Genomic DNA, 1,139,020 nt, shown 5'->3' on the forward strand with positions numbered 1-1,139,020 from the left:
TACTTAGAAAAGCACTAAAACCATTAATTAAGATATCTGTTCTTCATGTCTAGCAGCAACCTTCTACAGAGATGTGTGCTGGGTTGCACATACCCTCTTCACCACAATCACATGTATACTGACCTCCCCCGTTACCTCTTCAGAACAGTTTCTCAGAGCTATTTGAGAGTCTGTCTCCTGGGCTATAGTCCTCAGTGAGACACTGAATAAACACAACTCGCAGTTTTTCTGTTGTACATTTTTTTTCAGTTGACACCATAGACTGAGTGGTTTAAACAACAATGTATTTCTCACGATTCTAGAGGCTAGGAAGTCTAAGATCAAGATGGCTGCCCTCTTCTGTGTTGCAGACTTCTAACTTCTTTTACACTAACGTGGCAGAAATAGGGTGAGAGCTCTCTGGGGTCCCTTTTATAAGGGAAATAATCCCATTCATGAGGACTGTACCCTTATGACCTAATTACCTCCTAAAGGCCCCACTTACTAATACCATCACACTGGGGATTCGGATTTCAACATATGAATTTGTGGGGGGACAGAAACATTCAGTCCATTGTAATGACCAAGATTGAAATAATATCAGAATGGAAGTGAGTTCAAATCTCTATTACAGCATAGTGCATAATTATTTCATAAGAATTTAACCATTATTTCCCCTGAGGGAAACAAAGAGAATTGACAAATCTCCAGGGCCTTCTCATAAAGTATACAATTTTGGACATATTTATATTAATAACATTTTACCTATACAAATTTAAGCTATGGAAGGCTGAGTCGATCTGAAATATTTACCAAATTTTTCTATAAAGCTCCCACAGTAGTGTTGGTAAATAAGAAATATGGGGCACATGAAATAAACTTAATTATTTCTAATACCTTTCTTTTTATGAGGTGAAAGAATAGATTTTTTATTTTCCAGCCTCCCAATCCCTCTCCTCCAGGAAATTTCAAAGATACATTTAGATGTAAAATATATCGTGAAATTTTTATTTTTCTGAATTCAAGATTTAACCTTGAGAAGGCAAAATCAAGAGATGTCAGATGATCTGATCACTTGATTAAGATAGGATTATAGGTACCTGAGAAAGAACACTTGTTTACCTATTTAATTAAAGGGACAATAAATAAAAATAAACACAGAAAAATATAACATGATTATACAGAACTTTGTTTCTCAAATGAGGAAACTTTGTTCCTTTTTTAAAAGCAATTAAGGGTATTAAAATTTCAATATATAGAACATAGAAAATTTATTCTGTAAGACAAAATCTCTGGTATGTAGGCAGACGGTAAAGAGTAACCTTTTACCTTTGGTGAAGGGGTCAATCAGTAAACCAAGTAAGCAAGCCCCATAAAACTGAGTGAACTTTGCCAAAATTTTAGTACCTTCCAGTGTTTTTTTCAGGTCAGGTATTACACACCAAGGCAAATAAAATTCACTTTCCTAAAGTTTTGTCCTTCACAATGCTTTTTCATATTCTAGAAAAAGCTGATACTTGGAACGAAACTACTCATTTTCTCTTGAAAAATAAAAACACATACATAGTTGTATTTCTCTATCACTACTGGTCCAACTCTAGTGATATAATAATCCTTATTATTATGACTTAATTGTAGAAACTAACTTCTACTTCAGAGAAAGCTGGGAAGCAGGTCATTGAGAACTGTTTTTCACACACGAACATTTTAGCAAAGTTCATGAATATTAACACAACTTTATATATCTATGCATATCCCTTTACACCTTGAAGTGGCAAAAAGAAACATATTTATTAACTTGACCCAAATGTAACTTATTCCATAGCATATCAAAGTAAGAAACAAAAGTATATAAGCTTAAAATTATGTTCAATAATCAATGATTTAATATTCTATCCAAGAAACAATCCAGGCATATTTGATTATTCATTAATTAATTCAATATCAGTCCAAGGGTTTACATTTCCTAAAGATCATGGAAATTATCTATAATCTGACATAATTCAAAACATAATTACTGTTGGAATAAACAAATTTTGTTAGACTTATGATTCAATATGGTGGAACCCAAAATTACATTTTCAAAAATCTTAAACTTCATTTAGGTGTTAGGTTAGCTAATTTGACCAATAAATCATTATAAAAAGTTTAGGATATCCAGACTAATTAGTCTCTTCATTTAAAAATAAACTGCACTTAAACATATAGTACTATACTTGTATTATACTGATAATTAGAGAAAAAGACACATAGCTGTTTTTCTCTTTAACCTAAATTACAAACCTCTCTAATTTGTCCACAGATTCATCTTACTATGTGAACTTGAATTTTTAAAAATGTTTTTTGAGCTAGTAGTTTTTATCAGAATAACTGTTTTCCTTTAAAGTCTAGCTCATTCAAAGTATTAGAAGTTAATTTTTACAATTTTTCTGTTAATTTGGGGACTAACCCATTTATATAAGTGCCTATTTATCTCTATAAACTAATCAGAACAGAGTTCCTTAATATGAAGCATAATCTGATTTATTAGTTTACACTGCTCAGAAGTGGGAAAGTATTTCATAGATGTGCAATAAGAGGGCAAAGCCTTCCTCAATTTTAGACAAACAGACACACTGAGAACTTAAAAGTTTCAGATCTACAACAACTTCAGTCACAGGCCAAAAATAAACTCAACAGTCCAGATCTCAAAGCTGTTTTTCTTTTCAGTGGGCTTTAAATTCTTAACTGATTAGAGCTCTCACACATAGACAAGAGTGAATAAACCAGATTCTCTGTCATTTCTCACCCATGAGAGAAATAGACTTCTATAGCAGACAGAGATCACCAAGTGGGTCATAAAAACATAGTCTTAATCATTGCCACCAACGAGATTAAATTATGAACTGTGCCTGAAGCATTAACAGTAACAAGACACAAAATCAGTAAGGAGGTGAAAAAAAAAAAAAATCAGTAAGGAGGGCAAAACCTACATAAATAGAGTCCAAAAAAGTTAAGGCTGTGGAGTGGCTGTGAGAGCCAAGAAAAGACCTGCTTTGGCTTGGGTAGATCTTGAGGTGCCATTCTCAAGCAATGCAGTTTACTTAGCTCTATCTGTTGAGTGTACTTGGGTATCTAAGGAAATGTATAATTTTCAAAATGGTAAAATCATGACGCATATAAATATAAAGTGAATACATGTCAAAAGTTTTATTTAACTCATTATAAAAGGAGGGAACCAATAATATATTAAAATCAATTTCTAGCAACCAATTTAAATCTTATAACCTAGATGTCTCAATGTTCTTTTTTTTTTTTAAAGCTTCAAGCTCTTTTTTATAGTTCATAATTAAAGGACAGGATTTTACATTTTATTTATTTATTTGTTTTAAATATTTATTTATTTGGCTGCACGGGGTATTAGACGTGGCACGCAGGATCTTTGTTGCCACATGCGGGATCTTTTAGGTGTGGCATGAGGGATCTAGTTCCCTGATCAGGGATCGAACCCGGGTCCCCTGCACTGGGAGCATGGAGTCTTAGCCATTGGACTACCAGGGAAGTCCCTTGGACAGGATTTTACATTTTAAAATGTTTTTTATCTACAACTTTGTTTAGAAAGTTTCTCTTAAATCGCTCCAGAATTCTAGTCCTTATATACCTGAATCTTTCCTATCAGAGTTCCTTTTATTATTGAAACTACTTAGTTAAGAAGGCCTGCAATTCTAAGACTTTAGACAAGATTTCATTTGCTTGAAGTGAATCCAAAAATGGAGGAATAAAAAAAATCAGGGATGTCCTAAAATATATAGAAGGTTATAATATAATTTTACAAGTGTAATATGCAGCATGGAGCATGTAATATTCTGCTTCTACATTTGCTATTTCAGAAATAAATGACTCATAGTGAAGACATGGAAGCAACCTAAATGTCTATTGACAGATGAATGGATCAAGAAAAATGTATATGTGTGTGTGTGTGTGTGTGTGTGTGTGTACACACACACACACACACACACACACACACACACACACACACACTGGAATATTACTCAGCCATAAAAAAGAATGAAATAATGCTATTTGCAGCAATATGGATGGACCTAGAGATTATCGTATTAAGTGAAGTGAGTCAAAGACAAATATCATATGGTATCACTTATATGTGGAATCTAAAAAGATGATACAAATGAACTTATTTACAAAACAGAATTAGACATAGAAAACAAACTTATGGTTACCAAAGGTTATAGCAGGGGGAGGGGGGTGGAGATAAATTAGGAGTTCAGCATTAACAAATACACACTACTATATATGAAATAGGTAAACAAAAAGGACCTACTTTATAGCATAGGGAACTATACTCAATATCTTGTAATCACCTATAATTGAAAAGAATCTGAAAAATAATATATATATAAAACTGAAACACTTTGCTGTAAATTTGAAACATTGTAAATAAGATATACTTCATTTAAAAAAATGACTCAGTTACTATGTTTCATTGATTCCAAAATGCATATTTCTTCTTATTTAACATCTCAGAAATCTGGGTAAGTTTTATGTTAATAGCCATTGGCTATTTTTTTCTACCTTTGATGTTTTTGCAATTGGGATGTGTCTTATAGTTAGTGACATCTTAGGTAAAATATGATACTGTTGTCCCCTGGAAATGCTATTCCGTGACATAATAAGATGTTAAACCAGAGTAGAAACACTTTAGATATTGAATGTTAATGAAACTATGTTCATAGTTGTAGTCAGTCACAATATGGTCTTTGAACAAAACTGTAGGTAAAGAGGAATCCTTTTATTTACAAAATGATATGTGTAATATATGAAATGGTGAACAAAGCAGACACTACAGCTCTCATAAAGCTTATAGACTACAGCAGCATTGCCCAGTGGAAACATAAGGTGATCTACATGTGTAATTTAAAATTTTCTAATAGTCACATTAAAAAAGTAAAAAGTAACAGATGAAATTAAGTTTAAGAAAATACTTTAACCCAATATATCCAAAATATTTCAGCAATCAATACTTTTAAATTATTAATGAGATATTTCTATTTTTCTTACTAAGTCTTTGAAATGGGGTGTGTATTTTATACTTACAACACATCTCAAATCAGAGTGGTCACATTTCAAGTGCTCCATGTAGCTATATTGGACAGCGGAGGTCTAGAGGCAGAGATGAACTTGTTTTTTATATATATATATATATATATATATATGTATGTAGCTACTTTTCTTTGGAGGGGAGATATTTTTATTTTTTTGAAGAGGTAAAACATACCAAGTTTCAAAAGTATCAGAGTACTCAGTGAGAAGCTTTCCTTAAATCCTGTCCACAGCCACCCATTTCTCCTCCAGTAGGTAACTGCTTTGGTTCTGTGCATTCCCAAATATATCCATATATTTTTTTACCTTTGTTTGCCACACAAATAGTAGTAGCATATGGCACATCGGTACATCGTTTGGTACCTTCTGTTTTTGTTTTCACTTAACATATTTTGTAAATCTTTCCACACAATGTTTGCAGAGTTTCCTCATTCTTTTTAATGGCTGCATAATGAATACACCATAGTTTATTTCACCTTTATTTTTTTTGCGGTACGCGGGCCTCTCACTGTTGCGGCCTCTCCTATTGCAGAGCACAGGCTCCGGACGCGCAGGCTCAGCGGCCATGGCTCACGGGCCTAGCCGCTCCGTGGCATGTGGGATCTTCCCGGACCGGGTCACGAACTCGTGTCCCCTGCATCGGCAGGCGGACTCTCAACCACTGTGCCACCAGGGAAACCCTATTTCACCTTTTCATGGTTAAAATGTTTGTTATTTTTTGCTATTATGAAGACTGCTGCTATGAATATTCTGGCACATGTCACTTCATAGCCAAGGGAGTATATTTGTAGGATAAATAGCTAGAAATAGAATTGCTGAATGTGATTACAAGAATTGCTAGAACAGATACTCCCTATAAATATTTCCATTTTGCTCACCATCGTACCCCCAAAACCTAGAATAAATAATATTTGGCACATTATAGGCATCCAATACATATCTGATGAATGAATTAATAAAGTAGGAAGAGAGGCTTACTTTTCATTACTTCAGCAGTTATTGCCTCGACCTGAATGTTATATTTTGGATCGGATGCTTGTCTTATTCTTATTTTGAGTATTACTTTTCCCAGGAGCCATGACCTCTCTCTCCCTCTCTCTCTCTCTCTCTCTCTCTGCCTTGGTTTTTCTCACTCTACAACACTCCTCTCCCATCTGATTTAGAGGCAAAAGAAAGCTGGGAAATTACATTACTATTGTGAAATAAAATTCATATTTTAAGGCAAGACAAGAAAATTTTAAACATAAAGATATTCTTCTCTGTCCTTTGGCCTCCGCTGTGCCCCCACTGTGCATTGTGTATCTGCATATTATGCATCAACCAAACCTCCCCCATCAGCAGGAATACCTGCTCAACCATAAAGAGCAACATTCTCCCAGCATCAACAAGACAGCTCCTTAAAAGATAACATTCTTTCCTGATCTTTTAAGGGGTCACACGACCTACCACGATGACACTTATATCTGGATTATGTAAACTGTCAATAATATGTCATTTGATGTACAGCCCCTTGTCTCAAAAAACATATAACTGTACCTTCACTTGTAACCCGCGGAACAGTCCTCAGAGCTTTCTGAGATGCTCTTCCCAGGTTATAACCCTCAAATTTGGCTCGGATAAAAATTTCCATTTCTTTCTGGCAGCAACGGATTAATTTATCATCAACACTATTTAACAAGGCAGATTTTTTAAAATAAAAATTATTAGGGCTAGAGACAATCATCACGTAATGATAAAAGGCTCAACTCAGCAGAAATAGATAATTCTAAACTTATATGCATTTAATAAAGTGGCCTCAAGCTAGAAATGCGAATATCAACAGAACTACAGGGCGAAATAATGAAATCTATCATCACAGTAGATCCAACATTCTCTCAATTACTGATAACCCACATAAGTCACTGTGTCAGGAACCCTTCTCCAAATCGTTACGGAATGCAAGGATGTATGGTGCCATTATTTTCTAATGGGTGCTCAAAAATGCTTAAGTATGACAGTCCTAAAGAAAGCACAATTGAAAACAGCTGTGTTAACACACCTAGTAAACCCGATTTCTGTGGAAAGCTCATAAAAGGCACATTGGTGTTTCTTTGTTGAAAATTCAGTTCCAAATATTTCAGATATTAGTACTTCCTAAAGAAGTGGAGGGAGTAGGTGAGGGAGTCGGTCGTAATGGCCAAGGCAAACAGGAGGGGAATGTGAACACTTCATTAACATTCACTCAAAAACATTTATTGAACACTTAACTACGTGCAACTCTATTAATTACCAGCCATCTCAGATCTTCGAAGTTCAAAGAGTCTCAAGAATAAACTATTTCTTAAAAGTTATTCAGGGGCTTCCCTGGTGGCGCGGTGGTTGAGAATCTGCCTGCCAATGCAAGGGACACGGGTTCGAGCCCTGGCCTAGGAAGATCCCACATGTCGCGGAGCAACTGGGCCCGTGAGCGACAATTACTGAGCCTGCGCGTCTGGAGCCTGTGCTCCGCAACAACAGAGGCCGCGATAGTGAGAGGCCCGCGCACCGCGATGAAGAGTGACACCCGCTTGCGACAACTAGAGAAAGCCCTTGCATAGAAACGAAGACCCAACACGGCCATAAATAAATAAATAAATATATTAAAAACAAAAGTTATTCAGGTATTTACACATTACTTAAAACCCTTGTAGACAAAACCGCGGACCTTACGAGACGAGAAAATTGGCGCCAGAGACTTTAGGCGCAGGCAGCGAGGACAGCTATGAGCAGTCGGTGGGGTCCTAGGGCAGCCATGGCACTACTCCTTCCTTCAGGCGGGAGTGTGGTCAGCTATGTCGGGCGCGGGAGGAGGGGGGGGGGGGGACCTGAAGGACGCCTCTGCGCAGGCGCTTGCCGCCTAAATCCGCCCAGCGACGAGCTTAGTTCCCTTTTCGGTCTCAGACATGGTGAGTGTGGTAGTGTTTTGGGTTGCTGTGTAGATGAGTCGGGAGGAGACTGGGTAGGCTAATGTTTAAGCAGATCAGGCACCAGTGGGTTGTTTTCTAGGTATTGGAGAGTGGTTGAGTTAAGACACAGGCCTTGGAAGGTTTTTTGAGGAGTCAGAGACAAGGTGAAGTATTACTTAGCATTTTCTGCAGATCTCGCGGCTGCACATGCGGCCAGACTTCCTCCTATCCGGCGGGCCTCAGGGTTCAACGACCCGGTTACTTAATCTCTCAAAAAGCCGGCTAGTTCTCTTTTCCTTCTATATATACATGTACATATATATTTCCTTCCATTTGGCCATGAATATATGGTTCAGAATCTTTATAATTATTAATAGTATGGTCTTGATCTAGTAAATATTAATGGGATGTGAAGGAAATTAACTGCTTTGTTCCTTTTGGTAGTGATCGTGACCTACTTAAAATAACTAGAGCAGCATCCTCGTCACCTGGGGGCTTGTAGAAACTAAGACTAAAGCTGGAGAAGATTAGGCTAAAGGGACTGCTTGCTTGATAAATAACTTTCGGGGAACATGGAAGGTGCTTTGAAACCTGAGTTTCTAGGATTAATAAAATCTCATTAAAGAACTTAACTGAAAATTATGGGCTAGCAAGGTTTTTATTTTAATGCTTCAACTTTTTGCCACATGTAAGCCATACGTTGTCTTAAATTCGTAAAGTTTGATAGTGTATGATTATTTTACTTAACTGTTTAAGTGAAAGATAAGCAAAAAGTGATGAAGACGGAGGTGATTTTTTGGGTCGATGATGAGCTGGCATGTATTCTGAATCTAAAGTTGATTATTACTGCTTTAGCTCTAGAATTACGCTGAGACCTGAAAAATACCTGCATCTTTATGAGGGCTTTAGTTATTTTTTAGTCAGATACTTTTAAAATTGAAATCAGAATTCAAATGTGTATTGAATATATGCTCCGGGGTCAAACGTTAAAAGATAAAAAATTTATGAAATCACTTTTTGTGTGAAAGGGCACACCGCAGAAGGATGTTATTATCAAGTCAGATGCACCCGACACCCTATTAGTGGAGAAGCATGCAGATTATATAGCATCCTATGGCTCAAAGAAAGATGATTACGTATGTATACTTTTATGTTGAAAAGTTTATTTTTAAAGGTGTTGGCCATTCTGCATAAGCAGGTTAGTATGGCCCATGTTTCTTAAAAATGGTATCCAACTCCTGTGTGACAAGGACTGGTATGTGTGGTTGAGGGGCAATGGAATTAACCATGGTCCTTACCAACACTTATTTAGAGGCTTTGGCAGACAAAGTAGATTTCCCTTCCTGCCCAGATTTGTAAGAATTTTGAGGCATGGAATAGATTTACTTCTGTAGTTGAGGTAATGCTTTCAAGGTCAATGATGTGTTGGCATGTATTACCTGAGTTTACGGTGATGTGGGATAACACTGAAGCTCTAGAATTACGCTGAGACCTTGAAAAAGTTTAACCTTGAAGAATGGTGTTCCCAGTTTTTCTCTGTGGGAAAATCTTAGAAAAAATTAAAAGAACAACTTAATTGGAAGTAAATATTTTCCCCTGTAGGATACAAAGAGCTGAAATTTACCATGTTGGGAAATAATCTAGTATTGATGAATTCCCATAACCTTGTAGCTATGGAGTTAGGGCCATGTAACACCATGACTATTTAGCTTCATGTGTTCAGTATCTTTAACCTGGCATCAATTCAAACTGACGCATTAAAGTAATTCTGTATTTTAGGAATACTGTATGTCTGAATATTTGAGAATGAGTGGCATCTATTGGGGTCTGACTGTAATGGATCTCATGGGACAGCTACATCGCATGAATAGAGAAGAGATTCTGACATTTATTAAGTCTTGTCAACACGAGTGTGGTGGAATAAGTGCTAGTATTGGACATGATCCTCATCTTTTGTACACTCTTAGTGCTGTCCAGGTAAATACTAATAAAAATTCATCAGTCTTGGTGATGTATTCTCTTCCGTGAGAGTGGGGAAATTGAAACTAGGTATCAGGGACGTGACAAAATCAGTATCTATGTTAAAAAGTTACTCACCTTTTCAAATGAAATATATGTTGTACAAGGTCAATGATGTGATGGCATGTATTAGCTGAATCCAAAGTTGATGTAAATTCTAAAATTACACTGAGACCTTGGATGGTAATTATGTTTATCTTCAGTATATGTAAATATTTGAAAATCACTCAGTGGAGTTGGGTTTGTTTGTTTTGAGCAAGACAAATCCTTTGAAGTTAAGCCACTGAAATCTTTTATTTATTAGACAGCATGACCTATCCAAATAGATTACGTTACATAAGTCTTGTCTGATAATAGAAATGTCATGTGGAACGTTATTCAGAGAACAGCAAATAGCATAATGGATTACATAAACTGCTCAAAGCCTGTTTACCACATGTGTAGAAGCCTCCTTCATCTGTTTCTTGTATTGGTCAAACTTCTGCATGGCATTTGCTTCTCTCCATGGCCTGGCCATTTCCTCCCTTTTGTCTCATCTTGCTTTTCATCTAATATCTGGAAATACTAAGCTGCTTGTGGTTCCCTGTTTATACTCTGTCATTTCACAACTCTGCTGTTTTCCGTGGAGTTTTTAAATTTTTATTTATTTTTACATTTTTGGACGAACTGCGCTTGCGGTATCTTAGTTCCCTGACCAGGGATTGAACCCAGGCCCGTGGCAGTGAAAGCGCCAAGTCCTAACCACTGGACCGTCAGGGAATTCCCTCCTTGGAGTTAGCTTTGATTTTGATATTAGTGAAAATCCACAAATAAGGGTTTAAAGTCTATGTAAGTTTAGTATATATGAGTCTTAGAGTGCTAAGTTAACAATTTATAAATGGAAAAATAATGCTTTGTGGTTAAAGGTTTGTGTTTGTTGGTAATATCTATAATTTGAATACATAGTAGAAGTGCACATTTGAGAAAAGTTCACAATGTACATAAACAAAAGGACATGCTTGCTTGACAACTTAAAAGGTAGTTGAGGAAGAACATTGTTAGGACAACCTTACCAGTGTTGAAGAGGTATTTACTTACCATGGTTTGTTTTTGTTACAGATTCTTACCCTCTATGATAGTATTAATGTTATTGATGTAAATAAAGTTGTGGAATATGTTCAGAGTCTACAGAAAGAAGATGGTTCTTTCGCTGGAGATATTTGGGGTAATGTCCCTTTAATCCATGGCACCCAAAATACCAATCCAAAAATGTTCTGCTTTGGTATTTATTGTAGTGATAAGCTTTGTTGCAAATTTTAAAGTTCAGCGAATTGGGGGCTTTGCTAATAACTTACCAGGAGATTTTTAAGTTTTTCATCTTTTCAGGTCCCACTAAGCAGCTGGTCTAACTGGAGTTAATGGTCTGCTGGAAGTTCCAGCATGCACTGTGCTAGTTATATCAGCATACAGGAGTACTGGAACAGAGGGGGCCAGTCTAAAAGATAAGGTAGGTGAAACTTTTTTCCCCAATATTTGGTGGCTTTGTAAAGTTTTTTAAAAACTTTCTGGCAAGGGGAAAATATTCAAAAAACTTTACAAACTTACTGAATATTTGAGTGGAGGGAGGGAATAGTATTTGACTTGATAAATGTAGATAATCTCTGCTTTAGGGCTGAATACAGTGCAGGCAGGAGAGACCAGCTGCTTCATGGGATGTGAAAATCTACTTTTATATAATAGGGTAAGTTTATTATCATTCTGAGAAATTGACTAGTCTTTTTCTTTCTGTTACCTTTCTGGGGCTTTGAAAGCAATTTATTTGCTTATATTTTTCACAAAGCAGTTTTCTAGTTCTTAGTTTCCTTCGAAATAAAGTAAGTGATTATGGATCACTTTTTAAAGATTTAGCTTTCCTCCTGGTGACTAACATGTACTTACATGTTAAGCCTGAACTCTTGGAAATTTAACCATGGTAGTTGTACAGAGGTTGTTTTTAATTAACTTTTACTACATAATATGATCAGAAGCCTCTGATAACAAAATGTTTTGGCTTGATTCCTTTATTTTTAGGAGAAATCGACACAAGATTCTCTTTTTGTGCGGTGGCAACTTTGGCTCTATTGGTAAGTTTTAAATGTTGTATTGGAATGATTAAGCTTCCATGATTATTCTGGAATTTAATAGGTATATTTTGTCTACAGGGGAAGCTGGATGCTATTAATGTGGAAAAGGCAATCGAATTTGTTCTATCATGTATGAACTTTGATGGTGGATTTGGTTGCAGGCCAGGTTCTGAATCCCATGCTGGGCAGGTAATTTATCAATCTAGATTAAAATGTAGTGTCAGTTTTGAAGGGATAACCCGTGTAATTGGGAAAATAAGAAGTTAATTTGACTGAATGTAATATAATGTGGGATGTTATATAAGAATTAATTGCTGATTAAGGAAGGCGTTTTTACAGTAGTGTACTTTGTATGCAGTCCCCTGTTGGTGAAATCCTCTGACCCAGGTAAACGTAAGTAGTTTTGTAATTACCAAAAATATATTTTGATTTTCAATTAGTTTTTAACCAGGTGAAAACATTCCCTACCTATCCCCAAGACCTGTTTGCTTGTGCCAGAGGATGTTGTATATGTAAATGGTTGTCAAAGCTTGCTTTTAGCCATGAAGAAACTGTGACAGTAGTCTTGCATTGCAAAGTTGCATCCTAGTAGTGTTGGATTTGTTCAAATAATTGTGTTCTTGTTTGCAATTCTTACTGTCAGCAAATTTTTAGATAGAAAATGGAGCTTTAATGATTTAAGTAGTTTTTATCACCATGTTACTGTTGAAAAACTATTATACACATGTACTTTATGTCTGTAATTTTAGATCTATTGTTGCACAGGATTCCTGGCTATTACTAGTCAGTTGCATCGAGTAAATTCTGATTTACTTGGTTGGTGGCTTTGTGAACGACAGCTTCCATCAGGTGGACTCAATGGAAGGCCAGAGAAGGTATCTATCGTTTCATAAGATTAACTTTTTTTTTTTTTTTTTGGCGGTATGCGGACCTCTCACTGTTGTGGCATATAAAACTTAACTTTTTAAGTTTTATAACCTGGATTGAGGACTTAAATTTTTGTCTTATATATCTCGGTATTGCTCTTGTAAATTGATAATGAGCTTTTCACCTTAACTACTTTGCATTATGTATATCTGGGAGTCAAAGGCTTCTATTAACACATGCATCTTGTACAGAAATCTCCATGCCCACTTATGGGGGGTGGGGAAGGACAGTGGATTTGCCAAAGGAAAGATTTTTTTTAAAAAATTGGATTACATGGGCTTCCCTGGTGGCGCAGTGGTTGGGAGTCCACCTGCCGATGCAGGGGACGTGGGTTCATGCCCCGGTCTGGGAGGATCCCACATGCCGCGGAGCGGCTGGGCCCGTGAGCCATGGCCGCTGAGCCTGCGCGTCCGGAGCCTGTGCTCCGCAACGGGAGAGGCCACAGCGGTGAGGCCCGCGTAACGCAAAAAAAAAAAAATTGGATTACAACATTTTTATTTAAAATCTTTGTTAATTTTTAAAGAAAAACCCAATTTGTTTAGCTCTCACACACTCTGAATTGGGTCTGTAACAACCAGGTAGTAAATATTTTTAGCTTTGACCTATAGAGATCTTTATTGTTACACATATGAATTTCATAATTTTCCCATCGCAAAACTATTATTTTAAAAAATCATTTACACATACTAAAAGCTATTCCTGTGGTCTAGATTTGACTCAGTGGCTGTAGCCTGCTGAGCCCGTGACCTAAAATATGATAGAGCATGGTGATGCTTTTATCTGGGTCGTTGTATTTTTGTTTAATTTTGCTGGCTCAGTATTTCTGAATAAGTTAATGGGTAGGAAAATAACCACAAGTGGTTTCTAGTTAAGATCCAATGAAAAACCTGGGCAGCTTTTCAATAAGTAGAAGATGGTTAGGGGTGAGGATTGCACTTAAAATCTAGAACAGCTTTTTTTTTTTTTTTTTTGCCGTTCACGGGCCTCTCACTGCTGTGGCCTCTCCCGTTGCGGAGCACAGGCTCCGGACGCGCAGGCTCAGTGGCCATGGCTCATGGGCCCAGCCGCTCCGCGGCATGTGGGATCTTCCCGGACCGGGGTGCGAACCCGAGTCCCCTGCATCGGCAGGCGGACTCAACCACTGGACCACCAGGGAAGCCCTAGGACAGCTTTTAATGTGCCTGTGAATCACCTAAGGATCTTGTTGAAATTCGGTCTGAGGTGGGAACTTCTGCATTTCTTAAGTTACCATGATTTGAGGAGCCAGGGTGATTTTTTTTTTTTTTTAAGCAGGTTGTGTACTGCTTGGACAGCACTTACTGAAAATGCTGTACCTAAGGCAGTGGAACATATAGTACCATAGATCTCACGAGCCTGACCACCAGATTCTTGGATTAAGGGGCTTATTTAGGTATTCATTGCAAATAGAAGATAAGGTAGATGGATGGTTATCACTGAGTACTGAAACTGAAACATTCAGCGTGGTTTTCTATGGAATGGAGTGTTTGGTCTTCTCTTTTCCAGTGATTATCTTTAATTCTAAGCAATTGTGTTTATGGACTTCAGTGTTTCAAACACTGCATTGTCAATATATCCCTTGATTCCCTTCCTACCCCCAATATTTGGGCCAGAAAGTAAAATTGAGGCAACTTGTGGCTTTTTCCTCCTAGTTACCAGATGTGTGCTATTCTTGGTGGGTGTTGGCTTCCCTAAAGATAATTGGAAGGCTTCACTGGATTGACAGAGAGAAACTGCGCAGTTTCATTTTAGCATGTCAAGATGAAGAAACAGGAGGATTTGCGGACAGGCCAGGAGATATGGCAAGTATATTTGTGACTGTTTATGTAACAGTTAAAATTTTCAGTGTTGCTTTGTGTTTTAAGGGTTCTAAGTTTCCAGAATTAGGAATAGGGGGGTGGGGGGAAAGGATGGTATTTCCAAGTGTTGCTTTGAAGGGATGCTTTTTAAATAATTGTCGTTTAAGAATATATGAAAGATCTAAAACAAGTTTACAGAAATTTCTGGTCACTTATTGCCAAGAAATGAGTGTGTGGACCAGGTTCTGTGTTTAAAAACACAATTTGAAACCATCATTATTTCAGAAAACTTTAAGCATATGTTCAAATAAAGGGAATACAATAGGCTCCAGTATAATCATTGTTCAGAAGCAGGGTTTTAGAAGTTTTCATTTTGTAATACTCTATAAATTCTTATTTTTTTAATAGGTAGATCCTTTTCATACTCTATTTGGAATTGCTGGATTGTCACTTTTGGGAGAAGAACAGATTAAACCTGTTAGCCCTGTTTTTTGCATGCCTGAAGAAATACTTCGGAGAGTGAATGTTCAGCCTGAACTAGTGAGCTAGATTAGATCCCTTGATGCAAAAGTTGCTTAGTGTAGTTTTACTGTCCTAACATTTCAGTATTTGAAGTGCTTAACAAACTTAATGGCTGCCATGTTAATATTTTGTACATGAATTGTGTTGATTTTAATAAATTATATAATTATACATACTGTAAATTAGAGATCTTTATTGTACCTTCAGCTTTCCGTTTTCTTCTGGAATGCTGTTATTCGGAGCGTAATATTTTGTTTATGCTTCAATGTATTTATCTTGTTTGTCTCCATAACAGCAACCTGAGTTGAACTCTAGCTGAAGTCTTGTGTTCTGATTTTCCCATGTACTCCCTTGATATGTTATATATAACTATAGTTAATATAAATTGGTCTTTGTCAATGAGAATGTTAACTGATGAAGAAGTGATGAACCCCATAGAAATTAAAAGATGAAAAAAAATAAATGGCTGAAATTTGGGAATATTTCATGTTTGTGGTTACTGAGCTGGTTACAAAGTGATTTAAGTAAGTGACAATTCACCATCTTGGAATAGGATTGCAATCTGGACTATATTCTCACTTTCTAATATTTTATGTCAGAATGCCAAGGGAGATTGTTGGCTTTTTTCCCTGTGGATTAAGGAAACACAAGTTGATAGTTGCCACAGTATTTTTTTGTTACCTGTATTTTCAGAAAGATGAGACCACAGCTAATCTCTTATAAGAGTTTTATGTTCTTGGTGAAAATGAAGAATTTTAATGAACATTTTTCTTGATGGAAGTTGAAATTTGCTCAAGTGTCTTTGCAATACCCTGTGTAAGAGTTAGAGAACCATCTTACATGTGTATAGTGATGATTCTCAACACTTGGCCAATGTGAGATTGAAATGTCTAGCATTGTTTTTTGTTTTTTTTTGTTTTTTTTGCGGTATGCGGGCCTCTCACTGTTGTGGCCTCTCCCGTTGCGGAGCACAGGCTCCGGACATGTAGACTCAGCGGCCATGGCTCATGAGCCTAGTCACTCCGTGGCATGTGGGATCTTCCCGGACCCGGTGGACCGGGGCACGAACCCATGTCCCCTGCATCGGCAGGCGGACTCTCAACCACTGTGCCACCAGGGAAGCCCTAGCATTGTTTTTTAACAGTTCACTAATTTGAAGGGTTTGAGTTGCATTGCCAGTATTTTGTTTCTGAAGGTTTGGAAGTCATTGGATGGAACATAATTTTATTTAAGTGCTGTCATTGGAAGTTGGAGTTTTGAGGACTGCAGTCATTGCATGCGGATGAACTGTTCTATGAATACCTGATTTATTGACATATTAATAATTGCATGAATTGAGTAATGCATTTCTTCTAATGGTATCCAGAGTATTCTGTTTCCAATCCTGGCATCTCTACGAAATTGGTATTACTGTGTATTCAAGAAAAGTAAGCAGGCACAAAATTTCCCAAAGGTCATTTGTTGTAAAGCTAGTTTGAGTTTTTGTAGTCTGCTCTTAACCAGTTCATACCTATGTGTGAAAACCCAGTACTAGAAATAGGAAACTGTCCAAGAGATAACTCTTCTTAACCTGGTTCCTCCTATACTGTGCACACAGCCATATGCTTACTGGGTGAAGGGCAATCTTGCAGTGATAACAGCCCTGTGAATATTTAAGCTGTAAGGGGTTAGTGGCTCTTTAGCCAGGAAACCAATGTTAAATGGTTTGTACTACTGTGTGAGCATTAAATTTGTTTCCACTATCACAGGCACTGCGTGCACAGTGATGGCAGTTTATGTAATTAAAAAGAAACTAGTGTATTTGGAGGTATGTGTGGAATGTTAGCCCCAAACACCTTGAGATAAGGAAATAAGGTGCAGTGCGAATAATGGGCCTGCCAAGTTGGATTGATGGGCCCAGAATTCCTTTCAGCTGAGGAGGTCTGTACCTTACATTTAGCTCGACCAAATCCTGTGGGAGGTGACGGGACCGGAACGCCTGGAAGTACATTCCTCGGTGTGGATGGGGGGGGAGGGGCGGGGAAGGTGGGCGGTTGCAGCAGGGGCTCTTGCGCCTGCGCCATGCGGCTTCGTGCGCCTGCGCACCATACTCGCACTTTTCCCATGCGGCTTCGTGCGCCTGCGCACCATACTCGCACTTTTCCCGGCGTCGCTTATGCCTTTGGGCCCTGCGGAGCGGTGTTCTGAGAGGGCTTGTGAGCATGCTGAGGCCTGAGATTCCACCAACTTCGCCTTCTGTCCCTGCGGTTTCCCCTTCCTCGGTAGAGGCTCGGTCCCAGGGTCCCCGCTACAATTTCGGACTCCAGGAGACTCCTCAGAGATGTCCTTCAGCCCAGGCCGCCTCTTCGTCCTCCCCTCCAGGCACGTCTGGAGCGGCGGGCGACCGGAGCGGCAGCAGCAGCCTCCCTCGGCACCCGCCCAGCGCGCGGCCAGCTCAAGGCAAGGAGCGGTTGTGTGAATTCCCGGAGGCTCAGGGAGCTGTGGTTGGTGGTTGCCACAGAGAAGTTATCAGTTGGGGTTTGTTTGGAACATGAGAATGGGATGCTCCGGGAATTTAGTGTTTCTGAGTGGCTAAAGGGCTGGACTCTTCAAACTAGTTTCATTACTAGGCTGTGATGGCGGGTGGCTCGGTTCTGAGGCGGGTTGCATTAACATCCGGTGTGATGTCCCAGCTCTCTGCCCCTAATGACAGATGCCTGAATTTGTGCATGAGTTTGGTGATAGAAATGGTGAACTTCTCGGCTCCTGAGCTTAACTCACCAAGTCCTTCTAGGATGCCGTGAAACAGACCAGATTTAACATTTTATCTAATTGAGGTGAATGATATGTTTAGTCTGAAAAATGTCTTTCAAGGAGAGTTCAACTCGTTTATTTTATATTCAGTCACTCTCCATGGCAAAACCATCACCTTTTTTTCCAGACAACATTGCAAGTCAATGATAAGGTAACAAATGCCAAATTCAATGGTCACTTTTCAGTTCATCTTGTGTGACCTTTCCACTGTGTTTAATGTTCTTGACCGGTCTTCTCTTAAACCGTCTTAATTTGCTTTCGTTGATTCCACTCCCCTGTTTTTCTCCTGCCTTCCAGAGAACTATGCTTACCTTTGTTAGTTCCCGAATTATTGGTTTGTTCTTGGAGGTTTTTTCCTAGGCCACTTCTGTCTGGATGTGACTATCACCACAGCCCAGATCTCATCTATGCTCCAGATTCCTATTTCAGACAGTTCTGAAGTTTCTGGTGAGGAACCAGTGGAAATCCTCAGACTCACTATATGATTAATTTAATTCATTTCTCTGCAGCTCCTCAACCTGTTTCTCTTACTTATCTCAGTCATTGGGTTTTCTAAATCTTAAACCTAGGAGACCAATAATTCGAGTATTCCCTCACTCATAACATCCAAATAGTTAAATTCTATCTAACTTTATCTTTTAAATAATTATGTACTTTTCTATCTCTGTGCCATTACAGGCCCTTATGATTTTATGTCGGACTTATTGCCTCATACTCCTAAGTATTCTTTCTTTCAAGCTTACTTACAGTGTCCCTAGAGTTATATAGAAAATGAAAATCTTTTTTTAATTCTCTCTTTTTTAAAATTAATTAATTTATTTTTGGCTGCATTGGGTCTTCGTTGCTGCGCGCCGGATTTTCTCTAGTTGTGGCGAGCAGGGGCTACTCTTCGTTGAGGTGTGCAGGCTTCTCATTGCAGTGGCTTCTCTTGTGGAGCACAGGCTCTAGGCATACAAGCTTCAGTAGTTGCAGTACGCGGGCTCAGTAGTTGCGGCTCATGGGCTCTAGAGCACAGGCTCAGTAGTTGTGGTGCACGGGCTTAGTTGTTCCACGGCATGTGGGATCTTCCCGGACCAGGGCTTGAACCTGTGTCCCCTACCTTGGCAGGTGGATCCTTAACCACTGCACCACCAGGGAGGTCCCAGAAAATGAAAATCTTATGTCCCTTGGCACTTCAGTCCGTGACTCTGTGTTTGCAGTTAAAAAAATCATACTTTTTTTTTTAATCATATTCTTTATCAGGACATCCAAGGCCATTTGGGATCTGTTTTCAATTTTTGCAGTCTTATCTCTTACCATTTCTTAATAATTACCCTACTTTCTAACCTAACTGACCTACTTGCAGTTCCTCCAAGGCAACATACATGTTTACGTTGTCAATATAATCCCCCCTTCCTGAAATGCTTTTTCAACAGTAATAACATCCACTAATTAACGAGCACTACTCTGTTCTAGCTTCTTACTTGGCATTTTGTATCTCTGATCCTAACAATAATTCTGCAAGGTAGATTTTTCTTTTGTCCCAATTTTACAGAGGGAGTTTGCCACCCCATGGTTTATAGTGTTGGAGAGGAGTTAGGGCTGTATATGAAGGTTTGAGAATTGTCAGGAAATAGATATTAATAGAAACCAAAATAATAGATGAGATGCCCAGAGAAAATGTATAATTTTGATTTTGAGAGAAAGTGAAAAAGTATGGAACCTTGGGAAGCCAACAGTCAAGAGTCAGACAGAGGGAAAAAGGACCTGGCAAAGGAAACTAAAAAGAAGTGGTTTAAGGAGAATCAAGATAGAGAGTTGTCATGGAAATCAAGGGGAAGAGGAGAAAAGAGACCCAATATATACTTTTAAGAACTTCTGCGTGTGCCCACAACATTGTAAATCAACTATACTTCAAGTAAAAAACAAACAAAAAAACCTCCCATGTGCCAAGACACTATGCTAGGCTATTTATGTACATTCCTTCATATTTTATGACAACCCTATAAAATAGGTAATGTCTTATATCAGCAGGTAAATAACTAAACAAGGAACTGAATCGAAGTGAGCCTAAAACTCTTTACACCAGTTATCTGGGAGGAGACAGTTTCAATGAAGAGGTCAACAGAGGAAAAGATGTGTTATAATTACTATACAAAGAAAATATATCTGGTATATTTGAAGATTAGAAGGTAGTTTGTGATTTTAGCAAGAATAGTCTCAGTCAACTTGTATAAGAAAAAGACATACTAGCAAGCACTTTTCATTATACTTTAGTACAAGATTATTTATCAGTAATGTTAAACTTGTCATAATTTGTTACACTAAAAAATCATTATCAGGTGAAGTTTTATAGAGATTATAAGAATTAGTACAACATTGCATAATTTGGAATCTTTAAGAACTGATATTTAATTTTTTTTGAATTTAGATTCATACTTTACAAACAAAAGATCTTATGCAGAAAACACACTTGCATCACATTTTACTCTCGGTACAAGCTCATCCTCTGCGCGAGATAGTAATTATCCTCAAATACTAAAAACTCCATTATCTGCTGGAAATCCCCAGAGACCAGGTTATAAAAGTTGGACACTGCAAATGGAATATTCAGGTAAAGTGAGTGGAATATTGGCCTAATTGATCTTTTGAAACTTTTAAAAATTATATATTAGGGTAGTTAAGTTAATATGAAGTTACTTATAACTAATATGGAAGACTGAATGATAAATACATCAGTTTAGCCATATCTACAATTTGAAGCTGGATTAATAAGTCTACATAGTTTGTGATATTGTTTGTTAAAAAATGCAGGTCTACATTATTTTATCATTGTGACAAAAAAGGCACAAGAAAGAGAAAGCCCTTCCTTCTATATGTTTGCTTAAATCTAAAAGTTGATCCTGATAATACTATTGAATGATTTTTTAATACTTAAATTTTAGAATTTATCTAAATGTAGATTTTCTTGAGGGGAAAATGGGTGAAATAGGTCTACATGTGTAAACATCTCTTGGTTCAAAGATATATGAATGTATACATTTGCAAAATAATGACAAATTGTTTTTCTGAGTGGTTCTACCAACATACACTCTTACTAGCAATATATGAGCGTTCTTGTTGATCTGTATCCTATCCAGCATTTGGTACTGTCAGACTCCTTAATATTTGCCAGTCTAGCAGTTGTAAAATACTACCTAACTATAGTCTGAATTTGCATTTTCCTGGTTATAAATGAGGTTGATTATCTTTTTTAAGTTGTCCATCTTCTTTGCTGGACTATAAACTCCATGAAGACAGAGACTGTAGCAGTGAAGATACAATCTGAAGTAGAACCATACAATAATTTAAACAGGGAAGATTTAATATAAAGAATTATTAAACTCATAAAAGAGTAACTATAGGATAAAAGAAACTCTATGAGGCACCCTAGGGCTAAGGGGACTCCTAAGAGGTCCTACTTGGAAGTGGCCCCCTTCTGGGTCCCATTTCCAACGCTGGGGTACTGACCTCTTTGGAGAAGGTGAATACTGAATGGCAATTTCAGTAGTGACCGCAGATTTGCCAGGCCAGGCAAACAGGAAGCGGGCAGGGTGGGTGAACTACAGCTGATGGCTAGAACATGGCTGTGCAATGGGAGTGGGCTCTGGTGTGGGTTGGAGGCCTGGAGCACACAGTCTCGCTGTTGGGAGGGGTGGTGGCATCAAGAGGACTATGGGAGACAGACTGAACAGAGAGTGAAAAAGCCAAAGGAATTAGTATGGGCAGGAGGCCTGGAATGCAGGATATCTCTGTTGAGAAGGCTGTAAGATGATTGTTACCGTGCCATGCTGCGGCTGTGTGATTGCCAGAGGACAGCACATTCTGGGTATGTAGCTGGGCACATCACCACCAGATGTCCTCATACCTACACTGCTGACCCAGTGGAAACTGCCAGAGAGCCCTTCATCATGCAAGGTCCCTCCAGTGCCCTCCATTGAGAAAACTTAACATTATGCATACTTTTCTTTTAAACATCTTTATTGGAGTATACATTATGCGCACTTTAAAGGAGAAATATACAGCAATTCTGTCCACTGTTGCAGAGCTTACATTGAAGTGTGAATTTGGAGCCGAGTGACAATAAATTGATAACTGGCGTAACTCCTTTGGCTATTCAATGTCCATATATGTCATTCTACACACATTTGGATTCCTTTACAACAACAGAATAACTCTGTGTTTCTACCTAACAGGATGTATACATCTGTACTTACAAGTGAGGGGGTTCTCACTCTTTCCCAAAATGAGAAGATTCATAGTCCCAACAGTCATTGCATATTAATTATCTCAAATTCAGTCGTGGTCCCACTGAATATTGTGTTACTTAAAGACTAAGTTGTAAAGTTAACCTCCAATAACTTGTGCATAAATTGTTTAAAAGTGAAAAGAGAAAAATGGTTAGTTTATACAAATAAACATGCATATAACAAAGCATAGAGAAAATATCCAAAGCTACTGCAGTTTGTATTTTTTTTTTTTTGCGGGGGCGGGTACACGGGCCCCTCACCGTTGTGGCCTCTCCCGCTGCGGAGCATAGGCCCCGGACGCGCAGGCTCAGCGGCCATGGCTCACGGGCCCAGCCGCTCCGCGGCACGTGGGATCTTCCTGGACTGGGGCACGAACCCGTGTCCCCCGCATTGGCAGGCGGACTCTCAACCACTGCACCACCAGGGAAGCCCTGCAGTTTGTATTTCTGTAATTGGTCACGAGGTTATAGTTGATATCTATGGCTTCCTTCTTCCACTACCCATTCTATATTTCCCTTACCTGCAGCAATACGGGTGGACTGATCCAGACCTTCTTTCCTGAAGGGTCTGAGTCCTTGGTCATTCTGCCTCTTATTGGTTGCTGTAGTTTTCCATTAACATTTACTATTGGAAATACTAAGGCGTGCCTTAGAGCAGGGGTTCCCATCTCCCGGATCGTGGACCAGTACCTGTCCATGGCCTGTTAGGAACCGGGCTGCACAGCAGGAAGTGAGCGGCGGGTGAGCGAGCGAAGCTTCATGTATATTTACAGCCGCTCCCCATCGCTTGCATTACCGCCTGAACCTACCCCTCCCCCATCCATGGAAAAATTGTCTTCCACGAAACCAGTCCTCAGTGCCAAGAGAGGTTGGGGACCGCTGCCTTAGAGAACCCCCTGGGCTCCATATATAGTCCACTTTGTCTCCATTGTATATACCGACATGATATCCCCTTGGCAGTTAGGAGCAACCACCCCATCCATAGATAACCCCTCCCCCCCCTTTTTTTGCCTATTGGTTCAGTAGCATAACTAAGGAGCCTAAAATGGACAGTTGGCAATCTCATCTTCCAATTCAGTGGAATCATTGCTGTGTCACTTGGTGGAACCAATAACCTTGTGGAGACTAAGATCTCCAAATCAGCAGAGCTCAAAGTTGCCAGAATGGGAAGCAAAAATTCTTTGGGTGGGTTGATCGGGATAATAGTGAAGTGAGAATAGCCACTCCTATTTCCTCCTCATGATTCTTGGACCTGTGTATTCTGGTTATGAGGAATACAGCATCTATGATTCAAAGTGTAAACTGCATCCTGTAAGACAGAGCCCCATTCTTTTAGGATATTGTCTTCCAATTGGCATTAAGTCTTCAGTAAGTCATTCTGCCTTTCAGCTAAGCCAGGCATTTCTATGTGATGGGGTATGTGGTAAAACCAGTTGTTTCAATGGGCCAGAGTCCATTGATGCATTTTTTTCTTTTGCTGTGAAGTGAGTTCCTTGATCAGATGCAATACTGTGTGAAATGCCATGATGGTGGATAAGGCACTCTGTAAGTTCATAGATCGTGATGCTGGCAGAGGCACTGTGGGCAAGGAAGGCAAATCTGCATCTAAAATGTGTGTTTTTTCCAGTGGGGACAAATATCTGCTCCCTCCTTGATGGAAGAAATCCAGTGTAATCAACCTACCATCAGGTGGTATGTTGTCCCTCTGGGGAATGGTACTGTATGGGGCATTTATGTTGATCTCTGCTGCTGGCCAGCAGAGGGGTTAACCAGCTCAGCCTTCGTAAGAGGAAGTTCACGTTGTTGAGCTGATGCATAGTTTCCATTCTTGCCACCATGGCCACCATGCCACCATGGCCGATTTGTTCATGGGTCTATTAAGGAAACACTGGTGGCTGGGAAAAGAGGCTAATTGACATCATAGGGTGTATCATTTTGTCCACTGTTATCAAGAGTCTCCTTTACAGTGGATGCCCTTTGGTGAGCATTCACACGAGACAAATATTTTCAAAGTCTATGCCCGTTCTAAGAGATCCATCCACATACCTCTTCCCCAACTTTCCTTGTCACTATCTTCCAGTTCTGTTCCTTCCAAGTCCCTGACCATTCAGCTAAACCATTAGCAACTGCTTATGAATGAATCTAAGTCTGTACTTCTGGTTATCTTTCATTCCAGACAAGCCAGACAAGGTGGAGAACCAAATGTACTGCTCAAAGTTCTGCCCAAATGAGATCAAAATGAACTAAACAACTCAAAAAGTTAGAAGAAAATAGTAGTGAATATCAAATGTCTCAATGAAGGAGGAGTTTCGTAGCAGAAAAGTAATGGAAGAAATTATAAAGGAAAAGACTTTCTATACAAAAACAAAAATCTTTGTGACATCAAAAATAGCAAGATTAGTAGCAACTATAAGTTGTTGTCATTGATTTACAAGATTCTCAAAGAAACAGGTTGAAAAACATTCAGACCTAGTAAAAATTGTGCAAAAAGGATGTAAACATCTCAAAATATAGAAAACAAATGGATATATTAAGTGAAGTTCAATTTTGATAGTAATTTAAAAAAATACACATTTAAAGCACCAGTCCATTAAACTAGCTAATAACAACAATAGTAATACATTGCAGAAGTTAGTAATGGTAAGGATTCAGTAAGATTGGTTTTTCTCATATACTGATGATGGAATTAAAAGTTGGTACAATCCTGAAAAGAAATGTGGGAGTATATGTGAGATCCTTTAAAAGTGATGGTTTTCCTTTTTTCAGTAATTTGACTTATAAGGAGCCAATTTAGGGAAATAATAAGAGACCCAGAAAAAAGCTTTATGTACTATGATGCTTATTTTAGTATTACTTATAACAGAGGGATAACAGTGTAAATGTTCTTTTAAAGTTTAAGGGAGATGTCTTCTGTGTGTACTGAACTTCCAAGTACTGAAACTTGATATTAAGTTTCCAGTTAAGAATGGGAAGGTCATATTCAATTGCAGAACTTAAATTGACTTCTATAGATCTAATATAAACTCAATCACCATGTATAACAAGGCTTTAATGGCAAAAAACGTTCTGAGATCTAGACACAATAGATTTTTAAATGAACTCTTTAAGTTGACTACTGACTAAAATAGCATAAATGTAAAAATAATTTTGTAGGTGTTACAACAGAATAGAAAAGAAAAAAGGATTCTAGATTAGGGAGGGTGAGGAGGGGAGAAAAGGTGTATTGAAAGGTTGCAAAGGGGATAAAAGACAATTTTGCTTCTTTGAAAATAAAATTTTAGGTATGTTTAGTAGTCTGACTTTTTGTTATCCATGAATAATGCCTTATAATTTCAAATACTTTATAAAACCCTTCTATATTATGTTTACTTCTTATATAACAACTTTGTTAAAAAGTTTTGGTATTTCCACTTTACAGATAAAGAAATGGTAAATTTAGAAAGGTTAAACTACTTACCTGAATATTTATGGTTTGTCAGGCATAGATCTCAAAATCACTAATATATGTAGTGGTTAAGAGCACCAGGTCTGGAACCAGGCTGCCTGTATACAAGTTCTACCAGTTCCATTCATGCTTCAGTCTCCTGAAAAGCAAATGGAGAAAATAATGATGTCTGTTGATAGAATCATGAGAAGTAAAGTTAATTCAAGTAAAGAACTTGGAACATTCTTGGCACATTAATAAAATATCCAACATTACACAGATATCTCATAAATGGAGTTTATAGTCATATAATGTTTTATACTTTATAAAATGCATTGATATATATTATTATCCCATTTGAGCGTTTCAGCTACCTCTTGAGTTAGGTAGGGCAGGTATTAACATTATATTTTGTGATATATGATTATTTATTATGAAATAATTTGCTCAAATTCATATAGCTCTCAAATGACAAGGTAAGATAAATAATATGTTTTCTGATCACAAATTTAGTTTTTCTTTATGACTTCATTCCATTCCAATAAAATGCAAAATAAGACAATGTATAAGTTTATTATTTCTAAATGTGAAGTTAAGTTTTGGCAAAATAGAGAATTAACATTTTTATTTGGTCTGGATATATGGAAAGATATATTTTGATGAGCAAAACGAGACTTTTTTTCTTGGATAGTAATAGCTGTATCCTAGACTTGGTGCTTTGAGATTTTATGAGAAAGAACTAGAAAGTATTGTTAATGTTTATACATTTTTTTAAAAAATTTTTTTTAATAGCTACATCCTCATCTGCAGTTTCTGCACACTCTCCATCAGTTATTGTAGCTGTTGTAGAAGGGAGAGGACTTGCCAGAGGTGAAATAGGAATGGCGAGTATTGATTTAAAAAGCCCACAAATTATATTATCTCAGTTTGCAGACAACACAACATATGCAAAGGTAAGTATTTATACTCCTAGAAAATGGTTCATCTAGAGGGCACTTTGCAGATTTTCAAGTCAGTGCTTTCCTAATTGATTTACTTTTTGGTAGAATAATGGTTATTCATTATTGCACCAATGTAGGTTACTCTGAATTACAATAAAGTTTTACATCTGATTTTAATTTTTTAATATTATTTTGTTCTAAAATAACATGTTTTGGTGTTACTTAAATATTCCAAATTACTATTAATATTAGTTTCTAAAATTAATATCTTCAAATTAATAAATCTTGGACTCATTCCAAAGATAAAATATGTAATAATGCTATCTCCAGAAGGTTGTTTCCACTGAACTGTATTTGAATTTTATTTTCTAGAGCTAAGCGAGACTGGTGTCTTAGACCAGTCATAATTTAAGTCTCTCAACTTCTTGCCTTCACTTCCTATCACTCATCATTAACTTGGGCCACTGGCCTGTTGTTATGGGAATTTGTGTGACTTATCAGGTAGAGGTAGTCTACTCCTAATTCGAAAAAGGTATTTGACCCCATTACTATTATTAAAACATATTAAATGCTATGTTATTTTTAATGTTTTATTCTTTATTTCTTTCCCTAATTCCCCTTTATGGTTCCCAGTATGTAGACTTCCTTTCCCTACCTAATAATTAATTTTTTAATATACCTAACAACCTAAATGATATTAGTACTGCATATCTGGGTATTTCACATTTCTATGCAATTTAAAAAGAATAGGATAAAAGTTTTTTTAAAAAACGGGAATGTTCAGTATATTGATAAAGTATTTCTGTGTCTAGAATAGTTCTAAGAAATGCATCTTAGACTGTGAAAAGCATCAGTCATAAAGCAGATGTTTCTTATCTGTGTTTCTGTACTTTTCAACTTCTGAGCTGTACCCGTGTGGCCATATTGATTGAATCACCATAGTTATGCTATTGAATGTTTATGTTTTTCATGGAGATGAATAAAATACCGAGTAGATGAATTTATTAAAAAAAATTTTTTTAGGAATACATATTTGATATGTTCAAATTATTTGGGGGCTTAGAGCTGATACAAACTATTGTGAGTAAAATATAGCCTATGCTTATGATAATATTTTGTATTTATAATTTTATAGGATGTATGTTTGACATATTACCATTAGAAGTATATTTAATTGAAACATATAATTAGAACAGTTGTGATTTTGTATGTCTCTGACTTAATTTTATCTCTCAGAAAAATACGAAACTTTTTTGGTTTTAGAGAATCCTAAGCTTACATTTAATAAATTATTCAAACAATTTTAGGTGATCACTAAACTCAAAATTTTATCACCTTTGGAAATAATAATGTCAAATACTGCTTGTGTTGTGGGGAATTCAACCAAGTTGTTTACTCTCATCACAGAAAATTTCAAGGTAAGTGATTTTTATTCTCAGTAGTAACATTCAAGATTGTCTTATTTAAAATCCATTTTATAATATCATCCTAAAGAACAATAATTTGGGTATCTTTACCCTAAAGTACTCACTAAGTACAAATCCTAAGCTTAGGGACTATTAATACATACAATAAAAATGACAAGGAATTCACTGATTTGATTTGGTACCCTTGATATACTTCGCAAAAAAGGAAAAATCTTTTAGGTAATAAGGAGGTTTCCCAGAGTATACAGGAAGCAGACACTTAGAGAAAGCATGGATTTCCTTAGGTATAGCTTCCTGGAAAGTACTTATTGTGCTGCCAGACTGGTTGAAAGTGAAGTTCTTATTCTTCTAGGGGATAGCAACTATCAGCAAGTACTTTTTCTTTTGGAGAATTTGATTTATATTATAGAATTGTTACAGCTTCCCCTGGCAACACATACTGTCTCACCGTCTGTGGGACTGTGACAGGGAAGTGCTCTGGAACCTTATCCAGCCAACACTCTCCCTCTCAGTAAGGGCCTGTCTACCATGTGGTTTATTTCTTCCCTTTAGCACATCTCCCTGCTTTGTGGAATGGAGGCTGTGGTTCTGAACCAAGTAGGCAGCATTGCAGTTAGAATAGTTCTTGAGGAGTGCAAATTATTTTCAGAATATTATATTTCATTGTAGACTTAATCTTTAACACATTTGAAACCAAGTTGAGATTATGGTCCAATGAGTTCTTTATAGTTCTTAATATATTCAGCATCTACAGTCATATAAGATTTCTTGTGCTCTTAGAGATCCATTGTAGCTCAACTGTCTTTGACTCATTGCCAGAAATGGTTCCTATTGTAAACCTATTGTCTCTATTAGACAGGACTCTTTATCTCTTTCATTCATGACTTTAGACTTCTTTTCATCACCCTTATTTATGTATACCTTTCCATATACCTTCATTATTTTGTATTGATTAAGCATTCTAAGTCCTTTGGTTGTGAATAACAGAAATTCAACTTAAAGTAGCTTAAGTGAAAAGGTACATTTGTTGGCTTATGTAACTGGGAAGCCAAATGGTTGGATAGATCCTATCCTTACTCTCATCTCTACTGCCATCTTTCTGTGAGGTTTAATAAAATGATTGCTCATGGCTCCAGGCTGATGTCAACTCAGCTTAGTCAACTGAGAGTAAAAACTAACTTCTTCCTTCCAGTGTCCACATATGAATTCAAGAGAAGGACCCTGACTGTTCCTGCTTTGTTCATGTTCCCACATGTTAGATTAATCACTGTTTCTGGGGGTAAAAGCACTATGATTGATTAATCCCAGGTCATTTGCTTTTTGCTGTGGGGCACAGAGTACTGTAATTGACAGTCCTACATGGACAGAACAACATAGAATGTGGGATAGATGAATCCTCCAAAGGCGAAAACAACCTACATTTACTACGCTTGAGATGTAAGGCAATATAGCATAGTGCTTAAGAGTAAAGGAGCCAGGGACTTCCCTGGTGGCGCAGTGGTTAAGAATCCGCCTGCCAGTGCAGGAGACACAGGTTTGAGCCCTGGTCCGGGAACATCCCACATGCCATGGAGCAGCTAAGCCCGTGCGCCACAACTACTGAACCTGCGCTCTGGAGCCTGCACGCCGAAACTGCTGAGCCCGCGTGCCACAACTACTGAAGCCCACGTGCCTAGTACCCGTGCTCCACAGTAAGAGAATCCACCGCAATGAGAAGCCAGCGCACCACAACGAAGAGTAGCCCCCGCTCGCCACAACTAGGGGAAGCACGTGGGCGGCAACGAAGACCCAGCGCAGCCCAAAATAAATAAATACATAAATAAATAAATTAAAAAAAGAAAAAGAATAGAGGAGCTATACTGTTGTGGTCTCAAATCCTGATTCTAAATGACTGTGTGCAAATTAAGTTAACCTCTCTAAGCTTCAGTTTTTATTCGTCAGTAAAATAGGGACAATAATAGTATCTACCTCCTAGAGAATTAATATTTTATATAAGGTAATCAGAAATGGTCTCACTGATGAGGTTACATTTGGGCAAAGTCCTGATAGGAGTGAGAGAGAGAGCCATAGAAATATTTGATATAAAAGCATTATAAACAGGGGAAAATCAATGTTATTGTTATCATTATTATCACACTTACCATAAAAAGACCTCAGTTAAATAAGAAGCAATATGAAGTGTAAGGAACATGGACTTTTTAGTCAAAGAAATCCAAATTCAAGTCTCAGCTCTGGAACATATCAATTGTATATTAGAAAAATTGCTTGACTTCTCAGAATTTGACTTAGAGGAAGATTGTACTTAATATTGATACAAAACTTACATCATACGGTGATTGGGAGGATTAAATGAGATAACTCTTCAAACAATCTTGGCAAATAACAAATTCCCTACCTGTTTATGACTTTTTTTGCAGCCTTGCAGCTCTTTCACGGTCCATTGTTATTATATTATTAATACCTTTCTTACCTATTACTTTTATTCAAAGTAGGCAGACCTTGTACTCTGCAGCTGCATGCATTTTTTTTTTTGCTCTTTTAAAAAAAGTTCCATTATCTGCTTTTCTTTATTCTATAAATTAAATTCACCTTATGTAGATAGCATTTCATAGATTTGATAGCTGGAATTGGTATTTTTGGCTTCCCCAGCTAGTGTATTACAAAGATTTACCCTCTCTAAATTATGATAGTGTATATGAGGCTGAATGTAAAACCTTTGTTGCTGTTGTTGCTGTACAATAAAATTAGTAGAAGTCAGAGACTCTCATGTTTATTTTTTATTTACTTAAATTTCATGTAAATGTGGCTTAATAAGAGCTACAGATTGCTATAATTCACTTAGCAAGACAGACCATCATTCTTTTTGTAAATAAGAAAACTTCTTATTTAACTCTAGAAAATAATAAATAATGAAAAATAAACTTTATTCAATATTTAAGTCATCTACCCATGTATGAGCATGTATTTAAGAAAGCAGCTTTGGGCAAGTGCATGAAACTTAAAATTTATTTTGAAATTAAAAATTCTTTTCAGAACGTTAATTTCACTACTATCCAAAGGAAATACTTCAATGAAACAAAAGGATTAGAGTACATTGAACAATTATGCATAACAGAATTCAGCACTGTCCTAATGGAGGTTCAATCCAAGTAAGTTAAAATTTAGGGCAAGTAGTAAATCTCTGGTGTGTATTCCAGGACGGAAAGGTCTTTTGTGTGTTTTATTCTTTGCTATATTCCCTACCACCTAGAAAAGTGCCTGGCTTATAAAATACACTCAGTAATTATTGAAATAGTAAAATAGTTAACTAAAATTTATATACAAGGCATATCTTGCTAACTAAACTTTTATGGAATTTCTCCAAATTAGTCATAATCTACTGCCTTAATGGTTCCTGCTCACTTTACTTTGAATTGAAAAGCTCGAGTAGTTACAGCAAACTAGAAGTGTGAGGGTACAGAAGTGAAACACAGTTAAAGCTGTGTTCCTGTTACTTCATACCTTTACTCCTTCAGAATGAGACAGGGAATGATATTTTTGGAATGGATATTTCTTATAACATGCTGAACAGATACTTACTTTGAGCCAGGTTGGACAACTTGTTCGCTCAGTTAATCATGACGACTACTGTCACCGAGATCAAAACATGCTTTCCTATACATTGGGACCTCCTGACTGTACCTTTACAACTCTCAGACTTTTTCAACATTATTTGAATGTGTACTTAGAATAGTACATCAAAAATTGACACAAATTACCATTGAATGTTGACTTCTAACATGTGACCTATTGGGAGTCTAATATCCCTTAAGTCTCAGACTTTAGAAAATTGTCTCTTTTTATCAACTTTTATGTTTTAGAGGTAATTTAACTAGTTATCAAAAATGAGGAACACTTGGTGTGCTTTTTCCCTTTGATTTTAAGCAATGCTATGCAAATATTTACAATTTTGCTAATATTAAAGTGAAATAAATGTTTTCTTTTATAGCAATACTTTTTTTTATTCCAAAGATTTATAGTGATGTATCTTCGGTCACTTTACAGGTATTACTGCCTTGCAGCTGTTGCAGCTTTATTAAAATATGTTGAATTTATTCAAAATTCAGTTTATGCACCAAAATCGCTGAAGATTTGTTTCCAGGGTAGTGAACAGACAGCTATGATAGATTCATCATCAACCCAAAACCTTGAATTAATAATTAATAATCAAGACTCTAGGTAAGATCATCTATTTTTTCCTTAGAAAATGTATCAGTATATTATGTCATATTTTTCTATGAATAGTTACTTTACATTTCTTTAAATTGTTCGATGGAGAAATATTGAATAAACATATTTTTAATCCTTATACCATTGTTGGTGAGCTGCTCAGATGTTTCACCAAAATCAGGTTTTAAAAATATATTTGTACTAAACAAGAAAAAAAAAGTAACAACCCATTTCAAAACTAGGTAGAAGACTTGAGCAGACATTTCTCCAAAGAAGATATACAGAGGTTCAATAAGCACTTAAGAAGTTGCTCAACGTCACTAGTCATTAGGGAAATGCAAATCAAAACCACAATTACCACTTCACACCCATTAGGATGGTTATTATTAAGTAAATGGAAAATAATTGTTGGTGAGGCTATGGAGAAATTAGAATCCTAATCCATTTATGGTGGGAATGTACAATGGTGCATTCACTTTGGAAAACCACATGGTGGTTCCTCAAAAAGTTAAACATAGCATTACCATATGATCCAGACATTCTACTTCTTGGTATATACCTAAAAGAATTGAGAATGGGGACTCAAACAGATACTTGCACACAAATATTCATAGCAGCATTATTCATAGTAGCCAAAATGTGGAAACAAACCAGATGTCCATCGATGAGTGACTGATAAAATAAGATGTATACAGATAAGGTGTATACAAACAGTGGAATATCATTCGGCCTTAAAAAGGAATGAAATACTGATACATGCCACGAGATGTATGAACCTTGAAAACATCATGTTAAGTGAAATATGCCAGACACAAAAGGAAGAATATTTTATGATTCCATTATATGAAGTACCTAGAATAGGCAAATTTATAGAGACAGAAAGTAGGTTACCAGGGGCTAGGGGAAGTGGGGAGTGGGAGAGTTATTGTTTAATGGATTCAGAGTTTCTGTTTGGGATGATGAGAAATGAATGATGGTAATGGTTGCACAATATTGCAAGTGTACCTAATGACACTGACTTGTGTGCTTAATATGGTTAAAATGCTAAAGTTTGTGTTTTATATGTTTTACCATAATAAAAAAAATTGTGTGCAGAATACTACAAAGTTAAAATAACAAGTTTTAAAAGCATTAAATACAGGAAATTCAAGGGGGCTACATAATCATTTGAGAAGGTGAAAATAGTTGAATCAACTTGGTCTTTGTGTATGACTAGATTGCTCGTTTTATTGGTTTATTGTTAGCTTTAGAGGAATATTTATGGTAAGCATGAATAAGAGCGAGAGTGGGAGATTGCCCATGTGTGTGCACACACACACACCAACACACAGTGTTTATAAGATTTCATAGTGGTTGGGATACCTAAACTAGAATCAAAATGTTATTAGAAGATAATGTAATCAACCTGTGGTGGTGCTTATAGTAGGCATAAACCTATATAGTTTAATATGGGTTCAATTTGGTACAAAGAATTAGTGAGTAATGGTTTTTCTCCTTGAGGAATTAGTCTAAAGGAGGAGATGCATAGTATCATAGTATCATTAACATGTACTAAGTACATCAGGCCCTCCGTAGCCTAGGGACCCACAGTTGGTTGAATCCACAGATATGGAACCTGTGGATATGCAGGGCCCACTGTAGTAGGCCACTTTATATAAGGGACTTAAGCATCCTCGGATTTTGGTATCCGCTAGAGGTCTTAGAATCAATCCCCTACAGGTACCAAGGGACAACTGTATAGTGATATGAAAGTTTGCATAAAAAAATGATGGGATCATAGCAGAGAAAGAAAGTTAACTGGGCTTAGTTAAGGAGTAAAAGGGGAGTAATTAGAAAAGGCTTTCTAGAGAAGATAATACCTGACATGAGGGTTTTTTTTCCCTGATATGAGGTTTGAAGTATAAATAGAAGTTATCCATGGGCTTCCCTGGTGGCACAGTGGTTAAGAATCCACCTGCCAATGCAGGGGACACAGGTTCAAGCGCTGGCCCGGGAAGATCCCACATGCTGTGGAGCAACTAAGCCCGTGCGCCACAACTACTGAGCCAGCGCTCTAAAGCCCACGAGCCACAACTACTGAAGCCCACGTTCCTAGAGCCCATGCTCCACAACAAGAGAAGCCACTGCAACGAGAAGCCCGTGCACCACAACGAAGAGTAGCCCCCGCTTGCCGCAACTAGAGAAAAGCCCACACGCAGCAACGAAGACCCAATGCAGCCAAAAATAAATAAATAAATAATTTTTTAAAAAAGAAATTATCCAGATTAAGAAGTAGAAAAGGTAGTAAGACAGTGAATAACAAAGTCTTGAAAGCATGATTTTCAATATAGCAATATGGTATGTGCAAGGAAACCATAAGCTATTTACTTTGGTAAAGTACAAGTTGGGAGTAAGTAAGCTTGGAGTAAAATCTCAGCTTTCAGTACTTAAATATAACTTTGGATATCAATGAAACGGATAAACTTAAAATAATCATAAATTTTAGTATTAAGAGTACTGAACAGAATAAAGAGTACTTTATACAATTGAAACCCTAAGGTGCTCACTGCCAATTTCAGAGCCATAGTGTTTAAGTATTTCGGTCACTTTGTGTGCTCTTATCTTGGCTTCACTTTTAATTATGTGAAATCTCCAGACATTATTTACAGTTACAAACTTAGAAACCTATAATATCTAATTTTTTTAATTATTTACTTTAATCATCAAGAACAGTTTAGATCTATCTAGGTACTGTTGGCACTACTTTTAGTAAAGGTAAGAATAGTACTGTGTATACTATTTGTCATTGTCAGTGTAGTGACCTCAACACCTTTGTAGTTCCACTGAATAATGATGGTCTAAAATTATAACGTTTTAAAGGAGTTTATAATTAATTGTAATTATTCCTTTTCAGCTTAGTGAATAAATAATATTTTTTCTATTGCTAGGAAAAAAGAGATAAAATAATATCTGGATAAAGTACTCTGTCATTGACTTTCTAAATTAAAATAACGTGGGGTAACGTAGACAGTCAATAACCAAGACTGGTAATTATTACAAAGGGTTTCGTACTCAGTTTTACTTTGTCACATTTCACAGTTAATCATTGTTTACCATTATCATTGTCAAACATTGCTTGAGTTCCTGCTATATATTAAATGATAGGATATTTGACCTCCAAGAGTTCATATTATAGTTGAAAGAAGAAATTGAGGTCTTTTCACAGACTTGAACCAAAGAATATTAGGTTAAAAGATGGGCATGCTATCTACTGAACTGTCTGAATAGCTCTAATGCGTCTATGGATTTGTTACTTGTTCAGCATACTGTTTCACCCATTGATTTCTATAGCAAATGGCAGATTTAGGTATGCTCCCCACCTCCTTTGTTCCTGCAGAAGACAAGTTCTCAAAATTGTGCCTGTGACTTACCTATGATGACCCCCACTCCCAGCCAGGACTTGATTTGAATAGTTCCCTAAAAATTTGTTTAAATTGATATACCAAAAATTTGGCAGTCTGATTACTTGAGTCATTTTTATTTCCTTTCCTCTCTTAACCCAGATTCAATATGTCAGTAAATCCTCCTGACTCAACCTTTAGAGTACATACATATTCTGGATCACTTCTTAGCATTTCCGGTGCTACAACCCTAACCCATACCTCCATCATTTTAGCCTAGACTACTGTATAGTGTAATAGCCCCTAACTCGTCTCTCTGCTTTCTTCCCCTCCTGCAATTAGTCTATTCTCAACCTAGTGGCCAGAGTGTGATCCTTTTAAACCAGAAATTAGATCTTAGAACTTTCCTGCTTAAAATCTTCCAGAGCTCCTTTTATATTTAGAATATAATTCAGACTCTTTACCGTGGCCTACAAGGACTTATGTGTTCTGGTCTCTTTCAACTTCTTCATTCATCTCCCTTAATTCTTACCCTCACTTGCAGTGCTCCACCAACTTTGGTCTTCTTTCTGGTTCTGGAGCCAGAAAGACTACCTGGGCTTAAATTGCTGTTCTGTTTTGCCCTTTTAAACAGTAACTCTTTTCTTGTTCACTTATTTGGAAACCTTGGGCAAGTTACTTAATTTCTTTGTGTTTCAGTTTCTTCCCTTGTAAAATGTTAATAATAGCATCTATCTCATACCATCATTGTTAGAATTAAGTAAGTCAATATATGTAAAGTGCTTAGAATAAGGCCTGGCACATACTTTGTGTTCACTATATGTTAGCTATACTCACCATCAATTGTCATCATTATTCCCATCTCATCATCATCTTGGCATGGATGCCTTCTTAACTCAACTGCCGAATATACATACAGGTCTTTCTCAACCAACCTAACTAAATCAACCCTCCTGGTCATTCTCTGTACAGTTCTGTTTGTTTGTTTGTTTTTAACAGTTTCTGTACCTGATATTATTTTCTTTCTTTCTCTTTTACTTATAATTCTCTAACTTCTTAAGTTAGAACAGAGTGATTATATTACTCATTTTATCAGTGTAAAAGTTCTTCCCTTAAGGATGTGTTGTTGATATCTTGCTATTATTGATGGAATGCCATGGACTAGAATATTTTATATTAGTCTGAGTATTGTTAACTGATCTATGAAAAAAGTCATTAACTAAATGCAAGAAGCTTCTGTCGATCTTGTTAATCAAAGTGTGCTTCACTGACTGACAGCACACCTGAGAGTGTATTTGAAACGTAGATTCTCAAGCCTCATCCCAGACCTAGTGAATCAGAATCCTCATGTGATTTGTATGCATATTAAAGTTTGAGAATCACTACCGTAGATTATAGGATTATTTTAAAAGTTAAATTACAGTTTTATTGGATTTTCCTTAGTATACTTAATGAAATTTTCCTAACTTGTGTTTTTAAAGGAGCAGTCACACACTCTTTGGTGTTCTAAATTACACTAAGACTCCTGGAGGAAGTAGAAGACTTTGTTCTAATATATTAGAACCTCTAATTGATGTTGAAACCATTAACATGAGGTTAGATTGTGTTCAAGAACTGCTTCAAGATGAGGAACTCTTTTTTGGACTTCAGTCAGGTAAATGAATATCATCTACTTTTACAAATACAATTTTTTTTTTTGCAGTACGCGGGCCTCTCACTGCTGCGGCCTCTCCTGTTGCGGAGCACAGGCTCCGGACACGCAGGCTCAGCGGACATGGCTCACAGGCCCAGCCACTCCGCAGCATGTGGAATCCTCCCAGACCGGGGCACAAACCCTTGTCCCCTGCATCCGCAGGTGGACTCCCAACCACTGCGCCACCAGGGAAGCCCAAATACAAATTTTTTAACAAAATACATTGTCTTCTTAAAAGGATACCAGTCCTGTTGGATTAAGGCTCATCCTAATGACCTTATCTTAACTTGATGATATCAGCAAAGGTCTAATTTCCAAGTGATATCACATTCAGATACTAGGGTTTAGGATTTCAAAGTTTCTTTTTGGGGGATACAATCCAACTCATAACATGAGGAAGAGAATTGCCCTTGGCATCTGTTCACTGGCATGGCAGTGCAATTTTCTTTTTAAATCTGTAGGTGGAGGGGCAGTTTATATGCACTGATCCGAGTCCAATTCCTGGTTTCTAGCAACTTGATCTGTCTTCCATAACCTCACTTCCCCAACCTCCCCTCCTGTTGCTCTGGAGGTCTAAACGGAAGTGGTACTTGAAAATCTAGAAGGCATTTACAGCCTTTAGGTTTTCCTAAGTCCAATTCTAAATACCTTTTAATTAGTATAATTTCTTCAAAATTCTGACATTATACTGACTGTGACTCTGCATTTCCAATGTTGTTTTGTATATTCATTTTTTTCTATATATTCCTGTGTATTTTGTGAGGCTTTGGGAAAGGTACAAAAAGGCCACTTTTTAACTGGTCAGCCTTGTTCACAGCAACACCTTATCTCTCTTCTTCCATTAAACATCTTGTTGAAAACAAATTTTCTGCACACACTATCTTCTGTTCATCACTACGTCTTAATCAATCAGTCTTGTTTCTGTGCTCACTCCTGCACTGAGACTGCTCTTGTCAAGGTCACTATAGCAGATATTGTTGGTTCTCTGTCCAGATCTTCTTGGGTCTCTTTTACCTTTCTTTGTGCCCCTTTTCCCTGCTATGTGTGCTTTTGCTTCTAATGGCCTGTACCTGGACTCTCTTTAGAGGCCTGCCCTCAGGCTATTTGAGGGCTTTGCTCTCAGGCACGGAGTGCCAGAAGTGCCTTGTGGACCTTAAATGACTGAATGTTGTGGGAGTATGAAAGCCCAGGTGTCTCACACTGTTTTGGCAAAAACCATGAATGTAACTTAAAGTCCACAAGCCTTCTACAGGATCGGTTGAAGTTACCTTCCATAGGACTTTGCCTGAAATTATACTTTTGTTTGGCTTTTTTTCTCTTTCCTGTCCTTCTTGTCTTCTTTATTGGTTTCTCGTGGAAGCAAATTCTTAATATATTACTTGCACATGAATCTTCATCTCAGCCTCTGCTTCTGGAGCACCCAGCCTAAAACATTCACCCATAGTCTCATTGTTTTTAAATTTAATGGACACATATTAGTTCTCCTATTTGAAATCCAACTTCTTTGGTGCTGCCAAAAATCTCTCCTTATTGAATTACTGCCTTTCTTTGCTTCTGTGATTATACAGTTTCCTAGTTTTCTTCCTATTTCTTTGATGTTTCCTTTTTCTAAAGCTCTGTCACTCATTTCTTTAACAAGTTTATGACTATCCAGTCAAAACCAATGGGGTATCTCCCTTGTAATGTTATCTTTACTATTTCCAAATAGACTACAGGACTGTATACTGTCTTGGAATGTCTTCAGAAAGCTCTGTCATTGATCGGGTAACAGAGTAAAAACCCCAGAGTCCTTTCTTTCAAATGGAAGTGAGAATGACTTCTGAGTCTTCTTTTTAGGCTTGTTTTCCTTTGCTCATTCCCTAAATGCTATGGCTCTTCAAAGGTATGTCCTGGGTTGTCTTTTTACCCCGTATATTCTTATTATATGATTTACCCACCTTCTTGGTCTTATAATTATCATTCACGTATTCGTAACTTCCAAATTTACATCTCATGTGCAGATATCTCTATAGACCTTCAGCCCCATATATCTTATTGCCTACTGAGCACTTATTAGATGTTCCTTAATCACCTCACATTTAATGTGTCCAAACTGTGCCATCTTCCCTTCTAAATCAATCCCTTCTGATTTCAGAGAATAGCTCTACATCCAAGCTGTTTACCAAACCAGATACCTGGAAGTCATTCTTGACACTTCCCTTCCCTGAAATTAATCATCAAATTTTGCAAAGTCTCTTTTCTATATATCTCTTGCATGTTTAGCTTCTATTCCCAATGCTGCTGCTCCAGCCTGGGGTACCATTTATCTATAATCTGATTTATTGCAGCAGCCTTCTGTTTGGCTTCCTCCTCCAGTCTTGTTCTTTACAGTCTCTTCTCTATATGAGAGCCTGAGAGATGTTTTGAAAATATAAATCTGAGCATATTACTCTTCATTAGTTTCTTGTTGTTGATGTAACAAAGTACCACAAATTTAGTTGCTTAAAACAACATGAATTTATTATCTTACAGTTCTGGAAGTCAGAAATCAGTTTTGCTGGGCTAAAATCAATGTGTTAGCAGGTCCACCGTTTCTTCTGGAGGCTCTAGGGGCAAAACTGTTTCCTTGCCTTTCCAGTTTCTAGAGGTCATCTACATTCCTTGGCTTATGGCCCTTCCTCCATCTTCAAAGCCAGCAGAATAGTTTCTTCTCTACTTTCTGACCTCTGCTTTTGTCCTTATATCTTCTCTCTTTGACTGATCCTCCTACCTCCCTCTTTTTTTTTTTTTTTTTCTTTTTTGGCCACGCAGCTTGTGGGATCTTAGTTCCCTGACCACGGATAGAACCTGGGCCCCCGGCTGTGAGAGCACAGAGCCCTAACCACTGGACTGCCAGGGAATTTCCCTGCCTCCCTCTTATAAGGACCCTTGTGATTACTTTGGGACTAACAAATAATCCAGAATAATCTCTCCATTTCAAGATGCTTAACTTAATCCCATCTTCAAAGTCCCCTTTACCAGATAACATATTCAAAGGTTCCAGGGATTAAGATGGGGACATCTTTGTGGGGCTACCACATATCCACTTGCATAAAATCCTTCATTCTCTTCTCATTACGTTTAGGATAAAATCCAAACTCTTCTGGATGGCTATTTCTTTATCACCTCCCACAGCATCTCTTGTTACTCGTCGCTTGTCATTCTGCCTTCTAGTATAATTGAACTTCTTTTAGTTACTTGAACATATCCTGTCTCATGTTCTGGCTTTTAAAATTTTTTTAATTTAATTTATTTCCATTGGGGTATAGTTGATTTACAATATTAGTGTCAGTTGTACAACATAATGATTCAAAATTTGTATAGATTATACTCCATTTAAAGTTATTACAAAATAATGACTATATTCCTTATGCTGTATAATATATCCTTGTAGCTCACTTATTTTATACATAGTAATTTGTACCGCTTAATCCCCTACCCCTTTCTTGACCCTCCTCCCTACCCTCTCCCCATTGTTAACCACTAGGTGGTTCTCTGTATCTGTGAGTCTGTTTCTGTTTTGCTATACTCTTTCGTTTGTTTTATTTTTTAGATTCCATGTATAAGTGTTTGTCTTTCTCTGCCTGACTTATTTCACTAAGCATAATACCCTCCAGGACCCATCCATGTTTTCGCAAATGGCAAAATTTCATCCTTCTTTTATGGCTGAGTAGTATTCCATATATATGTACACACACATATGCCACATCTTCTTTATTCACTCATCTGTTGATGGACACTTAAGTTGCTTCCATATCTTGGCAATTGTCAGTAATGCTGCTGTGAACATTGGGGTGCATGCATCTTTTCAAATTAGTGTTTTTGTTTTTTTCAGATACATACCCAGATACATACCCAGGAGTAGAATTGCTGAGTCATATGGTAGTTCTATTTTTAGTTTTTTGAGAAACCTCCATATTGTTTTCTACAGTGACTGCACCAATTTACATTCCCACCATCAGTGTATGAAGGTTCCCTCTTCTTGACAACCTTGCCAACATTTGTTATTTGTGGTCTTTTTGATGATAGCCATTCTGACAGGTGTCAGGTGATATCTCATTATGGTTTTGATTTGTGCTTCTCTGATGATTAGCAGTGTTGAGTATCTTTTCGTGTGCCTGTTGGCCATCTGTATGTCTTCTTTGGAAAAATGTCTATTCAGGTCTTCTGCCTATTTTTTAATTGGATTATTTGTTTTTTTGATATTGAATTATTTGAGCTGTTTATATATTTTGGATATTAACCCCTTCCCGGGTATATCATTTGCAAATATTTTCTCCCATCCAGTAGACTGTCTTTTCATTTTGTCAGTGGTTTCCTTTGCTGTGCAAAAGCTTTTAAGTTTCATTAGGTCTTATTTGTTTATTTTTATTTCCTTTGCCTTAGGAAACAGATCCAAAAAAATATTGACCATTCATGTCAAAGAGTGTTCTGTCTATGTTATCTTCTAGGAGTTCTATGGTGTCAGGTCTTACATTTAGGTGTTTAATCTATTTTGCGTTTATTTTTGTATATGGTGTGAGAAAATATTCTAATTTCATTCTTTTACATGTAGCTGTCCAGTTTTCCCAGCACCATTTATTGAAGAGACTGTCTTTTCCCCATGGTGTATTCTTGCCTCCTTTGTCGTAGATTAATTGATCATATGTGCATGGGTTTATTTCTGTTCCATTGATCTGTGGGTCTGTTTTAGTGCGTATCATGTTCTGGCTTTTGTACTCTGTAATATTTGTCTAGAATCTTTTATCTTTCTTCTCTGTAACCTCTTCTCCCAAGCTACTCTTTAGCCAACTGCAGTTCATAATTTACCATCCTAGTTTAGATGTCACTTCTTCTAGAAGCCTCTCTGGCTCCCCAAGTCTATATTAGGTATCTTTTCTATATGTTGTCTATAGTATCTTGTTATGGCACTTATCTTACAGTATTGTAAGTGAATGTTTTGTTGGATGATTCCCATATGAGTCTAGAACATAATGGGTGTTCATATTTGTTAAGCTATTGATTTATTATTAAACATGTTGAAAATTGTATTCTGTTGTTCCAAAGATTATAATGTTCTATATGATGAGATTTTAATGAAAAACTTGGATTTTATTTGAAGCTTTAGTTTTCATATATTTTAAGTTTTATAATTCCTTATAATAGAAAGTTTTAAATTGGCATCTACAAATGTTAAATATTTCTATATTTTCTTTATCTTGACAGTTTATAATTTATCTTAACATGTAATAAAGTAGGAGAGCAGGAATACAGAACAAGGGTAATTTTTATAGTTTATTAAAATATGAGAATGTGAACCTCATAAAAAGTACAGTACGTACTTTCTTGTAGGCATTCTACAATAGGGATGAAAACATGAAGATTAAGTTATAAGTTTTTGTCCTCAGGGATCTTACATTCATGTTAGAGACACAGAACTCTAAATAAATAAATATGATACAGTGTGAAAAACACAATAATAATTTAATATTTTGTGGAAACATAGAGGAGGGAGCTGGGATAAATATAGAATCCAGGATTCACAGAGATAATATTTTAGCTCTGTCTTAAGGGAATGAGTAGGATTTTGACAACAGGAGAATTCTAGAAATGATACTCAAGACAAAGGGAACATGCCTGAGCAAGGTATGTTGATGTGCACAGGGGTAACAAAAATGTGTTTTGGATGCAGTGGCTGGGATAAAGATCCGGTATGGGTGCTGCTGACTGTGATCCTGAGCAGTCATTACTTTCTAGGGTACACTTCTTTTTCTGGGAAGTTGAGGAAGATAGAGTTAACATAAGCTTCTGCAGTTATACTTACATTGCTATAAAAGAACTTGCTGTATTTAAGGCATGGCCAGTAGTTATTTATGACTTGAAGCCTTGGGGAATGGCAGGAAATGAGAATTGAGGCTGGTTTATGAAAAGCCTTTATATAATGCTAAGAAGTTTGGATTTTATCCTGAAATCAATAGGGAGGTGATGATTCTAAACCAAGAGAGTAATATATATGGTCAAATCCTTATTTTAGAAACATTGTTTGTTTGTTACAGTAGATTTGGGGAGAGGAAGAAGGAAGAGACTGAAAAAGAGAAAGGCCAATCTATGTGAGGGCTTAAGAGAGTCTGACTAGTGGACTCACATATAAAATGTCATGGTAGTATAATATAATAGTATAACAGTATAATAGTATACTCAGCCTATTTACTCTAATTTTTTAACCACAGTTTTAACATAATTACCATAGAAGTGGTAATTTAGAAAGAGGCACAGCTCTAGAGGTAGGCAAACTGAAGAACATCAAAAATTTGAACAAGAAAGAAGTGACATAAAATTTTTGTATTTAGTTCTTTTTTTTAAAGGATAACAATTTGGGGCCACTTTGTGAAAGTATCAATAAGTTTACACAAAAACTTTTGAGATCACACATTACAATGATGATAATAACCATGAGTCATTAAGAAATAGTTACTATAGTTTAAGGTAAAGAAAAAAACACTTGGGGACATTTAAAAGGGATAGATTCCAATTATCTATACATATACTTTTATAGTGTACTTGAAGCTGGAAAATGAGTTGAGAAGAATAAAATAACAGTTTTGAGCTCTGGTATGTGCAAGGTACCCCTATGCACATATTATTGCACTTAATCCTCACTACAACCCTAGGAGGAAGATGTTATTATCCACATTTAAAAGATGAGAACAACTAAAGTTCAGAGAAGTTATGTAACTTTTGGAAGGTTATATGGTTAGTGGTTGAACTATGCTTTCAAACTAATCTTCTCTGATCTTTTAAGTATCATGTAGAAAAGTTAGAAGTCAAAAAGGTGGGAAGAAAATTATGATAAGCAACATCTAAAAGTCAGAGAAGTAGAGTTTCAAGAAGGAAGGGGTGATCAACAGTGGCAAAATTTGAAGACAAGTTCTGAGTAATCAAAATTAGGAAAAGACCACTAGAATTTATTAGTTTACTCCTGGTAAATGTAAGATAGATGAAGATAATTCAAACAAGTAATATTTTCAGGTAAAACTGTTCTGTTCTATTACTTGAGGATAATATTTTACATAGTGTATATTTTAAAAATGTAACATAAAGTTTAACTGCTCATAGTTTCTGTTTGTTTGTTTCAGTTTTAGCAAGATTTCTTGATACAGAGCAGCTTCTTTCTGTTTTAGTCCAAATTCCAAAGCAAGACACGGTATGTTTATGTATAAATTATATGTTATATTGTTATACCTTATGTGATATAACTTGTCTTAATATGATGTAACAATTGGAAAATATGAAAATCTTTTGGAAATGTACGTCATTATTAATATCTGGAGTATTATAACTTTTTAAAGGAAACTTTTTTCCTCAATGTATTATCATATATGATATACTTAAAATTAAAAGTTTCTTAGGTGAGGAATTGGTATATTTTCATTTATCAAATATTTACTTAAAGAATTTGGATATAGTTTTCAAAAACCTTAGATGACAATAATTTGCTTAATAAATAGAGAAAAATTGTTTTAGTTCCAAAGGTCCTTTAAAAGGTGATCATTATGTGAAGTTTGATTAGTTTTCAAATATGCTTAACATTTAGGAATGAAACAAAGTCTTTGGATATTTTACAAATTTAAATACTTAGTGCCATATATACAATGGAATATTACTCAGCCATAAAAAGAAACGAAATTGAGTTATTTGTAGTGAGGTGGATGGACCTAGAGTCTGTCATACAGAGTGAAGTAAGTCAGAAAGAGAGAAACAAATACTGTATGCTAACACATATATGTGGAATCTAAAAAAAAAAAAAGTGGTACTGATGAACCTAGTGGCAGGGTAGGAATTAAGAGGTAGACATAGAGAATGGACTTGAGAACATGGTGGGGGAAGGGTAAGCTGGGATGAAGTGAGAGAAGCATCGACATATATACACTACCAAATGTAAAATAGTTAGCTAGTGGGAAGCTGCTGCATAGCACAGGGAGATCAGCTTGGTGCTTTGCGATGACCTAGAGGGGTGGGATAGGGAGGGTGAGAGGGAGGCTCAAGAGGGAGGGGATATGGGGATATATGTATGCATATGGCTGATTCACTTTATTGTACAACAGAAACTAACACAGTATTGTGAAGCAATTATATTCCAATAAAGATCTATTAAAAAAATAATAAGTAAATACTTAGTGCCTATAGGCACATTCTATAAAGAAAGTAATAGATGGTTTTCATTCTTCCATTTAAGGTGAATTGAAAAATATTTACTTTAATGAAATACATGTACAGTTGATTGTTGAACAATGCAGGGTTTGGAGTGTCCCCCTCCCCGCCCCCCATACAGTTGAAAACCCACGCAGGTGTGTAACATTACAGTCAGCCCTCTGCATAGGAGGGTTCTGCAACTGGATTGTGTCATACTGTATTTTTTGAATAAAATCCACCTATGACTGGACCCGCACCATTCAAACCCATGTTGTTCAAGGGTCACCTGTATATTTTTGCTCGTGTGCTTAAAAAGGAAAGACGTCTTGTACATCAGTAAAATTTGATTTAAAATTTGATTTCTTTGCAAATCCATTGAAGGCTTATCTATGTTTAAGAAGCCTTTCCATATTGTAGAGATAATTGCTCTTAAGGTTCATTTACAATAAAAACATTATATGGAAAAGTTTTGGCTGTTGGGCAGGCAGAGAATTGGAAGTTTCCTTAAATAATTGAAACACCTTAAAATTCAATATATACAAATGAGAGGTAACCTAGAACAACTGATGTCTGGAACAAAATTAGTTGGTTTCATACAATGAGGTTAGAAGCATTCCTTCCTCTTCAATTTTCTCATAGTGTTTGTGTAGAACTGGTACTATTTCTTCCTTAAATGTTCGGTAGAATTCACAAATGAAGCCATTAAAACTTGGAATTTTCTTTGTAGGAATGGTTTTGACTCTAAATTCAACTTCTTAAATATTTAATAGATATGATGCTATTAAGGCTACCTGTTTCTTCTTCTTCTTTTTTTTTTTTTTTGGCCACGCAGCTTGTGGGATCTTAGTTCCCTGACCAGGGATTTGAACCTACATCCTCAGAAGTGAAAGTGCAGAGTCCTAACCACTGAACCACCAGGGAATTCCCAGAATATCTTACTTTTAATTAGGGTGTTTATTTCATTTGTACTTAATGAGATTATTGATATGTTTTGATTTAAATCTGCCATCATGGTACTTTTTTTCTATTTGCTTTCTTTTCCTTTTCTTCTGCCTTCTTTTGGATTAATTGAATATTTTTTATGATCCCATTTTACTCCTCTGTTGATTTATTGGATAGAACTCATTGTTTTGTTATTTTAATGGTTGCTTTCAGGTTTATTGATTACATCTTTAGCTGAATTCAGTCTACCTTCAAATAATATTATGTCACTTCACATGTGGTATAAGAACCATAGAGTAGTGGCAACAGAAGCAAAAATAATACAAGTTGGGAGTATATCCAACTAAAAAACTTCTGCACAGCAAAAGAAATAACCAATAAAATTAAAATGTAACTTCAGAATTGGAGAAAATATTTGCAAATCATATATCTGATAAGGAGTTAATATTCAAAATATATAAAGAACTCATATAACTCAATAGCAAAAAAATAAACAATCTGATTAAAAAATGGTCAGAGGAACCAAATAGATATTTTTCCAAAGAAGACATATGAATGACTAGCAGGTGTGTGAAAAGGTGTTCAGCATCACTAATCATCAGGGAAATGCAAATCAAAACCACAATGAGATATCACTTTTTTAGAATGCCTGTCATCAAAAGGATGTAAGATAGCAAGTGTTGGTGAGAATGTGGAGAAAAAAGAACCCTTGTGCATTATTGATGGAATGTAAATTAGTGCAGCTAAATTTATGGAAAAGAGTATATAGCAGTTCCTCAAAAAATTAAAAAAATAGAACTACCATATGATCTAGCAATCCCACTTCTAAGTATATATCCAAATGAAATAGAAGCAGGATGTCAAAGAGATATCTGCACTCCCATGTTCATTGCAGCATTATTCACAATAGCCAAGATACAGACACAAATACACAGACACACACTGGAATATTATGCAGTCATGAGAAAGAAGGAAATACTTCCATTTGTGGCAACCGGGGTAGCATTGAGGGCATTATGCTAAGTGAAATAAGCCAGACAGAAAAAGATAAATACTGCATGGTTTCGTGTATGAGAAATGTAAAAAAAAAAAAAAAAAAAGCAAACTCACAGAAAGAGTAGAAAAGTTGTTGCCAGGGCTTGCAGATCAGGGAAATAGGAAGAGGTTGGTTAAAGCGTACAAACTTTCAACTATAAGATGAATAAGATCTGCAGATCAAATATAAAACATGGTGACTATAGTTTATAACACTGTATTGTATAATTGAAATTTGCCAAGTGAGTAAATCTTAAATGTTCTCACATACAAAAAGAAAGATAAATATGTGAGGTGATGGGTGCATTAATTAACTAGATGGGGGGATCCTTTTGCAATGTGTATGTACCTCAAATTACCACAATGTACATTTTAAATATCTTACAATTTTATATGTCAGTTATACCTCAGTAAAGCTGAAAAAGAAAACCTTATGGTAGTATGCTGCCATTCCCCCCATTCCTCCCACTGGGCTATTGTCATATATTTTATTTCTACATATATCACACAGTTTATTTTTTAAAATATAACAGCTTTATCAAGGTAGAATTCACAAAGCATACACTTCACCCATTTGAAGTATACAATTTAACCATGTTTTGTATATTCATCGTTGTACAACAAACACTACAGTCACTTTTAGAACGTATTCATCACCCCAAAAAGCAGTGCTGTACCCGTTAGCAATCACTTTCCATCCCTTCCAGTCCTCTTCCCCCCAGTGCTTGGCATTTCTAATCTATCTGTTCCTTTAGATTTGCCTATTCTTGACATTTCATATAAATAGAATCACACAATATGTAGCCTCTTATGTTTGCCTTTTTTCACTTAGCATAATGTTTCAGGTTAATTCATATTGTAGCATACATCAATATTTGATTCTTCTTTTTTTCTTTTTCTTTGTGGTACGCGGACCTCTCCCTGTTGTGGCCTCTCCCGTTGAGGAGCACAGGCTCCGGACGCGCAGGCTCAGCGGCCACGGCTCACGGGCCCAGCCGCTCCACGGCATGTGGGATCTTCCCGGACCAGGGCACGAACCCGTGTACCCTGCATTGGCAGGTGGACTCTCAACCACTGCGCCACCAGGGAAGCCCTGATTCTTTTTATTGATAAATAATATTCCATTGTATAGATATAGCACATTTTGTTTATCTGTTCATCAGTTGATGAACATTTGAGTTGTTTGCACTTTTGATTATTAATAATGCTGCTATGAATATTTATATACAAGTTTTTGTGTAGATGTAAGTTTTTGTTTATCTTGGATCTATACCTAGAGTGGAATTTCTGGCTCATATGGTAACTCTATGTTTAATTGTTTGAAAAACTGCCAGACTGTTTTCCAAAGTGACTATCGTTCTACATTTCCACCAGCAGTCTATGAGGGTCCCAATTTCTCCACATCCTTGCCAACATTTGTTATTATCTGACTTTTTGATTCTAGTCATCCTCGTGGGTATGAAGTAGTCTCTTGTGGTTTTTATTTGCATTTCGCTGATATGACTAATGATGTTGAGCACCTTTTCTTGTGCTTATTGGCCATTTGTATATCTTCCTTGCAGAAATGTTTACTCATATCCTTTGCTAATTTTTGATTGGATTGTCGTTTTATTATTGAGTTGTAAGAGTTCTTTATATATTCTGGATATAAGTCCCTTATTGTATATATGATTTACAAATATTTTCTACCATTTATTGGGTTGTCTTTTCATTTTCTTCATATATCCTTTGATATTACATGTTAATTCCCTTCCAGAAGGATGACTATTTAGTTTTCTTTCCTTTTCCTTCTATAAACATGGACACTTCCCTACTTCCCCTCACCCCGTAAGGTTATAACATAATTTTAGTTAGATAAAAATGATTATGACTATCCATGCTACACAGAACTGAGCATGCACAACTTTTTACATTTTTTCCCCAGAATTAATAACTTTTTTTGTGTGTGGTTTACCTTGTACTTTCACTAATTCAAGCATAGACGTTTTCACCAATTATATAAATATCCTTTCAGTATATTCTAAATATCCTCTCAGTATTCATTCATTCACTTCAGGTACTCAGTCAATTTCAACCTCTGGAAGATGTCTCTCCCACAGGTTTCAAACTTGTTCCAATCTGGATTGGTTACCTCTCTTTCGCTAGTATACAGCTATGACCCCAGATTTCTCTTCATCATCATTGTTTGTCTTTCCTGTGTTGGATCTCTCTTTTTTTAAAAAAATGTTTGTTTATTTATTTTATTTTTGGCTGCATTGGGTCTTAGCTGCGGCACGCAGGATCCTCCGCTGTGGCGTGTGGGCTCCTTGTTGCAGCACATGGGCTTCTCTCTAGTTGTGGCCCACATGGTCAGTAGTTGTGGCGCATGGGCTTAGTTGCCTCTCAGCATGTGGGATCTTAGTTCCCCAACCAGGGATCCAACTCACATCCCCTGCATTGGAGGGTGGATTCTTAACCACTGGACCATCAGGGAAGTCCTGGATCTCTTGTTTTTCATATCCCAAGTCTTCCTCTGTTTTCACTTACTCTCTTCTTTTCATGGAGCACAGTTTTTAGTAACTTTTTGAGAAAGAGTGAGACTTTATATGTCTAAACTGTTTTCTCATTTCCTCATGATTGATTGATAGTTTTGCTGAAAATAGAATTCGTCAGGAAGTAATTTTCCTTCAGAATTTAGGAGGCATTTCCCCACTGTCTTGTAGCTTATAATGTTCCTATTGAGAAGTTGAAACCATTGAGACTCCTGAATTTTGGATATGACTGACATATTTTCCCCCTCCATTCTCTGGAAGCATGTAAGACCTTTTGGTTTCAGCATCTTTAGAAAGTGACAATAAAAATTAAATAAAATCTCAAATCTTCAGAAAATTTGCAAGTACATTACAAAGAACTTATTTTCCTGAAAATTTTAAGAGTTAGTTGCTGACATGATGCTCTGTCACTCTCAAATACATTAGTATTTCTTACAACAAGGATATTCTCCTATTCAACCACAGTAAACCTTCAAAATAAGGAAATTAACGATAATACCATTTAATAACATTTAATCCTCAGACCTCATTCAAGTTTTTCCAATTTTGTCAATAATATCCCTTATTATTATTTTTTAAGATGTATTTATTATTTATTTATTTTTTAAATTTTTGGTTGCATTGGGTCTTAGTTGTGGCATGTGGGATCTTTGTTGAGGCATTCGGGATCTTTTGTTGCGGCGCACAGGCTGTTGCGATGCGCAGGCTTCTCTCTAGTTGTGGCATGCAGGCTCCAGGGCATGTGGGCTCTGTAGTTATGGCACGCGGGTTCCAGAGCGTGTGGGCTCTGTAGTTTGCAGCATGCAGGTTCTCTAGTTGAGGCATGCACGAGCTTAGTTGCCCTGCGGCATGTGGGATCTTAGTTCCCTGACCAGGGATCGAACTGGCATCCCCTGCATTGTAAGGTGGATTCTTTACCACTAGACCACCAGGGAAGTCCCGCCAACAATGCCCTTTATAGAAAAAGGATTCGGTTAAGAATCAAGCATTGCCTTTAGTTTTTGTATCTATTTAGTCTTCAGTCATGACCATGACACTTGAAAATTACGGGTGTGTATTTTCACTCAATTTGGGTTTGTCTGATGTTTCCTCATCATTAGATTCAGGTAATATTTTATTATAGGAAAGAATTAATTATCAGATTATACCTGAGAGCAGTCTCTTTGTTGTCACCTTGTGTAATGTGTAGTATTACACAGTCATACATATTCATGATTTAGTTTCTCTGGCTATAAGAATTAGTAATATACCATTGACCCTTGAACAACATGAGGCTGAAGGGTGCTGACCCCCTGCAAATTGAAAATCCTCATATAATTTTTGACTTCCTCCAAACTTAACTATTGATAGCCTACTGTTGACTGGAGTCCTTACTGATAACATAAACAGCTGATTAATACATATTTTGTATGTTATATATTTTTATATGGTATTCATACAATAAAGTAAGCTAGAGAAAAGAAAACATTGTTAAGAAAATCATAAGGAAGAGAAAATACATCTCCAGTACATATGTGCATTTATTGAAAAAAATCTGCATTTAAGTGGACCCATGCAGTTCAGACCTGTGTTGTTCAAGGATCAGCTGTACATGTTTTTGCATTAGACTGTTTCTGGTTATATTAAGAAAGGAATATCAATTTAGCCAACTAGCTCTCTGGGAAATATCTGTGATTAAATAACCAGCTGCTGTAATCAGTTTGACTGTCAGATTTTAGAAAAGCCCAGTGGGCTAAGTGTAAGGTAATTCTATAAACTGAGAATCTGGAATCTTTTTTCCAGTCTAGAAAAGGCAATCTGTAACTAGCTCCATAAGGTTTTTATGGGCCAGTGTTACTTCCCACCCTTTTTAGTTTTGGAGGGATCAGTCATAGCTGTACATTTTTTACTTAACCAGCACATCTGTCCTTTGTGGAGGCTTTTTAAAAAATACTTTCCACACCTGAAGCTAACACAACGTTGTAAATCAACTATACTCCAATAAAACATTTTAAAAAAAGGAAAAATATAAAGTAAAAAAAGTACTTTTCAGATGAGATGTACTAACTTTTAAGGAAACTTAAGCAATATATTGACTTGATACATAATTCATGAATTTCACTATTCCTTATACTGTTTCTCAGTTGCTGTTTCCTTAACCATCTGGAGATATATTTTAAATGAGGCTTTTCCTTCATTTAATATAAGCATATATATATATATATATCTTAATTAAATATGATATTTACTAAATTAGTTCAGACTTTTGCTGGTTAAATTGCATTATTTGCTTAAGCTTGTGGATGAACTAAATGTTCTTTTGGCTGAATTTTATGATTGGCTTAAACTTCTGAATGAACTAAATGTTCTCTGAAAATTTCCAGTATGGAATTGTTTGCCTAAGGTGAATTCTCATATTTTCTCTTTAAGAATATTGATTTTATAAAATGCATATTTTCTGATCATAAGTTTCATTGAGAATAAAATTTAAATTTATTATTTTAATTAATCCAAATGTCTTTTCTTTTTATGCAGTGTTTATAACCTTACAATTTAATGTATTGCATTAAGAATGTTTGTGTTTTCCATTATAAACATCCAAAATACTTCCTGCAACATTTGAAAACTTTGATATCAAAGAATTTTTTTCAACTTTTTACCCAAGTTTCTTTGCTTTGTTTTGAATAACTTTTAATTTTTTCCAATTGATTTCAGACTGCCATATAGAGTATGTAGTACATGGCTCCTTCTTTAATTAATTCAACAAGTTATTTTACCAAGCATTGTAATGAGTGCTAGGGATACAGTAAGAAGTGAATCTCTAATCCAAAGGAATGTATAATTCATTTTGAGATTTTGGTTAAAAAAAAGCAATTACAGCATAGTATTATCAGGAACTGTAAGGTATCTGATATTCTACCCTACTTGCAAGCTAACAAGTTAGCCTGCCACAGTTTCATAAATGCTGACAGAAGACACAGACTCCTAGATCAGAGAGAAAGGACTTTATACCCACAATAGCAATATCCAGAGTATCAACATTTTCTTGCACTGATTCCCCAAGCTCCTTTTCCCACAGGGCGATGTGAAGAGGGCTAGGTGATACCTGCACATACAGAGTTTTACAGGAGAGAATTGCTGATCTTAGGGAACCTGAATCTTTTATAATGGGCGGTAAGCATATTTGCCTGCTATTATGCAGGGAGGCACCATCTTTATCTTCTGAGACTGTAAGCAAACCTGCCCTTTGCTGTAGAAGGAGACACTATATCTTTCAAGGCTATTCACTATATAAACATCCTTGAAAAGTCTGTCCAGAACAAAGGCAGTCAGTGCCTTTGCTCATAAGATATGCAAAAGGTCAGTAGAGAATTGTCTCCCAGTTCTCCACGAAGAAACTTTTCTTGGCTTTGAAAAAGCAAGCTGTAAAGAGACTGTATTAGTGTTCTATTGCTACATAACAAATGACCTCAACTATAGCAGCTTAAAACTACACATATTTATTATCTCACAGTTTCTGTCAGTTAGGAGTCTATGCATATCTTAGCTTGGTTCTCTGCTTAGGGTCTTACAAACTACAGTTAAGGTGTCATTCAGGGCTGGATACTCATCTGGAGTACTCACCAGGGAAGGGTCTACCTCTCTGCTCATGTGGTATGGGCAACACTTAGTACCTTGCAACTGTAAGATTCATTGCTGTTTACTTTTTCAAAGCCATTAAGGTAGGAAGAGATTGGAAGGAGAGACAGAGAAAGAAGAAACAGGAAATCACTAGTGATATAAGAGGTTAAGAGAGTACCTGTGTAAATATAGTAAGACAACTCCTCCACAGCAGGATTTCTCAAACTTGTCACTGTTGACATGTTAGGATGGATAATTCTTTTACTGTTCTGTGCATTCTGAAATGTTTAGCAGTATTCATAGCTTCTACCCACTAGATGCCAGTAGAATCCAATTGTTATACCCAATTATTACAGCCAGAAATGTATTCAGGCATTACAACAGTGAACACCCATGTGATGACCACTCAGGTAAAGGAACAGATATTGCCAGTACTTCAGAACTCCCCTTCTGTTCCTTCCTGTTCATTATTCTCTACCTCCCTCCAAAAAGAAACCACTTTTTATTAATTACTTTTTTGTTTTTCTTTATAACTTAGTTTTACCTGTTCTTTTAAAAACTTTAAGGAATCATTCAGTGTGTATTTTTTATATCTGGCTTCTTCTATCCAACATTGTGTTTGTAAGATTATTCATGTTGTTGCATATAGCTATAGCTCATTTATTTCCATTGCTATATAATATTCCACTGTATGAGTATGCCATTATTCAGTTCACTGTTGTTGGACTTCTGAGTTGTGGGCAGGTTTTGGCAGTTAGAAATAATACTGCTTAATCATTTTATACCTGCTTCTTAATAAAATTTTGGACATATTTTTATTGGGTACATAGGAATGGAACTTCTGAGTCTTGAGGTGTATCTTCAACTTTAGTTGAACTTTTGGCAAACATGATGTTTGCCAAAATGTTTTTCAAAATGATTGTACTAATTTACAGTCCCATCAGGAGGGTATGAGAAGTCCCATTGCTCTTATCCAAAACCTGATATTGTCAGTTTAAAAATCTTAGCCATAGTGGTTGGTAGATAGTAGTATTTCATTGTGGTTTTAATTTGCATTTTCCTGTTAATGAGGTTGAACACTCTTTCATATGTATATTGACCATTTGACTATCTTCTTTTGTGAAGGTCTTGCCCATTTTTGGGTTAGGATGTGGGGGAGAGGCAAAATGGGAGAGAGTTATCCCTCTCAATTAGGGTTAATTAGTTAACCCTAATTGAGTTATCTTTTATGATTTGTAGAGCTGTTTATATAAGCCCTTCGTTTCTTCTGTGTTACGAATATCTTCTCCCACTTTGTAATTGGCTTTTTTTGCTCAGTATTGTGGGGTAGACATTGTTGGTGTGCCACCCACATCCCCTTGGCATTCACTTTTGTGTATGTATGGCATCTCACTGCAAGCAAGCTGAAACTTTCTGCCTGAGGACTTTCTCTGGCCACAGGAGAGACTAGAGAGTAATCAGGGAGTTGCTGACCCAGTGATAGGTCTTGACGAATACTGAACTGAAGTTGGTGAATAAATGCCCCATTTTCCTTACCTCTGGAAGTAGTTTCTGAAGCTTACTTTACACTGTCTCTGAGAGGTCTCCAGCAGGATTGAGCCACGGTACCATACACTGGTAACCGGATCATCATTACATCCTATATTGATGTTCTTCCCTTGCCTTCTTACTTCCCCACTCTTCTTGCCTATACTTCCTGGAATTACTTTTCAAATAAATTATTTGGTTTCTAAAAATTGGTTTTTGGAGAACCTATCCTGCATCAGTGGTGTCTTTTGATGAATAGAAATTCTTTTTTTATGATTTATTATTTTGTATATATTATGAAACAATCACCACAGTAAGTCTAGTTAACATCCATCCCCATGCATAGTTTTAAATATTTTTCTCGTGACGAGGACTTTAAGATCTACACTCTTAGTAACTTTCAAATATGCAATACAGTGTCATTAACTATAGTCACCATGCTGTATATTACATCCCCACGACTTATTTATTTTATAGCTGGAAGTTTGTACCTTTTGACCTTCTTCTCCCATTTTGCCTCTCCCCCACATCCTAACTCTGGCAACCACCAATCTGTTCCCTGTATTTATGAGTTTGGTTTTTTGTTTGTTTTTAGATCCATGTATAAGTGAGATCATGTGGTATTTGTCTCTGTCTGACTTATTAGAAGTCTTTAATTTAAATGTAGTCTACTTTATTTTTTTCCTGTATAGTTAGTGTTTGTTGTATTCTGCTTAAGAAGTCTTTACCTACCCCAGTGTCTTGATTGTACCCATGGGATTTTAATTTATGGAGATCACTGAGTGATGACATGGAGAGGCTAATGCCATTTAAAGGCTTTATGTATATATATATATTTTTTTTTAATCTAAATTAATTTATTTATTTTTGGTTGCATTGCATCTTTGTTGCTGTGCGCGGGCTTTCTCTAGTTGCGGTGAGTGGAGGCTACTCTTTGTTGTGGTGTGCGGGCTTCTCATTGCAGTGGCTTCTCCTGTTGTGGAGCACAGGCTCAGTAGTTGTGGCACATGGACTTAGTTGCTCCGCAGCATGTGGGATCTTCCTGGACCAGGGCTCGAACCCATGTCCTCTGTGTTGGCAGGTGGGTTCTTAACCACTGCACCACCAGGGAAGTCCAAAGGATATTCTTATTACTTACAGTTCCTGAGAGAAAGAAGTACGTCATGCAGAATTACATGGGGAGGTACCAGGATTACTCAGGAGGTGGAGGACTGGGGGGGAAATATTGCAAAACCCCAAATTACTGCAGTAGTAGGAACTTGTTAGGTGAAAACGTCCCTTATTTAGTAAGAAGCAAAACACAGATGGTGGGATTTGTGGTTGGAGTATTTGTAATGTGATTTTTGTGTGCCCACAAAAACCAGACCATGGGGGAGATGTAAACAACTTAGCCATTAGTTTGAACCTGTGATTAATGTGTGCTAAATCATCAATTATGAAACTTATAAAGGTTTGGTTAGAATATCCAAGGTAATGAAGATATTCCTCTTCGTTATATTCCAGATGCTTTATTGTTTTATGTTTAGATTTACAGTCCACCTGGAATTGATATTTGTATGTGGTGTGAAGAAGGGGCCATATTTAATTTTTTCTTGTACAGATTCATAATCGTATTGGTACCATTTATGGAGAAGACTTTCCTTTGCCTACTGCTCCACAGTCAACCTTTGTCATAAATCAAGTGCCCATATATGATCTTCTTTCTAGACTCTATTCTATACCATTGGTCTGTCTGTCTGCTCTTGTGCTGATACCACAGTTTCTTAATTACGCTATTATAAGTTGATATTCATTAGAGTTAGTCGTTCCATGCTGTTCTTCTTCAAGAGTATCTTGGCTATTTTTGGAAGATGTTCTCCTTTAGTAATAGTGATGATAATTGTCTTATGTTCAGTGAATTTTATTTATTTTTAATATTCCAGTTAGTTTCAGAAATTCATTATAAGAGAGCATGAGATAACTTGTTTTGGGGCTAATAACGTTCATTTGAGTATTTCTTCTAAATTGATCCATATAGTCTTGGAAAAGTCCAGGTATTGTGCAATGGGGATATAGGTTAGGAGGCTTCAAAGAGAAATCGCTCATAGCAATACAAGCTTACCTCAGGAAACAAGAAAAATCTCAAATAAATAACCTAACATTACACCTAGAGCAACTAGAGAAAGAAGAACAAACAAAACCCAAAGTTAATGGAAGAGCAGAAATAAATGAAATAGAGACTAAAAAAACAGTAGAAAAGATCAACCAAACTAAAAGCTGGTTCTTTGAAAAGATAAACAAAATTGATAAATCTTTAGCCAGACTCATCAAGAAAAAAAGGGAGAGGGCTCAAATCAATAAAATTAGAAATGAAAAAGAAGTTACAACCGACACCACAGAAATACAAAGGGCCATAAGAGACTACTACAAGCAACTATATGCCAATAAAATGGACAACCTAGAAGAAATGGACAAATTCTTAGAAAGATAAGAAATGGACAAATTCTTAGAAAGATACAATCTTCCAAGACTGTACCAGCAAGAAGTAGAAAACATTAACAGACCAGTGACAAGTACCGAAATTGGGCTTCCCTGGTGGTGCAGTGGTTGAGGGTCTGCCTGCCGATGCAGGGGACACGGGTTCGTGCCCCGGTCCGGGAAGATCCCACACGCTGTGGAGCGGCTGGGCCCGTGGGCCATGGCCACTGGGCCTGTGCGTCCAGAGCCTGTGCTCCGCAGCGGGAGAGGCCGCAGTGGTGGGAGGCCCGCATACCGCAAAAAACAAAAAAACCCCAGAAAAACCCAGAAAGTACTGAAATTGAATCAGATTAAAAAACTCTGCTCAAGGGCTTCCCTGGTGGCACAGTGGTTGAGAGTCTGCCTGCTGATGCAGAGGACACGGGTTCGTGCCCCGGTCTGGGAGGATCCCACATGCCGCGGAGCGGCTGGGCCCGTGAGCCATGGCCGCTGAGCCTGCGCGTCCGGAGCCTGTGCTCTGCAACGGGAGCGGCCGCAACGGTGAGAGGCCTGTGTACTGCAAAAAAAGAAAAAAAAGAACTCTGCTCAAACAAAAGTCCAGGACCAGATGGCTTCACAGGGGAATTCTATCAAACATTTAGAGAAGAGTTAACAGCTGTCCTTCTGAAACTATTCCAAAAAATTTCAGAGGAAGGAACACTTCCAAACTCATTCTATAAAGCCACCATCACCCTGATATCAAAACCAGACAACAATACCATAAAGAAAGAAAATTACAGGCCAATATCACTTATGAACATAGATGCAAAAATCCTCAACAAAATTCTAGCACACTGAATCCAACAATACATTAAAAGGATCATACACCATATTCAAGTGGGATTTATCCCAGGGATGCAAGGATTTTTCAGTATCCACAAATCATTCAGTATGAGCTACCACATTAACAAAATGAAGAATAAAAACCATGTGATCATCTCAATAGATGCAGAAAAAGCTTTTGATAAAATTCAACATCCATTTATGATAGAAATTCTCCAGAAAATGGGCATAGAGAGAATCTACCTCAACATATTATAAAGGCCATATATGACAAAACCACAGCTGTTGAAAAGCTGAAAGCATTTCCTCTAAGATCAGGAACAAGACAAGGATGTCAACTCTCACCACTTCTGTTCAACATCATTTTGGAAGTCCTAGCCATGGCAATCAGAGAAGAAAAAGAAATGAATCCAAATTAGAAAAGAAGAAGTAAAACTGTCACTGTTTGCAGATGACATGATAGCAGACATAGAAAATCCTGAAGATACTAGAGCTCATCAATGAATTTGTTAAAGTTGTAGTATACAAAAGTAATACACAGAAATCTGTTGCATTTCTATACACTAACAATGAAAGTTCAGAAAGAGAAATTAAGGAAACAGTCCCATTTACCATCACATCAAAAAGGATAAAATACCAGGAATAAACCTTTCTAAGGAGGCAACAGACCTGTACTCCAAAAACTATGAGACACTGATGAAAGAAACTGAAGATGACACAAACAGATGGAAAGATATCCATGTTCTTGGATTGGAAAAATCAATATTGTCAAAATAGCTATACTACCCAAGGCAATCTACAAATTCAGTGCAATCCTTATCATATTACCAATGGCATTTTTCACAGAACTAGAACAAAATTTTTAAAATTTGGTATGGAAACACAAAAGACCCTGAATAGCCAAAGCAATCTTTGAGAAAGAAAAGTGGAGCTGGAGAAATCAAGTTCCGTGACTTCAGACTATACTACAAAGCTACAGTAATCAAAACAGTGTGGTACTGGTACAAAAATAGAGATATATAGATCAATGGAACAGGATAGAAAGCCCAGAGATAAACCCACGCACTTATGGTCAATTAATCTATGACAGAGGAGGCAGGAATATGTAATGTACAAAAGACAGTTTCTTCTGTCTTTTAATAATAAGTGGTGCTGGGAAAACTGGACACCTACATGTAAAAGAATGAAATTAGAATATTCTCTAACACCATATAGAAAAATAAACTCAAAATGGATTAAAGACCTAAATGTAAGACCAGGTACTATAAAACTCTTAGAAGAAAACATAGGCAGAACACACTTTGACATAAATCACAGCAGTATCTTTGTGGATCCATCTCCTAGAGTAATGGAAGTAAAACCAAAAATAAATAAATGGGACCTAATTAAATTTAAAAGTTTTTGTGCAGTAAAGGGAACCATAAAAAAAAAAGACAACTTACAGAATGGAAGAAAAATATTTGCAAATGATGCGACTGACAAGGGATTAATCTCCAAAATATACAAACAGCTCATACAGCTCAATATCAAAAAACAAACAGTTCAATCAAAAAATGGGCAGAATGGGACTTCCCTGGTGGTCCAGTGGTTAAGAATCCACCTTGCAATGCAGGGGATGCCAGTTTGATCCCTGGTCAGGGAACTAAGATCGCACACGCTGCAGGGCAACTAGGCTTGCACGCCACACCTAGAGAGCCCGTGTGCCGCAACTACAGAGCCCATGCTCTCTGGAGCCCATGCACCACAACTACAGAGCCCACATGCTCTGGAGCCCGCACGCCACAACTAGAGAGAAGCCTGTGCACTGCAATGAAGAACCTGCATGCTGCAATGAAATATCCTGCATGCCGCAACTAACACCCAACACAGACTAAATAAATAAATATATTTTTTAAAAATGGGCAGAAGATCTAAAAAGGCATTTTCTCAAAGAAGACATACAGATGGCCAAAAAGCACGTGAACATTGCTAATTACATTGCTAATTAGAGAAATGGAAATCAAAACTTCAATGAGGTATCACCTCACACCAGTCAGAATGGCCATGATTGAAAGTCTACAAATAATAAATGCTGGAGAGGGTGTGGAGGAAAGGGAACCCTCCTACACAGTTGGTGGGAATGTGAATTGGTACAGCCGCTATGGAGAACAGTATGGTGGTTCCTTAAAAAACTAAAAATAGAGCTACCATATGATCCTGCAATCCCACTACTAGGCATTTATCTGGAGAAAAACAATTCAAAAAAGATACATGCACCAAGGGACTTCCCTGGTGGCACAGTGGTTAAGAATCCACCTGCCAGTGCGGAGGACATGGGTTCGAGCCCTGGTCCGGGAAGATCCCACATGCCGCAGAGCAACTAAGCCTGTGCGCCACAACTACTGAGCCTGTGCTCTAGAGCCTGCAAGCCACAACTACTGAAGCCCGCGCACCTAGAGCCTGTGCTCTGCAACAAGATAAACCACTGCAATGAGAAGCCCATGCACCGCAACAGAGTTACCCCTACTCGCTGCAGCTAGAGAGAGCCCACGTGCAGCAGTGAAGACCCAATGCAGCCAAAAATAAATAAATAAATATTTTAAAGAAAAAAAAAAAACAGTAGCCAAGACATGGAAGCAACCTAAGTGTCCATTGACAGATGAATGGATAAAGAAGATGTCATGTATACACACGCATACACACACACACACACACACACACACACGCAATGGAATATTAGCCATAAAAAAGAATGAAATTACGCCATTTGCGACATGGTTGGACCTAGAGATTATCAAGATAAGTGAAGTAAGCAAGACAGAGAAAGAGAAATACCATATGATATCGCTTATGTGGAATCCAAAGAATGACACAATGAACTTATTTACAAAACAGAAATGGACTCACAAACATAGAAAACAAACTTGTGGTTACTAAGTGGGAGAGGGAGAGGGATAAATTAGGAGTTTGGGATTAAAATATACACATTAATATATATAAAATAGAAAACCAGCAAGGGCCTACTTATAATAGCACACGGAACTATACTCAATATCTTGTAATAACCTATAATGGAAGAGAATGTAAAAAAAGAATATGTATTACATATTATTTAATCTTTATATATTCTTGATATATTTATATATATGTAAAACTGAATCACTTTGCTGTATACTTGAAACTAGTACAACATTATAAATCAACTATATTTCAATAAAAATAACAAAACAGCTCTATATCAAGCATATTACATCATAATTGTAATATCCTAAAACTCCTTGTCAGTATTGGTAAATTAGTCCATTCACAAACATTCCTCATTTCCCCAGGTTTAGTACCAGTGTTTGGCTTTGGAGATGGTATGATTTGATTTTCAAACAATTTATTTATAAAATTTAGAATGTTGATGTTGCTTTATTTTGAAAAACTATAATTAGTTTGGACCACTGGAATTATGAAAATTGTTTTACTTGCATAAACAGGAACCGATGAGGGAAATTTATGTTCTATAACTATCTGGGAGGTTTGGATTCAGTTTTTCAAGTATCATCCATTTATCAGTGTCTTTTCTGCCTTTTAAAATTAATCTTAGTCTCTTAGTGCTGGTCAGTATTGAATTGTATCTCCTGTTGCTACTGTGGGTTAAGCTGGACACAAAGCGTTTTATATAGAAATGAAAGTTGGGTACAGTGAGGTGAACTCTTCTCACTGTCAGACTCACAGGAGACTAGTGCATTAGGCTTATCATGATGGGTCAGTAATTTGTAATCATTGTCTAGGCTGTTATCCTGCCGAGGTTGATAAATAAAAATGTATGGGAAATGTAAGTGTAGAATGTTCAAGAGGAAAACCCATTAATGTGTTAAATATTTATGGTGTCCACATTTGGATTTTTATCTTAATAGATTACTGCAGCTGAATCAAAGATAACAAATTTAATATACCTAAAACATACCTTGGAACTCGTGGATCCTTTAAAGGTAATTTTTATGTGTATATGTTGTTTAAAACATGTCTAGCATCAGGTTTTTACACTTTTTGTTTTGAAAAAATTTCAAACAGTAAGTTGCAAGAATAGTATAATGAATTCTCATATTCTCTCTCTTTCCACACACACCACACACACATATTATTGTCCTTATTATTACCTTACTGAACCATTTGAGAATAAGTTGCAGTACCTAAATACTAAAGTGCATATCTCCTAAGAAAAAAGATGTTCTCTTGCATAACCACAATATGATTTAAAAATTCAGGATATTTAACATTGGTAAAATACTATTAAGTTGACCCTTGAACAACATGGGGGTCAGGAACACCAACCCTGCGTGTAGTGGAAATTCTGCATATAACTTATTGTTGGCCCTTTGAATATTCAGTTCCTCCACATCCACAGTTCCTCTGTATCTGCAGTTCCATATCTGCAGATTCAACTAACTGCAGATCACGTAGTATTGTGGTATTTATTGTACTATTGAAAAAAATCCACCCATAACTGGACCCTCACAGTTCAAACCCATGTTGTTCAAGGATCAACTGCATATTATATATAGCCTATATTCACATTTTTTCAGTTGTCCTAATACTGTTCTTTATGGTATTTTTGTTTTTCCTGGTACATGATCCAGTCAAGGACCATACATTGTATTTAATGTCAAGTTTCTTTACACTTTTTTTTTTTTTGCGGTATGTGGGCCTCTCACTGTTGTGGCCTCTCCCGTTGCGGAGCACAGGCTCCGGACGCGCAGGCTCAGTGACCATGGCTCACGGGCCCAGCCGCTCCGTGGCATGTGGGATCTTCCCGGACTGGGGCACGAACCCATGTCCCCTGCATCGGCAGGCGGATTGTCAACCACTGTGCCACCAGGGAAGCCCCTTTACACTTTTTTAAAGTGAAAAGTTTCTCAGCCTTTCTTTGCCTTTTGTGATATTGACATCTTGAAGAGTAAGGGTCAGTTTTTTTTTAAAATATCTTTATTGGAATATAATTGCTTTCCAGTGTTGTGTTAGCTTCTGTTGTGCAACAAAGTGAGTCAGCTATAAGTGTACATATATCCCCATACCCCCTCCCTCTTGTGCCTCCCTCCCATTCTCCCTATCTCACCCCTCTAGATGGTCACAAAGCATCGAGCTGATCTCCCTGTGCTATGCAGCAGCTTCCCGCTAGCCATCCATTATATACATTTGGTAGTGTATATATGTCAGTGATACTCCCTCTCTTCGTCTCAGCTTCCCCTTCCCCCTCTCTGTCCTCAAGTCCATTCTCTACATTTGCACCTTTATTCCTGCCCTGCCTCTAGTTTCATCAGTACCATTTATTTAGATCCCATATATGTGTGTTAGCATACGATATTTCTTGTTTTCTTACTAACTTGCTTCACTCTGTATGACACTCTAGGTCCATCCACCTCAGTACACATAACTCAATTTTGCTCCTTTTTATGGCTGAGTAATATTCCATTGTGTATATGTGCCACATCATCTTTATCCATTCATGTGTTGATGGACATTTAGCTTGCTTCCATGTCCTGGCAATTGTAAACAATGCTGCAGTGAACATTGTGGTACGTGTATCTTTTTGAATTATGGTTTTCTCAGGGTATATGCCCAGTAGTGGGATTTCTGGGTCATATGGTAATTCTATTTTTAGCTTTCTAAGGGACCTCCATATTGTCCTCCATAGTGGCTGTATCAATTTACATTCCCACCAACAGTGTAGGAGGAAACCTTTTTCTCCACACCCTCTCTAGCATTTATTGTTTGTACATTTTTTGATGATGACCATTGTGACCAGTGTGAAGAGATACCTCATTGTGGTTGTTTGCACTTCTCTAGTGATTAGTGATGTTGAGCATCTTTTCATGTGTTTCTTGGCAATCTGTATGTCTTCTTTGGAGAAATGTCTATTTAGTCTTCTGCTCATTTTTGGATTGGGTTCTTTCTTTTTCTGACATTGAGCTACAGAGCTGCTTGTATATTTTGGAGATTAATCCTCTGTCACTTGCTTCATCTGCAAATATTTTCTCCCATTCTGAGGGTTATCTTTTCATCTTGTTATGGTTTCCTTTGCTGTGCAAAGCTTGAAGTTTAATTAGGTCCCATTTGTTTACTTTTGATTTTATTTCCATTACTCCAGGAGGTGGGTCAAGAAAGATCTTGCTGTGATTTATGTCATAGAGTGTTCTGCCTATGTTTTCCTCTAAGAGTTTTATAGTGTCTGGCCTTACATTTAGGTCTTTAATCCATTTTGAGTTTTTTTTTGTGTATGGTGTTAGGGAGTGTTCTAATTTCATTCTTTTACATGTAGCTGTCCACTTTTCCTAGCACCACTTATTGAAGAGCCTATCTTTTCTACATTGTAGTTTCTTGCCTCCTTTGCCAAAGATAAGGTGACTGTATGTCCGTGGGTTTACCTTAGGGCTTTTGGTCCTGTTCCATTGATCTATATTTCTCTTTCGTGCCAGTACCATCCTGTCTTGATTACTATAGCTTTGTAGTATATCTGAAGTCAAGGAGACTGATTCCTACAGTTCCGTTTTTCTTCCTCAGTATTGCTTTGGCTATTCAAGGTCTTTTGTGTTTCCATACAAATTGTCAAATTTTTTGTTCTAGTTCTGTGAAAAATGCCATTGGTAATTTGACAGGGATTGCACTGAATCTGTAGATGCTTTGGGTAGTATAGTCACTTTCACAATATTGATTCTTCCAATCCAAGAACATGGCATATCTTTCCATCTGTTTGTATCATCTTTGATTTCATTCATCAGTGTCATATAGTTTTCTACATACAAGTCTTTGGCCTCCTTAGGTAAGTTTATTCCTAGGTATTCTATTCTTTTTGTTGCAATGGTAAATGGGAGTGTTTCCTTGATTTCTCTTTCTGATTTTTTGTTGTTAGTGTATAGGAATGCAAGAGGTTTCTGTGCATTAATTTTGTATCCTGCTACTTTACCAAATTCATTGATTAGCTATAGTAGTTTTCTGGTGGCATCTTTAGGATTTTCTATGTATAGTATCATGTCATCTGTAAACAGTGACAGTTTTACTTCTTTTTATCCTATTTGGATTCATTTCATTTTTTTTTTCTTCTCTGATTGTTGTGGCTAAAACTTCCAAAACTATGTTGAATAATAGTGGTGAGAGTGGGCAACCTTGTCTTGTTCCTGATCTTAGAGGAAATGCTTTCAGTTTTTCACCATTGAGAATGATGTTGGCTGTAGGTTTGTCATATATGGCTTTTATCATGTTGAGGTAGGTTCCCTCTATGCCCACTTTCTGGAGAGTTTTTATCGTAAATGGGTGCTGAATGTTGTCAAAAGCTTTTCTTGCATCTATTGAGATTATCATATGGCTTTTATACTTCAGTTTCTTAATATGGTATATCACATTGATTGATTTGCATATATTGAAGAATCCTTGCATTCCAGGGATAAACCCCACTTGATCATGGTGTATGATCCTTTTAATGTGCTGTTGGATTCTGTTTGCTAGCATTTTGTTGAGGATTTTTGCATCTATGTTCCTCAGTGATATTGGCCTGTAGTTTTCTCTCTTTGTGACATCTTTTTCTGGTTTTGGTATCAGGGTGATGGTGGCCTCATAGAATGAGTTTGGGAGTGTTCCTCCCTCTGCTATATTTTGGAAGAGTTTGAGAGGGATACGTGTTAGCTCTTCTCTAAATGTTTGATAGAATTTGCCTGTGAAGCCATCTGGTCCTGGACTTTTGTTTGTTGGAAGATTTTTAATCACAGTTTCAATTTCAGTGCTTGTGATTGGCTTGTTCATGTTTTCTATTTCTTCCTGGTTCAGTCTTGAAAGTTTGTGCATTTCTAAGAATTTGTCCATTTCTTCCAGGTTGTCCCATTTATTGACATATAGCTGCTTGTAGTAGTCTCTCATGATCCTTTGTATTTCTGCAGTTTCAGTTGTTACTTCTTTTTCATTTCTAATTCTGTTGATTTGAGTCTTCTCCCTTTGTTTCCTGATGAGTCTGGCTAATGGTTTATCAATTTTGGTTATCTTCTCCCAGAACCGGCTTTTATTTTTATTGGTCTTTGCCTATTGTTTCCTTCATTTCTTTTTCATTTATTTCTATTCTGATCTTTATGATTTCTTTCCTTCTGCTAACTTTGGGGTTTTTTTGTTCTTCTTTCTCTAATTGCTTTAGGTGTAAGGTTAGGTTGTTTGTTTGAGATTTTTCTTGTTTCTTGAGGTAGGATTGTATTGCTATAAACTTCCCTCTTAGAACAGCTTTTGCTGCATCCCATTGGTTTTGGGTCGTCATGTTTTCATTGTCATTTGTTTCCAGGTATTTTTTGATTTTGATTTCTTCAGTGATCTCTTGGTCGTTTAGTAACATATTGCTTAGCTTCCATGTCTTTGTATTTTTTACAGATTTTTTCCCTGTAATTGATATCTAGTCTCATAGCGTTGTGGTTGGAAAAGATACTTGATACGATTTCAATTTTCTAAATTTACCAAGGCTTGATTTGTGACCCAAGATACGGTTTATCCTGGAGAATGTTCCATGAGCACTTGAGAAGAAAGTGTATTCTATTGTGTTTGGATGGAATGTCCTATAAATATCAATTAAGTCCATCTTGTTTAATGTGTCATTTAAAGCTTTTTTTTCCTTATTTATTTTCTGTTTGGATGATCTGTCCATTGGTGAAAGTGGGGTGTTAAAGTCACCTACTATGATTGTGTTACTGTCGATTTCCCCTTTTATGGCTGTTAGCATTTGCTTTATGTATCAAGGTGCTCCTATGTTGGGTTCTTAGATATTTGCAATTGTTAAATCTTCTTCTTGGATTGGTCCCTTGATCATTATGTAGTGTCCTTCTTTGTCTCTTGTAATAGTCTTTATTTTAAAGTTTATTTTGTCTGATATGAGTATTGCTACTCCAGCTATCTTTTGATTTCCATTTTCATGGAATATCTTTTTTCCATCCCTTTACTTTCAGTTTGTATGTGTCCCTTGTTCTGAAGTGTGTCTCTTGTAGACAGCATATATATGGGTCTCGTTTTTGTATCCTTTCAGCAAGTCTGGGTCCTTTGGTTGAGGCATTTAATCCATTTACATTTAAGGTAATTATTGAAATGTTTGTTCCTAGTACCATTATCTTAATTGTTCTGGGTTTGTTTTTGTAAGTCATTTCCTCCTCTTGTGTTTCTTGCCTAGAGAAATTCCTTTAACATTTGTTGTAAAGCTGGTTTGATGTTGCTGAATTCTCTTAACTTGCTTGTCTGTAAAGCTTTTGATTTCTCCATCGATTCTGAATGTGATCCTTGCTGGGTAGAGTAATCTTGGTTGTAGGTTTTTCCCTTTCACCACTTTAAATATATCTTCCCACTGCCTTCTGGTCTGTAGAGTTTCTGCTGAAATATCAGCTGTTAATCTTATGAGGATTCCCTTGTATGTTTTTTGTTGCTTTTCCCTTGTTGCTTTTAATATTTTTTCTTTGTGTTTAATTTTTGTTAGCTCGATTAATATGTGTCTCGGCATGTTTCTCCTTGGGTTTATCCTGTATGGGACTCTCTGTGCTTCCTGTACTTGGGTGGCTATTTCCTGTCCCATGTTGGGGAATTTTTCAACTATAATCTCTTCAAATATTTTCAGCCCCATTTCTTTTTTCTTCTTCTTCTGGGACGCCTATAATTTGAATGTTGGTGTGCTTAATGTTGTCCCAGAGGTCTTGGAGACTGTCCTCCATTCTCTTCATTCTTTTTTCTTTACTCTGCTCTGTGACATTTATTTCCACCATTTTATCTTCCAGCTCTCTAGTCCGTTCTTCTCCCTCAGTTATTCTGTTATTGATTCCTTCTAGAGTGTATTTTATTTCAGTTTTTGTGTTGTTCATTAATGTTTGTTTGCTCTTTAGTTCTTCTAGGTCCTTGTTAAACATTTCTTGTATTTTCTGTCTTCTATTTTCAAGATTTTGGATCATGTTTACTATCATTACTCTGAATTCTTTTTCAGTTAGTTTGCCTATTTCCCCTTCATTTACTTGGTCTTGTGCATATTTATCTTGCTCCTTTTTCTGTAATATATTTCTCTGTCTTCTTATTTTGTTTAATATACAGTATTTAAGGTCTCTTTTCCCTAGGCTACAGGGTCACAGTTCCTCTTATTTCTGTTCTCTGCCCCCAGTGGTGGTGTTGGTCCAGTGTCTTGTGTAGGCTTCCTGATGGGAGGGACTGGTGCTTGCATTCTAGTGGGTGGAGCTGAGTCTTTTCCCTCTGATGAGCAGGGCCACGTCAGATGATTTGTTTGGGGCTGTCTGTTAGCTTAGTATGACTTGATGTAGTCTGTGTGCTGATGGGTGGGTTTGTGTTCCTGTCTTGTTTGTTGTTTGGTATGACATGTCCAGTGCTGGGAGCTGCTGGCACTTGGGTGGACCTGGGTCTTGGATTCAGATAGAGGCCTCAGTGAGAGCTCTTGGCAGTTAATCTTCCCTGGGACCAGGAATTCTCTCATGGTCCAGCATCCTGGACTCGGTGCTGCTACTCCAGAGCCTCAGGCCCATCTTCTGGTCGAGGAACCAGGACACTGCAAGTCTCTCATCCTGGCAATAAAGGGGATAAAAAGAAAAAAAGACTAACAAAACCCCAGACAAATGGTAAAAAGTAAAATCAAACAAATGGAAACAGAAACAAGGAAACATGCCGCACACACAGAAAAGAAACAAAAACAGAACCAAATAAATCAAATAGCAAGAGAACAACCAGACAAACAGAAGAACCAAAGAATGAAATCAAACAAGAGGAAAGCTGACAAAAACCCAAAACCAAAAAATAAAACCAAAGCAGAATTCTAACGGAAGAATGAAGCAAAGAAACAAAACAAGCTGACAAAAATGATGTAAAAAAAAAATGAAAAAGAGAAAAGGGAAAAAAGACAGAACAACAGAAAAGTAATGTAGAAATAAAAATATATTTTAACAAATAGAAAATGTATTAAAGAAAAAAAGGCAAACAGAACCCTGGAGAAATTGTAAAAACAAAATCAAACAAACAAAAACAGAAACAAGAAAACACACACACACACACGTGCAAGAAACAAAACAGAGCCAAATAAAACAAAAATCAAGAGAACAACCAGAAAAATACAAGAACTCAAAAATGAAATCAAACAATTAGGATTAAAACTAACATAAACACATAACCTAAAAACAAAAACAAAACAGTGTGCCAATGAAGAATAAAGCAAGGAAACAGAATAAACTGATAAAAACGATTTAAAAATAATAAAAAGGGAAAAAACAGGCAACAGAAAAGCAAAGTAGAAATGGAAATATAAAAAAAAGAAAAACAGAAAAATATATTAAAGAAAAGAGGAAGAAAAAAATAAGGGAAAAGAACACAGAACAACATAAAAGCAAAGTAAAAATAGAAATGTATAAAAAAATAAAAATATTTTATAAACCATGGAGATCCCAGAAGACTGAATTTAAAAAAAAAACTAAACAACAAACAAAATGAAAGAAAAAAAAGCTAGAGCCAACAACAGAATGAATCAAAATGTAATAAAATTAATAGTAATAATTATGTTTCCCTGGAGTCTCCGCTGTTAGTGTCCTTACATGCCGTGAGCCGCAGCTCACCTCCGCCTCCCCAAGAGGCCCTCCTCTGCCTCTGGGCTGGTCTCTGGACCTGCTGTGTGCCCTGTGGGGACCACTCAGTCTCTGATCTGGCCCAGTTCCTGCGTGTGCTTGCCCCCAAAGTCCACAGCTGCCAGAGCTAGACCGTTTTCATTTGTGGGAACACTCATTGTCTACTCAGATATTCCATAAAAACAGGGTCTTCCTAGCTGATTGTGGGGGTTTGATCTGCAGCTTGTACAGCTGATGGAAAGATTTTAGATCTTCTTTAGTCACCCCATCCCTGGGATTCAGCTTTGGTTTTATCCCCACCTCTGCATGTGGTCCACCCACAGGAGTCTGGTCCTGAGGCTTCCTTGGAGCTCTTGGTCTGCCCCTGTGAGGACTAGGTGCAGAGGTGGTATGACTGCTTGGATCACGAGAGCCCTGGCGGTGCCAAATGTGCAGGGAAACCAGCGGCCACAGGTGCCGGGTCAGTTGTTTAATAAGATATTCCTCAGTTTGCGTGATCGTTTCCTCATGATTAAATTCTGCTTACCCATATTTGGCAATAATACTCTATGAGCAATGTTGTATCTTTCTCAGTGTATTACATCAGGAGGCACATGATGTCATTTTTCTTTCCCTTCTTGGTGATAATAACTTTGATTAATTACTTCACTATAAATTTATAAGTAATCTGTGGAGAGATACCATGAGACTGTGTAAATATACTGTTTCTTGTCAAACTTTCACCCATTGATTTTGTTAGTTATTAATGACTTTTACCTGAAGTAACTCCAATGGTTACAGAATGGTGATTTTTTTCATCTATTTTTAAATAGATGGGGGAGAAAAGGAGCATGTAATGATATAAATTTTTTGATTTGAAAAAGGGACAGGAAATATGTCATAATACTTAAGAGTATTTATCTTTGGAAGGGTGGTAGAATAATGAGTGATTTAAATGTTTTTCTTTATGCTCTTATGCATTTCTAGTTTTTATTGGTATGTAAGTATTATTTTTCTATTAATAAGCAAAAAAGTTATTGCCATTGCCTCATAACAAAACTAAAATAGGAGGCAAAAGTCAGGTTACCTATGTTTTCTCTCTTTTCTGTTTATTCAAATAGTGATCACTCATAGTTTCAATTAAGCAAAATAAAATCCCTACTTTTGCCGTATAAGAATGGATAAGTTGCTCTATTTACAAATATACAAAACACTTTCTTAGTTTAATGTATTAATACATTTAACCCAAATTTTGGAGTTATATGTAGAGTACTCTGAATGTACAATGATAACTGTTTAACTGCATTAATAAGTAGTTAATTAAACTAGTTAAACTACATTAATAAGTAGTTTAATGTTAATGTTAGTTGGGCAGCAAGAAAAATAAAAGTCATAGTAGTAAAGCAGTGGATGCCACTGTTTAGCCATGTGCTCTTTATCTGAAAAATGGTCCAGATACAATCTGTCTTCACCTGCATACCTAAAATTTCTGTTATGAGTATATAAATGAGAAGATGAAGCAAGAAAATACTTGGTAAAATGTAAAGTACCAAACAAGTCTAAAATGCTTTGTTTGAATAATGTCGTAATTTATTATCCTTAATTATCTTTTTCTTTATTCTTTAATAGATTACTCTGAAGAACTGTAACACACCTTTATTAAGAGCTTACTATGGTTCCTTGGAAGATAAGAGGTCTTTGTCATTCAACTGTTAATAAAACAGCAGATTATTTCTTTCTTCCTGATCATAACTGATTTTAAGAACTCTAATTATATTCTATAGAACAATTAATTGAGCTTTGGTTAACAGAAATTTTAAACTGTTCATTAAAAATTTATTTATATATTATATTTTATAAATACCAATAAATAGGGTAACAGCACATTGAGGGTTTGTGTTAATGGACAATTATAATAGCATTAAAAGTTGAAATCATACAAAATTTTAATATTTCTTTTTCTTTTTAACTATTCTCCATGGAAAGACTTGCAAATATAAAAATACATTATTCTTTTGTGTTAAATCATGAAGGACTTAATGTAACCAAAGAATAGTCTATATGAATACTGAATAAGATCTAATTACAGTTTAATTTTAGTATTGCTTTTAGCAGTGGCACCTTGGTTCTTGAACAAAATGGCTTGTGATACTTAAAAGCTGTTATTTTATTGATTCAAGATTCACACCTTATGTGAGGTCACAAAATGAGGTTAATAAAACCGAATTATTACAGATAAATACAGAACAGAATACTGTAAAATAAAAGGTTAGGAAAATAGGTGTTACCAGACTTCTGGTCTGCATGATCACTGCACTTAGACACTGATGATTGAAAGGTTCCTGTTATACTGTCTCATAATATGCTTAATCTCCCTTGCACCAACTGAGGGCAAGGACCATATGTTAATCCTTCTTTGAATCCCTGCACCTAGCACAGTGATTGCTACATGGTATAAGTAAATGTTTATTGAGTCAATGAGCATGAAGCCAGAATTTTTATAAAGTGCTTCAAGGATATATTTTATATTCACAGACACAGTTGATATGTGTAATTTGGGAGATCTGTTTATCATCAGTTGTAGGATTGTTTTTGGTGGTCTTATGTTATTTTAGGAGAGTAGTTATGACTGATGAAATAGTTTACAATTGATGTAGTCACAGTCCTAATTTATGTAATTTTATATATATTGTTTATTTATTTGCAAAATAATTTTTAGCAATAATTTTAAGAAAATATGTTATTTGCTATCGTTAACTGTTGTTCAAATTATCAATTAACATAACTGTTTGACTTATTGCCTATAATGTTCTTTTTTAGGTTTGTAATCATACTTGACAAGATTAAAACAGTAATTAATGATGATGCAAGATACATGAAAGGATGCCTGAACATGAGGACTCAGAAGTGCTATGCAGTGAGGTCTAACATAAATGAATTTCTTGACATAGCCAGAAGAACATATACAGAGATTGTAGATGACATAGCAGGTAATGTAATTACTTGAACATATTTATTCTGTTTTTTAGAAATTAAACAAAATTTTTTAGGACATGTGCTTTTTTTGCTGATTATATTAACGATGCATATTTTAAATTTATTTTTTGTTACCAAAACAAATAACAGATAATGTTAACAGATACTATCATTTAAGGAGCCTTAAAAAAAAAAAGATCTCACAGTGTTATAATGTGTCCCTTCTTTTCTACAAACTTAAATTTAGAGTTCCTTCAAATTTAAATATAGGGTTACATGAAGGCTAGGAGAGTAGTTTACCTTCATACAATGTTGAGTATAAATTGCATGAAAAGTACTGGCTATCAGTGCTAAAGGGTTTCATTGGAGGAAGAGATATCATGTTTGTCTAGAAGAGGTAGCATTTCAGCTAGTACAGTAATTCATTTTGTGAATTTACTAATCTCCTAGTTAATATAGACACTGTCCTAGGTACTGGGAATACATAGTGAACAGAACAAAGTCCCTGTCCTCATGGAGCTATAATAGTAGTAGAGACAGATAATAAACATACACACATATGTATGTGTGTGTATATATATATATGGATATATATATATCCATATTGATATATAAAGTACATCAATCATATATAGTACATAATTTCACATGGATTTAAGATATATGAAGAAAAAAATAGTAGGTCAGAGGGGTCAGAGTGTGACTGGGTGTGGAGGCATAGAGGATGGGAATATTTTTAGTAGAATAGCCTAAAAAGGAATTCTGCCCTCTGGCAGTGGTACATACTGAAGCACAATGGCCTGAGGAAACCTTAAGGAAATTTGTTAGGATGGTATAGGGCATTTCCTTACAGAGCTACTAAGAGATAAGGTCAGAAATGTAGACTGGGGATCAGAATTTCGTTTTCGAAGGCCAGATTGGAGATGTTTCCCAAGGAGAATGAAGAGGCACTGAGATGTTTTTGCTCTATGGAGTGAAATTGATCAAGAAGATATGTTGAATGAATTTGAGTGGCGCAATGGAAAGAGGAACTATTTTAAGCTATTACAAGTTAACAAAGCATTATTTAGGGTGTATATGAGAAGAGAGAGATGCAGAGGTTGAAGGAAGAATTGATAAGAATTAATCATTGAACTCAAAATGGATTAAAGACCTAAATGTAAGGCCAGACACTATAAAACTCTTACAGGAAAACATAGGCAGAACACTCTTTGACATAAATCACAGCAAGATCTTTTTTGACTCACCTCTTAGAGTAATGAAAATAAAAACAAAACCAAATGGGACCTAATGAAACTTAAAAGCCTTTGCATAGCAAAGGAAACAAAAAACAAGATGAAAAGACAACCCTCAGAATGTGAGAAAATATTTGCAAATGAAGCAATTGACAAAGGTTTAATCTCCAAAATATACAAGCAGCTCATGCTACTCAATATCAAAGAAACGAACAACCCAAACAAAAAATGGGCAGAAGACCTAAACAGACATTTCTCCAGGAAAACATACAGATGGCCAAGAGACACATGAAAAGATGCTCAGCGTCACTAATTATTAGAGAACTGTGAATCAAAACTACAATGAGGGGCTTCCCTGGTGGCGCAGTGGTTGAGAGTCCACCTGCCAATGCAGGGGACACGGGTTCGTGCCCTGGTCTGGGAAGATCCCACGTGCTGCGGAGCGGCTGGGCCCATGAGCCGTGGCCGCTGAGCCTGCGCGTCCGGAGCCTGTGCTCTGCAACGGGAGAGGCCACAACAGTGAGAGGCCCGCGTACTGCAAAAAAAAAAAAAAAAAAAAACTACACTGAGATCACCTCACACAGGTCAGAATGGCCATCACCAAAAAATCTATAAAAAATAAATGCTGGAGAGGGTGTGGAGAAAAGGGAACCCTCTTGCACTGTTGGTGGGAATGTAAATTGATACAGCCACTATGGAAAACAGTATGGCTGTTGCTTAAAAAATGAAAAATAGAGCTACTGTGTGACCCAGCAATCCCACTATAGGGCATATACCCAGAGAAAACAATAATTCAAAAAGACACATGCACCCCAATGTTCACTGCAGCACTATTTACAATAGCAAGGACATGGAAGCAGCCGAAATGTCCATCAACAGAGGAATGGGTGAAGAAGGTGTGGTCCATATATACAACAGAATATTACTCAGCCATAAAAAGGAACAAAATTGGGTCATTTGTAGAGATGTGGTTGGACCTAGAGTGGAGTAAGTCAGAAAGAGAAACAAATACTGTATATTAATGCATATACATAGAATCTAGAAAATGGTATAGATGATTTTATTTGCAAAGCAGAAATAGAGACACTGATGTAGAGAACAAACGTAGGGATACCAAGAGGGAGAGTGGGGGTGGTGGGATGATTAGTAGATTGGGATTGACACTATACACTATTGATACTATATGTAAAATAGATAATTAATGAGAACATACTGTGTAGCACAGGGAACTCTACTTAATGCACTGTGGTGACCTAAATGGGAAGGAAATCCAAAAAAGGGGATATATGTGTATGTATAGCTGATTCATTTTGCTGTACAGTAGAAACTTACACAACATTGTAAAGCAACTATACTACAATAAAAATTAACTTAAAAAAATATTGGGAGGGAGAATGGGCTACAGTGAGAGCTGGCTGTCTCTCTGTTTTCCAATCTGCCAAGCAGCCAGGCCTGGCTGGTTGAAATGTGGCTCATTCCTCCTCATCCCATCAGAGCTTCTTTACCAACAGCAGCTGCCTTCCACTTACTCACGCCCAGTCATCTAGGGCTTGTCTCTCGTTGGAATTCCATTCATTTAGACTTGTGTCTGGATCTCTTTCAGTATCTTTTATGACAGAAGATTTCTAAATTTATTGTTTTCTCATGGTTACAGTGGCACTGATGGTTTTTTGTGACTTTTTAATATCCTAGCTGAAAGTGGAACCTTCTATAATTTCTTTGATTTTCTGGTTTTGTTTTTATTGGCCTTTCTTTAAAAAAAAAAACTAGTTTTTTACTTTTTTAACTTTTTTAAACTTTTTTACTTTTTAGTAAGCTATTTATTTTTATTCTAGGACCAGGTCCTTCTCAGTTAATTTGGAAGTAAGCACCATCTAAATGATCAGAAGGAGAACCTGGCTAAGGCTCTAAGTTTTTCTCATTCACTTTTTCGTTTATTCAGTCATTTATTAAATTGGCAGACATTGGTAGAACACCAACCAGCCCTGAACAGAGCAGTGGGCTCGACACCATGGTGGGGCAAACACAGATGAATGACACAGTTGTGACCACAAGTTAGTGGCTTAAGTTGAGTTTTAATTGGACTCACAAGTGTCTTCTCTTAGGAGACACAGAGATATCCAGGAGTAGACAATGGGTCTCTTGTATTAAATGTCATTAAAAAAACTTTCCTGCCTTCAAAGTTGAAAAAAATAAAAAATAATACAAATGAATCTATATACAAAATGGGAACAGATTCACATAGAACACAAACTCATGGTTACCACAGGAGAGAGGGAGGGAGGGACAAATTAAGAGTATGGAATTAACAGATACAAACTAGTATACATAAAATAGATAAGTGATAAGGATTTACTATATAACATGGAATTATATTCAATATCTTGTAATAACCTATAATGTGCAAAAAAATCCCACTGGATCACTATGTTGCACACATGAAACAAATGCAATGTTGTAAAACAACTATACTTCAAAAAAAAAGAAAAAGGTAACAAGGCCTTCCTACTTATATATAAAATAACAAGAAAAAGTTATATGATTTTTTTAAACATGAAGAGTAATTTTTCTCATTAAATTTCTTTGTTTTTCTTGTTTCTGGTCACTAGGAATGATATCGCAGCTTGCAGAAAAATATAGTCTTCCTTTAAGGACAAGTTTTAGCTCTGCTCGAGGATTTTTCATTCAGATGACTACAGACTGTACAGCCCTACCCAATGATCAGCTTCCTTCAGAGTTTATTAAGGTTCATTCTAGAGTTTTGGTTAGGAAATTATTGTTTCTGATTTTACAGAATTGCATTTACATATTTTCAGGCACTTCTTGAGTATTACATGACAAATTTCTGAATGTTTTGTGTATTGCTTCTCTTACTACTACTCACCCACCTAATAGCTTTACTAATCGAAAAGCAATTGAGAAGATTTTTTAGAAAAATACCAAACACAGTGTTTCCCACAGTTCTGGGAGCTTGATATGGCTAAAAAAAGGAAAATGAAGAAAGAAAGTCCAAAAGGAAGTTTTGATCAAAGACGTTTGGAAAGTACTGTACTACCTCTTCTCAATGCACATCTGCCTATTAAAGGTTTAATAAAAGTCCTAGAGTAGAGAAATTTGCTTGATTTTTTAAAATCTCGTATTGCCAAACCTTTGGGCCAGGGTGATATTTTTTTCTATAAACATGTTAACTCCTCCACAATATACCAGTTTGGGAAAGTCTAACCCACTTTGTTTTCTCTGCCCCCAGGGAGTACCTTTTGACAAAAACAAACCGTTCAACTTTTGGGTCTTTAAAATACCTATTGTATTACCAAGTAATACAATGAGGGATGGATGAAGTAAAGAATGGGCTGAGAGTTAGTAATGGGGTTAGAGATTGAGTGAGGTTTGGATATGGGCCAAGGGCTAAGACAGGGAGGGATCAGAGAGGGAGTGAGGATTACTATCTACCATGCATATTATTACTTGGTAATAAGATGTAGTGTTTTAACATTTCTACATGGCTACTTTAAGGCCTGTAAAAATAGTCATGTCAGATGGACCAGGTTAAAAAATTCTGCTTTAACTTTAGAAGTGATCTTCCTTTTCTCTTTCACAAACATTATTTGGGATTTTTTGTGAGATTATTACCTGAAAAATTAAAGTGATTAACTGAAGTACCTATACTTCTATTGTTTTAAATCTGTATGTTTTATTTCATAAGAGTATATATGTATCTTGACATTTATTTTTTAATCTCCTAGCAGATTTCTAAAGTGAAAAATTCTTACAGCTTTACATCAGCAGATTTAATTAAAATGAATGAAAGATGCCAAGAGTCTTTGAGAGAAATCTATCACATGACTTACATGTAAGAGCACTTGAAATTTTTGAATACTGAATTAAACTCGTTTAATTTGAGGTACTATAAGTTTCATTAATTGACTTTTTGTCTGGTTGTGGAAAATTGTAGTTACAAATGTTAGCAAGGAAAGACCATTTTCTGGAAAACCATTTAAAACTTTAAAGTCTGTCACTGTGATTGGGATCACTGAGCCTCACAGAACATTCAGGGCAAATCTTAATTACAAAATCAAACCAAACAAACACATTATACTGTGTTATAGAAAAAGTTTGATACACAACCAAATTTCTACATTTCAGCAGTACTTCATTCATTCTTTTCATAAAGTTTTAAGAAATGTCATAATGACATGAGCTTGAAATACCTGTAGTACCACTGATACTTTTGTAGTATATATTCCACCATGATGTAGAACTTGGCACATCTGGGCTTATCTTGGGCCCAGATAAGTTTCATTAGGTTTATTCTTTTTCTTTAGTATGTAAGCCCTCAAATTCTCATGCCTTAGTACTTACATAACAATATCACAATAATGCCAGTCTTTTGCTGTTCATGAAACGGTAGCAATGTGTCTAGAAATAAGAACTAGGACATTGGTAAGCTGAGATGATAAAGATAAATGTTGGGCTTTCAAAACAATTTCAGAGCATAGACCAAAAAGATTATAAGATATAGTAAGCTGGGGAACATATTTCTCCACGTAAGGGAAAAACTTTTATATTATGTCACAATATGATAACTGCCACATAAAAGCTTAAATAATTATGTTAGAATATGTGTGTGTGTGTGTGTGTGTGTGAGAGAGAGAGAGAGAGAGAGAGAGAAGAGAGAGAGAGAGGAAGAGAGAGAATGGGTGAGAGAAAATACATAATAGCTTTTGTGTTGAATTTAACATTGCAAAAACAAAATTATTAGCAGATGGGATCTGTTGAAGTATAGTGAGGGCTTGCTTTGACCTATATAAAATATTTCTATTAATAAAAATTTATTTTATTAATATTTAATAAAAGGAGTTATTTTAAAAACTTGGTGTTAACACACTAGAAGATGGATTCTTTGCTACTAAGTAACTGTGACCTTGAGTATAAGCTTCAATTTCCTCATCTCTAAAATGAGGCAATAGAACAATAGACTTTACCTGTAGTGTACAACTCAAATGTGAATGTTATTTTACCTCAGACAATGAATTTAATATTGTTTTACAATTGCATTGTATGTGTCTCTGTAAAAGGCACTACTTGTCTTACCAAACATGTACTTTCAGGATAGTGTGCAAACTGCTTAGTGAGATTTATGAACATATTCATTGCTTACATAAACTGTCTGACACTGTGTCAATGCTGGATATGCTACTGTCATTTGCTCATGCCTGCACTCTTTCTGACTATGGTAAGTTACTTTCTTTGGGATAAATACGTTGCGTACTGAAATTTGTATTCCGTTCAAGCAATTTTATGTAACAATTATGAATGGTTTACATTTTTTCTTTTTACCTGAAATACAATGTCTTGCTTATGGTCCTAGACTAAGACTCAAAATACAGAAAGTGAAATTATCCTTAAATTTTCTTTTAAAAGTCAGAAAATTATTTACTGAGAAATTGAGAAATCACAAAGAAAAAAAAACAGCAAGAAACTTTAAAGTTTCCCCAAATAAGAAAGACTGTATGATGAGAAAAGGTATTTTACAAAGATTTTTTTCATTTTTGATATTTCTGTATTTCTTATGGAAATGTTAAATTTTTCAATTGGTATTATATAGGCCAAAACTTTTCAATCTTTTATGTCTCTTTTGGGGTTAAAACCTTACATTAGAGATCAGCTATTTTAATAGTAGTTTTCTTAACTATTAAGATATTTGATGTTGCTCCATTTTGAGAGGGACCATTCTAAAACTCAGAACTTATAAATAGTGAATGTTTGATGTTAAGAATGATTTAAAAATAGTAAAAAAAATTTCTAATCAGCCTCACTTTTATAATGAATACTTTCAAGTTTATCCATGTGTTTCATCTAGAAGCATGTAGCATTTTAATTTTTACTTGTCCTCCCACCCTCTTCACCTCAGAAATTATCTATACAGACCTGATCATTGTTTCTTGATATAAATTAACAAATCTTTTGTGTCTGTTTTCTCTACCCTCTGAGATTTCTTTTTACACAAAATTTCTATAACTTTGGACATAAAATTGTTTTTATTTGGTTTTACTCTATTTTTAGACCTCATTCAGAAAGTTAAGTATATCAAATTTGAAGTAATGCTTAAGACAAGGATTAAGTAAACGTGCAATTTTAGAGTACTTGTAAATTAATTATTTTAAAAGTGTTATCAATCGCTGATTGATTCATTTTAATTTATGCAAATCTGAAAAAGTTATGAACTCTTTTGGAGCCCAGCACAATGACACGGAGCTAAGTCTTAGATTTTTCTGGAAATGAATAAAAGTTGTGATGTGATTAGACTATGTCAATTATAATTTAGAAGGATTGGAGATAAAATGATACCTTAATGATATTGTTCCAAATTGACCCAGGTAAAATCACTGAAGTATAAACAGTATGTACATACCACAAAATCTTTAAGTATAAATATATTAATCTTTCAAAAACATTTTTCTCTTTAGTTCGGCCAGAGTTTACTGATACTTTAGCAATCAAACATGGATGGCACCCCATACTTGAAAAAATATCTGTGGAAAAACCTGTTGCCAACAATACCTATATTACAGAAGGGAGTAATTTTTTTATCATAACTGGACCAAATATGAGTGGGAAATCCACATATTTGAAACAGATTGCTCTTTGTCAGATTATGGCCCAGATTGGTAAGTTGTGGATTTACTTTATAATTACCAATTCTGCTCCCTATTTAAAACATTTTGTGCCCACTGTTTTATTTTTATTTTTTTAACATCTTTATTGGAGTATAATTGCTTTACAATGTTTTGTTAGTTTCTGCTGTATAAAAAGTGAATCAGCTGTTTGCTTACATATATCTCCATATCCACTCCCTCTTGCATCTCCCTTGCACCCTCCCTATCCACCCTTCTGGGTGGTCACAAAGCACCAAGCTGATCTTCCTGTGCTATGCAGCTGCTTCCCACTAGCTATCTGTTTTACATTTGTTAGTGTGTATATGTCAGTGCTACTCTCTCACTTTGTCCCAGCTTACCCTTCCCCCTCCCCGTGTCCTCAAGTCCATTCTCTACGTCTGCACCTTTATTCCTGTCCTGCCCCTAGGTTCATCAGAACCATTTTTTTTTTTTTTAGATTCCATATATATGTGTTAGCATACAGTATTTGTTTTTCTCTTTCTGAATTACTTCACTCTGCATGACAGACTCTAGGTTCATCCACCTCACTACAAATAACTCAATTTTGTTTCTTTTTATGGCTCAATAATATTCCATTGTATATATGTGTCACATCTTCTTTATCCACTCATCTGTGAATGGACACTTAGGTTGCTTCCATGTCCTGGCTATTGTAAATAGTGCTGCAATGAACATTGTGGTACATGACTCTTTTTGAATTATGGTTTTCTCAGGGTATGTGCCCAGTAGTGGGATTGCTGGGTCATTTGGTAGTTCTATTTTTAGTGTTTTAAGGAACCTCCATACTGTTCTCCATTGTGGCTGTATCAATTTACATGCCCACAAACAGTGTAGGAGGGTTCCCTTTTCTCCACACCCTCTCCAGCATTTATTGTTTGTACATTTTTTGATGATGGCCATTATGACCAGAGTGAGGTAATACCTCATTGTAGTTTTGATTTGCATTTCTCTAATGATTAGTGATGTTGAGCATCCTTTCATGTGTTTGTTGGCAATCTGTATAACTTCTTTGGAGAAATGTCTATTTAGGTCTTCTGCCCATTTTCGATTAGGTTGTTTGTTTTTTTGATATTGAGCTGCATGAGTTCCTTGTATATTCTGGAGGTTAATCCTTTTTCAGTTGCTTTGTTTGCAAATATTTTATTTGATCCATTTGAAGTTTATTTTTGTGTATGGTGTTAGGGAGTATTCTAATTTCATTCTTTTACATGTAGCTGTCCAGTTTTCCCAGGTCCACTTATTGAAGAGGCTGTCTTTTCTACATTGTATATTCTTGCCTCCTTTGTCAAAGATAAGGTGACTATATGTGCGTGGGTTTATCTCTGGGCTTTCTGTCCTGTTCCATTGATCTATATTTCTGTTTTTGTGCCAGTACCATACTGTCTTGATTACTATAGCTTTGTAGTATGTCTGAAGTCAGGGAGCCTGATTCCTCCAGTTCCATTTTTCTTTCTCAAGATTGCTTTGGCTATTTGAGGTCTTTTGTGTTTCCATACAAATTGTCAAATTTTTTCTAGTTCTGTGAAAAATGCCACTGGTAATTTGATGGGGATTACTTAGAATCTGTAGCTGCTTTGGGTAATATAGTCACTTTCACAATATTGATTCTTCCAATCCAAGAACATGGTATATATTTCCATCTGTTTGTATCATCTTTGATTTCTTTCATCAGTGTCTTGTAGTTTTCTGCATGCAGGTCTTTTGCCTCCTTAGGTATATTTATTCCTAGGTATTTTATGTTTTTGTTGTTATGGTAAATGGGAGTGTTGCCTTAATTTCTCATTCTGTTTTTTTGTTGTTAGTGTATAGGAATGCAAGAGATTTCTGTGCATTAATTTTATATCCTGCTACTTTACCAAATTCATTGATTAACTCTAGTAGTTTCCTGGTGGCATCTTTAGGATTTTCTATGTATAGTATCATGTCACCTGTAAACAGTGACAGTTTTACTTCTTCTTATCCTACTTGGATTCATTTCATTTTGTTGTTTTCTCTGACAGCAGTGGCTAAAACCTCCAAAAGTATGTTGAGTAATAGTGGTGAGAGTGGGCAACCTTGTCTTGTTCCTGATCTTAGAGGAAATGCTTTCAGTTTTTCACCATTGAGAATGATGTTGGCTGTAGGTTTGTCATATATGGCTTTTATCATGTTGAGGTAGGTTCCCTCTATGCCCACTTTCTGGAGAGTTTTTATCGTAAATGGGTGCTGAATGTTGTCAAAAGCTTTTCTTGCATCTATTGAGATTATCATATGGCTTTTAATACTTCAGTTTCTTAATATGGTATATCACATTGATTGATTTGCATATATTGAATATATATTGCATATATCCCTTGCATTCCAGGGATAAACCCCACTTGATCATGGTGTATGATCCTTTTAATGTGCTGTTGGATTCTGTTTGCTAGCATTTTGTTGAGGATTTTTGCATCTATGTTCCTCAGTGATATTGGCCTGTAGTTTTCTCTTTTTGTGACATCTTTTTCTGGTTTTGGTATCAGGGTGATGGTGGCATCGTAGAATGAGTTAGGGAGTGTTCCTCCCTCTGCTATATTTTGGAAGAGTTTGAGAGGGATACGTGTTAGCTCTTCTCTAAATGTTTGATAGAATTTGCCTGTGAAGCCATCTGGTCCTGGACTTTTGTTTGTTGGAAGATTTTTAATCACAGTTTCAATTTCAGTGCTTGTGATTGGCTTGTTCATGTTTTCTATTTCTTCCTGGTTCAGTCTTGAAAGTTTGTGCATTTCTAAGAATTTGTCCATTTCTTCCAGGTTGTCCCATTTATTGACATATAGCTGCTTGTAGTAGTCTCTCATGATCCTTTGTATTTCTGCAGTTTCAGTTGTTACTTCTTTTTCATTTCTAATTCTGTTGATTTGAGTCTTCTCCCTTTGTTTCCTGATGAGTCTGGCTAATGGTTTATCAATTTTGTGTATCTTCTCACAGAACCAGCTTTTATTTTTATTGGTCTTTGCTGTTGTTTCCTTCATTTCTTTTTCGTTTATTTCTGGTCTGATCTTTATGATTTCTTTCCTTCTGCGAACTTTGGGGTTTTTTTGTTCTTCTTTCTCTAATTGCTTTAGGTGTAAGGTTAGGTTGTTTATTTGAGATTTTTCTTGTTTCTTGAGGTAGGATTGTATTGCTATAAACTTCCCTCTTAGAACTGCTTTTGCTGCATCCCATAGGTTTTGGGTCGTCATGTTTTCATTGTCATTTGTTTCTAGATATTTTTTGATTTCTTCTTTGATTTCTTCAGTGATCTCTTGGTTGTTTAGTAGCATATTGCTTAGCCTCCACGTGTTTGGTTTTTTTTTATTTTTTTCCCCGTAATTGATATCTAGTCTCATAGCGTTGTGATTGGGAAAGATACTTGATATGATTTCAATTTTCTTAAATATACCAAGGCTTGATTTGTGACCCAAGATATGGTCTTTCCTGGAGAATGTTCCATGAGCACTTGAGAAGAAAGTGTATTCTGTGGTTTTTGGATGGAATGTCCTATAAATATCAGTTAGGTCCATCTTGTTTAATGTGTCATTTAAAACTTTTGTTTCCTTATTTAATTTCTGTTTGGATGATTTGTTGATTGGTGTAAGTGGGGTGTTAAAGTCACCAACTATTATTGTGTTACTCTTGATTTCCCTGTTTAAGGCTGTTAGCATTTGCCTTATGTATTGAGGTGCTCCTATGTTGGGTGGGTAAATATTTACAGTTGTTATATCTCATTCTTGGATTGATCCTTTGGTCATTATGTAGTGTCCTTTGTCTCTTACAATAGTCTTTATTTTAAAGTCTATTTTTCTGATATGAGAATTGCTACTCCAGCTTTCTTTTGTTTTCCATTTGCATGGAATATCTTTTTCCCATCCCCTCATTTTCAGTCTGTATGTGTCCCTAGATCTGAAGTGGGTCTCTTGTAGAGAGCATATGTACAGGTCTTGTTTTTGTACCCATTAAGCCAATCTGTATCTTTTGGTTGGAGCACTTAACCCATTTATATTTAAGGTAATTATCGATATGTATGGTCCTATTACCATTTTCTTAATTGTTTTGACTTTGTTTTTGTAGGTCTTTTCCTTCTCTTGTGTTTCCTGCCAAGAGAAGTTCCTTTAGCATTTGTTGTAAAGCTGGTTTGGTGGTGCTGAATTCTCTTATCTTTTGCTATCTATAAAGGTGTTTTTTTTAAAGATTATTTTAAAAATTTATTTGCTTTTGGCTGTGTTGGATCTTCATTGCTGTGCGCAGGGGTTTCCCTATTTATGGCGAGCAGGGGCTACTCTTCATTGTGGTGCACGGCTTGTCATTGTGGTGGCTTCTATTGTTGTGAGCACGGGCTCTAGGTGTGTGGGCTTCAGTAGTTGTGGCACATGGGTTCAGTAGTTGTGGCTTATGGGCTCTAAAGCGCAGGCTCAGTAGTTGTGGCGCACTGGCTTAGTTGCTGCACAACATGTGGATCTTCCCAGACCAGGGCTCAAACCCATGTCCCCTGCCTTGGCAGGTGGATTCTTAACCACTGCACTACCAGGGAAATCCCTTGTCTGTAAAGGTTTTAATTTCTCCATCGAATCTGAATGAGATCCTTGCTGGGTAGAGAAATCTTGGTTGTAGGTTTTTCCCTTTCATCACTTTAAATTCGTCCTGCCACTCCCTTCTGGCTTGCAGAGTTTCTTCTGAAAGATCAGCTGTTAACCCGATGGGGAATCCCTTGTATATTATTTGTTGCTTTTCCCTTGCTGCTTTTAATATTTTTTCTTTGTATTTAATTTTTGGTAGTTTGATTAATATTTGTCTTGGTGTGTTTCTCTTTGGGTTTATCCTGTATGGGACTCTCTGCACTTCCTGGACTTGATTGACTATTTCCTTTACCATGTTATCGAAATTTTCGACTATAATCTCTTCAGACATTTTCTCAGACCCTTTCTTTTTGTCTTCTTCTGGGACCCCTGTAATTCGAATGTTCCCATGTTTAATGTTGCCCCAGAGGCCTCTGAGCCTGTCCTGAATTCTTCTCATTCTTTTCCTTTATTCTGCTCCCTGGCAATTATTTCCACCATTTTATCTTCTAGCTCACTTATCTGTACTTCTGCCTCAGTTATTCTGCTATTGATTCCTTCTAGAGTATTTTTAATTTCAATTATTGTGTTGTTCATCACTGCTTGTTTGCTCTTTAGTTCTTCTAGATCCTTTTTAAATGTTCTTGTATTTTCTCCATTCTGTTTCCAAGAGTTTGGATCATCTTTACTATCATTACTCTGAATTCTTTTTCAGGTAGTTTGCGTATTTCGGCTTCATTTGTTTGGTCTTAATGGTTTTTACTTTGCTCCTTCGTCTGTAACATACTTTTTTGTCATTTCATTTTCTATTTTTTTGGTGGGTTGTGCTGCATTCCTGTCTTACTGGTTTTTTGGCCTGAGGCGTCCAGCACCAGAGTTTGCAGGCAGTTGGATAGAGCTGGGTCTTGGTACTGATATGAGGACCTCCAGGAGGCCTCACTCCAATTGATATTCCCTGGGGTCTGAGGTTCTCTGTTAGTCCAGTGATTTGGATTTGGAGCTCCCACCACAGGAGCTCAGGCCTGACCTCCAGCCTGGGAACCAAGATTCCGCAAGCTGCATGGCGCGGAAAAAAAAGAAAGAAAAGAAAGGAGCAGTACAATATCAAAGAATAATAAACAAAATAAAATTAGAAAGATAAAAAATATATTAGGAAAAATAAAAATATAATTGAAACAACTGCAACAAGGTAAAATAAAACCACAACAGAAAAAAAAAAAAAAAAAGGAGGGCCTCCGGGGGGAACAGGCCAAAAGGAGAGAACAATAACAAAGTATAAAGAATAAAAGAAAATTAGAAAAATAAAATATTTATTAGGAAAAATAAAAATATAAATGAATGAACAACAATGAATCAACAAGGTAAAACAGAACCCGAATCTAAAAGAGGGGGAAAAAAAGTCTTGGCTTTGGGGGTGGAGTTGAGGGGGGGGAACTTAACAAGGGGTGGGGTTTAGGGCAGGGCAGCACCTAGGCGGGTGGGGGGGGTGACGTTTGAGCATGGGGCGGTGACTAGGCTGAGGACCCATGCAGCCAGAAAAGGCCTTGGTGGTGGGGCCTAGGTAGGGTGACATTCAGATGTGGGGTGGAGCCTCTACTTAGGACCTGTGCTGAAGGGGAGAGGCAGCACGTGGAAAGGAGGGCCTCTGGAGTGTGGGGTTCTGGAGTTTGGAGATAAGGCCCTGAGGGAGGGTATGTGGGTGGGGTTTAGGCCCAGCGCATTGGAGGGTGTCTCCAAGTGTAGAGGTAGGGCCCTGGATGGGAGTGTAGGGGCAGGGCTTGGGCTCTGCACGTCAGGAGGGAGCCTCTGAAGGCAGAGGATTAGTCCTGGGAACCCAGCAGGCTCCCCAGTGCCTAAGTGGACAGGGAATTCCCAGCACTGGCTGTGTTCCCTTCCTCCTCTGCATGCCCCACCCCACCGTGTCTTCCAGTGTCTCCTCCAGGGTCTCCCCCGTCCCTACTGGACCCCTAACCGTGGGTGGGTCCCACTGGGTGTAGGAATACCTATCCTTCCCCAGCCACCCTTCAGGGGTGCCAGTCTCAGAGGTCCGGCCTTTACTTTTGCTCTCCTCCCTCCCTCCCACTCCCTCAGGACCCGCCAGGCTGGAGGGGCCCTTGGTGGACAGAGGATCAGGCCTTGGATCTCAGCAGGGTCCTGGGGGCCCAAGTGGGCAGGGGAAACCTGGCCACACTCCCTTTTGATTCTCTGCCCTCCCAATGGTTCCCCAATTTCCCCCTTCGGGTGTGGGATCCCTTCCCCTCCCCCAGCTGCCCCTCAGGATCACCAGTCCCATCCCACCTCCACTTCTCCTCCCGCTTCACTCCCCACATGCCCCACGTCCTACCCGGTCACTGGGGGTTCCTCCCATCTCCTTAGGTGTCCGTGGCCCTCCAGTGGTGCCTGGTAGGTGCCCTAGTTGTGCAGAGACACGAATTCTACATCCTCCTAGTTCACCATCTTGACTCCGCCTGTGTCCAGTATTTTAGATCTAGGTGCGTAATTAACCCAAGAACAGTTTGGAGTAGATTTTCTTACCTAAAAGTATAATAGTGTCTAATATATATACATACCATAAGTTTTACTATTTGGTATTTATTAAGCTCCATCCAGTTTGGATTACATTGTACTGAAAATTTTGTTGGATATGACAAAAGTAGAAATTGCCTTACAATAGCTATTAGTGTTGCATCAACTACTGCTAAACTGAATCATATAATTATCTGAGATTCAAAAAGTTCGTTGGGAGGAAAAGTGAAATAAGTAGGATAAACTGCTGCTTCTAATAACCCATGTAAGATTTTCCCCAAATTATAACATTGGGCACAGAAACATTTCCCTTACTTAATTTAAGGGGTACCAATAACTTGGCTACAGCAACTGATATATTACACACATGTGTGTATACACACACATGTAAATGGCTATCACTGGCCCAACATTGTTACATATTTCTTGTCATAGAGGCATACTCACTGCTTATCTCTGAAAACTGGGTTCCTTGAGGACTATATGAATCAGAGATGAGATGATTGGTCCTAATGCAGTGGTTCTCAAGCAGGGATGATTTTGGTTCCCCACATCCCCTGGAATTTGGCAATGTCTGGAGACATTTTTAATTGTAACAACTGAGGGGAGTATAAAATCCAGAGATGCTGCTAAATATCCTGCAATGCACAGAACAGCCACCTTCTCCATTTCACCCACCCCACCCCAGTCCACACACATACACAAGAAAGATTTATCCAGCCCAAGATGTGGTTGAAAAACCTTGGTCTAGTGTAATGGATTGTAAGAGAAATACAGCAATAGCAATATTGATCATACAGTACAAATTTACCCTTACTACCAGGAAAGAAAATTAGAGATGAACGAATGAATGAATAAACAGTAAATATTTTATTGAGTTTATAGTTTAAAAGGCCATCTTAGATAACTTCCCTCCCCTTATAAGAATACTGATTCATACGTTACATGATAATCTTACTTCTGTTTGAATTGTTATAAGGAGTTCTATCCTTTAAAAAAACAGGCTATCTAATTGTTGGATAGCTGTAATTGTTAGAACATTCATTATACTGATTTGAAATTTAACTTCCTATAACTTCTACTCACTAGTCCTAATTGTTATCATCTATGCATTTCAGAATCATCTAGTATCTCCTGAGAATAGCCTCTCAAATATTTGAAGAAAATTACTATTACTCTACTTCTCTTGTCACTGTCCATCTTCAGCCTCTGAAATACCTAAAAGTATATATATGATCTGATCATAAAGGAAACAGTAGGACTTGAAAGGCACCAAAGTTAAGAATACAGGCTTTGGAGCTAGACCTAGCTTGTCTAGTTACTGGCTGTATGATCTTAGGCAAATTATTTAACCTCCTTAGTTTTTCTATCTGTAAATAAAAATTATAATAGTACCTATGTCTAAGAAGTGTTGTAAAGATTAAGCGAGATAATATATATAAAATCCTGTGGACTTAAGGGAAGGGTGTGAGAAAGAAAGAGACTTTCCAGATAGAGGTAAGAGAATGTTCCAAAGCACAGAAGCAAAAAACAGTATGATGTTCCCAAGGAACCACAAGGAATCCAGAGGCTTAGTGGTTCTTTTGCTTTGTAGAACAAAGAGTGGCTGTGAGAAGTGGCAGGCTTAAAGCTGGAGAGATGGGCAGGAGTCAGATTGTGAAGGGCCTTAGATACTTAATGGAAGAGATAGAACTTTATCCAGAAATCTGTAGGGAGCTATTGAAATTTAAGTAGGAGAATGGCACAATTGGACTTGAGTTTTAGATAGCTCACTCTGGTTAATGTACGGTTAGAGGAGAGCCAGATTAGAAGCAAAATAGCAGCCAGTAGGTTTCTTTGATATAATGATAAGTTGAGAGCCTTTTAGGTGGAGACAACAGAGAAGGGAAAATATTAACATATACCATATACGCGATATTCTATACTTGATATTTTCACATTTATTTTCACATTTAATCCTTTTGGCAATCCTATGAGAAAGTTGTATTTAAGATAGCTGCTTTCTGAGGTGCGATAATTATAATTGCCACTATTATTATTATTACTTTTATTTTTATTAGTATTATCCTGACTTTTGCTTTCTCTTCCTGCTAGTCCTTATTATTCAGAGATAGATCCTATTCTTCACCTTTGCCTTTCTTTTATTTTATTTTGTTTGTTTTTTGTTTTTTTGCGGTACGCGGGCCTCTCACTGTTGTGGCCTCTTCCGTTGCGGAGCACAGGCTCCGGACGCGCAGGCTCAGCAGCCATGGCTCACGGGCCCAGCCTTTCTGCGGCATGTTGGATCTTCCTGGACCGGGGCACGAACCCGTGTCCCCTGCATCAGCAGGCTGACTCTCAACCACTGTGCCACCAGTGAAGCCCTGCCTTTGTTTTAAATCCTATACTAATCTGGCTTTGTTTGTTCACCCCCATTATTTCACCATTTTGTCTGTACAGAGTTCTGTATACTTGATACTTTTCCCATTCAACTATTTGTATATTTTTATCTTCCTATGGTTTTAGAATGCCTTTTATATCCCACTTTGTAGAGAGGTATATTAATCAGATTGATTTGTTTTCAAAAGATGAGTATTTTAGATTAGTTAGCCTGATAATTTCTCAGACAGAAACAGTCTTGTGGATGAAAATTTACCTTATTAAAAAAAGGACATATTTAAACTGATGAAGGAGAAAAACCTACAACCAAGATCTGATTCAGCAAGGATCTGATTCAGATTTGAAGGAGAAATTAAAACCTTTACAGACAAGCAAAAGCTGAGAGAGTTCACCCCACCAAACCAGATTTACAACAACTGCTAAAGGATCTTCTCTAGTCAAGAAACACAAGAGAAGGAAAAGACCTACAATAACAAACCCAAAACAATTAAGAAAATGGGAATAGGAACATACATATCGATAATTACCTTAAATGTAAATGGTCTAAATGCTCCCACCAAAAGACACAGATTGGCTGAATGGATACAAAAACAAGACCCATATATATGCTGTATATAAGAGACCCACTTCAGACCTAGAGACACATACAAACTGAAAGTGAGGGGATGGAAAAAGATATTCCATGCAAATGGAAACCAAAAGAAAGCTGGAGTAGCAATTCTCGTATCAGACAAAATAGACTGTAAAATAAAGACTATTAGAAGAGACAAAGAAGGACACTACATAATGATCAAGGGATCAATCCAAGAAGAAGATATAACAATGGTAAATATTTATGCACACAACATAGGAGCACCTCAAAACGTAAGGCAAATACTAACAGCCATAAAAGGGGAAATTGACAGTAAAACGTTCATAGTAGGGGACTTTAACACCCCACTTTCACCAATGGACAGATCATCCAAACAGAAAATAAATAAGGAAAAAAAGCTTTAAATGACACATTAAACAAGATGGACTTAATTGATATTTATAGGACATTCCATCCAAAAACAACAGAATACACATTTTTCTCAAGTGCTCATGGAACATTCTCCAGGATAGAGCATATCTTGGGTCACAAATCAAGCCATGGGAAATTTAAGAAAATTGAAATTTTATCAAGTATCTTTTCCGACCACAATGCTATGAGACTAGATATCAATTACAGTACAAGATATGTAAAAAATACAAACACATGGAGGCTAAACAATACACTACTTAATAACGAAGTGATAACTGAAGAAATCAAAGAGGAAATCAAAAAATACCTAGAAACAAATGACAATGAAAACACGATGACCCAAAACCTAGGGGATGAAGCAAAAGCAGTTCTAAGAGGGAAATTTACAGCAATACAATCCTACCTTAAGAAACAAGAAACATCTCAAATAAACAACCTACCCTTACACCTAAACGAATTAGAGAAAGAAGAACAAGAAAACCCCACAGTTAGCAGAAGGAAAGAAATAAAGATCAGATGAGAAATAAATGAAAAAGAAATGAAGGGAAAGATAGCAAAGATCAGTAAAACTAAAAGCTTGTTCTTTGAGAAGATAAACATAATTGGTAAACCATTAGCCAGACTCATCAAGAAAAAAAGGGAGAAAACTCAAATCAATAGAATTAGAAATGAAAAAGGAGAAGTAACAACTGACACTGCAGAAATACAAAAGACGATGAGAGATTACTACAAGCAACTCTATGCCAATAAAATGGACAACCTGGGAGAAATGGACAAATTCTTAGAAATGGACAACCTGCCAAGACTGAATTAGGAAGAAATAGAAAATATGAACAGACCAATCACAAGCACTGAAATTGAAACTGTGATTAAAAATCTTCCAACAAACAAAAGTCTAGGACCAGATGGCTTCACAGGCGAATTCTGTCAAACATTTAGAGAAGAGCTAACACCTATCCTTCTCAAACTCTTCCAAAATATAGCAGAGGGAGGAACACTCCCAAACTCATTCTACGAGGCCACCATCACCCTGATACCAAAACCAGACAAGGATGTCATAAAGAAAGAAAACTACAGACCAATATCACTGAGGAACATAGATGCAAAAATCCTAAACAAAATGCCAGCAAACAGAATCCAACAGCACATTAAAAGGATCATACACCATGATCAAGTGGGGTTTACCCCAGGAATGTAAGGATTCTTCAATATATGCAAATCAATCAATGTGATACACCATATTAACAAATTGAAGGAGAAAGACCATATGATCATCTCAGTAGATGCAGAGAAAGCTTTTGACAAAATTCAACACCCATTTATGATAAAAACCTTGTAGAAAGTAGGTATAGAGGGAACTTTCCTCAACATAATAAAGGCCATATATAACAAACCCACAGGCAACATCGTACTCAATGGTGAAAAACTGAAAGCATTTCCACTAAGATCAGGAACAAGACAAGGTTGCCCACTCTCACCACTCTTATTCAACATAGTTTTGGAAGTTTTAGCCACATCAATCAGAGAAGAAAAGGAAATAAAAAGGAATCCAAATCGTGAAAGAAGAAGTATAGCTGTCACTGTTTGCAGATGACATGATACTATACATAGAGAATCCTAAAGATGCTACCAGAAAACTACTAGAGCTAATCAATGAATTTGGTAAAGTAGCAGGATATAAAATTAATGCACAGAAATCTTTGGCATTCCTATACACTAATGATGAAAAATCTGAATGTGAAATCAAGAAAACACTCCCATTTACCATTGCAGCAAAAAGAATAAAATATCTAGGAATAAACCTACCTAAGGAGACAAAAGACCTGTATGCAGAAAATTATAAGACACTGATGAAAGAAATTAAAGATGATACAAATAGATGGAGAGATATACCATGTTCTTGGATTGGAAGAATCAGTATTGTGAAAATGACTCTACTACCCAAAACAATCTATGGATTCAGTGCAATCCCTATCAAACTACCAATGGCAATTTTCACAGAACTAGAACAAAAATTTCAGAATTTATATGGAAACACAAAAGACCCCGAATAGCCAAGTTAATCTTGAGAACGAAAAACGGAGCTGGAGGAATCAGGCTCCCTGACTTCAGCCTATGCTACAAAGCTACAGTAATCAAGACAGTATGGTACTGGCATAAAAACAGAAATATAGATCAATGGAACAGGATAGAAAGCCCAGAGATAAACCCATGCACATATGGTCACCTTATCTTTTCTAAAGGAGGCAGGAATGTACAGTGGAGAAAGGACAGCCTCTTCAATAAGTGGTGCTGGGAAAACTGGACAGCTACATGTAAAAGTATGAGTTTAGAACACTCCCTAACACCATACACAAAAATAAGCTCAAAATGGATTAAAGACCTAAATGTAAGGCCAGAAACTATCAAACTCTTAGAGGAAAACATAGGCAGAGCACTCTATGACAAAAATCACAGCAAAATCCTTTTAGACCCACCTCCTAGAGAAATGGAAATAAAAATAAAAATAAACAAATGGGACCTAATGAAACTTCAAAGCTTTTGCACAGCAAAGGAAACCAAAAGACCAAAAGACAACCCTGAGAACTGGAGAAAATATTTGCAAATGAAGCAACTGGCAAAGGATTAATCTCCAAAATTTACAAACAGCTCATGCAGCTCAATAACAAAAAAACAAACAACCCAATCCAAAAATGGGCAGAAGACCTAAATAGACATTTCTCCAAAGAAGATATAGAGTGCCCACAAACACATGAAAGAATGCTCAACATCATTAATCATTAGAGAAATGCAAATCAAAACTACCATGAGATATCATCTCACACCGGTCAGAATGTCCATCATCAAAAAATCTAGAAACAATAAATGCTGGAGAGGGTGTGGAGAAAAGGGAACACTCTTGCACTGCTGATGGGAATGTGGGTTGATACAGCTACTATGGAGAACAGTATGGAGGTTCCTTAAAAAACTACAAATAGAACTACCATATGACCCAGCAATCCCACTACTGGGCATATACCCTGAGAAAACCATAATTCAAAAATAGTCATGCAGCTCTATTTACAATAACCAGGAGATGGAAACAACCTAAGTGTTCATCATCGGATGAATGGATAAAGAAGATGTGGCACATATATACAATGGAATATTACTCAGCCATAAAAAGAAACAAAATTGAGGCTTCTCTGGTGGTGCAGTGGTTGAGAGTCCACCTGCTAATGTAGGGGGCGCGGGTTCGTGCCCCGGTCCGGGAAGATCCCACATACCGCGGAGCGGCTGGGCCTGTGAGCCATGGCTGCTGAGCCTGCGCATCCGGAGCCTGTGCTTGGCAACGGGAGAGCCCACAACAGTGAGAGCCCGTGTACCAGAAAAAAAATAAATAAATAAATAACGAAATTGAGTTATTTGTAGTGAGGTGGATGGACCTAGAGTCTGTCATACAGAGTGAAGTAAATCAGAAAGAGAAAGACAAATACCGTATGCTAACACATATATATGGAATCTAAGGGAAAAAAATGTCATGAAGAACCTAGGGGTAAGACAGGAATAAAGACACAGACCTACTAGACAATGGACTTGAGGATATGTGGAGGGGAAAGGGTAAGCTGTGACAAAGTGAGAGAGTGTCATGGACATATATACACTACCAAACATAAAATAGATAGCTAGTGGAAGCAGACGCATAGCACAGGGAGATCAGCTCGGTGCTTTGTGACCACCTAGAGGAGTGGGATAGGGAGGGTGGGAGGGAGGGAGACGCAAGAGGGAAGAGATATGGGAACATATGTATATGTATAACTGATTCACTTTGTTATAAAGCAGAAACTCACACACCATTGTAAAGCAATTATACTCCAATAATAATGTAAAAAATAAATAAGAAATAAAGATCAGCTGTTAACCTTAAAAAACAAAATTAAGTGTTTTGCATTCATTCTAATTATGGGTATTTCTGTACTCTTCTAATAACAGATATTTCCTAATATATCTTTCTATAATGATTTTATCAACTTGAGCTTCGTAACCATTTCCTTCAGATTTACATATTTTGAGTATTCTTTATCATCTAAATATATAAAATTTTTGTCATGTTTATAACTTTTCTAATATACTTGAATATATATTATCTATTTTCAACTTCCAAATAACTGTACAATAGGTAGGATAAGTATTTCCATTTTTTATGTGAGGAAGATGAAGCTGGGAGAATTAAGTGCTGTCCAAGGTTGTACAGCAAATGACAGGGCTGGGGCCACATCTTCTAGTTCCATACCCAGTGATCTTTCCACCACATTAATTCTTAGGCTAGTAAATAATCTGAGTTGGTGGAAAGTGCAAAATGTTAGTAGTACTTATGTTTTATAAAAGCATCTCAGTTTACTTTGACCTTATATTTTATAGGATCATATGTTCCAGCAGAATATGCTTCCTTTAGAATTGCTGAACAGATTTTTACAAGAATAAGTACTGATGATGATATTGAAACAAATTCATCAACATTTATGAAGGAAATGAAAGAGGTACCCAAGCTCAACTTTTCTTCTGTTAAAAGCATATTGAATTCTCCTGTTAATGGTCAGTTATAACATAAGAAAGTATTCTTATACTAAAGCATGCAGATGTGTTTATACTCCTCTACAAGAGCCAGAGGGCAGTCAAAGACAGCTTCCTAATTTCTGTCTTATGTGGAAATGGAAGCAAATGTTTTAATGAAAAATATAGCTTTAAAGAAAAAGCTAGTATTATTGAGTGATAAAAATGCGCGTTCATGTTTTTGTGTGAAATATATAAAAGACTTCAGAAAACAATGACCTATTCAGGAACACTTTGCATAATATCTATTGTTCCTGTTAAGCTTGGTTTTAAAATAAAAGATCACTGTGTTAAAAGGCTTTTAAAAATCATCCACTTCTGTGCTCTTGTAGAATTTTCACTTCCTCTAACAAAGTACATATCATCACCTATTTTTGATCTGAGCAAATGTCAAGTAAGCTTGAAGGGCTAAAGGAATTCAGTACAGCTCTTGGGCTATCTTTAGTAGGTAGGAGTTATTGGATCACTATGCAGATAACTTTTTTTCTTTAGATAGCGGGAGAATAAAGTTATTTGCCCACAGTATATGATATTTATATAATTATGTAGTATGTGTTGACTATATATGGGAGAATATAGCAATATACTAGGTGTTTGAGGTGTATTTTTAAGTGGTCCTAGCTCTCAAGAAGCTTAGTTCTATGGAAAGGTAAAATGGCCATGAAGGTTACTATTGTGTCATGTCATATGTCTTTATTGGGCATGGGTTTAAGTTTCTTTAATTGGGAATCAATGGACTTGGATGCTTTTCCCTAAATTTTTCTTTTCATTTTTACTGGCTATAGAGATGGTAAAATAAATTTGAGAGATAGTTCCGTGCGTTTTATGACAACAATTGATTAATCATTTGTAGAGAAGAAAATGACCATCTTTGTGCTTTATTTAAACATTTAATTCATTGGTTTATTTCACTGTATCTGAAATACCAATATTTTAGATAATGTTTATTTACCCTGTTGTCTCATACACATATGCATATGACTATTTATGTACACTCCAAAAATGTATTCTGTTAATACATTTATTCTATTGGAATTACTAAGTAATGAGATTTTTAGAAAGAAAAGCAATGCGTTAGTTTCTGCTCAGCAGGATTTCTCTGTAAAAATATATTTCAAATGAACTAATTATGAGACTGGATTTTTCCTCATTTTTTCCTATAATAGTGACAGCTGTTTGGTCACAATGAATAATACTGAAATTATATTTTCAGATAGCATATATTCTACATAATGCTAATGACAAATCACTCATATTAATTGATGAACTTGGCAGAGGTACTAATACAGAAGAAGGTATTGGCATTTGTTACGCTGTTTGTGAATATCTGCTGAGCTTAAAGGTATTCTTCTCTATTTATTTTAAGTACATTAATTTTGAGCCTTTATTAAAATTTCTTTTATTGAATGAAAGATTTTTAAAATTGTACAGTGCCTTACGATTTTCAAAAGTTTCACCCAGATAATTTCATATAATCCCATAATAACCCTTTTTCTTTTTTCCCCTGCCCATATATTGCCTCTGCCTCCTTCCCTCTCCCCACTGGTAGCCACTAGTTTGTTCTCTATATCTGTGAGTCTGTTTCTTTTTGTTTTATTCACTTTGTGTCGTAGTTTTAGATTCTACATATAAGTGATACCATACAGTATTTGTCTTTCTCTGTCTGACTTATTTCACTTAGCATAATGCCCTCCAAGTCCATCCATGTGGCTGCAAATGGCAAAATGTCATTCTTTTTTCAGACATGGAAAACAAACATAAGGTTACCAAGGAAAAGTGGGGAGGGGTAAACTAGGGATTAACAGATACACACTATTGTATACAAAATAGATAAACAACAAGGACCTACCGTAGCACGGGGAACTATATTTAATATCTTGCAATAACCTATAATGGAAAAGAATCTGAAAAATAATATATATATATTCTTTTGCTGTACATCTGAAACATTGTAAATCAACTATACTTCAATTAAAGAATTTTTCATTCTTATTAATGGCTGAGTAGTTTTCCACTGTGTGTGTATGTGTGATATATATATGTATATATATATACCACATCTTCTTTATCCACATATCTGTTTTTATAAATTTATTTTATTTTATTTATTTTGTTTTTGGCTGCACTGGGTCTTCATTGCTTCGCGTGGGCTTTTCTCTGCTTGCAGTGAGCGGGGGCTACTCTTGGTTGTGGTGCACGGGCTTCTCATTGCGGTGGCTTCCCTTTTTGGGAGCATGGGCTCTAGGTGTGTGGACTTCAGTAGTTGTGGCACATATGCTCAGTAGTTGTGGCCCACAGGCTCTAGAGTGCAGGCTCAGTAGTTGTGGTGCACGAGCTTAGTTGCTCCATGGCATGTGGGATCTTCCCAGACCAGGGCTTGAACCCGTGTCTCCTGCATTGGCCGGTGGATTCTTAACCACCGCGCCACCAGGGAAGCCCTCCATATACCTGTTGATGGACACTTAGGTTGCTTCCATACCTTGGCTATTGTAAATAATGTGTTGAGTCCTTTTTTGATGTATCCTTTATACATTCATTACAATTGGATTTTACAGGCACCTACAAAATGGCTCATTAAACAATTTTAGTTAATAAAAACATACCATAGCATTTATAGTTTCTTCATTTCTGATGGAAGCAAGAACAGTTAATATGATAGTCATGATGTACAAAATGAAAGGAGGAAATCAAGAAATAAAAATAATGTCAAAACTAGTCACTTGGCTTTAATTTAATCAAATTAAATAGCAAAACATGAAAACATTTCAATAATTGACTCTATGTGTAATAACATTGACTGTGATGTCACAACATGAAGTAAACTATGTATCTGAGTCACTTTATGGAAAATCTACTTAGCTGAGATTTCACTTCTTTAAAGGAAATGTTTTTTCATAAATCAACTATGTTAAACAAACTATGATTTTTGCTCTATTATTAAGGTAACTTGTAAAATATTTTTAGATAATCACTCAAAATATATACTGGTATGAAAAAACTTAAATAAAAATATTTTTCTATATTTAAAGTACCTTAAAATATCCCTAAGATGAGGTTCTATACCTTAAATGAGTCCACAGTGATTTATTATATATAGAATAAGAAAAATCTTTTTTTCTTTTTTTTATATTTTTCATGTTTTTCTTTTCTTTTTTGAGAAAAATCTTATTTTATACTTAAAGAAGGATATGTGATGAATCAGAACTAATGTTAATAGATAACATTAGTCCTTGTAATTCTGAATCTATTTCAGTCGATAAGAATTTCTCATATAAATAAGATGCATATATTACTTATTGGGATTAAAACCTAATTAGTAACAGTGTTGCTAAATTTTATATGTCAGCTTGACTGGTCTATGGAGTACCCAGACATGTGGTCAAACATTTTCTGGGTGTATCTGTGAGGGTGTTTCTGAATGAGATTAGAATTTGAATTGGTAGAATGAGTAAAGCAGATTGCCCTTTCTAATGTGGGTGAGCCTTAGCCAGTCACTTTTGAGTGGGGCCCAGTTGAAGGCCTGAATAGAATGAAAAGATTGACCCCTTGGAGTAGAAGGAAACTCCTGCCTGACTACCTTCAGTCTTGAACATTGGTTCTTTCCTGCCTTTAGTCTGGAACTGAAACATCAGCTCTTTCTGGGTCTTGAGCATGCTAACATTTAGACTAGAACTACACCGTTGACCCTCCTGGTTCTCAGGCCTTTGGACTTGGAGTGGAACTACAGCATTAGCTTTCCTGGGTCTGCAGCTTGATGATTGCAGATTTGGGGACTTGTCAGTCTCCATAATCATGTGAGCCAATTCCTTATAATAAATCTTATTCTTTCTCTCTACAGACAGAGACACAGACACACACCCACGTACACACACACACAAATATATCCTATTAATTGGTTTCTCTGGAGAGCCCTGACTAATACAGATTTTAATATCAAGAGTGGTTCTAGGGGAACAGAATTTTAAGGATGAATGTTTTGAGTTAGTTCTGGAGTTTCTAGAATCGATTTTCTAAGCTAATTAGATTTAAAGATACTAATGACTCTATTTCCAGTAGTAAAGAAAGCACTGGTAGTCCATAGTGTGATCTAGCAATAGAAATATGCAAGATATCACCATTGGATATTCTTTTTTTAAAATTTTTAAAATTATTTATTTATTTATTTTTGGCTGCATTGGGTCTTTGTTGCTGCACACAGGCTTTCTCTAGTTGCAGCAAGTGGGGGCTACTCTTCACTGTGGTGTGCAGGCTTCTCATTGTGGTGGCTTCTCGTTGCGGAGCACGGGCTTTAGGCGCGCGGGCTTCAGTAGTTGTGGCACGCAGGCTCGGTAGTTGTGGCTCACGGGCTCTAGAGCACAGGCTTAGTAGTTGTGGTGCACAGGCTTAGTTGATCCGTGGCATGTGGGATCTTCCTAGACCAGGGCTCGAACCCGTGTCGCCTGCATTGCCAGGTGGATTCTTAACTACTGTGCCACCACAAAAGTCCCACCATTGGATATTCTTAATCAACCACTTATAAGAAGCAAGGAGCTGGGTAACTGTGTATATGATACTTTCAAACGTTTTTGGCAAACTAACAAATATAATGAGATTGGCTGGTTGCTTCTAATTTGCTGAACAAAGTGGGGATAGAAAAGATGAGTTCAGGAATTCAAATTCCTGAGTAAATCCGTGCCTAAATGACCTGAAAGCTTCTATGTACGTCCTGAAGGAGACTCTTATCTCCTATAGCCTGAGGTTACTGAAAATCAAACCCAGAGTCTCATTCTTTGACTGGCTGAATTACAGTGCAAGTTGAACTCCCAGCCACATAGTAGCGACTCTATTTTTAAAGTCAAAACATTGATTGGCAAGGAATAGGATCCTGAAGGTTGGAGTGGAGACATGTGGGAAGACTCTAATAAAGCTGGGGACATTGAACCTCTAAGTTCTAATGAGTCTTCTTTGCCAGTGGAAGAGGCTTCTCTACCCTCAGTGTGAGTAGCATCCCCAGCCCATATGAGGGGATTAAGTCTGCTTTGTCTGAAGAAACTGTAATGACTTCCCCTAAGGCAGTTGCCATGTAAAACAATGCTAATTCTCCTCAGGATCCACCCTTACCATCCTTCTATGCTTCTAAACTATAAATAGACTCAGGTCCCAGCAGGCCCGTAAAGGTGAGGTATGAAGTGTGGCCCATGAGGAGGTACACTACACTTCGAAAGAACTACTTGAGTTTTCTAATAAATACAGATAGAAATCTGGGGAACATGTATGGAACTGAATATTAAGGATGTGGGATAATGATGGAAGGAACATGAAGTTGGATAAGGCCAAATTTATTGATATGTACTCACTAAGCAGAGGTTTTGAATTTCATGTTGCAGCTCAGGATGTTTGGTTCGTTAGTTGAAACATGAACCAAAATGTAGCCCATAGTGAGTGACTTGCAAATGCTGTATCTGCCTTGGTTTAATGTAAAGGAAAAGATTCAGAGGATTAGGGAGATTGGAATGTTATGGATTTGTCATTTAAGACCTACTCACCTACTCTGCAAGGGTCCAGAAGACATACCTTTCACCGTGACTGTGAGAAATAAATTTGTGAGGAGAGCCCCAACATCCTTAAAGAGCTCTGTGATCACTCTTCTCTGTAGGTCATATCTTACAGTGGAAACTGCAGTCACTGAATTAGGAAACCTGAATACAGTGGGAGTAATTGGATCTTGCCATAGCAGGATGTACCAATGGATGGTACTCTACTACCAAAGGCAAGACAGGCATGGTTACCAAAACAGACATCAGAGTCCAAGCAGCAATCAGACTAGTCTTGACTTGGGCAGTCATATGGCATTTGCTAGTTGATTGTGGTGTCCCTAAAAGTGAAATAGAAAGGAAGCTTATTAAATTCGTACGTGATCTGTATAAGCAGAAAAGTTTTAGGTCAGGTGAACAAAAGTCTAGCCTGAACCATAAAAAAGAGAGTCAGGGCCCCTCAGCCAGTTTCTAGATCTGAGCCAATTTACAGATCTAGAAGTTCTTAAATGAAGGGGAAGCCAGGACCCCAGGAGAAGGGACTCTGGTACACTCCAAAAATGTTTTATGTTAATTTTTCTCCCAGCCTTCTCCAAAGGGACCTACAGCCTTTTACCAGGGTAACTGTGCATTGGGGAAAGAGGAAATAATCAGGCTTTTTGAGGGCTACTAGACACTGGCTCTGAACTGACTCTAATTACAGAGACCCAAAACATCACTGTGGTTTACCAGTCAGGGTAGGGCTTATGGAAGTCAGATGATCAATGGAGTTTTAGCTCAGGTCTATCTTACAGTGAGCCCGATGGGTATGCAACCCATCTTGTGATTATTTTCCCAGTTCTAGAATGTATAATTGGGATATGTGTATTCAGCAGCTGGTTAAATCCCCACATTGGTTCCCTGACCTGTGGAGTGAGGACTGTTATGGTAGGAGAGAGCAAATGGAAGCCACTAGAACTGTTTCTTGGTAGGAAAATAGTAACCCAAAGCAGTACCCCATTCCTAGAGAGATTGGAGACATTAGTGCCACCATCAAGGACTTGAAAGTTGCAGGGGTGGTGATTCCCATCACATTCCCATTTAACTCATCTATTTTGCCTGTGCAGAGGACAGATGGACCTTGGAGAATGACAATGAATAATTGTAACCTTAACCAGGTGGTGACTGCAATTGCAGCTATTTGTACCAGATGAGATTTCATTGCTTGAGCATATTAACATATCCCGTGGTACCTGGTATGTGGCTAATTAATCTAGCCAATGCATTTTTCTCCATACCTGTCAATAAAGATCACCAGAAGCAGTTTGCTTTCAGCTGGCAAGGTCAGCAGTACCCCTTCACTGTCCAACTTCAGGGGTATATCAGCTCTCCAACTCCGTCATAATCTAGTTTGTAAGGATCTTGATTCCTTTTGACAGGATATCACACTGGTCCATTACATTGATAACATTATGCTGATTGGACCTAGTGAGAACAAAGTAGCAACTACTCTAGACTTATTGGTAAGACATCTGTGTATCAGAAAGGGGAGATAAATCCAACAAGAGTACAGGGGCCTAAAGACCTGTACTCTGAAAACTTAGAAGATGATGAAAGAAATTGAAGACAACACAAACAGATGGAAAGATATACCCTATTTTTGGATTGGATGAATCAATATTGTTAAAATGACTGTACTCCAAGGCAATCTACAGATTCAGTGCAGTCCCTATCAAATTACCAATAGCATCTTTTACATAAGTAGAACAAAGAATTTTTTAATTTGTATGGAAACACAAAAGACCCCAAATAGCCAAAGTAATCTTGAGAAAGGAGTACGAAGCTGGAGGAATCAACCTCCCTGACTTTGGACTATACTACAAAGCTGCAGTAATTAAAACAGTATGGTACTGGCACAAAAAAACAATCAATGGAACAGGATAGAAAGCCCAGAAATAAACCCACGCACCTATGGTCAAGTAATCTATGACAAAGGAAGCAAGAATATATAATGGAGAAAAGACAGTCTCTTCAATAAGTGGTACTGGGAAAATTGGACAGCTACATGTAAAAGAATGAAATTGGACCATTCTCTAACACCATACACAAAAATAAATTCAAAATGGATTAAAGACATAAATGTAAGACTATAAAACTCCTAGAGGAAAATATAGGCAGAATACTCTCTGACATAAATTGCAGCAATATCTTTTTGGATCTGTCTCCTAGAGTAATAGAAATAAAACCAAAAATAAACAAATGGGACCTAATTAAATTTAAAAGTTTTTGCACAGCAAAGGAAATCGTAAACAAAACAAAAAGACAATCTACAGAATGGGAGAAAATATTTGCAAATGATGCTACATACAAGGGCTTAATTTCCAAAATATACAAACAGCTCATACAGCTTAATATCTAAAAAACAAACAACCCAATCAAAAAATGGGCAGAAGATCTAAATAGACACTTCCCCAAAGAAGACATATAGATGGCCAACAGGCATCTATGAAAAGATGCTCAGTATCACCAATTATTAGAGAAATGCAAATCAAAACTAAAATGAGATATTACCTCTCACCAGTCAGAATGGCCATCATTAAAAAGTCTACAAATAATAAATGCTAGAGAGGGTGTGGAGAAAAAGGAGCCCTCCTACACTGTTGGTGGGAATATAAATTGGTGCAGCCACTCTGGAGAACAGTATGGAGGTTCCTTAAAAAACCAAAAATAGAGCTACTGTATGATCCACCAAATCCCACTCCTGGGCATATATCCAGAGAAAACTATAATTTGAAAAGATACATGCACCCCAGTATTCATAGCAGCACTATATACAATAGCCAAGGCATGGGAGCAACCTAAATGTCCATAGACAGATGAATGGCTAGAGAAGATGTGGTATGTGTGTGTGTGTGTGTGTATGTGTGTGTGTACACACACACATACACACACACACAGTGGAATACTACTCAACCATAAAAAAGAATGAAATAATGCCATTTGCAGCAACATGGATGGACCTAGAGATTATCATATTAAGTGAAGTAAGTCAGAGAAAGACAAGTATCATATGATATCACTCACATGTGGAATCTAAACAAAATGATACAAATGAACTTATTTACAAAACAGAAATAGACTCACAGACATAGAAAACAAACTTATGGTTACCAAAGGGATAGCAGGGGTTGGGGGAGACATAAATCAGGAGTTTAGGATTAACATATATATGCTACTGTATATAAAATAGGTAAACAACAAGGACCTCCTGCATAGCACAGGGAAGTATACTCAATATCTTATAATAACCTATAATAGAAAACAATCTGGAAAAGAATATACATATATGTATAACTCAATCACTTTGCTATACAATTAAAACTAACACAATATTGTAAATTAACTATACTTCAATTTTTAAAAAATGTAAAAGGAAAAAGTATAGGGGCCTTCTACCTCAGTGAAATTTCTAGGAGTCCAGTGACATGGGGCATGTTGAGTTATCCCTTCTAAGGTGAAATATAAGTTGTTACACCTGGCCTGTCCTACAGCTAAAAAGAGGCAAAATATATCGTTGGCTTCTTTGGATTTTAGAAACAACCTATTTCTCATTTGGATGTGTTACTCCAGCCCATTTACCAAGTGACCTGAATACTGCTAGTTTTGCATGGGGCTCAGAGCGGGAGGAGGCTCTGCAACAGGTTCAGCATTGCAAGCTGCTCTGCTACTTAGACCATATGATCAAGCAGGTCCAATAGCGTTTGAAGTATCAGTGACAGATAAGAGATGCTATTTGGCCCCTTTGGCAGGCCCTTTGTAGGTGACTTGTAGCACAGGGCATTAGGATTTTGGAGCAAAGCCCAAAGCCCTGCCATCCTCTGTAGATAACTACTGTCCTTTTGAGAAACAGCTCATGGCCTGCTACTGTGCCTTAGTAGAGACACAATGATTAACCACGGGCCACCAAGTTATCATGTGACCTGAGCTGCCCATCATGAGCTGGGTGTTATCTGATCCACCAGCCATAACGTTGGGCATGCACAGCAGCACTCCATCATCAAATGGAAGGGGTATATACATGATTGGGCCTGAGAAGTCCCTGAAGGCACAAGTAAGTTACATGAAGGCATGGCCCAAGTACTCATGGTCCCCACTCCTACTAAACTACTTTCTTCCACCTTGTACCTGTGGCCTTATAGCGAGTTGACAGGGGAAGAGAAGACTTACCTTGTTTACAGATCGTTTTGTATGATATTCAGGTGCTACCCAAAAGTGGACAGCTCTAGCACTATAGTCCCTTTATAGTCCCTGAAGAACACTGGTGAAGGAAAATTGTCTGACTGGGCAGAACTTGAAGCATTGTACCTGGTTGTTATTTTGCTTGTGAGGAGAAATGGCCGGTTGTGTGATTATATATCAATTCATGGGCTGTAGCCAATGGTATGGCTGAGACTTGGAAGGAATATTTTTGGAAAATTGGTGACAAGGATGTTTGGGGAAGAGGGATGTGGATAAATCTCTCTGAATAAGCAAAAAAATGGAAATATATTTGTGTCCCATGTGAATACTTACCAAAGAGTGGCCTCAGGAGAGGAGGATTTTAATAATCAACTGGATAGGATGACCTGTTCTGTGGATAGCAGTCGGCCTCTTTCCCCAGCCACCCCTGCCATCACTCACGGGGCTCATGAACAAAGTGGCCATGGTAGCATGGATGGAGGTTGTGTATGGGCTCAGCAAAATAAATTTCCACTCACCATGGCCAACCTGCCCAGTCTGCACTGAGCCTCTGATACAGCACCATTCCCCAAGATGATTAGCCAGCTGCCTGGTGGCAGGTTGATTATGTTGGACCACTTCCATCACGAAAAGGGCAGCAACTTGTTCTTACTGGACTAGATACTTACTGTGGATACAGAGTTGCCTTCCCTGCATATGTGGCTTCTGCAAAAACTACCACCCATGAACTTAACAGAATGCTTTATCCACCATCACAGCATTCCACACAGAATTGCAGAATTGCTTCTGATTAAGGAACTCACTTCCTAACAAATGCAATGCAGCAGTGGGCCCGTGTTCATGGAATTCACTTGTCTTATCATGTTCCCCACCATCCTGAAGCAGCTGGCTTGATAGTAAAAATATAATTATTGCTACTTACTTTTTTTTTTTTTTTTTTTGCGGTACGCGGGCCTCTCACTGTTGTGGCCTCTCCCATTGCGGAGCACAGGCTCCGGACGCGCAGGCTCCGGACGCACAGGCTCAGCGGCCATGGCTCACGGGCCCAGCCGCTCCACGTCACGTGGGATCTTCCTGGACCGGGGCATGAACCTGCGTCCCCTGCATCGGCAGGCGGACTCTCAACCACTGCGCCACCAGGGAAGCCCGCTACTTACTTTTAAGGAGCCTAATTTCTAATCTAGTATCTTTAGTGCCTAGCACAATCCTTGCAATATAAAGGTCCTGAATAATTATTCGTTAAGTCTAATTAACCCGAAATAGAGTTTACAGAGTTACTAGAATAGATTGATTTGATATATAAAATTTGAGCATGTTATTGTTATTATGAACATGGTCTCTAAATATTGATAGTTTACTGGGTTTCTAAATATTTTCCTGTTGCTTTGTAAATTTGGTTTGTTTTATACCACCTTTTGGTTTGTTTAGTAGTTTTTGAGATTTATTATTTTTCTGTCATATACAAAACCATTCCTCCCTCTGCTACCCCCTTTCCATAGTTGATAGCCATTTGCCAGTCAGATATTTTCTTTTTAATGTCTTAATATTTAAAATTTCCACTAATCACCTATTTAGTTTCTCACTTGTATCTTAAAACATAACGAGTTAGAGTCATATCTCCTTCTGCTTCAGTAACTCTGGGCAGGAAGCCACTGCGCTGGTCAAAAGTCACTTGAACCATCTCCATCAAAATCACCTAAAGTACTTAGGGAAAATGCAGTTCTCTGGGGCCCTAAATTACACTGCTGATTGTTAGAATGTGAGCGGGATAAGCACCAAGAATTTGCATCTTTAACAAGCTCTCCAGGGGATTACTAAAGTTTAAGAATCATTGTACTAAGCAGTGTCCTCAACCTTTTTTCCCCTTAAGTACCTATCCCAAACACAATGCAAATATAAAAGCAAAAACCTTTGCAATTTCAAATACCTAAGACAATCCATTGATTTCACTTTCCCAAAACTACTTATATGGAAGGAAGCTAGTTTTAAAGTAAAGGTTTTTAAAAGTTGAGGGAAATTTTATTATTTCATTTGTGGATTACTTCTCTAATAAATGATTACCTCAGTTAGTAGCTTTATTTCTGGTAAACTTCATCCTTTCAATATCTTCAGGTTTCTTTTTTTAGGATTTTTGCATTTGTTCTCTTTCCCATAGCGTAACATACGTGTGTGTGTAATCATAATAAATAGTTTTTCTTCATTGAATATAAAATTTCAAAACATTTTAAGATGAATTGACCATGTTAGCGTCAAAGTTCATCAGTTTCATTTCTACATTTCTGCTAAGCTACTTAGAAGGTTAAACTAAAAATTTATGTTTAAATAGTTAAAATAAAATTTTCTAGTTCATTTAAAAATACTGATATTCATTGTTGTATATTCTAGGCATTTACACTGTTCGCTACACATTTCCTGGAACTATGCCATATAGATGTTCTATATCCTAATGTAGAAAATGTGCATTTTGAAGTTCAACATGTAAAGAACACCTCAAGAAATAAAGAAGCAATCTTGTATACCTACAAACTTTCTAAGGGACTTACAGAAGAAAAAAATTATGGTATTGCATATAGAAATTATATATATACACTGAAACACTACATATTCTTGTAAGACAAACTTTCTTCTCTTTACTTGACTGTCAGTCTAAGCAACTTTCCTTTTCATTCTTTTGAGTGCTTATATGATCTAAGACTGTATTTTCTATGTCAAACTCACATTTTATATATATTAAGCTTATTTTAAAACATATTAACAGTAACTATGTAGAATTATAATACATGAAAGTCCCAGAAGTATAGTTTCTATCCTTAGAAAAATGTAATTAGTTTATATTTGCAAGTTATATAATGAATGGAAAATTATGTATTTCTTAGATACTCTTTCAGTAACAGCATCCCTCTGTTTTCTTCAGATTCAGGGAACTTGATAACTAAATCTTAAGTCTTAAAATGGAATGTATTACCAAATTATGTGTGTTCATAAACTGGGTTAGATATTTTCTATCTAAATCATTTTGTGACATGTAAAGTGGCACAGATTGAGGGAATTTTCAGTTGAATTTTACACATAAAGTTCCAAAACTTATTTTAGCTATGAATGTGACATTTGTGAGGGTAAAAATAGCATCTTTGTTTTGCTATTTGAAATGGGAAAATCAAATGGATAACTTAATTTGTATCAGATGTTTAATCTTTGTAAGCCTCAGTTTCATCTATTAAATGGTGATATATGTGGATTTCTGAAGATTAAATGAATTATCAAATACAAACTGCCTAGCATAGTGCCTAGCAATTAGTAACTTCTAAATAAATGTTAGTGTTGCTTCTGTTGCCTCTAAAGCAATAAATAAACTATTAGCACATAGTAGAAAGTCTGTAAGGCATTTACACAATAAAAATCTGGGAACATGAGAATACTAGTTGGTATTTGAATTTGCATGAAGAGTAGTCACCTACCATTATGTCTTCAGAGAAATTCTTCCCTCGTTGATCCGCTAGATAGATGAATATTCAGCTGTAGGTTTATCTCTGACTACACTTTCTTCTACCCTGAAAAACCTGTTATTTCCTTTGACCTATAAACCAACTGAATTTGTAGTTGGAATTTCAATGTTATTACTACCATTTGATTTTTTTATTACCTCTTTTCCTTTCCCTATCATGTTTTCTGCTATCTCAGAGGTATCTTCAGAGGTAATTGATATTCTAATTTGTCTTACATGTCTTAGCAAGTAATTAAATCTCATAATTGGTAAGTTGTCATCCAGAACTTAGGGAAACTTAATTTTGAGAATTAAGTAGTTCATAAATACCTAAGAAAGGAAATTTAAGTCTGTGAAGAAAAGATTAATACTGATTAAAACAAACTTAACAAAACCAGCAATAATAATATTGAAGCCCCATTCTTGATAATTTTAGGATTAAAAGCTGCAGAGGTGTCGTCACTCCCACCATCAATTGTCTTGGATGCCAAAGAAATCACAAGTCAAATAACCAGACAAATTTTGGTAAGAAACTCTTTAGCAATAAGAATTGTTTTTCAAATTCAAGAAAATACTTTTAGTGTACATTTTTATTATGGCCTCGGATCTAAATATATATAATTAATAATTAAAATATTTAAAACAAAAACCTAATTCCTAAATAAAGAAAATCCTTTTTACTTCTCAAAACTTTTTTGGTTTGATCTATTATAACTTTTCCCAGCATACCTGCTAATAAGATAGGAGACAAAAGTTAAACAGTTCAGTTCCTACTTGTTACTACACTGACTTTATGATAAGAAAAGAAATCTCTATAAAGTAAGCATTAAAAATCACTATGCACAACATTTTCATGTCTTTTTAAATGGTTTTCAAAGCTCTTCTATCCATTATCATATATAAGCCTCGTAACTCTTCATGAAGCAGTTAGGTCTAATAAAAGATAAATAATAAAGGTATTATTTTTATGTGCATTTTTACAGCTGAGGTTCATAGAGCTTAAGTGATTTGCTAGGAAGCAGTAGATCCAACACTGAATTCACATCTGTTAACTGAACATTTGGAAATCCTTTTTCAGGTTTTTACATCAAGTTGCCTTATATTGTTTTAAGAATCCAGTGTGTTCAGTAAACTATGCTAGGTGCAGTATGAAATTTTCTTCAGTATTAACAGTTTCCTGTGTCTTTCACTCTTCCTTAACCTGCCTTCAATTTTTCTTTCGCATTCCTCAGTCTTTTGACCTCCTAGACTGCTTTTATGACTTTCCTTGCCTAACTACTCCATTGGAATTCCTTCACCAGTAATTTTGGCAGTGCTTCACTTCTAAAGCACCTCTCATTACCTAGTTCTTCAGAATTCCTCTTGCCAAATTCCAATTATGGGCAACCTCTCCAGTAGCCTTCTAGGTTTTGGATTTCCTGATGCTGCTCAAAATATATTCAGGCTAATTTTAGCCACTGCGAATTTGTATATACTAACTTTGGTTGAATATTTTACTGAATAGTTTTTTCTTCTGTCCCATTAATCTATGTGGTTTCTTATAGTAACTCTTTCAAAATGTTTCTACTCTTCCTGAGCCCTCAATAACCTTACTCTCTACAAAAAAATTTACCTCCTATACTTTTTGAGAGACTTGAGGTCATCCTGGTGAGTCCTTGAACCTTTTCCTCCTTCAGAATTCTATTTTGGAATTTCTGTTTTTCACCTATTTCTCTTCCTTCCTATTTCAGAGGAAGAGATTACCTTTCAACCTTTTTTTTTTTTTTTTTTTTTTTTTTTTTTGCGGTACGGGGGCCTCTCACTGTTGTGGCCTCTCCCCTGTTGCAGAGCACAGGCTCCGGATGTGCAGGCTCAGCGGCCATGGCTCACGGGCCCAGCCGCTCCGCGGCATGTGGGATCTTACCGGACCGGGGCACGAACCTGCGTCCCCTGCATCAGCAGGCGTACGCTCAACCACTGCGCCACCAGGGAAGCCCCTTTCAACCTTTTTAAGGTTAACTTTTCTACCTTCTTTCCATCTCGATTAAGATCAGTTTCTTCATCAGTTTCTTTTCTTCTTAGTGTTTTTTTCAGTGGCTTTTTTTTTTCCCTATGAATATAGTTAAGTTTTTCCCAATAAATCTTTTTTTTTTTACCTTCTCAAATTATATTTCTCTTCCTTTTACTGCCAATTTCCCAAGAGTAATCTATACTTGCTTCTTCCATTTTCCACTTGCAAACTGGATCTTGTCATCACTCCACAGAAAGTTTCCTCTTAAAAACTAACTATTCATAAAATCGTATGGCCTTTTTTTCACTTCTCATCTCCCTGTTCCCTCTACGGCATTTGCCACTACCCTTCTTTCCCTTTTCATAATTCTTCCCTGTCTTGGCTACTGTGGAATTGTCCTCTCCTGGATGTTCTTATTCTCCTACCCCTTTGATTATTACTTCTTTCCTTTCTTCACTAGTGCTTTATATTATTCCACCTACCAAACAGAAGTATTCCTAAGATTTTACCGTTGTTTCTTGGTTTAAAATTCTATACTCTTGGGCTTCCCTGGTGGCGCAGTGGTTGAGAGTCCGCTTGCCGATGCAGGGGACACGGGTTTGTGCCCCGATCCAGGAGGATCCCACATGCCGCGGAGCGGCTGGGCCTGTGAGCCATGGCCGCTGAGCCTGTGTGTCCAGAGCCTGTGCTCCGCAACGGGAGAGGTCACAACAGTAAGAGGCCCGCGTACCACAAAAAAACAAAAAACAAAAAAAAACTATACTCTTGCTGATCTCACCTTTCCTCAGCCTCCACTTTCATTTCTTTTTGACTCTGAATCTGTATATTTTTATCCATATTTCTTCTTGAAATCTTAATTTATGTTTTCACTCTTCAGTAGGTTCGAAATTAAATTTATCATCTTTTGAAAAATCTCATCTCTTCACTTTCAGATCTCCCAGTGACCCATCAGAGCTATGAATCCTTCTTCTTAATTACCTCTCATTAGGACTAAGCAGTAGGTTCTCTCTCTTTTCCAACCCATTCTACATACTTCTACAAGATTGTCTTCTAATGCATAGTTCTTATGTTGTTTCCTGCTCGGAAATTTTCAGTTGTGTCTTACCAAATAAAAGTTGAACTCCTTAGCCTAATGTTGAAAGTCTTCTATGATTATTTCTCAAAATGTAATCTGAGGATTACCTACGTTAGAATCACCTGGGATACTGGGTACCATCCCAGATTTTCAAGGGTCTCCTGTGGCTCAAGGATTTACATTTTTAACCAGTCTTCAGATGATTTTTAAGCAAACTAAAGTTTGTTAACTACTGCTTTATGATCTCCCTTTGTTTACTACCTCAGTGTTGTATAACATTACTCAATTTAACTATAATGTACATTTCTGCCACATTGAATTGTCATTCCATCATTTTGACCTGATTGTGTACCATACTTTCTAATGTGTTTGTTCTCTCTGTTTCTTCCATCTGGAATGCCCTCCCTTCTAGGCTCTTCTATCCATCAAGATTCATTTCAAGTACTCCATCCTATTTAAGCTTTTCTTGACACAAGCTGGAAGTGAACTTTCTTTCCTCTGAACATTTTATATCCCTCTTATGGAACTTTTCCTGATTAATCAGTTGCTCGTAAACATGTCTGTTTCACTGTAAGACTGAGCTTTTTGACTTCCATTATCATGTCAGGATGACATTTTTGTATGTCATAGTCATGAATAGTCATGAATGCAAGTTATAGGGTCTGGAATATAGATAATAATAGATATTCAATAACTGTCATTTAAATAATAAACTGATAGTTGATCAATCAGTGTATCAAATAGATGGATGGATCAATATATGATAATCTTATTCTACCTCACAGAGTCGTATTCATTTTTCCTATAGTGAAAGTAGAGAAATATCTGGAATTCTTGGCTATTGAGGAGTTGAAGGGATTGTATTTCCTTTAGTGAATGGAAGCTAAGTCTTTACATAAATAGTTAAGATTGAAAATGCTGCTTCCTCTTTCTAGCTCAGGCAAAGAAATGAATGTAGAATTTTCTAGCTATACTCCCAACCCTGAAAGGAGGTATTCAAGGACTGAATTCTAAAGGTCTTCCAAAGTATTAGAAGATTCCCATTTTAAACATTATTTCTTGGGTATCCTTAAGTATAGTTTGTAAGTATAATTAAGACATAATTTCAACTAGCAATTTATGTTGCTTATTTTAAAAATGTAATTTACCCCTCAGGCAGTATTTTCTTTTAGGCTCTAGCAATCCTATATATGAACTGTTTTGAGGGACAAGCAGTTTACTGATGACCCATTCTGTCCACTAGTTTATCTGTTGGGGAATTAAAGTAGGAGATACAGAGTAGTACTCTGAGTGACATTTAAAATTATGAATACTGCATAGCAATGAGCAGAGTGCTATTTTTGATGAGAAAGTGTTTGTAGAACATAACTCTGTGGATTTTCTATTACTCTTTGGTGTTGTGTTGAGATATTTGACCATTTAGCAGATTTTTTTTTCATTGAGAAGTGGTTTTCAAGGATTAAGGATCTGTCATAAGGTAGTAAATACTCATGAGAAATGTTATTCTCCAAAATAATATTTATTTCTTCTGGTACATGATTAGCTAGTTGGATGGGGCTGACTTATCCAAAGGGATTGGTTAACCATTGAGTTCTTATTTCTATGAAAGGAGATAGAATATTGCCAAAATAAAAATGATAGTATTCATATTTTAATTTTTATCTATATTTTTTCAATAACAGCAAAGCCAAAGGAGTACCCCTGAGATGGAAAGACAGAGAGCTGTGTACCATCTAGCTACTAGGCTTGTTCAAACTGCTCGAAACTCTCAATTGGATCCAGACAGTTTACGAACATATTTAAGTAATCTCAAAAAGAAGTATGAAGCAGATTTTCCCAGGGCTAAACAAGTTTCAGGAAACACTGAAGAATAATAACAACTCACATCTTATACTAATGAAATAATATGTCTTAATATGAGGAACCTAGAATTCATTTTTCCCGAGAGCAAAAGAAAGTAATATTTGCTAAATTTTGTATTTTAATTGAAAATTACATTATATTAACCTCATCTATATGTTCTATATAACCTCATCTATATGTTCTATATAATTACATTATATTAACCTCATCTATATGTTCTATATAAGAAAATATTTGTTATATAACTTAAAAAATGAGAACTATTTAAAGAACTGATTTTTATGTTAGAAAAAAGTATAACGTGACGCTTTTTTCTCAATTATGAAACTTCATGTTAAGTTTATTTATATTTACAAGTTATGGTTTAAAATGTTATCATAAATAGTTTAGCTAAAAGAAATCTTTCTTTGCAGGTCTGAAAACTTAGGCGAGGTTTTCTTTTACACTGTTATTCAGAAGGAATATTTCTTTTACATTCTTATTATGACTCAATGATGTCTTAATTAATACACCCAAATTCCAACACTGGATGCTTCTGAAGTTTGTTAGAATGATACCAAGAATTTTAAAGTATTCTTTTTGGCATTCAGTATAGTTCTAAAAGGTGAAATTCAGCAAATAGATATTTTGTAATGCAGAGAGTGTTTCTGCGAGGAGTAGTTACCAAATAGCCAGGTGTTCCATTTTCTACTCACCAACTTCTTCTCTTTTCCCTTTTCCAAATTTTCATTTTTGACCATCTTTTTTAGGTGAGTAAACAAGGCAGCAGAAAGGTAATATTGATATGTTTGCCTTAATTGTTGGTTCACAAGGGAGCATTTTATAAAATTGTGTTTCCACAGGCATGTGGCTCACATAGTTCCGTCTCAGTAGAAGACTTACTCACATAATCTCAGCCCAAAGGCCTAAGGTAGGGAAATTACTCTTGGAAACTTAAGTGTCTGGAACTCAGGGTATACATTCAGTAAGCTGCAAGATTCATAGTTATTTGTATTACTGTGAATTACTATTACAAAAAATTGTTCACAGACTTATTAGGGCCCTATTTTTTGTTAATATATACATATTTTATTTTATAAAATGTAATACTAATATTTTTTACTTTATTCAGCATTCTAAGTACACATTAGTTGCCAGATATATTGAAAAAGTTATAATTTGAAATACACACATAATTTTTTTGAAAAATAATTGTAAATTAGTGTTAATAATTACATTAGATATATACTAAATGTCTTATTAGACTACTTCTATTTCCTATTCTCATGTTTTAGAAATAGAGCACCACAGTATTTGAATTTGACCATTAGTCACATTTAAATTCACAGCCTTTGAAATGAATTATATTTTATGCAGTCATTCCTAAAAGCAGTTAGATAATTTAGGTTTGTGGCAAATTTCTAGAAGGTACTGAGGAGGAAAAGGGAATGGCACATTGTTTGGGAGGGCAGGGAAGAAAAGGGAGGAAGCAATAACAGGGAGAAGGGGAGCTGGCTGCGGAAGAAAAACAGGCAAGCAGAGACAGGTGTGAAGTATTAAATATGCTGAATATCATTTACTCAAATGTATTAACTTCCCTTTACATTTAACCCTAATATTAAATTCCACTAGACTTTTAAGAAATTCTTCATCATCATTCTGCAGCTTTTGATGCAAAAATGGCAGCCAACCAATTAATCCCTTTTATTTTAGATTTGGAATACTGAAATAAAAATGGGTTTATATCTTCTTAAAATTAAATACTTTTTCTTCAGTCATTTTGTGTGTTGCCGAAACATATGGAAAAGCAAATCAAATGCAGATATAATTATAAAGTCGTGGTACTATAGGATGGAGGTGAATGCTAGGAAGACAATCCATCCTTTAATTTTCAGGTCTATTTGCTCTACTCTTCAGTACCTCTTCGCCTTTGCCTTTCTCTAAAATGATAGATCATTATCTTATAATTCAGTCTTTTAAGATAAATGTCCATAATGTTTTAGCAAACTCCTTGAATTTCCATCTCAAAGCCATTCTTTTAGTCTGTTCCACCTTTCTCCTCACATAAAGTAATCTTCAAGTCTAGGGGTAAGGTATATGGGAGTAGAGGAAAAGGGCAGCTTATCCTCATGCCTAGGAAGTAATACATTTGTTTATTTTAAAATTTGCATAACAGTAAAATCTTTTTTGGTCTACAATTTTATGAATTTTGGCACATTTATGGATTCGTGGTACTACCACATTCAACATGCAGAACAGTTCTGTCACCACCAGATGATTCCCTTAGTACTGTCCCTTTGTAGCCAAATTCTTCCCTGACTCCTAACTTTAACCCAGCAATCACTGAGTATGGTTAAGCATTCCTTCCCTATAGTTTTGTTTTTACCAGTCATATAGCATGTAACCTTTTGAGACTGGCTTCTTTTACTGAGCATAATGTACTTTAGAATTTATCCATTTGGTTGTGCCTTTTAATTGCTGCCTGGTATTCCATTGTTTGTATGTACCACAGTTTATCCATTCACTCACTGAAGGACATTTAGGTTTCTAGTTTTTGGTGATTATGAATAAAGCTGTTATAAACATTTGTGTACAGATTTTTGTGTGAGTGTTAAGTTTTAATTTATCTAGGTTACATAGGAGTGGAATGGCCCTGTCATATTGTAAGTGTATATTTAACTTCATGAGAAGCCTGCAGACTCTTTTCCAGAGGGCTTATACCATTTTGCATTCCTGTCAGCCATGTATGAGAGGTCCAATTTTCCCACATGTTCTTTAGTACTTGGTATATTGTCAGTTTTTAAATTTTTTTTAGCCATTCTAATAGATATGTGGTGAGTAATGCATTTAAAATATTTTAAAGCTATTCTGATCATTCTTTAGCAAGCAGTGATTTTTAAAAATCTTTTTTTCCTAAATTATTTTTTAGCTGCTTTTTAGTTTAACCTCTCTGGTAGCACATTTTTAAATCTTTCACTTCAAGCAAAAGTTTCAGAGCTTGGTAAAAAACTACCAAAAATATAATTCAATAATATTTATTATGGAACAGACTACGTACTAGGTGCTAGGCGCACAAAAGATGTCTGACCTTGAGGTAGGCTTTTAAGGTGTAGTTAAGAAAAAAACGCATGTAGTAGGGTTGGAACACCATGTGATAAGTATGATAATAGAGGAACATAAGAAGGGTAGTAGCACAAAAAATGTTTACAGTTCTTTGTGGGTCAAGGGAGTTTAAAAGGTAGTAAAATATGTCAAGTGTTCAGGAAGGGAAGAGCATTTTAGATAAGGATCAGCATATGTAAAAGCAAAGAGATGTGAAACAGTAAGCAGCTTGGTTTAGCTGGGGGATAGAGTGCATATGAGAGTGGCAAAAAGATGAAGTAAGGGCTTTATATCAGTTTCTCCTTTAGATGACTGAAGAGTTTTAAGGTCTGTTGCTGGAGAGTGGAAGAGGGTGGTGGTGGTGGTAGAGGAATAACAATGATAAGATTTCCATTTTAGAAAGATCATCTGGGTGGTAGCATAAATGGTTTTGGGATGTGTGGTTGAAACCAAGGAGACGAGATAGTTTAAGAAACTCTTTCAGTAGTGCAGAAGAGAATTGATGATTAAGGGTAGAAACAGTGAGAATGGAACAGGGTTGTGTGTGTGTGTGTGTGTGTGTGTGTAAAGGAGGAGAATGGAGAGGATGGAGTGGCTGGTGGAGGAGAGAAGACATTGATTTGAAAGATATTAAGGAGATTTAGTGCTGATTAACCAGATTTAGCGATTCATGACTTACCCGATTTTTTAGTGAGGGGAAGGTGTTATGGATTGAATTGTGTCCCCTTGAAAAAGATTCGTTAAGTCCTAACCCCCTGTACTTCAGTATGTGACCTTATTTGGAAATAGGATCATTTCAAATGTATTGATAATTAGTTAAGATGAGGTCATACTGGAGTAGGGTGGGCCCCTGATCCAATATGACTGGTGTCCTTATAAGAAGATTGCCATGTGAAGACACAGAGACTCAGGAAGAATGCCATGTGAAGATAGAGGATTGAAGTGATACATCTACAAGCCAAGGGATGCCAAAGATTGCTGGAAAACCACCAGAAATTAGGAAGGATTCCCCTACAGTTTTCAGAGGGGGTGTGGTTCTGCTAACACCTCAATTTTAGGCTTCTGGGCTCCAGAACTGTGAGACAATAAATTACTGTTGTTTTAGCCTCCTAATTTTTGTACTTTGTTATGGCAGCCCTAGCAAATTAATACAGAAGGGAAGAGTTAAATATGATTCTAGGTGGTGATACCATCAACCATGTTGAGAAATATGGAAATAAGAATTCCAGTAGAAGGAAGTTTCAGAGAATTCCCTGACGGTCCAGTGGTTAGGACTCGGCACTCTCACTGCCAGGTTCCCGGGTTTGATCCCTGGTCCGGGAACTAAAATCCCATAAACCATGTGACATGGCGCCCCCCCCCCCAAAAAAAAAAGAAGAAGAAAGAAGTTCCAGAAATTTAGGTGCTACTTGTTGCCCACTCTCTAGCATAGGTATGAGCCATGTTCAGTAGAAGTGATGACTAGATAAAATTCATTAAGCTCTGTTAGAGTGGATGGAAATTAGGGAATAAATGTAAAAAGATTTGCTAAAATATTTGCCCAGAAGAATCACTTCATCTGGATGAGCAATCTATTTTTTCTTTATAAGCTAGATTAAGGTTTTTTTTTTTTTAACTTTCTTCATGTTAACACATATTTCCAACTAAAATAATTATCATATGCTACTGGTAAAATATTCAAATATTAATACATTGTGTGTTGTTTGAACTTCCTATATACTTATTTATGAGCATAAAATATGCTCAATCATAATTAAATGTAGTTTAAGTGTAATAAATAAACATTTCTATAATCCAACCCTGTAATGCAGTTAAGGGAACGAACGTGGAAGGAGAGGAAAAGCAAGTGATCTAGTTATATTGTTACTTGGCTATTTCCATTCTGTTCTTTAGAAAGTTAAATCACACAATTGTTTTGTCTTACTATAGGACCAAAATGAATATCCTTTTCTTATGAATTGTCAAATTTTGATAGTCCCCAGATTGCAGATAGTGAGGATGGATACTGTCTACCATAATCTACTGAAATGGATCTAAATGCAGTGATGAGGTGGGGAACAGATTCTCGTTGTCAAGGACTGTGAAGTGTCTAAGATTTTTACCTTAACTTGCAAACTAGCAGTTTAGCTTACCATACTGTTTTCTGTCAGAAGACAAAAGACTGGGTCAGAAGCGAAGAACTTTATTACTAGTGGTACAGCATGCAACATGAGCTTCTTGTTTGTGTTGGTTCCATGTACTCCCATCCTCTAAGATGTGTAGTTGTCCAGGTAGATGTGCACACAGTGGATTGGTGTTATAGCTGAAGAATCCCAAGCTTGGGAAACTCCAGGCTTTTAAAATGAGCTTCAAGCAAACCTCCTTGACCACTTCCCCAGAGGAAGACTTTGCCTTTATTATATTAGATATTGAGCAAACCTGCCCTCTGCTCAGAGGGAGCCACTCTCTCTATCTTCTAAGGCTGCTCACTGTACAAACATCCTTAAAAAGATAGTCAAGAGTAAGACAGTTCCTCTGCTCATAAGACAGGTGGAAACACGAGAGACCCATGGAGAATTATCTTCCAGTTCTCATCTTTATGTTGCAACAGTTTGACCACATAGTTATATAGAGAACAGTCTAATACCCTAGATATTCAAAAAGCAAAGAGCTAAAAAATTGTTGTAGAATACATTCTGATTTTTTTAAGATAAGTTTCTTTGTAACCAAAGGATATGCAGATTTAACTGATAATAGTTTCATTTTGATGTGATGTTGGGTCAAAACTGTTTCTTTTTTTGTATTAAAATGCATATAGGGCTTCCCTGGTGTCGCAGTGGTTGGGGGTCCGCCTGCTAATGCAGGGGACGCGGGTTCGTGCCCCGGTCCGGGAGGATCCCGCGTGCCTTGGAGCGGTTGGACCCGTGAGCCATGGCCGCTGAGCCGGCGCGTCTGGAGCCTGTGCTCCGCGACGGGAGAGGTCACAGCAGTGAGAGGCCCGCATACCGGAAAACAAACAAACAAACAAACATATAATTTGGGGTAGATGAAATGGGTGAAGGTGATCAAAAGGTACAAACTTTCAGTTATAAATAAGTCCTGGGCATGTAATGTACAGCATGGTGACTATAGTTAATAATATTGTTATTATATATTTGAAAGTTACTAAGAGAGTAGATCTTGAGTTCTCATCACAAGAAAAAAAACTTGTAACTATGTGTGATGATGGGTGTTAACTAGACTTATTGTGGTGATTATTTCACAGTATATAAATTTATTGAATCATTCTGTTATATACCTGAAACTATTTTGTTTTATACAATTATATCTCATTAAAAAAATACTGCTGGGCTAGTAGTTAGGGGTATCACATACCAAAACACCCAAGCTCCACGTTGTAACTTAAGGCTAATTATGTCCAAATATAATCCATTTCTGTCATCCTATTCCCAACACTTTAGTTGACTAATTCTTTACCTTGTGTTATTTGTGACCACGGATGCTACAGAATTATAAATTCTTCTCTCAAGGAAGGGATCACCTCTTAATTTCATTAATTATTCCCTACTACCAAACACAGTGTTTTATTTGCAAAATAACTCAATAAACATTTGTTATTATGGATACAAAATATAAAATAATATTTACCTAACTTAGGACATACTAAAAATAAGAGCTTCAGAGTTCAGAATATTAATATGACCAGATTTTCCACAAGTAACAAGAATGCTCTAAGGCTGAAAACAACTTTTAAAAATAGAATAAAAGCATAAATCTAAAATATTTTAAAAATGCATATAATTTGTTACACTGTATAGAAAGTTAATGGGTAGAGCCATATGTTAATTTAAAAGTGATGCATTTAGGGTGTCATGTGATAATATATTTTCTAATGGAATGTTCAATGCAGTAAAAATTTGTGTGAAGTTAATAGTTTATTAACTTCTAAACCATACAACAGTGAGCATCCTTAAAGAATGAAGAAAAAGACGTGCATTAGCATTCTAAATTCAGGTAGTTCTGTAGACGAACAGGAATTAGAAGTGAAAATATTCCATTTGGGAGCATATTGTTGGTCAGTAGTTGAGCCCTGATGGTTATTCTGCAAAGATGTAATAGTTCACATGGATCTTTGTATCTTGTTGAAGGAATGTAGTCCAGCCAATTTGAAATAATTGGACGTCTTCCTAAACTTAGCTGTGTCTAAAGGAAAGGGAAAAGGGAAATTATAAACATTTTAATTGTTTTATTTGAATTCACAAAATGTATCTTAAATTTATTTAACCCTTATAATATTTTTTCTAAAACGTTTTGAGGCAAGAATTTTTACTCCCATTTTATTCTCACAATCATATATAAGGTTTAATGTGTCTAAGGACACAAAACATTATTTCTTAAAACAGTGAATCTGTATGTTTTTAATTTTAGACAGATCATACACTTATGTTTTATTAGCTTCTTCTAGAGTAGTGTTGCCAATTTGACCAGTTTGACTGGAATTATCTAGGAGACTTTAGAAAATATTAATGCCGAGGTTCTACTCCAGAATTTCTGATTTAGTTAGTGTGGGTTGGGCACAGACAACATAAATCCTAAAAGTTCCACCAGGTGATTCCAACCATTGTAGAGTAAAACTACATACTGCTGAATCATGAGAAGACCTAACAAGAGGCCCATACACATGAAGATAACTTTTTACGTTTTAGTTAAGCTACCCTTTTAAAGATTTAGTTCTAGAAGCCAAATGTTATTAGGCTGATTTAGAAGTAAAAGACATTGCTGTGTTATAGAGGTACTTCTCCAGAAGAACCTGCACTCTACAGACTACATGACACTTTAACTTAAATGATATATAATTTTTCATTGTTCAGTAAACAATTATTTAAAGAATATCTCATGTATACTCAGCATTGACCTTGGTGCTTGGGATAATTGCTAGGCTACGCAAAATAGACATAGCCTCTGCAATCACAGAACTGTGGTCTAGAAGTAAAGATATCTAAATGTATATTTACAGTAAAACTGGCAAATGTGGAAATGAAAAGCAGGGTTATTTAGAGTTCTTTAAGCTGGTTTTTATGCCATTTTTCACCTTATTGCTCAATGCTACTTCACTTATTAAGCTGAAATTGATTGGAATCCAGCTTTAACTTCTTTGCCACTTAGGTGATTTTGATCAACTCATTCTCTCCTAGTACTCTTCTATTTTGAGGGTACCTCAGCAATAGCATTCATGAACCTGGTTGAGAATCGATATGTCCTATAAAAATTGTGCAGGACTAACACTGGACAAGGACAAGCAAATTACTAAAGAAGCAAAAAAAAATTTTTTTAACATTTTTATTGGAGTATAATTGCTTTACAATGGTGTGTCAGTTTCTGCTGTATGACAAAGTGAATCAGCTATACGTATGTGTACATTCCCCTTTCTCCTCCCTCTTGTGTCTCCCTCCCAACCTCCCTATCCCACCCCTCTAGGTGGTCACAAAGCACCAAGCTGGTCTCCCTGTGCTATGTGGCTGCTTCCCACTAGCTATCTATTTTACATTTGGTAGTGTATATATGTCCGTGCCACTCTCTCACTTCGTCCCAGCTTACCCTTCCCCCTCCTCGTGTCCTCAAGTCCATTCTCTATGTCTGCATCTTTATTCCTGTCCTGCCCCTAGGTTCTTCAGAACCATTACTTTTTTTTTCAGATTCCATATATATGTGTTAGCATACGGTATTTGTTTTTCTCTTTCTGACTTACTTCACTCTATATGACAGTCTCTAGGTCCATCCACCTCACTACAAATAACTCAATTTCTTTTCTTTTTATGGCTGAGTAATATTCCATTGTATATATAAAGAAGCAAAAAAATTTTTTTTATTTTTTTGTTTTAAAAATTAGTTGCCAAGGACTTCTCTGGTGGTCCAGTGGTTAAGAGTCCACGCTTCCAGTACAGGTGGCGTGGGTTCAATCCCTGGTCAGCGAACTAAACTAAGATTCCACATGCCATGTGGTACAGCCATAAAAACAAAAACAAAAAATAGCAACAAAAATTGATGCCAGGGCTTCCCTCATGGCACAGTGGTTAAGAATCTGCCTGCCAATGCAGGGGACACAGTTTCGAGCCCTGGTCCGGGAAGATCCCACATGCCGCAGAGCAACTAAGCCCGTGTGCCACAACTACTGAGCCTGCGCTGTATAGCCTGTGAGTCACAACTACTGAGCCCATGAGCCGCAATTACTGAAGCCCACATGCCCAGAGCCCGTGCTGCACAACAAGAGAAGCCACCGCAATGAGAAGTCCGCAGACCACAACCAAGAGTAGCCCCCGCTCGCTACAACTAGAGAAAGCCCATGCACAGCAACGAAGACCCAATGCAGACAAAAATAGATAAATAAAATAAATTTTTTTTTAAAATGCTTAAAAAGAAATTTGGTTGCCAAAATAATTTGACGAATTTGCTGTCCTTACAATTGGCCCAGGCATGGTTGATTGATATGCATTGTTAAAGCTTAAAAAACTTAAAGACCCAACAGAACTATATTTCTTAGGAGTTTATTTCTGAAGTCACACCTTTAAAGATAAGGGGAACTGCTAGATTCCTTGGTACTTTGACTGGTTTAAATTTATAGGGGTAGGTTTCTTTACCTTATGCAGACTTATTTCTTTTTTTTAAATTAATTTTTATTGGAGTATAGTTGCTTTACAATGTTGTGTTAGCTTCTACTGCACAGCAAAATGAAACAGTTATACATATACATATATCCCCTCCATTTAGGACACTACAGTGCATTAAAATGTAGAGTTCCCTGTGCTGTACAGTATGTTCCCATCAGTTGTCTATCTTATACTTATTTCTTGATACTAATAGACATGGTACAATTTGATGCTGAAACTTGCAGTTCATTTTGACAGGATAAACATGCCCTTCATGTGGTTGATTTTTTTTTAAACCTTATCAAGGAGAAACTTCACATCTCTGAGGGATAGATATTTTCAATTGAGCAAATATTTAAAGCCTTTATATTTTCATGCTTAAAATTGTTCAGGAATTTTGAAAAGGAAAATATGTTTCTTGATATGTGATTATAGTGGGGAGAAATGTAACTTTCATTTTACAATATTCTATTGGAAAAGAAGTCTGTTAAAAGTTTAATTTCTTCTGTTTTGTTTTTGTTTTTAAATTTATTTAATTTATTTATTTTTGCCTGTGTTGGGTCTTTGTTGCTGCGCGTGGGCTTTCTCTAGTTGCGGTGAGTGGGAGCTACTCTTCGTTGCAGTACATGGGCTTCTCATCACGGTGGCTTCTCTTGTTTTGGAGCATGGGCTCTAGGCTCGTGGGCTCAGTAGTTGCGGCTCGTGGGCTCAGTAGTTGTGCACGAGCTTAGTTGCTCCGCAGCATGTGGGATCTTCCCGGACCAGGGCTCAAACCCGTGTCCCCTGCATTGGCAGGCAGATTCTTAACCACTGAGCCACGAGGGAAGCCCTGTTCTGTTTTTGAGACATAGAAATCCTAATAAACAGGTTATTATGTAATTAAAATATAATAATAACATACATCTGCTTAATAACTACTAAAATAAACTATACTAACTTTAAAAAAATTATTTCATATTTAGAAGATATAAAATTATGAAATAAAAGAGCTAATGCTCAAGATAATTAGAATTTTGCCTATTTTTAATTTATAAGCATATACTCAGTGATTCACTGGATTGATAGATGAAAAATTAACTTTATTCTTGCCTCACAATTTTATCTTAAAATTGATCAATATTTGAGGCCACACCCAAAGTACAGTATTTTGCTTACCTCTATTTCCCTGGTTGAAATGACAGAAAGCACTCTGGAACAAAGCACTAAACATGTTTTGGCATCTTCCTGGATGTCTACCAGTTCATGATCAACCATTATTCTCACTCTTGAGGGGTAGAGCAATATTGTTAACACAATGTTGATAGGGTCTTTTTCTCTTTCTATGATTCCATATTGCAGGAGTATTTTTAAGATATTGGATTGTCTCATCTGAGCTACGTAAAGTAGAGGTGTGATTCCACTTAATGGGCTTGGACAGTATACTGGTGTGAAAGTTCTGTGAATCAGACAAACAAGAAAAACCTCATTGAATATAGAGTTAAGAAATGTGGTAAAAACTTTGTCTTAACAGTAAAGGGAAAATAATAGTATTATCTTAAATAGTAAATATCTTAAATAACATTAATGTAACTTCTCCTTTATATATAGTATGTCTTAAAAAGAGTTTTCCACTCCAAATCTAGGCCAACCTGAAGGTCAAAAAGTAAGAAAACTGTACTACACACTTAAATCCCGTTTACACTTGTAAAAACAAACAAAAAGATTTACAATGTATGGAAAGTGTTTAGTTTTAGTAATAGCAATTCTGTTTCTCATTTGAGAAATCCATAGTGATTGGAACTAATATTATGAAACTGATATAGCTCTGGAAAATCTAAAATGGAAAAGAGGGACAGACTTTTTTATTTCGCTTTATTAATAGAACAGAATTCTGTGACCCTTTTGTTTTTGTTATTCTTGATCATGTACCAGGCTTGAGATTGAATTGAGTTTGAAAATTAGACTGAAAAGGAATAAGTTCAACTACCTTAATTCTATTTTTTCACTTTAATAAAATCAGAGTTGGTATTTTCAGGTTGAAGAAATGTAAATTATGATGAGGGTCATATCAGGTCCCTCAAGGACAGAATTTAATTTGCCTTCTTCAGTAGAGTTTTGAGAGTTCTCTGAAATCTTGTTTTTCCTGGAGTGCTATATGATGACTGGACTTGAAAATTTCTCCTCCCTTACGACAGAAATGAAAATGTTATTTTTTTCTAATTGTGTATAGTTCTTGCAATTGTTTCATTTAATAGACATTTATGTTTGCTATTGAATTGGTTACTATATGTAGATAGGACATGGTAGAATCAGCCACAGGGAATTTTGTATTAATTATCAAGCTTTGATTTGGCCAAGTAGACATGGTTTTTAGGACTAAAGGTCCTTGTCTTTGGAATTCTCTTGATTGATCTAATAAAATACTAATATGTTCTGCAGAACAGCATACAAACTATAAATATTAGTTTCGGACAATTATGCCTAGCAAGAAAAGCATTATTCAAAAAGAACTTTAAGATTTAAAATAATTAAGATGGAAGGCAACATGGTATAGTGTTAAAAACAATAGAGATTTAACGGTTCTAGATTCTAGGTTTTAGTTCTCCTAACTAATAAGTCAGCTTCTTTGAGTCTCCATTTCCTCATGCATTTATGTATTCATTTGCTCATCCATTCATTAACTAATTTATTTAACACTGGCTTGTCCAGAGTGTACTGAGTACTAGATATGCAAAGATGAAAGATGTAGTCCTTGATCTCAAGATGCTTATTATAGTCTAGTAAGGGAAACAAACAAGTAATTCAGTAAATACAGTACAAGGTGATAATTGCTACGATAGAAACATGCTTGGGGAACTGTAGAAACACCAAGGAGGGACACCTAACTCTACCTGGGTTAGTCATTGCCTGTAGGTTATCCTGGATCTAAGACCTGAAGGTCATAGTAGGTGTGTGGCAATAAAAAGATTGGAAAGAATGTTTCATTTACAAACATAAACCAACACTGGAATATTGTTATGCAAGAACTAGCTATATAAAATACATCTTTTGTATTAGATAAGTTCTCTGGTTGAAGTGTATTTGGGGTCCTAGAGACCTCCCATATGGTGATTCTCTTGTCAAGAGCTCCAAAAAGTACAGTTTGAAAATTACTAGACCAACTAGTTTATCTCCAAAGCTTCACTGAGCTCTGAAATGCCAAGATTTTGTGATTAAAAAAAGTGTGGTGCAGTGCAGAATAGTGTTTTAGAAATTAAGAAGTGGGATTTTTGTCATCACTCTACCAGTGGCACTATATCTATCCTTCTAACTCTGTATAAAGTATATATACACTCTCTCCTAGAGTCATCTCCAGATCAATATTGTCCTGAACATCTCATCTTTTTCACAAATACTTCCAACACATATCCAAAATTGAACTTCTAAACTAATTCTACATTCCCTCTCCTGATTGTTGGTATTCACTTTCCCAAACCACCACTGCATTCAACTCTTTGATTTGTATATGTTCTTCCCTTCCATTTTCAATTCTGGGACAAGTCTTGCTCATCGTATAAGACCCTGTCTAATAAACTCTATGGCACTTTGTATATAGCTCCATTAAGCTCTTATCATTTTGGACAACTTGCTTAATGTCTCTAATCTTTCATTTTCTTATGTTCAAAATCAATGCGTGGGCAAGATAAACTATAAAATTTTAAGTTCTACAGGGCAATACTCTTTGTCTGTTTAATATACTTTTATATCCCTAAATGCCTAGAACAATGCTTGGCCCATAGTACATACTCAAATATATGTTAATTGATTTTTTTTTTACCATTATCCTGAAAATTATTATTTTAAAGTTATTCTGTAGCTTTTGGGCCTAGTCAGAATTTTAGTGAAGCGCAATCATTTAACATTTTCAAAAGCAGTCTAATTTATTCATCTTGCTAACTCTTAAGAAGATATTTGCCTTAAGAGACTTATAAGTATGGGAATTCACGGGACTTAGGGGACAAAAAATACTGTAAGTGGCCCTTGTTAAGATTTAGAGATATTAGTTCATTTTAAGATATTAAGATTGACATTACTGTAGAAAATATTTTGGACCAAAAATGTTGAAAACATAACTAAAACTCAAATAGGTTTAAAATGAGATTCAAAAGTCTAGTCTGTACCCAAATGACATATAATTAATCTTCATGTTTAAAGATCATGTTATTGTAAACCAAAATTTGCTTAATCTATCCTGACAGTTAATTATTACAGTACTTATATGGATGGAATGAGGCAAGCAAAGCAAGAATCAATTTTTTTTTTTTTTTTTTTTTTAAGAATCAATTTTTAAATGTGAGGTTAATGAACTGAACCCTCTGTATCTGAAAACCTGTCATATATGCACTTATGAAATGGGACATAATATTTCCATATAGACATGCAGGGAATGATTCCGTTTTGTAGCTATAATAATTATTTCTAAAAATTTTCCTAGCATTTCTCTTCTGGTTTCCAGCTGCCAATTTAATAGACCTTTCTTCATAATAATTTTATCTTTGATATTTGACAGTTGACTTTCTTGAGATGTTTTCCCATGACTCCGTGGGACCATTCTCTTCAAGTTATGCATCTACCTCTTTGACTATTCATTCTCAACCCTCTTTCACTGATTCCTCTTCCTCTGCCCTCAACATCTAGGTAAAGTAGATGTGGCGTTTTGACTAATTTTCATCTGATTAATTGTTCTCAGGCAATTTCATCTATGACCATAACATGATAACTACTGTCTGTTAATTTATTCAACAAATACTTACTGAATGCATACTGTATGCCAGGCACCCTTTTGGGTACTTGGGATATATGAGTGAACAAAACAAAGATGCCGCTTCTTGCTAATATAGTAGTGAGGGATAACAGACAATATATAGCAGGAGGAACATAGCAAACAAGCCAATTTCATAATATGTTAGAAGGTTTGATAAGTATTCTGGGAAAAAGAAAAAGTAGTGCAGGATAAGAAGTATGGAAGTGCTGGGAAGGTGCAGTGAGGGCATTTCTCAATTTTATTTTATTTATTTTTTTAATTTAAATGCAGTTGACATGCAATATTATATTGGTTTCAGGTGTATAACATAGTGGTTTGATATTTATACACAATATGAATTGATCACCACAATGATCTATCACCGTACAAAGTTATTACAATATTATTGACTATATTCCCTATGCTGTAAATTACATCCCCATGACCGATTTATTTTATAACTAGAAGTTTGTACCTCTTAATCTCCTTCACCTATTTTTCCCAATTCCATACTACCCCTGCCGTGAAACCAACAGTTTGTATCTACGAGTCGGTTTCCTTTTTTGTTTTGTTTTGTTTTTTAGATTCCACATGTAAGTGAAATCATACAGTATTAGTTTTTCTCTATCTGACTTATTTCACTTAGCATAATACCCTCTAAATCTGTCCATGTTGTCACAAATAGCAAGATTTTATTCTTTTGTATGGCTGAGTAATAATACATTATATATATGTATATATGCACAAACACCACTTCTTTATCCATTCATCTATTGATGGACACTTAGGTTGCTTCCATATCTTGGCTATTGTAAATAATGCTGCAAGGAGCATAGGGGTGCATGTATCTTTTTTAATTAGTATTTTCATTTTCTTCACATAAATACCCAGAAGTAGAATTGCTGGATCATATGGTAACTCTATTTTTAATTTTTTTGAGGAAACTACATACTATTTTCCATAGTGGCTGCACCAATTTACATACCCACCAACAGTGCACAAGGGTTCCCTTTTCTCTATATCTTCACTAACACTTATTGGTGGTCTTTTTGATAATACGTGTTCTGACGGGGGAAGGTGATATCTCATCGTGGTTTTATAAATTTAGTTATTTATCTATTTATTTATCTATTTATGGCTGAGTTGGGTCTTTGTTGCTGCACATGGGCTTTCTCTAGTTGTGGTGAGTGGGGGCTACTCTTGGTTGTGGTGCACAGGCTTCTCATTGCAGTGGCTTCTCTTGTTGTCGAGTGCAGGCTCTAGGCATGCGGGCTTCAGTAGTTGTGGCACACATGCTCAGTAGTTGTGGCTTGTGAGCTCTAGAGCGCAGGCTTAGTAGTTGTGGTGCAGGAGCTTAGTTGCTCCACAGCATGTGGGGCCTTCCCGGACCAGGGCTGAAACCCATGTCCCTTGCATTGGCAGGTGGATTCTCAACTGCTGCGCCACCAGGGAAGCCCCCTCAATATGGTTTTAATTTGCAGTTCTCTGGTGATTAGTGATGTTGAGCATCTTTTCACATATCTATAGGCCATCTGTATGTCTTCCTTGGAAAAAAGTACCTATTCAGGTCCCCTGCACCTCTTTAAATTTGATTTTTATAATATTGAGTTGTATGAGTTCTTTATATGTTTTAGATTTTTTTTTTTTTTTTTCAGTATGCAGGCCTCTCACTGTTGTGGCCTCTCCCGTTGCGGAGCACAGGCTCCGGACACGCAGGCTCAGCAGCCATGGCTCATGGGCCCAGCCGCTCCGCAGCATGTGGAATCTTCCCGGACCGGGGCACGAACCCGTGTCCCCTGCATCGGCAGGCGGACTCTCAACCACTTGCGCCACCAGGGAAGCCCTATATGTTTTAGATATTAACCACTGGTTGGATATATTGTTTGCACATAACTCTCCCCACTCAATAGGTTGCCTTTTCATTTTTTTGATGGTTTCCTTTGCTATCCAAAAGCTTTTTAGTTTGATGTAGTCCCATTCGTTTAGTTTTGCTTTTGTTGCCCTTGCCTGAGGATACATATCCTAAAAAATATTGCAAAGACTGATGTAAAATTGCATACTGCCTATGTTTTCATCTAGAAGTTTTATGGTTTCAGGTCTTATATTTAGATCTGTAACCATTTTGAGTGTATTTTTGTATATGGTGTAAGAAAGTGGTCCAGGTTGATTCTCTCGTGTGTAGCTGTCCAGTTTTCCCAACACCATTTATTGAAGATGTTGTTTTTTCCCCATTGTATATTCTTGCCTCCTTTGTTATAGATTGATTGACCATATAAGCATGGGTTTATTTTTGGACTGTCTATTCTGTTCCATTGATCTGTGTGTCTGTTTTTGTGCCAGTACTATACACTTTTGATGACTATAGCTTTGAAGTATAGCTTGAAATCAGGGAGCATGATACCTCCAGCTTTGTTCTTCTTTATAAAGGTTGCTTTGGCTGTTCATGGTCTTTCAAGATTCCATACAAATTTTAGGATTATTGGTTTCAGTTTCATGAAAAATACCATTGTTATTCTGATAGGGATTGCATTGAATCTGTAGATTGCTTTGCGTAGTTTGGACATTTTAATTGTTAATTCTTTGAATCCATGAGCATGGTATATCTTTCCATTTATTTCATCAATACCTTCAATTTCTTTTATCAATATCTTATAGGGTTTTTTGTGGTAAGTTTATTTATTTATTTTGGCTGCATTGGGTCTTTGTTGCTGTACACAGGCTTTCTCTAGTTGCAGCAAGAGGGAGCTACTATTCGTTGCAGTGTGCAGACTTCTCATTGCAGTGGCTTCTCTTGTTGCGGAGCATGGGCTCTAGGTGCTCGGGCTTCAGTAGTTGTGGCTCATGGGCTCAGTAGTTGTGACTCGCAGGCTCAGTAGTTGTGGCGCACAGGCTTAGTTGCTCCACAGCATGTGGGATCTTCCCAGACCAGGGCTCAAACCCGTGTCCCCTGCATTGGCAGGCGGATTCTTAACCACTGCACCACCAGAGAAGTCCCAATATCTTATAGTTTTCAGAGTACAGTTCTTTCACCTCCTTGGTTAAATTTATTGCGACATGTTTTATTCTTTTGACACAATTATAGATGGGATTGTTTTCTTAATTTCTCTTTCTGACAGTTGGTAACATTTAGAAATGCAATAGATTTCTTTATTGATTTTGTATCCTGCAACTTTACTGGATTTGTTTATTAGTTCTAATAAATTTTTTGTGGACTCTTTAGGGTTTTCTCTATATAGTATCATGTCATCTGCAAATACTGACAGTTTTACTTTTTTCTTTCCAATTTTTCCAATTTTGTCTCTTTTTCTTGTTTGATTTGCTGTGGCTAGGACTTCCAATACTATGTTGAATAAAAGTGGTGATAGTGGGCATCCTTTTCTTGTTCCTGATCTTAGAGGAAAAGCTTGCAGGTTTTCAACTGAATAATATGTTAACAATGAGTTTATTATATATAGCCTTTATTATGTTGAGGTATGTTCCCTCTATACCCACTTTGTTGAGAGTTTATATCATAAATGGATGTTGAATTTTGTCAAATGTTTTTTCTGCCTCTATTGAGATGATTATATGGTGTTATTCTTTGTTTTGTTAATGTGGTATATCAGGTTGATTGATTTACACATATCGAACCATTCTTGCATCCCTGGAATAAATTCTACTTGATCATGGTGTATATCCTTTTAATGTATTGTTGAATTTGGTTTGTTATTCTTTTGTTGAGGATGTTTGCATCTGTGTTCATCAGGGATATTGGCCTGTAATTTTATTTTATTTTATTATTTTTTTCAAAGTGTGTTTATCTGCTTTTGGTATCAAGCTAATGTGGGCCTCATAGAATGAGTTTGGGAGCATTCCTTCCTTTTCAATTTTTTGGATGGTTTGAGAAGGATTAAGTCCTTTTTGAATGTTTGGTAGAATGCATGAAAGTGTCTGGTCCTGAACTTTTGGTATTTTCCAATTTTAAATAGGATTATAGGAGAGGGCTGTACTGAAATGTGACATTAGATAAAGAAGAAGGAGATGGAGAAGTTAGCCATTTGGACATTTAAGAACCCTAAGGCAGGAGAGTGTGCCTGGGGTGGTGGAGGAAGAGTAAGGGAGCCTGTGTGGCTAAAAGTGTGAAAAGGGTGAGGGATAGTAGGAAATGAGGACAGAGGTAATGGGATGTCACATCGTGTAAAGCCTTGCATATCACTGTAAGAACTTCATCTTTTACTCTAAATGGAATGGAAGAGCCACTGGAGATTTTGAGTAAAAAAAAGCAGCACGATCTCACCTTTATTGAGAATTTGTTATGGAATAGAAGGAGAGAAATCACTTAACTTAGGTGATAACAGTGGAGATGATCAAATTCTGTATATTGTTTAAAGGTAGACTCAACAGATGTCCTGACAGACTAAGATGTGCAATGTAAAAGAGAGACATCAAGGATGACACTACATAATAGCTACCTACTGCACATCTTTACCTGGATATCCCTTAGGCAATGCAAACGCATGCATCCAAAACTGACTTTGTAGTCTCTTGTAATAATTTTGATAGATTTGTGGCATGACCATTGTGGTAGACTGAAATAGCCTCTCAATATGGCAAAAGGGATTTTGCAGATATAATTAGGATAAGGATCTTGAGGTGTGAGATTATCCAGGGGGGCCCAGTATAATCACAAGAGTCCTTATAAGAGATGTCAGAGAATGACAGAAGCAGAGCCAGTGAAGGAGATAGGACTACAGTGTTGGCTTTGAAGATGGAGGAAGAGACCATGAACCAAGGAATGTAGGCAGCTCTAGAAGCTGGCAAAGGCAGCTAGAGTATCTAGCTAGAGCCCTCTAAGGCTCTCCCTTAGAACCTCCAGAAGGAACCCACCCTGTGACATCTTGATTTTAGCCCTTGTAGCCTCATTTTGGACTCTGACCTTCAGAACTATAAAATAATAAATTTATATTATTTTAAGCCACTAAGTTTGTGGCAGCTTTGTTACAGCAGCAAAAGGAAGCTAATACAATCATCAACGAGTCTCAAAATTTAGAAATTTGAGGAGTAACTCTTCTCTTTCATTTTCTACTTCTAATCACCTACTGTAATGCCTGGTTATTCTATTTAGTAATATCTCTTCTTTTCCCTATTGCTATTGTTTTTAGTTTAAGTCCTCATTATGATTTACCTAGGGATTGGGGGGGATGGTGGCAGAGCAGATTAGTTCTTCCCCCAAAACTATTATAAGTACACATGTAATCTTAGTTAGCACACTGGGCATGCTATGCAAATTCAGTTTCAAGCACCTCCTCTAACCACCTCCCTCTTTTCAATCAGATTGCTTCCCTCAACCCTTCCTCTACAGAAATTCTGGACCTGCCATTCTACCTGGAGTGTTTGAGCAGTCTACTAACTAGCCTCCCTAATTCTAGCTGCACCCTCCCTTACCACAGTCCAGTCTTCAAATGGGAGCTGATGAATCTTTTCATACTTCAAGTCTGAAAAGACCTTCACTGATTGGGCATCACCCATGGTATAAATTTCAAATTCCTTGGTATGGCCTCCAAAGTCCTTCAAGGGCTCTCTTTTAGGCCTTATCTGTCACTATTACCTGATTTCCATCTCACTCTCTAGCAATTGCTGAATTGCCTGTAGTCACTGGATACAACGTGTTTGTATCTCTCTTGGCTTTAGTCAGCCTCTCTCTGCCTAGATTACATTTCTTCAAGGGAAAGACAGGGAAAACTCCTTTTTACATTTTAAAAATAAATTTAAGACATCACCTCTTCTAAAGTGCCTTCTCCGATACCAGCTCCTCCCCAATATTAACGACGTCCTCTGTTCTTTCTACCTCTATATGCTTCTATTTTTGAACTTATAGTATAATTATAATTTTTTATGGCTTATGTACTAGTCTGTGAGCTCTCCAAAATCAGGAAATATGTCTACTTTGTTTTTGTATCCTCAGCAAATAACACAGTGCCTGGTACTTAGAAAATGCTTAATAAATGATTATTGTTATTTTAACTGAATGATGTCATCTCTCTTTATCCACTTACAGTCTTCCATACTGTAGCATTTATTTTTGCAGGTTTATTGCAAAAATGAACAAACTTAAGTTCCTTTCTCTCATTAATTCTGTCTCTTCTCCTCCAGAGACCTATTTAGACACCTCATTATTGGGTTAGCGAAATTATCAAACTGGAGTGTATACAGGGGAAGGTGACCAAAGAATGATGCTGCTATGGAAATAAAGAACAACAGATAATAGGAAACGTAAGGTATTTATTATGGGAACATAATAGCTATGTTCAAATATTTGAGAGGTTTTCATACAGGACAGAGAATGAGTAGACTTTGTATTCTATATCTCTGGGGGCAGAGTTGGAGAAATGGAGACAGAATTCAGTGCACTATGAGGAAGAAGAATCTAATAAAGCTGTATAAAAATTCATTTTTTCATCCAACACAATCTTCATTAACCACTTACTATGCATCTGCATAGTTCTAGACATGAGGATTCAAAGCTGAAGCAATAGTCAAAGTTCCTCCTTTCATGGAGCTTACTTTTAGCAAGAGTAGACAGTGGACAACAAATGTGTGGTTGGAATATAGTGTTCAAGGGGGAGAATGACATGAGATTAGAATTTGGGAGATTGGATTTGGGGACATATCATATGGGAGGTTTTTTTTTGTTTTTTTTTTTTAATTTTTGGCTGCGTTGGGTCTTTGTTGCTGCACGTGGGCTTTCTCTAGTTGTGGCGAGCCAGGGCTACTCCTCGTTGGGGTGTGCGGGCCTCTCACTGTGGTGGCCTCTCCCGCTGCAGAGCATGGGCCCTAGGCGCATGGGCTTTGGTAGCTGTGGCCCACGGGCCCAGTTGCCCTGTGGCATGTGGGACCTCCCGGACCAGGACTCAAACCCGTGTCCCCTGCATTGGCAGGCGGACTCTCAACCACTGCACCATCACAGAAGTCCCCATATGGGAGTTTTAAAAAATGGTTATTGAGTTTGAATTTTATTTCACCTGTAGTAGGAAAACTTTGGATGATTTTAAGCGTGGGTGGTATGGCCTATTTTACATTTTTATAAGGTCACTCAGGCTTCTGAGTCAAGAATGGATTGTAAGAGGGAAGAGTGGAAGCTGGAAGACTCTTTAGGAGTCCATTGGAGTTGTCTAGGCAAGAGACAATGGTGGCTTCACCTACGTTAGAAACTGAGAAGATGAAAAGTATAACTAATTGTTACATATTTTAGAGATTAAATAAAAAAGATTTGCTGATGTGTTGTGAAAGAAAGAGAAGAAGCAAACATAAATCCTAGATTTTTGGCCTGAGCAACAGAGGCCATTAATCAAGTGCAGAATTCAGGGGAAGGAGCAAGTTGGCAGGTATAGTGTGAGTAAGATCAGTATTCTGTTTTGATTCTGTTAAATTTGAGATGCTCTGTGGAGATGTTGAGCAGACAGCCTCATATAGGAGGAGTCTGGAGCTCAGAGGAGTGGTCATGGCTGGAGATAAAGATTTGGGAGTCATTGGCATATCGTAATATTTAAAGTCGTGGGACTGGGTAAAATCTTTGAGGGAAAATGAGTGGCTAGGAAAGAGAAGGGTCCCTGGCAAAGGAATGATTTACCTCAGGAAATAGTTAACTCACTACTACTAGAGTTGTTCAAGCAGAGACCAGATGAGCACCAACCAGAGATGCACTCTGGGAGTTGCTGCCCAGGAAGAGGGGTTAGGGGAGGTTTGCTGATGAATTGTTAGGTTCCATCTGAATTTAAAATTCTGTGAATCTGAAAGATCCTAAAGATATTGTGGTACTTAGAATTGGCCTGTAATGTGTTTTACCTTGTGGATGCATCTAAGTCAAAATCTGTTAATCTTCAAACAGTTTATTAAGACAGTTGTTAATGGCACTCTATCATGTCCCACCATCTGTTTTTCTTTCATTTTCCTTTCTTTCCTTTCAGTTTTCCCTTCTTGCCCCTCATTAATCTTTTTTTTAACTTATCCTCTCTTCCTTTGTTTTACTTCATTTTTCTTTCCCATGGGCCTGCCAGGGATACACATAGGTACTACTTAACCCAGCTAGTGACACTCAGTGTTAGAAGCTGCTGATCTCTGCTATAGTTACAAATATAATGGTCGTAAAACAACCAAAAAGTACTACTTGGAGTTTTATTTATTGATATTGAAGACTTCAGCTCTCAGTTTTTGTACTTGGGTTATCATTAAGGAAAGTAATCCAGTGGTTCTCCATCACCACAGTGATACACAATCAAGAAAACAACTCTGCTTCAGGCAGAATCTAAATTGGTTTAGTCTTAAACTGATCTTATCTGTCTTGTTTTTCATTGAATACATGGTTCTATCATCATGCCTAGTACAGTGCCTCATGCATAGTAAGGTGAATGAATGAATAAATGCACATCTGTTCTAATCAAATTAATACCTAAAACCAAAGACTAAATTGCAGTTAGTGCAAACTAAGTAACTTTAAAATCTGTATTACAGACTACAACGAGGTCATATTGGACATTTTATTCTAAGATCCTCAGTAGTATTCATTAGCTAGATTGACATGTTGAGACAATGTGAAAATTTGGTTCTATAGCAGATTGAATCGGGTATTTGACGTTCACTGTGTTCAATTCTGGAGAATTTGGAGTCAAATTTATAATGTTTAACATAAAAATAAGGAATTATTATGTTTAACAAGTATGACTAAGTGAATATGTGTGTATATCCTGAATTATACTTTGAAAGATAATTTAGATAGTATATAGATAAACATTCTCAGTATTCTCAAAAAGAAGAGGTCACAGTATTACAAAAAAACAATGTCTTTGACTAGTTACAGAAATCTAGGTTGTGTAACACTGCATTACCTTGAACACTTACATATAAGCTTTATAGAGCAAACCACTAGTAATTTATTGGTACATAATAATTTACATATAGGTAAAATTTTATTGAATAAATAATGAAGGAATGAACAAATGAATGAGCAATCAAGTCAGGATTCTTTATCCATATGTAGTCACTATGCATATACATTTTAGAAAAAGAGAAGTAGTATATCCTCCTAAAGAGAAATTTTCTCCTTTTATGTTGAAAAAATATGAGATTATTACCTCCATATCAGTGCCAGGTTACAACTTCTGTCTTGAACATAGTCTTTTGCCCTCTTGAGGAGCAATTCCACAAAGTCAGGATTACCTTTTCTGGCGAAAACCCAGTACAGAATTGTATTCACACATATTTCAGTAAATTCAAGATTAAAATTTAGTTCAAAACAGTATCTTGATTTTTCCACAAATGCAGTATAATCTGTGAGTAGTATGTCAAACTGATGCAAGTCTCCGTACCTCAGAATTTTTGCCAGTGTTCTGTAAATCCTGGGTTCATAACAGTGATATCCCCGCTGACCCAAAAACTGCAAGGATGGTCTTTTAACAATTTTGTCAATGAGATCGCAGAATATATTGCTTTGTGGACAAGAAGTCTTTCGACATAATTTAGAAGATTTACTCATTGCTACTTAAGGCAACGATATAGAAATAAAATCACAGGAAGTCATACTGTAATCCTTGAGTTACTCTACAAACAGGAATTGCTCTTTAAACTGTAGCCAGAAATAAATATCATGTGAAATATTACCATCAAGTACTGGATGACATCACAATAGATGGAGATCTGTCATCAGCATAGGTCAGAAATTTGGGATATGATTTGTAACTGGTGACCTTTGAGAAAGACATATTGGACAGAAATGGCACATGGGAGAGCTATATAATATTTATATATATATATAATATATATTGTATATTATATATAATATATATAATATATATATAATAAGATATATTTTTAACTTTCTAAGAATTCAACTCAAGCTAATATGTATGTTTATCAAGTGCTAAAATTACAGTCTATACATTAGACAAAATAGTATTAATAATCAGACTGATTATTCTTTTTAGGCTATCATATAACAAAGAGGTAATGATAGAGTGAAAAAGTTCAAGTACTGTTGTTCTCATGTTCTGCATGAGGACTGCACGTTCTCACTTAATCTTCATAGGATATTTTCCCTATGTTATAGTTGAGGAAACTAAGGCTTAGATAGGTTAATAAACCTACCAATAGGCACTGTATTAATTCTCAGAGAGAAAAGATGTCATGCAATATTAAACAAAATTTGGAAACTTTGTTTTAGAATTGTAAATTTTGTAGAGATTATTCCTCTCTATATTAGGCAGAATATATACAGTGGGGTCATTAAAAGTACTTCAAGCTGGGGCTTCCCTGGTGGTGCAGTGGTTAAGAATCCGCCTGCCAATGCAGGGGACACAGTTTCAAGCCCTGGTCCGGGAAGATCCCACATGCCATGGAGCAACTAAGCCCATGTGCCACAACTACTGACCCTGCTCTCTAGAGCCTATGAGCCACAACTACTGAAGCCCACTTGCCTAAAGCCCGTGCTCTGCAATGAGAAGCCACCTCAATGAGAAGGCCACGCACTGCAATGAACAGTAGCCCCTGCTCACCGCAGCTAGAGAAAACCCACACACAGCAACAAAAACCCAATGCAGCTGAAAATTAATTAATTAATTAATTTTTAGAAAAGTACTTCAAGCTTATTATGGCATCCTTGTCTCAGTAAAATAAAGCAGAAATATGTTAAGATTGTTTTATCATTATTTTGTAGTTAATGCTTCAGCCAACTTTCTGTTAAATTTAACAACCTTGAGTGTATTTATTAGCAATTTTAAAGGTATTTAAGTATTTTCTTTTTCCTTTTGCATATTTTTCTTTACATAATATGAATGATGTCTCTTTAGTAAAGGGAAGTTATAACTTTAGGTTTACTGTAATATACTTCCAGTAATATTGTATTTTATAAAATCCAAACTCTCTTTTAGCATAAAAACCTAATAAATACTGTCATCTTTGTAAAAACTAAGAATTTTGTTGTTTTCCTCTACTTTCTTTTTCTTCTTTTCCCTAATTCAAAAAATACATTTTTAATTGAACTATTTTTATTGATTTCTTAATAATACCAAATATAAAGGTTGTAAAAAATTGAAACATAATAAAACCAGTGAAAATCCCTCCTTAAGATAAACACATTAGTCCTAAGCATAGGCCATGCCCACCGCCCAAACCCCACCCCTGCTTAGGCCCCACCCTCCACAGCCAAGGACTTTCCACCTATTTTTTTTTTTTTCTTCTACTCCTCTGTTTAACTACTGTGGTTCTGTTTTACCTTATGGTTGTTGTTTCATCTATATTTTTATTTTTGTATTCTTTCTAACATATCTGTTAGTTTCCTAGTCTAATTTTATTTCTTTACTTTGTTATTGTTCTCCTTTTTTTTTTTTTTTTGCCGCCCTGCACAGCTTGCAGGATCTAGGTTCATGAACCAGGGGTCAGGCTGAAGCTCCTGTGGTGGGAGCTCCGAGTCCGAACCACTGGACTAACAGAGAACCTCAGACCCCAGGGAATATTCATTGGAGTGAGGTCTCCTGGAGGTCTTCATCTCAGCACCAAGACCCAGCTCTACCCAATAGCCTACAAGCCCCACTGTTGGAAGCCTCAGGCCAAACAACCAGTAAGACAGGAACACAGTCCCACTCATCAAAAAAAAAAGGGGGGGGGGGTGACAAAAACATATCTCACAGATGAAGAAGCAAGGTAAAATCCTACAAGACCAAATAAATGAAGGGGAAATAGGCAATCTACCTGAAAAATAATTCAGAGTAATGATAGTAGAGATGATCCAAAGTCTCAGAAATAGAATGGCGGCATGGATTGAGACAATACAAGAAATGTTTAACAAAGATCTAGAAGAACTAAAGAAAAAACAGAGATGAACAACACAATAACTGAAATGAAAAATACACTAGAAGGAAACAATAACAGAATAACTGAGGCAGGAGAATGAATAAGTGAGCTATAAGATGAAATGGTGGAAATAACTGCCGAGAAGCAGAATAAAGAAAAAAGAATGAAGATAATTGAAGACAATCTCAGAGACATCTGGGCAACACTAAACACACCAACATTCAAAGTATAGGGTCCCCGAAGAAGAAGAGAAAAAGAAATGGTCTGAGAAAATATTTGAAGAGATTATAGTGTAAAACTTCCCCAACATGGGAAAGAAAAGAGTCACCCAAGTCCAGGGAGCCCATAGAGTCCCATACAGGATAAACCCTAGGAGAAACATCCATGATACATATTAATCAAACTAACAAAAATTAAATTCAAAGAAAAAAATATAAAAGCATTAAGGGAAAAACAAAAAATAACATATAAAGGAATTCCCATAACGTTATCAGCTGATTTTTCAGCAGAAACTGCAGGCCAGAAGGGAGTGGCAGTATATACTTAAAGTGATGAAAGAGAAAAACCTACAACCAAGATTACTGTACCCAGCAAGTATCTAATTTGATTTGAGAAATCAAAGGCTTTTCAGAGAAGCAAAAGCTAAGAGAATTAAGCACCACCAAAGCAGCTTTACAACAAATGCTAAAGAAAGTTATTCTAGGTGATAAACACAAGAGATGAAAAAGACCCACAAAAACAAACCCAAAACAATTAAGAAAGTGGTGATAGGAACATACATATCGATAATAACCTTGAATATAAATGGATTAAATGTCCCAAGCAAAAGACACAGGCTCGCTGAATGAATACAAAAACATGACCCATATATATGCTGTCTACAAGAGACCCACTTCAGACCTAGGGACACATACAGACTGAAAGTGAAGGGATGGAAAAAGATATTCCATGCAAATGGAAATCAAAAGAAAGCTGGAATAGCAATACTCGTATCAGATAAAATAGACTTTAAAATAAAGACTCTTACAACAGATAAGGAAGGACACTACATAATGATCAAGGGATCAATCCAAGAAGAAGATACAACAATTGTAAATATTTACGCACCCAACATAGGAGCACCTAAATACATAAGGCAAATGCTAACAATCATGAAAGGGGAAATCGGCAGTAACACAATAATAGTAGGGGACTTGAACACCCCACTTACACCAATGGACAGATCATCCAAACAGAAAATCAATAAGGAAACACAAGCTTTAAATGGCACAATAGGCCAGATAGATTTAACTGGTATTTATAGAACATTCCACCTGAAAGTGGCAGAATACACTTTCTTCTCAAGTGCACATGGAACATTCTCCAGGATAGATCACATCTTGGGTCACAAATCAAGCCTCAGAAAATTTAAGAAAATTGGAATCATATCAAGCATCTTTTCTGACCACAACACTGTGAGATTGGAAATCAGTTACAGGAAAAAAACTGAGAGAAACACAAATACATGGAGGCTAAATGGTGCTCTACTAATTAACCAAGATATCACTGAAGAAATCAAAGAAGAAATTTAAAAATACATAGAAACAAGTGACAACGAAAACATGACGCCCCAAAACCTATGGGATGCAGCAAAAGCAGTTCTAAGAAGGGAATTTATAACAATTCAATCTCACCTCAAGAAACAAGGAGAATCTCAAATAAACAATCTAACCCTGCACCTAATGCAACCAGAGAAAAAGAACAAAGAAAACCCATAGTCAGTAGAAGGAAAGTAATCATAAAGATCAGAACAGAAATAAATGAAATAGAAACAAAGAAAACAATAGCAAAGATCAATAAAACTAAAACCGGTTCTTTAAGAAGATAAACAAAATTGATAAACCCTTAGCCAGACTCACCAAAAAAAGAAGGGAGCAGATGCAAATCAATAAAATTAGAAATGAAAAAGGAGAAATCACAACAAACACCACAGAAATACAAAGGATTATAAGCGACTACTACAAACAATTATACACTAATAAAATGGACAACCACGAAGAAATGGACAAATTCTTAGAAAGGTACAATTTTCCAAGACTGAACCAGGAAGAATTAGAAAATATAAACAGACCTATAACAAGTAATGAAATTGAGACTGTAATTAAAAATCTTCCAACAGGGCTTCCCTGGTGGCACAGTGGTTGAGAGTCCGCCTGCTGATGCAGGGGATACGGGTTCGTGCCCTGGCCTGGGAAGATCCCACATGCCACGGAGCAGCTAGGCCCGTGAGCCATGGTGTTGAGCCTGTGCATCTGGAGCTTGTGCTCTGCAACGGGAGAGGCCACAACAGTGAGAGGCCCGTGTACCGCAAAAAAAAAAAAATCTTCCAACAAACAAAAGTCCAGGAATGGATGGCTTCAGAGGCGAATTCTATCAAACATTTAGAGAAGAGCTAACACTGATCCTTCTCAAACTTCAAACAAATTGCAGAGGGAGGAACACTCCCAAATTCATTATATGAAGTCACCATCACCCTGATACCAAAACCAAAAAAAGATATCACAAAAAAAGAACATTATAGACCAATATCACTGATGAACATAGATGCAAAAATCCTGAACAAAATACTAGCAAACAGAATCCAACAACATATTAAAAGGATCATACACCATGATCAAGTGGGGTTTATCCCAGGAATGCAAGGATTCTTCAATATATGCAAATCAATCAATGTGATACACCATATCAACAAATTAAGGAATAAAACCCATATGATCATCTCAATAGATGCAGAAAAAGCTTTTGACAAAATTCAACACCCATTTATGATAAAAATTCTCCAGAAAATGAGCATAGAGGGAAACTACCTCAACATAATAAAGGCCATGTATGACAAACCCACAGCAAACATCATACTCAATGGTGAAAAACTGAAAGCATTTCCACTAAGATCAGGAACAAGACAAGGATGTCCACTCTAGCCACTCTTATTCAACATACTTTTGGAAGTCCTAGCCACGGCATTAGAGAAGAAAAAGAAATAAAAGGAATACAAATTGGAAAAGAAGAAGTAAAACTGTCACTGTTTGCCAATGACATGATCCTATACATAGAAAATCCTAAAGATGCCACCAGAAAACTACTAGAGCTAATCAATGAATTTGGTAAGGTTGCAGGATACAAAATTAATGCACAGAAATCTCTGGCATTCCTATACACTAAGAACAAAAAATCAGAAAGAGAAATTAAGGAAACAATCCCATTTACCATTGCAAAAAAAACGAATAAAATACCTAGGAATAAACCTACCTAAGGAGGCAAAAGACTTGTACCCAGAAAACTATAAAACACTGATGAAAGAAATCAAAGATGGCATAAACAGATGGGGAAATATGCCATGCTTTTAGATTGGAAGAATCAATATTGTGAAAATGACTATACTACCCAAAGCAATCTGCAGCTTCAATACAATCCCTATCAAGCTACCAATGGCATTCTTCACAGAATTAGAACAAGAAATTTACAATTCATATGGAAACACAAAAGACCCTGAATAGCCAAAGTAGTCAGAAGAAAAATGGAGCTGAAGGAACAGGCTCTCAGACATCAAACTATACTACAAAGTTACAGTAATCAAGACAGTATGGTACTGTCACAAAAATAGAAATATAGATCAATAATTACAGGATAGAAAGCCCAGAGATAGACCCACGCATATATGGTCACCTAACTTATGACAAAGGAAGGAGAACATACAATGGAGAAAGACAGCCTCTTCAATAAGTGGTGCTGGGAAAACTGGACAGCTACATGTAAAAGAATGAAATTAGCACACTACCTAACACCATACACAAAAATAAGCTCCAAATGGATTAAAGATCTAAATGTAAGACCAGACACTATAAAACTCTTAGAGGAAAACATAGGAAAAACACTCTTTGACATAAACCACAGCAAGATCATTTTTGACCCACCGCCTAGAGTAATGAAAATAGAAGCAAAAATAAACAAATGGGACCTAATGAAACTTAAAAGCTTTTGCACAGCAAAGGAAACCATAAGCAAGATTAAAAGACAATCCTCAGAATGGGAAAAAATATTTGCAAATGAACCAAGGGCCAAAGGATTAATATCTAAAATATGCAAACAGCTCATGGAGTTCAATATCAAAAAAACAAACAATCCAATTAAAAAATGGGCAGAAGACCTAAATAGACATTTCTCCAAAGGAGACATACAGATGGCCAAGAGGCACATGAAAAGATGCTCAGCATCACTAATTATTAGAGAAATGCAAATCAAAATTACAGTGAGGTATCACCTCACACTGGTCAAAATGGCCATTATCAAAATTCTGGAAACAATAAATGCTGGAGAGGGTGTGGTGAAAAGGGAACCCTCTTGCACTGTTGGTGGGAATGTAAATTGGTACAACCACTATGGAGAACAGTATGGAGGTTCCTTAAAAAACTAAAATTAGAACTACCATATGACCCAGCAATCCCACTACTGGGCATATACCCTGAGAAAACCATAATTCAAAAAGAGACATGTACCACAATGTTCATTTCACCACTATTTACAATAGCCAGGACATAGACATGGAAGCAACCTAAATGTCAAATGACAGATGAAAGGATAAAGAAGATGTGGCACACGTATACAATGGAATATTACTCAGCCATAAAAAGAAACGAAAATGAGTTATTTGTAGTGAGGTGGATGGACCTAGAGTCTGTCATACAGAGTGAAGTAAGTCAGAAAAAGAAAAAAAATACCGTATGCTAACGCATATATATGGAATCTAAAAAAGAAAAGTGGTTCTGAAGAACCTAGGGACAGGACAGGAATAAAGACGTAGACATAAAGAATGGACTTGAAGGTCCGGGGTGTGGAGTGGGAAGCTAGGGTGAAGTGAGAGTAGCATGGACATATATACACTAACAAGTATAAAATAGCTAGTGGGAAGCAGCAGCATAGGACAGGGAGGTCAGCTTGGTGCTTTGCAATGACCTAGAGACGTGGGATAGGGAGGCTCAGGAACAAGGGGATATGGGGATATATGTATGCATATGGCTGATTCATTTTGTCGTACAACAGAAACTAAACAGTATGGTGAAGAAATTATAGTCCAATAAAGATCTATTAAAAATTTAGATTAGTAAAAAGCATTATTTTTAAATTTAGAGGGAATGTTGGAGTTTGATATTATTGCAATCAGAGGACTCTGTAGAATATAAAATATTGAGTACCTGTCATTAGGGCTGGGAAATTTGTTTGCTTTCCTAATAATTATTCCAATTTTATATAAAGATTAAAAGCAGATTTTTTCATAAACACAAACCTATTTTTGCAGCATTTTTGGTGATAAGATTGAAACATCAGTCGATAGGACATGAATTGAATAAATCAAGTGCATCCTCCTAAGAGAGCACTGGGCAGCTGTGACATAAGGAGTAACTTCTTTTAACTATGCAGACCTAAATTGTCAGTGACTATCAGAATACTTTGTGCAGTTAGCTTTATTTTGGCAAGGAAGTGAATATAATTCATATAGTTTATGCACTTCTATATATTTATGCATTTATATCTTAATGGAAAAATTAAAACTATACAAGTGGGCAACTGTGAGGTGGGGAGAAGGAAGAGGATAGAGGAGAAAGGAGGAAACTATATTTCTCAGAAAGTACTTGTTTTGTTTTGTTTTAGAATTATATAATTATTGTGCCTGAATAGATATAATAAAATAGTTTAAGATATAGTCAAATAAAACAAAACTAAAAAAAAATATAATCACATTAGCAGTTGTATATAGAGACTTTAAAATATTTTTATGCTTATGTATATAAATAGATGTATTATTATATACTTTGTTCTTTTTATACAAATGGGAAATATTTTATATAACTTGTTCTATGAGCTGATTTTTATTTGTATAACAATATATCATAGATACCTTTGAATGACCATATATAATAATAGTTAACTCCTATATACTTCTTACTATGTACCAGGCACTACTTTAAGCACTTTCTGTATTAACTCCTTTAATCCTTCCAATAACTCCATTTCACAGATAAGGAAGTTGAGATGCAGCACTTAAGTGACTTACCCACAATGCTATGTCTAGTAAGTAGTAAAGCTGGAATTTGAACCCAGGCAGGATAGTACCAGAGGCTTCACTTCTCTCTCCTGCTTCTCCAAAAAGAGAGGTTACCTTTCCATTTTCATGGTTAGTTTATGAATAGAAATCAAGAAACAAGAGCTCTACAATTATATCTCAAAAACAGAAACAGATGGTAGATTAATCCTGTTTTGGCAAAAAATATTATTAAAGTAATAATGAGGTATATCTCTACATGTATAAATTTGAGTGATTTTTTTCCTTTATAATTTTCTTTGTTATTCGAATGTCTGATTAGGTGTTTTTTAATCGAAAAAACTAGTAAAGTCATTTTCATTTTGAATATAATAACCAGAATATATTAAGTCAGAATTGGTGCTGCATTAGTTTAAAAAAATAATTTTAAGTTATAGCCACTATGAATGGTAAACATCAAAAACATATTCAGTACACAATCTGCTGATTAATAATAATAACTAATATATATTGAGTTCTTATGTACTTCGACTATACTAGATGAGTGCTTTACATGCATTTTATCATTTAATCCTCAAAATTCTCTATTATTTAATCTCTGTTTTATGGTTGAGGAACCTGAGGTTTAGATTGGTTAAGCCACTTGCCAGAGGTCATATAGTCACTGAGTAGCAATGATTTGAACCAAAGATGAGTCCACAGTCCATATCCTTTGTCTGTGTGCTCAGCTGCCTTCAGACTTGAGTATAACATCTTTGCCAGAGTGTAGTTTATACATTCTCATGTTCATGGAAAATCCCTCAGTAAAATCATTTGAAGTCTAATGGCACTGAAAATATATTCAACAGCTTTTATAAATGTCCCGATTTAAAGAAAAATGTTCTATACATTATACACTAATAATTGAAAAAGTATGAGTTTCAAATGAGTATCTTACTGCTCTTCCTAGTACCCTAGACATAGATTGCATGTTGACCTCTATGTGTTGTGAGTAGGCCAAAGGCTTGTAGGTCTCAAATGCTGCCTAAAATTCCCACTCAGATTTTCCTTTAAGTTTGTGCATTTCAGGCCTAAGTGTTATCTGGAAGGCTTACGCTTGAAACTACTGATATTATCAGTCATAAATCTTTTAAGTAAATTCATTTTTATTAGATGCCTAAGTCTGTAATCTGGCTGGGCTCAGGGCAGCTACATTTTGTTAAGGAGGAAGCTTATCTAGAAAAATCCTAGAGCAATGGCTTAAGGATTGGGGAAGTATAAAGGATGTAACACAGCAGTACTGGACGGCCGAGAGGTGAGTAAGGGGAGGCGCCAAGGACAGACTTGGCCTGCTAAGCAGTTTCACCAGAGATAAATTCTACAGGTAAGTCACTGGTGAGGGACATGTTTGTATAATCTCAGTAAACAGTCAAACAGATGTCATTCGATGAGAATGGCCTTTTTGATGGTTTCAAAAGTACAGTTTCTACATAATTATATTAAATTACTGTTTGTAAAAATTCTATCTGCTCTATAAAGTTTATAGTAGCCCTTTTGCCAGGCTTTACCATTCTCAGTACCATTGATCTTTAATACTGACTTACACATTTAAGAGAAAATTAAAAGTAAAAGCAAAATTGAGAGAGCTTTCCTGACTTTTAAATATGGGTAGGAACTGTATGTATTTCCAAAAGAAGAATGAAAAGTATGTGTATATATTGTATGATGCCTTAAGTGTGAATACAATAGCTCTATGTCAGTTTTAGGGGATATCCTAAAAGATACGGCAAACTGAATTTTTTATTCTTCTATCTATGACTGAGGCAACGCTCCAGAAACACTTAGACTCATAATTCTGGTTCCTTCAGAACTTTGGCTTGCACAGAGCTACAGTTGGTTAGACTTCTCTCTACCTCATGGCATCCAGTCAAAACTTTGACTCAATTTTTTTAAATTAATTTATTTATTTTTGGCTGTGTTGGGTCTTCGTTGCTGAGTGCAGGTTTTCGCTAGTTGTGGTGAGCGGGGACTACTCTTTGCTGTGGTTCGCAGGCTTCTCCTTGTGGTGGCTTCTCTTGCTGTGGAGCACGGGCTCTGGAGCGCAGTCTCAGTAGTTGTGGCACACGGGGCATGCCACATGCTCCAGGGCATGTGGGATCTTCCCGGACCAGGGCTCCAACCCATGTCCCCTGCATTGGCAGGGAGATTCTTAACCATTGCGCCACCAGGGAAGTCCCTTAACTCAATTTTTAACCTGAGTTTTAAACTAAGTTATTTTAAGTTGTAGATCCCTGGCCAGTTTGTATGTGAGTTGTCCTGGGACAACGTCTCCCACTCAGGCTAGTCAGGTGTGGCTATAGGGGAGGCAGACACTACAGAATATCTAGTATTACAATTAAAAATCTTAAATAAACATACAGGTCATTTATATTAAGCATATTAGAAATACAGTTATTTACGGAAGAATAGTAAGCACATCTATGAAATTTTTTAGACATTTAAAAACCAAAGTGTAATGTCTAATCTCTCTAATTTATACTTAAAAGTTTCGCTGTGATAGATGTTCTAGAATGATTAGGACCTGAGAGCTACCAGGGGATTCTTATCTGTCATTCTTCTGTTCAGCTATGCAAGGCTCCTTCAGATGAACATATCTAACAGAAGTACATTAAAATCAAAAGTACCCTAAAATCCAGACTTCACTCTTCTGTGCGGCAATCACCTGGCCTTTCATTCCTAAGAATGCAGGTAAGGTTCTTAACTTCCCCTTCTGCAATGGAATGTCACCTCTGCCACTTCTGTGTCTTTCTGTTTGTTTGCTTGTTTTCCTAGTACATATTTATCTTATAACTGAAAGTTTGTACTTTTTGACTGCCTTCATCCAATTCCTTCTTCTCTTACCCGCTGCCTCTGGCAACCACAAATCTGATCTGTTTTTCTATGAGTCAGTTAGTTTTTGAAGTATAATTGACCCACAGTGCTATGCCAGTTCCTGTTACACAGCACAGTGATTCAGTATTTCAGTACATTTCAAAACGATCACCACAATAAGTCTAGTTTTGATCTCTCACCACAGAAAGATATTACATAGTTATTGACTATGTTCCCCACGCTGTACATTTCGTACCCATGACTCATTGATTTTGCAAGTGGAATTTTGTACCTCTTAATCTCCCTTTCCTATTTCTTTCTTTCTCCCACCTCCCTCCCCTCTGGTAACCACCTGTTTGTTCCGTATCTATAACTCTTTCTGTTTTGTTATGTTTGATCATTTGTTTTGTTTTTTAGATTGCACATGTAAGTGAAATCATACAGTATTTGTCTTTCTCTGTCTGACTTATTTCACTTAGTTTAATTCCCTCTAGGTTCATGCACACTGTGGCAAATGGCAAGATTTCATTCTTTTTTATGACTAATATTCCATTGTGTATAAATATATACATATACCACTTCTTCCTTATTCATTCATCTTTTGATTGGCACTTAGGTTTGTTTCATATCTTGGCTATTGTAAATAATGCTGCAATGAACATAGGGGTGCATATATCTTTTCTAATTAGTGTATTTGTTTTCTTTGGACAAATACCAGGAGTGGAATTGCCAGATTGTATGATAGTTTTAGTTTTTTGAGGAAGCTTCATACTGTTTTCTGTAGTAGCTGCACCAATTTATATTCCTACCAATAGTGTACAAGGTTTCCCTTTTCTCCATATCCTTAACAACACTTGTTATTTGTTGTCTTTTTGACAATAGTCATTCTTACAGGTGTCAGGTGATATCTCACTGTGGTTTTGATTTGCATTTCTGTGATATTGAGCATCTTTTCATGTACCTGTTGGCCATCTGTATATCTTCTTTGGAAGAATGTCTATTCATATCCTCTGCCCATTTTTTAATCAGGTTTTTTGTTTTATTGATGTTGAGTTATATGAGTTTTTGCACATTTTGCATATTAACCCTTATTGGATATGTTGTTTGCAAAATCTTCTCCCATTCAGTAGGCAGCCTTTTCATTTTGTTGATAGTTTCCTTTGCTGTTCAAAAGCTTTTTAGTTTGATGTAGTCCCATTTGTTTATTTTTGCTTTTATTTCCCTTGCCTGAGGAGACATATCCAAAAATACATTACTAAGACCGATGTCAAAGAGTGTGCTCCCTATATTTTATTCTAGAAATTTATGGTTTCAGGTTTTAAATTTAAGTCTTTAATCCATTCTGAATTTATTTTTGTGCATGGTGTGAAAAAGTAGTCCAATTTGATTCTTTTGCATGTAGCTGTCTAATTTTCTCAACACAATTCATTGAAGGGGCTGTTTTTTCCCCATTGTATATTCTTGCCTCCTTTGTCTTGGAGTAACTGCCCATCTAAGTTTGGTCTCATTTGTGGGCTCTGTTTCTTTTTTAATTGTGATTAAAAAGATACTTAAGGGCTTCCCTGGTGGCGCAGTGGTTGCGAGTCCGCCTGCCGATGCAGGGGACATGGGTTCGTGCCCCGGTCCGGGAGGATCCCACATGCCGCGGAGCGGCTGGGCCGGTGAGCCATGGCCGCTGAGCCTGCGCGTCCGGAGCCTGTGCTCCACAACGGGAGAGGTCACAGCAGTGAAAGGCCCACTTACCGCAAAAAAAAAAAAAAAACAGAAAGAAAAAAAGATACTTAATATGAAACTTGCCCTCTTAACAAACTTTTAAGTATACAGTACAGTATTGTTAATTATATACACATTGTTGTACAACAGATATCTAGAACTTTTTCATCTTGTATGACTAAAACTCTATGCCTATTGAAGCAGCCAACTCCCATTTCCCCCTTCTCACAGACCCTGATAACCACCATTTTATTTTCCACTTCTATGGGTTTAACTACTTTAGCTATCTCATATAAGTGGAATCATACAGTGTTTTTCTTCTGTGACTGGCTTATTTCTCTTAGCTTAATGTCCTCAATGTTCATCCATATTGTCACACGTGGCAGGATTTCTTTCCTTTTTAGGGCTGAATGACATTCAACTGTATGTACATACCACATTTTATCCATGTGTCTGCGGATGGGCCATTAGATTGTTTCCACATCTTGGCTATTGTGGATGATGCAGCAATGATTATAGGAATGGAATATCTCTTTGAGATACTATTTTCAATTCTTTTGGATAAATACCCAGAAGTAGAATTGCTAGATTACATGGTAGTTCTTTTTTTAATTTTTTGAGGAGCCTCCGTACTGTTTTCCACAGTGGTTGCACCATTTTACATTCCCAGCATCACCCAAGAGTTTCAGTTTCTCCACATCATTGCTAACATTTGTTGTTTTCTATTGTTTCAATAATGGCAATCCTAACAGGTGTGAGATATCTCATTGTGGTTTTGTCTTGCATTTCCCTAAGAATTAATGATGTTGAGCATCCTTTCATATACCTGTTGGCCATTTGTATGCCTTCTTTAGAGAAATGTTTATTCAAGTCCTTTGCCCCATTTAAAAATCGGTTTATTTGTTTTTATGTTATTGTGTTGTATGTAAGGAGTACATTATATACTTTGCATATTAACTCCTTATCAGATATATGATTTGCAAATATTTTCTCCATTCTGTAGGGTTTCTTTTTACTCTGGTGATTGTTTCCTTTGCTGCACGGAAGCTTCCAATTTTGATGTGGTCCCACTTGTCTATTTTTGCTCTTGTTGCCTGTATTTTCAGTGTTAAATCCAAGAAATCATTGTCAAGGTCAGTGTTTTGAAGCTTTTCTCCTATAGTTTTTTCTAAGTTTTATAGTTTCAGGTCTTACATTTAAGTCTTTGATCTCTTTTGAGTTGATTTTTGTGTATGGTATAAGATAAGGATCCATTTTTTTTTCTTTTTTTGCATGTGGATATTCAGGTTTCCCAGCACTGTTAGTTGAAGAAACTATCCTTTCCCCATTGTTTAGTCATGGCACCCTTGTTGAAGACCATTTGACCATGTATGCATGGATTTATTTCTGGGCTCTCTATTCTGTTCCATTGGTCCATATGTCTGTCTTTAGGCCAGTACCATACTGTTTTGAATACTGTAATATTGTAATATGTTTTGAAGTCAGGAAGTATGAGGCTTCTAGCTTTGTTCTTCTTTGTCAAGATTGTTTTGGCTAATCAAGGTCCTCTGTGGTTCTATATGAATTTTCAGATTGGTTTTTATATTTCTGTAATAATGGCAGAATAATGTAAAATGGCATTGGCATTTTGATAGGGATTGCATTGAAGCTGTCAATTACTTCTGGTAGTATAGATACTTTAACAATGTTATGTCTTCCAATCCATAAACACAAGATGTCTTTCCATTTATTTGTGTTATTTTAAATTTCTTTCAGCAATGTTTTATAGTTTTCAATGTACAAGTCTTTCATTTCCTTGGTTAAGTTAATTCCTAAGTATTTTAATTTTTTTTTAAAATAAATTATTTATTTATTTATTTATGTATTGTTGGCTGTTTTGGGTCTTCGTTGCTGCACACAGGCTTTCTCTAGTTGCAGCAAGCAGAGGCTACACTTCGTTGCAGTGCACAGGCTTCTCATGGTGGTGGCTTCTCTTGTTGCGGAGCTTGGGCTCTAGGTGCATGGGCTTCAGTAGTTGTGGCACGTGGGCTTAGTAGTTGTAGCTCATGGGCTCCAGAGCACAGGCTCAATAGTTGTGGCACACGGGCTTAGTTGCTTCACAGCATGTGGGATCTTCCTGGACCAGGGCTCGAACTCATGTCCCCTGCATTGGCAGGCGGATTCTTAACCACTGCACCACCAGGGAGATCCTCCTAAGTATTTTATTCTTTTTAATGATATATTTAAATGGGATTTTTTTAAATTTCCTTCTAAGATTTTTCATTGTTAATATATGGAAATACTACTGATTTTTGTATGCTGATTTTTTTATCCTGCAACTTTACTCAACTTGTTTATTATTTCTAACATTTTCTTTTTGGTGGAATCTTTTAGGGTTTTCTACATATAAGATTATGTTATTTGCAAGCAGAGATAATTTTACTTCTTCCTTTTTAAAACTGTGATGTCTTTTCTTTTTCTTTCCTAGTTGCTCTAGCTAGGACTACAGTATTATGTTGAATATTAATGGCAAACATGACATTCTTGCCTTGTTCCTGATCTTAGAGGAAAAGCTTTCAGTTTTGTACCATTAAGTATGATGTTAACTATGGGCTTGTCATACATGACTTTTATTATGTTGAATTAATTTCCTTTTATTTCTAGTCTGTTGAGTGTTTTTATCATGAAATGTGTTAAATTTTGTCAAATATGATCATGTGATATTTTTCTACTTTGTTCTATTAATGTGGTGAATCATTTTTTTTTTTAATGTTGAAACATCCTTGCATCCCAAGGATGAGTCCCACTTGGTCATGATGTATAATCCTTTCAATATGTTATTGGATCCAGTTTGCTAGTATTTTGTTGAGGATTTTTGCATCTACATTCATCAGGGATATTGGCCTGTAGTCTTTTTTTTTTTTTTTTTTTTGCTGTACGCGGGCCTCTCACTGTTGTGGCCTCTCCCGTTGCGGAGCACGGGCTCCGGATGCACAGGCTCAGCAGCCATGGCTCATGGGCCCAGCCACTCCACGGCATGTGGGATTTTCCCAGACCAGGGCACGAACCCGTGTCCCCTGCATCGGCAGGCGGACTCTCAACCACTGTGCCACCAGGGAAGCCCGGCCTGTAGTCTTATTTCTTGTCTTTGCCTTTGGTATCAGGGTAATGTAGACCTCATAAAATGAGATTGGAAGTATGCCCTCTGAGACGGACCAGACAGAAACCAGTCTCTTGGGCAGCCCTCTGAAAAGTCAGAATGTTAGACACATGCTCCAACTTTTCCCCTCCTCTGGAAGAAACTGGGGCGAGTGGGAGTTTCCTCCTGATCATGCTATACCTGGGGCAGGGAGGCTCTGGAGAGTGGGTGCCATGAATTTTCTTGTTGGCTTTGATGCAGCTGGTTTCATGCTTGCCTGTGGCACAGGAGCCTCTTAACTTTTGGGTTTTCTCACAAAGGGAATTGATCTATGTATTGTAGTTAATTTGGTGTCTCAGTGTGAAAAGGAGAGTCTTGAGCTTCCTATTCTACTGTCTTGCTCGTCACCCCCTACTTCTGTGTCTTATATCAAGCATTCATAATAATAAATTAGCATTTTAGAGAATTCAAGCATTAAATTATTGGAATCTTGCACTTAATCAGTGGTCAGTTGAGAGCTGATATTTAAAAGAGAGAAAAATCTAAGGGACAAATTAATGATATATTTCTTTAGGTTATGCTAATGTTATTTCTGCATTATTAGATTATTAGGAATTAAAGTTTCCAGATCTTTTGTTAAGCCACTGTCATGTTGCTCCTTTTGATAATGGACACTAAATAGCAAAATGAGCAATGTTTTTTAAAAAATTGAGATATAATTCATATGCCATAATATTTACTCTTTTAAAGTATAATGAACATGTTTTTGGCTAGAGTTTTATAAAAATCCCCAAACCTTTTATTGGATATTTCTTCTATTATTCTATTCCCTTCATCTCCTAAAAGAAAAAGATATGATATTTATTAATAATGTAATAAAGGCATGTCTGTAACAAGCTTAGACAACATTATCCAAGTATATTTTTTGGCAATAAAACTGAATAACTTGGAAATATTGGCAGTTGCTAAGAATTACTTTAGTACTCAGAACATTTTTTATAGCCTCTGTACTCCTGTGTCAGTAACACAATTGATTTTAAGTATTAAAATGCCTTTAAAAGCGTTATCCCTCTTTTTGAATTATCATTTTACCTCTCTGTTCTGTCTTAATATATGAATATTCAGTTTGAACATGCATCATATAGAGAGGGATTTAGACTCCAGTAAGTCAGAGGAAGTGTGTAGTTTAAATTTTCATTCTTTAATCCATTATCATTCTTTTGATTTTAAGTTCATGAATTTCTTTCTCCTCCCTCACTCCCTCCCTCCCTCCCTTCCTCCCTTCCTTCTTTCCTCTCTCTTTCCTTTCATTCTTATTTAACTGCTGCTAGTCTGACCAATCCAAAACACAAATATGAAATGAAAAAAAGGTCTTTGAGTATCAAAGAAGGAAAAAAGAGCCATTTACAAAGCTGATGTACGTTAAAATAGAGGAAGGCCAGATAAATTCTTATACATAATGTTAAGGCTATTGACTTAAAATTGGTTATTTGCTCTTCTCAGGTAACTCTCATGATTGACATGTTTCCCAAAATTGGAAATTAAATTAAGGAGTAGAAGGTGGAGCCAAGCAAGTGCCACTGGAAGGTTCTCCTTATACAGGTAGAGATGAAGTAAATGTCTCCAATTATTACAGAGGCTGGGGTTGTTTATTTTGGAGGAAAACACAATTATATTAAAACTTGAGGCTATTTTATACTGTATAATAACTGATACTTACGAATATAATTATATTTGTAAGCTCTTTTTGGCAAGTAGGTATGTTTATAATTATTTTATACCTTTATAACTCGATTATAAAATTAGTTTCTATCAAAGTGTAAAGGAAAGGTGTAAAGGAAAGGAAAATCATCTGTAATTCTTCCACCCAGAGATAGATACTCATGAATGTTTGAATGTAATCAGATATATATCTTCTTAAAAATTAGTATTATACTATATAAATATATGTAGTATAAGTGCCTGACAGTAAGCTTTTTTGATTGTAATATAAATGCCTGACATTTAACTTTTGACTGCTGAGGCATCTGTTTCAAATGCATCCATCTTGAATCAACTTATTATCAGCTATATGACACAGGTGCTAGCAAAACAGTAACCCGACTTTTCCCTTCCTGCACCCTAATTCCTGCTCTTATGTTTTAAATAAAGAATAAGCCTGCGAAACCCTAGGGACCCCATCCTTGACCCCAGTAAAGGCAGAACCCCAGATACATGCTTTCTCCCTCTCTCTCAACCTGCAACTTCCCTGTGTGGCCCTCAGGTGTGTGCCATGTATTCTCTAAGAGTTGTGAGTAATAACCTTGTCTTTTCAATGTTCCTTGACAGTTGTTGCTGAGGTATGTGTTGCAATCATAATAAGAACCACAAGGGCAGATCCAGCCACAACATTGGCTCTGTTGGAGGAAATGTGTTGGGGAGCTGCCACAAGTAGTACAGTGCCCCAAGCATTCCTAGCCAATAGCATTGCTGTCAGTAGGATGAGACTAACATGAAACAATGTATGTAGTTTTGTGACTAGATATCTTACTAAACTCTCCTATTAGTCTTAGTCTTTGCTTTTTCCATTTCTTCTCTTACATTTTTAGTTGGATAACAGTATCATCTGAAAATGAAAATAATTTTGACCCTTCGGGTACAATCACTGTACATCATATTTTTGTTTCTTAACCTATTTATTGTACTGAAATTTCTAGTCAGTGTTTAATAACTGTTGCTAGTGGGCTTCCTGACTTGTTACCGACTTTACTTATTTATTTAAATAATGTCTTTTTTTTTTTTTAATTTATTTGGTTACACCAGGTCTTAGTTGCAACAGGCAGGCTTACTTAGTTGCAGCATGCATGTGGGATCTAGTTCCCTGACCAGGGATCGAACCCCCACCTCCTGTATTGGGAGCGCAGAGTCTTAACCACTGTGCCAACAGGGAAGTCCCTTGTTACTGTCTTTAAAGGAAATGTTTCTAGTGCACCAAGGAGGACTTTTTTCTGCTTCAGCCTCACAGATTCCCCCCACTCCACCTTCCTTTTTCTGCCTCAGGGCATTTTCATAAGCTGTTTCCTCAAACTGCCTCTTCTTTTCACCTTAATAACACTTACTAAATCTTTATAGAGATTTCAGTTTAAACATTTCTTCAGAGAGGTTTCCTTGACACCCCTATGGCTCTTTAAAGTCTCTTAATATCTGTTCTTTCCTTTTCCCGTGCTTAATTTTGTGTATTTGTGGTTCTTTTTTATTTGTGGATTCAAATTTCTGGAAAATTGTGTGTTTGTATTTTCTCCCAAGACATCTTTCATTCATTTATTTACTTATGCATTCATTTCACACAAATGTTTCAAGCCCACTTTATATGGAGAGCACTGTATTGGGCACTAGAGATTCAGTGGTGAAATGATCAGATATGGTCCTTGCCTTTGTGATACTTATAATCTAGCAGTGAATAAGTAATGTAATTGGGATAAGAGCTAGGGTGTGTGGATGCATATACAAGAAGGAGTTAACCCATATGGGTGTCAAGGAAACCTCTGCAAAAATAATGTTTAAACTGAGATCTCTATTGATTTAGTAAGTGTGATTTAGGTGAAGAAGAAGAGGCAGATATCATTGCAGTTTGAGGAAACAGCTTATGAAAATGCCCTGAGGCAGAAAAAGGAGACTAAAAATCACCAGTATGGCTGAAGCACAAACAAAGTCCTATTGTTTTCCTTCACTAATAATAATTTTGGCTTTTATTAATATTATTCCTTTTTCTTCATTTTTAAAGAGCTGCTAATTTTTCTTTCCTCTATTATCTCTTAGTTCATTTTACTAAAAATATTTAAAGTTATACATTTTTTATTGAGTATCACTTAGGCTGTAATAATTTTTAATTTGATGCATTTTTGTTATTTTCTCAATTGTTTCTATTTGTAGTCTTGATTTCCTTTTTTGGACTAAGAAATATTTAGCAAGTAATTTAAGTTAATGTATGTATTATAAAGAATTTATTGTGAGAAGATATTGCTGGCCTAACCTGGGACTGTTTTGTGGATCTTTAGCTGGATTTACCTAAAATAGGAGACAGCCTCTTTTAAAATCTGTTCTGTCTGGGATGCCTTTATTTTCTTCACAAAGTTATACTTCTAGACTTCAAAATGCTTTTGTCTTATCTCCCTTAGATAATCATTAACTGGAAATCTTCACTGTTGCCAACTAAAATAATTATGGAACTAATTTTTTATCTCTATATTTTTATCACATTAATTCATATATATGCTGATATTATACCAAATTGTATCAATTATTGGATAACTGTACACATTTTTAGATTTTTTCAGAGAAAAATTATCATTATATAAGATAAATATAGTGGACTATTATATATATATATGAACCATTTTTCGTAAGTTAAGGAATACTAAAATCCTTTTCCTTTTTCTGCTATAGATTAAAAGAGATGACTTCAGTGACTTCTCTATTATAATTCAGTGTGAAGCTAGCTTCAGTGTGAAGCTATGTTTAAATACAACTCAATGTGAGTTGTATGTGAGTGCTGCCTGAGGCAACTGACATTTCAAATTGTGACTCTTTTCACCCGAAAAGCAAGAAGGTCTGCTCTTTCCTGTAGTTGGAGCTATTAAATGAAGTTAATTCACGAAGTCAGAATCTAACTCGTGACTTATTAGATTCTTTCATTTGCATTACAAATCGTTTGAAGGGAATGAAGCAATTGACCAAAAAATATTGAAGAAAGACTAGAGTAAAACATTATTAATTTGAACTCGCTTATTTTTGAATATCTGATCATCTAGGCATAGGGAATGAAAGACAGTGGATGAAATAATTTACAATGGAAATCAATAAGATTTTACAGGAAAGATTAAACTATTCACTAGAACAAACTTTCCAATCACTATCAGTACCTGAGACTTGAAACCAAATATTGCATATTACCCCCACCTCAAACAAATGTAAAATTTCTTTAGCTAAACTGAGTTCCAAACCAAAATATTATATTTTGTTAAAATAATCTCCATATTCACAGAGTCTTCTCCCCTCTGTATCTGTGTGTTAGTGTCCAAAATTTTATCTTATAAGGTTATCAGTCATTGGATTAGGGCCCCCCTTAATCCAATATGACTCATTTTAACTTGATTACATCCATAAAGACCCTATTTCCAAATAAGGTCATTTTCACAGGTACCAGCGTTTAGGACTTGAACTTGTATCCCTATATTTTTTTAGGGATACAACTCAGCCCACAATAGCACCCATCCTTGCCTTTAATTTTTTCAACCTCCCAATAGCCTTCCTGTTTAAGTATATTCCTCTCAGATTTGTCCTCTTCTTTCTTCTTAGTGACCTTGTTTCAGGTATCATATTCTTCTCGTGTATCTTCAAACTTTATCTCTTTTCTGGCTGTTTCATCATCATATAAACATATTCAAGTCATGTTCATCTTAAAAGCAACAACGAATCCTACCTATCTCAACCCTATATTTCTTTTTACCTCCTATCCCTTCTCCTTCCTATATCCCTGAACATGTGTCTTATATTCATATTTACTATGTCTTCTCTTCAAATCACTCTTCAATCAACTGAAGTCTGGCTTCTGCCCCACCACTGAGACTGCTTGCTCTTGTCAAGATTTTCAGTGCCCCCTTTGTTGTTAAATCGATGGACACATCTTATTTCTTCTACTGTAAAACTCAGTGCCTCACTGGACTTTTTTGGCCACTCTCACCTTCTTCAAACCAGACCCTTCAAATCAAATCCCTTGATTTCCATGGTATTTCACTTTCCAGATGTTTCCTCTGAGTGCTTAGCCTTCTTGGAAGGCTTTTCTTCCTCTACTTACTTTATAAATTGTGATGTCCTCCTAGGATTAATTTATCTTTCTTTTCTTACTGTATAATCTTTTTGTGGTTAGTCTTATCTCCTTGCATGTCTTCCACATCAACTGTATGATACTGATCTCCCAGAATGTATGTCTGCAGTCCATATTTCTTTTCTGAACTCTAGTGTATATGCAGCTGCCTGTTACACATTATCTCTTGGGTGTCTCACAGACACTTCAGATGCAACAAGTTAAAATTACTCCTTATCCTATATTATTTTCTTTCTTAGTGAGTGGCACTACTATCTAGCCAGTTACCCTAGTGAGAAGCCTCAGAGTCGTCATCATAACTCTTCCATTTTCTTTACCTCCATATACAATTTCCTATATATTATGTCTCTTTGTAATGTCTTCAAATTAGTCCTCTTTTCTCCAGCATCACTTGAACTGACTTAGATTAGGCCCCATATTTTCTTCCTAGCTTCTTTAATTATAACATTTTGTCCAGTCCAAACCATTTCCACATTGCTGCCTGTTTGATTTTCCAAAATGCAATCAGATGATTGGATTCGGTGCCCCTTGATGAATCTTTTATATACTCCCCTAGGTTATGTGTTTACCTCTGTGCAACAACATAGATGAGATCTTTTTTTTAACCCTCAGACATTAGCACAGTGTTTATCACATAAAATCCACTCAAAAGTTTTTTAAATGAATAAAGTCATCAATATGTACAAGATTAATCTAAATATAGAGTAATAAGAGAAGGTGACAAAGATTGGATTCTTAGGGAAAGATAAATATTTAAGAAGTAGGCAGGGGATGAAACTGGGTAAGAGAAATCAAATGGTGGTCAAAGGTTCTCCAAAGAGTAGAACCAAGAGAGAGTGGAAGTACTTGGTCATACATGCTAGTTTGTCTAGTTCAGCACTGAATTACAGCTGCTATACTGACTCCTGTCCAGTTTAGCATTGTTCCAGGTTTTTCACTTTTAATGAGAAGTTGTTATGAATAGTTACATTGAGATAAGCTGGGTTGTGTTTGGAGAAACAGTAGATGGCAAGTTATGCTGCCCTGATTCTTCCAAAGACCAAAGCACTCATTTCTCCAGCTACTGGTAGTGGCTGGCAGCAGACAGCTCTCAACTGAATTCTTCTCTAAATGCTTAAAATGTATGGTCTATTAATTTAATTCCAAAGCTTGTCCTCAGAACCACATTGTCTCATCTAATGACTGATAAAGCAGGGAGTTAAAGTCCCATCCTCTTTCTATTTTGAGCAATTATAAGAACCATCCCAGCTCCAGAGCTCCTCATGGGATCAGCAAGGGCCTTTGTTGTGACTGCATTGCTACTCAGTTCTCCCTCTGCCCAGTTCTACTTCTTTTGCTCCTACCACATATTTTGATCCAAGAACACACTCCTACAAACTTCTTGTGTAGTCTCCATCTCTGAGTCTGCTTTATGGGGAAGCTCTTGTGTGACATTAGATCTCCACTTTTCACTTCTAGCTACTGCCATGGTCTCATCTAGCAGTGTATGAAATGTATGTGCAGTTAACAGATTTCTCACTTTGACACATGGTGAAATCTGAAAGATGACCTTAAGATAACCTGAATCTGTGTCTTGACCCCTCCCAGATGCAATAAACCAATACCTTCCTTTCAAAGGCAGCATAATGGTGCTCACTGGTAAAATGAAGCATTTCAGCACAGAGGTTAAATTTATTTACCTGTAGCATAGAAACAGGTAACTCTGGCTGCAGGTGGTGGTAGATTTATTCAACGGTGATGTCCCTGACAACACCTGTCATTCCAGCCATTGTGATGTGGCTTGTGCTACAACATTCAAGACACCCAAGGCTACCAGGCCATTAGTAGGCAGAGTCAGTGGGAAACAAGGAAAATTACTGGTTGAGTGTGCATGAAATATGTGCAGAAAATAGAGGCTGAACACTCCTGATCTATAGTACATCGTATATATTAAAAACTCTTCTTATAATTGTTTATTTACTGTACAATGAAATTACTTTATAATTTGATTAACAGTATTGTGTTTTCCAATACACTTTTTCAGCAGTAATGATCTAAATAAAGTGCATGCTTTATTTAGTAAAAAATTTCATACAGAATTTACATTTCTCAAAGAAACTGATGGTGAGCAGAATGTATTTTGCACAAAACATTTGTCAATACTGCAACCCACGTGGGGGCCATATCTGGTCACTTGGAATACAAGAGACACAAATCTGCTGAAGAAGCAGTATCATTAATTTCAAAATTAGCAGTTTTCTGAAAAAGACTGTGTCCAAAGTTGATAATTTTACAAGTGCACTTTCAGAATAAACATTTATACATTACAGTGGAAAGCATGATTTTTTTCATCTAGATCAAAAAATAATTAAAAAGTAATTTCTTGCTCATTTTTTATTCAAACTTTTTATGTGTAGATAGGAAAGGGAAGTGATAGTTCACTTTACCAGTGAATAAATAGCATTAGAGACAGATAAGTAAGAAACTATTAAGGAATATGAACATGTTGGCTTCATCAGCAGAACTTCACAAGCAGTCAAATGTTACCAATTTTATATTAATGTCATCAAATTATTCAAATATAAAGTCAGTTTATTCCAATGATGGTTCAATTTTTCATCCAATTTATGGAATCAAAGTAAAACTTTTGGGAATTTATTATGTCAAAGTGAAACAGCTAATATTTTGAATGTAATTACAAGTTTAGTGATAAAGTTTCTCACTAAAAAGAAAATTATTGGGTTTAACAATGATAATATGAAACAGATTTTATTAAGAAGCACAGCCTTGTGGTAAAAACAATGTTCTTAGTAAATTAAGAAACCTATGGAATAGAAATGTACTAGGAATTGTTTGTGGAACACATATGATGTGCAATTGAATCCAAACAGCTGATATTTTAAATAGAAGCCAATCTAAATAGAAGCTTTGGTTGTCAAAATGTAAACATACATATGTACATAGGACAATTAACTTACAAAGTTAACTGCAGTTAATTCAGCAAAGAAGCATATGTTGAATTATAAAACATTTCAGAAAGTATGCACTTTCTCTCTTCATCCATAACCAGTCAGACTGTAGAAATACTTGAGCCTTTGAAGAAGTATTTTGTAAATCAGCCTAAGCTACAATAATGGTATTGGGCTATTTTTGGAAACAGATACTCCAAATTTTTGTTGAATTTATTCAAAATCAGTTTGAGACCTTAAATGAAAATATTTAATGAATGGAACACCCAACACCTCCAGTTTTTAAAGCTTTTAGAAAATTGTGATTATGAAATAAAAAGTCACACAATGGAAGATGTTGAACTTTATCCTCACAAGCAAGGGAAGTATTGAATAAATTGTATGAGCTTTGATTTCCAAATTCTCTAATTCCACCTTGTAAAATTCAATTTGTAGGAACTTTTAACTGGATAAGTTTACATTATGTCTGGAATGAATAAAATTTAGAAGACAGATTTGCAGCATCTAAATTTGGTGAAACATTGGAAGGAAACAGGTGACTTTTAAAAAAACACAAATTTATTTATTTATTTAATTTTGGCTGTGTTGGGTCTTCGTTGCTGCACACGGGCTTTCTCTAGTTGCAGTGAGTGGGGGCCACTCTTCGTTGTGGTGCACGGGCTTCTCATTGAGGTGGCCTCTCATTGTGGAGCATGGGTTCTAGGTGTGTGGGCTTCAGTAGTTGTGACACAATGGCTCAGTAGTTGTGGCTCGCGGGCTCTAGAATGCAGGCTCAGTAGTTGTGGTGCACAGGCTTAGTTGCTCCGCAGCATGTGGGATCTTCCTGGACCAGGGCTCAAACCTGTGTCCCCTGCATTGGCAGGCAGATTCTTAACCACTGCACCACCAGGGAAGTCCCATAGGTAACTTTTTTGACAATTGTAGAAAGGTACTCTGAATGGTGGCCAAAAAATAGTGCTCTGTAGAAATGTTTGGGCTGAAATACTTACACATTTGTGGTGGCTGTGAGATGTGCCTGACAGCACTCCAACCTCAGCTTACGTCTCTTCCACCCAACGTTCCTTCCTCCCTCCTTCACTCAGTGTTAGACTTCCATTGCAGTCTGACAACTCTCCCAGCCTTCTCTAGATCCCTTCCCATTTCCTCTCACAGTATTCCCTTAAGAAAATCCTTCCACATTTAATCCTATATTGGCATCTGCTTCTCAGAAAACTGGGACTAACACACGACATTTTATTTTAAAACATAGAATTGAAAATATCCTTCACTTATATATAACTTGCTTTTGTTCTGAGCTTATCAGGTACTTCAGCACCCTTAGAGTAATTTTTCAATTGATAATATTTTGGCTTATAGAAAAAGTCAACTGAAGGTGTCAACGTTTCAAATTTCTTAACCATAAAATATTATTTTCTTATCCAGATCAGGAAACATTTGAGAGTGAAAGGAAGTGCTAAAATTTATATAAATTTTGAGCTATGTATTTGTTGATGAACAGATTTCTATCCAGTAACTTTTTTAAAAAGTTAAATTCTTTCTAAAAATACAGAATAACACATATTTCTGTACATGAAAACAAAATTATATTGTAAAAGGTCTTTATATTGAATTTTTAGTGAGGTATGATTGATATAAAAAAGTCACACATTTAATTTATACATTCCGATGAGTTCAGACATATGCTTACACCCATGATACCATCACCAAAACCAAGGCACTGTACATATTCATCACCTCCAAAAATTTCTTTGGTTCTTTTTTTTGGTAAGAACACTTACATGAGATCTATCCTCTTAATGTATTTTACAGTGCATAATACCATACTGTTAACTACAGGTACTATGTTGTACAGCAGATTTCTAGAACTTACTCATTTTGCATAACAGAAACTTTATATCATTGAAAACAATTTCCCATTTCCTCTCCCACAAGCCCCTGGCAAACCACCATCAACTATTTTAGATATGCCATATAAGTGGAATCATGTGGTATTTGTCCTTCTGTGACTGGCTTACTTCATGTAATATAATATCCTGTAGACTCATCCATGTTGTCATAAGTGGTAGGGTTTCCTTCTTTTTTAAGGCAGAATAATATTTTACATATAGACTACATTTTCTTTATTCATTCATTGTTTTTGGATATTTTGGTTGTTTTCTTGGATTCATTTTCCACTTGGATATGAACATGGGGTTGCAGATACCTCTTCAAGATACTGATTTCAAGTCTTTTGGATATATACACAAAATGGGATTGCTAGATTAAGACCACAGTAATTTATAACCTCATTCATACCTTTTAGGATGGCTATTGTAAAAATTTTTTTTAAGTGTTGGCTAGGATGTGGAGATATTAGAACCCTTGTACACTGTTGGTGGTAATGTAGAATGGTGCTGCCACTACAGAAAATAGTATAGAGGTTCCTCAAAAAATTAAAACTAGAACTACCATATAGTGATGTTTGAACATTACAAAGTAAATCAGAACATTTATACTTGATATATATTCACATACGTTAATAATTTCTGAGACTTCTCTGTTGCTGATACCATGTTGCTGATAGATGTTTAAATATAAATTTTTGTTCACAGCTTTTCCCCAGAGCCCTGAGGGTTGTAGGTGTGTTTCAAGGACCTCAGTAGGGTGTGGCCCATCCAACTGGTGTGTGTCCAGACCTGCTCCCCCGGGCTTGAACTGAAGCAGCCCACTTCATGTGTTTTATGTATTGTTCTTGCATAAACATTTCCTTTTGCAAAATAAATGCTGCTAAAAATATTTGAAAACTACTGGCCTAGTGTTCTCTTGTACTGTACTTTAAAGCAAAAAGAACAGTGTCTAAAAATATTTCTACCATTTATATTTTCAACTCTTGTAAAGTAGGTTGCTTTTTTGGATTCTTCCTTCCTCTCCTTTTTCTGAATTAGTTTTATTGTTTTTTGTACCCACTTAAATGAAATGCAGGGAGAGGGCTTTGAAATGGCTTTATTAGGCTGGAGACTTTTCTTTTTAAAATAATAACATGCAAAACCAGACAAAGATGTCACAAAGAAAGAAAACTACAGGCCAATATCACTGATGAACATAGATGCAAAAATCCTCAACAAAATGCTAGCAAACAGAATCCAACAGCACATTAAAAGGATCATACACCATGATCAAGTGGGGTTTACCCCAGGAATGTAAGGATTCTTCAGTATACGCAAATCAGTCAACGTGATACACCGTATTAACAAATTGAAGGAGAAAAACCATATGATCATCTCAATAGATGCAGGGAAAGCTTTCGACAAAATTCAACACCCATTTATGATAAAAACCCTCCAGAAAGTAGGCATAAAGAGAACTTTCCTCAACATAATAAAGGCCATATATGACAAACCCACAGCCAACATCCTCCTCAATGGTGAAAAACTGAAAGCATTTCCACTAAGATCAGGAACAAGCCAAGGTTGCCCACTCTCACCACTCTTATTCAACATAATTTTGGAAGTTTTAGCCACAGCAATCAGAGAAGAAAAGGAAATAAAAGGAATCCAAATCAGAAAAGAAGAAGTAAAGCTGTCACTGTTTGCAGATGGCATGATACCACACATAGAGAATCCTAAAGATGCTACCAGAAAACTACTAGGGCTAATCAATAAATTTGGTAAAGTAGCAGGATACAAAATTAATGCACAGAAATCTCTTGCATTCCTATACACTAATGATGAAAAATCTGAAAGTGAAATTAAGAAAACACTCCCATTTACCACTGCAACAAAAAGAATAAAATATCTAGGAATAAACCTACCTAAGGAGAAAAAAGACCTGTATGCAGAAAATTATAAGACACTGATGAAGGAAATTAAAGATGATACAAATAGATGGAGAGATATACTATGTTCTTGGATTGGAAGAATCAACATTGTGAAAATGACTGTACTACCCAAAGCAATCTACAGATTCAATGCAATCCCTGTCAAACTACCACTGGCATTTTTCACAGAGCTAGAACAAAAAATTTCACAATTTGTATGGAAACACAAAAGACCCCAAAAAACCAAAGCAATCTGGAGAACAAAAAACGGAGCTGGAGGAATCAGGCTCCCTGACTTCAGACTATACTACAAAGCTACAGTAATCAAGACAGTATGGTACTGACACAAAAACAGAAAGATAGATCAATGGAACAGGCTAGAAAGGCCAGAGATAAACCCATGCACATATTGTCACCTTATCTTTGATAAAGGAGGCAAGAATAAACAGTGGAGAAAAGACAGCCTCTTCAATAAGTGGTGCTGGGAAAACTGGACAGCTACATGTGAAAGTATGAGATTAGAACACTCCCTAACACCATACACAAAAATAAACTCAAAATGGATTAAAGACCTAAATGCCAGGCCAGAAACTATCAAACTCTTAGAGGAAAACATAGGCAGAACACTCTATGACATAAATCACAGCAAGATCCTTTTTGACCCACCTACTAGAGAGATGGAAATAAAAACAAAAATAAACAAATGGGACCTAATGAAACTTAAAAGCTTTTGCACAGCATAGGAAACGATAAACAAGACTAAAAGACAACCCTGAGAATGGGAGAAAACATTTGCAAATGAAGCAACTGACAAAGGATTCATCACCAAAGTATACGAGCAGCCCATGCAGCTCAATAACAAAAAAACAAACAACCCGATCAAAAAATGGGCAGAAGATCTAAATAGACATTTCTCCAAAGAATATACAGATTGCCAAGAAACACATGAAAAAATACTCAACATCATTAATCATGAGAGAAATACAAATCAAAACTACAATGAGATATCATCTCACACCAGTCAGAATGGCCATCATCATAAAATCTAGAAACAATAAATACTGGAGAGAGTGTGGAGAAAAGGGAACAGTCTTGCACTGCTGGTGGGAATGTAGGTTGATACAACCACTATGGAGAACAGTATGGAGTTTCCTTAAAAAACTACAAATAGAACTACCATATGACCCAGCAATCCCACTACTGGGTATATACCCTGAGAAAACCATAATTCAAAAAGAGTCATGTACCAAAATGTTCATTGCAGCTCTATTTACAATAGCCAGGGCATGGAAGCAACCTAAGTGTCCATCATCGGATGAATGGATAAGGAAGATGTGGCACATATATACAATGGAATATTACTCAGCCATATTGATATTGAGTTATTTATAGTGAGGTGGATGGACCTAGAGTCTGTCATACAGAGTGAATGAAGTAAGTCAGAAAGAGAAAGACAAATACCGTATACTAACACATATATATGGAATCTAATGAAAAAAAAATGTCATGAAGAACCTAGGGGTAAGACGGGAATAAAGACACAGACCTACTAGAGAATGGACTTGAGGATATGGGGAGGGGGAAGGGTAATCTGTGACAAAGTGAGAGAGTGGCATGGACATATATACACTACCAAACGTAAAATAGATAGCTAGTGGGAAGCAGCCGCATAGCACAGGGAGATAAGCTCGGTGCTTTGTGACCAACTAGAGGGGTGGGATAGGGAGGGTGGGAGGGAGGGAGATGCAAGAGGGAAGAGATATGGAAACATATGTATATGTATAACTGATTCAATTTGTTATAAAGCAGAAACTAACACACCATTGTAAAGCAATTATATTCCAGTAAAGATGTTAAAAAAAAAAAAGAAATATAATTCAATAGTGGTGGCTAGAATGATAAATAGTGTTTGGCCAGGGAGTCCATTTTGGATATGAACAACCTGTACTCCCATTTTTCTATTAAGAATAAATAAAATACTTTCAATATCTGTTTTTTAAAAAATTAAATAATAATATGTATTTTAAAATAGGAATGTAGTGATAATGAAAAGAAAATATGTACCCTTGAAAATTAGTATACAGAGACTTATGGTGATATATTCTATTTGAAGAAATGGCAATACTGAAAAGAAAACAGACCTTTATGTTTTAAAATTATGTCAAATTCTTACTGCCAAATAGTGTTTAAAATTAGAGATGACCTCTACATATAGAAATATTTAATAGAGAGAGAAATATAATCACAATTAGAATTTTAAAGGGTGACAGGAACTAATGTGAGATTGTAATAGATTTGGTCATAACATTCGTAAAAGATCTCTGCTACATAAATTATGTTACAGGAACTAATGTGAGATTTTAATAGTTTTGGTCATAACATTCGTAAAAGATCTCTGCTACATAAATTATGTCATAGTTATAACTTAAATCTCTATATTAAAGATTTTTGTAATATATTTTCAAAAATGCTATTATCTTGTAAAAATTTTTAATCTTGATTATTTATGGAGTAGTATTGGAATAAAAAAAACCCACATGACTTTAAGAAACCAATATATACAGTCCAGTCTATATTTTTAAAAAAATCTGTATTTATATATATATATATATGAATAGAAATAACTGGTAAGATATATACATCAAAATGTTAATACTGGATATTTCTTTTTAATATGGTTAATGGTGATTTTAATTTTATCATTTTCTTTGTTTCCTAAATATTTGCCCAATGCACATGTGTTTCTTTTGTAATCATGCAAGCAAAACCAAATTAATTTTATTTTTGAAATCAGTGTTGTAACTTTTTGGTCATATTGTAGTATATAAACAAATAGAGCTGAGGTCAAAATGATCAACAGCAGTGTCTAGGTGAGGTTAGGAAGGAAGAGAGGTCAGGAAAGGATTGGGCTGGTAGAAAATGGAACAACATTTCTCCATGGCCAAAGACTAGGTGAAGCAGGAGTGAAGGAGATGTGGCAGGATGGAAGTTGTGGTCAGAGAGTGCAGTGTCAAAGTTTAATGTATCTGAGGGGGGGATGTTCTACTGAAGACAAGATCCACTTTAGAGCCTGGGAGTAGAGTTAAGCTTATTGCAATTTAAGGGTCCAGCAATTTTATGACAAGGTCATTATATTAATTGTTCCTGTTGATGTTGTAGGAATATTCTAAAAGTTAGGGCAGGTAAAAAATGTGACTAAAATTTCATAATCTTCATTAATAAGGGGGTGCGTGGCAAGTCTACAGATGATAGCAATGAGGAGTGCTAAAAAGCTTTGTAGTGGAGTGGCTTAAGTTTTAGATGAGTGATATGTCAGATATATATACCTCATTTTACTTATTTGTTTTATTTACATATCAACTTGTAAAATATAAAGTGTCAATATAGATTATACTTGGTACAAAGCCTTAAGGAAAATAAGGCTTACTATTTTGAAATTTAAACTAATCAAACTAACACATTATGAGTACTACAAAATGTCTCTTAGGTCCATGGAGAAAAATTACTTTACTTGATTGTTGCTTAATCAGTGATATTAATATGTATTTTAAAACTCTTACCAAAAGAATATAGCCAGCATATTAAAAAGCAGACTACAGAAACACATAGCAATGAGCATCCAGCATTTTCTAGAGTGTTTTAAAATCTGAATTACATGAGCATCAAGGTCTCTAGAGTCTTTCTCTGCTACAGGGCAGGAACTCTTCATGAGATTTCATCAGACTATGTTCCTTGCATAAATCCTTTCTTTGCCCTAATTCCATGCTAAGCAATTAATTTTCAAACTACAAATTCTCCTTTCAGGTAGTCAATTCTGATACAACACCTGGTTTGAAAATGTGAACTTATGCTTATACAATTGATATACTAAGGAACAAATTGAACTTAATATGAATTATGAATTTCAAATTTACTTGTGTGTGATTTTATCCATGAGAAACACTAGGTCCACACCCTGGTCATCTTCTGGTCACAGTTCACATCCCTCCCATGTGCAACACTTATTCATCCCCTCTCTTAGGATCCCCTCAGGTTTTATTTCACTACAGCATCAGCTTGAAAGGATCTTGCCACCTAAAGGATCTTGCTACCTAATCAGGTCCAGGTGTAGATAAGGCTCCTTGGGTGTAGTTCCCTCTGAAGACCTGTAAATGAGATTATATATATCCCCCACATGCTCAACATGCCGTGGTGGAATAGACATAGGGGAACCCCTTATAGGTAAAGGAGGAAAATATAATAGAAAGCACACAACAGTCACTGCTCCCTAGCAATCCTGAAACCCAGCAGGCTCATGTTGCGAATTCCTTGAATAGGTCTCAGTCCTACTTCCTAGAAGTTATTTTCCATGACTCTTGGCTCTGCCCCTAGAGTCATGGCTTCATTCCCTCTGCCTTTTGAATCCTTCTCTATAAGAAGTTGTCTGTGTTTATAGCTGAGTAAACTTAGACTGCACCTGCTGATCTTATATAGGCTTTTTTGAAGCAAGGAGTTCAGGGATTGGTGGACTTCCACAGGTATAACTGGACAACTGTGACATCATCTGTAGAAATAGGTTATAGTAGTCCAAACACCTCTTTTTATTTCTCACCATCTCTTTCCCTTTCAATCAAAGCTGGTAAATTCTTTTTAAAACATTGTGGGCTTTTTATGTGTCGATTTATAATACACTTTTTTAGATAAAAGCCACAAACACAAATTATTTTGAGATAATGCTTTCTGTACTTTGGCCTCTTGTGAGATTGTTATGGAGAAAGCCCTTAAGATTTTTGGAAGCCATTGAGATTCTTTTTTTTTTAGTAGTGGACTTTTTATTTATTTTAACATCTTTATTGGAGTATAACTACTTTACAATGGTGTGTTAGTTTCTGCTTTATAACAAAGTGAATCAGATATACATATACATATATCTCCATATCTCCTCCCTCCTGCATCTCCATCCCACCCTCCCTATCCCACCCCTCTAGGTGGTCACAAAGCACAGAGCTGATCTCCCTGTGCTCTGTGGCTGCTTCCCACTAGCTATCTATTTTACATTTGGTAATGTATATATGTCCATGCCACTCTCTCACTTTGTCCCAGCTTATCCTTCCTACTCCCTGTGTCCTCAAGTCCATTCTCTACATCTGTGTCTTTATTCCTGTCCTACCCCTAGGTTCATCAGAACCATTTTTTTTTTTAGATTCCATATATATGTGTTAGCATACGGTATTTGTTTTTCTCTTTCTGACTTACTTCACTCTGTATGACAGACTCTAGGTCCATCCACCTCACTATAAATAACTCAATTTCGTTTCTTTTTATGGCTGAGTAATATTCCATTGTATATATGTGCCACATCTTCTTTATCCATTCATCTGTCGATGGACATTTAGGTTGCTTCCATGTCCTGGCTATTGTAAATAGAGCTGCAGTGAACACTGTGGTACGTGACTCTTTTTGAGTTATTGTTTTCTCAGGGTATATGCTGAGATGATGGCCATTCTGACTGGTAGGAGGTGATATCTCTTTGTAGTTTTGATTTGCATTTCTCTAATGATTAGTGGTGTTGAGCATCCTTTCATGTGTTTGTTGGCAATCTGTATATCTTCTTTGGAGAAATGTCTATTTATGTCTTCTGCCCATTTTTGGATTGGGTTTTTGTTTTTTTGATATTGAGCTGCATGAGCTGCTTGTATATTTTGGAGATTAATCTTTTGTCAGTTGCTTCATTTGCAAATATTTTCTCCCATTCTGACGGTTGTCCTTTTGTCTTGTTTATGGTTTCCTTTTCTGTGCAAAAGCTTTTAAGTTTCATTAGGTCCCATTTGTTTATTTTTGTTTTTATTTCCATTTCTCTAGGAGGTGGGTCAAAAAGATCTTGCTGTGATTTATGTCATAGAGTGTTCTGCCTATGTTTTCTTCTAAGAGTTTGATAGTGTCTGGCCTTACATTTAGGTCTTTAATCCATTTTGAGTTTATTTTTGTGTATGGTGTTAGGGAGTGTTCTAATTTCATTCTTTTACATATAGCTGTCCAGTTTTCTCAGCACCACTTATTGAAGAGACTTTCTTTTCTCCATTGTATATTCTTTCCTCTTTTGTCAAAGATAAGGTGACTGTGCGTGGGTTTATCTCTGGAAGCCCTTAAGATTCTTAAAAGCCTTTTCTCCATCTGAAAGATTCTATGAGATATGGCCTTGGATTTTTCTGAGGTCTTAACAAAGGTCTTACAACCCTACTCTGGATTTGACCTTAGCCTGGAAGCTCTTAGGGTTAGAGACAGTTTTATTTTCAAACCCAGTGAGTCCTATATCCTTTATATTTAACAGCTTATTATTTAACTAATTTCTTTCCTTTCATGTTTCATCATAGACAGTGAGAAGAAGCCAGCTGGTACTTTTAATATTCTGCCTAGAAATCTCCATAGTTAAATTCTTTACATCATTTCCTATTTTCTATGCTACCAAACTTTCCAAAACTACATAAAAAGGTTTGCCTTTCCTCAAGATTCCAGTAACATTTTCCTTACTATCCTTTGAGCACTCATTAAAAGCCTCTTTGAAGCCCTTTAGACTTCCACAAACGCTCTCCTCAGAACCATCCAGCTTTTGCCTGGCCCCAAAGTGAACACCACGTATTTTATATTTTTGGTATGGACATCTCCACTTCCAGGCTTTAAATTTTGTTCTAGTTATCTATTACTGCATAATGTCCCCCACCTCAAAAAAAAAAAAAAACCTTAATGGTATAAAACAACCATTTTCTTATACTCATGGATCAGGAATTTAGATAGATAATAATCTTTTTTAGATAGATATATCACTAATTTAGGTAGATCACTGCTGTTTAGATAGCAGATATGGCCTATCTCTGATCTTCATTTTCTGAAGCCTCATCTGGGAAGACTTAAAGCCCGAGAGTGTCTTGATGGCTGAGGAATGGAATCATCTGGCAATGTCTTCACTCATATGTCTGGCACTTGATGCTGGCTGTTGGCTGGCAAACCTATGCATGGTCTCTCCCTAAAGCCTGGGCTTTCTCACAGCATGATGGCCTCAGCCCTCTTAGATGGTGGCTTAGAGCTCCAAAAGTGAATGTCCTAAAAGGACAAGTTGGAAATACATGTCAGTTTTATGATTTAGCTTGTGAAATCAAATTGTGTCACCTTTTCTTTTGTTTAGCTGATCAAAGCCATAATAAAGATCTTCCTAAGTTCTAGGAGAGGGGACATTGACCCATCATTTGATGGGAAAAGGGTAAAGGTCACATTGTAAGAAGAGCGTGTGGGATATGATATAGCATTGTGACCATCTTTAGGAGAATAAAATCTGCCACACCAAGTCAGCCTCAGTGAGGGGAAATATATATTTTTTAAACTCCATCTCTTTCACCATTGTCACTTGAGCAAGCAAAAAACTGGCTGGGGGAAAAAGTGGCATACACAGAATATGTCGTTTTGTCAACCTGATTATTGGGAACCTCCTCTATAGTGTATGTCCTTTGGTATGCATTCACGCAGGATACACCTTTGCATTGTTCCTATTACTAAAGGTCTATTCATTTACTTCTTTCCCAGACTTCCTTATGATTAATCTTCCAATTCTATTTCTTTCAAGTCCCTGACAACAAAACCAAACTATTAACCATTGTCTATGAATAAGTGTAGATCTGTGCATATGCAATTTCTTAATCTGGATCAAGTGGATAATAAACATACTACTCAAAGATTTAGCTCACTGGGGGAATTTCCCTTCATCACTGTTCCAGAACACTCCCAGTTGGGCTTGTACTGCTGCAAAAGTCCACCTTTTGTTGGTGCCAGCATATCATGTAGAATCGTCCATAAATCCGACTTGAGTTTTTTTCCTCCTCAGCCAAATACTCATAAGGAACATACCATGAGGACACAGATGTTGTCAAAGGATGATGGGAGCATTATTCAATATGTGGAATAAAAAGACAAAGCTGAATTGATGGCTTACTATAATAAGAGAGAGCTTTGCTAGTCAGACACAATCTCTCTGAACAGAGCTTGGTTACTTCAATAAGATTGTTGTTGACTGATTGGTACTCACAGGTGAGTTTATTGGAGCAAATCTATTCCTGATTGGCTGAATTCCAGAAGCAAGGGGCTTTCCCTGATTGGCTGTATGCCACCATGGCTACAGAACAATCAGTCTTTTTTAAGAGCATGGGAACTTTTTTATCCCTGGTCCCCCTTTTCGGTCCTCATTCAATCAAAGCTTCAGGAGAGACCAATGAGGATTGTCTGGAGCTTTACACACTGTTGTTGATTCTCCAGGTAATTCTTTGTTGTGTGGGACTGTCCTGTGCATTGTAGAATGTTTAGAAGCATCTCTGGCCTCGACCTATACTCTCTGCAATTGTGACAATCAAAATGTCTCCAATATTGAATGGATAAACAACAAGGTCCTACTGTATAGCACAGGGAACTTTATTCATTATCCTGTGATAAACCATAATGGAAAAGAATATGAAAAGAATGTGTATGTATATATATATATATATATATATATATATATATATATATATATATATAACTGAATTACTTTGCTGTACAGTAGAAATTAACACAACATTGTAAATCAACTATACTTCAATAAAATTTTTTAAAAAGTCTCCAGACATTGCCAGATGTCCCCTGGGGGGCAAGGTCACCCCAGTTGAGAGCTACTGACACAAACCCATTACAAACAACAAAGGTACTGTAATTGGCCAAATTGTATACTTTTTTTTAAGTGCTGGCCATTTATTTATTTACTTTTGGCCATGCCCCGTGGCATGCAGGATCTCTGTTCCCTGACCAGGGATCAAACCCATGCCCCCTGCAGTGGAACCGTGGAGTCTTAACCACTGGACCACCAGGGAAGTCCCCAAAGTGTATACTTTTGAACATTGTCTCAAGTTCCTCAACCAAGCAAAGGCTAGAAAGGGGCAAACTATCAACAACCTGACTATCATTGACCCCAGAATATGGACTAAACAAAGTGATCTTCTTTCACAAATGAAGAAGAAAAGCTTTGAGGGAACTCCAATGAAAATATTGACCAATCATCTTTTCACAAATTTATTGCCAATCCAAAGGGCCTTCATAAGACAACTTCACAGCCCCATAGCACAGGGAGATCAGCTCGGTCTTTGTGACCACCTAGAGGAGTGGGATAGGGAGGGTGGGAGGGAGACGCAAGAGGGAGGGGATATATGTATACATATAGCTGATTCACTTTATTATAAAAACAGAAATTAACACATGTTTGTAAAGCAATTATACTTCAATAAAGATGTTAAAAAAATATAGGACAAGCTTCATAGGTGTGTGACCTGGGCAGTCCCACAGGGCCCCCTGCTTAGAAGGACACCACACTTGCTTTTTCTTCTGTTTTCTTCTGTTGCTATCTTGAAATTTTTAATAATTAAATTTTTTCTGTGGGCTCACAAATTATTTAGTTGGTTCTGGACCTCCATTCACTAGTAGTCATGGTCAGCTTGGACTGTACTGGAGGCCTATCAAGCCTATATCTCCATTCAGTTCCCTATCACACACTCGGTTATACAAGCACAGTATAACAGAAGCAAGACAACTGGGACAAAACAAAAAACATGAAATAAGACCCCTGTATATATAGACAAACAAATGCAAACAAACAAACAAAAACAGTGGAAAAATAAGCAGGTGGCAGTTGAACAGGTGAATGACTAAAATATTTATCAAATGATATATCTTTATCGTGAAAGGTTTCATTACCTTATACAAAGATGTAGTTCTGATTCGCTTATTCAAATCTGAGTACAAATCCTTAAATGAGAAAATTCAGTAATAAGAGTTTAATGAAATTAGAGCTCAGATCGTTGTTGACTTATGTGGCAGCAGATGGCAAAACAGTTTGGGCACAAGGGCCCCGGTGAGTATTCCTGTTGGTCCAAGGGTCCCCTGGTGTGCTGTCACAAGCAGGGGTCTTCAAAATGATCTTGAGAGAACCTCAAGTAATGTTAAATGATAAGTAGGCCATGAATAAAATCTGAATAAAAGAGAAGCTGAATTTCTTGCTTATTATGTGAGAGCTATGCTGGCTAGACACAGTCACTCTGAGTAGAGCAGACTGTTGATTTAATATAGGGATTTTTAGGAAGCTTGGAGTTCAGGGATTGATGGACTTTCAGAAGTGTAAATGATCTGACATAATCTGTAAAATCATGGTTACTTGAGTGAGATTGTTTGTTGTGAAGCTGTACCCCATAGGGTTAACAGAAGCTTGTGCCTTAACAGAAGTCCTTGAGTGTGTCTTACAGAACAGCATGTAAAGGAATGGCTTGTTAAAAACCCCTCTGCTTGTAACCAGCCTTTACTAATTAAGCCTACTTTAGTTGTTTTTTTCTTTTTTTAACTGCATACCCTCTAAGCTTCACATAGCCTAGGTAATAGATCACCAGACTTCTTAACCACTTCTGTAGATAAAACCTCTAACTTATGGGTCACTATAGTAAAGGCGGGGGGAGTTAAGTTGTTTTCCAGGAAGCTGGAGTTGGCTCCCGCCCAGTTCAATCCAGCCTAGACTGGTTGGGACTACCCCAAAACTGAGCATGTACTGGTGTCCTGTGAGAGACCTTTTGATGTCAGAGGGCCCAAAACTCCACCCTCAGATCATGCTAAGTGCCTCCATTTTTGAACATTTATCAGTGAAGAAACATGTAACCCAGGTATGTCTGCACAGAACACTGATTACCTCACCTTTTTCCTACCTCCAAACTCCTTTCCCCATTCCCAAGACTACTCTGCTTCTTTATCCCATAAATATCTCAAACACCTCGCCTTTGGGGAGGCGGATCTGAGACTTGTTTTCCCATCTCCTTGCTTGGCTGCCTTGTGAATGAACTCTTTCTCAGCTCCAAACTTCCATGTCTCAGCATTTGGTTTGCTGTGTGCTGGGCAAACAAGCCTAGTTCAGTAACAATTGCTTGACATTCAAAGGAGATTTATTGGAGCTTGTTCCTGACAAGGTGACTTTCAGAGGGGAGCAGCTCCTACTTATTGGTTGATTTGCAAAAACATTTTCACTGAGGCATATTGCCACTGATCCATTGAAAAGGTTTAAACTGTTTCTGGTGGCTAATTGTTACTTTCTACCTGCCACTTCCTGACAATCTACTTGCCATTTCCCCTAGGCCTAAGTCTATATCCTACAAATTCTGAATTCCTCCAATTTCATTGGTAAGATTTGTCATCTGTAATTTGCTTCAAAACTTTCACCACTTATCACAAATAGACATCCATCCTTGCATCAAACCCTAATCTACAATCTGATACACCACAAAGGATCAGATCATCAAATCAGACTCAGATGAATCAGAGATCTTGCCCAATGTTAAGCTTTACTAATTATTTCAAGGATAGAAAATCAAGAAGCAGGTTTGGGATATGGAAGTTGACTCCCACTGTGTGAAGTAACTTCACAAGACCTCATGGCTGACCTCTTCTGGGCCAGAGAGTTGCATGTTGGCTACAGGAATAAAGTGTCGGAGCCATCCTCAACTATATGGTTTTTCTTCTTTGACTTATTAGTATGGAAAATATTTGAGTAAATTTCTAATGATTGAACTATCTTTGCTTTCTGATGGTATTTTAATATTTCTAAGCATTTTGAATTTTTGAGTTAAAAATTATTTCTGTGTATTATTATTAAGTGTATTATTATTGTACACTTCTCTGAGAATATGAGTCATTCAGTTTTTGCTTTTTGAAGTGTCTGCAGATTTTTTTCAGTGATCTCTTGGTTATTTAGTAGTGTGCTGTTTAGCATCCATGTATTTGTGTTTTTTATAGTTTTTTTTTTTTTCCTCTAATTGATTTCCAGTCTCATAGCGTTGTGGTCAGAAAAAGTGCTTGATATGATTTCGATTTTCTTAAATTTTCTGAAGCTTGATTTGTGACCCAAGATGTGATCTATCCTGGAGAATGTTCCGTGTGCACTTGAGAAGAAAGTGTATTCTGCCACTTTCTGGTGGAACGTTCTATAAATATCAATTAGATCTATCTGGTCTATTGTGTCATTTAAAGCTTGTGTTTCCTTATTGATTTTCATTTTGGATGATCTGTCCATTGGTGTAAGTGGGGTGTTCAAGTCCCCTACTATTATTGTGTTACTGTCAATTTCACCTTTCATGGTTGTTAACATTTGCCTTATGTATTTAGGTGCTCCTATGTTGGGTGGGTAAATATTTACAATTGTTATATCTTCTTCTTGGATTGATCCCTTAATCATTATGCGGTGTCCTTCCTTATATCTTGTAACAGTCTTTATTTTATTTTTTTAAATTATTTATTTTGGGGGGCCCTGCATTGTACCTCTGCCACATTCTGACTAAAACTGAAGTGGATCTAGCCCCTAACTGGCTTCTGAATAATTAGGCTTTAAAATGCTTAGGCCCTAGATTCTACCTCAGCCAGTTTCTGAATAAAACTAAAGTGGATTTAGCCCCTACCTGGCTTCTGAATAATTAGGCTTTTTTTTTCTCCCTTGCTTTTTATTTCTATAATTAATTACTTTTAATTGACATTTGTTATGCATTTATTTTCCAATTATACTTTCTTGGAATCTATTTTATTTTATTTTATTTTTTTTAAATCTTTATTGGAGTATAATTGCTTTACAATGGTGTGTTAGTTTCTGCTTTATAGCAAAGTGAATCAGTTATACATATACATATGTTCCCATATCTCTTCCCTCTTACATCTCCCTCCCTCCCACCCTCCCTATCCCACCCCTCCAGGCGGTCACAAAGCACCGAGCTGATCTCCCTGTGCCATGCGGCTGCTTCCACTAGCTATCTACCTTACGTTTGGTAGTGTATATATGTCCATGCCTCTCTCTCGCTTTGTCAGAGCTTACCCTTCCCCTCCCCATATCCCAAGGCCATTCTCTAGTAGGTCTGTGTCTTTATTCCTGTCTTACCCCTAGATTCTTCATGACATTTTTTTTTCTTAAATTCCATATATATGTGTTAGCATATGGTATTTGTCTTTCTCTTTCTGACTTACTTCACTCTGTATGACAGACTCCAGGTCCATTGACCTCACTACAAATAACTCAATTTCATTTCTTTTTATGGCTGAGAAATATTCCATTGTATATATGTGCCACATGTTCTTTATCCATTCATCTGATGATGGACACTTAGGTTGTTTCCATCTCTGGGCTATTGTAAATAGAGCTGCAATGAACATTTTGGTACATGACTCTTTTTGAATTATGGTTTTTTCTCAGGGTATATGCCCAGTAGTGGGATTGCTGGGTCACATGGTACTTCTATTTGTAGTTTTTTAAGGAACCTCCATACTGTTCTCCACAGTGGCTGTATCAATTTACATTCCCACCAACAGTGCAAGAGAGTTCCCTTTTCTCCACACCCTCTCCAGCATTTATTGTTCGTAGATTTTTTGATGATGGCCATTCTGACTGGTGTGAGATGATATGTCATTGTAGTTTTGATTTGCATTTCTCTAATGATTAATGAAGTTGAGCATTCTTTCATGTGTTTGTTGGCAGTCTGTTTATCTTCTTTGGAGAAATGTCTATTTAGGTGTTCTGCCCAATTCTGGATTGGGTTTTTTGTTTTTTTGTTATTGAGCTGTATGAGCTGCTTATAAATAAGGAGATAAATCCTTTGTCAGTTGCTTCATTTGCAAATATTTTCTCACATTCTGAGGGTTGTCCTTTGGCCTTGTTTATGGTTTCCTTTGCTGTGCAAAAGCTTTTAAGTTTCATTAGGTTCCATTTGTTTATTTTCTGGGAGGTGGGTCAAAAAGGATCTTTCTGTGATTTATGTCATAGAGTGTTCTGCCTATGTTTTCCTCTAAGAGTTTGATAGTTTCTGGCCTTAAATTTAGGTCTTTAATCCATTTTGAGCTTATTTTTGTGTATGGTATTAGGGAGTGATCTAATCTCATACTTTTACATGTACCTGTCCAGTTTTCCCAGCACCACTTATAGAAGAAGGTGTCCTTTCTCCACTGTACATTCCTGCCTCTTTTATCAAAGATAAGGTGACTATATGTGCGTGGGTTTATCTCTGGCCTTTCTAGCCTGTTCCATTGATCTTTCTTTCTGTTTTTGTGTCAGTACCATACTGTCTTGATTACTGTAGCTTTGTAGTATAGGCTGAAGTCAGGGAGCCTGATTCCTCCAGCTCCGTTTTTCGTTCTCAAGATTGCTTTGGCTATTCGGGGTCTTTTGTGTTTCCATACAAATTGTGAAATTTTTTGTTCTAGTTCTGTGAAAAATGCCCTTGGTAGTTTGATAAGGATTGCACTGAATCTGTAGATTGCTTTGGGTAGTGGAGTCATTTTCACAATGTTGATTCTTCCAATCCAAGAACATGGTATATCTCTCCATCTATTTGTATCATCTTTAATTTCTTTCATCAGTGTTTTATAGTTTTCAGCATACAGGTCTTTTGTCTCCTTAGGTAGGTTTATTCCTAGGTATTTTATTCTTTTTGTTGCGATGGTAAATGGGAGTGTTTCCTTAATTTCTCTTTCAGATTTTTCATCATTAGTGTATAGGAATGCAAGAGATTTCTGTGCATTAATTTTGTATCATGCTACTTTACCAAATTCATTGATTAGCACTAGTAGTTTTCTGGTAGCGTCTTTAGGATTCTCTATGTGTGGTATCATGTCATCTGCAAACAGTGACAGCTTTACTTCTTCTTTTCTGATTTGGATTCCTTTTATTTCCTTTTCTTCTCTGATTGCTGTGGCTAAAACTTCCAAAAGTATGTTGAATAAGAGTGGTGAGAGTGGGCAACCTTGGCTTGTTCCTGATCTTAGTGGAAATGCTTTCAGTTTTCCACCATTGGGGACGATGTTGGCTGTGGGTTTGTCATATATGGCCTTTATTATGTTGAGGAAAGTTCCCTCTATGCCTACTTTCTGGAGGGTGTTTATCATAAATGGGTGTTGAATTTTGTCAAAAGCTTTCTCTGCATCTATTGAGATGATCATATGGTTTTTCTCCTTCAGTTTGTTAATATGGTTTATCACATTGATTGTTTTGCTTATATTGAGGAATCCTTGCATTCCTGGAATAAACCCCACTTGATCATGGTGTATGATCCTTTTAATGTGTTGTTGGATTCTGTTTGCTAACATTTTGTTGAGGATTTTTGCATCTATGTTCATCAGTGATATTGGCCTGTAGCTTTCTTTCTTTGTGACATCTTTGTCTGGTTTTGGTAGCAAAGTGATGGTGGCCTCGTAGAATGAGGTTAGAAGTGTTCCTCCCTCTGCTATATTTTGGAAGAGTTTGAGAAGGATAGGTGTTAGCTCCTCTCTAAATGTTTGATAGAATTCGCCTGTGAAGCCATCTGGTCCTGGGCTTTTGTTTGTTGGAAGATTTTTAATCACAGTTTCAATTTCAGTGCTTGTGATTGGTCTGTTCATATTTTCTATTTCTTCCTGATTCAGTCTTGGCAGGTTGTCCATTTCTAAGAATTTGTCCATTTCTTCCAGGTTGTCCATTTTATTGGCATAGAGTTGCTTGTAGTAATCTCTCATGATCTTTTGTATTTCTGCAGTGTCAGTTGTTACTTCTTTTTCATTTCTAATTTTATTGATTTGAGTCTTCTCCCTTTTTCTCTTGATGAGTCTGGCTAATGGTTTATCAATTTTGTTTATCTTCTCAATGAACCAGATTTTAGTTTTATTGATCTTTCCTATTGTTTCCTTCATTTCTTTTTCATTTATTTCTAATCTGATTTTTATGATTTCTGCTAACTTTGAGTTTTTTTTTGTTCTTCTTTCTCTAATTGCTTTAGGTGCAAGGTTAGGTTGTTTATTCGAGATGTTTCCTGTTTCTTAAGGTAGGATTGTATTGCTATTAACTTCCCTCTTAGAACTGCTTTTGCTGCATCCCATAGGTTTTGGGTCATCGTGTCTCCATTGTCATTGGTTTCTAGGTATTTTTTTATTTCCTCTTTGATTTCTTCAGTGATCACTTCGTTATTAAGTAGTGTATTGTTTAGCCTCCATGTGTTTGTATTTTTTACAGATCTTTTCCTGTAATTGATATCAAGTCTCAGAGTGTTGCGGTCAGAAAAGATACTTGAAACAATTTCAATTTTCTTAAATTTACCAAGGCTTGACTTGTGACCCAAGATGTGATCTATCCTGGAGAATGTTCCATGAGCGCTTGAGAAAAATGTGTATTCTGTTGGTTTTGGATGGAATGTCCTATAAATATCAATTAAGTCTATCTTGTTTAATGTATCATTTAAAGCTTGTGTTTCCTTATTGATTTTCATTTTGGATGACCTGTGCATTGTTGAAAGTGGGGTGTTAAAGTCACCATCTATGAATGTGTTACTGTCGATTTCCCCTTTTATGGCTGTTAGTATTTGCCTTATGTATTGAGGTGCTCCTATGTTGGGTGCATAAATATTTACAATTGTTATATCTTCTTCTTGGTTCGATCCCTTGATCATTATGTAGTGTCCTTCTTTGTCTCTTCTAATAGTCTTTATTTTAAAGTCTACTTTGTCTGTTATGAGAATTGCTACTCCAGCTTTCTTTTGGTTTCCATTTGCATGAAATATCTTTTTCCATCCCCTTACTTTCAGTCTGTATGTGTTTCTAGGTCTGAAGTGGGTCTCTTGTAGACAGCAATTATATGGGCTTGTTTTTGTATCCATTCAGCCAATCTATGTCTTTTGGTGGGAGCATTTAGTCCATTTACATTTAAGGTAATTATTGATATGTATGTTCCTATTCCCATTTTCTTAATGGTTTGGGGTTTGTTATTGTAGGTTTTTCCTTCTCTTGTGTTTCTTGCCTAGAGAAGTTCCTTTAGCAGTTGTTGTAAATCTGGTTTGGTGGTGCTGAACTCTCTCTGCTTTTGCTTGTTGTAAAGGTTTTAATTTCTCCATCAAATCTGAATGAGATCCTTGCTGGGTAAAGTAATCTTCGTTGCAGGTTTTTCTCCTTCATCACTTTAAATATGTCCTGCCAGTCTCTTCTGGCTTTCAGAGTTTCTCCTGAAAGATCAGCTGTTAACCTTATGGGGATTCCCTTGTGTGTTATTTTACCCTTGCTGCTTTTAATATGTTTTCTTTGTATTTAATTTTTGACAGTTTGATTAATATTTGTCTTGGCATATTTCTTCTTGGATTTATCCTGTATGGGACTGTCTGTGCTTCCTGGACTTGATTAACTATTTCCTTTCCCATATTAGGAAAGTTTTCAACTATAACCTCTTCATATATTTTCTCAGTCCCTTTTATTTTCTCTTCTTCTTCCGGAACCCCTATAATTCGAATGTTTCTGTGTTTAATGTCATCCCAGAGGTCTCTGAGACTGTCCTCAGTTGTTTTCATTCTTTTTTCTTTATTCTGCTCTGCAGTAGTTATTTCCACTATTTTATTTTCCAGGTCACTTACCCGTTCTTCTGCCTCAGTTATTCTGCTATTGATCCCACCTAGAGTACTTTTAATTTCATTTATTGTGTTGTTCATCGTTGTTTGTTTCACCTTTAGTTTTTCTAGGTCCTTGTTAAATGTTTCTTGCATTTTGTCCATTCTATTTCCAAGATTTTGGATCATCTTTACTATCATTATTCTGAATTCTTCTTCAGGTATACTGCCTATTTCCTCTTCATTTGTTAGGTCTGGTGGGTTTTTATCTTGCTCCTTCATCTACTGTGTGTTTTTCTGTCTTCTCATTTTGCTTATCTTACTGTGTTTGGGGTCTCCTTTTTGCAGGCTGCAGGTTCGTAGTTCCCGTTGTTTTTGGTGCCTGTCCCCAGTGGCTAAGGTTGGTTCAGTGGGTTATGTAGGCTTCCTGGTGGAGGGGACTAGTGCCTGTGTTCTGGTGGTTGAGGCTGGATCTTGTCTTTCTGGTGGGCAGGTCCTCGTCTGGTGGTGTGTTTTGGGGTGTCTGTGGACTTATTATGATTTTAGGCAGCCTTTCTGCTAATGGGTGGTATTTTGTTTCTGTCTTGCTAGTGGTTTGGCATAGGACGTCCAGCACTGTAGCTTGCTGGTCGTTGAGTGAAGCTGGGTGCTGGTGTTGAGATGGAGATCTCTGGGAGATTTTCGCCCTTTGATATTATGTGGAGCTGGGAGGTCTCTTGTGGACTAGTGTCCTGAAGTTGGCTCTTCCACCTCAGAGGCACAGCACTGACTCCCGGCTGCAGCACCAAGAGCCTTTCATCCACACGGCTCAGAAAAAAGGGACAAAAAGTAGAAAGAAAGAATTAGTAGAAGTAGAAAGAAAGAAAGAAAGAAAAGAGGGAGGGAGGAAGGAAGGAAGGAAGGAGGGAAGGAAGGAGAAAAAGAAAGAAAGATAAAGTAATGAAAATAAAGTAAAATAAAATATAATAAAGTTATTAAAATAAAAAAAGTTATTGAGAAAAAAAAAAAGGATGGATAGAACCCTAGGACAAATGGTGGAAGCAAAGCTATACAGACAAAATCTCACACAGAAGCATACACATACACACTCACAAAAAGAGGAAAAGGGGAAAAAATCATAAATCTTGCTCTCGAAATCCACCTCCTCAATTTGGGATGATTCGTTGTCTATTCATGTATTCCACAGATACAGGGTACATCAAGTTGATTGTGGAGATTTAATCTGCTGCTTCTGACGCTGCTGGGAGAGATTTCCCTTTCTCTTCTTTGTTCTCACAGCTCCCGAGGCTCAGCTTTAGATTTGGCCCTGCCTCTGTGTGTCAGTTGCTGGAGGACGTCTGTTCTTCGCTCAGACAGGATGGGGTTAAAGGAGCAGCTGCTTCTGGGACTCTGGCTCACTCAGGCCGGGGGGAGGGAGGGGCATGGAGTGCAGGGCGAGCCTGCAGCGGCTGAGGCCTGCGTGACGTTGCACCAGCCTGAGGCGCCCGTGCGTTCTCCCGGGGCAGTTGTCCCTGGATCCTGGGACCCTGGCAGTGGTGGGCTGCACAGGCTCCCCAGAAAGGGGGTGTGGACAGTGACCTGTGCTTGCACACAGGCTTCTTGGTGGCGGCAGCAGCAGCCTTAGCGTCTCATGCCCGTCTCTAGGGTCCGCGCTTTTAGCCGCGGCTCGCGCCCGTCTCTGGAGCTCCTTTAAGCAGCGCTCTTAATCTCCTCTCCTTGCGCACCAGGAAACAAAGAGGGAAGAAAAAGTCTCTTGCCTCTTCGGCAGGTCCAGACTTTTCCCCGGACTCCCTCCCGGCTAGCCGTGGTGCACTAACCCCCTGCAGGCTGTGTTAACGCAGCCAACCCCAGTCCTCTCCCGGTGCTCCGACCGAAGCCCAAGCCTCAGCTCCCAGCTCTGCCCGCCTCGGAGGGGGAGCAGACAAGCCTCTCGGGCCGGTGAGTGCTGGTAGGCCCTGATCCTCTGTGCGGGAATCTCTCCGCTTTGCCCTCTGCACCCCTGTTGCTGTGCTCTCCTCCGCGGCTCCGAAGCTTTCCCCCTGCGCCATCCACAGTCTCTACCCGCGAAGGGGCTTCCTAGTGTGTGGAAACCTTTCCTCCTTCATAGCTCCCTCCCACTGGTGCAGGTCCCGTCCCTATCCTTTTGTCTCTGTTTATTCTTTTTTCTTTTGACCTACGCAGGTACGTGGGGGGTTTCTTGCCTTCTGGGAGGTCTGAGGTCTTCTGCCAGCGTTTAGTAGGTGTTCTGTAGTAGTTTTTCCACATGTAGATGTATTTCTGGTGTATCTGTGGGGAGGAAGGTGATCTCCGCGTCTTACTCTGCCGCCATCTTCCCGGAAGCCCCCCTCTTCTGAATAACTAGGCTTTAAAATGCTTAGGTCCTGGATTCTACCTCACCCAGTTTCTGACTAAAACTGAAGTGGATTTAGCCCCTACCTAGCTTCTGAATAACTAGGCTTTAAAATGGTTACGCCCTGGATTTTACCTCAGCCAGTTTCTGACTAAAACTAACAGTCTTTATTTTAAAGTCTATTTTATCTGATACAAGTATTGCTACTACAGCTTTCTTTTGATTTCCATTTGTATGGAATATCTTTTTCCATCTCTTCACTTTCAGTCTGTATGTGTCCCTAGGTCTGAAGTGGGTCTCTTATAGACAGCGTATATATGGGTCTAGTTTTTGTATCCATTCAGTGAGCCTGTGTCTTTTGCTTGGGGCATTTAATCCATTTACATTTAAGGTTATTATCCATATGTATGTTCCTATTACCATTTTCTTAATTGTTTTGAGGTTGTTTTTGTGGGTCTTTTTCTTCTCTTGTGTTTCCCACCTAGAGAAGTTTCTTTAGCATTTGTTGTAAACCTGGTTTGGTGGTGATGAATTCTCTTAGCTTTTGCTTGTCTGAAAAGTTTTGATTTCTCTGTCAAATCTGAATGAGATCCTTGCTAGGTGAAGTAATCTTGGTTGTAGGTTTTTCTCTTTCATCACTTTAGGTATATCCTGCCACTCCCTTCTGGCCTGCAGAGTTTCTGCTGAAAAATCAACTGATAACCTTATGGGGATTCCTTTGTATGTTATTTTTTGTTTTTCCCTTGCTGATTTAATATTTTTCCCTTGAATATAATTTTTGTTAGTTTGATTAATATATGTCGTGGTGTGTTTCTCCTAGGGTTTATCCTGTATGGGACTCTCTGTGTTTCCTGGGGTTGGGTGACTATTTCCTTTCCCATGTTAGGGAAGTTTTCCACTATAATCTCTTCAAATATTTTCTCAGACCCTTTCTTTTTCTCTTCTTCTTCTGGGACCCCTATAACTCGAATGATTGTGTGTTTAGTGTTTTCCCAGCAGTCTCTGAGATTTTCTTTAGTTCTTTTCATTCTTTTTTCTTATTCTGCTCCTTAGCAGTTATTTCCACCAAATTTCATCTTCTAGCTCACTTATTCATTCTTCTGCCTCAGTTATTCTTTTATTGATTTGTTTTAGTATAGTTTTCATTTCAGTTATTGTGATGTTCATCTCTGTTTGTTTGTTCTTTAGTTCTTCTAGATATTTGTTAAACATTTCTTGTATTTTCTCAATCCATGCCTCCATTCTATTTCTGAGATTCTGGATCATCTTTACCAACATTATTTTGAATTCTTTTTCAGGTAGATTGCCTATTTCCTCTTCATTTATTTGGTCTTGTAGGATTTTACCTTGCTCCTTCATCTGTGACATATTTTTTGCTCTTTTTTTTTTTTTTTTTTTAATGAGTGGTATTGTGTTCCTGTCTTACTGGTTATTTGGCCTGAGGCTTCCAACATGGGAGCTTGTAGGCTGTTGGGTAGAGCTGGTTCTTCTTGCCAAGATGAGGACCTCTGGTAGACCTCACTCTGATGAATATTCCCTGGGGTTTGAGGTTCTCTGTTAGTCTAGTGGTTTAGATTCAGAGCTTCCACTGCAGGAGCTTCGGCCCAACCCCTGGCTCGTGAACCAAGATCTCGCAAGCCATGCAGGGTGGCAAAAAAAAAAAAAGGATGACAATAACAAAGTAAAAAATAAAATTAGAGTAGGAAACTAACAGCTATTTTAGAAAAAATATAAAAATAAAAATATATATGAAACAACAACTGGAAGGTAAAACAGAACCACAATAGTAAAAAAGAGGAGAAAAAAAAAAAGAAAAAAGGTAGAAAAGGCCTTGGCTGTGGAGGGCAGGGCCTAAGCAGGGGTGGGGTTTGGGTGGTGGGTGGGGCCTATTATTAGGACCCACAGGTCTGGAAAAGGCCCTGGGAGGTGTGGTGGGTGGGGCTTAGGTTCAACAGAACAGAAGGGCCCAGGCATTCCTCCCACCTCGGCTCTCAGAAGGCAGGGGACCCCACTTGGGAGCCCAGCAGCCTTCCAGGGCCTGAGTGGGTGGGGCCAGTGCCCTCCACTCCTGTCCTGCTCCCCCAGTCCTGGAGGGCCCTTCCCCTCCTGTCCTGTTCCTCCAGTCCTCCAGGGTCCCTCCCCTCCCACCTGCCTCTCCTGCTCTCCCCCAGCCTCCCTCCTATGACCCCAGGACCGACGCAGCCTGGAGGGGGTTTTGGAGGGCAGGGGACCAGGCCTGGGCACTTAGCAGGTTTCCCAGGCTCGAGTGGGCAGGGCCAATGCCCTCTGCTCCTTCTCCTGCTCCTCCAGTCCTGGAGGGACCCTCCCCCCCGCCTCTCCTGTTCTCCCCTGGCCTCCCTCCTATGCCCACCAGGACCAATGAGGCCTGGAGGGGGCCTCTGAGGGTGTAGGACCTGGCCTGACAGCCAGGCAGATTTCCCCGGGGAAACGCTGGGCGCGCTCCCCCCCTCAGAGACCCCATGGGTCCCTCCAGGCATGGGAACCCTTCCCCCCTCTCAGCCACCCCTCAGAGGTGCCAGTCCTGTCCAGCCTCCACTTCTCTTCCCCCCTCAGTCCTCCCACATCCTACCAGTTCACTTGGGGGTTCCTCATGTCTCCTTTGGCATCAAGGTCCCCCACCAGTGTCCGGCAGGTGCCCTAGTTGTGAGGAGACACAAACTCCATGTCTTCCCACACCACCATCTTGACTCCGCCTTTGTATGCATATACTTTTGACATTTTCAATACAATTTTTTTCCACTGGAAGTAATAGTTATTCAGTACAGGTATTATGTTGATTCAAAGTTATAGTTATTGAAAAAGTTGAAAAAAAGTTTAAATCATGTGATAAACTTGTTTAAAGAATAACATTTTTCTTTTTATGCCTACAGCCATCATCTATTAGATGAGAAAATGAGTCACCATAATAATGATGAATGAAAATACTGCTTGTTATAAAGTCAAGGAAGCTACCCTGTGAAACTAGGCTGTCATTTGGCAGTGTTGTTGAGTTTTCCCTTCTAAATTCAGGTAAGGTATGATTTTTATGTGGCCTATATTTCTGGAATTGGGCAGTTTGTTCCAGATGGAGTTTTTATGGCTAGGAAATACTGCTGTGCTTGCTGATCATTCATTCTCTGATAAACTGAATTGACTTTCCCATGTACTTAACTCAGTTTTTCATTGTGATGTAGTGAGGTGTAGCTGGATTTGGAGTCAAAAGACCTGAGTTTAAGTGTAGGCTCTCCTAATTACCTTATGTGTGACTTTGAACAAGTCCTTTAAGCCCTTTGAACTTTAATTACCTTATCTGCAAACAAACAAAAATCCTACTTCATAGGGTTGTTGCAAAAGATAAATTAGGTAATGTGAAAAATTCCTTATGGTTTATAAAGCAGCACCCAATTGTAATGGATTATTATCTATATTTTTCAACTTATTAAGAAGATAAATAGCCTCTTTTAGGAAAAAATTTCTATCTTCTACCTCAAACTTGTGTAATCTTTTTTTTTTTTTATTTAAACTGGAAAAGAAAAATGTGATTGGGTTTTTTTAAATGCAGTAAGATTGGAAATGAAGAGAAAAAGAATTTGTTTTTCTTTGGATTCCTTTCTAGCCATATATTTCAATTGTTTTCTCTGTTATCTTCATTCCGTCTACAATATGGTATTATGTCTTTTGGAAATGTTCAATAATATCTTGCTAATTTTTTTACACTGATCTTGGCTTCAGGGATAGGTTTACCCAGTTGAACAAACCTCTATCTTTATGTTCTTTTTTTCTTCTTAAAATTTTTGCTGTTAATCAAGTTCAGTCTATCAGTAATTCATGCAACCAATATTTATGGCATACCTGCTATGTAAAAAACATTCTTCCATTATTAACTTAAACATTTATATGTATAATATCTGTCCTGGTTTTCATTCTTTTGGATAATAAACACTTTTGATTACCTACTATATTCAAGGTATCATGGTCATATATTAATGACTCCTGTTCTCAAGATGTCTTCATATTATTTTGGGAGACGCATAGAGAAGCAATCTCAACAATAAAATTGTGGGTATGGAGAGGAGAAATGAAGAATTTACAGAGAAGAGAATATTTATGAAGTTGTCTCAAATGAAGGGATACTGTTTATGTAAAGTGTGGTACTTTCAGTTACACCAGAATCTGATTTTTATTTAGAGAGCTTTTAGGAATAGTATTGTGGCACTACTTGGGAGAGGGATTTGTCATCTGTTGCTGTGTAAGAAATTACCTCAATATATAGTAGAAGTCATGCTTTATCTCTTCTGCCACGTTCTATTGATTAGAAGGGAGTCGCTAAGTCCAACCCACATAAAAAGGAAGGGGAATTAGGCTCTATGCTTTGAAGACAGGAGTATGAACGAATTTTCAGATGTGTTTTAAAATCACTCTAGTCTGCCCTCCAGCGAAAAATTATTTACATTTTTTTTCACATGCAAAATATTCTTAGTCACTCCCAAGAACCTCCCCACAAAGTCTCATCCTTTACAGCATTGACTTAAATTCTAGGATCACATTATTTATGTTAGATTCAGGTGTGGATGAGGCTCCTCTGGTGTAGTTCCTTAAGTACAGTTCCTCAAATGCAGTTGCTCTTGACCTGAAGACCTATGAACCAAAGAGGCAAGTTATTTGTCCCACAAATACTCAGTATACAATGGTAGAACAGGTATAACATAAATGCCAAAGATACTCCCATCCACAGAGGGTAAAAACATGAGGCTTGGGCTTCCCTGGTGGCGCAGTGGTTGAGAGTCTGCCTGCCGATGCAGGGGACACGGGTTCGTGCCCCGGTCCAGGAAGATCCCACATGCCGCGGAGCGGCTAGGCCCGTGAGCCATGGCCGCTGAGCCTGCGCGTCTGGAGCCTGTGCTCCACAACGGGAGAGGCCACAACAGTGAGAGGCCAGCGTACTGCAAAAAAAACCAAAAACCAAAAAACAGGAGGCTTACAAGAGCCACAGGTCCATAGAAACTCTGTAATATAGCAGAGCACTAGTTTGCAGTGCCTTGATTGGGAATCAATGCTTGGGAATAAGTCTCCATCCCTCTTGACTCTGCACCCTGGTCTCTTGGTTTCACCTTCTGAGTCATCCTTCCTTTTTCATGAAATGTAGACAAGCCTTATAGTTGAGTAGTCTCGTAAGCCTGCTTACTCCCTGTAGAAGTTTGGAAACCCAAAGATCTCTCTTCATTTTGTACTATATTGTTCCTTTCAGTCCCACTTAGTTGTATTTCTGCCATGCAATTCTCTTTAAAACTTGTGGGTCTCCTATGACTCTTACTGAGAGTTCATGTCATTAAGCCAGACCCATGAATATTTTTGAGATATGCCCTTCCCTACTCAGGCTTCTGCTGAGACTGCTGAGAGAAGAAGCCCTAAGCTTTTTAGAAGTCTTATTTTTTAACTAAAACTTCTCTGAGGCACCTTCCTTCATTGTTCTGAGGTCTAATCAAAGGGTTTTATAGTTACTCCCTCAGCTTCATCTTTACAAATATTTCTGGTAGTGTCCTGGATTTATTCTCTACCTGGGAACATTTCTTAATTTTAGCATAGTTTGACATCTGGAGAGGATGGAAAATTTCAAAACCAGCAAGTCCTGACTCTTTTACATTAAATAGTCCTTTCTTTAGCTTATTTATCTTCTCTCACATTTGATTATAATCAGTCTGAAAAATACAGGTGACAACATCAACACAATTCCTGGAAATCACGTTAGTTAAATAAACCAATTTATTAGTACATTTTCAACTTTACATGTAGCTGCCGGTAACAGTGTCACTAAGTTTTCTGACAGTACATAACAGGGATTTTCTGTCCTCCAGTTTCCAGTAACATTTTTCTTACTTTCCTTTAAGATCACACCAGTAGCTTCCTCAAAGGCTATCAAGGTTCTGCTAACATTCTCCTCAAAATCCTTTCAGCTTCCTCTCACTTCTTGGTTCTAAAACCTCTCCCACATTTTAGTTTGTTATTGTAGCATTATACCATCTCCAGTACTAAAATCACCATTAGTTATCTACTGCAGTGTAACAAATATCCCAATATGTAGTAGCTTAAAACAATAATAAGCATTTATTACCTTCACACTTTCTGTGGGTCAGGAATGCAGGAGTAGGTAGTTCTGGCCCAGGGTCTCTCATGAGGTTGCAGTCAAGATGTTGGCCAGAGCTACATGTGAAGGCTTGACTGAGGCTGGAGAATCTGTTTCCAAGGTGGCTCACTCACAGGGCTGGCGAGTTGATGCTTGTTGTTGGTGGGAGGCTTCATTTGCTTGCAATGTGAGCCTGTCCACAGGTTGCGTGAGTGTCCCCCCAACGTGATGGCTGATCTCCTTCAGAGCAGGCTGTTCAAGAAAGCAAGGTGGAAGTGAAAGTGCCTTTTATGACTCAGTATTAGAAATCAGAAACTATCACTTCTACCACATGCTATTCATTAGAATCAAGTCACTAGGTCCATACACAAAGGGAGGAGAATTAGGCTCCATCTTTTGAAGAGTGTCAAAGAATTTGTAGATATACTTTGAAACCACCGCAGTCTGAATCCTGCTCTTGACCAATAAGTCCTCGAAAAAGACACACACATGAAGATGCAAGGCAAAGCTGGAGTTTGACCCTGAACCTCAATGCATAACCCCAGGTCTGCAGAAAGTTTTTAACTGAAGCTAAATGGGTCTGAATGACGTAATACAAAAGCAGACCAGATGGCTCTTAGGTATGCTCCCACTCCAACACTAACCACTCCAGTGGGAGAAAAGTAGAAGAAGCACCTATGAGAGAAGAGAGAGAAAAGCAGGGAGAGCAGAGAGACAAGGCAGATTTCCTTTAGTGCCTAGAGTTGCTTGCCTCTAGTTGTTCTAAACAGGGTAGTAGCTCCAGGGTTTCTTATGTTTTGGAGAAAACAATCTGGAAAAAAGGGAAGGATAGATGATGGAAACTTCTTAGGGCAGCTGTAATATTCTTATTACTCGAGACCTGTGAAAGAAAGGAGAGAACAAATGGCCCAATGTATGTATCCTGTGATGTTTTATTAGCAAAGTGACTCTACCCAGTAGTACAGTAGTCAGTAGATTGCCTTTAAAACTGACCAGATCGTTTCCCTTTTCAAAGTGCAGCAACTTGGGGCGCCTAAGTTTAGCATTTCCCCAATTTATATTTTTATCCTATTAATCTAGTTGACTTAACAACCATACCAACGGCTAATCTAGAATGGGATCATGGCTTTTGTGGGGGAAAGATTAGCGGCACATTAGATGTCCCATTTATTCCTTTTGTGGGACTTAAAAGCAGTCTTTGCTGCTGCAAAAATTGAGATCTTGGGCTTCCCTGGTGTCGCAGTGGTTGGGAGTCCGCCTGCCAATGCAGGGGGCGCGGGTTCGTGCCCCGGTCCGGGAAGATCCCACATGCCGCGGAGCGGCTGGGCCCGTGAGCCATGGCCGCTGAGCCTGCGCGTCCGGAGCCTGTGCTCCGCAACGGGAGAGGCCACAGCTGTGAGAGGCCCGCGTAACGCAAAAAAAAAAAAAAAAATTGAGATCTAATATAAGGGTGGTCTAGGCCCAAGTTCCCTTATGAATGTCTCTCAAAGTTGCTCCTAGAAGTTTCCGAGGTGGATTAAGCCTGGAGATGCAGTTTATCCCATGACCACCATATGCACTAGGCTGAGATTTCATTCCTCTGTGAAATTCTTCATTCATTCCTGCCATCTCAAAGGTGTTCAACTGCATTGCCTAATGAAACAGGGTTGTTAAAATGAGCACCATGTAAAAGCATAGCCCCAAACACAGTTACACAATATAAAAATGTTCCATACTTATTGCCTTCATATTAAATTTTAAAAATCTCTTCTCACAATCAATTACTAATTATTCTGTTGCATAGGGCCAGTTTTCAGGGGGCATTTGCCCTTACCCACAGAAGAAGCCTAGCCCCAGATTCTCACTAGCCAGTTGCAGTGGTCAAGATAAGCCTCAAGTGGCAAGTTTGAGATCCTAAGATACAATAGGTGACAGTTTAACCAGCAGGTTTAATCAGCAGCTTTCCTACTGCATTACATGGAATGCCAGCTTCCCAGCTGGGGTCAAGGGAAAGCCCACTGCTCACACCTCTCCTTGACTAAACCAATCCCACACATTAGGATCTGTCATTTGCAACACCCCACTGCCAGGTACCTATTTCCATATTAATCATGACCCTTGATTGCAATTCAGAACCCAAGTCACTGGTGGGAGAAGAAAAGGGAAAGAAAACAGAGTTGCCAGTTAATTATACCTCAGTCCCAATCTAGTGATTGGGAGTCTCATCTTGCTATTAAGGTCTTAGTTTCATCTCAGGTACATTTTCTATCCTTGCCCTCTGAGTAGGGTCCATGAAGGGCACAATAGGATGTGGCCTCCTTTTCCTCCATCTTTTTCCTCTCTGTCTCTTGTGCTTATGCCCCTCAAGGCATAAGTGGGGGTGGGGTAGGGAGAGAGAGCAATCCACTTGTGTTACTGCCCACACCTTAAAGATAAGGAGGTGAATTCCTTTCTGTTGGATAATTTTGCTCCTCCGTCAGATGCTGGTGACATATAGAGTTGCTTATATCTGCAGATCATATCTCCACCTGGATGCAGTGGGAAGCAGGCTCCCCATCATCTGATTGACCTTAGTATAAGTGATGTGTACTCTCAGCTGGGCTCCCCTGATCCACCTCCAGCCCAGGGAAAGCCCCAGAAGAGGATGCTCCCCTCTCACTTCAACCTCCCTTCAGGAAAGTGTACCACATGCCTTTTCAGGTGTGTGGTTTCTTATTAGGTGGGCAGCTGTCCCAGGCAGCTTGATTTCTCTCTTAACTGATCTCCAAATCCTCAGTATCCAGGAGCATGGAAACCTGTTTCTCCTTATTGTAGCCACAGAACACGCTGCATGCTTTGCATCAGCTTTATAATGAGTCAGTGCTCAGCAGAAACTCCAGGCAAGAAACAGTGGTCCTCAAACCCTAACCTAATAGACGGTTCTCCTGGGACTTCCAGCTTTTGCCAGGGGGAGGGGGGAGGCAGGTGGAACATCTTCACCGTCCCCACAATCCCCTCTACCATTAGGAAAATGGTAAAATGGAGAAAGACCAAGTATCAAACTGTGAATTCTTCCCCAACTCTCTTTTTCCCTCTCTCCATTTTAGCTCTCTATTCGGATGATAAAAGACTATTATCAAATAGATTCTGCTAGAAGACCACAGTATAGCAAATCGTGTGCTGAGGAGTCCACACTAATAGACTAGTGAACTTGAAAGGCGAAGGAGTGTCTTTGGTTCTAAACAATGAGGTGTTATCAAAGTACTTTGCACCATCATGTTGGATTAATACAGATGCTTTATGTGACCCATCTAAATTCCTGTGCATGACACTGAACACCCTCCATAATCTGAACACCATCTACCACTTCTGTGCCCCTCCCTCCACTTATGCCCTATTTGAGTCATGAGAAGTCTCTCTCTGCTCCCCATACATTGTGCTGTTTCTGTGCTTTGGTGTCTTTCAATATGGTCTCCCTCTCCCTTAGACCCCTCTTCTTTCCCTGTCTCCTTTCTCTTCATCACCATGACCATGTTGTTGTCCACCCTATCCTTATCTTCCAAGTTGGAAGATTGCATATCTTTCCCAAGAATATTTTATAGACAGTAATTAACCTGTCACTCGTGTAATATAGGTTCATATTACTGTATTGATTGAATAGTTTATGTATTGAACTGCTATTTTTCTCAAAGATTCTCTTTCTTTCAGAAAAATACAGCTTTAAAAGATGATGGACCTAAAATATCCATATATGAGGAAAGTCAAGAAAAAAGAGATAGTTGGCCTCTAAATTCCTGACACTGTAATAAGCCAACTTTGATTGATTTAATAACTAACCCAAAATAGATCTTAAAATCAGCCAGTCTGTGGTTTCTTTAAAACAAATAATTCAACAAACAAAGGTATATGAAATGCATGATAAGCAAGGATGATCAATACTATTGTATTTATTCTGGGTTTTGAGTTCAAGATAACAACCCTGGGACACGTTCACTTCATAAAGGGGCTAAAAAAATTTGTGTTATGACTGTTATTAGAGAGGTAGTTGCACAGTAGTTTGTGCTACTCTGTGCTGGGCACTGTACTCAGTAAATAATTTATTTCATTGTACTATTTAGATCTTACTACACTATTGTATTAATCAGGGCTCTCCAGAGAAATGGAACCAATGAGATATATATATACAAAGAGATTTATTGTAAGGAATTAGCTCAAATGGTTATGAAGGCTGGCAGGCCCCAAGATCTGCAAAGTGAGTTGGCAGAGGCTGGAGACACAGGAGAGCTGATATTTCAGTTTGAGACTGAAGGCAGGAAAAAAGCCAGTGTTCCAGTTCAAAGGCAGTCAGGCAGGAGGAATTCTCTCTTACTTCGGTGAGGGTCAGCCTTTTTGTTCTATTCAGGCCTTCAACTGATTGGATGAAGCCCACCCACCTTAGGGAGGGCAATCTGCTTTACTCAACCTACTGATTTAAATGTTAATCTCATCCAAAAACACCCTGACAGGTACTTCCTTGGTGGTCCAGCAGTTAAGACTCTGTGCTCCCAATGCAGGGGGCCCAGGTTCGATCCCTGGTCAGGGAACTAGATCCCCCATGCTGCAACTAAGAGTTCACATACCGAAACTAAAAGATCCTGCATGCCACAATGAAGATCCCGTGTGCCACAACTAAGACCTGGTGCTGCCAAATAAATAAATATATAAAATAAATAAATATTTTAAAATAAAGAAGAGGAAGTCTTTAAAACAAAAACAAAAACACCCTCACAGAAACACCCAGAATCATGGTTGACCAAATATCTGAGCATGTTGTGACCCAATCAAGCTGACACATAAAGCTAACTCTCATACCTATGTAGTAGGTTCTATGACTATCCTGCTTTTTGGACAAAGCAAAAGAGAAAGGTGATGTAACTTCCTTGTCACATAAAACTGATAAATGCAAAAATGAACAAATGGGACCTAATGAAACTTCAAAGCTTTTGCACAGCAAAGGAAACCATAAACAAGACCAAAAGACAACCCTCAGAATGGGAGAAAATATTTGCAAATGAAGCAACTGACAAAGGATTAATCTCCAAAATTTACAAGCAGCTCATGCAGCTCAATAACAAAAAAACAAACAACCCAATCCAAAAATGGGCAGAAGACCTAAATAGACATTTCTCCAAAGAAGATATACAGACTGCCAACAAACACATGAAAGAATGCTCAACATCATTAATCATTAGAGAAATGCAAATCAAAACTACAATGAGATATCATCTCACACCAGTCAGAATGGCCATCATCAAAAAATCTAGAAACAATAAATGCTGGAGAGGGTGTGGAGAAAAGGGAACACTCTTGCACTGCTGGTGGGAATGTGAATTGGTTCAGCCACTATGGAGAACAGTATGGAGGTTCCTTAAAAAACTACAAATAGAACTACCATATGACCCAGCAATCCCACTACTGGGCATATACCCTGAGAAAACCAAAATTCAAAAAGAGTCATGTACCAAAATGTTCATTGCAGCTCTATTTACAATAGCCCGGAGATGGAAACAACCTAAGTGCCCATCATCGGATGAATGGATAAAGAAGATGTGGCACATATATACAATGGAATATTACCCAGCCATAAAAAGAAATGAAATTGAGCTATTTGTAATGAGGTGGATAGACCTAGAGTCTGTCATACAGAGTGAAGTAAGTCAGGAAGAAAAAGACAAATACCGTATGCTAACACATATATATGGAATTTAAGAAAAAAAAGGTCATGAAGAACCTCGGGGTAAGACAGGAATAAAGACACAGACCTACTGGAGAACAGACTTGAGGATATGGGGAGGGGGAAGGGTAAGCTGGGACAGGGCGAGAGAGAGGCATGGACATATATACACTAACAAACGTAAGGTAGATAGCTAGTGGGAAGCAGCCGCATGGCACAGGGATATCGGCTCGGTGCTTTGTGACTGCCTGGAGCGGTGGGATAGGGAGGGTGGGAGGGAGGGAGATGCAAGAGGGAAGAGATATGGGAACATATGTATATGTATAACTGATTCACTTTGCTATAAAGCAGAAACTAACACACCATTGTAAAGCAATTATACCCCAATAAAGATGTTAAAAAAGAAAAAAAAAAACTGATAAATGACAGAGACTCTGCTCCAAACCAGGTCTGACTGACCAAAGTACAGTGTTTAACAAGTTTTGGAATGTAGATAGACCTAGGGGTTTTGTGAGAATTACATTAAAAAAATGAATATAAAAGCACATATTGCTGGCACATAGACTCATTACATGTAGCTAACATTATTAGTATTAATAGTAGTACTAGCATTACTATTATTATTAGTTTGTTAACATGAGCTTTTGTCCTTTTAAAATACTTGGTAGTGAGAATGCAGGATGGACTTTAAATGAAGATATATTTGACCAATATTATTCTCTATTCTTTTCTTTGGTTTGTGATATAAATATAAAAAATTGTTAAGTTTCTAGATAGTTAATTTCTCTGACATATCCTCTTACAAAAATAGTATTACCTTTGGCAGAGATATACCTTATTCCTGCTGATGTCATTAGAAATGGCAAGGTCAACCAAAATGAGAAATTGACAGCATCTCTGTCTTTCCAGTTTTTAATAAGTATTGTCGAAAGAAATAATAATCAGATTTGAACTTGTTTGTCCTTGAAGTGACTTTTTAATAAGGCCTCCTAGCAAATCTATTGCAGGATCAAAAGCAGTTGGGAAAAAGTAGAAATCACTTAAGTATACTTCCTTACTCTATTCTATGCAATAGAAATAAAATACTCACTTTCAATGACTTAGGCTCTGGTATATTTGTCTCCTTTTCCTACAGTGTGAGGGAATGTTGGTAAAGGAAGCTCTAATAAATTAATAAACTAGATTTTCCAATGTACAAATAAAATACAGCCTTCTAGGGAATAAATGGTCTTTAAATACTTTGTCCTACAGAACCCCTAGCCTCATTTATAGAGCAAGACTCCAGGCATAATTGTGAAATTAGTTGTATGTATTTTTTATTCTTCCTCTTCTGTCATTGTGTTTCCTATCTTCCATCCAAAGTCCTCATGTTCTTTCACCTCCACATTTTGTGTTCTCTGCAAAGGGTGTGGTAAACACATAGCCATTAAGACACAATGATTTATATGAATTATTGTACTCTTATTACCAATCCTCTTCATAATTTGACATGCTTTATAATTTAAAAAGCTTTAATTTTAGGTATCAGTGGGATTGAGGAGGCATTTACCACAATCAGAGGGACCTTGCTGGAGTTGGTGAAATCACAACACATAGAAAACAGGCTCTCTCTGCTTTCTTAGACATTAAAGGCAGCCTTGCCTTTTTCTCATTTTCTAACTAATATGGGCCTAATTACAGCCACAATAATCACAGTGCTGTCACCCTTACCTGATTCATACACGTGCTTTCTTTGTCCTGTTTCTGTGTAGTGTATCAATGCTACTGTCTCCACTTAGAATGCCTTCCACTCCCATCTCAGGCAGTCCATGTCCCTTCCTTCAGATGAGCCCAGCTTAGCCAAAATTCTCTTCCATTCAAGGTGTACATAATTGAAAAAAATAAATCATCCTCCAAAGATTCAACTATGAAAGAGTACAAGATAATATACTACTGTTAGCCATTTGTGCATGGGCTGGTGATATATTCATGAGTAAAACATCATCCTGACCACAAGGAACTTATCTTCCTGTAATGGACACAGACAAATAAACAGAAAAGTATAATATTGTGAAGAGGTTGCAACAGCAGCAGTAGACACAGGATGTGAGGGGACAGAAAGGAGGGGTACCTACGTGCGAGGGTGCACTGTTATCATCTGGGTGGCCCTATGAAACTGCATTATTTCAGGAGTCGTGCCACACAGTTTACTTTCTCTAACTTTGCCAGGTAACCACTGCATCTCAATTATAAAAGAAAACATTTTAGTCTAATAGAACCAATGAAAACACACATCAGAAGGAATAGTTCTTACAAAGGGCAGTAGTCAGACCATGAGCACCGTTAGATGCTGTTCACTCCCCCTTCAGTGTCTCATACTCAGTGATGAAGGGGCTGCTGGATCACTTTCCTGGTTACACACATCCTGTCATCCCTCCTTCTGGTTTGGACAGGTGCTTACAGAAGATCCTTTCATGCTAGCAAGCCAAGTCCTTACAATCATACCAACAAGCTGTATTTGGTATGTGTTTGCCTGTAATAACAACCATATGAAGGGTGTTTAAATTCCTAAATCCCTGGGAGATTAGAGAAAGCAGTGATTAAGAACCAACCTGCTGAGGTTTGAGTCCAGGCTCCATCTAATGGTTTGATCATGGGAAAGAGGCTTAAGTTTTCATGCCTCCGTTTCCTAGTCTATACAATGGGAATGATAATAATAGCTTTACCTCATGGAATTGATGTGAGAATTAAATGAAATAATAAATTTAAAGTTCTTCACACTGCACCTGAAATGTAGTATGTTAGTTTCCTAGGCCTGTTGTAACAAATTACTGCAAACTGGGTGGCTTAAAACAATAGAAATTAATCTTCTTACAGGTCTGGAGATTAGAAGTCAGAAATTAAGGTGTCATCAGGGCCATGCTCCCTCTGAAGGCTCTAGGGAAGAATAGTTTTTTGCCTCTTAGGGTCTGGTGGTTGCTGGCAATCTCTGGTGATCCTTAGCTTGTAAACACATCACTCCAATTTCTGTCTCTGTCATTACAAATTATTCTCCTTGTATGTCTCTCTATGTCTTTACATGGCCTTCTCTAACGACACAAGTAATTGGATTTAAGGCCCACCTTAATCCAGTATGACCTCATCTTAATTTAACTAGTTACATATGCAAAGACCCTATTTCCTAATATGGTCATATTCACAGGTTCCAGGTGAACATTAATTTTGGGAGAACACTATTCAGCCCAGAATACTTAGTAAGCATGCAATAAATGGTATTTAAAACGCACTCACCCATTTTACCACACATAAACACAAAACATAAAAAACATACTCACCCACATACACAGAAGGCACTCTGCGAAGATGGTGGCTTCAATATGATATTATTATTCCTCTCTATTCCCAACTCTAGTCTGTCCATTTCAGAGCCAAGCTATTTGGACTTCACATAAGGCTCTGAGGGTGGGCAAGCAGCTGTTGGAGAAAACTGGTTCAGGGATATCTGTGCTCTGGGTCAGCTCCAGGGGAGAGTTGCTATCAGGATACAGTTTCCTTGGACCCCGAGGGGTTGAGGAATAGCCAAACAGGTGGGCTGAATCCTCTCTATTCCAGAGAATGAGTGAATGGGAGGAAATTGGGTGCAGAGATGATGGATTGGGTATGATGGCCTGCCTGCTGCATAGCACCTGTCCCAAAGAACAGTAAACAGTATGTCTTCTTCAATTTTTGACGCTTTGGCCATTTAAGGTACTCCAGAAGCTGTATCTGAGCCTTGATAAGCAGGCAAAGGAAAATAAGAAGGCACACTAGTGGTTCAGGTAGAGAGAGGAGGATGAGTATGACTCTTGGAATGAACTCCTATTGAAATATAGTTGCTGGAGAAGATAAAGGATAACATGAATAAAATAGCGAAAAGAGCACTTAAGGATATAAAAAGAGAGCATGAAACAGACTTAATTAAAATAAGTCTTAATTAAAATACGATTTATAAACGAAAACATTCAATAGATGGAGGGAGAAGAGCATTGTCCTAATCAAGAGCTGTGTACTGGTCTGAAAGATAAAATTTATCAAGACACAGAGCAAACTTTCAAAGAGATGGAACTCATAATGGAAAAGAGAACAGACTTGGAGGAAAGATCTATGAAAAACCTGAGAATTACAGGAATTCCAACTAAAAGAAAAGAAACAGAGGGGTGAGAGAGCTGAAGAAAGACCTGACTACAGTTTGACAATGTCCCAGGAAAGACTGAAAAGACTTATCTAGGCATGTCCTGCTAAAATTTCTGAACTGCAGGATAAAGAAAAACCTCACGATTCTAGGCAGAAAGAAAAAGGTGGTTACAAAGGCAAAGCAGTCAAACTGGCTTTGAACTTCTGCAGTATTTGAAACAGTAAATGACTTAGAGAAAGGAACTAAAACCTAAGGATCCAAACAGAGCCAATATATAATTCATGGGTCAGGCTGAAAGAGAGACATTTGAGGCTATGCCCCACCTAAAGAAAATATATGAGAAAGGGCACAAAGCAAGCAAAGGAACTGGAACAGAGACTTCAATATAAGGAAAGGTGAAGAAGAGAAAAAAGTGTTTAGAAATAAGGACGGAGGCTTAACTGAAGATACAAAAAGAGATGAGCTACAACAGAGAGAATACTATGTGCAACTTTTTGGTGATAAATTTGAAAACCCAGAGGAAAGAGAGGTTTTCCTAGTAAAATACAAATGATCAAAGTTGGCATAGGAAGAAGTGGAAAACTTGAATAGACCAATACCTATAGCATACATTGGAAATATGACTAAATATCAACTGTTTAAGAAGAACAGCAGAATCAGTAAGTTTCTCAGCTGAATCATGTCTAACTTTTAAAGAACAGATAATTTCAGTGTTTTTAAACTATTCCAGACCAAAAAAAAAAAAAAAAAACTAGAAAGTGCCCAAATTTATTTTGTAAACCCAATTCATTTTGTGTCCAGCATAACTTTAATACCCAAACCTGAAAAAAATAGTAAAAGAAGGAAATTATAGCAAACTCCAATTATGAATATAGAGGTTGCTTATATGAGGGTCATGAAGAGAAAGATAAGGAACTTTGAGAGTATCAAATCCTATAACTAACAGTACCTTCTCTCTGTTCTTAGACAGAACTAGATTTGATGACAGTATATGACAGAATAGTCAAAGTAACAGTGGCTTACACATGATAGAATTTTAATTTTTCCTTTTATAAAAGAAGTCAACAAGAAGATTGTCTGAGGTTAGTATGCTGATTCCTTTGAGTCATCAGGGACTCAAGCTTCTTTCAGTTCTCTTCTCTCTCATTCTTTTGGTGTGGACCTCATTCTCATAGTCTAACGTAGCTGCTGGAGCTCCAGCACTCATATCTATCTCAGGTAGCAGGATAGAGAAAGAGATACAGGAAGAAGGTGCAAAAGGCACATGCCAGCAATATTTTAATGTGGTTTTTCTGAAATTGCCAGACATCACAGTTTTTGTAGATCACTGGTGTGAATTTAGCTGCAAATTGGCCATGTGCCCAGTTAAAAATCAAAGGTTCTATTTCATAGGGAGAAGGAGAGAACAGACCTTGGGATAGAAAACTAGCTGTCTCTGTGCTGTGTTTCTTTGGGCAAGAGCAACTCTTGGTCTGTAGGGAAGCAGTATCTTAAAGTAGGCAGGAAGAATGGCTTGCCTTCCATGCTGTTCCTTTGTAATGCCAATGTTCATATAATGCTCCCAATTCACATACTGAATAACACAGTCCAGAGGGAAATCCATTTCCACATGGATGTCAAAAGGCATTTCAAACCTAACGTTTATAAAACGTAACACTTTTATCTATTAGCACGCCTCTCCAAACTGGTCACTCTCCCAGTCTTACCTTTCATGAAATGATACCATCACCTGCCCAAGTGCTCAAACCAAAAACCTTGGAGTCATTTTTTATTCCATTCTTGCCTTCACTATTCCCTCACCTCCTGCCATTCAATACATTAGCTCTACTTCCAAAATGTACCCCAAACCTGTCCACTTCTCTCCATCTCCATTGCTTTCAACCCTTGTCTAGGCCACCATCAACTCTTGCTTTGTCACCAAAATCTCCTACCCGGCCTTCCAGTTCCCACCCTCATGACCTGATGGTCTCCTCCACATTGTAGACTGAGTGATCTTTTTAAAATCACGTTTTTTCCATTTTATATTTTTCAAATTAAAAAGTAATTTTATTGTATCAAGTGTAACAATATTGTGCTGATGTGCATAAAGACAAATCTTGCCCACACCCGCGGAGTAATCTATCAACAGCCTGGTTTGTCTTTTTCCCCACCCATCTCCTAGTAACACAAGCTTACACAAGCATAGATGATAGATAGATAGATAGATTTTATTTATGTTTTCTGAAAAACAATACTCACTACTCACCTTGTTAACTTTCATTTTTATTTTTAATATAAATTTTATCATGTGAGATTCCTGCTTAAAAACTCTTCAGTGGCTCCTCGTGGTAAGCCTCATGGTTCCTTCTTTAGTATATTTTATAAAAGGATCATAGAACATCTATTTAATTTGGCAAGTCATTCGGAAATTGTAGAGGCAAGAGCTTTTCTACCATGTTATATATATTAAATATATATTTTTTAAAAAAACACTTATCTGACACTGACTTTGGGCCACACTGTGTTGAGCGCTTCATATTCATTAATGCATTCAGTCCAACAATAATTCGCTGAGGTTTGCACCGTCATTGCTTCTGTTTTACAGATGAGCAAACTGAGGTTTGCAGGGCATGAGCAACTCACAGAGGTCTGCAGAAGAGCCAGGCTTTTCAAGCCAGCATTGCATTGTGTATGTGTCTCATTTCTTGGACCAGACCGGAAGGCCCTTTGGGGAAAAGATTATCGCATTTCTCTTGTGTTCCTCATGGTGCCATCATAGTTCATTGAACATACTTAAGTACTAAGTAAGTATTTGTTGAAATGAATTGGCTGAGTGGCACTTTTTGTTTGTTTGAAGGTAGGGAAAGCTTGGATATGTTTCAGGGTATCAAATAGAGTCAATGTAGCTATTGAAGCTGCAATGCAGAGGGAGGTATTAGGGTGGATTCAGGTCAATTAATCAGTAAGTTTACTGACTCTCTTTTCCTGTCTAGTATACAGAAAGACAAGACAGGTAGCATAGAGCTCATAGGAAAGGGTAAGCTCCCAAGAAAGATGGACAGTTTCTCCTCTAAGAGAAACCGGGAAATTAGAGGTGAAGCAATGTGCATACATGGAGATAAACTAAAAGACAGGGGAGCTGAGGGCCTGCCTACCTCATTATCAGAACTCAGAGGAAATAATTGGAGAAATATTTTCTAGACTGTCAAACTGTATCTTTGCAATTTAGTGAAAACAGCAACTGAAAAATCTACCTGCTGACATGACTTGCACTTCCAGTTGAGGTCTAGGGCCAGGAATTGATTTGAATAGGCCATTGTTTTATTGATATTTGAACAACTTGGTTGTTCTGTATTGGAATTCATTAGTAGGGCATATGCTGATAAACCAGCCAGTTCCCTAAACTTTAAAAATGATTCCTGATTTAGAAATTGAAAAAGAGGTAGATTCAGAAATGGTCTGAAAGCCAACAATGAGAAATACGCTTTTCACTGCATGAAAAGATCAGCATGACTGTCCATTAGCTCCCCTGGTCATTTAGTGAAGCTGAGCTATTGCCAATGAAGCTTTCTGTACAGGGTCAATGAGAAGCAAACTGAAAGTTCTGTATGGTTGAATGAACTGAAGAGTAGAATTTTCATCATCTACATGTCCCAAGATCATCTGCAGTGTCCAGTTTTCTTGACCACACAGAAAATGGATCGTCTATAAGTTACTGTTTTGGTGTCAGCAAATAAAGTTATCATGGGCCATATTTCCTTTCTTTTATACTAGATAGAGAATTTAAAAAAATCTTTGCATAGTGCATTTGTTTTTTTCTCAGTAAATGCTGGAAGCTTAGAATTGCAACAGTCTCCCTCTACTTAGCCTTTTCTTTTTTTTTTACAACATTTCCAATTTCCTGCTGCATTTCATGAGAGTCCTAATATCCTAATCTATTCACAGTGCAATGATTTTCATTTATAGGATAAAATTGCACCCACAGCACCAAATTAAACTCTCTTTTTAAGTGAAATCAGTGGTTGAAAACATTAACCCTCTGAACAATAAAAATATGTATTTTCTGTATGTGTAACAGCTAGCATGTATTTAACAAATCACAGTTTATAGTGCCTATTTATGCATGTTTTAAACAACATCACTACAATTCTATGAAATAGGTATTATTGTCTTCTTTATTTTGCAGATAAGATTTAGGTCTCAGAAAAAATAAGTGACTTGCCCACGCTCACACACCAGTAACTGGCAGAACTGGAATCACACCCATTTTTTTTTCAGATTCTAAATCCTGTCATGTCTCCTTGGGGGAAGAGTCCAGTATTGAGTCACTCATTGTTCATTTATTCAAACATTGTACAAACATTTATGAACGGGCTTCCCTGGTGGCGTAGTGGTTGAGAGTCCGCCTGCCAATGCAGGGGACACGGTTTTTGCCCCGGTCCGGGAAGATCCCACATGCTGCGGAGTGGCTGCGCCCGTGAGCCATGGCCGCTGAGCCTGCGCGTCCGGAACCTGTGCTCCACAATGGGAGAGGCCACAACAGTGAGAGGCCCGCATACCGCAAAAAAAAAAAAAAAAAAAAAAAAAAAATTTATGAATACAGTGTTGGCACTGTGTTGGCTTTTGTAATACAGGGGAGACTAGGACACAGTCCCTGCTCTGGTGAAGCATATGGTCTAATGGGGTAATATAGTCAAGTAAATAGGAAGGAATAATACAGGATGATCCATGCTTTGTTAGGGAAAATACAGGGAATGATGGGAGTCCCATTAGGGCAGGGAGAGTGATGGGGTGGTCAGGGAAAGGTTTCTGGAGAGGGATGTCTAAGGTGAGACTGAATAAATAAGAAGAAATTTGTGGTGGGGCCTGGGGAACAATGTTCGGGGCTGAGGGAGCAGCATGTGCAAAGGTCCTGAGGCAGGGCAAATCATGGTTTGGACGAAGAATGTTAAATAGTGGCCTATTTAAACACTAGCTCAAACGCTGAATGTAAGTATGAGAGTCATGAGAGAGTTAAGGGAAACTTAAGCAAGATGGGTCTTGAACCCATGTTAAGGAGAGTGTTTGAAGATTTCCAAGCTGGAAAGCAATGTGTTGGCTTTACCACTTTAAAAAGGTTACTCTGGAAGGAGTGTGGAGAATAGATGAGAGAAAAATTGTGACTAGCATAAGGAAGGACAATTAAGGGATTATAAGGAAGGGCAGTTAAGGAATGGTAGTAATAAAGAAGGTGCTGGATGGTAGTGGTCTGAACTGCCGCCTAGTGACCACATCTGGTCACCTGGGTAACTGTGGCAATTCCATTTAGTAAATGAAAGGCAGGCCTGCCCGAGCACTGTCTAAGGCTGGTAAAGCAACAGAAGGACTCCAGGCACTTAAAACAATGATAATAACCATCACAGGGCCCCAAGTAATCAGTTGGTAGGCTGGTTAATTTGTCCAGTCTTTGAATTGGTTTACCTTCTCCAAATACACAGAGGCTCACTCCTTCATGGTATTTCCCCTGCTTGGTCAAAAGCACTTTACTGATATGTGGTAGACATCATAGCTACTCTGACTGGTTTTATTTGATTGAGTTGTAGTTATATGGGGATTAGACTGATATTGATTCCTGTCATGTTTGATGTCTGGGATTCGCATCTAGTCAAAACATTGCCAAAGCATCGTCTCCTAAATGTGAAATTACTCAGTGAATAAATCACAATGTGCAGCTTTCAGGCAAGCCATGCTTAGGAAATGAAATTTAAGTAGGAGGAATTACAAAAGGGATAGGGCAATCGTTACTCTGAAGATAATCCTTTACAGTCTCCTGGTACTTGGCTTGAGGTAGCAATGTGGCAAATAGAAGGGAAATTAAAATTGAGAGTCTGTTCAATTACCCAGAATATCATTCACTGATGTTTACAGAGGATAAAGTCTAACCTCCTCAGCATGGCATGCAAGGCCTTTCAGCATCATCTCCTGCCAGTCTGTTCAGTCTCCTGTTCTTCCCACACACATTTCCCTCTTCCTGGAATACTTTCTTCTTTACCTATGGGTCAGTTTCCTTTTCCCTTTACAAGTCTTTGCTTAAGCATTACTTCCTCTTTGATTGCATTTCTGTCTGCCTCCATCCTTGCCCACCAGACTCTTACCTGGAAACTTTTGTATGTGATCGTTTATTATCTTTTAAAGTTTTATTGAAATATAGTTGATTTACAACGTTGTGTTAATTTCAGGTATACAGTAAAGTGATTCAGTTGTACATATATAAAAATATATATTCTGGGCTTCCCTGGTGGCGCAGTGGTTGAGAGTCCGCCTGCCGATGCAGGGGACACGGGTTCGAGCCCTGGTCCGGGAAGATCCTACATGCCATGGAGCAACTAAGCCCGTGCGCCACAACTACTGAGCCTGCGCTCTAGAGCCCTCGAGCCACAACTACTGAACCCATGTGCCACAACTACTGAAGCCCGCGTGCCTAGAGCCCGTGCTCCACAACAAGAGAAGCCACCACAATGAGAAGCCTGTGCACCGCAACAAAGAGTAGCCCCCAGTAGCCACAACTAGAGAAAGCCTGCGCGCAGCAACGAAGACCCAATGCAGACAACAATAAAGACAGAAAGAAAGATAAAAAAAAAAGATATTGAGTATAGTTCCCTGTGCTATACAGTAAGTCCTTGTTGGTTATCTATTTTATATATTGTAATGTATATATTTTAATCCTAAACTCTTAATTTATCCTCCCTCCCCGCTTTGGTAACCATAAGTTTGTTTTCTATGACTGTGAGTCTATTTCTGTTTTGTAAATAAGTTCATTTGTATCATATTTTTAGATTCCACATATAAGCAATATTGTATGATATTTGTCTTTCTCTGTCTGACTTACTTCAATCTCTAGGTCCATCCATGTTGCTGCAAATGGCATTATTTCCTTCTTTCTTATGGCTGAGTAATATTCCATTCTATATATGCACCACATCTTCTTTATCCATTTATCTGTGGATGGACACTTAGGTTGCTTCCATGTGTTTGGCTATTGTAAATAGTGCTGCTATGAACATTGGGGTGCATGTCTTTTCTCAAATTATGTTTTTCTCTGGATATATGCTCAGGAGTGGGATTGAAGGACCATATGGTAGCTCTATTTTTAGTTTTTTAAGGAACCTCCATACTCTTCTCCATAGTGGCTGCACCAGTTTATATTCCCACTACCATCTCCTACAAAACTCTTGTTTCCTTCCTCTGTGTTTCCATCAGACCTTGTCTATGCTTCCATTACAGTATTTGCATATTACCCTTGTATACACAGTTGACCTTTGTTATTCACTATTCCATATTTGCGAATTTCTCCACTCGCTAAAATGTATCTGTGATCCCCCAGGCAACACTTGTGGCACTTTCATGGTCACTTGTGGGTATACCCACAGAAGCAAAAGATTTGAGCCACCCATCATGCATGTTCCCTACTGAGGTTAAAGGGGCAGCCTTCTTGTTTTAGCTCTCACAGATTGAACAATTATCCTTTTTTTTTTTTTTTGAACAATTATCCTTTTGTGGCCTGTTTCAGGCTACGGTTTTCACATTTTTTGTGCTTTTTGTTAGTGATTTTGCTGTTTAAAATGCCCACCCCCAAACTTAGTGCTGAAGTGTTGTATAGTGTTCCTAAGTGCAAGAAGGCTGTGATGCGCCTTACAGAGAAAATACACGTGTTATATGAGCTTTATCCAGGTATGAGTCACAGCCCTGTGGGCCATGAGTTCGATGTTAATTAATCAGCAATATATATTAAGTAAATTGTTTTTAAACAGAAACACACAAAAAACAAGGTTATGTATTTATGGGCTGAGAAAAATGTTATGACTGGAGGCTTGCAGGAACCTAACCCTATATTTCCTAGGAGCAGTGTTTCAGTATTTGCTAATTCAGCACTTGTGGTGATTTAATAGAACATTAACAATGGTGAATAATGAGAATCAACTATATTGTTCCTTCCTCAAGGAATTCCTTGGAACATGGAACCATCATCATTGTATACCTAACACTTGGAATAATGGTTAAAATTAAGAACATGGTAGGTGTTTCATGTTCTTGACATTAACAGCAAAGGATATTCCAAATGCTGATTTCATTGGTAATTATGTGTTCTTCCTTGTTCCAGGTCCGCCAAGGATGCCTGCTTAAAGGCCAGATGGTTCTAATTCACTTTTTAGTATTAGCTTGGGCATCAACTCCTAAGGAATTGTTAATGGTCTTAAACATTTATTGACTTAAGGGGATTGTGGGCTTACTACAGTGGGAATTATGTAACTCTAGGAGAAGTCAAAGCATAGAATGTAGCACACCCAGACAGAAATAAGGCTCCTTAAGACAGAATTTTGCTAAAGCAATGAGTTTCAATGGTAGGGCCTAGGGAATTTGGATTTTTAATAAGGACTCTAGTGATTCTGATGTAACATGTTCACAAACCACATTATGAGAAATACTGCTATTCCAGGTGTTCCTCACCTGGTTGTCCTTTCTGGGGATCCCTAAAGGGATCTTTAACTCAGTTTTTTTTGAAGATGAATAAAGTATTTTTTTGACAAATGAATGACTCCATAAGCCATCTATCTTTTATTATATATGTGCATTTATAATAAACTCTATTGGGTCTGTTTCATCTTTTCTTCAGTAAGGAGCAGGTGCTGATCTGTTTGACTAATGAAGAGTTCGGGTTCATTTTGGCTTCTCTTTTAGGCGTCTCCCACTGCCCTTCTAACCTTTACAGCCTGAGCTTCTAATGTCAGGGCCGTCATAATGCTGAGTTTTAGGGTATGATCAGGATAGGCTGGGTTATGCTGTTGTAACAAACAGCCATCAAACTCTCTCTGTTTAAGATGACAAAGGTTTATTTTTTCTAATACTACACATCTAACTTGTGTTGGCAGGGGACAATGTTCAACAATGGTCATTCAGGGGCCCAGGCTGATGGAAACTTTATCATCTTACAACACTACTATCTCAACACAAGTTGTCAGGGTTTGCTATGACTGGGGAAATAAGTATGGATGATCCTGCACTGGATCTTAAATGCATCTGCCCAGAAGTGACACATCATTTTGCTCATATTCCATTGGCCAATGCAAGCCATTGGCTATGCCTTGACTTCAGGAGACAGGGAAGTACAATCTGCTAGTATTCTGAGAAGAAGAGGAGAAGAGAAATATTGGGAAGTAATCTGTAATGCCTACCATAATCTGGTAACCAAATGTTAGGTTAATTTTTTTTTTCCCTACACACAGAATATGGCCCCTACCCGCTGTGTCTTAGTCCATTTGGACCACTATAATAAAATACCAGAGACTGAATAGAATATAAGACAACAGATATTTATTTCTCATAGTTCTGAAGTTTGGAAAATCCAAGATCAAGATGCCAGCACATTTGGTGTCTGGTGAGAGCCCATTTCCTTGTTCATATATGGCATATTTTTGCTGTGTCCTCACATGGTAAGAAAGGGAGCTTTCTTGAACCTCTATTATAAGGGCACTAATCCCATTCATGAGGGTTCTGCCCTCATCAACTAATCATCTCCAAAGGTCCCGCCTCCTAATATCATCACCTCAGGGGGTTAGGATTTCAGCATATAAACTTTGGGGGGACACATACATTCAGACCATAGCATCCTGCAAAAGAGAGAATCCCAAATCCCCATGAAACACTGTGAACTAAAAAAATAAATCATCTGTCCTTCCCCCTTTCTCTCCCTATAATGGGGACAGGATAACTTCAATAAATGTTCATATTCTATAAGAGGAAGAATGGGAAACACAGCAATTCTGAAAACTTACTGACATATGATGGTTCCCTACCTTGGAAGTAGAGAATATTCCTAGACTGGGCTCTATTCTGATCCCTAGGAAACTCTCCAAGTCCATCAATCTCCTTTACTTGGCCCTCTAGGAGGTCTTTCCTTCTCTATTATCATCCTTGGTCCCATATCTGAAGTGGGCATTGGATGATGCTTCCATCTCAACATGGGGGTTCAGGCTTTGCTATGGCAGGAGAAGTGGAGAATTGCACTCTGGATCTTAAATGCTTCTGCTATGAAGTACACTATGTCATTTCATTGGCTAAAGTAACTTAAATGGGTAGGGTCATGTAATCCAACCATGTTTTCAGGAGAGAAGAACCCATATATATTGGTAAGCTTTGGTATTGTTTACCACACTTAATTTCTGCTGATGCACTTGCTCAAAGTATGGAGTTCCAGCAGACAGAATGGGGTTCAAGACTGGCTTTGCTTCTTACTTTCCATGAGACTTTAGGTAAATTGCTAACCTGCTTAATAAACCTCAGTTTCCTTATCTATAAAATGGAGATTATAAGAGCACCTCCTTCCCTGGGTGGCTCCAAGGATGAATGCTTGTTAAATCCCTAGCCAAATGCTAGGCATATACTGATAGTAAGTGCTCTTAAATGTTAGCTGTGATGTTTGCTACCCTTTGGGCCACAATGTTCTGTACTGGGATGTTCTGGAAACTGTATTCTTTTTTGAAGAATAAGTATTCTCTGCAGTGGGGGCTGTAATCCCTCTGTTGGATTATCCTTGAATGTGGCAGAATGACAGGGAAAGATTGTAGAAGTCCTTTGGTGGGCAGAGTCTCTTACTGAGAGCCCCATTTGTGTAGCACATGACACCTGCTGTGTTTCATCATTAAACATCTTCCTGGTGTAGTAGGTAGGGAAATTCTTCACTTCATGCCCAGTATCATCAGGGTCACAGACTTCCTCTAGGCACCTGCATTTCATTGCTTGAGTCATTGTACACAATAGTACAATACACAAAGGTTTCTGAGAAATGGGTGAATTTCAGCAAATCAGGAGAAATGACAGAAAATCAATGTATTAATAACATACTGAGGGGAAAAGCTCTCTGCTGTGGACATTGTCCTTTGAGCCTTCCGAATGCTGCTAATGACACCTCTTCCTTTACTATCCAGAAGGAAGATTTCAAAATAAAAATGGTGTCTAATTCCTTTGCACCAATGGAAAAACATCTGTTTTAACTTAGACTGCTATAGCAAAAATACCACAGGCAGGGTGATTTAAACAACAAATATTTATTTCTCACAGTTCTGGAGGCTGGAAGTCCAATATCAGGATTCCAGCATGAATGGGTGAGGGTCCTCTTCCTGGTTTGCAGGTGGCCGCCTTCCTGCTGTACCCTCACATGTTACAGAAAGAGAGCTGTAATCTCTTTATTCTCTTATGAGAGTCAGTCTCATCATGGGGGCTTCATTTTCATGACTTCATCTAAACCTAATTACCTCCCAAAGGCCCCAATTCCAAATACACTGGGGACTAAGGCTTCAAAATGTGGATTATGGGGGCACACATTCAGTCCATAGCACCGTCCAGCTGACTCCCATAAAACATTGTGGACACCAGTGAGGTGCCAGGCATTATACTCATCACGGGGCACATAAGATGTTGTTCCTGCCTCAAGTAATCCCAACCCAATGGGGAAGAGATTGATAAGTGAGCTGAAAATTCCATACAACATATTATAAATACTCCAACAGAAGAAGAAACAAAATGCAATGGGCTCCCAAATGTGGCAACAACTTAGGTCTGCCTGGGATGTTAAGATCTAGTTTAGTTGCCATGGTGAGTGGGCTGAACTGATCATCAAAGTAGAGTTGTTATTTGTTTACTGTGACCTACTTATACACCCAAATCATGTTCACTTCAGTATCTTGGGAATTAAGCCAACTAGATTGTTGGTTCCTCTCAGATTTGCCTTTGCTTTATTATATTTTATAACGGTAGGATGGCCTGTTATTCCTTTTGTTTTGTTTTCTTTCCTGGGTCTGTGTAAAGAATTGTATATAAAATAAAATACTCAGTTGGTTTATATATTGGCATCTGGGCATCCCTGATCAAAGACTGTTCATGATTTCACATTTTTAGTGTCTCTCTCAAGAACCTCAGAGATAGATTGGTTAATGTTGTCTTTCAATCTGCCTTTCTTTTCATTTTTTGGCATGTTGAATTTGACCTTTTCCAGACCAGTTGCTTCATCTGTCTGGGACAAAGGGAGTAAAAAAGGCTGTAAAAGGAAGTCAGAGAGAAAGATTACTGATGAGAAAGAAAGCCTGATTCAGAAGGGAGGCAATGACATTCAGAGTTTTTAAAGTACTTAAGATGTCGTACTGTCTCAAGAGGATCTGTCTTCAACAAGCAAAAAAGAATGTCAGGAAATTGTATAGCTCTTGAAAATAGCTCTCCATCAAAGAGTGGTAAGAGAGCTCTCTGAAAGCATGAACCTTACAGAGTGGAGAGCCTGGGTAATACCAAGACTATCATCCAACAAACTTTCTGAGACTTTTGGTCATTATCTCAAAGTTGACAAAAGGTAGCTAAGTGAGGAATTAAAAACAAATCTGGGTTAGAGTCCACCTGTCAGAAAATAATACAAATATAACCCCAGTATCTAGTTAGACAAAAGCATAAACTATGCCTGGCCAGTCCAGGTAGAGGGACCACATGTGGCTGTGCACGTTGCCTGGTGCACAAAATACCATATTACAGAGGACATTGTCCACATCATAGATAGGGTAGATCTGTGCAGTTATTATTTTGGGGCAGATGGCAGTAAAGTATCTTGTTCTAAGAAATCCATATAGGAGGACAATTTTCTGATAGGTATCTATAACGATTTTTTAAAAGGGGTTCCTTTTCAAATTTGGACACACTGTATGGGCCAGCAGCAGCTGCTTGCTCAGAAACATGAGTTCAGATGTATTCTTCAGCACTCTATAATGCTTGAGTCCACTCTGGTAGGACTGTGCCACTGGATCTCATTCATTCATTCAAACAAGCAAACAAACAACTAATTGGACATCTGTCACATGCCAGCCACTGCTGTAGGCACTGAGACACAATGGAGAACAAAAATTCCTGCCCTCATGGGATTCACTTTCCCTCCAAAGTGAACTATGAACTGGGGAGGTGGGAAGAAGAGAGGATATGGAGATTTGGTGCAGAGTACCATGAATAAGCTTTGAAGGGAAAAAGATCCAGCATTTAGTCCCAGCTCCAGAATGGTGTGGCCTCAGGCGACTTGACTCTCCTCACTCTTGTGGTCTATAGAAATGGTTAATAATACTGTCCTCATTGGGTTTGTTGGAAAAGTTAAAGATAATATATTAAGAAAAACTTTTACTGGGGAGCTTATGACATCACAAGTGTATGATGATGGTAGTAATGGTTATTATTATTATTGTAATTATTATCTTAGTAAGGATAATAGCATGGACAGTCCAATCCTCCATCTCCCCCTGGACAGCAACATTTGATGCTTGTGGTCGGCCTGAGATGAAGGGAGGGTGTTAGAATGGGAAGTTTTACTTCTTGTGAATTTATTTCTCTTGCCCACTGTGTAAAACTTGTTTTCTTAACCCCACTGAAGAAGTCCAGTATAGTGAAAACAGACAGACCTCATGAGCTACATAAGAAAAAGAACTCAGAAGGAATTAAGACCATAATAACCTATGTGGGAAATGGACGTTGAAATGAGACTCATCTGAGCTGGCAAGGTTATGCTGAGTTATGTTTCTACGTGTTTCCAGAGCGGTTGAGTTTTACGGGAAAAAGAGATTGAATCAGAGGTGGCCTCAGGTCAGTTCTGGCTCTGGGAGGCTGACTCTGAGATGGAGATTCGTATGCATGAGGCTTGTTGTGTGTGCTCCCGGGATCAGCATCTGTAGGAAGAAAAGACAGCAGGATAGGGCAGAAAGGGAAATTAAACTGTGGCGCATTGAAACAGAGGCCTCAGTTGAACCTAGAGAAGCTCTGGGGCTGGAGTGGCCCTTCAGACTTGACAAGAATTGGGGAGAGGAAGCCAGGACTTCACTCCCATTCTCCATCATTGAACAGTCATCCCCTGCAGGCTGTCCTGGGGGAGGGCAGTGACCCTGAGTCAGGTGGTTCTATTCAGCAGAGAGCGAGAGCCCCACTGAGGGACTCCGCTGAGAGCTGTCAGCTGCCATCACCCCCAGCAGCTAGGGAAACAAGTGCTTCTGTCCAGGGAGGGGAGACCTGAGCAGCATGTCCATGACAAACCCAGGCCACCTCCAAGGCAAACCCATCCATAAAGAACCCTGCAGACAGATGTGTTTGCTGTGCTTTCTAATCTTTTCTTCATTGCGACATATCAAAAATAATATTTTTATACTGCATTAGGATAAATAGATTTGGCTGCTTGTGGCTAGAGGTGACAAGCTCAGAGGCTCCAGCTACCACATGCCCACCTGACAGCCTGGGGCTTAGAGAATTAGTGTTTTAGCGAGCTGATTCATATAACCTGAGTCTAAGCACACCGCTTGGGAGATGCCAAATTAAGGTCATAAGGAAAGGTTTTGGTGGGTGCAAAGCTGATAGGAAAGGCACGTGATCACTGGTCCACATAAGAAGTAAAGCATAGGGGCTTCCCTGGTGGCGCAGTGGATGAGAGTCCGCCTGCCGATGCAGGGGACACGGGTTCGTGCCCCAGTCCGGGAGGATCCCACATGCCGCGGAGCGGCTGGGCCCGTGAGCCGTGGCCGCTGAGCCTGCACGTCCGGAGCCTGTGCTCCGCAACGGGAGGGGCAACAACAGTGAGAGCCCCGCGTACCGCAAAAAAAAAAAAGGTAAAGCATAATTCTTCCTGTCACAATTCTTCCTGTATGTCTCACTCTTTGAGTACCTTAATTGCTAGAAAATCAAAGGCTAGGCTCTAGTTCATAGTGCCTTCACTTTGAAACCTCCCTCCCTCAAAAGGTTTTTTATTTTCATTTATTTAATTTATTTTTTTTATTGGAGTAAATTGCTTTACAATGTTGTGTTAGTTTTTGCTGTACACTGAAGTGAATCAGCTGTATGTATACATATATCCCCTCCCTGTTGGACCTCCCTCCCCCACCATCTAGGTCATAACAAAGCACCGAGCTGAGCTCCTGTGCTAGACAGCAGGTTCTCACTAGCTATCTATTTTACTCATGGTAATGTATTTATGTCAAACCTAATCTCCCAGTTCGTCCCACCCTCCCCTTCCCCCCTGTGCAACATGTCCGTTCTCAACATCTACATCTCTATTCCTGTCCTACAAATAGGTTCATCTGTACCATTTTTCTAGATTTTTCTAAATTCCACATATAGGCGTTAATATACAATATTTGTTTTTCTGTTTCTGGCTTACTGCACTCTGTATGACAGACTCTACGTCCATCCACATCTCTACAAATGACCCAATTTCATTGCTTTTAATGGATGAATAATATTCCATTGTATATATATACCACATCTTCTTTATACGTTAAGCTATTGTTGGGCATTTAGGTTGCTTCCGTGTTCTGGCTATTGTTAATAGTGCTGCAATGAACACTGGGGTACATGTGTCCCTTTGAATTATGGTTTTCTCAGGGTATATGCCCAGTAGTGGGATTGCTGGGTAGTATGGTAGTTCTATTTTTTAGTTTTTTATGGAAACTCCATACTGTTCTGCATAGTGGCTGTATCAATTTACATTCACACACAACAGTGCAAAAGGATTCCCTTTTCTCCACCCTCTCCAGCATTTATTGTTTGTAGATTTTTTCATGATGGCCATTCTAACCAGTGTGAGGTAATACCTCATTGTAGTCTTGATTTGCATTTCTCTAATGATTAGTGATGTTGAGCAACTTTTCATGTACCTCTTGGCCATCTTTTGTCTTCTTTAGTGAAATGTCTATTTAGGTCTTCTGCCCATTTTTTAATTGGGTTGTTTATTTTTTTGATATTGAGCTCCATGAGCTGTTTGTATATTTTGGAGATTAATCCTTTGTCCGTTGTTTCCTTTGCAAATATTTTCTCCCATTCTGAGAGTTGTCTGCTCATCTTATTTATGGTTTCCTTTGCAAAGCTTTGAGGTTTAATTAGGTCCCATTTGTTTATTTTTGTTTTAATTTTCATTACTCTAGGAGGTGGGTCAAAAAAGATCTTGCTGTGGTTTATGTCAAAGACTGTTTTTTCCTATGTTTTCCTCTAAGAGCTTTATGGTGTCTGGCCTTACATTAGGGTCTTTAATCCATTTGGAGTTCATTTTTGTGTAGGTAGTGTTCTAATTTCATTCTTTTACATGTAGCTTTACAGTTTTCCTAGCACCACTTATTGAAGGGTCTGTCTTTTCTCCATTGTATGTTCTTGCCTCCTTTGCTGTAAATTTGGTGACCATGTGTGTGGGTTTATCTCTGGGCTTTCTATCCTGTACCATTGATCTATATTTCTGTTTTTGTGCCAATACCATACTATCTTTTTTTTTTTTGTGGTACGTGGGCCTCTCACTGTTGTGGCCTCTCCCGTTGTGGAGCACAGGCTCCAGACGTGCAGGTTCAGTGGCCATGGCTCACGGGCCTAGCCGCTCCGCGGCATGTGGGATTTCCCATACCGGGGCACGAACCCGTGTCCCCTGCGTCAGCAGTTGGACTCTCAACCACTGTGCCACCAGGGAAGCCCAATACCATACTATCTTGATTACTGTAGCTTTGTAGTATAGTTTGAAGTGTGAGAGGCTGTTCCTCCAGCTCTGTTTTTCTTTCTCAAGATTGCTTTGGCTATTAGGGGTCTTTCGTGTTTCCATACAAATTCTAAAAATTTTTTTTCTAATTCTGTGGAAAATGCCATTGGTAGTTTGAGAAGGATTTCACTGAATCTGTAGATTGCTTTGGGTACTAGAGTCATTTTCACAACTTTGATTCTTCCCATCCAAGAACATGGTATATCTCTCCATCTGTTGGTATCATCTTTAATTTCTTTCATCAGTGTCTTATAGTTTTCCAAGTACAAGTCTTTTGCCTCCTTAGGTAGGTTTATTCCTAGGTATTTTATTCTTTTTGTTGTGATGGTAAATGGGATTGTTTCCTTAATTTCTCTTTTTGATTTTTTGTTCCTAGTGTATAGGAATGCCAGAGATTTCTGTGCATTAATTTTGTATCCTGCAACCTTACCAAATTCACTGATTAGCTCTGGTAGTTTTCTGGTGGAATCTTTAGGATTATCTATGTTTAGGATCATGTCATCTGCAAACAGTGACAGTTTTACTTCTTCTTTTCTGATTTGGATTCCTTTTATTTCCTTTTCTTCTCTGATTGCTGTGGCTAGGACTTCCAAAACTATGTTGAATAAGACTGGCGAGACTGGATATCCTTGTCTTGTTCCTGATCTTAGTGGAACTGCTTTCAGTTTTTCACCATTGAGTATGATCTTTGCTGTGGGTTTGTCATATACGGCCTTTATTACGTTGAGGTAGTTTCCATCTATTCCCATTTTCTGGAGAGTTTTTATCATAAATGGGTGTTGAATTTTTTCAAAAGCTTTTTCTGCATCTATTGAGATGATCATATGGTTTTTATTCTTCAATTTGTTAATATGGTGTATCACATTGATTGATTTGTGTACACTGAAGAATTCTTGCATCCCTGGGATAAATCCTACTTGATCATGTTGTATGATCCTTTTAACATGTTGTTGGATTATGTTTGCTAGTATTTTGTTCAGGAATGTTGTATCTATGTTCATCAGTGATATTGGTCTGTAATTTTCTTTTTCTGTGATATCTATGTCTGGTTTTCGTATCGGGTGATGACAGCTTTGTAGAACGAATTTGGGAGTGTTCCTTCCTATGCAATTTTTTGGAAGAGATTGCGAAGGATCAGTGTTACCTCTTCTCTAAATGTTTGACAGAATTCACCTGTGAAGCCATGTGTTCCTGGACTTTTGTTTGTTGGAAGATTTTTAAAATTTTTTTAAAATTATTTATTTATTTTTGGCTGTGTTGGGTCTTCATTTCTGTGCGAGGGCTTTCTCTAGTTGTGACAAGCGGGGGCCACTCTTCATTGCAGTGTGCGGGCCTCTCAGTATCGTGCTGTCTCTTTTTGCAGAGCACGGGCTCTAGACATGCAGGCTCAGTAGTTGTGGCTCATGGGCCTAGTTGCTCCGCAGCATGTGGGAACTTCCCAGACCAGAGCTCAAACCCATGTCCCCTGCATTAGCAGGCAGATTCTCAACCACTGCACCACCAGGGAAGCCCTGTTGGAAGATTTTTAATTACAGTTTCAATTTTTTTTAATAAATAAATCTATTTATTTATGGCTGCATTGGGTCTTTGTTGCTGCATGTGGGCTTTCTATATTTGCAGCAACTGGGGGCTACTCTTTGTTGTGGACTGTGGGCTTCTCATTGCAGTGGCTTCTCTTTGTTGCGGAGCACAGGCTCTAGGTGCATGGGCTTCAGTAGTAGTGGCATGTGGGCTCAGTAGTCTGTGTCTTTCGGTTGGGGCATTTAATCCATTTACATTCAAGGTTATTATCTATTTCTATGTTTCTATTACCATTTTCTTAATCGTTTTGGGTTTGTTTTCGTGGATCTTTTTCTTCTCTTGTGTTTCCCGCCTAGAGAAGTTTCTTTACCATTTGTTGTAAAGCTGGTTTTGTGGTACTGAATTCTCTTAGCTTTTGCTTGTCTGAGAAGCTTTTGATTTCTCTGTCAAATCTGAATGAGATCTTGCTGGGTGGAGTAATCTTAGTTGTAGGTTTTTCTCTTTCATCACTTTAAGAATATCGCCACTCCCTTCTGGTCTGCAGAGTTTCTGCTGAAAAACCAGCTGATAACCTTATGGAGATTCCTTTTAATGTTATTTTTTGTTTTTCCCTTGCTGCTTTTAATGTTTTTTCTTTGAATTTAATTTTTGTTAGTTTGATTAATATGTGTCGTGGTATGTTTCTCCTAGGGTTTATCCTGTATGGGACTCTCTGTGCTTCCTGGGCTTGGGTGACTATTTCCTATCCCATGTTAGGGAAGTTTTCCACTATAATCTTTTCAAATATTTTCTCAGACCTTTTCTTTTTCTCTTCTTTTTCTGGGACCCCTATAATTCAAATGTTCATGTGTTTAGTGTTTTCCCAGTGGTCTCTGAGATTGTCTTCAATTCTTTTCATTCTTTTTTCTTTATTCTGCTCCTTGGCAGTTATTTCCACCATTCTGTCTTCCAGCTCACTTATTCATTCTTCTGCCTCAGTTATTCTTTTATTGATTTGTTCTAGTATATTTTTCATTTCAGTTATTGTGATATTCATCTCTGTTTGTTTGTTCTTTAGTTCTTCTAGATCTTTGTTAAACATTTCTTGCATTTTCTCAATCCTGCCTCCATTCTATTTCCAAGATTCTGGATCATCTTTACAATCATTACTCTGAATTCTTTTTCAGGTAGGTTGCCTATTTCCTCTTCATTTATTTGGTCTTGTAGGATTTTACCTTGCTCCTTCATCTGTGACATATTTTTTTGGCATCTCATTTTTTGTTGTTGTTGGGTGGGATTGTGTTCCTGTTTTACTGGTTTTTTGGCCTGAGGCTTCCAGGACTGGAGTTTGTAGGCTGTTGGGTAGAGCTGGGTCTTGGTGTCAAGATGAGGAATGATGAATATTCCCTGGGGTCTGGGGTTCTTTGTTAGTCCAGTGGTTCAGACTCAGAGCTTCCACTGCAGGAACTCTCACCTGACCCCAGCTTGTGAGCCAACATCCCGCAAGCTGCATGGGGTGGCAAAAAAAAAAAACAGATAAAAAGGAGCAAAACAATAACGAAGAGTAAAAAATAAAATTAGATTAGAAAACTAACAGATACATTAGAAAGAATAAAAAAATAAAAATATAGATGAAACAAGAACCGGAAGTTAAAACAGAACCACAGTAGTTAAAAAGAGGAGAAAAGAAACAAAAAAAGAAAAAAAGCGAGAAAAAAAATGCCAGAAAATGTCTTGGCTGTGGGGTTGTGGGGTTTAGGTGGTGGGCAGGGCCTATGCTTAGGACCCACAGCACAGGAAAAGGCCCTGGTGGGGTGGGAGGTAGGGCTTAGGTCCAATGCAGCAAGAGGGGCCCAGGCCTGCCTCTAGCCTTGCAGGGCAGAGGACCAGGTCCAGGACCCCAGCAGGCTCACTGGGCCTGAGTGGGCAGGGGAAATGCTAGGTGCATTCCCCCCAATCCTCCTATCCTGTAGGGCCCCTACCCTTTGGCCTCTCTTCTTCTTCTGCCCCCTCCCTCTCTCCTATGCCCTTAGGACACCCACAGCCAGAGAGGGCCTCAGTGGGCATAGGACCAGGCCCAGGAGCCCAGCAGGCTTCCCGGGGGCCCAAGTGGGCAGGGGGAAATGCCCGCAGTGCTTCCCCTGATCCTCCGGTCCTGGAGGGCCCCTCCCACCTGCCTATCCTCTTCTCTCCCTGCCTCCCTCCTATGCCCCTAGGACCCACATGGCCCAAAGTGGGTCTTGGAGGGTGGGGGACACAACCTTGGAGTCCAGCAGGCTTCCCAGTGCCATGTGAGTTGGGGAAAGGCCCACCGCACCTCCCCTGATCCTCTGGTCCTGGAGGGGCCCCCACCACCGTCTGCCTCTCTTCATCTACCCCCTCGTCCATCCCTCCTACGCCCCTAGGACCAACACGGCCTGGAAGGGGTCTCAGAGGGTGGAGGACCCGGCCCAGGAGCCCTGCAGACTTCCTGGGGTCCGAGTGGGCAGGGGAGATGCTAGGTGCACTCCCCCTGATCCTCCGAACCCCCAGGGTCCCCAGGAACTCCTCCCCCCTCCCAGCCACCCCTCAGGTGTGCCAGTCCTGTCTGGCCTCCACTTCTCCTCCCTGTTCACTCCCCCATCATCTTACCTGGTCACTTGGGGGTTCCTCCCATGTCCTTGGGTGTCAAGGTCTCCACCAGCATCTGGCAGGCACCCTAGTTGTGGGGAGATGCAAACTCTATGTCCTCCCCTGCCACCATCTTGACTCCACCCCCTCCCAAAGGGTTTTGAAACCCATGGAACCTCCCTGGGTCCAGAGATATGAATTTAGTTTCTCTAGGGCTGCCTGTTACTTTGAAACCAGAATTCAGATCATGGTTATATAGCCTGACTGAGATGCCCCTAAAATATATTACTGATTCTTCTTCTCTTTCCTTTTCTATGTAATCAGCAAGAGAGAAGCAAATAATATTGTGTAGCTTCCATCTAGGATTCATTTCTCTGTACCACTCAACATAATATTATGGAAGCTAGAGAGCCGTGATGTGACCCATGGTCATTATCTGCCTGCTGCTGCTCATCACAGATTCACATATCATTGCCCTGTTAATACTTCTATTCTTTTTTAAAATTTTTATTTATTTTTATTTTTTAAATTTTTATTGGAGTACAGTTGATTTACAGTGTTGTGTTAGTTTCAGGTGTAGAGCAAAGTGAATCAGCTACATACACACATACATCCACTCCTTTCTAGATTCCCTTCCCATAGAGGCCACTACAGAGTACAGAGTAAGCTCTGTGCACTACGAGTAGTTCCTTATCAGTCATCCATCTCATATATAGTAGTGTGTAAATGTCAATCCCAATCTTCCAGTTTATCCCTCTCCACCCCACCTTGGCCCCTCGTAACCATAAGATTGTTTTCTATATCTGTAACTCTATTTCTGTTTTGTAGGTGAGTTCATTTATACCCTTTTTTAGATTCCACATATAATTGATATCATACGATATTTGTCTTTCTCTGTCTGACTTACTTCACTCAGTATGACAATCTCTAGGTCCATCCATGTTGCCGCAGATGGCATTGTTTGGTTCTTTTTTATGGCTGAGTAATATTCCATTGTATATATGTACCAAATCTTCTTTATCCATTCCTCTACTTATGGATATTTAGGTTGCTTCCATGTCCTGGCTATTGTAAATAGTGCTGCAATGAACATTGGGGTGCATGTATCTTTTTGAATGATGGTTTTCTTCAGATATATGCCCAGGAGTGGGATTGCTAGGTCATACGGTAGCTCTATTTTTAGCTTTTTAAGAAACCTCCATACTGTTCTCCATAGTGGCTGTACCAGTTTACATTCCCACCAACAGTGTAAGAGGGTTCCCTTTTTTTCCATGCCCTCTCCAGCACTTATTGTTTGTAGATATTTTGATGATGGTCTTTCTGACCGGTGTGAGGTGAGTTTTGACTTGCATTGTAGTTTTGATTTGCATTTCTCTAATAATTCATGACATTGAGAATCTTTTCATGTGCTTTTTAGCCATCTGTATGTTTTCTTTGGAGAAATGTCTATTTAGATCTTCTGCCCATTTTTTGATTGGGTTGTTTCTTTAATATTAAGCTGCATGAGATTAATCTGCATTGTATATTTTGGAGATTAATCCCTTTTCAGTTGCTTCATTTGCAAATATTTTCCCCCATTCTGAAGGTTGTCCTTTGGTTTGTTTATGGTTTTGTTTGCTGTGCAAAAGCTTTTAAGTTTATTAGGTCCCATTTTTTAATTTTTGTTTTTATTTTCATTACTCTAGGAGGTGCATGAAAAAAGATCTTGATGCGAGTTATGTCAAAGAGTGTTCTGTCTGTGGTTTCCTCTAAGAGTTTTATAGTATCCAGCCTTACATTTGGGTCTTTAATCCATTTTGAGTTTATTTTTGTGTAAGGTGTTAAGGCATGTTCTAATTTCATTCTTTTACATGTAGCTGTCCAGTTTTCCCAACACCACTTATTGAAGAGGGTGTCTTTTCTCCATTGTATATTCTTGCCTCCTTTGTCATAGATTAGGTGACCATAGGTGTGTGGGTTTTTCTCTGGGCTTTCTATCCTGTTTCACTGATCTATATTTCTGTTTTTGTACCAGTACCATACTGTTTTGATTACTGTAGCTTTGTAATATAGTCTGAAGTCAGGCAGCCTGATTCCTCCAGATCTGTTTTTCTTTCTTAAGATTGCTTGATATTCAGGGTCTTTTATGTTTTCATACAAATTGTAACTTTTTTTGTTCTAATTCTGTGAAAAATGCCATTGGTAATTTTATAGGGATTGCATTGAATCTGTAGATTGCTTTGAGTAGTACAGTCATTTTCACCATATTGATTCTTCTAATCCAAGAACATGGTGTATCTCTCCATCAGTTTGTGTCATCTTTTATTTCTTTCATCAGTATCTTATAGTTTTCTGAGTATAGGTGTTTTGCCTCCTTAGGGAGGTTTATTCCTAGGTATTTTATTCTTTTTGATGTGATGGTAAATGGGATTGTTTCCTTAATTTCTCTTTATGATCTTTTGTTGTTGACACTTCTATTCTTAACCAACATGTCATACATCACAAACTGGGGTTACAGATGTGTTTCTTTTGTTCCTCATAGTGTTAGTTCATACAGTATATATATTAAATTAGTTGCCAGCATAAAAAAATTGGGAGATTTCTGAAAAAGTCAAAGGATTTGGAATGACTGGGCCCTTATTTTTTCCCACATGGCAACAATTGGTTGAAGAAGACAGCTGTTCCTTCTTGAGTTGGGGCATGTTCTCTCTAGTTTGCCTCAGTCCCCACCATGTCCTAGTGTCTCTCTATCCATTTCCTTCAGTCATTTATGTTACATACTGGACCTTCTAGGCATAAGAGTTTAATACTTGATTTGTATAATTTCAGGGGACCTCTTGGGATTCATAAAGGGCATGAAGGAAAATGGTCACTATTAGTTTGGGACAATATAGGTATTATAATTTATTGGTGTAACATTTATTGATCAGCTAGACTAGAGCACAGCTGTGGTCATGGGGACCTATGGGTGTTGTGCACATGAGGGAAGAAGACAGCCAAGCAGCAGCTGTAGGATGGATGTGGAAAGGGTGAGATAGGGGCACCCTCCAGTGAAGGTCAGCAGTGAATACCTGTGGTCAGAAATGGGATAGTGAGGGCTTCCCTGGTGGTGCAGTGGTTGAGAGTCTGCCTGCCGATGCAGGGGACATGGGTTCGTGCCCCAGTCCAGGAAGATCCCACATGCCACGGAGCGGCTAGGCCCGTGAGCCATGGCCGCTGAGCCTGCGTGTCCAGAGCCTGTGCTCCACAACGGGAGAAGCCACAACAGTGAGAGGCCCGCGTACCGCAAAAAAAAAAAAGAAAGAAAGAAATGGGATAGTGAGAGGCTGCTGCTGAAAGAGAGAATTCAGGAGATGAGCCAAAAGATGTGTTCTAGGAACCTAGAAAAGGTAGTAGAACTGGAAAGATACCTGCTTTCCCCTGGTGGCCAGGGGTTCCCTAACATCAGTCCTGTTTCCCTTGTGTGGTAGACTCTGCATAGTTTTTAAGAGATCACGGATCTGGCCTTCAACACCACAAGGGAATTATACAGCTGACATACGAAAACTATTTGATTGAAAACAAACATATTTGTTCCAGATAGATAGTATTCTGTCCCATCCCAATTCAGAACACTAATTTCCTGACTTTTAATGACCAAAGCAAGTTATTATTCATGTAACTAGTATAAGCACAGGGATACTTTAAGTTTAAAAGTCATGTCATACATGTGATTGGGTAACCATAGTAGAACAGCTATGGTGAGATAATGCACCAGATCAACCCATTGTCAATAGATAGCCCATCAGACTCCATAGGACGTTTGCTGCCCTATTTCTCCTTCTGGACAGCTCTGTGCCTTCCATGAGCATAGGAGTTTTAAGTCACGTATTAGACGGGAACCTGTGAAATTTGTGACGTTGGATAGTCCTGCTTTCTACAAAAGTCTGCAATTGCTACAAGATGACTATACATGGAAAGAGTGGGTTCACCATGTTGGTTCTTTGACAAAGTTGTTACAGATAGTTCTGTCCTTTATGTTAGATTTCTGAATACCTCTTGTATAAAATAGTCACACTGTTGGGCTCTCTCCCCCCCTTGCTTTCTGCCCCCTTTCCCCTCATGCTCTTCCCTCACTATCCCCCCTGCTTTTCCTCCTGCTAGTGTTCACCTCCATCCTTCTTACTGCTGCCGAGGGAAAATCCTCTTCTTCCGTTTCTCCTTTCTTTGCTGCCCATACCTTTAGCTAACAGGCAGTCTATTTTTTCTTTGTTTGCTGGACTTCAGGGTTCCCTGCCATCCTGTGGCTGCCTCTCTCTGTTTTTATTCCTTTGATAGAAAAGGCAGTGCTTTAAGTCTCTGAGGAGTTGGGGGAGCAGACACTGGAGTCCTCCCCTCACCCATTTTTGGGGATAGGGAACTCCCTCTTTCCTGAGGTTTCTCCACCCCACCTGGGTTTTGGGGACCTGTGGCTGGAGTTTTGAAAGATTAGGCTAAAGCTACCAAATTAGTTATGTTTTGATCCATTTAGGCTCATCATTCTCAGGTGAGCTGTGGATCAGAAGCCTAGGTCACCAGCCACAGTGCCCTGCCAAGGGGCAAAGACATGCGGTCAGTGAGAAGCTGTGGGCATCTGAAGGAGGACTCCATTCCTCTGAGCCAACATTCTTGTTTGTGTAAGAATCAACAAAAGCAAGACAAAAATAATTTTAGAAAGACTGGGCATAACTGTGAAATTAAGATAGAAAGCAAGAATCTATACAGAATGAGAAAGAACTTCTGCTTTGAATAAATTTTGTGATCTTCTGAGCAAAGGTAGTTCCTGATGTTCCTTCCATTTGTGAGTTAAAAATGACCTTAATGAGAGTTAATAAGAACAGCTCCTGATTCACAGGAATTAAGAAAAAGGAAGCTGTGATTGCTCCAAGTGTAGATGTGTATCTCAAATGATTCCAAGCTTACCTGCCTGTATGTATAAATGAGCTTGTAGTAATACTAATTTCCATATCCCGTTGGTTCCAGGCCTGGCCCACCTACTCGCCTATCCCCCCCCCAGTATATTTGGGAGTCCCCAAGTCTTACTTAGGATCAGGACTGCTATCAGCCTCAGCAGCTGCTGGCTGCTTGCTGGCCTGGCCGACTGAGCCACTTCCAGGTTCCTGTGATACCTCTGTGAGCCACTGTGTTTCTGGGAGCAACGCCAGCATTGACATGGATGGCAGATCCAGGTCTTTCATCCTGGGCCCGATAATGCTCAGTCTTAATTTAGGTAAGCAGTCTGCAGCTCCTGTCCTCTGTGATATGATTGTGTGTGTGTGTCGGGGCCTCACAAAACATAGTCACTTGGATCTAGGAATGTCACGGTGTTTCATGAAGTAGCTCACACACCAACAGTCTCCCCAGTGGGGTAGTGGGCTTGCCATGGACCACACTGCATTCATACCTTCCTGCCCTACTGCTTCATGGCAGGCCACGCCAGCCCCCCCCCACCCCCCCACCCCCCACCCCCCCACCCCCCCACCCCCGCACCCCACCCCCAGCCCCGCCCAAAGGAAGGCCCTCGAAGCCCTTTGTTCTGCGGCTCACCGCCTCCACCTCTGCCCCAGACCCGCACATGCCCAGTACTTGCTTCCCTGTGGACAGGGTTCAAGCGTTTTTCACAGAAGGCGCTCAGCTTCTAGGAAAAACGGTGGGTACAAACATAAGCTTGGAGGCATTTCCTGACATATCTAGTTCTTATCTAAGTCCTGGCCTTGAACAAAAGGGCCAGCGGCCGTCATATTTAACAGCCTTGAAGAGCACTGTTGAGGCCACTTCAGAGGATTCTTGACAAAAATATCAGTCTAGTCCCCACCCTTTATCCGCATTTTCACTCAAGCACCAGAGTTCCAGAGAAAGATTTTTAAATCAATTTTTCCTCATTTTTGTCTTATGGCTATTTTGTCAGCTGGTCAGAATAAGGTAATATCTTTAGGGAATAAGGTAGATTCACAGGTTTTAGTCTATTGCTTACTCGGTATGGATTAAAAAGATTTGCATGGAAACAAACCATCCTTTGTAACATGTCAGAAAAATGCACTCATATTTCCAAACTTACTTTGTATAATATTACTAATCATCATCATACTGGAGGTCTTCTGTCTTCTCTTTCCTCTGTGGAAAAATGATTTGGTATAATCTCAGTCTAGCTTAGGATATTCATATCTTTTCTTTTTTCTCTTTTCTTTTTTTCCAGTCTTTAATTTATCCCTGTCTACAATCAGCTTACCAATTTCCTCTTTCCTTAAGAACAAAACACAGCAAAAAAATTCTGTCTCAGTCCATTCGGGCTGCTATAACAGAATACCATAGACTGGGTAGCTTATAAATGACAGAAATTTATTTCTCACAGTTCTGGAGGGTGGGAAGTTCAAGATCAAGGCGCTGGCAGATTTGGTGTCTGGTGAGACCTGCTTCTTGGTTCATAGATGGAGTCTTCTTGTTGTGTATCCTCACATGTTGGAAGGGGGAGAGGGACCTCACTGGGGTTCCTTTAATAAAGGCACCAATCCCATTCATGAAGCTCCATCCTCAAGACCTGATCACCTCCCAAAGACCTACCTCCTAAAACTATCACACTGGTGGCTAGGTTTCAACACACGAATTTTAGGGACACGAACATCAGAGTCTGTAGCAGACTCTTAACTTTGTGATTCTTTGCAGCTGCAGTTCCTGTTCCACCTCCTTTACTGCTGAATGTCCAAATAGTAGCCTCAACACTCACTGGTCCCACTTCATCACTTCCTCCTCTCTCCTCAACCTCTTGCAAGGCAGTCTGATTTCACCCTCACTGCTCTGTTGAAACTGTTCTTTGAAAGATTAAAATGATCTAATTGCCAAATCCACTTCTTATCATCCTCAACTCCTTGAAGCACTGTGAACATTATGTCCTATTTAAAACTCCTCTTTTGATTTCACTGAAGTTGTGTTCTGCTGATTTTCCCCTTTTATCTCTCATCTCTGACCTTTTTTCCTTCTCTGGGTTATTCTGTCCTTTAGATAAAGGGTTTTTTAAAATGAACTGTTTAATACATACAAAAATGGATAGAGAATATATAAATAATACCCAAGCATCCGTCACCCAGCCTAAGAAATAAAATATTATAGCTGTAGCCGAAGTCCCCTGTATAGGCCTTCTTTATTATTTGCCCCTATTTCCCCACCAAAGAGATAAACAGTGGTCTGGGCTGGGGTTATCATTCTCATGAGTGCTTTGTACTGTTACTAAAAATGTTTGCTGTGATACTTCCTTGTCCACCGGAACAGTGTGTGCTTGCACAAGTCTAGGGAGTCGCTGTTTACAAAGGCTATGGGAGGGAAAGTGTTCCCTAAAACTGTGCAGTAGACAGCCTGCACAAAGAAGGATGCAGGGCCTTCACTGTTTTGCCTACTTGGGGGCATTTTATAAATAGTATTATACTGAATGTATGTATGTATGTAACTTGCTTCTTTCCCTGAACATCATTGCAAAATTGGGGAGGGAAGTATACCCTCATGTATGATACCAACTGCAAGTTCAGGGTGTCTCAAAACCACTCTCATACTTGGTAATTCACTAAAAGATTCACTGAGCACATTGAAAGCTGTTATACTCATATTTATGGCTTCGTGTAGGGAAAACATACAGATTAAAATCAGCCAAGGGAAGAAATGCATACAGCAGGGCCAAGGAAACTACCACACATGGATCTTCTAGTCATCTTCTCCCTGTGGAGTCATGGATGGAGTTACTTTACCAGCAGAAATGTGTGACAACATGCATGGAATATTACCAGCCTGGAAAGCTCACTCAAGCCTTGGTGTCCAGAGTCTTTATTAGAGCTCCATAGTTGACTGCCCATGTGGCTAACTTCTAATCTGCAGCCTTTCCAGAGGTAAAGTGGATACTGAGTGTCCCAACCCCCCAGCATAAATCACACTGTTAGATTGTCTGGTGGCCAAGGCCCCCAGGCAAAGAAAGACACTCCTATCAGGTATGACATTCCAAAGACATGGAGATCAACTCCCACTAGCCAAGGGCAAAGAAGGTGTCTCTTCAAGTAAATTTAATTCTTGATTACTCACTTATGCTTGGGATATTTATTGATATTGTTCCAAGAAGCTGAAGTTTGCCTATTTTCCTCTTGAAACACATTTGGGGTGGTTTCCAGGTTTGGGCTATTAAAAACAGTGCTGCTCAAAAACAGAAATATAGATCAATGGAACAGGATAGAAAGCTCAGAGATAAACTCACGCACATATGGGCACCTTATCTTTGATAAAGGAGACAAGAATATACAATGGAGAAAAGACAGCCTCTTCAATAAGTGGTGCTCGGAAAACTGGACAACTATATGTATAAGAATGAAATTAGAACACTCCTTAACACAAAAATAAGCTCAAAATGGATTAAAGACCTAAATGTAAGGCCAAACACTATAAAACTCAGAGGAAAACATAGGCAAAACACTCTATGACATAAATCACAGCAAGATCCTTTTTGGCCCACCTCCTATAGAAATGGAAATAAAAACAAAAATAAACAAATGGGACCTAATGAAACTTAAAAGCTTTTGCACAGCAAAGGAAACCATAAACAAGACAAAAAACAACCCTCAGAATGGGAGAAAATATTTGCAAATGAAGCAACTGACAAAGGATTAATCTCCAAAATATACAAGCAGCTCATGCAGCTCAATATCAAAAAAACAAACAACCCAAGCCAAAAATGGGCAGAAGACCTACATACACATTTCCCCAAAGAAGATATACAGATTGCCAACAAACACATGAAAGAATGCTCAACATCACTAATCACTAGAGAAATGCAAATCAAAACTGCAATGAGGTAGCACCTCACACCAGTCAGAATGGCCATCATCAAAAAATCTACAAACAATAAATGCTGGAGAGGGTGTGGAGAAAAGGGAACCCTCTTGCACTGTTGGTGGGAATGTAAATTGATAACAGCCACTATGGAGAACAGCATGAAAGTTTCTTAAAAAACTAAAAATAGAGCTACCATATGACCCAGCAGTCCCACTACTGGGCATATAATCTGAAAAGACTATAATTCAAAAAGAGTCATGTACCACAATGTTCATTGCAGCTCTATTTACAATAGCCAGGACATGGAATCAACCTAAGTGTCCATCAACAGATGAATGGATAAAGAACATGTAGCACATATATACAATGGAATATTACTCAGCCATAAAAAGAAACGAAATTGAGTTATTTGCGATGAGGTGCATGGACCTAGAGTCTGTTATACAGAGTGAAGTAAGTCAGAAAGAGAAAGACAAATACCGTATGCTAACACATATATATGGAATCTAAAAAAAAAAAAAGGTTCTGATGAACATAGGGACAGGACAGGAATAAAGACGCAGGCATTGAGAATGGACTTGAGGACACAGGGAGGGGGAAGTGTAAGATGGGACGAAGTGAGAGAGTTGCATTAACATATATACACTACTGAATGTAAAATAGATAGCTAGTGAGAAGCAGCCACATAGCACAGGGAGATCAGCTCGGTGCTTTGTGACCACCTAGAGGGGTGGGATAAGGAGGGTGGGAGGGAGAAGCAAGGGGGGGGGGTATATGGGAATATATGTATACATATAGCTGATTCACTTTGTTATACAGCAGAAACTAACACAACATTGTAAAGCAATTATACTCCAGTAAAGATGTTAACAAAAAAACAAAAACAGTGCTGCTATGAACCTTTGTATACATGTATCCTGGTGCACATATGCAAGAGTTTCTTTTGGGTATGTATACATAACTAAGCAAAGAGTATATGCCTCTTCAGATTTACTAGACAGTGTCAAAGTGTTTTCCAAAGTGAATACCAATTTATAATTCCACCATCAGTGTATGAAAGTTACAGGTACTCCATGACCTCACCACATTTGCTTTTGCTGGATTTTATTTTTTTGATAGGTCTGTAATGGTATCTTATGGTTTTAATTTGCATATCCCTGATTACTAGTAGGTTTTTTTTAAGCATTTTAATTTTTTTAAATATTTTTCTTTTTATGAGAACTGCATTATTCTTTTTTCTTTTTTCTTTTTTTTTAAATTAACTTATTTTTTTGGCTGCCTCGGGCCTGAGTTGTGGCACATGGGACCCTTTGCTGTGGTGCGTGGGCTCTTTGTTGCGGTGCACGGGCTTCTCTCTAGTTGTGATGTGCAGGTTTTTTCTTCTCTAGTTGTGGCAGGCAGGCTCCAGAGCACATGGGCTCTGTAGTTTGCGGCACACGGGCTCTATAGTTGAGGTGCGCCAGCTCAGTAGTAGTTGTGGTGAGCTGGCTTAGTTACTCCACAGCATGTGGGATCTTACTTCCCCGACCAGGGATCGAACTTACATCCCCTACATTGGAAGGCAGATTCTTTACCACTGGACCACCAGGGAAGTCCCTACTAGTGAGTTTTTATTTTTTATTATTTTTTTTAATGTTTTCCTTTATATTGTTCTCTTTTGTATTTGTGTTGCTCTATTTTTTTTTAATTTTTATTTATTTATTTATTTATTTATTATTTATTTTTGGCTGAGTTGGGTCTTTGTTGCTGCGCGTGGGCTTTCTCTAGTTGCAGCGAGTGGGGGCTACTCTTCATTGTGATGTGAGGGCTTCTCATTGCAGTGGCTTCTCTTGTTGCCGAGCACGGGCTCTAGGCGCACAGGCTTCAGTAGTTGTGGCGCATCAGCTCAGTAGTTGTGGCTCGCGGGCTCCAGAGTGCAGGCTCAGTAGTTGTGGCGCACAGGCTTAGGAGCTCTGTGGCATGTGGAATCTTCCTGGACCAGGGCTCGAACCCGTGTCCCCTGCATTGGCAGGCGGACTCTCAACCACTGTGCCAACAGGGAAGCCCCCCTACTAGTGAGTTTTTAAGTGAAAGAAACAGTTTTATTTTCAAATAAGCATTCAACAAGAATGTGATGTGCATCACAGGCACTCCACTAAGAGACTGCAAATACAGGAAGAAATCTCACTCTTTTATGTTGCTACGTGGATACAGCCCATTGCATTCATATTTTCAGTATTAAATTGCTAATTTTCCCATATCTTTCTGAATGGAGGTAGATTTTATCATTTGGAGTCAGGAGACAGCTGACAAATTTTCAAATGACCCTAGGGGGCAATACTGGGCCCTTTGAGGTCCACACATAGGAGTGAAATTGCAGGGTGAAGCATGAGCTCACCTTCAAGTCCATTAGAAATGGCAGTGGCTCTACAAATGGTCCTGCTGATTTAACAGATCCACCCCTGGTGGATTTGCACTCCAGTTGCTCAACATCTGTACATTCGTGAGCTGCTTTTCATAGTGTTATTGGCCATTGGGTTTCCTTTCCTAAGAATTACCTGTTCATATTGTTGGTTCATTTTTCATCTGAGTTGTTTATCTTTCTCCTTATCAATTTGTGTGAGTCTATTACTGTTATGGGACTGTGGGACCCACACTACTGTGGTTCTAGGCGTTGCAAATACATTTGCCTAGACAGTCTTTTCATTTTTGGTTTGTGATTTTAGTGTTTTGTGTGAGAATCACAAATACCTGAAGTCAATATATTGTAATCTTCTTGAAAGTTTGGTTTTTAAAATTAAGTTTTTAATCATTTAGAATTTACTTTTGTTTATAGTGTGAGGTAGAGGTATACTTTCATTTTTCTGCACATGGAAAAATCAATTTTAAAAAATCAATTGTTTTAGCATGATTTATTTAATAGTTTATACTTTACCTAACGACTTATGATGCTACATATGTTCTAGATTAGGCCTCTATATATGCATGGATCAGTTTCAGGGTCTCTATTTTGTTCTATTGGTCTTTTATTTATCTCCAGCTAATATCAAGTTGTCTTAATTACCACAGATGGATAATAAATTTTGATGTTAGGTAGGACAAATCCCTCAATCTTCTTTTTCTTCTTCAAAATTTTCTTATTCACTTTTGGTCATTTTCTCATATACATTTTAAATTCATATTGTCAAATCCGTGAAGACTAAGTTTTGACATAACATTAAATAATTTCAGGAAAACTGAAATCTTTATAATATTGAATCTTTTTATCCACAAGCATTGAGGATCTCTCCATTTATCTGAGAGAGATGTCTATAATATCTTTTAATATTTAAATATTTTTCTTCATAAAGTTCTCTGTACCTTTAGTTTGAATTTATTCCTCATTATCACATATGTGACATATATGTATATAAATATATATACATGATATGAGATGTATATGATATGATGCCCACATGATATATATATATATTTCTCTTTTTTTCTCTTTAACATCTTTATTGGAGTATAATTACTTGACAATGGTGTGTTAGTTTCTGCTTTATAACAAAGTGAATCAGTTATAGATATATGTATATCCCCATATCTCTTCCCTCTAGCATCTCTGTCCCTCCCAACCTCCTTATCCCACCCCTCTAGGTGGTCGCAAAGCACCAAGCTAATCTCCCTGTGCTATGTGGCTGCTTCCCACTAGCTATCTAGTTTACATTTGGTAGTGTATATATGTCCATGCCATTCTCTCACTTTGACCCACCTTACCCTTCCCCTCCCCGTATCCTCAAGTCCATTGTCTAGTAGGTCTGCATCATTATTACTGTCTTGCCCCTAGGTTCTTCATGACCATTTTTTTGTTCTGTAGTTTAGATTCCAATTATATGTGTTAGCATACGGTATTTGTTTTTCTCTTTCTGACTTACTTCACTCTGTATGACAGACTCTAGGTCCATCCACCACACCACAAATAACTCAATTTCAGGTTTTTTTATGGCTGAGTAATATTCCATTGTATATATGTGCCACATCTTCTTTATCTATTCATCTGTCGATGGACACTTAGGTTGATTCCATGTCCTGGCTATTGAAAATAGATGACTCTTTTTGAATTATGGTTTTCTCAGGGTATATGCCCAGTAGTGGGATTGCTGGGTCATATGGTGGTTCTATTTTTAGTTTTTTAAGGAACCACCATACTGTTCTCCATAGTGGCTGTATCAATTTACATTCCCACCAACAGTTCAAGAGGGTTCCCTTTTCTCCACACCATCTCCAGCATTTACTGTTTGTCGATTTTTTGATCATGGCCATTCTGACTGGTGTGAGGTGCTACCTCATTGCAGTTTTGATTTGCATTTCTCTAGTGATTAGTGATGTTGAGCATTCTTTCATGTGTTTGTTGGCAATCTGTATATCTTCTTTGCAGAAATGTGTATGTAGGTCTTCTGCCCATTTTTGGATTGGGTTCTTTGTTTTTTTGATATTGAGCTGCATGAGCTGCTTGTAAATTTTGGAGATTAATCCTTTTTCAGTTGCTGTATTTGCAAATATTTTCTCCCATTCTGAGGGTTGTCTTTTTGTCTTGCTATGGTTTCCTTTGCTGTGCAAAAGCTTTTAAGTTTCATTAGGTCCCATTTGTTTAGTTTTGTTTTTATTTCCGTTTATCTAGGAGGTGGGTCAAAAAGGACCTTGCTGTGATTTATGTCATAGAGTATTCTACTTATGTATTCCTCTAACAGTTTGATAGTGTCTGGCCTTACATTTAGGTCTTTAATCCATTTTGAGTTTATTTTTGTGTATGGTGTTAGGGAGTGTTCTAATTTCATTCTTTTACATGTAGCTGTCCAATTTTCCCAGTACCACTTATTGAAGAGGCTGTCTTTTCTCCATTGTATACTCTTGCCTCCTTTATCAAAGATAAGGTGACCATATGTGTGTGGGTTTATCTCTGGGCTTTCTATCTTGTTCCACTGATCTATATTTCTGCTTTAGTGCCAGTACCGTACTCTCTTGATTACTGTAGCTTTGTAGCATAGTCTGAAGTCAGGCAGCCTGATTCCTCCAGCTCCGTTTTCCTTTCTCAAGATTGCTTTGGATATTCGGGGTCTTTTGTGTTTCCATACAAATTGTGAAAATTTTTCTTCTTCAATGAAAAATGCCATTGGTAGTTTGAGAGGGATGCATTGAATCTGTAGATTGCTTTGGGTAGTAGAGTCATTTTCACAATGTTGATTCTTCCAATCCAAGAACATGGTATATCTCTCCATCTGTTTGTAGAATCTTTAATTTCTTTCATCAGTGTCTTATAATTTTCTGCATAGAGTTCTTTTGTCTCCTTAGGTAGATTTATTCCTAGGTATTTAATTCTTTTTGTTGCAATGGTAAATGGGAGTGTTTTCTTAATTTCAATTTCAGATTTTTCATCATTAGTGTATAGGAATGCAAGAGATTTCTGTGTATTAATTCTGTATCCTGTTACTTTACCAAATTCATTGATTAACTCTAGTAGTTTTCTGGTAGCATCTTTAGGATTCTCTATGTATAGTATCAAGTCATCTGCAAACAGTGACAGCTTTACTTCTTCTTTTCTGATTTGGATTCCTTTTATTTCCTTTTCTTCTCTGATGGCTGTGGCTAAAACTTACAAAACTATGTTGAATAACAGTGGTGAGAGTGGGCAACCTTGTCTTGTTCCTGATCTTAGAGGAAATGGTTTCAGTTTTTCACCATTGAGGATAATGTTGACTCTGGGGTTGTCATATACAGCCTTTATTATGTTGAGGAAAGTTCCCTCTATGCCTACTTTCTGGAGGGTTTTTATCATAAATGGGTGTTGAATTTTGTCGAAAGCTTTCTCTGCATCTACTGAGATGATCATATGGTCTTTCTCCTTCAATTTGTTAATATGGTGTATCACATTGATTGATTTGCATATATTGAAGAATCCTTACATTCCTGGGGTAAACCCCACTTGATCATGGTGTATGATCCTTTTAATGTGCTGTTGGATTCTGTTTGCTAGTATTATGTTGAGTATTTTTGCATCTATGTTCATCAGTGTTATTGGCCTGTAGTTTTCTTTCTTTGTGACATGTTTGTCTGGCTTTGGTATCAGGGTGATGGTGGCTTTGTAGAATGAGTTAGGGAGTGTTCCTCCCTCTGCTATATTTTGGAAGAGTTTGAGGAGGTTAGTTGTTAGCGCTTCTCTAAATGTTTGATACAATTCTCCTGTGAAGCCATCTGGTTCTGGGCTTTTGTTTGTTGGAAGATTTTTAATCACAGTTTCAATTTCAGTGCTTGTGATTGGTCTGTTCATATTTTCTATTTCTTCCTGGTTCAGTCTCAAAAGGTTGTGCATTTCTAAGAATTTGTCCATTTCTTCCAGGTTGTCCATTTTATTGGCATAGAGTTGCTTGTAGTAATCTCTCATGATCCTTTGTATTTCTGCAGTGTCAGTTGTTACTTCTCCTTTTTCATTTCTAATTCTATTGATTTGAGTCTTCTCCCTATTTTTCCTGATGAGTCTGGCTAATGGTTTATCAATTTCATTCATCTTCTCAAAGAACCATCTTTTAGTTTTATTGAGCTTTGCTCTCGTTTCCTTCATTTCTTTTTCATTTATTTCTGATCTGATCTTTATGATTTCATTCCTTCTGCTAACTTCAGGGTTTTTTTGTTCTTTCTCTAATTGCTTTAGGTGTAAGGTTAGGTTGTTTATTTGAGATGTTTCTTGTTTCTTAAGGTAGGATTGTATTGCTATAAACTTTCCTCTTAGAACTGCTTTTGCTGCATCCCATAGGTTTTGGGTCATCATGTTTTCATTGTCATTTGTTTCTAGGTATTTTTTTATTTCCTCTTTGATTTCTTCAGTGATCTCTTGGTTATTAAGTAGTGTATTATTTAGCCTCCATGTGTTTGTATTATTTACAGATTTTTTCCTGTAATTGATATCTAGTCTCTTAGCGTTGTGGTCAGAAGAGATACTTTATATGATTTCAACTTTCTTAAATTTACCAAGGCTTGACTTGTGACCCAGGATATGATCTATCCTAGAGAAAGTTCCATGAGCACTTGAGAAGAAAGTGTATTCTGTTGTTTTTGGATGGAATGTCCTATAAATATCAATTAAGTCCATCTTGTTTAATGTATCTTTTAAAGCTTGTGTTTCCTTATTGATTTTCATTTTGGATGATCTGTCCATTGGTGAAAGTGCAGTATTAAAGTTCCCTACTATGATTGTGTTACTGTCGATTTCCCCTTTTATGGCTGTTAGTATTTGCCTTATGTATTGAGGTGCTCCTATGTTGGGTGCATACATATTTACAATTGTTTTATCTTCTTCTTCTGGGATTGATCCCTTGATCATTATGTAGTGTTCTTCTTTGTCTCTTGTAATAGTCTTTGTGTTAACGTCTATTTTGTCTGATATGAAAATTGGTAGTCCAGCTTTCTTTTGCTTTCCATTTGCATGGAATATCTTTTTCCATCTCCTCACTTTCAGTCTGTATGTGTCCCCAGGTCTGAAGTGGGTCTCTTGTAGACAGGATATATACAGGTCTTGTTTTTGTATCCATTCAGCCAGTCTATGTCTTTTGACTGGAGCATTTAATCCATTTACATTTAAGGCAATTATCAATATGTATGTTCCTATTACCATTTTCTTAATTGTTTTGGGTTTGTTATTGTAGGTCTTTTCCTTGTCTTGTGTCTCCTGCCTAGAGAAGTTCCTTTAGCATTTGTTGTAAAGCTGGTTTGGTGGTGCTGAATTCTCTTAGCTTTTGCTTGTCTGTAAAGGTTTTAATTTCTCCGTCAAATCTGAATGAGACCCTTACTGGGTAATCTTGGTTGTAGGTTTTTCTCCTTTATCACTTTAAATATGTCCTGCCACTGCCTTCTGGCTTTCAGAGTTTCTGCTGAAAGATCACCTGTTAAGCTTATGGGGATTCCCTTGTGTGTTATTTTTTGTCTTTCCCTTGCTGCTTTTAATATTTTTCTTTGTATTTAATTGTTGACAGTTTGATTAATATGTGTCTTGGCATGTTTCTCCTTGGATTTATCCTGTATGGGCACTGTCTGTGCTTCCTGGACTTGATTAACCATTTCCTTTCCCATGTTAGGTAAGTTTTCAACTATAATCTCTTCAAATATTTTCTCAGTCCCTTTCTTTTTCTCTTCTTCTTCTGGGACCCCTATAATTCAAATGTTGGTGCATTTAATGTTTTCCCAGAGATCTCTGAGACTGTCTTCAATTCTTTTCATTCTTTTTTCTTTATTCTGTTTTGCAGTAGTTATTTCCACTATTTTATCTTCCAGGTCACTTATCTGTTCTTCTCCCTCAGTTATTCTGCTATTGATCCCTTCTAGAGAATTTTTAATTTCATTTATTGTGTTGTTCATCACTGTTTGCTTGCTCTTTAGTTCTTCTAGGTCCTTGTTAAACGTTTCTTGTATTTTCTACATTCTATTTCCAAGATTTCAGTCATCTTTACTATCATTATTCTGAATTCTTTTTCAGGTAGATGGCCTATTTCCTCTTCATTTGTTAGGTCTGGTTGGTTTTTGCCATGCTCCTTCATCTGCTACGTGTTTCTCTGTTTTCTCATTTTGCTTAACTTACTGTTTTGGGGGTCTCATTTTCGCAGGCTGCAGGTTCGTAGTTCCCGTTGTTTTTGGTGTCTGTCCCCAGTGGCTAAGGTTGGTTCAGTGGGATGTGTAGGCTTCCTGGTAGAGGGGACTAATGCCTGTGTTCTGGTGGATGAGGCTGGATCTTGTCTTTCTGGTGGGCAGGTCCACATCTGCTAGTGTATTTTGGGGTGTCTGTGGCCTTATTATGATTTTAGGCAGCCTCTGTGCTAATGGATGGGGTTGTGCTCCTGTCTTGCAGTCATTTGGCATAGTGTGTCCAGCACTGTAGCTTGCTGGTCATTGAGTGGAGCTGGGTCTTGGTGTTGAGATAGAGATCTCTGGGAGATTTCACCATTTGATATTACGGGGAGCTGGGAGGTTTCGTGGACCTGTGTCCTGAACTTGGCTCTCCCACCTCAGAGGCAGAGCCCTGACACCTGGCTGGAGCACCAAGAGCCTGTCATCCACATGGCTCAGAATAAAAGGGAGAGAAAAAAGAAAGAAGAAAAAAGAAAAGAAAAGAAAGTAATAGAAAATAAAATATAGTTATTAAAATGAAAAATAAAAACTAATTATTAAGAAAAAAGTTTTTTTAATAATAAAAAAAAGAAAGAAAGAAGAGAGCAACCAAACCAAAAAACAAATCCACCAGTGATAACAAGTGCTAAAAACTATACTTAAAAAAAAAAAACAAAAAAACGGACAGACAGAACCCCAGGACAAATGTAAAAGCAAAGCTATACAAACAAAATCACACACAGAAGCATACATGTACACACACACAAAAAGAGAAAAAGGGAAAAAAATATATATATCATTGCTCCCAAAGTCCACCTCCTCAATTTGGGATGATTTGTTGTCTATTCAGGTATTTCACAGATGCAGGGTACATCAAGTTGATTTTGGAGATTTAATCCACTACTCCTGAGGCTACTGGGAGAGATTTCCCTTTCTCTTCTTTGTTCCCACAGCTCCTGGGGTTCAGCTTTGGATTTGGCCCCGCCTCTGCGTGTAGGTCACCTGAGGGCGTCTGTTCTTCGCTCAGACAGGACGGGGTTAAAGGAGCAGCTGATTAGGGGGCTCTGGCTCACTCAGGTGGGGGCGAGGGTGGGGTACAGAGTGCGGAGCAAGCCTGAGGCGGCAGAGGCCAGCGTGACATTGCACCAGCCTGAGGTGCGCCGTGTGTTCTCCCGGGGAAGTTGTCCCTGGATCACAGGACCCTGGCAGTGACGGGCTCCACAGGCTCCCGGGAAAGGGGGTGTGGATAGTGACCTGTGCTTGCATACAGGATTCTTGGTGGCTGCAGCAGCAGCCTTAGCGTCTCATGCCTGTCTCTGGGGTCCACCCTGATAGTCGCGGCTTGCGCCCACCTCTGGAGCTCCTTTAAGCAGTGCTCTGAATCCCTTCTCCTTGTGCACCCCGAAACAGTGGTCTCTTGCCTCTTCGGCAGTTCCAGACTTTTTCCTGGGCTCCCTCCCGGCTAGCTGTGACGCACTAGTGCCCTTCAGGCTGTGTTCACATAGCCAACCCCAGTCCTCTCCCTGGGATCTGACCTTCGAAGCCCAAGCCTCAGCTCCCAGCCCCCGCCCTCTCTGGCAGGTGAGCAGATAAGCCTCTTGGGCTGGTGAGTGCTGGTCCGCACCGATCCTCTGTGCGGGAATCTCTCTGCTTTGCCCTCCACACCCCTGTTGCTGTGCTCTCCTCCATGGCTCTGAAGCTTCCCCCGTCCGCCACCCACAGTCTCCGCTCGCGAAGGGGCTTCCTAGTGTGTGGCAACCTTTCCTCCTTCACAGCTCCCTCCCATTGGTGCAGGTCCCATTCCTATTCTTTTGTCTCTGTTTATTCTTTTTTCTTTTGCCCTACCCAGGTACGTGGGGAGTTTCTTGCCTTTTGGGAGGTCTGAGGTCTTCTGCCAGCATTCAGTAGGTGTTCTGTAGGAGTTCTTCCACATGTAGATGTATTTCTGATGTATTTGTGGGGAGGGAGGTGATCTTCACATCTTACTCTTCCACCATCTTGAAGCTCCTCTCATGATGTCTATATATTTGCTGCTATTATAAATGGCACCTTTTAAAATACATTTTTCTGTTGATGGTGTTTAGAAATGCAATTCACTTTTATATACTGATCTTCTATTTTCCAAATTTATAGAAAATTTTTTTATAAATTATTATGTTAATTTAAAATAATTTTGCTATGCACCACATTGTCTGAGAGTAATATTTTTTATTCTTACTTTATAATCCTTTTATTTCTTTTTCTTGTCTTGCTATACAGGCTTAGAACTCTAGTGAAATGTTGAATAGAAATGTTGATGGAGGATATTTTTATCTAGTTTCTGACTTTATAAGGAATGTTTCTAATGATATACCAGTGAGTATGTTTGCTCTAGGTATTCTTTATCATGTTAAGACATTTCTCATCTATTCCTAGCTTGCTAAGAGCTTTTTTAAGACAAAATGAATGGATGTTGAATTCTGTCAAATGTTTTCTTTCTGCATTTATCGAAATGGTCATTCGTTTTTTCTCATTTAAATTGGTAATATGGTAAATTATACTAGTAGACTTTCCATCGTTAAACCATCTTTCAACTTCTTGAATAAATCTTAATTGATCATGTTGTTCTGTCTATATCTATCTGTTTACCTTTTCACATGCACATGTGCATTGTTAAATAAGATTTGATAATACTATATTTAGGGGATTTCTTTTTCCTTTTCAATTTCTTAAATTTTTTTTTCCATATTCCGGAGTGAGATTGTCAGTGAGGGCATTTCGTCTTCCACTCTCATATCTCTCACCAGATGCATCTCAGATCATTATCTCCAGCCCTGACATTTCTCTTGAGCTCCAGACCACACATAGTCACCTGAATAGTTCATTTGTACTTGCTCAAAAATCGTCTTCTGCCAATGCCTATTTTTGTTTTTCTAATTCCCTTAACCTAAAAATTACCCTTGATCCCTCCTCTTTGTTGTATCCAGTATCCAATAATTTCAATGGTCTCTTAGTTCTGCCATGTGACATACCTTTACTCTGTCTCTTCACTTCCAACCTGTCATAATAATCCAGGTCCTCTTTACTGCTTGCCTTATTTTATTGTGAGAACTTTCTAATTAGTCTTTCTCCATGTAGATTTGATTCCCTACTCCTATTCTCCCATTCTAGTCTACGAGCTGTGCCAGATAATCTTTAAAACACACATCTCTCATTATATGGGTCTCCAGGGCATGCCATGGCTCTTGGTTATATGATAGTCAAATGCTTCCTGCTTTAGACTTGACATGTGTCTCCAGTCACAATTCCCATCAGTTCCCCTCAGAACTTATCCTCCAGCCATACTATTTGCCCCTAACATGTCCTGCATTTCCAACCTCCAAACTTTTCCCAGATTGTCCTTACAATGTCTCTGACTCAAAATCCTAAATCATCATAGCACATAGCTAGTGTTTCCTGAGCTCTTATTATGTTCCAGGTAATGCGCTAGCTGCTTGATGTACATCTCATTTAGTTGTCACTATGTTCCTCTTACAGTAAAGATTACTACATTGACTGAATGCTTACATATTCCAGACGCTGTTCGAAGTATTCTCTTGTTTAATCCTCACAACAGCCCTATCAGATAGGTGCTATTATTATCCTTATTTTACAAATGAGGATATGAGATACAGAGAGAGAAATTAACTTGCCCAGGGCTATGCAGCTAACACAAGGGAGATCCAGGATTTGAACACAGCTGGTCAGGTTCTAGATACTCCATTCATTACCATTACAGCTGAGGAGACCTAGGCTAGGAGAGGTAGAATAATTTGTCCATCTGTGCCAGAGCATTGATTAATGACTCTTTCTCTGATTCTCTTATTTCCTCTTCCAGATCTTTACTTCTGCAGCTCCTCCCATATGTTGTGTAAAGTCTAATTCCGCTACTAAATCCTTTATCCCATAATATTCACAATACTCTGCTTTCCTAACTGAACCCTGACACACTGACAGTACTTTTCAGGTTACACATAATTTTCAAAGATATGATCTCATTTACTTCAAAGCTTTCCTGGGCTTCAAATTATTATTATTTTTTTTATGAGCCCACCTAAACTAATCCTGAACCTCTAAAGAGTGAAGATGGTAAAAGATGAGAGAAAATGCTCTCCCTGTAGTGCTCTCAAAAGTCTTAAGTAAGAAAATAGATACAAAATATTGGAGTCACAGTTCATGAGTTTGACAGATGAAAGTAATTCTGAACTTCCAGATGCTTTTCAAGAAGGTAGAGGTTTGCAAGTCTGGAGGACAGTTCCTGGGGAGTGAAAATAAATTCTGCCACTTTCTGGGAGAGTTTTATTTCCTCCATATGTTTATACATTTTTCTTTCCTTATGTTTGGGATTCATCTCTGGGCCCAAGCCCTGTCTGTGAGTGATGCTGGGGAGATTGATGGCTGGGAAGGCTGCAGGAATGGTGAGACTGTTTCTACAGTGATGTGATGCAATTCTTGGCATTTGCACAATGATGGAGAGTTCAGACAGCCACAGAGTAGTGGAAATAGCTCTGGGAACCCTGACGTTTACCAAGAAGTCATTTGATTTTCGGTGAGGCCAGGAGATCACAAAAAGAAGATTCGTAACAAAAGTTTATAACAACTTGGGGATAGCCTTGTCTATGTGGAAACACTTTCACTAGCAGTAGCGAAGATTTTAGCCCGTTGTCAGACCAATGATGAGGCTTTCTCCGCTCCCTTGTCTTCTGCTTTCACACCTCTTTTTTTTTAACACTTTATTGGAGCATAACTGCTTCACAATGGTGTGCTAGTTTCTGCTCTATAACAAAGTGAATCAGCTATACATACACATATATCCCCATATATCCTCCCTCTTGCGTCTCCCTCCCACCCTCCCTATACCATCCCTCTAGGTGGTCACAAAGCACTCAGCTGATCTCCCTGTGCTATGTGGCTGCTTCCCACTAGCTATCTATTTTACATTTGGTCGTGTATGTATGTCCATGTCACTCTCTCACTTTGTCCCAGCTTACCCTTCCCACTCCCCAGGTCCTCAAGTCCATTGTCTATGTCTGAGTCTTTATTCCTGTCCTGTCCCTAGGTTCTTCAGAACCAGCTTTTTTAAGATTCCATGTATATGTGTTGGCATATGGTATTTGCTTTTCTCTTTCTGACTTACTTCACTCTGTATGACAGACTCTAAGTCCATCCACCTCACTACAAATAACTCAATTTCGTTTCTTTTTATGGCTGAGTAATATTCCATTGTATATATGTGCCACATCTTCTTTATCCATTCATCTGTCGAAGGACACTTAGGTAGCTTCCATGTCCTGCCTATTATAAATAGAGCTGCAATGAACACTGTGGTACATGACTCTTTTTGAATTATGGTTTTTTCAGAGTATATGCCCAGTAGCGGGATTGCTGGATCATATGGTAATTTTAATTTTAGTTTTTTAAGGAACCTCCATACTATTCTCCATAGTGGCTGTATCGATTTACATTCACACACAACAGTGCAAAAGGATTCCCTTTTCTCCACACCCTCTCCAGCATTTATTGTTTGTAGATTTTTTGATGATGGCCATTCTAACCAGTGTGAGATGATATCTCATTGTAGTTTTGATTTGCATTTCTATAATGATTAGTGATGTTGAGCATCCTTTCATGTGTTTGTTGGCAATCTGTATATTTTCTTTGGAGAAATGTCTATTTAGGTCTTCTGCCCATTTTTGGATTGGGTTGTTTGTTTTTTTGATATTGAGCTGCATGAGCTGCTTGTAAATTTTGGAGATTAATCCTTTGTCAGTTGCTTCATTTGCAAATATTTTCTCCCATTCTGAGGGTTTTCTTTTCATCTTGTTTATGGTTTCCTTTGCTATGCCAAAGCTTTTAAGTTTCATTAGGTCCCATTTGTTTGGTTTTGTTTTTATTTCCATTTCTCTAGGAGGTGGGTCAAAAAGGACCTTGCTGTGATTTATGTCATAGTGTTCTGCCTATATTTTCCTCTAAGAATTTTATAGTGTCTGGCCTTACATTTAGGTCTTTAATCCATTTTGAGTTTAGTTTTGGGTATGGTGTTAGGGAGTGTTCTAATTTCATTCTTTTACATGTAGCTTCCCAGTTTTCCCAGCACCAATTATTGAAGAGACTGTCATTTCTCCATTGTGTATTCTTGCCTCCTTTATCAAAAATAAGGTGACCATAGGTGCGTGGGTTTATCTCTGGGCTTTCTATCCTGTTCCATTGATCTATCTTTCTGTTTTTGTGCCAGTACCATACTGTCTTTATTACTGTAGCTTTGTGTATAGCCTGAAGTCTGGGAGCCTGATTCCTCCAGCTCTGTTTTTCTTTCTCAAGATTGCTTTGGCTATTCGGGTTCTATTGTGTTTCCAAACAAATTGTGACATTTTTTTGTTCTACTTCTGTGAAAAATGATACTGGTAGTTTGATAAGGCTTGCATTGAATCTGTAGATTGTTTTGTGTAGTATAGTCACTTTCACAGTCTTGATTCTTCCAATCCAAGAACATGGTGTTAAACCTCCTGAGTTGTTTCTCAAAAGCCATTTCCCAGAATATTGCACAGGTAACAGAAAACGAGAACCATTGTAAAGCAATTATACCGCAATAAATATGTTAAAAAAAAAAAAGAAAAGGAGAGGCAGACATTGTAAGTTAGTATAAGGTTTGAATGAAATAATCTATGTACAGCATTTAGCACAATGCTAGGCTCAAGTACATAATAAAGTACCTGCCTTGTAACAGGCAATCTGCTGATTAATAGTAAAACCAAAATTAATACCAAGGACATCTGACTTCTATTTGATGCCCTTTGCACAGTAACTGTTTTTGTTTTTTAAAAAATTAGTTATATTACTCATATAGGGCCTTCATATTCCATGTGGTGAAGCAGACACATGTGTTGTAATGCCTCATCTGGTCTGAGCCTGACTTCCTGGTTCTATTCTTTACGTTCCAACTTTTGCCTATCCTTCAAACTTCCTTCAGCAGGACTATTTGTTGGGCCTGCTTGATGCAGACACCAGGTGGCGCCTGACATCAAATTTGGAGAAGCAGTCGTCAAGGGAACCGGCTCTCTGCCAACTCAGTAGGCGAGCTGGCGTTCCCCCTCCAGAGAAGCTAGTCCAGAAGGGAGAGGTTGTATGCTGGATGCACTAAATTTCAAGAATTCTCCCTCTCCTGTCATTTGGAAAGGAAAGGAATTTTAATTTTTTTTAAAGATAAACTCTAAATTTATAAGTTCACCCCTAAAAAAGGCCCTATCACATCCAGCTACCAAAAAATCCAAAACTGATAGCTTCTTGATGTGCATCCAAGGCCTTCATTGGGAACAACATTTCCAAAAGGGCCCATTTCTGTGGCAACAGAAGGAAGCAGAACATAAGCTCTAATAAGAAAAGCAGTTACTCAGACAGGGGCGAGAGACTCCAGAGGGAGCTGAACTGCAGCTCTGAATGAGAAATATTACCATATTTAATAGAAGCTAAGGTACCATCAATTATAAGTCTCCTCACTGTTTTATTTGCACTAAGAAAGAAATAAATCTTGCCAATTAAATTAAATCATTTATGGTAAGGCCATCAGATATATTTCAGGTATATTAAAATGTGAAAAACTTTGTGTCTTTGAACCAATGAAATACAGTAAATCTGAGGACAGTATCCAGAACCAGTCACCTGCTAGATGTCTTAGCCTCTTCCCTCAATTCCTCTCTACACTACAGCACTGAGGAGATGGGCTTGAAAACAGTCAAGTGTACTGGGCTGCCAGGAAAATGGTTCTTGCCTTTCATGAGGTTAAATGCAGACTGGTTTGTCATAGTCCATTTGGTCTGCTATAACAAAATACCAAAGACTGGGTAGCTTATAAACAACAAATTAATATCCCATAGTTCTGGAGGCTGGAAGTCTGAGATCAGGGTGATGGGTCATGGTCGGGTGAGGCTCCTCTTCCAGACCACAGACTTCTCCTTGAATCCCCATGTGGCTGAAAGGACTAGGGAGCTCTGTAGGGCCTCTTTTATAAGGGCACTAATCTCATTCTTGAGGGCTCCATCCTCATAACCTAATCACCTCCCAAGGGTCCCACCTAGTAATGCCATCACCTTTGGGGGGTTAGGATTTCAACATAAGAATTTGGGGTGGATACAAATATTCAGACTATAGCAGGTGCCTTCCACGTCTCCTTGAAGAGATAACTCAAGCCCTGGAGTTAGTGGTGACTCACTGCAGCCACTAGACCAAGGGTTGGCAAACTGACTGTTGGGCAAATCTGGCCCACTGCCTCTTTTTGTAAGGATTGTTTTTATAAATGAACATTTGGTATCAATTTGATGATAGGAAATATTGACTATGACCCCAATTAAGTGAAATATTACCCTCCAAAAAGGAATTTTATTCTTGTTATTAGATCTATATTATAAAAACTTGTATTCAATTATTATCATTATATTTTGAATTTCATCAATAATACATAACATCCTTAATTTTGCTTCTTGGTACACAAGGTCTAAAATATTTGCTGTCTAGTCTTTTACCAAAAAAAAGTTTGCAGACCCCTGCTCTAAACCAAACTGGAAATCATAACTTATCATTAACAGGAATCCCAGGATATCTGAACAGAAGTCAGGCTGTATAAGTCAACTTGTTGCAAATGGCCAGACCCAATCAATGGATACATATTAGGAATGTGGCAATAAAGTAAGGAGATTTTAAAAACAGTGGAATTTACACATATAAAATCAGTGCTAATTCACTCAAAGTAGACACCTAAGAGAGACTGTGGTTATTCTAAAACTCTCAGAATGGTCTTCAGAACTAGTTTATGACCCATGCAATGAAATCTATTATCCGTTCTGACTAGCATTTCTTGAGAATGTGATCGTGTTAGACACTGAAAGGAGTAAAAGATGAATAACATATTCTGGCTATAACTTAATAGTCGTATTTTAGTTTGACCTCAAACAATATTTACCCAATTTTAATCACTAAATTTAACTCTAAATGACTTAGAACACATTTCAAAAATAATATACACCTCGAAGTTTGAAGATTCACTTCAAACTAAAGGTATTGATATGCTGCAATCACAAAGGAGAATTATGAAGGAGTTTCAGAAATATCTGGAGTAGTGGCACAATTGCACAGCCTCCTAATGTGATTGGAAGTAGACACTCTCTAGAAATTCTCAAGCATACACAAGACTTATATTTTTGATAAAAAGTTTATTCTGATATTTTTATGATCACACTTCACATACTCATATACCACACCAGACTATGACTTGGCAAGTAACCAATTCCTTGTTTTAGTTGGAAGAAGGGCTGTATCTAAGTGGGTGGATGAGTTGGGAAAACTAAATCCCGGGTGATTTTCCATTTGAAAAATCATTCTGCTTCAGAATTAATGGTCGTGCTCATTTTAAATCCTCAATTCTCCAAATCAGATTTACAGCTGATTTCCTTAGTGGAACCCATATCTGATAGACTGCCCAGGAATCACTAGACAAGTTAATTTTGACTAATGCAGACCATATTTGAAAAAGGAGAGAGAGAGAGATAGGGGGAGAGAAGGAGGGAAGGAGAAAGATACACATACACATAGAGACAGAGAGAGAGAGATTGAGAGAGAAGATAAAACAATGCAAAATAATCCCGTGTGATCAGCATACATTCAGGAGTTAGGAATTGGATTTAAAGTTGAACAAAGAAAAATGGGAAGGGCACTCTACCCCCTCCCCCCTCCCCATTTATCCTATTTCTGTAATTAGATAGGTAGCTAGGGATGTAATAGTTTACATTTGTATTTGTGTAATTTGACCTGACATGCTGACCAGACAGACTGATTTCATCTCTTTCACTAATTCTCTGTTCTAGTTTCTTTCAAAACTATGTCTCTTCTTGGAACAAGGGAAATTGTACATTCAGGGACCTCTAAATTCACTTTTGTTAATTATCAGTTAGGATCTTATAGTCTGTGAACTTGGTTTGTTGTGGCTTTAGCTCAGATAGTAATGTTCTTAGTGGTCTCTGATATTTCTGTTTTGGGGGTGGGACACATCTATAAGAAATATCAGTATAGTTCTATTAAAATGTACAATTTTATCAGGCAACTTTCCAAAGGACATTTTATTATTTATATCATAAGGATGTTTGTCTCAAGCTTTCCCCCCCCCCCCCTTTTTTAAATGAACTAGTATGAAGCAAGGTCATTTGTTTCAAAAGCTTATGTTAGCAGATGAAAAGGGGCTAGGGAAAACATGAAGCGTCAGGATTTGGCAATCTTCAAACTAAAGAGGATTATTTGTTAAGAGGTATAATATCAGCTGGTCTTCTAATGCTTTGGGGAATGTGATGAGATGAATTATTTCAAGGGCTGTCAAATCTTTGACCTTTCTTGGATTTTCAATATGGCAGGGCAGTCAAGATGCAACCTGGCTGAAAAGAATGAAATCTTGCCATTTTTGGCAACATGGATGGATCCTGAGGGCATTATGCTAAGTAAAATAAGTCAGACAGAAAAAGACAAATACCGTATGATCACATTTATATGTGGAATCTAAAAACAGAAATACAGAGAACAGATTGATAGTTGCCAGAGATAGGAGGTAGCGGGTGGGTGAAATGGGTGAAGGGGGTCAAAAGGTTCAAAATTCCACTTATAAAATAAGTAAGTCATAAGGGTGTAATATACAGCATGGTGATTATGTTTACCACACGTATTGCATATTTGAAAGATCCTAAGAAAGTAGATCTTAAAAGTTCTCATCACAAGAAAAAAAAGTTTATGTGTGGTGATGGATATTAACGAGACTTACTGTGGTGATCATTTCTCAATGTATACAAATATTGAATCATTATGTTGTACACCTGAAACTGATACAATGTTATCTATCAATTATATCTCAATTAAAAAAAATAGATGCGGGCTTCCCTGGTGGCGCAGTGGTTGAGAGTCCGCCTGCCGATGCAGGGGACACGGGTTCGTGCCCCGGTCCGGGAAGATCCCACATGCCGCGGAGCGGCTGGGCCCGTGAGCCATGGCCGCTGAGCGTGCGCATCCGGAGCCTGTGCTCCGCAACGGGAGAGGCCACAGAAGTGAGAGGCCTGCGTACTGCAAAAAAAAAAAAAAAAAAAAAGATGCAACCTGGTTGAATTCCTTGCTGTCTACTCCACCAAGATGGCAAAAGATTGTCTTTAGCTTGCTTCCATGGGAAGACCCAGGTTGAATTAACATTTGTAATAAATGAAGTCATGAAATCTTTTATGCACTGGTCTTTTCTTTTGTCTTAAATGGATTCATATTTGGGCACAAAACCTCACCAGAAGCAGATTTCATGTCTTATAGCCAGGCAAAAGAGTTTTCTGATAGAAAGTAACACTGAATATTTTGTTTTGTGTTTGACTTGTATGAAAAATGTTCTTTGTACAGAGCTGTCTGGAACTGATTATTCATTGAAGAATTTTCTTTTACATGCTTTAAATGTTCGTCCAGAAGATTCAGCCCTGGTTCATTAGATAAAAGACTCCACTTATGCATTCAGAATATTTAAATATTGCAAAATAAAGAGAGTTGAAATGCCTTTTTTTTTTTTGTCCAGATGCTGATCTGTCATCTTTAACCTGGGAAAATCTTGGATGGCTTTGCTTTTCTAATTCCACGTAGATTCTGTATGTTGTGTTCTCTGTCTGCATGGTACGTGTGGCAGCAGTCCCTAGGAGTGGGTATTGAAGAGTACAGATGTAATTGGGGTTGCCCCTGGAACATCCTTCTTGAATAATATAAAGAAATACTATTCTAATGGATTTGACACTTTTTAAATAAGGTATTTATACTGGAATTGGCACACAGAAGCTTCTGGTGACACCTGCAAATGTTAACAGCTGTAGGAGAGAGAAGGATAGAAGTATAATTGTGGCCATGACTGCCAACTTAGAATATAAGGTTATATGGCGTATTCTTTTATAAACTATCCATAACCTACCAGCACATTTAAACCTTTTCCCTAGTCTCACTGGAGAGGAGAGAGAGCTTCATAGTGCCTTGAGTTTATTCTTTGTTCATGTTCTATGAACCGTAGAGGAGCTTTCTATTCAAAATTCATCACTATTACTACATTATATTTATGTATATAATTTATTGATTATATAGAATCTGCAGGCACTGTTCTAAATAGCTTTTGTGTATTGATTCTTTTAACCCTCACAACAACTCTATGAGGTATATGTATCCTTTTCCTTCCAAGGAAACGGCTACTAACACCTACTCACATACTAGCTAGTGCTAATAACTTCTCGATTTTATTCCTGTCTGGATTCATATTTTACTTTCAAACAGGGCTATTGGTATCATGAGGACTCTTTGGTATCATGAAAGGCTAATGAGGAGACACAGCAGATGGGCACTCTGGCATCCCTGAAATCTCATCCTCTTCCCTGTCATATTGGCCATGCACACTGGCATGGGTGAGTATTTCCTGGAAGACTTCACAGGGTCCTGAGCCATGGCAAAAGCACCTCAAGTCAAATATAACATTTTCTTTGGTTCTTAAGCATTTTCATCACGTTGCCTATTATAGCAATACTGCTGGCTATGGGAGATAAAGATTGACTCCTTTTGTAATGTTTTTATTGTTGTTTGAATAAAGGGGGCATTGGAAATGCAAAGTGGTAACATTTCCTGTGATCCAATAACTATACATTTTATTTGGCTAGTGTCAGCACTAATGTTTTACATTTGGAAGTTAACTATTATCAGGGTGTCATTTAAAATTTTCTAAAGGGTAAAAAATGGCCTTAATGGAGACCTCATTCCGCAATCTGCCTATCAGCAAAAAAGCTATCTCATTCTTTGAGGTCTATTCACATATTCGAAAATTATATAGGTTACCCTTATAAATCAGTTTGGAGTTTGAATATGACATGTATTGCATTTTTCAAAGGAAATATGCAAGCTTTCTTCTTAAATTCATATTAAGTCAACACCCCCTTCCCCAATCTAACGGATGAGAGAAACTGGGCAAAAACCAAGCAACCACTAATTTAACAAGCTATAATGGTAAGAATGGAGATGGGAAATGTAGACTCAGAAGAATTTTTTTATAAAGATATTTTTATTTTGTGAAAGGAAAACCAAAATGGAGTCGGTATTGCTAAGAGAGCTCACTGAAATGGAGCCAGGAGGCCATTAAGGAAGTGTGAGTTATGCACATCTCAGACTGGATGGAATCTGACCTTTTGAAGGTTAGATGAAGTCATCCAGGACACCTGCCAGAAATTCAAGATGCTTCCAGGAAACTTGCCCTAGAATAACTCATGACAGCCTATCTACTTATTGGACCCCTACCATGAAACAACTTGTGTTTCCTTAAACGCAAATATTTTCTGTCTTGTGTCTTTTCTGTCTTGAATCACAATTCTCACCAGACAACTTTTACCAACCTTGTGACTTTTTGTCTTTGTAAGCCCCTGACTCTTTCTCTTCCTTGGAACTCTTTCAGAGTTACCCAACTCCATGTCTTCCAAATTGCAGTTCTTAAGACCCCAAATACACTTTTCTTATTTGCAGCCCCCTGCATTATTTATTTTTTAGTAGACAATTTAAATAAGCCAATCAAGTAGTTTACCTTAAAGGCCACAGCCATGAACATAACTAATCCTTCTGTGGTTGTTGAGAACTGAGACTGTTTAGTTTTCTGGAGAAATAACCATCTCTTTCCTTTATAAGATAGTGAGTGCCATGATCTATAAAGGAAAACTCTAAAAGTGAGCCCTTTGGTTATCATAAAGATGCCGCGGTTATTAACTCCGCTAAATACTTTCCGAAGTCATTTTCCCTTTACATTTTGGACTTTCAGTTTTAATTCTCCCCTCCCTCAACTTTATTTCATCCCTCCTTGCCCTGACCTTGGAAAGGCAAACATTTTGTTTCTTCCTAATTGTAATTCAATCTTGCTTTCTTAATAACAAAATAATTGTTTATGCTAAGACAATGAAAAGAAGCAATTTTTCCCCCTCAGGGTACTTTCATTCACCTCCTTCCCCATCCTTGAAGTTGACAGTTCTGATGGAATCTTACCTTAAGTCAGCAGAATATTTGGTTTCGTTATCAAGGAGGGCCAAGCTACAGAAATTGCTGGCCTGCAGATTCAGATAATCCCTAAGAGAATTCTAAGGTGATATTTTTGGCTCTATCTTAGAGGGGTGAATGCTCCTGGAACTAGCTGTCAGGATGTTGATATTTGGAGCTTTAATACCTTAATTTTGTTGTCACTTTAATGCTAACTTTCTTCTGCATTATTTTGCCCAGACGTGGTGATTCACTCCTCAGTCAAGAAACATTTCAGATAATAGTTTTGGTCAGGGAATCAACTTGTTTCCAGGAGGTTACTTTTTTTTTAAGCACTTTGATTTCTTTAACTGTTCTCACTTGATGGGAAGTGGACAGTTTCCTTCTCTAGTAGCAATTTTTTTTAAGTATTTTAAATTTGTCAATAAAAATAAAGAAGATTTGCCATCTGTGGTTTCTTAACTGGCTCTGACCATTGCATAGTTAAGAGAGATTACTGAGAAAAGTCTTAGGAAAGCCTGTTGCACTGTTCACTTGACTGTCTTTCTACCAGATTATGAGCTACTTGAAGGCAACAATTGTGTTTTATTCATATTCATATTCCCAGAGCTAGTGCAGGGCTTAGCATCCACTGGACACTCAACACAGGAAAAAGAATGAGTGAATTTTGAAAGAAGGTCCTGGGTCATTCTTCTACTTCTGAATAGGACTGCATCAAAGGCATCTAAGGGACATGATTATAGCATATCCTAGATTTTAAGAGTCTTTGGAAAAGAACAGTCAGCAGAAAAATATGTAGCATGTGGCATATTTACACAGTGAACTTCCCCAAAAACTTACATTATCACATTTATCCTAATGATTAGGTGATATGGAATTGATCCCACTTGGGCTTTGCTCATAGTAGGCACTCAATACTTGCTGAATGAGTGAAGAACTAAAAAACTTAGCAGATGAGGGAACTGAAACACAACTAGACTTTGACTGATTTAAAGTTGCAGAGCCAGTTAACATTAGAATTTGGACTAAACTCCAAGTCTCCTCACATGTAAACATATCATATTATCTCTTAGTGCATCTCTGACCTTACATATATAAAGTGACCACTTCTTCCAGATACTAGTAAATTTTTTTAAAGCTCACTAACAGCTTAATTTGGAGGAAGGTCAATATGACCTACTGTAAAATTAGAAGTATGATATTTTATAAAATGGTCTTTGACTTTCTTCCCTTGGTTTTCAGGACATGACATTTTCTCTTTTTTTTTCTACCTTAGTAGTTGACTCTTTTCAGTCTTCTTTGCTGAGTTGGAGTAGTCCAGGGCTCAGCCTATGATCCTATTTTCTTCTCTATGTGCATTCACTCCCATGGTGATCTCATCCAGTCTAATTGCTTTAAGTACCATCTATATGCTGATGACTCCTAAATTCATATCTCTAACCCAGTTCTTCCTCCCAAACTACAGACCTGAACAACAAATAGCCTGTGTGATATCTCCACTTGGATGTCTCGTGGACATCTTAAATTTAACGCTTCCTAAACTGAGGTCCTGACCAGGTATTATTGAATACCTATTACATTAAGCTATAAAGTTAATAAAATTATTTTAATGACTCTGCTCAATAATAAAAGGGGTTAAAGAAAAAGTATCATCTCACCCTTTGTTGGATACATCTGGATCATTAAAAAAATCTCTTACACACATATTCTTTGTAAATTTACTGCTGCTAACATATAAGCTCTAGAGCAGACTTTTTATGAAGTTTTATGTGTTTTCTACATTGGGATCCCTTTTATAATTTGTGTGTATATTATAGTTTTCTATTCATCTTCTAGGACTTGAATCATACCTTCATTTTTTCAAGTGATTTTAAAGAATACGATAATTTTTTTTTTTTGCGGTACGCGGGCCTCTCACTGTTGTGGCCTCTCCCGTTGCGGAGCACAGGCTCCGGATGCGCAGGCTTAGCGGCCATGACTCACGGGCCTAGCCGCTCCACGGCATGTGGGATCTTGCCGGACCAGGGCTCGAACCCATGTCCCCTGCATTGGCAAGCTGATTCTTAACCACTGCGCCACCAGGGAAGCCCAAGAATACGATAATTTTATTTAGCTTCTTATATGTATTTTTATTATATATATTATGTATTGTTTACTATAAATTTATTTAATTTTATTTTAGCTTTTATTTTATGGTCTTGAAATATATATTTCATATATATGAATTGTTGAATATGTAGTATTATTATTAATATTATTGTATATATTGATTTTAAATACCAAGCATTATTCTAGGCACTTTATGTATGTAACTTAATTTGATCCTCACAACAGCCTCTTAGGTCAGTAGTAGTATTATTCCTATTTCACAGATGAGAAAACTGAGGTATAGAGAGCTTGAGTCATTTGTCTAGCTCCTGTAGCTACTGAGTGGAGGAGCTGGGCTTTACAGCTGGCTCTAGACTGTGTCTCTAACCAGTATGTACACTGCCCATGGCTCTCACTACCTAAGGTACTCCATGGGTTACAGAGGAAGATGTGACTGAATAACCAGAACTTCTCTTAGATTTTTACTTGTAAGCAGATATGCTTTTTTCCTCTCCTGTTTTTAGAACAGAAGTTAACAATAGCCCTCATTCCAGGTGGATGAAGATAATTTTGTGTCCACCACAAAACTGCTGGTAGATATTCCACAGAGGCTCTATAAAGGAAAAAAAAGAAAGTCTTCCAGGTGGAACCTTTCTAATCAAACCAGGCAGGTTTTGCAATAAATCATTGTCATTTTCCTCTTCCTCTTCTACCTCTCTAGGCTAGTCTAAGAATTAAATTGACGTGAAACATTTACAGGAGAAAATCAAGCAAAAGTTTAATAACATGTAAACATGGGAAAGACACAGGAGAACTGAGTACCTCCCCCAAATGGCTGAAACCCTCACCTTAAATACCATTTTCAGCTAAAGACAAAAGAGGATTTGGGGATAGTGGTTTGTGACTTCAAAGGGGAGGAAGGCAATTCACACAGAGATGAAAAGCAGATGTTTGGTAAATAACTGTTTGCTGGGCTGTGTAGAGATGATGGGACAAAGAGAAATTTTAACAAATAGACTTTGCTAGGTTTCTCCCTATTTATAATACAAACCTAGTTCATACTACAGTCATCTATGCTGATAGCTCCCTTCCTGGAACAGGTCCTCTACATCATTTAGGCAGTTGGCGGGGGAAGGTCAGTTTCTTCCTGAGCCTTTTGGGCCTTGATGGTTTTCAGCTCAAAATGATATGCATGCCAAAGAGACTTTCTTGGGATGGCAGGTTTTGCTCCCCTACACTCCAAATCATCAGGGCCTAGATCATTCCTATGCTTCAGAACGAGGCTCTGTCGAGGCCACAGGTGCAGATGCAATGAGGTCATAATGAGGATCTCTCTTCTGATGTTAAATGAATGGGAAAATGGTGAGTTGGCTCCAGTTGCAGCAAACTTAGAGGCAAATTTCAAATCTCAAAATTTTTATTACTGAGTGATATTTTAGATGGATAGATAATGGTAGAAGGTAGGTTGTGCTTAGTAACAAGACATATCCATTTTTTGGTCTATTTTCCAAGTCAGTCTGGAAACCTATTGACTCGTCCAATTTGAAGCCAACTCAGACATCTATCACCAATAGATCAAACTGATGCTGTGCAGAGATGCTGAGTGATGCCTCTGACTTTGGAATTTACTGTATCTTCTTAGAAAATGTCCCTAGCTCTTATGCATATGTCTTTTAATCCTCCTTTTGGCTCAGTTTTGCAAGTGGTATCTTCAGCTGATGGTGCAGAAATTTCCGTTATCTCACCCTTAACTGATTTGCCAGCAAACAGAATGATCCTGAGTGACTGCCATGGTCTTGGATAGTGGCAGTGGCTTAAAAAAATTATCAGCAGCCCCTGAGAAGGCTTTTTTATTTCTGTTTTTATAAATGAGCTTTGAACTCGAAATAGGCAAGCAGCTGCCTTGGATGGAATTTGGCCTGTTAAACTTTAAAGGAGGTCTGGATGACAAGCTAATGTTTCTTGACTTCTTTCAGTTTGTGGCTTTGTGTAGTGCAAAGCCATCATTTAGGATCTTCCCTCGGGCTGCATTGTGGCTCACCCAGGATCCTGTACTTTCCAGTTACTGTATGTGAGTCTCACAGAGATGTTCACAACGTCAATTCAGTTGATGTTTAATAACACAGTCTGGTACTCAGTCACACGAGATGTTCACAGTGTCTTGGACAAATATTTGGATCAAAGAATGTCCAAAAAGCAATCCTCTAAAATCTGTATTGTGAAGACTTCTGAGAATAAAATGTCTATAAAGAGGGTTTTTTTCATGATGAAGCCATGGCCAGGAATAAAAGTAAATCTTTGCTCCCTTGTTTTGGTAAAACAGAATGCTATTAATGTGCAAGCTAAGAGAGAATTTTCATTGAATTTTTAACTAGTTGTCCCTAGCGTTAGAAAAAGGACAGCAGAAAAAAGAAAAAGAAAAAGGACAGCAGGAGAATGAACAGCTTATATAAAATTCTCTGCCATGTGGAGGTGAGGATTGTTGATTTGGATCAGAAAGAACTGATCATCCTTTAGCAAAAGGAGAGAACAACAAAGGCCTAAGTGGAACATTCCACTAGACAAGGAGGAAGTCTTCTCTATGACTTGAAGCCCATCGAGAATCATGTTGGAATTGTTTATTTCTGTTGGAAGCATCTGTGTACACCCAGGCGATGTCCAAGGGTGCCTGGCGTGGAAGACTCCAAAGAAAGTCTCAGCTCATCAGAGGATTTCTCTTGGGATGCTTCAGGCCATCTCAGGCCTCGCAGGAGATGCTTTTGTATGCAGCTCTCCCTCAGCATCATCCTCAGGGGCTTTAAAGTATTTGGATGAACCAAATAAATCCACAGGGAAAATTATCCATTGAAGTGCACATCTCCACAGAATAACGAGTTGTGAATTGCCATATTTTTAACCATGCCTCGGGGAGAAGAAAATGAATTACTGCAGTTTCAGCATCAAAGCAATAAAGTACATTAACCCCCTGGAGTCATGTCATGACCCCTCCACATGCTCTGTGGTTGATAAAGATTCCTCAGCTGGAAGGGTGAGAAATCAACACTCCCACCTGTCAGGGTCACTTCAGGAGCTGGCCAACTTTAGTGCATTAATTAATGCCTTCTTTCACACAGCCTTAGGGCTTAATGAAGATACGGCCTCTCTTTTCTGAGACAAGAATCAGAGAATATCTTCTCAGTTATTGTCAAGTAAAAGGGGTTTTTGTGGAAACAAATGGTGAATCTAGACAAATATCTGCAAATAAGAAAATTAAGTAAGCTTGGGGGGCGGGCAGGCATTACAGGTCTACAGTACAGGTGCTCACCAATCAAAGCTTGAGAGAATTACAGTTAGATAACCAGGACTATAAAAGAAGTTCCTGTAAGGTCCTGAACTGCTGTGGACATCATGGTTGTCACCCCAATTTCACTCTCCCTATTATGCTCTAGCCATGAGGGCTGGGGAGCTGATCCTCAGCTAAGGTGACCCCATTGCTCCTTTCCACAGTTATGGGTTCAGGGTTAGGTACGTCTGAAGCCAATTCAGAGCAATGAGACTTGATAAAGAATTTTCCAGAGCCTTCTGGGAAAGAATATTATTACCCTTGAGGCAACATTTCTGGAAATGGTTCTCTCTCCTGCTGGATGTGAACAAAACAGCATGCGTTACTGATTGCTACCAGTCCCACGAGGGGAACTAGGCTTAGGAGGAAGCCAACTCTGTGGACAGGAGACTGGAGACATGGAACAAGGACCTGGGTGCTTGATAATATCATTGTGGTCCCTGGATGAACCAACGCTTTGGGCAGGGATCAAGAGAACTTCCGGGGCTTCCCTGGTGGTGCAGTGGTTGAGAGTCTGCCTGCCGATGCAGAGAACACGGGTTCGTGCCCCGGTCCGGGAAGATCCCACATGCCACGGAGCGGCTGGGCCCGTGAGCCATGGCCGCTGAGCCCGCGCGTCCGGAGCCTGTGCTCCGCAACGGGAGAGGCCACAACAGTGAGAGGCCCGCGTACCACAAAAAAAAAAAAAAAAAAAGAGAGAGAGAACTTCCGGATCTTCCTGACTAGGCCAGCAAACAAGGGATGGCCACTCAGGGTGCAAAATTTTTAAATTGCAACATGTGAGATTTCAGAGAGGATAGTAGTATCCATGAATGAGTCACCTAGTGTTTAAACATAATCTAGTGTTCGCTCACAGGAAATGTTTTGTTATAATTAATTTCTGATGTGGTAGGACTTGTAGTCCAGGAACCTGACCCCACTGGATGCAATTGTTGATGGAGATAGTAGTGTATGAGGTCTGATGAGATATTACTGGTTTTAAAATATTCAACAGGACTTGGAAATAAAGATCAAGGTTGTGACTGGCTTGGGGAGATTTGGATGCAGTATGGAAAATCTATTTAAACTGGGGAAAGGGGGAGTCACTGAAAGTTCTCCATATGAAATACTGTTTAGACGCTAGACTCACTTCACCTCTGTTCTGAGGTGGATGATACCAAAAAGTCATCTAATATTTAGGGGTGACATGGATATATGTGATATTTGAGGCTATTTATTGCAAAAACTTCTATTCTTTTCAAAACTAGGAAGTCTCAATAAAGGTTATCTCTCTCTCTCTCTCTCTCCCCCTTTCTCCCTCTCTCCCTCTTTGTCTCCCTCCATCCCTCTCTCGCTCTGACTCCATGTGCCTCTCTGTTAATCTTTCAAATTCTTGGTTCTTATTCTAGCAATAGTATGGAAGTGGGCAATGTGTATTGACAAATCTAATTTTCATTTCTTTTTATACTCATGGGAATTTTCACAGCACACCGATCTGATGCCTTATATAATACTCTTATAAATTGTTGATTGAATCTTGTGGGTTTTCCTGACACCAGCTCAGAGTTTGTGAAGTTTAGTCATGTTTTTTTTTTGTTTCCGAGGTAAAACCCATCTGGACCAAGTGTCTGGGGCCAAATGCCTAGAAATCTCAGCAACAGCAGGGGCCCAGAGTCATCACTGTTCTTGTTTTTTTTTTTTCTTCTTCTTCTTCTTCTTTTTTTTTCAGTAAAAATTAACTCCCTTCCTTTGCTTCTGTTGCCTATCGAAATAACTGACTCTTGGTAGCAGGAATGAACCAAAAGATCCTCTGGATGTTTTAAGACTAAGCCTTGAATAGTGTGGCTAGGGTCACAACAAAGTGAAAAGATTATTTTGCAAATTCAAATATGGTAAAATTGAAGTTAGCATTACTAGACATTTTCAGTTACTCCATCCATCATGAAACTTTCCTTGAATCTCCCAGTGGTAATTAATCATTTTCTCCTTTGTACTTCTCTCTCATACACCTTACCTGTACCTCTCTTCTAAGATCTATGTCATTCTAATTTATAATATAGGCTTTGGGCATTATTTTATTCATCTCCACATCCTAGTACCTGGTTTTAGAGCTAAATACATAGCACATGTTGAGTTAATACACGATCAGATGTGCATTTTTAAAAGGTCATCCTGGGCTTCCCTGGTGGCACAGTGGTTGAGAGTCCGCCTGCCAATGTAGGGGACACGGATTCGAGCCCTGGCCCAGGAGGATCCCACATGCCGCGGAGCAACTAAGCCCATGTGCCACAACTACCGAAGCCTACGCGCCGTGCTCCGCAATATGAGAAGCCACTGCAATGAGAAGCCCGCGCACTGCAACGAAGACCCAACGCAGCCAAAAATTAAAATAAATTTATAAAAAAAAAAAAAAAAAGGTCATCCTGGTTGTGATATCTAGGATGGATTGCAGTGGTGTGCAAGTGGATGCAATGAAACACACTTGGAGAAAATATGTCCAGTAGAAGTGGATTAGAGTATAGGCGATGAGGGTGGTGAGCTGTGGTTAGATTCTTAATACAGTTTGGAGTTCGAGCTATCAGGATTTATTTTGACCTATTAAAACACTCCCACAAAGTTTGTACCTTATGAAAGTGACTCTAAAATGCAGGCCGATGCTTCTCTGCTCAGGTTGTAATCTAACACGGTGGTTCTCAAACTTTTTGATCTGCAGACTCTTTATACTCTTAAAAATTATTGAGGACCCCAAAGAGCTTTATTGTTTGTTTATGTGGATTAGATCTATTGGTAAATATTTTAAAATATGCATCTATTAATTAATTTTAAAACGATAATAATAAACCTAAACCTAATAAACTCATTACATGTTAACAGAAGTAACCCATTTTTTGTGAAAACTAGCTATATTCTCCACAATGAAAAAAATTTAGTGAGAATAATGCCATTGCTTTACACTTTTAAAAATTTCTTTAATGTCACTTAGAAGATAGATAACTGAATTCTCATATCTGCTTCTGCATTCAGTCTGTTGTGGTATCATACATCCTGTAGCCTGGAGAACTCCACTGTATTCTTGTAAAAGGATAGGGTGAAAAAGGCCAATAACATCTTAGTATTATTATTTTTTAAATGCTGACCTCAGGATACTACACTTTGAGAATTGCTAATCTAAAGGAAAACAATCTTGGTGGTAAGACTACAACTCTGTCTAAAAGAGACATTAGCATTAATCTCATGAGTTAGATGATGAAGCCATTATAGAATCCCTTTATCACCTGTAATTACCAGCATTGGGGGTATATAGAAAACCAGACCAGAAATTTTTTTTTTTTGAAAAATTCTGTGCCTACAGATTTCTTTTCGAAATTTAAAAAAAATTTTATTGAAGTATGTTTTTTTTTTTAAATTGGGGTGTAGTTGTTTTACAATGTTGTGTTAGTTTCTACTGCATAGCAAAGTGGAGTTCCCTGTGCTATACAGCAGGTTCTTATTAGTTATCTATTTTGTACATATTATTGTATACATGTCAATCCCAATCTCCCAATTCACCAAATTCATCCCATCCCCCACCCCCCACAGACCACAATTTAAAGATTGCTTTGAATTGGGGGTCCACAACCTTTTAAATCCTGATAAATTAATAGGGTTAAATGTGAAATGGCAAAGGTTCAGAGACAGCACAATAAAGCAAGGAAAAAAAAAAAGAAGAAATAGTGGTAGACCAATGAGAAGAAAGAAGTGATTATGTTCCTGGTGAATTTGAGGTTCTTTCTTCATCATGAAAGAATTCGGAGACAAAGTGATAGGTAAGAATCAGATTTATTTAGAGAGAAACACACCCCACAGACAGAGTGTGGGCCATCTCAGAAGGTGAGAGAGAGCTTGGGAGAAACACAGTCCACAGAGTATGGGTCATCACGGAAGGCAAGAGGCTTTGAAATATGGCGTGGTTAGTTTTTATGGGCTGGGTAATTTCACAGGCTAATGAGTGGAAGGGTTATTCAATTATTTTGAGGAAGGGGTGGGGATTTCCAGGAATTGGGCCACCGCCCACTTTTTGACCTTTTATGGTTGGCCTCAGAACTGTCATATCACTGGCAGGTGTGTCATTTAGCATGCTAATGAGTTACAATGAGCGTATAATGAGGCTCAAGGTCTACTGGAAGTCGAATCTTCCACCATCTTGGACCTCGTTGATTCTAACCAGTTTTCGTCGTTTCCTATGGCCATGTCATTCCTTTTAAGGTTGTGCCCTACCCCCTCCCCTCCCGGTTCAATTAAACAGAAAGGGTATACGCTGTGGGAGTAGGAGACGTACAATAAAAATTGTCTGCTCTGTGGCTCCAGGTACCCATTACCCATACTGATCTAACAAGCCGACTCTGTTTCAGCCATCAGTTCCAGATGGTGTGCCTGAGACCTTCCCCACAGATGGGCTCCAAAGGCGGAGACACTGACATGTCTAAAGCCGTATGTTGGTCTAACATTACTCCATAGTGTACAAACACAACCTCTGCCTAAGCTTTTCCAACTCAGATGCCAACACTTCATTTCTCCAAGTGAGACTCTGGCTTGAACACCATAACTGCCATAAAATTCATGGCAGGTGAGTATGACTGAGTGTAAAATAACCCAGCAGCTCATTTGCCTGAACCAGAAACGGAATATAATCAGACAATCCTATGAGTGAGAGGAAAGGGCAAAACTCACCTCCAAACTGAGCATCAGACAAAAAAACCCAGCTTCTCCTTCCAGAAAATACAATGACTCCGTAAACAACATTCAAAACCAAGACTACATTAATGCTCAACATTTGTCCATGGGAGCCATAGGAATCCACATGATTACATGCCTTGAACTTCAAGGTGATGGGAGGGACAGAAGAGGTTTGAAGTTCAAGTACAAGTTTCCAAAGAAGTTCTACTGACTGCCACTCAGCCATAGACTACAAACCCAACTAATGCTAAAAGTAGTGTAGCTTCAAACTGCTGTGCTGGGCGAAAGGTGGCCAAGGCTGTAGTGACCTGCTCACTCCTGTTGCAGTCACGGGGCTTGGTATTCTGCCATGGGTGTGACACCATTGATAAAGGTGATTTAAGCCCATCAGGAATGGTGGGAAAAAGTCTAAATGCCTACCTGCTTGTGACTAGAACGGGTGTACCCCACTGGATTATCCCAGGATTGTGTGGAATTAATGTTTTTTTTTTTAATCTGAAAAGCTCCCTCTTCTTTTTCTTTTTAAAAATGCAAATGAGAATGGCACTGACGTCTGCGGGCTTTGAAGAGCAGAGGCTGCCTGTTGCGCTGGGAGTCATGACTCAGGGCAGACAGAGCAGGTGGAGAGTGGCGCATTCTCAAGAGCAAGGCGCGAATCCGTGAACCTGTGGGTTTAAGAAGGCCACGACTCATTTCTGACAACTTGTTTTTTTGGCACTGAGGTCAGTCAAGTGTTTACAGGTTTGAAGAGAGACTGATGTATTTACATAGATTGGTCTCTTTTGGAAAAAAGCACGTCTGAAATATTTCTGAGATTCTCGTAGCAGTTATCACTTTGTCTTATTTGTAGTTCCAGTTTAGCAGAGAATAAAACGGGCTCTCCGTGTGTGTGAAAGTTGTATGTCAACTTCATCGTCAGGTAGAATTCTGTTCTATGCTGTGAAAACAGGCAGGCTGAAAGTCATTAGTCACTGCGCATGTTTTATCCGTGTTTTTCTGGTTCACTCTGGTAGCATTGGAGGCAATAAAACAGGCTGTCGAAACCACTTGTAGGCAAACTTCTAAGGTGGGAAGTGATTCCCTTTGGATTATTCCCCCTTAAAGGCAGTGGATGTTGCAGTGAGAGTGGATTACTGCCATGGGCTTTGCAATCAGAGACATCTGTGTTTGAACTGCACTCATTCAACAAATATTTATGGAGGGCCTACTAAGTGCTAGACTCTGTTTCAGACCTTAGGATGCAAGAGTGGGGAAAAAGCAAAGCACGGTGCCCACCTTCTAGTCGGAGGGGCAGCCGCTATCATCCAGGGGACAAGCTCAAGGCTCACTTAGCCCTATGCTGAGCCAGTTTTGCAGGTGTTACTTCTCAGCTGCAAATCCCCCCTTCCACGCACTAGTCTGTGGGGCTGGGCTGCGATTCTGTAAATTTCTCTTTTGCCAGCTGGCTTCCTGTTAGGGTCTGCAAATAGGGACAGCAGAAGGAGACGGTCAAGGATGGAGGAAGGGCCTTTCTCCTCCCTGTTTTCCTGTTGTTCCTCTCAGCAGCACCCCAGCAATGGGCTTCATCCGAGAGCAGCAGTTGGTTCTGGTCTCCAGTCTCTTTTGGCACTCTCAGAACTAGCCCCTGGGCATGTTCTCAGAATGTTAGCAGCAGCTGGGTCCTGCCCCTCCTCAGAGGTCCGAGGGATTCTCCCTGAGCTTCTGAGCTTCGGTGATACAGCCTCTTCCCTGGGTAGCAGCTGCTCATGCTGTTGCATATCGGAGTTACCTTGGTGACCCCTTTTGCCCATTCAGCTTTCCACCACCTGGAAAACCAATTCCCTGTAGTAATGTCATGTTAAAAATACCCCCTTGGGCTTCCCTGGTGGCGCAGTGGTTGAGAGTCCGCCTGCCGATGCAGGGGACACGGGTTCGTGCCCCGGTCCGGGAGGATCCCGCATGCCGCGGAGCGGCTGGGCCCGTGAGCCATGGCTGCTGAGCCTGCGCGTCCGGAGCCTGTGCTCCGCAACGGGAGAGGCCACGACAGTGAGAGGCCCGCGTACCAAAAAAAAAAAAAAAAAAAAAAAAAATGCCTCCTGCGGTTTTTGTTTTTTTGTCTGGGCCCTGTCATACATATACCATACCAATTTATCTTAAGATAGTTAAGATTTGTAACAAGGATACTGGGGAATACTTACTTATTGATTATGAAGCACATCATCCTGGCTTAGTCACCATTCCCAATAATGAAAAGAGGATGAGTACTTTTATTCGGTTGAGTATTTTGTATGATTTCGAAGAGGACAAAATACAAATGTCCACATTTACTTTCAGCAGTACAACTTTGCATCTTTGTGAAAATGAAACAAATGTTTCTTAACATTAGTTTAAGGTGGTGGAGAAATAGTTTCATGAATTTTTACCAAAAACGAGTTGGATATTGTAAATTTTATATATATATATATATATATATATATATATATATATATATGTATTACATATATTTTAACTTGGGAGCAAGGCTCCTACTCACTCTCATCCTTAAACCTTCTCTCTGCAAATTTATTTTATTTCTATCTCTTTATACAACATAGATTAATTTAACCAGCATATGTGTGGATTCTATTGTAAAGAATGCGCTTAACAACAATTGTTGCTATACCCATATTCACTTTTAAACCAAGCCCTTACTACCTGTTGATGTTAATTTCTAAGTATAGAATGAAATGTTCCTTAAATGCAATCTAGCATGTAATGCACTGGACTTTAGAAAGACAACTTTTTCACTTAAATAGGATCGACGTCTCCCTCTCAGATATTGATATGCTTGTTCCAATTCTGTCAGATTTCTAACTGTAAACTTAATAATCTTCAACTATGGAATGAAAGTAGTATAATCTCTTTTTATAAATGAATATCAAGTGTTTGTCTCTCTATTTGCCAGGTCCTTTGAAAGTTGTTTTGATATGTCTTATAAATGAGAGTTTGGTAAGAAGATATAGATTTGTTCACAGGCAATGGGAATAAAAAGCCTAAAATGTACAAGTTCCAGTTTCACCTAGTTTTAAGTTTACAAACAAGGTGCCTCTTGTGGAAGTGAAAGACTATAATGAGTTTAATTAATGATGAATGGTCACTTGATAAATTTCTGTAAAGTGACTGTTGTGGTTAACTAGAGTTCCCAGGAACTGAAAAGTAAATGGCTCTAATGCCTCGATAACATACCCTTTTACAAGTCAGACTGTTTCCAATTCCATGTTATCAACAAAATTGAAGAGGACCCCTTTGAATTGTCAGATGAAAGCTCATGAAAAAAATAATTTTTGATGATAGATCACTGTGTGATTTTTGGCATCTAACTTAGGAGATCAAGAATTGAGTAACACTGTTATAACAGAACTCTGTCCATTTCCACTGAACGATTCCTCAGCACTTAAATGCATTAAAAGATTGATAGGATTGAACTGATATTGAATTATTTTTCATTTCAACACTAAATAATATTCATCCAAGCTTACATAAATTGAGAAAAAAATCTATCGTACTGAGGTGTATTCCTAGTAACATTTTACTTGTTTTGTCCAATAAGTACTTTTCAAAATTGGAAACATATATAGTTATATTGCTTTAATCAACCACGTACAACTAATAATTTTAAGAATAACACAATACTAAAAAATAATTTAACACTTAGAGCTTCATGTTTACAAAAGAAATAGTTTCTTTCCTATAAATTTCATTTTAGAAATATATTTGTAGCAGAGAAATTGAGTGATCAATAAAATACTTTCCAGCATAGCATAATATTACATTAGGATAAAATTACGTGAGGGAAGTAGAATGGAAAAACTTCACAAGGAGAAAAAGTATTGTGTAAAATGTCCAACTGTCAGAGTATGTTCATGTACCTTTTATTTCTTAAAGATTTTTTTTTTGATGTGGACCATTTTTAAAGTCTTTATTGAATTTGTTACAATATTGCTTCTGTTCTGTGTCTTGGCCTTTTGGCCCTGAGGCATGTGGGATCCTAGTTCCCCCACCAGGGATCAAACCCACACCCACTGCATTAGAAGGCAAAGTCTCAACCACTGTCGGCTAGGTAAGTCCCTCATGTATCTTTTAAATAGATGATGGTGGGTATCAAGCATTTTGGTATTTAGATTCCACCGTATTTACTTAAAAGCATAATGAAACACGATATTTATAAATGCGAACATTTCCAATATGCTACAAATTATGTCTTTGCAACTATTTTAACTAATATTGAAACATTTAAGGTAATGGTCTAAGAATATATAAAGGGGTATTTAGTTTTTCTTACTTCTGTTAGGGGACACATGAGCAAGAAAATGTGAAGACTATTGGCATACAGAGACCAGCATGTAGCCAGTTCAGAATAGAGAATTCAGTGGTTTTGATGGTGAATGTGCCTCTGCATCACCGTGGAGGCCCTGCATCCAGCAGCAGGGGATCTCTTCCAGGGTTCTCTGCTGTTCTTGGGCACAGGATACCATTTCTCAAAGGTGGACCATGCATAATCATGAAAACAGCTGTAAAATTGCATTTAGTATTTTTCTTTCGCATACATTAAAATTTTTTGAGGACTAAAATATTATCTGGCATTCTATTATTACTACCCAACAGATTGTTTTTTTCTCATGCACTATTAGTGTTCCATGGGTCATCATCTTGGTGTACTATTTTTAGTCTAACTCATTGGCATGTACTTTGTACCTTGTACTTTCCTCAGCATGCAGAAGCTAGCTAATAAATGTTGTCGAGTTTAATTAAAATTAAGTAAGATAAAGGCCAATCCATCTTTTATTATTTAAAAAGTGAGCCTTCAACATCAATAAATAAATTGAACTCCAGAGATGCAGAGAAAACTGATGCTTCATTCCATAACTTCAGTGTAACAGATCAAGGGCTCATGTGCCCACAGCACAGAAAGCCAAATTCTGGCAGCTGGTGTTTGTAGCAAAGTAAGAGTTTATTACAGGGGGCTGAGCAAGGGAGTGGGAGAAAAGTCTCAGCTCTACTCCAACTTGGCCTTTGAGTTTGGGGTTTTTTAAGGGGAACAGCAGAGGAGCTGAGATTAATCATCATTTTGCAACATTTCTGCGACATTTCTTAATCTTAGTTTTGGGAGTCAGGATGTCTCTGGTTTACAATTCTCTGGCCAGGTGGTCCTTGGCTCCAGGATCTGTTAGCTCTTGCCCTGTAGAAACAACCTGATTTTGTACATTAATGATGGTACCTATAACAGTAATTCTGGTACATTAACAATGTTATCAAAAGCAGTGATTTTAGTACATTAATGCTGTTATCTACAACAGCAATTTTAGTCATTTGACTCTGATTGGTTAGTGTTCAGTTAGCATAGAATTGAGGTCAGAGGAGACAAGAAAGGGATTGAGGTCAGAGGGGACGAGAAAGGGAATAAAGTTGTGGATAGAGAGATTATTCATGAACTCAGTGTGCAGGTTTTAGGGGGACTTGGTTTAACCGTTGACATAACATCTCCAACCCAGGCATGTTCGGCGGCCAAAGTGGGAAAACTGGTTACCTGTCACTTTTCTACACCCAGATTGAAAGGTCATGGACACTTGGTTCTAAATAGGACTTTTCAAGTCTACAGGGTTTGTAGGTTGCTGACGTTCATGATGAATCTGTAGCCTCTAGACGTAACTACAGATTGAAAATTCCATGATTATTCTGGGATAATATGAAGTTCTTTGCAATGCACATGGCAGTGGAACAACCAAAATTAACCTTGCAAATATATTGAAAGGTAAATGTCAACATATCCTCAATTGGATATGAGCATTCACAAAGTTGTGTTCAGGTGTCAGGGGTGCCCGGAGCATTCGAAAAGCAAACTCGCAACTCTTAAAAGACAAAAGCAAAAATGAAAGCTGTTTCTTCCTCTGTTTGCAAGTGTATTTTGCACAGGTGTCATCAAATCCTTGTTCACAGAACCCAACTTGAGTTATTCTGTTTAAATAAGCTGTCAGTGTCCTCTCTTATTTTCTATCAAGAAGTGGTTGTGCCCTTGAAACTGCTGTTATACAAGATTTTCTGCATTTCTTACCTCCAGCCTCGCGCACTTTTGCCCTAAAATTGATTCCAAACAGCAGGCAGAAAACATAACCATGGAAAGTGTATTCTGTGCCAATCCAGCCTTCCTAAAAAGCACGCAATCTCTTTGCTCCTGCAATTTTGCGTGGCCATACTATAAATAGTCAGCTGTTGATGCTAGTTCGCTTTTTATTTACACTTTTATAAGGTTGGTGAGGCCACTCTTTGTCCAAATAATTTCACCAACTGGAGGGATGGGGGTGGGCAGGTCACAGTTGCCCGAGTACGTGTCAAGGTGTCTCTTAGTTTTGTACCTACAGTTAATTCTTTATTTAACTAACACAGCCAAGAAGGGAGTCAGAAGGTATAGTAGGAGGGGTGAACACCGTGCTGAGTTATTTTGTGAGAATGAGAAGCCTACAGTCAAAACTTTGGATTTGTCTCTTTTTATGTGCTATCTGGAGAGAGTTTTCTTAAAAACATCTTTGTGAACACATCCACTTTCTCAGTATAGTTGAAGGTAGGGTTTAATAAATAGCCTGAATCCTGTACCGCTGGTGCATTCAGTAACCACTATATTCGAGTAACATGTTTCAGTAGACATGTTTGTTCGTGTTGGCGTTGTTAGAAGACCAAAAAAGGGCAGCATTTTCAGCCCTAAGAGGATAAAGAGAACTGTGTTTTTACAGATATATATGAATGGCCTTGAATCATGGGCAGAAGAACTCCTCCTTCAATTTACATAACCTCTTGATGGCATTATACAGGTATCTCTTCCTCTAAATATTTTATTAGCCAAATTAGAGCATTCACATACACGCTCAGTAAAAATGGATTTTTTTCTTTTTTGGCTGTGTTGGTTTTTGTTGCTGCGTACGTGCTTTCTCTAGTTGTGGCGAGCGGGGGCTACTCTTCGTTGTGGTGCACAAGCTTCTCATTGCGGTGGCTTCTCTTGTTGTGGATCATGGGCTCTAGGCACGCGGGCTTCAGTAGTTGTGGCTCGCAGGCTTTAGAGCGCAGGCTCAGTAGTTGTGGGACACGGGCTTAGTTGCTCCGCGGCTTGTGGGATCTTCCCGGACCAAGGATGGAACCTGTGTCCCCTGCATTGGCGGGTAGATTCTTAACCACTGAGCCACCAGGGAAGTCCCTGTAATGCGATGGATTTTAAAGTCAGAAGTTCAGAACAGTTAATGAGTGTGTTGCAAGGTAATAGAAATCCTTAGAAACACTCAGCCAGTTTGGTCTTGTTTGGTGAGGCGAGGTCAGATGCACTGAGTAACCCCCTCTTCAGTCGACCGTTAAACAGCGGTAGGATGTATCCCTGAGGGTCCCAGCACTGCACGTGATGCCACCAGGAGAAGTAATGAGGACTGCAGGCCCTTGACACTTGTTGTCTTCATCACATCGAGGCTCTAGGAGCAAGCAGTTTAAGCTGCTCATCCACTGTGATGGGTTCTGAGGTGCGCGAACTTGAAACTTCTCTGGGAAAAGCTGTATTGTGGGCATTGGTCCCTGTATCAGTGAAGAGGAGCTCATGGCTGCGGAGGTCAGAATAGTTAATAGCCTGCTCTGCTAAGAGGGGAAGGGCTAATAAATTAGAGAGCCCTTAATATTGGCACCGCTGAAGGTGGTATGCGAATTGATAGGTCTAAGGGTGAGGGAAAATCTTGTGACACTACTAACAAACCCCCTAATCTTTAAACTTTTGTCACAGAATGCTGCGTTCCCTTAGTCTCGGCTGGACCCTGGGTCTCCCCCCAGTATGAGACTGTCCCTCCAGCCCTGTTCAGTATGCATACCACAGGTGGAGGGTCGGGGTGTACATTAGTGCTCCCCATGCACCCCACTGCCGCTTCACACAAGCATGCATCTCCCTGGTGTAAAACTCATACTCTGGGGAGGTTGACACCACCAAGCTGTACCAGTGTATAAGCGACTACTGTTTATGGAGCCAGAATATCACTCTGACTAATTCACAGGAGCCTCTCGCTTTCACTATCACTCTCCACGCCAACTCCTGCCGTAATTGTAAGGGTGTTTCAGGGTCCTGGAGGATAGATGAATCAACCCCCATTAGGCCCTCACAATTTTCCTGAACTTTCTAAACTCGTTCCATTTCAGCCACCTAGGTAGAAACCTGTGAATTCTCCTTGACTCCTTCCTCCCTACATCAAGCCCTACCTAATTACCTCTCAATTCTTAAATCCATCCTTACAACCATGCCCTAGTTTAGGGTCTCATTGAAGTGCTTCTCCACCTCCTAACATCTTTATCCAATACCTTTTCTACAAGGTTACCAGTGTGATATATTTTATTCAAATACAACTATATCAATTATTTATTTAAATGCTCTGGTTGCATTTTCTACCAGTTTTCTACAGGATGAAATTCAAAATCCTTACCATGACATACCTCCATGAGCTACTTCCTGCTTATCGTTAGCCTCCTCTCTTCATGTTCACCACTCTCTGCCCTAGACCTTGTGGGCAGCAACACTGAATGGCTTGTAGCTCCCTGCACACACTTGCTTCCATGCTTTTACAGGTACTGTTCCCTGTACCTGGACTACTCTTCCATTCTCCCTCTTGCTAAACTTCCTTTTATCTGGTAAGACTTCCTATGTGATACTCATTAGGAAGCCTTCTCTCACCTTATGACTTAGATACTCTTCCTCCACGCTGCTTACATATCTCTCTCCCGATCTAGACTATGAGTTTCTTGAAGTCTTAGAAGCTGTCCTATTCATATTTCTATGTCAATGCTTAGCACAAAGTGATTGCAGGTGAGAAATAATGATGAAAATTGTAGCAATACATTGACAGTGTCTTATGCAGAAGGTATTTAATATGCATCCTATCTCATTTACTTCTCACCACAGCTCTTTTCTTTTTTTTTTTTTGGTGTGTGTTAATTTAATCATACAAATATTCATTTATACAGTAAGGAAAAACCTCCTCATCTTCACCTCCTCCCAGGCACCATAAGGCCCCACCCCAAGCACCCACCCAGCTTGCTTGCCACACACCACGGTCCAGGTGGAGACGGCAGCTACTGCTGCTCCAGCATTCACACGAGGAAACAAAGAAAAGGCGAGGCAGGGTGGGGTGGGGAATCAGCTTGCATTTCTGAGCCCTGGCAACCCCACCACCCTCTCTCGCTGGGGCTCACATTGAATTTGGAGGGGTGTTTATTCTTATGCCCACTTCCCACCTTGGCCACCCTTGGGCCGCATCAGCTGTCTTGGCGAGGTTCTCTCCTGGTTGGAAGTGCCTTTGATGGACTTTAGGTAACAGCCTAAGAGAAGGGAAGAGAAGGCTGGGGGAAGAGAAGGCTGGGGGAAGAGAAGGCTGGGGGGAAGAGAAGGGGGAAGAGAAGGCTGTTTCTTGGAGAAAAATGCCCCAAATTCAACTGTCCCCATGGCAAAAACACACACGCGCCTCACTCCGTGCACACAGATAGGTTCCTCCCAAGTCTGAGCCCCTCTGCCTCCCATGCTGGGCTTAAGGATGGTGCCTGCCTCACCTCATGGGTACCAGACACTCTCACCACCGCTCTTGATGTCCATTTTACAGCAAGGAAACTGAGATTCAGAGAGATGGTCACCTGATAAGTGAGTGGCAGACTTATGATTTGAAGCCATGTTCGTTCGACTGACTCCAGAATATACATTCTGTTTAATCAACCACAAGATGAAGGTCATCCTGGAGGGGTGCTCTTCTTTCTGAATCATAATGAGATGAAAAAGAATGAAAGCCACTGATAAGAAAGTTAGTACATTAAGAGGCTGGGCCCCTCACCCCAGGGCAAATGCAGAATTTCATCATTGCCTGCATTTTCACTTTCTTCACCCAGGTCCGTCTTGTGGCTATGGACGCTCAAAAATAGTTAACAGAGTGACTTGCTATAAAACATAACTTATTCATAGAGCAAAGACTGGCATAAAGAACATGCCTTTCAGATTTTGGTTATGTAAGGAAACTAAAGGCTTTACAGAAAAAGAGAACCCACAGATGCTGTTTCACTCAGTGTTATTTTTTTCCATGATTTGTATGAAAAATTCTTAAATGTATATAAATGAAAGTCATCAATGTAATTAAATAGTTACAAACTTCATTTTGAAAAGAATAAAAATATATGGATTGAAGACTGTACCAGAAAATGGAGAAAATATGAGCATTATATCTTCTGCACCATCACAGTATAGTTACAGTAAGTATTACATAGATGGCATCTATGCATATTTCAAAACAAAATATCTGTGACTTAGATTAGCATCTGTCATTGTGACAGCTGCAAACCATTCCCGAAGCTTCTCATCTTTATGTGGGGACTAAGCCAGCCCATTAGTCAGCATCAAGTCAAAATCTCTCTCCATGATGTCAGCAAATGGATTTCAATTAACTGAGAAAATTCAACAAATATCTATTGAACATCTGTTGCATGATCTGAGCTAGGCATTGTGTAGGATATAAAGGTAGTACATCTCTCCCTTTTTTGTAAGACTCTTTTACTCTATTTTGTAAGACTCTTACAAAATCGTTTCAGATTAAAAGTTAAATCAGAATACAAGGTATTGTATTAAAAATGAGCGTCACAGACAGTGGATATTAGAGACTCCCTTATCCCGCTTGATATTTCCTCATAGCACTGTTTCCTGGAATTATAATGTATAAATGTAAATATAAATATGTGTGTGTGTATATATATATATACACAGAGAGAGAGAGAGAGAGAGAGAAATTACATATATAATTTTGTTTTTGTTGTTAACCCTGGTCTTCTCCACTAGGATTTTAAGCTCAGTAAGAGTGGGAACTTGTGTGTCTCCCTCACCATTGTATCCACGGCACCTATAACAGCGCCTGACCTATAGTAAATGCTCAATAAATACTTGGTGAATGAATGAATTAATTTGGAGTATAGAGAAATTGCTATAAGGAGAGCTGATTGAAGAGCAGGGAGCGATTTAGTTCTTAAAGATTGAAGATGATTTGCATAGAAGCAGAGAGACATTTCAGGAGCGAGATATTTAAGGAGGGCAAAGGTTTGGGAGTGATACTAAACTTGCAGTAGATTTGCCTGGCTGGAGGGTATGTTTCTTATCGCGGATTATTCTGCCCTAAAACGGATTGGGGCCTCGTTGACCAATTCAGTAAGGAGTTTCCTCTGGAGCATAGGCACTAGAGCTATTTGAGACACTGAGTCACTCATGTCAAAGCAATTTATGTTTTCCCAAGTTTGTGGCCGTCTGTCTGTGCTTGTGATCATGGGTTCGCCTCAACTACCGGAGACCGCATGTGCATTGTCTTGCCTGTAGCAAACGCTAACGAGGCCTGCTTTGAGCAGGCTGTCAGCACTGACAGGCTCAAATGTTACACTCCACTGAGAATGACAGTTCTCTACCAATATGTGTTGCAGAAAAATCCTTCAGAGCAAGGACACTGGTTTTTTCAGTGTGTTTTAATCCTTACAATCCCTCGCACGTGCTGGAAGATTCATCTATCTTGATTTTGCTCCCTAAGCACCCACAAAGGTTGATAATCATTCAGAGTTCAAAACCCCAGCACATCCTTTGTCAATCCTCCAGATACATCTGAATAAAGACTCTCAGAAGTGTGCTAAGCTGAGTGACCTCGTCGTCGAGGTCATCCTCAGTGGGGATGAAGTTGGAAATTTTAACTTTGGGTAATCTGAGTAAAATGTATCTCAACGTGGAGCGTTATGCAGAAACTAAAATTTATTAATTTGCTGAGTTTTTTACGTTATTTTTTGCCCTTGGAGGTTCATCAAATCTGATTTTTGCCTCACGTTCTTCCCCAACTTTTAAAAATGAACAGCAGGAAACTTCTATATTTTACTTACAGAGATAAAAATTTAAATTTCCAACATTAGTACTTTGGTTAATATTTTTTTTAACAGACACTTTCGTTAAATCCTCTTAGCATCTCTAATGTATAAAACAGATCAGAAGAGAGGATTGCTCTGGTTAGAGAAGGGGGCTCAGAGCGCCCCCTGCTGATCTCCTGCTTTTCTTCCTCTCCACCCTCACCTGCATGGCAGGCATCATTCTTGAACTTCATTGAACACAATTTGATAACTAATGAATCAAAATTATATATAAGAATATTTAGCTGGACCACCATAAGGACAGCCGTTAATCAAGAGCTCACTCTGTGGTACAGTTGCCCAGATTTACCCTTATTACCTGGTGAATTATGCCACCAACAGTGTTCTTATTTTTCTGGAAAACTCTTCCTCCACGTTCCGGGAATTTAACTGATAAAGTATAGTCTGCATTATGTTCTAACTAAATACAGAGCATCATAGCAACAATATAAATGATTATTGTGAAAAAAGAAACGTTTACTTGTAAAATTCTTTAGATTTTGCATGAACTCTCCATATTTCGGTCATTTAGTAAAACCTTACAGTCAGTCCACAAAATAGATTGTGGATCTGAGTGAAGAAATATTAACATAGCACTTTGATCATCACTAGGCACTGTACGATTTATAACCTTTTGTTAATATGCAGAATCCCTGTTCATTAGTGATGCTACTTGCACTCCTGTACAGATGGTACAGTGTGGCTATGGAAACTCTTGTGAGGGGACAGGTCATGTCCCAGGCGTGGGATAGGCTTGGAGTTAGGCTTGGCTCTTACCCTTTGATCCTCTCCAAGAGTTATGCTCCTTTCATGTCACCTACAGTTGAAAAGTCACCAGTGCTGCCTGTTGGTAATTATATTTGGAATAATAAACTCACATGTAAAAATACTAGGTCAAAGTATTCATAAGAATTTACCAAGACAGTGTATAATTAATTAAACTTGGCAAAGGGCAGCCTCAGTCAGAGATGGTGCATAGATTGCAGGGGTCTTCAAGATAACCCATTGAGCTGGGAGAAGAAAATATTAGAATATATTTCAATTTTTATAGCATTTTACAATTTTCCTACTTTTGTATTTTTTATAATGTACACGTTATGCTATTACGACACCACAAGTACATAATTTATGAATCTATACATGTTTGTGTATTGAGGTGTGTTCTGGAAAGATTTTACTAATAGGATGGGAGGACTACTTCATATGGCTCTCACTGCAAAAAAGTTAGTTCATCATTTTATGGTTCAGTAGTTCAAATGAATACAGATCCAAAGAGAGAGGCATAGGGACAGAACGAAGACTTTGATACCAACAGATCCTGGGTTCAAATCTCAGCTGACCACTTACCACCCTGATCATGTAGGACAAGATTACATCTCTGAATATCAATTTCCCCATCTATGAAAAAAGGATAATAATCCCCATTATTTTAAATGAGGTAATTTGTTTAAAGTGCACACTAGATTGTTTGGCACAATAAATAGTACCTATTATCGTTTGTAAAATCTTCTATTCTATCCTCTAAGTTGTCATCCAATTTGTCACATTTTCAGATGTGTCAATAGAACATGGTTACATTAAAAACATAAATAATGTCTAGTCCTTTGGGCTAGAGATACAGATTTTCTTGTCCTTTCGACTCTTAAACCGTAAAGTGTGCATCCTGCACTTATTAATTTGTACAAGACCCTTTGATTCTTGTCTTCATGGGCTCAGCTCTGCCCAGCCATGGCTGGATTAATGCATGTCCACGTACACATTACAAGATTCATTAAGAAAAGTAGAGTCAGCTCACACTATGTGGTTAAGGATAATGGAAATTTGCTTATTAGAAGTCTTCCGGAGAGAAAATTTCTTAATTGCTTGCTTTCGATTAAAATGAAGGTAAATAGAAGCAATTCTGAAGCAAAGCCTCGTGACTGTGTTTTCCTGAACATAGTGTGGGAGTCTGACAATTAGGAAGCAATTTCCTGCAGTTCTCTTACATTTGTCTGTGTCTCAGACAGTTCGCAATGAAACTAAAAAACAGGAGAGTCACCTCACATACTTTTTAGAAGAGGATGATGTATAAGCATGGAGTTTACCAGGAAAAAATTTCCATCAGATCAGCCTAACTCTTAAAGGAGTAACTAGGCCAGTTAGTCAAGGGACTGCTTTAGACATAATGTATCTGATTTTGGAAAAGCATTTGCAGGGTATATCCTGGCAACTCTGTAGTCAACATGGGATATGTGGTCTTGACCACATGATGGTTAGGTAGGTAAGATTGTAACCCAGTATATACAGGACAGGGAGTGATTAGGTAGTAATGCCTTGAGTGTTTTGAGGGAGATGGTTAATGGTGTAACAGTTTTGCACAATAGGGGAATTCATTTTTAGTTTGGACTATAAGAAGAAAGTGATTCTTCTGATTTTAATATTTAAAATGCTCCTCAAATTACTACAGGTTTCAGAAAACCCTGATTGCTTCAGAAACAATGCGACATACAGACAAGGTAGACAAAAAGAGATCCAAAGCTATATCATCATTTTGTTTCCAAGGAAAGCAGAGGATCAGATTCTCCTGTAGTAATCAATTGGTAAAAATTGGTTGCCATGGTCAAGGGCATGAGCAGACTATTATCATTTTTCTAATTAGTAGGAAGGTCTTGAAGAGTGGTGTGCTGGGGAGTGTTTAACAATGTATGCATATAGATACCATAGAAATAAATAACCACAAGACCATAGAAGTGATGTTTTGAGCATTTATTGTCTTTTTCAAAAACTTTTTAAAAAAGCTTTTAAAGCTTTTTATTTTGAAATTATTTTAGATTTATAGAAGAGTTACAAAATAGGATAGAAAGTTCCCACATACCCTTCAGCCAGCTTCCCCTGATATTAACATGTTTTAGAATCATGGTTCATTTATCAAAACTAAAATGAATGTTGGTATAATGCTATTAGGTAACATGCAGGCTTTATTTGGTTTTCACCAGTTTTTCCACTAATGTTCTTTTTCTGTCCAGGATCCCATTCAGGATACTGTGTTACATTCAGTTGAAATGTTTCCTTAGTCTCCTCTGGTCTGTCACAGTTTCTCAGGCTTTCCTTGTTTTTCTATGACCTTTGTTTTTGATATAATTTATTTAATTGTAAGTTTATTTTTGAGTCATCTACTCATAGGTTCATAATTATTGAAGCACAATACCCAAAGAGTGTAGTTTAATGGATCAATGTCACGAGGATAGAGGTTTCTAGGGACATAGCCACAAGGAGTTGGCATTTGTCTTTGCTCTTCAATGGTCTTAATAATGCCTTGGATAAGCCTGTTGCTGCCATGCAAATCATATTGTCTGTGATATAGATCTGGGAATGTAACAAATATGTTGGATTATAGTCTAGAACCACAGACACCATAACATAATAGACAAATCTAACATCATACAATTTTATAGAGATAAATGTATTAACCAACATTTATGTACTAAAACCCACCTCCATAAATGTGCCTAGGGAGACATGATAACACATGCTTAGGGCTTTGGGGTTATCCATGTTCCTTTGTGGACAGAATGGGACCCCTAAGGCCTAGCAGGAAGTGACTTGGAGGCCTGGGTTCAGTTCAGGGGCATGAGCCCTCCTGAATGTGAAGATGTGGATATTTCCAGGGACATGTCCATCCACAATCGCATAACTTGTATAAAATGGGATGTGATAAGCGTGATATAATTTTCAAGGGAGAGTGTCCAGATTCACAAATAGCCGCTGCCTAGGGAGGAAGTTGTGAAAAGGGACATGGAAAGGTGCGGTCAGGCAAAACTACCTCAGCTCATGATCACGTAGCCACAGAGGCCTTGTGTGAGGTTCCTGCGGCCAAGGGCAAGTGTGTGCCCTCAGGGATAAAATGGACTCTCTATGTAAGGGTATGGGTGACTGCAAGTGATGAGCCAGTGATGTGATTTGACTGCCAGAGCTTATTCCCTTGCTCGGCATCCATAGAAATACAGTGCCTGGAACAAACGAGCTAATAGTCTCACTCATGTCTATGTCGTTCAGCCAGATCTGGAGTGTTGTCAATTCTGGACATCAAAACCCGGAGCATTTTGAAGAGAGGTAGCTTGAGCAGTCAGAGAACTCTAAGCAATGCTGTATAAGGAGCATGTGAGAAACTTGGTGACGCTTAGCCTAGTAAAGAGGAGATGTAGGAGAGTGAAGATTACTGTTTCCAAATACCTGAAAAGCTCTCTCATGCAGAAGCACAATTAGACTTGGATAAATGGCTGGGCACTACAGAAAGACAAATTTTAGCTCAACAAACAGAGAGCTTTTAATTATTAGAGCTCTCCAAAAATGGAGTAAGCTACCTGAGGCAGAAGTATTCAAGTAGAAGCAAAACAAACACTTGGTAGAAATGTTGTCTAGAAGATTGTTCTGCTCCGACAATCATGTGTTTCTAAGTGTGACTTAGCTCATATTCCACTGGCCACTAGCATAATGCTATCAGTATGACGTGGGATGTTGTGTTGGATCTTTTTTTTTTTTTTTTTAAGGTTAAGTCTTATATTTACTATACCTACTTTTTTGAGGACGTAACATTTAAAAAACCATGCTAGTGTTTTTCTATTGTTACTACTTTTTGTTGCTGTTGTTAATGCCCTGGTTATCAAGTTGCATGTGTTTTCCATGATCTGCTTCTGTATCTATTTTGTCCATACGCTCAAGAATTTTCAGGGTATAACGTGGAAGAATAAATGGTGATAGAACAGAGTTGTTTCTACTGGGGGTTTGGACTTGTAGCGATGGTTCCCAATCTTAACTGCACATCCTAATCACCTAGGGAGCCTTAAATACTCCAAATTCCCAGGGTCCACCTCAGGGTCTCCCAGGGGCAGGACCTATGACATTGTGTTTTTAACAAGTTCTTTGCAGTCAGCCTGGAACCAGCTAAGAAGCTGTGATTTGAAATCACTAGACAGATGACCTCTTAGCTCTGTAATTCTGCCACCTGCCTCCTCCTGCCATCTATTAAGATGAGACAAATGCTATCCTTGAAATAGTGAAGTAGCAAAATAAGCATTTCAGTGTGGACATGGACATCTGTCCCCACAGTGGTGAACTTTAGGTATCCTGCACAGTGTGTATGTTAGAACCATGGGAATTTTGCAAGATAAGTATCTCTGGTTGAAATGGCCTTCAAATCACAACATTTTTCATACTGCTAAAGTTAAGCTCTCAGGAAGATTGTGTTTATTAAGTTATTTTGAAGGTGAGCTTATCTTTCACCCAGGCAGTCAGAAATTTGAGCAGATTAGGATCATTATGAGGCCAGAATGCAAATTGGGAATAGGACGTGTCATCCCAGTGAACTCCCCATTGGCGCAGGACGTTTTGACATAATTGAAAATTTTCACTTGGGAGAACTGTTATCAGAACAGGAAGGGTGGAGCAGGTCAGCACCGAGGTATGTTAGCCCTGCAGCTGGTCATTCGCTTGGGAGTTGATCAAGTCAATTTTATGGCTATTAATCTCAATGTCCCAATTATAAAATTTACTTCAAAGGCCATTTGGATGGCATCTGCTCCCCATTTCATGCTTGTCTTTCCCCCTCAGTAAATGTAATTCCACAGTGACTGCTTAACAGACAGTTTTAAGCAGGCACATCTTGAACTTTCCACACGAAATAGGGATCTAACTTTCTAGAAAGTTATCTATAGCAGTGAAATGTTTTCTCAGTCTTGTATTAAGCATAAATAGGCAGCTAAGCTACGGGCCCACTGCTGTCGAATCTTGATAAGAGAAATGCCAGGGGGTTTGAAGAAGAAGAAGAAGAAAACCCTGATACAAAGCTGTGCTTCAGTACTCTAGCAAATTAAAGGATATTTATAACCCATCCGAGTTGTCTCAAGTGCAGGCAGGCGTATTGTAGCAGAACAGAGAAGGCGCCCTCCCTTGCGTATTTCAGATGTTTGGCAAAACAGATTTAAAGCAGGAACCTTAACTCACAGATCGAAGATGGAAAAAAATTCCTTTTAAACATTTCCTTGAAATGACTAGGCCTGTTCAACAACTGTCCTCCACTGCCATTGAAGCAGAATTGCATTAGGATGGCAAGTGATACATCTGGCAGTCAGGAACCTGCACCTTGCAGCTGCTGGCTTCAGAGTCATCACCGCTTGCCTCGGTTTCTGGCTCTTGTCTTTACGACAAAGAGTCAAACCAGAACAGCATGTCTCCAGTCTTGTTCTAAAATAATGTGTGTACAAAATCATACCTGATAGGTAAGACAGAGAGCTAAAGATTTAGCCAGCTAATTCAAAATAATGATAAGAAGAAGAAGAAGAAAAGGAAAAGGAGTGAAAACAAGCCCCAAGTAGAAACCAGAATCCCTGCTACCCTCCAACCTAAGCAAGAAAACGAGGTAAATGCAAAATTTTTACTAAACCCCAAATTCTTCTAAATGAGCAAGACTGAATTGAAACTTTTAATAGTCTCTAGGCTACTTTTTAAAAATTTATTTTATTTTGTTTTTTAAATTGAAGTATAGTTAATTTACAATGTTGTGTTAGGTTCAAGTGTACAACAAAGTGATTCAATTATACATATATATATTCTTTTTCAGATTCTTTTCCATTAAAGATTATTACAAGATATTGAGTATAGTTCCCTGTACTATACAGTAGGTCCTTGTTGTTTACTTATTTTATATATAGTAGTGTGTATATGTTAATCCTAATTTATCTTCCCCCCTCTGCCCCCACTATCCCTTTTGGCAACCATAAGTTTGTTTTCTATGTCTGTGAGTCTATTTATGTTTTGTAAATAAGTTCATTTGTGTCATTTTTCTTAAGATTCCACAAATAAGTGATATCATATGATATTTGTCTTTCTCTGTCTGATTTACTTTACTTAATATGATAATCTCTAGGTCCATCCATGTTGCTGCAAATGGCATGATTTCATTCTTTTTTATGGCTGAGTAATAGTCCATTTTGTGTATGTACCCCATCTTCTTTATCCATTCATCTGTTGATGGACATTTAGGTTGTCTAGGCTACTTCTTGAAGGAGAGACTCTTATCAGGAGCAATCAAATGAATGACTTCACAACAAAGTAACTGAAAATATAAACAAGAAATAAGAGGAGAGGAAGAATTAAGAGGGGGAAAAAAGAGGAGAAAGAGAGAAGGAGGATGGAAAGAGAAGAGAGTATTTGATGTATTGTGTACAGCAACATCTTAGAAACATCATTAGAAAATAGCTATTCCTTTTCCAGAAAGTTAAATTAAATATCAATACATTTGGTTGCTCTTTTTCTACTCCACTGTAAGTTCCCTCTATTGTGATTCATCTTCTTCCAGAGTATTATCACACACCTAGCACATAGTAGCTGCTCAATTAATTGTGGAAGGGAGAGGGAATGGCAGGTTAATATTTGCTTTTTTATTTTAAAATTTAGTTTATTCTATTATTTTGAATAAATATTTCATTCACATGTGTTACGAACTGAATTGTATCCCCCCACCGCCCCAAATCCATATGTTGAAGACCTTACCCCCAGTGTGACTATGGATAGGGCCTTTAAGGAGATAATTAAGGTTATAAAGGTGGGGCCCTAATCCAATAGGACTGATGTCTTTATAAGAAGAGGAGGAGGTAGAGGACTGTACTCACACTGGGTCAATGCCATATGAAGACACAGCGAGAAGGCAGCTGTCTGCAAGCTAGGAAGAGGGGTCTCATCAGAAACCAATCCTGCCAGCACCTTGACTTGGACTTCTAGCCTCCAGAGCTGTGAGAAAATAAATTTCTGTTGTTTAATCCACCTGGTCTGTAGTATTATGTATGGCAGCCCAAACAGACTAATACAATATGGTTCAAGGTTTAAGATTAGAGGTGAAACGAAAAAGCTTCTACTCTTGCCTCTTCCTCAAATATCCTTCCCTGCCTTTAAAACAGTAAGCAGACTATTATTGAACAATTCTCTTATAGACTCATGAATCATATGTCTATTAATTATACAGTGGGCACTAACGGGCTGTGGGTAGTGATGTCCTTATGATATCACAAGTTATACAGGGCTTTGAACACTTACGCTCTTTTATCCTTACCCTGTGGTAACTTTCAAATTTTTTTATGTTTAATAAAAGATTAAAAAATAATTTCCTCTGTCAGGTTATCAGCAGTGACTGGAACAGTTCATGTGCTTACCAGTAGCATTATCTGTTCCACTTATGGCTGATTACCAATTCTGCTAACATTGTTTATTAAATAGGAGTTAGTAAGAGCTCAGCAAGAGCTGAGTTTTTGTATGAGGAAACCACGCAGGCTTTGATCTCTCTTTTACCTTTCCAGAAATCTTTTGTCTTTGTTGTCTAATTTCTGGCTATGTTCTGGTAGCTGGCGTTACAAGAGAAGTAACTTCCAATTAGCATTCTGTATTCATAACTGGCCATCCTCCTCTATGTTTTCACTCTAAAATTACTGGCTTTCCCAGGAGATGACGTCAGTTTGCCGGAGAGCTTAGTTATAGGCTTCGCAATTCTTGTCTTTGAGAATTTCCAAAAGTCCACCTCTTCTCAACCTATAAATTCCATCTTATTCCCAGATGCTGTGATAGTTATTACAGAAAACTAGTTAGAGCAATATATTAAAAATTAAACAAGGAGCCCCTTTACTTAGGTAAAAGCTTTTCCATTAGGCATGCATGTGATGCTCTCTGGAAAGGCTCTCAGTGGGTGGTATTTGGGTTGAAGGCTAGACTTTGAGAGCTCCTCTGACCCGCTGCCTGCCAAGCATTGTCACTACCACATATTAAAACAAGATAGAAGAAAACTGCTCTTTAATACTCTCTCCTAGTCTAGAAAGGGAGCAGCACCTTTCTTGCTCCTTAGTTTAGACTTACCCATACAATAAAATATGACTAGTTGTCCATTCTTAGTCCATTTAGGAGAACCAGCCACGCCTGCATGTACCTTTAGTTGTTGAGACACACGAGTCTGGAGTCTGATAAACATGAGTTCAAATCTTGATTCCAGCACTTACTGGCCAAATGACTGTATTCAAGTTTCTTAACGTCTCTAAATCTCATTTTCCTTATACGTAAAATAGGAATATTATTAGTAGCTACCTCATAGGGTTGATATGAGGGTTAAGTGAGATGATAGATGTGCAGGACTTTTTACTGTGCCTTGCAATGTAGGAAACACCCAATAGTTGTGTTTCATTAACCCCAGTGTCTGCGTCCAGCACAGATTCACCAGAGGTGAGCGACATTTTGGCACACAGACCAATTTAGGACATATTAAATATTTATGAGCCACTTAAAAAATGGAAACTTAAAATATATTTAAGCCCTCTGGAAAGAATGTATATCTATACAAATTAAATTACCTACTTTGTTTAATAGAAGAGTGACAACAAGAAAATGGCACTACTTATCCACAGAAATTTTGTTATCATGGCATTGCTCTCTAATCTTTCATCCTCAAATTAGCTCTTGGGCCAAAAGGGTCCCTTAGATCTTGGAATCCTGGAACACAATGTTAATAGCTGACATATAATTTGACTGACTAGAATGACCCATTTATTTGTCAACATCAATAAATCAATAAGTAGGACATGAAACCAAACTATATACATTCAATATTATTGCTTCAATTCTCATCCTCTTCTCACAACATGAAGCATTTTACTTAACAAGATCTGTATCCTTCTTATTAAAATGAGTCTATAAGAAATGTCTTTAAAATGGTCGTCTAAGACCAGAATTGCACAAGAAACTTGTTAAAATGCAGATTTTTGAGGCAGGGCTGGTCCTGGGAATATGCAATATGAGGACCTCAAATAATGCCAAAGTTAGAGAATTGTTGCCCTAAAACATACAGAGGTTGACATTTCAAGCCTCCTTCTTAAGCTTTCTAGTTTGTTTTTTTTTTTTTTTTGACACATTTTCCAAAAAAGGAATCAGTACAATGTAAAGCTAGAATGGTGAATTCAAACCCCAGGCTCCATCTGCTTCTGCTTTCAAAGTGGGATTCAATATATGGAGTAAGGTTTAGATCATTCTGATGTTTCTGCGGGAATCACTCTTCTGGAACTCCTGATTTTATCAAAGTTTTTGTGATTGTTAAATAGTCCTTCTGAACGGAAGGCAAATATCTTTCTTTTGTTAATTCTTTTTTCAAAAGTGGATTACAGTATGTTTTATCCTACTGTGGCCTTAAAAGAAAACTCATCTCAAACCTTTATCTGATGGAGTACTTTGTACTCTGAAACATAATGAAACATTTGGAACTTTCAAGAACAATCTAGAAATTTCAGGCTTGCAAAAATTTTTTAATACGCTAGGATCTGGATAAACAAATCCTTTTGTCTAGGCTGAGCTAAACCAGATAACTGTCCTAGTGCACTAATCCAGATTTGAAGTAATCTACGGCCCTGTCCCACTTCCATAACCAACAGTCTTGGAGAGGCACACACTACTTTGCCTCAGTAAAGCCATTTTTTCCCACCCTGGGGGGAAGCCATCCTCCTTGGCTATCACCTCAGTTGGTTCACTTATTTTTTAAGAAATTAAATGATTTGGCTTCTATGTAACTGGAGGGGTTCAATTATCTTAAAAACCTCACTGGCTTCTTATCGGGTATCTTCAACAGTGACACACATGAGGAAAAAGAATACTTCTCTGAAGGTCCTCAAGAAGGTGTATCTCTCTTAAAATTACTCAGGCCTCAATACTCAACCTCTCAGCAAGGATAGGTGTCCTTCCTGTAAGAGGAAAAGTCAATATTCAGCAAATGTTTATTGAGTTAGAGACCTAGGTCTCAAGGAACAAGAATGAATAAGGTTTATGACTTTGCCTGAAGTCATGAGTGGGAGGCAACACTTATTTTAGTGGCTGTGATACAACATGATGCCCCCATTAGTAGGTGTCGAGCAAGGAGCTGGAGGAGCCCCATGCAGGAAATGATTAGTCTACCTGAGAGGTGAGAACAGTGGTAAAGGCTCAAAGCAAGGGTTGGTTGGAGATGCTTTCCAATGTTTGAAGGCATCTTTCTTGTTTCACATTCTAGGTGGGAGGGGAATGAGTGGTGGGGAGAAAGGTCTACTTGTTCATTTTCCATCTTAGGTGGAGTATTTGACTTCTGGAGTTAAAAGCTGGCATTTCTGAAGTTTCATTTAAGATTAGTTTTATTGTTTCAATTGTCAATGATTTAAGATGTCCCAGGTGATCTCTTTTACACTTTGGTTAGACAGTGTGATGGTACTTCAATTGCTACTGCCAAATAGCTGAGCCACTTGCCAAATTTTGAAAAGCGGATCATCAATCCAAAGGGTGTGACATTGAATTTACATACAACGGAGAACTGCAAATGCAATTTTAGCACTAGACTTTTTATGTAAGCAGTTTGCCAGAACCCTTTGCATAAATCAATAGTTAAGATTATTTTTAAAGTTCCCCAGTGATCTAATGATGCAACTTTTCTCGTTATTGATTATGCATAGACATTGGTAATCTATACAGTGTCTAATCAAATTGTCCAGTTTATATACTGAGACCCCTGGAGAAACCCAGAAATTTTCAGAGAAGGGTTAATTACCTCTAGAAATGTTAGTTTTTTCACTTTCTTTCTCATGTCACCAAATAATTCCTTATGAACTCTATAAGGAGGTAATCTATGTGCTCTGTTAGGTCTTTTGTCCATAGTATCTTGTGACAAAATAATTCTGCTGGTTTTGCTCTGAATCATTTCTGTGAGCTTAACACAAACACAATTCCTTCCCCATCAGATTGAGGAATGCCCTAAAACTTCCTTAGTCACTCCAGGCTGCATTCTTTCAGGATAACACCAGTGTATATGTAACTGTTGCTTTCTCTAATTCTGGTTCATCACAGTGGTATATATAACAATGCCCACCTTTCATGGAGTGGACTACAATTACAGCATTTAATGTACACTATTTATTTTGATCCTCAGGAAGAATATTATAATATATATTTACATAATATATATCTGTAAAGAGCAATGTATATATTGCTCTTTACAGATGGTATTGGAACCACAGTGCAAGGGCAGTAACCCAAGGTTACTAAACAAGTGAGTAGTAAGATTAGGATTTTAACTAGTCTTTGGTTTCCAAAGCCTATTTTGATAAAACTCATAAAATAATTCTTCTGTTGAGCTAAGTCCCTTGCCTATTTATATAGACCACTTTAAATTTATTAAGTTTACTAGTTAGAAATATTGTGATTGCTGGTGATAAAAACCCAACTCAACTAGTTTAGTCAAAAATGGGAATCCATGCGGGTTCAGTTGTCTGCAGGCGAAAGCAGTGGTGCATCTGAGGATAGACACACTGGAGCCAGGGACTCTTGCTCTGCCAGACCTCTCCTTCTCTCCATCTCTTGCCTTTTATCTTTGCACACCAGATAACAAACACTGGTTAGAATATAGCGAAAAGGGAGCCCTTGTACACTGTTGGTGAGAATGAAAGCTGGTACAGTCATAATGGAAAGCAGTATGAAGGTTCCTCAAGAAATTAAAAATAGAACTACTATATGATCCAGCAATCCAACTTCCAGGTTTATATCCACAGGAAATGAGACCATTAACTTAAAGGGATATCTGCACCCCCATGTTCATTGCAGCATTATTTACAATAACCAAGGTATGGAAACAACCTAAGTGTTAGCAACAAATGAATGGACCAAGAAAATGTGATACACAGAATATCATTCAACATTAAAAAAGAAGGAAATTCTGCCACTGCAACAACACGCATGAACCCAGAGGGCATTGCGCTAAGTGGCATGAGCCAACAGAGAAGGACAAATACTGCATGGTATCACTTACGTGTGGAACCTAAAAAAAAAAAAAGGGAAGTCCAACTCATAGAGTATAAAAGCAGCTGCCAGGGGCTGTGGGGTGAGGTTGGTGAAAAGTATAAACTTTCTGTTTTAAGATGAATAAGCCCTGAGTGTCTAGTGTATAACATGTCAATTGTAGTTGACAACACTGTATTGTATAATTGAAATTTGCTAAGAGAATAGACCTTAAATGTTCTCACAAAAAAAGAAAAGAATAATATGTGAGGTAATGAATGTGTTAAACAAATGCAAAATGACTTCCTCCACTTGGTGGGAAACAAAGCCTCTGGCAGTATCCTTGCCTGGTTTGGATCACATGCTCATCTTTAGACTCATCACTGGTGGCCAAAAGAATGGGGTCCTACCACAGGCAGCCCTCATTAGAACCTCTACGTTTATGAAGACAGGGTGAGAGAAGTTTCCAAAAAGAAGGGAGTTAGCATTCCCAGAAGGAGTGTCGCATGGACCCCATACTGGGAGACTTCGCTGAGATGACTAAATAGAAATTTCCAGCCACCTTGTCCCTAATTTTATACGGAGATCTCCTTGAATAATTTTTGACTTACATCTTCATAAGGATAGAAATGCATTTACCATGCCCCTAATTTAAATCATAATTTCTGATTTTCTTATGCCCTAACCACATTTCCTTATGCTATATCTCACCTAGCACGATACCTAGCACCCAGCAGATGTTCAACCCTTATTCTTGAAAGTGTAAATACATTTTACCCATTCTACCTTCATCCCACTGCTTCACTTGCAAAATAATGTATTTGACACTATTACCCCTCTAAAATAATATATTAAAGTGGTAAGAATTCTGTGGTTTTCCCCAAGAAAATAATAGTCGTAAACCTAGTTCTAACCCCAGCTCTGCAGCCTACTAAATGACTTCAACCTCCTGACATTGTGGATAAGATTGTATGTAATTGGAATAAAAGCCAAGGCAAGGATTCTCATAGAAAGAACTATAATCCATCAAACAAAAGTAATAAAAAGCAATTCACATCTTTATTAGAGACTCTTAGAAAATATATAAGGAGATCTAATTTGTAACTCTGACTACATATACTTAAAATTCTTCATTCCTCTTGTTCTTAATTTAAAAATATTTATTAAATGTCTCTTATGTGCCACGCATGCTTCTATAGTGGACAAGGTTTCAATGCCCTAAGGGCTTGTAAATCTTCCATCCCTCCCCTTGCACTCAACTCTTAACCTCAAACAGACTGCCAAGTGCAGCCAGATGGGGCTCTTGATTTCCATAGCCTCCCCCTCCCTTTCAAGGTCTTCTTTAATAGTGCGCTTTTAAAAAGGTTTTTTTCTAACAAGTACCTTGATCTTTAGATGCAAAATCTAGTGACCCAAAGGCAGCTCTTACCCTCCCTAGGACTTGGTGGGGATGCGGATGAAGAAAGAGCTGCTCTGCAAAGGATGGCTTTTCCTTAGTACATGGAACAAACTGTAAACACTGTAGCAGATAGTCATTATCTTTTCTGTTAATTGCATGACATTTTAAAAAGCGTTTTTCTATGTTTCAGAAACTGAAGAAGGGGAAAGAAGAGGGGGGAAAAGGACGGGGGAAAAATCATAGAAAATATGAGAATGGCTGGCAGCTGAGGAAGTGAGAGAGAGAAGAGATTCCCTGCAACCTCTCTGCTTCCTGCCCTCTCATCTCCCCAAGTGCCTTGTATGCCAACCTTCCTCTTCCATAGGCAACTGTTGTGAAGGCTCCATGGTGTACTTTTCTCTTACCACTGTCTGCTATTGACAGCACAGAATTATGTTTTGAAAAGGTGTGTAGTGGGAGAAAAATGCAGAAAAATGATCGAATGCAAATGGAATCATAGGAGTTAACCAGGAGAATGGCTTAAAATAATATTCCAGGTTTTGAGGTCATTGACTGTCTCCTTTAATCTGCTGGAGCCTAATCTAGTAACTTCACTTGGCTTTCCCAACCAGACATCTCTTCTCCAAATATACCAGAAGAAAGCAAACTGACAGCTTTCAAATGGCCAATTTTCATGTACATTGATGAAATCTATAGGCTTTATTTCTTGAAGCCCAAGAATATTTCTTTCTATATATGTATTTCAAAAATACTTTTGAATTCTTAAATGGAGTAAACTTGTATTTGAAAGAAATGCATGTTTAACTTGTTTCAGGGTGAAAAGCAGACCTGTCTTTGAGATGATGCTAAAGCACTGTGAGGCGACCACGTGTATTTTCAAATCAACTTTGAAGAATTCATGAAACCTGGAAAGGGTGTAATAACACACTGCCTACAGCTGAGCCTCACAAAAGCTTATCAAAGGGTTAGAAGAAATTCATGTAAACTCACATGAACGTCAGAAGTTTCCTCTTACTGGGAAACTTTTGCACTTTTGGAAGTCCCTTATAATTTAAAGACCTGGGTTGCAGTTTAGCTAATAGGCATCTAAATCTGGCACTAGAAACAGATGAGAAGATATTTCAGTATACCTGGCCAGAACCTCATCATTAGAATTTCTGGATACCTTCTTATTTTTGACAGTTGCCTCACTCAAACTGAGGCAGTCTTTTAAATTTATGTCTAAATTGGACTGGCATCTTCAGGTATATTGGCAGCATTTTAAAAGCCACTTATTTTAAAGAATATGTGAATTTGAAAAAAAAGCATAGTATATGCAAACTACTGGATCAGGAAAGTTCCCTGCAGAGTGTCTGGATGTGTTTTATCTATAGTATTTGGCAAATACCTAGCTGTCACTCAAAAAAGACAGCTAATGTTCAGGTTAATCTAAAATACCTACTTGAAGTCTGATTTATTTTTTCCAAGTTGGTCTGGTAACTAAACAGTTTGTATTTCTGGGATGGGAGGGAGGGGAATGAAGGAAGTGTTTCCAGTAATTTAATTTAATTCCATATACTTTAAAATTTACATTGAACATTAGAGAGCTCTTCAAGCAAATGAATATTATTATGCCATTTAACATTAGATTTAATGTACATAAGTCCCCAAATCAGTTTGATGCTAAACAGGACAATAGTCATTCTTAGTGTTAATCAACTCAGGCCCAGATTCATCTTTATTTTAAACCATGAATAACCAAATTACTGATGACTACCTCTGCTGATGGAAGCTATTGTCTTAGTCTATTTGGGCTGCTAAATACCAGAGACTAGGTGGCTTATAAACAACAGAAATTTATTTCTTACAGTTCTCGAGGTTAGGGAGTCCAAGATCAAGGTGCCAGCAGGTTAGATGTCTGGTGAGGGCCTGCTTTCTGGTTTGTACATGATGCCTTCTCTCTTTCTTCACGTGGTGCAAGGGGCTAGAGAGCTCTCTGGCATTTCTTTTATAAGGGCACTAATCACCTCCCAAAGACCCACCCCCCATACCATCACATTGGGCATTACGTTTTCAATATATAAATTTTGGGGAGACACAGACATTAGACCATAGCAGCAGCTGTGGATCAGAAGTCAACAGGATTTAGGGGTTTGAGGTAGGGTAGTTTTTTTTGGAGTTTGTAAAGATCTTTCATGGGGCTAAAGCAGAGCCAGAATTCACTTCCTTGGTATTTGAAATTTATCCTTAGTGTATAATGGAGGTTTAGGACAACTGACTCTACTGGATGATGTTGATTGCCTACCTGCATCTTTTCTTCTCCCTTTTTATCAGAACTTTGATTTTGTTTGGGTATTTCCTCCTCCCGCATGTAATCATGTGTTTTGGGAGTAGCTCACCCCAAACCTTGCTCTAGGGGTGGGCCTGATTGGCCGAAATATAAGCCTCACTTCCTTTGTTAATATTTGTTTGAGTGATAGACATGTGACTCAGCTGTGGACAATGAAACCAGAGGAAAAGTCTGCTGGGTCAGGGTAGGAGAGGGGTTCTGAGGAGCATTCCTGAGAAAGAGTTATAAGAAGATATATTTCTCTGAATGTTATTGTATCTGGATGTGATGCCTGGAGCAGCTGCAGCTGTTTTGCTACCATCCTGAGGATAATGTGATACTGAGAAAGGCACAGAGGAATTGGAAAGAACCTGGGTCTTTGATGACAATGGGTCTTTGATGTCAATGATAAGCCACTGAATCAACTAACTACCTCTAGACTTCTTCCTTTGTGAGATAATAAATGTTCCTATTGTTATGCCATTGGGTTCCTTTTACTGCCAGACAAATGGACCATAACTGTTAAAATTGTCCAAGGGGATTTGGAGCCTTGGTTGATTCAGTTGCTGAAATAGCTTTTCTAGTGCCAGAACTTAAAATGATGTAGGCTTTAACTATTCTATCAAAGATGAAAGCTGTATGAGACAGCTTAATTTGAGTATATGCCATTTTGAGCAAGAATCAAAGCTAGTCTCTGTGATCTGGAGTGATCCAATAAACTTCAGTGTCACTTATTAACTTGGACTAAAAGCACCTCTATTTCTCAGGAATGCTTTCAAGAAAAATTAAATTATATGGCTTAAAAGTACCTTTAGAAGAAAGATATGTCATGAATCCAAGTAATGATAGCCCTTTCTGACCTGTCTTTATATCTGCATAGGAACAAAGGCTTATCACATTTCCTCTCCTGAGCCTACAGGGTAAGCATGCATGCGTGCTATTGTAATTTCAGTGGTAACAATGAAAAAAATATTTAAGGATGTTATAGAAAAAATCTTTTTAGGGATGTACTCCCCAGATCCATTTTAATTATACTCAGACCAAATATCCACACATATGTGACATATTAAACAATATAGAATTTCAGTGCTAGGCTTCTGACACACCAGTTGAGTACTCATTCTTTGATACCATGCAAAATCCATAGAATGTTTTTGAAGCAAGTTTGAAGAAGTTAAAATTCAGTTATTTTAAGAGGAGAAACATGCCATGCTTATGGATAGAAGGATTCAAATTGAAACATGCTAAATGTTCATGAGCAGGAGAATGAATGAATATGTTGGAATATTATATATAGCAGTGAAAATTAAGAAATAGAATCTATATACATTCATATAAACAGATCACATATCTATAAAGGCATGGACAGAAAAAGCAGGCTGCAGAATGTAAACAATATGATTGTATTAATATAAAGTATAGAACCATATGAAATGAAACTATTCTTTAGGGATACATACATTTATATAGTAAGTATTTTAGAAACTTATGATGATGATAGTCACGGATAATTGTTACCTCTGTGTATTAGGAAAGGGAATGTGATTGGAGGGAAAGGCATATGGTACTTTAAGCTTTAAATTATATTGGAAATATTTTATTTCTTAAGTTGAATAATGAGTTCACGAGTCTTCACTCTATTATTTTTTACAACTTTTTGTCTGAAATTGCATAATATATTAAAAACAAAACAAAATAAAAATCTCAGTTTTCTCCCCAATGGGGGTGCTAACAAATTTCCTGATTATATGAAGATGAGATTCTCACCCTCAATCTAGAAGATTCTAGATTCCCCATTCATTGTAATATTTTCTAACTATACAGGGATGGAAGCTCCTTAGTACTTATATAAGAAAACTAGACAAACATGTGAGTTTAATCACATTATCTGGCTGATATATCATAATTTATTATTTTTCTTTTAATACATGTCTGTTACTAGACTAGACAGTACTCTAGCAGGAAGGTGATACTATGTGGATACTCCTCTCCTGGCAAGGTAATTAAAATCATCTTTATCTTTTGTTACTGTCAGTCCATTGTCCTACTGCACCTTGCAGTAACTTCTCTTTTAAACTGTATGCTGCATACCTCTCCTCCACAGCAGTTATATTTATATTTTTGTGTGTGATTATTTTGTCAAGGTCTGTTTTCCAGACAGGAACGCGAGCTCCAAAAAGGCAGAGATTATCAGTTTTGCTCACTATTACATTCCCAGAGCTTAGTAAATTGCCTGGCACAGAATAAGTCTTCAATATATACTGGCTGAATGGATTGAATAAAATAGAATTGCATCACTTTTTCTTTCTTACCATAGCCTACTAACATCAAGACCTTCTCAAATTTTCCCCAGTGATATGAGAAAACTATCTTCCTTTTCATCAAATCCCTCTGCTTTGTTTTTCTTGAATATTCTTATCATTACTTGACTATTTTATTTTAGGTTTCCCCCAGCTAAAGCCTGATTTGGGTACAGACGATACTAGGAAATATTAGGAAAGAAATGGGAAGAGAAAGCAAAGAAGAAAAGCCAATGAGGGAGATTGGAACAAGATCCAGGACTGAGGAAAAGGGGCCTGGAAATTCATACCTTCAGCTGAAATGTCTGGACCTCATTTCTTGCTATAACCTGAAGGGGAGAATTGAGAGAGATGCTCACAATTAATCCAGTCAAGTCAGTTGGCCATTATCTCACTGCTCATGTAGGTTCTGGGGACATAGCATGGCATAGTAGTTGAGATCTATATTGTAGAGTCGGTAGCCAGATATTGTTTGACTCCTGCCTCTTCCGCTGCACCAACTGAGATGCTTTGGGTTGCAAGTAATGGAAAACCTGGCTCTGACAAGTGTGATGAGAAAAACAGCTTCTGTTTTTCTGAGTTGCTACCTAGGCATTTTACGGTGTGATAACCCTGCTCATACCCAGAGTCTGGACTTTTAGATAAGAATTTGAGTTTAGGATTTCCTATGTAAGTTCCCACTTTGCTTTTCCCAGGGCACCTTTTAAAATAAGCACTTAGTGTTAAGCCTGGGAAAAGTTAGTGACCTCTGTCCCAACCAACTTATAAGTAATAGGTGTTTGCTACCCTGCTGTCCATCTCCTGCTCACTCATGAGCTAGGGTGGAACTCTGCCCTTTCCTTGACTCACTGCACCCACCCCCTGCCCCCCTTGCCTCCTTTTGAGATCTGTAAGTAATAAATCTTGTGATTCTACTTTCTTTGTGAGGGTATATTGAAACTGACCTTTCAATCAAAACAACCCAGTAAGTTTCACTTTCACAAGGTGGGAGCTCAGATGTTGAGGGAGCTACCTGCTGACCCCGTGTGGGTGGCTTGTGCCCCCTCATTCAGCAGACCATAATCTGCATATTCTTAATTCAGTACAGCAGCTCCACTTCTAAACACAAGAAGATTAAACAATAAGAAAATGTACTGACATAACTGGAAATTCAAGGTAGGATGGCCTTCAGGGTTGACCTAATCCAGTGGCTCTGGCTCTTTTCTCCCCATATTTCCCCCCGTCAGGAAGTCAGTGTGTTTTCCTTCATCTGTTTGTTTTGTCACCAGGTTGGTATCCCCCTTGGTGACTGTGCATACACCAGCCTTTATCTTTTCTGAGAGAGCTCAGATTTTGTCAAGCGTTTGTTTTTCTATATATTCAGGGAAGTTTGACCCTCTAGAGCTTAAGGGGAATATTAATTAGTCAAACCAAACATGGTAATTCTAATCTTGCATGAGATTGGTTTAGTCATGGGCATGTGATAAAACCATGGCCAATAAGAACTAACGAAGCTACCTGTGATACCCAGAATAGTGTCAGCCTTCATGAATAGTGTCAGCTTTCATGGGGAGACAAGTGCAAGTATCAAGTCAACATGCTAAGCATGGAGGAGAAGAATAGTGGAAAATCCCAGTATTTTTTTCTCTTAAGGATATTGCTTAGCCAAGAAATTAACTCAAAGTTCCCTATCTACCTATAGGCCCTCTGTTTGTGAAGCAACAAATTTTCCTAATTTGTAAGCCAGTCTTAGTTGAGTAACCCATTTGCTGCCAAAAATTGTCCTGATACCATGGCAAAAACCTCTTATAGTTCCAAGCATTGTGTCTGCAAATCACCATGTTCGGGGAAAGAGTGTGCATCTCTAACAACGGCTACCTCTTACAAGTGGGGAGACTCTTTTGCAGGAACCCCAAGTCAACCTCCCTTTGTGTCTCATTGGCCCAGATGGGATCATATTCCTATTTTTGAACAAATCCTCCTGTTCGAGGAAATGCCATGTGCTAATTGTTATAGGCCTGGAACAAATTACTATGTTGGCAGGATGGAATTATCTTAGACGCATCACAGCTTTTTCTGAAGTGAAGGCCAGAACACAGTGGAGTATTGTTAGAAAAAGGACAGTGAGAATGGTTGTTTGGTAGGCCAACAATACCTTTTCCAGAGACTACTGCAAACTGCATCTCTAAAATGGGGGTAATAATTGTACCATCTTCATGGGGTTGCTATATGCCTTAAAAGAAATAATACTCTGCCTGGCAGAGTAAAGTACTTGACAAGTGTTTGTTATTATTGTTGTTGATGATATTCAGAAATCCTAGCCCCTTGCCCAGTCTTTTGGCATATAGCTAGTACTCAAATAGCCCATATTCTTTTTTTTTAAGTATTCTTTTTCATCATGGTTTATTACAGGATATCGAATATAGTTCCCTGTGTTATATAGTAGGACCTTGTTGTTTATCCATCCTATATATAATAGTTAGTGTCTGCTAATCCCACACTCCCAATCCATCCCTCCCCCACCCCCCACCCCCTTGGCAACCACAAGTCTGTTCTCTACACCTGTGAGTCTGTTTCTGTTTCATAGATAAGTTAATCTGTGTCATATTTTAGATTCCACATGTAAGTGATATCATATAGTATTTGTCTTTCATTTTCTGACTTACTTCACTTAGTATTATAATCTCTAGCTGCACCCATGTTGCTACAAATGGCATTATTTCATTCTTTTTTATGGCTGAGTAGTATTCCATTGTATATATATACCACATCTTCTTTTTTTTTTTTTTCCACATCTTCTTTATCCATTCATCTGTTGATAGACATTTTGGTTGCTTCCTTGTCCTGGTTATTGTAAATAGTGCTGCAGTGAACACTGGAGTGCATGTATCTTTTTGAATTATAGTTTTGTCCAGATATATACCCAGGAGTGGGATTGCTGGATCATATGGCAACTCTATTTTTAGTCTTTTGAGGAACCTCCGTACTGTTTTCCATAGAGGCTGCACCAATTTACATTCCCACCATCAGTGTAGGAGGATTCCTTTTTCTCTGCACCCTCTCCAGCGTTTGTTATTTGTAGACTTTTTAATGATGGCCATTCTGACCAGTGTGAGGTGGTACCTCATTGTAGTTTTGATTTGCATTTCTTTAATAATTAGAGATGTTGAACATCTTTTCATGTGCCTCTTGGTCATCTGTATGCCTTCTTTGGAGAAATGTCTATTTACATCTTCTGCCCATTTTTTGATTGAGTTGTTTTTTTGTTATTGAGTTGTATGAGCTGTTTGTATATTTTGGAAATTAAACCCTTGTCAGTCTCATCATTTGCAAACATTTTCTCCTATTGCATAGGTTGTCTTTTCATTTTGTTTATGGTTTCCTTCTGTGCAAAAGCCTGTAAGTTTTATTAGGTCCCATTTGTTTATTTTTGCTTTTATTTCTATTGCCTTGGGACAATGACCTAAGAAAACATTGGTATGATTTATATCAAAGAATGTTTTGCCTATATTCTCTTCTAGGAGTTTTATGGTGTCTTGTCTTATATTTAGGTCTTTAAGCCATTTTGAGTTTGTTTTTGAAAACACAACCATACAAAACCTATGCGATGCAGCAAAAGCAGTTCTTAGAGGGAAGTTCATAGAGATACAGGTCTTCCTCAAAAAATAAGAGAAATCTCAAATAAACAACCTAACCTACCACCTAAAAGAATTAGAAAAAGAGGAACAAACAAAACCTAAAGTCAGCAGAAGGAAGGAAATAATAAAGATCTCAGAGGAAATAAATAAAATAGAGATTAGAAAAAAATCAATAAAACCAAGAGCTGGTTCTTTGAAATGGTAAACAAAATCAATCTTGGCCAGACTCACAAAGAAGAAAAGAGAGAGGACCTGAATAAACAAAATAAGAAATGAAAGAGAAGAAATAATAACCAATACCACAGAAATACAAAAAATCATAAGATAATACTATGAACAATTATATGTCAACAAATCTGACAACCAAGTAGAAATGGACAAGTTTCTAGAAACATACAGCTCACCAAAACGGAATCAAGAAGAAATAGATAATTTGAACAGATCAATCACTAGAAGTGAAATAGAATCTGTAAAAAAGAAAAAGAAAAAAAAACCCAAAACCCTCCCTACAAACAAAAGCCCAGGATCAGATGGCTTCACTGGAGAATTCAACCAAACATACAGAGAAGAACTTATACTGATCCTTCTCAAACTCTTCCAAAAACTTGAAGAGGAGTGAATACTCCCAAAGTCGTTCTATGAAACCACCATCACCCTGTTACCAAAACCAGACAAAGACAATATAAAAAAGAAAATTACAGGCCAATATCTTTGATAAATATAGATGCAAAAATTCTTAACAATATATTAGCAAACCGAATCTAACAACATGTAAAAAAGATCCTATACCATGATCAAGCTGGATTCATCCCAGGATCACAAGGATGGTTCAACATATGCAAATCAACCAATTAGATGCACCACATCAACAAAAGAAAAGACAAAAACCACATGATCATCTCAATAGATGCATAAAAAGCATTGGGTAAAATTCAACATCGATTTATGATAAAAACTCTTACCAAAGTGGGTATAGAGGGAACATAACTCAACATAACAAAAGCTATTTATGACAAAACCACAGCCAATGTAATACACAACAGTGAAAAGCTGAAAGCCTTCCTGCTAAAATCTGGAACAAGACAAGGATGCCCACTCTCACCACTTCTATTCAACATAGTATCAGAAGTCCTAGCCACAGAAATCAGATAAGAAAAAGAAACAAATGGTATCCAGATTGGAAGAGAAGAAGTAAAATTGTCATTATATGCAGGTTACATGATACTGTATATAGAAAATCCTAAAGATGCCACACAAAAACTACTAGAACTGATAAACGAATTCAGCAAGGTAGCAGGATACAAGATTAACATACAGAAATCTGTTGCATTTCTTTACACTAACAATGAAATATCAGAAAGGGAAAATAAAAAACAATCCCTTTAAAACCACATCAAAAAAATAAAATACTTAGGAATAAACCTGACCAAGTAGGTGAAAGACCTATATGCTGAGAACTATAAAACATTGATAAAGGAAATTGAAGATGATTCAAAGAAATGGAAAGATACCCCATGCTCTTGGATTGGAAGAATTAATATTGTTAAAATGGCCATACTACCAAGCAATCTACAGATTTAATGTGATCCCTATCAAATTACCCATAACATTTTTCACAGAACTAGACAAATAATCCTAAATTTTATATGGAATCATAAAAGACCCAGATTGCCGAAGCAATCCTGAGGAAAAAGAAGAAAGCAGGAGGCATAACTGTCCCAAGACTTCAGACAATACTACAAAGCTGCAGTAATCAAAACAGCATGGTATTGGCATAAAAACAGACATATGGATCAATGGAACAGAATAGAGAGCACAGAAATAAACCCACACACCTACAGTCAGTTAATCTTCAACAAAGGAGGCAAGAATATACAATAGAGAAAAGACTGTCTCTTTGGCAAGTGGTGTTGGGAAAGCTGGAGAACTGCATGTAAACTAATAAAGTTAGAACACACCCTCACACCATACAAAAAATAAACTCAAATGTCTATGTTCTTATCCCAAGTTATAGGTCAGCAGTTTTAGTAGCAAGGAACTAAAAGAGTTACTCATTCAGCATTTCTTAAGAAAAAGGGTGGACTTACCTGGTGGTCCAGTGGTTAAGACTTCACCTTCCAATGCAGGGGGTGAGAGTTCAATCCCTGGTCAGGGAGCTAAGATCTCACATGTCTTGCGGCCAAAAATCCGAAACATAAAACAGAAGCAATATTGTAACAAGTTCAATAAAAACTTTAAAAATGGTCCCCATCTAAAAAAAATTTTTTTAATAATAAATAAACACGTAAAAGAAAAAGGAGATTTAACTAAAGGATACCGGTAAATTGAAAAGTTATGCCTTACTTCCCATTTGCATTTTTGCTTTAACAATACTAATTCTCCTTGAGCCACTTCAAATGTCTTATTGAATAAATGGAAAGACACAAACAAGGAAGTTCAGGGACAAAGCACTATTTGGGAATATATCATCCTTGCTACAAATATCCTTAACATAAATAGTTGAAAAAGAATTTAGTCGGTTTGGTTATCATTTTGAACCATATCATATGTTACTGACATGTTACTGACTGCCCTTAGATGTACACCCTGTTACAATCAGCTATAGATGAAATCACAGGACCAACACGCCTGATGTGTTCAGTGGGATTACATGTGGTGCAGTAGGCAAGACAGTTATTCTGAGGCTTTCCCAGGCCTTCAAATCCTCTTTGTGATCAATATTCTTTCATCCCCTCTTAAGGATGTTATTTGTTGGCTACCGTCCAGACATCTCCCCTACCCACACCGCCACTGCTTCCTCCTTCTTGAAAGAACAGACTTCCCCCAATATATAAACTGGAAATGCCTAAGCTTTCCCAGCCCACATTGCAGATAAGGCAGGGACATATGACCCTAATGTGACTGATGGTACTTGGGCTCTGTACCTGAGATCTAGAAAAGGTTTTCCTTCCCAAAACAAAAAAGAAATGCTCTGTCTTCTTTTTTTTTTTTTTTGCCAGAACATGTTCTATCTGAATATAATGCCTACAACTTCTGTAGTTATTTTGCAACCACAAAGAGTGAATGCTGATAATATGCTGAATTGAGAAGAAATATGGAAAATTCTGTGTCCTAGACTTTGCTGAGTCACTTGTACAAACCCTGGAACCGCCCTGCCTCTGGGCTTCATGTTGTGTGATTAATTAAATGTATTTTTTTACCTGCTATTTTGTTCTTTGTAGCCAATTCTCTTTCCTCATTACAGTCTACTCGCCTCATTCTGTCTTCATTTTATACATTATCTAGTATGTGCGTCAGGCTGATGTGCTGTCTACCACCCAGGAGCCTGTTGCTTGGCATTGAACTTCCGTTGTTCCCACTGGCTGGTGCAGAGCCCTTGGTTCACAGTTCCACCAATAGTAAATGAGCACTGATGATGTTCTGGGCACCATATTCGGGACTGGGAGGTGCATAAGCATAAGTCCTATCTTTGAGAAGATATCTGTGTATTGAGAAACAAACAGATAACTCAAAATAATGTGGCAAATACATGATGATGTTATATGCGGATTACATATGGTCAGAAGACCTGAATGATCTCTATCTGGCTTTCTCTACTCTTAATTCTTGTTTAGGGCGTGGAAGTCAGAAAATGGGGACGTACAGGGTCATGCTAACATTAGCTATTTCCTCACTGACATTTGGACATTTTTATTCGTCTAAAAGAATCCTTATTTCACTATTTGCAATAGCTGTTGAAACCCTTTCCCATTCTTCAAGCCTTAATCACATCACTCCCACAACTACATCATTATCATCGTTCATCTAAACAAATAACCTTGACTCTCATTTTGCTGCGCCATCAGGGCTTGCTACTCCATTCCTTTGACATTCCTTTCATTCACTCCTGCCTTTGAGAGAGTGTCCTTTTATGTAACGAAGGCTAATCCTTCCTCCTTTCTCTGTACCTTTCAACAAATATTTACTGAGTGTGAAGTACTGGAAATACCAAGATGAAAAAGATACAGATTTTGCTTTCAGAGAGTTGATATTTATTTACAGTATCTAGCCTAGGTCTGATACATAGTAAATATTCAGAAAGTGTATTTTTTTTTCTTTTGCCTTGATCCCTTTTTCCCTCATGCTTTTGTTCAGTCTCTTCCTTTCCACCAGCTCCTTCCCAATAGCCTAATACTCAGGCCTCTCTTTTTTTTCACTAAAACCTTTCCTTGACCTTTTTGCTTCCTGAAGTCATATCTGAATCCTTCTTTACCCTTTATCTATGCCCACCAAATTCTCTTCTCTCCATTCCCTCCACCTACACTTTTGTGCATGCCCTTATCACACTGACATCTCTGGGTCTTCTTACCTTTAGTCTTTCCTGCTCCAATCCATCTTCTGTTTAAAGCACAACTTTGATCGTGTTATCTTCTGATCAGAAGTCTTCAGTGGATTGCTATCCTCTAACAATAAAATTTGTTATCTTGGACTCACTTTCAGAGTCTTCCACAACATGGCCCTAAATTGTCTTTCCAAATGTGCCCCACTTTTCCCTACACTTACGTACTGCTCCATCCACCTGAGTGTATGCTCTCCTTTCCCATTTCCCTGCATTTGTTAACTTTGTTCACTCATTCTAGTAATTCATCTGCTTTTATTCCCAACTGTTAAAAAAAATCTTGGAAAAAAAAAATCTTGGTTCTTTGCTTTTTGTTGTTAATATCTTGGCTAAGAGTCTTGGATAGTAGGAAATTCAGGTCTTCTGACAGGATAGTGGAGATGATACTTTAAGCTGGGAAAATTTGAGTGCCGTTCATTTCTAAAGGCTTACATGTCCATGCAGAGAGTGACCCAGTTATCTGAAATGGTGGGGAGCTAATAGCATTGGAGGGAGGGTTGAGAGCGATGGGTTAGAACTGGGTATTTCATTTAATGAACCTGATTTCGGACGCAGACAGCAGTAAGCGGCAGCAGTAGCTGGAAGCAAGATCTTAGTTCCCGGGCTGGGAGTCCTAACTGCTGGACTACAGAGGCCAGCTGCTAGGGCCTGGGTCCTTAGTTCTTGCCTGCCTTGTCAGGAATGAATTCAGGTGAGGAGGCAGAAGGTAAAGAGAAAAGTAAAAATTTATTGGAAAAGCAAAGTACACGCGGAAATACGCACGGGCGAACTCAGAAAGAGAGTCGCGCCTTTGGGAAGTTTAAATCCTTTATATGGGGGCAGTTTTACGGGGTTTTGTTTCCCTTCTGGCCAGTCATCTTGCTTTGTCTCTCCTGGCTAATTAGTCTCAGGACCTTCCTCATAGGTGCACATGCACCTCTCAGTCAAGATGGATCCCGCCGTGAAGGTGTCTGGGAGAAGCAAGACCATTATAGCCTGTCCCCCCACTTTTGATCCCCAAGGAGCCTTTTTGTGCATGTGTAGTGTCTCCCTTGTCCCAAGGAAAGGGGGGAGCAGAAATCCCTTGATCTTTTATTCACACAATGTTCTGCCCCTCTTTGTTCTTGCCATGACTGTTATCTTAAGACATCCACAAGAGACAAAGCTTGGGTATTTACCCTGTCTCTGTCATTGCTTCCATTTCGGAGAGCAAACAGGAGGCTCATTTTAAATGCCTAACCTGAAACCCACCTATCTCCTGTCTCAGGAAATGCAAACAGGAGGCTAGTTGTAAGTGTCTGGCCTGAAGCCCACTTTTTCCTGCCGCATATAGTGTAAACAGAAGGCCAGTTGTAAATGTCTAACCTGGAGCCCATCTGTCTCCTGCCTCAAACCCTGGATTTACATGGCTTTGCAATCAATGTTATTTGAAGTTGCACTTGTATTGATGTTATGTTGAATGATAAACTTAATTTATTAAATCTCATCCATGTTGTGCTTATTGAACTAAGTGGCTCAACTAGATCTTTTCCTGGAGTCCATGGAAAGGTGTGTCCACTGTATAGGCACTTATAAGTAATTTATTGAGTATTTACTGCTATGTAATGGAGGGTTTGATAGTGGGAGGTGTGATTAGTGAGGAAATTAATTTTATTTATGTAAATTATTGGGAACCAGGTTCCTTTATTTTATAACACACCTCAACTTTGGCATATAAAGGAGTTAGTAAGCTTAAAAATTTTTAAGGCTAAAATTATTTAAAAAATTTTTTTCTTAGTATAAAAACAATACATATTCATCTTAAGAATTTGGAAAATACAGAGAATAATAAGTAAAAAATAGAAATTATTACTAATACCACTAATATTTTTCATCTTAGAAAATCTCCTTGTATGTATTTTTATGTATGTGTATAAAAGCCAAGATGTTTAAAAATATTTTAAGCTATTTAAAATGTTAATTTTAACATATATGATATATAAGGTATAGCTATCTTTAACATACATATCTTCATACATATACATACATCTTTAAGATGTATCTGTGTGTATATGTATATAAATCTCATAAAACGTGTTAAAACAGTTTGACTTTTATTTACATTTGGTTAGGCTAGCCAGACTTAATCTTTCCTAATTAGACATTTTATTAGATTTTTATAAACATGACGTTGTTTTCCAAAAAGAAATTAATTTGAACTATATATATAATACAATTATATACAGTATCTTTGTTTAAATGACCAAGTTATGTCTTTTACCTAAAGGTATTAAACCTAAGAAAAACAAATTTCCTTTGTTTTGGGGGTTTTTGTTAAGTTGATAGTACTTGTCTTTTTAGAATGCTTACCAGGTTTGAAATTGAATATTTGTTCTCTGGTTTTGCCTTGGGTTGTTTGATGTTGATTGGGGAATAGTTTGCCTGGGGCCTTCCTAAACCCACATTGAAGCCATTTCCTCATCTGGCGATTTCATGTCAGAAAAGTTCTGTGAACTTGTATCATATTTGCTCCCTGGCACAATGTTACCATGTTATCTGGGGAGCTCTTATAAATATATATTTACAAGCATAAGGATGGTAAATTGATTGTGAAGAATTCCCTTTATACATACAGAGGAAATATTTTTTAACAAAACTCCTAAGTCTAACACTGCCAAGAATATGAAACCCCAAATCCCTAGCCTGTGTAAATGTGTAATTATCTGTGAAACTAGATTTTTTTTTTTCAGTCAAAACACAGTTTGGTCCCCATCACCTGTAGGTAATTAGCTGGGATTACAGGGTGCATCTGACCATCCTTTTAGAAATCAGTCTCTGTTATGCAGAACAAATAAGGTTTCTGAGCCTGGAGACAACCCCCTGCTAACCTTGGTGAAATAGCAGTAGCACTCACAGCAGCTCTTCTTTGATTAAAAATTAATGGTGATGTGGGCGCTGCGAATTAATTATGAGCTGTGAAATCTATGTCTGATACATTTAAGAAAAAATGAAAACTATGCTCAAAACAGACTATTTTCAGTACCTTTTCCTCCATACAAAAAAAAAAAAAGTTTTAATTGATTTCAATAGTTTTTTTCCCTTAAAGAACAATGTTAACTACATGTTTTGTTCCTCTATGATTTTTTAAAAATCTCAAATAATATTTTCTTCCAAATAATTCTAATGAAATTGGCAATGCATTCTTAATTTTGTTAGCAATTTGAGTACAAGAATGTTTATATTTTATGGAGGGCTTAGAACAATGAAAATGAAATCAGAAGAGATTTGTTATTTACTATTCTCTGTTACTTGTTTAATATTTGTTTTAGTTAATTATTAGAATTACATGAAATATGTTTTGCATGAAATATTTCAGTATGAAGGAACAGATGCTTGGGAAGATATAAAATAATTCTTTTGCCTTGGGAATTTTTTTCTCCCATTTTTCATGATTTGGTATTTGGTGCTTTTCCAAGGTGTTCTAGTTGCTTAATGAGGCCTGGGAAAGATGAGATGACAGGCTTATTGGAAGTGCTAATTTTTACAAATGGCTTCCTTCAGGATTTGCCCTCAAGATTTCATTACCCTATGTTTTCAAAGCAAAATCTTGACGTAAGGTACTAACGTCCTGAAATATTTGTGGGATACATATTTTCCTCCATCTCCCCTGCCTGCCTGCCTTTCTCCCTTCTCTCTTTCCTCCCTTCTTTCCCCCCCTTCCTCCCTACCTTCCTTCCTTGGAAAGGGAATATTGCCTGACATTGCAGTAAACAAAGAATGTTGTCTGCCATCAAGCCATTAACCACTCCAGTGGCCAAATGTGCGCCCTGAGGGGAATTCAGGATGGAGAAAATCAGGAAGCATTCTGTGCTCTGGATACTGGCCCTAGATAGTTAAGATGCATATATAAGGAATCATTTCAATGGGCCCAGACTCTTCCATCTTCCCATACATAGAAAAGCACTAAAAACTTTAAATTGAGATGTCTGTTCTTTATGATTAACAGTAATCTTTTGATGTTTGGCTACAGGTGTTTTGTTTTCTGGTTTATTTTTAACAAAAAGTCCTATATATCCTGGCTCCTCCCTTACCTCTTCTGAGCAGTTCCTCAGAGCTGTCTGAGAGCTGTCTCCAGGCTATAGTACTCAGTAAGGTCCCCAAGTGAAACTTAACTTCCAACTTTTAGGTTATGCCTTTTTATTCAGTTGACCTTCCCTCCCTCCCTCCCTCCCTCCCTCCTTTCCTCACTTCCCTCCTCCCTCCCTCCCTTCCTTCCTTCCCTCCTTCTCTTCTTTTTCCTTCTCCGTCATTTATGTATTCAATCATTTATTCATCCTTCATTATTGATTACCTTCTAGATGCTCACTACATTTAGTTCTCTGAGGTGACCAGATAAAACAAAGCCCTAACTGAGCCCTTTTTTTTTTTTAAGTTTATATCTTTTTTTTTTTTAAATTTTGGGCTTAATGTGCAGCTTGTGGGATCTTAGTTCCGTGACCAGGGATTGAACGCGGGCCCACAGCAGTGAAAGCACCAAGTCCCAACCACTGGACTGCTAGGGAATTCCCTGAGCTCTTATTTAATCCTCCTAACAACCCTATCATTTAGGGTTATTATTATTCTTATCTGCATTTAAGAAATTGAAGCTTCGAGATGTTAAGTCGTTGCTTGCCTAGGGTCATTGAGCTAATAAAAAATGAAAGGTCAGAGTCTTTTCTCCTCTCTTTGCCCGCCTCAGAGCAAACCCTCTCTCAGCGTATCAGAGATAACTCTGAACCCAGATCTGTCATTTTCCAGAATGAAAGCTCATTATGCTACCCCATTCTGCATTCACACACAAAGGTGGAAAAATGTGTGAAAGAGGAAGTGTTGGCTACTTTAAGCAGAATCAACTAAACGTTAGAGGGATCCATGATGATAAAAACTTTGGGGAATCTTTGTAAGAATACGTACCACTTATTGAGCGCTGTGAGGTCCAGGAAATTTTCATATTTATCTTCAACTCTTACAGCAGTTCTACAAAGGTTGCCCCCTTTACAGATGGAAAACTGTGGCCTAGTTTAGAACGATTATCTTGCTGAAAATCACAGTCTAGTAAGAAGTTGGGGATTTGAATTCAGGTCTATTTGATTTATGTTCTTTCCACTACACTACATGATGTCTGGAGGATGAAGCCAGAGGACCAACTAAGCACTCTCATACATATTCTCTTATGTGTATTTTTTAGATTTTTTTTCTCTTTTTTAAAAAAAAAAATTATTGGAGTATAGTTGATATACAATGTTGTGTTAGTTTCAGGTGCACAGCAAAGTGAATCTGTTATCCATACACATATATCCACTCTTTCTTAGATTCTTTTCCCATATAGGCCATTACAGAGTACTGAGTAGAGTTCCCTGTGCTATACAGTAAGTCCTATCTATTTTATATATAGTAGTGTGAGTATGTCAATCCTAATCTTCCAATTTATCCCTCCCCCACTTACCCCTGGGTAACCATAAGTTAGTTTTCTGATAATACATCTGTAACTCTACTTCTGTTTTGTAGATAAGTTCAATTGTACCCTTTTTTCAGATTCCACATGTAACTGATATCATATGATATTTGTCTTTCTCTGTCTGACTTATTTCACTCAGTATGAGAATTTCTAGGTCCATCCATGTTGCTGCAAATGGCATTATTTTGTTCCTTTTTTTATGGCTGAGTTGTATTCTCTCTCTCTCTCTTTTATTTTCTTTCAGTTTATGTGAATTTTCCACAGTGCGAAACATGCTGTTGATTGTCAGCCACTGAATGGAATTTATTTATTTATTTGTTTTTAAGTTTTATAACTTTAAGTATTTGTCGATTTTAAGTATAGTTGGAATATAGTTTTTTTTTAATAGATCTTTTTTGGAGTATAATTGCTTCTCTTATTAAGTGTTTATTATGCCAGTGTTTCAGTGACTGAGGACAGACAAACAAACTCTTCCCTCATAAACCTACTCTCTAGTTCTTCTAATACTGAAGCCAAAGTTGTTTTTAGCCTATTGCCTATGAGAACATTTCTTACCTGTTTATCTATTTTGGCTAAAAATGATGCATAAAATAGAGCCATATTTCTGAAAATGTTAATTAGGAGATTGGTTTTCTGTTTTCATCAAGGACAAATGTCTTTTGTGAGGAGAGGAAAGAATAGAAGTTCAGTGTTTATGTAACACTGGGCCACACTAGCCATCACATTAACTGCGGGATAAAAGTCAGCTTTGGTGTGGAGTTTTCGGTTTTAAGTGTTTAGAGCCCTCTAGTTAAAACGTTTCTGTGAAGTTGTTATGATTACATTTTATTCACAAAAGGAAAAGAGTAGAGGAAGTGACCTAAAGAAATAATAATAAAAAGCCAACATTTGCTGAGTGCTCACTGCAGGCTAGGTACTATGCCTTGTGTGTACACATAGAATTTAACGTAATCCTCACAGCAACTCTAGAATGAGATAACCTTAGAGTCCCCATTTCACAGAGAAGACAGAAGCACAGAGAAGTCAAGTAATATGGCCAAGATCACACAGAAGAATGGGAATTTGAATCTAAGCAGTTGATGATCTAGGTTAATTAAATTCACTTAACAATTGCTCATCTCTCCCTTTATTTTGCACATGTAAACACAGTATCACATTCATTTCATTTAATTCAACCGACAGTTTTGCTGTGAGCCCTCTAAGGTGTCATAATTTTTCATTGTCATCACCAAACATTTATTTAGCACCACCTCATGCTAGGTGGCCAACATACACAGTGTTTGACAAAAGCTAAGGTAATGTTTTTCTTCCAGGTTTTTTATTTGTGTCCTCTCAGTGTTGTATCTCTTCATATTCTTTCTGCAGAAAATGATAAGCTCTCTTCAGAATACCAGTGATTTATTCCTTTCTATTCTCGTGTAAGACATAATTCAGATTATGGAAAGGGCCGTTTTCAGAAGCCTAAGTTTAGGTCAGGTAGCACAAACGTGGGATTCATTCAGTTTCTAGTTTTTATAGCTTTCTAAAATCGGTGAGAACTGGAGTGTGTCTTGCTTTAAAATTTTTTGTTTATTTTTTCTTACAAGATGATCTTGAGGTGCAGCAAGAATCAAGGTCATAGGAAGCAAAATTCCATGCAAATGCAGGGCAAGGCTTTGGCTGTTTGGTTATGGGAGATCAGATAGTGTAAGGACCACTGCAGCTTCCCAGTCCCACCTCTGGCAGCAGGGAGCCGGGTCCATCCTGAGCTGCCTCTTTTTAGGCCATTCCTCATCCTTTGATGTGTTGTATCTGCATGTCATTCTCCAGCTCTGATCTCCAGCATTTCATTGTCAGCCATGGATATGCACCCTGCTGCTTCTCACTTCCATCCCAAGGCCAGCCCCAGGCAGACTGTTTAAAAAAAAAACAAAAAAACCCACAAAAAACCTGTCTTGCTTCTCTGCAGATGGAATGTTTTACAAAGAGATAATCCAGCTGATTCTTTTCTCCCAGTGTGAGTAAGAATGAACTGGCCTCTGGATCAGGACTGAGCTACACTGTCAGAAGAAAAGGCAGTTAATGATGGAAGTCTGTGCTCTTGGTTTTGAGTTCTTAAGTACTGATTTAGACACAAGTTCAAGAATTCAAGTTCTATATTGCTACTCACTAGCCCCCTCTTTGAGTCTCAGTTTCCTCTTCCATGAACTCAAAAGTTGGTGCAAGAAGTCAAAGAGATGATTCATGCACAGTGTTTAGCATATGGCCTGATACATGCTGAGGGTTCAGTCAACGTTATTTATTACTGTTGTTGTTTTGGGTTTTTTTGGTGATTTTAAAATAAATTTATTTATTTAATTAATTTATTTTTTTTGGCTGTGTTGGGGATTCGTTCCTGCATGCGAGCTTTCTCTTGTTGTGGCGAGCGGGGGTTACTCTTCGTTGCGGTGCACGGGCTTCCATTGCGGTGGCTTCTCTTGTTGCAGAGCACAGGCTCTAGGAGCGCGGGCTTTAGTAGTTGTGGCACGCGGGCTTTAGTAGTTGTGGCTCACGGGCTCTAGAGCACAGGTTCAGTAGTTGTGGCGCACGGGCTTAGTTGCTCCGCGTCATGTGGGATCTTCCCGGACCACAGCTCCAACCCATGTCCTCTGCACTGTCAGGGAGATTCTTAACCACTGCGCCACCAGGGAAGCCCTGTTGTTTTGGTTTTTATTTCGTGGAGAAGGAAAAAGCATCCAACTTCTGTTTTTAAATCTTCCCCAGAAGCATGGTCACCAGTGTCCTACAAAACAGCTAATAATGTTAACCCCTTCACACCAACCTCGTTCCCAGTGGAGCTAGGTGACTGTGCTTTGCCATATAAGCATATAAGAGTGTAAGAGGCCCTTCAATTAATGAATGACTTTTTCAGGGAAGCCTCCACTGACATCTTATTGTAAATTTCAACTCCCTCCTCTTCCCCCATCTTCCATATCCTTCCCTACTTTTGACTCGGAGATCCATCCATTTCAGAGGGATCTGTCTTTTTTTTTTTTTTTTTTTTTTTTTTTTTTTTTTGCAGTACACCGGTCTCTTACTGTTGTGGCCTCTCCCGTTGAGGAGCACAGGCTCCGGACGTGCAGGCTCAGCGGCCATGGCTCACGGGCCCAGCCGCTCCACGACATGTGGGATCCTCCTGGACCGGGGCACAAACCCGTGTCCCCTGCATCCGCAGGCAGACTCCCAACCACTGCGCCACCAGGGAAGCCTGGGATGTGTCTTTTAAAAATTATACTGTGATGGTGAATTTTAAAATTGCTCCTAGTAATTTTGTCAGGCAGTTTTCACTTTAGATACTTTGTGGTTATATTGTTAGAAGCATGGAAATTAATATTTATATTACTTTCTTGGCATAATGTGCATAACTTTCTTGGCATAACAGGCTTCTCCTGTTGTGGAGCATGGGCTCCAGGAACATGGGCTTCAGTAGTTGTGGCATGTGGGCTCAGTAGTTGTGGCTTGTGGCCTTTAGAGCGCAGGCTCAGTAGCTGTGGCGCACAGGCTTAGTTGCTCTGTGGCATGTGGGATCTTCCCAGACCAGGGCTCGTGTCCCCTGCATTGGCAGGCAGATTCTTAATCACTGCACCACCAGGGAAGTCCCTTCCACCCATTTTTTAACTGGATTGTTTGTTTTTTTGATATTGAGCTCCATGAGCTGTTTGTATATTTTGGAGGTTAATCTTTTGTCTGTTGTTTCATTAGCAAATATTTTCTCCCATTCTGAGGGTTGTCTTTTCGTCTTGTTTTTGGTTTCCTTTGCTGTACAAAAGCTTTTAAGTTTAACTCCCATTTGTTTATTTTTGTTTTTATTTCTGTTACTCTAGGAGGTGGGTCAAAAAAGATCTTACTGTGGTTTATGTCAAAGAGTGTTTTTCCTATGTTTTCCTCTAAGAGTTTTATAGTGTCTGGTCTTACATTTAGGTCTTTAATCCATTTGGAGTTTATTTTTGTGTATGGTGTTAGGTAGTGTTCTAATTTCATTCTTTCACATGTAGCTGTTCAGTTTTCTCAGCACCACCTACTGAAGAGGTTGTCTTTTCTCCATTGTACGCGCTTGTGTCCTTTTTTGTAAATTAGGTGCCCATATGTGTGTGGGTTTATCTCTGGGCATTCTATCCTGTTCCACTGATCTATATTTCTGTTTTTGTGCCAGTACCATAGTGTCTTGATTACTGTAGCTTTGTAGTATAGTTTGAAGTCAGGGAGCCTGATTCCTCCAGCTCTGTTTTTGTTTCTCAAGATTGCTTTGGCTATTTGGGGTCTTTCGTGTTTCTATACAAATTGTAAACAATTTTGTTCTAATTCTGTGGAGAATGCCATTGGTAGTTTGATAGGGATTGCACTGAATCTGTAGATTGTTTTGGGTAGTATAGTCAATTTCACAATATTGATTCTTCCAATCCAAGACCATGATATATTTCTCCATCTGTTTGTATCATCTTTAATTTCTTTCATCAGTGTCTTATAGTTTTCTGCATACAGGTCTTTTGTCTCCCTAGGTAGGTTTATTCCTAGGTATTTTATTCTTTTTGTTGCAATGGTAAATGGGAGTGTTTCCTTAATTTCTCTTTCTGATTTTTTGTTGTTGGTGTATAGGAATGCCAGAGATTTCTGTGCATTAATTTTGTATCCTGCAACCTTACAAAATTCATTTTTTAGTTCTAGTAGTTTTCTGGTGGCATCTTTAGGATTTTCTATGTATAGCATCATGTCATCAGCAAACAGTGACAGTTTTATTACTTCTTTTTCAATTTGTATTCCTTTTATTTCTTTTTCTTCTCTGATTGCTGTGGCTAGGACTTCCAAAACTATGTTGAATAAGAGTGGCAATAGTGGACATCCTTGTCTTCTTCCTGATCTTTGTGGAAATGCTTTCAGTTTTTCACCATTGAGTATGATGCTTGCTGTGGGTTTGTCATATATGACCTTTATTATATTGAGGTAGGTTCCCCCTATACCCATTTTCTGGAGAGTTTTTATCATAAATGCATGTTGAATTTTGTCAAAGCTTTTTCTGCATCTATCAAAATGGTCATATGGTTTTTATTCCTTAATTTGCTGATATGGTGGATCACATTGATTGATTTGCATATGTTGAAGAATCCTGCATCCCTGGAATAAATCCCACTTGATCATGTGCTTTTAATGTGCTGTTGGATTCTGTTTGCTAGTATTTTGTTCAGGATTTTTGCATCAATGTTTATCAGTGATATTGGTCTATAATTTTCTTTTTATGTGATATCTTTTTCTGGTTTGGTATCAGGGTGATGGTGGCTTCGTAGAATGAATTTAGGAGTGTTTCTCCCTCTGCAATTTTCTGGAGGAGTTTGAGAAGGATTGGTGTTAGCTCTTCTCTAAATGTTTGATAGAATTCACCTGTGAAGCCTTCTGGTCCTGGACTTTTGTTTGTTGGAAATTTTTAATAACAGTTTCAATTTCATTACTTGTGATAGGTCTGTTTATATTTTCTAATTCTTCCTGGTTCAGTCTTGGAAAATTGTACCTCTCCAAGAATTTGTCTATTTCTTCATGGTTGTTCATTTTATTGGCATATAGCTGTTTGTAGTAGTCCCTTATAATCCTTTGTATTTTTGCAGTGTCAGTTGTGATTTCTCCTTTTTCATTTCTAATTCTATTGATTTGCATCCTCTCCCTTTTTTTTTCCTGATGAGTCTGACCAAGGGTTTATCAATTTTGTTTATCTTCTCAAAGAACCAACTTTTAGTTTTATTGATCTTTGCTATTGTTTTCTTTGTTTATATTTCATTTATTTCTGCTCTGATCTTTATGATTTCTTTCCTTCTACTGACTTTGGGTTTTCTTTGTTCTTCTTTCTCTAGTTGTTTTAACTGTAGGCTTAGATTGTTTGTTTGACATTTTTCTTGAGGTGAGATTGAATTGCTATAAACTTCCCTCTTAGTAGTGCTTTTGCTGCATCCCATAGGTTTTGAGTTGTCGTATTTTCATTGTCACTTGTTTCTCTGTATTTTTTTGTTGTTGTTGTTGTTGTACGTGGGCCTCTCACGGTTGTGGCCTCTCCCATCGCAGAGCACAGGCTCTGGACATGCAGGCTCAGTGACCATGGCTCACAGGCCCTGTCACTCTGTGGTATGTGGGATCCTCCCAGACCGGGGCATAAACCCATGTCCCCTGCATTGGCAGGCGGACTCTCAACCACTGTGCCACCAGGGAAAACCCTCTCTGTATTTTTTTTATTTCTTCTTTGATTTCTCCAGTGATCTCTTGGTTATTTAATAGTGCACTGTTTAGCCTCCATGTATTTGTGTTTTTTACAGTTTTTTTTCCTGTACTTGATTTCCAATCTCATAATGCTGTGGTCAGAAAAGATACTTGTATGATTTCAATTTTCTTAAGTTTTCCAAGGCTTGATTTGTGACCTAAGATGTGATATATCGTGGAGAATGTTCTGTGTGCACTTGAGCAGAAAGTGTATTCTGCCACTTTTGAGTGGAATGTTCTATAAATATCAATTAGAGCTATCTGGTCTATTGTGTCATTTAAAGCTTGCGTTTCCTTATTTATTTTCTGTTTGGATGATCTGTCTGTTGGTGTAAATGGCGTGTTAAAGTCCCCTGCTATTATTGTGTTACTGTCGATTTCTCCTTTCATGGTTGTTAGCATTTGCCTTATATGTTGAGGGGCTCCTATGTTGGGTACATAAACATTTATAATTGTTATATCTTCTTCTTGGATTGATCCTTTGATCATTATGTAGAGTCCTTCCTTATGTCTTGTAACAGTCTTTATTTTAAAATCTACTTTATCTGATATGAGTATTGTTACTCCAGCTTTGTTTTGATTTCCATTTGCATGGAATATATTTTTCCATTCCTTCACATTCAGTCTGTATGTGTCCCTAGTTCTGAAGTGGGTCTCTTGTAGACAGCATACATATGGGTCTTGTTTTCATATCCATTCAGCCAGTCTATGTCTTTTGATTAGAGCATTTAATCCATTTACATTTAAGGCAATTATCAATATGTATGTTCCTATTACCATTTTCTTAATTGTTTTGGGTTTGTTATTGTAGGTCTTTTCCTTGTCTTGTGTCTCCTGCCTAGAGAAGTTCCTTTAGCATTTGTTGTAAAGCTGGTTTGGTGGTGCTGAATTCTCTTAGCTTTTGCTTGTCTGAAAAACTTTTGACTTTTCCATCAAATCTGAATGAGATCCTTGCTGGATAGAGTATCTTGGTTGTAGGTTTTTCTCTTTCATCACTTTAAGTATATCCTGCCACTCCCTTCTGCCCTGCAGAGTTTCTGCTGAAAAAATCAGCTGATAACCTTTTGGGGATTCCTTTGTATGTTATTTTTTGGTTTCCCCTTGCTGATTTTAATATTTTTTCTTTGAATTTAATTTTTGTTGGTTTGATTAATATGTGCCTTGGTGTGTTTCTCCTAGGGTTTATCCTGTATGGGACTCTCTGTGCTTCCTGGGCTTGGGTGACTCTTTCCTTTCCCATGTTAGGGATGTTTTCCACTATAATCTCTTCAAATATTTTCTCAGACCCTTTCTTTTTCTCTTCTTCTTCTGGGACCCCTATAATTTGAATGTTGATGCATTTCATTTTGTCCCAGAGGTCTCTGAGATTGTCTTCAATTCTTTTCATTCTTTTTTCTTTATTCTGCTCCTTGGCAGTTATTTCCACCATTTAGTCTTCCAGCTCACTAATTCATTCTTCTGCTTCAGTTACTCTGTTATTGTTATTGTTTCCTTCTAGTGTATTTTTCATTTCAGTTATTGTGTTGTTCATCTCTGTTTGTTCTTTAGTTCTTCTAGATCTTTGTTTATCATTTCTTGTATTTTCTCAATCTGTGCTTCCATTCTATTTCCGAGATTCTGGATCATCTTTGCTATCATTACTCTGAACTCTTTTTCCGGTAGGTTGCCTATTTCTTCTTCATTTATTTGGTCTTGTAGGATTTTACCTTGCTCCTTCTTCTGTGATATAATTTTTTGCTGTCTCATTTATTTGTTTTATGAGTGGGATTGTGTTCCTGTCTTACTGGTTGTTTGGCCTGAGGCTTCCAACACTGGAGTTTGTAGGCTGTTGTGTAGAGCTGGGTCTTGGTGCTGAGATGAGGAACTCCTTGAGACCTCACTCCAATGAGTATTCCCTGGGGTCTGAGGTTCTCTGTTAGTCAAGTGGTTTGGACTCAGAGCTCCCACCACAGACGCTTTGGCCCAACTCCTGGCTCATGAACCAAGATCCTGCAAGCTGTGTGGGGCTGCCAAAAAAACAAAACAAAACAAAGAACAAAACATAGTAAAACATAAAATTAGACTAGGAAGCTAACAGATATGTTAGAAAGAATGTAAAAATAAAAATATAGATGAATCAACAACCAGAAGGTATATCAGTACCACAATAGTAAAAAAGAGGAGGGGAAAAAAAAAGGGGGGCGGGGAAGGGCTTGGCTGTATAGGGTGGGGCCTAAGCAAGAGCGAGGTTTGGGCAGTGGACAGAGCCAATGCTCAGGAAACACAGGGCTGCAAAAGGCCCTGGGAGCCATGGGGAGTGGCGCTTAGGCTCAAGGAACAGAAGGGGCCCAGGCATGCTCCCTACCCATGGTCTCAGAGGGAAGGGAACCTCACCTGGGAGCCCAGAAATCTTCCTAGGCTTGAGTGAGTGGGGCAATCGCCCTCCGCTTCTCTCCCGCCTCACCCAGTGGGCCCCTCCCACCTGCCTCTCCTGATCTCCCTAGCCTCCCTCCTATGCCCTCAAGGACGCACACAGCCTGGATGGGGCTTTAGGGGGTGGGGTTACTGGGTTGGGAGCTCAGCAGGATTCTCAGCCCAAGTGGGCCAGGCGATCACCCTCCGATCCTCTCCCTCTCTTCCTGGAGAGTCCCTCTTGCCTGCCTCTCCTGATCTCCCTGGCCTCAGGGCCGCCGATCCTGTCTGGCCTCCACTTCTCCTCCCCCCCCAGTCCCCCTACGTCCTACTGATTCACTTAGGGGTTCCTCCCAACTCCTTGGGCATCAGAGTCCCCCACCAGCGGCCAGCAGGTGCCCTAGTTGTGGGGAGACGCAAACTCTGCGTCTTCCCACACCACCATCTTGACTCCCCCTTCTTCTTCTGGAATTCTAATTAGATATATGTTAGGCTTCTTATTTTAACTTTCTAGTTTCTTAATACTCTTTTCACATTTCATATTTTGAATACTTATATCTCTTTGTGCTACATTGTCTTGGAATAATTTCCTTAGGTCTATCTTCCATTTCATTTATTCTCTTTTCACCTTTTAAGGATTTTTATTTCAATGAAGGATTTTTATTTCACTGTTAAAATGTCAATTTAATACCTTCCAAACATGCCTGTTTGTTTTTTATACTGTCCAGTTCTTGCTCTGTGTTTTCTGTTTCTACCTTTAGCTCCTTGCACAATTTAAATGTGTTTATTTCTAAGTCTCTTTCATTTTCTTTTATTATCCCAGGTCACAGTGTACAATTTCCACTCTCTGCTGTGTCTACATCCTGTTTCCCTATGTGGTTTGTAATTTTTGATCACAAGTTCATTTTCAGAAGGGTTGTTTTCCATGTGAATCCCATAAGGCCTGAGTTATGGAAGTGGTTTTGAGTTTGCCTCTGTGAGGTCCCTAGAAGTTTCATTCATCCTGGCCTAATTTTTATGTTTAACTTCTATGCTAGATTGTGTTTCCAGAGAACACCACAACAATATCTCCCCTCCTATAAGCTCTTTTATAAAGTGCTCTTGCCACTCTCTCATCAAGAGGTGGAGTTTATTTTCCCTTCACCTGAATCTGGGCTGCCCTGTTGCTGGCTTTAACTAATGGAATGTGGTGGAAATGACATTTTGTAATTTCCAAGACTGGACCTTAAGAGATACCCAACTTGCACCTTCACCGTTTAAAATGCTCCCTCTTGGAGGCCAGTCATCATGTTAGAAGCCTAACTACCTTGAGACCCCCTTGTTGTGAAGAAGTCCATGCTATCCACATATAGAGGGAGAAGCTGAGTGGCCACCAAAGCAATCAAACATATGAGTGTAGATTTCTTGGACCTTTGCCTCACTCAGCCTAGCTGAGTCACCAAGGGAATGCAGGCAAGTGAATGACCCCAGCCTCAAGTAGAATAGAAGAACGATTCAGCCAAGCTCAGCCTGAATCCCTGACTAACAGCTCACAAGCAAATAATTTTAATACATCATATAGCTGTAGGTTTCTGATTCTTAGTTGACTCTTTTCTGTTCATGGTGGAGGTAAATAGCAAGCTCTCTTAACACTGCCGTAGTTTAGTTGATACAGCCTTTCAATTCCATCATTCAGTGGGGTCTTTCTATGTTCCCCGCAATAACTGGAAAGGCATCCTCATTCATTAGGACCCAACTCAATTCTCAGTCTCTCTGGCCCAACTTTCTCTGATCATCATAAGGAAGAATGAATAATTATTTCATCTCTCATGCTACTCTTCTACCTACAACATGTAAGGGTTTCTAATTTTTTCATAGAATGAGATTTCATCTTTCAGTTCAAGATATTTTACCTGAGGAAAATCCCACCTTTCCTATCTCACTAGTCCTTTTCACATATCTGTGTCTCGGTCAAACTGAGCTACCTACTCTTCCTGTACATACCCCATTCTGCATCCTGTATGCAGAGTTGCTCATGTTGTTTTCTTTGCATGAAATACCCAACCTTCTGGTGCCCATATGTAGATCTAACCAATCTTTCAGCCCCTGCTAAAGTGCTTCCTTTCCCATAAAGCCTTTTTTCGTAGCTCAAACTATAATCTCTCCCTCTCTTGAAGTCCAATATTGTAATTGGTCTATGATTGCCTTGTGATTTCAACCTTCTCAAAACTTTAGAACATAGTGGTTTAGAACAGAAGTTGGCAAAGTAAGCCCACCACACATCCAGTCGACTGCCCGTTTTTGCGTATAAACTTTTATTGGAACACAGTCACAGTCATTCACTAATATATCGTCTATGGTTACTTTTGCACTGTAATGGTAGAGTTGATTAGTTGCAACAGAGACTGTTAAGCCCAGAAAGTCTAAAACATTTACTATCTGGCCCTTTACAGAAAAATTTTGCCAATCTCTGGTTTAGAGCACGAGAATTGGACTTTGTATCACCCCTTAACATTTATCAGCTGTTTGATCCACAGGCTTGCTGTGAAGGTCAAATGATAGAATGGGAATGAACTATTTTGGAACGTTTAAAGCATGATTATAGAGTATTTTTATTGCTGTTACTTTTGCCTTAACTTAGACTATCTTACGGTTTACCTCTAACTGAGTAAACAGTTCTCATAAAGAAGTGGAAAGAAATTAGAAAGATCATGGTGTTATGTTAGCTATTATTGTATTCTTTTTATAAGAGTGTATAGATATATATAAACATGTGAAGTGCTCTAGACATGAGCTTCACTAAGCAAATACCCAGATTAAGCTTAGAAAAAGAGAGGAAAACCTTCCCTTTGTAAGCTCTAATGTGGTACGTTATGACTGCAAAACAGACCAGCACATCCTTAGTTGTTTGTGTAAAATATCCATTTCAAGATGATATTTAGAAAGTGAGGAAATTGATGATGCCATTTCTAGTCATGAAATGATCTCTCAGCTTTTGCGTTTTTGCAGAGCCAGATTTTGGAAAATAGAATGTCAAAGATGGTTTATCAGTATGGATAAAATAAGTGAAAGGCCACTGTTAAAAAACAACAACAACAGCAATCAAAAAATGGATAGCTCAGTGATGGTGGTAAAGGGAGCCCCCTTTTTTAAAAACAAATCTCCCAGCCAGTGGTATTTTTAAAGAAGGAACGTATTTCCATCAGGAAAGTTTGCTTCCTTATCCCTTCTGAAACAATATTAAATTTTCTTCTAGGGAGGAGACCCCAGTAAACCACAAATTGTTTTCTCCACTGTTTGTACAGTGAAAACAGCAGGTGGGAGGGGGGTGTTTAAGGAGCCTGGCACTCTGCAGAGCATCAGGGCCTCTTTAATTAGAGAGAGGCTGTTAGGGAAGATGAACAATGCTCCCTTTGTTAGAGCAACACAGTGTCTTTCAAAATCATATTTGTTTTTAAACTCAGTGGATTTGCACACAACCATGATGAGAAACACAGTTTAGATGGTGCATAGGAATATGAATAGGAGATGTTTGCTTTAAAACATATAAAAAATAAAGATACAGGCTTTGAAAACCTGGAGTTGCAATGAAAGAGTGCTGTAAAAAGTTCACTCAAACTTTGAAATTTTCTGGCAAACAAGTTATATCAGCTTGAGGGGAACTATAATACACATGGATACTTTGGATATGAAAATGGAATCAAAACTATTCTCTTCTGGCAGTCAAAGTAAGTTTTACGACAATGGATTCTTAGTTGCCTTTTTTTCTTTCTTAGGCTTCTTCAATTTTAAGTACATTTGTATGATAGTAAAATGATAATAGATAGTGAAAACTTTAAAACTCCTAGGAATTTCATTGACTTGGGCAATGATATCAAGAGGGCTTGTTGTTTCCAAGTAGCTTAGTGATGAAAAGCACATCATCCAAGAAATTTTATTTTCTAGGACAAATGGTCTGATATGGCTACTCAATAGTGTATTTACATCTTAATGAAGCATTTCCTTTAAGAGAAGTGTCCTGGGGATCAGAACCAGTTATTGAGATTCTGCCTAGGTCTCTGTGCATATTAAATGCCTTTGTTGTATTTATTTTTTCCAAGGCGGTTTTATGATAATGCAATGCTGGGTTACCCAATGGGCAAAATGTACATATTCGAAAAGCATCAACAAAATAGAGACACCAAAAAAGAAACAATTTGGGGTGGACAAAAAGTTGATAGTGTGTGTGTGTGTGTGTGTGTGTGTGTGTATGAATATATATTTATTCTTCTTATGTATATTGTGTGTGTGTGTGTGTGTGTGTGTGTGTGTGTGTGTGTGTGTAAAGCATCAAAGTAATTTCCATGAAAAAAACAAACAAGAGCTTTGTTGGACTTCCTTCCAGCTAATTTGTTTTAGTAGGGTTTCTATGCTAAATTATATACTGAGGGAGGGGACACCATAATATTTTCAGTCAGGACTTGATTATGTGTCTTGCATCATACTGAGCCTTTCAGAGGAAATCAAAGAAAGAAAAGACACAGCCGTTTTTTACAAGGAGCGACTTACACAGGCATGAGACATAACCAGGAGACAGAGTTCTAGCCAGTATATAATGTAATTATAATTGTGTTTGTTTGATGTTTTATTTGGTTTGATTATGTTGTTAACTCTCATGTTGATAGAGTTCTTTATTAAATTGTTAAATACCATTTGTTCAAAATATGGGTAATTTGCAGTTACTGATTAAATACCATGAGAGATAATCCACCACACCACAGGCAGATGATCAGAGAGCATCTCTCCATAGTTGGTTTGCCCAGCTGTAGCCCAGCAGACTAATGAGTATGGGAATAAGCTTCATGGGAACCCAACTAACTGGAACCTTCAAATAATTGGATTTTTCCCCTTGCACTTCTGTTTGATGAAAAAGAAGCAATGCTAAGACGGTAACCAATAAGAGGAACTTTTTCACCGAGTTCCTGAGCATGGTTTTGGATCACTATATATAAAGCCCAATTTCCTAGCCCACCTCCGTCTTAGTTCTGCTTAGTGAAAACTATTATTGCTAAGAGTGACCCTGAAAAATATCAGCCTTTAAAGAAATATTAATTCTGTTTGCAATATTCCTCTTATAAAGTGGACAAGCACATTCAGAAACACTTTTTGACCATAAAAATTGAGGCAAAATAGTTCTCTATATAAGTCTTAGTTCATTTTTACTGAAATCGCACTTTTACTTACTTGGCTCTATTCTACCATTGAGGTAGTTTTGTATGTCTGGAAATGTGCTCTGTGGCCTGACATCCTTCTCAGGGTCTATAAGGATGGCAAAATCTCTAAAAAGGCCTATCAAAGAGACCCATCAACAAACTCATAATAAAACAAAGCTCACACACAATACAGTGAAGAATATCCCAATTACCATATGAGTCAGAGTTACAGTAAAGTCCACAGGAGTTTAGGAGAGGAATTGAATGCTGCAGGTTCAATAAGGCCAGGAACTGTGTTTGCCTTGTTCAGGGCTCCATGTCTAATGCAAATGAATTTGTTGAATAAATATTTCCTATTAGGATGGTCATCATCTAGATGGTAGCTTTTGAATGAGGTGTTTAAAGATGAGTTGAATTTTGACTGCTGAAGAGGAGAAGGGAAGACCATCCAGCTGGAGGAATGAGTTGTGAAAAAAATGCAGAGGTAGAAAGAAAAGTGGGGAATGAGGGGTGAGATTAAAAACTGCATAGAGCTGGATAAAGTCATTTGCTAGATTATCCTTATGTATTATCTCATGGTTAGACTGGGTGGCGGCTTTGGAGAGATATCATTTTGTGTTTGTGTTTTTATTCCTCTATATATCATTCTTACCTGTCCTTCCCCTCCTCCAACACACAAATTTTGAATTAGGAGAAGGAGCATTGCTTATTGCTAGGGTCAGCTTGGGTTTTAGCTTTGAAACATCCTGAACAAAAATGATAACTGGGTACGTCTACCCTGAGGTGCAGAGCTAAAAGAAAGCTCTGCAGGACTCCAGAAGTATTTCATCTGACAACATGTCTTCAGTTTCATTCATGATGAACTTCTGGCTAAATCTCATTATTTTGCTTTTCCTAAATCCATAAAGAAGCCACCTGAAGTGTCCCTGAAGGACACTACTGTGCTGATTGTTAGCATGGCTGGGCTGGTGCACAAGGTCTCTGGCACTGTGTACCCTGTGGAAATGCTGTCTCAAATGCGTCATTTTGCTGAGTGCCCCTGCTCAATGCCAGCACTGGTTTGTCTTCTGAGTAGGCGTGCTTCCTAGAAATTAGCCTTCAGCTGTCCCCACAGTACACCACACATGATAAGTTTAGTGATGTCACTCCCATGCCCCTACTGCAGACAAGAGATGCCTGAGAAGAGGAGGAAGTTTACCATTGAAGGGAAATGGAAAGTTTATTTTATGTCTCATCAGAGGCTCCACTGCCAGACACACGTTTCAGGGCCCAGTGTTCTGGACATGCAAATGCACACGGACACTGGAGTGTGGAGAATACAAGTGGAATGTGGGACAAAAAAGAGATGGGGTGGTCAGAGTTGTATGTAATGACTTTAATTTGTTGCAAGGGAAATGTCAGGTTTCACATGAAGGAGGATTTGGGAAAGATTAGAAGTACTGGAGCTGAATGTCCCTAAAGAATGTTGTAAAATTTCCTTTTCAAATATGATGGGCTCTCTCCTTTCTGAGATGCATTAAGTTAGCACAATCTTGCTTGAAAACAGAGGGTTAATTCAGATGCGCACTTAAGACATTATTAACATTTGTGCAGTAGCCACTGCTTCATGTCATTCAAAAATAGATAGAGTAATTCTGCAAATAAAGGGCCCGACTATACTTATTTTCTCTAATTCCTTCCTGGGCTTAGCAATATTTGGGTTTGCTGAAAATAAGAAAGCAAATAAAAAAGAAGTGTAGTTTAAAGGGGAAAACCCTTATTTAGTTATATGAGCACCTTGAATGTTTAGCAGAGCATCACTTATTCAACAGTAATGCAGTCACCATTCTCTACATAGCTAAAGCTTTAATGACATTTTATGTAATCTCTGTTCAAAAGAAAAACAGAAAGTGTGTGTGTGTGTGTGTGTGTGTGTGTGTGTGTGTGTGTAGCAGAAGAAACAGAAAGAAAATAAAATAAGATATTTTTGAAGTCAGTGGGTAAATATTTCATTTTAAAGCATACAGTGTCTTGATGGAATATGGTGTCTGGGGTTGGAGGAGAAATAAATATTTTGAACCTGTGTTTACTTTATTATTTATTTATTTGGTTGCACCAGGTCTTAGTTGTGGCTTGCGGCCTCCTTAGTTGTGGCATGCAAGCTCTTAGTTGTGGCATCTTAGTTGTGGCATGCATGTGGGATCTAGTTCCCTGACCAGGGATCGAACCTGGGCCCCCTGCCTTGGGAGCACGGAGTCTTAACCACTGCGCCACCAGGGAAGTCCCATGAACCTGTGTATACTTTAGAATTAGTTAATATCAGTATGATTTTTACAAACTCTGCTTCCTAAAATGTTACTTGAGGCAGCTCACATTCATTCAACAAATACCAGTGAATACCTCATATGCTTTTCCAGTTGCCTAAATTTGTTGAAGACAGGTACAGAGTACCAAATCAGACAAAATTCATAATGACATGTACAGTGAATGTGATTATTAGTAGGAGACAATTCTCAATTTGGTCTTTTAAGTTTGTGTATATCTTGCCTTTGTTCTGGATTATCTTTTCACGGATGTTTATAGAGTTACCAGTCTTGGAAGAGAGAGAATTCTCCTCAGGAGCAAAAGGCCAGCATGCTTATTGCCCATTATAAAAATTTGAGTTCCCTAAACTCAGGGTTCTTCTAGTAAATGCAACCCACAGTGGGTGCAGGTATGTGGTTTTCAAGTTATGTTGTGAGGACTGGAGTTTGGGGAATGTGTGCAGGTGATGATACTCTGCCTGGGGTAATTGCTGTGAGTGTTAAATGCCCTATGCCTGTAAATTATAGTCCTATATCTCTGGTCCCAGGATCTTGGGCTTTAGCCAAGAGCCACAAACATGTACAGATAATTTCTTAGTTTGCATGTAGGGTAAAATCTCAGGCCCTTCACAAATCTTGTCAATTACTTTGAGTATTTGCATTTTATTCAGACAAGTACTTGAGCCAAACTAGTACTTTCTCAAGGTGAAATATCTCCGTTGGATTTTAATTTTCTTGTTAAATTTAAACTGAAAAAACTCCCAGGGAAAAAAGGGTAAAGGATGTTGTAAAAGAAGGAAGAGGTAAAATGGGGTGATGGGAATACCAAAAATAGTGAAAAAAAAAACAGATCAAAGAAAAGAGCAGGACATAAGTATGAAACATTTTTGTATGTTTAGACAAATGTAGTTTATTTTTAAAATTTTGGGTTCATCCAATGGCTGTGCTAATAGACATACTTTTGTTGAAAATACAGAGAGGCTAGTTTATCAGGAGAGAGGTGGTTTAATACTTTTCACCTATTTTTAAATGGCAAGTGTTTATTACAATTCAAAAGTGGAGAAAACTGTAACTCATTTAAAATGTAAGCTGATAAGAGATAAAGGAAATGGCAGTTTTCCAGTGTTTTAATCATGCCATACTTATCCTAAATACTGCTGAATTCACCACTTGGAAGGGAAGACATCTTATTTGTACTATGCCATTATTTAGAATGTAACTTCTTACTATTTCTTAATTACAAAAGTGTCAGTAAAAACTGCAAACTCAGTTATTTAAATACTTGATATCTTTGAAAATCCAGATCTCTTCATCTATTCGACAAAACAAATTTATTTATAAGATCCTATTCATTTCATTTTAATAAAAATAAAGATAAAACAAAGTGGAATGAACTGAAAAAAATAATAGCGTAAGTCCCAAGTCATTTTTTAATGAGAATAAATATCGGATAAACATAATGCACTGTGACTGATTAAAAAATACTGTACGTAGTGATTTTTTAGAAAAAATATCATGATGGAAATAAGGCAGTTTTCATTTAGAAGAAAACCATCACTCTTCTTAATCAACTGAAAACAGCCACAGGGGTAATTACAGGCCACTCTTGTCGTTAAACATGGACTGCAAAATCCATCTAAATCAAGTAATCACTCTATTAATTAAAAAATAAAAAAGACTAAGATGATCTGATATATGCCTTATAGAGAAATATAAGATGATCTGAGAATATCATATGTGGTGGTGGGATTACTAATACATGCAAAATTCTCTTCTCAAAATCTTTGAGTAGTATCCAAAATGATAGGACAGTCTGATTTTCAATTTTATAAATTTGTGGCTGCGAACACTTTCTCACTTGGCATTCTTAGTTATCTCTTCAGAGTTGCTGTGTTTCCTTGCTTGGGGCATAGAGAGGTGAAGGGTGCAAAGAAAAAAAAAAAAAAAAGCCAGGAAACTTGTGATCTATTTGGGAAGTAAGACCAAAAATAAGAGTCAAAATAAAGATTCAGGTAATAGGACAAGTTAATGTTAGAAAAAATGCCACTAGAAAGGATGTGATTAACCACCAAAGATTTTTGCAAACAGTAATTGCTGGAATTCAAGTAGGGGAAACTACAATAGACTAGGGTGGTCCAAAAAGGCATCAAAGGCCAAATGAGATTTGATTCAGCCTTGAAGGATGGTGAAATCTGGCTGAAGTGTGCAAAGATTAAGAGATGGGGTTGGCAAACCAGTTTTGGGCTAAATCTGGCCTGGAGACTTCTTTACATACATGCAGAATCAAGAACGGATTGTACATTTTTAGATGGTTGAAAAAAATCAAATAAGAATAATATTTCATAACACTGAAAATTACATGAAATTTAAACTTCAGTGTCCATCAATAAAGTTTTATTGGCACACAGCCACTCTCCATTTGCTTATGTCTATGACTGTTCTTGTGCTACAGTGGCAGAGTTGAGTAGTTGTAACAGAGAACAAATGGCCTCAAAGTCTAAAATATTCACTGTATAGATCATTACTAACAAAGTTTGCTGACTCCTGATGTAAAAGATAAAGGGCAATAATGGAAAGGAATGTTGGAAGGCCTATAATACACCCAGCTCTGGAGATGAAAAGGAACCCCTGCAGGTTTTGAATATAGGAGGAAGCCAAACTGCCTCTGCTTCCTAAACACTTCACCTGTGCCTGCAAATGTTTGTTAAATCAAAACAAATGAACAACAATTTTTAGATTCCTAATCCAACTGTTACTTTATATTTGTTGCTCTTCAAAAGGATGAATGACATTTCAGCATAGGAAATGTACCTTGACTCTCTGAGGTTGTCCATCCTAACCTCACACATGTGTGCTATGAGCAGCTCTCACTGATTTTGACATTGTTGGACATGAAACAATACCTTGTATTTTGGGGATTTTCTAAGAGCGTATTTAGATGACACCTCCCTGGACCTTTCTTCTTTGGATTGCATGACATAATTTGTCTTCTACTTTTCCTACATAGCTCGGATATAGATACAAAAAGTGAGGGTTTATATTGACACAAAGAATCGGTAAAAAACCCTAGCTCTCTCTAGAGCCAGATCGTTAGAGAAAAAATGGTTCAGGCAAAGACACACTGCAGAAGGAGGCCAAGTGTTAAACCCCTCCTGTGGGTGTTCCCATCAGATCCACCATGGATACATTTCAGATACCAAATTTCCTCTCTAATATTTTAAGGCAACATGTCACCAAGCCTCACTAAGGGGTGAAATCTAAGAAGAGTGTAGAGAAACACACATGGGAAGAACATCACAATAAAAAGAAAACAAACTCTGGGAAATGTGGTTAAGAAATATCAGACTCAATTAATAGTGGAGACTTCAATAGCCTTGGAGAAATCCAATACAAACCAAATTCAAATGACATGTCAGTGCTTCCAGCCATGTTTGCTTTCAGTTGATTACGTTTTTAAAAAATCTTAGGGGGAATTCTTTAATGAAACCAAATCTGGCTAAAACCTACATTCTTCTAGGTAATAAAAATTAGGTAAAAACATTAATTTCAGATTTTTCTCTTTTATTTAAAAACAGGTATCTTTTAAAACATTTTTTGGTTCATTTGCAAAAAATGTTTTTGAGAAATTATGGGAACTTTCAATGGAAAGAGTAGAGCTGAGATGAAGTTAAGGGAGAACATTAAGAGAAAATGAGAAAATATACAATAGTTTAAAAATGCAACTTAAAGTCAAACTGCATAACTTGTTTTGGAGTTAATCCCAGATAAGTATCAGTATAGTCAGGGATAATGATGAATTCTGGATTAGAACTGTGTAAAGCTTTGTAAAAGCAGTAAGCTCAAGTCTTGGGAATGCAAAATCGATGACATTTTGGAATGAACTTGTACCCTAAATGGAGGGAAATAAAGTTTAACTCACATGTCAATATATTCTCATAAATATCCACCTAGAAGGGCACAGCTACAGGATACTTGGACACTTATACAGATACAGATACACACATGGACGTGGACAGATAGACATGTGCTTTAGGATATGAAAAAGTTCCTAGGTAAGAATTGTAACAGTGCAATGGTTTCTAGAAGAAAACCGTTTCCTATCCTGGCTCAGAATGTAAAAAAATGACTTTCCCCTAACATTGTATAATGGATCTTCCAGTCACAGTCGCCTATGGAAGCATAATTTATGTAGTGGATGACAAGAAGAGTTTTATGATATCTGGAATTCATTAAAAATTTTTAGATGGGAAAAACTGAGATCCAATTAAAACCTTAATAAACGTCTCTGTGTTGAATACAAATATATTAAGTTAATATGTGTGCAAGATGAAACTGGAAACGTTATGGGAGTCTGCATTTTAATTCTAGTTCTATCGGGAAACTATTTAACTCAGAGAATTACTTGGTAATGGGACTGTTTACAATGAAGCAAAACTGAATTTAAATAGGACATTTTAGCTCATGACTTGTCATAACTCATGAGATCTCAGCCTTAAGGCACGTTAAGATCTCACTGGTGAAAGGCTGGCGAGGAAAAGGAAGACGGACCAACTAGCGCCAAGAAGAGCCCTCAGGAGGCTAAGGCAGCGATAGGGCCAGTCCCCAAGGATCTTACCTTGAAGGGAAGCAAGGGCTGGCAGGATACTACATGGCAGGCCCCACCCATGTCATACTCGAGATACAGCAGTGACAGTCTTTGGTTGGAGATAATTCTCATGGACAGAAGGTGGTAACAGCTTGGTTTTACAGGAGACCTGGATGGGATGTGCAGTGTCTGTTAAAGTAGGACCCAAGAGCTTAGGGTTTATAGATACAAGTGAGTGTACCTATCCTGTGTACTCAAAAAGATAGAATGTATCTATTTTCCACAGACTTACCTACTTGCTCTAGGTTTTGTATCCTAGGATGTATCCTAGGGAGGATATATTCTTACCCTACATTTTCTGACTATCAAATCTAAGACAATAGGGGACTTTCCTGGTGGTCCAGTGGCTAAGACTCCATGCTCCCAATGCAAGGGGCCTGGGTTCGATCCCTGGTTGGGGAACTAGATCCCCCATGCTTCAACTAAGAGTTCGCATGCCGCAACTAAAGATCCCTCATGCTGCAACTAAGACCCAATGCAGACAAATAAATAAATATTTTTAAAAAACTAAGACAATAGGCTACATTTGAATGGTGTCAAATGGTAGAGATTAGGCCCCTCACCTACTTGGCAGCCGAGTGTAGCAGTTACGATTGGCAGAGGCAGAAGTCCAACTATCTGGGTTCAAATCTCTGTTCCCCGCCCTTACCAGCTGAGAATGACAACATTCATACAGATGTTGTGAGGATCAAATAGGATACTGCATATAATTGCAGGGTGCCTCCGTTTTGTTATTATTATTTTTGGAAACAGGCTTTTGGCTGTAAGTCACATAACTTGAGACTTGGAAAATTATACTATGTCTCTGGGCTAGACTAAGCTATTCCTGTAGTTTGGCCAGTTTTAAAACAAACAAACAAAATCCTGTCCATACCCTCCTCCCAGCCCCCACCCACCTGCACATCTAGCTGCACCTTCATCCCCTAATAGGTTCAGAATATGCTTTTATTACCATCTAACTGCTCTTCCCCTTCCAACTGCTGTCCGGATCAAAGTGATTGTTAATATTGTTCTGTGAAACTTCTGGTCCAGATTTATTCTAGAATTGATTGACTTTGTTTTTAGGTTGTTATAAAATATGACTATTCCTGTCTATATTTAGTTATAATTTATGGATGCTAATAAAAGAATAACATTTTGGGAAGTGTGGACATGGGTGGGTGGGAGTTTAATTGAGAGATCCATACTCAAGACTGAGGGAGCTGGTGAAACCCTCCCTGTGGTATGCCCAAGTCACAAGATGCTAAATGTTTGCCTCCTCAGTGTTTAATTTTCTGAGACACCCGAGAAGAATGGCAATCATCCTATTCATACTCTCCTACAAGCTACCTTTAGTGAACATCCCCCCCCCCCCCCGTTAGGAAAAAGAGCTACCATTTTGAGAATGTTCATAGTGCCAGAGAGTGAGGTAAGTGGATTTACAAGCATTATCTTATTTAATTCTCACAAGGAATTATATATTATTAAATAAACTAAGGATTCAAGAGAGGTTAAGAAGATTGATCAAGGTCACCCAGCAAGGAAATGCTCAGCGGGGTTGCTCGCTGGATTCTGCCATGTTGTCTCCCAGACATGCAGACTTTCTGTGTGGACAAAGAGAGCTCTGCTCACCCTTGCCCTTCCCACCTGCCACCCTGTCAGGCTCAGTCCTTCTTTCCTTAGAGCTTTGCTTCCACTTTGGTTAAGGACCTTACCACGTTATTTTATCACGTATCTCTCATCTTTCCCACTCGGCTGAACCTCAACTGATGTCAGAGACCATGGAAATCATGCTCTCATCTCCAATAGGTCCTGTAGTACTTCCATAAAGGTTTCCTCCTCCAGTTAGTGGTAGCTCAAAAAAAGATTTATTCTTCCAGTAGCAGCTCAATAAAGGTTTATTGAATTCATAAATGGATGAAATACTGGGTTTTCCTGACCCACTAGAGACTGAGCTAAAGTAGTGATTTGAAATATGCAGTCATGATCAAGGAGTTCTTCCTGAAAATACAGTAGATCTCTGAAGCAGATGGCGGGGCTGGAGGAAGGAGTGGGAGAGCAGAGTGTGGTCCCTCAGCGAGACTGAGAAGAGGAGCTTCCCTTGGGAGCAGGCAGTTCCTCCACAGCCCAGCCTCCACCCTTTCCCGAGGTTCCTCCTGCTCTCCCAGGATTCTGCGTATTCTCATCAAGAAAACACCAGATCTCTTGAAAGCCGAGGTTTCTGCTTTGCGGTTTGTGAGCCAATCTCATGACGCCACAGCCACCACCGGCAGCCTGCAGTGCTTTTCCTGACTCCACGGAGGCAAACTAGACTGGGCTTCCAGCAAGTGAAACCTCTTGGGTAAATATTTTGGGCCTGGTTTTTAGATTTCTCTGACAGACCAAGTGGTGGAGATCTGTGTATGTATACAGGACGGACGGTCTCTCCCTTTTTCTGCTATGTGTGTGATGTTACTTTCGTTATAGAAATAATTCTGCTTCTCTTAGTCAGCTCTTGCTGGGGAATTGGGCTTTCCTTGTTGATTTTCATTCAACAAGGAAAGAGGGTTTGTTGAGGAGAGGTGGAGAGGACCCACAACATGTCTTCTCACAGGCCACCTGCTTCTTAGGTTGACCTCCTACATCACCCTGTGCTTTAGCATCAGAGAGTTCAGGTTGGATGGTGAAAAATGGCCTTTCTGGGTTTCCAGTCCTAATAGGAATGTGTAGATCTAACCTTGTTACTGAAGTTGCAACAAAATTCATCAAATTCTAAACTTGTTGCAGGAAAGAGCTAAGTCCTGTGCATGTGCGTGACTGCCTGTGCACACACACACACACACGCACACAATTTATATATTAATCATACAATTAATGTATATATGAGAATATACTATATTTTCATATACACATATATGCTATTTACAGTATATTTATGTATACACACATTTTTTCACAAACACAGAAGCTTAAAGCAGGAGAGAGCAATGCATTATATATACACACACATACATACACGTGTGTGTGTACTTACAAACAAAATATATCATACACGGTGTATGGCTCACGGCATCTTTCGGGGATAGGTATTTGTATTTGTGCTCCCCCCTTTTTTTTTTTTTTTTTTAATTTTCAAGTATTTGGGCCTCTCACTGTTGTGGCCTCTCCCGTTGCCGGAGCACAGGCTCCGGACGCGCAGGCTCAGCGGCCATGGCTCACGGGCCCAGCCGCTCCGCGGCATGTGGGATCTTCCCGGACCGGGGCACGAACCCATGTCCCCCGCATCGGCAAGCGGACTCTCAACCACTGCGCCACCAGGGAAGCCCGCTGTGCTCCCTTTTAATGGCAAATTATTTTTAGGTAAGGCCATCACAGAGTCTTTAAGCAGAGCGAAGGCTCTTTCCTTAAACAGCTCAGGGAGAATTTTGTTTGCTACTTTTGAAGAATCCTTTGATGTACCCAAAGCCTGTGGAGGGGTGATTCCAAACCCACTGAATTAAAAAGTGTGAAGTGTCTGCTAGGAGTTCGCTGATCTGTTAGGGGAGACGAATCGAGGAGAAGAAAAGGCCACTTTCTCTCCCCAGCGGGACCCAGATTCCTGCCTGCTGTTGAGCGACTTTATATACAATGAACTACAGAACATTTACAGAAAAAAAAAGAGAAAAGAAAAAGTAGCAAGCACCGAGGGGCAGCCGCCGGCGCCCGGGATGGCACGTGACCTGGGGGGCGGGGTCCCGTGGCTCGCCAGCCAGTGGACGGGGCCGGGGGCGGGCCCACGACTCGGGGGGCGGGGCCTGTGCCCGCGCAGCTCTCACCGCGGTCCCCTTATTTGGATCTGCGGGAATGTGGGCTGGAGCGGTCCTGCAGCGGTACCAACCTCCAGCCTGTCGCCTGGACTGCCCCTGACCCAGGCGCCCCGCTGCTCGGTGGCAGGAGGGCCGGCGGAGCGCCATGGCCTGCATCCTGAAGGTAACGACTCGCATCTATGGCTTGGACGCGTGGTTGGGCAGCCTCTTGCTGCTAAGAGGCGTGGAGCCAGCCGCGGTCCCACGGCATCCTCATCTCAGTTGTCTTTTCCTGGCGTTGCTTTTCTTTTTGTTCGTTTGGCAAATGCATAGGGAGGGAGATTCTGAAACATGCAGCTGGCACGGCTTCTCTTCCGACCATTCCTGCTTCTCGCGCCTGCATTGAAGGAGCTGCAGACTGTTGGCTCCAGGGGAGAGCAGGGCTGTGTGCCGAATAATGGGGATGGCAGGGAGGGGAGGGGTGCGCCCGCGAGTCCCGCGGCTCTGTTGCCTGAGGCCTTTCTGGGGCCACGCAGAGAAAAGGAAAGGCTGGACATGGGTTACTGGTGCTGAGGGGTACAGGGCTTTGAATGGGGGTGAGAGTGCAGAGGGAGTTCTACCGAACATTTGATCGTATGAAGATAAAAACTTCAGAGTTTACAGGTAGTCCCTTAGGAATGAGTTTTCTGTGAGATCTGCTAACTCTGTATGCTGTTAGCTCTACTTCGGAAAAGTTCACAAGAGGGTGTATTTATTAGGTGAGAATTTCAAGCCTTCCTTTTGCTTATAAATTTAAACAGACAAACCTCCCTTGTGCTCATAAACAGACAAAATTATTTCACTCCCTATCAGAGTCTGTTCAGCCACCCCTTCTTTGTTGAGTTTTCTTTCTCCAAGTGTGTTCTTAGCCTGGACTGAGCATCTTTCTGGGTTCTTGTGGCATCAGGTGGGAGAACTTGGTACGAGTGCCTCACTTGAGAACTTTTTATTCCATAGGGAGTTTGTTTGTTTGTTTGTTTTTCTGACTACTGTTTCTACTCGTGCCTAACCTGACTACATGAACCAAAAACATTCACAGCATGAAAGTTTCCTGGGCCTTGACTGGGAACGAAAGGCCTATTTGTTCCGAGTTTGGGAGAGCTGTGTGTGACAGAGGAAGACACCAGAAATCAAGTTGTTTGGTTGTGCTATTGTGAAAGAGCATTTACTTGTCTGTAGGATGATTTGAAGCCATCTACTGCTGTATTAGTTACCTGAATCCTCTTCCAACATGCCTTGGTGTTAATGATGCAAGTAAGAGACTAACCTAGTAGAGTTTGTTTCCATTTCTTAGAGTAAAGGAGATGAGGTATTTCCTGTGATTTTTCTGAACTTCCTTTGTTTGGTTTCAGAACATTTTCTGGGACATAATGGTAGCAAGATCAAGAGGAAATAATACCTTGGTATTACAATATGGGATTTTTACCTTGGAGACTCCTAGCCCAAGGACTGAAATATGAAGATGAGTCATATCTACTATTTATTGTGTTATTAACTGAAAGAGAAGTTGAGGAGCGTGACATTTATTGTTGGCTGTCTTCTTCCCTTTTGATTTCTCCCCTGCCTCATCTTGCACATGTTCCAAACATGTTTAATACACATCCCAAGCTGCAAATGAATCTGATCCAACCATTCCTTCCCTTTCCAGCCCCTCACACTGACCTCAGACATTTGGGGCATATCTGATTCCTCCTTTATTTTTTTCTCCGCTGAAACTAATCTGGGGTGCAGACAGGTAAACTGCAAAGAGCAAAGGCTTTGGACTCAGAAAGACCTTGGTCTGAATGCAGGCTCTGCCATGTGCTACCTGCGTGACCTTGGATAAGCTACTTAAATGTCTCTGAGTCTCAGTTTCCTGGATATAAAATTAAAGTAATAGCACCTCAGGGTTGTAATACTCCACAGGGTTGCTGTGGATGAAATAAGATATGAAAAATACTTTGTGGCACAGGCATTCAATAGGTGCTATTTTTTCCTCACATATAATAATAACTACAATTTAATTAATCTTTACTATATCCTCAGCCCGTTTCATATAATATAACTCTTGGTCTTACATCAAACCCTGTAAGGTGAGTATCATTGTTTAAAACCGCATTTTACAGATGGGGAAGCTGAGGCTCCCGAGCTTAAGCGATTTGCCCAAGGGAACAGGGTTAAGGACAGAGTGAGCCTGGACTTAGACCCAGATCTGCCAACCTTCTTTATATTTTAACTCTGTTCCCTGTACTTTCCCAGATGATGACTTTCTAAGATGCCCTAATACCGTTCAGAGTCCTTACCACCTTTGAGAAACAAAGTACCTTTGTGCAATGGTCTTGATGGCCTCTGGTGGGCCTTTTCCCCTTGTCTTTGAAAGGCCATGCATGGGGGAGTGGAGAGTCCAGAGACCTGGGTTCAGTGCAAGCTTTTTCTCCTGCATATGATTTTAGACAGTCACTGCAACTTGCAACCTCAATTTGCCCAAGCTGTAGAATGCCTGATAGGGTTTTGTGAGGGTAAAATGATATACTGTTGTTGTTGTTTTTAATGAAATATTTTCTGCCGTATTGCTGTTGGTATCACAAGATGCATAAGCCATTGACCCCATTCTCCACTGGCTTACAGTATAGTAAGGGGGATAGAAAAGTAAATGAATGTGTTACAATGTGAAGAATAATAGGCCTGTGGAAGGCATAACAGAAGCATGGAGGGAGAAAGCAATGAACCCTCTAATTGGATAATTAGGATAGTGTTCCTACTTATGATTTGGAGCTGTGTTTTGAAGACTGAATATGATTTACTGTGATGAAGCTTGTGTTTTAGAAGGATAACTTTTGAGTCAGGGTCAACTTTATGCTGTGGGCAAAATCTACTCTTCTCAGCAGATTTTTGAGGTAGATCTTATTATCCCGAGATACAAAGAGGTTGATTAAAGTATCATTATTGCTAAACAATAGTGACCCTAAATAGGAACCTTTGACTAGCTAAGAAGAGGAGCCTATACCATGGCAGCAAATGGTGGTCTTTTGGGGCATACAGAATATCCCCTCAAGGTATTGTGCGTGGTAAGGGCCCATTCTGCCCATGTGTAGACCTGGTTCTCAAAACAGAATAATGATTACCTCAATAATCATTTAATTGTGGAATACATACTTACTCCACGTTGCATGGGCTTTGAAGCCAGAAATATGTGGATTTTAATTATGGCTCCACCACTTACTAATTGTGTAACCATAAGCAAGTTTCTTGATTTCACTGCCTCAGTTTCTAAAATGGAGATGATCATGCATTCCTCAATGGGTTATTCTAGGGGTTAAATGGGAATATCTGCACATTAGTTAGAATAGGCTAGTTTACTGCAGAAAAAACAACCTCAAGTCTTAGCAGGTTCATTTCTTGCCATGCTCCTGGTTAGGCAGCTCTCCTGGGGACCTGTGCCATTGTGAATAATGAAGTCAAGGGACAGTGTCTTTCCATGGGGTGTCTTAAAAGTCTTCAAAATTTGGTAGACAAGAAAGATATTTAATTTGTATTTATTTGGTTATTAGTGAAATAAAACTTAAATTTATAGAAGTCATTTGTTTTTCATCTCTTATAAATTACAGATACTTTAGTATTTTATATAATAAAAGCTGTTTGTATTTTCTTTTATGATTTCTACCTTTGGTCAGCAGGTACTTTTTTGAGAACAGTGTCACGTATACCTTTGACATTTAACACATATTTAGTGAATTGTATTAAGGTTTTTTTTTGGATTCAGTACTGAAATGGAAACTGACTGAACATGTGGACACAGACACTTATTTCGGCCTTGGAGAAGATTATGGTTTTGCCAGGTTAATGATACTTAGGAACTTGAAGTAGTTAGACAATAACACAGTAGGTGCATGACTAAGCTACTGTTATCTTCTCTACCAGTCACCTGTCCTCGTATGACACTGATCCTTTTTTTTTGCTTTTTTGGCTGGACCTTAGTTGCTGGACCAGGGGTCAAACCCGTGCCCCTGCAGTGGAAGCACGGAGTCTTAACCACTGGACCACCAGGGAAGTCCCTACATTGGTCTTGATTGATGGGAAATTTGATGAATATTGATATCAAGTTATGGACTTGGTGTCTTCTTATTTACTTTTCCCCCACTGCCCCAGATCTGATCCTTCACCATACTGCATCAATTCTGTCTCAGGAAATCTCTCAAATATGCCCATTATTCTCTATCCCTATCACCTCTGCCTTGTCTAGAGCCTAGTATTTGGTCTGTCTTTTGAAATAGCTTCCTTTCCTTCAGGCGCCTCATAATCTCGCCCATCTTCCACATCACTCTCAGATTATTGTGCAGAAGTGCAGTGCTGATCAAGCCATTTGTAGGCTTAAATGCTTGTCTTGGCTCCCCAGGCCCTGCAGGGTAAACCCAGCTGTTTAGCTTGGCATTCAGGTTCCTTCAGAATCTGGCCCCTGCCCACATATCTGGCCTCACCACCTACTACTCCCTTCCTCATGATCTAGACACTTACCTAAATGAATTCCAAGTCTGCAGATATAGAACCTCCTTTCGTGGCTCTGTGCCTTTGTAGTATAGCACAGGGATTGAAAGCCTGGTCTTTGATGTCAGACCAACCTGTTCCAGCAGTGAAATCTCTAAGCCTCAGTTTCCTCGTCTGTGAAATGGGAGCAAAAACAGTGCCTACTTCTTAAGGTTATGAGGAATAAATGAGCTAATTTCTACAGAACAGAACCTGACACATAATAAGTCCTTGATAATTATTAGCTATTAGTTGTAGTTGTACATGCTGTTTTCTCTGCAGGAAATTCTCTCTGCTATCACTTTTCCTCCACTGAGAGTTCAATTTATCTTTCAACTCCTATTTCAGCATCACATCTGTGGTCAAGTCTTCCCCTGCCTCAGGCTTCCTCTGTGGCTCCATGGTTTGGTTCTTGTCTCTGTAGCAGCAAGTATTACCCTGTACTGTAAATAAGCTCAACTCTTTTGTTTTACTATGAACTCATATAGCACAGGGGCCTTTAGTAGGTCGATCAGCTAGTGTTTACTAAGCATATGTAAATGAATACTGTTCTTGCCCTAAGTAAGATTACAGACTCAATGAGAAGAAAGGTATACCTAGTGAGTATACGAGTAGTGGTGGTGTTGGTAGTTACCTAATTGAATCTTGGGGGCAGAAAAGGCCTTGTCTTATTCAACTTGATATCCATAGCAACTAGTCTGACTCACAGTAAAGTGTTTCCTAAATGTTGAATGTATAAATGATTTAATTTTTTTTGAGATGCTACTTACAGACAACAGCCTAACCTGGTCTCCTCTAGGAGCAGCCTAATTCTTCTTAAACATGCGTGGAGTTTTCACTCTAGCATAAGCAAGCAGATTAGAGTTTATCAATTAGTTTTCTCCTTAAGTTCCTTCTCAGTTTGTTTCTTTTAGATCTGTTAGGGCTTCTCATAAAATCTGGAGCCAATTTGAAATCTAGAGGAGGGAGAAGAGAGACCTGGACTGGAAAGAAGAAAGAAGAAAAGTATAAGAGTGACTTATCTTTTGTCATGATCATTTCAGTTCCCTGGGTTAATAGAAACAAAAAAAGCAAAAGCAAAAAACAAACAACACACCTCAGCATCCACACCACAATTTGTGGTTCTCAAACTATGAGGTTTCAAAGGATTGGAAAATAATATGGCTTCACTGAGACTGGAAAGCCACAGAAACTTCACAGGTACACAGATTGCAAACCTGAAACTCTACGATAACCCCAGCAAGTAGAATAGACAGGCACTTTGTTTAATAAATCTGCTATGACATTTCTTTCTGCTGCCCAAAGAATGCTGAAGTCTCAGTAGCTGCCCTGCCTGATTTTTAGGCTTATTGTCACTGAGCAGATGCTTTTGCAAATTCTGTTAGCACACTTTGGGGAATGAGTTGCTTGTGTAAAAAGCTTTGCTTTTTGGATGAATTGAGAAGAACAGCAGCAATAACAGTTGTTCTTTATTGAACACCTAGTGTGTTCAGGCTGGGTCCTGGGCTGAGTGCTTTACATGTATCATCTCATGTAAACTTTTATTACAAATGAAGATACTGAGGTTCCGAGAAGCAAACTAACCTGCCCCAGGTCATGGTTAGTAAGTGGTGAAGGTGGGGTTGACTCAGGCTCTGGGTAGTGTTGTAGTGTGTATTTTACCTTCAGTGCCAATTCAGTGAATGTTTATAGGGGCTTTGAGTTTATTTCACCATCTTTTGAGTCTAGACAGCTTCCTAACAATCTCCTGATAGAGCTCTCTTTTAGCTGTGTTATTTTTATTTGTTCCTTCCTCAGAATTTCCTTTGTGACAGAGGAACTAGAGGATATAGAGGGGCCACAGAGACTGGGGAAATAAGAAGGTTCTAAGTCTGCCTCTAACACTAACAGCCTTTTGATCCTGGGCAAGTCACGTGACCACAGCCTTCTTTCCTGAGAAACCCCCATGTCCCTTTGAAGGTGGGAGTGAAGGAGAGGAGTGATAGAGTTAGATTTACCCTTAGGCTAAGCTTCAGGGCCCCTTCAAGGCTCTGGGAAGAGGTTCTGGCATGTTTGTATTTATAATTTATATTCATTTTCTTAAAGAGACCCACAGATCATATAAGCTTCAGGCTTCCCAGCCAGCATCCCCCCTGGGGCAGTGTTGGAATCCAAAAGAGATAAAGTTCGTGAATGCACTTTGTAAAGCAGAATGCACTGTACACATGTGGCAAAACTATTATTGGTATCATTAATAATTAGATAACAGCTTGAATCAAGGAAACCTTTCTTGGGGCTGGTGGGAGAAAAAAAGTTTAGATTTGAGGCAAGCAGAGGGAACCCATTAAGCTTTCCAGCAGATGACTGGGGAAAGTTATGATATCTCCTCCCCAGGAGGAACATATTCAGCTGTTTCTGAGAATTTTACACACGCTTATGCCTGAGGGTTGGGAATTGGATGAGTTCTCTATTTCCTGGATTCCGGGAAAAGTAGAGAAAGGCATTTTTCTAATTGAACAGAGTAGATTTACAAGTGTTACCAGGATCCCATTACAGAAAGCTGCAGTTAGATCCTGGTTATTAAAAGGGTCATTGTTCAATTTATGGATTATCCAGATCCTGTTGGTCCCTGGCCACTCTGATGTACACCTTTTATGTGTTTTACTGCCAATTAGCACTTCCACCAGAGCCTGGAAAGGGAGAGGAGCTAAACTCCAAATTGGTTAATTCCTTTTCCTTGTTAGCAGCTTTGTCAAGGTGTGTCAGCAGGAAGGTAAAGAAAATGGCTCAAATGCGGTGAAGAGATTATCTGTGCTTTCACTGTTGTTTTCTTTCTTCCTCAACTCAAATTTAAGAGTAGGCCCTGCTTCTGATTTTAACTTGATTTAAAGTCAGTAAATCAAAGATCTTGGCCTAGGGCATCCAGGGACTTCAATAAACAGCAGCCTTGGGGTAGGTAACATTTTCAGAGAGCCTTTTGCCCACACCCCATATCTCCAGGCCTGTCTCTCATTTCCTGTGTGATGTGGAGGGGTGGAGACTCAAAGAGAGGTCCAGTACTTAAGTCATTCAAGTGTTTGTGTAAAAAAATGTGTGTTTCTCTACATATACATAGTAAATATAAATAGAAATGTGCGCCCACATTCATTCAATCATATCTTAGTATTTATTGAGGTTTGAAAACTCTCGCATGTAAAAGCCTTTTCTGGAAGGGATTTCTCTCTAATTTCAAAGGCTATTGTGTTTCCTAGGGAATTTATTAGCTGTGCATTTACCAGACACAAAATAAAAACTTTGGTCAGTTATGAAAACTCTATTTGCATCTTGCTCTGAGAAGACCATGACCACAAGGGAATTGGAAGTAAAACGTGTGTGTCCTGCATGGGAATGAGTCATAATGTGCGATTAAAATGTGCATGTGGAGCTCATCTTAGATTTTAAGGATTGGAATGAGCAAGCGACTGTCCTGGGACAATTCTCCTCCTTGGGACAAGTGGAATACCCACCTGTGGAGAGCAGGGCTACGATTCCTCCTATTGTTGTTTGTTATTCTTGGCTCCAACCGTGTGCCGGACTAAAGAAAGAGATGTGAAGGTCTCTCTCTGTGAAGGGCTTGCCTTACCAATCAGGGAAAATGGTAACCAGGAAAGAAGGGCTGTTCTCTACGGTGTGGGCAGGAAGAGGACTGTGGCTTGCAGAGGTCAGAGCTACACAGACTCTGATTCCAGCTTTGTGATGAGTTTGAGTAATGACAATAATACTTTTATTTAATGCTCTGTAACAGTGCAGTCCAGGAGAAATACAATGACGGCCACTTAGGTAATTTTACATTTCTAAGAGCCACATTAAAAAGAAAGCAATAAGTAAATAAATAAATAAAAAAGCAAAAAGAAGTAGGCAGAATTTACTTAATAATATATATACATATATTTTTTGTTGTTGTTATTTTTTTCCCGGTACGCAGGCCTCTCACCGCTGGGGCCCCGCCCCACCGCGGAGCACAGGCTCCGGACGCGCAGGCTCAGCGGCCATGGCTCAGGGGCCCAGCCGCTCCGCGGCATGCGGGATCCTCCCGGACCGGGTCACGAACCCACGTGTCCTGCATTGGTAGGCGGACTCCTAACCACTGCGCCACCAGGGAAGCCCAATAATATATTTTATTTAACACAATATATCCAAAACATTTTCGTGTCAATATGTAATCAATATCAACTTACGAATGAGCTATTTATATTCTTTTTTCATGAGTCTTCAAAATTCTGTATATATTTTGCCATTACAGCATATTTCAATTCGGATGCTAAATTTTCATCACAAATACTTGATCTCTATTTAGATTTTATAAAATGTACAGTTGAAAAAAGTAGATTCACATGTCTAAGTTGCTCCAGAGATGCTTAAAAGTTTTCCAAGAGTTGTATCGAGTATCAGGTTTTAAGTGTAAATTAAAGAAAATAAAATGAAATAAAAAATGTGGTTCCTCAGTCACACCAGCCATGTTTCAAGGGCTCAACAGCCAAATGTGGATAGTGGCTATGGTATAGGACATCGTGTTCATGCAGGTGGTCATCCTTAGCACCAGAAGAGACTGCTAAACTTAGAGGCAATGAGAACACTGTAAGGGGACCTGGGGGAAAGGATTGCCTACGGGGTAGGGATCAGAAGGGGAGGACACCTCTGTTCGTCAGACTCTTGGCACCCAAAGAAGGAGCAAATGAAGAGCAAGTAATGAGTGCCAGACCCAGGGATACACATTTGAGCCTTTGATGAGCGCTTGAGATTTCATCTGAAATGGAGTCCTAAGCTTTTCCATATTCTGAGCTGATTGGCCCCCCAGATGTTGAGCAGCTGTGAATTCTCCCAAGAGAGTGCTGCTTTGGTCTCAGTGTGGTCATGTGAACTCCTGGAGGCTTTGAGATCAGAGACAGACTTTATACACTTTTATTTGAATAGTTCCTTTGCTCTAGGAAGGAGGTACACATATGGCAGCAATTTAGACATCCAGAATAAACCACATGTCTTCTTTCAAGTCAAGAGAGGTGATTGGAGTTCCTTTCTACAGTTTGCTTATTTATTTATTTATTTTTTTGCGGTACGCGGGCCTCTCACTGTTGTGGCCTCTCCCGTTGCGGAGCACAGGCTCCGGACGTGCAGGCTTAGCGGCCATGGCTCACGGGCCCAGCCGCTCCGCGGCATGTGGGATCTTCCCGGACCGGGGCACGAACCTGTGTCCCCTGCATCGGCAGGCAGACTCTTAACCACTGCGCCACCAGGGAAGCCCCAGTTTGCTTACTTTTTGACTGTTTATTTGTATCTGTAAAGTCAGCAATATGCTAATAGACGTATGTCCAATGGTGCTTAGAGCAAATCGGTTTGTAAACCTGCAGCTGTCTTGCTTGCCTGTCCTTCTGCATTGTACTCCTGCCCGGTTCCACCTAGTCTTCCTGAATCAGTGTTAGCACTTTTTCATGTGATGAACATTTCATTGTAATAATGACAGCAGGTACCCTTTGCCGGGTGCCTTCTCTCTGGCAGGTAGCCTGCCAGATATTTTACAGATATTTATTTTCCCACAACAAGATTGCAGGATGGGTATTATTACTTTCATCTGTCAGATGAGGAAACTGGTTCATATTGCTTAACAATATGCAAGAACACTAGACCAAGGTCCGCAAACTAACAGCCCTTGGACCAAATCCGGCCTGTTGCCTGTTTTATATATATATATAGTGCTAGTTAAGAATGGGTTTCGCATTCTAAAATGGTTGAAAAAAATCAAAAGAAGATTTAATGACGTGAAAATGTATGAAATTCCAATATCGATATCCCTAAATAAAGTTTTATTGGAATATAGCCATGTTTATTCATTTCTTAGTGTCTTTGTGTGCAGAGTTGAGAAGTTGACATGTAGACTGTATGGCCTGCAAAGCCTTAAATATTTACTGTCTTCCTCTTTACAGATAAAGTGTGTTAACCCCTATGCTGAACTGTTAAATTCTTACTGTAGACTGTAAGAGCCAGGGTCAGGGGCGGTGAGGGTACTCACACCTGGGGCCCCATGTAATGAATGTCAGGGATATTTAGTGGGTATGGAGCTAAGCACTCCATGTGGAAGAGGAGACTGAAGCCTAGAGGGGATCAGTAACTCCCCAAAGTCACATAGTGGGACTGGAATCCGACTCCAAAGCTTGATCCCTAAGTCTGTGGCTTCGCAGAGATAAGCTGACCACGATGCTGCTCAACTTGGACTGCACCAGGACCCCCTGAAGGGCTTGTTACCCCAGAGATTGCTAAGCCCCACCTCCAGAGTTTATGATTTCAGAGGTCTGGGCTGGGGTCCAAGAATTTGCATTTCTAACAAGCCCCCAGGTGATGCTGTTGACGCCCATCTGTGGACCAGCCACACTTCAAGTAGCCCTACCGTACTACATCCTGCTCGATAAATAGCTGCTGAGTTATGGAAGGCTTCAAACCCATGTATTCCCCAACCAAAACTAACCAGAAATTTAAGTCAAGTGCATTCTAATTACCTTTTTAAGCATTGTAATCGTTTGATTTCTGCCCCCATTGTTCTCATTAAACCCCGAGCTTTCTGATGCTATGGGACTCAGGCCACCCTGACTGTTGAAATGCATGTGCCTCTGTGCCTGACAGCAAGGGGCTGGGTTTGAAATGAACCCATCACTGGTGGCATCCCTCTTCTGTGTCTAGAAACTCTGTTTCTTTCACATCAATTTCAAAATCAGTTTATGATGATTTATGAACCAGGAATTTGTTTCCTGCTGATTGTATGTCAGTCAAATCCTTTCTCACTCTGTGCCCCCTATTTCTCTGCTGGCTAACAAGGAGCCCTGGGGGTGCAGGAAACAGCTTCTGTAGTCAGATTGTACTGGCTTTGGTCATGGAAGTTAATGCGTTAGTGCTAGAGTTCGCTATCTTAATTATTGATTTAGTCTCATATTTTAAAAGTCATTATTTAAGGATTAGGAATGGGGAAAATGAAGCCTGGTGAAAGATGATAGCTATTTTTTTTTGTTGATTCATAGTCTAGTTTGGGATTTTAATAAGTAACAAAAAGCATTGGAAACTGCTGATTTAATCTCTTCTTATAGGCTCATATTGGCATAAAAAAGAAAATAAATCTCTAAATTTTTGCTTTCTCCTGGCTCTCCATTTATGTGCCTTTGTTTATTGTGGAGCCCATTTTTCTGATTTCGCCCCTTTCATCTTTGGCCTCCTAGCCCCTCTCCAGTACAGGTGTTATAGAGATCATTAGCTAGTACAGTTGTCCCTTGGTATCCAGGTATCCACATGTCCACCGGGGATTGGTTCCAGCACCCCACAGGTAAAAGCTAATGCTCAAGTCCCTTATATAAAATGGCATAGTATTTGCATATGTCTATGCACATCCTTCCATATGCTTTAAATCATCTTTAGATTACTTACAATAATTAATACAATGCAAATTTTATGTAAAGAGTTGTAAATACAATGTAAATAGTTGCCAGCACAAGGCAAATTCAAGTTTTGCTTTTGGGAACTTTCTGGAATTTGAGTGTTTTTGAATATTTTTGACCCACGGACAGCAGAACCAGGTTCAGCTGACTATGTCTAAAGAACGGTCATCTCAGCCCTGTACAAGGGAAGCCTTATAGAACTCTGTTGCTAAGCAGATAAAGCTATCTTGCAGAGTCCTGTGATACAAGCCACTCCAACAGGAAGAATTCGTCTCTGGGAAATGTGAGTCTTTTCTACTCCTGGTATACAATCAGTGGTGTGGCGTTCCTGACAGCCCATGGTTGTCACCCCACACACCTTTGCCATGGTCTAGAGGCTGACTTTACTATCAGTCGCTCTTTTATTGCTGACCTTCTCAACCATGTCTTCCTTTCTTTCTCACTTAGTTCTCGGAGAAAATTCATTCCCCAGCAGCAGCAGATAACTGAATCAATGACACCTTATGCCTGTTTTCTTTTTCTTTCTTTCTTTCTTTTTTTTTTAAGATGTTGGGGGTAGGAGTTTATTAATTAATTAATTAATTATTTCTGTGTTGGGTCTTCGTTTCTGTGTGAGGGCTTTCTCTAGTTGTGGCAAGCGGGGGCCACTCTTCATCGAGGTGCGCGGGCCTCTCACAATGGCGGCCTCTCTTGTTGCGGAGCACAGGCTCCATACGCGCAGGCTCAGTAGTTGTGGCTCACGGGCCTAGTTGCTCCGCAGCATGTGGGATCCTCCCAGACCAGGGTTCGAACCCGTGTCCCCTGCATTAGCAGGCAGATTATCAACCACTGCGCCTCCAGGGAAGCCCACGCCTGTTTTCTTATTTATTTTCCTTAAGTTAAGGAATCTTAACTTAAGTTAAGAGAAGAGTTAAGAGAAGCTTTCTCTCCTACCCTGGTTTATGTCACTTAATTATTTGTTCCTTGGCTGCTTTAATGTTTATTTAATTCTGCCATGCTGTTTAACCCTAGTGGCCTGTTTGATTGCTTGAACTGAGCCAAGATTTCCTCATGTGACTTCTAACTTGTTGGTAAATTAGGGTTTGTTTTTTTCTCACCTATCCTGGACCCTTGATACTAAAATCTTACTTAAAGAAATTACCACTCTAGATTTCTGTATTGGAACAATTGAAATTCACTATTTTTCCAGATTTGTGTAGGTCTGTGTTTGACTTTTTTTCCCTCTTACCTTTGGGAAGTTTATTATCAAGCATTTAGAGAGAAGCCAAGTACTATGGGTGAGAGGAGGGGTAAAGGGAATGGAGATAAAATAGAAGCTGAAGATTTTAATTCTTTTTGAAGGGAAATTAGGGTCTGTATGAATAATAGTAATTGTAACAATAGCTTACATTTATTGAGTACTTACAGCTACTGTGTCAGGGCTTCATAGTTTTGTATTAGCTCATTTAATCCTGACAAGTACCTCATAAAATAGGTACTATTATACATTCCCATATAGATGAGGAAATTGAATCTTGGAGAGGTTACTTAGAGAGACTATGTAACCTCCCCAAGGTTGTACCACTATTAAAGGAGGGGGTAGGATTTGAACCCAGGAGTTTGGCCAAAGAAAATATTCCTATAGTCATGCATGGGCAAACCTATTTGAAACTTGCCCACAATAATTTAATAACTTAATGATAAAATAATATCAGTAAGCTTTTTGAGCACTTAATTGTAGGTACTGTATTTAAGGCATATACATGATTTCCTTTAACAGTCAACAATCCTATTAGAAAAATAGTATTATTATCATATCTATTTTACCTGGGAGGAAACACTGAGGCTTGCAGAAAACTTTGGTTTTTTGCCCAAGGTCCTTGGGCTAGTGAGTAGAAAATTTGTCTGACCATATTATTTTACAGTTATTGTTATTAGCTAGCATTTACTGTATGCAGTAAGGGCTGGGCACTATTCTCAACACTTTACACTTACTGATTCATTTAATGCCCATTTTTCAGATAAGGAAGCCAAGGCACAGAGTGGTTAGATAAGGTCACCAAACCATTTTTGGTAGTAGTGAGACTGGAACGCAGGCACTTTGGCTCCAGGGTCTGTATCTGTAACAACCTTGCACAAGGCCACAAATCTCCCCTCCCCCCCCACTTTGGTGTTCTACCTCCTAGTGCAGAGAATCACTTAGGACTATTGAAATTCATTCCAGTATCAAATCAGCCCACTTCAAAGGAACTTGTGGCGATTAAAAAAAAAATTGCTTGATTTTTGATGAGATAAACTGAATTAAAAAATAAATTTGTTGAGTTTATTTATTTTTTGAATGCCTTTGAAGATTTTTGAACCAGATACATTTAGAAGACCCACTAGGTCAAGTCAGACCTGGTGGAATTAGTTTCCTTGTGGAGGTGGAATTTACAATTGAGCATGAGACAGTCATTCTGACTGGGTGGGGAATGCCAGGCAGTTCTCCCTCTGCTCTCCCCTTCTTCACCTGTACCCCGGAATAACTCCATGGGGAAGCCAAAGTGCTCTTTTAAAGAGTAAATCAGGTCACGTCAGTTTCCTTATCTGAACCCTTTGGTGGCTTTCCATTTCACTTTGGATAAAATCTAAACTCCTTTCTGGGGCTCACACTGCTCATGACCTTGCTCCTGCTTATTTTTGAGAAATTATCTCCTGCATCTTGGTCCCCTGCTTATTTTCATTCCATCCAGCTCTGGACCATGCCAAGTTCCTTCCTGCTTCAGAGCCTTTGGGCTGCTATTCCCCTGCCTGCCATACTTTGCCCCCAGGTTCTTTTTGAGGCTATTTCATCCTACCTTTCATATCCCAAATTAAAGTTCACTGCCTTGGACAGGCCTTTGCTGATTTATACCAATGAGATAGAACTCTTCCTGATATTCCCTATTATGCTTCCCTGTTTACTGTGTGCATAACATTTTCTTAATGTATGAAACCATGCTTATTTGTTTGTTTGCCTCTCAGTCAAAAGACTACAAGGGCAGAAATCATGGTTATTTTGTTTATCACTGTGTGTCTAACTTCTAGCATAGTATAGTCAACAAACGAATGAATGATTTAATTAATTAATTTCAGGCAAAAAGAATAGTAGGTACAAAGATAGGGTGGCATGAAGGAACAGGTCATTTTGAGGAACAGTGAAAAGTTGCGGATGGCTGTCACTGAGTTCGTTTTGGGAGCCGGAGGAGCTGATATAGTTGGAGTCAGATCATGAAGGACCACGTAGGTCCTACAAAGTAGTATGGACTTTATCCTTCAGAAATGGGGAAACACTAATGGGATTTAAACAGATCATTAAATGTGGTGGAGATATTGGGTCAGAGAGAATATTCTGTTGTCTTATTTTAGAGTACTTGGAGTCCTTGGATTAACTCTGGTCATTGTCGTTGGTATTTGGAAATTACTTGTCCCAATTATGATTTTGCTACAATGATTGCACAGGCAGAATTTCAAATAGAATGCTGGAAATGAAAATGTGCCGAAGATGTAAGTGTGCTGGTTTATAGCAGAGCTTGGTGTTTTATCTATCATTGCCTAACCGGTTATATTCTGGGAGAAAATATTTGCAAATCATATGTCTGATTGGTTAATATACAAAATATATAAAGAACTCATACAACTTGATAGCAAAACAAAAAAACAAAAACAAACAATCCAATTAAAAATGGGCAGAGGATCTGCATAGGCATTTTTCCAAAGAAGACGTACAGATGGCCAACAGGTACATGAAAAGCTGCTCAACATCACTAATCATCAGGGAAATGCAAATCAAAACAGTAATGAGATAATCACCTCACACCTGTACCTGTTAGAATGGCTGTTATCAAAAAGATAAGAAATCACAAGTGTTGGCGAGGATGTGGAAAAAAAGGAACCCTTGTGCGCTCTTGGTGGTATAGTCACTGTGGAAAACAGTATGGTGGTTCCTCAAAAAATTAAAAATAGAACTGCCATATGATCCAGCAGTCCAATTCTGGATACTTATCCGTAGGAACTGAAAATACTAACTCGAAAAGATACCTGTACCTCTATGTGCATTGCAGCATTATTCACATATTTGGACATTGCTTGTTCTAAATATGGTGGCCTTAGTGATTACACAGCCAGAATTTCTCCTAGAAGGCTGTAAGATAAAACTTGGCAGTGTCATTTCTCTCCCTGGGTGTGGTACAGTCAGTCACATTTAAGATACATGTTCCTTGAAGTCAGGGAGCTGGGCTGGGCCCAGTTTGTGTGTCCATGCTTTAATGAGAGTGTATCATCTGTAAAATCTTTACAGTTTGGATAAGCAAATACATCAATCCATTTGAAAGTGCTAATAAATGTAAAATATTGTTGGCAAATGAAGCTACTTCTCCAGATGTTGAAATTTTCATTTAGCCTGGGGAATCCTAAGTTTAGAAGTAATCTTTTGAGCCCTTAGATCATTGAATGCACAGTTTAGGTTCTTTCTGATATTGATGAACAGGTAGTGCTTGTAATATTAACTGTAATTTTGGACAAGTGAGGTACTTCTGGCCCATTGCACATTAAATGCCTGCAGTTTCCTGGACCTGACTTAGAGTGTGGTTTTATATTACTGCCCTTGAGGCACCTGTTTATATAGCAGTACTGAGCTCCAGACCTCAAGCGAAGCACCACATATGTGTATATTTATCAGTTAAAGCTTCAACACCCCTGTGACTCTGTTTTGTAATCTCCCTGTAAATTTGTATCCTTAATGAGGAAATGTGGGTTTAGAGAAATTAAGTGCTTGAGGTCAAAGAGTTAGTGGATCTAGAGTCAGGGAGTCCAATGCAGTTCTGACTCCCAAAACCCTTGCTCTTCACCTCAGCCCTGTCCTAGACATAATGTTGTACTATAGACAGGTCAGAATGGTAGGTAGGAACAGAGGGAGATCTCCTTTCCTATAGACTGTACGTAAAAATGTCTCTCAAGCCATTTTGTCTGAAGCCCATCTTTCTGTCTTGGGTTCACTTCTATTTTTAGAGATACTTTGTTTTGCCTAATATATATATCTATATATATATATATATGTATTTTAGTAAATATTGCAGGCATCAGTCTTTTGTAAACTGAATCATAGTTAAATAAAGAAGTTTGCTATTTAAAGGACCTTGTGGTTAATCCCTTGGTAAAGAATTGTTTTGTAATTGAATATTAATGCCCTAGTTATACTGTTTTTAACTTGACTTTCAAAAAAGTAACAATGGCAAAAGCTAATATTTTTTGATATGTAACAGGTGGTCTTGTAAGCATTTCTTTTCTTATATGGGAGTTTCTAATTTGATGCTCGCAACAACTCTGCAAGATGGGTGCTATTATTTTGTCAGTTTTACAGAGGAGGAAACTGAGGTACATGGAGGCTAGATGAAGGGACAGCTTCATGGCATGTGACATGTATGATCACACAACCCCATGCTCAGAAGGGCCACACTTGATTTAATGTTCTGCAGTTGCTGTCTAAAAATTCTTCATAATTTTGAACAACAGGCTCCACATTTTAATTTTGCACAGGGTCCTGCAAATTATGTAGCTGGTCCTGCCTAGGTGAGCTGTCCAAGGTCACTCAATGGTTAGTGGCAGAGTTGGCATTCAACCCCAGACTGCCTGGCCTTAAGCTTACACGATTCCATTTACATCCCCTGGTTTCCCATATCTCATATCCTTAAAGGAAGGTCCCTCCTCCACCTTCTTTTTCTTTGGGCCTGTCTTTAGAGGCAGGTGGTTTGATTCATCTCGGTTCAATCCTTTGGATTTGAGCTTTGTTGGTCCGAGTGTCTGATGCATACAGTTTCCCCATTAGGTTTGTAGAAGAGCAGTAGGGAAGATCTTGAAGATATGACAGGAATTGCACATCCTTGCCATAGTGAAAAGTCATAGCCTAAAAATAAGTAGGAGTAACATGGAATCATTGTAACATTTTTGTTTTGGCACAACTCTCCTAGGGGGAGGGAAAGAAAAGAAAAAGAAAGCCCCAATGTATATGAAAGGAAGGCAGTCCCTCAGACTGCTTATCTGCATGCGGTGCTCTGGGGACTAGTGACACTTAATTACCACATACAGTTTTATGGACTGTTTTATGAGAAGCTGCTTTTTAGCCTTTCATGGATTGCTGTAAAGGGAAATAGAGAAAGACAGAAGAGGGTTTCTATCACTTTGGTAAAAAAACTGTCTCTCTGTGGTCTATGCCTAGAACCTGAGACTGCCTGCGTTCCCTTTCAGCATTTCCTGAGAACTTTCTGTGAAGAGGTAGAGGCCAGCAAGACCCTGGAGCTCGACGATGGAAAAAAGCGTGACACAGTGTAGTCACCACACTACACAGTATAGTCACCACACTACACAGTGTAGTCACCACAGGGCATCTAGGGCTCTGACAGAAACAGGCATCAGCCACGGGAGCCCCAGGAAAGCAGCAGCTGACAAAGTTAAGAGGAGTCTAGGAAGATCAGGGGAATTATACAGGTGGAGAAGCGAGAGAGCATTCTAAACAGAGGGAACAGCAAGAACAAAAGCGTGGAGGTGAGGGAGAAAATGGTCAGGGTGAACTGCGAATATCTGCTCCTGGCTGAAGTGTTGGCGATGGTGTTGGAGAGGTAGATGGGGACCAAATACCGATGAACTTTGTATGCTAAGTTAAGGCGTGTGGATTTCTACCTGAGGTATTAGGGATGATAATGACAACAGCCAACATTTACTGAGGGCTTCTCCATAAATTATAAATATCCACGTAGTCCCTGGTAACATGTATACCTGTTTGAGTGACGTGTGTGCACACTCACTACGTGAAATGACCGGGGACTCAGGTCAGTTATGTCCTCACTCTACCATTTACAGCCCTGGGATCTGGGAGCAGGAAGCTAACGTTCTGAACCTTTGTGTCCCTGTCTATAATCTAAATCATATCTGCCTCACTGACTGTTGGCAGGAACAGTATGAAGTAAGACTGTATACTTTGTATAGATAAAGGTTATTGTGTAAGTTTTCTCTAGTGTAAGAAATTTTATTTACTACTTTACTTTTTTGGGGGGTAACATTCATGGCAACTTTATATATCATTTCAAAGCTGGGGAGTTCTGGAGATCTAGAGGTGGACTGTGGTTAATTAGCTGCCTTTTACAAAGACTGGGTGAATCATTGCCCTAATGGGCTGTGGGGACGATAACAGTTTCCTCCAGGCAGTGGGTCAGACTTCTCACTAGGTGTGATCTTGGACACATCACTTAACCTCTCTGAGCTACCATTTCCTCCTGGAAAATGAAGACAAAGCTGCCTACTTGTCAGGACTAATGTGAAGAAGATTAAATGAGATATTTGATGTAAAGTGCTTGACACATAGTAGGTGTTCAATAAATAGTAACTATTATTATTTTTATTCCTGAAAAGAAAGGAGTTAGTATTCTGGTGTTGAGTGTTGGAAGAGTAGGGCATGGGTGTCAGAGGTGTTTATATACTTTTTTTCCTCTTCTCTCAGTTGTCCCCTCCTTCCCTCATCTCCAGTCATTTTCTCCCCTCAAGGTGGAATGAAATTGGAGGTCTTGTAAATGTGGAGCAGCCTTTGTCATAGTGCCCTCAGACATGCCCTTCTAACACTCTGACAAATGAATCAAAACCTGAACAGCCAAGGGTGGTTGGTTGAATTTTCTAAATTTTCATCCCCTCACGAGCGGGGATAGTGCCAACTCTGCCTGGTGAACTCAGCCCAGACAGATTGAAGGAGCTGGCACTGCTGGGAGAGGGCTTGGTTACCTAGGAAACATTCACCTATGCTGATGACAAAGGGACTGTCACCGCCACCTGACACATGCAGACGTGTATCAAGTTATGGGGAGATGGAAAGAAACAATTTCCTTTGAAATGAGGTAGATGCATCTGTTAATTTCTTTTGAATAGCAGCTAATTTTCTGTTTTCAGAGAAGCAGGATAAAGCTTAAACTTTAACTTCTGGCTAAAAATACTCAGTTTGTGAACCTGGCAAAGCCTCTTAAGAAAAAAAAAAAACAACCCAGTCCTGGCACTGGTCCGTTAGGCTTCCTGTCTTTCAGCAGCTTATTGCATTTACTTTACTGCTTTGGGGGATTAGAAAATAGTCTCTGAAGGCTATTTCTTTAATGACTTGGAATATTAATGTGGAAAATTTGCTTGTTGGACAGTACAGTGACTACTATAGTTTTTGCCTATAATTGGCTATTGGGTTTTTCACTCCCTGAAGTCTTTTTTTTTTAATGTTTTCTTTATTGTGAAAGATAATGCGCATTAAGAAAAGTGCATAAAACAATTAAATAGCCTAATGATTTATCATAAAGTGAATGTTTGTTAATGAGAAATGTTGCCTGCCATCTCAGTAAACAAAGGATGTTGCAACTCAACAAGCCATCACATTACAGCTACCCCCGACAATGAGCCCAGAGGGAACTCAAGGATGAAAACAGGCTGCTCACCATCAAGCCATCAGTAACTGCAGCCATCCCCCAACAGTGCATTCTGAGGAGACTGAGGATGGAAAACACAGCATACTGGCCCCCGATAGCTGTGGTACATATCAAAGGAATGATTTCAGTGAGCCCAGACTTTTTCATCTTCCTATACATAGAAAAGCGCTCAAATCATTAACTTGAGATGTCTGGTTTTCTTTAATTAACAGTAATCTTTTGATGTTCTGACTGCCTGGTTTTTGCTTCAAAACTCCTATATATCCTGGCTCCTCCCTTACCTCCTAAGAGCTGTCCCTCAGAGCTATCTGAGAGCTGTCTCCTGGGCTTAAGTCCTCAGAAAGTCCGCTGAATAAAACATAATGGTCAGCTTTTACGTTGTGCCATTGTTTTCATTCGACATGTTCATGATTATTACTGAGGTTCCAGAAGCACCCCTCCTATTACCTTCTCTCACTCCCAAGGAGATCACTGTCTTGACTTTATAAAGAAAAACAAAGAAATTATTACTAGAAGTTTTGTCACCTAAACATATATTTCTAAACACTGTGGTTTAGTTTTGTATCTGTTTTGAATTTCATATACATGGAGTCATAAAGTAAAATATTGTTTTTTGTCTGGTTACTTTTTCCCCAGCATTTTGTATCTGAGATTCTTCCCTCTTGTGCTGTGTAGCTGTTATTCATTCACTTGCTACATTTTATTATCCTAATATACTACAGTTTCTTTACCCATTTGGCCATGGATGGATATTTGGGGTGCTTCTAGTTTTTAGCTATTATAAATAATGATGTTATGAACATTCTTGCACATGTCTCTTGGAGCACAGATGCACGTGTTTCTGTTGGTTGGAATTGTTGGGGCATAGGATAAATGTATATTCAGCCTTAGTGGCGTTAAACAATACTTTTTTTAAAAAAGTAAAATCATTACTCTAATACAAATGTAAAATGAACATGTGTCAGAGATTTCTTTTGACACATCAATTAATGAGAGAACCAATAAGATGTTACAACTAGTTCAAAGGAGTATTGAAAGACCCACACATATGTAGGCAACAAGGGATGCTGAAATGAATTTGAGTAGATGCGGTGCAATCATCCATTGCATTCTACCGGACACAATTCATTTACATTTGTATGGATAAGAAGCATTTGTATTATTAGTAGTTTCTACAACTTAAGTAGTTGTAGAATAGCTCAAAGACAATGCAAGGCAGGATGACATACATAGGAGGGGCACTAGCCTGGACACTCAGTATTTTTTTTTCCCCTTTTCAAAGTCTTTCACAATTTTTTCTGGCAGTAGATAATACCAAACTGTTTTCCAAAGTGATTGTTTCAAATTACTCTCCCACTAGAAGTGTACCAGAGTTCCTGTTGCTCCGTATCCTTGACAACAGTTGGTATTGTCAGACTTTTAATTTTTGCCATTTGGTAGGTGTTTAGTGGTATCTCTTTGTGATCTTAATTTGCATTTCCCTGATAAGAATAAGGTTAAGCATTTTTTCACCTGTTTATTAGCTATTTGAATTTTCCCTTATGTGAACTGCCTATTCCAGTCTTTCACCCATTAAAAAAAAATTGGGTTACCTGTCTTTTTCCTTTTTTATTTGGTAGAAATTCTTTATATATATTCTGTACATTAATATATTATATATTTTCCAATTACACATGTTACAGAGATCTTCTCCCACTTTTTGGTTTGCCTTATTCTTTTACTGGTGTGTTCTGATGAACAGAACAATTTTAATACAGCTCAGTTTATTACTCCTATTTATAGTTCATGATTTTTTAAAATCTCTTCTTAAGAAGTCTTTGATTACTCAGATTTCTTGAAAATATTTTAGTATATTAACTTTCAGAAACTGTATTATTTTGCCCTTCAAATTTAGATTTAAAAACCATTTCAAATTTTTTATTTCTGTTTGATGTGAAATAAAGTATCCATCGCCCCTCCCCCAATTTGGTACTCAGTTTTCCTGGCACCACTCATTAAAAAGAGTGTCCCTCCATTCACACCCAGCGGGGGCACCTTGGTCATACACCAAGTGTTCATATGTGTTTGGATCTATTTCTGGGCCTTTTTGTTAAATCCCATAGATTTGCTTGACTATTTTTACAGCAACACCATACTGTAGTGTTTTTTTTTTTTTTTTTTACTGTAGTGTTTTTATAATAAGTTTTATAATGTCTTTATTTCTGATAGAGCCAGCACTTCTACCTGTAGCTATTTTAAGACTAAGTCTAACCCTTTATATTATCCTTTTGAATTTTAGAATTAGCTCATCAAATTCCACAAAAACTAAGGAATTTTATTTGTGGTTTTTCAGACTGCATTGAATCCTCAGAAATTTCACTCCTAGGTGTTTATCCTAGAGAAATGAAAATATATGTCCGCGAAAGAGTTGTAAATGAATATCTATAGCACTTTATTCATAATTGCTCAAAACTAGAAAGAACCAATATGTTTGTACATTGTAAAACTACCATTGAAAAGGAGGGAGCAACAGGTATACCCAACGACATGGGTGCATCTCAAAAACAGTGCGCTGAGCAAAAGAAGCCAGACACAAAAGAGGACATACTGTGCAACTCCATTTATAAGAAGTTTTATAACAACCACAACTACTCTGTAGTGATAAATATCAAATCAGTGTTTGACTGGAGTAGAGAGTAGAGGAGATTGGTGGGGGGAATGAACTGCACGGGACATGGGGGTACTGATTGGGGTGGTGAGGTCATCAAACCGTACTCTAAAAATGTATGTATTTGATATGATGTATACAAATGATGTATTTGTATCCTATGCTTTAGTAAAGCGTAAAACATTCTTTTTTCAACCTTCATTAACTCTATGTAGACCTGTTTGGGAAGAACCGACGTTTTTACAAATTGGATTTTCCAACCTATGAATATGGTATATAACTTCAAGTGTTATTGTCTTTAAATTCTCTCAATAATATTCTATTGTTTTCTACATAGAGATCTTTCACATCTTTTAAAGAATTATTCTTAGGCACTTATTTTTAGATATTCTTGGGTATTTCTGATGTTATTATGAAAAAATTTCATTTTGTTTAGAGCTGGTATATAAACATGCAATTCATGTTTGTATATTGATTTTTTTTTTATCCAGCAATCTTGCTAAACACACTTATTGCCATTTATCTAGATTTTTTTGATTTCTACATCCATAGTACTATCATCTGCTAAAACTGACACTTTTATTTCTTCTTTTTAATTATTTTATCTTTTATATCATTTTCTTACTTGATTGTACTGGCTAGAACCAAGATGTTGATTTTAAAGAGAAACCTTTCAAAATTTCATCAATATGTGTTGGTTTTGCAGTAGTCTTTTTTAAAAAAGATACAGTTTTAAGGAATTTTCCTCTTATTTCTATTTTGCTAAGTTTTAATCATCAGTGGATATTGACTTTTATTTAAGCATTCTTGCATGTATTAAAATCATATGTATTTCATCCTTAATTCTGTTAATGTGGTGAATAACATTTTAAAAAAATGTTAAACAACCATGTGTTTCTGGAATAAGCCTAATTGGATCAAGATGGATTAATCTTTTTGTATAGTGCTATGTTTGGTTTGCTAATGATTTTTTAGGCTTTTTACCTCTGTTCATGAATGAGTGAGATAGACTTCAAATTTTCCTTTCTCACAAAGTCCATCTCAGGCTTTGGTTATTAAAGTTATGCTTAAAGTGAGTTAGAAAATGTTTTCTCTTTTTCTATTCTCTGGAGATGTTTGTGTATGATCAGCATTGTTTGTTCTTTAAATTTCTGGTAGAATTACTTGGTGAAACTTTCAAGATCTGGTGTTCTCTTTGTGGTAAAGTTTTAAATTATACATTATAATTATTTAATAGTTTAAGACTTAAGATTTTCTATTTCATTTTGTGGAAGTTTTGGAAAGGTAAAGTTTTCTAGAATTTGCCCCTTTCATCTAAATGTTCAAGATTCTTGGCATAAATTTGTTCAAAATATCTTCTTATATATTTAACCTCTGTATGATCTGTAGATATGTCCCCTTTAAAAATTTCTGACACTGGTTTTTTCCTAATCAATCATTCCAAGGGTTTATCAATTTTATTAATCTTTTTAACATTTCCCTGGGTTGATCCTCCGTATTGTATTGTTTTATCTTTACTCATTTCTGCTCTTTTTTTCCATTTTCTTCTACTTTAAGTTTGCTGAATTTTAAAAATGATTTCTTGAAATGGGGTGCTTTATTCACTGATTCTCAGCTTTAATCGATTGTAATATACATATTTAAATAATAAATTTCACTTGAAGCATTATTTTTATTGCATCCTACAATTTTATATGAAAATATTTTATTATCATTCAGATAAGAGTATTTTTTAATTTCTTCTGTGGATTTTCTAGCCATAATTTTGTTACTGATTTTTAGCTTCATTGCATTGTGAGCAAAGAACATACTCTGATTTCAGTACTTTAAATGTGTTCAGACTTGTTTGGTTTCATAGCACATGGCCCATGTTTGCTATGCACTTTCAAATGTGTATTCTCTGGTTGATGGATTCAAGGTTCTATACGTTTATTTGGCCAAGTTTACTGTTTATGTTCTTCAGATTTTCTATATCTTCACCAGTTTGTTTTGTCTTATGTTGTATAGGTTTCTGAGATGTGTGTTCACATCCCATGCTATGATCGTAGATTTGTCTTTTTCTTCTTGTACTTCTGTCAGTTTTGCCTATACATATTTGGAGCAATGTTAAAGAAATTTTAAATTTGGAGTTGTTATATCTTCCTGATGAATTGAACCTTTTGACATTACAATTTGACTCCCCATACACCAAATAAGAATTTTTGCCATAAGTTCTACTTTATTTGATATTAATAAAGCCACACGAGCTTTCTTTTGGTTAGTGTTTGCCTAGCATATCTTTAAAAATAAATCTTTTTAGTTCTCACGTTTCTATATCCATATTTTTTTTTTTTTTTTTTTTTTTTTGCGGTATGCGGGCCTCTCACTGTTGTGGCCTCTCCCGTTGCGGAGCACAGGCTCCAGACGCGCAGGTTCAGTGGCCATGGCTCACGGGCCCAGCTGCTCCGTGGCATGTGGGATCTTCCCGGACCGGGGTGCGAACCCGTGTCCCCTGCATCGGCAGGCGGACTCTCAACCACTGCGCCACCAGGGAAGCCCCATATGTTTAAATGTGTTTCTTATATATACAGCATATTATTGGATTTGACTCCTTTTTTCTGTTAACTGGAGCATTTAGTTCACTTACTTTTAATGTAATCACATACATAGTTGGGTTGAAAATTATTATTATATTAAGTGCTTTCTTTTAGTCCTGCTTATTCCATGTTCCTATTTTTCTTCCCTTCTTTTGGATTGAGTTTATTTGTTTGTTTACCATTCCACATTTTCTCTCTGTTACCTTGGAAGTTTTACATTCTTTTATTATTATTTTAATGGTTACATTAGAGATTTTAGTATGCATTCTTTTTTAAAACAATTTTTTTTTTATACAGCAGGTTCTTATTAGCTATCCATTTTATACATATTAGTGTATATATGTCTATCCCAATCTCCCAATTCTTCACACCCCACCCCCGCTCCACCACTTTCCCCTCATGGTGTCCATACGTTGGTTCTCTATATCTGGGTCTCTATTTCTGCCCTTCAAACCAGTTCATCTGTACCATTTTTCTAGATTCCACATATATGTGTTAATATACAATATTTGTTTTTCCTCTTTCTGACTTATTTCACTCTGTATGACAGTTTCTAGATCCATCCACATCTCTACAAATGACCCAATTTCGTTCCTTGTTATGGCTGAGTAATATTCCATTGTATATATGTACCACATCTTCTTTATCCGTTCGTCTGTTGATGGGCATTTAGGTTGCTTCCGTGACCTGGCTATTGTAAATAGTGCTGCAGTGAACATTGTGGTACATGACTCTTTTTGAATTATGGTTTTCTCAGGGTATATGCCCAGTAGTGGGATTGCTGGGTCATATTTTAATTCTATTTTTAGTTTTTTAGGGAACCTCCATACTGTTCTCCATAGTGGCTGTATCAATTTACATTCCCACCAATAGTGCAAGAGGGTTCCCTTTTCTCCACACCCTCTCTAGCATTTGTTGTTTGTAGATTTTCTGATGATGCCCATTCTAAATGGTGTGAGGTGATACCTCATTGTAATTTTGATTTGCATTTCTCTAATAATTAGTGATGTTGAGCAGCTTTCCATGTGCTTCTTGGCCATCTGTATGTCTTCTTTGGAGAAATATCTATTTAGATCTTCTGCCCATTTTTGCATTGGGTTGTTTGCTTTTTTAATATTGAGCTGCATGAACTGTTTATATATTTTGGAGATTAATCCTTTGTCTTTTGATTCATTTGCAAATATTTTCTCCCATTCTGAGGGTTGTCTTTTCGTCTTGTTTATGGTTTCCTTTGCTGTGCAAAAGCTTTTAAGTTTAATTAGGTCCCATTTGTTTATTTTTGTTTTTATTTCTGTTACTCTAGGAGGTGGATCAAAAAAGATTTTGCTGTGATTTATGTCAAAGGGTGTTCTTCCTACATTTTCCTCTAAGAGTTTTATAGTGTCCAGTCTTACATTTAGGTCTCTAATCCATTTTGAGTTTATTTTTGTGTATGGTGTTAGGGGGTGTTCTAATTTCATGTTTTTACATGTAGCTGTCCAGTTTTCCCAGCACCACTTATGGAAGAGACTGTCTTTTCTCCATTTTATATCCTTGCCTCCTTTGTCATAGATTAGTTGACCATAGGTACATGGGTTTACCTCTGGGCTTTCTATCCTGTTCCACTGATCTATATTTCTGTTTTTGCGCCAATAAAATATTGTCTTCATGACTGTAGCTTTGTAGTATAGTCTGAAGTCAGGGAGTCTGATTCCTCCAGCTCTGTTTTTTTCCCTCAAGACTGCTTTGGCTATTTGGGGTCTTTTGTGTTTCCATACAAATTTTAAGAAGTTTTGTTCTAGTTCTGTAAAAAATGCCACTGGCAATTTGATAGGGATTGCATTGAAACTGTAGATTGCTTTGGGTAGTATAGTCATTTTCACAATACTTATTCTTCCAATCCAAGGACATGGTATATCTCTCCATCTGTTGGTATCATCTTTAATTTCTTTATCAATGTCTTATAGTTTTCTGCATACAGGTCTTCTGTCTCCTTAGGTAGGTTTATTCCTAGGTATTTTATTCTTTTTGTTGCAATGGTAAATGGGAGTGTTTCCTTAATTTCTCTTTCAGATTTTTCATCATTAGTGTATAGGAATGCAAGAGATTTCTGTGCATTAATTTTGTATCCTGCAACTTTACCAAATTCATTGATTAGCTCTAGTAGTTTTCTGATGGTATCCTTAGGGTTCTCTGTGTATAGTATCATGTGGTCTGCAAACAGTGACAGTTTTACTTCTTCTTTTCCAATTTGTATTTCTTTTATTTTTTTTTCTTCTCTGATTGCTGTGGCTAGGACTTCCAAAGCTATGTTGAATAATAGTGGTGAGAGTGGACATCCTTGTCTTTTTCCTGATCTGAGAGGAAATGCTGTCAGTTTTTCACCATTGAGAATGATGTTTACTGTGGGTTTGTCGTATATTGCCTTTATTATGTTGAGGTAGGTTCCCTCTATGCCCACTTTCTGGAGAGTTTTTATCATAAATGGGTGTTGAATTTTGTCAAAAGCTTTTTCTGCATCTTTTGAGATGATCGTATGGTTCTTCTTCAATTTGTTAATATGGTGTATCACATTGATTGATTTGCGTATATTGAAGAATCCTTGCATCCTTGGGATAAACCCCACTTGATCATGGTGTATGATCCTTTTAAAGTGCTGTTGGATCCTGTTTGCTAGTATTTTGTTGAGGATTTTTGCATCTATGTTCATCAGTGAAATTGGCCTGTAGTTTTCTTTCTTTGTGACATCTTTGTCTGGTTTTGGTATCAGGGAGATGGTGGCCTCATAGAATGAGTTTGGGAGTGTTCCTTCCTCTGCAATTTTTTGGAAGAGTTTGAGAAGGATGGGTGTTAGCTCTTCTCTAAATGTTTGATAGAATTGACCTGTGAAGTCGTCTGGTCCTTGACTTTTGTTTGTTGGAAGATTCTTAATCACAGTTTCAATTTCATTACATGTGATTGGTCTGTTCATATTTTCTATCTCTTCCTGGTTCAGTCTTGGAAGTTTATACCTTTCTACAAATTTGTCCATTTCTTCCAGGTTGTCCTTTTTTTTTGGCATAGAGTTACTTGTAGTAGTCTCTTAGGATGCTTTGTATTTCTTCAGTGTCTGTTGTAACTTCTCCATTTTCATTTCTAATTTTATAGATTTGAGTCCTCTCCCTCTTTTTCTTGACTAGTCTGGCTAATGGTTTATCAATTTTGTTTATCTTCTCAAAGAACCAGCTTTTAGTTTTATTGATCTTTGCTATTGTTTTATTTGTTTCTATTTCATTTATTTCTGCTCTGATCTTTATGGTTTCTTTCCTTCTTCCAACTTTGAGTTTTGTTTGTTCTTCTTTCTCTAGTTCCTTTAGGTGTAAGTTTAGATTGTTTATTTGAGATTTTTCTTGTTTCTTGAGGTAGGCTTGTATTGCTATAAATTTCCCTCTTAGAACTACTTTTGCTGCATCCCATAGGTTTTGGATTGTCGTGTTTTCGTTGTAATTTGTCTCAAGGTATTTTTTGATTTCCTGTTTGATTTCTTCAGTGATCTCTTGGTTATTTAGTAACGTATTTTTTAGCCTCTATATGTTTTTGTTTTTTACATTTTTTTCTCTGTAATTGATTTCTAATCTCATAGCGTTGTGGCCAGAAAAGATGCTTGATAGGATTTCAATTTTCTTACATTTACTGAGGCTTGATTTGTGACCGAAGATGTGATCTATCCTGGAGAATGTCCTGTGAGCACTTGAGAAGATAGTGTAATCTGCTGTTTTTGGATGGAATGTCCTATAAATAGCAATTATATGTATCTGGTCGATTGTGTCATTTAAAGCTTGTGTTTCCTTATTAATTTTCTGTTTGGATGATCTGTCCATTGGTGTAAGTGAGGTGTTAAAGTCCCCTAGTATTATTGTGTTACTGTTGATTTCCTCTTTATAGCTGTTAGCAGTTGCCTTATGTATTGAGGTGCTCCTATGTTGGGTGCATATATATTTATAATTGTTGTATCTTCTTCTTGGATTGATTCCTTGATCATTATGTAGTGTCCTTCCTTGTCTCTTGTAACATTCTTTATTATTAAGTCTATGTTATCTGATATGAGTATTGCTACTACAGCTTTCTTTTGATTTCCATTTGCATGGAATATCTTTTTTCATCCCCTCACTTTCAGTCTATATGTGTCGATAGGTCTGAAGTGTGTCTCTTGTAGACAGCATATATATGGGTCTTGGTTTTGTATCCATTCAGCAAGCCTGTGTCTTTTGGTTGGAGCATTTAATCCATTCAAGTTTAAGGTAATTATCAATATGTATGCTCCTATTACCATTTTCTTAATTGTTATCGGTTTGTTTTTGTAGGTCCTTTTCTTCTGTTGTGTTTCCCACTTAGAGAAGTTCCTTTAGCATTTGTTATAGAGCTGGTTTGGTGGTGCTGAATTGTCTTAGCCTTTGCTTATCTGTAAAGCTTTTGATTTCTCTGTCGAATCTGAATGAGATCCTTGCCGGGTAATCTTGGTTGTAGGTTCTTCTCTTTCATCACTTTAAATATATCATGCCACTCCCTTCTGGCTTGTAGAGTTTCTGCTGAGAAGTCAGCTGTTAACCTTATGGGAGTTCCCTTGTATGCTATTTGTCGTTTTTCCCTTGCTGCTTTCAATAATTTTTCTTTGTCTTTAATTTTTGTCAATTTAATTACTATGTATCTCTGTGTGTTTCTCCTTGGGTTTATTCTGCCCGGGACTCTCTGCGCTTCCTGGACTTGGGTGGCTCTTTACTTTCCCATGTTAGGGAAATTTTCGACTATAATTCCTTCAACTATTTTCTTGGGTCCTTTCTCTCTCTCTTCTCCTTCTGGCACCCCTATAATGCAAATGTTGTTGCATTTAATGTTGTCCCAGAGCTATCTTAGGCTGTTTTCATTTATTTTCATTGTTTTTTCTTTATTCTATTGCATGGCAGTGAATTCCACCATTCTGTCTTCCAGGTTACTTATCCGTTCTTCTGCCTCAGTTATTCTGCTATTGATTCCTTCTAGTGTATTCTTCATTTCAGTTATTGTGTTGTTCATCTCTGTTTGTTGTTTAATTCTTCTATGTGTTTGTTCTTTAATTCTTCTAGGTGTTTGTTAAACATTTCTTGCATTTTCTCAATCTTTGCCTCCATTCTTTTTCCAAGGTCCTAGATCATCTTCACAATCATTATTCTGAATTCTTTTTCTGGAAGGTTGCCTCTCTCCACTTCATTTAGTTGTTTTTCTGAGGTTTTATCTTGTTCCTTCATCTGGTACATAGCCCTCTGCCTTTTCATCTCGTCTATCTTTCTGTGATTGTGGGTTTTGTTCCATAGGCTGCAGAATTGTAGTTATTCTTGCTTCTGCTGTCTGCCCTCTGGTGGATGAGGCTGTCTAAGAGCTAGTATTTATTCTTGATTTAGGCCTTAGAACACTTTAATATTATTTATGTCTCTTTTGACTTACAACCTTGTCTAATATGTCATTACAGTTGTGTATTTTACTTCTATATATTGCAAATACGCAAGGTATTATTATTGTTTTACACAATCATTTATTCTGATTTACTCATATATTTATTCTGTTCTTTGCTCTCCATTTATTCTTGTGTCATTGATTTTTCATCTGGGATTACTTAATTTTTGCCTGAAGAACAAATGTCCTTTAGTGTTTCTTTTATTGTGGGTCTGTTTGTGACAGATTCTTTCAGTGTTTGTTTGTCTGAAATGTCTTTATTTCACCATCATTCTTAAAGGATATTTTCCCCATGCATAGAATTCTAGGCTGTCAGTTAGGTTCTTTCAACACTTTAAGGATATTCACTTATTTCTGGCTTCCCTTGTTTATGTTGATAAGTTAACGTCTAATTTTTGTTCCTTTATTTTTCCTTTGACTGATTTTAAGTTTTCTGTTTGTGGTTTTCAGCAGTTTTACAGTAATATGCTTAGATGAAGTTTTCTTGTTATTAATTCTGCTTGGAATTTCTAGGGCTCCTTGTCTTAGCTCCCTCTAAGGCCAGATGTTATTCTTCAGTTTTGGAAAGTTCTCAGCTATTATGTTGTTACATATTGCTTTCTTCCATTCACTCTTCTCTCCTCCTTGGGCTATAATTACTTTTATTTACTTTATTAATTACTTGGGCTTAATTACCATCTCACTTTATCCTATAATGTATCTTTTCCTGTATTTTCCATCATTTGTCTTTCTGCACTCCACTCTAGCTTTCTTCTGACTTCTAATTCCTACTTCAGCAGTATCTATTTTACTAAAGCTAAATTCATTCATTAACTTATTAGTTTTAGTTAATATATTTTTAGGTCTAAACTTTCCATTTGGTTCTCTTTTTTTTTGAGTTTCCCATTTATCTTAATTTCTTAGGGCATTTGTAATAATTTCCTATATTACTAAAAAGTGAATGGCCTAAAACAACAGAAATTTATTCTCTCATGGTTCTGGAGTCTGTAAGTCTGAAGTCAGGGTGTTAGCAGGGCCACACTGCCTCTGGGTGCTCCGAGGAGGAATCCATTCCTTTCCTCTTTCAGCTTCTGGTGGCATTTCTTGTCTTGTGATCACGTGTCTCTGTGCTCCATCATCACATTGTCTTGTCCTCTGTGTGTCTGTCTTAAAACTCCTTATGCTATTATCTTATAAGGATACATCTGGTTTCATTTTGGGCTCACCTGGGTAATCCAGGAATAGCTCCTCCTTTCAGCACCTGTAATTTCGTCAGATCTTTTACCATATAAGGTAATATTTACTCCTTTGCCATATGAAGTAATATTCACAAGTCTCAAGAATTAGGACATGAACATATCTTTTGGGGGTCCACCATTCACCCCACTATACCATTCCATGTTGAAATTTCTAACCTTGTAAAAAGTAAAACTTCTAATAAAAAGTTTCAGATAATTCCAAATATAGAGCCCTGTGGATATATTTCTGTTTCTCTTGTTCCTGCTGGTTTTTATTTATATCTTCTTATCTTCTCATGTGCTTAGTTATTTTTAATTGTGTGTGAAATATTATATTTGCACAGTTGTTTGCAGATATAATTTTTGGTCAACGTTATCCAACTCTAGAGGGGATTAAGTTTGCTTCTGCAAGTCCTTGGAGCGTTAGCATTCTAGAAGCACCTTATTTCAGTTTCAGAACTGAGATGGTTTGAAGATAAGCCACAGTCCTCTGCAGGGGCCTGTTAGCTTTTTGTTCTTCCTTGCTGCTAAGGTGTAGCTCTTTGGGGATCCTAACCCAAAGCAAATGATATGCTCAGGTCTATTCACCCTATTTCCAGCAGACTGTGAACACAGATCTCTATCCCCCTGGCTCTTCAAAGCATCTGTAGAGGGACAACGGGTCCAAAATGTTGTTCTCTTTTCTCTGGACTTCCTTACTTCCCTTGACTCTCATTTAATGCTCCACCCCCACCCCTATCTGGTTGGCTTTGGGATGTTTTTAAGCATTTCATAAATATTTGTCTATCTTTCCTTCTTGTCTTTGATGGAAAGATTTATCTGGCAGATCTGGCATATCTAGTGGCTTATTATCAGAAGCAGAAGTCTCCCTGAAGCTTTTCTCTTCTATCTTAAATTTTTATGATGAAAAATTTCTGACATCACAAAAGTAGAGAGAACAGTGCAAAGAAATGTGGCCCATACCACCACCCAAATTCAACTGTTATCAAGGTTTTGTTATGTTTGCTTGAACATGTTCATGACGTATGAGAAGAGAAAGTTAGAAAGCAGGGCAGTATTTAAACAGAGTCGTCCCTTTACCTCTTACGTCCAGCATCAGAGGCAGGACTTCTTCCTTGGTTACGGCTGTGTCCTCAGCTCCTAGCGTAGGGTGTAGCTGTTGCATATTTTGCACTTTGTGAGCTCCTGTTGAATGAATGAAATATTCTGTATAACCATAGACTGTTGAAGCTGGAAGAGGTCTTAACTTACCATAAGGAACCTCAGTTTATAGAAGGAGATGCTGAGATCCTAAGATTTGAGATGTGTTGAAGGTCACATAGATGCATAGTAGAGTTAGGCCAAGGTCCTAGCTCAGGGCTTTTTCCAATTTCTATACTTCTTCCCCACTTTGCTAGCTGTTTCACTACCACTTTTTCTTCTCTTCTGATAAAACTGAAGTTTAAGAGCATTTCATTACAAGTATGATGATATAACATGGCATTAAGATATGACCAGGCAAGTTTTATTGGCCATTACTACCTGCCTCAAGTGAGTGACAAAGCCTTTGACCACTCGAGGCATATATTCATAGCTCCATAAAATACATGCTGGATTGTTAGTGCTATTATCATCTGGCTATTACATTTCCTAAAATTATTGTACAAATACCACTTTAAACAATTTTCTTTTTCTCTTTTCTTTTTTTTCTTTTTAACTGGGCAGATTAGCCTTCTTTTATGAGGGACAATTCTTCATTTGCTAAAGAAACTAGAATTGTCAGTTAACTTGGAAATTTCTGAGTATCAGCATTGGAGTCAGACTCATCTGTGTTCGTGTATTTGCTTTCTTATTTACTGGCTTTACAACATTTAGGCAACTTTCCTAACCTCTTTGAGCCTTCGTTTTCCCTGCTGTCAAATAACAACAAAATACCTATCTTTTAGAATTCATATGCGGAAAACACTTAACATAGTCCTTTGAACATAGTAAGCAGTCAGTAAATCAAATATTGTTGTCATTATTACGAAGTTTAATTGTATGTTTTTGTGATGATGAATGCAAAAGGGAATTTTTTTCCTTTGATTAGTCAATTTATTTGTAAGATTAAAAAATGTCTCGGAGCACTAATGTGAACTTTCGTTTAATTTCTTATTAATAAAAGAGCTAATGTGAGTTGAACATGTGCGCTGTTCCAGGCTGTGTACTAAGTGCTTAGGTACACTGTTTAATCCTGACTTTATGAGATGGGTGCTGTTATTATCCTCACAGGTGAAGCAATTTAGAAGATAAGTGATTTGTCTGGGATTTTCAAGCTGATAAGAGACAGAATTCATAGGAAACTCAGTGTTCCCCTTGCCTGTGGTCTTAACTGTTCTGCTGTACTGCCTCCCTCCAGGACTTCCGAAGTTCACAGTTGATGCCAGGGAGTTCATTGAAAAGAAAACATGTCTGATAAAAATTAAAATTGAGTGGGGAGAATTGGATCAGGAAAATGTTGCTAATGCAGATGACTCTCGCTCATTTGGAGGCTGATGGAGGGCTTGGCTGCAAGTCTACACTGGTGCTTATTTTGAAGGTGGCCATGGTTAAACAAATGAATCATATAAACAAAGGGAATCTTGAACCTATTTAAGTAAATAGACTTTTCCCAAGCATTTTACCACTTCTCCACATACAAAATTTAATGCAATTTGTTCTAACGTGTTTATGATTATAGTCCCTTCAGACGTTCTCTGCTTGGCACACTTTTGGACATTTGTTGATTACTTTTTAGCATCCACCTCCTTTTTCTCACAGCACCTAGATAATTCTTTTGGGAACCATTTTATACCTCATTCGATAGCAGCCACTTAACCTGGGGGGGGGGGATGGACCCTGATTGGCAGGACCCATCTTTCAAATACCATCCTTCTTGAGGAGTATTGGGCAGACCTCACCCAGTCATTACTTAAGTCAGTGTATAACATTTTCCCTGTCTATGTTGATGAGGTCAGCACTGGGCATGTGATCTAAATTGGTCAAGTCAGTGTGAAGCACAGGACTTTTGTTTGAGGAAGAGAAAATTGCTCTTTCTCTGCATGGTCTGGGCTGCCCATGTGAGGCTTGGTGCTGCTGCAGCCATTTTGCTTCCCTGAGGTAAACCAGCCTAAGGATGATGCAGACACAAGGAGGAGGGCAAAGGTGAAAGAATTGCAGAGAGGGTGAGCTGGAGCAATGATCAAACCATCTCTAAAGTTTGTCCTACTGCAGGACTTTTTTGGTACATGAACTAATAAGTTTCATCTGTTGTCTAAGCTCGTTTAAGTTGAGTTTCCTGTTTCATGCACTTGAACTTATACTAACATTTTATTGCATTGTACATATACATTTCCTATGATTTGGGTTTTATGGTAATAGAGATTGAACCTCCCCATCATTGATTGGGATAAGCAAAGTTTAAGTATTAAGGCAAAACTCCCTGGCAGAAAGCAATGTTGTCCATGTTATTGAGGGCCGTGTAGCCTCTTGAGATGCCCTGGCAAGATTTTTTTTTTTTCTTTTATGCAGTACGTGAGCCTCTCACTGTTGTGGCCTCTCCCGTTGCGGAGCATAGGCTCCGGACGCGCAGGCTCAGCCGCCATGGCTCACGGGCCCAGCCGCTCCGCAGCATGTGGGATCTTCCCGGACCGGGGCACGAACCCGTGTCCCCTGCATCGGCAGGCGGACTCTCAACCACTGCGCCACCAGGGAAGCCCTGGCAAGATTTTAGATGTGTTATATTGTAGGTCTTCTCTGTAAGCTTCTCTACTGTGGGTCACTCTCTGTTTTACCCAGTTATGTGATATCTGTAACCCTCACTTTCCACATCTGTAAATTCAGGAGAGTAATAGTATCTACTTTATTTGGGGGGTGTAAGGCCTAAATGAGCTGATTTGTGTAAAGTGTCTAGCATAGCGTATGTCACATAGTGAATGCTTAATGAGTGTTGGTTGTTTCTATTATTGGTATTATTATTGTTTTAGTTAGTTTTCTTAAAATTCTCTCCCAGAGCAAATCTTTGTTCCCTTTTTAGACCTCATGCCTAAAAAATTGAACAGTGTTGATCAGAGCAAGAGGGGCAGACAGAGAAGTTTTGCGAAGTCTATAAAATGACCTTGGAAACTGCGTCATTTCCCTTCTATGCTGTGCTTCTCAGACTTGGAGCTCTGTGAGCGGGCCCTGGTCTGTGCTTTGACCTCAGCCGTATGCCTTGTGCTTGGGTTGACTGTGTCCTCCACGTGATTCTGTTGATGGCCTGCAGGGCTCTGTGCAGGAATCATCGGATGGTGCCTCCGAGTTCTTTGTGAGCTGAATAATCATGTCACTTGGTGAGGTGAGGCGGAGCAAGAGCAACAAAATACCTTTGTTTGCCTTTTTGAATTAAGCAAACAGAAAATCCATTATTCAAGTATGAGGAATGGTAATTTTTAGCTGGACGAGAGTGAACTTATTAATAACAATGACAGCAGTCTGGGACAGAGAATGATGACGGAAATCAGGGGACCGAAGTATATAAATAAATAAAATAGGGGCACTTCCTAAGCATCTTTCCTGCCCCAGGCTCACTGCTGCTGTCAAGGGAAATATGTGTGTGGCAGCATTCACTCCGAAAAGGGAACACGTATATATTTCCCTGTGTCTGAGATTTGTACATTCTGAAGAGCCTAAAGACGATTTTTTGCTATCTTTCTGAGAAATTAACTTCTGTTTTTCCCTTCCTGTGAGCCAAAAGAATAGTCATCACATGCTCCCCGCTCATGAGTTTATGGAAAGAAACATAGGCCTCACTCGGGGTCTTCCCCAACTGGGTAGGGTTTAATTGGTCATGGAGGAAATTTCCAGTGCTGGTTTGCAGTTGTGGTACATGCACATCTCCAAGTCTGAGTGGGCTGGGCCCCTCTTTGTGGACTAACTTCTTCCCTGACTAATCCCATGAGTACCTGGCCGATGAGAATAAAAGCAACTGTTGCTAATTAAGTGCTCATCAAACACATTATTCTTTAAATGTGTTCTCATTCTATCGCATAATAATCAATAACCCAATGATATCTGTCTATTTTTATCCTCATTTCACTGAGGAGGGTTTAAACGGAGGCTCGGAATGTTCAGTAACTTGCCCAGGATACAGTCTTAGGAAGTACAGCCCCGCTCAACCTCAGGTTGGTCTGCCACCAGAGGATGTGTTCTTAACAATTATTCTACTCTCCCTGGATGCCATGATTATCCCCTTGCCTCGTAAATATTCTTGTATGTGGTATTATGCTTGTGTTCTTATTATTCTTGGTATGCAGAGGCATCTTTCTGCTTGCTTCTGCTTCCAGTTCCTTCCTTATTAATCAGTGTGCACCTCTTTATGACTGAGCCCCTTTTTCCTATTGCCCTACTCTCTAGCCCACCTCATGTTTACATACAGTCCTGTGGGTGGACCAGAGTGGGTAGCCCATGCGCATAGGCTTTTACAAAGATGCAATGTGGAGAAGAATGGAAGCTTCTGTGGCAGGTCTAGGTTCTTTCTTCCACCTACTTCTTCCTTCTGCACCCCAGGGTACTTACTGTCCTTGTCTTTTTGCTCCTACATGCCTTTCCATTATTCTTGCGGCTTACATTCTGACATTCTGTCTGGAGACATTTAGATCTCCTGGCATCTAGGCTACAGAGCCCTAATACTTGAAGCAATTTTCAAAAGTGTGGAAAGAGTTATATATAAAGAGTAATGTTTGGTAAAAGAACTGAGGGACAGAACAGCAACTTGGTCAGAGCCTGGCTCTTACATATGTGGTAATAGCTCAATATCTCCAATTTTCTTTCCACCATCTTCTTTAAAGTGCTTCCAAAGAAGAATTTGATCATGGAAGGTTATGACTGGTGGTAAGCTGCTCTCCCTGAGTTCACTTATTCATTTATTCAACAAACGGTTATTGCCTGTACTCCTTAAGGTTCCTAAATTTCATTGGCTCACCAATGCTTTTATTGAAAGCTATGGATTCTTTTTCCATAAAAATCCACAGCCTTGCATGTAGTTTGAACGGATTCATGGGCCTTTGAAGCCCATCTGAAGACTCCCAGCTAGGAACCCCAGCTTTGTGATGTACCACCTTTCTTGTTTAATCACATTCTAATCTCCAAATCAAGGCCTTCTTCATTGATGAATATAGAGAGAAATTCAACCCAGATTCTTGGATGGCACTGTGTTCAGTCAAGTTCTGTTGGTTCATCACTGAAACTATACAAGGCTGTTGAAAAAGAAAGAAAGTAACTATGCGGAATTACTTATGATCAAAGAGGTGTCCTTAGCAAAGGTGTGCTGTCTTCATCCATCGGCCTTCTGAAACTTGGTATGTAGGGAGGGTCTCTAAAATATTTTATGGGGAATTTAAATACTTTGAAATAAAGGTCCTAGGAGAGAGGAAAAAAAATCTCAGGTATGATTAGGCATAGTGGGTTAGGTAAGTCTCAGTCGTTTTGAAAAAAGTAATACCAATACAATGAGTTCTCAGATCTGTAGATGTGTTTGTGTATGTATGTGTGTGTGTGTGTAATGTCTGAAGAAAATGAAGGTTTTTACACCTAAAGGAAAGAGCATCTTCCTTTGGGGTTCCTTAGTCCACAGCAGTATGACAGCTAATCAGAAAGCTGCCACTCTGTGAGGGGTTTCATTGACTCTGTTTTCATCTTATTTTCTTGGATGATTTATAGTTTCTCTGACAGGTCTGGTGCACCCTTTGCATTCCTAGGAGGAATCATACATCACTCAGAGTCCTAGAATACAGAAAGAGAACCACAGGACCTGGGCTTCATTGCTGTTGTGGTTTACACTGACTTCTGTCATAAACAGAAGTTGACTGGTTACAAAAAAGCGAATGGAATTTTTTGCTGACTTCCTGGTTACACACTCACTGCTCCCTCTCCAGTAAGAGTAACAGGAGAGTTCTCAAGCTAGAGTGGCATTGTGTTTCCACGCAGAAAACCAGAGCCTCCTGTAAACTGAGGTGAGGTGGAAAGGGCATGAGATCCCAGGGCTGGACATTTGTCTTTTGTTTTTAGGAGCTATGGTATAATTGGTCAAAGGGACTCATTATCTAGAGCTTCCCGTATGTCATTCTGGAATGTTCTGCTCAAAGGAGAAGAAGCCAAGTCCTATCTTCACCTTCCTGAAGTCTTCAGTGGCTCCTGACCATTGGGTGGAGTGTTCTGCTCAGTGCCAGACTATTTTGCTGTAGCATTTTGGAGAACCCAGATTCCTCTCTGGTCTGGCAGATCCCCTCTCAGGCTGAGCAGGGAGTGGCTGAGGCCATATCTGCATTGCTTGCTCCTGGCGTTGCCTGCCTGTCAGGGCACCACGCAGAGCCTGGGTGAAGTCATTCTTCCCTGAAAACCGAGACGGGAAATTTCTTCTGAAGTATAGGAACTGACTAAGAAGGTTAAGAAGAGCCTAGCTGAGAATAAGGCTGAGGAGTGTGTTCTTTCAGGTTTAGAAAGGGATCACATTACTTTTACTTCTAGGGTTTCCTCTACTAACAAATTATTAAGATGAATTTCCACTGTAAAAAAAAATGGCCATTTGAAAGTCTTTGAAAATGTACTAAATTAAGCATTCATTTTTAAAACTATAAGGCACAGTATGAGACGATGAGGCAGTGAGCTGAGAATTATCATTGAAGTTTAATTTGCCTGTTTGACTCTTGATGTCTGGATGGAAACCAACGGGGCTGGCCATGCTCATTTCTTCTTTCTCTACCTTCTACCCACAGGGCCTCATTATAATTCCTTTTCATTCTTTTAGTTCCCTCATATCGTCCACATCCTCTCCTCCCCTGGAATCTTGCTCTCAGGAAAGAATCTGATCTCAGTTATCTATAGCTTATAAACCTTAATGTGAATGTAAACCTGGATAGTGATACTCCTAGGGGAATTAGAATGATATCACTTACTATGAATTAGAAGTCTTGCTTCTTTTATGAAGGCGGTAGAGACCAGTACCTAAACACATTTCAAAAATAAATTTGAATACTTACCTGGCAGGGGAGATACCATGATGAAGAAGGTGGTTTTCCCAGGGTGAGGCTCACCCATTAGGCTTGGGTGTGGTGAGCCCTACGATTTCCCCAAAATGTGGGAAGCTCGACTGCATCATTTGTCTAAATTAATGCTGAGTGTAACAGAGATATGAGATATGGAAATAAAATCCTGTAGGCAGAGTTTGACCATGAGAACATAGCCTCATATAGAAATCTGCAGAAATCTAAGCGAGAGATTTGTATTTCTATTGGGCATGGAGTTGAGGGGGTTCCTAGCCAATCTTTAAGATCTATCTAGATCTTAAAGGACAGATGAGGTTGAGGAGTTCCCAAATGACATTGTTATGGGATCTTCTCTGCAAACCTAGAGCTCTGATAAAGTAATGGTGGGTGAGCAACTTTGTAAGACCCTGGAAGGAAGAAGAAGAAGAACCTGGAATGTGTTCTTATATGCTTTTGATTATACCTTTGGTATGATGTGATGACCTCTTCCAGCTCTCAACAATGGCTTCCTTTTGGCCAGAGGTTATTTGACTGCTTCCGAGTGATCCTGAAAACATAATTCCTTGATTTCATCTGTGGCCACTTGTAACTCATCGATGGCTGTCTTGCCTACCGTTGTTTCCTGGGAATTCTTAGAGAAATTCTGAGATAAACAACTCCTTTGTCTGTGGAAGTTAGCTTTGGAAATGACAAATGAAATTTTTATCTTCAAGTCGTATGTACTATCCAATCCCAGGTGGATACAAACTTATGTATATTTAACAGTTTCTCTGAAACATTATAGGAAGCATTGGCACCAAGATATTAACTAGAGTAAGAGGTCCCATTATAGTTTTCATAGCATCCTATCCTGTATTTTTTTTCTTGTAGCATTTATCAGAATTGCAATTCATTACTTGTGTAATGAGTTATCAGTTTCTTTCCTAGAACAAGGACTGTGTCCTACACCAGGCCCAGAGTAGTGTTAACTAAACTTCTGAGTGATAGAATGAGAGGTGCTTATTTTCTTGTTTCTGGTTTTCTCTAGTTTTACAACTTCTACCATGAGCATATTTTTTTTTCCTCATTACAAAATATGTCTTACTAAAATGAAGGGTGCATAATTAAGTACTCTGTATTACTTTTAAGAGAAGATATTTGTGCAGCTGAAGAAAAAACCTACATGGAAAGAACTAGCAAAGAAAGGGACATATGGAAGAGTGTGTGGAAATGATAAGTTTACTCTCCTGGATCTGAGAGCTTGCTAAGTGGAGGAGATACTCTAAAGGGAGTACAAAGTGTGCTGAGATCAAGAAGAGAGAATCCCCATAATAGCAGATAATTGGCCTGGCAACTTTATCTTCACTTAAAATAATGACACAGTTCATAGTTTGTTCTCTACCTCTTAGAATTGGGCTTGTTTTTTCAAGAAAAAAATAAGTGAGACGGTTACTGTACAATCACTTGTTAGATGTATTATGTTTCAGGATATATTTCCAGGCACTTCATGGTGGAAATTTGGCCTTTGGGGGTTAGGCTTGGTTTTCATGTATTTTCTGTGTCAGTATATTTTAGTATGTCTTTAAGTAAATTGGGTAGCACACTCTCACCCCCAATGATTTATGACTGATTTGGGAGTAGCTACAATTTTTTTTAATGTCAGAAGCATTTAAATTTACTACATGACAATCATATTCCAAAGTCACACTTAGTAGTGAAACCACAGAAGAAGTCATTTACGCTTAACAGGGACTGTAGGTCTTAAGCAGTGGTCGTTTGGTAATGTATCTTTTGATTTTAGGTTGAAAAGAAGCTTGGTGTTTTGGGGTCTCTGGTTTTCAGGTGAGTGGCTAATAGTCTACTGTCAGAAAAGCACTGGGGACAGGAACATGTACTTGGCTTCTTCGAGTGCACAAACTCTGCTTCTTGGTGGACCACAGTTTGACTTTGTTTTCGGGGTTGCCGTGGTGTAGCAAAGCATCCCTTGTGCCTTTGGGGTTGTCCTTGCCACCCATCACCTGCCAATTGGTTCCTGTCTATGGAAGTGTTCTGAGTTGGAAAATGAGGTGTGAGAAATACTTTATATAATTCTAGGCTACTCTTAACTTTTGGATACCGTTACATTTGAAAGTTTAGGATTTGGCCTGGTTCACTTGCTCATCTTTTCATTTGAAAATATGCATTAACTAATTTTTGAGCAGTTGCTGTTGCAGGGCACCATACTAGGCACTTTGGAATTAGATTGAGAGAGGAGAGATAGGCTCTGTTCTCATTAAGTTTACAGTGTGAGAGGCAAGAAAAAACCATCACCTGAAAAGCTATACAGCTTTTATAAAATATTTTTATTTTATATTGGAGTATAGTTGATTAACAATGTTGTGTTAGTTTGTGGTGTACAGCAAAGTGATTCAGTTATACATATACATGTATCAGTTCTTTTTCAAATTCTTCTCCCATTTAGGTTATTACAGAATATTGAGCAGAGTTCCCTGTGCTGTGTAGTACGTCCTTGTTGGTCATCTGTTTTGAATACAGCAGTGGCTACATAGCCTTTTAATTGAAGTTGTGATCTGGTCTGGTATAGGTGTTATGAGGAAGTCTAAGTGGAAGATACGCTAGGAGGAAGTAGCTAGATGGGAGGGAGGGAGAGTGTGGTGACTTTATGTGAAGACCTTGAAGTGAGAAGGAACTTTGTCATTGTAGAGATGCAGTGACTACAGCTCAGTGCGAGAGAGCGAGTGTGTTCCCAGGGCAGATAGAACAGAGGTCAGGGGCCAGATGGTGAGGCTCCTAGCCACGTTGAAGGCTTTGGACTCTGTAAGCTAGGAGCTTTCAGCTGATATAAACGTCTACTTCAGGAAGGATGTGTAGGGGACACATATTATTCCATTTGTGTGTAGCTTGGCCGCCCCTCTGTTAGCCCCCTTGCTGTTTTGGAAATTGCTTCCCTATCACTATATCTCCATGATTATCATGGAGGCAGTCATGCTGCTTTAGGATACTCTGTGTCTGAACCACAGTGGATTGATCCAGGGGTTTTTCTTATTTGATGCCCTGGGGTATTGAAATTGGCACTGAGAAAGAGAAGTTAGTTTCTCTCCTGGGGGCTGAAACAGGGGACAAAAGTGCAGAGCTGTCTGGAGGCCATGTTCTGTCAGGTGGCCTGAGACACAGAGATGGAGGAATGAAGCAAATCCACAGAGAGAATTTAAGGTGAAATCAGAGACACAGAACCTATTCCTGAGTCCTCCACATGCTCCAGGCTTTGGTTCTAGACCTTTCTAGTATGTATCTTAGCCTTGGATTCCACAATATAATAGTATTCCTCTAAAAAATCTTCTCTCCCCACTTTTTGTTAAAATGAGCCAGAGTTAGTTTCAGTGACTAATGTAAAATTATTTTTTTCTGTGTGTGCAGACATTTATAGACATATATTACAATTCTGCTTTAGGCCCATCTTCTGATTGTAAGTGGGCCTCAAAGCTTGTGACGTCATGGAAGGTCAATTATCCTCTAGTTTAGTTTGAGGACACAAAGGAACAGGAGAAATTCAGTTCACCTAACACTTCCCAAGGATGAAAATGTGTTCCAAGGAAACTGCTGCATAAGCAGAAACACTTTAACAAGATAATTTATGGATTTGAGTGTAAAAACTTAATAAGAAGTGAAATTTTTTACCTGTAGTATTCTCTCTCATCTGAGTCTTTAAAGCCCACTCAGGTCTTATTTCTTTTTAAAGGTGATACAAACTGCAATAGTATTAGCATAAATAAAAAATGTGGTTTATTTATGAGCATGACCGACTACATTTTCTGAATTCAGTCTTTGCTGCACTTGCAGCTCTTGGAGTGAGCAGCTTTGCTAATGGCAGGGCCACTCGCGCAGGTCTGGCCTCTGGACCTGCTCATTTGAATGACCAGCCTCTGCAAACCACTGCTGAGGTTGGAGAAAGCGCTAGCCTGAAAATAGGCCAATTAAAGACAGTTCTGCGGTGGTGTGATACCAACTAGTCCTCTTACCTAGTTACTGACCTCATCGTGAAACGGTGTAGTACAGCGGAGAAGAACAGGCTTCTGTGGATTCAGGCCTGTGTGGAAACCCCACCTCTGCTCTTCACACACTGAGTGACTTCAAGCAAGTTACCTGATCTTTCTAAATAAAATGGGTTACTAACAGTACCTACTGCATTAGAATATTATGCTTCGGTAAAATAATATTTATGAAGCACATAGTAAGCTTTTCATATTAGCAATTATTATGGGTATTATTATTATTACTTTTTGCGGTACGCGGGCCTCTCAGTGTTGCGGCCTCTCCCGTTGCCGAGCACAGGCTCCGGACGCGCAGACTCAGCGGCCATGGCTCATGGGCCCAGCCGCTCCGCGGCATGTGGGATCTTCCCGGACCGGGGCACGAACCCGCGTCCCCTGCATCGGCAGGCGGCCTCTCAACCACTGCGCCACCAGGGAAGCCCTATGGGTATTACTATGTAAAGCAGTTACCACAATGCCTAGAATTTGATAAATGCTATGGCTCTTTTAATCCTTAAAATGTACATATCCATATCTTTAAAACTTCAGTGGGTAAACATCTCCCCTGACCTATCTGTCCCTGGACAGCAGGTGAAGAATTCTTGACTCATTCCAACCTCTCATTTGATAGGCAGAGAGATTGAGACCCAGAAGAGTGGCAGTTTCCTAAGGTCAGGCAGTGCCTGGCAGAGCTGGCTGTGGAGCTCAGGGACCTGTTTCTTAATTCAGTTTTGTACACTCAGCGTTGCCTATTTCATGTGTAGAAGATCTAGCTCATTCTTTGGCTTCATTGATATGTATACAGAGGGCACATGACATTTGTAAAAGATGCAGTTTGAGGCCATCCCAAACCTTCAGACTTGTGAATATGGAAATGTTTATACAGATCCTTGTTTGTCCCAAATCATATTTCTGTTAGGGATCATGTGTTTCCTATGCAGAGCCTTATTTACTAAAGTATATTCCTGAGATACGGGAACATATGTATATGTATAACTGATTCATTTTATTATTAAGCAGAAACTAACACACCATTGTAAAGCAATTATACTCCAATAAGATGTAAAAAAAAATAAAAATAAAGTATCTTCCTTTGCTTGATGGCAAATTTTCACAAGAAACCTGAGTTTGTAATCACTTCGCAGGTATTACTGCACCCAAGGACAAGGAGGGAATCTCCAAGTTTTATTGCTAGAAAGATGCTGGGCACCTGGATTCTAAATGATTGCCCCAAACACTGGTTGCATCATGTAGTTGAGCCAAATTTGTACTTCAGTGAAATTTCACACTAGAACATGTCATGGATCTTTGGAATTGCTCATGAATAATTGAAGCAATGATTGTTAAGTCCTTTAATTCTAGACATTTACTCTATGATGGTTCCGTTATACTTGACATTGGTCAGACTACTGGGTTCCATGGAGGGCCATATTTTAAGAGGGCTGCAGCCAAACATAATACACAAAGGAACAAGCAATGAGGATGGGAAGAAGTTCTAGGAGTTGGGTTCTGTGAGGGACGGTAAAGGAATTGGGTATATTTGCCCTGGAAGAGAGATGACGAGGGGTAATAAAATCTGCCTTCAGATATTTTAAGGCTGTCAGGAGGAGCATACCCAGTGTACTCTGTCATACTGGGTATTTCAGAAGACATATTTCAGGCTGTTTATTAAAAAAAATGTAGGTGATACTTGAATAACGTTAACTATAACAATTAAAGCTTCCAGTTATTGAGCACTTAATGGGTATGAAGTACTATGCTAAGTGCTTTCCGGGGATTATAGTCCCTATTTTATAGATGATGAAACTGAGAGTCAAGTAGGTTTGGGAATTGGCCCCAAAGCGCCCCTTAAGTGGAGGTCCACAGGACTCCAGAGCCTCGTGAAGAGCAAATGCCTCCCTCACAGGGTGGATGAGAGGTTCTAGGAGGGACAGGCTCTGGGAGCACCTCCCTGCCTTGTGTTCCACTCTACCCGGCCATCCTAGCACAGGGCTTGGCCTCAGCCTGGGCTCAGCAAATGGTTGTCCAGTGAACGAATGAGGGGATCCTGCATTTGGTGGGAGCTTGGACTGTTTTGACTGGGCTCTAAGGCCCTTTCCAATCCACTAACCATTTAGTAGGAAATAAAATATACATCCCCATCACTCAGCTGTTGGATATAAGCAAGTCACAGCTAGTCTGGTGTGGCTGGATTTGGGGGAAGAGAGGCAGGTGGTGAGAGGACTGAGGGTGGGATTTTCCTTACAGTCTGTTAATGGGGCAGCCCAGGGTTATCTGGTGTTTCCTCCAAGTGCTGCTCTGTGCATTCTGTGGAGCTGTGCAGAGACAAAAGACTTTAAAAGTCTTTGAAAAATGACTCCTGTTGGGTTAAGAGGCCAATTTATCGGAATAATAAATGCCTTATACTAGTGGGACACCCTGAACTTGCATAAAATGTCTCCTTTGATCCTTGAGGTGGATAAATACGATATAACTCCATTTTACGGAAGACACTGAAGCTCAGAGAAATTAAAGGACTTGCCCAAGGTCACGTGAAGTTCCAGTTTCCCTCTAAGCTGCAGCCTTGGTCGTCATCTATCTATTTGGTATCTCCACTTGGATAGGTTCATGAGTACCTCAAATCCAGCATGACCTAACAAGAGCTGCTGATTCCTGCTCCTTTTCCAGTGCTCTCTGTCTCAATAAATGGCATCATAGTAAACTCAGGTATTTTAGTTTCCTATTACTGCTGTAGCAAGTTACCACTACCTTAAAACAACAGTAACTTGATTATTTCGCAGTTGTGGAGGTCAGAGTTCTAAAACGGCGTGGCAGGGCCGCGTTTCTACTGGAGTCTCCATTTCCCTATCTTTTCCAGCTTTGGAGGCTGCTTGTATTCCATGGCTACTGGCCCTGCATTGCTCTGACCTCTGCTTTCATTGTCACATCTCCTTCTCTCCCTCTGACCCTCCTGCCTCCATATTTCCTTTATGAGGACCCCTGACATACATTGGGTCCACCCAGATAATCCAGGATCATCTGCCCATCTCAAGGTCCTTAATTTAAACACATCAGCAAGTTTCTTTTGCCATGGAAGATAACATATTCACGGGTTTGGAGATTAGATTACACATATCTTTGGGAGCCATTAGTTGGCTTACCACACCAGATTCTAGGGCCAAAACCAAGGTGTTGTCCTCTGTTTTTTTTTCATCCAGTCCATCAGCAAGTCCTGTTGGGATCTCTGCCATCACCACCTTGCCCACCACCCTTTCTCACCTGGTCCATTGATACTCACGCCTTTTCGTCTGGTCTCCCTGTGTCCACCCTTGCCTCCCTACTGTTTGTTCTCCACATAGAAGCCACAATGGCCTTTAAAAATGTGGGTCAGACCACACCACTCCTCTGCACAAGCCCTCCAGGAAGTCTATATCTTACTCAGAAAAAAAAAAATCCATATCCCTTTCCATGGGTTATGGGCCTTACCGTTTGGCCCCCTTGGCCTTGCATTTCTGACCTCCTCTCCTCTCTCTGCCTTACTCTGCTCTGGCCGTGCCAGCTCTCTTGCTGTTTCTTAATCATGCCTAGGACATCCTTCCCTCAGATATCTACATGGCTCCCTCGCTCCCTTCTTTCCTGTCTCTGCTCACATATTACCTCCTCAAAGCATTTAAGAGGCATTGCTGTAGGAAAGTGATAATGACCATAGCAGATAGTTACTGTATATAGCACCATTGAGTTAAGAACGGGCAGTGTGTGAAGTACCAGCTGCCCAGGGAGGGGCATCAAATCTAAACGAGTGTGTACGTGTGCTTTTATGTGTGGCACTTAGGGGATTGGTAGGGTGGCATTGACAGAAAAAGCCAGCAGAATGAGGTAATAGCTAGGTTAGCTTTGAAGAAAGGAGTAGAGATTTTAAGAACAATAATCATAGCTACCACTTATGGAACACCCTATAGTGGTATAATAAGTAATAGTAATCACTTATATACTTAGCATGTTTCAGGGTCAGTGCTACTCATTTTAATTTCTATTACGCTTATTCAGTACATTAGCTCATTTTAATCCTCACACATTTCTGTGAGGTTGGCATGGTATTCTCCCCGTTTTTCAGGTAAGGAAACTAGTAGTAGAGGTCATTTGCCAAAGGTCACACAGCTAGCAAATGTCAGCAGTGAGATTTGGATTTGTCTTCAAAGCCTAATCTATTAACTACACAAACACTATTCTGCCTCTCCTCTTGGGGTGTGTGTGTGTGTGTGTGTGTGCACGTGTGTGCGTGTGCAAGCATGGGCGTGAGGGGGGGCACCAGCTGTATGTTATTACCAAAGTATGAAATGGGAGGTGGGGAAGGTAAGGACGTGTGAGACAGAAGGCTGGAGGGGTAGGCCTGAATCTGCTTCCATTTCCTAAGTTTAGGTGTTAACATTTCCCCCTTTCCTCTCCCTGGGGGGTGAGAGTTTCTAAGTAACAACTTTTGGAGTTATCTGAAGAGAAAAAGAATACTCTTAGTTTCAGGTGCAGCTGTGAGGTCTAAGCTGGAGAAGTGAGGCCAGCAAATTGAGCTGGGCTCCTGACTAGGATTGCTGGAGTGCCCGGTGATCCTGAGCTGGGCAATTCGATTCATCTCCATCCGCCCTTCCTTCCTGGGCACCCGGCTCGCTGATGATGAGCTTGCGGTGGGAGGAGAGCCAGAGCCGAGTCCTGTTAACATCCCCACGATGAGGAAATCACATGCACCCTTTCAAGGTGATGTGAAGAGATGACTAAATGATTCTGAGAAGCTCCAGCTAGAAATCTTTTTAGATGGCATTGACTGGGCCAGAGAGGGGTTGGTTGCAGTTCCCCCCACCTGACCTTGCGTAACGTAGCATGTCCCTGGATGGTGACATGCAGTACTCCACCTACTGTGTATTAAAAAGCTGTATTGACTTATTCCTGACAGGGAACCAGCTCTGATCTCCATTTCACAGCAGCTGTCATCTGCTGCCCTGTTCATCAACGAGCACGAGGTCAGCCTGTCCCCAACTTCTTTTCCTTTTGTGACAGTGTTAAAAATAAAAAAGCTCCCTAATTGTTCCAATTCTCCTTCATCTGGATTTGATATCCTGCTTGCTACCTGGGCCTTTCAGAGAGCTCTTGTTGATCATACACTTTTTCAGAGTTCTTATTTGTTTAAATAAAACTTGGGGAAAGGTAAAGTGTTTGTGTGTAAACTGCAAACCTGCATTGTCCCGTATGGTAGCCACCAGCTACATGTGGCCCCTGAGCGCTTGGAATGTGGCTAGTCCAAATGAGATCTGCTGTAAGAGTGAGATACACACCAGGTGACAAAGACTTAATAGCAAAAAAAACAAAACAAAAAAAAAGAATGTAAAATACCTCATTAATAATTTTTTATATCGATTACTTAGTGAATGATAGTATTTTGCTATATTAGGTTAGATAAAGTATGATACTAAAATTACTTTCGCCTATTTATTTCTACTTTTTTACTGTAACTACTAGAAAATTTAAAATTACAAATGTGGCTTACATTCATGGCCTGCATTATATTTTTCTGGGATAGCCCCTCTCAACCTATAAGTAGCTAACAAGATTTCTGTCTGCTGTAATCCATTCTTGGAGCAGAAGATCAAGTGAATTAAAAACTTCCCCTCCTCTCCTTACCCCTTGCCTTTGTGGTCCTGGACCCACTAATCAAATCCTGTTTAGGTTTTAGGCACTGGGACTACTGATCACCAAGTGGCTGCTGGTTGGCGCTTTGCCTCATTCTTACCATCCTCTGGTCTTTCTCTGGGGCTCCTCTGCAGGCTCTTCTCAGTCAGCCAGCCCTAAATGTGAGCAATCTCACAGTTCTGGCCTCAGCCTTCTTCTTTCACTTCCCTCCTCTTCTCACTTTCCTCTCCTTGGATGATTCCATCCATGTTTATGGCTTCATTTACCATCTTTAGACTGATGACACCCAAATTTGTGTCTTCTGCCCCAACCCCTCTCCTGACATCATTAACTCAGCTGCTTCCTGGATGACTTCACTGGGTTGCCCTGTAGGTACCTCAAAGCTCAGCATGTCCTCAGTGAGACTCTTGACTCTTCCTCCCATGTTTGTGTTTGTCCTGTTTTGTCTTCAAATCTTAGGAGTGGTGCTAACATCCATCCATTTCTCCAAGTCAGGTACCCAGGCAATAATATCCTTCCTTGTTGCCTCTCTCTTACATCCCTACATCTGGTCAATACCCAGGCCCATCAATTCTGCTTCTAAATCTTTTTGAGTCCACCCTTTTTTCTCCACATTCTCTGCTACTGCAGTAGCTCAGGACACCGTCTTCTCTCTATCTATGTCTGCTTCAGTCTCCCCACTTCCTTCCTCATTGTCTGTAGTCTTGCTCCCTCCAGGACCCTTCTCTTCAGTACAACAAATAGGATCTTTGTAGAACAGAAAAGTCCTTGCTTTTATCATTAAGTCCATATTCCTTTCCATGACCTACAAGGACCTGTGTTTTCTGGATTCTGCCAGTCCTTCCAGCCTCACCTCTTGCTTTTCTCCCCACCAGCCCCAGCTCCCTACCCACTAGCCAAACCAGACTTTCTTTACGCCTCACAGGACTGCCTTCCCTTGCCTTGCCTTGGCTAACTTTCTCAGTTTAGGTTAGGTGTTCCCATTGTGCTCCAGGCTTCCTCTACCACCATCCTGATGATGCTGCTGGGCGGCAACTGTTGGTTTAATTGTCTTTCCCTTCTCTTTAGTCTATGAATCCAGGAGATCAGGGAGTCTGTCTTTCTTGTTTATCTGTATTACAAGGGCCTGAACAATGTCTAACCCATGCAAGAACTTCAGTAAATCTTCGTGGAGTAAATGAATAACTAATTCAACTATTAGAGGTAGTTATAACATTGGACAGGAAGTGGAAGCCACACTCACATCCCTTGGCTCCTTGCCTATGGGTGGAGTATGAGCACAGCCACTCAGGACAGGGCTGGCTGGCCATCGCCCTGGACTGGGTTCTGCTCCGCCAGCTAGCTACTCGCTGTTTAGTTACTAGGTCTTGGGGAGGCACAGCGTTAGCCACCATTTACCAATAACCGATATGGCCGAACTGGCACATACTGGCGAAAGATCTGGTGAGGGAAAGAGTTCACATTTAATGACTCAGAATAATTTTTATTTGTGTTTGTGTGTATCTGGAGCTTTCATTTACCTGTTCTGCTCTTACCTTAACTTCCTAAGACCCACTGGCAAATTTGGAACACTTTATAATCGAAATGCACGTGAGACAAGATCCCTATGGGAGCCCTTCTCTTTTCTGACTGTGCAGCATTTACCTGAAACTCCTGAAAAGATGCATTTAACTTCCAGGCAATTGCAAGGAACAACGGCCAAGTGTGAGATGGAGATAGTTAAAGGACAACATGAAACATACAAGATGGGCTTTTCTTCTCGCTGAACGGTATATTTCACGTCTACTAGAAGGTGTGATTTAGAAGTGTTCTCTAAGTTATATAACCATTTACTGTCCAGTCCATTCCTACTTCCTTCCTCTGCAGGAAGACACAGGTGGTCTCTCACCGTGTTTCTGGGCTGTGTCGGCACTGCGTCTGCACTGCATCCCACCAAATTGTTCATGACTTTGGTAGGGTCTGAGGATTTGAAAATGTTTACAGATACAGCAGAATGATGAAACATGGAGTGCTGGTGGTCAGAATGTGAATGGTGGTTTGGGACGCAGCTTCATTGAACCCCTTTCAAGTTGCAGTGCAAGACTCTGTTGTCCATCTGGAAGGAGCCATAAAGAATCTTTTGTCATCTTATTTCAGTACCTAGAATACAGTCAGAAGATCAGAAGTGGGTTTCTCTGTACAAAAAAACATGTGTTTCCCATCCGCAGACAGCAGACTGTTTTGTAGCTGGGTTCAAAATCTTTGTTGTGGACTGTTTCTGGCATCCTCTCAGATTCTGCAGATCTGGGGATGATTCCTTTTTGTGTCCCTGTCTTCTCTTTAACAGCAAGATCTGCTTCATCCTGATATAGTTTTAGATACCAGTCAGGATATGACTTGTGCCCTTGCTAAGGTATTCACCGACACCCACCAGTCTCCAGTCTCCTACTTTAATTCCCAGTTTCTATGTTAGAATCCTGTTTAGATAGATGGAGCCAGTTGAGCGGGCCCTGTGGAAGAGCCACATTCAGTTAGTGTAAATCTTCCTGCTGGTGTTGGAGACAGCGAGGTCTCCTGGGAGTCTGTCTGGAAATCTTATTGGATTTGCAAGACTTAAGTTAATATAGAAACCCTCCCCAGATAGTAAAGGGCCTCATTTCTTTGCCTTGAAAGATGTTTTCAGAGTTCTGTCTCAAGAGTGTTGCTGATAAGGAAGTTACTCCTAATATTTCAAGAAAAACAGAACACACAAAGTCTTCTATTAATACTTTCCCTCTCCAAGCTCTTCCATCTCTTTAGTGTCATTTTTATGCTTCTCCTCTACATTTCTTTCTCTCTTTCTCTCACTCACTCATTAACCTTAGGGCCCTGTTTCAAATGGAATTAATTACTAACCATGAAACTTGGTGGTGATGCCCTTAAGGGAAAAGTCCTTCTTTCTTTCATTTGTTTTCCTTTGGTGAGGAATGAATGTCTCTTACAGATGTAAGGGAGTACATTTCACGATGAAGTGCATTTTTTTTTTTTTTTTATATAATCAAGTCAGCATCTCCTTACTCATATAATGGGTACTATTCTCTGACTGCTTCTCTGGGAAGCAACATCTAACAGAAGAAAGAGTGTGGGCCTTGGAGTCAGAACCATGAGCTAGAGACCCAGCTCCACCTTTATTCTGAGCACATGATGTCACTGCTCTGTATTTCCATTAATTTGTCTATGATATGGGGATAATAATATTTACCGTGCCATTATACGTTAAGAATTAAAAGAGTGTACACAAATCAAAACTACAATGAGGTATCACCACACACCAGTTAGAATGGGCATCATCAGAAAATCTACAAATAACAAATGCTGGAGAGGGTGTGGAGAAAAGGGAACCCTCCTGCACTGTTGGTGGGAATGTAAATTGATACAGCCACTATGGAGAACAGTATGGAGGTTCCTTAAAAAACTAAAAATAGAGCTACCATATGACCCAGCAATCCTACTACTGGGCATATACCCTGAGAAAACCACAATTTAAAAAGAGTCATGGGGCTTCCCTGGTGGCGCAGTGGTTGAGAGTCCGCCTGCTGATGCAGGGGACACGGGTTCGTGCCCCGGTCCGGGAAGATTGCACATGCTGCGGAGCATCTAGGCCCGTGAGCCATGGCCGCTGAGCCTGCGCGTCCGGAGCCTGTGCTCCGCAACGGGAGAGGCCACAGCAGTGAGAGGCCCGCGTACTGCAAAAAAAAAAAAAAAAAAGTCATGTACCACAATGTTCATTGCAGCACTATTTACAATAGCCAGGACATGGAAGCAACCTAAATGCCCATCAACAGACAAATGGATAAAGAAGATGTGGTACATATATACAATAGAATATTACTCAGCCATAAAAAGGAACGAAATTGGGTCATTTGTAGAGACATGGATGGATCTAGAGACTGTCATACAGAGTGAAGTAAGTCAGAAAGAGAAAAACACATATCTTAACGCATATAAGTGGAACCCAGAAAAATGGTACAGATGAACTGGTTTGCAGGGCAGAAATAGAGACACAGATGTAGAGAACAAACGTATAGACACCTAGGGGGGAGAGTGGTGGAGGGGGCGTGGTGGTGGGATGAATTGGGAGATTGGGATTGACATATATACACTAATATGTATAAAATCTAATAAGAACCTGCTGTATAAACAAATAAATAAAATTAAATTAAAAAAAAAGTCACAGAAGGAAAAATAAATAAATAAATTAATAAGAGTGTACATATTAAGTACCTAGCACCTAGCGGACAGTGGACATTCAGATGGTAGTTCTAAACAACTCCAGCCGGGATCTTTTATAAATGTCTTGTTTCAGCCTTCTCGAGTCCAGGAGCCTTGTAACCTTCATGCCTTCAGTAAACTAGGTCTTGTACTTCCAAAACTCAGAGACACATAAGAAAATGATTAAAACAAAATTCAGAGTTTCCCAGATCTGCAGGGATGCTTTTAAAAGGGAAGTTTTGAGGTAGGAGATAGACTTCTGGCATCATCTTTAAGATTTTTGTGTGCTCATGTGGTGGGCTTTGTGAAATGCATGGCCTCATAGATGTGGGTGGATGTGTAAACAAGGAAGCTGGTGTTACAGGAGCCCAAGCAGCATGGAGAGGCCCAAACAACTCCCTCTGGGGAGGGCTGACTGTCCTTGGGGCTTGGACTTTTATTCAACATGAAGAGCCATCATGGGGGCCCTAGGCCATTAGTAATATTTCTACTGACAGCAGAGTGATGCTGTATCTGCTTTGGCTAAAAAATATAAATTTTCTACTCTCTTAATAACAGATGGTGGTGAAGGGGTACATGGTAACCGTTGTGGACTGCCTGTTTGTGTGCCCCCCAAAATTCATATGTTGAAACCCTAATCTTCCATCTGATGGTATTTGGAGATGGAGCCTTTGGGAGGTCATGAGATCGTGAGGGTGGGACCTTTATGATGAGATTAGTACCCTTATAAGAAGAGATAGGGGAGAGCTTGATTCCCCTCTGTCTGTCTGTCTGTCTCTCTCTGTCTTTGTCTCTCTGTTTCTGTCTCTGTCTTAGTCTCTGTCTCTGTCTCTCTTCCTTTTCTCTTGGCCATGTGAGGATCCATCGAGAAGGTGGCTATCTATACACCAGACAACGGATCTGCAGCACCTTGATCTCGGATTTTCCAGTCCCCAGAACTGTGAGAAATAAATGTTCATTTAAACCACCCGGCGTATGTTATTTTTGCTATAGCATCTGACTGAGACAGCACCTAAAGGGAATATGGCAACAGGTATGTTATTCACAGGGTGGACTTTATTGTAAATTTGAAATGGAAATAAAGTCAAGAGTCTGTATTTATTTACAATAAAAGTTTTGTGTTAAGTGGGCTTTTCTATTCTTATGTTTTACTGGGTTGAAATAAACATTTATGATGTGCTTATGGCATGCGCTGTTTTCAACATTTTACGTGGATTATCTTATTTATTCCTCACCGTGGTGCTGAGGAAGGTATTTTATTATTATTTTAAGTAGCATCAAGAGATTGGAATAAAGATTCCACAAAGCCACTTGGGAGTGTATCAGTGGTGTCTGTCTTCTGAGATGGCAGTGATGGAAGGGCTGTCTGCTCATTCAGGGAGGCAGCCTCCTGTTAGTGTTACGAGCCATGGATTGTGTGCCTGGGGACATGCACACAAGGTAGGTGACCACATGCACACCCTCCAGCTGATCCCATCACATTAGAACATCCACAGTCTTTATCTCGTCTTTAAGGTCCTATATGACCCAACTTCATCTTTTGTAATTCACCCCACGTCTCTCTTTTTCCATAACCTGATTTATGTTTCCACGTAGCAGTTATTGCTACCTGACATTGTTACGTGTAGACAAGAAGATCCAGCTACCAGTCCCAGGTGAGGATTCCTACCACATGACGGATGGCAAAGAGCATAACAGTGCCAAGCCCCAGAACTAGGAGTCCACAGTCCTCAATCCACTGTAGCACCTGTGGGCTCCAAGCTTCCAAGGAAGACTTATCACACGACGTGCTAGTTGGAACAGGGCTTTACTCAGAAAGGAGAAGTGATGCAACAAGATCATCGTCTCTGGTGTGTGCTTGTCTCATGGCCAGCAAGTTTCTCCTGATAACTGACACAGGAGGATGGACTGCATAGACCCCTCTGCAGGCAAAGACCCCATTATCTCTCTGTGGAGAAGGCAGGGGGCACATGTGCCAGTGGGGCTGCCTAGGTGCCACGTACCACCCAGACAGGGAACGCTTTCTTCTCATAAGGAAGAAGAATTTGGGGCCAAGTAGCAGCTTGGCACCTGGCTTCCCTATAAGGGAAGGTCCCAGGCCCAGAGCACCAATTGTCAATGCTGGGGAGAGGATACAGGTTGTGCGAAGGCTGCTCCCCCAACAGTCCACCCCCAGCCCTCACCAGGATGCTAGGAAAAAAAAAACAAACGAAGCACATCACACCCAATGGGACCACTGGCCACCCTGAACATGAGGCAGAGGTGTGTTCTGTGTGGTTCATGCCCCACAGAGCCTGGCCACTTGAGACAGCAGGTGGTCAGAGCCACTAACAGGGCCTTCTGAAGAAGACAGACTTTCTTGGAGTATGCGCTCAGCCAGGAGCCCCGGGTGTCAGGGTTTAGCCAGCTGGAAAGGTTAAAGAATGAGTGTGAATGGGACTGTGGAGTTACAGATGCCCACCATCCTGCTTTGGCATGGTTTTTCTCCAGCTCGGTCTTGACTTTCCCCGAATTGTTGATGTACACGCAGCAAGAGGTGTTGGCTAGAACACCCTGTTCTGCCGGCAGGTAATCCAGGGTGATCTGGTTACCCATGATCCGCTTGGCTGGCGAGTTCAGTGAGTCCTCTTGGTCCTGAATGGCCTAGATGATGGAGTTAGCCATTTCTGCCATGGTCAAGGAGTGGGTGCCTATCATCTTTCCTGGGGCCTGTGTGCTATCCCGGTATTTAATTTTAGTTGAGTGGAACCAATTGTCAGTCTTCCCCTTGGGAAGGATGTCACCTGCCACCCTTCGACGGGCCAGCAGAGTGGGGACCCTCTAACCTGCCATGCAGTTATCCACGTGGATGGTGGGTCTTAAGACCCCAAGGCAGCAAGACTCTTCTCTAGGGGAAAGGCCATAGCCCATTGAGGTCCGCAAAGAAACATCCCAAGTGAGAACAAGGGACTCCCACCAGGGTGTGGTTGTTATATCATTGACTAATCCGGTTATACCTTGTCTCTGCCTATTGTTGTCAGCTTGTGGCCTGAAGAGAAATATTTACACGTCTGCCTCTGCCCAGATTGCCTGTATGAGTCAGCGACACCTGACCCCCTGCGGGGTCGTTTCCAATCGTGTTATAGGTGACGTTAAAGCAGAGGACACTGGAGTGATCCTGCATGTGAACTTGTGTCAGTGGAGTCACTCAGTGGACAGATCCATTGATGGCCTGTGTCATTATGTATCAGCCAGGCCACCAAGGTGGGGGTCTGAGGCAAAAGAGTTCTCAGTCTTGGGTGGCAGATCCAGCTTTGTTTCAGGTCATCTTATTTGGCTACAGCAGCGCTGACTTTGATGAGGGTGTTGTCAGTCTAGGCATCACCATGCGTCCTGGGGAGGAAGAGAGATATCTGTGTTCCCCCCACCCCCATACCTCCCAAGGCAGGGGGTGCTCCTGTTGTCACTTGAGGTGTGGAGTGTCTGGGGATGGCCACGCACGCTGTCTGTCTTAACTAAGGGGCCAGTACCTCCTCCGGAACCCATTGCTCTTGCTGTCTCACTCAGTCCTTTCAGCCCATCATTCAATCCAGGCAATGAAGTTATGTCCTGTACAAACTTTGCATGTCTTATAACATTACCCGTACAGGGGAGTGGGACTTCCTGTTGCTACCAGGGAATCCTAGCATTGTGGTGTTCTGTGACCCCCCCCTCCTTATTTCCTTTGAAGTCCTAGAGGAGCTAAGCACCCTGGGGCAGCATGATTTCCAAGTTAGAGTGGGGGTGGGGGACCTGTGTCAGGTGCTACTGCTGCATGGACCACAAACCTTCCTGGGCAGAGGATTGAAGATGGAAAGAAGAAGAGGCGTGGTCAGATATACTGAAATTGGGATTCCTCAAGTATAAATTATTCAGGCTACTGCCTGGTTCTCCACCCCCTCCAAGCTCAGTATTCTCGAGTATGCCTTGCAGTGCTTGAGCATCTCTGACCTCAGGAGGTGTGCGGGAGCGGATACTGACCACTCCATCCCCCTGAGTGTCCGACTGTCTCTAGTGAGACGAGGATACCGTCCTGCTAATAATCCTTGATGTCTCTTCTTTGTTATCTTGGTCTTCCATCCCACCATTCCGTGGCTCCTTTAGCTTGTGGGTGGTGTGGAATATGGAAGGTCCAGTGTATGCCATGGGCTTGTGCCCGTTGTTGTGTGGTTTGTGCTGGGAAAGAAGTTCCCTGATCTGACCGTGGGGCCAGAAGGTACCTGAACGTGTGGCAGAGATTTTTTTTCCAGCATGACTAGGGTGGTATTGGCATGTGGGTACCATATGGGGATGGCAGTTCCACATCCAGAGGAAGTGTCAGTGGCTGTGAGTCACCAGAGCAATGCATAGCTGGGTGTTAAAGATCCAATATGATCAGTCTGCCAAACCCCAGCCTGCAGATGCCCCTGCAGATACGTCCTAATTCTCCTCGTACTGCCTGGGCTTGTTGGCAGGAATTGCAAGATGTGCAGAACCACATCCGGGGCTTCTGCATCTTGGAGGATTACTCCCCTGGATTTGGCCCATTCCTGCATCTGAGGTGGGCTTCCATGACTGGTTCCTAATGCACCCAGTAGACTACCATTGCAGCTTGTTGGCTAAGGAGTTCCACTCGTGTTCTTGTTCGAAAGGCCCTTTGCCATGAGCATCCTCATGAGTGACAGAGATTTGCCTGTTTCATGTGGCAAGGTATTGCCATAGTCCTTCTTCTCACACGGGGAGTCCTTTAATAGTCCAGTTGTTTAGTTGCTAGTCTCCTGACCACATGGCTAGACTGTTTGCCACAGCTCAGGAATCAGTAAAAATCTAGCGACGCGTGTTGGGTGGGTTGACTTGCACAGCCATTACCACCTCACGCAGTCCACTGGGTGGAGCGTCCTCTAGTTTCTGTTAAGAGGTGGCCATCCATGTGGCAGATGGCCGTGGCAGCCCAGTGGACTCCACCAGCTTTCAATTTTGCAGAACCATCATTAAATCAGGCCATGCCTTCAGCCAGAACCTCTTCAAGGGGTGGCCCCCAGGTGGTTAGGGGAGGGGCCAGGGCATCCCTTACAGGACACTGTGCCTGCTGGCAGGGTGGCTATCTGCTCATGGAGTCCACGGATCCCTTGGGATCCTGGCCTGGCTCGGTTTTGGATGTACCATTTCCATTTGATGATGGAACTTGTCCAACTTTGTTAGTAAGATTGGTGAGAACCCAAGTAAAGATGGTTACCTCAGGCCTCAGGGTCACATAAGGTCCTTTGATGGTGAGATGTTCCGTCTCCACCAGAGCCCAACAGCAGTGAGAAGCTGCAGTTCAGAGGGTGTATATTGGGCAGTGGCTTCGGGCAGCTTGTGGGTCCAGAATCCAAGAGTCTGGCACCCTAGTGTGGTTTCCTGCTGTCATAGACTCCAGTCAGTGTGTGTGGGCATTGAGGATACCTGCAGTTCCATAGGGCTAGTGAGCACCAAGGTCACAAGGCCAGTGCCTGGGCCTCAGCTTGTTGAACAGCTTCCAGTGCTTGTTGTTAAGAGCCCCATTCTAAGGCAGCTTCCAGAAGGATACCCAGGTGGGTCTCGTGCTGTCCCCAGTATCTGCAGAGGCCCACTAACTGCTGGGCTTCCTCTTTACTAGTGGGTACAGCCGGCAGCAGTGACTTCTGTTCAGCCTTCCCTGGAATACTCTGTGGACTCTTGTTTGTGTACTCCTGACCACAAGGTGTGGTGACTGAACTTCTGCTGTGATTAGTGTTCTCCTGGCTGCCCCGAGAATGTACTGGTCCCTGTCTGTGTCATAAAAACCACCCTGCTTCAGACACACTGTCTCTTTCAAGAACTCAGTGGGTTTTTTTTTCTTCTTTAATTTCAGCGTATATATCTTATTCAATTTATAAGTCAAATAAATTTTAACAATAACCCTGGGACCGTTTATAATTTTAGTCTTATTTTACACAGTTAATTAAATACTGTCAAACATTTAATTTTTTAATTTATTTTTGTTTGTGCTTTTTATTGTGTTTTTTTAAAAATTTTATTTATTTGTTTATACAGCAGGTTCTTATTAGTTATCTATTTTATACATATTAGTGTATATATGTCAATCCCAATTCATCCCACCACCACCCCCCCTCCACCACTACTCCCCACTAGGTGTCCATATGTTTCTTCTCTACATCTGTGTCTCTATTTCTGCCCTGCAAACCAGTTCATCTGTACCATTTTTCTGGATTCCACATATATGCGTTAATATACGGTATTTGTTTTTCTCTTTCTGACTTACTTCATTCTGTATGACAGTCTCTAGATCCATCCATGTCTCTACAAATGACCCAGTTTCATTCCTTTTTATGGCTGAGTAATATTCCATTGTAGATATGTACCACATCTTCTTCATCCATTCGTCTGTCGATGGGCATTTAGGTTGCTTCCATGTCCTGGCTATTGTAAATAGTGCTGCAATGAACATTGGGGTGCATGTGTCTTTTTGAATTATGGTTTTCTCTAGGTATATGCCCAGTAGTGGGATTCCTGGGTCATATGGTAGTTCTATTTGTAGTTTTTTAAGGAACCTACATACTGTTCTCCATAGTGGCTGTATCAATTTACATTCCCACCAACAGTGCAAGAGGGTTGGTTCCCTTTTCTCCACACCCTCTCCAGCATTTGTTGTTTGTAGATTTTCTGATGATGCCCATTCTAACTGGTGTGAGGTGATACCTCATTGTGAACTCCCAGTTTTAATAACTACCCTTTCCTTAAACTGTAAAATTTTGCCATTATAAAAGTAGTATTTTCTTCTTCAAAGAAAATTTCAGAAAGGAGAAAAACCTTACTCATAATCCCTCCACGCGAAGGTAGAATGGCTAAGGCTCTAGTGCTTTTCCTTCTACTCTGTTTTGTATATTTGTTTGCTCCATGGCACAGAACTGTGTTTATGTTAATGCTTTGCTTTTTGAACTTAATATGTATTTTCCGTGTTGTCACGTGACTTGTTTTAAAAAAGAACCAAATATTGAATATCTACTGATGTGATGGAGACAAATTGGGAGTTTCTACATAAGTTATCTCCTTTACTACAGCATCTAGTGAGGTGGACATTATTATCCCTATTGTGCTGTGAGGAAATGAAGGCTCAAAAGGTTTCTGTCACTTGCCCAGACCATAGAGCTAATAAGGGCCAACGTCAAAATTCATCTGATGTGGGGCTGACTTCAAGAACCTATGTTCTTTTGACTGTGTGTTTTGATGGCTAAAAATTATGCCATCTAATTGTTGTGAAACTGAATCAGTGAGAGCACCCGTGGTAGGGCTACCTGCCTCGTGAGACATCATTCCTCCTTTCAGGCAGCCTCTGTCTTCCAGGCCCGACCCGGCACACAAGCAGGCGGTAGAAAGGCGACTGCTTTCCTTCCCGGTGCAGCTTTCCATTCATGGGGCTCTGCTCTGATCTTGGGCACACGTAATCGATGCCAGGTGTCACACGTGTCTCTCGTTTTGTTGTGGCAAAGGGGCGCCCACAGCAGTGCTCTTGAAAGGCTCCGCCCCACCCTAGAGTTGTGCCCCTGAATCTGTGATTGGGTGCACACCCCGGTCTTTTCTGCTCTTGCTCATTAAAGACCTCTGCGCGGGATGGGGCTCTTTTGAGGTCAGGCCTTTCGTGCTGGCTCATGTGCAATCTTCCGGAATCCTCTGCACAGGGCGAGGAAGCAGCACTGCCTACCACTAACAGGCTCACAGTGGACTTTTAATACAGGTGCTTTATTTGAGAAGTTTATATCCTTCACTGTAAAGAGCTAATAAAAAGAGACAGCTACAGGCCATTTATAAGTGCACTTCCGAAAACAAAATTCAGAGGGTTTACTGAGTGGCAGGAGGCTGGTCAATAGCTGTTTTAAATGCATTTATTTCTGTTGGGAGGCAGACTTTCCCCCAAATACCTTTGTTGTCAATAGGCTCTTTGTTCCTTGAGGTACAGCGTACAAATAAATGCATTTATAGGACTTGCTAATGGGCGAGGGCTTTGAAATTAGTGGTAAGTTTGCAGTCTATAATATATCATCTAGTCATCTTTGATAAACTCAATTTTAATCTCATTAAGTGGTGTCTTCTGTGATTCTGTGTAGAGATCCCTGAGCTAATTCTATCCTACTTGGTTTTCACAGGAGAAAAAAAAATCCCCAATGGAACTGTTTACCAAATATGTGTGTGTGTGTGTGTGTGTGTGTGTGTGTGTGTGTGTGTGTGTAAAATATTCCTTTTAGATGAGCAAGCCCCAGAAGATGCCTGGTAATAAATAGGTTTTACAGTTGGTTAAACGTCAGAGGTGGGGAGGCATCTAACCCCAGAATTATATGACATCTTTTGTGCATGCCAATTTCAGGAACCTTATTGTTGTTCAGAAAAGGTTTGAAATATTTGGGAAGTTATGTCTTTCTTTTCACTCCCTTGGTTAGGATGATTTGGAATTGTAGTCTTTGTCAGTAACCCTTTGATGAGATTATTCCCCCAAAGTCTGCTGAATCTGTAGGCCTCAGAAGTGGCAATTCTCGTACAAATCCTGGTACTGATGCTAACCATCATTTATCCAGTGTCAGCGTCAGCTGTAGGTGCTTGAAAAATAACATCTCACCTAGTTTTACAAAAGCTTATGAAGTTGACTTTTTCTTTTTTTTTTGTGGTACGCGGGCCTCTCACTGCCGTGGCCTCTCCCGTTGCGGAGCACAGGCTCCGGACGCACAGGCTCAGCGGCCATGGCTCACGGGCCCAGCTGCTCCGTGGCATGTGGGATCCTCCCGGACCGGGGCACGAACCCGTGTCCCCCGCATTGGCAGGCGGACCCTCAACCACTGCGCCACCAGGGCACGAACCCGTGTCCCCCGCATCGGCAGGCGGACCCTCAACCACTGCGCCACTTGACATTTTTAACTTACTTTTTTGATTGGAAAGCCAAAACTCAGATTTGTTCAGTAACTTGGTCAACTTTATACAGCCAGGAAGTGACAGAGGAGGGATTGAAAGTGAGGTTTGCCTGTGTGGGTATCGGTTTTCAGTCCACTCTGCTGCCACCCTGCCTGTTTATGCAGGGAGGAGGTTACTGCTAGGCTAAATGATTACCTCGCAGAAGACTCCGTGGAGCTGGTCCTTTCTATTATATTATGTCTGTCTGGGAAGCCCGAGGGTTTACGGACATTCTTGCCATTTTTTTAGGCACCTTCAGCTGTTAGCTGCTGTACAGACCTAATGTTTGGGAGAGTTTTTGGGAACCGATGATCAGTTGCGTGAGAATGAGATTTTCTTTAACTTGCTCTAAGTAAACATGCTCCACTGTTGAAGTGTGTTGGTAGAAACATGTTTCTGGGAGGCAGGTGATCCAAGTGATAATGGCCAAGAAACATGAAATAGACAGAGATAGGACCCAAATAAATGCAATGAAGGTGCACGTCATTTTGTTCAAAGTAGAAACTTCCAATGGAGCAGAAACACCCTGCCCCCCACCTCCGTCAGCTCAAAAGATTTTGATTTGATAAATCTTTGTGTGTAATCTTCAGTATTTGAGCAAAAGACATTACTGGCTTCCTTTTTCATCCAGTTGAGATCACGTCCCCACAAGGGAAATTGTGGGTTACCGTGGGCTTCAGGGTGGGGATCGTCTAGGCTGGAAATCCTTCTAAAGGATTCAGTTCCTTACCCAGGGCCAAACTGCTTGTCTGATTCAGCAGGAAATGTCTACTTGAATATGCTTCTCTTGCTTTCAGCTGCTTGTGACTCTGAATTCCCTGCTGCCCTGAGGAAGCCTTCCCCAAATCCTTGACCCAGACACTCCTTGGTAAGCCACTGGCGTGGCTCAAATGATTTCAGAACCTCACTCTACATGCTGTTGCATCACCTCCAGAACAAATCTTCATGCTTTTGTGGTAAAACTTGTCTCTATGGTATTCAGACATATATTAGGTAATATCTCCACTCAGTTAAACATATGCCACGCACCATGACAGGTCTTGGGGATATGGAGAAAAAGTACATGGTCTTTGCTCTGAAAGATCATACAGTCTAGTGAAGAAGACTGCAGTCTCAGAATGCAAAAAAGTGCCGATTGAAAAGATGTCCTTTTCCTTAAACATGAGAAAAGGTACAATCATTTTCAGAAGGGCTTGTGGAGGGGAAATTTCTGGCCCCTTAGAAAGACAGCCCCTTAGTGCTTTAGAGGGGTGACAAAGCAGAGGGTCCTGGGGGTGATGTGTCCTCCTGCAAGGTCCCCCCAGATGACGCAGTGTGGGGTGCTTCCTGAGGGCAGTATTGGTACTGCCAGCCTGCTCAGGTGGAGGCCAGTTAGGAAGTGTGAACAAATACATTAGCCATAGAGCCAGAGCTTGATGCTTGAATCCTTGTACCCCACGTTACAGCAGCTCTAATGCTCTTCATGGGCACCTCCCTAAATTGGTCATTATATGTAGATTCAAACAGCCTTCCAAGTACAATACCCCTCTCAACTCAATGAGTTTCTGTGTGCTTTCTCTCTAAAATGGAGATAAGTGAAACCTGCTAGTATTTATTGATTTGTGTACTATCGCTGCTGCTGCTTTTTTTTTCCTTTTACAATTCAATGAGTTTTTAAAAATTGAGTTATAATCGGCATATAACACTGTATAAGTTTGAGGAGTACAGTGTGTTGGTTTGATACATTTATATATTGCAATACAATTACTACAGTAGAATTAGCTGACACTGTCACGTAATTATCATTTCTTTTTTTGTGTTGAGAGCAATTAAGATCTAGTCTCTTAGCAACTCTGAAGTTTCATACAATACAGTATTGTTGACTATAATCACTATGCTGTGCCTTAGATCTCCAGAACTTTTTATCTATTGGTTTCAAGTTTGTACCCTAAAACAGCATCTCCCCAATTCCCCCATCCCCCAGCCTCTGGTAACCAACATTCTACTCTCTATTTTTACAAGTTCAGTTTTTTTTAGATTCCACATATAAGTGATACCATACACTATTTGTCTTCCTTTGACTTATCTTACTTAGCATAACGCCCTCAAAGTCGATTCATGTTGTCACAAATGGCAGCAATTCCTTCTTTCTCTTGGCTGAGTGATATTCAATTCTTCCTATCTATCTACCTACCTATCTATCTATCTATCTATCTATCTATCTATCTATCTATCTGTCTCACATCTCCTTTATCCATTCACCTATCAGTGGATGCTTCGGTTGCTTCCATATCTTGGCTATTATGAATAAGGCTTCAAGGAACATGGGGTGCAGATATCTCTTCAAGATACTGATTTCAGTTCCTTCTCATATATAACCCAGGAGTGGGACTGTTGGATCATATGGTACTTCGATTTTTAGTTTTTTGAGGAACTGCCATACCGTTTTCCATAGTGGCTGTACCAATTAACATTCCCACCAATAGTGTATAAGGGTTCTCTTTCTTTACACCCTCATCAACATTTGTTATTTTTTAAAATAAAAGCCACCCTAATCATAGCTATATATATATATATATTTCTTCAGGCTTCCATTTGCTCTTTAGAACTTCAGAATAATACATTTTTCATCCACCAAACACTAAAAAGGGCTTCTAGGCAGGTGATCCCCCAGTAACTATCCAGTGAGACAGACGCATAGTTTAGTAAACGCAGCCAAAACCAACAGAATATTCTTGTTTCCACTTCCTTCTTTTTCCCCCCCATGAATATAAGGTGGAGTTAAAAATATATACATAAATATATACAACTATATGTACAGACAAACACAGAAACACATATATATGCACACTGCTATAGACTGAATGTTTGTGGTACCCCCCCCTTCCCAAATCCATATGTTAAATCATAATACTCAATGTGATGTTATGTGGAGTGGAGCCTTTGAGAGGTGATTAGGTCCTGGGTGTGAGGTGGAGCTGTTGTGAATGGGATTAGTGCCCTTATAAAAGACCCCACAGATCCCCTGTCCTTTTCACCATGTGAGGACACAGTGAGAAGACAGTCATTTATGAACCAGAAAGCAGGCTGACACCAGACACCAGCACCTTGATCTTGTACTTCTAGCCTCCAGAATTGTGAAAAATAAATTTCTGTTGTCTATAAGCCACCCAGTCTATGGTATTCTGTTACAGTAGCCTAAATGGAGAAAGACAAATACGTACAAATTCACAAATGAGACCTTCACACACACACACGTTCACAATTCAGACACACATATGTACATTTAAAGCACTCTCACATTCACATAGATACAAATACACGTAAAAACATGCACATGCATGTATATATGCATGTATATACACATCTAAACACACACACATACACTCTTACATGCACATTTCCTGTTTCCTGGGAAACATTTCCTGTTTCCTGTTTATTTGGTGACAGTGGCTTCTTTTTTTCCATTTGCAGATTTACTCCTTGGCGTTTATCCCTGTAGGAAGCCAGGCTGAAAGCTTTTAAACAGCAGCAGCTTTTGTCCTGATGGCTATGTCTTTGTGACATAGATTCTCAGAGAGACAGAGGTATTAAAGGAAAAAGGTCTCTAAGCAAAGCATAATCTTTCCCAGATAAGTACTTGTCTAGTGCCAGGTTTCTGGGCTCAAAGTGGATTAGTGGGACAAGCACTTGAGTGAACATTCAGGGCCTGAGTTCTAATTCTGCTTTTGTCACTAACCAGTAGGGCAAGACTCCTACCTTCTCTGACCCCAGATTCTTCACCCGTAAATGAGGGTCTGGCCAGATGATCTCCAAGATTTTAGCTCTGAAATTCCCTGCTTGTCTCTTTCCCAGTGATAGAGGAAGTACAAAGCAGAATAGGATGGAAATAGTATGTGAATAAGATCTGAAGATCTGAATCCCTACCCGTCTTGAGGAGTAGGAATCCCCATTCCAAAACAAGAGAACCTCTTTACTTCCTCCCTGCTTTGCTCAATGCCCATGTTAGATGTATCTGTCAATCACTGGTTTGTACATATGGTGCCTCTCACCGTGAAAACTAGGATCTTGAACAATATAATTGGTCTCATTTTGGTTTTCTGACTGCAGGAGCGGTTCCTTCCCCTGCCTGTCTCTTGCCTCAGCTCTTATTGATTTTCATGGTGAAAGGGATTCATCTGATGCTCTGTGGAAGTAGGTATCAATCCCTTGAGCAGAGAGTTTTGCATGCTACCTGTTTGGCGTTTATAAGGTATTTCATTAACACTGCGGGTGATTCATGCCCCTTTTACTTTTGGCCGCCCTTGCAATGAATGCTGCTGAGGTAAGGAAGGCCTTTCTTTTGCCAGGTGAGGATCAAAAAAGGGGCCTGAAGGGCATCAGGTCCATCCCGCAGGGCCTGGTGGTCAGATGGTTCCCTGCTTACCTGCCTGTGCTCACCTCTGGCCGCTCCCACAGATCCTTGTACTTCCTTTAGCATACTGTTGAGCAGATTCTATTGAAATCACCTGTTTATTCTGCCTCTTACAGGGCTGTAACAGCCTTGAGGCTTTGTCTTGTTTCTTATTGTATGCTCGATGACTTGCCTCTAGTAGGTACTCAACTCAATAAGTATTTCTTGAAATAATTAATGACGGGTTGATCTGGGTGAAAGCAGGAGTAAATGGAGGGCATTTCTGGGGGGAGCCTGGAGATGTGGTTTTAGCGCCCCATGCTGGGATGTCCCTGATGGCTCCGTCTACTGAGCTGGCGCCAGGGAGTTTGCTAGTCTCCTTTGTGGCAGGCCTAAAGCATGTTTTCATTGGCCGGCATGGTCTATTTTATAAGGCTGAACTGGAACACCCTGCATAGCCAGGGATTTCTGCAGTGGAGATGAGTTTTGAGAGCTGTCCCATTTCTGAATAAGCGATAGTTCCTCTTGTCTGTAACACAGGGAAGAAGTGAGTTCGTATGTCCGTCTACCTCTGGACAGGCTGAGAGGTGACCACAGCTACTGGCGTGCTAGACTGAAAGAGTCCAATATTCCTTCCAGCCACACTCTGAAGCAAAGAGCTCCTCTTGTGTCCCCCAATACCCCTGTAAGGCTTGTGCTCAAGTCATTTGAACAACTAGAGAATCCAGGTCAAATCTTGGGAGTCAAGATTCAACAAAAGAAAGCATGTGGTTTTTTTTTTTTTTTAAATTGTGAAAGACTAAAGCTTATCTTTTATGCAGATGGTCAGCATCATGCTTGCTTGTGGCAGAAAAAGCGTAAAAGATGCATGAGGGTTTTTACAATTTAAAACACTTATTAAAATCCCTGTTGTATGCCAAGTTCTATAACTATGTTTTGGGGGAAATAACATGTACAGCTCCTCTTGTCTGGAAATGAAACGGAGAAATAAAATTCTTTGAGCATCTTCATTATAATAGATATTTTAGCTTGCTTCATTTTTGTCACAGCAACTATGATTAAAGGATATATTCCTTCATGTCTTCCTGGGAGGGGCAGTGTGGTATTTTAGGCTTTAACAATACACTGCATTGCCCCTCCCAGGAAGAGATGAAGGAAAATACCCATGAAACAATTGGAGTCCGTTCCAGTTAGTACCTGATCAAGTGCCAAAGCTTCAGATTGAAAGGGCAACAGAATCTCTAAGAAAGAGGGATCTGTAAAAGTGGACAAATCTTTAGCGGGGAGAGAGGAGAGCACGTAGACCTTGGAGGATGAATACATTTAGTCATGAAGAGGACGTCCCAGTAAGGGGCATGTACCCCTGAGAGCAAAGACATGGAGATGGGAGGGAATGTTGGGAAGGCTGGAAAAATTCTATCTCGGTTGGGATACAAGCCCAGCATGAGTGAATTCGTTAAGGAAGAGGCTAAGCTGTTAGAACAGAGATTTAAAAAGTCGGGGGCTTAAATCCAATAGAAGTTTGTTTCTCTTTCACATGACAATATAGGCGTAGGTGGGTATCTAGAAAGGATAGTTGCCTTTGTCCAAGGTGCCTTCCAGGGACATGGGCTTCTTTTATCTTCGTGCTTCGTCATCTCCTAGGGTACCGTCTGTGTGCACGTCGTCATGGCTGGCTTGCCACTGCTAGCCATGGGGAAGAGGAGGAAAGGCAGCCTCCTTTCCACGATGAGACGTGAAGCTACATGGCACTCTGAGGCACAGGATTGAGATGTCTGGCCGTGCCTACCTGTAAGGAGGAGTGATACTGTAGGTAGGGTGGCGAGATCTGTCGCTAAGAGAAAAAGGGAGACAGTCCTCTCTGCCACTGTGCAATAAGGAAGGTGGGAATAAAACTGTGAAAGACTTTAAATGCTTTATCAGAGAACTTGTAGTCTTTCTAAAGACACTGAAAAATCATTTTGGAGCTTTTCAGCTGGTGAGGGAGCGGCCAGCTTTGGCTGTCTGGTGAGGGAAATGGGCAGAACTTGCTGGTAGTGACCACGCTTCGCTGTCTTGAAGACCTGATTTTTTTTTTTTTTTTCTGAATTTTGCATCTGTTTCAGGACCACATTACTGCGAGCCACACTGAGTCAATTCACATGCAGTATTACATCTGGGTACACCATGTCTTTTATTTCTTTGGCTTTGTTCTGTTTGAATATGTTGGCCTGAAGTCAGAGCAGGGAGAGGGCGCAGGAGGGATTACTTTCCTATCACAAAGAAATTAGATGCCTAAACTAGTGACAGTGATTTTTTTAAAAACAGTTTTTAGAAAAATTGAACTTATTCTGTTTACCCTTATGGTAGGCTTTCTGGGTGGTGGGAAGGAACCTATTTTTATTTCATGAAATGGATCTTGGCAGTAGAGGATTTAAAACTAACTTTGAATTTATTTAAAAAGTAATCGCCTTACCACTAACTTGTCTTCTGTTCTTAAAGAGAGGAGAATGTTTGTAGTGCTTATAGAATTTGCGGTTCTTTTCCAGTTGTGTGACAGTCTCATTAGCAAACTCATCTGTCAAAGCCTTGTTAGGTGATCACAAATTGCCCAGGACCCAATGTGGACTTCTAACCAAGCCGTGTGTGTATGTGCGCGTGTGTATGTGTGTCTACAGTATGCGTATGTCTGTGTGTGTGTGTGTGTGTGTCTATCTGTGCATATTTGAAACGTGGTGTTCAGGACATGGTGGTGAGACAGACTTTAACAGCATCCATGTTTTTCTCAAACAGTCCCTCTCATAAAAGGTTGTATCCAGAAGAGGACTTAAAACATGTGAAAGAAAAAGTAAATTGAACGGTTCTGTTAGAATATAATACCAAACACTATGGCTTTTTTTCTTCTTGCCTCTTCATGTTGGAGAATCCATGAACATTTTTCAAACAATTCAGTAAATTACTCTTTGGCTGACTCCCATGTTGAGATAAGAACTGCTGGGGAGAAAAACTGTCATCTAATAGCAGTATGGAGCCTTTTTTTGCAGAGAAACAAAGACTATCTTTCCTACCGAAGCAGACGGGATCACTGCCACTCAGTCTCAGGTACCAAACGTGTGCTTGAGATGAAGACTGTGAATCAGACAGCGTGATCACCAGCGCCTGCACTTTGAGAGGTAGTTTGGAAAATGGGTAGAAGAATGGCTTCTACAGCCAGATTGTCCAGGTTTTAAGCTCACTTGGCCACTTCCTAGCTGGCTGACCTTGGGCAAGTCCCTAGCCTTTCTGGTCCTCAGTCTCCTTGTCTGTGAAATGGTGTGATGTCCCCTTGCACAGTTGCTGTGAGGACCAAATGATAGGTACCAGTAACGTGCTCAGAGCAGTCTCCAGTACGTAGAAGCACTCAATTAAAGAGCCAGGTTTTTAAAACTCCAGAGCCCATGTTTTTCTCACTTCAACACAATACCTCACTGAGAAAGGAGGGCTCGGGTATAACAGCCAGCTCTTGGGCACGGAATGAGAGGACGGGGAAGCATGCTGCTCGGCCCCAGTGGGTGGAGAAGTGTCACGAATGTCTGCTCAGAGGCCAAGAAAAGGGAAGGAGAAAGGAGCAATCAGAACATCAAGTGTCACATAGCTTTCTTTCCAAAGTATTATTAAGAAAACAGATGTTAACTGTTTGTAGTCAGGGACTATATCTTCCTTTTTTAAATTTTTTAGCCGCTCTGCGTGGCATGCAGAATCTTATTTTCCCGACCAGGGATCGAACCTGTGCCCCCTGCAGTAGAGGCGTGGAACCTTAGCCACTGTACCACCAGGGAAGTCCGTCAGGGACTGAATCTTATTTATTTTTACATCCATAGTGCTTGGCCCCTACTAGGAGCTCAGTAAATGTTGGAGTGTGTTGGCCTCTTTCTGGTTCATTCATTTGTTCAGCCATTGGGCAAATATTTATTCAGTACCTGTTGTAGACTAAGCACGGCTTGAGGACCTTGGTGATCAGCAGTGAGGAAAAAAGAGAGGGACACATCCCCCCTGCCCTGGCGGAGCCTTCATTTCATCTGGACAATGAACCTGTGCCGGCTTCTAATGTTCACCACCTCTTTTAATAAGTACAGCCCTCCACTTTCCCTCCCCACCCCCAATTTTGTTAAGCAAACTAGCCTACAGTTCCTGATATTTTTCTTTCTTGAAAGTTTGACATCAATGATTTTCTCAAATATTGGTTACCAACAGTGGTTTGGGGCTCTCCTTGGCATGTTGTGTAATATAGAGGAAAGAACTTCTTTCTTGGTGTCAGAAAACTTCCTGGGTTTGAATCTTAGCTCTGTTATGAGTTGAGTGGACTTGTGCATCTTCTGTGTTTCCAATTCCTTTATTGCAAAATGAGAAGAATGCTTATCTTGCAGTAGCTTGTCTAGAACTTGTGTGGTCCTACGAATCAGCTGGGAAATCTGACTCCTGTACCTTAACCCAGACTAAGCTAAGAATCCCCCTCTTTATTATTCTTAGCAGCTCAGAGTACAGAGTCTTGCACCAACACCACGCTATTATTACAATTTCATGTTTCTCCCTTGCATTTGTTCTTCCACAATTTGCTCGTATGATTTTAGAACCTGAGCTTTCCAAGTGTAACCAAACAGAAGGGGCGGCAACACTTTTACAGAAGGTTCAACGAGATTCACCACGCCAACTAAGAAAGCAGTTCAGTCGCTTTCACTTTCAGCTGAATTCATCTAGCCATGCTGCCTCCCCTTAAGGCTCAGCCCTGGAAGATGATCCATTGCTTTGCCACTCAAAGACTGCGGTATATATATAGCACCATGGGCATCTCTGGGGAGCTTGTTAGAAATGTGGAATCCCAGACCCCACCTCAGACCTACTGAATCAGACTCTGCAGCTTAATAAGTTCCTCCCATTACTGTTTGAGAAGCACCTCTGGGTCAAAACACTATTCAGGTGTACTGTTCTTTTTAAATTAGGGTAATAATTAGTGACTTGAAACTCACTTCTGATTTAGGACTGCATGGCTCTTTAAATAGATATAGCTGCATTAATGCTGTAGTAATGACATCACAGAATTGCTGGGATTTATGAGCTAGAGAGTAAATTCTATATGTGTTGAAAAATTAGATAAATTTGAATTTCACATGACAGTTTAATGGGGGGGGGGCTTTAAAATTTTAACATGTGTAAATCATCTTCTGAGATGATTGAGAAAAGCTTTCTCAATGGCTTTTCCTGAGTAGTGGGATCAGAAGAAATTTATGTTATTCTGAGTTTTTTTTCCAATGTGGACTTGTAGGTGATTAAATGATTAATTTATAAATTTGCTCTCTGATTAGGAGGTGACTTTGATAATCTGGATCTGTACTGGTCTTGTAAGACAACCTGGTAAATAAACAGAAATGGCTTCCTGGGTCTTTGTTTTTTAAAACTCATTGCCAGCTGAAAGATGTAAAGGGCAATTGAATAGATACAGACAACCTGTAAGCAGCTGAGGACAAGAGATGCTTGAATTATATATGTCTGTGTGAGTGGACAAGATGTGCTTTTCAAGATTGATGATTTAAGATGTTCTTCACATTCCTAGCCTGCTTAAACAAGGCTTAATTCTAAACAACATTTTCTTGTTTTCTTGCTTTTTCAAAATGCACTGTCCTTCCCCATCCCTTCAGGATTGATTGCAGGAGTGATCTAGGTTGCTGCCTGTCTGAAGCTGTAACTTCTCTGTTTTTATAAAAGGAAGATTATCCCTTTCTTAATTCTTTGTTTTCGTTGCTGTCAGATGGAAGGCTTTCAGAAGAAATCAGTTAGCATTCATTGCACCTTCCCAGAAGGTGCCTCAACTTTTTTTTTTTTTTTTTTTTTTTGCGGTACGCGGGCCTCTCACTGCTGTGGCCTCTCCCGTTGCGGAGCACAGGCTCCGGACGCGCAGGCTCAGCGGCCATGGCTCACGGGCCCAGCCTCTCCGTGGCATGTGGGACCCTCCCGGACCGGGGCACGAACCCGCGTCCCCCACATTGGCAGGCGGACTCTCAACCACTGCGCCACCAGGTAAGCCCCTCAACTTTTGATTGAGATGTTCTTGAGAATTGTGTTAGTGGCATCTTGGCATCCTCCTGTCTTCTTTGACTTTGGCGGCTCCTCGCCTCTCCTCCCTGTTCTGGCTGCTCCCATCAGGCGTTTGCCTCAGCTTGCCATTCAGCTGCTTCTCTCCTTCACAAATCCATCCTCTCCTTAGAATTTACAGGGTTTGATTACTTTCGCACTTGATCTGCGGTTCACAAACTTTGTCCTGCCAGGTTTTAATAAGTCTTCTGCTCTTCTTGACCCCTAAAAAAATTAATTGGTCAAGAAAGAGTGCAAATTGCTGATTTAGACAGAATTAAACATGGTTCTGCTTGTTTGTTTAACAACAGGACAACTCAGAACGTTTAATATGCTGCCAGGTGGGGGTTAGGTTGTTGGGTGTCTTATTCTGAAATTTCTTTCCTGGTACAACCCTCTTAGGAAGTATCTAGCAAGACCAGTGTTCAGTGGAATGTACTTCGGGACCTCTTCCTTAGTATCTCTCCCACATGCCTCTCTCGGTTCTATGCTGTGTCTGACGATCTCATGTGCTGCTGCAAATTTAGTATTCTTAAGTTCGTCCTAAATGCACCACCACCACCAATAACTAACCTCTACTGATCACTGATTTTACTGCCAAGACATTTTCTCAGAAAAGCTCCTTTGCCTCTTCAGTGTCTGTGAAATCAAATTCAAACACCCTAATCTGATATTCAAGACCCTCTTGGACCAACCAGCCGGCAACCACACTTCTCCCTTCCCCAGAGTTCAGCATCCTGACTGTACCATTTATGTATTTTGTTTATTGCTTGTCTTCCTCAACTAGAACGTGCACTCCATGAGACTGGGATGTTTGTTTTGTTCGTGTCTATCCCAGGCATCCACCACAGTGTCTAGCAAGTGGTAGGTGCTCAGTAAATGTGTCAAATATAGATTGAACGAATGATGAAGTGCTCTCAGTTTTGTCTCCTGCCTGTGCTCCGTGTTGATTCTCTGCTCTCTCCTTGTTCTTGTTCACTTGTTTTAGCCCTTCATCTTGATCTGACATCCTCTCTCTACACCCTTCAGGATCTACCTAAGTACCATTTCTTCCAAAGAGTCTTCTCTAATCATGACCCTTCTCTCATTGTAAGGATCCCTCTCTTTGGAATGTTGTTCTTTATACCTGTCTTGTCAGTAAATACAGTCAGCCTTGCAGTAAAGTTACTGTTAAGCTGAAAAAGGATCCTGGGGTATTCATGTTTGCCTCTTACGTCACTGTGGAATATGCTCAATACATTTATAAATGAAGAGAACAAACCCAGGATTGTGCTTTTTGTAAAGTGGGCCCTGTTTGTGTCTTTTCTGCACAGGGTGGACTGCAGCAGCGCTGTCACGCCTCTGCATCCTCACTTGAGCCTTTGACGTGAATGCTTGACATCCTCAACAGTCTGTTACTGGGAACTTTTAATTCTCCAATGTTTCTTTTTTCCCAGAAGACATTTCTTTGGTATGTTATAAAGCTTGGGTTGCAAAAATTTCAGCTGCTCATCACGTTAGGAGAGGATGGGCTAAGAATTGAGAGATGGGAGGGTGGCCAGGGGCTCGATGAGTTTCTTTTCTTTTTGGTTTCATTTGCACATTTCATTCTTTTTTCCCTCTTTTGGGCAAACAGGTTTCCCACTTCACAGCAAAATTTCTGTTTAAATTTTTTTCCCCAGTATCTTTAATTCTTTCTCTTTGTTACTTGCTTCCCCTCCCTTCCCTCAGAGAAAATTCAGACACTCCCATATGTATAAACAAATGCTGGGAAGTTACAATTCTCTTTCATGCAAAGTACATTTTCTCGGGCAGCTCTAAGCCCCGTGTGTGTTCTAAGGCTGCTGACATGGGCTTTCCACTGAGCCACAAGAAAGTGTGTCATTCTTTCTCTTCCACAGCCTGTCTCCTGTCCCCAGGGGACTCAGCAGCAACCAATCCATAACTTATCCTCTCTCTCATAAACCCTCTCTAATCCCCCAGGCCTTTTCTAATACAGCTTTTCCATTTATTCATGTATAACCAGCCATGACTTGTTCTGTTCCAAGGCGGGGATTGACCAAATGAATAAAAATATATGTTTATTTGGGACGTAGGATAGCAAAGGCTTGGGAAGCAGGCAGACTTTCTTCCTCAGATTCCCATGTACTAGTTGTGTAACCATAGTTATTTTCCTTTCCTAAGCCTCAGTTTCTTCATCTGTGAAATGGGGATAGCGTGCCTGCCTCATAGTGTTGTGGCAAGAAACAGATAAGAGAATTCATGTGTAATTTGGAGCAGAGCATGTAGCACCTGGTGATCACTCTCTAAATGGCCAGGACAGTGTGGATGATGCTTTCAGCCTTTCTGGCATCTGGGGTCCTAGGGCCTGAATCTTTTTCATCCTTCTGTGCCTGACACATAATAATCAGGTCATTTTTGTTTCAAAGACAAAAATGCAGGATTTCGCCTTCCAAAGCCATTCAACTAAGTAAAGCAAGGAGCAGGACATGGTTGGTCTCAGTCTGCCATGTCCAGGCATTTAAAAGAAGAGGCTTGTACGAGCAGTGCAGTGGAAAGGTGTATATTTCCTGGGAGTCTGGCATTCTGTATTAGTCTATAAGCAGACCTTTAAGCAAAGGAGGGCCTTTATGAGTTGTTTAGTCCGTTGGGTGACGTTTCTTGGATGATGTGGTGAGATTCTTAAGTAAGAATCTCATTTCATTCACTTATAAATGAATGGAACAAACCCAACATTGGGTTCCAGTAAAGTAAGCCCCATTTGTGTCTCAGGCTGCACAGAGTAGACTGCAGCAGTGCTCTCCAAGCATCTGCGTCTCACTTGTGCCCTTGAGATGAATGCTTGACGTCCCTCCTTAGAGCGTGGAGATGACCTGAGGTTGTACTCTGGCAGTGGTGCTAGACCTGCTCGGAAGAATGCGGATTTCTTCACATTTCCGCACACGGTCCTGTACATTTCTGGCGTGTACTTTCTCCTGTGTAGAATGAGGAGATTGGCTAGATTATCTCTAAGATATTCTAGCACTGAAGATCACATTTTCAGCCCCAATTTAAGAGCTTCTTTATATTTCCTGAAGGGAAACTTCTTTATATTTCCTGAAGGGATCTTCACCAGTCACTGCCTGGGGGGGACTGGCTTTTATGTTGAGTGCTCTGGTGTGAAAGGCAGACATCTTTCAAGTTGACCTCAGCTTTCCTCTTTTACCTTTTCTCTTTTGTTCCTGCTTCCTCTCTTCTTTAAAGACGTCAAGTAAAGCCAACAGTGATGAATCAGGTTTACTTTTCTTTTGGTGACGGTGAAATCGGTGAGTGGAGAGGTTTCGTCCTGTCTCAGTCTAGGTAGACTCCATTCCCTTCTCATTGCCTGTTTTCCTTTTGCTCGTTCACGTCTCCCTTACTGAAATTTCCCTGGAGCTTTAGCACGTTCTCTCTTCGTCATGTCTTTCCCTTTGTGATCTAAGATTTTCTGTGGATAGTGCCAGTTTTCTGCAACCAGCCATGGAGAGCAGCGCTGCTTAAACTCACAAGGCCCAGCAGATCCCCTGTGAGTGTGGCTTGCACAGGGGTGGGGCGATGGTGGGATGCTGTGAAACACCTCCAGATGCATGAGTACGGAGCTGGGTAAACAGTGTACACTCACTGCTTGGTTTCCATCTGTTTCATCTGGGTGATGACAGCACCTCGGACTGGGTGCAAAGATTTCTCCAGTGCTGGTCAAACGGTGGCCTGAACATACAGCAGGCTGGGAACCAGAGGTGACTATTTCAGCAGATCTGGGCTGCAGCTGAGCCTGTTTCTGCCAAGCCAGGGGTTGTCTTGGTCTCAGTGGAGCCGGGACTTCTGTAGCATTGTTACGCTCTGGGCTGTAATCCTGACATTTCAACCTCTTGGACACTGAAGAGTGGTTGGGCCTCGCATCTTCAGCCACGACTCCCATTCAGCCTGCTTTGCGACCTGACATTTCTGGCATTTAGGCCTCTTTCTAAGCGTGTATTAACACATTGGGGGTCCCTATCAGAGAGGGAACAGGGAGCCCAGGAAGTGGGATAGTGGCCCTGTGTTGATGTCTTTAGATCACTGCCCTCTGTCTTTGTTGGGGATTCCTGGTGAGGACTCTGCTAGGGTGTCAGGAGGAGCCATCAGAGCCCCCCTTGTTAGAGGGGAGACACACAGCTAAGCCGTGTCACCTTCGAAACTCTGCATTCCTGTCAGCTCTGGAGAAAATTACCTCCTTCTCTCATCACAAGGAAAGAGTAACTGTTTAAGGACAGGCCATTTGCAAAGACCAAGACCCTGATAGAAAGGCACGTAACCCCCTGCTCTAGTTTGGGTTTCCACAGAAGCTGAACCTGAGACAGGAATTCCAGGGTGCATTAGTTATACGGGAGAGGATCCTGAAAACGGGAGGAAGGATGTCAGCAAAGGACGTGTTATCAAGCAAGCTGTCCCTGTGGACAGCTGGCACCTGATCCCCCCCGGGAAAGTCTGGGATACAGTGTAGCACGGGTGCCTCCGGGTCATCCCACCTGAGACATGAAGGATCTGCTGGCCAGACAGTCTCGGGCAAAGAGATGCAAGGGGTGAAGTAATAAAGGCCACGGGGATGTGGTGTAGCACCGGCAGCTTTGCTCCAGCTGTTATCCCAGATTCACCTTCTGAAGGAGCTTGTCATTTTCTTTACAGAGAATAAATCCAAAACTCAGAAAAGCAGCTGTGCCTCAAGGTCACAGAGCCAGTTCTTGAGATTCAAGGTCACAAGGATCCAGGTTTCCTGACTCCGGTTCTAGTACTCTTCCCACTTGACTACTCAAGGCAGAAATCTAAATTTGTAATGATTTATGAGGCGTATGGTATCAGATTAATGGAACAATATTCCCTTTCTGTCGTGGATTTGTTGGTCTTTTTCTAAGTGAAAAATTGTCAAAGGGATTCAATCCTGAGAGCCAGAGAAAGAGCAAAAAATGGCTGAAAGTGTAAAGTCTCCCAGGAAGATCATATTTTTGAAGGTATTCATTATTCATGTCTTTCTGTCATTGTCATGTCTTAAGTGTTTACTTGGGCTTCTAGCTTTTTGCTTTTCCAAGGACAAGCCTGATCCATTCTAGAAGAGCCTGACAGCCATCACCTTAACAATGGCTTATTAATATCTAGGTTATTTAAGATGCGGAGGAAACATTTATCACAGAAGAGCAGCTTCTCAACATGTCCCGCCAGGTGCGATGACGCATGTGCCTCGTGCATATCATGCATTTGTGGAGCTCCTCTGGATGAAAGGGTCAGAATTGCTTATAAAGCATTGCGTTAGGTGAGAGTGGGCTTGCTCTTCGATTCCGAAATGCCCACAAGCCTTTGGTAATGCTGAGAGTGAAGCACCTGTGTGATTCCCAAGGCTGAGCCAGAGGCTTTAAGCAGCCTGCACCATAACCAGCTTATACCAAGGGGAACACACGCTGAGGATGCTGGCCGTGGCCGCGGCAGAAACAAAGCCCCTAGCAGACCGGAAGTGTTTACATTGGAAACAAAATGCCTGGGTGTGACTCTGAACTCGTGGGACCCGCTAGAAACATGACAGGTTATTCTGAGGTTTGGGCTAATCATGGGATTAGCCAAAGACCACGTAAAAGTGGAGAAGAGGCTTGGAGATTCCATCTACATTTTCTCTAATTGTTGGATGCATTTTGGTTGCTGAGTTATGTCTCCATTTTCTTATTTATCTGAGGCCAAAAGTGTAAGTCCTACTATGTGATCATTTATAAACTTTTGGAAAAGGGAGCTTCATATTGGAAAAGCTTGTCCAAGTCTTTCTTTAGAATTCCCAGAAGGGAATTGCTAGGTTTTAAGGTCAGCACATTTTTTTAAGGCATTGGGTGCATCTGGTCTCCAGAAACGGGAGACCGTTTTCATACTCCCTTTTCTTGTAGTTTCTGGTATCTCTTCCCTTAGATCTTCTTCAGTTACGGATGTGTCATTCCTTTTTACTTTGCCAGCCTGATAAGTAGAAAATGATATAACGTCATTGCTTTAATTTGTATTCCTTTGAATATTACTGTGATATTTTTTCTTGTGGCTATTGCCTATTCGCATCTCATATGAAGTTGCCTGTTCTTGAAGGACACTGATAATGCTCTCCTCCCCTGCCCTACCCTTCTCTGCTGCCGGAATAACTTTAACTAAGCCAGGTGTTCCATTGCCTCTTCCCTTGGGTCCCTATATAGCTATGGGCTGGCTAGAGAGTAACTGTGAGACCCTGGGGAGATGGACCACCCACTAGAACTGCTCCCAGCTCAGGGCATCACCTGCCTGTGTGTGCAAATTAGACCAACTGGTAACTTCTGGTTAACAAACCTGTTTGGCAGAAGGGATTTCAATTGGGGGTAATCCTCATTCACTTCAATAAAGCAGGGAATGAGTCCGGACAAGGGGGTCCACTTTTTACTCTCTAAAGTCAGACCTTTCTGTGTTTTGTTGTTGGTATCGCTTGCTCTGTGTTGCCAACTTTTGAACTCAAAATGTGTTTTGTTTAAAAAAAATAAACATGGGCTTCCCTGGTGGCGCAATGGTTGAGAGTCCGCCTGCCAATGCAGGGGACGCAGGTTCGTGCCCCGGTCCGGGAAGATCCCACATGACGCGAAGTGGCTGGGCCCATGAGCCATGGCCGCTGAGCCTGTGCGTCCGGAGCCAGTGCTCTGCAACGGGAGAGGCCACAACAGTGAGAGGCCCGCATACCGCAAAAAAAACCCAAAAAACAAAAAACAACATGACTTTCTTTGAGTGACTTACTTTTGCCTTCTAAGGAAGTGACTGGACGGGGACAACCATATTCTATATCAGGCCATCGACTCGGAGCCCCTTCATTTCTCATTTTCCTCTGTCTGGGGTGGTTCTCTGGGCTGCTGTTTTTGAGAGAAAGGTCTGTTAAAATCAAGAAATATTCACCCTTTTGGTATTTGCCCAGAGTTGGGCCCCTTGGAAATGGGCAACTTTCCCCATTTGGGTGTGTTCTTTAGGACCTTTCCTACTGGCTTAACGAGTTGGCTCGATCTGTATTTTTTTTTTAACATCTTTATTGGAGTATAATTGCTTTACAATGTTGTGTTAGTTTATGCTTTATAACAAAGTGAATCAGCTATACATATACATATGTTCCCATATCCCCTCCCTCTTGTGTCTCCCTCCCTCCCACCCTCCCTATCCCACCCCTCTAGGTGGTCACAAAGCACCGAGCTGATCTCCCTGTGCTATGCGGCTGCTTCCCACTAGCTATCTATTTTACGTTTGTTAGTGTATATATGTCCATGCCACTCTCTCACTTTGTCCCAGCTTACCCTTCCCCCTCCGCATATCCTCAAGTCCATTCTCTAGTAGGTCTGTGTCTATTCCTGTCTTACCCCTAGGTTCTTCATGACATTTTTTTTTTCTTAGAGTCCATATATATGTGTTAGCATATGATATTTGTCTTTCTGTTTCTGACTTACTTCACTCTGCATGACAGACTCTAGGTCCATCCACCTCATTACAAATAGCTCAATTTCGTTCCTTTTTATGGCTGAGTAATATTCCATTGTATATATGTGCCACATCTTCTTTATCCATTCATCTGTTGATGGACACTTAGGTTGTTTCCATCTCCGGGCTATTGTAAATAGAGCTGCAATGAACATTGTGGTGCATGACTCTTTTTGAATTATGGTTTTCTCAGGGTATATGCCCAGTGTTGGGATTGCTGGGTCGTATGGTAGTTCTATTTGTAGTTTTTTAAGGAAGCTCCATACTGTTTTCCATAGTGGCTGTATAAACCTACATTCCCACCAACAGTGCAAGAGGGTTCCCTTTTCTCCACACCCTCTCCAGCATTTATTGTTTCTAGATTTTTTGATGATGGCCATTCTGACTGGTGTGAGATGATATCTCATTGGTCTGTATAAGTGGTGAGGAGATATCAGCTGTCTGTGTCGAAGATGAGCTATAGGCCAGGTAGATGCTAATCAGGAGAGAAGTAAAGCGGAACGTGGCCCAGTCCGCCTGAAATTGGGTATATTTATTTCCCCCAGGAATTTTCTTGTATATGGGATGTGGCCTATTCTCTTGGAACACCATCAAGATAAGGAAAAGGAGAAAACAGAGCATGAACCAACAGCATGAACGCAACCTGCAACAGGTTAGCGAGGTGTCCGGCACAAGGTTTATACCCTGCATGCAGGAGCCTTTCTTTCCCACTAGAGGGCACTCTTGTCACTCTTAAAGCGATAGTACCTGGGAAAAACTGGTTGCTTCTCAGTTGAAGTCCCCAGAAGCACACTGCATTTAAGATGCTACTTTGTGTCTCAGCTTCCATTCTCAAGGTGTGTTATGAACATAACACTCTCCAGCCCAGACAGGAATGGGAAGATTAGTGTCTGGAAACTTCTGTTGTAAGTTAAGCATAGTCAGTTCTTGCTTATTTGTGTTTCATTAATGAGATGTGATTGTAGCCCTGGGACTTTTTTACACTTGCAGAAGCAATGTCTACTTTTGAAGTGCTGTACATCCAGTCTGCTCTTCTCCTTTGCCCACATACTTGGTGTAAATGTGGCTGCAGCAGGTTTATAAGAAGGTCGGTGGAAGATGAGGACTTGATCCTCTGTGTTGATCCTGTTTATTTTGGGAGAGCTGCAGAGTACCCGTGGTTGGGGTGGGTCAGCCTGACAGGAGATTTTCCATTTAGAGAGGATTTAAAATTTCAAGCAAGGGAAATGCAAGCCATATTTTACTCACTCAATACATCAGGGAGTGCTACCATTTAAAAAAACCACCATTCTGACTTCTGGGGTTTCCAGGTCATCTGGCAGCTGCTGTATGGGACCAGTTCCTTGACCCTTGGTCAGAAGTTCCTCCAGATTACAAGGCATCTCTTTATGGACATCTTTGCATTTACATCAGTCTTTTCTTAAAAAATTTGTCAGCCTTGGAGGATGTGCGAGATGACTTGCCCTTTCCTTGTAAGAATGAGGAGTGACTCCCCCCCTAGAATGTCACCAGTGTTAATCAGTAGAGCTGCTGGCAGTGCTATTCCTGTTGGGGGTATAGGTTTTGGGAGTGGTTGTTGCTTGGCGACCAGCACAGTGACAGCTTGCTTTCTGGCTCCTTGAAACTAAATTTCCACAGGAAGAGCATAAAGGACTCACATAGCAAATATTCCCCCCTCCCACCCCCGATCCATGACTACTACTACCAGCATCATTACTAGCTAATAACTATATAGCATTACTATGCTCCAGACATGGTTTATTTTTGTTTATTTTCATAAGTTTATGTTTTAGAACAGGCTTAGATTTACAGAAAAACCGTGAAGACAGTACAGAGAGTTCTCATATGGCCTGTACCCAGTTTCCCTTATTATTAACAAATTAGTAGGCACATTTGTCACAGTTAGTAGACCAATGTTGGTGGTACATTACTATTAACTAAAGCCCGGACTTTATTCGGGTTTCTTTAGTTTTGACCCACTGTGCTTTTTCTGCTCCAGGGCTCCATTCAGGATACCACATCATATTAATTGTCATGTCTCCTTAAGAGCCCCTTGGTTATGGCAGCTTCCCAGACTTCCCTTGCTTTTGATGACCTTGACAGTTTTGAAGAGCGCTGGTCAGGTATTTTGTAGAATGTCCCTCTGTTGGAATTTGTCTGAGGTCTTCTCATGGTTAGAGTGGGGTTGCAGATTTTTTTTTTTTTTTGCGGTACGCGGGCCTCTCACTGCCGTGGCCTCTCCCGTTGCGGAGCACAGGCTCCGGACGTGCGGTCTCAGAGGCCATGGCTCACGGGCCCAGCCACTCCGCGGCATGTGGGATCCTCCCGGACCGGGGCACCGACCCGCGTCCCCTGCATCGGCAGGCGGACTCTCAACCGCTGCGCCACCAGGGAAGCCCTGGGTTACAGATTTTGAGAGGAAGACCTCAGAGATAAAATGCCATTCCCATCACATCCTATCAAGGGCACATACTGTCCACATGATTTGTCATGGTTGATGTTGACCTTTGTCACCTAGCTGCAGTAGTGTTTAGCAGGTGTCTTTCCTGTAAAGTTACTACCCCCGTATCCAGACTGTGTTCTTGGAAAAAAGTCACTGTGTGGAGCCCACACTTAGGAGTGGGGAGTTACGCTTCACCTTCTTGAGGGCAGAGTAGCTACACAAATTCTTTGCAGTTCTCCTGCCCAGGCAATTTATCTCTTCTCATCCATGTATTTCTTTATTCAGTTGTTTATTTGCATCAGTATGGATATTCATGGAGATTTATTTTATACTTCGGGTTATCATAAAATATTACTTTTCTTTTTTGCTCAGATTGTTCCAGCTTTGGCCACTGGGAGCTCTTTCCATTGCTCTGTGTCCTCTGACCTACTTCTATCGTTGTGAGATGGTTGTTGTGCTTTTGAGTACTTTCTTATTTTCTGACACAAGATACTCCAGGCTCATCTTAACATTTCCTGCCCTAGGTCTAGAATCAGTCGTTTCTCCGAGGGTGGTATTAAAACCAAGATCTGGGCACTAAGTGTTCTTGTTGCTACAGGGTTGCTGTTGCTTAGAGGCCCTCTCAGTGGACAGAGCAGGGAAATGAATGTGTGTGTACTAATTTATAAATTGATCTGTATGTAACCATCTATATCTGTATTAAGCTAAACATGAGCATACTGATGTCTGCAATTCTAATCCAATACCACGTGGACCATTCTGGCCTCCTCCCCTTGAGGATCTGTGATCTCCTACTCCAACAGTATGGTAAACTTGGCTCCCACCATCCGCCATGTATTTACTTAATTGTTCAGTTCCAGTATGCATGTATAGCAGTGTCAGAATTGTTGACAAGACCCCCATGGAAAATAACTGTATCCACTAGAGTACAGTGCTGCTTACGTACAGTTTCCTTTGCCATAGTTTTACAGACTTCTTATTTCCAAAGTTGCTTAGGGAGCACCTTTTTTTTTTTTTCCTCCACTCCTTTCAGTGAGCTTGTTTCATACATTTGTAATACAGTTAGATTGTTTGGTCACATTCTGCATTTCATCTTGGGATTCCCCTAACCTTTTACATGATTTAAAAAAAATTACGTATATTAAAGTTCACTCTTTGTGGGTTTTGAGAAATGCAGGTATCGCCATTACAGTGTCATAGAGAATAGCTTCATCACCCTATGAATTCTCTGTGCTTCACCAGTTCACCTATTTAACCCTTCCCCAATCCATTGATTTCGTTTTTTTTGGAGCAGGAAAGGCCATAACCTCACTTTATTTGTATTTCCTCCTTACCCAAAATCATCAAAATAGGAACAGAGATGGGCAGGGAAAAGGGCTGAAAATTTGTTCAATCCACATGTTCTCAGGGCTATCCCAGAGAGCACTTGAGGCTGAGTGCCTGTTGGAGTAGCCGCAGATCCAACACGAATTCCTCATGCCTTGGCCTGAAGTCTTCACAGATTGGTGGCGTGAGCCCTGCAATTCTCATCCTTTGCCCATCTTGACGTAAGGCAGGAAAGTGGACTGAAATGCTCCTTTCTGATGGGCAAGGCAAATCAGAACCCATGGTGTACTTACTGCACCTTTGGTGCTACAGGGGCAAAACCTGAAGCTGCTTCCAAGGCTCTAGACACTTGCAGGCGGGGCTAGAGGCCGATGGTGTTAGAGCGGCCTGTGGGGTTCCGAGTAGCAGAACAGACTGGTGCTGTCACAGCCCACTCATACCGCACCATCTTGGAATTGCTGCATCTCCAGAAACGCACACAGGTGGTCTGGCCTTCACGCACGGTAATGGGCTGCTTAATGGGGAAGAGGGTGGGAAACCATGAAAACATCTCAGGAGAGTGAGTCTCTGGACAGATACTCAGAGTGATGTCCTGATAAAGCACAGTCTCAAAGTAGGCTGCAAACCCATGCAGCACTGTGTTCACCTCCACGGGAAACGCCAAGGTGCAGTAGCGGTTGTTGTCAATCATAGGATCTCTGTTGGGACGGCTGAAGGTAAAACAGGGCTGGGGTGCAGACGGCTGGTGGAAATTGTGCAGCCACAGCCCATAAAGCATCTCAAACTGGGCTTCAGGGTGGCGGTCCTTTTCCCGACAGGCTCGGACCTCACTGTACAGCGTGGAGGACAAGATGGGAGCTAGAAAGGAGGTACACTCCCCGGGAATGCTCACGCCATCATCCGGTGACAGCTCATTATCCGCTTAGGACCCCAGAAGCTCACCGACAGTCATATCCGCCATTCCCGCATGTCCAATGAGACTGCTGTCACCTGGCTTCCGCATTCTTCAAGCTGCCAGTTCTCCAGCATCACCACGGCATTTGGGTTCTTCTCCACAGTGTACAGCTTTATCCTCCAGTCTGCCTGCTTGGCTGCCCGCAGGGAAGTGTTCACCAGGGGCCCCCGGCCTGTTCCCAGCACCGTCAGCACTTGGACATTGGTGTCCTTCTCTTCCTCTGGCACTCGGTCTAACAGACATTTATAGATGGCCTGCTGGTATCGAGAGTATTTGATAGTGTCCTTTTTAAACACTTCGTATGTCTGAGATTCCAGGTTATCCATCAGTGGCTGGAGTGGGGACTGCAGGTAGTCTTCATAGCCCTTGGCAAAGAGTTCATAGGCACTGGGTGGAGGTCGATTCCGGCTCCAGTTTTCCAAGTACTGGAGGCAGGAGCAGAACTCTTTCTCTGAGTGGTGGTTGGTGCCTGTGATGATGAATTGCACATCCAACTTGAGGAGTTGGAAGATCAGCCTCTGGTGCATCTTAGAAAGAACAGGAAATCCCTTCTTATTGGTCAGGAAAATGCTGGTGGGGAGAATGGTTGCTTTGATGGGCTTCCCCAAGCCAACGATCAATGACATGATTAGATGGGAGGTCGGCACCAATTTCGAGAGCCACCGCAATGCTCTTGCTATAATCACACAAGGTCCGGAAGTTGTGCCACCACATCCATGTCTTCTCCTCTCCACCGCACTCCTCTGTGTGTGAAGTTGGCACATCTCTCAGGTCCTCTGGTGCCACCAGTGGCACCCACATCCAGAACATGGAGGAGTGGTGCCAGTGGGATGTGGTTGGTCAAAACTCTTGCCAAGTTTGTGTTATTGTCCTGATTCAGGGGAAGCAGGAAAGCTGGAAGACCCAAATATGCCCCAGAATTCAGCTCCTGTAACATAGCTGCCTCAGAGTTCCTGCAGATCTTCTCCACTTTTGAGTCTGGACGAATCCATGGAGAAAGCTTCCCCACAATTAGTGTATTCCAGTCCCTTCCTGACAGCAGTAGGTCTGATCGTGTCTGAGGGCCTGGCCGATTCTTAGCAGGTTCCTGAGTGAACTCCCTCTTGAAACATGGGTGGTACACAGGCATACAGAGGAAATCAAACCCCTGCTTGGCCACAGCCCCCAGTGTGTTAGCCATTTCGGGGATGCAATTCAGGTCACTCCCGCTGGACACGCGACTTCCACTGGCACCGCCGACCACCATCGCCTCCACCTTTTCCCTCGCACTGTCCACGCTGAGATTCCCTGACCCCACTGATTTTTTTTAACTGTCTCTGTGGTTTTGCTTTTTCCAGACCATCGTATCGTATAATTGTAATAATACAGAACATAGCCTTTTCAGATTGGCTTCTTTCACTTAGCAAAATGTATTTAAGATTTATTCATGTCTTTTCATGGCTTGGTAGCTCATTTATTTTTATAATATTTCATTGTGTGGATATACTCCAATTTGTTTATCCAGTCACCTGTTTAAGGACACCTTGGTTGCTTCCAAGTTTTGGTGGCTATGAATAAAGCTGCTATAACATTTGCTTGCAGGTTTTTGTGTGGACATAGTCCTGAAGTCAGTTGGGTAAGTACCAAGGAGTGTGATTGCTGGATTATATGCTAAGACTATATTTAGCTTTGTAAGAAATCGTCAAACTGTCTTCCAAATTGGTTGTGCCATTTTGTATTCGTGCCAGTGAAGGATGAGTGTTCCTGTTGCTCTTTTTCCTTGCCAGCAATTGGCATTGTCAATTTTCTTTTTTGTATTTTAGCCATTCTAATAGGTATGGCTATAAGGTATGCTGTGGTATCTCGTTGCTTTATTTTGTAATTTCCTAATAATGATGTAAAACATTTTTGTCATATGCTCATTTGTCATCTATATACCTTCTTTGGTGAAATCTCTGCTCAGATCTTTTGTCCATTTTTATTGGGCTTTCTTACTGTTGAGTTTCATGAGTTCTTTGGATACAAGTCCTTTGTCAGATATGTGTTTGCAAATATCTGCAAATTTCTGTGGCTTCTCTTTTCATTCTTTTAACAGTCTTTTGCAGAGCAGAAGTTTTTAATGTTAATAATGTCCAATTTAGATCATACTTTTGGTGATGCTTCTAAAAACTCATCTCCAAACCCAAGGTAGCCTGGCTCTTTTCCTTTGTTCTCTTCTAAAAACTTTATAGATTTGCATTTACATTTAGGTCTGTGATCCAGTTTGAGTTAATTTTTATGAGACATGTAAGCCCTGTGTTTAGTTTTTTTTTTTTTTTTTTTTTTTTGCATGTGGATATTCAGTTGTTCCGGCACCGTTACTTAAAAAGACTATCCTTTCTCCATTGAAATATTTTTGCTCCTTTGTCAAAGGTCACTTGACTATTTGTGTGGATCTGCTTCTGGGCTCTCTATTCTGTTCCATTGATGTATGTGTCTGTTCTTTCACCAATACTGTGCTGTTTGGATTACTGTAGCTTTACTGTAAGTTTTGAAATCATTTGGTGTGATTCCTCTAATTTTTTTGTTCTTCAGTATTGTGTTTGCTCTTCTAGGTCTTTCGGTCCAGGCATGGTTTTAAGTCCTTTACATATATTAACTCATTTAGTCCTCACAGTAACCCACTAAGAGGCCCAAAGAGGCTAAGTGGCCTGTTCAAAGTCACATAGCAAATAAGTGGGGGAGGCAGGACCCAAGCCTCGGCAGTGTGGCTGCAGTCGCGGGCTCACATCCACCCACCAGGTGACCTCTGAAGGTAATAAAGAAGGGATCCTTGTTTATTTTTGACACCTTAATGAGAATACTTAGAGGCGATTTCCTGAACCCATTGTCTTGGGAAACAGGCAGCATAGTGGGGAGTCTCAGAGTTCTTGCTTTAATTTCAGAGACTTAGGTTGACACCTTGGTAGGGTTCCCAGCTCAGCCACTTGCCACCTTCATGATCTTGGGCATACTCCTAAACATCACCATTTCCTCATCCATAAACTGTGGCTAGTGTTTCTACTCATTTGTTAAGGAGAATAAGCAAGCAACACAGGAGTGTGTAGTTTACATGATAAACACTAGGTAAATACCAAGAGCTATCATTAGATAATAGTGAAAGCTACTAATTACCAGGTACTTACTCACTGACAGGCACTGCTCTAAGTGCTTTGTACATTATCTTTTTTAATCCTTATAAGCAATATGATAGCTACTGTTATCCCTGCACTAACTAAGGTACCTGTAAGCAAGAGAGAAGTTGATTCTTCCTGGCTTAAGTTTTTTTTTTTTTTTAATATACATTTTTAATCCAAATCTTGTGGTGTACCTTTTTTTTAAAATAAATTTATTTATTTTTATTTATTTATTATTTTTGGCTGCATTGGGTCCTCATTGCTGTGTGCTGGCTTGCTCTAGTTGCCGCAAGCGGGGGCTACTCTTCGTTGCGGTGTGTGGGCTTCTCTTGTTGCCGAGCACAGGCTCTAGAGTGCGTGGGCTTCAGTAGGCGCGGCGTGTGGGCTCAGTAGTTGTGGCTCGCAGGCTCTCGGCGCGCGGGCTCAGTAGTTGTGGTGCACAGGCTTAGTTGCTCCGCAGCATGTGGGATCCTCCAGGACCAGGGCTTGAACACGTGTCCCCTGCATTGGCAAGCAGATTCTTAACCACTGCGCCACCAGGGAAGCCCCCTGGCTTAAGTTTTAAAAAATAAAAAAAAGAAGGATAAAAAGGATAAGAAGGAGGAGGAGAGGATTAGAGGGGGAGCAGGGGGAGGAGGGGGAGGGGAAGAAGAAGAAGAAAATACATTTTTTAAAAGATACTGGAGTTACTCAAAGAATGAATCAGTCCCTAAGCATCCAGCGCGGGCTGGGTAGGGACCAGGGGCAACCCCAGAAACTGCAGCAGCAGACATTGATGGACCTGCTCTCCAGACTATATAAAGGTGCATAAAGGTGCCTCAACACCAAGAGCCCCTGTCACTGGGTTTCAAATTCCTAGGCTAGAGAAGTTAATTGGCCTGACTCAATAATTTATAGGAATACTTACTCTATGTGAGGCACTGTGCTACATGCTTTACATGAGTTAGTTAACCTAATCTTCACATCCACCCTATGTCATTGTTCCTGTTTTACGGATGAGGAAACTGAGGCAGGAGATGTTAAGTAACTTGCCCAAAGTTATGCAGATAGGTGTTGTGGAGACAGGTTCCAGAGCCTGCCCTGTTATTTATGGCACTGAACTACCCTCCCCCCCTCACACCCACAGAGGGTCTGAATACATAGTTCTTTCTGGGACGGTTGTTGAGACTTTCAGAGGAGGCATTATTTGAACTGGCTATTAAAGGATGAGTAGGAGTTTATAGGTGGATTAGAAGGGAAAGAGTATTTCAAGTAGAGGAGACAATATGAGTTAAAGCACAGGTGGATGAAAGTATGTAATGTGTTCAGAAAATGACTAATAATTGCGGAGGTCAAGGAGTAGAAGGGAATGGCTGGTGATTAAACTCAAAAGGTTAAAGCTAATGCAGTAGGCATTGGGGAGCTCTCAAAAGAATTTAAGCAGGGGAGTAATTGTCTAGATATGTTTCAAAACACTTCCTGTGGTAGCAGTGTGGAGGCTGGCTTGAACGTGTGTCAGAATAGTTTGAAGGTAGGGGGACCTGCTGGAAGGCTCTACCATAGTCTAGATAAGACAGTGCATCAGCTTCTGATAAGACAACAGACGTTCCTGCTTTTGGTGGTTTGGGGAAGTTGTACTTCACAGAGTGAAGGAAGAGATGCTACAGGTTCATCAGAGTCCCATTGGGAAATGCTACCTTATTAGTCTCCGACAGTACTCCATGAAGTAGCCAGTCTGGGAACTGTTTGTCACTGTTTGAACCAAGATAAGGGACTTGCACCAGAATGTAAATCAATGCACTGCTTCCTTCATTGAGAAAGTCGTGGCATGCACACCCCCCCACACACACGTTGACTGAAGCAAACAGTAAGCTCGCTTCGTGACAGAGTTGATTTATATTCTAGAGCAAACTCCTGTCTCCTTGTAGCCTGATAACAATTTGTAGACCTTCACCAGTCCACAACCACAATTAGAGGAGCTTGCTATATGATCAATTTATTATATTTATTATAAGTAGGTGTTATACTTTAAATATCTTTTTCTCTCTACGGTCAAACCTTTAATGTGGAAAACATGGTTTCAGCATTTTAAGAGTTTTCTTTTTATTCTACAGGCAAGCCACTTATGTCAAGGACTCCTCTTTTGCTTTTTATTTTTTGGAATTGTTACATGATCACTTAAACTTGATTAATAATTAATAACTTTCTGTAGAGATGGGCTTGTGACCTCTTCCTGCTCTCCAGTATTGTTAAGAGCTAGTTGCCCTTCAGACCTCAGGTTCTCTCCAACCTTCAAGACTTGGGTTACGATGCCTTCTCCAGGTTCTCAGACATTATAGAACGCTGGAGAGGGAATGGAAGTAATGATTTCTCTATCACTTGAGTGTAAAGCGTAAACCGAATCAACACTTAGCAGTGATGTTATTAAAGGGATTCAAACATCAGTAACGTGTCTGAACTAATGGACCTTAAAGATTCTTGGTGACCCTGAGATTTTTCTATTTGACTAAGGTCACAGAGCTAGTGTACGGCAGAGTGGGGCCGGCATCTGGGTCTCCTGACCCTGTGTCACGCTGCTTCTCTGCTTGCTTCCCAGTCCCCTCCCCTCAGTCCTTCACTAAAAGCAGCAGAAGAAATGACAGGTTCCTTAGAGGATGGAATAGATGCCGTGGGTCTTCATTTAATGATGGGACCTTTGGAGGTTTTTTCTCTGCTAATGACCACAGCAGAAAGATGCTTTACATACTGTATTGAGATCTAAATTTAGATAGCAGATGGGCTGACACTGATGTTCTAACGTACATGTTGGGAAGATGATTCCCAATCTCCTGAGGAAAGAGGTGTCAAATTCAGTTTTACTGAGGAGCTGAACTGTAATTTGGCTATTCCAACTCTGGCTTGCCCGAGCAATGAGCCACATAATTTGCCTTGAAAGGCCACCCCTTGATTTGGACACAGTCTGTACAGATGCCAGTTTAACATAGTGCCTAATGCTGAGTCTGTGCATTTCTGTTGGTTTGCCTTGTCTAAATGCTATTTAATCATAGTGGTGCCCGTTATTGTTTCAGTTAAATATTATCAGGCTTTCCTCATAAACCCTCAAGTGAAGATCAGAGTTGGTCAGAAAAAGTTGTTAGAAATGGACATTTGTCAATGTCAATTGGCCAAAGACAGTCAGCACTTAGCTTGGGGAATACGACCAAGAAAAAAAAAGAGATCTTCAGAAAGCGTGCTCCAGAATCCTCTGAAATCCATTGTCCAGACTTACAGCTCATCACCTTGGCTTTGCTGCTCACCAGCTGTGTGAGTGGGCATGTTACTTAGCTTCTCTGAGTCTCTTTCTTTACTGTAGTGTAGAGATAATAAGTCCAAATCCATGGTATGATTGTGAGAATAAATGACTCATATCAGAGGTGCTCAGCCCACTTTCAGGCAATTGGCAGGTCCTCAATAAGAGTTTAACTTGAATCTGTTGCACATGCATTATCCATTGTATCTCGATGTCTCTCTGTACCACAACATGCCATTTTATTCCTGCCTCCATGCCTTCTGCTTGCGAGCTGGAGCTGGGTATGGCCTAATGGTTAATGACCTGGCTTTGGTGTCAGGCACATCTGGCTGGAGCTTGAATTCTCTGTCGTGAGACATGGTTAAATTAATTGACTTCTTCAAGCCTCAGTTTCTTCACTTGATAAAACGGGGGAAATAATGGCACCTACCTTCCAGTGGCGTAGTGAGGATTAAAAGAGGTAAGGCTTGTGAGTGCTTTGTCAAGATACCCATGAGTCAACGTACTGAGCTCCTGTTATGTGTTATAAGCCCTGGAAGTAGAGTGGTAGGCAAACTGGACAGTCCCTGCCATCACGGAGTGGCCAGGCCTAACAGGGTGTGACTATACACAGTTATAAACATGGAAGTAAATAATTAGAAATAATTCCAGGGCTTCAAAGGATTGAAAAGAAGAATAAGTGCTGTGAGAGAACTTATAGGGGGACCCAGCCGGGCCTGGGAATCACATAAGACTTCACTGAAGGTTGATGTGAAGGATAAAGGGCGGGTGACTAGGTCCAGAGCCAGAGAAAGGCTGTCCCCGGTAGGGGGACTAGCGTGTGTTTAAACTCAGAGGTAAGAGAACGTGTGTATGTTTTGAAGGGGGTCTTTTTCCTTGAATAAAAAATGAGGATAATATTAAATAGTTCATTGATTTTAAGACTCACTTTTTTCTTCACATTTTAGTGTATTTAAAACTTATACGTGTCTTACAATGAATGACATGTCATAGTATTGGCAGTATTCTTTTCTTTCTTGGTGGTGGCTAAAATAATGGGGTGTCTTACATTCAGAGCATTTTAAGATTTGATGAAATACAGTAACTTTTGCTTTTTTAAGATCGTTGTGAAAATTCAGGTTGAGGTACACAACGCATCTGATATTTACCTGTTACTTCCACAGCAGTTTGAAGGTAGCTGCAGACTATAAAACCAGACCCACGACCCAGTACAAACTTTGCAAACTGCCAAAGTTAAAAGCCGTTACGGCCCATGCTTAGTAAAGCATGCCAGAGCTCAGAGCCACCCACCCTTAGCCTAATGCCTCCCAGTGTATTTTGCCAATTTTAATATTGTTAAGGTTCATGGCAAAATGCTCAAGATGTTGGCGTCTTTGAGAAGCTGTCTCTCCTGCCCAGGTTCAGAACTGACCGAGAAATAAGATGAAAGAACTGGCAGAGGGAGAACCAAAATGTCACTAGTTCTAGGTTGGAGTGTGTAGCTTGGCATCTATGGGTAACTGGGCTCCCGGCTACTGCACCCAGAATTATCCTGTGCAGTCACAGGTACAACCGATAGGGAAGGTGTGGAGGAACAACGGAGATCTGGGCGCTCTGTGGGCACTCCCTCCAAGGAGAGAAGGGAGGAGCAGACAACACAGGAGCCTCACAGATGAGACCAGTCACTCTCTAGGGCAGGAGGGGAATGCCAGTAGGGCCCCAGCCAAGGAAAGGAGACTTTTGGAGTTGGGTACCACCTTGTATTGAATAGGCATAAATAAACACATTAGGAAGGAGAGAAGAGAGGATGATGTTAGTCAATTACAAGGCTGAGTTTATGGAATCAGAATGAAAAAATACATTTTATTGAAAAAAGTGGGCATTTAAAAAATGTCCAAGACTTAAAAAAAAATGCAAAAAGTAGTAATAAACTGTGTTGCTGTAGAGAGGGGACAAAATGTTTTAAAAGGAAATTATTTCAAATAATGGATTCTGTAAAGCCTTGGATTCTGTAAAGGCTGGTTCATTACTGGCCTATCTCTCTGCCCGTCAGGGAGTTGGCACGGAAGAGAGATCTGTGGTGCTGAGAAAAAGCCATGGGTGTGTTTTGCTCCGCGTATGGTTTAGCTTGGTTTTTGTATCCGACAAGCTAGTTTAATTTACGCATGTAGTTTTGATACACTCAGCACTGTGAATAAGTATTGGGGGGGTCTGGTGAAAGGCCACAAACCACAGTAGCTCATTTCCTTTCATTGATCCAAGCCCAAAGCATTGCTGTTGCATCCTAGAGATTAAAACCCTTGATTCACATAAGAATAGTCTGGTGCAATCTGGAAAGATGTTGTCATGGTCTCTCAGGAGTAAATAATATGAATTTTTAAACATTCCGCAGGAATAATTAACATGATTTCAAGTATTCTAAAACATCAGGATGTACAGTATTGCTTATTACAGTGGAAGAAACAGCCAGATATTTTGAGAAAAGTGTAAAGGTACAACTGTGTATTTTTAAGGACTAAGTATTTCTTCTGTTTGTTCTTAACCCAGCAGGTATTTGCTGAGGCTATTGTGTGTGTGTTCTGGGGACAGTGTTATCCCAAATAATAATATTATATAGAGATAGTCTATAATCTCCTACTTACAAACTCTCTGATAAATTCTACCTCTTACCTTATGTTGGCATTTCTCTAGTGGAGCTATTGGTATTATTGTCGTTTTTAGTGTTCTGCACTAAATTAAAAAAATAACTCTCCCTAAGTAATTACAGAATGTTCTAATTAATTTTATCATTAGCAGATATCCTAAAAATCGTAAACAAGCACAAAGAAAAAAAAATGGAGCTAACCACTGTTTACATTTTTGTGAATGTCTTTCTAATATTTTATTTACTTTTGTATACATACATATATAATAAAATTATGTAATTATATGTATCATATAAATTTTGTGTGTATAAAGTGTATCATAAATTTTATATAAGTAAAAGTTATATATAATTGTATAATTTTATTATATATGTACATTTGTATAAGCTAGCTTAATTTACAATGTTAATATACAAATTTATATTAAATTTATATATAATTTAATACATATACTTATATGTATTATAAAACATACATTTATATGTTTGTAGTCTGCCCATTTCTTTAACTTAGCGATAGGTCATGAAGATTTTTTTCATATCAATAAATAGGTTTCTATGATGTGCTACTTAATGGTATCCATGTACAGTAAGTTCCCTACATACAAACGAGTTCCATTCTGAGAGCACGTTCGTAAGTCTGATTTGTTCGTTAAGTCCAACAAAGTTAGCCTAGGTACCCAACTAACACAACTGGTTATATAGTACTGTACTGCAATAGGTTTATAATATTTTTCACACAAATAAAACATAAAAAACAAACAAACAAAAAATAAATAAACATTTTTAATCTTATAGTACAGTACCTTGAAAAGTACAGTAGTACAGTACAACAGCTGGTATACAGGGGCTGCCATCGAGTGAACAGGCATGAAGAGTTACTGACTGGAGGAGGGAGAGGAGGTGGGAGATGGTAGAGCTGAAGGATCGTCAGCAATAGGAGATGGAGGGCAAGCTGCAATTTCACTCACACCTGACATTGATGTACAGGTTCTGGTTCCTTGCTGGATTCAATTCTACATACTGTCTTGAAAAAATGATCCAATGATGTCTGGGCAGTAGCTCTTTTATTCTCGTCATAGATGACACGGTAGCACTGGACTGCATTCTGAAGGGCTGCTGCAGCCTTCGTGTACCGTTCCATGTTCTAAGGCACCATTCCGGTGCCTTAAAAACTAACAGTGCCTTCTCAAGTAAAGAAAATCCCTTGCCATTTCTTGCATTGTGAATCTCTTCGGTTCTTCAGTAACTTCTTGCTCCGTCTCTCTTTGTCCTATCTCTGGGCCTCCAATCCCATCAGGTCTTCATTTGTAAGCTCCACATTCACATCTTTGAAAGCTCTGAAGTTGAAGGTTCGAATGTAGGGGACTTACTTATAGTTTTTAGTGGTGTTTTTGCTGGGTCAACATTATACTTAAAGAAAAAAGGACTTTGGACATGTATAACCAAAGTGCCCTCCAGAGAGGCTGTAAACAGTTTACACTGTTTTTTGGGTGTTCTTATTTTTCCATACCCTCTCACACCAGATAATCTCATTATTTTTAATGTCAGGTGAGACTATACAGTTGACCCTTGAACAACATGGGGGTTAGGGGCACTGACCCTCCAGGCAGTCGAAAATCCATGTATAATTTATAGTCGGCCCTCTGTATCCTCAGTTTCACATCAGGAGATTCAGCCAACTGTGGATCATGTAGTACAGCAGTATTTACTATCAAAAAACAATCCACCAAAAAAAAAGAAACAATCCACGTATAAGTGGACCCATGCAGTTTAAACCCATGTGGTTCAAGTGTCAACTGTATTTTCATGTTTTATTTGTATTTTTTGACTCTTTGATGCTAAATATTGCAAAGCTATTACTTGAGAGCAAAACAGAAAACATGAAGTCTTATTTCATCCATATCTTGGTTTGATTCATTTGCTTTGAATCCCTTGGGGTCAGCTGCTCTGAGGCACAGGCCTTTGGGGTTGGCCTGGCCAGGATGGGGACCCAGTTGGGAAAGCAGTGAAATTAAGGTAGTTTGAGAATATCATGGTTCCTGTAAAAGAAGTACCAGAAGATGAGAAAGAAGTACAGAGAAGAAGAAAGAGAGAAGTCAAAGACTTTTTTTTTTTCCTTAAAAATATTCTCCTTAGGGCTTCCCTGGTGGCGCAGTGGTTGAGAGTCCGCCTGCCGATGCAGGGGACATGGGTTCGTGCCCCGGTCCGGGAAGATCCCACATGCCAGGAAGCGGCTGGGCCCGTGAGCCATGGCTGCTGAGCCTGTGCGTCTGGAGCCTGTGCTCCGCAACGGGAGAGGCCACAACAGTGAGAGGGCCACGTACCGCAAAAAAAAAAAAAAAAAAAAAAAAATTCTCCTTAGGTCTATGCCACGAAAAGAAGGAGGAAAATTTCTTTTCCCCCTGTTAGCCACATTACCCCTTGGCCACTGTTCCAGAGCTCGTGACAGACTGTTTGTCCTATACTTTGTTTCTAATGTGGATGAAATAATTTTTGTGTGATCTTTTAAAAACGAAGATCCCAATCACATTGCTTCTCCAGAAAAAATACTTCTTACGTTACTAACTTTGGGAACATAAGTTATTGGTCATTTGGGAAACTACTTATCCTTTTATTTTTCCAATTTAAACATTAACCAAGGCAATCTAAGCTTTGCCTTTTTTTCTCTTGGGTAACTTGATTCCCCAATTATAAATAATGATTATTTAATGTCTGTTAATTCTATCGCAGTTTAGGGTGAATTCTAATTAGCCGTTTCCCTAAGATATGTGGTTTGTGGCTTGAAAGGTTTTCTAATGCCTTTCCACCCTAGAACTAATGACTCAGAACCAAGAAAGACTGACACAGAGCTTCATCTTATGCTGGGGCTGCAAATGCTCCAGAGGGTGCCTACACCTCTTGCAGCCTTGCTGCCACATGGCAAATAACACCCTTATTAGGTGTTCCCATTAGGGTGGAAAGGCCACCAAGCTGGTCTCAGTATCGTTCCTGCTCTGCATTGTGCCCAGAAGGCTTGGTTTGACTTACAGGATGCTCATTTCTGGGAGGTCACAAGCACTGTTTCTTCACTGGAGTCCTAGATAGTCATTTTTCCTAGTGCTTTAAAAAGGTTAAAATGTGGTTTTATGGATAGTCATCACCCAGATTTTTGTGAAAGCGTCCCTAATCCTAATTAATGGTATAAAAAGATTCAGAGAGCGTAAAGAAAGATATCTGTGGCTTCTAATTCAAATTAGGCTAACTGTAGTGCTTGGTCACCCATTGTCTTAGTCTGTTGAGGCTGCCATAACAAACTACCATAGACTGTGTGACTTATAAACAACAGAAATTTATTTCTGGGCTTCCCTGGTGGCGCAGTGGTTAAGAATCTGCCTGCTAATGCAGGGGACACGGCTTTGAGCCCTGGTCTGGGAAGATCCCACATGCTGCGGAGCAACGAAGCCCGTGAGCCACAACTACTGAGCCTGTGCGTCTGGAGCCTGTGCTTCGCAATGGGAGAGGCCGTGACAGTGAGAGGCCCATGCACTGCAATGAAGAGTGGCCCCTGCTCACCACAGCTGGAGAAAGCCCTCGCCAGAAATGAAGACCCAACACAGCCAAAAATAAAATAAATAAATAAATAAATTTATTTAAAAAAAAAAAAAGAAATTTATTTCTCACAGTTCTGGAGGCTGGAAGTCTGAGATCAGGGTTCTGATGTCACATTCTGGTAAGAGCCCTCTTCCAATTTACAGACTGCTGACTTCTCGTTGTATCCTCACATGGCAGAAAGAGGACAAGCTTGCTTTTTGGCATCTTTTTACAAGGGCACTAATCCAGTTCATGAGGGCACCACCAGCAGAATAGGGATTAGGTTAGATTTCAACACATGAAATTTTGAAGGACATAAACATTCATAACACCCACCAGCTTTGGTATGTAGATGCTCGGAGATTAAACATGACTTTCTGGAACAAAATAACAGTTCTTTCCTGAGCATAATTTATAAACTGGGCTTAAAATATAAGTTGATTCATAAAAAAGTTGGTCCTAATTTTACCCTATATAAGAATGAAACATCATTCAGAGTATTTAAAGAATGGGGAATTCTGTTCAGTAGAATTTTTTGATTGAGTTAAACAGAGGAAGGTAGGGAGTTACTGTTTAATGAGGACAGAGGTTCAGCTGTGCAAAATGAAAAGGGATGGTGGTGATGTTTGCATAACAGTGTGAATGTGTTTAATATCACTGAACTGTATACTTAACAATGGTTGAGGTGGTATATTTTATGTTATGTGTTTTTTTTTTTTTTTTTTTTTTTTTTTTGCGGTACGCGGGCCTCTCACTGTTGTGGCCCCTCCCGTTGCGGAGCACAGGCTCCGGACGCACAGGCTCAGCAGCCATGGCTCACGGGCCCAGCCACTCCGCGGCATGTGGGATCCTCCCGGACCGGGGCACGAACCCGTGTCCCCTGCATCGGCAGGCGGACTCGCAACCACTGCGCCACCAGGGAAGCCCCTATGTTATGTGTTTTTAAACAAAATTTTAAGAAAGAGTTAAATGGAAGTTTCCTTTTGGAGAGCTTTTCAGTCCACATTTTGATTTAGTAAATGTAGGAGATTAAATTTAACTGTGTGTGTACTGGCTGTTTGAGGGTCGTCATTATGCATGCAGCCCTCATTTTATAGGACTGGAGAGGCAGAATGTGTTTTGGATCTAGGACATGTTTGAGAAGGAGCTTAAAACTCCTTTATATTGTTGTGCATTCCTGTGATTTGCATTTCTGTCCTAAATGAGCAGAGAGAAAAATAAGTTGGATCCCAATTAATTGGGTTCTAATTTATCAGTGTTTTAGGCTCTATATTAAAAGATCAGCCACCTAACGTAGTATTTAATCGTAACCAATTTTGTATGTAACCGCACAGGAGAAAAAGAGTTGAAGTGCAGCTTTCTTCCCATCCATGCTTTCCCTCGGCCATTGTGCTTTTGCGTTCTTGAGATTCAGTAAATTCTTTTGAAGGTCAGCTATGGCGCAGAGGAGAATTAATATTAAAATGCATTTAATAAATAAGCTGTCAGATGATTCTCTAAGATACCATAGCAGCTGAAAGTCTTCTCTCCTTTTTCTTTCAGGTCTCTGCGTACAGGGGGAATGATGGTTAATATAGAGTCTCTGTTGGCATCTCCTAATGGGCCTTCAGTAATCATTTCTATCACAGTGTTGCTCCATTGCTGTCATCAGCCTTGAGTGACGGAGCACTTTTCTCGCAGAATACAGCCCCTCCCTGGAAAGGAGGAAGCAGGAAGAGTCATCTATGTACCAGTGTAACAGGACGAGAATAGAAACAAAATCACAGATTTGGCAAAGAAGGCCTGCATGCTGACCCCGTGTTCCTGGCAGTCTGAGTGGGTTTTTGGTCTTTGGTCTGGATTGTCATGATTATTTAATGTTAAACCTGCAGAGTGTTATGAGGCCATGATTTTGAACTCTGTGCCCTTCAGAGGGGCTCTCCTTAAGGCACAAGTGCAGGAAGATTAAACATTAATTAAAGTATCCAAAGTAACTACACAGGAGAAAAAAAATGTAAAGAAGCAGAAAAATAATTGGCCTCCCCACTAGAGAAAGTCATTTTTAAAAGAAAGGTCTTGTATTGCACTTTAGAGGTGGATGTAATAGGACTTCACTAGACCCAGAGGCATGAGTAATTTCTTGGTAGAGTATTCTGCCTCTGATTCCTCAAAAAAAAAAAAAAAAAGGAAAAACTCAGCAGGTGCTGGACCATCTCAGGGGCCCTAATGGTATGGAGAGAAAGGAAACAAGAATGTGTTCAAGTTGTAAGTTGTAATTGTCCTTGATGTTTATTGAGAACCCATGGAGGGGTGGGGGAAGGGCTTCCCAAGCCTGACTGAATGGCTTTCCTCCCTGTAGATTCCAATTCAGTGTTTTGGATGTAGACCTAGGAGTCTGTATTTCCAAAAGATTTTTGGTACACAGCATGGTTTGAAAACTACTGGTCAAGGTCAATAGTTTTAATTAAAATGAGAGAGGGTGGTAGGACAGAGGGAAATTGACACAGAGAAAGAGGGAGAATAAGCTTTGGAACCCTTTGTTCAAATATCTGAGGAAGAGGAACATGTAATCAGTCCAAAGCAGAACTGTGCTGGCTGAATTGGAGGCAGGAGACCTGTCTTCCTTTCCAAGGTCTGAGCAAGGGAGATTTAATCCTCATGCATTGGCCTGTGTGCTGTCATTTCCTTCCTCCCTGTCTGCTGCTGCCACCTTCAGCCTCTCTCGGCTGCTTCATCCCTGTGTGTCAACTCTACATGCACATGCTCTTGTTTTGCCCTTTCCGCTATCTCTCCTGGGTCCTGTCCGTTTTCTGTCTTGGCTCAGTGCGCTCACAAGTGAGCCTTCAACATGACACCTGTCTGCTTCCCCGTAGTACCAGAACCTCCACTTTCCATGTAGGCAGGGGCAGCCTGGTGGACAGGACTGGACACTCAAGGTGGGTCTGAATTGAATTCCAAACTCATTTTGATAGATGGTGCACTTTGTGAAACGGCATGATGATTTCAAGAGAGCATGGACTTTGAAGGCTGATAGATTTTCTGTAGGCTTCTTTTCAATAAATGGCCCAATGCCTTTCCATTTGCTAAGGGCAAAATCCTTGGAGTCGGGCTTCCCTGGTGGCGCAGTGGTAGAGAGTCCGCCTGCTGATGCAGGGGACACGGGTTCGTGCCCCGGTCCGGGAAGATCCCACATGCCGCAGAGCGGCTGGGCCCATGAGCCATGGCGGCTGAGCCTGTGCGTCCGGAGCCTGTGCTCCGCGACGGGAGAGGCCACAACAGTGAGAGGCCCGCGTACTGCAAAAAAAAAAAAAAAAAAAAAAAAAAAAAAATCCTTGGAGTCATCCTAACTCCTTTCTGTCTTTTATACCCCACACGTAAATAGTGAATTCTTTCAAATATATCCAGAAGCCATTTATTCTCACTATCTCTATAGTTTTTTTTTTATTTTATATTGGAATATAGTTGATTTACAGTGTTGTGTTAGTTTCAGTTATACAGCAAAGTGATTCAGTTATACATATATCTATTGTTTTTCAGATTCTTTTCCCATTTAGGCTATTACAGAGCATTGAGTAGAGTTCCCTGTGCTATACAGTAGGTCCTTGTTGATTATCTATTTTATATATAGTAGTGTGTATTTGTTAATCCCAACCTCCTAATTTATCCCTCCCCCCATCTTTCCACTTTGGTAACCGGAAGTTTGTTTTCTAAGTCTGTGAGTCAGTTTCTGTTTTGTAAATAAGTTCATCTGTATCATATCTTAGATTCCACATATAAGTGATATCATATGATATTTGTCTTTCTCTGTCTGACTTACTTCACTTAGTAAGATGATCTCTAGGTCCATCCATGTTGCCGCTTTCTTTTTTTTTTTTTTTTTTGCGGTACGGGGGCCTCTCACTGTTGCGGAGCACAGTGGCCTCTCCCGTTGCGGAGCGCAGGCTCAGCGGCCATGGCTCATGGGCCCAGCCGCTCCACGGCATGTGGGATCTTCCCAGACCGGGGCACGAACCCGCATCCCCTGCATCGGCAGGTGGACTCTCAACCACTGTGCCACCAGGGAAGCCCCCATTTTTTTATATACATATGTATATATATACACACCACATCTTCTTTATCCATTTTTCTGTTGATGGACACTTAGGTTGCTTCCATGTCTTGGCTGTTGCAAATTCACCATCTCTATTGTTAACATTTGGTCCAAACCACCATCACCTGTTGTCTGGATTATTGCCACAGTCTCCTAACTGATCTCACAGCTTCTGCCCTTGTTCCTAGAGTCTTTTCCCAACGCAGCAATCATAGTGATCCTTGCACATATTACTTAGGCCCTCTCTTCTTTGCTCAGAAGTCTTCCCTCTCAGAGTCAGAGCCAAAGACTTTATAGTGTCCTCCAAGACCCTCCATGATGCAGTTTTCCCAACTCAGTTTCTCTCACCTCATCGAAGGACTTATTTGTCCTTTGATCACTCTGCTCTAGCCATAATTTCCTCCTTGCTGTTTCTCATTTGGCCAAGCACATTCCTGCCTCTGGGTCACTGCCCTTGTTTCCTCTGCCTGAAGCGTTTTTAAATGAAATATTTGTACGGTTCCCTCACTTTCCTTCAAGTCTACTTAATTTTTGCCTTATTAGAGAGTCAATTCTGGACCAGCTTATATAAAAATGGAACCCCCTGCTTTGTTTTTCTTCATAGCACATTTCATCACCTGACATTATGTTTATTTATTTTGTTTGTCAAGTGGTAGTAAATACAAGCCCTGTGAGGGCAGGGCCTTTGTTTTGCAGAAACATGGGGTTCTTTTGCAGAATAGAACTCATGCTTAAGTTTCCCAACAAAAGTGTCAGATCAAGTTTGCACTAAAAATATAATAGCTACTGTTATTGTTGTTAGTGTTGATTGAGGTTTGATTTAAAAGACTGAATTTATTCAGGTATGTGGTTGGATTTCAATGAAAGTGGGATCCAGGACGTGGCTCCAGTCCCATAGGATAGTGTTGGCTGCTTCTATTCCACTTCTCCTAGAAGAGTGTGGGCTACCTCCTGATGGTTCCTGGGCTTTTGCTTGAATGATCTTTGTGTAGGTAAGGACTTCCACAGGATAAGTTTTCCAGCTGTTCTTAAGCAAGTTATTAAAATTAAATACAACTACAGAATGGAGAATGTTCAACTTTTTCAATTACACAGGGTCTATGAAGGGTTTTTAATTATATAGGGTTCATTCTGTGTCCCCTTATGTTTAGTCAATATGCAGTATTTTAAGTGCTTTTATCATTCGTGTGTTGAGGAGGTAATATCCATGGTAACCAACTCTTTTCTACATTAGCCAAAAAGATATGGTTAGTGCTCCATTCTGTGAGAAACATGTATGCAGGTAGTTTGCTTATTAACCAGGTTTGGTGTCATCCACACGCTTAAAATGTTAATAATTACTAGCTATTAATATTGTAAATTTAGTTTAAATACTGTAAATGTCTGTTCTTCCAAGATTGAATGTTCAGATTAGAATTTCGTATAAGTATGTATAAATCATTTCAAATGGAAAAAAATGAATGCAAATCAGAGACCAGCTGGGAGGGAGATTTGCATGATTATTTTAATGTTACGACAGGACACGAACACCCAGAAATTCGAATCAGAATGCTTGTGTCTCATACCTGCGAGGGTTGCTGAATCTCTCTTATGTGGCCAAGTATCACCCTGTGTTATTTGCAGATCCTACTGATAGAAATTTGAGAGTCCAGGATCAAACTCACTCTGCCTATTTGTTTTCTCTGTAGCCTGGGTTTGAAGATTCAAATGGAATAAGCATTTTCACTATGTAAGCAGTGCTTAGCACTTACATTCGTGTTCCTTAGAATTGCTCCAAGGTTTTTCAAAAGATAAATCATGCCATTTGATTATTGGCAATCATTTGTCCACTCAGCACCCTGATGCAGAATGCCCTCTGTGTACTGAGCAGACACACTGAAATGAGAATGAAAGAGTAACAGCATGGCAATTTCTGCGAATGAGTCTAGACATAGCCTCTTCTGTAGCATGAAACTAGTATCCGGCTGATTGAGTCTTGTTGCAGATCATTGCTCATAAATGTGCTAAATCCTTTAGTGCTATTCATAAAGCTTCATAATGATGACTTCAAAGGAGTTTCTTTTCTTTTTAGAGATGTGATTAGCTCTCTGCTTTCAGTTTACACTGTGGCACTTGAAGTGTGCGTGTGTGTGTTTGTGTGTGTGTATGTGTAGGTATAATGTCCTCTGGCCTTTTTAGCAGTGATTCTCACTTTAATTATTCAGATGAATTGCTGATTAAAAATAAACTTCGATGGTCATGTTTATTTTTAAACATTGGGGATGATTCTGGTTTAAAAAGAGGGCTGGACAAGTATTTCTGAAAATTAATAAGTAAGGGTATCACTCCACATAAACAAAGTAATTTTTTAGGAGCAGAACACTTTATATATTGCTTGATGCTTTAGTCTGGTGTGGTATTTGAAGAGCATAAAGTTATAACATAGATTTTAATTTTAATGGGAGAGTTGTAATACCCTCATAATTTTTTTTTTTTTTTTTTACTTCTCATTACCTTTTACAACCTATGAATTACCTAAAACAACTTCAGTCATTTGAATTTTGACTTGCCACTTATTTTCCTATAAGCTAAATCGTCGTTTGAGAAATGGAGTCTATATTTATGGTATTGGTGTCTAAGGCTAGACGTGAGGAATATTACAGGGTCTGCAGACGCTGGCGTGTGTAACGCAGTTCTAATGCTATCTGTTTGGGGCTTTGTTCAATATATGATTATGGAGAAGAATAGAAAAGAATGACAATGAAGTAGTAGTTACTGTCAGTCTTGTGGTAATATAATGAGAATTTAGGAGACGTTTCTGTACCCTGGTTTAGCTCTACTATTTTAGACTTGTCTGGAGGACATTTTGTATGATTTATTGTAAGCTTATTTCTCCAGTTCATTTATTTGTTGATATATTATTACATTATTCTTTACCTAAAAAAAAAAAGGTCAGCACAAAACTTCAAGTCTTATTGTCCTTTTTGTTGTTGCTGCTGTAGCTGACTTCTGTAATAAATTTCAGAAATGGCATTTTTAGGGGATGGGTAGAGACAAGTAATAACTCTATGTTCATATATACTTCATATATATTATTGAATATATGTTATATATATATGTATTGAAAGGGTGGAGACAAGGAATGTTTATAAGTACATATATACGTTATTGACTATGTTATATATGCTGCTGAAACCTCGGGGCATTGTCACATACTACGTATACATCAGTACATGGTTCAGTGTATGCATCCGTATACAATTGTAACTATGGGTATTGTTTAGTGTTTAGTCTCTCTTGTTTCTCTTCCCACGTCTCCTCTCCCTCTTCACTCTGAGCCCATCCAAGTAACCCATTTGAATAACTATTTTTATAATCTTTCATAATTTTCTGCCTTTAGCTCATTTCCAGTCATTAACCGTGTTATATGATCATCCCTTATGTGAGCAAAATGCATCTCCACAGGAGTATTTCTCTACGAAAACTGTTTCTGCTTCATTATAGATAAGCTAGCTTATCCAGGTCACAAAGCTCAGGAAGTTCTAGCTTTTCCAGGTTTGCCCAGGGCAAAAACTAGAAATACAAAGTTGACCGTTGACCCTTGGAGAAAGGTCACTGGGAGCAAACCAACTAATGAGAGCTGTCAGCGGGAACTGATGCTGTTTGGAGTTGGTCTGGAAATCAGGGCTCACTCTAGGGAGGTCATTGTGCGTTGTGGCTGATAGGAGGATGCTTTGTCACCCAAAATGGGTTGTGTTGGCCTGGTTGGGGGGTCTCCTTTAGACATGGTTATCGGGGGGAGAGTTCTTATGTATCCAACTGTCTTATTGTGAGTTAAAAGGTTTGCAGGTGAGGATTTGCTCCAATTTTCTTCTCACACTCTCCAGCTGAGCACAGCCGTGCTCCTGTCCCTGTTGAGAAATAATAACGATAATGATCCTGATCATGTTCTGAGAGCAGCAGGGACCATTTCCGGACCACCAAGTGCTCTCCTCTGCACTAATTGCTTTAAAGCAGCACGTCTTTTCTTTGGGCCTCTCACTGTTGTGGCCTCTCCCGTTGCGGAGCACAGGCTCCGGACGCGCAGGCTCAGCGGCCGTGGCTCACGGGCCCAGACGCTCCGCGGCATGTGGGATCTTCCCGGACCTGGGTGCGAACCCGTGTCCCCTGCCTCGGCAGGTGGACTCTCAACCACTGCGCCACCAGGGAAGCCCGCTTCTGCTTCTCTTAATGCCTGACTTTGAGTTCAGTTCAAAAAATACCTCCTTTGTCCTTCCTGTGGGCCCGCAGGGACTGTAGCCAGTACTGCAGAATCAGAGATGACCAAGACATGGGCCTTGCATGGGAAGGCTCACAAATGAGTGGAGGGAGACTGACACGTAAATCATTTTACTGTAACATAACTGAGTAGCGCTAGAATGTAAGTAAGCTCCAAGAAGAGAGGCCTTTTCTTTGTTTCATTCCAAAGCACTTAAAGCAGTGCGTGGGACATAGCAGGCACTCAAATGCATGTATGCATGTGTCATGGAGGGAAGCATTTTTTGCCTTGTCTGGGGTTTTCATTTGTGCTCTCACTCTGAACCCTACTCCTGGCTCCGGATCCCTAGATAGCTTTGCCCACGAGCTCCTAGAACACTCTGCTGCCCTTATAATTCATCCCACAAATGCTTTATGGAGCACATACTATGTTCTAGGTATTGCTTTGCCATTAGGGACATAAGGGTGGACAGACCAGGCGCAGGCTCTGTCCTCATGGAGGAATACTCTTACACTCAGACAATCCGAATTCAAATCAGCTCCTCGCTCACACATGGTCCTCTGCCACCCACCATCACTGTGTCATCAGCAGGATTGATTCTTAATGGCAGAGAAAAGACCCACATACCCCAACTCTGACTTGACCAGGTGCCACACCCAATGAGTTTCTCTGTAAAGACCTCCTGCCGTGGATTCTCAGGTGAAATCTACTTCTTTGTTCACATGACATTGTCTATGGAGGAAAGAAGCAAACAGGTCAAAATAAACCCATTGACCATTGGGAAGATAAAGATCTTTAACATGTATGAGCCCCCTGCTATGTGCCTGGCAATGTTCTGGGCATTTCCTCCTTCATTTAATTTGCAAAGTAACCCTGAGAATACAGTGATGTTTTTTCTGTTTTTCCAGCTGAGGCCCGGTGAGGTTAGTGGGGTGTCCAGGCTCAGAGAGCAAGGCGGGGGGTTGAGTGAGGACGAGGAATGAAGCTCAGTCTCCCTGCAGACCTGCTTGTCTAGGACTGTGATACATTCCCAAGGCCTTGAGAAAGGATCAAGGAGAGCTGGAGAGCAAGCTGCCCTGTGGTGCCTATTGATATCAGTGTCCTGAAAATTGTACCTGTAGCTCATTGCCGCCATTGTCTGCTTTCTGCAGCCTCACTGGGGACCTTCCTTGCGTTCCTCTGTAGATTTATGAGCTGGTACACAGTACCTCCACTCCACGGCAGTCTTTAGAGTTCCCCGAGGATTCTCGTAGAGATCACAATTATTTAGGCTCTAAATTACCCTTGTCCAGTTTTAAGCAGATGAGCAGTATTTTCACCCTGTAAACAATGATTCTTGAGGCTTATTGCTTCAATAATATCACATTTAGTTTCCAAGGAAACTGCATATCCATCCCTTCTCTCCATCTCTTCTCTCCCATTTCCTCAAGCCTGAGTTTTTTTGTAAACTCAAAATGTGCCGTTTTAACCTCCTGCTATTGTTAAAGTTTTAGTTCCGGCACCAGTTCCTAAGAAATTACAGTTTTCCTTCTGATGTTCTTAATGTTTTGGATGCTTCTCTACAGAGTAGCCGTGCATTCTAAATGGCACTGAAACAAATTATTGCCTTCATAATGACACACAATAGATCAAAGTATCACACTTCAGAGTCACAGCTTCTTTAGCCAAAACACCCTGGTTGTTTTGCATCCTGCAGTTCTATAATTGCTTACTTGATATTCTGTTGTGAGGCCCAGGAAGAAAGGAAAGGTTAGGCTATGATATATATGTATATTTTACTCTCAGTATGTATGTATATTCCAGTTAACTGGATAGGTTCAATAAATTTGCAACTTCCAGATAAATTAATCCTTGGATCTAGGCATCACTTTTTGTAAGTTATGCTACTGGTGACTAAAAAATATCCTTGGACGTTGTATAAACCACTGAATTTGTTACTACGAAAGGCAAAGAAGTATGTACTTACTTTGTAATCCTGCTGGAAGGCAGGGGGTAGCCACACAGTGCCATAGGACGTCAGCATGGAGACCCATTGCTTAGGCATTTGAGCTATGTTGATTGAAACCTCTCTCCTGACTCTTCAGTTTCCCTGCCCTACACACACACACACACACACACACACACACACACACACACACACACACACACACACACACACACACACACACAATCACCTCCCCTTATAGAAAACAGCAGTGAACAGCCCTGTGTTTACAGAGACCCACTCGTGGCAGTATCCGCATGTCTGCAGCTGCTAACTTCCATTCACTGGGTCCATCCTGGGGGTTGCCTTGAGCCTTCATGCTTCCCTGCATTCTCTGAGCTTTTCATACAGAGATCTACACCTTAGGAGTTTTTTTTTTTCCTAAAATTGCTCTGAGACTTAGCTCTTGGAGAATTTGGAAATTGGGGTCTGATCTGTCTTCAAAGAAATGAGCAGTAATTAACAGCCTATGAGTGGATACTAGTAGAGTCAGAAATAATCTGTATGGGTTTTGCAGGTAAGAGCAAAAGTGATTATTACTGTGCTTTTGGGATTTGGAAGGAATTAGTTCATGTAGGGTTAGAATTGTGAAGTCTGCGAAGGGATTGCTATATGTGGGAAATTGATCTTTCATTTACCTAGTCTTTCAAGCACTTGGAACTGCCTGGGCTTCTTACCAGGTACTAGCTTCTGGTAGGCAGCAAGTCCAGAGCCAACCTCTCCAGAAGAGTTGGATGGGGCTAAGAGGGTGTAACCCTCTGCCCCCTCTCCCCAAAGGAGAATGGGAAAGGGAGTTTCCTTAAGGGATCCTGGCTTTGCCAGGGTGTATGATCTGATGGGAGAATTTGTTCTTCTACTGGAAGAATACACTTCTTGTGCCCATCTTCATACAGGTAAGTTCTTAAATTATTTTCTTACAGCAAAGCAACTTGTACTTTTTTGCCGTTGTTTGTCACCACCACCCGTGTGCTAAGCCTACAACTTCCAGAAACCCAGAGAACAGCCATGGGTGCATAGGACCTCTCTGGCTGTTTTGTATCCATTTCTGTATGCAGTCACCATGGGCTTCTTGCTGTCCCCTTTTTGTTCTGGGCTGGAGCCTACAGGTCAGTGGACAGTGGAGTGAAATGTGGATGGATTCAGATTCACTTTGTGATTAGTGAATTTAGGATTTTAAAATCTGAGATGAATACACCTTATGATGAGCCGTGACTAGAAGGACTACTCAGAGATCAAAAGCCTGCAAAGAGTAAATCCAACAACAACAAAAAATAGCCTAGCGTTTGAAATTCCCTAATTTTAAATGGAAATGCCAGCTTCATTTGCAATTAGATTTGTCCCCTCACCCCACGTGGAATTGGAGAGAGAAAGGCTCTTGGGGGAAGTATAAGTAGCGCAAGTGGAGAGTGAAAGGGCAGAGACAGGTGAAGGGCAGGGCCCAGCTGCAGCTGGTGAAGGGTCTTCTGGTCTAGGCTAAGGAGCTGGAGCATCATCTGGGAGGCTTGAAGGGACCCTGGAGGGGTGTCAAGCGGGGGCTGGCATTGTGAGAACCTGACCCCGAGCCTGGCTGGAGGCATGAGTTTCTAAGTCCTTGGATCATAGAATGTGAATTCTGAGAGTTCTGTTGTGGCAGATAAAGGAAAGTTTATCTGATGATGCTCTTTTCCTTATCAGAACCTTCTGACTTTGGGGTAGAGCTTAACAATCCTTGCTTTAAGACAACTCATTGTGTCTAATTGGTAATCAATGCAACAAAAGTATTGTAGTTACTCATGACATTTCTCCCATATAGTAATTTATGCTTGTTTGTCCATGACTGTTCTGTGATAGGGATAGGACCCAAGGACTGTATTATCTGCGTCTGCACTAATAGATCGGGGGGTAACGTACAATGAGAGTCAGGATCAGAGACAGGAAGGAAAGATTTTTGCAAAGCAGCACAAAGTTGTTAGAAGAGTACACAGTAGCACCTTTCTTCAGGGAAAGGCAATCCCTGTTGAGGCATAGCCAGTTGGGGAAGAACGCTCTTGCCTTAGAGAAAAATGCACAGTAAAAGAAGCTTTCAGCCTAGTCACTTCATGCTGCTTTGAAATGGTTGCTCTTTCTTTCTTGTAAGCTTTGGGACATATGCCCAGCTGTTGGAGGGATTTAGCTTATATTATATCAAAACATAAAACCAAGCAAAGCAAACAAAACAGCACCCCCCCCCACACACACACACAGGTAAATACAAATAAAATTATTTGGTGAGGTAATTTCTTAAGAATTTCAGCTAGATGCGCAGAAGTGGTTCATGCCTCTGGTTCACAAGGGCTTCAGGCATTTAACCACCCTTGTTGATCAGATTTGTAAAATAATGGTTCCGTCATTTGTCGAAAAACTTTATTTGCTATTCAGCATATTTGCTTATACACAGAGGTCCCCTTTTCTTGAGATAAAGCTTGTTAGTCATCCAGTCCAAACCCTGGCACCAATATACTGTTTGCCATTGTTCTTATGGATGTATATGTATATATACACACATATATATACATCTACATAAATATATGCTATATAAGGGTGTGCTATATTTATTTGAGGCCTGCAGGAGCAAGGGGCTCTTACTCAAAGGACATAAGGGAATAGAATCAGGCAGTTTTCCCAGAATCCCCTGAATCCCATTCAAAGATGAATGTTGGTTTCTAGTAGCAGAAACTAGAGTGTAGAAACTTACTTTTCAAAGTGTGGCCTGCAGACTAGCAGTGTCAGCATCACCTGGGAACTTGTTAGAAATTTAGAATCTCTGGTGCTTCCCCAGTATTACTGAATCAGAATCTGCAACTCACCATGCTCCTCAGTTGATTGTGCATTAAAGTTTGAGAAGCACTGGTGTGGCCTACTCTTTCAGGAAGCTTGGCTGTGCAGAAAGTAGAGTAGATGTGGAGGGGGCCCTAGCTAAACTGGAGCATAGACTCATGGCATTTTTTTAAAAATTTGGACAAACCTCGAGTATGTATGTCCCTGTAGAAAAGGAGACGTCTAGGAATGCGAGGTTTCAGAGAAAGGAGAGAAGTGGCTGAGGTTCTTGGGGGAGCTGGAGGAACAGAGGTGCAGGTACAGGTGGGAGATTAGGTTGACCTGGGTGAGTGACACTTTGTTCTTTTGAGATGGGAGGGAGAGAGGAAAGAGTGGAGGTGCATGTAAATTAGCTTGTATGTTGAGGAAGAATTAGGGAAGTTGAGAATAGTAAAAAATGATGACTTGCTTTTGCTAACAGTGGAGATGAGAGGTAAAGGGCAGGCCTGGTCATGGGACTTAAGGAAAGTCCCAGGGACCCTTGGAAGAACCCACTGTTGGGGGGTGGGGAAACAGTAGATAAGATTAAGGAGGTAACAGCTTGCTTTGGCCAGCTCTCTTTGACAGTTCAAAACACCTTCTAAATCTCTATAATGGAAGAGTTACCCTAGATCTAAATATATTAAATTCCAATGGTAAACATCATACAGATCTTCCTCAGCTTAGGATAGGCGTGGTCCCCATAAATCCAAGTGGTAAATACCATGTCAAAGATGCATTTAATATACCTAACCTACTGAACATTAGCCTATCTTACATTAGCGCAGCCTGCCTGACACGTGCACAGAACACTTACATTAGCCTACAGCTGGGCAAAATCATGTCACACAAAGCCTATTTTATAACAAAGTGTTGAATATCCGTTGCTTACCCTCATGATTGCATGGCTGAGAGAAACCTGCTGCTGCCACCCAGCATCACAAAAGAATATCATACTGCCTATCACTAGCACAGAAAAAGATCAAAATTCATGATTTAAAGCACAGTTTCTGCTGAATGTGTATCACTTTCACACTACTGTAAAGTCAAAAAATCACTAAGTCCAGCCATTCTAAGTCGGGGCCTGTGTGTGTTCTTAAACTCATGTAATGCTGGTCTAAAATGTGGGATTGCATTGACTATATTAATATCTCTCATTTCTAAAAAATCAGAGTATCTTTCCATATGAACTAATTTTCCTCCACGGCCATTATCCTCGTGAGAGGTGGAGAATCTTATGACAAAATTTTCCCATAGTCACAAACTGAGATTGGTACCAGGATCTGCTGGCTCCCACCAGAAGTTCCTTCCACTAGGCTATTTACAGTTCCTGATTTCTCCAGAGCCTGCACTCTACTTGAGCTGGCAAAAGAATTTTTGAAGAGTCCTGCTGTCACAGAACATCTGTGGGAATGCTGAAGGAAAAGTTAAATTGAGACGCACTTTAATATTTTATTATCTTGACACGGCATCAGAGTTCCTTTGCATTGTCTCTGCCAACAGGAAGTCATAGCTGCTTTTCATCCTTCTGTTGACTGCTTGTTGCTGGGGCCTGTGTCTTGGTAAGAGGATGTTTTGTTTTAACCACCTGAGGCTAGGTGGTTAAAATAGACTGCCTTAGCTGGAATATTCGCCGCTATGTACTTCTCAGCACTGTGGATCATTTTTCGAATCTTTTCACTGCTTTTGTTCTTTGATCAGGAAAAATCACTTAACAGGGAGACTGGAATCTCCTTTCATAGACTCCCATGTGTCCTTGTTTTCACCTTACTGGTCTTTACTTCTCTGAAGAGTCTGACCTTATGAATTAAATTCTTTCTGATTGTAACATTAGTCAGGTGAATTGAGAAACTGGGGACTTTTGTTTATTGATCCTTTCATCTCCTGTTTTTTTGCCTGTAAAGGTCATTTTTCAATTTCCCTAGAAGATGATTCTACTTCTACCAGTAATTCTCAACAAACAGTAAGCTTAGGATATTAATATAAAGCCAGAATAAACATTAAGTTTAGAAGGGTCATAAAAAAATCTAGAAACAAGCATTTGTGCTACTGAATGTAGCTTAAATTAGATAGAAAAAAAAATCTAATAATCAAACGAGATTCTCCCATGCTGTGCAAGGTCCACAAAAGCCTCTTCTCTTTAGGGGTCTAGACTTGGAAGACTTCTCTTCATCCTTTGGCGAAATCGTAACTGTCATTTTCTAAAAGATGCCTTCCTAAACGTCTGCTTCCCTTCCAATCTACATTAGGTGTCTCTTTTATATCTTCGCTTAACATCCTTGACTTCCTCCACAACATTTAACATAACTATAGTCATATGTGTTTTGAATAATTATTTGTTTAAACTTGGTCTCCCCCCTTCTCCCACCTTCCACCACCACCCCCAGGCTATAAGCTCCATGATGGCAGGAGACTTGGAAATTGTCATAGATACTAAATAAATATTCATCGAATTAATAATAAAAGTAATAGCAGAAAATATTTATTGTGTTTACCATATACCAGAAACTGTGCTAAATGCTTTACCCTTCTTATCTTATTAATCCTCTGTTTTAGTCTGCTCAGGCTGCCATAACAATATACCATAGGTTAGGTAGCTTAAACAACAGAAGTTTATCTTCTCACCATTTTGGAGGTTAGAAGTTCAAGATAAGGTCTGGCTGATTTGGTTTCTAGTTAGAACCCTCGTCCTGGCTTGCTGACAGCCACCTTCTCACTGTTATCCTCACATGACAGAGAAAGAACTAGTTCTCTGCTGTCTCTTCCTCTAAGGACCCTAATCGCATCAGATCAGGGACTCACATTTATGATTTCACTTAACTTTAATGACTTCCCTACTCCAAATATAGCCTTTAATGAAGTAGGCACTATGATTATCTCTTCATTATAAATAAAGATACTGAGGCTTTTTCAAGGTTACACTAGTAAGTGAACTAGCTAGGTTGAAGTCCCAGGTCTTGTGTACTCAAACTGGGCTTCTAAAGGTATAAAGATCTGAACTATGTTACATACACAATGAAGGATTACAGAATAAAGATGTGATTAGAGTTGGTTAGGTATAAACCAGGGAAGACTTTTGGAAGAGAAGTAATCTGAGATACTGAGTAGGATCTTAAGGAACTATATGCAAGGAACAAGAGGGTTTTATAGACTAAAGAGCTGTGCTTCCCAAATTTTGTGTCTTAGGACCTTGTTATTCTCTTAAAAAGCACTGAGAATCTTAAAAACCTTTTGTTTATGTTACATCTATTGATATTTACGGTATTAGCAACTGAAACTGGGAAGATTAAAAATATTTATTAATTCATTTAAAAGTAATAATAAACTCATTACATGTTAGCATAGATAATATATATTTATGAGACGTAATTATACTTTCAAAAAAATTAGTGAGAATGGTAGTATTAAAAAAAGTTTTTGTAGATCTCGCTAATGTCTGCCTTAATAGAAGACAGCTGGATTCTCATATCTTCTTCTGCGTTCATTCTGTTTCAGTAAGTTGTGTTGGTTGAAGTAGATGAAGAAAATTCAACGTTACACAGATATGTAGTTGGAAAAGGGAGGAGTATTTGAAAAGCCTTTTCTGATAATTAGGGACATTTTGCTTTGGTACTATAGCAAAACTCCAAGTGGTGATTCCTTAAAGGTTAGTTGCAGTGTGAAATCTGAAACTGAATCAATGAACTTTTCATATACTGTTACATTAAAATCCATTGTCTAGCTTGCACTTTGAGTGGATTTTTTACCCTTGCATGATTTTGTCATGTCTTGAACCGGTCATTTGAAAATATTGGTTCACTGAGTTAATGAAGATCTTACAAATGTTGACACATTTTATTACACAGTAGCCAAATATTACATTCCTTAATATCTCCTCTCAAATATCTTATCAGAAAAGTCTATAAGAACTGGGAAGCTGTCAAGCTCATGGTGGTAGATACAAGTTTTATAAAATCCTCATTTTCATTTGAAAACTAAATTTTTATCATTGGCATCAAATACCGTTAGTTGTTTTTCTTGAAGTGGTAGGATCACTTCCTTCATTTTTCAAGAAAAGATCTGCCAAATGCCCGAGTCTAAATAATCATACTTTGCTAGTTTTCCTTTCAAATAAAAATTGTGTTCAAGGAAAAAAGCAACTAGTTGAGCTCGTGACTCAAGCAGTTAGACAAGTGCTTTTCCTTGTAACAACAATTATATTTACATGTACAGAGGTGCTTTATGCATTTTTCCCATTTCATCATATAGAATATTAAAAGGAAGTATACTCAAGGTTTAATAAAATTAATAATTCTTACTGGTCCATTAAGAACCCTCTTAATTGAAACCACAATTTACTTTATAGCAAGTGCCTGGCCTTGAGGAACACAATGACTACCATTGCAGTTTGGTGTCACTGTCTTAATTCATGCTAAGGCACTAACACTTTTGCCTACTACCATTGCTTTTGTATCTTTGTGGCAATGTCAACAAAGCAAAAAAGGCAAATACATCTTATCTTATAAAAACAGTTTTGCCCTTATAGTCCCCTAATGGGGTCTCAGGGACCTTCCCACCCTCAAGTGGACTACACTTTGAGAACTGCTGGGCTAGAGGAATTGTCTTGTGGGAATGAGTTCCCCAAGGGAAGCCAGGAACAGGCATGCACTTGGTTTGAGTATAAAGTTCAAGGATTAGCAGGCGTACCCTTGTAGTTGCTAGATGGGATTCTGCCCTAATCATTAAATTGCCTAATAAAGTTCAAGGATTAGCAACTCTGAGATAAGTGTGGTATGGATGACAGGGGCAACCCTTAAATGAGGTTGGTAAGAGGGAGAAAGGTTTTAGCAAAGAGTCCTAAAGCTCCGAAGCTCAGATTCTGTGGTAATTGCTCTTCAAGGAATACCAGAAGTTTCTGTAGTTCATAGGGACAGAATGATACTGTTCATCTGTTTCCTCATCTGTAAAATGGGAATGTAATATTATTATGGTGTGAATTAATGTATAAACAGCTTAGAACAGGGTCTGGTACATAGTAGGGCCTATGTAAGTGCTGCTGTTGTGAAAATGGAGTTGGGCCCTAGTTATAGGATGAATTAGGATGCTGTTCTCAAATTTCAGTAGGCAGCAGAATGCCATGCAGGGCTTGTTAAAACACTGATCGCCAGTCCCCGCCTCTGGAGTTTCTGATTAGGGATTTCTGAGGTGGAGGTCTGATCTTCTGGATAGCACGCTCCCTGACACTCTGAGTCGGAGGAATTCATTTGGCATCCTTTTTTTTTCCGGGTTACTCAGCAAGCCATTGCCTTTTAGTTGATATCCTTGGATGAAAAGTAATGTCTACTTATTCTTCCTGTTTCATTTGTTTGTTTTCATTTAACTTTGTCCAAGAACTGAAATGTTCTCTCTCTCTCTCTCTCTCTCTCTCTCTCTCTCTCTCTCTCTCTCTCTCTCTCTCTCTCTCTCTCTCTCTGTGTGTGTGTGTGTGTGTGTGTGGTTTTTCCTCTGGGACAGTTAACTGATTTAGTATATACTTTTTTTTAACAAGCTGTTTTGCCATGCCTCATTGTTATTAAAGCTAGGTCAGATGGCTGGGTTCCAAAAATTCACCTGATGCCAACAGTCTTACTCACCAGCATGGTTTTCAACAACTCTAAGTACCTTGACTAATATCACAGGGCATCTTTGCCACTTTTCTGAACTTGCCAAAGCTTACTTTCTTTTGGGTCTTTGAAGTATAGACAAGGCTGCTGCTTTTAAGGCTGCTGATGAAGATGTGCTAAATGAAGAGTGTCGGTAGTTTGATGATTACCAGTGATGCTGGTTTCAAATCATAATTCTTTTAATAAGTATGCAAGTGCCAGCCATATGAAAAGCTTTGTGTTAGATGCTGAGAACGAAACAGACGGCAAGGTAGGCATGGACCAGTGTGGGTCACCGATAAGCCAACAGGCAGTTATGAAACAGGGAAGGACAGGGAGCTGATTGGGCTGAGGGGGGCACCTAATTCATGGGGCAGAGATGTGTTGCCAGTGTATGTGATATCAGAGCCGAAACCTTGAGAGAGGCTATGAATTAGTCAGGTAAAGAAAGCAGGAAAACCACACGGATAGTATTCCAGGCTGAATAAATAGTGTGCAGGAAGACCTAGAGGAGAGTGAGATCACAGTGTCTTTGAGAAACAGTTTAATTTGGCCGGCTCGTTGAGGTTAGGTCCGGGGTGGGGGGGTGTAGAATGTAGTAAGTCACCAGAAGGTAGGAAGGTTAGGCAGAGCTCTCTATGCCTTTTGGGTTTCTTAATCTCAGCACTGTTGGCCTTTGGGGCCAGATAATTCTTTGTTGGGGCGGGGTTGGGGGTTGTCCTGTGCATTATAGGGCGTGTAGCCACATCCCTGGTCTCTGCCAACCAGCGTCACCCCCCTCCCCGCCCCCACCGCCAGTTGTGCCAACCAAAAATGTCTCCAGACATTGCCAAGTGTCCCTTGAGGATGGGAGGTAACATTGCCACTGGTTGAGAACCACTGTTACAGAGTTTTGTCCTTAAGGGCAGTGGAGGGCAGTTGCCAGGTTTTATTCCGGTGAGTGACATGAACAGATTTATACCTTTGGCCAAGCACTGTGATAGCGGCGTGGAGAATGGTTGGGAGTTGGCAAGACCGGAGGCATGGAAACATATTTTTGCGGCAATTTGAGTGGAAACTACCAGCCATTTGATCTAAGGTAGTGGCTGTAAGGATGGAGAGAAGTGTATGGACTTGAGATATATTTAGGTGATAGCATTGACAGGCTTTGGTGACTAATTAGACATGAATGGCGAGGGAAAGAGAGGAATCAAGGCTGTCGCCAGGATTCTGCTTGGTCCCTGAAAAAAGATGGGGGTGCTATTGCCTGATAAAGGGAGCACAGGAGGAGGAACAGATTTCTTCGGGAGGATCAGGAGAGAATGGCATGGATTTAGATATGTCGAAATTGAGGTGCCTTGTGAGAGCCAAGAGGAGATTTTCATCTGTAGGCGGAGTTTTGGTTCTGGAACTGAGACGGATCAGAACCAATAACTATGTGAAAGTTGAAACTCTAGGTGAGCCTGAGGGAGAATGCATTGAGTGTGAAGAGCAAGACACTCAGGGTAGGTCCTGGCAAGAGTAGGAGGGGCTGATACGAAGGAGGAAAACCAGGATGTGGCAGTGCCAGGGAAGTTTAGAAGAGCTCAGTTCTGTGAAGGGGAGCTAGCTTTGTGTCCATGGCTAAGGTCCTTTCTTTCCTTCAATGGATTTTAGTTTCATGTGGTGCCAGATGTTCATTAGGGTCATTCTACAGTGACTGGAAACTCCAAGAAAATAGAAGGGTGTGACCGGTTATGGAGATGGCCACATTTACGCCTGATACAACCCAAACGGAAGCTCTGAATCAATAAATCTAGAGTCGAAGACAGATGCCGTGCCTCTCCAGGATTGATGCTGGCCCAGACTACTGAATCATGTAGTGGGCTTTGTAATGTAGGCAAATCTCCCCATCCAGAGGTTGCTTGCCGCTTCCGTAAAGAAAAATCTCTTTTGGGTTGATGAGTAGCAGAACTGTGTTTCTGTTTTATAAAAGCCACTTTTGATGAAAAAGTAATAACTTTAGAGATCGTGTAGCTATCACTGAAGTGTTACGATGCCATATAACCCAGTCTCCAGGATCAGCATTGTACAATACTGTACGATTTTTTTTCCCCTGAGTGGTATGTGTTCCAGATACCTGACTTTTGAAGGTACTAATGTATTATTTACATGAAACTAAGGTCCAGTGCATTCTAATTGGGTGTGGTTTATTATGACTATTTCAGAGTTGGGTCCTGTGGCCATATGCTAATTTGACTTGAAGGAAATTCTGTGCTGTGTACTTGGATTTCATGCTTAAAAATTTCATCAATCGTTTCACAGCTCTATTAATTAAAATAAGATGCTTCATAACTTTTTCTGCATAATATGGAATGCACTTGGTAGCTCATATTTGAATTAAAACCCTTAGAAGCTTTACATTTTCTGGTCTGGCAATCTTTGTTTTTCTAATTTATGTGTCCCATTTGTCCGGAAGGAGTTGGGAAGTTGAAATTTACAGTCGTCCCAACTGGGAGAGTTAAGACTCTTGATTAAATGAGAGCTTGTTTGTGTATTCAAACGGAAAGCTGTGGTCGGGCAAAATAAAATTTGTAGTAAATTTCTAGCGGGTTATCTCCCAAACTTAGTGCAGTGTCCTCTTTCCTGGTAATTCCACCTGCCCAACCCCACATGCTGACTATGGGAGAAACCATTTTTGTATATACAATTTTATAGCAGTGACTGATTGGACCACAGTTGGGTTTCAATACCAAGCTATGCTCATCAGCCCCTGCATCTGGGACTTTGTAATTGGTTCTACCAGATTTCCAGCATGTCTTTGGGTGTGGCCATTTTCTGCTGTGTAAATAGGGAAATTGAGGAATCAGGTCTACAGACATGGAAGAAGGAAGGGAGAGGAGCAGAGACAAGCAACAGAGAGGAAGAACTCCCAGGTTTCTCTTGAGCATCTCAGTCCCCAGTTCCAGTATGTTCCCAAGATCCAGCTCATCTATGGCTTTGGAGGTCTCTCGCAGACCCCTGAATCCTTCTAATAAATCACCCTGTGTGCTTAAGCCAGCTCATGGTTTTCTGCACATGGGAGCAATGAAATAGGCTACATTGCCTAGATTTCTATTTTCTGATTGGGTGCTTATCATGCCTTGTTTATATCCTAAAACAAGCTCTCTTATGAAGTGAATATTGTTTGATAGCTTTAAGTTGAGCTAGTCTTTGGTTTAAATGTTATTGATATTTTCTGAAAAATATAACAATGAGTGTAGGAAATGTAATACCACACACACAAGTTTGAAACCAGATTCTTAAAACAAAGGAAGGGTGTGTGTGTGTGTGTGTGTGTGTGTGTGTGTGTGTGTGTAAGCAATGGCTGGTTCCAGGTCTAGGAATCCAAGCCTTTTAAAGCTTGATGTGTAGACAGGGAAAAGAGAGTGTAGTGTCTCAGTGGGGGTTAGGAGCAGTACTGTGGTGACCAAAAGTAACCTTGGGGTGAAAGGTTGTTCCCAAGTCTTTTCCCAGGAGACTTTGTTTCTCATTTTCTAGTCCTATTCCTCTTTGTCCCCTGAAATACATGCTTTGAGAGCCCAGCCTAACTGGGGCTCTCTGATCACCCAGTGTTTTTTTGTTTTCTTTTTTTTTTTTTTTTTTTTTGGCAGTACGTGGGCCTCTCACTGTTGTGGCCTCTCCCGTTGCGGAGCACAGGCTCTGGACGCGCAGGCTCAGCGGCCATGGCTCACGGGCCCAGCCGCTCCGTGGCATGTGGGATCTTCCCGGACCTGGGCACGAACCCGTGTCCCCTGCATCGGCGGGCGGACACTCAAATCACTGCGCCACCAGGGAAGTCCACACCCAGCGTTTTTAATGATTGGGAAGAAGACTACTGTTGCATCTTTGACATTTGAAGATTAATAATAATATCCTTACAAAGTTCCTCTGTCCATAGCACAGTAATGCAAAAACAAATTGTATCCCAGCGTATCTAGTGTGTTCCTTTTTTATTATCCCAAAACTGTGAATAAATGTGGGTTTATATACTGTATATAAACATATATTTGTATGTAGACATATGCATTTGTATGTGGAGATAGATATGTCTTGGTATGTTTAGAAAGATTTTGTGATAGATAGCCCCTAAAGAGTTAAAAGTGATTACTTCTGGAAAGTGGGGTTGACAGCAGAACAGGAAACTTTCACTTGTTTTACCTTAAATTTTTTAAAGTGGTGACATTAAGATTGAGTTTAACTTTATATGCATTTTTATTACTATAAAAACAAAATTTTAAAGTTTTGTGATTTGAAATCATTATAATGAGAGATGAAAAACCAATAGTTGTGCTTACCTAAATATGATTAGCTATTAATTAGGTTGTTAGAATAGTGTGGTGTGTGCGTGTCCATGAGTATGCATGTGTAAAGGTATAAGGAAAACTGGTAACTGACTTCTAATTATAATAGATTGGGAAATTTTAGATGTCATATATAAATGTTTTAGATAGGTGAAAGTTGTGAACATCCACTTCCATTATTGTGTAATTTCCAAATTATTAATTGACATCAATTGGTCTTCATGTAGCATACTGCTGTTTTATAAATGTCAGTTATGTTCATTTAAAGAAACTTTCTCATAGTGACTTTTTAAATTTCACTTCATCTCATCCTGGTTATGGCCTTTAGAATCCCAACGTAAGGTTCTTAGAAACTTCTCGGTACTTTTACTGTGTATTTATAAGTTAACATCCTGTCATCAGTGTTTATGTAAGTGAGGGTATATGGAAAAATGTATAAGGGAAAGGGGAATTTGAGAAGTTGGTCCAAGTATTATTCAGTGTAAATATGAATAAGCAATATTTCTTGGTTTTTCTTGGAATGAAAAGAAATTGTTGCAAACATAGCAGTAAAGAGTCATACTTCTCGATTCTGTTACTTGCTGGATCTTTGATTTTGGACAAGTTATTTAGCCTTTCATAGTCTTAGGTTTTTCATCTTCATTCATTCGTCAAATATGGTACGACACCATGATGATTCAAAATTTCCCCTTGTACCTTACAGTCTACATTGCTTCTAAAATGTTAGCAAGCATCAAAATCACCTGCAGAGTTTAACGCAGATAACTGCATTATGCTTCCAGATTTCTGATTTAGTCCCTCCCAGGTGGGAGGCCCGAAGTTTCATTTCTAACATGTTCCCAGGTGATGCTGATGCTACTGGTCCCAGAACCACACTCTGAGGGCCATCAGTCTAGAGCTTGCAGGCATTAGTCAAAGTTGTCGAATTCCAACAGTGCTGACTAAGTAGTACGGAAGAGAAAGGGCCTGGTGCTACAAAAGGGCATGTGAACTTTGGGAGGTCAGGTAAGGTTGCCCTGACTGAGTGGCTCAAGCAAAAGGCAGAGAATGAGTGGGTAAAGGAGGAGTGAGACTGAGTAGAGGCTCTGAGGAGGGAGCCTGGAGCCTGCTGGGAACAGTTTAGCTGTCGTACTGAGAACCAGTGAGATGGAGGTCATGAAATGAAACTGGAATGACAGGTAGGGCCAGTACAGAGTCATGATAAGGATTTTGTCCTTTACTCAAAGGGCAGTGGGAGAGCATTAATGTTCCTAAGAAGAGACATAAGGAGAAGAAAGTACAGTGGAGTGGGAGGCAATGATGTGATCTCTTTAATGTTTCAAGACAAAGCACTTTACCATTGTCTGCAGTGTTGAGAACATGAATGTGGGGAGACGAGAAAGGAGACGATGTCTAAGTCCAGGTGAAAATTGATGGCACCTTTTAAAATGGGGTTAATAATACGTAAGGTTGTTACGCTGAAAAAGTAATGATGTGCATAAAATACTCAGTGCTGGCGTACAGTAAGTACTTAGACAATGTTATTTGCTATTGAAATTAATAAAAACAAATATTTTGAGGCCCAGATGCTCTCAGGGCCATGGAAAATGCCATTAAAATGTCATCTACGCTTGAGTTTTCAGGCTTCTCCTACTCTACCCCAGCTAGAGTGACTTTTGAAAATGTGACAGTGAGCAAAAAAGAAAAAAAAAAAAGGAAAAAAAAAACGCAGATTATTAAATCCTTTCAGACTGAGCAGATTATTAAATCCTTTCAGACTGAGAATCTGAAAGGAAAGAGAATTCATCATTGAGAAGGAAACAGAATTTATAAGTGTCTATATGGCTAGTTGGCACTGATGATAATTGTTTGTAGTTCTCTTGTGTGTAGGAAAAAATAATGACTTTTCTGCTTAGGAGGTAGGTGGTAGGGAGAAAATAGCTGTCCAAAAAAGGAAGACTACAAAGAATAAGCTAGATTTCAATGGATCTGCTAAATTAAAAATAAAAGTAAGAGGGAAAAGAAAGGTAAAGTGTGGGGTGAGATGTGGAGAATCAGAGGCCTCAGCAGGAAGGAGGTTAAGAATGCCTTAGATAGTATCATTTGGGATTCTAACAGGAAGACCTGCAACAGGGCATGAATCTGCCCTTGGACTCAGAGTGGCAATTTCTAGTTTATAATTACTAATATCCCCCATGTACATAGCATTTGGCATGTGCAAAATATACTGGTAAATGCATTAGTAAAATTTAACTATCCAAAGCTCTGGGAGCATTGACTTGGTAGAATAATGGAATCCCCATCAAAGCAAGTGTAATTAACTGACTCAGCACTCCTTCTGGCTAAAGTGGCTAGGTGTCAGAGATGACCGTGAAGGGCACAGAGGGCAAATCAGGGGAATTTTCTGGCTACAACAGAAGGATGACACATGGAGAGACAAAGCCATTGCACGCACCTTTGAGTTTAACTCAGAGGCACTGTTCCTTACCCAGCGAGCAGGGGAAAACTGTTAATAGATGTTTCTAAGGGGGTCCTTTAAGTATGTTTGGGCAGATTGTGTGTGTCTGTATGTGTACATATATACATACATATACAATTAACTCCAAGGTTTTAAAGAAATTCAGCACAAGTATTTATTGCAAACCTTTGTGTAAGGTCTCTGCAAGGTCTCTACATGGGTGAAGCCCTAAACTCTGTTTTCTGAAAGCTGAGCCTCAGACGAAGGTGAAGAGCACCCCGACCTCTACTGCAAGTCCTTCTACCCCATCCTCTTCCAGTCCTGGCTCTGTTGAAGCTCTGCGTGGGAACACACGAATGTGTTGGTGAGTCGTTGGAAAGGGAAGTAGGGGTGATACTTAGACAACATCAAATGAGAAGAATGAAGTGTCTGCAATCAGAGACTGCCTATTTTACGCTGATGAAACCAGTTAGTCTTAGATGTTGAGATGAATTTTTTTCAGTGAAAAATCTGCCTAGAGTCTTTAAAAAATATAGGCAAGTCATCTATATGTGGCCTTAGTGCGTTGCATTTTCGAAATACTGATTTATTAGGAGTGTATTGATGTGGCCTTTGGACTGTTGGTGTTAAATAGGGAGATCTGAAAGTTCTTCAGTTCATCTTAATTGTGAAGTAATTGCCTATCAAGGAAGGAAATACTTTCTGAGATAATCAGGTGTGCAGTTTTATAGGGATCCAAGTATGGTAACTTTTAGCATATAATTAAACTTTATTGTTTCTGATTAGTTTGTGGGAAGTTGTAGAATCAGAGTTTAGAAAATTTTAAACAAAATTGTTATTATATATTGAAGAAAACTTAATGGCTGTCAGCCATGTGCAAGTGCTGTGCTCGGTCTTAGGATAGGTGCCAAAGAAATGTAAGGTTGTTCTCAGTCTCAGCTTCAAAGTAGAGTCACCTGGAGCACTTAAGAGACTTTTGGGGACCCAGGTGAAACTCAGATCAATGAAAGCTTCACTCAGGTCAATGGAGGCAGCACTCAGATCAATAAATGAAACACTCAAGTCAATGAAGGACACACTCAGATCAATGGAGGCTGCACTCAGATCAACGAAGGTAGAACTCACATCAGTTAAGTCAGAGTCTCTGGATATGGACCTGGGCATCACTAGTTTGTAAAGCTCCCCAGGTGATTTCAGTGTGTAGCCACATGTGAGAAATAGATCAAAGCTCGGGAGAGCTCTAAAAAACTACCCAGTATCAATTAAATAAAACCTCTGGGGATTAAGGTCGGGGTGGGGAGGGCTCCCCAGGTGATTGTGACACACATTGAGGGTTTAGCACCAATGGGATGGGCCTTACCCTCCAGAGGATACAGTCAAATGAGAGAAAAGGGTGATTTACCTGTGAAACTGTTGAGGAAAAGTACGAGAAAGTCTATGTTTGAACACCAAAAAAATAAAAAAATAAAAGCCAAGGAGTGATAAGAAAACATAAGTAGTAAATATTTGATGATAAAATGGTTTGTATTTAGCATGTTGATTCAGACAGAAATTGTGTTTTTGAAGTGTAGAAATTCTTGGAAATCCTTTTTTCCATCATATGTTTTCACCATTTATTCTACATTATAGATTAAAACTTGATCGTCTTACCTGCCAGAATTACTCTAAATTCTAGAGTGAAAGATTTAGAATTGAGGACTGCCCCTTTAATCTGGTCTCTAAACAAAGTCTGCTGTCTGTTTGTCAAGGAGAGTAGGGTGGAGCTGGGTTCCCTGGGAGAGCCATGACGGTAGAAGGAGTCCTTTTTATCCCACTGTGGAGGTGGGAGGTGGGGTGTGTGTGAGAGTGGTTGTTGGCCTGGATATCCAGGAGCATGTTTCTCAAACGTGCACTGTTCGGAATACTCCATATTGCAGGATGTGTGTTTTAAGGCTAAAATCAGGCAATAGCAGTCTTTTTCTATGGGGTGTGGGGAGATTTACTTGATAGAACTTTCTCAATTTAAGTTTTTTTGCCATAATCTTTTAGCCCTTCGGTAACTGCTACTGATAGTTTCTTAAGAACATTGAGTGGGAGGTGGCACTGGAGATTTCTTTGGATTTCCACAGCACTCCATCAGAATGCCAATAGCCTTGGAATTTTATATTATATTGTACCTTACCTCACAGGGTCCTTACATAGACTTAGATGAATTGGTATATGTAAATGTGCTTAGGACAATGCTGGGCAGATGGTGAGCACTCAATAAATGTTAGCAATTCTGTACTTTTCCCACTAGTGTTGTTACTTCCATCATTTGTTTCGGGGGCTGTGGGGCCCTTGAGGGCAGGCAAGATCTCTTCCTTGTCTTTATTTTCTGAATCCCCTAGCACAATGCCTGGCACAGAATCACGACTACTAAATGTGTGCTAAGTGAAGGATGGGCCAGCTTGGATCTGATCGGCCAAAAACACTTATGCAATTATTGTAAGTGTAGCATATCAGCATTTCAGTGGTGTTCTACCTGAGTGAAGAGCTCCATGCCTTCCAAATGCTCTGACATGTCAACATTGTGGAGAATGACTGCTTTAGAGGAAAGAGCTTGTTGTACATTCACTCATCCAGGGTCTCTCTTTGCCTTCTTAATGGTGGAGAGTCCATTACACCGCCCCGCCTACCTCCCTGACTGCTCAGTGTTCTCCAAATCACAGGTCGGTCCCCAAGTCATCATGCCCTGCAGAAGACTGACCTCAGGGCCAAAAACGTGGTAGATAAAGATGTGGAGAGAGAGATCCTGGTGATGTGCCAGCTGGACATCTGAGCCCTCTTTCAAAAGAGCATCTTGTTTGGTCCCATCCGGCATCCTCTGAGGGAAATAAGTGTGCGTTTGTGAATGGGACCCTTGCTGCTACTACTTTTCTGTTGTCAAGGAGGAGGGGAATCTACAATGGATTGAGACATTGAAAGTACATATATTTTTTTCCTCCCAAAGAAACCAAAAGCATTTCCACAGCTATATTAGCTGATGCTGCTGATTTTATGCTTCAAAGGATTGATAATGAATACCTGGCAGTAAGTACTAAATCTGTGTGTGGTGAATGACAGATTAAGCACTAGGGATGTTAAAAGATTAGACCATGGATTCCCCAAACAGGAAATGTCAGTATTATTTTCCATCTTGGAATTGAATGAAGTTGCCTGTATGTTTCTCACCATAGCCAGTGCCATTACATTCTCCCAATTTGGTTCTTACATTGTTTCTCTCTTTAGGACATCATTCATTTATTCAAGTAGTGTTTCTTGAGCTCCTTTCATGTTATGGCTTTGTTCTAGCTACTGAGAAAATATATCGAAATGTGAGACATGGTCTTTTGACCCTAGAAGCTTATATTTCAGGAAACAGAAAAATGAGACCATAAGATGTGAGGTCTTACGTGATAAAGTTCTATGAAGCCATGGTGAAGGAGTCCTTTCAAGTGAGGGGAGCAGCACAGAAAAAAATACCACCTTTCAGCATGAATATAATCATGCTTCATCTGTTGTCAGCCTGAGATAGCTGAGGGCTGGTGGCTTTTAATTTTCCTCTAGGCTGTGGAAGACAGTGGGGATGGTAGAACTAGGAGTATGGTCATTGGAGTTATTTCTGGATTTGAATCCTGACCCTGCCAGTCTTCAGTTGTAGGGCTTTAGACAGGTGACTTAATATTTCTGAGCAAAACTAACTACATCTGTAGCTTTCAGAGATGAGTAAGGAGTAGCACTAATGCTCACAGCTAGCAAAGTAATTGGCACTTAGAAGGTATTCAGTAGGTGGTGATGGTTATTAACGGTAATCGTAGCAGTAAAGATATTTCTACTGGGCCGCTAAACTCACACTTAAAGGGTTACTTCCTACAAAACAACTCCATTCACCTTGCCCAGGTTAACCTGTCTTTCTTTATATGAAAGATTTAGTACTTTTCATTCCCCTAAATTAGCAGCATTAGACAATATATCATGGAGTAATGCTTGCTTTCCTTGAGGAAGCAATATTGTTTTTTATTTTTCATTTCATTGACATTTCTTAAGAATTCCCGAAGAAGGAAGCCTCAAGTAGTTTCCACCTCATATTAAGAGGGGGTTGTCAGTCTAATATTTTAGACTTCTGGTTCCTCTTTCTGTCATTTCAGTGGTAACTAGCAACAACAAGCTTTTTCCTTCTTGTGTTTGAGTCACTGTGCTGAATATCTTACACGATTAATCTCATTTAATTCTCCTAATAGTTCTGTGAGGTAGGTGTTAGCCCCATTTTATAAATTATGAACCCGAGTCCTCAGCTGGCCAGAGAGTGATAAGGTGGGATTTGAACTCTGGCAGTCTTGCTCCAGAGCCTGTGCTGCTCTCACTGGTGCCTGGCTGTCTGCTCCTTCAGCTCCTTGCACTTATGGTGTTTAGCACCATTTGGGAGACTACACAGTAAGGGTGGTTACCTGCCCCCATTTCAAATTGATGCTAAAGGATGGATGTTAAATTTATCTCCTCTCCAGTGTTGATTCTCCACAGTCCAAATTCTTTACTGGCTGTTCAATTTTCTCCTTGGATGCTCCAATGTACCTATCATATAAAATGACCTTGGAACCTACTTCATGAGGAAGCTGTACTGTCCTTAGACCTGGGCAAGAGGAACTGGGCCCTGAGCCCTGTCCCTATGCTTCAGAGGGATCCACTTTAGTGTTTGCTTTCAGCTGCTCCCACCCATGGAGTGAGGAGTCCCAATGGACAAGGAGATGGATTGCCTGGAAACTGCACCACCCCTTCAGCACCACAGGAACCTAGGACCCCAAGACTCTCCACCCACATAGCTCTTACCCTATCTCAGGACTTGCTGGGAACTTTTCTCTGGGCCAGTCCTCCTGAGAACTGACTTTGGCTCCCTAGAGGGAGCACCTCTAGGCTCAAGGGATATGGGAGGCTATTGGGATGCTGCTGCATCTTACAGAGTGTCCTGACAATCACTAAGACACTGATTTTTCTATATCAAAGTGTTTTGCAAATGATAAGGTATTGTCTTAATCTGTTTGGTCTGCTATAACAAAATACCATACAGACTGGATGACTTATAAACAACAAAATTTTATTTCTCACAGTTTCGGAGGCTAGAAGTCCAAGATTAGGGTGCCAGTATGGTTAGGTGAGGGCCCTCTTCTGGGTGGCAGACTTCTCACTGTATCCTCACATGGTGGAAGAGGAAGGCATCTTTCTGTACCCTCTTTTATAAGAGCACCAATCACATTTGTGAGGGCTCCACCCTCATGACTCAGGCATCTCCCAAAGGCCCCACCTCCTAATACCATCACCTTTGGGGGTTAAGATTTCAATATATGAATTTTGGTGGGGACACAAACTCTAGATTATAGCAGGTATCATACAAATTTAGCCATTATTATTTCATGCCTGCTTGAGCAACAGAACCTCAGATTACAATCCAACGTTTGGTTGGAGAATTAGTCTGTGGAAGGATTAGAATCTGGTTGGTCACAACCTACTGGAAGGAGAATGGAGACTCCATGTGCCTCTGCCTTCCAGAGCATTGGAATTGCCACTGCAGATGAAATCCTAGGACTTTCAGTCTAATACTTTCTGAGGGAAGCACTCAGGGGACTTTTTAGTGCCAAGCCATTGAGTCAGACCTCAAAGGCTGAGGGTGGGCTTGGGAAAGGTAGGGTGAGTCACTGTACCTGTCTCTGACTTTCGTCTTTGGTTAGGAGCTGAGTGGCCCTGTTGTACATAACAGGATTCTCTTTCTGTTATGATGATGGGGTTTCTGAAGTAATTGTTGGTTTCCCTTCTTTTAAACATCTGTCTCTACCATTTTCCAGTCACCCTGTACCTGGAGAAATATACATCATCAATGTTTTTCACGTTAAACGTTCTCTTCCAGTGGGTTTGCCTGTATTCTATAGGCTTTTCTCCCCCCACATTTCTCTGGACAGTTAGTGCTGATAAGGATTTTATGGGGCTTCTCTCTCTCTTTATCTCTCTCTTTGGTGTTTTCTTTCATTCTTCTTGGCCCAGTGTTGAGTTTCTTTGGTCTCCAGAAACCTTCCATGCATCATCTTTTTTTTTTTTTTTGCCGTACGTGGGCCTCTCACTGTTGTGGCCTCTCCCGTTGCGGAGCACAGGCTCTGGACGCGCAGGCTCAGCAGCCATGGCTCACGGGCCCAGCTGCTCCGCGGCATGTGGGATCTTCCCGGACCAGGGCACGAACCTATGTCCCCTGCATCGGCAGGCAGACTCTCAACCACTGCGCCACCAGGGAAGCCCTCCATGCATCATCTTTAGAGATGAATTTATCTTTTGTACTTCTCAAAGCTTTTGTGTTTAGTGGCTCATTTTGCATATATGTTGGTGCTTTCTCAGAGCTTTTATTATTTTATTCTCCTCTTTTCAAAGATGTCTTAGAATTTGCTGGGCTGATATACTAACGTTCACTTGGTAAATTGCTAAGTTGCACTTTCTTGAGGCTAGGTTTGTGATGTTGTGCCCATTATGATGGCTGTTTCTACCCTATGTCCGTTGCGCTTGGAGTGCTTCTTGTAGCCATTGAGCTTGTGCTGGGATGAAAGAATGGACTTTTTACTGTTGTGAGCACAGTGGCTCATGAGCTTCAAAAACTCTGTCTTTTACAGAAGAGCATCTCATATAGTTGTGCAGATTGCTTCCTGCTCAAGCATGCCGTCCCAAGGGCCCAAATGGGGGCTGTCTGCCAGCCTGTGCTTCCCTTGCCAAGCCTTGCATCCGGTGCAAGGCTGCATCCCCAAGGGAGGACCCTTTTCCTAATACACACGAGGGTGTCATGTGGGCCGGCAGCCTGTCTGCTTTAACTTAGCGAGGTATCTTTAGGGGAGAAGCTGGAAGAAGAGGTTGTGGTGTTTCTTGTGGGGAGCAAAGATCTGCTTACTTGCCTGGAATCTTGAAGTCTCCCAAGATGAAGGAAGTCATTAGGGACCAAAACAAATTGTTTAAAAGTTGGTAAAGAACCACTTGGCCTGTGCTAGCATTTTTCATGCCCAGGATGATTTTTATGTTCCATTGGTTATTCGGTATACTCAGTGGGGGACTTGCAGTAAGAGCTACAGATCCGATTTCAGCCTGTGTAGCCCCTTGGTCACCCTTGCCTGCTGAGTCCTACTCTCCTTAGAGAATTGCTGCCCCCTGAGCTTGTCCCCAGGGGCCTTCAACCACCTGGCTTTCCATTTTCCACCTACTTTGATCAATGCCTGGAGCAGCCCCACTTGGATTCAGGGCTGCGTTTTCTAGATGTCAACAATGTAGTGACTTGGCAGGCTTTGCCACACTGTAGTTGCATCTGAGAGCTGCACGTACCTTAGGTTTTTCATTTTTTTCCTCATGTCAACCATAAATATCCTTCCTCTGACTAGTATGCTGAAGGGATAGTACGCTTCCATTTAGCAGACATTTCTTGATGTTGCCCTTTGTTCTGAATCTGTGACTTGGACCTTATCTATATTGAACTGAATTTGTTATCTATTCGCCTGGACGCCTGTTCTAACGTGGCCTGAGGCTTTCTGTATTCATCCTTGTATTAGTGCGCTAGGGCTCCCTAACAAAATACCACAGACTGTGTGGATTAAACAACAGAAGTTTATTTCTCACAGTTCTGGAGGCTGGAAGTCTAAGGTCAAGATGCCAGCACGGTTGGTTTCTGGTGAGAACTGTCTTTGGCTTGCAGATGGCTGCCTTCTCCCTGTGTCCTCACATGGCCTTTTCTCTGTGTGTGAATTTGTGGTGTCTCTTCCTTTTCGTATAAGGACATCAGTCCTATTGGATTAGGATCTCACCTGTATGACCTCATTTAATTTTAATTAAAAGCCTCATCTCCAAATACAGTCACAATGGGGTTAGGATTTCAACATATGAACTTTGAATGGACACAATGCACTCTATAACAACCCACACTTGCTAGACTTCCTCATTTAAACATATCCAGTAGATATTAAAATAACAACATTTCAGGGGTACCTTTTTTGTCCATTTGGGCTCATGCAGCCAAGTTAAAGACTTCATTTCCACCCTCAGAAAAACACTCCATTTAGCAATAATTACACTTTGGATCTTGCCCCTTAGATGGAGTCCTAATTGTTATTTCCAAAAATCTAAGCCTCATTTTTGGAAACTGCTCCCCTATGTTAAATATAGCGAAATGCTTCCAGACAATCACATTTTGTTAAAATTAAACTGGTGTTTTCTGGACTCTATTTGTCCCATAAGCTGCATTCTCTAAGGGCTTGGCAGGCTGGGGCCCCCAGCCTGTGCTTGCAGTAATCATGTTGACTTTTAATCAAGAGCTTTATTTTGGCAGGTTCTCTTTTATGGTCATTTGAAAAATACTTCCTGATGGTTCAGAGTTTAAATTCACCAGACTTAAAGAAGTGCTGGATCATGAAGAGGAATTTTTCTTGGGAAAAAACGGCTATCATTGGGGCTTCCCTGGTGGCGCAGTGGTTGAGAGTCCGCCTGCCGATGCAGGGAACACGGGTTCGTGTCCCAGTCTGGGAAGATCCCACGTGCCGCGGAGCGGCTGGGCCCGTGAGCCACGGCCGCTGAGCCTGCGCGTCCGGAGCCTGTGCTCCGCAACGGGAGAGGCTACAACAGTGAGAGGCCCACATACCGCAAAAAAAACAAAAAACAAAAAAACAAAAAAACAGCTCTCCTTGTATATAGTATTAATGGGCAATTTTGGTAATGATGGTAATGAGGGGGAGGATTTGATTATCCACCTGGACCTTTAAAAATTTAGGGAACATCAGGACTTATTTCACATCTACCATGCAGTATTGAAGAAATTCAACAATTTGATTTTTTTTCTGGGAAGAAAAGTGATTTCCATGAGAAGAGGGTTTTTTTTTTTTGTGAGACCATTTTGTAATGCAGGTGCATGATAAAAAGTGCACATTCTTTGGGGATTAATCAAGTGTTTCAGGTGCGTTACAAGGAAGCTCATTAGTCTAGTGAAATGAGGGCCACTTTCTTGGTCATGAATTTTCTGTTTGCACTATTTGATCAGTTGCTTGCTGGGCTAGGTGGTGTCTGTGGGTGCCACTGGTGGATCTAAGACACAGGAAGGGAGAAGGAAAACACCTGAGGCTTATATAGTAAAGTCTGATCCTTTCTGTGCTGGAAACATTTGGTAAATAGTTAAATCTACTGCATATGCTTGAAATGAATAACCGAATGAATAAATGAATGAATTTCATTAATTCAGGCTGGACTATTTCCCAAATAACCCAAATTAGTGATAGGCAAAGACAGTGCTACGTGTTCATCAAGCCCCTGTTCCTTTTCCTCCTGAGCGCATGGCTGAAATTGTACTTCTCACTCTTCCCTGTTGTTGGGTAGGGCCATGGGGTTGAATTCTAGCCAATGGAGTTTGGTGGGCATAACATATGACACCTCAAAACCTGGCTCCTGAAATCCTCTTACATGATCCTCCACATTTTGTCTCCTCCCTTGTCCAGTGATTGGATTCAGAAGATGCAGTGGAAAAGCTCAGGGACAGTAGAGCCATAGATGGAAGCATGCTGGGTCCCTGAAACACTGCATGGCAAGAGTCCCCCATCAACTCACATGAAACTGTGATGTGGTTTGAACAAGACATAAATCTTTATTATGTTTTAAACCACTGATATTTGATTTTGGGGTCATGTCACAGTAGCTTGTATCAATTACAGTAGAGTTTCATCTTGGTTTTGTTTCTCAGTATTATTATGCTGAAAAATATTTGACCTGAAAGCAATGAACGCTGCAACCAAATGTACCTATGCCAGTTTCTGCCCTATTAAGACCATATTTTTTGTTGTTGTTGTTCTACTTATTCCTAGTAGAACCACAGGGATGTGCTAACTTAGAGGCCTATTGAGCCCTTGTCAGAAATCTTGTGAAGTTACATGCACATTAAAACAACAAATAAACACACAGTCTTTTAGAGAGGTGAAGAGTGCCAGGTATTTATTCTGCCTCTGAGATGTGTTTAGGAGTCTGCCTTCCCTAGACATAAGCTAGCAAATGAGATCATCTACCTTTGCTGGCTACCACCATCTGACTAGGGGAAGGCAGCCACCAGTTCAGGCACATGTTCTTAATTGTGAAAATCCCACAAAAGAGATATATTTGCAGAGACAAAGCACATGAGTTCCATGTGTGACGACTATCTAATTTATTTTAGGTCCGAAGTGAATGCTTACTTTTTGTGAATGCATTAATGGACTGCTTGCCCCTTAGGATTGAAACCCAAGAAAAAAAACCCAAGAAAAAGCAATGACCAAAGGCCATAAAGAGTGAGTTTATAAATTTTTTGTCCCTCTCCTCACTTTGAGAGGTAGTCATTTCATAACCTAGATTCCTCTAGAGCTGTGTAGCCCAATACGGCAGCTGCTATAAGTGAAATTAACAATTTACGTCCCCAGTCACATTAGCCACATTTCAAGTGTGCAATGTCCACATGTGGCTAGTGGCACAGACTGGACCACACAGATATACAATGTTTCCATCAATCCTGAAAGTTCTATTAGACAGTACTTGTATAGAGAGCTTGCTTCGATATTTTCATCCTTTCATGATGCAAACACATTTCCAGATTGTCTTACTTCTCAAATATTTAAAAGCGCTATTAAAAACAAAACAACAGGCCCAAAATGGAGTCATTTATGCTAAGCCCAATGTCACCAAACTGAGACTTACTTACAGTTTTGCTTTTCCCAGAAATGGAATATTAAACCACTCGATCAGGAATCATCAGCGTTAGTTAGGTAGTCTGCCTGATAAACCCCTGCTATCCCTAAAGGAAGTAACCTTGCAAGAACCAATCTGCTCTTTTCGCCCAGTGCAACCTCCCTGTTCCTGCTCCCTTCTGTCTATAAAATCTCTTGACTTTTATAGCTCTCTGAAGCTCCTTTCTGTCTGCTAGATGGGATGCTGCCTGATTCATGAATTGCTGAATAAAGCCAATAACATGTTAAAACTTACTCAGTTGAATTTTGCTTTTTTAACAGCACTATGGTGTTTTTTAAAAGCACGTGAGATGTTTTTAAGATTGTTGTAATATAAATTTTGGAAAAGGTTCTGGAACAAGTCACAAAAGGATGATTTCTGAGTACTTATAAAAGGAAGTTGTGACAATTAGGCACTATCAAGGGTTCATCAGTTAAGTTATGACAGATTCATTTCATTTTCCTCTGTGACTGGCATAACAATATAAGCTTCATAAAAGAAGAAATTTTTAAAATCTATTTCCTTCATTGCTGAGTTCTCAATATTTCGGTGCTTACAGCATAGAAAGTATTCAATAAATATCTGTTGAACCACTATCAGAGAAATAGGTGGAGGCAGTTACATGCTGTCTTTGAAGCAGCGGCTGCTGGATAATAAGACAGTTGGCTGAGTTGCTAACTAGTTAAATAACCATGAGAAGCAGCTAATGAAAAGAGCTTGTGAGTTGTAATGAGATTTAGAGCTACCTTCAGTTCTTGGCTTTTTCACTTAACCTGTGTGATCCCAGGTAGTGATTTCGCTTCTCTGAATAACTGTTTTTTCATCTTTAGATTGGACATAATAATATCTACATCATGAGGTTGTTGTGGGTGTCAGCTATGGTGATATGAAAGGCTAGCATGAGCATAGCATGGAAGGAGGTCTCTAGTAGAATTTTATAGGGAGAGTCTTCACTCTGACCTAGCCAATGTTTGTATCTCTGACATCAATAAACATATAGTGATTGGATTTGTGGATGACCTAAGCTGGAGTAAAAATCAGAATTCAGAGGGACCTTAGTAGACTGAAAAGATAGGCTAAATCTAATTCTTTAAGGTTCATAAGGAGAAATATGATGATTTACACTTGATTTAAAGAAACACTGCAATGGTAGTGGACAGACAACATGTGGCTTGACCTCCGTGTGCAAACAAACTTGGGGACTTAAAAACAGTTAGTGTCCCATGCACCATGTGCTGTGGCTGCCAGAAGTTAGTTTTAGCAAAGGAGTAAGGCGCCCAGAGTTACATATTGGAACTCCTGGGAAGTTAAAAATGCTGATGACTGGGCCATTGCCAGGGTTTCTGATTTAATTGGTGTGGGACACAGCTTTAGCGCTGGGAGTTTTAACTTCACCTTCCCCACCCCTAGGCGCTTCTTGTGAGCAACCAAGTTTGAGGTCTAGCTGAGGGAGGTCCTGCCTAGTTCTGTTTACTCCATATTTACACAGTCTGTAAATGTTACTTGCGTGGAAGAATGCCTGATGGTGGTTCAGAATGCCCTGCTCAAGCTTGGAGTGTCTTCGGGGAAGATGTCAGGACAGTGAGTGGACTGGCAATTCTAATATTCTGAGGGGAAGTTTGAAGGAACAAAGCCCTTTGTCTTGGAGAACAGTTGGAAGAGGTAACAAACAGCCTTGGACATTGCTTGCTTGGTCTGTCGTAGGAAGCTAGATTGAGTTCCTCTCTCTGGCGTTTCAGAGGGTAGAGAGGGATCTACTGAGTGCAAGCTTCAGGAGATAGATGGGGAAGTGCTTTGCTGACAGTAGTGCTTTCTGGAGGTGGCAGGGTTGCCGGACTCTGGAAATTTACAGAGACCTCACAGATTTTTGGTGAATTTAAAGGGATTTAAACAGGCTCGGCGATGGGTTCAACTACTGGCAAGTTTTCTTTCATCCGTGACTCACCACCTGCTCTCTCACTTTCATCTCCTGCCTCAGGCATACCGGTCACATCGCTGTTCTTTGAGCCCCACTCGCTCCACCCCCAGCACTTTCTCCATCTCAGGGTCTCTGCAGTTGCTGTTTCTTCCTCTTGAAGTACTTTTCCTCCAGATATCTGGATAGCTCCAGATATCTGCACAATTTACCCTCACCTCCAGGATTTTGCTCAAATTACAGTCTCTCCTTCTACTCCTTATATCCCTTTCTTTTTCATTTTCCTTTATCAGCATCTGAAATCACGCAGACATAGACACACACACACACACACACACACACACACGCACACACACACACACACACAGAGGTGTATATCTCTGTATGTATTCCTTTAATAGACTGTAAGCCTCACATGGTCCAGGACTTTTGTCTGAAGTGTGCACTGATGTATCCCCCATGCCAGAAAAATGCTGGGCTTTCACAGGTGCTCAAGAAACATTTGTTGTTGCATAAATCTCCAGGGTCATTGAGTTCTATGGACTCGCACCAACTGTATCTTGCATTTTCTGTTCTGGCCTGGATGAACTTCCTGGAAGGAGGCCACCTAATTTATATCTTTGAAGGATAAATTTAGTAATATATGGGTAGAATGACCACTTTCAAACTGTTTCTCTTTTTTTCTTTTCTTCCCTTACATCAGATGGGAACAGCGTTTCTAAGGACAAAACTTTATTACTGATTAGCAGTTTTCAGGCAACCATTGAATGAAATCCAATGTGGAAAGGAAATACGAAACTTTACTGCAGTGTAATTTGTTTCTTCTGAACCACTTTGGGCACAGTAAGGGTCAGTAATGCACAGGAAAGCTAGGTTTATTTCCTTTGATGTGTAAAAATTAGTGCTTTGTCATCAAGTACAGATGCAGGAGGACAAATCACCGGCACATTAAGTTGTTCCTGCTACATAAATTACAAATCTTGTTAGGATAAAAGTATTAGCATCATCCCTTGTTATTTTAAAAATGCCAACTCTGATAAACAGTCAGCCTTGGGCATGTATTAAAATGCTTGAATTGTCCTAAAATAAATTCAGCCTTTTAAGATAACACCTCATTTTAATTTTATACACGATTAAATCTGTCAATTCAGAAGTCTTTTAACATATAAGTTTTGAAATCATAATAGTACTCTTTAACTCCCTGTGGAAAAACTTAAAGCTCTCCCTGCTTCTTTAATAACTTTCCTTTATTGACTGAGAATTCTAAGAAATCCTCAGTTACTTTGTTTTGTGTTTTTGTGTGTTTCGCTCAAGGAGAAGAGGAAATTAAATTGTGATCCTAAATCCCTTTCATTTTTTGAAGGAGATTTTGCTTTTAATCATAGTACAGAAGGAGGTTGAAAAAGCTTTGTGAATCAAATATTTTATCTCTCTCATGATGAGATAGTCTAAATTATTGTCTTATATCCAGCAAAATCTTTATTCCTACATCCAGTGGAACTTTTGAATTTTTCATTCTTAGCAGAAATAGTGCCTCCTCCCTGCCTTTCAGGGTGACTGCTTCTCAGCTGTTTTGTAACTTGAAGGCCTTTTCTTGCAAACATAAATCTGAGGAGACGGAAGCTCAGGGCAGGTTCTCACTGCCTGGCCTGGCCCAGGAGGCTGTCTTCAGACAGAGCCGCAGTACCACCTTTCCAGAAGGAGGCATCCTCCTGTCCAGTTCAGAGACCTTGGAGGCTTGAATAGCCATACCTGTGTCCTCTTCAAAATCTCCTTTGAGAGGAAACTCTGTCAATATATATTTATTGTTATTGAGAACTTCTGCATGTCAGAGTTTGTGCTTGGGGCTGGAGGTACAGTGGTGAGGAAAACCATACATTCTATAAAATACTCGACCTAAAGAATTAATGCAACATGTGCATATTACCTCTTTGAGATAAAGAAAAACTGGAAAAATTTTCACTTGCTGCAGAAAAAAGTTATATATATAATATATTCATACGTATCAGTATTTATCAAATATTTATTTTTTCTTTCCTCACTTCTTCCTCTTCTCCCCCCTTTTATTCCTTCCTCCTTTTCTCCTCTTCCCTCTCTCCCTCCCTCTCACTCTTCCTTCCCTCCATCCATTCATGCATCTTGATTCTTATTACCTAAGTACTGTATTGCATATATAAGAATTAAAAGTGAAGGCTTTAGAATCAGAAAGACCTATAGTTGAATTCTAGCTCTGACACTTCATAGTAATATTGTTGCATTTGTCATCACTACTGCTATTATCGTTGTTGTTATTATTTTTAGTATAGATAACAATTACTTTTGCTACTTGTATTTGTCTCTTACCATGTCAGGCACCAAGGGATTTGCATGCATTTTGTATTTAATCCTTTCAACAATCCTCTGATGAAGATAATACTATTGTCCCTATTGTATAGCTAAGGAAACTATGCCTTGAGATTTTATATAATATGTTTCCCAAGGTCACATGGTAATTAAGGAATTGAGGCTAGCTTTGTGATTTGAACTGAGACTTGGTTCCTCCTTTGTAAAACAAAGGTACTAATTCCCGCTGTGGAAGCTGCTTGGGATGATTCAATGAGATGAATGATTTCACATTTGCAGTTTGGTTCCTGGCAAACAGAATAACATGATAATTGCTCACGAGGCATATGGCTGATCCTACTCTGCCTTCAGCTGTCTGTTTTTTTTTTTTTTTGTGTGGTACGCGGGCCTCTCACTGTTGTGGCCTCTCCCGTTGCGGAGCACAGGCTCCGGACGCACAGGCTCAGCGGCCATGGCTCACGGGCCCAGCCGCTCCTCGGCATGTGGGATCTTCCTGGACCGGGTCACGAACCCGTGTCCCCTGCATCGGCAGGCGGACTGTCAACCACTGCGCCACCAGGGAAGCCCCAGCTGTCTGTTTTTAAGACTGAAAAATCTGCTTCCTTTCTTCTGTCTTCCTAGCTATTTCCTAGCCCCTTACTTAAGTTTGGGACTTCGTTCTTGTCATCATCCTAGAAAACCCAGTGAAGGCTGGAGTACTGAGAACTCACGAAATGTTTTTGAGGTCCCATGTGACCCTGTGACAAATGCAGAACGGGCACAAATGCAAATTTCTGCACTTGAGGATGTGAGACCTCTGCTGGTACTTTCTCCTCGCCTGTCTCTGTAGCCAAGCAGGTGCTGGGGGCTAAGTGGGTCTTCTAGGGCAGCCTTCCCCTGTGCACAGAAAGAAGCCCTCCCTAGAGGTGTCACGTGGGGCTTTTCCTGGTGACAAGGGCCCTGAAGAGTGAAAGGGAGATTGGGCTTTGGCTCTATGTTGCTAAGTGTGTGTTGTGAGTGGCCTGAGGCAGCTGTAGGGTTGGATATGGCAAACATGTCATATGACATGTATGAAATGTCATTATTTGATAGTGTGCAATTTTCTGTCTGTAACTGAATAAAATTCCATGGTAGAAATGACATATTTGACACATAGACTTTGCTTCCTCTAACTCAGTTATAGTTCTTGTGTTAAGCAAGCTGGTGTTGGAGAATTGGATCTCTAGAGACGCATGGAGTGGTTCTAGATCTTTCTCTGTTTTCCTGAGATGTAGCCTGTCCCAGACCTGAGTCATTTCTGTGACTCATGGTGGTTGTTACAGAGAAGGTACTTAACAGTGAATGAAGAAGAGGCTTATTACTGCTATTTGTAAACATGATTTTGCTTGAAAATCTATAATGGCAAACTCTACTAGAGTAGAAACTTTTTTCCCAATTAATTTCTTTTTGCTATAATTTTCTCTTAATTTTTTGAAGGTTCCCTGGTTCACATTTCAAAGAGCTCACTTAATAATCTGGTAAATTTCATCAGAAGTATGAGGATAGGGTAAAACTTCTCAACTTTTTGCCCTGAAACTTCATAGTATGATTATAGGTAATTTCTTAAAGGCCTATCTATACTAATTTTGTATTTTGGGGCAGACATTAGAGACAGAAAAAATTAGGTGTTGAGAGTATGCATATTACACAAGTTAATTCCCACTGTTTACAGTTGTTCTTTAAATACATGCATTTTACACAGACTAAAAGTATTTTAGCAATTTGGTTCATTTTTAAACTATCTCATATCTTCATGCATGATTAACTGAGTCGTTCATTCCATTTAGTTAATACTTGAGTGTCTACTATATGCCAGGTAATGGGGCTACTCAGGCCTTCACAGGTCTTGTAATCTACTGACAGGTATGAACAAGTAATCAGATCATTGTAACTTAGGGGGAAGCACTATGGGAGCACATAGTAGAGGGTGGCCTAACTCCGACATGGGGGGAGGTGGCAAGGACTTCCTCCTGGAAGAAGTAAGATATAAGCCAGGTCCTGAAGGGGCAGTGAAAGGTAACCTGGTGAAGCTGTTGTGGTGGGAGAGGGGGTTTGGACCAAGGAAGTAGCTCATGCAGATGCCTGGAGCTGGGAGCATGCCATGGTGTTATTGGGGTCTTCCTCTTCTCAGACATATTTACAAGAGCAAGAACTTCAAATTGTGTCTGATCGGGACATTTACAGTTTCAAAAATATTACAGAAGCCTGGTGAACACCATCCCAGTCTTGACAGGTGCGTGGTCTGATATGTCCAAAGATAGCACTTGTCACCCAGGTGATCCCCTGCCCTTAGGGCACAAACCTGAGCTTTTAGCAGTTTATTCTCACCTGGTGGCCAGGTTGGCTTTGGGTTGGTTAGTGCAGACTGGTGCACCTGGAATAGGGATCCTCCTGGCGATGAGGTGGGAAGCCCTTGTAAACTGAAGATTCCAGGACTGCTTCTGTTGCGAAGAGAGAATGATTGGTGTGAGATGTAAGTATCAGGGAACTCTGCATTCTGGAACCCCTAATGAAGATGAGCTGTAGAGGCACATGGATCAGAGTCATAGAGTGTAATTTGATTAATTTCCCGAGAAACCAACTCAACGTTTTGCGGTGCAAAGAGCGCTGAAATTGGGAAAAGTCCAAAAGGTCTCGGTTCTAGTTCCAACTATGTGCCCTGTAACAAAGCTATTATTGTTTTGTGCCACCACCGTAATATGGACTTGGCTGTACAAGGACCTAAAATACCGTAGGACCAACTGTGGCTCTCACCAGGCTGTAACCATTGCTGAGCTTCGTAACTTCCCTCTCCCCATATACTCCTTGGAATATATTTTGTCGTACGTTGTTCAGATCATCTTTCATCCATCATTCCAAGTCCTAGTCTCTTGACTAAGTGATCAGCAACGAGAACCTGTCACCCTACTTTTGCTTTCCCTCCCTCTTTCCTTTCATTTCATGTGCTCAGCAATTCAAAACAAAAGAGGAAAACAGTAAGATGCATTTCTTGTCAGACTTGAATGTAATTATTGGAATAGGCTTTGTATCTGCTTGTTCCTTATAGCATATGATAGATTTCTCACTTAATTTAAGTGTACAGGTTATTGGTATAGAATTATTAAGATAAAAATACTTTGACTCAAGGAATATCTCTGCTGTTTCACACTCCATGCAATTTTGTTACCCAGCTCTTGGCATGAGCTTTGTGTTGAAAGAATGAACTTGCTTTTTTGACTCTGTAATGTGAGTGATGAATAGGGGAATGATTGGTCTGTTGCTAGGTGGCCACCCTCTTGAAGAAGAGAATTCTGAAATTCTCTTTTCATCTCTGTTTTTTTTTTTTCTTTCCATTTTTGGCCTCATTGAAAGCTCTAAGTGTGAAAAATTAAACGTTTGAAATGTGGTTTTGGAAGTATCCAGGCTACAGCTTACAAAAATCCATGTTACTGGGCTTCCCTGGTGGCGCAGTGGTTGAGAGTCCGCCTGCCGATGCAGGGGACAGAGGTTCATGCCCCGGTCCGGGAGGATCCCACATGCCACGGAGCGGCTGGGCCCGTGAGCCATGGCCGCTGAGCCTGCGCGTCCAGAGCCTGTGCTCCGCAGCGGGAGAGGCCACAACAGTGAGAGGCCCGCTTACCGCAAAAAAAAAAAAAAAAAATCCATGTTACTATCTTGCATTGTCCAGTACAGTTAAGAACCTGTTCAGTGGTGTTTTCTACAATATTTCAACATTTTTCTGTTGTACTGACTCTACTAATTCACCTTTCCGTTCTGCTTATTGATGCCAGGATGATCCCCCTCACCACCCGCCCCCAAAAAAACCACTTAATTATGTAGACTTTCTGGCTAAAACCTCCTAGCTTTAGGAATTCTTTCTTTCTTTTTTTTTTTAACATATTTATTGGAGTATAATGGCTTTAACAATGGTATGCTAGTTTCTGCTGTATAACAAAGTGAATCAGTTATATGTATACATATATTCCCATATCCCCTCCCTCTTGCATCTCCCTCCCACCTCCCTATCCCACCCCTCTAGGTGGTCACAGAGCACCGAGCTGATCTCCCTGTGCTATGCGGCTGCTTCCCACTAGCTACCTATTTTACATTTGGTAGTGTATATATGTCCATACCACTCTCTCACTTCGTCCCAGCTTCCTCTTCCCCTTCCCTGTGTCCTCAAGTCCATTTTCTATGTCTGCGTCTTTATTCCTGTCCTGCCCCTAGGTTCTTCAGAACCATTTTTTTTTAGATTAGCTTTAGGAATTCTTAAACCTGGGTCTACAAATTGCAGTCAAGAAATTGGTGAACTCTCTGAGTACGTATGCAAAATTTTATGAATAAAGGATCCAGAGTTTTGGTCTAAGTCTCAAAGGCATCCTTGACCCACTCTCGAATATCCTAACTCTTTCATAAGAAACACACCTGTCCAACTTTACATGTGACCTCCAGCCATCACATGATGCTCCCCTCACATTGACCTGTTCAGCATTTCCTGACCCCTCTGTTCATCCATGCATTCCTGCCTTTGACACTGATGATCATTCTGCTTGCGATGCCTTTTCTTCATCCTTGGCTTTGTCTGGTGAACTTCTATTTTACCTTCAAGATTTTATTCCAGGGCCACCTTCTCTGGAGAGATTTTACTGCCTTTGTCAGGAACAAAATGCTATTCTCTCATTTTTTTGCCTCCCTTATAATACTTATCACATTTCCCCCCCCCTCAGTTTGAGGACAAGGAATGTATTCTGTTCAGCTGTGTGGACCCAGCCTAGAGGATGGTGCTGGCCCAAAGTAAATGCTCATTAAACATTTGTTTAACAAATAGGTAGATGGTCGGTTGGAAGGCCCTTCTTTACTTAGATGGAGCTGAGACTGCCTTACAGAGCCATAGCGCTGGAGTCAACATTGCCTTCTTGCAGGTGAATGGTTTATGTAAGCTGGACATCAAGTTTCCTGTCCTGTGGATGAGGTATCTTGGTCTCCTGTGTTAAATAATAGTATATTGATTCTCTGTTCAACACAAACAGGTTATAATTGATTCCTCTAAGTTTTATGAAACAAGAGATTTCTGGTGCTGGAGATTGATTTTGGTGCTTATTAGCTTCTCAGTAAATCTCCAAGGGGACAAAGGGCCTAGACAGATAGAAAGATTTCCCCTAAATCAGCCTGATAAAAAGTTCTGCATGACAGGATAGCCTTTGTCTTGTATTAAAATGCACAGTTTTCTCACCAGGTGACTTTGGAAGGTGTGTGAATCCCTTATGAAAAGAGAGATCTGGTCTGGAGTTGTGGTCCCCTGGAGATTTAGTTGATATTGTGGGCATCTGATGATAGCAGAGAATGCAGGAGGGTCAGCTTAGTTTATTTCAGACTGCATGGGTGGCAACCTGGCATTATAGGACAGCTAACTACCTAAGCAGATGGCTGCTTCCTGACTTGTGGATCAAGAACAGGGGTTGAACAGCAGCCAATGCAGTGATTCTTGTGATGCTCTTCTGAAGCCCTCTTTTATTTTTGTCTGCTGAGAAACTGAGCACCTACCTGCTTATCTATGAGACAAAGCCTTCCTTATTTCGTATATTCGATATAATCAAAATCCACTATTCCCAAAGACTTTAAAGAGCCTCTAAATTTCCTGAAATGAGATTTAATCTGATATTCAATTTCATGCCTTCTGTCCAAAGAACAACCCTTCCTCAGTCCCCATTCCTGTGTGTGGATGCCAGGAATTTCATAATTAGAAACTTGTTACTTTAGCTTAAGGCTTTGTCCCCTGTGAGGAACGCATTATACTTTTCACGCGATGACTATTAGTCTGGTGAGTCCATCGGAAGCTCCTTTTCCTGAGATTAGCCACTGATGGAGGTAAGAAAAGGAGCTGTTACAGACATGAGGGGAAAAACAGACCCATTAAAGAAGGAAAAGAACCTTCCCCCCCGTACTCCACCAACAATAACATTTAAGGCCCCCAAAGGTAGCATTGCCTATGTCACTATTTATTCTGGAGGCAGTTTCTAAGCTTCCATTTGCTTCACTGGATTTAGAGAGCCTAGTTAATGCCCTCTCATTTTGTAAGGAAATAGTATTACTTAGATAATAGCTTGCAGAAAAGTGGGGAAAATGTTTGCTAATAAGTTGCGTACATCTATGAATTACACCATGGAGAGAAAATGATGACAGATTGGGATGAGAGGGCAATGCACGTTGTATGGGAATCAAAGATTTAAGCTCTGAAAGGAGCTATTTTATTTTAAGAGCCATTTTTTCTTTTTCTGCTCATCTTAGGACCCCAATTATTACTTACTTGCTTCATCCTACCCCACTCCACTCACCCCCACACACACCAGTCACCCAAAATACCCCCAGGTGTTTTCTTTTAATGTTATTTTTGTGTTTAATCCTCATGAAGGTTAATAAAGTCTTCTCTCTCTCTGTGGTATAAAAGCATAACCGATGACTTTATTGGTGCAGATATATTATGGCTGCTTTGACATTTATGTTTTCAGCCCTGATAGATGAATGATTCTAATGAAAGTAAATCAATTACACCCAGACCACGGGTATAAAATACCACACTCTGGGTTTTCTTCTTGTCTGGCAGATAGGGGAGGGTGAGAAATATTGAAATTTGACTTAACACTGTGTGTTTCTTCTGAAAAAGAGAATTCACTTTGTTGTCTTCTAAAGTACGTTCAGGATCAGTGTTTGGCCTGGCGTTTAGTGCCAACCTAGGGACAGATGTCTCTAATGCTGGGGCCTATTTGCTCTCAAGGGACCCTAGACTGGAATGACTTCTTTTTTCTTCTAGAGTGTTACACTCAATTACAAATATTTACAAATATAGTTATTAAGAATCTTGTTAGAGATGGCAAATGGAGTTTTACTAGAATCCCCACAACTGGAAATCCCAGAGAATAATTCCAGTTCCTGGGTTAGGTTTAACTGACTTTTGTGATAAAAAGAGAAATATTTATTTATCAGGCAGAAATACAGGTTTGTTTTTCCTTTTTTGTTTGTTTTTTGTTTCCCCCAAATAATTTGAGTTTACAATGAAGTCGAAACCAGATGCAACTGAAAATGTCAGTTGGCTGTGCGAACTGACAGGTAAATTCAGGAAGCATATCCCTATTTTTTTTTTTTTTTCTGAACCCTGGAACTCCTCCCTCCCCTACATTCAGAAGTGCTGTGGCCCTGATCAGTCAAAGTGGACTCGGGCTGTAAATATCTAGTATGGTGGGCTTCCCTGGTGGCGCAGTGGTTTAGAGTCCGCCTGCCGATGCAGGGGACACGGGTTCGTGCCCCGGTCCGGGAAGATCCCACATGCCGCGGAGCAGCTGCCTCCGTGAGCCATGGCCGCTGAGCCTGCGCGCCCGGAGCCTGTGCTCCGCAACGGGAGAGACCACAACAGTGAGAGGCCCGCGTACCGCAAAAAAAAAAAAAAAAAAAACCTAGTATCGTGCTGGTATCTGGGTTGAATGTCAGCCTTCCCAGGTCCTTCCTGGAAGAGGTCATTGCCTTCTCATTTTGGATGCCTGAGAACTTCAAGATCAATCTCTCTTGTGGCATCTATCACGTAGTATTAAAACTATTTGTTTGTTTGTCCATCTGAATTTATCATTAGACAGTGAAGTCTTGAGGGCAGGGGCTGTATTTACTCATTTTTGTATCTTCATCACCAACTTGATGCCTAGCACAGAGACAGCACTTAGTAAATATCTGCAAAATGAATTAAAGCCGTAGCAGATATTTAGAATTTAACAGAAGAAGAGTCACAGAGTTAGAAGACAAACTTATGGTTACCAGGGGATAAGGGGGGGAGGGATAAATTGGGAGATTGGGATTGACATATACACACTACTATATATAAAACAGATAACTAATGAGAACCTGCTGTACAGCACAGGGAACTCTACTCAGTACTCTGTAATGGTCTATATGGGAAAAGAATCTAAAAAAAAAGAGTGGATATATGTGTATGTATAACCAATTCACTTTGCTGTATACCTGAAACTAACACAACATTGTAAATCAACTATACTCCAATAAAAATTGAAAGAAACTAGAATTTTTACTCTAAATAGATACAAATGTATCATTGTGTTGTGCACATATCAGGGTTTAAAATCCCACTTACTGGATGTGTGTTTTAGCAGCAATTTAGGTTGTCATCCTGATACTGACTGGGTGAATTTCTGACCTATCTTTAAAAAATATTTAGGGAAGAAAATGCCCAAACTTCCTTCTTACTCTTTTTAAAAGTTCGATTACATTAATAATCAGCATGTATTGAGTATGAGAGTATTTCTAGGATTATTTGTTCTCATGTGACCATATAGCATGTATCAAAAGTGCTGCAAGAGATTTGCAGCTGGACTATACTAAGACCTTGGAAAATATTGTGCTGAGCTTTTCTGTAAGGGATGTGGTTTCTATAATCTGTGTTTGGGGCGGGGCAGTGGGAAATATCTAAAACCTGCAAGTACTCATTTGTGGAACATTTAATTTCATTACTTTGTTAACAAAGTGTGTTTCTGGAGGTAAACACCAATCAGCTACAATTATGCTTCGGGCTCAAGAGAATTGAGGTTAGGATGTCAAGGCAGAAAGATGCATATTATAGCAAAATATATTTGCTCTAGATGAGGATGGATTTTCCTATTGAAATGTTGGAAATAAACCATGGCATAGTGGTTTGCCTACCGCTTAGGAATTTTTAAGAACATTATAGTTCAAGGGTGCCAAATTTTAAGCAAAGCCTTGAGGTTTCAGTAATACTGTGAATCAAATCATGACTCCTGTAAAAACAAGCTCTCTGACCAAGGTTGAGCTTTCTGCTCCATCTTGCATTAACCTGAGAAATTTATGGCATGAATCCAATTCTTTTCCTTAAACACTTGTATTAACCAGGTTAATTCATAGGTGACCTGGTTACCCCAGAAAGAGAGGTCAGCTTGGAACCAGTGCACATGAAGCTCTTTCAAATTCATTTCAGCTCTATTTTGTGTCTGACTTAATCCACCACATTTCTGTGTCTACTCTGTGCTCTGGGTCAAACTGTTGCAGTACATTTAAAAACCTTTAAGAAGTGGGTCTCAGAACTCTAGAGGAACTATTATGCCCATCTTACAAATTATTTTTTAATTATTTGTTCCTCAGTCTCCCACTTGGTTTACTTCCAGGAAAAATGTTCTCTCTGTAAATGAGACATGCTTCATATTGTAAGAAAACATAAAATGTGTAACCCTTCTTATTTTAGCTGAGAGTAAATTTAGATTCAAATTGTTTGTTGTATATCAGTTTGTAAGTTTGAAATGAAGCAACGTAAGCAACTGTTTCTGCCTGGAGAAGTTCACACCAGTCAGGGAGAGAGCCCTGTGTGTTGACGATCATTCTCAGATGATAAATGTTTACGGACATCTGAACAGAGAATAAAGCAGCTTGGGGAAGAGAGTCGCCCTACATTCAGATAGCCTTTATCAGATTCAAGTTAGACTCACCAGGCTAATGCTCGCTGCACCGGCTTAGGTTTCATGTTGCGCTGAGAGACCGAATATACCAACAGTGTGCCAGACCATATATAAAAATAGAACTTTGACCTACGACCTGCAGCAACCTGCCCAGGAAACTAACCCCTTATCTACAATAAATAGCCCAGAGACTCTAGGAAATCATGCTATCTCTAGTAACAATCCAGGAGGCTAAACAACAACTTCTGATAACACTCAGCCTCACGTGGCCAGGACTTGATTAATGACTGACAGCTTCCCTAATTCTTCTTCCCACTTCTAGTTAAGGACCAACCAGAGAAAGCCAAATATGCCCACCTAACCAGTCACACAGGATGTCCCATTTCTAGTTAGCCTGTTTCCAGCTTCCCTGTGCCAACGGCCTTCAATCAGGACACGCCTGAAGCCTTCCCTTCTTTCCACCATGGGAAACTTTCCCACTCCTCTGCCTGCCTTAGAGTCTCTGCAAAAACACAAGTGACCGACCATGACTAGCTGACTCCCTCGCTGTAGTAAGCGCTGGATAAATAGCCTGTGCTTGTTCTCACTTGGTTGGTCTTTGCTTATCTCCACAAGGCCTGGTTGGATAGGGAATGATATTATCCAGGAGGACTTTTTAATCTGTGTAGGTGGCTGATCCCATGTGGCTGTTGTTTTTTCGGGTACATTAGCATTTCCTAGCTCAGGAGGGACTGTGACTGGCCTGAGAGAGATGCACCATGGCCCTCCCAGTTGCCTTTCCACGTGTGGAAAGGGCAGAGCAGTAAAGCACATTACTAAATGTCAAGGCATGCGTTAGATATTTCTATTTGATGGAGGACTCCATTCTCATGGCACCGAGTGGGGAGGAGCAGAGGGCTTCTTTGTGACAGAGATCAATGGCCAATGGCTCTTCTTAATGTTAAAGTATAAAGGAAAACCTTTTCAAATATTATCCTCAAAAGCTTTGGAAATAGGAGATCTGAGTTTAGTGGGTCACCAAAGGGCTAATACTTGCTTATAGACAAGCTGGCTTAGAAGCTCCAACTTCCTCATACTCTTGTTTGTACTGATAATAGGACCCAGTACAACAGATCTGGGAAACAAAAGCCAAGTTATTCCTTTTCTTTTTTCTAATGAAAATTCAATGACATTCCAACAGTGACCTCTCCTCAAATTTGGAGTACATATGAGTGTTGATAAGAGTTGGAACAATGGCCTAAGAACAGTTTGTAACCGTATCACACCTTATTTTGTTATTATATTTGGTTCTTTCTGCACTGAGTTCATTATCTGTGTTCATTCCATTATTACTATATTTAAAAATTGCAATTATGGAGCTAATAAGATACAAGAAAAGAAGGTACAAAAGTACTTAAACATTGTTCATGGTGAAAGATGTACATTATTTTCACATTATCTTTTATTAGGATCCTATGGAAATGTACTAGAGTCTAAGCATTTTTTCAAAATAATCTAATTTTATTCAATTATGATTAGGTAAACTTACTGATTATCAGTTTATAGGAAAACTGTGAGATTAACATTATTAAATTTCATATTTTAGTTTGGGGTTTGCCTTTTTAAAAAAGGTTTTAGATATAGAAAGTTATGTATAAGATATGTATATAAGATATAAGACATATATCTTATATAAGATACAATATCTTAACATGTAATATATGTCTTATATATTTAGATATATAAAGACTGAGATATAGATGCCCATTAGTAACTGATGACTTTTCCTCATCTTTGGGATCAGGAGAAATACATTGGAAAGATATCAGAATCAACTCTGGTTTGTCAATTGGCAAACCTTTCTGGATTTCAAAGAATTGCAACAACAACAAACATAACAAAACATAACAGTCCTGTACTGAATACTTACTATATGCTAGTCACTGTCCTTAGCACTTTGCTCCTGTCACCTTAAGTGGTAGTTTCTTTGTGAAGATCCTTATAATTCCTTCCCAGCTTATGCATGCACGTTTGCAATCTAAATTTGATGTCTACCCCTCCCCACTCCATGAGGGGAGTCTATTTTTCCATCCTTTGAATCTAGGATAACTGTGTGACTTTCTTTGACCAAGTGACTGTGGTGGAAGTGATGTTTTGCAACTTGCAAGCCAGGGTCTTGAGAGGCCCCACTGCTTCCTCTCTCACCCTGGGAACACAGGGCTAGGATGAAAGACCACACAGTTTGGGAGGTCCAGCCAAGAGCTAGCACCAACCCCTTGATATTTGAGTGAGGCTGTAGTAATCTGGGTTCTCCAGAGAAACAGAACCAGTAGGATACATCTAGATCTAGATTTATAAAGATATTTATCATAAGGAATGTCTTATACAGTTATGGAGGCTAAGAAGTCCCAGGGTTTGCATTTGGCAAACTGGAGGCCCAGGGAAGCTGATGCTTCAGTTCCAGTCTGAGTCTGATTTCAAAGGCAGGAGAAGACTGACATCCCAGCTCAAACACAATCAGAGCAGATTCTCTCTCACCTAGCCTTTTTGTTCTATTTAGGCCTTCAGTGGATTGGATGAGGCCCACCCACATTGAGGAGGGCAATTTGCTTTACTCAGTCTGCCTATTCAAATGTTAATCTCATCTAGAAAAACCCTCACAGGCATACCCAGAATAACGTTTACCAAATATCTGTGTACCCCGTGGCCCAGTCAAGTTGACAAATAAAATTAACCATTACAGAAGCCACCTTGAACAAACCAGGTCCAGCTGAGCCACATGACTGCAGGCAAGGTCCAGCCCAAATTGCTGTTCCTGAGAATTGTGAGCCAAGAAAATGGCTGTTTTTTAAAATTTTTATAATTTTATTATTTTCAATTGTAAAATACAGCTAACATAAATTTACCATCTTAACCTTTTTTAAGTGTATGGTGTTCAATCTCCAATCTCCAGGACTTTTTCATTTTGAAAAACTGAAACTCTGTACACATTAAACAATTCCCCATTTCCCCTTCTCACCAGGCCCTGGCAACTACCATTCTTCTTTCTGTTTCTGTAAATATGGCTACTCTAGATATCTCATATAAGTGAAATCATGCAATGTTTGTCTTCTTGTGACTGGCTTATTTCACTTATTATAATGTCCCTCAAGTTTCATCCATATTGTAGCATGTATCATAATTTCTTTCCTTTTTAAAGCCAAAAAACATTCCATTGTGTGTGTATACACACACACACAAACACACACACACACGCACACCCCATTTTTTGTTTGTCCATTCATCTGTCAGACATTTATGTTGCTTCCACCTTTTGGCTATTGTGAATAATGCTGATATGAACATGGGCATACAAATACCTCTTCAAGATCCTACTTTCACTTCTTTTGGATATATTTCCAGATGTGTGATGTTGCTAGATCATATAGTAATTCTGTTTTTAAAATGGTTGTTCCCTATCAAATTACCAATGGCATTTTTCACAGAACTAGAACAAAAAATTTTACAATTTGTATGGGAACACAAAAGACCCCGAAGAGCCAAAGCAATCTTGAGAAAGAAAAATGGAGCTGGAGGAATCAGGCTCCCTGACTTTGGACTATACTACAAAGCTACAGTCATCAAAACAGTATGGTACTGGCACTAAAACAGAAACATAGATCAACGGAACAGAATAGAAAGCCCAGAGATAAGCCCACGCACCTATGGTCACCTAAGCTATAACAAAGGAGGCAAAAATATACAATGGAGAAAAGACAGCCTCTTCAATAAGTGGCGCTGGGAAAACTGGAGAGCTACATGTAAAAGAATGAAATTAGAACACTCCCTAACACCATACACAAAAATAAACTCAAAACGGATTAAAGACCTAAATGTAAGGCCACACACTATAAAACTCTTAGAGGAAAACATAGGCAGAACACTCTTTGACATAAATCACAGCAACATCTTTTTTTTTTTTTTTTTTTTTTTGTGGTACACAGGCCTCTCACTGTTGTGGCCTCTCCCGTTTGGGAGCACAGGCTCCGGACATGCAGGCTCAGCAGCCATGGCTCACAGGCCCAGCCGCTCCGCGGCATGTGGGATCTTCCCGGACCGGGGCACGAACCTGTGTCCCCTGCATTGGCAGGCAGACTCTCAACCACTGTGCCACCAGGGAAGCCCCCAACATCTTTTTTTTACCCACGTTCTAGAGTAATAAAAATTAAAACAAAAATAAACAAGTGGGACCTAATTAAACTTAAAAGCTTTTGCACAGCAAAGGAAACCGTAAACAAGATGAAAAGACAGCCCTCAGAATGGGAGAAAATATTTGCAAATGAAGCAACTGACAAAGGATTAATCTCCAAAATATACAAGCAGCTCATGCAGCTCAATATCAGAAAAACAAACAACCCAATCCAAAAATGGGCAGAAGGCCTAAATAGACATTTCTCCAAAGAAGACATGCAGATGGCCACCAAACACATGAAAGCATGCTCAACATCACAATTATTAGAAAAATGCAAATCAAAACTAGAAAGAGGTATCACCTCACACTGGTCAGAATGACCCTCATCAAAAAATCTACAAATAATAATTACTGGAGAGGGTGTGGAGAAAAGGGAACCCTCATACACTCTTGGTGGGAATGTAAATTGATACAGCCACTATGGACAACAGTATGGGGGTCCCTTAAAAAACTAAAAATAGAACTACCATATGACCCAACAATCCCACTACTGGGCATATACCCAGAGGAAACCATAATTCAAAAAGACACATGCACCCCAATGTTCATTGCAGCACTATTTACAATAGCCAGGACATGGAAGCAACCTAAATGTTCATCAACAGAGGAATGGATAAAGACGATGTGGTACATATATACAATGGAGTATTATTCAGCCATAAAAAGGAATGAAACTGGGTCATTTGTAGAGATGTGTCATAGAAAGTGTCATACAGAGTGTGCCTAGAAAGTGTCATACAGAGTGAAATAAGTCAGAAAGAGAAAAACAAATATCGCATAATAACGCATATATGTGGAATCCAGAAAAATGGTATAGGTTTATTCAAGTTCATGTGGTTTGTACTTAACAGGGCCAGACTTCGATCTTGGGAAATCTGATACCAAAATCCAGCTCTTTAGCACAACACCATGTAGTACTTCACAAAGACGCATACTCAGAATTGTTTTATCTATAGTGGTCTACACTGGATAGAGAGTTGCACCAGTAACCAGCAACATTGAAACTAGCTATGACTATCTATGACTAATATAGTTCAAGGAAGTGTGCTTTCCCAAAGTTGATAGTATTTATCCATCATATGGTGGTATGTTAGTCCATTAGGGCTGCTATAACAAAATAACACAGACTGGGTGGTTTATGAACAACAAAAATTTATTTCTCACAATTCTGGATGATGGGAAGTGCAAGATCAAGGTATGGTCACATTCTGGTGGGGCCATCTTCCTAGTTTATAGCTGGTGCTTTCTTGCTGTGTCCTCACATGGTGGAAGGGGCAAGGTATCTCTCTGGAGCCTTTTTTATAAAGGCAATAATCCCATTCACGAGGGCTCTGCTCTCATGACCTAATTACCTCTCAAAGTCTTTGCCTTCTAATACTATCACATTGGGCATTAGGATTTCAACATGTGGATTTTGAAGGGACACAAACATTCAGACCATAGCAGGTGGCCTCTGAGCTTATTTCTGTGTTGTCAGTTGGGTTTAACGTCTAGTGGTAGTGAGAGTGGTACTGGGTGATCTATAGGGAGGTCCATTCACCCCACTCCATGGCCACTGGGTACATTTGGGGAAATTGGATCTGAACAAAGTCCCTTGCCTGCATGGACTCTGAATCCCAGCCTACATTCCACCAAGCCTATGCCCTGGCCATTTGGGAGAAAGGGCCCTTTTTCCAATTGACCCTGCCCAAGGAGCGTCCTTTGTACATTTCAACCAACCAGAGGAGCTCCTTTCTCTAAGGCCCTCTACGTGTCCTGCTCAGATTCCTCTTTTCCAGGATAGTAGGGCTGTAGTTGAACAGTCAATAAATTACTCCCTAGATCCCTCTATCCTCACCAACAAGTCCCTGCTTCCCGGTGCTGGGTGACTATTGTCCCTCCTCCTTTGGGTAACCTGTATCTTGGAAGAAGTAACAGGTACGACCTATGGTTAAGCAATGACAAACTCCTGACCTGATATTAATGCAAGGCCTGAGTGGTTTACAGCAGCAGTCCCTAACCTGTTTGGCACCAGGGACCAGTTTCGTGGAAGATAATTTTTCCACGGATGGGCAGGGGTGGGGGGATGGTTCAGGCAGTGGTGTGAGCGAGGGGGAGCCAAGCTTTGTTGCTTGCCCGCCGCTCATGTCCTGCTGTGCAGTTCCTAACACGCAGCGGCCTGGGGGTTGGGGACCCCTGGTCTACAGGAACTAGCCAAGCAGAGATAGACCCAGATGAGCCACCTATCAGCATGAGATCAGGGAAAGTCTCTCTGCTACAGGAACCTATGGGCCTGAGCTTTGGAGCCAGAGCAATTCCTGGTTTTACCACTCAGGAACTGTATGATTTTGGACACTGTACTTAACCTCACCAAGCCTCTGAGACACGGGCACTTGAGGAGTGCCCGCCTCCTAGGGTTGTTATAGGATCAAAAAATGAACTCTCTAAATGGACTGGAATAGTGCTTACTTTATAGTAAATGCTCGGTTCATGTTTGCTGCTGCTGTACTACACCCATCCCTCCTGGTTCCTTCACTTTCTCGCAAATTCCTTTCCAGTAATAATAATATAAATACTGGAACTACCAATTCATACAGTGTTAACACTGGAAGAGTCCTGTTTAGTTAGATTTGGTGTTTTCTAATATGACTAAAATTAAGAGAGTTATAAATAAAGACCTGCTTTCAATTAAAAAAAGTCACCTGCATAGTTATAGGATGCGTGAGATGCGGATTGGCAGCTATGTTATAAAAAAGACTTGAAAGTTTTAGTTGAGAGTAATCTAACATCCATTGGCCAAAGCAAGCTCACACGCAAACTCAAAAGTGAAGAGTGGGGAAGGGCATCCACCAACCATGAGGTCAAGGCAAGGTGTGGGTGTATAATGTCTGTACAGGAGAGTGAAGAGTTATGACCTCCCGTCTAACCTACCACACAGGTTATGCAGTGGTATGGATGACCAGCTGTTAGAGCATTTATCTCTTCTAAACAGGCAGTGCCCATGCTTAATGGGTTAGTGCCAGCATTATACTAAGAACTTCGTCTACAGTGTATCGTTTACTCCTTAACAAGAACCCTGTATGGCATGCATTATCAGTAGGGACGAGTCTTAGTCAGCTTGGGCTGTTACAACAAATTACCAGAGACTGGGTGGTTTTGAACAATAAACATTTAGTTCTCACAGTTTCAGAGGCTGAGAAGTCCAAGATCTGGTATCTGGTGAGCACCTTCTTCCTTGTAGCCTCACATGGTGGAGAGTACAGAGGGAAAGGACTAGCTCTCTTCTTCTTATAAGGATACATTCCCATCAGTAGGTTTCCACTCTCATGCCCTAATTATTTCCCAAAGGCCCCATCTCCAAATACCGTCAGAGTAGAGACTCAACATATGAATTTTGGGAGGACGCAAATACTCCATAGCAGGTCAAGATCTCAACCAAGGGCAAAAATGATTCTTGGGAACAAATAATCTTACTTTGTTTATATGTAAAGTATATATATATATATATATATATATATATATGTACAATATATAAACAGATGTGGAATATATCTGTGTATTAAAATTTAATAGGTGGGCAATTAAATATGTCTAAAGAGGCTCCTTAGGGGGTTGGTAATTTTTTAAAAATGTAAGAAGTACTGCCATCAGGTATTATTGTTCTTATTAAATAGATGTGAAAATGTAGGTTGAGACGTAGGTTAAATAATTTGCCCAAGAACACGAAATGATGAGGTGGGAGAGCTCTGACTTAAACCCACGTCTGTGGTGCCAGAGCATATGCTTTTATTCACTGCACCACACTGCCTCCTGGTGGCTTGCTCTGAGGTTGGGGAAAGAGCTCTGACCCTCCACCTTTCTCCAGGTGCTTTTGTGCTTCCCTTCTGCCCAAGTCCCTCTGTGCCGGCCTGGGACCTACGAAACTGCTGTTTCCCCCTTTAGGATCTGAGATCCCACCTCCTTGGCTTCACTATTAGTCAGGAAATGCTCCAGGAGAATTTTGGCTGCGGGGTTGGAGGAATGGGTACTTGCATGTTAATATCATGCTGAGGAATTACCCAAAGTTACTGGCTCTTTCCCAGTGAGATTTCAGTCTCTTCCAGGCCAGTGGGAAGCAATCTGAAGCTATGTGCTTTGCGGATCCGTGCAAATCATAGCAGAATAGCAGATGCCTGTCTCTGACCCAAGCCTTGTATGCTACATACCTTCATCTGACCCTCTTGACTAGAATCTCCTGGTGCTGTTTTATAAACTAGGCTCTACACCTGAGTTTCTCTGTGTAGCGGTTCCAAGAACATTCAGTCTTCAAACACATTTCATAGTTAACAGAGGCAGCCATGAGAAACACTTTGTAGTTGCTTTGAAATGTTGTTGCTTTGAAAGGTTGTTGCTTTGGAAAAATTGAATAGACAGTCTCAGCTTTTTAACCAGGGTTTCTAGGATCAACTTATCAGGAATTAGTGGATTTCTTTCTCTTCTTCCCAGAGGGCCCATGGAAGGTAAGGAATATAAGCAAGAGCAAATCAATCAAATTTACATTTAAATGCTTCCTTCACAAGAGCACCCCAGGGCTTCCCTGGTGGCGCAGTGGTTGAGAGTCCGCCTGCTGATGCAGGGGACGCGGGTTCGTGCCCCGGTCCGGGAAGATCCCACATGCCACGGAGCGGCTGGGCCCGTGAGCCATGGCCGCTGAGTTTGCGCGTCCGGAGCCTGTGCTCCGCAACGGGAGAGGCCACAACAGTGAGAGGCCCGCGTATCGCAAAAAAAAAAAAAAAAAGATACACAAGAGCACCCCAGAGGGCCCTACTTAGATAATCAGATGCTAACAGCTACCCTTTCCCCCATCAAATATAGCCCTCCTTTGGTCAGAACCAGGAAGGGTGGTCTTCAGCTTCTCCACAGAGATTCCACTGTTTAAACCTGAGGTATCAGGGCTTGACATGGGCGTTCTCCGTAGTGGGCACCGAGAGTCAAGTCCCTCAACTGATGGTCTCTGGCTCTCAAGAGAAAAGCAAGAACTGTTCAGAGCCATTGTTCAAAAGAGAAAAATGGTTACCCACCCCACATTTTTAGTGCCCAAACTCACATGTGAGTAAGTACCTTACCTACCTGGGATGCCTGTAAAAGCCAGGGTTATTTTCTTAGAACAGTAAGTAAATAGGTATCTCTCACTTTATATAATAATAAACTCCTGTGCTTCAGTTCCTCATCTTTAATAAATGGGGGTCATAAGAACACCCACCTATTTTAGTTTTCAAGGGCTGATATAACAAAACACCACAAACCGGGTGGCTTAAACAACAGGAATTTATTGTGTCACAGTTCCGGAGGTTAGAAGTCTTAGATCAAGCTGTTGGTAGGGTGCTTCCTTCTGAGGGCTTTTGGTGACCTGGTGGCAATCTTTGGCATTCCTGATCTCTGCCTTTATTTTCACGTTGTTTTATCCCTATGTGCATGTCTATATGCAAATTTCCCCTTTTTATAAGGACACCACTTATATTGAGTATGATTGGAGTAGGGGCCTGTCCTACTCCAATATAACCTCATCTTAACTAATACATCTGCAGTGACCCTATCTTCAAATAAAGTCACATTCTTAGTTACTGGGGTTTAGAATTTTAACATATGAAATTGGGGAGGGACACAATTTAACCTGAAGCACTACGTCACTAAAGTGCTGTGTGAGGATTAGCTGTAATTATTACTAGTAAGTAGACATATGAAAGAATTACAATATAAATAATTATTACTACTATTTGAGGCCCTACTATGTGTCAGGGACTATTTTGTTATACTCCCTTCTTTTTTTAAAAAAAAGTTTATTTATTTATTTATTATTTTCTTATTAGTTATCCATTTTATACATACTAGTGTATACATGTCAATCCCAATCGCCCAGTTCATCCCACCCCCACCCCCACCGCCCACCACTTCCCCATTTGGTGTCTATACGTTTGCTGTCTACATGTGTGTCTCTAATTCTGCTCTGCAAACCGGTTCATCTGTACCATTTCCTAGGTTCCACATATATGCGTTAATATATGATATTTGTTTTTCCCTTTATGACTTACTTCACTCTGTATGACAGTCTCTAGATGCATCCATACCTCTACAAATGACCCAATTTTGTTCCTTTTCATGGCTCAGTAATATTCCACTGTATATATATACAACATCTTTATCTGTTCGTCTGTCGATGGGCATTTAGGTTGCTTCCATGACCTGGCTTTTGTAAATAGTGCTTCAGTGAACATTGGGGTGCATGTGTCTTTTTGAATTATGGTTTTCTCGGGGTATATTCCCAGTAGTGGGATTGTTGGATCATATGGTAATTCTATTTTTAGTTTCTTAAGGAAGCTCCATACTGTTCTCCATAGTGGCTGTATCAATTTACAATCCCACCAACAGTGCAAGAGGGTTCCCTTCCCTTTTCTCCACACCCTCTCCAGCATTTGCTGTTTGTAGACTTTCTGATGAGGGCCATTCTGACTGGTGTGAGGTGATACCTCATTGTAGTTTTGATTTGCATTTCTCTAATAATTAGTGATGTTGAGCAGCTTTTCATGTGCTTCTTGGCCATCTGTATGTCTTCTATGGAGAAATGTCTATTTAGGTCTTCTGCCCATTTTTGAATTGGATTGTTCATTTATTTAATATTGAGCTGCATGACCTGTTTATATATTTTGGAGATTAATCCTTTGTCTGTTGATTCATTTGCAAATATTTTCTCCCATCCTGAGGGTTGTCTTTTGGTCTTGTTTATGGTTTCCTTTTGTGCAAAAGCTTTGAAGTTTCATTAGGTCCCATTTGTTTATTTTTGTTTTTATTTCCATTACACTAAGAGGTGGATCAAAAAATATCTTGCTGTGATTTATTCAAAGAGTGTTCTTCCTATGTTTTCCTCTAAGAGTTTTATAGTGTCTGGTCTTACATTTAGGTCTCAAATCCATTTTGAGTTTATTTTTGTGTATGATGTTAGGGAGTGTTCTAATTCCGTTCTTTTACATGTAGCTGTCCAGTTTTCCCAGCACCACTTATTGAAGAGACTGTCTTTTCTCCATTGTATATCCTTGCCTCCTTTGTTATAGATTAGTTGACCATAGGTGCGTGGGTTTATCTCTGCGCTTTCTACCCTGTTCCATTGATCTATATTTCTGTTTTTGTGCCAGTACCTTATTGTCTTGATTATTGTAGCTTTGTAGTATACTCTGAAGTCAGGGAGTCTGATTCCTCCAGCTCCATTTTTTTCCCTCAACACTGCTTTGGCTATTCGGGGTCTTTTTTGTCTCCATACAAATTTTAAGATTTTTGTTCTGGTTTTGTAAAAAATGCCATTGGTAATTTGATAGGGATTGCATTGAATCTGTAGATTGCTTTGGGTAGTATAGTCATTTTCACAATATTGATTCTTCCAATCCAAGAACATGGTATATCTCTCAGTCTGTTGTTATCATCTTTAATTTCTTTCATCAGTGTCTTATAGTTTTCTGCATACAGGTCTTTTGTCTCCTTAGGTAGGTTTATTCCTAGGTATTTTATTCTTTTTGTTGCAGTGGTAAGTGGGAGTGTTTCCTTAATTTCTATTTCAGATTTTACATCATTAGTGTATAGGAACGCAAGAGACTTCTGTGTATTAATTTTGTATCCTGCAAGTTTACCAAATTCATTGATTAGCTCTAGTAGTTTTCTGGTGGCATCTTTAGGATTTTCTATATATAGTATCATGTCATCTGCAAAGAGTGACAGTTTTACTTCTTTTATGATTTGGATTCCTTTTATTTCTTTTTCTTCTCTGATCGCTGTGGCTAGGACTTCCAAAACTATGTAGAATAATAGTGGTGAGAATGGACATCCTTGTCTTGTTCCTGATCTTAGAGGAAATGGTTTCAATTTTTCACCATTGAGAATGATGTTTGCTGTGGATTTGTCATATATGGCCTTTATTATGTTGAAGTAGGTCCCCTCTATGCCCACTTTCTGGAGTTTTTATCATAAATGGGTGTTGAATTTGTCAAAAGCTTTTTCTGCATCTATTGAGATGATCATATGGTTTTTATTCTTCAATTTGTTAATATGCTTTATCACATTGATTGATTTGCGTATATTGAGAATCCTTGCATTGCTGAGATAAATCCCACTTGACCATGGTGTATGATCCTTTTAATGTCTTTTTGGATTCTGTTTGCTAGTAATTTTTGAGGATTTTTGCGTCTATATTCATCAGAGATATTGGTCTGTAATTTTCTCTTTTGGTAGTATCTTTGCCTGGTTTTGGTATCAGGGTGATGATGGCCTCATAGAAAGAGTTTGGGAGTGTTCCTTCTTCTGCAATTTTATGGAGGAGTTTGAGAAGGATGGCTATTAGCTCTTCTCTAAACGTTTGATAGAATTCACCTGTGAAGTGATCTTGCCCTGGACTTCTGTTTGTTGGAAGATTTTTAATCACAGTTTCAATTTCATTACTTGTGATTGATCTGTTCATATTTTCTATTTCTTCTTGGTTCAGTCTTGGAAGGTTATGCCTTTCTAAGAATTTGTCTATTTCTTCCAGGTTGTCCATTTTATTGGCATACAGTCTCTTAGGATGCTTTGTATTTCTTCAGTGTCTGTTGTAACTTCTCCTTTTTCATTTCTAATTTTATTGATTTGAGTCCTCTCCCTCTTTTTCTTGATGAGTTTGGCTAATGGTTCATCAATTTTGTTTATCTTCTCAAAGAACCAGCTTTTAGTTTTATTGATCTTTGCTATTGTTTTCTTTGTTTCTATTTCATTTGTTTCTGCTCTGATCTTTATGGTTTCTTTCCTTCTGCTAACTTTGGGTCTTGTTTGTTCTTCTTTCTCTAGCTCCTTTAGGTGTAAGGTTAGATTGTTTATATGAGATTTTTCTTGTTTCTTGAGGTAGGCTTGTATAGCTATAAACTTCCCTCTTAGAACCACTTTTGCTGCATCCCATAGGTTTTGGATCATCATGTTTTCATTGTCATTGTCTAGGTTTTTTTTTTTTTTTTTGCGCTACGCGGGCTCCTCACTGTTGTGGCCCCTCCCGCCGCGGAGCACAGGCTCCGGACGCGCAGGCCCAGCGGCCATGGCCCACAGGCCCAGGCGCTCCGCGGCATGCGGGATCCTCCTGGACTGGGGCACGAACCCATGTCCCTTGCATCAGCAGGCGGACTCCCAAACACTGCACCACCAGGGAAGCCCTGTCTAGGTATTTTTTGATTTCCTCTTTGATTTCTTTAGTGATCTTTTGGTTATTTAATAACGTATTGTTTAACCTCCATGTGTTTGTGTTTTTTATGTTTTTTCCCTGTAATTGATTTCTAATTGCATAGTGTTGTGGTCAGAAAAGATGCTTGATATGATTTCAATTTTCTTAAATTTACTGAGGCTTGATTTGTGACCCAAGATGTGATCTATCCTGGAGAATGTTCCGTGTGCACTTGAGAATAAAGTGTAATCTGCCGTGTTTGGATAGAATGTCCTATAAATATCAATTAAATGTATCTGGTCTATTGTGTCATTTAAAGCTTGTGTTTCCTTATTAATTTTCTGTTTGGATGATCTGTCCATTGGTGTCAGTGAGGTGTTAAATTCCCCCACAATTATTGTGTTACTGTCAATTTCCTCTTTTAGACCTGTTAGCAGTTGCCTTATGTATTGAGGTGCTCCTATGTTGGGTGCATATATATTTATAATTGTTATATCTTCTTCTTGGATTGATCCCTTTATCATTATGTAGTATCCTTCCTTGTCTCTTGTAATATTCTTTATTGTAAAGTCTATTTTATCTGATAAGAATATTGCTACTCCAGCTTTCTTTTGATTTCCATTTGCATGGAATATCTTTTTCCATCCCCTCACTCTCAGTCTGTATATGTCCGTAGGTCTGAAGTGGGTCTCTTGTAGACAGCATATATATGGGTCTTGTTTTTGTATCTATTCAGCAAGCCTGTGTCTTTTGGTTGGAGCATTTAATCCATTCACGTTTAAGGTAATTATCGATATGTATGTTCCTATGACCCTTTTCTTAATTGTTTTGGGTTTATTTTTATAGGTCCTTTTCTTCTCTTGTGTTTCCCACTTAGAGAAGTTCCTTTAGCATTTGTTGTAGAGCTGGTTTGGTGGTTCTGAATTCTCTTAGCTTTTGCTTGTCTGTAAAGCTTTTGATTTCTCCATCAAAACTGAATGCTATCCTTGCCGTGTAGAGTAATCTTGGTTGTCAGTTCTTCCCTTTCATCACTTTAAGTATATCATGCCACTCCCTTCTGGCTTGTAGAGTTTCTGCTGAGAAGTCAGCTGTTAACCTTATGGAAGTTCCCTTGTATGTTATTTATTGTTTTTCCCTTGCTGCTTTCAATAATTTTTCTTTTCCTTTAATTTTTGCCAGGTTGATTACTATGTGTCGCAGCATGTTTCTCCTTGGGTTTATCCTGTATGGGACTTTCTGCGCTTCCTGGACTTGGGTGGCTATTTCCTTTCCCATGTTAGGGAAGTTTTCGACTATAATCTGTTCAAATATTTTCTTGGGTCCTTTCTCTCTCTCTTCTCCTTCTAAGACCCTTATAATGCGAATGTTGTTGCATATCATGTTGTCCCAGAGGTCCTTTAGGCTGTCTTCATTTCTTTTCATTCTTTTTTCTTTATTCTGTTGCATGGCAGTGAATTCCACCATTCTGTCTTCCCAGTCTCTTATCCGTTCTTCTGCCTCAGTTATTCTGCTATTGATTCCTTCTCGTTTAGTTTTCATTTCAGTTATTGTATTGTTCATCTCTGTTTGTTCTTTAATTCTTCTAGGTCTTTGTTAAACATTTCTTGCATCTTCTCGATCTTTGCCTCCATTCTTTTTCTGAGGTCCTGGATCATCTTCACTATCATTATTCTGTATTCTTTTTCTGGAAGGTTGCCTCTCTCCACTTCATTTAGTTGTTTTTCTGGGTTTTTATCTTGTTCCTTCTTCTGGTACATAGCCCTGTCCCTTTTCATGTTGTCTGTCTTTCTGTGAATGTGGTTTTTGTTCCACAGGCTGCAGGATTGTAGTTCTTCTTGTTTCTCCTGTCTGCCCTCTTGTGGATGAAGCTATGTAAGAGGCTTGTGGAAGTTTCCTGATGGGAGGGACTCGTGGAGGGTAGAGCTGGCTGTTGCTCTGGTGGGCAGAGCTCAGTAAAACTATAATCTGCTTGTCTGCGGATGGGTGGGGCTGTGTTCTCTCCTTGTTGGTTGTTTGGCCTGAGGCAACCCAACACTGGAGCCTGCCTGGGCTCTTTGGTGGGGCTAATGGCAGATTCTGGGAGGGCTCACACCAAGGTATACTTCCCAGAACTTCCACTGCCAGTGTCCTGTCCCTTGTTGAGCCGCAGCCACCACCAGCCTCTGCAGGAGACCCTCCAACACCAGCAGGTAGGTCTGGTTCAGTCTCCCCTGGGGTCACTGCTCCTTCCCCTGGGTCCCAAGGCACACACTACTTTGTGTGTGCCCTCCAAGTGTGGAGTCTGTTTCCCCCAGTCCTGGCAGAGTCCTGCAATGAAATCCCACTAGCCTTCAAAGTCTGATTCTCTAGGAATTCCTCCTCCTGTTGCCAGGCCCCCAGGTTGGGAAGCCTGATGTGTGGCTCAGAACCTTCCCTCCACTGGGTGGACTTCTGTGGTATAAGTGTTCTCCAGCTTGTGCGTCACCCACCCAGCAGTTATGGGATTTGATTTTATTGTGATGCGCCCCTCCTACCATCTCATTGTGGCTTCTCCTTTGTCTTTGCATGTGGGGTATCTTTTTGGTGAGTTCTAGTGTCTTCCTGTCGATGATTATTCAGCAGTTAGTTGTGATTCTGGTGTTCTCGCAAGAGGGAGTGAGAGCATGTCCTTCTACTCCACCATCTTGAATCAATCTTTGTTATACTTCCTTCTAATCCTCATAGAAACCTTCAAAATATGTTCTTTATCTCTAGCATCCGCAGTTTATAAATGGATAAACCGAAGCTTAGAGAGGTGAAATGATTTTGATGTGGTTGAAGCCTCCCAACTTGTTTAGAATTGTAAACAAGATTGTAATCTCAACATGATTGTGCAATCTTTGAATAACAGAAGAATATTTTAAAAATTTATAACTTCTTACTTGCTTTGTATGTAAAAGCAATTTTCCGTGTGATGTATTGACTTTTCATGATCAAGGTTCTGTCACAATTTTCTAGATAGAAAGGTCAGCCTTCTCATAAAAACTGTTAATTAGACTGGCATAAAATAGTCATTTTGATCTTGTCCATAATTTCTTTAAAATAGTGATGGTTTCCTGATTTAGTTAACATTCAGTAAACAGAGTCCCCAATACCATATTAGGAATCATTAGACCAATAAAACCTGTCCCCTGCCTTCAGATAGCTTATGTTGAATTTCTGAGTGCACTGAAGGGGATGGGCCATTGGCCAGGCCTGGAATGGGCTGAGTTGAGTGCAGTGGGCTGGGGCATGGTGAGGAAGAGTCATAGTGATGGTATCTGGGGGAGGGGTGTAGAAGGGCACATGGAGCCAGTGCATCCCTTCAGGCATTCTGATATTTATTTGCAGTAAGTTAGAGAAGGTGGGGACTCATTTCAGCTGCACCTTTAGGCTCATTGGAGGGGCCAGTCAACAAACCTGAAAGGTCTGATGTATGCTTACTTACATTGACCCTTGCCTGATTTCCCAGAAATATGGTAGAAGTTAAATGGTTATATAGGCTTAGAATTTATCAGGGAATCAGTGTAAGTGGAGAAAAGAAAACTCGTTTCCTTCTCTTAGGGCCATCTTCCATGGAAATTCAGACTAGAATGAAAGGAAGTTATTTGGAGGGCATTTAACACCCAATGACCCACGAGGACTCCTGACAAAATGAATACGTTTCTAATTATGGCAATGCTGGGTTTGATGCCATGTGCAAAAATGAATATGGCATGGTCCTTGCTTTAGAAGAGTGTATAGCCTAGTTGGGGAAGATAGATACTCCAAACTTTCCTCCTCACTGGTATGAATATGAAACACTTCCTGCTCTTGGATGAATTATGTTGATGTTGATGAATGATAATGGAATAATATTACTTTGCATTTGTAGGATGCTTTTAACTTTTCAAAGTGCTTTCTCATACTATTTTTCCTGCCAGACTGTCAAACAAACATGGAGATGGATGGGGTCAGGGCTAAGACCAGGACTGGTATGGGACTCCCAGGAGCCTGGCTGCCACTCTTGTGAGGGGAGTGGCTTTCCCTTGACATTGCTTCTTAGCCTTCGGCTTCTACTCTTCCTCTCCATTTTCCACACTGTGCTGTCATTGTTCTGGTCTTCCTTGCTGTTGCCTTGGAGTTTTCTACCTATCATGCTGTGCTATTTGGAGGAAAGCTATTACAGAAATCTAATAAATAATAAATTCCAGTGTTCAGACAGATCAATAGGATGCATGATAAGCAGAGGCCATTATGGCAAATGAAAAATGCACTAGAGGATGCCCACAGCATGCGTCAACCTTCAGCCAGGAGAAGCTGAGCCTCTTGAAACACCAAAGAACAATAGGCCATCTTGAGGCATTTTGAAGTGTTCCTTTCTTAGTTCATCCACAGAAGTTTGTTGAAGATCTGTCTCCTGCCTGGCTGTGTGCTGGAAATTAGATGTGCAGAAACATTCTGCCTCCAGGGGCTCGACAGTTTAGCCAAGGACATGGGTGATGCAGCCATGGCTAATTGTAATGCAGTGCCATTGCCTCTGTAGACAATAAACAAAGATCTCTGGAGAGCTCAGAGGGGGAAGAAACCAACTATGCAGAGGACAGGGGAGAGGCTTTCATAAAAGTGATGACATTGGATTTCAACTGGATTAGGACTTTTTTTCTGGTGGAAGAGTTGAAAGAGGTGTGTGAAAATGTTTGCTAAGGGCGGGAAGTAGCATGTGCACACGTGCTGGATTGAACACATACTGATATGTCCAGGGATTTTTTTGGTCCCGACTTTTTATCAGAACATTTAAAGTCTTTCTCAGTCTGGGGCAATGTAGATAACCCACCTTATCTTTTTACTCAGCCTGCTCCAATATTTTAGATTTTTACCGTTTAAGAATGTATAAGGTCCGGTAAGCAAGAAGTAAGCACAGGAGCAAGGAGGCTCAGCCTCAAGAGTGTTGGCAGAGCTGTTGTGGGCCGCCAGCTGTTTCCTGGGGCTCCAGGTTGGCCCAATAGAAGGCAGAATCTGAAGGATATGGTCCAGCCTTATCATCACTCTGGTCACATGGAGAGAGCACATAGAAGGGGCATTTTGCCTCAACGATGCTCTTCTTTTTAACTCCCCAGTTTCCAAATATGTGGTCCAAGTCAGCATCCTTGAACTTGATCTATCAGTAACCCTAATCTTCTTCCATGGAGGAGGAGGGGAGGATGTGGAAATAGGAGCCTTGCATTCTCCTGGGAAGAAAAAACTTTGTTATGAAATCTGATGCAGGGCTGAAATGAGATGTGAAGAAGGCCCTGTGCTAATAGAAGTTTCTTCTCTCAGCACCTTAATCTTTTCTTCTGGATTCTCCTCCTTTTTTTATCTTCCTACTCTTTATTTCTACATCTCAGTTGCAAGTTTTTATCCTCTGCCTCATTTCTTCTTTTTCCTATTAAGGTGGCCTTTGATAAATTAATTCTGGGGAAAAATATATACACTTTGAAGTCATAGGTGGGTTCAAATCTATGAACTATTACTAGCTTAGCTACATGACCTTTGGAAAGTTACTTATCCTCTCTGGATCTTAGTTTCCTTAAATGTAAATTGGAAAATCAATTTGTGTCTTTAGATTTGCTGGGAAGATTAAATAAGATAACGTATGTATAATACATCACATAGTGCGTTGTAGTGCAGGCACTCCATAAATGGTAACTGTTCTTTTTCACTGTTAGTTCTTTAGTGGGGGTGTGATATACTGGAAAGAACGTGAGATTGTAAGAGCACTCTCTCCAACAATTATTATCTGTTTGTCCATGGACAACTTATTTAACCTTGACTAATTTCAGTTTTTTCTTTGGGAAATTGAGAAAATGATACCCACTTCATTGAATTTTTGTGCAGATTAATTGGGAGAACCTACATTAAATACTTAGCATGGTTTTACATGAAAGGTGCTTACAAATACCAGCTTTTCCTCCTCTTTCAAGTCTATATGTAATTTCTAACTCCTTTAATCTTTGCTAGCATTCTTTCTCAGTTCCTTGCAGAATTATATCTAAGTTAGCCATGTTGAGAAGTAACTTCTGGCTGATCACCCAAATCCATTCTCCTATTCTTCTTTAGTTTGACCATCCTCACTGTTGTGGCCTCTCCTGTTGCGGAGCACAGGCTCCGGATGCGCAGGCTCAGCGGCCATGGCTCACGGGCCTAGCCACTCCGCGGCATGTGGGATCTTCCCAGACCGGGGTACGAACCCGTGTCCCCTGCATCAGCAGGCGGACTCTCAACCACTGCGCCACCAGGGAAGCCCCTTCCCAGCCTTCTTTATAGTTAAGTGTGGCTATCTGACAAAGTGCCCACCACTGGAATGTGAGTACAAGTGATGTGTGCCACTTCCAGGCTTGGCCATTAACTTCCTACAGGTCTCCTCTGTGCTGTTCTCTCCCTTCCAGACAACAGGGGTGGGGTGGCCAGAGTGACCTTGGAAGCCTGTCAGCTAAGTTGCCCTCAGCTTGAGTCCCTGAATAACTAGTGATCAGAGTAAACCCTCCACCACCACAACTAGCAGATGCGTGTTCACACACACACACACACACACACACACACACACACACAGAATTGGAACATTTGGAAATAAACTATTGTCTTTGTTCTGACAGTTTAGCCTACTGTAATACTATTTTTTTAATTCAATCTCCAAGTTTAAGTGAGAAAGGTGGAAAATGCCAAACTGTAAAGCACTTTTGAAAGAGCACTGACCTGTTTGAGACTTGCTTTGCACCTAACAGCTATGTGATCTTTTTATTTACTTACTCAACCCTTCTCCTTCTTGTTGAAAAGAAGTGATGATAATCTATGTGACTCTGTTAGACCATTTAATTTCTTCTGTCTCAGATTATTTACCTGCAAAATATGTCACAGAATTATTGTGACTATTAATTAGGAATATGCATGTCATCATTTTAAATTTGTAGAGCCCTATAGAACTTTACTGTCCAAAACAGGAGCCACTAGCCATGTGTTGGTATTGAACACTTGCAATGTCGCTAGCCTGAATTGTGATACTTTATAAGTGTAAAACATACACTGGATTTCACAGGCTTGTACAAAAATCTTGAAAAAGGAAGGTCAGATGGCTCAAAAATTTTAATTGTTGATTACACATTGAAGTGATAATATTTTAGATATATTGGGTTAAATAAAATAAATTTTTGAAATGAATCCCCCCTGTTTTTAGTGTGGTTACTAGAAAATGTAAGATTATATGTATAGCTCACACTATTGGACAGTGCTTCTCTAAACATTAAAGTTATCAGACATACATTTAGTATACTCAGATATCATCTCATACCTCTGAATGTGGGACCTAGGTAGTGGGAATTGGGAAGCAAGTTTTCTTTAAATGGAGATGATGGTTCTTATCTTGCTGGGCTGTTACTGGGATTAAAGATCTTATATGTACAGTGCCTGGTGTGCAGACGTTGTTCAGCAAATAGTAGCTGTTGTTACTCTCCCACCTTTTCCTTTCATCCAAAAGCAGCTTCCACGCTTATCAGTGACTGGCTTTGAATTTTCTCATTAAGGAAAACATTCTTTTGTTTTCTCTTTTAAAAGCGCTTCTAAAATGTATTTGCAATATCAAAGCTGAGACTATATTTGTTCTTTACAGCTTTCTTAAAGTCACCATCTCCCTAAGTATGCAGTTATAACAGCTAACCTCTCTCTCTGGATCTAATTGAAGGAAACAGAGAGCGCTTAGCTTCCTTGGAATTAGGGAAATGGGTTTCAAGTCTAGCAATCCCTATTTAAAGCCCTTTGCTTAGCTAATGCTTTTCTTTAATCAAATCACTGCCTCAGTTTTTAAAAGGAGGGGGTGGTACTAAATGGCTATTACGCTAAGCCTAGAAGTGTTTTAGGTCAGAGATCCATAATTTGCACTGTGTACATGAAGTATGTGCTTTCCCACTCTGCTCTCTTGGAACCAAACACTTGTTTTCTCTCTTCTCTTGTCCTCCCCTCTCCTCCCTGCTGAGTACCTACTTCCTCCTCTCCCCTCTTTTCTTCTTCCCCTTCTGTTCCCTCCTTTTCCCTTCTCTCTCTTTTCTCTTCTCCTCCTTTGTTCACAAAGACAAAGATGGAAAGAGGCTGACACATTAGGAAGACTGAGAAACTGTCCCATGTGGCCACATAGAAACCGGAAGCCACGAAGATCGGACACTAATAAATTTCTTCTCGAAGCACTGATGTATTCTGTGTTAACACGACTCACTTCCTGGACAGAAATTGTTTATGTTCTTCCTCGAGGAGGCGGCCTTGAGAGATGTATGTATTTGTAAGTTTTCTTTCTTCCTTTTTAAAATAATAGCTTATTGAGATATAATTCACTTACCATAAAATTTATCCTTTAAAGTACACAATCCAATGGCTTTTAGTATACTCAAAAAATTGTACACCCATTTCCTAATTTCTTCATTTTTTTGAGCGCCCCCCTCCCCAAAGCAAGTACTTATTAGCAGTACTAACAAGTAGTCCCTGGAAACTACTAATCTACTTTTATCTCTATTGATTTACTTACTCTGGACATTTTCTATAAATGGAATCATATAGCATGTGGCCTCCTGTGACTGGCTTCTTTCGCTTAGTATAGTATTTTTGAGGTTCATTCATATTGTAACTTGTGTCAATACTTCATTCTTTTTATTGCCAACATTTTGTACTCTATGAATTTACCACCTTTTGTTTATCCATTCATCAGTTGTATTCACTTTTGGACTATTATGAATAATGTTGCTACAAACATTTGTGTATAGGTTTTTGTATGAACATCTTTTTAATTCTTTTGGGTATATACCTATGGGTGGGAGTGCTGATCATATAGTAACCATATATTTAGTCACCAAACTGTTTTCAAAAGTGGCTTCATCATTCTACAATCCTACCAGAAATGTATGAGGGCTACATTTCTCCTCATCCTTGTCAACACTTGTTATTGCCTGTCTTTCTGATTTTAGCCATCTTAGTGAGTGTGAAGTAGTAGTTTGTGGTTTTGAATTGCATTTCTCTAGTGATTAGTAATATTGAGTACCTTTTGATGTGTTTATTAGCCATTTGTATGCCTTCTTTGGATAAAGTCCTTTTCTAATGCTTTGCCCATTTAAAATATTGAGTTGTCTTTTTATTGTTGAGTTATTCTGCATACAAGTCCCTTATCAGATATATGATTTTCAAGCATTTTCTCCCTTTCTATGGATTGTCTTTTCACTTTCTGAAGCAAAAAATTTTAATTTTGATGAAGTCCACTTAATCTATTTGTTGTTGTTGTTGCTTGTGCTTTGAGTGTCACATCTAAGGAATCATGGCCTAATTCACAAAAGTTTCTTTCAGGGCTTTAAAAACAGAGACATGAAGAAGAGGATGGTCTATAATTTCTAACCTGCCCTTGTCAGGCCTCAATGGCTTCCAGACAGAGTTTTGGCTGTGCTATCAAAGAATTGTTAAAATCTTATTTTCATAGTGGGTCAGCGGTGGGAGGAGGGCACAGCTGCTAGGCATTTGGACACTGCATCAATTGCCTTAATTGGGCATTCCTCACCTCTCTAGTCTGGCTTGTTAATGGCTTTTTAAGTGAGACACACCAGCCAAGTGAATTAGACTGCTTGGCAAGTCATTTCTTGCTCACTTGGAAGCGTTAATCCATGGAAAATAAGCAGATGCTTTCATCCAGGAGGAAACCTGCATCTCATTTGCAGAGGTGAAAGAGAAAGAGCTGCTGTCTGCAATCTCAGGAGCTTCCAAGTACACTTCTGAGGGCTGTCTGGAAAAGGTCTTCTTATCGAATGACTCTGCCTTCTCCACTACTCTTCTTTAATTCAGCAAATGTTTGTTAGTGCCTGCAACATGGCTGTGAGGCACACGAGGGAGATGTGTCACAATGCCTGCCCTAAGGAGCTTCTACTCATGGGAAGGAATAGAAAATACACACATGAACTGGTTAGAAGTAATTCACTAACAATGTAAGATACTTTCCATTCTCTCCTCAACTTTGGGTATTCTGGCTTCAGTCAACCACTCTACACAAGTTCTTCTTTCAGAGAACAACGAGAGTCACCAATAACCTGCTAGTTGCCAAATTTGATGAAATTCCAAATCTGTGCTTACAGCCTTGACCTTTCTTCTGGGTTCCACCCTGAATTTCCCCTTGTCTATCACAGATCTTTACCTAGAAGTCTTGGCAGCGCAAGTTTCAAACGTCTAAAATTGAACTTCTTTTCTCCCTTCTTTCTCACCTCTTCTACCCTCACCCGTCTGTTCTGCTCCTTTGATCATGGCAAAACCACCTACCCTAGGTACTAAATTCTCCAATTTTCACCCCAACGTCACCAGTTCTAGTCTATTTATGTTTCTTCTTTTCCAACCCCACTGTCTTTTTTCAGGTTTTGATGATCTCTTTCCTGGACATTACAGTGTAAAACTACTCTTCACCCAGTTTCTCCCCTAATCATTTGTCTACATTTCTGCCAAAATTATTTTTCAAAACCCTGAGCCCTATCCTGCCAGTCCTTTGTTCACATCTGCACTGAATCCCACAGCCTGGAGAGTAAAGTTTCAACTCTTTGTTATGCGGCTTCTGTAGACCTGTTGATTCTTGCCTCCCTTTCTAGCCTGATCTCACGTAGCTCTAAATTCCTCTCTGTTCTCTGATCACACTGGGGTCTGCTGTACATCCGTCCCTTTGTCCGCTCTCTTTCCTCTTCCTGGAGTGGTGGCCTTTCTCTTGCTTCTCTGCTCCGTGAACTCTTACTCACCTTGAAGTTCCCAGACCCGAAATGAACCCTGGAAAGGCTTCCTCGAGACCCATGGCACCTTGCGTTGGCTTCTGTTAGAGTTCTTCTCGTACTTCTGTGATTGGTCACAAGTTTCCTTCTGGCTCGAGTCCCTCACTCTGACTTTGATCAGTGCATTCTTCAATCCCTTGCTCTCCTTTCTCAGTCTTTCTGTGTCCCCCAAACTCCACTTATAAACCTGTCAGCTCCTAGAAAAGTAGAGACCCTCTTGCCTCAGCACCTAATGTAGTGCCTCACTCAGAAAAGATGTTAGATAAAGGTCCTCATGAATGAATTTGCTGACTCAAATATGATTAAAACTACTCTCCTCACCCACCGAAAGGCAAACATGTCCAAATTTCAAATTAGTCCACCGTATGGTTTTCGTGTGTTAATGGTTTTGTTTGGGTCTTTTTGGAAGGTGGGGAGAGTTATTATGTAAGTGTAACAAGAACCAGGGAAACAAATGGGAGAAACGTAGTGATGCTAAATTGGCCATGGAGGGCTACGGGCCAAGCCTGGGTGGGCTCATCTGGTCCTGTACTTGGCTCAGCAGCTTCTGTAACCGTGGCACACAGTCCCATAGAGATGGCTTGTGGAATGGGTGGCATTGTAGTGTAGTAGTTATGTGGACACTGGGATTTGAATCCAGGCTTACAGGTCTCATTCAAGGTCATCTGCCTAACTTCTCTGCAACTTGGTATCTACCACTGTGGTATGAAACAGGCACCCCCTTCAAACTTTTTGTAGGAATAACTAGGATAATATGTGTGCCGAGTCCTTAAGTTGTCAAATGGGAGCTATTTCATATGTATGTTTGAAAAAGTATGTATGTATTATTTAACTAGTCTGGAAAATGTATAGATGATATTTGTAATACATCTGATCCAATTCCCTTAAGCACGGTTTCTTTTCATAATTTTTTGAATCTGGGACCAGGCTTGGACTCCTGAATGCTACTGGTGCTGAGAGAGATGTATGGTTAAAGACGGTGAACTGAAATTGGGCAAAGTGAAATTCTTCCTAGAATTTATATCCTTGGGGGTATTTAAATAGCAATGTCCAAGGCTGTAAACACAGCTGAGAAATGCTGTTATTGCATTTAAGAATCTCTTTTCTGTAATATTAAGACATCTTGATTTAATTGGTAAGCTGCTCGGTGATAGCATTCAATTTAAATGAGGTTTGTGTATTGGGAGATCATAAGACAATCTCTCACAGATCAAAGATTGCTGATGAAGTCTACCTTATTGCCATGTGTCAGAAGTTAAATCACTGTCTACTGTCATGAACTGATCGATCAGATTCTCTTTTTTGATGGTATAATGCTAGTGGGGAGGAGGTAGAGAAAGTGAGGATACCAAATAGAATTTTACCACTTCTGTATTGTGCTGCTTACTTTATGGTATTGGAAGGGCTCTGTCTTACTGTACTGGGGTATTATCAGTCAGCATTTTCATATGAAACAAAACAGACACACACATATTGACACACAGACACATGCATGCACCCCAAGGCTGGAAATGGGAAGAAAATAGAATATAGAGAAAAGTATAATTTTGTTTTACAAATTCCCAGGAGCCTTGGGTTCCCATGTTTAGAATTATTTCCAATTTAAACTTTCTTCCGCATTGTCCATCTATTAGTAAATTGGCAACAAATTCCATTTCTGAAAAAGAAGTAGAGATGAGTGTTTGCTGAGTTCCCTAAAGTCCTGGACAAAACATACTGTCATTGATATCTTTGGGCTCGGATGAAGATGGAGGAGCTCATTTAAAATGTGAAGCCTTTCACTATTAAAGCTTCAGATGAACCTGAACTGATGCAGAATAAAAGCTTTTTTGAGAGCATGATAGAAAGAGATTGATTATGTCAGCACCCCAGGTCTTGAAAATGTTTGTGAAGCATCAGACTTCCTAGTATATTCTATGACCCTGCTAGAATGTATCTCAAATTTGGTCAAATTAAAGGATTCTTTTACTGTTTCTTTTTTAAGATGGGCTTAATTGGAGCATACCCTCCATGGAAAATTTTGGATGCAATTACATTAACCCTGGTCACCATGGTGACATATACCAATAAGCTTGGTTGAAAGCACTGTAAGGCAGGCATACTAGGCATCAGTTACTCTTTTAGCATAGGAGTGTGCCCCTCTTTTCAGAACATTCTGAATTTTTTAGTTTCCAATATTCTAGCAGATGGCCTAGGTTCTTGGGGGTACAATTAGTTCCCTGTGCACTGACTCGCATCTTTCAATGGGATTCTGTGGAAAGATGGTGTGTGCAGCACAGATCTTTTTTTTTTTTTTTTTTTTTTTTTTTTTTTTTTGCGGTACGCGGGCCTCTCACTGTTGTGGCCTCTCCCGTTGCGGAGCACAGGCCCCGGATGCGCAGGCTCAGCGGCCATGGCTCACGGGCCCAGCCGCTCCGCGGCATGTGGGATCTTCCCGGACCCGGGCACGAACCCGCGTCCCCTGCATTGGCAGGCGGACTCTCAATCACTGCACCACCTGGGAAGCCCTGCAGCACAGATCTTGAGATCCTTCAAAGGATTCTCAGAGCCCCTCAGTGGCCAATCAGTAGTTAAGGGGGAAATGGTGGTAAATGAGATAGAAGCCCTCTGTGAATGAAGTAATGGTCTGGAAGGGGCTATAAGTTTGGATTCTCATTCTGTTAATTTTCTCTCTGACCTTGGCAAATGACTTTATTTCTCTGCCTTTGCAGAGAAAATTTCCCTGCTTTTGTAGGAAGGAATCATGCAAATAGTCATACGAAACCTTGAAACCGCAAAATGCTATAGAGATGCTAAATATACACCATTTAGGATGTGATTTTCCTCTGCTCTTAGGACAGTTACTATTTCTAGGCATAAGTGGATCAGAGGAGAATAGTACTCTGATACTCTAAGGAGGAAACGCGTGTTAAGCTGGATATTGGTGTGCTTAGCTACAATTAAGGAAGCTGCTGTGGCATTAGTGACTTACCCTTCATCAGGATGGCAAAGCTGTCTCATGCCGAGTTTTTGATTTTTCTCCCCTGTTCAGTTTGTTAGAAGTCTTTCTTCTGGGATAGGAGAAATGGCAATTATCCTCCTCTTGTGTTGTTTCCATTTTTGGTAAGCAGTGGGCAGAATTTTCATTGGATAAAGCTTCAAAGGCTGTTTTTGTGAAAAATCATTCCCTCTTGACAATGACAAAATGGTAAGGGAGAGACTATAGTTGGCTTTTATTTCACCAGGTTCAACCATCTCCAAAGGCTAAATTCAATGTCTGTCCCATAGACATTGGGTATCTAGTAATTGCCACAATCTGCCTGTGAATTTCTAGCTTTAAAGCTGTACTGAATTTTGCATTAAGCTGTTTTTGTCCTATGACGTTGACTACATTCCTGTGTCCGATTTCATCACCTGTGTCAATTTCATTGCCTTTCTCCCTTTCACCACTGAGTTGGTTGGGGTTGGGAGGAATACAAACTATTTTTAATTTTTATTTTGTTAGTTTGAACAAATTATAGTTAAATGATAAAATTTGTAGGAAAAGCAGTGCACACTGAGGCCATCTGTATGCAGATTTCATCTGCTCTTTTTTTTTTTTTTTTTTTTTTGCGGTACGCGGGCCTCTTATTGTCGTGGCCTCTCCTGTTGCGGAGCACAGGCTCTGGACGCGCAGGCTCAGCAGCCATGGCTCACGGGCCCAGCCGCTCCGCGGCATGTGGGATCTTCCTGGACCGGGGCACGCACCCGTGTCCCCTGCATCGGCAGGTGGACTCTCAACCACTGCGCCACCAGGGAAGCCCTATAGTACTTTTCCATTGGTGCAAATAAGAAAGAGCCAATTGAACTTCCTGTCTGGAGAGAGAAAAAACAAGGCTGGAAATGCAGTCTTGCCGAGACTGTAAACTGGCCCTCTAAGGCTGAGTTTGGTCCCTGTGTGTATTCTGTTTGGTTGTTACAAATTTAAATTCACCTGCATTTAAGTGGCTTTCTAGTGCAGTTTGCTACTGTCCCCATTGCTCCTCAATGTCTTATCCTCTACCCGGTTCACTGCTTTATTGCCTCCTGCTCCCTGGATGAATTTGAGTTTGCAGCCCCCGTTGAAAGACTCATTCCTACTAGGAAGATGTGTGTGTCTATGCTAAGGGCTTGATCTTTTTCTCTTGTGTGTAGGAAAGGCTATCTATGCCAGAACAATAATTGGAAACTGAAAGGGTAGAAAGAAAACAAGGACAAAAGCAAAAGGCAGTAGAGGGGAGGGAGAAATGGAGTGTTGCTATTCAATGGGTACAATGTTTCAGTTATGTAAAATGATTAAGTCCAGTCCTAGAGAGCTGCTGTAGGACATTGTGCCTATGGTTGAATACACTGTATTTTATGCTTAGAACATCGTTAAGAGGGTAGATCTCATGTTAAGTGTTCTTACCACAGTAATACAAAAAGCAAAAGGGAATATATAAAAGTCAGAAAAATAATGATATAAGGAAAATAAAATAGAAATCAAATCCCTTTATTTCTAATAGAGCTCCTATAAAGGAAAAGGAAAAAACAAAGTATAATGATACAGGGTAAAAATAGAATTAAAGAAGCAAAAAAAAATTCTCAATGGTAAAACACACGCGTGCACACACACACACACACACACACATACACACACACACATGGTAAGGTATAATTAGGAAAAGCTATAAAGGGGCCCCAAATCTAACTTATTTAACCAGTGTGGGAAAATATAGCTACTTATAATATAAAACTCGGCAAAATTGAAACTATCTAATTTTAAAGGTACTTTAAAATAGTTTAAAAATATATTTTTACTTCATATGCATTTGACTTGTTATAACAAGTGTTAAATTACCTTTGTAATTTAAAAAAGAAAAGAAAAAGGTAATAGTCTTCCCTCCCTCTCTTCTTTTTCTTTGAAACAGCCATTGTAGAATAGATTGCAAATCCATTCACTTTTTTAAATTGTAGTAGTTTTTAAAGACAATCTTCATGTAAGAGAAGGCCAGCTATTTGGAATATTCCCTAATCATAACAAAAAGGCACTGAAACTCAGAGACAGGAAGAGACCCCCATTATTGGTGCAAAGAGTAACAATGGAATGAAAAGAAGGTTCCTGAACAAGCTGTTTTCCAGCAGGGTTGGTGTATGTTAAAGTGGTATCATAAGTGGCATCCTCCTGCTTCCATGAGTTTAGATTGTATCAACCAAAAATAAAATGTAAGACAATTAAAAAAAATGGAATTTGGAGGATACATGTGGGTAGGTTAGAACTGGATGTGTGTTCTTTTAAGTATGATTTAAAAATATCTCCTTCTGGTATTTATTATGGGTTCACAGGATGGCAGCAGATATCTCCAGTGAAATGGTTTGGAGTACATCATAAAGTTCTGAAAACAAAATTACTTGGAATTTTTTTTCAGTCTTCACGAGACTTGAACAAGTGCTGTGTAAGTTATAAACAGGACACACTGAATAGTGATTTCACAGAAATGGGATAAATCTCAGCCACAAAAGTTAAAATCAGAGTAATCTGAGGCATTCACAATACTTTGAATATCCTGTCCATATCCAGGGCTACTGATTATATTTCTAAGGAAACTTACAAAACCAGATGTCTAGCTGGCAATTGGTTTTGATGAATCTCCAAATCTTAGCAATGAGAAAATTTGACAGTTGTCAAAAGTAGCTAGTTATTATGAGTGAGAGAGGAAATTTTCTTATCTGCAAGTATAGAACTATCACAGGGAGGCATTGCATTATAATGTTGAGTTTATAAAGAAGATTTCAGAGCATATGGTTTAAACCTCCAATTTTTAAAAGTGACGATGAACTGTCTTGGATGTTGGGAAGTTTTTTAATACCTATACTACATGAATGTGGTTTTATTATCACCAGCCAAAATGTCTTCATGTTTCTTAATTTAAAGAAATTCATTTTCTGTTGCCAAGATTCACACCGTGACACTGATGTGGCTTATAATCGTGGTTCTGAAGGCTGCCTGTGCATCAGAGTGATTTGGAGGGACTTGTGAAATATACAGTTGCCTGGGTCCCTCCCCACTCCTGGAGATTCTGCTTTAGTAAATCTAGGTGGAGTTCAGGCATCTATATTTTCAACAAGCCCCATGGGCAACTCTGAACCATAGTCAGGTTTGAAGACCACTGGTTTGGGTAGCACCTGATTTAGCTCAAAGAATCTTCAAGTGTCTTTAGCTGTGCTCTTCAGCAGCAGTAGCACTTCGTACTGCAGTGTATATTCCAGTAAATCTTCCTCATTTGCTCTTTCATTGCCCCACTTGAGTCTTGGCTTATGCTCTGTTACTAAATCCACTGTTCACTAACGAAAACAAGTAGCTTGTGAAATGGGTTGAGATTCAGTTGATAATCACCCAAGAAAGAATGACAAATTATTCTGCTGAATGGTATTGGGGAAAAAGAGTGTGATAGAAGCCTGATGGTGTTATTTTATTTTCTGTTCAGTATCTTTGCGCTTTTAGGTGCTTTTCCTTTCATTAAGTTGAATCTTACGCAGAATCCCGCTCTATACAGCAGGTAAATGTGGAGTTCCTTGGCTGGCAGCCCTGCCCATTTGGCCTCCCTCTGACTCGGCCACTGGTGTTCAGGCACCTCTCATGAACCTGAAAACTGCTGTGGCCTTTAAGTTTTTGTGTCCCACCTAAGGAAATAAGCAAATCGCCGTGGCTTTGTTATGTTTAAATTGTCTAGTGTAACAAGTATGTTCTCAAAGTAGAACCGGTCCTTCATTAAAATGATTTGTATGTTATTTACAGTGTTTTTTGTCATAAGCCTGTATCTCCAACTTTTATGGTGAGATTTGATTGTAAAGTAGGATGAGGTGTTAAGTTTAATTTTTTTTGGAAGAAGATATTCATTCAATAAATATTTTAAGCACTTGCTGTGTATGACACAATTCAGTTTAAAAAGTGCCATGTACTTATAAAATTGCATAATTGTTAAATTGGAAGGCCAGATATTCTCATCTAATCTTGCTTCTTCAGGTCCTTACTTCCTTAGCTTTTTAAAGAAATGGGCACCTTTAGCACAGATGGGTCTATATCTAGATGATAATTCCGGAGCCATCAGAGCTTCAGGTTGCTGAGGAAGGAAATCAATTTTATTGTCACTTGAAGGCTCCTCTGGGATGGAGCAATACTGGAGGAAGCAATGCAGTCTAGAGTGTCGAATTTCCACAGTTTTGGAGTTTGCTTAGAAGATAAATGATCTCTGACAAAATTCTTTTGAGTGCTTGCTATATATAAGATTCTTTGGGAGGGCTGGGTGTGCATAGCATTGTAAGATGTGGCTCAACCCTCAAGGGGCTTGGAGTCCAGCTGGAAATAAAGATCTGGCAGTAAGAAAGCACAATGAACCCAAATAAAGGGTTTGGACTCTACATACTGCACGATGCATAATATGATTGAAGAAATAGAAATCACCAGTTTACACATCAGACCTAGAAAAGCTGGTAAGTTGTTTTGGACATACGTGTGACCCTCCAAATTTACTTCCTTCAGAATTTTCTTTCTTTTTTTAAATTTTTTAATTTAATTTTATTGATTTTTTTATACACCAGGTTCTTATTAGTCATCAAGTTTATACACATCAGTGTATACATGTCAGTCCCAATCTCCCAATTCATCACACCACCATCCCCCCGCCGCTTTCTGCCCCTTGATGTCCATATGTTTGTTCTCTACATCTGTGTCTCAATTTCTGCCCTAAAAACCGGTCATCTGTACCATTTTTCTGGTTCCACATATATGCATTAATATACGGTATTTGTTTTTCTCTTTCTGACTTACTTCACTCTGTATGGCAGTCTCTAGATGCATCCACGTCTCAACAAGTGACCCAATTTCGTTCCTTTTTATGGCTGCGTAATATTCCATTGTATATATGTACCATATCTTCTTTACCCATTCATCTGTTGATGGGCATTTAGGTTGCTTCCATGAGCTGGCTATTGTAAATAGTGCAGCAATGAACATTGGGTTGCATGTGTTTTTTGAATTATGGTTTTCTCTGGGTATATGCCCAGTAGTAGGATTGCTGGATCATATGGTAATTCTATTTTTAGTTTTTTAAGGAACCTCCATACTGTTCTGCATACTGGCTGTATCTTTATAATCCCACCAACAGTGCACCACACCCTCTCCAGCATTTGTTGTTTGTAGATTTTCTGATGATTCCCATTCTAACTGGTGTGAGGTGATACCTCATTGTAGTTTTGATTTGCATTTCTCTAATAATTAGTGATGTTGAGCAGCTTTTCATGTGCTTCTTGGCCATCTGTATGTCTTCTATGGAGAAATGTCTATTTAGGTCTTCTGCCCATTTTTAGAATGGGTTGCTTGTTTTTTTTAATATTGAGCTGTATGAGCTATTTCTATATTTTGGAGATTAATCCTTTGTCCGTTGATTCATTTGCAAATATTTTCTCCCATTCTGAGGGCTCTCTTTTCGTCTTGTTTATGGTTCCCTTTGCTGTGCAAAAGCTTTGAAGTTTCATCAGGTCCCATTTGTTTATTTTTGTTTTTATTTTCATTACTCTAGGAGGTGGATCAAAAAAACATCTTGCTGTGATTTGTGTCAAAGAGTGTTCTTCCTATGTTTTCCTCTAAGAGTTTTATAGTGTCTGGTCTTACATTTAGGTCTCTAATCCATTTTGAGTTTATTTTTGTGTATGGTGTTAGGGAGTGTTCTAATTTCATTCTTTTACATGTAGCTGTCCAGTTTTCCCAGCACCACTTATTGAAGAGACTGTCTTTTCTCCATTGTATATCCTTGCCTCCTTTGTCATAGATTAGTTGACCATAGTTGTGTGGGTTTATCTCTGGGCTTTCTATCCTGCTCCATTGATCTATATTTCTGTTTTTGTGCCAGTACCATACTGTCTTCATTCCTGTGGCTTTGTAGTATAGTCTGAAGTCAGGGAGTCTGATTTCTCCAGCTCTGCTTTTTTCCCTCAAGACTGCTTTGGCTATTCGGGGTCTCTTGTGCCTCCATACAAATTTTAAGATTTTTTTGTTCTAGTTCTGTAGAAAATGCCATTGGTAATTTGATAGGGATTGCATGGAATCTGCAGATTGCTTTGGGTAGTATAGTCATTTTCACAATATTGATTCTTCCAATCCAAGAACGTGGTATATCTCTCAGTCTGTTGGTATCATCTTTAATTTCTTTCATCAGTGTCTTATAGTTTTCTGCATACAGGTCTTTTGTCCCCCTAGATAGGTTTATTCCTGGGTATTTTATTCTTTTTGTTGCAATGGTAAATGGGAGTGTTTCCTTAATTTCACTTTCAGATTTTTCATCATTAGCATATAGGAATGCAAGAGATTTCTGTGTATCAATTTTGTATCCTGCAACTTTACCAAATTCATTGATTAGCTCTAGTAGTTCTCTGGTGGCATCTTTAGGATTCTCTATGTATAGTATCATGTCATCTACAGTGACAGTTTTATATCTTCTTTTCTGATTTGTGTTCATTTCTTTTTCTTCTCTGACTGCCATGGCTAGGACTTCCAAAACCATGTTGAATAATAGTGGTGAGAGTGGAGATCCTTGTCTTTTTCCTGATCTTAGAGAAAATGCTTTCAGTTTTTCACCATTGAGAATGATGTTTGCTGTGTATTTGTCATATATGGCCTTTATTATGTTGAGGTAGGTTCCCTCTATGCCCACATTCTGGAGAGTTTTTATCATAAATGGGTGTTGAATTTTGTCAGAAGTTTTTTCTGCATGTATTGAGATTATCATATGGTTTTTATTCTTCAATTTGTTAATATGTTTTATCACAATGATTGATTTGCGTATATTGAAGAATCCTTGCACGTCTGGAATAAATCCCACTTGATCATGGTATATGATCCTTTTAATGTGTTGTTGGATCTGTTTGCTAGTATTTTGTTGAGGATTTTTGCATCTATGTTCATCAGTGATATTGGTCTGTAATATTCTTTTTTCGTAGTATCTTTGTCTGGTTTTGGTATCAGGGTGATGATGGCCTCACAGAATGAGTTTGGGAGTGTTCCTTCCTCTGCAATTTTTTGAAAGAGTTTGAGAAGGATGTGTGTTAGCTCTTCTCTAAATGTTTGATAGAATTCACCTGGGAAGCCATCTGGTCCTGGACTTTCGTTTGTTGGAAGATTTTTAATCTCAATTTCATTACTTGTGATTGATCTGTTCATATTTTCTATTTCTTCCTGGTTCAGTCTTGAAAGGTTATACCTTTCTATGAATTTGTCCATTTCTTCCAGGTTGTCCATTGTATTGGCATAGAGTTGATTGTAGTAGCCTCTTAGGATGCTTTGTATTTCTGCAGTGTCTGTTGTAACTTCTCCTTTTGCATTTATAATTTTATTGATTTGAGTCCTCTCCCTCTTTTTCTTGATGAGTCTGGCTAATGGTTTATCAATTTTGTTTATCTTCTCAAAGAACCAGCTTTTAGTTTTCTTGATCTTTGCTATTGTTTTCTTTGTTTCTATTTCATTTGTTTCTGCTCTGATCTTTATGGTTTCTTTCCTTCTGCTAACTTTGGGTTTTTTTGCTCTTCTTTCTCTAGCTCCTTTAGGTGTAAGGTTAGATTGTTTATTTGAGATTTTTCTTGTTTCTTGAGGTAGGCTTGTATAGCTATAAACTTCCCTCTTAGAACTGCTTTTGCTGCATCCCATAGGTTTTGGATCATCATGTTTTCATTGTCATTTGTCTCTAGGTATTTTTTGATTTCCTATTTGACTTCTTCAGTGATCTCTTTGTTATTTAGTAACGTATTGTTTAGCCTCCATGTGTTTGTGTTTTTTACATTTTTTTCCCTGTAATTGATTTCTAATCTCATAGTGTTGTGGCCAGATGCTTGATATAATTTCAATTTTCTTAAATTTACTGTGGCTTGATTTGTGACACAACATGTGATCTATCCTGGAGGATCTTCCATGTGCACTTGAGAATAAAGTGTAATCTGCTGTTTTTGGATGGAATGTTCTATAAGTATCAATTAAATCTATCTGGTGTATTGTGTCATTTAAAGCTTGTGTTTCCTTATTAATTTTCATTTTGGATGATCTGTCCATTGGTGTAAGTGTGGTGTTAAAGTCCCCCACTATTATTGTGTTACTGTTGATTTCCTGTTTTAGAGCTGTTAGTTGTTGCCTCATGTATTGAGGAGCTCCTATATTGGGTGCATATATATTTATAATTGTTATATCTTCTTCTTGGATTGATCCCTTGACCATTATGTGGTGTCCTTCCTTGTCTCTTGTAACATTCTTTATTTTAAAGTCAACTTTATCTGATATGAGTATTGCTACTCCAGCTTTCTTTTGATTTCCATTTGCAATGAATATCTTTTTTTATCCATCCCCTCACTTTCAGTCTGTATATGTCCCTAGGTCTGAAGTGGGTCTCTTGTAGACAGCATATATATGGGTCTTGTTTTTGTATCCCTTCAGCAAGCCTGTGTCTTTTGGTTGGAGCATTTAATCCATTCACGTTTAAGGTAATTATTGATATGTATGTTCCTTTGACCCTTTTCTTAATTGTTTTGGGTTTGTTTCTGTAGGTCTTTTTCTTCTCTTGTGTTTCCCACTTAGAGAAGTTCCTTTAGCATTTGTTGTAGAGCTGGTTTGGTTGTTCTGAATTCTCTTAGCTTTTGCTTGCCTGTAAAGCTTTTGATTTCTCCATCAAATCTGAATGACATCCTTGCCGGGTAGAGTAATCTTGGTTGTCAGTTCTTCCCTTTCATCACTTTAAGTATATCATGCCCTTTCCTTCTGGTGTGTAGAGTTTCTGATGAGAAATCAGCTGTTAACTTTATGGGAGTTCCCTTGTATATGTTATTTATCATTTTTCCCTTGCTGCTTTCAATTATTTTTCTTTGTCTTTAATTTTTGCCAGGTTGATTACTATGTGTCTCAGCATGTTTCTCTTTGGGTTTATCCTGTATGGGACTCTCTGCACTTCCTGGACTTGGGTAGCTATTTCCTTTCCTATGTTAGGGAAGTTTTCGACTATAATCTCTTCAAATATTTTCTCGCGTCCTTTCTCTCTCTCTTCTCCTTCTGGGACCCTATAATGTGAATGTTGTTGCGTTTAATGTTGTCCCAGAGGTCTCTTAGGCTGTCTTTATTTCTTTTCATTCTTTTTTCTTTATTCTGTTACACGGCAGTGAATTCCACCATTCTGTCTTCCAGGTCACTTATCCGTTCCTCTGCCTCAGTTATTCTGCTATTGATTCCTTCTAGTGTACTTTTCATTTCAGTTGTTGTATTGTTCATCTCTGTTTGTTTGTTCTTTAATTCTTCTAGGTCTTTAAACATTTCTTGCATCTTCTGGATCTTTGCCCTCATTCTTTTTCTGAGGTCCCGGATCATCTTCATTATCATTATTCTGAATTATTTCTGGAAGGTTTCCTATCTCCACTTCATTTAGTTGTTTTTCTGGGGTTTTATCTTGTTCCTTCATCTGGTACATAGCCCTCTGCCTTTTCATCTTGTCTATCTTTCTGTGAATGTGGTTTTTGTTCCACAGGCTGCAGGATTGTAGTTCTTCTTTCTTCTGTTGTCTGCCCTCTGGTGGATGAGGCTATCTAAGAAGCTTGTGCAAGTTTCCTGATGGGAGGGATTGGTGGTGGGTAGAGGTGGCTGTTGCTCTGGTGGGCAGAGCTCAGTAAAACTTTAATCTGCTTGTCTGCTGATGGGTGGGGATGGGTTCCCCCCCTGATGGTTGTTGGGCCTGAGGCGACCCAACACTGGAGCCTACCTGGGCTCTTTGGTGGGGCTAACAGGGGACTCTGGGAGGGCTCATGCCATGGAGTACTTCCCAGAACTTCTGCTGACAGTGTCCTTGTCCTCATGGTGAGCCACAGTCACCCTCTGCCTCTGCAGGATACCCTCCAACACTAGCAGGTGGGTCTGGTTCAGTCTCCCCTGGGGTCACTGCTCCTTCCCCTGGGTCCTGATGTGCACACTACTTTGTATGTGCCCTCCAAGAATGGAGTCTCTGTTTCCCCCAGTCCTATCAGAGTCCTGCAATCAAATCCCGCTAGCCTTCAAAATCTGATTCTCTAGGAATTCCTCATCCTGTTGCTGGATCCCCAGGTTCAGAAGCCTGACGTGGGGCTCATTACCTTCACTCCAGTGGGTGGACTTCTCTGATATTTCTCCAGTTTGTGAGTCACCCACCCAGCAGTTATGGGATTTGATTATATTGTGATTGCGCCCCTCCTACCATCTCATTGTGGCTTCTCCTTTGTCTTTGCATGTGGGGTATCTTTTTGGTGAGTTCCAGTGTCTTCCTGTTGATGATTGTTCAGTAGTTAGTTGTGATTCTCCTGTTCTCGCAAGAGGGAGTGAGAGCACGTCCTTCTACTCCGCCACTTGGTTCAGGGCCTGCAAAATTTTCTAGTGAAGTGAGGGCATCAAAGAACTCTAGACTCTTTCAAATGTGATTGGGGAGTCTTGTTTCTATGAGAAGATTTATAGTCTCCCTGCCTTTTCAGCCCTGTTTTTCTATCTTATATGCTATAAAGAAACCCCAAGAAACAAGAACATAGAAGATGAATGCATGCTCTGCAAGAATGTAGAATTATGTCACTCAGCTCAATGGCCATGATTTCTTTTAGGAGATGAAAAAATTTAAAACGTAGGTGAGAAGCATTAGAATGAAATGCTCTAGGTTACCATTTGCTTACAAAATATTAGAAGCAGCTGCAGCAATGGAAACTTCTAATGGCAGAAGAAATCAAATGCTAGATACTGGAGGGACCAAGGACTTTAGAGACCTAAATGAAAGGTAAGAGCTAGGGCCCAGAGGAGAGACTGCCTGGGTCTAAACTGTGGGTCATCACTCCCTGGGAGTGGTTACTTAACCTCTTCTAGTCTATTTCACATGATAGTATGTATCACATGAATTGTTGGGTAAAACACTCAGCATAGTGCCTGGCACCTGGTCAGTGCTCAATAAATGTTAGTTGCTAGTACCACGACCACCACCATTCTTTTTTTTTTTTTTGGATTGGAAACAATTTATTAGGAAAAAATATGGAAGCTTTTTTTAATAAAAATTTTGATAAAAAAGTTGACATCAGTGTATAGAGAGAATATTGGTTATTTGGGAAACTGTATCATAAAATGGATGGGCTCCACAAATTCTTCAATGTACTTGAAGAAAAGAGTGCTGAGTCAGTTTGGGCTGCGGTCACAAAGTACCAAAAAACGGGGCGGGGTGGGGGCTTGTAAACAACAAAAATGTATTTCTCAGTCCTGGAGGCTGGAAGTCTGAGATCTAGGTGCCGGGTGTAAGGTCGGATCTTAACAAACGGCACCACGAAACAGAGGAAAGCTTCAAGTGAGCTTTATTAGGGAGCGCTCCCGGGCGAGGTTCACTGGTCCGAGAGAAAGGGGCCAGAGAAGTCGCACCCGGGCGAGGGTTGGGCAAGATTTTATAGGGGAAGAAGGGAAAGGGGTGTGGTGAATCTGGGAGGGCGCAGGGTATTCCTTATTTGGTGGTCTTTTCGGGTATCCTGGGGAACCGTTAGTCCCGCCCCTCGAAAGGCGGGAAGGCTGGGCCGGGTGCAAAGTCCCCAGGTCAGTTCCTGGAACTGGGTGGTCCAGAATGTCTCCAGGTCAGTTTCCGGAACTGGGTGGTCCGGAGAATTTCGGTCTGATGCAACCTGTGAATCTGATTGTGTTCCCCTGCCTCGGCCCAGTTGGCCTTACACCGGGATCATCGCCTTCTGGTGAGGACTCTCTTCCGGGTTGCAAACTGTCTACTTCTCATTGTGTCCTCACAGGGCAGAGAGAAAAAGCCAGCTCTCTCATGACTCTCACAAGGATAAGAATCTCATCATGAGGGCTTCAACCCGATGAGCTCATCAAATCCCAAAAGACCCACCTTCTAATACCATCACATTGGAGGTAGGGTGTCAACACGTGAATGCTGGGAGGACCCAAATATTCAGTCTATAACAAGTACTAATGGGGAAATGAGAGCTTCTCTTGAGGATGTTAAGGGCTGCTACAAAGGTCAACGGTACATGTGTTTCCAGAGAGAACTACAATATAGAATAAGTTCTATAAGGCGTTCACAGAATAGATTCATCTTTCTTCCCGAAAACAGTCCTTGGTAACCAGGGACCCATTCCTGGAAATTCACTCTTGCTCAAGGAAATCCATCCTCTCATTAAAAAAAAAAAAAAAAAAAATCTTAGGAAGCTACATGAATGACACTAAGGACTTTTCCAGCTCTAAGATTCTGTGTGTAAAACCTGTTAGTCTAAATTTATTTTCAAAAGATAGACCCTCCGCGGGGTCTGCTCCTGCGGGAAAGGTGGGACCCCCACTTGTGTCCCGGCCCCCAGGTATGGCTTCCTCAAGTTTGGGGTGAAGCCCCCAGCCCCCTTGGGCTCTGCAGCGGGGCAGTGGGCTCGGGGGAAGGAGCATGGTCTCCGGGGGTTTCTCAGCAGGAGATGCCGGGGCTGCCGGCCAGGAACCCAGCGGCCCTGGGTGGGGCGCAGACTCGCCAGGCCTGGGTGTCCCTGCTGCGCACGGCTGCTGAGAACAGGGTCCGCGATGAAGCTCTGCCTGGCAAACGCGGACTGTGGGCAGCTCCATCCTCCCCTTCCGTCGGCAGAGCCCCATCGCAGCCCTCCCTTCCAACGGGCAAAGCCTGTGACCTGCGGCCGGACAGCTCCACACCCTCACACCCCGGTGCTCGCCCCACGCCGGGAACAGGCACAAGCCCTGTGCCGGCCTCTCCGGACGGCTCGAGCGGGATGTCTTCTTCGGCGTGCCTGTCACCCACCCCGAGCCCAGGGGCCGCAGGGAGGTCTGAGGGCCGCTTGGGCCCGGGTGGGGCGGAGGCACGGGCTTCGCGTCTGGGCCGGCCCTCCTCGCCGCCTCCTGCCTCTGCGCCCCGGCCGGCCCGTGGTGGGCTTCCCGTGGCCCCGTCTCCTTCCCACCCCAGTCGCGCCTCTTGCTCCCCAGGCCGCGGGCTCCACCCGGAGCAGCACCGAGTCGTGAGGGTGCGGGAGGGCGCCCGCCCTCGGGGCTTCCCCGACACCTACCCCCTGAGGAGGGGCCGACTGGCACTGCGCACGAAGCGGCCCTGGCGGGAGGGAGACCGGGGGTAGGGGTCGGTGGGGAGCTTGACTCGCAGTCACTTCCGAGGGGACGCTGAGCCCCCAGGGCTGGGGCCTGACCGGCCTCAGCACTCCCACGAGGGTGTGGTCAGGAAGCAGGGACCCTGTCCCCGGGGCCCAGGGCACTCCCGGGGCCCAGGGCGCTCCCGGGTCAGGCAGAGTCGCCAAGTGTGTCGGGTGCCGTGGACAGCTGAGGCACATTTTGCCCAAAGGTAAGTTCTAGCGCATCGCAGAGAGCAGACGAAATACACACACGGTGGTGAAAACTCCCTGTTGCTAAGGGTTGAAACGAACCATTAATTCCTCCTGTTTCTCAGGGTGTTACTTTTGGCTGTTAATGAAATGTATTTCCAAGGAATGCAGGCATGTGGCTAAAAAGGCCAGCAGTGCCTGGGGGGGTCACAGCGAGACCTTCCCATCTCACCCCCCTGGGCCATCCTGTGCTCTGGGAGCAGAGCTCTCAGCCAGAAGTGAAACATAGTAGCTTCCATATCCAGATTCTAAGATTTTCTAAAGCCCTTTAAAGGCCCCCCTTCTCTGAGTGGTGCTTGAACTGCTGGTGTTTGGGGCGGGAGGGTGGGCTGGGTGGAGGGTCTGAGCGCCATACCCAGGGAAGGGCTTTGGAGGCCTGTGTGAGCCTGAGACTGGGGGCCCAGTGCCCATGGCCGAGGGGAGGCTAGCGCTGACTCCAGCCATGCCGAGCCAGACGTCGCCCTCCTTCCCGACAACCCAGCAAAGCCTGTCGCTCACATTCCTGGCTGTGCTGCTTACACTTGCCCTGTGAGAAGGCCAGCCTGGCAGAGCTCTGTTCCTGCCCTGTTCCTGCCCTCTGGGCTGCTGGGAACTGAGTACCTAGCCTGGGTGCTGGAGGGGAGGAGCCATAGATGGTGGAGGCGTAGTCCCCGCCCAGGGTGCTGCCCCTCCGCTGAGCTGAAACTTCTAATCAACGTCTTAATAAAACCAAAAGGGACGTGATATTGTTCTGCCACCTGTGCCCGACCAATGTTAGCCCTTTGTCATATGGGGCAGTGCTGTCTAATGGTAAAGCTTCCAGTATCAGATCCCCAATCCCTTCTCCTACCCCCTCCCATGGGGGTTCAGTGGGTACATCTGTATTTCGTAGAACCTGAAACTCTGATTTTACAAAGGAGCTGGAGGTCTGGGGAAAGAACTGGTCTGATCTCAGTTAAGAACGCAACTTTATACCTGGACGATACTAGAGCACTTTAGCACCTCATGTGTTTGAAAATGAGATCTTCACAAAGACCTCATGGGCAGGAGACACAGGCAGGAGAGGGGACAGACTGAAGCTCTGTGACTGACTGGTCAAGTAGCAGAGGTCCAGCTGACTTCCAGGCCTACCGCTGATTTACTATCACCAGAGCCACGTAACACACCTTCCACATAGAGAACCAGCAGAAAAATGAGTTTGAAGAGCATTTTAGCTAAATCCAAGGTCATTTTGATCATTAGTGAAAGTCATTCTGTTCCTACACGCTGCCCACACCCTGACCCTCCTTCCTAGAACCAAATGGGTTCTGAGATTAAAGTGCAAGTGACAAACCTGGGGGTGACCAGGCTTTACTTTATCATCTCTTTCTTCTTCTTCCACGTGTGTTCCTGGTCTTACTCTTCCCGGTTCTTCTTCCGGGGGCGGTCCAGCAACCCGTTCTCTGGATGTAATTCTACGTCTCTTTTCCTCGTAGACCGGCAGCGGCTGCGGGTAGACGGCGGGCTCAGCCCCCACAAGCGACTCCAGCCTCAGCTCCAGCTTCTCCCCCATGTCTTCGCGCGTGGCCCCTGCACCGTGCTAGTCTGGCGGTTGGGGGAGGGGCACGGCGCCGCCGGCGGGGGCGGGGCAGACGGGCAGGAGGGAGGCTGAGGGGGTGCCTGGCCTGGGCCTCAGCTGCCGCTGCCGCGCTCCCATCCAGCCCCCGGCTCCCTCTTTGTGGTCACAGGCCCGAGGCCTCCAGCGCTGCTGCGAACTCGGGCCGGCATGAGGCGAGCACAATGAGCCAGGGGCCGGGCTGAACCACTTGCTTCGTGCGCGGCACCCCGCCCCCCCCCCCCCGCCACCATTCTTCTGTAATAAAAGTTAAGCCCCATTGTAGCTCTATTTACAATAGCCAGGACATGGAAGCAACCTAAATGTCCATCAGCAGAGGAATGCATAAAGAAGATGTGGTACATGTATACAATGGAATATTACTCAGCCATAAAAAGAAGAAAGTAAATGCCATTTGCAGCATCATGGATGGACCTAGAGATTGTCATACTGAGTGAAGTGAGCCAGACAGAGAAAGACAACTATCATATGGTATCATTTATGTGTGGAATCTAAAAAATGGGTACAAATAAACTTATCTACAAAACTGAAATAGAGTTACATATGTAGAAAACAAACTTATGGTTACCAGGGGGTTGGGGGGAGGGATAAATTGGGATTGACATACACACATTACTATATATAAAATAGATATAAGGACCTACTGTATAGCACAGGGAACTCTACTCAGTACTCTGTAATGGCCTATATGGGAAAAGAATCTAAAAAGGAGTGGGTATATGTATATGTATAACTGATTCACTTTGCTGTACACCTGAAACTAACACAACATTGTAAGTCAGCACTACTCCAATAAAAATTAGAAGAAAAATTAAGCCCTTATTTCTTGGAGAAGTCCATAACCTAATACCAATGCCTCCTTTTAAAAAGTTTTAAAGCAGCCAGCACTCCATAGATTGCTGTGGGGAAATTGTAAGTGAAATGGGTGCTATGACCTACATGGTATTGGCAATAACACCTCTCTCTCTATCAGTGTGTAAATACAAGTGCTGAGTATACACACTCTGAAGCTGAATTTAACTAAACTTGGGCAGTAACATTTTCACTGTTGATAAGCTTGTATTTATTTGCTCTGGTTTACAAGGCAGCTGGGGTTGCCCAAAAATCTAGGAATCTCTTTCCAAATTTAAAATTTTCTCCTTCATTCATACAGTTGCTCTAGAACCTACAACAGCACTCCAGAGGGTGAATGGAGACTGGCTCATCTGTCCTCCTTTCTCATTCTCATGCCCTCATTTTGCTTTTTTCTTTCATTTTGCAGCTGAAGCGTGAAATAACTAGACTGTGTCATGGAGCTAATTACCTCACCTGCTTCAGGGCCTTAGAACCCAAAGACCTGTGGGTGCTCTGTGATCATGGCAAACAGGAAGCTTTGGGGACCATGCTTCACATTTGAAATCATTCTGGTTTGAAAATGCGGGAGGGAAGCCAAGCAGCTAGAGAGTAGCATGTGGCTGCCTTATCAGAAGACGTTGAAATGGAAAGATGTTGCAATAGAAAATCAAATGTCATTTATTCATCAGCCCACGCTTTCCAAGTACCTTCCTGGAAGCCTTGGCATATTCTTTGTGGTGGTGGCCTTTTAAATGTCAGTCTACAGAAGGGTTTCTGTTTTTAGCAAAGGCTGATTTTGAAGGCAATTAGGTTATAGTTAAAGTAATAGTCACCACTTATTGAGCACTTGCTATGTGCCAGGTACTGTGTTTGGCACTTTCTTTACATTATCTCATTCAATCAGGACAATATCCCTATAAGGTGGAATATTATTAGCATCATTTTTAGTTGAGGCAACTGAGGCTTAGAGATAAGTAACGTGCCCGAGGTCACAGGTAGTTAGTCGTAGATGATATATGAACCTGGATCTGTCTGATTGCAAAGCTTGTGCTCTTAACCACTTTTCTATATTTCTTCATGTACGTTTCATGGGGGTACAGTTTCTACTAAAAGCGTATTTTAGTTTTCCGATAAATCAAAGAAAATTAGGTCCAGGCTCAGATTAGATTCAACGTGTCCATCTCTGTCTTATTCTCCTTGGGCTCATTTTTTCATTTAACAGTTTTTTTAAAGCATTCTTTTTTTAACTTAACAAAATACCATGAACATCCATCTAGGTTAAAACGTATCTGTTTGTCTGCAATGGCTGCATGATATGGTTTGGATATACCATAATTTATTCAATTATTTTTTTATTGGAATGGCTGCACCATAATTTATTTAATCATTCTTTTATTCCAGATTTTTGCCAATTAGGTGACTTTTCTATTTGAAAGCTGCTGTTGTCTGTATCTCAACTGCTATGTGATAAAAGTCGAGTATTGGCAATGCTTGGACAATCAGGAGACACAAGCCCAGCGGTGAGCACCTGGATGGTAGAGTCAGCCAGATCCTGGCCCTGTCATCCATCTGCTGTGTGACCTTGGCCAAGACATCCAATCTCTCTACGTCTCAGTTTCTTCATGAAAAATTAGAGAAATATTGTTGTTCTCCAAGAATAAGCCATAGGACCAATGGAATACCATGTGCAGAGGGCTTAGCACAGAGCCAGGCATGGAGCAGGTGCTACACAACAGGGCAACCATATCGCTGGGACCCAACAAAACGTCCTGTGATTAGAACTGGGACATGAGTTCTCTGAGGGCAGGAGCATGCCTTTCATCTTTGGGCCGGGTGCATAATAGAGACTCAGTGATATGTGTTGATCAAAGAGGTCTGAAAACTTACTACTGTTCTGGGCAATATTTCCCTCTTCTCTCCTATATCTTTATTCCAACAGTTGCTGGACCACATTTCAAGAGTGTCTGGGATGGAGAACTTCCAGTGGTTTAAGTAGTTTTACCAAGGAAATGTTTTTCACATGGAAAGAAGACAGGGTGGAATTTATAGAGACCTTGACTCACAATTTTCATTTGCCCAAACCATGTGTTTATGACTCCAGTGTCTGAGCTCTTAACCACTAAGCCACAATGCTGTAATAATCATGATATGATGATAGCTAACACTTATTGAACACTTGTCATGTACCAAAAAATGTGCCCAGCACCCTTTACAAACTACCTCCTAATCAGCACAGCAATCCTGCGAGGAACATACCCTCATTATCTCCATCTTACACTTGGGGAAACTGAGACTCATTGAGATGTATCAGATTTGCCCAGGTTGGTGGGGCCAGAGCTCTACCTCAGCTCTGCCCAACCCCAGAGCCACCACGCTAATTCCATGCCATTCTGCTGTAACTGTGTATTATTGGGCTCAGTTTTTATGGAGGTCTGTATTTGTAAAGATATGGGAATATTTACTATAATACTTATGGTATTAAAAGAAGGATATACAGAGGGCTAATACAGGAGAGTATTGCTTTGTCAACTTTTTTTTGTTTATTTTGTTTTTTTGATGTGGACCATTTTTAAAGTCTTTATTGAATATGTTACAATATTGCTTCTGTTTCATGTTCTGGTTTTTTGGCCACGAGGCATGCGGGATCTTAGCTCCCTGACCAGGGATCGAACCTGCACCCCCTCCACCGGAAGGCAAAGTCTTAACCAATGGACAGCCAGGGAAATCCCTTGCTTTTTCAACTTTGATGCCTTTTCTTTGATGTTAATATTTGGGTTGTATAAGCAATTAAGTTGTAATCAGTTTGCCAACTAGGTTGGTGTAAGATGAATACAAAATTCAAGAGTCTGTCTGGCTACTTTGTGTAGAACAAGGTAGAGGTGGTAGACACTGGAAATGATGAAGGCAGCTAAGAGACCTTTGCATCATTAGGCGTGACGTGAGGAAATCCAGGATGAGAAAGATGTAAGTGGAAATAGAAACAAATCAGCAAGTGTGAAAAACGTTTGTGGTAGAACTTAAAATGGGTAATTAGACCTCCATCCTGGAGTGGGCTGGAGAGCAGGGAGCATGGTTTGTCATCCTTCAGGATGTCATCTGTCCCTGGAGATTGGAAAGGTGTGCCTGAGGATTTCCTGCTTCCCCTTGAAAAACTTTAGGGAATATTCACAGGTGGTATTTCCTGACCTCTCGGAGTGATGGCTGTCATATCCTTGACGAGGAAGTACTTTCTTTTCTCTGAGGCTCGCTGGGTCCAGGGTTACGTGGTGATCTGAAGGCCATATCTGTGAGGATCTTGTCTAAGGGTACCTCAGGCAAGGGTTCTCAGCAACAGTCTTATCTGAGCCACCATGGTCCAGATCTGATCTTCAGTCTTATGAGTATAGAAAATGGTTATCTTCAGGTCATCCGGTTCAGTCTCTGTCTCATGAAAACTAAATTAGAAAAACAATATAAAGGTTATGGATTAAGTCCTTTGCCACTTTTTTTTTTTTTTTTTGGCGGTATGCGGGCCTCTCACTGCTGTGGCCTCTCCCGTTGCGGAGCACAGGCTCCGGACGCGCAGGCTCAGCAGCCATGGCTCACGGGCCCAGCCGCTCCGCGGCATGTGGGATCTTCCCGGACTGGGTCACGAACCCGTGTTCTCTGCATCGGTAGGCGGACTCTCAACCACTGTGCCACCAGGGAAGCCCTGCCACTTTTAACTGTGTAACCTTGGGTAGGTTACTCAATCTCTCTCAGCTTCAGTTTCCTCCTATTAGCATGGGATCTTCCTTGTAAGATGCTGTGTTGATTAAATAGGCCCATGTGTGTAAAGCACTTACAGTAGTGCTTAGAATATAGCAAGTGCTTGATAAATATTATATGCTAATGCTATCATGACTGATCTGTAAGTCAGAATTAACTTATCATACAGTATCCTTTTTATAGGGGCATCAAAATTTAAATTCATGTATCAAGTCTCTCTATGCCCCACCCGCTTGTCACTTCTTCTGTCCTCTACCCCCATTCTCTTACTGAGGTTACTGGGAAACAGTATCATTAATCAGATGGTAGCTCAAGGAACATGGAGTCAACAAAGAAAGAAGATCATTTAGGCATGCAATACTGAAGCTCTGGAAAAGTGACAAAATATTCAAACCTCATAATAGTGGTTACCTTTCTGGTAATGGAATTGGTTTAGTTTTCTCAGCTCCAGTGTCTCATTCTTTTGGACACTGCTAAGTAAACACATTTGCCTCTCTGAACATCATGTTTCTCTAATGCTTATCCCTGGCAATTGGCATATTCTTTCTGTTGATGTGTTAGCATTATTCATTAAACCAAAGTCAGGGTCACCCTTTTTGTGGGCCTGGGAAGTGCTCTTTTCTGTCTTTTATCTGTTGATTCGCTCTTGTGCCTGATTGGCATTTTGCAATGGCATACCATTATAATACCATTGTTACTTTGTATAGCATGCAGAAACCATTGCATACTCATGGAGCTGGAAGGAACCACACAGATTACCTCTGTCTCCCTCATTTTACTGATGAGGAAATTTACTTAAGTAATAGCCTGAAATTCTATTAGAACCAGCAGAGGATGTGTCTGGAGGGGGTTGGGGTTAACTCTGCAGCCACATCAGCATAATAGTAGTAGCTTCAGTTTTTCTTTACAGTGCAGTGAATTCATTTGTTATAATGAATCTATCTATCTATCTATATTATAGCCATCAAATTATCTTCAGTAACTAGATAGGTGTTATTACTTTAAATGTTTAAGACCCAGGAAAATATTTCAGTTCACCAAGCACATCTGCCGTATGCACTTAAGGAGATTCTTCCCTGAATGGTAATTGTAGTAACTGCTGCCCTACTCTTGTAATATCGTCTATAAAAATAATAATTTGTGCTTCAAATGTCTCTTTCTGTGAGTTGCTCAAAGTACTTTGCAGGAATCACTGATTTAAATCCATCCTTCGAGATGGTGTATGGATTAGTTTACTGTGGAGCGGCTCAGAAGGAGGTGGGGACGAGTACCAGGAGCTCCTAAAATCCAAGTCAAAACCTGGTCTTGGGGCTTCCCTGGTGGCGCAGTGGTTGAGAGTCCGCCTGGCGATGCAGAGGACGCGGGTTCGTGCCCCGGTCCGGGAAGATCCCCCATGCCGCGGAGCGGCTGGGCCCGTGAGCCATGGCCGCTGAGCCTGCGCGTCCGGAGCCTGTGCTCCGCAACCGGAGAGGCCACAACAGTGAGAGGCCCGCGTACCGCAAAAAAAAAACAAAACTTGGTCTTGTTCAGACGTGATCCTTATTAATCACATTAGAATAAGAACTTAGGTATTCAAAGCTATTTCTCATTGATTGAATTAATAGATTCTTGTTAAATTCTGCTGAAATAATAGTGGTAGATATTGTATCAGGTGATTAAAACAAGATGGGGAAGCCTTTTTTTGGCCCTAAAACCACCAAACTGATTATTGATGGACCATACCCCAAGACTCTTGACTATAACTCTAAAGCTTTGTCTACTAGATTATATTTCTTAGAGACATGTTTTCCACTTTTAAGGAATGGCCTTTATACCTCTAGATTCTAAAAAATAAATTCCCTGTTTATCATTATATGAAGCCAGTTAGCTCTTGCAGGAACGTCAAGAGAGCATTTACAGCATGCAAACGATAAAACTCAATGCCATTTTGCTCCAGGAATATTTATATGGGTGATATTTGACTGTGGCAACTGCTTTGAAGAAAGAAGAAAAGCCATTTCGACTAGAGTAAGGGACAATTAAAAATCAACACATCAGCTTTCAGTGTGTCATGTTTTTTGGGCACAGTTCAATTTTTTGAGACCCTTTATGGTTGCATCGTCCATCAAGGTTACCTGTAGGCAGGTCACAATAGTTATATGGGGTGGTGATATTGGTACAGTGTCATGGTCTAAGCATGTTATAGGCTAATAACCCAGCATTGCTAACCATTTTAAATCAAGACCGTGAAATTCAACTGTAACATTTCACTTCAGTGTACAAACATTGCATTGCTCATCCATGTTGCTATTTTCCTCCCTTATGTTTTCCCTGCCTCTACTCTCCTCACGTTCGTAAGCTGTGAAAACATGAGCGCACACAAATGCAACCACATTTCCTCTGAGTTCTTCACCACAAGCATATACGGTCATCAAAACTAAAGGGAAATAAGACTGAACGTGAGACACAGAACATTCTACATTTTATTGGTTCTGTGTCCAGTGTTCATTGAACTCATTCCTAGGTGTAAGAGCAAGGATTTTGGATTTAGGCAGACCTGGGATGAATTCTGGCTCAGCTACTTACTGGCTGCGTGACCTTGTTCAAGTCAGTTTCCTTATCTATAAAATGAAGAGGATAATACTTGCCTCATGGCATAATCATAAGGGTTAAATGAAAGTGTATATGAAGTCTCAAACTTAGGATCTAGAATAGAGGATTCTTCAGTAAATGTAAGTCTCAGTGTTTCTCAAATCATACTATGCCTGAGTATCACCTGCAGTATTTACGAAAGCTTCAGATTCTTGTGCTCACGGCCATCCCCCTCCAAGGATTTGGGAGCAGTAGGTCTGATTAGGGCCCAGGAATCTGCAGCTTCACAGGTAGATGGTCTGAGGATCCTAGTTAGAAAAATTATGCTTGAGGTTCTAAGCAAATGGGCTATATATAATGAGTTCTTCAAACATTTCTGGGTTATGGTCAAATTCCCTCAATTTTTCAGAGGCAGAAATTCTAACTTTCAGGGGTCACTTCACCAACTGCAAATAGCTAGTACTAGAAACTTGGATGTTGTGGAATTTATTTATTCACTTACAGTATGTCATTGGGCACCTTGTCTCCAGCAAACCCTCTCCTAGCTCCAGGAAACACAGGGACAGACAAGGCAGGTGTGAAGGTAGAGCACTGGATGACCACCTCCCTTCCCTGGGTGCCCAGGGCTCCACTTCTCAGGACATTTCTTCTTTAGCATCACGGTGACTCTATCAAGTAGGTCTAGAGATTCTTTCAAGTCCCCACTTTCCAGGACTTCTACTCTTGCTCCAGAAAGATGCTGGGTCTCAAAAGAAGTCATTTCAGAGGAAGTAGAGCTGGAAGCCCCTGCTTTGTTGGGACCAAACCCTGCATTCCCGGATAGGACCAGGAATTTACTTGTTCTTATCATCAGATGTGGAGCACAGGCTGTTAGGGCGGCAGATGTGACCTCGCGCCTATGAGGGTAAAGCCTTCTAAAGCCTAGAGGACAAGGCTTGGTCTCTAGGAACAAGAGAGCAGCTATTGCTTTGAGGGCCTAACAACTGGCTCAGTGGGTACCATCTCCAGCTCTCATCTCCCCGCTCCGTCTTGATTCCAGCCACCCATCTGAGCTTCCTGCTGCCACCCTCCCTGCGAGTATACCGGCCACTAACCATGCTGCCTTTTCTTCCATTCGGGGCAGAAACAATCCTGCATGTCGGCAAGGTGGGGACTATCAGTCCTCGTTTCATGTGCCTCTCAGCCATGTATTAGTTTTGTGCCTACCTGCAATCTCAGGCTCAGTTGCTCTGTGGAATCGGTCACAAATGGCCCAGGGAAGCGTTCTCTTTGGGTTGGGTCCCATGGAGGGTCATGCTTAGGTCTTCCTGAGAGGCAGCACGGTGAGTGGTGAGAGAACTGGGCTGGGAGCTAACACTGCCAGCTAAAGCCCCTCTGCTCCAGCCAGCTTCCCAACCTTGGCCAAGTCCCCAGTCTTTCTAGAGGATTCCAAATCTCCTTCCAGCCCAGGACGGCTGTGGGGCAGCAGCAGACAGTGTCTGTATTGAGATCTCTTTCCTACATCCTGACCTCTTTGACTCAGGTTGCTGAGCCCTCGTCCCCAGTTGTCTTCCCCAGTGTGGATCCTCAAGGCCTGGCCTCTTGATCATGACTCTTTGCTTGATGGACCCGTGGAACTCTCTGCCTCCTTCTTCCAGCTTGAACTGACCTGTCTTGGACTTGGTCACTAGTCTGCTTCATGTAGGATCTTGATGAGTCACCTCCTCTGTTGCCTCCCTTCACATCCCGCCCAAGCTCTGGCCCACTGTGGTCCAAAGTCAGACGACACGGAGCTGCCTTCCTCGCAGTATTTTCCCCTTGGCTTCTCTCTTTCCTTCTCTGTGCCAGAGAAGAGCACCCGCATTCCCCGCACTGTACTTTTGCCACCTTTTCTTCAGGGCCCAACTGAAAATCAGATAAAGATTATGAAGGAAAGTATATTAGTCCTGAGGCTGAACGTGAATCTGATCTTCATAATTCTCAGACTTGAAAAAAAAATACATATTTTCTGAAGAAAGTAGACTCTTATCTTAATTATCACCTCTGTAAAATTGCTATCGGTCAGAGGCCCAAAAAATGACTTTGCTCTGACTATGTGTGATGTGCAAATGAAATAAACTCATGGCTACTGAAACCCCAGCTTTAAAATCAGCTCTTTGTGAATCAAAAGCAGCCAATATTCTGTAAATCCTCCCCAGAAAGGTTTTCTTACAGAAATACTGGCAGACTCTGTAATGACTGTGGCTGCTTTGATATAGTCAATATCTCATGAAAAAAATTTCAACTTTCTACCTTCTGCAGTATAGAGAGAAGGGGAGGAAGTTCCCGATGTTCTCATGTCCTTCTGACTCAGCGACCAAAATGCTTTATAAATTTTTAATTGATTCATCTGGATAGAGTCCGTTCCCTGTAGAACTCACAGATCTCCATTTATGTAGGGAAGAAAATTGTCGTCCTATTCGCACGGCTGCTTGAAATTCCATTATTGATGTGATGAGCTCTTTGTTCCCCATTGTGATACAGATAAGATATTGAACTGAAGAAAATGCACTAAATACGTCTTTCTCCACGAATAAACCAAGCAGTGGTAGTGGTGCTGTTTGTTAATTCAAGATTTGTTTTGCTTTGCCAGATGGATTTGCCATTAATTTTACTCAGGCCACACAAAACTTTACATCAGCAACGTGCAGAATAGAGGTGGGATTGTTGAGTAGTTGCCAGAATTTGTCTCGATGATGTTTGATGCAGATTTAAGAGAGAGAGAAAGCAAAAGCGATACACTGTGCTGGGGTACCAGAGCCAAGGGCGGGACTGGCGCTCTGAGTGGACCCTTTCCTTCCTGAGCACCGCCTGGTGACCCTCAGCCTTTCCTTCAGTTCCCACACCCGTCATCTAGTCAGCAAAGCCACGCGCGGGTGATCTTGATTGGAAGAGAGAGAAATTGGGTCTCGAAGTCTCAGAGCTGAGGTACTTATGCCCTAAACTCTAGGAGGCACTTCATTTTTAACTAGCGTCGCGTCTCCCATAGTTTCACAACGACTCAAAGAAAATACTTCAGGAAGAAAGCAGAGCTGCTGGAAATTATGGGCAGCACCTGTCGGCTGAATGAACCTGACACGTTTTTTTTTCTATTGTTTTGACATGATTGTGTTTTCCTTTATGCAGCCCGTAGTGAGCTCTGTGTAACCGTGATGTACCTGTCTTTCTGAGCCCAACCAAGGGCTTCTTTGTCAGATCACTTTGTCACCAATACCACATATTTTGGCACTTTGTGTGGCCTTGTATTGCTGTTTCATGTTTAATAGCTTCATGGGATTTAATGTTATTACCATAGAAAGACTGTATTTCATTAAAGGGAAGATATTTGGCTTTATTTGGGTTTTAGACTCTAAGCTGCAGTCAGTCGTGAAGAAGTCGGGAACCAAATTCGCAGCCCGTCTCCAGCTAAGTGGACAGGACTGTGTGGTGGACACTGGGACATGGCCCTATTCCTGGCTTCATCACGTGCTTTTGTCTCCTTCCTCTCCTTTCTCCTTGTTGTCTATCTCTTCTAAGCCTCTTTCAGTCCTTTTAGGGATTAGGCAAAGTATAAATAACCTTCCATACGCTAAGCCAGAGGTCAGCACAGATGTTTGCAGCCTCCAAGTGGGTAGTGAAATGACTCGGCCCAGGGAAGAGGGCCTGGCCTGTCTCTGCCCAGCACCAGGCGCAAGGGCCCACACTGGAACGAGGGCTTGTTTTTGCCAAATCTTTAGATATTGTCAAAAGAAGTCAGAAATCCAGAGGCTTAAGTAAACTCCACAATTTTTAAACATAGGCAATTAATGTACGTGTACATGTACGTTATATATATATTCCTAGGTGCTATCCCAATTACCACCCCAATACTTAGCTGCCATAGTGCACCACTGGTTTGCACCATCTGCTTTTAAGTTTTATTTGGTAGCTACCCAGTTGTAATAGGATTGACTACCCTACCGTGGCTCCCTAGTATAAGGCCATGCATATTTCGTCACTTACCAAGTGCTGTTTGCTGATCAGCAAAAGCTGTTGAAGGATTCTGAAAAGAATAGAAAAAAGGAAAGCTCATGGCTTAGTTCCGTAAAGACCACATCCGCTATGCATGTACCCTACAAAATCCTGGACCTAGCTAACGAGCCCTGTCTTCTCACCCAGACTGTAGCTGCTCTAGAGCACTGTGACTTAGAATGGATCCCAACTGTATGTGTGCCTGAAACCCGGTGAGGCATTAAATTAGAGTCGTAGCCATCTCCCCAATGGCAGAATCACTCTGAGGTTTTATCATTCTAGATAAGGGATTCGGGGGCACTTACAGCAATGCTCTCCAAATGCTGGCTCCTGAGAAAATTTCTCTGACCTATAGCTCATACTGCGAGGAAAACCAGGTATTTCATGAAGTTAAACTTGTTAAACTCATTTTGAGATTATGTACTTATTATTTCCCAGGAGTGCGCCAAAATACCCTGCTGAGCAGGTCTTTTTCGAAAGAGTGCCTTTGCTTGACACAATAAAACGTTGACAACCTTAGAGCGGTTCCTCCCAGCTCCCTTTATTTCTTCACTTCTAGATTGTATTTGTCTGTGAAATGGAAAAGTCTGTGACCAGACTTGTGCAAATCCCTTAGCTGATGGAAGGTGCAGAGAGGGAGGGAAGGAGGGGAAGGGCCAGGAGCTCCTGTGCGGGACGAGCACACCCATTCTTACTGAAAGTGGTCACCTTTGTGAAGGGAGCCTGTCCTTATTCAGTCCACGCTTGGAAGAGATTTATCCGAAAGCTGTTGCAAGCAGCTCAGGTTTTTTTTTGGGGGGGGGAGGGGAGAGGGGTTGACCTTTACTAGTTTTGGAAGGAGGATGTATGACTCTTGAGAAACAAAAGATCTTATTGCCAGCGCGTTTGAATTCAGCAAATAGACCTGGAGATGGCCCCAAGGGATGATGGGCTCAAAGAACATGGATGATACCATGTAACTCTGACCTATTTCACATGAGCGTTGCTGAGCCTGCTTTTTGGAACTGGCTGCTTTGTTTGTTTTATAAATTGATCCTCATATTGATTCCTTACTTGATGGCTGTGGAAAAGAAGTCTCCCTCTTGTTTGAACTCATGTCTCTGTTGGGACATGATAAGTAAAGGATTGGCCAGTTTATTACATAAAAGTCTCCCTAGCCCTGGTTGATTTGGCAAGTGACTTCCTTGCTGAGAATTTTGCAAGCTGTAGTGTGGGTGTAAAGTGATCTGCTGTAACGGGAAAGGTTAGAAGAGAGGATCCTATCTCCATTTTAAAATGACACTTAACTGATGTCACTTCTTGGAACCAGAAGAACTTATTCTTGGAGTGAGAGAGATTATTGGTAAATTCATAATTAGTCACAATAATTTATTGAGGACCCCCTTTGTGCCAGGCTCTATTCCAGGCACTGGAGCTATAAGCAGCCACTAAACAAAACAGACCCAAAGGCCTGTCCTCAGCGGTCTTATGCTCTAGTGGGACAAAACAGACAAAAACAAAACAAAACAAAATCTACAACATAGGAGTACTATCACACAGTATGTGAGGAGGACACAATTCTATGTGGGAAATAGAGCTGGATAAGGGTGATCAGGAGCATGGGAAAAGGATTGCTATTTAAAACAGGGTGGTCAGAGCAGGTGTCCCTGACTAGGTGACATCTGAATGACAACTTTATTTATGCTTTAAAAAGACTGCTTCTACTGGGAAAAGACCACAGAGGAGCTGGGGTGGAAGCATGGGGGACCCATTAGGAGGCCATTGCAATAATCCTGGTGAAAGAAGCCGGTGGCTGGGAGCAGGGTGGCAGCAGTGGAGGGATGAGAAGTAGTCAGATTCCAGTGTATTTTGAAGGTACAGTTAACATGAATTTCTGATGGATTGGATACATTTATAAAGTAGGCTGGGACTTTAAGGATTGTTTAGACCTCTTCTGAAGCCAGGTAGGGAACGTAAGTGATTGAAACTAGTTGCATGACAAAGGAACTTTTAGAAACTCAATGCTATGCCCTATTACATTAAAAAAATTAAAACATCATGTGAACCAAACTAAATATATTTGCACAATTGGCCTGTGAACTTCCAAACTGCATCCTGTAATAGTCAAGCCCTTCATTTTACAGATGAGTGATCCAAGGTCCTAGGAACTTCACTGACTAGTCCAAGATCATTAGAGGCAGAATCGGGATTGGAGCCTCAGGCTTCTTTGTTTCTAGTCCAGTGTTCTTTCATTACGTCTGTACTTGAACCATGAATAGCTTTTCCACCTTAGTGTCATTCTCTGAGTAAGCGCCAGTGGAGTAAAATGCTCTTTTTTTTTTGCACTGAGGCAGCATGATATATTCATTTTACTTTTCCTTTCAACTCTATCAAGTGTCATCTTCTTAAACTTGCAAGCCTTTCTGTCTCTGTCCCAGCTACCCCACAGAGCTCCCTTGGGACTGACTGACCCAATGTATGTGCCCTAGGGACTGTGAGTGTTGAGAGGATAGGGGTAACAGCATCCTCACTAGTTTGATGGACACTGCAGTGAGGTAAAGAATAACGGAAAGAGCCTATATAGAATGGGAACAGAGGGCTATACTTTGCTTTGGGCAGCTTGGTGGATGGACCAGTATTTACATAACAGATAAAAGAGGTAGTTGTGGGGCTTCCCTGGTGGCGCAGTGGTTGAGAGTTCGCCTGCCGATGCAGGGGACGCGGGTTCGTGCCCCGGTCCGGGAGGATCCCCGGCTGGGCCCGTGAGCCATGGCCGCTGAGCCTGCGTGTCCGGAGCCTGTTGCTCCGCAATGGGAGAGGCCACAGCAGTGAGAGGCCCGCGTACCGGGAAAAAAAAAAAAAAAAAAAAGAGGTAGTTGTGGGGAGAGAAGAGGCCATTTATAAGAGTGTTCAAAGGTTCACTTATAGTCCTTTCAGTGATGAGAGGTTTATTGCATTTATAAAGTTAAAAAATTATAGCCTTTTTCCTATTATAAAAGAAATCCGGTATATGGAATAATTTAATGTATTTCATAAAGAAGGTATTGTTAGGAAAAGAATGTCGAGAAAATTAGATATCTGAGGAAACATCAAGTTATATTTTCATCTCATGTCATAGACAGAAATAAAAATCTCCACAGATTAGAATATAAATGAAAAAATCATAAAAAACTAAGGAAATTTAGTGAATATTTATTTGATCTTGGAATATAGAAGGATTTTGACTGTTTAAAAGCAACGAAAACAGAAAAAAACAGCATTTATTACATAAAAAGTTAAAACACAACCAGAAAAATATTCATAATACATATTTGACAAAATTTAACCTTAATGTAAAAAGTTTATATATATCTTGAAGGAAAAAACCAAACATCAATAGGTAATTGAGTTGAGAGGAAGAGCTCACAATTCACTAAAGAGGAAATATAAATGGCAAATAAACTTATAGGAAAAGCTTTAGCCTTCCTAGTATTCAAAGAAGATGAAAACTTCTTTGATACCATTTTCTGTTTGTCAAGTTGGTAAAAGTTAAATACAAATTTTAATTCTTAAAGCTAGGAAATTAAGATAGACCCATTTGTATGTTCCCAATATAAATATTTCCTGGTATATCAACCTGGAAAGCAATAGGCAACATGCACTGAGAGCCTTAAGATGTTACTATTCATTGATTCATTAATCTTACTTTTGAGACTTTATTCTTGAAAAGAAAAAGCTAAAATTTGAGCAAAGATTTATATCGCAGACTTGTTTATAATAGGGAACAGTTGCAAACAATCTAAACATCTACTCAAGAAGTGTAAATTTTGCTATACGGTGGTGGAATGATATTTCTGGACGTTTACCTCTCCACACATTTAGTCCTCATGCCACTCTTGTGCTTTATATACTGTGGAGGTCTATTGTTAAGAATCTCTGGCCATTTCCAAAGCCAGTGGCACCTCACTGCTTCATTCAGTGGGAATGTATTATATGGCTCGGAGGTGAGAGTCTCATTTGTCACAGAAACTTTGGAGCATAAAACTGAAAGGAAGAAAAAGACCAGCCATAATCATAACATCCAAAGTTAGACATAGTTAATATTTTGGTATTTTTCCTCTTAATCTTTGTAAAATATATTTATAGTTAGAAGGAATTTTACTTAGCTGTCATCTGTCAATAATGAAAAACCCCTTCAAACTATGCATTAATTATATATGTGTGTACTTGTGTGTACATATGTATCATGTATACATGTAAGCAACTTTTATCCTAATTCTCCAACTTCATATAGACTCTGAACCTATTCCAACTCATATTAATTTTTTATAAAGATTCTAATTTACCCACAGCCTTTTAAAAACACACCTGCTGTGCAAAGTGAAGTTGGAGGACCCAGCTGTGAAATCTGTCTCTGTAAGTTTTTTAACCACACAGTGGCCTGGAGCAAGTATGGGGTGGTCTTCTATGGTTTGCCCTCAGCTCTCCCAACCTCCAGTAATACAACCTTATCTCTGATCAGCGTCTTCTCCCATTACCCATTATTCCACATCAGGAATCCACAAGCAAGCAGTTCAAGAACCTTGAGTGGAACATGAGTTAAAACTATTCCTGTGGCCCACACTTCTTCAATCAATAAAAATTGTCAGCAGTTCTATAGGCAGAACTTAATAAATTCTAATACTATTCTTTTTTTTTTTTTTTTTTTTGCGGTACGCGGGCCCCTCACTGCTGTGGCCTGTCCCGTTGCGGAGCACAGGCTCTGGACGGGCAGGCCCAGCGGCCATGGCTCACGGGCCCAGCCGCTCCGCGGCATGTGGGATCTTCCCAGACCGGGGCACAAACCCATGTCCCCTGCATCGGCAGGCGGACTCCCAACCACTGCGCCACCAGGGAAGCCCATCTAATACTATTCTTATATTATTTTTAAAATGCTAGTCCCAGTCCTCTCTGTCTCTTTTCTAATCTGTGAAGGAAACAGTAAATGCAAACATAAGCATTTTAAGGGGACAGGCATGGAAATGGGATGCTTTTCCAGGATGCTCTCTTACTGTTTTCTTGACAAACTTGTGTGATTCAACACTTACTGGTAGAGACTTTCACCAACAGTTTGCTGCTGTGACAGCAGGAGCAGTCAAATTTGGGGAATGTTGAACTTCATCTTGTGGTGAATTCAAACCTGGCGGAAGGCCATTGCTTCACTAGGAGATGGAAAAATGTCACTCTCCGAGGCTGCAGTAAGTGGAGCCTAGAGTTCTGCTTTGAATACTGAGTGAGAGGGTAATGATATGGCGTCCTTGAAGACAGAGAGGCTGACTTCTTATGCCATATGGAGACTGTGTTTTCCAAAATGTGTTTGGTGCAATTATAGTTTTTCGGCTTGTGATAGATGTCCCTCTGGAAAAGTTCATTGCTCAAATGCATTTAGAGAAAGATTCATTGCAGGGCTTTAATATTCTAAGATGCGTTGTGAATCAATGTGAATAGGTTGTAGCATACAACATTTCCTAAACCTGTATGAACATGAAACCTTTGTTCACGAGAGAGTAGTGTTTTCTAAAGCTTACTCTGGGAAATTCTATCCTGGGGTCTTGCAGGTGTAGCAGATTTGAATCTTGGTCTACAAACTCAGATATGTAAGAAATAGCACTTTTATTTTTAGAAATATTAAATTCTGATTTTAAAGCCTGTCTCTCCCAGGTAGCAAGAAACCTTTCTTGGGGCTCTGTCCCTACCTGTGCCAAAGTTCTGATCATTGCTCATTCGTCTACACTTGACCAGTTACCAGACAGTGCCTAGTAACCATCTTGAGGTCTTCCCTGGACAATACTTGAGTCTTCATTGCTAGAAATGGGGATGTAAATCTTTTTTCCCCCTCCTGACTCCCTCTCTCTACCCCAAAAGTTTTTTTCCTCCCTCTTCTTTTCTTTTAATTTAAGCATAGTTGATTTATAATATTGTGTTAGTTTCAGGTGTACAGCAAAGGAATCAATTATATATATATTTTTTCAGATTAATTTCCATTATAGGTTATTATAAGATATTGAATATAGTTCCCTGTTCTATACAGTAAATCCTTGTTGCTTATTTATTTTATGTATAGTAGTTTATATCTGTTAATTCCATACTCCTAATTTATCCCTCCTCTCCTTGCCTTTCCCCTTTGGTAAGCATAAGTTTGTTTTCTTCTGTGTATCTACCATTAGGTTCTCCTGTTTTGTTTTTTTCTTAATTGATTGTTTCTTGGTATTTAATAAATCCGTCCAGGATTTATACATTTTAAACAACAAGGAGATTTACTGACTATATGTCTGGGTGGTCCACTGATGGCGCTAACTTCAGGACTGGTTTGATTCAACAGTTTAATAGTATCATCATGGTACCAGTTTCATTCTTCCTGTTTACTGTGTTAATGTGATATGAGGTTGCGCCTAAGATGTATTTCTTTGTGGGGGGAAAATGGATAAAGTGATTCCAGGCTTTATATTTGCATACCATGTGTTCCAGAAGGAGAGACAGTTGGCCTTGGGTAACTTCTCAGAATATGAAGTATCTTTCTCTCATAATAACTCCCATCAAACCTCTCCTAACATCTTATTGGTCTTCATTGGATCCCACAAGTCCATTAACATTATTTTATACCTATAAAAATATATATAACATATAAGATAATGAAGAATAATATAATGCAAACCCATGGACCTACCACCCAGCTTAAGAAATAGAGTATTACCAGTTCTGTTGGAGGCCCCTTCTAGACTTCCCTAGCTGTACCTCCTACATTCACTGCCAGAGGTAAGGTTTCTTTGTGTTTATTAATACCTTGCTTTTTAATATAATTCTACTCCATATGTATATATTCCTAAACAATATATTGTTTAGTGTTGTGTGATTTTGAATTTTATATTGATGATAGCATCTATGTATATTCTTCTGCAACTTGCTTTTTTCATTCTGCATGGTTTATGAGATTTGCCTATGTTGATGGACTTTTTCACTGATATAGCATCCCACTGTGTAATTAAACCACAGTTTATTCATCTGTCTACTCTTGCTGGACCTCCTTTGGTTTCAGTTTAAGGCTATCATGAATGATGCCGCCAGGCATCTCTCTTGTGCATTCTGGTGCCTGCATGGAAGGAGTTCCCAAAATATACATATATATTTGTTTATTGGTATTTTTATTTCCTCTTTTGTAAAATATCTGTTCATGTCTTACCCATTTTGCTGCTGGGTTGTTTTTCTCTTCTAAATTCATCTGTAGAAGTTCTCATATATTCTGCTTATAAATCAAGTGTCAGTTATTTACGTTGCAGTATCTTCTCCCGATTTCTGATTTAGAGTTTCACTTTTTCTATTTTTTAAAATAATGTCTTTTAATAAATTAAAAAATTTAAGATGGTTAGATATATCAAACTGTTCCTTATGATATATAGTTTAGTGTCTTATTATAAAAATATTTCTTACTTCAACTTCATTATACACCCGCACCCCCTTCCCCACATGCATCTTTAATTGACCTGGGATGAAAAAGGGGCACTATTCCGTTTATTTTTTGAATATGACTATTGTATTAATTGTCTCAGCACCACTTATCTTTTCCCAGTGATCTGCAATGACATCACTGTTATCTACCAAGTTTCCATATATGTGTGGATTCATTGCTGGGCTGTTGTATGCCACTGTCTGTGTGTCTGTGTTTGTGTCAGTACCATAGTGTCATTGGCTTTTATAACTTTATAATAAGCTTTACATCTGATTAGGCTAGTCTCTTCCCTTATTCCCTTATATAAGTCTCTACCTTATTCTTCAGGAGTGTCTTGGCCATTCTTGACCTTTTGCTCTTCTGAATAAGTTTTATAATTGGCTTGGAAATTTCCAATATTTTTACTGAATTACATTAAAATTATAGATTTGGGGGAGGATTGACATCTTTATAATTTTATAAGTTTGAGCCTTTCTATCTGTAGCTTAATCTACCCATATCTTTAACCAATTTAGGTCTTTGTGTCCTTAGTTGCTATTATAAATGATATCTTTCAACATCACATTTTCTAACTATTGCTAGGCATTTTTCCCAATGGACTTTAGTGTTTACATAACACAAGAAAGACCTTTGATATTGGCTTACCTCTACTTTTTGATGAGCCCAAATCCTTGAGTCAAAGAATGATAGAGTTTACCTACTTGTCAGAAAGGAGAAGGAACAGAGAATTAGAAATAAAGGGAGAACAATACAATTTAGAAGTAGTTTTTGTTTTGTTTTGTTTTTGCGGTACGCGGGCCTTTCACTGTTGTGGCCTCTCCCGTTGCGGAGCACAGGCTCCGGACGCGCCGGCTCAGCGGCCATGGCTCACGGGCCCAGCCGCTCCATGGCATGTGGGATCTTCCCGGACCGGGGCACGAACCCACGTCCCCTGCATCGGCAGGCGGACTCTCAACCACTGCGCCACCAGAGAAGCCCTAGAAGTAGTTTTGATAAATATTCCTGCCACACCTATATGACCTTACTAAACCTTACCTCTCAAGGTAGGTGTAGTTTCTCCCGTTTCAATGACAAGGAATCCAAGGTTTAGAGGAGCCAAGTGACTTGCTCAAAGTCACACAGCTGATGTGTTTATGGCAAAGCCAGGGTTTAAAAGTAGGTGAATTTCACTTCAAAGTGGTTTTACTCATCATACTGTACATTCCCTGAGGCAAAAAGAATGTTCAGAATTTTCTAAGCACTGAGTACAATGACCAGAATGAAGAATTCATTCTATAGCCCAATTACGTGACATTCTACCCCCTCCCTAAAGTCAGCAGAGGTTCGATAGTACTCTCTCCCACTCCTTTTGTCACTGTCGCGGGCAGAGGAGGCCAACTGTCCCCCAGGGAAGAGTTTTTACACACCTGAGGAAGCAGATAGCAGACATCACCAGCATGCTTCCCTTAGACTGCGTGTTGATGCGCACAGCCAGGCTGGTGAACTGAAATTGTAAAGCAGAAGTCTGTGTGTAGATTTTTAATATTTTCTTAAACAGTCGGTGATGGAAAACTCCAATAACAACTCAAGTAAAAGCTTATAGCTGTGAAAAATCTCCTCTGTGGATCTGACTGGGAAGGTTTCTCTGCTGAATATGGCCAGGATGCCTGAGCCCAGTGTTTTGGTGAGAAAATTACCTCGAGTCATCTAGCCATCTATGATCCTCACGGGTGGAATATTCCCCTGGAAGACACAGTTGTTATCAATCAACTTGCACTATCCAACAGGCCCCGGAGCTGTGGCGGGATGTTTTTACGGCATAAATGGGAGAAGACTTTGTGGGGAAGAGATGACTAGTGTTCCTGAAGGCTTGTCAGAGGCAGGTGGTGGCCATAATCAAGTGAGTGCAGCACATGAGAGTGCTGGGTCCAGCTGTGGTGCCTGGGGTAATGTCTGCCAGTGGTGGTCGGTCCATCTGTCCAAGGCAGAAGAGGAGTCCACAGTGGCCATGGCCTCAGGCAGTCTCCGTGCTTTATAGAGCCAGAGCAGAACTGTGACACCTGTGCCAGGCATGCCAACCTCAGGCACCTCACCTGGGTCTCCTCACCTGTGTTGCCTCAGAATCCAACAATGAAATAGGAAGAATTAGGTAGAAAGTTTCCAAAACTTAACAGACATCCTCAACGTAGATGCAACTTCAGAAACAGGGTAGAGATAGAGGTTATTCAACCAGAAGAGTGCTAAATGTTTTCCTACCATAAAGGCTTTTTGAGAAAGCAGGTGCTCAGTAAACATTTCTTCTGTTTCCTTTCCTCTATTTCTTGCCTCTCCCCTCCATCCTGTTCTGTCCTTTGTCCTTCTCTCATCTGTCATTCTCTTTTCCATTCCTTCCCCCTGCCCACTTCTCTTTCCTTCACTTGCCTATGTCTCCTCTTTCCTCCCCTCTACCATTTATGTCCTGAGTCAATGATGCCAAAGTAGAAAGTTGGAAAAAATTTCAGAAGTCCTATTTATATTTACTTCATCAGTTGTATAAGTCTGCCTTTTGTGTGAGTAAATTGAGGACATGTTCTTAACCATATGTGGCTAGGAGTAAAGAAGTACTGGAGACTGCTGCTTACAAATGTCTCTGTTTTCATCTTAGAACCATTGTGTCCTTTCCAGTTTGGGTACATGAATTATGTTTTTTTGAATGGTTCTTTCAGCATTTACTATTTTTGGTAAATGAATACCCAGCATGCCATTTGGGGAGCTGTAACTGTTTCGATCAAGGGTGAGGACTGTGATCTTCTTTTGGCATGTCCCTCACTGATGCCACCAGAGACAGCAGATTGAGTTGGATGCACTATGGGCCATGGCAGGGGCCGGTCCTATGTACTATCACTAAGGATTCTTGTAAGAATGAAGTGAAATAATGGGCATAGAATTGAGAATGAAATAAATGGTAGCTGTTATCACCATTATTAATGTTATGTGCATGGTGTTGTACAAAGATTTGGACTCAGATCAACCTCTATTCAGATTCCAACTCAGTCACTTGCTAGCAAGTCACTTTATTCTATTTGAGACTCTGTGTTCTTTTCTGTAAAATGAGATCAAGAACACCCATTTACAATTTGGTCGTAGAGACAAATGAGATAATATATGAAATCATCTAATACAAGGTAGATGCTCACTGAAATTGCCTTCTTTCTCCCCACCCAAGTCTATAAGTGTTTTATAAATTTGACTCTTTAATATCATAATAACCTTTGAGTACTGACTGTTATTACATTATTACCCCATTTTACAGATAGGGAAGCTAAAGCACAGAGAGGTTTAATGACTTGCCCAGAGCCACATGGATAGTCACTGGCAGAGTCACTGTTATTTGGGGGAAGACACCTTATTGTGAGCTTTCTTCCTTTTCATTGAAGATATTATTACCCTGAGATGTTGCCTAGGATCAATACGGATTTTTCTCAAGTCTGCAAATTTTCTTAGGAAGAAAACAACATGAAACAAAAGCACACTTAATTATGAGTTTATTTTCTGTGTTAATGAAGTAAGGGGGCGAATGAACTTCGTTTGGTTACAGTCTGAGGGAGGCGTCAGATTGCAGCCCTGGCTGCTTGTCAGTGGTGAAGCTGGTCAGACAGAGATGCCTGCAGCCTATGGGGCAGAGCCTGTGCCAGCCGCTGCAGCCGTGTGCCTGCGCTCCTCATATGCACAGAGTGCACGCAGTGTGCAAAGGCACACAGAGGGGAATTCAAGTAGGGCCAAGGTCACTGGGAAAAGCATTGGAAAGTGAAGCCTGGCCAACAGACAGCACCCTTCTGTTTAACCGGAACTCAGGAGCTGGATCCAGAGGATAACGACTACAAACTGGCTGTGGTTTGGGTTTATTCAGCGTCTTGTTCTTGTTTTCAAACGCTTGGTCCTTGGGAAGGCCCCAGACCTCACTTTGCTACACAGTTGTACTGCCTATTTAGGAGCTTTCAAAGAAAATGTTAATCCATGTGGCCTACACTTATTATTCTTGAAGATCATTAACACATGTTTAGGCACAATTGACAGTAAAGCGAGGGAGGAAGAGACTGTATATTGAGTCACACCAGGTGCCGGGTGCTGTGATATCATCTCTACCCATGTTAGCTTAATTGATGACACCAGAGAAGCAGAAATATCTTCAGACAGAAATGGAAAAGGGAGGAAAAGGTTAATGGAGAAGGTAGGATGCATGGAAAATGGAAATGAAAAAGGTAGGACGTCTGTAAGCCTTTTTGATGCCAAAATCCATGCCCTCAAGTCACCTGAGGTGATTAGAAACAATATATAACCACCTTGTGTGAGGAGACAAAATCATATTACAGGTATTTCTCATTTTTCTCTTCTTCTGCCTGCTTGAAGGAGTTCTGGCTTTATTTGTTCAATTCCTTTCCTTCCTTTTGTCCTGCCTTGAGAGACTGGTGATATTAAGCTTTCGTGAAGGATTTTAGGAGGTGGGGAGAGGGCAAGAGGCTTATGGACACAAATACATATTCATATGTATATGTGTATTGATATTTTATATATTATATAAATATATAGTTTCATACGTGATAAATACATAGACAATGTAAAATGAGATTATACCATACTTAATCTCTTTTTTTATGTTTGAAACCCTTCAGATTTATTATGAACATCTTCCCATGTCAAAATGTTTAAAACTACACTATCATTCTTAATATTGCCTAAAACTCTATACTAACTGTATCCCAAGACTTGATTATTGGGTATTTAGGTCGTTTCCAGTTTTTAACTTTATCAACAGTGCTGGAAATAAGATTTGGAAAAAAAATCTTTTTAGTACAAATTCCTATTTCTCAGAGAAAAGCTTTATTGAGTTTTCTTTTAAGTCAGAGGAATTATCTATATTTTCAAACTAATTTTTTTTTTTTTTTTTTTTTTTTTTGCGGTACGCGGGCCTCTCCCTGTTGTGGCCTCTCCCGTTGCGGAGCACAGGCTCCGGACGCGCAGGCTCAGCGGCCATGGCTCACGGGCCCAGCTGCTCCGCGGCATGTGGGATCTTCCCGGACCGGGGCATGAACCCGTGTCCCCTGCATCGGCAGGCAGACTCTCAACCACTGCACCACCAGGGAAGGCCTCAAACTAATTTTTTTAAACCACTGAGATCATTCTTGCAACAGTGTATTATGTAAGACGCACTGTGTTAAAGTCCTAGAAATGTCACTTCCTTGCATGGTTTCCCTCTTGTCCCCCAGTGACCCCAGCTCCACAGTACCTCAGAGTGCCCCAGGACACTGTGGTAAAGCCACCGAGCTAGGTAGTAGCTTTGTTTTTTTTTCTATGATATTATTATTTGCTTATGTTACACAGGACTGAAAATTTGTTTTTTCCATGTAAAGAGGAAACTCCATTTTCTTTTTCTAACTCACATTGAGTTTGGATGTACGACTTAACCAACTGAATTAATAATAACATTTATTTCTATTTTTATATATTATAATAGAGCCTTTATATTTAAACAAATTCAAATGTATTCAGGCAGTCTGGGGTAGAGCTCATTGAAGGGTCGCATATGCCTGAGGAGGAACCGGTCCATTCGGTTTCCTTTGTCCCATCAACTTAGGGGAAGGCACAAGGGATCAGGATCTTCCATAGCTCCTGAAATCAATAATAAAAAGAAAATCTGGCCTGGTTGGTACCACTGAGCTTCTCCATGTCTTGCCCTTTTTGCTCATCTACCTTAAGTTTGGGTTTGAAATGTTAACCCTACACATCTTGTCATGACTTTAACCAGTTAGATTATTTTCCTGTGCAACAAGGTTTTTTATCCCTATGATTTCTATGTTTCTTTGACGATGCTGAGATGGGGAGTCGGGAAATATAAATACAGGCATCCACCTTTGTGTTTCCATTGCATTTCTTTTGTTTGTGTCCTCCAAGGCGAACCCAAGTGTGAAAACAGTTAGCTAACAAATAAATAGGTGGCTGGGTCATGGATGGACCTACAGTCTGTCATACAGAGTGAAGTAAGTCAGAAAGAGAAAGACAAATACCGTATGCTAACGCATATATATGGAATCTAAGAAAAAAAGAAAAAGGTCATGAAGAACCTAGGGGCAAGATGGGAATAAAGACACAGACCTACTAGAGAATGGACTTGAGGATATGGGGAGGGGGAAGGGTGAGCTGTGACAAAGTGAGAGAGAGGCATGGACATATATACACTATCAAACATAAGGTAGATAGCTAGTGGGAAGTAGCCACATAGCACAGGGAGATCAGCTCGGTGCTTTGTGACTGCCTGGAGGGGTGGGATAGGGAGGGTGGGAGGGAGGGAGATGCAAGAGGGAAGAGATATGGGAACATATGTATATATATGGCTGATTCACTTTGTTATAAAGCATAAACTAACACACCATTGTAGAGCAATTATACTCCAATAAAGATGTTAAAAACAAATAAAGAAATAAACAGGTGGCATCTTTTCTTCGGATGTTGGGATTCAGATTGCTTGGAAATTCACATGTTGAGCTTAACTTATAGACTTCGTGTGACCATGCAAAAGGGAACCTTCATGAATATGTTATTAGGAACCTGATCTCCTTGTCATTCATCCTTTTTGTGTCCTTGCTTGTCGGAAGATAATTTTTTGATTGGTTCAAAGCAATGGAAATGTCAGAGAACTGAGTTAGATATGCATAGGATATTGAAAGGACAGAAATTTATGCCTTAAAGTATTACCGTTATTAGATTTATAATTTTAATTTTTTTCTCTCGTCTTTGATAAGGTGAATCGTTGACAGGTCTCTGAGACCAGAAGGAAATTAGAAGGTAAATGTGTGCAGGTAACACCAAAGGATCAGAGAGGAAAATCCATTAGCAAATAAAAGCAAATAGGAAGAGGACATTATTGTAAGCAAAACTGGCAAAAAAGGTTCAGGGCCAGAAATTGTCAAAATCATTGGAAAAGTGAGAATTCTAATTTTCAAAGAGCACATTGGACCTATTTTTATTTTACTGGGGCCAACGGAAATAGATAGGAAAGTATAATTGAAACAGGTGGGATTTAGTTGTTTTTCGAAACTTTAACAAGCAAAAAAGGACATTTTGGGGGGTTCCAATTAGTAGCATTAAGATAAATTTAATGTGCTGGCTTTCTGGGATTTGTGCCTTCAATTTATAAGCTTTACTGATAAAGAAGAAAATCAATTTCATTGATTCTGTTTCCCAGGGAAATAGCAAAAAGCTTAGGGATTTTGGGGGGGCCTTTTTAATTAGGACTATTACAGAAACAAGTTAAAGAACCAAATAGCAAACCTGAAAACTGTTTCTGGGGACAGAGTGTGGATGGTGGTTAGGTTTGGAGGCAAATGATTATTCTCAGTCTTCCCAGGCTAAGGTGGTCAAATGTGGCCACTTGCTCCCTACCCCCACCACGTGTCATCGCCCAGCTAGCTCTCTGAGAAGACGAAGCAAGCTTCATTATGTGTGAGATGCCAAGGCATCCTTAGAGAGATGATGGTGGTGTGAGTTGTGTCACAATGGGGTGCCAGTACATTTGTGGATAGGAAGATGCATGGCCGCACATCCTTCTGCCTTTATCCAGCCAGGTCTCCCAGTAAGAGAGGCAGGAAGTGAGGCAAGGAAAAGAGCATCTGAGTCGGGCTGGAGCTTCAGCTACATCCCCAAGGCAGATGTCTAGTGGACTCGACCTGGCTGCGTGGAGAACTCCTTGTGCCTAACCTAGAATTTGAAACAGGCAGAAACACACACTTTGTTTCTATCCTGAAGCTCTCACCAGAAGCTTCAATTGTAACTTTCCCGAATAAGGACAGGACAAGCGTTACCACCCTAACCTGTGAGAAGTAGAAGAATGTGCCGGAACAAAATAACATTAGCCCCAAAGCTTAGAGCAAAAGTAGACTAGATGATCTTGCTTACAACTTTCTAAGCTGGGAACGTAGGGTCAGCCTTCTGTTGGAAGGGTGTGGTATGTGTGTGTGTGCAGGTGTGAGTGTATATAGGGAAAGACTCTGACTGCAGGGCATGTTGCCTCAGGCCCATGATAATTTTATGGGGTCCATAAAATATTTAATTAATTTTTTTAATCAGGAGAAAAACTAAATATAATAATAATGAATATACAGTTATGGATCCATCCTGGATTATATTTATCTCTCTACCAGTGCGATCATAAAATGCGTTGCAATATTTTTTTCCGTAGAGGAGGGAGCCCATGAAGGCAAAAGTGCTGGGCCTGTGAAAGTCATCGTGCAGGCCTGAATGACTGGACAACCACGAGAGAAGCACAGATGGACCGGCAGAGCCTCAAAGAGGCAGACAGGGACAGAGCAGAGAGAGGAAGGGACGGGAAGATACACACAGGCTGAGAGAGACAGAGACAGAGAGAAGGAGATAAGGAAGGACACATACTTGGAGGGAGAGACAGGCAGATACAGGCACATGCACACGCACACACACACACACACACACACACACACACACTCAGAAACAATATGACAGATACAGAGAGGCAGAGGGAGTGATGGAGAGCCAGAACAGACATACTGAGCTAGACAGACAGACACAGACAAAGGTATCACAGGGAGCATTCTGCTGGACAGGGGCAGCCATCACCCCAGTGTGATGTTTTCAACACCGCAGGAGCAAATGTGTCTGAAGAGTCACAGGCCTCTCTAGGCCCTCCCTTATCTCCAGCCACGGAGAATCAAGTGAGAGAGAAGAGAGGGCCAGGCCTTCTCTTTTCCTGTGCTCCTGGGTACATAGTAGTCCCAAGAGGAAGGTTTCTGCCAGTCCTTGGTTTTGACCGTGGGCTGTACTCCTTCTCTTTGTGGGTGGAATAAGATGCAGTGGCCTTTCCCTTCCTCCGAAAAGTGCCATGGTCGATGCTATAAAGCCACCGAGCTCATGGGTGTACTTCAGCCAAGGCAGATGGGAATTGCAAAATTAGGCAAGGAGCGCCATAGCCTGAACCCTAGAACTGCTGCCTTGATTGTGAATGTACCAGGAGAGTGGGACAATTGGAACGTGAAGACCTTGGCCCTTAATTGAAATTCACAGTTTCTTTTCACTTATATTGTCTCTGGAAAGTAGAGTTGGAGGTTGTTTATAAACGACCCAGTTAAGATACACACCATTTGAAATGTCCTACGAGAAACCCCAATGAAATGAAATAATTTACACTAAAAAGTGTATATGCTTCAATCCGCTCTGAATTCTGGTCTGCTCATCTTGCCAGCAGATGGTTGTAGGAAGAAATCAATAAGGAAACAAAAGAAGTTATTAAACCAGGACAAGCTCGGCCTTTATACCTTTCAGGGCCAGAGAGGAAGCGATAGGCAACGGTACGGTGCCAGCCTTGAGGCAAAACTGCTTATGTGTCCTTGGTTGTGAAAAGTGTTTTTGCTTTTCTTTCTTTCTTTCTTTTTTTTTAATTTGTGGTACAGGGGCCTCTCACTGTTGTGGCCTCTCCCGTTGCGGAGCACAGGCTCCGGATGCGCAGGCCCAGTGGCATGGCTCACGGGCCCAGCCGCTCCGCGGCATGTTGGATCTTCCCGGACCGGGGCACGAACCCGTGTGAAAAGTGTTTTTAGGTGAAATAATTTCTTACTTTGCACAAATGATCACAGCATGTGTCTGTTTGTAAATTCATTCATAGCCACTGTCTAGCATCATTATGAAGATAATTTGCTTAGTTAAGAGAATACGGGCAGTTGAAGTTATTTATAAGTTTGCTTTTTGTCAGTTGTAGGTTATTTTTCTGCCATTTGTTGACACCAGTGGAATGTGGGGTGGTGCATAAATCCCATAAGAAATGGAGTTATATGATCACATTAAACTGAAGCCTCCTTCCCCCACCTCAAGCTAACAGCTATTATTTTGGATTCATTTTAGTAAGTGTGAGAAGCTCATTTGTTTAGAAGATGAATAGTTTATCTAGGATCATCTGGTAGCAGCAGGTTAATTAAAGAGTGACTCTGTCATCTCTAGCCCAGACTGTGGGTGTTATAAAAGGCAGCCTGTATTCTATGTGTTTCTACTGTGAATAGTACATTACATGTTCTAACTGATGACTACAAAAACACAGAGAGGGGGGCTTCCCTGGTTGGTTGAGGGTCCGCCTGCCGATGCAGGGGACCCAGTGGTTGAGGGTCCGCCTGCCGATGCAGGGGACACGGGTTCATGCCCCGGTCCGGGAAGATCCCACATGCCGCGGAGTGGCTGGGTCCGTGAGCCATGGCCGCTGAGCCTGCACGTCCAGAGCCTGTGCTCCGCAACGGGAGAGGCCACAACAGTGAGAGGCCCACGTACTGCAAAACAAAACAAAACAAAACATAAAAAAACCCCAAAAAACACAGAGAGGGTATTGATTTTTGCTATTGATTTTTAATCTGGCCAAATTACTGAATTATTTTATTCATTATAGACTTATAGTAGATTCTATTGGCTGCCTTATGTGGACAATCACAGTACCTGCAAACAACAATATTCTCCTTTGTCTCTTGAAATGGTCTTACCATTTAATTTTATTTTCTCCCTGATTATATTGTCTATAAATTATTATTGTTGTCAAATAAATGTTTCAGGAATGTAAATAAATAAAAACCAGCCTACTTTATCCTGTCATGTGAGAAATGTACACAGTGATGCCCAAAGAGTTTAAGCATTGTTGAAAGTCTGTCTCTCTTTGTTCTTCTTCCACATTATACAGACATAAAGAGCATCTGCTAGTTTATTCTTTCCTGATTATATGAACTTTTTATAATATAATAAAAAAGTGATTGTACTTTTGCAAACAGTAGTGTAGCTAATGACACTCTTCTAAGTGTATCATATTTAATTGTTACCACAGTCTTTGAGGTGGGAATACTGTTATTAATTCCATTTTCAGATGAAGGAACTGAGACACAGAATAGTTAAGTAACTTATCCAAGGCTGAACAGCTTGTGGGCAGCAGCGCTGGGATTAGCAATCGGCCTGCCTTGGGAGCCGGTGTTCTTACTGCCTACACTCCACTGCCCTCCTCAGAAGTAGTAGGAAATTATATGTCCCGCTCTCCGTTGAGAGGATATTGATTCATTTTGTGACTGAGAGGGCGGGCTCTTCTGCTTACTGGGATTTTTACCTGCTACCTTTTTAGCCCGTGGGCCGAAAAGCTTTTATGCCTGTTGTCTGTTGTCTAGAAGCTTTGGGGGAACATATAAGATCACTGTGGAAGCCAGAGCTGAAATGTTGATTATTTTATTCTCTCCATCCTTATATCCAATATTAACGTTTTTTAAGTCCTGGGGTCCAATTTCTGCTTTCAGAGTGACCAAAACAATGTCTCCACTCACTCCTCCAGATAGATGTTTTGGTATGCACGTTCTAAAAAGCAAACCACATCAGACCCAGTCCCTCAAACATGCCAACCCATCAATCACTATTTGCTGGGCCCTGGGGAAAGTACCTAAAAGTGTAAGTCCTAGCCAAGCCTTCCCACCTGGGAATGGAGGTCTCGGAGGGAATGGCACACAGAACCAAGTCAACCCCTACCGCAAAGAGCTTCAGATGAGCATTGCGCTCGGTATGTGCTAGGAAGCTCAAAAGAGGGAGAAATCAGATCTGGCTGGCTGGGCAGGGGTCTCCCAGGAGGGGACAGGGTGTGGGCTTGTCTGAGGTGGGGAGGAGATTGGATTTGAGGTAGACCCTCAAAAGTAGGCTGGACTTGGATGACGTTGCATGTGCAGAGGTGTGTGAGTGAGCCTCTGGGGATATAAGAGACAGGCGTGGCCAGAGCCAGGGAGGGAGCACTGTTTTAGGAGTCCCAGGCGATGAGGTTGGAAAGACTCCAAATGACCCAGGCTTCCCCACAGGGAGCAGGAAAACATATACGTTGCTCAGTGATGTATGAAGGCATGGAGCTCAAAAATCTGATTTTTGCGTATGGTGTGTGGAACCAGTCTTCACCCTCCAAAGTTATGTCTTGTGCTATTGTGTGTTCTCATCTTGTTCTGTATTTTTAACTGCCATGAACTCTAGCAAAAACAGGTTTGTTTTGTCCTCCCACTTGTGTTCTTGAAAACTGTGCTTACAGGACCTTATGTTACTTACACTCTGGTGTGTTACCTTTAATCTCAACCTCTGCGTGCTGTAAACATGACGGAAGGGTGACAGTTTCATTCGGAATAAACTCCATTGATCTCTGTCTGTGAGGCAAGATATTTTTCTCAAGCATTTTGGGGCACATTTTCTCTGAGAAGCAGTGTGAACACAGAAGGAAGTCAGACTGTCTGGGTTCGGACCCCAGGTCTGACACTTATGACCATGGAACCTATGGTAAGTACTTATCTGTGCCTCAGATTTCTCAGCTGATTTGGGCGACTAAGTATGTCCAATCAGGTACGATGCTTTAAGCAGTACCTGGTACATAGTAAAGAATGGGTAGCTTACTTAAGTCCTCAACAGGGATGAAAGCACCCCCAAGAGGGCAGAAATTCATGAATGGTGTGATTAGGAAAAAAATTTGCCCTTTGGCATAGCAGGGGCTGCAAAAACAGGGGTTGGGAAACACTGACTTAAATCAACTCCATTAAATTAGACTGAATGAAGCATTGACAGAAAGAATCCAAAAGGAAGTTTAGATGTACTTTGAGCCCTAGTAATCAACAGAGTCTGACATCTACCAAGGGCCTCTTGTAGGCCCAGCCTGGGGTCCACCCATTCACTTTTTGGTCATTTACACAGTGAGGTAACCAATGAAAGGACGTTCCGCCTTCATTGGAGCCGGTCATGGTGGGAGAACTGAACTGAGGAGGGAGTTGCTTTGCCCACCTTGTCCAAGAAGAAAATGGCCAGGATATGTGGGGTTTGGCCTGGGCAGAGGAAATAGTAAAAGTTCACGTCTACCAAGCATTTTTTTGTTTTTTTCCAGAGTAGTTTCACACACGTATCTCACAAGCACTCTTTTCCTTTCAAAATAACTTCTAATTACACGTTTAATAAAGAAATACACTTTAAAAAATTTTATTGGAGTATAGTTGATTTACAGTGCTGTATTAGTTTCAGTGTACAGCAAAGTGAATCAGTTATACATATACATATATCCACTCTTTTGTTTTTTAGATTCTTTTCCCATATAGGCTATTACAGAGTATTGAGTAGAGTTCCCTGTGCTATGCAGTAGGTCCTTATTAGTTATCTATTTTGTATATAGTAGTATGTGTATGTCAATCCCAATTCTTCCAATTTATCCCTCCCCCGCCTTACCCCCGGTAAGCATGTTTATTTTCTACATCTGTAATTCTAAAAAATACACTCTTTAATAAGAAAATTAACATATTACAAATAAGAGTAAATATTCCCTTTGAGCAGCACTTCTGTCTCAGTTCCCTGCTCGCCCCACAGGGCTAACCACTACCATTAATAGTGTATTACATCCAATATAGTTTTCTATTCATTTACATGCAAACTAAACATAAAAAAATGTACAATGTTACTTTGTATTCTTTTTACACTAATGATAGCATACTATGCATAATTTTTACTACTAGCTTTTTTTTTTTTTTAAGCCCATGCATGTCTTGGAAAAATCATTCCGTACTAAAACACACTGATCTATCTCATTCTTTTAAACTGCTGCTTGCCCATAGAATGAATATTTCATTATTTACTTACCCACTTCTCCTTCTGGTAGATATTTATGTTATTTCCATTTTTCCCTTTTACTACAGCTAAGACTATGGCCTCTTTGAGTATGTGGGTGTATTTCTATAGCTACTCTTTGAAGCAGATATCCTCTTTCAGCAGAGGAAACCAAGGCCCAGAGAGGTGACACAGGACCAGAATCCAGGTCTTTTTGTTCCAAATTCAAGTTTGATGGCTGTTCTTCCCCTCCCCTTCCAAGGCTAACTCACATTCTCCCAAGACTGGAACATTTGCATTTGGAGACCTATTTCCTAATAGCAGTGACATCCTAGGGGCTTCCCCAGACATTGCTGCTGCTTTTTATCACTCAATGATAGATCAGCTACTGCATGTTCCCTGAAGGAAGGCGGCTTTCAGGAGGTGGACAGGTCTGTGTGAATAAAATGGACGTGGAGGGGATGGTACAGAATGTCTGACCCGACCTATTTACCGAGCTGCTGTGCCGAAGCAGGCACCGTGTTTGCCTGAATGGCTGAATGTGAAAGCTCCAGCTGAGAAATGTCAGAATGAAGTAATGCTTAAATTATTAAACAAGAGGGTAGTAAAGAGGGTGAAGGATCATAATCTGTGGAGACTGGCTTGTTTTGAACTGGAAAGGAAGAGATGGATGTTCTAATTGGCTTTTACTTTAAAATAAAAAGGGTTCCTGGAGCCTATTAAAAGCTTAAATTTCAGAGAACCCAGAGCTTCTTTTTGATGAGCCTTCTTCAATATTTTACAGTATTGTTGAAAGAGTTTCTTACTTAATTAAAGTCTCCCAATACGTCACTGGAGAGGGTGCAGATCTGGATGGCTGGACCAGCCCTCTGTTTCCCAGCTGACTGAGACTGCAGTGCCTGAGGCCAGAGTGTCCCCTTCCATCAGCTGTCCCAGCCCTGAGCACGCCTGCAGCCCTGTCAGAGAAGATTCCAGTGGGAGCAGATACTGGCAGAGAGCATGGAGCCCAGCGAGTTCATCACGGCCTCACTGCCGCAGTTCATCCAGACACTCCCCTGGACCCAATTAGCAGATTGGAAATAGCATCCAAGTGTGTTGCAACCACTAAGGTAAAGAGGAATAGCAGACATGAAAGAATCAAGTGGGAAAAGAACATTTTGGATCCAGAAGGAGCAAGTTGCTTGTCAGAGATTTAACGAACCGAAAGAAAATAATTTGCTGCTCCTTAAGCCTTTTTTCTAACACTGCTGGATTTCATTAGCTTAGGGAAAAGCACCGAAATCGCAAAAGAAATAAAGGAATACTTATTGTTCCCCTGTTCAGTTTCTTATTTAATATAACTTTTTCCGGAAAAAACAGATTTAATAGAAAAGGGAGGGCATCATTAATTTTAGAGTCTGCAAGAAATGAAACTGAAAAATGATCTGCTGATTAGTGATATGCAATTTGTTCCTTGAACGTCTTCAATAATGTGTGAATGTCACATTACATAACACTTATAATGATTAAACCAGAAGATGAAATAAGATGGGATAGATCTTGTGTTCTTCCCTTGACTAGTAGACAACCCATCTCATTAATCTCTCTGGGATTGCAGCCTTAAATTGAATAAGCAGTGGTACTGGGGGGAGATTTATAGCCACAAGACTTCGCAGTCTCACCGAGGAAATCTTACAGTGCTATTCTGAGAGATCTCCAAGACAATTGCTGGGATTTGTATTCGTTGTAGCCTGTCACAAAACATCAGCTGAACCAGTAATCATCAGTGAACCTTCTCAGGAACTTAATATTCTGACAGCAACATTGCAAATGGGTGGTTGTTGGTGCCCGATTTGTTGGGAAGTTAAAGCATTCTGGGTCCCCATTTAAATTATTTTGTTAGAAATGGTGGCTTCAGGCTAGTGGGAGACTGTGCAGTGATAGACCTGGGTACTGAGGAATTCTCATGAGAAACCGGTGAGTTTTCGACATCGTAAGGGCAGACCTCCACAGAGCAAGTGTGAGAGGAGCTTATGGAATGTTTGTTGAAAGAATGAATGAACTGATGACCATGACTCCTCATTTCATTTAAGTACTCCCTGTGACTGAAGTCCTGACATTTGGTATATAGATGCCATTAAGATCAGCTTATTTAATGCAATTTTTAAAGGAAATGCCCTGCCACACCTTGGACCAGTAGCCTGGAGTGAAATTTGTAAAGAAGTTTTGTTTTTCCATTCAGCTTTATTGAGGTGTAATTGACACATAAAATTGTACATATTTAAAGTGTGCAGTGTGATGATTTGATATATGTATACATTGTGAAATGATTACAATAATCAAGTTAACTAACACATCCATGACCTGACGCAGTTACTATTTGTGTGTGTGTGATGAGAATGACTAAGATCTATTCTCTTAGCAAATTTCAAGTATACAATACAGTATTATTTACTAGTCATCATACTGTACATTAGATCCCCAGAACTTTTTAATCTTATAACTGAAGGCTCTTACTCTTTGACCAGCATCTCCCCATTCTACCTATTCCCCAGGTTCTGGTAACCACCATTTGACTGTCTGTTTCTGAGTTCAATTTTTTTTTTTTTTTTTTTTTAGATTCCACATTTAAGTGAGATCATAGAGTATTTGGCTTTCTCTGTCTGGCTTATTTCACTTAGCAGATTACCCTCTAGGTTCATCCATGTTGTTGCAAATGGCAGGATTTGAACTTGAAGTTCTTTCTTTCTCATAGCTGAATAACACACATGCACACACACACACAAACTGCTTGCAAAAGCAGTTTAACTTAACAAATCACCCAATACAAGATTTCCCTTTAAAAGTCACCGGTAAGCCTTTGCGTAACTACTTCCTCCTTTGAAGTGTTCACTTCCTCTCAAATTAGCCTATTTATTACTTGACTTGAGCTCAAGGACTTGAGCTCCTTGAGCATGAGTCTATGCCTATCTCTGTAGCCCCATATCTTGATTATGCCTAGGACATATTAAATACCCTGGAAACACTTTCCAGTATATGAAACAAAAGTTATTATTTGTATGAAGTCAAAATCTATCTCCCTAAATTTCCACTTGGTAAACCTAGTTCTATACTCAAAAAAAAATATGCCAACTCCTTCTTCTGTGTGAGAGTATTTTGATGTTTAATCACTCCTCAAGTTTTCTCTGTTCCAGATTAATCCTTAGTTCCCTCAATTAATTATTTTCTGGAGCAGCTGTGTCAATCATTTTGAACTTTCTGGTCAACTAAAACCTTCTTTTTTCCTTCTAGCAATATCAAGGAAACATTTCCACCCATCTTTTATTGGAGCAATGCTTTTTTTTTTTCTCTCTGAATTTGTGACCTATCCCATTTATCATTGTAAAATTTAATCATATTGGTTTTTACCCATCTTTCTACCTTACTGAGAATTTTTTAAATGCTTACTTTGTCAACAATGTTGTTGCCGTAGTGTTATATCTTTGAAGATTTGATCAGTAAAGTTGGTAACAGAAAACTGTGGGTACTTTGGTAGATGCCAGTAGGGTCCTCTTTTCCCTTTAGGGTGGCACTAATCTGTCATTTACCTTTCTTGTGTGTTCATTAGGCCTACAAAATTTCCACATGGTGCTAGAATTGGCTTTCGAAGATATTAAATCTGTTGATTCTATCCTCCAATTTTACGTATAAGGATACTGAGTCCAAAAGAGCCCAAGGCTACATAGCTGGTTAGTAGATACACCCAGACTAGAACCAGAGCCAAGTGACACCCAAGGCAGGTGTTCTTTCCTTTTTATCACAGCTGCCACTCTTTTTTTAAAAAATAGACCGGAAAGAAGTTTTACGTTCACAGCAGAATTGAGCTGAAGGTACAGAGATTTTCCATATACTCTCTGGCCCCTTTCATGAGTAACCTCCCCCGCTGTCTACATCCCTCACCAGAATGGTACATTTGTTGCAACTGATGAACCTACGTTGACACAGCATTATCACACACAGTCCATAGTTTACATTAGGCTTCATTACTGGTGTTATACATTCTGTGGGTTTGGACAAATTTATAATGATATGTATCCATCACTGTAGTAACATACGGAGTAGTTTCACTGCCCTAAAATTCCTGTTCTTCCCCCATTCATCTCTCCCTCTCCCCTAACTCCTGGCAACCACTGATCTTTTTACTATCTTCATAGTTTTGCCTTTCTGAAGTGTCATATAGTTGAAATCATACAGTAAGTAGCCTCTTCAGATTGGCTTCTTTCATTTATAACATGTATTTATTAAGGTTCCTTCATGTCTTCTCATGGTTTGGTAGTTCACTTCTTTTTAACGCTGAACACTCCATTGTCTGAATGTACCTCAGTTTATTTATCCATTCACCTACTGCAGGACATCTTAGTTGTTTGCATGTTTGGGCAATTATGAATAAAGTTGCTGTGAACATCTCTGTGCAGGTGTCGTGTGGACAGTTCTCAACTCCTTTGGAGCACGATTGCTGGATCATATGGTAACAGTATGTTTAGTTTTTTAAGAAACCACTAAACTGTCTTCTCCAGCTGCTGCTCTTCATATCATTCTCAAGGTTAACACTGGAAACATTAAATGTCTTGTTGAAATTCCAACATATTGTGGAAGGTTTCTTAGTCTTTTAGGTGAAAGTCATGTACTAATGTTAATTTGAAGGTGGAGGGGTGGTCTTTTCCTCTTTCTTCTTCTAAGACCATCAGTAAAATTCCTTCTGTTTCTAACAACTGGTACATTATAGGTAGAAATAAGTGTGTGTGTGTGTGTGTGTGTGTTTGTGTGTGTGTGTGTAGGTGGATGTGCATTTGCTTTACGCCACAATTAAAGAGTAGGAGAAACAGGATGATTTACTGGTCAGTGAAAACCTTTCACATAATGGTAAACTGGTCATTTATGCACAGTCATTTGGGGGGAATGTAGCCTTGCTTTGTGCTCAGTAAGGGAGCTCTATCTTTGATGAGAGACTACATTTGTTCAGTGGAAAGAAAATAGCTCTTTGTACCTTGCTGACTAAATTGCTAACTATTCTTCAGGTCTCATTGTTCCCATTATTCAGTATTTAAATACACATAATGTCTTTACTACCATTAGTCAGTATTTCAAAAGAGCTCTTTTTCTTAAATCTCTGAAACCCAGGACCAAAGAACACTTTTCTCTTAGGTGTATTTTATTATTGGTTAGAATGGAACCCATCTGCAAATTTTCAGAGTCAATAAACAGTGAGAAAAAGTTTCCCTTAGAATCTTCTTAGAACTTAGCTATTAGATGGTGTTTTTGTTTTGAAAAAAAAACAAACTTTAAAATCTGTTATTTCATCAGAATTGTTTGTAGGGAAAATATAAACCTCAGTATTGTTTAACTGCAGTCCAACAGAAGACTATCGTATCGCACTTCTAATCAAAAATAAATTGAACATAGTGGTAGGCTTACAGAAAGAGAGAGAATTAGATTTGATTAGATTAGCTTTAACCTGCCCGGAATAAAACTGTCTGCCTTTCCTGTTATTTGTTAGTGTTTATAGCAGGTTTCGTGTACAATGCTTTCACTATTATTTCCAGGTAGTAAAAAGCAGTCAAGCAGAAAAGACACTCATAAATGTCAGAAAAGAGTAAGGTTTTTTGCATTTCAAGGGCTTTGAAGGTCAAGTTCAACCCACTTAAGAGAAGCAGAGTGATGGGTCTGTAGTAGCATGTTGTTAGTTGGTGTTAGTTGGCATATAATTTATGTGAAATTAATAGTAATGTCTATTACTCTATGGAAGTGAAATATCCTGGGAGGATTCTATTTATTTTATGTATTTTATTCACCTGTTAGAAGGTAAAATAAGCTAAATTTCCGTAATTTGGGGTGAGGAAGAGAAGATGTTCAATTTGTAAAAAGAGATCAGGTTATGGAGCGTTGTGATTCTTTCCTTGTTGCTTCCATTATATAATAATTTGATTCTTCCTGGTAGTTTCCCTACTCCATGCTATGAAAAGAGCTCTGTTAAGAATTTTTGCAAACCAGTGAGAGATGTTTTTCCTCCAGAAAACCTTATTGAGATGTTTTCTTTTTCTGTATGAGACTTTATTTCTTTTCCCACCAGGGAGCCTGAGCAATTATAGTTTAAAGCTACTGAAAATAGGTATGTTCTTTGATATCAAAGAGCTTCTTGAAGATTTTTCCAACTGAAGAAACCCAAAGATTGTATTTCAGGGTGCCACTAGCATGGGCCTTTGTAGTTTAAAACTTTCAGAATGTTCTACCAAGTGGATTATTCTTTGGAGGTGTTGGACTTTAGTACTGTTGTATTTGGTAAAGGTAAGCTGTTTGAATCTGTATGTGTCTATGTGTGTTCCCCCCTCTGCTGAACTGAGACTTGGTAGCTACAAATTGTTTCTCTCATGATGTAGGATGAATAGAGAGAGGCTAGGGAGTAGGGAGTAGAAGAGACATTTGCTGAGCACTCACTGTGTGCCAGTTACATAATATATATTACTTTTCAGTCCTCACTGTTACTGTGAGAAGTGGTAGGTTACTATCCTCATTTTCCAAATTACAGATTCAGAGCTGTAAATTTCACTTGTCTGGGCGCAAACTCAGGTTTCTTTAGTGTCCGTGGTTAGGTCCTCTGGAGCCTCCACTGGGCTTGGCTCCAGAGAGGAAGAATTATATATAAGGAAGAATAAAACCTGCAGATCAAAGCCAATTTCTTGGGAAAAGTGTGTGTGTGTGTGTGTGTGTGTGTGTGTATGTGTATGTGTGTGTGTGTGTGTCTGTGTGTGTGTGTGTGTCTGTGTGTGTATGTTAGGTGGGGGAGAATATACATGCAATATAATGCTTTGAGAACTGGAATATCAGTAGATGGTGAAAGTTCAGGTGTCATTTCCTAAGGAAATGTCTTTTGGTCACTCCACTTAGGTCCTGGCTTGCTCCTATTTTCCTGGACTTCTTGGCTTTTCTCAACCTTCTCGTCCCTTCCTCTTGTCAGTTTGCAGTCTGCAAATTCCTGTTGCTTTTCCTATATGGAAAATTGATGATTCCAGACCATGCCTTATCTTAGAAACCCCAAATGTCCATGAGAGTATTTTACTAAACAATGAACTATGAAGGTGTATTCAATAAGTATTTGTTGAGCACCATCTGTGTACCAGATATTATATGAGGATGATGTAGTAGCAACAAAAACAGACACAGTTCCTGCCTTTGTAGAATTTCAACCCTAATAGGAAAGAAAGACATTAAATTATTTTATGATGAATACATACTAGTTTTTCTTCTTCATATTTTTCTGCCATCATCAACTTTCTTATTTTAGGAGAATAGACTGAACTCAGACCCTGTATAGACACGGTGTAGGTGCTCAATGTGTATTGATTTGTAGAAAATATTAAATTTCTTTAGCCCTCATCTTTCTTCTTACAAAAGTAATATTTTAAAATAAATAGTCTTTGAGGAAAATCATCGTCTGTAGTTGACTGTCAACATCAGTCAACATTTGTATGGAAATGAGGTGTTTGTGAAGAAAGGGCTTTTCATAGCCTTTATCAGAGATAAACCTCATAAATTTGTGAGGAAGGGGCTCCTATAATCTTCATTTTACAGTTTAGAAATCTGTATATAGGAACTAATTTGTCCACTGTGGAGCTGAGATTATAATCTCTGTCTCCAAATCAGCTTTTCTTTTGACTACATTGCCTCTTGAAAATGACTAAAACAAAACATCAAGAGATGTACAAGCATCTCAGTTTCCACTTACAATAACCGTTTTTTCACCTGAAAAGCACAAAGGCAAATTATTGTATTCATTTAATTTATTGATTCACCAACATTTCTTGAGCACCTAGTATGTGCCAAAGAATGAGTTTCCAGGACTAAGGGTCCAAGATGTAGTCCTTTCCTTCAAGGTATTATAGTTTATTGGAGTAGATAGAGATATAACTTAATCAATACAGGGCTATGAGAGAAGCTATCCTTGAGGTATAATGGAAAGATCACTAGCTTTTTAGACAGTCTGGTTTGAATCTTGACATCGCTACTTATTAGTTGTTATCCTGGGAAAATCATTTTTCCCCTTTGACCAGCAGTTTCCTTAGAAGTGTAAAGTGGGGGATAAAAATATTTATGTGTATTACAGTTGTAAATATTAGAGGAAATGTGAGTAAAAGGTCCAGCACAATTCCACACACATAGTAGATGCTCAGTTAATGCTACTACAGTTATAACATGGCTGACCCAGTTATAACATGGCTGACCCATATATGTATATATGTTCGTTTTGTTCTTATATCTCTATTTGTTATCTCCTCTCTCTCTCTCTCTCTCTCTCTCTCTCTCTGTCTGTCTCTCTTTCTCTCTCATCTGGCTATGGACTCCCCAAGAATCTAGGGACTAATTTCCTGATGAGGCAGTAGAAAGGCTAGGGGAATGGTCTGAGAGGAGGTGAAGGTTTTTAGAGTATGAAGACAGATTTTTATTTTTTGTTTTGTTTTGTTCTGTTGTTTTCTTTCCCCGAAACTGAAATTTTGGATAGAAGGAACTATACCAGTATATGAAGCTATCAAAAAGCATGGAGCATTTCAAGGACCACAGGATGCTTACTATAGCTAAGATATGAAGAATGAGCTTGGGGAGGCCGAGAGCTAGGTTGGACAAATAGTCAGAGGTCAGACCATAAAGGAGCTTTTATATCATGCTAAGCCACTTGGGCTTTATCTTACCATACAGACAGCTTCTCACCTAAATAGAAAAAGACAAGTCTAGAATTAAAGTGGTTGAAACAACTTATCTTGGTTTGTGGAGTTCTTGATTGCATGGAAAGAAGAGGAAATCTACTAAAAACCTATTTGAAAACCTAAGAAATGATATATATTGAATAAGAATTTTTATGATTGATGGACAATGGAGAGGTGAGCGTTCTAATGAAATACACCATTAGGAAGCATCTTAAATTAAGTCTCAGAAGGAGCATGTGAGGCTGAAATGTTACAGGCTAAAGCACCCTGGGGCAAATTTTGTCCCTTACATGGCAAGTTCTAAAGCAGCAGAGACAGGCTCAGAGTGCCTGGACCCCAAATAGGACACTTAACCTTTTTCCCTGAAAGTCAGCATAAATATTTGATAACATCTCCCTTTCTGTGAAGGGGCCCTCTCTCAGTGGGAGTGGTATCTGGTATTGCTCAGCAGAACAGAATTATTTGTTTTCTTAAGCCTTTCTTTATGTCCTGGAGGTGGATTCTCAAAGCTCTTAAAGTATTTTGATTTTGAATTCTCACAAAAGTATGTTTTCTTTCACAGTAATTCAATATAAAAGGCAATAAAAGTGATATATTCAGAAGTATTCAGGGCCTGCTATCAGTGCCACGTGGGAATAAACTATCTTGCCACTCGCTCATCCCACTGGAGAAAAGAATCACAATTCACATACAGGAAATATTGCCTGTGTTTGCCTTCGTTTTGCTGGTATTATCTGCTTTGCTGAAAGGCAGATTTTTTTTTGCAGATAAAAGCTGCCCTGTCTTGCTGAACTGCTCATCTGTTTTGCTCAGGAAGAAGAGGCTTTGTTAAAATCAGGAGCAAAGCCCGATTTGCAAAATAACGCCCCAAAATAACAAAATGCAGAAAAATGTCAAAATATGCCGACTTTGGGCCAACTTCACGCTTTGGAAAATTACCTAACAAATTTGGCAGATATCGTTTTTTTAAGTGAACAGGAATGATGTGTTTTCTAAGCACCATCTTACGAATTGGTGGTCAGGTGCTCAAGAAGAAACGAGGGTGTGGAGGTGGCCTAGCCCTTGTCGCTGAGCTAGTCCAGGAGATATGTGGCTAGAGGAGGTGAACTGTGTCATACTCACCTGGGCCTCCAGAACCGTTCCCGGATTACTCATGTGTTTTGGAGTTTTGTTTACGAAAGGCTTCCGGCTTGGCTGCTTTTGCCAAAGGGGAAGCATTGATGAACAAGACAGGTAGAGCTTCTGCTTTTCAAGGGCTCGCAGTCCCACAGGGAAAGAGATATTAAGCCAGTCGCTGCAACAGTGAACAGAGACATTTAGTAAATGGGAGGCTCAGTGGTGGAGGTGGTGGGATTGTGAAAGTTCAGTCATTGGGACCTAATTCTGCAAAAGAATACCCGCCTAGGCTGGGTCTTGGGCACCAGTGCTGAGAGTTTAGTTAAAATATGAAGATTTAGCACAAGCTTACCTCCCATCAACTGAATCTGTTTCTAAATTTGGGAAAGTGACCTTTATTTCTTCACAACTATTTATTGGTAATTCTTTTCCTGGAACTACCTTTGTGTATATTTTTATGATAATGTTTACTGAATAAATGTGAATATTTGGTTCATAGAAGTAACAATTTCCAGAGAAACCTCATCTTTATGCAGTCACATATAAGACACAGGGACAGCTTTGGTTTTTTTTCTTGTTTTCATAAATATACGTAGAATTGAAAATGTTCAGACTCTCTTTGCTTTGATATCAGGTTTTCAACAAAATAACTCAGTGGACGTTTAAAATTCCTATTGTGAGTGTCAGGGCTCAGTGGAAGTGGTTTGACTAGGGGTGTTAAGCCATCAGTGTCCATAGGCATATGAAAGACTGAACCTGATCCTATTCTGTATAACTGGGTGAAAGTATACAGAAGCTTCTTTTCAGACAGGGATTAAAAAGGAATGATCTCTTTTGCTGCAAACTTTTTCTCAGCAGGTGCAAAATTGCTGCAATCAGGTAGGCTTTGGTAAGTGTCAGCTGCTGTCTAACAAGTTGAGAGATCACAAATTCTCATTCCATTTCTATTTCAATTACGTAGACACCAGGTTCAATTTTCAAGTGTCTGAAGGCATGCGTAACTCTGTGATAAAAAATGGGCCTGGACCTAGAGTGGGGGCTATATACAGAGCTGTGCTGCAAACCTTCCTCAAAGTGACATCAGCTACGACCAATCAGGGTTCCTGGTCATGATTATAGTGTCATTAGACTTGAGAGCCAGCTAGGGTCCTAAAAACATTCTATCATACGGATGAGGAAATTGAGACCTAAAGAGGATAACAGTCTTATCTGTGGTCACATGGGTTATAGACTTATCAAGGTATAGCCTCTGGCCTTTAGTTGCTAACTGTTTTGTGCCACAGAGGTAAATATATCAGGTCGCATTTATTAGCATCACTACTGACTGGAGCATTGTGTTGAAAGTGTTCTGAATTTTCATCCTCACTTGGAGAGAAATGGTACTGCGGTTGATTAGTAATGTCTGTCTGGAGAGAATGTGGAGGCATGGTATGCCATGTGTTTGCAGAATTTGGTTGAATGATGAAGTTGACTGGTAATCAAATAATTACCAAGTGTTGTGAATTATGCTTCAGAAAAAAGTGCTCTAAAATCTTCGTGGAGAGTCAGGATCATTTCAGAAGAGATGACCTTTGGGTTTGGTCTTAAAGAATAAGTAGCAGTTTTCTGACAGAGAAAGGAAAGAAGAAGACATTCCACGAAGGAAGGATAGCTTGTGCAGGGGAACCAATATGTGGAGAAGAGAAGGAAATCAATGATCATTGATTGCCTGCTATGTGCTCGGTCCTAAGCTTGGTCCTTTATGTGTTACCTCATTATTTAATTTTCATAATGACTCTATGATTTTATAGATGAGGAACAGGGAGAAAGAAAATGAAGATGCCCCATGTCATACTAAGCAAAGCTGAGATTTTAATTATTGGGGCTCCAAAGTAACTAGTGGTAGCTACTCAGAGGCACACTCAGAGGTGAGGGGGAGAGGGTTGCGGGTAGAGGATATCATTAGTTTGGATTTGGCCTATTACTATTGAATTTGAGTTGCCTCAGACATCCAAATAGCGGTGGCTAGTAGGCTATTGGAAATATGGCACTGACTGATCTGGTTACGATAAAAAAAAATATCAAAGCCTCACTGATGGCAGACCTTGTGCGTAACAGGGGAGATCTTTCTGCCTTTGCTATTTTAGCACAGGAGACTATAAGTAATAAACTAATATGCTTTATGTTTCATGAGCAATTCAAATTACAGTCGAATGTTAAATCCAGAATTAATAGGAAAACTGTTACTTAGAAATTCAAGTGTTTTTGGCACAATACTACTTATTATCATCATGAGACCTGTGCCCTTGAAAAACTGTACTTGTGTTCAGCGAAAGACTGTTTAATATGTATGCGTTCCTCAACCAAAGTTCAACTTTGACCTGTAAGAGGATTCTTTAAAGAGATGCTGGAAGGTGCAGCAGTTGATACCTGTGCATGAGGATGGGGTCCATATGAATGTGTGTGAAGGGTAGTCTAACTATTTTCAAAAAAAGGGGGTTTGTTGTTTTTTTAACTTGTGCAGTCTTGACAAGAAGGAAAAAAACCCAGAGGGTTTTTGCATTGGTGAATTCCAATGTCCTGGGAAACTCCAGGACTCTGTCATCCTCTCTTCATGGATTTGAGGTTATACTTCCTTTAGGTTTTAGGGTGAGGGACAGGTGTTTAAAATAGTCCAGGCTCCGTTCCTGATTCTCTTTGTTCCCTAGAATGATGATGATGACAATGATAACCATGACAACTATAATAATACCACCATATTTCATGTATTTAAAAATGTTTTTCTATTTTTTCACATGTCTGAGAAGGAGGTGTGTCTTATACACAATACCTTGCAGTTGCTATTTGCCTACAACGAAGTTTAATTCTTCCAGATAGGATTTGTGTTGTTTCAGATGGTCACCTGGGGATACTACCATCCGGAGACCACTTTAAATTGAATTATTTACTGACTTTTACCTTGAATCACACTGGTAGTGTGAACTTGTATCAAAAACCTGCATGAGTATCTGACTGTGGTTCAGGTTCTCAGGGGGGATTATTTTTCCTTTCTCTCTTCTTTCTGTGCCTTTCTGGATGGCAGCTCTATTTTTAGAATATTCTGACTTTAAGGGAATAGTATTTTGGTGTCAGCTTTTTGCAGAGACAACTTAGACTCCCCACCTTGTTTTCCTTTCTTATCATATTTAGAGTAACGGTGTGATGGACAATTGATGGTGTCTTAGATCTGATGAAATACTCTAACAGTAAAAGCTAACATGTGCTGAGCACTTTCCATTTTCCAGGCAGTACTGTAAGGCCCTTCATATGTAGTAACTCATTTAAACCTTTAACAATCATATTAGGCAGGTACGATTTTTTCTCCAATTTTAAGTAAGAAAACAGAAGCACAAACAGGTTAAACAGTGTGCCCAAGGATACCTATATTGGCTCATTTAGTGTAACTTGACCACCCTGAGTCTACAGATAGGCTGCTGGTGAGAATCTAATTTCATCCCTATAAAGCTTCTGGCACAATACCTGATAACTTGCTGAGCACACAGCAAACAGTTGCAAGTTCCTTCTCTCAGAAAATGGGCCATTGTCCTTATTAGAAGGACAGGCAGTCCTTCTTTTATGCACTTTTCATTCCATGATGCGGAATTCTAGCTTTAAGTGTTCTCCTCAGACAAGAGTTGGTTTTCTAAAAAATGTGAATTCTTGTAAGTCTTTTCATCATGTGCTGTATAAATGATGTTGCTCTAAGCAGATCTGAGAGTTCTATCAGGAACTTCAAAGCAGTGCTCAGCGAAAAGTCCGGTTTAACAAAGACTCAAATTCTTCCCACTTCACTTTATATTCCCCCTCCTAACCCTCCTCCCCGACCTCCCCTCCACACTCACATCAAATCTACACAGAAATCTCCAAGTGAGGTGAATTAAGAAGAAGAAAGAAAAGAACAATTTCCCCTCATAGAAAAACATTTTTCCTAATGATCCTAAACTAAAACTTTTTGGATGATTTACTGCTTATATTTAGATGAGAATAACTTTGAATCCCTGCATTCTTTCTTCTTTCTCCCCTTTATTGTTTCCTTTCTTCCACAAATATTTACTGAATGTCTTTTAAGTTCAAGACACTGTGTTTGATGCTGTCTGTATGAGAGATGTTTCTCAGCCTTTGTTCACGTCCTCAAGGAATTTTTATAAAGAAAATTATAGAGGAATTTTTCCCTCTCTCCCTTCCTCCCTCTGCATTCCTCTTTATCTTTTTCTTCTATCTTCTTTCACTACCCACCACCCCCACCCTACCCTCATCCATGAACTGGAAGCCAGGGAGAAATAGAGGGCTTTGGGGGGGTACACTATTTAAGCTGAGTTATATTTGAACTTGTAGAGATGGGGATGGTAGAAAACAGCAGGGCACCAGTGCGGAGCAGCCTTGACAAAGTCATAGGAACTGGGTAGCCAAGGGCCGTTGGAGCATGGTGAGAAGTCCAGGTGGAAACATGGAGGGCATGAAAGGAGAAATGGGAGATGAGGCTTTCAAGCATCCAACCATCCCTTCTTACTTCACTGGCTATGTGGAGAATCATGTGAGGTGGTAGGCCTGAAACTGCTTAAAAGGTAAGTGTTTTATAGTGTAATGTCACATAGATTCATGTGACATGGTAAGAAAACTCGGTGTCATTGTCCTCATCATTGTCATTCTCATCATTATCGTGGTGCTTCTGGGCAGGACTCCTTCCCTAATGACATTACGACCACCAGAATTTATCCTTATGCTCCACTTCTGTGTCCTAAACACAAAGTAAGAATTGGATTCTAAAAGACAAACATCTTTTTAAGAGTAAAAGATGCCAAGCAGATGTTCATAGAAACCAAGTAAGGCCAATGAAGACTATAAGTTGGCTGAGAATAAAACAAAAGCACCTGGTCTGATGACCTAATTATCTTCATTACCCCTGGTTAGTTAGCCCCTCTCTTCGCTCAACAGAATGTCAGGGGACAGGGAGAGGGCAACAGGTGGACTGGCACATATTTCTTCCCATAAGTACTAGGATTTAATGAAAAAAGGAGAAAAGATAACTTCAGGTTCATCTGCCCCAGTCTCTGAGGTTCTCATCATGAGAACCAGTCTTTTGGATTAAATTTCTCTGTGTCTATCTGTACAGCCACACTGAGAGACTGCTTGCGGGATCCTTCATTTTTCATATTCAATATCTGTCTTCAGCTCTATCTTGTGGTTCTGAAGAACTTTCATTTTTTTCTGCTATGTGAAAGGATATATGCTGAAGCAATACGATAAAGATGAAGAAGCAAAATGATATAAAACTGGTTTTATATAATTTTACAAAATAGACAAACTCAGTGAATGTAGCCATGATTTTTTTCATTTGGTACTGTAGCAGTTTAAAAATCAAAATGGGTCAGGAAACCTAATTTCCTCCTCAAATAAAAGAAGGAAAATGTGCAGGCATATTGAAAACTCATTGACATGTTTCATTAGGTTTTAAAATGTGTTAGAAAGTTCAGTATGACCTCTTATCGTGCCATCTGACACTCAGAATGTTCACATTAACTTGAACTTCTCTAGTGTTTGCAGCTATAAGAAGTCTCCTTTGGGGGAAAAAAAATCCCTGAAGAAGTTTTGGCCATCTGTAATTTTTCTCTAGGACTAGCGTTTTGAACAGAATAATTTATGACAATGGGGGTGCCCATGAGAACTGTATTGCTTTGGCGTTTGTTTATTGGATTTGTAATTCTTACTGGACTGTACCAGCCTGAACTGGACTGTCTGAAGGTGATGTGTGATGTGGCTCTGAATTCTTTTTTTTTTTAAATTTAATTTAATTTATTTATTTCTTATACAGAAGGTTCTTATTAGTTATCTATTTTATACACATCAGTGTATACATGTCAATCCCAATCTCCCAGTTCATCCCCCCCACCTCCACCACCTCCCACCCGTCGCTCTCCCCTCTTGGTGTCCATATATTTGTTCTCTACATCTGTGTCTCTATTTCTGCCCTGCAAACTGGTTCATCTGTACCATTTTTCTAGAGTCCACATATATGCATTAATATACAAGTATGGCTCCAAATTCTTAAAGTAGATCACCGTATTGAAGATGTTCCACTACTGTAAAAAATTCATTTTAATTTTATTTATTTATATATTTATGCATGTATTTATTTAAAGAAACCATCAACATTTTTCTGTTTGGCTGCATCTTCACTGAATAAAAAGATTATAGAATTGTGGAGCTGAGAAAAAAAGACATACCCATTCTGTCATGTTGGTTCCTATAAACTGTCTGAATTAAGGCTCCGTACTATTAATTGACAAAGGGTACCTAATATTCTCCAGCACAAGTGGAAGAATAATTGCTTTATTTTCCCTTAGTGCTAATCAATGGTACCCTGTAGTTGTTTTTTTTTAATACTGGGAATAGAGCCAGAGTTAAATTTGTCCACAAATTACTGATTTTGAAATAATATAATTGCTATGCTTCAGATCAGCCTCTTAATTTTCCGTATGAATTAGGTATTTTGCTTATTGACAAAATGTATTACAAAATCTGCTAATGGCTAGTACCAGTTTTTAAAATTTCTGAACCAATCCTGTAAGAGTGTTCCTGTTGGTATGAGTAACAATTAACAACTTAGTTAATTCATACAGTAAAACACAGACTCTGGAGTCAGAATATCTGAGTTCAGTACCTGTCTTTACTATTTTCTTGCTCTGTGACCTCGGGCAAGTTACTCAACCTCTTCATATCTCTATTTCTTCATCTGGAAAGTAGGGATTACAGAAATATTTCTCCAACTAATAACACTCATTAAATATTATCTTCTCTTAAGTCTATGATGATTATTCATCCGTATCTGCTATATCTGGACTTTATTCCCACTGGCCCTACTAGGAAAAGAAAAGCCAGTCTCTGAAAGTAACAATTGCAGTTTTCATATTGAGAATTCAATGTCCCTTAGTGATATCTGAAGAAGTAATCCATTGTTGGCTTTTGTCATTATCTTTCCTGAAGGGTCTTTCCCGCCTCTCCATTCATTGACTACACCACCTCCAGAGTGAGCTTTCCTTGATCAGATCTGACCCTCTCTATCCCACACTTAGACCCCTTCTTTGTATTCTGCAGAAAAGTCCAGACTCTGGCATGATATATAACTTCCTATAACCAGATCCCTTCCTGCCTCTCTAGCTTCACTTCCTCTGCCTTCTTCAAAGCCTGCTCTCAAAATATATTGCTTTTACCTATCACATTATCTTCATCAGCCTCCTGGATTCTGAAATGCCACTCTTTCTCCCATGTTGACCTTGTTTTTGACATTCACTACTCTATTCTTGATGGCCTCTAAGATTCTATTACCAGCTATGCTGCCTAAGGCTGCCCTTGGTAAGCTCCTGTGTGGACTCCACCAGTCTAGAATTGTCCACCTTTTTTTACTCTCCTTTTCTTATCCCCCCAACAAATGAGTGAGATTTCCCCCACAGTTCACCATAGTTTAGCAAGCAGGATCCAGTTTGTTGATTCAATAAATAAAGTGAAACAAATGAAGGGTTTTATGTATATACTCTGAGCTTTGATAATTCATCCTTGTGCAAATGGGATGAAGCTTTGGTGTATTCAGGGAGAACCAGATTTGGAGCTTGGCCAGTGGCACAACTTTTTATATGGGAAAAGAAATTATATTTGATCAGGTCACAAATAAGCAATGAGTAGAGTCCTATCAATGTGTGAGGTTACTGAGTAACGGTATAAATAATACAGTTGGCACTGTGCTTTCATATTTATTATTGAGTAAGTGACAGCATATGGACAAAAGTGCACCATTTTACCATGTAAGCAACTAATTCAGTCATTAAATAATATGATTTAAGTAGAAAAATACGCCTTTGTACTGTTGTTTATCATTTACGAAAAAGAAGCCAAAAATCTAGCAACCGACTAACCTAAAAGTTAAAGAATTTATTCTGTGGTTAAAGTCTGTGGTAAAAAGAATAAAAACGTAAAAATGTTAATAAAGGTTGCAAAATTGCTAGGTCCAAATCTCGGCAATTGTTTTCTCCCTAAATCATGAATTCTCTGTGGGTTTTATTTTGAAATAGGTATTTCTGCTATAAAGTCTGATATCCTACTCTAAAGAGCGAGCAACTGGAATGCCACATTTTTGATGCATATTTTTGCAGCACAGAGGGGATTAAATTCTAAATGTCTCAGCTGTTAAAGGCCCCTTCAGACTTGCCCAAAAGAAGGAGAAAGCTTTCCCTAAAGCAATTCATCAGATCTATTTGGGCACAGTGACATTCTCTCAGAGCTTGTGTGGATGAGTTGTACTGAATAGTTCAAGTGTTTGCAGCTGCTTGGAATATTTAAGAAAAAGATATCTCTCAGTTCTTATCGTTGTTCCCACGGGCTGGCCAATGCTCACCACTGGCTGATGTCCACCAAGGATCTCACAATTCGTGGTTATATCATAATAGTGACACCTTCCATTTCTGAGTGCTCACTATGTGCCTAAAACTGTGCTTTGCTTCTTCCACCCATTATATCCTTTAATGTTCACATGTCTGATCTTAGGGCAATGCCTTATTAAATTTATGTCTGTTTTCTGCAGCACGAAAAGTTTGTTGAACTGAATCTTATGCATTATAAACTTGACAAGTACTTACTGTTGCTTTCTCTTACCTAATTGTTGGTTGTTGAATCTAGGGGATGCTCTGATTACCTCAATAAAGGCAGCAGTGATCACATCCATAAACAAATCGTTAGACGTAGAACACATGTGTAAACAAGTAGAGTCTAATTTGCTGACTGTTGATAGACTCAAAACAGTTAAAAGAACAAGCAACTGATGGGATAAACTTAATTCAAACAACTGGAAACAAGGTGTGGTGCCTTAAATGGCAGTTCGGAATAAAATGAAGTGATTGATACATCTGATTGGACAGTGAAGAATATTTTAGAGTTATAAAACAGCACTTTGATGTATTTATCCTTTCATTATCCTAATGTAAGGTAGATGGGACAGATAAATACATCTGACAATGCATTCGGCTTATTATTTTTTGTTAGGATTTGAACCTTGTCCACTTCCCAGCATATCTCCCACTACTTATCAAATGACTTGCATGTTTCTGACCAAATCAAGGCCTTTCAAAAACTCCTGTGCCTTTGTCTGTGCTGTTCCCTCTGCCTGGCATGGCCTTCCCATCTCCACTTGCCTAACTCCTTCTTGTTCTTCAGGACTGCATTTGAACATCACCTCCTCAGACAAGCATTCTTTGAATTGTCCCAGGCACGGCTCTCCCCCGTCTTCCTCTGGACTGCCACAGGGCCCTGTGCATACCTCCATCACCCCATTTGACATGTGGTATTATAATTTTCTGTTTACTTGCCAGGTGCACTGAACTGTGACTCTTTGGAAGCATGGTCTGTCTGTCTGTCTTTTATGGTTTTATTTCTGTTTTTCAGCACCTTGCCAAGTCTACACAGAATGTGGACTCAATGAGCAGTTGCACCTTGAAGGAGTGAATATATTCACGTATATCATGGATATTGGTATTTTGTTACTTCCCCAACTCCCACATCCATACACAGAGACACACACATTCTCACTGCCTTCTGGTGTCTGTAGATTGTGAGTAGCCTCATCCATGGTTTTCACTGTAGTTGTTGAAGCTCAAGGTCGCGATCTGGCAGAAGTGACTACTAGAAGAATGTACTTCATGTTGAGTCCCATTGTCCTTGTGTCCAGAATGTGCTTGACATTAGACCTCTTCTAGTGAAATTTCAGGGTGGTTTTATATCAGCACTATGGGAATGCGTTCATGTTAAACAAGAATATGGAAATATAAAGAAAGGCAAAGAATCGGGTTCAGACAATGCAACAGAAATGGGACTGGAAGCCGGAGCTGTGAAAAGAGCCCATCTGCCCACTGCAGACTGATCCAGGCTCAGCACAGAGGAGTCGGTGTCTGGCTTCCACTCCCCGTTTGCTCCCCTCGTCTGCTCTCTGCTCATTACTTGGTTCCCTTTGACAGAACATGGGAGGCAGACACGGATTACTTGGGGAGCGGGCTTTTACAAGTGTGATTTAATTCCATTTTGAAGTTTCTGTCAAAAGGGCTGATTTATTTTCCTCTCATGGATGCATTATGTATGTGTTGCTATGTGAGATCAGTGAATTCAGAAAGGCCCTCCATGCTTTGGTCCCCAGACCCTCAGCCGTGCAATGCAATGTGGCAGCTGAGAGAAGCAGAGAGCCATGCTGGGCTCTGGAATAGACAAAGGCACAAATCCCATCTGGGTCTCCTTCAAAGCAAGCTGCTGTTTTGCAACAATCTACCCGTAAAAAAAGGTTCTTACCAGTTTACTTAATGGGTGACTGGCCCTTTTGCTTTTATTTAGCCATCTGTTCTGGTCTATGTCCCTTTCAACTTGTAAGATCCGTCACCTCATTTAAGCTGTTACCTTGACGCATTGCGATGTTGTGGACATAGTGCTTCCACAGAGGAGCAAATTAAAACAGGTTTTCATGATTAGAAAGTTAAATGAGGTAAGGCTGTGGTAGTTACTGGTGAGGTGAGGGGTTTTGAGGAGGCAGAACTCAAGGGACTTTCAGGTGATTGGAAGATGGGGCTGGCTGGACAGGGGGATGGATGGGCTTTTCCACATCACGGTAGCTGAACAAGAGCAAAGACTTCTTTTAGGTGTGTCTGACTTTGTGGCCTTGCTCTGCTGCCCTGACGGAGACTCTGACCAGGGAGGATACAGGGGCCACCTTTGGGTTTCTTTTCTCCTTTGGGACATTCTGTGACGAGTAAAAGGAAGCCAATTCCACCAGGAAGTGGTGAGCTAAAAATACAACAGCACCCATTCCCAGAAAGTTACTTAGTTTCCCTTAAGTTTGAAGAAGAATCAGGGGTGAAGCCCAACTTCAGGAAGGAATACTTCACTGTGTCTTTGAAATGGAGTGGGACCCTGTGGTCCCCACCCCCCATGTCCTCTGCCTGCCTTTTGTCTGTGGAAAAACTTTAGCCAGAGAATAAGTTTAATCAGAGAAGTGAGAAAATGCAGAAGCAAAGGAAAACGGTCCAGCAAGACTAAATAATAATAGTTTAGTCAGTAAGCCTAGTTGAGGACCTTTAGCTCCTCCTTAAGGGCTATAGATAACATTCTGAGCCGTATCCTGTGAGCTGTCTCATAGATACTGAAATCCCCACCAGGTGGAAGAAGTTAACTATGTGATGACAAGACTGTAGCCATGACATAAGCTGCCACAATTATGAGAATTGGCTTCAAAGAAATAGGAACCAACCGACCCTGGAACTTCAGACTAACTGTCCCTAACACAATTAAGATGATGCTGGTCAGACTGCCACATGACTAATTTCAAGATGACGGAGCTGATAGAACCCCCCCATCTTTAAAAGCTCTTGACCACTGGTTGTCAGTGCGGGGGCCACTCAGCCTTTGGGCAGGCGTCCACCCTCCCCCGCGGCGCTGGCACCCAAAATAAAGCAAACTTTCCTTTCCATCAACCTTGCCTCTTTAGTACTGGCTTTTGAGCAGCAAGCAGCCGGACCCCCGCTTTCGGTTACATCTTCACCCTGGAGACAAGGCTGAGTTGTTCCTGACATCTGCCCTCAGCTCTGCTCTTTCTTCTTGCTCTAGACTTGACTTTCTGCCTGACCCCTTGATGGCTCCGTCCCGATGACCCATCAGTCCTTGAAAAGTAGGACTTAGAAAGCCAAGTCTTCTTACTCTTTTAAATCAATTCTGCCCTAACCACCCTGGTTTCTCCTGATATGATCAGTATTATTGCAGTTACCTGGACTCAAAATCTCAGGCATCTCTGAATTTTCCACCTGCCACTTCTATCCAATCAGATTATTTTCTGTAGCCAAGTTCTCTGTCTTCCACCTAAATTGAGTTTCTCATGTCTTTTCTCACCTTTTTACACTCCCTGCCACCGCTCTCATTTCCATCCCTCCTAGCCAATTGGAATGCTCTCCTAACTAGTTGCTGCCCATCTTTGGTTTCTCCCTGCTCCAAAGCACCTTACACACTGGCGTTTGATTATAACTTAAAACATTCACATTTCAAAAATTAAACAAACAAAAGTCTCCTTCTGCTTTCCATCAACTAACAAATTCAGTAGAGACTTCTCAGCTTGGTATCTGAGACAGTCCATAAAGTTATCGTTTGTATTTTCAGCTTTTTCTTCTTCTGTGTCCCAGTAAAACAAAGTGCTATGTGGCTATGAATAACGTCATGTTTTCTTGCCTCCTTACTCTGTTTCCTCTTCCTAGAAAGCTCTGATCGCACATCTCTATTGATTAAAATGCATGAATTTTATCAAGCTCAGTCTCAAATACATCTCTCCTTTCCCATGGCAGTCAGATGCAGTTGCTCCTACTCTGGTTTGATGACAACATGTTTAGGGGATGTTGTTATGCTGCTTGACGTGGATTTGTTTTCCTACTCTTATTGTTAGCTTTTTGAGTCTTTTGCATATCGTATAGCACAAAGTTTCCTTCCTGTAGAGGGTGCTAGGTGAAGAAGCGGAATATGATCTGTAAGGAGACTGGGTCTATAAGAATGTGAAAAATCCATTTATTCGTTCACTCAGGTGTTTGCTGGGTGCCTACAGTATGTAAGGTACTGTGTTAAGGACCTAGGATACGCAGAGCAGTATGGCACAGTACGCCCCCGTTCTCGGAACTCAAAATTACATGCAGGAAAAGTCACATAAGGAATTATACCATGAAAAGTGCACAACAGTAGAAGTGCCTTCGAAGTATTGGAGTGGTGGGACTTCTTACCTCTATTAGGGTAGATAGGCTGGGGCTCAGGGGATAATGGTGGGGAGGGAACTGAGCAGTTAGGAAAGGCTACCTGTAGCTGGGAATGTCTGATTTGGGTTTTGAAAACTGCATAGGAGTCACCAAGGAAGGTGGGAAGGTAAGGAGGGATTGGAATGGGATGGAAAGATAATCCAAGAAATCTGCTGTTTGTTCTCAGAGGCTCAGCACACTAGGGCAACCTGGTCACCAAATGATTATTTTCTGTCTCCAAGTGAAATATCCTAAATGACAAAGTCCTTTGATCCCTTTGAAAGAGAAAGGGAGAGGAAGCACCTCTCAGAGACTGCTTTTGACTGAAAGTCATTCATTCTTCTTTTCTTTTTGACTGTTTTGTAGAGAAAGTCTGTGATTGCAGTGAGCTTCATAGCAGCATTCCTCTTCCTGCTGGTTGTGCGCCTTGTGAATGAAGTGAATTTTCCATTGCTACTAAACTGCTTCGGACAACCTGGTGCAAAATGGATACCATTCTCCTATACATACAGGCGGCCCCTTCGAACTCACTATGGATACATAAATGTGAGGACGCAAGAGGTAAGACCTCAGAGGGTTACATAGGGTTTGAGGGTATCCATGGTAACAGCTTTTCTTTAGGAGCAAGGTGGCTTGCAATCAGTGAACTCATTATTCTCTGCCCCAGTGAGCTTCTTTGGGTCCCTGACATTTTCTGTTTTCTCCTTCTTGGACATTTACTGACACACCTCTAAAGTCTGCTGCCCCTCCTACATCAAATCTTCTGATTCACTGGCTTCATGTGGAGTTGAGGAAGCAATTACATGTTTTCCTGGTGGTTTGTGGCATAACATACATATCTTTCCATTTAGAAACTCTGATCAGCAGTTACCAGCTGGAGAACTGGCTGGCTTTATTTCTTGGAGGGCAACTGGTTGGGAACGGCTCTTTGTAGAACTGCAGAGAAGCATTTATACTCGTTAAAACTCTGTAATCCTTAGACCTGGAGCTAGAAAAGGCCAAGCTGATTTAAAAATTCTCAGTGGCTGCAGAGAAAATGGGGTTTAAAGAGTTTCCAAATTTAAAGGGGTTAAAATCATTCAAATCCTATAATCACTGAACCTCTAAATCTTTGTAGCCAATTGATGGTATAGAAGAGGATGGAGGTATATTGACAAGTAGAAAGTATACACTGTGCCAGCACTTTTGCAAGCAAGGATTTGTGTCATGGAGCGAAGTAGAAATAAAATGGACCTCACAAAATGTATGAAGTGTATAGAAGTGATTAATAAAATTGTTTTCACCGTTTGTTTCAATGGAGTGGGATGAATGCGAGGTTAATATTCATCGATGCCAAGTCCAAGCCTGTTGGAAGTTGTTGGTGACAAAGGTACAAGTCATTAGTGTGTCTACATCACTGGGAAGAGTTTTGGATCAGATCCCGTTGAAAGGTCATTTTTGCAAAGATACGAGAGAGGAGAGTTACCCACAGAATGCTACTCCCATCCCAAGAGTTATTCTTAGCATCAGGGAGGGATGTTGAAAACTGGCTTGGTCCAGACGCTTTTGTAGGCAATTTCATGCCTGAGTCATTGCTTCTGGTTAGTTTGATTCTTTGAAAATTGTTTCTATATCTGCAGGATTTACAAGCTTTCTATTAGACCTTTATAGTTAAAAAAAAAAAGGCACCATTAATAACATAAATTTTTAGGAGCCTTGATGTTTATCCTTTAATTGGCTTTGAATTAATTTTTTTAAAAGTGTCTACTGCTTGAATTTGTTGAGTGTCCTAATAAATTGATTACCTATATAAAAATGTATCTCTTAGAGAATAGTTTGTGTTTCACTCTTGTCTTTTGCTACTTTTATTTCTGGCTGTCGTTTAATATCCTATAACTCTACTGGATTGTGTTAATCATTTCACAAGTGCCTGTCATGGGTAGAAAATGAAACATGTGACTGAATTGTCTCACGAATTACTTTCATGAGGGAAATCCCACCAAAGAGCCTTTCATTTCTTTAAATGTTAATAGACTGGATTTTGGAGTGTTAAGGGGAAAACTGACCTAGGGCTGCAGTTATTTAGTTAGACATATTAACCAGCCACCTTTGAAATTCTTTTGGTATAATTTTTAATACAATGACTTTACTACGGGATATTGATCATTATTTTGATCATGTGGAGGTAATTTCTTGAGAGGGAACATGATTACTGGATAGAGTTTTTAGACTACAGAGGCACACAGGCATGATTCGAGTGCCAGTTCTCACACTTACAAAAACAAGGTCAACTAGCAAGTTATTACGAGGATTAAATAGGACAAAGTACATGAGGTGCCCAGTTCCAAATTGATGTTCAACGAATGAGTTTCTTTTGCTGTCCCAGTACTTACCAGTTATGACATGAAATGCTCAGTGTGAACAACACCAAAATACCAAAGTCTAGAGTACCAGACTTTAAATTTTAAAGGATCTGGATTCAGGAAGTAAACATATGAAGGAGTTCCCAATCTCATTAGAAATCAGAGTTTTGCAAATTAAAACCACAATGAGAAGGAAGAAAACAGCACAAGGAGGTAAATGTACACTAAATGTCAGATTGGCAAAACATCAAGAATCCAACAATACCAAGTGTTGGTGATGATGTGGAACAATAGAAACTCATATATTAGCAGGGGGAACAAGCACTTTGGAAAAAACAGCTTCCCATTATCGATTAAAGCTGAAGATCTGCGTACCCTATGTCCCAGCATTTCCAGTCATCCGTATATTCACTAGAGACATGCATGAGCACATGCAGTGGGAGGCGTGGATGACATGTGTATCAGCATTACTCATAACAGCTAGGACCTGGAAGCAACCACATGTCCCTCAGTAGGAGAATGGTTAAAATTGTGCTACATACACTGGAATACCACACATCGTTGGAAAAGAGGAAATTGCAGCCATATGTGATAATACGTATGAATCTTAGACAAACATAATTTTGAGCAAAAGATGCAAAAAATGAGAGAATACAAACAGTGTGATTCAATTTATAGATCACAGGAAGAGACAAAACTAAACGATGTTGTTTAGGGAAATGTATAGGAGGTAAAACTAAAAAGGAAAAAAAAAGAGCAAGGGAATTAGATATCACATAAGTGAGAAGAGCAGTTACCTCTGAGAGAAATGTGTGGTTTGTGATTAGTGCGAGTTTCTGAGATATCAGCAACATTCTATCTCTTGATCCAGCTGGAAGTTACATGGGGGTTCACATTCTGAATATTTATTAAATATGCATTCATGTTGTATGCACTTTTCTCTATGTCTATTTTATAATAAAAAATTGAAAATACATTCTGAGCCCATGTAGGCTATTTATGGACTGGAATCACACAAAGCGTTTTCATCTACTTTAACAGCAAGAAATATTTAACTAAAAAAAGCAATGGGATAGTAACCTATTTAAAATAAACTAAAAATATTTGAAATAGGCAATTTCATTTTATGTAAAAACTAGCAGACATACAGCTAACTTATTCCTCTAGTCTATGCATGATAGAAAGGGAGGCCCCATGCTGTGACATTAGTACAAGTAATAAGCAGAAAATTTTGCATGGAAGTTGAAAAACAATGTATAACACTCCAAAAGAATGACAGATTTTCCTCCAAACTCAGAGAGTTCTAGGCTAAATTGGGAGGAAAACAAGTTTTGGTGACCCTTGTTGATTTCATCTTTCCTTCTCAAAATTCTACCCTTCCCACCCCCATGTCTGTGCTCTACTCTTAGCCCAAATTCTCTGTGCATTAGTCCTCACCAAATAATGGCTTCAAGTGCAGGCCTTGCCAGAGATAATTGTATTAGACTATTAGACTCAGAACGAAAAATCTTCAAGAGCCAAAGTAATATAGCAAAAATGATAAGTGGTGGATTTGATGTTCTGGGGCAAATAGCTATAATAGTGGCCCTCAAATTTTGCTTCAAAGATAACTACACATTCCTGTGTGCCTATTCACTCTATTCTAATCCGGAGAAGGGTCAATAGCGATGGCTGAGCTGAGTCAAGTGGTAACCAAGATGATCTATTTATTTAAAAATCTTGGTCCTTGAGGTTTTTTCAGAAATTTCTCAGAAGAAAGCACATGCTTTCTAGAAACCACCAGAAGTCCAAGAATTTTTTTAAACACATAAACATGCCAGCAATGATTTCCAGACTTAGAGCATCTGCAAACATGATCATTGTTGATGATGGTTTTATGGCCCAGTGCTTTAGCTGGATCAGACATTGCTGCCACTAGACAAAAATTTTATGAGCGGAAATGTTTACAAGAAAGAATGTCTCTCCACTACTGTCTAAAAAAGATGGGGCGTGGGAGTGGCAGGATTAGGTTGAAGATTTCGCGGACACTGGAGAGCTGAGTTGCTTGGGAGCAAAATTTGATTCTCTTGTTATCTTTAAAAACACACCATTGTAAAGCAATTATACTCCAATAAAGATGTTTAAAAAAAAAAAGAAATAGTAAGTGAAAAATAAAAAAAAAATAATAAAATAAAAAACCAAAGATGAGATAAGTTCCGGTCCCTTTGGCTTGGCACAAGCGGAAGTATAAGCAGTCTCATGAATCTGTGACAGTCTGTCGTGAAGGCCTCCCATATAGTAAATTATACCCAGTTCAAGCTCAGCTTCATTTTATCAATTCACCTAGTTTTTGAATGGTCTGCTCCCAAAGGAAGTACAAGAAGTAAATGTGCAAAGAACACAGGAGAGATAAATAGATAGACTTAGTTATATTTCATATGGTTGGAGTATTTTTTTTCTGGTCCAGATCCATAAAAAGGAATATGCAGTGAAAACTATGAGGACTAATCTAGAAGAGTTAAATTGAAAGAATTAAAATACCCATCCCATCACAATAATGACAGTCTAAATATAATACAGTTGGTGATTGGCTCCCATTTTTTGCCCTGTCCCCCTTCCCTTTCCTAACCAGTGTAGGCTAAAGTTCTTATATTTGGGGGAGGGGAAGTCTTGAGAAGCAGGGAAACAAAATGAGTGCCAACTAACTCGGTGAGTACTGAAATGCTGAAAGTCCCTGCTGGCCCCAGAACCCAGAATTCCTCGTCAGTACTTACATTTGAGCTGCCCGCCACCAGGAGGTAGTGCCATGCTGAAGCTGGGACCGGGAAAGATTTAGATTTTGCAATAGGTCCTATACTTCCCCTGTGTCCCACCCCTGCTTTAATCCCTGACCTGCTAGCTGTTCATACTTGCCCTCTCATGTCACTACTGGTTAATAATGCAGCCTTCCATTTTAACAGGACTGAATTTGAGAGAATCCCCTTATAGCTTTATGGCAGTTACTGTATTATCCTTTGACCTCGGACATGGTAAAAAGCATATAACATCTATATGTGTTTCAAAAAAAAAAAAAAACTCTGCTTTCTCCTTAATGCAAGTTTTAACGATTCATTTTAAATTAATTGCGGCAGAAAAAAGGTATAAAAGACCAAAGTACCGCAGGGCTTGTTTCCAGGTAACGATTGTTTCTCCCTGTTGAGATCTTGTCAGATTTTGAGGAAAGAGAAGGAAAGGAACTTTAGGCTAGATTCTATCTGTAATTTCCAAACCATGGAATCAGTCATTGTGTTCTCTCTTTTGTGGTGACCTGGTGTGAGACATTGCTCAGAGCAAGCAACCTGCAACTTGTTTGCATTAACTACTAGATAAGAGAATCAAGCTCTGGAGTTCCATAGGATGCCACAGCCAGATCTTCCTGGTGATCAGGGGGGTGACAGATGTCTCCATCTGATAAGAGAGCCCTAACACATTAGAGCTGCAGAGGATTTCAGGTACTTGGGGCAGAGTGCTCTTTCAGGTGGTGCTAAAGATGTGCTAAGTGAAGAAGCACAGGATTTCTAGAACATAGCAATCAAGTTGTAGGGCTTATATTGGTTTGCCTAACAATTTAATGAGGCCGAAATATGTCTCTTATAAAAAGAGAACATTTTAAAGCTTCAAGTAGACTAAATAAGAATACTTAGGATCAGTTGCTGTGACAGACAGGCCGCACTAACCTAATTAAAGACGTGCATAACATATTGATGTTGCAATAGCATTTCCCGAATTGTAGTTATAGCGACAATTAAGAAACAGAGCTGACTTTCTTGGAAGTCAAAGCACACACTCCACACATTCAAATAAATGTACACATGTAACTAAAGCTGACATGAATAGGTTTTCTGTATTTGGGAATATAGACTTTGGATTTTACATAAGTATATTGAGAGCAATGATATGCAAATATATGTTCCCAAAATTTAAAACTGATCGATTTAATTGTTAACTAAAATCTGAACATTCCATTTGTGTAATCGTAAAGCAAAATAACTTTCAACTATTGGCTTGTTATAGGAAAGGAAACACCTAAATTAAAATATAGCAAAGATTACTTCCTTGGCATGGGCATATTGGTTTCGTCATTTTGAAGATAATTTATCTTTTTCCTAAGCATGAGGGAGTGTACTTATTGAGTGGAGACAAGATTATGTTTCTCAATCTGGTTGTGAAAGAGCAGCTCCCAAACAGTGGCCAGATCTCAAGGCAGTCTAAGCTCCACTGCCAAATGAGAGGGACGGACACTGCTGTGGGTGATAATTCCAGAAAGCTTTTGTGGGAGAGGTGAGCCACGTATTTGATGGGACTGAGAGAGAAGGGAAAGTAGAGTTGAAGAGAAGAGCGAAAGTTTTGCACTGGCCATTTTCCTTCGGCTCCTACCACTCCCAAGTAGGCCAAGAGCGCTACACTTAGCCATAGTCAACTAACGTCTGCACTAGGAATCACCACCGCCTCACACTCTGTTGATTCATTTTTCACCTCTCTCTGGTTCCATTACCCTTACTTTTTATCTTCCAGTTCCCCATATTGTTTGGTTGGTTACCCGGTCTTGGAGTGCTCTTACCTTGATCCTGATGCCACGAAAACCGTATACGAGGTCACTTCTAATAATGCTTCATTTTGTGTACCGCTGACAAGGACGTGGCACTCCATGTTCAAGGGGCCCCTGAGGCACCGCCATAGGCCTGCGTGCTCCTCTGACGTTCCAGAGAAAGAAATCAGACACCTGTGGGGGCAGTAAGTAGGGCAATCTGCCTGGAATGCAATTTACTCTAGGGGATAGAAGGTAGAGGATACATTCACTGGGTAATTATGATCTGGGGATGTGAATGGGATCCCTGGAAAAGGAAAAACTACACTCTTACTTGCAAAACAGTAATGCATATGTACAATGTATGTATCCATCCATAGTCATGAACCACTATGTAAAATATACAGAAAATAGATCCGTATGCACATACATGCATGCAATATATACATGTACGCATGCTCACAGGACAATTTACACTTTCTCAAATACAAACATACAGAGACTATATACATATACACTATATTATATCATAAAATGGTTAATAAATATAATTATCTGGTTAAGTATATATAGTGCCTTTTATTGGTTGCCACTGTCCCTTTATTACAGAAACGATCCCTTCCCTTCTGACTACAGGGGTGAGCAGAAGATTCAGGCCAGTGATTGACCAATCTCTTGACGGGTCAAGGGGTGGACATATGGCCCGAGATGAGCCATTCTGAACCCTTCCCAGAGTTTATTGTTTTTCTGTGTAATGCTATGAGAAAGGCCCTCTTTTCTTTTTAGTGGTAGAGCTGTGGAGATATGATTCTCTGGGTGTCAGTGGCTGTGTTCCCTGGAGAGAATGAGACCAAGACGTTGAGAGAAGCAGAAACCAGTTGCAGAGCTCAAGCAAGGGCCTGGACCGTACTCTAGTGCTGAGACCAACCATTCTTGAAGTCAGCCTACCCACCTCTGTGGTTTGACTGTAGAAGCCAGTAAATCGCTCTCTTTCATGTCTGCATGTTTCGATTATGTTTTGGTCATCTGCAACCACAAGAATCCTAGCTGATATATATATATATATATATATATATATATATATATATATATACACATACATTACATATTGTAGTTATTTGACAGCAACAGCAACCAAACATTCTGAATCTCATCTTTAAACAAAGTGCTGCCTGGAGGATGTGAGGAGTTATCTTTCCAAATCCATGCTTCAAACGTGCTGGGAGGCCGAATATGAGAAGACACATCCGTCATTCCATCAGTTGGCTCAGGTGTCTGCAGAGATGCGCCCTATATATCTCCCTGCTCAGGGACATATGTTTAGGAAATTAGCTTGTCCTTTTGAGGTAGGAATGTGAAGGTCACAATTTCCCAAGGTTATAAAGCCAGAAAATGACCCGATAAGACTCATTACTTACTGAATTTCTAGTCTTACTCAACAGATTAATCATATAGTTTTATGATGATTATTCAGATGAAATCTTCCTTATTGCTATGAGGCATCATCAGTCAAAACAGATTGATTTTTACTTTACAAATCACATCTGTTATTGATGAAAGATCTGGTATTACCATGGTTTTCAATGTAGTAATTGGTTCCCCAGGAAGATATAAGGGAATTTTATTCATCATCCAACCTTAGATAGAAAAATGCTCAATTGCCATTTGTATGTTAACACTCTTGAAAGGGGCGTATTAGAAATTCAAATATCAAATTACCTCATGTGTGACAAGCAAAGAAAAACAAAACAGAGTACCCACAAAGACCACCCTGACTTGAAAGTTGAAAAAGATAATAGAACTGGGGCCCCAATGGTAAGAGTTTTTGTTCATCTTTTCTCAAGTTCCAGCTAATAGCCTGACAGAGTGACTAGCACAAAACCATTCATCAAGTAGCAGTTCAGCCACCAAATATTGAATAAGTCCTTGTTCAGTTCCAGACAATGTGCTAAGACTCAGCAATGAACTCCACTTTAAAGAAAAATTAAGATTGGGGTTCACTAAGGAAGAGAAAGAGATAGGTTTGGTTTGATTACAAGTATCCTGGAACAATACCACCTAGAGGGCATTGACATTTCAGCATAACAGATATATTCTGTTGCTGTTAAGAATAGTGAACATTCAAGTAATTTCAACTAAACGATTGTATTCAATACCTGGAAGATAATTTGTCACTAAGTAGATGGCATCAGATTGTGATTTCTCATTTTCCAGAGTAGGCTCACAAAGGCTTACTGACAAAAGAAAAAGATTCATTAAAGAATTTTTTATTTCAAGAGTAACTATATAGCTCCTATATTAAATATTATTCTGTAAGGCTTTGGAAGAGGTATACCTAGTTAATTGAGTAATCTGGCTAATAGAATATTTTAAAGTATTTAACAAACATATTATTTAAAAGGAAAATGAAATTAAGAGTTCTGGTCTGGCAATACGGTGGCCTGAGATAACCTGACAATTCTGCTGTAACACCAGGACATGCTGGATAAAATAGGATATATTATTTAATGCCCAGCTGGCTTTGCTAGAAAGGAGGGAAATCGTCAGGCACCAGAAACTGAAAAGGAATGGAAAGAGAGGTATAAGCCCGAAGACTGATGGTGTGGTTTCCTGGGAGTTTATCAGTATCAGTGACTGAGGAGATGGGTTATATCCACCGTACAGGTTAGAGGGCAAGGCCTGGGTCCAGCAAAGGCAGAGAGTGAGAAACCCTCTCCCCCATCCTAAAGCTGGGCTTTTACAAGCTTTCCCCAAGTGAAAGGTTGGGCTAGGAAAGAAATCATGAAAACTGGCACAGAAAACAGATGAGGAAGCTTATTTATATCTTTGGTCTTTAGATAACAAAAAATTGTCCCTGGAACTTCAAAATGCCAGACCTGTACCCTATAGTCGTTTTACAATTTGAATTTTACTGCTTGCACTTTCTAGGAACTGTGCAAGCTGAGAAATCAACCAAAAATGTCGTCCCTAGCTGGTAATAAACTAGAGCTAAAGGAATTGGGACTCCTCTAGAGAGTGTTCCCATAACCCAGACACAAGGGATTCTTAGAATGCACTGTTAGAAATTATAAAACACAAGGAAATGGTCTATTTATTGTGATTATTCACATGCTTTGCTATAAAAAAAAAAGACTTTGACTACGATGTGTTTCCCTATGCCCAATCGTGGTGTTTCATAATATACTGAACATTTGCTCTATCATCCTCCTCAACTGAAAATTCTGAATTCCAAAATATACCTAGTCAAAAGGATTTGGGATAAGGGATCATAGGCCTGTGTGTTTAAACACCTCACACACCATTATCTTTTAGTCCTTACAGACAACCTACTATTTCACTAATCTAACTCATTTTCCAAGGCCCCAAATTGGTGATGCTATGCCTGTGACTTTGGTTATCTTGTGAGGCAAAGGAAGAGACTGAGAACGCCTTGGTCAGCAAATTACATTAAATGGTTTCATGGAGGCTTTATCCATTCAAGTCGGAAATCTCATTGGATCGCACTTGCTGAAGCCACTACGTGCTGGGCACTTTGCTAGGCTCAGGAGTTGTAAAGACGAGAACACTCTGTCTAAAACTACAGAACAATTTTTCTTAATGTTAAATGGTAATAAGTGAGATAAAGTAGTATATGCAGAGGATTATTTTAACTCTTTATATGTAGACATAGAAAGAAGTTTTGGAGACGATACCTCGAAATATTAACTGTAGTGGTCTATGTCTGGGTGGTACATTTTAGGTGACCTTTTGCTTAAACATGTTTTCCAGTTTTTATACAATGAGCACATATTGCACTTATTACTAGAACAAATTACTAGAATTAAATATTTTTTAAGCAATATCTATCTGTGAAACACAGATCTATCTGTGAAACACAGATCTATCTGTGAAACAGCTGTTTCTGTTATCAAAAAAAATAGAATTAAAAATGTCTAGATAGGTATATTGTTTGGAGTACTTTTAGAAGTGAGTATTCTTTTACTCCGTTGTGGCTTACTTATAGTGACTTCCTTCCAAAGTACAACATGGAAATGGGAAAAAAAGTAATTTTACAGTGGAGAAACTTGACAGACTCTACCTGAGCCAGGTGGTCAAGGTCAACATCAATAGCGATAAATCATGTTGGTAGTATGTTCCCTTAGGAAGATGTGATGAAAATGGCAGTTTGCCTCTGTAGTCTTCTTTCCCCAAACCCATAACCCCTGACTAATGAGAAAAACACCAGAGAAAAAACAAGGAAAGTCTGAGAAACTTCCAGAGCCTTGAGGATCCTAAGAAGATATGTCTACTAACTGTAATGTGGTATCCTGGATGGGATCTTGGAACAGAAAAAGGGCGTTAGGTCAAAACTAAGGAAATCTCAATCAAGTATGGTCTTTAGTTAATAGTAATTTACCAGTATTGTTTCATTCATTATAACAAATGTATCATACCAAAATACGATTTTTTTTTTTTTTTTTTTTTTTTTTTTTGCGGTACGCAGGCCGCTCACTGTTGTGGCCTCTCCCATTGTGGAGCACAGGCTCCGGACGCGCAGGCTCAGCGGCCATGGCTCACGGGCCCAGCTGCTCCGCGGCATGTGGGATCTTCCCGGACCGGGGCACGAACCCGTGTCCCCTGCATCGGCAGGCGGACTCTCAACCACTGCGCCACCAGGGAAGCCCCCAAAATACGATTTTGATAATAGGGATAACTGGATGTGGGGTATATGGGAACTCTGTATTGCCCTCTTATTTCCTGTAAATCTAAAACTGTTCTAAAATTTAAAAAGTTATTGTAAAAAATGGATTTGGGTTTTTGACCTGTGTATCTATCTGGAAGGCTGGGATTGCCATTAACTGAGATGGAGGAAGACACAGAATGAGTGGTTGAAAATAGTTTGAAATATATATGAGTCCAGCTCCATAGGGAAGGGACGTATAAGACAAATGCATTGCGAATACATCATTGTTTTAATTTTCTATACCGAATACAACATACTTTCAGGGAAAAAAATAAGTATTATAGAAAAAATTCCTGCCTTTTCCTCAAAAAACTTATGAAATACAAGTCCTTCAAAGATTCCCCCAAGAATACATGTGGAAGTCAGTGTGAGCTTTTAAATTCCTCTTAGCTGTACTCATACACTTTAGCAGTTTCTTTTATTGTACAGCAAACCACTTTTTTGGCAATGTAAATTATTTGTGGAACTTCTGGGAAGAAAAGGTACAAACTAAACAACTTTTTGGTCATTCCATATGGTATTGTATTTTGCCAATAACTCTTTCTAATAAAGTTTAATAATATTTGTTGGATTGAGGACACTTAGCCATCAATAATAGTGATGCTGATGGTGATAATAAGCCGACACAGGTAGTGCTTACTATGTGCCAGACATTGTTCTAAATGCTTTACATATACTAATTTATTTAAGCCTCATAATAACCCTAATAAGTAGGTATTATTATCATCCCATTTTTCAGATGAGGAAACAGGGGCATAGAAAGGTTAAGGTGGAGTTGCTGAGACTTATACCCTGGCTCCAGAGTTCCTGCTCTTGACCACCACACATACTGTCTCTCGTAATAATAGCTACCATTTATGTAATCACATCTCTGCTCTGGAAAGGCTTATGAAACTTGAGGATAAAGAGAGGGACCACTTTTCTCCTCAAAAAATGCCTCTTCCACATTTCTTATATATGCCAGAGATAGGCAAATGCTCACTGAAGCATTTTGATAATTTCAAAATGTCCTGTATAGGTTATTTTGCCTATAGTTTGAGTACATGGAAATACTGCGCACAAATGTTATATTTTTCTCATCTTTGTTATTTCTCCCAAAACCCTTGAGACAGAAGTACTTTTATTTAAATATCCTGTTATGCAATCATTTTCTATATATTCTTTCTCTATATGCACATATTTGTGAAGTTGTAATTGTGGTGTATGTAAAAGTTTATGGATATTTTTTACATTGCTAACCATTTATCATTACTATCCTACAATCCTCTCTTTCCCTTTGTTTTGGGAAGCCCATTTCATATATATATATATATATATATATATATATATATATATATATATATATGTTTCGATTTTCATACACTGTGAAATGATTACCACAGTAGGTTCAGTTAACATTCATCTTCTCATATAGATACAATAAAAAGAAAAGAAAGAAGAAAAGAAAAAAAGGATCATACAATTCTAAACACTTTTCTGAAAAGTATCTGTTTTGCCCACAATTTTTTTCTATTTTTTAAATCAAAATATAGTTGATTTACAATATTGTGTTAGTTTCAGGTGTACAGCAAAGTGATTCAGTTATATATGTATTTCTTCAGATTATTTTCCATTCTAGATTATTACAGCATATTGAATATTGTTCCCTGTGTTATACAATAAATCCTTGTTACTTATCTATTTTATGTATAGTAGTTTGTATCTGTTAGTCCCATACTCCTAATTACACCCCCTCTTCCCCTTTGGTAACCATAAGTTTGTTTTCTATGTCTGTGAGTCTGTTTCTGTTTTGCATATAGATTCATTTATATTATCTTTTAGATTCCACATATAAGTGATATCATATAATATTTGTCTTTCCTTGTCTGACTTACTTCACTTAGTATGATAATCTCTAGGTCCATGCATGTTGCTGCAAATAGCATTCTTTCATTCTTTTTTTATGGCTGAGTAATAGTCCATTGTGTGTGTGTGTGTGTGAGTGTGAATGTATATATGTATATATATGTATGTATGTGTGTATATATATATATTTTTATTAGCTCTATTTTTTGTGCTCATTATTTTGGTTCATTGATCAACATTTGTTTTTGGTAAATACTATTTTTCTTTTTTTTTTTTGCGGTACGCGGACCTCTCACTGTTGTGGCCTCTCCTGTTGCGGAGCGTAGGCTCCGGATGCACAGGCTCAGCGGCCATGGCTCACGGGCCCAGCCGCTCCGCGGCATGTGGGATCTTCCCAGACCGGGGCATGAACCCGTGTCCCCTGCATTGGCAGGCGGACTCTCAACCACTGCACCACCAGGGAAGCCTGGTAAATACTATTTTTAAAATTATTGTTCCTTGTGGGATTAGACTTGCTTCCTCTTTGCTCAACTTTTTTTTCAGAATATTAATTCACCTCTACATCATTTTGTTGAACAAAATGCAAAGTCTCGGTTGTATCAGCCAACTATGTGCATAACAGTGTTGTGTAACAAATCACCCCCAAACTCAGTGGCTTAAACAATAATAACTTATTCTTGCTCACTCTTCTGTGGGTCAGCGGGGATACTGCCCATCCAGTGGGCTCTGCTGGGCTTAGCTTCAAATATGCAAGTTAGGCCCAGGTCTGCTTCCTGTGTCACTCTTCACTGATGACCTCTGGGCCAACTGGAGTATATTCTTCTCACGGGGAAGGCAAAAGCACAAGAGATTAAGCCCAACTTTGGAAGCACATTGCAAGCTTCTGCTGGCTTCACATCTGCTGACATCTCATTGACCAAAAGCAAGTCACAGAGCCAAGCCCAATATGAAGATGCAAGAAAGTACACTTCACCCACCATGAGGCCAAGGCAAGTTACATGGCCGAGTCCAACATCATTGGAGTGGAGTGTACTCCTCCTATGGAGGTCAGTGTAGAGAGAATGCATATTTGCTTCAAATAACTTCATCTACCCACACTAGTGAAATATTGATTGGAATTGCATTATATGCTAACTTAATAAAAAACAAATGTTTTAATAACAGTTGCTCTTTCTATTAAGAATGTATTATCTATACAAGTAATTTTTAAGTAATTTGCTGAAAAAGCATGTATATACATTTTAAACAAAGTTCTTGTGGCATCTAATAGGAGTTCAATAAATGTATGCTGAGCTGTTTTCTTTTTCTTATCTTTAGTACAAGCTAAAATAATATTTATAGCTGTTTAATTTTGGTATGCAGAAATGCTATTAATTTCACATATTTGTCTTGCATTTTTTGCTATACTAAAGAGTTCTAGTTAAGGTTTAGAAGTTTCCTTTGGATTGCTCTGGTGTGCAATCTCAATGTTTTTAAATGATCTTTTTCTCATTTCTTTTCAATGTTTATTGCACTGACCAGAGCTTATCAAACAGTTGCAAATTTTAAAAGAGTGCTTCTAATGCTTGATCACTCAGCATAAAGTTGACCTGACTGGGTTTTCTTTACCATATTAAGGAATAACTCAATTGGTTTTAAAATTGTTTTTCTAAAATTGTATCTATATGTGTTGAATTTTATCAAATGACTTTGGGGCCTATATTGAAACGACTATGATTTTTCTCTTGAAACTTATCAAGTTGGTACTTTCTTGTTTTAAACCATCTATGCCAAATAATTTCATCTGTTTCATGATGTATGTATTAGGATTCTCCAGAGAAACAGAACCAACAGGATGTGTGTATATATAGAGAGAGATTTCTTTTAAGGAATTGGCTCATGCAGTAGTTGTGGAGGCCTGGTGAGTTGGGGCAGTCCACTGTGCTTGAGACTCAAGGAAGAGTTGCAGTTGGAGTCCAAAGGCAGTCTGCTGACAGAATTCCTTTTCACTTGGGAGGTCAGTCTTTGTTCAGTTAGGACTTCAGCTGATTGGATAAAGCCCACCCACATTATTGAGTGTAATCTGCTTTACTCAAAGTCCAATTTAAATGGTACTTGCATCCAAAAAAAACTTCACAGAAATATCCAGGATGATGTTTGACCAAATACCTGGGCATCATGGTCCAGGCAAGTTGACCTATGAAATTAACCGTAACAGTGTGTATGTAAGTCTTTTAATGAAGCATTGGATTTGAAAATTTTTCACAAATAGTCTCTGAGTTATGTAAAATTATTCTCCTATATTGTAGATAAGGAAACAGAGACAAGGACAGGTTATACAACTGGCTCCAAATCACACTTGCTCAAAATGGCAGGGCTGAGTCTTGAAATCCAGACTCCAGAGCATCCGATGTGCTGAAACATTATTCTTTATACCGACCCTGCTTCCTTTGCTCAGGGTTCAATGGCTTAGATCTTTCATATATGTCTTGATTGCTTTTGTTGATGATGACGTATAAGAGTTGCGATTTTTACTTACTAGTATAAGCTGATCTAAGTCGATTATGGTGTCACAGTTCACATCTGGACTGAGAACAAAAGCGAAGCCCTCCTCCTGAATTTTTACTGTATTGTACTGGTAGGCACAACAACTAGAACACCACCATTCTTGCTATCTTGCTGATGAATTGACCTCATAATTCTCTCCTTAACATTTTTCAAAAGAAACTGCTGTTTTATGAGTTACTTAAGCCCTGTTTCAAAAGCAGTATGGTTGATAACTGTATTTCATCCCTGGCTGCCCTGAGCCTTTTAACCCTGTATTCTTGAAACAATATGAGCTTTCAGACAGGATGTGTTCAGGACAGCCTTTCAGTGTGAAAATACTGACTTTCTTAAATTAAAGAACTTGGCGAATATGGTAATATATTCTCTTGATTTTTAAATTAGGTGGAAGTTGATACCATCAGAAATCCACAGAGGATGAAAATGAGGCACAGTTTTAGGTGCCGAGCTATATGCCAAATAGCCCTTGTGTTTCCTTCTTGAATATCTCCTTCAAAGAGGCAGATTTGTCTTTGATATCCATGGGAGCCACATGAATATGACCTGGCTCCAATTGCCCTCATCATCTCCAGAATTTACTTGTTTATTTATTTTTAAATAAATAAGTGCATGAGTCTGTGGTCAATTTTCTTACTTGCTTCTTGAAACCAGCATGATCATTATAATTTTCCTTTTCATTAAATAACCCACTCTCAGCCTGTTCTTGTTATCCCCACTTAGAAGTTGGGAATGGAGTCACCTAACATGAGGTCATTCATCTCTTCAGTGAGTGGCGTGCCTGTGTTAAAAATACTTACGCTGACAAACCCTAGGAATCATGGCAACAGAATAATATTCACCATCTGAGCCACCTTGACATTTTCCTGCTAGTAGGAAGCTTTCTTTTTTCTTTTTTGCTTTTAATGTAGAAGAATGCATCTTAAATTCTGTAGGCTACATAATCATGCCCATGAGCTTTCTCTTTTCAATGTGTCCTGCCCCCATGACTAGTTTTTTTTTCCATAAGTGATGTTAAGTATGCAGAAAGCCAAGTAGGAGATTCCACTTAGGATTCCTTCTCTTAACTGTTTCTCAAAGCTTATGTGGCATAACTACTAGAAAAGATGTTAGAAGAAGAAGAATATATTCTATATTGGCCCTTCAGTTTCTCACCTTCATGCCTTAGTTCAAACTGGCAAGCTTCTGCTGTCTCCACATGTAGAAAATATACCCATTCCACAGAGCCCAGTCCAAAGGCCATTTCCTCCATGGTGGTTTGCCTGATTCTCTGTAAAGTCACAGCTCCTTCTCGTGACCCTCTTCAGCACTTTTTGTTGTAACTAATAATGATAAACACTTGTATAATTCTTTACGCTTTACAGTTTATAGACATATTATCCCATTTAATAATTTTATGAACTTGATATGTTCTCCACTTTGAATTGAGAACATTCAACCAATGAAGCAGAGAGGTTAAGTAATTTGTTAAGTGCCACACAACTATCCTCTGTCTTCTGACATCACATCTCTTCCTTTGTCAGGTATATCCTGTTGGTCTCAAATCATCATCTTCTTAGCTAGCCCTTATTAAGTACTTCTTTTCTCCAGGCATTCTTCTAGGTGGGTATATGCAGCAGAAGTAAAACCTAACACCTCCTTCCAGATACTCACATAGTCTTCAAAGGAACCCCACACAATATTATTATCCCACTATTTACAAATAGTAATCCAAGGGACAGAGAAGGTATATAACTTATTCAAGGTCAGATAACTGCAGGAAGCTACTGGGAATGCCAGTTTTCCACACCACAAATATGGTGTCTAATTAATGAAAATGCTACAATTGCCAGAGGCTACCCTTCAGCCAGCAATGCTACAGGAAGATTGAGCCCCATTTCCTTCTGCAATTCACATTTTGCAGGAGTGCTTTCCATTGGCAGAATGTAAATGGCATCCAGAACCGTAGTGGCCAGGAAATCTGGGAAATGTAGCTGTTAGTTTTCCAGCTCTTGCTATGTAGGATGGAGAAAGAGCACAGAAGGAGGTAAAAATGGATATTGAGGACCAAAGGACATTAGCTAGCATAGCTGTGATAATTATGTGAGGCTATTGGCCATTCCTTTTGAATAAGACGCTTTTAAAATGGTCATTGAATATTGAGTCCCTCAGATTTGCAGTGGTTTCACCCAACCAATGGAAGGAGACGAACCACTGCATAGTTTGATGTAAAGAACAATTGCTTTTTAACGAGTAGTGGAACAGGACGGAGAAAGGAGTGGATGTTTTCTACAGCTCATGAGGAGAAACTTATTCTAACTTTATTGGAAAATTAATCACGCAAACAGATGCCCAGAAGGGTATATCCAGATGCATTCCTGGTTGCAGTCACTCACACCTTCGACTCTCTAAGTAATGATTGAGTAGAAACTTTCTCCCCCTTTCCTGTTCAAATGCTACATCATTAGCATTACTTCTTGTCCATAACCGTTATTTCCTAAACGTTCTGCAACTTATCGATTTAAATACTGGATGAATTGCTATCAATTCCTCATCTGACCGGTCACTCATTTCACGAATCATTTATGGGTTCCCATTCTGGTAATGGTCTTATCCTGAAAATGTCCTATCACTGTCTTTTCCCTGTGACTTCCAACTGATTAGGGCAAATTTTTCTCTGATGAGTAAGTGTCTCAAGTGGATCTTTGTTCGAAAAAGTGTCAAGACTCCTTTTATGGGGAATTAATGTAAATGCAGACATTTATTTACCAAAGAGTGTTAACTTAAGAATTAGTGGCTAATAATCACCCTACTTGTCAGTATATTGTGTCTTTCCTGATTATTCCCCTCTTTTTATAAAGAAACCTGCCTAGAATATCTCATGGATTTACTCCCTCAAGTGTGCTTTCATGAAGTTTCCTGGAAGATTGATTGGAACACAAGGATTTCAGTTCATGGCATCCAGTTAATCAGCTCAGATTTGTTAAAGTCATTAGTGCTATAAATTTCCTTGTGCTCACTTTCACGATTTTCCTAACCTGGAGTTAATTCTGTGGCAGTGCATCAGTGTGGACAGGCTACCTTTCACCAAATGAGTGTTTTGAATGGAGCTTCCCCAGGTTAATGACAGTGGGGATCCCCAAAGGGAAAACAAAACATTTGGTTCAGATGTCTTGTGGGAGCTGAACCTGCTAGAATGCTCCTCTGGAGGTTTCATCACTAATTGGCCAGCAACTGGAGCCTGCACCCCATCAATTCCTCTTCACGGAAGCTTTGGGATGTGGTACACTTTCTTTATCCAGCCATTTCCTTTTTCTCATTTTCTAATTCATGAAAAAGACCCGGAAACATTTGGAAAACTTGGGACTCAACAAATTGTGAGATTGATTTTCCTCTGCTGGTCCCATAGTGCTCAGATTGAGATGAGGTACTTAACTTCACTGAACTCTAAGTTACCTTGTATAGAACAGAGTCGATACCATGTCCTTGGAAAGAAATAAGGCCGTGATGAATCAGGTTTTTATCATGTGTAGGCTGTGCTAAGTGTCTCAGGGCTAATGGCATTCCCTGAGGTAGTGGATAAGGTGGCTGCAAGGGTAGAGCCTGTGTTTTGAATCAATCTATTAATACAACTAGTCCTTAAGACCACTCAGTCTATAGACTCTGACATCTGCCTGCCTCTCAGCTTATCACTCATCGAACTCCCTCCCCGTGGTGCTCAAAGCTTTGGCCATGCTGAATCACTTTGAATTCCAAAATACACAATGTATTTCATGCCTTTCTGAATTTTCAAATGTCTGCCCCTCCCCCTCGTTTACCTGGTGAGCTACTACCTTCCAGGCCTTTTCTGATTACCTTCTTCTCCTTGGTGTGCTTGTGTTCCTAATGTAGCCTCTACCTATTTCTATCAGAGCACATATAGCCATTTATTCCCATTACTTGTGTGCAGAGCTGACTTCCTCTATGTACCCATAAACTCCTAAAGGTCAGGTCCTCTGTATATCTCAAGTCCTTTCCATTCCCTTCCTGTCTGTAGTGGTGTCTTCACACAGAGAGAAGCACATGCAAAAATATTTTTAAATGTTTGAGTTTCAGGGTAGTATTTATTTCAACCCTAACAGAAAAATGAATTAGTTTTATCCAGCGATGTAGCTCTCCTCAGTTATAATATGTTCAGTGGGTGTGAATGCTCAGGAAGATTTGTATTTCGTAAGAATCACAGGAAGGAGGACAGTGATTGGAAGGTGTGAAGGCAGATTGAGCTCAATATAAGTAACAACTTTATGGCATTAAAACTGTTCAAAATTCGAATGTGCTATGTTGTCAAATAACGAGGTCTCAATGACTGGAAGTATTTGTACCAAGACTCCCAGGGATGCTACCAAATATATATTCTTCTATTGATTTGGAATACATGCTTTGCCAAGATCCTTTCTAATCTTAAGATTCTTTTTTTTTTTTTTTTTTTTGCGGTATGCGGCCCTCCAGCTGCTGTGGCCTCTCCCGTTGCAGAGCACAGGCTCTGGACGCGCACGCCCAGTGGCCATGGCTCACGGGCTCAGCCGCTCCGCGGCACGTGGGATCCTCCCGGACCAGGGCACGAACCCGTGTCCCCTGCATCGGCAGGCGGACTCTCAGCCACTGCGCCACCAAGGAAGCCCAAAGATTCTATTTTTATCTCTATAATTTTGTTCAACTACCATTAAGTTCTCATAATTGCCAATTATGGGTTTGACATCCATCAATTTATCTCAACCTTCATTTAAAATTTTCTTATTAATCAGTCAATGAAAAAATTATCTTCTGCCTCTCTTCTCAGTGAATCTAGCTATCCTTGTTTATGCATGTTTTCACTCCCTGTCTATATGTATTGTAAAATTCCTAAGACTTTTATTAATATCTTTCAATTTAAGAAAACAAATACTTGAATGATGAGCCAGATGCAGTAGGAGATAGAAAGAACATATGATAATGACTATGGTAGCTAACATTTATCAAGTGCTTACTGGTGCTTTACGTATAAGAGCACACTTGTCACAGCGATCTTATGTGGTTGGTCCTATTTTCTCATTTTATAGATTAGAATACTGAGGCACAGAGAGGTTAATTAATTTTCCCAAGATCATAGAGTTGCTAGGTGGAAGAACCCAAGCAAATCTAACATCTGAACCTGTAACCATTAAGCATTGCCGACCTTTGAGGAATAAATTTAGTAAGATAGTATCTCTTACTTCAAAGATGATTTCAGCTGGTAGAATTACATGTGTTTATTATATACTGGATAAGGCAGCCCTTGCTAAAGATTTCTTCTTTGAAGCTTCTCTTTATTGTTATTGCTTTCTAGTATTCTGACATTGGCCAACCAAATCCATGCTTACCTAATTATACAATTTATGATTTTCTAAACTTGCTATCTAACTATATATCTATATTTTTTTAATTTTTAAATTTTTATTGGAGTCTAGTTAATTTACAATGTCGTGTTAGCTTCAGGTGTACAGCAAAGTGAATCAGTTATACATATACATATATCCACTCTTTTTTACATTCTTTTTCCATATAGGCCATTACAGAGCATTGAAGAGTAGTGTTCCCTGTGCTATACAGTAGGTCCTTATTAGTTATCTGTTTTATATATAGTAGTGTGTATATGTCCATCCCAATCTCCCAATTTATCCCTCCCGCCCTTACCTCCAGTAACCATAAGTTTGTTTTCTACATCTGTAACTCTATTTTGTTTTGTAGATAAATTCATTTGTACCCTTTTTTTTAAAGTTTATTTTTTATTTATTTAATTTATTTTTTGGCTGTGTTGGGTCTTCGTTGCTGTGGCCTTTCCCTAGTTGCGGTGAGCGGGGACTACTCTTCGTTTTGGTGTGCGGGCTTCTCATAGTGGTGGCTTCTCTTGTTGCGGAGCTGGGGCTGTAGGCACGCGGGCTCGGTAGTTGTGGATCGTGGGCTCTAGAGCACAGGCTCAGTACTTGTGGCTCACGGGCTTAGTTGCTCCACGGCATGTGGGATCTTCCCAGACCAGGGCTCGAACCCGTGTCCCCTGCATTGGAAGGCGGATTCTTAACCACTGTGCCACCAGGGAAGTCCCCATTTGTACCCTTTTTTTAGATTCCACATATAAGTGATATCATGTGATTTCATCTTTGTCTGATTTACTTCATTCAGTATGACAATCTCTAGGTCCATCCATGTTGCTGCAAATGGCATTATTTCGTTCTTTTTTATGGCTAATGTTCCACTGTATATGAGTACCAAATCTTTGTCCATTTCTCTGTTGATGGACATTTAGGTTGCTTCCATGTCCTGATTATTGTAAATAGTGCTGCAATGAACATTGGGGTGCATGTATCTTTTCGAATCTTTAGTTTGAACTCATAAGGATGTGATTCTGTCGCCATGTTTATGTTAATTCTCCTCCACTGAGACGTCTCCATTTATATTTTGCTTTTGTGGGAACCATAATAGTATGAAATAATCCAATGACAAATTGACTTCTTCTATAAGCACACCTAAGTCCCTGGAAAGTATAATTTAGAGAAGCAATTTTCAAACTTTAATATTCATCAGATTCACCTGAAGCATTGGGTAAAATACTAATTTCTGGGCCCTAATACAGGGTTTCAGAGTCGGTAGATCTGAGGCCAGTTTCAAGAGTTTGCATTTGTAATATGTTTCCAGATAATTCTCATGCTTCTGGTCCTGGCACCATACTTTGAGAGGCTAGGCTTTTCAGAGGTTAGGCTGTGTCACAGATATCACAGGTATTTTTAGAAAGCTTCACAGGTGAATCTAATGCACACTCAGGAGTTACACATATTCATAGTATTATTCCAGCTCTTTCAAAATGCTTGAGTTGATGTCATTTAATCCTCTACTGACTTTGTTAGTTTGGTCCAGAACACTCTACATTTTTCACTATTTGATAATATGTCTGCATCTACTTGCTTCAAAAGGTCGTTTGGGAGTAGAACTCTACCTGATGCCTACCTCAATAAAAACCAAGCAAATAATTAATTGAGGTTTTTAATACCTACTTTTCCAAACTATGTTTTCCAATTGTCATAGAGCACGTAGCAGATGCTCAAGGAATGTTTGTTAAGTGAATGAATATCTCTTACAGGGAAACCTTATTCTACCAGCCTAGACTGACTGACCACCTATCTCTAACCATGCTGGAGTAAGAATAACTTATTCCTGGTAAAAATCATTAATTTTATTGATCCAAAAGAGCCATGTAAAATTGTTTTCCACTTCTTACTTGCTATTTTCAATGTTGTCAGTTTGGGCTCAGCCAGCAGTGCCACAGCTGAAGGGGCTGCATGGATTTTAATAAGGACTCCTGTTTTGGGGAAAGAAAATAAGTGAATCTGGAACGCAGGGTCACACTTTCAAAGCCTGCCTGACATGAGGCAAACATTAGAATGCTAGGGCAGGCTGAGAAGGCTGGGAGGAAGCTGCAGTTTCTCACCGTGGATTTCCTCAGAGTGCCATTAGCTTACCAAGAAGAACTCAGGGTAGACTGCATTTACATAAGGGAAGCAAGACAGGGCTCAGTTATCTTAATTTCTTTTCTTTTTTTTTTACATCTTTATTGGAGTATAATTGCTTTAAAATGGTGTGTTAGTTTCTGCTTTATAACAAAGTGAATCAGTTATACATATACATATGTTCCCATATCTCCTCCCTCTTGCGTCTCCCTCCCTCCCACCCTCCCTATCCCACCCATCCAGGTGGTCACAAAGCACCTAGCTGATCTCCCTGTGCTATGCGGTTGCTTCCCACTAGCTATCTATTTTATGTTTGGTAGTGTATATATGTCCATGCCACTCTCTCGCTTTGTCACAGCTTACCCTTCCCCTCCCCATATCCTCAAGTCCATTCTCTAGTAGGTCTGTGTCTTTATTCCTGTCTTATACCTAGGTTCTTCATGACATTATTTTTTCTTAGATTCCATATATATGTGTTAGCATATGGTATTTGTCTTTCTCTTTCTGACTTACTTCACGCTGTATGACAGACTCTAGGTCCATCCACCTCACTACAAATAACTCAATTTTGTTTCTTTTTATGGCTAAGTAATATTCCATTGTATATATGTGCCACATCTTCTTTATCCATTCATCTGATGATGGACACATAGGTTGTTTCCATCTCCTGGCTATTGTAAATAGAGCTGCAATGAACATTTTGGTACAGGACTCTTTTTTTTTTTTTTTTTGGTGGTACGCGGGCCTCTTACTGCCGTGGCCTCTCCCATTGCAGAGCACAGGCTCCAGACGCGCAGGCCCAGCGGCCATGGCTCACGGGCCCAGCCGCTCTGTGGCACGTGGGATCCTCCTGGACCGGGGCACGAACCCGCGTCACCCGCATCGGCAGGTGGACTCTCAAGCCCGACTTTTTTTGAATTATGGTTTTCTCAGGGTATATGCCCAGTAGTGGGATTGCTGGGGCATATGGTAGTTCTATTTGTAGCTTTTTAAGGAACCTCCATACTGTTCTCCATAGTGGCTGTACCAATTCACATTCCCACCAGCAGTGCAAGAGTGTTCCCTCTTCTCCACACCCTCTCCAGCATTTATTGTTTCTAGATTTTTTTATGATGGCCATTCTGACTGGTGTGAGATGATATCTCATTGTAGTTTTGATTTGCATTTCTCTAATAATTAATGATGTTGAGCATTCTTTCATGTGTTTCTTGACAATCTGTATATCTTCTTTGGAGAAATGTCTATTTAGGTCTTCTGCCCATTTTTGGATTGGGTGGTTTGTTTTTTGTTATTGAGCTGCATGAACTGCTTGTAAATTTTGGAGATTAATCCTTTTTCAGTTCCTTCATTTGCAAATATTTTCTCCCATTCTGAGGGTTGTCTTTTGGTCTTGTTTATGGTTTCCTTTGCTGTGCAAAAGCTTTGAAGTTTCATTAGGTCCAATTTGTTTATTTTTATTTCCATTTCTATAGGAGGTGGGTGAAAAAGGATCCTGCTGTGATTTATGTCATAGAGTGTTCTGCCTATGTTTTCCTCTAAGAGTTTTATAATGTCTGGCCTTACATTTAGATCTTTAATCCATTTTGAGCTTATTTTTGTGTATGGTGTTAGGGAGTGATCTAATCTCATACTTTTACATGTAGCTGTCCAGTTTTCCCAGCACCACTTATTGAAGAGGCTGTCCTTTCTCCACTGTATATTCCTGCCTCCTTTATCAAAGATAAGGTGACCATATGTGCCTGGGTTTATCTCTGGGCTTTCTATCTTGCTCCATTGATCTATCTTTCTGTTTTTGTGCCAGTACCATACTATCTTGATTACTGTAGCTTTGGAGTATAGTCTGAAGTCAGGGAGCCTGATTCCTCCAACTCCGTTTTTCAAGATAGCTTTGGCTATTCACGGTCTTTTGTGTTTCCATACAAATTGTGAAACTTTTTGTTCTAGTTCTGTGAAAAATGCCAGTGGTAGTTTGATAGGGATTGCATTGAATCTGCAGATTGCTTTGGGTAGTATCATCATTTTCACAATTGATTCTTCCAATCCAAGAACATGATATATCTCTCCATCTATTTGTATCATCTTTAATTTCTTTCATCAGTGTCTTATAACTTTCTGCATACAGGTCTTTTGTCTCCTTAGGTAGGTTTATTCCTAAATATTTTATTCTTATTGTTAAAATGGTAAATGGAAATGTTTTCTTGATTTCACTTTCAGATATTTCATCATTAGTGTAGAGGAATGCCAGAAATTTCTGTGCATTAATTTTGTATCCTGCTACTTTACCAAATTCATTGATTAGCTCTAGTAGTTTTCTGGTAGCATGTTTAGGGTTCTCTATGTAGAGTATCATGTCAACTGCAAACAGTGACAGCTTTACTTCTTTTCTGATTTGGATTCCTTTTATTTCCTTTTCTTCTCTGATTGCTGTGGCTAAAACTTTCAAAACTATGTTGAATAAGAGTGGTCACAGTGGGCAACCTTGTCTTGTTCCTGATCTTAGTGGAAATGCTTTCAGTTTTTCACCATTGAGGATGATGTTGGCTGTGGGTTTCTCATATATGTCCTTTACTATGTTGAGGAAAGTTCCCTCTGTGCCTACTTTCTGCAGGGTTTTTATCATCAATGGGTGTTGAATTTTGTCGAAAGCTTTCTCTGCATCGACTGAGATGATCATTATGGTTTTTCTCCTTCAATTTGTTAATATGGTGTATCATGTTGATTGATTTGCGTATATTGAAGAATCCTTGCATTCCTGGAATAAACCCCACTTGACCATGGAATATGATTCGTTTAATGTGCTGTTGGATTCTGTTTGCTAGTATTTTGTCGAGCATTTTTGCATCTATGTTCATCAGTGATATTGGCCTGTAGTTTTCTTTCTTTTTGACATCCTTGTCTGGTTTTGGTATCAGGGTGATGATGGCCTTGTAGAATGAGTTTGGGAGTGTTCCTCCCTCTGCTATATTTTGGAAGAGTTTGAGAAGGATAGGTGTTAGCTCTTCTCTAAATGTTTGATAGAATTCACCTGTGAAGCCATCTGGTCCTGGGCTTTTGTTTGTTGGAAGATTTTTAATCACAGTTTCAATTTCAGTGCTTGTGATTGGTCTCTTCATATTTTCTATTTCTTCCTGGTTCAGTCTCAGCAGGTTGTGCATTTCTAAGAATTTGTCCATTTCTTCCAAGTTGTCCATTTTATTGGCATAGAGTTGCTTGTAGTAATCTCTCATGATCTTTTGTATTTCTGCCGTGTCAGTTGTTACTTCTCCTTTTTCATTTCTAATTCTATTGATTTGAGCCTTCTCCCTTTTTTTCTTAATGAGTCTGGATAATGGTTTATCAATTTTGCTTATCTTCTCAAAGAACCAGCTTTTAGTTTTATTGATCTTTGCTATTGTTTCCTTCATTTCTTTTTCATTTATTTCTGATCTGATCTTTTTGATTTCTTTCGTTCTACTAACTTTGGGGTTTTTTTGTCTTCTTTCTGTAATTGCTTTAGGTGCAAGGTTAGGTTGTTTATTCGAGATGTTTCCTGTTTCTTAAGGTAGGATTGTATTGCTATAAACTTCCCTCTTAGAACTGCTTTTGCTGCATCCCATAGGTTTTGGGTCATCGTGTCTACATTGTCATTTGTTTCTAGATGTTTCTTGATTTCCCCTTTGATTTCTTCAGTGATCACTTCGTTATTAAGTAGTGTATTGTTTAACCTCCATGTGTTTGTATTTTTTACAGATCTTTTCCTGTAATCGATATCTAGTCTCATAGCGTTGTGGTCAGAAAAGATACTTGATACAATTTCAATTTTCTTAAATTTACCAAGGCTTGAATTTTGACCCAAGATATGATCGATCCTGGAGAATGTTCCATGAGCACTTGAGAAAAATGTGTATTCTGTTGTTTTTGAATGGAATGTCCTATAAATATCAATTAAGTCCATCTTGTTTAATGTATCATTTAAAGCTTGTGCTTCCTTATTTATTTTTAATTTGGATGATCTGTGCATTCGTGAAATTGGGGTGTTAAAGTCCCCTACTATGAATGTATTACTGTCAATTTTCCCTTTTATGGCTGTTAGTATTTGCCTTATGTATTGAGGTGCTCCTATGTTGGGTGAATAAATATTTACAATTGTTATATCTTCTTCTTGGATCGATCCCTTGATCATTATGTAGTGTCCTTCCTTGTCTCTTCTAATATTCTTTATTTTAAAGTCTATTTTGTCTGATATGAGAATTGCTACTCCAGCTTTCTTTTGGTTTCCATTTGCATGGAATATCTTTTACCATCCCCTTACTTTCAGTCTGTAGGTGTCTCTAGGTCTGAAGTGGGTCTCTTTTAGACAGCATATATATGGGTCTTGTTTTTGTGTGCATTCAACCAGTCTGTGTCTTTTGGTGGGAGCATTTAATCCATTTACACTTAAGGTAATGATCAATATGTATGTTCCTATTTCCATTTTCTTAATTTTTTTGAGTTTGTTATTATAGGTCTTTTCCTTCTCTTGTGTTTCTTGCCTAGAGAAGTTCCTTTAGCATTTGTTGTAAAGCTGGTGTGGTGGTGCTGAATTCTTTTAGCTTTTGCTTGTCTGTAAAGGTGTTAATTTCTCCATCAAATCTGAATGAGATCCTTGCTGGGTAGAGTAATCTTCGTTGTAGGTTTTTCTCCTTCATCACTTTAAATATGTCCTGCCAGTCCCTTCTGGCTTGCAGAGTTTCTGCTGAAAAATCAGCTGTTAACCTTATGGGGATTCCCTTGTGTTATTTGTTGTTTTTCCTTTGCTGCTTTTAATGTTTTCTTTGTATTTAATTTTTGACAGTGTGATTAATATGTGTCTTGGCGTGTTTCTCCTTAGATTTATCCTGTATGGTACTCTCTGTGCTTCCTGGACTGGATTCACTATTTCCTTTCCCATATTAGGGAAATTTTCAACTATAATCTCTTCAAATATTTTCTCAGTGCCTTTCTTTTTTTCTTCTTCTTCTGCAACCCCTATAATTCAAATGTTGGTGCTTTTAATGCTGTCCCAGAGGCCTCTGAGACTGTCCACAGTTCTTTTCATTATTTTTTCTTTATTCTGCTCTGCAGTAGTTATTTCCACTCTTTTATCTTCCAGGTCACTTATCCGTTCTTCTGCCTCAGTTATTCTGCTATTGATCCCTTGTAGAGTGTTTTTAATTTCATTCATTGTGTTGTTCATTGTTGCTTGTTTCATCTTTAGTTCTTCTAGGTCCTTGTTAAATGTTTCTTGCATTTTCTCTATTCTATTTCCAAGATTTGGGATCATCTTTACTATCATTATTCTGAATTCTTTTTCAGGTAGACTGCCTATTTCCTCTTCATTTGTTAGGTCTGGTGGGTTTTTATCTTGCTCCTTCTTCTGCTGTGTGTTTTTCTGTCTTCTCATTTTGCTTATCTTACTGTGTTTGGAGTCTCCTTTTTGCAGGCTGCAGGTTCATAGTTCCCGTTGTTTTTGGTGTCTGTCCCCAGTGGCTAAGGTTGGTTCAGTGTGTTGTGTAGGCTTCCTGGTGGAGGGGACTAGTGCCTGTGTTCTGGTGGATGAGGCTGGATCTTGTCTTTCTGGTGGGCAGGTCCACGTCTGGTTGTGTGTTTTGGGGTGTCTGTGGACTTATTATGATTTTAGGCAACCTCTCTGCTAATGGGTGGGTTTGTGTTCCTGTCTAGCTACTTGTTTGGCATAGGGTGTCCAGCTCTGTAGCTTGCTGGTCTTTGAGTGAAGCTGGGTGCTGGTGTTGAGATGGTGATCTCTGGGAGATTTTCGCCACTTGATATTTCGTGGAGCTGGGAGGTCTTTTGTGGACCAGTGTCTTGAAGTTGGCTCTCCCACCTCAGAGGCACAGCACTGACTCCTGGCTGCAGCCCCAAGAGCCTTTCATCCACACGGCTCAGAAACGTGTCTGTCCTCAGTGCTGTGTTTGTGGTGAAGTTCCATAGTTATTACATGTCCTAAGTATATATTCAAATATATCTATAAATGAAAAACAAAAGGCTAAACATTCACTGGCAAAAGATTGAGCTGCTCCATCAACATGTCAGGAGCACTTCAAATAAATGATCTCTTCTAAAATCCTTTGGAAGAATGATTGCATATATCTGGCTTTTCCTGTCTCCGCCCCTGCTGTATCTTAATTTCTTTTGGTGTCGTTTCAATTATTTGTTAGAATAATAGGACTTTGATCTAAAACATGTTTCATAGTATTGTATTTCTTAGCATGGCAAGGCACAGAATATTTTCTGTTTTACCCTAATGATTGTCATGGAATGCTCTTAAATTTACCATATAAGTGAATCCCAAGATGCTTAAGTATAGAGATCTCCAATTCTAAACAGTAGTGTATCTCTGTGGTATAAACAAGGCTTTTGTATCTCATTTGGCATTGGTGATGGAATCTCAGCATTTGGAGCAGTTTACAACAGTCATATTCATGTTTGACCTCCATTAGAAATTCATGAGATAATCATTGGGATCTTAGACCCATTATGTAGGTGAGGAAACTAAGTCACTACAAGTTTAAGTTGTTTTATTTTGTCCAAAATAAAACAACTATTAGTGGTGAGGACTGTGACAACATCTCAGATTGTTTTACCCCTGGCTCAATGCCAGGTTCGAGACACTGTACTCCCAGCACCTCTGTGAAGAGTAGCTCCTTTTATTTCCATTTATCTGCTGAGGAAAAATATGAGGTAGGGGAAGGTTCAAGGTCAAAGGGCAAGGCTGATTGGGTGGTGCAGGCAGGGGTGAGAGCTGATTCGTTGGGGAACCGTATCTCTGAAATCTAAGCAGAAATCCATCCCACCCTGCCACAGCAAAGTGATTCCTTAGTGATTATCCCTTTCTTCCCTTCATGGTCTGGGCTGCTGTGAGATTGTGAACAGCAGCTGCATTAGCATGTAGTCAGGGCTTCCTCCAGATAAACTAATATGCCGTGAGAGTGCAGACTAGCGGAGCTACCTTCACGGGCCAAGGAAGACATCTGCATTTGCCTCACAGCCCTAGTTGTTCAAATCTGCCCACAGCTCGAGGGATGCCGGTCAGTCCAGGCAGAGTTCAGCCTTTGATCTCCGGACTCTCCGCCCAGCTCTGTCCCCTCCTGTCATTTAAGCAGAGGCTAGGCTGAACCCCATTGGACGTGGAGCACAGTCATTCCCACAGACCCCAAGCCCCTTCTGGCTGCTGTGTCAGCAGCTGGATACTCGCCCGGGCTCTGCAGGACTCTGGAGTCTGGAGCCTGCTGGCCCCGGAGGCAGGAGGGCTGCCAGATGTGTATGCTAACAAATGGCAGAAGCTACTGTGCAATTACAGTGATACAGAAATAAGTCAGGAAATTCTCCTATGGCTTGGAATGCAGAGTTACTGAGGCAGCAAACAAACTTCTCTTTGTGTGTGAGGCGGAACTAAGTGCACCAGTGGCTTCTGTTCAGGGATATCCTCCTCTTGGAATGAGGCCTTTTCCAGCTGTCTAAGGGTAAGGGGTTTAAAAGCAGGTTGTCTTAGTATTTGATACCTAAAGTGTGACCTATAGGTTACCATCACCTGTGGTGCTGGTTAGAAATGTGGAATCCCAGGGTCTAGCCCAGACCTACTGAATCAAAGTCTGCATTTTAACAGGATCTCCAGAGGGTTCGCTTGCATGTTTGAGAAGCCCTCACCTAAATAACACTCACGAGCCTGGGGAGAATCCTAGGGGCTTGTTCAACACTTGGGGGCTGTGACATTTTCTATGTACTTTCCTAGCATAACTTGGTCACATCGAATGGGGTTCTACCTCCAGTACTGGGGGATGGGGTGGTATTAACCCTCCTGTGCTTTCTGGCCCAGAGCGACACTTCCAAAGGGCTGTGTGAAGTGGTGAATGCCCAGACAATGAATTACCAGTTGTGCAAGGACTGCAAAGCTTTCTCCCAGCAGCCCTTGAGCACGTGGCCCTCCGTGGACCAGCCACTTACATCGTGCCTTCTGGTCAGAAGAGCCCACAGCTGCTCTGGTAGGGGCACAGCGAAGGGAGGAAAAGCATACTGAAAATGACATTGTGGCTATTAACATTTTTATAGGCAGACTGCTTTACAAAGCAGAGGGAGAGTATTACTCTTCTAGGATTAATATTTTTAACAAAAAGTCTGCTAGGAGAGGAGACTTCTCTGCTAGTCTGATAATTCTGCCGCTGATTTATCTAGTAATGGAGACTTGAAATTACAGGAATCAATGTGTATGTGAAAGCCATTGTCATTTGGTTAATTATGTTTTGCCAGCAGCGTGGGGAAGTACTTTATGCTCAGTGCAGCCAAATGTATTTCAGCCAGAATTCTTTATTGTGATGGGTCTAATGTAGATAAAGACAAAGACACCTATAATTTCAGATTCCTGGACACGTGATTCATCTGGAGGCTTGACTTCCCTGCTCCCCTGCACCGGCGCTGTGGCATTTAGGTCTGCTTCCTCTAGAGCAGTGGTTCTTAACTGGGGTGATTTTGTAATCCCTCCCCCACCCCATGGGATATTTATGAATAATGGGAGACACTTTAGTTGTCATCACTGGGATGGAGGTGGTGTGGGTAGAAGACAAGGGTGATGCTGGTGCTAAGTATCCTACAAAGTACAGGACAGCCCTCACTCTCGTCCCCCAACAAAAAATTATCTGGCCCAAAGTATCATCGGTGCTGAGGCTGAGAAACCCTACGCTCGAGCACTTCTGCTTGTGATTCTGACCCAAAGAATTGGGGCCAAGTTCATGTCCTGTTTGTCAACAGATAAAGAAATTAGGTCTATGGACGTCACTGTCATCCAGGATTATCTACCAGGATATCCACCTAGGATGGAATCGAGGTGAGCGTACAATAGAAGAGGTTGGAATGGTCCCCAGGCCGCTGCCACCTGTGTGTCTTTGGTAGTGATGCTGTCTCAGTTTTCCTTTTCCTTCTTTCTGATGAGTCAGTCATTGGTTTGGAAAGCCTAACCTGCATTATAATCTCAGCGTTGCTATTTACTGAGTGACCTTGAGTATAGTAGGCAGAATAATGGCCCCCAAAGATGTCCATGTCCTAATTCCTGGAAACTGTGAATATGTTACCTTACATGGCAAAGGGGAGCTGAAGATGTGATTTGGTCAAGGATCTTGAGGAGATTTTCCTGGAGTATCCTAGTGGGCCCAGTGTGATCACCAGCGTCCTTATAAGTGAAAGACAGAGACAGGAGAGTCAGAATCAGAGGTTTAAAGAAGCTATGCTGCTAGTTTAGAAGATGGAGTGAAGTTGGAAGATGGGACATCGAGGCAAGCTACGCATGCTACCTCTAGAAGTAGGAAAAGGCAAGGAAACAAATTTTCCATTAGAGCCTCCAGAAGGAATGTAGCCCTGCCAATACTTTGATTTTAGCCCAGTAAGGCGCATTTTGGACTTCTGACCTCCATGACTGAAAGATAATGAATTTGTGTTGTTTTAAGCCAGTAAATTTGTGGTAATGTGTTATAGCAGAGACAGGAAACTCATATATTGAGTCAGACGTTTTTCCTCTTGATGTCCTACTCTGTTAATAGGGTGTGGTCCACTGTAAAATGGGCCTCGATCATTCATTCATTCATTCATTCATTCATTTTTTCCAGCAGTTATTTACTGATTACCTATTATGTGCCAGGCACTATTCTAAGCACTTGGGATAGAGCAGTGAACAGCACAGACCATCTAATCTAGTGACAGGAGCCAATAAACTACAAAAAAATAGGTAAATGTACAAGTGATACGTAAGTCATAAGTGCTATGAGGGAGAACTGAAGCAAAGAAAGGGAGCTGGAGTCCCAGTCTATTTCATAGGAGGTGTTTGGGGAAGGTTTCTGTGAAAAAGTGACATTCAGCAGAAACCTCAAGGAAGAGAGGGAGAAGGCCATGCAGATAGCTGAAGGAAGACTGTTCTCGACAGAAGAAAAGGCAAGAACACATGTCCTGAGCTAGGAGTTTGTTTCAGGGATTTCAAGTACAGGGAAGGGACCAGTGCGGATAATGAAAATAATTACATCACAAGGCTGTCCTTAGAATTCCGGGCAGCTAACATGAAAATCCTTGGTGAATTTCAAAGCACCTTGCAAATATCAGTTATTATCATTTGTGGTCCCTCAGAGCATATTTGTGGGGCTTCCAAGTGACCCAGAGGTTAACCTTTATTTTTTGTCTCTATTAAAGTCAAGAGGAAACAGCTGTTGGCCCAAGGCTCTGGTAGTTGGGCACAGAGGCCCAGAAATAGGAGTGTTTTCCCAACTAGGAGCTGATGGTGATTCTGCGTGTGCCCTTCAGACTGACGAATCTTTGCGGGGTGGTGAGGACCGGGTAAGATGGATGGGAGATCTTTGTTGCTGTGGCCAGTCTCACCTCTTACACCTCTCTGGTCCAGGAGGGTGCTCCCCACAAGCCAGCTGGGGCTTTGAGCGGTCAGCTTGTCTCTCACAATGGTGCACAGCCATCCTGGGAAAGGAATCATTGAGGAATTTAAAGACCTTGGCCCCTGCCTGTCCAGGGACCAGAGAGAAGCTGTTAGGACAGCAGCCTCTGACAGCCCAGCCTTGCCAGCAACTAATTCCCCAGGAGAAATCAAACTCTGCCAAAGGATGAAATTGAAATATTTGAAATATAATCTGCACACTTCCTTTTCCAAGGCAGGTGATAAAATGGTCTAGTTTTTATAAAAGGCTGAGAAAATGAAAATGCTGAAAGGCTTTGTGTTTGGGAGTAAGACTTTCCTTGGCAGCGGGGGCCAGGGACTGGAGGAGGCACCCCGAAGGCTCTGGGAGTCTAGAGCTGGCCTGTGTGCTTACTCATTAACATCTTAGGTTTAAGGGGGCTTTTTCAGTGCATTTTGCATCACGAATCTTGGAATGACCACGGCAAGGTCATAGATGATGTGTGTGTATTCCATCCTCCCTTAGCTGAATAAACCACTTTTAGGTAAAAGGCATTTCAGTCATTAATTTGATTATCCTGTTCGATTTTTTTTTCCCTAAATGCGTTTCTCTAAGCTGTCTTTCCCCACTTTTTGATAGATAAATATCTTCAGAACTGAAAGACTAATGTGTGTGCTTTATCATCTGAGTTCCGAAGCTTTCTCCTTTTAGACACAAAGTAACAAAAGTAAAATGGACATCTGCAGCCCTGCCACTTTTCAGCGAAAGAGTCTTTTTTTTTTTTATAAAACTTATGCTTTAATATCAGTTTGTTCTGCAGTCTGGAGGGATTGTAAAAAAAAAAAAAAAAAAGGAAAAGGAAAAGGAAGGCTAAGCATGATGACAACTCCAAACCAGGAGGAATGAAAATAAAAATGCGAGATCAGTGTGTGTTCTGAGTTCTATGGGAGCTGCATCTGCAACCTAGAAAGCTTGGGAAACTAGTCCAAACCAGACAGAAGTCAGGCACGCAGCCAGGACGAACAGCTAGAAAAACTCTGAGGCATCATGGCCTGTCAACTACTGGTATGCAGGCGGCCTTCCCCGTCCTCAAGGTCAGAACAAATGCCTACCTTACTTCTCCTTTCTTCTCCTCAACATCTAAAGCAAAACCCTACAGACTACAGGGGAGAAGTGAGGACCAAACACCTTCTAGCTTTGAAGTGCTTTGATATTCTCTGCCTTTTATTTTCTTAAAGCCTTGATAGCGTGTTAACGCCATGGAATAGCAGGAATCCCTTACATTATATGATAAATGTGCTGGTGAAAAGTAATTGTAAAACAGGTTTTTACTGAGGAATTAAGGCTGTCTCTGAGGATTGCTATAAGTAGCAAATTCATTCATTTATTCATCAAAGAGTTGTCAGGCACTGAGCTGAGCAGTGGATGTGGACAGGTGTGGGACAAGACCTTATCCCCGGCCTCCTGGATCTCACAATATAAACAGTGGGGGAGACAAACATTCAAATAAACCAACATGCAATTGAATTACAAATTGCTGAAAGTGTTATGAAAGAAACAGATGTGATATTATGCTAGGGAGTTATGGCTGGTAAAGGATGAGGAAAGCAACTTTAGCCAGGATTGGCCTTCCTGAGATTTAATCTGAGACTTGAAGATGAGAAAGAGCCAGGTATACCATTACAGTCCAGGAATGGAAACCCTTCCCTCTAGCTCCTCTGGGAAGACGGGAGAGCCTGTCAAAGGGAGATTTTTTTTTTTTTTTTTTTTTTTTTGCCGTACGCGGGCCTCTCACTGTTGTGGCCTCTCCCGTTGCGGAGCACAGGCTCCAGACGCGCAGACTCAGCGGCCATGGCTCACGGGCCCAGCCGCTCTGCGGATGTGGGATCTTCCTGGACCGGGGCACGAACCCGTGTCCCCTGCATCGGCAGGCGGACTCTCAACCACTGCGCCACCAGGGAAGCCCCGGGGAGATTTTTGATTGAGAAAGTCACATGGTCTAAGAGGAGCCTGTCACCCTTGTGCTTCTAAGGAGACGTTCCCTGGTCCCCCTTCCTACCCACCCCCTGTCTTTTGCATGTCCTATTCCCTTTCCCAGCATTTTTTTCTCCCTAGCTATTACTAATATCTGACATACTTTCTAATTTGCTTATTTATCTAATTTATTGCCTGTCTACCCCACTAGAACGTGAGCTCTACAAGGACGTGCATTTTGTCCATTTTATTCACTGTGACTGTGTCTCTAGTGCCTAGAAGAATAGCCATGTGTTCAGTGAAGACCATTTCTGCTATATTAAGCTAGCTCTTTTTGCCCCTACAGAGGAGAACGGTATTGAAGAAAGATCAAGAATTTTGAGAACTGCCAGATCTGGAATAATATGCTATACTTACAGGGTTGTTGTGAGATTTAAATGAGGAAAATGTATGTAGAAATGAGTTCCATGCTGGTGTATCGTAAGAGCTGAGTAGCTATCATTCTCCAGTGGTTCCGCAACTGTCTTAAGAGAGCTATAAACATTGTGACATTCAGCAGAAACCTCAAGGAAGAGAGGGAGAAGGCCATGCAGATAGCTGAAGGAAGACTGTTCTCGACAGAAGAAAAGGCAAGAACACATGTCCTGAGCTAGGAGTTTGTTTCAGGGATTTCAAGTACAGGGAAGGGACCAGTGCTAGGAGAAGTTATCAGTATCAAATGTCTCTCCATTCCCTTGTTGGGGCCCCCCCAGTCTCTTTCAGTTCTTTCTTCCAGCCTTCCTCTCTCTGTCACACACCACACCTATCTGCCCTCCTAGGCCCTCGGGACCCTTGGCTCTGGTTTACAAGGGAACAGCTGATTAATCTGCAACCGATTGCTGCTCACCCCCAAGCTGACAGCTGCTGTGCCTGGAGCAGGCCAGCCCTCCTTACCGTGCATGGGTAAGTGTGGGTAAAGCAAGAAGACACCATCACCCTGCTTGTGGGCTCAGGTTTCCTCTCCCCCAGCGGTGAGAAGCAGACACTGCCCCTGTGGGCCTCTTTACCTATCCCGCTTTCCTGTTGCTGACTTTTTAAATCCCTTTTTGAATCCCTTTTCCTTAGAGTAAAAGCAGGAGAATGAAATAGTATAGAAGAACGAGAAAACAAGGCTAGAGAGCAGAGGTATAGAGAGAAGACAGAGTGCAGAGAGGAGAAGGGCGAGAGAAGGAGAAGGAGAAGGGAGCTAAGAGATGAACGAAAGAGCGAAGGAGAATAGAGGCAGTGGGTAAACAAGCCTGCTGGATGTTTATAAGCATATCTCATACCCACACAGAGGCTGTTAACAGCAAGGTCCATGAAAACCCTAGCAGGGTAGTGTCTCTACCTTGGAATATTATTTCTAACGCTAAAAGTAATAGCACAATAACATTCAGTAAACACGGTGCTAAGAGTTTTACGTCCATTATCTCCTCTGCATGTTCCTTTCAGCTGAAGACGAATCCTGTCATTCCTATGCTCAGAATTTTTCACTCATGCCCCATCTTAGAGTAAAAAGCAATATCTTTATGGGATCTGCTCCCATCCCCACCTCTCAGTAGGATCCACTTCCCACCCTCATCTCAGAAAGTATTTCCTCCTACTCGCTCCCTTGCTCCTTTCATTCCATCCGCATTGGCCTCCTTGCAATTCTTGTTCAAACTACCTGTCCTGCCTCAGGGCCTTTGCACTGGTTCTTACTTTTCCCCAAACAGTCTTTTCCCAGATGTCCTTATGCCTTTCTCTCTTGATTCCTTTAAGACTCTTCTTCCTTCCCTTCCTAAACAAAATTTCCTCCATCTCTTATAAAATGTCACAAAAGTTCCTCCATCTCTTATAAAATGTCCGCTCCCCATTGCCTTCCTGCTACTCATTTTCCTCACCTTGCTTTAGTTTTCTCTGTACTACTTATTATCCCCTGGCATATAATATTATTTTATATCAATTGTTGGTCTTTTGACTCTAGGCTATGAATACCAGGGCTATGTCAGCTTTCTTCTTGATTCATAGCAGACTTTGTTGGACAATATAATTTTCTTTGGCTTATTATTTACCATTGATTTTAGTCCAAACTCTGTAAAGCTGATGTTAATGAATAGAAAACTATGGGATGCAAATCACTACTGTCCAATAGAGAAGCAAATGATTTCTAATAGTAGAGAACATTTTATCAGGTTTTATTGCTCTCTAGACCATTAGGCAGTTTTGTATATATATCTTAGAAATGTCTTCTAGCAATCTTTTCCCATCCATCTCTCCATCCATCCACCTGCCTATTGCCCTACCTACCTTCCTGTCAGTTTCTTGTATTTTCTTTTGAATTAGCTTTATTGCTTTCTGGTTCCTTCGTTAATGATTTTAACATATCTTTGACACAGGCCCCTTATGTATTTGTATGAGAATATTTACGTTTTTAACTTTGTGATATATATTAAAAAGAACAGAATAGAATGAGATGGAATGATAATATAATATAGTATGGTAATATTATATAGTATCGTTTCCTAGCAAGGAAATGGTGGTATCTAAGCTGTTTAAATCCTGGTGAACCCTAACAACTATCTAGTTCCCATGGTGCTACCCCCGATGAAGTTGACTATTTATATAGTAGGGTTTACTGTACTTTTGCTTACTAGATATGAGAAGGGTATATAATAGTGGTTAGGAACCAGGGTTCTGGTGTCAAGACTGCCTGTGTTCAAGTTCTTGCTTTGCCATTTATTAGCTTTGTGATTGTGATGGTTAATTTTGTGTATCAACTTGACTAGGCCATGGGACACTCACATATTTGGTTAAATATTATTTCTGGGTGTGTATGTAGGATGTTTTTGGGTGAGGTTAACTTTTTTTTTTTTTTTTGCGGTACGTGGGCCTCTCACTGCTGTGGCCTCTCCCATTGCGGAGCACAGGCTCCGGACGCACAGGCTCAGTGGCCATGGCTCACGGGCCCAGCCGCTCCGCGGGCATGTGGGATCTTCCCGGACCGGGGCACGAACCTGTGTCCCCTGCATCGGCAGGCGGACTCTCAACCACTGTGCCACCAGGGAAGCCCGAGGTTAACAGTTTTAAATCAGTAGCCTGAGTAAAGCAGATCGCCGTCCCCAATATTGGTGAGCCTCACCCAATCCGTTGAAGGCCTGAATAGAATAAAAGAAATAATTCTTTGTCTGCCTGTCTTCAAGCTGGATTATTGGTCTTCTGCTGCCTTTGGATTTGGACTTGGACTAGAACACTAGAACAGTAGGATACTGCTAGCTCTCCTGGGTCTCTAGCTTTCTAACTGTAGATCTTGGACTTCTCAGCCTCCATAATCATGTTAATCAATTCCTGATTTTAAAAAATCTTTTTATATATCTATCTCTATATCTCTAGATATATCTATCAATCTATCAGTTAATCTATCTAATCTGTCATCTATCAATATCTCTCTATTTACCTACTTATCCATCTATCCATCTGTCCATTCATCCATCTTACTGGCTGTGTTTCTCTGGAAAACCCATACTAATACAGTGTTCTTGGACAAGTTGCCTAACTATACCAAAAAAATAGGGCCATATTTGTATGTCTTATCTCAGAAGGCATTTTTAGAAGTAAATGAAGTTATATATATATAAAGTGTTGAGCATGGTGTCTGGTATGTGGTTTAACAAATATTAGTTATTATGGTATGTGCTTGATGTTCGTCTTAGAAACTTAATAAAGAAAATGAAAGTTTACAAATCTATTGACAGTGTTTAATTAATATTCTCTCTGCAAACTGTGGCAGCAATTGTATAATAAGACAGCTTTCTTCCTGTTTTTCCTAGAAGCCTATGAACTGGAAGCTCTGAAAACAAGTTTTTACTGTAAAGGATATTCTATTCTTAGAGAACCCTACAAAATAAAATCACCCATGCTGAATGCACTTGATAAGTAGCTCCTGTCAGCCTGGAGGGGTGGGATAGGGAGGGTGGGAGGGAGGGAGACGCAAGAGGGAAGACATATGGGAACATATGTTTATGTATGACTGATTCACTTTGTTATAAAGCAGAAACTAACACACCATTGTAAAGCAATTATACCCCAATAAAGATGTTAAAAAAAAAAAAAAGAAAGAAAAGTAGCTCCTGTTATTTATTTTCTAACTTTCTATGCACTGTGTTATGGAAATAACTCATTATTTAGCACTGCCTGTCTAGTCTGTAGTTTTATTGTCTTGTGCACTTTTTGACCCTATTGATTTACCCTGAAAGTCTGATTTAGTGTGAGAGACCACCTGTGATTTTTGTACATTTCAGAATGTGGAAGTATCTTTCCCAGACACTTGTACATTCTGATTCCCTTTGCACATGAGAGTGGATGTGGAAAGGCAGCGGAGCAGAGGCTGGCAAGCTTTCACAGGTGCTGTGCCAAGTCTCCATTCACTCTAATTTAAGGTTTCTGTGCTAGAAGAACCTCCTCTCCTCTAAACCACTGCAGACCGAGAACTTCCAAGACACAGGGAGGCTACAGAAATGGAAATTATCATTGAATGATAGATTTTTCTTGCTCAAGCAACAAGAACTTTGAAAAAGCTGATGCCAATTTTATGCAATCCAGGCAGAATGATCATATATGTGATGAGGTGGTTGGTGGACAAGATTGGAGTTCTGGAATTTTTTAAGCTTTTCATGCAACATTTGTTATTTATGTAGCACATCTATATGCATGCACTGTGCATTCATTTAGTAATCCTATTGGGCCCCTATCTTTACATATGCCGTACTTAATTTTTTTTGAATAATAAGGAAGAAAATGTGTTTAAAGCACCTAGCATAGTGCCTGGCTAACAGTAGGTATTCAGTGATGAAAGCCAAGAGTTTCAATCTTCTCTTTAAAAATTCTACAAAGGTAATAAATGTACATAAAAAGAATCTAATAGTACACAAGAATTGAAATTCCCTGTGCTGCTTCTGTTCTTCCCCAGTCATGTTTTTTAAAGCCTCAGTTTAAAAAAAAACTCAGTTCTTCCGATAGTTGCCTATATTCCTTCAAACAATATAGGTACCAGTGGTGCTGCATTCTCCACTGAACTCTTACAGAGAAATTCCCTGCTGGGCCAATCTAGATTCACCCTTTGTTCAGGGGCAAAGTTCCCTCTTACCCTTTTTCAGGTGGGGGTCTCACAAGTGTCCATGATTGTTGAACGCCAGACCCATTGTCCAGCAGGGGATGGATTGGTATGGAGTAGTCCACAGTTGAGGACAGCTCATGTTCCGAATCCTTTCTGTGCTACTTTACAGAGCTCTGTGGGAGCTGTTCTCTTTCAGTCCCTCCAGGATATCTTCCCTTTCTTTCTTCTGTGTTGCCCCTCACCTCCTCTCATACTTTTCTCCACATCCAGTCTTACTCAGCCTCTCCTAGAGGAAAAGCCCTGCCAACCTCTTAGTCTGTGGCTCTTTGAAACTTTGTTTTCCCCTTTGGTGTCGACTGGGGATAGGTATGGAAGGAGGAAAATAACTCTTGGGGTACAAATAAGACAAAAGAACTGGAGGGAAATGCACAGGGAACAACTAGATTAATATTTTAAGATAGAACCTTCCTGCCTTATTTTACCACTCCTCGACCTATCAACTTTAGACATTATTTATTGACTCCGCTCTATGAAAAGGGGGGATTTCACTCTTCCTTTCTCCCTACCTTTCTTCTCCTTCCCTTCCCAGAGTTTGATGGTTATGTTCATATTTTGCTTCTTCTGCTTATTTTCTTTTTAACTTTAAATACTAAACTTAGACTTTGATTTTTTGTTCCATCACCATTAGGCAGCCTGTCTTGCCTCCCCACCAAGATGAGCATATTAGCTCCCCTGCTCTTCTCTCCCCTTTTACATTGGCAAGGTTGCTAGTGTTCTGTTCCATAACCATATTTGAAGTTTCCAAGTTTTATATATAATTTGATTATAAAAGTTTTAAACTAATAAACAGGATTTGTATTATAGTATTGATTGGCAAAATTTGAAAATGGACTCTATATTAGAAAATATTACTTTCACTATTAAATTTCCTCATTTGTTAAATATATTGTGCTTAGAAAAGGAACCATCACTATACTCACAATATATATGCTGAAGGGTCATGAGGTCTGGAATGTATTTTCAAACACATAGCAAAAATATGTATATAGGGAAATATAGAATGATACATAGATGGATAAAGAGATAAAGTACATGTGGCAAAATTTTAACAACTGGTCATTCTAGGTACATAGGATATTCATGTTCATTCTCTTAGTCATGTAACTTTTATGTTGGTTTAAATTTTTTCAAAATAAAAATTTGAAGAAAAAGAACTAGTCCATTTCCAAATCCAGAAATTTGAACAAGTTTAAAATAGATGAATGTATTGAATGCTTACATCTCCCTCACAAGATTTACCAAGTACTGAATTTAAAAAGAGGTATTTTAAGCTTGAGGGTTTTTTTGTTTTTTGTTTTATTATTTTTTTTCACATCTTTATTGGAGTATAATTGCTTTACAATGGTGTGTTAATTTCTGCTTTACAACAAAATGAATCAGTTATATATATTCATATGTTCCCATATCTCTTCTCTCTTGCGTCTCCCTCCCTCCCACCCTCCCTATCCCACCCCTCCAGGCGATCACAAAGCACCGAGCTGATCTCCCTGTGCTATGTGGCTACTTCCCACTAACTATCTACCTTACGTTTGCTAGTGTATATATGTCCATGCCTCTCTAAGCTTGAGTTTTTTTAAGGTATTACTACTGAGAGTTAATAAGACTAAGAGAAAAACCATGAAAATGTTCTTTGAGTGACACATTTTAAAAGTATTCGTTTGAATCAGATTCTTCAGCTCAAGTGCAATTAATAGTCTAATAAAAGGATCATCAGTAAGACGGGTAAATGTAGGAATCATGTCTTAGATTTTTAAACCAAGACAGGTTGAAAATAAACACGTTTTCCAGCTTCTCAGATAAGCTTTCTATTATACCAGCTCTACGACATGGATTAAAATTATTGTTTTATCTCATCTAAAACATGAAATACTAGTGTCGTAAACTCTTTTAGTACTTACACTAATACAGGGGCTGACAGTTGTGAAGCAAACACTACATTACTGGAGCTTTCCTAAGCATTATTATTCTGATATATGATCATACTATTTTAAACACCACATCTCAAATTTCTGACACATTTTTCACTTTTATAGTTCTAAGGATTTGCAGCATCACATTCTTTTCTAACTCCTTACCCCTGTGACTAGGAAAAGTGTTAAATGAAGTACAAAAGTTCCAAGTGTAACTTAGTGCTGAGAAGTTAAGGTAGATTTTGTCCTGAATCATGCGTACTAATCAGCTTGTGAGAGTGGATTAATTTGCTAGAATTTCTTTGGATGTTCATGTCTATATTCATATGCGAAATTGGGCTACAGTTTTCTTCTTTGTGTATTAACTGTCAAGTTTTGGCATTAGGCTTGTGCTAGCTTTATAAAATGAATTGGAGAACTTTCTTTCTGTTCAGCTTGGAAACATATTATGTAGCATATCATTATGTGTGTTTTGAAGATTTCAAAGAATTTTTTTCCAAAGAAATGTATGGCCTAAATTTATCTTTGAAAACATTTCATTGATAACATTTTCTTTTCTTTCATGATTGCCCATACTGTTTTTAAGTCCTTTTTGAGTTCATTAAAAAAATTTGTACATCCCCAGAAAATTCCCTTTTTATCTAGACTTTCACATTTCTTAGTACAGAATGTATATAGTGTTCTATGATATGTTTAAAATCTGTTATATCTATGTTTTTATATAATTTTATAACTTCTGATTTGCTTTGCGTTTTCTCTTTTTCTGTCTGTCTTAGATTTTCCATCTTTGCTCATTTTTTTCATTTTTTCTGACAAACAAGCTCTTAGATTTATTGATTTGTTCATTTTAGAATTCTTTTATTGCCAATTATATTTTTACAATTTTTTTTCAGAGTTCATGATGACAGGAGAATCACACACCCCAGTTTGCCTGGGACATTTTGGTGTTTGCCTACTGTCTCAATACAATTACCAATAACACCCTCTTTCCTCTCAAAAATATGTCAATTGGATAATAAATTATATGGTCATTCTAATGATGAGCGCATTACATAGTTTCCCCTAAGTACAACTTTAGCAGCAGCCTATAATTATAAAGTGTGCATTCTCAACCAGAGTGATGTTACATCCACAGGGGAGTGAAAATTGATTCTGGGGAGATTTGGGTGGGGCAAAAGTTCTTTGATATTATAATGGTTTGTGGCCATTCAAAGGGCCACAGTACATAGATAATATATAGTCTATCTGTGGTATTAAAATGTCATGGGGGGTGGGACTGCAATTAGGAAAAAATTGTTTAAACAGGCTCTGTAGAGGGACAATAATGAAACGTTGAAAAACGCTGTTGTAATACTGTTTTAATACTACCATTATTTTATTTCCTTTTTTGACTTACTAGTTACTCAGGTAATTTGTAACCAGTAAGTGATTATAGCTTATAATCACTTTATAAATTTGAAAGTGATTATAGTTTGTTTAAAAAATTGGTTAGTTTTTCAACACTGAAGTGCTCCTTCAAATGAAGGAAGTTGACTTCATTTGTGACATCAGTGTTGTCAACACAGTTGTTCGGTCTGTGTCCTTGGCTGACTTCACCTCTCACCAACATCTCACCCAGTTGACTACTTCCTCCTTTTTACAGCATGAATGCTACCAGCCTTGTAGATTCCCGGGAACTGACAGTGAAGCACTCATTGCAGTGCCTGTCTTCTGGTTTTCCTCGACCTTGCTGGCTATTGTCAGACTTGTTCGATAGCTTTTTCACCTCTGGCTGATTTCTAATAGCTGGAGTGCTAAAGAGCTTGAGCCTTGGGTCCTCTTTTCTTCTCTATCTATATTTTATTCCCAGGTGACCTTATCCATTCCATCGCTTGAAGTACCCTTGTATAACTTTATACCTCTATCCCTGATGCCTACCATGAGTTCCTTACTTGTATATTCTATTGCCTGCTTGACACTTCCACGGGGCTGTGTATTAGTTATCTCAGGGCATGCTCAGAATCGAGTTTTCTGTTCAAATTTGTTCTCTTCCATTCCTCCCCATCTCAGTAAATGGCATGGTTATCCACCCAGTTTCCTAAGCCAGAAACCTAAGAGGCATCCTAGAGATTTCACTGCCTGTCTGCCCCTACATCCTATCTATCAGCATGCCAGCCAGCTGTATTTCCAAACCTGTCCACTTCTCTTGATTTTCCCTGTGACTCTCTAATCTAAGACACCGCCAACTTCGTCACCTAGACTGGTCTTCTGCTTCTACTCTCATCCTCCAATTCCCATCCCAATCACCCATTCTCGAGAGCTGCCAAAGAGATTTTTTAAAAATTTAAACCAGATTACTTGGTGCCTCTCCTTAAAATCTTTATTGGTATTTTATTGAGGTCAAAATAAATGCCAACTCCCTATCATGGTCAATAAAGGAACCCATCCCACATCTTCTCTCTAGCCGCACTGGCCTCCTTCTTTTCTGCTTTTTTTTTTTTTTTTTTTTTTTTGGCTGTGCGCAGCTTGTGGGATCTTAGTTTCCCAACCAGGGATTGAACCGTGCCCCCTGCAGTGGAAGTGTGGAGTCTTAACCGCTGGACCACCAGGGAAATCCCCACACTGGCCTCCTTTTATCCCCAGAACATGCTGCACATATTTCTGTCAGGGGATTGCTTGCTGTTTCCTCTGCCTAGACACTGTTGAGGTCGTGGTCTTCACATGGCTAGCCATTCTTGTCTGAAAAATCTCGGCTCTGTCGTCACTTCCTTAGAGAGGCCTTCCCTTGTGGTACTACAACGAATGTTGGCCCCTCTCCTCTGTGACTATTAAGTTACCCTGTCCCAGTTTTTTTGTTTGTTTTGAACCAGAGTGATTATTGCAGAAATCTGGCCAAGGTTTTAGTTGGGTGGTTCCATCTAATTTGGGGCTGGGCAGGCAGGATAGAGGAAGGGGTAGCAAAAGGCCGCTGGGTGCAGACCTCAGAGCTGCAAGAGGGTATTGGGAGCCAGGCTGTAGGTGAAGGCTTTACTCTTGGGCCCCACTTTCAGGGCCTTCACAATGCTGGCATCTATCGCCATGGAGAACTTCTTGTGTCATTTACCTCAAAGAGTAGCAGCAGAGAATTATCTAGTAATAAGTCTGTCCCCTTCCCAAAGGCCCCATGGGGTCAGCTAGGATTTGAACATTGCCTTCCATATTGTGGGCTCATCCCCACTTTCCAGTCACAGAGAAATTGACCTTCAGACATGGACTTGGGCCTCCTTGGTCTTTCTAGCCCCGTTCTGCTCCACAAACCCCAGCAAGTGGATCTTGGGACATCCCAGGGTAGAGGCACCCTTCTCGTCTTTGTACAGATCTGCCAGGTTCACCTTGTTCCCACGCTCCTTTCAAGCAGCACCAATGTCAGGATGACATCTGCCACCTTGATAGGGGCTATGGCTACAGAGGTGCCACTGAAGCTGTGGGTCCTGCCAAGTGTTCACCTTCCACCTCCTTCTGGTAGCTGTCCTGCTCCTGCTGCTGTCCCTGATGTAGATTCACAGTGGCTGCCCCAGTGAGAACCAAACCACTTTGATTTCCTGTCCCAGGTTGCCTGGGCCTGCCAGCCCTGCCTACCCACCAGCCCACCATCTACCCTGTACAGTAGTCTTAGAGTTGATCTTAGTTTGGGGAATGGCTCCTTTTTTCCTGTTGGCCTTCCACTTCTGTCTTGTCATCTTCACAAAAGAGGGGACCTTGTTGCTGCATGTACAACTCATCTTCAATAGCTAGAGCAGCCCCTGCCCCTCAGTGGGTATTTGTTGTGTATTACATGGAATGAATTTTTGGCTTAATTCTCATAGATCCAAATGATGGAACTTCAATTATTAAATGCCAAGGGTGTGCCGCATTTAGAGGATGATGGATTTGTCACTTTAAAAATCAAAGCAGTTTTTATTTATGTGAAATTTTATGGAATTTGGTGAGGTGTGTACCTATGTGGCTGGGTATATAGAGGAGAGGTTTCTTTTTTATTTCCTTCCAAATGATTAGTTATGCTTTGCAAGTATTGCTCCAGAACTTCTACGAATGTTGGTTTGGGGGAAGTAGACAGTACTGACAATTCTACATTTATCTATATTTAGCTATCAGGTTGGTTATTTACTCCTTGCATTTCTTCTTTTTTTTTTTTTTAAATGGTCCTAAAACAAAGCAAACCAAAACAAACCAAACATTTTTGTAGACTCTAATTGAGATAAGAAGGGAAATTTTGAGGTTAAAAAATATAAATTATTTGAAATACTCTTTGGATGCAGAGGCTGACTTTATGTACTAAAACAGCATTTAAGAGGTATCTATGAATTTAATATAATTTGATGTATTTAGCATCTCATCGGGGTGATTAGAATTGCCTATGCTTTAGTCGTTCCAAAACACTCACGTGGTTTCTTTTTTGCTTAAACTCAAAGCGACTTGCGTTGACATAAAAAATCCCCGTCGCTCCTCAATTAATTTCTTCTTTCCGTGGAGACTGCAAGCTGTCAGAATTTCTTTAAAATGACCCATGAGCTTATTTTCAAGCAGCTTTAAACCAGTGATCAGTCTTTTAAAGCAACCTTTTATTTATTTTTTTCTAATTGGAGAGTAATATATATTCATTATAAAGAAATAAAGTAGAAAATATGCATATCCCCACCAAAGAAAATGTCCATTTTAGTGTATTTCCTTTCAGTCCTTTTTCTGATATATGACCTTTTTCTCTTTCACTTTGAGCTATGCATTGTGATTTCCCTTTGTGATAAAGAGGATAAATCTGCTAGCTCCTTTCCTTTTATAGACTGCCACTTTCTCCACCAACCAAGAAAAAGGGTATTCTGGATTTCGCTTGGTTTGCAGCAATTTATGCTAGAAGAACTATAAAATGTAGAATCTGTAATCTGAATTTGGCCCACTCTGTATGAGAAAAAATAGCTTCCACCACAGGCAGAGAGAAAACTTTACGTATCACCCAGAGAGCCAGTGCTTTTGATACATATTTCATGATCACAGCTGAGGCTTTTCCAAGCTCAGAGTGCATATCATTCATTCACTCTTTTAAACTACAAGATTATTTTTGGCCCTTTGTGTTGGCACGCAGGACTTCCTGATCTGCATGAACTATTTATCAAGTCAAGGTTTAATCTATCAAAGTCAGAATTTCTTTGTTCTGCCTCTCTCTGTCTCGCCTTCCCATATGGTATTGTCTCATAAGTATATACTTTTGGCTTAAAGAAGGTTATTTGGAATGCAAGGATTTATCACATTTCTCTGCTTTTTCAAAATAATATATTATGGTGCAAAGTAATATTTTATAGGAAACAATAATAATACTGTTAATCAGTTTCTAGAACATTAATCTCCAAACCTCCTTCTTTGCTGGTATCCCTGGTTCTGTTTTTGCCAGTAGCTCCTACTTTTCCTACTTACTTAGTCTGAAAACTTGAATTATCTTTGATTTCTTTCTCTCACCTTTTCTAAGCATTTATTGAATTGTCAAATACTTTGGACTCTCTACCTCCCGGATATTTTTTGAGTCCACCCTTCATCACTTTTGTTTACTGCACTCTTGACGCTGTCTGCTATCTTCTAAGAAGAAAGCCAGTCTGTTTAGAGTGCTTTTGATGGGATCTAGATATAAGCGCCAAAACAAATTAGGTAGTGCGTTCAATAACACGGAGTGCTTGCCGTTTGCCAAACCCTCTTCTAAGCTCCGGAGATACAGCATTGAACAACAGAGTAAAAAAACAAAAAATTACCTCACAGAGTTTACATTCTAGTGGGAAACGGGAGAGAGACCAAAAAAAAACAGCATAAGTAAGTGAAATATAGTGTGTGGTTGTTGTTAAGTGTTATGAAGAAAAGTAAAGCAATGAAGGGACATAAGGAGAGCTGGGGTGGACGAGGAAGTTATTAGATATAAAGCAGGTAATGGAGATGATAATGAAAGTGAATTAAAAATTAAAGGAGTATCATGAAAAAAAGAATACAGCAAAAGGCATTCTAGTTCTTTTAACTTTTTCTTGAATCTCCTAGTCTTGATACCAATCCATAGTGGTAATCTATGCCTGAGCATAATTCCATAAAAACTGTTACAATAGCCACAAACAATTCTCCCTCTCTCTGAGCCATCCCTGTACCAGGTCAGTACTTTCAGTGAAACCTTACTGAGATCCAAATATAATAATTGTACTGTCAATAAATAAGGAATGAGGGAAGGAAGAAAGCAAGGAAGGGAGGGAGGGAGGGAGGAAAGAATTCTGTTTGAGGGAAAGTACTAAGGTTGTTCCAAAGAGGCATGCCCACAGTACGTAACTCAAGGGACATAAAATGGGACTTCCGGGATGAGACACAAATGGGAACCATGAATAACATTTAGTGAACTCTTACTGCCAATAAGAAACAGTCTAAAATTTTTAGCCAAATAATCATAGCCCTCCACCAACTAATTTTCCCACCTTTTCCCCTAGTGCTCCTATGCACACTCCCCAACACCAGTCTTCTGATTTCCTTCCCTGCTGCCTTTATTTTTTGGGTTTTTAAATTTTGTTTTGTTTTCCTAGCTGGAAGACCTTTTCCCACCATCTCATCAGTGTCTAAATTCTATTCACCCTACTGGACTCAGCTCAAATGTTTCCTTTTCTATAAAAACTTAATGAAAATAATGACCACCTCTTCTGAATGTTAATAACAGACTCTTTTGGGGGCACTTTGCATTGTATTTACTTATATATGAGTGTGCCTCCACATGTCTGTTGGACTGAAAGCTCTTTGAGAATGATCTTCTGCTCTGACTAATCTTGTATCTTCCCCCATGACCAGCAAGTGTGTAGCAGGGATGAGGGAATAATAAACAAAAGTGCTCTGTGGCATATCCATAATAGAGTGACTTTATATGAAGGCACTGGAAATGGGAATGTTGTGACATGCTTAATAGATGAAAGACATGAGATGTTTAGGTTGGAGAGGAGAAAAGTAATGACAGATAAGTTTTTAAATTCTTCTTCTTCTTCCTTCCTCTTTTCTTCTTCCTCTTCTTTTTTTTTTTTTTTTTCAGTCTTTTTCTTAGCTGAACTACTGGCAAAATTTATTGGCGTTTACCACCCCTAATTTTTGAAACATTTTCTCCCTTCCATATCCGTGATGTGAATTGATCCTTTTCATCTCTTTTGCTGACTTCTCTTCTAGCCGGTGTTTAAATGTTGCAGTTTAAGCTCAGTATCTTAGGTACTTTCTTCTCCTCATTTTTGACTTACTGATGTTTATGGCTTCAGTTATAATCTACATGGTGGAGATTCATTATACATCCACCGTGGACAAGGCTTCCGATCCCCCAACTGCCCACTCAACATTTCCTTCAAGATGCCTCAGGGGCTTCTCAGACCCAACATGGACAAGCAGAACTCATAAGCCTTTTCTGCTCTTTCCAATTTTAACCAATGGCATTAACGGCCTTCCATGTACCCAGGCCAGAATTCTAGAAATTATCTCTGGCATTCCCTTCTCCCTGATTCGTCATAACCGATCCACTTCCAAGCACTCATTTTTTACCACCTAATATATCTGGAACTCACTTAGACCATTTCCAAGCTAGAGAACACCATCATCTCTTGCCTGAACCTCTTCAATAGCTTCAAACTGGGCTTCTCACATCCACATTTGCCTCTTCCCCTTTGTTTTCTGGTTCTCTGCAGTTACCAGGGTGATTTTTTAAAATCAGCTGGGTGAGGCTCCTGTGCCTTCCCCACACTCTGTGGGCATGGCTGGGTAGGGCCCACAGGGCCCTGCTTTGTCTGGCCCTCCCTGCCACTCCAGCCTCATCTCACGCCAGGCTCCCCTCACCTTCCTTTAGTCTATCCTTTAAGCATGGAGGACAAGCTGCTCCCTCTCTCAGGGATGCCTTTCTCTCCCTTCTTCAAATACCTAACCTTCAGCTATTTCACTTCTCAGATCAGTCATCACTTCCTTGAGGAAGCATCCTCTCATCTCCCTCATTAGCTCAAATCCACTATTAGAATCTCTTATAGCACCATGTTATGAAAACACATATTGCTATTATAATTTTACATTTATTGTTGATGATATCTGGGAGGGGGATGGGGAGAAAGAGTGTTCCAAGAAGTAAAACGAGAGAACCTAGGGGCCAGATTAAGAAGCATTTAGGAGGGCTTCCCTGGTGGCGCAGTGGTTGAGAGTCTGCCTGCCAATGCAGGGGACACGGGTTCGTGTCCCGGTCCGGGAGGATCCCACATGCCGCGGAGCGGCTGGGCCCATGAGCCATGGCCGCTGAGCCTGCGTGTCTAGAGCCTGTGCTCCGCGATGGGAGAGGCCACAACACACGTGAGAGGCCCGCGTACTGGAAAAAATAAATAAATAAATAAAAATAAAAAGAAGCATTTAGTAAACCAGGGATTTTATCCTACAGGCAGTGGGGACCCATTAGATCATTTGAAGAAGAAATGACAGGATCATATTTACATCTTATGAGTGTTTTGAGTTGAATTATGTCCTCTCTGCCCACCCCAGAAAGTAGAATCAACTAGGACAGGTGAGAGATGGGCTTGGATTGTTGAGAGAGGAGAAGAAAGGCTTGAGAAATGATGGAGGATTTCAAGTCCCATTTATTAGCTGATGACTCCCAAATGCACACCTTTAGCTAAGACCTCTCTCCAGTCTTCCAGATTCTCATATCCAAATGCCAAGTCAGCTCCACTTGGATTTTCCACATCCACTTGGATGATGTTTGATTAAATGAATTAATTAAATTACTAATAATTAATAAGGGTTACCATATAGATAAATAACCTATCCCTCCAAATAATTATATGCTAAAGGGAGACATACATTCAAGAGTTTTTAATCAACCAGAACTTCTCAAGATGAAATGGATGCTCCTGGGAGGTAGATTTTTTTTTTTTTTTTTTTTACGGTACACGGGCCTCTCACTGTTGTGGCCTCTCCCGTTGCAGAGCACAGGCTCCGGATGCACAGGCTCAGCGGCCATGGCTCACGGGCCCAGCCGCTCCGCGGCATGTGGGATCTTCCCGGACCGGGGCACGAACCCGTGTCCCCTGCATCGGCAGGCGAACTCTCAACCACTGTGCCACCAGGGAAACCCTGGGAGGTAGACTTTTATCTCTGATGTCTTTTATCAGAGTCTAGATGACCATAAGTCTATGACTTCAGTCTATTTTTTTCTCTCTTTTGCATTCTTATAGCCCTTTGTTTATGATTCTTTTATTATTCTCTCTACGTTTTAATTATATATGGAGGCCTAGCTAAATTCCTCATTTTGTTATAAGAGCTCTAAGAGCCCAGACTATTCTTTGTTTATTTTACCAGTGTAGCCTAACACTAAGCAGTATAACTTAATAACTGCTGCTCTGTTGAGAATGAACAAATTTGGGCCCTGATTTCAAATATTCTCTACCTCAACCATTTCTTTCAATAGTTTAATAATAAATATACTTGTTTATTTCCTTACTTAATAATAAAAATACAAAGTGTTGAGATGAAATATTTCTGGTGGCTAATCAATATTCCTGTTTTCAGTTATCCATGCTAGATTATATTATGTGTTAATTTAAAAAAAATTTAATTTTATTTATTTGTTTATACAGCAGGTTCTTATTAGTTATCTATTTTATACATATTAGAGTATATATGTCAGTCCCAATCTCCCAGTTCATCACACCCCCCCCACCCCCCAATATTATGCATTAATTTGATTCCATGCTTTGCAGTATATGGTATGTGTATTCTGCAAAGGCATAATTGCTTGTGTTCATACATAATAAGTAGGCTGGGGAATTTGCCTAATGGTATACCTTAGTTATTAACAGTGATTGTCAGTGTACATTTCAAGTTTAGAACCTCATTGGCCTTCTGGTGGTAGCATCGCAATTTCAAGGAAAATTTAAACCTTTCCTTTCGTGTACTCCTGTTCATTTAATCCTGTCAAAATAGGAGATTTTGTGTCTCAGAAAAAAGAGCTAGAGGCTAATTAAAGGGCTGATGGCAAGGGTTTCACGGCCCTCTGATTTCTCTTCAAATGAGTGATGAATTAAATGTAAGTGAGTCAGAAACGTATCTTAGGGTTTGCTTTTGGTTTTGTTTTTTCAAATTGTGGTAAAAAGTACATAACGTGGGCTTCCCTGGTGGCGCAGTGGTTGGGAGTCCGCCTGCCGATTCAGGGGACACGGGTTCGTGCCCCGGTCCGAGAAGATCCCACATGCCGCGGAGCGGCTGGGCCCGTGGGCCATGGCCGCTGAGCCTGCGCGTCCGGAGCCTGTGCTCCGCAACGGGAGAGGCCACAGCAGTGAGAGGCCCGCGTACTGAAAAAAAAAGAAAAAAAGAAAAAAACCCGTAAAATTTACCACTTTAACCATTTTTAAGTGTACAGTTTCGTTAGTGTTAGGTACATTCACATTATTCTGCAACAGATCTCCAGAACTTTTTCATCTTGTAAAACTGAAACTGTATATCAGTTAAACAACTCCCCATTCTCCCCTCCCCCATTCCCTGCTAACCACCATTCTTCTTTCCTTTTCTATGATTTGACTGTTTTAGATATCTCTATAAATAGAATCATACAGTATTTGTTTTTTTGTGGCTGGCTTATTTAACTTAACATAATGTTTTCCATGTTCATCCACGTTGTAGTATGTGACAGTATTTCCTTCCCTTTAAAGGCTGAATAATATTCCGGTGTATGCATATACCACATTCTGTTTATCCATTCATCTGTTGATGGATTTTTGGATTGCTTCCACCTCTTGGCTACTGTGATATTTTTAAACTAAGTATATTTGAAAATATAAAGTTCTTACATTAGACATGCTGTCAATTTTCTCTTTATAAAAATGAAGGAAGAATATTTTAATACACTTGAAAAATTCTCAAAAATCTTCATCATTTAAGTCTCCTTATTCTAGATTGTTTTTCTCTGACAATAATGGTACCAAAATATTTCTGTAATCAGAAAAATATTGTGAAACTCAGTGCAAGGAACATTTAAAACTCCAAAAACAGATATTGGATGTTTTGACAGATAAGTGAATAGACTCTGGAAATGAATGACTCTTGACCTCCTGAAGGATCAAGGAAACTTGGGACAGAATTATTAAGAAAAACCCATCCCTTTTAAAAACTCTTTTAAAAATTAAATTCTTTTCCACAGTTACTGAAGATAAAGCTATTATTTTTGTTTTAACAAGATAATGTGTAGAATTTTCTGTGATAACTTAAATAATTTCAGGACCTAGAGTCTATGGCTCTGAGGTTTGTGCCAGTGAAGATCAATGTGTCGTCCACATAATTAAGATGCTTTCGAAGAAGAATTCACAAGAACTTTGAGTATGTTTGTAAAAGTAGGTCCTAGAATTCTTTTAAAATAATGACAAGCATAGTCTTTCCATTCTTTCACATTCTTAAAACTGATAAACTAACAGAGCCATGTACATTGTCTCTAATTTTCTGAGGATTAGGTTTATTAGTTTAATTCATGATTATCGTTCTTGTGTCAACTACATGGATGTATGGATCTGTAAATATAATCTTCCACTTTCATTTGCTTTTTCTCTCTCCTTCAAGTCCTTATATTATCCACAATCCCTGGTAAAACATATGTGTTAGGTGTGAAATTACAGAATTGCCAGCCTCAGAAAAAGCTATTGCCTTACTACATCAGACTGATTCCCTCCTGTTTCTCTTTTCACATTGGATGGTTTCTTTAATCAGATTTAACTTCTTGAATTTCTTTTTCTCTAAGCTGATTCTTAATACATTTCAGAATTCCTTTCAATGCATTCAGAATGCATTGTTTTCTTTATAAATCAATTTGTGCATGAAATATTCAATTTTTAACCCAGCTTAATTTTGTCCAATGCACTATTTGTTTTGCTTTCAAAGCAGGAAAGAAATCTGTGAATTCAAGTCCATGGATCTCCTTTTGAAAACCCAGTCTGATTAGCCTCTCCAAATTCTTTTTCCCTGACTTTTAATTCAGCTTCTAAAATGAAGTATCTACTGTTTATACTGTCAGACATTTAGACATTTGAAGACATTTGTAACTAGATCTTAAGTGCAAAAAATGCACACAGTCAGTTCTACTTGATTCCTGAGTTTGTTGAAGCAACACCTGTGAGTTTTTTTCCCCTCCATGGATTATCTACTTCCCGAAAGAAGTAAATGATAAGAATACGAATAAATGTAAGGACACAGGTTGCAAAATGAATGCCTTGTACCATGATCTTTCTCCCATTTTGAACATCTTCATTGAGGAGCTCTAGGTCTTTCCCTACTTGGTTTGATTTCTTCTGTGTGATTGTGGGTATAAAATGATTAAACAGAAAGTCCCCACCCAACAAATATCCAGGTGCCCCTGATATCATCACTTGAAATCAATCAAGAAATGACTTTTTCTTCTGGGTAAAAACTGCCTCCTATTTCCCTGGTCTGACAGAAAATACAGGTGCTGAAAACTATAGCCGATAAATAGTACCGTTGCTAGGCATAAGATTTGGAAGCCAGCACTTTGCAAGGAAAATTGGAATAAACAAAGCTCCATAGAAATATGGTTCATTAAATCTTTATTATAGACGAGAGATTGAGAAGTCTTTAGAGTAAATATTAAAAATTCTGACGTAAAGAAATGTCCATTCTAGCGGATCAGTATTGGAAAATGGCAGTGTAGGACTCTGAGGCAGAGAGTCAGTGGGATTGCAAAATCTAGACAAAATAAAGCAGAACAAGATATAAACTCCAACCAGAAAAGAGAATATTCTCTAAGCAACCCCTGGCTAATTCCTCAGTGTGAGGGAAATGGTGGTTGATATCAGAAACATATGGCTCATTATTCATGTAATTATGCTTGTTAACTAAAGAGTGACCCATATATAAAACTTCCCTTTCATAGCATTGATTCAATCATTATTGGTTTTTCCTTTTCATTAATACGTTAAATAAATATATACTGAGGACCCACAAATGTTTCAGGCACTGACCTACAATGGGAGAAGGGTACAGCGTTGCCCTCAGGGATCTTACAGGAATGAGGCAGATGACGGGAAAGAACCACCACTGTACGGTAAGTGCGCAGTGCACTATGGAAACAGGAAGTGGGGATATTTACCTGAATCCTTGTAGGCAATGGAAATAAATGTAACTACAAACAAAGGATGGTAAGATTATAGGAGAGTAAGGGAGAAGGTTCCAGGCAGAAACATGCACTAAATTTTGAATGGGGCAAAAGTTCCGTGAAGCTTTTGTTGTCATTCTAAAACCCCAAAGTAAAGGTTTTCTGTTCATATATTACTGATACCTCTCTGAACCAGATGAATATCAACTGTGATTTCAGTCAAGACCTGACAGTGTGGCCACACTGGGTGTGCCACCTGCCTTCAGCGTTTCATCTTAAGAGGGCGGGTCGTGTAGTTTGTCAGATAGTGTGTTTATTCTGCGTGTTGCTGGCAATTTGAGGCTATAATCTAGAAACACAGTTTTTGGTCCCAGCAGCACGTAATGAGTTACTGCCTCCCAGCAACCTGGATAAAAATATGTCCTATGGGGCTTCCCTGGTGGTGCAGTGGTTGAGAGTCCGCCTACCGATGCAGGGGACATGGGTTCGTGCCCTGGTCCGGGAAGATCCCACATGCCGCGGAGCGGCTGGGCCCGTGAGCCATGGCCGCTGAGCCTGTGCATCCGGAGCCTGTGCTCTGCAACGGGAGAGGCCACAACAGTGAGAGGCCCACGTACTGCAAAAAAAAAAAAAAAAAAAAAAAAAAAAAATGTCCTATGAAAAGGCTCCACGAAGCACCAATGTAAAAACATACCACAAAGCACCTCTTCCTTTCATAGTGCCACAGGGGCTATTGCTTTGAGTTTGACTTGTAACCTGAATGGAAAAGTGTACCCGTCGACTCATTCCGTTTTGCTTTATACTTCTGTCCAATCCAACACCAGAAAAATGCTGAAGGAAATTCACTGGGAGAGAACTCACCACTTTGCCACTTGCCCTGTTATGTTCTAGAATGTTTTTTTCTGCAAAGGTCCAGATAGTAAATGTTAGTCTGTGCGGACCATACAGGCTCTGTCACAACTACTCAACTCTACCATTTGTAGCACAAAACCAGCTATAGACAGTATGAAAGTGAATGTTCCAATAAAACTTGATTTACGAAAACAGGCAGTGGCCTGTGGCTCACACTTTGCCGGCCCCGCTTATAACAGTTCTGTATGGAGCGGCACCCGGACCCTCGCCCACACTATTGCCATGGCTTAGAATGCTGCTCACCCCTGTCTCTGCCCAGCTAGATTGCAGTTATTCTTCAGCTCCTCAGCATAGAAGTCATTCCTTCAAGGATGAAGCCCTCACCGGTACCCCAAATCCACATGGTGTGCCCTCATGTGCTCCCCCAGCTCTGCATACCTTTCCCTCCAGAGCACTGACTGATTTCTAGTTGTCTGGGGACTTGTCTCTTCACTCCAGTCCACTGCAGACTGTGAGCTCCGTAAGGGCAGAAACTGGTCCGTTTTACGCTGCCTTGAATCCCTAGCATGTAACACACAATGCCTGGGACATAGGAGGGGCTTAATAAGTATTTGTTTAATGCTTAAGGAATGAAATTATTTATTCCTTCTCTGACTTTATTAGGATTGTACATCTAGCAGGTGAAGTTTCTTTATAGTTTATGAGCCATGTCACGTTTTTAGTCTCTGTATTGTAACAAAGCAACAGTTTCATTGTATCTTGGTTCCAATGGCATTCAGAGGGCTGTGGACATCAATAGTTTCAGCCCTTCTTTAGCTGAGTGCCATTTGGGCAGTCTGTGACCACTAAAAGTTTTGTCCCCCATTCCCCATCCCCTCCCCCTCGACTGCTGCTCTGCGGAAGTGGAGAATAGCACCTCTCTGTCCCCAAGAGTGTCTTTCACTCTTTAGAGGGGGGTCCCAGGACCGTGCTCTCTGTGCTCCAGTGTCTAATAGGATTTTAGTAAAATGTGTCTTCCCTTTTCAATATGGCTCATTATCTCCCTAGAAACAAATAAGTCTATTTGACTTACGAGACTAGCCTGAAGTCAGATCAGATATAATCAGAACAATTCTTTCCTCCACCAGGACCGAGGTTTCATTACTGGATCTAAATCGTGAAGCTCAGCCCTTGGGAAGAATTCTTTCCCAGGAAGCTCCTATATCCCTTACAGGCACACACTTCAAGAAGCCTGCCCCCCAATTTGTCAACATGCTCAGACATCACTTTGAATCCTAGCCAGAGGAAGCTGAGACCCTGGCCACAGAAGAATCTCTTTTTTTTCCCTCTTCCACTTGCAGGAAGAACAACTAACAAATACATGGAGCTAACTAGGCACCAGACATTCACTATCCACAGACAGTAACTTATTTAGCCCTCAGGACAGTTCGATTGCAGTATCTTTATTTTACCAAAGAAAAAATTGTAGCACAGAGAAATTTGCTACATTGCTCAAAGTCACACAGCTAGTAATTGTGGAGCTAGGAGCTGAACTTGGACAAGCTGATTCTGAGCTGGTGCATTAACTCATTTCACTGATGCTATGGTCACTCACTTCTTACCCTCAGCCCTTCCGATGGCATATACAGCCTCCATTCTACTGGTCTCTTAGAATCTCAGAAAATAAGAACGAAGAAGGGGCAGGAAACAAATAAGAGTGCATGACTTACGCTAGAGGCTGAGACTGAAGTGGAAGTGTTCACAGAGACCACATTAGATATTAGGAATACTGTCTCTACAATAGGTAGAAAATTCCAAATCAGAATATTGTGAGCCTTGAAAGTCACAAAGGAAATGAAAATGCACTTGAATGGCTATGCTGCTTTCTCCTTTCAGAGAGCTAGCTTGGAACACTGAAAAGATGTTCTTATTCACTGAGTGTTTTTCACTAAGTTTGAAGTCGAGTTTTAGCCACAAATAGATGTTTTCTCTAAAATCGAATCAGCTTATGAAATAATGTGGAGAATATAATGCCTCTAGCTGTTTTTCCCAGTGACGAGGCAGCAGAGACCAAGCATGAGATGTGGCCACCTGTTGGAACAGGTACTCACCCCATCTGTAGAATGGTGATGTGTGAAATGATTCTCACCATTCCATGTTGCAAAGAAAAATTAGTAACTTAATAACAATAAGCTTAATGGACTCACTTGGGACACAGAAACTGGCCACTATGGGTCTGAAGATCTCAGGTCCCAACTGCTTTGTGAAAACTGTCTTCATTACAAGCTTGATTAAATTAGCATAAACAGACATCTATTTTTCAAAGTAAAAATCTTCCCTGTTTCTTCCAAACTTTTGCCTTCTCATATTTCCATCTTCAGTGGTTAATTCTTATTTGAAAAAAACATTCCTTTTATAGGGGCATCCCCAGACTAAAATGTGCTCTTTCTGACCCAAAGAAACTGCTTCTTCATAAACTCATGGGCATTAAAATATTTTTTACAAGGTCACCAAAAGTGACTTGTGCAAGGGCATCTGAAATCAGTACAGCAATAAATTGAGAAATCAGATTCTCTGTCCTCTATTTATCTAAAATTATTGTCGATGAGATGAACCATCACTTTTTTGGCCTCAGAAACTGATTTATATAGAGAACAGAAAATGTTCTGGGAAAGTTTATTTTCCCACTGATAAAGCCAGTTTTTTACTTTGTAATCCATCCATCTACCCACCCATCCACAACTTATTTATTTTGTTTATTCTCTGCCTCATAGTTTAGAATGTAAATTCTATTAGGTCAGAAATGCTAGTCCCCTTTGTTCACAGCATATCCCAGCACTTAGAATAGTACCTGGCAATAAGTGATGATGAATGTGAGGACTGTTGAGTGATTTTTTATTAGATAAATATTTATTTAGCATCTTCTACTTTTCAAAGTACTGGACTGACAGCCAAAAAGGATCTAAGATGAAATAGATATGGATCTCACTCTCAAGGAGATTCCAGACTAATAAAGCCATTACCAAAATATATTCTTTTAATAGTATCACTTTACAGGGGAAAGTAGTTGTTTCCATATGAGAAATGAAGCAGAAGTGCTATTTTTACTTCTCCCTGAGAGAAGAGCTTCCCTGAGGAAGTGACATGTGAGATAACCATTGAACAAGGGGGAAATTTTGGAAATGGGGAGTTGTAATGAAAAGGCATTCTACAAAAAAGTGATAGTAGGAATTAACAAGTGGAGGTTGGAAATATAGGATATATAAGAAATGGAAAAGCAGGTGATTCAGGTTAGAGGAAGCTTGGTAGTAATGGAAGATCTATTTGGAAAGAGTGATTGGGTCAAATTATGGAGAATTTTGATGTCACTTGCTGGCAGTGGTGAGTCCAAGATTCTCTTTCTCTGTTGTCTGAACCTCTCTATCTCACCTACATTATAACTTCTGAGTGACAATATTTTGTGCTCCATGTTTTGGGTTTCAGATCAGCAACTTGGCCAATCCAGTTTCTAGAGCCTGGAAGGAATCTTGTGGGAAATGCACTTTTGGTCTTTGATCTACATTTTGTAGGTCAACAGGCTTACTTACTTGGCAGAAATTACAGGGCTTACAAGGATGTTGTTCTTGAATAATTTATCTAATATATTAGCCACAAACAAGCTTTCTGCTAAGCAGTTCACTACCCCTGTTCCTGCTTTGCAGGAGGGAGCTATGAATTGTTGCCTGTTCCAAGAGATTATTTCAAAGTTGATCTGGAGTATGGATTTCTCCATTCACCAGAGTTTTAGCCCTAGAGCTGTGAAAGACATAGTATTTTCTACTTCCAGTATCATTTAGGGAGGACACCAAAAAGTGTTTTTATCTTGGCATGTGAGCCTCTCGAGTGTGTCCTTGTTCCATAAGTGTACCTTGGCACCAGGAAGCGGAAGCAGCAGTTTTCAAGTGACAGGAGAAGCAGGCTGATTAAGAGCTCTGCATGGCCAGACGGTACTAAAGCTGCTTACAGAGTCCTTGCCTAACAGTTGGGGGTTTTAATGGAAAATTTTTCAATTTTCAATCTTTTGGGTAGAATTTATTATTTTCCCCCTTCCCAGTTTCTTTTCTTCTAAATTCCTTCCCTCTCAATGTATGCCATGACTGTCCTATCTTTCCAGGTACTCAGATTTGAAACTTTAATGCCATTAAGAAAAACTGGTGATAACATCATTTATTGAAATAAATTTAAGTAATTTATTTATTTAAAAAATAGAGGGCTTCCCTGGTGGTGTGCAGTGGTTGAGAGTGCGCGTGCCGATGCAGGGGATGCGGGTTCGTGCCCCGGTCCGGGAAGATCCCACATGCTGCGGAGCGGCTGGGCCCGTGAGCCATGGCCGCTGAGCCTGCGCGTCCGGAGCCTGTGCTCCGCAACGGGAGAGGCCACAACAGTGAGAGGCCCGCGTACCGCAAAAAAAAAAAAGAAAAGAAAAGACTAATTTATTTAAATTAGCGCTGAAGGCCAGAGCTGATTTCCATGGCATGGGTATTTGTTCTTTCAATTCATCTTCTCCCATTATTTTCACCTCCTATCTCTTGAATACATTCTGGAATGAAAATAATATCAAGTGCTAATCCATGAGTTGGTGATTTGAGAGTTCCCGTCGTCCTACTCTGTAGGATGTAGCACAGCTATCTCCTTAAGAAAGCGATCAAGGTCATTTTCCTAATGACTTCCCTGATCAAAGCAGCCAGACATGCTCCCTGCCTCTTCTACATTTCTAAAATAATAAAAGATTGTATCAGTAATGACACCATACTTATTTTGTACCCTCTTGAGGCTCTAATGACTGTGACTTTGAAGTGTTACCTTTTGCTGAAAGAGCTCAGGTGTGTGGCCAGGCAAACCTGGGTTCAAAGCTTTGCATTCCCCCAAAGCATTCCATAGCCTCACCCTTCCCATCCCCAGCATTCTTTTCTTCTGGTGCCTAGTAAACCTGACATTAAGACATGAAGGAACACCCAGAGGTACCCAGTTGTTTACATTCAAGGGCCACAGATGAATTTCCAATTCTTTCTCCTGAGATTTATGTAGCCTATAGTTTCACTACCACTGGTTAGAGAGAAGGAAATCTTACACATTTTGCAGTGAGCCAGGGTAAAAGAGAACTCTTTTGTCAAGGTAATAATAACACTTAGCACTTACACAGGGCTTTTATCTTCAAAGGGCTTTCTAAACATTAGCTAATTAGGAAGTCTGCTCAATGTGCAGCAGCTGTTGAAAAAATAAATGTGATGCTTGGGTGTATGAAAAAAGGGAGCAAAAACATGAGGACATCCTATATCAAGCAGCTGTGGTGCTCTGTCTAATTTGTTTGCTTCACCTGGTGGAATAGATCAGACATTAAAATAGTCCTGCTGCACAAAGTAATAATCTTTAGGGATAAGGCAGAGCTTGCACATAATGGAATATTGCAAGGGCTACAGAATATTTACCTGAAGAGGGAAAGCCAAAGAGAAGCCTCATCACCTTTCATTAAACTTTCATAATCACAGACACATGCAACACTAATGAAACAGACATCTGACATGTAGGTACAGATGCTTTAAGAAAACTCATTGACATAAACAGGCATTCTCATTTATTCATTCAAATTCACTCGACAAATATGCGTTGAGCACTTACCAGACACTGGAGATGTACGTTTAAAAATTACACGGGAACAATTTAAAAACAACTGTGGATCATCTTGGTACGTCATTTACCTATTGGGCCATAATTTTACATTAATATCAACACACACACGCGTGCACACAAACATATTCAGTTCTGTCAACATTTTCCTTTGTTGACTCATTGGCAGAAATGAGCTAACATACCAGTGCATGAGCTGAGCCATGACTTTGGTTATGAAAACAAAGTAAACAAACAACTGGAAAATGCTTTTTGTTGTGATTTTCCACAATTGGCATTGGGAGATAGCCAGCTTTTCTTTTTTCTTTCATGTTTTCTCACAGCAAAAACTTTACATTCTTTTTATATGTTATATATTATATATATTATTATACATAATTAGTATTATAATATAAATATTAATTTATAACTGCTATTCTGTTTAAAGTGTCTATTTGAAAGATTGGAAATTCTGCAGAGATGAGGGGAGGTGATACATAAAGAGGAGAGGGAAGAGGAAGTTGCTGTGGCTTTGGGAGCTACGGTCTCCGAGGCTCAGCTGCTGTCAGATCGCTGGCCGGAGCCGGAGTCCACTGGCCACGCTGGCTGCGCAAGGAGCCGAGGACTTGCACTGAGGCAAGATGCTCCCGGCCGGCGAGATCGGCAAGTCGCTGGCAACCACGTGTGGCTCTGAAAATGGTGACCGAAAGAAGAACATCAAGGAGAAAAGTGACATAAATATTGCAGCTCTTGTTGGAAACAAACCAGTCTGCGAAGGTACAGATAATGGTGATCTCCCTTCCTATGTGGCGGTATTTATAGAAGAGGAAGTCGGAAGTGACCTTAAATCTTTAAAGAAACTTGATAAACTCATAGAACAGATGACAGAAAGTAAAATGCAGTTAGAAGAACAGGTACTTACAGTTTCATCGGAAATCCCTAAAAGAATTCAGCGTGCCTTAAAAAATGCAGAAGAATCAAAGCAGTTCCTTAATCAATTTCTGGAGCAAGAAAGCCATTTTTTTTCAGTTCCATCAACAGCCATCTGCTGGACTGCACAGCCCTGGATGGAAGACCTTGGAGCCATGGTTAACCAAATTGAAGAGATTGGACAGCATCTTGCTTATCTTAAATAGCTTTCCCTCTACTCTGGTCTCTACGGCAGAACTTGACATCAAGCTTCAGGAATCATCCTGTACTCATCTTCCTGGTTTCATGAGAGCCACTGTTAAATTTTGGCATAAAATTCTCAAGGACAAGCTCACAAGTGATTTTGAGGAAATTTTAGCACAGCTTCATTGGCCAGTCATCACACCCCCTCAGCTGCAAACTGTTGGCATAAGTCGACCAGTCAGTGCCCCTGAGATATACAGTAACTTGGAGACACTATTTTGTCAGCTCCTGTAACTACAAACCTCGTATCTTTGTTGGAGTTAAAACTTATTAAAATTTCTTGGGCTTCCCTGGTGGCACAGTGGTTGAGAGTCCGCCTGCCAATGCAGGCGACACGGGTTCGTGCCCCGGTCCAGGAGGATCCCACATGCCGCGGAGCGGCTGGGCCCGTGAGCCATGGCCGCTGAGCCTGTGCGTCCGGAGCCTGTGCTCCGCAACGGGAGAGGCCACAACAGTGAGAGGCCCGCGTACCGCAAAAAAACAAAAACAAACTTACTAAAATTTCTTTTTTCTAGGGTGGATTTGTGGCCAGAGAGTAAAGTGACCAGAGAGTAAAGCTTTTTGAAAGTGGCCAGGGAATACTGGGCTTGGTCTTGATCTGTGTATGCCCATGGAGTGGTGGACTGTTCTCCTTCCAAATAAATTGCATGGGGGTGGGAGGTCTGTGAGGAATTCTGAAATTCATGACTGTGCAAGTTTGCATCACATATAGGTCTCGTGGGACAATCAAAAAGATGGGCAATTGGGAAGAAACCTTAGTAACTTAGTATTAGTTTAATAACATGATTACTTGAATATGTTTCCTTACTACTTATTATTCTTTATTTTAGGAAAGACAGATTAATTCTAATAACATTTTTCATGTACTTTTTATTGAAGTCATATGTAATGTAAAGTTAGACTACATATTATCTGTATTATAATTCATTTTACTTAGTGTCATATATGTCTGATGGAAAAGTATATTGTGTGTATACATACATAAGAAAAAGAGGAAAGGAGGAGGGATCATATGATGTCAAAGTACAAGTGCCTCCTCCCCATTCAAGTACACACCATACTATTTATACCCGGCTACACGCCTGTGAGGCATATTACAACACGTTACTTCCCTTGTACTCAAAGAGAAAGAGCAGTTATACTTTTGATTGAGCTGCTTGTCAAAATGGGATTGTAGGAAAAAGTAGTTCCCCATTCAAGGAGGACAAGTCGTGGCAGAGACAGCAGGGAGGTGAATCAAGAAGAGAGGGTGCTCTAGGTTTTGGGAGAGAATCGAGAGGAAACATGTTCTTGAAGTAGAGAAAAATGTCTGCAGGAAATTATAAGTAGGTTCGCTTTTACCAAGGGAAAGTTGCAAGCCTAAAAATAAAGTAACAATGAGAAGCTGAGTGATGCATGGTAACAAAGATAAAAATCTGCTCAGTGTTTGTTAAGTTCAGAGCATAACACACCATAAAGTGATTAGAAGATCTAGGCGTGGCTCCCAAGACCCCAGAACCAAACCACCCTCGTTGTTTGAGGGTGCATGTATGGGGTAGGATTGATGTGGTTAGAAAAAAATCAATTCAGTGATTACTGGCTCACCTGGTGCATTATTTATAATAGGAACTAATTGGAAATAAGCCAAATATCTGTTTTTTGTTGGATCATGTCTTTCCGTGAACAAAGGATTGATTAAATAAATCAGTATCTATAGGAGGAATGCTATGCACCTATTAAAACAAGGTGCTCTATCACTACTAAAAGCTCAAAGATAAATTGATAAAGCAATGTCGGGCGTGGGGGAAAGTGTACATGATGTTAAAATCTGTTTAAAAACTGTGTAAAAATCTGTGTGTACATTCACACATATTTCTATGTGGAGAGACTGCCGACTATCTCTGGAAGGATAAGTAGGAAAATAGCCACAGTAGTTACTCCTGGGGAAGAGAATAGAAGGATTGGGAGGCAGAAGCAAATGGAAGCCCTCCTTTTCAGTGTATATTTCTTCCTCCATTAAAAAACAACTTTTTATTTTGAGATAATTGTAGATTCATAGCAGTTGTAAGAAATAATACAGAGAAATTCTGTATACCCTCAGCCAGCTTCCTTCAATGGTAACATCTTGTGGAAGTATAATTTCACAACCGGAAAGTTGACACTGATGCAAATCCACCGCACTTATTCAGATTTCACTGGTTGTACATGCACGTGTATGTCTGTGTGTGTGTGTGTTTACATCTAGGCAATTTTATCACGTGTAGGTTTACATAACCAATACCGCAGTCATGATAGAGAACAATCCCATCACAAGGATCTCTTGTGCTTTTATCACCCTTTTATAGCCACAGCCAGCTCCCTCCTTTTCTCTTCTTCCTTACTCCTGGCAACAACTAGTCTATTTTCCATATCTATGATTTTACCATTTTAAGAATGTTGTGTAACTGGAATCACACAGTATGTAACCTTTTGAGACTGGCTTTTTAAACTCAGCATAATTCTCCTGAGAGCCGTCCAAGCTGTTGCATGTGTCTGTTCTTATAGACAGCGTATTGTCGGATTGTTGTTTTTATCCACTTTGCAGGAACCTCTGACTTTTAATTGGGGTTTTTAGACCACTATACGTGGGAGGTATTTATTGATGTGTTAGGGCTTAAGTTTGCCATTTTATTAGTTGTTTTCTGTTTGTTTCCTCCATTTGTCATATTTCTCTGCTTCTCATATTCCTGAGGGTTACTTGAACATTTTTAGGATTCCATATTTATTGCTTTATAGTGTTTCTGATGGTATCACTTTATATAGTATTCTTAGTGGTTGCTCTGGGTATTGCAACATACATGTATAAATTAGCAAAGTTTGTTAGTATTATATTCCTTTTTTAACTTTTGGAAGTTAATAATGGAACCGACCTCACAGAACTATTGTGAGGATTTGCTGAGAAAATGTATGTAAAGTTCTTAGTATCATGTCTGGCACATGACAAAAATTCAAAGAAATTATTGCTATTATCTAACTGAATTGTCCCCTGAGTTCAGAGGTTGGGCCGGGCTCAGAGTTTGCAGTTGTAGAGTGACATGGCACATTCCTCAGGACAAGAAGCTAATGCCCCCAGACGTGCCTTTTGGTATTTCTCACTCCTCTGACTGCATGGATGGTACCATCTTTCTACTATTTTTCCCACAAGGGCCAGATTGTATCATATAACAATGTTTGGGGTGAAAAGGGCTTACTCCAGGCCTCTTGGCTCATTTCCCTACCCTTAGACTGATGGTCTTTGGTATTTTATAGTAGTTGGATATAAAAACAAAGGGTAACTAAAAGATAGATATGGATTCGTAGGTTTATACCCTGGGAGGATGAGAGGAAGATGTCAGAACTGGCAGCATTGTCCCTAGCAATAAGATACATGATCAGTCTTTCCAACTTTCCCTGCCTCCTTGTTGATAGATCTTTGGCTAGAATCTCTTGTCGGGAATGAGTGATGCTTACTTGCTTTATACAGGACCCAGAATATATGTAAATGACTCTTACAGTTGCTTTCTTTTAGTGTTTTCTGTGGTACAAAAGATCATCCAGGTCTGTTAGATGCCACTTCACACAATCAGAACGGTCAGTTTAGGCTATTCTAACTGAATAGCCATTTCAGTGTACTTCCCAGAAATGATTTCTCTTTTCCTTATTCCTTACTTGATACAGAAATTCTCAGACCAGCAGAAAAATTACCATGAGACCTAAGAATGTTTTCATCTTTTTGTGACTCCTCTCTTTATGGGTCCTCAGCCTTTATTTTAAAATTTGATTCATTTTGACTAACCATACTTTTTTTTTTCCCCAGGGCTTTTTTCTCATGTGTCTTGCCAATATCCCTAACCCCACTGCACCCTTCACCAGACCCTTCTAAATCTCCCATCATGAATTTTGTACCCAGATTAGAAGTTTGGCCCCCTCTCCCATCCTACTGTGCAAACTGCAAAGAGATTAAGACTAAGGGCAGTTTAGAGTCAAAAAGAACTGAAAAAACTTGCAGCTGGTGGTACCATCTGTGCCTGTCAAACTGTGGCCAAGTAGTTTTCCATGGTGGAGAAAGATGGAGAATCTGATAATGGCTTTTGGTTTGAGGTTACTGAAAAATGAGGAATACTACCCAGGAGGAAGATTAGGAGAGCTGGTGGGCTGTTCGTTCTCTTTGTAATGTGTGGCTCATCTCTCAGAAAAACAGGTTTCTCCTGGCAAATGGTCAAATTTGACATCCAAGACTGTAGCGTGGTCTCCTGTGTGTGTTCTTTCTTTCCTAGTCCATCTGCAGAATTTAGTGGATGCCAGGTGCCCAACATGGCATAGGAGAGTGTAGAGTCATGAGAAGGAATTAAAAAAAAACCTCACAGAACTTACAAGAAACTGCTAAAGAGACGTTTCCTGGGCTTCTGGTGATTCAGAAACAGAAGGATGGTATAGAGTAGCAGCAGGGGAGGAAGGGGGGGAGGATTCCTGCTGGCTGCAGCCCAGGCTCTCCTGTGTTGGGGAGAATCTGAGTCTTGGATGAAGCAAAGAGGTAAGGAGCAAAGTATGGCAGGTAGGCCACATCACCTTTGTTAAGGAGAATAAATGGAAGTAGGTGAGGAGGCATGGGGTGTGGCAGATTAGCTACTTGGGCTTCTGGGAGAAGAAAAGGAAAGCAGGAGACTTTTGAGAAGTGTTTTTAAACTGGGCAAGAAACTTGAACAGGAACTTCACGAAAGAGTGAAGGATAGTGAAATTGACAGTGAAAGGATACTCAACCTCATTACTCATCAGGATAATGCAAATTAAAACCACAATGAGGGGCTTCCCTGCTGGCGCAGTGGTTGAGAGTCCGCCTGCCGATGCAGGGGATACAGGTTCGCGCCCCGGTCCGGGAAGATCCCACATGCCGCGGAGCGGCTGGGCCCGTGAGCCATGGCCGCTGAGCCGGCGCGTAGGGAGCCTGTGCTCCGCAACGGGAGGGGCCACAACAGTGAGAGGCCCGCGTACCGCAAAAAAAAAAAAAAAAAAAAAAAAAAAGGAAAACCACAGTGAGATAAAAATATTACCTGAATGGCCAAACTAAAAATGACTGACAAAATCAAGGATATGCAGGAATTGGAACTTTGCTACGCTGCTGGTGTGAGTATAATTTTTTTTTTTTTTTTTTGCGGTACGCGGGCCTCTCACTGTTGTGGCCCCTCCCATTGCGGAGCACAGGCTCCGGACGCGCCGCGCAGGCTCAGCGGCCATAGTTCACGGGCCTAGCCGCTCCGCGGCATGTGGGATCTTCCCGGACCTGGGCATGAACCCGTGTTCCCTGCATCAACAGGCGGACTCTCAACCACTGCGCCACCAGTGAAGCCCTGGTGTGAGTATAATTAATACAACCCCTGTGGTAAACTGTTTATCACTATCTCTTAAAATTGAACATATGGCATACCTTGTTTTATTGTGCTTTGCTTTATTACATGTTGTAGGTATTGCGTATTTTACAAGTTGAAAGTTTGTGGCAGCCTTGTGTCAAGTAAGTTTATTGGCACCATTTTTCAAAAGCATTTGCTCCCTTCTTATCTGTGTCACATTTTGGTAATTCTCACAGTATTTCAAACTTTTCATTATTACCATTTGTTATGGTGATCTGTGATCAGTGATCTTTGATGTTACTATTATGACTCACTGAAGTCTCAGATGATGGTTAGCATTTTTTAGCAATAAAGTATTTTTAAATTAAGGCATGTACATTGCTTTTTTAGACATAATGCTTTGCACAGTTAATAGACTACAGTATAGTGTAAACATAACTTTTATATGCATTGAGAAACCAAGAAATTTGTGTGACTCGGTTTATTGCAATATTTGCTTTGTTGCAGTGGTCTGGACTTGGACTCCCAATAGCTCCAAGCTATGCCTATATCCTATAACCTAGCAATTCTACTTCTAGGTATCTACTCAAACAAAATGAGTACATGTGAGCACAGAACGTCACGCACATACATGTTTATAGCAGCTTTCTTCATAATAGCTACATTTAGGAATAATAAAAATGTCCATCAATAGTGGAATGGATAAACAAATTGTATATTTATATCATGAAACAGTATATAGCACTGAAGAAGAATGAAATACGGGTGAGTCTCACAAAGATAAAAAACAAATCAGATGTTAAAAGCTATATGCTGTATATCTAATTTATATAAAATTCAAAAGTAGACAAAGCTAACCTATGTTTGTTATAGTGGTTGCCTTTTGGGAACAGAGAGAGGGTAGTAATTGGGAAAGGGCAGAGGGGCTTCTGAGGTCCTTGTAACTTTCTATTTCATGACTTTTGGTAGTGGTTACATACCCAGGATCAATTTGAAATAATCCATTAGGCTATACATTTATTATTTATGCCTTTGTTTATTCTATACTTCAATTAAAAAGTTTATTTAAAAGGAGGAGGAGTGTTGGATTATAGCTTAGATCTCATTTATTTATTTAGCTATCTATTTATTTTAAAATTTATTTTTGAGAGACCAAAATAAGATTGGAATTATTTTTAAATTAATTGTGTTTTTCAACTCTATTCTTTCAACTGTGACATTGTGCCCAAACAATAGCACATGGAACCTAGAATGTCTGCCCTTCTATATAACATGCTTGGTTGTTCATCTTTTTTCTTTTTCCTTCCTAGTGCTTTCATACTACACACTTTTCTTCTGTGTAGCTCTCTTCTAGCAATGAAGAGCCTAATATTGACATTTAGACCATCTTGAGTCAGAGTTGCTTTTGATTGTACGTGATAACTCTGCTGCCTCATCTGATACTTGTTTATTCAGATGATAAACAGGCATAGTACTTAGGCCATGACGTGTATTTAGCATATTATGCAGGAAATGCATAATAACTTGGATTCTGATGAGCACTACAGAAGTGGAGTGATGTGTAAAAATCACCAGAAATTTTGGTTGAGCCATGCGGGGCCTTTCTATGGTGGGACTTAAAGAAGATAAAATGTTGGGCAATGTTTTCAAAATTATGGCATTAATATTTAAGGATTATTTTGTTTTAAGAGCTGCAGTGTCCAGAAATTGTCACTATGGTAGTAGTTTTTTTGTTGTTGCTTATTTATTTATTTGGCTGTGTCAGGTCTTCGTTGTGACATGTGGGATCTTTTGTTCTGGCATGTGGGTTTTCTCTTCTCTAGTTGTGGCGGGGGCTCTAGAGCACGTGGGCTCTGTAGTTTGCAGCACATGGGCTCTCCAGTTGAGGCACACGAGCTCAGTAGTTGTGGTGTACGGGCTCACTTGCCCTGCGGCACGTGGGATCTTAGTTCCCCAACCGAGGATCAAACCTGCATCCCCTGCATTGGAAGTTGGATTCTCTACCACTGGACCATCAGGGAAGTCCCGGTAGTAGTTTTTAAACTGGGTTCCTCAGAGGTTTTGGGCTCCAAGACTGTACAACTCAGGAGTGTTTATCTACCTATCTACCTATTTATCTATGACAAGGAAGGTTGAGATAAGAGTAACCAGAACAGGCAGCTCTGGGTGCATTTATTGGGAATCTATGTAAGATTTGTTTTCAAATAGTTTGGGCTACTAAAAACAAAACCCAAAGCAAACAACACACACACACACACACACACACACACACACACACACACCCCTTTAGAGGATTTTAAAGGACTTTTGATGGTGGTAAAAAACTACCAGACACCAGGAAAATCTAATAGCATGTAACCTAAAGGCAATACAGATGCACTTGCAATGCCAGGGGCAAGGGTTGGAATAAACAGCACATGGCATTGGAAGTTTGGAGTAAGGGCTCCCAGGAACATTCACTAAAAAATGCCCCTGAACTAAACATTAGCTAATATGTAGGAATAATAATATTAGTAAATACTTATTAAATATTTGCTATTATTTAGTGATGTTAGCTATTTTCTGCATTATTTAATCCTGTAAGCACACTGCTTACAGACGTGATGGAGTAACTGGTATCAGACGAATTCCTCCACTAAGAAGCTGGATCAATTACTGCTTGAAGGCATCAGAGTGCACCTGAAAGGGCCAGAATTTGAGAGGTCAAGACAACTGAAAAAAAAGGACCTTCTCTGTGCCTTGTTTTTCTTCTGTGATGCATTTGTAATACATAAAAGGGGCATAGAGGCTGAACAGAAGGTAGTGGCCTAGATCTCACAGGAATCTCAGTGGAATTAGGAGACAGAAATTCATATTCAGGAGTACTAAGACAGCCATAATATGAAAGACCAAGATGCGAGAGAAAAGGGAACTCAGAGATATCTGAGCCAGCATTCTGCATGCAAATTTCCCTAGGAATTTGTGGACCTCTATCTACACTGTGCACTAGCAGACTGAGAAACCAAGAATGCAGCAGTTAAGAGACCAAAAGTCCAAAAAAAAAAAAAAGAGGGAGAGAGCGAGCAAAAGTCCAAATAGGGATTTAAGCAATCCCGTAGAATTTAAGGGGCAGAAATTATAGTTCAGAGCCCCCTAAGGAGGAAGGGCCCTGGTAAAAATGGAGAACTCTCAGTTGAGACCCAGAAGAACTAGACTCTTAAAAGCAAAATAAAACTGGAAATAGACCATTTTCTACAGGACCAAGGTAATATGTCTATGCTGTTTTCCAGAAGCAAGTGAAATTCTCTGTGTAGGAAGATATCCTCCAAAGCCTTATCATCCTTAAAATGTACAATGATCAATGGACATTTCCAGGTATGTCAGGAAATAAGACCAAATAACTGAATTTCAAAAGAAATAGAGATATATTACATGTTATTGATATAATGAATTATCAAATTTTAAAATAAATGTGATTAATATGTTTAAGAAAAATAGATGTACAAATTGATTATTTCACAACTGGAATCTATAAACAAGGATCAAATGTTAATCCTAGAGTTGAAAAACATAAATTAAGACTATAAGAGATGGGTTTAATAGTACATTACACATAGTAGAAGAGAAGATTAGTAAAGCAGAAGATGTTAGTAAAACATGATAGATTGAAGCACAGAGAGGAAAAGAATGAACGATAAAGAAAAGAACACAACAGACATATGAAACCCAGTGAAAAAGAAAACATAGTGCTTCTCAAAGTATAATCTTGAGACCACTTTTAGTATCAGTCCCTGACAAGATGAGTAAATAAGGATAGAGTATTTACAAATATTTACAGCAATTGACTTTGCCACAAAATCTTTAATGTATTTTATGACAGAATTAGTCTACAAGAGATTATAAATAAAAGGAAAGAAAACATTCACTACAAATAGTTGGCATAACATAGGTGTACATGGAGTCCCAGAAGTCAAGGAGATAAAGAATGTAGCAGAAGTAACATTTAAAACTGTATTGGCTAAGGATCTTTCAAAATGTTAAAGACCTTAAGGTACAACTTCATGAAGGTCCATGAACCATAAGCCGCATAAATACAAATAAAACCACACCTAGGAGCATCAGAATGAAGCTGTTAGGAACCTAGGACAAAGAAAAAACACATTGAAGGCTGCCAGAGAAAAGGAAAAAAAAACCTTCAAAGGAACAATAGCAAGATTGAAGCTACTTTTTCAATAGAAATGGTGGAATCCAGAATTCCAATGGACAATGGAATAGCATTTTCAAGGTACTGAAAGAAAATAATAATTATTAGCCTGCTAACCTAATTCTATACAAAGTGAAAATACCCTTCAAAGTAAAGGTGAAATAAAGATATTTGCAGGTGAATGAAAACAGAATTTGTTGTCAGCAGACTCACATTAAAATATTAAAGAGAATTATTTAGACAAAAGGAAGTGAACCTATTTGGAAGTACAGGAACAAAAAAAAAAGGGAATGAAGAGCAAGAGAAAGGCTTAATATGAAAGTAAATATAGATAAATATCATGCAAAACAAAAATAATAATGTCCAGTTAAATTAAAATACATGACAATAATGGTAAAAAAATGTAGGAGCAAGGTAAAGTATTAAAATGTTGTAATATCCTTGCAATGTTTGGGAATTGACGAAAATACTAAATTATACTCTAATAAATCAAGGTTGAATAGTGTAACTTCTAGGGTAATAACTTAAAAAAAGTAATACAAGGATGTAGAGTAACAGGTCGATAAAGAAGAAATGGAAAAATTTTTTAATTACTTGATTAATTTTTTAAAAGACAAGAAAATAATAATAAAGAACAAAAGGAAATAGGAAAAAAGAAGGTGGTAAATTTGAATCCAGATATATTCATAGTTATATTAAATATAAATGGTTTAAATATTCCCATTAAAAGATGTATCTCTCAACCATATAAAAATGGTTTTTATGCTACCTGAATAGACACACATTAAATATCAGGACATAGAAAGATTGGAAATAAAAGAATGGCAAAAGATATACCATGCAAACACTTATCAAAAGGAAGCTGGTATAACTATACTGATATTAGACATTGTAGATTTTAAGGAAAGAAGTCATACTAAAAATGAAAGAGGCCATGTCATGGTGATAAAATGGGCAATTTGACAGGAATATTCAATGATCTTAAAAGATATGTATTTAATAACAAAATATTTCAAGCAAAAACTGAAAAACCTTCGAAGTGGACAATCTGACAATCACAGTTGAAGATTTTAATAGATCTCACTCTCTCTTTAATTGTTAGCATTAGCAGACAAAAATATGAGTAAGAATATAGTATGTTTGAAGACACAGTTAAAAAATGTAACTTAAATGACATATATAGAACTCTATACCCCCAAGCTGCAAAATACACATTTTCAGATAAACATGAGACAGTCAATAAAATTGATTACGTACTAGTCAATAAAGTAAGTCTTTAAAAAATTCAGTGTATTGAAGTTACGTGTAGTATTTCCTCTGATCACAGTGGAATTAAGCTACAAATCAATAGCAAAAGATAACAAGAACATACACATATCCTATGACCCAGTAATTCCATTCCTGTATACCTAAAACAAATGTGTACTTTTGGCAGGAAAGGAGATGTACAATTATGTTCATGAAGTCTAAAATAACCCTTTGTCTATCAGCAGTGGAATGAAAAAATTATATGTCATATATTTATATAATGGAATAATGAATGAGCTACTGCTATACATACAAAACAGCATGGTTGAGTCTCGCAGATGTAATGATGAGCAAACAAAGACAGACCCAAAGAATGCATCACATGTGGTTCCATTTATGAATTCCAAATCAGGTAAAATTATGCTATAATGATACAAGTCAGAATAGTGTTTTGTTTTCTTACTGTATATATGTTGTACCTCATCAAATGTCTTTTAATAAACCCCCCCCAAAACAAAAAAGCCTCAAGATTAAAAAATGAAGTACTTTCTAGGTGAAAAAGGTGGGCAAACATTACAAACAGGGCATTTCTTGGGTTTCAGTACTGTATTCTTCATGAGCCTTCCTCCACCTAATAAAGTCTTGCTTTTAAACCCCATTAACATTCTCATCTATTATTTATTATGGAAATAAATATACCAGCTAATGGTATTATTTAATTGCCTCAGATCTTTTTTTCTCCCCCATCATATAGGGCCTGTCATGTGGGGCAGCAGGATATAGTAGTTAAAGACACAGCCCTAGAGACAAGACTTATTTGGTTTAAATCCCAGCTTAATATTTGGACAAATCACTTGAACTCTCTGTGTCTTATTAGTTTCTTCACTGTAAAATCAAGGTAACAAAAATACCTATGTCATAGTGCTGTTTTGAGAATTAAATGAGTCAATTACTTAAAACAGTGTCTGGCACAAAAGTAAGCACTCTATAAATGTTTGTGATTGTCACTATAATTACCTTAGGGGATTGGACTGTTCCTTATATTTGTTTTAAATCCTTCTAATACCTAGAACTATACTGAGCAATCAAGAATATGGGATTTCCAGAAAGCTGGAGGCACAGATATTTTGGGAACTGACTGTTTTCTCTCTATGGATGAGGATGAGCTTACACTGATGACAAGGCTGGCTCGTGAACCAGAAGCTTAAATAGAGCTGCATAAATTAGTGTAAGTGTTAAGAGTAAGATGAGAAGAATTTGTTTTCCTAACTCTGGTGGGACTCTACAACCCTGGAGAGTCAAGAGCAGCTTAGAACTGTGCTGAGGACCCAAAAGCTGAGTGCCAGCACATGTGACATCAGTCCCTTCCCGATGTACTCACCTTGCTTCCACTGCTAAGAACTCATGGCTAAGTAAGTTGGGAACTTATAGCAAGGGCATGTATATGTCATTTTCTGCAAATGTATAAGCTACCTGAACTCTGAAAGCCTATGTATTTGAAAAACTAAAATGTTTGTGGATTTAATTCAATTAAATTATACTGATAGGAACTGAATTGAATCTTGAGAGGTGGGTAAGAACTACAGTAGTTTAGTGGTTTAACTTGTAGGCTTTGGAGTCAGATAGATCTGAATTTGATTTACCAGATACGTGAATTTTCACAAAATATTTAACTTCTCAGGCCCTCAGCTTCCCCATTTGTAATGTGTGGGCAATAGTCACAGAAACTCCACAGGGTCATTGTAAGGATTAAATGAGATATGTGTCTGGTACATGTATTAAGCACTCAGTAAATTATAGCAAATACCATTATTGTAGATGTTGTTTTTTAGTTACTCTCAGTCAAGAGGCTTAAACCAGGCTGACCTGAATTGTGAAAATGAGCTGTGAGCTTTCCAAGTGTGTCCTTTCCTTGTTTCTTAAAATCCATTTTGTTTTAGTCTCCTGATAACCCTTAGTTTGGATAGGGAGGTCCTATTATCAGCAATTGGCATATGAAATAACATAGAGAGATAAAGTGATTTGCGTAACAATCTCATAACTATGGGTGTTAGAGATGAGCTTAGAACTCAGGCCTCCTCAATGTTAGCCTTGAAATTTTTATTCCTTCCTGTTTTTTCCACATTCTTATCTCCAGATACCCGGTGAGAGAGTATTTATAACCCCTATGTAAAGGATTCTTGAAAGAGCGGGGTATTATCCTAAATTACTAGCCCAAGAACATCTCATCATTTCAGATGTGGTAGTTAGATGGTTGACATAAGTCAACAGAGGTTTTTTAGGAGATCTAAGAGGTTTGATACTAAAGCTTCATTTAAGGATGCTCCCACTTTTAGGACGCAGCATTTTCTCTCTCCCACACTAGAGCTCATTTTAGCCTGAACCTCTCTCCAGAATGGCCTTTCATCTTGCTGAATTCTTCTTGCTCTTAGTTGGGGCTTTTCTGTTCCTCTACTTCCTAGGCTGGAGATGATTGCCTCATCATGTCTCCCACGTTTGTTGCTCCTCATTTAAAGCTATCAACTCGACGATGAGTTTTTACATTGGAGCTCAGGGTTTCCTTGAAGAAAATTTAGGTCAACAGACAAGCCATTTAATCTTTTTTTTTTTTGTCTAAGGTAACTCTAAGGCTGCAGGAGGTGTTCTACCTTCCCTCTCAGTACTAAATGTGAGCTTCACGAGGACAGAGACTTTGTCTCTTTTTCCTGCAGAATCTCCCAGGGCATGGAACAGTGCATACGCTCATTAAGTTTTTCCTGAATGAATGAATGATGATCCAACTCAGAAATCCTTCAGATTTTAGTTAATTTCCTATCTTTGTTATCCCTTTTTCCATACCTTTCAGATTTTTGGTTTAGATTGTGTTTAGATGCTTTTTTGGGTTTTGGTTATGTTACCAAACTCAGGTTTAGCTGCTCGCTGCTCAAAAGTCAATAATTTGAGAGGCAAGGGTCAGTAGAAAGGAAAGGTGCTCTAATAAGAAAATCTGGCAATCTGGGGAGAAGGTGGACTTGTGTCCAGAGACCAACTCCAAAGATTCTGCTCAGCTATGACAGTTTTTAAAGGGAAAAATGGGGGGGAAGACTCTCAGTGAATCATTGAGGCAGGTGGTTGGGTTCTGCATCATTCTCCATTGTGTGCAGACCGGCTGACTCTCTTTTCAGATGTTATTTTGCCCTCATGATCTGCCTGCAGGACTCCTTAGGGGTAGAGAGGTAATCATTCTTTAACCACTTCATGCTTCATTCTTAATTGTTTTTGTCTAGGGAAACAATCGACAGGTTAGGCAAGGCATGGTGTGCATTCAGGAAAGTGTAAGTCAGGAATTAGTTTCAATTCCTTAGTGATCCCTGTAATTATAGTGAACCCTATAATTAGGTTTTTAAGGTTAGAGGGGGACAGAAATGGGTACCTAGGAAAGGGGCAAAAGAGCTGCTTTCAGGTATTTGGAAAGACTGTAGAATTACTTTGTGTTCTAGTTGAATTTTAAACTTCTGGCTTCTTAGTGTATTCTACCCATACTCTGGTCCAGGTGTTTATGGCCATGAATTTACCTGCTTTTGAAAATTGGATTTCAGAGTAAATGAATTAAAAATGAAGCTATTAGTTTGTCTTAATTAAATTCTAGAGCTAAGTTACTTAGAAAATTTCAGATATAAGATTTTCCGATGATTAAGATCATAGGGTATTCTTAAAATTGACTTTCTGTCAGATGCTGCTTTCCACCTTCATTGCCAGAGCACATAGGATAGCATTGGCTGCTATTAGTCATGTTTGATTTTCCCTAATAGGACTTTCAGCAACCTTTTCTGACCAAACAAACAAATAAATGAACGTGTGAACAAATGAGCCCCAAAATAACAAAGTGTAAACCAGCCTGTGCTGGGCCCTGAGATGAGTCTCTGGTGTACTCTGGACCGGAAATGGTGAGCTCCTTCAGACTCCTGGGACTGCCTGATGCTACACGGGGAGCAGGGGGAGGTTTGCTCTGTTTCCCTTTTGTGCCAAGTCAACCAGAGACACTTTGATCCACTCTATTTCAAACAGTTGCAAGCAAAGGAAGAATGTCATGGGAATATCCAGACTTGGGCAGATAACAGCCCTACTCTTTATATCCTACTTATTAATCCCTAGGAAGGAAGGGGAGAAACGGTCTTTGGATGGTCAGCTATCCACACGCAGTAGTTGGATGCTGAGCCCTTTTCAAATGTACTCAATAAAAATGAAACCCTACTACTTGTTTTGCCTATTAGATACCATTATCTCCTTGGAACGCCAATTCATATCTCTTTGTGCTGTGTGTGGTTCTCACATATGGGATTTTAATAACCTCCATGCTGTGCTATGAATTTATAAGCAGGCCCGATAGAGGAAAAGCACCACAGGACTTTATTTTTTCATTATTATTCTTTTGAAAAACAGGGTCTGCCCTGTTTTGGCAGAAATGCCCTGCCACTTCTGCAAGGTTCTTCTGACAGCACTGGCAGTGTTGCAGCTAGAGGTATAGTTGTTACCATGGAAAGGAATGAGCTCTTTATTTATTTGCTATCTATTTTTTCTGGACTCCCTTTCCCACCCCCATCCTGCCTTTACGCACTTCCGTAACATCTTAGGCATTGTACTTGCAGCTTCAGTGAACTGATTGCACAGAAATAGGACCTGTTCTCCAGCTCTGTAGTTCATCTTACATTCTGATATTTTTTCTGCACATCCTTTTAAATGTGGTTGCATTTCTGCTCCATACACTTCTGCAAGTCCAAAAAGTCTGTTTAGTATGGTGGGTAGGAAAGCAGACTCTGCAGTCAGCTAGTCCTGGATGTGAATGCTAGCTTTGCTCTCAGATCCCGCAGAAATTATTTGGATTGTTTTAATTCATTTATAAAATAGTAATGATAAACCTTCCTCCTAAGGTTGATGTGATGGTTAATTGGTATATTATTTATGAACCGTTTAGCACAATATTTGACAGAGTGTTAATAGAAGTTGCTATTATTCATTTAACAAATATTTACTGATTGCCTACTAGATGTCAGACACTATTTTTTAATTTTTATTTTATTTTTTTCAGACACTATTTTAGATGCTGGAGTTATACAAAGAATAAAACCATTTCCTTGCTTTTATAAAATTTATCGACTAATAATCATTAAAATTGCAATTGAATATTACATATTGTACTCCTCTCAAATAACACTTAAAATCTGCCTTTTTCTTAAACATGAAGGTTAAAATTATTTTATAGTCTTATGTGTAGATGAATAATCCTACTGTGTTGTTATTTTTTCTTTTTCTTGCTTTCAAGCCCCTCTTCCATTTTCATGTTGTACCCATTTGAACTGACCTGCTTAATGAAGAAAAAAATCCTGTGATCCTGGCTTCTCCAGCTATCATCACCTTTTTATTATAAATTCAAGTCTCTTTTAGATTCAGTCTCTCTAACTCAATATGATACTTTATCTGAAATTTCATATTAGACCTCTTGGATGCTAAAGTAAAATGTAGGTTAAAAAAGCAATTTTTGAAAAGTTCAGGAGCAGAAAGAACTCAAGGGCTAAATCCTCACATATCTTTATCATGAAAGTGTCCAGCAGAGCTCCTGACTAGGAATCTGCTATAGTGTGTTTTGACACATGTGCACATGTGCTTATATACACAAAGGCATATATTTGTGTGGTTTAGACACTGAATACACTGAGTACAGTTTATATTTTATATTGTTTCCCAGTTCAATAAGAAGTTGGTGAACTGTATGACCCAGTGGTACCAGAGGTCTCCATATTCTTGGAGATTCCTCAGAATTCACTGCACTTAAAAAATTTTAAGACTTACGTTCTGAAAAATATAAGATGCTATGTAAATAAAGCAGAACACTATTTAACATTGACGTTTGGGTAATGGTGTTAAAACCACTCTATCAGTAAACATCGCAGATAACGAGTGTGATATTTACAGTACATCTGAATCTATTTTCATGCATTCAAAAATATTATTAGGGCTTCCCTAGTGGCGCAGTGGTTGGGAGTCTGCCTGCCAATGCGGGGGACGTGGGTTTGTGCCCCGGTCCGGGAGGATCCCACGTGCCGCGGAGCGGCTGGGCCCGTGAGCCATGGCCACTGAGCCTGCGGGTCGGGAGCCTGTGCTCCGCGGCGGGAGAGGCCGCAGCGGTGGGGGGGCCTGCGTACCGCAAAAAATATATATATATATTATTAACACCTGCTTTGGGGCAGGTAGATTGTTAGTGCTGTTGATGCAGTTGCAAATGGATTGTTCTCTTCCTTCAAGAAATGTAGGGTTTAACCGGAGAGACTGACAATAAATGAGTAAATGGATTAATAAGTACACAGTTACAATTATGATAATGTCTCTGAGGGTACAATGCTGTGTGCTATGAAAAGACCTAATGGGGAGGATTTACTTTGAGCTGGATGGGTGGTCAGGATAAGACTTTGAGAAGCTGACATTTAAGCTTGGTGGTGCATGATGAGAAGTTACCTGCAAAAATGGCAGGGGAAGTGGAGGGCAAGTATTCCAGGGAAAAAGAAACAGAATAGTCCAAGTTCTGAGGCTGAGGCAAGAACATGACCTGGTCAAGAAACTTAGAGAAATTTGGTTGCTGGCTGATTATGACTGGGAACCTAATGCCAGAGGGCAGTGTCTTGCTTTGTGTCCTTTGTGTTTGGATTCAGTTACTTTCATGGACCTATATGCCTTTTGAGAGTATGAAATGTGGATTCCCAAGCTCAGGATCTCCATGTTTATTTTGAATGCTAATTACCACAGATATGTTTTTAATTGGTAACTGTGTATCTTAGGCACACTTCATTACATTTAACCTTTGAGATCACTTTTAATTTATCCTCTTAAAAATGTTTTCTATTAAGAAAGTATGGCACACATCAACCACATTTTAATTACTTTCTCCTGGAAGATTTTTGTGCTGGACACAATTTATCTGTCAAGGAGGAAATGAAAAAATGGTCATACTTTGAGAGAATGATGAAAATAAGATCAAATGCCAAACATCTCGATGTGTTTGTTTTCTAGATGATTTAGTATTCTGCTTTTACATAATACTGTTTATACACTCAGCCTAACTTTTTGGCTCCACATATTAAGAATGTATATGATTTAATTTTTTATAATAGCCAGCAATTTAACACAGCTGGATATTTGCTTTCTCCCCTATCAATAATCTGCTACCACTTTCTATCATTGTATCATGCTGACCTTTAATCCAGCCTTTACATACGAACTCAGTTATATGTCCAATTCCTGTTTTAATGGGTTTTGATAGATTTCCCTGTGCTTGTTTATTTATAGAAATGATTTACTATTTATATTGTTTTCACAGTATTTTTACTTCTGTGTTTCATTTTGTTTCGGAGGAGCCACCTTGTATCCTAACAAATATTTCTTCATTGGGTATACATGAATTTTAGATAAGTTGTTCCATTGTAAATAAATGTTGATGATTCTTTCTACCAGTATCTGCAGCTATTATTATCTTTACTCTCCAAGTTGTTGTTTTTTTTTATTTTTTGAAAGGAATTTATTATATTAAATCTGAGCCATGAGAGGGACACTGATGTTAACTAATAGGGATGGCTGCCCCTCTCTGGCATCTACATTATGGATTTATTGACTACTGAATTTCTATAACACTAGCATCCTTCAGATTTCAAAACTTAGCTAAGATTTATTAAAGGTTCTGCTACTGGCAATCAACCTTTTAGCTAATGGAGCACATACTGAGTTTTTGCACAGAGAATGATGGTTCCCGACCAAGGGGTTTTGGCTCCAAAGACTAAGTGTTGCTCTGTGGCTTTGGCAGGCCTCAGAGGAGCCTGGCTGCTGGGAACTGAAATGCTCAGAGCTTGCCAACCCCAAACCACTGTGTTCTTCACAGCTCTCTAGTGCTAGGAGTTTGTGTGCCAAGGAAACAGAAACCTGTCTAGAATATAAACTGTTTTCTCTTGACTTTTCCTGTAGGAAGACTAGAAGAGGTTGAACCTGTAAGTTGTTTTATGATCAAAAAATAACTTAGGACTTTACCTTGGAAGTTGAATACTACAATTTCATACAGAAAACAAAATGGCACATTATTTATGCTCCCCAAATTACTTTATTCCCAATTATCAAAACGTCTATTAATTTTTTAAGTGATTAATAAAATTGTTGTGTTGGTGACAGTTATTTCAGCTCTTGAACTAAAGCAGTCCCTGTGTGTGAAAGGCCTCAAGTTTTAAGTGTGTGATGTAAGCCTGTGACAGGATGGAAATTATTCCACCTGCGTGGTTATATATAAATGAATGTGGGTTATGTGGGCAGGTAATGCTGATGATATTGGTAGCACATAAATTCACTAGCTAACAAAACTTTTTGCAGGATTGCATATTCTTTAGAAATAAGTCTCAAAGCTATTAGGAATATATATGTTTGACTCATAACGTTGGAATTGATTTTACTCACTTTCACTCAACCATCCCTGTCTCTTCTTATTTACCATCTTTCTATTCTTTCCTATTTCTCCTTCAGTACATACTTTTCTCCATCCAGTTTTCATCAGAGGGAAAGTTTTCTACATAATCTAGCACAAGACCGAGATGTAAACCTGGGCTCTTACGAAATTAGGGCTTAACTTACATTCAGTACAGCCAGTACTATTCTAAGAAGGTAGACTCTTGTGAAAAATCAGTAAAACTTGGAACACAGAAAAGGTTAAATTCATAGCATTTGTATAGCTTAATTTCATTAGACTGTTGCCTAATCGTTTATTAGGATTCCTTGATTTCTTTTAGACCTGAGTTTCTCCACCTCAGCACTACTGACTTTTTGGGCTGGATAATTCTTTGTTGTGGGGACCTTTGCTGTTCATTGAAAGATCCTCTACCCACTAGATGCCAGTAGAACCTCACCCCACACCCCAGATCTCTCCAGACATTTCCAAACGTCACCTAGGGAGGAAAACCGCTCCCAGTTGAGAACCACTATTTTAGACCCAGGTACCTGGACACATGATGTTATAAATCAATACATTAAGCATAGGTTTTTTTAAAAAGTCTGTTTTTAAAGACTGGATGTCCCCATCTTATCTCATTATTTCCAACAGCATTCAAATTCAAAAGCTGATGACCAATGCTAACAAAGCCTGAATAGATAGAAAGTAGATCTCTTCCTTTTTATTAGATAAGATGTCCGGCAATGAAAATCCCTGGATACAAAGAGCTTGTTAAGATGTATTATGTCAGATGAAAGTGCTATTTTAATAACTCGTTATTCTTAGCATGGACATTTTATTTTAGAAAAATGGATAATTAGCATTTTGGCTTATCACTTTCTCTCCATGAACACAAATACTTTGATAGACAGACAACCAAGAGAGACTTCATTAAATAATGGGTCTCATCAGCCTGGGACTAGAGTAAATTAGAGGTTAGACTTCCAGCTTGAGAGTTGGAACTCAGGGTTTGGTGGCAATGTCCTCTCATTCATCCAGGATATTTTTGTGGATTGACCTCATGCTGCAGTCAAAAACCAGAGCACAGGTCAGTTAGCTAGAAATAAAAGTCGAAATTCAGCTTGGGAAGCCATAGGCTACACTGCATTTAACTTGCAGCTGGATACTTGCAAGAACACATTCAAAGCATAACTACAAGTCCTATGGTGTCTGGACTTAGCAGCTTCAATTTCTAGATAATGGCCCATTATTAATGTGGAAATATTAGAAAGTTTTCCAGGGAAAAAATATCAGCCTGGAACCATTCCCCTTTGCATACATTATACACGTTACTGCCATCTGTGGTTATCCATACTACGCATAAAACCTAACTAGTTTTCCAAAAAGGACTACAAATAACACTCTATTTTTTTTGAGAACAGCCTTCCCAACACCCAGCTAGGAATCTATTTTAAAATTAATTTTATTAAAAGTTTTTTTTAGTGTAATCTGTCCTTTTGTTTCTAAGAAACAAAGCCCAATGCTGTTTGATTAGGAACTATCTTATCATCGCTCAGAGAAGACAAAAAGCATTAGTGGAATTTTCCTGGCCTTGGTCTTCTTTTAAAGCTTGCAGTGCAGTCTTAAGAACGGATCACAATTGTTACTTAGATTTCCTCTGTGGGGCAGTGGGGGAGCTCAGGTCTGAGAAATTATTCTTATCATGAGATGGAAGAATGATTTTATTCACCATTCATAATCCACATGTGTGATCCAACCCACACAGAAGCCTTCGCTCTGTTTGTCCTTAAGCTGAATCTGACATTTTACCTCCTGATGTTTTCTAAGTAGCATTTTTCTACCAAGCAGGCTTGTGTGGAAAAAAAATGAGGGTAACAAGTGTACAATGCTTCTGAAACATATTTAACTTTATTACTAACATATTCTAAGAAAAATAACAGAGCAAAGCCTAAACAAAATGATTTTACAAGTTCTGAAGGGAATCCTCACATGATACAATGCAGGAAATAAAAAGCCTTTATTTCCCCGCGAAAATGTGAACGTGTGTGCTTCTGTTTATTAATCACATGATTTATTATCGATGCATCTCTACTCACCCCTAAGAAGCGTGGATCCTAATAACTAGAGAGTCTTTTTTTTTAAATATCTTTATTAGAGTATAATTGCTTTACAATGGTGTGTTAGTTTCTGCTTTATAACAAAGTGAATCAGTTGTACATATACATATGTTCCCATATCTCTTACCTCTTGCATCTCCCTCCCTCCCACCCTCCCTATCTCACCCCTCCAGGCGGTCACAAAGCACCAAGCAGATCTCCCTGTGCTATGTGGCTGCTTGCAACTACCTATCTATCTTACGTTTGGTAGTGTATATATATGTCCATGCCTCTCTCTCGCTTTGTCACAGCTTACGCTTCCCCCTCCCCATATCCTCAAGTCCATTCTCTAGTAGGTCTGTTTCTTTATTCCTGTCTTACCCCTAGGTTCTTAATGACATTTTTCCCCTTAAATTCCATATATATGTGTTAGCATACGGTATTTGTCTTTCTCTTTCTGACTTACTTCACTCTGTATGACAGACTCTAGGTCTATCCACCTCATTACAAATAGCTCAATTTCCTTTCTTTTTATGGCTGAGTAGTATTCCATTGTATATATCTGCCATATCTTCTTTATCCATTCATCCGATGGTGGACACTTAGGTTGTTTCCATCTCCGGGCTATTGTAAATAGAGCTGCAATGAACATTTTGGTGCATGACTCTTTTTGAATTATGGTTTTCTCAGGGTATATGCCCAGTAGTGGGATTCCTGGGTCATATGGTAGTTCTAGTTTTAGTTTTTTTAAGGAACCTCCATACTGTTCTCCACAGTGGCTGTATCAATTTACATTCCCACCAACAGTGCAAGAGGGTCCCCTATTCTCCATACCCTCTCCAGCATTTATTGTTTCTAGATTTTTTTGATGATGGCCATTCTGATGAGTGTGAGATGATATCTCATTGTAGTTTTGATTTGCATTTCTCTAATGATTAATGAAGTTGAGCATTCTCTCTTGTGTTTGTTGGCAGTCTGTATATCTTCTTTGGAGAAATGTCTGTTTAGGTCTTCTGCCCATTTTTGCATTGGGTTGTTTGTTTTTTTGTTATTCAGATGCATGAACTGCTTATAAATTTTGCAGATTAATCCTTTGTCAGTTGCTTCAATTGCAAAAATTTTCTACCATTCTGAGGGTTGTCTTTTGGTCTTGTTTATGGTTTCCTTTGCTGTGCAAAAGCTTTTAAGTTTCATTAGGTCCCATTTGTTTATTTTTGTTCTTATTTCCATTCCTCTAGGAGGTGGGTCAAAAAGGATCTTGTTGTGATTTATGTCATAGAGTGTTCTGCCTATGTTTTCCTCTAAGAGTTTGAGAGTTTCTGGCCTTACATTTAGGTCTTTCATCCATTTTGAGTTTATTTTTGTGTATGGTGTTAGGGAGTGTTCTAATCTCATACTTTTACATGTACCTGTCCAGTTTTCCCAGCACACTTATTGAAGAGGCTGTCCTTTCTCCACTGTACATTCCTGCCTCCTTTATCAAAGATAAGGTGACCACATGTGCATGGGTTTATCTCTGGGCTTTCTATCCTGTTCCATTGATCTATCTTTCTGTTTTTGTGCCGGTACCATACTATCTTGATTACTGTAGCTTTGTAGTATAGTCTGAAGTCAGGGAGCCTGATTCCTCCAGCTCCGTTTTTCATTCTCAAGATTGCTTTGGCTATTCGGGGTCTTTTTTGTTTGCATATAAATTGTGAAATATTTTGTTCTAGTTCTGTGAAAAATACCAGTGGTAGCTTGATAGGGATTGCATTGAATCTGTAGATTGCTTTAGGTAGTAGAGTCATTTTCACAATGTTGATTCTTCCAATCCGAGAACGTGGTATATCTCTCCATCTATTTGTATCATCTCTAATATCTTTCATGAGTGTCTTATAATTTTGTGCATACAGGTCTTTTGTCTCCTTAGGTAGGTTTATTCCTAGATATTTTATTCTTTTTGTTGCAAAGGTAAATGGGAATGTTTTCTTTATTTCACTTTCAGATTTCTCATCATTAGTGTACAGGAATGCCAGAGATTTCTGTGCATTAATTTTGTATCCTGCTACTTTACCAAATTCATTGATTAGCTCTAGTAGTTCTCTGGTAGCATCTTTAGGATTCTCTATGTAGAGTATCATGTCATCTGCAAACAGTGACAGCTTTACTTCTTTTTTTCCAATTTGGATTCCTTTTATTTCCTTTTCTTCTCTGATTGCTGTGGTTAAAACTTCCAAAACTATGTTGAATAAGAGTGGTGAGAGTGGGCAACCTTGTCTTGTTCCTGATCTTAGTGAAAATGCTTTCAGTTTTTCACCATTCAGGACGATGTTGGCTGTGGGTTTGTCATATACGGCCTTTATTATGTTGAGGAAAGTTTCCCCTATGCCTACTTTCTGCAGGGTTTTTATCATAAATGGGTGTTGAATTTTGTTGAAAGCTTTCTCTGCATCTATTGAGATGATCATATGGTTTTTCTCCTTCAATTTGCTAATATAGTTTATCACATTGATTGTTTTGCATATATTGAAGAATCCTTGCATTTCTGGAATAAACCCCACTTGATCATGGTGTATGATCCTTTTAATGTGCTGTTGGATTCTGTTTGCTAGTATTTTGTTGAGAATTTTTGCATCTATGTTCATCAGTGATATTGGCCTGTAGTTTTCTTTCTTTGTGACATCCTTGTCTGGTTTTGGTATCAAGGTGATGGCGGCCTTGTAGAATGAGTTTGCGAGTGTTCCTCCCTCTGCTATATTTTGAAAGTGTTTGAGAAGGATAGGTGTTAGCTCTTCTATGAATGTTTGATAGAATTCGCCTGTGAAGGCTTCTGGTCCTGGGCTTTTGTTTGTTGGAAAATTTTTAAATCACAGTTTCAATTTCACTGCTTGTGATTGGTCTGTTCATATTTTCTATTTCTTCCTGATTCAGTCTCGGCAGGTTGTTCATTTCTAAGAATTTGTCCATTTCTTCCAGGTTGTCCATTTTATTGGCATAGAGTTGCTTGTAGTAATCTCTCATGATCTTTTGTATTTATGCCGTGTCAGTTGTTACTTCTCCTTTTTCATTTCTAATTCTATTCATTTGAGTCTTCTCCATTTTTTTCTTGATGAGTCTGGCTAATGGTTTATCAATTTTGTTTATCTTCTCTAAGAACCAGCTTTTAGTTTTATTGATCTTTGCTATTGTTTCCTTCATTTCTTTTTCATTTATTTCTGATCTGATCTTTATGATTTCTTTCCTTCTGCTAACTTTGCGGTTTTTTTGTTCTTCTTTCTCTAATTGCTTTAGGTGCAAGGTTAGGTTGTTTATTCGAGATGTTTCCTGTTTCTTAAGGTAGGATTGTATTGCTATAAACTTCCCTCTTAGAACTGCTTTTGCTGCATCCCATAGGTTTTGGGTCATCGTGTCTACATTGTCATTTGTTTCTAGATGTTTCTTGATTTCCCCTTTGATTTCTTCAGTGATCACTTCGTTATTAAGTAGTGTATTGTTTAACCTCCATGTGTTTGTATTTTTTACAGATCTTTTCCTGTAATTGAGATCTAGTCTCATAGCATTGTGGTCGGAAAAGATACTTGAAACACTTTCGATTTTCTTAAATTTACCAAGGCTTGATTTGTGACCCAAGGTATGATCTATCCTGGAGAATGTTCCATGAGCACTTGAGAAAAATGTGTATTCTATTGCTTTTGGATGGAATGTCCTATAAATATCAATTAAGTGCATCTTGTTTAATGTATCATTTAATGCTTGTGTTTCCTTATTTATCTTCATTTTGGATGATCTGTCCATTGGTGAAAGTGGGGTGTTAAAGGCCCCTACTATGAATGTGTTACTGTCGATTTCCCCTTTTATGGCTATTAGTATTTGCCTTATGTATTGAGGTGCTCATATGTTGGGTGCATAAATGTTTACAATTTTTATATCTTCTTGGATCGATCCCTTGATCATTATGTAGTCTCCTTCTTTGTCCCTTGTAATAGTCTTTATTATAAAGTCTATTTTTTCTGATATGAGAATTGCTACTCCAGCTTTCTTTTGGTTTGCATATGCATGAAATATCTTTTTCCTTCCCCTTACTTTGTGTGTATGTGTCTCTCTGTCTGAAGTGAGTCTCTTGTAGACAGCAAATATATGGGTCTTGTTTTGTAACCATTCAGCCAATCTGTGTCTTTTGGTGGGAGCCTTTAATCCCTTTACACTTAAGGTAATTATCGATATGTATGTTCCTATTCCCATTTTCTTAATTGTTTTGGGTTCGTTATTGTAGGTCTTTTCCTTCTCTTGCATTTCTTGCCTAGAGAAGTTCCTTTAGCAGTTGTTGTAAAGCTGGTTTGGTGGTGCTGAACTCTCTCAGCTTTTGCTTGTCTGTAAAGGTTTTAATTTCTCCATCAAATCTGAATGAGATCCTTGCTGGGTAGAGCAATCTTGGTTGCAGGTTTTTCTCCTTCATCACTTTAAATATGTTCTGCCAGTCCCTTCTGGCTTGCAGAGTTTCTTCTGAAAAATCAGCTGTTAACCTTATGGGGATTCCCTTGTGTGTTATTTGTTGTTTTTCCCTTGCTGCTTTTAATATGTTTTCTTTGTATTTAATTTTTGATTAATATGTGTCTTGGCATATTTCTCCTTAGATTTATCCTTTATGGACTCTTCTGTGGTTTCTGGCCTTGATTAACTATTTCCTTTCCCATATTAGGGAAGTTTTCAACTATAATCTCTTCAAATATTTTCTCAGTCCCTTTCTTTTTCTCTTCTTCTTCTGGAACCCCTATAATTCGAATGTTGGTGCATTTAATGTTGTCCCAGAGGTCTCTGAGACTGTCCTCAGTTCTTTTCATTCTTTTTTCTTTATTCTACTCTGCAGTAGTTATTTCCACTCTTTTATCTTCCAGGTCACTTATCCATTCTTCTGCCTCAGTTATTCTGCTATTGATCCCATCTAGAGTATTTTTAATTTCATTTATTGTGTTGTTCATCGTTGTTTGTTTCATTTTTAGTTCTTCTAGGTCCTTGTTAAATGTTTCTTGCATTTTGTCCATTCTATTTCCAAGATTTTGGATCATCTTTACTATCATTATTCTGAATTCTTTTTCAGGTAGACTGCCTATTTCCTTTTCATTTGTTAGGTCTGGTGGGCTTTTTATGTTGCTCCGTCTTCTGCTGTGTGTTTTTCTCTCTTCTCATTTTGCTTATCTTACTGTGTTTGGAGTCTCCTTTTTGCAGGCTGCAGGTTCATAGTTCCCGTTGTTTTTGTTGTCTGTCCCCAGTGGCTAAGGTTGGTTCAGTGTGTTGTGTAGGCTTCCTGGTGGAGGGGACTAGTGCCTGTGTTGTGGTGGATGAGGCTGAATCTTGTCTTTCTGGTGGGCAGGTCCACATCTGGTTGTGTGTTTTGGGGTGTCTGTGGACTTATTATGATTTTAGGCAGCCTCTCTGCTAATGGGTGGGGTTGTGTTCCTGTTTTGCTAGTTGTTTGGCATAGGTTGTCCAGGACTGTATCTTGCTGGTCGTTGAGTGATGCTGGGTGCTGGTGTTGAGATGGAGATCTCTGGGAGATTTTTGCCATTTGTTATTATGTGGAGCTGGGGGGGTCTCTTGTGGACCAGTGTCCTGAAGTTGGCTCTCCTACCTCAGAGGCACAGCACTGACTCCTGGCTGCAGCACCAAGAGCCTTTCATCCACACGGCTCAGAATAAAAGGGAGAAAAAGCAGAAAGAAAGAATTAGTAGAAGTAGAAAGAAAGAAAGAGAGGAGGGAGGAAGGAAGGATTGAAGGAAGAACGAAAGGAAAGAAAGAAAGAAGATAAAGTAAAATAAAATAAAGTAAGATAAAATATAATAGTTATTAAAATAAAAAAAATAATTATTAAGAAAAGAAATGTTTTGAAAATGGATAGAACCCTAGCACAAATGGTGGAAGCAAAGCTATACAGACAACATCTCACACAGAAGCATAGACATACACACTCACAAAAAGAGGAAAAGGAGAAAAAATCATAAATCTTGCTCTCAAAGTCCACCTCCTCAATTTGGGATGATTCATTGTCTAAAGGAGAGAAGGAAGGAAAGAAAGGAAGAAGATAAAGTAAAATAAAATAAAGTTATTAAAATAAAAAATAATTATTAAGAAAAAAAATTTTTTTTTAAAAAAAAGGAAGGCTAGAACCCTAGGACAAATGGTGGAAGCAAAGCTATAGAGACAAAATCTCACACAGAAGCATACACATACACACTCACAAAAAGAGGAAAAGGGGAAAGAATCATAAATCTTGCTCTCAAAGTCCACCTCCTCAATTTGGGATGATTCGTTGTTTATTCATGGATTCCAGAGATGCAGGGTATATCAAGTTGATTGTGGAGCTTTAATCCGCTGCTCCTGAGGCTGCTGGGAGAGATTTCCCTTTCTCTTCTTTGTTCTCACAGCTCCCAGGGGCTCAGGTTTGGATTTGGCCCCTCCTCTGCGTGTAGGTCGCCGGAGGGCGTCTGTTCTTTGCTCAGACAGGATGGGGTTAAAGGTGCCGCTGATTCGGGGGCTCTGGGTCACTCAGGCGGGGGCGGGTGAGGGAGGGGCACGGAGTGCGGGGCGAGCCTGCGGCGGCAGAGGCCGGCGCGACGTTGCACCAGCCTGAGGCGCGCCTTGCGTTCTCCCGGGGGAGTTGTCCCTGGATCCTGGGACCCTGGCAGTGGCGGGCTGCACAGGCTCCCCGGAAGGAGGTTTTGGAAAGTGACCTGTGGTCGCACACAGGCTTCTTGGTGACAGCAACAGCAGCCGTAGCGTCTCATGCCCGTGTCTCGGGTCCGTAGTTTTAGCTGCGCCTTGCGCCCGTCTCTGGAGCTCCTTTAAGCAGCGCTCTGAATCCCCTCTCCTCGCGCACCAGGAAACAAAGAGGCAAGAAAAAGTCTCTTGCCTCTTCGGCAGGTGCAGACTTTTCCCGGGACTCCCTCCCGGCTAGCCGTGGTGCACTAACCCCTTCAGGCTGTGTTCAAGCTGCCAACCCCAGTCCTCTCCCGGCGCTCTGACTGAAGCCCGAGCCTCAAGTCCCAGCCCCGCCCGCCCCGGCAGGTGAGCAGACAAGCCTCTCGGGCTGGTGAGTGCCGGTCGGCCCTGATCCTCTGTGCGGAAATCTCTACGCTTTGCCCTCCGCACCCCTGTTGCTGTGCTCTCCTCCGTGGCTCCGAAGCTTTCCCCCTCTGCCACCCGCAGTCTCCGCCCGCGAAGAGGCTTCCTAGTGTGTGGAAAATTTTCCTCCTTCACAGCTCCCTCCCACTGGTGCAGGTCCCGTCCCTATCCTTTTGTCTCTGTTTATTCTTTTTTCTTTTGCCCTACCCAGGTATGTGGCGGGGGGGGGGTTCTTGCCTTCTGGGAGGTCTGAGGTCTTCTGCCAGCGTTCAGTAGGTGTTCTGTAGGAGTTGTTACACGTGTAGATGTATTTCTGGTGTATCTGTGGGGAGGAAGGTGATCTCCGCGTCTTACTCTTCCGCCATCTTCCCGGAAGCCTCACTAGAGAGTCTTTAGGGGGCTGGGTGAATGGTAGGTGTGAGCATTCAACTTGGAGGAACCCAGAGAAATATACTGCTCTGTAAATAAATGGAGAGATATAGAGTTTATGATATGTTGCTTGGAAGATATGAATGTTTGGAAGGGGAAAACCTTTTTCCATATTCCCATATCATCTTCGGTAAAATTTCCATTGTCCACTTATACTCTGTGGGGTGGTTTTTCTTTTGTGGGAAATGAGGAGTAGTGTTGAATTTTACTCAGATTTGCTGTGGGACAAATATGGAGGTTGCTCACGGGTAGCCAATAAATTAGTTGCAGAAGTTAAGAAACAGAGAGTCAAGAGTTGAGAAATCGTTGCAAAAGTACGCAGCTAGAAAGGGGCAGGGAGGGATTTGAATGCTAGTCTGATGACAAAGCCAACTCTTGTTTTTATTCTACTATGCTGCTGGAAACTGGTTCCATTATAATTTTCCCAAAACAACTTAAGTTCTGATGAGATAGAAGCAGAATATGAGAGAATGTAGAAGGTTGATGGTATTGAAATTACTCGATAAAATTATATATATTTATATATAAATGTTTATATATTAAACCTTCAAAGCCCTGGTGTTAATAGCTTTTATTTTAAATTATGTCTTTATTGTTTAACCCATTTTGGAAAGTATGGTTTATGGGCAAGTGTATGCTTTTGGAACCAAAAAGGTATAGAAAGGATATGGCCACAGTATCATTAACTTCTTGTCTCCTCTAACAAGCAATAAACACTTAATTGGAGCAAATCCCATTTTTTGAAATGTTACCTAAACTTTGCCTAAAATTAGCACTTGTTTGTTTACAGCAGTTGCACACACACACACGAAAAATGTTTTCATAAAAAATAGAAATAGAAAAATTATTTGACTTTTCATACTCACCCTCTCTGCCTCACCCCCTCATTTCCCAACTCCCTACTCCCCACCAAGTGAATTATATGGTACTGAAAGGTTATTTATTTATTTTTATGATCAGGCCAATCAATAATATATTCCTACCTAATTCATTAGATTATTAATTAGGCCCTGTGTTTCAGATCTGCAGTTACAGACTGGAGCCCAGGAGTGAGGCAAGGAAGCTGTGCTGAGGATTTGTATGTTAGCTGCAGCACGCAGCCAAGATTCTTGCAAGGTTCAGATTTCCTTCTTTAAGGTGAGAAGGAATCCCACTCTCTCCATGGCCTGTCAGTAAACCTATTTTGTAAGTGAAACAAAAATTAAACAGTTAGTTTACATTTTGCATTGGCTATGCTTTAACATTTTATGGCAACTGATCTGGTTTCACTTAAGGACCTTATTTTTTTTTTTTCAGCTTTAAAACATGTAAAGTTGCTACAATATTTGGTACCTGCGAGATGCCCAAATTACTCTTTATCAAAATTATCCCATGGAGAGTTCTAAAATCTAGTTTCGTAGACTTTGGAGAAGACGCTAAGAAAGTCTGAAATCTGCTCTTAAAAATGTGGCCAAGATGTACCATAATTTTCAACAAAGCATTTTGGTTCATTCATCCTGCAAGTAATTATTTGTTTATTGTTGTCGTTTGATCTTCTGAAGCCTGAGTGGAGTCTTTAGTTTGTCTAGTTTCTGCAATCTTGGGTCCTGGAAGAGTGGTATTTTTCAGTTTTAACTAATTGCTGTGCTTTACATGGTTATAGGGACTGTGCATTTTAGAAAGTCACTTCATTAAAGCATTAAAATACTGTGGGCTCAGTAATTTCATTTACTGGGTCAATAACCCATGATATCTAGAAGAAGATTTAAAATAGTTTAAAAATAATTATTCAAACAAGAAAGGGATTTCAAATTATAATTACCAATAGCAATATAGGAAAAAGAGACTCCAAAGCAAGTATAAATATTATATTTAACCTTAATATCAGATTCCAATAACTCAAAGGGTTTGACTTGTCCAATAGTAGATTACAAGATCTTAGACCTGAAATAAACTTCAGCAATTATCTAGCCTGGATGTAGCAATTCAAGTTTTGTTTTGTTTTGTTTTTTTCTTAAAAACCACTTATAATTCTGTATCTGGACAGCCTATTGCAGTTCATTCTTATATAAGGTGCTCATTTTCTTAGAGCATTCACAAATTTCATATTCAGTTTTTTTCCCTAGGTATTTTTTCTGTTGGTTGCTACTGTACATTAGAGTTCTTTTTATTCTAGTTCTGGTTTTCCTGATGGTATTGTTGATAATTTTGTACATTCATATTGTAGCTGGCTACCATTTTTTAATCTGCTATTAGTTCTAATCATTTTTCTTTGGTTGGTTGTGTTTGCAAGGAAGATTATCATATCATTTGCAAATAATGATGATTTTTCTCCTCTGTTCCAGTATTAATACCTCCCCCAACCCTGCCTCTGGGCTTCAGTTATTTTATTGAACTTCCAGAACAATGTGAACTAATTATGATATCAGTGGGCATTCATGTCTTGCTCCCAGCCCTAACAAGACTATATCTAGTGCAGAGTTTCCAAACTATATTCCAAACTCTTATCCTATAAGATGTTAATCAGTTTCCTACACCCCCATCCCCCCCAAAATAAGGTGAGGTTTCCAAATAATTTTCTGGAACTCTGAATTAAGCAAAATGAGACAGATTTCCCTAGTGAATGACTTTACATAGCCTTTAGTGTTTAATATGCATTGGCAATCTAAGAGGTGGAGAATATATGTGGCATTTCTCAACATATTTGTCTACAAAAAACTGTTTTTGAAGACCATTTAGCTACCATCTTACAACACATGACTGCTACCCTGGTAGGGCACTGTGATGTTGGTTTTGGTTTTGGTTTCAGAATGATATTCTTTATCACGCTAAAAAAAAATCCTACTCTTAGCTTACTAAGAGTGTTATATAAATAGAATCTTCTACTATGTGTTTCTTTGTATCTGGCTTTTGCTCAATGTAATGTTTTTAATATTCATCCATGTTGTTGATTTGTTTTCAATGCTAGATAGTATTCCCTTGCACAAGTGTGTTGATGAAAATTTGTGTTGTTTGCAATCTAAGAGCTTTATAAACAATGCTGCTCTAAATATTCTTGTACATGAATCCTGGTACATAAAATAATGCACTTTTATAGGATACATATATCAAGAAGTAGAATTCCTGGGTCTTAGGGTATATACATATATTCAGATATACAGGATAATGCTACAGTTTTTCAAAGTGTTAATATAAACTTAACACTCTTACCAGTTATTGCTTGAGATTTCCAGTTACTATACAGTACATTCTTTTTAACACTTGGTATTGTCAGACATTTTAATTTCAGGCAACCTGGTAAATTTGCAAACACATCTTATTGTTTTAATTTGTATTTTTCTGATTACTAATAATAGGCACCTTTTCTTATGTTTATTTGCCATTTGAATTTCCTTTTTTACGTAACAATTGAATTTTGTCAGTCTTTCTGTTGCTTTGGCTGTTTCCTGTCTTTTATTATTGATTTGTAAGAATTTGTTATATATCTTGTATATTAACTCTTTCTAGGATACACACACACACACACACACACACACACACACACACCCTAGGAGAGGGAGAAAATATATACCGTGGACCGTTGAACAACGAGGGGGTTAGGGGCACCAATCCTCCATGCAGTTGAAAATCCGTATGTAATTTATAGTCAGCCCTCTGAAGACATAATTCCTCAACATCCGTGGTTTCACATCTGTGGATTCAACCAACGGCAGACCATATAGTACTGTAATATTTACTATCGAAAAAATAATCCCTGTGTAAGTGGACCCCTGCAGTTCAAACCTGTTGTTCAAGGGTCAACTGTATAAATACCTCTGTGGCCTGCCTTTTCACTCTCTTAATGTCATCTTTTGAAGGACAGCTATTCTTAAATTTAATATGGTTTATTTTCTCAGTCTTTTTCTTTCTTGTTAGTGCTTTTATATCCTAAGAAAAAATTTCCTATTGTGATATTATAAAAGTTTTCCCCTGTATATTTTTTTCTTAAAGCTTACTGTTGTCTTTCAGATACAGGTTTCCAATTCACCAGAAACTGATTTTTGCATATAAGTAAGAGTCTAGATTTATTTTCTTCAATGAGTTTATCCAGTTCTTCCAGCTCCACTTTTTTTTAAAGCCTGATTTTTTTTCTCTACTACTCTGCTTGGTGCTTTCATCACAACTCTTTGGGCCCTTTACTGTGTTCCATGGGTCTCTTTGTTTGTCCTTGTGCCAGTACTACCTTGTTCTTCCTCAGGGGTGTTTTAGCTTTCTTGGCCCTTTGCATTTCCATATAAATGTTAGAATCAACTTATAAAGCTCCAGAAAAGAAATCCTGTGGTATTTTGATTAAGATTACCTTGAATCTATAGAACAGTTTGAGGAGAATTTACATCTTCACATCATTAAGTTTTCTATTCCATGTCCATGTTATAACCCTCCATTTATGGAGAGCTTTTTAAATGTTTATCAAGAAAGTTTTGTTATTTTCCCCACAGAGGTCTTGCACATATTTTATGATATTTATACCTAGGTATTTTATATGTTGATGCCATTGTAAATGATACACTTAAAAATTTTTTATTGTTGCTGATATATTGAAATACAATTGATTTGCATTCTGATTTGTACCTAACAATTCTAACTTTAATAAAAATTATAACAAATTATACGTGGATTATCTGATACCATTTTAGGGGAGGAATATTTTTCCCTTCTTTCTTTCTAGGTACTTTGGCCAGCCTAATAATTAAATTGACCTAAGAGATTTAACAGGAGAAAAACAAAATTAATTTTGTCGATATGAGAGCTCATAAAAATATGAGACTCAAAGAAGTGACCAAAGCAGGCAGCTTTTATACCTTTTAGAAAAAGAAAGAATAAATTTGTGAAGAATTAACAAAACAAAGAAGTTTGGGCTTGGGGTAGTAAATTAGTGAAGAAGTAACAAGTTTTGTTTATACAGCCTTCTTGGCCCTAAATTCTCTATCTCTGGTGATAAGGATGTCTCTTTACCTTCTGGTACAGGGAGGGTACCTTCTACGTGACAGATTTATTTCCTGTGTTCAGGGGAACAAAGGAGGGTCATAGTATCCTTATTGCACAGGCTATTTCTTAAGTAACTCTAATTCAAAATGATCAATATGCCAAGTGGCATATTTTGGGTGGCTTGCCTTGAACCACATCACCATCATGTCATCTGTGAATAATTATATTTTTGTTTCTTCTTTTCCAATCCTTATATATTTCATTTTTTTTTCTCTGATTTGCTGCACTGGCTAGGAACTCAGTACAATATTGCATAGCAATGGTGATAGTGGAAATCCCAACTTCAAAGAGACAGTTTCCAACATTTTACCATTAAATGTGAAGTGCAATGTTTGCTATAGAATTTTTGTTTTGTAGAAACATTTCATTAAATTAAGGAATCTCCCTGTTACTTTTTCTTAACTAAGAGTTGTTTGTTTTTTTGTCTTCGTTGGGTCTTCGTTGCGGTGTGCGGGCTTCTCATTGCGGTGGCTTCTCTTGTTGCGGAGCACAGGCTCCAGGCGTGCAGGCTTCAGTAGCTGCGGCATGTGGGCTCAGTAGTTGTGGCTCGTGGGCTCTAGAGCACAGGCTCAGTAGTTGTGGGCGCACGGGCTTAGTTGCTCCGCAGCATATGGGAATCTTCCCAGACCAGGGCTCGAACCCGTGTTCCCTGCATTGGCAGGCGGATTCTTAACCACTGCACCACCAGGGAAGTCCCTAACTAAGAGTTTTTAATCATTAGTTGATGTTGAATTTTATCAAACTCTTTTTCTGCATCTCCTGAGATGATCATATGGTCATATGATTTTCCTTTTGAAGTGATCATATGATTTTATTATTAATGTTGCAACTTACATTGATTTTTCTTCCTAATTCTTTTATTTTGAAAAATTTCATACGAGTTGCAAGTTTCACCGGACATCATTTTTACTTGAAATAACAGCCAACAGACAAATTATGAATATTCAGATTTAGGTGTTTGGCAGACATTTTCTAAAATGAGTGAAGTGAGCTTGTCAATAACAGGCAGTATATTTAACTAATGACAAAAATTGAACTTTCAAGTCAAAATTAGCATTTTGGAAAATTTCTATTTGTCACCATCAGCTTTCTGGTTTTCCAAAACTTAGAGGCTTTTCTGATGAGATCAGTGGTAACATCAATAAATGTGTTTAAAATATACATTTGGAAATACCAATGTTTCAAATATCTGCATAACTCGTTGGACTAATATTTTTCCAGATTAGCAGTGTATGATGTTATAAAATCATGCATGAGTTGAAGATCTATGCAAGATACAAGCTAGACAAATGGATTCTGATGCAACATAGACAATTTTATTGATATGGTTTTAGATTCCATATTGCAAATAAACTTTAAGAAACTGCCATTTGTCAAATTTTGGTATAGATTCAAATAAAAATATCCAGAGTTATCTCCCTTTTACTATGACATATCTTTGTGAAGCTGGATTTTCTTCATCTACTTCAGCCAAAACATGTTTTAATGGATTGAAACAGAAACAGATGTGAGAATCTGGGTACCTTCCATTAAGCTAGAGATTAAAGAAACTTGTAAAAATATAAATAATATCTTTTTCACTATTTTTGTGGAAACTATGATTACTTTTCATAAAAAAGTGTGTTACTTAGGTTATATGAAATGGACATATTGGTTTTTAAAAAATAAATAGGTATGTAATTTTTAAAAATTTTCTATTTCTAATATGGTAAATATTAATATATATTCAGCTCACATAAACAACAGATCCTTAGAATACTCAATAATTTTTAAGACTGTAAATGACACCGGAGACCAAAAAGGATGAGAACTACTGCCCTAGGAATAACACCAGACATCCTAAGTTTATGAAAGTATAATGTTACTTAGCACATTTATCCTCTTCCCATGACAATGTAAGAACTTTAAGATATTTGAACTCCATTTACCTCCCTCTCAAATTATATGCTATTTTATGGTACTTTTAATTCTAAAATTTCCTCTTTTTTTTTGTTTTTATGAAGCTTCACTATGATGTGTATAGATGTTGATTTATTTTTATTTATTTCGGCTGGGAGTCATCAGCTGAGCCTTTTGAATTTGTAGATTCTTATAAGTTCTGGAGAATTCTCAGCCATTGTCTTCTGTCCACTCTCTCTCTCCTCTTCTCTGGTCTTTCAAATAAATTTGTGTTAGGCCTTCAAATTGTATTCTCTGTGTCTCTTAAACTATTTCTTTTTAAATCTCATGTTTCATTCTGAACAGTTGCTTCTGTCTTCTAGTTCACTAATTCTCTTTAGTTTTGTTTGCTCTTTGTTCAGCTAATTTACTGTTAAATACATTCATTGAATCCTTCATTTCATGTATCATATTTATCAGTTATAGAACTTCTAAGCGGTTTTTTTTTACGTCTTTATTGGAGTATAATTGCTTTACAATGGTGTGTTAGTTTCTGCTTTATAACAAAGTGAATCAGTTATACATATACCTATACATATGTTCCCATATCTCTTCCCTCTTGCATCTCCCTCCCTCCCACCCTCCCTATCCCACTGCTCTAGGTGGTCACAAAGCACCGAGTTGATCTCCCTCTGCTATGCGGCTGCTTCCCACTAGCTATCTATTTTACGTTTGGTAGTGTATATATGTCCATGCCACTCTCTCACTTTGTCACAGCTTACCCTTCCCCCTGCCCATATCCTCAAGTCCATTCTCTAGTAGGTCTGTGCCTTTATTTCCATCTTACCCCTAGGTTCTTCATGACATTTTTTTTTCTTAGATTCCATATATATGTGTTAGCATACGGTATTTGTCTTTCTCTTTCTGACTTACTTCACTCTGTATGACAGACACTAGGTCCATCCACCTCACTACAAATAACTCAATTCCATTTCTTTTTATGGCTGAGTAATATTCCATTGTATATATGTGCCACATCTTCTTTATCCATTCATCTGATGATGGACACTTAGGTTGTTTCCATCTCCTGGCTATTGTAAATAGAGCTGCAATGAACATTTTGGTACAGGACTCTTTTTGAATTATGGTTTTCTCAGGGTATATGTCCAGTAGTGGGATTGCTGGGTCATATGGTAGGTCTATTTGTAGCTTTTTAAGGAACCTCCATACTGTTCTCCATAGTGGCTGTTCCAATTCATATTCCTACCAGCAGTGCAAGAGGGTTCCCTTTTCTCCACACCCTCTCCAGCATTTATTGTTTCTAGATTTTTTGATGATGGCCATTCTGACTGGTGTGAGATGATATCTCATTGTAGTTTTGGTTTGCATTTCTCTAATGATTAATGATGTTGAGCATTCTTTCATGTGTTTGTTGGCAATCTGTATATCTTCTTTGGAGAAATGTCTATTTAGGTCTTCTGCCCATTTTTGGATTGGGTTGTTTGTTTTTTTGATATTGAGCAGCATGAGCTGCTTGTAAATTTTGGAGATTAATCCTTTGTCAGTTCCTTCATTTGCAAATATTTTCTCCCATTCTGAGGGTTGTCTTTTGGTCTTGTTTATGGTTTCCTTTGCTGTGCAAAAGCTTTGAAGTTTCATTAGGTCCCATTTGTTTATTTTTGTTTTTATTTCCATTTCTCTAGGAGGTGGGTCAAAAAGGATCTTGTTGTGAGTTATGTCATAGAGTGTTCTGCCTATGTTTTCCTCTAAGAGTTTGATAGTTTCTGGCCTTACATTTAGGTCTTTAATCCATTTTGAGTTTATTTTTGTGTATGGTGTTAGGGAGTGTTCTAATCTCATACTTTTACATGTACCTGTCCAGTTTTCCCAGCACCACTTATTGAAGAGGCTGTCCTTTCTCCACTGTACATTCCTGCCTTCTTTATCAGAGGTAAGGTGACCACATGTTCGTGGGTTTATTTCTGGGCTTTCTGTCCTGTTCCATTGATCTATCTTTCTGTTTTTGTGCCAGTACCATACTGTCTTGATTACTGTAGCTTTGTAGTATAGTCTGAAGTCAGGGAGCCTGATTCCTCCAGCTCCGTTTTTCATTCTCAAGACAGCTTTGGCTATTCAGGGTCTTTTGTGTCTCCATACAAATTGTGAAATTTTTTGTTCTAGTTCTATGAAAAATGCCAGTGGTAGTTTGATAGGGATTGCATTAAATCTGTAGATTGCTTTGGGTAGTAGAGTCATTTTCACAATGTTGATTCTTCCAATCCAAGAAAGTGGTATATCTCTCCGTCTATTTGTATCATCTTTAATTTCTTCCATCAGTGTCTTATAATTTTCTGCATACAGGTCTTTTGTCTCCTTAGGTAGGTTTATTCCTAGATATTTTATTCTTTATGTTGCAGTGGTAAGTGGGAGTGTTTTCTTGATTTCACTTTCAGATTTTTCATCATTAGTGTATAGGAATGCCAGAGATTTCTGTGCATTAATTTTGTATCCTGCTACTTTACCAAATTCATCGATTAGCTCTAGTAGTTTTCTGGTAGCATCTTTAAGATTCTCAGTGTAGAGTATCATGTTATCTGCAAACAGTGACAGCTTTACTTCTTCTTTTCCGATTTGAATTCCCTTTATCCCCTTTTCCTCTCTGATTGCTGTGGCTAAAACTTCCAAAACTATGTTGAATAAGAGTGGTGAGAGTGGGCAACCTTGTCTTGTTCCTGATCTTAGTGGAAATGCTTTCAGTTTTTCACCATTGAGGATGATGTTGGCTGTGGGTTTGTCATATATGGCCTTTATTATGTTCAGGAAAGTTCCCTCTATGCCTATTTTCTAGAGAATTTTTATCATAAATGGGTGTTAAATTTTGTTGAATGATTTCTCTGCATCTATTCAGTTGACCATACGGTTTTTCTCCTTCAATTTGTTAATATGGTGTATCACATTGATTGATTTGCGTATATCGAGGAATCCTTGCATATAAACCCCACTTGATCTTGGTGTATGATCCTCTTAATGTGCTGTTGGATTCTGTTTGCTTGTATTTTGTTGAGGATTTTTGCATCTATGTTCATCAGTGATACTGGCCTGTAGTTTTCTTTCTTTGTGACATCCTTGTCTGGTTTTGGTATCAGGGTGATGGTGGCCTTGTAGAATGAGTTTGGGAGTATTCCTCCCTCTGCTATATTTTGGAAGAGTTTGAGAAGGATAGGTGTTAGCTCTTCTCTAAATGTTTGATAGAATTCACCTGTGAAGCCATCTGGTCCTGTCTTTTGTTTGTTGGAAGATTTTTAATCACAGTTTCAGTTTCAGTGCTTGTGATTGTTCTGTTCATATTTTTTATATCTTCCTGGTTCAGTCTCGGCAGGTTGTGCATTTCTAAGAATTTGTCCATTTCTTCCAAGTTGTCCATATTATTGGCATAGAGTTGCTTGTAGTAACCTCTCATGATCTTTTATATTTCTGCAGTGTCAGTTGTTACTTCTCCTTTTTCATTTCTAATTCTATTGATTTGAGCCTTCTCCATTTTTTTCTTGATGAGTCTGTCTAATGGTTTATCAAATTTGTTTATCTTCTCAAAGAACCAGCTTTTAGTTTTATTGATCTTTGCTATCGTTTCCTTCATTTCTTTTTCATTTATTTCTGATCTGATTTCTATGATTTCTTTCCTTCTGCTAGCTTTGGGTTTTTTTTTGTTCTTCTTTCTCTAATTGCTTTAGGTGCAAGGTTGGGTTGTTTATTCGAGATGTTTCCTGTTTCTTAAGGTAGGATTGTATTGCTATATACTTCCCTCTTAGACCTGCTTTTGCTGCATCTGATAGGTTTTGGGTTGTTGTGTCTCCATTGTCATTTGTTTCTATGTATTTTTTGATTTCCTCTTTGATTTCTTCAATGACCACTTCGTTATTAAGTAGTGTATTGTTTAACCTCCATATGTTTGTATATTTTACAGCACATTTCCTGTAATTGATATCTAGTCTCATAGCATTGTGGTTGGAAAAGATAGATGCAGTTTCAATTTTCTTAAATTTACCAAGGCTTGATCTGTGACCCAAGATATGATCTATCCTGGAGAATGTTCCATGAGCACTTGAGAAAAATGTGTATTCTGTTGTTTTTGGATGGAATGTCCTATAAATATCAATTAAGTCTATCTTGTTTAATGTATCATTTAAAGCTTGTGTTTTCTTATTTATTTTCATTTTGGATGATCTTTCCATTGGTGAAAGTGGGGTGTTAAAGTCCCCTACTATGAATATGTTACTGTGGATTTCCCCTTTTACGGCTGTTAATATTTGCCTTATGTATTGAGGTGCTCCTATGTTGGGTGCATAAATATTTACAATTGTTATATCTTCTTCTTGGAACAATCCCTTGATCATTATGTAGTGTCCTTCTTTGTCTCTTGTAATAGTCTTTATTTTAAAGTCTATTTTGTCTGATATGAGAATTGCTACTCCAGTTTTCTTTTGGTTTCCATTTGTATGGAATATCTTTTTCCATCCCCTCACTTTCAGTCTGTATGTGTCTCTAGGTCTGAAGTGGGTCTCTTGTAGACAGCATATATATGGGTCTTATTTTTGTATCCATTCAGCCAGTCTGTATTTTTTGGTTGGAGCATTTAATCCATTTACATTTAAGGTAATTATCAATATGTATGTTCCTATTCTCATTTTCTTAATTGTTTTTCATTCGTTATTGTAGGTCCTTTCTTCTCTTGTGTTTCTTGCCTGGAGAAGAGCCTTTAGTAGTTGTTGTAAAGCTGATTTGGTGGTTCTGAACTCTCTCAGGTTTTGCTTGTCTGTAGAGCTTTTAATTCCTCCATCAAATCTGAATGAGATCCTTGCTGGGTAGAGTAATCTTGGTTGTAGGTTTTTGTCCTTCATCACTTTAAATATGTTCTGCCAGTCCCTTCTGGCTTGCAGAGTTTCTGCTGAAAGATCAGCTGTTAACCTTATGGGGATTCCCTTGTGTGTTATTTGTTGTTTTTCCCTTGCTGCTTTTAATATGTTTTCTTTGTATTTAATTTTTGACAGTTTGATTAATATGTGTCTTGGCGTGTTTCTCCTTGGATTTATTCTATATGGGACTCTCCGTGCTTCCTGGACTTGATTAACTATTTCCTTTCCTATATTGGGGAAGTGTTCAACTATAATCTCTTCAAATATATTCTCAGTCCGTTTCTTTTTCTCTTCTTCTTCTGGAACCCCTATAATTCGAATGTTGGTGCATTTAATGTTGTCCCAGAGGTCTCTGAGACTGTCCACAGTTCTTTTTATTCTTTTTTCTTTATTCTACTCTGCAGTAGTTATTTCCACTATTTTATCTTCCAGGTCACTTATCTGTTCTTCTGCCTCAGTTATTCTGCTATTGATCCCATCTAGAGTATTTTTAATTTCATTTATTGTGTTGTTCGTTGTTGCTTGTTTCATCTTTAGTTCTTCTAGGTCCTTGTTAAATGTTTCTTGCATTTTGTCCATTCTATTTCCAAGATTTTGGATCATCTTTACTATCATTATTCTGAATTCTTTTTCAGGTAGACTGCCTATTTCCTTTTCATTTGTTAGGTCTGGTGGGTTTTTATCTTGCTCCTTCATCTGCTGTGTGTTTTTCTCTCTTCTCATTTTGCTTGTCTTACTGTGTTTGGGGGTCTCCTTTTTGCAGGCTGCAGGTTCGTAGTTCCTCTTGTTTTTGGTGTCTGTCCCCAGTGGCTAAAGTTGGTTCAGTGGGTTGTGTAGGCTTCGTGGTGGAGGGGACTAGTGCCTGTGTTCTGGTGGATGCGGCTGGTGGGCAGGTCCACGTCTGTTTGTGTGTTTTGGGGTGTCTGTGGACTTATTATGATTTTAGGCAGCCTCTCTGCTAATGGGTGGGGTTGTGTTCCTGTCTTGCTAGTTGTTTGCATAGGTTGTCCAGCACTGTAGCTTGCTGGTCATTGAGTGAAGCTGGGTGTTGGTGTTGAGGTGGTGATCTCTGGGAGATTTTCGCCGTTTGATATTACGTGGAGCTGGGAGGTCTCTTGTTGACCAGTGTCCTGAAGTTGGCTCTCCCACCTCAGAGGCACAGCACTGACTCCTGGCTGCAGCACCAGGAGCCTTTCATCCACACGGCTCATAGTAAAAGGGAAAAAAAGTAGAAAGAAAGAATTAGTAGAAGAAAGAAAGAAAGAAAGAAGAGAGAGAGAGAAAGAGAGAGATAGAGGGAGAGAGAGAGAGAGGGAGGGAGAGAAAGAAAGAAAGAAAGAAAGGAGGAAGGAAGGAGGGAAAGAAAGAAAGAAAGAAGATAAAGTAAAATAAAGTAAAGTAAGGTAAAATATAATAAAGTTATTAAAATAAAAATGTAATTATTAACAAAAAAATTTAAAAAAAAACAAACGGATGGATAGAACCCTAGGACAAATGGTGGAAGCAAAGCTATACAGACAAAATCTCACACAGAAGTATACACATACACACTCACAAAAAGAGGAAAAGGGGAAAAAATTATAAATCTTGCTCTCAAAGTCCACCTCCTCAATTTGGGATGATTCTTTGTCTATTCATGTATTCCACAGATGCCGAGTACATCAAGTTGATTGTGGAGCTTTAATCCACTGGTTCTGAGGCTGCTGGGAGAGATTTCCTTTTCTCTTCTTTCTTCTCACAGCTCCCAGGGGCTCAGCTTTGGATTTGGCCCCGCCTCTGCGTGTAGGTCGCCGGAGGGCGTCTGTTCTTCGCTCAGACAGGACGGGGTTAAAGGAGCAGCTGATTCGGGGACTCTGGCTCACTCAGGCCAGGGGGAGGGAGGGGCACAATATGGGGCGAGCCTGAGGTGGCAGAGTCTGGCGTGACTTTGCACCAGCCTGAGGCGCCCCGTGCGTTCTCCTGGGGAAGTTGTCTCTGGATCCCGGGACCCTGGCAGTGGCGGACTGCACAGCCTCCCAGGAGGGGCAGTGTGGAGAGTGACCTGTGCTCGCACACAGGCTTCTTGGTGGTGGCAGCAGCAGCCTTAGCGTCTCATGCCTGTCTCTGGGGTCCGCGCTAATAGCCGCAGCTCGTGCCCGTCTCTGGAGCTCCTTTAAGCAGCGCTCTTAATTCCCTCTCCTCGTGCACCAGGAAACAAAGAGGGAAGAAAAAGTCTCTTGCCTCTCCTAAGTGGTTCTTTTTCACGTACAGTCCATCACTTTTTATAGTTTTCATTTCCCTGCCAACATTTTTACTTGGCTTTTATCTCCTTGAACACAGTGAACATAGCTGTTTTAGTCTGCCCTGTAATTCCATATGTGGAGCTCCTATAGGACTGTTTCTATTGGTTTTCTCTAATGGTGTTTTGTCTTTTCATATATTTGAAATTTTATTTGTAGCAGTAATTTGAGGCCTAGGGTGCCATTATGTTTCTCCAGGGAAGAGTTTCTTTGCTTTGTCCAGATGTCTAAGGTCATTTAGATGTTTAGGACTACATCATGTAATTTCCAAAATTGAGGTTTTCAGAGCCAACCAATTGACGTGAAAGAAGATGATAGATTTTTGCAAGACTGGTTTATTTCAAACTCACTCTTAGGATACCTCTTAGCAGTCGTAGTCTTGTCATGTCTGCGCACAGGTTGGGAGAAGAATTTCCAGACACGAAGTATTTTAGAAAAGAGTGAGTTTATGAAGAACAAAGAGCAGAGTTAGTGAGGGGCACTTCAAATACAGTGGGCCGACTTCCTGATAGACCAGGGAGAGCCGGCCCCCTTTGTGGGCTAGTAGCCAACTTTTATAGCCTCAAGACAAAGAAAATTCCTGCTGGCAGCATGGCATTAGGTGATTGGTTAGGATGCTACAAGGTTACTACATGGTGATTATTTTGCCTAATGTGGGGTGGGGGGGACACTGTCTGGTTTAGATTAGGAGAGCCCATGGCAACAGTTGCTTTTGGAGCTTGGTTAATTCTTGAATTTTTGTCCTGTGAACTTGATGTAGGGTGTCCTTTATGTAGGGTTCCACATAGTCCAAAGTGGATGTTGATTTACCCTTTTTGGGCTCTGGATTCTGATCTCTGTCCTCCTAGACCCAGGAGGCTGCCAGAAACAGAACTTAGCTAATTATTCCAGAGCCACAAATTCCTCCAGGGCAAAACTAGTCCTTAGTGTTGGTGTACCTCCCTGAGTTCCAGACTTCCCCAGACTGGCAACTCCTCACTATCTTGTTAGGTCTTGGATAGTCTTAAAGAGATGGTTTTTATATTTTTTCCAGTTATTTTAGTTACCATACATGGAAAGATGGTCTGAATTTTGCAAGTTAACATACTGAAGCGGATATTCTCATGCTGGTTTGTTTGTTTGTTTCTTTCTTTCTTTCTTTTTCTTTCTTTCTTTCTCCTATTGAATGATTCTTTAAATTCCACAGTGTTTTACAATTTTCAACAGTTTCACATACATGATTTCATATAATTCCATAATAACCCTTTTTTTCCCCTACCCCTATGTTGCCCCTCCCTCTTTCCTCTCCCCACAGGTAACCACTAGTTTGTTCCCTATATCTGTGAGTCTGCTTCTTTTTTGTTTTATTCACTAGTTTGTTATATTTTTTAGATCCCACATGTAAGTGATATCATACAGTATTTGTCTTTCTCTGTCTGACTTATTTCACTTAGCATAATGCCCTCCATGTCCATCCATGTTGCTGCAAATGGCAAAATTTCATTCTGTTTTATGGCTGAGTAATATTCCATTGGATATATGATATACCACGGCTTCTTTATCCATTCATCTGTTGATGGACATTTAAGTTGCTTCCATACCTTGGCAATTGTAAATAATGCTGCTATGAACATTGGGGTGCATGTATCTTTTTGAATTAGAGTTTTTGTTTTTTTCAAATATATACCCAGGAGTGCAATTGCTGGGTCATATGGTAGTTCTAGTTTTAGATTTTTGAGAAACCTCCATACTGTTTACCATAGTGGCTGTACCAATTTATATTCCCACCAATAGTGTGCAAGAGTTCCCTTTTCTCCACATCCTCATCAGCATTTGTTATTTGTAGACTTTTGATGATAGACATTCTGACAGATGTAAGGTGATATCTCATTGTGGTTTTGATTTGCATTTCCCTGATGATAAGTGATGTTGAACATACTTTTATGTACCTATTGGCCATCTGCATTTCCTCTTTGGAAATATATCTATTCAGGTCTACTGCCCATTTTTTAATCAGTTTTTTTTTAATGTTGAGTTGTATGAACTGTTTTTATTATGTTGGATATATTAACTTCTTATCAGTTATATCATTTGCAAATATTTTTTTCCCATTCAGTAGGTTGTCTTTTTGTTTTGTCAATGGCTCTCTTTGCTGTGCAAAAGCTTTTAAGTTTAATTAGGTCCCATTTTTAAAATTTTTGCTTTTATTTCCTTTGCTTTAGGAGATAGATCCAAAAAAATATTGCTACAATTTATGTCAAAGAGTGTTCTGCCTATGATTTCCTCTAGGAGTTTTATGGTTTCTTGTTTTACATTTAGGTCTTTAATCTATTTTGAGTTTATTTTTGTATCTGGTTTTAGAAAATGTTCTAATTTCATTCTTTTACATGTAGCTGTCCAGCTTTCCCAACACTACTTATTGAAGAGACTGTCTTTTCTTCATTGTATATTCTTACCTCGTTTGTTATAGATTCACCATAAGTGCGTGAATTTATTTCTGGGCTGTTTATTCTGTTCCATTGATTTGTGTGTCTGTTTTTGTGCCAGTACCCTGATGTTTTGATGACTGTAGCTTTGTGGTATATTCTGAAGTCAGGCGGCATGATTCCTCCAGCTCTGTTCTTCTTTCTCAAGATTCTTGTGGCTATTTGGGGTCTTTCGTGTTTCCATACAAATTGTAAAATTTTTTGTTCTAGTTCTGTGAAAAATGCCATTGGTATTTTAATAGGGATAGCATTGAATCTGTAGATTACCTTGGGTAGTATGGTCATCTAACAATATTAGTTCTTTCAATCCAAGAACATGGTACTTTTTAATGATAATGAATTTGAATATTCTCTGTTCTTTGGTTTTTGCATTTCCAAACTGGAAGGAATGACTTATACCACAGCTTCCTTTCTGAAGCCTGTAAGCCACATTTTTCTCCTTATTCGCCAAACAAGCATACCCTTAAGATATACAATACAAGCTTATCTCTCCCTGTCTCCAGTGAAGGAACATAACCCCACTAAGACATATTTGTTTCCTTATCTCTTCCATTTACTCATTTTCCTACCATTTCCTTCCACTTTCAGTTTGGAATTCATGTTACTAGTGCCCATAGTTATTTCTCAACTTTGAATTTTCAGTACACCACTTGCCTCAATCTCCAGCCCTGAATGAAGCTAGCTAAACTCTTTCTTCATCCTTGCCTCTGTGCTCCTAAACAGTGTGAGAAAGAATGCATAACCTTACAGTATATTCATCAAAAGTCTATAATTTCTAAATTCTAACTGTGGCATAATTGGCAATCCTTTTGATTCTTGCTCAAAATATTCTCTTTCTCAAAAGTTCATGTCTCTTCCGCAGTCTGTTAACCTTACCTCTAAGTCTCTCAATAATTAACCCTTACTTGCTTTATAGAAATATAAGGGAATCTGGAGTAAACCCTAGTTGTATTCCAGTCTTGTAAGGTTACATGTTTCTCCTCATTCTTAATTCTTTTTTTCCTGTCTCAGAGGAAGAGGTGTCTCTACTTTTTCAAAGGCTATTCATCCAACTGTGCTCTTAAGTTTTATTTATTTATTTATTTATTATTGAACTATAGTTGATTTAAAATATGTATTAGTTTCAGGTATACAGAAAAGTGATTCAGATATATATATATCCGAATATAAAAGAAGTAAATATAAATACATTTATATTTAAAATATAAAATTCTGAAAAGGATTTTCAGATTCTTTTCCATTATAGGTTATTACAAGATATTGACTATAGCTCCCTGTGCTATATAGTAGGTCTTTGTTTTTTATCTATTTCATGTGTAGTGGTATGTATCTGTTAATCCCATACTCCTAATTTATCCCTACCCCACCCTTTTCCCTTTTGGTAATCATAAATTTGTTTTCTACATCTGTGAGTCTGTTTTTGTTTTGTAAATACGTTCATTTGTATTATTTTTTAGATTACACATATTAGTTATATCATGTAATATTTGTCTTTGTCTGATTTACTTCACTTAGTATGATAATCTCTAGGTCCATCGATGTTGCTGCAAATGACAATATTTCATTCTTTTTATGACCTAGTAATATTCCTTAAATTATTGATTCCTATCTTTCCTGGGTTCTCACTCCATTAGTGGCTCCTTTTCTTGTATTTGCAATTACTCCCTCTTCACCAACCCCTTCCTCTCAAACTATAAACCCCCTAAAGCATCCTCCAGCCTAGAAAATAAAACAAGATGAAAAAAACCAAAAAACCTGTATTGAATGAATGTCAACAAATGTTCAATTTATCACTAGCCTTATATGCTGGCAGAAATTCTACATGACAATTAAGAGCATTTGTAAGGTAACATGATTTTCCTTGCTTCCAAAGCAAATTCTGGCGAGAACATAAAGAACACCTCTCATGCTATATAATTAACAATATCTTTGTGGAAATGAAGTTCTCATGCTTGGTACTACATGCAAACCTGCAATATCTTTCCCATTTGTTCTTCATAACCTCTGACTTATAGGACTGATTTCAATCCTAACTGCTGCTCACCAATCTAGCAGTGTTTGAGGGGTAAGGGAAGGATTTACCACACTAGCCTCTAGTGCGTGAGGGATCCAAATTTACCATTTTGTTTTTCATCCTTTTTTATCAGGCATTGTGGTCTAATTTGCCATTGCTATTTCCTCTAGGACAATATTTCTCAAACCTAGATGCCCACTGTAATCATGTGTGAAACTTAAAAAAAAAAACTTACGTGCAGGCACCATCCTCAAGAGTTGTCTGATTCAAATAGTCTGGGGTGAAGTCCAGCCATTATAATTTTTTTAAAGCTCCTTTGGTCATTGTAATGCACAGCTAGTTAAGAACCATGTCCCTAGTTGAGCGACATGTGAGATACTAATACCATAGCATAAATCAGCTTTCTCTCTTACTCTCTTTATGTGATCCATGAAGAGATAGTATGTTAGCACTGGGTCCTGAGCTCATCTTCCTGAAGGGAGAGGAAAATAATCCAGAGGTAAGTTGGCCTCAAAATCAGTCAAATTTTGGTATGATCTGATAGTGATAGTGAAATATGAATTACTCCCATTTTCTCAGTCTATAGGTGAAAACTCTTTTTTGGTTTGAAAAGACTCATTGTTTGCCTTCCAGTCCAGAGAAAGCAAACTGCTTTCCTTTGGTGTGCCTTCATGATTATACAGATGCATTTTCTAAAGGAAGTTCCAAATAAAGAGAACACATCATCTACGGTGACTGAGAAACATAGTTTTATGGTGCTGGTTTTAGAATTATCTCTTGACATTAACATTTTTATGCACCCCCCCTATTAAGTTTTATGCTTGGATGTAATGCCACCAGGTAGGAATCAAGGTAAATGCCATATCCCAAATCCACAGAGTCAGAGCCAAACTGTGGGTTATCAAATGTATCTTTTTATGTGCTGTTGCTCATAGTGTATGATTTATACACACTGCTTTTGAAAGCTGCATTAACTGAAAGAAGCTGGCTGTGGAGGGGTACAAAAGTACATATACAGGCTGGCTTAGTTGAACTGTGTTGATTTCTCTCTAGAACAGTCTTTACAATTCTTTGTTCACAGAGGTCTGCTGAAAGTGACTCAGTGTAGATGAAAACAGCTTGCTTAACCATTCCTGAAACACAGGAAAAATTAAAATACATTTTTTTCTTTGTCAAGCAATAAAAACAATGCCAGATTGTTAATGCCTTTTTTGTACCTTTCACTTGAAAGACCTCAAAAGAACATCGAGGAGAATAAAGGCAAAATCTGTTCCCCAATGGCGTCATTATACATGTTGAAGCCTCTAAAACTAAAATTCTAAAGACATTCAGGAAGAGTAGAGGAATAAATGACAGCAAACTGAAGAGTGTGTCTCCAGAGCTTTGTTCAACCTGCTTTGTTCAAATTTATTCAAATTGCATGATGAAAAGCAAAGATCTCATTTATTTCAACATTAAAGTAGTAGATTAGTGAATGGTGAGTCGCTAATTGTCCTGTAAAGCATTTAAGGTGCCAGGGGTGCCCCACTGCCGATACTTTAGATTGCATTCTCATGGTTGAAGTGAAAGCAACCCTTAGAAAATATAAAACAATGTTTTTAATAATTTAAGCCGGTTCGATTCAAACATGATTTTCGTTCTGAAATATTTATCGAAGCTCCTGCTTTTATTTGAGATGAGCAAGTTTCATTTTAGACTTCAAGACATCAAATAGAAATTCATTTTCAATATGGGGCTAAAGTAGGGAGATAGATTATCTCTGTCCAGTGCTGTGTTTCATCCCTGGCTGTGTCTGCTTACTTGAATTAGCAGGTTTGGTTAAATTTTACTTGAATTTTTAGTGACCTTTTCTAATCCTGACTGTTTCATAATTTAATGTCTTGACCTTCGTTTTCTGTAGAGCCACCTCAGTGATAAATGCAGAGATTTAATAACTAGAACTGGTTGACAGGTGACCTTTCGTACCTGGCCATTTCTCTTTGCTGGGGAAACCACACTGTTTTGCAAGTTTTAATTCACAGATTTTAATTATCTATTGTATTGTCTATAAGCTTATTCATGGAGAAAAAAGTAAAGGTTAAATATTTCATTCTTCTTACTGATTAAAATGTAAAGTGCTTGGCAGTTGTCCCAATATATCATTCAAAAAGGAAAGGGCAGTTTGTCAGATTCTTACCCAAAGAAGAGAGAAGGGGAATTTTCCAGAGTGGTTGGTAGCGAGCAGGATGGAGAAAGTGGCCAGGGGGTGAGCTGTCTCATTAGCTGGATGAGGGTGACCGTGTGTGTGTGTGTGTGTGTGTGTGTGTGTGTGTGTGTGTGTGTGTGTGTGTGTGTGTGTGTGTGTGTGTGTAAATTTAGAGCAGAAAAACAGAAAGAAGTCTTTAACTATATGTGTCCTAGTTTGAAGAGAAAAGTGACTGTGACTCAACAAAAGGTGAAACTTGCCGATCAGAGTGAATGACCTGTTAGTTTTGGTCATTTTTTCTTTTCCCAACCAGGCAAGGATCAGTTGGGCATGTCATGGTAAATTGGTTCCTAGAGTCCACCTAAATAATATTTACACACAGGAAAATAAGGCTAATTATTAAAATACCACAGACTCTTAAAAAGAGATGAGGAGAGCCACGTCTTCCTCCTTACCTCCATAGTAGCAAGGATTTCTGGCGCTTACGTTCTTCAACATTTATGCAAACGAGAATCCATTTCTGTGCTACATGCTCGTGCTTCGGAAAAGATAAAAATAAAAATCAGCATGCCTGTAAAATGACCTACAGGATGAGCATAGTACCGCAGGCAGCCAGTGTCCTAGAACCTTCATGCCTTCTTCATATGGAGAGGGGAGCGACTCAAAGAGTTAGAGGAGGGCTTGGCGTCTCCAGCAGACTTTGCTTCCCAAGGACTTGAAAGCAACCACTGGGGGCTTCTAGAGTGCATTTGCCTCAAGGAGTCTTTCCGACAGGGGGAGGTATTCTCTTTAGCCACGGAGACCAGCTTATAACAGCATCTGCCATGGCCTTTTGTTTTCTCGGACATGGACTGTAATCATTTAATGCTTCAGAAAGAAACACAATTCACTGCTGCTATGAAAAAAAGTTTGAAAAGCAAACTGAGTGAAAAGATGTGGAGGACCATTTTAAAGCCAATAAAATTGGTCATGATTAGATTATATCTTAGACTAAAATTTGAGCCGTATTTCAAACTGAAATATTAAGAAAAAAATGTCCTCATAATTTCTTCTGCCATCATAATGCCATTGTCAGAAAGGAGAGGTTAATTCTACGCCCATGCAAACTGTAACACTCCTGAGGAGACTTTCATCAGCTAAGAACTTTGTCCTGTTTTGGTGAAATTCTTGGCCGCCAGCATGGTTAAGAACATTAATTTATAATTTAATATAAATAATCTTAATATGATACTGGGTGAGATTTGCGGTGTTTGCCTGTATGTATATTAGGAATAGTGCAAATTAATAGTAAATATTTCTTTAATATCCCCCACTTCTTAATAGTGCTGTGAGTGCATTTCATGAAAGATAATATGTGCTCTCTTTTTAACCTGAAAGACATGTAGTACCCACTGGACATCATGTTTGTCTCAATTTCGTCAACTCATTAATGGGAAATGAAAACTAACTTTTGAAGAATTTATTATGAGAACTGAATGGAATAATGTAATAAAGTGCTGGGCGGGATGACTGGCCCATAGTATGTATTCAATCATGTTAATATCAATAAATATAATACACCATACTTATATATCTCCCTTACACTGCTTCTTCCCTCTCTCATCCTCTCCCTGCATCCCAGACAGGAATCAATTCCTTTTTCTTATAAGGAGGCAAATGTCAAGATTTGTTTTAGCAGAGAAAGGACCTGTTTTTCAAGGCAATCCCTTAGACCTTTAAAATAGTATATGAATTGACCCTAGCTGATCATAAAACTTCCCCACCTACCTCAAGGCTGTGTACTGAGGTTAAAGCTCACACTGATTAGAATTCTAAAATTATTTTACCCTTGACAGAGCCTTGCACAGAATAGGTACTAGGTAAAAATTACTTGATTGTTTACTAGATATCACCAAATACTTAACTTTCCCCAAGCTGACTGTTATTTCCAGATATGCAGGTATAGAGCCAGTATTATTTTGCAGAGGGAGAAAATACCCAAATCAAATAAGGCAAATCTTGGAGATATTGCAGGTTCAGTACTGGACCACTGCAATAAAGTGAATATTGCAGTAAAGCCACACGAATGTTTTGGTTTCCCAGGGCATGTAAAAATTATGTTTACACTATACTGTAGTCTATTAAGTGTGCAATAGCCTTATGTCTAAACAAATACATGCCTTAATTTAAAAAATACTTTATTGCTAAAATACTCTAACCATCATATGACAATGTGGGTTGCTGTACACCTTCAATTTGTAAAAAACGCAATATCTATGAAGCGCAATAAAACGAAGTACAGTAAAACAAGGTATGCCTGTATAATGATGTTACCACTAAAAAAAAAATCAGTGTCTTAGATGTCAAATAAAAGAAAGCGTTTGACATTTGTGAGCTTTCTTTTAACAGTGACACAGTTGCCTAGACAGGGTCGGCTATATATTTGTGGTGATCTCAGTTTATAGACACAGCCCAAGCCCAAGCAAAGCGTTTGGCTTGATGTTTTGAGTGTGCAAGAGGAAAAGACAAAGAGGTCAAGTTTGTTTTTAATAAAGAAAAACAAAAAATAGGGACAAGTCAACTGACAAGGAGAATTGAAAGTTAAGATGAGGCTTGATAAAGTGGAGCCAGATAAATCTTTCCAAAGGTCTCGGAAAATCCAGGGCCTCAATCTAGAAAGAAACTGCTTACTGAGGCAGAACTGAGCGAGTGGACACATATGGAATAAATTTTCAAGCAAGGGCCTCAAATCAAATAACACAAACGAGCTCAAGAAACAGCAGGACGTTTTAACAAAGAAAGTTGAGATCACAAGATGCAGCGATAAAGCTAATAAAAGGAACTGAGATAACCAGATAAGAGCAGCTCTTGGGTCAAACCATCCATTCATGCCCAGGTGCGGCTTTCTTTTTATCATAGCTTACTGTAGTTTGAAGGTGCCTTCAAACATATAAATGAGTCCCTTGTGCTTTAACAAGCTCTTCGTGTTACCTGAAGCTTCTGATTATGATTAGGATTGTTTCATTCATCTAGCCCTGCGCTCTTATCATGCTGTAAAGATGGTTCCTGCAACCAGGTGGTAAATAGAGCAGTCACTCCATGCCGCCATGTCTCCTGGCACCTCATTCAGGAAACCAGACAGCTAGGCAGGTCTGAGAACAAGAAGTATGACATGCAGAAGTTTCTTACCACTCTGGCCGTGGTGACAATATGGCCAAGCGAATAGTATAAAAGAAAGGGGCAATTTAAAGATCACAACCTATCCCCAAAGTCATTACATTCGTAGCACCCTGCCCAATTACATGTTTGTCACATAGACAAGCTGTTATTCCCAGTGTTTGCCCTCAAGTTGTTAGTCAGCTGCTGACCTCGTAAACTGCACAGCTGCAGCATCCTGATATGTTGTCATGAAACAGATTGTGATGTCTTAATTGATCACTCTCAGAGGTCACAATTGTCAAGTGAAACCAGTATACTGATTTTTATTAGTTAAATTAAGCTTTGTTACAGCAGAACCAGCTAATTCACTTTAACGACTTGGAAATCCAATGCAGATTGCTACATGTTGTAGATTAGAACACACCCAAGGCTTTTTCTTTATATCTTTCTTTTTGATTCTTTTTTTTAATGTGTGGAGGCCTGTATCCTCAAAATGTTTTTATTATACAGTGAAGCAACTTCTTGGAACAATAAATGGAACCTAACCTCCCTGTACCATATGCATCTTGGTGATAAGTTGGAATGTGCCATGTGACCCACACAATTTAAATCAGGCATTGATTTGTGTGACTCTAAGTGAGTTTGGAGGACTCCGCTAAGTGTAATGGATGTCAGGCCCAGCTGCAAATCGCCTGGCAGGAAGAACATTGTGTTCTTCCTTATCATCCCCAAAGACTGTGGGCTCCTAGGTGCTTGAGGAAGGGGCTTAGATCAATGCCTGATTCTCAGAGGCATCCCCTTGTGCCTCCATTTGCCCACTGGTGAAGTTTTCACTATGACACCAACCTAGAGAACCCCATTTCCAAGTGCTCTAATATACTCACCCGCTTTGAGCAGACCTATTCTAACCTGGCACCTGGATCACCTGCTGCCCACCTTAGTTCAGAAATCTTACTGTAGCAGGAGTGATGGACAGTCCCTTTCATAGCAGAGTTTTAAGGCACTTCACAAATGGACCTTTGTGGGCTGCATAAGTAAAGCTTTTTTGAAATTCTTAATTTGACATCTCAAATAAATACCCTTGTCATTCTAGTGTATTTTACAGTGTACCATGAAAACAAAATCAAAGAAGTAAAGTTAAATTAATGTAATAACTGTTAGCATCCAGAATACAATGGGAAGCATAAGGATGCTCATCAAAGCAATTTTTTTGTGATATAAAAAAATCAGATAATAGCTAATGCCCAGAAGGAGGCAGATAGGTACATTATGGTACATCCATACAATGGAATATTATGCAGGCATTAAAAATATCGCTAAGGACTATTTACTAACATGGGAAAGTTTAATGATGTGAAATTAATTGAAAAATCAAGGCGGCCAAATTGTATAAATGGTATTTCTCAACATGTCTAGAAGGAAGAAAATACCACAAAACATTGTAGCCGTTGTTGAGTGGTGAAAATGTGGAGAGTTTTAATTCTTTTTATATTTTTCAAGTTTTCCACAATAAGCCCATATTAATTTAATAATCAGAAAGATAAATAAAAGCTGCTTGAGTAGTTTTGTTATAACATTTGCTGCAGGAGTCTGTGTTCAAGTCACCTTAAATCTAACAGGTCTGGAAATGAGCTCCTGCTTCCTCCCCCGGTCTGTTTCTCCTGAAGCCTTCTGCTTCTCAGTTAAAGGCAGCTCCAGGCTTCCAATTTCTTAGGCTAAAAATCTGAAGTTATCCTCGACTCCTTTCTCTCTCTCAGATCTCACCTTCCATCTACTGGTCAACCCAGCAAGCCCTACCTTCAGAAAATATCCAGCATGTGACCAGCTTCTTACCACCACCTCTGCTACCCAACCTGGTCCAAGCCATCATCCTCTCTTGCTGGGATTATGGCAGCATCCTGTTCTCACAGTTTCTACCCCTGCCTTCCTTGTGTCAGTTTTCCACACAGCAGCCAAAGCTGTTACAATGTGACTTGGATCAGTCATTCCCCTGCCCAGAGCCCTCAGGGGCTCTTAAGTAAAAGGCCCTAAGTGACGGCTCCCCTGCCACCTCTCTTGCCCCAGTACTCACTTGCTATTCTCAATGCTCTGCCAGGCCACATTGCCCTCCCTATTGTTCCTCTCCTACCCTGGGGTATTTGCAGAGACTTTTGCTTTTGCTTTGCAGGAATGCCTTTTTTTTTTTTTTGCAAAATCCCATGGTCAGCCCTTTTACTTTGTTCAAGTCTTTCCTCAAATATAATTTTTTCCTGAGGCCTTTTCTGGTCACTCCACCAACACACACACATACATTCACATAGATACATCCTTACTTCCTTCCTTGCTTTAATTTTCCCTATTTAGCACTAACCTCCATCTAACATATACTATGCAGATTTGCCTGTTGCCTTTCTTCCCTCACTTGAATGCAAGCTCTGTGGGGGTAGGGATATTTGTTTAAAATGTTCACAGCTGAATCCCCAACCCCTAGAACATAGTACATAGTAGTTAGTAGTTAGTCAAATAACTACTTTGAGTCCCTACCATTGACAGTTGTGTGATAATTACCCTGGTGACTTTTCTGAGTCTCTTTGCTACTCAATTTGCCCACCTAGATTGAACCTGTTGGTATGTTGATATGTTTCTTCTGGATTGCTTTTCTCTTTTCAACTAAATCAGTAATTCTAGACGAATTGGAAAAGTCCATTTCTTCTCTAATATTAAGTTCAGGGTCTTAATAAATTATCTTAATTAATAAATTATCTCAATTATCTAAATTAAACTGCTTTCATTTCCTGACTTAACCACTATATATTGAGCTACTATAGTATTCCAGGGACTTCTGGGGAGTGAGGTTAAAATGAAGAAGACAGACATTGATTCTGCTGTTACTGAGTTTACTGTCTAGTAGACAGGCATAATAATAAATTAAAGTGCAATACAACTACTGTTGGTTTGGCATAAATATATTTCAGAGGTATTCCCACACTCAGCAGTTATGCACAATATCTGGATTTTCTGTTTTCCCAGAGGAACTTGTTTGGATAGATGGAACTTACTAATTTGCACATTTCTTCCCCCCGCCCTGTTTCTCTTTTTGTTTTTCAGCCTTTGCAACTGGACTGTAACCTTTGTGCCATAGTGTCAAACTCAGGTCAGATGGTTGGCCAGAAGGTGGGGAATGAGATAGATCAGTCTTCCTGCATTTGGAGAATGAACAATGCCCCCACCAAGGGCTATGAAGAAGATGTTGGCCGCATGACAATGATTCGAGTTGTATCCCATACCAGCGTTCCTCTTTTGCTGAAAAACCCTGATTATTTTTTCAAGGAAGCAAATGCTACTATTTATGTTATTTGGGGCCCTTTCCGCAATATGAGGAAAGACGGCAATGGCATTGTTTACAACATGTTGAAAAAGACTGTTGACATCTATCCCAATGCCCAGATTTACGTGACCACGGAGAAGCGCATGAGTTACTGTGATGGAGTGTTTAAGAAGGAAACTGGGAAAGACAGGTGAGTCCTCTGAGAAGCAGCCTTATTGTCTTTTATGCTAAATCTTTGCTGAGTTCTTTTGCCAGCTGTCAAATGAACAGAGTAACTTTTCAAACTGATTGTTATATGTTTTTGACTATTATGATTACTTGATGAGCCAGCAGCTAGGCCCCATTTATTCCACCTACCCCACCTTCTGTTCTCTCCCTTTTGATTGGCTTGAGGCTCCAAAAAAGCACTGGCTGCTTCCCCAAGATATCTTTAGATTTCTTCTTATTTAGCTCAATTTGCTATTGAATAAATTGGATTTTAGCCGAAAGAAGTCTACACATTTCTGTTTTAAAATAGAAATGTGAGAGAACTTTAGGACCTAAACTCCTTTGGAAGCTGTGGCAAAAATTTACTGAGAGCACAAAACAGAACAAGCTATTGATTCTCTAATAAGGTTGCATAGCTTCTTGCCTGCAAATAGGTCCTACGATCGTGAACACCATAACTTAGCATTTAACATGTTAAGTAGAATACCATGTTGAAATTATGCATTCCTTAAAATCATTAACAGTGGATTCTTGAAGGGAAATGAGATATACATACCGTTCACTCAATGATCTAAAAACCAATTTGCATTTTTTTCATTACATCCGGTTTTCTGCAGCATTCTGTAAACCGCCTTTCCCGAGGCCTGCCTGTCTTCTTCTTCTACTCCTTACTTTTGCTGCTTCCTCCCCCTGCTTCTTCTTCCTCTTCTCCCGTGTAACTATTGCTCACCACTCTTTCTTCCTCTTTAGAAAGGTAACCAGTATGTGAGAGAGAAGTAGAATTATAAATCAGTTTACCTTAGTTCATATATCTAGTTCTAATCAAGAACGGCTGCAGGAAAATATTGAAACTGATTGCTGAAAGTTTGAATTACTGTGAATTTTGCTTTTTTGTGTAATACTATGGATAAATTGAGCATTGACTATAATTACAATGTTAACATTCTGATTTCCTCAAAATATCTGTCTTTTATTCTTCCTTATTATCAAATTTAAACTTTCAACTATATTGCAGTGTGTGCTTGAGAAGGGGAGTTTCTGATGTCTCTGGGTGTAATTTAAATGCTGATAATTATTTTAAAATCTTATCTGGCTCAACTCTCCTACTGATAATGTAGGTGGAATTTAGTGTTTTCTACTTCTGAGCACCAAAAATGCATAGCTTCTAATGAAATGCAAGACAAATAGCCACGATAGTGGCTCCTTCCACTTTAGTGTTAGCAAGAAGAATCCCAGTGTTAAGATTTGAAGCAGTGTAGCATGAACAGTCCAAAGAGACAGGCACTAGGGATAAAAGGAGTAGGTACGTGCTTCAAAGAAATACTCTCACATGTAGCACCATTCTATATAAATACGACCATTCTCAAGTGGCTTTGGAAATTTCTGGTCTCTCATTAGCCCAGAGCAGTGCAGTTAATTAGGTATATTTGGTTTTTCATTAGTAACATTTAGCCCTCGGGGTATGCCCTAGTCATAACTATAAGCCCTAGAATAATTCTGGGGTATCAGAGAAGAGCTCAGCATGCTGTCTGTCCCATGTGTTTATATCATGCTGGCTTTGCTGTGAGCTTTCAGTGAGACAGCACTGTCACAGATGTGTGGATTGTACAACAAGCACCGGAAGAGAATAGCTTTGGGAGATTCATTTTCCTACTGGCTGTGATGAGGAAAGCTGTTTGTATAGTGGGAAAAAGCGCACTTGGTAAAATTAATTTGCAGGTATCATTCAGTTGGTAGAGTTACCAAAATAAAAGTAGAAAAAACAAGTCAAAATGATTTTATGATGCTTTCTTGCTGTTTTCTTCCCCAAGTCTAATCCCGTCTGGTGCTTCACTGAATACTACAAACAGACCAAAGAAGACAACTATGCTAGAAATGAGCAGAACAGATGGTTTTGGTAAAATCTGGTTGGATGACAAAAGGTCTACCAAAACGACCTCAAGGGTAGCAGTCTCCACAATGATTTAAATCTGTACCCTAAATTTAGCCGTGTGGATTTTATTGTTAAAGATTTTCCCATGATGACCTGATGTTCATTGCCAGATTTCAAAGAAGGGTATTTTTTAGCTTTTTATGAAGGAAAATGTCAGACTTATAGGGAGACTAATGCTGTAATGAACTGCTGTATACCACAGCTCAGATTGAATAATTATTAACTCATAGCCAATCTTGTTCTATCTATACCCCTGTACACTTTCTCCCTCCCCAAGGATTATTCTGTCTTGTTCTATCTATACCCCTGTACACTTTCTCCCTCCCCAAGGATTATTTTGAAGCAAATGCCAGATATCATATTATTTTATTCATAATATTTCAGCATGTATCTCTAAAAGATAAAGATTCTTAAAAATAAACACAATGTCATTGTCCTACAGAAAAATCAGCATACTTTCTTAATAACAATATATATTTAGTCTGTTTTCAAATTTCTCCAATGATCTCATTAATATTTTTAACAGTTAATTGAATCAGGATTAGTGTTAAGCTCTGTGCATGTTCAAATCAGGATTAGCATAAGGGCTTTACAAATAATTGATACGTCTCCTATATTTCTCTTAACACATGGCTTCTCTCCCACTCTCTCCCTGTATTATTGAAAAAAAACCTAGTCATTTGTGCACAATCTAGATTGTGCTGATTGCACCCCCATGATACTTCTACTTTGGTATCTCTATATTGAGGATTTATTGGATTCGGGTCTAATTTTTTAAAAAAAAATTATCAAGACTATTAGGTGATACCTCTATCAGGATGAAGACCATCTAGTTTTCTGTTTCTTTATGTTAGCATTCATTAATGATCATTGTCTAGATCAAATAGTTCATTAGCGATTACAGAATGGTGATATTTCATCATTTCTTTTTCATTTATTAACTAATATACCTTATAAAGAGAAACTTGGTCTCATTAACCGTTTGGTTACCATGAGATAGAAGATAGTACCAATTCTTTCTCTTTATTAGTTATTTTTTGTTTTTCTTTTATTTATTTTTTTATACAGCAGGTTCTTATTAGTCATCCATTTTATACACTGCAGTGTATACATGTCAATCCCAACCTCACAATTCATCACACCATCCCCACCCCCTGCTGCTTTCCCCCCTTGGTGTCCATATGTTTGTTCTCTACATCCGTGTCTCAATTTCTGCTCTGCAAACTGGTTCATCTGTACCATTTTTCTAGATTCCACATACATGCGTTAATATAGGATATTTGCTTTTCTCTTTCTGACTTACTTCACTCTGTATGACAGTCTCTAGATGCATCCACATCTCCACAAATGACCCAACTTCGTGCCTTTTTATGGCTGAGTAATATTCCATTGTATATATGTACCACATCTTCTTTATTCATTTGTCTGTCGATGGGCATGTGGATTGTTCCATGACCGGGCTATTGTAAATAGTGCTGCAATGAACATTGGGATGCATGTGTCTTTTTGAATTATGGTTTTCTCTGGGTATATGCCCAGTAGTGGGATTGCTGGGTCATATGGTAATTCTATTTTTAGTTTTTTAAGGAGCCTCCATACTGTTCTGCATAGTGGCTGTATCAATTCACATTCCCACCAACAGTGCAAGAGGGTTCCCTTTTCTCCACACCCTCTCCAGCATTTGTTGTTTGTAGGTTTTCTGAAGATGCCCATTCTGATTGGTGTGAGGTGATACCTCACTGTAGTTTTGATTTGCATTTCTCTAATAATTAGTGATGTTGAGCAGCTTTTCATGTGCTGTCTTCTTTGCAGAAATGTCTATTTAAGTCTTCTGCCCATTTTTGGATTGGATTGTTTGTTTTTTTAATATTGAGCTGCATGAGCTGTTTATATATTTTGGAGATTAATCCTTTGTCCGTTGATTTGTTTGCAAATATTTTCTCCCATTTTGACGGCTGTCTTTTCATCTTGTTTATGGTTTCCTTTGCTGTGCAAAAGCTGTGAAGTTTCATTAGGTCCCATTTGTTTATTTTTGTTTTTATTTCTATTACTCTAGGAGGTGGATCAAAAAAAGATCTTGCTGTGATTTATGTCAAAGAGTGTTCTTCCTATGTTTTCCTCTAAGAGTTTTATAGTGTCTGGTCTTACATTTAGGTCTCTAATCCATTTTGAGTTTATTTTTGTGTCTGGTGTTAGGGAGTGTTCTAATTTCATTCTTTTACATGTAGCTGTCCAGTTTTCCCAGCACCACTTATTGAAGAGACTGTCTTTTCTCCATTGTATATCCTTGCCTCCTTTGTCATAGATTAGTTGACCATAGGTATGTGGGTTTATCTCTGGGCTTTCTATCTTGTTCCATTAATCTATATTTCTGTTTTTGTGTCAGTACCATATTGTCTTGATTACTGTAGCTTTGTAGTATAGTCTGAAGTCAGGGAGTCTGATTCCTCCAGGTCTGTTTTTTTCCCTCAAGACTGCTTTGGCTATTCGGGGTCTTTTGTGTCTCCATACAAATTTTAAGATTTTTTTGTTCTAGTTCTGTAAAAAATGCCGTTGGTAATTTGATAGAGATTGCATTGAATCTGTAGATTGCTTTGCGTAGTATAGTCATTTTCACAATGTTGATTCTTCCAATCCAGGAAAATGGTATATCTCTCCATCTGTTGGTATCATCTTTAATTTCTTTCATCAGTGTCTTATAGTTTTCTGCATACAGGTCTTTTGTCTCCCTAGGTAGGTTTATTCCTAGGTATTTTATTCTTTTTGTTGCAATGGTAAATGGGAGTGTTTCCTTAATTTCACTTTCAGATTTTTCATCATTAGTGTATAGGAATGCAAGAGACTTCTGTGCATTAATTTTGCATCCTGCAAGTTTACCAGATTCATTGATTAGCTCTAGTAGTTTTCTGGTGGCATCTTTAGGATTCTCTATGTATAGTATCATGTCATCTGCAAACAGTGACAGTTTTACTTCTTCTTTTCCAATTTGTATTCCTTTTATTTCTTTATCTTCTCTGATTGCCGTGGCTAGGACTTCCAAAACTATGTTGAATAATAGTGGCGACAGTGGACATCCTTGTCTTGTTCCTGATCTTAGAGGAAATGCTTTCAGTTTTTCACCATTGAGAATGATGTTTGCTGTGGGTTTGTTGTATATAGCCTTTATTATGTTAAGGTAGGTTCCCTCTATGCCCATTTTCTGGAGAGCTTTTATCATAAATGCATTTTGAATTTTGTCAAAAGATTTTTCTGCATCTATTGAAATTATCATGTGGTTTTTATTCTTCAATTTGTTAATATGGTGTATCACATTGATTGATTTGTGTATATTGAAGAATCCTTGCATCGCTGAGATAAATCCCACTTGATCATGGTGTATGATCCTTTTAATGTGCTGTTGGATTCTGTTTACTAGTATTTTGTTGAGGATTTTTGCATCTATATTCCTCAGTGATATTGGTCTGTAATTTTCTTTTTTTGTAGTATCTTTGTCTGGTTTTGGTATCAGGGTGATGGTGGCCTCAGGGAATGAGTTTGGGGTGTTACCTCTTCTCTAAATGTTTGATAGAATTCACCTGTGAAGCCATCTGGTCCTGGACTTTTATTTATTGGAAGACTTTTAATCACAGTTTCAATTTCATTACTTGTGATTGGTCTGTTCATATTTTCTAGTTCTTCCTGGTTCAGTTTTGGAAGGTTATGCCTTTCTACAAATTTGTCCATTTCTTCCCGGTTGTCCATTTTATTGGCATAGAGTTGCTTGTAGTAGTCTCTTAGGATGCTTTGTATTTCTGCGGTGTCTGTTGTAACTTCTTTTTCATTTCTAATTTTATTGATTTGAGTCCTCTCCCACTTTTTCTTTATGAGTCTGGCTAATGGTTTATCAATTTTGTTTATCTTCTCAAAGAACCAGTTTTTAGTTTCATTGATCTTTGCTATTGTTTTCTTTGTTTCTATTTCATTTATTTCTGTTCTTATCTTTATGATTTCTTTCCTTCTGCTAACTTTGGGTTTTGTTTGTTCTTCTTTTTCTGTTTCCTTTAGGTGTAACATTTGATTGTTTATTTGAGATTTTTTTTTTTTCTTGAGGTAGACTTGTATAGCTATAAACTTCCCTCTTAGAACTGTTGTTGCTTCATCCCATAGGTTTTGGAGCATCGTGTTTTCATTGTCTTTTGTCTCTAGATATTTTTTGATCTCCTCTTTGATTTCTTTTGTGATCTCTTGGGTATTCAGTAATGTATTGTTTAGCCTCCATGTGTTTGTGTTTTTTACGTTTTTCCCCTTGTAATTGACTTCTTATCTCATAGAGTTGTTGTCAGAAAAGATGTTTGATATGATTTCAATTTTCTTAAATTTACTGAGCCTTGATTTGTGACCCAAGATGTTACCTATCCTGGAGAATGTTCCGTGTGCACTTGAGAAGAAAGTGTAATCTGCTGTTTTTGGATGGAATGTCCTATAAATATCAATTAAATCTATCTGGTCTATTGTGTCATTTAAAGCTTGTGTCTCCTTATTAATTTTCTGTTTGGATGATCTGTCCATTGGTGCAAATGAGGTGTTAAAGTCCCCCACTATTATTGTGTTACTGTCAATTTCCTCTTTTATAGCTGTTAGCAGTTGCCTTATGTATTGAGGTGCTCCTATGTTGGGTACATATATATTTATAATCGTTATATCTTCTTGGATTGATCCCTTGATCATTATGTTGTGTCCTTCTTTGTCTCTTGTAACATTCTTTATTTTAAAGTATATTTTATCTGATATGAGTATTCCTACTCCAGCTTTCTTTTGATTTCCATTTGCATGGAATATCTTTTTCCATCCCCTCACTTTCAGTCTAGTCTGTATGTGTCCCTAGGTCTAAAGTGAGTCTCTTGTAGACAGCATATATATGGGTCTTGGTTTTGTATCCATTCAGCAAGCCTGTGTCTTTTGGTTGGAGCATTTAATCCATTCACGTTTAAGGTGATTATCGATATGTATGTTCCTTTTACCTATTTCTTAATTGTTTTTGGTTTGTTTTTGTATGTCCTTTTTTCTCTTGTGTTTCCCACTTAGAGAAGTTCCTTTAGCATTTGTTGTAGAGCCAGTTTGTTGATGCTGAATTCTCTTAGCTTTTGTTTGTCTGTAAAGCTTTTGATTTCTCGATCAAATCTGAATGAGATTTTTGCTGGGTAGAGTAATCCTGGTTGTAGGTTCTTCCCTTTCATCACTTTAAGTATATCATGCCACTCCGTTCTGGCTTGGAGAGTTTCTGCTGAGAAATCAGCTGTTAACTTTATGGGAGTTCCCTTGTATGTTATTTGTCATTTTTCCGTTGCTGCTTTCAATAATTTTTCTTTGTCTTTAATTTTTGCCAATTTGATTACTATGTGTCTCATCATGTTTCTTCTTGGTTTTATCCTGTATGGGACTCGCTGTGCTTCCTGGAGTTGGGTGGCTATTTCCTTTCCCATGTTAGGGAAGTTTTCGACTATAATCTCTTCAAATATTTTCTCGAGTCCTTTCTCTCTCTCTTCTCCTTCTGGGACCTCTATAAGGTGAATGTTGTTGGGTTTAATGTTGTTCCAGAGGTCTCTTAGGCTGTCTTCATTTCTTTTAATTTTTTTTTTCTTTATTCTGTTCTGCGGAAGTGAATTCCACCATTCTGTCTTGCAGGTCACTTATCCATTCTTCTGCCTCAGTTATTCTGCTGTTGATTCCTTCTAGTGTAGTTTTCATTTCAGTTATTGTATTGTTCACCTCTGTTTGTTTGTTCTTTAATTCTTCTAGGTCTTTGTTAAACATTTCTTGCCTCTTCTCGATCTTTGCCTCCATTCCTTTTCTGATTCCTGTATCATTTTCACTATCGTTATTCTGAATTCTTTTTCTGGAAGGTTGCCTCTCTCCACTTCATTTAGTTGTTTTTCTGGGGTTTTATCTTGTTCCTTCATCTGGTACATAGCCCTCTGCCTTTTCATCTTGTCTGTCTTTCTGTGAATGTGGTTTTTGTTCCACAGACTGCAGGATTGTAGTTCTTCTTGCTTCTGCTGTCCACCCTCTGGTGGATGAGGCTATGTAAGAGGCTTGTAGAAGTTTCCTGATGGGAGGGACTGGTGGGGGGTAATGTTGGCTGTTGCTCTGGTGGGCAGAGCTCAGTAAAACTTTAATCTGCTTGTCTGCTGATGGGTGGGGCTGTGTTCTCTCCTTGTTGGTTGTTTGACCTGAGGCAACCCAACACTGGGGCTACCCGGCTCTTTGGTGGGGCTAATGATGGAGTTTGGGAGTGCTCTCACCAAGGAATACTTACCAGAACCTCTGCTGCCAGTGTCCTTGTCCTCATGGTGAGACAGTGCCACCCCCAGCCTCTGCAGGAGACCCTCCAACTCTAGCAGGTAGGTTTGGTTCAGTCTCTATGGGGTCACTGCTCCTTCCCCTGGGTCCCGATGTGCACACTGCTTTGTGTGTGCCCTCCAAGAATGGAGTCTCTGTTTCCCCCAGTTCTGTCAAAGTCCTGCAATCAAATCCCACTAGCCTTCAAAGTCTGATTCTCTAGGAATTCCTCCTCCCGTTGCTGGACCCCCATGTTCGGAGACCTGACGTGGGGCTCAGAACCTTCACTCCAGTAGGTGGACTTCTATGGTATAAGCGTTCTCCAGTTTGTGAGTCACCCACCCAGCAGTTATGGGATTTGATTTTTTTGTGATTGAGCCCCTTCTACCATCTCATTGTGGCCTCTCCTTTGTCTTTGGATGTGTGGTCTCTTTTTTGGTGAGTTCCAGTGTCTTCCTGTCGATGATTGTTCAGCAGTTAGTTGTGATTTCAGTGTTCTCGCAAGAGGGAGTGAGAGCATGTCCTTCTATTCTGCCATCTTGAACCAATCTCTTCTTTTTTAGTTTTAAGGCATTCATGCCCTATCATTCTCCAAAAGTCACCAGTAAATTTATTATTTTCAGTATTTACATATTGACTTATGTACTTAAACATTTTTGAAATATTTTGATTCATTCCAGTTATGTTCTTATGCTTAACTGTCCTATTTTGAGCTGTGGGAACCACTTCAGACTGGATTTTGAGTGTTTTTGACATGTCTTTAGTAGTCTTGTAAAACAAAGTCTTTTAAATCTCCTTTGCTTCCTGGTATTATAGGATGTTTCATGCTCTTCTTGTACATATCCTGATGCAAACATGGATTCAGACTTTTTTTCCAAAGAACTTTCATCTTTTTAGTATTGAAGAGAGCATAATCTTGGCACTACACATGCTCATTACTACTGGATTGGTCTTTGTTTTATGGTCTTTTCATTGGACAGAGCTAGTATATAAACAACATATGCTGTATATATTGTTTAAAGATAAAATTGTTTTGAGTTCAAACTGAAACTTCCAATACAAATTCAGGTCTACCAGATTTTTATCTTACCTCATCTATCTTACATCTGTTCTTCTTTCTGCCATGCTGACAATCACAGGTTCTAGAGACACCAATGTAAATACTCATCTGCTTTATCCCACAGCATACACACAACACTTTTAGAATAAAAATAACAGCACAACCAAAATATGATTACTATAAACATTTTAAGATTATTTTGCATCAAAGAAAGTGTTTTATGCAAGCATTCATGTAGATACATGCTTACAAAGTGTGTGTTGGTTATATGCTAATAAATGTTTGAAATATTTTTCTCCTAAGTAAATAGGAGGGGGTTAAGTGGTATACATCACTGCAGGCATGAAGGGATGAGGAAAAAGCATTGTCCATATAATTTGACTTGTGTAAAGTATTTTGGTTGATTTACCTGCACTTCATGGAGGCAAGTGCTAATTTTCGTCATCAGGTTTTTTTTTTTTTTAACATCTTTATTGGAGTATAATTGCTTTACAATGGTGTGCTAGTTTCTGCTGTATAACAAAGTGCATCAGTTATACATATACATATGTCCCCATATCTCTTCTCTCTTGCGTCTCCCTCCCTCTCACCCTCCCTATCCCACACCTCTAGGTGGTCACAAAGTACCAAGCTGATCTCCCTGTGCTATGCGGCTGCTTCCCACTAGCTATCTATTTTACGTTTGGTAGTGTATATATGTCCATGCCACTCTCTCACTTTGTCCCAGCTTACCCTTCACCCTCCCCATATCCTCAAGTCCATTCTCTAGTAGGTCTGCATCTTTATTCCCGTCTTGCCCCTAGGTTCTTCATGACCATTTTTTTTTTTTTTTAGATTCCATATATATGTGTTAGCATACGGTATTTGTTTTTCTCTTTCTGACTTATTCACTCTGTATGACAGTCTCTAGGTCCATCCACCTCACTACAAATAACTCAGTTTCTTTCCTTTTTATGGCTGAGTGATATTCCATTGTATATATGTGCCACATCTTCTTTATCCATTCATCTGTTGACGTCATCAGGTTTTTAATGGAGAAGTTATGTCACCATTATGATGTATAATTTATAAAATTAAAAAAATATTTTTCCGATCTTCCCTGGTGGCACAGTGGTTGAGAGTCTGCCTGCCGATGTAGGGGACGTGGGTTCGTGTCCCGGTCCGGGAGGATCCCACGTGCTGTGGAGTGGCTGGGCCCGTGAGCCATGGCCGCTGAGCCTGCGCGTCCGGAGCCTGTGCTCCGCAGTGGGAGAGGCCACAACAGTGAGAGGCCCACGTACCGCAAAAAAAAAAAAAAATATATATATATATTGTTCCTAGTAGTTAGAGTGATTCATGATAGGAAAGTGATTAAATTAAGTTCTTCAAATAAAAATTTGCCTCTCAGCTTAATTCTTCAAATTGTCAAAATCATTTTTAAAAAATATTAGCCCCTCCTCCATTCAAGGCGGGCATCTTTTCAGTTTTACAGTGGTTTTAATTTTTTTTTTTTTTTTTTTTTGGTACGTGGGCCTCTCACTGTTGTGGCCTCTCCCGTTGCGGAGCAAAGGCTCCAGACGCGCAGTCTCAGCAGCCACAGCTCATGGGCGCAGCCGCTCCGCGGCATATGGGAATCTTCCCAGACCAGGGCACAAACCCATGTCCCCTGCATCGGCAGGTGGACTCTCAACCACTGCACCACCAGGGAAGCCCCCCAGTGGTTTTAATTTTTATCTTAAGGGATTCCTTATTGAGAAAACATGAAGTAATAAAAGAAAATGTACCCTGTTAAATTTCTTAGAATGAGTCTAGATCAACTCATATTCATATTGGAATACTTTTTCAAACCAAATGAAATTTAATTTGCTTTCTTATCAGTTACTGACTAAAATTATTTGGCTTGTCAGTTAGAAACGGTGACCTTGTGGGAAAGGTTGAGAGAACAGAGAGAGAGACTGCTTGCCCTTTCTCTGTTCATCTTCTGGGGCTCAGTTTTCTTTGGAATTCTAGGTAATTTGGGCAGTGGTCACCTTTATATTTTTACTTACCAAATATTTTTCTGGGAAACAGCTACCTTCAACAAACCAGAAACCTTTGGAATTAAAAGTCTTGTAGTCAAAATAATCTGGACCAAAATGGATCTCTTTTCCCCCTTTGAATGATTGGTGTGCATACATAATACTAGCTTGCTGACATTTCCACATTTGCATTAATACATTTTAAGACTGAAATACCCCAGAGGTACTGTAGGGCTGACAGTGGCACATGGTACTGCATTCAACATTTGCGGAATGTGATTATGTGCCTGGCCATGTACAGATGTAAAACGAATGTTAACTCTCTTGGAGAAGCAACAAATCCTGTATGAGGTGTTCTGCTTACCTATGGGCATGTAGGCAGTTGCAGCTTGCATCCCACTTTAGAAATACATTGGCAAATGCAAGCACATTATTTAATTAAGTAATAATCCCATTAAAACTGCAAAGCTAATTCAGGGCTGATAAAGGGCCCTGAGCTCCCCTAAATAGGTCTTCATTAGCGGGCATAAATGTGGCTCTGCCTTCAGGGATGGATGAAATTAATGAAAGCTAGCAGCAAATAGATCAATATTTCAAGACCTTACTGCTTCAGGTGCAGAGAATGTGAAGGGAAGGAGTTACTTTTAAGGATCATTTAAGAAACAGGGTACACAAAAGTCAGTTTCAGAAGACACTGTCAAAATGGGAAACTGATTGGTAAATATCAAGATGGCTACATGGCTAATCATTGCCTGCATGCTCCATCCATTCCCACTCAGTCCTACAGAGAGAAAAAGAAATCAGTGATGTGTTGTTTCTCACAGCCTTGTGTTGGAGTCGGTTTTGTCATCTGGTGTGGGTTTTAAGTGCAGCCCAGGTTTCGCTGTTTTAGCTTTGGCCATTTTGAAAGTTTCTTGTGCTGCTGTGTGATCGATTTTAGGGATTAAATTGTCTCACATCCGTTAGGTTTACAAACCCTTAGTATTTCCTAGAGTGGAAAGAGGAAAGCGTCCTCCCTGAGAATTTAGAAACTCTCTGAGAGTCCCCTCTGTTGGGACACAAGGCAGGCAAACTGCCTCAACAAATGCGGTACAGCGAGAGGAAGGGGCAAAAGCAAAAACTGGAAGATGTGCTAGCCCGAGCACCAGCCAAGAGGCACAGACACATGCCTAGTTCACCCAAAGAAGTCCTGTGACTCTACCTGGACTCTGAAAACAAAAATGTCTAGTTATTTCTAACTTGGAGTAAATAGGTACTAACCTTAGGAAAACCCGGACCAAGAGAAAATAGGCAAAGTAGAAAAATTCTTGGATTGAGAGACAGAACCCAGTATTAAAAACAGTATTTTCTTTTTTTTGAAGACAGCCTTTGCAAATATAGCATCTCAGCACTTTTACAGGAGCAATGTTGACTCATCTCTGTTAAAATGAATTAATGTTCCCACCCCAGCTGATGTATTTGGCAGGAACAATGAGTTCACACAGCAGTCACGGGCAGACCCATAGGACTTCGGAGTCAAAAAGCATAATAAGGCATCCAGGGCTGTGTTTTCATGCTAACAAGCATTGGGAAATAGTTGACTTCCTTTTTCCCATTATTCATGATGGCATGTAGCGACCTACATTAGGCCTCCTCTGTAATACACACAGGCTGGAAATTAAAAATTCACTAAAAATAGGGAAGAACCTATTTTAATAATGGGAAGATGGAAGGGATGTTTTTAATTTATCAATATATCAGTACTGACCTCTCTTTTGTTTAAAATTACACACATTCGTGCAAGGGCACATGCACGCACGCACTGGGTGAAACTAATTTGACAAAACAGTTTAGGAGTAAAACAAGAGAAACATCTTTAATTCAGTGATTATATTTTTAAAAGGAAGACCATTCAGACTACTGGTAGTTGTAGAAATCAAGACTTGCAACCAGTCTACTTCAGAAAATGATGTTCTCCTGCGCCTTAGGATATGACTTGACAGAATGGCTAGATACATAGCCAGATTATGCTCTATAGAAAGAAGTCCCAATAGACGTTTATGCTAAACAGTCCCTCGATATAAAGGCTTTTGAACACTACAAAGGGTGTGAACCTCAAAGACAAATAGACCTTAAATTGAAAGCTTCGTTAGAGTATATCTACACTTTAAACTTTATAAGGGCTTTAAGGGTCTTCTTTTCTTTTCTTTTCCTGTTTATTTATTTATTTAAAGTCACGGGATTTTTATTTATTTAAGTCATGAGGTTTATCTCTTTGGTTGATTTGCTTCCCTACTATAATTTGGATTTCTCCTCTCCTTTGATTTTTTTTTTTTTCATCTCCCAAGTTTAGGTCAAAATCAAGGAAATTAAGAATGGTTATATACTGTCCATGAAAACTATGAAGCAGGGGCAATCTCTTTCTTTTTTCCTCAATTCTTGTATACCTTGACACTTAAGACAGAGTTGGTTTCTTTGAGACTTTTCAACCTATACAGTATCCATCTATACTACTAGATTTTTACTTGCTTGGACAACATTTCAAAATATCTTGCTGAGATGCTGTAGGAGCTCTACAAATGTTTGTTGAATTGAATTTTTGCTTCTTTGAAAACAAAAATAAGAGACTTTTTATTAGATGTAGTAATGTTGACCTTCTAAATGGACTTCCCTCCTTAGCTTTTTTTTTTTTTTTACTAAAGAATGAGTCCTCTAGATCAGTACAGTATTTTCTTTCTTTCCTTTTCCCTTCCTCGCTTCCTTCCTCCCTCTGTCTCCCTCCCTCTCTCTCTTTCTGTTTAGTTACAGTACTTTTCAAACTTGAATGTACATGCAGTCACCTGCTGATTCAGGTGATTTGGAGTGGAGCCTGAGAATTTGCATTTTGAACAAGCTCCCAAGCCAGGCCAGTGCTTTTAATCTGCTGAAGACACTTAGAACTGCACTATGTTAAATTGCTTTGAATGAAGAGACAGGACAACATTTCATTTTTCCTTGAGTCAGAGAAATACGTAAGGGAAGAATAACTATGTCTCAAAGAGCCTTGGTAATCTACTTGTAGCTGGATGCCAGTTTTGTGACTATGACCTGTTCCTGGCCATTTAAGCATGATGGCACTCTGAAGTCCTTAAGAATTCAATGAGGGTCTTATTTATCTCATCTTACTATGTTTATTTGTCCACTTCTCTCATTAGACAACACACTTCTTAAGAACAGGGACTTTGCTTATCTCCAGTTTATTTTCAGACCTAGCACAGTGGTGGTTTACCATCAAAAGAGCAAACAACTGTGTTGTTTTCACTCTACTTCTCTCAGCTAAATGGCCCACAGATATTTCAGGTTTCCTTGAAATGACCTCAGCAGTAGCTCATTTTCTTTCTTCCACTACTGCTGCTCTAGTTGAGGCCTTGTTTTCCTCTCATATGGGTGACTATGAATATAGCCTTGCCTCTACGCCTTTGCAGAGATTGCTCCCTCTGCCTAAATTTTACTTCCTCCCATTACCATGCACACAAATGCATCCTTTATGACCAAATTAAATGTTACCTCTTCCATGAAGCCTTTGGTAATATCTCTAATTAGAACTCATATTTCCTCCTCTGAAAATCCATAGCATTTGGACTTTTTTTAAAAATAAAAATCATCACTCTCTACCATGCATTATTATTTATGTCTAATCCTCCAGGTAGTCCATAAACTCTTCAAGGGAATATCAGCTCTTATATATTTGTTTCCCCACCACCTGATACAGTGTTTGACTCTGATAGGTATTTGGTAAACATTTGATTGATGAATGAATAAATGAGTTAAGGAGTGAAAGAAATAATACCCAATAGTTTTTTTTTTTAAGTTTCCAAGTCCCTTTGCCACTTGTTGAAATACTTGTGAATTTCCAAACACTTTTCTTCAGTATATAGGGGTCACAGTAATACCAAACGAGGCAAGTTATAGGATTGGATTTTGATAGAAAAGTTTCCACAGTTCTACTCAGACAGACCACCCCTTGCTCTATCTTACCCAAAGGCTGGCAAGTCTATTACCTTTGCCAGATATTTTGCGGCTGGGCACTGGGTTTTTAATTAGTCACTGACAGAGCCATTCCTCAAATACAGGTTTGCATTTTAGTTTCACTTCAGTGGCAGAGCAGGTTCCAAGACTTCACTCACAATTCTGTTAGCTGTCAGTTGCCTGGTGAAAAAACAATTCCTAGCACCCAAGGTCGTACTCTTGGGCCTTAGGCAGAAAGGCCACAGAAGGCAGGAAACCAAAGACCCAAGTAAAGGAGAACTGATCACTATCCAACTGTATCTTCTAATTGTCTTCTAGACAATATTTTCTTCACTGATAACAAAGAAAGTGAATTGCCTTAGTGAAAATAGTTTTAAATAACTTTATGAAGGGCATTAAGAAAAGGAAAAAAATAGTAGCAGTACTGGTCTTTTAACCTACTGCATAAATGGTTGATGAAACTGTACACAGACTTAGAGGAAAATCAATGAGTATTATGGCATAATTCAGATCATGTCACTCTTCTGCTCAGAACCCTGAGGTAGTCTCCTATTTCCCTTAGAGTAAAAGCATAAGTTTTTTTGTTTTTTGTTTTTAAACATCGTTATTGGAGTATAATTGCTTTACAGTGATGTGTTAGTTTCTGCTTTATAACAAAGTGAATCAGCTATACATATACATATATTCCCATATCTCCTCCCTCTAGCATCTCCCTCCCACCCTCCCTATCCCACCCCTCTAGGTGGCAAAGCACAAGTTTTTACAACGACTTACAATGCCTTCCAGGGTGACCTGGACCCTTGTTTCCTCTCTGGCCTCTATTTATTAAACTTCCTTCATGCTCATTCTGCTCTAGCCACACAGTCTTCCAAGCTGCATCTCAAACACACCAGGCATGCTCCCTCTTGCAGGCCTTTATTTCAGCCCTTTGCTGGATCACCCTTTCTCTTCATGTATTGCATGATCAACTCCTTCATCTTCAAGCTTTTGCTCACGTCACCCACTCAGTGAGTCTACCATGATACTACTTAACATTGAAATCCCCACTCCCAATAAGCAGCATTCCCAATTCTCCTTACTTGGTTTAACTTTTCCTTTCTTTCCCCAACAGCATTGTTTACCTTCTAATAGTTTATGTACTTATGGATTTTATCATTTATTGTTTGTCGTTCTCCCCTACTAGGATGTAAGTTCCTTAAGGGCAGGGAACATTGTCTGTTTTTGTTACTTATATATCTCAGCACCTAGAATAGTGCATGGCATATAGTAGATACTTAATACTTGCTGAATGAATGACTAAGGGGTGGAAAACCAATTAAGTAAATAAAGGATTCAGGCAAACTTGCAAAACTTGTCTCATGGGGTCTACCAAAGCAACTTAAAAGGAAGAAAATACATGTGTTCAGAAACTATACAGTTAAGGTACAGGGTTTTTTTTTAATTAATTTTTTTATTGCAGTACAGTTGATTTACAATGTTGTGTTAGTTTCTGCTGTACAGCAAAGTGAGTCAGTTATACATATACATATATCCACTCTTTTTTAGATTCTATTCCCATATAGGTCATTACAGAGTATTGAATAGAGTTCCCTGTGCTTTACTCTATGTAGGTTCTTACTAGTTATCTATTTTATATACAGTGGTGTGTATTTCTCAATCCCAATCTCCCAGTTTACCACCCCCCCACATTCCCCCTTGGTAACCGTAAGTTTGTTTTCTACATCAAGGTACAGATTTAAGGCAATTTGTTCTGCTGTTATTCTATAAAATGATACTAGGATGACAGTTCTCTTATTCGAAGAGATCATCATGTCACTCAAGGAACTGGTCTGACTGATTTTTATTCTTCAGCACATGGACCAGTTGTTTAAACAGAATAGACCAAATTAGCTAATTTCTTTGGTATCCACAAAAACAGCAAAAATCTCTGACTCTTATTTGGGTTGGTAGAGCAGTAGTTCCCAAGCATGAGCCTATATCTGAATCGCCTGGAGGACTGGTTAACACACAGATTGCTAGGGCTACCCTGAGAGTTTCTGAGTTGGTGGCTCTGGGACAAGAACCTAGAGTTTGCAGTTCTCACAACTTCCCAGGTAATTCTGTCATTGCTGGTCCTGGGACCACACTTTGAGAACCTTTGTGGTACAGAAAGATTATAAGATATCAGGAGTTATATTCAATTGTTTTGAATACATTTGGTCCTATAATCTTTATACTGTTGGCGTAGTGTTCTGTGACCATCTAAAGTTACTTTTATTACGATTATTTTTAATGGTGAGGAATTTTGTAACTTGCTGTGAAAATCCTACTGCAGCTCTGTCATTCTATTCTTCACTTCCTTACAATCTTGCTCTTCTGTAGTCATGCCAGATGGTGCTGCTCATTAGCTTATGAAGAAGTGATGCTTTATCATTCTAGACAGACAAATCATTCTGTTCTCTGACTCTGAGTCAAGAATCAACATTTGGGTGTATGTTCAACCACTATTTGCTTTACAATTTTGCTCATTAGGTATTTATTACCCTGAAAATATATGAGCTAGTCATTATCCCTCTGTCATGTATTTCTCTCAAATTATATTCATTTAAAGTTCATATTGGCACCGTTTGACAACTGCCATCGTCACAGCATTACCTCCCCTAACATGTAATTTCTCTTTTGCCTGAATATCCGTAAAATTAAGATGCTGGATAATATTCCATTCTCTGACTCACCATGTTCCAAAGGGATAACTGGGGCAATTGGTGTTGCTGATTTGTGAAAAACAGTAAAACTTAAGGACAATACGTAGCATTATGATCAATGCCATCACATTCTTTTTAATTCATTGTATGTTTTCCTTATGAAGAAATCAGAATGAGGAGCCTATATGATTTAATGAGAAGTATAAAGAAACAAAACAAAACTAGAAACACTTAGCAAGACATTGGAAAGGTGGATGGGGAAACTTTTCCCATGTGAAGTGGAGAACTCGTTAGAACTCAAGATCTGGAAAATAAAATAACATACTTGTGCTATTCAATTATTGGAGCAAAACCACATTTTAAAAAGTTCATAGTTTTCTCTAAAAGGGTAATTAAAGTTAGTGCTAGATAATTCATGCCCAGGCACCATTACAGGCGTACATGTAGCAGTCTCTTGATGTGAATAGGTCATTTATTCTCCCCAAGTATGCTTCTCTACACAGTTGCAATATTGAGCATGTCAGGTTTTCTTGAACTTTTGCTGATTGGAGTGTAGGAAAAAGAGAAGGGTGTATAGTTGGAGGCTTCCAGGAGAGGTTGTCAATCTGTCTTAATTCTTCTAGTTGAGAGTAGATCTTTGACTATTAAATCTTTACCAACTAAGATGTTCATATTACACAGCATAGTTGTATCATTGTGGAGGTGCAGAAGCACTGAAGGTAAATGCAAAACAAAGAATGGTTGCTTTTTCAAGGTAACTTTTCTACTCTGCATTCTGTATTTCTAATATGTTATGCAGTCCTAATCTGTCAGTCCATAACAAACACAGTTGGGTTTACTTAATTGTGTATTAAATTTTCTTCCATCAGTGGAGCAAATTTCACTTATTCTTCATGGTGACCATAGTTCATTTGTTCTTCATCATCTACTTCACCCATAACTTATAGCTCACCATCCCACCTTAATTAGGAGACAAGACCCTTCCGAAGAGTGAATCATTGGCCACTCTGTCACCCGGATAGAGTTACATAAAATATGTTAAAAACAGAAATGACTGCATAACTGGTTCATCATATTTTCCTTAGCAGGTGGATTCTTAGTGGGCCGAGAGTGTGTTTCTGGTGTTTTGGCTGCCAAGCACATTGTGGGTGTTCAATAAATATTAAATAAGAAGAAGAATTTCCTAATTAAGATGAACATTTTTCTATATTAAGCAGGTGGTGCTCAGTAGGAGTAGCCCGTTATTTACAAGTAGGACACAAGGTGCTGCAACTGCATGGCTCCCACTTTGTATGCTGATTATATGTTAAAGCAAACTTTTGTGGCAAACAGCTTGATCAATATTAGTTAATGTTTGTGACAAAAACTGTGACTAGCGATGGACTTTGTGTGTATATGCCTGTAATTCTGCTGTTTTGATTGTTAATATTGGCTTCGACCATAAAAATGTTTCTTGCTGGTTGCTGCAAAGCAAGTGTTGGCAAATCAGTGTAGATCTGATTTTATCCCATAGGTTCGCCATTTGATTTGAATCCTCATTATTGCCTGATTTCTAAAGAGATTTTTCTTTCGAGCCCTTTGAGTATCTCTTTGGGTTACTGAAACTAGATGTGAACACCTCCGTGATATTTGCAATGCTTATATGAGTAGCTAAAAGCTCAGTGGAACTAACTAGAGTTAATTAGGCATTCCCAAAATACACATCATTTTATGATTTTGCAGATCACCACGATGAAAATAACAGTCTAATTTCGTCAAGTCATGTATATTGTAGGGAGAGGGATGATGAGAGAAGGCAATTCTCAGTTCTTCGGAGGAGTTAATTTTGTTGTCAGCACATCCACATTTCCAGAAATCACAAACCACAGGCAGAACTTTCTAGCAAAAGTGATCACATACTGTTTCCGTTTCTAACTTCTGCCTTCTATAGTGTCTATGCAAATAGGGGCTTTCAAGGATGTAAAACTAGCAGCTTCGTCTATTAGGAGCTCAGTGAGCAGCTGCCGTGCTTTCTCATAAAGGATAGAAAACATCCTGTTTACTAACATACTCCCACATACACTCACACCAAGCTATTCTATTTAAGCAGAGCTTTTATTTTGGTTTGAGATAGGCAGCATGGAAGTAGAGCCTTATTCAAGTCTCTTGCAAACATTTCATTCATTCTTCAAGCACATATTCCCTGGGTGCTAACTAGATGCCAGACATTGTCCTACATGTGGAGAATCCACTGGTGTTTGAAACATGTTCTCCGGTTCTACCGGGAACTCATCAGAGGTTCTGGCATGTGTTGGCAGGTTCTTTGCACCGGGTCTCACCCCCTTATTTTTAATATTTATAAATCATGCTCATCAGGCTGTCAGTAGGTAGGAAATGAAAGCAGCTGACAAGACAGAACAAATCCCAGAGTGAACTAAAAAATATGTTGACCACAGGGATGTGTGGCAGACCAAGATGTGTTCTTGAAGTGGCAAAAAATAAGTATGAAAAAAAAAAAAAGTATGGTACAAAAGTCCAGGCTTTACCTCATTGTCAGATAATCAGTGGGCTAGAGATTTCACCTGTGCCCTCTACAGTCCCTGTTAAGGAGTCATGATCATGTGCTCTTCTGTAAGCCTGGAGTCTGCCCAAAACATGAGCTTATAAATATGTTAGCTTAAGTAAGGCTTATGATAATATAAAAGATGAATTATCTTCCTGTTTTGAAAAGCATGTATTCTATAACTCAGTATGTCTGGAGTCCTCCCAGAGACATGTATGATTTTTCACCTTCAATTCCTTTAGATCTTTTTAAAAAAATTTTATTTATTTTATTTTATTTATTTTTGGTTGCATTGGATCTTTGTTGCTCTGCCCGGGCTTTCTCTAGCTGCGGCGAGCAGGGGCTGCTCTTCGTTGCGGTGCACGGGCTTCTCCTCGCAGTGGCTTCTCTTGTTGCAGAGCATGGGCTCTAGGCGCGGGGGCTTCAGTAGATGTGGCACGCAGGCTCAGTAGTTGTGGCTCGCGGGCCCTACAGTGCAGGCTCAGTAGTTGTGGCGCACAGGCTTAGATGCCCCGCGGCATGTGGGATTTTCCCGGACCAGGGCTCGAACCCATGTCCCCTGAATTGGCAGGCGGATTCTCAACCACTGCACCACCAGGGAAGCTCCAATTCCTTTAGGTCTTGATTCAAATGTTGCCTTATCAGAGAGCCCTTCTTTGACAACACCCTCCATCTGACGCCCCACCACAACCTGCCTACCAAACTCTATTGTCCTTTATGTCACCCTTATCATGGCCTGAGACATTCTCTTTTTGCTCTTGTTCTTCTACCCCCGCCCCACACTAGACCTGTACGCACCATGAGAGTAGGACTGTGTTGTACCTAGTGCTGTACCTCTGCCCCCTCGAATAGCACCTGGCACATAGGAGATGCTCATTACACAGTTATTGAGTGGATAAAGTGAGTCTGTTTGGAATTGTTAGTTCCTTAATTTAAGAAGCAACATTAGTCAAGAACTCCTAGGGTTGGACTGGAACTTAGAAATGTCTATCCCACTGCATCCCAACATTTATGCAATTTTACCCCTGTGGACTTTATGCTTTGAAAGATGTGATCTACAAAAAGGACACAGTTCAGTAGTATTTATTTCTCCATTTTTATAAATCTGAGACAAATACAACTGCCATTAAAAATTCTGATAACCAGAGGTGATATAATTTTAGCTGAAAAGCAAAAAAGTGGATGTGTCAATAAGACTTTGTGTTGGACAAATAAATTGTTGGACTCCTACATGACCTTTTGAAATTTTATACATAGCTCAAGAATTTCTATTGCCAACTTCATGGTACCCTTGTCCAGAGATTTCAGTAAGGAAACTCCAAAATGAGCCCAACACACACATCTCATGAGTGAGGAAACCTGAGACCAGGATAGTTTTAGTGAGTTTCTCAAGGTTGCACCTCTTATTGTAGTGAAGCTTTGATCACAGGGTCTTCTGAGTCCTAGACCAGTGCCGTGTTTACTGGTCCACATATATACTCTGTGGAGCACCTGTTTCAGAATCTTCTGGAGAGGGTTGACAAAAGCATAGCCTGTTAGCCCTGTAGATTCATAATCTCTGGGAATAGAACCTGGGGCTCTGCATTTTAATCAGTTCCCCAGGTGTGTCTTATGCATAGAAATGTTTAAGAACCAGGGACCTATTATGTGCCAGGATTCTTGATTCTCCTCCATTTGAATGGAAAAAAAATAAACCAATCAAATCGTATCACCAAACTATATGGATACATGTTTATTGAACACTTTAACCAACAGCTTTACTCAAGGAGGGACACAGGGCCATGTTAAAACCTGTTTAGTTTTACCATCAAGTAGATTATATAAGCTATGAGGTACTTTGAAATGTGGGGCTTATATCTAACTAGCTCATTAATTTCTTCCACAAACCTTGTAGAGTCCAAGGTGCCAGGGAGTCACAGATAATTGGGACAGCCCCAGTGTAGTTGGGGGAGACATATATGGTTTCACAGGGCTACAGGGAAGCCCTGAAGAGCTTGATGCTTCCATACAAGGCCTCAAGAACAAGTCACACACCAGCTAAGGCCAGGTGGTTAGCAGACTACGTTTTTAAATCTCTTTGCAAACTGCTAGGTCTCTCTCCAAGTCCCTCAGATAGTCTCAATCTTCACAGAAAGAATAATGAGTGAGTTCTCAGAGGTAGGGGTTAGAAGCAAAAAGTTTATCAGATGCTATTATTATTGTTGTTATTATCACTCGTTTTCAGGACCCACAATTACTGTTGCCATAATCACTGCCCAATCACATTGCCCTTGGCCTTTGTTCTAGTAAATGTCCCCCACTCTTCATCGTCTTTGGGGGTGGATCATACAGTGCAGCAGCATTTTACTTCTTGACATATGACCCTGAGATTGAACAATTCAAAAAATTTCTCAAAATGGCTTTGTGGGCTATTAATTTAACTCGCTGAATGGTGAAAACTGTTTAAGACATTTTTCAAAGGTTAGGCTATTGAATATTTCATACCATGGAAACTGTCTTAGGAGAGAGTTGGAGAGTTAAGTCACCAAAAATTGAAGGAACTATACTTGAGGAAACCTTATGAACTAGAACTTCTTATAAGAATATTAATATATTCTTTTTCTCCATCTTGAAATTTCCTCAGGCGTGTATTGAATGCGCTGACTTCATGGCTGTAGTTTTGTTGTTCTTTCTATGTTACTTCACAGTCCACCCTGTGGCCATCATATTGATTTCAACACTGTGGTCTTCACTATAGGAAAATGAAGGCATTAATAACTTGGTCTCTATGGACAGATTGTAATAGAAAACCTTATAAATAATTGCCCACTAATGGGAAAATTGAAAATATGCACTGTACTATAGTTGTCATAATGTAATCATTAAAATTATAATTATGTGACAATGAAATAACTCATTATGCATTAGTTTATCTTTACATAATGTTAATAGCTAATGAAAGTGTGACAATTACATCTAATTTAGTTGAACAACATTTATGTACTTCTTGTAAACGGACTACATTTTACTTGAAACCGTGTATGTGGAGGCATTAGTGAAACCAAGGTCCATCTCTATTATGAGTTTTGAAATGCAACCATCAGTCCAAGCAGAAACTGTAACTTAATGCCTTTTTGTTAAATGAACTGCAAATGTGAGCTCTTACTAAGGGTAGCTTTATAAAAAAAGTTTCTTGGATTATGTCATTGATATAGTTAAAATACCCATTAGCCCTTCCCCTCCCACAAATGTGTGTGTGTGTCTGTATGTGTTTGACTCATCTGTGTTTTGTCTATAACTATAGACTAATTTTACTAGACTTTCAAGTTAGAAGAGGTTCACCCAGATTTGGGTTATAATGATGAATGGGGGTAGGTGTTCATTCTTTGCTATAGATTATAGCACGCGACTGTCCCCAGCATCCTACCCACGTGACTTAGGCCAAAAGTAAACTCTCTGTGCTTCAGTTTTCCCATGTGTAAAGTAAGGTTGGAATAATAATATCTGCTCTCTGTACTTTTGTTAGAATGAAACTAAATAATATTTATAAATGTCATCGCTAAAGCCTGGTACATGGTAAGCATTAGTAAATATTTGTTATTATTAGGAAATATTTTACATCCATGTTATAAAATCAAGAGAATAATTCCAAGCTAATATCATGTTTCCTTCACTGACATTTTATTATATATAAAGTAATCTTTCAGACTTTGATTTTTCCCTTCCTTAAAAAAAGTCCTTACATGTATTCATATTGAAAACAGCATGGGGGCCCTTGATCTGTAATCAGCATGCTCTCCAGAATGGAGTTTTGAGACCCTTGAGCTCTGGAAGGCATTGGCCAAGTCACCAGGGTTTCCAGCTACTCAGGTTTCACTTTCAGAGCGATGGACTGTGGGATTCTTTCCAGACCCCAGGCCACTGTCATCATTCTTGGGTTATCAGGAAGCATCAGGAAGCAGAGGCTGTTCAAGGGAATCCAGGTGGAAGTCGGCAGACTTGGTCAGTTGCTACCGTACTTCCAAGAAGCTGTGACACTGGTCTTTTTCTTCTGTTCCCTTGATATGTTGAGCATAAATGAAACATTCCCTCCCCAGAGAACTCATTCAATCCCATAGTGTCAACCATCATGGTTACATGTTATCTCTACCTCTGACATCACTTCTAAACATTAGTCTCTTAAACTAGGTATGCAATTTCTATAGGCAAATTAATCTGTCTAAAACTTGGCTAATCTTTCCAACCAAACTCTGATTGCATTACCAAGTCCACCATCTCTTACTTCGTAATATTGATTACATGCTTTATTTCTATTTCAAGGTTCCCATCACCTCATGTTGAGACTACTAAAATTTTCTCCATCTATTTTCTCCTTTCCATCTTTTGCCCTTCAATCCACATTTTATACTTCTAACACGTTAGTCATCTTAAATCACCTTTGCATTTCATTCACCTACCCACAAATTTTTGATGGTTCCTCATGCCAATAGTATCTTTCATTTGGATTCTTGTCCTAAGAATTTTGCCCTACCTTCTCTCCAAGTTTGTCACCAGCTAGTCCTTACAAATCTTCTCTATCCCAAGCAAATGAATCTGCTCCTTTTCCTCCAACATGCTCTGAGCTTTGTATCTTTGCTGGTACTGTTCCCACAACTGAAATGCCCTTCCTTCTGTATCCTTGTCATATAAATAAGTTCAGGCACAGCCCAAGAGTCAACTCTTTCATGCAGCTGTTTCTAACAGCCCTATTTGTCTCTCCCTGCTATGAATTTCTCAGCCATTTATTTTTCCTGCCCTGAATCTTACTTTGTTCAGACTGTTTTGGCTTTTCCTTATCCTTTATGTATGATTCTGGCTGGCCAATGAGATTGGCAAGATTGGAAGCCCCTCAAGACTGTCTTACATCTCTCTGTGCAGAGTACTAGGTGTATATTAGGTCCTCAACAAATATTTGTTGACGAGAATGTCAATTTTGTAAACACTTGAAGACAATACTCAAAAGCCTTCTTGCAACTACTGGAATCTGCCTGGAGCTGATTTCACACTTAGAAGGATTGTTTTCTGAGCCTCCTCCTTATAGGAGTCTTGTGAAACCTCTTGGCAGAATTAAGCACAACCCCCTCTGCCCTGAATTCAAAGACCTTTTCCTTAGGGAAGTATCCTTTTAGCTGAGAGTTTATGGGAAAGGACAGACACACACGGATCAACATCACAGCCCTGGTAGCCCCTCTCCTGCTAAGGGCAGCTTTCTCAATCTCCCATCTTAGTAGGGCCCTAAACTTACCTCATTTCTGAAAGGTGCTGGATCACCTGTAACTGATGCCTCTTAGCGAACCCCAAAAACAAAAGCAGGTGAACGCTGAGTATGCTTGCCTCAACTCACTAACTAACTGGGTAAACTTGGACGAGTCACTTCCCATAGTCTCCAGGCTTTATTTCCTCCACTCTAAAATGGATGAAGAGCTCAAACATCAAAATTTGATGACTTTTGTTTTTTAATCAGAAGCTAGAGGGGTCCAAATAAAATGAAAATCACATTTTGGTAAAAAAAATAAAATTCAAGGCAAGTCCACCTGATTTTTTGTAGCCCTTCATTTCGTAGAGGGAAATCTATCTCAAATTCTGTCTTCTCTCTCTTTGTCTCTCTCTCTGTCTTTGTCTCTCTCTCTCACACACACACACCCACAATTCTCTACCAAGTCAGTTTTTTCTCAGGTATCTCTTGCACACTTAGTTCTCCTCTATGTGGAAAGAACTGCCAATGAAATAAGATATGGAAACGTGATAAGAAGCTGACCTTCTTTTAGAATGTCTTATTTCATACACTGAAAAAATTCCAGCTAAAATGTGTAGCTAAGTTACCTTCATTAGTTTTTTTTTCCTCTCTTTTATGGTACTGAGTGATTTTTTTTGAGTTAGAAATAGTGACTATAACTGGAAGTCTTTTTCTTTCATTTGTACCATCTAAAATATTTCTATTGTTTAACAAAAATAAAACAAAAGAATCGGGCAGATCACAAACTTACACAGGTGGTCTTCGAGGGTGAGATGTGGCAGGTGGGCATCTTTAGTCTTATGCTGCTTTTCTTCTTGTGGTGACGCCCTTTTGCCATCCCTGCTGCCTTCTGACTCTTGTGCTCACTCTGTCCTCTCTCCTCCCGGTACCTGCTCACAATGTTCCCTCTGGGTCTCTCTTTGTTCTTCCTCAGAGCTCTTGACTCTGCTACTTAATGCTTTTCAGTGCCATGGTTCTTTGGCACAAGCTGATTTGATCACTGTCTTTTTTTTCCCCTCCCTTTGAAAACTTTGTCTTGTGTATCTTCTAGATTTCTGGTAATGCTTGTCATTCTTGTTAGGTTTTGTTCTTGTTTAGATTTGATTTTTCGCTAAGTTTTTTTTAACTCTATGAGAGAAAAAGAAAGAGATTTTATCCCCCCTCTTATTCCAGGTTTTCCCTTCTGCTGCATCTTGTACTTTGGGTATGCATTGTGCCTTAAAGTCTGAAGAAATAGTTAGCAGAGCCGGTGGTGGGGTTAGGGATGACTTCTACTTTCTTCATTATAGTATTCTATATCTTCTGAAATCGTTTCATGGTACCTATGTACAAATATTTATAGTTAGAAAAAGCAATGAAATGAGTTGCATTTTGGCAAGGAAAAATATCTTAACGAGTGCCTGACTTTGGGTCTTGCTTCTAGCCCTCCATCAAACCTCCTTTTTCACGTCTGTCTTCACCACCAACTGTGACTACAATGGCTGGCTGAGCTGGAGACGGACAGTAGTCCACGGGATTGCGGAAGTGAAACTATGGTTAGCAAGCGCCTACAAAGCTGCAAGTCATGGGTCACTTCTGTTGAATTCCCTAAGGCTAGGCGCTTGCTGCGAATTGTTCCTGATAGGAGGAAATGCAGAGAAATAGCACTGACGACCTTACGAAATCCAGCACCCTTAGTTTAACATGACAATTAGTTTTGAAAACTGCTGGTGATAGCAGATAGAGGTGAGATGTGATGAGACTTATTTATTATGATAGTATCACATTGTGATTACAGAGGTTTTTAAACAAATCTTTTATCTATTTATTCATTCATTTATTTATTTTAGTCTTCTTATTGATTACTGGGTACTCATTTAAGTTGCATGACCAATGCTGCTACTTGCTCACTCCTCACAGATGACAACCTCAAAAAGCAAACCATGGCAGGCCCCTCCAGGAACTAAGGTGGCAGGGCTCTGAGTAAAACCCAGGCTCCCAGGTTTCCTTCCAAATGATGTGATCATTAACATGGGTTAAAACCTGTCTTAGGTGGCAAGAATCAGAGACAGAGGTAATAATCTTTGGCCAGAGAGCAAGCCCATTTTTACATGCCCCTGAAATTGCCACCTCTCATTGTATACATGTGAACATAAACATGGTATTTCATGACTATAAACTGTCATGGTCTAAGCGCTTTGGTCTATCAGGTCGTTAACCGAACATATAAGCTTCTATCCTAAGAAATCAGCTCACATAGTAGACAAATCAGCATTTCATCTATTTATATCACAAGATTTATTAAACATCTCCTACGGACTAAAAACCCCGCAACAATGAAGAACATTGGAATTTCCTTAAAGCACTTCTTCCAGTGAGGGATGCAGACATTTTAACAAATAAATGCAAAGCAAGATTATAAAAAAGTATTTTAGAAGAGGTAGCTATTTACAGGATACACTAGTGAGAGAAGTTAACGTTCTGGTAAACATTTTCTATTGTCATATAAACAAATACGTCTTTGTATTGAATTCACTGCAATTCGCTGATGTATGTGTACAACTGCACACTATAAGCTGTCACTGGAAGGTGACTTTTTATTGCCATTTTATATTTTGGTAATTCATATTTAGTACTCATAGTCACTTAGCTTCTCAGTATCTCATTTTCCTTATGAGTAAAGTTGAGGTAATATTTCATGTTTTTGATATTTAATAGGTTAAGGATATTAAAAATATGTATCAAAGAGTTGATTGAAAATATCAAGTAAGACTGAATCTAAAATCATATATATATAAGATGAAAGATACTGTAACTGTTATTATTATTAGCTTATATATGGGAAAATGAGTGATTAAATAAACATACATATATTTATGGAAGACAAATTTATGAAAAGTGTGACTGTAGCAAATGGTGAGAAAAATCTAGTATCTCCTTTTTCAGAAATAAGAAACCTTCTTATTTAGTTGCTAAAGGCTAAAGGAATTCTAAGAGGTTTGACATTCCCATGTTTGAATGTTAGATCATAGATAATGATTGTCCTGAATGCTGGGTAAATAATTGACTAAATCTAAAAATGTGAAAAGCACTGCGCTGAGGTCCTGGTAATACTTTCCCTGAATAATGTTATTTGACCAAAGCTAAAAAGACTTAACTATAAATCTCCTTAAATGAATGTTGTTTCCTTCCTGAAAAAGTAGTTTCCATAGGACTTTGGTCAGTATTTCAGTATAACTTCAAAATAATATCAGTTTTGTTGTGTTCATGGTTGTATTGGCAAATTATTTTCCATTGATGATTAAACATCGGTGAATCATCATAGAGAATATCAAATGACAACAGACCTATTGCCTTACGTTTCAACCTTTTCTAAAATTCCTCAAATTGGAGTGAAAACCCAAATCTCTTTCTTTGTTCTTAAAACTCCTTTGAGTGAAATTTGTAATCCAATCTCTTTTGCATTAAAGCATTTGACTGCAAAAAGTATAAATTTTCTCTGTGTCAATATGCAATTTTCTAAACTCACTTAAGCTCAGACTGCTAATAATCAAATGAAACTGAGTTCTAAACTAGATTAAAGGACAGATGATTGAGGATGGCAGTAGTTCCCCAAGAACCTGGAAGTCCATCAGCATATCACATTTGGGAAACTGTTGGTCATTAAGGCTATGGGTGGTAAATTTAAGCCTAAAGGGAAGTTGCTTTCTTTTAAAATTGAATCGATCAGTGTTACTATTGAGCAATCCTGAGTCACAATTTTTTCATTTAATGAAGACTGTGTAACTCTCAAAAAATCAGGGTCAACATTTCTGTTTTACCTGTTTATGGTGCTTCAGCCATTATTTAATACATTAAATATTGGAAATAATCTCTTAACCAAATATACAGTGGGTATATAAATGTTAGGGCTTTATTCTTAATTTATTTAACAAATCCTTAGCTTTGTATTGGGCACTGTGCCAATTATTACATTACCTCATTTAATTCTTACAGTAATTTTATGAGGAAAAATATTCCTCCCCCTCCATACACACACACAAACACACACACATACACAGATAAGGGAATTGAAACATAAAGACCTTATGTATAATCCAAGTTTGTTTTTGTCTAGGATGATTTACAACATATCTGAGGATTTTTTAATTTTAAAAATTGTATTTTGAAAACTGACACAACTATTGATTATGGATCACCAATTTTAGGAATTGAACCATTGCATATTCTAGGGATTTTATCTCCAATCCCCAATCCAGGTGGCATGATGTAAAGTGGTCTCTTGCTCTGACCAGAGGTTCAGTGTGAGTGAGCTTTGCTGTGCATTCAACTGACCTATTCTTTCTGTTGTCGACACAGGGTTCTGAAAGCTCCTTTTTGCCGGTAATCCCTTGCAACCTTGTGTACCCATACCAATGGAAAATGCAATACTACAAAAACGAGGAAGACATTTCCTAATCTTGTGTTAGGTTTCATATCATTGCCTCTCGGCAACCCTGTTCAATAAGATTTTCTATTGCCTGATTATTTTCACAGGTGTGCTTTTTTGATTTCCAAGGTGAATTTGTTCTCTGATAAATATATCATTTGTTTACTCTTAGTGTTCAGTGAAGTCTTTTTCTTAACTTGCTGAATTCCTTATTATAGAGAGGCTACATATAATTTTAAATTAATAGTAAGGTTAATTATTTAGTTTCATTTGGAACTTTTTTCATTTTTGTATTTTCTTAATTTCTTAAAGTCAATTCTAAGAATGTACTTGGTTAATAATAGGTTCTCAAGCAGCATTATTTTTTAAATCAATGTCCAAATATAAAGAACTGAATATTCTAAGTGTGATCAAGGCTTAATATAAACTTATTTTTGCCTAAGATAATTCATCTTCTAAAGTTTTGAACCAAACCTAGATGCTGATTTTTCAAATACTGATGACTTGTGGACCATTTAGGAAGGCCTTATGATTTTCCTTAAAAAAATGAATTCTAATCATCGTTGTATGATATGCTATCAAACAACATTTTCTGACTTTGTAATAAATCATTTAATTGTATTTAATTCCTACAGACCTCTGACATCTTCCTTCTTAATATTCACACATAAGATTCATAGCTATAGCCTCTGCCTTCCTTATATGAAGTAGGAAAAATCTTATTATTATTCTCTCTCTTCCCCTCTCTCTCCTCCTTTTATGTCATTAAACACCCCATGCTCCAACAAAACAATATTTTAAGCTTCTCTTCTTGCCTGTATGTTTGTAAATGCTTGCTTTTCGTTCCACCTGTAACTGTGGTCCCCACTTTGCCTCCTCCAAACCAACTCACCAGGCCAAATCTGGTGCTTCTTTGAGGCTCAGAAGTGGCACCTTTTCCATGAACCCTCCCTGCTCTGCCCACATGTAGGCAGAGTGATTCCTTCTTTCCTCAGGCTCTCATATTTCTTGAGTACGGGCCAGATTGTAGAACGGAGTAGCTATTTGAGTAGATGTCTTCCTGACCAGCTAGAAGTGAGCTTTCTTGAGAGCAAAGGGCAGTTTTATGCTTTTTTGTATCTGTAACACTGTGCTCAGTGAACATTAACTTGGAAATCAGAAACACAATGATATCATGAGCTAAGTGTCCCATGATTTACTTTTTCTTCTCTGAAATAAGGACACAGTTGCTCATTGCCACACACCTTTCTTAAAGGCTGAATGGATACTGAGATGTCTTTGGAAATGTCTGAAGGATTTCTGTAATGGTATAGTAACTTTTCCATAGTAATTCTCCCGTAGTAACACTTCACCTAAACTTTGGTCAACATATATTCGATGGAATATTACTCGGCCGTAAAAAGAAACAAAATTGGGCCATTTGTGGAGACATGGGCAGACCTAGAGACTGTCATACAGAGTGAAGTAAGTCAGAAAGAGAAAAACAAATATCATATATTAACGCATATATGTGGAATCTAAAAAAAATGGTATAGATGATCTTATTTCCAAAGCAGAAATAGAGACACTGACATAGAGAACAAACGTATGGATACCAAGGGGGAAAGGGGAGGTGGGATGAATTGGGAGATGGTGCTTGACATATATATACACTACTGATACTATGTATAAAATAGATAACTAATGAGAACCCACTGTATAGCACAGGGAATGCTACTCAGTGCTCTGCGGTGACCTAAACAGGAAGAAAATCCAAAAAAGAGGGGATATATGTATACGTATAGCTGATTCACTTTGCTGTACAGCAGAAACTAACACAACATTGTAAAGCAACTATACTCCAATAAAAATTAAAAAAAAAAAAAAAACTTTGGTCAAGATAAGTGATGTCCATGGAGGGCATGAAATATATATTATCTGTTTTCTTGTGACACCTAACGGGAGAAGTGAGTCCTGGAGAAATGGGGTAGTACAAAGTTTTTGCAAAATAGTTACTGTCAAAACTAAACGAAGCTGTTTTAAGAGGCTCTTAACTCTCCTTAATATGTATAGCTTAAAATAAAACCTAATGTATAGAAATGAAAAAAGGACTTTTTTTAAAAAAGGTTTAGGCTTTAAAAAGCTATGCTTTATGTATTCAATTTCTCCTTGTATGCTTCAGAAACTCTTAAGGATTTAGGAGTGTGTAAGGCATTGGGTTATTGCTTAGGTTGAAACATGTATTTTTACAAAAGTATTCCATCTCTGAAACTATTTCCTCTCATCTACCCACACTTATTTCTATCAGTTGCCACTATATCCATTTTTGCAACCAACTAAAGATGTAATAGCATACATGATGTTAGGGAAATCTGTAGAGAGCATAACTACATTTTTCTTTCTTGGATTCATGTAGTTGGTAACCCCTAGATAAGCACTAGTGACTACATGTAAGGTACAGTGCTGGACACTGAGAATCCAAAGGTAAACAAGAAAAGGAGCTTATAACACATCAGACTGTAACAAGCACCAAAATGGCAGTATAAACAAGATCCTATACTAGGAAAGAGGACAGAATTAATCTAACTGATCAGAAATAGCTCCTACTTACCGTTAGTGTGACTGTGGACATATTACTTAATCTCTATGTGCATCACTTTTCTCTTCTGTAAACAGAGATGATAGTAGTACCACCTCATCGGATTTAGTGGAGATTGAATTAATGTTTATGTTGTAAATGCTTAGAACAGTCCCTGACACCCAGTGTGTGCTCAATAGAATATAAATATGACTGGTTTCGTGAAGGTTATTCTGAATTTCTTAGGAGGGAAGATGAGAAAGGACTTCCCAGGCAGAGGTAATAGCTTGAGGAAAATCACAATGTCATGAAGGTATGAAGTGTGCTGGAGAGGAGTTCAGTGTTGGTAGAACTTTCTTTTAATGGAAAATATTGAGGAGATACCCTGGGAGTGAAGTTAGGCACTAGTTGAGAAAGAGCCTCGTATGCCAGATCAAGAATTTCTGACCCTGATGTTTATATTTTCAAAAAGTGAGCTTTGGGCTTCCCTGGTGGCGCAGTGGTTGGGAGTCCGCCTGCCAATGTAGGAGACACGGGTTCGTGCCCCAGTCCGGGAAGATCCCACATGCCGTGGAGCGGCTGGGCCCGTGGGCCATGGCCGCTGGGCCTGCGCGTCCGAGAGGGGCCGCAGTGGTAAGTGGCCCGCGTACCGCAACAACAAAAGTGAACGTTGTGGCAGAAAATGATGTTTTATGAAAGGGTACCAAGGGTACCAAGGAGCCCAGTTAGGGTCATAACTGGTTACTACAACAGCCCATATTAGATATGATGGGGCCAGGATGGGGCCAGGCTGTCCATGGAAGGGCAGCAAGAACACGGATTTGAAAGCAGAGACTATACCAAGGGCAAAATACCCACTACAAGTATATCCTTTCACTTTCCCAGAAAGTAGAACTGTATTTGATAAAATCTTATTGTTCCTCATCAAATTATGTTTCAGATTTTTATCTTCAGACCACCCAGGAACATTATAGCCTCATGTACTATAATTGATTAATTTTATGACTCACTGTTTAAAGTAAATGGAAATTTTAAACTTGTTTTTTATCATGAGAGTCCTTGTCTGGCAGTAACTAGGCAGAGAAAATAAGATAAAGGACGTACTTTTTTTTCACGAGCTGCTGAGTAGAAAGAGAAGCAAAAAGCAACGTGGACACCAAATTTTAAGGAAATATGAGAGAATGTGGGTTTGCTCAATCCAGAAGGTTGAACAAAGGTGTGTGGACCTATGATTATTATTTTAATGGTAATAAATATTTGTTGAGCACTTACTATATGCCAGGCCCTGGGCTGTGTATTTCGTACATCTCTCATTTGATAGTCTCAATAACCCTATGAGGCGGATACAATTATTAGCTTTATTTTACAGGTAAGAAAAGTGAGCCTCAGGAAGATTATGTTACTTGCCTAAGCCAGCAGGGGGAGGAACCATAGAGGAGAAAATGTGCTCAAGGTGGGATTCCAACACAGATTTAATCCTAGAGCTTGCACACGTAGCTGTCCTATATACTAAGAGCACCCAAAAAACATTGCAGGAAACACCATGTGAAGAGCTAAACAATTTTAAATTGAGACAAATGCCATTATCCTTCATCAAGTAGGTTCCTTCTCTGGCCATGTTCTCTGAGGACACACTTTGGCAGGGTAGGCTTCCCTTTGATGCCCATCTCAGTCTTCAAGCATTTTAATTTCACTAAACAATCCTTTGATGGTGTCTCACTCATCAGTTTATTAGAACTTTTTGTCATCGCATTTATGTTCTTCCAGTGCACTCTAAGGTGCAGATGCATGGAGCAGGTAAGTGGTACTGAGTGGAAAGGACCTCAGGGTCAGAGGTAAGGGACTTCTAACGGTGTGACCTGGGTCAGGTGAAGAAACATCAGCTGCAGTTTCCCATTTCAGATGAGTTGATGTCCATTCCCCTTTATAATGGAATGATAAGTCAGCTCTAAATTTGCCACCTGGAATTTATCTACAGAAATGTTCCATTCTAAACTGATGTATTCCTCCTACCTCAGTTGTCTCCTCTGCCAGTTGATGGGTACTTAGCGGCTGCACATTAATATTCACATTTCTGCAAGTAAAACACAAACACAAAGGTAAACCCGATGCCTGTCAAATAATACAGTATATTTTATAGACCCGAATAAGGGACTTTCTGATTTTGCACTCTTCTGGATTATCCACATCACTGTCTGCTTTCATTAGCATGACATAGTTCAGAGTTGACTAGATTGGTTTTACTCCATACACGTACAAGAGGCAATCTATCTGTGTTGTGAAGTAACTCACCTCAGGATTTATTGAGCAATGATGTAGACTAGGGAAAAAAGTATGAGGTGCTTTTTTTTTTGCTAAATCAACCAAGAAAAATTTCCTATCTTTTTTTTCATCTGTTTCCAGAAGCAGATCTGTTATCTGACGGGCACCTCCAATTTGTACTCAGCTTGGCATTATTCTAATACCACCCAGCAAGGGACCCGACTCAGTGGGCTTTTTGACACTACCCCTTTTAGGATCCCTCTTTTGACTTTCACCAACGGAATGTGACTGCCAATCCAAAAATGTACTTCTTTCATGGAATTTAAGACTCAAAAATTTGAGTGGAAACAACTTGGCTCTTCCTCTTTCATCAGACTCCTGGGGAATGCAGCCCTCATTTTTTCACACATAGGACTGATAAGGAAAGTCAAAATGGTCTCCTACTGTGTTTTAGACCTTTCCTTTTTCTTTTTTTCTCTTTAAATAACTGGCTTTCTATAGCTTCCTTCTGTGATTTCTGACATCGATAGTATCACAATTATGATTACTCAAGATTTCTCTTCCTTGAATTCTCAATTTCTGAAGTCTTTAAGAGCACCAACTTGGTTTTATTACAGCACATTTACTGGTATACTTTTTTTGCGGTATGCGGGCCTCTCACTGTTGTGGCCCCTCCCGTTGTGGAACACAGGCTCCGGACGCGCAGACTCGGCGGCCATGGCTCACGGGCCCAGCCGCTCCATGGCATGCAGGATCTTCGTGGACCGGGGCACGAACCCGTGTCCCCTGCATTGGCAGGCGGACTCTCAACCACTGTGCCACCAGGGAAGCCCTACTGGTATACTTTTAAATTATAAGATCCAAGTGTCTTGGCCAGACCAAGACAAAGCCAAGCAAAGCCAAAAGCAGAGCTATCATTGTTAATTCAAACAGTTTCTGGGACAGGTTAAGGCAGTGTTATCCAACTTGGCCTTAAAGAGTGATGGGTTTATCAGTTCATTCAGCTTGGAATTGGGAGGGCTCTGCCTTCTCTCTGTAAGAACGTGTTGCAGAGTACAAGGCAGGACTTCTTAGAAGTCCTGACCATGGCCAGAAACCCATGGCCCTCTGTAGTTCCTAAGCATCTCTCCCCTTTCCTAACCTATCCCCATCAAGAATCCCTAAACCAAAAAGGATCTTCCTTTCTGTTTTCAAAAGCTTTGGCTGAAGTGTGAAGGGGACTGTGGTTTAGATTTCTTAGCCTTGTCAAGTTTTTAAAGCACAGCCTGATGCTGCATAAAAGTTATTTTATGAAGATTGAAGCAAAATGATTTGAAAATGAAGATATTATGATAGAAAATAGCCTTCTGATCTTGACTTACGCATTCCAAAGAGGTCAGGCTCCCACGCAAGAGAGATGGCAAGAGAATTATATTTCACTTAAGTGCTGTTTACTTTCACTCTCTAGGAGATTCTATAATGGGTGCAGTTGGGCATCTTAACAACTGTGGAAAATAGTGTTTCCAATAATTTCTCAATACAAATTTTCGTTAGGTTAGTTTTACTAGAGTAGTTCATACCAATGTTTCAGGTAACTGGAATTGACTTTCTGCTTCTCACAGAATCAGAAGCAAAGAAGTTGGCATCTTTCTAGAGAAGGAGGTTAGCTTTTAATTTATGCTAGACGTGGCCAACTACAGGCTTCATCGTATCTCCATCCAGAGTTTTTCCTTTCCCAGTGAGTCAACTGATAGCTTCTAGCATGACATCCAGTCTTTAGCATTCATCTCTCTAAAAACTGATCAGATTATAGATCCTTTGAGTTAGATAAAGGGATATTAGAAGATGTTTTTTCAATCTATCCATGTTTATGAGGCTGGATGCTCTAAATGTATCCTTCAGTTCTCTCATACAGCTTCTACAACATTTGCTTACCCATTTATTTAACAACTTTTACTCAATACCAATTCAAGGCCATGCTCTGTGCTAGGCACACAGTCCAGTGAGAAGCAGGCAAGTTCATGAAACACTGTGGTGAAACTGGAAAAGTTTTCAGAAATCAGCTCATGAAGAGCTTCATATGCCATTCTAATCTTGAAAATAATGTTGAAAATTCCTGGCAGATAAAATTGGCAATAATGTCATAATACATTTGCGTAGAACCTTTATTTTCTAAACTATTTTCTTGTTTTTGATGTCAGTGGATTTTGATGCCTACCCTGTGAAGCAAGGAAAGGGGATCTTTCTGTCTCCTGATTACAGATAAGGAAAAGGAGGCTTATCCAAGATCACTCAGCTAGTGAGAGACAGGGCAGCCATGAGGAACCAGGCTGTGGATTCCTAAATCAAAGACATTTCATCAGTCAGCCTCTGCTTATGCACTTTGAGTGCAGGGAGTGGTATTCCCACTAATGACATGTTTGCTCATGGACATGTGCTATGTTATCTGGAAGATGACTGGGTCATCTCTCTATCCTTGGCAATGCTCACCACGGTGCCTTCAGCCTAGTCTGTGCTCAGTAAATGACTTTCTGTGTGATGTATTATATACTGTCTGAATTTCAAATCATATGTCTCCTTTATTTTCGTCCTTAGGAAAAAAAAATAAAACGTGAAAAAATCAATGAGGAGAAACTAGCTGACCAACATGTGAGCAGAGATTGGTTTTTTTTGATGCATTCTTACCATCCTAAACACCTAGGGATGTCCTTACCATTGCAGGGACTATCAAGGGCATAAGACAGTGTCTGGGCTCTGGTAGGAAGTCACTAATATTGGTCCTTCTCCACTTTCCCTCTGCTCTGGAGAAATGAACAGAGGAACAACATCTGACAGGGAGCAGAGTCACAGCAAGGAGTAGTCCTGACTCTCTCTTAACCAGCTGGCGAGTCTTGTGTCCTCTGTTTATTAGACTGAATCAGGACCCAGACTTACTCGGGCCCCTCCCGGTCATCCCTAGCTCAGAAGATTTTGGTTATCAAACTACAATTCTTAAGTAATAATTTTTTCATTTCTCCATTTTGGTAATTAAAGACATAGAAAAATGCCAAGCAGAGCTGCTGATTTGTCTGAAATAACCAGTATTGACTAGAGAATTCTGTTCCAAAGCAGAGAAACACGATGCTGGTAGTTAGTATGTACAGTCTTGTCATTGGTAAATCTGGAATTTCTGGTAAGCTTTGTGAGCAGTTGAAAATGGTTTTCCAACTTGGTGAGAACTTCGGAGACCATTTAAGAACCATTTAAGATGCAACTTGGGAGCATCTTTTCCAGGAAGCCTTTGACGCCCTTGCTGTCCAAGCATGTCAGATAAAAGTATCAGTGGTTGGACTTCCCTGGTGGCGCAGTGGTTGAGAGTCCGCCTGCCGATGCAGGGGACATGGGTTCGTGCCCCGGTCCGGGAGAATCCCACATGCCGCGGAGCGGCCGGGCCCGTGAGCCATGGCCGCTGGGCCTGCGCGTCCAGAGCCTGTGCTCCGCAATGGGAGAGGACACAACAGTGAGAGGCCCGCGTACCGCAAAAAAAAAAAAAAAAAAAAAAGTATCAGTGGTGCTAGAAGTGTGGTCCCAGGCCAGTAGCATCAGCATCTCCTGGGACTGTGTTAGAAAAACAAATTCTTAGGCCCTGCCCCAGACTTGTTAATCAGAAACTCTGGGTGGAGCCCTGAAATCTTTGTTGAAACAAGCCCTCCAGGTAATTCTGATGCATGCTCAAGTTTGCGAATCCCTGCATCCTATTGACAAACATATCATATCAAAACTGTCAGCTTATATGTGTGCCTCCATACTGGACTAGAAGTTGAGGGTGAGGACTATTCATTTTTGTATCTACAGCATATACCCACTGTGTGTGTGTCTATATGTGTCCGTGTTTTACAAAAATGGGACTATACAAAATATACTGCTGTAGCCTACTTTTATTTTCCCCTCAACAATATATCATGAACATTCTTTCTTTTGGATACAGATGTTTTGTGATATGGTATTTGATGGCTGATAACCAGTCTTATATTGGTTATATCAAAAATTTTAATCCTCTATTATTATAGGACAACATGGAGTTATTTTTTATGAAAAGAATGCTTGTGTATACTTAAAAGTCTGTTTAAAAATCGCAGCTCATCCACCACTCCCCACTCCTCATTCTTACATCTAGGGGCAATCACTTCTCATCTTCGGATGATACTCTTTACATCCATGTTTTTAAATAACATACATATATGTCTCTGGTGTCTCAACTTTAGACATCTCCTATGAAATTCCTGGGATGGCAGTTGAGAATTTTTCTCTCTCATGTCCCCACACACATTCTTCACCCATTCTCCCGGTATACCTTTGTCATAATTTTTAGTTAAAGCAAAAGTTCAGCGTTTAAAACTGTATAAATAATGTTTATTGCAAAGGCAAGAAATAGGCCATGGTTGTGTTTCTTTTCCTGAAAGACTTTTTCCGGTGATATTAAATGCCTTGTATTTTTACTTGCATAGTTTTCTAAACAGTCCGTCAGCACTGCCACGTGCACATCAGTATCTTTCCCTGAGTATTCAAACATATGTTCTCCAGGCCTCTCGCATAGTTGACATTATAGGATCCCCACATCACATTTGTTGTTGCACCTCTGGTTCTCGGATCCTTGTCTTCCTCTTTCTTGGCAAATCCCTCATTTTGCTCTAGGACATCTTCCAGGAGCTCCCTAAGAAAGGGTGAATAAGAAAGATGAGTTGCTTTGCATTTTTTTCTGAACAAGTCTTTATTCTACCCTCCTGCTGGACCAATAGTTTGTTAAGAATGGAATTTAGCTGAGAAATCCTTTCCCTGAGAATTTTGGAGGAATTGTGCCATCATTTGCTAGTTGGGAGGTCTGATACTATCTTGATTAGTTTCAGACATTTTGCTCCTTTGTGCCTGGCCTGACTTTTTCTCATTAGAAATTTTAAGCATTTTTCATCATCTCTGGAGTCATGATTTCAATGTAATATGCTTAAGTGTGGGTCCTTTTAAATGAACTGTGCTAGGCTTCGGCAAGCAGTTTGAATATGCAGATTCTGGTTTGTTCTTACACTCTGGGAAATTTTCTTGAACTATTTCTTTGATAATTTCATCTATTTTTTTCAGCTCTCTTTCTGAAACCTCTGTTAATCTTATATTAGATATGGCTTTGTTCTCTGGTTTTCTCTCCTTTTCTTTTCTCTTTGCTTTTTTATTCTGCTTTTGAGCAGGTTTACTTAAATGTATATTCTAATGATTAGGTTTTTGATATTCAGCTATTAAATTTTTCCTTTTCAAGAGTTCTTTTGCATTCTCAGTTTATTTCTGTTCCATAACAACCTGTTCTTTTTTTATGGATGCAGTATCTTTTTTATTTATGTCATGTCATTACATTTTTTATGTTTCCTGCACATATTATGTGTGCATATTACTTTTTACCATTTCCTCTTTTTCTGTTTGTTTTGATTTTTGGCTTTCATTTTGGAAGCTTTCCTCAATTTATGGCGATCTTCTGCTGCTGATTTATATTTAAGAATAAAGCAGAGAATGAAAACTGACTGAAAGTTGTGTGTTGGGTGGTAGGTTTTGTGTTCACTGTAGCTTGGTCTTGCTGATCCAGCTCTTTTGAGGACTCTTAATTTTGTATATGTAGGTTTTACTCTAGGGAGACATGCAATTTCTTCAGGAAACTCCCCACTCTCCTGGGGATATAACGTTGGTTGCTGGGATGCTGAGGATCTTGCCATTCAGTGTGCATATTTGTGAGTTTTAGCTACCAGGTTTTACCCCCACTTTCCATTGTGCCACTGCTCTCTTTATTTCAGTTACTCTAGATGAGAACTCTGCCTCCCCTCTGAGGGATGAGTAGTTCTCTAACTACTGACTTTGAAGAAATACTCCATCTCTCTTTCAGCCCAGCATTTTGCTTCGCCTTTTAGGGTACCTTGGATTCTTAGTCTAACTGTTACTATCCCTACAAATGAAGTTGCGTAAGTTTTCAGAGCTTCCTTACCACTCTCCATGAAATGCCAACCTCGCAAAGGCATTGTAAAGATTGAATGAATTATATATATACAAACACTTTGTGAACTAACTGCAATACATTTCTTTCTTTTTTTTTTAACATCTTTATTGGAGTATAATTGCTTTACAATGGTGTGTTAGTTTCTGCTTTATAACAAAGTGAATCAGATATACATATACATATATCCCCATACCTCTTACCTCTTGTGTCTCCCTCCCACCCTCCCTATCCCACACCTCTAGGTGGTCACAAAGCACCAAGCTGATCTCCCTGTGCTATGAGACTGCTTCCCACTAGCTATCGGTTTTACATTTGGTATTGTATATATGTCCATGCCACTCTCTCACTTTGTCCCAGCTTCCCCTTCCCTCTCCCCATGTCCTCAAGTCCATTCTCTATGTCTGCATCTTTATTCCTGTCCTGCCCCTATGTTCTTCAGAACCTTTTTTTTTTTTTAGATTCCATATATATGTGTTAGCATACAGTATTTGTTTTTCTCTTTCTGACTTACTTCACTCTGTATGACAGTCTCTAGGTCCATCCACCTCATTACAAATAACTCAATTTCATTTCTTTTTATGGCTGAGTAATATTCCACTGTATATATGCCACATCTTCTTTATCCATTCATCTGTCGATGGACACTTAGGTTGCTTCCATGTCCTGGCTATTATAAATAGAACTGCAGTGAACATTGTGGTACATGACTCTTTTTGAATTATGGTTTTCTCAGGGTATATGCCCAGTAGTGGGATTGCTGGGTTGTATGGTAGTTCTATTTTTAGTTTTTTAAGAAGCCTCCATACTGTCCTCCATAGAGGCTGTATCAATTTACATTCCCACCAGCAGTGCAAGAGGATTCCCTTTTCTCCACACCGTCTCCAGCATTTATTGTTTGTAGATTTTTTGATGATGGCCATTCTGACTGGTGTGAGATGATATCTCATTGTAGTTTTGATTTGCAATTCTCTAATGATTAATGATGTTGAGCATTCTATCATGTGTTTGTTGGCAATCTGTATATATTCTTTGGAGAAATGTCTGTGTAGGTCTTCTGCCCATTTTTGGACTGGGTTGTTTGTTTTTTTGATATTGAGCTGCATGAGCTGCTTGTGAATTTTAGAGATTGGCTCTTTGTCAGTTCCTTCATTTGCAGATATTTTCTCCCATTCTAAGGGTTGTCTTTTTGCCTTGTTTATGGTTTCCTTTGCTATGCAAAAGCTTTTAAGTTTCATTAGGTCCCATTTGTTTATTTTTGTTTTCATTTCCATTTCTCTAGGAGGTGGGTCAAAAACGGAACTTGCTGTGATTTATGTCATAGAGTGTTCTACCTATCTTTTCCTCTAAGAGTTTTATAGTGTCTGGCCTTACATTTAGGTCTTTAGTCCATTTTGAGTTTATTTTTGTGTATGGTGTTAGGGAGTGTTCTAATTTCATTCTTTTACATGTAGCTATCCAGTTTTCCCAGCACCACTTATTGAAGAGACTTTTTCTCCATTGTATATTCTTGCCTCCTTTATCAAAAATATGTCCGTGGGTTTATCTCTCAGCTTTCTATCTTGTTCCATTGATCTATATTTCTATTTGTGTGCCAGTACCATACTGTCTTGATTACTGTAGCTTTGTAGTATATTCTGAAGTCAGGGAGCCTGATTCCTCCAGCTTCGTTTTTCTTTCTCAAGATTGCTTTGGCTATTCGGGATCTTTTGTGTTTCCATACAAATTGTGAAATTTTTTGTTCTAGTTCTGTGAAAAATGCCAGTGGTAATTTGATAGGGATTGCGTTGAATCTGTAGATTGCTTTGCGTAGTATAGTCATTTTCACAATGTTGATTCTTCCAATCCAAGAACACGGTATATCTCTCCATCTGTTTGTATCATCTTTAATTTCTTTCATCAGTGTTTTATAGTTTTCTGCATACAGGTCATTTTTCTCCTTAGGTAGGTTTATTCCTAGCTATTTTATTCTTTCTGTTGCAGTGGTAAATGGAAGTGTTTCCTTAATTTCACTTTCAGATTTTTCATCATTAGTGTATAAGAATGCAAGAGATTTCTGTGCATTAATTTTGTATCCTGCAAGTTTACCAGATTCATTGATTAGCTCTAGTAGTTTTCTGGTAGCATCATTAAAATTCTCTATGTATAGTATCATGTCATCTGCAAACAGTGACAACTTTACTTCTTCTTTTCCGATTTGGATTCCTTTTCTTTCTTTTTCTTCTCTGCTGCAGCTAAAACTTCCAAAATGCAATACATTTCTGCAATAAGGTTGTGACTCCTCTGTGTGGCATTAGCTGAGACCCTCATACTGTTGCACCAGTGGGCCCAATGCTACATTGCTGCAAATTTATATGTTCTACTGCAGTTTACAAAAGTGCTTTTATGTATTCCTGAAGGCAGAGGAGAATGAACCTACCTCTTCAGTGTCTGGAAACTGGTGAGAAATTTTTTTTAAGTCTTGTATAATCTTAAGAATACACATGGATCTTGCATCTTGCTCCATAGAGTATCTGTTTTAATATAAAAATAATTTCTTAGATCCCTTATCATGGAAAGAAACTGACAATTCAGGAAAATGTACTATATCTGGGATTTATATACTCCTAGCATGTCAGTAAATATCACTATGAGTGAACATACCTCTGCTTAAGTTGTATAGAAAGAACTTCTAAGCTATCAGTTCTGAGAAATTTGGTTTCTTCCCTTTCCTAGTTTTTTTTTTAATAAATTTATTATTGTTATTTATTTATTTTTGGCTGCATTTGGTCATCTTTGCTGCATGCAGGCTTTTCTCTAGTTGTGGTGACCTCTTCGTTGAGGTGTACCAGCTTCTCATTGCGGTGGCTTCTCTTGTTGTGGAGCATGAGCTCTAGGTGCGCGGGCTCAGTAGTTGTGTCTTGCGGGCTCTAGAATGCAGGCTCAGTAGTTGTGGCACATGGGCTTATTTGCTCCACGGCATGTGGGATCTTCCTTGACCGGGGCTCGAACCCGTGTCCCTTGCATTGGCAGGCGGATTCTTAACCACTGTGCCACCAGGGAAGTCCCCTTTCCTAGTTTTTAAACTTAGTTCAAGATGGCCTGGCAAATTAAAATAGTGTCCTTAGACAATAAGGCACCCCTGTCTAACAGAAATACGGGGATAGAATGGGATTGATTGTGGGCTGCTGGGAGGGAGTAGTTTATTACAAGTTTGTAAGCATGCTTGTTCCCTATCACTGTACAAAACAATAAAAATTGCCAGGAGAGTGGAGAAGGAAATTAGCAGTGTTTCCATATTACAGGGGAGAAAAGTGGTGACACTGCAAGCAGAAATTATAGGCTATGCTCATTTAAATAAATACAGATAACAAAATATGAACTTGGTTGAATGCAAAAAGTCTATTTTATTTTCTGTGCATCCACTGTAAGGAATAGCATCCCATATTGATTATTTAAAAATGGAAACACTGGCTACTTCTATGAGATGTTTTAACATGTGCATTTAGCATTTAGCAGTACTGTGGGATAGTTCTCATAAGTTTCTCCCTTCCTTAATCTCCATCATTCCCTGACTCCCAGCCATCCTAAGTAAATACCCAAATTAAGTGAAAATCATGTTTATGCTTAGCAAACACAGTTTTCTTTTAAATTGAAGTACAGTTAATTTACAATAATCTGTTAGTTTCAGGTGTACAGCAAAGTTATTCAGTTATATATTTTTTCCAGATTATTTTCATTGTAGGTTATTATGAGATATTCAGTATAATTCCTTGTGTTATACATAAATCCTTTTTATTTATTTTACGTATCGTAGTTTGTATCTGTTATTCCCATACTCTTATTTTATCCCTCCTACCATCCTCCCTTTCCCCTTTGGTAACCATAAGTTTGGTTTCTATGTCTATAAGTCTATTTCTGTTTTGTATGTAGATTCATTGTATTATTTTATAGAGTCTACATATAAGTGATATCATATAATATTTGTCTTTCTCTGTCTGACTCCCTTCACTTAGTATGATATTGTCTAAGTCCATGCATGAGGCTGCAAATGGCAATGTTTCATTCTTGTTTACGACTGAGTAATATTCCATTATATATATATATAATCTTCTTAAACCACTCATCTGTTGATGGGTTGTTTCCATGTCTAGAGCACTGTAAATAGTGGTGTTATGAACATTGGGGTGCATGTATCTTTTCAAATTAGTTTTCACCTTTTCTGGATATATACCCAGGAGTGGGATTGCTGGATCATATAGTAGCTCTATTTTTAGTTTTTTTAAGGAATCTCCATACTGTTCTCCATAGTGGCTGTACCAATTTACATTCCCACCAACAGTGTAGGAGGGTTCCCTTTTCTCCACACCCTTTCCAGCATTTATTATTTGTAGACTTTTGGATGATGGCCATTCTGACCAGTGTGAGTTCATACCTCATTGTGGTTTTGATTTGCATTTCTCTATTAATTAGTGGTGTTGAGCATCTTTTTGTGTGCCTGTTGGCCATCTGTATTTCTTCTTTGGAGAAATGTCTATTTAGGTCTTAACCCATTTTTTGATTGGGTTGGGTTTTTGTTTTTGTTTTTCTTTTGATATTGAGTTGTATGAGCTGTTTGCATATTTTGGAAATTAAACCCTTGTTGGTTGCATCGTTTGCAGATATTTTTTCCTGTTTTGTAAGTTGTCTTTTCATTTTGTTGATGGTTTCCTTTGCCGTGCAAAAGCTTTTAAGTTTGGTTAGGTCCCGTTTGTTTATTTTTAGCAAACACAGATTTGATGCAAAGCCTCTAGATCTTTTCAAACGTGTTGATGCCCTTAAGCACTTCCCTTAATTCTATATAGGACTTCTGGAGCTGCCATTGTGTGCTTGTGTGTCTGTTAAAATACACATAATATAAAAGTTACCATTTTAAAGTGTATAATTCAGTGATGTTTAGTACATTTACAATGTGCAACCATCACTACTATCTAGTGTCAGATCGTTTGCATCCCACAAAAGGAAAAGCCATACCAATTAAGCAGTTACTCCCTATTAGCCCTTGACATTCACTCATTAATCTGCTTTCTGTCTCTATGAATTTGCTTATTCTGGTTATTTTATATAAATGGAATCATACAGTATGTGGTCTTCTGTATTTGACTTCTTTCACTTAGCATGATATGTTCAAGGTTTGTCCATGTTTTAGCATGTGTCAGTACTTTATTCCTTTTTATGGCGGAATAATATTCCATTGTCTGGATATACCACATTTTATTAATCCATTGATCAGTTGATGAACATTTGAATTTTTTCTACCTTTTGGTTATTGTGAATAGTGCTGCTATGAATATTCTTGTTGAACTATTGAACACTAGTTTTCAGTTCTTTTAGGTATATACCTTAGAGTGGAATTGTTGCATCTTATGATGATTCTATGTTTAACTTATTGAGGAATTGCCAAATGGTTTTATACCATATCTGCACTATTTTACATTTCTTCTAGCAGTATATGAGGGTTTCAATTGCTCTATATCCATGCCAACACTTGTTATTTTTTTCTTTCTTTTTTTTTAATAGCTATCATAATCCATGTGAGTTGGCATCCCGTTGTGGTTTTGGTTTGCATTTCCATAATGACTAGTGAGATTGAGCATATTTTCATCTACTTCTTGGCCATTTACATATCTTCTTTGGAGACATGTCAAATCTTTTGCCCATTTTAAAATTAGGTTGCCTTTGTGCCGTGAAGTTTTAAGCATAAAACTTGAGACAAAATGGAAGCTACTTGTGGTTATTTTATTAGAAATTATACCACTTGGAAAAGTCTCAAGGATAAATTTTGCTAAGTTCTTTGTCCACTATTCACCAAGAAGTCCCTTTCTCATTTCTTTCCCTTTGATCATTGGTCCCCTGGCTCCATCTGTCAAGAAATAAGGCAATCTTTGATTCCAGCAAATAAATGATGCACTGCAAAACCAAGTCCCACTATTGCACCTGAAGTTTTATCACTGTGGGTTTCCAGGAGTTGGCATTGCCTTCAAAGACAATTGTTAAATGGCCCTGGCTTCATTCTTCTTCATTTGCATTAGCAACTGCTGTAAGCGGTAACAAGATAATAACCCAAACCAGCACCCTGTTATTGTTCATTTGTTTGATTTAATACATAGAGATATAGTTTCTTAAAGAGCATTTACTTTTCTTCTTCACATCATCAAAATCATTCTCAATGGAAACATTTAGCCTGATAATGGGGATGAATTCCTTTTTAGATCCAGTGAATAGGCTGGGGACTCAGAATTTCTAATTTTATTTAAGCATTTTGGGTAAATGGGTAGGAGAAAGAATGGTAGTAGATTTTACCATGGTTTGGTTAGGCTTCTGTAGTCAGGTGAGTAGGAGTAATGTTTGTGACCATTTTATTTGAATATCTTATTTATTAAAGTAAGATCAGAACATAAAAAAATATAACTTAGGAAAGATGGAAGTGGAAATTGAATCTTAGCAGTCAAGATTGGTCATTGTCTTATTTAATCTGTCTCTGGTTTTTTCTTCTTGTCTATAAAATTGTTCTTCATAATAGCCCATATCTGCTGGTAGTTCATATTCTCCATAGACTCCTCTAACTATGCAAGACACATAGTGATCAACAATCAGTTATCATTTGAATCTTAGTTCAATTTAATGAGCTGTGCTTTATACTTGTCTCTCCCCTGGTGGTTGCCCATGGCAGCTCTTCACTCCTTATTTTACATTTCATCTCTAAGTAATTATACCCTGTGCCCTGAAGCCTCAAAAGCATCAAAATGCTTAAAATTACACAATTAAACTCTTCAGATGACAGTATTAAAACTTTAGGTAAAGATACTCGGGACCAATGATGCTTCATGCTGGAGCCTTTATTCTACATCGTTCTTCTCTAAAGACTTCAGGCCATGGTCTCCCTCTCAGCATGAACAACTGCCATGCTTGTACAAGTTCAGGGGACCCAGCCTTAAAAAGTACAGTCATTCAGGATATCATTTCGCAAGGGAGCTCTTGCCACCAGCTTTGAGGAAGAAAGCAGAATGATGATCTTGATGTTGACAGTGGTAGTGATAGTAGCAACGAGCATGTGTTGGACTTCTGGTACAGTGCTAAGCTCCTTATTCTACATCGTCCTACTTAATCCTTATCACAACTTCACTAGGTGGGTATCATTACCTTTTCATTTTACAGATGGAAAGACTGAGGCTCAGAAGGCTGTTCAAGGTCACTCAAGTAGTAAAAGGCAGAATAAGTATTGACACGTTGGTTACCCTGACTGAAGCCCTGAAAAGGCAAGCTGGGCAGGTTCTTGAAGGTACCTAGCATGTCTTTAGCATGGCCTCCTAGGAGTGGGCAGTGTACCTGACTCTCCCAGTCTGGCTGATCACAGGGCCTCCTGCTTCCTCAGCATCCTGTACATCTAAAGCAGCTGATGTCATCCGTGTAATAATTATCCCCACACTTGTCTCCATCTTCCTGGATTGTGAATTGCTGGAGAGCATAGGTGCTGTGTTTTTTACCTCTCTATATTTAGGACACAACACAGAGAAGGAACTCAAAATCTGTGGAATGAGTGGTTGAATTAATGGAAAAAAAAATGTGTGTGTGAGTGAACTAATAGGTTATTTCCTGGTCTTTCTCCCAACTCTTCATATAAAATGGGCCCAGCCATCGCCATAGGTCCCTGGATAAATGATCCTGTTGTTTTTCTCTTTAGTTTCTCCAGTCCCCATTATTTCTTTTTTAGGCTGCACAATTGGCAGTTGTATATAAGCTAAGTCAAATCAAACCTTTTAGAATTGTGAATCTCTATCCATTAGTGGGTCTTGAAATTAATTTAGTGGGTAGTAGTCAGCAATTTTTAAAGAAATAAACAGACCAGAAAAGAATACAACTTATCAGCATGCATGGCACATAGAAAGACAAAGTATTTGTTTCAGATGGATGGATAAATAGAAGAGTCACTTGTATCAATAGCACTTTTTAAATATCATACATTAAGGCATGTTTTAAGTAGAGCAAATGCCACACTGGCATTTAGGAAAGTGTATTTCAAAATGTTTGACCACTATCTACACTAAGAAAAACATTTTATGTTGTTATTTAGTATATATCTGAGTGTGTGCTAGATTGCTATGTGAAGTATATTGCTTACTGTTTGAAATACACCATCCTAAATGACATCCCAATGTGTGACCTGTGACCCAACGTCACTTGTCCTGCTTAAACAGTTCCTAAAGTTTTACATTTACTCAACTTTTGTAAAAATTATGGCCAAGATTTAGGAATTTTTCTGCTAGTACAATTATTTTAACATTTTCTGATCAAAAATAAAAATACCACAGAGAATTTTAATAGGAAAAACATAGAAAGTTTTTAAAAATTTAATAGCGGAAGCTTAACTTTAAAATTCACAGGATTATTTCATTTTTGTACTCTTCTTTAAACTTGCTCCTCCAAATGTTAACCTAACAGCACTGCTACTTTAGGTAAATTGTGGGGCTCCATTTGTATCAGTCAATAGCATTAATATAGGATTTAAACTTCAACTTGCTGTGAGGGAGCCAAACTTTGCTGTGGAATGCATTCATGTGCAGAGCTGCCTTGCACAGCTCGTTGGAGATAAGACAGTTTTGACTTCACATGCCAAACTTTTGTCACTTTGTCTATTTTCATATTTCTCTATGACTCTGCAGAGACAAGCTTTTGATTGGTTTAGTAGCAAACTGAAAATGTTCTTTAAAAAATCCAATACTGAAGAATACCCAATCAATACTGCTCTTCCTAAAACAAACATTTGTTGGGTGCTTACTCTGAGCGAGGTAATTATTGGACAATAGGATTACAAAGTGAGCAATACCATTCCTGCTCTAAAGGATCACCTGGTCTATGAGCTTTCCCACTTTAAGACTTGGTTCCATCTTGCCTGGGTCTATGGGTAGACGGAAGGTCCTCCATCTGCCGTCCAGGCCCACTCTATGATCTGCACCTAGCTCTCTGCCCTGGGAGGTCGGCCCATATGGATTGCAGCCAAGGACTCCTTTGCTCTCTGCCCTCTGGTTGGGTTTAGCCAGTGCGTGGCCTGGCAGGAGATCAGAAGGAAGGAGGAGAATGAGGTAGGAGTATTTATTCTCCCATCTCCCTCCTTGCAAAGTCATGCCAGGCAGGCTCTGTTGCTGTGCCGAAAATCAGAGCTCCTTTCAGGCACTGTCTCCACACAGTTGTTCTGTCTCTGTGTTCCAGTGACCGCTGCCCCTCCTCTTGTTTCTCCACTGCCCCACTGTTGCCAGGTCTGGGGTACAGCATATCACCATGGTTTCTCTACCCTGCCCACTTCTTTCTAGATCATCCCTTCAGCGTTGTGTGCCTTGACAGAGCACCACTTTCACTCTAACGTCTTCCTTTAAAATCTTCCAGTTCTCTTGACTTATGCCTTAGCTAATTTTCTGACAGACACAGTTGAAACAATTTCAGAAGACTTATTTATTTTTATATATGTTTCCAGGAGGCCATCTGATTAATCAATATGGAAAGGTATTTAAAACCACAACCGCTGGTTCCTACAAATATATTTTATCTCTATCTAACACATACTTGAAATGCTCAATAAATACTTGTCATTGTGGGTGATGTTGATCACGACCCATGAAGGGGTCACAGCCTTAGTCGTTAATTACCCAGTTCACTAGGCTTTGTGGCAGGTATCCTGGGAGGAAGACTCCTGTGGAAGAATGAGGGAACTGTCTTGCTAACAAATTTGCCCCCAGCCCCCAATTTGCGAGTCCTAGTTGGGTGTTGTCATCTGTTCTCAGGGAAGAATGAAAGAGTATGGGGTGATAACCTAAACCCTGGCAACAGCAATAACAGAGCCAGTGGCCATTTATTCATTGCCTGCTATATGCCACACTTTGTATTGGACAGGTGTCATACTAGGATCTTTACATTATCATCTTATTTAGTCATTGCAATTGCTCTACAAGGTAGCTCTTTGTTTTTTTAAACAATATTATTATTTTTAAATAAATTTATTTATTTATTTCTGGCTGTGTTGGGTCTTCATTGCTGCGCGCGGGCTTTCTTTAGTTGCGGCGAGCGGGGGCTGTTCTTCGCTGCGGTGCACAGGCTTCTCGTTGTGGTGGCTTCTCTTGTTGCAGAGCATGGGCTCTAGGCGCGTGGGCTTCAGTAGTTGTGGCACACGGGCTCAGGAGTTGTGACTTGCGGGCTCTAGAGCACAGGCTCAGACGTTGTGGTGCACGAGCTTAGTTGCTCCGCAGCATGTGGGATCTTACTGGATCAGGGATCGAACCTGTGTTCCCTTCATTGGCAGGTGGATTCTTAACCACTGTGCCACCAGGGAAGTCCCTATAAGGTAGCTCTTAATTCCATTTTATAGATGGAGAAGCTGAGAGTTGAAGAGGATAAGTGTCTTGTGCAGGATTACACAGCTAGCTTCAGAACTAAGATTTGAACTTGGCCTCATCTAAGTCAGAAGCATTCTTCCCACTATTCCATCTCCCAAAAGCCTCTTTGTTTTTGCCATCAACTTTGCCAAAAGTCTCATTTGCCATCATGTTTGATCTTATCAAAGCTTCAAACATGTTTTAAAAAGCAGGCATTCTATAAATTGCGGAAAAAAAAATCTGATTGGGATCCGTTTCTTCCCTTCCAGTGGTAAAAGATTAAAGAGAATGGAATTTGAAGGAGAAGGAGGAGGAATAAATGAACTATATATTAGCAAAGGACTTTGGAAACCCTCAAGTAAATAACAATCAAGCATTGAATTTCCTGCATTTTAGATATTGAGTCATTTGCCCTACAACCCAATGAGGCTTTCTCCTGAACTTGTGTCCTTGGAGAATAAAAGGCTTTACCACTGACCAACTGATTTACTTCTATGTGCTTTTAAAAGAACCATACCTACCCTTTATTCCCTTGGAAGCAAGAGTTTCCCAGAGTTTCTATGCTAAGATGAGGGAATGGGGTTAAAAGAGAAAGCCAAGAAGTCTATCTGAAAACTGTCAGTATCATCTCAATGGGGAGTTGATGTTTTAACTTCAATGAAATAGTAAAAGCAAGCAAGCCAGCTGGTTATAAATTTAATTTGTGAAAATACTACCTGAGGCCTAAAACATTCAACAATACAGCCATTGATTCTTCTTTCTAGTTAGTTCACTGGGAGCCGTTGCTGTATTTGATATGGTGAACTTCAAATTGTCTTACTTTATCATTTAAATGTTGTATCAGCGGTACCCTGAAAGTAGCTGAGGAATTGCATACTTACTGGAAAAAGACAAGAGAGTGTTTTTCACTTCTTTTAGGAACAAATATTCCTTGGTTGACAGGTTTTCCTTGTTAGTGAGGGTTGCTATTGTTTCCTATTCTTTTCCAATCCTCCTTTGTTTTCACCATAATGTTGCATTTCCTCAGTTCTGTGTGAGGCACTGGGAGAGGGTAAATCATGATGTTCCAGGTCTACGTTCTTTCTGGTCTTTCTTAATCTCAGGGATTATTTTCTTTAACCTAGTTGTTGGAAAGTCAGCTGTTACCTGCCAGAAAATAAAATAACCAATTTTTCATTCCAAGTTAAATAAACATTGAAAAATCAGCATTCTACAGGGACCATTACCTTATGTATCACTGTAAAATGTTTTATGACCCTTGGTATAAAGAAAGCTCATATAGAAATAAATTGTGTCATAACAAACATTTCTCCCTGTGGTGGTTTGTAATAGCCTTAATATCAAATAAATCTAGATTGAATATTGTTAGTCTCCAGAAAAACTGACCTTCAATTTCAAATAGTTGTTTTAAATCATTGTGATGATGACACTGACTCAGATATAAGGAGATACAAACTTGTATCAACTCCCCGGATCATCTCTTATTTAGAAGAGGAGAGATGTCTCAATGAGCTGAAATTGCTCTGGAGTGACCCACTTTATTTACATATCTGCTTGTTCTGACTACCACTTCACCAAATGAGAATCCAGCACATAGCTCCCCGGGGTTCTTGAGAGAGCAACTCATAGAAATACACAGTTTAAAACCCATGAGCAGTTATCATTTTACATCTGTAGATTAGAAATTCTCTTAAAAGTATAATAGTCACTGCTGGTACAATATTGGTGAAGCTGCTGAACTCATATCCTATTGGTAGCAATACAGTTGCTTTAAAAAGCATTTTGGCAATACATAGACGTGTCTATATCCTTTAATCCTATATTTACACTTCTGGGGATTTAGCCTAAGGAAATCATTTAGAGGAATAAAAAAACTAAGATGTTCATTGCAGAATTTTTTATATTAGTGAACAGTTAGAGACAACTCAAGCACTCAGCAAATTGAGAGTCAGTCAGTTTTTTCAATCGATGTGGATTTAGATACATGAAGTCTAATTGGTGACAAAATATGATATAGGGCTCAGTGAAAAAATATGATTATGAGGATATGAAGTTATTGTGAGTATATGAAGAAACAGAATTTGGTAAAATATGTTTAGATTTAGCTTTTAAATTTAATTTTAGTTTTACAATGTTGTTTTGTGTTCAGCAATAATTAGGATCTAAAAACTACCTAACTCTAAAGATTAATATCAATGAGAAAGATTTTATATTTTTTATTGGAACTTTGCTAAGATATTGTAGCTGTTCAAATGTAAACCTTTGAGCCTGAGAGTGTCAAGGATTTGGAAAATTGGCATTTAACTGATCAAATTTAAGCAAAAGAGAAACCAAAAAGGTAATCAGAAGAGTTAGACATCTTTCCATAATAATGAAATCTTCCATTCTTGTTCCTTTTGGGTTTTTTTTATTATGCTCATGCCTCGAGTGAGAATCTCTCATCAGATAATTTAGACAGAAGTCATTTTCCTTAACATGTTGCATCAGTGTAGTTTGTGGGGCATGAACTGAAAAATCCTTATATGAGTGGGATAAATAGGCTTTGTGGGAAGGCTCTATCCCAAAGAACCACAGGACAGAAAGGGAATATGAAAATATCCCTGCCAGGCTTGCATCAGACCTAAAAGTATCCATGGAAAAAGACCTGTTGGAAATAACCTAAATACCCAACAATAAAGGATTGGTTAAATAAAGCATGTTCTAGTCATACTATGGACTATTAAATGGGCATTGAAAGTAAAGTAGAAAAATATCTGTTAATCAAGTAAATGTCTATAGTAAAGTTATGTGAAAAAAAGTGAGACAGAAAATTATGAATAAGACATGACTCCAATTTTTACACTCTCACTCATAAGAAAAAGAAATTAAAGAGATGTAAACTTGTCAATAGTGGTCACCTGACTAGTGGGATAGCAGGCAACTAATTCTATATTCATCACATATTCTCCAATTTTTTCTCCCTTAATTAAGAGAAAGTTGTTTGTAAAAAATTGTTTCTTGAATTTAATACAGGTGCTTAAATACATAGTGATTGAACTGATGCCTGAAACAATTTTAGAAAGAGGTAATATATAAATTAAAATAAAATGAAATAAAATGCAATTTTGATTGCATCAATTGACTGAAAGTCCACAGCAGTGTTCAGATAAGGTTATTTGCTTTTTATGTAACTCCACCTGTAAGTACCTTGCGTTGAAATGCGAAATATTGGTATTTATGCAAGCTCTTGCTGACACTCTCATGTTTTCTTTTTTTTTCTGAAAATCTTTTTTTGCTAAAATTATGGTATTATATATACCAGAATCAATCATTCTTCCTCCTTGCCTTCCCTCCTTCCACCCTCCTTCCTTTCAGTTCTACAACAGTAAGCAGAGTGAGTGAGGATGGGTTTAGATCAGTTTGCCCATTTGTGAAAAGTCTTGGGTTCATAAAATCTTGAGAAAATGAAAGCAGAGAGCCAAGACCCTCACCTAAGTACTGGTTAGCAACTAGATAAAGTCTTTACTTCCAAACTGTTTAGTGCCTATGATTTAAATGGCTATTTGGGTCACATTGATGAAGAGCCTGTTAGCCTTCTAGATTCATACAGTAAGAAGCAAAAAATCCTTTAGCCTTGAATTTTGCTAAATAGAACACCCTGCAAAAAGACAATGTTGTATGTATTTCTTGGTTGTAAGTGTATTGAGGGAGATTTGCCCCCAAATTTGTCAGCTTCTCATCACTCAATATACCAGCCCTGCAGTAAATGAAATGATGTAAACTCTCGAGGCTCCTACCTTCACCCACACCACTAAAAGGACTTATAAATGGGGGTTTAGTCATAGTTTTGTTCCTGTTCTTTACTCATTTTTTACCAAAATACGTCTTTTCTTGTTATACTTGAGAATCTAGACACCTATCATTTGAGATTGAGGGGCTATGGAATTCCAGGTCCAGAATATGAAGGGCCAGTGTAGTTAATTAGAAGGGGTTTCTAATCAATAGCAAAAACTATGGAAATTTCTCCTAAACCTTTTAGTGGTTTTGAGTAAATATGTATGAAGTAAAGAAACGAAGGAGGCAAGAAAAGAAGGACGGAATCAAGAGAGGCAAGGAGGAAGGAAGGGAGATACTCTGGCATCACCCATGAAAAAATAATAGTCTTTCCCACTGTATTTGCAGATGGGGACTCATTGCTTTTTCTGCCTCAGTAGTATAAAAGAAAAAGTGACACGAAGGATAACTTATTGATTATTACAATATTATTAGCTAAGTAGTAAAATAATATTATTTATGCAGGAGACAATTATTGTATCTATTTCTTTTAAATTCCTCTGGTTATGTGTTGCAATGATTTAGCCTGGGACTTAGCCAAAATTGTTGGGGGGTTTTTCCCTAACAAAAGACTATTGTTGAAAGACTTCTTTTTCCCTGTTTATTGCTACCCTAACACAACACACCTCCTCCTGTTTCCTCCTTCATGTCCTCCTCATTTACATTTTTGCTACTTTATTATGGATTTCTAGGATATCTAATAGCACAAAACATCAGATTGCCCCAGGATCCAGCACATTGTCTTGCATAGTGTAGGCGCTCAGTAAATATTGAATAAATTCAATTCAGAACCTTGGGGGGGGAAAAGTCACAAATTTATCAAATAATTCACAAAGAGACAGATACCTGGCAGCTAATCCAGTTAACTGTATTAAGGAAAGCTGAATCCAGAACATGTTTCAAATCATTTCTCTTCTTACAAAAGTTTTGTTTAGTGGCTAGAACACTTGTATCTCAGTATGTTGATCAAATGTGACTTGAGCCAGGGAGATTCACGATAAATAACACCAGAGGCTTATGAATGATGTATAAAGCCCACCGATTTGATGACAGGTGAGGCAGAGGAGAGCAGTTACTTCATTTCAGAACAGCCAAAGCCTTGGCAGTGGAATACCAACATGGGAATACTGAGTGGCTGTGACTGGTTTGTAGTAAGCTCCTATAATGAAAAAAGTTTGAAATGTTCTGATGGGTATTTGATTTTTTTTTTTTTTTTCTGTATTAATGGAGCCATTGCTTCTGGTAGGCACAAACGAAAATGGCCCCTTTTGCTTCTCTAGCATTTGCCCAGTGGAGATTATTTAGTCCAGCTGAGCAGCATTTCCAGTATTAACCTCTTTTCACTTGCAGCGAAACTATACTTTTTTTTGGAAACAGGATCCTTCATGACTTGTTTTCTCTCTAAAGCTTAGGTTCTGCCACACATCAATCAAAGGATTGATTGCATTGCTACTGTGTGCCTAGTACTGTGATTCTTTCTCTGTGATTGACTTACTAGAAACATATCATAATACTGTTGGGTGGAAATGAATCATAGCTCATGGGTGAAAGAGATTCTAAGTGAAACTAATTGACTGCCGGCATCTAGGAATGGGGCATGATATGGTAGATAGTCTAACAAAAGACTGGCCTCCTCTCCTACTAGGTCTATTCTGTTTCTGCATATAAAACCAATCACCCATTCTTATGTTTATTCCTTAAATAAAGCTCTTATTGTATCATCCAGGATCCTTTTTATTTCCAAGTTAGATGAAAGTTCCAGCTAAAAATGGCTTAAGCAACTTAGGAAGTTATTATATCACAAGCATAAAATACATTTTCTCCTGTGTTGTCTCTATTTTCAAACAGGTTTTTCCCTCACACTTACCCAAATCCAAGAGGAAGAAAAATCAAGGGCTTTCTTCCCCAAGAATTTGGACAAAAACTAAAGTTCTGATTACTTTAGTCCAAGTCAGTTCACATGTCCATCTGAAGAACCCATCACTGAGGCCAAGGTTTTGCCTGGGTGAACTGTTCTCCCCTGGAGCTAGGATCAGCTCCAACTGGGCTGAGCATGGGACGAAGATGATTTTGCTCAGGTCCTTTTACCAGAAGCAGGAACTGGATGCTGTAAGCAGATGGCAGATGTCTATTCTACTGACTGACAGCCAGGCCTTGTGCTGGTTGTTGACAGAAAGACAAGCATGACTTGGTTTCTTCTTACCCCCTCAGAATCTCACCCCTCCTGTCTAAGTTAACACCCCGTTGCCAATTCACCTTCTTAAGTCAAAGTTCTAATCCTTTCCTACTACTCCTCAATAATGTTGCTGGTTCCTCATTATCTATTGATTAAAATACTAACTTCTTGGTTAACCTCCCAATCCAGGCAAAAGCAACTGGTCACATGTCTTTTGGGTTTTCCTGCCTCCATGGCTTTGCCCTGGAACATTTTTCTCCATGCCTATCAATGGTAGTCTGAATCTCTTTCAGGTCCAGTTCAAATATATCTTCACTGATACACTGAAACACCCACTGAGTTCCTTATTCTAGTGTTTGTAGCACTTAACATGAACTTATGTTATAGCACTGACTGTTTATTTAACAGATATGTATCGAATGCTTACTGTATGCTTATAGCTGTTCCAAGTGTTTAAAAATATTTTTCCTACTTTGTATTATTGTTCATGGTATTCTTGTCTTTTTTATCCAGTGATTTATAAGCTCCTCAAAAGTAGGATCCTTAAAGGCAGTGACATATCTACTCATTGTGGGCAATCGGCATATGCCTCATGGATGAACAAATGTTCACCAGTTTGCACATATAGTGAGCGCTAGCATTTAAAGCTGAAAAGTGTAGGGCCTGTTTTTTCTCAGATCTCTCTCTGCACAGAGTATGGCAACATGCATACACTTAGCATTCAATAAACATTTGTTGACTAAATGAGATAGAAATGAAAAATATTCAAATATCTAAGAATGAACTATTTGCCCTTTGTTTTACATTCTTCAGTCTTTTGGCATAATTTGTGAAACTTCTTGTTATCATTGTATTTTTCCAAACAGCTTTCACAAGAACGTCTAAGTTCTGTTTTTGAACTTGAAACAGGATGAAGGTTATTTTTTTTAACAATGGGGACTTCTTTCAGTAGTTGCACATTTCAACACAATTCACCAATTGTTATAAGACTGAGTTTTATGAAGTTCTTCTAACAGCCATAGCACTTTGCAGGCCTGTGTTCTGTGCAGGTGTTAGTGAGTAAGGGCATTCAACAGCCCTTGCAAAATTGGTGTATAAGGAGGTAAACACTCGATTTGTGGAGTGACTCGCAAGCACAATGAACACTTGCCTTTATTTGTGAGTTTGTGATTTGAATTGACTAACATTTCAGATGTTTCCATGCAGAAATTTGTTCTAAAATACATAAGCCATGAATGGGCAGGAGAAAAGATCCATTTTCTTGGTCTCAGCCATGCTGGACAAGGACCAAATTTCCCATACTTTGCCTTCCCAACCTGAACAGGAGATGGAAAGTCTCTGCCCTCTTTCTTCCCTTTTCAGTTTCATTGTTCCTCATCCCTCTTCACAAATAATTTGTCAGCCACCTTAGATGAGTACCAACAGGTGTCAATTGAAATTGGCAACTAGCATAGCCTTGGTGATTTTGTGAGAGCAGTTTCAGGGAAGCAGTAAAGGCAGAAGCCAGACTGCAGTGGACTGAACAGCATGAATAGTTGAGTCGCTGAAGTCTGATGAATGAGTCCACAGACTCTGGAGGTGGACCATCCAAGTTCAAACCCAAACTCTGCCAATCACTAGCTGTTGACTGTGGGCAGGTTACTAAATATCTGTCTGCCTCAGTCTCCTCTTCTACCAACTGAGAATAAAAATAGAACCATCTCAAGGCTGTTATGAGGAGTAAATGAGATCAAGTGGGTAAAATGCTTAGAACAGTTCTAGTTTCCTTACAAGTCCTCAGTAAATATTAGCTGTGGATTTTGATGAGATTGCAAAGACAAGCTGAGATTACTTTTGAAGCTTGGCTGTAAGAACTTGAAAGAAGATGAGGTCATAGTTTGCTAGGGGGGTAGAGATTAGGAAGTTTATTCCAGATAAGGGAAATATGAATTTTTTTTTTTTTTTTGGTGATACACGGGCCTCTCACTGCTGTGGCCTCTCCCGTTGCAGAGCACAGGCTCCAGACGCGCAGGCTCAGCCGCCGTGGCTCACGGGCCTAGCCGCTCCGCGGCATGTGGGATTCTCCCGGACCGGGGCACGAACCCGTGTCCCCTGCATCAGCAGGCGGACTCTCAACCACTGCGCCACCAGGGAAGCCCTGAAATATGGATATTTTATAAGCTGGAGGAAAAGAAGTGGTTCTCAGAGAGGGATGAGTTGAAGATGTAGAAAAATTAGGGCTTAATTGATGGAATAGTATTACTGAGAAGATGAGGGAGGGTGGAACTTAGAGAAGGGGTGGATGGATGGATAACCCTTGGATAGAAGGGGTTTCTTGTTTCCTAAGGCTACAAGGGGCTAGGGTGGGGGCAGTAAAGAGGGGCAAAGCTAAGGACACATATGGAGCAGAAAGTTGAAAGTATTCAAGACTAATAGCTGGTTGTCTTTGTGAAACAAGAACAAGCTCATCTGGTGGGAGAAAAAAAAGTGTCAGGAGTGAGAAATGGAGTAGGACTGATAAACAAAGTAGCTACACAGCAGTAACTTCCGGAGACAAGATGACACTAGCCAGAATGTATAGTCTGACAAAGGAGTGAGAATTCTGCTATGATGAGAAACTGTGCTCACAAAGTGAGACACTGGTGTTTGCTTCCACAGGTGGTAAGTCTAAGGTAAACATTTGAAAATCATTGTGGTCTACAATGTGAAGTTAGCATTTACAAGGATTCTCCACTAAAAAAAAAAAAAAAGGATTCTTCACCACAAATAAATGATTGACATATGTCCATACTTCTCTTGATTTATTGAGTCATCTTTCTCCTTACAAATTTGCAATGCTATTGGAAAGGTAGATGGTAGAGTTGGATTTGATGCTACCCCTATACCACCCAATCTGTCCTTGAATATACTTATAGATGGGAAATTAACTTTTTATAGGGCTGACCAGTCTATTTTTGAGTAGACTGGAATCCATTAAGGTAGAAACATAAGTGCTAGAATATGGATTTTATTTTATTGTGGATGGTCACACAAAAAGCCTTCCCATCCTATGTGCCCTTCTGCAATGTTATTTTGTCACTTTTCCCATCAAGAGGTGGAGTTTGTCCCCTCCCCTTAAATCTGGGCTAGACTTGTGAATTGAATGAAATAAAAGTGACACAGTGCAACTTCTGTGCCTAGGCCCTAGGAGACATTGCCATTTCCGTGTTGGCCCTCCAGGAATCCTGAGCTACCATGTAAAAAAGTCCAGCTTCTCTGGCCTGCTGGAGAGAGAAGCCAGGTAGATAGAGGCCCTGGGGATGAAAGATCATGGGAAGAGATAGGCCCAGGCAGCCCCCGCTGGCTCAGCCACCCAACAGTGTCACCAGATGTGTCAGTACTGCCAGCTTGATTCCTGCAGCCTCAAGTCAAGTTGCTCCAACCAACACATGTGGAGCAGAGACAAGCCATTGCCACTGAACTCTGCCCACATTGCAGAAACGTGAGCAGATGAGTGGTGGTTACTACTTTAAGCCTCCGAGTTTTGAGAGCTTTATTATGCTGCAGTGGGGTGTGAAGGGGAAGAGTCTCAAGACAGGGGGTCAAATTAAAAGCCCTTGGATATAATCCAGGTGTCAGGTGATGAGCTGGCAAGTACAGAAAGAGAAGTAGGTGAAAATGTGGGAGAGCAGTAGGCGGCCAGGTTCAGTATGACCTGGTGATTGGATGGGGGGCAAAGGAGAAAGGAAAATAAAATTATTATGAAACTCTATGTCTGGGAAATAATGTTGTTGTGGACAGCAATATGTCTAGATAAGGAATTGGATTCTTAAGGAAGGTAAGTCCAGTTTACAGTTGTTACTTTTGATGTGACAGCACAACTTCCCTCTAAAACTGCTCCCAGAACAGCTAGAGACACAGGCCGGTAACTGAGCACCTAGTCAGGGCTGGAGCTGTTAGAGGTTTCAAACAAAAAGATGCAACCAGCTCCCTTTCCCTTTTGTTCCAGCCTGAAGGGTATTTTCTAATTCCTTTCTCCTGCATTTAGTAGCAAAAGCAGAGACATCAAGCAGAAGGGAGAAAGAAAGGAGAGGGAGAGACACATGGGAGAGAAAACAAGCAACATAGTGCCCTGTGGGATTGCACCTTATTTTAGTAACACCTCTTGGAAGGCTGCACTGCTTAAGTAGAAATAAGAAACACAACACTCAACTAAAATGATTGTCATTTACAGCTTCTCCCTTTAAATAGCCTCAAATGAAGATAAGAAACCCTAACCTCAGCTTTTTGAATCACAATGAAAGGAAAAGAGATGCTTTCCTTTTATGGATTCTTAAACTTTCAGAAAGGGTGCGTTTGTGTCTTGAGCAGGATGGCTGTGTGTGCGCGCGTGCGTGTGTGTGTGCGTGTATGCGCGTGCATGTGCGTGCACATGTGCGCGCGTAGGGAGGAGGCTGAGATCCCAAGGTGTGAGGTTTCACCTAGCAGGCAATGTCAGGACTTCCCATTGGCCAGGTTGTGCTGTATTTGTGAAAAAAAGTGAAAAATAAAGTATACTGCATCTCTTCTAAGGGAGACATTATTGTGTTGAGATTGTATAGTGCAAAGATTACTTCCCCTTGCTCTGTGATCAGCTAGAATGGAGTCCAGATCCTTGTCCCATTGCTTACTAACCACGAGGCTTGGACATGCTATTAACCCCTCTGAGCCTCAGTCACTTCAGCTGTAAAATGAGGAGAAGGCTGTCTACCTCATGGGGTTGTTTTGAACAGCCGATGAATTATTGTATGCGAAGCACTTAATCTGGTAAGGGCATAATAAGTGGTACCTATAGTCATAAGAATTTGTGCTAATTTGGGGCCTTGCCATTTTTGGCCTATCATTGAGATGATTTTTCAGCAATGTTTACAGAATAAGGAAATGAGGTCTGAGTGCTTTTAGTCAATGATTTAAATGTAACAATTGTTTAATATAATACTGTTTCATAACAGGTCACTTTATAATTTATGTGTCTTTATGATTTCCCCCTTAGGGGACAGATTCCGTTGTTTCACAGAATCTTTGTAAATCTTTAGGCAAACCAAAACTTACCTGTTGGTTCCTCCTTATTTCATTGTTCATAATTCTGGATGTAAGAAAATAAAAAATGTTCTAATGCAGGATTCAGCAAATTTTTCTGTGAAAGACCGGATAGTAAATATTTTTGTCTTGCAGGTCACTGATGATCTCTGTCTCATATTCTTCTTTGTTATTTTTTTACAACCCTTTAAAAATGTACAAACCATTCTTAGCTCATATGAAAACCGGTTACTCGTTGAATTTAACCTATGGGCTATAGTTCGCAGGCTCCTGCTCTAGTGTAAATTTGTATTGTTTATTACGAGGGTACTAGTAGTTAACTAGTACCCTAGTTATAATAAATAAATACTGAAAAACGAGTGAGAAAATACATTAAGTAAATAACATGTAAGCGATTCTGATTCTGATTTACACACATGCTGGCTTCAAAAAGACCGATGATTGCTTTCCTTAATGGAACAGGGCCATTTTCATGGAGAAGCAATGAGCTTAGGTATGATTTTCAGGACTGGAGACCATTCAGCAGATTAGTTCTGAACAATATCCTTGTACTTTGCACAAATTTCTTTCCCCTCCTCAGAGGAGCAGTTTGGATACAGGGTTTTATGGCATCAGGCACAAGCTTCCATTAAAACCCTAAACTGAAAGTCGTGTTGCCCTTTACGAAAATGAACAGCTGGTTAGCCTGGACCATTGGCTGCCGTCACATCTATTTGTGTTGTTTACAAGTAGCTTGAATATCCCTTCACGTTGAGGGGCTTTTAGGACGTGTTTCAATCACCCAGTGGGAGGGAAATCCTCGTCAGCGATTAGTGTCTCTTGCAGCGCCTGCACCTGCCTTGGCTCCTGCCTCTCTGGACCCAGGAGAAAAATATTCTCATGGATGCCATGATCTAGGATTGTCTCGATCTTTTCTTTTCTGACTTGTGTTCCAACATGCTTCCTTGGAAACACCAGTAATGTCTTTTTCCCCGGCCCTATTGTCGTGCCTATCTTTCTACTTTCCACTGACTACAAAGAGAAAAAGGGGAAATATTTTTAAAACCTATAAAGTACCCCAAAATATTTATCCCTGGATATGCTGAGAGCAGACCATATTCCTGTGTTTTAATCAAGCATGTTTTTGGTGAGTCCTATATTTTATGTTAAAAGAGACAGATGGAATCATGACCCACTATCTGAGTAGCACCTTAGCTGAGGTCCTGGTACTCTGTGAGCCAAGCTGGACCATCAGAGATCCTTTTGGGTGGCTTGGTCTTAGTATAACCTAGAGTCTGGAGCAAATTAGGGTAAGGAGCCTCCTGTCTTCCTTTTACCCTAAGCCTACACTGGAGCCTGGCCTTTGGCATCTCACCCATCTAATAAGGAATGAAGGCTGGCTCTGGAAGAGCACATTTGTCAGAGAAGAGAAGCAGCTCAAGATAGAGACAGCCCGAGCGTGTTTATCATTGTTGCCCAGGACAGAGCTGGCCCGTGCTTCCTCTCCTAGCTTTCTTGGGGCCCTTTGCTCCAGACGTTCTTGGGGCAAGTGTTGCACCAAGAGAAAGAGCGCCCTCCAGCCTCCACTCACTGCTTCATTCAGTTATTCATCCACCCAGCACAGATTTATTGAGTAGTTATCACGTGCCAGACACTCCTCTATGTCCTGGCGACAAAGCAGTGAACATGAAAGACAAGGTATCTCATCATTTTACTCCATACCTTGTTCCAAAGATACCACTTTTCCTCAGGCTCTATCTTTGATCACTTACCTTCAGTATTGTGACACCTGTGGGCCAGTGACCAAGGGAAATATCTTTGAACCAGACCAATCCATAGCATAGTCCTTCTTGGAAGGGTTGATAGGAGTGATGAAAAGGGAGCTGTGAGTTTCTTCTGCCTACTGGCCCTGTTTCTTACTGTGGATGACAATCTCTCATTTTAACGCCCCTCTAGTTCGCGAGAATAGGGGCAGTCCTGTTCGTTTTCATCTCCTAACCTCATCTGATCCTATTTTGTTCGTCTGGTCTGGGCTAATTTCCCTTTAACTGCTTTATGGTCTTTAAATGAAGTCTCAGCCTATTGTAGGCCCACCTTGCATGTACCATCTCTATCATGTCATGTGGTCAAAGGTTGTTTTGTTTGGGGCAGGGAAGTTTCTTCTTCACCGGATGTAGACCACCTGTCCTGAGCTTTTGCAAACATGTCCTTTTCTGTTTTGTGGAGGCCCTTTCGGTTTACTTTCTGAGGAAATTTTGTTGAATCCCAGATTGAACCAATGCTTGTCCTATGTTTGATGTATCCAGGCTTTTCTGTTCTGGTTGATCTACTATAGGTAATTTTAGAGAGACTTCAGTTCCTCAGTGAAGTTAGATTCCTTGCCATCAGGCCCAGTATCTCTAACTCCCATTCAGATGGGAATGGGCTTTTAATACCCATAAGACAAAATGATGTTTTTTTTCTGTTCTAAAATCAAAATATTCCCAGTACTATTATTTTTTACAGTCATGTGGCTGTAGATTTTTTTTCTCTGGTTGACCTTCTTCTTCTCGTGTTCAGATTTGTGGCTGTAGCTCTTCCTCTTGTTCAATAATTTATAATACGTTCCTCAGCACAGTATCAACATGCTTAAAGTGGTATTCTGGAGACATACAGCAGAACTGAAATACTACCCACTCCACATACATCTTCACATCATTAGAAGAGGCTACTCCAGGAAGTGATTTGGGAGGGGCCAGTCACTGGAATGTATAGAAGAACAAAGTCAACATTCTTCTTTTTTCCCCAAACCTCACATAATATCATACAATCAAACAATATCCTGATGTATGGCCTGTAAGGACTCCCCTGAGTATGTGAGTGTCAAACCCTTATTATCCAAATTTTTTATCCCTTTACTGGTCAATCCACCTGTTAAAAAAAAGTCACATTTTTTATATAACATACTGACTTGAAAGTAGTGAAGTTGTCTATAGTTGTTGGTTAATAAATGCAACAAAATTGACAACTCCCACGTCTATAATTAAATGTGTGAAACTAACAAATGGAAGTAATAGAGGAAGATTTTTTTTTTTCTTTACTGGTCATGTTGTGACATCAATTTGTATTAAATAATGAGAGTGAGAACTTAAAGGATTTGCTTTTCATTATGGTGCAAATTAACATTCAACTACTGATCCAAAATAGATTTGCATAAGAGTTACCACTATCAATAATCATTTAGACTTCATTTTACCCAGATAAATTAGAATCTCCAGTGATAACAAGCAAGACTTTCCCTCTGTATTGCTGAAAAAAAAGATTAAAATAATAGCTTTTTCTTATAACTGGATCTTGCGATTGGACACAAGCCTTGTATATGTGGCTTTCTATATCTGTTCTTAAGTTTAAGTGTAAACATGAATTAATCCTTCATGAAACTAAGAATATAAGATGGAATTCAAAGATGATGTTGGATAGACAAAGGTCAGGAAATCATAGCTAGTAAGATACCAAAATATCACCTAGTCCATTCCCCTGCATGGGATGCATAGTACCTCCAGCTGCTATCGTACTTAATTGATTTCCGAGGAACAAAGAGGAAAAAGATCCTTCAGTAATCTGTTTAAGAGTCCCTTCACTCCTGCCCCAAATACTAGTCCTTCAAACCCTCTTTATAGCAGTAAATTCTTATGTATGTATATAGCTTAAAGTAACATATTTGCTAGAGATGATAGAGGTAATGACAAGAGGTAATCACTATCCTTTATTACCCTGCAAATATGGTATATAACCGTAATATCAACCACAATCAAAACACCATAGAGTGGGTGTTTCAACAGGCTAGACACTTTCTGAGTCTTTTTTTAAAGCATCATTCCAATACTATCCATTGCTATTATCTACAAAGAAATAGAGACCTAGAGAAGATAAGTAATTTGCCCATTTCCACCTTTTGTAAGGGACAGAGCTCGAACTTAGATCATCTACTCCAAACCCTCCCTTTTAACCATTCGGATCCTTCATCATTATAGGGTAAATGTGAATCTATTGAAAAACTCTGGTTGGGTCCCCACTGGTGAGTTTTCTCCTCTCTGAATTAACTATATCCAGTTTCTAACAGTTTGTCAGAGTGTCATGTTCTACCATTAGTCGCTAACAGAGATGTATGGTGTATTGTTATTTTAAATCCACACACATCAAGAAAATAGGCCTAATTGGACGAAATTAAGGTAGTTGAAGCTTCCTGATGATTAAGCACAAGAATTTGTTGCTTGAGGAAGTTGTAGAATTTTCTCTTCTGAAAATCTGAAAGCAAAACACAGATAAGATTTTAACAAACTCTGACTTTGGCAAATGGATGGTTCAGAGTAGGTGATCTCCCTTGGGTCTCCTCAGTCCTAACATCCCACAAGTCTGTAACTTCAGATAGGGACTGGATGTTTTAACCTTGCAAGGTCCCTTTTAGACTTCTGTTTTTATGCTTGAGTGATTCTTGACTCTCTTTGGTTCAGCTCCACATTCTTGCGTCTCTTGCAAATGGAGATCTCATAAGAGCTATTATTTAACAGGTTCCCAATGCACAATGTACAGAATTATATACAACTGTGCATTTAGGACTTCAGCAGTCATAGTTCATCAGCACTGTCTGTTCATTCTCCTATTTGATTAAGGTTAAACAACAAGACGATATTTCCTCACTGGGTAACATTTTAAAGTGCACTGTGTATGTGACAGATGGGATCTTATAAATGCATTAAGCATGCTTATTTTAATATCTAAGCATATGCAAAAGTTCTAGAAATATTTTACATGCAAATGTCGGGCTTTGCAAAGGCCTGTAATAGAAATCCATACTCTGACTTCAAAGCCTTAGTCTCGACAACTAACCACTTGGCTATTTCCAAATCAAATTTCTTCAAACAAATCAAAGGCATTTGTCCTTCCCAAGAACCAAGTTCTGCGGCAGATTTGACATTTTAAAATCAAGCTGCTTATTGAGATATTAATGCACTGAAAAAAGCACCCAGAATTTCTTTCAAGGGATGAGAAACACCTTTCTTCATGCTCCAATGACTCAGAAATTTGTCAAAGAGAATTTTATCAAATTTTCTTCACATACATACACACACACACACACACACACACACACACACACACACACACACACACTCACCTCACCTTTGCAATAAGAGCCAGCATTTGGAATTTTAGCCCAAGAGAGCTTTCATTTTCTGAAAGGTTATGAGCCCCTGAGATTTCAATCCTTTTGGAGTCATGATCACTGTGTTGCTTCTGAGTTGTTAACAGTAACGCTGATTAAGAGGAAAAAAGAGAAAAGATCCCACATACCAATATTAAATGCTTCACAAAGTAAGAATATTTTAAACACCACAGCATTTGTAGTGAGTAGAATAAAGTGCCCAGTTTCCCAGGGAGCAGAGCAGAAAAGAAACAAAGAGAACGATCATGGTAAATAACTAACCTTTATCTAGGGCTTCCTGTGTGGAAGGAAGTGTGCCAATGCCTTCACGTGCATTGTTTCATTTAATCCACCCAACAACTCTCCAAGGAGTTACGTTTACTGTAGCATTTTTAACTCATGAGGAAACTGAGGTTCAGTGAAATTAAATGACTTGACTGGAGGCACCTAGACAAAATTCAGATAGGGTTTATTCCAAGCCCCTGTTCTTAATTGCTTGACTATGTACTGTCTTCTCTAAGAAAGGAGTGGAACAAGAAGCCCTGGCAAGAAGAGGTATCAGGAAGGAACAGGAACAGGAAGATCAGGGTGGGCTTCCAATGGACAGTTCTCCAGCACCCACATCCCAGAGCATACAGGCTGGCTCAGAACCAACACTTAATAAATATTTATTGAATGAAAGACTACATGAATGAATGCAAAACAACGTAAGACAATTTCCAGGCATTCTGGCCTTCAACCCCCATTACTTCCCCAGCCATCCATTCTAGCTCATTCTAACATCTGTCATTTGTCCATGATTGTGTAACAACCTGGCTTCCACTTCCAGAACCATGCTGCACGAATTTGTAAAGAGAGCAAAATGCTTCTTGTTCTTTGCTGGTACCATTATTTCCCCAGCCCATGCTGTCCTTTATGCTGGCTGCTGGCTGTTCAGAACTCAGCAAGCCCAGGGCAAATACCACTCATGGACTTTTTGTGATCATCTTTCTTCTCCTTTCTCTTCCTCCCCGGTCAAAATTTCAATATTTCTGGAACGAACTGTTTGTTTGCTTATCTGTCTTCCTCCTTTGAACAGTGAGATCTGTAAAGACAGGAGCTGCATCATCATTATATTTCACTGCCCATCATGGTACCTGGAATAAAGAAGTTGTTTAGTCAACATTTGTCATCTCAATTAGTGAATGAATGGATGAATGCTTTCCACTGCAAATCTTATTTATCAAGATCGCAGGGAATTGGGTACTACCACCATTAATAATTGTTATAATAATGTACTTATTTAGAGCTATTACTGTAGGAAGCTTTATAGTTTCCAGAGTTGCAGGTGTATGTGTGTGTTCACACATATATATGTAACTTCAATATTTATTGAATACGTACTATGTGCCAGGGCTGTTATAGCATCGGGGTATACTGTCAACTACTATGCAATCAAAGTGCAAGTTTTGTTTTCTACCGTCCCTTTACATTTGTTTTTTTGGAGAGGGATTCTCTTTCCCTGCTCCTGGATGAAAATTCTAGTAGGCTCCATAATTCCTCTGCTCACTCAAGGGTAAAATGGTCCTAAAATGCCTTGAAGTCACAAATACAGTCTCAATTCAGTAATTGTGATTTCCAGTTCTAAGGAATAATCAAAACTCTGAACCTGAGTTAGTATTCAATCTTCTCCCCTTCCCCAGATGGAGCTCTGCAGTCTGAGAGGGGACCATGGGCTGAGGTCCTTTCTCTACTCTCCTTTGCTCATCTCTTTTCTCATCTTATAGCTGCTGTTTAAGGTCACCTCAGCTCAGGGTTGAACAAGAGGTGGGAGGAAGGTTAAAGGGGATGGTACCACACTATCCTTACTTGAATAGCTCTTACTTGGCTGTTAGTTCTCTGAGCCTGACAGATGGTTCAAGTTGATCTGCCTGGTTGAGGAAGGTTTCATGGCTCCTTCAGAGGTTCCCCGCTGGGCCCCTTCTTCTGAGGACCCTCATCCTAAGCATGTTCCTAAGCATATTCTAGTCTAGATGGTTTCCTGTGGCTCTTTTCTCAGCTCTTAGGAGCTAGAGGGTACATATGCTGGGTGTGAGCCTTCTAGGCAGACATCATCTAGGAATGATGCAAGAAAATCCTACACTTGCTCTCTCTCCTATATGACCCACCTCTGCTCCATGGGAAACATTCACATCCCTCCCCAGAGTGACTCTGGGAGGGGAGGCCGGTTAATCAGCGGTTAGTGAGGCATCAGTCTTTTCTAGCTCCTGACCAGGAAACACAGCCCATAGATGTCCCTGTGATCTTCTGCTTTTCCCCTCATCAACTTGGGGTAGAAGTGGGGAGGTGGAGATTTAGGAAAGCAAGAGCCTTCTGATGAAATCCCTTCATTCTTTCCCTTCCTTGCACCAGACTCTAGACCCTCTTGGATTCTCAAAGTGGGGATTAAGTTCTAGGATCCAGGAACAGTTTTTTGAAAATCTTCACATAATGGGTTGACCTTGGAAATTCCCATCTATTTTACATTGCAGTCTCTAGACACTTCAATTTTTAGCATAATATTTTATATAACATTTTTATACTGTTTTATATATATATATATATATTGTGTGTGTGTGTGTGTGTGTGTGTGTGTGTGTATCTCAAATACGTTGAAAGCTAACAACTTGGAATGTAATAATAAAATTATTTTGTCACCTCTCTCTTTATTTTCAGTTTTTCCTCTGCTGCCAGATGAAACCTCAACTTGGATATACCCATGGGTTTTCTGATACCTTTTAAGAAATAAAAATATTCTGGTCACTTTAAGCAACAAAATACTGTCACAATTTGGTACTTGAGATGTCCAGTCCCATGTAACAGTCAAACCTAATTTCATTCAAAATTATAGCTATTCTTTCTCTTCCCAGTGGGCCCACAGCCTGGAAATGGGATGCATTTGGTTCCTTTTTCCTCTCTTGCTTCTCTCTGCACTAGCTAGCTGCTATTTATAGACCATTTGGAATTGGAGCAAGAGGTAAGGAGGAGAGGCAAGCTCTTGCATGGCCAGTTCTGCTGTAGGCTGGCCTCATGCTCTCTGGGCCTGGCCTATATTAAAACACTTTTTCTCATTGAACACTTTCCTGGCTTCTTTGGAATCCCCCTTCTACCCTCAGTGCCGGGAATTTCCCAACTGCGCTGTTCTCTTGATATAGGCGATGATTCATTTTCCTCTGACTACTTCCTTACTCCTTCCATGGTCCCAAGGAATTGGAGGGGGGTGGATAAGAGGCCCACCCCCAGCCTCTATTTGATGAGTTTTCCCATCTCAGGGACGGAATGGAGCTAACACAACCTCATTCTGGTTCCCTTGCTTACGTGGCCTATGTTTAATCTAAGGCACACACTCACACAACTTTTGTCCCAAGAAACTCTGGGAGACACTTTTCAACTCATTGTTGCCACTGAATGTTAGACGCCAGTTCCACTACATCTCCTCTGCTGCAGAGGACAGATACCAAATTTCCAAGAGGTCCTGTGAAAGTCCCTTTCACTTGATTGGCTGTGAAGGGATAAACACCCCTTTGGGGAAGGGACCTCACAGCATAGCTCATGCTGAAGTTCCCACTCATTCTTTCCTGTCCTAAGCCTCTTATATTCTGTGTAGTTGACCTGCTTAAGATCATGTAATTGGTTTTAGTTGTCTCCTTTTCAAATCCTGCAGACTGGTCTGTCTCGTAAATCACTTTGACATCTATTATCTATGAAAGCGGAGTGTTCAGCCAGAACTTCCAATTTAACATCCTAATATGAATATACAATTTAATGTACACTGTCCCATGGCGTTTGCAGCATATATTATTATTCCTGTTTGACAGATGAGTAAACTAAGGTTCACAGAAGTTAGTAACCTACACGGTGGCTAGTTAGGCTTTCTCACTCCATGATCTTTGCTCTTTCCCTGACAATGAGTTAACCTGTTGCCCTTCTAAGAATGGACTGGAGGCCCAGTGAGTTAATGAACAGGAATAATTTTATTGATGTTCTTTAGGCCAACAAAATTACCAAGAGAGCCTTACACTGGATAAATAAAACACATAATTAATGAGAAGTAAAATAAAGTAGTAGATTTAATGATGCTTTAGAATAAGTAGGCTTGAGTGAGAAAAATAGGCTTACATCAAAAAAGAAACAAAAAAGCAGACCAAAAAATATAAGCTTAATAAAAATTAAGAAGAAAAAACATTTATCTATTATTGCAAATTAGGTATCTGGTTATTTGATGATAAAAACTTAATGTGGTTTGAAAGAAAACTGATCAGCAGTAGCTTAGCACCAACACTGAACCCCACCCATGCCATATAAAATGTCTTAGGAAACCAAGCTACCCTTCATGTTATAACACCATGGTAACACAAGGAAGTAGTTATGCAAACCTAACTTGAGCATGGAAGTAGGCTATGGTATAGGTCTACTTAGCATACAGTATAAGCCACCCTGAGGGAAGTACTGAGCAGGAATCTAGATGGACTCAAAATAAGAGAATGAATAAAGGGGAAACGTGGAGGTTAAATAAATACGTAAGACTAATAAGCACATGGGTTTGGAAGTTTGGGATACTGCAGATCTGTTGCAGGGTAATGTCATTCATAAGCCATGTTTCATCACCTGTTCTATCAACTAGCTGATTCTCCTGCAAGGAGAGGTCATCTCCTGGGGCCCTGGGATTGTCTGAATTGCCTCTAACCCTACACCCTTTCTTCACTCCAAGGGTTGGGCCTGCAAAGGGATGAGTGAGGGATACAGAACAGAGAGTTGACATCTTCTTACGTTTGTTGACTTATTTTTAAAGTACCACTAGACCTACATTTATAAATCATTTTACTCCCTGTTAAGTTCAATTTTAGATTCTTTTTCCTCTCCCGTTGCAGAGCACAGGCTCCGGACGGGCAGGCTCAGCGGCCATGGCTCACGGGCCCAGCCGCTCCGCGGCACGTGGGATCCTCCCAGACCGGGGCACGAACCCGTGTCCCCTGCATCGGCAGGCAGACTCTCAACCACTGCGCCACCAGGGAAGCCCTAGATTCTTTTTTTTTTTTTTTTTTTTACAATTTCTTATACCATTCAGTAACCTTTCAAAACTGAATACTGGGGGCTTCCCTGGTGGCGCAGTCCCACGTGCCGCGGAGCAGCTGGGCCCGTGAGCCATGGCCGCTGAGCCTGCCCGTCCGGAGCCTGTGCTCTGCAACGGGAGAGGCCACAACAGTGAGAGGCCCGCATGCCGAAAAACAAAACAAAACAAAACAAAACAAAAAAAAAAAACTGAATGCTGTCTTTGGAAGTAAAGAATAAACAATTTGTGCTGGAAGTATTTCAAGTGGCTGGAGAGGTAGATGCTGCCGTGTAGAGTTGGCAAAGTCCAAAAGACGTGGCCTCAGGGCACACCTAGAGAAACCTAGAAAACCTGATGAGGGGACTAAAACTAAAAAATAGCATTTGGAGTGGGACTTGTACGACAAGGGAATTTAGGGGATACCAGAAGTAGAAAGGTGATCTTGGTTTGAAAGAAAGAGACGAAAACTACCCCTGTCATCTCTTCAGCTCTGGTGTCTCTGCTTAAGCGTATCCTTTGCTCCTGATTTTATGTTAAGATCTCAATGTACTGATTACTGACTTTGATTATTTCTCAAATGTGCCCTGTTAGTTTGACAGCTTCTAGTTTTCTAAAATGTAGGCCTTCTTGGACTGTCTGAAAGGAATGCCTGTCTTCCTGCTTTAAATGAGGTAACATATAGAGGTGTGTTTTCAGCTCTTCAGAGTAAAAGACAGTGCAGACATTGGTATGACTTCTGTCTTTTTATTATACAGTTTATGTATATGTCGCACACCTCCAGATTAGTTCCCCTTTCTCATCAGAGCTCCTTTCTCATCTCTGCTCAGGCTCTTAGTAGGGTCTATGCTCATATCTCTGTAAATCTCTGCAACTTTATGACATTTTTCAAATACTAGAATATCTGTGAAAATGTCTTGGTGTTTATCACAACCTTGACTCAATCTTGGTAGTAGGATTTCTGAACGTGTTTCTTGTTCCATTTTCCTAATACATTTCCTATCCATTTTGAGACCTAAATGATATCTTAACCACATCTTATGCTTTCTAGAATCAATACCACCTTAAATATCTAGAAATCTCATTTCTGACATTCTAATGGAGAATCCTGTTTTTAAGTAAATTTGCATTTTTTCTTGGAAGAAATTTTGGTATTATCAAGTCTCTTGAATTAAGTTTTCTAATCCATTCGTTCATTTACAAACACTCATTGGGTGTGTATTACAGTTCTTCAGAGAAACAGAACCAAAAGGATAGAATAGATACATACATACATAAATATATACATATATGATTTATTTTAAGGCATTGGCTCTCCTGGCATGGAGGCTAAGTTCCAAGATCTGCAGTTGGAAACTGGAGACCCAGGGGAGCTAATGATGTAGTCCAGTCCAAGGGCCTACAGGCCCAAGGCCCAAGAAGAGCCAATGTTGAGTCCACAGGCAGGAAAAAAACCAATGTCCCAGCTCAAAGCAGTCAGGCAGGGAATGTTTCTTCTTACTCAGGGGAAGATCAGTCTTTTATTTCTATCCCAGCCTTCTACTGATAGGGTGGGGCCCACCCACATTAGAGTGGGCAATCTGCTTTACCCAGTCTATCGATTCATGTTCAACCAAATGTTTGGGCACCCTGTGACCCAGTCAAGTTGACATTTAAGATTAACCTTCACAGAGTGCACACTGTGTGCGTGTGCTAGGTACTTACTTAATACACATTTTTACTGGTATTAGAAAATGGAGAGAATAATAGAAAGATTGAATTTTACTATTATTAGAGAAGAGTGATAAAAATTACAGTATCCTTGTCATAATCTTGTTGCATATGAATTAGGTGCTTAAGGGGGGAGTTTCTTGCTCTGGCTGGAATGTATGCTATGGCTGCCAATGGTGTGAAAAATTTCATGTATTTGTCAGGGTAAGTAACGTTATGTCCTATAACAATCAACCCTTGTATTATGCTAGCTTAAGAAAAAAAGTTATTTCTCACTTTCGTCACAGTCTGATAAAGGTCAGGAGGCTAGCCTAGGTAACTCACATCCAAGTTGTAATATCTAGTTGTAGAACCCTTCCATGTGTTTAAATATGGATTTTTAAATCAACATGTATCTCACTGGACTTTGAAAAGGAAAGAGAAATAAAATCAACTCCAAACATATATATTTAATTGATTACTGGCTTAGAAGCCACATAATCTTAGACAAATGATTTTTCTCCATTGATGATCTCTGTGGAACCCAGTGGGAAAGTACTACAAGTTGAGATAGTAAGTTAAACTTTCAACAAGTTTTGTTATTTGAGAGTCTTCCTTTGCAGGGAATTTTGGAAATAGGGACTTGCTGTTAAGATGTAGCAGAGGGAGCCCTCCAATTGAACTTTAGATTCAAGTACCAAACTCTTCACATCAAGCTGGGTAACCTAGGCAAATAAGTTAACTACTCTGTGCCTTAGTTTCCTATTTTGAAACTTTGGATGTTGGCCACACTGGTATGTCTAAGATCACTTCCAAATCAAAATTTCAACTCTTCTAATTGGACAGTCCTCCCTTTAGGTTTAAGAATGCAACCATCCGTCTGGGACGTAGACAGGTGCTATTCAAATCTTTAAGCCCATGGAGCATCAACTGTGGTCCAAAGAGTGCTTTGTACCAGCAACACTGAGTCCACAGGTCTCACTTACAGAGTATTAGCTGCTTGTTAGTCACAATGTGCCAGAGACTTAGCTGGAAAAGCTGAAGCAGAACGCAGCTCTGTAATGCTGTCACTATCGCAGAGGGACATGGAGAACCCACACCAGGCATTCTGGCTTCTGGTTTGATTTCATTTCTGGATTAGACATCCTTATTTTAATCTTTATGCATTGTTTCAATTTGTTAGCATTGTTATATCTGAGCTTCACACAGAATGCAGATTTGCTCAGATGAATTCCCAAGAACTTGTAGCAGGAGCACTTAGAACAACCCTGGGCAGACCCCAGCTGTGCCTTACACAGGCACACCACTCTCAAGGAGTCACAAAGACACTGCCACTGAGCCACTCCACTCCCGACCACATTGCTACAACCCCAAGAGAAACCACCTGCCTCGAGAGCTTTCCTTTCCTGTGAAGCAAGAGGTATAATTAAATTGTGTCCCAACAGTGAAGGTTCCTTAATGATGATGAGCCAAAACTAATTGTATCGATTTGTTTATTACTGACTTAGGAGGCCCATCAAACAAATGGACTGAGACTATTTCCATATTCTTATCTGTTGGGTAAATGAGAAACAAATGACCTCTCCATATGTCCGCATCCTGAAGTCACTGCCCTTGAAAGCTGACTGCTCTGTGGCCTCAGGTGGGAGCTTTCTCCAGTGCTGGGGCCCTTCTGCCATCTGCCTTCTTCACATGCCTGAAGAAACGGAAAAGTTTGGTACTAGTTCTTTTAATTTATTTGGGGGGATTCGTTTTTAACAATTACAATTTGGAACCTTACCAAAGGTGCCAGATGGTCTGCTTTCTTCAGGGGACCTAGTCAGGAGTATTAATAACCCTAATTCAGGATTCAAGAGTGAGGAAGGGGGAGCTACAATATTGGGATGGCAGGAAATGAGGAGTCATTGACAGCACAGAAATTCAAAGAAAGGGACTCTCCAGTTCCTAGAGGGGAATGAGGTATAACTGCGGGCAGCTTTTGAGGGGGAGGGGGGACAGAGGAAGAAAGTCTGTTGAACCTGAGCCTATTGGGAGCAGAGCCATCATCCAGTCTACTGCTCCATAAATTAAGAGAAATGAAGCAGAATAGAGGAGAGTTCTGAAGAGGGCCATGGTAATGTCCAAGACTGGAACATTTGGGCCCAGGTGGAAAAAGATAAAAGAAATGGTATTGTTTAGCCTCAAAAGCATGAAGCCAAACCATGGATGGGAGGTTAATCTGTGACTGTTTGCCTTCACTGAGGTGAAGGAACAAAACTAAGCCTGATCCTTGTAAAAGATTTAGGTGATACAGAAAGAAAACTAACATTTATTGAGTTCACATTCTGCTCCAGTTACTCTGCTAATAGCCTTATATGTGTTGTCTCTTGAATTCTCCCCCTACCCAGCAGGTAGGCATTCATGTCCCAGGTTAGAGAGGAGGCAGCTAGGAGTCAGAGAATTTAAGTAACTTGCCTAATGGTACCCAGCTAGGGTCAGTAGATTCAAAGCCAAGATCATCCACATCAAAGCCCATAATCTTAGGGGATGAATACTGATCTCTGTCTCTCCTTCATGTTTCCAGTAGAAGACAAGGGAGTTCCTATCAGCACCTCTTCAACGTGGGCAATATTTTTAAAAAATGACCCTTCTTTCCTCTCTCTCAGTGTCCTCACTCTCCCCAAGGGAGGGCCTTATCTGAAAGGGGAGAATGCAGAAAGCCTGAGTGTCTTTGACCAGGCTGGTCAAGGGCAAGACGACAACACAGACCCTTTGGCTGAGCTCTCTCATGCCCTGTGCACCAGTCTGTCGCACTCTGAGGGCTTTGCCCCTGTGACTCCATGCAGCAAACGGGCCACACAAGAGCTGCTTCTGGCAGCCCAACCAGGGCGCTGCCCTCTTGGTCTCTGCATTTCTTCTTATACCTGGTGGCCAAGTCAGAGCAGTGAGGTCCCAAGAGAAGGTGGTAAGAAGTCCTTCCACATTCTCCAATGCTTTTTATCACCCATAAAGCTGATGCTCTACTGTAATCACCAAATGGCTTGTTCTTTCTGTTCTCAATTGGTTAGAACCCCTATGATATGAAGAGTAAGTGGTTAGTGGGTTAGTGTCTTAAGTGTCCATCAACAGATGAATGGGTAAAGAAGATGTGGTGTGTACACACACACACACACACACACACACACACAATGGAATACTCTCAGCCATAAAAAGGAATGGAATAATGCCATTTGCAGCAACATGGACGGACTTGGAGGGCATTATGCTAATTGAAATGCCAGACAGAGAAAGACAAATACTGTATGATATCACTTATGTGTGGAATCTAAAAAGTAGAACAAACTAGTGAATATAACAAAAAAGAAGCAAACTCACAGATACAGAGAACAGACTGGTGGTTACCAGTGTGTGTGGGGGGTGTTACAATATAGAGGTGGGAGAGTGGGAGGCACAAATTGTTGGATGTAAGATAGGCTCAAGGATATATTGTACAAAATGGGGAAGATAGCCAATATTTTGTAATAACTGTAAATGGAAAGTAACCTTTAAAATTATATAAAAAATTTAATTTTTAAAAAATAAATTTAAAAAAAAGAGTAACTGGTTAGGTTTTTCCTAACCACCAGTCTCCATGACTGAAGACACTTGAAGGAACTTTCTGAATGTGAGGGTCATTAAGATGCTCTGATAGCTTACAGTATCTGGGATGGTTTGGTGGCGCTTTGATCAACAATAGAAAGAAGCTTTCATAAAATCCTCTCTTTGCCTTGCTTGAAATTTATATAGTTGATTCCACAAATGTGAATTACTTTTTCCTATTTCAAGTGTTTATTTTTGAGGAATTCAGTTTCTGAAAATCTGTCACATTTCCTCCTTCATTTGCAGATCTAAACTACTTTACCATTCATGAACACTGTGTAGGGTGGAGAGCCTTTGATAAACTTTGCCTCATTCAGTTCTCAGGACAGCAGAGAAAAACAGAGGGAGACAGATGATAAAGTTTCCTCTCTGTAGCGGTAGAAAATTACTGAAGTTTATGTGACTTGTCCAAAATTGCTTTCCTGGTAAGTGGCTAGAATGAGATTCTGACTGCTTTTCTGTGTTCTGATACATTAACCAGCTGGCATTAAAATATAACAGCACTTCACAACAGAATCTGTAAGAAAAGCAATTGATGAATTTGATTACTTAAGAATATAAATCTTCTGGATAGCAATATTGATTAATTAATTAAACAACATAAAAAGATTAATAACAGATGGAGTAATTTGCCCCACTTAACAGATAAAGGATTAATTTCCTTAATATGCAACAAGCTCTTTACATATCAATAAGAAAAAATATAAACAACAGGAGCCAAAAAAAAAATAGGCAAAGAAGACATAGAATTGGTCAATGATCAAGAAAAGATGCTTAAACATATATAAAGAAGTACCACTGAGATATTATTTTTCACTAATTGGCAATAATTTAAAAGTTTGATGATAGAAAACATTGATGAGGGTTTAGGGAAAAACTTTAGGTGGGGGAGGAATTTGAAACAGCTTTTCTGGAGGGCATTTTGGCAATATTTATGATCACCTCTTAGTAATGTTCATAATATCTGGTAGAGTGTGAAGGTAGAGTCCCATTACTGGAAATAAAATGTACACAAAACCCAGAGGATATGTTTTCTAGCCTCTCAGCTCCCTTATCAGACTACACAGAGTTCAGCTCAGATGAAAACCAGGGAGCCTCTGCTCTAATCTCCTTTTCTATGTCCTCTCTTACCTCCTCTTTCCATGGTTTTTCCCTCATCAGATGGTCTTTTTATCTTTTGAGTCATTCTCCAGATTTGCAGCTCCCAGAGTCTCAGTTCTGTTAGGTCTTCCCCTAGTGGGATCCTGCTGTGTGCTGGGCTTAATGGAGGGGAAGGGGCCCTACGGACTTCAGAGTGAAAATATATAAGATAATAAAGCATTTCCCTTGCTGATTTTGACCGCCACATACAGTGTAACACAAATGCACTATACTAATAGAACTCCTTGTGAGGAAGAAAGAAAATAAAGGAGGAATAGAAAACTCTATTCAACTATAATATAAATTGACCCAGAAATTACACGTGGAGGAATTTATTCCATAGACATTTTTGCAAGGGTGCATGAAGACACATTTGAGGAAACTGATTGCAATCTTGTTTGTAATTGCAGAACATAAAATATAAATGGCCGTCATAGAAAACTGGCAAAATAAACCATGGTGTACCTCTGTTACAGAATACCAGGCAACCCTCAAGAATGGAGTAGATCTTCCATTATGCTCTCATAGAAAGTTGCCTAAAATAGAAAGCAGTCTCATATTCTTCAATGTGAGGCTTCTTTTTTAAAGGCTTTGGTTACTTAAAATGTATATGCTTTTACTGTTATAAATGGAATAGTCAAATGTCTACTTATATTTAATTTTTTAATCTAATTACACATTCACATTTAAGATCACATAATTGCTTTGGAAATGTTCCCACTTTCTGCATTTCTAGAATCAGTATTATTTAAATTATTTAAATATTAAACAAACTGGATTCCTTTCTGTGCCATCTAACATATAATTTCAGAGTACGTTTCACTTATTTCCATCTGTTACTTGAGATGCAACATTTGTTGGCCCACATATGACGCTCTCACTAGAAATTTTATCCTAAACCACAAGTCCCCGTTCACATAACATCAGGAAAATTGTTTTACTACCACTCATTCTGTAAGGGTATATGTGAGGTTTCACAGTGCAACTACTTATTCTGTTGTTTATTGAAAGATCTTTGAAAGGCTTGTTTACACAATGTCAAGCTTGAAATTTTGAGTTCTTACACTCAGGAATAAAAACTAATCTGATCAATTGATCAATTTCTTTACCCCCCTTTTAAGCAATTCCATCAGGAAACCTCAATAAACATTCAGAATTACGGTTGAACGAGGTTGTTTTAGGCTGATGCATCTTTCCCAAAAAACAATCTTTTGTTCAAAGTTAAGTAATGAGAAAACAAACTTATGGTTACCAAAGGGGAAATGTGGCGGAGGGAGGGATAAATGAGTTTGGGATTAACAACATATACACACTACTATATATAAAATTGATAATAAACATGGATCTACTGTATAGCACAGGAAAGTCTACTCAATATTCTGCAATAACCTGTATGGGAAAAAAAATCTGAAAAAGAATGGTTATATGTATATGTATAACTGAATCACTTTGCTGTACACCTGAAATTAACACAACATTGTAAATCAACTATACTCCAATATAAAATTAAATTAAAAAATTAAGTAATGAGGAAAGCTCTCCATGATCTGAGAGACATTGTAAGAACTCCAAAATAATTATCCTTCTTTCCTGAAGGATAATTTTAGGAAAGTAATTTCATCTTTTACTCAGGCATCTTTTACGGAATGTATATAGATGTGGGAAAATATCCAAGATCTATTTTGAAGTAAAGAAACAGGTTGCAGAATAGTATTTACAGTGAACCCATTTATACAAAATAAAAAGGCAATACTAGTACACATTAGCTCTAATTATACATGGCACGTAATCATAAACCTTTCCTGGAATAATACGCAGTGATTACTACTAAGGTAGTGGGGGGAGGACCCCAGGAGGAGGAGGAAGACACATATTTTTCTCTTTTCCCCTTGTTCTAGTGTTGGCAGTAATGTATTAAATGGAAATTAGTTTAAAATGCACTCCTTTTCTTTTCCTCCCTGCTTCCTCATCCAAGCCATTTCTCATTTGGATTTCTGCTTGCTATTACCTTGGGCCAAATTAAACTACTGACCTCCTGGTGGAAAAGGCCAGAGCCTGTTCGATGATTCCAGCCTCTTTCCCATCCATTCTCTACTGCAGGCACTCCCAAAGCCCTGGGCATGCTCCATCTATAACTTGTAAATCCCCAGATGTATACATGATGCTTTATAAGGCAAATCTTTCAAAAGGCAAGGTCCTTATCCCAAGAGATCATGCTCTAAGTCACACAAACACCAGGGAGACGAAATCATTTTGTTGAGCTGAAACAGAAAGAGAATCAGTTTAGGGAAAATTGACTGAAGGAAGCAAATTTTATGAGGTGAGTAAAGGAAAAGAAAAGAAAAAATATGCTTATGGACAAGCTAAATACAATTTTTCCAAATTAATGAAACCAAAGATTGAGAAGCAGGATATCCAGGTATCCTAAATGAGTAAACCTCAAGATGGAGAATGGGGAACAAAGCTACGGAGGCTTCAACAGGAGAACAAAGGGGAAAGGCGGCCCACGTTTAATGAGTGCATACTATGAAATAGCAGCCCTGTTGCTTCAGTTTGAGAATCCCTGGCTCAGATGCCCAAACAGTAGAAGTTTCTTTTCCTCATATAACAAGCAGACTGAAGATAGGGAGCTGCTGAAGTTGATTCAGCCAATCAATGAAATCAGAGCTCCTGATCATTTCAGCATCTCTCTGATACTTGTGCCCTCCCCAGCATTCCTGCATTCTGAAATGTCAGTGTTAAGCATCACATCCTCCCACGATCCACTTCCAGGCCTTGAGACAAAGGGCAGTGTTTCTCCACCTGTGACTCTCTTATCCAGGAACAGGATCGTTCTCAGAACCCCTCCCCCAGCAGTTTCCCCTCACATCTCCTTAGCCATAGCTGCGTCACATGCTCACCCTATTCCAAGGATTGCATCCACATTTCTGAGATCAAGGGATATCTTCCTGATACCTAAAGAAAAATCAGAGTTCTGTTAGCAAGTAAGAAAAGGTGATGGTCTTTGGGGAAGTGACCAGCAATGTCTGACACATTAATCTTCTCAAATAACCTTTTGAGGTAAGTATTATTATTGCCATTAGTATTAGTTTTCTAGGGCTATCATACCAAATTACCACAAAGTGGGTGGCTTAAACAACAGAAATTTCTTGTTTCATAGTTCTAGAGGCTACAAGTCCAAAATTAGGGTGTTGGAGGACTTCAAAGGAAGGATCTCTTCCAGCTCTTTCTCTTTGGCTTGTAGATGGCTTTTTTTTTCTCCCTATGTCTCTTCACATCGCCTACCTTCTATGCTGACCTCTGTGTCCACATTTCCCCTTTTTAGAAGGGTACCAGTTACATTGTACTAGGGCCCACCTAAATGGGCCCTAGTAAATCATTTTAACTTGATTACCCCTGTAAAGACTTTATTTCCAAATAAGTTCACATTCTGAGGTACTGGAGGTTAGGACTTCAACATATGAATTTTAGGAGGGCACAATTCAATCTATAACACCATTGTACAGAAGAAACTGAGGCCAGTAAAGGTTAGATAACTTGCCCAACACCACAATAGCTCCAAACCTAGCTCTTTTTTTGTTTTTACAATAAACTTGTGTTCTTCCCACCATAACACAAGCAAGCAAAAGTTAATGAATGAAAAATAGTGAGTGAATAATATTGTGATATTTCTAATGTTTAGGACAGAATGTAGGAATATTAATATGGTTATGTTAAAAAATATATACATTCTCAGCTAAAACATTTGAATCTGTATCTGAGCAGAGACAAAATTTAAATTACACTTACAGGCCAGATAACGTGAAACAGACATGAAGTTAAGTATGCTTTAAGCTCTATACACCAAAATAAATGAAGCCAGCAGAAGAATTCAAGGAAGTGGGGCGGAAAGAATAACTGGCCCATCAAAGACTATCGGCAAGCAGGAGTTGCCAGTGGAGAAGCCATTCAATGGTGCCTTAATTACATTTGCAAAGATCCTTATTTTATATAAGGTCACATTCTGAGGTTCCAGGTGGACATAATTTTGGAGGGTCACAATTCAACCCACTATAGTATTGACTGAATGGGGGAATAAATGAATTAATATTCAGTGTGGCTTCACTATTTAGTGTGAGCATTTATACATTTATACTACAAGAAAGTAACCTGTTTATTGAATTATACAGAAATGTAAATGCAGATCAAACATGCAGGTAGCATAGGAAACCCAGAAATGGATGTTTGAGGAACATTTAGATGTTTGTGTTCGAGGGTAACACCATGATATCTTGGGCCTTCATTGTGTGGAGCCTTAGAGTTGACAGAACCTAACATAACTGTGCTCAGTGGCATAATAGATCATATTACAGTGAGCTTTTACTGTTGCTGGAGTTATATTCACAACTTGAGTGTCTCTAAACTATTAAGTAGTACTATTAATATTGATATTTTTAAAAGATTTAGACTGTAGTAATGTATTCTGATATGGAAAGCCTTTTTTTTTTTTTTTTTTTGCTGTACGTGGGCCTCTCACTGTTGTGGCCTCTCCCGTTGTGGAGCACAGGCTCCGGATGCGCAGGCTTAGCGGCCATGACTCACGGGCCCTGCCGCTCCCCGGCATGTGGGATCTTCCCGGACCAGGGCACGAACCCGTGTCCCCTGCATCGGCAGGCAGACTCTCAACAACTGTGCCACCAGGGAAGCCCTGGAAAGCCTTTTAATAGGATCATGCCACGATCATTTTTTTCTAGCATATTTCAGGTGTGGCCTTGTTCAGTGATAGATCAGAAGCTTCTAGTACTTCTCTCTTATCTTGTAATTTCACATTTGAAACCCAACATAACCAGTAAGGAGGTGGTATCATTACACCATAGTCCTACTAAACAGAAAGCAATTCTCTATCAGATAATTGGGCTAAATATTTTCTGGTATCTAGTAGAAGCATTGTTATTTTAGGTAGTGATGTGCTAATTAGCATACTTAGGCAAAAAAAATGGACAGCCAAAACTATTATTGAAAAACTCAGGATAATATTTAGACATGTAATCAAACTACAGCTGTCTTACATCGTCAATTATTGACACCACAGGGTGGTCATTCTTCACTTTATAAATAGATCCACATACAACCTAAACTGGCAAGGCTCAGTCAGCCTAATTTGAGAATTTCATTTCCAAACAGGCGAAGACTTCAAGAAGTTTAGATGTAGAGAAGCAGAGCTAGTCCCTCTGTCTGTACATTGCTTGAAATGCAGCACCGTATATTAAAAACACTGAAAACAGAGCTCAGAACGGAGGGCTGTAGACTGCACAATCATGAGTATTTCCCCTTTGCTGATTTTAACAATCAGACATAATTTTAAAATGGACATATGGAGCAGCTTGTGCATGGGGAGAAGAGGTGCCGCATAATTTCAGAGCCAGGCACAGTGTTGATTTGACTGTTTGTACTTGTCAATAGCCGCTGAGGGCAACCCTCTTTGTTTAACAGCAGAGGAAAAAATGAAACGCGTTCAGCTCCTACTCTGAGACGTAATCATTATTTAATAATGTGCTGTATATGAGACGTGAGTTTTATTTGACACCTCATATGCCAATAAACTTCAGAATGTTGCCGAGGCCCTTGGGAATGGAGCCCTTGAGATGAGAATGGTCTTCTGGTTTCATTAGGTAGGGCCCTGCACCCTATTGTATCTTGGGGCTCTTGCAAATCTTTACTAGCCGATGTATACCCAAGGGGAGAGAGAGGCTAATTTTACTATCACTGAAATATGACAGAAGTTCAATAGTAGTAGAATAATGTTGCATTAAGATGGAATAAAGAAAGAAGACTCTTGTCCCAGGGTAAAAAGGAGTCTGGGCCTATCCCAGGCAAAAGTGTAAATTAAGTGAAAGATCTCTTACACTAAAACTTCATCTTTCCATTAATGGTCCTTTTCTCTCTTTCAGTGACCCACATAAACAGATGTTCATTGCCCTGAGGCTTTCCCTGGCTCTGTGCATCTTCCCAGTGCTGAGGTTATCAACACAGCAAACTCTTCCTAGACTGTGCTGCTTGCCCCAGACCTTCCCAACCCATTCTTGAAAAACATTATTGAGCAGCTGTTGTGTTTGACTCTGTATTGGGAAAAATATATGTGGGTATATAATGATGCTTTCCTTTCCAAGGCACATTTATAGTTCAAGGAGGACTTCTGTGCCTTATCCCAAAGGAGAGGCTAATAATGGGGGTTTTAGGTCCAAGACAGGAGGATTAGCTAGTGAAAAGGGGAGGCTGGAGACAATTTGGCTAAGGAGGCTTAGCTCAGACAACACTCAGATAATGTCATAAAGGCAATCAGCTGTCACCTCTCTGTGGAAGGCAGGCCCTGGAGAAATGACTAGAAATCAACAGAAGCAAATAGACATGAATGTTGACATAGTGGAGTGAAGCCTTAGAGCATACGTGGAAGGTAACAGAAATAAATATTTAAGGTGAACATCCCCTTGGAAATAATGAAAAATGATATGCAGTTGGGCTCTGGCAGGACTTCTCAGGAAGAAGCCAGAAGGATTAAGCAAATGCCCCCTGCCATTCATTATTTCACAAACAAAACATACAAAATTCTGGCCAGCTTGGCACTGTGTCTCAGGAGCTGCTGCTGGTTTTGATTCTGTTGGTCCAAAGTAAAGAGGAGGTGGAGACAGAGGGAGAGCTGGTGGAGGAGGTAGTATGGGTTATGAAACCAGTGATGCAGCTCAGGATGCAATCTGGTGGGAAATATTCATTTGTTCCACTACTTTTTTATAAAACAGGTTGTTAAGATATAATTGACATGCTATATAATTCACTCATTTAAAGTGTATGATGCAGTGGCTTTTAGTGCATTGGGAGTTGTACAGCCATCACCATAATTAATTTTAGCGTATTTTCATCACCCCAAAATGAAACCCCATACCCCTTAAGTGTCATCCCTCAGGTCCTCAGCTCCCTCTAGCCCTAGGAAACCACTAATCCACTTTCTGTCTCTATGAATTTGCTTACTTTGGATATTCCACATAAATGGAATCATACAATATGTGGTCCTTTGTGACTGGCTTCTTTTAGCATGTTTTCTAGATTCATCCATGGTGTCACATGTATTAGTACTTCATTCCTTTTCATGGCTGAATAATATTCCATTATATGGATATACCACATTGTATTTATTCATTCATCAGTGAATAGACATTTGGGTTGTTTTGACTTTGGGGCTATTATGAATAATGCTGCTATGAACATTCATACAGAAGTTTTTGCATAGACATAAGTTTTCATTTCTCTTGGCCGTGTACCTAGGAGCGGAACTGCTGGGTCATGTGACAACTCTATGTGTAAACTTTTGAGGAAGTGCTAGACTGTTGTTAAAGCAGTTGTATCATTTTACTTTCTAGCCAGCAGCTTATGGAGGTCCAATTTCTTCACATCCTTGCCGATTACTTGTTACCCTCTATTTTTTAAATTATAGCTCTCCTAATGGGTGGAAAGTGGTATGTCATTGTGGTTTTGATTTGGATTTTCCTAATGATGTTGATCACCTTTTCATGTCCTTATTGACTCCTTTCACTTTGTTTTGACTAGTAAACTTGCCTTAGATAGATTTGTCATGCAGAAGAGTTTCACCTCTGATGTCTGTGGACAAAACAGCCCCTAGAGTGTCTGCAGAAAGACTCAGGAAGGCTGCATCCTGTTTGAAGTCTGTCACTTGAGCCCTAGTATTGCTGAAGCATGATATACAGAAATCTGCCACTAGAGCACATGTTGCTGAGAAAGGCATATAGAGGAGGCTCTAGAAAGGGAGGAAGGGAGAAAGGGAGGGAGGGAGGGAGGAGGGCCTCAAGACAGGCACCAGACAGGGGCTGAGCTGGACCCCAGGCTCCTAGGTGAACATCAGGTAGCACATATCCCATGGCCTCCTTTCATTCTCTTCATTTTATGCTCTAAAATTTTACAGGTTTTGGAACACAGTGTCACTTTTAAGTTAATGAAAAGTTGGCAATTGATGATGATGTCTGAGACACTGAGCGTATTTCTCACCTAAGAACCAGTAAGAAAGGTTTTTATTGGCATATAAAGATATACCGAAACTGCCAGGAGAAACCAGATCATGAGCGTAGAGCGTCAATTTAGTAAGGACAATGTACATTTAGAATAAATATCTTACCACGTAGGACAGAATTTTCTAGGTCTGAGAAGCTTCTAATATAAAAGTCTATGAGTTGAACAGCTTGTCACTTTTAAGCTCATCAAGAAGTGGGAATGGCATTATTTAGAAAGACCAACGGAGTTATTCTTCAACTGTTGGTACAAAAAGTGTGAAATGATTTGAATGCTGGTGGTCTAAGGAAGTATCTTGTATCACTCAGTGCAGTCTAAGGAGAAAAAACAAACAAAACAGGTAAACAAATAATTGAACACAAAATGAAAGCTAGAGAAAAGGGGGAGGGGGGAGGATTATAGCTGCTATCGAATTTGCATTCAAAGAATGGTTCCAAAAGTATTGGCAAAAATTCAGAGTACTGGCTTGGGTCAAATTGACTTAACATATTAAGAATAGATGGAAATTTATAATATTGGGTTTGTTTGTGCTGATGCTACAGCCATATCTTGGTTAGAATCATAAAAAGAACGAAGAGTCATGCTTACTCTGACACTATGAAATGTAAGAGCAGTTCTTGAGATATTGGAACTACATCAAAGGGAACAAATAAACTGGATATTGTTTGTACCAATGAGATTTGAGTTAGGGGAGTGTATTAGCTTCCCACTGCTGTTGCTGTAACAAATTACCACAGACTTACTGGTTTAAAACAACCCAAATTACTTTGAATGAGAAGTTGAAAATGGGCTGGCAAGGTCCTTTGCGACTGGTCCTTCTGGAAGCTTTAAGAGAGAATCTTGTTTTCTTGCCTTTTCCAGCAAGATGTGTGCAAGGCTGTCCACATTCCTTGGCTCATGACCCCACAGCACTCTGAACTCTGCTTCTATTGTCACATCTCCTTTCTTCCTCTCCTGCCTCCTTTTTTTCTTTTTATAAAACCCCTTGTAATTACATTGGGACTGAATAATCCATGATAATCTCTCCATCGCAAGATCCTCAATTACAATTTCAAAGTCTCTTTGCCCTGTAAAGTAACACATTCACAGGTGTCAGGGATTAGGACGTAGACATCTTTAGGGGGCCATTCTAACTACCTCAGGGAAAATGGAATTTCTCAGTTCTTTGAATATCAGCCTGAAAATGGTGGAGAGTGTGTTTGTTCTGTGAGGGCTGAGCCACACTCTCCAGGGCACAAGTTAAAACATGGTGGGCTGTTCTGAAGTGTCACCTGCTGATGATGAAATCAAAGGCTTGGATGACATAGATTTTCCACCTTAGAATAAGAGATCACAGCACCAACACATAGGACATGATTTAACCCACAACATACTAAGAGCTGTGGACAGGAACTTGAAAATGGGTGTCCACACTGAATTTATTACCTAAAAGGCATGTTTTTGAGCTAAAAATAGTACTGTAAGATATTATGGGCTTTGATTCCTACCCTTCACCAAAAATGCCTTAAATACCCTGAGTAAGGTAGTATGCTGGGTGCTAGGGAAGACAATACAGATGAGACATAGACATGCAGTCTAGCAGCTCACAGCCAGAGAAAGCATATACACCCTCCAAATGTGTCGTGATAGGAACAATAGAGTGAGGGAGAGACCAGAGGGAGGGGCACCAGAGGAAAGATGGTCCAAGAAGTCAGAGCAGAAAGTACTAAGGAGCAGAGAGAACATAGTGGATCCAAGAGCAGCATGTGGGATCTTCCCGGACCGGGGCGCGAACCCGTGTCCCCTGCATCGGCAGGCGGACTCTCAACCACTGCGCCACCAGGGAAGCCCCTCAGACCCTTTTATATATAAATACATTTAATCCTCACAAGTCAAGTCTAGTAAATTGACTATCTAGGCAGAGTTTCTCAGACCCATGTCTACTTCCCTTACCTGCTGTTACCACTTTAGTTCGGGACATCAGGATCTTTTGCCAGTGTTTTCCTAACTGGTATCTCTGCTCCCTTCTCTTATCCTACACCAGAGAGATCCATTTATAAGGTAAATCTAACTCTGCGATTTAAAACCCTTCAAATCCCGCCCAGTATAAAATGTAAATTCTCTACTCTCCATTCAAAGCCCTGGAGAGTCTGACCTCTTTGACCTCACCTCCACCCATCTCTTTCCCCCCGTTCGCTCTTACTACTTACAATCCAGACACAGTGGATTCCGTCTCTCCATAGGCAGCTGCGTGTCTCACACCCATGGACCTGCCCTCCACACCTCGTTCCCCCAAGTAAATCCTGCTGTTGTTCTCCCCTTAAATGGCTGCTTCTCCTCGGAATTCTTTGCCAGTCCCCTCCTTCCCCCGCTGAGTGCAATGCTGCTCGCTCCCCTTCCTCCCACAGGGCCCTGAGCACAGGCCCAGTGTGTGCCTCTGCCCTCCCTGTAGATCTCAAGTGTCTTCACATCAAGACGCGGAATTTTCATCTTCCCCTCCCCAGCCCTTGCACAGTACTTGGCACACAAATGTTTGTTACAGTCAACTAAACTGAGCAAGAAGACCCTCTCCCTCTACTCTGACTGTGCTTTATTACATTCAGAGAGTGGTAGTAGAATCGCGGGTGATTCGAGGAAAGTTCAAACTGGAAAGGGCTCCACACTGAAGGCCTCTTGAATGTAGTGAAAATGAATATCAAAATCAATATGCTGCTCAGTTTAGGGATATGAATAAATGATTTCAAATGAATTGAATTTTCCTCTCAACATTAAGTGGTGGAACAACATGAATTATTAGGTAACATATTTGAAGTAATAGCTCTCTCCTGACTTCTCCTAAAATTTGTTTTCACTTCTCTTACAGACCTCTATACTTGTGTCATGGCCACCTGAGAAATATTTATCCCCCTTAACGTCCCAAAGGGCAGGGACTCTATCTTAGGCTCCAGATTCGCAATTATTTCCTGGCGTTAGTTTCTTCTTCTTCTGCGCTACCATGACATCATTTCTTCCTTAAGTGATTCTTCTTACATGAAAAAAACCTCATATTTGAATATTATGACTTTTGTAGGGGAAGAATTTAATAATATGTAAACTACAATTTAAAAATTTGAAAGATTGCCTCCATTTTTCCTTCAAAGTAACCTCTAGTAAGAGTCTAGCCCTTTTTCTATGCATAGACACACACCCACACACACCCTGCACTTACATGGTGTTTGTTCTTTCTGCTGCTTCCTATTAGTAGATGCAATTATACTAGCATTATTCTGCCACTTGAGTTGTTTTTCAATTTTTTATTTTTTTGAATTTTATTTAATTTATACAGCAGGTTCTTATTAGTTATCCATTTTATACATATTAGTGTATACATGTCAATCCCAATCTCCCAATTCATCACACCCCACCCCCCCATCCCCGACACTTTCCCCCCTTGGTGTCCATACGTTTGTTCTCTACATCTGTGTCTCAATTTCTGCCCTGCAAACCGGTGCATCTGTACTATTTTTCTAGGTTCCACATATATGCGTTAATATATGATATTTGTTTTTCTCTTTCTGACTTACTTCACTCTGTATGACAGTCTCTAGATTCATCCACGTCTCTACAATGACCCAATTTCGTTCCTTTTCATGGCTAAGTAATATTCCATTGTATATATGTACCACATCTTCTTTATCCATTTGTCTGTCGATGGGCATTTAGTTTGCTTCCATGACCGGGCTATTGTAAATAGTGCTGCAATGAACATTGGGATGCATGTGTCTTTTTGAATTATGGTTTTCTCTGGGTATACGTGCAGTAGTGGGATTGCTGGGTCATATGGTATTTCTATTTTTAGTTTTTTAAGGAACCTCCATACTCCTCTGCATACTGGCTGTATCAATTTACATTCCCACCAACAGTACAAGAGGGTTCCCTTTTCTCCACACCCTCTCCAGCATTTGTTGTTTGTAGATTTTCCGATGATGACCATTCTAACTGGTGTGAGATGATACCTCATTGTAGTTTTGATTTGCATTTCTCTAATAATTAGTGATGTTGAGCAGCTTTTCATGTGCTTCTTGGCCATCTGTATGTCTTTTTGGGAGAAATATCTATTTAGGTCTTCTGCCCGATTTTGGATTGGGTTGTTTTTTTTTTTTAATATTGAGCTGCATGAGCTGTTTATATATTTGGGAGATTAATCCTTTGTCCGCTGATTCATTTGCAAATATTTTCTCCCATTCTGAGGGTTGTCTTTTCATCTTGTTTATGGCTTCCTTTGCTGTGCAAAAGCTTTGAAGTTTCATTAGGTCCCATTTGTTTATTTTTGTTTTTATTTCCATCTCACTAGGAGGTGAGTCAAAAAGGATCTTGCTGTGATTTAAGTCAAAGAGTGTTCTTCTATGTTTTCCTCTAAGAGTTTGATGGTGTCTACCCTTACATTTTGGTCTTTAATCCATTTTGAGTTTATTTTTGTGTATGATGTTAGGGAGTGTTCTAATTTCCTTGTTTTACATGTAGCTGTGCAATTTTCCCGGAACCACTTATTGAAGAGGCTGTCTTTTCTCCACTGTATTTTCTTGCCTCCTTTATCAAAGATAAGGTGACCATATGTGCGTGGGTTTATCTCTGGGCTTTCGATCCTTTTCCATTAATCTATATTTCTGTTTTTGTGCCACTACCATATTGTCTTGATTATGGTAGCTTTGTAGTATAGTCTGAAGTCAGGGAGTCTGATTCCTCCAGCTCTGTTTTTTTCCCTCAAGACTGTTTTGGCTATTCAGGGTCTTTTGTGTCTCCATACAAATTTTAAGATTTTTTGTTCTAGTTCTGTAAAAAATGTCATGGTAATTTGCTAGGAATTGCATTGAATCTGTAGATTGCTTTGGGTAGTATAGTATATCATTTTCACAATACTGATTCTTCCAATCCAAGAACATGGTATATCTCTCCATCTGTTTGTATCATCTTTAATTTTTTTCATCAGTGTCTTATAGTTTTCTGCATACAGGTCTTTTCTCTCGCTAGGTAGGTTTATTCCTAGGTATTTTACTCTTTTTACTGCAATGGTAAATGGGAGTGTTTCCTTAATTTCTCTTTCAGATTTTTCATCATTAGCATATAGGAATGCAAGAGATTTCTGTGCATTAATTTTATATCCTGCTACTTTACAAAACTCATAGACTAGCTCTAGTACTTTTCTGGTGGCATCTTTAGCACTCTCTATGTATAGTCATATGTCATCTGTAAAGAGTGACAGTTTTACTTCTTCTTTTCCAATTTGTATTCCTTTTATTTCTTTATCTTCTCTGATTGCCATGGCTAAGACTTCCAAAACTATGTTGAATAATAGTGGTGAGAGTGGACATCCTTGTCTTGTTCCTGATCTTAGAGGAAATGCTTTCAGTTTTTCACCATTGAGAATGATGTTTGCTGTGGGTTTGTCATATATGGCCTTTATTATATTGAGGTAGGTTCCCTCTATGCCCATTTTCTGGAGAGTTTTTATCATAAATGAGTGTTGAATTTTGTCAAAAGCTTTTTCTGCATCTATTGAGATGATCATATGGTTTTTATTTTTCAGTTTGTTAATATGGTTTATCACATTGATTGATTTGCGGATATTGAAGAATCTTTGCATCCCTGGGATAAATCCTACTTGATCATGGTGTATGATCCTTTTAATGTGTTGTTGGATTCTGTTTGCTAGTATTTTGTTGAGGATTTCTGCATCTGTATTCAGCAGTGGTATTGGTCTGTAATTTCCTTTTTTCGTAGTATCTTTGGTTTTGGTATTAGGGTGATGGTAGCCTCATAGAATGAGTTTGGGAGTGTTCTTTCCTCTGCAAGTTTTTGAAAGAGTTTGAGAAGGATGTGTGTTAGCTCTTCTCTAAATGTTTGATAGAATTCACCTGTGAAGCCATCTGGTCCCAGACTTTTGTTTGTTGGAAGATTTTTAATCACAGTTTCAATTTCTATACTTGTAATTGGTCTGTTTTTATTTTATATTTCTTCCTGGTTCAGTCTTGGAAGGTTTTACCTTTCTAAGCATTTGTCCATTTCTTCCAGGTTGTCCATTTTATTGGCATAGAGTTGCTTGTAGTAGTCTCTTAGGATGCTTTGTATTTCTGTGGTGTCTGTTGTAACTTCTCCTTTTTCATTTCTAATTTTATTGATTTGAGTACTCTCTCTCTTTTTCTTGATGAGTCTGGTGAATGGTTTATCAATTTTGTTTATCTTCTCAAAAAAAACAGATTTTAGATTTATTGATCTTTGCTATTGTTTTCTTTGTTTCTATTTCATTTATTTCTTCTCTGATATTTATGATTTCTTTCCTTGTGCTAACTTTGGGTTATGTTTGTTCTTCTTTCTCTAGTCCTTTAGGTGTAAGGTTAGATTGTTTATTTGAGATCTTTCTTGTTTCTTGTGGTAGACTTGCATTGCTATAAACTTCCTTCTTAGAACTGCTTTTGCTGGATCCCATAGGTTTTGGATCATTGTGTTTTCATTGTCATTTGTCTCTAGGTATTTTTTGATTTCCTCTATGATTTCTTCAGTGATCTCTTGGTTACTTAGTAATGTATTGTTTGGCCTCCATGTCTTTTTGTTTTTTAAGGCTTTTTCTCTGTAATTGATTTCTAATCTCATAACAGTGTAGTCCAAAAAGATGCTTGATATGATTTGAATTTTCTTCAATTTACTGAGGCTTGATTTGTGACCCACGATGTGATCTATCCTGGAGGATATTCCATGTGCCCTTGAGAAGAAAGTGTAATCTGCTGTTTTTGGATGGAATGTCCTATAAATATCAATTAAATCTATGTGGTCTATTGTGTCATTTAAAGCTTGTGTCTCCTTATTAATTTTCTGTTTGGATGATCTGTCCATTGGTGTAAGTGAAGTGTTAAAGTCCCCCACTATTATTGTGTTACTGTCAATTTCCTCTTTTATAGCTGTTAGCAGTTGCCTTATGTACTGTGGTGCTTGTATGTTGGGTGCATATATATATTTATACTTTTTATGTCTTCTTCTTGGATTGTTCCCTTGATCATTCTGTAGTGTCCTTCCTTGTCTCTTGTAACATCCTTTATTTTAAAGTCTATTTTATCTGATATGAGTATTGCTACTCAGGTTTCTTTTGATTTCCATTTGCAATGAATACCTTTTTCTATCCCCTCACTTTCAGTCTATATGTGTTCCTAGGTCTGACGTGGGTCTCTTGTAGACAGCATATATATGGGTCTTGTTTTTGTTTCCATTCAACCAGCCTGTGTCTTTTGGTTGGAGAATTTAATCCATTCACGTTTAAGGTGATGATTGATATGTATGTTCCTATGACCATTTTCTTAATTGTTTTGGGATTGTTTTTGTAGGTCCTTTTCTTCTCTTGTGTTTCCCACTTAGACAAGTTCCTTTAGCATTTGTTGTAGAGCTGGTTTGGTGGTGCTAAATTTTCTTAGCTTTTGCTTGTCTGTGAAGCTTTTGATTTCTCGATCGAATCTGAATGAGATCCTTGCTGGGTAGAGTAATGTTGGTTGTAGTTTCTTCCCTTTCATCATTTTAAATATGTCATGCCACTCCCTTCTGGTTTGTAGAGTTTCTGCTGAGAAATCAACTGTTAACCTTATGGGAGTTCCCTTGTATGTTATTGGTCATTTTTCCCTTGCTGCTTTCAGTTATTTTTCTTTGTCTTTTATTTTTGCCAATTTGATTACTATGTGTCTCAGCGTGTTTCTCCTTGGGTTTATCCTGTATGGGACTTGCTGTGCTTCCTGGACTTGGGTGGCTATTTCCTTTCCCATGTTAGGGAAGTTTTTGACTATAATCTCTTCAAATATTTTCTCAGTTCCTTTCTCTCTCTCTTCTCCTTCTGGGACCCCTATAATGCGAATGTTGTTTCGTTTAATGTTGTCCCAGATGTCTCTTAGGCTGTCTTCATTTCTTTTCTTTCTTTTATCTTTATTCTCTTCCGCAGCAGTGAGTTCCACCATTTTGTCTTCCACATCACTTGTCCGTTCTCTGCCTCAGTTATTTTGCTATTGATTCCTTCTAGTGTATTTTTCATTTCAGTTATTGTATTGTTCATCTCTGTTTGTTTGTTCTTTAATTCTTATAGGTCTTTGTTAAATATTTTTTGCATCTTCTCAATCTTTGCCTCCATTCTTTTTTCGAGGTCCTGGATCATCTTCACTATCATTACTCTGAATTATTTTCCTAGAAGTTTGCCTCTCTCTATTTCATTTAGTTGTTTTTCTGGGGTTTTATTTTGTTCCTTCATCGGTACATAGCCCTCTACCTTTTCATCTTGTCTATTCTTTCTGTGAATGTGGTTTTTGTTCCACAGGCTACAGGATTGTAGTTCTTCTTGCTTCTGCTGTCTGCTCTGTGGTGGATGAGGCTATCTAAGAGGCTTGTGCAGGCTTCCTAATGGGAGGGACTGGTGGTGGGTAGAGCTGGTTGTTGCTCTGGTGGGCAGAGCTCTTTAAAACTTTAATCTGCTTCTCTGCTGATGGGTGGAGCTGGGTTCCCTCCCTCTTATTTGTTTGGCCTGAGGTGACTCAACACTGGAGCTTACCTGGACTCTTTGGTAGGGCTAATGATGGACTCTGGGAGGTTTCACGCCAAGGAATGCTTCCCAGAACCTCTGCTACCAGTGTCCTTGTACTCACAGTGAGACGCAACCACCCCCCATCTCTGCAGGAGACCCTCCAACACTAACAGGTAGGTCTGCTTCAGTCTCCTGTGGGGTCACTGCTCCTTCCTCTGGGTCCCGATGTGCACACTACTTTGTGTGTGCCCTCCAAGAGTGGAGTATCTGTCTTCCCCAGTCCTGTCGTAGTCCTGTAATCAAATCCCGCTAGCCTTCAAGTCTGATTCTCTAGGAATTCCTCCTCCTGTTATCAGACCCCCAGGTTGGGAAGCCTGACGTGGGGCTCAGAACCTTCACTCCAATGTGTGGACTTCTGTGGTATATGTGTTCTCCAGTTTGTGAGTCATCCACCCAGCAGTTATGGGATTTGATTTTATTGTGATTGGGCCCCTCCTACCGTCTCATTGTGGCTTCTTCTTTGTCTTTGCATGTGGGTTATCTTTTTTGGTGAGTTCCAGAGTCTTCCTGTCGATGATTGTTCAGCAGTTAGTTTTGATTCCAGTGCTCTTGCAAGAGGGAGTGAGAGCACATCCTTCTGCTCCACCATCTTGAGTTGTTTTTTAAATGTTCTCTAACAATATGTCTTGAGAATAACTATATATAGATATACGTACATATACATATAAATAGACGTATATATATATGTATCTATAAATAATCATATACATACATATATGTATGTGTGTATGTATTTATATACATATATATAAATTTTCTTCTTTCTCCTGTTGTTTTCTTTTAATGGATGTATGGTTTTTCCTTTTTTTGTTGTTAATGTTTTGCTTAAACTAATTGAGTTGGGCTTCTATAAATGGCAACTGAAAAAAATCCTCTCTGCTCTTTTTTTTTTTGCTATTACTCAGTATATATGACTTTTGTATAAATGCAAGATTTTTGATAGGAGAGATTCCTAGAAGTGAGGTTTCTAGGTCAGGGAGTATATGCATTTTATATTTTGAGAGCTACACACTGACAGATTGCTTCAAAAAGAGTATATGTCTGGATAGCATCTGAACTTGCTCTTTTCACCACATTTTCAAAAATACTATCAATCTTTTCAACATTCTAAATCTAATATATAATATCTTCTTATTTTAATACTTATTCTCCTATATTAGTGAGATTGATGAATTGTGCCTAAATTTCTTAACCACATATATTTCTTTTCTTGTGAATGGTCCTATTTTAAGATTTCTAATATCTTGTCTTCATAATTTTTTCAAAGAACTCTGTATAAATTTAATAATAAACCATTGTATATTATGCATGTTATTGGTATTTTCTCCTAGTTACCTTATAACTCTGCTTACAGTAACTTTTTCAATATAGAAGTTTAAAAATACATTTTAAATAAAAGCTTTCAGTCTTTTCCTTTATTTTTTCTAAGTCCATTTATCATTCTATTTATAAATTTGATAACTGGTGAGACAGATCCGAATTAATTATGCTTTAATTTGTAAAGTTTTCTTTGATATACTTGAACCTTTTATTATTCTGTATAAACTAAATAATTCTCTGTTTAAATCTATAAGTAACCATGGATTGTGATTGAAATTTTATTAACTTTGTAGATTTATATTGAGAGAATCAACTTTTAAAATATGAACTCTTCTCACCCTGAAATATGATATATTGCTTCATTTATTCAAGGCTCCTTTTATGTCTTACAGTAAAATTTCTTCATTTTCTTCATATAGGTCTTGCACATTTTGCATAGATTTATGTCCTTGTGCTTTATACTTTTATTGTTCTAGTGAGTATGACTTTTTAAGTATGCTCTTAATGTTTTATTTTTGGCATATAAAAAAGTTAATTATTTTTACCTAACTTATCTCATATAGTTTTTCATTAGACTTGTCAATTTTTTATAGATCTTCTTTACTCTTGCAAAGAATCAGCTTTTGTTGTGATTAATCAATCTTTTTAAGGTTTACCTTCAATTATTGCTATGGTGTCTACATTCTACTTTTATTAATTCCTTCCTTTAACATTCTTTTGTTTGCTTTGTTGTTTATAACATTATTAAGTTGATTTTTTATTTTCTATATGTTTTTGTTTTTAACTGGTACATTTAAGCCCCCCCCCATTTTTTTAACATCTTTATTGGAGTATAATTGCTTTACAATGGTGTGTTACTTTCTGATTTATAACAAAGTGAATCAGCTATATATATACATATATCCCTTTATCTACTCCCTCTTGTGTCTCCCTTCCACCCTTCCTATCCCACCCCTTTAGGTGGTCACAATGCACTGAGCTGATCTCCCTGTGCTACACAGCTGCTTCCCACTAGCTATCTAGCTTATATTTGGTAGTGTATATATGTCCATGCCACTCTCTCACTTCATCCCAGCTTACCCTTCCCCTTCTCTGTGTCCTCAAGTCCATTCTCTATGTCTGCATCTTTATTCCTGTCCTGCCCCTAGGTTCTTCAGAACCATTTTTCTTTTTTTTTAAGGTTCCATATATATACGTTAGCATACGGTATTATTTTTCTCCTTCTGACTTACTTCACTCTGTATGACAGACTCTTGGTCCATCCACCTCACTACAAATAACTCAGTTTCATTTCTTTTTATGGCTGAGTAATATTAAATTGTATATATGTGCCACATCTTCTTTATCCATTCATCTGTCAATTGACACTTAGGTTGCTTCCATGTCCTGGCTATTGTAAATAGAGCTGCAATGAATATTGTAGTACCTGACTCTTTTTGAATTATGGTTTTCTCAGGGTATATGCCCAGTAGTGGGATTGCTGGGTCATATGGTAGTTCTATTTTTAGTTTTTAAGGAACCTCCACACTATTCTCCATAGTGGATGTATCAATCTACATTCCTACCAACAGTGCAACAGGGTTCCCTTTTCTCCCCACCCTCTACAGCATTTACTGTTTGTAGATTTTTTGATGATGGACATTCTGACTGGTGTGAGGTGATACCTCATTGTAGTTTTGACTTACATTTCTCTAATCGTTAATGATGTTGAGCATCCTTTCATGTGTTTGTTGGCAATCTGTATATCTTCTTTGGAGAAATGTCTGTTTAGGTCTTCTGCCCATTTTTGCATTGGGTTCTTTCTTTTTTGATATTGAGCTGCATGAGCTGCTTGTAAATTTTGGAGATTAATCCTTGGTCAGTTGTTTCATTTGCAAATATTTTCTCCCATTCTGAGAGTTGTCTTTTCAACTTGTTTATGTTTTAAAAGGATCATACACCATGATCAAGTGGGGTTTATCCCAGGAATGCAAGGATTCTTCAATGTATGCAAATCAATCAATGTGATAAACCATATTAATGAACTGAAGGAAAAAACCCATAGGATCATGTAAAGAGATGCAGAAAAAGCTTTTGACAAAATTCAACACCCATTTATGATAAAAACCCTCCAGAAAGTAGGCATAGAGGGAACTTACCTCAACATAATAAAGGCTATGTATGACAAACCCACAGCCAACATCGTTCTCAATGGTGAAAAACTCAACCATTTCCTCTAAGATCAGGAACAAGACAAGGTTGTCCACTCTCACCACTATTATTCAACATAGTTTTGGAAGTTTTAGCCACAACAATCAGAGAAGAAAAATAAATAAAAGGAATCCAAATCTGAAAAGAAAAAGTAAATCTGTCACTGTTTGCAGATGACATGATACTATACATAGAGAATCCTAATGATGCTACCAGAAAACTACTAGAGCTAATCAATGAATTTGGTAAAGTAGCAGGATACAAAATTAATGCACAGAAATCTCTTGCATTCTTATACACTAATGATGAAAAATCTGAAAGTGAAATTAAGGAAACACTCCCATTTACCACTGCAACAGAAAGAATAAAATAGCTAGGAATAAACCTACCTAAGGAGAAAAAAGACCTGTATGCAGAAAACTATAAGACACTGATGAAAGAAATTAAAGATGATACAAACAGATGGAGAGATATACCATGTTCTTGGATTGGAAGAATCAACATTGTGAAAATGACTCTATTACCCAAAGCAATCTACAGATTCAGTGCAATCCTTATCCAACTACCAATGGCATTTTCCACTAATTAGAACAAAAGTTTTTCGAATTTGTATGGAGACACAAAAGACCCTGAATAGCCAAAGCAATCTTGAGAAAGAAAAACAGAGCTGGAGGAATCAGGCTCCCAGACTTCAGACTCTACTACAAAGCTATAGTCATCAAGACAGTATGGTACTGGCACAAAAACAGAAATATAGATCAATGGAACAGGATCGAAAGACCAGAGATAAACCCACGCACCTATGGTCAACTAATCTGTGACAAATGAGGCAAGGATATACAATGGAGAAAAGACAGTCTCTTCAATACGTGCTGCTGGGAAAACTGGACAGCTACATGTAAAAGAATGAAATTACAACAGTCCCTAATACCATACACAATAATGAACTCAAAATGGATTAAAGACCTAAATGTAAGGCCAGACACTATAAAACTTAGAGGAAAACGTAGGCAGAACACTCTATGACATTCATCCTATTTTAGATTCTTCTGTTTTTTTCTGGAGCATATCCTCAAGTGCTCCCTTCAAAAAGAACCTATGGGATAATACATCCTGAGAACTTGTGTCTAAAAATATCAAATTCATTTTCACAGTTATAAAATAATTTAATTGTGAAATTCTAGTTTGAAAATAATGTTTACTAGAACTTTGAAGACTTGGTTGGTTCTACAAGCTCTGTGCATCCAAATTTTCTGAAGAAGAGACTGACATCAATCAGTTCCTTGTTTCTTTGTAAAAAATCTTTATTCACTGTATTGTCCAAAATAGTAACCACCCACATCACAGGTGGTATTGAGCCTTTGAAATATGGCTAGTAGATTTTTAAAATGAATTTATAATTTTATCACATTTTAATTAATTTAAATGTAAATTTAAATAGCCACGTATAGCTAGTTACTATTGTACTAATGCAGCCTTATGATCATACAGATATAGCTAGTTGTTTCGTTAATCTTTATTAATAACTCAGGATGAGCTTCCATTCTCCATGAGTCATTCTTTCTTTCATACTTTTCAAGTCTTTCATTTGTACTTTTTTGTAGTCGAATCCCTCAATTTGATCTTCTAGTTCATTGTTCATTTTTCAACCATTCTGCTGATTTATGTTTATCATAATTCTGTTTTTAATTTCAAGAACTCTGCTCATTTATTTTTCATAGCAGCCAGTTGCTTTTATCATAGATAATATATTTTTAAAATATGTATGAGATTAAAAATATGTGTATCTTTTTTTTTCTTGTTTTCTCTGTTAACATACTTTTTTTCCCTTGTTTCCTCTGTTAACTTCTGTTTCCTTGGTGGTTACTTCCTCTGTTTGTTGAGTCAGCGACTCTTTTCATGCTGTAGCTTCCCTCAAATGCTTAGTGATTCATGCATGTTTGCTCATATTTGTATCTAAGGATCTTGATTGAAAGGTATTGATAGTGACATTTATTTACTCAGTACAAATGAGAATCTCTATTGACCTAGCAGCAAATACAGGCTCTAATAACAGGAGCCTTTGTTCCCAGGACTAAGGAAGGGAAGAGAGACACATAACCAGACAGGCCTCTCTTTAGAGATAGTTCATAGCCTCTTATCTTGGTGCAGAAGACCATAAATTATCAGAGGTACTTCTCAGAATTCTCACTTTATATAGCTATACTTAGAGCTTAATCCTAGAGGCAAACATAGGAGTTGGCTGCTGTAAGAACCGGGGGTTGGTATAGTAAACACACACACACACACACACACACACACACACACACACACAAAATTATCTGGCCAATCACCCACAGTCTATTATTTCTAGCCTTCATTACTACTTCTGATCCTGTGGTTAGTTGGGGTTCTCCTGGAAATTTTCACTTATTTGGGGGGCTCTCACTTTTATCTGTATGGCTTATAGATTCCAGAGACCTGCTAAGTTTGTGTTTTTTAATATCAGATGCATAAATGATTTAGAATTATTATATCTTCCTGGGGGACTGGCACCTTACTATATTATGACCTTGTTCAGCCCTAGTAATCCTTTTAGACTTATAGTTTTTTGAGCTGGTATTAGTATAGCTATACCAGTTTTCTTTGGTTAGTATTTACCTGGTACGTAGTACCTCCTTATTGTTGTAAATACATGTAAGTTTTTAAAACCTAGCCTGAAAATATTAATCTTTTACTTGAACTACTTTGTCCATTTATAGTTAATGTACTTATATATTTGGGTTTACAACAACCCTCTTATTATTTGTTTAATATTTGGCCCATCTGAGGGTTTTTTAAAAAATGGTTTTTAGTATTTTGCCTTCTTTGGGATTAATCAAGAGATTTTTGTCATTCAATATTTTCTATCTAATATTTTCTCAGCTTTACATTTTAAATAATTCTCTTAATGGTTAACAGATCAAAATATTCATCCATGACATTACTAATACAAATGTTTATTTTTACCTCTTCCATAATAATAATAGAACTTATCCCTTTTGTGTTATTGTCATCACACATTTTGATTCTGCATATATTTAAAATTCCTTAAACATAACCATTGTTTTTGTGCCATCTATATTCAGTTATATTTATCCACGTATTTATCTTTGTGTTGCTCCTAATTTCTTCCTCCATTTCCATATTTTCCTCTGTGATCATAACCCTTTGGCCTGAAAACTTTCTTTGATATTTCCTTTAGTACAATCCTGCTGACAATGAATTGTTTTAATTTTTCTTTTTTTTCAGTTATTTTATACCCCTTATAGCACCAATGTCTGTATCACCTATGAATCTGTTTCTGTTGCCTGTTTTTTTCTCCCTTGGTTTTTGGACATATGGTCCTGTCTCTTGCCATATCTAGGATGATTTTTAATAAATGAAGAACACTGGGTATAAATATTGAAGAGGTCCCAGATTTGTCATCTAGCATCAGAAAAGGATTATTTTTTCTCCTGCTAGGTAGAGTGAGAGGCTATCTTAAATCATTCAAGAATGAGCCAGTTTGGGGGCTCTACTGAAGTTTTTATTAAACTAAACTAAAACTCAGTCTATTGCTGGTTTTTCCTGCCTCTCCTCCAGAGACCTCCATTACTTTCAGTTAAGAGCCTGCTGTATTCACTAGGCCCACTGGCAGGTCTGTCTTCTCAGCATCAGGAGTATACACATTTTTCCACTTTACTTCTCAGAGTTTGTGGTTTATCTCTTTAGTCTTCTATCTTGTATACTTTCACAGTTTGGTGTATATTTTGAGGGAAGAATCACTTCTGACTTGAAGCTCCTCAAGTATCCAATTTTGTGAGTCCATCTCATTTAAATGCCAAAGTATCTGCTGGTTTCTCTGTCTTTGGCAGTGGTCCTCTACCCAGTGAAAGCCCTGGTTCCCAGCCTCGTCTTGCAAGAATCAGCACGTTTCCAGGGAAAATGCCACTGAAGATTATTATTACACCCTTCCAAGTGTCTCCTCTTTCCACGATTTTAGCCTCTCTAGTCCTTATTATTTCTGTAGCTGTATATATCTTTAAACAGAGAATTTTTGTGTTCATTTTGCATTAAAAAAAATTCTCAGCAGGTGAATTGGTCTACCAAAAACTACCTTAATCTACACGGGACAGAAAAACCTGTCAATCTGTTCTTATTTATATCATCCCAAATTCCTGTCAGTATAGTGCTCTGCTGTTAGGATGCCCAGTTTTCCAGTCTTACCATGCTTTTATAATGGTTTTCTGTAAGGTCACATCAGAAGTAATTTGAGAAGAAAGGCAGTACCTGCAGTAAGCCATTTGAACTAGAAATCCCATAACATTTTGAACCTTCTGCATATTATTGTTATATGATTATGTCTGTCTCTACTACTCTATTATACATTTCTTAAAGGTAAGAACTATACTGTATTCATGTTTGTGCTTGCTATAATACTTAACATATGTAATCACATGTAGGAGGTGCTTATCATTTACTTGTTAACTAAATTATGAAATAAATGAGTAAATGACCTCAAGATGTTCATGGTCAATGACTTTATTGATATCTTCCACATTTTGAATAGTATTGCTTTTAAAAATCTAACATATTGTATGAAATATTAGAGAAATAGAGACAAATATTTTGTTTCTTTAAAGAATGTAGTGTAGTCTATGCCCTTAAACAAAACTTAAACAATAATAAAAACAATTTTTCTCTAGCTTCTAGGATTTCTCAAAGAAAATTCTTTAAAAATGAAGGACTTTAATCATCTGGTCCCTTTAGATTTTATAGTAGTTCAAAATATATAGGAAAAAATCCTGATATATATTTCACTTCTCTCCTAACACTTATATTTCCCTTTAGAAAAGAAAAAAAAAATCACATGAAAAAGAAAATTGAAAAGAAATGTTACCTAACACATAAAAAGTCATACTTTTCAAAGATTATATTTCCATTTCTACATAATATGCTCTCATTATGAAATCATCAGTGCATTTTTTTAGTCATAAACAAGGCACTGAAAAGAAAATGAATAGCAATGTAAATGACTTTCTGGAAAGTGACATCTATTCCAATCTCAGAAAAAATTAACTTTCTGAAATATTAGTTGATCATAGTGAGGAGGCCAAACTAGATAAACAGAGGAGCCAGGGAGTACTTCCCATAGGCCTGCAGCTTGTTGTGAAGACACCTATGAACACTGGCTTTGAATTTAAATTTAAAGTAAGTAAAAACAGATCAACGTATCAGGCTGTCAACTTGAAGACTTCAACTGGGAATGCCATGCTTCTGTTCCTTTGCTATTCAAACAGAGTAGGAAGAAACATAATTGTACTAGAAAAGAAAATTGCCAGGATTCCTGGCCATTAGATAGGAATTCCAAAAGGATCAGCCTCTGTTCCTTTCTTCCCTAACTTAGAAATAAGCTACGGCTGTAGGTCATCCCATGAGCCAGTGAACAAACGTCCAGTTGTTTTGGCAATATTCAAACCCAGTAGAGAGAACATTAACGTCTTTCTCATAACTGGTACAGGGAGGCAGCACCACTAGCTACGAACTTCCCAACCCCTTGTACTCATCACATTCTGGACTTGCCCTTTTACTTTATACTTGCATATTTCATTTTCCATGAGACTGCTATTTATACAGCTTGTTTGCAAGGAATAGGACAACTCATTCAACAGAGTTCCTTCAAATACCTAACTTTTATTACCAGAGACTTCAAATGAACACCTCTCTGCAGTGGGCCTAATGTGTGATGGAGTTAAAGATGGAAGCAAACTGTCCAGATTCAAGCTCAAGGACAAACACCAAAAACAATGACAAATGCAGAAGCTGTGCAGTACTGCAAAGCATTCAGAAAGTGAAGCCTGACCTTTCTTCATCTTTCCATTTTGTTCTAAATTTGCTACCACTGTATTTTGGAATAGCATAAACTTAGAGGAATGAAGGCTCATCTTCCCTCCTCTTTTGCATGTCTTTCCATGAAGCTAGAACTTTGCTTTCTCTCAGCATTCACCCTGTCCCTGTAGTTTACAATACTCCAGCTCTTCTCAATAGCTTAGTGGGCACATGACTTCTGTTTCCAGCACTGTTTTTAAAGCAGTGAACTACAGAACCAAAAGGAGGCAATTTTTTTTTTAGAATCTGGTCTCAGAAACCTAAAACCCTGTGATTACAACTTCAGATAGTTTTATGCCCAGAGAGCGAGCTGTAGCCCTTTGCAAATATTCATGCATGAAGCTCATTAATTTTCTTCTCTCGATACCTGAAGATGAATCCTTTAATTTGAAGTGGCCATAACACTAAAGAGTCATGTCATTACTCTGGAATCCTTTAAGTTGATTTTTTTTTCCTCATTGACTCAGTGAGGTAAAAATTAAGGACAGTTCCGATTAGCTCTATATATGTCCTGAAGCATCTGCTCATGGTTGCAAATTGATCCATCCTAAATATTTATTTGTCTGTAAATGCCATGAAGTCAATGCTTCACTTTAGATTTCTTTCTTTTTTTTCCCCAACACAAAATTTCTTGTAAAAGTTCTGTCAATAACATCATTTGCAATTTAAATGCTTTAAAAATATGATCCTTCCTGCTGTGTTTTTTAATACTTCCTTCATATTTAATTGCTGTAGACACTTTAGTTCCTAATTAAACTTTATTGTTTATAATGTTGCAGTCATTAATAGACATGATAGGGGAAAAAATGGCTGGTTCTAGCCCATTTTCTGACTGCTAATTCTAGTCTTAATACTTTTCATAGCCATAATGAATTCATGGAGCACAAAGGAGGATGGGTAGAAAGTGAGACAAAAGCAAGTGTACGGTTCATGGTTTTGAGGATTTACTAGACGTTCTGGAAAACAAACTTGAATTGGACTTGAATTGAATTGGACTTCTTGATTTGTAGGGGAAATTACTTTAGAAATAGCATCTCAAACACTTGCAAGATGAACATCCTCATTTCTCAAGGCTCCTTTCTCTATCATATCCCCAGGTTTTGCGCCAGTGACAGAGAGGAGGATATATTGCACACACAAAACTTACCTCATCGTCAGAGTCTTAAAAGACTTTTATTGTGAGAGAATGGAGACACTTGATGAATCTAACGGGTTTTGGTCATAGAAAGATTTGCTATGAACCACTGCACCAAGGGTGAAATGCCCAAGAGGCTGACAAGCTTATTACCCTTTTCAGAGATTAAATAGTTTTGGAAAAATTTTCTCCCCTGGCAGTTGTAACTGTGTCCGTGAAATAAGTGTTCACTCTGCTTGAGCACCATGGTTTGAATGCTTCCTTCTATATATTCCCCCAGTGGATTGATTCTAAAAAGATCTGCTCAGATTTCCCTATACCAATGCAAATTAAACCATGAACTTGATAACACCTCCCCTCAACCTTCCACATCCTTGCCATGTCCCAGGCTAATGGGTAATCAGAGGCACCATCAAGTGCCTTTATTATGGATTATCTCTGTAGCTGTTTGAAGGAAGGGAAAGGAGCTGAAAAATCTTCCAGGTTAATAATGTGGTGACAGGGAATTGACAAAGGCTACCATCAGTAACCTTGAGAGTCTTAAGCTGCCAGAGTAACACTCATGAGTAGGTAAAGTGGTCATTTAGTTGTTGGAACTTCCAAGGCATCTGGGAGGGCCTCAAATGCTCCAAATAAAATAGGGTGAGGATAACATCTCAAGAAGAGGGAAGAGGGTGCAAGCAGAAAAACACAAGCTCATCACAGAAATATCATCTATTCCCTGACTTTGCCCACTGTCAACATTGCATGTTAGTCTGCTAACAGCTGGCAAGTATCTGACCTGTTGGGTGATTTAGAGCATTTCTGTTTCTAGCCTGTGCTTTCCTCTTACACGGCAGTCATTATCTAGAATTCCTGGGTTTATCATTTTAAAGCAGCCTCAATATCATACCTCAAAATTGAATGTGAGAATGTCAAAGAATTCTGGAGACAGTGAATAATCTTTATTTCTGAGTATTCAGTATATCCCTGGCACTGTGCTGAGCTGTGAGTGAATTATCTTACTTAATCCCTTAACAGTTCTACCAGGTAGGTTCTGGTATTATCCTGTGGTAACTGATACTCCGAGAGACTGAGCAACTTGCCTAAAATCACACGGTTAGTAATTAGTTTAATCAATTTGAAGCCAGGTTCTCCTGACCCTAGAACTTGAGCTCATAACTATTTTCTTGTAGTGCCTTCCCTTTAATCCTCAGGACCTTGAGAAAGCAGAATGAGCTGATGTTAGAAATAAGATGATTGTTTATAACCAGGATTGTATGCTCACCTGCATTCGCTCTGATTTTTATGCCATTCTATTAACGGGATTGCCTTCACAATAATTTTTAAAGTATTGTTTGTGGCTCCAAAGCCTCCTAGGATGGTGTTTAGCCCTATTACCTTGTTCAGGTACCTTTCTCTATGCACCTTTTTGGGTTGTCAGTGGTGATTAACATCCATGCCTGAGGAGAAGCAGGGGCAGTCACAGTATATGAGTGAAAAAGCAGTGGCCAAGAATATCTTTGTTCAGGTGACTGGTGGGACCACCTCAGCATCTCCTGCTATCTAGAAGCAGCTGTTAGCCAGATGACAAGAGAACATGAAGGAATTCGTACTGAACATAGCCAAAACCATACCAGATGTTAACATCAGGCAGATCCTTTTTGAGAAAAGTAGAATTGGGGTGGGAAACAGGACGTGGACTATACATATACAAATACTATGAAAATTTAAGGAGGAAGTCTTAATCAATGGAAATCACCACCGATAAGGTTAAGTGACAGGTGTACGGGCATTTGAAGTGGATTGATTGCTGTTTTCTTACATTTATAACCAATCAGAAGTGAATAATAATTATTCTATGGATACTGTATGTTTAAAGTTTACGTGTCAAGGGCAAATCTCTAAGTCAGAGGATATTCCTTTCGCATTCACTGCCCACGTGTCTCTGTCACTCCTGGTGGCAGGCGTTTGTTTCCTTACTTGGTTTATCTGATTTTTTTTCTTCCTCCCTTCATCCACCAAGTATTTAGATACCAGCTTGTAGGGAGATGGGAGGCAGGTTCAGGAACCTTCCCTGAAGGTTCCATCCTTACATGGATGTTGTAAGGATTAATGAGCTAACATATTCTAGAATAATTTTAAAAGGTGAAGTGCTATGTAAGTGTCAAGCATGATTAACTAGCAGCCAGGTTATTAGGCACCTGAATATTCTGCATCTTTTCTGAATTTCAGAAAAATGGATGTGCATATTCATTTTCAAAAGCACCATTATTTGAATGATAGTCAGGCACTGAAATAAATCCTAATTATCTCTACTCTTCTCACACCAGTCACATAGACCTTAAGAGTGACATATTTATGCAACTGTGAGTAGAATAGACATAATTAGCAATCTCATGGAGTTTTCAGTGCATCAGGAAAAGGCACAGTGCAAAATACTAGTTGCTTTTCAACCTACATCCCATTATCCTAGTACAAGAAATATTGAGGCTTGGTGGTTGGGAGTGTGAACACTGGCCCAGACTTCCTGGGGCCAAACCCTCACCCCACTGCTGGTTAAGTATTGATAACTTTGGGCAAGTTGCTTTACCTCTCCTTGCATGAGTTTATTTACAAAACTGGGGACAGTGTTAGTATCTATCTCGTAGCTGATATATATAAGTTGCTCAGAAGAGCAATTCCTGACTTGCAGTAATTGCTACTTAAATATTAACTATTATCAGTATAATTGTCGTTAATACTGGCCTCGGCAGCTTCCACCCTCAGAGAAAGAAATAGTAAATAGAATTGGTAGTTAATTTGCTAGGACTCACGTATGGCGTCTGGCAGCTTACAAAGCCCATTTAAGTATAATATTAACCTGTGGTTGTTCAGCACTTGCCATGTGCCTGGGTGCTAACAACAACCTGGTGAGATGGGTTAGGACAGGGGCAGCTTTTAGTTTTGCTTTATTTGCTCAGCAAGGTTTTGATTCCCCTTCTGGTAATTCACTCTGGCCACATCCTTTCACCGTAGGTGCAGGGGCGGGCACAATGCCATGCCCGTCAATCAGACTTCTCATCCTAAGGTTAACGTGTGAACCTGCGGGGCCAATCTCAGGCCTCCTCTGACATACTAGAGAAGGATTCCATCTGAAAGTGAAAAATAAACAGTTTTGCCACTGTGTTCATGATGCTAAAAGACTGTGAAATTAGGGTTAAGAGTGACCAAGTTCATTCCAAGTTGAAGAGGTATGGCTGCAGAAGGAAAGTGAAGCCAAGCAGAGCTGAGCTGAGCTGAGAGATGGAGAAGGGAGTGCGTTCTGGTGGCTTTGAGTCCTGATCCTAGCATTTGAGGGCCAGGCTCCCATCCCTTGATTGGGTCAGATAGCCCAATATCCCTCCCAGCCCTGTGAGCCACTAGACTTATTCTTTGTGTTTCTCTTAAAGTAGTTTGAATTAGGTTTCTGTCTCTTGCAACTTAAAGAATGCTTACAAGACAAATGCTGTAATTCACCCATTTTACGGATAAGGGAATTGAGGCTCTGAGAAGTTAACTGATTTGTTCCTGAAGATCACATTACCACTGATTTTCAGAACTTCATGCCCTATTTAATAAACCCAAATGTTATATTCCAGGGAAGAGAGCAAAGCTGAGGAATTGGAGATGGAGCTGGTTATTAATGAAAGGGGCAGGGAAGTTTTGGGGCACCCTCAGGTCACAGCTATTCACATGGCTAATTCATTCACTGGTTCATTAAATATTTGTTCAGTCACTAAGAAACAATCTAAAGCGAGTTGTTTGGCAAGAGGGAGGGAGTGGTCCGCAGGTGCCCTCAGCTCTGCTGGCTGGCTGGCTGCTGTCGGCATAGGAAGGGGTGAGAAGCCACAGAGCCAGCCCTCCTGTGTTTTTCGAACTGCTATTCCAGCGAATGCAGAAGGTGTCAAACCCTGGGGTCTCTCAGAAAATTGATTATGGAGCTTGCCCCTTCCTTCAAAAGCAAGCTTTTGTTTTTATTAGCATGCGTAAATACGGAATAATTTCGGAATGTAAATATGGATGATATTTTATTTTCCTGACACGTTTGGAAGCAGCCTGGGGCAGGGTGGCAGTGAATCAGTAAATGTCATGGGTACTATGCTGGGAATTCATCAACTGTGCACACAGTTCATGGACTTATGCCGTATGTTCCGTAATAGCATGTTTGTTGACGTGGGATTGGGCTGCCTAGTTGTATGACAGAGTTGCCACGTCAGTTTCTTGATGTATAGAAACAGGCTCTGCTAGCCAGATGTAGGAATCTAGCAAGGTCATTTTAGGAGTAATTTCCATTTTGTGTGCTTTTTTTCCCCCTCATTGACTGTAGGAGAATGTGGTTTGCCTCATTAGAATGTGATGCCAGGTGCACAACACAATAATGACCTTTATGCCGAAGTCTGAAGTTCACATAGTTGATTAGATAGACTCCCATTCAGCAATGTTGGAAACCATTAGCTAGAGGCAGGAACCGTGTTAACTTCTTGACATAGGAGGTCACAGGGTCAAAGTGAAAGCCCAGGTCTGGACTCAGATGAAAGGAAAACAGTGCTGCCTGGCAACACTGGAGTTTGAAGCCTTCCCTCTGAGAGTCAGAGATGTCCTGGAGCGTGTGGAAAGCTAAGGGGAGGCCTGGGGAACCAAGGTGAGAACTGATAAAAGGGCAGCAGATCCCCCTCCATCCCTCCCCCACCCTTGGCAACCACAAATCAGTTCTCTATGTCTGGGAGTCTGTTTCTGTCTCGTAAATAAGTTCTTTTGGGTCATATTTTAGATTCCACATATAAGTGATATCATATGATATTTGTCTTTCACTGTCTGGCTTACTTCACTTAGTATGATAATCTCTAGGTCCATTCATGTTGCTGCACGTGGCATTATCTCATTCATTTTTATGGCTGAGTAGTATTCCATTGGGTATATATACCACATCTTCTTTATCCATTTATCTACCGATGGACATTTAGGTTGCTTCCATCTTTTTATTCTCTTGGATTCTGGATTGTTGGTGTTTACGTGGGAAACCACTGATTTCTTATGAAGTCTTTACAATAACTTGGGAAATTTGAGGATCCCATTTTCACCCACCCAGGGATGGGTTTCCTGCCAAAACCATGTATGACTTCTGTCTTTTACTGAAATTGGCCAAACAAGTTAAGTCCTTTGCTTGTTGATGATGGCAGTATTGACTGCCGTTTTATTAAACACACATTTACAAATGGCACCTGGATATCCCACAATGCTCCAGACCTCAGAACCCTTCCTAATGCCACTGTGTAGGAGTTACTGACAGCCAGCTCTTGCCATTCCTTCTCTTTCTTCCATTTTCACTCTGACTGAGAATGCAGTGTTTCATATCTCCTACAGACTACAAGAACCCAGATGTAAAAAATAGGCAATGAAAAGGGAAAGTAAAAAGGCACATGTTATCTGCAACCTGAAGCTTGTAAATAAAGAAAGAAGTAATAACCAGATGAAAATGCATTTGGTCAGAAGGAAAAAGAATGGGAGCTTGAGGGTGTTAAGCAGACGAGACAAGATGCTTAAAATGATAAATAAAATGGCTTGTTTGTTTGTTTGTTTACATCCCTGGAGTTATAAGTATCTTTGTCTGACCACGGGTTAATAGTTTTTCAGTAGCAGCCTATTGTGTGTTTTTATCAGTGTTTGATTTCCAGAGCTTCCGGCTCAGCCTGGGACAAAGGCTCTGTCTTTCACTAATGCTCATAGACGAATAATGCCTTTTTAAAATATTGCCAATTCTGCTGTCATTTCAGGACCCCAGAGATTCTGCTTATTAGGATGGCAGGCAAGCGAAGAAATGAGTTGGACATACAGGTGGCAGGGGTTAATTTCATATTTGTCACGAGATCTTGCATGATTTCCCTAAAAGATATTTAATTTCCACTGGGCATAATAACTTGCAGCTGCCGGAATATGCTGTATACTAGTGGTGAGTTCTTGTCTTCAGAGATTTATGCAAGTCGTTATTTAAAAATAGAGATCCGGGAGTTACAGCTGGCTAATTAATCTACCACTAAGGAAAGCTAAGCAAGTGACCCACTTAACTGTTTTCAGGAACCACGGCTACACTGAAGCAAACTTTCAAAAACTGTCCTGCACAGAGAACCAAACTAATGCATCCCTGTGGCATTTTTGTGGTCTTCTCACAGTGTGTGTGTCCCTTCTTCATCTCCCTTTCTTCCCCACGGACACCACTAATTCAGCCCTCATCCACGCACATCTGCACGTTCCACAATTTGAATTCCTAGATGCTTCACCATCTGGGTCCTTCTTCCCAAGGACGCTGGCAGGCTCCCCTTCCTTAGTCTCCTCTTTCACTGCATCACTCCCCTGCTCATGTTTTCTACTATCACCTCTGAGGCCTCTGCCCGACTTCTGAGGGTTCCCCTAAGAGACCCAAGCCATATATCTGCCCATACTTCCTCTACTCCCTCCACATGCACCTTCCCCTCTGGGCATAATGGTCTCTCCCCTCTCATACTGTCCCCTCACCTAGATCACCTTTTCCATTCCTCTCTCAGCCTGAGCATGGTCTGTACAGCTTACAAAGCTCCACTGTGTCTGTCCCAGGCCACCTTGATTTTTTTCCCTGGACTTGATGTCAGAGAGTTGACTTAATCAGGTCATGACACAATTTCATCAACATCGGTCTCTGAGGGCCCTGATCTTATCTTTAAATTAGTCAATCAATTAATGTTTTTATTATGTTTATTCCTATCTCCTTACCTCTCTGCATAGGCAGGCATTCTATTACGTTTTATGTGCATTATTTTTTATTGCATACACCTTTACCAAATAATTATTACTGTGATATGTACAATTATTTTGCTTAACACACATATGAAATTTCATGTGTCTCCTATTTTCACTCAGGCTTATACCGTTAAAGTCCATCCATGTCTCTAAATCTGGCTGCTGCATACTGCATCGTAGGCAACCATCACCTTCAACTCTCCACTTTCACCATGATGTACACGCCCACATCCCTCCCACTCTCTGGATCTCCCCTTCTCTGAAATCACTCGGTATTCATTTACCCTACACTGGGCTCTTAATTGTACTGTATTTTCCTACGGTGTTTCATGTTTTTCCCTTATCTTTTGTATAACTCCTTGGAAATCAGGGACTATTTCTCATAGTACTCCCTCTCCCACTCCACCTCTTCCCATCCCCACCTCTGCAGACCTTCTCTGGAACTCGGTGCATAATCAGCGCTCAGTAAATCCTTGTTTACTTAGTGAATTGAATAGCATGACTCCATGAGGGTAGGCATTTTCTCTATTCTTAACCATATTTACAGTGTCTGGCAAATGGTGCCTGGAATGTTGTAGGTGATCAGGAAATATGACACAAATGAGTATCTCACTTTTCACAGAAGAAAAGGGATATGGAATAGTAGAATATACAGGGGTCGGGATACTATGTTCTAGTTTCTAATCTGCCACAACTAGGTGTTCAACACTTAGCACATCATTTAGGTCTTGGTTAAACTGAATGATTTCTTGAGTCCTTGTTCACTCTAACTTGCTAAGTTTCTGTAACTTCACTAAAGTTTCTCAACAGGAAGAGAGTCTTCAATATGAAATCATCTCTGTGGAATACAGTAATCATATGCAAGGCTCTACTGGGTTCAGGTGTTGGGTAGAGGTGAGAGTCTGTCCTATGGCTTCTGATCTTAGGCTCCCAGAAGGATAGGAAGGACAAAATGATTACTACCTGTAAAGTGCTTAGAAGAGTGTCTGACACATAATAAGTGAAGTATAAGTATTTACTCTTATTTTTATAAATTTAAGAAAATCTACTAACATTTGCAGGAATCGCTTGTCTGGCATATGGAAGTCTGGTCTTCATGCTTATGTGCCCCAAAAAAGGCCCCAGGAATTCTAGTATCACTGCTGAAATTAACAGCTCTCTTTTATAGGACAATAATCATCAGACAACAGTCTGATTTCTTTTAGGCCCAATCTGTTGTCTTTCTGATAATGGGCAGGTTCTTTTTTTTTTTTTTTTTTTTTTTTTTTTTTTTTTGCGATATGCGGGCCTCTCACTGTTGTGGCCTCTCCCGTTGTGGAGCACAGGCTCCAGACGCGCAGGCTCAGCGGCCATGGCTCACGGACCCAGCCGCTCCGTGGCATGTGGGATCTTCCCGGACCGGGGCGCGAACCCGTGTCCCCTCCATCGGCAGGGGGACTCTCAACCACTGCGCCACCAGGGAAGCCTGGGCAGGTTCTTTTTTGAAGTAAAGCAAAAGAATATTGTCCTTCAGGATCATGCAGCAGCTAATAAAGATGTTGGGACAAGAATCTTGAGTTCTATATTTGGTCTCTATCAAAAACAACTGTTTCCTCTATAGAGTAGTCAGTTAGAAATGGAACAGAATATGAATATATTAATATTTTATGCAGATGATATTTTTCCCTTTAGTAGGGAAGCAGTAACTAAATAATCTAATTGTCTTTCTCTTATCTTTAAAGAAGTGAATTCAAATATTGAACAAACCATTCTTAAAATTCTGAACAGCATTTAAATCATGAGCTTCTTTGTTGCTAGATGGCTTCTTTTTCTCTAGGTCAGAGGTAAAGCTATTTGTCTTAAAGAAAAAAAACACTAAATGGTGTTGGTAATGGGCTGCAGGTATTATAACCTAACTATATTTGCTTCTTGAGCAAAAGTAACATTTGATAACTCTTTTATTCTGCTGTTGTACTGGGCAAATGAAGTCTTAAACAGCATTTCAGTTTAATGCTTTTACATACAAAATCCAATTTGTGAATATTAAAAGTTAAAAAAAATCAGGTAAAAATACAAAATGAGAACTGGGGACTCCATAAGGGCTAGAAATTTTTGGACCAAAAAAGAAGTACAACCTCTAATTAAAAGGTTGGAGAAATAAGTAGGTAAAATGTTCAATTACCAACAACAGCACAGGAAAATGACTTTGAATCATTTGTTTTAGAGATCAGAAACACTGGAGTAAACTGTAAGACTTACATGCGAATGGGGAATGGGGATTTTTAAAAAAAACACCTCGTGGTTTTGCTTCTGTCTCTGTTTTTCTTTTCTTTTACTCATGAACTTTATTTGGAGGAGTACCATCGCTTCCTATTAAAATAAAGATGGACTGTGTTCTAATAACATCTTTCTGTGTTGTGTTTCTCAGGTAGTTCTCAGCTACAGCTGCCATTTATTTCCATATGGAATAAACTGAAGTAAAATACACACTTTGAATAGCCAAGAAGGATTGCCATGTAAATTCAACGAGATATAAAATGTTGGAAGATGCTCTGAAAAATCTAAAGTCCTATCCACATACTTGTTTCTGTTATTGCTGCATTAAGTGAAAATCAGAAGAGTGCCTGCCATGTACCAGGAAGTGCTTTAGGCACTGAGGATTCAGAGAAATAATAACACTGATTTTGCCCTTAAGGATTTATAATTAGGTTGGAGAAACAGAGAATGTCAGTGTATTGTGGAAATGATGGATATGTGCCAGGTGCTTGGGAGCATAGAAAGGGATAGTAAGGGATCCCTGACTAAGTTGTTAGAGCCAGGGAGCCAGAGGAAGTGAGGGAGAGGAGAGGAAGGGAGTCCCAGGAGGAGAGGACCTGAATATAGCCTTGGGGTAAAAATTAGTGCAGTATATTCTGAGTCAGTAAGGGGATCAATATGACTAGAGCTTAAAATATCAAGCAGAGAATAACAAAACGTGTCTTTGAGAGGTCAGATTACAGCAGGCCTGTATACTGTGTTAGAGGTTCAGATTCTACCCCATTTTTGACAGAAACCCAATGAAGCCACGGCACAACGCGGTCACTCTGGGAGAGGATTGGAGGCGGATTTGAGGGTCAGGGAGAGCAGTGAGGAGGATATTACTGTAGTTCAGGTGAAAGACGGTGAGAGCGGGGACTTAAGCTCTCAGATAGAACAAGGAGGGCAAATCTGAAAAATAGTGAAGAAAGGCAACGTATGGTGATTAATTTTATGAGAGTTGGTGAGGATGACCCTCAAGCTTAGAGTCTGACAGGCTGGGTGATTTGTAGTACAGTTTACGTACGGAATATTGAAGGAGAGTCAGATATAGGGCATAAGATATATGTTCATTTTTTGTCATGTTTATCTCAAGGTTGCTATAAGACATTTGAGTGAAGGTGTCCAGGAGGCAGTTGGATATATGGCCCTGAATTGTGAACTGCAGATCTGAGTAGGCAATTCAGGTTTGTAAGTCATGAGCATTTAAGTGGTGGTTAAAACCCTCAGAGAAGAGAAGCGAGGGCAGAAACCTGGGAAGGCCAGCGCTTAAAGAGTGGGCCAAAGAGAAAGCCAAGAAACCCTAGAGGGGACAGTGAGATGGTGCGAAGGCACCTGATACAGTGTCATAGCACAGAAACCAGAGGGACAGAGGATCAGGAACGTGGTGGGATCCAAAGGGAAACCAAAGCAATAAAAGCCAGTATAAGGACTTAAAAAGAATCCTTTAAATTTAGGAAACTGTGACTTTAGGTGACTGTATCAAAGCAGTCTCACTGCAGGGGTGGCAATCAGCTACAATCAATTGCGGAATAAATGTGGGGAGAATGAGCACAGGTCTTTCTCTGCAGAGAATTTTGGATGGGAGGGTGGAGAGGGATAGATTGGCTGCGAGAGGAAATGCAGGGGCAGGAGCAGGTTATTTTAGGAGCGTAGAAGTTTAAGTTAAGGTCGGAGGCTGAAGAGAAGGAACCAATAACGGGAAAGGTAGAAATATATCAGAAAACAGGAAAAAATGGTGTAGCATGTTCCCAAAGGAAGTGGGAGGTGTGGAGGGGATGGGATCCACAGGAAAGGTTGTCTCTATGCCAGAAGGACTTAAAGTCTTAAACCTCCAAGGCTGGAAGGTTGGGTAGAAGGAAGAGAGTAGGCGATCGGGGAGTGGAGGAGGGAGGTCAGTCGTGCTTCATGGCTTCAGGACAAGGTCATTAGTATTTACTCATTCTCCTAAGGTCCAAACACACTGATTAGCAAGTGAAATCATCTTGGGAAGTCCTTCATCATCCTTTTCAGGGCTGCTCTCCCAACAGCCATGAAAGCTTTTCCCCTGAGCAGCTTCAGTTCTCTTGCTGCTCCTCTCCCACCTCCATGCACAAGTTTTTCTCTAGCAGTTCTGGATTACCCCCCAGCCACTCCCCCTCACCCCACACTGGCTTCCCCTTAAAATATCCATTGAGGGCTTCCCTGGTGGCGCAGTGGTTGAGAGTCCGCCTGCCGATGCAGGGGACACGGGTTTGTACCCCGTTCCGGGAAGATCCCACATGCGCGCGGTGGCTGGGCCCGTGAGCCATGGCCGCTGAGCCTGCGCGTCCGGAGCCTGTGCTCCGCAACGGGAGAGGCCGCAGCGGTGAGACGCCCGCGTACCGCAAAAAAAAAAAAAAAAATCCATTGATTATCTGCATTTAAGTATATTACAAACTACCTCCTTCAAAGATGTAAATATCTGATACCCAGTCAACTGTGCCAGCCTTCCCAGAAGCATCTGCCCTATAGATGGGCACTCGGGCTTTCAGAGGCCCTGCCCTATTAGACCCACCCTCTCAACCTTTCTTCCCACACTCCATCAATATGCGCCCTCTGTTCTATTCACACATAAGTCTTCACTTTTTCAGAAAGTGAAGCACGTGGCATGAAGGTCACACAGTTGGAATAATAGGACAGTGAAGATTATTTGAGGTGTCCCCGTTGTCAGGTATGCCACAGGCAGCTCTGTAAGGAAAGGTTGCTGCTACTTCTGACATGGCATATTCCAATATACGTTACTTCCATTCATTAGAAGTCTTAAGCTACAGATTAGGAGTACTGCTTACCCCTTCTGTCTTAATAGAAAGTCAGGAAAATTTGAATCGGTGCTACTTTTTAAAAATCAGGCTTTACTGCTGTTTGCTGGTTAGTGTTACAATCACAAAAGCAAAGGCTAAGCCATTTTCTTCTTTAAAAACAATAGTGTTTTCCATTATGTCCAAACGATCTCCAAATAACTAGAAGGAAAAAATACCCACAGCATCTCCTTGGGCTCAGTATCATACCTAGATACCTTAATCCCAGATGTACTGGCTAAACCCAGGCTGATAGGATGGCTGGGCTAATAATAAAAACACCCCAGAGGCTCTGATCTCTGTGGAGTCTGTATCTAAAATGTACAACTTTATGGTTAGGGGTACTGGTTTTACAGTCAAACTGATTTGCTTCCTGATTACCACTTACAACCTACGACACACCTCTCATAGAGCTGTGGGGAATAAGTATGATCATGAACTTAAAGGGCTTCTCCTCATTGCCAGTACACAGTAAGTTCTCAATAAATGGAGACTGCTATTGAATTATTACCATTAATAATTCATGCTTTGATTTAAGAAACTGCCTGGTCTAACTATCTCCAGGCAAAGGCTGCTTTCTCATCCAGTCTCCGCTATATGGCTATAAAATGGTGAGTTTCCTTTTCAGATGTGCACACACACTTGCTTTGCTCTCATCACTGATGCCTACTTTCTGTAGTCAATTAACATGATCGACCATTTAGGGTAATCATTTCCTAAGAACCAAATGTGCTTACATTCAGTGGCACCCACTATAATGCAATTAATTTTTCCAATAATATTAATCTAGTTGATAGGCACAGTATAAATGAGAGCTGTGATGATAAGCTACCTCCTGTTTTCTCATTTTAAAGAGAGATTCATTAGGGACAGTACTCCTCAATGTTAGTGAAATGACACAATCTAATTAGAGAATTGCAGTTATACACACTAGTGCTAGAAAGAGAGGAATTGCTACCTGACAGGTAATGTCACTGTCTGCATCTTGCTTCTGCCCTCCTTTAGTATGCTTCCACCTTGGTCCAGATCTCATCCTTTCCTTGGACCTATTCAGCCATCTTATGAATGCTGGGAAAAGCCTAAGCTATAAATAACTTGCTTTTTGATAAGATGATTCATGCCTGAAAAAGTTGATAATGATTTCGGAATTTCTTGTAATTGAGTTTTTAATTACAACACAGATAGCCAATATCTCACTCATATGTAATTTTAACAGAGATGACAAGCAATTTTATATTCTTTGGAGATCATTTGACAAGTGTGGGAGCCTATAGTTAAGTACCAATGGCCTTGTTTTTGGACAGGAGTACCTGACAACCACTCACTCAGGGAAGATTGGAAACTGGAACATCTGGATCTCAATAAATTATTTGATAGAGCAATCCAAGTGCTATAACACGGGCTGCCACTGGGAATATAAACCTGATTGCTTGGCTTAGAATCTTGCTTTTCTAATTTATAGTCCGCATATTATGATTTGAGATACTGTAGAGCCAATTGGTATATGGACAAGGTTCTACCATAAATAAATTTTTCTATCTTTAGACTTTATCAGCACGTCAGATAAAATTTGCAAATAATTTTTTCTAATATATGCAGAGCTTAACCTTGGGATGGGTACCATATTTTCTTTACTCCTTTACTCCTTTAGCATTTACTTAAGAGTTCTAGAGGCCATGCCCAGAGTTCTAGAGCTAGAATTAGACCAAAGAAATTGCTCCATCCAAAAGAGCAGAGAACCAGCCCAGCATTGGCTGGTTCCTACTAGTACCTCCCACAAGCTTTCAAAAGCCACTCGCATAGACCGTTACATCCAGAGGTGCAAACTGATTTATCTTTTTCAACCACAGAGCAGTATTTCTCAGATCTTTGAATTTCAGAGACCAGGAAAAAAAATTATTCTTAATTAGAGTCCTATGAAGGGTGGTAACTTTTTAATTTTACCAAGTAAAGATGTTTACATTTTTTCTTCCTTCCCACTCATTCGTGAGTGTTTATTGAGCACATACTATTGGCAGCTACTAGAGTATGCCCTGGGAATGCAACAAAAAGCCAAGCTAGACATAATCTATGCCCTCAAGTATCATAAAGTCTGGTGGGGGAGATAGTTTTTAATCACTTACACTAATGTATATAAAATTCACAGTGATAAAGGTGCTATTAAGGAAATAAACGTGGTTTTCTGACAGCATGTAACACATTAATTTTATATGGACAGTGAGGGTTAGGGAACTCTTCCTCTTTAAAACTGATGCTTGGACTTAACAGGTCTCAGACTATGTAGGCCATGATGCGAAATTTGAACTTTATGGTAAGAGTAATAGAAAACAATTAAAGATTTTGAAGCAGGATTTATGTTCTTAAAAGATGCCTCTGGATGCTATTGGAGAATGGATTGGAGGGAAACATGAGTGGAAGGAGTGAGATCAGTTGGGACGAAATTTCAGTGGCACAGATGTAACTAGTGTGATGGCTATGGTGATGGTGAGTAGTTGGATTTGAAGAATATTTTGAAACTAGAATTGCTGAGACATACTGATAGATGAGGGGGTGGTGGGAGGAGGAGAGAGGTATCAAGGATTTCTCTTATATTCTTGTTTGAACAACTTGCCATTTAACGTACTGTTTACTGAGGTAGAAAGACCAAGAAAGGAAGAGGTTGAGGCAGGAAGGGAGACTTGAGCATCACTTTTTGGGCTCGTCAGTTTAAGGTGCCTGTGAGATATCCAGTGCAGGCAGATACATGAATCAGAAGCTTGGAGGAGTATTCTGCTACTAGATATACATTTAGGCGATATCAGCATATCGATGGTATTAAAGTCATGGGACTAGATAAGGTTTCACAGAAATAAGTATTATGGAACGTTGAGCATTTCGAGGCCCAATACAGGAGGGGAAGTCTTCAGAGCATCTTTCCTCCTATGAAAGGGATGACTTTTTAACACCCACAAAATAGAAAGAACACAATATCAGTCCTTTAAATTATGGACATTTAGTTGCATGAACTCCTCTCACCATTGTTGTTATCATTCTCATTTTGCTGCAGATCAGTCATGCTTCGTCATGAAGCAGCGGTTGCAAATCACTGCCCTAGAGTTTCTGCAACTGCCTTAGCAGGAATGACCTCATTTTGGTAGCAGAAGGTCATATCCACAGCCAGCTTCACCTGACCTCTTAGTCTCTCCACCCTTAAAAACACATCTGGGGTTTCTGATTCAGAGTAATACAGGATTGAAACTCACAGAATGACACAAGATCCTATGATATGACATCAATTTCTCCCTACCCTGAAATGCAAAGTCAGTTCCCTCCTATGCACTCTGTGGCCTTCCTAAGTCAGAGGACTACATTGCAAGTGTAGTACAGTTATTTGTGTGCATCAGCATCACTTAACACTTGCATGGCTTTCTCCCCCTTCTGCGCATCATAGCATTGGCATCCATCACAGTATTCTTTTCTAGTGGACCTAGTAAATGTTTCTGAATGATCCTATCACAATGTTCCAGACAGCTTGATCAATCAGATTGAATGTGGGAGATAATAGTAAAACTACTACTAACAATAATAACCACTTTATTATTATACTTGCAACTGATATTATCAATACTAACATTCTAAAGACTTTGTGTAATGCATCATACTAAGTGTTGTCCCTACTTCATATCATGCAAACCCTAACTACAACTTAGAAGAATGGTGCCATTTCACAGGTGAAGAAACCAAGGCTGAGAGAATGATATCCCAGGAGTACATTTCGTTATTGTTTTTGCATTGGATTATAATTATATGCCATTATCTGTTACAGTGGAAACTCACTGAGACTCTGTACTTTTCCTGTTTGAAACCTCAGCACCTAATAATGCTTGGCACACTTAAGGTGCTTACTAAAATTTGATGAATGTATATAAAAGCATACTCATTGCACTTCCCTTTATTACATTTTTTTTATAAATTGAAGTTTTGTGGCAACCCGGCATCAAGCAAATCTATCAGCACCATTTTTCCAAAAGCGCTTTGCTCACTTCCTGTCTCTGTGTCACATTTTGGTAATTCTCACAATATTTCAAACTTTTTCATTATTATATTTGTTACGGTGACCTGTGATCGGTGATCTTTGATGTTACTACTGTAACTGTTAGGGGAACACACCCATAATAGAAGGCGAACTTAATCAATGTTGAAATGACAACAAAGGATTTAGACTATGACATAAACTTAGTTGGTAAAGTAGAGTTTGAGAGGATTGACTCCAATTTTGAAAGTTCTACTGTGGGTAAACTGCTATCAAATAGCATCGCATGCTGCAAAGAAATCGTTTGTGAAAGGAAGAGTCAGGCGACACAGCAAACTTCTTTGTTCTCTTATCTTAAGAAACTGCCAAGGCCACCCCAGCCTCAGCAATTACCACCCTGATCAGTCAGTAGCCATCACCATGGAGGCAAGACCCTCCACTAGCAAAAAGATTACAGCTCACTGAAGGCTCAGATGATGGTTAGAATTTTTTTAGCAATAAACTATGTTTTAGCCAATGTATTATGTACATTGTATTTTAGACATAATGCTATTGCACATTTCATTAATTACAGCATGGTGTAAACAGAACTTTTATTTGCGCTGGGATACTAAAACAATCTGTGTGACTCGCTATATTGTGCTATTCACTTTGTTGCAGGGGTCTGGAAGTAAACCCGCAATATCTCCAAGGTATACCTGTACTCTGTGAATCTAGAAGCCTCTTGAAGAGCAATAATTGTGTCTTGGAATGATTTGGAATCTCTCACAGCACCTAGCATAATTCCCAATACATTTTGGAAGGTTGAGTGTGTGGGTTTAAAACTGGCTGAAAAACTACTGTAAACCGAGAAGGCTCTGAGTGATGCCAGTGGAGGTGGGGTCCCTGCTGAAGGAGGATGAAGATGTGCCGCCAGCTCTGCTGTTGGCACAACTGTGGGTCCGAGTCTTATTTAAGTGTTCTTATGGCCTGGATGGAAAGAGGGAAGAGGCTGCTTGTTTTTGGAATTCACTAATGGTTCCAATTTGGAAAGTAGAGCGAGCAGCTCAGGCAACAGAAATAAAATGCAAACGACCTTTGAGACTTGAGGTATGTAGGCTGGGAATAATAACTTTGTGAGCATTTGAAAAAGGCAAGGCAGTGAGTACACCTGGGGGAGGAGAATCCAAACACAGAGCTGTTCTCCGGAAGTAGGCGCAGGGGGTACAGTGGTCTGCAAATTAAATTCCGGCCAGCCAGGCTGTCCGGCAGGATAAAAGGGAAGTCCAGGTTGAGGCCGCCTGTGCAGAAGGGCGTGGAGTAACAGTTCCTCTGTGGCCAGTTCTAGCTGAGTAGCACCTGACCCCTCGTGCTGTGCTCCCACCACCTCGTTCCTAGGGAAGCTCAAGCAATTTGGAAGAAGTGCAGAGAATAGCAACAAGGTGAATGAATTCAGGAGCCTGAGGAAAGGATGCAGACGAAAGAGTAAAAAGATGAGAGAGCTAGAGTTTCGCTGCAGAAAGCTGAGGGAGAGAGGAGGGAGAGATCCAGAAACTAATAATAAATATCCAGGTCTATTCGAAAATAGCCGAGTGGAAATTCGCAGAATACCCATCAGATTAAGATTTTTCAGATGAAAATGGACATTTTTCTTCCAAGCCATGGGCTTCTTGCCTGGACTGGCACTCTGCCTACTCAGGTGATCAGTAAATACTATCTTATAAAATAACCTTCATTTGCCATAAAAGTATACGATCCAGGAAATAGGCCAATAGGAAGCACATTAGAAAATAAGCCAACGCTTCCATAATGCCCAGTGAGGACAGGATTAAAGCAACTAGATTTTTGTTGTGCTGTTCAAATCAGACTCTCTTCAACAATGAAGTTGCCTCTTCCCATTCAGATAAATACAGAACAAAACAGAAACCTTTGTAGCGTGGGAAATGCCCAAGACACTGTTGGCTAGACTCTGGTTAAGTCCTATCATTGCAAGTTACTTCGTGTCAAGGGGGCTGGTGAGGTGCTAATTTTTTTTTTCCCCTCCTAGGCAGTGGAGGAGGGGGTAGAGGAAGCTGAATCTCTGGATTTAGGTGGACTAGGTGGACTTCATTTTTAAAAATTCAAATACAAAAACCCAAGTAGATTGATCAGGGGTTAATTCTCTGTTTTATAGAGAGGAGTCTCTAAAAATAGCAACTACCTGAGTGCTATTGAATTCACCTTTGTTTACAGATAGACTGTACTGTTCTTAGCTTGGAGCCTGAGAAAGAGAGTCAAGTATGCAGATTCCCAGCCAGCTGCAAACTGGTTCCTTTATCAAGCTCCAGCGTCGGGAGGGCTTCCCTGAGTTCCTCAAACGTGCTGTCCCCTCCTCTGCTGGCCTTGTCTACCCTCCCTCTCCCCTGCCCCATCCTGCTTTCTGCAGGGTTCGCTTCCCCCCAAGCCCCTCCTCTCACCTTCAATGTCACATCTTCTCAAAGGTAACTGTTTAGAATGATTTGGGCTGCAAAAGGAAATCTTATTAAAAGCGGCCCAAGCCAACAGATCTTTATAACCTGCTAAAAAGAAGTTCGGAGTAAACAGTCCACGGCTGGTACCATGGCTCAGCCATGTCATCAAGGGCCCAGGAGCCTGTCCCTCTTGCTCTACCCCTGGAATATATGACTTCCATATTCATTCATCTCAAGATGTCTGTTCCACGCCCAACATCACATCCTGCTGCAGGCATGGAGGAGCTAAGGGGGCAGAAAGGCTTTCTTCCTGTGAGGCTTAGCTTTTTTATTCAGGAAAGACCCCTGTCCCCAGAGGCTCCTAACTATATCTAATTGGTTAGAACTGCGCCAGATGCAAGGGAGTCTGGAAAATCATGATTAGCTTCCCAACCTCGATCGTAGAGGAAGGCAAGGGAGAAGGGGGGATGCGAATAGCTTCTGGGCAGCCAGACCTGCCCCAGTATGTGCCTGCCCCAGTTATTCAGTCATAGTTCCCTGCTCTTCTCTTCATGGCATTGATCATGGTTTGCAGATGTACAGTTGTAATCCCACTGGAATATATATATATTCCCTAGCGGGATCTCTCACCACGGCATTGCCAGAACCTTGCTCTGTGCCTCATGAATGGCAGGCACTTAATAAATATTGCTTCAGTCGCGGGCTGCTTGGCTTCTAAAAGAAGAGAGAAGAGAAGCTACCTCTGAAATGATCATGGAATTACAACCTCCTGGGAAAATATGATTCTGGTTATAAAATTTGATTTCCACATAGCTCCTTTTTATTTATTAAAAATATTTCAAATATAAAGAGAGGTAAAATATAAAGGAAATGGAATACTGAACATTCAAATACCCACTACCCAGCTCTATCGGATTTGCAGATTTTGCCGTAGGCCTTTGTGGTCAGTGGAGGTGTGTTTTGACAAAAAAAACCTTTCCAATACAGCTGAAGACCCTGTGTCCCTTCCCCTGGCTCCATGCTCCTGCTGCTACTCCTGCCTTTCTCTCACTGGAGGTAAGCAGTATCCTGAATTTGGGTTTACCAGGCTATGCTTTTATACTATGACTGTATACATAGCCATAAGCAATATAAAACTATAGGGTATTATTGTACATGTTTCCCAGCTGTATATAAATATTCTACTTTGTATAAACACTATAATGAATTATATGAATATTAAAAGTATTATTCTCCAATATTTTTGAACTATCATGTTATTGATATTTAACCCTCTTTTTGTAGGTACTGTTTCATTGTATAAATATACCACAACTTAGTTATCCTGTTTTCTCTCGGTATTTTGATTGACTGTTTACAGTCCTTTTCTATTACAAATAATGCTACCCATGATTAACTTTCTTCTACATATTTCTTTGTCATACGTGTGAGAGTTTCTTGTTCTAAGGTATTTATCCAGAAATAAAGTTATAGGGTGAAGGAGGTATATTTCTTCAATTTTCTTTGATTTTGCCAAAATTCTGTAGTGGATGAGAGAAACTGCTTCTGTACTCAGCATTTGGTATCAGATTCTGATTTTTGTCAATCTATTGATGTGAAATGGTATCTCATTGTTTTATTGTGTATTTCCCTGACAATGGGGAAGGTTGAGGACCTTTCAATAGGTATGTCAGCCAATCAGGTTTCCTTTTATGAAAATTGCCTATTCACATCCATTGCCCTTTTTAGGGGAACAGGGAGTTGTTTTTTTTTTCTTACTGATCTGTAAAGTTCTTTATATATTCTGGATAGCAATCCTTTTTGTTAACACAGTACCAATATCTTTCCCAGACTGTTGCTTGACTACTCATGTTGTTTACAGTGTTGCTTGTGAATAGAAGTATTAAACTTTAATACAGTAAAATATACCAACTTATGACTTTGTGGTTTGGGCTTTCTATGTCTTATGCAAAAAATTCTTTTCTTTACCTCCAAAATCTTAAAGATATCATCCCATATTCTCTTTTAAAAAAGTTCAAGTTTTTGCTTCCCACAGTTAGTCCAGGTGGAATTATTTGTATGTAACATAAAGGGATCTAGTTTTCTTTTATTTTTTCCACATGGATAACTAGCAAGCTCAGCAGCATTATTGAATGCTTCCTTTTTGATCATTGCTTGATATCAAGTTTCCATTTATGCCTGGGTCACTTTCTGGGTTCAGTATTATATTTCAGTGGCTGTTTTTCTATCCCTGTGTCAATAAGACACCGTGTATGTCACCATAGCTTTAGAGACATTATTGCATAGGGTAAGGTGCAGGGGCTCAGGACCTGCTTGGGTTTAAATTCTAACTCTGCCATTGCTTAGCCTTGGTACCTTGAGAGAGCTCCTTAATCTCTTTGTGCCCTCATTTCTTTCTTAACTGTAAAATGGTGACGATAATTGTACCAAACTCATAACACATGAAAGGTTTTGCCTGGCATTTAATAAATACTCAGTAAAAGTCAGCTGCTATTATTTTTAGCTGTAGTATCACTATTATTATTACTAATTGTGATATCAGATAGGTTGAGCCATGTCTGCCCTTTTCTTCTTCAAAATGGTCTTAACTATCATTGACCTTTTGTGCTCTTTCAAATGGATTTCAAGATTGGCTTATAATGTCTCATGAAGAAGGCTGTTGAAAATTCGAATGTCGTTGCATTTATACATAGATTAATTTGAGCCTTCTTATCCATAAACTTGGTATACCTCTCTGTCTGTTTAGTTCTTTGATGTCGATTGGAAAGTAATTTTATAATTTATTCCACAAAGATCAACACATATTTGTTATATTTTTTCTTAGCTATGTTTTAGTTTGTTGTTATTGTAAATGAGGTACTTCTTAGTATTATTGTTCTTGAATGAGTTATTACTGCTGTGTAGGAATCCTATTATTATTTTTAGTTTGATCCTGTATCTAGCCACCTTGCTGAACAATGACTAATTCTAATGGTCTGTGGATTCTCGTGGATTATTTACACAAACACACTGATCTTTTACACAAAAATACAGTTTTGTTTCTGTCTTTCCATGATGTACCTCATTTTATTTTTCTTTTCTTACTGTATTGACTGAGACCTCCTAACAACATTAAAAAGAAGTAGTGATAGCAGGCATCCTTGTCTTATTCTACCTCTAATGGAGACATTGTTAAGTTTCATTGTTAAGTTTGATCCTGGCTATAGATTTTTGATAGATGATAATTATCAAGCTTAGGAAGTTCCCTTTTATTCTAATTTACTAAGAGTTAAACACAAATGAATGTTAAATTTTATTGAATACTTTTTTGGCATCTATTGTGTTTATCATGGATTCTTTATTCTTTACTTTGTTAATATTATATAATGCATTAATAGATTTTCTAATGTTGAAACATCTTTTACTTCTTAAAATAATACACATTGGTGTTCAAGAGAATTCCATAGAGACCCCTGGGTCATTTCCTAAAGGACAAGAAACCTTAAGGTTTTTAAGCAATTATTATTTTTATTTTACTTTACATAAGTTTCTTTTTAGATCTTTGTGTGTTTAGTTCATAATTTCTTTATTTCTTTCCCTTTTTTGCATTTCTACATTTTTAAAATGAAATATGTAAGACGTGTAATAGCAAAAGGTATGAACAGTGAGAGATGAAGAGGGTGGAAGTATTAGCTCTGCTTATTCTGGACCATGAAATAAGGGGGTAGAAGAACTTCCTATCAGCCAAGGATTTCTGAGGTAATGTGATCCATAATAACCTTATTTGCTGAGTAGGTGAATCATGCTGGCCATTGGCTAAAAACTTGGTGAGGCCTGTATTAAGAGTCATTTAGGAAACAGGCCCTTAACTGCTCCAGGTAACTGGGTCCTGCTTGTGAACTGGGAGGGCTTGTCCTCCTAGAAGCTGTCCTGGGTAGCACGGATGGTGGTGAAGAATGAATGCATCAGCTCTTATTCCCTTAGCTCCACTTTTGGTTTTTCCTCTGTTTTTATTCATCTTGTGTAATTGCATCATTTTTGAGACTCACATACATGTAAAACCTTTTGTAGTTCTGATGCTCAGCAAAGAAACTATATTCTGCTCAATAATTAGAGCTTCCATATTACAAAATTATTTCAGTGTAATTGCTCTTGGTGGTAAAATGTCAGGTCAGGGTAGAAATATCGTTTTGATGGTTGTTGAGCAATCCTGTTTCTGAATATCTATCCTAATTATATGCACATATTCATACAATTACTGAGAAGTTACTGTACCAAAAGAACTGTACACAAATAGTAACAATAATGTGATGTCCTGGTCTGTTGGCTTTAAAAAAGATTTCGGAAATTGATTAAAACATTTAATGTTAGTTTTTCATTCCAGGTTTTGTGAACCAAGTGCCTTATTCCAATTGGAAATGTGTTACAAAGAGAATATTCTTTTCTCTTTCCTGCCTCATCATATAGAACATAGGGAGAAAGATACCAAACTCCTGGGAGTTATCTCTTTGATTAACTGTGAAGTGATAAACACAGGAAAGCAGCAACAATTCATGCAGTTGGGTACTAAATCTCCACCTTTGTGGTCTGCATTTGCCAGCTGTCTCCATATTTGACAGATAAGGTACATCTGTGAATTTTAAGTTTCTCAGATTACAGTTAAGATATGTAATGACTTTTCAAGTTATACACCTTCCCCCAAAACTTCTGCTACAGGGGGTAAAACCCAATTAAGCCAGCTTTACTCAGCTTCAAAACAAAACTTCAATGTGAAAATTGGCGGAAGAACTTAACTAATGAGGACACCCCTGCCCACCCTTGGAGAATGCTAGTGCTTGATGGAGCCAGTGCTCTCTGGGGGCACAGGCTCTTCCTTCTCTTAAGGCTGAAGTCTGGAGGTTTACTTGGTTAATAAGGCCAGTTCCTTTAGACATACAGATTGATGCAGGGACTGGTGGAAATTATTATTTGGAACATTTGTTGCATATAGTCTTATCAGCATTTATACTTATTGGATAAAAGTTATCTGAGGAACTGTATTAACTCAAACAGGCCCATGAAGAGCACGTTCAAAGCTCTGAAGCAAAAATAAATTCCAACTATGTAAAAATCTTTGGGTTGCTAAGGACTGATTCCAGACTAGAAATACTTCCAATAACCATAATGACTATGATGATAAAAGTAACAAATACTGCCTGAGCGGATACCACAGTTAAGCACTCCCTAAACATTAAAGAGCATTAACTTGTACTCACGAAAAACATACATAATTGGTATTCTGTCATTTTACAGTTAGAAACTGAGGTTCAGACAAGTTGAGTAATTTACCCAAGGTTACCTAAATGTCCCCTTTGGCAGGTTAAATTCTTTATCTTCGGTGTAATGGAAACAGAGTGGTTGATTATTGCCTTTTATAAAATAGCCTTAATGCCCTTAAATGTAAAAGTTTCCTTGAATAATATAAGAAGGGAATTCAGGAAGACACTAGAAATGTCAGCTCATTAGGGTAAACGTATATTTTATCATTAACGGGCACAGGAAATTCATGCAACATGAAGTTACTGTATATCTTCAAGAGGATTGTAATGTAATCAGGCAGATAAATACATGAGGAATTGCTTGAGATAATTTTTTAAAATATCAACAAAGGCAAAGTAGGCAAATGCTTGGAATTGAATTCTGTTTCCTCTGGACCCCATTTGTATCAGCTGTAAAACCAAAATGATGGGGGTAGGGTGGACAACTACTTCCCTTAAAACTTTCTTCCCACTTGCAAACCTATGTTGGTGACTCTAACGGGTGCACGTGAACAAATCAATGTGGAGAACACCGCAAAGCAAAGTGGGGGTGGTCATTTAAGGTCTCCTGGAGGTGACATTTGAATCAGATCCAAAGAAGGTGAGTCACATTGATTAGTTCTGATTTGGGGATAGGGCAGAGTGAGGATCTTGAACAACTGGAGAAAGAGTGAGAAAATAGCAGGTGTAAAGAAGGGAGCACGAGTGGCAGATGGAATGAATTTTTCTAAAGTAGATGGGTCAGGAACACTAAAGGAAGAAGTTGATAAAGAGCACATTAGAATTACCAGGAATCTATATATTTTTAAGGCCAGGGTGCCAGAATAACTGAATCAGAAACTCTGGGAGTAGGGAATTTTTATAGGTTTATTGAGATATATAATTCACACACCACATAATTCATCCATTTAAAGTGTACAGCTCAGTGCTTTCAGTATAGAGCTGTGCAACCATCACCACGATCAATTTTAGAACATTTTTATCACCCCCAAAGAGAAACTGTACCCTTAGCAGTCACTCCCAATATCCCTAATCCCTCTCAGTTCTAGGCAACAACTAATCTATTGTCTGTATAGATTTGCTTATTCTGTATAATTCATATCAGTGGAATCATACAGGCCTTTTGTGACTGGCTTCTTTCTTTAGCATTATGTGTCCAAGGTTTATCCACACTGCAGTATGTATCAGCACTTTATTTTTTGTGGCAGAAAAATATTCCATTATATGGGTATATACCTATACATTTTATTTATTCATTTATGTTAATAGACATTTGGATTGTTTTTACTATTTTGACTTTTATGAATAATGCTGCTATGAGCGTTCATGTACAAGTTTTTGTGTGACATAAGTTTTTGATTCTTTTGATACATACCTAGAACTGGAATTGCTGGGTCACGTGCTAACTCTATGTTTAACATTTTGAGAAACTATCAGATTGTTTTTCGGAGCAGCTGCACCATTTGACATCCCCAGCAACAACATATGAGAGTTGCAGTTTCTACGACTTCGTCAACTCTCATTACTATCTATCTCTTGGTAATAGTCACCCAAGTGGTTATGAAGTGCTATCTCATTGTGGATTTGCTTTGTATTTCCTTGCTGCCTAATGGTGTTGGGCAACTTTTCGTATGCTTTTTGGCCATTTGTATATCTTCTTTGAAGACATATCTGTTCAAATCTTTTGCCCATTTGTTATTGGTCTTTTTGTTATAGAGTTGTAATAATTCTCTCTATATTCCAGATAGAATTTTTTTTTTTCATTATCAGATATATGATTTAGAAATATTTTCTCTCATTACTTGGGAGTCTTTCTACTTTTTGAGCACAAAAGTTTTTAATTTTGATGAAGTCCAACTTACCTATTTATTTTTTTGTCATTTGTGCTTTTGGTATCATATCTAAGAAGGCTTAGCCTGAGTCAAGGTTAGGAATATTTACTCCTGTACTGTCTCTTAAGAGTTTTATAGTTTCAGCTCTTACGCTTAGGTCTCTGATCAATTTTTAGTTAATTTTTGTGTATGGTGTGAAGAACTTTATCCTTTTTCCTGTAGGTATGTAGTTGTCCCAGTACTATTTGTGAAAAAAATCTGTTTTTCCTCTATTGAATTATCTTGACATTCATGCGAAAAATCAGTTGAGTATAGCTGTATGGAGCAAATTTTGAAATCAAAAAGTATGAGTTCTCCAACCTTGTTTCCTCTTTTTCAAGAGTATTCCCTTGAATATTCATATGAATTTTAGGATTAGCTTGTCAATGGGATATGGGTTTTTTCAAATTCCCCAGATGATTCTATGTGTAGTCAGGGTTGCAAACCACTAATATAGAACTGAGAGGAAGGCAAATAACATTCACTGATCATCTACTACGCATCTAGCGTTTGCACTGGGTAACTTACATTTTTTAAATCATTTGATCCTCACAGTAACCCTGTGGGACAGACACGATTATCTCCAATTACAGGTAATACATCTGAATCTAAGAAATGTTGTCTCGTCAATAGTTAGTAGTGATACTGAGATTTAACTAGGTTTTTGCATTAATTATGCTAACTCCCTTCCCAAGAAATGGAAACTAACTCTTGCACTCCCATGGCCTTTGTATCACTATTATACCATTTATAATAGTTAGAGTTTATATGTATGCTTCTTGCATTTGGAGAATGGGATTGGGTGGGGACGTTCCCAGCCAGAAGCAAAGAAGATAAGAAACTAAGCCCTGTTTTTTCAGTATGGCTGCATCATCATAAGGTATGTAGGAGGAACATGACAAGAAATGAAGCTTCTTAGGCAGGAGGAGTCATGCCATTTCACAAATGACAGACTGTGATAAATATTTCCACCAGTACACAGGAACATGAAAAAAAGAAGGGCTATCTGCTGAGTTTTTAATAAAGCTAAATTTACTTAAAATACTTCTGAGATTATTTTCTTTCCTGGTGTGTGCATCCATGTAAAATACATTCTTGTTAAATTATGTAGAGAGAGTATATAAACACTATTTGCTTTACTTATTGCTCTCCCGAATAATAATAAAAAGTTTGCAACCTTACCGAAGTCTTCCAAAATTATTTTGCTTTTCTGGTTCATGGAGTCCAAGTCTAGAAATCAAACTGTACTCAATAGGGAACTACTAAAGAATTTTGAGTGTGAAATGAAACGAAGCCATACCTTTATGTGTAGTAAAGAGCACCCTTTCAACAAACTGTGTTAGAACCACTATGTATCCACATACAGAAGAATGGAGTTGGACCCTACCTCATACAATACACAAAAAGTAACAAAGTGGACTACTGACTTAAATGGAGTAAACAGAACTATAAAACTCCTAGAAAAAAACACAGGAGCAAATTTTTGTGATCTTGGATTAGGCAATAGTTTCTTACACCTGACACCAGAAGCATAAGAAACAACAGCAAAACAGATAAACTGGATTTCATCAAAATTAAAAACTTTTGTGCTTGAAAGGACACTGAGAAGAAAATGAAAAGACTGTCCACAGAATGGGATAAAATATTTGCAAGTTATTTATCTGATAAGGGACTTGTATCTAGACTATGTAAAGAATTATTACAACTCAATAACAAAAAGACAAATAACCCAATTTAAACATGGGCAAAAGATTTGAATAGACATTTCTCCAAAAAAATATATGAATGGTCAAGAGCACATGAAAAGATATTCAACATCATTAGACATCAGAGAAATGCAAATCAAACCCACAATGAGATACCACTTTCTAACCACTTGGGTAACTGTTATCAAAAGATAGATAATGAGAGTTGGCAAAGATGGAGAAACTGGAGCCCTCGTACATTGCTGCTGGGATGTGAAATGGTGCAGCTGCTCTGAAAAACAATCTGATAGTTTCTCAAAATGTTAAACATACAGTTGTACATGTTCTAGTTACTTCACCCTAAGATAATGAAAACTTATATTCACACAAAAACTTGTACGTGAACATTCACAGCAGCAACGTTCATAATGGCCCAAAAGTGGAAACGGCCCAAATGCCTGTCAAGTAATGAATGGATTAAAAAAATGTGGTATATACATACAATAGAATATTATTAAGCAATAAAAAGTACAGATAAATGCTACAACATGGGTGAACATTGTAAACATTATGCTAAATAAGTCAGTCAAAAAAGGCCATGTATTGTATAATTCCACTAATACGAAATATTCAGAATAGGCAAATCTATAGAGACAGAAAGGAGATTGATTACTGTCTCCTAGGGCTGGGGCAGGTATGAGGAATGACTGCTAATGGGCGCAGGGTTTCTTTGGCGCTGATAAAGATGTTCTAAATTAGGTCGGAATTGATACAAAACTTAGTGCATGTACTAAAACTCACCAAACTGTGTACTTTGAATGAATAATATGATATGTGAGTTATAGCACAACAAAGTTGTTACAAAGAAAAAACGACAGGTTATTAAGTGTGAATGTGGAAGACAGGGTGTCAGAGACTGAAACTGTACATAAGGAAACAAGCTCAAGAATGTAGATGCGTCCTAAGATGTGATAAGTAGGGCTTGAACTAACATAGTGGTAAAGGGGATGGTACAGCGAGAACAAATGCAGGATTATAAGGAGGTCACCGGGCAGGCTCTCCCACCATCATCCCTGATGGGTGGTGAAACATCACATTATTTTAAAACAGCCAGAGCTGAAGCCTCTGTCCATCACTTCTTATCCTCCCACTGGCCTAGTTGGAGAATCATTTTAATTCATTCTATTGTTTCTGAAGCAAAATTTACTTGTCTACAACATCTATCCATTGTCTTTAATTCTGCCTTGTAAAAACAGATATGTTGCCTGGATAACTTTGGAAAACTTTGTTTAGTAAACGATCAGGATCTGTTGTGGATTATAGAATGTATACATGTTTGTACAATAAAGGTCAGAGAGCTTAATTCTCTAATTAGAATTCTATTTCTGAAAAACTAAACTGTTAATCAGATTGCAGATGAAGGGATCAAACCCCCATGTGGTGTTGATCCAGCTCTCTCACCATGAATACATCTGGACTATGCCTAAAAGGCCAAGCAGCCCCAATGCCATGTGGGCCTTTACTGATGGCATCTCTCTGGAATACTGAGCAGGTGCTCTTGAGACTCCTGACATTCAGCTTAATCAAGAGGTGACCCTTTCAGGCGATCTAACAATATGTTTACATTACACAGACAGAATTTTTCTCTTAAGATTCCATTAAATACTTAACTAACACCACTAAAGAAAAATACAGCCAACAACATAGCTGTATCAAAATGAGAAATCAATCAGTTTTCAATCTTGTTTGACAACACTTTCACCAAACCAGGCAGGCAGGAGACCTGTGGAAAGGGAGGGAGGGATGTTAGGCATTGAGCCAGAGATGAAATTAAATCTTGTCGGCCCATCTATTTTAAAATCTGCATCACTTTCCATGTCCTGCAAAGGGAAAGACTGAGAGAGGCAGATGCCTGACATCTCTTTCGTGTGGAGAATTCAGAGGTGTCTCAGAAGTCATGCTGATGGTTTCCAGCACTTTCTTTAAAATGTTGCTCTTTTTACCTGTACAGTTTTCTCCAGGATTCCCCAAAGGAAGATAGTACTTAGGATTTCAGAGTCTCAGCATCACCCTGATGAAAAGGTTAGGCATATTTAGTAACCAATTTAATTTTCACACCCCAAAGGAGTAGAAATAACAATGGTAACAACAATAATAAAAATATTTTACACTGATTTAGCAGGGTGCAATTACAAAGTACTTTGCATGTATTGCCTTATTTAATTTACACAGTGGAGAAAAGTGTACTGGTTTGACAGTTCAATATATGTTTTGTTTGATTTTACTGTGAGAAAACGTGAAGCAAAAATTTTTCCTCCACAGAAAACTAAAGGCCATAGAAGGGATCTTAACACAGCTTCCATGAGAGCGCTCAGTAATGTTCTTTCTTCCTCCTGCCCCTGCAAAGAGACTTTGGCTAAGAGTCAATGTTCCTAATACCTTCAGCAGGGCTAGAGAGTAGTAATGATTTCTTCCATTTTGTGCAGGAAGGATCCATTAAGCATCTCATGTCCAGGGAGAGGTAGAAGAGGCATGGGAGTGAGCATATTATGACCACGTTCCCCTTTCTCTAACAAGGCCCTTCATAGAAAGGAAGTACGCTGTCCTCTCCTGGTCTGCTATTTTGCCTCTAAGTAGACTGTAGACTTAATGTTGCAGCATAAGTTCTTATAGAAAACAGGGTAACATACTGGAATAAACTGAGGACCAGAGATTTAACATGAAGCTAAGGAACCTTGGACATCAGGGCCCCTTGCTTGCATGGAGTAAAGAAAAGGAACTAAATCTCCATGTCTTCAATAATTTGTTATGATTTAATTTGTTATGATTTAATTTTGTTCTTAAAGAAAAGATGACTTCTTCGGCTAGTAGGTATGAGGTAATAGTAAATGGCAGGTGCCATCGGGATCCCTAGAGGCTAAATTCCAAACAGCAAGTATCTCCCAGATTCTGAACCAAGATAGTGACACGCTATATCTCTGTATCGGTCTATTCAACCATGTACCCTTGCATCCTTCCATCCATCGGTCTATCTATCTCAGACTGGCTTGATATAGAAAGCAGCTTTCAAAGGGGTGTGGCTTAATACCTGGAAGGTAGAGAGCAATTCATAGTCAAAACATCCCCCAAATAGAGGAATTACGGCAAGAACGTCCTAACTAGTCTTCCTGCGTCTACCCTTTCTCCCTATAGTTTATTTTCTATACAGAAACCAGAACCTTTCTTATAAACTTGAATACCCCTCCAGTGGCTTCGAAACCAGACTCAGAGTAAAAGCTCACCTTCTTTACGATGTGCTATCAGGTCCCCCATCTCCTACTTCTTGCTTCCTCTCACTCCATTCCAGCCACACTGGTCTCCTTGCTGTTTCTCCCAGCCTTCCACACACTCCTGCCCCAGGGCCTTTCCCATTACTGGAATACCCTTCCCTGAGATACTATGCAGTCTTCCCTCATTTCCTTCCACCCTGTTGAAATGTCACCTAACCAGAAAGTTTTTGCTAAACCACCTTAAATAAAATGAGTCCTCTCCTTGCCTTACCCATCATTCTTTCTCTTATCCTGTTTCATTCTTCTTCCTAACACTTACTAGCTTTGTCAGAATTAATTTTTGGTCTCTCTTCATTGGAAAATATACAGCATGAGATGGGATCTGCTTTATTTATTACCAAATGCCCAGCACCTGGAGTAGTACCTGAACAGAGCAGACCAGGAACTACTCTAGGTCAATTAACTGACCAGCTCATCCAGTTTGCTTGGAAATTTCTCAGGCTTATCAGTGAAAATTTCACATCTTTGGAACCCATTCTGTCTCAGGAAATCCTGGAGAGTTTATCACCCTACTCTCAATAAATTGTTGTTGAATGAAAGAAAGGAAAAAAAGAAAAGAGTGAAGACAGGGAAGGAGGGAGGGAGCTAGGAAGGAATGGAGAAGGGGAGAGAGAGAAAAAGAGTCAGGGAAAGGATTAATATCTCCTGATTATTTATGTGGAAAGTAGAAGAGGTATTCTTGTACGGTATTTAGGGGAGGTGTGGATCAAATTAAACATGTGCTTAAAGCCTTGAGACCCTTTTCTCCTGGGTTTTGATGCTTCACAGTGCTACAATGCATCTGATTGGAATTTCAATTCCAGGTTTAATATACTGTGCAAGTTGGTGAAGGCCCTATAATTACACATATTCATGGGAGCAATCATGACCTTACTTTTGCTGTGACTGGCAAAGTAAGATACCAACAAGAGAACAGTAATCAAAGAAACAGGGGAGGTACCAATTGTTATTTACCTATGACATTTTACTAGAAAAACTCAAGCAAAATGAAAGACTGTTTCCAGTGATGTACTAACAAAACAATATTATAAAATACCATTTTTTCTTTCCATTTACACAATAAAACATTTTAAAGCTGCACAACTTGGCAGTCACACCACCAGATGTTATAATATCCTAATGTGAAGGTACTTAATAATATTGCAGTTTTAATTCCTTTGATATTTCAAAGATATCCTTTGAACAGCCCAAATCCAATCAAACTTGTGCTTATGGGAAATAGGTGCTTCTCATGAATCCTTATATTATGGTCCTAAGAACCTACTATGTCTCTTCTAGGTGCTTTTCAGTTTTTTACCTCAACAATTTTTCAGCCTGTCTCAGGTGGGTGTGTGAATTTGTAATCAGTTTGTGGAATGTGATGAGGGAGGACCTGCCTTCCTAAGCTTGGAACTGTCAATTGGGTGTCAGGACCGCCCGTTCTCTATTGAGTATCTGTTTTATTTGACTTAAGCAAATATTTATATACCTCTGTGCCTCAGCAGCTGCGTCTGGTAAAAATAAGATTATTGCCTCTTGAGGTCTTATGACAAAGGGAGAAGAGGTTTTAGATATTAAAGAAAGGAAGAAAACACTTGAAACTCAAGACAGGAATCACATATTATTTTGTATCCCCAGTGCCCTCAGAATGCCTGGATAACTCACAGTGGGCATTAGAAGGTTGCTTACCTATTATGTAAGCCCTCCTGTGAAGCGGGTGTTAATCACACCCTCCTGTGAAGCTCAGAGAGATTCAGCTCTTGCCCAGAGCTCAGAAGGCAAGTATAAGAGACATGATTTGAACCCTGCCTTCCAACGATAGTCTGGTACTCATTCCAGGACACCTGTGCATTTTCTCCAGCAATTGAACTGATTTATACGCTAAGCACTTCACCTTGTTTTAACACACTGAAGTTCATGTACAAAAATGTTATGGAAGGTTTGTGCCCAAGCTCGCTTCCGTATCATGTGTGTACTTTCTTCCTGGCACTCTCTCAGACCATCTCTATCCCAGCGTGAGTGTTGTCTATAAACCCTGTGTGGTTGCATTGTAATTTGGAATCTCTACAGGAGCCCGACATCATTGAACCAATGCATGAGTTAACACCTACTTCGACACACACAACCATTCCCCACCTATACTGGCAGTTTCTACCCAGCCAAACCATAGCAGACTGAGGTTCTACATATGGAGAGGGGGCAATGGAAAGGCACAACGGAGACACTGACATGCTGCACATTACTTAGCATGCAGGTGCATTAATGAGCACTTGCTTCAAATCCCAGGTTTGCCAAGAGTGTCTCTGTTCGCATATCAAAGCAGTCATCTCGGGTGTGAGTGGAAATGTTAGTAGTATTCATTCCTGCCTAAATATTTCCTGGAACCCATTACAAAAGATTCATTTTCCAAATGGATTTTGTTAATTTAATTTATTGTGCTCTTGTTGCAGCTAGAAACCTAGAGGTAAATTGAGAATAAATGGGTTAAACTGCCCCAAGGGATGGCTTGTCTGGAAGCATCCCAGGGGTACAGAATGAACCTTAATGAGTACTGCTTGTCAAAGGATCTGATATGCATTTTGCAGAATAAAATAACTCTTTTTTCAGCAGTTGATAAACCATTCTTTAGGGAAATGAATGAAGGGCATATACTACTCTCTTGGCTGCCCAAATATACTCTTGTTTGAAGTGAAGGCAGCAAAAACAATACAATAAAAAAATAATAAAATACGGGTTTCTCTATTTTCAGGTTACCTTTTCCTTCCAAGACATATTATATTGTATTGGTACAAAACAAAGTTCAGTATATGCAAGGAGGAGAAAGTACTCCAGCCTGAAAATGGATTTCAGCCTGGCAAAAATGAATTGATAGAAACATGGAAAGTCAATTATTTAACCCAGTCCAGGGTCTGCCAAATTAACCTTGTATGAGCTGAGACAACTAAAGAAAATTCTGTTTGTTCTGCTGCAAAATTAGCCCAGGCAAATCAAAACAAGACTCCTAAGCGAATCAAAATGACACTTTCAAAATAAAATCATGTTAATATGGATTGCAAATGCAACTTTATTAGCAAGTCAACTTTAGAAGTGCAGTCTGAATGTGAAAACCTGACTGCTTGAAATAATAAACCAGTAATAACTGGCCTAATAAGACTACAATTAAGATCATGTAGGACAGCATCTAGGGAGCTTCTTCCTGCTTATTCTCACCCTGTATGTTATTTATGGCTGCAGGTTAGGTTGTATCCCTAAATATCATATTTCTCACCAGAAAGAGCACTGAGTAATTGGATGCTACAGGGCTTAATGTTCAATACTGACTCATTTTGATTAGACCCATATTTTATCGCTTGTGCTATTAGCATCAGATATTTTTAAGCCATGAAACTTCTGTGTTCTTCGATATGATGTTCATAAAATTAGGGAAATCAGTTCCTAACATCTACTTTTCAAGAATCAAGTGACTTAGTATCTCAGCCATGTCTAGGTGGCCCAAATCACTGATCATTTTTGGTCTGAGGCTAGATGTGAACCCAATCCATTTTCTGTAACGAAGCAGCAAAGTTAAAGAAGGGCTGACCCATGCTCTGAGCTATTGAAGTAATGGATCTAATAGTTAATTCAGTCATTTCTGAATAGTGTGCACTCATATTGGTTGAGCTAATAATGTCCATCTTAAATCAATATGAAATTTAAACCTTTATAGAATATCTTTATGAAAATATTTTTATAAAATATAAACCTTTATGAAATATCATTAAAATGTATATATAGTAATGGGTAATTCTTCACCTGTGCTTTGGATCTTCTGCCCTCAGACCAAGGGTCCTTATTTTGCCTCCCTCCTTCTCTCCCTCCTTCCCTCGTTCCCTCCCTCTTTCCCTCCTTTCCTCCCTCCTTCCCTCCCTTCCTTCCTTCCTTCCTTCCTTCCTTATCTCCTTCCTTCTACACCTTCAAATATTTCTCTGTACTGTTGATTTTTCTCCATACAGCCTATGAAGTTGTGTAATTCCATCCATTTTTTCTTATTTTTTATTTTCTCAGTCCCATGTTCTCCTGTATGTACTGTGGTAAAACTCTCCAATACTTCATATTAAAGTACTTCAAAGAGGTGTGCACTGTCCATGTTTCTCTCCCTAAGTTTTCATTTACTCTGTAACCCATATGGCTGTTTTTTCTTACTACCACACCAATAAACTTACCAATGACATTCTATGTTGCCAAAGTACATAGACATTTTCTGTTTTTTAAACTTCTCTTTCTGGGACATTTGACATATTTCCATTTATCAAAATGCTCTCTTCTTTTGCCTTGGAGGACACCACTCTTTTTCATCTCCTTCTATGGATTTTCTTCTTCTTAATCCAGAAATATTCTCCCTAGGACTTAGGTTCTCTTCTTCTCATTTTATTTGTAGTCCTTAGGTGACTCCACCCACGCTCATGGCTTCAGGTACCACTTAGGTATTTGTATTCTTGGCCTATGCCTGCTGAGATCCAGACCCGAATATCAGTCATCTGCTAGATGTCTCTACTTCAGTACCCTTCAACAAAGCTAAAACTCAAACTGCCTGAAACTGAACATATTCTCCTTTCTCCCAAAAGTGTCCTTGGCTTATTTTTCCTAAAGCGCAAAGATGATGCACATCCTTGGTGATGAACAGGGCTCCTTCCTATTCAGGCCTAAAGCCAGAATCTCAGTTATTTAAGATTCTTCTTCCTTGTTTACCACATTCAATTTTACGCCAAATCTTACCTATCCTACTTCATATCTATACACTGCTCCCCATTTCCACCACTTTTTAATTCTCTCTCCACTGAATTATTAAAATATTTTCTGGAATATTATCTCTACTTCTGATATGGCCTCCTACTAAATGCAAACCCAATCACATCAAACCCCTGATAAAAATCTCTCAGTGGCTCCCACCTGTATTAGTCAGGGTTCTCCAGAGAATATCTATCTATCTACCTATCTATTATCTATCTATCTATCTATCTATATCTGTCATAAGATACTGGCTTGCACAGTTATGGAGACTAAAAAGCTGAAGACTCAAGAAAGCTGGTAGTGTAGTTCAAAGACCTGAGAGCTGGAGAGCCAATGGTGTAGATTCCAATCTGAGTCTGAAGGCCTAAATACCAGGAGTGCTGAGCAAAGGAGACAGATGTCCCAGCTCAGTTAGGCAGAAAGTGAATTTAACCCTCCTTTGCCTTTTTGTTCTATTCACACCCTTGGTGGATTGGATAGTGCCCACCCACATTAAGGAAGGTCATCTGCCTTACTCTAATTCAAATACTAATCTCTACCAGAAGAAGAAGCATGCCTTCCTGTTCAATTTTTTGGAATAGTGTGAGAAGGATAAGTAGTTATTCTTCTTTAAATGTTTGATAGAATTTTCCTGTGAAGCTGTCTGGTCCTGGTTTTTTGTTCGTTGGGAATTTTTTGATTACTGATTCAATTTCATTACTGGTAATTGGTCTGTTCAGATTTTCTATTTCTTCCTGACTCAGTCTTAGAAGGTTATATATTTCTAGGAATTTATCCATTTCTTCTAGGCTGTCCCTTTCTTCTTTGTGTCCAGAAGCATGCTCACAGACATACCCAGAAATAATGTTTAACCAATTATCTGAGCATCCCTTAGCCTAATCAAATTGACACATAAAATTAACGATCACACCCACTATTTCTATTATAGAACTTCTATAGACATTTTCTTAGTGCTTACCATGAGGTTTACATAAAATATCTTGTAACAATCTATTTTAAGCTGATAACAGCTTAACTTCTTCACTTACATACAAAAACTACACATTTACCTCTTCCCACACATTATATGTTACTGATATCACATTTTACATCTATTGTTATTGTATCTTCATTAACATAATTTTATTTATAGTTATTTTTGGTACTTTTGTCTTTTTCCTCTTATACTAGAATTAAAAGGGATTTATCCACCATCGTTTCAGCAGTACAGTATTCTGTATTTGTTTATATATTTACCTTTACCAGTGAGTTTCATACTTTCTTATGCTATCACGTTGCTGTTTAGTGTCCTTTTGCTTCAACCTGCAGAACACTCTTTAGCATTTCTTGTCAGGCAAGTCTAGTATTCGTCTGAGAAAATCTTTATCATCTCTCCTTTATTTTTGAATCACAATTTTGCCAGGTGTAATTCTTGTTCAGCAGGTGTTTTTTTCTTTCAGTACTTTGAATATATCATCTTGCACCCTTCTAGCATGCAAGGTTTCTGCTGAAAAATCTGCCGATAGTCCCATAGGTGTTCCTTTGTATATGACAAGTCAATCTTGTCTTGCTACTTTAAAATTATCTCTTCATTTTTGACTTTTGACAATTTGATCATACTGTGTCTTGGTGTGGATTTGGGGAGGTTCATCTTTTTTTTGGATCTTTTGAGACTCCTGGATCTGAATGTCTATTTCCTTCCCCAAATTTGGGAAGTTTTCAGCCAATATTCTTTCGAATGATTTCTTCCCCTTTCTCTCTCTTCTCCTAAATAATATATACATTATACTCCCATAATGTGTATACAGGTCGGCTTATGGTGTCCCATAAGTCCCGTAAGCCATTTTTACTTTTTCACTCTTTTTCCTTGCTGTGCACCCACTATTTCTAGACCCTAGTTTAGCAGATGAAACTTTTCTTTAACCTGTCCTGAACTTCTCTCCTACCTGCATGGCTTCCTCCTATGTCTACTGATACAACAAACTACTTTTACTCTCACAAGTACATTATGTTTTTGTTTTGTTTGCTTGTTTTTTACCAGTCTGTGCCTTCCTTTGCCCTGGGGAAACTTCCTATATCCCAACCTCCTTCTTCTTATAGCTATCTCCTGCTTATTCTTCAAACCTTAGATCCATCATCCCCTCCACTGGAAACTCTGGTTTACACCCCCCCTCTCAGGTTCACGTATCCTTCTCTCAGCACTTACTAAACTTTACTGTAGTACAGTTTACTGTAATGTTCTATTTGCTTTCATATGCCTTGAACTTTTCATGCTACCTAGCTCTTGTGAGATGTTCAGTAAATGTTTTTAGAATAAATGAACAAAAAGAAGGTGAATAAATGACTGAGTCCCTCTTGATTCTTTGGACCAAAAACTGTGGGCTGCTTCTGTATCCATCTACTTTGAAAAGAGGTAACATCTACATTTATAAAGCCTAGCATCCTCACACCAGTTTAAGGGTTTTCACAGCCATGATTTTAGCAAGGTTGTAGAACTGAATCCTCTTTCTTTAAAAAAAAAAAAAAATCATGTTTTGTTAGGGGACTGTGTTTAATTCTTCACTTCTGTTAACCTCTGTTTTAAATCTTCAGAGCGCTAGAAGTGTTTACTATATTAGAAATGCAAAGGATTCATTTTCCTGGATAAAAGAATAGAAAAGGATAACTAGAATTGTATATAGGAAAGAAAGGTCCATTGTGCATGAGTGAGTTGGTGCTCTTTATTTACCATATAGAAAGAGCGACTGAATTCATTATCATCCTATTATGTATGTGTTAATTCAAAACCATTGTGGCACTCACTATATAGTTAGTACTGTTTGGTTCTGGTGGTTTGTAAGGTAATGATTTATGCAAATTCCACATGACTTTCTTAATTCTCTTATTAAGAAAAAAAGAATATTTCTATGTTCTCTCGTAGTAATTCTCTTAGAAGAAATTCTTCCCCTTTTAATCAAAATACATAATAATAACATCACTTTGTATCTTCTATTGTTATCGTATGTTAGGCATTTTTTTTTTTTTTTTTATCAAGCAAGCTATATTTTTCTCATGGAAAAATGATTCTTTTCAACAAAAAATCGGCCAGAATTTTTACTGTAATACCTTTTTCTTTTTATTCATTTTTTTATTGAGGTATAGTTGACATACAATATTATATTAGTTTCAGGACAATATTATATTAGTTTCAGGTGTACAACATAGTGATTCTACATTTATATAGTACAAATTGATCACCACAGTAAGTCTAGTAACCATCTGTCACCATGCAAAGTTATTACAATATTGTTGACTAAATTCTTATGCTGTACATTATGTCCTCTGACTTATTTATTTAACATGAAGTTTGTACCTCTTAATCCCCTTCACCTACTTCATCCAGCCTCCTCAACCCCCTCGCATCTGGTGACCACCAGTTTGTTCTCTGTATCCATTTATATGTTGTTTATCTGTTTTGTTTGTTAGATTCCACATATAAATGAAATCATATGGTATTAGTCTTTCTCTGTCTGATGTATTTCATTTAGCATAATGCCCTCTTGACTTATTTCACTTAGCATAATACCCTCTAAGTCCATCCATGCTGTCACATATGGCATATTTCATTCTTTATTACAGCCAAGTAATATTCCATTGAATATATATGTACTATATCTTCTTTATCCATCCCTCTATCAATGGATACTTAGGTTGCTTCTACACCTTGACTATTGTAAATAATGTTGCAACAAATGCAGAGGTGCATATGTTTTTTATTCTTTGTAATTTTATTTTATTTTTATTTTATATTGGAGTGTAGTTGATTAACAATGTTGTATTAGTTTCAGGTGTACAGCAAAGTGATTCAGTTATCCATATACATGTATCTATTTTTTTTCAAATTCTTTTCCCATTTAGGTTATTACAGAGTATTGAGCAGAGTTCCCTGTGCTATGCAGTAGGTCCTTGTTGGTTATCTGTTTTAAATATAGCATTGTGTACATGTCAATCCCAAACTCCCAGTCTATTCCTCCCCCGCACCATCCTTCCCCACTGGTAACCCTAAGTTCGTTCTCTAAGTCTGTGAGTCTGTTTCACATGAAAAGATGCTCAACATTGCTAATTATTAGAGAAATGCAATGGATTGGATTTGGATTGTATGGTAGCTCTATTTTAATTTTTTTGAGGAACCTTAACACTGTTTTCTGTAGTGGCTGCACCAATGTATATTCCAACCAATAGTGCACCAGTGTTCACTTTTCTCCACATCCTCACCAACACTTGTTATTTGTTGTCTTTTGATGAGAGCCATCAGGTATGAGGTGATATTTTATTGTGGTTTTGATTTGCATTTCCCTGGTAATTAGTGATGTTGAGCATCTTTTCATGTGTCTGTTGGCCATCTGTATGTCTTCTTTGGTAAAATGTTTATTCAGATCCTCTACCAATTTTTTAATCATGTTGACTATTTTTTGATGTTAAGTTGTGTGAGTTCTTCGTACATTTTGGATATTAACTCCTTATCAGATATATAATTTGCAAATATCTTCTCTCTTACAGTAGGCAGCCTTTTTGTTTTATTGATAGTTTCCTTGGCTGTGCAAAAGCTTTTTATTTGATAAAGTCCCATTGTTTGTTTTTGCTTTTGTTTCCCTCGCCTGAAGAGACATATCCAAAAAAATATTGCTAAGAATGATGTCAAAAAGCATACTACCTATGCTTTCTTCTAGCAGCTTTATGGTTTCAGGTATTACATTTAGGTCTTCAGTCCATTTTGAGTTTATTTTTATATATGGTATGAGAAAGTAGTCCCATTTGATTCTTTGCATATAGCTGTCCAGTTTTCCCAACATCATTTATTGAAGACGCTATCTTTTCCCCATTGTATATTCTTGTCTCCTTTGTCATAGATTAATTGACCATATAAATATAGGTTCATTTCTGGGCTCTCTGTTCTCTTCTATTGGTCTGTCTGTTTTTGTGACACTGTCCTACAGCTTTGATTACTATAGCTTTGTAGTGTAGTTTAAGACCAGGGAGTATGATACCTCTAGCTTTGTTCTGCTTTAAGATTTCTTTGACTCTTAGTCTTTGGTGGTTCCATACAAACTTTAGGATCATTTGTTTCAGTTTTGTGAAAAATGTCATTGGTATTTTGATAGGGATTGCATTGATCTGTAGATTGCTTTGCCTAGTATGGATATTTTAATAATAACCAGTCTGTCAATTCATGATCACAGTGTCCATCTTTTCATTTTTCTGTGTTGTCTTTAATTTCTTTCATCAATGTCTTATAGTTTTCAGAGTACATGTTATTCACCTCCTTGAATAAATTTATTCCTAGGTATTTTATTTTTTTTGATGCAATTGTAAATGGGATTTATTTCTTAATTATCTCTCTCTGATAGTTCACTGTTAGTGTATAGAAACACAACAGATTTCTGTATATTGATTTTGTATCCTGCAACTTTACTGGATTCATTTATTAATTTAAATCATTTATTTGATGGAGTCTTCAGCGTTTTCAACATATAGTATAATGTCATTTGCAAATAATGACAGTTTTACTTCTCCCTTCCAATTTTGATGCCTTTCATCTCCTTCTTGTCTGATTGCTGCAGCAAGGACTTCCATTACTATGTTGAATAAAAGTGGCGAGAGTGGGCATCCTTGTCTTGTTCCTGAACTTAGAGGAAAAGTTGCAGTTTTTCACTGTTGAGTATGATGCTAGTGGGTTTGTCATATATTATCTTTATTATGTTGAGGTGTGTTCCCTCTATACCCACTTTGTTGAGGTGGGTTTTATTGAATGCTTTTTCTGAATCTATTGAGATGATTGTATGATTTTTATCTCTCATTTTGTTAATGTGTATCACATTGATGATTTGTGGATATTGACCACTCTTGCATCCCTGGAGTAAATTTCACTTAATTATGTCATATGATCTTTTTAATGTATTGTTAAATTTAGTTTGTTGAGTATTTGTTGAGAATTTTTACATCTATGTTCATCAGTATTATTGGCCTGTAATTTTCCTTTCTTTCTTTTTTTTTTTTTTTTTTTTTTGTATTGTCTTTATCTGGCTTTGGTCTCAGGGTAATGCTGGCCTCACAGAATGAGTTTGGAAGCATTTTGTCCTCTTCATATTTTTTGGAATAATTTGAGAAGGATGGGTATTTACACTTCTTTAAATGTTTTGTAGAATTTACCTGTGAAGCTGTCTGCTCCTAGATCCATTTATCATTATGTAATACTCTTTTGTCCCTTATTACAGTCTTTGTTTTAAAGTTTATTTTATCTGAGATAAGTATTGCTACCCGAGCTTTCTTTTTGTTCTCATTCACATAGATATCTTTTTCCATCCCTTCACTTTCAGGCTGTGTGTGCCTTTTGATCTGAAGTGAGCCTCTTGTAGGCAGCATATAGATGGTCTTGGGTTTTTTATCCATTCAGACATCTTATATCTTTTTATTGGCATATTTAGCCATTTACACTTAAAGTAATTATTGATAGGTATATACTTATTGCCATTTTATTAATTGTTTTCTGGTTGTTTTTATAATTCTTCTCTCTTCCTTTCTTCTTCTCTTTTCATGTTATTTGATGACTTTCTTTAATTCAATTTGTGTATTCATTTCTCTTTATTTATTGTATATCTGTAATGGATTTTTGGTTTGTGGTTACAATGAGGTTTCTATGTAACAACCTATGTGTATAGCAGTCTATTTTTAAGTTATGGTCACTTAAGTTCAAGCACATTCTAAAAGCACCACATTTTTACTCCTCCCCCATTACATTTTATGTTTTTGATGTCATACACATATGTATGTAAAAATATAAATTTTGATGTCATACTTTACATCTTTTTATTTTGTGTATTGCCTAACAAATTATTTTTGATATAGATTATTTTACTACTTTTGTCCTTTAACCTTTATACTATCTTTATAAGTGGTTGATATACTACCTTTATTATATGTTTGTCTTTACTGGTGAGACTTTTTCTTTCATAATTTTCTTGTTTCTCATTATGCCCTTTTCTTTTCAGTTTAAAGAAGTCCCTTTAACATTTCTTATAAAAGGCCAGTTTAGTGGTGATGAGCTCCTCTGCTTTTGCTTGTCTGGGAAACTATGTCTCCTTAGATTCTGAGTGATAGCCTTGCCAGGCAGAGTAGTCTGGTTGCAAGTTTTTTTCTTTCAGCACTTTGAATATATAATGCAAGTCCCTTCTGACTTTTGAAATTTTAATTACAGTGTATCCTGGTATGTATCTCTTTGGGTTCATCTTGTTTGATCCTCTCTTTGCTTCCTGGATTTGGATGTCTGTTTCCTTCACCACGTTAGGAAAGTTTTCAGCCATTATTTGTTCAAGTAGGTTTTCTGTCTCTTTCTCTCTCCCTTGTCCTCTGGACCCCTATAATGTGAATGTTAGTACCCTTGATGTTGTCTCAGAATTCCCTTAAACTATCCTAATTTTTAAATTCTTTCTTTTTGCAGTTCTGATTGGCTGATTTCACTACCCTGTCTTCCAGATCACTGATCTGTTCTTCTGCATCCTCTAATCTGCTATTGGTTCCCTCTAGTGTACTTTTCATTTGAGTTATTGTATTCTTCAGTTCTGATTCCTTCTCTATTATATTTTCTATCTCCTTTTGAACTTCTCACTGAGTTGTCCCAAATTCAGTGATGAACTTTATGGCTATTATTTTGCATTTTTTATCTGGTAAATCGCTTAGCTCTCTTTTGTTTAGTTCTTTTTCCTGAGGTTACTTTGTTTCCTCATTTTGCCTAACTCTCTATGCTTGTTTCCATGTATTATGTATATCACCCATGTCCCACAGTCTTGAAAGAGTAGCCTTATGTAGGAAGTGTTCTGTGGGGCCCAGTGGCACAATCCCCCCTGGTCTCCAGAGCTTGATGCTCCAGGGGTATCCCCTGTGTGGGTTCTCCTGTTGTGGTTGGGCCACAGTTGCCGTGAGCATGCTGGTGCATAGGGTTGTCCCCCAGGCCAGCTGGCGGCAAGGCCCAGCTGCAACTGTTATGGGCATGCTGTGACCATGCTGGCCCCCCAAGAGTGGGAGCTGCTTTGGAGAGGTGCCAGTGCTGGTAAGGCCACTTGTTGGGCAGGCTGGGGCTAGCCCTCTGGAGGAGGAATTGCTTTGGAGGGGCACCAGTGCTGGCTAGGGCTGTCTGTCAGATCGGGTGGAAGCTTCTTTGGAGGGGCTGGCTGGGAGGGTTCTCAGAGGAATGCCAGGACAGGGTGAATGATGTTAGCTAGGTTAATGGAGAGTAACATAAATGGCACCTACCAGCTCCAGGCCAGCTAGGTGGAAGGAGAGAAAAAAAATGGTGCCCACCAGTGCTCCTGTCCCCAGGGAAAGTTCCACCAGATCCCTGCACCTCCAGCATATGCCCTAACATTAGTCAATGAATCTCCTTCTCATATGACCTAGGTGCTTTGCAAGTCATTGCCTCTGAACTGGGACTTGGAGAGAGTGAGTTTGTGAACGAGCCCTTCAAGAGCAGAGTCTTGGTTTCCCACAGCCCTCTGGCTCTCCCTGACATAAGCCCTGCTGGTTTTCAAAGCCAGATGTTTTGGGGGCTCATCTTTTCAATGTAGGTCCTCCAGGATGGGAAGCCCAGTGTGGGACTCAGATCCTCACTGCTCAAGGAGGACCTCTGCCTGCAGTTGTAATATCCCTCCCACTTGTGAGTTGCTGCACTGGGGATGTGGGTTCTGGCTAGACTGCATCTCTGCCCTTCCTATCTGTCTTGAAGTGGACTTTTATTTATGTTGTTAGTTGTAAAATGACCTGCTAGTCTTCAGGTCATTCCCAGAGATAGTTGTTCTATATGTATTTGTAGTTTTGGTGTGTCCATGGAAGGAGGTGAGCACAAGAGCTTTCTACTCTGCCACCTTGACCCAGATTCCCTCTTTTTTTTTTTTTTTTAATTTTGTGTCCAAACAACTGGTGGGTTGATTAGCTTTATAATTTTTTTACATGAACTAATTTTTTCTAACCTATTCCAGTAATATCTCAATATCTAATTTATATTTTAAACAAGATAATGATATTTTCTTAACCACACAACATATCTTTTCTTCTTTTAAAAAAAAGGAAAATAGGAGACTTTGAGGTGACTTAAACAGTGCCTGACACATAGTAAGTGTTCCAAAAATGTTACATGAATGAAAGAACTCAAATCCAGGTAAACATAAGAATAAAGAAAAAATAAGAGTGAGGCTGTGATTAGTTCCTTTGTTTGTTTGTTTTCATATCCATCACTTCTTGGTAGTTTCCCAAGAATAGTTAATTGTTCGTGTGGCAAGAACTTTATATCCTTATGTCACCTGTCTCCATTCCCTCCCCCCACCAGGTTTTGAAATAATTTTACCAGACCACCTGATGCACACTCTTAGCTACTGAAGAATCTCTTGTCTGTCTCTTTAGCTTCTCCATAAATACACACATTTCTTCATTTGTTTTTAAGGCAGTGCTGTATGTGTAATCATGTGTGAATCTTTATTGAACACTTATGGAATGAGCCACCTGTTCTTACAAATTAGCCAGGTTCTCAAGAAGGCCCAGATTAGTGAATTAGTTGATGAAGGAAATTTGTTGCAGACAGCAGGCAGCTAAAGAATTTTTCAGCTTGTTAAAAGTATTGTTAGCCTCATAGCTCGGTAAAGAGACAAGAATATACAATTTTGAACAATTCTAGGTAGTGGCTTAGTACCTTAAGCTCACCAGAGAAGAAAATAAAATTGCTTGTCTTATCAGCTAAGGGAAGCTTTGCTGATCTCAGACCATAGCCCAGAAAGTTAACTAAGTTTTGTAGAAGTGGATAATCCTTTCTCAGTGATCGATGACTAGATTAGAAGTATGTTACCAGGGGAGTCATGGGGAAATAGATTTCATTGTTTTAGCTGTACTTCTGGCTGAAGGCAAAGCTGAAAAAACCTCAGAAGTCACTTGGCCGGGTCTCATCCACGGAGCATGCAAGGCACCTGATGATTTCTACAGGCACTTTTTTAAAGTAATTACCAGTCCTTGTGAGTGAAACTGCCTTTCAGGTCCCCTCACAAGCATCCAGTTACTCGTTGAAGCATCAAAGGTAATATGAACCCTCTGACAGGTCATTGTGTCACCGGCCTCCTCCTTTCACATTACAAATCCTGTTGTTGATTGGCAGGCAGCAGCATCCGTCACATATATTTTAAACACCCAAAGGTAGTGTTCTTATTTTCAAGGAAGCAGGGCTCTGCATGTGAATTGCACAGTAGGGGGCAACTCTTGATTGGACCCTGCCCTGATCCAACTGGGGAGCCCTACTGTTCAGCTTGTCTCTGCCCAGATCTTTGTGTGACTATGTGAATTAGGTCACATTTCTTGTGCTTCATCCATACAGAGAAAAAGGGCAAACATCCTCTTGACGCTATGTTTATAAAGATGTTCCTCAGATTTGTATGAAAGTATGGCCAAGGTGGGATCTTTTTCCCATTCCACTTTCTTTTAATTTTGTGTCGTACTATTAATAAAAGTTCATTTAAGAAAAACTATTAAAAAATGAAAAAGCGTAAAGAAAAAATAAACACATTCATAATATAAATACTGCTAACATTTTGTATTTATCCTCTGGTCTTGTACTTCTAGGAAATAATGAGTGGTCTGGTCGTATTTAAATACTGAGAGCAATTATGGATAGAAGTGAGTGGCTGGCAGGAGCAGTGGAGAGGAATACAAGGAAAATATCTGCTATAGACAGATGCCTTTATCTTTTTGTCTGGATAAGAAAATGTTCATTGTTCAATAAATGAAAACTGAATATCTACTATGCACCAAGCACTGTTTTAGATACTAAAAACACTACAGGCAATAATGCAAAAATGCCTTTGTAGAAGTTATAATCCATGGAAAGTAGCCAGGAAAGGGTAAAAACACCCAGTGTAAAACTTGAAAATCCAATAAATAATTTGCAAGCAAACTGTTCTAAATAAGGACTTACAGGACCTGGTATCTGGCAGGTTTTGAGTGATGATGTGTTAAATTCATGATCAGGAATTTTTATCCAATTTGTGTGTCTAAAATAGTGTATTACATAAAAATGAGATAGTCATATCAGTCTTATTTCTAGATGGTATTTTACAGTTTTTGGACAATTATTTAAGCCTGCATATAGAACTTATCATAACTTGAGTCAAATCTATTAGGCTCATAGAATCTCAAAGATGGAAGAGACTTGGATGTTATATGGTCTGCCCGCTCTACAGCCCTACTCCCCATGGCTGAATCCTCTCCCCAGCATATTGATTATCCACCTCTCATTGAAATCTCCAAGCACAGGAAGCTCTCTACTTCCTGGGGCAACCCATTCCACCAGCCAGTAACTCCAGTTTTAAAAATGATCTTCCTCCTATGTAGCTGAAATCCACGACCTATAGTTTCTTCTGTTGAAAGTAATGTGCAAGTCTCAGGAACCATCTCAGGCAGTGGAGTTGAGGCATGAGCAGATTTCTTTCCCAGGAGTGAAAGGTCATGCAGCCAGGAAGAGCCCTGAAACTGTCTAAGGTACTAAACTCTCTTCCATAAAACCAGTGAGGAAGATAATGGAGTGGATAAAGAAACACCAGTGAGGTATGGAAGGACGAGGGGGAAGTAATCTGGCTTTGACATCTGTCACTCCCTTGTCTGCAGGGCTGATTTTATCTGATTAACTAGTTAGAAATGTGTCACCTTCCTCCCTCACTGTTCCATATGTGGCCTGCCTCAAACTGTAAGGCAAAAGAGATGAGCTTCTAAGCTCTATCTGGACTCCTCTTTGATCAAAGTTATCTGAATAGTTGAGTTATTTTAATAGAAAATCTGAATGTGGAATTGCAGTTTAAAGCAGCCCAAATACCTATTTTCATAGCTGAGGAGAGATTCTAACATGCAGAATATGTCATGGAGAAGCCAGTGATGAAATGTCTTCGTTCGAGCCGTAACAAATGTTAATCTTGATGTGCAGAGGAAATGAAAATCCACTATAATTATCAATGGAAAGATAATCATTCTTAAGTTCCTTTCCAATATCCATCACAAACACACTAACTGTTTCATTGTAAAGATAAAATAACTGCATTTTTTTCTCCATCTTGTGATTTCCAGTAGCACCTTAAAACTACAGTCATATTCACTTATGTCCTTTGTGGCCAATCAGGAGGCAGAAAGACTATTCATTAATTGCATCATTGATTCATTTACCAAACATATTGAGAACCTAGGCTGTGTCAGACACTGTTATTGTGCTGAGGATTCACAGACCAATCAGACAGAGCATCCTCTCATCTCCCAGAGGAACTCAAGGAGACAGACAAATATACAAGTTATTTTAGAGAAAAGCACAAGGATATGAAAACATCTACGAGGCATGTTCCATAGGACAAATGAGAGCTACTTAGAAAAAGAAGGGGTAGGACATTCTGGGCATTGTTGGAAAAAGGCTTGTGCATCATCTGATGGTAGTGGAGAGCTACTGAAGGGCTTGAAGGAAGGGAATAACAAGAGAAGATTTGCATTTCAGAGCAATCATTCCGATTACAGTGTGCAGAAACAAGTAAACGGGAATAAGGCTAAAACAAGGAGGGCAGGGGGCACTAAGAGTGGATTGCCATCTACTTGCTCTAATCCCAGTGAGAAATCGTGAGAGCCTAAAATGAAGTAGTAGAGTGTGGGTGGATTGGAGTGGACTAAGTTAGAAGGTATCAAGGAGAGAAGTTTGATGATAACTAAATATGGGCGTGTGGAAGGCATCAAGGGTAACTCTCAGGTTTCTGACTCAGGGAGTTAAGGGGATGGTGGTGCTCCCACAGACATAGGTAAGGAATCATGAAGGAGCAGCATACTGATGAAGATCTACAGGAAAAAGGAGTGAGTAATGGCGTGTTCACCAATGATGGTGGCCATGCACCAGGATCTGGGAACTTTTCTTTAGGTAGGAAGCCCGGGCTTGGTGGTGTGGTGGACTACGTGATAAAGAACGGGCATCTTTTCTTTGAAACATTGGCTTTCCATTTTAAAATAAGAGCTCCTGGTTAAAGCTGTATGTCGACCCCATATGGGGACTCTAAGATCTAATTTTACTTAAGAGGCTAGCCAAGATCCTGAGAAGATATCAAATAAAAATCTTGGAACCTATGGAAAGCAATTTTCATAATTAGGAGGAACAGAACCCCATGTATCATCATTAGTCTGAGACAAGGAACAGAAGGTTGGAGGAGGGAGGATGGTTTCTCTAAACAGGGAACAGGTGGCCAGTGTAGTTGGGGCCAGCTAGGGAAACCTTAGGCAACTCTGCTCAGAGAATTTCTCTGCTTCCCCCCTAGAGACTATCAGATGCAGTGGAGAACAGGATTATTAGCTACTTGGCAAAGGATGTTTCTCTTCATGATGGTGCTTTTATTCTTACAGCAACACAGGGAAAGGCCAAGGGATAGAACTTAATGGAACCCATAGACACTATGGAAGATGGAGTGTTTTTGTATCTCTTGATAAACCAAAGTTTTTATATCACAGAATGTCCAAAAAGAAATTTGGCTCTCATTTGAATTGCTTCCTGCAAAGTTAATTGTTTACTCCCAATCCATAATTGATGATAGCTTTTCCCTTGCTGCAGTTAGACCAAGGAATCTTGGCAGTCTAGTGCTGTGGAAGCCAAGCACAAACAGGTAATAACACCCCAAGAAGAGCTGAAATATTGGTCTCCTGAGACACGGGCTGTGCAAATTTCTCTGACTTACAAAAGAGACATCAGTCACACCTTAGAGCCTGTCTTGTAGACTTAGTTTCATAAAAGTTGCATAATAACTCTGGAATGTACAGATGACATGTTAGACGAAACGCCAGAAGGACAAGCTCTGAGGAGCCTGATTAACCCTTTCCACAGTAGTCATGGAAACGAGAGTGTTCTGATAACTGAAGGACTAGATTTGCATGCGTAATGAATTCCTTTCAGTCTCTCAGAGAGATAGAAAGATAGATAGATAGATAGAAAGAAAGAAAGATAGATAGATAGATAGAGAGAGAGATATACCTATATAGAAATGTATTTTTCTATATATATATTATATATACTTATATCTATAATGTGTATTTCTCTGAAACTTCCATACTCATTCATTATCTGGAGGCCAGAAACTCCATTACTGATCTAGCTGGATCTCTTGCCTGGAAGGAGTGTCCCTTCCCACTGTAGCCATCAAAATTCTATCCTCTTCCATGTCCCATTCAAGCCCTCACTCGTCATCTCTTCTTTATGGAGTCCCTTCCTGTTCACTGTGAATGTCCTTGATTTCCTTTCTCCATGAACTATTTAGAGTCTGAGACATAAGGCAATGTCATTATCCATTTTGCCAAACTGTGCCGCAGTGGTTACTCTCCCCTCCTCCCTAGACTGAGACCAAAACAAGTTCTGAAATGACTTCTCCACTCCCACGATGGCTAGTACAGAAGTGCCCATGCAGTGTCGCGTGATTGAACAGTGGCTGCCACCACCGGCAGTAGGAAGGAAGGAAAGAAGGAATAAAGACAAAAAGGAAGAAAAACAAAACCCATTTCTGTTTCTATGGTTCAAAGGTTAAAACTGAATCTACACAGGGTTCTTCTTTTGCTTTGTTGACTTGATGCATAACTATTCAGCTATGATGGTGATTTTTTTAAAAAGGAGGGAAAATTGTGCTATGTAAATATTTTTTCATACGAAGGTTTTCTTTCTTTTCTGATCTGTTTTGTTTTATTTAATTTGTCCTCATTGAATCTTATCCAAGCAAAACTTGTTCATCTTCCCATTACTCTGATTTTGATGACAAGACTATAGAATGGAGCTCATTTTGATTCCTTTAAGGGAATTGTTTTGTAGAAAGGCCACGCTAGGTTTCCATCACCACCGCATCCTTCTGCTGGGAAGGTAACCTTTAGCAAGAGCTATGGCCTCTTAATCTTTTAGTGGAAACTGCTCTTGTGAAAATGGGGCCTGATGGTATCTGGGCTCACTAATTCATGCCATGTGGGCCAAAATTAAAGCATTAAAATTTCATAGATATAATATCATTTATAAATCATGTCATAAAAGCATTCATTTCCCATAGACGTTGAAAACTGGGCATGTCTTCCTCCAGCTGTTGCTTAGAGTTCATTACAAACACACCAGTAACTGTCAAAAATAAAGCTGAGGGGAAGTGGGGGAATATTTAGTATTGACACCCGCAAAGCATCAAGGCACTGTCCTCTTCCCTGTGCACACGCTGCCCGCATCAGTGGTGATTTAACCTGCAAGGCTGCCTCAGCGCGGTGACGGAGCCCCGCAGAATTGTATTCATAGGCCAAGCAGCTCCGCGAGGGCAGCTTTCTCATTTTTTGTGACCGTATTCCGTTCAGATGGAGAAAGAGACTATTTATTACTTTCCCTAAGTTTCTCTTCTATAAAATTTCAATATGTTTAGTGAGTGAGCACAGTAGACTGATTAAGTAGATGGTCAACATTTGCCCCATTTCAAAAAATGACAGACGCTTCTTTTTGCCATAGCAGATGGGGAGTTAATAATCGTTTAAGTTACAAAAATAATTTGCCCTAGTTTACTACTCGGTTTTTAAAAAATTATTTTGGGCTACACCTGGATAAAATCCCTTTGTTCTTTTGAAATGGTGGAAATCAAGATATACACATTGAGGTGCTTCCGGGAGGTATATGGCATGTTTGTTTGACTTGCAGATGCTAATGGATACATAATCACATTTGCCAACCATAAAACCCCTGTTGGTAAATCACTTTCATCTGCAAAAATCCACTACTTTCTTGAAACATGCTAATTTGCTCTAATAATGCAGGGGCCCTTGAGGGTTTTTCTATGCTGTCTAAACAACTAGTTGTGGTAAGCAAACAGACGCAAGAGGCCATTATATAATAACCTGCCCTTTGTTAGTTTTCAGGAGTTTGGGGAGGGGGGTTGTTTGCTTTCTTGTGTTTCCTTTTAAGAATTTTATTGTGTTAACATTTCATAGGGCAGTTTTAAGATGGATGCTTTGACCTGTGATGTGAAAAGTAGGCGATCCATCTTTTTATTGCTTGACTTGTTGGAAGAGCCTTTATGTATTCAGTTTTAAAGATTAACCCCAGGAAACTTGGAGCTGCTCTGCAGTGTGAATTCCTGGATCTAGTGCATTTTCTCCAGGCTGAAATCTACCTAGACGCAGATATTTGGTCATGTAGAATTCCCTTAATCATTGAGGTCCAGCGTCTGCATTCACATGGACACACTTTATATATGCTACCTACCCATGCCTCATTTGTCTGGTATATAATCTGAAATGTGGTTTTGTGCTAATTGAAATATTGTTTTATTTGCTTTCAGCCTGATCTCAGCCTTCCCCGACAAGACTAAAAACAGTGTCAAGCAGAATAGATCAAAAAGATGCATCTCGGGATATATCTATGCATACACACATTTGTGTGTATGTGGACATATATATATTATATATTCTACACAAATGCACCTTGGAGAGAGAGTTCCTATTTTCTTTCTATCATGTTTACGTATATTCATATGCTTCTTGTGAGTATAGCTTTGGCCCTGAGAAAAATCAGACCATTAGACGTATGTTAACGTGACTGAAAAACCTGAAACAGCTTCAATTAGCCAGTTTCTGCTGGTCTTTTGGGTATATGCGTTTATATGTCGACTAATTTTTTTCTTTTTCTTTTTATTGTGGAGAATTCCAAACATACACAAACATGAACAGACTAGTGTAATGAACCTCTGCATATCTATCACCAGCCCCAACAAACATCAACTCATCAATCTACCCTGACCAGTCTTCACCACTAGCCACATGTGCCCAATCCCACTTTGTATTATTTTGAGGCAAATCTAAGATCATATTTTTTTCATTATTTCATTTCTAAATATTTCAGTATGGACTTCTAAAAGATAAAAACTCAGTTTTTATATATGATCAGAATACTAATGTCACACTAAAAAACTTAACCTTACTTGTTACTTAACCTTACTTGTATCATCAAATATCCAGTCAGTGTTTACATCTCCAGTTATTTCATAAGTGTCATAAATACTTATACCTTTAAAAAAATCAGGATCCAAATAAAGTTTATATATTACATTGATTGATAGGTCTTTAAGACTCTTAGAAATATATAAGTACTCTCCTTCTTTTTTTTCCCTTGCAGTTCATTTGTTAAAGATACTTGGTTGTTTGTCCTGTACCTTCTCACAGTCTAGCTTTTGCTGATTGCATCTTCACGGTATAGTTTAAAATGTCCTTTGGTCCTCTTATTTCTATAGTTAGTAGTGGGATCTAGAAATTTGATCATATTCAGATTTGATTTTTTTTTTATAAGACAGCTACGTATCTGATATTGTCTACTTAGTAGCAAGCACATACAGTAATGTCTAGTTGTTTCTTTTGGAGATGTTAGCCATTAGAGTTCAATGCCCAGATCCACTAATTCATTAGAGATTGATTACAAACTGGTGAGTTTCTTATTTTCTCATGCATTCTTCATTTACTAGATGTAATATTTCTACAATCAAAAAATTCCCCTTAATTACTCTTGGGTTAACAGTGGTACAGTTAGTGTAGAAAAGGGAGGATAAATTTTTTATTCTTTTGTAGTTTTCAGAATAATGACTTAGGTCCCTGGCATTCTTTTTTTTGCGGTACACGGGCCTCTTACTGCTGCGGCCTCTCCCATTGCAGAGCACAGGCTCCGGACGCGCAGGCCCAGTGGCCATGGCTCACGGGCCCAGCCGCTCCGCGGCATGTGGGATCTTCCCAGACCGGGGCACGAACCTGCATCCCCCGCATCGGCAGGTGGACTCCCAACCACTGCGCCACCAGAGAAGCCCCCAATATTTTTTTTAACATCATGAAGAACACAGGAATTTAAAATTTATTGAAGTATTTCTATCCATTATAGTTATTATCCTTACTGATGCTCAAATTGTCCCATTTTTGCACAGTAGGAGCCCCTTAAAGTTGGCTAAGTTCTTGTGACACATTTCTGTCCACTCTCCACTCTTTTGCAGTTTTGTATCTCAGAGACTTTGGAAATGGACTCCTGCCTCTCCACTGCATTCAGCCTAACCTACCTCATTTTCAGCTCACTCCAGGGGTTCTGTCACATGATTTCAACTCTGGGATAACTTCTCAAGGAGCTAGTTTTTAAATGTAAATGACTGAGAGACACAAAAGTGCCAGAACACATTAGTTTTCAACCACATGTCTTATTCTTCTCACATTTTCGTGTTATCTTAGGGAACCAAATTGACCTGGTGTTTGGAATTCTGATGTGTTTTTGGTGGTCTCTTAGTCCCAGACTGCAAATTACTATGCTCTTGTGTCTCCTTCATCACTGCCTGGCACCTGGTAGCCACTGGAATATTTTTTGAATGAATCCACGATGGAAAAAAACAAATGAAAAAAACACCCATGACCTCCTTTGACTTTCAGGAATAAATTCAGTTTGAGATACTGTGCTGTGAAACTGAGCACAATATTAGCTGATGGGAGATAGTTGATATTGCATGAGCTGGATGAGGGTGGACTTCGTGAGCCATTTGGGAGGAGGGCTTCAACAGGAAATTATCCCTTGTGCTGAGAAGCATTCCCTATGCAGTCTTTCAGACGCTAATTTTGACAAGCACCAAAGCAAGACACATGCATTGGAGTGTTACGGGATTTTGTGTCAAGAGGTTAAATACTTCAGTGAATCTGAAGGAGCTGGAGGTAGCTTAGAAGTATGGTTGCTTTATCTATTTCTTCTTATCTGTTTAGGTAATTTATCTATTTTGATTTCCCTGAACTGTTTAGCGCCGAGATTTCATGGAAATAGGTGTTCTAAAAGCCACTAAATATTGTTTTTTAATTACCTCACGGCCTCAAAGGAACAAGTAATCCTCATCTTCTTGCACTAAAATTCTCTATAAACACCAACTCCCATAAAGATCATTCTTTTTAAAGCCTTGTTTCTTCCTAAGGAATGTTGATTTTCTACATAGATCACTGCAGAATGGAGTCAGGCAAAGAATAATCATTGTCATTCAAGTCAGTGCTTCACAATATATCCGGGTGCTAAGAGCCACTCTAACTGGAAGGGGTCCATGTGTTGTAATAAAATTATTTATCCCCCAGACAAAGAAAGCAATAATTTTGCAACTTGTCGTGTGTCAGTGCTTGCATAGACACAAGAGATACATACAGTTGGAGAGCAGTGGTAAACAGTTTCCTGTGTACACTAAATCCATGCTTATCATACGTCTTATTCCTTAAATCAGTAGTCTACAGACAATTTTTTATTGCCCTCACTCTAAAGGTAAGTGATTTTTGAACATTTAATCTCAATAAATTAGGTTAAACCATCTATATGAAATGGACATTTTATGGGTCAAAAATATCTGAATATTGGCAATTTCTTATTTTTTAACCTTCTATTTATATTTATTATTTACAAATATGCACATAGATGCTATGATCACTAATACACCAAAGCACAACTCTTTAAGGCAAGGGTCAGTAATATAATGGGTATAAATCTGTATTTTATATGCTCCTAGATAGTTTCTGAATTGCTTAGTTAGTTCTGTTCAGATCGTCACAGCTTTCATTCTGGCACTGTGACTAGCAAGAAGCTTGACTTTGGAGGGGGAAGTGTCAGCTCTGCCCGGTTTCTGCTGTGTGCCTGCGTTTGCATTGGTAGTATTTTTTGTCAGTCTGTGGTTTCTTTGCAGGCATATATTTAAGGCTCTCGTGCACTTTGAAAGGGCTAATTAATAAGTCAAAGTTAAATAAAATAATAAATGTATAACCCAATTTGACTAAACCTCCTAAATCAGAGTGTGTCACAATATGCTGCAAAGAATGTTAATATGCTGACTCTCTGATATATGGATGAGTGATGCTGCCATTGTCATGTAGAATATTAAATGTTAGTAGAAGTTTACTTCTAATTTTTCAAATAGAAAATAGATATAAATGAAAGTTTAAATGTAATAGGAATTTTTCTTCCCACATGTGATCTTTCCACATGACTTGGATTTCTCACAGCATGGTGGCTGGGTTCTGAGAGAGAGCCTCTCAAAAGCGAGCATTCCAAGAACACAAGGCAGACACTGTGTAGCTATGACCTAGTTTTGGAAGTGACATAGTGTCACTTCTACCATCCTTTATTAATTAAAGCAATTACAAGCCTACCCAGATTCGAGGAGAGGGGACATAGACCCTACCTCTCTACAGAAGGAACGTCAATTTGTCAAATTGTCAATTTGTAGCCATTGTTTATAAACCACCACACTAACCAATTAATGAGTCCCATATATTGTGTCTCTAACAAATGGTCAACCAGGATTACTACCTCTAGTGATAAGGAGCTCATTATTGCAGAAGACAAACTATTCCTTTTTCGGACAGTATCAAATATTAGAAAAACTATTCTCAACTTAGACAAAAATATGCTTTTTCATAATTTTTACTTTTTGGTCCTCCTTCTGCCCTCTGGAAGTAGACAGAGCACGTCAGCTTCACTTTTCAAGTAAACCTTTTTCTTTTGGATGTTCATATTCCTAGGTGCTCTAACCAACTTTCCCATATCCCTCATGACCTGGTTATCCTCTAAGCAAACAGTTTATTCTTACCCCTCTGAAAATGCTGCTGAATTTGAACACATGTTCCAATTAATACTGCCCCTTGCTGTCTGGGTAGCTCAATACTATTTGTATATGAAATAGTTTCCCAAAAGAAAACACATGCATTTATAGAACAATTTATTAAAGCACATTGTTAATATATAATTTTTCGGATCCTCGGAGTGTCGACGTACTCTGAGCCAGCGAGAGCTGGTGTGGTAAGACTGTTCTATATGCTTCCAGGCAGCAAACATTCATGCCCCACATGGCAAATATTCTCATCCAGCGAACACTCCACTGCACCGTATTGAGTTGAAAGTGTTCAGCAATGTGTGATATATACCCCTCAGGAGCCTCTCTTTTTGCCATATATTTTTGTGTTCTGGTGAACGGCTTCAAACCGTAATGGCAGACAAAATGTATGCAAGTCTAGTGCTGAGAATGAGGCAAAGAAACACAGGAAGAGTATCATACTGGGTGTTAACATGCAGGGTTTCCAGCAGCTTGAGGAGCTTTTGATGAAAAGGTCAAGGTAGCAGATGGTAAAGATCAGCAGGAAATTAGGGATTGGTGTTAAGTCCTTTTGACATTCTGAAGGGCCTTGTAAAGCATCCCTGTAGGATTGACCAACAGTTGTCTGAAAAATTCCTAGAAGAAACTAAAGCTAGAGCATGTCATGATTCCTAGCGTTTAACAAAAATGGTAGACTGCTTGCTAGCATATAATGCCAAGAACTCATCTTAAGAGAGGCTATGTTCTTAGGACCCTGTGTGATGCAGATACAGAAACACATAGCTCACACCAAAAAGCATATTTCAATATTCTAGGTGAGTTTTGATCAGGGAAGACTGAAGGAGAATTAACCTTGCTAAAATATGACATTTTCCATCTATTATTTCAGTTGGATTTAGCCTTTAAAATAGCTACTTTACGCTGTTGACCCATCGTGAACTTCTTCAACGAAGACCTCCAGATCCTTTTCAAATGAAATTCTGCAAAGCCAGATTCTCTTCCTCACCCCCATTCCAACACCAAATGTGGTCATGGTGATGACGAGGCCCAGGACTAATGTTTATTGGACACTTGCTGTGCTCCAGACACCATTAAGTGCTTTCACTATCTCAGGAAATCTTTGCAACAAAAGTAGGAGGCAGTTACTTATATTCTCTCCACCTTGGTATGGAGAAAATTATAGAAGCTAGGTAGGTCTTATAGTCAGTAAATGGTAGATCTGGGATCAGTGTATCACTAGGGGTGATATCAGATATTGAATATGCCATTTATAAAGTCAGCTATCCCTACCCGTTTAGGTTGTATTTGTAAACTCCATGCGGACACGACTTTATGTGGGACAGTGCTTGCCTGGTTCACAGAAATGCTGAACAAATGAATGAATGAATATGTTATGGGCCAATCAATCCATGAATCCACTAATAAGCATCTATGATACACAGCCCAATTCCTCTTGATGCAAATCAGGTCTGTCACTCTTAATGTATACTGAAAATATTTCTTTTAATCTACGATTCCATAATCATAGAATTCCATAAAAACATCCTTCTGGGAGATTCAGCAGCACTGAGGCAGAGCAATCCTTTTGTTCAGGACATGTTATGTGTTTGTGCTTTCCAAATATTTTAAAAGCTAACAGCAGCCTCAGGCATGAAATTATTTAATGGGCAATCCTAATGGAAAAAACAAGCTCTAAAAGAAGAACATACAAGAAATCCTACTTCTGACTCTCAGTGGAAATTGACATGGCTCTTGCCAACTTTAGAGAAATATGGTACCCACCATTGACATTATGTGTCAAAAGAAACAAAGCAAGATCATACAGTTGAGCTTTCTCAAAGGTGGAGTGAGGAAGGGAACCTTATCAATTAGCTAATTGTAGTAGATTGTTGAAAATATTGCCACTTCTCCTTATGGGCCCCTTCCTATGGGGCATCTCCCTACGGAAAGATGATACCCCCCCCCCACTTCTTTGATATCCAACTTGGACAGTTGACTTTTTTGGGCCAATGGCATGTGAGCAGAAGGGATGTGTGCCACTTCCAACAGAAAGTTTTTAGAACCATTATGGAGTATACTGCCACATGGCCTTTTTTTCTGTGACAAGGCCAGCAGTATCCCAAATATGAGGATTCCATTAGCTTGGGTCCTGGAGTGAAGAAGGCATATAGGAAACCCATTATGGTCATGTAATACTAGCAAGAAATAAGTTGTTATAAGCACTGAGGACTTGGGGTTATTTGTTACCACAGCATGCTTAGCCTAAGCTGACTGATACACTAGTGACTACGCTAAGGAAATCTGAACTAATCTTGGAGAAACATGTTAGGCATAAAAGGAAGAGCAGCCCCTTGCTGTCCCAGCCACTTTCAGCAAAGGGAGAGCCCCATTACAGACACCATTTCTGAGGGTAGAGTTGGACAGACTAGGGATAGAGGCATACACAGAGTGGATGCACAGCCCATGCTGAGACCAAGTCCACAGATGAGGGTGTGAGAATAATATGAAAGAAGATGGTATTTTCCTGAAGAGTGGCAGAAAGTAAATAACATTTACTTTTTCTAATCTTATTGCTTCTTCCCTATCATAATCAACCGATTCCATAATCCCTTCCTTTGAAATACATAGCGCTCTACCATCTGTGAGTACCTTAAAATCACTACAGTACCTTAAAAACAAACAAATACCAAATGGATTTTTGTTTTACTTACTTATGGGTTGAAATAGGAGTTTTAGGTTGTGCATCTCAGAGTCTACTGTGGCATTAAGCAGTCAAGGGTCTGGAGCACCCTGCCCCCCTCATAAATCAACTGACCTACTCCACTTCAATCCATTTCAAATATTTGGCTTCTAATTAGATTTCATTTGTACAAAGCGTTCTGTGACCAAAAATGTTTAGAAAACCACTGCCTCAGATAAGGCCATGAGATCATTTCCACTATGTGAAATGATTATCATCAAATTCTGCGGACTCTCTTCTGGTCTGTCCTAATCTCAACCCTTCTTTTCTGAGCATGTGGCAGCAGAATCGTCGCTGCAGAGATAAATATTCATGTGCATTGCATTTTGCTCACAGGCACTGTATAAACTATATTTAGAACTCTGAATGTTGAGATGTACTGTGTCAACATTGAAATTTAATTACTGTGATGGACTTTAAATCCATGTACCTTCTTACACCATGGAGTGAATATTACCTCCTATGTTTGTTCATTCTCCTTTACACTCCTGGAGGAAAGGGTTGCATTCTGTTTAACAAGAACACCCACCTGCCCTTCTCTTCCAAGTCAATGAAATGAACTCTCAGTTTTACGACTCTTTTATCTTTGTATTGTGAAAAAGAAATATTGTCTTGCTAAACTCTTGGGACACTTCCTAATGTGTGATATCTCCCTGCTACTCCTATTATCACTCTTTCTGGTAATAAATGATAATGTTCATTGCTAGGATTTGTAAAGCTCTGTCAAGTTAGCCTGTTATTTTAAGCTCAGGTTAAGGTAAGAAATTTAGATTTATATGAGCCTGGCACAGTTTCATTAAGAACAAAAAGCATTTTAACTTTTCTCTCTCTTTCTGCAATGGACTTTATATATCTTAATGTTACACAAATCAGTGTGTTAATATTTCTTTGAAATGTATCTATTCTTTGTATGCTTTGTCAAAGTCAATAGCAAGAATAAAAAGTATCTACATGATAACTCAGAAACTACTGCCTTCTTGGCCCTTAAATAATAACTAAGTGGATGCTTTTAAAAATGAATCTATCCCTGGTACTTTTCCTATTCCTGTATAGGATTTTGATTTTATTTTAAATGAATAGCATAAACCCCAGGTCCTAAAACTAATAGAATTTTTGCATTTACCTGCTGACCCATAACATTTAGGTTAGAATGTGTGCCAGTTTTCAGTCATTCAGTTAGATAAAGCGGTGCTTTACAACTGAAATGAGAAGATTTCTGTTATACTCCAGCAGGCACCAGATATGACGGCCAGTTTGGGTGGATTATTTTTAGAATAACTTTATAATAGTCTTGATAAGTGGTACAAAATAAGCTGTAGGAAGTAGATACAGGCCCCTAAATGAGGAGAGACAAGGAAAGAAATGTGTTTGATTACCTGACACTGATTTACCCTGTGAGATGGGAGGCTGATTAGAAGCCCAGGCACTGGGAGAGGATATTGTGTGAGTCCTAGTCAGTACACCAGGGGCATGTACATGTCACTGGCCAGCTGGGTGTCCACGAAGGCTTTACTGCCCATCCAGTTCTCCTCAGCTCCTGTGTGTGTGTGTGCAGAGCTGTGGCTGGGTTTGAGATGCCTGGTTAAATGACCAAGTTCTTTAGATGCTGATACCTGGTATAAGTGAGGAGTGGCCTGCGGTACTGCTGCTCTGTACTGGCCCTGGGCTGTCTGAGATGGTATAATGGAATACATGCTTGGACACAGAAGCTGGTTCAAATCACACGTCTATGACTTACTGGTTGGGTGACCCTGGGCAAACTACTTAATCTCTGAATCTGTCTCTTCATATCCAAACTAGGAGTTCCCATGAGGATTAAATGAAAGAATGCAGGCAAAGTATCTAGTCCAATTCCAGACACATAATGGGCTCTTGATAAAGGGAAGTCATGAAGAGAGCCCTACCCTCAGGAGGTGAGATTCGGGCCTAATAAGTTTCAGTGGCACAAGAGAAATGGCATATGGGCAGTAAAGCCTGGAGGCTGGGATTGTCTAGAGGCAGGCTCCTGGCACAGAAAGGTGCAGAAGATCCCACTGCTGTTTATGGAAGTACTAGCTCCCCAAGAGCATCTACCATGAAGGCTCTACCTGAGCCTCCAGGAACATGAAGAAGTTACCAGGTGTGCTATGCTCCAGGAAGCCTGGGGAATGCCAGATGGGGATGGAAGTGGGAAGCCGGGATGATAGATGCATAGAACACACTTTGCCCTTTTTTTCCTTTTTTTACCCATAGCCATTCTACTCCTTGCTGGAACAGATCACAACCTAGAGCTCACTTCTGTTCATACTCTGTGTACCACTAAACCCATCCTAAAAATGAATGATGGGAGTCATTCTGGTCTTTTGAGCTGCCTGTACTCCTTACTTGGCCTTGCAATAAACACTGCAGTTTCCTTCACCACAACCTGGTATCAGTGGGCTGGCTCTACTGTGTGTAGGAGACGCTTGAATACTCCTAGACCAAAGGCTGGGTCCAGAAAATTATCAGAGCTTTTCTTGCAGACTCGGCTACAGCTCAGTGAGAAGTTGCAGGTGGCACAACTAATGGGAATAAGAGCTGATAAAAACAAAATGAGAAGGCAGAAGATGGGAATGCTTAAAATTATGCAGATAACTATACTTCACAGAAAATATTATTTGAACTAAACTCAAGAAACATTGATTGAAAAAGAAACTTGTCTTCTATTCCTAACATAATTGTAATGTGAAGAAATACAATTTGTCGTCTTTGAGAATAAAAAGTCCTTTGTGATACCAACACCAGGAGTATTTTGAAGAGTTGTAAAAATGTAGTACCTTTAAAGCTACTGTCCAAAAATAAAGCATGGCAAAATAAAATTTCGAAAGTCCAAAAAAAAAGAACGATGGACTCAGGAAATGCTCACTAGTCATGAGTACTTTCTTTAAATGTAGACTCTGTCAAAAGAAACAAATTTAAATAGTGAAACTAAAACATTTCAGCCAGATTTTTTATTAATGAAGCTATAATCGAATAAAGTGTACAATGTTTTCCCACTGTTCTCCGCCTTTGGTACATTCCTCCTGATCTCTGCTTTTCTGTCACAACAAACTTCAGCATCTATGTGTTACACAGGACACAAGGGATAGGTCAATAACAGTCAACAGAAATATAAGGAAAAGAAAAAGTTAACTGAATTGCAAAGCTTATAGCACAGAAGGAATGCACTTGATATTTGCCATGGATGGGAAGCTAGAGGGCAGCACACATGAGCTTGTTGGCCATTTGCCTGTTTGTCCTTAGGTCCATTTCCCTCCCTTCCCCTGCTCTACTGTCAATCACAGGAAACACCATTTTTCAGATTCCCTTGACAACCAACTTCCGGGTAGTTTTGGCCAGCAGAGGATACTGGCAGAAGACTGGAGGATGAGAAGAGGGAGAATTTAAGGTATTTCTCCCTGTGCCTTTGGAGGGTATTTCCAGCAGAAGCTGTTTCTCCTTTAGCTCCACTCCCACTGGACATCCCTTCCCTCCACGGCCCCCAGCTTCTGCTAGGCAGCCTCCATAGTGGTACATGTTTCAGCCTGAGTGTACTGGTTTCCAGAAATACCACTTCCTGGGGGAATTGGACTCCTGGCTGCTGCCTATATTTGGGATGCCTCATCTTCCCTTCATTGGCTTTTCATGTCTTTCTGTGTAACCAATTCCAGTATTAAATTTTCTCTATTTGAAGTACTTAGAGTGGTTTCTGTTTCGTTTCTAGACCCTGTTACGTTACACATGGTGATAGGAACCTACTTCTGTCCAATGACTCAGTTAGAATGGAAAAGTTAATGTATTTCAGCAGATGTGTGTCTACACAGCTCTGAATAAAAACAAAATTGCATGAATAATGCACCAAGACATTCCATCCCAGCAAAATATTGCTTTGGTCTCTAATATTTCATGCCATTCGCAAATATCTCCCTGTTTGTTATTCTGAGGATTTTTCATTAGGGCTAAACTATTTCATATGACAATCAAACACTTCTACAGTAGTTTGCAAGAATTCTGTATTTTTCCAGCTGAGTAAAACAGCTCTGAACTCAGTTTTCCCTTCACCCTGTGCTTTCTAACATATAGTTCATTCCTACTCACCAGAAAGCCTGCCCATTGCCCTGGTGTAAAGAAATTTGCCTGGTTAGCAGGACGAATGTGCCCTGACCTGCTTTCCACTATCCCCTTCTGAATGAGAAAACCTGGAGAGAGATTTTATTAAGTGGTTAGAGAACAAAACTTGCTAATTTCTGTAAGATTTCAGACAGTAGCTTATAAAACGGGCCATTAAAAGAATTCATGTCAGGGCTTCCCTGGTGGGGCAGTGGTTGAGAGTCCGCCTGCCGATGCAGGGGACGTGGGTTCGTGCCCCAGTCCAGGAAGATCCCACATGCCGTGGAGCGGCTGGGCCCGTGAGCCATGGCCGCTGAGCCTACGCGTCCAGAGCCTGTGCTCCGCAACGGGAGAGGCCACAACAGTGAGAGGCCTGCATACCGGAAAAAAAAAAAAAAAGAATTCATGTCTGAAATTCAGTATTAATTCATGTCTGAAATTCAGTATTAATATGATGCAGAATGTCAGGTGGAGAACTGACTCCTCAGAGCTCTGGTCCTAACTGCACGGCTGTTTGAATAATATTCAGAGAACCCATCTGAAACAAGGGGCACTAAAAAAAATGGCTTGTTTTAAGGGTAGCTGAAATTGGCATCAAAAATAGCAAGATTCCACTAGAAACCGATAAACTGGGCATTCAGGTATTTAATGAGTTAGAAACCAATTCTTCCTTGACAACCAGCACTCCTTCATGCACAGAGCTTTTCGTCCACACCAGACTTGGAAAGGAGGGGGCAACGATACTCCTTAATTTCTCTCTGAGGGGTAGCAGGTGGGTTCCGCTTCTGTTCTTGTAATCCATTTTGTATTGTGTCACCTGCCTTTTCACTGGGCTAAGCACCCTGCAAACTGGGCATGTATTTTGATCATCTCTGGCTGAGTCTAATGGCAGCTAAGAGTGAGATCAGCGAGGGGTCTTGGAAAATGTGTTCAGTGTGGCTAAGTTGTACCCATGTTGTACGTCTGTACTCAGGATGTGCCTCTATTTCTACTCCCCATTCACTGGGGTCCATAAAACCCTGTGTAATCAAGACCCACCCTTTACTGAGGTTCTGAACAACTGCTTAATGTGTCCACATTTCATCTGCCATTATGTTTCAGTGTCTTTTCATAGGAAAGAACCTATCTATTCTGTAAGAGAAATAGGATTAGGATTTTAGGAAGGCTATAAAATAAAACAACAATAAATTTTCCAATACCCAGTTGTCAGATATGTTTCACTACATTGCAAATATCAGATTACATTTTTAATCATTTCAAACTCACACTGGGAATTATACAAGAACCATACATTAGAGGAGAAAATAGGCTTACCTTTTCTATTGTCAGACTCCTGACACCCACACGGATCTTCGTGGTGGAGACTTCAGGAGCACTCTTAATACTGAATTATTTCCAATCAGAGCTGAGAGATCAAAAAAGATGAACCCTCTGTGGATCCACTCAGTTTTTTAAAAAACTCATGTTTAAAATTAATAATTTTCTTGGGCATTCAACAGTGAATAATAAAGCTGAGCTCATTCATTTAAAGTTTTTAAAAAGCTCTAGATTAGTTCTCTGTGATACAGGAAGCCAGTATGCAGAAACCCAGTAACTGTCCCAGGGTTTCATCCTTGACTGTGTGACTTTGGGCAGGTTATTTAATTGTTCTCAGTGTCTACTTTCCCTGGAAAATGCAGATGATAATGGTGTTTACCTTGGATAATTATTATGAGGATTAAATTAGATCATTCATTTGTTTGTCATTCAACAAATACACTTTGAGCATCTCCTATGGAACAGACATGGAGCCTGTCTGTGTCAAGCTTATGGCTTGGAAGGGGAAATAGATATTGGTCAAATGATTACACAAATAAATATAATTACAGGTGGATAAAGGCTACAAAAAGAAGATATTTGATGCAACAAGAATACATGACAGGGGGACTTCACTTAATCTGGGGAAAGGGGGGATTAGAGAAGGTTTTCTGAAAAAATGCAAATGAGTGGAGATATGAAGGATTATTGAGTTAACTAGGCGGGGAGTGTGTGTGTATGTGTGTGTAGGGTGTGGGGTGGATATGCTGTGCTCAGGTTCCCTCTGGAAGCCCACCACCCTGAGAAAACTATTATTAACTTTCCTGCCAGTTTTGTTTATTTTTATTCTTCAACAAAATGAGTTTTATTTTTTGATCTGGAAATTTGGGGGATTACTTAGACAGTAGGTATATATGTGGGTCCTCTGGTGATGTGTCTGTACTTTGTAGAACATAGGGCCAATGTGCATGAAGTCCATGTCTCCTGGACACGTATGATGGACAATATTTGTCATTCATTCAGAAAACATTTCCCAGCCATCTCCTCCTGCCAGGCACTACCCCATACACTGAGGATACAGAGATGAAGGAGGCACAGCCTCTGTCTTCAAAGACTTCAATCCTAGAATTTAGTGAGGACAAGAGATACCAAAGCACATATTTATAATATCCCATATCAGAGCTGTGTATGTTTGGTCAATAAGTTCTGGTGGCACAGGAATGGCCTGGCTGCCTCTTCCTGGGAGAGTCAGTAAAGGCTCCCCAGGACGGGCACTCCAGAGCAGCCTGTGCTGCTCTGATATCCTGAGGATATCTATATCCTCAGGAAGTAGCAAAGTGCCTGGCACCTTGTATCTAAATAATAAGTATCTGTTTAATTTACAAATGACACAGTATGGAGTTCTATAAGTTATTCTAAGTGGTTCAAATAAACCATGCAAGAGTCAACTTATAGATATGAGGCCAGAAATGTAAACAGGGGTAAAATGGTGAAGATTTTTTAATACAAGGTAAAGAATCCTAGCCTTGGTTCTCTCTCGTCTCGATGGTGGAAAGCAATAGAAGTATTGTAGGCAAGGGGAATGATGTAATCAGCTTTGCTTTATAGAAAAATCACTGCGACAGCAGTTTAGGAGATGGGTACATTGGAGAAAAGGCTGAAAGTAGAGAGACCAGTCAAGAAGCGATTATAATTTCTTGGAACAGGGATGATTCGGTTCTAAGTGAAGGAAGATGAAGGGGATGAATCTGAGAAACATTATGAAGAAAAATCCAGGAATAACACGTGGAGTTAAGGGAAAACAAAGAGATGGAAATGATGAAGAAATGTTTCTGGCTATGTGACTGCTGACACCCTTAACCAAGACGAGGATACAGAAATGGGAAAACGGTTGAGAAAACACACAAAGATCAGTTGGGGACAGAGGAGCACTGTACACACAGAGGGAAATTGTCCAGATGGAGAAAGCCCTGGGCCTCTTGTTACATATTTGAAGATCATAAACTTACATCTTTATTTACGCCCTCACTCAGGGAAGAGAAGGCATAAAAGAGAACCTTGGAGCCCCTGATTCTCACCCCATCACCCTCTACTCATCTTCATTTCAGACCTCCTGGTCCCTCCTCTGAGTCACTGAAGACCTTGTAAACTGGCTCCCATCTCCCCTTCACCCAAATTCCTGCTATTGACCGGCCATTGTCCTCAAGACAAATTAGCTATTATGTGTTAACCTCTTCAGGACAGGAAAACCAGGATAAATGCTACCCGACATCTTGCCCCTCCTGGCCATCCATCTGGGGATATAAAGCAGAGGGAGATGCACCTCACATAACTTGGAATGGTGAGGCTTGAACTATCATACAGAGAACGTTTTACAGAACAGTTATACTCTGAAAAGAACCACTTATGTCCACACATGCAAAGAATACAAATTTTGTGCGTACGTGTTTTGTCTTCTTTTTTGTTTTTAAATGGGTGTTCACTCAGAGTTGCTAAGTTGCTAAGAATTAAAACTGTCAACGTGATTTCTTCTAAATAACACCCTGAGAAAGCACTTAAAACCTCCATTTATTATCCAAATGTAACTTAAGGACAAGAATGGAATAATTATTTTTGAAAGAAAATAATCAATGAATCATTTATCAGTTTTCCTGCCCCTTGTATAACAAATTGTAATTAGTATGATGTCTGTGTTGGCAAGTGATTATCAGACAAAATGCAGTATAGAAGCAAAGGAAGATTCTGTAAAGAACTGTGTTGTTTTGCAGAGCTAATTGTGATGCTATCGCTGGAATTTTGTGTGATTGCATTGTTAATTTTTAATTTGGTATCTTTACTAGCAACAAGGTTATTAGCTCCTACCCTGAGTTCTTGGTGCCCACATTAGATAACAAAATCTTGGCATGGTGAGCATTTGGAAATGACTATTCATCTAAAATAGAAAAGAGATCCGGAGACTCTGCTAGCCTTGAACAAGGCACAATTTTAAGAAATTGAACTTGGCAGAATAAATAGATACTTTATAAACTATCTTTCTAAAACACTTTTATATTTTCTCTCTTTGGTAAAGAATATAACAACACTGTCCAGAGTTTCAAAATCACCTACCGGACTCTATCTGAGACTGTTTGCTCTACTTCCCCCAAAGTTTATTTTCATTCCAAAAATTAATCATTGAATGCCTACTAGTTGTGATACTTGTTGGAGGATCAAAGATAAATGGGACCCAGCCTCTGCTCTCAGGGCACTCACACTGGAGTCTAATGGGAAACACAGCCGGCAAGAAAATGGTTTCAGTACAACGGAATAAACATGCTAATGTCATAGGTCATAGGTAGGTGCCATGACGGTGAAGCAGGGGGATTTACTCATTTGGAATCTGCAACCCATTCACCTGCAGAAATCTCTAAGAATTGTCCCAGTTCACCAAAGCCCATCACAATCAGCATAAGAAAGAACCTGGAGTGGAAGGCACCCTCGTGCTACATCTTCTCCCTGCATTTCATCCATAAGGAGCTCCTGGATTGGCTTAGGACAGGACTCTGAACATGGGTTAGGGGATAACTTTCAGTGGCTGCTGAAATCCAGTTATATGGCCATGGGATTTTAGTTGTGATTCTTGGAAATAAATATATTTTTTCTGACAAATGTAGAGAATGAAAGAGTACTAACATAAAAATGAAGCTATTAAAAAAAGAAGCTATTTCGACAGATCTAGAACTGATTTTGTTTTTAAGTAGAGAGCTAGCAGTCCCATCAGTCAGTATTATAAATATGATATCCCATGATTTCCATTTGCAATACTACTTAGGGGTAAGCAGAAAAGAAGTAAAACATACCATATCTACCCAATTCTTTAAACATTTTATCCTCCTCTTAGAAAAAAATATACTTGTCTCTAAGTATTTTTCTTGACTTTTGGGACCTTCAAACATATCAAAGATCTGTAATACCCTCTTGTTACATTTAGCTTTTCAGAAGACCTGAGTTACCAATTTATACTTCATAATAAGTTGTTTTTAAGTATATCCTGATATTGTCCTCTCAGGAAGGAAAACCTCAATAACAATAGGTAAATAGATAGATGAATGGATGGATGGATGGGTGGATGGGTGGATGGATGGATGCACAGAAAGGGAGGGAGAGAGAGAGAGAGAGAGACAGAGAGAGAGACAGAGAGGTGTGACCCTTTGGGCCCTTTACCTTTTTTCTTTGATCATCTTTGAATTAACTGTGATTGCACAGAATTTGCCTGAACAATTACCGATACTACCACTGATCTTTGAATTGATTTATGCAACTACTCAATAGATGTATGAAAGTATGTCTGGGTGTATGAACGAAAATATAATACCATTTCTCATCTGTCTACAGCTTCTCTGAGGAGGTAATGATATAAGTAGTCAATATCCACCAGGCAGTGTTCCCCTAATAGGCTCACAGGTCTCCCATAGGCTATGCTTGGCAATTTAGTTGCTCGGAAAACTTTAGGACAAGAAATACAGCCTGCCAGCAGGGCAGCATCAGGCTCTCCTCTTGGCGGACATCTTGCAGAATCCATACAACTATCCGGAAGCTATTCTCTTGGCATCCAGGTGACCGCTGAAGTGTAAGGAAATGAGCTGCATGCCAGGCAGGTGTGAGAGCTACCTTGGTCTAAAAGCCTCATGTCTCACAGAGCCACTATCTCCTACAGCACCATAGGTATAGCTTCCAAGGCCCCCGCAAGGGTCATGCCAATTAGGAGGAGCCTCCACACTCAAGTTAGCCTAAAGCTATGGCTTCCTATCAGGTGTTTATAGTTCTTCCAGCACAGATGCAGTTTATCAACCAGGTGACATTTTTATCATAAGCAGTGTTGGCCTAGTAACATAGCTGATATTCTACCTTATTAGGTTACAGGGGAAGAGAGCTAGAAAGTTAAAATTCTCATGCAGAAAGAGAAAGGTAGCACTGACTGATGTATATAAGCTTTAAAAACAAAAAGGAGAGACGTTTCTAAAAGAAAGTTAAATTTTTGAACAGTTTTACATTTACAGTATATTTCAAAGATTGTAGTACAGAGAGAGTTTCCATACACCTCACATCAGCATCTTACATTAATATTTTTCGTTTGCCATAATTAATAAGCCAATATGTACAGATCATATTAGTATTAACTAAGATCCATGTTTTATTCAGATTACCTCCATTTTTCAAAAGACGGGAGACTTCTATTTGGTGATATATTCTATATTTAATCCATTGCATACTTAAAATGTTCAGAAACCACTCAGGATAGTTTAAATGAGACAGGAATCATTTCAAGTACTTATAACCCCACAGTATTTAGTGTGTAAGAATCTTCAGGTCCACATACTGATTTATAATTCTCAAGGCCCAGTAACTATCAATAAACATCATTTATGTGTATTAGGCCACTTCGGACCTGATTTTTACATTGAGTGAAGTTAGGTATATAAAAGTGAAGTTGTGGATTTTAAACCTTTGGCTTTTCTTATATTTTCTATATACATTTCTAGTCCATCTATTACCCTCCTCCCAAAATAATGGTCCCCTTGGCTTAAGGCAAAGAAGCTGTCCTGTAGTTGCTTACTATGGAAAAATAGTTCTCAGGCCTAGAGATAATTTGAATCACTTGGGGAAATTTTTGTGTGGGACCAGTGACTGAACTCACTCCAAAGACTGAATTAATTGATCTTTGTAGTCTCCTCCTCCCCATGTTCTGAGCTCACCCCAGGTGATTCTAATTCACAACCAAGGCTGAGAACCACTGCATTGGAAAATGGAGACTTTATCTTTTTAATTCAGATAAACACATGAAATGTGGGCGTTGTTTATTAACATGAGGCCTGGAGGACTCCTGGAAAACTCTTCAAGGACCTCTTGCTTTAGCTTTTGTTTCCCCTTTGCCTCCCCAAACAGAATTAATTATTCCCTCCTTAATAATTTATGAATGCCTCTTTTATTTGTCACGTGAAGTTATCATAATTTTTTAATGCTTATCTCTCCAGTTAAATAGTCAGTCTCTGAGGCAGAGACCATCTCCTGTCTATGTAGATAGTCTCAGCTTTTAACACAGTTCCTGGCAAATAATAGTTGCTCAATAAGGGCTTTAGGAAGGGAGGGTGGTTGTAAATCTGAAAAAAAAAAGACAAAGTATTCTTTAGTATTAACTGAAAAAGTTCTTCTTGGACAGCACTAACTTCAAATTCCAAGAAATTCAGTAGAGACAAATCTGCACTTGTATTGTTACTGATAATTATAATATATATAGCACATATCAAGTTTTTATTTAAATAATTTAGCCTAGCATCTCAGTTTAGAAAACAAAGAAACATATAGTAAAATAGGGATTGCTAACAAGTATGACTAGTTCCATTAAGCCACAACAAAATTGAAATATCATCAGTCCAGGACTTTCCCCCCATATTTCATGTCAGAACCTTTGTTATGACTGTTGCTGTCAATGAATTGTACACTTGGCCAGCCACAGTCTTGATCTCCACACACCGAGATGTCTAGGATGCTATTAGTCAGTCTCTTTAGAACTGAATTCAGGGACTTCCCTGGTGGTCCATTGATAAAGAATCCGCCTTGCAATGCAGGGGACGCCAGTGCAATCCCTGATCGGGGAACTAAGATCCCACATGCCGCGGGGCAACTAAGCCCGCGTGCCACAACTACTGAGCCCACGTGCCACAACTACTGAGCCCGCGTGCCTCACCTAGAGAGCCTGCATGCCGCAAACTACAGAGCCCATGCACCCTGGAGCCTGTGCACCACAACTAGAGAAGAGAAAAACTGCACTCCACAACTAGAGAGAAGCCCGTGCACCACAACAAAGAGCCCTCATGCCTCAAGGAAGATCCCGTGTGCCGCAAAGAAGACCCGAGACAGCCAAAAATAAATTAATAAATAAATCTTTAAAAAATAGATAAATAAATAAAATATTTGAAAAAAGAACCGAATTCAGTTTTGATTGAACATGTTTATACCTGTGAGCTTATAATTATCCTTGAGTTCATTTTAAGAGATGGTTTAAAAGGTTTTTGTTTTTTCCTTCTTGCTAACTACTGCTGTGTTTTCAGAGAGATTTACTATTCTAAAAGATTTCTGGGGACATTAATAAAAGAAAGAAAATCCATAGTTTAGTCTGAGTCTGTAAGCATAAAGCAAAGAGATGGTAGGCAGTTTTCTACTGATTAGTTTTCCCAGTTGATGTGTGTAGGAGGCCTGCCAAAGACACTCCTACCCAGAACGTTCAGGGAGTGGCGAGAAGCTCTAATGAAGCAAAGAACCTAGGTATTCCAATTTGCCTAATCATTCATCTTGAGTCATCTTCTCTTCATTTACTTAATAAATGTAAGTTGCTTGCTTACCATGTGTGGGGTCCTGGTGATGACATTGGTGAGTTTCCTTCCCTTTCTAGTGGGCACCTATACCCACACACAGACCATACACACATACACACACACACACATACACGTATCACTTGACTTCACTTTTTCCGTATAAAGCTGAGTGGAAGCTCTAAATACCAATTAAGTTATACATCTTATACATCTGATTTTGTGTCCTGATATTCAGACCCACTCTCCGTTAACTCAAGAGTGGTCAAGCATGACTTGAGAAGCATGGGGAAATTGCTGATAAAACTACTCACCTGTGCTGAGAATGGTCCCATACGTTGGTAGACTGTTCAACTCTGCACCATGTGAAGAAGTGGGGTAGGCACTGAGTGCAGATGCTGGAGCTGGCAGTTCTCCATCTAACTATTGTGGGCATCATTTCTTGTGGGAGGGCAGCAGGGAGACTGTTTACCTTTCTCTCCAGATTTGCAATGGGCAAAAGAATTCTGTTTTTTAAAAAGGTACCCCCATAATACACCAATAATGAGGAGAGAAAATTTATTCCTTGCTTTAAACTTTGAAGGACCAGATTAGACTGCCATTTTGAAAGAAATTTCAAAATTGGTTACCTTGGACTTAACAAGCAAATGGACCTCTGAACAGCTGTTGATAATCTAAACTATTAGTAAGTAGAGGGCTTCTGTACTTTTACTGTCACTTTACTAATGAAGAAATTGAGACTTCAAGAGATTGAGTGATGGGCTCAAATTCACACTAATAAGTATCAGACCTGGGATTGGGAGCCCTGGGGTCTGTCTGTGCTCTCTCTAAAATAATGCATTGCTCACACTCTTTGCTCTGTCTGGCATGGCTCTTGTTCACCAGGACCTGATTTTAATCATCCAGGCTCAGTTTAAGAGCACATAACCAGATGCCTTCATAACCAAGATGGCAGACTCTTCATGAGAAGGGTGCCAATCAGACTCCAGAAGGGCAGGGATCCCATGCTCTTTTGCACTTCTGCCCACTCCAGAGTATCCAGGGCTTTCAGAAGGAGAGGCTGCCGCAGGGGACCAAAGGAACGACTGGAGTCGAGCTGACAAGTAGGAATGTTTTGCAAAATGTTGCTTACAGATTCAGAATTTAACTGATGTTGAGGCCTTGGGAAAGAAATATAAATTCTAATCCTATTTCAATCTTTGTGGATCAAAACTTTTTGTATCTACTCCACTGTATTCAATGATGGAAAAAAGTAAAATACCTTTTCAAACCTCCATTAATCCTTCTACTGATCTCTCCTATACCATGATTCAGGTGTGCTTCATAGACAAGCACATAGTTTCACTGCCCATTCCTGCCATAAATACTTCTAAAATTAAAAAATAAACAGGAAACCTCTGTCAGACCAAAAGAAAGGATTCTTTTTACTAAGTGAGGAGTAATTAGGACGTTTCTTCAATAATACCAGCATCTACCATATACTTCCTAATATACCTATATAAAAAATAAATTTCTGGCAAAAAAATGTGAAATCTAAGTATATCTAGTTTTCATTGCATTTCTGTGTTTTTCCTGGAAAGTCAAAACACTTTATGAAACTGAGTATTGAAATATTTATTTTTCAAAAATAATCTACCTTTATTAGTATTATTTGATTTTTTTTTCATGGTTGTAGTTTCATTGCACTGCTTTTTTTCTTACAGATATTTTTAGGATTGCAGATTTCCATAAATTTGATAGAAGAAATACCCTTAATACTTCTCATTTATTTTTCATTAGCTATTCACATTAAAATAAATCATCTTTTATCATTCTCTTGTGCATAAAATGATTGAAATGTTTATGCAAGAGTTCATGATTGTTTTCACTTTTAGAGTATGAGCTTATTGTAAAAGAGCAATTGTAGAGTGAACATTGTGAAAAGGAGCTGAGTGCTATGTCTACCTATGAATATCTAAGAAATTATCATAAAATGCATTATTTGCTTATTTTATTACCCTTTCCACTTTTTAGCTCAGTGTGTGTGTGTGTGTGTGTATGTGTGTGTGTGTGTATGTGTGTGTGTGTGTGTGTGTGTGTGTGTGAGATGGGAAGAGTGTTGCTTAAAAAATACTTCTGTTCTCTATCATATTTTATTATTTTTGGTAATGCATATCAATGACATTATGATCACTAATACACAGTTTTCAGGACACACAATTTGATAGCCTATGTGCTGTGTTTATCCTCTACATCTGGAAAACTGATCTAGTGGGAAGAGAGAAATAGGTAGGAATTAAAAAATCCATTTTTTATCAAGGTTATTTTAAAGGTATACTAATCTGGAAATGGGATGACCTTCACCTCTCTCAAATGAAGAGTCTTATTTCAACCCTACTCTCATTATTCAGTCCAACCTTCTCTGAGTACCCTCTCTGACGACATACATTCTTCAGGGAGCTAGGGATATAACGACCAATAAGACAGGACCCCTGCTCATTTTTCTGTTTCCCCTTTCCCTCCAAAAATTCCTGGATCTGAGTGTATGCCTCATCCAGTATATAAATCTACCTTATCCAGTATATAATCTCACCCAGTATATAAATCTCTTCCACCTCTGTGGCTGTTGCACTGTGCTGAGACTGCTGTACTGTGTCTTGAAGATGTCTGCTTGGTATGTTTTAAAACATGTCAGGGTTATTCTCAAACAAATGCATCAAAGTAACATTATTTGGCCAGCTTTCAACTTATGAATATGGATTAGCTTTAATAATTAGATTAGAACACTACTTCAGAAGCCATTTATCTAATGTATTTTTCCCAATCCCATTTCACTAAACATTTTCCTGGAAATGGTCATCTATAAAATAGACAAAACATATTAAGGCCACCTTCAGGCTTTTTCAGGAAAACAGCATATTAAAGTTCGCTAATTTCAGTTCTTTTTACTTTTTATTTTCTAATATTCACTGAAATATAACCAAATAATAAAAATAAAATTAAATGAGTAAGGTAGTTTGAGGGAAATGTATAATTTTTTTTTTTTTTTTTTTTTTTTTGCGGTACATGGGCCTGTCACTGTTGTGGCCTCTCCCGTTGCAGAGCACAGGCTCCGGACGCGCAGGCCCAGTGGCCATGGCTCACGGGCCCAGCCGCTGCACGGCATGCGGGATCTTCCCGGACCGGGACACGAACCCGTGTCCCCTGCATCGGCAGGCGGACTCTCAACCACTGCGCCACCAGGGAAGCCCTGTATAATTATTTTTAATAAATAAAGGAATTAGGACATTGGGTCTTGGTTAAAAGAGATAATTACGGGGTAAAAGAATTTTAATCATTAGCTCAAGAAGCAATAGAAATTTATTTTTCAATGTTAAAAGAGGAGATTAAAGAAAAGGCAACTAAATTAAAAGATAAAGAAAGGGAATTTACACACGTAGAACTCCTATCATGTGCTGGCATGAAGCTCAATTTCAAAGACTGTTTTATTTAATCCTCACAGCAACCCAATGATGTAGGGGTAATTACTCCCATTTACAAGGACACTGTGGCTGAGGAAAATTCCTTATCTTTCTTCCCAAGCTTGGAAGTTCGTGGCCAAGCCAGGATTAAAACCAAGTTCTCCTAAGAAAAATCATTTGGAGTCCATGGCCTAGAGACTGAATGGGAGAAGCCAGTTTGCACTGGAATGAGGAAGAAATGGGCTGGGAATAAAGAGATTATTAGCACAGAGAGTGCTGAAAGTAACCAGTTGAGGGAGAGAGCAGAGTGGTATCATGTACCAAGCAAAAGCCAGGAAAGGAGAGACTTTTTTGAAGGAGTACGAAGAAGTCTAACTAGAAGTTGGCAGGGACAGGATCCAAACATTGGGTCCTGGATGGAGTGGGAGATATCCCTCTCCACCCAAATAAATGAAAACAGATGACAAATGAAGAAAAGTTCAGAGACTTAATCATCTCTAATTGCTTTGCAGAGAGGTGAGAGAGAGAGAATGTTAATAAGGCTTCTAGAAAGAGAAAAAACGCTGTAAATGTACACTTGACAGCTGAAAAAAACATAACATGGGAGTTAAAATGGGTCAAAATTTAGCAAATTAAGTACTGTTTGGACGTGGGAGTTGTCATGAGGCTGTGTTGAAGTGACAACTATGCTGAGTAGACACTGAAATGGATTTGTTCAGCCATTTGCATTAGTCAGCATTTAAATGCAACAAATATAATTTCGGGTGACTTAACGTGAATTAATAAAAATCAGTGCTCTTGGATTAAAAAAAGAGAGAAAGAATAAAGAACTGAAGAAAAATGAATGGCAGCCCTAACTACTGACAGCTTGGTTAAGGATTGCGCATAGCAAGCACAGATAGAAAGAAGCGTTAAGTGTGAAAGTCTGTTGCTGGCAGTGCACCCGGGACCACTTCAGTGGCGCGGCAGAAACGGAGATGAGGGTAAGGAGAGAAAGATGTGCAGGTGCACCATTTGTGTGTGTGTGTGTGCGCACACGTGTGCGTCCACATGGGAAATGATGAGTGAGCAGAGACAAGGAAGGGGGCCAACAGGAGAGACACAAATGTACACTTGAGGCTTCCTAAACCCTTTTGTTTGTAAGTTGTTAGTATAATAAATCGAAGTATAATAACAGGTTTGTGATTTTTAAGTGTAAGGCAAGGAAAGGAAATGTGCTTTTTAAAGAATCTTAAATTTGACATCCGATTAGGAATGGATTTCTTAAAAATAGCTCCCAAAGCACAAACTATAAAGGAAAAGATTGATATATTTGGTTACTCTTATTAATTATGTTAGTTAATAAATTAATATATTAATTTTTATTTTTAACGTTTTCATCAGTTTAACTGATTGATTAATTTTAAGTTTAAAAATTTCAAAATAAGTAAAAAGTAAAAGCCACAGAGGCAGAAGATACTTATACACATAACAGACTGGAGGAGCATAAAGGATTACTAAAAAAATCACTAAGCAAAAGACAACCCACTGGAAAAAGTAAGCAATAACCTGGACAGTTTCACAGAAGAAGAAACATGTATAGCTGATAAACATGTGAAAATATTCTTCACCTCATTAGTAATCAGGGCAATGCAAATTCAAACCAAAATTAAATACCATTATACACCCACCAGATTGGCAAAATTTTTAAGTCTGAAAATATATAGTATTACTGAGGATGTACAAACATCAGCAGGAGCTATTATACGCTATTGATAGACATAGAAATTGGCCCCAGCCTTTAGAAAACAATTGGGAATTACCTTGTAGTTGAACATTTGCTTACCTTTCTACCTAACAATTCTACTCCGAGATATTTCCCTAGAGAAACACTAGTACAGGTGTGACTGTTCATAGTAGTAATGTTTGCAAGAGGAAAAAGAAAACTGGAAACATCTTAGATATCCATTGACAAAATAATGGATAAATAAATTGTTATGTATTTAATGGACTTTACTATGGTAGCAAAAAAAAAATGAAGGAACTGTAGCCACAAGCATTAACAGACATGAATCTCACAAACAAAATATTGAATGAAAAAGACAAGTCACAGAGGAATACATTAAAAAATGATGCCATGTATATAAAGTTGAAAAACTCACAAAACCAAATAATATCTTGTTTATGGACACATACATGTGGAGTAAAAGTATACTAAATATAATATATAACTAATATATAACTAAACTAAATCCAAAAACTAAAGTAATGAATACTCCCGCTAGGGAGACAAGGGATTGGAATACAAGGGTCTGAATTGATAATGCTGTGTTTTTCAAGCTTGGTAATTTATTATTCTGTGGACTGATAAACACATTACCTCTAGTCCTTTGTCTGTGTGAAATATTTCATAATAGTGAATGTAGATTTGGGCCAAAATTAAATTTGAAATGAAAAATCAAGTATATAGAAAAAATTTGGTATTAGTCTATAAGCATACATATCTGGTTTAAATGTATAAATCTTTGCGACTTTCACCCTGAACAACATAAAAATTGGTTGGTCCTTGCAAAGTCATAGCTCTTTGAAAGAATGGTTGACTATTTGAATTATAACAGATCAATTTAGTGTTTCATTCTTAATAGGTAAGAAGTACTTTATTATAATGAATCTGTCAATTTAACTTCTGTACATAACACAAGATTACTAAAAATATATAGTATAATTTTTTCCAGAATATGTTCTATGAAACATCAGAGCTTAAGTGTTCTTTAATCAGACGTGTTCAGGAAATGCTGGATATTATACCCACTCATAGAAATTCATAAGTAAGCACCTAATCTGGCTGCTATATTGTTTTTTTTTTTCTATTAAAAACATTAATGAAAAGAAGAGTATGCACAATTTAAATACTCTTTATGAGAGATGGAGAGAGGATATAAATGTAATCTCTAGCAAGGTCTAAAAGGATCATGCATCAGATGACCTCTGACACTGTTTTCTCCATCTCTTTCTTTGACCCCTTACCCTCTACAGACCCATCAAATGTTGGAGTTTCTTAAAGATCCATTGCTGTTCCTCTTCTCTCCTTAATCTCCCTTCCTCCCCTAATCCATAATCTGGTTATGTCAAGACCTCTCTATCTAGACCTGACTTGTCTGAACTCATATTCTAAATTTGATTTGGAAATTCCCAAGCTGAGGTCGCAAATTTCACACATCTGTACCAAACTCTGTTATCTTACAGCCTAAAATATTGTGGTCTCTGGATTCTCCATTTCCATTACGGTGTCACTATCCCACCTAGTCTTCAAATTAGAAATACCTTCAGTTGGCTCTTTGCTGCATCATCTTGCATTCATTTTGCTATTCTTCTAGAATGTTCCTTAGTTCTAGTCTCTCTTCTCTTTAATCCTTTGTCATACCTTAGTCTCCATCTTCATTATGTCCTAACTGGGCTTCCTGTCTTGTCATTTTATCACCAATATTTCCCAAATGTGGTTCATAATTCACATAGGCTTATTATCATAAAAATCAAATCATGTTATTTCCTAACAAACATGTGTGAGCTCTCTATGGGTTAAAAGGTACAATCAAACACATAAACATAGTGAAGAAGACTCTTTTACAGTCCAGATTTTAAAATCTACCCCTTTCACCTAATTTCCTGCCTTTCCCTCATGTATACTCTATGGTATGGTGATAGTAAACTTCTTATCATCCACTGAATGTGCCACAGTTTAACTTGTCTTTCATCATATACAGTCCATCCGTCAGGAATGCTCTCTCCTTCTTCATCCAACAAGCAAACTCCTATTCATACTTTAATACCCAGAAATATCACTTTCTATAGAATACCTTCTTCAACATTCCCAATATGGACATCCATCATAGCACCTAACACATTGTACTGTCTCCTCACCTAACTCTATCCTCCTTGTATTTTCTGTAACCTATTGGCACTTGGAAGAATCTCACTAAATGTATGGATTCATGAAAAGAAGGATAGATGGAACTTCTATTTTAAACATTTATCAATTTTACTGAACTTAATTTTGGGTGTAAACTTATTCAGAGTCTTTTGTAAGATCATGTTTCCAGGACTGTGCTCACTTTGGTCCCCTTGTTTTCATTTTTATTTCTTTATTTTTTAGTCAATGATTTAATATTGTAAAAAGCTAAGCAGATTTTGTAATCAGCTTTTATAAGGGAATGCCATGGACAGGAAGGGGCTTTAGATCTCTTATTTGGCCTCAGGCTTTGGAGCAACAAACTGTGGAACAGGTTCTTAGAACCTATTCAATTAAGTCTCTTTGTTTTTAAAAAAAATTTTTTTAGTTAAGCTTATTGGGATTTATTAAAACAAGGCATTTTGCTCCCCTAACTGCTAATTAGTAGAAACTCTTCCCAGGACCTTTTTTTTTCTTTTTTTTTTTTGGCAACAAATGTTCTATCTGTGGAATCTCTGATGATTTCCTTTTTTCTCTGCCTTCTGAACTAGACCTTAGTTTACTAAGGAAAGTCTCCAGTATGGTCAGGCCCAGTGCTATCATATCCCTTCATAACAGAAAAGAAAGACGTCCCATCTAGGTGAGGGATTACTGAAAGTCATCCCTTTCCCTGGGCTTATGCAGCCAGAACCAAAGCATAAGTCTTGGCAAGCAGAATAAAGGCTGATTTCAGGCCCCACGTGCCCCCAGCCTCCTTCCTGGCCTTGTGCCCTTGTTTAGGGGACAAGCTGTACAGCCGTGACCTACAGCTCTGGTGCAGACTCAGCAATGCTGTATCTTATATGGTCCCATGACTTACCCAACCAAGCATAGCATTTGCCTAATTATCTCTGACAGCCAGCCTGCTGCTAGGTAACAAAGCCTCTTAAACTACCTCGCTTATAGGAATCTTCTGATACACTGAGATGAGCCAATCAGTCAAAACAGATGGGAATTTTCATAGGCCTGTGATGGATTTCGATTAAACTGTGGTTTGTACCTAGTTTGTATCAGTTCCTACTTCATATAAAGTACAGTTTCATTGTAAAAGAGCAAGTCTAGCCTAAGCCAATGAGGTAGCCCTAAGTACATGAACCTAAAGCATGAACATACTGATACGAATGAAAAAGACAGTTACATATAAAATAAATGAGTCAAAACATCCGGTGAATTTAGGAAATACTTAAGTAAATAGAAGAGACTAAATGGTATTTATTCAGTCAATCAACAAATTCTTATTGAGCCCCTACTATATGACAAGTATTACTCTAGATCCTGGAAAAACAGAAATTAACCAAATAAGTGACACTCATGTAATTTACAGTCAAATGGGAGGAGAAAGAGTAAACAAATCTCTACTGGTATTTGTCAGGTGGTGATAAGTGCTGTGGAGGAAAATGAAGCTGGGTGAGGGGACTAGGGGTGAAGAGTGGTCAATTTGCTGTTGATACAGGGTGGTCAGAGGAGAGCTCACCAAGAAGGAACATTTGTCAGACAGAAGACCAAAGTTCGTGAGCTGGAAAGGTGTGACTGTGTGCAACTGTGCCCACTTTATTCAGTGTTTGCCTTTTTAAAATCATTTTTAAAAAGTAATTATTTTCAACATCTTTATTGGAATATAATTGCTTTACAATGGTGTGTTAGTTCTGTGGTATAACAAAGTGAATCAGCTATACATATACATATATCCCCATATCCCCTCCCTCTTGTGTCTCCCTCCCACCCTCCCTATCCCACCCCTCTAGGTGGTCACAAAGCACTGAGCTGATCTCCCTGTGCTATGCGGCTGCTTCCCACTAGCTAGCTATTTTACATTTGGTAGTGTATATATGTCTATGCCACTCTCTCACTTCATCCCAGCTTACCCTTCCCGCTCCCCATGTCCTCAAGTCCATTCTCTACGTCTGAGTCTTTATTCCTATCTTGCCCCTAGGATCTTCAGAGCCTTTTTTTTTTTTTTTTTTTAGATTCCATATATATGTGTTAGCCTACGGTATTCGTTTTTCTCTTTCTAACTTACTTCACTCTATATGACAGACTCTCGGTCCATCCACCTCACTACAAATAACTCAGTTTCGTTTCTTTTTATGGTTGAGTAATATTCTGTTATATATATGTGCCACATCTTCTTTATCCATTCATCTGTTGATGGACACTTAGGTTGCTTCCATGTCCTGGCTATTGTAAATAGAACTGCAGTGAACATTGGGGTACATGACTCTTTTTGAATTATGGTTTTCTCAGGGTATATGCCCAGTAGTGGGATTGCTGGGTCATATGGTAGTTCTATTTTTAGTTTTTTAAGGTACCTCCATAATGTTCTCCATAATGGCTATATCAATTTACATTCCCACAATCAGTGCAAGAGGGTTCCGTTTTCTCCACACCCCCTCCAGCATTTATTGTTTGTAGATTTTTTGATGATGGCCATTCTGACCAGTGTGAAGTGATACCTCATTGTAGTTTTGATTTGCATATCTCTATGATTAGAGATGTTGAGCATCCTTTCTTGTGTTTGTTGGCAATCTGTATGTGTTCTTTGGAGAAATGTCTATTTAGGACTTCTGCCCATTTTTGGATTGGGCTGTTTGTTTTTTTGATATTGAGCTGCATGAGCTGCTTGTATATTTTGGAGATTAATCCTTTGTTAGTTGCTCTATTTGCAAATATTTTCTCCCATTCTGAGGGTTGTCTTTTGGTCTTGTTTATGGTTTCCTTTGCTGTGCAAAAGCTTTTAAGTTTCATTAGGTCCCATTTGTTTATTTTTGTTTTTATTTCCATTTCTCTAGGAGGTGGGTCAAAAAGGATCTGCTGTGATTTATATCATAGAGTGTTCTGCCTATGTTTTCCTCTACGAGTTTTATAATGTCTGGCCTTACATTTAGGTCTTTAATCCATTTTGAGTTTATCTTTGTGGATGGTGTTAGGGAGTGTTCTAATTTCATTCTTTTGCATGTAGCTGTCCAGTTTTCCCAGCACCACTTATTGAAGAGGCTGTCTTTTCTCCATTGTATATTCTTGACTCCTTTATCAAAGATAAGGTAACCATATGTGTGTGGGTTTACCTCTGGACTTTCTATCCTGTTCCATTGATCTATATTCTGTTTTTGTACCAGTACCATACTGTCTTGATTACTGTAGCTTTTTAGTATATTCTGAAGTCAGGTAGCCTGATTCCTCCAGCTCCGTTTTTCTCTCTCAAGATTGCTTTGGCTATAAAAAGCAATTTTTATATTAAAACATTAACCCTTTGCATTCCATGTGTGTCACCAATGTTTTTTCCCCATTCTGTCAATGTATTTTACTTTTGTGATTATTTTTGCACCAGTGGAATTTTTTTTAATTGAATATGTTGATTTATAATGTTGTGTTAATTTCTGCTGTACAGCAATGTGATTCCATTATACATATACATACATTCTTTTTTTATATTCTTGTCCATTATGGTTTATCACAGCATATTGAATATAGTTCCCTGTGCTATATATGCTGTAGGACCTTGTTTTTTATCCATCCTATATATAATAGTTTGCATCTGCTAACCCCAAACTCCAATCCGTCCCTCCCCCAACCCCCACCTTGGCAACCACAAGTCTGTTCTCTATGTCTGTGAGTCTGTTTCTGTTTCATAGATAAGTTCATTTGTGTCATATTTTAGATTCCACATATAAGTGATATCATATGGTATTTGTCTTTCTCTTTCTGACTTACTTCATTTAATATGATAATCTCTAATTGCATCAATCTCTAATTGCAACAATCATCTAATTGTTGCTGCAAATGGCATTATTTCATTCTTTTCTATGGCTGAGTAATAGTCCATTGTGTGTGTGTGTGTGTGTGTGTGTGTGTGTGTGTGTGTGTGTATGTATACCACATCTCCTTTATCCATTCATCTATCGATGGACATCTAGGTTGTTTCCACGTCCTGGTCATTGTGAATAGTGCTGCTATGAATGTAGGGTGCACCAGTAGAATTTTGGTCAGAATTGCATTCAAAATAATTAATTTGGGAAGAATAGACATATTTTCAGCCTTCAGTCTTCCCAGTGAGTGAAACTGGTAGTCCAGTCCTGAAAGCCCCACAAATTTTTATTAAGATTATTCTTTAGTATTTAAAAAAATATTTGTGCTGTTATTATGAATTTTAGGAATATTTCAGTACATTATATTTTCTACTTATTAGTTCTGGTTATAAGAGAAAACTATTCATTTTCAAATATATATATTTTGTATTTGACCATTTTATCAAGCTCTCATTCTAATAGTTTTGAGCTTCCTTCTACAATTTTTTATTTTCTTTATTGCAGTATAGTTGATTTGCAATGTTGCGTTAGTGTACAGCAAATTGATTCAGGTGTACAGCAAATTGATTCAATTATATATATATATTCTTTTTCAGATTCTTTTCCCTTATAGGTTATTATAAAATATTGAGTATAGTTCCTTGTGCTATACAGTAGGTCCTTTCCTTCTACAATTTTTAAACAATTATTTCATGTAGGTATAAGAGATCTGTTTCTTCTCATCATTAACATTTCATGTCTTACTCCATTCTCTAAAATTTCCAGAACAATGTTAAAGAAAAAAAATTATAACAGCATACACATTTTTCTTATTCCTGACCTTAATGACACATACCTTCTAGTATTTTACTGTTACTTATGATGCTGGCACTTAGTCTAAGAGAGGGATTCTTTATTACATTAAGCAGATATACCTTTGGTTGTAGATTAGAACAATTTTATTTGGATTGAATATTGGATTGTATCAAATTCTTTCTGGTATCTCCTAAAGAAATCATATGGCGTCGCCTTCAATGACTGATACAATGCATTAAATTAATATAGGCTCCACCAAAAATATTTCCCCAAGAACACTTTTTCCTCAGGCTGGTCCATCAAAAAAAGTTGAGGCGGGGAGGAAATTGTCATCTAGTCAAAGAGCTTGGGGAAATGCTGCCTCACATATTCACTTCTTAGAGATATATTAGCTCTTATCATATGAAGATGTTGAGAAGTCCAGCAGTCAAGAAATTCAGTTAAAAAAATATAGACACCATAATGCTATATGGTGAGTAATTCTGTATTTGAAGGTTGCTAAGAGAGTAGATCCTAAAATTTCTTATCGCAAAAAAGACCCACATGTTTTTTGTATCTATATGAGATGATGGATGTTAACTGAACTTATTGTGGCAATTATGTCAAAATGTATGTAAGTCAAATCATTACGCTGAACATCTTAAACACATACAGTGCTGTATGTCAGTTATATTTCAGTTAAATTTGTTAAACCCACCATTCCCAAACATCACCTGTTCCTCTTTCCCTTGTATAATACTGTTTAGTATCCCACTGATTTAGGGTTCAAACAAACACACTTGAGAAGTGCCATATTAACAGCTTTACTTACATTAAATTATCCTTGCCCTCCTGGAATAGAACCTGTCTGGCCATAGAGTATGGCTATTTAATTTAGTGCTGTGGTCAGTTGGTTGGTTTTTTTTTTTTTTTTTTTTTTTTTGTGGTACGTGGGCCTCTCACTGTTGTGGCCTCTCCCGTTGTGGAGCACAGGCTCCGGACGCTCAGGCTCAGCGGCCATGGCTCACGGGCCCAGCCCCTCCGCGGCACATGGGATCCTCCTGGACCAGGGTACGAACCTGCGTCCCCTGCATCGGCAGGCGGACTCTCAACCACTGCACCACCGGGGAAGCCCCAGTTGTTTGGGTTTTAATTGAAGATTTTTGAGTCTGTAATTATAAATGGGATTGTACTCTCATTTTTCATCCCTACCCCCTTTTGGCTCTTTCTTGGGTTTCAGTATCAGTGTGATGCCAGATTGGTTATATGAACTGGGAAATTTTCCATATTTTAGGGTACTCTGGAACAATTTATGCAGCATAGGAATTATCATAGGTTTTTTTTAACATCTTTATTAGAGTATAATTGCTTTACAATCGTGTGTCAGTTTCTGCTTTATAACAAAGTGAATCAGTTATACATATACATATGTCCCCATATCTCTTCCCTCTTGCATCTCCGTCCCTCCCACCCTCCCTATCCCACCCCTCTAGGTGGTCACAAAGCACCAAGCTGATCTCCCTGTGCTATGCGGCTGCTTCCCACTAGCTATCTATTTTACTTTTGGTAGTGTATATATGTCCATGCCTCTCTCTCACTTTGTCCTGGCTTACCCTACCCCCTCCCTGTACCTTCAAGTCCATTCTCTAGTAGGTCTGCGACTTTATTCCCGTCTTGCCCCTAGGTTCTTCTGGCCATTTTCTTTTCTTTTTTTTTTTTTTTTTAGATTCCTTATATATATGTTAGCGTACGGTATTTGTTTTTCTCTTTCTGACTTACTTCACTCTGTATGACAGTCTCTAAGTCCATCCACCTCACTACAAATAACTCAGTTTCATTCCTTTTTATGGCTGAGTAATATTCTGTTATATATATGTGTCACATCTTCTTTATCCATTCATCTGTAGATGGACACTTAGGTTGCTTCCATGTCCTGGCTATTGTAAATAGAGCTGCAATGAACACTTTGGTACATGACTTTTTTGAATTATGGTTTTCTAAGGGTATATGCCCAGTAGTAGGATTGCTGGGTCATATGGTAGTTCTATTTTTAGTTTTTTAAGGAACCTCCATACTGTTCTCCATAATGGCTGTATCAATTTACATTCCCACCAACAGTGCAAGAGTGTTCCCTTTTCTCCACACCCCCTCCAGCATTTATTGTTTGTAGATTTTTTGATGATGGCCATTCTGACCAGTGTGAGATGATATCTCATTGTAGTTTTGAATTGCATTTCTCTAATGATTAATGATGTTGGGCATTCTTTCATGTGTTTGTTGGCAATCTGTATATCTTCTTTGCAGAAATGTCTATTTAGGTCTTCTGCCCATTTTTGGATTGGGTTGTTTGTTTTTTTGATATTGAGCTGCATGAGTTGCTTGTATGTTTTGGAGATTAATCCTTTGTCAGTTGCTTCATTTGCAAATGTTTTCTCCCATTCTGAGGGTTGTCTTTTTGTCTTGTTTATGGTTTCCTTTGCTGTGTAAAAGCTTTTAAGTTTCATTAGGTCTCATTTGTTTATCATAGGATTTTATTTTCTTAAGTTGAAATATTTTCTATAAAAAGAGAGATGAACCCAAACACAGCACCAACTGGTTGTCAGTGAGCTTGTAGAATCCCCCTGTTAGCTCTAGTTTTCTTTACTGAAGAGGCTTCAAGTGTCTCCATGTTTTCTTACTGTGAGTAAACATGATTGCTCTTTGCTCCGGAGGGTTAACGTTCAGATAGCTTCCTCTGCTTAGAAGCAATAACTCCTTGTCTTGTCACTCCAGTTCACCACAGAACAGGGGGGCATCAAAGGTAGGTCAGGGAAGCAGGAAATGATAGAATCCCGGACAAGGGAGTCAAACTTCTCCATGAGCACGTTGTCCCTGATTCTGGGAACAAAGTGAGGAGACGAGGACAAAGGCCAGAGGGAGAGAGGAAACAGAGCAGGGTGAATTGTGAGGGTCTATGATCCCAAGAAGAGGGTCGAAAATTATCGATCTGACTTTTAAAAATACTTCCTTTGAAGCACTGTTGAGACAATGTTGGACATTCCGTAAGGGAGAAATGGGGTTTTAGGGCCACTTTTGACACCATTTCCTCCCCAAGCCATAGAACTCTTTATTCAGAGAAATGCCATATTATTATAGACAAAATACTTCATGGCTCTTCTAAGGGCTTGGGCATAAAAACACACAAAGATGTTTATGTGTTTTCCTTTTTGATACAAGAATTACTCAACATCAAAAAGCAAAATACCTTAGTGGTGCAGGGCCAGGCTCATGGCAGGCACCTTGCTGTGCTTGGTGTTTGTTGAGTAGCTGCACAGTGCTCGTTAAATAAATGCACACGTGTTGTCTTCCGCTGTTTTTATGCAACCAATGTGCTCCTGAAACAATGTGGGGCATAAATTATATTGTGAGAAACAAATCCTTTTTTCCATGTTTATATATATATATATATATATGTATGTATTAAATAACACCTTAGGTACTAAATATATGTTGTTTTTTACTCCTTCATTAGTTAGTGTATTTCTTAGCACTGAATCTTTAAATTTCAGTTTTCTTTCCCTCAGTACTTTCAAGGTACAATAATCATTTCAGATATTTCAGCATATTCAAGAGGACTTAATATTCAAAATGATTCTTTCTAAATAAGCTAGTAAGTTACCAATTTTTTCTCCTATTTTCACATGCCAGGTAGCCTAAAAATAAAAATAACATACCTTTGTCTAAAACACAAATTGCACAAGATGTTAACTCTTGAACCAAATCCTGGATGTATTTCTTTTAAGACAAAAAGAAACTGCTAAGATCACGTATCCCTGAGTTATCCTCTGTAATGTCGTGAATGTCAAGAAGGGAAATATGTGTGTTAGGGGAAAATAATGGTTATCAAGAGAAAAGTGGTTCCTTCCCCTCCATGCTCCATCCCACTCTTTACAGAAGCACATTTTTCTAGGTGACTTGTTGGGAGAAACTAATTCATCCATTCATTCACTCAAAGATCCTTCCACTTAATAGTGCTAGGCCTATGTTTAACATGCTTATTAAATACTGTTACTTTTGTATTGGTGTACAAAGGAAAAAATGATAATAATCGAAAGACGTTTTGGGTGGTATGTTGCAATATGAAATCAGGACTTGAATGGCTATAATATTTTAACCAACACCGAGTTCTTTGAAACTCCTTGATTATCACAAAGCTAGAAATCATTCCTTACCCTTGATTAGAGAAAAATCTGATTTTCCTTTGCATTCCCTTCTTGAAAGAGATGATGGGGGAAAGTGCCGCAGTGAAGAGCTGAAACTGAATCAAAGAATATTGACTCTGTGTCTAGCCCAGCTTGTGCTTTTTCAGTTTCAACACCTCACCAGGAAATACAGAGAGGCTGTTTCCACAATAAAGTCACCTGTGACTAGAAAATTATTGGGTAGGGAGATCGGAAAACATATCTTTCTTCATAGCAATGCTTAAGTGTTTCCCTTTTTAAAAATTTTACCACCGTCCCCGCTTCCTATTTTTTTGTGATTTTAAAGAAAATGCCAAGATTGTGAAGGGACGTCTTGGGTGTTGGTGGTGGCTCCCTGAGACTGGACTCATATCCACTGTTGCCTCCAGCCCAGCCACCACGTCATTCCCTTCTGTTAAATGTGTACACAGATTTCATAGATGTACCACAATGGGTGACTGTCCCAATCTGAAGCCTACACCCAAGCCACCTTTTACCCAGGTTTTTAAAGTAGTAGAGGGATACAAAGAAACAGATGTGAGAGGTGACGTGAAGAGTTAACACAACCCAGTAACTAACGGGACACGAAGGATGAGATAGAGGACAGAGTCGAGGGTGATGCACATATCCTGGAGAATCATGGGGCCATCATCCAAACAAATAAATTAAACAAGATAATTCAGGAGCTGGAGCCATCTACTCTCTGACGTCTTTCTTGGCTGCGTTAATATCACCATTAATTCTCGAACTATGAATGGAAGGAAACAGTACTCACAGCACCACAGTTGCGAGCACTTAGGTTTTCTTCTCTTGCAATGTGCAAATCAGCAGCTGCCGGCTTGTTTTAGAAAGGCTTCTCCATAAGGCTGGGCACTGTCTCATGCATGAATCCTGTTAGCAGCGTACTAGTTATGGATGATTGCTAGCCACAAGCACAGCCCGAGGTGAATGGCAAATGCTCTTACAGTCAGCGTGGCTCAAAGAACTGGCAGGTCCAGAGCCATTTAAAAACTGGAAAGTGGCCTTCTGATAAATAAAACAGCACTTCTGAGGCCGAACATAATTGAATGAGCTTTGTGCTGACAGGAAGACTGAGGAAGCTTTTCCTACGGCGTCAGTATGCAAATGTCACTTTCTGGACTTTGTTGATTGCAAAACTGGAGGCAACAGTGGCAAGAGGGGTGCCTGATGGCAGCCAAAATCAGGGAGGAAAGAGACTTCCCTGTGCCTGTAGAATGACCTAAGACATTAATTGCCACGAGATTCCATTAAGCATGTGCTTTATGACTTCAGGAAGGTACAAATGACACTTAATTCTCTGAGGGTTTGCTTTGCAGTGAAAAATTCGAAAGACTAAAATTAACTTAGGTAAATTGATATTTTACCTCATGATTTCAGGAATTTAACAGTGAATACACCTCTTGATGTTGATATGTCTACTGTGGGTCCAATAAATTACAAAAACACATCTTCCCACCTTTTGGAGCCCCATCTTTGTTTATTCTCCTTTCTTTGGCATGCCATGTATGGCCACCGCTGTGCTATGATTTGTTATTTACAAAAAATACAGAGCACATTTCAATCCTGATAGATGAAATCGGAATTTTGGCTGAGCTGTGGGTCAACTGACTAAAAACAGGATTTTAAAATTTGATTCTATCTCAATTATAAGATAATAAGAGCTGGGGATCTAATGCACAGCATGGTGACTATAACTAACAGTAACGTATTATATACCTGAAACATTTTGAGAGAATAAGTCTTAAATGTTATCAACACACACACGTATACGTGTGCACACACACACAAATTGTAATAACATGAAGGGATGGAAATGTTAGCTAACCTTATTGTGGTGATCATTTTGCAGTACCTAATCATTACGTTGTACACCTTAAACTTTCATATGTTATGTGTCATCAATATCTCAGTAAAGCTGGGGGAAAACCTGATTCTGGAGGTAAATCGATACAAGGGGTACATGTGAGGTTTACCAAGTTTTGCATGGTGATTTGGCTTGTATCTCTGACATGTGGTATATCCTTAGACATATCAGTAAGTACCTCTGTTACATCATCAATGAGAAAACATTGGTAAACTGTTTAAAATTCCTTGGGGGAAAAATGTTAGCAATTTCTACTGAGGAACAGCCTGCCTTCCAAAAATTATTCAACTAAGTTGGACAAATTGAGCGCCTAATGTGTGCCAGACATAGTTATTAAGATGGGATCCATTTATATACACACAATGGAATATTATTCAACCCATAAAAAAGAATGAAATTTTGCCGTTTGCAACAACATGGATAGAACTTGAGGGTATTAAGCTTAGTGAAGTAACTCAGACACAGAAAGACAAATACTGTATGTTATCATTTATATGTGGAATCTAAAAAATAAAATAAATGAGTGTATCTAAAAAAATAGAAGCAAACTTACAGATATGGAAAACAAATTAGTGGTTACCAGTGGGGAGAGGGAAGAAGGGAGAGTCAAGACAGGGGTATGAGATTAAGAGATACAAACTACTGTGTATTAAATAGATAAGCAACAAGGATGTATTGTACAGCACAGGGAAATATAGCCATTATTTTGTAATAAGTTTAAATGGAGTATAATCTATAAAATATTGAATCACTATGCTGTACACCTGAAATTAATGTAATATTGTAAATCAACTATACTAATCAATTATACTTTAATTAAATAAATAAACAAACTTTTCAAAAAAAGTCAGGATACCTTTGCTTACCAGCATTCCTTCACTGGCAAGTTTCCAGTCAGTTTGCAAGTCAGCTATTTATAAATTGGGACATATTTTCCTAAAGAAACAAATTTTAAAACAGTGATTAGATTCTCAGGCCATCCTCAAAAGCTAATTTAATTCATAATAAAGTGGAACTCAACTTCTAATAGAATCCTCAAACCTAACAAGCATTTATAGCAGTGATTTTCAACCCTGGCTACACACATCGCATTATAATCACCCAGGAACCCCCCTTTTTTTTTTTTAATTTTTATTAAGTACGAATACCCAGACTATACTCCCAGGACAATAAAATCAGAATCCATTATCAGTAGCAGTGGTGGTAAATGGAGCTTGGGAAAAGGTGCAGAGGATGGAAACAATGCCTCTAGGGAGAGTGGGATCAGGGCTATGGCTGGGAAGTGGAGCCAGGACTCTGGGTGTAGAGAGTGGGATCCCAGTACTGCATAGGAAGAAAGATGCCCCTGGGAGAAGGAATAGAATGTGGAATCACAATCATCACATCAGAGATTTGGGCCTCTGATGACAGTAAAGAGTTTTTCCAGAGTGGAAAAATGGTGGAAGTGTCTAGAATATTCAGCCTAGGAGCACAAGGATTGTGGCTGCAAAGATGGAGAGGGAGCTGGTCGACATCACTCACCAGTTCCCTTTAACCAGTTCATAAGGAAAGAAGGCAGCTTCCTTCAACCTACTTTCTTATTTTGGGGTGAAGCTTTCACAAAATTTCATGCCTCATATTTCCCCTCTACAAAAAACAACTATGTATTTCTTTTCATCCTCTTGGCATGATTATGGACACAAGACTAAGCAGGGGTAAGGGGAAGAGAGAGGAATGAGGGGAAGCCAATCCGTGGGCTCCAAAAATAGGAGCGATTCTGTTCATCTACTTCTGCTGTTCGAAAGCCTTCAGAGTTCAGTAGCTCTTCTCGTCACTTCTTTGCAGCCCCTTTAGTCAGAAACATGGGCATACACTGTTATCATCAGCTGGTGAAAGCAAATATGCAAGGTGGAGGATCTTCTCAACTGTTTTCCTGTGTCCTTCTCATTTTTATAGCTAGGCGTGGAGATTTCTGACATTTTGTGACTGTTGCAATGTAGGAAAATCTGTGGAGCTAAAAACATTCTCATGTTTCAGTCAGATGCTCTCAAATAAGAGGAATTTTCTAAGTTCTATTCTGCATTTCTCCTGGCATCTTCTAAGATATATTGCTTTTGCTCTGTGTTCTAGTTCGCACTTTATGAAATTTTGTCTACTCTGGATCAACAATATTACTGGGCTTAATGTATATACAAAACAGAAACTGGCTCACAGACATAGAAAACAAATTTTTAATTACCAAACAGGCGAGGGAGGGGGGAGGGGCAAATTAAGGGTAAGAGATTAACACATACAAACTACTGTATATAAAATAAATAAGCAACAATGATATACCCTATTGCACGGGGGATTATACCCATTATCTTGTAATCACCTTGTAATAATAATTGTATAATGGAATATATATAATTTACAAAACACTGAATCACTATGCTGTACACCTGAAATTAACACAATATTGCATATCAACTATACTTCAATAAGGAAAATAATTACTGGGCTAGAAGAATTCCAGAGTCACATGAAAGTTAGCTCTTCTGATTGGAAGAGTGGAATTATTGCCATTACCTTTTCTCTGATCAGAAAGATCGTCCTTAGATAAAAGGACCTTGTACAGGAGAAGTTTTGGTATGGGGAGGGTGTGCACAGAAGGACTTCACAGGTACAGATTTACTGTAAGCAGCAGACACACAGGTCGTTTCCCCAGATTGCCAGCCAACCTGTGTATCAACGCTATGGGAAGACATACCTCCATGAAAGAAATTCTTTGCTTCACTAGGCAAGGAATCTAGCTCAACTGGAAAATCTGGATAGCTTTCAAACCCTATCCCATCTCAAGAATAGAGAGAACAATGGATTTCTTAGGACTAAAATTCCTGGGCAGAATTAAATTGGAATAACATTCTACCTTAGTGGACAATCATCTTGTTTAATAGGTGAGACACCATGAGCTTTGACTGTTTCAAGGAAGATTCCATCACTAAGTCACCTGAATTCGGGTGTTCTGGCGCAGACAGATGCTCCTCTTAGGAATCAGCTGGTACTGGAGTAGAAGAACTAGATAAGTGTCTGTTTGACACATTGATGATAGACTATAATTTGGCAAAGGTATTGTGTATAAGGTAGTCAATGAATCTCAGCCTATTGGAAAAATGACAAATAAAACCTCCTTCTCTAAACTGGAGACTAAAATTATCAGTCCCTGAAGACCCATATGTCAGTTGTTACTTCTGACCTTTTCTAATTGAATTATCCTTCTAATTGAATTATCTTTAGTGAGCCAAATAAAAACAACTTTAATAGATGGGGATGATGGGGGTACAGCTTAGCTTTGCCTATTGAAAATAAATATTCCCCTCAAAATAATTTATTTCAGGATTTATTGAGCCGTGTAACTCAGAATAGCGATAATAGATTCAGATAGGCAGGAAGTGGCAGAAAAATTGGTCTTTCTTAATCAGAAGAAGGTCAGTGCTGCTTTGTATTTTTTTAATTTCAGTTGTATGTGTAGCTGGCTGCTTGGCTGTGGACGAAGGTGGTTTAATGATGATCCCAGTGATATTGGAGACCTTAGCATCAAGCGTGGGTACCCAATTCTCCTTCAATGGGGTGAAACCACCTCAAGTCTCTGTCTCAAATCCTTGTTAAATCCTGTCTTAATCCTTTTCAGTTGTTTAAAAATTATTATTTAAATTCTGAAACTGTGTGTGGTGACGAATGATAACTAGATTTATTGTGGTGATCATTTCGAAATATATACATACAAATGTCAAGCATTATGTTGTACACCTGAAACTAATATAATGCTGTATGTCAACAAGGGCTCATTTTTGTCAGAAGCAAGTTTGAGTCTGATTCTGTGCTAGAACTATTTCTAAAGGAAAAGCTTGGTTTAACTCAATTTCCAGTTAAGTCAAAAAGCTAAGGGAGGGCTTCCCTGGTGGCGCAGTGGTTGAGAGTCCGCCTGCCGACGCAGGGGACACGGGTTCGTGCCCCGGTCCAGGAGGATCCCACATGCCGCAGAGCGGCTGGGCCCGTGAGCCATGGCCGCTGAGCCTGCGCGTCCGGAGCCTGTGCTCCGCAACGGGAGAGGCCACAACAGTGAGAGGCCCACGTACCGCAAAAAAAAAAAAAAAAAAAAAGCCAAGGGAAAGTGAGTCCTTTCTTTTCTCTTCTAAAAACTTCAAGTAGCAGGAAAAAGTCTTTTATCTATTTAGATATTCTCCTACCTGATTACAATCTTTCCTTTTTTTTTTTTCTCCTTAGTCTTAGGGAAATATATGCAGAGGGAATTGCTGATAAGAGAAATAGGAGAGAAAGCCAAAACCTTCCTTTAATTACCTTTATCAGGTTAGCAGGGAACAGGCACCTATGCCTTAGGTAGAGATAGGTGATTAGCATTCAGAATACTGAAGACCACATCAATTTAGGAAGGGCATGATTTCAAGATAAGTTGAAGGGTAAGTTAGAAAGAAGCAACTTATTTAAGCCTAAGTATAGGACTTGGATCAGATCAGATAGTGATTGTTAATAAGAATTAAGGATTCAGTAGAAGCAAAGCCCCTATTTATACCTAGAGTATTAAATAGACTCATTATGTTAGAAAGGATCTTGGAGGTCAACCAATCCAACTTCAAATCTTTGGTTGCAAGGAACAGATGCCTCCTTCAGCTGACACAAGCCGAAGAGGACAATTTATTAAAAGGTTGCAGAACCTAAGGGCTGAAAGGAAGCCATGCCTGGGGAATGAAGTAAATCTAGGAACTTGATCTTTATTTTCAGGACTTACCCCTCCCTCCCTCCCTCCCTCCCTCCCTCCTTCCCTTGTCCTTTCCTCCTTTCTTTCATTTCTTTTTTTTTTTTTAATTAGAGTATAGTTGCTTTACAATGTTGTGTTAGTTTCTGTTGTACAGCAAAGTGAATCAGCCACACATATATGTATATCCCCTCTTCCTTGGATTTCCTTCTCATTTAGGTCACCACAGTACATTAAGTAGAGTTCCCTGTGCTAAACAGTCTGTTCTCATTAGCTATCTATTTTATACATAGTAGTGTATATATAGAAACTGTCATACAGAGTGAAGTCAGAAAGAGAGAAACAAATATCGTATATTAACACGTATATGTGGAATCTAGAAAAACGGTAAAGATGAACTTATTTGCAAAGCAGAAATAGAGACACAGACGTAGAGTACAAATGTGTGGATATCAAGGGGGGAAAGGGAAGTGGGATGGATTGGGAGATTGGGATTGACATACATACCCTTTATTTCTTTTTAAAGTTAATGTACATATCTACATCAGTGGCCTAAAGCTATCGTTTGAACATGACCATGGCTGAAATTCTAAAAAGTGTTTTGAATGCTAAGGCTATAAACACAAATCTATAAAGTGGTGATAATAACTCTTTGCCAAAATACAGCTAGACATTTATAATCTCTCTAACATGGATTATGTTACTATAACTACAATTACAGAACTTCAGTGAGGAAAGACCCTAAGCCTACCTAGGTCAATCCTCTTATTCTGCCACCAAAAAAAAAAAAAAAGAAAATGTGGCCCTAGAAGAAGCAACATGTTCAGGATTGCCTAGAGAGTTAACAATAGAACCAGAAGCATTGAGGTCTTTTGATGACTGCTCTATCAGACATGTGATACCTCCTCAGGCAATACTGAGAATGACGGTAACCAAGAAAGAACTTAGTTAAGAACCTGATTTCTCTGATATGACTGTCTTTGGGCAAGTACTTTATATCTCCCTGAACCTTCATTTGTATAGTGGGATATTAATACTCCCTATAGAATGGGGTTGTTGTGAGAATTAAATAAAATGACCTATGTACAGCTCTTGGTACAATGCCTAGTACATATAAATTCTCCATAAATAATAGCAGTTATTATTTATCAAAAAATGTTTACTTAGCTTTTTGCTGCATATCAAATAACCCTAAAACTCAGTGGCTTACAAGAACATTTATTTAGTATTCACAGGTCTGTGATGAGCTATAGCTCTGCTAGGTTAGCTGAACTTGGCTCTAGTTTTGGGCTTGTATCTGCGTCACGGGACCCAGGCTGAAGGAGCACCCTCTACCTGGGATGTGTTGTTCTCATGATGGAGGGAAGAAGTGTAAGAAATGGGAACCATGTGACACTTCTTAAAATCTCCACTGAGAACTGTCTCAATGTTCACTTCTACTTATGGTCCATGGGTCAAAGTAAGTCATTTGGCCAAGCCTAAAGTCATAAGGCAGGAAAGTTACTGACGCATGAGCAAGCCATGTTCAAGGAGGAGATGATCAATACAATCTATCACAGGAAAGTTGACAGAAAATCTCTTGTTTTTGAGACAAGGGCCTCTATGGTAGCTTGAATAGTCTGAAACTAGAACCCACACAGACTATCCGTAATACCTCACGTCCTCAAAATTATGGGCCATCTAGGAAAACCGGAGATCCAGGGAAGGCAACAGTTACTCAGCGTGGAGGTTAGGTGTTAGTGTACATAGTGTAATCCCTTCTCCCAGAAGCTTCACTGGGTAAAGGAGATGTTACTATGGAAGTCATTTAGCTCAGCATTTCTAGACCAGAAAGGTATTTCAAAGGGTTCATGTCCTTAAAGCAGCAGTGGTATCCATTTTCATCTCCAATTAAAAAAACAAAACAAAAAAAGCAAACTCAGTAAATTAAATGTTTTTGTAAAAACTGTTTCCCTTTTAAGTGGAACAGGTTGTGAGCCTTCAGGTGTGTACTGAGGAAGTTGGCTTGGAGACTACGTGGAGATTAGATGAGTTTGCTCCTGCCTTGTAACTTAGTTTATAACACAGATGAACACCACTGGGTACCTCCAATAGCCTCACACATTTTTTAATTGTTTTTATTCTTAGTCATATATTGTTAACACTTTTCTCAGTTCTGAATTAATGAAGAATTTAACGAGGAAGAAAAAATACAATTCTGCCAATGTTCCCCCTAGATACTTTTCTCCAGATCCATAAATTTCCTTCAGCTGAAAAAACTAGCTATACAGAACATCAAGATATCTCTAATATTTCAAAACATAATGTAAGGGGAAAAAAATAAGTCAGTGTTACTTATGCATCCTGTCTCTAACCAATAATTTATTATGGAAATTAAGCACTGATGATGCTTTGAGGTTTCTTCCAGATTAGAGGACAGACCAGAGCTACCCTGTATTCCCGTTAGTCTCATTCCTCAAGTGCAGCTGCACAGCCCATTCCCTCTGCCTGAAAGGCTCTCCTTCTGCTCCTTTTTCTGCCTGGTGTGCTTCCTTAGCCTTAATCTGCAGCTCAGCTCTCAAATCCTACCTTCCCCAATTCCCTCCAGCGGCGTCTGTTGCTCTTTCCTCAGTACTCTCATAGCACTCACAGGGGAATTACCCCCTTGATAACCCTATTTTTGAAAATAGTCATCGAGTCTGTCTCCCTCCCTTGACCCTGATTTGAGATCAGGGGCAACTTGGTCTTTCCAGTGCCTGGCGCAGTGCCTCACACTTACAGTGCACCCAGCGAATCTTTCTTGAAAGGACAAAGGAATCAAAGCTTTATAAGATTAGAAACAGGAGAAGTCATGGGGAGAGCATTTCAGGAAGAAGGAACATGTACACAAGTCAAGAGAAAAAAAAGACAGAGGCTGACACATACAAGATGTGCTAAGGAGTCATAAATGGACCCATGTGACTAGACATGGGAGTTCAGGAAGAGAAGTCCTGGAAAATACAGTGAGAGGTCAGGTTTGTCAGGGGAGGGCCCTGAGAAGTACCCATTGCCTTAGTCTGCTTGGGCTGCTGGAACAAAATACCATATACTGGGTGGCTTAAACAACAGAAGTTCATTTTCAGATAGTTTTGGAAGCTGGTGGTCCAAGATCAAGATGCCAACATGGTCAGTTTCTGGTGAGAACTCTCCTTCTGGCTTGTAGCCTTCTTGCTATGTCCTCATATAGCATGAAAGGAGAGAGCTCTGGTGTCTCTTTCTCTTCACATAAGGGCAGTAATCCCATCAGTAGGGCCCTACCTTCATGACTAATTACCTCCCAAAGGCCCCATCTCGATACACCATCACAATGGGGGGTTAGGGCTTAACCATATGAATCTGGAGGGGATACAATTCAGCCAATACTGAATGGTTATGCCTGCCTTAATGATGTTGCCCAAAGAGATCTCCACTATCCATCCTTGCCATACCTGAGGTTCCATTGTTCATTTAAAAAATTGAATGAAATCCCAGAAATCAACTTTTCCAGTTGAGAGGGCTTTAAAGCCCAAGGGTAAGAGCAAAATAACCTTTTAATTTCTGAGATGAATGAAAAAAGTAAACTTTGTGAGTGGTATCTGCTATTTCTACAGCAGTCATAAATCATATCTTTGGGAGCTATACCATTTTACTTTTAAATGTACATTTTGAAAAGAACACAGTCATTTCTTATTATGCTCCTTTTGTACAATTTCATTGCATTCGTCACTAGTCATAGAGTCCTGTTGATTCTACGGCAAGAAAATTATTTGTTATATTTACAGTCCAAGAGCCTACTGATTAGCACAGGCATTTTGCATTAGCGGATTGGGATGGTAGTACAGTCCTCTAAGATTTATGGCTTTCTCCATCTACCCATGGTCCATTTTTCATTATTTTCCAGGCCTAGATTCCTTTCATTTGGTGCATTCTCTTAGGAATCATCCACAGTATGATGTTTTTATCCATTTGAAAAGTTTATGTCCATTTGCAAATGATTCAAGCCAAGATGAGGAGTTCTGCCGCCTGATTTGCAGAAAGTTGTTGCTGCCTAAAGATTTGCTGGGCATGTCCCATTGACAGATAGTACCAATATACAGTGTTAATACAATGGGCCAACTCCAGAGTATTACCATAGCTCCCGACTGTCGAATGACATACAAAAATATATGACTTGGGGACAGCTGAAATTGCTTCCACACTTTGAGCTCTCCTTTCATTAGACTGGTTCACAATATTAGATTGAATCCCAAGGTGCTACTGATAATCACCAGCTGTTTTTCTTGGCCAGTCTCTTTGTTTAAATGTATGCTTTCATTATCCATGTGCTTTTGAAAAAAATGGGGGAAGAATGTTTTTAATTGAATAATCTGTATTCTGTCAGGTATTCCGTCTCCCTAGGAAGGTATATGGAAACTTACTTTCTATTTTTATTTATCCTGCCAGTATAGTATAGTGATGAGAGAACTGAGATCCAACGGTTTTAAAACAAGACATGAAATGTTGATTAATTCTTTTATAAAATTTCCTTTTTGCTCCTGAGTATAGCAGATTTCAGAAACTGCTGCCAATGTCGTGCTGTCCAATAAATCTCCATTGTTGGGAGGGTCTGGATCTTCTCTGGGCTTTAATAAATGATTATTATGTTTTTGAAATTTTCGCTTGGAATGCCCCAGACCTTGTTTGCATTAGCTCATGGAAGAAATGAATTAGAAACAGTAGGACCAAAGGCCCCCAAAGGAACCATTCCTTGAAGAAGAGGCAGGCACAGAGATGGAGGCAACTGGACTCTGCATCCTTGTTCCTTGACACTTGTTTCCCTTCCTCATTGTACGTCCCCCATTGCAGGCTATGACTTGCCCTTTGGGTTCAGGCCAAGTGAATTTGCTGATTCCTAGGGCTGTGTTGAAAGATAAGATAATAATTCAGTATTGAGCAAACCTGAATGGCTTCAGATAGACTTGTCAAGAAGGAGAAGGAAGTAAGATGCTTGGCTGGTGAGGAAAGCCAGTGGGACAGTGAGAAGCCAGACTGGGAACTGTAGATAAGGAGAGCCTGGAGAGCCTGGAGAGCCTGCATTTGGGGTCAGAGACATTCCCATGGCAAAATCCCCTGAGCCAAAGACTATACACCAGGGAGTCAAGAAGTCTACTGCCCTCTTTGGGCTCAGGGGAGCTTGGAACAGAGAGGAATCTGGTGAAATGTGAAAGAGAACTTATTACACAGGACATACCCCACAACAGAGAACTGTCTCATTTAAAATAGGCCGAGGACTTCCCTGGTGGCGCAGTGGTTGAGAGTCTGCCTGCCGATGCAGGGGACGCGGGTTCGTGTCCCGGTCCGGGAAGATCCCACATGCCGCGGAGCGGCTGGGCCCGTGAGTCATGGCCACTGAGCCTGCGCCTCCGGAGCCTGTGATCCGCAATGGGAGAGGCCACAGCAGTGAGAGGCCCACGTACCGCAAAAAAATAAATAAATAAAAATAAAATAAAATAGGCTGAGATTAAAAAATCGTAATGTAGAGAAAGTGCTATTATTTTGCCCATCAAAGTAGAAGCTTCTTGAGTTCAGAACCCAAGTCACTGAGCTAATGGTGCTCAATAATTAGAACATCTTGTGAATAGATAATAAGTTCAATGTAATTCAGTTTTCTTTTGAAAAGTAACCATTTCTGTGTCCTCAGTTCCTCCCCTGAAATTATCCCACAGGGAAATGTCACTCACTAGAAAGTTTCAGCTTGCCAGGCAATAGGAAAGAAATGCTTCATAGTATGTTTCCAGAAAGGAGAAGGTGAGGGAGCATGCTCAGAAGCAAGCGTGCAGGTGAATGAAGGATGCTGACAGCCACAAATATTGAGACTGATAAAAATAAGGCCAGCATGACAGACAACGAATCCCTGTGGCCACGTGATGGCCTTTAGACATCAAGGAACAGGGGTAAACATCAAGGGGCATGATAGCTCATATTTTATTGGTAATAAACTAGATGAAAGATCATATTTTAAATGATATGCCTTCAAGCATGTGCTACATCAAGGTGTTGACAACATCATTTTTCCAAGAGATGAGCAAGTAAATTTAAGTAGTTTCCAAGTGGTAACTATCTTGATTACCAAGGAGCAGTGGGATGCAAAGCTTGGCCGGTGGAAACAAATGATTGATAGCTTCCTTTTAACACTCCTGCCTTTATTTTCCCCTGCATGGCTCATTATTCTGCTGCAGTAATTTAAGCTTTCTTATTGTACTGAATTAGGGGCTTAAATTCTCTTATCATCCCTATGGGAATCTTGATTGTTTATTTGTAGATGACAATAATTGTTTTTATCGATTCCCAGATGTGGAAGGTATAAAAAGTGCCATGGCTGATGGCCAGCTGGTACATAGTGTTGCGTGCATGAGTGACAAATTACAAGACAATATTTGGTCCCAGAAGAGACCCTTTTAGAATTTTTTAAGGCATCTGATGGTTATCACTAGGTCTTTCTAAGCTGAAAAACATAAACAACTTCATGTACATCAGCTCAAGTCTTTTTGTTATTGTTTTTATTGAACCTCCAAAGGTCTCCTAGGGTGTATAATTTATACTTCCTCCTTTCTAGTACACCCACACAGCAGGAGAGTTTAGAAATGGTGCAGCTACAAGAATTCCCAGATACAATGCCATCCAAGCCAGTGAATTCCCTTAGGGACCCAGATCATCAGGACATTTATTCAGAAGAATTCCTGTATTAATCCAGCAGCTGCCATTATTCCACTGCAAGTATCGTTATATAGACATTAGCTCTGAGTATTTTGAGAAGAAACCACTTTGCTAGCCCCAGCAAGTATTATCGGTAGGAAACCTCACACGATATCACATCCCAAATATATCAGAGGCACCAGGGAAAAAAATGCAACTGTCTAATTAAGTGCTGTTTGTAGGACAGGGCACTTGGGCAGTGTGAACCTCCCAGTCTGAATCAAATGCAACACAGCTTGCTTGAAGAGCTTTTGAGCTAATGATTATGATGTCTATCCAGAAACAAAATAAATTAGGTTAGGCTTAAAAGTAATCAACATCAGAAATGTAAAAATTTCCTTCTTAGGTGGTGAGATGGAAAGATCTTTGACCGGATGCCAAACCCTGAAATTCCTGACCCTCTTTTCCTGTGGTAAAGAGAAGAAAAATATGTAGAGAAATCACTTTGACAGTTGTACCCTATGGGGTTCTGTTCTGAAAGCTTGGCTGTTGAACTCTCAGACATGAATATCTGGGCTGGATCAGAGTGAGCCAGCGGAGCTTATTTTGCAGAGGAGGGAGGGGTCCACATGTCACACAAATGATCCCCCCTTTGTTCCAGGGCTCTAATATTACTTTGGTCCTTGACAGCAACTCCGTGGAGGGACTGGCTCCTGGAGAAATGCATAAAAAGAAAAACAATTTGCCCTAATTTAGATTTTTTTCTCACTCAAATTAAGCTTTACCCTCAATGCTATGGCTGTGCCTTTGGTCTTAGCCATTCCAACACCTTCCATGAGCAATCGTGTGAAAGAGGAAAAGATGGAGCTTCTCCCTCCAAAATTTAGTGACTGTAGCCACTACCATTGCCAGGTAAAACTGTATACCCTTTCTATATACACCCCAGGCATTTAGTGGCATGCCCATCACACAAGTGTGCGTTAAATGTGACCTGATCAATTAATATGCTTGTTAATTACCCATCCAACACACATGGAACATGGAACTGCCAAAGGGCTAAAGAATAAAACAGATTGACCACTGAAGGTGATGATTGCAGAATCATTTGATTTTAAAATTAGAAGAAACCTTAGGTAGGACTAGTTGAACTATCTCACTTTAGAGACAAGGAAACAAAGATGACCCTAAGAGGCCAAATAAGTTGTCCAAAGCTTGACATTTGAGTAGTGGCACAGCTGGAATGGGAAACCAGACATTCTCACTTCTGTTCTGGACCGCACTTGGTACTGACTCTGAAACTCCACTTTGTTACACTGATTGTGACTAATTGTGTTAACATGTGTGCCTCCCTCCACTAGACCGTGTGCTCTTTAAGAAAATATCCCATATTCATCACCAGCTCCTAGCAGAGTCAGTGGCATATAATAGGATCACAATGAATGTTTGTTGAAAAAAAATGAACAAATGGGTGAATATGTGAGACCTGTCTTTTCTCATCATGTGCAAACAGATGCTGTAATTTTTAGTGATCTCTACTAGTGCTTGGTCAGCCTAGTAATGAAGAAGGATAGAGAGGATTGGAAGGTAGAAAAAGTAGAAGGAAAAGGCAAGAAGAGGGGAAAAAATACAATTCAGCAGGAATAATAACTGGAAAAAATCAGTACATAGATAAAATTTCTAGTTTCGATTTGGGAGCTTTTAGTCAAGACTCTGTTCTTCTGATCTCTCCCAATTTTCAAATGACTTTTTAAGCAGATGATGCTTTAAGCAAGTCCCATCATCGCTGTTCCTCCTCAGACCCCAGAATGCAGGATTGACTGCAGGTTCCATTCTCTTCTAAACCAGCTTGCTCTTTTGTGTCTTCCCCTTCCTGTGCTGTGTCTTCCCACCCATTTGGCACCTGCTCCTAACCCATGCTGCTGCTAGTGTTCCTATCACAGAGGAGAGTGCATGTAACTTAATGGGATCCTGTTTCTGGAATGTTTTCCATTTAGAAGACACACCGGGAGATACAAAGGAAGTCAATTTACATAGCGGCATTTCAGACTCAGTGACAAATAGGCAGAGGGCGTGGATATAAATGCTCTGGGTCTGTTTCTTCTTCCAAATCAACCAAAGTCGATGAAAATAAAGGTTAAAAATCCAGTTATCAACCCCCACTGTGTGTCTGAAATGCTTGCCTGTTTTAAGTGATTTGATACCAAGTGGTGCCTGTTTAAAAAAAAGAAATCAGGGCTTCCCTGGTGGCGCAGTGGTTGAGAATCTGCCTGCTAATGCAGGGGACACGGGTTCGAGCCCTGGTCTGGGAGGATCCCACATGCCGCGGAGCAGCTAAACCCGTGAGCCACAACTACTGAGCCTGTGCGTCTGGAGCCTGTGCTCCGCAACAAGAGAGGCCGCGACAGTGAGAGGCCCGCGCATCGCGATGAAGACTGGCCCCCGCTTGCCACAACTAGAGAAAGCCCTCGCACACAAGCGAAGACCCAACACAGCAAAAATAAATTAATTAATTAATAAACTCCTACCCCCAACATCTTCTTTAAAATAAATAAATAAAATTTAAAAAGGAATCAAAAGATTCAGGGTCCTAATTGTAGCACACTGATGGCTTGGTCCTGAAGAACTGCAGCAAGGATATTGGACATCAGTGGGAACAATTACTGGCTGGAGTGCTGTACCAGTGGTGAAACGTTGGTTTGGAGGAGAAGAGCCGGCCATGTTCTAGTTTACCAAGACATCTAGATGGAAGATAGGAAACATAGTCTTTTTAAGACAGTGGCGCTACTCAGTGGCCAAGCAACCTGGGTGACCCAGATGCCCCTGCGGGGAAAGTTTTAAGCAGATAGGCCATCATCTGTATTGGATGGACTGGGTTGTCTTGGCTAAAGACAAATACGGAGATCAAATATTCCCTTGAACCATTTGGAACTTGACAGAATCCTCCAGTCAGGACTTAACTAATTACTCTCCCCCTTCAGTTACCGTACTTCCCACCTCTTCCTTAAACATACCAAGCACACTCCTCCTATTTGTGAGATGGAACACTTCCTGGGACACTCTTCTCTCATACGGTCTGTTGAGCAAGGGGCATCTGTGGCTTATCACCAGGAGTAGAAGTCCAAACACTTCTGCCCACTGTATCTTGGTATTGGAGTCACAAAAGAAAACACAACACAGTCAAGCACTGGATGGAAAAATGCTATCCTCACACAGAGAAGAGATAGAGCAAGGTCAGCTCTAATAGTGGGCATCGGCCCCCCCCACAGCCAGCAGGTCCCTCCCAGCAGCTGACACAGGCTCTTGGCCTGCATGCAACCCTCTTGTGCCACAGAACAAAAGACCCCATCCCCTTTTTAAAGGAGATGGATATAGCAGTGAGGTTAGCCATGTGTCATATGACACTGAAGCAAATGCGAACACCTTGACTGTGAAACAGAGAAAGATATTCACACACAGGGTGATAAGTCCGGCACAGGCTGTGAGAACTCCTTGGTAAGGAAGTGTTCCGGGCCCAAGGCCCACTCTTATGTGGCCAAGAGGGCGTTGAAAGGCTACCCACGTGAGGCTGCCTTTCCATTACGGCTTACACGTTTTCTTCCCATTCACCCTCTCCCACCCCCTTTTTTCCCAGATCTTTGCTTCTGTTATCAAAAAGCCCTTCCCTGATCAACCTTTATAATATAGCCACCTCCAGATCCAATCCTCTGGCCTGCAGGAAGACAAAAGCCTTGGTTTTTGTGATAATTACTGCATCCACGGCACCTACAACGGTGAGGGGCACAGGGTAGGTGTGGTGTTCAATAACAGCGTATTAAAGAGATTGGTATGATGGGTCTTACAAAGGAAAAGTCTTGTCTCATGATGCCTGGAAAACAGTGAAGGAAAACTTTTCAGATGCTTTCACAGACCAAGTCATTCACCTGCACTGCATCCAATTTTCACTTAGCAAGCCTCAGAGAAAGTGACATGTCCAGGTAAGTAAGATAACACCATTATCACTCACCTCCCATCGGGGCTCCAAGCAACTTTAGAAAACCTGTCCTCTGATATACAGTACTAATTTGTGTCTTATGGGAAATCAACTAAATTATTTTTCACCTGAAGGGAGCAGGGTTATTTGACTCCAGATATTCACCATTTGGCTTCTCTTCCATACAACATAGCTTCTAGGCTTAAGGTACTAAGAGTGAGAGCATGCCTATAAATTATTCAGAGATAATTTGAAATAAGTGTGTATCTTTGACAGATTGTCAAGTTTCCTTCTGTTTTTTCCTGATAACAAAGGCTATGTTTTTGATAAAATGTTGCCCGTTTCTCATCACACTTTGCTGTTGCTCTGTGTATGTCTTCTGTGTTGTTTTGTTTTGTTTGTCATTGTTTGTTTTTGTTCCGCCTACAGAGTCCAGTCTGGCTCTTATCTCAGCACGGGTTGGTTTACCTTCATTCTGGCCATGGATGCCTGTTATGGCATTCACGTCTACGGGATGATAAATGACACCTATTGCAAGTAAGATCACAGGAAATTATTTTTATGCATCTCCAATTCTGATATGTTGTCAAAATATCACAATTCATTTTAATACCATAAATCTGAGAAACAGATAAAGCAACAATTATTTCCCAGCATTCTTTGCTGACATGACATTTTATTGTCAGTGCATCAAGTTGTGACTTTTAGGGATGATAAAAAAGAAAAATATTTACCACAGTCTAATGTCAAATGTCAGAAGGAACATTTTTCCCTTAGTCTGAGGCATATCAGGGACTTGTGGCTTGGAAATACAGAACAAGTTCGGTGGTTATTTAATTTGCAAAGTAGGTTTGTCATTTCTGCTGCTCTAATGGTTGATAGATGGCTGTCTACTCAATGGTTGTATTTGATCTTGAAGGACAAAATGTCCTGAAGCCTCAGAGAAGCTGATACCTTAATGAGAATTCCTGGAAATTATATTTCACTACTAAGTGAGTAATCTGCCAGATTGTTATTTAAAATGGGTATGTTTATCCACAGTATATTCCTGCTGGTAGGATAGTTTCTAAGTAGATAATAAAACAAACGTTCCATGCTTCATGAAGGTAATGAAATATATTTCCCTACCAACGATGGGCACAATATAATTCAGAGAGCATTTTAATCATATTGTCAAAATGGTAACTAAGCCACAATCCTCATAATCAAATATTTCTACCCTAACTATAAGCATGATGGAGCACAGATGAACCAAATATCTTACTCTGAAAAATCACTAAGCTTCTTCAAGCTCTGCAAGAGCAATCAGGTTATCCAAAGTTTGTTTCCATTATACACCATTTCCTCCTTCAAAGGGTAGCTATATTTTTGCATGTAATTGGTGTGATATATACATTTTATTTGATTTATTAAGGCACTAAGGATCTGGTATGTCTTCCTAAAAGCTTTTATGTATAATAGCTTTTAAGTGAGTTCATGGACAAGAATCATGCATGGGTTTGCAAGTAAATGCATTTACTGGGCACATAATGGAGTCTTGTAAATGAATACTTCATTCTTCATCTCAGTCTTTCTCTCCTTTTCTTTATTTCTTTTCTAGGACAGAAGGGTATAGAAAAGTCCCCTACCATTACTATGAACAAGGAAGAGACGAATGTGATGAATATTTTCTCCATGAACACGCCCCATATGGGGGGCATAGGTTTATCACTGAAAAGAAAGTGTTTGCTAAATGGGCCAAGAAACACAGGATAATATTTACACACCCAAATTGGACAGTGTCTTGATGTTGGCTTTTCTGACCTTGCCACACCACTTGACATGATCATGATACTGCAACTGTGATGCTAATGATGCTGATGCTGGTGATGATAAAGGCAACAACAATGATGATCAAGTTTCTGTACATTCTCAGATATGGACTGTGATTCTGCCAGTAATTTGAACTTGGGATTTCGTGGAGTGTAGTTGTGTTCATTATGTTCTTTCTGAAGGTTCAACATTTCATACTGCACTTTATAATCTAACTGGAATTGAAATAAAGGCCAGTAACATGACAAGAGTGACCTAAGAAATGGGAAGATTATCCTTCAAGATAGTTGCCCAGGATTCTTGGACAGTGAGTAATTTCCAAAAGCCCTGGGATTTGGTCTCATGAGGCAAGGTTATTGACTCTGCTGTCTGTTGAACCTAAGCAGCTCCACCATCTTGAAGAATGGTTGATTGTCAAACACTGACCCAAGAAATGCTTTCTGGGTACAAGGGTCTTGCCACAGTAACTAGTTGGCCTGGGGGCAGGAAAGGAATCTCTTCCTGACTTACCATCTTCCTACAGTACCTCCTACAGCTAAAGCCTCAGGCCATTTCCTAATTCACAAGGAAGATATGGACATCCTACCCACCGGGATTACTTGACTATCTCAAACACTTCATTCAAAATGAGCTAACTAGCAAATCTTTTTGAATTTCTACTCTTATCACTCCATTCTTACTACCCCCCAAAATATAACTAAACATATTACTAGAATGATCTGTATTAATGTTTAGTTATTTTTGGTTGAGTGCTAAATATTTCAGAAAGCTATTCAACAAGTAAGATACCAACACTGTAGTAACATAGACTGTGAAAACATTCTTAAAACATAACCAAAAGGGTTTACTAACTCTGCTTCAACATCCAACAACACAACATTTTATGCTTTTTAAAATCATGAAACAGGGAAATCAAAGCATATTTTTACATCAATTTGTATCCTACCATACTTCATAATATATATTTGTATATTCAAATTTCTATTTTATAGGCCCAAGATGTGTCTCTCCACACATTTCATTATCATTGCCAAGTGCCAACTGTTAGACATGGAGAGGAAATGATTCCTTGTATTTAATCTGACCAGAGCTTTTGCCTTCTTGGGGTTTATTTTCCCCAAACTGTATCAGTTGCTATACCATAATAACAACAATAATAATGACCTTGATGTCTAAAGTGCTTTGTCATGTAGAGTCCTTTCACATATGCTGTCCCATGTGATGCCTGTGACCACCCCATCAGGCTATTGCCTATGCATTCTGACATATTAGCAGATGATCTCTAATTTGTTAATTGCTACTATATATTCCAGATTGCTCCCCTTCCTAATATTTGTATAGAATAGAGTTTATGTAGACTAGTAACCAATTGATTTCAGTGCCAAATACAATGTATTATATCAGGATAATGCAAAAAGTATCCCAAGGATGGCCCTGGCCATAAACTAGGAATCCTGTGAACAAAAGTACTTTTGATTTTTTTTTTTTTTTCGTGGCTCTATTTAGGTGGGGAAAAGATGAGGTAGCAGAGACAACAGGAAGAAATAAAAGTAAAGAAATACAGTTTCTCGTCCCCATCTTAAGATTACTTTGTTCTCCATATATTCATTGCTCATTAAATATTAGAGGGTTGATTTGCTGAGAGAGTAGCTGAGAGACCAAAAACATCCTTACCAATGATTCAAAAGACAAAAGCTGGGCTTAACTTACAGCCTGTTTTGGAGGCTGGAAGTGATGATGCATTTCACCTTGGGAGCCCTTTCCAGGTCTCTACCAGTGCTAAGTCCCATGATAGGCTATCTTTAAAATGGTCCATCTTGGACAAAAACCTCTTTCCTGCTTTTTCTACCATTTTAATACCTCAATATTCACATCCATAAAAATGACCAAGTGCCACTTACGTTGTTGGAACTATTATTGTTGTTATTCTTTTGTTGCTTCCTTATGTGATTTTCAGTACTACGTATGCTGGTTTTTGTGAGCTAATGATGGATAGAAATGCCCACTCAAAGAAAAATAAACAGATGAAAATGTCAAAATTGTAATACAGACTGTTTTTCCCCCCTGTTGTGATACAGAAGTTCCACTTTTAAATAAAAAAGAAGCTTGGTTATCAGAGTGTTTCAGGGAATGACATAATGTAATTTATTTAGTTTCCTGGTAAATGGAGGACCAACCCTATTTGTTTTAGCCCTTACTAATGAGAAACTTTGGAAAACATCCTTGCTCTCCTACTTCACTGTCGCGCTCTCTGATGGAGACTTTTACAGAGCCCTGCATCCCTCACTCTATGACAGTAGGTGTGTGTAGAATAGGCAGTGATTCCTTTGGAGTGGTAAGGGGTGCCTCCCCTTCCCTCCCTTTCTTTTTTTTCCTTAACTAAACCCCAACTCTACACTTTTTATTGTTGTCTCTTATCTCTTTTTTTCTAAAATTGAGAAACAAAAACCAGATTATTCTTAACATGGAGACCTAATTGAATGACTCCCAGTGTCATCATCATTTTGATAGAGTCACATGACTTATTTTTCTCTGCATTCTTAATGTTCTCTGCTTCCATTTCCTGTTCTTCTTTATCCTCAGCTTCCTAATGGGGAAATATAAAGTGGAAATTTAAAGTCTAATTTCTCCCATGTTGAGAAATTTTCCATCTAAGATTTACTGATAGAGAAGAGAATGGTAAAGGAGCAATTCAAGGAGAGACCTTTGTAGTGCAAATTTCTGGTCCATTTTCTAGCAACTGAAAGAGATTTCATCCAGCACCTAAACATTGGAAAATTTAACTCATTCATCACTGATATGCATACATCCCAGAAGTTAAGTAATATCTGTGAAAAATAAAAATATTTCAATAGCGTCCAAGGCTCTAGGCAAATGGAGTGTGGAAAATGGCCACAATTTTCTGAAATCAACATAAAAATATGCAAGCTAAAGATAATAAAGTAAACATTATTTTTAATTCTGCAGAATCCTTGATAAAAAGTATGAAAATTTTAAAGGGGTTTTAAAATGGATGTTTGAATCCTTTCTAAGTTAGCCTAGTGATAAGTACTAATTATTTATATTGTTATGATGGTAATGTGAATTAGAAACCTTTTAGAATATATGATTTTACATTGTTGTCAAACCTATCAAAGAAAAAGCAATTTGGGAGGACGTTTGTATGTATGCCCATAGAGTCCCTCTGTGTGTGTGTGTATGTTTATAAAGATATACATGCAATCCTATATTTCTCACTGATGCGTATAAATCACAGAAAATCTATTTTAGACTTTATCTGAAATTTGTGGGGTTACATTTTGAATCCTGAATAAGAAAGAAAATCCAGATTAAATGTACTGATTGCTAAGAGTACATAAAATCGTACTCAGTGGCTGGACAAAAGAATAAAGCTAGAGAAGCTGCTAAATCTAGAACTGAGGACACAATTAGATGCCACAGTTGTCACAAATCAGACCTGGAAGTATAGCAATCTGTACCGTAGCCTCTGCTGATTGCAGTTCAGCTAATGTCACATCGAAAAACAGCGCATCAAGCTCCATTTGCACTGATGTGAGTGAACATTGGTCCCCCTATTCAAAGAAGACTGTCTTTACCGTAAGCAAACTCAGATTTGCATGATTTTTATTATATGGCTAGAGAACTGTGACCACTGTGGAAAAGAGAAAATTATATAAGGAGATTGCTCTTTGAGGATTTGGAATGAATCAGCTGATGTGGGAGCAAGAGTCTGAACTGGGGACTTTGCTGACCTTTCCAGAAGTATAAAGCCACTAGAAGAGAATCACTCATTACTTCCTCAGGAAAAAAACAACACTAAAGTACTTCAACTGGTGCTGTTAATTGGATGTTAATTATAAGCTCAGTTTAATTTCAATAAGTGAGAAAATATAATCAGATGGCTCACCTTTTTTTTAAACAGCATACCCATCTAGTGTTTAATGTGGCATGTCAAATGCAAAGAACAAACTCTGTTGTCCAGTGTCAGTTGTTTGCATGTCTTAGCACAATAAATGATTTATAGTCCCAGGGCCAAGAGGGGAAAATGCTTTTCCCTTAACTGTAGTTTTAAGAGGAAAGACCTCATCATTTTAATAGTTTACATAGATCCCATGACTGAAGGAGCCAGTGCTAGCCTTTGTAAATTGTCTTGACTTGTAAAACTGCAAGGGGCTTTAGTGACCAAACAATCCAACTCCTGAATCTTGGAGTTCAGGAAATTGACCGGTAGAGGTGAAGTGACTTGCCGGTGGCTATAAAACAGACTAATGGAAGTACTGAGACTTAAATTCTTATCTCATGTCTCCTTTTTTAATACTTTATCCACTGCGTTGTTCGTTTTAGCACAGAAGAGTAGCTGGAAAATGCATAAGTGACTCATTGGAAGAGTCTATTCCCGGAAACCAAGAGCTCCAATTAATGTTGATTCTACTCACGATCTGAGAAATGTCTATACTAAAGTATAGAAATATTTGCATAATTGAAGTAATAGCTCAGTAATTGTTGATATGCTCTATCATCTATGTTTGTTGCTTATACTGGGCCATGTTCGATTATCACAAGATTCTAGGTTTCGTTTAAAGTATGTAAAAGTCAGTTTCTTCTTTTGTTATTGAGGATGATGAAGCCACTGATAGTCCTAAGAGCTGTTGAGTATGGAGGTGGCCTGGTGTAACTGGCAGGTCCTGTTGTTGAATTATCCCCAGAGCCTAACTGTCCTCGTCCTGGAACCAATTCAGCTGCCTGGGTTAGTGAAATAATTCATCTGTACTGGTAGGTGAAATGTTACCTTTGGTATCATGCTCGTGTTTGTACTACACATGATTTTGAGCCCACATACTCTCTGGAAGGTAAATTAAATGCCCCACAAGACTCAATCACCATGAAGATTGAAAGGGCTTTTTCTTTACAGCCCATTCATGTGATACTGTTAGAAGAGGAGAATTTTGAAATAGATGCACTAGGTTCTGAAAAGCCTCCTGTGGCTCAGAGATAGCATATTGTCCTGTTCCTTGTTTTTGCTGAATCTTATAGAAACCACTAGAGTAAAATTCCATGTAAATTGCTAAGGCATCAGATCAGAACTGTCCTTGGGCATTGTAACATTGCAGAAAATGTCATTTTTTTTTTTTTTTAGTTCTCTACTTTTTTTTTTTTTTTCTTTTCAGAATAGGTACAATTTGTTTATGGAGTAAAAGGCTCCTCTTTCTCCACAGATATGTCTCCTTTTGTTCCTGCCTTGGAGACTTCAGAAAAATAGAAGTTCACTTTCATAAAAATGAAAAACATCTTGACAAGTAAAATAACCAACTGCTAAATTCATATATTTGCCTACATAGCGAGCAGCTTCTTCTAAGAAACTCCAAAGGGACCAAAAGCAGGGCATTTCATGGTTCCTTGTTACCTAACCTACAAAGCACTCATTTCCCTGTGTTTAACTTTGTTGTCATTGCTACTGAGTAAAACCCATTTCTATTACATACACTATATTTTATGCTTCACTCATTTTTCCAAATTCACACAACTTTTGCTGTAGTCTTTCATTCACTTTAAAAACCTGTAATCTTCATCTATCTATAGAAGAAACTGTAAATGCACAGTTGTGAAGTTGGTGAGGTTTTATTTTCCTCTGGCATCATATTGCTTTATTTCTAGGCATCATGTCTCAGAATAAAGCTTACTAAGTGGCAATGGACTACTGGTATATTTCAGTTTGGTTTACTTTTACAACAAGATAAATGAGGACAGGTGAACAAAGCCAGAGAGTATATGTCATTGAAGGAGAAAAAAAAAAAAGTTGGGCAGCAGTGGGGTGGGGAGAGAGAGAGATTCAATATATTCAATATCCAAGGCAGAAAGATGTCTAGGATACTACTGCAGATAATGGCAAGAGAAAATGTTGGTCAGCCTCCAGAATTTGCTTTGTCTACATTAACTATCTGATGCTGAAGTAGATTTCCTATCTTGCTGTGTCAGACCTGTTAGCAAAGTTGGGTTAATACGTAAGCTGCTTAAAATAGAGAAGTCTTCGTTCTTTTCTCCCTCCCTCTTTCATTACTTCCTTCCTTTCCTCCTTTCACTCCTCCCATTCTCCCTTATTTTCTTCTAGAAAACTCAGCATGCTTGCAGTTGAACATCATACATGGATAGTTTCTCATTTTACAAATTAGCTTACAGTTCTCTTCCAAACTCTGTAAGAGACCCCTATTTGGATATGTTCTTAAAGTGAGAGTGTTTCTGGTAATAAAGTAATAATAACCTATGCTTATATGTCAGGTTTATTAAAGGGCTGTTATACCTCATTCAGTCACCTCAAATACTCTATGAGGTATGTAATGTTACTATCACCATTTCACATATGAGAAAACTGAATCACAGAGAATTTAAGAAACTTGTTCAAGCTTGGCCAGCTAGGGATAGAATGAGGTTTTGAACCCAGGCAATTTGACCTAGATTCAAAACCTGGTTGCAATAGGCTAATAGATGTAACCAAAACCCCCCACCCCCAAATTTCAGTGGCTTAACAAAATAAGGTTTTTTCTCTCTAAAACATGAGTCCCCTATAGATGCTCCTCTCTAACCAGCTTGTCTCCAAGGATGACTCAGAGACACAGGCTCCTTCCATCATGTGGCTTTGCCCTCCACAGCATCCTTAGAGACCCTCCCTATGTAGCCTGCTAATAGGGAAAGCATGGGGAACTTGTTTTTCAGGCAAGTCCAGAAGTGGTGTACATAATTCCACCCACATTCTACTGGCAAGGCTCAGTCGTGTGACCTGGCAATGTTGTCTGTGTGCCCAAGAGGAAAACAAACAGGACTTGATGAACATTTAGCAGTCTCTGCCATAATATTCTTAGTCATGATGATATATAGCCTTAAAAAAAAATCACTCAGTTTTGTGCAGCTATATGGATGACTCATTTATGTTCATAATCCTTATCAAGAACACAAGAAAAAAAACGCTTTACATGGATGTCAGTACCCACACCTCAACAAAATAAACTAGGGAGCAAAATGCTGTTTTAGATCTTATTATGCCAAGAGAGGATATGATTTCCTTTACCAGAGAAGGTGAGACGAGAAACTAGTAAGTAAGAAACACTTCTAAGCATTTACCAACAGTAGACTTTGAATGTCTTAATGATCTGTGGTTAAAGTAATACAGACTGATCTTTGCCTCTGATCATCCCATCTTCTTTGGATACCTATTTCCTTTGCAAAGATTAGCCTCCCTTTTCAATTTTCCTTTGGTCTTCAGGTCTATGCAGTGCTGCAATGATATTTTAAAGTAAAAAAAAAAAAAAATGAAACTGCTAGTTCTCATATTTTAAAATGACAAATATCTCTTTCATACCCTCCTCCCTTTCTCTGTTCACACTGGCATATGAACTTGTTCAAGGAAAAGGGTCCAAATAGGCCATAAGTGTTGTCCATCACCAAAACAGCACAGGGTGTATTCTCATGGAGAGAAGCCCCTCATACTCTCTCCCGACATTTCTCTTCCCTTCCCAATACTTTCTATTCTTTGATAGTATTTTCTGTAAGATATCTAGAAATCCTTTACTCCTAACAGCAATTGTATTTCACATCCTAGAGTTCTTTCTCATTTAATAGGAAACTGCTGTCTTGGGAGAAAAATGCTTTGCATGTTAGCATATAAATTTTCTTAGTCTGTCTATTGAGACAGATTAGTTGAGACTCTAAAAACAAAATAATTAGAGAAGAGAACCTGCCAGTGTTTACTTTCTTCCAGGTCAACGTGAAATTCCTTTTAAGGACAAGAAACTATAGCTCCTGGTTGGTAAATGACAAAGGTTTCAATTTCTAACAGTTGTAACTGGTGATAAGAATATCTTAAGTTGCTTTGCAAGGATAAAATGAGGTTCTCACTATCCCTCGTCCTATGGCTAAAATTCTTGAATAATACAAGTATACAGTGTATACCAGGAGCATCTTACACCACGCAGTGTTAAGAGTTCTTGAATCTAACATTGGTAAAACTTTTCAAATATACTGTTTTCTATGCTTATGAAATCACTCAAAAATCTATATAATCTTCCAAAATTATTTTGCTCCAAATGCCTGAACTTCTCCAGAAGTAAAACACCTACAATGAAATTAACTTAGAATGGTCTTCTATCTTCAGTGGCAGTTTTAACTTCAAATTATAATGGCTTGTCCAACATATCTTTTGGTGATGCTGGTTATAATGTGTTTCATCTCTAGTAAACAAGGGCATACTCTACAATCTTTGATGGATAAAAGGGCATTAATGTTGGATGAGGACATTATTACCATGCAAATGCAACTGTGGATCATGTAGAGCTGTGGGTGGTTGTTCAATATGAAACAATAGAAGAAGCAAAAAAAAAAAAAAAAAGCATTCAACAGCCCAACATATGGGTTCAATGAAACCAAATGAAATTTGACAGGAACAAATGTAAAGACAGGCACTTTGGTTCAAAAAAGACAGGAGCATGACTTAACTGCAGTACTTGTGAAAAATATTTGGAGGTTTTAGAGCAATCTAATGTGAGACGTAGCAATTTAAAAGATCACTATGACCTAAGATGCTAGGAGAGTCTACGAACAAGTAGGGAGGTTCAGGATTAATCAGACCACTTCTGGGAGTATTTTTATAACTTGTTTTCACTCTATTTCTGATTGGACAAGTAGTACATGTTCACCATCAAAAACATTGAGAAGACAGAAAGGTATGACACACATTATCAAACTGCTTGGTATTTATCTGGTACTTTTCTATAGATAATAGTTAAATTACATAAATATAAAATATGCTATTTTATAGCCTGTTTTGCTCCTTAATAAGAAATCACAAGCATTTTCCCAATGTCACTAAATTATCCTACAACTTTTCTGTTGCTGCATTGTGCCATAATCTATTTATCCATTCCTCCACTGTCATTTTTCTTCTATATGATAAACAAGTTTGTCCATGAATTTTTGAACACTCCTCTGATTTGTTTTTACTGTTCCAACATACAGTGTGCCTGCTTCTCTGCATCCTTGCCAAAAATTGGTGGGTTTTTTTCATCTGTGCCAATTTTACATATGCAAGAAAGGTTATCTTGCTTTAATTAGCATTTAATTGCTTACCATGGAAGTTAAACATTTTTGCATATTTTTTGACACTTTATATTTTTTCTTTCATTTATTAGCTCTTCCAATATTTTGTCCATTTTTCTATTGCAGTGGGAGTCAGGATCACTTGGGAACTGGAAGTCATATTATACCAGGAATTGAAAACGTTTATCTAGCTTGATAGAATGTTTAAAAGAGAACTAAATTCAAACATTTAAAAGGCATTAATGGAGGTGCGAAATTAGTGTTAAACTCTGTGGCTCCATTGGACAGAGCTAGAGTCAATGAATGAAATTTCAGATTATATCTCAGGAGGACATTCAGAAGAGTCCAAAAGTAAAGTGTGGAGTTTTAGACTGAATTTGTGTGAAATATTCTCAGAGAGATCAGATCATCCCTCGTTCAGTGTTTCACGCAATTAGATAGAAAGTTGGATGTACTGGCCTCACCCCCAGACTCCCTACAAAGCACACGTTCTGTGAAATAGGATGCAACTCCATGTGGGAAGATTTCACACTGAAGCTCTGAAAAAATAAGCCTAAAATGGCTGAGCTTTGGGAGCCCTTTTCTTTACCAGCAGTGTATTCAGAAGCCATCTTTTAAAACAAGTTATTTCTGATGATGGCAAATTTCACAGAATTCATGTTCAGAGTTGGTTCCTGAATTCTGGGGACACATTCAATTGCTGGTAGATACTCACACACACACCACCACCCCCAGCTTTACAACTGCCTATTACTGACTTCATTCTTGTAATGCTTCACAAGGAGCCATGATTTCCTTTGCTTCCCAGTGGGGGAAATTTGTTCACATTTCATATATCCATATTTTTATATACTTGCTATTGTGCTATGTCTTTGAAATGTAATGACTCAAGAAAATTACATTTAGTATCATAGCATTCCTCATGTTTGTAATTTATGACAATGGATATCACTGTAGATTTAGGAGTCATTTATATTGTCCACCTTTTCCTATTACTGCTAGATTAAATAAATTCTTCATATTGAGTTTAGCTACATTTTTCAGTTTTCTAGTCTGTACCACTCACTTTCAGTATATTTATAATCCTTTTATCTGATCTTAGTAGTTTCAAAATGTTGTCTTGGATATTTTAAGTTTTGAGCCATCAATGCCCTTTTCAAATTGCCTTCTTAAGATTTTTGTAAAATAATATTCTCCATAATACAACTTTAAATTACCTGCCTTTTCCTTTACTAGACTTAATCCAAGAAGGCTAATTGAACATTAAGCATTTTAATCATCCCACACTGTCAAACTTGTTTTCTCATTACTGAGACTTGGATAAGCCATAAGCTTAAGTATGTTCCTGGCAATGTAACTAGAGTGAAAGTTTGATAATATAATTAGTATATAACTATAGAATTAGTCCTGGTCTTTATTAATATCTATACAAAAATATTATTTCAACAAATATACATTGAATATAACCAAATTCATGGTACTTCATTAGAGCTTTGGAAAATACAGAGATGGGTAGGCTGTAGTATTTATCTTTATGGAGTTTACTGAAAAGCTAGAAAGATAAATCAAAATTTCCAGTAATTACAAGATGGCCTAGAACAAGGTAATAAACAAAAGAATGATGCAAACAAAAAATATCATATGTTATACAGAAAAATAAGAAGTATAAGGAAATGATGATTCAGATATAAAAATTGTCATTACATTATATGTGCAAGTAATGTTCAAATATACCTATAGGGTGATTCGAACTCTCCAGATGACACAGCACATGTTAGATGTCAGGAAGTTCATCTTGAACTTCTATTAGCAATGCCTTTTGGAAGTGGTTAATACAGGAGGTAGCCACCAAGACATAAAGACACTTTCATCTAAAACAAGACGAGGCTTCGTGACAGTAGTATCTTGTAGAATAGCGATGCTTATTTGAAAATGTAGGGTTTATTCTTGAAAAGTGAAATAAAAATGTCCATGATACAGTAAAATGCAAATATCTTCTTTGAAATTTGCTAGAGGAACCCCAGAGAAGGCTCTGGTACTATTTTTAAATGTATTCATTGAACAAATAGCACCTTTAAAGGACAGTTCAAAGTAAGCTGTGAATTTAAATAGCATAGGATGTGGAACAAATGTAGGTGTAAATATGGATCCATTTTATCCCTTTTATCCATGTAGATCAATTAGTCTTGTGTTATTATTCTCTATATGCATTCACTCTCAGCTTTAGGAGTGACCATGAATGTGAATTACCCTAATTATGCTTTTTCTCATGATGGCTTTATCTATATGTATCTACTGAGCTTGAATGAAAATTTTCTAATGTCATGATAGCTATATGCATCTACTTGGAGACTTAAGCAGGGCTAAGAAACAGACCGGGAAAACAAAAATCATAACATGCACCTGACCTGATTTTCACCTGTTGTCTACAACTTCCGAAGAAAATCTAATGAAGGAATCACACTTTTTCATGTGATTAAATAGATTTCACGACCTAAGTAACCTACTTATGTTTCTCTAGAAGTGACCTATTCCAGGAAAAATTACTCTGCTGTGTGGTAGGTGAGTTACCTTGAGTGGGGAGAGGGGAGAGGTAGTTTCAAAATCATAAATGAACAATTTTCCACGTCTCTTCTCAATCTCTGTGGAAATCTTACATTCTTTCCTAATGGTTCTTCTTCTCCATTATATATTCTGCTGGATGGGCTACCTAGTTCTCATGAACTATGGTCACTGAGTCCACACTTCCAAAAAAGATCCACATATTTTGGTCAATTGATTTTCATAGAGATGTCAAAGTAATTTAATGGAAAAAGTATAGTCTTTTCAACATATGGGGATGAAAAAACTGGATATCTACATGGAAAAAATGAATCTCATTTCTTACTTCACACCATGCAAAAAAATTAACCTGAAAAGGATGATTGGTCTAAGCATAGAAGATTAAAAAAAAAAATCTTAGAAGAAAACAAAGTATAAAATATTCATGACTTTGGGTTAGGTAAAGATTCCTAGGATACAAAAATCATAAAAGAAAAAATATTAATAAATGAGATTAATCAAATTTATACCTTTTCTTAAAAGACACTATTAAGAAAATGAAAATAGAAGCCACAGAGAGGAGAAAATATTTGCAGAGGACTCATATTCTGAATATATAAAGAATTCTTACAACTAAATAATAAAAAAATCTGAATTTAATATGGACAATTTGAACATATGCCTCACAAGGAAAAATATACAAATGGCCAATAAACCCTTTAAAATGTGCTCAACATCACAGTGAACAGGAAATATCAATTAAAACTGAACACTCTACTAAGCACGAGGGACTCTGGTGAAAAAATTTGACATAGTTCTTGCCTTTATGGAGTTTATAGTGTAATTATAGAGACAAACAAGTTAAAAGGCTTTCACAAACAATTGGATAAGTGCTGGGACAGGAAGAATACAGGTGCTTTGGGGGTGATGACAGAGGGAATCCTAACACAGACAAGAGGTTAGACAAGGGAATTATCAAGACATGCCTTCTGATAAAAGTGAATTTAAGTTGAGATCAATGAGATGAGTGGAAGCAAATTGAGTAAAAGGGGTATGAAGAAGATAAGCATGGACAAGGAACGGCGTAATGCAGAAAGTCATAATGAAGAGAGAAAGCGTGACAAGTTCAAGAATCTAAAAGAAGTTTACAATGACTGGTTGGAGAAAAGCCACAGGGGTGAGAGGTGGAAGGTGGTGGTAAGAGATGGATGAGCAGTTTAATCAGAGGTCAGACCACATAAGTCTTTACAGGTTGTCATAAGAAATTTTAACTTTATTATGAGAATAACACATGGAAAGCATAGAAAGATTTTAAACACAGGACTTGTTGTTTAAAAGCATCACATAGAGGGAAGAGAAATCAAGGACAATTCACAAGTTTTTGGCTTGAACAATTGGGCAGATGTTGATACTACTATCTATGCTAGGAAATATACTAGAAGAAGCAATTGGAGATGAATTAAGTTTAGTAGACGTGGTTAGTTTGACACGTGTATAGGACATGGAAATGAAGTTCTATATACAAAGCTCAGGTGATTGATCTAATCTAAAGATATAAATTTTGGAGTCATCTGTATAATGAAGAATAAAGTGTGATAAGTGCTATGACAGAAATACGTATAGAATATCACAAAAGCACAAAGAACATTTCTATTAGTTACCTATTGCTATGAGACAAACTACCACAAACTTAGTTGCTTACAACAACACACATTTATTATATCACAATTCCTGTGAGTCAGGAATTAATGCGTTGCTTATCTGGGTCCTCTTCTTTAGGGTCTCTAACAAAGCTACAATCAAAGTGTCAACCAGGGCTGACATCTCATCTGAAAGCTCAACTGGGGGAGGATCCACTTCCAAGTTCATGTAATTGTTGGCTAAATTTAGTTTCTTGATGACTGTCAGTTGGAGACTGCTCTTAGTTCTTTGCCATGTGAGCCTCTCCACAGGGCAGCTCACAACATGACAGCTTGCCCTCAAAGTCACCAATGTAAAGAGTCTGCTAGTAAGATTAAAGTTATAATCTAATCATGAGCATGATATCCTTTCAATGTTGAGATATTCCATTGGTTAGAAGCAAGTTCCTCAATGAAAGGGGATGGCAAAAACCTGTAAATAACTATAGGCAGGATTATTTTGGGCTACCTACCTCTCCATCTCTACCTAGAAGAAGTAAAAAAGCTTCCACATAAAAGTGACTCATGAATCCGAGAGAAGATATGTCAATTCCAAATAGTCAAAGGAAGAAGGCAGACTAGTGATACCCCAGTTTTCCATCTTGATGTTGATTATTAAAACTTCCATATTTTCCTATGTCAGGATTGATCATGGACCAAATTGACCAAAATTTTAAAAGTTGTAATAAATCTAGTGTATAACATGAGAAAATGAATTCAGCCAGGAATAATCAAATGGAGTTGCTTTTTCAAGGAAAATCAAGATGAAAGGGGTAAGAAAGACTATGAGAAGTTATCCTGTTTAAACTCTCAACAAAGTGGGTATAGAAAGGACATACTTCAACATAATAAATCCATACATGACAAACCTACAGCCAACATTATACTCAACAGTAAAAAGCTGAAAGCATTTCCACTAAGATCAGGAACAAGACAAGGATCCCCACTCTCACGACTTTTACTCAACATAGTATTGAAAGTCATAGCCACAGCATTAGATAAGAAAAAAATAAAATAAAGGGAATCCAAATTGGAAAGAAGAAGTAAAGCTGTCACTGTTTGCAGATGACATGATACTATACATAGAAAATCCTAAAGTTGCCACCAAAAAAAAAAAAAAAATTAGAACTAATAAATGAATTCAGCAAAGTTGCAGGATACAAAATTAATATACATATCTCTGTTTCATTTCTATACACTAACAACAAACTATTAGAAAGAGAAATTAAGAAAACAATCCCACTTACAAATGCATCAAAAAGAATAAAATACCTAGGAATAAATTTAACCAAGGAGGTAAAAGACCTATACTCAGAAAACTACAAGACACTGATGAATTAACTTGAAGATGACACAAACAGATGGAAAGATATACCATGCTCATGGATTGGAAGAATTAATATTATTAAAATGACCATACTACCCAAGGCAATCTACAGATTCAATGCAATCCCTAGCGAAATACTAATGGCATTTTTCACAGAACCAGAACAAATCATTCTAAAGTTTGTATGGAAACACAAAAACCATGAACAGCAAAAACAATCTGGAGAAAGAAGAACAAAGCTGGTGGTATCCTGCTGCCTGATTTCAAACTATACTACAGAGCTATAGAAATCAAAACAGTATGGTATTGGCATAAAAACAGACACACACAAATCAATGGAACAGAATAGAAAGCGCAGAAATGAACCTATATTTATACAGTCAATTAATCTATGAAAAGAAGGCAAGAATATACAATGGGGAAAAGACAACCTCTTCAATAACTGGTGTTGGGAAAACTAGACCACAATATGCAAAGAATAAAATGGGACTACTTTCTCACACCATATATAAAAATAAACTCAAAATGGATTAAAGACTTAAATGTAAGACCTGAAACCATAAAACCTTTGGAAGAAAGCATAGGGAGTACACTCTTTGATATCAGTTTTAGCAATATATATATATTTTTGGATATGTTTCCTCAGACAAAGGAAACAAAAGCAAAAATAAACAAATGGGATTACATCAAATTAAAAAGCTTTTGCACAGCAAAGAAAATTACCAACAAAATGAAAAAGCTACCTACTGAATGGGAGAAGATATTTGTAAAAGATATATTTGATAAGGGGTTGATATCCAAATTATACAAAGAACCCATACAACTCAACATCAAAAAAACAAACAACCCAATTTAAAACTGGACAAAGGACCTGAATAGACATTTTTTCAAAGAAGATATACAGATGGCCAACAGACACATGAAAATACACTCAACATACCACCTCATACCTGATGAAATGGTTATAATAAAAGGACAACAAATAACAAGTGTTGGCAAGGATGTGGAAAATTGGGAACTCTGGTGAACTGTTGGTGGAAATGTAAACTGGTGTTGCCACCATGGAAAACAGTATAGCAGTTCCTCAAAAAACTGCAAATAGAACTACCACACAATCCAGCAATTTCACTGTTGACTACATCTCCAAAGAAAATAAAAACACTAATTTGAAAAGATATATGGACTTCTATGTTCATTGCAGCATTATTTACAATAGCCAAGATATGGAAGCAACTAAGTGCCCATCGATAGATGTATGGATAAAGAAGATGCTATAAATATATATAATGGAATATTATTCAGCCATAAAAAAGAATGAAATCTTGCCATTTGTGACAACATGAATAGACCTGGAGGGTATTATACTAAGTGATGTCAGACAGAGAAAGATGAAAACCATATGACTTTACTTACATGTAGAATCTAACAAACAAAACAAATGAACAAACATAACAAAACAGAACCAGAATCATAGATACAGGTAACAGACAGGTGATTGAGGGGAGATGGGTGGGGGCTGGAAAGAAAGAGGTAAGGGAGATTAAGAGGTACAAATTTACAGTTACAAAATAAATGAGTCACAGGTATGAAATGCACAGCTTGGGGAATATAGTCAATAATTCTATAATATTTTTGTGTGATGACATATGGTAAATAGACTTATTGTGGTGATATTTCAAAATGTATAGAAATTTCAAATTACTGTATTGCACACCAGGAACTAACATAGTGTTGTAGGTCAATTATACTTCAAACAAGCAAATAAACTCATAGAAAAAGAGATCAGATCTGTGGTTGCCAGTGGTGGGAGTGGAAGAGGGGGAAATGGTTAAAGTTGATTAAAGATACAAACTTCCAGTTATAAAATAAATAAGCACTAGGGACATAATATACAATATGATTAATATCATTAACACTGCTGCATGTTATTTATGAAAGTTATTAAGAGAGTAAATCCTAAGATTTCTTATCACAAGAAAAAATTATTGTTTTCCTTTTTCTTTTATTTTGTGTCTATAAGAGATGATGAATGTTCCTTAAATGTATTATAATCATTTCATGATTTATGTAAGTCAAATCTTTATGCTGTAAACCTTAAAATTATATAGTGCTGTATGCCAATTATATCTCAAAACTAGAAGAAAAAAACATATTTTTACAAATGTAAAAATGACTGGGGGAAAGAATATTACATATTTAGAGTGGAAGTCATGGTGATATAAAGAAATATGGCAGAATGAGTAGGTATGAAAGAAGGAGTATTAAATCAGTCATTATCAAGGGAGTGAGATTTGTTTCTAAGCATGCATTTTTTTGTGGTTTGGCTTCCTAAATAGGAACAAACACTTTGGGAACTGAGAATGCCAGACACCTTGGCACTGGACAGGTTCTGAGATGATGGGAAAAGGACAAAACAGTGAGAAATGCATTCAAGTATTAAAAATTGAGGTGATGTCAGGAAAACTCCTTTCCAGAAATTCTGATATTATATTTTAAAGTTTGGGTGAAGGGCTTTCCTGGTGGAGCAGTGGTTAAGAATCTGCCTGCCAATGCAGGGGACACGGTTTGAGTCCTGGTCTGGGAAGATCCCACATGTAGTGGAACAACTAAGTCCATGCGCCACAACTACTGAGCCTGTGCTCTAGGGCCCGTGTGCCACAACTACTGAGCCCAAGTGCCACAGCTACTGAAGCCCGTGTGCCTAGAGCCCGTGCTCCACAACAAGAGAAGCCACAGCAATGAGAAGCCCATGCACTGCAACGAAGAGTAGCTCTCGCTCGCCACAGCCAGAGAAAGCCCGGGGGCAGCAATGAAGACCCAACGCAGCCTAAATAAAAAAAAAATTTTTTAATAAATAAATTTAAAAAATTATAAATAAATAAAGTTAGGGTGATACATGCATCGTGAATGTTAAGTGCATAGAGGGAAAATTATAAGATCTCAGAAAAAGACAAAAATATCTTTGATATTTGATATTCTGAATGAACAATATTTATTATTCATTTAAAATGCATTTATTTAACAAATATTTACTAAGTAACAGTTGAAAGTTCAGAAGTAAGAGAGTGGCATGGACATATATACACGACCAAATGTAAAATAGATAGCTAGTGGGAAGCAGCCGCATAACACAGGGAGATCAGCTCGGTGCTTTGTGACCACCTAGAGGGGTGGAATAGGGAGGGTGGGAGGGAGATGCAAGAGCGAGGGGATATGGGGATATATGTATACGTATAGCTGATTCACTTTGTTATATAGCAGAAACTAACACAACAATGTAAAGCAATTATACTCCAATAAAGATGTTAATAAAATAGTTTGGGACATTTTTTTAAAGTAGGAAACTATAATATTTCAAATTAATATTCAAGCCTGGGGCTAGGCTATCTACATCACAGCTGGAAAGTGGCAAAGGGATAGAGAAAAAATAGTAAAGAGCTTTCAGATCTATACTACCTATGGCTAAAATAAAGTTGAGATTTCTTTTCTGGCTCTAATGATAGAATATATTCCTGACTTGGGAACACAAACTGACAGTTCAGAACTCCTGAGAGAAAGAAGAGAGTTAAGTTTAGAATATATTACTATAAGTAATAATTTCAGGAACTTCTCTGATTGTTATCCTTCTCAAATGAAAAACTTGATGGATGATATAGGTATGGAGTTGAAGAAGAAATAAGGTACTTAACCAAAAGAAAAGATAAGACAATTGTATCAGGTGTAATATTTTGTTCTCTTATTGCACTCCATATGAAGGTTAGATAGCTGTTATTTTTCTTTTCCCAACACACATTCTTTCTTCTCCTGTGTTCATCCAGTAACAAAACATGATCATACAGGTGGGCCTGTAATCCAGGATGGGCCAAACTTTGTACCATATCACCTTGGCCATGGTGATTGGTTTGGAATGGGTATCTAACCCAAGTAGGGACAATCAGATCCCTTTCCTGTGATTTACATATTGACTCTGGGATAAAGGAATTAACTCTTCCCAATGATGTTGCTACAAAGGTATGCTAACAGCCTATCTGGCCAATAGCTACAGTCTCTTCAAAGAGAAAAATACCCATGTTGCATAGAAGTGAAGAGATAAAAAGCTAGCTGCTTGGTGATACTTTTGAACCCTCAAAAATTCATGAATGATGCCATTCCAGTTTTTCCTGATCACATGAGCCAATAAATGCCCCTTTTCTCTTTTGTTTCAGAGAAACTAACTAAAAACAAAATTGTATTTTAGATATTTTATTTGCTGTCAAAAGAATCTAGACTAATGAAATCTACCAACAACATGAAGGTCCCATTCTTTGAAAGATATTGTCTACTACGTTGCACCTATTAAGTAAAAAGTAATTTGTCTTACTTTTTTTTTTTTTTTTTTTCCAGTACGCGGGCCTCTCACTGTTGTGGCCTCTCCCCTTGCGGAGCACAGGCTCCGGACGTGCAGGCTCAGCGACCATGGCTCATGGGCCTAGCCGCTCCACAGCATGTGGGATCTTCCGAGACCAGGGCATGAACCCGCGTCCCCTGCATCGGCAGGCGGGCTCTCAACCACTGCGCCACCAGGGAAGCCCTGTCTTACATTTTTAATAACTGAGAAATTTTACATCTATTCTAAACTAATAATCGGGATAAGAAAACTAAAATTACTAATTGAGTTGACAGAATTCCAACCAAAGAAACAAAGAGTAATGCTTCACTAACCTCTGGAAACCTAATTAAAGGTAAACATATCATTTCTGTGAAGTTTTTCAAAATATTACAAAGGTTTTGGGACCTACACGACTACCCTCAAAGTGCTCCAGGTTACCGAGACTCCAGTGTGGAAACTATGCTCACCAAGATAAATCTCTTTTAGCATTTACAATATAATAATGTAACACATGATTTGCATGTTTATGTTCCCTATCAGACCTTCAGATTTTTAGAAATAAGGAGAGTGGTGCAGAAATTGCTGGCTTTTTGCTAATATCTATTTTTCCATTCCTCCATAATGACAGAGCCTCTACTTTTTGGTTGGGCATATGGTCACATGGGTGACCATGTGTCAGATGGGTGTGGTCATATTAAATTCTGGTCAATGACATGTAAGCATGGATGTTGTGTAAGCCTGAGGTTGAAATTTTCTTAAAAAATAGCTGACAGTTTTTTGATTCCATTTAAGGAGTGAGAACACTCCACACCATCTCTGACTGATTAGAGCTAAAATCCCTAGTCCAAAAATAAAAAGGAATTATCTGAGAACTCTGAAAAGTAAATAATAGCAGTCAGACTGAGCATGCAAACAAAAATTTGAAGACCATCCCATATAGCAGTGAATTCCCTGGTGTTTTGTTTTTTTTTTTCCTCTCATATATCCTGGATTATACTCCAGGTATCCCAAATCCTAGAACAGTGCATCATGCATTGACAGAAATCTATCCTCCAAAATTATCTCTCTTCAGCCAGAGGGCTAGAGAGATAGGTTCCTACAAGATGGAACTATGGTAATGAAGCTATGACACTACAGTAGTGGTGGCAGTAGCAGGAGTGGCTCTGAAGGCTCTTTTCTCTGAATTCTCTACTCCAAGGTGGACCCAACTGGAGGAAGTATAGGGCAACCAGGGAGGCTAAAGGCCTGGATTAATAGAGCACCAGAAAAGGGTGCTTCTGAGAGCCAGAGTATGTGGGAGAAATCACAGAGAGGAAGGAGGTGGAAAAAGGAATTCTTTAAAATTGTGTATGAAAAGTAGCATCTACAAAACCTGCAACCTAACATCATATTGAATGGTGAAAGGCTGAATGCTTTTCTGCTATGTTTGGCAACAGACAAGGGTTTCTGCTTTCTCAATTCCTATTCATCATTATACTGGAAGTACTGTCCAGTGTGATAAGGCAATAAATAAATAAAATAAATTAAAAGCATAAAATGAGAATAAAATTCTCCCTATTCCTAGATAACAGGGTTGTTTGCATAGAAAATCCCTAAAAATCTACAAAAAAAACTTGTAGCACTAATTAGGGATTTTAGCAATGTTGTAGGGAAGAAGGTCAATATATGAAAAAATAATTGTATTTTTATATATTGACAATGAGTGATTGCAAACATTTCTTTAAAAAAAGACCATTTAGGGCTTCCCTGGTGGCGCAGTGGTTGAGAGTCCGCCTGCCGATGCAGGGGACACGGGTTCGTGCCCTGGTCCGGGAGGATCCCGCCTGCCGCAGAGCGTCTGGGCCCGTGAGCCATGGGTGCTGAGCCTGTGCGTCCGGAGCCTGTGCTCCGCAATGGGAGAGGCCACAACAGTGAGAGGCCCGTGTACCGCAAATAAAAAATAAAGACCATTTATAAATTTACAATAGCTAAAAAAAGAGAGAGAGAGAAATGCTTACATATAAATTTGGAGGAGACAAGTTTTCATGGGCTTCTTACATTCCTACCTGTCTTACAGTCAAAGCACTGGCTGCCCTTAGTTCCAAACTACTCTTTCAAGAATATTCATAGATTTAAAGAAACATAAATAAAAATCCCTGCAAGATTTTTTGTAGATGTAGACATGCTGATTCTAATATTTTATGGAAAGCAAAGAAAACTAAATTAACTAAAATGATTTTAAAAGAGAAGAACAAAGTTGGAGGGCTCACCCTACCCAATTTTAAGACTTACTATAAAGCTACAGTAATGACAACAGTGTGGTGAAGGGATAGAAACATAGATCAATGGAAGGGAATTGAGAGTCAAGAAATAAACCCATACAAATATGTTCAATTAAGTTTTGCCAAAGGTGCAAAGGCAATTTAATGAAGGATAATAAAGAAAGGATAGTCATTTCAACCAACGGTGCTAGAACAATTGGACATCACTATGCAAAACAAAACAGAACCTAGATCCATTTCTCAAACAAAACAAAATTTAATTCAAAATGGGTCATAGACTTAAAAAAACCAGTAAAACTCTTAGGAGAAAATCTTCATGACCTTGGGTTGAGCAAAGAGTTCTTATATATGACATTAAAAGTACAATCCACAAACACACACACACAAAACTGAAAAGTTGAACTTCATAGAAATGGAATTTTTTTTTTTGCGGTACGCGGGCCTTTCACCGCTGTGGCCTCTCCCGCTACGGAGCACAGGCTCTGGACACGCAGGCCCAGCTGCCATGGCCTAGGGGCCCAGCCGCTCCACAGCCTGTGGGATCCTCCCGGACCAGGGCACGAACCCATGTCCCCTGCATCGGCAGGCGGACTCCCAACCACTATGCCACCAGAGAAGCCCAGAAATGGAAAATTTTTGCTATGAGAAAGACACTATGAGACACTATGAGAAAGATCATTAAAAAATAAGTCGCAGCTTGGGGAAAATATTTGCATATCATTTATCTAACAAAGGATTTTTATACAGAAATGTTTTGGACTGCTATAACAAAATACCATAGACTCTTTGGCTTAAACAACAGACATTTATTTCTCAAAGTTCTGAAGTCAGTGGTGGCTACACAAATCTATATATGTACTAAAACTCAAAATTGTATGCAAAAAGTTAATTTTTCAGTATGTAATAATAATTAAAAGTCTTTCAAAACTGGACAGCTGATACCCATCCTTTGTCCCATCTACTTTGTCCTGGGAACATGAATGCCAGTTTGGACCATGACAACATGGATGGTGGAAAGTACTGCCTATTATTTTGGGGTTTTCTGTTAATAGCATTCAAAACTGTTGTAAATAATACAGTCAATATCTTTTATTTATGATCCCCCCAAATCTAATAATGTATGTACTCAATAAATAACTACTGGACAAAGAAAGATTTATTTAATGAAATGTTACTAATTAAATATTAAAATACTATATCCCCCAGTTAGGCAAGATATAAAATAGTATTAAAACCATTTCACTAACAAGTTGAAAGAGAAGAGTTTACCATCAGATTCTTCCCTGGTAAAATGAAGGATTTGGTTGCGCCTATCCTGGATAAGCCAGGCATTTTATCTATGGAACCACCATAACAAATAATCCATTCAACTGGTTTAAAACTATTTAAATAAAGTCATCAGACTCTCTCCTGGCTCAGGTTTCCAGGACTCTGACTGGAGTTACCCTTGCCCATATTTTCCTGGACTGTTCAACTTAGATTAAAACTCCTGTTTCAGAGACTCTGAGTTTCCAAACTCTCCTGTCTGCTGGAATCTTAGAAGCCTTTTTATATTAACAAAAATAGGCAATACTTCAGAGGTGCTTTTATTTTGAAATAACCTTTGCCAAATCCTGTGAATCTAATTTACCATCTTCCTGTGACCTAAGTTATAAGCACCTCACATCTAAGAACTTCCGGTAGCAATCAGAACCTACACTTCAACAACTTTCTTGAAATTCAGTTGTTCATTCAATAAACATGTATTTTCCACAGTAAGGATTCAATCTGGAATTTGGAAGATGGCTCTTGTTTCATGCTGTCTAGGCTATCTACTGTCTTCATCATATATATCACCACACACACACACACACACACACACACACACACACACACACACGCACACCTGTCTCCCCTATTTTGGAAAAAAGTGTTCTTTTTAATACTTTCCGTATCCCTGTCTGCATCTACCCAGCCGTAGTATTTGCATGGTATTTAGCCCATAGTAAACACTAAAATATTTCTTAAATAAATAACTATAACAAAAACCATAATTCAAAAGACTGGGAAAGGAGAAATGACTATTGTTATAGCAAGTAATTGAAGAAAGGAAAGAAGAAATTGGACAGATTTTCAGCAACACATTTATCAGTTGTTTGCCCCTCGCTGGGCATTTGGTCTATGTATTTATGGTTCCTCTGGTGCCATAGCTGCTGGGGACTCTAGAGATTAGACCTCTTTTCTGCAATGGTTCAAAACCTGATTATGGCTTTGGATCAAAATCAGAGGAGCACCCTGAGGCCTTAAGGCTTCTGAATTCTGACAACACGAGGATGTTGGATCAAAGTGTCAGTAGCAAAACACCTATTTTGTGTAGGATGAATAAATTCTGGGGAGTTAAAGCTTTTCAGAATTTCTGTGTCTGACTTTTCTGACACTATTTTAAAACTTTGATGTAACTTACCTGGCTCACTTTTCTGAGTCTATATTCACCTATCACAATAACACTTGAATAGCATCTTTATGAGAAATTTTAACTCTTGAAGAAAATGAGTTTAATATTATCTTTTTAATTGGGGTACACCCAATAAAAATTCATTAATTCAGTCGGTCAGTAATGTATTACTATAGGTAGAGCAAGGTGTTATAAGTAAAACATCGACCTGTCTTCTAGGAGTTTACCACCTAGTAGTAAAGATAAGATATGTACATCAAAAATTACAATCTGAAAAGCATGATAAGAGGTTCTGATTCCAATGATGGCATACTAATTTATACAGGACTAACTTCTGCCAAGAACAACTGGGAAAGCAGGATAAAATATGAACCAAAAAAATCTGTTGGAAAACATTGGGGAGCCATCAAGGAAGCAAGATCCTTAAAGAAAGGAAGTACAAAGAGTAAAGTCTGACACTTGGCTCTTCTTTTCCCTTCAAAGAATTTGCTGATTTGCAGGCAGCCTCTGAGAGGCTGAGAAACTAAGCAAAATTTTAGACTAATAGGGCTTGGGAGTAAAAAATTCAAGTTCAAAGGCCCCAAAGAGAAGAAACTATGGCAAACATCTAAGGTTTCCAGTTGAGGTCTTTGAAAGGACTACTCACTAGAAAAAAGGTTAATGAGAAATAGACCAGCCCACCTGAAACCAGATCCTATTCAACTCTATCTCAAAGTGAATTAAAGTAATTTGCTCCCAGGCTAACTGGCTTCTAGGATGAAAATAAACCTTCTCTGAAAGAAAATAATATTACCTCAAATCAAACTATGTGTACATTTTTTTCATATGCAAGATCCAAAAATTTTTTAATAAAAATCTATTAGGCAAACCAATAGAAGAGACCAAGGAAAAAGTAGATAATGGAAATGAACCTATGGGAAATACAAATATTGGAGTTATCGTATATAAAACAAAAACAACAGTGTCTAATATATTCAAGAAAAAATATGTCAAGATGAAGAATTCAGCAGATAAATAAGAAATTAAATAGAAATTATACAACAAGAAAACTTCAAAAACTGAAAATGAAATTCAGTAGACAGTTTCAATAGCAAACTGGACATAGCTGAAGAGAGGACTAGTGAACTGAAAGATAGATCAGCAGTAGAGACCCAGGCTTAAACACAGGAATAGTTTAACATACATGTAATTGAAGCCTTAGAAGGAGAAAAGAGTGAGAATATTTGAAGATATGTGGCCAAACATTTTTCTAAAACAAGAAAGACAACAAGCCACAGGTTCAAGAAATACTTTAAACTCCAAGAAGGATAAATACAAAGAAAGCAACACTTAAGCATCTCATAATACAACTGGGGAAAAATGAAGAGAAAGTCTTAAAAGAGGTCAAAGAGAAAAAAGACACATTAATTTCGAAGGAGCAACAAGAATACTGACAGATGACTTCTCAATAGAAATAATGAAACCAGAAGATAATGTAATGCCATCTTCAAAATTGCCAACCTTAAATTTTATAACCAGTGATAATACCCTATAAGTATGAAGTAAAAACAAAGACATTTTCATGCAAATGTATTTTGCACCAGTAAGCCGGCTGCAATAAATATGAAATCATTACTTAAGACAGAAGATAGAAATCTATCCTAAATGGAAACATAGAAATGTCAGAAGAAGTAAAAGGCAATAGAAAGATTGATATGTAAGTAAATACGTATTGATAGCATATGATCAATTTATGGAATTTAAAATATGTTAAATAGAAATATATGACACAGGATTCCCTGGTGGTGCAGTGGTTAAGAATCTGCCTGCCAATGCAGGGGACACAGGTTCAAGTGCTCATCCAGGAAGATCCCACATGCCGCGGAGCAACTAAGCCCATGCGCCACAACTACTGAGCCTGTGCTCTAGAGCCCGGGAACTACAACTACTAAGCTCGCGTGCCGCAACTACCGAAGGCCGTGCATCTAGAGCCCATGTTCCGTAACAAGAGAAGCCACCACAATGAGAAGCCCGCGCACCGCAACAAAGAGTAGCCTCTGTTTGCCGCAACTAGAGAAAGCCTGCGCGCAGCAACGGAGACCCAACACAGCCAAAAATAAATAAAGAAAGAAATATATGACACAAAAATCAATAGGCATGAGAAGGATAAATAAAGTTTTCTTAATTCCTTATATCTTACAGGAAATGGTAAAAGTACAAATTTATATTAGACTTTAATAAACCAAGGATGAATTGCAATCTTGAGATAACCACTAAAAAATAATAAAAGATTACATAACTAACAAGCTAATAGAAATAGAAAATATAATAAGAATACTTAATCTAAAAGCAGGCAGAAGAAAAAGTTTCCTTCTACCCTTCTAGTTTCTTTGGCTTGTCTAATAATCAAATTGACATAAGACAGATTAACTGGAGAAAAATAAAGTTTAATAACCTGTATATCTCCTGTATACATGGGAGAGACCCAGGAAAACTGACTAACTTGCCAAATGGCTGAAGCCACCACCTTAAATACCATCTTCAGCTAAAGGCAAAAGGAGATGTTGGGGATGGGTGATTCAGTTATGGGAGGTTACCAGTAAAAGCACAGTAAACAAGGGTAAGGTTGTGATACAAACTGTTGCCTTCTCTATTGATCAGAGTAAATCCTCTGTATTTTTATAAAGGGTAACTTCTACAGGGTTTTCATAGCTTGTCCTGTGCCTGCTATTTCCTTCTTTGCATTGGGTCCTCATTGCCGCACGCAGACTTTCTCTAGTTGTGGCGAGCGGGGGCTACTCTTAGTTGTGGTGCACGGGCTTCTTATTGCGTTGGCTTCTTTTGTTGCGGAGCATGGGCTCTAGGCCTGCAGGCTTCAGTAGTTGTGGCACATGGGCCAGTAGTTGTGGCTCTCAGGCTCTAGAGTGCAGGCTCTGTAGTTGTGGCGCATGGGCTTAGTTGCTCCACAGCGTGTGGGATCTTCCCAGACCAGGGCTTGAACCTGTGTCCCCTGTATTGGCAGGTGGATTCTTAACCACTGCACCACCAGGGAAGTCCCCATGTGCTATTTCTTAAAAATAACTAGTTTAAAATAATCCTTATGCCTGTCAACTTAAAGAAAGATGCACAACATAAGAGTTGTGAGTTTAAGTTGTATTCAGGGTCTTGCTGAGGACTGTAGCCCAGGACACAACTATGCAGTTAGCTCTGAGAAGACTGCTCTGAAGAGGTGGGAGAAGCCAGTTTATGTATGATTTTTGGCTGAGGAAAACATGCAGTCAAGCGTACAACTCAGTTAAAAGTTACTGCTAATCACAGAAAACAGATATCTTGAGGTAATGATTTTAGTCCTTTTCTACGTATGGGAAGATGCAAGAATCTGGGGTCACTAAAATTCTTCCTGAGATATACATCTAACTATCTAAGGGGCGTGCTTGTCCAAAGCACAGAGTGCCACCACATCCTGTTATCATCTTAATTTCTTCTCAAATTGCACTGTTGGTCAGCAACTGCAGTGGGTTATGACTTAACCCTTGTAGAACTGGGTGGTAAGCAGCACGCTCTGTCTTACCAATCCTGATTTTTCTGCATCCATATGTCAAAGAGGCACATTTTGGGTTGGCAAACTCTGCTCCCCTATAGCAGACTAGTACTGCATCTGATCATTTCATGTTTCCAGTTTGACTGATATGCATAGGAATTTCTGATGTCATCCCATGCATTCCTCCTTGGTTGGCAATCATCTACATAGCAAACTATCTTGCCTTAAGTTTTGAGTAGGTAGGAAAATCTTCTATGAGGCTCTCAGAAGAAGCCAGCTCCTCTGGAAACCATGGATCCCCTCTTCTATGATTCTATCTTGCCTTTCTTCCTTTCAACTTTCCTGTTGTCAGATCTTCCTGCCAGGGATTGAAGCCATGCCTCTAATCACATCAAAGCCTGTATGAAGTAGATTATAATAATTTTAAAATTACAGGCAGGAGAAAAGTGGATAAAAGCTTAATCTCTGGAATCAGAAGCATGGCTTTCAAATCCAGCCTCCAACTTATTAAAGTGTGTGGTCTTGAGCAAAACACTGATGATAATGAAGGTGGTGTTTATCTATCATGTGTTGGGTGCTTACCCTGTGCTAGGCACTGTAGCTAAGAATTTTTCACACAGTACCTCATTTAGTGCTAATAACTCAAGGGAATCCAATAAATACCTACATTGTCAGATGAAGAATCTGAGGTTTTTCAGATTCACTACTCACAAAATGTATGGCTTTGGGCAAGTTACTTAATCTCTCTAAGCCTCATCTACAAACGCTATCAGGGCTAATTTCTGTAGCTACTGACATGACTAAATGAGGATGCATGTAAAGAACTTGGCCTACAGCGAGCCAAATAAGTATTATCTACTAATGCTATTATTACCCTCCACTTTCCCATATGTGAATTCTTTATATATGATATGAAGAAACCAAAAAATTATGCAGCCAATTAGTTCCAAGAGACGCAGCCAAATTGAATTATTCTGACCAAAGTCTTCATTTTCATGTTAGTTGACAATATCCACTTCATTTTGCATTATGAAAGCAGAATTCTAGATAGCAACATATGAGATTAGGTGTCAGGTTAAATAAAGATAAGCAAATAATCTGGGATCACTTTAAAAATACCAGAAATGTCCCTGGATGACCTAGTGATAATGAGGCAGACAGACGTCCCTTCCCACCTGCTTCCTCACACCATCTCCACATTCACCTGTTTGAAGAAATTCAGGTACCTCGGCCCTCCGCCAACTTCATAGCCTATGCTATGTTATACCAAGCAACCCAAGCTCAGCTTCCCCACAAGTGCTGCTGCTGCTCTTGCTTAGTGCAGCCTTTTGTTTATCACTCTGGGCATCTATGGTCTCACAACTCCAGAGGGAAGAATCAATGCAGTCACTATTCATTTCCATCTATCATGACACCTCAAAGCAATGTCCTTCACAATGACACTATCTTATTCTAATGCTTTACACAGTGTATTCTTTTGTCTCATTAATAACTTGACTGACGATGATAAAAGATGCCTTGAAATTCATCTTGCCTGTATGTGGTCCTGCTTTCTGGAAATTCCAATTATGTCCAGATGTTTTCCTGCCCTCTCTACTTCTAGACACTCACAAGGGAAAATAAAAGCATTATTTATTTTACTTTTTATTGCTGATGGTGTGCTAGTTACAGAAAAGATGATTAGTTCTATGTTTTCATGTGATTTCTGGTTCTAAATTCTTAAATTTATCATTAAAAAAATCAAATAGTATTGGCCAGCACACATGCCAAAAGTGGCTTTCCCTGATCAATAAATGGCAGAAATAAATTCAAGCCTTCTGACATTTCTTGTGGTACATATATTAAAAGGTATTTTTTTTTAACAATTAAAGAAAAAATTTAAAGACTTCCTCTTCTGACCATGATAAGGAAGGCTGGATTTAACTTTTTGCCTGAAACAACCAAAAAAATAAACTAAATATATAAAACCTTGGTTTTCAAGATACTGAACACCAGGGAACAAAGGATAGTAATCTCTGTGAAATGGGAAATAAATGAGGTGAGTCTTATGATTGCCCCCAGCTTACTACTTGAGAGTTTCCTGTCTCAGGGAGGGGGAACCCAAGAAAAATCTGGTGAATACTGTGAGTAGAGAATAAGAAGCTGGAATTCTAGAGAGGCCAAGGTGACCAGAGTTGGCCGGACAGAGTACCAGAAAGGAGAAAGATACAGAGAGAGAGAACTTCAGAGATTTGCAGAAGGCTCCCTAGAGTCTTCAGATGGTTATCAGCATATACCTTTGAGACCAGGGGATTAACTACCTGAAAATATTAGAAGGAACAATTGCCAGAGTTCACACAGCCATGAATAGGGCCCATTCACATTAGCAAAACTGGAAAATCTCATTATTTATAGAGCGCTGAGTATAGTACTCGGACAGTTCTTGACTGAGTGCTGGGGAATGATTAGGTCTATCCTTAATACCACTCTAGTCCCCCCTAACAAATCTTAAGAGCAATATCTGAAAGGATTAAACTGAATCCTAGTAACTTAACTGTGTCCCAAAACAAAGCTCAAGAATATTTCTAGAAATACAAAGATGTCCATTACCCAAAAACGTAAAATCTACAATATCTAGTATTCAATCAAAAGTTACTAAGAATGCAAAGAAACAGGAAAGTATGAAGAAAAATTAATTAAAACCAATCCAGGGCTTCTCTGGTGACGCAGTGGTTGAGAGTCCGCCTGCTGATGGAGGGGACACGGGTTCGTGCCCCGGTCCGGGAAGATCCCACATGCTGCGGAGTGGCTGGGCCTGTGAGCCATGGCCGCTGGCGTCTGGAGCCTGTGCTCCACAACGGGAGGGACCACAGCAGTGAGAGGCCCGCGTACCGCAAAAAATAAATAAAATTTAAAAATACCAATCCAGAATTGACACGGATGTTAGAATTAGCAAAGATATTTTAAAAATTATTATAACTGTTTTCCCTATGTTCAAAAAATCAAGTAAAGACAAAGATATATAAAAGATTCATATCAAATTTCTAGACATGAAAACTGCAATGTATCAGATTAAAAATACACAGGATAAAATTAACAGCAGATAACTGAGAAAGGAAAAAGCTAGTGAACTTGAAGACATAGCAATAGAAGCTATCCAAAGTGAAACACAGAGAGAAAAAATAAATAAAGGGGTGCTCAGGATGGATTTCACAGAGAAGGTGACTTTTAAACAAAAAATTTTACAAAGGCAGGGACATAGCCACATGATATCCAAAGGAAGACAACCTCAGGTATTACTGAAATGATGGGCCCAGAAATAGTGATCATCATGTATTTAACATATTATTTAGCATTTAATAAGCACTCAAGAGATTAAAGTTATCATTGCTACTGTTGTTATTGTCCTCGTTAAACACTAAGAGTCTGGGAAGGGAACTCATGTATACTCATGTATATAGCGGCTTCCTTTCGCTGGCACACATCTAGGCGTTTCCATATATATTACCTCACATAATCCTCAAAATAACCCTGTAATATGGGTAACCCCATTTTATAAAGAAGAAAGCAGATATTTTGGGGAGTTGAGATATTTATGCAAGGTCACCAAGAGACTAAGATGAGACTTGATTTTTTGTTTGTTTGTTTTTTGCGGTGTGTGGGCCTCTCACTGTTGTGGCCTCTCCCGTTTCAGAGCACAGGCTTCGGACGCGCAGGCTCAGCGGCCATGGCTCGCGGGCCCAGCCACTCCGTGGCATGTGGGATCTTCCCGGACCGGGGCACGAACCCGTGTCCCCTGCATCGGCAGGCGGGCTCTCAACCACTGCACCACCAGGGAAGCCCTGATGAGACTTGATTTGACCTCAGAGTTCTCTGACTTCAAATCTTAGACACTTTCCATTCCTCCACATGGAATATGGGGACTTGGGGAAGTTAAATGCTGCAAGCTTTCACACACCTCTCTTTTGCCCAGGAGACACAAATTCAAATGGAGCTATCATGATAAGTGATGTGGGGAGCCTCCACAAGGCAAGTCAGCAGCCACTATTCAGCCCTGAGTTAGTATAGACAAGATAGAAGGTAGGCAAGTGTTGCTTGGGCTTCTTTGTAAGTTTTCCCAAGAGAAGTCAGAAATCTATGGTATTTTCTAATTTTTAAATTATTTATAACATGTCTTTACTTGAAAACTTTCTATGTGGGCCATTCAAAAGAGGATGATGATCCTAAGTACAGATTTGGAACCATTTATTTACCAACTCTGGTCTAGGTAATTAATTAATTAATTAGCATGAATATAAACTTATTGTTTTCTCTGATTATAAAAATGATGCATATACATGGTTAACTAGTTTTTGATGAAGGCACCAAGAATACCCAGTGGGAAAGTGATAATCTCACCAATAAATGGAGCTGGGAAAACTGGATAACTGCATGGCAAAAAATGAAGTTGGAATCTTATCTTACACCATACACAAAAAATCAACTCAAAATGGATAGAGAATTTAAACATAAGACCTGAAACTGTAAAACTCCTAGAAGAAAATGTAGGGAAAAACACCATGACATTTGTCTTGGCAATGATATATTGGCTATGACACCAAAAGCACAGGCAACGAAAGCAAAACAAATAAGCTGGACTCTATAAAACTGAAAAGTTTATGCACAGCAAAGGATAAAGTTGACAAAATGAAGAGATAAGCTACAGAGAAAGCACGTGTGTGGTGGGGGGGAGGGGGAGAAGTTGCAAACAATATATCTAATCAGGGATTAGTATCAGGGATCTGTAGGGAACTCATACAACTCAATAGCAAAACAAACAAACAAACAAAAACAATTAAAAAATGGGCAAAAGCCCTGAATAGAAATTTTTTCAAAGAAGATATGCAAAAGGCAAACAGGTATATGAAGGGGTGCTCAGTATCACTTATGACAGGGATTTACAAATTGGAACCACAAATGAGAAATCACCCTGCACCTATTAGGAGGGCTTTTATCAAAAAGTCAAAAAATCACAGCTGTTGGTGAAGATGTGGAGAAGAGGGAATCCTTATGTGTTGCTGGTGGGAATGTAAATTGGTACAGCCATTATAGGAAAGAGTATGAAGAGTCCTCAAAAATTTACAAGTAGACCTACCAGAACAGCAATCTGCTTCTGAGTGTAGAGCCAAAGGAAATAAGATCACTATTGTGAAGATATATCTGTACTCCCATGTTTATTGCAGCATTATTCACAAGGTCAGGATACGGAGACAACCTAAATGTCCATCAACAGATGAATGGATAAAGAGAATGTGGTATACAATGGCATATTATCCAGCCTTAAAAAAGAAGGAAATCTTGCCATTTGCAACAACATAGATAAATGTAGAGGATGTTATGTCGAGTGAAATAAGACAGACACAAAAAGATAAATACTGCATGATCTCACTTACATGTGGAATCTTAAAAGGTCAAACTCATAAGAACAGAGAGTAGAAGGGTGATTATCAGGGGACAAAGATGGGGGAAATGGGGAGATGTTGGCCAAAGGGTACAAATTTCAGTTATAAGATGAAGACATTCTGGAGACCTAATGCACAGCATGATGACTGTAGTTAATAATGTATTATATGCTGTACTTGAAATTTGCTAAGAAAGTAGATCTTAAGTATTCTTACTGCACACACAAAAATAACTACGTGAGTTGATGAATATGTTAATTAGCTTGTTTGTAGTAATCACAATGTATACATATATCAAAACATCAAGTGTTGATGTTTTGATACATCTTAAATATATATAATTTTTATTTGTCAATTATACCTCAATAGAGCTAGGGGAAAAAAAGGAATACATAGTGAATGGAAGAAATTTGTTAAGTGTTCTCACCACACACACACAAAAAATGGTAACTATATGAGGTGATGATGTGTTATTACTTGATTGTGGTTATCTCACAATGTATAGGGATTTCAGACCATCACATTGTACTCCTTAAATACATACAATTTTTATTTGTCAATTATACATTAATAACACTAGGAAAAATTTTAAAAAGTGAAAAGGACATAGTAAATGAAATCATTTCTCTCTCAGTATCCCTAAGCATCATACTCCCCAGTTTATTTACTCTGCAGCCCTCACATGTGCCCTCAAACTTCTCACACTCTTACTTCCACATTGACCCTGGGCTTGTATCGAAGCCATCCTCTCCCCAAGATGTAACTCAAATGCCATCACCACCGTGAAGCCTTTCCTCAACCTCCCTTCTGTTTTGAAAATCACTGGTAGGCTTCTCTACCTTCTACTAGAATCATTTTCGTATCTGACTCATCCTTCCTATAAAATTGTCCTTTACCTAAGAACAAACTAGCCTTGTTTTCTGTAGTTTTTCTTTTATCTAACACAACACATAGGACAATCTTCTAAAAAATATTTTATTATGAGAAATTTAAAATATACACAAAAGTAGAAGGAATTGTATAATGAACCTGCATTACCCATCACCCAACTTCAGCAATTCTCAATGTATTGCCAAATTTGTTTTACTGTACCTCACACTCTCTACCTTTTGCTGATTATTTTTTACAGCTTTATTTAGATATTATACAACTTGTATACTGAAAAATTCACCAATTTTAAGTGTAGAGTTCAATGAGTTTTAGTAAATTAACAAGTCGTGCATCATCTCAGTACAGTTTTTGAACATTTCCATCAGTCTAACAAGCTTCTCCAGTGTCAGTTCAAAGACAATATCTGCTCTTACTCCCAGTCCCAGGCAACTACTGATCTATGTTCTGCCCTTATAGGGTTGCCTTTTCTGGATATTGCATATATATTGTCATATGATATGTATACTCTGTCAGTCTTAACTTACTTAGCATATATTTTGGGGGTTCCCTTATGCTGTATTACATACCAATATTTTGTTCCTATCCATTATGAAGTAGGAGTGCTTTGGAAGCATGAACTGCATTTTGTTGACCACAACCAGCTGATGGACGCTTAGATTTTTCCAGTGTAGGGCTGTGACGAGTGGTGGTGCTATGACCATCACACATAACTCATTGTGTGGACATATGATTTCATTTTTCTTGGGTAAATTTCTAGGAGTGGAATTGTTGGGGAATATGGTGAATTTGTGTTTAACTATTTGAGGAACTGCTAAATGTTTCGCCAGTGGCTGCCTTATTTTCATTCTGATTAGAAATGCATGAGGGTTCTGGTTTTTCCTCATTGTCCCTGACACTTGATATTGCCTGTATTATTGATTATGGCCATTCTGGTGGGTGTGTGGTAGTATCTTGTTGTGAATTTTGATTTGCCTTTCCCTGGTGAAGAGCGATGTTGATCATCTCTTTGTGTTTTTATTAACCATCACATATTTTATTTGATGAAATGTGTATTCAAATATCTGGTGCATTTATAAAGTGTTGTTTATACACTTATGACTAAGTTGAGAAAGTTCTTTGTATGTTCCAAATGCAGGTCCATTGTTGGTTGTACGGTCTGCAAATGTTTTCTCCCACTCTGTGGTTTCTCTTTCTATTTTTTATGAATCATAGATGTAAATGTAAAAGCTAAAAGTATAATAAATCTAGAAAAAAACCAAAAACAAAAACAAAGGATGCATAAGCATTGTAAAAATATTCAAAAAATACAAAAAAGAAAAAAAGGCAAAGCAAAACTTACTGGAATTTCTACAAGTAAAAACTACTATGCCCTTTTAATGCATATTTTTCTGGTGCAAATATATCTTGTATTAATCAGCTGCATTTTTTTTAAAAGACTTGATAGAAATTTCTCCAAAGAAGACATACAAAAGGCCAATAAACACATGAAAAGATGCCCAGCATCACTAGGCATTAGGGAAATGCGATAGGAAAAAGCAAATCAAAACTACAGTGAGATACCACTTCACATTCAGTAAGATGGCTATTATAAAAAAGAGAAAAGAAAAAGTAAATAACAAGTGTTGGTGAGGATGTGGAAAAATTGGAACCCTTGTGTATTGCTGGTAAGAACGTAAAATGGTCCAGCAGCTGTAGAAATCAGTATGGAAATTTCTCAAAATATTAGTCATAGAATTACCATATGATCCAGCAATTCCACTTCTGGGTATATAACCAAAAGAAGTGAAAGTAAAGAATTGAGGACAAGAATCCAATTTACACCCAGACATAAAGATATACTTACATAGTTTACATAAAAGACATTGTGCATATCTAATTCATTCTTGATAAGTCACAGAATTGGAAGAACCTGGTTCCTAGTTTTAAAACTTCCAAACACCACAAAGTTTATTAATAAACTTAGATATAAAAAAAGGAATACTTACAGCTGCTTGGACTTTTAGTAAAAATCTGAATTTTTTTTGTTTGTTTGCTACTTCGCACCTGTGAGTTTCCCCAGAGATCAACAGTAATACTCATGAATCAAAATAGTGATACAAGTAACCTAGAAAGTAAATAAGGAACACTATAACAGGTGTCTTTAACATTCCAGAACCTGCAAAGATATATTAGCCATTTAGGGAGAGAAATGATTTTCATACTCCATATGGCCCCAGATGACACGGACCATGTAGAGGAAAAGAACTGTATTTTCAAGAGATTCTAGCACCAAGGTGCTCCATCCCAAATGAAAGGACTAATCGTTTTCAAAAATGAAAGGGATTAGAAAAGGAGGTAGAAGCATGACATTTTCTGCTTAAGAAGGGGACTTTTATAAAATGTTTCCATTTGCCTAAGGTCAAAAACAAAGAGAATCTCAGATCTAGTATATTCCATCCAAGCAAGAGCTTCTTCAAGCCTGAAATGTTTATTTCTCACCTAGATTATCAGACAACAGGAGGTGGAAAAATAAATCTTGTGTCATCAGATAGCCATGTTTCTATTAAAATGCAATGTAATGTATTTATAAAATGAAGTTCCAGATTGTGATCTGCTAGGTGCCTGACCTTTGCCCTGAGGGGTATTTTGGGGAATGATATCATCTTATAACTGTGGTGGTGCAACCCTTTATCTTCTCAGTGCTTTGGACACAAAGACCATGGGATTAATTATATACTGTGAGCAACAATTCATGAATATTTAACACATTCATCTATACTTAATGAATAAATTTGCATCTTGACACTATTATTTAATGTGCTTTAAGGAAATACTGCTCATTACCTTTCAATTTTGTAGATTAGTTGAATGTAATCAGAATGATAAGGCAGGAGAGATATAGTATTATTTAAATAACATGGTTTTTTATGACTGCTTCGGCTTCCATCAGTTCCCCCCACTCTTTTCTTTTAAGTAACTAGGTTTATTTTATTGTATTCTGGCTGTTCTGTATTAATCATTTTGTCTCCCTGCTCCTTGCAGAAGGGAGTTTCTTTAGATTCATGGAAAAACAGTGCAAATTAAATAATCAGTGTTTTGCTTCCCTCTGTGTGTTCTGTAACAGGGCATTCTCTCACACAAAATGTCCCAATGCAATTGGCAGTAATTGCTTCCTGGGCTGGCAGGCTCAGCGAGGTTGCTACAACCTGCACAGCAAGCAGAGGGAGCTGCATAACCAATGGCAATGAGCAGACATCTCTTAACTTTCCTAAGAAAGATAGAATCCTAAGGAATCAGGGCTGAGAAAAACCAGCTAACTGGCAAGGATACAGTCTGAGATGGGCTTCCCTGTTTGTTTGTTGTTTGTCAGTCTTTGGCTCGTCGTGAGGAGCTTTTTCTCATAAGGATCCTTTGTTTGTGCAGTGGGCACCTAATCTACCTATCCATTTTAGGGAGTTTGGGCTTGAGAACATGCCTCTAGGAATCTTATTTGCCTGAAGGTTCCATAATCTTTCCAAAAGGAAGGAGACTTTGAGACAAAGAGTCAGGCTCTTGGAAATCAGAATTAATACTGCCCAACAAAGATGGAGGACAAAAATTGGACAATAACAAGAGGAACAGAAAAATAAAATCTTAATGCCAGACACTGTGCTAAATGTTTGTACATTATCTCACTTAATCCTTACCTTATGAGGTCTCTGTCGTCATCATTATCATCATCATCAACATCATCACTGCCATTTTACAAATGCAGAAACTGAAGCTCAGATAGGTTAACACAGATAGTAAAAAATAGAGCTAGGATTTGAACCCAGGTCTGTTGGAACCTAAAGTTCATATGCTTTCAACAGTTCTCAACTAATTGGGGCTTTAAAGGGCTTTGCTATCAAACGTACTGGGGCTGAGTTAAAATAGGGAAACCTTCCTTGCCCCACAGTCCTTGGTCGGGTTTTATGTTGATTATGGTATATATGTATTATGTATATCGCTCCCCCCTTCCCATACTTGACTGTAAATTCCAAGAGGGAGGGGACTCCTGTTTGCTCACCACTCCATCCCTGGGACCTAGCAGAGTACCTGGCACAACGTAGGCGTGTGTGTGTGTGTGTGTCTCAGTTTCTTTGTCTATAAAAATGTAGTGAAAAATACCTAACACATGGTGAGAATTAAATGAGATAATTTATGTAATGTGACTCTCACAGAGCCTGGAAGATAAAGTGCTCAATAAATAGCAGTTTAACAAAGTAAAGATGTGTAAGTGGGCTTCCCTGGTGGCGCAGTGGTTGAGAGTCCGCCTGCCGATGCAGGGGACACGGGTTCGTGCCCCGGTCCGGGAAGATCCCACATGCCGCGGAGAGGCTGGGCCTGTGAGCCATGGCTGCTGGGCCTGTGCGTCCGGAGCCTGTGCTCCACAACGGGAGAGGCCACATCAGTGAGAGGCCCCGCGTACCGCAAAAAAAAAAAAAAAAAAAGATGTGTAAGCTACTCTGAGCCCACAGGAAAGGGATGAGACCAGGTTTTGAGTCCTGATAACAAAACTGAAGGGCTCCAAGTCAAATACAGAAGCTCTTAATTATCCCCAAGACTAGTGTGACCCAGGAAACCAAGTAAAGAATATAGGAATAGCAGATAGGAGAAGTAGTCTTACCGTCAGGGTAAGATGTGAACAGATCCCGTAGCATAAAAAGGAATAATGACCAGATTTGAACTCTCAGTCTTCATGGGGCCTGTGCAGCTGCTTACTGTGTCCTACAATCTGATTTCAGAAACACAGATGCAATGGAAATGGAAGAAAACATTTATACACTCTCCACCACCTCACAATCCCACTACCCTTTTTTCAGATGGCAGGATTCCAGCTTTCTGTGTCAGCTTAAGATATTTTAATAGCAGTTTGGAACAGAGACCCAGGAAAAAAAAAAAAAAAAAAACTATGAATGGGAATGCACAATCTAACCAAATGGCATTAAAATGTCTTCAGAATTGTGACTCATTGCTAAAGTTCAGAACTCAATCAAGAATTGAGAGAAGTTAACTGAAATATGAGTGAAAATATGGGATTCATATTACCCAGACCACACGAAAGCATTGGGAACGGTATGACCTTTGAGTCCCCTGATGACGTAGGGAATAGTTTTTTAAAAGGACTAAACATATCCATATATGCTTCAGAAAGAATGACGTGGGTGAATTTAGTCCCTGTATCTCCCCTGTAGTCTCAAAATCTTGACCAATAAGTATGACTATTTCTTTAGCCTGTCTAAGATGGTGACTGTAACATGAGTATGAATTACTGATCCAATGACCTTAGCTAACTAGAGATTAAATTGTCACATAGCTAAGTCAGTATCTTTTCAACCCTGGGAAGGTTTGGAAATAAGTAAGGAATGAATAAGCAACTCAAACCGACAGTGTAAATACTGTTGTGTCGAGTTTAAGCTAATCTGTATTTCTTATTTAAAGTGATCATATATACAAATATTGAATCATTACATTGTACACCTGAAACTAATATAATATGTCAATTACACCTTGATAAAAATGGTTAAAAAAAAGGAGTTTACTAGAAAAAAAAGTAAAATGATTATAGTAGTTAACATAACTTGGCATATCGATTCTGGAAGATTAGTCTTCTATTGCCAAAATTAAATCAGTAATTGATTTTAGATTTATGATTTAAATTGAAATCTCTAGAAGAATTTGACTGTGAACAAATTGGAATGCTTATGTGAATTTGAAATTTCCTATACTAGTTTAACTTATTACATTTATAAGGATTGCTTAAGTATGTGAGAAGATTTTGCTTGTTAGGATCTTCAATTTTCCTTTTCAGACATTTTAAAGGCTTTAAGGAAAATTAAATGTGTTTAGTACATATGTGAAATTGAAAAGTCTGGGCATATTTAATAATTAAGTCTGTAAAGGGGACTGCTGGTTTAAAGGGTCTGTATCAGGCAGGGTCCAATAAGAGACAGAAGTCATAGAGAAATTGTTGCAGGGAAAGTTTAATATAAAGAGTTATTATCTATAATGGAGGATTGGAGTAATAAGGGATTGTCTAGTAAGAAGTAAAAAGCACCATAAACAATAAAGCAATAGCAGGTATAAGAAGCAGTCTTACCCTTAGGGTGAGATAGAACACACAGGAAGAAGCCTACGCAGTATAGGAGTGAGATCCAGACCTTGCTGAAGGCTCATTGAATGGCAGAGAAGTCACTGTGGTGCTCTGCTGGTGGAACTTTCCAGAAATCCACTCTCTAAGATGCCAAGGAAAGCTGTTTATGGGAATGTCTTACCAGAGGGAATCCTGCTAGGAAACCTGATGAGGCTCTGGGAAGAGTCACTTGCTTCCAGTTGTATACTGCAGGCAGCAGATGCTGGAGAAACCATCCACACTGCAGTAGCCTGGAGGTGGAAAAGCCATCTTAACAGAAAACTCTAGACTTTGGAAAAGCCACTGACACCACAGTAGATGGGCACATGGAGAGGGTGCATTTGTGCAGGAGCCTTTCTAGAAGAAAAGCCCCTTCTTGCTGCAGTATCTCTCCAGCGCCCACTACTGACATCAGGCCCGCTGACAAAGGAAACCGTATTTCAAGGGCTCATTTAGGATTGATTTTTGAAAAGCAAGTAATGAAGGATGGAGTGGTCCAATTTGACAACAGTCACGGTGAACTTAGTCTGTTAACCTGAGTTAATGGACATTGATAAATTGTTTTTATTTTATGCCAAAATTACTAAGTTAATAAATAGAATAACAAGACATGCTAGTTAAAGGCTGAAAGAAAACCAGGTTTTAAAATTATGACTGATTTTAATCAACTAATATTAGTTTAAAACCCAGGTAAGTATAAATAAAACCAATTTCTGTCTATTCTCAAAAGCCACCCTTGGATATTAAAAATTTCATATTGACACTCAGGTCTCACTTATTCTAAAGGATCCTATAAGTAGGTAAAGAAAAAAAAAACTAAGTCAATTTTTATATAAAGAAATGGGGGCAAGGAAGAGAAAACAAAAAAAGCAATTAGGATGGTGGTGAGGAGATTCAGGCAAAGTTTTGAGCACAAGGCTCAGGAAACAACTGAGACTGTGAAAAAATTGGAGAGGAACAAACAGGATTTTTGAATAAGTGCTTCTGTGTTTTGAATTGAATCCTTTTCATTATCCTTAAGGAGATGCATGTAAAAATTGGAACCAAAATACTTTTTAGTTATTTTTTGTTGCTGGATTGTGTTTCTTTATGTGAGACATTATGGTGACACTGAGTTTTGTGAAACCCTGGAATTTATCTGGAAAGCACTTAAAAAATTAAATCTGACTAATAATCCATTTGAAAAGCAAATGCACTGCAAAAGCCCTTCCCAAGTTGATGACATCTCCATCCAGAGCTAGGAGATGACTCCCACAGGAGGGCTGTGTCACCGGCCGAGTCAGCCATCCAGGGCGTGGCATTTGTTCCCTCATTTGTGCACCACACTATACAGCATGGGATAACGGAGTGAGGAGAAACCTCCCAACACTCACCTGTAAGGATCTGAGAGGGTTTATTCTTAACATTACTCTCCCTTCTTCACCCAAGTTCAGAATCAATAAAGAGACCCAAGTTTAGAATCAATAAAAAGAGAGACCCAAAAGTCAGGCAGATTATTAATGAAAGCTGATATTGGAGACTGATGATTTAGGTCTACTGGCCAAGTGGGCCTGGTCATACGTTGCCCTGATTTAAACAGACTTACCCATCCACAATCATCGGAAGTGCTGAACAACTGTAGGCTTCCCCTGGAAGGGAGGAGCGAAACAGAGCATAATGTGTGCCCTCCGTCAACTACTGCCTCCAAAGACTGCAGGGAGAGGAAGGAACTTCGTATTGTGAACTCAGTGCCCCCAGTTGCATCAATTAATTGAGGTTTCATCATATGGAAACCTGAAGCTAGAGAAACTAGTTTCTACCCAGATATTCCCTAACCTAAGGGTCGCTCAGGGCTGTGGTTATTCCATGGAAGGAAGAAATCACCCTTTACCAAGCACTAGTGGGAAGTTTAGATTTTGCCCCAGAAAACTTTGAAGTTGGTTAGAACAGCACAGGAGAAAACAGTACAAGTTCATTCTATACTCAAGGCTGAAAATTTGCTCTGCCATTTGGTTCCCCAACCTAAATCATGTCCATCACAATGTCTGATTTAGCTCATTACTGCTTCTGCAATGAGATTACGTGACAACATAAAGACTCTCCAGTAACAAAGACTGCCACATAATTGAACTAAAGCCATCTTCCTTTGTGAAATTCCCAAGGAGAAATTGAACTTCGCAGATTAAAGTCCCAAGGAATGGTGGGCTGCACTGAACACTTAAAGCTCTTACCTCTCCCCTGCAAAACTACAAACACCAAACACGAAGGAACAGAGCAGACTGTATGCTTCATAAGGGAAGCCAGCTCCCAAAGAGAGAGCGAGAGGAAGTGCTATGTCGTGCCTCCCCTACTCCTCCTAAACTCACTAAGCAGTGAGACGCCAGCAGAAGTCCCCAAGTAAGGAAGCAGGAGAAATACCCCCTCTCCCACCTGCACTCACAACACGCACAGTAGACCAACCCTCCTTTCCAGAAGTGCTGCAGAAAGACTGCTATCTTATAAACAGGCAATAGAGAACACAAGTTCATGATGCACATGGAATTTTGAATTTATCCGCCTTTCATTTCTTGCTGACTCAGAAACTTTCTAGCCCACCTAGACCCGCCTTACCTAATTTCAGCTCCCCTCCTGCTTTCCTTGTACCTAGGAATCTCCTATTGGGGCTGCCTGTGCCATTCTTGTTCTGTGGCTGAATTTGGATGACAATCCATCAGTCTCTTCCTTTTTTTGTATATATATTCCCAATCACTAATTCAAACATTTTATTTCTCCAGTACTAATAATGGATATATGCCCTCCTATCTACACTCTTTTCTCAAGCATTATTATGACAGGTTAAAGCAGCTTATTCCTGGGATTTTCCAGCGTTAGAATATTCCTAGACAATATATCCTTACTGACAGTTCACACAACCATCACTCTCTTCTAATCTCTCAGTGTCATCACGCCACTAACAGATCTCAACTTCTGTGCAATGTCTGCAGAGATGTTAGTTACAACTAGATACTGTGAAGTATGCTAGATAGAGTTTCTAAAACTTTATCCTGAAACCAAAGTCTTTCAGTTATGGAAAGACTGCTTTGACACAAAGCACTACGTTTCCCATTTTTAAATCATTTTTAATATGACCTATAAATATTTTTATTTCTCTGTGGACAGACCTCCTTACTGAAAGAAAAAAATGAAAGTGTTGGTCACCACTGCCAAAAGGTGTCTTCATACTTTTACTGTCCCTCATTCTCTATGTCTCACCTCCTCTAGCAAACATTTCTTAGCTCCCCAGTCCAAGTTAGGGAACTGTTCTGTGCTCCCACAGTTCCCAGTGTCCACCTCAATTATTGCTCTTTCCACTTGGCATTGAAATGCTCTGTTTATGTACCTAGTGGACATACTGCTTATGAGTCTTTTGGATGAAAAGTTCTTTGAGGACAAAAACTACCTCTGCCTCCCCAGCCCTGACATAATGTCTTGACACATAGAACAATTAATTTGTATTTCATAGAACAATTAATTTGTGTTTGAAGTAATCAAATCAATGCAGTTTCTTGAACAGCTTCCTATATAGAGCATTCTGCATTGCAAGGCACTTGATGAAATCCAAAGAATGATTAACAATAACAACAGTACCTTATATATGGATAGCTCTTGCTTGTTTTTATAAGACACTTTCAAAGCTCGTACTTCACCTGGTCTTTTCAACATCCTTTGAGAAAGTTAGGTAGAAGGGGTACTTTCAAGCCCATTTGACACTTGAGGAAAATTTGACCAATTGCATCCTGTTAGAAAGAGGCAGAACTGTGTTCAGAGTCCTTGACTTAGAACCTCATCCTCAGAAACTGTGAGGGTCATTCCAGACCTTGCTGGGCTCTGATTGAAATGCTAGGTCTTCTATAGTGGAAACTCCATCCCTTTCCCCAGGAAAAACTCCTGTCCAAAATCACAGAGTTCTCTATCTGCTGCACAGACCCAGACACTCATTTTCAATTCACTACCATGGAAATGCTACTTTTCATCACCATCTCTAAGTTTCTAATTTAAAAAATTATTTACAAAGTGATGAGTTCTCTTTCTAAATTTTCAATTTCCTTTCCAAACAAACTTCAAATAACACTGAACAGCCCTAGACAATGTAGCTCTATTTCTTTTCTTTTTTTTTTTTTTTTGGGTCACACAGCATAGCTTGCAGGATCTCAGTTCCCTGACCTGGGCCACGGCAGTGAAAGCCCGGAATCCTAACCACTAGGCCACCAGGGAACTCCCAGTCTCTCTCTATTTTTATTCTACTTGAAAAAGAAAGAAAACCACATCAGGTGACACATGACTTTTGATTCAGCCTAAATTGTCTTTGGTGTTCATGAAACTAATTTGGGGAGAAAAAAGTGCAATGTTATCTAAGTTTGTTCTACTATGTTGGAAAGCAAATGCTCCCGAGATCAGAGTAAAGGGAACTCAGGTGAAAGTACGTTAGATGGCCTTTTCCTGCCCACTTTGCTACTTCTGCTGGCAAGCAAAGTTGTAGAATGTGAGACATTCCTACAGATATTACCCAGAGTCCATTTTCCAACTTTCTAGATGTTGCAACTCCAGTGCCACGGAGGTGGCCAAGGCAGAAGCAGCACCAACTGCAATGATTCCAGGTTCCAGAATCCTGGATCACATGTACAAGAGCATGTTCTTGAATTCTTACCTCCAGTGATGGTTTCAGACGGTAGCTCCCCTAGGGGTCAGTGAAGAATGGGTTTGAGAGCCCTCTAGAACCTCCTAGCACCCACTCCATCAGTCCTTCTGAGAATTTTGAAAGCAACCAATTCTCCATCTTAAATTCCTTCTTGCTTTAAGTATTTAGAATGATGTCTCCAGTATGAATCTCTAACTGACTCATTATTAGCTCTAAAGCCACATAGCTCACCCAGCTAACTCTCTCAGCTATAATTCAGCCACTTATTCATTTCTTAGAATCTCACTTCTCTTCTATTTTTGGGCTCAGTGCTGAGCACTGTTTATCATCCAGTTTCATTCAGGGCCCTAGGTCAGTAATCTCACTGTGTGATACCCATTAGTTCATCTTGGTGGAACTAGGACAGGGTCAGAAGTGATTTTGCTGCCTTAATATTAAAGCAAGAATGTGGTTCCCACCATACTAAGCAGTCAGGATGGATCTGGAAATTCTTTTCCCCAGAAAAGATATTTTAAAACTGTCCCTTAAAGAAATAACCTTGCAAGGAAGAACTACTCATCAGCAAATGGCTATCCTAAGTTTCTAGGTTTTTTTGGCTGTGCTGGGTCTTCGTTGCTGCGTACGGGCTTTCTCTAGTTGCGGCGAGCGGGGGCTACTCTTCGTTGCGGTGCGTGGGCTTCTCATTGAGGTGGCTTCTCTTGTTGTGGAGCACGGGCTCTAGGGCGCGCAGGCTCAGAAGTTATGGCTCGCGGGCTTAGTTGCTCCGCAGCATGTGGGATCTTCCCAGACCAGGGCTCAAACCCGTGTGCCCTGCATTGGCAGGCAGATTCTTAACCACTGCGCCAGTAGGGAAATCCCCTATCATAAGTTTTAAAAGGCTAGCTAATAGTGGAATTATTCACAAGAGTCAAGAGGTAGAAACAACCCGAATGTTCACCACAGAAGAATAGATGAATAGCATGTGGCATATACATGCAATGGAATATTATTTCACCATAAAAAAGAATGAAGTTCTGATACATGCTACCATAATGATGAACTGTGAAAACATTACAGTTAGTGAAATTAGCCAGACACAAAAGGACAGATGTATAGTTTCACTTCCATGAAATATTTAGAATAAGCGAATTCATAGACACAGAGAGTAGATTAGAGGTTAACAGAGACTGGGGTGACAGGAAGGATGGTGAGTTATTGCTTAATGGTTACAGAGATTCTGTTTAGAGTGATGAAACATTTTAGAAATCGATGGTGGTGATGGTTACACAACACTGTGAATGTAATTAATACCACTGAATGGAATTGTACCTTAAGGCTGATTAAAAAATCAAATTCTATATTACATATATTTTACCACCATCAAAACAATGAAAGGTTAAGTAAACGGCAATTATGTAAAAGCAGTGTTTAATTCCCTAAAGGTTTCTCGTAACAGTCTGGGGAGTAATGATGATGTAATGCAGTTTTCACCAAACACAGGAGCGGTACATCTGGAAACCATCCCTAACATAAGAATTCTCTTAGAGATTTCTTTCTTTTTTTTTGTCTAAATGTTCTACTTCCTCATGCCTCCAGTCAGCCTTTGTTTAACTCTGTTGTTCTCCACTGTCTCCCTGGGTCTATGCTCTTTATCTTTTGGTCTCCTTTATCCTGCTGGAGAGTCACATTTTCTATACTTGGAAATGACCCTGAACACCACCAATCTTCTTTCTGATTTCCTTAGTCTGATAGTGAGGGCCTGGGAAGAGCTGGAATGGGAGAGAAGAGGTGTCTCAAAGGACCTGGGGGAGTTCTCAGGGGATCCCATGTGGGTAGTAGAGGCATTGCCAGTTTTTATGTTCCTCCTTTAAGGGAGGGAGGAGAAGAGGAGGAATAAGCACCTAGAGATATTAACAGCCTAAAACTCCAAGTTACTGTACCGCAAATAAGTAATTTCCAGCTATAACACCTTCCTTCATGGTCTCGATATTACACAAGCACTCTCCTGACACTGACTCTAAATGTGAGTTCTAACCTGGTTCAGCTATTCGGAGCAAGGCCAGAGAACCACTCACTCCCAGCTGGAGGCGGCACGCCTTTGTGTGTATCCCAGACAAGGCTTTATTTTAAAAGTTTGTAAAACTTAAGCTGAAAGGCCATACAAGTGTGTCAGAAGCAAAAACCAAAGGGAAAAAGTTTGTTGCAGAAATCAGTCTCATCAAATAAAAACCATACCACTAAAAAGTTTCCCTGAACTTATAATCAGCACCCGAAATAGGCTTCAGAAGTGTAGGAGGAAGACAATTCATTCAAACAAAAGGAACTTAGAAGAATTCTTTGCCTTAGAAAACGTCTTTCAATCTCTCTCAGATCAAAATACGAAGCTCGATTTGCTTACCCGCCTACGTATATTTTTCATTTTTAATCTTAATATCAGAATAACATAATAGCCCTCACATAAATCTGTCTCTGACAAAGCAGCTTTGTCATTATACAGGCCAATGGTGGACCACACCGTAGCTCCTGTAATATCTTCATCTCAAGGTTAAGTAGCGCGTTAGTCATAGAATTCTAAAAATAAGAATGATACTTCTTGAAATTCATAATGCTTTTTGTGCAGCGGAAGGTAATTTTCTCCAGATACGTAAGGTTCTCTAGACTGGTATTCTCTTCACTGACCTTACGCCCCACAGGTAATCTCTGGGCTGCAGGATTGTTGTTTAAACTATGCAGCTTCGCTCTAACCAAGATGATATTTTTTCCACACGACCTGCTGATGTGGGACATGGCTGAAATGAATCCCCTACAAGCTGCGGGGTTAACAGGGACACTTCTGCCTGGTTCCAGGGTGAATCTGGTTTTCACCTAGCCCCCAGCTTCGTTTACCAAAGAAGACTACCTGAACGTGACTATTGAATCATCATTTTGAGATCTATATTTTATAACATTTACTCAACTGCTAAAAAAGTGACAATCTTAAGAAATAAATCCCTTGCCAGAAACATTTTTTTGCTTAAATTAAGAATTTTTTATAACACTTCTCTCTGTCTATCTCGTTTCACCCACTTCACAACCCCCCACATACAACCACAACCTAAACCAATTAAGGAATTATTCTCCATCATATTCCTTTGAGAGAACTGTGTGCTTTTGTATGACAAAGACACTGTTCAAATGTGATATGTGACAACCCTTATTCCACTTTAAGTTGCTAAAACTTGTGGGTGGAGGGGGGCTTTAAGACAATAAATATATCCAGGGGAAAATCAGAGGTGCTGGCTGGCGATGGACACCAGGTGAGCAGAATAGTTAAAATCATACTTCAGGCTCAATAGGCTTTTCTTTTTAACATCTTTATTGGCGTATAATTGCTTTACATTGTTGTGTTAGTTGCTGCTGTATAACAAAGTGAATCAGCTGTATGTTTACATATATCCCCTCCCTCTTGCTTCTCCCTCCCACCCTCCTTATCCCACCCCTCTAGGTGGTCACAAAGCACCGAGCTGATCTCCCTGTGCTATGCAGCTGCTTCCCACTAGCTATCTGTTTTACGTTTGGTAGTGTATATATGTCCATGCCACTCCCTCACTTCGTCCCAGCTTACCCTTCCCCCTCCCTGTGTCCTCAAGTCCATTCTCTACGTCTGTGTCTTTATTCCTGTCCTGCTCCTAGGTTCTTCAGAACCATTTTGGGTTTTTTGTTGTTGTTGTTTTTTAGATTCCATATATATGTGTTAGCCTATGGTATTTGTTTTTCTCTTTCTGACTTACTTCACTCTGTATGACAGACCCTAGGTCCATCCACCTCACTACAAATAACTCAATCTCGTTTCTTTTTATGGAGGAGTAATATTCCATTGTATATATGTGTCACATCTTCTTTATCCATTCATCTGTTAAACAAAGCAACTAATGAAGGATTAATCTCCAAAATACACAAGCAACTTGTGCAGCTCAATATCAAAAAAACAAACAACCCAATCCAAAAATGGGCAGAAGACTTAAATAGGCATTTCTCAAAAGAAGATATACAGATCGCCAACAAACACATGAAAGGTTGCTCAACATCACTAATCATTAGAGAAATGCAAATCAAAACTACAATGAGGTATCACCTCACACCAGTCAGAATGGCCATCATCAAAAAATCTACAAACATACAGAGTGAAGTAAGTCAGAAAGAGAAAGACAAATACCGTATACTAACACATATATATGGAATCTAAGGAAAAAAAATGTCATGAAGAACCTAGGGGTAAGACAGGAATAAAGACACAGACCCACTAGAGAATGGACTTGAGGATATGGGGAGGGGGAAGGGTAAGCTGTGACAAAGCGAGAGAGAGGCATGGACATATATACACTACCAAACGTAAGGTAGATAGCTAGTGGGAAGCAGCCGCATAGCACAGGCAGGTCAACTCAGTGCTTTGTGACCACCTAGAGGGGTAGGATAGGGAGGGTGGGAGGCAGGGAGATGCAAGAGGGAAGATATATGAGAACATATGTATATGTATAACTGATTCGCTTTGTTATAAAGCAGAAACTAACACACCATTGTAAAGCAATTATACTCCAATAAAGATGTTAAAAAAAATCAACAAACAATAAATGCTGGAGAGGGTGTGGAGAAAAGGGAACCCTCTTGCAATGTTGGTGGGAATGTAAATTGATACAGTCAATAGGTTTTTGAAGAGCTAGAAAGATCTTGGAGATCATTTAACACTTTAGACCAATTTCTCCATTTTGAAGAAGAGGGTTTGCTAAGGCTCGAGAAGCTGAAAATCTTCTAATTCCAGTCTGGACCAGACCACTGGCTCTGTGATGAGTGTCTTCATGGGTACAGGTCTGCTGTGAACTGTGCTTCACTTGATCCTGTCTTCCATCCACGTGTGCCTACTCTTGGTTATGTGATACCATAATGAAAGGAAGATGGAAGGAAACAGAAGTGGAACCAGAGTAAACCCTTCTCTCACCGGCAAGGATAAACAGACTACTTTAGAGCTGTGATGGCCTCTTGCATACCTACATGGTTTAATAAATCAGTTCTGGCCCAGGATGCAGAAACATAGATTCTGGTCATGTCTCTGGCACTCTCCACCTCTGCCCATTCATATGCCCTCTGCCAGAGTTCTCCCCATCTCAATTCCCAGCATGAATAGGCAAGCTAGAAGACAAGCAGGCCGGAAGTGAAGCATTTGTTTACACTCGTAAGAAACATAATTGAAATTTACTCTGTGGTTCAAGAGGATGATGAGAAGAGAGATTGCTGTCGGGGCAATCCAGGGGGAAGAAGCTATTTTATCAGCTTTAAATGGCACAATGACACCATTTCTTGCACCAAGAGTTGCAGTGAGAGAGAGCTTCCCTGACACAGTTATAGTGGGTAAGAAATTTGGTGGAGTGAACATACATCACTGACCCAGTGAGCTCAAGAAAGGAAACAAGAGGAGGAGAGGAATAAAGGGTGGGAGCGGGAGAGAGTGAGAGTAAGACAGAGAAAGAGGGAGAGAGAGAGAGAATTCCTCAGACTTTAAAATCCAAAAGAGACCTTATCAAGCCATTTTCTCCCTGTTAAACTCTAAGGAGAGTGCTCATCCAGTGCTCTCTCCACCCACACTATGGGCCCGCCTTACTAGTGGACAAGTTCGTTTATGCTACCTGTTTAAGATAACATCCTTGGAGAGGTTACTTAACTTTATGCTAAACTCTAAGCTGTGGCAGGTTGCATTAGAGTGATACTCCACGGTGATAACTAGCCTTTAAAACATGAAGCAGTCCTGGATTAACTTACCTAATGAATCTCAGGAATGGTCCCACTCAGTTATGAGTCATTGTGTTTCCCCATCTGATGACACTGCTCTTCTCAGCAGTGGAGACTGACACCTTTGTCCGTACATCATATTCACAGCAACACAATCATTTCAAGCAGGATTCTTTTCTTCCAATATTTGTTGAAACTCATTTTACACTCACTTGGTAGGTATTTCATTGCCAAACACAAAGGAAATTCCAGGCCCACTGTGACCTGCTGTTTACCCACGACAGGAAGGGGGTCAGAGTGCCGCACTTCCTGCCATCTTCATACGAGCATGGCCGTGATGTGATTATTCAATATCAAAACATGACGTTTCTGTTTCAGAGATAACATGGAAAATTAAGAATGCCTTTTCTCTCAATGCTAATTAATGAAGGACTTTTAAGATGGAATCAGACACTGTCCAAATGGAAATGACACTGTCCTTGGAATGGAAAGTTGGGTTTGGAGTCTGTCTTTCATTCATTCAGTAACTACTTACTGACAGCCTACTGTTTTTCAGGCACTGTGCTAGAGGTTCTGTCACTTTCTACTCCCATGACCTGGACATGTTATTTAATACACCCCTGCTTCATTTAGGCCAGACCCCTTTTACAGTGCCCAACTGCCCAACTGTACATGGCAGCCCAGTCTCAGAACCTCCAATGCCATCCTTCCTGCATAGATGTGTGAGTTCTTTTGCCATTGTTCCATGTCTGAAAAACAAACACAGGCACAGTCCTCAAGGGCATTTCCTGCTAGTGAATCTTCCAAAACCCCCAGTACATCCTGTAAACACATAGAGGTGGCTCAAGATGGAGATAGTGTGGAATCCTTTTAGCCCCTAAATGTCTAAAGTCCAGGTGAGTATTCCCCCCTTTATTTATTTTTTATTGAAGTATAGTTGATTTACAATAGTATATTAGTTTCTAGTGTACAGCATAGTGATTCAGTGTTTTTGTAGATTATATTCCATTGTAAGTTACTACAGGTTAATGGCTCTAGCTCCCTGTGCTATACAATATATCCTTGTTGCTTATCTATTTTATGTATTGTAGGTTGTATCTGTTAATCCCATACCCCTAATTTGTCCATCTCTGCTTCCCTCTCCCCTTTAGTAACCACAAGTTTGTCTTCCATATCTGTGAGCCTGTTTCTGTTTAACATATACATTTATTTGTACTATTTTTTAGATTCCACATCTAAGTGATATCATACGGTATTTGTCTAATATTCCCCCTTTTAAAAGTTAGTCAGAAAAGCAATGGGGCTGGATAAATTGAGAGTGAACCAGTCTCTGCATATGTGAAACTCTTGATCATTTGCGTTTATCCTTAGTGGGAAACCTGTCTCTCTAGTACTGGAGCCATTTACCATATATGTGACCCTACCCAAGTCACTTAATGTCCCCAGGTATCCATGGGTCTTACTGATGTTATCTTCATTCTCATCCTCATTCTCATCTGGACATCTGGTCAGAAAGAACTTGGTTGGGAGATTCTCCGTTCAGGCTCTCCGACACCCTTTGTGGGTAGTCAGACTGCCTGGGTGAGATGAGAAACGCTATCTCTCACCAATGATCTCTCAAACATGGAAAGGCTGTCTGCCCACTAGAAGTCTATCTGTGTGAATGTCTCTCACAACCAGTGCAGATATTTAGGAATGAGAGGGAGTCATAGCAACCTTACACAATCAGCCTCATTAATCCAGTAGAGCCAGAGCTCCTCATTCTTCTTTTAATAAACACAACTGGGCTGGGCACTGGCTGTTGACAAAGAAAGCCATAGGTGCCTCCACTTCAAGACAGTCCTGAGAGCCTCAATCCTCTGGCTGTATTGGTGAGCGGTGGGGGGCACTGTGCTTCAGATTCTGGGAGGAAGCCCACTCTCATTCTGAGAACCTCTCTCGGGAGGTCATGTGATTGTCCAAGCCCTGGACCATCAGGGGTGCTGACCACACTCAGGCGGTGCTGGCAGCTCAGTGCTAAGAGGCAGAGCATTTTCAGTTCCCATCTCTATGCCGACGACACAGAAATTCATTTTTCCAGAGAGATGGTATCAGGGGCATTGATGGTCGGAGTAGGGAGCCCTGATCACCCCCATCTGGCCAATGAATCCTCTACTTTCAATATGGCAGGTGAAAAGGTTATAGCATTTCCTAGGTTAGAGTGATCGCTTGCTTGGGTTTGCACAGCCCAAAGGATGTTCCTGGGAATATGAGGTCATGGTTTGAGGTCCAATTCTCACCAGTAGGAACCAGGAAGAGCCTCTTGAAGAACTGAATCAGAGTTGGGTACGTGGTCCCCAAAGGAGGGGTGTAGTGGAGTAAGATCCCAGGTTGTTCGATGTTGTGTGGGTTTATACACTGGGCAGCCTAAGGCTACCTAGTAAAGTGTGTATCATGAAACAGCTCTTACAACTTAATGGGGCTTAGTGTCTAGGCCTCTTTTTGGCCCATTAGAAACTAGTTTGTTAGCCTTGAAAATGAATTAGGCTGACAAAAAATATTTTAGATTGATAGACAGGATGAAAAGAAAGATTCCAAGTGGAAGATTCAGCAACCTACTCAACCTGTCTCTCTGAGTAACAGCCTTCTACTCTTTGAATAAACAATGATTCTGAAAGAGACTCTGGGGCAGCCCACACACATAACATGCCCTCGCCTACACCAGGTATCGTTTAAAATGTCTGTGCCACACCAATCCCCTTCTGAGGGAATCTGCCCAAGCCCACACTCTCTGTCAATGGGCCCAGCCAAACTCTGTACCACCTGACCTCTCTCTGGCCACAGCTTCAGCCCAGGGTCAGCATCTCTCCCAAGGGGAGTCCACAGCAAAGACAGCAGTGACCCAAGATTTATATGGCCAGGATCAAAATGTTTAGGTGAGCTGGGCCAATGAGGTTTCTCTATAAATATTTGGAACTGGAAGGCTGAGAGGCTCTTTTTGTTATGTGGGCCACCACAAATAGAATGACACAGGTTCAGGGCAACCCTAGTGGGACATGCATAGTCTGAGGTAATGGGGGCAGAAATATGAGTAAGCAAAGGAAGGTGACAGTGGAAGAGGGGCCCAGAGCAGGCAAGAGAGGAAAAAAATGCTGTTGGGAGGGAGAGATCAAGTAGAAGGTAGCCCTGAGCTCTCCTCCCTGCTGTTCCTGGCTTGCACGTCCTTTTAGGCAACTCCTCTCTTCTTGCCACTAGCTCACACAAATGCTGAATTTAAAATACCCTTCTGGTCACTCCAGGGACAGGCTGGCATTTGCCAGGTGGCGCATCGGGGAGGTCCACGGAGGCACATTTCTCTTTCAGTTTCCAGCTAGACGGGGTGTCCAGTCTCTTACACGACACGACTTTGTTTTCCCTTCTTCACAGGCAGAAACTGCTTATGGTTGCACACTCTTGACATTAAATATATGGTACCTGCATCCAGGTCAGTCGGTGGAAAGTAGTGGTTTTTACCCCAGAAACTGATTGTTTGATCACAGACTTATCAGAGCTGGAAACTCTCACTTTTGAAATGATTCTTTACTGCAGTCTTGACAATAGTCTCATTTTTCTTCCTGAGGACACATTTTAAAGAGCCAGGCGGTGCATAGGCTGCAGCAGAACTCTCTGTGTTCTCTCCCCCACCCCCTCAGATTAGCTTCAAACACTTCTTTTTAATTCAGAGAAAATATTTATAGCCATTTGTTTAGCACTATCCCAAATATCTCATTTGGTCCTCAAGCAATGAGGTGATGGAAGTACATGAGGTAGTATTTCTCACAAATATAAAATTAGGGACCTACAGCAAAGAGAGAGATAGTAACTTACAGAAAGTCACACAGCACTGGCAAGTAGCAGAGCCGAGTCTTGAATCTAAGCCTTTTGATGCATGTCCGCTGTCTTTTCTGCCACAACAGAGGACATCTCTATTTTTTTTTTCTACCAGAGTTTTCCCATTAAATTAGTACTGTAAATAGTATAATTAGGTTGAATCAAAAGTCCTTTGCCTTTGGACAGAATATCTTTGGGGCACACATGTATGCTGAAAAGAAAAGTACACACTGGACTTCCTCTGCTCATCTGCAATGGTCGACAGAACTCAAAGCCATGACCCTCAACTGCCAATGTGTTAAAAAGCATTAAAGTGTTCCTGGTGTTCGTTGTATTCTTCCAATTGTTCATTTATTTAAAATGTACTTAGTGAGTGCCTGCTATATGCCAGACATTACTTTACCAACTAGGGGGAAACATGAGTAACGTGAGACAAAGTCCCTATCTTCACGAAACTTGCATTTTGGAGGGGAGGTAGACAGTAATAAGGAATTACATAGAGTCACGTAGCGATAAGTGCTATGGAAAAACAAAAGAGCATAGTAAAAAAAAACAGCAAGTGACAGGGAGATCATAAGGGAGTCAGACAAGGACTGAGGAAGTGACATTTGGTGCGGAAGCAAGGCCTGCAAAAATGTGGGGAAGAGTTCCAGCAGAAGGAACAGCAAGTGCGAAGCCCTGTGCCAGGAGAATGCTTGGTGCATCTGAAGATAACAAGGAGGCTGGCGTGGCTGGAGCTGTGTATCTGAGGGGATGAGCAGTAGGAAATGAGGGAGGAGGGTGAGCCAGGCAGGGTCAGACAAGTCATGGTAGAGCCTTTGCATTTTATCTAAAGTGTGATAGGAAGAGAGCATGACATTATTTGCTTTATGATTTAAGAGGACCACTAGCAGGGGTTTTTGGAGAAAAGACTGTAGGGTGCAGACGTAAGAAAACAAGTGAGAAAGCCACTGTAGTGGTAGACGCAAGAGAGGATGGTGCTATATGTTGCTCCCATTAGCACAGTGCTATTTCTTCCATTTCTCTCGACCCCCATGTCTCCCTTTGCTCCTCTTTGCACCAAAGCTCCTCCAAACAGGAGAAGATTCACTGTTTCCACTTTCTCTGTTCTCATTCTCTCTTAATCTCTTAACATTCATGTTTTTATTTTTTTAATCTTTATTTGAGTATAATTGCTTTACAATGGTGTGTTAGTTTCTGCTTTATAACAAAGTGAATCAGCTATACATATACATATATCCCCATATCTCCTCCCTCTTGCGTCTCCCTCCCACCATTCCTGGCCCACCCCTCTAGGTGGTCAAAAAGCACCGAGCAGATCTCCTTGTGCTATGCGGCTGCTTCCCACTACTTATCTATTTTACATTTGGTAGTGTATATATGTCCATGCCACTCTCTAACTTCATGCCAGCTTATCCTTCCCCCTCCCCATGCCCTCAACTCCACTGTCTACGTCGTGTCTTTATTCCTGTCCTGCTCCTAGGTTCTTCAGATTTTTTTTGTTTTTTTTAGATTCCGTATATATATGTGTTAGCATACAGTATTTGTTTTTCTCTTTCTGACTTACTTCACTCTGTATGACAGATCCTAGGTCCATCTACCTCACTACAGATAACTCAATTTTGTTTCTTTTTATGGCTGAGTAATATTCCATTGCATATATGTGTCACATCTTCTTCATCCATTCATCTGTCGATGGACACTTAGGTTGCTTCCATGTCCTGCTTATTGTAAATAGTGCTGCAATGAACATTGTGGTACATGATTCTTTTTGAATTATGGTTTTCTCAGGGTACATGCCCAGTAGTGGGATTGCTGGGTCATATGGTAGGTCTATTTGTAGCTTTTTAAGGAACCTCCATACTGTTCTCCATAGTGGCTGTATCAATTAACATTCCCACCAACAGTGAAAGAGGGTTCCCTTTTCTCCACACCCTCTCCAGCATTTATTGTTTGTAGATTTTTTAATGATGGCCGTTTTGACCAGTGTGAGGTGATACCTCATTGTAGTTTTGATTTGCATTTCTCTAATGATTAATGATGTTGAGCATCCTTTCATGTGTTTGTTGGTGATCTGTATATCTTCTTTGGAGAAAGGTCTATTTAGGTCTTCTGCCCATTTTTGGATTGGGTTGTTTGTTTTTTTGATATTGAGCTGCATGAGTTGCTTGTATGTTTTGGAGATTAATCCTTTGTCAGTTGCTTAATTTGCAAATATTTTCTCCCATTCTGAGGGTTCTCTTTTCATCTTGTTTATGGTTTCCTTTGCTGTGCAAAAGCTTTTAAGTTTCATTACATCCCATTTGCTTATTTTTGTTTTTATTTCCATTTCTCTAGGAGGTGGGTAAAAAAGGATTTTGCTGTGATTTATGACATAGAGTGTTCTGCCTATGTTTTCCTCTAAGAGTTTTATAGTGTCTGGCTTTACACTTAGGTCTTTAATCCATTTTGAGTTTATTTTTGTATACAGTGTTCGGGAGTGTTCTAATTTCTTTCTTTTACATGTAGCTGTCCAGTTTTCCCAACACCACTTATTGAAGAGACTGTCTTTTCCCCATTATATGTTCTTGACTCCTTTATCAAAGATGAGGTGACCATATGTGCATGGGTTTATCTCTGGGCTTTCTATCCTGTTCCATTGATCTATATTTCTGTTTTTGTGTCATTACCATACTGTCTTGATTACTGTAGCTTTGTAGTATAGTCTGAAGTCTGGGATCCTGATTCCTCCAGCTCCATTTTTCTTTCTCAAGATGGCTTTGGCTATTCGGGGTCTTCTGTGTTTCCATACAAATTGTGGATTTTTTTGTTCTAGTTCTGTGAGAAATGCCATTGGTAGTTTGATAGGGATTGCATTGAATCTGTAGATTGCTTTGGGTAGTATAGTCATTTTCACAATGTTGATTCTTCCAATCCAAGAACATGGTATATCTTTCCATCTGTATCATCTTTAATTTCTTTCATCAGTGTCTTATAGTTTTCTGCATACAAGCCTTTTGTCTCCTTAGGTAGGTTTATTCCTAGGTATTTTATTCTCTTTGTTGCAATGGTACATGGGAGTGTTTCCTTAATTTCTCTTTCAGATTTTTCATCATTAGTGTATAGGAATGCAAGAGATTTCTGTGCATTAATTTTATATCCTGCTACTTTACCAAATTCATTGAATAGCTCTAGTAGCTTTTGGGTGGCATCTTTAGGATTCTCTATGTATAGTATCAGGTCACCTGAAAACAGTGACAGTTTTACTTCTTCTTTTCTGATTTGGATTCCTTTTATTTCTTTGCTGTCTCTGATTGCTGTGGCTAAAACTTCCAAAAATATGCTGAATAATAGTGGTGAGAGTGGGCAACCTTGTCTTGTTCCTGACCTTAGTGGAAATGGTTTCAGTTTTTCACCATTGAGAATGAGCTTGGCTGTGTGTTTGTCATATATGGCCTTTAGTATGTTGAGGTAAGTTCCCTCTATGGTTACTTTCTGGAGGGTTTTTTTCATAAATGGGTGTTGAATTCTGTCAAAAGCTTTTTCTGCATCTCTTGAAATGATCATATGGTTTTTATTCTTCAATTTGTTAATATGGTGTATCACATAGGTTGATTTGCATATGTTGAAGAATCCTTGCATCCCTGGGATAAACCCCATTTGATCATAGTGTATGATCCTTTTAATGTCCTGTTGGATTCTGTTTGCTAGCATTTAGTTGAGGATTTTTACAACTATGTTCATCAGTAATATTGGCCTGTAGTGTTCTTTTTTTGTAACATCTTTGGTTTTGGTATCAGGGTGATGGTGGCCTCATAGAATGAGTTTGGGATTGTTTCTCCCTCTGCCATATTTTGGAAGAGTTTCAGAAGGATAGGTGTTAGATCTTCTGTAAATGTTTGATAAAATTCGCCTGTGAAGCCATCTGCTCCTGGGTTTTTGTTTGTTGGAAGATTTTTAATCAGTTTCAATTTCAGTGCTTGTTATTGGCCTGTTTATATTTTCTATTTCTTCCTGGTTCTGTCTCTGAAGGTTGTGCTTTTCTAAGAATTTGTCCATTTCTTCCAGGTTGTCCATTTTATTGGCATGAAGTTGCTTGTAGTAATCTCTCATGATCCTTTGTATTTCTGCAGTGTCATTTGTTACTTCTCCTTTTTTCATTTCTGTTGATCTGAATCTTCTCCCTTTTTTTCTTGATGAACCTGGTTAATGGTTTATCAATTTTGTTTATCTTCTTAAAGAACCAGCTTTTAGTTTTATTGAGCTTTGCTGTCATTTCCTTCATTTATTTTTCATTTATTTCTCCTCTTAGCTTTATGATTTCTTTCCTTCTGTTAACTTTGGGGTTTTTTTGTTTTTCTTTCTCTAACTTCTTTAGGAGTAAGTTTGTTTATTTGAAATGTTTCTTGTTTCTTGAGGTAGGATTGTATTGCTATAAACTTCCCTCTTAGAACTGCTTTTGCTGCATCCCATAGGTTTTGGGTCGTCGTGTTTTCATTGTCTAAGTATTCTTTGATTTCTTCAGTTATCTCTTGGTTATTATATAGTGTATTGTTTAGCCTCCATGTGTTTGTATTTTTTACAGTTTTTTTCCTGTAATTGATATCTAGTCTTGTAGCATTGTGGTCAGAAAAGATACGTTACATCATTTCAATTTTCTTAAATTTACCAAGGCTTGATTTGTGACCCAAGATATGATCTATCCTGGAGAATGTTCCATGAGAACTTTAGAAGAACGTGTATTCTGTTTTTTTTTTTTTGGATGGAATGTCCTATAAATATCAAGTAAGTCCATCTTGTTTAATGCATCATTTAAAGCTTGTGTTTCCTTATTTATTTTCATTTTGGTTGATGTGTCCATGGTGAAAGTAGGGTGTTAAAGTCCCCTACTATTATTGTGTTACTGTCAATTTCCCCTTTTATGGCTGTTAGCATTAGCCTTATGTTTTGCAGTGCACCTATGTTGGGTGCATAAATATTTACAATTGTTATATCTTCCTCTTGGATTGATCCCTTGATCATTATGTAGTGTCCTTCTTTGTCTCTTGTAATAGTCTTATTTTTTTAATGAATTTATTTTTTTTGCAGTACACAGGCTTCCCACTATTGTGGCCTCTCCCGCTGCAGAGCACAGGCTCCGGACGTGCAGGTTCAACGGCCATGGCTCACGGGTTTAGCTGCTCTGTGGCATGTGGGATCTCCCTAGACCGGGGCACAAACCCGTGTCCCCTGCATCGGCTGGCGGACTCTCAACAACTGCGCCACCAGGGAAGCCCAATAGTCTTTATTTTAAAGTCTAATTTGTCTGATACAAGAATTGCTACTCCAGCTTTCTTTTTTTTTTTTGCGGTACGCAGGCCTCTCACTGTTGTGGACTCTTCCATTGCGGAGCACAGGCTCTGGAAGTGCAGGCTCAGCAGCCATGACTCATGGGCCCAGCCACTCCGTGGCATGTGGGATCTTCCCAGGCCAGGGCACGAACCCATCTCCCCTGCATTGGCAGGCGGACTCTCAACCACTGCGCCACCAGGGAAGCCCTCCAGCTTTCTTTTGATTTCCATTTGCTTGGAATGTCTTTTTCTGTCCCCTCACTTTCAGTATGTGTGTGTCCATAGGTCTGAAGTAGGTCATTTGTATATAGCATATATACGGGTCTTGTTTCTGTATCCATTCAGCCATTCTATGTCTTTTCTTTAGAGCATTTAATCCACTTATGTTTAAGGTAATTTTCGATATGTATGTTCCTATTACCATTTTCTTCATTGTTTTCGGTTTGTTATAGTAGGTCTTTTCTTACTCTTGTGTTTCCTGCCTAAAGAAGTTACTTTAGCATTTGTTGTAAAGCTGATTTTGTGGTGCTGAATTCTCTTAGCTTTTGCTTGTCTGTAATGGTTTTAATTTCTCTGTCGAATCTGAATGAGATCCTTGCTGGGTAGAGTAATCTTGGTTGTAGGCTGTTCCCTTTCATCACTTTAAATATGTCCTGCCACTCCCTTCTGGCTTGCAGACTTTCTGCTGAAAGATGAACTGTTAACCTTATTGGGATTCCTTTGTATGTTATTTGTTGTTTTTCCATTGCTGCTTTTGATACTTTTTCTTTGTATTTAATTTTTGATAGTTTGATTATTATGTATCTTGGTTTGTTTCTCCTTGGATTTATCCTGTATGGGACTCTCTGCACTTCCTGAACTTGATTGACTATTTCCTTTCCCATATAAGGGAAGTTTTCGACTATAGTCTCTTCAAAGATTTTCTCAGACCCTGTCTTTATCTCTTCTTTTTCTGGGACTCGTATAATTCGAGTGTTGGTGCATTTAATGTTGTCCCAGAGGTCTCTGAGACTGTCCTCAATTCTTTTCATTCTTTTTTCTTTGTTCTGTGGTGCAGTAGTTATTTCCACTATTTTATCTTCCATGTCACTTATCCATTCTTCTGCCACAGTTATTCTGCTGTTGATTCCTTCTAGAGAATTTTAAATATCATTTATTGTGTTGTTCATCATTGTTTGTTTCATCTTTAGTTCTTCTAGGTCCTTGTTAAATGTTTCTTGCATTTTGTCCATTCTGTTTCCAAGATTTTGGATAATATTTACATGGTGCTGATCATCCTCAAACATTTAGATATTATGCTTAATTTGGTGGTCTGTCATCCCCAACACAGTTTAAGCTCCTTGAAGGCAACAGTTTTGTCTCTTCCCTAATGAAATCAAAGTTTATGGAATAGAATCATGAACATATTTAGTGTTCAAAAAATATTTATTGGAGATTAGGGAACAAGATGGCGGAGTAGAAGGATGTGCTCTCACTCTCTCTTGCAAGAACACCAGAATCACAACTAGCTGCTGGAAAATGATCAACAGGAAGACACTGGAACTCACCAGAAAAGATACCCCACCTCCAAATACAAAGGAGAAGCCAAAATGAGACAATAGGAGGGGTACAATCACAATAAAATCAAATTCCATAACTTCTGCGTGGGTGACGCACAGACTGGAGAACACTTATACCACAAAAGTCCACCCACTGGAGTGAAGGTTCTGAGCCACACGTCAGGTTCCCAACCTGTGGGTCTGGCAACTGGAGGAGGAATTCCTAGAGAATCAGACTTTGAAGGTTAGTGAGGTTTGATTGCAGGACTTCAACAGGATTGGGGGAAACAGAGACTCCACTCTTGGAGGGCACACAAAAAGTAGTGTGTGCATCGGGACACAGGGGAAGGAGCAGTGACCCCAGGGGAGACTGAACCAGACCTACCTGCTAGTGTTGGAGGGTATCCTGCACATGTGGGCAGTGGCTGTGGCTCACCGTGGGGACAAGGACACTGGAAGCAGAAGTTCTGAGAAGTACTCCTTGGTGTGAAACCTCCCAGAGTCTGCCATTAGCCCCATCAAAGATCCCAGGTAGGCTCCAGTGGTTGGGTTGCCTCAGGCCAAAGAACCAACAGGGAGGGAAATCAGTCCCACTTATCAGCAGTCAAGCAGATTAAAGTTTTACTGACCTCTGCCCACCAGAGCAACAGCCAGCTCTACCCACGACCAGTCCCTCCCATTAGGAAACTTGCACAAGCCTCTTAGCTAGCCTCATCCACCAGAAGGAAGACAGCAGAAGCAAGAATTACAGTCCTGCAGCCTGTGGAACAACAACTACATTCACAGAAAGATAGACAAGACAAAAAGCAGAGGGTTATGTATGAGATGAAGGAACAAGATAAAACCCCAGAAAAACAACTAAATGAAGTGGAGAGAGGCAACCTTCCAGAAAAAGAACTCAGAATAATGATAGTGAAGATGATCTGTGACCTTGGAAAAAGAATGGAGGCAAAGATAGAGAAGATGCAAGAAATGTTTAACAAAGACCTAGAAGAATTAAAGAACAAACAAACAGAGATGAGCAATACAATAGCTGAAATGAAAACTACTCTAGAGGAATAAATAGTAGAACAACTGAGGCAGAAGAACAGATAAGTGACCTGGAAGACAGAATGGTGGAATTCACTCCCGCAAAACAGAATAAAGAAAAAAGAATGAAAAGAAATGAAGATAATCTAAGAGACCACTGGGACAACATTAAATGCAACAACATTTGCATTATAGGGGTCCCAGAAGGAGAAGACAGAGAGAAAGGACCTGAGAAAATATTTGAAGAGATTAGAGTCCAAAACTTCCCTAACATGGGAAAGGAAATAGCCACACAAGTCTAGGAAACGCAGTGAGTCACATACAGGATAAATCCAAGGAGAAACATGCCGAGACACATAGTAATCAAACTGGAAAAATTAAAGACAAAGAAAAATTGTTGAAAGCAGCAAGGGAAAAACAACCAATAACATACAAGGGAATTCCCATAAGGTTAACAGCTGATTTCTCAGCAGAAACTCTACAAGCCAGAAGGGAGTGGTATTATATACTTAAAGTGATTAAAGGGAAGAACTTACAACCAAGATTACTCTACCCAGCAAGGATCTCATTTAGATTCGATGGAGAAATTAAAACTTTATAGACAAGCAAAAGCTAAGAGAATTCAGCACCACCAAACCAGCTCTACAACAAATGTTAAAGGAACTTCTCTAAGTGGGAAACACAAGAGAAGGAAAGGACCTACAAAAGCAAACCCAGAACAATAGAAAATGGTCATAGGAACATCCATATTGATAATTACCTTAAACGTGAATGGATTAAATGTTCCAACCAAAAGACACAGGCTTGCTGAATGGATACAAAAACAAGACCCACCTATATGCTGCTTACAAGAGGCCCACTTCAGACCTAGGGACACATACAGACTGAAAGTGAGGGGATGGAAAAAGATATTCCATGCAAATGGAAATCAAAAGAAAGCTGGAGTAGCAATACCCATATCAGATAAAATAGACTTTAAAATAAAGAATGTTACAAGAGACAAGGAAGGAGGCTACATAGTGATCAAGGGATCAATCCAAGAAGAAGATATAACAATTATAAATATATATACACCCAACATTGGAACACCACAATACATAAGGCAACTGCTAACAGCTCTAAAAGAGGAAATCGACAGTAACACAATAATAGTGGAGGACTTTAACACCTCACTTACACCAATGGACAGATCATACAAAAAGAAAATAAAGAAAGAAACAGAAGCTTTAAATGACACAATAGATCAGATACATTTAATTGATATTTATAGGACATTCCATCCAAAAACAGCAAATTACACTTTCTTCTCAAATGCGCATGGAACATTGTCCAGGATAGGTCACATCTTGGGTCACAAATCAAGCCACAGTAAGTTTAAGAAAATTAAAATCATATCCAGCATCTTTTGTGACCACAACGCTATGAGATTAGAAATGAATTACAGGGGAGAAAACGTAAAAAACACAAACACATGGAGGCTAAACAATACATTACCAAATAACCAAGAGATGACTGAAGAAATCAAAAAATACCTAGAGACAAATGACAATGAAAACACGACACTCCAAAACCTATGGGATGAAGCAAAAGCAGTTCTAAGAGGGAAGTTTATAGCTATACAAGCCTACCTCAAGAAACAAGAAAAATCCTAAGTAAACAATCTAACCTTGCACCTAAAGGAACTAGAGAAAGAAGAACAGACAAATCCCAAAGTTAGCAGAAGGAAAGAAATCATAAAGATAAGAGCAGAAATAAATGAAATAGAAACAAAGAAAAAAATAGCAAAGATCAATAAAATTAAAAGCTGGTTCTTTGAGAAGATAAACAAAATTGACAAACCATTAGCCAGACTCATCAAGAAAAATAGGGAGAGGACTCAAATCAACAAAATTAGAAATGAAAAAGAAGTTACAACAGACATCGCAGAAATACAAAGCATCCTAAGAGACTACTACAAGCAACTCTGTGCCAATAAAAAGGACAACCTGGAAGAAATGGACAAATTCTTAGAAAGGTATAACCTTCTAAGACTGAACCAGGAGGAAATAGAAAATATGGACAGACCAATCACAAGTAATGAAATTGAAACTGTGATTAAAAATCTTCCAACAAACAGAAGTCCAGGACCAGATGGCTTCACAGGTGAATTCTATCAAACATTTAGAGAAGAGCTAACACCCGTCCTCCTCAAACTCTTCCAAAAAATTGCAGAGGAAGGAACACTCCCAAACTCATTCTATGAGGCCACCATCACCCTGATACCAAAACCAGACAAAGACCGAACAAAAATAGAAAATTACAGACCAATATCTCTGATGAATATAGAGACAAAAATCCTCAACGAAATACTAGCAAACAGAATCCAACAACACATTAAAAGGATCATATACCATGATCAAGTGGGATTTATCCCAGGGATGCAAGGATTCTTCAATATACGTAAATCAATCAATGTGATAAACCATAATAACAAATTGAAGAATGAAACCCATATGATCACCTCAATAGATGCAGAAAAAGCTTCTGACAAAATTCAACACCCATTTATGATAAAAACTCTCCAGAAAGTGGGCATAGAGGGAACCTACCTCAACATAATAAAGGCCATATATGACAAACCCACAGCAAACATCATTCTCAATGGTGAAAAACTGAAAGCCTTTCCTCTGAGATCAGGAACGAGACAAGTTCCACCACTATTATTCAACAGGGTTTTGGAAGTCCTAGCCACGGCAATCAGAGAAGAAAAAGAAATAAAAGGAATACAAATTGGAAAAGAACAAGTAAAACTGTCACTGTTTGCAGATGACATGATACTATACATAGAGAATCCTAAAGATGCCACCAGAAAACTACTAGAGCTAATCAATGAAGTTGGTAAAGTTGCAGGATATAAAATTAATGCACAGAAATCTCTTGCATTCCTATACACGAATGATGAAAAATCTGAAAGAGAAATTAAGGAAATGCTCCCATTTACCATCGCAACAAAAAGGATAAAATACCTAGGAAAAAACCTACCTAGGGAGACAAAAGACCTATATGCAGAAAACTATGACACTGATGAAAGAAATTAAAGATGACACCAACAGATGGAGAGTTATACCATGTTCTTGGATTGGAAGAATCAATACTGTGAAAATGACTATACTACCCAAAGCAATCTACAGATTCAATGCAATCCCTATCAAATTACCAATGGCATTTTTTACAGAACTAGAACAAAAGATCTCAAAATTTGTATGGAGATACAAAAGACCCTGAATAGCCAAGGCAGACTTAAAGGAGAAAAACGGAGCAGGACGAATCAGACTCCATGTCTTCAGACTATACTACAAAGCTACAGTAATCAAGACAATATGGTACTGACACAAAAACAGAGATGATCAATGGAACAAGATGAAAAGCCCGGAGATAAACCCATGCACTTATGGTCAACTAATGTATGATAAAGGAGGCAAGGATATACAATGGAGAAAAGACAGCCTCTTCAATAAGTGGTGCTGGGAAAACTGGACAGCTACATGTAAAAGAATGAAATTAGAACACTCCCTACCACCATACACAAAAATAAACTCAAATTGGATTAGAGACCCAAATGTAAGACTGGACACTATAAAACTCTTAGAGGAAAACATAGGAAGAACACTCTTTGACATAAATCACAGCAAGATCTTTTTTTGATCCACCTCTTAAAGTAATGGAAATAAAAACAAAAATAAACAAAGGGGACCTAATGAAACTTCAAAGCTTTTGCACAGCAAAGGAAACCATAAACAAGTTGAAAAGACAACCCTCAGAATGGGAGAAAATATTTTCAGATGAATCAATGGACAGAGGATTAATCTCCAAAACATATAAATAGCTCATGCAGCTCAATATTAAAAAAACAAACAACCCAATCCAAAAATGGGCAGAAGACTTAAAAAGACATTTCTCCATAGAAGACATACAGATGGCCAAGAAGCACATGGAAAGCTGCTCAACCTCACTAATTATTAGAGAAATGCAAATCAAAGCTACAATGAGGTATCAACTCATACACGTTAGAATGGGCATCATCAGAAAATCTACAAACAACAAATGCTGGAGACGATGTGGAGAAAAGGGAACCCTCTTGCACTGTTGGTGGGCATATAAATTGATACAGCCACTATGGAGAACAGTATGGAGGTTCCTTAAAAAACTAAGAATAAAATTACCATATGATCTAGCATTCCCACTACTGGGCATATACCCAGAGAAAACCATAATTCAAAAAGACACATGCACCCCAATATTCATTGCAGCACTATTTACAATAGCCAGGTCATGGAAGCAACCTAAATGCCCATCGACAGATGAATGGATAAAGAAGATGTTGTACATATATACAATAGAATATTACTCAGACATACGAAGGAATGAAATTTGGTCATTTGTAGAGATGTGGATGGATCTAGAGACTGACATACAAAGTGAAGTAAGTCAGAAAGAGAAAAACAAATATTTTATATTAATGCATATATGTGGAACCCAGAAAAATGGTACAGATGAACTGGTTTGCAGGGCAGAAATTGAGACTCAGATGTAGAGAACAAACTTATGGACACCAAGGGGGGAAAGCGGTGGGGGTGTGGGGGGTGTGGTGTGATGAATTGTGCAATTGGGATTGACATGTATACACTGATGTGTAAAAAACTGATGACTAAGAAGGACCTGCTGTATAAAAAAAATAAATTAAATAAAATTTAAAAATTTAAAAATACATATATTTATTGAATGGATGAAAGAATGAGAAGATGATACTAAATGTTGTCTAATTTTTTCTCTAAATATGTCCCCAAAGGTAATACCAAGCAGTCATGTAAACAGTTACAATATTTAATGACTTGGAAAGCTATTTATGACCTAGTGGTAAAATTTTTACAATCAGGGCTTTCAGAAAAATAGTTACGATATTATCTAAGTGTTATTTAAGTAATGTATATATTTTCATTAGAGAAAAATGAGAGGAAATGTTTATCTAGCCAGTATTTCTGAAGTGCCTACTATGCACCAGGCATTGTGCCTATTAACTCTCCCTGGAGAGAGGTTATAAATTGATTTTATTTCCTCTTTTTGCTTGTCTGTATTTTCTGTGTTTCTGTACTAGTCACTTATTAATTTTATATTAAAAATAATTAAGCTGAGAGCTTTTATTTGTTGATGTGCTTTAGTGGCTGTCTTTGGGAAGTGCATTTTCAGGATAAATGCATAGCCCTATGTTCATACTGGTTTACTACAGTAGCCATGGAAGAGGCTACAAGTTTTTTCTTAAATTCCACTAACTAGAGAGAATCTCAGATCTCATTGCCTGTTCAAACAACTGCAGGGACAGCTATGACATCAGCAATCAACATTCCTCCAGTAACCGAAGAGATATTCTAGGCAATTTGTAAGCTACTGGAGGAAGAGCAGACATTTTACCATTGCCCATCCCTGGTCCTTCATATTTTAATTGCTTGTTAGTAAGACACTTTGGAAAGTCTTGAGCATGAGAGAGACAAAACACTGTAAATTCCAGTATAATTTCCTTGTATTCATTAAATCACTGCCAATGTGAACATGATTTCCTTAGTACAGAGGGTGTACTATCAATTCTAAGAATGGTAACTTCTATGTACAGGTTTGAAGAGCAAACTTTACCTGGAGTTTATTCCCTGTAGGTATTTCTATAACATGCTATTTGAAGATTCCTCTATTTCAATTTTTAAAAACCTCCATCTGCACATGCTGTCCTAGGCTGTGAAATTCTCAGCATTCGAGTAGGACAGATGTTTCCCAATGCTGATTTTTTTTTCACCGTCACTGTGTGCTTTGTTATATCTGTCAGTTAATGAAATGCTTAATTAGCTCTTTCTTTTTGCCACAGAATCATTTTATAAAACAGTAAATTAAGAGCTTTGAAAATGAGACATCTCTATGTGGCACAAAGGTATTGAAGTCCAGGTGTGTCCTTTAGCCATCTTTGTCTAATTGAAATAATCATGCAGGGTTGCTCCTGGTTCAACACAGGACACAGGCTTCTCTACAGGCATGGGTTTCTGGTGATGTTGGCCACACCAGCTCTACTTCCTGAGGACCCCAAATATCACTTGATTTATCTGTAAATGACCAACTGGGGAAAATCAGGGAGAGTCATCCTGGTTTCTGGGAAAGTACTTCCAGTGAAGTTCACTCTAGGCTACTTAGAAGCTTTGTCTCTCCAATGACATCGACAGCAAAAGTCTTCACCCATCTTGACCACGCTATGATGAGCAATGCAGTTGGAGAGTCGATGGCTCTTCTGAGGGTTCTACTGCCCCCCAATGCAATTCACATTGTCAGGTATAATCTAGTCAGTCAACTGCTCTAATCTTTTTTTTTTTCCAATTTGAGTCTTACTTTTATTTTTATTTATTTATTTATTTAAACATCTTTATTGGAGTATAATTGCTTTACAATGGTGTGTTAGTTTCTGCTGTATAACAAAGTGAATCAGCTATACATATACATGTATCCCCATATCTCCTCCCTCTTGTGTCTCCCTCCCACCCTCCCTATTCCACCCCACTAGGTTGTCACAAAGCACCGAGCTGATCTCCCTGTGCTATGTGGCTGCTTCCCACTAGCTAGCTATTTTACATTTGGTAGTGTATATACGTCCATGCCACTCTCTCACTTCGTCTCAGCTTACCCTTCCCCCTCCCCGTGTCCTCAAGTCCATTGTCTACGTCTGCCTCTTTATTCCTCTCCTGCCCCTAGGTTCTTCAGAACTTTTTTTTTTCTAGATTCCATATAAATGTGTTAGCATACAGTATTATTTTCTCTTTCTGACTTACTTCACTCTGTATGACAGTTTCCAGGTCCATCCACCTCACTACGAATAACTCAATTTCGTTTCTTTTTATGGCGGAGTAATATTCCATTGTATATATGTGCCACATCTTCTTTATCCATTCATCTGTCGATGGACACTTAGGTTGCTTCCATATCCTGGCTACTGTAACTTAAAAGCATTTGCACAGCAAAGGAAACCATAAACAATACAAAAAGACAGCCCTCAGAATGGGAGAAAACATTTGCAAATGAAGCAACTGACAAAGGATTAATCTCCAAAATTTACAAGCAGCTCATGCAGCTCAATATCAAAAAAACAAACAACCCAATCCAAAAGTGGGCAGAAGACCTAAATAGACATTTCTCCAGAGAAGATATACAGACTGGCAACAAACACATGAAAGGATGCTCAACATCACTAATTATTAGAGAAATGCAAATCAAAACTACAATGAGGTATCACCTCACACCAGTCAGAGTGGCCATCATCAAAAAATGTACAAACAATAAATGCTGGAGAGGGTGTGGAGAAAAGGGAACTGCTATAATCTTAATGAACTTATTTTCCCTCCCTCCACTCCATCCACCTTGTCATCCCTCCAGCATTTGCATTTGCCTCCTTAGAAGGTGATGTGCTCAGCCAGCCGCCTGCCCATGTTTCCTTTCCGTCTAGCCTCTTTGGCCCTAGGAGTGAACAAGGGTGTTTTCTAAAGAAGAGTGTATTTTATCTGTAGTCAAACTGGGATTTCAAGTGTGAGCTGTTTTTTTTTTTCCCCTTGGCTGGCTTATATTTGCTCAGGGAAAAACTAGCAGGCAAATCAGCTGCCATATCGCCCGAGGTGACCAGTCAAAAACTAAGACCTCAGGATGTTGCTATAACTACTATTTTCAGCCAGAATAGACATTCTTTCTGCTTGTAAGGATGGCAATTTGGTTGGGTTAGGAGGTGCCACAGGAAACAAGAGCTCAAGGCTGATCACCGTTATGCAGACCTGGATGACGGCACACGCATGATCAGCTGATTGCATTAATGTATCAGTGCATTCATTTAATGTAGTCAAGGTCAAGGAGGTCTGCTTCTCGGTGGTGCTAGACAGGAAGCTCAAAATATTATGTATGCTGGCAACAAGTGCCATGATTGATTTTTGTTATGGAATTAATATGTCAAGAGTTGCAGTTGCAGGTTTGCTGCTGTGAATTATATCTCTGGTTCAGCTGGAAGACACAGTGCTGGAGAAAAGGGCTAAACTGTCTTTGGCTATTTGCATCAATAGGAGCTTTGTTAAGTCCTTGCTGCTGCTGCTGTTGATAGGGAGGTGTATGTGAGGGCTGGGGCCCAACCTCATTCCATTGAAATTGCAATTAAAAGAGACCCTTCCCCCCATGTAATGGTAGCCAGATCAAATGTGGATGGATGGTTGGGTTGAGTTTATTAACCTCTGGGTTCCTCTGCAGAGATCCTGATTTAGTACATCTGGGTGGAGCCTAGGGAGCTATATTTTAACAAACATCATGGGTGGTCAGCAGCCTCAGTTGGAAAACAGGCATAAGGGTGGAGACTTCACTGTGGTTGATGAGTCACTAGACAAAAAATTTACATGTCATAGCGTAGATGTGAGGGAAGCCCATGAGAGGCGTTAGGTAGAGATGAATTGTCATTTTAGAAGGAACATTCAGGCAATAGTACACAAGTGGACTGGAGACAGGGAAGTCTAACACAGTGTGAACAGTGAGGAAGCTGCAATGCAATAGGGAATTATCACATTACTTTGAGGTGGGGACACACATTAGGGCTGTCATCCTGACCCCCAACAAAGCTTGGTATTCACAGCAAAGGGATGTATTCACCATGGCCCAAGGTAATCATCCTTCATTTTGTATCCATCACACTGTAAAGAGTCATTGTATAGACTGGTCTCTTTTGAAATGAATTTAATTTTGATTCCCATTCCTCTCCTCTTTCCATCTGTATCCCTGATGCTCCTCGGTACCCAAGTGCTGGTTTGAGGGAAGCTATTTTCTTTTGGGAGTCATAAAATAATTATATGACTGATTGTTCAAACATACTACTCATTACTATTCAAAAAAAGGTGGTCAAACTTTTTTTAGAGAATCATGAGATTTTGTTGTTGTTTTGTTTTTCAAAAATATCTCAGCCGGTGCTCAATTGATTGGCAATTTTAAACCCTTAAAGGCAGGGAATATAGAAACACGGAATCCTGGGACCTCAGAAGAGACAGATACCTTATTGATTATCCAGTGAAACTCATCCAAAGCATGAATTTCTTCTACAACAATCCCTCCAAGAAATGCTACCACTAATAGACCAATTATGTCTGAAATATTAAACTAATAATGTCTAAAGCTTACAAAGCACTAATGTGCTTTACATTTGTTAATTATTTAATCCTCACAACAACCATATGAGGCAGGCATTGTTTTTATCTCCATTTTACACTGAGGCACAAAAAGGCACAGCTTGTAAGCGACAGAGCTGGGGACTTGAACCCAGTCAATCTGTCTCTAGAATGTTCCCTTACCCATTACACTCTCCTGCCTTCAATGCAGGTTTTGCTTGACTACTTCCAGGCATGGGGAGTTCACTAGCCCCAGAAACAGCCTACTTCATTCTTGTCCGTTCTGGCGCTTGGACATTCTTCCAATGACCTAAAGTTTTCTTTTCTTTTCTTTTCTTTTTAGTTTTTGTTAGAGTATAGTTGCTTTACTATGTTGTGTTAGTTTCTACTGTACAGCAAAGTGAATCAGCTCTACATACACATATTTTCTTCTCTGATATTTCCACCCATTGAGCCCTCTGGAGTAATAAGAATGTTTAATATGTCTGTTGCCAAAAATCTTTTCCTGGGAATTCAAATTTGCCCTCCATGACTTAAAATGCCTACGTCAGTTCTCTGTAAAGTTTCTGTGTGTGGCAGTTAAAAGCTGGTGTCTTTTTTTCTTTTACAAGTTCTGTTGGTCCCACTCTGAGTGTGTGTTTAATTACTACTGCATTTGTGTGTTGGGTGATGTAATTTTTTTAAATCACAAGAGTAGAACTTTATATTTCCTTATTAAATTTCTTTCAAGATTGAGCCTATATGCGGCAACCTATTGAGATCTACTGCTGGTTTCATGGAAATAATTACTAAAACACGAAGAAATCAAAACTCAGAGAGATTAAGCTGCCCAAGGTTTTAGGAAATGGAATTTGCACCCAGTTCTCTCTAACTTAAAAATGCATGCAAATCCAGTTGCTTGCTCTTGCTACCAGATCTGCTTTTCACTGCATCTGTTTTTGACTTACCTCCTGCTCAACCCCTGGTCTTCCCACTAATGTGAAAGGGACATGGCTGCAGAGGATTGCCTTGTTTCAGCAGCTACCTCACTCTCTGTTCCTCATTTTTATTTGACTTGAATTGTGAGAAAAGATGTTTTCCTGATATAATGCCTAATCATAGTGTAGCTTTTGGCTTGATAGTGACTCTTTTTAGCCATCTCAACTGTATTATCTGTGATGATGGTTTTCAAAAAAACTTAATTAAAGCCATAATGAAGTTAATTCACTGCTGAACTAATAATGTTCAGAAAAACATTATTCCAAAGACCAATGCGAATAAGCAGGAGGGTTTTTAAAGCTCTATTATTGGTCTAAGCGACCATACAAAGTCAAAACTGCCAGCATTATTTTTTCAAGACAGCATGATGCTTAGGAAGGTATTTGTAAGTTGTATAATCCAGATAGAAATATGCAACTCTCAAGTGGTATGACAGCCTGTACTGAGAGGGAAGGGTGTAGTAACAGTGGAAATCACCTCAAATATCACTTTGAATCCTAAAAATAAGGACAGTGATAAGGGAAGAAAAAAATAGAATTCTCACTGCAGGATCTTGCGATAATTTCTAATCTTTTCCAATTTTTCTATCCCTTTCCCCGTACCAAGATACATCTGTGGACATAGGACATTCCTTACCATCATTCTAGAAGTACCGGTCTCCATTTCTATCTCAAATCATGCTCTTCACACCCTTTCTTCTTTAATCAACCTAACAAGGTATTACCAGAAACCAGCTATGATCTTACATCTATGCTAGTTACTCTGAAAGATTCATTGAAAGATAACTACAGTATAATTTTCAGAATTTTAAATCAGTTGGTAAGGCAGACTATACAGAGAAGAAACAGCCCTCCTGCTGATATATTCAGTGCATCTTCGAGGACTGAATCCATCATGCTAGATACATATGCTATAAGAATTACATAATTTATTCATTCATCCTAAAGACATCCAGTGAATGCCTGCATGTGTAGGATTCTAGAGGAGGCCTGGAGAAACAAAGATGAATCAGATATGCTCCCCGACCTCAGGGGCTTGAATGCTACTGAGAGACAGAAACATAAGCGGATGATCAGAAATCACCATGGTTGGGCTTTTTGTTAGGCTTGGAAAGACGGGTAGGGTTTTACTATAGGCGGAGCAAAAAGGAGCTGGTAAGACGGCACAATTCAGCTCAGCAGGAGGAAAAGAGAAATATAGGAGCGTGGTAAGGTACACAGACTGGGGAAGGAAGGGGCTTTTTATTTGGAGGAGAACTGCACTGCAGAGGAGTGAGGAAGCCAGCCTGATCTGCAGGACCACCTTGTGGCTTCAGAAGTTACAGTGTTGCTAGACCCCTGTGTTGGGAAGACTTGCAGCAAGATACTGTGCCTTACTAAAAGAGACACCTAAAGTATTTATTTTTCATGACTTTTATTTTAATACTTGCATTGTTTTGTGACATTATTTTATATATACACCAGCCTTAACAATGTCTTTCTACCCCTTGTACACCAACCCTAACATCTATAGGATGCAGACCAAGATATACAATATGTATAAATATTTATAATTCATAAATCAATGTAACAAAATGTCAAATGAAAACTGTTCTGTCTTTCTACCTTGACAAATATATCTTCATAACAACCTGGAAGATCAGTTTTGAATTTAAGAGTTCCTGGAACCCTCCCAGTTCCATGCTGGAATTTGGTTGTTTGGGAAAATCTCCTCAATGGCCCCCTGCTCACTCTTCCCATTCTTGACTCCATCCCACACTGTGGGATGTTCAAATGTATCTGGATACCTCTGTCCATTGACGAGCTCCATCTCATCCCTCTCTCCGACCACGACCAACCACTCACTGGTCATACCCATGGCCTAGAGGGATGTTCATTTGAGGTTTGGTCCACTCTTGGGAGGACATAATGTCAGGGAAGAATTCTGCATAAGCCTTAGTAGTGGGCTTTGAGACATGGATGATGAGTACCCAAAATGCAGCCTAGAAGTCGAGATTTGGGGAGATGCAGGTTCCTGGTAGACCTGTTCCCTTACCTCTGTAGGGAAATGGGCACTTCTACCCAAGTAGGAAAGAGCCGGGCTAGATAAGGGCCAAAGTTAGGTTCCCTAAAGTGCAGGATACAGGGGTTAGGGGTGGGGATCTCCTAACTAGAACCAAAGGCAGTATTCCCCGCCCCGCCATCTTGCAGTGGTTGAGTTATCTTGAGTCCTTTACCCTTCTAGGGACAGCACTGATGGTTAGAACTGAGGGTTTTTTATGCTGATATTCCCAAAGTTTCCAATAAGATGGCTCCTTCGTTCAACTGTTACATTTAAATTTCTCCCTTAAAGGCCTATCTATTGCAGCCATCTTCCTCCAAGCCAGAGTCAACAGCCAGTTTGTATGTGTATGTGTGGTACAGAAGAGTGAGTTGGAAGATTCACCTTTCTTACAGGCCCAACATAATGGATTGCTAATTATCAAACATTAAACCCTTTCCGAAGTTCTTTAGACCATAGTTCGCCCTGTGCTTCTCCACCAGTGCACAGAAGAATATCTACCACCTTTTACCATTGAGAAGGGAGAGGGAGTAAAAGAATATCAGGTAGGCAAAGAAAAAGCCCTGTTTCTTCTGGCTGCCAGGAAGGGTGGACAGGAGTTTACCAGAGGAAGGAGGAGTGTTGGCAGTGAGAGTGTTGTGCTATGAGCTCCACCCTGAAAGGAAAAGGAAAGCCTTTGGATTATGGACCAGAACTCTGAAGGTACAAAGACTCCTGTCCCTCTCTCTTTACAGGAACCTAGAGGAGGCTACCTCACAGGCTTGTGCCAACCACAGTGGGGACTGACCCACTACGGCTGGGCAGCAAGGTTAGCAGAGAGGGGCAGCCTGAGTGCTCTTATCAGACTCCCCTTCTCCTTGGCTCCTTGACAACAAGGACAGGACCCCAGTGTCCTGAATTCTGGCAGCTAGCAATAGCAGCTCTTGGCCCCACTCATCCGCAGACATCTGCTCCCATCCATTGAAATACACAGTCACTAGATCCTTTGGGATCAAGTCTTAATCCTCATCTAACTTGGCAACATGTGACACAGTTAAGCAGCCCCTGCTCCGTGAACAGCTTTCTTCACTGAGCTTTCAGCATGTCACTCTCTCTGGGTTTTTGTTTTTTTCTTCCCTATTTCACTAGCTTCTTTCTTTTTTCAGTCATTTTTGCCTGTTCTTCCCCATCTCCCTATCCCATAAACACTGGAGTGGCCCATGGCTCAATCCTCAGACATTTATTCTTCTGTCTTGTTTTCACTCTTTGTGTGATCTCATCTAGCCCCTGGGCCTGAAAGATCATCTACATGCAAGGATTTCTAGATTTGCATTTCCACATTGGACCTCTCCTCTGAACTTCATACTTGTATATGCATCTGCTTACTCAAGAGTTTATTGGGAAGTCTATCTTTACACTAAAATTGGATATTGACAATTTACTATCATAATAGGGCACTTAAACACAAGGTTCTCCATAGCTGATAGAATATGCAGTCAAAATTGAGTGAGGATAGATGAAATTTAAACAGCACAATGAATGTTTTTGTACTAGTAAGAGCATTGTACCCTAAAACTCCAGAATATACATTCTTCTTTGGTACACTTGGAATATTCATGAAAACTAATGATGTGCTAGGCCATAAAGACAGCCTCAATATGTTTTAAAGGATTAGTACCAAACAGAGCTTATTTCCTGATTATAATGCATATAGTTAGAAATTAACAACAATAATGACAAAAAATAAAAACTAAAGAAACCATAAATGCATGGAAATTTTATATTATACTTCAAAACAATTCCTAGTAAAAAAAATTGCAGAGGAAATTAGGAAATATTTATAACTGAACAATTTTGAAACAATATTTATCGAAACTTGTGGTGTGCAGCTAATATGTTACTTAGAGGAGAACTTATAGTCTTAAATGTCTTATCAGAAAATAAGAACAACTGAAAATTAATGAATTAAGTTAGAAACAGAACACAAGGTAAACCTTAAAATAGCAGAAGGAAGGAAATAATAGGGATAAGAGTAAACATCAATGAAATGGAGGAGAATAAAGGCTACTCTAAACAGTATGAACAAATCAAATATCTGTTCTTTAAGAAAGATAAGTTTCTTAAAAATAGGCAAAAATATGGAAAGAATAAACAGAAAAAAGTGACAAATGAATAACTTTAAGAAGGCATCAGGTGGTATAACTACACATAGAAGGGAGAATAAGAAATAAAAAGAAAATATTTAGATCAACTTCACGCCAAAAAATCTGAAATGAATTAGGCAAATTCCTAAGTACTTATAATTAACAAAATTGACTCACAGATAAATAAGAAAACTGAATAGTTCCATAACCATTAGTGAAAACAAACCAGAGGGGTTTTTTTTGCTGGTTTTACTGATATTTCCATAAAATAGTAAGAGACCAATTATAATTCTAATCTCACACAAAGTATCCCCAGAGTAGAGAAGAAAGAGTACGTTCCCTTTTTAATTTATTGAGGTTGACACAACTTGGATATCAAAATTTGATAATGATAGCACAAAAGGGAAAAGTTACAGTCCAATGTTTCTTATGAACATAATTGTAGAAGTGTTAAATTATTAGCCAACCAAATCCAAACATGGTTGACTAAGTTGCATTTATCTCAGAAATTCAAAACTGAATTAACATTGGAAAATCAATAAATGTAATTCACTACATTAAGAGATAAAAGAGGAAAAAATGATATGAACATCTCAATGACTACAGAAAAATTACTTTGATGAGGTTCAATAAAGCAAGAAACAAAATTACTATTATTTGACAATAACATTATTATGTTTATAGACATCCCAAAAGATCTTACTAAGCTATTAAAGAAAAAGTTAGTTAGAAAATATAATTTTAAATATACATTTATAATATCAAGAAATATATAAACTATCCAGTAATAAATTTTTTAATAGAAATCCAAATTTATTATTTTTTTATTATTTTTAACACCTTTATTGGAGTATAATTGCTTTACAATGGTGTGTTAGTTTCTGCTTTATAAAAAAGTGAATCCATTATACATATACATATGTCCCCATATCTCTTCCCCCTTGCATCTCCCTCCCTCCCACTCTCCCTATCCCACACCTCTAGGTGGTCACAAAGCTCCGAGATGATCTCCCTGTGCTATGCAGTTGCTTCCCACTAGCTAGCTATTTTACGTTTGGTAGTGTATATATGTCCATGCCACTCTCTCACTTTGTCACAGCTTCCCCTTCCCTTTCCCATATCCTCAAGTCCATTCTCTAGTAGGTCTGTGTCTTTATTCCCACCTTGCCCCTAGGTCCATCATGACCTTTTTTTTTTTCTTAGATTCCATATATATGTGTTAGCATACGGTATTTGTTTTTCTCTTTCTGACTTCTCTTTGTATGACAGACTCTAGGTCCATCCATCTCACTACAAATAACTCAATTTTGTTTCTTTTTATGGCTGAATAATATTCCATTGTATATATGTGCCACATCTTCTTTATCCATTCATCTGTTGATGGACACTTAGGTTGCTTCCATGTCCTGGCTATTAGAAATAGAGCTGCAATGAATATTTTGGTATGTGACTCTTTTTGAATTATGGTTTTCTCAGGGTATATGCCCAGTAGTGGGATTGCTGGGTCATATGGTAATTCTATTTCTAGTTTTTTAAGGAATCTCCTTACTGTTCTCCATAGTGGCTGTATCAATTTACATTCTCACCAACAGTGCAAGAGGGTTCCCCAGTAATAAATTTTTAAAAAATATAGAAGACTTTCAAGGATAAAATTATAAACTCTTATTGAAAGATATTAAAATGTTAAATAAATGGAGAACTTTATCATGATCGTGAATATGAGACTACAATATCATACAGTTGTCTATTTTTCTACAAAGGGAAATTAGGGAAAGTTTCCTACAATATAAAAAAAAATTATAAAGCTATAGCAATTATCAGCTTTGCATTGGCTCAGGGGTTGATAAATAACCCAATAGAACAGCAAGAGCCTAGAATTGAACCCATTTAACATAGAAACAGAATATATGAGAAAACCAGCATTGCAGATTAGTGGGGCAATGACAGATTATTTAATAAAATGCACTGAGACAATTGGTTCTTCACTGAACAAAAATTGAAATTAGATTCTTACCTAATGCCAGACACAAAAATCAACTCCAAATAGTTTAGCTACTTACATGTGAAAGGAAAATTATGAAACATTTAAAACAGAATATAAGAGAATTCATCTATGACCTTAGGATAATAAAGGTTTCTTAAACAGGACATAAAATTCAATTTATAAACTAAAAACAATACATCTTATCACATGAAATTTTTAAAAATGCTTGTTCACTAAAAGATACAAGGAAGAGAGATATGAAAATCCAAAAGCTGGCAAAAAGATGCTTATTACATTTATCCAATAATGGATTAGCATCCCAAATAAACAGTAGGAAAATATCAAGTGTTGATGATCGTGATTCTATGGCTGGTAGGATTGTAAATTGGCCCAGCCTCTTTGGAAAACCGTTTGACATTACATTGTGAATTTGAACATGCCCACTATCTACGACCCAGTATTTCCTACACATAGCCAAGGAAATATTGTATATGTGTGTGAGGAGACATGTACAAGAATGTTTATAATAGTAAAACCTAGAAACAATCCACTCTCCATCAACAGTAGAATGGATAAATTGTGATGTATTTGAAATATGAAATAATTAAAATGAGTGAACAGTAGAAATACACATGAGCATGGATGCTTTTTAACAGATAATTTTGAATGAAAAAAAGTAAGTCATTGATAGGCTTTATGATTACACATATATAAAGTGCAAACAATAGCAAAATTTAAAAAAGACATATTTTCAGGAATATTTACACATCTAATAAAACTATGCCAGAAGCAAAGGAACTGATTAACACAAAATTCAAGGTAAAGTTTACCTAAGAAGCAGAAGAAGAGTGAGTAGCCTGTTGGGGAGGGGAACCCAGTAGGGCTTCTAGGATACAAGTAATGCTATATTTCTAAAGCTGAGTGGTAGATACATTCTAAAATTGTAGAGAGATATATTTTGATTTGTTTGATGCATTTCACCATAAAAAATGAATATAGGGCTTCTCTGGTGGCGCAGCAGTTAAGAATCCGCCTGCCAATACAGGGGACTGGGTTCGAGCCCTGGTCCTGGAAGATCCCACAAGCCGCAGAGCAACTAAGCCGGTGCACCACAACTACTGAGCCTGCGCTCTAGAGCCCGCGAGCCACAACTACTGAAGCCCGTGCGCCTAGAGCCCACACTCCGTAGTAAGAGAAGCCACTGCAATGAGAAACCCGCGCACCGCAATGAAGAGTAGCCCCCGCTCGCCGCAACTAGAGAAAGCCCGCGCACAGCAACGAAGACCCAACGCAGCCAAAAATAAATAAAATAAGTAAATTTATATTAAAAAAATGAATATAATGTCTTGGAAAATCTTGTTAAAGATAAGTCACATTTAAAATGATTATCCAATTAGATGTGGGAGAGACAACTGTAAAAGAGGAAGCTGGAAATTTGCTCCTTTTTAAGAAAACTGAAACTTAAAACTGCAGAAAACACAGTGGATGTAGCTTATGTAAAAAGATAAGATTCACTTGAATTAATAATTCATACACAAATGAAAGTCTTTGAACTTATATTAAAAGCTAGGCAAAACAATGCCTATTTATGCTTCAAGTTGAAATCTTTAATGTATTTATGAATCTATTTTTGTGATTTCCTGCCTTGCTAAGCTTTTTCAAATAGCCAACCAAATATGGATAATGAGAACACCAGATAAGAAGGCTTCTATGGTATTATATCAGTCAATTAAACTAAAATCTAGTTGCTTTTCTTTTTCTTTTACCAGTGGGTGGCAGCTTGTGAAAAAGAGTGAATAGCTAAGAGATAAAATATATATCTGTGTAGAGTGTAAAACTTTTAGTCCTCTTAGCATAAGTATCTTATGTTTCCTGGGAATTAATAGCTTATAAATACCACGTCTACTTAATCTGTGTTGATTACTGTGACAGAGACTGTCTGCTTTTCTCCTCCTAGAATAATTGTTCAAAAACATTTCCCAGTCTCCCTTGCAGCTCAATCTGGTCATAAGACTGAATGGTGGTTGGTAGAATATAGGTGGAAGTGATGTACACAACTTCTAGGCCTATGAAAATTCTACCATAAAAACCTCCCAGGTAAGACCTTCTGTGATATATTCCCCTTCCAGCTGGCTTGAACGGAGGTGACCCCACAGTGTAACCTGGAGACGCAAGTGGAAGGCAGTGGAGCTTTAAGATGGAAGGAGCCTTAGTCACTGTGACATAACTTGCAAACAGGCTTACTTGACCAGGAGAATCTGCACTGGATGCCATGAGTAAGGAATAAACTTCAGCGATATATACTTCAAAGATGTTGGGGTTTATCTGTAACAGCCATTAGAATTTACCCTAATCAATGTCAGGAAAGCTAGTTAAGGGAAAAAGAAAAGGAGAATGAGGCTGCAATTGGATACCTTTTTCTTCTCTCTAGAGAACAGATCCAGAGCACTTCCATATACACCAGCTGGCTGGGCAAAGTCTAATGAAGGAAGAGGTAACTTTGCTCATTTGCTGCCCAATGATCTTTATGAACTGGCAAAGTCATCTGTGACCAAAGTTGTATTATTACCAGTGGTTAATCAGCCAACCAGTGATAAGATGCAAGATTATGAAAGGTTTGCATTGAATTGACACATATTCGTGGATTCAACAAATATTTATTGAGCAACTATTATGTGTTGGAAACTGTAAAAGTTCTGAGGATACAGTATTGTAAAAGTGCCTTACAAAGTGGAAATGCCCAGCATTACTAATGTTGGAATTATTGATATTATTGGATGTCTAGAATTCACTAATCCTCAAACCCCTCCACACTCTTGAGAGGAAGGACAATTTATTTGTTTTGTTTAGATACACCTTGAATTTTCCTTTTCCCTCTTCTCAATAGAAATAATTCTAATTTTTTAAAGATATGGCTGAGAGTGTTGGTACTCCAAAAATATCCTCACTCACAAAATGTGCTTCACCGTATTTCTCTGTCCTCATGTATCTAGGTGGGTGCATGTGACTAGTTCCTGCTGGTGAAAAGTTAAAGCAAGTCTGCATCCTTTCTAATCTGGGGCAGAGAAGAGTGGATGTGCCTTCTCCACACACTTTGTCTTCCAACAAAGAGGTTAAAAGCAAAGGATTCTGGGATTCCCAACTTGCAAGATGGAAATAGCCTGGTCCCCAAGTCATCGCTAGGATGAGAGCCATGCAGGATTGCCACATGGCCTGCATTGCCCTGTGCCATGAGTAAGAAATAAACATTGATTGTATTAACCTAACAAGACTTAGGGCTTTATTTAATGAGCTGATTCCTTACAAATAGAAAAGACTGTGCTATAGATTAAGACAAAGGAAAACAGTAAAAGATGAACACAATTTATCGAAAGATTAGAAAGGAAACCAAGGAAAAAAGTACAATCTCAATCTCACCTGTATATTACTGAAGAAGCCTCTTGTTGAAACTGGCAAATGAAGGTGCCAAGTCCCAGCCCCTTCTAACACCTCAGGAGCTTGCTCTTCCTTTCCCCATGACTGGTCACAAAAATGTCACATGTAGAAGCTGAAATGGAAGACTTGAAATGTTACACACAAAGGCCTTATTTATTTACCACATTTCTGTGGAAATCTGAAAATACAGCATTAAAAAAATTGGAAAATTTTGTGAATCGATGTGGAATTACTAATGATTTCATTCTAGCACAAGGGAATTGATTTAACTGGGAAAGAGAATTAAAATACTTTAATGTTGCTAACGTGATTATCATTAAATATTATTAATACAACAATAGTGATATGTGCACTGATCTGCTACAGGGAGAATAAATAAGAAAACAATAAAAGCTTTGCATCAATTTGTAGATTTGAGAGGGTAGAGCTATTCCCTAGTGCAGGAATTTTTGTATTGCATTTGTAAAAGAAGTATGTTCCTTTTCCAAAGTCTGCTAAAGAGAAGGAAGCCAAGAAAAGAGTACATTGGATGTAAACAGCTGCTTTCTTTACCATGAACACTGAATGCTAGCAAAGAAAATATTGAAGAGATGATGCTACATACTAATAAAACAAGTTTCTGTGCTTCTCTTTTCTGTAAAATACAATTTACCTATAGTGACATAAGCTGGAAGTGTTTCTTCTGAAAATTTTCCCTTACTGCTTTTCAATTTTTTTCTGCCGATAATCAACAAAACTTCACTACTTATTAAGAAAGAGTTGTGTTTATTCTTTAAGCAATACATGTATTCTCTGAGAATTATGCTGCTATCACTCTGTTGATAGTTGCATTTATGAGCCAATGCAAAATCCAAAATATTTGCCTCAGATATTAGCTACAGAGAGTACACATTCATAAAGATATGTTCTTGCAGCATAATTTCCTCTTTCTTATTAATCACCTTTCTGAGCTCCTTGTTTGCCAGACTTTGGCTTTATTTTTGTATTTTCTAATCAGTAAAATGCACTTCCTAAAGAAAATAGTTTGTTGCCATTAATGCGTGGCAAGAAAGTACGTATGGTTGGTGCTTTCAACCAGCTCCCACTGTGATACGATAAGACGTGTTTAAAACATGTAATCATAATCACCAGAGGTAGGCTAAGACTGGCATCAGACTAAAAATCTCATCATGGCAATCGAGGAAGGGACTGGGTTCTGTGGAGAAATTTGCATAAGTTCCTTAATAATCACAAGCCTTATTTCTCCAATCGTCCCTCAGACCAAGTTTCTATTACCTCTGTATTGATATACTGAATGAAAATAAGCTGTTGATGTATTCAGAAAAACAAAGGCTCCATGGTTGTATACATGGGTAGAAATAGTAGTTTGCTTGAGAAATATTGATACAGTGTTCTCAGACGACAAAATATGTAGGATTGAGTTTTTGTGTCATATAGCACAAACAGCATCACAAACAGCATAAAATCACAGAATCACAAACATTTAGATCTGGAAAACATCTCTTACACTGTCATCATTTAATGCCTCTATTTTCAGAAAAGGAAACAGAGCTCAGAAGGATAAAGTGACTTATTCAACATCACACAGCCAGTCAAAGACAGATTTAGGTCTTTCAAATAGTCAAACATTTCTTTTGCACATACAGTGCAGAGGGTTGACCAGACAAGTCATGAGTGAATGGAGGACAATTCACTACACAAGTGATCCATGGTGATACCTGCAGGCAAAGCTATTCATTGATTTGCTACAGACATTGCAGAGGAACTTGAAAATGTACTGATTGCAAAACGTACTCACTTGACTTCAATATGACAAATGTTTATGGAGACCCCACTATGTGAAGTCACAGAATTAGGGAATTTTTGCACTTCCTTTTTTAGCATCTAATAAAATCCTTCAGGTTATTCTCATGGAAGCCACACCATGTCCTCTGCATATTTTAATTTGCATATATTCATCAGTACACGTCAGGCAATAGAGAGGGAGAGGAAAAGGGACATTTCAATTTTCCTGGGAAGAAATGGAGGGAACAGCAAATGGATCATGGTAAAAGGTAGACTAAGTTTCTTTTGCACCCAGACTGAGTCCAGTACTGTTTTCCTTTTCTCTATTCCTAATTTCCCCTCCTCCTCCTTCCCCTCTCCTTTCTTTCTCCAGGGCTTCCCAGGTTTAGGATATTTTCTTTCTTTCTTTGAGACTCTAAGTACATAAAATTTTAAAAATGACAAATCTAGAACATACATTAAATGTTTTCACTTAACAAATTGACAATTTTGACACACACACAAAGCAATATAATTGCACTATTCATAAGATAATTATATTTTTAAAGAAATATTTCACTGCACAATAGTTGCTGTGATCTGAAATGATGCACGAGCTTAAAATCGTAGGAAGGTTACCCTCTTTTTAACCTGTGTTTCTAACTTCTTTCTAAGTTATCTGATGAGAGAAGCCAGAAGTTTAAATTTGAGGACTTTTGTGCACATGTCAACCAAGTACCCTCCTCTCTCTTCCCCGCTTCTATCCCACCTTAATAATCACCATATAATTAATAATCACTTAACAGTTTCCCTTTCTCCTGTTGCCTGTACCCACACACGGCAGAGCGTTGTCAGGAAGCACAAATTCAGGACCACTCTCAGGCCCTCTCTCTGGGCTGCAGAGTTGGGAAGGTGGGGATTAGTTGGGCAGCTGCATACCAAAAAAAGGAGTTCACTCAAGGAAACACCAATAGCTATTGTGAGGGAATAAAATCTAAGAACAAATCAAGTCAAAAAGTAAATGGGATAAGCATGACTTTATTTTGAGACCAGATGCAAACCCCAACTTGAAATTTGAATGATGGGCCAAGGTGTGGGCCAAGGAGGGCAGAGACTGAAATTAGAGCAAGGCAGGTGAGACACTGAAGTTTGCTGTGCAAACTCCACAAAGGGACTGGCCTTTTCAGTCCATTTTCATTGGCCTCTCTGGCATCAGACTTAAAATGTCAGCATGGAAATCTTCCCATCATCTTGAACCTGAATGGGGAGAAGTTTGGTTCACTGGTGAGACCAGAGTTGGTAGGAAAATATGGACAAAGCCATCCTCTAATCTTTCACTTCTTCCCTATCTCAAAACTAATAGTCAACTTTCATTACTCAGGAGCTGGTCATCTAAAATTCTCTTTCTTTGTCCACACACTAGACATTTGCTCCCCATTGCCCCTCTACCAGCTTAAACATGGGAAGAAAGAGAGGGCAAAATCCAAGTCAGTTAGAATCTGGCTTGGCAGGAAGGCTAGGAAAACCATTTAGGTATAATCATTTTCTTTTTTTTTTAATTACATGGTTTTTGTTTCACCACTATCATTGACCTTATTAAATCAAATGTTTGAGAACTGGCAGTTGCATAAGTTTTACTTGGATAAAGTGTTGCATAAATTGATAATGGCCACTTCGTATGTATAAGTCAATCTAGGACTGCCAGCTTCCTACTAGGTTTCTAGCCCTGAGATTTCATGCAAAACTAGTATGTATGTGCATTTTCCTGGAGTGATTGTCTACAGATTCCCTTAGATCCTCAAAACAGGTCTGTGACCCTAAAACTATAAAAATATCTTGTTGTTTTATAGCTTCACATTCATTCCCTGCCCTAAGCAACTTGCTTCCAGGTCAACAGATAATTTACTTTGTTCTTTTTACATGTGTCAGACATCAAAATGGTCCTGTTGCAGACAGAATATACCATTAAAAACAGTCTCTTGCCACATAAGCTTGTTATCTAAGGCATAATGAGCACAGCTGGCTTGAAGCTCCAGGCTGTGACCTGACTGGATTGTTGCAAAATTTGGACTGGAGTGGGTAGGGCATGTATACACATCAGTTTTCCAGGAGAGTTGAGTTTCAAGTCCTGGTCACCATGCTTTAATCCTGTCCTATAAAATTATAGGAGAGGAATAGGAAAAGGGATCTGAGTTTGAGTTTCATGCAGACTTTCCCCACAAAGAGGGAGTTATGCATTTTTTCTCATTATAAATACCAAGACTTTGAGGCTTCCTCCATGAAAGACAAAGTGGAAGAGTCTCTCTGTTTTAAATGGCTTAACTATGGTCCTGCTAGTAGGCAGAGGGATGGATCAGAGGACATCCCCCAAGGATCTTTGAATTTCCAGCATTCTGTGAAGTTGAGACTTCATTTTACATTCCTCCCATCTACCTTGAAAATGGCCAGAAATGACATCTTGTTACTAGAATGCATCTTCCCCTCCAAAATCTGTCTCCAGGCAGGTGTCTGGGTGTTGAAGGGCTGAGCCCTCGCTCCATTCTGTCAAACACACATAAGTAGGGCACTTTTCTTACACTTCAACTGAATTTCAGTGCCTGACCCTTTGTCTAGATTATTGTTTTCAGCCAGCCTGATGTTTGGCTGACTCCCAGGGTTCTGATAACCACATTTGGAAGGTTATATCTGAAAATGGAGAAGGCCATATAAATGGTACTTAGAAGTATATACATTTAAAAACTTCATGGGACACATCCATCACTCCTGGACACCAAAATGATGATTTTATAGATCATGTAATTGTTCTGAACACCCTCTCTTAACAACCTTCATCTTTGAACTTGTAGCTGTTTCATTTATTACAGCTATTTGGATCATTTAAGATGTAGCCCACTTTTCACCAGGTGATTTATGTTGTGTTTCTAAGTCCATTTTGACATCTTCTTCCATTTCTTCCACCAAAATAATCTCACCCTTACCATCTGAGTGGAGGCGTCATTTACAGCTAGAGAAGCATATCTGGAAAATGCATTACCTTTAAATAGTAGGATTCATCATATCTGAGTTCATATGTCTGATAGCCAAAAAGCCCCATTTCATTTCAAAAGAAAAATTGCTTCTGTCAGTGTAAACAGAATGCATTATCTTCTTTTAGTAACCATTCTTAAGTATGCTGCTGTATTACTTTTTCACAGCTGTATTCCAATAAGCTATAGAGTAATTGCCAGTTCTTCTGTCTAATAGGTTCATTATTCTTTTGCCATAATTGCAGCCATTAAATGTTCAATTGTTAAATTTCCACTCCTACGTTTACTTAGTGTTACATTTTAAAATGGGGCATGTCATTACAGCACCCCAGTGGCCATGGCTGTTGTTCAAAGTATTTCTAAAAGTCACTGAGATCTCTTTGAAATATGTCTTCATTTTTCATTTGTTCAGGTATCCCCCGCACCCTGCCACATGACCTCTTCCCTTTTTTAGACCTTCTAAATAGGCTCTTAGAAATTGTTATATTTTACTAGAAGTTTGAGGACCAGGAGAAATAAAGCTGAGCCCTCAATGTCTATGAGCACCACTTTTTCACTTTAATAACGTGATTCATGTATAACAAGGTAAAGAAGCAAAGATTTCACTACAGAAATGAACACTTAATGGTTTTCCAAGAGCTCTGATTTATCTTTCATCATGTTAAATTTGTGAGGCTTTTTCATCAAAAGAAAGACATTGGTCAGAGGTTATGTGATTGTTAACCCCTGGTCCACAACGTTCATGGTAATAAAGCAAATGTCTTCCCTTTATTGCTTGACATTTCTGGATGTGTCACATCCTCGGGTCTAGGCTCACCTATTCCATCTGATGCAATAGACTGCGTTACTTTGGGAAGTTATGCTGATGAAAATGGATAGCGAAATGGTTAGACATTTTAACTTAATCACTTAATCATACAGTTCAGACTCTCCTGATTTGTTTGGCTTTGTTTGTTTGTTTTGTTTATTTGCTTTGGGTTTTCAGTATAGGACTGAAAGTTCTTTTATAAGACATCTTGTATTTCTTAAATACTCAAATATTATCCAAAAGCTTTGATCTAAGTCACATTTCATTTTAAAAGACTTTTCTAATCATCTATTCATCAGTTAATCATCCTTTTCAAGGTAATTTTATTTCACTTCCATTCATTGCATTAGCTTTTATTTCCTTCAGAAGCTGAAAATAATTTTTACAGCCAATGGGTTAGCATTGTAATTTTTTCCAACTCATTTCAGCTCTATGTTCTTTCAGGAATCTTCTATGATTTAGAGTACATTTTGAGTTTTGGTAAAAACAACAGAAGCCTTTTTGATAACATGGTTCATGATATCAGATGTGGTTATACCCCTTACACCATAAACACTCTTATCCACACATCCACTTCCTTTGCTCATTTGCCTTGATATTAGCAAAAAATTAATAACTACATTTGTTGAGCATTTACTCTCATCCTGTCTCTGTACTATATGATCATACACATTTTCTCACTTAATCCCTATGAGGTAAATACATTTATTATTCTCATTTTACAGATGAAGAAACTGAGACTAGAGAGGTTAAACGACTTGCACACTATTTACTTCTACTCAACATAATTATTAAGGGAGTATTGCTATAAACAGTGAAAAGAACTTAATCGTATTGATGAAGCAGCAAATGGTAAATAATAATAATAAATAATTCTTGAGAATTCTGCCACCTCCCTAGGCAGATGGTTTGGGAACTTGTTAAAAGTTACAGGGCAAAAGAGACACCCAAGACAGAATTCTTCCACCCTCTGTTCTCCTCCACAATAAGCCTGCTCACAGAATAGACTAACAAAAGTAACTGTAAAATTGACCTGAGAGCAACTTATAGCTTACAGTCCCACTAACTTTCCTACAAAGAAAAAAACAGATACAGGTATAACATATTTAACATAGATGTGTTTATCCTAAAACTCTATCAAAAGTGTCCAGGCATTCCTGTCTTTCACATATTGTTAATATACATTTTGTAGTAAGACTTTAGATATAATTTGATTGCTGATGACAGAAACTGGATGACGCTTCTTTTTCTCTTCCCTGGCTACACTGGCTTTGCAACATTGCAAAAGAGAACATTTGTTGTTGTCAATAAAGCAGTCAGCTGTGTCACTTGGGGAAGAGATATATGGAGTGGGATGGTATTATTTTGACAGTCACTTTCTTCCAAAGCAATACAGTAAACGTACCTTATTTTGCTCGTTTATTCACAACACAATGGCCAAGATGGAAAAAGAAAGAGCACAGCATAGATTTGGGTCGATAAGAAAGCCATACTGTGTAATTAACAAAAAGAGGCACATTACTTGATGAAGTCAAAGGCATCACCCAAGGAGAATGGCTACAATGGCTGCAGGAATAATTGGAGAGAGAGTAAAAAGGTAAGCATCCCCATGTCTGAAAACAGGTTTCTTACCTGTTCTCATAAGGCAGGTGACCTTTTCACGGTACTGTATTTTAGAAAATGATCAGCTACAAGACACAGAAGTCATAAAAGATTTGCCAGTCATAAAATGTCTATCATTAGAGTTTATTTAGTGCATGATAAAATTGGCTGATCAACTCTTAGAAGCTTTCTGAAAGGATTGAGGATAAAGTGGTTTTTTAAAAAGTGTGTGTTTTCTGCTCAAATTCTCTTTAGATTTGAGATTCACAAAGATTTGACATAAAGAAAATACATACAAGATCCATCTCTCTATTATATTTTAAAGCTTTTGTCAGATCTTTGAGAGTTAGCTCCAATAACAAACACTGTACTCATTTATTTAAATTAATTATAATAAATTACAGGGTTTGATAAAAATTACATTTTTCAGGGGCTTCCCTGTTGGCATAGTGATTAAGAATCTGCCAGCCAATGCAGGGGACATGGGTTCGAGCCCTGGTCTGGGAAGTTCCCACATGCTGCGGAGCAACTAAGCTCATGCACTACAACTACTGAGCCTGTGCTCTAGAGCCCGCGAGCTACAACTACTGAGCCCGTGTGCCACGGCTACCAAAGCCCGTGCACCGAGAGCCCGTGCTCCACAACAAGAGAAGCCATCACAATGAGAAGCCCACGCACCACAACGAAGAGTAGCCCCCACTTGCCACAGCTAGAGAAAGCCTGCAAGCAGCAGCGAAGACCTAATACAGCCAAAAATAAATAAGTAAACAAACAAGCAAATAAATATATTTTAAAATATCAAAATTTTTTAAAAATTACATTTTTCAGATATACATGTATGAAAATTATAAATGGTGAAACAGAGAAAGAGATCAAATGGTGATTTTTTTCCCCTGTTCTACAGAAACATTGAATGACTTAAAACCCTCTTATATCCTTGTTTGTTAACAGAAAAAAAGTACACACATAAATATGAGATAGGTTTAGAAAAGTCTAAACTGAATCTCTCTATTAGATGGAAAGCTAACCCAGATGTAATTCCACTTTCCAAATCTAATCCGATCCAGAAGCCATAGAAAGATTCGTGGTGCCAAAACATTACAAGAGCAGTGCAAGAAACCCCTGGAGAAACAGAAGTGTGTGCTGGGGCTGGAAGGGGGCAGGAAAGCACCTAGAGTAGAAGAGGAGCAGGGAGGTAGGGGAAAGTTTTCTTACAGTGTACTTTGTTCCACCTTATACTGCCCTACCTAGAGCAAAAATTCAGCAACTCCAACCCAACTAACTGGGTGTTTTGTCTACTACTGGTAGAGAAATGGAATCTTTCTTCTATATTGATCTTGTATCCTGCAAACCTGCTAACCTGTCTTATATTTAAGTAATTCCAGAGTGTATCCTTTTACACATTTGAACACTTCTGAAACTAAAATGTACCTTATACTCAAATTTATGATCATTATTTTGTAGATAGTAGTCATCATAGCCTGTGAATAGTGAACTTGGTCTTAGCTATTGTCGTCTTTTCAGTTGAATTGTGTATATAGTTATTAATACATATGCTGTGTGTAACTATCAATTAAAGTGTCTTTAAAACAATTACACTGTTATTAAGTGGGGTTTTTTTGACCATGCCATGCAGCTTGCAGGATTTCAATTTCCTGATCAGGGACTGAACCCGGGCCAGGGCAATGAAAGTGCTGAATCCTAACCACTAGACCACCAGGGAACTCCCTATTAGTAAGTTTTTGAAAGAAAAATTATTGAGTACACAAAAAGACACAGAAACAGAGCAACAGAGCATAAACTAGATATTAAGGTAGTAAATATTCATTATGAGAGGTATAATCATATCATATGTGAGGAAAATATTATATTTATTTGCAAAACAATAAAGTGCTATACAGAAGACAAAAAAATGGAAATGTCCATAAGCAGATGAAGTTGTGTGACAGGTTTTTGCCGTAATTAGTGCAAAATAATTATCTGCCATAAATCAAGCAATGAACTAAGAGCAGAACTTCCCTAAACTCTGAAAGGACTGACAAATCCTTCTGTAGAAATAAAGACTAATTCATGCAGTATGCAGGACTATTGTTAAGGCAATGTCAGAATTTAATTGGTATCATTTTTTTTTCTTTCTTAGTAGAAAATAATGATGAGTCTTAACAACTGAGAAAAATTTAAAGGCTCAATGTAAAATAATATGAATTCTAATAATACTCATTATCATAGTAGAAAAATGACAGCTGAGTTTCTTTGTAATTCTTTTATTTATTTTTCCTGCTTTATTGTGCTGGCTGGGCTCTCCAACAAATACTAAAAGAAGGGAAGGTGGAAGCCTTTTGTCTTTTACTGATTTTAAAGGCAAAGCCTTAAGAATTTTATTTCAAACATGAGGTTTAAAAAAATTGTTGTAAATACCTTCATGGGTTAAGAAATTTCCCAATTGGGAATGACATATACACAATGCTATATATAAAATAGATAACTAATAAGAACCTACCGTATAGCAAAGGGAACTCTACTCAATACTCTGTAATGATCTATACAGGGAAAGAATCTAAAAAAGAGGGGATATATATATATATATATATATATATATATATATAACTGATTCACTTTGCTGTACAGCAGAAACTAATACAACATTGTAAATCAACTATACTCAAATAAAAATTAATTTAAAAAAGAAACTTCCCTAGTTTGCCTAGAGTTTCAATCATGAATAGATGTTAAGTTTTGTCAAATAATTTTTCTGCATCTATGGAGATAATCATGTGGGTTTTATTCCTTTCACCTGTTGATGTGATAACTTACATTTATTAATTTTTCTAGTATTAAATCAATCTTGAATTCTTGGGTTAAACCTGAAGTGACCATAATGTATTATTATTGCTGGATTTGATTTAATACATCTTGTTTATAGTTTTTGCATCTACATTTATAAGTGACCTGTATTCTTCCTTTCTTGAATAATCCTTTTCAATTCTTAGTATCAAGATTAAACTAGTCTCATAATGTGCGTTTGAAAGCATTCCTACTTTTTCATCCCTCTTGAATCATTTGCTGAGGATTAGAAGTAACTTTTCCTTGAATGCTTGGTGAAACTTGCCAGTGAAGCCATCTGGCCCTGGAGCTTGCATTATGAGAAGAATTTTGACTACTAGTACAATTTCTTTAATGTTTGTAGCTCCATCAGTTTTCCTATTTCTTCTAGAGAAGAATGGTGCATATAACCTATTAAAGAACATAGTCTATTATATTTATATTTTTATATTGTACCAGATTATAACCTATCTCATCTGTATATTCTAAATTATTTCCATGAAACTGCCTATAAACAAATAATACTTTATTATCTTTAATGTCTGCAGCTTCTACACTTTTACATTCTTAATATAGTTTGTGTCATTTTTTTTGTTTCTTCACTCTCAGTCATCAGTTTGTAAATTATATTAGCCTTTTCAAAGAACAGTTTGTCTTTTTAAATTCTCTATATTTTACATTTTAATTCTATTCATTAATTGCTAATTATTTTTATTTCTTTTTTGTTGTTTTCTGAGTTTATTCCACAGTTGTTTTCTAAATCTAGTTTGGATGAGTACCTTATTAATTTTTTAAAAATTTTTCTTACCTTTCAGTGTCAGCCTTTTTACACTATATGGCTATGAAATTCCCTCTAGTTTTTGTTGAATCCCAAAATATTTGATATGTAGCATTTTAATTCTTGTCAGTTCTAAAGTGTTTTCTAATTTCCAATGTGACTTCTTTTCTGATCCATTGGTTGACTTTACAAATGTATATTTTAAAATTTCCATATATAATTTTAAAATTATTGATTCTTAAGTTAATTGTATTGTGGTCAGAAGATGTGTCTATATGATTCCAATCTTTAGATATTTGTGGAGATATGTTTTATGAGCCAGAAAATGTTCAAATTTTGCATGTGTTTGAATAGAATGAAATACATTCTATGTAGTTGTTGGATGCAAAGTTCTGTATGTGTCCACTGCATGAATTTTGTTAATCATATTACTTAACTCCCACCCAAAATGAAACATTATAAGTGTAATGCAATTGTCATTTAATAATGAAACTATATGGCAAGGACTACAGTAGTTTAGAAATCATGCACATATGACATATTGTTCATACACTCAGGTGGTGTGTTCAAATCTTCAACACTAATGTTGCAGAATTACTGGCCATAAAAAGAATGATGTTGGATGAAAATGTAAAAGAGGACATCAAAATCATAAAATGTTGGGGAGGAGAGTAAGAAAATGTAGGTTCTTTTTTTTTTTTTTAGAATGTGTTTGAGCTTTTATGACTATCAGTCTAAAATAAGCAGGTATAGAAAGGGGTTAACACACTTGAAAAACAGGGTAACCACAAATCAAAAACATACAACAGATTCACAAAAACCAAAAAGAAGAGAGCACAAGCAAAAAATAAAAGGAAATCATCAAACCACAAAAAGAAAAAGAAGAAGGAATAAAGAAGAAACATAGAATCAACTGGAAAACAAGGTTTAAAATGGTAATAAATACATATTTATCAATAATTACCTTAAATGTCAACAAACCAAATCCTCCAATCAAAAGGCATAGAGCGGCAGACTGGATAAAAATACAAGAGCCTACAACATGCTGCCTACAAGAGACCCACTTTAGGGCAAAGGTTATACATACATTGAAAGTGAGGGAATGGAAAAAGATACTTCATGCAAAAGGAAATGACAAGAAAGTGGGGGTTGCATTACTCATATTAGACAAAATAGACTTTAAAACAAAGGCCATTAAGGAAGATAAAGAAGGACACTACCTAATGATAAAAGGTTCAATGCAAGAGGAGGATTTTACACTTGTCAACATGTATGCACCTAATATTGGAGTACCCAAATACATAAAACAAATACTAACAGACGTAAAGGGAGAAATTGATGGGAATATAATAATAGTAGGAGACTTTAACACCCATTCACAACAATGACAGATCTTCTAGACAGAAAACCAATAAGGCAACAGAGATCGTAAATGATACAATGGAACAGTTAGATTTAATTGATATTTTCAGGACACTATGCCCCCAAAAAAGCAGAATACACATTGTTTTCAAGTGCACATGGAACATTCTCTAGAATTGACCACATACTAAGGCACAAAACAAACCTCAACAAATTTAAGAGTATAGAAATTATTTCAAGCATCTTCTCTGACCAGTGGCATGAAGCTAGAAATCAACCACAGAAAAAGAAATGAAAAAAAAAAATTACATGGAAATGAAACACATGCTACTAAACAACCCAAAAGGTCAACAAAGAAATCAAAAAGAAATATAAAAATACCTTGAAACAAATGACAATGAAAACACACAATCATACAAAATTTCTGGGATGCAGCAAAAGCAGTTATTAGAGGGAAGTTCATAGTGATATAGGCCTTCCTCAAAAAGCAAGAAAAATCTCAAATAAACAACTAAACATATCACCTAAAAGAACTAGAAAAAGAAGAACAAACAAAACCTTAAGTCAGCAGAAGGAAGGAAATAATAAAGATTAGAGAGGAAATAAATAAAATAGAGATTAAAAAACAATAGAAAAAATCAATAAAACCAAGAGTTAGTTCTTTGAAAGGGTAAATAAAAATGACAAACCTCTGGCTAGGCTTACCAAGAAAAAAAGAGCGAGAACCCAAATAAACAAAATAAGATATGAAAAAGGAGAAATATCAACCAATACTGCAGAAATACAAAAAACCATAAGAGAATACTAAGAACAATTATTTGCTAACAAATTCGACAACCTAGAAGAAATGGAAAAATTTCTAGAAAACACAGCCCACCAAAATTGAATCAGGAAGAAATAGAGGGCTTCCCTAGTGGTGCAGTGGTTGGGAATCCACCTGCAAATGCAAGGGACATGGGTTTGAGCCCTTGTCCAGGAAGATCCCACATGCCGCAGAACAACTAAGCCCATGCACCACAGCTACTGAGCCTGCACTCTAGAGCCCGCGAGCCACAAGTACTGAACCCGCACACCACAACTACTGAAGCCCATGTGCCTAGAGCCCATGTTCCGCAGCAAGAGAAGCCACCGCAATGAGACACCCATGCAATGCAACGAAGAGTAGCCCCCGCTCACCACAACCAAAGAGAGCCCGCACACAGCAGCAAAGACCCAATGCAGCCAAATAAATAAATTAATTAAATTAAATAAATAAATTAAAAATAAAATTAAAAAAAAGAAGAAGAAATAGATAATTTGAACAGACCTATCACTAGAAATGAAATAGACTATATAATTAAAAAAAAAACCCACAAACAAAAGTCCAGGACCAGATGACATCACAGGTGAATTCTACCAAACATACAAAGAAGAACTTTTACTGATCTCTCTCAAATTCTTCCAAAAAGTTGAAGAAGAGGGAACACTCCCAAAGATATGCTATGAAGCCACCATCACCCTGATACCAAAACCAGAAAAGATACCACCAAAAAAGAAAATTACAGGCCAATATCTTTGATGAATACAGATGTAAAAATTCTCAACAAAAAATTAGCAAACAAAATCCAACAACATATATAAAAGATCATACACCATGAGCATGTGGGATTCATCCCAAGTTCACAAGGATGGTTCAATATACACAAATCAATCAATGTGATATACCACATCAACAAAAGAAAAGACAAAAACCAAACGATCATCTTAATAGATGCAGCAAAACATTTGACAAAATTCAACATCGATTCATGATAAAAACTCTTACCAAAGTGGGTATAGAGGAAACATATCTCAACATAATAAAAGCTATTTATGACAAACCCACAGCCAATATAATACCCAATGGTGAAAAGCTGAAAGCTTTCCTGCTAAAATCTGGAAGAAGACAAAGATGCCCACTCTTACCACTTCTCTTCAATGTAGTATTGGAAGTCCTAGCCACAGCAATCAGACAAGAAAAAGAAATAAAATGTATCCAAATTGGAAGGGAAGAGGTAAAATTGTCGTTATATGCAGATGACATGATACTATACATAGAAAACCCTAAAGATGCCACACAAAACCTACTAAAACTGATAAATGAATTCAGCAAGGTAACAGGATACAAGATTAACATACAGAAATCAGTTGCATTTCTTTACACTAACAAGGAAATATCAGAAAGGGAATGTAAAAAAAAAAAAAACCTTTTAAAATTTCACCAAAAAAATAAAATACTTAGGAATAAATGTGACTGAGGAGGTGAAAGATTTATATGCTGAGAACTATAAAACGTTAATAAAGGAAACTAAAGATGACTCAAAGAAATGGAAAGATATCTCACACTCTTGGATTGGAAGAATTAATATTGTTAAAATGGCAATACTATCCAAAGCAATATACAGATTTAATGTGATCCCTATCAAGTTATGCATAACATTTTTCATAGAATTAGGACAAATAATCCTAAAATTTATATGGAACCATAAAAGACCCAAAATTGCCAAAGCACTCCTGAGGAAAAAGAACAAAGGACAAACCCTCCCAGACTTCAGACAATACTACAAAGCTACTGTAACCCAAACAGTGTGGTATTGGCACAAAATCAGATACACGGATCAATAGAACAGAATAGAGAGTCCAGAAAAAAACTCACACACCTACAGTCAATTAATCTTTGACAAAGGAGACAAGAATATAAAATGGGAAAAAGAAAATCTCTTCAGCAAGTGGTGCGGGGAAAGTTGGACAGCTGCATGTAAATCAATGAAGTTAGAACACACCCTCACACCATGCACAAAAATAAACTCAAAATGGCTTAAAGACTTAAGTATAAGACAAGACATCATAAAACTCCTAGAAGAGAACATAGGCAAAACATTTCTGATATAAATCTTACCAGTATTTCCTTAGGTCAGTCTCCCATGGCAATAGCAATAAAAACAAAAATAAACAAATGGGACCTAATCAAACTTACAAGCTTTTGCACAGCAAAGGAGACCATAAACAAAATGAAAAGACAACCTACGGATTGGAAGAAAATATTTGCAAATGATGTGAACAGCAAGGGCTTAATTTCCAAAATATATAAACAGCTCATATATTCAACAACAACAACAACAAAAACCCAATTGAAAAATGGGCAGAAGACTAAAATACATTTCTCCAAAGAAGACATACAGATGGCTGGTTAATAGGCACGTGGAAAGATGATCAACATTGCTAATTATTAGAGAAATGCAAATCAAAACTACAGTGAGGTACCGCCTCACACCAGTCAGAATGGCCATCATTAAAAAGTCTACAAATAACAAATGCTGGAGAGGGTGTGGAGAAGAAGGAACCCTTCTACGCAGTTGGTGGGAATGTAAGTTGGTACAACCACTCTGGAAAACAGTATGGAGGTTCCTCAGAAAACTAAAAGTAGAATTACTATATGATCCAGCAATCCCACTCCTGGGCATATATCCAGACAAAACTGTAATTCAGAAAGATACATGCACCCTTATGTTTATAGCAGCACTATTCACAGTAGCCAAGACATGGAAACTACCTAAATGAATGAATGAATAAAGAATCAACAGATGAATGGACAAAGATGAGGTATATATAATATACCATATAATATAAATGGAATATTACTCAGCCATGAAAAAGAACAAAACAATGCCATTAGCAGTTACATGGAAGGACTGAGAGATTATCATACTAAGTGAAGTGAGTCAGAAAGAGAAAGACAAATACCATATGATATCACTTATATGTGGAATCGAAAATGACACCAATGAACTTATTGACCAAATAGAATTAGACTCACAAACAGAAAACAGACCTGTGATTGCCAAGGGGGAGGGAGAAAGAGAGGGAGAGGGATGGACTGGGAGTTTGGGGTTAGTAGATGTTAACTATTACATTTAGAATGGATGGACAACAAGGTCCTGTTGTATAGCACAGGGAACTATATTCAATGTCCTGCATAATGGAAAAGAATATAAAAATGAATGTGTATATATGTACAACTGAGTCGCTTTGCTGTAGAGCAGAAATTAACACAACACTGTAAATCAACTATACCTCAATAAAAAAAAGAATGATGTTGGGCCATTTCAGTTATTTTTCTCTCACCAAAGTCAACCTACATGACATACAAGAGATTTTGGAACACTCTTGTATTGTACTTACACAGGATGTTTTTTTAAAAATCAGAAAACCAGCCTCTGTGTGTTAAAAGAAAAACAACAAAAACCATAATACTATACATTGCAGTGAACAATATCAATAAAGTAGGATGTGCTAGAACACATGAAATAATGTATTTGCTAGAAGCTGCTGAAGAAGCAACCAAACTCACAGTACTCTGCCTTGAAAATGCAAGTACTTCTTACCCGACACCTGCTGAAAAAAAATTTCTCCCATCATTCTACTCAAAAGAAGGATTTGAAATTATTGTGCATGTAGAGAAAGCTGAGATGCAGATGGAAATTTTCACGACTTTTAAAACAAAATCTTGAAATATAACCACATTGTTGCATTGCTTCATTTCTAAATTCGAGGTTTAAAAACAATTTTTTCCTCAATTTTATGGGTGTAGGAAAAAAATCGAAGGGAAAAATATTAGAAATAAAAATGTGTGAGGCTATTATTAATAGCTTAAATATACTTCAGAAAATAGATATTGATCTTCTTCAAGAAATACCCATAGCTTTTCTTTGCTTCAGTAAAATTGCATCATCACAATAGACCAAATTTTCAAGTTCCTGAGTTGAAGTGGAGTTGTGCCTTTTACCTAACTAGTTTAGTGAAGCTAGCCTGTTACCACTAGAAAGAAAGGAATGCATAATAAGCACTGGTGCCAACTTCTTCCTCATAGAACCCTATCTTGGCAGAGTGGGTGATGATACCTTGTTTCTCCCCTGACTCTCATTCAAAGTAAGTATCTATTGTAAAAATGCATTATGGTGATCATAGTTTCACCAACAGAACTGATAATGATCAACAGCACTGAGAAACAGTGTGTCATTTCAAATGTTTTAAACTTGCTTACTAAAAATTTCAACATTTAGACTATAATTACATTTTAGTAAAATTTCAGATTTTATTCTTATGCAACAGAATTGATTCTATTAGTATGGCATTAACATTTGACCTCAATTTTGGTTGAATATTGATTTCCAAACCTTGCTGAAATGTACATTTGGTGTACTTCCAGAATATAACTTAGAGAGACACCAGAACCTGTGCATCCAGAAACATGTTCAAAACTGTTTACAGCAGCACTGTTCATAATTTTAAAATTGGAAACACAAATGCCTACCAACATTAAATTGAATAAATAAATTGCAGTACATCTATAGAATCAGATACTACTTAGAGGTGAAAATAAACAAACTAGAGATAGCACATTAATAGGGATAAATCTTACAAACGTAATTTTAGAGAAAGAATCAAATCCCTGAATAATATGTGCAGTATAACTCCATCCATGTAAATTCAAAACCAGACATAATTAAATGTTATGAGGAAGAGGAGGGGGAAGACACATGTATAGGTATTAAACTATTTCTAAGAAAAAGCAAGGAAAGAATAATACACAGTTCTGGATCCTGTGTATCTCTGGGAAGGAGGCAATGGAATGGGATAGTTGAGGAGCACTTAGGAAGCTATAAGTTAGTGGTAATGTTCTAGTGCTTGTTAGGTAATGAATTCATGTTCATCATATTATTATGAAATGGAATGAAAATAGCTACCTCTGCATACGCCGATCATAAGAGTGTGTCATGAACCAACAACTATGACTAACACAATTCTGTGCACCTGGAACCCATGAGAAAAAGCAGGGAACAATTATCCCCCCAAATCAGGGTAGTACTTCCTGACCTTGGCTACCACTGGTTAGTGAGGGAAGGGGCCATGGCTGGATGTCTCTAAGGTACTGTCAACATTCCAGTTTCCAATCTAGATGGTGGTTATACAAGGATTCACTTCATGATTATTTAGTAGACTGCACTTACAGGTTTCATATTTTTTTCTGTATGTATAAAATAGTACATGATTTCTAAAAGTTATAAGTAAACACATACACGCAAACACAAGGATACATTCATATTACATATTCACTTGGATATATTAAACACATGGAGGTAAGTTTTGGTGGGAGTGGACAGTGGCAGTAGTCACTGGGAATGGGGAATCAGGAGTCGGCAGATCTGTTTCTTATAAGCTAGTGGTTTGGTCAGTTTTGCTTACACTCCATCTCCATTAACTGGTGATCGTGGAAAGAAAACCATACACATAACGCCAAGGCTTAGAACAGCTCCATTGGACTCACTTCACCTGCATGGCCATTTTGATTATGAAAGGTAAATTATACTGCACATATTTAGAGTGATTTTCCTCTACTGAACTAAAGCAACAAAATTTCCACAAGCATCATATAGCATTGCCTTATATATCCTCTTTACCAGTTTTACTCCATTATTTACTATTGTTATCAGTTCTATTTCCACTGCACTTTATTAAAATGTATCATATATTAAACCCAATTTTGAAAAAAGAAAATAAATCATCCATAAGTCCATCAAACTAACATAACTATATTGTCGTGCACACTTTCTTTCCACTCACATACATATTTTTAAACAGATGCTATCATAATGTACGCTGTGTTTTAAGTCAGCTTTTTTGCTCTTAACGTCATAGTGTGAACATTTTTCCTTGTTATCCGTGGTCTTCATAATTATAATTTTAATGGCTGAATAATATTCCATAGACTTAATGTTGCATAATTTACTAAAGAATTTCACAACTGTTTTATACATATATTGTTTCTCAGAGGCATTTTTCTAGTCGTTATTATAAAGCTGCTACAATGAATATTTTCTGGCACATAGATGTCTTGCTTGGGTGGAATTATTTCCTTAGGACCCATTCCCCAGGGTGAGATTCCTGGGCTAAGAGCTATGACTGTCTCTACAGTTTTCCCTTTATGTTGCCATATTGCTTTCAAGAGAATCATACTAGTTTACAATTGTCACCAGTAATGTACAAAAGTGCCAATTTGAATGTAAGCAGCTGGCGTTTGTGGGATTAATCATTTCTGCTCTCATAAGTTCTTTCCCCAAGATAGAAATGCTTGACTCTTTACTTTTCTTTCTTTTTGAAAAATTAAAACTTCCCTGAATCAGGCTTGTCCAAAGTTTCTTCACCAACTAGTTTGACTGCACACCAAAGTTGTGCACAACTTAATGGAGAGCCATGCAGGCTCTCCCTCTGTACCACATGCTGTTTCTTCTGTAACAGGAGCTCATCCTTTCTGAGACCAGGCATTTGTTATAAGGAGTCCATATTGCCCAAGATTCCTATCTCACCCAACTATATCTCAGTAGTTTCTTGAAGATATTTATAAGCTCTTCATTCCCAAATCCAATGTAGATCTTTCTACATTGGATAGCATGCTTGTATGTCTGCCTAAATCTTGGACCTTGACCTTTTCTCTGCACTGCCTTCAGAACATCCTGTTTCTATTTTGGCCTTTAAAAATTTTTTTTAAAGCATTTCTTTTCAAAAGAGCTCTTCTTTTCTACCGGTCTTTCAACATGGGCAGGGCCTATTTGAAATTAACATTCTGTCATTGTCACTTTCTGCCATCTGCGTTTCAAAGCACAAGAAGGTTAGAGACTAGAACAGTAATGCATTAAGTAAGCCCAGACCTAGGCTCCTTTGTTCCAGTGGGCGCCCCATCCATAGCATTCTGGTGACCTCCACAAGCTATTCCGGGACTCACTCAAAACACCCCATTAGCAAGTCCACATACCTGCTGGGGAGAGCGTAGAGAAGACACAAAAATTAACACCAGAAATTTGGAGGCAATTTTACTCTGTTTTCTAAGGTTAACTCCTAAGTGTGTATTCTCTCATATTCTTTTATTTTATTCTTCCAACCTCTTTTTGCATATTCTCCCCTTCCAGAGTGTATAGTTGGACTCTGCAACTTGTCCAGAGCCCCTTAGGAAACAAAACCCTTCATGAACCTAGTTCAGCCATAAAGATACATACTGGGCACTGAAAACAGTTTGCGCTGCAGCCATAGAGAGGAACACTGACAAATGTTGTTGATCCAAGTATTTAAACTCGTATTTCATTGTACACATGTTAAAATCCCAAAAGAATGTAACTTAGCTTTTTTCACCTTTCGAGTGTCTATCAAACCTCTGTCAGACTATGCTATAGTACAATGATATTGAAACTTGCATTTCAGAAACCATATTCTTACAAAAAGCATCTACCCCAGATTACATCCTTTTTTTCCTCTTCTCTGCTGAATGTTTGGGAAGGGGATAGTCATTTTTTATCCTGTGTAGCAGATCACTAGGTTAAAAACACACACACGTGAAAGCAAAACTGTTTCTCCTGCTTTTAATCAACAGCCATGGGCTTCCATGGGCTGGCTTCAACTTTAATGACGTGACATAATTAAAGAACAATTCACAAAATGAAAATGGGCATTTCAATGCTCCCTGTAACACATTACCAGCTCTAATATCATTCTTTTGTGCCCATTTAAGCCTCAAATTAATTTCCCAGGCTATAAGATTTACCAGCAAGTATATGTTACCCTCATATTGGAACTTGGATTTCTACCTGAAACATTTTTCTTTTAGACCTAGCTGCACAGTTGATACACCTAACTTCAGAACATTTGTATTCTGAACTGTAAAAATCTCTAAGTTTTAGCAGATAATTCTCTGAGCTTTTTTATATGGGTAATAAAACTTTCAGACTATGTTTCTACGCAAAGCGGATGACTGTTAACGAAACAAGTAGCATAGGCCTGGTTCACAGGACCCAAAATATCCTACAAAAGCAGGCGAGAGCCATTGGCAGACTGGATGAGGAAGTTCAAAGAAATAAGGAGGACACAGACAGGAATGAAAAGCAAGATTGAAGCATCAGAGAGAGTGCACAGGTGACTAGGAGCACATAAAAATCTGTAGGGGAAAGCCTCATTTTTCACGCTTTTTTCCCATAGTGCTAGATTTTTAAAATATCCTCCTATATCCTCCTACTATAGAAGCAATTGAGTTTATGTCTCATGGAACACAGGTATTTCTGAATTCCAAGAAAAACAAAAAATTTGATATGCTTCTAAAGAGAAAAAAACAATCAACAAATTGGTATTCAAAACCTTATATAAACCACTAGATTCTGGAAAACAATAGGGCAATGTCTTAAAGCTATATTGATTTTGAACATAGATTTATTTGACAAGCCAACCAATGAAGGAATATAGCTTTAGACACACAAAGGTTCAGAAGGCATACCACCCAAGAATCTCTTCTACCAGAATATACTTCTGCAAAAAAAAAATAAATCTAGGGCTTCCCTGGTGGCGCCGTGGTTGAGAGTCCGCCTGCCGATGCAGGGGACACAGGTTCGTGCCCCGGTCCAGGAAGACCCCACGTGCCGCGGAGCGGCTGGGCCCGTGAGACATGGTCGCTGAGCCTGCGCGTCCGGAGCCTGTGCTCCGCAACGGGAGAGGCCACAACAGTGAGAGACCTGCGTACCGAAAATAATAATAATAATAATAATAATAATAATAATAATAATAATAATAATAATAAATAAATCTAAGCAGAAGGAAAGTTTCGGGTGTAAGGAAATAAACGGTGATGAAAAGACCAATAAGACAAAGAACTATTTACATCTGTGTTAATTAGGTGTTAACGAATGCTTCTGCTTCTGTTCATGACAGAGTATCAGGGACTGAATGAGCAGTACTACTTTAAACAACTGGACAACCAGTCAAAAGAGACGACATGTTGGTTTTCATTTATTGGACAACAGGCAGTACAGGATAGTGCTGCCTGAAAGTAAAAAACCAAACAAAAACCCCCAACAAGTTCAGTCCTGCCACTTTCTTAGTTTACTGCTTGGGGTGAGTTTCCAGGCCTCAGTGCAGAGAGAGAGAAGCCAAATATCTCAGCAGTTGCTGAGCTGAGCTATTTCATATTACAGAGATGTCAAATGACAAAAGTGATATCAAAGGGCAGAATACCAGGGATGAGGGAACAGCACAAAGACACAACTCAGAGAGGTCCCCTTACATCTCCGTCTAATCTGCACATGCAGGAGAAAAATATTTCCAAATCTGGAGAAGAAGCACTGGAAGGGAGTAGATGTAATAAACCCTGGAGCTCCCACAGGGCTGGGACGAGTCTGTGTTCAAACCAGGAAGGGTAGAAAACCCACCAAATATATAAAGCATTGGGTAGAGTCCTCAGTAGAGTATTAATTAGTAATGGAGCAAAATTAGCCCCTGAATAAAAACAGCTCTGGACCCACCTTCACAAAGGCCAACAATATTTAAAGAAATACAGCAAAATCCAGCATCTAACATTATAAAATTCAAAATGCCTAAGCTCTAATAAAAAATTATGAGGCATAAAAAGAATCAAGAAAATACAGCTCTTTAGCAAGAAAAAAATCCATTAGAGGAATGAAATCAGCAAAAATGGCGGAGTCAGGAGATCTAAATTCCATTCTTGCATAAAAGTAATGAAAAAAAAACTGATAAAAACTTTCAGAATCAACTTTTTCAGAACTCTGAAAATTAACCAAAGCCTTGCAGCAGTCTGGATAGCACTTACTCAACAAAAACAGCTGATTCTCAGTCAGGACAGAGGACTCTGTGGCATTTTAACTTACCCCAGTCCCATCCCCTGCTTTTCAGCTTAGCAGTAGCCATGAAGATACCAGCTCTCATTCCCCTTACCGGAGGGAGCAAAGGGGCCTCATTTAAGAGACTTGTAATTATTTGTTCTGATTTTGGTGGCTCCCTGGGAGACAGGCTCAAAGGTTTTGTCTTTATCACCTGGTCCGATGCTAAAGCTGCTTCCCATGGGGCATTTGTTGAAAACCTTTTCAGGCTGATGTTTTAGTTGCTGCTGCCTAAGGTACAGTTGGAGTAGGCAATATACTAACCAAAAAGTTTGGAAGGAAAAGCTAGAAAATGAGATGTCTGTTAGGGCTTTGAAAAGCTCCAACATATTCATGGGAACCTCAAAGGCCATGTGTATGCTCAGGGCTATGTGTGTACTCAGCAGAGCAGAAGGCCCCAAGGTCTCATCTCCTTCTCACCTTGAGGCGCTGCAAGAGCAGGAAATAAAGACTACGTTGGAGCCATAAGCTTCCTAGCTGAGTGTTGAAGGAGTGCCCCGACAGGCACGCAGAGTCCCTCAGCACAGTCTGCAATCTTTATTGGTTCCAAGAGTTCGAGGAAATCTCTGTCCAGTCACTAGTTGACTACTAAGCTAATGAAACAGAGATTTCAGGAGCCAGACACAAAGTTGGAGGATTTATATAATCTGATTGCAAGACTTACTATAAAGCTACAGGAGTCAATGTAGCATGATATTGGAACAGAATGGAAAGTCCAATATTAGACCCATGCATATGTGGTCACTTGGTTCCTTTGTGATTTTTTTTTTTTTTTTGGCCATGCTGTGTGGTTTGCAGGATCTTAGTTCTCCGACCAAGGGTCGAACCCGGGCCCCCTGCAGTGGAAGCGTGGAGTCCTAACCACTGGACTGCCAGGGAATTCCCAGTCACTTGGTTTCTGATAAAGCTACCATAGGGAGATGGAGGATGGATGGAGAGAACTGACTGCAATGCATTCCATAGAAAACTTTCAGGGTGATGGACATGTTCTACACAGGCTTACTTTCTTTTATAGCACTTCACTTTATTGCACTTTGCAGATACAATTAACAAATTGAAGGTTTGTGGCAACCCTGATTAAGCGCGTCTATTGCTGTCATTTTCCTAACAGCATTTGCTCACTCTGTGTCTCTGTGGCACATTTTAGTAATTCTCACAATATTTCAAACATTTTCATTATTATTATATTTGTTATGGTGACCTGTGATCAGATCAGTGATCTTTGATGTTACTATTGTAATTGTTTTGGGACTCCATGGGCTGTGCCTGTATAAGACAGTGAACTTAATCAATAAATGTGTGTGTTCTACTGACTGGCCCTTTCCCCATCTGTCTCCCTCTCCTTGGGCCTCCCTATTCCCTGAGAGACAACAATATTGAAATTAGACCGGTTAATAACCTTACAATAGCCTCTAAGTGCTGCAGTGAAAGGAAGAATCGCATGTGCCTTGTTTTAAATCATTTAAACCTAACTATAAATGATTAGGCTTAGTGAGGAAAGCATATTGAAAGCTGAGATAGGCTGAAAGCTAGGCCTCTTGCACCAAACAGCTAGCTAAGATGTGAATGCAAGGGGAAAGTTCTTGAAGAAACTTAAGTGTTACTCCAGTGAACACACAAATGATAAGAAAGTGAAACAGCCTTATTGCTGATATGGAGGAAGTTTTAGTGGTCCGAATGAAGAACAAACCAAATATACCATTCCCTTAAGCCGAAACCTCATCCAAAGGAAGGCCCTAACCCTCTGCAATTCTTCTAAGGCTGAGAGAAATGCTGAAGCTACAGAAGAAAAATTTGAAGCTAGCAGAGCTTGGTTTATGAGGTTTAAGAAGCCATCTTCATTACATAGAAGTGCAAGGTGGAGCAGAAAGTGCTGATGTAGAAGCTAAAGCAAGTTATCCAGAAGACCTAGCGAAGATAATTAATGAAGGTGACTACACTAAAAAACAAACTTTTAATGTAGACAAAACAGCTTTATATTGGAAGAAGATACCATCTAGGACTTTCATAGCTAGAAAGGAGAAGTCAATGCCTGGTTTCAAAGTGTCAAAAGACAGGCTGACTCTCTTGTTAGGGACTAACACAGCTGGTGACTTTAAGTTGAAGCCAGTGTTCATTTACCATCCCCCTAAATCCTAGGTCCCTTAAGAATTATGCTAACTCTACTCTGACTGTGCTCTTTAAATGGAACAATAACACCTGGATGAGACTTCCCTGGTGGCACAGTGGTTAAGAATCCGCCTGCCAATTCAGGCGACACGAGTTCGATCCCTGGTCCGGGGAGATCCCACTTGCCACGGAGCAGCTAAGCCCGTGCGCCACGACTACTGAGCCTGTGCTCTAGAGCCCGTGACCCACAACTACTGAGCCTGCAAGCCACAACTACCGAAGCCCGTGTGCCTAGAGCCCCTGCTCTGCAATAAGAGAAGCCACCGCAATGAGAAGCCCGTGCACTGCAACGAAGAGTAGCTCCTGCTCGCCACAACTAGAGAAAGCCCATGCACAGCAACAAGATCCAACGCAGCCAAATAAATAAATAAATAAAATAATGCCTGGATGATAGCACATCAGTTTACAATACGGTTTATTGAATATTTTAAGCCCACAGTTGAGACCTACTGCTCAGAAAAAATGATTTCTTTCAAAATATTCCTGCTCACTGACAACGCCCCTGGTCACCCAAGAGCTCCAGTAGAGATGTACAATGATACTAATGTTGCTTACATGCCTGCTAACACAACATCCATTCTGCAGCCCATGGATCAAGGAGTAATTTCTACTTTCAAGTCTTGTTATTTAAGAAACACATTTGGTAAGGCTATAGCTGCCATGGACAGAGACTCCTCTGATGGATCTGGGCAAAGTAAATTGAAAGCCTTCTGCAAAGTACTCATCATTACACTTGTGATTCATGGGAAGAGATCACAATATTAACATTTACAGGAGTTTGGAAGAAGTTGATTCCAAGCCTCATGGATGACTTTGAAGGGTTCAAGACTTCAGTGGAGGAAGTAATTGCAGATAAGGTGGAAATAGCAAGAGAACTGGAATTAGAAGAGTGGAGCCTGAAGACGTGACTGAATCGTTACAATGTCAGGATAAAACTAAGACATGAGGAGCTGCTTCTTACGGATGAACAAAGAAAGTGGTTTCTTGAGATGAAATCTACTCCTGGTGAAGATGCTCTGAAGAGTGTTGAAATGACAACACAGGATGTAGAATAATACGAAACTTAGTTGATAAAGCAACAGCAGGATTTGAGAGGCTAGACTTCAATTTTGAAAGAAGTTCTACTGTGGGTAAAATACTATCAAACACTACTTCATGTTACAATGAAATCATTCATGAAAGGACGTGTCAATCGATACAGAAAACTTCACTGTTGTATTACTTTAAGAAACTGTCACGGCCACCCCAGCCTTCAGCAGTTACCACCCTGATCAGTCAGCAGCCATCATTATGGAAGCAGGACCCTCCATCAGCAAAAAGATTACAGCTCACTGAAGGCTTAAATAATGGTTCGCATATTTTAGCAATAAAGTGTTTCTAAATTAAGATATGCACATTGGTTTTGTTTTGTTTTTTACGCTTTGTTTTTCTGTACACTGGTGTTTTAGACATAATGCTATTGTGCACTTAATAGAACTACAGTATAATGTAAACATAACTTTTATATGCACTGGGAAACCAAAAACATTGTGTGACTCTCTTTATTGCAATATTTGCTTTATTGTGGTGGTCTGGAACCAAACCTATAATATCTCTGAGGCAGGTATGCCCACATCTTGATTTTGGTTGTGGTTAACAACAATTTATATTTGTCAAAATGTATTGCATTACAAATTAGAGGTATGGGATTAACAGATACAAAATAGATAAGCAACAAGGATATATTGGGAATTATAGCCACTGTCTTATAATAACTTATAATGGAGTAAAATCTGCAAAAATACTGAATCACGGTGATCCAGGGACAACTTCCCCGGGAAAAAACATGTGAACACATGGAGCACCTCAGGCTGTTGCAGCGTCATGCTGGCCTCTGCCACCACAGGCTCGCACCGCATTCCATACCCCTCCTTCCCCCCAGCCTGAGTAAGCCAGAGCCCCCTAAACAGCTGCTACTTTAACCCCATCCTGACTGGGCAGGAAACAGACACCCTCAGGTGACCTACATGCAGAGGCGGGGCTAAATCCAAAGCTGAACCCCAGGAGCTGTGCGAACAAAGAAGAGAAAGGGAAATTTCTCCCAGCAGCCTCAGGAGCAGCGGATTAAATCTCCACAATCAACTTGATGTACCCTGCATCTCTGGAATACCTGAATAAACAACAAATCATCCCAAAATTTAGGCAGTGGACTTTGGGAGCAACTGTAGACTTGGGGCTAGCTTTCTGCATCTAAATGGTTTCTGGTTTTATGTTTATCTTAGTTTAGTATTTAAAGCTTATTATCATTGGTAGATTTGTTTATTGATTTGGTTGCTCTCTTCCTTTTTTAATATATAATATAGATTTTTTTTCCTTTTTCCCTTTTTGTGAGTGTGTATGCTTCTTTGTGATTTTGCCTGTATAGCTTTGATTTTACCATTTGTCCTAGGGTTCTGTCCGTCCTTTTTTTTTTAGTATACTTCTTAGTGCTTCCTATCCTAGGTGGATTTGTTTTTTGGTTGGGATGCACTCCTATTTCTTTTTTTAATTACTTTTTAATTTTTTTATTTTAATAACTTAATTTTATTTTTCTTTCTTTCTTTCTATCTTTTTTTTCTCCATTTTTTTCTGAGCCATGTGGCTGATAGGGTCTTGGTGCTCTGGCCAGGTATCAGGCCTGAGTCTCTAAGGTGGGAGAGCTGAGTTCAGGACATTGGTCCACAAGAGACCTTCTGGTCTCACATAATATCAAACGGCAAGAGCTCTCCCAGAGATCTCCATCTCAAAGTTAAGACCCAGCTCCACTCAACGACCAGCAAGTTACAGTGCTGGACACCCTATGCCAAACGACTAGCAAGAGAGGAACACAACCCCACCCATTAGCAGAGAGGCTGCCTAAAATCATACTAAGTTCACAGACACCCAAAACACACCACCGGACACAGTCCTGCCCACCAGAAAGACAAGATCCAGCCTCATCCACCAGAACACAGGCACCAGTCCCCTCCACCAGGAAGTCTACAAAACCAACTGAATGAACCTTACCCACTGGGGGCAAACACCAAAAACAATGGGAACTATGAACCTGCAGCCTGTGAAAACGAGACCCCAAACAGAGTAAATTAAGCAAAATGAGAGTACAAAGAAATACGCAGCAGATGAAGGAGCAAGGTAAAAACCCACTAGACCAAACAAATGAAGAGGAAATAGGCAGTCTACCTGAAAAAGAATTCAGAGTAATGATAGTAAAGATGATCCAAGATCTTGGAAATTGAATGGAGAAAAAACAAGAAACATTTAACAAGGACCTAGAAGAATTAAAGAGCAAACAAACAATGATGAACAACACAATAAGTGAAATTAAAAATTCTCTAGAAGGAATCAATAGCAGAATAACTGAGGCAGAAGAACGGATAAGTGACCTGGAAGATAAAATAGTGGAAAAAACTACTGCACAACAGAATAAAGAAAAAAGAATGAAAAGAATTGAGGACAGTCTCAAGATCTCTGGGACAATATTAAGCACACCAACATTCAAATTATAGGCATCTCAGAAGAAGAAGAAAAAAAGAATGGGGCTGAAAATATTTGAAGAGATTATAGTTGAAAAATTCCCCAACATGGGAAAGCAAATGGCCACACAAGTCCAGGAAGCACAGAGAGTCCCATACAGGATAAACCTTAGTAGAAACATGCCGAGCCACATATGAATCGAACTAAAAAAATTAAACACAAAGAAAAAATATTAAAAGCAACAAGGGAAAAGCAACAAAAAACATACAAGGGAATCCCCATAAGATTAACAGCTGATATTTCAGCAGAAACTCTATAGGCCAGAAGGGAGTGGCATGATATATTTAAAGTGATGAAAGGGAAAAACCTACAGCCAAGATTACTCTACCCAGCAAGGAACTCATTCAGATTTGATGGAGAAATTAACACCTTTACAGACAAGCAAAAGCTAAAAGAATTCAGCACCACCAAACCAGCTTTACAACAAATGCTAAAGGAACTTCTCTAGGCAGGAAACAAAAGAGAAGGAAAAGACCTACAATAAAAACCCAAAACAATTAAGAAAATGGTAATATGAACACACATATAGATAACTACCTTAAGTGTAAACGGATTAAATGCTCCAACCAAAAGATGTAGACTGGCTGAATGGATACAAAAACAAGACCCATATATATGCTGTCTACAAGAGACCCACTTCAGACCTAGGGACACATACAGACTGAAAGTGAGGGGTTGAAAGAAGATATTCTATGCAAATGGAAATCAAAAGAAAGAGTAGTAATTCTCATATCAGACAAAATAGACTTTAAAATAAAGACTATTACAAGAGACAAAGAAGGACACTACATAATGATCAAGGGATCAATCCAAGAAGGAGATATAACAATTGTAAATATTTATGCACCCAACATAGGGGCACCTCAATATATAAGGCAAATGCTAACAGCCATAAAAGGGGAATTAGCAGTAACAAAATAATAGTTGTGACTTTAACACCCCACTTTCATCAATGCATAGATCATCCAAAATGGAAATAAACAAGGAAACACAAGCTTTAAATAATACATTAAACAAGATGGACTTAATTGATATTTATAGGACATTCCATCCAAAAACAACAGAATGCACTTTCTTCTCAAGCACTCATGGTACATTCTACAGGATAGATCATATCTTGGGTCACAAATCAAGCCTTGGTAAATTTAAGAAAATTGAAATCGTATCAAGTATCTTTTCTGACCACAACGCTATGAGACTAGTATCAATTACAAGAAAAAACTGTAAAAAATACAAACACATGGAGGCTAAAGAATACACTACTAAATAACCAAGAGATCACTGAAAAAATTAAAGAGGAAATCAGAAAATACCTAGAAACAAATGACAATGAAAACATGACGACCCAACACCTTTGGGATGCAGCAAAATCAGTTCTAAGTTTATATACAATCCTACCTGAAGAAACAAGAAACATCTCAAATAAACAACCTAACCTTACACATAAAGCAATTAGATAAGAAGAACAAAAAGAACCCCAAAGTTAGCAGAAAGAAAAAAATCATAAATATCAGATCAGAAATAAATGGAAAAGAAATGACGGAAACGATAGCAAACATCAATAAAACTAAAAGCTGGTTCTTTGAGAAGATAAAAAAAATTGATAAACCATTAGGCAGACTCATCAAGAAAAAAAGGGAGAAGACTCAAATCAATAGAATTAGAAATGAAAAAGGAGAAGTAACAACTGACATGGCAGAAATACAAAGGATCATGAGAGATTACTGCAAGCGACTATATGCCAATAAAATGGACAACCTGGAAGAAATGGACAAATTCTTAGGAAAGCACAACCTTCCGAGACTGAGCCAGGAAGAAATAGAAACTATAAACAGACCAATCACAAGCACTGAAATTGAAACTGTGATTAAAAATCTTCCAACAAACAAAAGCCCAGGACCAGATGGCTTCACAGGTGAATTTTATCAAACATTTACAGAAGGTCTAACACCTATCCTTCTGAAACTCTTCCAAAATATGGCAGAGGGAGAAACACTCCCAAACTCATTCTACGAGGCCACCATCACCGTGACACCAAAACCAGACAAAGATGTCACAAAGAAATAAAACTACAAGCCAATATCACTGTTGAAAATAGATGCAAAAATCATCAACAAAATACTGGCAAACAGAATCCAACAGCACATTAAAAGGATCATACACCATGAGCAAGTGGGTTTTATCCCAGGGAAGCAAGGATTCTTCAATATACGCAAATCAATCAATGTGATAAACCATATTAACAAATTGAAGGAGAAAAACCATAAGATCATCTCAATACATGCAGAAAAAGCTTTTGACAAAATTCAACACCAATTTATGATAAAAACCCTCCAGAAAGTAGGCATAGAGGGAACTTTCCTGAACATAATAAAGGCCATATATGACAAACCCACAGCCACATTGTCCTCAATGGTGAAAAACTGAAAACATTTCCACTAAGATCAGGAACAAGACAAGGTTGCCCACTCTCACCACTATTATTCAACATACTTTTGGAAGTTTTAGCCACAGTAATCAGAGATGAAAAAGGAATAAAAGGAATCCAAATCAGAAAAGAAGAAGTAAAACTGTCACTGTTTGCAGATGACATGATACTATACATAGAGAATCCTAAAGATGCTACCAGAAAACTACTAGAGCTAATCAATGAATTTGATAAAGTAGCAGGACACAAAATTAATACATGGAAATCTCTTGCACTCCTACACACGAATGATGAGACATCTGAAAGAGAAATTAAGGAAACACTCCCATTTACCATTGTAACAAAAAGAGTAAAATACCTAGGAATAAACCTACTTAAGGAGAAGAAAAGACCTATATGCAGAAAACCATAAGACACTGATGAAGGAAATTAAAGATGGTACAAACAGATGGAGAGTTATACCATGTTCTTGGATTGGAAGAATCAACACTGTGAAAATGACTATACTACCCAAAGCAATCTGCAGATTCAATGCAATCCCTATCAAACTACCAATGGCATTTCTCACAGAACTAGAACAAGAAATTTCACAATTTCTATGGAAACACAAAAGACCCTGAATAGACAAAGCGATATTGAGAAAGAAAAACAGAGCTGGAGGAATCAGGCTCCCTGACTTCAGACTATACTACAAAGCTACAGTAATCAAGACAGTATGGTATTGACACAAAAACAGAAATATAGATTAATGGAACAGGATAGAAAGCCCAGAGATTAACCCACAAACATATGGTCACTTTATCTTTGATAAAGGAGGCAAGAATATCCAATGGAGAAAAGACAGCCTCTTCAATAACTGGTGCTGGGAAAACTGGACAGCTACATGTAAAAGAATGAAATTAGAACACTCCCTAACACCATACACAGAAGTAAACTGAAAATGGATTAAAGATCTAAATGCAAGGCCAGACACTATAAAACTCTTAGATGAAAAAATAGGCAGAACACTCTGTGACATAAATCACAGCAAAATCCTTCTTGATCCACCTCCTAGATAAATGGAAATAAATACAAAAATAAACAAATGGGACCTAATGAAACTTAAAAGCTTTTTCACAGCAAAGGAAACGATAAACAAGACCAAAAGACAACCCTCAGAATGGGAGAAAATATTTGCAAACAAAGCAACTGACAAAGGATTAATCTCCAAATTATACAAGCAGCTCAATATCAAAAAAACAAATAACCCAATCCAAAAATGGGCAGAAGGCTTGAATAGACATTTCTGCAAAGAAGATATACAGATTGCCAACAAACACATGAAAGGATGATCAACACCACTAATCATTAGAGAAATGCAAATCAAAACTACAATGAGGTCTCACCTCACACCTGTCAGAATGGCCATCATCAAAAAGTCTACAAACAATAAATGCTGGAGAGGGTGTGGAGAAAAGGGAAACCTCTTGCACTGTTGGTGGGAATGCAAATTGATACAGCCACTATGGAGAACAGTATGGAGGTTCTTTAAAAAACTAAAAATAGAACTACCATATGACACAGCAATCCCACTACTGGGCATATATCCTGAGAAAACCATAAATCAAAGAGTCATGTACCACAATGTTCACTGCAGCTCTATTTACAATAGCCAGGATGGAAGCAAACTAAGTGTCCATTGACAGATGAATGGCTAAAGAAGATGTGGCACATATATACAATGGAATATTACTCAGTCATAAAAAGAAATGAAATTGAGTTATTTGTGTTGAAGTGGATGGACCTAGAGACTGTCTTACAGAGTGAAGTAAGTCAAAATACCATATGCTAACACATATATATGGAATCTAAAAAACAACAACAACAGAAAACCCAAAATGGTTCTGAAGAACCTAGGAGCAGGACAGGAATAAAGACACAGACGTAGAGAATGGACTTGAGGACACAGGGAGGGGGAAGGGTAAGCTGGGACGAAGTGAGGGAGTGGCATGGACATATATACACTACCAAATGTAAAATAGATAGCTAGTGAGAAGCAGCCACATAGCACAGGGAGATCAGCTCGGTGCTTTGTGACCACCTAGAGGGGTGGGATAGAGAGTGTGGAAGGGAGACGCAAGAGGGAGGAGATATGGGCATATATGTATATGTATAGCTGATTCACTTTGTTATACAGCAGAAACTAACACACCATTGTAAAACAGTCATACTCCAATAAAAATGTTAAAAAAAATACTGAATCACTATGCTGTACACCTGAAAATAATACATTATTGTAAATCAACTGTACTTCAATTAAAAAAAAAAACTTTTTGCACTGTATTTAAAATTGGTGAATTTTGTTATCTGTGAAATGTACCTTGATAAAATTAATTATAAACATTAAAACAAATAATATATTAAAATTGCAAATATCCCAACCATAGGAACTTGAACTTTGAGTAGTGTATCTAGGTATACAAAATTTTTTGTCTTAATTTATCAATTTTCCCTAGTGTTGCATATAAATGTATGGTGAAAATTAAGAAAGAATTGTTTTCCAAGGAGAATACAGGATTAATGGGGACAAATAGCTATATAGAACTGAACCTCAAGTTATTTCAGTAAGGTATGGGAGAAGCTAAGGGAGTTGTAAAGCGTGCTAAATGTCTTGGTTAGACTAAGGAAGTGTATAGAGATTAAATACATGTAAGAAAATATAAAGTTAACCCTTATGAGGAAAGAGATAAGATGTATGACTTCAAAACTCCAGAGGAAAAAGGAACCAAGAAAAGCAATCTAGGTAAAGGTAAAAAAGAATTATAATGAACCCAAATGCATCAAATAGCCCCATTAAAAGATTCTGAGATTAGGTAAGATATCAAAATTCTGGTAGATGTTATTTACAAGAGATGTACCTCAAATAAAATGACATAGAAATGTTGAAAATAAAGGGAAGAACAAAGCTCTATTTGGCAAAGGCCAGCAAGAAGAAAGGAGGAGTGGCAATATTCACTTCAAACAAAATAATTCAACATAAAGAATTAAAGAAGATAATATATAATTATGATTTAAATTATTTACCATAGCCGGAGGGAATAGAAATGGTCTGTGTAACTGGGAAGGCTTCAAGTAAGATTGGCTCTCTGAAATGAATGAGATTTGTGGTGACTGGTGAGCAGAAAAGCATTGGGAAATTTCCATATGGAAGGAATCAAGTAAGGAAAGCGTGATAGATTACAAATACAGCCATACAGCCATTGAAGCACCTACCAAGAAGTGGAATCTACTTCCTCACCCCATGAATACTAGTTGACTTTATAACTTGTTTTCATGAGCAGAATGTATTAGAAATGACATTGTGCAAATTTCCAGCCTAGACCTTGCAGCGTTTGCTCTTGGACCAGGAGCCATTCCATCTCCATGTGAACAGGCTCAGGCTAGCCATTTGGAGGATGAGAGACCCTTTGAAGGAGGGCCCCAGTGGTTCCAACCCTCCCAGATGAGGCCCCAGATATGTGAAGGGGCCAACTGAAAATAGCCAAGCCCTACCCAGACCAGAAGAATGTCCAGTTGAGCCCTGTCCAAATTACCAACAGAACTGTGAACTAAATAAAATTGTTGTTTTATGCTCCTAAATTTCGGGTGGATATCTGATTCAGAAAGGTATTTTGTTTGAGATGTCATAGGATGAGGCCACTCTCCCTAAGAAGCAAGAAAAGCTCTTCTGTTTTGGGGCGTGTTCAAGTATCTCTCACACATTCACAGGTGATCATACCTTGTTTAAGGTGTAACCACAGGTCTGGGGGACCATTTGTACCAAAGAAATAGGGGTCCCACATCATACTGTTGAATCTCAGTCTGATACCCACTGGGTTACTTTATCCCACAGCTTTCTTTGCCTCTAAAGTTATAGAGCTGCTGTGGTGCCACAAAGGGACATCATCTAGGGCTTAGGGTCACATTCAGAGGATTTATTTAAATGTGGCTTCAAGTGTCACAGAGTGCCTTTCACACTGAAGTTCTGGAATCAGTGCAGGCCTCAGTGACTGAAGGACAGGTCAGTGAAGCAACATGGCACAATATGAAAATGACGGCCTTTCGAAGTCGGGGAAGCTCAGTTTGAATCACAGCTCTGACTCATACTAGGTGCGTGTCATAAGTCAACTCCTCTGAACTTCAGTCTTTGCATGGGCAAATTAGAACGAAAATACCCACCCCGAGGAGGCACCTTGAGAACGAGACGTGGCTGAGACTACTGGATCTGGAGTGAGACTGCCTGATGTGGGCTTTCTGTTCATCACCCTGTACCTCGGTTTTCTCATCTATACAAAGGCAAGAATCGTAGTGCCTACATAAAATTCTAAGAACACTGCCGAACACATAGTAAGTGGTCAATAAAATGTTACTTCTTGCTCTTGTCATTCCTTCCTTTCTTCCTTTCTGTGTTAAAAGTGAACAACCTAGAAAAGAGCCCTCAAATCCTATTTTATAGAGTTATTTTGAGTACTAAAGAATGAAAAGCGCATTGCATAGTTCCTGGCACGTAGTGAGCAATCACTAAATGGTACAAATAAGAGGCAAGGTGAAGGAACAGCAACGGCTAGTGGGGGACAGAGAACAGCTGGCGGTCTGGTCAAGAGGAACATTATGAGTGTGTGCAGACTAGTGTGACCCTCTCAGTTTCAGAGTCTTGTATTCAGGTTTCCCCTCTAAATTTACACACCCAAGAGGTAAGCTTTGCATCCAGATAGCTTTTCATCTAACAGGTCTTGGGTATATTATTTAAAAATTTAAGCCACAAACAGGAGATAATTGTTCCTCCCTTTCAAGTGCTTTAAAGGAATATTTAAACTGTATATAAAATGCTAGAACATAGTATATTCTTAATAAATCATAGAGTTATTTTTCCTCTGAGATTGGGAAAGCAGTATTATCATCCTTATTACGAAACATCAGAGAATGCACGGGATTTGCCTGTAAGCACACAGCAAGCATGTGGCAGCACTTAAGCCCAGATCTCCTGACTCTGAGTCTATTGGGCTTCTACTGTGTATGTGGGTCTATACTGGGCAATACAACATTGTGGCTAATGGCACAGATTTTAGAGTTAGGCTGCCGAGGTTCAATTTCGAGTCAGCTCCCATATAACCTCGGAGAAGTCAGTTAATTATTTGGTGCATTGGCTTACTCATCTGTAAAATGGGGAAACTAAGAAGTTTTTGAGAGGATTCATGCATGGAAAGTGCTTGGCGCATAGTAAGTGCTCAATAAATGCTAGCTTTTACTATTATACATTATTACACTACACGACTTCATCAGATTAACCTAGATGGGTCCTTTTCGTGGGGAATTTTACAGCCACCTTCCCTCTCTGTAAGTATGTGGGAGGCTCAGAATCATTTCACTAAAATCAGATTATGCCGAGAAGAAACAAGGAAACAGAACGAAGACCATGGACCAGATCTTATCGTCTAGCTGTGAGAACTTCTGGGCATGTGGGGCATGAATTCAGTTCCAGACGCCATCAAACTGGCTTTGCTTAGCCTGATGCCGAGGCCAAGACATTTTCTCAGGCCTCAACTTCTGGGCAGTTCTGAAATGGGCTGAATCATCAATAGCTATTTACTTCCCTGATGATCCAGTTTTTAAGTGTAATTAAAAGTGCATCTTGGGCTTCCCTGGTGGTGCAGTGGTTGAGAGTCTGCCTGCCGATGCAGGGGATGCAGGTTCGTGCCCTGGTCTGGGAAGATCCCACATGCCGCGGAGCGGCTAGGCCCGTGAGCCATGGCCGCTGAGCCTGCGCGTCCGGAGCCTGTGCTCTGCAACGGGAGAGGCCACAACAGTGAGAGGCCTGCGTACCACAAAAAAAAAAAAAAAAAAAAAAAAAAAAAAAAGTGCATCTCCCTTCTCTTAACACCATCAGGAGGAAGGGTGGAATTTTGAAAAACTCTGTCCTTTAGTAAGACATCTCAGCATAATCTTGGGGCTATAACATAGCTCTTGATGTGTAATTACCCTGTCACCTAGAGGAACTATTAGTTTCCTTTTACTCAAAGGACAAACGTGAAACACAAAAGCATCCATCAAGATGAAGGATTAAAAATATTTTAAGAGGTATCATTATTTACATACTACATGGCCCATAACCAAGCTGACAGGCCCAAACTGTGGTCCAATGAGCTGACAGCTTGAAATCCCAAAGCTTCATTCACCAAAGAATGGCAGCAGGATTTAGTGGACAAGAGGACAGGTGACAAATGAGAGAGAGGCAAGGAAGTATTTTGTCTGTACATGTGTAGATGTGTCCACATAGAAGGAGGCTTCAAGGAAGGAGGTCTAGACTGGGTGTGTGCCCAAGCAGTAGAAAACAATGAAGAGGAGACAAGGACTGTTTGCTAGGTGTAGGGCACTTTTCACAGTGATCATATCTATTCTTTGCAATGGCTCTGCATGACAGGTAATCCCACCTCCATTTTGCAGATGACAAAACCAAGACTCCAAGAGAGGTTACATAAACTGACAAGGTCCCAGGACAGATATCAAGCCCAGAGTTCCAATCATTATCACCCCAGCACTCAAATGCCTGCTTTTTCTACAACTCTTGCTGTTCTTTGCATTAAGCAATTATTCTGTGAGTATAGATCTTTCCCTATTACTGCCCAGATATTTCAGGCAAAACAAAATTTCCACACACACTGCCCACATAGAAGACATTCTTCTAAGTCAAGATGAAGTCATTTAAATTCAAAATCCCTCTCTCTCTCTCTCTCTCTCTCTCTCTCTCTCTCTCTCCTCTCCATCCACCCTGGAGAAGGGTACTAGCCAACAACACATGAGAAGAGATAAAGGGACTGATGAGAAGAAAGGAGGTGATAATAAAGTATGAAAGTCAGGTTCTCTACTTATAATTTGCTTCAGTTGGGAGTTAAGTGCATGAAAGGGAGTCTAGATCAAGCTCTTTATGTATAATTATGAGGAGAATGATTTCGAGATTCTGAGATGTCATCTTGTTACTCTATATATCTGCTTCTGCCTGAGACCCTGTGCTGCTTATTTTCATATTTTAATAATATTCCACCACAGTTCAGACAACAGAACCCTTATAGCTGGGAATAAGCCACTGGATTCCATCATTCTTTGCAAATTCCTAACAATTAGCTAATTTTACTAATGACACATGTTGGAGGAGGTAGATGATTTTTGCTGCAGGTTCAGTGAGCAGAAATTCTTTATGGCCTTACCACTCACAAGCGCTTGATGTCTATTTTTCTAATTTCTCCCCTTGGTGTTTTCCTTTCTTTCTCTTCCTTGTTTTCTGCTCACATGGTCTTTCTCGTCTCTCCCTCTCTCTTTCTATGTCGACCCTGCTAGTGGCACTCAAGGATAAAGAGTTTTCTTGTTCCTGAATAAAATATCCAATGATTCACATGTGTTTTCTTTTCCCCAAGAGCCTACTGGGGGGATTCTGCCCATATGTTACTTATGTTTGGAATAAGTTAATTCCACTAGATGATATGAATAAGCTTCCTGTAGGGTAATGGCTTGAACTCCCTGATTCAAACCATTATCATCACTCTCCAGAACCACTTTAATGACCTCTCCTAAATGGCATCCCTAGTTACAGTCTTCCCAACCCCACTCTGCAATCCACTCTCACTCAGCTGCTAAAGGGTTTTTGGGTGGCGGGGTGTGAGTGTGTGTGTGTGTGTGTATGTGTGTGTTTAATACAAATCCATTCATGTAGCTCTGCTGTTAAAATCCTCCAATGGCTTTGATCACACAGAGAAATAACTGCGTAGAAAAGAGCTGGTCCCTGCCTCCCTCTCTACCCCCATCTCTTACTTGTCTTCCCACCCTCATCCACCCCAGCTGCAAGGACCTTCTCTTTGTTCCCACAGCTGCCCAAGCTGGGTGCCTCTTTAAGCCCTTGGCTTTCAGCTGGTCTCTCTATGCTCTTTCTTAAATCTTCCCATGCCCAGCCCCTTTTGTCATTTGATTCACTGCTTAATGTCATTTTCTGAAGGAGGCCCCTCTGCCTAACCAAACAAAAGCATCCCCCAAGCTCCATCTATCACATCAGCCTGCTATGCGGTCATCATAATTTCTTATGTCTTCATTTTCTGTTCTCTTCATACCCCTACTAGAACGAGTCCTCCGCTAAGTCTGGAATTTCCTCTTTTCTTCACAAATCTGCATGCCCAGAACAGTGCCTGGCACATAACAGATGCTTAGTAAATACATGCGAAATAAATGAATATATATTCACAGTATCTTTTTAATGGGAAAAAAACAGGCTGTCAAATAGGTATATCTGCATTTCTGTAAGTATGAGTGTATTGCCTCTGTGTGTGTGTACAGAATAACTATTAAAGTAGCAAAAATAATAACTGGTTATGTCTAGGGGACTATAAACAATTCTCTTCTTTTTGTAAAATGTCTGTAATTTCTGGGTTCTTCAATTATCATGCATTTGCATGGGATTACCAGGTCAGATCTTACTTCCCAATATTTGTACTGAGTCTGTCCAGCCACCTCCACGGAGCCCCATCACACCTCCCCCACTTGCAGGTTATGGCACCTGGAATTTCAACCGTTAAGTTGCTCCCCTCAGTGTGAGCTTTGTGTGAGAACGTAGATGACACAATAGCACGCCACGACAGCCATGGAGTTGAGCAGAAATTCTGGCTGGCAGTGAAGTGCTTACCCCAGGAAACATCCCCGTGGCACTTTCAAACATGAACAGAAACAAGGTGCGCACAAATCACACGAACCCGTGCCTCTAGCAGAGAGCTTGAGACACGTGGACCCTCAATAAACCTCTGCTGAACAGAATGGAATATTACAGGGTTTATCGTTCACAATAAAGTAAGAGGCGGAACACACAGCTTGCTGTTCCCATCTTGGAACTGCTCTGTGGTTCTCGCCCTTGGCAAAATGACCTCATCAACCTGTATGCTTTGTGGTTTGAAGAGGATGGAAGCCACAAAATGAAAGTAAAGGTAGCCATGGCCTTGGTATCATTTTGCTGTCATTTCCAAGATATCTATTTCTCAGTTCACAACGAGGAGCTGGCAAAACGGCTCATCTGGAAAGACTTAGATGCTTTTGGGTTTCACCTGCCTTAAAGTTCTTCAGGGGACATTCAGTGGCAAACCACTGTCATTTTCCCTTTCGCAGCAGTCACAGCCAAATCGGCTTTGGTTATTGATTATGCAAAATCAATTTTTTAATGCCATAATTATCAGCTGTTCTGAAGAAATTGAGAACAATTCAATAAACAATAAATTGAGTTTATTGACGAGAGTCAGCAAATCCTATGTATATGGTGTATTAGGGTGAAAGCATTGCTCTATCTGCTAACCGCTAACTGCTCAGTGAACAAGCTTGGGCGTCTGCAATTTTCATTATGATGAACTGTTGACCCAAGATAGATTTTCTGACCTGTCCGCTATAATATCTTTCTGTTAGGGCAATTCCATTGCAGCAATGGTGGCTGTTACTGAAACTTGAATGGGAAAATAAAGCTAAACATTACCAGGCTAAGGCATAGCATGTTTCAGATCAATAATCAGTACTGGGTGAGTGAGGCTGGAATATATAGAATGAGCTTCTCTGATTCATTTTTATTAAGCTGAAGTGGATTTTATTGCAGCTGTTATGATCAATTGAAGGCAAATAAAGAGAGGGAAATCTACACGGAAGAGGGAAGGGGTGCCTCTCAAGGGCAGCTAGAAATCCATCACGTTGACCTAATCACACCTGGCACACTGTGATCCTGGTGATTCTCTCACCAAAAAGCTTTCCATCAGGGCACCCGCAAAAAAAACAGCGCATCGTTTTGTGAGCTTCACAATCGCTGAAAATACCTTGTAAATTTCTCATTCCCACACTCTTATCTAACATGTTGTATGAGGTAACAAAATGAACATTCTCTTAAGGCTGAAGTTGGAGCCATACTCACATGTTTTCTACCCAGGTTCATTCTAATTAAGCGCCACTCTGCCTATGGGCAAAAGGGGGTGGATCTGCAACTAAACGCTCCAGATTCGTGATGCGAAACTGAAAAGCAGATGGGAGATGTATGAGTATTTGCACAAACATGTCAATGAGGTACCAATAATCCACGTGACTCCAATTCTCTCTCCTTCAACGTTCGTGCCACCTCAGCTCTAATGTGTTTGCAGGGGGAGTAAGTGATCGTGACAGCAACAGCTGAGTGCAGGAAAGCCTCATTAGGTCCATCATCACTTATTTGACGTTTTCTGTGTTCAGCTTCTTCCCATCCTGGCATGCCTTGCTCTCTGGCACGGCTGTGTCACTGTGCTGCTCACCCCTGCACTGAGAATGCGCCCCCCACCCCATGGCCACCTGTCACCGTCCTGCCTCACGTGTGGGCCCCATTCCTTCCATCCACCGCCGGATGACTCTCTCCGGGCTCCTCAGTCAGAACCCCGTCCTCACACACACACACGCACACACACACACACACACACACACTGCCCTTGGTCCTTACTCCCCACCCAGTACTCATTCCAGGTCCGGCCCCACCACACACAAGCCACAGAAACCTATAGACCGACTTCACCTCTCAGCGCTTCAGTAACATGGAAAAGTAACATGAATTTGTTCTTTTTTTCAAAAACAAATTTTTTTTGAAAAAAAATTTTTTTGTTACTTATTTCACAAATCACAAATCACCAGGCTTGGTGAAAATCAAATGAAACGATGCATTCTCAGTGTCATGCCTTACAAAGAGTAGGCATTCAATAAACACGATTACTATCATTTTTATATGAACATATCTTTTGGTTGATTGAAGTATAGTTGATTTACAGCATTGTGTTAGTTTCAGGTGTACAACAATGTGATTCGGTTATGCACATATATATGTATATATCTATATTCTTTTTTCAATTATTTTCCACTATAGTTTATTACAAGGTATTGAATATAGTTCCCTGTACTATACAGTAAATCCTTGCTCTTTATCTATTTTATATATGGTAGTGTATATCCTAACATATCTTAATTTTCTTTTAGGAAATCAATTTCTTCCCTTTCAGCACATGTGGCTGAGAAGGAGGTGACAGAGAAGCCCCCATTCATCCCCTCCTTTTCCAGCGGTGAGCACATTACATAAGGTCAGATCAGAGCTTCTGTCCCACTGGCCACAGTGGTCAGTACAAGGATTGGTAAGTCACCTCAGTTTACGAGGGACTATTAGGAAGGAGAAGATTTCTTTCCACTGGGTTTTCTTAGTGGGAAGGTGTAAGCTTGGGTTGCTGATGGCCACCAGAAAGAGCAATTCAGTAAATGAAGCCAACATAGCTGAAATATTGGAGAGGGAAGGAGAGAGTGGCAGGGGGTGGTTTCCAAGATGACAGAGCTTGAGCCTCTGGATCCAGCTGTGCTTGGAAACAGCCATACTCAGGGACTGGCAAGAGAAAGAGTCCTGGATAAACAACTTCCTCTCCTTCCTGCACCTCCAGAATTTTGAAATCCTAATGGGCAAAACCTGTCCTGCCACAATGGTGCCCACCAGTGCTCACTGTGCAAAACAGGTGCTCAATATCTTTTAAGCTAACTTGTCTTTAAGTCACTGCTAGTTCCAGCTGACCCAATAGCTGGAGCCACATGACCTCAGCCACCTGGTGCTCTTCAGCCAGCCTTGTCCTCCTGCTGAGTCATCCCCTCTCTGCAGGGGAGGAGCAGTGGCCTGGAGGTCACATTTTCTCCCATTCCTAGTAAGATGCCCCTTCACTGGCTCCACACTCACAGAGCTGTCCTGGATGTTGAGCTGCCCCTGAGGAGGCCCCTGGCCATCCTCCAGGTCTACACACCATTCTAAACGATAGAAGTGACCCGGACAATGACGTTTTCCCTGATTACCTTCCTTCCATAGACAACGAGGGCTGATCCCAGGAGAGCTCACGTCTCTGGTTTCTCCAGGCATCCGCAGATAGCCAAGCCAATCGTTTTCATTTATTATCACACTCCTTCTGTTCTTCCAAAACTTCCCAGTTACCCTCTGGTGTTCAGTCTGTCATCAACAGTCTCCCCAACCTCTTCTCTGAAACTTGGCTTCACTTTCTGGCTCTGAGTCAGTGGATCTCAGGGTGTGGTCTGTAGACCAGCAGCACCAGCATTACCTGGGAACTTATTAAAAATGCAAATTCTCAGGCCCTAACCGAGACTTATAGAACTGGAAACTCTGGAGATAGGGCCCAGAAATCTGTGTTTTAACAAGACTCCAAGAGGATTCTGATGCTCTAACTGGAACTAAGGTTTCCCTTGAAGATACTGCTTTCCTGGCACTTTCCTGAAGATGGTTTCCCCACCCCCATCTCTCCTAGGCCTGTATCTCAGACATAGGGGTAGAGTATGTCCTGCTTGCTCCACTATGTGCCCCCAAAGCTGTTATTCTCCTTCCTCCCAGAACCTTTAAAGTGCAAGTCATCAAAATTTGGTCCTCGCCATCCTTCCTGATTGCCACCAACACTGAGGTCCCTTCCCCTCAGTCATGGCCGCTATAGCATCTGAGCCTCTGTCTTCATCTCCATCTCTGTTCTTACAGTCATTCTAAGTGACTTCCCATCCCAGGGGAGGACCAACCACCATTCCCTGACATATTATCCTCCACCCTCCACTTCAGTCCCTCCTTCCTGTGCTCCTAACTTAGACATCATTTTTGCCAGTAACACACACACACTCCCAATTCATCTTACCTTCTGAATACTCCTCCTTCTACTACTCCAGCTCTCTTATTCCAGTCTGCCCAATCCACCTCCCCTTTGACCCTAGAAGAATGTTCAGTCTATTAACCCTCCACCATTTCATTATCCTCATGATTTCCAAATCTATATCTCCAATCCTGACCTTGGCATGAACTACAGACACATATTTATGACTACCTATGAGATATGTCTATTCGGATGTCTAAAAAGCTACCTCAAATTTAATGTCTTAAACTTAGCTCTTGTTTTTTTCCCCCCAAACTTGCTTTTTCCCCAATGGTCTCTATCTCAGTAAACAGCAACACTACCCAGGAAGTTGTTCAAACTAAAACTCTAAAGTTACCCTCTATATATTTTCTTTTTTTTAATATAACCTTCATTCAGTCCTTCAGCAAGTATTGTACACATGACTATCAACATTTATCCCAGCCTAACCACTTGTCTCCACCTCCAACTTCCAAAGCTTCAGTTAGCTCTTGCTTAGACTAATGCATTACCTCCTGTTTTCCTGTTTCCTTTTGGTCACCCGAATACCATGCTCCACACTGCCACCAGAGTGATCTCCACACTCACATTAAATCACACCACCCACCACTGTCTTTCCATTGTAAAGGTATCAGGGAGCGCTGAATCTCCTGCTGACCTCCTCTCCTCCTTCTCTCCCACCTAATATATTCTAGCCACAGCAGGCCTGCTTTCTGTTCCTCAAACACATCATTTTCTATCATGTCTCAAGGTCTTCGAATATGTTCTCTCCTCTGCCTTGGTGTCCTCTTCCTCCCACAAATTAGTTTGACTGTCTTTCTGTCATCATTTAGATTTTAGACCAAATCACCTCAGAGAGCTTTTCCCTAACACTCTAACTAAGGTAGCCCCCATTCCCTTAGGAATTCTTTATTCTAACTTCCTATTTAGTGTGTTTATAGCACGTAGTGACATAAAAATGTGTTGTTAGAATAAATATCCTATCTCATCATCCCACTCACCAAAATAAATGAAAGTTCCATGAGGTCAGGAACTAGGCTATATCTCTTAGACCTAGATTAGATTGAATCAAATTGAGAAATGGCCTACAATTTAATTTTGTACTAATAGAGATGAACAGAACATTTCAGAACAGTGAAATGTATCAGGGAGCTTTCAAAGAGGATGTTTGGCTATGTCATAGAACAAAACCTTTAACCACCCTAGAAGCACCCATTTTCATACTAACTTTGTGATCATCTAAATGCTTATGCTGAAACTTTGATTTAATAGCTATAAAATATTTTTTTTATTTCTGTGTTAGGGCAGGACAGCTGTCTAGCAACACCTCGACTGGCATAATTTCTGACACAACACAGAGCGAGGATTGTGATATTCGTAATTGTTTTAGAAGAGCCCACAGTTCAGACATTTTACTAATTACTCCAAACTAGAACAGTTTAATCAGACATGATCTTTGCACTGTATGCCAACGTGACAAGGCTGATTTTAAGTAGCCGACACTGGGATTGTTAAAGGAATATTTCAAGGATGTACAGCCCACCAAGCTGGTCAAGGATGGCAGCCGAGTATTGGTGAGCGGCCACCAGTTTTCATCTCTGTCATTTTTTGTAAACACATGTCTATAGAGACACAAAAAATGGCTGATTAATTATTGAAAGTCATTAGCTAACAATTGACAGAGCTTGACCAGAGCTGTGCACAGCCTGGAATTGTACTGTCTCTCTAATCGTTCAAATGTACTCTGTTCCAAGTGTGTTTAGGTAGTACCAGGACACGTGTGAAAGTGTTCATTTTGTTTGGAGCCTGAAGAAAATGTGAAAACACTGGGCAGAAGACAATTGCCATTTATAGTCGGAAAGATTAGATCTTGTTAAAAATTATACCCTTTAAAAAATAGGACGTAGCTCCCATTATAGCTTTCTCCTCTTCATCCTATGATTCCCTAACTCGTAATACTATTCACCATCATCAGGTCACCCAGGCTGAAACTGTGGTGTCATCAGAACTTGTCTCTCTCTCTCCCTCCCGTTGCCGCTTAAGCTCGGATTTCTTCCACTCCACTGGTTCCTACCTGTGTTTTTATCTAGCATTGCAGAAGTCGCCTAAACTACCTCCCTGCCTGCTGTACCCAATTCTCTCCATTTCCAGCATTGAGGACTGGGGATTGAGGGCAGGGAGCGTTGCTGAATCCCTAAAGGCGTGCACGGGAATTGCCGAACTCCCTCACACAATGAGGGAGCCTCATTACAATGGGGAGGGTCAGAGGACTCACTGAAAAAGGTCTTTGCTTTTGCCCTGTGCCATTCATTATTGGATGATTAGATCATCCATATCAGTAATCCCCACTGAAGAAAAATTTCGTGAAACAAAACAGAAACTGTTCTTGACACGCCATCCCCACTCCTGTGGAGATTAGGTACCATTCCTCCACGCTCCCTCAGCATCTGGGCGTGGCTTTGTCAGGGACCTGACTGCCACATGTGGGAAGCTTATGTAATTAAAGCTTTGTCTGACTCACTTGAGCTCCTAAGACCACATACTTACATTATCATCATTTTATCCCTAGTACATATTACAATGCCTAACACAGAATAGTAGCCTAGAAAAGCACCCACCATGTCATAGGCATATGCCATAGCTCTCTGGTTAACCAATTAATTAATTATTGCATGATTGATTAATTAACCAAGTTGTTCATGGGCTGGAGGAGAAGGCATTAGGGACTTGTCAACCTACTTTTTTGGGTACACAGAAGGTGTGGCACCAGGAGCTCCAAATAGACCTGGAGCAGCTGATGATCTCAGTGCTATATTGTGAGAGAAAATCATTAAGTTTTTAAAAGACTTATTTTTATATGAGAGGAAACACATGCTCCCCAAAGTAAGGGCTTAATTCTCTGTATTCATTCTATACTTCTTCAGAGCCTATGGATGGTACATTATGCCTGAACTTTGCTTCAAACAAATCAGCCTTGAAAATCCAAGGTTCCTTAATGAGTCAGCAGAAGAAAGATATTAATTTCTTTACAGTCTCATCACATCCACCCATGGATCTTTTCTGAAACATTTGTTAAGCACATACTGCATGCCAGGTGCTGTAGTCATCCTTTTAGATGTATCATAGCACTTAATCATTATAACATTCCCATGAGGTGGGTTTTATTTCCATCCAGATTTTGCAGGCAAGAAAACTGATGTCTAGGAAAGTTGAATTACTTGCCTATGGTCACAAAACTAGTAAGTACAAAGCAAGAATTCTAAACCAGTTCTGTCCAACCCCTAAGCCATGTCTTAAGCATTTTGATATTCTGCTTCTGCACCAAAGGTGAAGGTAAATATAGAAAAGAGAGTGGAGAAAAGCACCTGTTTCCAGAGCAATACTTTGAGGTAGTGGTAGCATCATCAGGTAGTGTTAACTTCAGTGTTATCTACAGGAGGACAGCAGGGGTCTCTGCACTGGATTGTCAATAGTGAGTCATATATGTGCCTTGAATATGTATGTATGCGCTGCACGGAACAAAATCAGTAAGCCATGGCACCTGCTCTAGAGATTGCCTTAATGTACAAATGAGATAAAGGTATGTTCTCAGGAAATACCAGATACAGTCATTTGGTCCAGTCTGGAATCTGGAAAGACTTCCTGGAGAAGCTGATGCCTAGGAGTTAGTTAGTTACCAGAAGAAAAGTAAGAAAGGGTTTCCAGGCTAAAGGAACAGAATTTACAAAAACTCAGAGGATTGAAATCATATAGTGGGTAGAAGAACCTGAGAATACTTGAGTTTCACTCAAGTGCATAAAATAGAAATTAGGGAGTGAGCAGATGAATTAGGGCAGCTATAAGCCCAGATTTTCCTGGGATGGTACTGTTTTATACCTAATGTTCCAACTAAATTAAGTGCGGATATCTCTTTACACTCAAAAGTATGCTGGCTTGTTTGATAAATTATATGGCCACCCTACAATCGCCCTACAGATGAGGTTGCAGAGTGAAATAGAGGCCAAATCATAAAGAGTCTTTTATTTCACACTGAGAAGTTTCCAAAAGTATACTACGTTTATCACTGATATAAGGAGCTAATTTTAGGTAATACACAAACGTTAAAAAAAAGTTTTAATAGTTAAATGTGCTTTTTAATGTATATTGCAGGAAAGCATAGCTAGCACATCAAACTCATGATTTCATGAATATTTATGCCTTGGATAGACTAAAAATGGTTATTGCTCTGGTGATTGTTTCTACCTGGACCCATAAATTTCAGGCCCAGTGTTCTGACAGGAGCATTTCAGACCTTTAACAACTGAAACGTCTTTCACAGCTCTTTGGAAGGTCGCAAAGAGCACGTGATAAGGGTTGGTCACATGGATTCTCCAGTATTGAATATTATGGGTATCAATGTATTCTTTTCAACAGTACACCGAATATCACTTTCAATGGTGTAGGAACATGGCAACAAAACGAAAGGACTATAAACATGTTGAAATCTAGGAAGCACTGCACTGGGAGAGAGGGAGTGTTGAAGGGCTGTAGACCAGGGATTTCCATGAGAATCTCCCCATTTTATGCTCCTACATATAAGCTCTTCACTCTGGTCCCAGGTTGGACTTCAGGAGGCAATGGTGAAAGGGGAAAATCTAGGAGGAAAATTATTTTTGTAATTCAGGTAAAGGGTGGTGAAGCCTTAAAACTAACAAGGTAGTGGTGGGGTGGAGAGAAGGTAACATTCTGAGATATATTCAGGAGCTAAACATGAACACGACTTGAGCAGATTAAGCAGAAGTGGGAGAGAGAAAGAATAAATAGTCTAGTTTGACTCCTAGGTCTCTGACTCAGGCAACTGGGTAGAAAATGGTCCCATGAACCAAGACCAGGACTGTAAGAGAAGAAGCAGGTTTGAAGCAGAAGACAGTGAATTCACCAGTTCTCCAGCTACAGCTTGACCATGTGCAAGTGGGAGGTAGATGGAATGTTTGGAAAAGAGCATCACATTTAGATTAAGAACTTGGTTCAAATTTCAGTTTTGTTATTTACTTCTGAAAATGTGCATAATATATTAGGAGGTTGTTGTGAGAATTAAATGAGAGCCTATGTGTGAAAGCACTTTGTAAATTGCAAAGTGTCAGTTGTTATTTTGAAGTAAATAAGCAGAAGTGATAACGGAGTCTAAGTGTTTAGAGATTATAAGGCTCAAAGGCACACTTAAGGAGGCCGACCACATGGTCTGTTCTTAGTATGCTGTACTTCAACCACCTCCCAGAGATGAGACGCTACCTTATTTTTTTTAAATCCTAGAGAAAGTAACCTTGTTAACCCATTTTAGAGTTTTAAAGCCCTTGATGTTTAACAATACCTAGCCTGATTTTATTGTGCTTCAACTCCTTTTGTCTATATCCTTGGGTTCATTATATTCTTAAAAACCCTTCCTGAGGGTTTTCAATTTTTTCTTCCAGCTGAATGATACCTTATCTATAAAGCTATCTGTAAGCTATTGAATGTGTTCCTCAGGGTAACCAGATTAAAGAAATAACATTTCCCCACCTCCTTAAATCCTTTTTGGAAAAATGTAGGTTATAAATAAGGAAAGCTTATGGCATGTTATTTTTTCAAGCCTAAACACTAAGCTTTACCACTTATAATTTGAGTTTAGATCAATTACAAGTCATTCTAGCCTTAGTTTCTTAATCTTTCAAGAATGGGTGCAGTGATGCCTGCCCTCACTCTATTTCTTGACATAAAAGAACATTGACAAATGTCACAGAGCAGCCTGGACCTTGGCTTGCTTTCTGTACTATGTTAGCAATTTGGAAGTAATGAAGGAGAATAATCTCTAACAATAAGCGTTCTAAATTGAGTTCTTTTTTTTGTTTTTTTTTGTTTATTTGTTTGTTTTTGCGGTACGCGGGCCTCTCACTGACGTGGCCTCTCCCGCCGCGGAGCACAGGCTCCGGACGCACAGGCTCAGCGGCCATGGCTCGAGGGCCCAGCCGCTCCGCGGCATGTGGGATCCTCCCGGACCAGGGCACGAACCCGTGCTCCCCGCATCGGCAGGCGGACCCGCAACCACTACGCCACCAGGGAAGCCCCTAAATTGAGTTCTTTAAAATGTCTATCAGGGCTTCCCTGGTGGCGCAGTGGTTGGGACTCCACCTGCCGATCCAGAGGACACAGGTTCGTGCCCGGTCCGGGAGGATCCCACGGGCCACGGAGCGGCTGGGCCCATGAGCCATGGCCGCTGAGCCTGCGCATCCGGAGCCTGTGCTCCGCAACGGGAGAGGCCACAACAGTGAGAGGCCCGCGTACCGAAAAAAAAAAAAAAATGTCTAGCAACATGGCTGCTAGATCACAACTTCAGAAATAATGTAGACATCCCCAGGGTGATTGGGCAGTGTGTGGTCAGAATTGCTCGCTGTGTGCTTTGACTTTCTTTGTGTGATGCTCTGCTGCCATGACGCACAGAGTTTGTATACTTTTACACCTAAGTATAGGTGTATGTGAGATAGTAGAGACATAGTATCTTAGAACAGATGGCTATGTATTCTGATGAGGGGGATGCAAAACAGATTCTTTCTGAGATCAGTCTATTTACATGGACTTATAGATCCACACCATCTGGATATAATCCCAAGTAAGCTTTAATGTCCTGGTCCTGCTGAGATCCAGTGGAAAAGAGAACGGAGGATCCCTGTCAATGAACGGATTAAGGCTTCAAGTTTCTCACGGAGCAACCTGCTGGTGGGCATTTTTCTGATGGCCACAGATCCTCTGAGCTCTGGATCTCTTCGTCCGTGGGTCCCAACTGGTACAAGGGCAGCAGCGTGGGCTGGCTGAGTGTCCTGCTGCCACAGGCTGTCCTGAGAATGGGCTGTAGCACCCACCTCTGCTAGGCCAGCTGAGAGTAGTCCTGACCCAAGGAAGCAGCAGAGCATGCAGAGATCAGGATCCTAATTTCATCTGTGGTAACCAGGTACGCACATGTTGACAGGCATCAAAAGTGGCCAGACAGGGCTTCCCTGGTGGCGCAGTGGTTGAGGGTCCGCCTGCCGATGCAGGGGACGTGGGTTCGTGCCCCGGTCCGGGAGGATCCCACATGCCGCAGAGTGGCTGGGCCCGTGAGACATGGCCGCTGAGCCTGCGCGTCCAGAGCCTGTGCTCCGCAGCGGGAGAGGCCACAACAGTGAGAGGCCCGTGTACCGCAAAAAAAAAAAAAAAAAAAGTGGCCAGACATTCAAGACTTGGAGATTTCAGACTAAAGTAACTAATTCTCCAGTCTTTTAAAAACATATACTTAAAAGCCAATCACACAATGCTTTTCAAAAACAGCAGTGGCACCAAAGTTCAAGCTAGTGTGTTAAACTCTGGTTGCAACAGCTGGTTTTACATCCAAGGCCTAAAAACTTTATAAAAACTACTCCGGAGTCAGTCTGATGAGAAAAAAAAGGAAGAGAATCTGTGCCTTCAAGGCAGCATCTAATAAAAATTAAACAGCATTGAATAAACTTTTGCAGATTTCCTATGAAATAAGAAGTCATTACCCCAAAATCAGAGAAAATGTTTCATTCATTTAACAAATATGTATGGCATGCTGATTTTATCAGGCCCTGTGTTTTTAACATATCAGGTGGTTATACAGTCCATTCTTCACTGTGCACCTAAGGGTTTTGCACCATGCAGGTCCATGTGGCAAATTTTTAGCGTAGCCTGAATTTCCCAGCCAGCTAGCATGCTTCCAGGCCACTTCTTTCCTCCAATACTTTCCTTTCTTCTCTCCTTTCAGGCAATCCACTTGCTACCAAACATCCTTCAAATGCAGATGGAATACAAACTAATTTTACTACTAGCTTGAGCAAATAAGACTTAAATCCTCCACTAAAGAAGTCATACAGCACATTCCAAAGCCCAGTTTTATATGCAGTTTCAAGATGATCTACTGTTTGGTGTGATTCGTGACACTGTTCTCCTTCCATTAACTCAGAGTTAATTATGTCGCCTCTTCTTTTCACTGCCTGAGATTTCCAAATTGAATCCAGCATTCTAAGGGCCCCCGTTTTTCTTAGCAGCCACCACTATTATATTAAAATACACAGAAAATCATCTCGAGCATCAGCGCCCCCCAACCCCTAATCCCACGAGCAGCTTACTTGGTGCTTATATATGACCCACAAGGGCTAAATAGAGTTCCCAAGATACCAGTAACTTCCTGGATCATTGAGTCCATGTATCAGCACAAAATTTCACGAACAGTTTAGGTGAAATGATGGTAGAGCAGCTCTGAAAATAACATTGTAAAGGCTCAAATTAATCTCTAGCGGTAGAAATTTCATAACCCAAAGCTCTTGCCAGGGAGAATTCTTTGTCTGTTTACGCTTCGCTGCCTTGCTAAGCTCTCTCTTTCACTGAATCGGACTGTTTGGTGGTCTGGAGTTAATTTTCCCAGGCTTTGTTTTCACAAGCCTTTTCTTTTTACGTTTTCTTTTCTTTCTTCTTCTGCTTCTCCTCCTCCTTTTCTTTATTCCTCTTATTCTTCTAATCTCTAATTTCTTCAGTTTGCATGCCTTTCTTTGTTCCAAACGACATTTGCTAGTACTCTTAATTTACGTCCAAAAGTGAATGTAAATTCCTGGTTGCTAATGATAAACACGCAATGCTGCCAGAGGGTCTTGCTAACATGTAACTCTGGTCATGTTACCCTGCTGCACCAAATTCTTTAACTGCCCTTCTTATGCACTCAGAATAAAATCGCACTTCCTTATCAAGGCCTTCATTTATTCATTCAATCAAACAAATGTGTTTTTACTAACCTGTGTGCTAGGCATGGTTCTAGTACAGACAGATAGGATATTAAACAAGATATCATATACCCTCACGAAATTTACATTCTAGTGTGAGACAGTGTGATAATAAAAAATTAAGTGAGTAATATAATTTCTGATATAAACTATGAAGAAAATAAAGAAGGATAAGGGTGAGAGGGGGTCGGGAAGGGGGCCCCTTAGCTAGGAAGGTTAGGAACCCTCTCTGAGGGGTGACATTTGACCTGAAACCTGAATGACAAGATTAAAATGTTAGTTACCTATAAATTCAGTAACATGAACTAAGTTATTCTGTTGTATATGAATTTTACTTTGTAAGAATTGTTTTGAATAACAGCCTAACTTTGCCTATTTCTACATACCGCTTCCTTGTAGACTACATCTTTGTACTTGTATGAATTTTTTAAATGAATAGAATCTTACAGTTGGAGGAAGCACAAACTCTCTTCCAGTTAGTCCTGCTACTTACTCAAAATATGGGCCTTACTGGGCTTGAAAGCCCTGAGTATTGTGAGACCTTGGGCAATGGGGTTTCCTTACCAGGTAGAAAATGAGAACATCTAATATCTAAGACCCCTTCCTAGTCTTAAGTGTATAAAATGCCATGATTCTCTTTTGAGTTATATATTTATGATCTATCAAAAACTAGTACCTAGGTTGACAAAAATCTATTAATCTATGAAATAATGTTTTAATGGCACAGGAGGTAATTAATAACAATTGATGAATTTTCCATGTTTCAAAAATTAATTTATTGCTTAACTTCTAGATCCATTACGTATGCTAAGACCCTTAATGCTTCAATGTTAGTGTTTTGATTCTTTTTTTTTAAGTAGTTGCTTAGTTTATTTAAAATATATAGAGTATTTAAAATTTTATAAATGCAATATAAACTAATATCAGGGTACTTGATGCTCTGTCTTGAATCTTGCAATCTAGTAATTTACTATTTTTAAAAATTTATTATTATTATTTTTTGCTGCATTGGGTCTTTGTTTCTGCGTGCGGGCTTTCTCTAGTTGCAGCGAGTGGGGGCCACTCTTCATTGTGGTGCGCGGGCTTCTCATTGCGGTGGCTTCTCTTGTTGTGGAGCACGGGCTCTAGGCACATGGGCTTCCGTAGTTGTGGTGCGTGGGCTCAGTAGTTGTGGCTCACGGGCTGTAGAGCACAGGCTCAGTAGTTGTGGTGCATGGGCTTAGTTTCTCCGTGGCATGTGGGATATTTCTGGACCAGGGATGGAACCTGTGTCCCCTGCATTGGCAGGTGGATTCTTAACCACTGCACCACCAGGGAAGTCCTGTTTTAATTCTTTTTGAATTCCAGTGTTTGTAGTTTTAGAAGACCATTTAAGGAATGGCTTTGTCTCTGTAGTTTCAAATGAGATAAATAAAAAAAAAATAGATAATAATAGCTAACACTTATTGAGGTCTTATCAAGAACGCTGCTCTAAGTCTCTACACGTAACTTTTGTTGTTGTTGTTGTACGCAGGCCTCTCACTGCTGTGGCCTCTCCCATTGCGGAGCACAGGCTCCGGACGTGCAGGCTCAGCAGCCATGGCTCACGGGCCCAGCCGCTCCGCGGTATGTGGGATCCTCCCGGACCAGGGCACGAACCTGCGTCCCCTGCATCGGCAGGCAGACGCTCAGCCACTGCGCCACCAGAGAAGCCCTCTACATGTAAATATTAACTTGTCCCTCTTAACACTGAGATAGGTTATGAAACTTCACAGATGAAAAATCAAGTTATGGTTATTCTAATAGTCCAAAACCATTAAATAGAAGAGCTGGGATTTGATCCCAAGCAGTCAGATATCAGAGGCTATGCTTTTAATTACTACACTATACTATACTCTTATGCCCTGTATTGATGACCCTAGATAGATAAAGGCAAATTCGCACTTAACAATAGGGCTATGGTGGGGGGCAGGGAGCTAGAATGGTTTTTTAGAGTTTTTTTAAGAAAAATATGAATATGTGGCCTAGAAGTTACTCTACTCTGAGAATCCTTTGAAGGACCTCTCTGCACTAAAAGAAATGGCATCCATTTTAGAGTATAGGGAAAGTATATTATATATGCCCTTTGCTAAGTCATAATATACAGGTGAGAGGAAGGGTAGGAATGGAATTCACATGCCGCTTTTTAAGACCACAGTGTAGGGGAGGGATCAAGACCGTAACTGAACCTGCAAAGCAAATACATGACCACACCAATAATTAGCTTTACAGATATGGGGTAAAAGGGAAAGGAGTTCTATTCACGTTCATGCCAAGATGAGCTAGGTCAATTTCAGGCTTGATGGGCACAACATAGTAAAGGTTTGCTCACTAGACTCAGGCCAAACAGCAGGGAAATGTGACCTCAGGTACCATCTTACACATATGTCCAATAAACATAATAAAAAAATTAGGCTGGTAGTCGTGTGTGTATAGGAAATGGATGCAAACTTCATATAGGGTTTTCCTTCATACCCATAAAAGGCAAGTGAGATACTGAGAACTAAAGACTACAATCTAGAGCACACGCTGCTGATTCTAGGGGCTACTTTTTCTTTTTTTCTTTAACAGGGGAAGAAACTTCTCTCCACTCTGCTGAAAAGGGGAATAGCATTAGGTCCATAACTCACCAGAAGACCCAGTGGGTTTGAGACTCAGACAATTATTGCTCAGTGAATCGACTCTGATGGGAGATTCTCAGAAGAGGGATTACTGTCATCACTCTGGCTATTACTGACCAGTGGGCTGGACCTGTTAACAGGCCAAGCCTCATAGGGAGCATCTCACTGCGTCTTGACCACAAGAATACATCCTTTAACTCTTCCCCCCGGTGTTCCTCAGGGTTCCACAGTCCACTCTTACAAGTGGGCTCAGCCCATGCTATTTTCTTGCAGCTATGATGTACGGCTTATTTACAGCCTGCTGGAGTCAACTTTATAAATAGTCTTCACTATTTGCAAAGCATTGGGGATACAGCATTAGCAAAAGGATACAAAGATGAATAAGATATAGTCTCTGATCTCAAAAATCTGATTAAAAAAATGTAACTGTAATACAAGGCAAAGTGAAATTCATTCTAAAGGCATTCCAAGAAACAAGCTGTAGGAGGACAGAGTGTTGGGAATCCTTAAAATTTAGTATAGAGCCTGGAATTTGGAGGCCATCAATCAGTTGCAAGCAACGGACAGCACCCGTCACTAATATGAGCAGAAAATGAATTGAATAAAAATTCATTGAGTAGCTTACAAAATCTCTAGGAGAGCTAGGCATGGAGGCTTGGCCAATGCCCAAAGTCACATAACACAAAGCTGGTCTGACGAAGACGCCACTGCCACAAGAGCTGGGTGCAGGTTCCACGACATGTACCACTGACAGTGGACACAGCTTTCTGGTCCCAGAACGGCACTCTGCAGTCTCTGGAAACTGGATGTCGCTGCTGCCACTGTCACCAGAGCAGAGTCCACGCAGTTGCAGCTTCTCCACGCCACCAGCATCCAGCAACAAGCCTGGAGTGGCTCTCTCTCATTGCCAGCATCTGGGTCATGTGCCTACACTGTAATTTCAAGGATCTGAGGAATAATCATGATATTTTCAGTTTCTCTAGTAAGGTCCGGCTCTTTATAATTTGATGTGTGGGGAGGTGGCTCACAAACATATGAAGGGTATTCAGATGCTGGGGGGGCCAACATTCACTGCACCATCTCCTACATCAAGCAAGCTATACTGGACACCCAGGTTAAGGGGAGGAGATTGGGAGGCAGTCCACTGTGGCTTGCATGTCCTTCTTCCTTTGTACAATGAGATGACGCCTTTTTTCACTTGCTACCATTCTATAGGCCAATTTATCTGAGAACATTTTGCAGTCTCCTTGGTGAGACAGTCTGAGCTGAGACTCCTAGGATTTATTTAATCATGGTATTTTCATTTGTGCCCAGGATTATAAACAAGGCTATATTGAAGGGCCAAATGCTTAATTAAAGGGAAAAATAATAATTCTTTTAAATTAGATGATGGTGTGGAAGAAAAATAGACATTATTATAACAAGTGTTTTCAAAGAGACAGTTGGACGTAACTCATAGAGGTGGGTAGTTTATCTGACAACCAAGGAAAGGCTGAGACTGTAGAAGCAGAGATAGCACCATCAGCTCTTTGTTTCCTGACAATGAGCAATATTCAATACATTTAAGGCTGCAGAATGATTTCAGACAATGGAAAAATGCAATAAAGGGGAAAACCTCAGTCAAGCATTTAACAGGATAATATGGAAAAGATTTCCCCAAGAGGCTCTGATTCACTAGTAGATACTCCCTTGAATTCCTTGACCATTAACTGAAAAACTTTGGTAACTAAGAAGAAATGTAAATCAAATGATTACATAGCATGAACGACTATTTAGAAGATCAAGGAATTCCCTCTGAATTTCATATACACAAATGTCCCCAAGTTCATAACCCTCAACACCGCTTCACCACCAACAACTGAATTATATTAGCATCTCGCCAATCCTCGTTCCCTTTCTAATATTTCCTACACAGCAAATGAAGCCCTCATATGCCCAGGCAACCAATCAGGAGCTAGAACATCACAAAAAAATCTTCCCCAGCCTATCCTCCTACATCTATTCCATCAGAATATTCCTCAAATTTTATGTCCTAAATATGCTTTCAATCTGTCTGCTTCTCTCAGTCCTCATTACCATCACCCCAGCTGAAGGCCCCGCTCTCACAGGACCACGGCTGTGTGCTTATGCTTGCCTCTTCAGCTCTGGACATGTAGCCCTCAGCCATGCTCCATGCAGCAGTCAGAGGACCTTCTGAAGCTCAGATCTCATCATGGCTCCACCTTGTGTGGATTTTTGGATTCAGAGGAATCTGGTTTTGAATTCTGACTTCTCCACTAAGGTAGATTGGACAAGTCACTCAACCTCTCTAAGCCTCAGTATCTTCATTTTAAAATGAAAAGTAATGCTTTTCAAATGGACATTGCTCTAAAGATTAAAAGAGAAAATGTGATGAAAGTGTCCGGTGCAGTAGCCAGCATAAAATAAATCCTTCAATGAAATTTTCTGTAATCATTACTAAGAATTAAAATCTTTTCAGTGTAGATTCACCATTAGAGGAGGATTCTAACACAAAGCAGGTATTTTTGTTGATGTTTAAATAAAGAGACAGAAATAACAATGGATAAAGGATTATTTGCATGCCATAAGGAGTACCATGTAACAAACGACACCCTTGGAATCTCCCAAAGGGAAAGGGGGTTGTTTACTTCTCAGTGGGAAAGTGTGCCAGTGCAAAAAAAAAAAAAAGAAAGAAAGAAACCCACCGAGACGCATGAGGAGCGACAGCAGCAACAGCTGCAGCACCATTAAGTGTTTTCCAGGTATTCATTCATTTATGTATTCATCAAACATTTATTAAGCAGCTACCATGTGCCCTGTGCTTCTTTCTGGGAATACCAAGAATAGAATTCAAAGTGCGCTCTTGAAGGAGTTCACAGCTTAGGGAGAAAAGCATAATTTAATGTGCTTTATATGATAATAGAAATACACCCCATGTCTCTTGAGACCTGTAAGACCTCCATCAAAAGGGGAAGGAACTGAAGGGAGTGACAAGAGTAGGAGGAAAGAGAGGGGAAGAGAAGGTCACAGCAGCACACTGACAGACACATCATGGGAGACATCCTAGAGGATGAATCAGTGATGGGTCTTTTGATGTGGCTGAAGCGCATGCATCTGGTTGTGACAGGCCCTTGCTTTGTACTGGACGTGAATCTGGGACAATAATAAGTTTAGTACTATTGCCTCTGGAACCTGGGCTCATCTAAAGTGCCTCCTTGATCACTGGTCTCTCCTGTATCCACGTTTAATTCATTCAAAGGCCGATACTCCTTCAGCCCTTTCTCCATCAAAATGCTCAAGGGGGGTGAAATCAGCCCTTTTTCCGGGCCGTACTGTCCATCCACTTCCAGCTGATAGAACACTCTGAAAGATGCAGTGGCTTGAGGCTTGCTGGAGGGATAGCAGAAACCAAGAACAAAGGAATGAAAGGTCACATTTTAATCAGCTGAGTTATGACCAAACAAGGATTTTTTCATACTCAGTGCTTCAGAGGGAAGGAGGCCAGCAACAACTCTCATTCATCTCTGATTCTCATATTCTCTCTCTCCCTCCCCCTGCCATCTCTCCCCTGTCCTTTCTTCCCCATACCGCTCCTTCATATCTCTGTTCAAACACCAAACTATTGTTCAAGAAAACTGAACTCCTTTCCAGCAAATTTCTTCCTGTATGCTCCTGCCTCAGTTACCCATGGCATTCTCTTCAGCCCAGTCACTGAGGGCCCCAGAGAAAGAAGGAGGGAATATGACTCCCCAGTTCCAATTTCATTTCCTTTTCAATGAGACCTGCATTTTCCCTGACTTCCTTACTAATGCTGAAATCGAGTTACCTGAATTTGAATCCCAGCCCGACCTCCATCTGTAAGATCCTTGAAGATTTAACTTAACTCTCTATGCCTCCGTTTCTTCATCTGTAAAATGGCGAGAATCATAGTATCTACCTAGTGTTGTCTAATGATTAAATGAGTTAATACATATGAAGTGTTTAGAATAGTGTCAGTATATAGTAAATGATAAATATTATCATTATTACTTATGAAGTAAGGACGCTTCAAAAAGATATTCATTAATCCTCCTCATGAAAAGTTCCATATCTTTGGAGGAAAGGATATTTTGCTAGTTGGTATAGTGTTGGATCTGCTCGTAGATTAAATATCCCACCCCACCACCACCTTATACTGAGAAGCCCTTGACTGTTCCTGCCTCACCTGAGTTTGGCTGTGGTATGAGACATTTACTGCTCCTTGCTACCCAGCCGGAAAGACAACGGCTCCTATGCTACAGCTCTTCGTCCTCTTGGAACTGATTCAGTGTTCCCTAGGCCCAGTCATGTGGGACATACCAGGGGGTTAAGATTTTCATCCCAAGGCAGTGGGTATCTGCTGAAACTCTTGAAAGAAAAACTGGTGATCGAATTTTCATTTTAGAAAAAGAATTCTGGCTGCAGTTTATGAAGATATGTTGGACTGGAGGTAGAAGAGGCTGAAGCCAGGGAGACCATATAGGACACTGTTAAATAGTCCAGGCAAGAGATGATGAGGGCCTGGCCCCAATCATGGCAGAAGAAAGGAATTTCTTCTGAAGCAGACATACCAAAACTCTGACGTGGAAGGGAAAGATAAGCTTTTAGCTTAGACAACTGAGTGGGTAGCAGTGCCGTTAGTTGAGACAGAAATAAATGATCTGGACGGAAGACAGTGAGTCCTCCCTTTGACCGTGTTAAGTTGGAGGTATCTCTGGGTGGAGATGTATAGTATGCTGTTGGAAATGTGGATCCACCTCTTGATAGAATGGTCCAGGAGATAAAAATCTAGGAGGCATCACCACATAAGTGAGGGCGACGTCACTAAAACGGATGAGATTGCCTAAGAGCAAGATATAGAGCAGGGGAGAAAGAGGACCAGGAGCAAAACTCTAATGTCCAAGGTGGATGAAGAAGGCCAAGTGCAAATGAAAGGTTTGGTCAGGGAGGCAATAGGAGAACCAGAGAGTGCAGCATCACAAAAGCTAACAGATGAGGGACATTCAAATTTGTTCATTCAACCCAGCATTTATAAAACATCTACTATGTGCAAGGCACCACTGTGGGTGCTGAAAATATACCTGCAAAAAAATAATAATAATAATCTCTGCCCTCATAGAGTTATATTCAGGGAGAGGCAGACGAGGAACAGGAAGGTAGTGAAGCGTGCTGTGAAAAAACTCTAAAGATAAGGGAATTGGAAGTGATGAGGGAAGAGGGTGTCACTGTAGATACCAGGGTTCACGGGGGACCTTTTTTTTTTAAAATTTTTATTATTTTTTGGCTGTGCCACACACAGCCCCAGCAGTGAAAGCTGAGGAGTCCTAAGCACTGGCCTGTTAGTGGGATTCCCCAGGGAGGGCCTTTTTAAAAAGCGACATTTATGCAAAGATCCGAATAAAGAGAAGGAGAGAGCCATGCAAATATCTGGGAGAGAAACGTTCCAGAGGCAAAGGCACCAGTACATGCAAAGGCCGTGAAACAGCAGGGCTGGCTTGTCTGCAGAACAGGATGTAGGCCAGGGTAGCTGTGGAGGGGTGAGTAAGGGGAATGTGATGGGAAATGAGGTGAGAGAGCTGACCTTGGGCCAGACCATGCGGGGTCTCGCTGAGAGGTCAAGTGTGATGACTGAGAAGACACTATTAGATTCAACAATTAACAGGCCATTGATGACCGCCGCGAGAGCAGTTCTCTTAAACTCTATGGAAAGAAGCCAAATAGATGCAGGAGTTGAAAAGTCAGTTCCACGAGAGAAAGGAGACACAGCTCGTATGAGCTCTCTTTCAAGATGTGTGTCAATGAAGCAAAGGAGAAAGGGCAGGAGCCTGATGGCATGGCAGGGTTGAGAAAGGAGTTGTTGCAAGATGGGGAAAACCTGACAGAAAGGAAGATGCAAGAGAGAAAGAGGGAGAATCATGAACAAAGGAAGGCCCCATAGAGTAAAGAATGAGATCAGATGCACAAGTGCAGGAAAGCTTTGGAGAAGAGGAGGCACCTCTGTGCTTATACTGCTGTGCACATGTGGTGGGCGAGGTGAGCCTGGGAGCTCGCGTGCACTGGCCTCTGTTTCTCCTGAGAATGACGATGCAAAGTCCTGTGCTGACAGTGAGACGACTGGGTACAAGTGGGAGCCTGGGCAGGATGGGGGGAAGAGTATGGAGAGGAAGTGGCCTGGAATCAGAGAAGGGGTTGGGAGAGTGGCAGGCCACACTGAGGACACTGGCAAAGGCAGGAAGGCCATGAGAGGGTTTGAGAACCCCTGCATCCAGAGAGAGCCAGCGCAGAAACTTGAGGGTCGGTGGACAGCAGTCACGCCAGAAAGGACCCCAAGGGGTTAAAGGGAAGACATGAGGGAGGACTAGGGGCCATCTGGGAAGCTGATGCCCACACACTAGTGCCAACCCCTAGTGCAAAGAAAGTGGCCGTTAAGGAAATCCATACTATACGACGTCTGTGCCTTTAGCAGCACGTACTCACAGCTCGCTAAATCCATGCACCATCTGTCCATATCCAACTATTTCCTTTGTTTCTGAGGTCCTCGTAAAGCACATCTTTCAAGTATGGTTGACTGAAAAATACTTAAATTTGAGAGCATTTCAGCATCAGTTCTCTGGACATTGCATAACATTACATCGTCTCTAACGCCAGGCTGCCTGGGTTTGAACCCCTCCTCTGACACCAGCTCCATGACCTTGGGCAAGTTTCTCATCCTTTCGATGCCTCATTTTTCTCAGCTGTAAAATGGAGATCATAATAATACCTCCCCTCATAGGGTTATTATGAATGTTTCTAGATCACTCAGGATAGGGTCTGGCAATATGAACACTGTATAAATATTTGTTTAAAAATAAAATTCTCTTTTGGTCAGTAATAATGCTAACCATTGGATATGAATTAACCTAATCCTCATTTAAAAATTATAAGATAGGGCTTCCCTGGTGGTGCAGTGGTTGAGAGTCCGCCTGCCGATGCAGGGGACACAGTTTCATGTCCCGGTCCGGGAAGATCCCACATGCCGCGGAGCGGCTGGGCCCATGAGCCATGGCCGCTGAGCCTGCGCGTCCAGAGCCTGTGCTCCGCAATGGAAGAGGCCACAACAGTGAGAGGCCCGCGTACCTCAAAAAAAACAAAAAAAACACACAAAAACCACAAAAACCTAAAAAAAACTATAAGATAGGTTTTATTGTTCCCATTTAACAAATAAAAGAGACTCAGGAGGGTTAAGTGATGTTTTCAAGATCACACCACAAAGAATAGAACTGGGATTTGAAGCCATGTTTATCTGCTCCCAAAGCATGTACTCCTTTCACTAAATCATGCTACACTGTGAAAGTCTGCACTTGCAAAGGTTACATTGGTATAGTAATTTCCAGTTACAGAAGGCCATCTATGTACTTGACGCTCTTCCATTTGAGTGGCTTATGTGGGCCGTTTGCAGCTTGGCTATCAAATTCAGCTCATCACACACACACACACACACACACACACACACACACACACACACAGAGCCAAGCTCAGCACTGAATCACAACCCAGATTCTGAGGTTAAGTTTAAAGTATATTAGTTTTGGTTTGGTTGTTCTAAACCTTTGATGACATTTGATATATTAACTTTCTGCCACCCTGAAGTATTTTCAAAATGTCAGCTGAAATGATTGATTTGTACTTACCATTCTTTAAGGTTGCTCAAGCCCTACCACAAAATAGAGATGACTGATTAAAGAAAAATGAGCCATTTCCCTGTCTGTCTTAGGAATTCCCTCCATAAACAGCACAGTGCATTTCCATTCTGGGTCCCTTGCTGGGGCCTAGTCTTCAGAGAAGCAATCTGGGGCTTCCCAAATGCCAGTCCAGACTGCTCTGTGACGATGTTATCACAGGTATGCAACAAAATGGGGAAAATAGAATAAAGATATCCACACACATTCAATTTGTGAAGGTTTCTTTTTTGGGAAGGACCGTCTTGTTAGAGACATAAGGTTGTACCATATTCAAAATCGCATCATACGCTCCAGAGCTAGACTTGTGAATTCAACTCCCAGTCTCACCACCTACCAGAGGGTGACCCTAGGCAACTTTTAAACCTGGTGCCTCAGTTTCCCCTCTTATAAAATGAAGGTAGTAGTTTCAACCTAACATTTTTTGTGAGGATTAATTGAGTTCACACATATAAAGCAGTTAGAATATGCCTGGCACATAGCACTCAAGCACACATAACCCACTAGTATCATCATGACATTCTGTCCTTTCTACCTTTTTGGTTTGCACAATATCTTTTCCTTTTATAAACAGTATCACTAGTACACAATTGCTAGACATGTTGGTTTGGGGTTTTTTTGGTATGTTTAGTTGGTTGTTGGTTGTTGTTTTAATATTCTTACTTGGAAAAATAAAAAGTTTAAATGATGTCACTGGCACATGGTGGTTGTTGATTCTTTTTCATTTTGTCATTTGTTGTTGTTTTAATATGCTTACTTGACAAAAGAAAAAAATTTACAAACATATGTCAGTCCCCAGTTTTTAAAAATTTACTGGTTCATGAAACCCCCAAGTTTGGGTATCACTATTCAACTTCAGGAATTCCCTCAATAAAATAACTACATCACCAGCTCCTGTGCAGCCACGAATTGTAGGACTTTCCATTTTAATTCAAACCAGTGGGAAATAGGAATACAATAAAGACAGCGCAACTCCTGGGACACTTTTGCCAACCCATCTAATTAAAGCTGCAGCAGTTATTCAGGCAAGGCAGGAAGATTACCATCAGCTTAAGTTAATGAAACTAGTTTCATAATTTGAGCATTTGAGGATATCAGAGGGCAGTGTGTCCATTTGCTTTACAAAATATCTCATATGGTTGACCTTAGATTTTTCTTTTAAATGGGAAATAAAATCAATGTAGTCACAATTAACTCTACCCACAAATACACAGAAAATCTTAAATTGAGCCTTAAACTTCTTAAAATCTTAAACTTCCACAAATATGTTCTTAGACTGCTATAATTGCTCTTCTGGTAAGCCTGTTAAGCAGTGTTTCTCAAAGTAAGTTCTTCAAAACAGGATTCCCCTGAATATTGTATTAGTTTCCTGGGGCTGCCATAACAAAGTGCCACAAGCTGAGTGGCTTAAGGGACAAATATTTATTCTCTCATAGTTCTGGAGGCTAGATATCTGAGATCCCCACCTCGTGTCATCAGGGACACGATCCCTCTGAAGGCACTGGGGGGGATTTTTTCCTGGCCTTTCTCCTAGCTTCTGGTAGTTCCTTGGCTTGTGGCAGTACAACTGCAATATTCACATGGCATTCTCTTTGTGTGTGTGTGTCTGTCTCTATGTCCAAATTTTCCCCCTTTATAAGGACTCTAGTCATATTGGATTAGGGGCCCAGCCTACTCCAGTATGACCTCATCTTAAACTAACTGCATCTGCAATGACCCTATTTCCAAATAAGGTCACATTCTGAGATGCTGGGAATTAGGGCTTGCTGTAGACTGAATGTGTCCTCCCAAAATTCATAGATTGAAACCTATTCCCCAGTGTGATAGTATTAGGAGGTGGGGCCTTTGGGGAGTGATTAGGTCATGAGGGTGGAGTCCTTATGAATGGGATTAGTGCCCTTATAAAAGAGATCCCAGGAGCTCCCTTGCCTCTTCCAGCATGTGAGGACACAGTGAGAAAACAGCCATCTATAAACTAGGAAGTGGGTCCTACACCAGACATGGAATCTGTCAGTTCCTTGATCTTTTGATCTTAGACTTTCCAGACTCCAGAACTGTGAGAAATAAATCCTGGTTATGCTACCTAGTCTATGGTATTTTTGTTACAGCAGCCCAAATTAAGACAATGCTTCAATATATGAATTTGAGGGAAACACATTTCAACCCATAAATACTCTTCCAAAGTAGAGTTCTGAGGCTAAAAAAATTGGGAAATTTTGCCAACTCTATCTACTGTCTACATTCACGGGGCACATCAGCATCTTAAAAATATTGAGCCTCTGCACAATAAAGAAACATTGTACAATAAGAAATCTTTGTAAAACCTAGTGTTTCTCAAATTTAGGTGACTTGGGAAGCTATTTTCTTAAGTGACATTTGTATATATCCCACCAATATCCCTCAGAAAATTCAACCGGAATAACCCTCAGAAAATGCAATTGGATTTCAAGCAGGAGAACAGCCCAAGGCTAAAACCATGGTCATCATCTATAACAACTACAAAAACAAATTCCAGGCAAGGCAGTAAGCCTTTGACAGTCTATAACCCTCTGGCCTCTTCTTGTCTCTTAGGGAGGAGAGTGGGAGTGTTACCAACTCCTGGACATAGAAGCCCTTTGTGGCAATTATGACAGACACAGAGTCAAGTGGCCAAATGGGATGCCATTATTAAAGGTGGAGGGAAAAACATGACGCTGACATTCTGCCAAAGCGCCATAAATGAGGTCATGCACTTGAGTGCACAGACTATTACTGATAACAGGCAGTGCTGGAAGAATTTGTAGGAAACTAGAGAGCATGGTGGAGGCTGTTTTATGGGGGGGCTGGGGGAGAGAAAGGCGGGGTGGGGAACAAGCACCAGAGCTGTCCTTGCCTCTGCCGGTAATCAGGTCCGCAGCTGGCTGCCTGGAGCAGGTGCTCAGTGGATCCGGGGCCCCAGGCACACAAGGGCCAGAGCTCTCCGGCTTTCCTGGCAGCCACAGCGCTGTGGTTTGTTGCCCTGCTAACCCCACCCTGCACATACCCCTGCTAGACAGGAGCAGGAAAAAAGTCACCATGCAGGGGCCAATGTGCTTTTCTTTTCAGGCAGATGGTGCTTTATTGGACGCCTGACTTTGCGATTAACTTTGGCTTATTGTTGCCATATGCCTTTCCCAAAGCCACTTTAGTTCCTGGTGCAAGCTGAGCCCCTGCGATTTAATTAATCCAGTACTGCTTCTGCTCTCTGCAGCTGGCTCACCACTGGGTCTGCAATTGGCATTTTGCTTGCCTCCTTTGGCCTGGCTAGAACAATTGCTGGTCTATTTGTCTCGACATGCTCATTATCGATTTAGCCCATAGACTCATATCAGACACTGCAGAGCCACTGTCTTTATCCAGAGATGAAAGAAAAATATGCTAAATATGACAACACCTGTGGCGTCTTTTTAGGCCTGATATGGAAAGGGAAGAAATGAAAAATTGTAGTGCAGAGAGGCGGAGGACCACCAACTAGGGGCATTTAATTAGAAAGCAAACTAGCCTCTGGTATGTGAAGATGTGGGAAATGACACCAAAATTTTGATGAGAAACAAATATTGAATAAAACATTTGGAAACAGATGGGGGAAGAACACGAAGTCTACTTTTTAAAGAAAACCCACTCAACTGAATTCACATAAAAGGCAGCGTGATCTAAAGGCAATTGGGGCTTCCCTGGTGGCGCAGTGGTTGAGAGTCCGCCTGCCATTGCAGGGGACACGGGTTCGTGCCTCGGTCCGGGAAGATCCCACATACCGCGGAGCGGCTGGGCCCGTGAGCCATGGCCGCTGAGCCTGCGCGTCTGGAGCCTGTGCTCCGCAACGGGAGAGGCCACAACAGTGAGAGGCCCACGTACCGCAAAAATAAATAAATAAATAATTTAATTAATTAAAAAAAAAAGGCAATTGGCATCCTCTGGTTAAAAATGAGGCTTCAAAAGCAAACTTCTGGGGCTTTCACTTATAGCCTCTAAATCCCAAACATGCGCCTTTATCCACATGAAACAATTGCTTGCCAGGTGAAATGATTAGCTGAACAGGAAGATCAGAGATCGAGATACCCAGGCGATGTTAGTATCATGAAGCGCAACCAAGCGGGGTCTGGGAGATAAGCCTGAGCTCCTGTTGGGCCATTATTTGAAGCCATAGAAGAAGATCCATTTTCTTCCCTATTGTCACACCCCAAAGGACTCAAGTCCACACACACACACACACACACACACACACACACACACACACAGCTGGAATTCCTGCTTCCCCATTTAGAAAAAGATCTGCACTTTTTACCTGCCTCCTTGCTCCATTCCATCTTAAGGGAGGGCATGGAACAAAATAAAAATGAACATATTGGGGAAAACTGTGTGAAAGTATGACTTGGTTCTTCTAGTGAGAAATTGAAACCCAACAAGACTGTGGGATAAAATGCAATTGTTCTTCAGTTTGCGTTACATTGTAAATTCTACCTTGGAAACCAAACTGAAGGACTGCAGAAAGCTTGGAGGTCAGGAAAGAAAACAAAACACAGGAGGTGGTCAGTGATTCCCCACAAGTGGTCAGGGGAGTTCTTTAAAACCGCATCATTATGACAGGCTCCCTGCAGGCCTTTTTCTAAGCAGTTGCTTCTAAATGCCCTTAGAGTGCAAACATGTAAGTTCAAGGAAGACTGAATTTCTGAGATGGAATATGCCACCTCTTTGGGATCTGTGAACCAGAGGGTGGTGCAGGAGGGCATTTTGATGCTAGGAATTAGAATTGCTACAGGAGATAAAATAGAGTGGGAATCCAATCCTGTTTTGGCAAAGTTTGCAATATTCTGCGAAGTTTTCACAAGCAAAGAGAAAAACTCAAAGCATTTTATTTCAAACAACATTGCTCTCTTTCCCACCTCAAAGCTGCCCATTTGTGGTTGTTGTTTCCACTAATCAATCGTTGTAACAACAATATAGAAGCCGTGAGATGGTGAATTTCTATTCAAATGCACTTTATTGTCATTGAGATTAAACGCAAGGGATGCCTTCAATGCCTTTCTGAATGATATCCTCTAACCAATGCTCTTGATTTTGCCTGAACATTGGTATGACCTGGGGGAAACTTTTAAAACAACTGGATTCCTGGATCCTCCCTCCCCAGAGGTTCTGAGATAGGTATTTTTTTTTAAGCTTCCAGGTGATTTAGTATAACAGGAGGTTCTCCTGAATTGCACTTTCCTGAGCCTCAAAAGGAAAGTATCCCTCGTGGGTAGTTCCCCCACTATTTGCCAGGGCTCCCTGCCGTCATGCTAACAAGCTCCTCAGTCAAAGGCTTTCTTTCCCAAGTTTCTCAGTAGAAATCTCAAACTTCTCCAGGAAAACTCTAGCTCCTTCTGAGGGCTGAGTGGGACAATCTGCTCTGTGCCTCTCTCCCAGCTTCGGGGGATTTGCTGGCGTTTGCCAGATGGCCGATTGTTCCTGCAAGCCAGTATTCCTCGGCCTGTAGGTGCATAATCCTCATCTCTGCCTTCAGCTTCACGTGGCATTCTCCCTGCGCACAGGTCTGTCTCTGTGTCCAGATTTCCCGTTTTATCAGGACCCAATCATATTGGAGCAGGGCCCCACCCTAATCTCTTCTTAACTTGATAATTTACAAAGACTCTATTTCCGAATAAGGTCACATTCCCAGGGTGTGGGTGTGGGGGAGGCAGGGGTTAGGACTTACACATATTTGGTGGGGGAGTGACCACAGTTCAACTCGTAACATAAATAGATAAAGAAATGTATGATAATGATAAATGTTAAATTAAGAAAAGTGGTTACTTCAGGGGAAAAGGAGGAATATGTATTCAGGAAGGGATTAACAGGACTTCAGCTGCCGTGGGAATATTTTAATCCTTAAATTGATCATGAATACACAAGTGTTCACCCTGTTATTCTTTACAATTCTTTTGATGTGTTTTTTTTTTTTTTTTTTTTTTTGCAGTACATGGGCCTCTCACTGTTGTGGCCTCTCCCTTTGCGGAGCACAGACCCCGGACGCGCAGGCTCAGCGGCCATGGCTCACGGGCCCAGCCGCTCCGCGGCATGTGGGATCTTCCCGGACCGGGGCACGAACCCGTGTCCCCTGTATCGGCAGGCGGACCCTCAACCACCGCGCCACCAGGGAAGCCCTGATGTTTATTTTGTTCTTGGTTTTTGTTTGTTTGTTTTTTTGGCCGTGCCATGCAGTTTATGGAATCCTAGTTCCCCAACCAGGGATTAAACCTGGGCTTCGGCAGCGAAAGCTTGGAGTCCTAACCACTGGAGCATCAGGGAATTCCCTTTTGATGTCTATTTTGTGATAATTGTAAAATGTATATATGTGTGTGTTTTATATATATATATATACACACATACATAATGACAATTAAAATACTGTACCTTTTTTCTTCTTAATGTAGGTCTTCAAATTACACTGGAAAATATATGAGGGAAGTACCTCTGTGTTACAAACCTAGCACAATGCTTGGCACTTAGTAGGCATTTAATAAATCCCTGAATTAGTTAATGAGGGACATTATTGTACTACGTGAAGATGAGGAAACTGAGGTTATAACTGCATTATTGTATGCATGCTCAGCAGAGCTGGGGCTTTAACTCCGTACTCTGATCTGCCAACTATCACTCTACCCCCCCTTTCTTGGTGAGTAGGAGGAAAACTGAGGACTCCAGAAAACCAAACATCGATAGTTCCTTTATTGTTGCCCTTGGATACTCAACAGTTAATTAGGCAGAGCCACTCAGATGTTAACAGACCTCAGCATCTTCAATGAATTTAGAGACCAAGTTGTTACGAATCTGGCCTGGACGTGGGTGGGTAGCCTTGAAGAATTACAGTGATTATCTCTTCCTTATGGCAAAGGCATATAAATAATGAGCTGGAAGGATCTACAGGGAAATACGTGTATGATACAGCATGTCTCTGAGGATATGAATACCTGTTAAGTCTGCCCATATTCCCAACTGTCTCCCCTTATTTGGGAATTGTCTCTTGGTCCACGGAAGTGCATCTTCCCATCAACTTGATATTACGCGTCCCTACCTCTCTCATCATGGCTGATTAGACCAGGGATAAGCGCCAGAACAAAGCCCACCATTTCGACGTGGATGTGGACCTGGGACTGAGTGGCAGTGATCAGTCTCTTCCACTGAATGGAACTATGACACATGAATTTGGGTGCTGTGGGGTGGCCACATTCCACCTGATGGACCAGAACCCTGAGAAGAGGGTCTACAGAGAAAGAGAGAGGGAGACAGAGACAGCGAAAGAGACAGGGAGAAAGCCAGGGAATCATGAGACACAGAGATAAGGGACAAAAAAGAGAGAGAGCCAAAGACTCATTCCAGATCCTTCCTGAAGTCCACTAGTCCTTAGATTCTGTGCAAGATCCCTGTATACTTAAAATAAATGTCCCTTTTATTTAAGTGAGGTTAAGTTAGTCCCTGTTACTTGTAACCAAAGAGACCTGACTAATATAGCTTGGCAGATGGTGGGGACAAAGCACAAAAGAGAAAAGAATGAATTGTGTAGTCTAACAGGTGGCAGGAATGAGGCACCCAGTCCTGTTCTCCCAGCCTCGCCCACCTACTACCTTTCCATCCCACTCAGCAGACAAATTTCCATTATTTTCGATCCAGAATGGGAAACAAATGGAAGAAACAAAACTTAAATTATTATCAAAAGCCAAATGGAGGTGGACAGCCTCCAGCTACCACTCAGCCACGCTCAAGCAGCTGTCTCTGAGAGCTAAATGGAAATGACCGAGCCAATAAGAATTCAGATAGGAGCACACAGCAGCCTACCCCAGAGCCAGGGAAGAGGGAACCATGAGAGTGGGAAAGGGTTCCAGGGCTGAGACATTTGAGTGGCCAAGTTAAGAACAGGCAAAAAGAGAAAGTGAGTAGGTAGAGCCACATGAGTCACTATCCGGTGAGTCAGGAATAGTTTCCAGCCATAAAACACAAACAAACAAAAACACCAAACTCATTTATTGGAATGTTTCCATGTCTACCAGTTGCCCCACCCCACCATAGGCATGTATTAGATGAATAGCATCATCTTTAAGCAGGTACATGGATCTCAGCCATATCTAGATGATAAGCACCAGAAACCATGTCTTACTCAACGTTGTGTCACCTGTAAGCAGCCTGATGCTTGATTTAGAGTCGGCACTCAAAACGTGCTTGGAGAAATTAAGTAAATGGAATTGAATATGCAGTCAAGATGATCACTATTGGTACTGCAAGTTGGAAATATTCTCTTGATTACTGCAACCAGAGGTGAATGTTTAATACTAACACATGGAGCCGGTGTTTCTGTCCAAAAGGGAGAAGATCAGAAACGTGCTTTTCTACCAAAAAAGTTCAAAACAAAGTCTCCTACAATGTAGCATAACTGGGAAGACAAAACATAGAAAGAGGGCCTAAAGCATCCAGATTATAAAGACAGAGCTGCAGCTCTAAGCAAAGTAAGACAGTGAAGTGCTCCCTACATAGCTAGGGTGGGTTTCTCTACTGTGCAACCCACCCATGTTCCCTTACCCACTGCCAACATGCCTATCAGCATCAAACATTTTCATCATTTAATTAAGGGAGCTTATGAGTGTCCCAGAAGGATTGAAAAATGGAGGAATGTCCACTTGGGGCAGCTCAGATGGGTCTGAGCAAAGCCTCACTTCTTCTGGTGGACAACCCGCTAACAACAGGTGTGCTGGAAGCCGTAACTAAAAGGGCCCCACCAGGCATCAAAGACAACATGAAGGGTTTACATGGATTCCTCACTGAGATGATGGACAGTGCCTCCCAGAATGCTGAGTGGAGGGTCTGCGGGGCTGCTCTGGCTTCCACAAGACCCCACTGTATCAGGGCTCAGTAACCTTCCGTTGCTCATTCCTTGCCCTTCCCTGTGGTTCCCTTGGGTGTGGCCCCTGCCGCTGCTCCTTCTCTAAGCCCATGCCCCATCCCACTCTCTACTTTTCTTCAGGTCTCAAATGCTAAATGCTTAGCATCTTAGCTTAGCTTTGATATCATTTCAAGGCCCTGGAGGCAAGATCATCTGATCTTTTTGTTTCCCTTGCCAGTATGACATTCTGGCATAATCTTTAGGTCCTGCATGCTTGAGGGCTGTCTTTGTGATTCTCAGAGCCTCTCCTTTCTTTTTTTTTTGTTGCGGTATGCGGGCCTCTCACCGTTGTGGCCTCTCCCGTTGTGGAGCACAGTCTCTGGACGCGCAGTCTCAGCGGCCACGGCTCACGGGCCCAGCCGCTCCGCAACATGTGGGATCCTCCTGGACCGGGGCACGAACCCGTGTCCCTTGCATCAGCAGGCGGACTCTCAACTGCTGCGCCACCAGGGAAGCCCCTCTCCTTTCTTAATGTATCTCTTCTAACCCAAGTTTCTCCTTTCAAAACTTGTTTCTACTGTGGGCTCCAATAGCCTATAATGAAAGCCAGGAAAAAAAAACCCACTTGACCGTTTCCTCTCTGCATTTCTGCTGCAATTCTCATTCTTTTCAGGGCAGAGCGGAAGCCTCCAGCCGTGGAAGGAACACATCAATCACCTTCAAGGGAGTGCTGAGGACAAAAGTGCACATTTTTTGCCATTATCTTCATGTATCATCTTAACAAGAATCAGGTGGCCAGCATTTTGCCGTCTTTTGGAGGAAGAAAACTTGGTAATATTATTTCTAAAGATTGTACCTAAAAGGAGCTAAGAGCAGGGCTCTAAATAGGGAATTTTAAAAGCTGATAGTTCTTTCTAAAGTTTTATAGCAAAGAACTGAAGTGCCTGAATTCTGACCCCCAGCTAAGCTTCTAATGGCTAGAGTCCTAACAGAAGCCTCAGAAAAATGCAAACTCCTTGTCAATAGCTAGGCTTTTGCTCCACTTTTCTTTCAGGTCTTACCCTGGTGAACTGAGCTGGTATGTGTGAGACCTGCAAGAAGGCTTTAACCTTTCAGTCTAAACTCAAGGCTAGAGGTAGACCTCCCTCCCGCCTTCCCCTTGAGGCCCACCATTGACTCCTCACATGATGATGAGGTTGAGAACTGAGGGGATCGCCTACGGTCAATGCTATATGAGATGGAAGGAAGAATAAAAGGGAGGAAAAGAGAAGCAAGAAAAAGAGAGGAAGAAGATAACTTTTTAACCCTCTCCTCTCCTCCAATTCAGCTACATTCCTATCAGAGAAATCCCATTGCCTGTAACTTGAAGATTCTATGTTGTCCTTTATCCAGTCAAAGCTCATTTCTTGAGACTTGTACTGTCCAATATGGTACAAATGAATATTAAAATTTAAACTAATTAAGATGACATAAAATTAAAGATTCAATTCCTCAGTCACACTAGCCACATTTTGAAAGATCAAGAACCATGTGTGACTAAAGGCTACTCTTACGTCAGCGCAGATGTAGAACATTTCCATCATTGCAGAAAATGAACTGCACTGTAAATCTAGACAATGGAGAGAAAGCGGGAGGGTTTAGAGCTCCTTAGAGCTTTGTGAGTGTGATCAATAAAGGTGACATCACAAAGTAGACTCAGTGGCGGTGGTAGTGGTAATAGCTTACCATTTATTAAGCACCTACCGAGGTAGGTATGGGAATTATTTCCATTTCACAGAAGGGAACAGGAAGATTACGTAATATGTTCAAGCTTACACAGCTATGAGGAGGGTGAGCCAACTTTAAATACAGACAATTGGGTTTCAAAAGCCCATTCTCTCAACCACGATGTAGGATATAGAAAAAGAAGAGTTCCCCATCCCAGACAGGCGGAGCCTAATAAAGAGATGTTTGAAAAATGAATAAGACTGTGCTTTTGCAGACACTGGCTATAGCTTTCCATCACCTACTCAGAGGGAAGAACGGGGACATCAGTATCAGAACCCACCTGTGCATCCTTTGTGTATATATTTGCAGATGTTGGTGTAATGTAAAATACATGTTCATTATTATTCCATAATCTCTAATAATCCTTTAGCTGTCATCCTAATCTTCCTAGGTTATAAGATCCATGGAGGTGGGTTTTATATCTGTCTTTCATATAACTGTATCACCAATATATATATATATATTGGCCGTGCTGCTCAACATGAAGAATCCTAGTTCCCCGACCAGGGATCGAACCTGTGCCCCTTGCAGTGGAAGTGTGAAGTCTTAACCACTGGACCACCAGGAAAGTCCCTGTATCACCAATATTTAACACAGAGATTTTAGTAGTCTCCCAATACATATTTTTTGCATGAAAAATGAAGGAATAAATAAAAATAATCCTGTGAGGCTTGTTATATATAGGTATGTGGACCCGTAGGAGCTGCATGATTATTAAAGTCAGGATGAATAATCATTCACATATTCTGGTGGTGCAGACACTCAGCACCCTTTTCAGAATGTCTCTCTTATGTAATGGGCATTTGTTGGTTTTCCACTCAGCTTGCATTCTCCGTTCCTGCGGCACAGCTCCCCAGTTTCAAACTAGGGAATGACTCCTTCCCCGTGGTGTGCAATCTTGGAGTACTGTCAGTCAAGGAGCCCTGCTCTCCTCTAGCCATGTGGCAAGCCAAGGTGGACCCATCCAGCTCCCCCTCTGGACCGACACTGCAGAGTGGAGCCGCACAGGCATAGACAGCCAGTTGGAACAGATTCACCCCAGCTGCAATACCCATAAGATTGTCCTTTGGTTCCTGAACTTGGATCCCTGGAAGTTTCTGATTTCTTCCTGTTCTGAACTGTTTTATCAGCTGTTTTTTTCAGTGCTGTGAATACCCTGCATCCTTCCCAAACAAAACAAAAGAAAACAAAAATGTTTTTGATTAAGTTAACCAACTTGGTTTTGCTTTCTTTAAACCAAAGTATTCAACCAGTGCATCTAAGGAGAATTTCCCTATTTGCCTGTGCTCAGCATCTCAGGACCATCATACCCTCTAGGGCTGGCTGCATCATTTGTGAGCCCCATGCAAAGTGAAATTGTTGGACTCCTTATACAAAACAGGGGAAAGTGTCGTTAAAGCTACTGAAATATAAGCTTTTCCTTTCTTCTGTGGTCTCTCAACTCATCATGGAGTTTCTTTTCTATTTAATGTTCTAAGTAAAAAAGAAATTAAAATTTGAAATTATTATGATGAATTTTACTGTTTATATTTATATTTATATTGTGCAATGTCTGTTTTAAATACAAATATCAGAGCATTTAACTGATAGGTAAAATCACCAACACTACACAATTCATATTTTGTAGCTCATACATATGGGTTTTATTCTTTCCAGAATAGTGGGAACTCTACACAAAACTAATCCAACTGCGTTTATGTCACTTCTTGGTACACATACACTTCACCTTTGACTTACTGATGAGTGAGGAAGTACCCAAAGAAATAAGAATTACAGGAACCTTCTCTTTAGTCATCATTTTCAACATATGTTTCAAGGAAGCAACACAAGTGAGAAAGGATCTGATCATCTTTCTTGGTTATACACGTTTCTTAGAAATCACTGCCTTCTTCCCACATGCAGAGGAAGTTCTGGTTAGAATAGAAAGCATGGCCACTTGGGGCTGTCAGCACTGAGTTATAGACACACCACAGTTACCTTATACTACCTTTAAGTCTCTGTGAGCTCCCACCTTGTGAATCCACCAGAATTCTGTGCCCCTGGGGCATTGGAAAGGCTATATGCAAATGGGGTGACAAAGAATAAGAGTGAGCACGCATGTTGCCTGTACCTCCCCTGCTCATACACCTACTCCATTATCCCATTGTACTTTATGTATAAAATATAAGGTTAAAAATAAAATTATTAAGAATTTCAGGACAGTGACAAAGACACACCACTTCTGGGCATAAGCCCCTGTGTGACAGGTCAGACTATGAAACTGGCCCTGATACCATAAGAACTTGTATTTGGAGCAAGAGCCATCAAACAGCCTACCCTCCCAACAGCTTCAGCCCTGAAGTCTGCTTAGCCTGTGAACTCCTCATTATAAGGAGGTGTCCCTGTATAATGCTCACCCCAGTGTCCTTTCTATAGGATTCAGGAAGAATAAGAGGAGGCGGAGTTTCAACTAAGAATTTTATACCTTTCCTATTGAGGTACATTTCAAAGAAGCCTCTATAACTCTACTTAACACAAGGGCAGGGAGAAAAATCTCTGAATATTCTACTCTTTCCTACAGCTGGAAATGAAGGGAGATTTTTACACAGCAGGGGAGTATCCAGTAGTGACCCCCCTACTAGAAAAGATGCAAACATTGCTAGAAACATCCTCAGAGAGAAGCCTGGAGAGTGGCCTTCCTTGTTCCCAAAGCCTCAGCTCTGCCCTCCTATTGTGTCAGTTCCAATCTGATAGCACTAGAGCCATGAAATTATAACAATTTTGAATTAGAAAGGACCTTTGAACTCATCAGACCTAACTCACTTTACATATGAGATTAGATGACTTTCTGAGGTCACAGCATTAGTGAGTAGCAGCACCAGCCAAGGACCTTAATTTTAGCTTTTAAGGCATTCTTTCTCTTAAAGATAAAAATAAAGGATATACTGTATGATTCTTGTTACACAATGTTCTTTTTTTTTTTTCCGGTACGTGGGCCTCTCACTGTTGTGGCCTCTCCCGTTGCGGAGCACAGGCTCCGGACGCGCAGGCTCAGCGGCCATGGCTCACGGGCCCAGCCACTCCGCGGCATGTGGGATCTTCCCGGACCGGGGCACGAACCCGTGTCCCCTGCATCGGCAGGCGGACTCTCAACCACTGCGCCACCAGGGAAGCCCCACAATGTTCTTTAAATAAGAAAATTTTAGAAAGGGAGAGCAGATTAGCGATTGCTGGGGGCTAGAGAAGAAAGAGAGTGGAGGAAGAGGGTGTGGCTGAAACAAGAAAGTGTGGCGTCTTTGTGGGCTCTCTGTCTTGACTGTATCAATATCAGTATCCTGGTTATGACATTGTGCCACAGATTTAAAAGTTGCTCTTTGGGAGAAACTGGGTAAAAGATACACAGGGTCTCTCTGTATTAGTTTTTATAACTGCATGTGTCTGCAATCATTTCAAAACAAAAATTTTAATTTAAAAAAATGAATAAAGGACACATTGGAAGTTTAACTTCAATAATTCAAGATAAATAGTAAAGGAGACAAATACTAAGTTGATAATCATTGAAATACTGAAATGAACCCTATTCTCTTACGAGAGTGACAAGAGGTTGTACCCAGGCCTTCATATTGTATGCTATTCCTGACTTTTCAGAATTATTATTTCATTATTGGCAGGCCTTACTTTTCAAAGTTTTTCCTGTTGTAGGCTATTTGACAGCACCCTTTGAAAAAGCAAGAAGTCCCAGCCCCAGAATACACACAATGGAGGTGACATTGCTGATAACTGAGAATGTTTATGTTGTTTAGAATCCAAAGAGATTGCAAACATCATGCAGCACCTCTGGACACTGTTGTTTCATCTCTTCACGATATCTCAATGCAGGAGAAGAGAAGTCTTTAAAAGACTGTCCATTGAATACAAAATCACCTAGCAAAGATTATTAAGGCCCTTGAGGGCTGTTAGAGCCCATCCCAAAAGAGCGGAGAAGTACCAGAGTGTTCCAAATTTGTCAGCCTCATCTCAGACGACAGGCATCGCTAAATGATGGTGTCATTTCCTTACGTAAACACTGGTCTCAACTCAGCCTTCTGTACTAACTACCATCAGAGAAGAAGTATTCATTCCTTGGTCAGATACAACCTCCCTAACAGGTGTTTTGGAATGTAACTTTAAGGAAAGAGGGAAAGAGAAAAAGGATAAAGGCATTAAAATTCACAATAAGAATAATAAATTGGCCTCAAAGGAAGTTCTATAAAGGGAAGCTCTTTGTTCTACAGAATTCCCAGTGGGTCAATGTTGATTACATTTGGAGGTAAAGTTAAAACGTGATCGCTAAGAACCAGAATATATTCAAGGGTGGATGTGAACTGCCTTTTCACAGATATGACTGCTTGGTATGCAATCATGAAACGGAAGTCATGTATATTATTAGAATCGTTAGGAGTGTGACTACGTAAACAAAACATAGTGAACCACTTTGGGCATTTATCCTGATTTTTGACTTTATTCCAGCATTTGGAACAAAGTAAAGGTAGTTTGGCAAATGTGGACTTCCAGTTCTCTTAAGAAAATAATTGTTTTTTTCCAAAAAGAAAAAAAAATTGTTTTATTTATCCATTCATTCTTAAAAAAAAAAAAAGAACTATTCTATGTAAGCACTGTACTAGCTAGGTAGTGGGGATGGCACCTGTGAAGAATAATTATAGCAGCAAAAGTTCGTCTAGTTTATATAGGCACCAGTCATATTATAACAAATATTAAATCATATAGTTTTTCTAATAGCCCTGTGAGGTAGGTATTACTATCACCCTTGCTATACGGCTCAGGAAACTGGGCTTTCCCAAGGTTACAAAGCTAACGCAAGTGAAGCTGGGATGTGAACACAGTAATCCTAGCTCCAGAGCTAAATTCTTAACCCCTACACTATGCCTTACACAGAGACTGATTGATATGCCCCAACCCCATGGTTTCAGTTTACTGGGAAAGACAGACATTAAACAAATAACTTTAAAGAATATTAAGAACTGGAAAGGCAGGGTCTGTCTCTCTCCCTGAGTGTTCTAACCACTCCTCTTTGCTTTTGTGTTTCTTCTCTACCAAGCACGGAGCAGTCACTTGCCTTGTACTGGACCCTGGCTATCTTCAGCATGATGCATATGAAAACTTGTAAATTCTCCAGAAGAAAAATCACCTCTGGTCCACGGTAAAGAGCAAGGCTATAAAATGTGCTGGCAATCAGGTGTCAGTTTCCTAGCTGCTTTTTGTGGGCATTTAAAAAAATGCTTGCTATTGGTATTCTATATTTCTTGCTGCTGATGTGTCCACTGAAAATAATTGTATTAATGTGAGCATTCAAAAGGACAACGTGAAAGGAAAATTAAATAATTTTTTCGTATTACAAAACCTTCATGTGGGAACTGATGGCAAGAGCTCAATCTTCTTTGCTCGCGGGTCCCACAAGCCTAATTAACACCGGCTTGCAATCAAGGTTACTATTCTAGTGGCTACTTCCTCCACGGGCCTGACACCACAGCACCTCTGACCCTACTTCTTGTTTTCAAGTTCTCACAATAGATCTTTTCTAAAATGTCTCTTTTTCCCTTATGAGAATGAAACTAGTGGTATTAGCTATCTCCCCCACTGCTTTTCTTTCCAGATTCCTTTTTGGTATTTTATTCCTAGGGTTCTCTCTGGAATGAAAGCACTTTTTCTATTTTGCACAGGCTTTTTTTCACAGTGGAAAAATTGGAGTTTGGTACTAAGTAAAGTGGAGGCCCTCTGACAGTAAAATGATTAGAAAGCACTTTGTTCAGAATTCTAATCCCCTGCCCCACTGTGAGCACAGGATTACTCCCCAGAACGTGGATCGAGGGGTCCTGCAGGGAAGTGGAAGGACACAGTCTTCAGAGCCAGCTGGATTTAATTTAAAATTCCAAATCCATCACTTTCTAACTGTGTGACCTTGGGCAAGTTATCTGAACCACCCAAGCCTCAGTTTCCTCATCTGTAAAACAGAGATAATAACATCTACTTTGCAGAGTTGTTTTCAAGATTCGATAAGAACAGAACAGTGCCTACAGCAAAGCACATCTTTTTCTTTCTTTCTTGTGGGGAGAGGGATTAAGGTCAGGGTGTAGGAGCATTGGATAGAGAGTTAAAGGAGGACAGAAGAGAACACTATCAAGAACTGGGTCTGAGAATTAGCGACCACAAGGAAAGCACGCCCCCAGGGGGATCACTCTGTTAGAACTTCATTGTGGGGTCTACCATGAAAGCCACATGTGAGGTCCCCGGTCAGACAGACCTGGGTTAAAGTCAATCCTCACCACTTACTGGTTGTGTGATCTTTCCTTCTCCTGTAACTGGGGGAATTAATACTTGTTTCAAAAGATTATTATGAAGATTAAGGTGGATATTATTTGAAAAGTGCTTAGGCCAGTGCCTGGCACATTGGAAGCTGTCAATAAATGATAGCTGTTTTTAATTATCTTGGTAGCTATTAGTTGTCAGTTTTACTTTAAGCAACTTTCTAAATCTTTCCAGGCCTTAATTTTCCCATCTGTAAAATAGGTGTAGTAGGAGGTACCTCATATGGCTATTGTTAGAATTGAGACAAACTATTTAAAAACAGATGGCAAGGGACTTCCCTGGTGGTGCCGTGGTTAAGAATCCGGCTGCCAATGCAGGGGACATGGGTTCAAGCCCTGCTCGGGGAAGGTCCCACATGCCGTGGAGCAACGAAGCCCATGCACCACAACTACTGAGCATGCGCTCTAGAGCCTGTGAGCCGCAACTACCGAGCCCGTGCACCTAGACCCCGTGCTCTGCAACAAGAGAAGCCACCGCAATGAGAAGCCCGCAAACTGCAATGAAGAGTAGCCCCCACTTGCCGCAACTAGAGACAGACCCCGCGTGCAGCAATGAAGACCCAACACAGCCAATAAATAAATAAATACATTTAAAAAAAAAAACAGATGGCAACATACATGGCACCTGGTGAGTAATCAATACTTGTTTCTTCTCTTGCCTGCTCTGGTAATTATAATGCTTGTTAAAGATTACTCTCCATATACCTCCATGAATGAATATTCCATTAATTATACTAATTTCTCATAGCTTGTCTGTTAGTATTTCTCTCCAGCTCTTCAAAATCTTGTTTTTTTTCTGTAATTTCATAACTGCCCTTGGTGTGGGATCCTTGTTGATTACCTGGTAGGTGTGTCTGAAGTTTCCCAGGAAGACCCTCCTTCCAAAACGTGTCTCTACTATGGATCTCACATTTCTACTATTAGCAATTTATTTCACCATGTTCTCCATAAAACAGAAATTCATGTTAACACTTCAACTGGAGTCAATGAAAACTTTTTCCTTCTTGATAGGAAAACTAAATATCCTAGAAGGGAATGGGTGACAAAGTAAATGAAGGTTGTGGACACAGAAGGTAAAGCTCTCAGAAGAAAGGCAGAGGGGAGGGTCCTCAATGGACATGAACTTCATATTTTCACAGTGCTTTAAGGAATGGACTAGCTTCTATGCTTTCTAAATTCCTCCCCCACTCTCCCCTCTCTCTGTCTTCTTCTTTCCATCCCCCTCCCCTCTTTCCTTCCTTTACTGATTCACATTTATTTTTGTCCACTCAAACAACAGTCCCTGCTTTCTCTTTTTCTCCTCAGAGTGTTTTAAACTGTTTCCCATTTCCTCTTTGTTGTTTCGCATACCATTTTTACTGCATTTGCAATCCGTATGCTGACACAGCATCATTCCCCTCCTTCCCTTTTCCCATTTATATCAAATACTGTGCAGGAAATTCATCCTTCTCAGTGTCAAATGCCAGATCCACTTTGGATATGCATTATTTTTTTCAGGTAGGTTTTATACCCACTGTCTTTCCTGCAAACCTAACAACACACACACACACGCACACGCACACACACACACCGCACACACTGTCACACACACATTCCCTATCCTTACCTGACCGGTGTATCCAGAAACTGTCTATTCTTTATACCCTTTAGAGATGCATGGAAGTTAGATGGTGAAGGCTGGACCAATTCAGCGTGAATTAGTACCCCAAATCTAGGAAGCATGGAAACTTATCGGATCACATTTCTCCCTTTTTTTCCCTTGAAATGTATACCAGCTTTTGAATTTGTAAAAGTGAATGAATAATTTGGTGAGAAACAGATTTCTGAGAAGATTTGCCGAGTCTCCAGCTTCTCTTTAGGGCTGAATTTTCCTAAGAACATTCTTTCCTTCTGGCAGTTGGAGAAATTCAGGTCCAGGGAAATAGAATGGACTCACAACTGCAGGATTCACAGCTAGAGGAAACACATGTGCTGTTAGAAATCTGAAGTGAGTCTGTAGTCAGCCATGTTTGAGTCCCATGTACACCTAATACAGAGATTAGTGTTTACTCTGGTGTAAACCTTCAGTGGATTAAAGATCTAACGTGATCTATGACCAAAACTGTTGGAGAAACCCACCTGTAGCAATGCCCACACATTCAGACTCCAAACAAGTAATTCTTTAGGGACACCAAGAGCAAGGTACTTTGAGATATAATAATTGTAGTCCTGTGTCTGTCTACACCCACTACGGTCTCTTTGAAGGAAGGTTGTGTGTGTTTTACTAATATTCCGGACCCCTGGTCCCCTAGCACAGTACACGCTCCATGTCCTCTGTAAAGACTTTCTGAGGCAAACTGAACTGAGTGGATGTTAACTAAGCCACGCTTAGTGTGCAAAGTGCAAGATGAAGAAATTAAAGTTTCAAGCTACAACAACACACCTGTTATCACATTCCACGGATTCGTCCCAACCAGTTTCAACACAGATCTAGGCTCAATTTAAAGACAGAGACTGTGATCAGAGAAAGACTGCCTTTCTCCCAGGTTCTTGTCCTTTTCTTCCCTTTTGTAACAGTGCTATGTATGTTCCATTTATCTGGTTTGTTGCTTCACTGGATTGTGCATGCAATCAGTATCACCAGACTGTGAGTTGAGACGATCAATTTATGTGCAACCAGAGAGATCCTGGGAAGCAGTCATGTTGCTCTGAAACAGTTTTGTCCTGACAGAGGCCATTAGCAATGAGCTCCATCATGCCCAGGAAGATTTGCTTTTCTAAGACCACAACACAGGCATTCATTAGAGCATCATTTTTCATAGAACCTTGGAGTGGGAATCAGGAATTCTGGTTTCCACTTCTGCCTCTTCACACACTTGGCTTTGGGACCATGGACAGGTCACTGAACCTCTCTAGACCCATCCAACTACACCTTGAATTTGTGTTTTTATATGCGTATTCTCATTTTTTTCCCTTAATTCAGCTTTTTAAGTTAATGTTGCTACCCTTGTTCTACAGGCCCAACAGCAAACATTAGTTGAGCACTAAATCCTGTGCCCTGCACTGTTCTAGGTGTTAGAAATGATCAAATGTAAGGCGCAGAGAACTTTAGTAGTGACACCACTACCTAGAAATTTCTTCTAATGATGGCAACTAGGTAATTTTAATTAACCCTCTATCTGAAGACAGCAAAAAGGAGAGATGAAATATAAAAAGCATTTCTTAAAAGCACATAAGAACTAACAAAACCCAAGAATGACAAGGCCATAGTCTAGGAGTTGCTGAGGATCCAGAGAAGCAAGTCTAGCATCCAAAGGTGCTTTAGCCTGAGCACACTTGACTATTTGGAAGAAATAGCTGCAAAACCAAGCTGTGTTTCTGGTAGCATTGAAAGGAGAGGAAAAAACGCCCCTCAGGACCTGCCCCATCTGGAGAGTCTGACAATCCCTCCACATTAAGGTGGGACTCCAAAGGGCTACAGTCTCAAGGGTGAACCAGAAATAAACTCTTGCTAGACTTACAGCTCAGGTTTCTTGGCAGAGGTCAATAAAAATCCTCTTGGAGAAAACTGTCATTATCCTAGGCCTCCAATTTTTTGAAATATAATGTCAAGTACAGAAATATAACTAGACAGCAAGGAGACATAAGTCAACAAGAATATCTTCTCTACTCACAAGAAATTGACATGCTTGAAATATCAGACATAAACAATAAAATAACACATTTTGCTTGCCATGTTTAAAGAAATAAAAAGCATGCTATAAATTATCTACAAGTAATATGAAACTATAAGAAGTTACATGCCAGACTTGAAGAAGAACCAAGTACAACCTTTAAAACTCAAATTACAATAAGAAATTAAAAACTGAGTTGTATTTAAACTACATTAAATCCAGGTGAAGAGAGAATTGGTGAACTGGAGGACAGGTCAGAAGACATTGTACGGAATGTAGCACAAAGAAACAAAATATAGAATATAGAGAAGGTAAAATACATAGAAAATACTGTGAGAATGTATAACCCACGTTTAAACCAGATTTCCATAAAGAGAGGAGAGAGAGCATGAGATGGGAGCAATATTTGAAAAGACAATGGTAGATAATTTTCCAAAAATGGAGAATTAAACTCGAGGCTCATAACTCCAAACTGTATGCTCTTTCCTTGTGTTTGGAAGAGTCATAGATCTCTTCATCCCAGCCTTTTTTATAGTTTGATATTTACCCTTTTCCTTCATTTATTCTTATCATCTGTATTTGTTCTGGAAAAATTCTGTAATATTTCTGGTTCTTAGAAGAATGGTGATGATGCAGCTCCCCATCTCTTATGGAGTAAAAGACTTAGTGAGTAACTCACAAGGAGCTCATTTACAATGTCAAGGAATCAGTGCTACAGTGACATGATTTTTAAAACAGTACTGTGGGGAATATAGAGCAGGAAGAAACTGACTCAGCCATGGGGTGTTTGAAAACCCTTCACCAAGGAGATGACACTTTAACTGGATCACAAAAAGTCTTGAGGGATGAATGGGAGTTTGTCATCTAATAATGTGGAATGGCCACTCGAGGCAGAAGGAAGAAAATGTGTACCTGCATCAAGACATTATCATTCACAGAAAGTCTGAGAGAGAAACAATTGATGTGGCTGGAAGAGTATATGATAGGAGAGGAGGGAAGTTCTGCTGAACAATTAAGATGGCACTAAAATGGAATGAACACCCACTTAGCGAATTTGGTCTCGTCCTATAGGCCAGTATTTCTCAAACTGGAGTCCACAGACCCTTGGGGTGGAGGAAGTGAGGGCACACTCTTGAGAGGCAAATGTTGTCCCAGAAAAACTTTCTTTCCCCCCCATTTAGATGAGAATCTGAACAAAACAAAAGCAAACAAACCAAAGCCCTAAAATGAATACAGATGTATTCTGAATCATTTTGATTACCACTGTATTTATTGTCCATGGTTACACTGTCAACTTTGATCCAATATGGGAGTTGAACACTTAATTGATTCCATTTTGCAAATAAGTGATCATGCTGGCTATAAACAATCAAGAGTAGAAGGGTCCACGGTATATTAGAGACTACATGCCTTATTTTAAAAAGTATTCAAATCTGATGTTAAAAGAAATAACTCTGTGCAGTTCAAACAAACATGGCACTTCCAGTTTGCAACCCTGACCTAAAGTGACAGTTTTTAACTTTTAATGTGTTAGTAAGTGTATTTGATTGTATGGGGTTATATCAACACACCCTAATGGCAAAATGACAATTGTCCTACACTGAATTCATTGTATTTATGCTGAATTATTTTATCAGTTATTACAAAAAAAAGTTTCTTTCTCATTGACAAGTGAAATAAAACACACTTTCCTAGAATATGATATTTGTTTAAGTTAGACAATAAATCGAGACCAATGTGAGATCATGAAGACAACATTGCAAGAGGAATGATGGCCCCTTCAAGCACTTCTGGTTTATAACAAATGATCAGAGACATTTATTAAGTAAATACTTTGCTTATGCCAAATAAAGGCCAAATAACATCATGGGGCACTGTACAAAGGAGGTTTTGTTTTAGTTTGAATAGACTTTTTTCCAAATTTCAGACAAAATGGAAACAATGATAGAGAACTTGATTTATGGTTGAGTCATTTCATAATGGTCTGAATGAATCACTTCCAATATTTACTGACATTTTTTCACTAGCTCGGTGTTGCAGCCATGAACATTTCTTTAACAACTACAAGAACCAAAAAATGACTTCAAGTGTTATTTTCCCATTCACAAGTCCAGTAATAATTGGATTAGGTAATCATTTAATGCAAATTTGTGTGTCATAATAATAACTTATCTTCAAGTTACCAAGATAGCCTCATAGGATCAAGAGACAGCTCATTAAAATTGGCATTTGATGATTATTCCACAGAATAATCTAGGCAGAATTAGGATAAGTAGGTGGTCTGAATATTCTAAAATAGTAAACAAAACTGTGAGGTTACTTAATACCATTATGGACAACATTGTTAAATCAATGGTATTGCCCTCTTTAAAAAGAGTATTTTTAAATTTAGGATACAGATTAAAAATAGAACATAAAAATATAGAAAGATTTAGCTTTATCTTTTTACTATTAATCTGTCACATTAAATTAATATTGTTAATTAGAATTGTATAAGTTTTACAGTTTTGTTTATATTTAATTGTATATTTATTTTTGGATTTAATTTGTACATCATCTATGAGATAAAGGAGTTGTTATATCTAGTCTTACATGTTTATAGATTTTGTTAATATTATGATAAATAATTTAAGTCAACACGGGGAGTCTGAAAGAATTTTTTTCCTTTAAAAAAAAGCCACCATTATAGGCCCTATGTGACTACTGAACGATTTAAAAGAAGAAGTAAGTGATGAGATTTTCATTTTAAATTTACCCTCAGGTGTGTAAAGGTTAACATGAGAAGGAGCAAGACCCAAGGCAGGAGCTCCGTCAGGAAGCAGTGATGTACTTGAGAGGTAATGAGGATTTTAACAAAAGATGTTGCTTTAGGAGTAGAGAAACTGTGATATGCCAGGTGGGTCTCTCGTCGCTTATCTCCTGTTATGTACAATGGTTTGGGATGTATTTTACAAGGTCATATGGCAAGGGTTTAGCAATATGCTTTTTTAGGGAAAAGGATAATGTACAATCTGGATCCAAAAGTCAGGAAAAGGTGAGGGTCTCTAGATCTTAGCATTATTTCACAGAGTGCATGCTGGGGCCTAAGCTTGCTGGACATGCATTTTGAGTCTACATTCCAGTGGAGAGATGCCCCCCACTTAGCTATAGGTCTGTCTCTTTGTAGGACAAGCTTGAGAAAACAGCCTAGCCATTGCAGGAGTACATAGGCTGCCTAGTACAAGACTATCTGAATTTGAGGTGCTAGCAGTTTGGGAACTGACCAGGAGTGCTTGTTCTTCAAAACCTAGAAAGTTTGGGCCCATGAGATGATGAGATTGACCCTGTTGAAAGGAAGAAACTTCTTGACCCATGGGAAGTGGAGCTTGGGTGCAGCCCCTCCCTTTGGGAGAAGAAAAATCCTAGATCTAGCTAGTTCTCTGTTCAAACAATGAGAGTGAGCTCTCAGCATCACTTTTGGACAATTCTGCTCATTACACCACAATATAGAAGTTATTTTATGGAGAATATTCATCAGACTTGGTGATTCATTGAATCTGGAAGAGTGTATAAGACAGGGAAAGAGGAGTTAAGAATTACTCTGAGGTTTACACCTTGGTTAATTGAGTATATGATGATTCCATTAACTGAGATAAAGGATGCAGGAGAAGAAAAGACTTTACGGGAGAGGGAGATGATGCATTCGTATGTGGATATATTGAGTTAGAGGTATCCCTGATACATTCATTTGAAAGAAATGGAGGCTAAGGAATACTGATTTGCAAGTCAGAGGCACTGCTTATGCTTGAAGCTTGGGAAGTGCATGGCAATGACATTGTTCTATGTAGACTGAGGAGAAGCGAAGGGACTTTTAACATTTTAAAAGCAGTTCGGTATAGTAGATCAATTGTTGAGTGGGGATGAGGCTGGGGCAAAAAGAGAAAAAACATATATTAGAAGCCCAAGAGCTATCAACACAATGAACCATTCACAACATGTGAGAAATTTTAGGAAAGCATATTTTGCCATTGTTTAAGATACAGTTGAGTTGAGGAAGTAGATGACATTTTCTCCAGAAGTTTGCTGATGAAGAGGAGAGAAAGAGGAGAGATGGACTGGGGATCAAAGGGGAACCACAGGAGAGGGCAATATTATTTACTATACTATCATATCATATTAAAGAAATACCTATGAGGTTTTGGGTTGACAATATATAATATGTATGGGATAAAGTTGGGTCATATTTGCCAACCTCCAGTTTTTTAAAATAATAACTATTTTTAAGGAATTTACCAGAAGAGATTTTACTTTAAGTATAAAGTAATCTGCAAGATAATTTCTCTATTGTAATACCCTTCTATTGCTCGCCCTGCCTTCATTTTTAGCCCCTTGGAATCAGCCCTCCCTCCAATTCCCAAGACCGTGGTAATCTATCAAAAGTAAAATTCCAATCACGTCTCTCACATGCTCATGACTTCCATGATCTGGTCCTTGCCCAAATTCAAATATCCATTTAGCATGTATTCATTACATATCTCTACGTGCAGTCTGGTATGGGAGACAGACAAGTAAATGAGCAATCCTAATACATAGCATGGTACTTTCTATGATAGGGAGGCCTGGCACACCAGATCTAGAGAGCTCCCCAGCTTGGTGATGGTTGAGCTGAGTCCTAAGAGAATGTCAGGAGCTCACTGCGTCTTTCATAAATGCCCCACTTAGCTCTGGCCTTTTTGTTTCAACTTCCATGCCTTTGAATACGCTGTTCTTTCTAACTGAAATACCCACCTCCACGTCCATCAGCCTGTGGAATTCCTATTTATCTTCAAGATTTCACACACGTATCATGTTTTCCCTGATGCTTCTTTTACATTCCTCAGCTGGGTTAAGTGTGCCAGTTTCTGCAAAAACACTTGTCTCCACATCTACCTATGCATGTACTCTTTCAGGGCAGGATAGGTCTTTCATCTCTAATACCTCCCTCCTAGTATAATGCCTGGCATATAGTAAATGTTCAATAAATGTTTGTTAAATGACTGAGTGAATAAAAGTTCCTTGACAAGTGAATTATCTAATTCTAGAGCTTTTGAGATTTGAGGCAAGGAGGTGCTGTGACCTTTGAAATACTCATTTAATCTCTCTGAACTTTTGCAACTTTGTGTTTGGCTATTGATAACTAAGATTCTTTACCACAATAAAATCCCATTACTCTATTTGATTCTCTGTGTCTGTGAATATAACATAGTAAGATCTGATTGTTCAAACACGTCTGTTATCAGCAGAGTCTGACAGATTATGTAATTCATTTAACATTCAACCAATATTTATTAAACACTGTGTACAAGGATCTGGTCTCAACATAAGTATTAACCATGCAGATAAAGGCCTTGCCCGCATTGAGTTTACGATCTATGAGGGAAATATAGTAAAGAACTAAGCTTGTATGTAAATACAGTTTGCGATAAAAGCTATGGGAGAAAAATAACATGGTGCAGCAAGAGAGATTAACAGGGACGGCTTACTTTAAATTATGGGGTCAGAATATGGTGAAGAGATATTTAAAGCTAAGATCTAATGGGTGTATAGAAAGTGAGGACAGTGAGAAACTATTTCCTTCTAAGAGGAGGCATTTGACAATGTATTTTGGACTGTTTTTTTTTTAATTTATTTATTTTTGGCTGTGTTGGGTCTTCAGCGGTGTGTGCGCTTCTCACTGCAGTGGCTTCTCTTGTTGTGGAGCAAGGGCTCTAGGCGAGCGGGTTTCAGTAGTTGTGGCATGCAGGCTCAGTGGTTGTGGCTGGTGGGCTCTAGAGCACAGGCTCAGTAGTTGTGGCTCATGGGTTTAATTGCTCTGTGGCATGTGGGATCAAACCTGTGTCCCCCACATTGGCAGGTGGGTTCTTTAACCACTGTGCAACCAGAGAAGTCCCAAGAATGTATTTTGACAGCACAGTTTGTATATCCAGAGCCTGGTGAAGGAGGGGGTAAATCCCTGGAGATAGGGTTGGAGAGGTAAGCAGGGGCCACATCATGCTAAAGATCATAGAATTATTTCTACAAGTAATGAGAAACCATTGAAGGGTTTTGAATAAGGAAATTATATAATCGCTTTCATTTTAAAAGATCACTTGTCTGTGGTGTAGAAAATAGATTTGAAGGGACAAGAGGGAATATGAGAGCCCAATTAAAAGACCTTTTGTTTAGAAACTTAGATTTGTTTGCTTATAATAGAAAACCCCAAAGAACAATGGCTTACAAGCTAGTATCTGACTCTCCTTGCATGTAACAGGAAGAGCTAACTAGGGCTGGAGCAGAGGCTTCTATGACTATCTGGGCTTTTCCCTCGTGGGGTAGTCACAAGACAACCACTCAAGAATATGCCAGCACATCCATACTTTGGGGAAGAAGAGAAAAGAAGCTCTAAGTCAAAAATAGAACTTGAACTCAAGCATCTGTCCTCACCCCTTTTAAAAGACCTTCCCAGAATCCACCAATAGCGTTTACTCATATTTCACTCCTCAGAACTGTGTCACCTGGCCAACTCTATCAGCAGGAGAGCTGAGAAATGCTGATTTTTTTAAAAACAGGGTCTGTTACCAGGCCAGACAAAATCAGACTTAGAAAAGAAGAAGAGAAAAACAGATACTTGAGAGGCAAAAGCTGCCTCTGTCCCTGTCCACCCCTTTTCATCTCTTGAGGGGAGGGTGAGCATGGTTGGCTTGTATGCGGGAGGGCTGCGCTAGGTTAGGCAGAAGCAGGCTGCTGTTTGTAAGTTTAATGATGGGAAGAGAACTGTGCTTGAATGTAAAGGGCAGAAAAGGAGGCCTGGAAGATACTGTACATCAGCTCACTCAAAACGCATCCAGCCCTCTTCTAACTTGCTTTCCTAGACTAGATTCCTAGACTCCTTTGCAGCTAGAATGCTGCTGTACTTTCTAGTTTACACCCATCTTACAAAGTCTCCCAAATTTGGGATGCAGACGTGAGCCATGCGTGGTGCTATTTTAATACTTGGGATATCAGCTTTTCTGGTTAGCAGTTGACAGAGATGTCTGTTCTTCTAGTGCTGCCAGGGTACTGGGGTCCTGTCTTTGAGCTTAATAGGTCAGGGGTGTGGTTGGGTATTTGGTCTGAGTCTGTAGTCCCAGCTGTGTTGTTCATGGCTATGTAGGATCCAGAGTTAATCCTCTGGCTTCCTTATAGATTTTTTCTAGTTAACCAGTTTCCTTTAATAAACACTCTCCTGCTACATGTAGCTAGAGTGGAGTCAGTTGTCTACAGTTAAGGAACCTGACCAATGTTGGAAATACTAACCCATGGGACAGTGTATAGTCAGTTTCTTGAACTGTTATGAATATATATTTATATAATATGATGAATAATACACTCCATTTTATTAAAATCTTACTGTGTGCCAACTACCTACTTATCTCTCCTTTTGGAGATCTCAAAGATACCCCAGACTTAACATGAGATCACAAACTCCTGATATTTGCCATTCAGACTTGTTCTTATGGCTTTGGGTTATGCAGTCCAGAAATTTAGATAGTCCCCTCAGTGCACACATTCATTCCATAACCAAGTTCTAGTCGGCCTCCTAAATGTCTCTGGATTTCATTCACTTTTCTGTTTCTACCATCGCCATCCTGGTTGAACCTATCACAATCTGTCTCCTGAACGACTAAATTCATCTCTTAACTGATCTAATTACATATTCTCTGGGTCCCCTCTAATCTAGTTTTTACAGTTTTGCCAGTTTTCAACATGAAACGTTGTAGATTAAGACAAACGTATTCACTCATCCCAAATCCCCGTGCAGTCAAGCCCTTGCCCACCTCTTTCAGCTTACCTGTCACCCTGCCTCTGGTTCTTTAACTGTCTCTTGTGCATGCCATGCTCCCCAGCCACCACACGTGCTAATTCTTCTTCTAGAACGCTCCTCTTTCCATTCTCTCCCTGGGGCACTCTTACGCATCCTTTAGATCTCAGCTTAAGCGCAACTTCCGACTTGAGTAGGATCATGAAGGTATCCTTTATAGCATCGATCACAGTGGCAATTTATTTATTTATTTATTTACTTTATTGGAGTATAATTGCTGTACCATGGTGTGTTAGTTTCAGCTATACAGCAAAGTGAATCAGCTATATGTATACATATATCCCCATATCTCCTCCCTCTTGAGCCTCCTTCCCTCCCTCCCTATCCCACCCCTCTAGTTCGTCACAAAGCACCGAGCTGATCTTCCTGTGCTATGCAGCTGCTTCCCACTAGCCATCCATTTTACATTTGGTTGTGTATATATGTCCATGCCACTCTCTCACTTTGTCCCAGCTTCCCCTTCTCCCACTGTGTCCTCAAGTCCTTTCTCTACATCTGCATCTTTATTCCTGCCCTGCCACTAGGTTCATCGGTACACAGTGGCAATTTTAAATTTACTTGTTTTTATTTGATTAATGCTTATCTAAACCCACTGGACTGTCAGTTCTAAGTAGAGAGGAAAATGTCTTTTTTGGTTCCGTATGTACTGCATATTGTTTTAATTTACATTTTTCTGGTTGCTGAGGTTGAACAAGCACAGTGCCTTTTGAACCACGAATAAAAGAATGAACAAACCAGATCGTTGCATATGTAATTAATAATTTTTATATCAAAACCACAAAGTAGGAAAGTATTCCAAATTTGCAGACAGGTTCCACAAACATCAAGCAGCAGAGGCGGAACTTAAGTCCAGGCCTGTCTGAATCCAAAGCCTGTATTCTTTCCCTGTTACCATTCTGACTTCTCCTCTTAACTTAGACAATGAATGTGAGAGCACTTTGTAAAAAATATTAGTGAGGGTTAGATGTTTTTATCATTATCATCTAGGCTGAGAGAATAAACAAAGGGCAGTATTGCTGCTCACCATCCATATGAGATACCAAATGATGAAGAGAAGTCTCTAGCACATCCTGCTTGCACAGCACCACACTGTCAGCATCCTTGCATTTTGGTTTGGTTGGCAGTCTCAGTAATTTAGTATTTTGTTAGGTGTCTTGTGATAGCAACCACTAAAAACAAAAGTTCATCTTGATTATTAATGTCTCTTGAATATTTCTATAATAAATATAGCATTCTGATCTGAACCAGATAAAACTAAGACTTTATTCAACTCTCTCCATCTTAGAACCCATAAGTCATCAAGGATGTAATGTCGGAGACAAAGAACAAAGGGGTAGGAAGATGAGTACAGACGAAACCAACTCATCGTTTTCTTATCTCTGAGGAATGTGCCCTCCCTGTAGTTCTGACCAGCTCCAGCCAGTTACATTAATTGGTAGCTGAGAGCTGGTAGCCTCCAGGTAAATCATGGTCTGCTCCTTCCACTTAGCACAACAGCAGGAGGGAAGGCGCATAGCTCCTTAGAATCTCAAGAGGACCCCAGTCCTGAGGGCAATAACAAAAGCAGATTGGGACTGGGGACCACTACAAGAGCAGCAGGGGCAGGAACTCTGCGGACTGTGAATGTCATGGCTTACTGATGACCAGCTACTCCAGCTCCTTGTCTCAAACGAGGACAGGAAGGAAACAAAATCAGAACAGTTTTTCCAACACGTTCAACACGATCAAAATAACTTGTAAGTGGTGATAAATAGTATGAATAATGCTCTGGTATATTGCTTTTTAAAAAATAACCTTTATTATTTTTGCTAAGAGGAGATTTGAAAGAAATGTAAGAAGTAGAAAGACATCAATTAAAAATTAACCAATAACGGTGCCACCCAGAAATAACCTCTGTTAATTTTGATCAGACGTATTTACTTCTAGTATTTTATAAGAATATTTTCGTGCAGCTTTTAACATCTAAATATACAATTTGTATTCTTTTTGATAAGATATTATAGTATTATTATCTTACCATGTCATTAAAAATTCTTTATAAACATAATTTTAATAGCCAACGTAGTATTTCATTATAAAGATACACATATTTTACTTAACCCTAGTCCTAACTGAAGATGTTTTCTTTTTTTCCTTTTATTATATAACACTATAATAAACACTTTTGTCACTAAACTTTTCTCTGTATATGTCATTATTCTCTTAGACTAGATTCTGGAGAGGAGATTTTTGCATTAAAGGATATAAAGAATAAGGTTTTCAATAATATTTCCAAATTGCTTTCCACTGCCAGCATGAGTACATTTCACCATATATTTATCAGCTTTAAGTATTAGCAATTTTTAAAATCTTTACTATTCCAATAAGGAATAATAGTCTTATTTTAATTTATATTTCTTTGATTGATAATAAGAGTCAATTAGAATATTTATTTATTGTTTATATTTCTTCTTTTATAAAATATATTTACATACCCATTTTTCTATTTGGCAGTGCTCATTTTCTTAAAGATTTATGTAAGTCCCTTATATAAGGATGAATATAGCTTCGTGAGACTAAGGTCTATGAGTAGGTGTTTTTCCTGAAATCAATAGAGTTTGGCAATTCAACTGACTCTAATTCATAAAAGTTATTATTAACATTTCAGAAGATGGTCAAAGAGATCACAAAGATTGAGAAAACTAACAACCAAGCTTAAAATGTTTATCTATAACCAGTGATCTTTATATAACAAGGGATCCAGTGAGCCAGGCATTTTTAGGAGGAGAGAGGAGTCCCAAAGACTCTAATGGCCTCAAGGGAATTGCAGTATTTGCCTTCAAGGTAAGAATTCTATTTGACTTTTTATCTAGTTGATGACTGATTATGAATATTAAAAATCCAAACTGATCCACGGATAATCAAATTAACATGATAAGAGTTACAGATCACCTTCTATGTTGCTTTATATTGCTGGAATGATGGGTTCCTAGACAAGATAAAATAAATTATCCAGGAATTGAGCAATAAAAAAATATTATAAATGTGGAGAAAAAATAAAAATCAAACATTAATAATGACCTGGAAGATGGGAAGTGAAGTTGTTCTTTATTTCCATCCCTACACTTTTTTGTATTTTTTCAGTGCATATGTACTACTTATAATCAGATGAAATGATAAAATTATCCAAAAAAATGGCCTGGAGGATTGGCAAGTTCAACAAATTTAACAAAATTAAAATAAGGGGGAAATGAAGAAATAAAAGGTATCCAAATTGGAAAGGAAGAAGTAAAGCTGTCACTATTTGCAGATGACATGATACTATATATAGAAAACCCTAAAGTATCCACCAAAAAAACTATTATAACTAATAAATGAATTCAGTAAAGTTGCAGGATACAAGATTAATATAAAGAAATCTGTTCCTTTTCTACACACTAATAATGAACTATCAGAAAGAGAATTCAAGAAAACAATCCCACGTACAATTGCATCAAAAAGAATGAAATACTTAGGAATAAGTTTAACCAAAGAGGTGAAAGACCTACACTCTGAAAACTATAAGACACTGATGAAGGAAATTGAATACAATACAAATAGATAAAAAGATATGTTTACAGATTGGAAGAACTAATATTGTTAAAAAGTCCATACCACCCAAAGCAATGTACAGATTTAATGCAACCCCTACCAAAATACCCATGACATTTTCACAGAACTAAAACAAATAATCCTAAAATGTATATGGAACCATAAAACCCCCAAATAGCCAAAGGAATCTTGAGAAAAAATAACAAAGATGGAAAGATCACATGCTCTAACTTCAGACTATATTACAAAGCTACAGTAATCAAAACAGTATGGTACTGGCACCAAAACAGATACATAGATCAAACAAATAGAATAAAGAGCCCACAAATAAAGCATGCACTTATGATCAATTAATCTATGACAAAGGAAGCAAGAATATACAATGGAGAAAAGACAATCTCTTTAATAAGTAGTGTTGGGAAAACTGAACAGCTACATGTAAAAGAATGAAATTAGAACATTTTCTTACACCATATAAACTCAAAATGGATTAAAGACCTAAATGTGAGACTGGAAACAATAAAATTCCTAGAAGAAAAACATAGGCAGAACACTCTTTGACGTAAATTGTAGCAATAATTTTTGGATCTGTCTCCTAAAACAAAGGAAATAAAAGCAAAAATAAACAAGTTAGACCTAACTGAACTTAAAAGCTTTTGCATAGCAAAGGAAACCATTGACAAAATGAAAAGACAACCTACTGAATGGGAGAAAATATTTGTAGATAGTATGACCAATAAGGGGCTAATATCCAAAATATATAAACAGCTCATAAAACTCAATATCAAAAAAAGAAACACCCTATTTAAAAATGGGCAGAAGACCTGAATAGACGTTTTTTCAAAGAAAACATACAGATGACCAACAGGCACATGAAAAGATGCTCAACATCACTAATCATTAGAGAAATGCAAATTAAAATCACAATGAGATATCACCTCACACCTGTCAGAATGGCCCTCATCAAAAAGTCTACAAATAACAAATGTTGATGCGGATGTGGAAAAACAGGAACCTTTGTACACTGTTGGTGGGAATGTAAATTGGTTCAGCCACTATGGAAAACAATATGGAGGTTTCTCAAAAAACTAAAAATAGAACTAGCATATGATCTGGTCAATCCACTCCGGGGTATATATCAAAAGAAACTGAAGGGCTTCCCTGGTGGCGCAGTGGTTGGGAGTCTGCCTCCTGATGCAGGGGACGCGGGTTTGTGCTCCGGTCCGGGAGGATCCCACATGCCGTGGAGCGGCTGGGCCCGTGAGCTGTGGCCGCTGGGCCTGCGCGTCCGGAGCCTGTGCTCCACAACGGGAGAGGCCACAGCAGTGAGAGACCCGCGTACCGCAAAAAAAAAAAAAAAAAAAAAGAAACTGAAAATTTGAAAAGATGCATGGAGGCTTCCCTGGTGGTGCAGTGGTTGGGAATCCACCTGCCAGTGCAGGGAACATGGGTTCAAGCCCTGGTCCAGGAGGATCCCACATGCTGAAGAGCAACTATGCCAGTGCACCACAGCTACCAAGCCTGTGCTCTACAGCCTGCAAGCCACAGCTGCTGAGTCCACACACCACAACTACTGAAGTCTGTGCGCCTGGAGCCTGTGCTCCATAAGAGAAGTCACCGCAGTGAGAAGCCCACGTGCTACAGCGAAGAGTGGCCCCCGCTCGCTGCAACTAGAGAGAGACTGTGCACAGCAATGAAAACCCAACACAGCCAAAGATAAGTAAATAAAATAAATAAATTTAAAAAACCATAGTGCTAAGGACAATTTATTAAAAAAAAAAAGATGCATACACCCCAATGTTCATAGCAGCATTATTTACGATAGCCAAGATATGGATGCAATCTAAATGTCTATCAACAGATGAATGGATAAAGAAGATGTGGTATACACACACACACACACACACACACACACACACACTGGAATATTACTCAGCCATTAAAAAGAATGAAATTCTGCCATTTGCAACAACATGGATAGAACTGGAGGGTATTATACTTAGTGAAATAAGCCAGGCAGAGAAAGAAAAATACTGTATATTATCGCCAATATATGGAATCTAAAAAATAAAACAAATGAATATAACAAAACAGAAGCAGACTCACAGACATAGAAAACAAACTAGTGGGCGGGGGTAAAGAGACATAAACTATTATGTATAAAATAAATAAGCTACAAGGATATGTTGAACAGCACAGGGAATATACCCAATATTCTATAATAGCTTTAAATGGAGTATAATCTGTAAAAATTTTGAATCACTATGTTGTATACCTGAAACTAATATAACATTATAAATTAACTATATTTTGATTACATAAATAAATAAATAAATACTGTAAGTCACTCCCCCAAAAAAGGTGGGACAGAGAATAATACCACTAGAGCTATAATAAGTACATGAGACTCTTTCTGGAGTGAAAATTAGAAGGAGCATCCCTACTAACACCAAAGAAGGGAGACATGTAGTAAGTGATGAGATAAATTCTCTTGTAGTTGCCAAAGGACCAGAGAAGAGATCGCCATTTGGAGCAGCACAGACCTAGACCTGGACCACCACTTCTACCTGAGTGATCTTATGAAAGTCCCCTAATCTCTGAGGACTCCTCATCTGTAAAGCACAGGCTAATAATACCCATTTGCAGGATAACCGAAAATTAGTGACAAGATATGTAATGCATTTAGCATACGTTGGCACAGAGTAGGTACTCAGTAAATGTTATTTTTATATATTTATATATTATATATATATTTATATTAAAAAATGTTATTTTTATTACTACCACTGTAACATGAAAATGACTTTTTATTCCCACTTTCCATATAAAGACATGGGTGTTCAGTGAGTTTAAATAACTTGCTCAGAAGTAGGTTAGTTGTGGAGTGGGATTGGACCAATGTATGTTTTGACTTCATATCTATGCTCTGAACCACTAAGATGTTCAATACATGGTATTTGAGTGAATGAATAAACACTGAATGTAATGAGTGGATCCCCAAAGCCAATGATGCCATCAAAACCCCTAGATTTTTTCCCTGGAGAGTGTAAAATTCTAAGTAGGAAATAGGAGGACTTGGGGTTTACACTGCATTTTAATCCCTTTTCCCAATAAAAATTTCTCTCTGTAGGAGAAAAGAACACACCAAGTCACATAGCATTCTACAGGGTGTTAGGTGAGCAGAATTTAGCTGGTGGATGCAACTTCTGGCAAGAGATGAAATACACTTCACGAAAACTGGGAAGAACGGGTTAGGAAATAAAAGCCATAGACCTGGGTTGTGTGGGATACAAGAGAGTGAAGCATTGCAAATAACTCATCAAATATGAAACATAAGCGCTTGCTTCTTTTCTCTTTCCCATGTCTCTGTTAAAATGTCATTTCTTCAAAGTAGTCCTTGACCACCTTAACAAAAATAAAGCCCTTCCCTAGTTTCTGTCTACCACATCATCCTGCTAATGTTTTTCATAATAGCAATCTCAATCGAAAATTATTTTACCTATTGGTTTACTAGTTTTTGTCTGTCTCTCTCATTACATCATAAACTCAATGAGGAGAAAGACCTTGTTTGTCCTATTCATCAGCACAGGGCCAGACACATACTAAGGGCATGAGAAATGTTAGTTGAGTTCACGTTCCTAACCTGGGCAACTGAGAGAGTGTGGTGCCAATGACAAAGTTAGAAAGTACAGAAGAAATAACAGATTTCTGTGGGGATGGAGGAGGAAGAGAAGAAATTCAGCTTTGTAAGTTTTAAGCTTTAAGTATCAGTTTTAAGTTCTTGAAGAAACTGCAAATGGGAATATCTAGTGGCTCATTAATTAAATGCATATGAAGCTCAGGGCACTGATGTGGGCTGGAAATAGGGACTTAAGTGCCAACTATATTTGACAGCAGCACTTGAAACCATTTGTATGACAAGGTATGTGCACACTGGTACTGATCCAAGGGATCAAGTGGGGGCTGAAATCCAGTGTGAATCTGTGCAAGCTTTGTGTCCTGGAGCAGACCTGAGGTCCCTGGAAAAAAAAGGATGTTGTACTCTTCGCCAAAATGTGCTATTTGCTGGGTAAGCCATGTGCCCAAGGAACTGTCACACCCACCAAAGCTGGAGGAGAACGTTTTTCTAATTTGCACAAAAGTATAATACAAAAAAATAGCATGCCTGAGTATGAATGAAGAGCACCCAGGAAAGAGGGTAGAATGGCAACAAAGGACCTACCGCCTATCTCATTCAGCTGGGCTACGTTTTGATGCATGGATGCTTTTCGTTGAAAATATGAAGAAGGTTGGATGTGGGTTTCTCGGTGTAAGTGATTAAGTTCAAATTCCAGTTCCTTTGCTTACTAGCTGTCACCTCTGAAAGGTCAGTTAACCTTGATGGGCCTCGGTTTTCTCATTTTTAAGATGGGGGAAATAATGGCACTTGTCCCTTAGCATTCTTGAGAAGATTAGATGAAATAGTCAATAAGTCACATGGCACAGTGCTCAGCACAGACCAAGCCCTGGGAAATGCTGATTGCCACTGTTATGACTGTAGTTTGACACGGATGCACCACCCTCTAGATTCCTCTTCAGGAAGAAAGGAACTTCTTCCCCTAGGTTAGTGTATTGCCAACAGAAAGCCCTATCAGCTTCAACAGGGATAGCCTTGGCTGCAGAGAGCCACCTTGCCCCAGGTCACAGGCCCTTCCTGGAGCAGGAAGCGTCCAATGACTGGTCCACGTGGGATATAAAGCCCCAGCCCTTTCACCCCAAGTCAGGACAACTCTGAAGTCTTATCCCAGCTTTAGAAACCCCCCTTAGGGTCAGCTCGGCCTCCACTGAGATTGTATCCCAGTTCAACTTCTCTCTCTACCCAACTGGGTGTCCTTCTACAGTTGAAAACACTCCTCAGTAACATTGTGCACATTCATCTCCATCTCAGAGTCTGCTTCCCATGAACCAGATCTGAGACAGCTGGTGCTGGGAGTGACTGGAGGAATCACGTGCCTGGGTGGGCTCTCAGAGCTGGATTACCTGCTGCTTGCTGTCAACGAGAACCCAATCACTGGTGGCACAGAGAGTCTCTGACACACAGTGCAATTGTTTCACCAGCAGTAAATGCAGAAGGTACACCAGTGGAAGGTAATGCCTATGCGTTTCAAGCTTTTGAGATATATTTGGGAAAATAGTACCTCTAGGTACCTGGAATTGAGTGGCTATCCTTAAGCCCACATGACCTCTGGAAAAACATAACAAAATGTTAGGAGTTCTTGATCATCCATTAAAAGCTAAGTGTGAAAGCCAGATGACTTTTTTGGAAGCAGGTACAGATGCTCTTACCTCTTACAGTGGGAAAGCAGAGAAACTAAGGACCAAGCCCAGGACTTCACTAAAAGCATAGCAGAGCTCCAAGAAAGTTAAATTTCAAAATGAGGAAGGTCTGCTCTGCCAAGCTCAGGGGCCTGGTAGATAAAGAATGTGACCCTGATACATGGGGTAGGGATATCTGCGTTGACACATCTGAAAGTATTGAATCTCAGATTCTCCTTAATGCTCTGAACCTACAGAAGTAGCCCAGTCTACTAAGAACTAGAACCCCCCTCCTTCACTTGAGGATGATGTAAAGGACAAAATGTGTTCCCCGCCAGCTACACCCCCACATCCCTTCCTGCTCACTTCGCAAATAACTAGGGAAAGGTCACAATATAACCCAGCTAGCATTCTCCAAAAGAGATACTAATGTGACGGCAGCAGCTGGGAGGATACACAGAGGCCTGGATTCTGTGGATGCTTGATTAAGGGGCTTGAACATAATGTCTGATAAGGAAAATCCTATCAGTTTGGAAGCACTCTACCAGGACACAAGATTTAACACCCTGACAAGGACTTTGGAAGATAACGTGAACATGCTACCAGGATAATATCTGGTAGCATCTGGAAGCATGGTAAAAATGATGATCCACACAAATTGAGCTAGAATAATCATGACAGATGGTTAAAAAGGGAAGTGGGGATAAAAGACTCAGAGAAGGGAGCCATAATAAAGAGGATATACTATGCAAGCCTGAAAAACCAACTAGAGGACTATTTCATCAGAAAGCCCAAATGATACACCAATTACCAAAGTAATAAAGAATGCACTGGTGAGACGAGTGCCAGTATCACTGAGAAGTTCAGTGGTGCCTTTCTTCTGCAGGCCAGGGCTGAGCTGGAGATTCCATTATAGTGCTGGACTCACAAATAGCAGGTGGATAGTAAGACCCTAAAACAAAAGGCCAGATGCCAGAAGCCTAATGGATGCAATTATGGTGAGTGACAGTCAGAAGTGCAGGCAGGGGCCCTGACCCACAGAGGATTATAAAGATGGTTAATTATATTTGGCATCCCTGAATGGGGAAGTGGAGAATAAATGGGCAGCCAGTATGGGTACTAGTCAATATACGTAATCAAATGATATCAAGGATAGATGAACTGATACCTTGCAGAGATTAAAATCAAGGAAGAGGGCAGTCTCCCCAATTTAAGGTCACAATTCCTCACCCAGTTTGCAGGCCTGAGCCAGGATTCAGATCTAGAATCCACTGACTGAAAGAGGGCGGGCCCCAGGAAGAAGGGCCTTCTAACACCATGCAGGTGTACATAATAGTGGTTCCCCCAAAGTGACCTATAGCCATTTGCTTGAGTAGCTGTACATTGAAGAAAGAAGATTACCCAAACATTGAGAGGATTCTTGGACACGGAGTATGAGCTGCCACTGACACTTGGAGGTGGCATCGTGGTCCCCCATTAGTATGAGGATATAGAAGGGCCAGGAAATAAATGTAGCCCTGGACTAGGTTCAGGTCACAGTGGGTCCACTGAGTCCATGGACCCACCCAGTATTCACTTCCCAAGTCCCTGAATGTATAATTAGTCTGAACACACCTAGTAGTTGACACAACTACACAGATAGTGTTTGGCCTGTATGGCAAGTGCTATCATAGTGAGGAAGGCCAAGAAGAAGCCTCTGACATTGCTCCACACTCTAAGATGGGAAAATAATAATGTCACATCTCAGAGAGAATGGCAGAAAATAGTGCTACTATTATACCTAAAAGATGTAGGGATGGAGATTCTCATCATAACAGAATTCAGTTCATAAGTCTGGCCCCTATCAGGAAACAGATGAATCCTGGAGGATCACAACATGCTACTGCAAACTCAAAAAGTAGGAGCCCCAATTGCTATGTTAGATGTGCTAGAGAAGATTAACACAATCTCAGATACATGCTATGCAGCTATTGATCTGGCAAATGAATTATTTTCCATCCCTATCAGAAAAGACGATCAGAAATAGCTGCATTCACTTGAGTAGACAGCCATGTATGTTTGCAGTCGTGCCCCAGGGCTTTGAGAAAAAGATCACGGAGCATCAAATGACCATACCGCCAGAGCTGTCCATCATGACCTGAGGTTTGTCAGACTCACCAAGTCATAAAATTGGATGGGCCCGACAGTAATCCATCTTAAACTGGAAGTGATACAGCCAGGATTGAGCACAAACGATTCTAGAGGGCACGGACAAGCTACAAGAAGAGTTAGGACAGACCCACGTGTCATCCACCACTGTTTTCATACCAGCAGTCCTCCCTCACCTGCTCTTCAACATGGGGGGGGGCCCTGAGACATCCCTCATGACCCACTAATGGAAAAGACCCCCAAGCCTGGTTCATGGGGTGATCAGTTTGGTACAGGGGTGAAAGTTGCAAATTAACTGTGGCAGCAACACAACCTCACTCAGAGGTATCCTTGATAGACAGTAATGAGGGGAAATCCTATCAACGGGTAGAGCTTTGGGCAGTTTACGAGGTCATCCAATTTGTGTAGAAAGAGATGTGGCCCAAGATAAGGGTATAAGTGGACTCATGGGCTGTGGCAGATGACTTGGCTGGTTAGCCCAGGGCCTAAAAGGAGCAATATGGGAATCCCAGGAGCAAGGAGTTCTAGAGAAGAGGGATGGGGTAGTGGGCCCCAAATGTTTATAATTTACCAAGATTATAGTGCAGCTCACTCTTCCCCTTTCCAATCCTTCTTCCCGCCCTTCCCTTCCCCATGTGTTGAACCCAGGAATATAATCTAATAAATCTCCAACTCAAGAGTCTGCTCCCTGGTAAAACCTGCCTGTCAACATTACCTACAACATTGAAATCATAACTTTGTTTTCTGGTCTACCTCCAGTGCTAGTTCTGCCTGACACACATTAGGTTCTCAATAAACACTTGTTAAATAAATGACCAGACCCCAGGGATGCTGATTTGACAAGGTCCACGACAGAACTACATCTGAGCTCTGTACGCTCATGTAAATTCTAGCCTTCTTGGCTCTAATGCAGGTTTTGGTAGCCTGAGGAGGACACAAAATGGTGGGGGTAAGAGGATCATTCCTGCTCTGTTTTGTCAGTCCCAAATTGTTACGGCTGCAAAAATACACACACACACACACACACCTCAAACAGACATACCAAAACACACATTTTTGTCTGAATCTTAGATAGCCAGATTGCATATTAATAATTTTCAAAATCATCAATAACACAACTACATCATTATCACAGAGCAGTTATCAAACTTCTATTCTCAGTAAATTGTCTTACAGAAAAATAGCACTTCACAGAGAATTAGAATTCTTCACACACACACAAAATAAGTTACTTGTTATTCAGTATTTCTGCTTAAAATTCTCATGGAGGCTCAAATGCAACACAACGGTAGAGTTGAAAATGTGATTTGTATTGTAAAAACTATCTCTTTTCATACACTCAAAAAATAGAAATATAAATAAATTTTGTTAAAATATATGTGGTGTTAGTTGCAAGGTCATGCAAAAAAGAGAAAACTGGAAGGGAACTTGCAAAATGTTCTTGGTGAGATTAGATGTCATGCATAATAGCCTCCTTCCTAAAATGTGAGGAATCTACCTGCTTTTCTTCAAATCCTCTCTCTAACTTGCTCTCATATTCTACTTTCCTGAAAAGAGAAAGAACTGTAAGTTCTGCTTGCACCATTTGTGGGATAAGGAAAATTCTAATTTTTATCAAAATACTTTCCTTTGTAGATGGGACAAAACAACTGGATTGAATATGAAGTTTGGGTTCTCACACAATTTAATAGAACTGTGTTGATCCAGCCTGGATATAGGAAAGTGCTAGTGACTTCCAAAGTGTCCAAAGCCTGTGGTGGCAGCAGCGGCAGCAGCAGTAGCAGCCTAGGAATCCTAACATCTGACTTCATTACCTGAGTCACTGAGGTGATAGCATTTTAACAGTCAATTGTAGATGATAGGTAGCAATTTACATGTCCCAGTATTTTTTGGTCCAAATCACTGCTAAAATTTTAAGGTAATCTCTATTACTGGTTCATCTTTCATTTATTTGTTTAATTGTTAAAGTATTATATCATATTTACCAGGTTATAAAATGAATACTTAGGTACCGTAAAAAAAGTGCTACAGATAAAAAGTTATATTCCTCCCCCTTCCCCTCCCATTTCAATGTATTCGTCAGCTCTATGAACAGGTAGTGTGTGTATGTGGGTAGAGATGTATAAATATTTTTATATGCACTCATTTTTATATAAATGAGATAATAAAATCAACTGAATTTTCGTGTGTTTTCAATCTTTGACTAGATGGTCTATATTTTACGTATATTTTGTTTCGTAAATTTTCATTTCTGCTCTGCTTTTAGCTCTTCTGGTGTTACTTTTGTAACTGCATGAAATGTACATATGTCCCCGTTTCTTGGTTTAACAATGTTATACTGAATCTGTTGAGACTCCAGTATGTAAGTTGAAGATATTAGTCCATGTAAGTCTCTCATTTCTCTCCAAACCCTCACCACCTCATATCTTGGGTGTTTTCAGTTGTGTTATTACTCTTACCTTTGTCAAGTATAACAACGTTTACATTTTGGTCTCTGACCTTGATTCTCAGTCTATTAGTCTCTTCTTTCTTACTATGTCTTTCTAATGCCAGAGCCCTTCATTTGATTCTCATGGTTGTCTTGATTTCTTCATCATCTGTAGCTCAAATGTTTGAGAATCTATTTCCTCCTGTCTTTATTAATGAACTACTTGATACAGATTCTTGGGTTACCCTTTATTCTCTCTTCTCAGACTACTAAAGATATTGCTCCAATATCTCCAAACTTTGAGGCCAATCTGATTTTTTCCTTCCTGAATGCCATTTTTTCTTTTTACCTAGATAACTGTAGGACTCTTTTTTATTTTTTTTGAGTTTTGTTGCTTCACCATACCATGCCTTGGGATTATTTATTTTTTTGTATCTTGTTGTTGTTGTTGTTTCTGGAACAAACTTATGTGAGGGAATAATATACTCTCCTGGAGATCAGAAAACCTGGGTTCTAGAACTTGATATAAATGGGTGACCGGATCAGTCATTGAGGCTCTCTGGGACTAAATTTCCATACAGTAATATAGGAGGAAAGAGTATATCATCTCCAACAAATCTTTTCAATGATACCCATGCAGATGCATGGCTTTATACAATATATTTTAAGTCACTACAATCTTTCATAAACTGTGAATATTATAAGAAACAAGATGATTATAATAAAGAAGAGAGAATAGATATGGATATCTCTTTAGCTCTTCCTCCTTGATACATGTTGAATGGGTTACATCAAACATAAATAAAGGTTCACGTATGTGATGTTATGAGGATATGGGAAATTTACCAGGAGGGAAAAAGAATAGTCAAAGCCTCAGGCTTTATTCTCAGGGTCCAGGTTCACCCTGGCTTGGAGGCATCATAGGGAGTTGGAAGAGAACTGGGCTCTGAGTCAGAAAATCTGAGTTCTTGTCTTATTAATGTAGCTGATTCACTGGTATGAGTTTGGGCAATCAATTCAGATAAACTCAGGTTTGAATCCTGGTTTTGCCATTTTCTCGCTGCATGATTTGGGGCAAATTACAAGGCCTCTCAGAGCCCCTGTTTCCTTGGATATACAATAACAATAATTAGTTCAACTTTCTAGTTATGTCATGGGTATTAAATGAAGCAAATTTATTTAAATGGATGTTTAGGTCTCTACCCCCCAACTACTTTCTCTCTGAGCTCTCTTCTCATGTTAACGTTCCCTGAGTCTAATTAAAGTCAGGATAATATAGTATATTATTCATTTCCCCCTATTTCTCTGTGATATTTCTGTAAGGTACTTGCCATTTTAGCTTGGGTGTAATATTTTTCTACTACTTGGAAATCTCATTTTTAATGAAATATTTGCTGAAGACCCATTTCTAGTCCCTAATTAGGCATGACAGATGGGTATCTCTGTGACCACCATTTAGTAACTGCAAAACATATCATAAAAATACATAAAGAGGAAGAAAACTGCCTGAGAGCAGCCAGATTCTCCTCATTCCTCTACTTAGCAGTTTCATTCGATTTGGGGAATTCTCTAGGTCAAGAAAAATTAGGTGTGTGAACAAGAAATTTGACATTTTATTTCCAAACAATCTATCTGCAGAATCTGAATGTGACATGAAATCTTGCTTAATTAAAGAAAAGAACAAGTTAAATATAGTAGTTTGCAAATAATAAACAAGTGTTGGACTGTATTCTAATTCTATTTAAAATGCAAAAGAGAAATAAAATATATGCTTAACTGCTTTAACTCTTTTAATTTTGTTTCCTGAAGCCATACATCATCTGTCTAGGTGATTGATGATATCATTTAAATTCAACTCCCCCCCAAAAATAGTCGATTAGGTTGCAAATAAAATTGTCATATTTTCCACTTATGACAAGAAAAGGTAAGAAATGAATAAATTAGTAGTCCAACATTCCCCCTCAGGGAATCCTGTATTAATCTTTTTAAAGTAATGAGCAGTGTGGTGGAATCAGCATGGGAACGAGAACTATTTACTAGCAGTGTGACCTTGGGCAAATTGCTCAACCTCCTCCAGCCTCCTTCTCTTCATCTATAAAGTAGGGGTAAAAACAACAACAACTCAAAGGTTGTTTAAAAGAACAGGTTAAGAGAGCAACCTTGAAACAGCATTGTAAACCAAGACGATATCACCAATACCGGTTCATACTTAAAATTAAATCCTGGCATCCTTTTTTGTTTTTTATTTCACTTCTTTATAACCAACCCCAAATCTAGAGTATTTTTATTTCTCTTCTTTCTCCCAACGTGTAAGGGAAAGTATGAGTTTTGAGAAATTATCATGTCCCTCTAAATTTTACTTCCAAATTTAAAGCATTAGTAAGTTCCATCTAATCAAATCAAGACGCCTTGTTGAGCTTCTCATGTGTGCAGTGTGTTGCATTAGGTACCATAAGGAGAGAGGAAAGGCAGAGGCATGTTCATTTCTGGGACTTTATGAAATAGAATCACATTAAGCAAAGCCTGCCTTCAGTATAGATGGTGCTGGACATTTAAGTCATCCTGTTAAAAGGATTGAACCTTCTCTTTTTCTCTATTCCCTTGTGTTGGATTCTTCATTTTGCTTCTACAGACCCATCTCCCTGCTGTACCATTGTGTCCTTTGCCCCCTGGAGGCAGATCTCTCTGGTTACATCAGCGGACCGCCTGGTGGAGTTCAGTGAACATGCAAGAGAATGGAAGTGGGAAGGAGTGTCGTGTTGCAGTACTTCCCAGCCGCTTCTGTGCGCTGGCTGTGTACTTCAGCTGAAGGCCACAGCCTCTCTGTTTCTATTCTGGCGATTACTCCTTTCTCCATCCTTGCTAACCTGGGGTGTTATGGTATCTGGACACTGTACCTCCTTCATGGTTTTCCTGGACCCTGAGCACCTTTAGCAATACTCTCTTTAATAAGCTCTCCTCCAATGACTCAATTTCAATGCTTTTCTATTTGCTGACAAGACCCTGACAGATACACCCGCCTACTCCCAACCTCCCACCCGTCTCTACCTACCCCCGACCCTCTTCCAATTCCAGGTACTGCTTGGTTTGGTGTCTCTACATCAGTGTTTTTCAGACTTAGGAACTTGCAGGCCTCTGAAAATACATTTATGGACTCCAGGAGTCCACAGACAGGAGTGTGAAAAGCATTGGTTTATCCAGCATTCCAGCCCTACCCCCCAACGTAAGAACCCAACGGGTTATTTTCTATTTACAGGAATCTGATCTTGTTAGAAAGAAGTCACAATAACAATCATAGGTTATTGTTTGTTTTTATAATTTATTAGATAGCACAAAATCCCAATAGTCTACAAAACCTAAGTTCTTAGGACTTAAAAAAAATATCAGAGAGAGTTTAATCTAGCACTTTTATTTTATAGTATAAATGAATGAACCCAGATTTAGAGAAGTTAAGTGATTTCCTCGAGACCATACAGCTTTCATCGGCCAAAGCTACAATCCACTTCCTGAGTCCTAATCCGATGTTATTTTCTGCCTGACATCTTACCCAATTTACACTATCTTATAGAGAAAATAATGAGACATGTCAATAAAATGTTGTGTACCTGAACAGGAAGACTTTTCTAAGAATCTGTTCCTAAAAGCAAGAGAAAAAATATAGACTTTTGAGACATTAGGGCTAGAAGATACTTTTAGCCTCTCCCTGAGTTCACAGGCAGGGAATCTGAGCCCCAGAAAAGATCAATATCGTATGTTTCTCCTGTTTCCTGAAGTATTTTCATAACATTTTCCCCATCACTTTCAAGATCTCTCAGGGAACTCTGAATAATTTCAACATCCAGAGTGTCTCCATAAATCTATCATTTTTCCTGATGATAAGATTTTAAGACTCAAAGAGGTGGTAAGATAGAGAATAACAAAAAAGCGAAATATGCCATCTGATGGAGAATATCTCAAGAGCTAACCTGTAAATTGAAATATGAGTTAGTTAGGAGTTTTCTTTATACTAATATGATGGCAACTGACAAAGGCTCTCTGAAAGAGGACACCCTCGACCAGTGAGCCCACGATGTCAAGGTACCTGCGGTGATGCACTTTTCCATCAACACATACGCTGGTGCTGGCATTTGCCCAGGACGCCATCACCAGTGCAAGACATTCAGGATGAAGTTTTCAATCTCTGTCTGAGGAAGGAGCGGCTGCCATTCAACCCACAGGAACACTTTCTCAGTGTCAAAAGATGCCGTTAACTCTGAGCTGGCATCATTTTTCATCTTAAAGAGGATATTAAATAAGTAAATTCATACAGGTGAGCCAACATGTACTAGCCATAAAACAGTACATTGTTCAGGTTGAATTCCTTTATTAAGGCTTATTCTGTGAGTCAATTGGCCAATAACTTTGCCAAATTGTTAAGCTCTCTACTGAGGAAGGCTCCCACTATGATAAAATCAGCTCCAAGCTTCTTCTTCTGCCCGTATGGAGTGGTACGTTGGAATGGGACAGAGACCCTGGAGTTTTGTTCTTAGATGTCCCTTTCAGACAACCCAGGGCTACTCATCCCTGAGGTCTGGTCATCACCCTTTGCTCACCTCTAGAACAGGAGGACCTCTTTGAACACAGGCATTTTGCTCAGTCAGGGTAGAGCTTCTCTCTAAGAAAACAAGAGATGGGAGGGGGGAAAAAAGGTAAAGTGTCTCCAAGTCAGAGACCCTATTGAGGAAATTCAAGGACTGGATGGATGATTCCCCAAATCCTTTCCAACTTCCTAATCCTCTGGTGTAGAACCACAACAAATGTCTCTGCCATGGTCTGCAGACTGATTACAGCTGAATGTAATCCATAGTGGTTTGCTGCAGAAGAATCTAGACTTCTGAGTTTCACTGCAAAACATTTCTGCCCCTCCTTCTTCCCTCCACCCTCCATCCCAAATGGCAGTGCTATGACTTTCTGAGACTTACCTGGCCAAGAGAGGGCCCTTTAGGGTGGTAGAGGACTTCTCAGGTCTGTCCTGTTTGAAACCCCCAAATTCGTTGCAAAGCTAGAGAGAGTCCAGAAATAAAGCCCATGGAGCCTGCTGGAGTATTTTACCCAATTTAGTACAGAGCGAGGGCCTTGAATTCATAGTCCTGTGTCTGAACGTTGGTGTAATCTTAGCCCAATTGAATAACCTCTCTGAGCGTTAGCGCTCTCATCTAGAAAACTGAGTGTAGATATTTACCCAGTGGGGTGGATAAAGGGTTAAAAGAGATAATGTATGAGGCCTGCCCTGAAGTTCAGCTTCATCCCTGGGGTTTAGCAAAATGTGGTATCTAGCTTCAACTTTGGCCTTGATCTTTGGAAGGTATTAATAGCCAACTTACCTACTTCATCATCATTTCTGGCATTCCCCACCTTGAGAGTCATCAGTGATTGCGTGCTCTCATCAGTTACACAAGATCAATACGACACACAGCAAGACTGGCAATAAAAGCAAGCGTTTCTATTCAGCCTCCTCATTAATGTACGAATATTCACCTTCTAGCATAGGTAAGTTATACCTGACCCTTCTCTATTTCTCTACCTGACCCCTATGACTACCAGAAGATAATACAACATTTATGTTTTCTATACATCGTATGTCTCCCTAACTAGTATGCAAGCTACACCAGAGCAGGAATTGATTTAGTTTTGTTCACTGCAGCATCCCCAATGTCTAAAAACAGTGCTAGCCACTTCATAGGCACTTAATAAATTATTGTTGAATGAGTGAATATGCAACAGATCCTAATTTCTCTCCTCATACTCGTCTGCAAGAACAATCATTTTCTTTATTTTTCCATAATTGGACTTAGCTGCTTTTCACGAGATTGGCAGTGTAAGATTCAGCTCCACGTTTCTGTGGCAGGGTCACCCATCACAGCTAAGGTCTGGGGGCCTTATATAGTATCAAGGTGTTGGAGGGTGGGCAACACATCCTCCCAGGCATCTTTCCATGTGGACACACACAGAAATATCCCTCTGGTTGCCTCTGAGTCATTCGTTCTCCTCCCCCAGACTTCTCTGGGTTAGTGGCCCTCTCGCTCTTTCTCTGCTACTTCGAGGCCATCATTCTGCAGCTCCCAAGCTATACTGGAACTCTGAGTATCTAATGTTCATTTCACCTACACAGCACAGTCATTTGTCTTCTGGAGCCCTGTCACTTACCCACGACTCTACCTAGGAAAGGGATAAGAGACCTTCTGTTTTCAGATCCGACAAACCAATCTGGGTTTTCCAGTGGCTGCACCCACCTTGGCCTGGGGCTGGGTCCAGGGAACAAAGCACACAGAACTTCTTTCTTAGGGGCTCATCCTTGCTTCTTGTCTGACTGTCTTCTATCTCTAGTGACAGATTTATTTTTTCCCACTCTTCTTTCAACAGTCAGAATCTGTGCTTTTGAAACTCAAAAGCCAGGAATAAATTTCCTTTTCTCTGCTCTATGTACCCACTTTCTTCTTCTGTGCCAGTGAACACAGACTAGTTTAGCTGATCAAAACGTGGGAGAAGGGTCAAGACATAAAAAGAAATATGAAGAGAAAACAGTTATTAGCATTTCCAAAGCATCACACACACGCACACACACACGCACGCGCGCACACACATACACACACACACGCACACACATACACACACACACACACACACACACACAGAGTAAATTTAAAAAACCAGTCCAGTTGTTTAAGCCTTTCAATGAAAATCTCCAGCCCTCTGTTATTTGGCAAATGGCAGATCAATTTATATCAGAGCTCTCAAACCCTCCTTCTAATAAGTTTGTCTAGGACACGCCAATAGTATTTATAAATAGACACAGTACCAAACTCCTAATATCTGGGCGCCATATCGGGCGGCAGACCCCCTGCTTAAGCATCACCTATTCTGAGAAGCCTTGCCTGCCCCCCCCCCAAAAAGTCACCAGTCCCTTCTTAGTGTCTCTCACTGTATCCTATTGCATTAATTCACTGAAGTTAGACTAGAAGTTGCAGAAAACTCAGGAGAAGAGTGGCTTAAACAAAAGATATGTTTATTTTTCTCTCATGATATTTGAAGGTAAGAAGCCCAAAGCTGGGCTTTGCCCCATAATCACCAAGGATCTAGGTCCAGGGGTAAATCTGCTTTGCTCCTGCCTCACCCCCTCCCTGCAGGATATCTTCCTCAGGTCCAAGATAGCAGCTTATGCTCCAGCTATTACATTCCAGGTAGCAGAAAAAGAAAAGCAGACAATGAAGGAATATCCCTTAACCTTCAGGAAACATCCCAGATGGTGCACACAGAGGCCCTGCTTATCTCCCACTGGCTGTTACTTAACTGCAAGGACATAACTACTTGTCAACTGGAGTTTGTAAAATAGTATTTTAACTGAAGGGCAGCGTTCCCAGAAAAATGTGGGGTTCTCATTTGTAAGAAAGAACAGATGTGTACTACAAGGCAGCTAGCAGTTTCTTCTACTGCTTGTTGTAAAATGGTTACCACACTTGTTTACCTGTTTTATCAATCACATAGTAAGTTCGTTGAAGAAAAAAAAAAAACACAAAACAAAACACTGTCTCATTCATCTTTCTTCCCCAAGTTCTAGCACAGGGTAGACTGGAGTTACACTCAATGTTTATTAGTAAAGGAGAATTTGAAGCCCCTATAATGGAAGGCACTTGATAGATGTAAACTCTAGTTCTTAATTAAAATACAAAACAAAAACCAATAAAGGTATGTTTAAGAAGAACCTGTTTCCATCCCATTTTATGAAAAATAGGAAAGAGGCTCAGAAATTTTAAGTAACTTACATAGGATCTCAGGTCCTGTGAGTGGCAGAGGTTGGACTTAAAGAAAGTACCGACTGACTCCAAAGTCATAGTCTTGTATTATGTGGGCTCCTTTACCTACTGCTTCTAGCCTTTCCCTACCTGCCACTAATGTGACAGTACCGGGGTTATTTATGAACCTTGGTTTATTAACCTGCATCACCATCACTCCAGTGAACGAAATGACTGGTAAAAGCAGTGCCTCCCGGCTCTTGAGGATGAAAGCTTAGTACATCTCCCTTACTTATGATGAAAACCCTTCCCCATTTGATCTCACACCATACCATCTACTCCAACCATTCCTTCACGCTGAGCCTTACTCCAAAAGCCAACTTATAAAACCATGTTCTGCTCTGCCTCGATGACTGCTTACTTCCTTTGCATGGAGTTTTGCTCAGCCTACTATCTTGAGATGAGGAGGGCTTCAGTACCTGGACCACCAGGAGTGATGATTATAAAGTCCCTTCTTAGCCAAGATCTCTGCCCCATTTCATGAGATTCTGATTGCTGTCCCTGGCTCTTGTCATTGCTATGGTCATAAAAACAGAGATTCTCACAGCCTCCTTCTCTCCATCTTGACAATGCCTTAAAATAGTTTACTATCTAAAAATCTATTCCCCTAATCTACTGATTTAGTGTATTCTATTCTACTCATATAACACAAATTATTTCCAAGCGTATGTAACCACACAATTATATCTCTATAAACCCTCTAACCCAATACATTTTATATGCTTATTAATTACACTAATAAAATTTCCAATAAAATTTCTTACTGATCTATATTACCCATCACATCACACTATTTTCCTCTCTAACAGAGAAATTCTTAAACACTTTAGCATATGACTATACAACTAGAATTAGTCACAGATCAAGATTAGTATATAAGGTCTTTGGAGGAGTGAACTAACTGTATGTCTTAAATGTCTATACTCTCTGACCCTCACCTTGCTGTGCATCATATCAGCACTCACTTATTTCTCAGATTGATCCACATGGGAGAGTAAAGTCTAGAGCCAGATGAATCAGGCTGGCTCTAGATAATCCACTGGGTTATTTTCAGCAACAAATTATATTCTCCTATGAAAACAATATTATGGTCTTATGGTCAATAATGCTGAGTTCCTTGTCTTCTTTCCAAAATAGATCTTTTCAAGAAACCAATCTGACTTAGGAAAAGAGGGTTTTACCCATGTTTGGGTCCTACATTTTCTGACCAAGCCAGGTGGCTAATGAATAGCATTAAAAAAAATTTGTTTTTACCAGAATAGCAAACTGCCCAAGGGTAGACATTTCTCATTTTCCTCAGGAAGTGTTTATGAGAGCCCTGCCAGCATCTCACCAAACCTTGGAATACAGCCAGGGAGGGACAAGTGCCAATACCACTGGCATCCCTGAGGCACAGAGTTGAGGCACACATTTCAGGTGATTTCAAGGGACTGGAACCTGGGATAGATCTGCAAATCCTAAGTTTCATTTTTTTTAATTTTTTAAAAATGGTTTATTTAGACTGTGCTGGGTCTTAGTTGCAGCATGTGGGATCTTTAGCTGTGGCACGCGGACTCTCAGTTGCAGCATGAGGACTCTTAATTGCAGCATGTATGCCGGATCTAGTTCCCTGACCAGGGATCGAACCCAGGCCCTCTGCATGGGGAGCATGGAGTCTTACACACTGGACCACCAGAGAAGTCCCTGCAAATTCTAAACTTTAAAAGAAGAATTTTAAACCATAAACCAATTCTATTTTAACTAAATTCAAGAAATATGCACTGACTGCTTACTACACACCAGGAGCAGTAGTAGCCACCTGGGACGCACAGATGAAAAGACACACTTTTCACCCTCAACAGGTTTACAGACTAAGGAGGGAGACAGAGCCAGATGCAATTAGCTCATGCTTGTCATACTGTGCCATGCGTTCCGATAAAGTCCAAGGAATAAAAACAATAACAAAAATAAGAATACAAATATAAGATTGACTGATATTTGCTGGTGCCTACTGTGAGCTCTAAATGCATTATCTCGTTTATTCCTCTTGGCACCCAATAAGGTCTAAGTCAGTACTCCGCATTTTGCAAACAAGGAAATGCTATTGGGATGAGCAGAAGAGAATAAAAAATTCTGCCTTCAGGCATTGGGAAAGGCGTCACCGAGAAAGTAACATTTGTTGGAATCATCAAATCTGGTTCCTCCTATAGCCCCCAGCAGGCAGCGATGGAATTCCATAATAAAGTCACTGACAGAAATTACGTACTTGGGGATTCCAATGCAATTGCTAATGGGGAAACTGCCTATACTAGATGACTAAATATGTTGTTCTGGGTCATTAAAATTGTATTATGCATATGCTGAGGTTGGGGATGGCTAAAACGTTATAGAGAGCAGCTAATCTGACCACTAGACCATGTTCAGTAAATTTGTTCAGGGATGAACCAGAGTTAAAAGTATAGATCCAGCTGTAAATAAGGAAATAATTGGACTGCCTGCATCAGTTGATGAAAATCTGTGGCCAGCTGGAACATTTTTAAAATTTTATTTTTCATGAAATATTTCATACATTCAAAAAATTATGTCTAGTGAATAACTAAGGTATAAAGAATGATTGACTGACCATCCATGTGCCCAAGCCAGCTTAAGAAATAGAAAATGACTAATTATGGCCCAGCCCCTGATATCCTTCCGCATTAGTTTTTCCTATTTCCCTGACTCCCCACCACGGATTATGGCTTTTAAAAATAGTTTATTATAGATGCACTTTAAAAAATAGTTTATTATATATTATTATATATAACCATACATGGTTACATATATAACCCAGAAATATATGCTACTTATTTTTGTACATTTGAACGTTATTAGGTGAACTCTGTGTATCCTTTTGTGATTTGCTTTCTTTACTCGCATTGTGCTTTGGTTCCCATGCACGTTGAAGCAGGCAGTTGTATTCAATCATCTTCACTACTATAGTATGCAAAGTATTGATCCATTCTCCTGGCATTGGACATTTGGATAGACATTTGTGTAAACCCAGGATGAACATTTTCATACACTACTCACACGAGCAAGAATTTCTCTACAGTATACACCTAAGAAAGAAATTGCTAGGTAATATGTTCTCTTTAAGTTAAAAAAATAATGGCAAATAATTTTCCAAAGTGTTTGTACCAATTTCTACTCTTACAAGGTCTACGTGTCTCTCATTCTCATCACAACTAGTATTGTCCAGCCTTGCCAGTCCAATGGGTATAAGACACTAATTCACTGGTGTTTTAATTTGGATTTTTCTGGTTATTAATTAAGTCGAATATTTTCTTCATATATTTACTAGCATCAGGGGCTCTTGTTCTGTGAAATGTCTTTTTCATGTCTTTTGCTCATTTCCTTTTAAGTTTTCTTTTTATCTGTCTTCTGGTAAACATAAAATTTTATGTTAATGTAATCCAATTTATTTCTTTTTCCTTTATGGTTTATATCTTGTGTGAATTGTTTAAAAATGCTATGTCCCTACCTGAGGCAAAGATTTTATCCTATATTCTCTCTTATAGCTTTAAAGATTTCTTTTCACTATTAAACTTCTAAGTCACCTGAACTAGACTTGTTTAGAATATGAAGCCGAGTTCCAACTGTACTTGTTTCCAAAGGAAGAGTCAATTGTCCCAGCACCATCGATTGCATAGCCCATTTTTTCCCACTTGGTTTGCAATATGAGCTCTATATATGTCAGGTGTCTATGTATGGGTGGGTCTGTTTCTGACCCTCTCTTCTGTTTAAGTGATCTCTTTATGTACCCATACATCAAGCTAATATAAAGCATTAAAATAAATCGTTACGGTCCTAGGTCAAGTTATGCCACATTTTTCTTTTTTCAAGCTCTTCTTGGCTGTTTGCTTGCCTTTTCCACGTAGTCACTTTGGATGCTATCTATCAAGTTTTATCAACAATTCAATTGCTATGTTAACAGATCAATTATGGGAGACCTGATCATATCTAGCAACGTGTCATGTCTCCATTTATTTAGGCCTTCTTTCTACATAAAAGTCAGACATCTTTTGTTAAATTTATTCCGTGGTGTCAATTTTTTGTTGCTATTTTTAGACATTTCATGTAACATTAACACTTTATAACTATTGGTTTCTATTTTATGACTATGCAATTGACTTTTAAAAATTGATCTTATACCTAGCAATCTTCCTAAACTCTCCTAATGTGTTGTGTGTGCGAGTGTGTATACGTGTATATACATTAGATCTTCTACTTGGACAATTTTCATGTCATCTCTGAATAATCAGTTTTGTTTATTTATTTCCCCTCATGGCAACTTTTCTTTCTTTTTCTTGCCTTACTCCAGTGGCCAAAGACTCTAGTACAACACTGAATAAATTCATAACATGTGACTCCCCAAATCGGAATAAATCAATAACTTCTTGCACAGGAGTCATGCTAATATTTTTGAACTCATTCCAGTGTTGGTATATGTGCTGCCAAAGTGAGAGAGCTAAACTCTGCTCCCTCAGGTGGCAGCTGGCCCCTCCTGGGTAGACATGCAGGGACCTGAGGAGATGACTCCACAGATGAGCTCTGCTTTCTGAGTGAGAGGCTGTTTCCAGGGCAACGAGTTTGAGCCTTTGGACCAGAATCATCCCTTTGACCATATCTCCCTCTAGCCCACCTCCTTGAATAAAATCTCATTAGAAGCCATGACATTTGTCTGTTTTCTCTTAGTTCAACTACCTTGAAAAGTGAGGCAACGTTTCTGTCACAAGTTGACCAGTAGGAGATCCCAGGCAAATGTAATATCAATCCTCCAGAGGACAAAATTTGCATTAGGTACTAATATACTTGACTATCTTGCCAGCCCCAGATGTGTCATCTTTATTACCTAAGTAACCAAGTGAATGTGCCTAGGCTTTTCAGCATGCAGTCTCTTACCTTTCCTTCTAAATTCCTATTATGCAAATTGGAATTTCAGCAGCCAGTGGCAGATTTGGGTCCATGCTACTTTTTTCTGGCTCATGAAAGTGAAATTGAGCATTCAGTGTAAACTCTGCTGGATATTTAATCTATAACATAAACTGGGACACTGACAGTGAAAAGGGGTGCTAAATAAATGTCTGAGCACGGGTATAAACTGGGACTCTCCTGAAAAGCCCAGGGTATACAACCACTCCAGCTATGCTGTTTTCATAAATGCCCTTTCTCTAGCTCCTCTCTGCTGCAGTGTTTCTTCCTGTCATGTCTCATATCTAATTCAAATGTTTCTCAGTTCTATTTTGCGAGGGATTCACCCAACCACCATCCAGCCTACAGTTCACTTGGAAACCATGAAACCGCAAATGAAGTATAGTTTTAGTACCTCATGGAAAACGATTTGAAAGAAAAACTGATCGACCTCAAATGCTGTCTTTCACATCCTTTGTAGTGTTGCAGATAAGGGTCTAATCTTCTCACCTGTACTTTACTTTCTAAATTACATTATCCAAATTTCCTGTTACAGTGGACGGCATGCATTATCTAACACATATATACACACAAAATATAACGTAAATGATGTATTTGTCCTTGATCAGGGAAATTTGCTGTAAACAGCACCACATCAAGATGCTCTTTGGTATACTTTTGTGCTTTACTGGTGACACTCAGAGGAAAGCATTTCAGTTGTTTTCAAAGAACATTTAAATAGGTTTCCAGCTTATTCTGCCAACCTGACAGGCCTCCTGGGCAGCTTGTCCCTGAAAGCCTCTGCCAAGCCAACATCATTCTACACCAGCGTTATCATTTATTAATTGCATTTTAATTGGTTTCACCGATTGCCAGCTAACAAGAGGAGATGACCATTAAGTGTGGTTACATATTAACTTGAAAGAGAATGGAGTAGGAATTACTCCAATTGAAGAACTGGCTTATCTGAAACATAATTTAAGTTCCACAAACCACATTTATTGATACTCCAAATAGTCTTCTAATGGTCTCCCGTTTTATATTTGCATAAGAAATTAAAATGTTTAGGGACTTCCCTGGTGGCACAGTGGTTAAGAATCCGCCTGCCAATGCAGGGGACACAGGGTTCGATCTCTGGTCCGGGAAGATCCCACATGCCGCGGAGCAGATAAGTCTGTGCGCCACAACTACTGAGCCTGCACTCTAGAGCCCGTGAGCCACAACTACTGAGCCCACGTGCTACAACTACTGAAGCCCGTGCACCTAGAGCCCATGCTCCGCAACAAGAGAAGCCACCGCAATGAGAAGCCCAGGCACCGCAGAGGAGAGTGGCCCCTGCTCGCTGCAACTAGAGAAAGCCCAAGTGCAGCAACGAAGACCCAACACAGCCAAAAATAAATAAATAAATTTCTATTAAAAAAAAAGAAATTAAAATGTTTATCTGTCATGAAAGATGGCTCTAAAGAGCTAGATTCAAACCTAGCACTGGGTCGAGTCTTACAGGTACGTGGAGAATGAGAAGTTCACAAAAGGGCAAATGATAATAATAATGAACATCTATTAAATTCCTACCATGTGTCGGGTTCTTATCAAGAGCTTAATAGTTATTATCTCATTTAATCTTCATGCCCCAGTGATGTTGGTACTATTGTTATCTCCATTTTACAGATGAGAAAACGGAGTGACTTTCTTGAGGCCATAGCATGGAGTGGTAGAGCTGGGATTTGATGCTGGAACTGGTGCCCTTGAATACCCCAGGATGCAATAAGGCTTGTTGTGTGTATGCATTAAGTGCCAAACCTCTGATGCTTGCCTTCAGAATCTCTTGCGACCAGATTCTGCAGACATACCCAGCATGCCTGACATGCTTTACCCATGCTCCTTGACTATAGTAAGATACAAACTTATTTATCATCCCTACATCGATTCATTCACCAAAAATGTACGCTGCTACAGCTATACAAAGAAGAGAGTCTCGCTTTCAGACTGTGATAATAAAGGAAAATATCACAGGTGAGGCTACAGTTGACCTATTCTAAAAGTGAGGATGGGAATCTTTCCAAGTTAGAAGAAATAGAATGCGACAAGAGGCAGAGTTTGGAAAGCAGAAGGATTGCTTGGAAACACGGTGGTTCAATGTGGACACAAGATAATATCCTGTGATAGGAATTCATTTGGAAAGGTAAGTTGGGCCAGATCATAGAAGTTATCAGATGAATTCAGGCAGCCACGCACATCCCAGAAAGACCTATGGTTCCTTAGAGTCAGGGGCTGTGACATTCATCTTAGTGACCCGCTCTCCTACACAGGGCATTGCATGGTGTCTAGCTCATTACACTTATAAATATGCTAAACATATAAGGAAATAAAGTTTCGGTCTTGCCAAGGCAATATGCTTTTTAAAAACATGGATCAAAACCTTAAGTGAGAGGAAATACATTCAAGTGGTGTAGTGGGGCTCCCTTAAGAAAATAGTAAAGAGTTTAAGGAGTTAGCAGCATCTCACTAGAACTCCTAAAACTGCATGAATTTATAATAGCTAACATTTTCTGTGCTTGTGTTGTGTGCTACCCAGTGTCCTTGGCGTTACATTCAGCATCTCACTTAACCTCCACAATCCCTATGAATACAAACAATTATTATTCCCAGTGTTCATTCAGGGATACTGGGGGCCATTAGTAATCTGTGTCACATTGAACTAAAATTAGTGTGTAAGCAGAATTTATAGAAGCCTCTAACTTAGGATTCTATTAAGTCTGACCACTCTTCAAGGCTTGGCAACACTAGAAATCTTATTCTACATGGACATACACATAGTTAAAACTCCCACTGTTTAGAGGAAGAAAGCTTGTTATTAGAATATTATTAGTGTGGTCTTGATTGATCAGGGTTTTCAACAGGTGCTATGCTTGCTTTTCAACTACTATTCCTTTAGTTTCATTATTTTTACTTCAGTGTTTATGGTTTAATAATTCTAAAATTGGTAATGACTTTTTGGTGGGGGGCTATAATTTTTCAGGAACTAACATGGAAGAGTTTGAGTATAGTGCTTATTATTTTGTTTTTCTCCAATTTTTTTGTTACCATAGAGTTTCTTTTTTTTTTTTTTTACACTAGAAAGTGGGAACAGGTAGGATAGATGAATCAAGAAATCTTTTGTTCCACCTAAGCAGGCAGCAGTCAAAAAAATAAAAGGGAAAAACTGACGTAGAAGAGGAATGCTAAATAAATGTCATCGGATCATCCTGCCCGCGCTCTCAGATCTGACACCTCTAAGCAGTCACAGCACTTTCTCCCACTGAGCTAAGATGCAGCTTCAGAATCCTTCCTAACCCAGCATTCAGATAGCATGTGCGCAGAGGAGTCAAACCCTATTTGCAATCTCTATCCTATAGCTATACTCTAATCTTTGGAAAAGAATCTGTGACATAATTACTGCTTATAAGGTATCACTTTGGGTGGCATGCACAGGGCTATTCAACATCATCAACATCGTCACTCACACAGCCATGTTTAGGCATCATGCTAAGGGCTTTATAGATTATCTCATTTAGGCCTCCCAATAACCATCTGAGGCAAGGACAACCAATCCCTACTTTGTGACAGTTCTGTAGTCTCAGAGGTGAATCATATTTCCAAGCTCCTGACTTGATAGCCCCCAAATCCTAACAACTAATGGCTTCTTAGTCTTTGGGCAAAAAAGGAGTTGCTAGAATAATGCTCTGGAAAATCTTCAAATAACAAATATCTAAGTGATCCTGAAAATATGTGAATACAAGTGCCATGAACAAAGTATATTCATGAAAGACAAGAAGGCTGTGTAGTGGGAGTTCTGAAAGGTGGACAAGGTTAGAGCTGAAACAAAGCCTCTAGATAAAATATAAAGAATATTCTGCAAGAGTATTCATTCAAGGGAATGCGACAGGTACTTTCACCATGCTTATTCTCCACAACTGCCTGGGGGGTGAGTGTTATTAGCCACTTCTACAATAAACAATATTCAGCGAGATGAAGTTACCTTTCAAAGTCTCACCTCTAGGAGCCCGGATTCAAACGGGGTTGTCCGAATCCAAAGCCTGGGCCCACCCTGATGAGGCAACCTGAGAAGCAAATCAGTACCAGCCTTAAATGATGTTTGATTGGGCTCAGAAAGCACTGACACTGAAATTCAAAGCCACTGGATCCTACATTTGGAGACGGGCCGAAGTCTGTGATAGACTCAAGAACCAGATCTAAGTAACCTTTAGGGTTAGGTACTGAGATGGAAAACAGAGTTAGCCACACATTTGAACACTCTCTTATCCAATAGCTTTTCATTTTAATCCAATATTTCTTCTCTCCACTAGGACAAACTCTTTTCCTTTCTCACCTGATGTGCAGGTGCCAAGGGCTGTCATCATTCACTTTACCCCACTGTAGTGTCATCAGGCAAATAATGCCAGTGATTATTTCTGTTCACTTGCCAGAGAAAATGCGTCAGGAAATGTCAACCTTCCATTTCTCATCTTGAAGATGACAACATTAAACAAGAACCGAAATTCACACAGGTGAACCCATCTGTGCTAAGCATAGAAGCACACGGTCCTTACGATGAGTTATTTCAGCATTTAAGCTTTTGGAGTCACATGGCCAACTTGGCCCAATTATTAACGTGTTGGGTGTTTTTATGTTCTCTCAGAAAAAGACAATTCAGAAGGAAGTTCTCACTCATGCATGCCCCCTTAGCATCTTTAATTTAAATCTCAGGTTTCAATGGCTCAGATCTTCCTGACATTTTGAAAGTAATTGGGGGCTGGAGACTTTGCATTCTTTTTCCTTCTTGTAATTCACTAAAAAACATGTGTCGGGCTTCCCTGGTGGCACAGTGGTTGAGAGTCCGCCTGCCGATGCAGGGGACACAGGTTCGTGCCCCGGTCCGGGAGGATCCCACATGCCATGGAGCGGCTGGGCCCGTGAGCCATGGCCACTGAGCCTGCGCGTCCGGAGCCTGTGCTCCGCAACGGGAGAGGCCACAACAGTGAGAGGACCGCATACCGCAAAACAAACAAACAAACAAAAAATGTGTGTCTCCTATTAACCCGCCAACCATTAGGCAGCTCCTAAATCAAATATGCTTCCTCGTTGCTCCCCATCTGCCGGGATAATAACATTGATCAAACTTCATTGAAATCTCACTTAGTTGATGGTACAGATATTGCAGGGAAGTGGAAGACCACTAGGAGGTTCAGGATTGGGAACCTGTTACTTTTCCTATGGCTCACTTTGCCATAATCTAAAAAGAAATTGAGGGCAATATCCTTCCCTTCATATTTCTTTAAATGGAGTACGATTTATACACTAACAAAAAATTTGTAAATTCTTCTCCTGGCAAGCAAATTAAAATAAAATTACTTTTATAGGTATTTAAAGAATATATTGCTAAATTTTTATTTTAGTATTACATTCATAATAATTAATATCAGTCTTTTCAGAATTATTTGTCAACTCTCCCATTTTATATTATGTATAATAAGGCTCAAAATTAGGAGATTAAACATAAAAATTAGACTTAACCATAATTACCCAACTTCTTATCCCCTAAATAAATATGTTCTTTAATTATTTTTCTTCTCACAAGAGTAATACATGCTTCTTGAATGTCATGCAAGTTTTTCTAAAAGCAAAATAAAAAATATTTTAATGTTTAATGTTGTCTTGTTTCACCCACAGTCCACTATCTGGAGTTAAGCTCTGCTAATATTTTAATGTAGATGTCCCTGACTTTCATCTTTCCCTGTGAATTAACATATAGATTATGTATTTATTGGATGTGAGCAAAGGAAACCCAATTGAAGGAATTAATGTAAAAGGGCGGGGGGATTTACAATAAGCATAGTAAGATGTCTCCCTGAACTGACAAGAAGGAAGGCAGCCAGGTCTTAGACACAGACTAAAACATGGCAGCGAATTGGAAAAATCAGTTCCCTCCATCCTTCACTCTATTTCCTCATCCTGTTGCAGAAAATGACAAGTACCAACATCTTGTGATTTTAAATTCCCTCTATTCAAGCAAGCAGCCAAACGGAGACTGAACATTCTTGGTCACAGTCCCAAAGCTCCCTGGGAAGGTTAAGATTCTTAAAAGAGTCCATCCTGATCAAAGGGGCACACATGTCCCAGCAACATGGCTGCTTCCTTTGTAACTGCATGCTTGGGTTGAAGGACAGTAACCAGAAGGGAGAAGTCACAGTGAGCCACAGATATCCACTAGCAATAGTTCTAATATTTTTATTTTGCAAAAGCAAAAGATAAACCATACATATTATTCTATAACTTGCCCCCTCACTTAATACATGTTGGCCAATGTTCAAATAGGCTTCCTTTATTCCCCCTTTATTTTTTTATTGATGACACTTTCTCTGCATATTTGTTTCCCTAAAACCATGTTTCCCAATCATTTTTACATTATGAAACACACAGATGAAAATTAATACTTCTGTTTCACACTCAGAAAACTGGAGGAAATATGAAGACATATATACAGGGCTTGGTGCAAAATATATTTCCTTTGTATTACAAAATTATGATTAAAAATAAAATAGAAAAAAGTAAAATTGAGGAACATTTAAAATACTGAATTTGTATAAAGCTTCCAAATAAAATAGTCTCAAGATGTTTAATTAAAAACTAGCTTGCTTCCATACTCTTATTTGTATCTTATTTATATCAGAGTTTATGCTTAAAATAATAATACAAAAGTCCTGATGAAGAATTTTTCTTGATGATATTTTCAAATTCTTTAATAGGGACCATCAGTGAGAAACTTTGCACAGGTTGGTGATAAAACAATGTAAAGCACTTTTACTATTACTCAAAAACGTACACATTTAGATTACTTTTAAAGAAACTAGCAGCTCTTTCATTTACCTTTTAAAGTAATATTGAAATTTCTTGTGATAATGGGAATAATTTTGAATCCATTGAAAATTTCCATATTAATTATTTCAAAATAATGACAGTGCTCTACTTTTCAGAATGAACATATATCCTTGAAGAGGCCATCCTGAAGCTGGCTAAGTTACCACTAAAGAGGCATTCTGCCACCAACGAACAGAAGTTTTTGGATATATGTGAAAACAGGGAGCTGTGCCCAACCCTATGTCCCCACACTGGGCCAGCTTCTCCTGGAGCTAGTGTGGTTCCCCTGACCACATCTGGTTATTTTAACACTGTCTGTTGAAAGAGGGATCCAGGATGCACAAGTATCTCTTCAACTGTGCTCTGCACAGCATGGTGGAGCAGATGGCAAATGAGGAAAGACACAGCCACCCTGTGGGGACCAAGGGGCACCATCAGACCACTTCACCCTTCAAGGAGCCCTGGACCAGGCAGCTCCAGGTCAAAGGCTATGGGACTCCAACAGCCCCAGGCTTGGTCAGCCACCCCACGGTCAGAGGAGATCTTTAGTTGGAGGCTGTAATCCATTTATAGCACCTTGGCACAAGTTGTGATCTAATGACATGGAAGATTTATTCATTTTATCTACTAGGACAATGGTTTTCAAATTTTGTTCTATGAGCTCCAGGATTTTGTTCCAGGACCTTAGAGGCCTTGGAAGTGAAAGGGAAGCCCAAGGATTAGAGCTCTGGGTTTGCTGCCCTGTCTCAACCAGAGCAGGTGTCACTGTGACCTCTTTTATATTTAGGTACATGGGTGTGTGTATAGGGAGAGGGGAAGATTTCAACTGCTAAAAACAAAAAGGTTTTAACCTACAGGACTATATTGGTGTTCATCTTTAAAATTTTTTAAATCATATACAAACACATATTTCTATTAACATCAAACATGAAACAGTATACTTCCTCCTATAAAATGTGAAATTTCACATCCCCCTTTACCAGCCAGTTTTTGTTGAAATCATCTAGGATTTTAGATCTCAATCTTTTTAATACATTTTGACATTATGTATCTTCTCCTTCCCTTTATTTTTGACATTTGCAGAAAGTTTCATAACTAAATTAGCAAGAGTAATCTAAATTTAATGCTATTTCACTGGTTCCACCTTTCACTACATTTTCTTTTATAAATCTTCCTGATTTCTAAATTCTTTATTATGATTAATTTTTTGGCTCACTGGAGCACTTATTCAATAATTTTTTTCAGGAAAGGTACACTAACAGTATGCGTTCTGAAGCCTTGCACATTGGAGATTGTTTTCCTTCTACTCTTCCATATGAAGGCTAATGTGTCCAGGGCTAGAATTCTGGGAACACAATATTTGCTCCTCGAAATTGCTTCAAAAAAAGAGAAAGGAAATCTACACTCTAAGCTGAAACTTTTCACAGCAGTTATTATGTGGACAGTGTTGCATTGTTTTCTTCCAGTATTCGTTTTTTTTTTTTTTGTGAGGTATGCGGGCCTCTCACTGCTGTGGCCTCTCCCGTTGCGGAGCACAGGCTCCGGACGCGCAGGCTCAGCGGCCATGGCCCACGGGCCCAGACGCTCCGCAGCATGCGGGATCCTCCCGGACCGGGGCACGAACCCGTGTCACCTGCATCGGCAGGCGGACTCTCAACCACTGCGCCACCAGGGAAGCCCCGTTTTTTTTTTTTTTTTTTGGACTTTATTATTTTTATTTTATTTTTATTACTCTGCATTGACTTAATATACCCAACTCATACATTTACACCAACTTTCAACATGAAATTAAATTTGTTTACATAAAATCATTTCGGCTCTAATAAAACTGTAAAAGGAAGAGTTTTGATCTCAGCTGGATTATTTTCCATTATAACGAATGCTTCCCTTGAATCTGCATGCTTTAAAGCATTGAGAAATCATTGAATTAAGAAACTTTGCCCTGATGTATCTAGTCATTTTAATTAATTCAACTCTAAGATTCAAATTTTTCTTCCACTTAAAAATATTTTTCAGGACTTCCCTGGTGGCGCAGTCGTTAAGAATCCACCTGCCAATGCAGGGGACACCAGTTTGATCCCTGGTCCAGGAAGATCCCACATGCCATGGAGCAACAAAGCCCGTGCACACAACAACTGAGCCTGTGCTCCAGAGCCCGCGAGCCACAACTACTGAGCCCGTGTGCCACAACTACTGAAGCCGCGCACCTAGAGCCCACGCTCCGCAGCAAGAGAAGCCACCACAATGAGAAGCCTGCGCACCGCAATGAAGAGTAGCCCCCGCCCGCTGCAACTAGAGAAAGCCCACATGCAGCAACAAAGACCCAACACAGCCAAATAAATAAATAAATAAAAATATTTTTCTTCTACTGTTTCTTTTTTACTTCCCTCCACCTGTGATGTCCTCTCCTGAAGGTAGTTCAATTATAGGGTATCAGCTCACTTCGATCATGTCCTGTGTCTCTTTTCTCTTATTGTTTCCATTCCTTTATCCTTTTCCTTAGTGTCTTGGGACAATTTATCAAGCTTACTTCTCATTCATTAATTCCATTTTCTCCTGGGTTCAATTCACTGTCTGCTTCCTCCACTGCATGAATTCAGAGTTGATATTCATCTCCAAGATGATGACTTTCAAACTCCTCTCTTTTCCAGATTGCCTGCTTTTACATCATAAATGCAATTTACTCTTATTGAAAATGCAAATAAGAGGTGATCTGAGAGTTTTCCTTCGTCCTCCTGTGACTCAAAGGGTGACATCTGCCCTGTGTCATTAGCATGCCTGCTGTCTTTTGAGCTGCTGTTGCTTTATATCACATGTCCGGTGAGTGTTCTCTGTCTGCCCGCTCTGCAGAGGGACAGCTATGTTTGCCCAGCAAAGTTCAGGCAGATTCTGCCCCAGAGAATATGGGTCCCTGAGCAAATATTTCAGGCTCAAGACACATAGAGAAAAAGAGGATTTAGATTTGCTGTAGTTTTACTCTGTGAGATTAGAGGTATGGCTGCCCCCTGGGAAATCGGGAGGAAGCTGCAGCCCCAGATCAATCACTTCAGGGAACCTCATCTCTGTGCAGTGGTTCTTTTCCACAGCTGTCCTGGCAGCCAGAAAGTTATCTGGGGCTCTTGCTTTCCTTCTCAACCTGACACTACCACCTTCATTAGGAGCCTGCACAACGTAACTCATCATCTGAGCTAAACTGTCAGTGAGTGCTCTGAGGGCGCCCTTTCCTCACATACGAGAGGCACTGCTAGTACTTACCTCGTGGTGGTGTTTGAGGATGGGATGGAGACGTCTCTCACACACACACACACACACACACACACACACACACACCCTTCTGCCACATCTCCTGCCCTGGCCTCTTCCTCCCCCACCACCCTGCGATTTCAAAGCTGGAAAGTACTTCCCTGAGTCCGGACTCACCATCTTTTCCAACTGCAATCATTTGTTGTTTTCAATGGGAATTTGAAGAAGGGAGTAAGTTCTTACCCCATTCCAGCAATATCTGGCACGAAGTCCGTTCTTAATTTAGATCTGTTGAATGAAAGACATCCATAGCATCAACTCCCCTCTCAATTCTAAAATTGTACTGTTTATAAGAATGAGAAAGTGACCTAATGTCACCTCCAGAATGTCGAGGCTTACTGAAAACAGTTTGATCACAGTTGGCAGCAGCTGACACCAATCAAAGCCCAATTACTCAATGAGAAGGTCAGAGAAATGATTTTAGAGTCCTTTAGGCTGGGAGTTTGAAAGGCAATTGGTCAGTGGTGGTTGACAAGAGGCTTGGAAATTTACTGAAGAGTTTTTAAAGGAGTTGGAACACCTAAATGAACATATCCTAATCAAAGAGAGACCGAGCAGCTGAAATCTGCTCAAAGGCTTTGAGAGCTTCAGCACGGAGCTAATTTTAATCACCATCTTTAGATAAGAGAGAAGTAAGCAGGTCACTTTGGTACATTCAGAAAATCTATGTGAGGCTTATGACGGAGAGTGCGGAGGAAGGAGACAGAGTCTACAGCTTCTCCCCACACCAATACTACGGAGGCCCAAACAGCTCTCTACATCATAAGACCAACACTGCTTCCCAGTTTCTGGAATAAGTTCAAAAGGATATTGGATTTGGAAAAGAGAATGGAATTCATTTTGGAGCCACCAAATTAATCCTTCTTTAATGAGGAAAAACATGGCACATCCAAGATCAAAACAAATCTCAGAATGGCAAGAGTCAAACTATATAAACAGGCTAAGAGGATTTGCAGTACAAGAGAATAAGAATAAAACTTCAGACCTTCACGAGGCTCCCTCCCAGTGGATTTGGTTGTACGTGGTACAAAGAGACATTGGTCAGATAAGTTCAAAGCAATGATTGTTCATGACAATTTGCCTAAAAGCAGGCTGCACACTAAAGAAAACGGAGCTCCCCTCACCCCACCCTAAAGGAGAGCATTAAATTCTTATGTTAAGCCACTAAGAAACGGGGATTTATTTACTGCTGTAGTACAGTCTAGCTGTAACATTAGCTTTCACTAAGGTATGCTGTGGAAACAACCACGAAATATCAGTAGCTTAGAACACTACCAGATGTTCTCACGTTAGATGTGGTTGTGGTTGGCTCTGTCTCTGTTTCATGCGTCTTCATCCTGCATTCACAGTGAAGAAGCAGCCCCTATCTGGGGGTGCTGCCGTTCTCACAGCGGTGGCAAGAAAGTGGGAGGAACCACATGACGGCTTTTAAAGCTCCGGCTCAGAAGTGGCACACAACACTTCTGTCATCATTTCATCGCTCAGACCAAGTCACGTGGCCAAGCCTTACTACAGTGGAGCAGAGAACTCTACCCCCTCCACAGGGAGGAGCAGCAAATAACTGAGAACAATAATACAGCCTACCATAATGCCTGAGCCTGGCTAATACACATATTTAGAACAGAAGCGAGCTGTCACCAAATAACAAAGCAAAAGTAAACCCCCAAAACTATAATATGTGGTATTAGTCCAGCTGAGATAGGTGTTGCGTATCTGTGTTCCTATAGCACTCCATGCCTATTTTCCTCTGAAATAGCATCTACTGCACTATATCACAACTTCACGCATATTGATAAGTTTCCCTTAATCAGTGGAAAACTTCTTGGGGGCAAAATCTTCCTCTCTCAATCTCCGTGGTTTGCAATAAATGTTTGAGCAACTGAACTGAACTGGGGAGAATGTCACTACCTAGATTTGACCTTGCATCTTCACTAGTCTTTAAATTCAATGTAAATCTATACCAGATTATAATTTCCTGCAGTGCTATGAATTCTTTGATATTTCCCTAAGAGGGACACTTGATAGCAGGTGGAAAATGAATTAGATGAGAGTCTTTCTTTTGGTAATTATAAAAGCTAAATGAACAAGAAGTTATTCAAGGTTAGGTTAGATGTCAGACAAGGCTGGACAATTGTTCTGATCTCTAAGACATTGACTGTAAAACTGAATCTTGGAAACAGTGATATCAGAGAGACTTTATGGTTGTGTGTTAGGGTACAAGCTAAGCTGCTATAACAAAGAGACCCCCAAGCATACTAGCTCAAATATAGAAATTTATTTTCTGTGTAGTTTTCCACTGACTAAGTTTTCCACTGATTAAGGAAAACTTATCAATATGCATAAAGTTGTGATATAGTGCAGTAGATGCTATTTCAGAGGAAAATAGGCATGGAGTGCTATAGGAACACAGATACACAACACCTATCTCAGCTGGAGGCAAGGGCCTAAGGCAGGTTTTGCAGAAGAGGAGATGCCTTAGCAGAGTCTTAAAGGCAAAAGTGAAAAAAATATCTTTGCAAAGGGGAAGGGAACAGTACTTCAGGCAGAAAGAGCCACAGGAACTAAGTCAAGTATGTGAAGGTGACATCTTTATTCCTATTCCAGGTTCCCCAGTTGAGTATTTTATCCAGATCTGTCACTCTTTATGGACTACCCGGCCACGGGGACTCTGGAAGCTACCTCTTGTGCTTGCCTTTCTTTTGTTGGGGAACCATTTCAGATGGCCAGCCTTAGAGAGTGTCCTTAGATACACTTGGTCATGTGTGTAAAGTTGCTAAGGGCTTAATAGTCTTCCTTCTCACAGGTTGGTTGACAATTCTCCATAGTGTTTCTGCATGTCCTGTATCAGCTTTTGTTCCACACTGCCTTTTCAAGGTTGTTTGCGTAACAGACAGCCTTGGAAGATAGAGATAGTATCACCCTCCAGGACAGAAAGCACATTAGCTTCATGACCCAGGATAATTAAGATAATGTCTCCCTCCAGACATTATCCCAAGCTTGGGCAAGTTTACCAGCATCACTCTTTCAAAAATAGGGATTTCCTCAACTGTGATGCACAACTTCACCTAGGTGTCCTGTGAGACTTGGGGGCAAGGGGAACCAATGTGAACATAAAGAGCATGCAGCCTGTGAAGTCATCAGTAATAGAGTCCTTTGTCCCTGACCCAGGAGATGCAGGTCCCCTGCCAGTATACAGGAAATTGTGGCAGGATAACTTGTTAGCTTGCGAGGAAATAAAATCTCAGACTCCTCACAGTTCTTGACATTCCAGGGATATTTTCATTTTGGATCAGAAAACATTCCCTTAAACCAAGGGGATGAGTTTCTAATGAAGAATTTCTGGCATTAACAACAGATAAAGAAATAGTTTTTAAGCAATTCACTCTCCCATTGTCACCACCTTACCCAGCTGTGTGTTAGGAGAGCCCTGTGTGCGTGCTTCGGAACTGGCTCACCCTCTGAAATGGAGAAGTGGGAAAGTCAAGGTGAGTGGAGACTTCAGAAGGAGCTTACTAATGCTTCTCAATGTACTGCAAAAAAAAAGAAATCTTTGGAAGGCTGGCAATGATTCATGTGTATGCTAATAACTTTTGTATTGTTGAGTATATTGTGTCATGTTCTAGAGTGTGGAACTGTGGTTAAATCAACTTTGTGGGAAACCATACATGTCAAACTCCCTCTCTTCTGAACTATAGGGGTTTTGCCATCTCCTGGGAAGTGGTCCTTGTTACATAATCAAAGCTATCTCAGCAGCACAATATCCATTTTCAGCCTCTGGAGAAGCAGAAAGAGAGCATATGGAATACAAGCAAATTTTTTTTTAACATCTTTATTGGAGTATAATTGCTTTACAATGTTGTGTTAGTTTCTGCTGTATAACAAAGTGAATCAGCTATACATAAACATATATCCCCATATCCCCTCCCTCTTGCACCTCCCTCCCACCCTCCCTATCCCAGCCCTCTAGGTGGATACAAAGCACCGAGCTGATCTCCCTGTGCTATGCAGCTTCTTCCCACTAGCTATCTATTTAACATTTGGTAGTAAAATAGATAGCTACTATTTTACTAGTAGCTAGTAGTGTCAACACTACTCTCTCACTTCGTCCCAGCTTCCCATTCCCCCTCCCTGTGACCTCAAGTCCATCCTCTACATCTGCATCTTTATTCCTGTCCTGCCCCTAGGTTCTTCAGAACCTTTTTTTTTTTTTAGATTCCATATATATGTGTTAGCATACGGTATTTGTTTTTCTCTTTCTGACTCACTTCACTCTGTATGACAGACTCTAGGTCCATCCACCTCACTACAAATAACTCAATTTCGTTTCTTTTTATGGCTAAGTAATATTCCATTGTATATGTGCCACATCTACTTTATCCACTCATCTGTCGATGGATAGTTAGGTCGCTTCCATGTCCTGGCTATTGTAAATAGTGCTGCAATGAACACTGTGGCACATGTCTCTTTTTGAATTATGGTTTTCTCAGGGTATATGCCCAGTAGTGGGATTGCTGGGTCATATGGTAGTTCTATTTCTAGTTTTTTAAGGAACCTCCATACTGTTCTCCATAGTGGCTGTATCAATTTACATTCCCACCAACAGTGCAAGAGGGTTCCCTTTTCTCCACACCCTCTCCAGCATTTATTGTCTGTAGATTTTTTGATGATGGCCATTCCGACTGGTGTGAGGTGATACCTCATTGTAGTTTTGATTTGTACTTCTCTGATGATTCGTGGTGTTGAGCATCCTTTCATGTGTTTGTTGGCAATCTGTGTATCTTCTTTGGAGAAATGTCTATTTAGGTCTTCTGCTGATTTTTGGATTGGGTTGTTTGTTTTCTTGGTATTGAGCTGCATGAGCTGCTTGTATATTTTGGAGATTAATCCTGTGTCAGTTGCTTCATTTGAAAATATTTTCTCCCATTCTGAGGGTTGTCTTTTCGACTTGTTTATGGTTTCCTTTGCTGTGCAAAAGCTTTGAAGTTTCATTAGGTCCCATTTGTTTATTTTTTTTTATTTCCATTTCTCTAGGAGGTGGGTCAGAAAGGATCTTGCTATAATGTATGTCATAGAGTGTTCTGCCTATGTTTTCCTCTAAGAGTTTTATAGTGTCTGGCTTTACATTTAGGTCTTTAATCCATTTTGAGTTTATTTTTGTGTATGGTGTTAAGAAGTGTTCTAATTTCATTCTTCTACATGTAGCTTTCCAGTTTTCCCAGCACCACTTATTGAAGAAGCTGTCTTTTCTCCATTGTATATTCTTGACTCCTTTATCAAAATAAGGTGACCATATGTGTGTGCATTTATCTCTGGGCTTTCTATCCTCTTCCATTGATCTATATTTCTGTTTTTTTGCCAGCACCGTATTGTCTTGATTACTGTAGCTTTGTAGTATAGTCTGAAGTCAGGGGAAGAACATTTCTTTAAGTGGCATGGAAGTTGCATATTTCCCTTCTACTCATCCTCTTTTGGGAGAACTGGTTCATATGGCATACCCAGGTGCAAGGGGAGCTGGGAGATGTTGCCTTTAGCTGCATTGCCTCTAGCTGTGTGCCCTGATAAAATCTGATGGGGTTGAGTAGGGGGTCTATGACTACAGAAAGGAGAGAAAGAACACTGCGAAGCAGATAGCTGTCTTCTTCACAGACTCAAAATATGATAATCCACTGTCCTGTGCCTCCTTGCAATAAATCCATTTACCAAAGGGGAAACATGGAGAAGGAAGTGATAAATCAGCAGCTTGGGATGAACATACACACACTACTATATATATGATAGATAACCAAGAAGGACCTACTGTATAGCACAGGGAACTCTACTCAGTATTCTGTGATAACCTATATGAGAAAAGAATCTAAAAAAAGAATGAATATATGTATATGTATAACTGAATCACTTTGCTGTACACCTGAAACTAACACAACATTGTAAATCAAGTATACTCCAGTAAAATGAAAAAACAAGCCCACGGAGGTGGAGGTGATGGAGAGATAGGGTTAATCCTCCCTTTCCCTCTGTGTGGGCCTACTGCAGGAAGACACTATGAAAACAGGAAAGAGAGGGGAAATCTTTCTTGCCTGGACACAGGTTGTTCTAGAATGAAGAAGAGAAGCAATGTCCAGTTAGGACTGGTCTGTTTTCTTAGTGGATTATCTAAATAATTCAGCAACATATTTTCTTGCTTGATGTAGAGGATGCAGTTAAAAAGGTGCCAACCAGGGCTTCCCTGGTGACGCAGTAGTCGAGAGTCCGCCTGCCAATGCAAGGGACACGGGTTCGAGCCCTGGTCTAGGAAGATCCCACATGCCACGGAGCGGCTGGGCCCGTGAGCCATGGCCACTGAGCCTGCGCGTCCGGAGCCTGTGGTCCACAATAGGAGAGGCCACAACAGTGAGAGGCCCGCGTATAGCAAAAAAGAAAAAAAAAGGTGCCAATCAGCATTTTATTTGATATTTGTAAGAATTTGGACTAAATTGGTTTGGGTGCCAAGAGTGATTCAAATACAAGTTTAAAAAGAAAAAAACAAAAAAAACCCAAGAAGCCCCCCATCAGTATTTATTCGAGTTAAGTGAAAACACACTCAACTAAATGAAAACTAAGTTGGGAGCCTAGTGTGATCAGCACAATCTCTCTTTAGCCGGTCACGGCCTGAGGGAGACACCTCTAACAGCTTAACCCTTCCGCAGGTGTCACGCGTGCCATTAGAATCTGAAATAAGCCACGTTCGCAGTGTATTTTTATTATTTTAGTTTGTTGACTGGTTTTGTTCTGTGCTGGCAATTCTAAAATGGTTCTCCACCCTGCACTCTCTGTCACATGTTCACTGCCTGTTTCTCTTTCCTCTGGATCCTCCATCTTGTGGCTGGAATAATCCTTCTAAAACACAAATTTCATCATGTCACTCCACTACTTTATTCCCTTCAGTGGCTCCTCATGGCCAAGGTCAGTGGCTCTCAATGTCTCCCCCACTGCAACACCAGGACAAATGTCATTTAGATGTAAGAACCCACCCCTTGCTGACCAAACCCCAACTCCCCACATTTTGTAGAGAAGCAAAGCGGATACTGTCACAAATATTTGTTAACAGAACCTTATGTACATGAAGCCAACAAAACATCTCATTTCATGAGAAAAAGAAATAGCCAAATACTGGCAATCTTTATTCTAAGGGGAGTTTCGACTTTTTCCAACAGAACCCTAAGGTCCTTCCTACTTCAGGGCTTACATCCTCCCAACTTTTCCCATGGTTTGCATTCACTTCTTCCAGCTTCTCCTCTATTGCCACCTCCTTAGGGAGGTCTTCTCTGATGGATCCCAGTCAATGTTATCTATTTCCTTATGCTCTGCATTGCATTTTCTTAATTTCTTCTTCACTGAATTTATCACTCCCTGAGATTTTATAATTTTATTCATTTTTGAATTTATTTTCTCTCTCCACTAGGAGACTATAAGCTCTTTAAGGGCAAGATCTTTCTTGTTTACTGTTATATTCTCGGTAACTACAAGAACAGTGCATAAATAAATTTGTTGAATGAATGAATAAACGTTGAGGCACTGCTATTTCTTAAGCTAGAATTATTTTTATATTCAAACTTGGTATTAAAGTATAATATACTTTCAGAAGAGTATACTTACATGTCCTAAATGTGCATGTTAAATTTCACAGATGAGGCACATTTGTGTAACCAGCACCCAGATCAAATAACATAATATGACCAACTACTTCAAAATCCCCTCATCCTCCTTCTGTCATTCACTCCCACCACAGATAATTATTATCTTGACTTTTACAGCATGAATAATGAGTATATTATCTTTTGTGTCTGACTTCTTTTACACATGAGGCTTGTGACATTCATATATATTGTTGTATGTAGTTGTAGTTTGGTTTTTGTTGTTTTTCAAAATTTTTATTGAAATATAGCTGATTTACAATTTTGTGTTAGTTTCAGGGGTACAGCAAAGATTCAGATAGATAGATAGATAATTTATTTATATATTCTTTTTTAGATTTTTTCCATTGTTAGTTATTACAAGATACTGAGTATAGTTCCCTGTGCTATACAGTAGGTCCTTGCTGATTATCTATTTTATATATAGTAATGTGTACATTTAAATCCCAAACTCCTAATTTATTGCTCCTCCCCCTTTCCCCTTTGGTAACCGTAAGTTTGTTTTCTATGTCTGTGAATCGATTTCTGATTGTAAATAAGTTCATTTGTATCATTTTCTTTAGATTCCTCATATAAGCAATATCACATGATATTTGTCTTTCTCTGTCTGACTTACTTCACTTAGCATGATAATCTCTAGGTCCATCCATGTTGCTGCAAATGGCATTAGTTCATTCTTTTTTATGGCTGAGTAATATTCCATCATGTATATATACCACATCGTCTTTATCCATTCCTCTGTTGATGGACACTTAGGTTGCTTCCATTCTTGGCTATTGTAAATAATGCTGCTATGGCCATTGGGGTGCACATATCTTTTTGAATTTTATTTTTCTTCGGATGTATACCCAGAAGTGTAGTTGTAGTTTGTTCACTCTCATTACTGTATAGCTTTCCACTGTAGGAATACACCATAATTAATTTTTCAATACAATGTATCGGTGGCCACGTGGGAAGTTGCTAGCTAAGGGCTGTTACCAATAGTGCTGCTATGAACATTCCAGGACATGTTTTTGGTGCACATATGCATGCACTCCTGCTGAATGTATACTTAGAAGTGAAATTGCCATGTCATAGGATTTGCTATAGGTTCACTTTTAATAGACACAACTTTTTCACCAAGTGTCTGTGCCAATTACATTCCTACCAATGGTGTGTGAGAGTTCTGGATGCTTTTGAGCTCTTCATAGTTTCAGTGATTATATATTTTTTCCTAAACATTTCTGACTGGTTTTTTTTTGTTTTTTTTTTTGCGGTACGTGGGCCTCTCACTGTTGTGGCCTCTCCCGTTGCAGAGCACAGGCTCCGGACGCGCAGGCTCAGCGGCCATGGCTCACGGGCCCAGCTGCTCTACGGCATGTGGGATCTTCCCGGACCAGGACACGAACCCGTGTCCCCGCATCAGCGGGTGGACGCTCAACCACTGCACCACCAGGGAAGCCCTTCTGATTGGTTTTGATAGTCTCTCGTTCTTTGATTTTTAATTTCATTTCTATTTCACGCATGGGTATGTTCTATATGGGATAATACAAACAGCTGAAGTTTATTGAGCCCAAATCGTTGATTGGTTGTTTCTGCTGCTTTTTAAACATGGAGGTTTGTTTTCTCATGTGTTTGATGTTTGGGTTTTTTTTTTTTTTTTCCCTTAATCATGAACTCATATTTGCCTGAACTTAATCTTGGGAAATTTAAGTAGCCTAGGTTTAAAATGGCCTTCTCCAGAGAAGACTCTCAAGAGCTTCAGACTCCAGAACCAGTTTAATTGAATCTCAGCTTGATATTCGCCTAGCCACAGAGGTAGTCTAAATTTAAGCCCCAGACACCGCACGAGAGTAGGTCTATGGTAGCAAATTCTCAGGAGATACTTTTGTTTTTCCCCTTGGAAGAAGTAGGCTGGTTTCACCGTCAATGTCTAACCCACCTTTTGATGAAGGTGTGGCTCCTTTTAGTGCCCAAATGTATGTGGGACTGGTCTGCTCATCTGCCCACATTGCACAGGACTCAGGCCTAGTATTTCTTATCCCTCTAGGAGGCATCAATCCTCAAAGTTCTATTATACTGGGAACTACATTCCCTCCCCCTTCCCACTCAGGACAGCCCAGTTATCTGTGTCCACTTACCACTCTGGTTTCAGCTCTTAATCATTATAATTTTAAATTTTGTTCTGTTTACCACATTTTAGGGGTTACCGCCCTTTAAAAATTTCTCTTGCTTTCTTGAACATTTAGTAATGCCTCAATACTTAAAACTTTTTTTGTTTGTTTGATTTTTAATTTATCCATCACTTAGGTGTTTGTCAGTGAGAGAGCTCTTCAAAATATCTAATCTGCCATGGTCCCAAAAGCCTAAGTCTATGCTTGACTTCTTAATTTAAAAACAAGAAGCATTTCCTCTTCTTTTTCACTTCCCTCCCCTTCCCCTCCCTTTCTCTTGGAGAAGTAGCATGGATGGGGCTAAGCAAGGGAGGGGCTGATAGGCAGTAAGGCCAAGGAGGTACCTGCAAGTTTGGGGGGCCAAGGAGGCAGTGGTGTGAAGGAGGTATTTGTGAGACCAAGAAGGCAGCAACAAGGACAAGGAGACAGCAGTGAGGCTGAGGATCAAAACAACAGCTGGGGGCTTCCCTGGTGGCGCAGTGGTTGAGAGTCCGCCTGCCGATGCAGGGGACGCGGGTTCGTGCCCCGGTCCAGGAAGATCCCACATGCCGCGGAGCGGCTGGGCCCGTGAGCCATGGCCGCTGAGCCTGCGCGTCCGGAGCCTGTGCTCCACAATGGGAGAGACCACAACAGTGAGAGGTTTGCGTACCACAAACAAACAAATAAACAAACAAAAAACAACAGCTGGCATGATCTAGCCATTGGTGACATGCAGTGGGACTGAACAAATAAATAAACATACTCAAAATAATGCGAACCAAGTTTCTCACTATAAGAAGAAGGATTACAAGTATAGAAAAGGGGAAGACTGCAAAAGAACTCTAAAGTGTTCAGTTGGAATTGGGGGGCATCAGTGGGAACTCATGGTTTTTTAATAGCTATATAAATAAATATTAATGTATGTGTATATAAATATATGTATATGTACGCATCTTAGCTCTGTCCGCTGACCCAGTATAAATAAGCACATCATACCAAAATCTTGGTTTCTAAATTCTGTCTAACATTAGAAGGAAACAGGACTCCTTGGGGAAATAACTAATCCTAAGGGTGAGACAGGGAAAATACAAGACAAACCTAGAATATCTTATTGGACCAGAATTGAAGGAATGCTCAAAGAATGACAAAGATACATCAAAGGGACAGAGGAGTCAGCTTAAAGGGGCTCTCACTGGTCAAATAGGGACATTATAAACATCAAAATAAATACTGATAGTAACAGATTAAAATCTATTATTGAGTAAAATAAATACCCATGAGTCCACGCTGATATGAGTGAATGAAGGGGAAAGAAGGAAAAGTTTTTCCTTACAGTAGAAAGCCAACTAATAAATATAGAAGGAAAGATGGAAATAGAAAACACCATCTGGCAATCAATATACTGGTAGTTGATTTAGGCAGAAGTTGCCTTGGAAGTAAAGGTTGGTGGCTGATGGTTTGAAGAGGAATAGGATAAATACTTATCAATTACAAAAGAAAAAATGGTGACTTTGCAGTGTAGAAACCTGGACGACACCCTCATCTCATGACCCAGTGACCGAGGTTAACATCAGCAGTGATGAGTCAGGTCAACACCACGTACCTCCTGATGTGACAAACCACAAAGAGCACGGCTTCATTTCTACAAAGAATGTATGCCTGAGTCTGGTCATGAGGAAACTACTGGGGGACCCAGACTATGAGACACAGTGACAGTGCGCTGTCCAGTATGCTAGCGCTGGCCGCATGTGGTTACTAAGCGCTTGGAATGTGACCAGTCTTAATTGAGATGTGCTATATTTGCCTTGGATTTTGAAACTTTTATGTGGAAAAAATAACATAAATAGATAATTTTTGCACTGATTACATTTTTGAATAACATTTTGAAAGAAATGGGTTAAATAAGTATATCATCACTATTAATTTCACCTGATTCTTTTTCCTTTTCCTAATGCTAGAAAACAATTCCATTTTGCTTTTCCACTAGAAAATTTTAAAATATATACTTAGCGCATGTTTTGAGCAATGCTGAAAGGCCTGTGCTATTTGAAACTACCATGGATGTGAAAGTCGGAAAGACTGAAGCACTATTCCAGGCTGAAGGAGACTAAGGAGACAGGACAGTTAAATGCACAGTTGGGGTCCACCCCGTTTCCTCATGACTGGACTCAGGCATGCATTCTTTGCAAGAATACCACAGCAATGAATGATTGCTTGTTATAGATAGATAGATAGATAGATAGATAGATAGATAGATAGATAGATAAATAGATATGCCATCTTCTCTCATCTTTCTGATATATATACATATGAGAGATTAGAAGACATAGACAGAATGCAGTAATATGTTAACAATTAGGAAATCTGAATGAAGGGAATGTAAGAATTTTTTTATACTATTCTGTTAACTTTTGCCTAAGTTTGGATTTTTTCAAAATAAATAATAAATGTACCTGAGGGTAAAATGAAAGATAAAAGAAAGTAATGATGGAACTACAACTCACAAACACCTCGACAATGCATTAGCTCTATAATCATCAGTGTCACCCCAGTACCAGAGGCTCGCCATGCTCCGTGACGGAGACAGAACAGACAAATGATTTGTGTACAATTCTCGGAGCAGCAGTTAAAATTCCACTCAGTTCTCTCCCACTCAAGAAAACAAATCAGAATACAAGTAGACAAGATGAATTTATAGAAAGGACAGCCTTGAATCTGCTCTAATTTATAAAAGAAGTAATGTACCTGTAACCCTTGTCATTTCAGCTAATATCAAATTGCACCATGAGAGGGAAATGTGTTAACCACTCTACAACTGAGAACTGCTGACAGACCAGTTGTTCCTTACCATTTCAATGGTAAGACTTCTTGTATTTAAAATTTTTTCACAGAATAGCACATGACAGTAATTCCATGGATTTTCGTTCAATCTACAGATGAGGTTCTTAAAGAATATGTCTTTTTAGACTGTGCAGTAACCTAGAGATCCAGAGTCAAGGATAAAAACCCCTTCAGGATTAATTTTGTACTGACTCTCTGTTCTGCGCCACTTGAGGTTATCCAGACTCGTCATGTTGTTTAAGACCATCATCACTTTGCTCATGACTTCCTTATGTCAAGAGTATCTATCTTTCCCCTTCCTGCCTGCTTTAAGAGCTTTTCTACTCTGACCTAGTTAGGGTTATTAGATTCCAATCTAGTCTTGGAATCCAATCTAATCTCTAATTAACAAGAAACAAAATGAATTTGTTGGACGGATATAGGATGGTTCACAAGATGGAAGGAATATTAGAAGAATTGGGCTCAGAAGGGGCAAGAATCAGGACAGCTCCAGAGATTCTGGTGGGAGGAGCCAGACATGGTGCTGCCACCATGGGGATGAGTCCACTTCAACCTGATTTTGTTTCCTTTGCATCACTCTGCTCAAGCTCTCACCTATTGGAAGATAAAGTCCAATTAGCCTAGGACATGTGTGCGGGGTCATGAACCTACTCATTGGTTAGAGAAGGGCAGGGCCCCTTGACTGAGAATTCCATCTAAATGACACAAATGAGAGGTGATTTGTGGGGGAGAGGTGATTTCTCACAAGAAAATCTTTCTCAAAAGAAAACAGAGGAGAATGGATTCTGGGAGGCAGGAAAGTTAACAGAACCTACCCCTATAATCTTTAAAACTTAATTCAAGCAACACATTTATCAGGTAAAAGAAAGAAACCATACCAAAATAAAAATGTACTTACACTCTCTCCCACAAAAGGAAGACTGTGCCAGTGCAATGCAATGTGATTAGATTGACTCCTGGCCTCCACCCAGCTCCTATTCCAAAACTGGGCTGAGCTAAAGTTCTTATCTTCTTGAAAGGGGTTAGGAGAAAGGGTAAGTTAGAGAGTGACTGCCTTATAATCATTTGGGACCTTCCTAGTTTTGTTTATAGGACATATTTTGTTTGTAAGTTGGTCTATTTTCCACATAACTAATAATTGAAAACATTTCCTTTTCTTTTACACAGTGACTGAAAGACCAACTGCAAATATTGTTCTTCAGGAACCTTATAAAATCACAAACTTTTTAAAAGTTTGGGCTCCAATTTTCATCTTATGGTGAAAGGTTTTATTATGTATGTATGTGTGTGAGGCGAACGTAATAAACACTACACTACGGCAACACCTACGTATGTATCAATATGTATGTGTGTCTGTGCTTATTCAGTCAGCCAACCAGTCAACCAGCCAACCTCCTAACTGTCTATCTATCTATGTATCATCTCTATAGAATAGCAGGGAAGGAAATACAGCTCAAGGCTACACATTCTGTGTCTCTTTGCTTTGAACCATCAACTAATTTGTTGGGGTTCTTTGCTCAGTTCACTGACACAGACTTTCATTCTTGAGGGATATGAGTCCTTGGTGGACCTGCCTACGTGGGGCTGTGACAGTCTTCCATTAAGATTCCACGAAGCATCTAGCGTTTCCATCCTTGCTTCTCCCTAGTCTCACTGTGTACGTAGCTGTAACCCTATTTTGCTCTGCATGATCAACAAGTCCAGATGAAATACAGTCTCTTTGGGGGGGCAGTTTCCTAGTGGCATGGAGAGTCTGAAAGGACAAGGCAGCATTGGTAGCTTCCAATTCATGGGAACAATTATTGTATCTCCTAGTAGAAATAGAACCCAGAGGCGTAAGGACAGGAAGCACAAAGGTTGCTGGGAGGCATAAGATGTAATCACACAAGGCACCACTCCCCTTAGTTTTTGGTTCCCTAATGTCTGTATTTCGGTCATAGAGAACAGGTCATAGAGAACATACCAGATACTAATCTCTGGTTTATAGCAACCTATAAGACAGCACACTAACTTTACAGAATGCTGGCTTCGGCCAAGAACAAGTCTTCAATATTCCATTCTTCCACTTTAGAAGAGTAGCTGCTCCCGGGGGTTGAGGAATATGATAGTACCAGTGATTTCCATAAACATCATCCCGTTGCCCTTTATTCTGCGATGATGTACATTCTTTGGTCCAACGTTGCCCAGACCGTCATAATAATACTGTATTATAAGGCATTGGTTTGCACAGAGACGGTGCTGGCAGAGGCATGATGGATGGGGAAACCAAATCCAAAGCCTGTTGTCAATCCTGTACTATAGATATTCGTTTATTTCCATTTTACATATGGGGAAACTGAGACAATAGTTAAATAACTTGCCTGAGGTCCCTCACACAGTAAGTGGCAGATACAGGATCCACGCCAACTGACCGGCTCCAGCGGATGATCTTATCTTCTCGTTGGAGAAGTGAGGTGACTCAACCAATGGAATGACCAGGCCTTGGTCCTCTAACGACTGCCTTATCACCCTGTACTCTCTGCTCTACTACCTGCCTGCTTGGAGGGTGCTGGAAAGAGAACACCAAGGATTTACAATCTGTAGGAGCCAAAGAGTAAATATTCTTTACATAACCATTGAAAGTACTAAAGAGATCATGTTGTTTATCTTACAAAGATGAAATGTGAAACCTCTTTAATTTTTAAGTAGCATAGATATAATAGCATAAATTTTCACCAAACAGAAGGAAACTGAGATCATTGTCACCCTCCTCGGTAAAACCCTTCAGGTATACATTACTACCTTTCACACGAAGTCCAAATTCCTGATCCAGGAAAACTTCACGCACTGGCTGCTGCTCAGAGCACCACCCCGCCCTACGGCTCACATTTCGTCCTGACTCCGGACTCGAAACATATTAAAATACAAACAGGTTCTTCCACGTCTCTGGATATTTGCATAAACTGAACCCTCTGTCCAGAAAGCTCTTTTGCTCTTGGTTTAGTCCTGTTCTCCTGGCTGCCCTGGCCGACGTGGTTGTATTAACCATATTCTTCATTTTGTATATTTTGATGCTTTGATATTTGGGGCCTTGCTGTTTCTGGACAGACCGCTCCTCCAAGGGTTAGCTAATTCCTAGAGAAAGACAGCAAACAACTAGCCCAGAAGCATGCCTTTCACATACAAACTAAGCAATCCAGAGCCCATACCCCCAGCAGTCTCCTTTACCAGCTCTCACCCCAGGACCAGACACTAGACAACTAGGGCCAGCCCCTCAGCCCCAGAGCCTGCTGCAGTCATTCAACTAGCCACTCCTAAACTTGCTTATCCTGCCTTTCTCCACCACAAGAAAGGCTCCTGCCCACATCTCTTCCTCCACCTACATCCTGACCAACACTGGAGCTTTCTCACGTGGCCCCCTGTGGTATAGCATGCCCCTTCTCTTGGGATCTCTGAATAGAACAGAGCATAAATTATTTTTCAGTGGCAATCATCTCGTGATCTGTTGGCCTCATCATAGCATACTTGAAAACTTAGTGAATTGATTGCTCCTGCCTTTTTGCTACCATTACACCAGTGCCGCTGTTGCTGCACTTTCCACATACCACGCTGCAATCCTTTATGGAACTGTCTCTACTGATTGCCTGTTAGCTTCCTGAGAAACTCTTTCGTCTTCGTATTATTAGCACAGAGCATGCTGCGTGTCAACCGTGTAGGCTCTCAATAAATGCTTGATAGGTGAAGCAATTCATTATTTAATTATCCTAGAAGCCCTTGCATGTCAAATCACTTAGATTCAAATCTCATCACTTTTCAATTAGCCTTCCCACTTATGACACGTACAAATGCAGGCACCAAAGTTACACATGGAAAATGAAAACTCAACTCATTGACTAGTTGACATAAGCATGAAACGATGCCAACCATCGTACAAGTGTCCAAGTTGAAAAGAAGTTTTCCAAGTGGAAAATACTATTATTAGGTCCAAAAATGTATGTGAAAGAAGTTCTGAGCCAAAATGTGGAATGGAGCCTTATTGCTTCAATTTTATATCATTCATTGAAAGCCCATGAATCTGAGGGTTCATAAATTCTATTTGATGATAACCTAGAAAAGGAAGAAATGACCTCCATATTTTTAAGTCCTTGATGTATAACAACGCATAAATTGTAAATGATCTCACAGTATATAATTTAGGCTACTGTGTTCTTAAAGAAGAGGGGAAATCATATGTAACTGAGGGCCTGCTATGTGCCAGAGCCTGTGTTATAGAGGTCAAGCTTCATGACCATCTTGCAAGTTAGGTGCTGTGACAGCCCTGTCCCTTCAGAGATATCATGTTGAAGAAAACCCCTGCCTTCTGACTTGAAAAGGGAAATAAATTCACATGAGACGTTTACCCTGGTTGGAAGGGCATGGAAGTAAGGTTCTGAAAACAGAAAATGAAACAACGCATGCCTCTCTGGGAAGTGACGATAGAAACATTACAGAATATATAAGAGCACGTGGGAAAAGACGTTAGTGTCTGGATTGAGATGGTGCAACACGGAAGTGGTCATCCAGACTACACACAGCGGGAAATGGGCAGGCAGGGGCACCTGCAGGTGCCAGGTAGGATGACTCGGGGAGAGGAGGTGTGAGCATATATAGCTGGCTTTCCACTTCAGTATCTTGAGCCCAACTAGCAACCCCCAAATACTGGAGCCATGTCTGATACATACTTTGTACTCTATGACTGTTCGCTTAATGAATTGATGAGTGAATATTTTTCAAACAATTTAAGTTGTTAAGTACAAATTTTAATGCGAAATTATCTGGCTGTGCCACTGACCTACCCTCGTTCGGATCTCACAACAACAGGCCCCCCTAAAACCTCTCATCATGGCTCCTGCCTTGTCTGTCATCTTAGGAGATGCACCTGTTTATTTGAGGAGCGACAGGACAGGTGTGGGACATAGAAGGCATTCCAAACAGAACGCCTATAAGGATCCGTCAGTTTTTCATTTTTTATTCATGTTTATTTTTCTCTACCAGCAATAGGAAGGCCAGTGGTTTCCAAGCATAACTTCCAAGTTATGGCCACCTCAGGCAGGAGGAAGAGATCTGGGTTTCCCATTCCTACTTCAACCAGACAGCTCCAATCTTAACTCACACAATGAGTCTCCGGGAAATGTTTTT

The 1,139,020-nt window shown here is 39.2% G+C and overlaps 4 protein-coding genes, 1 long non-coding RNA gene, 3 other non-coding genes and 2 pseudogenes across 9 annotated transcripts; 8 read left to right on the forward strand and 2 right to left on the reverse strand.

The window, feature by feature from the left end:
- Positions 1-7,975: 7,975 nt before the first annotated feature.
- On the forward strand, positions 7,976-15,870 carry RABGGTB (Rab geranylgeranyltransferase subunit beta). 2 transcript variants are annotated; one of them, XM_060023844.1, is made up of 9 exons: positions 7,976-8,003; positions 9,032-9,139; positions 9,783-9,980; positions 11,121-11,226; positions 12,072-12,124; positions 12,203-12,313; positions 12,874-12,999; positions 14,722-14,875; positions 15,281-15,870. In XM_060023844.1, exons 1-9 carry the CDS (start codon positions 8,001-8,003, stop codon positions 15,415-15,417), a joined length of 996 nt encoding a protein of 331 aa, XP_059879827.1. In that variant the 5' UTR covers positions 7,976-8,000; the 3' UTR covers positions 15,418-15,870. The 2 variants fall into 2 exon arrangements, with proteins under 2 accessions (XP_059879827.1, XP_059879832.1); XM_060023849.1 differs by lacking the exon at positions 9,783-9,980.
- On the forward strand, positions 8,803-8,881 carry LOC132416471 (small nucleolar RNA SNORD45). Its single transcript, XR_009517605.1, has one exon. It is a non-coding gene; the product is annotated as a small nucleolar RNA SNORD45 (small nucleolar RNA).
- On the forward strand, positions 9,416-9,498 carry LOC132416477 (small nucleolar RNA SNORD45). The gene has a single exon (XR_009517607.1). It is a non-coding gene; the product is annotated as a small nucleolar RNA SNORD45 (small nucleolar RNA).
- Positions 10,129-10,200, forward strand: LOC132416466 (small nucleolar RNA SNORD45). The gene has a single exon (XR_009517603.1). It is a non-coding gene; the product is annotated as a small nucleolar RNA SNORD45 (small nucleolar RNA).
- A 1,721-nt stretch (positions 15,871-17,591) lies between the features above and the next one.
- On the forward strand, positions 17,592-114,532 carry MSH4 (mutS homolog 4). Its single transcript, XM_060006030.1, has 20 exons — positions 17,592-17,829; positions 20,594-20,776; positions 26,667-26,827; positions 28,123-28,233; positions 31,276-31,391; positions 32,287-32,460; positions 37,313-37,485; positions 44,658-44,725; positions 62,513-62,587; positions 71,828-71,892; positions 73,019-73,188; positions 77,019-77,155; positions 78,156-78,259; positions 79,518-79,642; positions 80,877-81,077; positions 95,949-96,067; positions 97,354-97,482; positions 108,257-108,431; positions 109,792-109,880; positions 114,103-114,532. The coding sequence occupies exons 1-20, from the start codon at positions 17,592-17,594 to the stop codon at positions 114,292-114,294; spliced, it is 2,805 nt and encodes a 934-aa protein (XP_059862013.1). The 3' UTR covers positions 114,295-114,532.
- Positions 114,533-121,339: 6,807 nt separating this feature from the next.
- On the reverse strand, positions 121,340-138,263 carry ASB17 (ankyrin repeat and SOCS box containing 17). The gene is made up of 3 exons (XM_060005351.1): positions 137,863-138,263; positions 125,146-125,425; positions 121,340-121,546 (listed from the first exon to the last, which is right to left on the reverse strand). Exons 1-3 carry the CDS (start codon positions 138,261-138,263, stop codon positions 121,340-121,342), a joined length of 888 nt encoding a protein of 295 aa, XP_059861334.1.
- A 13,997-nt stretch (positions 138,264-152,260) lies between these two features.
- LOC132421031 (uncharacterized) lies at positions 152,261-158,897 on the forward strand. Its single transcript, XR_009518489.1, has 3 exons — positions 152,261-152,350; positions 155,839-155,937; positions 158,761-158,897. It is a non-coding gene; the product is annotated as an uncharacterized lncRNA (long non-coding RNA).
- A 174,771-nt stretch (positions 158,898-333,668) lies between these two features.
- ST6GALNAC3 (ST6 N-acetylgalactosaminide alpha-2,6-sialyltransferase 3) lies at positions 333,669-867,264 on the forward strand. Its single transcript, XM_060006065.1, has 4 exons — positions 333,669-333,766; positions 579,387-579,581; positions 698,567-698,976; positions 867,100-867,264. Exons 1-4 carry the CDS (start codon positions 333,749-333,751, stop codon positions 867,224-867,226), a joined length of 750 nt encoding a protein of 249 aa, XP_059862048.1. The 5' UTR covers positions 333,669-333,748; the 3' UTR covers positions 867,227-867,264.
- LOC132416637 (U1 spliceosomal RNA) lies at positions 373,906-374,046 on the forward strand (annotated as a pseudogene).
- LOC132421035 (protein arginine N-methyltransferase 5-like) lies at positions 418,850-420,692 on the reverse strand (annotated as a pseudogene).
- Positions 867,265-1,139,020: the final 271,756 nt, after the last annotated feature.

The sequence above is a fragment of the Delphinus delphis genome, chromosome 1, assembly GCF_949987515.2.
Source record: "Delphinus delphis chromosome 1, mDelDel1.2, whole genome shotgun sequence".
Taxonomy (NCBI): domain Eukaryota; kingdom Metazoa; phylum Chordata; class Mammalia; order Artiodactyla; family Delphinidae; genus Delphinus; species Delphinus delphis.

Bases quoted from the DNA above. Each gene is read 5' to 3' on its own strand.
- RABGGTB (XM_060023844.1), top strand. The intron at 11,227-12,071 runs GTAATGTCCCTT...CTTTATTTTTAG, and splicing joins TTTCGCTGGAGATATTTGGG to GAGAAATCGACACAAGATTC. The intron at 14,876-15,280 runs GTATATTTGTGA...TTTAATAGGTAG, and splicing joins CAGGCCAGGAGATATGGCAA to ATCCTTTTCATACTCTATTT.
- MSH4 (XM_060006030.1), top strand. From the start codon at position 17,592: ATGCTGAGGCCTGAGATTCCACCAACTTCGCCTTCTGTCCCTGCGGTT. The intron at 37,486-44,657 runs GTAAATGAATAT...TGTTTGTTTCAG, and splicing joins CTTTTTTGGACTTCAGTCAG to TTTTAGCAAGATTTCTTGAT. The intron at 62,588-71,827 runs GTAATTTTTATG...ATTCTTTAATAG, and splicing joins AACTCGTGGATCCTTTAAAG to ATTACTCTGAAGAACTGTAA.
- ASB17 (XM_060005351.1), bottom strand. From the start codon at position 138,263: ATGAGTAAATCTTCTAAATTATGTCGAAAGACTTCTTGTCCACAAAGC. The intron at 125,426-137,862 runs GTAATAATCTCA...TCTGATTCACAG, and splicing joins AACCTGGCACTGATATGGAG to AACTTTCACACCAGTATACT. The intron at 121,547-125,145 runs GTAAGCAAAATA...CCTTTCCTTTAG, and splicing joins TTTCAACCAGGGAAATAGAG to ACACAGCTAAGTTTAGGAAG.
- ST6GALNAC3 (XM_060006065.1), top strand. The intron at 579,582-698,566 runs GTAAGACCTCAG...TTTGTTTTTCAG, and splicing joins TAAATGTGAGGACGCAAGAG to CCTTTGCAACTGGACTGTAA. The intron at 698,977-867,099 runs GTGAGTCCTCTG...GTTTGTCCTTAG, and splicing joins AAGGAAACTGGGAAAGACAG to GTCCATTTCCCTCCCTTCCC.